This window comes from Mesocricetus auratus, unplaced genomic scaffold (assembly GCF_017639785.1).
Source record: "Mesocricetus auratus isolate SY011 unplaced genomic scaffold, BCM_Maur_2.0 Super-Scaffold_100011, whole genome shotgun sequence".
NCBI classification, from domain to species: domain Eukaryota; kingdom Metazoa; phylum Chordata; class Mammalia; order Rodentia; family Cricetidae; genus Mesocricetus; species Mesocricetus auratus.
This window is the reverse complement of record NW_024429195.1, coordinates 36,327,830-37,481,262: the sequence shown is the minus strand read 5'-3', so window position 1 is coordinate 37,481,262 and position 1,153,433 is coordinate 36,327,830. Positions and strand designations below refer to the sequence as shown.

Here is a 1,153,433-nt window from a genome sequence, read left to right as displayed (position 1 = left end):
CAAATCACTGTTCATTTACAGGTTTGGCCTTCTATTCATGTTACAATTTACATTTTTATACATATAATACACAAAATACAAACAATAGTTGAAGAAGGAAAATTATAAGAGTCTCACTTTATAGTTCATATAACAGAGAACTAATTATGCCACCCATGCAGGCCTCAAATTTGAGGTAGTCTTCTTGCCTCAGCCTATCACGTGATGGGATTACAGACATGATCCATCATACCTAGGGCAAAGTGCTTCCAAAACTGAATGATTTCCCACTACAGCTCCAGATGTCCACTATTACAAATCTTGGTTTAGTAATTAACAGAGTCTATCAATGTTTCTTCTTACTATAAAAATGTATAATATTGGAAACTATCAGACCAGGAGTGGTGGCACACACCTCTAATCTCATCACTCACGAGGCAAAGGCAGGCAGATCTCTGTGAGTTCAAGGCCAGCCTGGTCTACAAAGAGAGTTCCAGGACAGCCAGGGCTGTTAAACAGAGAAACCCTGTCCTGAAAATAAACAAAAAATTAGTAGATATAATTTTCATTTCCCTTCAGACATTTTAACCTTTAAAAAATAGGGAAATGAATGTACAGATATTGTGTGATCGATTTTTCCTGGGGAGAAGCAATATGCACATGCCTACTCATCCCAGAAAGAGAACCCACAACAGATCAAAGTAATGACTGCAGCAAAATCAAGTTTGGTGAACCGATGAGTACTTTTATTGGGATTGCTGTCATAATTATAGTTGAGGGGAAGACTCAAACAGCTACATCATTACAAAGCCCATGCAATATGCATGACAGTTCCCAAAAACCTCCAACCCAGAAAGCACTAAGCATCCTGCTCACAGGTCTGTGGTCCAAACGTATCTTTTGCTTTATGTGCTTTGGGCAGGGTCTCCACCCCAGAAACTACGGATTTCCTTTTATATTGCTGGATAGAGGCTATCAAGACTGCCAAGTCATGTAACCTTGTGCTAGCTTCCTGTTTACCACCTGAAGCTGCAGAAGCTCCTTATTCCCTCACTGGGGCAAATTTTTCCATTTGCTTTGAATGTTGCAATTCAAAGGAAATTGTGATATGACAACATATTGCAGTGCATATTATGATAATACAGTGTCTAGGAATTCTGAAATCTGCACTTTTCATGAAAACATTGTACAGCAGTTTGTAATTTAATTCCATAATACCTAAGAGAAAATAATTTCCATATTCAATTAGCTTTCAATTACAGTCTGTACTTGGTAGCTGTAAGAAATTCTTATAATTTCCATTGATTTGTAGGAAAGGACCATGTTTAGTGTGTGGATCCAATGGAAAGAATAAATGAATAGATTAGAATCCCAGTACTTGCAAAGAATTTTGGGCTTTTGCAAAAATTTCTATCACCATGAACATAACTTAAGTTCAAATCCATCAAAGACCTCAACATAAACCCAGCCATACTGAAACACTTAGAAGAGAAAGTGGTACCCTTGACCTAATTGGTACAGGAGACCACTTCCTGAATATAACACCAGTACCACAGACAGTGAGGTCAACAGAAACTGAGAAGCTTCTTTAAGGCAAAGGACACAGTCAACAAGACAAAAAGGCAGCCCACAGAATGGGAAAAGATATTCACTAACCCCACATCTGACAGAGGGCTGATCTCCAAAATCTACAAAGAACTCAAGAAGCAATTCTCCAAAATACAAAAGGATCCAATTAAAAAGTGGGCTACAGAACTATGCAGAGAATTCTCAATAGAGGAATCTAAAATGGCTGAGAGGCACTTGAGAAAGTGCTCAACATCCCTAGTTATCCAGGAAATACAAATCAAAACAACTCTGAGATACCATATTACTCCTGTCAGAATGGCTAAAATCAAAAACACCAATGACAGTTTATGCTGGAGAGGTTGTGGAGAAAGGGGAACACTCCTCCACTGCTGGTGAGAGTGCCAACTCGTATAGCCACTTTGGAAATCAGTATGGAGATTCCTCAGAAAAATGGGAATAAACCTACCACAAGATCCAGCAATTCCACTCTTAGGCATATATCCAAAAGATGACCATTCATACAACAAGGACATCTGTTCTACTATGTTCACAGCAGCATTATTTGTAATAGCCAGAACTTGGAAGCAACCTAGATGTCCCTCAACTGAAGAGTGGATAAAGAAAATGTGGTATATTTACACAATGGAGTACTATTAAACAGAAAAAAAAACAATGGAATCCAGAAATTTGCAGGCAAATGGATGGCACTAGAAGAAACCATACTGAGTGAGGTAACCCAGTCACAAAAAGACAAACATGGTATGTACTCTCTCATGTATGTATGGCTTTTAGACATAGATCTGGGGAGTGCCAGTCTACAATCCCATGGCCAGAGAGTATGGGAAACAGAACTTTCATCCAATGGCTGATGAAAGCAGAGGCAGACTCCCACGGCTAAGCACTGAGCTGAACTCAAGAAATCCAGTGCAAGAGAGGGAGGACTGATGAGCAAAAGGCTAAGACTGGGCTGGTTTTGTAAGCGTTTCGGGATGGGTCGGGATAGGATGGAACAGGAGTGAGTCAGGTATTCTGGCACTCGGGAGTCACAGAATACTGAGTGTTACACAGATCATGTGGAAAGGTATCCTGGAGCTTGGGAGCCAAGGATACTGAGTGTTACACAGCTCAGGTGGAAAGGTATCCTGGAGCTCGGGAGCCAAGGCCCACCACAGGTTGCAGTAAGCTTAGCAGCTTACAGCCTTGCCTCAGAGAAATGCTTCCCCAGTGTATTGGCTCTGCTTCAGCACAGGGCCTTCCAGCTGGGGATGTTCACCTAGTGTAGCAGTTTTGCTAGGCAGGAGGTTTCTCGGGGGAAGTTGCTACAGTTCAGCTCTGCTCCTGGAGAGCTGGAGCAGGGAGCAGAGTGTAACAACTCCGCTCTGCCGAAGGTTTCCCGGGCAAGTGTTACAGCCCTGCTAGCTCCGCTCTGCTCTGCCCAGGGTGGCCTCTGCTCCGTCGCTGCAGCAAAAGAAGATCTTCACCCAAAGCTCATCCAAAGGGGTTTATTGGAAGGCAGTTGGACCAGCCAAGCTGAACATACACAGGGTTTATATAGGGATTCTTGGGGATGGGGAAATTTTTCCAGAGTAGGGATTGGTCCAATTTCAGTGCTGAGCTCAGATTGGCTGTAGCTCTGCTCCGGGATTGGTTACCTTTTTACACAGGATTAGGGTCAGATTTGGCTCTGGTTTCGGGGCCAAAGTGTGTTTCTTTCTCTGGTCCTTTTTAGCCTTTTGGCTCCAATTTTAGGGCCAGGGTACATTTCTTTCACTGACTCTGATTCCAGGGACAAAGTGTATTCCTTTGGCACTGGTTTTAGGGTCAGGGTACATTTCTTTGGTTCTGGTTGCAGGGCCAAAGTGTGTTTCTTTGGCTCTGCTCAGGGTGTGTTTCTTTGACTGGTCCCTTTTCCCTACAGGTTTAACTCCCAGAAACAGCTGACCTGGCAAGGGTTCGCTCTTGAATCCCAGACTGACGGCTGGGAATCCAGCATGGGACTAATCAAGACCTCCTGAATGTGGGTGTCCGTGAGGAGGCCTAGGTAATCTATTGGGCCTTGGATAGTAGATCAGTATTTATCCCGGGTATACAAATGGACTTTCGACTCCCATCCCAAAATGAGAGATGCACTCTCACCCCGAACTCTTGGGGGGGGTCTAGGCCCTGCCCTGGATGAAATGACAGACTATGGACATCCTCATGGAGGGCCTCACCCTCCCTGGGGAAAGGAGGGAATATTGGGGGGGTTGGTGGCTGGGCATGGGAGGAGGGGAGGGAAAAGGAGAGGGACCCGGGATTGACATGTGAAGCAACCTCGTTTCTAATTTAAATTTAAAAATAAATTTTTTAAAAAAGAAGTAACTTAGCAAACATAGTTGTATCTAAGGGATGCTGACAACATGTTTATGGCTTTCTGAAAATTAAACCACATTGTTAAAGTTGTTATTCTTGCTAATACATGGGTATTTTTACATATTTCTCCATCTCCTTTCTAGTTACCTCAGTCCAATAACTAGCTTCTGACTGAGAACTTGGGGACAAATATTTGTAGTCATAGTTATAGCTGAATGTCTGGGAAAATTCCCAAAGTAGAATTTAGGTACCATCTTCATCTGTCTGTGATGATCAAATCAGGAAAAATAAATTTTGATTATTTACAGGAAAGTATTTGAATATCATGTTGCTGAATATACAGATGTTTAGTTTGTAAAGCTGAAAATGACTTTAATAACTTGAAGAAAGTTTCAGGAAATTGCTACTATCCCTATTGATGGTTATATAGAAAGCTTATTAGCTGCCCCCATGGCCCCTTACTTCCTGATAGTCACATTCTATGTAGTACTGTCCTGTGGAGTACTGGCTGAACTTAATGACACTTCTAATGAATGAAACCAATATGACTTAATGAGATGTCAGTTTCAATAGCAGCAAAAGATAATGGCATCTGTCTCGCAGGGTCCTTTCATTCTCTTTTGGCTTAAGCACTCCAGGAAAGACCAGTTAATGTGTCATAAAGCAATGTGATGGAAGGAACATTCCTGTAACTAGGAATTAAAGTCTACAAACAACCGCTTCAAAGAGCTTGTAAGCTAACTTTTCCCTTCAAGCCTTCAGATGAGACCATAACTCCTGCCAACAGTATCAATGCAGCCTTATAGTAAACCTTGAGTGAAAAGCTCCCAGTTAATGGTGACCATGTTTCTGAATAAAATAATCAATATTATCTTTAAAATGTTCTGAGTTTTCGGTAATAGCAAATGCACTAGGAAACCTGAAGGGAAGAACTGGCATACTCACAACTAGGAAGCTTGAGAATAGCCTCCCCCATGTGATTTGATTAATCAGCTCTGTGAGAAAGGGCTTTATGTTATGGCTGGCCATTCAAAACAGTGGGGATGATCTTCTTCCAAATTATAGGCAGGATGAAGAGACTTATAATACCCCACATACAAGAGGAATTTAACTTGAATACACATTCTAATCACACAGGGACTTCCAGAAAGAACAGACATAACAAGTTCATCTGCATTTAGGACCTTGATAGGGAGTAAAAAGACAGATTGGACTGTGCTCACAACCCCTCTCTCTCTCCTACAATAATTTCCCCCTTCTTTCGAATAGCTCCCTGATTTCCACTTAATGTTTGAATGTTTGGGTGTGGGTCTATGCATCTTCACCCATCAGCTGCTGGAGGAAGCCTCTCTGATGACAATTGGGCTAGGCACCAATCTACAAGTATAGCAGAATATCATTAGGAATCATTTCATTGTTTTTGGTTTTGATTGTTTTTGTCAGTAATATTTAGTTTTACTCCTACATCTCTGGACTATCCAGCCTCTAGTTCATGACCATGCAGGTAGTGTCAGGCATGGGTTCCCTCTCATGGGTATCAAGTTAGACCAGTCACTGGTTGACCACGCCCACAGGCTCAGAGCCACCATTGCCCCAGCACCTCTTCCACGCAGGACAGGCATGAATCCTACTTTTTGTGGCTGGGTTGGTGTCTCAGTCCCACCATTGGAAGCCTTGCCTGATTAAAGAAGATGGCTGGTTCAGGCTCCATATCCCCACTTATTAGCAGTCCTCACTTGGGTCATCATTGCAGATTCTAGGGAGTTTCCACTGTACCTGGCTTCCACCTCATCTCCCAAATGCCCCTAATTCCTGTCTTTCCCCATACTATCTTCTTCCACCCCATCCCACTCCTTGCCTGATCCTTCCCATTTTCATTCCCAATACACCCCAAGTCCACATGCAAAATCAATTCTATTTGCCCTTTCCATGGAGACTTATGTGTCCCAACCAGAGCCCTCCTTGTTACTTAGCTTTCCTGGTGCTGTGGATTTGTAGCCTGCTTATCCTTTGGTTTGCAGCTAATATCCACTTATAAGTGAGCCATACCATGTTTGTCTTTCTGGGTCTGGGTTACCTCACTCAGAATGTTTTTTTTCTAGTTTTATGAAGATCCAAAGCAGTAGGAGTTATGATACTAAAACACCAGAAATCAAACATCAAGAAATGTAGTCAAACTGTCCATCATAGAGTGTCTGTAACTCAGGAGCTATAAGGAAAGAATAGGGATCTGACATCCTGCTGGGATGCACAGTTGGCTGCAGCTGGTACCAAATCAGAGAGCAAACAAAACTAGTTCTAAGAGCAAGGAAATGAAAACTAGTCAATATCTTATCATTGCTACTTAAGTCCTGCTGAGAAATCGCAGGAGTTCTCACTCAGTTATGCCTTCTAAAGTGATACTTTCCACAAATATTGGAAGGTATCTCAGAAACACACACCTATACTGTAGCTGTATGTCCAACTTGGGGTGTCTTACATAAACAAAAATTATTTTGGAAGATTGGATTCAAATCATTGCTAATGGTCAAATGGCACACTCCTTCCTTGCCTTTGTGATTACAGGATCACGAAGGTTCCTCTTTGTGGTTAGGAAGCGTAGCAAAAAATCTTGCACTTCAACATTATCGCAAATAGAAATAGCTTCGCACAGTCCTCACATAGGGAAAGTAAACATAAGAATGTCAATATAACTTTTGTAATCTTCTGGTCAGGTTAGGTTCCTATTTGGTCAGCTTTAGCTGAACTTATCTATAACTGAATAATGTTGTGAAAACCCTAGCTACCGCCACCAATCCTTGTTTAAAGTATAGAGAAATAATGTTGCAATGAATGTGTGCAAGGTTTTCTAGATTCATTTTTTCTGAAGGCACTCAAAAAAACTATTTACAACTTGTCTCATTATTCATTGATTTTTCTTTGACCTCAGCCAGTGTCACACTTATCAACCTTGTAGAAACTCTCAAACATTTACTCTGGAAAATCAATGATTCATTCATTCTGTTGGTATTGGACTTTCATAGCATGTACATGCTAAAGGGTAATTCATAGACTCCACTGAACTCTAAATACGATCCTCTCTGTGCTTACTATGCAGCAGCTAACTGGTTTCTCCATGATGATAAAACTAGTCTCTAACCAAAACATTATTTTCTGGTAGTGCCCTAACCCTAACCCTAATCCTAACCCCACCAGAGATTCTGGGAAACAGAGAGGACCCTAAGAGAGATATGCATGGTACCTCAGAGAAGGGGATGGGACAGGATATCCTGAGTAGATTGGGAGCATGGGGAGAAGGGGAGAAGTTGCTGGGAGAAAGAAAGGGTGAGAAGAGGAGGGGAGAGGAGGATATGAGGAAGCAGGAAGTTTGAGGCAGGGTAAGAATAGAGGAGAGCAGGATGAGAGATACCATAATAGAGGGAGCCATTATAGGTTTGAGGAGAGATCTGGCACTAGTGAGATTTCCAGAGATCTACAAGGATGACACCAACTGGCAAACTAAGCAATAGTGGAGATGCTACCTTTAATGCCCTCCCTGATAATGAGATTGATGACTACCTTATCTGCCATCCTAGAGTCTTCATCCAGTGGCTGATGGAAGCAGAGGCAAACACCCACAGCTGAACTGAACTCCTGGAACCCAGTTGCAGAGAGGGAGGAGTGATGAGCAAAGGAGAAAAGACTCAGCTGGTGAAACCCACAGAGGCAGCTGAGCTGAACAAGGGGGAGCTCATGGACCCCAGATTGGGGACTGATAGGCCAGCATTGGACTGACCCAGACCCCCTGAACATGGGTGTCAGTAAGGAGGCCTAAGCAATTTTGGGGGCCTCGGATAGTAGAACAGTATTTATCCCTGGCATACAAATGGACTTTAGGAGGCCATTCCATATGGAAGGATGGTCTCTCAGCTTGGACACACAGGGGAGGGCCTAAGCCCTTCCCTGGATGATAGGACAGACTTTGAAGATCCCCCATGGAGAGCCTCACCCTCCCTAGAAAGCTAAGGAGGATGGACTAGGGGGTTGGTGGGGATAAAGCATGAGAGGAGGAAGAGGGAACTGGGATTTACATGTAAAACAAGCTTGTTTCCAATTTAAATAAACTATAAAAAAGAACAGAAGACTCAATAGCCTCAAAAAAAAACCAAAACCAAAAACCAAAATAAAAAACACATTATTTTCTGTAATCATTATGTCACGAAAAAATGAAAAGCTTACACTGACCACAAGCCTGTTTCATTTGAGGTTCAAAAGTTTTGGCCCTAGTGGGCATACTTCTTTTAGTTTTTTTGGAAATGAGGTAACAAAATAAAGTCAAACCTTTCAACCATGGGAAGAAAGGGCTTTAAATGGAAAGGAAATGTGGTAGTAAGAGGAGCCACATTATACATCTGCCTCTCATTTCTCTGAACCATGAATTCTGGCTCTGAAAGTTACAGCATTTTAAGTGTAAACATTTATCAATGATAGAATACCACAGTCAAAGACAGCTGGAAAGATGAGTAAATACCCTTTTCTCACAACATTTTATGATAAACCAATGTTGAGTAGGACTTCAAGTGAAGAAGCCTGGAGCTCTGTAAAACAATGAGAGCTGAGCTGAGCAAAGCACCATGAGCAAATCTCTCTCTAGAATAAACATTCATTCCTGAGGACAAGCCTCAGTTTCTTGGGTTGAAGAATGGGATAAAGTGTCCTCAGGTTTCTCTGTGAGAAGATGAATGAGAGCCACAGAATGTAGAACGTCTGCTTTGGCATTCTTGAGAGTGAAACAAATGCTGATTGCATCAAACCATTGGAATTTTGGGTTTGTGTAGAACTATTTTAAGTAGGAAATTTTGTTCATCATTAAATTAAAGAACTGCAATGGCTTGTGAAGTATTAGACTTAAAATTTTCTATTATAGGGCTTGAATCCTGGCTCTATTAGCCTGGCGTGTACAATGCCCTAGGTTATGACCTTAGCACCAAATAAACCAGGTGTAGCTGTATATATGTGTTATTCCAACACTGTAGGATCAGAAACTAAGGTCATCTTTGGCTACTTAGAAATTTCAAATCCAGCCTGGGCTACATGAGATCCTGTTCAGGGGGAAAAGTTGCATTATAAAAATTGTTACTATTCAACATATAATATTAACAAACACATATAAGTTAGGCCCTTTGACTTTTCTGTCTGTACCGAGATGACTTTCCATATCTAAAGTAAAAAAGACAACTTTCAAATTTTTATTGGTAGTACCAATGACTTTTTTTAAAACTTCAAATGTCACAGGTAAGCTTTTGAAGTTAAAGAATTACACAAGAATAACAAACTTAAATTACTCAAAATATTAAAATTAAGTATCTTTTGCCTTCATTTTTCTCTCCTGTAATATACAGTACATCATCTTTTTTTCTAAATGGTTTACTTACTAACCGGATGAATGTATGATTTCCAATATCCTTTTTCATGTCAATATCACAAAGATTTTAGAATATGATAGCTTTCTGAAGACACACATTTCACAAAAATTACTCATTCAAGGCTAGATATAAGGTAGAAAGGAGACTGTTTTTCTTTACCTGTCTTGTCATTATATCAAATGGCTCAGGGAAAAGAGTATTAAATGTTACGTGTAGTCCAAGCTTTATTTCTTGGATAGATGGCTTAGTATGAATGTCCATGGGGGCTTTTCATGATAACATTTGTTTCTAACAGCTACAGCTATTTTGCCATAGCAAAGCATTTCAAAATATGATTTAGAAGCTCATTTGACACAGAAAGAAAATGATTGAGTAGTGATTAAGACGACTGATGGAACATAGCAATGGTTTTAATGATTGTACGATGAAGATAAAGTAACTCATGTTAATTATTAGGTGATTTTCTTCCAACTTTCTTCATGCAGCAAATGTGTCTGAGGATTCTTCTATCTGTTAAGTGAAAAATTGCATTTTGTTATACAGCTTTCTTCTCCATGCCTATATTCTACCATGGATATCTTCTGCATTTGTTTTTCCCTGCTATATACATCCTCTCTTTCAGGAAAACGGTTTCCCCAACCCAATATTAATCTTATACACTATCTATAAAAAGGCACCACTCAAACACAATTCTTAGAGGAGAGGGAGCTGCAATTCCTTGTAAAGCAATACAAGCCATAGGCTAAACACTGATGAAAGCCAGGTTCCTCAATTCCTCTAGAGACTGTGGAGGAAAGTGGAGAACAGGGCAGGCTGCTCTAATGACTGTTGTACCCTCACCTCTTAACTCACCTGTTCTAACAGTCATGCTACTTAGATATACAGTATACATTCTAAAATGATTTCAGCTAAATTAGGTCTTGAAAAGATTGACATACTAACATTTTGTTTCTTATAGCATTCAAGTTATATTTGAATGTAAAAAATGTAATATGGGAAACACAAAATAGAGCAACTAAAAAAAATTGAACAATAGCACAATATTTTCTTTATTTGTTCCTTTCAAAAAAAAAAGGTCATGTGTAGTTGGAGATGGCCTCAAACTCACTATGTATTTGAGGTTAGCTTTGAAGTCTTGGTCTTCCAGCCTTCAATTCCAAGTACTTTGATTATACATGTGTCAATGCTCTACGGTGACGACAATTTTCATGAATCCCAGGAAAGGGAAGAACAGTTCATTCTTAGGTGTTAGGAACAAATGTTATGAGTGTTCACTGCTATCATTGTTGCATTGTTTCTGGGTCCTTGAATCATACAGATCTCTAGTGTATGATCCCATAGTCACATTCTTCATTCTAGTTCTCCTCCTTTGTCCCACACTATGATCCGCTATAGATACGGCATCCCCAGGCCACTTGTCCCAAGCCCTGTCTTATGCTGACCATGTTTTAATTTGCTCTCATAAGTCAGACAAGGGATCTGGGTAGGCTTTGACTTGGGACAACTAGTCTTTTGTTAGGGAGAAGATTCTCCAAGGACATCATAATGGATGCTCATCTCTCATAACAGCTATTTTTCATATTTCCTCGAAGCCAATTTCATAGATTTCCTGAAAACAATCCTAGATTCTGTAGGAGAGGGAGGCTCTACTATAGCTATACCTTTTAAATTTATTTTCTATATATATCTCTTTTGTGTGTATGATTGTTTTGCCCATATGCATATATATGCACCTTGAGCATGTCCAATTCCCAAGAAGAGGGTGTCAGATATCCTAGAACTGGAGTTATAGATGGTTGTTAGTGACCATGTATGTCCTGGGAATCAAACCTCAGTCTTTTGCAAGAGCAACAAATGCTCCTAATAATTGAAATATTTATATAGCCCCTTACTTATACTCTTGAAGGCTCTTCCTTTTCATACCCTTATGCACTAGGCTTTGAGAATTTCACCAGAAATAGTGTTCTCATGCTTGATTTGACTACAAAGCTCAGTGGGAAACTTTGTGGTAGCTTGTGCAGTGTTCCAGGTTCAATAACCAATAACAAGTGTGTGTGTGTGCGTGTGTGTGTGTGTGTCTGTGTTTGTGTCTGTGTGGGTGTGTATGTGTGTGTGTTACTGGTAATCAGTCCTAGCTAGATGTTTATAAGGTGTAGGATATTAGTTAAAGATGTGTTACATTTGTTTATGCTGTAAAACATGTGTTTAATGATGAAAAGATGTGTTGCATTCTTTTATGTTGCATTTGTTTAACACTGTGAAGCTTTGATTCTTTGCCTGTCAAAAACACCTGATTGGTCTAATAAAGAACTAAATGGCCAATAGCAGGGCAAGAGAAAGGATGGGCAGGACTTGCTGGTAGAGAGAATAAATAGGAGGAGAAATTTGTAAAAAAAAAAAAGACGAAGGAGTGAGAATAGAAGGGACCAGCCATCCAGCGACACATCCTAGAGTCTTCATCTAGTAGCTGATGGAATCAGAAGCAGACACCCACAGCTAAATACTGACATGAATTCTAGAATCCACTTGCAGAGAGGAATGAGTGATGAGCAAAGGGGTCAAGACCAGGCTGGAGAAACCCACAGAAATCACTGACCTGAACATAGGGGATATCATGGACCCCTGCTTGATATTTGAGAGACCAGAACAGGAATGACCCAGACCCCCTGATTGTGGGTGTCAGTTAGGAGGCCTGGGGAATCTATGGGGCCTCTGGCAGTGGATCAGTGTTTATCCCTAGTATATGAATGGATCTCGGGAGTCCATTAAACATAGAGGGATACTCTCTCAGCCTAGACACCCAGTAGAGGGTCTAGGCCCTGCTCCAAATGATATGACAGATTTTGAAGATCCCTTATGGAAGGTCTCACCCTCCCTGGGGAGCAGAAAGGAGATGGGATAGGGAGTGGGTGAGTTGAAGAAGAGGAGGGGAGGGAGAGGGAACTGGTACTGACATGTAAAACAAGGTTGTTTCTAGTTTACATTTTAAAAAAGGGGGAAAAAGAAATAGAGAAAAGTAAAAGCACAGAGGCAAAAGATAAATGGGATAATTTAAGAAAAATGCATGGTCCCCCAAAGAAGGGGAAGGGCACAAGAACCCCTGAGCAAATTGGGAGCAGGGGGGAGAGAAGAGAGAAATGAAAAAGGGAGAGAAGAAAAGGGGGAGGGAGGACAGGAGAACTGAGACAGGGGAGGATTACAGGAGGGCAAGAAAGAAGATGTCTTGATAAAGGGAGGCAATATAGGTTTTGAGAGAGGTCTGGCACGGAAGAAATGGTAGGGGATCCACAGGGATAATCCCAACTAAGAATCTAGGTAGCAGTCGTGAGGCTACCCTCCCCCTATGAGATGGATGACTGCTTTGGTTACCATTCCTAGAGCCTTGACTCAGTAGCTGATCAAAGCAGAGACAGGCACCCACAGCTGAACACTGAGCCATTCACCCAGAATCCAGTTGTGGAGAGGGAGGAGAGATGAGTAAATGAACCAAGACAGTGCTGGAGATACCCTCAGAAACAGAAGACCTGACCTATTGAGAACACCCAGACCCTACTCATAAATTGGGGGAACAAGCACTGGACAGAACCAGGCCCTCTGAATGTGGATGCCAGTTAGGTGGCCAAGGCAGTCTATGGAATCTCTAACAGTGGAGCCAATGTTTATTCCTAGGTCACAAATGGACTTTGGGAGCCCATTCCCTGTGGAGGGATACTATTATAGCCTAGATACAGAAATGAGGGCCTGGGCCTGCCCCCAGATGATGTGATAGGCTTTAATGATCCCCCCTGGAGAGTCTCACTGTCCCTGGGGAGTGGGTTGGGGGTGTGTTGGGGAGTCAGTGGGAAGCATGGGAGGATGGGAGAGCAAGGGAATGGTGGATGATATGTCTCTAAAATAAAAAAGAAAAGTTGACTAGAAACAAGCCAAGCAAGGTTTTTAAGAAAAAAAGCTTGTGTATATTTATTTGGAAGCTGGGTGGCAGGCCCTCAAAAGGGCTAACGGGCCAAAACAGAAAAAAAAACAGTAAGCTTTTGGGCTTGCAAAGAACTGAAAATGAGAGTTCATACAGATTCACAAAAGTAGGAAGATAAATTTATTTGAAGTAAAGCATAACACAGATTAGAAGAGAATATACCATCACAATTGTTAAAACTGACATTGGGCTATCTAGCAGGGTTTTTTTCTTTTGGGCCACCAACCAGCTCACCAGTTGTGACAAGGAGACTTATTCTTAGTTATGAATGCTTATTCTTATTTCTTGGTAGAATTTTTTTCTTTAACTTAAATTAGCCTGTTTCTCTTCATCTATGTTTTACCTGGGGCTCTATACCTTTCTTTCTATACATTCTACTATGTGTCTGTTGGCTGGCAGCTGCCTGGTTCTCTCTGGTTCTTCCTTCTCTCCTGAGCCTAGACTTCTGCTATTTATTCTGTTAGCCTGCCAGACCTGCCTATCCCTCTCTCTGCCAAGCTTTAGGATGTCTCTTTTGTTAGACCAGTCAGGTGCCTTAGGCAGGCAAGATGAAACTTCAACACATCTTTTCATAATTAAGCAAATGCAGCATAAACAAATGTAACACATCTTTACATAGTTAAATATTCCATAGAAGGAAAACATGGGTGAATCTTTAAAGGCCTTAGTTAAATACTGAGGCCTTTTTAAATGGAGTTATAATTTTGGAGGGACTGTTGACTAAAAGGAATAGTACAGATATAGGAATAGTATAGTGCAGTTCTTTATTTTAAGTGATGTTTTAGGTCATATTCACTTTTACAGTGAATGTTCCATCCTATAGTACACACATTCCCCTACCCCGTATTCTGACTTATTGGGATATATTTGGATGCAAACTATCTAAGTTTTGTGGTCCTTAGAAAAGCAGAGACTTACTTCGTTGTTTAGATAGGAGTATACATTTAACCTAAGGGTCCAGGTTGCTTGCTGTATTGTGTGGAGAAGTGCATACATGACATGCATATTATGTGCAGATAAATGACGTAGGGTAGCAAGTACATAGGAGTAAGGTGTGTATAGCAGACCCTGAGTGGAGTTCCCCTCTATTACACTACTTCTTGTTCTTAGATACTTCAAATATGTATTGCTCCCAGCTATGGACTCCATTTCCCTGATCTGTCTTTGTAGATGTATCTCATGCTGTAATGACAGGGTGATGGTTTGCCCAAAATATTTATCCAGATTTTTCATGCTTCTAAACTCAGGACACTTTTAACTTGAGAGAGCTGTTTCTTATTCTTGAAAAAAATCTGTAACTGCAATATCTGATTCCAAAACTCTGAGAATGTAGCTCAGTGGTACAATGCTGTGTAACACACTCAGCACCACAGATAATATAATTAGAAATGTTACTAAATTTTATTTAAGGCATTCAGAAAATACAGGAGCAAAAAGACAACTAAAAACTAAAGGGCAACGATACTTTCAGAATATAGGTAATGTTGGGGGTGTGGGTAGGAAAAGAGACACAGCTCTATTCTATAGTCCATGACAGTTTATGCAGTCTTCTCAAAATTTTAAGGACCTTGACTTTGATGTTACAATGATTTGAGGGTGGTATAGTACAAACCAGAGTTGAGGTTCTAGTTAAATACACTTTTAATCTGGATTTTTTAGTATGAAGATTAAGAAAAGGAGGAACACACTCTGAAAGTAGGACATATCCCATAGCATAGGTATGGACTTCTCTGAGAGAGATTGCCACAGCATTGCCTCTATAATTGTCACATATTTATGGGTTTCAGGCAAAGTGCAGCTAAGGATGTAATGAGATCCCAGAGTTGTGCCTAAGTGTCATGTGACAGGATTACAGTTGATGAGGTCATAGTCTTGATAATAGGGATGCTGGAAGTTGCCATATCGTTGCTGTAAACTGTCTGGGGAAAGGAAGGCCCACCCAAGGGCATATATGTTTAGGAATTAGTTTGGTCACTGCGACTTTAACAAAACATGACTATAGACGAAAGGAGCATTATCTCTGTGTTGGCAATAAAAGTTGTTAATGTGCTTCCATCAGTCACTGGATGAAGGCTCCAGGATGGTTATAGGCATCAAGTTCATTATCAGGAATGGGCATTCAAGGTAGTCTCTCCACTTTTGCTTAGCTTGTCAGTTGGTGTCATCCCTTTAGATCACTAGAGGTCACACTGGTGCCTGATCTGTCTTCTAACCTATGATTCCCTCTTCCTCCTATTCTACCCCCCCACTCAACCTTCCTATTCCCCCATGACACCCACAGTTAAACACTGAACTGAACCCAAGGAACCCAGTGACAGAGAGAGAGGAGCAATGAGCAAACTGGCAAAGAATAGGCTGGCAAAACCAGCAGAAACAGCTTATCCGAACAGGGGAGAGTTCTTGGACCCCAGACTGACAGCTGGGAAGCCAGCATGGGACTGATCTACACCCCCGAATGTGAGAGTCAGTGAGGAGGCCTGGGCAATCTATGGGGCCCTGAGCAGTGGATCAGTGTTTATCCCTGGAATACAAACAGACATCGTGTGTCCATAACCCAAAGAGGTATGCTCTCTCAGCCTGGACTCTTAGGGGAGTGCCTGGACCCTACCCCTGAGTGAAATGACAGACTCTAGATATCCCCTATGTGGAAGGAATTGGCTATAGGTTGGGAGGCTGGGGGGGATGGTGGGGGTAGTAGGAGGTGGGGAGGGAGAGGGAACTGGGATTGACATGTAAAACAAGCTATTTAAAATTAAAATAATAAAAAAGAAAAAAAAGTTGTTAATGTGCTAGGATTCTTAATTCTCAGAAATTTCAACCAGACTCTGGGATGCGGGATGTCTTCTGTTTCTTTCCATGTCCCTTAATTTTCTCTTCCTGTCCTGCCTGAAGTTTAATCATACATAACACCTGTCTTACCTTACAGATTTTCCCATATCTCGCCAACAGACATTCCTCACAACTTCCTTTTTCTTTTTATAAATGATCCTCTAAGTCCTGTTACTGCTTTCCCTATGTGTTGGTGTAGGGTTATCAGCAGGAAAACTGCGATCATATCAGTGGCCACATCCTCAGAGAATGGTGATTACCTCTTCCTCCAAACTATTAACTGCCAATAGCTCCTCAGTAATAGATGGAGCCTAGAGATAATGGCAGTCTTTCTCCATCTACTTTTCCAACAGTATAGTAAGATACTATTCAAGATTTCTGGGAATGAAATGTAATAAATGTTCTTACCCAGTCCTGAACCTACTCCACTGCCATCCTGACCTACTCCACTGGTACAATAGTGACAAGACAGTTATGGAGTATCTAGGCTTGTTTCACAGGATGACTGTGTTCCATACCTGTACCATAATCCTCGTCAAATTCCCCTAGCTGTGGAAGTAATAGGCCCTATGTTAAAACTTGCTATTATTATTTTGCTTCATGTTCATTCTGTGAAAGTGACTTATACATGTTTGTGTTTGTATCCACAAACCTAGGCTGTTCTCAGCCTTGCTCAGAGAAGCTTCTTTTTGATGTGGACAATACTCAATAGTGAGATACAGAACTGGTCAAAAATCTTTAGAGTAAGAGACTGAGTTTTCAGCCATCAAAGGGACAACTATACCAGCCTCTAACCATGACCACCAAGGCCCAGTGAACAGACACATTTTGACTTGTGAGGCATCATGAAATCCTCCTATTTTCCACTGAATTCATAAATTACAAAGTAATGTATTTGGATCAGTTATCGGTGCTTCTGGAAATCTTTCAGCATGACCAGATTCATTTGATTGTATGTACCGATGTAGATGGCTGAGTCTAGGAATATTCCCCTAGGAGCTTGGAACTGATGACCCCCAGAAGCCCATTCATGAAAACTAGTCATCAAGAGAAACAGAGACCAGTGGTGGGAGATGCCCTTCTGTATGGTGTGAATATATGTTTCTTTTATTGGTTGGTGAGTACATGCTGATTGTCCAGTAGCCATGCAGGAAGTATATGCAGAGCTACAAGACTGACTAGGAATGCTGGGAACAAGACACACACAAACATAGAGAGAGAGAGAGAGAGAGAGAGTCACAAGAGAGACGCCATGTAGCCACCATGGAGTAACATGTTGGAGCATTACACGTAAGCCTCCATCTCCTGACAATACATAATTTAATAGAAATGGATTCATAATTAAGAGATAGCTAGCTAACAAGAAGCCTGAGCCATCAGTCAAAGAGTTTAAAATTACTATAAGCCTCTTGTAATGTGGAATCCTCCCACCAGCCTCCTGGGTCTCGTTGTTGCCCCTTTAACCCACAAATAACACACAAGACACTGCCTTAATTATGAAGCCGTTGGCCGTTTGCTATGGCTTCTGATCAGCTAGCTCTGACTTAATTACTAATTACTAATATATATTTTTATAAGGACTTATCTTTCCAAGGACACAGCCTCATGAATCCTCTCCCCATGATCACATGGTGAGGACCCTCCTCACTCCTTTTTCCAGAATCCTCCTAGACTCCTGGTCCCAACTGTCTTGCTTCTCTATTGGCTAACAGTGCTTTATTTACATATACACAGAAGGACTTCCCCCATCAGCCTCTGTGTGTTTATTTGGGACTAAAAGGCTGTGGGAACAGGTGGGACAGAAACTCTGTCATCACACAAGGGCATGTCAGTCTGCAGAGGTCAAAGTTTATAGACACAGTTTAAGTGCAGCTCTGAGAACTGTGGGAAATATTGCATCATCACTCTCCATGTGCTTTTTCAACTGTTTCTCTTGCATAGTGAGCAATGGGAAGCTTTAAAAAAGATCTTGAATCTCTGATAGCATGAGAATCACAATCCATCTTCGGCATGAAGTGAAAGGGAAAGCTTTGCTGGCCATTGTCCTAAAAATAAATGAGTTACATTTATAGGTACTTTTCTGAGTTTCCTTTTCCATATTTTCAAAGACTTCTGAAGATTAAAACCATTTTCTGATTAATGGAGGACTTTTTATATATTATTGCAAAATGTTTAAAATTATGGATTGTAGCAAAACTTTGAGGGCTGGAGTCCGAATTTTGTCTCTACCAGTAAGACAATAGGGAGGCGAGAAAGGAAATGGGAAAATACATACACCGTTACATTAGGAGGTTTACCCAATGGTGTAAGGGAGTGACTATGAGATCAGGTAGATTGAACATACCATTTACCAAAGGGTATTAGAAAGCTGTAGTACTTACCACCTCTAAGTACTCCCAATTTGTTGAAGACTGTTCAGAACTGTTACTCCCTATATGTAAGTTAAATATAATTTTTCTTGACTGTAGAAAGTTCAGTATGGCAGGATCTTGCAAACAGAAGAGAAATTTGAGTTTCTGCAGAAGGAATGTAGGTTGGGCCTCAACAGCATCTGTTCCACCTGGAATAGGGTTTTGCAGTCCAAATTCCACTGGATGATTTCCTTTGTTCATTGCTGCCCTGATAGGAATGACTGAGTGGTACTCTGTGCCTGGGTTAGAATGGATCAGAGGTGTGATTCTCTTTAAGTGTGTGGGCATATAGTGGGAATTCCATAAGACAATTGCATCAATAAGGAGAATTTACTCTGATAACAGAAGTCTTACCTTCAGTTGTTACTGGGCAACAGTATCTTCCTTCTCTCTTCAATCTGAACACTTTTGTTTTTGTATTTTACTGGTCTGGTTTTATACACAGCAACATTATGCTTCTCTGTATCAGCTTGATATTTCTGTAATAAAACACCATGAAAAAAACTAATTTAGGAAGAAAAGAGCTTTTTTCAGTTTATAGTCATCATGAAGTGAAGTTGGGACAGGAAGTCAAGGCAGAACCATGAAGGCAGGGACAGAAGCAGGGGTCATGAAGGAGCACTGCTAGCAGGATTTGAAGTTTGCTTCCTTTTGCAACCCAAGACCAGCTGCCAATAAGTGGCAATGCCCACAATGGACTGGATCTATCCACACTAGTTATGATTCAAGAAAACGTCCCACAGACTTCCCTACAGGACTACTCTTATGAAGGCATTTTTTTCTCAATTGAGGTTCCCTCTTCCTAGATTACTCTATATTACATCAAACTGACAAAAGAGAAAAAAAAACAGTACAGCATCTTTCTTACGATTCTACATTGTCAGTGGGTACATATATTTCAACAGAGCACTTTCACAGTGTAGGATTTGGTTTGTCTCTTAAGCTAAAGTTACTTTGCTTAATAATTTAGCATATCAGATAAGACTAGTTATGTGAAGAAAAACAAACAAGATTAGGGAGCAGGAGTCTTTTTAGAGACCGCTTTACAGACTACCAATGAACATGTGAGTATCAGTATTTCCCCCATGTGTCTACTTATTTTTGAACAACAGTCTCACCAGGAGCTAGAGATTTGGAGTCCTCATCTCTCAGGCTCTTTTCCAGGAATGTCTGACATCAAGCTGAGAGTAGATGAGGGAAGGGAGGAAATCCATTGTATACTTGTGTACTCCACTGGAAACATACCCTTTGCAAGCTAGACTACTGTAAGTAAAGAACTAAGAAGCCCAACTAGACAGGAGTTTAGTCCTTGCTCATGTAACTTTCTAGAACAAGCAGGCTTAGACTTGAGATTGCAGTAATCTTCTTATGATCGACTCATGCTTAGATGCCCACATGCAGCTCAAGAAGGTCTTCAATATTTGCCTTCTACAACCCAAGGAAAAAAGAACTTATGCCCATGTATTCTTAGTTTGAGGCTCAGAGTATGGTACTTTTATGTGTTTTATTTTTTGGATCAAAACTTTGAGATGGGAACCAAACTGAATAGCAATATATATGGAGAACATAGTGTTTATTTTTCTCTCTCATGTGTATGTGTTTGCCAGTGTTCATGCATTTACATGTGGAACCCTGAAATGAGTTTTGGAAGGCTTTTTGAATCACACTCCATCTTATTCATTGAAGCAGGGTACTTCAGTTGAATTCACAGCTTCTTTTTTTTAAACATGGTTTATGTGGTTGGGCATCTTGTCCTGGGAATGTCTTGTCTTAGCCTTCCAAGGACTGGAATTACATGTGTGCTACCATGCCCAACCAGGATTTGCTATGTTTTGGGGATCTGAATTCTGGTCCCTATCCTTTCCCACAAAGGACTTTAATGACTGTCTTAGCTGTGGTCACCATTGCTATGATGCAACACCATGATAAGAGTAACTTGGGGAACAAAGGGTTTATTTGGCTGACGCTTCCACATCATTGTTCATCTTCAAAAGAAGTCAGAAAAGGTATTCAAACAGGGAAGAACCTGGAGGCAGGAGCTGATGCAGAGTCTATGGAGGATGCTGGTTACTGACTTGTTCATCACTATTTGCTCAACCTGCTTTCCTACAGAATTTCAGACTGAGCCAGCCCAAGATTGGCACCACCCACAATTGGTTGGGCTCTTCTCTATCAATTGATAATTAAGAAAATTTCCCACAGCCAGATTTTATAAAGGCATTTTCCAATAGAACTTCCCCTCTTCAGATAACTCTAGTTTGCTAGCTTGGGTGAAGTTGATATGAAACTCACCAGAGAAATGACCAAGCTCTCTCCCAAATACCATAACTTTTTAATTAGGAAAAATATGTCCTTCCTATGATTCTTTTCATGGGAAAAAGACAAGTAGCTATTAGTTATAGATCTCCATAGAGCTGGAGGCTTCATCAGCAACAGTGATTTATTCATATTAATGACTTCAGACTTGTAGTAGTGATTTATTCATATTAATGACTTCAGACTTGTTGTTTAAGACTTGACTTGAAACCAAATGGCAGTTGAGTCACTGTGCCCCTTCATATCTGTTAGGTGTACTAGATGAAACAATGCACACAAATATCCTAAAGTTTTCAAAAGTGATATCATCTTTATTAGAGCTACTTAAATGTGTTGTCGGTTAGTAACATCACATTGAGAGCCCACAGACACTCACTTCTTCATTTCTGTAGGATAATTAGATATGTCCACATCAGTTTCTAGGGAGTTGTGGTAAAGTCTCCTATGGAAGGAGTGTATCCATCCCATTTGTGTTGTTTGTTCATGTGATGAAGATGTGATATACTACATCCAAGCAGAACTGCATATGGACACTGGAGAAGTAGGCTCAGACCCAAAGCTGAGTCATGACTCTCAGCTTACATAATGTAAGTGACAGATGCACTTTTGTTGTAAGCCACCAGAATAGCAGACTTATCCTATAGCCCACTGAGGTAGACTAATATAGTTATGACTAATTGCCATGAATCCAGAGCTGTAGAATACAGTATGATGGGAATGGTGAAAATTGAAAAGGGAATGAATGCAGAATGAGAAGAGATAAGCACTGTGATTACCAGTATTTTAAGAATGCACACAAGAGATAGATGTTGCAAAAGAGAAGAAGAAAAGTTGACAATGAAAATGTGAAATGTAGAGAAAGGACCAGAGCAAAAACCAGATACTTTTCACAGAATTTGACTACTCAAGCTTACATCAGAAAAACAATAAACAGCTCTAATTACTTCAGTTATGACGAGGGGGTTATTATAATTTATTAGGAATTTGGGAAGCCAGGGCTAGGATCATTGCTGCCTGCCGGTTTGCAGAAGTCTTTCAGAATGTGCTCACTGATTCAGAGAAATTTTAATTGATTTTCCTTCATTTCTGCTTTTCTAACCCTGAGATGGTTCTCCCCATTTAAACACTGGAAAGGGGATTGTGATATATAGTTTCTGCAATGCGCAATACAACAAAGGAAATTTAAGGACAACAAGTGAAAAAACAGTTGGCCAAAAAACAAAGACAATAAAGATATGGTTAGTGCAAAATCCAATAGAGAAATTGCTTATGAAAAAGAAAAGATGTACCAGTGATCCCAACTAATTAAGTAAAATGATATGATACAGGAAGTTACATTAGAAATGTGAGTTAGTGGCTTATTGAAAAGAGTTTCCAAAAGTACTATATTGGTGTTATATTAGATAGCTTATTTTAATGAATTGAAATTCAGGAAACCAGAAAATTCATTTCTGTAAGATGTCTCTCTGTATGCTGTGAAGATGTGCAGCTCTCTTTGGTTGATAAATAAAGCAGCTTTGGCCTATGGCAAGCAGGATAGAGCCAGACAGGAAATCCAAGCAGAGATACAGGAAAAGAAAGGTGGATTCTGAGAGATGCCAGCAGCTGCCCAAGGAGCAATATACCAGAGCTCTACCAGTAAATCACAGGCCACATGGCGATTCACAGACCAATAGAAATGGGTTAATTTAAATGTAAGCACTAGCTAGCAAAAAGCCTGAGTCATCAGCCAAATATTTATAACTAAAGGTAAGTCTCTGAGTGATTATTTAAACATGACTGCAGGGCAGGGAAGGACAGAGAAAGCTTCTGGTTATGAAGCATAGGATACTTTCCCAAACCTCAGTAAAATTTAAATACTCAGTAAATAACTAAATTATATTATTTAGAGAAAAGAAATAGAAAAGTCTGTACATGTTCAATAGAAATATAAGGGGAATTTGTTTTTTAAATATGCTAAATATATGGAAATACTGCTTGCTGACATACAAGGCATTTTTATACTATTGCAGTTCCCATGAGTTTCTCCATGTGATTTATGGTCAGTCATTCAAACAGTCAGAATATGGGGGAAAAAGAATTCCTTTTTGTTCAAAGGACTTTTGCTCAAGCACCTGATGCTGACATACAGGATCCTGAGATTCTTCATAGTTGCTTCTACTAGTGGATCACAATATTTGTTTAAGGAGCATATCATATTGCTTCTGTGAGTGCAAATAGTGATCACTTTTCTCAGTTTCTGGATGAAAAATTAAATGGATATACTATTAGTTCATTAAACTCAAACAAAGAGCTTTGATAATAGAGTTTCTTATTAACACCCATTTAGTATACCAAGCTAACTATGGAGTAATCCTTTACAGTGTGTGAATGTATGTTGCTGTGATTGGCTTAATAAAGAAGCTGACTGGTCAATAGCTAAATAGGATAGCGTTAGGTGGGAGAGCTAAACTGAGAATTCTGGGAGAAAGAAGGATGGAGCTGGAAAGTCACCAGCAAACACAGGGAGAAAAAAATGGGTATTCTCTACTGAGGAAAGGTACAAAGCCATAGGGTAAAGCATTGATAAGAAGTATGGATTAATTTAAATGTAAGAGTTAGCTAGTTATAAGCCCGAGCTATTGTCCAAGAATTTGTATGTAACCTTTGTGTGGTTACTTGGGACTGGAGGCTGGGAAAGAAAAGTCTGGCTATAATTTCCTGAGGCAAAAACTAAGGATTATGATTACTGTCTGTGGACTGATTTAATTTAAGAAAGGAGTAGCAATGATTAAAGAGATGGTTCTATGATATAGAGCTTATTGCATGGGTGTGAGCTCCTGAGTTTAAATTTCCAGAGCCTGCATAAAGTTGGGATGCAATGCAGCACATGCTTCTCCCTCACCACACAACAAATATTTTATAAAGACATGCTTTTAAATTCTGTTCTTTTAAAAAAAGCCAAGACCAATGAGCAGAAGCTTGCTATAGACCCCTCTGGAGTTGGATATCTGCTTATTTATTCTCTTTACAAATTCATACTTTTACCTGTTCTATAGTAACTGACCTGATCCCTTTGAGTGTTTTTCTTTTCAAAGTTAACACTAAAGTGCTGTCAGTTGGGGGCTTTGGTGGAAACTGAAAGGGCTCTGCCCCCCTTCCATGTTCCAAAAATAATTCCATATGCTGTTGCCAAGCAAGTAGCTTTCCCTGTTCTACTATGACCATGTTCGTGCAGCACTTATAATTCCTGAGGGCCTGTCCTCCTCATGGCTCTCTGTATGTCAGTATTCATGGGAAGCAGCTTTTGCCAGGTCCTTTGTTCAGAAAATCCATAGTGAACTGAATCCAGTAAGACACCCTTCTATACTGTGTCTTGAGTAAAAAGATTCCTCTTCGTGACACCAATATCTCATGCCTTCAGAGAGCATCTGCAGTGTTTTTGCAGGCTCATTGGAGAAGAAAATATCAGATCTCTTCCAGTCTTTTTAAAATATTTTTATTTCTTTTGCATTGGTGTTTTGCCTGTCTGTATTTCTGCATCAGAGCCCCTGGAACTGGAGTTACAATCAGGCGTCAGCTGCCACGTGGGTGCTGGCAATTGAACCTGGGTCCTTTGGAAGAGCAGTCAGTGCTCTTAATCAGATGCTATCTCTCAGTGAGGGGTGAGCCCCATTTAGGAGTGTTTTGTCTCTAGAAAGCAGAGCTGTTTCTTGTGTTCGCTGTTTCCACATTATTTAAAATGTTCCCATTCTTTATTGTCTAATTTCCTTTTACTCTAATTCCACATGGTTACTCGTTCTTTATATAAAACTTTTATTTAAATAAAACCTTCTATTGAGGGCTGATGAGATGACTCAAATGTAAGGTACTTGTTAATACCCCTGGACACCTGATTTCAATCCCAAGGACCTATAAAGTAGGAGAGGTCTCTGAACCTTTCCACGTGCCCTATGTCTGGCATAAAGGTTCACAAACACACATGCACCTACTACTGCCACCCACACCACACTACAACTAAACTAAAATTTTAATTAAAAAATTGTGTGTGTCTGTGTGCCAGTGTCTGTGTATGTTTGTGTATGTGACTATGGTATCTCCGATACCAGAGGAAATCAGATCCCCTCAAGCTTGAGGTATAGGCAGTGTGAACCACTCAATATGGGTACCAGGAACAGAACTTCTGGCCTCTGAAAGAATAGCTCTTGTTTTTGAATTATTATGCCACATATCTGGCTTCTTTTATTATTTTCATAGAACTTGCAGTAATATGCAATAGGGAGAAAAGGCTATGCAGTATTCATAAAATAGCTTCTGACACTGCAGAACCTGAGCTTTGATCTTAAATATGAAAAGTTCATGTAATCGAAAGGATCCGTCTTGAGATGATTGAAACACACACCTTAACATCTGGCACATCTATAACATGTTGGTGTAAGTGATATATTTAAGTTTAGGCTCAAGTAGACACACAGAGAAAAAAATACAAGGAAGATGATCCAATATGACCTGTAACTGCTGCCTCATTGGAAGAGTTACTCATTGCTAGATGATGACAGAAGATAGTTTGTTCTTCATGCACGAACATCCTGCCTTCCTCTGTAGATCTAAGTAGATAATGGATGAATGCTTTACATATTCCCTATTCAAGATGCTCCTGACAGAGTGCTATCAGTCATGCTCTTCCAATGAGCACAAGGGGCCTTAGCCAGTCCATCTGGTCATGTGTTTTAGGTAAACATACACATGAGCTTAGGCAGTAATTATGGTTTATCTGTTAGATGACTGGAAGGAAAGTAAATGTATTTACACCTCTGGGGTGTGGATAAATTGTGTAAATATGCTTGTATTATTTGTGAGCACAGTGTACTGTTCACTTTCTTGTATTTACATGCACTGATTATATGCAATGGCATTAAGAGAAATGTACCTCAACACGAGGTACATTTGCAGTAATGGACTGTAGACCCAGACTTCATTAGACTCAATGTTGCCATTTTTGGCAATTCCAAAACAAAGACAGGAGAGAGGTGATGTGATCTAAACTCCCTATTGCATCTCATTGGTAAGAACATGGTGTAATTGTCCTGCGTGTGTTCAGGTGACGACAGTTCAAGCATTGTCATTTACCCATTATTTATCAATATTTCATATAAAATTTTTAGAAGTTGTTATTTCATTGTGTGTTATAAAGCAATGATATTCCGATTTTAATGTTCTCCTGATTTTGAAGACATCATTTCTTTGGAGCATTTTTAAATATAAGAAAGGAAAAAAATAAGTAGTATTTGTTTTTTTTTCTTTTACTGATCTAATAAGTTCTTAATTATGCAGATTTTAAAGTAATAATATCAGTATAGCCCATAATTGTATTATGATACTAACATTACTATACTTCTGGCTTGTCCTTTTTAGAAGAAAATAATTGAGCTAAAATATTAGGTCTTAAAGTAATTTGAAATAATTCTTGTACATGCCGTTATAATAACAGATATCCGTAGGGTAATTTGAAAAGTTTTGACATGATTCATTTTGCCATTCCCTGATTTACTGGTTTAAAAAATGTGTATGACACTGATATGTTTCTTAGTTTAAAACAGCTTCTCCTCCTGGCTATTTCTTCTAGACTTTTCTTTCTATGTATGAAAACTATTCTTCTGTTGCCATGCTTCTGAACTCAGGTGGCATGGTTGTGAGGTCTGTATTAATCAAAATGATGAACTAAAATCATGCATGACAAATAGTCACACCCACTATCCCTAGGGGAGGGGACAATTGAAAATTGCATATTAAAAACAAACAAAAATGAAAATTTCATACATTTATAATGGTTTTGTTTTGTTTCTTTTTTTGAGATAAACTTGGGATATATACCAGAGCTCTCAATAAGTCCTAGCCTTCCTCTAAACCCCTGAAATTCAGAACTCCTAGGCAGTAGCTAAAAGCCTCTTTTAGGGCTTTTTGTGTTCCAAAAGCTTATAGCCTTCACCCTGACACCTACTTTACAGATTCATGGCATGCAAGCTTTGCACATATTCTTTTGAAGTTTGCTTTTATAAGCCTTTGTGTACTAGCCTCCGTAAATTTCCATGTGACCTATCTGAACTTCTTGAAGACAGAGTGTGAACACACATTACAAGCTTTTTGTTAAAGAAAATGTAGGCTCCTTATAAAAGATTTCCTTTAAATCCCATTATGTCATCTTCACCCATTCCTGTTCATTCTCTCCAAGTTTCACTACCTCTGGTTTTATCATATCTCTTCTCTTTTCTCCTTTTTTTTTTTTTTTGTTCCTTACTCCTCCCATGGTCTCTCGCTCTGGGTTTCTCAAAAAGTCCCTTCAGTGTCACATGGCTCACTCAGCATAATTGTAGCCTGGAATAGCTTTGGACATAAAGGCTGCAAGACTGAGACTTCAAGCGTAGTCCCACTCCCATTGTTCTTTGTTAATTGTGGTGGGGAACTCTACCTTTACCCAGATTGTGTCAAATTCTTCAGGACCTTTGACCTAAAAATCTACACTTCTGGGAAGCTAGCCTTACATACTAATTCAAATTGGTGCAATGCTTTAAGTCTTGAACAAATTTACCATTAGCATACATATAGCAATAAATGCTATTATTCAAGCGTCCAACAACGTGGGTGCTTGGCTAAGAGATGGTACACATTCTTTTCTTCTTTCTTTTTTTCTTTTTCCTTTCTTTCTTTTTTCTTTCTTTCTTTCTTTTCGGGGTCTTTTGAGACAGGGTTTCTCTGTATAGCTTTGGAGCCTTTTCTGGAATTCTTTCCATAGACCAGCCTGGCCTCAAACTCACAGTGATTCACCTGCCTCTGAATGTGCCACCACAACCCATCTAATGGTACACATATATATTTATCTATTAGTAATTAGTTATAATGTGCTGTAGTCTGGGTTTCTGTTCCAGCTGTCCCACAGCCACTTTGCCTCAAATTAACACAGAGACTTACACTATTTATAAACTGTTTGGTCAATGTGTTCAGGCTTCTTACTGGCTAGTTCTCTCTTACTTATTATTGCCAAGAATCTGTGGCTTACCTGTCATCCAGCATGCTACTCCTTTGGCAGCTATAGGCCTCTCTCTCTTACCTCTTCCCAGTATTCTCCTTGTCTTGCAACGCCACCTATATTTTCTTCCTGGTTGCTGGTGAATCACTGTTTTATTCATCAACCAATAAGAGAAACACATATACAGAAGAACATCCTCCATCATCTCCTCCTTTCTGTCTAAATAAAAAGGTTTATTTTTAACATAGTAAAATTATATATAACAAAACAGTTACCAAGTAAGAACTACAGTTAACAATATTTAGTCCATTAACGTTTGGCAAAATTTAATGAAAATATCTATTGTCTATCCTGTCTTTGTGAGTCCAAAGTTTTATATGTAACTTATCTTTTAGCTTAACTAAGGAAAACCATACCCATAACTATCTGTCTTCAACTCCACCGAAGGCCTCAGAAGGATAATATAGAAACTCCAGAATTGACAGAGACGTCTTGCTGCCTGAACAGCCACCCACAGTTTCTCTGTGTTTTGTGGCATCCCCCTTCAGCCTTTAGGCTCTGGGGGTCTAGCAGAATTCTCAGCAAAGCAGGAAATTTGAAACTGTCCCACCTGTATTTTCAGTTTGCCACTTATTTTTCTCTGTGTCCTACAGAATGCCTGGCAGACTCTTCCATGAAGCAGGAACCCTGCAACACTGTTCACCTTGTTTTGCAGTTCAGCAGACACTTTCTTGTGGGTCCTTCATGTTCAATTTATACAGAATACAGTCAAACAGTTCAGGCAAGAGCAGTTTCTTGCCCAAATGACTATTTCTGCCTTGTTGAAGGCAACTCCATAGCAAGTTTCATGGATGCCCATCTTCCTCTCTGACATAAAAGTTGTTGCCAGGAGCAGTTGTGTTTAACAGTCTTTAAAAACCCTAATAAACCATTTTAAATCCATTTTCTACAGGTCTTCCAAAGGTTTTTGAAGAATGCCTATCAATTCGAAATATATCTCTATATATCTAGAAAACAATATAACTCTAAGTTTTAACTATTATAGATGACTCTCTATAATCTGTATTTAAATATACATTACATTTTTAAAAGAGCTATATAAACACAATAACTAAAGAAGAGTAAAAATATATCTATAACAAAATTGGCCTTCAATTTGTGTCAATAAACAAAATCTATACCAATGCAAAGTATTCATTTTTATATTATATACCCTTTTATTTCTTTAGAAAGAAATTGACTGTACTGTGATCATTAACAATTTATAAGCAATCCCATTTAAATGAAAACCAATATTTATAAACAATATTTGGGAATTTGGGAGTCGTTCTCTCCAAACTGCTTCCTGCAGTTTAGGGGTGCTGTCAATACCTTGAAGATCCTGAGAAAACCCAGAAATATGTCCAAATCCTGGCTGTAGAAGAAGAGGCTGCATTGTTTCAGTTGTTTTGGATGTTGGGTCACCTGAGTTGCTGCTTTGGGGGAGTGGGTCTTGGTTGAGCAAACCATAGCAATCTGGAAGGCATCCATAGCTTTTCATCTTGTGTGGAAACAAAAGCAGAACTTCTTTTCCAAAGCAATCTGTGCTTAGACTTACATTTTGAAGTCAAGGTATTTTCAAAATATGTGCTCACTCATATATGGATTTTAGACATGGAGCAGGGCATTGCCAACATACAATCCCAATGCCAGAAAATCTAGGGTGCAGGGAGGACCCTAAGAGAGAAATGCATGGTACCCCAGAGAAGGGTTAGGGGATACAATCTCCTAATTGGATTGGGGGGGAACGGTAGGACAGAAGGAGATGGGAGAAAGAGAGGGAGAAAAGAGGAGGGGGAGAGGAGGACATGGGAGAGTAGGAAGGTTGAGCCAGGATAAGAATAGAGAAAAGGATGGGAGATATCATAAAAGATGGAGCCATTGTAAATCAGAGGAGAGATCTGACACTAGGGAGATCTTCACAGATCTAAAGAATGATACCAGCTGGCATTAAGGCTACCTTAAATACCCTCCCATGATAATGAAAATGATGACTACCTTATACACCATCCTAGAACTCTCATCCAGTGACTGATGGAGGCAGAGGCAGACACCCACAGTTGTAAACTGAATTGAATTCCTGGAACCCAGTTGTAAAGAGGAGTGATGAGCAAAGGAATCAAGATCAGGCTGGCGAAACCCACAGAGGCAACTGACCTAAACAAGAGGGAACACATGGACCCCAGACTGATGATAGAAGGGCCAGCATGGGACTGATCCATACTTCCCTCCCACCAAACCTGGGTGACAGAGAGGAGGCCTTGGCAATCTGTGGGACCTTAGAGAGTAGAGCAGTATTTATTCCTGGCATACAGAGGGACTCTGGGAACCCATACCACTTGGAGGGATGCTCTCTCAGCCTGGACACATGGGGAAGAACCTAGACCCTTCCTGTGATGATGTGACAGACTCTGAAAATCCCTCATGAAAGCCCTTGCCCTCCCTGGGGAGTGGAGGGGGGATGGAGTGGGGGTGAGGGGTTGGGATGATTGGGGGGTGGGGGAGGAGGGGAGGAGAGGGAACTGAAAGTGACATGCGTAAAAAGTTAAATACAAAATATGGAAAAATATATAGGTTGGATTAATCCAACAGCATTTATAATTAAATGCCTTTTAGCAGCTATTGCTCTTTTCTCAGTAATCAAACAATTTAAAGACAGCACTCTGTATATTTTCCAACTTTATGTGACTTTTGATCTTTTTCATTTACCTTTATATTTTGGTTTTTAAAGACAGTAACTTTGGCTGTCTTGGAATTCATGCTGTAAACCAGGCTGGCCTTGAAATAACAGAGATTGTTTGCCTCTGCCTCTGGAGTGTTGGGATTAAAGGTGTGTGCCACCACACCCAGCTACTCTATTTCTTTTGTAGGACTTTCTATATTCTTTCTCTTCTTTCTCCCAAGGCTAAACATATTTTTAAACGGACTGTAAACCATTTAGAGGTTTTCCTTTTCCCTCTGAATCTGTCTTTACTGTGTATCTCTATCTTTTTCTGGTCACAAGTCTTATCTGCTAAACAGCATGGTTAAGATTAAAGCAGCAGCTGGTCCTGCCCTATTCCTTGGTTTTCTTAGAGTAGCTTCATGGAAGAATTTTTGGTGGGACTGTGCTTACTGCCACAACTCTGTGAAATTTCTAGGTCCATGCCACCACCACAAACCATGCCCCACCACGAACCATGCCCCCAGCTGCTTGTAAACACTATTTCATTGCCTGGTAACAGGGCCAACAGTTTTCCAGAAATACAAGGAAACAGGTGTAGAAATCCACAACTAACCAATGGGCCAAGCTCCTGGAATACAATCGAAGTGAGAGAGGAGCAAAAATATGAACAAAGGAGCCAAGGTCATGGTGGAGAAACCCACAGAATCAGCTGACCCAAGCTAGTGAGAGATCACTGACTCATGTCTGACAAATGGGGAACTACCAGCATAAGACCAAACTAGACTCCCTTAATATAGGTGACAATAGTGTGATTGGGACAATATATGAGGCCATTAGCAGTGGTCCAAGATCTAACACTAACGAATAAACTGAATAGGAGAGCTCATTCTATATGGAGAGATACCTTGCCTGACCTAGACACAGGGGTGTGGAGGGTAGAAAGTTTCCTTAGTCCTGTCTCAATAAGATTATGGAACAGACTTAGTAGACTCCATAGGGGAGGCCTTACCCTCTCTTTGGAGCAGATGGGAGGTAAGTGGGGGAGGGAGGTCATGAGAGGAGAGGAGGAACTGGGATTGGAATGCAATAAACAAGCAAATAATCAATCAAACAAACAAATAAATAAACGAGCCTTATGTGGGTTTTCGCCCCTAAGGCTAAGTCAGGAAGCTTCTCTTAAAGGAGCCCTGAGCCTCTGCTTGCCTCTAGCAAATAGAGCCCAGCTTCCAAAAGCAACAGCTCAGAGGAAACAACAGCTAAAGACAAGAGTTTCCTGGAGCAATCCTCTCATGTCCTGCACTCCCAATGTTTGCTTGGTATGGAACATGGAGATAGATATCTCTTCTTGCCAGATGCGGAAGGTTGGCTATGAGAGGACCCAGACTTGCCCTGACTGGGAATCCAGGGTGCCAACACTCGTGCCCAGCCCCTGTTGCTGTCTCCACCCACCCACCCTGGACTCACCTTCCCAGACAGACTTCACTCAAAGTACTTTAGCGTCTTTACATGCACAGCTTTGCATGCATAGATTTTTACTGCTGTTTCTTTTTTTTGTTACTTTTTTTAATAACTAGAATCCTGTTTAGAACATACTTCTCTCAAGCAGCAACTGTTCACCAGAAAACGGGTGCTTTTGTCATCTTATCCAAAGCTACAGTAAAAGCCCATTACCAGTGGGTTAATGGTATTAAAGCATCACTAGTGACATTCAGAGTGGGAGAGACACAGGCCTCAGCTCTGGTACTCCCTTCATCCTGTTACCCATCTTTGGCTCTGGGGCCCCCATCTTGCCCTTAGGTGCTGCAGAAGAGGCGCAGGCCTATGTCAGAAGGTAAACTTGAAAAGCAGAGCCTCCTGTATTTCATAAGTCCTCTTTCTAAACAACCTCACACGTGCTGGGTGGAATCTTCCTACCCTGGACACTGTTCCCTGCCAATACTTGCCCACAAGAAAAATGGAACTCCTTTGATGAGACTGAATTTACAGGGAAAATGTTGACAGTCAATCACTACTGTAAAGATCCAAGAAAGGAAGGTTGAGTCCACAACAGGATGTGAGAGATTGAGATACTAGGAAAGGTTGGGGGGGGGGTAGTGCAAAACACGTATGGGAAAGAGATTGAGATACAAAGAAAGATTGGGGGATAGTCCACACCAGGATTGGGAAGAGCCTGAGATACAAAGAAAGGCTAGGGGAACAGGCCACAACAGGATAGGGGAAAGCTTCAGATGCACAGGGGAGATGCTAGAATTTGAGAGGCAAGTGGAGGGACAGAGGTCAGCATCACAAGCTCACAAGTAGAATAATGAAATGATATGATGACTAAAATGGAACTCTTGCTAATATGTGATGGTCTATGCTGGGTCAAGAAGAGGTAGCAATATCCTAAGGCACTATGTTCATTCCCAGCAGGGTGGAAAACACTTCCATGGTCCAACTATACATCTTTTCCATGCAAGTATAGCTCCAAACTAGACATTAGTATCAATTCATTAATGGAAATTCATCTTGGTTTTAGACAATGGAGACCACTTTAAATATTTCCCCAAGGTATTAATGGAATTTATTTTAATACACAGCATAACTTAGGTCAATATTTCAGAGGTTAATTTTCAAAGAAAGAAGAATCTATGTATCTTCCTGAATTAAAAAAACATTTCTACCAAATATACTTAAAGTTAAAGGTTCTTTATATGTATAGAGAAGCTAATGGAGGGAGAAGGGAAAAAATAAATGAAGTTCCCAGTATTAAGTACAAGTTGTCTTTAAACTATTACGAATATTTGGACACATTAGCTAGATCCTCTCTCATCAGATAGCAGTTTAATAAGTACATTCCCATGGTACGGTGCCTTAGCCCAAGGTACTAAAAAGAAAAAAAAAACAGAACAAAGCAAATACTGACTTACAGTGCATCAAAAGAGAAAAGCAGCAGGAATGCACTATATTTTCTGGCAAAAGTCCTCCATAAATAATTGCAGGAATCCAAGCCACTTCCATTCCAGACAGGTGTCTGATGTTATCAATGCATGTTGAGATAAGCCCTTGAACTCTTCTCCCTGAAAACAGTAATTTCCCTCCACTGCTGGTAAGCCAGTCCAAGTCACCATACAATGACTGGGCATGTGGAAATTTTCTTCAAGGTTATAAACCAGTTATTATCCATAAGTGTTTTAGTGTTGTGGCAAGAGTGAGTCTGTTTCTCCCCCCTTTATAGGCACATAGCTACTAGTGTCTCACTATCAACATCTTACCCTTTAACTCTTCTGTTACAAGGCTCAGGGCAAATTCCAATAAAACTTGTTCTCATCCACTCCATCATTCAGGAACTATCTAACATATATTTACTAATAAAGTCTCTGATCAGGGTCAATTTCTTGTTTAAATACTGAACAGAAAAAAGTCAACAAGAAGATGAATTCCTTGCAGTAATGGCATATAAGTAAGCAAAACTGTATTCAGTGATTCAAGTGAAAACAGTCTCAGGAATGGTAATGAAGCCACTATCATAATTATCTCCATTCATGGTGTCTATTTAATGCTCACAGGAAGTCAACATCCATTTTAAGGCATTGAGTGGAGTCAAGCATCTGGGCTAGATATATTCTGTTCTTTGCTCATGATTGATACCAGACTTGCCTGCCTACTTCTCCTGCAGCTGAAGAGCAATGCATCTCTTAGTAACTATTGATCTGCTCCCCAAGAGTAGGAGCCACGCCTTATTAGCACTTCTTGTGGTGAGAGACAATCTGTTCTGGTAGTATCTCTGCTGACCAACAGTAATTACCTATAAATGTATTTACACTACTCTATCACCACTCTCTGGACCCAGTTCAAGGAACCCAGGTTCTCTCCTTCCTTTAACCTTTCCTGCTTCTGGTTTAAGATGTTCTCTTCTAAGTGCGACTGTGTGGGGACCCCAACATGCCAGAACCTTCTGAAGATATGTTCTCAGGTCAGAAAAGAAGTATTGAGGTAGAATCATATAACAACAATTTTATGGTGCACTGAAGCAATTCCGTTTTCATTTCTCCAATGAAGAACAGTTAGGTTATTTGAATTAAAGAACATGATTGTGTTAAAGAATATACCTAACTTCACATTGTACTTCCATTGCTTACTAAGTCAGTAAATTTGTAAAGAAACAGTGAGTTAACCTTCTTACCTTACTTTCTCCATTTATGAAACAGGGTGTGTGTGTGTGTGTGTGTGTGTGTGTGTGTGTGTGTGGTGAGAGAGAGAGAGAGAGAGAGAGAGAGAGAGAGAGAGAGATGTATGTGTGTGAGTGAGAGTGTGTGTATGGTGTGTGAGTGAGTGTGTGTGAGTGTGGGTGAGGGTGTATCATGTGTGAGTGTGTGTGTATGTGTGATGTGTGTGTGTGTGTGTGTGTGTGTGTAAACCTTAGGAATTGTAAGAAAAGTATGGAACCCTCTTTTTTCCAACCAATTTCTGTTGCTACTCTTTCCTCTCTTTCCCTGGGTGGGAGGGAGGAGATGATGAGGTAGAGGGTTCACATGTACTGCTTCCTGAACAATATCTACCACACATTATCTGCTTTGGGTTTCTGGGCACTTGTGACCTTAGAAATAATGGAAAACCAATTTAATCCCATAGTGGTAGAAAAAAAGCACCCCTTCCCAGACTTTAGTGAGGCAGAGCAGAGAAGAGAATGATTTAACCTGAGGACAGGACTGAGGCAGGGTGAGGACACCTGGAGGAAGACTGGCACGGATGCTGCATTCAGGAGAGCTTGGCCCTCGGCCCACCCATCTGCGCTTCCACCTGGCATGTCCGTGTCCATCCTGCACAGATAAGCTGTCTCGTTTGGGTTCATGCTTTGTCATTTATTGGCTTCATGACTTTGGACAAATGCTGCATAGTCTCCACATCTTGGTTTGCTCGTTTAAAAATGGAACTGTAACTAATTGTGAATTTATAAAGGAGTCATACTCCAGCAAGCCTACCCTAAACTTAAAATGTGTTTGATCAGCCCTTGAGCAATACAGTTAAAGTTTCTGACCTTGATTATGCTCATAGGGCTTATCACTGGGCTATATAGGAAATCATTTAACCAAAGTGCAACATGGGGTTGGAAATCACATATAATTTACCAGGTATAATACATGGTATGAGTTTGTTTATCACTGCAGCTGACTAGTTAGGATCTGTGATTGCTATTGTTCCCAGCATCTCAAGAACAATATCACTAACCTGGGAGACACTCAAAATTCAAAATTGAATTTTGCATAGCATGTTTGTACTATTGTAAAAACAAAACAAAACAACAACAAACAACAGCCACATCCTGATACCTTGGTGCCTATAATCTTTTTCTCTCCTCCGACAAAGAGTGTTTCTGTGGATTAATTGAATTAATATATCAATTATACACAAAAATATGCCTGAAATATTTAGTACTGTGCTGAGGAATCCTAAGACTATTCCCAGGACTTGGAAAGCTTCTTTACCTATTAACAATTGCAATTTAAGTAAAGGAAGCATTATAACCATAAAAAAGCTGGCTGGAGGTGTATCTCAGTTGACAGACTGCTTGTCTAGTATAAAAACAACTCAACATAAACTTTATGTGGTGGTGCACACATGTAGTTATGACATAGTAGGAGGACAAGAAGTTCAAAGTTTAATACCTGTTGAATTTGGGGCTAGAGTTGGCTACAGGAGACCCTGTCTCAAAAATAAACAGACAAAACAATGAAGCAGAAAAAAATACATGACTAGGAAAAAGCCAGTACATCCTTTCGTAGGTCCTGCTTCAGGAGCACTGTGGACTTCATTCTCTCAGGAATGGTAGGCTAACACATGTCAAGGATGATTGACTATGAAAACTCACTGGACCAGAGTGTCCAAGGTTCCCATGGGGGGATGATTCATATAGGTATGGAGTGCCTGGGAGACACAGGTCACACATAAAGCTGGCTATATCCCAAAACAAATGGAGGCTTTCCCCAAAAAACACATTTTTAACAGAGCTTATCTGTGTAAAGTGGTGCTGTTTGGCTCAATTTTTCAAATATAAAAAAGTTCTTGTAATAAGAAAATATCCTAATGAGTCAGAACTGTTACCCAGGAACCTGTTAAAGGACAAACCTCAGAACATTTCCAGGTAAAAGCAGTGTGGGGATGCAGGCTACAATTTTGCACTGGGTGTTCTGTGTCAACTGTGCCATACTGCCCCAGTGACGTCTAGAGTTAAACTTGTGTCTCAAGGAAAACAGAAGTCCCAAATTAATTGTTATAGAAGCTCTGACTACAAATTAGCTAAAGTTTCTAATACCCAACTAGATCAGTTATGGTAAAAGATAAAAGTTTTGAGGTAATTATTAATAGATTTGGAGATTGAGCTTTGTTGTGTAGCCCAGGCTGGCCTCTAATTTGTGAATTTCCTATCTCAGCATTCCTACCATGCTGGGATGACAGGCATGTGCCACCATGTCTTCCTGGGTCAGCTTTTAGAATTAACTTCTATCTAAAATATTATTTTGAGCTTTCGAGTTAAGAATCATCTCATGAAGTATTATTTTTTGGTATCCAGCATATAGCTATCCTCAGTGTTGACCATGATATAGAATTTCTAGGAAGGTCTCCAGTTACAGGCACATGAGCTAAAATATCTCCATCTCACTCATGAGATATGAGGGGTAGGAGGAAAGTCAGTCCTGTGGATGTGACCCATGATTTCTTGCTGGAGGATTTGGATACACTAGTCCATTTCTGCTAAGTCACCCCCTCTCTCATTCTGTATGAACAGTGGGACATCTCTTGACACTGGTGTTGTAGCTTTAGACAAACTTCACGGTGTCTTCATCATCCCCCATGTCTGCCACAGTGCACTCAGGACCATTTGTAGTTGCATACTCATGTGTTCAGTGAATGATCATGAGCTGTCCCAAGAAGTTTGGTGTTCACAGGATCAAATAACCCACTCTTTCTCTCCCTCACAGGGCTTTGACTTTGCATGGTGCCTTGTACAGATGCTCAAAAACTGTTCAAATTATTCCTAAGCCATACTATTCATATGGATTCATGTTGTATTTGTTTAGTTTTTCTATGACCAGGGCAGAAAACACCTGTTTGTAAATTAACCTACACATTTCCACTATTTTCAAAACACTACTATCTCATTACATTTTCTTTTTTGATTTTTCTTTGTTTGTTTGTCTTTGGCTTTCAAGACAGGGTTTCTCTGTGTAGCTTTGGAGGTTGTCCTGGAACTAGCTCTGTAGACCAGGCTGGTCTGGAACTCAGAGAGATCTCCCTGACTCTGCCTTCCAAGTGCTGGGATTAAAGGCTTGCGCCACCACTGCCTGGCCTTTTTGATTTTTTAATGATTTTCTTTTTCCTTGAAATTATAAGTACATTATCTCCCCTTTACCTTACTTTCCTCCAAACTTCCCATATATTCTTCCTTTATCTCTTTCAAATTATTGGTCTCCTTTTTTCATTAATTATTGATAATTATACAGCCATTCAGTACCTTTGGTATGATGAATACTTTGACAAAAGCAGCTTAAGAGGGAAAAATTTTAATGTGAATCAGTTCAAGATTACACTCTCACAAGTCAGGGGGACCATCTACAGGGTCTTCAGACAGCTGGTTGGTCACATCATATCTACATCCAGGAAGCAGAGGATGAATGTCTCTGCTCAGCTCCCACTCTCCTTTTTGTGTAGAATCATTTTATATATAACCCCTTTTTATAGAGCTCTTCCCACCTCAGATAACTGATCAAAATTTTCTCTTATAGTATTCCAGGAGCTTGCATCCTAAGTGATCTTAGATCCTATCAAGTTTATATAGTATTACTCAACAAAACTAGACAACATACACAATTATCATGTGATTTTTGGATGTTTGATGAATTCTTTTTAAACTGTAGCTGAACAGATGTAAAATGCAGAGTTTTTCAACATGGACTATATTAATTTAGATTCTAATAATACAGGAACAATAAATTTAAAGAAAAATAAGATACAATAGTGTGTTGATATTTGGATGTAGTTATATAAGGAAGAACATTTTGTCCACCTTATTTTACTTTCTACAAATAGAGATATATGTCCAACAATACTTTCCTAAATTGATTATGCTTTGATGCGTGTGTATACATACATACATACATACACACACACACAAACACACACATATATATATATATATATGTTGATGTAATATTTCTTCATTTCCCTCTGATAATTTTTATTACAAAATAGAATTGGGGCATGGTAAGTAAACAGGGATGGAAGAGAGTAGCATTGGACAATAGGTGGGATATTTGTTAAGCTTTTGCTCTTTCATTCTCTGTATCTCTTAAAATATGTGTTTATTTTATTAGTTAATACAGAAAAGAATTATTAAAGGTGATCTTAATGTTAGATTATATTTCTTAATTTATTATTCTCTTAAATAACTGGATGTAATGCAATTATCATAGAAGATTCAAGAGGCTTCAAGTGTTCCTTACTCTGATTTTTAGATAACAAGAGAGAAAATTTTCAATCTGAATGTCATATTTACTGTGAACTTCTTTTCACTTTGTGTTTGCTTCATGGGAACAAAAGACTGAATTGCAATTGCTCTTCTAGGTCACTCAGAAGCAGTCCCAAGATTTCTATTGTCACCTGGGAGGATTGAGAATAAGCCATGTGAGCTTGTGTTTAGAAGTCAAGGATAAATACATCTATCTTTTACATAATAACTTTTGATTTTTCTTGAAAACTGGAATAAGAAATCTTTTACATGGTTTTCTACTAGTTTAAAAGAAACAAAAGAGTTGTGAAGTGTTTCTTCTAATCCTTAGTAACCACAGGATGCTTGTGTATGAGAAAAAGCATGTTAACTACACAATGAAAACAAGTTCATATAGATAGACCAAAAGATTATAGTGTGTACAAAGTTTCTTCCTATATATAACACTCTAAGGCTTATTAAACCTGCAGAGGAAGGACAGATGCTGGAAGCAGTATCATTTCTTGCCAGGTCCATTCTTTGGTTTGTGCTATGAATATTTATTTCCATGCTATGTCTGTTTATATTTTTTCTAAAAATTTCCATTTTAGATATTTTTAAAAAATTCCTCTTAGATGCAAAGTTATGTTTCTTAAATAACTGTAGGACCATGATGTTTAAGTCAACACAGAACCAAGATCTAAATGTCACAAAATGTTTTAGGCTTGGTCAAAATGCTGAATATGGAAAAAACTAAAAGCACCACCTTGTTTCCATTTTTAAAATTGACTTGTTTTACTTGTGTATATATGTGTTTGAATGTATGTATGTATGTATGTATGTATGTATGTATGTATGTATGTATGTGCACAAAGAGTGAACGGCACCCAAACAGGCCATAAGAGTGTATCAGAACCCCGTGGAAATAGAGTTACAAGTGATTGTGAGCCACCATGTCGGTTCTGGGAATTGAACCTTAGTCCTCTGCAAGAGCAGTTAAGTATTTGTCACTCTCAAGGTCTCCAAAGATGTATCAAAATATAACGCATGCTTCCAGTATTCTCAGGTAATGTTTGTTTACCAAAATCCTATGAAAAACCTAGTGTGTCTTTGTTTGAGATAATTAAGGTATCACCTTGTGTTAGAATTTACTTAATGTTAATGTGCTTATATTTTACAACTGAGAAAAGAGAATCACCAGAAATCTTGTATAAATTTATAAATACCTTCATGCTGAAGTAGTAGAGCAATAATAACTGTACTTGGTTAAGGCTGTGATTTTTCTAATTGCCTCCTTTTTGCATTTTCATGTGGAGACAGAAGAGGACTCCATTTATTTATTTATTTTTGTGAGTCAGGTATGAAATCCAAATCCTCACTTACTTTAGGATGCAGCTGATTTCTGAAGCTATTTCTAGAGTTGTAGATGCAGTTTTGTTCAAATTCATTGCTTTTGGGGATTTAAAGACATAATATATGATACATACTAATTCTATCTTTTGACTATAAAAATACTGCAGAAAAAACAAATCAATAGAAAAAAGAGGCCAACTTTAACAGTACCAGCTATATCTAATTGTTTCAATAAGACGACAAAAATATGTTTAGTTAACACATCCTACACTAACCTGTTTGCATTAGATTTCTATAGATATTGACCAAAGTAGAAAAATGTACAGAAAGGGCAACTTGTATCACAATAATATTTGAAATATTAATGTTGAAAATGTAAATTAGTGCACCTATTATAGTAAAACGTATGGAGTTCTTTCAAAATTTTAGTTTGGTATAAATCCAAAGGAAGTGAAATTTATCTCTTGAAGAGATGTTTTGCCACCATGTTCATTACAGTAATACAATAGCCAAGAAATAGAAACAGCTAAAGTATCCATCAGACTGTGATTGGATAAAGAAAAGATGATACATATAGATAATAGAGTGCTACACAGTCATTAAAAATGATCAAATGTCACAGAGATTGCTTTGACAGAATTAAGCTAGACACTATCTCATGAAAATTGAAAGTGGGATGACAGTTATCAGAGAGAGATTGGAAAGAGTTAGGAGGAAGGGATGGATAGGAAAACATTTATAAGTAAATAATTAGATATGGTTAGACAGAGTAAGACATCATTGTATGTAGTACTTATTTAATGAAGTGACTGTAAGTAAGAAATCCCAAAAATTATAAGAAAGGATTTTGGAAGCTTTAAAGATAAATGATGGCTAATTGGGGAGATACTTAACCTAATTGGAATATTTAACAATGTGTACATGTATCAAATGTATCATATGGTACCCCATAAATATGATTATTTTTAGATCAATTAAAATGAGCATATGTATATATGTATGCATGCATGTAACAGGGCAAAGGTTTCTCTCTTTTATCTAGCTGAAGCCATCTTTGGATTCTGTCCCCAGCCCTGAGAAGTCCTGTGGGAAGGCACCCAATCCTGTTCTATAAAGTCCAGGTCTAAATGCCCCCACGTAACCGCATGTTGTTGGTTCTTGTTGAACTGCTTACTTGCTTCCTTCTTCAACTGCTGACCATGAAGGAATTTTTCTATGTTCTTTGTCTTTAAAATAAAACCCCCATGTAATATGCGTTCAGGGCTGCTCTGTGTAAGAACTGCTTCTTTCAAGGCACGAAGAGAGAGGAAGGTGCCAACACGTCACAATTATGTTGCCGTGCCTGAATCTCTGATCACCATCTCTCCTTGCTGCTAAGAAGAACTAATACATAACTCATATTTTCTACTTAGACATCATTGCAGAGAAATGTAGAGACATGGCAGGTATTGTACTATCTGAGAAGCTGCATATTTTAAACTGAAGATTAGTAATACCATATCCCACATGACATGGTCATGGAAACCTGACTGGGGTTGACAAGAGAGAGAAGAAAGGACAGATACATAGACAGGTGTACAAGGAGTGGGGGTCATGTTCTTTCTCATGGAGCATCACCAACTACACAGATCCTAGAACCTTGGACATTTAATATGTACACCCCAGATCTTGTAGTTAGCTAATCTACATAGGAGGTCTCTGTAGGGTATCAGACTTCAGTTGGGAATATTGAGAAAGAGGAAGCTGCAGTTGCTAGTATTTGCACAGACTGGTTAGCTGTGCATAAGCACTTGAACTTGCAAACATACTCCACACTTGGAATTGTACTAGAAGACAGTTTTTCCAGTTCAGAGCCTGATACATACTGAGAAAACTTGGCCTATTTTCCATAGCTCCAGGTCCTTGACATGGCTATGTCCATGTCAAAAATGCACATTCTTCAATGCTTTATTCACGCATTACACACTTACTCAAGGCTTTCTCAGTTCCCATACAGGAAGCTTCACAGTATTGTTAAAACTATTACATAGAGATGAAACTACCATTTGGCACTAATGTCCTCCATAAACTTACTTCTTAGGTAAGAATTTAGGAGATTTTACATATATTTTCTGTTTCTGAGAAATGGCCAGTAATGCTTTAAAATGTCTTAGGGAAGAACACAAAAATAGTAACAACATGGAAGTTTTGGACTTTAGGGAGAAATATTTTTGGCATCTGTGTTGCTGTAGAACTAGGCCTTAGGGGAAGATAACATGGAGATATGGAACTGAACGCAGAAAAGAATAATAAAAATGGATTAAACTAGCTAATGGGTGCTAAGAATCACAGGACATTTTATTTTTAAAAATAGGACAAATTTAAACATATTTTATATGCTAGGAGGAAAGCACAGATAGCATGGGAATGTCTGATTTAAGGGAGTTTGGGCAAATAAGAAACTGTAACCTTATCTTGTAGTGGCATAGCACACTATGCCAAAGGAATTTCCCTTAAGAAACAAGCCCTCATATCATCCTGGATGGCATATAAGGTACTCATCAATCTCATTATTAGGGAAGGGCATTTAAGAAGGCCAGTTTGTGTCATTCTTGTAGCTCTCTGAAAACCTCACTAGTACTAGATATCTTATTCAACCTATAAGGGCTCCCTCTATTTGGTATCTCTCATCGTTCTCTCCTCTATTCTTACCCTGACTCAACCTAGCAGAGGGGGGATGGAGTGGAGTGTGGGGCTTAGGGGGCTGGAGGGCTAGAGGAAGAGGGGAGGGAGAGAGGACTAGGAGTAACGTGTAAAAAGTTAAATAAAAAATTATTAATAAAAAAAGAAACAAGCCCTCAATATAAACCTCAGAGTCTGTGATACTGGTGTTATATTTAGGAAGTAGTATCCTGTGTTGATGCATTCAAGACTATTTACTCCTTTCTCTTCTATCAAGGTTCAGCGTATGAATTTATGTTGAGGTCTTTGATTCACTTGAACTTACATTTTGTGCATGGGCATAGATATATATCTATTTGTATTATTCTACATGTTGACATCTAATTATACCAGCTCCATTTATTAAAGATCCTTTTTCCCATTGTACAATTTTGGCTTATTTGTCAAAAATCTTGTGCTTATAGGTGTATGGATTAATGTCAGGGTCTTTGATTTGATTTCATTGGTCCACCTGTCTGATTTTATACCAATACCAAGCTGTTTATATTACTACAGCTCTACAGTAGAGCTTGAAGGCAGGGGAGGTGATACTCTGGAAGTTCCTTTATGGGATTTTTTTAAGCTATTCTGGGTTTTTTGATTTTCCCTATGAAGTTGAGTATTGTTCCTTCCAGGTCTATGAAGAATTGTGATGGGATTTTGATGGGGATTGCATTGAATATGTGAACTGCTTTTGGTAAGATTGCCATTTTTACTATATTGATCCTACCTATCCAAGAACATGGGAGATCTTTCCATTTTCTGATATTTTCTTCAATTTCTTTCTTCAAAGACTTAAACTTCTTGTCATGCATGTATTTCACTTGCTTGGTTAGAGTTGCCCCAAAATATGTTATGGCTATTGTAAAGGGTGATGTTTCTCTCATTTCTTTCTCAGCCCACTTATCATTTGAATACACTGAGAGCAACAATCAATAAAAGGGACTTATTGAAACTGAGAAGTTTCTGTAAGGCAAAGGACAAGGTCAATATGCCAAATGGCACCCTACAGAATGGGAAAAGACCTTCGCCAAGCCTATATCTGACAGAGGGCAGATCTCCAAAATATATAAAGAACTCAAGAAACTAGATATCAAAATACAAAATAATCAAATTATAAATGGAGCACGGGGGGGGAGAGGGAAGGGAGAGGGAGCTGGGACTGACATGTGAAGCAAGTTCATTTCTAATTTAAACAAAAATTGTGAGGGAAACATGGGGTACAGATCTGAACAGAGAATTCTCAAAAGAAGAAACTAAAATGGGTGAAAGACATTTAAGGAATTGTTCAATATCCTTAGCATTCTGAGAAATGCAACAGTTAGAGAAATGCAAATCAAAATGATTCTGAGATACCACCTTACACATATCAGAATGGCTAAGACCAAAAACACTCATGACAGTTTATGCAGGAGAGGATGTAGAATAAAGGAAACAGTTCTTCATAGCTGATATGAGTACAAACTTATACAGTCACTTTGGAAATCAAGACCCAGCAATACCACTATGGGCATACAATTCAGTAGATGCACAAGCATACCACAGGGACATCTGTTCAACTATGTTCATAGCAGCATTGTTAGTGATAGCCAGAACCTGGAATCAAACCAGATGCCCATTAATTGAAGAATGGATAACGAAAATGTAGTACATATACACAATGGAGTATTATTCAGTGGTGAAAAACAATTACTTCTTGAAATTTGCAGGCAAATAGATGGAACAAGAAAAAAACATACCAAGTGAGGTGATCCACATCCCCAAATGACAAACATGGTATGCACTGACTCATAAGTGGATATTAGACATAAATGAAAGGATAACCCGCAACAACCTACAACCCTACAACCCTAGAGAAGTTAGATAAAAAGTAGGACCTAAGATGGACACACATGGAGGGCCCCAGAGAGTGGAAGTATTTAAGATCTCCTGGGTAAATTGGGAGGGGGTTAGAGGAAAGGGGTGGGGGACAGTAACATGAGTAATCAAGAAGGTCCAGTTGTGGGAGGTATGGAGGAAGAGAGCAATGAAAGAGATAACTTGAGGTAATAGTTGTAGGGTTAGAGAGAAACCTGGTTCTAGGGGAAACTCCCAGGAATCCCCTACAAGGATGATGCCACCTAAGACTCCAAGCTGTAGTGGAGAGGATGCCTGACAGGGCCTTTAACTATACTCAGATTAGTGACTTTCCTAATTGTTATCATAGAATCTACATGCAGTAGATGGAAGCAGATGCAGTGACCCACAGACAAACACTGGACTGAGCTCCTGGAGTTCATTTGAAGGGGGGGGGGGGGGAGGAATCATATGCGCCAGGAGGAACTCATGGACTGACAGCTTGGGAACCTGCATGGGACTGAGCTAGGCCCTCTGAATGGAACTGTTATGCAGCTTTATCTGTTCGTAGGAGCTGGCAGTGGGACCATGAACTTATCCTGGGTGCATGAACTCATTTTTGGAGCTCATTCCCTATGTTCAGCTTTGACAGAGGGAGAAGGGATTTGGTCCTGCCTCAACTTGGTATGCCAGACTTCCTTGATTCCTCAAGGGAGGCCTTACTCTCTCTGAGGAGTAGACTGGGTGGTGGGAAGGGGAGGAGTGGGAGGGGGAAAATGAAGACAGGGGGAACTGGGATAGGTATATAAAATAAAAAGTAATTAATTAAAAAGAAAGAAAGAAACAAAAGCTAACAGGTAGTGAGAATCAAACCTAAATACTGAAGGTCTGAAATCCAAATGAAAAGCTTTGGATTTTCTACCTTTTGCAAACATACCTACCTGTGAAATTGAATTATAATTTGAGTAGATCTCAAGGGATTAGTTATTTGAGGGGTGTGAGATTTGAACTAATTCTCATGCTGGCATATTTATAATTTATAATTATAGTTTATAATTTAATATTTATAAAATATTTAAAGCCTAACATTTATAAATAAAATTGAATAAATGAAAAGGTACTGCTCAATGCATTTTCATATTGAGCAAATCCCAGAAGTTCCTTCTTTTTTTGTCCTACATACAGTCACTCCAATGCATGATCATTCATCTATCCCATGCATGGAAGTTTCCATGTTGGGAATTTTGTAAAACGTAGTTCCCATAGAACAATCCTTTCAATGTGACTCTAATATACACAATTTTTCAGGTTTGTTGTATGGTGTGTGTGTGTGTGTGTGTGTGTGTGTGTGTGTGTGTGTTGGAGGGGCAGCGTAAATTGTAGTCATTCTCATTGCTTCATAGTAATCCACTGTAGGTAAACACTCACAAAATTTGTACTTACTGTGTTCTACATTAGCATGTTCAAAGAATTGCAAATTACTGGGAACATTATCAGTCTTGCTTTTAGTTTTCCAATATACTATATTTCTTTTTTGTGTACACTTGAGAACAGAAAACTTTTTTAACTGCCAAAAATTGTTGCTACATTTTACTAGCATGGAGAAATACTGACATCTGGTGTATGAAACATGAATTTCATCATATCTTTATCTGAAAAATTTAAAGGAGTCTACTCTTAAAGGTAGTCTATAATCTTACAAGAATTTATATGTAGAGTACTTATAATTCATGTTTCAATTATTAAAATAAAATTCTCTTCACCATGCAGAGTTAAACAGTAATAAATTCCTAAACTTTTTTTGAAATAATGGATGCAACTGAGTAATTAAATATTAATACATTACAGAAAATGCTATTTTAATATGCACTAATAGCACTATTTAAATTCAAATTAATACCTTTACAAGTGCTACATGGTGGGAGGCCTTTATGATTTGTAAACTTCAGCGTTTTCTTTCTAAAATAAACTGATAAAACTTGAAGGAAAGGAAAATTCATGTACACAATCTGCACACCCTATACACCAACAGGTCAAGAAAAATTTTTAAAAAACTATAAATCAATGAATTTCTTTAGAATTCAGTGAAGGGAATTCTCTGTCCTTTGTAATTTTTCTGTGTACAGTGACAACTAAACGTACTTTTAATTGTATTTTCCTATTAATAGCACATACTCATGTGCAAATTACTTTATTATTTCTGTGTGAGACCCTTGTTACTAAAAACAGGCAGATGGCTCTGTTAGAATTCATGCTTGGAATTATAGAAGAAGAACTCTGCTTTCTTCTTTGACAACACACAGTTCATGAATTAACACACATATTTGATCTGTTTTCAACATTTCTTCAAAATATTAATTATAGAATTTTATCTGCTCTAAGTATGAGAACTACTTGAATCCCTCTAGGAAGTTCCTCTTCCTTCTTTTCTCCCTTCCTCCTACCCTCCCTCCGTCCCTTCTGTCTTTCCTTCATGCTTCCCTCTAGCATAAAAGAACCATGAAGACATGACAATGTGATTGTTAGAGAGGCAGAAATTAAGAATGGGTGTTCTTCTAAGCATCCATTTCTAAAAGTATCAAGGAAGAAGAAAGAAAGACTGGGAATAAAGACCTAGCAGTGTGCCAGGCCACACTGTGTTCCAAGAACCGTGCAGAATAGGTTTGCTAGCACTGTGCAAAAGGTTTCTGGATTTATCAGGACAATTAGAGTGAGAAAAGATAAAATATAAAGGCCAAGTTGAGGCAAAAGACACTGATTTTTCTTTTCTTTTTGCTGTTGTCATTTGGAAAGTGTTTTAGTCTATAACTCAGGCTTGCCTAGAACTCCCTGTGTAGCCCAGTCTAGATCTGAACTCATGGTCAATTTTATAATTAACAAAACAAATTGAAAACTAGAAAACTACTTTTTGTTTATAAAATGAATGAGATTAAAATTATTATGGTGTGTATGTGTCAGTTGGCACTGGGCTCTACAACGGTTTTGATCTGTTGTGACTTTTGTAACGGTCACCATATGTTTTACAAAGAAGCATTTTAGAAATGTCAGTGAAGCTACACCTTCCTTCACAAAAGACATTAGGACATAGATGTGAAGAACGCTCCGTATAGGTACTTGCTTGGTTTCTCCACTTTCAATGAGTTGTGTGGGTGTGATCTTCAGTGATGAGTCATTGCTGTCAGATTGTGGAGAGTAACATATATATAGTCTTGGCAACAGTCTGTGTTGATCAGGATTTCCGTGGGATCACTTTGTCCACCAACTCAATTGGATGTAATCCAGTCACAGTAATGGAAGTCCCAATGCTTGTCATTTGGTGATAAGAGATGACCAGTTGGGACTCTGTCTCTCTTATTATTTGGAGACTTCATTAGGATCATGTTCATATATTTTAGGATGTTTCCTATACACTAGGTTTCCATACCATTCCTCAATTCTAGCTGTTTCTCTCTGCATTCCCTTCCTAAATCTCATTTCTCCTCCCTTTCTGCACCTGATCCTCTTCTTGTTTCAGTCCTGTCCCCACTCCAATTATATCCATAAAATCTATTGTATTTCCCCCTTCTAGGGAGAGCCATGTTCCCCTACTACCAGTCCAGGTCTTTTCCACTATACTTAACTTCTCCGTGCTATGAATTATAGGTTAGTTATAATTTATTCAATGACTATTATAAGCAAATATATGCCATATTGTGTTTTTCTTGTCTCATTCATGGTGGTAGTTTTTCAAGTCCCATCCATTTCCCTCCAAATTTTATGATGTCATATTTTTTTAAACAGCTAAGTAATAGTCTGCTCTGTAAATATACCTCATTTTTTCTATTCATTCTTTTATTGAGGGGTATCAACGTGGTTTCCAATTTATGGTATTAGGAATAAAGCCACAATGGTCATAATTGAGAAGGTGTTCTTGTGGTCTGATGAAGTATTCTTTGGGTATATGTCTAACAGTCAAGTAGAGGTATCTGGAGGTAGACTGAGCTCCATGTTTCTGAGGAATCCCTGTACTGATTTCTATTTTGGGTGTACAAGTTTTATAGCATATTCTATATTTATCACAAAAAATTACATATAAAATGTAGCTGAACAAAATATATAGTTTGATTCTGTATATATTAAATAATGTTAATTCAAGGTCAAGTAGTCCAGTAGCTGTGGAACCCCCCACCCCCATTCTTTCTGCCTCCTTGAGTAGACACCCCCTGCCTAACTATAGGCCATATTTACCAGAAGACCAGGTAAGCCAAAAGCCTGAAGACCTTTTCCATTCTCTCAGGTCTTTCAGGAAGGCACATATTGCTCAACTACAGGTGATACCTGCCAAAAGACTGAGTATGGTCCTCACCCAAAGCCAGAATCCCCCTCCCTCCTCATTGCCATATCCCAGACTCCAACTGAGGTGAACACTCCCTACTTGACAAGAGGCTATGAAGGACAATAGAACTCCAGGTAGACTACCCACCCCCATACCTCTACACTCTTTGTGGTCCCCTACACTATTCCCAGTCCCCCTGCCCTCATTGTCATCATGTACCAGCCTTCAATTCACATGGAGACACCATGCCAGATCAGATGCCATACAGGCTACCAGAAATTCAGCCACTAACTCGGGTACAAACCCTCAGCTCAGTAATAAGCTACACATGCCAGGAGACCAGAGAGGAAATAGAAACCAAGAAGCAAAACACCCATCCAACAAAAACAAAGACAGAAATCAATACTTCTAATCACCACAAACCCATATGCCTAGATGACATGTTGAGAAAATGATCAAAAACAGCAGAGGTCAGCACAAGAATTGAGCTATCCTACTACAGCAAGTCCCAAATATTCCAACACAGTTAAATCACAAGAAAAAAAAAACCTTAAAACCAACTTTATGAAGGTGATAGAGTCCCTTAAGGAAGTGAGTAAAACTCCTAAAGAAACAGAGAAAAGGTAAACAAAAAATTGAAGGAAATGTTAAAAAGAAAAGAAAACAGTTGACAGAAATGAATAAAATTGTTCAAAACATAGAAATACAAGCAATAAAGAAAGTACAAACTGAGGGAATACTGGAAATGGAAAATTTAGGTAAGAAAACAGAAACTACATATGCAAGCATCACTAGCAGAAAACTACATATGCAAGCAACACTAGCATAATACAAAAGATGGAAAAGAAAAATCTCAGTCATTGGAAATACAATGAGACAAATAGACACACCAGTCAAAGTAAATGTTTAGTCTAAAAAACTCCTTACACAAAGAATCCAGAAAATCTGGGACATTATGAACATACTAAACCCAAGAATAATATTAGTAGAGGAAGGAGAAGAATCTCACTTCAAATGTCCAGAAAATATTTTTCAACAAAATCATACAGGAAATTTTGCTAAAGAAAGAGATTCCTGTAAAGACACATGAAACACATAGAACATCAAAACACTAAACACACAGAACAAGGAAAACTGTTTGAAAAGTTGCAGGGGAAAAAGACCCAGTTAAGGTAGACCTCTTAGAATTGCACCTGACTTTTCAATTGAGACTTTAAAAGTAAGAAGGGCCTGGATGGATGTTCTGCAAACTCTAAGAGATCACAGATGTCACTACAGGAAGCTATACCTAGCAAAGCATTCTATCATCATGGATTGATAAAACAAGATATCCCACGATTAAGTGAAATATAAACAATATGTATCAACAAATCTGATATTACAGCAGATACAAGAACAAAAACTCTAACCCATGGAAATTAACTATACCTATGAAACTCACAGGAAATAAATAATCTCACAACAGCAAAACCAAAAGACATAAATACACACATGCGGGCACACACATACACACACACACACACACACACACACACACAGACACACACACACCACTACAACCACTACCGACATCACTACCATGACCACCACCACTACCACCATCAACAAAATAACAAGAATTAACAATTATTGGTCATTAACAACTTTCAATCTCAATGAACTTGATTCCCTAATAAAATCACACAGAGTAATAGAATGGATATGAAAGTATGAGCAATCCTTCTCTTATACCCAAGAAATATACCTCAGCATCAAAGATAGATATTACCTTAGTGAAGGCTTGGAAAAATATTTTCCAAGTAAATGGGCCTAACAAGCAAGATGGTGTAGTGCCATTCTAATAGTTGGCAAAATAGGCTTCTGATACTGCAATGATAAACGGCACACTTACTGGAAGTAAAAGTAAGTATTTATTGTAGAAATTACCCACAAGAGACAAATAAGTAACCCAGATGAGCTGAGTGTGTTTTCCACTGCTGAACTGGAAGCCGGAATGCTGGAAAAGAGAATGAGACTTCTGCTGTTCAGTCTTTTATACCTTCCTCCGTAACGCCCCTAGCCATGCACAAAAGTGGGCCTGGCTAGTGACGTAGTTCACTGCATATGCCTGTAAACGTCTTTAGTTATGCCTAAAGTGGGTGTGGTTAGCAGTGTGGTAAACTGTCCTTTTATTACCTCATTTTACGCGCTCTAATAAGTCACATGGTTATTGGCGGAGCACTGTTTCCTCCTCCAATTCCCCTTTTAGTCTAAAAAGGCTATTTAAACTTAAAACAACTAACTTGTGTCAATGAACAAAATGTATCAAACATCTATCCCATGTAAACCTAAACTTATCTGAAAGAAACACCCAAGTCTGAACAAATCTTTCCAATCCCAACTCTCAAATAATTGAAAACTAACACAAACAGGTGTAAACTATCCTATAATATCAATAGTAGGGAGAGAGGGTGTGGAATTCTCAAAACTACTTCCTGCAAAGATGGGACGATGACAATCTCAAGGGGACCTGTGAGAAGAAAAATATTAGTGTAACAAAATCTTCAGTAGATCAGACAGTCTATGTTTGGCAGGAGATGCTTGATTGAAGTTCCTGACTGAAGTTCTAGTGTTGATTGAAGCTCTCGTCTGAAGCTCTGGCTAGATTGTAGAAGGTGTGCTGTCTCAGTACCTTGGTCTAGAGTTGTGTCGAGTGATATAGTTCCAAGCCAGTTTCAGGATGGTGCTTGTCAGGTGGAGTTGATGATGTGGGGCAGTTCAGATGTATTGAGTCGAATCAGATGGAGTCAAAGAAGTAGATCCTCATTCTCTTTCTGAAGCAGTTGAAGATTGCTGTCAGGAAATCCCTTATTCTCTGGAAAACTCAAACACTAATGTTAACAAAGAAATATTTTAACTTTTATATGTATGCATACTGGAAGAGGTGACAATAGGGAAGATGTTAAACATGAAGGAAATTAGAATTTTCAGAAAAAGAAATCCACAGATAACAGTCCCTAATTTTATTTTCTTCTGTCTTATATCAATGGCTCTTTGAAATAATACAGAAATTCTGAATTTTATTTAAATAATATGCTTCAATTTAGAGTAGGAGAGCCAATCCAACTCCAAAGCCAGCTTCAGTTAAATGAATGGGGACTAAAGTATACGAAAAAACAAAGATAAAAGGGTATTATAAAAAGTAATATGGAGAGTTAGACTTTGATACCATACAGTGAGTTACTGTTTGTTAGATGATCCTGAGGGTAGCTACTCATTCTTCAGGAATCCATATGTCCAGTATTCTTTGCTGAGATTACCTGTGAAGGCAAAATCAAAACATTTCTCTTTCCTTTTATGATGTCACTTTACCCATGGTAGAATATGATTTTGTAGATGAGTTGTTATCTTTCCTCCCCCTGAGATGTCTTCTGTTCTGATAGAATCTTAATTAATTTTGATGGAACCTGAAGTTTTTCTTCTCCTGTGGAAACAAAAGCAAAACCCCTTCCCCAATGTAACACATATACTGGTTTCCAGACTGAGGTCATAACATCCTTAAAATACACTGGTTGGTTCAGTTCAGGAATCTTCTCTGTAGTCCAGTGTCTTTTTGCTGCAGTTTGTCCTTTTTCATCAGCATTAAGAAAATTCAATGTTAGTAAAGCATTATGTAACTTGTGTTTGGGGGTCTTTGTTCCCCCTGGCTGTTTATGAAGCATCTCTTTTAAGGTTTGGTTAGATCTTTCAACCACTGCTTGTCCTGTGTGATTGTAAGGTATACAAGTTACATGTTTTATATTATAATATTTGAAAAATTGTTCCAATTTACTGGAGACATATGCTGGAGCATTGTCAGTTTTTATTGTTTTAGGTATACTCATAACAGCCATCACCTCTAAGAAGTGTGTAATAACAGAATCAGCTTTTTCAGAGCTGAGGGCAATAGCCCATTGGAAGCCTGAGAACGTGTCTATGGTATGGTGTACATATTTCAAACTGCCAAATTCTGGGAAGTGAAATACATCCATTTGCAAAACTTCATTTCTGTGAATACCTTTAGGATTACAACCTGCTGGTAACAGAGTTTGATTGTAGAATGAACAAGTGGGGCAATTTCTTACTATTTCTTTTGCTTGTTGCCAGGAGATAGAAAAATCCTTCTTTAAACCTTTGCTGTTAACATGGTGTTTCTTATGAAATTCTGAAGCTTCCAACACATTACCTATTAATAAACGATCAATTTCATCATTGCCTTGTGCCAGAGGTTCTGGCAGATCTGTATGAAATCTGATGTGTGTTATATAAATAGGATGAGTCCTGTTTCTGATGGTTTCCTGTAATTGTAAAAAAAATAATAACCAGAATACTGTCCAGTTGTGGATAAACACGATCCACATGTGCTTCTAATATTCTCTTTTCTACCCATTCTAATTCTTTTTCAGCCTCAGCTGATAGTACTCGTGGGCTATTTAGGTCTTTATCTCCTTTTAATGCCATTTTCATGTGTTTTAAATCATGCACTTCTATACCAATAATTGTCTGTAATTGAGAGATTTCTCCTAATAGTTTTTGAAGATCATTAAGAGTCCGGTAACGGTCTCTCCTGATGTGTACTTTCTGTGGTCTAATTTTCTGAGAGTCTATTTTATAACCTAAATAGTTAATAGAATCTCATCTTTTATTTTTCCTGGAGCAATTTGTAATCCTCAGTGAGGCAGTTTCATTTACTGCTTCAAACATCTTTTCCAAAGTATCCTTATTTGAATCAGACAGTAATATGTCATCCATATAATGATATATTAATGAATGTGGAAATTTTTTATGAATTATTTCTAGAGGTTTATGCACAAAATATTGACACAAGTTTGGGCTATTTAACATACCTTGAGGGAGCACTTTCCATTGGAATCTTTGTACCGGTCAGGAATTATTATAGGTAGGTACTGTGAAGGCGAAATTTTCTCTGTAGTTTTCTTGTAATGGTATGGAGAAGAAGCAAACATTAAAGTCTATAACTATAATTGGCCAATCCTTAGGTATTAGAGAAGGTAGTGGCATCCCAGGTTGTAAAGACCCCATAGGCTGGATTACCTTGTTGATGGCTCTAAGATCAGTAACCATTCTCCTCTTACCAGACTTCTTCTTGACAACAAAAACAGGTGAATTCCATGCACTAGTTGATTCCTCAATATGTGCAGCATCTAGCTGTTCCTGAACTAGCTTCTCCAAAGCCTCTAACTTCTCAGATGTCATAGGCCATTGACCCACCCAGACAGGTTCATCTGTTAGCCATTTTATGGGTAGAGGTTTTGGTTGCTCTGTAGGTTTGGCAATAGCATCCTGTTTCTGTACAGCCTGTAAGTTTGGCATCTGTTTTCTGACGTGCCTTACTATATTCTTTCTACCACCAAGAGCTTGTCTATAATTCCTAGCTGATACAGGAGGAATATTAATCTGCATATTCCATTGCTGTAATAGATCAGGACCCCAGAGGTTTATAGCAATATCTGCAACATATGGCTTTAACCATCCTCTCTGTCCTTCTGGCCCAATAAAGTCAATCCATCTAACACTCTGTTTAACTTGAGATAGGGTTCCAATCCCTGAGAATTGAATGTTAACCTCTTTTAAAGGCCAAATTGGGGGCCAAGACTTCTGATTTATGATGGGGACGTCATTTTCAGTATCTAAAATGCCATTAATCACACCGCATTATTTACTTTAACTGGTAACTTGGGTCTATGATATTGTATAGAAGCTTGCCAAAATATATGTTTTGTATTTCCTCCTGATATAATTGCTTCATCCTCTGGAGCTAATGTATTATCCAGTGTCATATTATTTACAATAGGCAATGCATCTTCTAATTGTTCTGGGAGAGGCTGTCCTACACTGTCATTGGGAATGAGTGGATAATATGGGTTTTCAGGGCCTTCCTGACCTCCCTGGTTAAGTTTCCCGGCTGTAAATGTCTACCTTGTCTATCTGCTGTCGACCAACATTCCTTGGTCCAATATCTGTCCTTTCCACACCTCCTGCAGAGACCAGGAGGCTGAGGCCTTCTGTTTGATGCATTCCTGGTAAAAGCATTATTTCTAGGAATGCATTGTCTACAGTTCCTAATCAGATGTCCTATTTTTTACCACAGTTAAAGCATGTGGCATCTTTATGTCTGTTAAAATTTTTGGTCTCTGTATCATCACGGGTAGGGTATTTGTCATCCTGGTGCCTCCTCAAGCCTGTAGAAATTGCTTCACCTACCCATGCTCCTATATCCTGACTCTTACATTCAAGGTTAGCTGTATATAGGACCCATTCCTCCAGTGGTGCTGATCTTATTTTTAATGGCCAAAGTACCTGCTTGCATTGTGGATTTGCGTTCTCATATGCCAAAGATTCTATAAGGACTCGCCTAGATTCTAGATTTACTTGTACTTATATTGCTCTAGACAATCTCTCTAAAAATTCAGTGAACCTTTCCCTTGGACCATGTACTACCTTGTATAGGGTTGCATTATCACTCCTGCTTCACAAACCTTATCCAAAGCATTTATGCAGTTAGTTGTATGGCATAAAGGCAATATGTGCTCATCATATGCAGACTGAACCTGAGGGTCAGCATAAGTACCCTCTCCAAGAATCTTGTGTTGGGGCACTTCATGACCATTCTTTAATTCCTGAATCTCTAGGGCTTTCACCTCTTTTCTCCATAAAGCTCTCCATTGAATCTGACATGAATTTTTGAGCACTGCAGAGGCTAATTCGGCCCAGTCTCTTGAAGATACTCTAATTGCAGTGGCCCAGGAGGTTAGGAGCTCTCTGACATAGCGAGAAAGAAGGCCATACGAAACAATGGCCTCCTTGATTACCTTTAGTTCCTTCATCTGTATAGGTTCCCATTGATAAGCAATGGGACCATTTGGGTGCTTTTTTGTTGCTAGTTTTTCAATTACAGATACTGGGAAAACCATAGGTGAAGGCATAGCAACCTTATGGAGATCTTTCCGGCATTTGAGAGGTGTGGGGAAACCCCTGTCCTGATCTGTTGCCTCTATGTCTGATTCTGAAGTATCAGATTGGGCTTCTTCTAAGACCTGCAATCTATTCATCATTGTTTCTCTGAGCTCTTGAAGTTCTTGGGTCAAATAATTTTCTAAGGACGTCATGGAATCATTCATTTCTTTGCATTCATCATTTACATGTGATTCCAAATGTTTAATATTCTCATCCTTAGAAAGTATCTCAATGGCATGTAATTTGCCTTCCAGAAATAACATTCTATCAGCTAGTTTGTCATTGCTCTCAGACATGGAACAAATCTTTTCTGTTAGCTTTTCAATCTTAAGTTCCAGTCTTTGTAGTTTGCTAATAAAATCATCAAACATGGAACAGTTTTCTTGGTTAAACATTTCAACATTATGTTCCACTTTTTCTATTCTGTCTGTTGAATCGATAGATATGGAACACATTTTTCCTGAAAGTAATTCAATTTTATGTTCTGTCTCTTTGAACCTGTTTGTCAGACCTACATTATCATTTTTAATATCCTGAATATTTTCTACCAAATCTTCCTTACTATCCTGCAAGGAATTTTCCATTTCCTGAATTCTTTGTACTAGGATTTCATAACCATCCTGTGATGACCGTATGACCTCTATAAGTTTGTCAAATTTTGCCCTATTTTTGAACCATTTCTTTAGCAAAATTATATGTGTTATGAAACTAATAATCACCATCGTGGGTAGGAAGTACCTTCCAGGTAGATCCTCAACACTTTCTAAAATCCCATCCATAAAAAAAACAGAAAAACTTAACATCCTGCATCATAATGTTAGTTGTCATTGTATAAAGCAGTTAAGTTTGTTACCAGTGGAAATTTATTCAGGCCGAAGTCAGCAGGCCGCCACTGAAAGAGCACGTGGCCGCGAGAGAAATCTCAGAATACCACTTAACCTTACCGGCAGGTAGAAGGTGCTGGTTCCCAGTGACTGGAATCGTGCCTTGCGGAGCAAAGTAGTGGGGAACTTAGTGAAAGGAGAGTCCAAGTGTGCCTGATGCCGGCGGTGGTCTGGCTGAGGAGCAACCACTTTCTGGGTGCCTGGATCTGGGTTCCGGAATTTCTGACACCAAAATGATGTTGCAACAATGAACAGCACACTTACTGAAAGTAAAAGTAAGTATTTATTATAGAATTTACCCACAAGAGACAAACAAGTAACACAGATGAGCCGAGTAGTTTTCTACCACCGAACTGGAAGCCAGAATGCTGGAAAAGAGAATGAGACTTCCACTGTTCAGTCTTTTAAACCTTCCTCCATAATGCCCCTAGTCATGCCCAAAAGTGGGCATGGCTAGTGACATAGTTCACCGCCTATGTCCGTATATGTCTTTAGTCATGCTTAAAGTGGGAGTGGTATAGCGGTGCCATAAAATGCCCTCTAATTACCTCATTTGTATGTGCCTCTAATAAGTCACATGGCTATTGGCGGAGCACTGTTTCCTCCTACAGGCTTCAAATCAAATAAAAAAAATGGGGAAGGACACTTTATACTCGTCAAAGAAATTCTACCAAGATGACATGTCAATTCTTAACATCTATGCCCTGAATCAAAGGGCACCCATATAAAATCTTTATTAATATAAGCATTCCTAATGCTTAAATTACATAGTGACCCTCACACATTTGTAATGGGAGACTTCAATACTCCACTTTCTCCAAATGACAGGTCATCTAGACACAAACTAAACAGAGAAACAATAGAGAAAACAATATAAACTAAATGGATCTAACATATACACAGAAATTTTCACTTGAATACAAAAGAATATACCTTTTCCTCAGCATCTCAGGCAACTTGCTTCAAAACTGATGACATATGTAGTCATAACCAAGGAACAACAGACATAAGAAATCTGAAATAACCCCCATATCCTATCAGACCACTATGTATTAACAGTGGATTTCAACAACAGAAAGCATACAAAACAATAGAACCTCAGTAACTTTCCATTGAATGATTACTGGGTGAAGACAGAAATAAAGAAAGAAATTAAAGATTTTCTAGAATTCAACGAAAATGATTACATAGGATATTCAAGGTTAGGGGACACAATGATACTGTTGCTTAGAGGAAAGTTTATATCACCAAGTGCCTATGTAAAAAAAAAAGGACAGATCTCATACTAGCAGCTTAATTGCACACCTAAAAACTGTAGAATGAACCAAGCACACCTAAGAGGAGTAAATCAAGGGAATAATCAAACTGAGCAATGGATGAAACCAATAAAATAGAAACAAGGTTATATAAAGAATCAAAAAAGCAGAGAGTTGACTCTTTGAGAAAATAAACAAGAAAGAGAAACCCTTATCCAAACTACCTAAAATAGATAAAATATACCAATTAACAGAGTCAGAAACAAAAGGGGAACATAACAACATACACTGAGGAAATCCAAAGAATCATTAGGTTGTACTTTAAAAACTTGTACTCTACAAAATTAGAAAATCTAAAAGTAATGGACAATTATTGATAGAAATCTCTTACAAAAATTAAATCAAGATCAGATAAACAACATAAATAAATGTTGAACATCTAAGGAAATAGAAAGTCATTAAAGTCCCCCCAAAGTCCAGGGCCAGATGGTTTTAGAACAGACTTGTATCACATGTTAAAAGAAGAGTTCACTCTAATACTTTTAAATTATTCCATAAAACAAATATATAAGGAACATTGTCAAATTAATTTTATGAGGCCATAGTCACCATCATACATGAACACAGAAAAATTCAACAGAAAATGGAATTACAGAACAATTTCTCTTATGAACGTAGGTTCAAAAACACCCAACAAAATACTTACAAATTGAATCAAAGATCCCATTATAAATGATCATCAACCAAGACCAAGCAGGCTTCATACCAGGGATGATTCAATATACAAAAATCAGTCCATATAATTCACCATTTAAACAAAATGAAAGAAAAAATTCACATCATCATCTCATTTAATGCTGAAAAAACCTCTGACAAAATCCAACACACCTTCATGGAAAAATTCCGAGGGTGATTAGGGATAAAAAGGACATGTCTAAACATAAGAAAGGCAGTTTGTACCAAGCCTAGATCCAACATCAAATTAAAAGAAGAGAAACTCAAAGCACTTTAGCTAAAATAAGGAACAAGACAAGGCTTTCCACTCTCTCCATAGCTATTCAATATCATACTTGAAGTTCTAGCTAGAGAAACAAATCAACCAAAGAGATTGAGGGGATGTTAATTGGAAAGGAAGAAGAAAAAATATCATTTTTTACAGATGATATGATAGATACATAAGCAACCCCGACAATTCTAGTAGGAAACTTCTACAGTTGATCGGTAACCTTTGGCCATGTGTCTGGATACAAGACTGACTAAAATAAATCCGTAGAATTCCTATACATAAATGGCAGACTGAGAAAGAAATTGGAAAACCATACCCTTCAGAGTAGCCATAAACTCAACATAAAATATCTTGGGGTAATCCTAACCAGGCAAATGAAATACTTGTATGACAAGAACTTCAAGTATTGAAAAAGAAATTGAAGACAATGTCAGATGGAAACAATCCTATGGTTATGGAATGGTAGAATTAACATAGTAAAAATGGCCATTCTACTAAAAGCAGTCTGCAGATTCAGATTCAGTGTGATTCCCATCAAAATTCAGACACAATTTGCCAGTGGCCATGTCAGAGAAGCATTCGATATCAGTTAACTTTAGGGTGTCAGCCCACCACAAGGAAAATCGCAGATGGATCAGTCTCAGATAAGAAAGGTCCACAGTCCATGTTTCTTCTATGACTTCCCATGTTTGCTACTGCCATCTTTCTCTAGTATTGTGTGAATGGGTGTGGGAAGATCCTCACTGCCTGTAATGTAGTGTGTTGATCTCATGGAAACATCCCATTCTATTGAACACTTTTACCTATGTATTATTATGAAGTATTGTTTAATTGATAATGATAACATTAGTTTAAATAGATTTTCTGTTGTGTTATTTTTCGTTTGTTTTGTTATTGCCTTTATTGTAAAGAGAAGCTTTTTCTTTGAGAGAAGCCTTCCCACTAGCTGGTTCTAGAGCCGCATCAGTCCCAAATAAACACACAGGAGGCTATATTAGTTATGAAGCTGTTGGCCTTGCTTGCTTCTTACTGGCTAGCTCTGACTTAAGTAATTACCCCATAATTGCTAATCTAAGTATGTTTCTTACCAGAGAATAGTTCTGGGCTACCTACCCCATGGCGTTACATGTTGACTCTCTTGTGTTTCTCCTTCCCAGAGTCCTCCTGGACTTCTAGTCCCTCCTATCTAGATTCCCTATTGGCCAGACAGTGCTTTATTGGCAAATGCACAGGACTTCCCCAACATCTCCTCTTTTCTGTTTAAACAAAAAGAAAGGTCTTAACTTTAGCATAGTCAAATTATATATAACAGAACAGTTACCAAGTAAGAACACAGTTACAACATTTTGTATATTAACATTTAGCAAGATTTAAAGAAAATATTATCTATCCCATCCTTGTGAGTCCAAAGTTCTATATGTAGCTTATCTTTTACCATAACTAAGGAAAACTATAATTATAACTATCTGTCTTCAACTCCATCAAAGACCAAAGAAGGATAATATATAAACACTAGGATTGATAGAGACATCTTACTGCCTGGACAGTCATTCGAAGTTCCACTGTAACCCACTGTAACGTTGGGGCATCCATCTTCAGCCCATAGGCCACAATGTATCCAGAAGATTTCTCAGCCAAGCAGGAAATTTCAAAACTGTCCAACTGCATCAGCAGTCTGTCAGTCATTTTTCTGTGTCCTGCAGAAAGTCCCTTAGACTCTTCCATGAAGCAGGAACCCTGTAAGACTGAGTTCAGCAGTCACTTTCCTATGGGTCCTGCATGCCCAGATTATACAACAACAGTCAAACAGTCTAGGCAAGAGCAGTTTCTTGCCCAAATGGCTAATCTTGCCATGTTGAAAGCAAACTCCATAACGAGTTTCTTCGATGCTCATCTCAGACGTAATTGGTGCTGCCAGGAGCAGACATTTCTCATTGTCAAGAAAAACCCTAAACCATTTTAAATGCCATTTTCTGAAGGTCTTTGAAAGGTTTGAAGACTATCTATCTCAAATATATTTCTGTATATCTAGAAAACCTAACTTACCTAACTATAAATTCTATTATAAGTAACTATCTATAGTCTGTATTCAATTATGCATTACATTTTAAAAGATCAGTATAAGCACAATACTTAATCAAGAGGAGAAATATACACATCACAAAATTGACCTTGAATTTGTATCAATAAATGAAAAACAATACCCATACCATAACTCCCCTTTTTACCATTAAAACGAGATTGGCTGTGATCATTAATCAATTATAAACAACCCATTTAAATGAAAACAAAGATTTATAAACAAGATGGGAATTAGGACATTGCTCATTCCAAACTGCTTCATGCTGGAAGGGGGCGCTGTTTATACCATGGGGATCATGACAAAACTCGGAAACCTGTATAAGTCCTTATTTTCAGGGTCTGTAAAGCTGCATCGTCTTAGCTGTTTCAGTTGTTGGAACACCTGGTCCACTGCTTCCGGGGGACTTGGTTCGTCAAACCACAGAAACCTGGAAGGAATCCTCAGCTTTTCATTTTCTGTGTTGACATAAACAAAATCTCCTTTCCTGAGTAACATATCCTTATACTTAAACTTTGAAGTCAAGGCATTTTCAAAAGATATAAGTTGAATTAATTCAGCAGCATTTATAATCAAGTGTACTTTAGCATTTGTTCCTTCCTTAGCAATGAAAAAACTGAAAAACACAATAGCGTACAGTACCCAGACTCTCTGTGTATTTTTCATCTATACGTGGCTTATTTATTTATCTATTATTACTGTATTTCTTTTACTTTTATTTATTTTTCTCTGAGACAGGGTTTCTCTTTGGAAATCTGCCTGCTTCTGCCTTTGCAGCAAATCTTACTCGGCCTCCGAGTGCTGGGATTAAAGGAGTGTGCCACCAATGCCCGGCTTTTCTATTTATTTACCACTATGTCCGATTCTTTTTCTCTCTCAATCCTATATTTTTAAACACACTGTAAACCTTTAGAGGTTTTGTTCATCCAAGTCTGACTTTACTGTAAATCTTTATGTTTTTCTGGCCACGTGTCTTATCTGTTAAAACCGAGGCAGTTTAAACTGCCTTTTTTTCAAGATGGCGGGCATAAGGGTGATTTCAACTTACAGCCTCAGTCCATGCTGACATCCAGCAAAAGCTGCCACTTCCAGCTGTACGTACACACCTTTCAATCGTTAGCAGAGTCTCTTAGAACAACCTTGTTGGTTTTTTTATTTTTATTTTTATTTTTATGTCGAGTCAGGAAAACTCCTGTAAGCAAGCCACGTGAATCTCGGCTTGTTGCTAGCAGAACAGAGCCCACCTGAGAAAATGCTGCTACGAAAAATCTGTGCTTCTCTCCGTTCTTCTGTTTCTAAAATTCCTTTAAAGCTTTTGTCATTCTACGTGGAAATTCAATCCCGCTCTGACACCATTCTGTAAAGAGAAGCTTTTTCTTTGAGAGAAGCCTTCCCGCCAGCCTGGTTCTAGAGCCGCATCAGTCCCAAATAAACACACAGGAGGCTATATTAGTTATGAAGCTGTTGGCCTTGCTTGCTTCTTACTGGCTATCTCTGACTTAAGTAATTACCCCATAATTGCTAATCTAAGTATGTTTCTTACCAGAGAATAGTTCTGGGCTACCTACCCCATGGCGTTACATGTTTACTCTCTTGTGTTTCTCCTTCCCAGAGTCCTCCTGGACTTCTAGTCCCTCCTATCTAGATTCCCTATTGGCCAGACAGTGCTTTATTGACAAGTGCACAGGACTTCCTCAACACTTTATTTTTCAAGATAGTGTTTCTTTATGTAGCCCTGGCTGTCCTGAAACTCACAGAGATTTGTTTGCCTCTGTCTTCCAACTACTGGGATTAAAGGCATGCACCACTACTGCGTTTTGATGATTAAAAATAAACAAGGAAGTGTCATACAGTTAGAACACATGAGTTTTTGTTGAGGAGTCACATAAACTGTGCTTTTGGTTAATGATTAAGGAAAACAATTGAGTCCCAGTAACCCATATACCTTAATTATTTTAACCTTAATCTTGGGAGATGTGTTCACAGGTTTCAGAGTACATCATAACTTAAACAAAGCTTTGAAAATAATTTAAATGTTTTTGTCAAATACCTTTGAGGTAAAAACCCAAGAAGGCACATAGATGAATGAGGAATGAATGAAGAAGTCTGTAAGGTTAGGGAACAAGAACTAAACAGTCCAATTATCATTAGCTGACTAGTTTTTCTTGCTACGATTGGTTGATGACCAAAGGTGATGATTAATTCCTTGTACCCATTTTTGCCTTCAATATCCTGCTATAAAATACTTTAAAAGTATTTTAATTTATTTTTATTTCATGTATATTGATGTTTCACGTACATATAAGTCTGTGTGAGGGTACCAAATCTCCCAGAACTGGAGTTATAGACAGTTATGAGCTGCCATGTAGGTACTGGGAATTGAATCCTAACCTCTTAGCTATCTATCTCTCCATAAAAAAATTTTTTTTGTCTTTTCCTCCATTTCTTGCATTTTTTGGTTTGTTTTTTCTTCCATTTCTTTTTTTAATCATTTTTTATTTTAATTTTAAATAGCTTGTTTTACATGTCAATCCCAGTTCCCTCTCCCTCCCCTCCTCCCGCACTCCCCTTCCCCCCCACCCTCCCACCCTATTGCCAAATCCTTCCACATAGGGGATATCTAGAGTTTGTCATTTTACTCTGGGTAGGGTCCAGGCACTCCCCTAAGAGTCCAGGCTGAGAGAGCATCCCTCTTTGTGCTATAGGCACACGAAGACTGTTTGTATACCAGGAATAGAAACTGATGAGATTTAAAGTAGAGCTGATTATTTTCCATATTTAAAAGTTTAGATTTATGATTTAAGATTCCTTATAAGTTTCCCTTTCAAAATAAGTAATAAAGTGCTTTCCCTCTTACTGCAAAACAGAGCCTACCAGTAAAAGAATATGTTGCTTGCTTATACACTGTTAATATATAATGAGTTGCTTAGGTATGAATGTATGTATGTTCTTGCGATAATTTGTGTTTCAGCTGTAATACATAAAATGTTTAATCACATAAGGGATATGGAAAACATACTGTTTTTTTCACTTGCATTCATTAATTAAAAAACAGAATGTAACCACATTGTAATTTTTATACTGCCTGAAAGATTTTTTCTGGGGTATTTTCCCACTGATAAAAACAAAGCAAAACAAAACACCCCACTGATTGGGTTATTTTTAACCATGATATTTTGACTACAGTACATGTACTGAACATACTTAAAAACATCCTTCCCAAATAAATTTAACCGGTTTAGAGAAGTATTATTATTATTGTTATGATTGAGATTAAAGTGAGGTTAGGGGAAATTAAATAATTGTAAAAGTTTATAATTTAACTAGTAAGAAAGCTGAATATGCCTAGCTGTCATTTAAGTCCTAATTGCTGCTTCTATATGACACAGAAAACAGAATTTGTGATCACAAATATTTTCAGGTGAGCCAAGTACCTGAGGAAATTATAGCCAGGAGACTCTATTCTAGAAATATTACATGCTAGGACCATCTTCTGGCAGGAAGGGCATTAGTGGAGGAAGAAAGTTGAAGGCTTAAGTAGAATGAGAGAAACTGAAGGAGGCTGTGATGGTTTTGACATTGTTCTCTTTATCTTTATACCACAGGGAAGTGATACCATTGCATTCTTACTGAGGTTTGAATACAGTAGGCAGAAATCCCTCTGTAACATACAAGAGACCCACAATATCATTCATCCAATGCAGATTATCATAAGAATGTGCAACTTGAGAGCCTTTTATTTAGAAAAGACCAATTCTTATCCATTCCCCAAGTCCCATTAATTTCTGTGTTCTATTAGAAAGAATGTGTCATTGAAATTATTATTCTGTATTCCTAAGGGCAGGATAGAAACTCTGAAATATAAAAAAAGAATTGTAATTTATAGATGATTGTCATTGTAATCTCCAATGTATTGATAACCTTGATTTCTCAAAAATACTTTAGATCCTCAAAGACTAACCTACTGGGTTGGTGATATGGCTCAATTGCCCCCTGAGGCCTTGGGTTCAGTCTGTAGCTCTGAACAGAGTTAAGCAGTACATGCCAGGGATCAGGAATTCAAGGTGACACTTGACTGCATAGTGAGTTTGAATCTAACTGGTACGGCAGGAGATTTCTGTCTCAAATTAAATGAATGAATGAATAAGTAAATAAATGAATGAAGGCAGGAATTTACTTATCCTTCTTGCTATCTCACACACCTTGGATGCTTTTTTCATATTTTCTTTTTTAAATTAATTTTTATTTAAATTAAAAACAATCTTACTTTACATACCAATCCCAGTTCCCTTTTGCTAATTCCTCTGATACCCCCCACCAACTCCACTATTCCACCCCCATCCACTACAGAGGGAGGGTGAGCCCTCCTATGGGGGATCATCAAAGCCTGTCACATCATTTGGGGCAGGACCTAGGGCCTCCCCCATGTATCTAGGCTGAGAGAGCATCCCTCCAGATTCAGCAGGTCTGGTTCGGTATCATGGTGGATCCCCAGCTGTCAGACTGGAGTCTGTGAACTCCCACTTGCTCAGGTCAGTTGTTTTTGTGGGTTTCCCAAGCATGGCCTTGAACCCTTTACTCATTACTCCTCCCTCTCTACAACTGGATTCCAGGAGTTTGACTCAGTGCTTAGCTGTGAATCTCTGCTTTTGCTTCTATCAGCTACTGGATGGAGGCTCTATGAGAAGGGGCGAGGGAGGAGAACATGAAGGATCAGGAAGGTCGAGTTGGGAGAAGAACAGAGAAGGAGAGGAAGGAAAGAGATACTTTAATAGAGGGAGCTATTATGGGCTCAATGAGAAATCTGTCACTAGAGAAATCTCCAGGAATCCACAAGGATTATCCCTACTAAGAATCTAAGCAATAGTGGAGAGGCTACCTTAAATGCCCTTCTCCAATGCCATCATAGTATCTTGGATGCTTTTGAGGTTGCTTTCCATGCTCCTTTATTATATTCCTTTATTATACTATGCCCATAACATGGTGCAATGATAAATATATAAAAAGTAAAGGTAGTGTGTATGTGAAAACTGAAACATGAAGATGGTTTAGAATGTTGATATACCTGTTGCATTTTCAACTTGAGTTAGCATATCTATTGGAAAATGGAAGTTAGTAATAAGAAGTCTGTCTTTATTTTATGTAGTCTCTTTAACTGCTCCTTCCTCTTTTTGTGTCTCTAGCTTCACTACAAAATAAAAATCCTATAGTCTTGAAGTAATATTATTAACATGAAAAAGATTTCTAATAGATAGCTGTAAGCCCAATGTATAGGTTGTACAAAAGTATTTGAAATCAAAGAAACTTGGTTATGAAGAAAGCAAACAGCCTCAACATTACCTAATGGAACACACATGCAAAGCAAGAGTCCCTAGAGGTTTTTGTTTGTTTGCTTTTGTTGTTTTGGAGATCTATGGTACTGTGTCCCTAACACAGAAGGAGAAGCACATCTTCCTATGTACTCACATGTTTGTCTTCTATAGGTCAGTGACCCTGACCACACTGAATACCAGCACTTCGACTGTGCACCTTGGAATCCCAAAGGAGGTGCCTGGTCTGTATATGAGTGATATTTGAACTTTTATAAGGAAATGATAAATGTCACTGATGGAGTTTTAAAAACTCAGGGATTATTGTATTTGGTAGCAAGATCCTAAGATCACATTCAAAAGTTTCCAAGCAGAGGCAATGGATAAAACAAACAAACAGACAATAGCAGCAACAACAACCAAACAACCAGAGCACATTAGAGGTAATGAGCTTCTCCTGTATTCAGGCATTGTAACAACAACTCCAAGGCTCCTCTTGGGTCTCTCTGGGAGTTTTCCTCATCAGGGCACTCACATAGAAATTAAAGCTTTCAGCTTTTTGAAGGCTACATCTTTGTGACTAGAGTTCATGCATCCAACCTCACCATGGAAAGGCACAGCTCTCTTCTTAGGGAGACACATCTTGCTTCATCTCAGCCTGCAACTGCATTGTTCCCCTAAACTCCATGTCAAACAGCTTTATAAAAAATTGGTGAGAATTTTCTCAGTTGAAAGTGAACTACTCTCACCTTAAGTGGTATAAAACTATGGTTCTCATTTGCTTGGAAAAAGTAGACTAAGTCTTACTGCTGTATCTGGAAATTTCTAAGAATAGACAAATATAAAAACTACTAACAGAATTTGCACAGCATATTTGACTGCCTTTTTATTGTGCCATTTATTTCCTGGAAAGGTACAGATGTGACCTTACATCCCCTGAAGACTGTATAGAGAAGATCTATCATACCTACCTTCATTATCATTTATTGGTATACCAATGAATATCAAGATTCTCCATAGCTGAACAATGTAACAATTTTGTAACTCATTTTTTTCACTTTTGAAACATCCTTACCTCCTTTCTTATGCAGTTGTTCAGGATTATAAGGTTAAAGTATCATCTTGACTCTCTTCAGTGAAATGTCAGAGGGAGTTTTCCATGGTGCAGTGCTCTTATAGGTCTTTTTCCTTACAGCGAAATGCACACTTGCATCTGAATGTTCCCTTTCTTTGTTCTGTTTAGAAATCTTGGATATTTGTAGAATCCTAAATAAGCATCATAGATATTAAAAATGTATACCCTAATATGCTTTCTTGTGAAAAACAAATACTAGTGGCTTTTGTGAACAGTGAAGACAGCATGAACATATTCCTCAAATTCAGTGGACAATGAACTAGCTTTGCTGAATCAGCAGTTGTTAAGTGACCTCACAGGGACCTGGAGAATATAAGACATGTCTTGGTTCTTTGATGACAGAGGAAAACAAATGGAACCATCTCCCCAGTCTCTTAAGAGACTGGCTGTGAGCTGCTTGATTAAAATTCTGTAAATCTTTGAGACGGTGTGCCCACTGGTGGTTCACAAATCTCCAGGACAGAAGGTGAGTATGTCTGGAAAAAATTCATTGATTTGCTTTTCCTGGGCAACTGGACATGCAATCTTTTCTACTTCTCTAAAAAAAACCCCAGGTAATTATCACCTTCATACAAACAGAAACTATAAGCAGACAGAAGGTTTTAGGATGCTTCCAATTGGAAAGGACAACCTGAAAGATGACATGAGCTAATCCAGTGCTTTGCAAAATGGAAAATTTGACACGAGGCAATGATCCACTAAGGAGCTCCAGAAGAACCCACTTTTTCTCAGATATATTGAATCTGAATAGGTGAGACAAGCATGCAAGCATTTATGAGACTTGTCAATATAGAGAGCAGCATCTCACTTCAAAAGTAGTGTTCTTACTACTAACAGATTAACTGAATCCAAACCATGATAAAGTTAAAATATTATTCATAGAAACTGAGGAGATGGCTCAGGGTGTAAGAGTACCTACAATGCAAATATACAGACCTGAACTCAACTTCCCAGCACCTATATAAAGAGCCCAACATGAGATATGGCCATTCATGTCTGTCACTTGAGCACTATTGGACATACATGTCTATAACTTGAACACTATTGACCATTAATATCTGTAACTTGAGCTCAATGGGATTACTGGGGATAGGTTGCTGCTAGACTAACTCCAGATTCAATGAGAAACCTTTTCTCAAGGCAAGAACATAGAAAATGACAGAGTAGGATACCTGACATCCTCCATTGCTCTTTGAGTGGATGCATGGCATGTGTGTGATGTCAGATAATGCTGTTGTTCACCATAAAGTTTTGTCACTCATATTGGCTTAATAAAAAGCTGACTAGCCAGTAGCTGGGCAGGAATTATAGGTGGGGCAACCAGAATAGAAGCATTCTGGAAAGAGGAAGGTGTAGAGGCACAGCCAACAGTCAGACAAAGAGAAAGCAAGATGAGTCTATCCCACTGAGAAAAGGTACCAAGCCACATGGATAAGCATAGATAAGTTCTAAAAGTTAGTAATAAGACTAAGCAATAGGCCAAACTGTTTATAATTAATATAAGCCTCTGTGTCTTTACTCGGGACTGAAAGCATGCAGGATCAGGCAGGACAGAAACATCCATCTACATGTGTACCTGCATAACACACACACACACACACACACACACACACACACACACATTTTAGAAAGCATCACTAAGGGATGCAGAGATGATATAATGATTAAAAATGAGAACTATTTGACACCTGGAGAAGAGGAAAGGGACAAGATCTCCTGGGAGCACCGAGGGATGAGGGGGAGGTAGGAGGAAGGGGGAAGGAGGAGGAGAATATGAGGGATCAGGAAGATGGAGCCAAGAGAAGAATAGAGAGAGCAAGAAAAGAGATGCCATAATAATTTTAAAGAGAAATCTGGCACTAGGGAAATGTCCAGGGATCCACAAGGAGGACCCATATTAAGAATTTAAGCAATAGTGGAGAGGATACCTTAAATGCCCTTCCTGTATAATGATATTGATGACTACCTTAAATGCCATCCTAGAGTATTCTCCCAGTAGCTGATGGAGGCAGAAGCAGATATCTACAGCATTTGAATTTCCAAAGCCCACTACCAGCAACATACTTTCTCCAACAATGGCACATCTCCTAATTCCTATCAAGTAGTACCAGCGCCTAATGACCAACCCTTCAAACATATGGGTTTATGGCGACCATTACTATTTAAACCTACACAGAATGGAAAGAGTTTTGTAAGCAATAATATTAAATCCCATACTTTATATATAAACTGAAATTTAGAGTTGGGAAAGACTGAGTAAATGCATGAATGAGGAGCAAAGAGAGAAGAAATATCATGATAGTAATCCTGGAATTATAGATGGAAAGAAACAAAAGTTTATCAGGTCCTGTCAATGAGATTACATCTCTAGAAGAGATCTGATGTAGCGACAGATATAGACACTGGAAAGTGCAGAATTGCAAATCTAACTACATTTCATCTGACAGCAACACTTTCCCCAGAGGTGCAACATTGAGGGAATGCATCTCCACTTACCAGAGTGAAGAAAATATACAATTCAGGCAAGAGTAAGTGGTAAGATGAACAGCATGAGGATATAGATGAATGGATATATAAAATTTTTTCTAGACATAAATTATATTGTAAACAGACTTTCTTTTCCACTACCAGCCACAAATATTGACACACAAATTTCTTATTAACTATGAAACTTGGCCTTTAGCTTAGGTTTTTCTCAATGAGCTCTTATAATATAAACTAACCCATTTATACTACTCTATGTTCTGTCACATGACGTTATATCTCCTTCAACTGGCTCCTCCTGTTTCCTCTGCCCTTCTTCTTTCCCAAATCCTCTCAGCCTCCAAAGTCTGTTTTAACCTCTTTATAGCTATTGGACATTGACCTTTAATTGCATCAATCACAGCAATGTATATTTACAAAATGTACAAATATCCTTCAACAAATTATATTACTTTGGAAAACTTTGTGACAGAAAAAAACACACAAAATTCAGGAAAATCTTGAGCCTGTTTGATGAGGGATATTTGGAAAGCAAAAGAGTTCAAAGCTCTTAGTTTATAAAGATGGGAAAAGGAGTTGAGGAATGTGATATCATTTCTGAGGGAATAATAGCCTCTGGTTTTCCCATTTGGAAAACATATAAATGCAATAATTCATATTTCTAAAATATGATGATAGTTTACCAACAAAAACAAACAACTGAAATAAAACACTAAACTAGCAGGGAAAACTGGAGGGATGTTGAGTTACTATCTTTCAGAAAACCTGTTGTTTTCCCAGCAACTATGTTAGACATCTCACTAGTGCTTGTAACTGTCTCCCAGGGGATATTATGTGCCTTTCCTGACTCCTTGCATACCTGCACAGACACATGCACAAACCCACAAGACACAGATACATACTTACTTTGAAGCACAAAAATATATCTTTAAAACTTAACAAGGACAAATTACAATGTAAAACCTAGAAAATAGACAACAATAAACCAGAACAAGTAACAACAACAACAGCAATAAAATTAGGCAGAAAATAAAATAAAATTGAAAGGAATAAACTGTTCTTATCACTCCTTATCTAAATACTAATATGCTGTTTCTAACTTTATATTTTTAAAGGTTTCCCCTAAATTTTTGCCATAATATTTACTTGAGAAATTTAGCTATTAATTTTTTTATATTCTAGACTTAGGTGATTATATCCTTGACCTTTTTTTCTTTTTTCCTTTTTTTTTGTAGCTTTAGTTCTAAGGGATAAGGTGCCTCCTGTGGCCTCTGACAGTACTGCATGCATGTACATACCGCACACCCACACAGACATACACATATGATTAAGAACAAACACTTTCGATCTCCCTTTCTCTTTCAAGAACATAGTACCTTGTAAAAGCATGAAAAAAAGCATGGAGGATGTTTTTGAATTTCCATAATCCCCAAATCTATGTTTCCAATCTAATGTGGATAAGACTTTTTTCTTTGTCATTTTGTCACAAAGAAAAATCCAGAAGGGACCTAGCTGAGACCCATGGATGCGGCTAAAATTCTGTTCAATGAGTGAATTTGATTACTCAATATTTTACAGCTTTTGTTTTTATGATGTCTCATTTTGCAAACCTCGACCAAGCAATAACAATGAATCTCCATAGACTTCTTGTAACTGAATCTTTTTATTTGTTTTAAAATTTCTTTTTGGTTGCTTCTTACACTTAATTCAATATATCTTTAATTTAGTAGCTATAATGTTTATTAAGAACAAGGATGAAGTCACTAATAGTACAATACCCCCTCATGACTTGTTCATGCCACCTGCTGGTAAACCTTTCAAGGCAAATGTGAAGAAATAATTTCACAATTTTCTTTTACTTTTGTTTGGGAATGGAAACCAACATTGAAACCCTCAGTTATTTGAAGAACATTTAGTTTCTCAGGCAGATGTGTTTCTTCCTGGCTTTTGAATAAATGATCTTAGGGTTTTTTTTTATAATGAACTGACAGTGTTAAGCTAGACTTCTCTTTAAAATCAAGTTATCCATCTTTTCTTTTTGTCCTGAGCACAATTAAATTCCTTCTTTTGGGACAGAGTCTTACTCTGTAGCTTAGACTACCCTTGAACTCCTGTATTAGACTCCCGCATGCTGGGATTGGACAGGTGAACTACTATGCCTGGCTCAGAATTAGCTTCTAATAGTGATTTGTTTTTACTCCCTCTCCAGGGAATGATCAACTTGGCTCTGGAGTGCATAGACCGCCTACACGTCTACAGCAGTGCAGCTCACTTTACAGATGTTGCTGGGAGAGAAGCAGGGGAGTCTTGGAAATCAATTCTGAATTTTCTATATGAGTTCCTGGGTAAGGATCATGGCTGAGTTTCTATGGGAAACAAGATCTCAGTAGTTTTTTTATCATTTTTTATTTTAATTTTAAATAGCTTGTTTTACATGTCAATCCCAGTTCCCTCTCCCTCCCCTCTTCCCGCACTCCCCTTCCCCCCCTCCCTCCCACCCTATTGCCAAATCCTTCCACATAGGGGATATCTAGAGTCTGTCATTTTACTCTTGGTAGGGTCAAGGCACTCCCCTAAGAGTCCAGGCTGAGAGAGCATCTCTCTTTGTGCTATAGGCACATGAAGACAGTTTGTATACCAGGGATAGACACTGATCCACAGCTCAGGGCCCCATAGGTTGCCCAGGCCTTCTCGCTGACACTCACATTTTGGGGGTCCAGATCAGTCCCATGCTGGCCTCCCCACTGTCAGTCTGGGGTCCAAGAGCTCTCCCCTGTTCAGATCAGCTGTCTCTGCTGGTTTTGCCAGCCCATTCTTTGCCAATTTGCTCATCACTCCTCTCTGTCACTGGGTTCCTTGGGTTCAGTTCAGTGATTAGTTGTGTGTTTGCCTCTGCTTCCATCAGTCACAGGATGAAGGCTCCCGGATGGTTATAGACATCAAGTTCATTATCAGGAATGGGCATTCGAGGTGGTCCCTCCACTATTGCTTAGCTTGCCAATTGATGTTATACCTTTAGATCACTCGAGGTCACTCTGGTGCCTGATCTGTCTTCGATCCTAAGATTCCCTCTTCCCCCTATTCTACCCCCACCCCCTCAACTAGTTTTACAGCATGCTTCCTAGTCAGGACTTTGAATTTTTAGTGGTGTTGACCTAAAGTCAAGGATGCTTTGTGGCTAAACCCTTCGCTGAGTGAGGAAGGCCACCATAGCTGTGCCTTGGTTAGGGTAGGTGGATTTTTCAGGGCTCTAATAATACCCAGTATTACTTATTTCCTTCTTGGTTCTTGTTAGTGTTACAAAGTCCCTTTCCTGTCAGCTTTGGTTTGTCAGGGGTTGTTCTAGTGTCCTCCTATTGTATTCCCAGGATCTATATCCTTGATTTTTTAACATACAGATTTAGTCAACATTTTTTCTTACACACAGAGAAGGTATTAGACAGGGTTCCTGTAGGTTCCAGTAAAAATATTTTATAGAGGAGTTGGCAAGAATTTTTAGTGGATAGACATTTGTTACCATGTAATATGAAAAATAAAAGGACATAGAGATTAAAAGTGTGGTTTTAACTACAAGCTATCAGAAGAGCAAAGCAGCTGACCACTAGCTTCTTACCTCTACCTCAGGTTGAATGGGCTGATCCTGTCTCCATGAGCTCTCAATAACTTGAGACTGTAACCTCTCCTCAGCATGGCTGGAGAATAAATGCCTCATACTGAATCATGTTACTGATTTATATACCTCTCATGTGTCCTGGTATTAAAGGTGTGTGCCTGCCTGCTATAGCTTGTGGCTGAATTTGCTTTCTGGCTCCTCAGTTAAGCTTTAATAAATCATAAATAATATATCAGTACATAGCCAAGCTCATGAGTTAATCCCTAGGTCCCACATGATAAGAAGGAGTTCTCTGATTTCTGCCTGCACACAATGGTATGTACGCCCACATATATGGGCACATATCCATTCACAAACTATAAAAACACAAAATAAAATGTTCCAACTTTTGCACGGCTTGGGGACTGCTACAATCACACACAAATAGATAGAAAATATGGGATCAGGTATCTGGGCACTCAGATGGTAACAAGACACAGCATATCAGAATAAATGTGCTTAGTATATATGCCTGAACAAGAATGTGGGATAATACATACAGATAAATGAGAAGGCAGGATTATTATGGACAGATGGACAAGTAGACAAGTTTAGCTAATCTCAGTAGAATAGTCTCTGGAAGGGTGACAATGTTTAGTCTATCAACATCCAGGAAGAGAAAAATACTCTTGACATTTTCTGCACACTCTTCAAAATCTACACTTGGCTGGTGAAACCCACAGAAACAACTGACCTGAACAAGGGCGAGCTCTTGGATCCCAGAATGATGGCTGAGAGGCCAGCATGGGACTGATCCAGACCCCCTGTATGCGTGTGTTAGTGAGGAGGCCGAGGCAATCTATGGGGCTTGGGTAGTAGACCAGTATTTATCCCTGGCATACAAATGGACTTTGGGTGCCCATCCAAAAATGAGCGATGCTCTCTCAGCCTGGACTCTTGGGGGAAGGCCTAGGTCCTGCCCTGGATGATATGACAGACTCTGGAGATACCCCATGGAGGGCCTCACGCTCCCTGGGCTACAGAGTGTGGAGTGGGTGGGGGTTTGGGGGGACTGGTGGATGGGCAGGGGAGGGAGAGGGAGCTGGGATTGACATGTGAAACAGGCTTGTTTCTAATTTAAATAAACAAATTTAAAATAATCTATACTTGAACAATAAAATGGCTTTTCCATGCCTTTGAGTCTCACCCATGGAAGGCTTTGATACCTCAATGAGTATGAGGCACTGGGATCACCTCACTTGCTTCCTACAAAATATAATAAAAAACACAGAGATACATTCAAAAGCTTCCTAGAACATTACATCTCTGTGTACATGATTGTGGTTATCTCACTTTGCAATTTTATCATTGAAAAGTGGTTTTAGGTGTTGTTTGATTAAACGCATACAATTGATTCAAATGATTGAAAATTGAGTGTCCATTGACAATCATAGCCCCTATTGCTTCATTATGGTTCTCCTATTTGAATATATAAAGGGAATGTGTATTATTGCTATTATTTTATAGATATTTAATAAAACAGATGAATTTTCTATTGATATTATTGAATAAAATGTTATTCTGAGTGCTCTCTCTACATTAATATATTTTGCTAAATTGCATCCCAAGCATAATTTTTTCAGTTTTAGATATGGAAACTCAAGAACAAAGTGATTAGCCCAAAGTCAAACAATGATTTTCGCAAGTTCCTTTCCAGGTCTTAAGTAATGAGATGGGATTGAAAAGAATAATGAGTTCAAATGACAAATTGTGAACACAGACAAATAGTTGTAAGCAAAATGATTAATAATGTTAATTTTATATGGAAACACAAATGACTCAGGATATTTGAAATACTCCTAGCAGCAAAAAACAAAACAACACCCATTCTTGATGAAAGTGTTAGCATCCTAGATTTGAAATATCAGACTTGGTAGTTCCTGTTTCTGGAATCAGTGTGTTTTTCTGGAGAAATGTGGTTTGTCCTGGTGCGACAAAAAGACTTTGACTCGGGTTGCATGTTCGGCTGATACTGCTGACATTAAATCGACAGACTACATCACCACAGGAACAAATTGGTACTCTGTAAATAGTGCAACAAGCCTCTTGTTCATATTTTTTATAATGCTACATGTGTAACATCAATGATTGTACCTAATGTATCTGTGCAAGTGCACTCTCTAATGCTTTCCTAAGTAGATCTTAAAATGATTGTAAACTTTATCACTGTTTTGACCGTCAAATTGTAACTATAAATCACCCTTGTAGCAAAGAAAGGCTGGTGGTAAAATGCTAAGGCCCAGATCGGGGGATGGGCAGGTGACAGAGAGGCGCTATGTCAGTGGGGGTCCTAGGAATGGTAACAGTGGCAATAGGCATTCTGGCTTCATGCTGAGTTCAAAGTGCCTTAGCCCATGGCAATCCTGATAGCCATAAAGCCTTATTACAAATGATTTTAAGGGTGGGGCTACTTCAAAGACGGGCAACCTGTGGGGAAGACCCACTCCCACCTAACAGGGGTTCAAGGTCCCCCAAAGACGGGCCAGGGAGGGTGACCCTACTTGACCTAAGACAGGAGTGCCTCATTTAAAAATAAAAAGGGGTGAATTGTGGGGACACCAGACCTTGAGCAGAAACCCACTTCCCCTTCGGCCTGGGAGCAGGCATCTATGTAATGTTTACTGAAAACAATTCAGTGCTTTAGGGCTCAGATAGGGCTTGCTCACTGAAATACCATGCCTTTCACACCCCCTACGGCTAGATGCCTCTTCCTGTTTCCCTGTGGTGTCTCCCCGATTCTGGGGCCGGAGATTAGACCACCAGCCAGGAGGAAAGAATGGTATGTAGATGAATGGCAGAAGTCCTTAAAAAGGGAAGCTCCTTTTTCTTAGAGAGACTTCTCCTGAGACTTCTCCTGAGAGCTCTCCTAAGCGGACTGGGGTCTCCTCCTAAGCTGACTTGGGAAGCATAAAGTTTTCTTAAAGCAACCGACCGGTCTCTGTGTCATCTATCCCGACCACCTCACTACATTCTCGGATGCAGGCCGCACAGCAGGTGCGACAGTATAATAACACATTCAACAACAGAGAGATTAATGTGGCACTACCAGAGTCCAGGGATTCTGCACAAGCAAGACACAAACATCCCAAATCACATGAAGCAGAAGATAATGACCTTAAAAACAATTTTATGAAGATGATAGAGATCTTCAAAGAGGAAATGAGAAAACCACTTAAAGAAATGGAAGAAACAAACAAAAATGCAAGAAATAAAGGAAAAGACATACCAAAAAATGCAAAAAATCAACAAATCTCTTAAAGAAAGCAAGAAAATCCAAGAAAAACATTCAGCTGAAGGAAACAATTCAAACAGTTCAAGACTTGAAAACTGAAACAGAGACAATTAAGAAAACACAGACTGAAGGAATGCTGGAAATAGAAAATATGGGTAAATGACCAGGAACCATAGATGTAAGCATAATCAGCAGAATACAAGAAATGGAAGAGAGAACCCCAGGTGTTGAAGATACACTAGAGAAAACAGATTCATCAGCATAAGAAAGTCTTAAGTCCAGCAAACCCTTAACCAAAATATCCAGGAAATGTGGGATACTGTGAAAAGACCAAACTTAAGTAGGTATAGAATCTGGTGAGTAAACCAAGCTCAAAGGTGTAGAAAACATATTCAACAAAATAATAGGAGAAAACTTTCACAACCCAAAGACAAGCCTATGAAAGTACATAGACTGGACCACAAAATACAGTCCCCTTGCCAAATAATAATAATCAAAACAACAAACATACAGAATAAAGAAAGAATATTAAGAGCAGAAAAGAATGGCCAACTCTGAAATCCAGAAAGTCCTGGATAGATGTTCTTCAAATACTACGAGATCATGGATGACAGCCTCGAATACTATATCCAGCAAAGCTCTCAATCACTATAGATAGAGATAAACAAGATATTCCATGACAAAACAGATTTAAACAATACATATTCACAAATACAGCCCTACGAAAAATACTGGAAGGAAAACTCCAACCCAAGGAAGTTAACTACACTCACAAAAATTTAGGCAATAGATAATCCCACTTTACCAAAAGGAAAAAAGCGGGGGTGGGGGATCCACACACAATACCACCACTAAATCCAGAATTAGCAAGAATCAACAGTAAAGGATCAACAATATCCCTCAATATCAATGGTCATAACTCACCTATAAAAAGACACAGGCTAACAGAATGCATAAAATGACAGAATCCATTCTGCTGCTGCATACACGAAACACACCACAACTTCAAAGATAGACATTACCTCAGAGTATATGGTTGGGAAAAGAATTTCCAATCAAATGGACTTAAGAAACAAGCTGATGCAGGTATCCCAATATCTAACAAATTAGACTTCAAACTACAAACAATCAAAAGAGATAAATAAGGGCATTTCAAACTTGTTTCCAGAAAAACCCATCAAGATGAAGTCTCAATTCTGAACAGCTATGACCCAAATACAAAGGCACCCATTTGTAAAAGAAGCATTATTAAAACTCAAATCACACACAAAACCCTACACACTTATAGTGGGAGTCTTCAACACCCCACTCTCACCACTGGACAGGATTACCAGACAGAAAATTTACAAAGAAATAAAGGAACTAATTGAGGTGATGACCCAATTGGGTTTAACAGACATCTATAGAACATTCCAACGAAACAAAAAAGAATATGCCTTCTCAGCCCCACATGGAATCTCCTCTAAAGTTTGCCACATACAAGACAAAAAGAAAACCCACTGAATGGAGAAAGATATTCCCCAACCACACATCTGACAGACGGCTGATTTTCAAAATATACAAAGAACTCAAGAAGCTAGTTAACCAAAACACCAAATAAAAAGAAAGTGGCATACAAAACTAAACAGAGAATTTTCAATAGCGGAATCTAAAATGACTGAAAGACACAGAATTGCTGAACATCCTTAGCCATCGGGGAGTGCAAATCAAAACATCACTGCCAGAATGGCTAAAATAAAAAACACCAATGACAGTTTGTGCTGGAGAGGATGTGAAGAAAGGAAAACACTCCTCCATTGCTGGTGGGAGTACAAACTTATACTGTCACTTTGGAAATCAGTATGTCAGTTCCTTAGGAAAATGGCAATCAGTCTATCTCAAGATCCAGCAATTCCACAAAGGATACACATTCATCCCCCAAGGACATCTGTTCAGTCATGTTCATAGCAACATTATCTGTAATAGCCAGAACCTGGAGGCAACCTAGATGCCCCTCCACTGAAGAATGGATAATGAAAATATGGTACATTTACACAATGGTGTACTACTCAGTCAAAAATAAAACAATGAAAATTTGAAATTCATAGGTAAATGGATGGAACTAGAAGAAACCATGCTGAGTGAGGTAACCCAGACCCAGAAAGAAAAACATAGAGCAAAGGATAACTAGTCTACATTCCACAACCCCAGACACATTAGGAAGCATGAGAACCCTAAGAGAGACATATATGAAAACCTGGAGAAGGTGAAAGGGACAAGATATCCAGGTCACATTGGGAACATGGAGGCAGGGGGAGGGAGGAAGGAAGAAGGGGAGGGGAAAGGAGAACATGAGGGAACAGAAAGATGGAGCTGAGGAAAGAATAGAGAAGGAAAACTTGAAAAGAGATACCTTAACAGAGAGAGCCATTGTAAGTTTAAAAAAAAATCTGTCACAAGGGAAATGTCCAGGGATCCACAAGGATGACCCCAACTAAGAATCTAAGCAATAGTGGATAGGCTATATTAAATGCACTTCCTCTATACTGAGATTGATGATTACCTTAAATCCATCCTATAGCCTTCACCAAGTAGCTAATGGAAGCAGAAGCATGGATCCAAAGCTAAACACTGAACAGAACTCCTGGAATCCACTCGTAGAGAGGGAGGAGTGAAGAGCAAAGGGGTCAAGACCATGCTGGGAAAACCCAAAGAAATAGGTGACCTGAGCAAGTGGGAGCATATGGACCCAAGTCTGACAACTGGGGAACCAGCATAGGACCAAACCAGACCCCCTGAATGTGGGTGTCATTTGGGAGGCCTGTAGAGTCTATGGGCCCTCTGGCAGTGGAACCAGTATTTAACCACTCTTATCCAGTTGCAAGTACTGGAAGCTATATTATTGAATGACCTGGCAAGGCATTGACAGTTGCATAATAGTGGCATGCACATCATGACAGTAAACAACCATTTTATGATTTAAATCTCATTCACAAATGAAACTACTCCCTGGAATAATTGTTAAGACAAAGACATATGGCTAGCTAGGTCATAGGCAAAAGGAAAGAACCCATTGCTCTTGTTCTACCAAATTGACATAGTATTAAATTAAATGATAGTGATTTATCCTATAGCAATAGATTCATCTCCCAACTACCATTTGAGAAATTCCTATCTTCAGAAGATGCTAATTGCTATGACTGATTTTTGTCAACTTTTTAATTATATTTTTGTTATTTAAAGCAATTTTAAAATTTAAATACATTTTTATCATATTTTCTTCTCATCCAAGTCCTTCCAGATTTTTAACCTCCTCTTGTCCTCCCAGTGTTAAGTTCTTTCTCAAGAAGCAAACAAAATCCCAAAATAACAATCAACCCCCAAAACAAATAAAGCAGAATAAAAAAACATCCCAAAAGAAAAAACCCTGTAAACTTTAACCATGTGAACACACACACACACACACACACACACACACACACACACACACACACACACACACAAAACCCAAAAAACCAAAAACCAAACAGCAACAACAACAACAAAACAGAAAACAAAACCCCTGGAGTCCATGATATGTTTGTCATTTACTCTGGAACAGGAGACCTTCTCTGACACCAAACATGTTTCCTGGAAGAGCAGCTGGTGTTCTTAACCACTGAGCAATCTCTAAAGGCCTATATAGAATGTATTTCATCATCCCTTCTTTAGAAGAGATTAAGCTTATTTCTAAAACTTTATTCTAATTCATTAAGAGTGTGATATTCATGAGTGAAAACACTTCCATGCTGCAGTTATAGGTTAAGATGACACTTGAAATGTGGTACGCTAAAAAGAAAACTCTGTTGCAGTTTCTGAATTAAAAAATAATATCATATTCCATATTTTAATATAAAATTCTATCACATTTCTGGTATTTTTTCTAAAGTTTGAACATCATAGACCAAAGAGTTATAACTCTGCATCCATTCCCCCACTATATGCATTTTCCACGTTATTTAATTCACTTACATTTTTAACTTTGACAAGAGAAAAGTCTTCTTGCCCGTGAGAATAACTCCCAGCATAGGACATTGCTACATATCCAGTATAGCTTTTTGTTCAGTTCCTTATTTATTCATAATACCTCAGAAAGCTACATTTATTATTTAGATGTATCTTAAGAATGTTTTAAAGAAAAATATCATTTTTTAAATGAGATAGGAGAAACATATAAAACACAAGCTACTTAAAGAATCCAAGTATCCGTTTCAGAAGACCAAGGTCCAACTAACAAAATGTGTGAGGATGAAAAGGTGGAACAAATGCAGGAGATAAATCATGCTAAGTCCCTAATATGCAGACACTGAGGATCCCCCTGACTTTACAACACTTCTGATCTTCACTCAACATCTTTCCTTTCACATTTATGTTGTAGTTAGTTAATCTCCATATTAGGTCACAGTGGTATAGTTTAGTCTCTGCTTTGTAATATTCATGAATTCAATCCTATTCACACTTTTTAATCCCATTTCCACTCTCCTCTGTGTCTTTCCTCTCATGCTTCCAGCGATTCTGGTCTTCAGCCAGCCATCAAAAAGCATATTTAACTAGAGAATGTTGGTGTCTAGAACTTTCTCATGGGTGGCTCCATTCTGTCCTGAATTTTACCTACAGGAAAATGCTTTAAAATTTAGTTTGTGTCTTTCATTCATTCCAAGAATATTTGCTCAAATCTTACCCATATTCTCCTCCTTTTTCTCTCTTGGTTTTGCCATATTAGCACAGTCTCACTATGAGGCCAGGCTGTCCTCATACTTGTGATGCTTCTACTTCCAGCTCTTGAGAGATGGGACTATAGGCTGCTGCTGTCAACCCAGGTTCTTTGTCTTTACCTTTCAATTGCCTTAGTTGTTTTCTATGGCACTATGAAGAAGCTAGGGAGAAACCCCACAGCAGGCAAAATGGCTGAAGGTCCTCAAGTAGGTGCTTGCAGTTGTAACCTCTTCAGTCACAAGCTAAGATACGTAACAGCACACTAAACATCTCCCAGGTTCAGACATTAAAGACCAAGTTCATATAACATTGAAGCCTCTTTTTGTTCTTTCCTGTTCTCAATTAAATGTACTTCAGGCCCTCTTTCTTTTACTAGGAAACACCAACTCATCTTTTTTTTTTTTAGTCACAGTACCTTTGCATTAACGTCCTGTGATCCCTGAATGTGGTTGTGACTTGCACATCATTCAGATTCTGACTTCAATGCTCCAATGTCAGGCCCACAGCCATGCCAATTCTTTGTGTTCTATGCTTCACTGTTTTGATTTGACTAATTGGTTGCTCTTTATTGCTTATTTATTTATCAGAAAATAGAGATGCAATCTGTTTTTATCACCATGCATCTACCGCAAAAGACAGTGCCCTGGGACATACAGTAGTACCTCAGCACATGACTACATGCTTAAGTAAGTTCAATACATTGTTTTCCCACTTTAAAAGTCATCACTGTTTCTTGTGTTTCACATAAAAAAGGACTGGCTGGGGTTTATAGACCATGATGTGGGCACAAGTTGTATTCTTTATACTTAGACTCATATTTGGGCGATGGAAGGTGGCACTGGGAATTCATGGAATAAGCAGATTTTCTATTTCATATTTTCCATTTCACTTGAGAGAGATAGAAAAAATTGATAGGTTTTTAAAATATATTCTCTGGAGCATGAATGAGAATGTCTTCTATTTACATATGGATTGGCTCAACTCCAGATCTTCTCAAAATTGTCCCTAAGTTAATATCCCATATATACAGCAGAGACATGTATCAGGACTGACATGATGTTGTGCTATTGTGTTTTAGAGGTTCAGATTTATGCTTTCAAGGAAGAATCTGAATTTTTTTTTTCAATTTTGGAAGGAGAGAACTTTAATTCTGTTGACTCCACAAGTTTCTTCTGACACAAATGGGGCAGGGTCACAATTTTAAAAATCACTACACATGGCTTGAGGCCTGATAGTGACCTGTTTGAGTCACCATATATATGACCAATTTTCATTTACTTAATTTTTAGAGATATCCGGTTTTGAAGTTTTGCTGATTTCTACCATCTTCAGATTTCTAATCAAAGACAGAATTTTTTTAAATTTCTTTTCAATTATCCCATTGAAGCATCGCCACTGGAAAGTATTCATATTTCTTCCTAGATTACTGTATACAGAGTCATATGCTGGCATTAACTCTTCTGATGACCATGAACATAAGCATATGTGCAAATAATACTCAGAACTGAAAATACAATGAATGTGTAAGCAGTACTTAAATTCTAATGAAAGAAGTGACTTTTGCTAGCAATACCTCATATTGACTCTAATTAGTCCAGCAATCTTAGCTGTTGCTGCTCTAGTTGGCAATATGAACCTGGAAGAGCCTGGGCCTCCAAGTGAGGTGGATATCTAATGTGATAGTCAACCTTATTCAGAACATTAAACAACTTATACTCTACCAGTTAAGAGGAATCACATACGTAAGGTGTTTAATCACAAGGAAAAACCACCCATGGCAAAACATGGTTTTCTATAGAGGCATATAAGCAAATAATAGCCAGTTGTAATGAATAATCTGAAGTAATCTTACTTCTATCCACTACACTTGAGAGAGCCATGAACTCACATTTCAAAAACAGTTCCAGTTTTTTTTGAAGAAACCGAGGTCAAAAGACTCCTGTCTTGTGTTCTTGGAGTTTTCTCACTGGTGCTCAGTAATCTCCTTCCATAACTCCAGTCTTGGAACATGTTCGGACATCTCCCCCATTTTAATTATTTAATACTTGGATATTCAGAGTGGTTTTGATTTGAGATGTCTTAGATAAATCTAATTATCATCGATGCATGAGTACCCTTTAAGCAAGCAAACTAAAATATTAGAATAAAGAAAGTATTTTGTGCCGTACTCTGCAACCAAGGAGAGAGACCTAAAATATGTTTGGTACTATTGTTACATTATTATATTGATCAGAAAAATCTAGAGGATAGCTTGAAAAGGGACCTATATAATTGTTTAGTAGTTCTGGTCTCTTGTAGCATGTAAGCCCATATTTGACTTTAATGGAAATACAAATACAAATAGGAATTGATTTACATTCCAAGGAAAAATAAAACACAGTTTCTGCTCTAGATAAATGAATGAGTCTATTATGGTCCCAAGGTCCAGTCATAAACACAAAGTTCTTAGTAAAGAAACTTCTTCCTTAGTGCACAAGGCCTGAGCTTGTTCCCAGGTGGACAGACTTAACTGATGATATGGTCCCTTTATCCTTTTGTCCTTTAGCTGGAGGTTTGCTATCTTTCTAGTGACTTCCAATGGTTTCTCACACTCCCTGTTGTCCTTGATTGCCCGGTGTTGGGGGAGTGCAAGAGGAACTCACAATGTTTCAGTGGACCCATCTGAATGATAGGTGCATACCCCAGTACCATCTTCTACATCATGAAGTGTAAACCATGAATACTTCAGGTTCTTTAAGCCATGCCAAAAGTGTTCCAAGTGGTGCAGATTAAAGGTGGAAGTCTCTTGTTCATCACATCTTGGAATTGTTCTTTAGTAATTACCAGCTTGACTCTTTCAATCCATTCTTCTACATCTGGTACAGCTGCAGAGTCCTGATTGCTCCTCCCACTGCAGGAAACAATGCCTTTCTTCACATATCTGAGCTGATTTTCGAGGCATGGAAGAGTCTTTCACTTGATGTTCTTCAGAACCACAATTAAAACAGCAAGGTTCTGACCTTTTGCCTTTACTTCTATTTCTAGCACTTTTAGGAAAGCAATGGACTAAAGCCTTGAAGACGCTTGGTTCACTTGTTTTTTTTTTTTTTTAGTAAACAGAAGCTTTCTTTCCTTACCACTGGTTGCCATACTTTACCGTGGTAAAATGGATAAAACACAGAGTGCTTCTTATCACTCTAAAATCCCCTGTTTTGTTCTAAGTGGCACAGAATTTGTCTCCTTAAAGGTGGTCATTTGACATTGTTCTGAAGGACCGAGACAAAAGATTAAAGGAAACCTGCCCATTTCATTTCCCTGTCCTTCCTCAATTCTTTTCTCTGCTTGATATAAATTCCTAAATTTCTTCAATGTGATTTCATTGAAATACTATTATTCACAAATGAAAATGCTAACAAAGGTCCATTTCAAAGTTTTGTTCATCAGTATTCTGATATGTTGTGTCAGAATACCTAATTTTCTTTTAAGCTGCAGATTCTTGGTGCCCGCCTGTTTTCTGGACTAGTTACACTATGGACTTGTACCTTTAGCTCTGTTGTCAGATCCGTTTTCCTTTTCTTATTGCCTTGGAAAGGGGGTGAGTTGGCTTTAGAATCTCTGTTCTGTTAATTTGCTTGTCTTATCCTCAGTATCACATCCAGTTGGCACTTTTATTTATGGGTGAATTTGGAAGTTTATGATCCAGTGTGGTAAAACACTCTCTACTTCAGGAGCTAAATCTCCCTGCTTTCTTGGTTACTTTGTCCACTTGTTCTGTATTAAACACAATGAATTATTGAAAATAACTATTTCTTTTTCATTATTATACTTCTCCACCAAAATTAACATGCTTCTTAAGAAAACTGTGTCTGGATCCTGTGCTTTTTAATTTATTTATTTTTTTTATTTTTCTTGAACAGGAGTAGCTTTGTAAAACATCGATTCTGAGAACTATAGCCTTGGATACATAAAGCATGAAAAATTTCAAGACAAAACCCAAAAGAACTAAAGCAAAACAAAATAATCTCACTAAAATATCTCACATTTTTAGAAAATTTGAGTGATAACTCCCCCTCTTTGTTGTGTGTGTGTGTGTGTGTGTGCGCGCATGTGTGTGTGCTCGTGTGTATTGTGTTTGTGCTTCCCAATGAGAGAATCTTCTCTCTTTTTAAGCCTATGAATAGTAACACATAAGGTACCCAGTTCTAGTTAGCCTTTCCCTTTTAAAAATCTGTCAAGCATGACTCCCACCAGGGCAGTAGATAAGCTAGCAACAGATCTTCACCTATCCTTCTGTTCCTCCAGGTCCAATCCCCGTCTCACCTCTGACTCTGTAGCACAGCATCTTCTGTAGTCTCCATTTCCTCTCAGACACTGTCCTCAATGGAACACAAAGATCTTTTCTTCCAACTTTCCTTCCCCCCAAGTTATTTCAAGTATCCAAGCCTCTAACTCCAGCAGGCATTTTCTGGATAAACACCAGCTCAGTAGGCCAGAGAAACAAGGAAGCTCACTGAAAACTTTCACTACTCCCTCCTCTCCTTCAAACCCAATCCCCCAGTCTCATCATATCCTTCCAACAGAAGACCAGCTACAGCCATCCTTCCCCTCTGCCCACATCTTCTGGGGATCCTTCAGACCTTCCCATTCTAGCCTTCCTCTTCCATTATCCCAGCCCCCAAATCCATTAGACATCCTCCCACTAACCTGTAGATACCACTCATGCAGGGAGACAGGTAGTCTGTACTTAGATCTTCCCCTTTCCTCCTGTTCCTCCACATCCAACCCCTCAAGTTCCATGCTCAATGCTGTAGCAGGCTTTACTGGGTGACCTGTCTTCACCATCTCCCCCAATTACAAGAAACCCCAAATGGCCACCAACTATCAGGTCCAAATAAAAATTACTACCATCACACTGTATGGAAACCTAGAGAAGAAATAGAAACCAAGGAACAAAACATACACATAATAAAGACAAATCCACAAGTCAGTACCTAGTCTATAATCATTCAATCCCAGATGCCTAGACACTAGATACCAGTACAAAAACGCAATCAACAGCAGTCAGGATAATATGAATTCAATGGACCCCAGCTAACCTACAGCATAGATGAAGCACTAGGAAAATACCTTAAAATGCCTATATGAAGACAATACAGATACATAAAGTGGGAATTAATAAATTCCTTAAAGAAATCCAGGAAAACACAAAGCATGGAAGAAATGAATAAAACCATTCAAGTCTTAAAAAATGGAAATAGAATACAAAATAAAACCTAAACTTAGGGAATTCTAGAAATGAAAAATTCAGGAATTAGAACAAGAACTATAGAGGAAAGCTTCACCAATAGAATACAAGAGATGGGAGACACTGGACACCAGGTCTGGGACACTAGGAAAAGATTAAACATAAGAATAATAGGAGTAGAGGAAAGAGAAAAATTGCAGTTCAAAGGTACACAAAATATTTTCAACAAAATTATAGAAGAAAATTTTCCTAACCTAAAGAAGGAGATACCTGTTACGAGAAGCTTTTTCCTTGAGAGGGAGCCGTCCTGCCAGCCTGGTTCCAGAGTCGCTTCAGTCCCAAATAAACACACAGGAGGCTATATTCATTATGAAGCTGTTGGCCTTGCTTGTCTCTTACTGGCTAGCTCTGCTTTAAGTAATTACCCCATAATTGTTAATCTAAGTATGTCTCTTACCGGAGAGGTTTCCGGGCGTCCTACCCCAATGGCGTTACATCTTGACTCTCTTGTGTTTCTCCTTCCCAGAATCCTCCTGGACTCCTAGCCCCACCTATCTAGATTCCTATTGGACAGCAGTAATTTATTAACATATACACAGGACTTCCCCAACATCTCCTCTTTTCTGTTTAAACAAAAAGAAAGGTCTTAACTTTAACATAGTCAAATCGTATATGACAGAACAGTTATCAAGTAAGAACACAGTTACAACATTTTGTCTATTAACATTTAGCAAGATCTAAAGAAAATATCATCCATCCCATCCTTGTGAGTCCAAAGTCCTATATGTAGCTTATCTTTTATCATCACTAAGGAAAACTATAATTATAACTATCTGTCTTCAACTCCATCAAAGACCACAGAAGGATAATATATAAACACTAGGATTGACAGAGGTATCTCACTGCCTGGACAGTCACCCGAAGTTCCTCTGTAACATTGGGGCATCCATCTTCAGCCCATAGGCCACAATGTGTCTGGAACACTTCTCAGCAAAGCAGGAAATTTCAAACTGTCCATCTGCATTGACAGTCTATCATTCATTTTTCTTTGTCCTGCAGAAAGTCTCGCGGACTCTTCCATGAAGCAGGAACCCTGTAAGACTGAGTTCAGCATTCACTTTCCTGTGGGTCCTGCATGTCCAGTTTATACAGCAACAATCAGTCTAGGCAAGAGCAGTTTCTTGCCCAAATGGCTAATCTTGCCATGTTGAAAGCAAACTCCATAACGAGTTTCTTCGATGCCCATTTTCCTCTCATAATTGGTGCTGTCAGGAGCAGACATTTCTCATTGTCAAGAAAAACCCTAAACCATTTTAAATGCCATTTTCTGAAGGTCTTTGAAAGGTTTGAAGACTATTTATCTGTCTCAAATACATCTCTATATATCTAGAAAACCTAACTTACCTAACTATAAATTCTGTTATAAGTAACTATCTATAGTCTGTATTCAATTATGCATTACATTTTAAAAGATCAGTATAAGCACAATACTTAATCAAGAGGAGAAATATACATATCACAAAATTGACCTTGAATTTGTGCCTGTAACCCCTAGTGAAATACAAGCTGTCATTAAAAGCCCCACCACTCAAAAAAAAGCCCAGGGCCAAATTATTTTAGTATAGAATTGTACCAGATTTTCAAAGAAGATTTAATGCTAATACTTCTCAATTATTCCACAAAATAGAAACAGAAGGGACACTGCCCGATACTTTCTATGAGGCCAAATTACTCCAATATCCAAATCACATAAAGGCCCAACAATGAAAGACCAGCTTCCCTCATGAATATGGATAAAAATTTTTCAATAAAATACTTGCAAACTGAATTGAAGATCACATCAAACGGCTCACTCACCATAATTAATCAGGCTTCATCAGGCATGCAGGGATAGTTCAACACAAGTAAATTAATGAATGTAATCCACCATATAAACAAACTATTAGATGTGGAAAGGTTTTTGGCAAAATCCAACACCCCTTCATGGTAAAAGCCCAGAAGAGATTTGGGATTCAAGGGACATCCCTAAACATAATAAAGGCAGTTTACAGCAAACCCATAGCCAACATCAACTTAAATGGAAAATTGATCAAAGCAGTTTCACTAAAATGAAGAACAAGACAAGTCTGTCCACTCTCTCAATATCTACTCATTATAGTACTTGAACCATTTTCATTGATCCTCTATTCATAATAGTTAGAGATCAGAAACACCCAGATGTCACCAGGATGAATAAAATATGGTATGTTTACACAATTAAGTTATTACTCAGGTGTTAAAAATTATTGTCATCATGAAATTTTCAGGTTAATGGATGGGACTATTTACTTAAAATCATCCTGCATGAGATACTGCATATCCAAAAAGATAAATATGCTATGTATTTGATTATATGTGTATATTAGCCATTAAATTATAACCAAGATATAATCTATAGACCAAAAGAGTTTAGGTGTAGAGGATGAGACTGGGTGGGGGGTTAAATTGATCTCTCTGGTAGGGGAAAATAGAATAGATTTTATGGGTGGATGGATATAGGGAGGAAGGGACATGGACTGGAATGGGAGGTTCAGAAGGAGGCAGGAGAGGAGAAGTTGTTGAGGGAGTGAGTGTTGGGGGAAGACAGCTGGAATTGAGGGGCAGTTGAAGGATGCTTTTGAAATCTTGTGCAGTAGAAATTTCTTAAAATATGTGAAGCCAATCCTAGTGATGTCTTCTAATAATAAAGGAGACAGAGTCTAGACTGGCCATCTCCTGTCATCAAATAAGGCTTCCAATACTGGAAATTGGTTGAACTCAATTGAGTTGTTAGGCAAGAAGGTTCCATGGAAATCTGCAAACAACCCATGCTGTTGCCTAGGCAATGGGTTGCTTCCTATGAACTGGCAGATGGGTACTCATTGATGAGGAAAACAACCATATAATTCATTGACGATGGAAAATTACAGCTAATACCTACAATGAGGCCTCACCCCCCATGTTCCAGTATCTAGTATAGGAAGGTACTCTGCAGGTTATCAAAAGAGACATGTAAACACCAACCCAGCTACAAAACCTTTGATTACAATCTGTCCTGACTTCAGGATATTCTAGGGCAATGGTGACACAGAGTTTGTGGGAGTAACCAACTAAAGTCCAATTTGATATAAGACTGAAGCCAGAACACTGTTTGGGTCACCAACAACAAGAAACTAGATAGTCCAGAGACCTTGTGTAGAACTAAACACCAATGGTCCAAAGAAGAAGTATCAATGAAATGACTCCTAATGATATTCGGCTATACTCAGCCATCATCAGTGAGGCTTCCTCCTACAGCAGATGGGAACAGATGCAGAGATCCACAGGCAGATATAACACACAAAGATAGTCTTTGGAACACGTAGGTCTAAATGAGACATCTTCATCAAATCTCTCTCCATAGGGCTCAAGAAACTCTGTGGAAGAGGAAACAGAAAGTGTGTAAGAGCTAGAGGGTATGGAGGACATCAGGAAAACAAGACCCCCTGTATCAACTGTGCAAAGCTTGTATGAATTCACAGAGACTGAAGCAAAAAGCATGTGGCCTGTTTAGGTCTGTACCAGGTCCTTTGTATATACACTATATTATGTTTAGTATTTTATGGGTCCTCTGGATGTGTCAAGGTTTGGGACTTTGATTCTTTGGCATGCTCTTGGGGATACTTTCTTTCTGTTTGTTTACCTGGTCCAGACTCAGTGTGATAGTTTTTGTTTTATATTGTATGTTATTTTTTCATGTTTGGTTGTTATCTCTTAGAAGCCTGTTCTTAGAGAGAGAGAGAGAGACAGAGACAGAGACAGAGACAGAGACACAGAGAAGAGACAGAGAGAGATCTGGAGAGCAGGGCTATGGGGGGGACTGGAGGAGTAGAGTAAAGGCAAACTGTAATCAAGATATATTGAGAAAAAAGCCCATTTTCAATTAAAAAAACCCTGTCAATCACAGACAAAACACTTTAATAGGCCTTCCCTGACACCACCATACCAAGATATCCAAGAATCACTATGCTGATGCTGTGTGAAAAATTATCCTCCCATTTTGACTAAGGATTCTGGTAGTCTTTAGCTGGAGGGCATTGGCAGGTCATTAAACAAGAGTGTAAATTATAAAATAACATCCATGTCCAGATACCACTGTATGACTGAACTCCTCTTGGGGTTATTTGATTCAACATGCAGTCAAGCACCCGGTGTTACTGGCTAGGTTCTACTGGAGAAAATACTTCTTCCTGCTCATCCCAAAGGTCACTTGTAATCTGTATGTGTCAAGACACTGAATTTCATGTTTAAAAACCAAGCTTTTATTGAGATGCTGAAGGAGGTCAGAAACTCTGCTCTCTAGCGAAGGGATATTGAAACCAAATATATATAATTTGAGGACATGGAAATAGGGACTCAGCAGCTTAGTAAGCTCAGACTGCTATAACAAAACACAGTACAGTACAGTAGGTATTTATAAGTAACATAAATATTTACAGTTTTGATGAATAAATTCAAGATCAAAACCTCAGCATATTAGGATCTCAAGGAAGGTTCCTTTTCTTGGATGAATATTTACAACTTCTCACTTTCTTACAAGATGTAATACAGAGTGAAGCAAATTCTAGACTTTGTATAAGTATCCTTAACTCATCTCAGCTCTATCCCAAAGAGAGTAGTACCATATAGCATCCAATTAGTGCATAGGATTTCAACATATAAACACTGTGGAAGACAAAAACACAGTTCATAACTAGTTGTGGTACAGAAAGAGCAAGGAAGCCAGTGTTGGGTAAATTATAAGCAAATTATGGCTGTGGGAAAATTAAACTTAACACCACAGGCTGACTTTGGGGGTTTCTATAAACAGTACCTGAGAATTTTCTCAAGAGAGTGTGAGTGTTCATTATTTGAGATCAGTTTCTTATGTCCCAATCCTAATTGGATCTCACCACTAATTCCTATCAACATTTTATTTTATTTTTTGCTTAAAGTCAAGGATTATTGCTCATATTTTACAGAAGCTGGAAATTTACCTTCAAAGTATTGAAAGTCCTTTTCCCCCTGAGTTGGCTTACAGATGACTTTTTCTATGGCTTTGTGCAGCCTTTTGTCTTCATAGGGCATCACCGATGTATATCTTTATTAAGACACAAATCCTACCTGAGTGTCCTACCCCATGGTATTACTTAAGCTCAGTTATCCTTCATAGGTCCTGCTCCCCTGTGCAGTCATATGGATGACTTAGGTGTTCCATATTCAGTCCTCTGATGACTTCTGCCTTGCCTCTATGTAGCACAATCTAGCTTGCTACAAAGTTAGGAAATAAAAATAAAATAAAAACCTCCACTAGATATTTGCATATTTCATAGTCAGCAACTTTCAGCTTGGAAATAGCACTGAGGAGACATGTAATATAGACATTTTCAGTGAAGGGACTATCAGTTCTGTGTCTAGCTTCTGCCTGACATCACACTGTCTGTTTAAGCCCAACAGGAGGACTTGTGGGGGATCAATTCATCATCCTGTTGGAACAGAGTTTGTTTTCACAGAAAATTTCTTGTCTCAATCAACACCAGCTTTAACTGCTGAAAACCATTCTATAAATCCCATAAGGTGAAATCTAGATTCTCTTTATGAAAAGTCCATCTTTAGCAATTAACAGTATTATAATCCACATTCTCATCTTTTTCCAGACCTTTTTTGCACTACCTCAATTGGAGGAGCATATGGGATTTGATTTAATTATGATCCCATTAACTAACAGTTCTTCAAAATGACCCCTTGTCATTAATCTCCCACAAAGCAATCCTCCTACATTGCTCTACAAATATCCTTGAACCATTTAACATAATGATGTGTTGTTCTGCTAAGATAGTTCCCACAGACCAGACCCATGGGAATTATTTCATTTCTTACCTGAACCTCTCCTACTCACCCTAAAACTGCTATAAAGTAAAAGAGGGTGTAAGTTAGTAGACCTGGGTATCCTTTAAAAGATTGCAGACATTGATGAACTATCCCTGCATGTCTGTGATGACTTGACCATGATGAATGACCTTTTTGATGCGATCTTGGATTCAGTTTGCAAGTATTTTATTGAGAAATTTTGTATCTATACTCATGAAGGAAATCGGTCCATAATTCTCTTTCTTTGTTGGATCCTTATGTAGTTTGAGTATCAGGACAACTGTGATCTCATAGGATTAATTGGGTGATGTCCGTTCTGTTTCTATTATGCTGCATAATTGAAGAGTATTGACATTAACTCCTCTTTCAAAATCTAATGGAATTCTGGGATAAAACAATATTTGTATCAGTTATTTGGGAATTTCACACAATGCACCCTTATAACACTCACTTGTCAGTCTTCCTATGTCTGTATTTCCACACTTCTGACCAATTTATGTTGTCCACAGTCGTGTGCTTTATCAGTCAATGATGCATGGGCAGGTAAGTGAGTACTCTTTGCTGACTGTTACAGGAGAGTGCAGTTTAATCAGAGAAGTAACAAGTACCTTGAAAAGCCAATTGTTTGCACTGTGTTCCCTAAACATAGCTGGTTAATTTAAAAGCTCACAATAGGAGGCAAACTAATGCTCTGCCTTCATGTCTACAAGAGGTGGATCACTAACTGGGCTGCTCACTCTTCACGCTGTGGCTGTAGCATCCTGTAGATAAAAAGTCATGGCGTTGTATCTTTTTCTCTGATAAAGCAGTTTTTATCCAGTCTTGACTAAGGAAATGAAAATCCCTGAGGTCTTCACCTCTCCATCTGCAAAGCTATATTGCCAAGTTGTACTGCCTCACAGGGAAACTATCACACCAGCATTTTTGTGAAGGATGATTTTATGAAGAGATAAAAAAATGTCAAGTGACCTACATCTTATCTCCTCTAAATTAAGGCTTGGGAAGTGAATGACTTTGTATTAGTCCATTAAACCTTTTGTTTGACTTATAATGGAGTGTAGGGTGTAGAACTTCTCACATGATTCTTATTTCCACTTCCTTTATTGTTATGATTCACAAAGATGCACTTGATATCCTAAGCTACTTGGCAACTGTTGGTTCCATGGTTTAGAATGGGGGGGATGAGAGAGAGACAGAGACAGAGAGCACACTCAGACACAGACACAGAAAAAGGTTTTTTACTTTTCAAAAATGAAGCTTTCAGTTATTTTAAACATAAAGTATCTATTCTTTGAGAAGTTCATACTAACTACCCAACTCCTCCCACCTCACCCCATGTCCTGCCAATAATTTATCTTGGAGAAAACAAGTAAAAATAGGAAAAAAGTAGTTTGTCTGACAAATGAGGAAAACAAAGACAGGAAGAATTTAGGTGACTTACATAAACCTAAAATCTGTTATTATGAATTTATCAAAACAAAAGTTCCAGGATTACCTCTATCTGATGGAATATTGGTCAGTCACACTTAATCCACATGACTTATACTGAGACTGTCCCCAAAGTCTTTCTTGGTCAGGACCTCCTCAGGCACCTTGAACAGACTAATACTTACCATGGCTGTAGGCAGCAGCATGAATGGCACATGAACCAAATCATCTTCTTCTTGTTTTCATAAACATATTAGACCGCAGAGGGATTCATTTCTGCACTTATTATTTCTGGTTTTGTACTGCCATGGCAGAGCAGTTTCTGCAGATATCCATCCTATGCTCTACCAAACTGAAAATACAAACTCTCTTTTCTTTGTGGGAAAAGAGGTTAGCTAGTCTCTGGGTTACACAACACAATAAAAATGTGGCGTATTGGTATTCATGGCCTTTCATATACATAGAAATTCACATTAAATGATCAAGGAAGGTAAAAGCTAAATGAGATTTTCTACTGGAAACCGATCATACTTTCTTATTCCCTTTTGGTTCATTTGAAGTGGTTTCAATGCCAATTTGCCATAGATCAGAATCACCTACATACATAGGGGGCACACCTGAAGTCTCTCCTGATTGCCTTGGTTGACATGAGAGGACCCACACTGATTGCAGCAGCTGTTGGCAGTCCAGATGAAAGGCAGAGGAAGATTCCTCTTGCCACCAAGATAATTTTCCCACTTGCTGCTGCTGCTGATTCTTTCCCTAAGGTCAGACGCAGCATCTCCAAGCTTTCATCATGGATTAGGGACCAGCAGCTCTGAGAAACCTCTAGGGCTTCCATCAGCAGATAAGCATTGCTGGGACCTAGCACTGTGAACTGAGTTACTTCTTGCCATTTCCCTTCCCCAGTCAGAGACAATCAACCACTGAGGAACAACACAGGCTGCTGTCACACCCAGACTGAAGCACCAAATAATTACTGGCCTCAGCTTTCAGGCTTTATTCTGCTGTTGTTAGCTCATTCAATAAGTTCTTTCATATGTTAATCCTATGGGCTCTATTCCCTTAGAGAACCTGACTAACAGAATCCCTATTACACTGTGGTATCCCTCATAGTCTGTCCTGTTGACATGCCAGTGAAGCCAAGAGTACACACATCGCCTTTGCATTCTGTTATGCCCATGTCCATGTCCATGTCCAAGCTTTTTGTCTTTTGAAACAGGTGAATTATTTCATCAGTGCTTGAGAGGAAAACCATAAGGTAGGCAAGCTATAAATCATGGCACCTTGTTAGAAGAAGAAGGATGTGATGAAGCAGGGAAGTTCAGCAGTAGAGATCTGCAACCAGCTGCCAGGGGACCAACAGCCTCAGGGTAGAAGAAAAGGGGCACTTTACAGAAGAGTAAGGGAGCCTGGGACTTCAGGAAAAGCTTGCCTGGCTGTTGTCAGTGTCACTAAGAAAAGGTGAATAAAAAAGTGAAAAAGGAAAGTTATTTATTGTTTTCTGAGTAGCTCAACCAGGCCACATGGCTGGTGCTCCATTGGTGGTTTTCAAGTTAAAGTCACGTGCTTCCATTCATTATTATATATATTTCTTTACTTGTAATAACTTTTTAATTTTTGAAACTGTACTATAACTAGATCTTTACTCTCCTTCTATCTTCTCCCACTGAATCCTTCCCTGCACCATCATTTGCTGTCTCTTTCTCTAGTTCTGGCCATTTTCCAGCAAATGGCATAGCTCTTCTTTTTGTGTGCATGTATACCAAATTTTAAAAGTCCACCTTTTTGTTTATTTATGGACAGTTGGTCTGATTCCTGAAGTCAGCTATCATGAGTGATACTGCCATAACATTGATGTGGGTGTAAGTTTGAGGGCATTGATCCCGAGTTCTCCAAGCACACACCCACAAATTGCACAGATCTATATGGAAATACTCTTTTCCAATTCCTGCTGAGCCTGTATGGATTTCCATAAAGACTTACTTTCATTCTTACTAGCAGTGGGTAAGTATCCCTTCTCCTTATATGTAGTGTGTTTGTTACTTGTCTTGATTGCCATAGTGATGGGGTTGAATTGCAATTCCAGTGTAGCTTGATTTTGCATTTCTCTACTAATTTATGATGCTGAACAACTTCTCAAGTGTTTATTGACAATTTATGCCTCATATTTTGAGAGCTGGCTGCTCATTTCATTAGTCTACTAAATTATTAAATTGTCTAAATTTTTGGTGTTAATATTCTGAGTTCTTTATATATTATAGATATTGTTCCACTTTCATAGTTATATAGCTGGTGAAGATTTTCTCTTTTTCTAAAGGCTGTCTCAGAATTCAATCAATTGTTTTATTTTCTGGGCAGAGGAATTGACATGCAAATCCAGCAGCTTTTATATATACCAATAACCAACCTACTGAAAATGAAACCAGAAAAACATGCTCACTCATGACAGTTTTTTAAAAATTGAGGAATAAACAATTCTGGAATGGAAAGAACTCTATATTGAAAACTTTAAGTCACTGAAGAAGGATGCACAGGAGGATAGTAGAAGATGGCCATAGCCTTGAAATAAATAGATCAGCAGAAATTAGCACAGCCACAGTGATTGCATTACCAAGAATGACATTGCAAGTCTGTGCCATTCCTAGGAATATTCTAATGACATTCTGGGTAGGAAAGGGGGAAAAGATTCAAAGGGTTACAGAGACTCAGAGCAATCCTGAGTAAAAGACAAGTGTTCATCTCAGGGAAAAACTAATTCTCTTTCTCTGACCAGTTGTTACTTGCTTGTAGTTCTTCATCTGGACTGGGCACCCTTGGGATTTTCCTTACTTGCACTGCAGTGTGAACTGTTGGGTCTTTAAGGTTCTGTGTAGGTAGATGTATTGAGGAGATTTCATGGGTGTAGCTTCTCTGCTATAGTTAGAAGGCACAGTCTCTCAACAGGTGCCCTGCTCCCTCTTCCAAGATGTTCCCCGAAGCTGAGGTGCAGGAAGTCTGTTGTTGAAGTCTCCGTTTAGACTAGGCACATGACAGTCATTTATTCTCTGCATTTTAACAAGGTACGGATTCATGTGATGGCTTCTTGCTGCTGTAAAATGAAACTTCAGAGGTGTGAGGTGAAATCTACGCTTACCTGTGGGTATAAGGATAAGTGTTCAGAAGACAATGAGGAATTATCCTGGTTTATGGAAATGGCAGTGGTTGGGTCTCCTTCAAACTTCAAGAACTTATTAGCCATGGGTAGGCTTACTGAAGTAGGAACGATTCACTTCCTGCAATGTTGGCCTTGAGTCCAGTTAGACATATGTTGGTTACTGACAAAATGTAATTCCTACCACTGCACCTTTAGATCCATCTTGTCATGCTTGTGGTCCTTGTGGTTCATAGCATCACTTTTGGGTAGACCTCCTTGTAACTTTTCTATCTTACCTCCCAGTACTCTGAAAGCTAGTTGTCAGGAAGGAGGCTCTCTGGTCTGTTCCAGCTCAAACCCTATATCCCAAATACATGGTGTTTTCAGAAATAGAGATTCACCTTCAGATTCATGAGGGCAGCCAATAACAAGGACAATAGACTTTATTATTTTAGCAGTCCTTTGGACTCCTCTCTCCAACAACTTAAAAAGAAGTTTCTCGTGATTGGTATTGGTATGGTCTTGGGGGAAGTGTTATCACCCCAAGTCATGGATATTCATTCAAACTACATGTCTATAATATTGTTGATATGAATGTGTGTGGATGTGACACATAAACTTTTATGCCTTATATGAAATTTTAGGTAAATATAAAATAATGATTCCCTATGTCTTCCTCAAGCATATCCTTCTGTAATGAACTCCCTAACCCAGCTCCAACTAAAGACACCTTCCACTCTCCCATTTCACTCTTCTTATCACTTCTTTGTTTCTTCTTTTCAGAGTTCCCCACATACAGCCCATTCTTACTGTCCTTGCTTCTGCAGTTACTATAGGTTATGTACTCACATCCAAATACCTGGAGCTAGGAAATGCATAGGAGAGAGAATCTGGGCATTTGTCTTTCTGGGTCTGAGTTACCTCACTTAATATACTATTTTCTAGTTCCACCCATATACCTGCAAATTTCAGTTTTTTCTTCATAGCTTAAAAGCATTCCTTTGTGTATATTTACCACATTTTATTATCCACTCATCAATTGAAGGATATTCAGTTTGTTTCCATTTCTCTGTTATTGTGCATATACTAGCAATGAATATTGTTGAGTAAGTATCTATGGAGTTGGATGTTGGATTCATATGCTGGCAAATGGTATAGCTGGGTTATGTGGTTGCCTTTTTTTTTTGTAGCTCTTTGAGAAGTCTCCATACTAATGCCCAGAATGGCTGTACCAGTTTGCAGTCCCGTCTACAGTGAATGAAGGTTTTGTTTACTCACATCCTCCTCAGCATTTTCTATCAATTGTTTTGTTGATCTTTACCATTGTGACTGTGGTGACAAGAAATTTCAGATTTTTTGTTTGTTTTTCTTTTCTCCAACTCAAAATATCCATTTTAAAAATTGATAATGGGTTTTTCATAAACAACAATAGCAACAAAATCCCCTTAAAATTAGCATTAACTTTGTATCTAGTATAGATTCTATAACATATGGCTGAATTTCTTTGATTAGCATTCCAATAATTTTTTGAAACACTCTTATTTACATATGCATCCCCCCATTCCCTTGCCCTTTCATCCTCCCATGCTTCCCACTGATCCCTCCAACCCACCCCCACCCATTCCCCAGGCATAGTGAGGCCCACCACAGGGGATCATCAAAGTCCATCACATCATTTGGGCCAGGCCCTCCTTTCTGTATCTGGGCTAAAAGTGTATCCGTCCTTAGGGAATGGGCTCCCAAAGTCCATTTGTGACCTAGGAATAAACACTGGCTCCACTGTTAGAGGTTCCATGGTCTGCCTTGGTCTCCTAGCTGGTATACCCACTCACAGGGGTTGGTTTGGTTCAATGCTGGTTTCCCCTCTTTATGACTAGGGTCTGCATGCTCTCATTAGGTCAGGTCAGCTGTTCCTGTGGGTATCTCCAGCACTGTCTTGGTTCATTTGCTCATCTCTCCTCCCTCTCCACAACTGGATTCTGGGAGTATGGCTCAGTGTTTAGCTGTGGGTACCTGTTTCTGCTTCAATCAGCTACTGGGTCAAGGTTCTAGGACCCAACCTTCCTGCTCCCCCATGTCCTCCCCTCCCCTCCTCTTTTCCCCCTCTCTTTTTTCCAGGCTCCTTCTCCCTTCCCCCAATGCTCCCAATCTGCTCAGGAGATCTTGCCTCATTCCCTTCTCTGGAGTACCATGCATATCTCTCTGGTTGAACTTTTGAATTTTTGAGATCTCTCTGGCTCTCATTCTCTCTCTCTTTTTTTGTTTTTCAAGACATGGTTTCTCTGTGCCTGTGGAACTAGCTCTTTTAGACCAGGCTGGCCTCAAACTCACACAGATCCATCTGCCTCTGCCTCCCGAGTGCTGGGATTAAAGGCATGCACCACCAACGCCTGGCTGAGATCTCTTATGTATAATTTATCATCTACAGATAGGGATAATTTTACTTTTTCTTGGACAATTTGTATTCCTTTATTTTCTGCTCTTATTATTCTGGCTATTGTTTTATGTACTGTATTAAGAAGGAGTAAGGATAGTCTTATTCCTGATGAGTGCAATTGCCTCAAATTTTTCACCCGTTAGGATGAAATTTAGTCCTCATTTGTCATGTGCAACACTTATTGTGTTGAAGATTATTCCCTCTAGTCTCCTTATCTCCAGAACTTTTTTCTTGGGGGCACATTGGATTGTGCTGAAGACTTTTCTGCATCCATTTAAGTGATGATGTGATTTTATTTCTTTATGCCAATTTATATGATTTAGTGCCTTTATTGACTTAGGAATGGTGAATCATCACTCTATGTCTAGGATAAAGGCAATTTTATCTAGTTATATGATCTTTTAGTTATGTGTCTTTACTGAGTCTTGCAATTATTTTATTAGAAAATTTGCATTTATTTTTAAAGGATCTTAGCCTATACTCTTTGTTTGTTTTTGTTTTTGTCTGTGTGTGTGTTTAACCCCTTTTGGTATTAGAATGTTATTTGCTTTATAAAAGGAGTTTTAATAGAACTTCTGTTTTTATAATTTTTATATTAAGAAGTATTGGTTTTAGGTCTTTGAAAGTTTGATAGAATTATGCTATGAATCCATTTGGTCTCAGTTCTTTTTAGTTGGAAAGCTTTTTATTACTGTTTACTATTGGCCTATTTAGGCTGTTGGCTTTTTCTTGGTTTAATGTTTGTAGTTTGGATGACTATAGAAATTAATCTATTTCTTTTAGATTTTCCATTCTAATGAAGTACAGGTTTTCAAAGTATTCCCTTATAGTAATGAGAATTTTTTTGATGTATGTAGCAAGGTTTCTTTGTTGATTTCTGATTCTATTCATTTTAGCCATCTTTCTTTTGGTATGCTTGGCCAAGGGTCTGTCAATTATGTTTGTTAACTCAAAAAACAAGTTCTTAGAATTTTTGATTCTTTGTATTGTTGTCTTTGTTTCTACTTCATAAGTTTTGATTTGACATTATTGTTCTCCTTTTATTTTTTTTTGAATATAGGGTGATAGAGTTAAAATTTCTCCCCACAAGACTGTTTTTAATATGTACCTGAGGTATGACTGTGCTGTTTTTTTTAAAATTAGTTTCATGAACTTTTGAATCTACTGATTTATTCTTTGACTCATTCATCATTTAGTATTGAGTTGCTTAATCTCTGTATGTTTGTTTACTTACTATAGATTTATTTGCCATTAAGCAAAATACATGGAGCTAATTAATTTTTGTACAAATTGTTAAGATTTGTTTTGTGTCCCATGATATATTCTATTTTAGGTAAGCTTCCATGCACTGCTAAGTAGAATATAAATTCTTTTATGTTTGGGTAGGTTATTCTATAAATATAGCTTAAGGCAATAGGATGGATGATGACATTTAATTTTGATGTAATTCTTCTTATATATTCATCTATGTTAGTAGGTCTATTGGAGAACATGGGGTATCAATGTCACTTGGGCTGATATTGATCTATCAACAGTGATACAATGATATAGGCAGTGACGTGGGATTTTCTCCCTTCACTTGTCCTCCTATCTGCTCCATGCACCTCTCTGTCCTCCTCTCTCATCAAACAGAATTCTCTCACTTTTATCACAGCTCATTTTGACCTGCTGAAATTGCTGTGGGCTAAGTCTCAAACACATGTAACTATGTTCAACCACAATGGTGGAGTCTCTTCCATGACAGACATAATGAAATAGAGAAAGGGAGTAATGTCCTCCCTCTTATACAGCAAAAACTAAGATTAAAATTCAGAAACATTGAAAATCCATAATTTTTCTGGCATTGGAAATGGAGGCTACTGAGCAAATTGCCAGAAATGTGTAGAGAAATAATCTTATAAAGTCATGGACGAAGTTTGCTTACCTGGAGAATAATTGAGTATATCTGTGAACTGGTAGGGACCTTGTTCAGTAACAATTTAAACAAATTAATAAAGGCAAGCTTCACATTCAAGCATTAATAGTAGTGTTATTAGAAGTCACACTAAACTGGATAAAACAACCAAAATACCTGTCCAGTTAGTGAGTGGATATGCAAATTGTTGCATAGTTTCTATAAGGGAATATTATTAACTAATAAAACACAGTTTTATCAAGACATAAAAGATGAATCTTAATTGTGTATTGTTAGGGTAGAAGAAACGTGTGTGTAAAAGCTGCACAGGGGTACAATTGTGTGGGGTTCTTTAATCTTTTTATTGAAAAGGCTAAGCTAGGTCAAGGGTAAAATACAAGTCCATAATGAAATGATTTTTTAAAAAGAGAAATGGATAATAGCTGAAAATATGAATAAGATGAAATCCTTGATAAGGAGAATCCAAAAATTACAATATTCACTAATTTTTTAGATGAACTGAATATATTTTTAGTTTCTTAATAGGTTGAACAGGAAATTAAACAATATAAAATTTGCCATACATGTATAAGCCATATGTGTATGTATTTATTGTATATCATTTAGGAAATGTAGTCAACTCTCCACTCAACATTGACTTTATTATAAATACAGCGTTTTGATAACATCATTGAAAATATATGAATTAACAAGAAATATATTTCACTAATTATTTATGGGAGCAGTACGAGATAGTAATTGCAGGTAGATCCTAGATAGTATGTGTTGCCCTGTAGAGGCTGCAATCTTGAATCCTGTACTGCCTTGTTACACATAGTTTTTAGATTACAGGTGTAGCCCCATAGAGGCTACATGAGAGGGAACAGTGAGAAAAGAGGCTTGTGAGTTTTGAATACAGGAGAAGGCATGTGTCAGTGGAAATAAGCCACAGTGGTCATGATGTTGGGGGCCAGATGCTATTTAGTCTAAGACTTATCCCAGCTCTCTAGTCCACCTCCATGCTTGAGCATATCATTGTCTTCCCTAATAAATGGTTTCCATTTCTGTCAGTATCTACACATTCTTGGTACAATTCTTTGTTCTGTGATACAAAAAACCCTATAAATCTCAGTGTGTGCCTTTTGAACTCTGATCTACACTGGTAGCATTTAATCTAATTTATCCCAACTAAGAATAAAAATGGGGAGGACTCATTTATTCCAAATAGGGAAGAAACATCACAGACCCTCACTCTTCCAAGTTGTGTGAGTCCACATCAATTAGCTCATCATAGGATCATCCCTATAACCTGACACAAAGCTGATCTGGGGTGGGATTACAAATAGAGATGCGTGTGATGGTGTCCTGACCCATGTCCATCACTTGTCATGTTTTAGTAGTCAATGATTATTGTTTGGGTAAACAGAGATACAATTTACTCTATGGCTCTTTCATGACATTGGGACATCTAAGGAGGTGATTGGCAAGTTGACTGGGTCTCCTGCTCCTTGTGTTAAAAGACCAGGACCCATAAGCTCTTCACTATATAATTTAGTAGTGTGTGATTTAAATCACTGTGTTGGATCTAATCATCTTGTCAGGTTACAAATACAGTCTGGTAAAACTAAACATTACCCTCTTGGTGTTTGTTGGAGAGTATTACTTAATTTAAGCAGCAAATTCCTTCCCCAAGCTCCAGCAGTTAATTGAACTGGAAGATGGTTTTTCTGAAACGATGCTCTTCCTTCCATCAGCTTCTGTTAGTGTGCAATGCACTTGCATGGGAATAGATTTTTTTCTAACATCATTATTCCTTTAAAAGCACATCATGATTTAGGAATTTCTTTCCTCAGTTTTATCACTTAAGTATATTAGCAGAACAAGGTAACAACACTAGTTTAATCCATAGAGCACAATGTATATACATTTTATATACTCCATTTACATTTTTACTAGTGAGTGATAAAAAGCATTATATGTGGGTATGACAGAGGGGACTTGAGGTAGTTTAGTGATGTCACACAGGTGCACATTAGGCAAAATGAAACTTCGTCTATAGAATATGTACCTAAGGAGCAGGACAAAATCTCTGCAGTGCAATTTTCATTGCAAAATAAGTGTTGAAAGGACTCAATTTTGAAAAATACATTAATCTTTTTGTGTGTTTTTGTGAGTTTTGTATGTGGGCATTTACCTTATTGTGTGAGTGTAGGCATGTAGTAGTATGTGGAGGTCAGAGGAAAATTTTTGGGAGTTGGATCATGCCTTCTACCTTGTTTCTGAGGCAGGATCTCTTTGTGTTTCTGATATTCTATGTATACCATACTAGCTGGTCCATGGGCTTCTAGATGATTCTTCTTTCCTTGTCAGCCACTTCACTATAGGAGTGCTGGGACAACACACACATACACTCACACATGCATGCGTGTGTGTGTGTGTGTGTGTGTGTGTGTGTGTGTGTGTATGTGTGTGTGTGTCTTCTGCTGTTTTCTTCCACAAACATTCTTAAATCATTTTGGCTCATCAGACAATTTGCTTTCAATGTTTTTCTCTCTTTTTAGTGCCTTATAGATTTCCATGCATGTATTTACCTTATAATACTTACTTACCTTACTTACCATTTAAGTCTCATCCTCTCCCTACCTGTCCTTTGTAACTATTTCTGAGCCATTGTTTAGTATTTTCACACTGTTGGATACTACTTCTCACATAAATCTCTCTCTCTCTCTCTCTCTCTCTCTCTCTCTCTCTCTCTCTCTCTCTCTCTCTCTCTCGTCTCTTTCTCCTGGATGACATTTTTTATTTCTACTAAGCTTTTTTCCCCCAGAAAATGCTTCTTATATATTTCTTTGATCTTTGATGTCTTTTGGTTGCTTGACCTGAGAACACAGAGTTTGCTGTCTTTTGCCTTTTCAAGAAGTGTCTATGCTGAGTGAACTCATCCGTTACCAGGATTGCAGCTCCCACTAATGTGCTCATGAGCCTGGTATCTGAATGGATCAGACAAAAGAAAGTTGGAATGCTTTAAGAAGAAAAAAAATGGGCACTTTGGGTAATTAATGTGGAAAGATAACTTCAGGTAGATTATGAAAGAACATTCAGTATATTTTATTACAAAGTTGATTTATAGGCTCTACCTAGTAAAGAAGAAAATTAAGCTAAGTCAGTAAATTTACAGTATGAAGAAGATAATGGAATTACTGAAATTAAGATGAAAGAGTGAATGTACCAGAGCTCAGTGATGGTCCCTTTCCCAAAGAAGGAGCTGAGTTCAATTCCACTACAGCATCTAGGAAGCCCATACTAAAGGCATGCCAGAGAGTGCTGAACTGAACAGAGTACCAAACTTTCCAGTACAGGGAAGAATGAAAAACAATAAACATCAAGAATTCTGCATCACTTATAAGTTGAGAGGTAGGTAGACAAGAAATCAAGTATGATGTTTTAACATGTTCTTGTAGACTTAGTGGGATGTTTGAACTGAGATGTTGAAAGCAAACACGGAACACATTGAGCAGTCTGTGGATTGTACCTGTGGCTGCATCATGTGGCAAAGTGTAGTTCAACTATGAGAGGTTAGCATGACTGCAGGAGGGGTTTCATATACAGTACTGGATTAGTTTTCACACTGCAAACATAAAAGGAAAAAGAGAGCCTCTTTGATAAAACAAATTGCCAGAAGTCAACACAAGGGTTTACTTACAGACCCGGTATTAGAATTTAGATTACTGTTTTGTGGGCCATCATAGCCTCTAACAATGTGAAGGGATTAGAGCAATTTAAGAAAGTTTTTGTGTTTGAAAATTACTTTAATAAGTTTGTCTTAACTAAGTAAACATCATTTATTAAAACAAAATACCATAATTCCCAGGCAATGCTGTAAGTTTTCAATAGTGGCTGACAAATTTTTCAATTCCCCTTTACTGTTTTACTCTCTTGAGCCTGTTCAGTGTTGCTGGCTGCAGGGATAATTAACTCTTATTAAATTCTCTGAATTTAGAGTTGAGCTGCACAGAAAATCATTTACCACACATAAATAAACAGCCTGATTATTGTTCTGGAAACACTGAAAGTCTTGGAAAAGAGCTGGAAGGCATTCTGTCTTTAAAGACTACCCTGTCTTTGCAGTGTAGAACCCAACACCTGGGAATGCTCCTTCACCCCTGCTCTAGGTAACACTTAGCTTGTTCCTGTCTTTGAAACTAAATAATCTTTGGGGGGGGTTATTCTTCCTAAACTTTCTTTCTCATTTAATTTTCTTATTAACTTAGAAATATTTAAAAATATAAGCAAATTGAATAAGATTTCATTACAGACACAAGGTTTATTTTCAGTGAGATTTTGTGATGAAGTCAATCTATGGGTTCCAAAGGCTCCATCAGAAAATGTCCATGTATATGGTGCAGACAGAACTTTGGTTGTTGTTTTCATGTTTCATTTTATTATGCTACCTGAAATTTTATGCTTAGAATATTTGATTCCCCAAAGAATACCCAATGAATACAAACACACATGGGAATTTTAAATCAGGTTATCTTCTATATTTGGTAGGCCACTGAAATAAGAATGTGTCTGGAGAAACAAAATCAAAGAACTTAGCAACATGTGAGATTTGCAGTGTTGAGGACAGGATCTAAGTGTATCACCCAGCAGGACTGTAGGAACACAAAGGAGATTGACTAAAGTTTGAAAAAACATATTTATATTTTTTTTGTTTGATAGTGTGGCGGGTAGTTGTATGTGAAGCAAGTCAATCTCATCTGAGAAGAGGGGCACTCAATTGAAAAGATGCCTCCCATAAAAGTGGGCATTAGGTAAGCCTGGAGAGCATTTTCTTAATTGGTGATTGATTTGTGAGGGCCTATGCCATTGTGGGCAGTGCCACCCTGAGCTGCTGGTACTAGGGCCTACAGGAAAGTAAGCTAGGTGATCCAGGAGGAACATGCCAGCAAGCAGGAATCATCCATGACTTCTCTATCATCTCATGCTTCCAGATTCCTCCCCTGATGAAGCAGTGATGTAAAGTGTAAGAAAACAATCCTCTCTTAATCAAATTGCTTTTGCTCATAGTGTTTCATCATATAGAGGGTATTTCTAACTCAGACAAGGTTAGTCACAGTCACAATCCTGCTTCTTAGCGTCAAGTCCTTGGTTGACTATTTTATTGCTGTTGCCAAAAAAAAAAAAGCTCACAGAAATAACTTTGGATAAGAAAGAACTCTTCTGTGGTAAAGTATCTACCAAGTGGTGTCATAATGGGGGAAAGGTGTGTACAGTTGGAGCTGAGGAAGCTGGGCACACTGTATCAGCAGAAAGGAAGCAGAGGAAGGAGGCTTGAGTTCAACAAGCTTTTCCCCATCTGTTCAGGACACAACACAGTTTAGGCAGCTGAAAGAGAAGAAACTCATCAGAAGAACAGTCTGCAGTTCAGGCATCATCCATCCATGGTCAGCTTTTCAGAGATGCAGCTGCCTCTAACCCAAGTAAGTAAATTCAATCCTCTCATTGGCTAGACTTGGGTGGAAGTGTCTTTGTTCTGTCGTTGGCACCCTCTGTGGGTCAGTAGTCATTTTAATGTCTTCCAGAAAATGTCATACTATGCATGGCAAACCCTGAGCATAAAAAGGAAACAGTTTTTATGAGTGATAGATACATAATATCTGTGAATCTTTGCCATAACTTTTATGATATAAATCTTACCCCATTGTTGTCCAAAGTGCACCTGAGCTCTCACCTTCCTAAAGGAACTGTGTTTTTGTTTTTGTTTTAAATATAATTGACTGCTAAAGAACAATATTTTGACTGATTACTGTAATACAGATACAACTCTGTTTTTCTTTAACATTTGTATTAAACACTACTCCCTGGAGTCTTCTTAGAGTTTTAGGAAATTGGAAGCTTCTGTGTTACATTTAACTTAGGGACACTTTGCATTTTCTTCGCTTTTATTTTTTTAAATTTCATTTTACATTACAACCACTACTTGTCCTGCCTCCGCTTGCTAATCCCCCAGCCTACCCCTCATCTACTCATTAGGAGTCAATGAAGTCTAGCACATTAAATTGGGGCAGGACCAAGCCCCTCTCCCATGCATTCAGGCTGAGCCTGGCATCCCATCATAGGGAATCGGCTCCAGCAAGTTAGCTCATGTACCAGGTTTGTATCATGGACTAATGCCAGGTGCCCCTCTGATAGTCCAAGCGTCACAACTATCTCCTACATACTGAGGGCCTAGCTCACTCCCATGGAGTCTCCAGAGCTGATCTAGAGCTCAGAGTTTCCAGGAGCTTGGTTCAACTGCCTTTGTAGATTTCTCCATCATGATCTTGACCTCTGTTGCTCTTATGTTCTCTCCTTGGCCTGGTGCTTCTTTGTGATCTTTGTGTCTGGTTCCATCAATTACTAGATGAAGGCTTTGATGCTAGTTGGGTTACTCACCAATCTGATTACAGGGGAAGCCAGTTCAGGCATCCTCTCCACTATTGCTAAGAGTCATAGATAGCTAGGGTAAAACCAACATAAAATGGCAGCCAACAGAATGGCAAAATATCTTCCTCAATCCCACATCTGACAGAGATGTGATCTCCAAAGTACATAATGAACATATGAAACTAGACAACAATATACCAAATAATCTCATTAAAAATCTTATATAGATTTAAACAGAGAATTCTCAGCAGAAGAAACTCAAATGGATAAAAAACATTTAAGAAATTGTTTAACATTTAGCCATCAGGGAAATGCAAATCAAAATGACTCTGAGATACCTACCATCTTACACCTATCAGAATGGTTAATATCAAAAACATCGATGATAGCTTATTTGAAAGAGGATGTAGAATCAGGGAAACACTACTCCACTGCTGGGGGAAGAGCAAACTTACACTAAGGGAATCCGTATGGCAGTTTCTCAGAAAATTGTAAATCAATCTACCTCACGACCCAGCAATACTACTCTGGGCATATACTCAAAGGATGCAAGAAAATACCACAAGGACATTTGCTCAGATATGCTCATAGCAGCATTATTTGTAACATCCAAGGTAACTTTTTGAATAACCTTGGTTTGTTTTTTTATAGTCTGTTTTGATGAAATTTTTTGTTCTCCTACTCTATTTATTAGTCAGTTTTTCCAGAAGCAAAGGATGCTTGGATGGGGTCAGTGTAAGAGGAAAAAGGTGATAACTTTCTTGAAGTGAGCATTAATGGCAAGCTTCCAAATTCTCACTGATAAGTTAGCACCACTTTCTGCTCAACTTCTTAAAATTTCACCTCTTCTATTATGAGGCACATTTCCCGAATCTTATTACAGGGTTGTCTTTTCGGCTGAGGTCCCTAACTTCTCAGCAGTCCATTTGGCATGAAGAAGTTCAGGGATCTCTTCTTTGTCAAACAAGAATACATTTAATGTAAGTCTCAGACATAGGGTATCCTGCCTTCTTACTTTGTTAGTCAGTTTAAACATGCACCCATCCTTGGCATTTTCTAGATGAGAAAAAGAATCACTCCCCAGATTTGTATTTTTCCTGGGAACACATGTCTGTTTCTACCAAGTAACTAACTGTATAGGGGAACACTAGGATCCCTTTACTGACATTGCAGTATTTATGTCAATACTTGGTAATCGTATCCTAAAGTAGAGCAACATGCCTCAACAAGGCTGATGACTTTATCTTAATAAACTTTCTTATTAAGTTTTCTTTTATGTGCTTAAGCTTTGGGGTCAGTTATTAGATTATTTTTTTGCCTTAGGTAGTCCCAAAGTAGTTACCTAATGACTTTATTTCAAATATAGGAAACATTTATCATCTTTTCAGTGTGTGAGCAACTGCAAGTCTGTGTGTATGTACAGACAAGTAAATACTAGAGAACTATTTCAGTTACACCCTTCAGATATCATCAGCTATAGTTTTTGACATAGGGTCTTTAATTCCCCTGGATGTCATCAGGTAATCTAGGCTGGCTGGCCTGTGAACCCCAGGAATTCTCTGGTTTCCATTACCCAGAACTGAGATTATGTAGGTGGATTACCACATCTAGCACTACTAAGTGGGGATTTCGAAGAATCAAACTCAGGTCTTGATGCTGCAACCATAAACGGCACACTTACTGAAAGTAAAAATAAGTATTTATTGTAGAAATTACTCACAAGAGACAAACAAGTAACCCAGATGAGCCAAGTAGTTTTCCGCCGCCGAACTGGAAGCCAGAAAGCTGTAAAAAGAGACCAAGACTTCCGTTGTTCAGTCTTTTATATCTTCCTCCGTAATGCCCCTAGCCATGCCCAAAAGTGGGTCCTGGCTAGTGACGTAGTTCACCACCTACGTCTGTATATGTCTTTAGTCATGTCTAAAGTGGGTGTGTTTAGTGGTGTGGTAAACTGCCCTTTTATTACCTCATCTGTATGCGCCTCTAATAAGTCACATGGCTAATGGTGGAGTTCTGTTTTCCTCCTACAAGGTCTTCATTTTTGCAAGGCAAACACTTTACCAAATATCTATCACCCCAGTCTGTATATTAGCCAGTGTTCTCTTGAGTAACAGACCTTATAAAATGAGATAGAGGGAGAGAGATGTGTGTGTGTGTGTGTGTGTGTGTGTGTGTGTGTGTGTGTATGTGTTATTAGAATGACTCCCAGGCTGTGGCTCAGCTATTCCAAAAATGGCTAGCTATGAATGGAAAGTTCAAGAATCAAGAAATGGTTAAGATCAAAAACACTGGTGATCAGTTCATGAGGCTAGTTTTCTTACCTGGTCTTTTGTAGATGCTAGAATCACAAAGAAGTAGCTCTAAGGCTTGTAAAGTACAGATGTGATAGCAAATTGAGAGCAAGCAGGAAAGAGCAAAAGCTTCCTTTTTCCATATACTTATGTAGGCTTCTAGCAGAGGGCATCCAGATTTCATCTGGATTAAACACTGGGATTAAAGGTGTGTCTTCAAACCTCAAAGACTAGGATTAGTAGACTTTCCTACTTCAAGTAAAGTTCACCATTTTAAGGTGTTAATTAATTCTAGATGTAGTCAAGTTCACAACCCAGAATACGCATCACAGAGCTGCTGGTCAGTGAGGATCTGTGGAACACAAACATCAGAAACTTTTGTCAACGTTCTTGGGTTACCTCTAGAACTCGATGGTAGGACATTTGCTGAAGAAAGCAAACACTTGAGTCATAGAACAGGGAGTTCATGAGATTTTCACTAAAATGTTGCTTTCCAGAATTAATCTCACAAAATCTGGCCTAACTGATATTCTTCTTATAACCTGGATTAGGTTTAGTATGGATGTAAGAGTATATAAATATCAAAACTGGGTGCATCTTGTATGTTATACCTGTTTCTGCCTCTGTTGTCCTTTACAAATGTGAGATAGGGTTTTTGCAGCAAATGTTATATACAAACAACCAGAATACCAATATTTCAAGACCAAATATTAACTTAAGGTACCATTGCAAGCAAGTATTAATCACCTTATTCCGGTTTCTTTTCTACATGTCTACTAGTTGCCCAACTGGAAGCATTATTTGAAGAACTGTGAATTGAGAAATTGTCTGGGTTTTATTACTATTGTTAGTACTACATGGCTGTCTGAACTTGGTAAATAGCTAACTTCCTTTCAGCTCAGGCTTCCTAGTATTAAAGGCCCTTAGTAAGTAATCTTTTTAGCAACCAAAGGTTAACCATGCAAAGAGTGCTTAGATGAACAATTTCAATGATACACCTAAATCCTTGTAAATAGCCATTCAAGCAGCCCACCAGAAAATAACTCCTGATGAATAATTTGTCTGGATAGGCATTGTCCAAAATGGGTTGCTTTCATTTTGGTAAAGAGAAGTGCTCTTCTAAACAGCTGGTTCCTTGAGTTTTCAGAGAACAAAAAGTGTACATACAAAAATACAAACCAAGAAACAAAAATAACCTCACACTAAACAAATGTTTACTGAGTATTTTATTTGTTAAACTGATAGCATCAGATGAATTCATGTGTGTGTTTACAAATTAATGACCTCAAATTACTCTGAGAATGTGTTCACAAGTAATGAATAAATCCTCAAAAAATCACTTCTCAAAGCACAGATATATATATATATATATATATATATCCATGTGTTTGAGAATAAACCTCTTTGTGGCATGCAGTGGACCTTCTGTGATATAACCTCTGAGTAGCTTCTCAGATTACTCTCTTGCCCTTCCCTTACTCACAGTCTATCCTTTAGTTCTTGCACAGAAACAGGAGAATGTTTTTAAGGCTCCATTTCTTCTCATCATTCTCCCCTGTCTTGTTTTAGTCATCACCTGTGGAGTAACTGAGTTGTGCCAGAATGAGTACTGGTCATAGGAGTAGATGGAGCTTAGCCAGGAGGTCATGTATGGATGGGGCCAGGGTAAGTTATATAGATTATCCACTAGCTGAAACTTAACAACACATATATTTGGTGACTGAACTTGAAAGACAAAGGACTCTGATCTGTAACACCTGGACATCTTATCTGTGAGGTCTTTTCACCCATTCTCTCCAACAAGGTGACTCAGCTTTTTTATTCCATGCTCCAAGGAGTCCAAGGCACATGTACCAACAAAACACAGAACCATCTTTTACAGTTAGCTTTATGGGGTACTCAGTGTTGCTTCTGATGCTCTGTGTTTGTTAGAAGCAAGTCACTATAGAGAAGCTGCATTAAAAAGAAGATGATGGTGTAAATGTATGTGGGTATAATTCCCATCCCCTATGTGTGTATAGTAAGCACCTATTATCCCTTGAAATGTACCCTAATAGTCTTCTGCACTGTGAGGTTGTTGCATCATGATTTTGTTTATCTGTTACCCACTGTTGATTTTTAACTGTTTGCTCCTTTGTACCTCTGCTGATAATGCACCTTATGATATTTTTACAGGTTATAATTTGTACTTATTTAAGTTTGTGTGACCTATGTGAATGCAAATTTCACAAGGGAAGGGATGATTAGCATATCTTATTCTTATGCTCTAGGAAAATATATATTAAATTGGATAATTAATGGACTGAATACAATGTTTCACACTAAACATAATATAATAGTATAGAGGGACCTTTGCATAGAACAGAAAATTTATCCATTAGAAATACACTCTTGGCAATCATGCATAATAAAGACATTTCTGGAGATATAATAATCACTGACCTCAAGTTCTATGATAAAGTTATAGTATAAAAACAGCTTGGTATTGGCATAAAATTAAACAGGTGGATCAATGGAATCAAATCAAAGTCTCTGACATTAATCCACATACCTATTAACACCTGATTTTTGACAAGGAAGCCAAAATTGTACAATGGATAAAAGAAAGCATCTTCAAAATTGTGCTGGCATAACTTGATGTTGACATATAGAATAATGCAAATAGATTCATATCTCTCCCCTTGAAAAAAACTGAAGTTCAAGTATATCAAAGATCTTAGCATAAATCCAGTTATACCAAACTTGATAGAAGAGAAAGTGGTAAGTAGCCTTGGACACATGGGCACAGGGGACCACTTCCTAAATGTGACACCAGTAGTATAGACATTGAGAGCAACAATGAAAAACTGGGACCTCCTGAAACCGAGAAGCTTCTGTAAGGCAAAAAACAGGGTCAATAAGATACAACAGCAGTCTACAGAATGGGAAATGATTTCCCCAACCCCACATCTGACAGAGGGTTGATCTCTAAAAACATATAAAGAATTCGAGGAACTGGACACTAAAATATAAAATAATCCAATTTTAAAAATGGGATATAGAGCCGGGCGTTGGTGGTGCATGCCTTTAATCCCAGAACTCGGGAGGCAGAGGCAGCCTGGTCTACAGAGTGAGTTCCAGGACAGCCTCCAAAACAATACAGAGAAACCCTGCCTTGAAATACCAAAAAAAAAAATGGGATACAGATCTAAACGGAATTCTCAACAGCAGAAACTCAAATGGCTGAAAGACATTTAAAGAATTACTCAACATCCTTAACCATCAGGAAAAGGCAAATCAAAATGACTCTAAAATAACATCTTATGCCTATCAGAATGGCTAAGAAAAAAAAACACTTAGGATAACTTCTGCCAGAGAGATTGTGGGGTAAGGGGAATACTCTCCTACTGCTTCAGGAGTGCAAATTTTCACAGCCACTTCTAAAGTCAGTACGGTGGTTTCTCAGAAAATTGTGAATCAGTCTACCTGAAGATCCAGCACTAAAACTCTTGGGCATCTACACAAAGGATACATAATCATGCAATAAGGGCATTTGCTTATAAACTATGTTCATAGTAGCATTATTTGTAATAGCCAGAACCTGGAAGTAACCTAGATGCCCTCAATCACAGAATGAATATAGCAAATGTGGTACATTTACACAATGGAGTATTTCTTAGTGGTAAAAAACCAATGACATCTTTAAATTTGCAGAAAATGGATGGAATCAGAACAGCATCCTGAATGAGCTACCACAGATCCAGAAAGACAAACACAGTATGTACTCACGCATAAGTGGGTTTTAGATGTAAAACAAAGGATAACCAGACTACAATCAATAACCCTGGAGAAGCTAGATAAGAGGGACACACATGGAGGGCCCCAGGAAGAAAAAATAGTTACGATCTCCAGGGATGACTGACTGGGAGGAGGGCAGGAGGGTAGTGGTAGGGCATGGGAACATGAGGGGATCAAGAAAACTGAGATTGGGAAGGGACAGAGGAGGAGAGAGCAATGAGGTTCTTTTCTTTTTCTTTCTTTTTTTTCAAGACAGAGTTTCTCTGTAGCTGTGAAACATGTCCTGAAGCTTGCTCTGTAGACCAGGATGGCCTTAAACTCACGGAGGTCTGCCTGCCTGTGCCTACTGAGTGTTGTATTAAAGGTGTGTGACACCACTGCCTGGCTAAGAGATATCTTGATAGAGGGAGCCTTAATAGAAGGAGCCATGGGGTTAGGGAAAAGCCTGATGGTAGAGAAATTCTCAGGAATCCATAATGATGAACCTAGATAAGACTCCTAAAAACAGTGAAGTGGGTGTCTGAACAGGCCTTCACCTTTAATTAGATTAGTGACTACCCTAATTGTCATTATAGAACCTACATCTACTGCATGACAGAAGCAGGTGCAGTGACCCACAGTCAAGACCTGGGCTGAGCTCCTGGAGTTCAGTTGAAGAGAGAAAATTCACTTTTGAAAGTGATGCTGTGTTATTTTTTCTACCATTTACAACATTTGTCTTATGGTTTTGTAAAAATGACAATTTGCTTCCTATTGAGTAAAAAGTGATGGAAATCCTAAATTTAATTTTTCTTGTTAGAATCATTTGAAAAGAAAGTATTATTTTCTACTATGGAATCTAAACCTTTTGACATTGAGACACACTGCTCTTTACAAAGTTAACATTTCACAACTGCACAATCTACTCATAAAAATAAAATATTTTAAAGTTTTATATAAGTATGCTTTTAATTGGACTACACTTGTAGCTGTGTGTGCTACAGGCTGCAGATTAGAGTTTCCTTGTGTATAAAGTGTTCAAGGCAGTGGTAGAAATTTATACCACATTCCCCTTTCTCTCAGAAATCTAGTCCACTTTAATCAACATAGCTTCTCCAGATCTAATGATGTATTATTATTCCATAAAAGCTTTGTACAGTAATGGAAGAAGGAACTTTTCCAAGAAAAATTTAAGAAGTAATGGATTTGCAAGATAGAACAGTTAACTTCCTGGCAATTGTGTAATGAATGATAAGCAAAATTAAGTAATGCCCTTCTGTTTGCTTGAGATTTATATGTTTGTCTTTTGGGACTTACTGGCCACTGAAGTGGACAACGTTAATCTTTGGCATCTTCATTTTATCTGCAATACAGAAGCTACTTTCTAAAGGTGCTATAACTCTCAGCCAAGCTATTAGTGGAAAGGTTATTTATATTTAATTTTTCCAAGTGCCAGGTCTCAGATGCTATGTATTTGTGTATCAATATTAGCACTTTAGATGTTGAGAAACTTCCAAAGCTGTAGAGTTTACTGGCATATTTTTGGAATTCAAAATCTGTCATCCAGAATTAGTAGGGTTCACATTTGTCTGTGAGCCATGAGTATCTTTTTTATTATATCATGCTGCAGTCATTATTTCTTGCCCATGTTAGGAAGACAGAGGATGAAGGCACAGGGGACATTTCCTTCAACAAGCAGAGCAGTCACTTTTGAGTATGACTTAGTTCTGTAAATACTTGGAGATATTTGGTGTCATAGTATACCACCCTACAACCAAACAGAGTTTAGGAGAAAAGAAAAACTATTGTTTAGGGAAACTGTTTGATTATCTACTGGTACATAATTGAAGCTTTGTTGATATAAAAGCTAACACACCTGAGGTATTACATGTTTGCAGTATGTCTTGGTAGTTGAAATTCTGTGCATCACAATTGCCCAGTATTTTATTAAGAATTCCATGTGACAAGGGTTATGAGGAAAGTCTAATGACAGGAAACTATTCCATCATTGCACTGGTGTCTCTTTTTACCATGTGTTTTATTCCTTTAAATGTTTTATGAAGAAATTTTGTGTACTTATCTTCTACCATTTCTGTTTCTATTTTTGTATTTAAGAATGAGCTATAATTTAAATATGTCTGCTTATGAAACCTGAATCCACCAAAAGGTGGATTCCAAATGCTTTTTGAAAATATTTTAAAGATTTAAATTTAACACATTCATGTGTGTGAGTGCCAGTGTACTTCAGCACATACAAATTCAGACAATCTATTCTTTTCTTATTTTATTGTTTTGAAATTTTTATATTTATGAATCATTTCACCAAAATATCATAAATCAGGTTGCTGTGATTTGTGTATCACACACATTGAATGCTAATGACAAAAGTTTTGTCTTTTTCCAAGTGTGTAACAGTCATGCCTTCTTCCTTAGTCTTTCCCAACACAAAACTATACCTCATTGTGATAAGGGGTACACACAACAAACAGAGAGAGGCTGCTTCTGAGTCATGATTCCTCCAAAGAGCTGGATTTCTTAGGATATAACTAATAAATTAACATATCCATGTGTGTGAGTGCACATATGTGTGTATGTGTATGAGAGACAGACAGAGAGACAGAGAGAGAGAGAGAGAACCAGTGTACTTAATTTTTGTGCACATATAAGGCCAGAAGTATGGCATGAGACCCCATGGAGCAGAAAGTCACAGATGTCTGTAGGGCACCAGGTTTGTTACATGCCTCTGGGGATCCAAGCACTCCTGTTCCTCATGATTATGCAACCAGATCTCAGCACTAGCTCTTGACTGTTGAGTATTCTGTCCAATCCCTCACTCAAACTTTGATTTTTAATGTAGAAAAATTTCAGATGCCAGTGTTTGGGTTCTTTTCTTTTCTTAAATTTATTTAAATTAGAAGCAAGTCTGCTTTACATGTCAATCCCAGCTCCCTCCCTTCTTCCCCTGCTCCCACTAGTGTCCCAAATCCCCACTCCATCCCCCCTCTGCTTCCCACGGAGGGTGAGGCCCTCCATGGGGGATCCCCAAAGTCTGTTTTATCATCCAGGTTTGGGCCTAGGCCCTCCCCATGTGTCCAGGCTGAGAGAGCATCCCTTCATGTAGAATTGGCTCCTAAAGTCCATTCATATGCCAGGGATAAATACTGGTTTATTCCCTGAGGCCCCATAGTTTGTGGAGGCCTTCTCACTGACACCCACATTCAGGGGGTCTGGGTAAGTTCCATGCTGGCCTCTCAGTAATCGGTCTGGGGTTCATGAGCCCCCCGTTGTTCGGGTTAGCTATTTCTGTGGCTTTCCCCCAGCCTGGTCTTGACTCCTTTGCTCATCATTTCTCCCTCTCTGCAACTGGGTTCTAGGAGTTCAGTTCAGTGTTTAGCTGTGGGTGTTAGGATAGAGATACCATAAGAGAGTGAGCCATTATAGGTTTGAGGAGAGATCTGGCATTAGGGAGATTTCCAGAGATCTTCAATGATGACACAAACTGGTAATCTAAGCAATAGTAGAGAAGCTATTTTAAATGCTCTTCCCCAATAATGAGACTGATGCCTACTTTATATGCCCTCCTAGAGCCTTCATCCAGTGGCTGATGGAAGCAGAGGCAGACACCCACAGCTAAACACTGGGTTGTTTTCTTTGGAGTTCCTGATTCTGTAAAGTTCTGTCCAGAGGTGGCTGAGTGAAGGAGTGTTTGCCTAGGGTACTTAGGGATCTGGCAGTTTGCTTATGGTATTCAAGGCTCTGAGTGTTAAGACCCTGGGAAAAAAGTAGGGGAATATTATTCATATGTAATAACAATATTCATTTAAGTAATTTCAGATAAATCTACAAACATTTTTTGAGGAAGAAGTGTTATCCTTTACTTGCTTTTATTTTCTGCATGTGTGTTGAGAGTGATACATAGTGATGCTATTCTAGCTGTTTCCTTTATTGAAGGAAAAATAAAGCTTGGTGATGGCCACAGTGACTTATCAAGCTTGCTGCCAAGCCTGAAACCCTGAGTTCAAGGCCTGGACCCCACATTGTGGAAGGAGAGAAATACTTCTAGCTCAATGTCTTCTGCCTCCTTGGGCATGCTTGAGATGCACATGTGCACAGCCCTTCACAAACACATAATAATAAGTACACATTTTGTCAACATAAAGAAGGGGAAATGACTACAAAATCAAGGAAAAGAAATGGACATTATAAGTAAGATTATTTTCCACTGCCACCCAGGGACCACCAGAGCCACACACTCCACGTGTACCCAGAGGAAGAGACCCCAACTACACATAGAGGAAGGGTGACCATAAGAGGTACAGGCCCCTCCTGTACTGATTGTAGAAAGAGATGGGTAGACAGCAATCTAAGAATATAAGACAACACAAAGACCAATATGGCACCACCAGAAACCAGTGGTTCTGCATCAGCAAGACCCGAGCAGTCCAACACAGATGAAGAAGCAGAAGAGAACAACCTTAAAAGTAACTTTTGTGAATATGATAGAGGTCCTTAAAGAAGACTTGAAAGATTTCCTTAAAGAAATGGAGGGAATGACAGAAGATTGGAAGAAATCAGTAAACCACTTTAAAAAGCCAAGAAAAACAAGAAAAAAATCAAACAAGTCCAAGAATTGAAAAACCGAAGTAGAGACAATGACGAAAACATTAACAGAAGGAATTCTGGAAGTGGAAAAGGTGAGCAAATAAACAGGAACTACAGATGAAAGCATAGTCAACAATTACAAGAGATGGAAGAGAGAATCTCATCCTTTGAAGATGCAATAGAGGAAATAGATTCATCAAACAAAATGTTAAGTTCAACAAATTCTTAACCCAAATCAAGACATGGAGACTCATTATTAATTATGAATGCTTGACCTTTTCTTATGCTTGTCCCACTAGCTCTTTTAACTTATTTTAACCTATTTCTCTTCATTTTTGCTTCAGGGCTTTTTACCTTTCTCTTTCTTTCTTTCTTTCCTTCTTTCTTCCTTCCTTTCTTTCTTTCTTTCCTTCTTTCTTTCTTTCCTTCCTTCTTTCTTTCTTTCCTTCCTTCCCTCCTTCCTCCCTCCCTCCTTCCTTCCTTCCTTCCTTCCTTTCTTCCTTCCTTTCTTTCTTTCTTTCTTTCTTTCTTTCTTTCTTTCTTTCTTTCTTTCTTTCTTTCCTACTTCAGGTGTGGTGTCTGCCCCCTGGCTGACTGACCCCATGCATCTCCTCCTCTCCCTCATTCTCTCTCCTCAATCTCCAGAGCCTAAATTCCTTCTCCTACTTATTTTCCCTACCTGCCAGTCTTGCATATTACTCTATTGCCTAGTTGCTTACCATTCAGCTTCTTTTTAGACCAAGCAGGTGACTTAGGCAGGCAAAACAACACATATTTGTATTGTTAAGCAAATACAGCATAAACAAATATAACACAACTTTACACAGATAAAGGAATATTCTGTAACATAAACAACATAACATACTTTTGCATAGCTAAACAAGTATTCCACAACACACACATGTCCTTATAAGAAGTTAGTGAGTTGTCCAGGCTTGCAAAATGAGCATGCCTGGCATAGGCCTCTGGTAGATATGCTTGCAGCAAGAAGCTGCACAGTCTTGGCAAATTTTGAATTTATAAATGATATTATGTAATGTGGGGAAGAGAGAAGGTCTCAGCACTTTAACCTTTGTCTGTGATTCTTGTCCTGTATTCTGAGAGGGACAAGCCTGGAGCTGGAGTGACCTGATGGGGTCTAAGTAAGTAAATAATCCAAAAAGAGAATATTAAAAACTATATTATTATTTTAATTTTAAGTAGCTTGTTTCATATGTCAATCCCAGTTCCCCCTCCCTTCCCTGCTCCCGCACCCCTCCACCATCCCCTCCAGCCTCCCACCCTATCCCCACTTCCTTCCACATAGGGGATATCTAGAGTCTGCCATTTCACTCAGGGCAGGGTCCAGGCACTCCTCTAAGAGTCCAGGCTGAGAGAGCATACCTCTTTGTGTTATGGACACATGATGTCTGTTTGTATGCCAGGGATAAACATTGATCCACTGCCCAGGGCCCCATAAGTTGCCCAGGCCTCCTCACTGACTCTCACATTCAGGGGGTCTGGATCAGTCCCATGCTGGCCTCCCAGCTGTTGTTCTGGGGTCCAAGAGCTCTCCTCTGTTCGGATCAGCTGTCTCTGCTGGTTTTGTCAGCTCATTCTTGGCCAATTTGCTTATCGCTCCTCTTTCTCTGTCATTGGGTTCCTTGGGTTCAGTTCAGTGTTTAACTGTGAGTGTTTGCCTCTGTTTCCATCAGTCATCAAGTATTAAAAACTATATTAATAAAAATGGAAACTATACAAATTCGAGGAATCATAAAAGATAATAATTTTCAAGATCCGATGATTAATTGGATGTGTAGGGGTATTGGATATAGAGTCAAATGAGATTTAGTGTAAGTGATTATGTTGATAATGATTTGTAAGAAAAAATTCAGTATGATTTTCCCATGCATGAAATTGGATATATTTGGAGTTTTGACTGGTTTTAATACTTCGCTTGCCGCAGGTGTAAGCCAGAAAAATATTTTGGAAAGGGCAGATAATACCGTATGGAAGAATATGAAGCAGAGAACAACTGTGATTTGAGACATTTGTAATCACTCAAGATTGTCCCAGTAAGAGTACTGCAAGCTTGTACACATTCTTTACTTTTCTATCTATTACAAATTTGCAAAATTCAAAATTAACTTCACATTGACATGGCCTTGATTTTTTTCTGATAATGTTTGGACCTCATATATTATAATTGTTCGTGGGACTTTTGGTATAGCTACTTAGCTTAAAGGCATGCAAGTGTGTAGATTATGATAATGGGTGGTAAAAAGTCCAGGGTTTGGGAGAGAAAGGGCTCCTATGGAGCAAACCTCCAGGAAGCTGATGAGAGTTACATAAGCAACCTCAGTGGTACACTTCCCTGTGTAGAGGGGAAGACCCTCCTTCTCTTAGGGTAACCAATGATTCACAAGGATGGAGCATACCTAAATGTGTAGGTAGGGAATCAGGAGTGATGGTGATCTTGGCTTGTTGCTTATATTCTCAAACAGTAGGAAGGAATGCAGATTTTCAGACACAACCGTGCAACAAAAAGTCAAGGCTTATTGGTTTCTGTTAATTAGAAAACCACTGACATGGGTCAACTGCTTCACATTCTCTTAAACACTATGATAAAAACAAACAAACAAACTTGGTTGTGTTGGTTACTATAGAAGTAACAAGACAAGCCTTGTACAGGAAAAAAATGGAGCACTAAGCAAAGAGTCAGGTGAGCTGATGTCTGTATACAGTTGTAACATATGACTAGCAAACGTGCTCAGCAAGCCATTTTTAACAGGTTTTACATCACAGAAATGGAGGATTGAATTAAATGACTTTCCCAAATCCCTTCCTATTTAAATATACTTTAGTTAGCTTCAATTTGTTTAAGATATGATACCAGGCTGGGCTTGATCTTGCTATGTAGCTGATGATGATTTTCTAATTCCATGTCTAGATCCTGTTTCAATTTGATAACAGCAAATAAAAGTATAATCTTCAGAACACGTATGATGTCTGCACACTAGTGCCCTGATTTGGTCAACTGGGAGTAAGAGATTTAAAGCAAAACTTCAAATTTGGGATAAAATTTTTATTTATTTAGAAAGTATTTGTGCATTCCTATTTGGATCAAACAAGATGCTAGGTGTTGTGTGTGTAGAAAGATGCGCTCAATGGGTTTGGATACTTGAGGAATGCACAAGCGACTGAAAGTGGAATATCCATCTTTCAAATGTTGAAACTATAAAGCAAAAGGCACAAAAAGACAATAAACATTCTGGGATGGAGCAGAGCAGCATAGATAATCTTTGTTCTCTGGTTGTTTGTTAATTGCCTAAGACATTTGCTGTTAATTGGCCAGGACATTTTCCAATTCAGTTCATATGATATGCCGATAGTTCCCTCTTGTCTACTAAATTATTGCCACTGTATCCTAGAGAGATCCCAAAAGTAGTCTAGAAGACTGCAGAAATGTTACCTCCCTGCAGAGGAAATTGGTCTGGGTGTGAACCCATGGGCAGTTTGATGCCATTTAGCTTTTGTTGCATGCGATCCTTGAGCTAACTAAACTCTTGCCATCAGAGCTGGGAATTCTCAGTATGGGAACTTGGGAGTCACAGAAGAGTATTCTATTAGAATAGACACTAGCTCATTCTCAGCATCTCTTAAATCAAATGAACTTCAAATACTTCTCACCTTCTTCCTTCCATCTCTTCTCCTCTTTTCTTTCCTGTGTGTCTGCCTTTATTCCCCCATTTGTTCATCTAGTCTATAAATGCATGTACAACTTTAGTGGGCTGTGTGATGTATGATAATGATGCAAAGATAAAAGTATGAATTCTTTTCTCACAGAAATTGTAATCATGGAAAGAATATTTAAATATTGAGAAATCATAGGTCTTAGTAACTAGTTTTTGTACAGCGAGAAGGCAGAGAATTAACTGGTCCATATTGAAGGTATGAATTGTATAACAGGCTCTTGAAACATAGCTTATTAGTTCATATTCTCTCTCTTCCTCTTCATGTTCATATATTTAATTCACAGGAAAGAAGTTTCTGCAATAAAGGGCTACACATGGGGAAAGTTAGAATAAGGTCTGAACATATCATCTGTGCTCTACACAGTAGGAGGTATTCAACCTTTGACCTACTACTTCTGATATTTACCTGTTGCACTTCAATTATGCTTCACACACAGGCTGTCCAATATCTCTTCTTCAAATAACACTTTTTCAAGGGGACAATCTCTCCATTAACACAGTAACAGTCCCAAGGTTTTGTCTCAATCTGACTTACAAGTAGTAAGAAACAAAATAATGGAAACTATCTTTTGGAGATAGTTTGGATATCTTTGGAGAAAGGTGAGGCTGTGACACCTTTCACTTCACTAGTCAGACTGCTGCTTGTGGTAGGAAGGTGTCATTAGGAGAAGTGACAGTGATTTTATAGTACTATAAAATACAAAGTGATGGCTATGATCTTGGCGGTGCAGACAGGGAAAGTCTTGAGGTGCTTAATATGCTGTTCTAAAAAGAATGAGAGCCACTAACAGCGTGTAAGGAAGAGGGGCCACATTGAGATCTCTATGTTTTGATAGGCATGATTTATCATATTTCATAGTATTCAATTAGGAATTTGGTTTTGTGCAAAACAGATGCTATTCTTGACCAGGGTGATAACCTATGTTAAATTTGATAGTTATGTTTTTGTTGTTGTTTCTTTGATGTGTCTGTGTGTGTGTGTAGGTTGTTTCACCATGGTGGATAGGTTCAGAGTGTTGGATTAGCTTTCTCAGAATATACACCCCCCTTTTAGGGTAAGGTCTTTGATTCCTGTGGTATCATTGAACCTGCAGTTTTAGATCAATCAAATTGAAATAATGTATTAGAAACACCGGTTCCATGGAACCAAAGTTTTAAAAAACTTGGATGCTGAGGCCTACATGAGTTCCTGTTGTGAGGGAGAGTCCATCACCCACTGATGCCAGCAAAGTCATGCACCTTGATCGTGGGAAGAGACCATGAGAATTCATGTTTAAAACTCTCCTAAAGCTTTGCCCTATGCTTGTCTCTCTGGCTGCTTTTAATTTGTATTCTTTTCTTTCCTAACCATGAGTAAAAGAGATTTTAAAGAACTTTATATAGCCTATGTTTTGTGTGTGAGTCACTGAATCTGAGTGAATTTTGGGATTGCCTCTTCCCGATTTATACCTTATGTCAAAACTGAATGCAATTTGGAGACCTATGTCTTCTAACTTTGTAGTTGGCAGGAAATTACTGTGTCTGTTTGAAAGCTAGCCTTTAGAACTAGGCAGACATGAGTACAAGTCTTGGTGTGGTTCCTCTGCAGTCTGTGTTACCTTATAAATCTGTACTCTTTATTAATAGTAAATGCTTCTGATGATTTATCACATCTCTTTTCGCTTATTGTGAGTTGAGCTGCAGAATGGTACATGGGAACTCAGACTCACCTTGACCTGGCAGCTCTCCAATTCAAGCTTCAGATGTGAGTCTTTTCTCCTTATGCCTGGGCTGTGCAAGAGGCTCTTAGCAAATGCAGGAATGACCCAGGGCATGTTCTTTAATGAGAACAGCTTTCTCATGTTTACCATTACTATTTCTTAGAGACAGTGTTGATTTTTTTAGATGTTCTGACCCCTGTTGCCTTTGGCAGAAACCAGGAAGTGGGTGTTCACTTTCCTGTACACTTGAGAGCTTTCACATTCTCTATTTTAGAACATTAACTAAGGCACTATCACTAGCCAACTGGGAGGATTAAGTGAGATAATGTATTGGTTTACTCATTAGTAAACAAGGTTGATACTAGCAAAAAACAAGAAAGAAGGCAGCATCTACAAATGCTAAGAAAATATTTCTTGTTAGATATTTAGGGTTTTCATTGTAGAGTTTTGAAAAAACTTATTATAAATACAATTTTAAATGTATATATATATGTATGCTTATGTGGCAATGTGATAGTGCTGTGTATGTGTCTAGTTCAAAGCATTCCACTGTCTGTTTATAACTGATTTTGTTTACTTTTTAATCACTTCTGAGAAAAAATATATAAACATTGGCAGTTACCTTATGTTGAAATAAGATCTTAGGTTAAAATAAGATTGTCTAGGATTGGGGGTTGAGCTCAGTGGAGACCACTTCCCTAGCAAGAGCCAGGCTCTAGGTTTGCTCCACAAGGAGACATGTGAACAATATCAGGTGATTCGACAACATGGGATTATGAGGTGAGATACAGAAGGTGACAACATTTGAACAATACAAGCCTTTCTATCTACAAGGAACTATAATACCACCAAACATCCTTGTCACCTGGAACTGTCATCTTGTCATCCAGGAACTCATGAGCTGTTACTTTTCCTTGTAACAGTTTGTATGTTTTTGTTATATGTTTAGCTGCTTGTAGATGTTTGTGATTGAAATCTATGTAAAGTGAGAGGTGAATCAAACTTTGGTCACCCATTTTATTTTGAGGAGTGAATTTTGAAAGAGGTAGTTGGTCACTGCCTGTGCTCAGCTTGCTTTTTCAGTTTTGTTTACTCCAGAGTCCTCCCTCTACACCTTCACAGTTCCCTCCCCAATTCATGGAAGTATACTTCCTCCATTTAGTGTGGGTCTTCTAACCTAATTAACCTATTCTAGATATTCCCCCAAACATGCTCAGAGGTTTATTTGTTTCAGAGTGATTGAAGATGAGCCAATGCCCCTTTCCAACTCTTGTTTACTTGGTACCTGTGAATGTGACCTCATTTGAAAATACAACCTTTGTAGATATGATCAAGAAGAGGTCATGTTAGATTTCTAGATTCTATCTTACTATTTTTTTGTTACTGATGCAATAAAACTTACTGGCAAATGCTGATTGAGAGAGTAATAGTTTCTTTTGGCTCACATTTTCAGACTATAGTCCATCATGACTGGTAGCCTGAAGTGGCCGGTCACAGTTGTCCACAATCAGGAAGCATAGAATGATGAATGCTTGTGATCAGCTCACTTTCTCTTTTATCTAGTTCTTGGATCACAGCCTGGAATGTTCACTCTTAATGAACATACTTTCTCACCTGAGTTATCATCAAGAAAAGCTCCCCTCCGGAGTTTCCATGAGATTCTACATCTTATCAAATAAATCATATAGATTAAACATCACAGACCTCAAATATATCATTACTGAGATCTGTGCAGGAAAAGGGTAATGTGAACACACACACATACGCACACACACACACACACACACACACACACACACACACACACACACACACATACACACCTCTGCCTAGATAGAGAACTGAGGAATTCTGACTGAGGAAAGGAATACTCTTTACCTTGAGTTTTCATGGACACTATGTCCCTGTGTTTGCTGTAAGCTGCCTTCTTAGTGTTGTTTTGTTACTGTAGATCCAAGAAACTAATAAGGATACACTCAGAAAGGAAAAATAGAGGGAATAATCAAGGAACCTTATTGCTGGTGAAAAAAGGAAGAGTGTATCAAGGAAAAGAGGCCTATAATAAGATATTGAAAGGTGGTCAATAAAATAAGGATGGATACTTCTGTAAGGGACACGACCAATTTCAGGGATGACCCTAGAAACAGGCACTATTAGGTAGGCAGCTTTATTTATGTGTGTTATAGCTGTGACAAAATCAGCTTAAGGAAGGAAACCTTAATTTGGCTTAGAGTTCAAGGAAAAACTCAATCATGGTGGTAAGCCCCTGTAGACAGGAGCTTCAGGCAGCTCCTTAGATATCACCCATATTCAGAAACAGAGTAATGGATGCTGACACACAGCTTGCTGTCTCAATTTCATCCAGTCCTGGATTCCTGCTCTACCTTCCAAACACCTCTGCCTCTGCTCATAGAGCAGCACTATCCACAACTAGGATAGACCACCCCACGTTAATTCACGGAGGCTAGAGGCTAGATACTCCCTCACAGACAGGCCCAGAGATTTGTTTCCATGGTGATTCTCAGTCCCATCAAGTTGACAATACAGATTAACTATCACAATGGCAAATGTCACTTTCTAGGAATTGGTGAGAATGGAAACAAAGAAAAAAGAATGTGAAATGTAGAAGTAGTAACAGTGAATAATTCATGAATCTTCTCTAAGAAGTTTGAGCATTTCATAGGACTAATTACCATAATATTTTAAAAGGGGGAATATTTATGCATATTTAAATTAATTGTTGAGTGGATTTACTAATTCACTTGGGCTTCTCCAGCTATTCTGTCAAGTGGGTAATATATATGAGCTTTATTGATGGATTTCCTTTGTTCCTGATGCCTGGTTAGATTTGATCAATGGCAGTGACCAGAAGATTAAGTACCATTGACAACTTAGGTACAGTAGTTACATGCATGCTTTACTCTTGTATAGTGAACTGTCTGGGGTTGTATTTTAGCATTGGCTAAGTTCTCCATAAGTTTGCCTGATACACTCTCTCAAAACAATGGCTATTATTCTGTGTTCTTATATTTATCTTACATTGTTTCCCTTTGAAGCTTAAGGGTAGATAACAGAGATCACTATTTACCTTTGTTGGCTACTCTCTGGTTTGGTTATATATTTATATGTATTTTTTTCATTAATTCTCTGGAGTGATTCAATTTAAATGTGTCATGAATTATAAAGACATCAATGAAAGAGATAACTTCTGTAGTCATGACAGAATAATTGATATAGGTAGATAGTCCATGAGTTGTTGATAGAACATTATTTCAAATAATTTGCTACTCACAGGTGGGCCTTCACAAAATTACCACAGTAATTTGTAACATGAATAATAAAAACCAAGCAGCTGAAGATCAGAAAAGCAAAACAGCCAGCCAATAGCTCTTAATTCTACAAAGGCTGAAATGGAGATCCTGTCTTCCCTGTGACTAGAAACAGAATCTCATATGAGACCCTTTGCTTCCTCCTTATATACTCTCTAGTTCTGGGATTAAAGGCATGAGCTCTGTTATTCTTTTAGACTGATTTATTCTCATGTAGCCCTGGGTGGCCTTGAACTCACTGAGATTCATTTGCCTCTGTCTTCTGAGTTCTGAGATTAAAGGTATGTGCTACCACTACCAGTTTCTATGGTTAGCTTTGCATTCGGATATTCTGTGGCTTTATTAGATCATAAACATAGTATAGCCATAGTAATTGCTTTAATAACATGCATCAACATCCTGTTTTTCTTCCTCAAGTTCTCCCTGAACTTCCTATATTATAGAAATTAGTCCAGCTTCTCTCATAACATCCCTGGCTTTTGTAGTCTTGAGCTCTATCCTTGATATCTTGTATTTTCATCTCTTATTGTTAAGACAAGTGATACTCCATTTTACTTTAAAATGACAATTTTGGAACATATACACCAAGGTCTCCATAAAAATGCCTCCCTCAGCAGTTCAGCTTGACTCACATATGGCTTCAGCTCTTCACTCATCGTGAGGCTCTCAGTGCTTTCATCAGCTGATAACAGGGAATAGCAGAAATATGATGGCAACACCATTTCTGAGAAACGCAAACCATGCCTGATTGGAAACTTACAGAGTACAGCATAGTCTGTGGCTTTCTGGTCTGTCTTTATTTGTATCCTGTCTCTTCCATGACTCAAGTTTGCCTTGACGTTCCTTGGCTTTTTCAGCATCCCTGAGGTATCCTACCCACAAGGAACCAAAACATGTGGTATCTTCATCTAGTCTTATGCTTCCTCAGGAAGACTGTTCATCAGAAATTACACCATATTCAAAAATTCAGTTTCTAAATCAGATTACAGAAAATAATATTGTCTTCAATTTTCCATTCAACGTGTACTCTATTTTTTGATTGTTCATGCTGTTCATGATTCTTCTGTCTTCCAATTTAGTTATTTCTGTTACCAGAGAAAGCAGAGTCATATGACATAGTTTGAAGACAGGAAATTTTGCCCAATCATCTTTTCATCAAACACCCAACAAGCCATAGTAAAGTATACATGTAAGATCCCATCCAAACTTATCATTCATTATGTGTATGTATGTGTGTATGTGTGTATGTGTATGTGCATGCATGTATGTGCCAGAAGTAGAGAGTGCAGAGATTTGCTGATATTCTAGATATGGTACCAATGCACAGGTTTTTGGTGTCAAAGTTTTTGGTTCTAGTCTTTAATCTGCTAATGAACAGCATACTATAGTTGATCATTTCCAGTTTTGAATGGCTTAGTTTTCCTTCTCCCACACATTGAGTTGCTTTCTCTCATATTTCTCAGAGGTCTCACTTATTTTTTTTCCATTTTTTTAAAATTTATTTTTCAGTTTAAATTTAGATACGAAACAAGGTTGCTTCACAAGTCAGTTCCAGGTCCCTCTCCCTTTCCCTCCCCTCCTCCCGTGCCCTCCCCACAACCCCCCATTATCCCCTCATTTCCCCAGGGAGGGTGAGGCCCTCCATGGGGGTGTCCATAGTCTGTCATTTCATATAGGGCAGGGCCTAGACCCTCCCCCAAGAGTTCAGGGTGAGAGTGCACCTCACATTGTTGGAAGGGAGTCCAAAGTCTGTGTGTATACTCGGGATGAGTACTGATCTGCTGCCCAAGGCTCAATAGACTAGCCTCTCTGTTTCATAAACTGCATTGGTTTCCTTTCTTACATGTTTGATAATGAATCTTAATTTCTGATCAACTGTATTCTATGTCAATAAGCAACCAAACAGAGTTAAAATGAACCTACATCTCTATGTGCAGAAATTAAATAAGCATGAAGCTGGGCTGATAGTAAATTCTACACATTTGGGAACTTTGACTGTCTGATTTAAAATGTATGATATCCTCAAGCCTTACTTTAGTACTGAGTTGTGAAAGGAAATAAATAATAAAGAGTGAGTAAATTAGTTGATTATTAGGTGAATAAAATGAGGCACTTAATGCTTTTGAAATATAGTATATGTCTCAAAATAATATACAGTAAAGGCATATGTCATAATTAACAATATCTTTTGAACATTGTTTTATTTTTAATATTTTAATATATTGATATCATTCCTTCTTTCTTTCTCCCTCCAAGTCCTCCATAGGGGTGTCCATGCTCTCTTTCAAATTAATGGCCTCTTTTTCATTTATTGTTGTTATATGCATATATACATCATAACTATAAATTCAGCTTATAATATTTAAATATGCAAATATGTAAATACATATAACAATATACTCATAAATTTTTAAATACAACCCTTTCAGTATGTATAATGTTACTTGTATGTATGTTTTAAGACCTGATTGTATGGCACTGATAAACCAGTTGGTATGTCCTTCCCTTAGGAAGGCCACCTCTCCTATTCTCAGCTTTCCTTGGTTGCCTATATTTCATTCTTCAGGGTTGAGCCTCATAGATACTTCCCTGCACTTGACATATCTCTTAGTGTCATCTTTGTTCATATCATGATTGGACAGGCATATCAGTAACATTTTGTGTGTATGGCTTCTGACATTATTAGGAGACACAGTCTTACAGCAAATTCATGATCCTGGCTCTTACAATCTTTTTGGCCCTCTTCCTTAGAGTTCCCCAAGTCTAAGGTTCAAGGGTGCTTTGTATATGTACCATTATTACTGTGCTCTACAATTCTGCAGTTTTTACTTGTAGTGGTCACTATCTGTTGCAAAGGAACATTTTTTTCCTGATGAGATGAGAACACTACACTTGCTTGTGGGTATAAGAACAAATGTTTAGAATGTATTTAGGGATTCTGCTTGTTTAGTAAAGAGGCAGTTGTAGGTTCTCCTCCAAGATTCATAATTCAGTAGACCTGGGTAGTTGGCTAGGTTTCCAATACTAGGCATCATTTCCATCTTGTTGAGAGTATTGGAAGTCAAATCAGAGAACTGTCAGCTACCAACAAGGTATGTGTGGCGTTAATTCATTTAAAGTTACTAGTAATGATACATGAACCATGAGTCAACAGTCCCACATGGAGTTTATTGGTAGAGAGGAAAAGAAGGGTGGATGAGAAGAGACCAACCCTGGGCAGAGCAGAGAGGTAGAGGGGGAGAGGGCAGTGGAGCTTAAAAAGGGAGACCTGCAATTGCACACTGAGTCTTGTAACAAGTGATGTAGTGATGATATAGCCCAGTCACTGTGCATGTCCCACCCATCGTCTGGCATTCTCGGAAATATAAGTATATATATATATATATATATATATATATGTGTGTGTGTGTGTGTGTGTGTGTGTGTGTGTGTGTGTGTGTGTGTATGTGTGTGTGTGTGATTATGGGTCAATTATTAAGTCAGATCTAGCCGATTAGAACCATAGCAAATGACCAACAGCTTTATAGTTAATGTAGTTTCCTATGTGTTCAGTTGGGTTGGTGCAGCTCTGGGACCTAGGCAGGATCCTGCAACAACATATCTTGACTAACTGTTAGATCTACTCTTGGTAGACATTGATATTAGATTTATTTTTGTTGCTACTTTGACTGATGCTATCTTTAAGTATTTTTGACATGGTTAATAGTAGAAACATGAACACACAGAGTGATGGATAATATTGATTGTCAACTTGATAGGATCTATAATCACCTTGGAGACCAATCTCTGGGAAAGTCTCTGAGGGGATTTCTAGATCAGGTCAATGGAAATGGTTAGAACCACCCTAAGTGTGTGCAGCATCATCCCATGGGTTCAAGGCTCTGTAAAAAGAGCACAGCAAATTACCATTATCATTTAACTCTCTGTTTCCAGACTTTGGGAACTTGACCAGTTGTCTCACACTACTGCCACCACAACTATGGTAGAATTTATACTCTCAAACTCTAATTGGAAACCAATCCTTCTTCAAGTTCTTTCTGTCAGGTATTTTGAAAAAATAATAAAATAAGTAGGTGATTTTAATACACCGACATATGTATACACATACACACATGCACACATACACACACTCACACACACATGCACACAGACACACATGCACATATACACACAAGTATACACACACACACATTTCCCTTTAGAGCGATATTGCAGATTCATATAGTTATTTTAAGACTATGTATTAACATATAACTTATAAACAGTTCCCAAATAGGGGGAAAAGAATAGGAATGCAAACTCATTTGAACCAATGGGACATTATTTAAAGATACACAAAATCTAAAGAATTCCAAAAGTTAGGAAAATATCAAAAGCAATCATAAAGATTCAGAAAGTACCTTATGAGAGACTTATGGAACTCTGTCTTCATCAGGAGAACCACAAGCAATTTTAATTTTATATCTCAGAATAGTGCTTCTAAGAGGAGCCACCAAATCATCAGAAGGAAGCTGAATTGGCAAAATGTGTAAAGTGGGTAAATTAGATTAAAATATTAAAATTGAATCTTAATGAGGAAAATATTGGCTACTTATCTACCTTATCTGCTTTACTAGGGAACATAAATAAAATAATATAATTGGGAAATGTTTTTACATAATGAAAAAATATTATACTTGAATTTTATTGGCATATTTTAATTTTTATATAATTTAAACTACAGGGTTTAAAATTAGAAATCATTTAAAACATATTTAGGAATTGTATTGTTAAACTGTACATACTACACATATCTCAAGGCACAGATATAACTTCCATTAAAATATGTCAGTCATGGGCTAAAGTGATAGCTTGGTAATTAAAAACACTGACTTCCTAAGGACTCAGGTTTGACTCCCAGCACCGACAAGGTTACTCACCATCATCTATAACTCTAATTTCAAGTATCCAATATCCTCCTTTGGCCATATTGGGCACTGCATACACATTGGTATAGACATATATCCAGGCCAAAGACATAAAATAAAATAGAATAAAAATAATTAAAATGTGTTGGTTAGGTATCTTTTTATTGCATATCAGAAAGTGTGTATACTTAGTGCATATCAGATACTACATTTTGTGTTCCTAAACCTACATCATTACAGATTTTTTTTGAGATTGTAATTTGATAATATTTCTTTCTTCTGTTTACTCCTGGCAAGCCATACCATATACCCCTTCCCACTCTTCTTCAAACTCAATTACTCTGTTTTAAACTAATTTTTATTGCACACATATAGGTATATACCCATAAATTTCTATTTATACTTGTTCAGTCCATACAGTGCTACCTGTTTGTTTTTTCAGGCTGATTGTTTCATACTGTAAGACTAATTGGTATGTTCTTCTTTGGGGATTTCCTCAGTTGCCTGTGCTTTGTCACCACAGGTTTTTATTGCACTTATTTCTACGGTGAAAACTGATGAATTATCCTATGATCTTTAGTCAGATGTTGGTAGTGCTATCCTACCTACACAGTTAGCTAAGTAATTGCTTCTTTGGATAGGTACTTACACAGGTGACCCTGGTGCTTTGTTATTCAACCTGTACTGAAATGTGTCATGAAGTGCAAGATAGAGCAGTATTGTAATGTTATTAGATAAGCACACCTGTCTCCTGGGTAGTTCACAAGGACATTGTAATTGTTAATGAGACTATATCACTGAAATACGTTTAAAAACTTTAAAAAATCAAACTATGTCAATGATTATAACATTAAAATGACCATCAAAGGTATACTTTGGGAATTTGATTGTATCCCACTAAAAATTATTAAGTCAGTAAATTAGCTTTATAATGTCATTTTTACTCAATTCAAAAAGTAGAGTCTCTACTTAAATTAACTTTGGCAAAGGAGCCCCTTTGTAAAAGGCAGAATTCTCTCAGTTCCAAGTTTGAAAAGCTAGCCCAAAGGAGCTGTTCTATAAAAGGGTATTTCTTAAGTAAAGGAATTGACAAGGTCCAAGGGGTGTACCTTAGGTGTTCTTATCCTGTTTGGGCCTTATCAATGGTCCCGTTCCTCTCCCTACCCTACTTATTGCAATTATCATGTAAGCTTTTCTATGTAAGAGCAAATTTAATAATATCACTTTCACAAATAGTTCAGTCCATGGTGAAGACTAGAAGCAAGGCATTACTTTTTCTAATAATGGAAGTCCTAAGCTACAGTCTCCCTCCCAATTGCAGCACACGCTACTGTGAAAAACCATATTAGGTCTCTGCTAGCTGGGAGTGGTATACTGAAAAAAGGTTTTTTTCCCTGCAATGTGGAAGAGAAGGGCTTCCCAAGGTAAAATCAAGTAACCAAATCTAGCAGCAAAGTTAGTCAGGGGCATAGTGTGTCTAATTTTGACTGTTGAGTTTGTTGGATTACTAATCCCCAAGGGATTAAAGTATACTTCTGACTATATTCTTGATTAAAACCTGATGTCTCTGATCGATCAAGTAATTGATTAATATCTCAATGGATTAATAATATAGTGGTATTATTGCCCATTGATAAAACTTAGGAGGTGTGGCTTTGTTGGAGGAAATAGGTGATTGGTTACACATACATGGTGCTACATTTTTCCTTGCCCTTTTCCTCACATACCCCTGTTTCTCTCTGCTTCCTACTTGGCAAGAAAGAAGTAACAGCCTCAGCCACATTCTTGAACTACCATGATGTTGTGCCCAAATGTTTGGAGCCAAGCATCCAAGTACTGAACACTCTGAAACAGTAAGACAAAAACATCCTTTATTCATTAAGTTGTTTCTACAAGGGATTTAGTTCACAGCAAAAAGGAGTAACAATACAGAGTTTTCTCTCTCCTGTTCCTCTCCACTTTCCAGCTTGTGATGCACAAGTCACAGAGTAAAAGAGTAAAATGTGTACCCAAACCCAATTTTGTTTTTAATCTTTGTGAAACTGCTCAATAGATCAGGTGTTTTACACTATAAATTCCTTTCCAGGATTAGCAAAACTACCTGTCATCATTCTGCTGCCTACTTACTTAGGTTTACTGCAACACTTTTTCTCAGTGAGAGCATTACTGTACCTTTATTCATCATAATATTTAGGCCCAATAAGAGCACTTAATGAATAGGCAAGAAGGCAACATGACCCTATCATGTGTAAGCACATTAATTAGGAAGGTGTGAGATTCCAGAGTGGCACATGAGAGTTCCAATAGCAACAACTAGACAACCAATCAACCTGATTTTGTCTGTAGAAGAGACATCCCACAAATAAGTAATTACGAAGGTATATAGAGATTTTAGGGGAAAAATGAAGATCATATTGGATGGTCAGGAAAAGTAGCAAGAGCAAGGAAAGTCAAATTACCACAGATGTGGTTTTTAGTGGGTCATTTGGATTCTGCTGGAGAATTAACCCCAGTAGGAGGGGTATTTTCACATCATTTAGCAGAGGCAACTGAAGGGATGAGGACTTCTAATCACTTTATTATACTTCTGAAGTTATTAGGGGAGGCAGGGGCATGTGGAACTATTAATAGAAATATCCAAATGCTTATGTGGCCACAAGGAATAATGAAAAGTAGATGTTACTTATGAACACAGTAAAATAAAAAAAATCTTGTTGAATAAATGGAATTGTGACATTCTATCTTGTAAGAAAGGCAATTATCCTGAGAATGAGTTCTGTTTTATTTTTTTATTTAAATTAAAAACAATCTTAATTTACATACCAATCCCAGTTCCCTCTCCCTCCCATCTTCTCCCTCTGCCCACCATCTCTACTTCCCACCCCTCATCCATTCTTCTAGGTCCCAGTTGCCCTTGGCATATCCCATGCCCCATCCCACCCACCGAAGTCCCAGAGACCTGGGAGCAGCCTCCCCACAAACCTCACCATCCAATACCACTTCTGTCACTACTCGAGCCTTGGCCTCTCCTCCACTGGGAGAGGAAGAGTGACCACCTAAGCCACAGGCCCTGGCTGCATCATTAGGAGGAAATGAGACCTCCTTAAATCACAGGCCCCACCTGCACCCACTGGAGGAAGAGATGGGTAGAGGAAAGTATAAGAACACAGCCTATCGTAGAACCTTCATCCAGTAGCTGATGGAAGCAGAAGCAGACACTCACACCTAAACACTGGGCTGAACTCCTGGAATCCAGTTGCAGAGAGGGAGGAGAGATGAGCAAAACGGTGAAGACCAGGCTGGAAAAACCCACAGAAACAGCTGACATGAACAAGGGGGAGATCATGGACAGCAGACTGATATCTGATCCCTTGAATATGGATGTCAGTTTAGAGATTTGATTAATCTATGGGGCCTCTAGTAGTGGATCAGTATTTATCCCTAGTACACAAATGAACTTTGGGAGCCCACTCCACATAGAGAGCTACTCTCTCAGCCTAGACACACAGGGGAGGGTCTAAGCTTGGCTTCAAATGATATATATTACAGACATTGAAGATCCCCTATGGAATGTCTCACCATCTCTGGGAAGCAGAAAGGGGATGGGATAGGATGTCCCTAGGGGGCAGGGGAGGAAGGGAGGGAAAGAGAGTTGGGATTGACATGTAAAATAAGCTTCTTTCTAATTTAAATTTAAAAAGAAGGAAAAAATAAAAAAGAGCACCATCAACAACATAAAGAGTAATACGTCACCATCAGAGACTAGGAGTGCTACACCAGCAAGATCTGAAAATCCCAAAGCAGACGAAGCAGAAGAAAACGACTTTTAATAATGACTTTCTGAGGCCCTTAAAGAGGAGATGAGAAATTCCCTTAAAGAAATGGAGGAGAATATGTTCTTATGCTGTCAGATTTAAGTACTGACTCCAGTTATATGTTTATGCTCTTGGTGATGGGGATCAAGACATTAATCTACTTTATTCACGTAGTTTCTGACATTACTTGGAAACAGAATGTTGCAGCAAATTCCTCTATCTTCTGACTCTTAAATTTTTTTCTGCCTCTTCTTCCACAATGTTCTCTGAGTCTTAGGCTCAGAAGAGTTTTGTAGATGTAGCTACTGAGACTGGGACCCACAACCCTGCATTGTGATTGGTTGTGGTTTTCTGTATTTGTCTCCCTAGGTTGCAAATAAAAACTTCCTCAATGATGGGTAAAAACTACACAAAACATAATTGCATCATATTTTGTCCTCCCTTATTTCTTCCACCCCTACCTATCATTCCCCACCACATGCCACTTGTTCCCTTAGACACACACACACACACACACACACACACACATTTATGTGTGTATATATCAGATAGATATATGTATATGTTTTATATATATGCACATATATATAATCAACTGAGTTTATTTAGGGTTGCATTTTTAGTATGTAGTAATTTATAGGACTGACCACTTACTGTTATGTTAGATAAATCTTTAGAATTTTCATCTCCAGAAAATGCTAATTCTTTCTCTCTCAATAGTTTTTAAAGGTCTGTCTGTAATTCTTCATGCAGGGATGGGGGCCCCATACACGTTCGACATTCACATTGTCATATCAGATAATATTATAATTGCCCAGGTATGGTATAAGCATTCATATTGGAGATTTGAATATGCAGTACCTTCCCTGTCATATGTAGATGTTAGTCATTCAGAAAACTTACCAACCCTCTTGTTATTACAATATTTCTGCTCATTCTTCCAAACCTCTCCCTGAGCCTTAGGGGTAAAGGTTATTCTGTAGACATATCTGTTGCTGGATATCAATAAACCAAAATCCATATCAATGTAAAGTACTCATTTCTATATCACATATCAGTTGGAGTCATTTTATTCTGTGCAGTTTGACTAGTTTGGGCTTTCTGTAATGTTCCCCAGTCTGTTGTATAAAGAAGTTTCTTTGATGAGGGACTGAGAACTGTATACATGGGTTTGAGTACTTTCACAAAAGTAGAAGGAGTAGTTTTCTGTTGAGTCCTATGACTACATTAGCCACTGGTGGTTGGCTAGGTTTATAGTACTAGGAATGATCTTCTACCTGTTAACCACATCTTGAGTAAAATTTATACTGATCTTGCCTACAGTGAAGACTAGTGTCACTGTTGCACCTTTAAGAATATCTTGCCATGCTGAGCATTGTGATTCACAGGGAACACAGCTATGTTGTGATATTGAATACTTTCCTCCCTTGGCTGCTATTATGAAAGCCAATCCTCACAGCAGCTTTTGGGGCAGGTCCAACTCCATTCCTTCCCATCCATGAGCATGGACGGTCTTTTGGGCTTTCAGTGTTCCTTTCTACAGGTATACAAACTTTCTGGTAGGGAGATGCTTTACCTTTTTTGGTTAGGTTTATTCCTAGATATCTTATTTTCCTGTTGTAAATGAGATTCTGCCAGTGATCTCTTTCTCAGTATCCCCACTCCCAAGCATGCGATTAACAAACTATAGCTGAAGAAACACTGTTGCTTCAGAATCTAAGGACTCAAGTAACCTTATGTGGTGACAGAAGTTTCCTACCTTTGTGATCATAGTGTAAATTATTCAAATAAAAAAGGTAATTCCGAAAATATTTAAGAACTAAATATAAGATCTGTTTTATCTCATCTGTGAAAGTGGCAAATTGTTTTAAAGTAAAGTGACTTAGGATATGAAACATAAGCCAGCAAAATAAAAGAGACAAACATTGCTGTGGAATTACTATTCTCAAAGAATCTCAATGAGTCCCTTTGAGTGCGATCATTAAAAATGACATCTTTTTCCATCTGTGCTGTATTTTGTTAGAATTACATTTGGCATTCTTCGCTGAGAGATATGTTATGAATATTTACTACATTTTGCTTTTATCCATACACAATGATGATCGTGGAACAAAACAAAAAGATTGCTTCAGACCTGGAACTCATGCCGAAATGCATGCTGTGACCTGCTATGTCATGTAGTCTACATGGATATGAAGGCTTATAAAGAGAATTGAAAGAACTGAAAAACACTGCTATCAAAGAGTAAGCACTCAGAAGAATGCCTTTTATTCAAATGAAAAATGAGTGAGAATCTTGACTATAAAAAAAAGAGAGTTTTGGGAAGATATTTAAATATATCTTATGGCATTAAACCAGTTTTACTAAAATTAATAGTATATATAACAAGCTATTTAAAATTAAAATAAAAAATGATAAAAAAGAAACAAAAAAGTAGTATATATAATAATCCCTAAAAAAAGCCCTTCTAGACCATTCTCTGGCAGCTGTGATTGACTATTTATCATTAGCCATGTGTGTGTAGCCAGCTTTGATGCACCAGACTCACAAACTTATTATTAATTAAGAAAGATTGGCTTTAGATTAGGCGTTTCCCCAACTTGCTCTTACAAGTTAACTAACCATTTTTTGTTATGTCTATGTTCTGCCATGTAACTTGGTTGCCTCTTCTTAGTAAGGCACATCTGACTTGCTCAAAGCCTGCTTGCAAAACTGAGTGCCTATACTCCTCCTCCCTGTTTCTTTCTGTCTCTGCCCTGAAGTTTCAGCTATTCTCTCCTACCTTGCTGTTAGACATTCAGCTTCTTATTAAGCCAATCAGATGGTACTTTAGGCAGAGACATATCTTTAAAATGTAAACAAATATTTTGCAACATTTATGTTTATATTTTTACATGTGTTTATGTTCAACATATCCTCTTTTTCTTTTATTTTTGAGTCAAGATCTCAATGACTTGTCCAGGTTGGCTTCTAAACCTTGATTCTCCTGCCTTAGGCCGTGAGTGATGAAAAACAGTTGCATATCACAGTGCCTAGCTATATTGAGACCTTAAGTAAACTTTATCCTTGTATTCAAGTACCAAAAGTGTTCTTGATGGGTAAAGAATAAAAGAACAAAAAAGGCAGTTGGGAAGTAGATGGTAGGGGTTTGTGGATCTTTGAAAAGTTGGTCATGGGAGGATGACTATGACATAAAATATCTTACATGAAATTCTCAAAGAACTAGTAAAATATTTAAGAACATGTGTTCTCCAAGATAAGTAGAGAGACTTGATCCTCTTTACATCTATTGCATATATTTCTAGAATGCCATCTTTTAATCTCAGATTTCTCCTTTTCATGTTATACTTCTGTAAGCTCTTATATTTTTGAGTTTGGGATATTATTGTGGAACCTGAAGTTTTCTTTGCTCTTCCTTTTTTAAAATTTAAGTTAGAAACAAGTTTGTTTTACATGTCAATCTCATCTCCATCTCCCTCTCCTCCACTCCATCCCTCCCCACAAAGCCTCCCAGTCCCCCATACAATCTCCATTTCGATCCCCAGGGAGGATGAGGCATTCCATGGTGGATCTCCAGTGTCTGTCATGTCATCCAGGGTAGGGTCTAGGCCCTCCCCCAAGAGTCCTGGCTGAGGGAGCCTCCCATATTGTGGCATGGGCACTCAAAGTCTATTTGTACACCAGGGATAAGTACTACCCATGGCCCAATAGATTACCTAGGTCTCCTCACTGACACCCACATTCAGGGGGTCTATGTCAGTCCCATGCTTTCCACACAGCCATTAATCTGGAGTTCAAGAGCTCCCCCTTGTTCAGGTCAACTGTTTCTATGGGTTAAACCAGCCCAGTCTTAACTTGTTTGCATGTCAGTTCTCCCTTTCTGACACTGGATTCCAGGAGCTCAGTTCAGTGTTTATCTGTGGGTATCTGTCTCTGCTTTCATCAGTCATTGGATGAAGGTTTTGTTTCCCAGACTCTCTGTCAATGGGATTGTACACTGGCACTCCCCTGATTCATGTCTGAACTCTACAAATGAGTGAGTACATACCATGTTTCTCTTTTTGTGACTGGGTTACCTCCTCACTCAGTATGGTCTCTTATAGTGCCATTAAATTGCCTACAAATTTCAGGATTCCATTTTTTTCTGCTGAATAGTACTCCATTGTGTAAATGTGCCACATTTTCTCTATCAACTCTTCAGTTGAGAGGTATCTAGGTTGCTTCCAGGTTCTGGCTATTACAAATAATGTTGCTATGAACATAGTGGAACAGACATCCTTGTTGTATAAATATGCATTTTTGGGTATATGCCTAAGAGTGGAATTGCTGAGTCTTGTGGTAGACTGAGTCCCATTTTCCTGAGGAATCTCCATACTGATTTCCAAAGTGGCTGTACAAGTTGGCACTCCCACCAGCAGCGAAGGAATGTTCACCTTTCTCCACATCCTCTCTAGCATAAACTGTCACTGGAGGTTTTTATTTTAGCCATTCTGACTGGAGAAAGATGTTATCTCAGAGTTGCTTTGATTTACATTTCTTAATGGCTAGGGATTTTGAGAACTTTCTTAAGTGCCTTTCGGCAATTTTAGACTCCTCTACTGAGAATTCTCTATTTGATCAGCCACAGGTTGTCCCTGGTAGAGTTTTTTGGATCACTTCTGTAAATTATCATATCATCTACAAATAGTGAAAGTTTGACCTCTTCCTTTCCAATTTGTATCCCCTTAATCTTTTTTTGTTGTTATATTGCTCTAGCTAGAACTTCAAGTACAATATTGAAGAGGTACAGAAAGAGGGGACAGCCTTGTCTTGTTCCTGATGTTAGAGGAATTGTGTTGAGTTTCTGTCCATTTAGTTTGATGTTGCCTGTTGGTTTGCTGCATATGGCTTTTATTATGTTAAGGAAAATTCCTGTTATCCCAGATCTCTCCAAGACCTGTATTATAAAGGAGTGTTGGATTTTGTCAAAGGCTTTTTCAGCATCTAGTGAGATATCATGTGAATTTTGTTTCTCAGCTTCTTTATATGATGGATTACATTCATGGATTTTTGTATGTTGAACCATCCCTGCATCCCTGGGATGAAGTCTAGTTGGTTATGGTGGATGAGCTTTCTGATGTGTTCTTGGATCTGATTTACCAGTATTATATTGAATATTTTTGCATCATTGTTCACCAGGGATATTGGTTTCAAGTTCTCTTTCTTAATTGTGTCCCTGTGTGGCTTGGTTATCGAGGTTATTGCAGCCTCATAGAAAGAGTTTGGCAAAGACCTTTCTGCTTCTATTGCATGGAATACTTTGAAAAGAATTGGTATAAGCTGTCATTTGAATTTCTGGTAGATTTCTTCTCTGAGGTCATCTGGCCTGGGCTTTTTTTGGTTGGGAAGTGTTTGATAACTGCTTCTATTTCCTTACGTGTTATAGGTCTATGTAAATTGTTTATCTGTTCTTAAAACTGAAGTTTTAAATAACATTTGCTTTGTTTAAATGCCCCTCATGATATGTGCGTTCCAGCAATCTCCATCATGATTCTGATGAGAAAGGGTCTTCCTTGAAGTGCCCAGTATAGAGGGCCCATGCTCAGGCACACACTAGGATCTTGCAAAAGAGCTGTGGAGAATTACTTTAAACACTTTTGTTCTTCTGTGACAATTCCAACAGTGTGAGAACACAGTGTTTATCCTGTCCTTTTGTCCCCTTTGCCATATGAGGACATCCAGATGGCACCATCTGTGAGGATCAGGCCTTCTCTAAATCTTCCATTGTCCTGATTTTGGATATCCCAACTTGCAAATTTATAAGAAGTTGAATTTCAATTCTTTGAAATCTATCAAGGGAATACTGTTTAATTTAGGCTGTTCGGACAGATGAAGGACATCGTTGTCACCCTTTTCATCAACTAAAACTTGGCTTTGTGCTTCCTCCCATTTTGATGAGGAAAATCTTAACACTCTTTTACAAACCCACTCTGTTATCAACTCTGAGGCTCAAAGTGTATTTGTGTAACTGTCATGGTTTGAATGTCAAATGTCTCCTTCAGGCTAATGCTTGGCATGTTTTAGTACTGTGGTACTATTTTGAAGGCTATGGGGATTTCAGTAACTAAAGTCTAACCAAAGTATGCCAGTAGAACTAAGTCTTTTTTAAAAATCATTTTTTAATTTTAAAAATAATCTTTCCATTTTATATGCCAATTCCAGTTCCCACTCACTCCCCACCTCCTGCTACCCATTCCTTCTCCCCACCCCACTCCCATTCACTCATCAAAGAGGATAAGGCTTTCCATGGGAGCCAAGGAACTCTGGCACCTTGATTTGAGGCAGGACCAAAGCCTTCCCCCTATATCTAAGCTGAACAAGATATCCCTCCAAAGAGAATGAGCTCCAAAAAGCCAGTTCAAGCAGTAGAAGTAAACCCTGGTCCCACTGCCAGTGGTACCAGAAACTGCCCAAGCCACACTATGTCACCATATTCAGAGAGCCTGGTGTGGTTCTTTGCAGTTTCCCTCACTGTCAGTCCAGTGTCAGTGAGCTCCCACTGGCTCAGGATTGCTATTTCTGTGGGTATCTCTAAACTGGTTTTGATACCGTTGTCAAGGGGGGAGAGCACAAGAGAACTAAGCCTATTAAGGTTCTACCAACACCTAGATTCAACTGCATTGTCTGCTTCCTTATTAGGCATAGTGTGAACACCTAGTGCCTTGCAGGCCCACTTCCACAGATTAAGCTGCTGTCACTGCCATGTCTTGACATGCCACGAGAAACTGATGTTGCTATGAGACCACGAGTTGAAACAAATTTTTGTCTCATGCATCCTTCCTGTTGCTCAGACCAACACTAAAGTAACAATTGCAACAACACATCTTGCTAGATCAAAGCAAGAATACTGATTACTATTAGTATATTAACCATATTAACTAATTATATTGATACTGGTCAGGTCACCATCCCAGATTACCATGATTCTTTTGCAAACTTTTGTATTTAAGCATCCTATGAATGCTTTGGAGAAATATGATTTCTCCAAAATTAATTATATTAAGACACAAAGCAAGTCTCAACAAATATAAGGAAATTGAAATCATATTTTTATTCTATCTGAAATGGAATAAATTCCATTTATTCACAATGGAATAAAGTTGAATATCAAGCAATAGAAACTATAAAATATAAACCTCATAATACTAAGTGATAGTTAAGTCATGAATAAATCAAGAAAGAAATTTTAAAATTACTAGAATTGAATAAAGATAAAAATACAACATATAAAAATCTATAGGACAAAGAGACGGTAGTCCAACGAAGAAAGTTTATAGCAGTGTATATTCCCATCAGAAAGTTTGAGTGACCTCAACTTAATGATGTATTTAAAAACACTGGAGAAACAAGAACAAAATCACCAAAAAAGTAGACAGAATCAGACAATCAAAATCAGGACAAAGTTAACAAAATTGAAATAAAATACATCAATCAAATAAGCAAACAAACAGAATCAATAATAAATTGAGCAAATCCCTAAAGTGAAAATAAAATGCCAGATCCAAATGGATTCAATGCAAAATTCTTTAAGACTTTAAAGATTAAATAACAACGATGCTCCCATTATTATGTAAAATAGAAAACAAGCGAACATTCCCAAAGTTTTTTTACATAACCAGTATCACCCTTGAAGGAAAACCAGACTAGGTAATCTATGGGGATCACACTGACTTGATGAGTAATTGTTGGTAGTTTTGAAAAGATATACAGTGCTCACATGGCATTGTTTTACAAACCATATCAATTGATAAAGCTGAGTACCTCAACTCTTCACATAATGCTGTTACTTAATCTTAGCAAAGCAAAAAGAAAATTTAAGTTCATATCATTTAAGAATAAATGGATACATCATAAATAAATGTTATAATTCCCATTAAACTCCACATCAAGACCAAGTAGATATACAGGAAACTATAACTGACTTCAGAATATGACACCTACTAATACAATTCTGTTCTTGAAATTCTATAAGAAGAAAATCATATAATCAATCCCTTATAAAGTCTAAAATATGTGTAATATGTAATGTCCCAAGATTACTTCAAAGAGAACTTAAAAATATGCTAACTTAAAATTATATTTAATATCTACTTTGAACAATGTTTATATCAGACTGGATAGTGAAATATTTAGGTAATTGCTTTTAAAATCATGAGGAAAATAGCATTGGTTACTGGTTTTCAGTTCTATAGACGTGTAGCTGGAGTCTGTTTTTCTTTCATCTTTTCCAGGGATCACTTGCTGATATAATTGCTTATGCCTACCCTTGAATTGAGTGACTCTACTGTCCATTTCTATGATTTATTCTATATTTGGATCTAATGTAGTAAAAATATTAACTCTGGAATCCTAATGTGATGAAAGTTTATTTCTTTTTTATATCATTTTTTATTTTAATTTTAAATAGCTTGTTTTACATGTCAATCCCAGTTCCCTCTCCCTCCCCTCCTCCCGCACTCCCCTTCCCCCCACCCTCCCATCCTAATGCCAAATCCTTCCACATAGGGGATATCTAGAGTCTGTCATTTTACTCTGGGTAGGGTCCAGGCACTCCCCTAAGAGTCCAGGCTGAGAGAGCATCCCTCTTTGTGCTATAGGCACAGGAAGACTGTTTGTATACCAGGGATAGACAGTGATCCACAGCACAGGGCCCCATAGGTTGCCCAGGCCTTCTCGCTGACACTCACATTTGGGGGGTCCAGATCAGTCCCATGCTGGCCTCCCCACTGTCAGTCTGGGGTCCAAGAGCTCTCCCCTGTTCAGATCAGCTGTCTCTGCTGGTTTTGCCAGCCCATTCATTGCCAATTTGCTCATCACTCCTCTCTCTCTGTCACTGGGTTCCTTGGGTTCAGTTCAGTGATTAATTGTGTGTTTGCCTCTTCGTCCATCAGTCACAGGATGAAGGCTCCCGGATGGTTATAGACATCAAGTTCATTATCAGGAATGGGCATTCGAGGTGGTCTCTCCACTATTGCTTAGCTTGCCAATTGGTGTCATCCCTTTAGATCACTAAAGGTCACACTGGTGCCTGATATGTCTTCTAACCTATGATTCCCTCTACCCCTATTCTATCCCCACCCTCTCAACTTCCTGTTCCCCCATGACCAACTCTCTTCCTCTTCACCCCCTCTCTTCTTCCCAGGTCCCACTCCCCCCACACCTCGCCATGTTCCCCATCCATTCAGGGTATCCTGTCTCCATCCTCTTTTCCCAGACTTTCTATCAGTGGAAGTGCAGACTGGCACTATCCTGATTCATGTCTAAAATCCATATATGAGTGAGTACATACCATGTTTGTCTTTTTGCGACTGGGTTACCTCACTCAGGATGGTTTCTTCCAGTGCTATCCATTTCCCTGCGAATTTCAAGATTCCATTGTTTTTTTTTCTGCTGAGTAATACTCCATTGTGTAAATGTACCACATTTTCTCTATCCACTCTTCAGTTGAGGGGCATCTAGGTTGTTTCCAGGTTCTGGCTATTACAAATAATGCTGCTATGAACATAGTGGAGCAGATGCCCTTGTTGTATGAACTTGCCTCATTTGGATATATGCCTAAGAGTGGAATTGCTGGGTCTAGTGGTAGATTAATTCCCATTTTCCTGAGGATTCTCCATACTGATTTCCAAAGAGGCTGTATGAGTCGGCACTCCCACCAGCAGTGGAGGAGTGTTCCTCTCTCTCCACATCCTCTCCAGCATAAATTGTCTTTGGTGTTTTTGATTTTAGCCATTCTGACAGGAGTAAGATGGTATCTCAGAGTTGTTTTGATTTGCATTTCCCGGATGGCTAAGGATGTTGAGTACTTTCTTAAGTGTCTCTTGGCCATTTTAGCCTCCTCTACTGAGAATTCTCTATTTAGCTCTGTACCCCACCTTTTAATTGGATCCTTTGGTGTTTTGGAGACTTGTTTCTTGAGTTCTTTTTAAATTTTGGAGATTAGCCCTTTGTCAGATGTAGGGTTAGTGAATATCTATTCCCATTCTGTGGCCTGCCTTTTTGTCTTTTTGACTGCGTCCTTTGCCTTACAGAAGCTTTTTAGTTTCAGAAGGTCCCATTTGTTAATTGTCGATCTCAGTGCCTGTGCCACTGGTGTTATGTTTAGGAAGTGGTCTCCTGTACCAACTCGTTGCAGAGTATCTCCCACTTTCTCTTCTAAAAGTTTCAGTGTAGCTGGATTTATGTTGAGATCTTTGATCCATTTGGACTTAAGTTTTGTACAAGGCGATAAACATGGATCTATCTGCACTCTTCTGCATACCAGTACCCAGTTATGCCAGCACCATTTGTTGAAGATGCTTTCTTTTTTCCATTGTACAGTTTTAGCTTCTTTGTCAAAAATCAAGTGTTCATAGGTGTGTGGGTTAAAATTAGAGCTTTCGATTCGGTTCCATTGGTCTACCTGCCTATTTTTGTGCCAATACCAAGCTGTTTTCAGGACTATAGCTCTATAATAGAGCTTGAAGTCAGGTATGGTGATGCCTCCTGAAGTTCCTTTATTGTATAGGGATGTTTTAGCTATCCTCGGCCTTTTGTTTTTCCATATAAAGTTGATTAATGTTCTTTCCAGGTCCTTGAAGAATTGTGATGGAATTTTGATAGGGATGAAAGTTTATTTCTTATTCATTACTCACATTCAGTGAGATCTGAATAGAGGTTACTGCTCTACCCCAATAGTGTCATTAACATCTTGTACGTACATCAACTGGCTCATATTATTTCTTTTCTGATAACTTGCCTGCAGAAGAGAATGGAGAACCATGTATATAGTTTTTTATTGCTACAATCTGAAATAATCAAAGTGAATTCAATTATGTGTTATTGAGTAGAAACTGTAGAAACTACACAAGATATTTCAAAACTGTGATGAAATATTTGTATAGGACTATATTTGTGTATTCATAGATATATGGGTGTATATATGCAATGACACATATATGGAAGCCTGAAGACAACTTAGGGGTGTCAGTTCTTTCCTTCAACCAAGTGGGTCATCCTGGAGATAATTTCTCACTGTTGACCTAAAAATTGAATTAGTTATGGTGATAAAATTCAGAAACAGCATATGAATGTTAGCTCAGTAATTCTTGATTCCAGAGTCTGTGCCATCTCAAGTATTACAATGACTCAATTTTCAGTGCAATACCAAAGAAAGTCAATAATTATGTTGGGTTGAACAGTGCTCTTTGCTTTAGGAAAATATATGTGGAATGTTAACTTAATCTGAAACAGTCCTAGACTAAACAGGAGAAATAAAGTGACATGATTTTAATTGTAGAAATAGCAACACAGTCACAATTATAATAGATATTTATATCTTCTTCATAGTTATACCTATCACAAAAATAGGTCTGAAAACACTAATTTTTTATTGATGGTTTCAACATATTGGACATCCAAGTTTGGCTTGCTGTAGTACTCTGTTCAGGGCCTTACCATTATTGTTTCATTATCAGGAAAGTGTTTCAACTCTGGTATGAGGGTCCTTGGCTAAAGGACTGATTCTTGAAGAAATAATTTGCATACATCTGAGGTCCTTGTTGTCTTTCTGGGCCTCATCTGGTGATGTCTTTCCACAAGTTAAAGTCACCCTCAGGTCCTTGTCCATAACCCTTCTCACACTCATGAAATGGCAATTCACTTAGTGTTTGAAGCCAGCAAATACTCATTTAATTTTGAAGAACCCACTTGATTTTTCCAGGCCTACTGAGGAAGATATCACTGTTGATTCTTTAGAAAAATTGGAAATCTGAAACATAGGAGTGTTGTCTCATATTTAATGGTGTCTGTATAAGAGTGTACATGAATAGTGATAAGGTTTGTGACTATTTGTCATGTGTCTACTTTTATATTAATCATTGTGAACAGTATTTTACACAATGTTGTTTCATTTAGTAAAACTTTAGTAAATACTGAAAGTCTGTGGGGAGGTGTGTGTGTGTGTGTGTGTGTGTGTGTGTGTGTGTGTGTCTGTCTGTCTGTAGGCCAGACATGGATATTGGATCATTTTTTTCATCTCTCTTTACTGTAGTTTCTAATAAAGGCTTCTAACTCACTCTGGAGCTTCTCATCTGGTCAATGAGCATGAGGATTTCACTAGTCTAAATATATCAGCACCATAATCTTAGATAGAATCTACTGAACTTGATTGATTTCACATGGATACTGGGGATAGATTCAGGTCTTCTCTCTATACAATGATCACTTTACCTACTGAGCCATGTCTCCAGTCACTATAAATTTAGTGTTATTAATAAACAAAATTGAATTTTTTTCAGTGACTAACTTAGTATGTCATGCATCATATTTGCTAAGCTGAGTTTTAAGTTTAAGCTTGAAAGACTAAGGATCATGGGTTTGACCTATATAGCACATACTTTCTTTTTACTCTTCTTTGCTTAATGAAGTAACTGTTACCTGGGCTCATTAATATTGTCTTGGTGTTTCTGACTTTGATGCTTTTTATTCTTTCTATGTATTAGTTATGTCCACAAAACTCTTTTCATAACACATTGCTTAACTTTTAATATTACCATCATTTACTTCCAGTCTGAAAGAAAATTTGTTTTCTTAAGAGATATTTTGATATTATTGATTTGGTCTCTTGATTTTAATGACAAAATGTAATTAAATATTTAATAATAACTAATTATCTCATATATGTATGCTATAGAATGGAATAAAAAATTGAGATATAGAAATAAAATAATTGACTTTAAAATTTTCTCAATTTCTTTTTAGATGAGAGAGTTAATGTAGATATTATTATTTTAGGGAAAAGATTATTTTCATAGAGAGCTATTTGTTATCTCAACCCATACGTAGGAAACATGAGTTCCTCAATTTTATCTACTTCATACATATGTTTTGTGAATATTTTAAAAATTATTTGTAGCAACTTCTCAAAAACTGACATGAAATGTTTGAAAGTTTGTAAAAGTTTGGCCTTTAAAGCTTTCCAATCTCTTGCTGGTTTATCTGATTATTACTCTTTCCAACTGATCTTTAATTCTCTAATATAGTGTTATGAATGACATTTTCACTGACACAGATAAAGATGGATTTCAACAATGACAAAAACAATAGAAAGACTACAAACTCATAGAAACAGAACAATTCTCTACTGACAAACTACTAGGTCAATGTAGAAACAAATAAGGAAATTAAAGACTTCATATAATTCAATGAAAATGAATGCACAACATACTCAAACTTATGGGACACTATGAAATCTGTGCTAAGAGGAAAGTTCATAGGACCAAGTAACTTCATAAAGATTTAGAGATATCCCATACTAGCAACTTAGCAGCACACTTAGAATCTCTAGAACAAAAGAGAAGCAAATGCACCCAAGAGGAACAGATGGCAGAAAATAAACCAAGGGCTGAAATTAATAAAATAAAAATAAACAGAATACAAAGAATCAGTGAAACAAAGGGCTGATTCTTTGAGAAAATCAACAAGATAGACAAGTTCTTATCCAAACTAAAGGGCAGAGAAAGAATATTCAAATTAGTGAAGTCAGAAACAGAAAGGGTAACATAGAAACAGACAGTAAGGAAATCTAAAGAATCATTAGGTCATACTTTAAAAACCTGAACTCAACAGAATAGGAAAATCTAAAAGAAATGTAAAAATTTCTTGAAAGACACTACTTACCAAACTGAAATCAAGACCAGATAAACAATTAAAATTGTTCTATAACTCCTAAGGAAATAGAAGTAGTCAGTAAAAGTCCCAGCTCCAAAAAAAAAAAAAGCCCATTACCATATGGTTTTAACACAGAATTCTACCACACTTTCAAAGAAGTGCTAATACCAATAGACCTCAAACTATTTCACAAAATAGAAATAGAAGGAACACTGCCAAATTCATTTTTATGAGTTCACTTTCACCCAGATACCTAAGTGATATAAAGACTCAAAAAAGAAAAATAATTACAGACTAATATCCCTTATGAACACTGATGAAATAAAATAGTCACATAATGAATCTAAGAACACATTAAAAAGACCATCAACCATGTTCAAGTAGGTTTCATTCATGAGATGAAGAGATGGTTCGACATTGAAAAAATCTGTCAATGTAATCCACCATATAAACAAACTAAAAAAAACATGATCCCATTAGATGCTTACAAGGCCATTGACAAAATCCAACACCCCTTCATGACAAAAGTCTCAGAAAGATCAGGGATACAAGTGACATACCTAAGCATAATAAAAGCAATATACAGCAAGCTAATAGCCAACATCAAATTAAATGGAAAGAAACTTAGAGTGATTCCAATAAAATTTGGAAAACAACAAGGCTGTCCATTTTCTCCATATCTATAAAATACTATACTTGAAACTGTAGCTAGAGCAATAAGACAACTAGCAGAGGTCAAGGGTATATAGATTGGAAAGGAAGAATGCAAAGCATAGTTATTTGTAGATGATATGATAGTATACATAAGTAACCCCCAAAATTTTGTCAGGGATCTTATACAGCTGATAAACAACTTCAGTGAATTTTCTGGATGCAAGAATAACTAAAAAAATCAATAGCACTTCTATGTACAAACTATGAATGAGCTGAGAAAGAAATAAGGGAAACATCATCATTCACAATAGCCACAAATAATATAAAACATCTTTGTGTAACTCTAACCAAGTAAGTGAAAGACATGTAAGACAAAAACTTCAAATCTTTGAAGAAAGGAATTTAAGGGGATATTAGAAGATGGGAAAACCTCCCATGCACATGCATCAGTTGGACTAACACAGTAAAAATGACCATCTTACAAAAGCACTCTATAGATTAAAAGAAATCACCATCAAAATCACAACACAATTATTTATTTACAGACTTTGAAAGAACAATATTCAACTTAATATGGAAAAACAAACAAACAAACCAACAAAAAATAGGATAGCTAAAAAAATCTTGTACAATAAAAGAACTTTGGTAGCTATCAACATTCCTAATTTCAAGCTCCATTATAGAGCCATAGTAATAAAAACTACTTTGTAGTAGCATAAAACCAACAAGTGGGTTAATAGTATTGAATCAAAGATCCAGATGTAAATCCAAAAATTCAAACTGATTTTTGACAAAGAAATCAAAATTATACAATGGATAAAAGAGAGTATCTTCAACAAGTGGTGCTGGAATAACTGCATGTCACCATGTAGAAGAATGCAAATATATACATATCTATCTCCTTGCAAAAAACTCGAGTCCATGTGCATCAAAACCTCAACATTAACCAAATACACTAAACCTGATAGAGCAGAAAGTTGTAAATTAACTTGAATGCATTGGCACAGGAGACAACTTCCTGAACAGAATGACAGTAGTACAGGTAGTAAGATTTACTATTAATAAATGGAGCATCATGAAATTGAAAAGTCTTCTGTAAAGTACACTACCAAAAGGATAAAATGAAGACTATAGAATTGTAAAAGATCTTTACCAATCCCATATATAACAGGAGTTGATATACAAAATATATAAAGAACTCAATAAATTAGACATCAGAAACAAATCTAATTTTAAACATGGGTTGTAGATCTAAAAATAGAACTCAACAGAGCAATCCCCAATGGCCTAGAAACACAACTACATGTCCAACACCATTAACCTCAGGGAAATGCAAGTCACAATGACTCTGAGATTCCATCATATACCTGTCAAGATGATGAATGACTAATATCCTAAATACAAATGACAGCTGATGCTAGAGAGGATATGGAGCAAGGGAAGTATGCTTCCAGTGCTGGTGGATAGGAAAGTTTGTGCAGCCACTTTGGAAATCAATATGGTGAGTTCTCAGAAAATTAAAAACCAATTTACCTCAAGACCCAGAAATATACCAAAACTTGCTCAATATACCACAATGACACTTGCTCAACTATGCAAAGCAGCTTTATTCATAATACCCAGAAACTGTAGACAACTTAAATGTCTTCTTACCTGAAAATGGATAAAGATATGTGGGATATTTGCACAATGTAGTGTTACTCTGCTATTTAATACCATTGTATCTTAAAATTTGCAGGTAAATGAACACAAGTATAAAACATCATCCTGAATGAGGTAACCCAGACCCAGAAGACAAACATTGTATGTACTCACTCATAAGTGGATGATTGATGTACTTTCAGACTCAGAGAAGCTATGTAACAAGGAGGACTCAACGGGGGACATATGGATTTTCCTGGGAAGGGAAAACAGATTTTGTTTTTGTTTTGATGGGAATAGGAGGGATCAGGTTGGTGGTGGGTGCAGGCATAGAGTACTGGAAGAGACAACTGGAAAAAGTTGGCATTTGGGGTGAGGTAGAAATGTAGTGTAATAAAAGCCCAGGAATCTACAAAGATGACCCTAGCTAAGACTCCTAGCAATAGGGGACACATAGCCTGAATTGGCCATTTCCTATAACCAGGCCAGACTTCCAATGTAGGAATTGAGATACCAACTCAGCCACATAACCTTCAACCTACAATTTATCCTGGCTATAAGATGTTCTGAGATAAAGGTGAAACAGAAATCAAGGGAGTGGCCAACCAATGAATGGTCCAGTGTAAAACCCATGACATGAAAAGGAGCTCATTCCTGACACATCCTGTGGAGCCAGAATCCATAGGATGGATATCCCAGAGACTTAAAACATGACTGGACAAAATAAAGAAACAAAATTCAACAAAATGATATCTAATGATGTTTTGCTATACTCATAGATTGGTTCCTAGGTCAACTGTCATCAGAGAGGCTTCACAAGAAACTGATGGGGTCAAATGTAGACCCACAGCCAAGAATTAGGCTGATCTTAGGGAAGCCTGCCAAAGAGAAGGAAGAATTGTAGGCACCAGAGGGGTCAATGACATCACAAGAAAACCCACAGACTCAACTAACCTAGGCTCATAGGAGTTCAGAGAGACTGAAGCAAAGACCAGGGAACCTCCATGATTCTGACCTAAGCTCTATGTATTTATGTTACAGTTGTGTAGTATCATCTTCTTGTGTGACCCCTAACAGAGGGAGCAGAGGTTGTCTCTGAATCTTTTGCTGGTTTTTTGACCAAAGTTCTCATGCGGGATCACTTAGCCAAACCTTAATAAAAGGCGAGGTACTTATTTTTACTGCAACTTGATATGCCATGTTTGATTGATATCCATAGAAGGTCCACACTTTTCTTAATATAAATAGAGAAGGAATGGATGGGATGGGGCAGAGAGGAAGAAGGGAGGTACTGGGAGGAGTGGAGGGAGTGGAAACATTTTTCAGGATATAAAAGGAGTAATAATATTATTAAAAACATCAACAACAAAAAGTCAAAAGAATGGACATTCCCCTCACCTTCTTTGGAGTTTCCTGATTCAGGGTATGACAGCAGAGTAGACCCTCCCTGGTGAAACCATCCAGAGTCTAAGTCCTGCCTACACCAATCAGGAGAGGTGTGTGTGGGCCCTTCACTGGTCCACCATTCCCTCACACTCTTTAGAGTTTCCCGACCCAAATACTTTGCACAGAGTAGACCCAACTTGTTAGGTTAAACCATCCAGAGTCTGCCAACATCACAGACTTAGTCCCACCTAAACCCACCAGGAGAGGGAGAGTATTAGGCCTGCCTGCACCCACCAGGAGAGCCTTTGAAGCCTTGGACCTGCCTTTACCCACTGGAAGGAAACTTTGAACCTGTACCTAGTAGGAGAGGGAGAGACACCACCTGCACTCACTGGAAGAAGGGATGGGAAGATGACATTGTAAGAACATATTCAGCAACAGAAAGATCAATATGATCCCACCAAAGTCTAGGGACTCTACATGAGCAAGACCTGAATATCCCAACATAGATGAAGCAGAAGAGAATGACCTTAAAAACAACTTTAAGAGGATGATAGAGACTCTCAATGAGGAAATGAGAAAATCCCTTAAGGAAATGAAAGAAAAACAAACAAAACAAATGCAAGGAATGGAGGAAAAGACAACCCAAAAAATGTAAGAAATAAACAAATCACTTAAAGAAAGCAAGGAAAGCCAAGAAATAAAAAAGTGAAGGAAATAATCCAAACAGTTCAAGGCTTGAAAGTTAAATCGAGAAAATAAAGAAAACACAGAATGAGGAAATCCTGGAAATAGAAAAGCTGGGTAAACAATCAGGAACTACACATATAAGCATAACCAACTGAATATGAGACAAGATACACTAGGAGAAATAGATTCATCCACCAAAGAAAATCTTAAATCCAACAAATCACTAACAAATTAATTCCAGGAAATATGGGACTCCAGGAAAAGACCAAACATAGGAATAATAGGTATAGAAGAAGGCAAAGAAATCAAGCTTCATAGTACAGAAAACATATTCAACAAAATCATAGAAGAAAACTTTCCCAACCTAAAGAAAGACATGCCCATGAAAGTGCTAGATGCTTAAAGAACACTATAGAGGGAGAAAACAAGATATTCCATGTAACAAACAGATTTAAAAAATACATATCCACAAATCCAGCCCTACAGAAACTACTGGAAGGAGAATTCCAACCCAAGGAATTTAACTACACCAACAAAAACATAGGCAATACATACTCACACTTTACCAAGAGCCAAAAGAAAAAAGTAGTGGGGTATCCACAAAAAATAACACAATCACCACCAACAAATTCAAAACAAACAAGAATTAGCAACCAATGCTCATTAATACCCCTTAATATCAATGCTCTTAACTCACCTATAAAAAGACATAGGTTAACAGAATGGATATGAAGACAGAATCCACCCTTCTGCTGCGTACAAGAAACACATTTCAACTTCAAAGGCAGACATTGGCTCAGAGTAAAGAGTTGGGAAAAGATTTTCTAATCAAATGAAGTTAAGAAACAAGCTGGTGTAGCTATCCTAATACCTAACATATTAGACTTCAAACTAAAATTAATCAAAAGAGATAATGAAGGGCATTTTATATTCATCAAAGGAAAAATACATCATGTTGAAGTATTCATTCTGAACATCTATGCCCAAAAGACAAAAGTACCCACATTTGTAAAAGAAACACACTAAAACAAAATCCATATATTAAACCCCACACATTTATAATGGCAGACTTCAACATACTACTCTCACCACTAGATGGACTACCAGACAGAAACTTTACAAATAAACAAGGAAAATAACAGAAGTTATGACACAATTGGATTTAACAAACATCTATAGAACATTCCATCTAAACACAAAAGAATATACTTTCTTCTCAGTGCCACATAGAGTCTTCTTTAAAATTAAATACATACTCGGCAACAAAGCAAACTTCAACAGATAAAAACCCTGTATCTTATCATATCACCTTGGTTTAAAGTTAGAATTCAAAGACAACACAAATTGCAGAAATCCTACAAAGTCATGGAAATTGAACAATGCTCAGTTGCATAACTCCTGGGTCAAGGAAGAAAAAAGAAAGATATTAAAGACTTCCTAGAATTCAATAAGTATGAAGACAAGACACCCAAATTTTGGGACACTTTGAAAGCAGTGGTAAGAGGAAAATTCACAGCACCAAGTGCCCACATCCGGAAACTGGAGAATAGTCACACTAGAAAGTTAATAGCACACCTGAAAGCTCTAAAACAAATGAAGCAAACTTACTCAGGAGGAGTAGATAACAAGAAATAATCAAAGTGAGGACTGAAACCAATAAATTAGAAACAAAGAAAGAAATAAAAAGAATCAATGAAACTAAGAGTTGGTTCTTCAAGAAAATCAACAAGATAGAGAAACCTTTATCCAAACTAACAAAAAGAGACCATGAAAATTAATAAAATCAGAAATGAAAAGGGGGACATAATAACAGACAGTGAGGAAATTCAAAGAATCATCAGGTCAAACTTAGAAAACGTGTTCTCCACAAAATTGGAAATTTAAAGGAAAAGGACAATTTTTGGATAGATATCACTTAAATAAAATTAAATCAAGAATGGATAAGCAACTTAAACCAATCTAAAACCCCTAATGAAATAGATGTAGTCCTGAAAAGTCTCCCACCCACCCTCTCAAAAAAAGTTCAGGGTCAGATGTTTTCAGTTGCAGAATTCTACCAGAAATTCAAAGAGCAGCTAACACCAATACTCCTCAAAGTGTTCCACACAATAGAAGCAGAAGGGCAATTACAAAACTCATTTTAAGATGCTAAAATTACCTTGGTACTCAAACCACACAAAGACACAACCAAGAAAGAGAACTACAGGCCAATCTCTCTCATGAACAGTGATGCAACAATACTCAATAGAGTACTGACAAATTGAATGCAAGAACACATTAGAAAAAACTATTCACCATGATCAAGAAGGCTTCATTCCAGGGATGGAGGTATGGATCAACATATGAAAATCCATCAATATAATCTGCCATATAAAGGCACTTAAAAAGAAAAAAAAACATGATCTTCTCACTAGATGTTGAAAAGGCCTTTGACAAAATCTAAAACCCCTTCTGATAAAGGTCTTGGAGAGATCAGGAATAACAGGAACCCACCCAAACATAATAAAGGCAATATACAGCAAGGCAACAACCAACATTAAGCTAAATAGAGAGAAACTCAAGGCAATTCTTCCAAAATCAGGAAAAAGACAAAGATGTCTACTCTCACCACATATCTTCAATATTGTACTTGGGCTTCTAGCTAGAGCAATAAGACAAGAAAAAAGAGACCAAGGGGATACAAATTGGAAAGGAAGATGTCAGACTTTCACTATTTGCTGATGATATGATAGTTTACATAAGTGACCTGAAAAACCTTACCAGGGAACTTTTACAGCTGATAAACACCTTCAACAAATTGGCTGATACAAGATTAACTAAAAATATCAGTCGTACTGCTATATATAGATGATAAATGTGCTGAGAAAAGAATCAGAGGAACATCACATTTCACAATAGCCACAAACTGAAGGCAAGGATGTAGTTATATCACTGGACCCAAGATAAATGACAAATGGGTGTTTATTGGGGACAATTACACAGAGAAATGAAAAAAAACGCTTGAGTGTTTCTCTGTTCTTCCTGTAAGATCAGCTAACCCATCAGAAAGAGTGCACAAAGGAAAGCCATGCCTCAAGTTCCTCCTTTTTGCTTTCATCCATCTGAAGCCACATACAAAGGGGTGTAGCTGCCATTTCAGTTCCTTAGACTAGATGCTTATAATCTCCTTTTAGTCTAAAGAAAGTTTTAAGCCTGATGGCCAAACTATATACTGTGATAACAAATGCCAAGTATACTCCATGAAAGGAAAGGTAAACATACACAAATTAAAACCTACTATCACTAAGAGCAACATTAAGGGATATATATACATGTCCACTATATGTGTCCAGTATTAGTACTCTGATAGCAGTCCTAAACTGGAAAGTCTAAATCTTGTCTATCTAAGATAAGAGAAGATATGGCTATGACTGTCTAGTCTTCAATCACATCAAAGATCTGAGAAGGAAAATAACAATATCAGGGTAGGCTGGAAGCACAAGCATACGACTTCCAAAGGTGGAAGAACAGACATAAACAGGCTACCTGGGCAGTCACCCAAGGTCTCACAGCAATCTTGGGGCAACCAACTTTGTCTAAGTCCTAAAGTATCAGATGGCCTATCTCAGAAGCAATGAAATTGAAAAACTTTCTTACGCTGACTTTCCAGGGATCAGCAGACTTCTTTGTCTCCTGCAAGTTCAGTTAGGGCAGCATGTCCATGGTCAGCAGTTGAGGAGGGGGACAGTTCTTTGCCCAAGAAGACAGGAGCTGAGGATAGAACAAACTCCATATCGAGTGTCATCAGTGCCCAACATACTCTAGGGAATAGCTCAGTACTGTCAGAAGAAATTGTGTCTCCTGTGGATCAAGTACTAATATTAAAACATTTAAATGCCATATTCTACAGGCCTTTGAAGTTTTTAAGATCAAATATCCAAGTCTAACTAACCTCATAAGTATAAGAAGCATGGGTTACTATAATCTGTAATTCTCAGAAACATAGTTGCTCAATGCCTGGATCTTTCCAAAATAATTTAGTGACGATAATATATATGAGATAGAACTGAAATACCTTGACTAGAGGTGGAACTGCAAAGTGCAATATGATAAAATATCCTAAGTTGTATCAATATGCAAAATATATACATAAAGATAATTCTATATTTATGTGCAAAACATTATAAACAGAAAGTAGGCCCTATTGAGTCAGCATACACGAATATAGCAATTTAAGTTACCTATGGCTAATAGTTACTAAAATTAGTTTACAAGAAGATATGTTAAACTACCTATATCCCATCCTAAACATACTCTTCCCATCCAAACTCCTAAACTTCTATAAGAGATTCCTGAGTCTAGCCATCACCTTCCACACCCAATCCTACAACTTAAAACCAACCCTAAGCAGGTGACAATTATCCCTCTTTCAGCAACTAGAGAAAAAAATACCCTATAGGGAAAGGGGGCATTGTTTTTCTTAGAGTTACTTCCTGCTGAAATGGTGTGATGGTGACCCTATAGGATCCTGTAGAAAAAAAATAAGGCAATTGAAAATCTCAAGAGGACTAGCCATAACATTTGTAGCTAGTCTCTGAGTGGCAGGAGATGCTTGACTAAAGTTCTTATCTGAAACTCTGGTCAGAGTGTTACAGAACGTGTGCCATTTCTGCTAGCTGGCCTTGAACTGTTTATAGCAGTATTAGGAGTGGTGATTACTGATTCAGAGACAACAAGTTGAATTAAATTGTATCAATGAAGTAGAGCCCCATCTTCTTTCTGGAGACTTTAATGATTGTTGTTAGGAAATGATCGTGTTCATTGTGAAAGTCTTAAACATTAATATCAACACAAAAAGTTCAACTTTATAGGTATGCATATTGGGAAAGGGAAAAATAAGGATGAGAATAAGTATGTAGGAAATTAGGATTTTGAAATATAACAGAGTTTAGAAAAATGATAGTCCCTAGATTTTTTTCTGTTTTATAACAAATGGCTTCTTGTATAAGACAGAAACTCTGAATTTTACTTTAACAACATGCTTGAATATCAGAGAAGAAAATTCAAGTCCAACACCAAAGCCAGCATTGATTTTACATGAATTGAAAATCCTGATATTGATCCACACACCTACAAACACCTGATTTTTGATAAAGAAGTTAAGATTATACAATGGAAAAAATAAAGTATTATCAAAAAATGGTGACATCATGACTGGATGCTGACATGTAGAAGATTGCTGATAGATCCATATCTATTGCCGTGCAAACAACTTAGGTCCAAATGTACCAAAGAACTCAACATAATCTGTCAGGCTGAACCTCTTAGAAGACTAAGTGGGAAGTACCCTTGAATGAATTGGTACAGGAGACAGATTTCTGAACATAACACCAGCAGCAGACACTAAGATTGACAATTAATAAATGGGACCTCCTGAAACTGAGAAACTGCTGTAAGGCAAATGACACAGTCAACAAGACAAAATGGGAAAACATCTTCACCAACTTCATATCTGACAGAGGGCTGATTTCCAAAATATACAAAGAACTCAAGAAGCTAGTCACCAAAACACCAAATAATCCAATTAAAAATTGGGGTACAGAAGTAAATAGAGGAATATATAATGGCTAAAAGACACATAAGGGGCTAGAATATGGGGAAGAGGGAGTCATAAGTTAGAAGACAGATCTGGCACCAGTGAGACCTCTAGTGATCTAAAGGGATAACACCAACTGGCAATCTAAGTAATAGTGGAGAGACCACCTTGAATGCCCATTCCTGATAATGAACTGATGTCTATAACCATCCGGGAGCCTTCATCCAGTGACTGATGGAAGCAAAGGCAAACACCCACAGTTAGACACTGAACTGAACCCATGGAATCTAGTGACAGAGAGAGAGCAGTGATGAGCAAATTGGCAAAGAATGGGCTGGCAAAACCAGCAGAGACAGCTGATCTGAACAGGGGAGAGCTCTTGGACCCCAGACCGACAGCTGGGAGGCCAGCATGGGACTGATCCAGACCCCCTGAGTGTGAGAGTCATTGAGGAGGCCTGGACAACCTATGGGGCCCTGAGCAGTGGATCAGTGTTTATCCCTGGCATACAAATGGACTTCATGTGTCCATAACACAAAGAGGTATGCTCTTTCAACCTGGACTCTTAGGAGAGTGCCTGGACCCAGCCTTGAGTGAACTGACAGACTCTAGATATCCCCTATGTGGAAGGAAGTGGCAACAGGGTGGGAGGCTGGGGGGATGGTGGGGGGATGTGAGAGGAGGGGAGGGAGAGGGAACTGGGATTGACATGTGAAGCAAGCTATTTAAAATTAAAATAATAAAAAACAAACAAAAAAGACACGTAAGAAATTGAAGAAACAAAGCACAAAATCCAAGAAATGGAACATAAAGCAAACCAAAAAATGCAAGAAATGGAAGAAAGAACAAACCAAAAAGTTCATAAAAGGCAACAAACGGACGAACAGATAAACAGAAAATTGCATGAAGCAATGAAAACGCTGCAAGGGTTGAAAACTGAAATAGAGACATTAAAAAAAAACACAATCTGAAGAAAGGCAGAAAATAGAAAAGCTGGACAAACAGTCAGGCACTACCAATACAAGCATTACCAACAGAATAGAAGAGATGGAAGAGAGAATCTCAAGTGTTGAAGATACACTAGGAGAAATGGATTTATCAACCAAAGAAAACCTTAAATCCAACAAATCCTTAACACCAAACATCCAGGAATTATGGGACACCATGAAAAGACCAAACCTAAGAATAATAGGTATAGAAGAAGGAGAAGAAATCCACCTCAAAGGGGCAGAAGTCTTATTCAACAAAATCATAGAAGAAAACTTTCCCAACCTTAAGAAAGACATGCCAATGAAGGTACAAGAAGCCTACAGAACACCAAATAGAGTGGACCACAAAAATAATCCCCTCGCCACATAATAATCAAGACCCCAAACATACAGAATAAAGAAAGAATATTAAGAGCAGCTAAGGAAAAAGGTCAAGTAACATATAAAGGCAGACCTATCAGAATTACACCTGATTTCTCCATGGAAACTCTGAAAGCCAGAAGGTCCTGGATAGATATCCTACCTACACTAACAGACCATGGGTGCCAGCCCAGACTACTATACCCGGCAAAGCTCTCAATCACTATAGATGGAGAAAACAAGATATTCCATGACAAAACTAGATTCAAGCAATATGTGTCCACTAACCCAGCCCTACCGAAAATTTTGGAAGGAAAACTCCAACCCAAGGAAGCTAACTACAACCAGAAAAACATAAGCATTAGAGAATCCCTCTCTACCAACAGCCAAAAGAACAAAGGGGTGAAATTCCACCCATAATTCCACCAACAACAACCATCGCAAATTGAAGAAGGATGAGCAATCAATGGTCATTAATATCCCTCAATATTAATGGCTTTAACTCACCCATAAAAAGACACAGACTAGCAGAATGGATTCGAAGACAGAACCCTTCCTTCTGCTGCATACAAGAAACACACCTCACCCTCAAAGACAGACATTACCTGAGAGTTAAAGGTTGGGAAAAATTTTTTCAATCAAATGGACCCAAGAAACAAGCTGGGGTAGCAATCCTAATATCTAACAAACTAGACTTTAAAATAAAATCAATCAAAAGAGATAAAGGAGGTCATTACATACTCATCACAGGTGAAACCCACCAAGATGAAGTGTCTATCCTGAACATCTATGCCCCCAATACAAAGGCATCCACATTCGTTAAAGAAACATTATTAGAACTTAAATCTCATCTAAAGCCCCACACAGTTATAGTGGGAGATTTCAACACACCACTCTCACCACTAGACAAGAATACCAGACAGAAACTCAACAAAGAAGCAAAGGGTCTAATAGAAGTAATGGCCCAACTGGGATTAACAGATATCTATAGAACATTTCATCCACATAAAAAAGAATATACCTTCTTCTCACCACCACATGGAACCTTCTCAAAAATCGACCACATACTTGGCAACATATCAAACCTCAGCAGCTACAAAAAAATGGAATAACTCCATGCATCTTATCAGACCACCATGCCTTAAAATTAGAATTCAACAACAACACAAATTGCAGAAAACCTACAAACTCATGGAAATTGAATAAGGCTCAACTGCACCATCCCTGGGTCAAAGAGGAAATAAAAAAGAAATTAAAGACTTCCTCGAATTCAATGAGAATGAAGACACAACACCCCCAAACCTATGGGACACCTTGAAAGCAGTGCTACGGGGGAAGTTCATAGCACTAAGTGCTCACATGAAGAAACAGGAAAACAGTTATACCAGAGAATTAACATCACAGCTAAAAGCTCTAGAACACAAAGAAGCAAACTCCACCAGGAGGACTAGACTCCAGGAAATAATCTAATTGAGGGCTGAAATCAACAAAGTAGAAACCAGGAAAACAATACAAAGAATCAATGCAACGAAGAGTTGGTTCTTTGAGAAAATCAACAAGATAGACAAACCTTTGTCCAAACTTACCAAACAGCAGAGAGTGAACACACAAATTAACAAAATCAGAAATGAAAAGGGGGACATAACAACAGACTCTGAGGAAATCCAGAGAATCATTAGGTCATACTTTGAAAACCTGTACTCCACAAAATTCGAAAATTTAAAGGAAATGGATGACTTCCTGGACAGCTATCATTTGCCAAAACTAAATCAAGAACAGATAAGCAATTTAAATAGACCTATAACCCCTATGGAAATAGAAGCTGTCATCAAAAGTCTCCCAACCAAAAAAAGTCCAGGTCCAGATGGCCTTAGTGCAGAATTCTACCACAAATTCAAAGAACAGCTTATACCAATTCTTCTCAAAGTGTTCCACACAATAGAAGCAGGAGGGTCTTTGCCAAACTCTTTCTATGAGGATTCAATAACCTTGATCCCCAAGCCACACAAAGATACAACCAAGAAAGAGAACTTCAGACCAATATCCCTCATGAACATTGATGCAAAAATACTCAATAAAATACTGGCAAATCGGATCCAAGAACACATCAAAACAATCATTCACCACGATCAAGTAGGTTTCATCCCAGGGATGCAGGGATGGTTCAACATACGAAAATCCATCAACGTAATCCACCATATAAACAAGCTGAAAAACAAAAATCACATGATCATCTCACTAGATGCTGAAAAAGCCTTTGACAAAATCCAACACCCCTTCATGATAAAGGTCTTGGAGAGATCTGGGATAACAGGGACATACTTAAACATAATAAAAGCCATATACAGTAAACCAACAGCCAACATCAAACTAAATGGACAGAAACTCAACGCAATTCCTCTAAAATCAGGAACAAAACAAGGCTGTCCACTCTCTCCATACCTTTTCAACATGGTACTTGAAGTTCTAGCTATTGCCATACGACAACAAAGGGGGATCAAGGGGATACAAATTGGGAAGGAAGAGGTCAAACTTTCACTGTTTGCAGACGATATGATAGTTTACATCAATGACCCAAAGAACTCTACCAGGGAACTCTTACAGCTGATTAACACCTTCAGCAAAGTGGCAGGCTACGAGATCAACTCAAGAAAGTCAGTAGCCCTATTATATACAGATGATAAAAGGGCTGAAAGAGAAATCAGAGAAACATCACCCTTTACAATTGCCACAAACAACATAAAATACCTTGGGGTAACGCTAACCAAACAAGTGAAAGACCTGTATCGTAAGAACTTTGAATCTTTAAAGAAAGAAATTAAAGAAGCCCTCAGAAAATGGAAAGATCTCCCATGCTCTTGGATAGGTAGGATCAATGTAGTAAAAATGGCAATCCTGCCAAAAGCAATCTACAGATTCAATGCTATCCCCATTAAAATCCCAGCACAATTCTTCACAGACCTTGAAAGAACAATAATCAATTTTGTATCGAAAAACAAAAGACCCAGGATAGCCAAAACAACCCTGTTCAACAAGGCAACGTCCAGAGGCATCACCATCCCTGACCTCAAGCTCTATTATAGAGCTATTGTCCTGAAAACAGCTTGGTATTGGCACAAAAATAGACAGGTAGACCAATGGAATCGAATTGAAAATCCGGGTATTAACCCACACACGTACAAACATCTGATCTTTGACAAAGAAGCTAAAAATATACAATGGAATAAAGAAAGCATCTTCAACAAATGGTGCTGGCATAATTGGAGACTCGCATGTAGAAGAATGCGGATCAATCCATGTTTATCGCCATGCACAAAACTTAAGTCCAAATGGATCAAAGACCTCAACATAAATCCAGCCACACTGAACCTCATAGAAGAGAAAGTGGGTGGTACCCTTGAACGAATTGGTACAGGAGACAGCTTCCTGAACATAACACCAGTAGCACAGACAGTGAGATCAACAATTAATAAATGGGACCTACTGAAACTGAGAAGCTTCTGTAAGGCAAAGGACACAGTCAGCAAGACAAAAAGGCAGCCCACAGAATGGGAAAAAATATTCACTAATCCCACATCTGACAGAGGGTTGATCTCCAAAATTTACAAAGAACTCAAGAAGCAAGTCTCCAAAACAGCAAAGGACCCAATTAAAAAGTGGGCTGCAGAACTAAATAGAGAGTTTTCAATAGAGGAGTCTAAAATGGCTGAGAGGCACTTGAGAAAGTGCTCAACATCCTTAGCCATCCGGGAAATGCAAATCAAAACAACTCTGAGATACCATCTCACTCCTGTCAAAATGGCTAAAATCAAAAACACCAATGACAATTTATGCTGGAGAGGATGTGGTGAAAGGGGGACACTCCTCCATTGCTGGTGGGAGTGCCAACTGGTTCAGCCACTTTGGAAAGCAGTATGGAGATTCCTCAGAAAAATGGGAATAAACCTACCACAAGACCCAGCAACTCCACTCTTAGGCATATATACAAAAGATGCCCATTCATACAACAAAGATGTCTGGTAGCAGCTTTATTTGTAATAGCCAGAACTTGGAAGCAACCTAGATGTTCCTCACCTGAAGAGTGGATAGAGAAAATGTGGTACATCTACACAATGGAGTACTATTCAGCAGAAAAAAATAATGGAATCATGAGATTCGCAGGCAAATGGATGACACTAGAAGAAACCATCCTGAGTGAGGTAACCCAGTCACAAAAAGAGAAACATGGCATGTACTCTCTCATATATGGATTTTAGACATAGATCTGGGGAGTGCCAGCCTACAATCCTATGGCCAGAGAGTCTGGGAAACAGAAACTACATTTAGTGGCTGGTTAAGTACTGAGCTGAACTCAAGAAAGCCAGTATCAGAGAGGGAGGACTGATGATCAAAGGGATTAAGACTGGGCTGGTTTAACCCCCCAGAAACAGCTGACCAGACAAAGGTTAACTCTTGAATCCCAGGCATCAGCCTGGGAATCCAGCATGGGACTGATCAAGACCCCCTGAATCTGGGTGTCAGTGAGGAGGCCTAGGTAATCTATTGAGCCTTGGGCAGCAGATCAGTACCCATACCAAGTATACACATGGACTTTGGACTCCCATAGAACAATGTGAGGCATACTCTCACCCTGAACTCTTGGGGAAGGGTCTAGGCCCTGCCCTATATGAAATGACAGACTATGGACACCCCCATGGAGGGCCTCACCCTCCCTGGGGGAATGAGGGGATAACGGGGAGGGCACGGGAGGAGGGGAGGGAAAAGGAGAGGGACCTGGAACTGACTTGTGAAGCAACCTTGTTTCTTATCTAAATTTTAAAAAAAAGAATAAAAAAAATCATAAAAAAAAGAAATTGTTCAACATCCTTAGCCATCAGGGAAATTCAAGTCAAAACAACTCCTAGATACTATGTTATACCTATCAGAATCTCTGTAATAAGAAACAGCAATAACAGTTTATGCTGGAAAGAATGTGGAGAAATGGAAGCCCTCCTTCATTGCTGGTAGGAATGCGAACTTGTACATACACTTTGGAAATCAGTTTGGTAGCTTCTCAGAAAAATGGGAATCAGTCTACCTCAAGATCTGTCAATTCCAATCTTAGGCATATATCCAAAGGATGGCATTTATACCACAAGGACATCAGTTCAACTATGTACATGTAATAGCCAGAACACGGAAATGACCTAGATGTTCCTCAACTGAAGACTGGATAAAGAAAATGTGGTACAGTTACACAATGGAGTACTAATCAGTGGAAAAAAAACAATGATATCTTGAAATTTGCAGGCAATGGATGGAACTAGAAGACACCGTCCTGAATCCAGAAACAGAAAGACAAACATGGTATGTGCTCACTCATATATGAATATTAGACTTAGGGCAAAGGACTACCAGCCTACAATGCATACCTCCTGAGAAGCTAGGAACAAGTAGGACTCTTAAAAGAGATATACATGGTTTGTCAGAGAAGAGGAAAATGACAAGAACTCCTGAACAAATTGGGAGCATGGGTGGTGGGGAGACGGATGTAGGAGAAAGAGAAGGGGGGAAAACAGGGGGGAGGAAAACATGAAGAATAGAGGAGAGCAAGAAAATAGATACCATAATAGAGGGAGCCATTATAGGTTTAAAGAGAAGTCTGGCACTAGGGAAATATTCAGAGCTATACAAGGATGACTCCCAACTAAAAATCTAAGCAATAATGCAATAATGAAGAGGCTACCTTAAATGCCCTTCCCCTAAAATGTACTTGATAACTACCTTAAATGTCATCCAAGAACCTTCAGGCAAATAGCTGATGGAAGCAGAAGCAGACATCCACAGTCAAGCACTGAGGCGAACTCCTAGAATCCACTTGTAGAGAGGGAGAAGGTGTCAGGGGTCTCCAGCCATCAGCCAGCTAGACTGCATTACATACTCATAGAGAAGACATGCCACTAAAGACCACCCTGCTACCTCTCCTAACATAAAGCAAATTCCAAGAAACAGACCTACGATTTATCTCTCAGTTAAAGATTAGCTTAATTGGAAAAACTACAAAGTCCTCAGGATATAGGACTGAGCAATAGTAAATTGTAATAGATAGGATTGGACCCTGCTGTCAGGTTACCAAACAACATAGGAGGTCTTAACCATGACCTCTTGCCCTGTAGATTAGGTTACTAGGCAATGAAGCAGACCAACTCTCCCACTGACTTCTTGCCCTGCCAGCATCCTTGCAGCTGCAAGTACACTCTCATCCCTTCCCCTCCTTACTTCTACTATATAAATCACTATGTGATGAATAAAGAAGTTACCTTGATCAGAATCCTATCTTGGTGTCCATTCTCCTATCCCTCGGTCCTCCTTCTAGGTGTCCACCAGACCCACATTGAATGTCCTGTGAATCTGGGCAAGAAGGGATGAGCAAAAGGGTCAAGACCAACAATACAGAGAAACCCAGTCTCGAAAAACCAAAAAAAAAAAAAAAAGGGTCAAGACCATGCTGGGGAAAACCAGAGAAACAGCTGGCCTGACCAAGTAGGAGCTCAAGGATACCATTCATAAAACTGGGGAACTAGCATTTTTTTACAAGCACTCTTTCCAGCCAGCCTGTCCCCACAACCACAACAGCACCAAATAAACACAGGGAGGCTATATTAATTATGAAACTGTTGGCCCATTACTAGGCTTCCTGTGTCTTAATTATTAACCCATTTATATTAATCTAAGTATTTCCATGTGGTCTTAACTTACCAGAGAAGGGTCCTAATCTCTTAGCTCCTTTGTGTTCTCACATGGTTTCTGACTCTGACTACATTTCTCAAAATTCTCATCTACTAGACCCACCTATCATGTTGTCCTACTGACAAACAGTGTTTTATTCATCAACCAATAAGAGAAACATATGTACAGAAGACATCCCCACCAAACATTGAACAGAAACAAGCCTCCTGAATGTGGGAGTCAGTTAGGAACCCTGGGCAGTCTATGGAACCTCTTGTAGTGGAACCAGTAGAGTGCACAAGTGGATTTTGGGACACCATTCCTCAAGGAGGGCTGTTCTCTCAGCCTAGACACATGGTGGAGGGCCTAGGCCCTTCCCCAAAAGATGTGACAAACATTGATGATACCTCATGGAGGGCCTCACAGTCCCTGGGGGAGTGTATGCGAATAGAATGGATGACTAGTCAGGGGCATGGGAGGATGGAAGGGAGAGGAACTGGGATTGATATGTGAAATAAGATGGTTTCTATATTAAATAAAAATATAAAAAATGATATTTTCAGAGACATTTTAAATATTGTCAATTATATATTAAAGTATAATTTCCTTTAATAATTATGCATTCTTTCTTTTTTATGTATGTTTTTATTTAAATTAGAAGCATGCCTGCTTCACATGTCAATCCCAGCTCACTCTCCTACCCCTCCTCCCTTATCCCTCCACCAGCCCCTCAGCCCCCTACCCAATCCCCACAACATTCCCCAGGGATGGTGAGGCCCTCTATGGGGGGGATCTCCAGAGTCTGTCATTTCGTCCAGGGCAGAAAATAGGCCCTTCCCCATGTGTCCAGGCTGAGAGAGCATCCCTCCATATGGAATGGGCTCCCAAAATTCATTCATACACCATGGTAAACACTGATCTACTACCCAAGGCCCCAGATATTGCTGAGACCTCCTCACTGAAACTACATTCAGGGAGTCTGGATCAGTCCCCTGCTGGCCTCTCAGCTATCAGTCTGGGGTCCAATAACTCCCCCTTGTCTGGTCAGCTGTCTTTATGGGTTTCACCATCATGGTCTTGACCCCTTTGCTCATCACTCCTCCATCTCTGTCACTGGTTTCCAGGAGTTCAGTTCAGTGTTTAGCTGTGGGTATCTGCCTCTTCTTCCATCAGTCACTAGACGAATGTTCTAGGATGCCATATAAGGTAGTTATCAATCTTATCATCATTAGGGAGGGGCTATTAAGGTAGTGTCTTTGCTATTGCTTAGTTTGCCAGTTGGTGTTACCCTTGTAGATCTCTGGAAATCTCACTACTGTCAGCTCTCTCCCCAAACCTATAATGATTCCATCTTGCTTTACTCTATTCTTTGCCAGACTCAACCTTCCTGCACCCCATGTCTTCTTCTGCCCTCATCATCTCCCCCTCTCTTTTTCCCAGTTCCCTATTCCCTGAGCCTTGTGCCCAATCTGCTCAGGAGATGTCTCATTCCATTTCTCTGGGTTATCACGTATATCTCTCTTGGGAACCTCTCTGTTTCCCAGACTCACTGGCACTAGGATTGTAGGCTGACACTCCCCTGATCCATGTAAAATCCATGTTGGTCATTTTATGACTGGATTACCTCATTCAGGATGGTTTCTTCTAGTGCCATCCATTTGCCTGCAAATTTTAAGATCCCATTGTTTTTTCCACTGAGTAGTACTCCATTGTGTAAATGTCCCACATTTTCTCTATCCACTCTTCAGTTGTGGGGCATATAGGTTACTTCCATGATCTGGCTGTTAAAAATAATGCTGCTATGAACATAGTGGAACAGATATCCTTATTGTATGAATGGGCATATTTTCGATATATGCCTAAGAATGGAATTGCTGGTTCTTGTGGTAGACTAAGTCCCATTTCCCTGAGGAATATCCATACTGATTTCCAAAGTGGCTGTACAAGTTTGCACTTCCACCAGCAATGGATGAGTGTTCAACTTTCTCCACATCCTCTCCAGCATAAGCTGTCATTGGTGTTTTTGATTTTAGCCATTCTGACAGGAGTAAGATGGTATCTCAGAGTTGTTTTGAATTGCATTTTCCTAATGGCTAGGGATGTTGAGCACTTTCTTAAGTGTCTCTCAGCCATTTTAGATTTGGCTATAGAGAATTCTCTATTTAGTTCAGTCCTCCAGTTTTTAATTGGATCCTTTGGTGTTTTAGAGACTTGCTTCTTGAGGTCGTTGGGAATTTTGGAGATCAGTCCTCTGTCAGAAGTGGGGTTAGTCAATATCTTGGCCCACTCTGTGGGCTTCCTTTTTGTCTTGTTGACTGTGTCCTTTGCCTTACAGAAGCTTCTCAGTTTCAGGAGGTCCCATTTATTAATTGCAGGTCTCAGTGTTTGTGCTACTGGTGTTATTTTGAGGAAGCAGTCTCCTGTACCAATTCATTCAAGGGTGCCTCCCACTTTCTCTTCTAAGAGGTTTAGTGTGGCTGGATTTGTGTTGAGGTCTTTGATCCATTTGGACTTCATGGCAATAGACATGAATCTATCTGCAGTCTTCTACATGCCAATATCCAGTTATGCCAACACCATTTGTTGAAGATGGTATCATTTATCCATTGTATAATTTTAGCCTCTTTGTCGAAAGTCAGGTGTTCGTAGGTTTGTCGGGTTAATTTCAGGATGTTCAATTCAATTCCATTAATCTAACTGTCTATTTTTGTGCCAATACCAAGCGGTTTTCAGAACTATAGCTCTATAATAGAGCTTGAAGTTGGAGATGGTGATGGCACCAGATGTTGCATTATTGAGGAGGATTTTTATGGCTATCCTGGGTATTTTGTTTTTCCATATAAAGTTGAGAATTGTTCTCTCAAGTTCTGTGAAGAATTGTGCTGGGATTTTGATGGGGATTGCATTAAGTCGGTAGATTGCTTTTGGCAGGATTGCCATTTTTAGTATATTGAACCTACCTATCCAAGAGCATGGGAGATCTTTCCATTTTCTGGTGTCTTCTTTAATTACTTTCTTTAAAGACTCAAGTTCTTGTGATTCAGGTCTTTCACTTGTTTGGTTAGCATTACCCCAAGGTATTTTATGTTGTTTGTGGCAATTGTAAAGGGTGATGTTTCTCTGATTTCTTTCTTGGCCCTTTTATCTTCTGTATATAGTAGAACTACTGAATTTCTTGAGTTGATCTTGTATCCTGCCACTTTTATGAAGCTGTTTATCAGCTGTAAGGGTTCCCTGGTAGAGTTTTTTTGGGTCACTTGTATAAACTATCACATCATCTGCAAATAGTGAAAGTTTGACATCTTCCTCTGCAATTTATATCCCCTTGATCTCCTTTTGTTGTGTTATTTCTCTAGCTAGAACTTCGAGTACAATATTGAAGAGGTGTGGGGAGAGGGGACAGTCTTGTCTTGCTCCTGATTTTGGAGGAATTTCCTTGAGTTTCTCTCCATTCATTTTGAATTTTGCTGTTGGTTTGCTCTACATAGCTTTTGTTAAGATTAGGTATGTTCAAGTTATCCCAGATCTCTCCAAGATATTTATCGTGAATAGGTGTTAGATTCTGTCAAATGGTTTTTCAGCATCTAGTGAGATATCATGTGATTTTTGTTTCTCAGCTTGTTCATATGATGGATTACATTGATGGATTTTTGTGTGTTGAACCATCCCTGAATCACTGGGATGAAACCTACTTGATCATGGTGGATGGTTGTTTTGATGTGTTCTTGGATTTGATTTGCCAGTAATTTATTGAATATTTTTGCATCAATGTCCATGAGGCATATTGGTCTGAAGTTCTTTTTCTTTTTTATGTCTTTGTGTGGCTTGGGTATCAGTATTATTGAAGCTTTGTAAAAAGAGGTTGGCAAAAACCCTTCTGCTTCTATTGCAGGGTATATTTTGAAGAAAATTGGTATATGCTGTTCTTTGAATTTCTGGTAAAATTCTGCACTGAGGCCATCTAGCCCTGGGCTTTTTTTGGTTGGGAAACATTTGATAACTTCTTCTGTTTCCTTAGGTATTATATGCCTATTTACATTGCCTATCTGTTCTTGATTTAATTTTGGTAAGTGATATCTATCCAGAAAATTGTTCATTTCCTTTAAAGTTTCAAATTTTGTGGAGTATAGTTTTTCAACTTCTTCTGTTTCCTTAGGTATTATATGCCTATTTACATTGCCTATCTGTTCTTGATTTAATTTTGGTAAGTGATATCTATCCAGAAAATTGTTCATTTCCTTTAAAGTTTCAAATTTTGTGGAGTATAGTTTTTCAAAATATGACCTGATGATTCTCTGGATTTCCTAGCTGTCTGTGGTTATGTCTCCCATTTCATTTCTGAAAACATTAATTTGCATGTTCATACTCTGTTGTTTGGTAAGTTTGGATAAACATTGATTTTTCTCATTGAACCAATTCGTTGTTACATTGATTCTTTGCATTGTTTTCCTAGTTTCTAATTTATTGATTTCAGTCCTCAATTTAGTTATTTCCTGGCATCTGCTCTTCTGGGGTGAGTTTGGTTCCTTATGTTCTAGAGCTTTCCATTGTGCTGTTAGTTCTCTAGCGTGACTATTCTCCAGTTTCTTCATGTGGGCACTTAGTGCTATGAACTTTCATCTTAGCACTGCTTTCAAAGTGTCCTATAAGTTTGGGTATGTTGGGTCTTCATTTTCACTAATTCTAGGAAGACTTTAACTTTTTTATTTCTTCTTTGATCCAGGAATGGTACAATTACACATTATTCGATTTTCGTGAGTTTTCAGGGTTTCTGCAATTTGTGTTGTTGTTGAATTCTAACTGTAAAGCATGGTGGTCTGATAAGATACATGGAGTTATTCCAACTTTTTGTACTTGTTGAGGTTTGATATGTTGCCAAGTATGTGGTCGGATGTGTGAGAAGAAGGTATATTCTTTTGTGTTTGGATGGAATCTTCTATAGATGTCTGTTAAACCCAATTGGGTCATAACTTCTATTAGTTCCTTTGTTTCCCTGTTAAGTTTCTGTCTGGTAGTCCTGTTTAGTGGTGAGAGTGGGGTGCTGAAGTCTCCCACTATATGTATGTGAGGTTTTATATTGACTTGAGTTTTAGTAATGTTTCTTTTATGGACATGGATGCCTTTGTATTTGTGGCATAGATGTTCAGAATTGAGGCTTCGTGTTGGTGGATTTCTCCTGTGATGAGTATGAAATGACCTTCTTTATCTCTTTTAATTAATTTTAGTTTAAGTCTAATTTGAAAGATATTAAGATTGCTACCTCCACTTGTTTTTTGGGTTTATTTGATAGGAAAATCTTTTCCCAACCCTTAACTCTGAAGTAATGTTTGTCTTTGAAATTGAGGTATGCTTCTTGTATGCAGCAGAAGGATGGATTCTGTCCTTGAATCCATTCTGTTAGCTTGTGTCTTTTTATGGGTGAGTTAAGACCATTAATATTGAGAGATATTAATGCCCATTGATAGATCATTCTTGTTTGTTTTGGACTGGTTGTTGTTGGTGTTAATGTATGTGAATTCCCATCACTTTATCTTTTGTCTGTAGGTAAAGTGGGATTATCTTTTGCCAATATTTTTCTGGTTGTAATTAACTTACTTGTGTTGAAGTTTTCCTTTGAGAATTTTCTGTATGGCTGGGTTGGTGGATATGTATTGTTTAAATCCGGTTTTGTCATGAAATATCTTATTTTCTCAATCTATAGTGATTGAAAGCTTTTCTGGGTACAGTAGTCTGGTATCTTAATGTTGGTAGAATATCTATTCATGACCACTGGCTTTCAGAGTTTCTATGGAGAAGTCAGGTGTAATTCTGTTAGGTCTGCTTTTATAGTTACTTGGTCTTTTTCCCTAACTGCTCTTAATATTCTTTCTTTATTCTGTATGTTTGGGGTCTTGACTATTATGTGTTGAGGGGATTTTTTTGGTCCACTCTATTTGGTGTTCTGTAAGCTTCTGCACTTTTATTGGCATGTCTTTCTTTAGGTTGGGAAAGTTTTCTTCTATGATTTTCTTGAATTGCTTTCTGCCCCTTTGAGGTAGGTTTCTTCACCTTCCTCTGTATCTATTATTCTTAAGTTTGGTCTTTTCATGGTGTCCTGTATTTCCTGGATATTTTGTGTTAGGGATCTTTTTGCACTTAAAATTTTCTTTGTTCAATTAATCTAGTTCTCCTAGTGTATCTTCAACACCTGAGATTCTCTCTTACATCTCTTGTATTCTGTTGGTTATTCTTGCACCTGTAGTACCTGACCATTTACCCAACTTTTCTATTTCCAGCATTCCTTCAGACTGTGGGTTTTTTATTGTTTCTATTTCAGGTTTCAGTCTTGCACTCTTTGAATTGTTTCTTGCAGTTTTTGCTTTGTCTTTTCTTCAATTTCTTGCATTTTTTGGGTTGTTTTTTTTCCATCTCTTTGAGGGATTTTCTCATATCCTCTTTTAGGGCCTCTATAATTTTCATGAAGTTGTTTTTATTGTCATTCTCTTCTGCTTCATTTGTGTTAGGATGTTCTGGTCTTGCTGGTTTAGGGTCTCTGGATTCTAGCGGTGTCATATTGGTTTTTTTGTTTTTGTTGTTGTTGCTCAGTGTACTTTCATATTGTCTACATATCTGTTCTTCCAGTGGGTCCCAGATGGTGCCTCTTCCTCTCCTGGTGGATGTGGGACCAGGGTTCCCTTCTAGTGGGTGTAGGCAAGTCCAGTATTCTGGTAGCTCTCCACTTCCTTGTCTCATGGGTGGATAAATGGACTAGAATACTAGTCCTGTGGGTGGAGCAGGAGACTAGTATGAAGAGGTAAGTTGGTTTTTTCCAGCAGGATGGAAGCCACAGTGGTAGACCCCAAACACAGGCAGGTGGTCCAGAAATGGGCCCTCGTTTACCTAGTCCCATGGGTGGAGCAGGAGACTAATATGATGGGGTTCATTGGCTCCCGCCACTACTGCCGAGATTGAAGCCACAATGGTAGACCCATAACTATGTATTTTTATAAGTTTCTTTATACCTCTGTTCATCACTTCTGCTTCATGTATATTCAAACCATACTTAAAGTGAACCATTTTTCTCTTGGATTAAGAATTTTCATATCGGTATGTTTTTGAGTGTTACTTAATTACAATTGACTTACAAATTATGATACACTGAAGTTTATGATAATTTTTTAACAGAAAGTCATGTACCTTCCAATAGGTAGCTCATCAAAATGTTTCAGTGAATACTGAGCAATTATTAAGCCAAACCAAATGGATGGCTATTAAGTTGTTCCTTTGACTTGGAATGTGATGTTCTGGGAATTTATAATGGTGCTGCTAGGGATTCTTAGGACCTTTTACTTTGGAAAGTTAAGGGTTAATAAGAAAGTCTTGGAAGGGAAGTAAGTACCATTTGAGAAATGTGTAGGGACATGTGAGCTACAGACACTGAGGGAGAAAGACAGACTCCAACCTGTTCCTCTCTTAGTATGACTGAACAGAAAATGAGAAAATGGGATAGTGTGTTGCTTATGGATGTTATCCATTTAAATACATGCATTAAGCCATGTAAGTGACATGAATATTCCATTGAGTTTTAAGGCTTCCATTTATTATTCTTATGGAAGAAGTTGAAAAATTTCTTGTTACAGTATTTAGATTGAAGGGAAACTGAAATGAAACTAGGAATGGGGAGACAACACTTTATTTTAGGGAGCCAGACTCATGGGTTCCTGTCCCAACACTCACTAGATAATTAAACTCAAGCAAGCAATTTAACCTTTGTGTTTTCTAATCTATAAAATGAGAAAAACAACATCTACTTAATAGGGTTATGTAGGGATCAAATAGATTAATGTCTGTCAAAGTGCTCAATATTGTGCCTAGCATGTAGTAATTAATCAATGTTAGCCAATAAGACAGAGCCATTTGGATTAGAAGAAATATAGAGTCAGTCAAATTTTGTAAACAAGCAACAGTCTGGGGGGTGTTACTTGCTATATAAGCTTGGGTAAAGTCAATTGAAACATTTCAATGAGATGTTGAACATTACCAAACATCATTTTCAAGTGGTATTGAAAACAGAAGGAAATAATGTTGGAAATGTATAAATTTTAAGGCTGATGAGAGGAGTGGGGGAGAGTAGTACAGGAGAGAATAGAATAGAGAGACACAAAATATAACGGATACCCATTTACATATTCAGTTGTCTGAAGGAAGCAAGCCTGACTGGACCTTATTGGGAGAGGAAGGGTTTCTGCTTATTAGATGGCTTCATTCGTAAGGCAGAGAAACTTATTTAAGGGTAACATTTAAAAGGGAGTTCTTGAAGACCTATGGGACACTTTGAAAGTAGTGCTACGGGGAAGTTCATAGCACTAAGTGCCCACATGAAGAAACTGGAGAATAGTTATACTAGAGAATTAACATCACAGTTGAAAGCTCTAGAACACAAAGAATCAAACTCCCCCAGGAGGAGTAGACTCCAGGAAATAATCTAATTGAGGGCTGAAATCAACAAAGTAGAAACTAGGCAAACAATACAAAGAATCAATGCAAGAAGAGTTGGTTCTTTGAGAAAATCAACAAGATAGACAAACCTTTGTCCAAACTTACCAAACAGCAGAGAGTGAGCATGCAAATTAACAAAATCAGAAATAAAAAGGGGGACATAACAACGGACTGTGAGGAAATTCAGAGAATCATCAGGTCATACTTTGAAAACCTGTACTCCACAAAATTAGAAAATTTAAAGGAAATGGATGACTTCCTAGAAAGCTATCACTTGCCAAAATTAAATCAAGAACAGATAAGCAATTTAAATAGACCTATAACCCCTATGAAAATAGAAGCAGTCATCAAAAGTCTCCCAACCAAAAAAAAGTCCAGGTCCAGATGGCCTCAGTGCAGAATTCTACCAGAAATTCAAAGAACAGCTTATACCAATTCTTTTCAAAGTATTCCACTCAATAGAAGCAGGAGGGTCTTTGCCAAACTCTTTCTACAAGGCTTCAATAACCTTGATCCCCAAGCCATACAAAGACACAACTATGAAAGAGAACTTCAGACCAATATCCCTCATGAACATTGATGCAAAAATACTCAATAAAATACTGGCAAATCGGATCCAAGAACACATCAAAACAATCATTCACCACGATCAAGTAGGTTTCATCCCAGGGATACAGGGATGGCTCAACATACAAAAATCCAGCAATGTAATCCACCATATAAACAAGCTGAAAAACAAAAATCACATGATCATCTCACTAGTTGCTGAAAAAGCCTTTGACAAAATCCAACACCCCTTCATGATAAAGGTCTTGGAGAGATCTCAGATAACAGGAACATACTTAAACATAATAGAAGCCATATACAGTAAACTAACAGCCAACATCAATGCAATTCCTCTAAAATCACGAAAAAAGACAAGGCTGTCCACGCTCTCCATACCTTTTCAACATTGTACTTGAAGTTCTAGCCAGAGCCATATGAAAACAAAAGGGGACCAAGGTGATACAAATTGGGAAGGAAGAGGTCAAACTTTCACTATTTGCAGATGATATGATAGTTTACATCAATGACCCAAAGAACTCTACCAGGGAACTCTTACAGCTGATTAACACCTTCTGCAAAGTGGCAGGCTACAAGATCAACTCAAGAAAATCAGTAGCCCTACTATATACAGATGATAAGAGGGCTGAGAAAGAAATAAGAGAAACATCACCCTTTACAGTTGCCACAAACAACATAACATACCTTGGGGTAACGCTAACCAAACAAGTGAAAGACCTGTATCGTAAGAACTTTGAATCTTTAAAGAAAGAAATTAAAGAAGCCCTCAGAAAATGGAAAGATCTCCCATGCTCTTGGATAGATAGGATCAATGTAGTAAAAATGGCAATCCTGCCAAAAGCAATCTACAGATTCAATGCAATCCCCATTAAAATCCCAGCACAATTCTTCACAGACCTTGAAAGAACAATAATCAATTTTGTATCGAAAAACAAAAGACCCAGGATAGCCAAAACAACACTGTTCAACAAGGCAACATCTGGAATCATCACCATCCCTGACTTCAAGCTCTATTATAGAGCTATTGTCCTGAAAACAGCTTGGTATTGGCACAAAAATAGAAAAGTAGACCAATGGAATCATACTGAAAACCCTGATATTAACCCACACATGTATGAACAAAGAAGCTAAAAATATACAATGGAATAAAGAAAACATCTTCAATAAATGCAGGCTGGCATGTAGAAGAATGCGGTTCAATCCATGTTTATCGCCATGCACAAAACTTAAGTCCAAATGGATCAAAGACCTCAAAATAAATCCAGCCACACTGAACCTCTTAGAAGAGAAAGTGGGTGGTACCCTTGAACCAATTGGTACAGGAGACAGCTTCCTGAACATAACACCAGTAGCACAGACAGTGAGATCAACAATTAATAAATGGGACCTACTGAAACTGAGAAGCTTCTGTAAGGCAAAGGACACAGTCAGCAAGACAAAAAGGCAGCCCACAGAATGGGAAAAAATATTCACTAATCCCACATCTGACAGAGGGTTGATCTCCAAAATTTACAAAGAACTCAAGAAGCAAGTCTCCAAAACAGCAAAGGACCCAATTAAAAAGTGGGCTGCAGAACTAAATAGAGAGTTTTCAATAGAGGAGTCTAAAATGGCTGAGAGGCACTTGATAAAGTGCTCAACATCTTTAGCCATCCGGGAAATGCAAATCAAAACAACTCTGAGATACTACCTGACTCCTGTCAGAATGGCTAAAACCAAAAACACCAATGACAATTTATGCTGGAGAGGATGTGGTAAAACGGGAACACTCCTCCATTGATGGTGGGAGTGCCAACTTGTTCAGCCACTTTGTAAATCAGTATGGAGTTTCCTCAGATAAATGGGAATAAGCCTACCACAAGACCCAGCAATTCCACTCTTAGGCATACATCCAAAAGATGCCCATTCTTACAACAAGGTTGTCTGTTCCCCTATGTTCATAGCAGCACTATTTGTAATAGCCAGAACTTGGAAGCAACCTAGATGCCCCTCAACCGAAGAGTGGATAGAGAAAATGTGGTACATTTATACAATGGAGTACTATTTAGCAGAAAAAAACAATGGAATCCTGAAATTTGCAGGCAAATGGATGACACTAGAAGAAACCATCCTGAGTGAGGTAACACAGTCACAAAAAGAGAAACATGGTATGTACTCTCTCATATATGGAATTTAGACATAGATCTGGGGAGTGCCAGCCTGCAATCCCATGGCCAGAGAGTCTGGGAAACAGAACCTTCATTCAATGGCTGATGGAAGCAGAGGCACACTCCCATGGCTATGCACTGAGCTGAACTCAAGAAAGCCAGTAACTGAGAGGGAGGACTGATGACCAAAGGGATTAAGACTGGGCTGGTTTATCCCCCAGAATCAGCTGACCTGACAAGGGTTAACTCTTGAATCTTAGGCTGATGCCTGGGAATCCATCATGGGACTGATCAATGCCCCCTAAATGGGGGTGTCAGTGAGGTGGCCTAGGTAATCTATTGAGTCTTGGGCAGTAGATCAGTATTTATCCCAAGTATACAAATGGACTTTGGACTCCCATCCAACAATGTGAGATGCACTCTCACCCTGAACTCTTGGGGGAGGGTCTAGGCCCTGCCCTGGATGAAATGACAGACTATGGACACTCCCACGGAGGGCCTCACCCTCCCTGGGGAAATGAGAGTATATTGGGGGGGGCAGTTGGTGGAGGTCCCCGGAGGAGGGGAGGGAACCTGGGAGGGACCTGGTACTGACTTGTGAAGAAACCTTTTTTCTAATCTAAATTTAAAGTAAAAAAAAAAAAAAAAACAAAACTTCAAAAAATACCAATAAAGCCAACTAAAATGTAAAAAAAAAAAGGTAGTTCTTAGTTATATCACTTAAACATCTGGCTGAGATCTCAAGTGACTATGAGAAAGGTAAACATAGTATTAGGAAAAGTTAATCCATATTGAAGGTTGAAACTTGAAACATTGAAGAAGAAATAAACTGAATAATGTATAAATTCAGGAACAAATTACATTTGCTCATTTTATTTTTTTCATAGAACCCAGATCTGCTTTTGATAGGTTTTGGGACCCTGCCCTTAATACTGGATGACCTTGCCCAGACTTAATACAAGAGGTGGTGCACTGCACTAATTTCTTTCACTACTGCTTGTGGAATGTGGTAGGCTAGACCTGGGTAGCTAAGATGTGGTGCAAGACACTAGTTACTCAGAGAAACAGTATTGATGATCACATCTGATGAATGAGTTTCTCCAAGTTTTGCATAGGAGATATAGACATTCATGACTAGTAAAGTACTTCTCAGCCGGGCGGTGGTGGCGCACGCCTTTAATCCCAGCACTCAGGAGGCAGAGGCAGGCGGATCTCTGTGAGTTCGAGGCTGGGCTGGACCGACAACCTCCAAAACAATACAGAGAAACCCTGTCTCGTAAAAAACAAAAAAAAGTGCTTCTCATTTGAAGGGACTTGGTTGAGGAAGAAAACCTAATCAGAAGCTTGAAACCAAGGGTCTGTGTGCACATAACAAATACATCACAAAGGTGAGGCTTGTTCATAATTCTTGGGTTTAATTCTTTGAGAATTTCATAAAATCTTCTTTGATTATATTAACACTCCCAACTGTCCTAGATGTACCCCTGTTTCCCTACTAACTCAACTTTGTTTTTTGTTGTTATTGTAGTTTGTTTTGTTGTTATTTCTGCATCTGTCTTATTTAGGGTTTTCATTGGTATGAAGAGACACCATGACCATGACCACGACAACTCTTATAAAGGAAACATTTAACTGAGGAGACTTGCTTACAGTTTCAGATGTTAAGTCAATTATCATCATGGCAGGGTACATGAAATTATGCAAACAGACATAGGCTGGAGCTCACAGTCCCTACGTTTTGACTCAGAGCTATAGGAAGTCAGCGACTATCACACTGAGTGAAGCTTGAGAAAAGAGATCTCAAAAACCACCCCCAAAAGTGACATACTCCCTCCAAACAGTGACCACCTCCTAACAGTGCCACTCCCTTTGGGGGTCCTTTTCTTTCAAACAACCACATCATCCTTCAAGTTCAATTTGTGCTATTCAAGTATTCTTAGATGAGTGGCCTTCTACTAGACCATGCTCAACTTAACATGGCCTAGATTCTTAGAGAAAACTCTTTCCCTTTTGCAATAGCTAACCACTGTTCTGTGGCTAGGGTTGGTATGCCATAGCTGATTCCCTTCTTCATGCTGGAATTTAGTGTGGTTTTATTAGTATCAGATTTTTTGGTTAGGCTGTCTCAATGACTATGACTTCATACATTCAAATGTTCAGATGGATAAGACAATAATGTTTTTCCTTTTTCCTCCACCCCTTCCAAACCTTAATGCATTCTCCCTTCTTCCTCAGTGGTCCTTGATCCTCAGAAGGAAGGGTGCAGAAATATGTTTCTTTTAGGCCCTAGTAATCTGTAATCTTCTATTTTCCTCATCCTGTCCAGATGTGGGTTAATGTGTTAATCACAATTTATTACAAACAGAATCTCCTCCGATGAGGGTTGAGAAATACATTCATCTATAGGTTTACTGATAGTCATTAGAAATCCATTGAAAACTATATTAACAGCAGAGTATTGGTAATGTCTCTCCTATGACTTATGATCTGTCTTTCCACAAGTTTTTGTCTTAATAGTGGTCTTAGGTATAACTTTCAACTTGTGGAGTGGGACAGGACTCAAATCTGAAGGGAGCAGGCAAAACCACCTTGTCCCTGAGCACTGCCATTTTGACTTGATACTCCATTTTACCAGTAGGGAGATATAGAGTCCAGGTTCCCAAGCTCTAGAGGAACTGAGAACTTTTCAGTGGCTGACCAGTCTCCTCCCTGAACCATAGAAAAAGCCATTGTGTATCATTTCTTTAGAAATATTATGACTGTTTCTAACAACAAAAGGAACAAGTGGAACTGACTGATTGGACTGAAAGGATATCATTGCATGTCAGTTGTCAATGATGGGACACTAAAGGCAAGTCCCCAATATTTGACTTATGACTGGTGAAAATTGTAACTGCAACTTGGCAACAAATGCTTGTGAATTTTGTGCTTATAAATCCTGCTTTTGCCCCTGCTCAGGGCTTTCAGGAGAAACAAGTTTCCCAAGTCCTTGCCCTGTGTCCCTGGTTGGCCAGTGACCCACTTATGTAGTGGTTTAATAAAAATCTTTGGAACTCATAAATGTTGTCTCTCTTCTTCCTTGTGGTGCATAACAGGCTAGGTGTAACAAATCCAATCAGAAAGTAGTTGATTACTTCCCGTATATTTTTGCCACCATTGTATCATTGGACTTGTCTTGACAGGCTAGTCATTACAGTAGCTCACGGAATTAATAGCTGGATACTACTGATGATTAATTTTCTTTTCCAGTAACTTTCATAGAACCTTCCAACACCACAAAATTGCCTGGATGCATCCAGGTTAATACTAACTTGATATCACTATGTTGTATGACCCAAGTTTGTGAAGTCTTGGGAAATAGAATCTTACCATCAAGTTCTGGAGTGTAGCCAAGAGTGATGACAGTTGCCTACAATATCTGGTGGGAGGAGCCTATGGGACCTTTCTAGCTAACACTCCAGAAGGAAAAAACCCTCCTTTCTGGCAACAAGGTTTTTATTTGTACGTGTGACATCTAGGAAGAACACTGTTGGGTTTTAAGTCTTCTAGGTCTTGATATCTTCCTATTACATTGTTAATCCTATCACTGCAATTATAACTGCTGCAAATTTTTCTCCAATGTACATGTGTACAGAATATAACTTTTTCCCTCAAACCCCATCCTCAACTTCTTTCCTGCAGTCAAAGATCCTGAAAACTCTTTGTAATGAAGAATGCTAGTTTCTTGGAGAAATCTCTTGAGTAGTTCTTCTCCTTAGCATGGCTAGAACATTAACGCTTGCTCTGAGACCCTAATCTTGCCTTAAATACCTCTCATGATTCCTGGATTTAAAGGTATGTTATCTAAGTGATGGGATCATCTTTGTGTGAGCTGTTTCTCTTCAGGACCAGATGAATTTCTTGTAGCTTAGTGTGGCTTGAACTAACAGAGGTCTGTCTACCTCTTAATCACAAAACCTGGGATTAAAGGTGTATGTCTGACTTTTATGGCTTGTGGTTGGTTGACTTTGCTTTCTGAATCATCAGGCAAGCTTTAATAAATCATAAATAGTATGCCACCATGGATTGTGCTATGATATGAGCACCACATTCTCCTATCTAGAGGGAAGAGTGATAAACAAAGGGGTCAAGATCTTTTTGGGGAAACCCATAGAAACAGCTCATCTGATCAAGTGGGAGCTCAAGGACCCCAGACTAACAGCTGTGGAACCACCATAGGACTGAACCAGGCCCTCTGAATGTAGGTGTCAGCTGGCAGCACTGGCAGTCTTTGGGGCCTCTGGCAGTGGAACCAGTATTTACTCCTAGTGTATAAATGAACTTTGGGAGCTCATTCCCTATGGATACTCTCTCAGACTAGATATGTCGGGGACAGCCTAGGCCCTGCCTCAGATAATGTGATAGACTTTGATGATCCCCCATGAAAGTACTCACTCTCCCTGGGGAGTAAATGGGGAGGGTAGGATGGGGGTTGGTAGGAAGCATGGGAGGATGGGAGGGAGAGGGTACTGGGATTGGTAGGTAAAATAAGTTTGTTTCTAATTTATATAAACATTAAAAAAACACAACAGAAGCAAGACAAAACAAAGTTGTTCTACTTTTGTAGACATATATGTGTCTCTTATGTTAATCTGGTTTTCTGTCACAGTTAACATTAGTCTAGCTAGGAGATGGCAGAGAAAACTTCTAAACGTTATATTTCTTTATACTGGATATGAAAGCATCATATGTCTTTAGCAACTAGGTTGGGGCTAGAGGAGATAACTATAAAACATTAAGGCAAAGTAGGAGAGAATAAAACAGAAAAAAATTAAAACATTATTGCTCTCAATGGCCAAACTCATTCCAAGATTTTAACTGGATTTGGTTTCTTACCTTATTTAGATGTTGGAAATTTGGGCTAAAGTATGCCATATTTGTTGGAGAAATGACATGTGTATAAAAATTTGTGTATGGCTTTTATATGGATCTAGCAATGTTTTCAGCAGTTGACAGGCACATGTTGGAAATCTCAGTTACCTCTCGTCGTAGGATATTCTTAGACTCCGTTTGTGAATCAGATGTAATTACAGTCTCTTCCATACTTGTTCTATTTAAATACAGAATAACCATATAGAATAAAAGCTATTTAAAATGCTTTTAAAATAATTTTAGGTTTATTAAAATTTGAAAGGATTATGGAAAGATTAAACATTTTGAACAATTGAAAACTATACTTCCATAAAAGTATCGAACATAAATATGCATTTACTTTTCCATTTAACAAAGAGTGCTTTCAGAATCCTCTCCCGCTTATAGCTCTGTCTCCACCTAAGAAAATGATGCCAGCCCAACTTTTAGGCCTTTGTTTTGTTTCACGAATTTATTTATACTTTCATTGTGTTTTCCTCAAAGATCTTACCATGTCCCTACCCACTCAACTTCTCTCTCTCTCTCTCTCTCTCTCTCTCTCTCTCTCTCTCTCTCTCTCTCTCTCATACACACACACACACACACATACAGAGAGAGAGAGAGAGAGAGAGAGAGAGAGAGAGAGAGAAACGAACTAAGAAACAAAAGGCAATAAGACAAAAAAATAAAAAAACTACCCCAAAAACTCAAACAATAAAACAAACCTACCAAACCAAAACACAGGTCAATTTTATGTTAGTAAACTGGGCATAGGATCTGCCCTATAGTGTGGTTAATACACCCAGTGACACTCCATTACAAAGAAAACTGATATTCCCTTTCTCAGAAGGTATCAATAAATAGATTTTTCATTAGGAGTGAGACTTTGTGACCATCCATGACCCCTATTTCAGTGCCAGAACTTTTGTCTGTTTTGAAGCTGTACAGTACTTATGAATGAGGTCAGTCTCTGTGAGTTCTTATGTGTATCAGTTTTGTTGTATATGAGAGGTACTGTTTCCTTGGTTTGATCCACTACCACAGCCTCTCAAAATCTTTCAAACTTCTTTATAGCATAAATCCCTTTAATGTAGCTCACTCTCTGTACATTGTTCAAATGTGGGTCTCTGGGTTAATTACCATCTACTGCAAAAGGAAGTCTCTCGGACAAGGGTTGACTAATTCTCTGATCTATGACCATAGTGATGAGTCACTGGGAGTCATTTTATTGCTATGTCCCTTTAGGAGAATAAAAGTAGGTTTTTCCCGCTGGCTCGTGACAAATCTATATTTATGTTCTCAGCTACTTCATCAGTATCAGATATGGGTAGCATATTATCAAGTGGGCTTTGAATCTATTTGTTTCTTCTGAGAATTTTGTTTAGAATCAACTTATTTTACATATAAATCCCAGTTCCCTCTTCTTCCCATCCTCCCATGCCCTCTACCAACCCCCCAATCCCAATCCCATCCAGTCCCCAGGGAGGGTGAGACCTTCCATGAGGGATTGTCTAATTTTTAAAGTAATTGGTTATTTCCATAACATTTGTGCCACTAATACACCAATATATCATATATCTTGCAGATATGTTACTGTTATATGTCACAGAGTTTGTAGCTGAATTATATTAATGATAGCTTTTCTCATCCTATAACATACAGAGTACCTTCTAATGCCGTGAAGCATCAAACAGCACATTCCCCAAACGATAGGGTTCAGTTTTCCCTACTTGTGAAATAACCTATATTTATCAAGGAATGATGTGATACTTATAGAAAACCAGATCATTACCACTCAGTATGACTAGTCACAGTCAATATGAACCTGTGAAAACATATGGGAGAACATGTGTTTCCCTAAACAGCCTGGAAATGTCCTTCTTAACAGGAAGTTAATCAGTTTAAAAATAATAGATTCTTTTATTTTAAAGTTAACTACTTCTTGATTCCTGATTGTGTTTTCTTAGCCCTTTAAGAAGTAATCAACTGAAATAATCATGCTGTAATAACAATTATTTTCAAAAATTTTGTTGTTTTTTGAGACAAGGTTTCTCTGTAGCTTTGGCGGCTGTCCTGGAACTCATGCTGTAGACCAGGCTGGTCTCAAACTCACAGAGATCTGCCTGCCTCTGCCTCCTGAGTGCTGGGACTTAAGGCACACACCACCATTGCTTGGACTGTTTTCATTCTACAAAGCTTAAAGTCTGTTGTATTATCATGGCTATGTAATGTTTAAGCTATAACTTTGGTTAAACTAATTGCTCTCTTTTTTTCTGCTCAGCAGTGTGATTGGCAGAAGCTGGGTATTGACTAATTTGGGAAGGCTGCTGTGTATATGGGCTGTTGAGCTGTTTGGAAGAAAAGTTGTGGCTTGTGCTCATTTAGAAACTTTCTGCCATCTCCTGTGTAGACCAGTCTATTGATCTTATAAACCTTATAGATGTACTTCAAATTGTTTTACTTGTACAAACCAATCTAAGAGGAACTTAGCCCTTTAAAAAGCAGCTGCCAGGCATAGAAAGGCTAGGAGTTCAATGCCTAAGAGTATTTGGGATAGGAAAAAAATGAAGTTATTTTTCTTCAGATCAAAAAAGACTAAAGGGACAAAGAATCCAACACATTAATAAATGAGACATGACCCTTTCCACTGATCCCAGATATTAAAGTTGCTTTTCTAAAGTAAGATCTTTATTTTCCAAGAGAGACAGGGTCATGTGAGAAAGAAAACGATCAAAAACTGGAAGGTACTGTCATGTCACAATAGTTATAATTAATATGTGCTGTTGGGAATTCTATGAGAAATGTCAAGAAGATAAAAATCTTTAAGTGAGGATTGATTTTGTAGCTATTTTCTATTGTACGGTATTTTCAAAAGAAGAAACATTTTCAAATAAATATGTGTTTGTGTTTGTCCTATAATTTCCAGTTCAGTCAAATTTAAGTTAACCTTAGGTGAAAAGTGAGGGAATTCAGAACATAGTAGATGAATATATTCTGGTATAATTCATATGAAAAAATTAACCTTCTTATACCCAATATATTGGGAATGTTTTGTAATAACATGTTAAAATATTTTTTTGATTATTAGAAATTAAAATATGTACAAAAATGCAATAACTATTCAATGTTTCTATCTACTAATTTTTCTTATTTGCAATAGTGTACACTAGTTATTATTTATTATTCTTATTATTCTGTGTGTGTGAGACCTCTTTTAAAATTACTATTATTTTATATATTCTAACATATAAACATATAATATTTATACACACATACACACAAAACTACTGAGTCCACTTATTTTGCTTATATGTGTCTGTGCTTATGCTCAATCATGTGGAACTGGACAGCTTTTTAGGAAGTTTGTCCTTGAAGATAACCGATTCTTCCTCTCTCAATAGCTCTTTCTTGCCTATACTTCTTCTGTGGCTAGGCCTTGTGAAATGAGTCCCATTAGTGTTGGCATGTCAACTAGTGTCATCATTATGCAGTTCTTCCTTAAGCAATCATATTGTTGAGATTTAATGTGCATAACTTCCCTGTCATGTGTGTCTCCAAGAAATTGTCTAGCGTCAGTCAGCATGGTTCTCTGGCTATTGCAATCTTGGTGTTTCCTCTTATGCTCTTATGTGACATTTCCTGAGCCTTAGGTATAGGGGTTACATTGCACAAGTATCAGCTAAGCCTCAGGTTACTTTTGCTCTGCATTTTGACATGTTATGGATGTCTAAAAACACTTTCCATCTGTTGACAAAAGAAGTTTCTTTGATGATTTGATGAGGAGTAAGAGTGATACTTCTTTGAAGTATTTACAAACAACAAGAATTTATGCTGGTTTGGGAAAACAATAGTAATATATTCTCTTTTAGGGTCTATTACTTCCACACCTACCGAGAGCTGGCTTGTTTTATCTTATCAGTCATGAATTCCCTCCTGTTGAACAGATCTTAAATCCAATTAGACATCTATTTGTTATCATCAAGATAAAAATGCTCCCAAACACTATTGGTGCTATCTGGCCAATATAGGCACTGCTGTGATTCACAGGCCTTACAGCTTAATAGGACTATTGATTGCTTTTCTCACTTGGCAGTTTTCATAATACCTTTGGATGCTGTGAGACCTAGTCCTCAGGGAGTAGATTTCTAGGCCAGTTCCAGCTTGATTTCACTAACTCCTGTGCCAAAGTCTGTGTTGTCTTCAGCAATAGGGACTTACCTTTAAGTTATGGGAGACAAAGAAGGGCAATAAAAATACCCTGTATTATTTTGGGAGTTACATTGATTGCACGGCCCTGGGAATTTTGTTAGTCTATGGCTCTTAGGAGGAAAGTATTCTCACCCCATGTAATATAATTTCACGAAAGCACACACACACACACACACACACACACACACACACACACACGCACACACACCTGTTGAAAATACAATAAATCTTTGATATCTGTTTTAAAGGAGATGCTTTGGATATTTCTGCATTTACTATAACACCTGCTTCACAGAATCACTTTGGTGGTGGTCTTACCCTTTTTATTTCTGTTTTATGAAAGAGTTTGAGTGTTGGAACACAATCCAAGAATGCAGTCCTGCAAGGGGAATTCTGAGCACTTGTAAGAACACTCCAAGAAAAATGACAAAGGTCTTGTGACCTACGTTTGTTCAAAAACATGGAATTGCTCTTGGATTATTGTTTTCTGTCCTCCCAGATGGAATGGGTAGGAGTGACTTTGCTTCACATTATTCATTACAACTGGATATTGTTATTTGTTTATTTGTCTTTATGGGCAAACCATGTGCTTCATGCCCTTGTGATTGCATACTTTACTTACGTGATTCCTCTTAACTCTTAGAGTATGAATTGTCTGATGTTCTACATAAAGTTGGTTATTGCATGAGGAAAAAATACTGATTCTAGACCCAGAGCTGACAGATCAACAACATCACAAACTAAGAGGCCACCAGGAGCAGTGATCTACCTTCAGCCTGTGCTTGTAAAACTGAAGGGTCTCAATGCTCTGTTATTCACATTTTTATTTAACCATTGTAAAAATGTTAGGCACTTTGAAAGTATATCCTCTGGCAATATTCAGGGTCCTATTGTTTGTTTTATTGTTTGTTTTGTTTTTGGTTTTTAATTGATTTATTCATTTTAGAAATAATCTTATTTTACATATCAATCCCAGTCCTGTCTCCCTCCCATTCTCCCATGTCCCCCCTGACCCCCATCCCTTCCCCATCCACTCCTCAGGGAGGGTGAAGCCTCCCATGGGGGATCATCAAAGTTGTCAGATCATTTGGGAGATGGCCTAGGCAGTATCCCTTCTTGGGGAATGGGCTCTCAAAGTCAATTTTTGCAGTAGGGACAAATACTGGTTCAACTGTCAGAGGCTCCATAGACTGCCCAGGCTTCCAAACTGGCACCCACATTCAGAGGGCTTGGTTCTGTTCAATGCTGGCTCCGCAGCTTTAGCCACTGGAGTACAGGTCCTCTCATTTGGTCATGTCAGCTCTTTTTTGAGCCTCTCCAGCACATCTTCATCCCTTTGCTCATCCCTCCACCCTCTCTAAAACTGGATTCCAAGAATAGAACTCAGTCACTATTGTTTGTTTTTAGAGGCACTGCAGTTTAGTGTTGAGCCAAGAGAACTTGTGATCCAATATCTAACACGAATAATAAAAAATCAGGAGCAGATATTGGAATTAAAGCTGAAGATCAGAGAAACAAAGCATCCAAGTCACTAACTCTTACCTTTACCTCAGGCCAAAATATGTGATCCTGTCTCCATGAATTCTCAGAATGCAGTGCTCTTCATGAATCCTCAGAGGTAAATGCTTTCCTTGTCTGAAAATTAAAGTTTTCATGACATCCTTTGTCTCTTCCTTTTATACCTCCCTAGTGATGGCCTTAAAGACATGAGCTCTGTTATTCTTTTTGGATGATTCATTCTCCTGCAGCCCATGGTGGTCTTGGACTCACAGAGACCCATCTACCCCTGTCTCCTGAGGCCTTGGATTAAAGATGTGTGGCACCATTGCCTGGCCTCTATGGCTAGCTAGTATGACTGCTCATATTAAAGGTGTGTATTACCACTGCCTTGCTCTATGGGTGTAGATAGGTTTACATTTTGATCTCTAGTGGGTTTATTAAAGCATAAACAATATATCACCACACCAATAAGCTTTGCTCTTAGACTAAGGAGAGATTGTAACTCACACCAGGATTCATTTAGTTGGGAGACAAAAGTTGGACTATGTTGGACCATTGAACACTTGCTGAATTTTATGATGCTATCCACAGATGACCATCTAAGCTACATGTAATTTGATGGAATTGAAAGGTGTTTGGATACACAGTGAATTAATACAACACATCAAAGTCTTTGAGGACATTAGTAGAATAAGGGATCTGAATTCTAAATTAGGAACATAGACTATTGTAGTAGGAATTTTTTGTAAGACTTTCTTTGGACTGCCAGTACACAAATAATGACATGGAGACTTCTTATTAATTGTGAAAGCTTGTCTTTTAGCTTAGGCTTGTTCTAACGAGCTCATATAACTTAAATTAACCTGTTTCTCTTAATCTACATTCTTCTACATCCATTTTTCATGTCAAACTCCCACTGTGTCTTGCTCTACTGTACCTAGATTCACCCCCCACCACCCAGGGTTCCTTTCTATGTCTGGAAGTCCCACCTAACCTCTCCTGCCTAGTTATTGGCCATTCAGCTTTTTATTAAACCAATAAGGTGCTTTAGGCAGGCAAAGTAAAACAGTGACACATTTTCACACAGTGTGATCAAATATGCCGAAACAGACTAAAGATTAAATTAGAATGATTTGGCTCACTGAGGAATTGACAGGAATAAGGCAGCTAGAGAAGTGAGGAGATCACGATTCCATTCCAACTTTTATTCCCAAATGTGGGCGACATGGTAATGGCTTTGACTCATTTTGCAACATCAGATAATATTCTTTTTTCCCACTGTTGTCCTTATTTATTATTCAAATTTGAACACTTCCATTGTTCTGTAACTCTCAATATTTTTTGAACCTTTAGTTATAGGAGTAGCAGTTACTTTCTGATGTGGATGGCCTAGTAGCATGCTCATGACACATTTCAACATTTTTTTTATATATCAAGACTTTTCTTATTAGTATCATATATTTGAGTTTACTTTTGAACTGTCTTAAGGAAGCTCTATTTTCATAAATGGACCTGACCTATGGATTATCTTCCTTATTAAGGATCTGTGATCCAGAGTTGGATGGGTGATACATAGACATTGACTTCTAGATGTAGGTGAAATGATGAGAGATTGTACCATTTGAATGATGGAGGTGTCTGGAGAAGTGTCTTGATAGAATGGAGTTCTGTGGGAGGGAGTCATCTTTTGAAGAGTTCTGACATTTGAGCTATCAGGTGAGGAATTCCCACATTCCCCAGCTCATGAACCATGCCTTTGTTCTTAATTTTGAATAGGCATTCTCAAGAGACCCCTAAAAGATATAATTCCATCTGATCCTGACTGGATCACTGGCAGGATGTGTAGCTAGGTTGTTCTTATGAAGGAATCTATTAATCTCCCCTTCAAAATATAGCTTGAGAATCCAAACTCAACAGCACACAAAGTTTATAAGTTGTCAGAATTAGAAGAAAAAGCTGCTTTTCTATGTTCAGCCTTGTTTTTCCATCTGAACAGTTTGCCTTCTACAGAAGGTGAGCCCATTTGCAGACTCTGACCCACTTGATATTCAAGGGACTGGGCTGTGCCAAGAAATGGGATAACTCAGATTCAGATTTACAGACACAATTATTAACTTGACACAGAGATTTCAGTGGAAGTAAGGGAAACATGACTTAAAGGTAAATGCAATTTGAATTTTCTATTAATGAATAGCAGTTTATTTACCAGCCACATGTATTCCTTTTATAATTTCTGCTTGATGATTTGGTCCATATTTTTAAAGCTCAAGGATTAGAGCATTATGGGCATCTGTCAGCATTGAGAACTTGAGTTTTATGTTGATATGTCCAGTCAGGTTGCACAGGCTGGTCTGGAATTCACGATCTTCATAACTCATCCTCATGAGCAGCTGTGAATAAAGCCAGTGCCACCAGGTGTTGGGGAAGTCCTGCATTTGTCAATAAAGCACTGTCTGGCCAATAGGGAATCTAGATAGGAGGGACTAGGAGTCCATAAGGACTCTGGGTAGGAGAAACACAAGGAGAGTCGACATGTAACACCATGGGGTAGGAAGCCCGGAAACTTCTCCGGTAAGAGACATACTTAGATTAACAATTATGGGGTAACTACTTAAGTCAGAGCTAGCCAGTAAGAAATAAGTAAGGCCAACAACTTCATAATTAATATAGCCTCCTGTGTGTTTATTTGGGACTGATGCGGCACTAGAACCAGGCTGGCGGGAAGGCATTCTCTCAAAGGAAAAAGCTTCTCTTTACAACCAGGCCTGGTGATGAGCTTACGCATCAACAGTACTTACATAGACTTGATTTGTGTTCATTCATATTTTGGATTTCCTAGCCAGTGTTGTCACATGATTGCTAAGCAGCAGCTACTTAACTAGCTTCATTATGTTTCTCCTTAGTCCTTCAGTATGATTTAATATTATTTTGTCATGGATAAAGTACATGCATGTGTTATAATGAACCAACGGTGCTACAGTAATATCCTCTAAACAGTTGAATGGTGTAAGGACCTGGACTTTCTACTCAGGAAGACTTCACTGAGCACACTGAAATGTGAAAGGAAAAGCCAAATACTAAAAACATAGGTAAAGTTAAATGGCCTGAACTTTAATTTATTTGAAGCTTCAGGAGAGAAGATATAAATTGTCAAGGAGGAACTTTAAAGACCAGACTGAAAAGCCCTCCATTTCTTTACAGCAGGCTTCATTTCATGCATTTTTAGATTTAACCACAGTGTGTGTATTGGAGTGGCATCGTTGTTCCAGAGCTGTTTGTGCAATTCCACTCAGGCAAACTGGGTCAGGCAAGAAGACATGATTGAAATCACAAGTCTCTCTAGTCCTCTTTCAATTCTCACTCCACTCTATATCCTTGTCTCTACCCTATCATTTAAGGCAAAGACAGATCCCACATTTTCGTTGTTCACATTTTTGTGCTTGGAAGCTATCTGCCTTTTGTAACCTCTGGTTTTACTCCTGGAAGCCGCAGTGAACAAACAATAGTGGATATTTATTCAGACTTCTGCCCCTTTGCACAATCTAACATGTTTTTTCCTTCTCCTATAACTTCCTCTATGTTGACAAAAATCAACAGAGTAAAATATGCAAGTTGTAGGAAAAGTTCCTCAATATGAAATACATATAGTTTATATGTATATATATGTGTGTGTGTGTGTGTGTGTGTGTGTGTGTGTGTGTGTGTAGTTTTTCATAAGCTATTTTATAAGTTTCGCACAGTCAGACTGCTAATTTCAGTATCCTTGCAGGAGAGGTAGAGGAGCATTTATTTTTGAAGCTCATTAAAAATATTTGTTAAAATAACAAAATAACACAGGCACTTGTGGTAGATTGATTCCCATTTTCCTGAGGGATCTCCATACTGATTTCCAAAGTGGCTGTACAAGCTGGCACTCGCACCAGCAGTGGAGGAGTGTTCCCTCTCTCCACATCCTCTCCAGCATAAATTGACTTCGGTGTTTTTGATTTTAGCCATTCTTACAGGAATAAGACGGTATCTCAATTGGCAAAGTTGTTTTGATTTGCATTTCCCTGATGGCTAAGGATGCTGAGCACTTTCTTAAGTGTCTCTTGGCCCTTTTAGCCTCCTCTATTGAGAATTCTCTATTTAGTTCTGTACCCCATCTTTTCATTGGATCCTTTGGTGTTTTGGATACTTGCTTCTTGAGTTCTTTCTAAATTTTTTAGATTTAGAAAGATCCATCAGATGTGGGGTTAGTGAATATCTTTTCCCATTGTGTGGACTGCCTTTTTGTCTTGTTGAATGTATCCTTTGCCTTACTGAAGCTTTTTAGTTTCAGGAGGTCCCATTTGTTAATTGTCGATCTCAGTGTCTGTGCCACTGGTGTTATGTTCAGGAAGTAGTCTCCTGTACCAACTCGTTGAAGACTATCTCCCACGTTCTCTTCTAAGAGTTTCAGTGTGGATGGATTTATGTTGAGATCTTTGATCCATTTGGACTATATCCAAAAGAGGCAAATTCATACAACAAGGGCATTTGTTCCACTATGTTCATAGCAGCATTATTTGTAATAGCCAGAACCTGAGAGCAACCTAGATGCCCCTCAACTGAAGAGTGGATAGAGAAAATGTGGTACATTTATACAATTGAGTATTATTCAGCAGAAAACAACAATGGAATCTTGAAATTCGCAGGTAAATGGATGGCACTGGAAGAAACCATCCTGAGTGAGGTAAACCAGTCACAAAAAGACAAACATGGTATGTATTCACTCATATATGGATTTTAGACATGGATCAGGACAGTGCCAGTCTGCACTTCCACTGACAGAGTGTCTGGGAAACAGGAAAGAACCTAAGAGATATGTATGGTACCCCAGAAAAGAGGAATGAGGCAAGATCCTCTGAACAGATGGGGAGCACGGTGAAGGGTGGGGGGAAGTGGGAGCTGGGAAGAAGAGAGGGGGAGAAGAGAAAGAGAGAGTAGGTCATGGGGGAACAGGAAGGTTGAGTGGGGGGTAGAATAGGGGGAAGAGGGAATCATAGGTTAGAAGACATATCAGGCACCAGTGTGACCTCTAGTGATCTAAAGGGATGACACCAATTGGCAAGCTAAGCAATAGTGGAGAGACCACCTCGAATGCCCATTCCTGATAATGAACTTGATGTCTATAACCATCCCGGAGCCTTCATCCAGTGACTGATGGAAGCAGAGGCAAACACCCACAGTTAAACACTGAACTGAACCCAAGGAACCCAGTCACAGAGAGAGAGGAGCGGTGAACAAATTAGCAAAGAATGGGCTGGCAAAACCAGCAGAGACAGGTGATCTGAACAAGGGAGAGCTCTTGGACCCCAGACCAACAGCTGGTAGGCCAGCATGGCACTGATCCAGACCCCCTAAGTGTGAGAGTCAATGAGGAGGCCTGGGCAACCTATGGGGCCCTGATCAGTGGATCAGTGTTTATCCCTGGAATACAAACAGACATCTCTCAGCCTGGACTCTTAGGGGAGTGCCTGGACCCTGCCCTGAGTGAAATGACAAACTCTAGATATCCCCTATTTGGAAGGAAATGGCAATAGGATGGGAGGCTGGGGGGTGGGGGGTTGCAGGAGGAGGGGAGGGAATGGGAACTGGGATTAACATGTAAAACAAGCTATTTGAAATTAAAATAAAAAATGAAAAAAAAATAACACAGGCACATGTTTCTGGAGAACTGAGATGGTCAAATAATACTTAAATATTCATATCACAGTTGATTACCCTTATGATGATATTAGGAAGTGATCTGGTCACAGGTACTCTGCCTTTATAGATAGGTGTGTTGCTTAATGAAGATCTTGATAATTTCCTTCTCTTGCAACTGGTGTTCACAGCATTTGAATTCTTTAACTTTTTCAACCTTGTCTCCTTTATTTGTGTCAGGGACTCAGTCTCATTTATTGCAAACTGCCCTTGGCTTGCTTGTACTGGAGGATAACCTTGAATCCCTGATCATCCTGCCTCCAAAGTGCTGGGATCACAGGAGTTTACCATCACTCCTGGTTCATACAGTGTCAGGAACTGAACCCAAGGTTTTGTGCATGCTAGCTGAACACAATACCAACTGAGATATAACACCAGCTTGTATCCTTTCCCTTTTCCATTTGAGCACACCTAAATGGCACGATTTATGAGATGCATTTTTCCTCAGGCACTGGGTTTAGTCATAGCTTTGTCTGGATTTCCAGTCTTCAGAGCTTTAAACAAAGATATTTCTACTGTTTGTAAATCACCCAGTTCAAGATATCATACTCTAGCAGCACTAAATAGGCTATGACAAGTATTTGTTTTATTTAAGATTTATTGTATAAGAAGCCATTCCTATGAACTTGATATCACCTAATATCAGGATGCTGCATTGGTTATCTGTGGGCTTGGAAGTACATGGTTCTATCTGATTTTTTTCTCAACTATCTGCAGGATTGCAAGATCTTATTAAAGTTTAACTTTAAGAATCTTTTTACACTGGGTAACTGTGATACATGCCTTTAATTGCAACACTTGGGAGGCTGAGGTATGTGGATCTGTGTGAATTTCTGGTCATCTTCTAAGACAGTCATGACTACATAGAGAAACCCTGTCTCAAAATCAAAACAAAGCAAAAACAAAACAAAAAAAAAAACAGAAAAAAAGAGACTCCCCCCATCCAATTTTAAAAGGAGCTGTCTGGCAATAGATATTCCAGTCCTCTGGCTTTTACAATATTTCTTCCCCCTTTACCATGTGTTGATGTTCTCTGAGCCTTAAATGTAGGGACTGAGTTGTAAATTCATTAGCTGGGAGTAGGGTAGGCCCAGCATGGGTCAGTTGATCTCTGCATTTTGGCCACATGTGACTTTCTGTAATGAACGTGTTTTCTACAAAAAGAATCTTATTTGATAAGGGATGAGAGGTATTCTTATCCGTGGACATAAGGATAAACATTTAGAATGTAGTTAGAAATTACACAGGGGTAGGAACGTGGCAGTACCAAATTTTCCTGTAGGTTCCATGGCTTTAATAACCTCAGGTAGTTGGCTAAACTTACAGTTCTGCATGTGAATATAATTAATTAATAAGAAATATAAAAGAAAAGAAAATCATTCTGGCAAAATTAGTGACAACTTATGTGACATTTGTTCTGTTTTCAATGAATAAATGCCCAGCGGCAACTTCCATTTATCGGAAATTGGTTGGCATGAATACATTCTGCAGTTAAAATGGTTTCCCAGGGACTGGCACCAAAGAAAAGTAGAGACTAAGCTGTGAAATACTGCACTTTTTTCAACTCATCTTTCTTCGTTTTAACTTTGTTATCACTTTTTCTCAGTAGGATTTGGCATATTTAAACACAGTGAAACAAAGTCTGAAGGAAGGCAATGAGGTATATAATCAAGCAAGAAACCCTCATCACCATTTCACTCTGATCCAGTGTAAGGGGCCAGAGAACCATTAAGTTTGGCCATTTATGATCCTGAGAGCTATACAGAAGTGAGGGAAAATTAGAAAACTTGCAGGAAGATGGAACTTTGGCGATATTAAAGAACATTTGTTGAGAAGTTTTAGAAGAGGTACAATGGAAAAAAATTAAGGTTACATCAAAGTCTTCTACATTGCAGCATAAGAACGAATCACCTGGCCCACCAAAACACTGAGCATCCCCAAATAAAGGTAGTATTTTTAGTTAAAAAAAACACATTGCCAACTGTAAAAACATCCAACATCATTGTATTCTTAATTGGAAAGATGAGGGTGGAGTGCCAATAAGAAGGCAAAAGTGAGGGCCGTGGGGACCTCCATTTATCCAAAAATCATTGAAACCTATATTAATCCACATGGAGACAAATCCTACACTCTTCCACATGCTGTGGGGAAGGCAGGGGGCCTGGTGGAGGGAGAAGCGGGAGCTGGGATTGACATTTGAATCATGCATGTTTCTGACATTTGAATCATGCATGCTTCTGACATTTGAATCATGCATGTTTCTAATTTATATAAAAAACATACTTAAAAAATTGAATGAGTCCTGTGACTAATTCAGCGTAACCTCAAAACAAATGGGAGAATCATCTGTAGAATAGTAATTGCAAGAACCTGTGCTCCCAGCTTGGGCATTCTTAGGTGCTTCTTTTACTCCAAAGAAGTCATTCCTAGTGATCTTAAAGCATTTAAGTACCAAGATGATTATCATTGTGGATACCTTTTAAACTTCGATTTGTCTATCAGTGAAATGTTATCTGAATTTTTAATACTAAGCATATCCTATATAAAATCTGCAAAATAATCAAAATAAGATAAAAATGCTGAGTTTTATGTGTGAGATAACCTTTTTGTACACTGTGAAGATGTGTCTCAGCAAAGACACCTTCTGATTAGTTTAATAAAGAGTTGAATGGCCAATAGTTACGCTGGAGAGGATAGCTGGGACTCCTGGGAAATTCTGGAAAGAAGAGAGACTGAATTTCTCAAGGAGACATGGGGGAAATCAGATGTATAATTTGGAGGAGAGGTTAATGTGGGATGCTTTTCTATACACCGTGAATAGGTGTTGCTTTATTGATTGAAGAATAAAGCTGCTTCTGCCGATGGCAGCGAAGAATATATCCAGGTGGGGAATCCAAGCAGAGAAACAGAGAGAAAGGATACCACGTCCAGAAAAGATGCCAACCCCTGAGGAAGCAAGACATGTAGAAAATGAGGTAAAGCCGCAGTCACATGATAATACATAGATCAATAGAAATGGGTGAATTTCAATGTAAAAGCCAGCAAGTAACAAGCCTCGGGCCTCAGCCAAACAATTATAATTAAAGTAAGCCTCTGAATGATTATTTATAAGCAGTTGTGGGACTGGTGAGCAGGACAGAAAAGTTGTGGCTACAAGAGGTAACAAGCCACATGGCAGAATATAGATTAATATAAATGGATTAATTTAAATTATAAGAGCTAATTGAGAACAAGGCTAAACTAAGGTCAAGTTTTCATACTTAATAAGAAATTTCTGTGACATTATCTAGGAGCTGTTGGATCAAAGAAAGTCTGACTATAGTTTTAATATAAAATATTTGCTGAGGAGTAATTAGAAAAAAATAATGGGAAAAGACCATTCTCCTTAGCCATGTGATTATGTTAGTTTATACATGGAAAGGTAATATTTGCAATAAATAAATTTTCAATATATAGATGGATATAGTTATATGCACACAGTTCCTTGAAGGTTTCAAATCAAAATTTTTATTAATTAATTTTCCATGCATTGTATTCTGATCATATTCTTTCCCACCCCTAACTCCTCTCAGGTCTCCTTTACCTCCCTACCCACTGACAAAATACAACAAAAAACCCAAAACCAATGTTTAAAGGTATCAACACTTTATACAAAAGAAAAACACAAGACAACAAACTGTGTGAACCTTCTTTAGAAGACCTCTCACAATGCTTTGCCAAATGCCTTGCAGCTGCATCACAAAAGTTATGTCTGACTAAACACAATGTACATGGCTGCTAAGTTCTCCTATGTAACAACAGTAATAATGTATATTCTCTCCCCATATCTAAAGTCATTTGGTGTATAAAAGGACTGAACTACTTTGAACAGAACAATTCCAATCATTCCTTTTTGTTTCCTTTTGATTTTGCTCTGACAAATGACCCCTGGGTACTAAAGGTCAGGAATTTGACTAAGCACCTTGTATGCTTATTATTCAAAGGTCAATATCATTATATATGATATATAAAGCTTTAACAGTAAATTGAAATAATCACCCATATGTCATAAACTGTTTTATGATTTAAAAATTAGTCTCCCATTATCATTTGACTTATCTGCTTCACAAGATCTCTATAAGAAGGTTGGGAAGATGGTTTGGCAGTTAAGAGGCCTTGTCCTTCCACAGGACCCATTTTCTGGATTTCACAGGCACCCATACATGTGGAACACACTCACCCACCACACCCCACACCAATACACACACATAAGTAAAAATAAATATTAGAAAATATTTCTATTAGAAGCAAAAGACATGGTAGCTCTAAAAGAGATCTGTGATGTCCAGAGGAATTTTTGATGTCTTGTGTTTTTTCTACTAAAATACTGTATAAGAAGGCACCAGGTTAACTTTAACAAATCACTGTGATGACTATCTTCCAGTTCTCAGTGCATCTTCAGTGCCCAATAGAACCTTCTTCAGATGAAAAAGTTTAGCTTCCCTTGACATTTAGGATGAATCATGTTGCTTTACTAGTTTTGTTTATGGGCATGCTTTAGTCACTTATGTGTTATCCTACAGCAGTCCTAGATTCTTGGTACAAGTTTTCTGTTGATTCCTGTACATGTTTCCCTGGCTGTTCCACACAGACTCCAACATCAAACATGCCCCAACTTGGGGACATAAACTTTGTTTACATAATTTTCATTGTCTAACTTAGTTTTACTGCCCACAATAAAATATGGGAGATTTGTATGGTATTTGTTTCTTGTTCATACTCCTGCATTCAACTACTGCATGAGTTTTCCTTTCTCTGTGTTTCTTCCTTAGATACATTCTCAGTTGTAGCCTATATTCATTTATTCTGTCAAATATTTCACGTGCCTCATATCTGGTACTTCTTATATTTGGGAGTACATACTACTATATGAGTTTAATATTGCTGTTATATAAAATATTACCATGATCTTAGGGCGGTTTAAAACATCATATTTCCTTCTTTACATTTCTGGATGTCTGAAGTGCAAAATGAATTTGAATAGGTCTACTTGAAATTATTGGCAGAAAAGTGTTGGTTCTGAAATCCACATAAGAATATATTTACTTGCCTTTTCTATTGCTCAGAGGAATAAAAATCACCCCAGTTGAATCATATAGTTTAATGCTTAGGGGATGGCACTATTTGAAGAGATTAGGAGGTGTGGCCTTATTAGAGTAGGTATGGTCTTATTGGAGTTAGTGTTATTGGGGGTGGGCTTTGGGGTTTTAAAAACTCAAACCAGATTTAATGTCTATCTCTCCCTGCTACCTGAAGATCTTTCTCCTTGACCACGACTGCCTGCATGTTGCCATTCTTCCTGCCATGCAGACAAATGTACTAAGCCTTTGAAACTGTAAACAATCTCCAAATGAATTCTTTTCTTTATAAGAGTTGTCTTGGTCATGGTGTCTCTTCACAGCAACAAAACACTAAGTCAGAAGTTGGTACCAACGAGCAGATATTGCTGTGATAGGCCTGTCCATGCCACATGTTGGCAGAATGTGAACGTTGGGATTTTGACTGAGAAACAGTGAACTGACTAGTAGGCTCATGGAGAATGGTGGCGCTGAGGTCAATGTACATTATAGATTATGACGGCCTGGATCAAGAGATTTCAGAGTAGATGTTAGCACGTGGCCTAGTGTCCATTCTTAGGATATTTTGGTGACAGATAAGACTGTTTTCCAACCTTGTCCAAAAATATTATTCTTGAGGCTAAATTGAAGAGTTTTGGATTAAAGTGTTGTCAGAGGAGAGTTCAAGACAGCCCAGTACTGATTGTGTCATTGTGTTGTAGGGTTATTAGTGGTCACTCTTATGGTACTCTATAATGATAAGGAATGAGATGAGCAGGTGAAATAAAGAATGTACAGCTTGGGGAGAACAGGAGCACCAAGAAGTGCAATAGAGCTAAGTCTAGTGCTCACAGAGCTAGAAAATGTTTAAATACAAGCCTGATGCTAGGAATAAACAGAGTGGTGACATTTCTTTGTATATTAGGATACAGAAAAATGTCACCTAGATGAACTGGAATGTTTGCACACTCTAACAGCATAGATAAATCTGATTGCTTTCTATTACGTTGGGCAGACTTGTTTAGTATAGTTATTTTTTTTACTCAAATGATGATATGATACTATATGCATCATATTCACACAAATACTCTTTATGTATATATTAGAATACCATTCAGCAGGTATGTAGTAAGGAAACAACACATATATGTGTAGCAATAACATCTTTCCATGGGCAGAAGAAACAGCATTTAGGTACACATTTATTTTTTCTCGCATGTGGTGTAGGAGATTCGTCTTCATGAGTGGACAAAAGTCAGTTTGCCAAGCAAAGACAAGAGAGGGGAGTCTGTGTGAGGATCCATATCACAGAAGCCAAGGGTATAATTCATCTGAAGAACTTCAGAAATGTTACACTATAGTGGAAAATCGGGTTTGGAATTTTCTTTTTTGTTGTTGTTGTGTCTCTTGGTTAGGGTATTTGTGTAATCTGACTTCATTGGAGCACTGTGGAAATGTTCCTTCTGTTTCTATATCCTTGGATAATTTAAAGTGTATTAATCATAGATCTCTGTAAATTTTGTAGAATACTACTGTCAATCCATCTGGACCTGTTTATTTGTTTAGAAAGCTGATTATTACTGTTTCAATCCCTTCCCTCATGAGTCTGTTTAGGTGCCTGGTCTCTTCTGGTTTAATTTTTGTGATTTGACTGAAACTAGGATTTCTTTCATGTTGTTTAGGTTTGATAACCTAATGAAATACAGGTTTTCAAATAAGCCTTTATAATGTTTTAAATTTCTTTGGTGTTTTCTGTAATGTTTCCTGTTTATTTCTGATTCTGTTGATTTGGGCCCACTGTCTTTCGTTTGCTTATTTGGACCAAGAGCCTGTTAATTTTGTTCTTTGAGAAATCAAACAACCAGGTCTTAGATTTGTTAATTTTTGTATGTTTGCTTGTTTCTGTTGATTTTTGTCTCTGAATTTTATTATTTCTTGCTTACAACTGGGTATTTCATTCCTTTTTCTTTCTTTTTTGTTTTGCTTTGTTTTTCAAGAGAAGTTTTCTCTGTGTAGTCTGGGCTGTCCTGGAACTCACTTTGTATACTAGGTTGGCCTCAAACTCATATAGATTCAGTGGATTTTTTCTCCTGAGTACTGGGATTAAGACAATATGTTACCATCACCCAACCTATTTTTCTTATTTTTATGCACATTCATAAGTTTAATAATTATATACCTCATATAGGACACATGGACTTTTTTGTTAATTTTGTGTCTGTCATGGACAGAGCATGTTGAGGCTGAATACAGAATGTTCAGGCAAGTTGGGACTAAAAGTCAACTTTGGCTTAGGTGTATATGGGCAGAAGGTTGGGCTGGTATGCATGATGTATGTCCTCCTGGCCTAGGACTGGTATTTAGGTGTTGGTGATGATTGGAAAGGGTGTGTAGGGGAGAGGAACAGGCAGACTCACCTTGCTACACCCACAAGAAGGATGTTTAGGATCTGTCTGGGTAGAGAAGTTTGATTGGCCTGGGAATTCTTTTGATCCATTAATTTTCTTGTGATTACAGGACTCTGCAAACTTGTGATCCAAATAAAGAATATTAGTATTGAATGACACCTAATATACTCATGGAAGTAGAGGGACGAACTGTGGTTCCAGAACCAGGGAGAGATATAAATAGGTTGGTTAGCAGAGGCAGTGAGTGACTGACAAGCTGGAAAGAAATATACTATTCTGTGGCACAGTATCATCACTGTGGTAGACAGCAATTTAATCATATATTTCAAAATGGTTGATAGAGTACTTTCAATATTCTTAACATACAGGAATGATAAAGAATTGGATGTTTTAATTATCCTTACAATTAAATATTTTATGCATGTATTTATAAGTCACATGATATATAACTGGTATATGTAATCTAAAAATAGAAACAAAGTTTTTAAAAGATGAATAAATTTTATGATCCAAAGCTCCTTTACTGATTAATACTGTCAACTGGCAGGTCCTACAATTATCTGGGACACAACCACAAAAGTACACCTTCATGGGATGAATTTGATGAGGTTAGCCTCTGTGAGGTATTATTTCATTTAGCTTAACTGAGATATGAAGGACCACCATAAAAGAGGGAGGCACCATTTCCTAAATATAAAGCAGAAAATGAGCTGAGCTCATCTATTGCTCTCTTCCTCCTTATTCAGATATTTTGATACAGCTGTGTCTAGTTTCTGCTGCCTCCATTCCTGAACATGTATAGATGGATTATAATTTTAACTCTATATGAAATAATCTTGGATTGGAAACTTCTTTGAAAGCAAGGAACAAAACACAGAAGAAATACTAATACATTTAAATCATAAACTGTGAGAATTTCTGTCTATCATAAAAGCCCAGAGGTAAAAATAAAGAAAATCATGCAATAGAAATATTTAGAACAGACGTGACAAAAAGCACAGACTTAATTTATTGACAGAATGCCTCTAATTCCTATGAAGAGAGTTAGTTATAAACCATAGAAAATATATACAAAGTAAAGGAGTACATTAAATATAAAACAGAATTTCAATGGCTTTTAATCACAAGAAAAGATGCATTACTTCAATTTAAAAATGCAAATTAATACAATAACTAAATTCCATTTTTATTATAATGGAAAAGATAAAATTGATTAACACTTTATTGGCTAGAGAAAAGAGAAACAAGTTGTCTAGTATGCTCTTAGTTGCATACTTAGAATGGCAATTGGAAGATCATTCTTGAAAGCCAACCAGAAAACAGTGTAATAATGAAAGCATCCAGATTTCAGGCATTGATGAAAATTGTCCTGTAATTGTACTGTCTGCCCTTTATGTGCACAAGCTTGAGATTGCATTCCACTGTTTTTCTTCTTGATTAATAATTACCATTTGGTGATAGTTTTATAAATCCTTAAAGAAAAAACTTACAAATACGATATTTGAAACCACACACACTTCAAAATATCAGATAGTCTATCAGCTTTAATTTTGTTTTCTTGGCTTACCATCTCCACATCTGAGCTCTCTCAAAACACTTGAACCATGGTCTCAAGTTTTCTTTTAATCTTTCCCCTGCACCTGTCTTTGTGAGCTAAAATCTACAATCATAATTTTTTAGATATGAAATTCTGAGTTGATCATAGATTTTTCTCAGAACCATGATTGTGACTATGCAGTGTGTTTTAAGTGCCACAGGTGACAGAGGGGCTTGATCTTGTTCTGACCTGGGGACCCTAGGAAATTTTCTTCTGTTTTGTTGTTCAGACATCCAAGGCCATGTTCCTCATTGAATATTTCTCCCATTGTTTATACTGTGAGTGGGTGGGCCCTTTCTGTTCATAAACCTTGCTTTCAGTTGAAATATTTTCATATTCTTTTATTATAATCCTAAGAGTTTATTGCAAAATATAACACAAGTATAGGACAATTCTATGAAATCAGTATTTGGTGTAATATAGCATTATGATCGGGGGAATAATCAAGTGGAGAGAGAGTGTCCAAATTAACATATCCGTTTTCAAGACATCCCTGAAGTCGACTTCCTGACTTATTTCAGCCATAATTCCTTTCCTTTCCTATACATAATCATTTCTGTGGAGCTGACTAAACACCTTGTTTTGTTTTTATAGATTTGTCATTAAAAGGTGATTTCTGCAAAGCTCAAATCTTCAGTTAATGCTGAGGGATTTTTTGTAAATAAATTGTAAGGAAATTATAGCAAGGCATTTTTAGATTAAAAGATGCAAGAGTTATCAATGAAAATATAATTATTGAAAGTAATTTAACTGTTTTCCTATGACTTCCCTATTGTTTTCATGTATCTAATAGTTAGGCTATGTCTAAATTTTCATCATCTATAGTCACATACCTTGTACCCTTGGCATTATAATTCTCATTTGGTCTTTGCTCTCTCATGATCATTACTGTCTCTGGAAATGCCCATGGGAATAACATTCCTAAACTCTTGATTATTGATAGGAGTCTCTTGAACATTGTCATACTTGTGAAGTGAGCTTATGACTAGATCAAAAAACCACTGGCTTACATTCATATTTTCTATCATCAGTTGATATTTCAATATCTCCTGGCTTAAAGCATTACTTTTGAAGTCCAATGCTTCAGTATACAGTACTCTTAATGCAAGTGGTGTTTTATTAATTCAGCTTTCTTCTCTCACTTGAGATTTCCTTTGAGGATTTCACCCACACAGGTTTATTCTTATTTCTAATTTCCTGGGACATGTTTGATTTCTATTTACTCCTCTTCTCTTTTCTCATTCCTCCCCCTCTTCTTTCTTCCCTCCATCATGTCCTCCTTTTCTCCCTCTTCTTCCTCCCTTTCTACTTCTTTTCCTTCCTTTCAATTCAATCTTTATTATCATTATTTCCTTTAAATTGCATTGAATTACCAGTAATTTAACTGTATGAAATTTCTAGCCTCCATATGCTTCTAGAAGCTCTCAGCCATTAGTATTCTATTCTTAAATATTTGTATATTTGTTTTCTCTTTTTTGTGAGGATTAGGCAGAGAGAAGCAATACTTAATCAGTTTATTTTCTTACAGATGTGTCTTTTACTTGATGATTTAAAGACATTCCTACTTAACACATTTAGATGCCTTTTGTTTCTTGTATGTGATGCAAACACTGACTTTAACTATGTGCTAGTTGTCATTTTTTAACACACTGCTACATGATATATAGAGATTTTAATTTTGCCTTATTACTTCCCCTTTATTGGTTTGAATCTGCTTTAATAACAGGATATTTTTATATGTATTCTAAAGTCTTTGAAGTTACCTTTTAAAATTGGTGTTTTCAATAATCTAGGATTAAAACTTTTGGTATCCAGTATGGCAGTAGTATTTCTCTCCATTTGAATAAATCCTATTTGAAGTGTTTCTTGACTGGCAGAGCATTGAGGATACATACAAATTCTGCACTCTTCCAGTGCTGGCTTGTGAGTTCATTGCTAACATCTGTTTGTCATTCTCTGGTTGGCGCTATAATGTTATATCACAAATGTCTTTTGAGGATTTCCTTAAATGTATGTGTGGGTGGGGGGAAGGTAAAGTCCTGATTATTGTTTCAATTCTGAGGGTCTTGGTTGTTCTTGACTTGTAACAATTTCATGACTGTAAACAAGCAACCATTGTCCTTCTCATTAGAACGTCATTAATTAAAGAGTATTTATTTTTCTCTTTTAGAGACAGGGTGTTACTAAAAAACACAACTTTCATCTTCAACTGGAATTACAGATATGTGCTGCTATAATATTGGTTAACGATAAATTGGAGGCTTGTTTTGATTACTTCTTTCTTCCTTATAAACTTGTCACAAGTTACCCTCTCAGAGAGGTATTGATCTATTGATCTCTCTCTCTCTCTCTCTCTCTCTCTCTCTCTCTCTCTCTCTCTCTCTCTCTCTCTCTCTCTCTCTCTCCTTGGTTTAGGTTTGATCTCAAGGCTAGATTTCTGACAAAGTGCTCATGCTGTACCACTGACCTATATTCGCAGCCCCTTCATTTTCTATTAAGCCAACCAAGTACAAGAATATGTTGAACTGGTCATGGTAGCTTAGACCTTTAATCACAACTTTAAGGAGGCAGGGGCAGGGACAAGGGCAGGGGCAGTGGAATGGCCAGTTATCTGTGGGTTACTGATCAACCTGAGCAACATATTGAGTTGCTGTCTCAAAAACAAGTACACACCAAACAAGTCTACATCAATATTTTAATTTTTACTGATGATTTGTGTGAGAATTCTTTCTATATAATCACCCATAATTTAATGTAAAGTGACAGTTACATAGAAATACCAAAGTAGAAATCCAGAGCAAGCATCCCAAGTGTCTTATAATGGACAGCTTTGACATACAATAAGTAGTTTAAATGCTAGTAAATAGATCATGAGATGTATCTGATAATCTCTCTCGGGCTATGTATGGAGGCAGAAAGACAATTAATAAGATGTCTGTTAGTCAAATGAGAAAAGGGCTTATGCTTTGGTTACTCTTCCATCAGTGAATAGTGGTTTGCCACGTAGAGTGGTACCTCATAGTTAATGGTGAATATGTGAGTAAATTAAACACAACACTAAAAGTGAAAAATCCAATGTGAAGATTCAGAGCTTCACTTTTGAGGTCAATTCAAATTGGATATGAGTTCATTAAGCTGTATAGACTTTGGGTCTGATTATTTTAGTATGCAAATTTTTATTGTTATTATAATGAAAATAAAAATGCAAGGAATGAAAGAATAAGCACATTGTCAGGTATTAATATATATATTGAGGGAGGTGAGCCCTGATTTGTTGTGAGTGTGACACAGACCTGGAAGCCAGTATGTAAACAATGACAGCTCTTGATTTTTTCAGTATCATATATACTGCAGCTCTTCTCCAGGTCTTTGTTTTCAGTGGGATTATGTACAGTAGTTGTTTGGTTTCTCCTTGTGTAGACAGAAGAAAAGTAACATTTCTCACACCAATGGATTGCATTATTCTGAGATCTAAGGGGTAAGTATCCTGAAAGCCTCAAATGATACGGTATGTTGATTTGACTACCAAGATATGGCAGAACTTGATTAGTAGTACACATGTGGAAATTTGGAGGGGCATTAGTAGAAAGTGTCCATCTGAATTACAGATGTGTGTACCTACTGAGACATACACATTATCAGAAATTACCAAACAAGCAGAGAGAGAGGTGAGAGTGGAGACACTGGACAGGGAACAACTACCCTGAAGTGTTGGTGTGTGCAATCCTACACTTCATACTGCCTAACATACTTACAGAGGATCAATTGGAAGAACAGTGACTGAAATAGTAAAGGATTTAGGTATTTTTTGTGGGGAGATGAGGATTTTTTTTCTGAAGAGAGAACAATTCATGGAAGATATGACATTCATCTTCAAGTCTTCACAAACAAGTTGGGTCATGGAGCTTTATAACTATCAAAAAGAAAAAAAGTCTATATAAATACAAGGACAAAATTCCAAAAATGTAGTCACTAGGTTAAAATTAAAGACCATGGTTGATGTCTAATGACAAAGGTTCACAGCTACAACCTAGGACTAAGGCAGAGAATAAAGGGTTTGTCAGTAGGTGAAGGGGAGATTACTCTTAAACCGGAAATGCCATATTCCATAGTGAATCTTGTAGCAGATTATGGGCACAAATATGCCCAAGAAAATAATCTGAGAAAGATCACCATGATCTAGTTTGACAGACTAGTTCAGTGAAATATAATTGGTGGTGTACTGAAATAATGAAGTGATTTCCTACTATCTTGAAACACACAAAATGGAGAAAATGGGCAATACTTTGCTATCCTGGATAGCACCGAAAATAATCTCAATCAATCAGCTCACATTTCTGAATTTATTCCAAGCTTGATAATCACTATTGAGTATGTCTCAGAAATGAATCTAGAATATAGCACTTCCCAAGCTGCTTAATAAATAGTGGGTATCAATTGCTGAACAAATGAATAATGGTGGGCATCATTTGCTGAAGAAGTGAATGACTAATATCTTTCCTTATTGGGTGATGCTCACTGGCTTCTAACTGGCCTGAGAACAGAGGGAACCTGATTCCACTAAATGTAATTTTAAGACAACTTCCCCTAAATTCAATAACACTGAAGAAGCAGGGCATAAATAGTGAATTGTAAAGTCATGGAAGCAGTAGGGCTAACATCAGTGAAGCAGCCTGTTATCACATAGAGGAAGGCTGCTCTCAGATTACATGCAGCATTTTCAGGAGAGATAGAAATGTTTTAGCTCCATGATCTTTAGGGCAATGCTGCAGAACTTGGGTGGGAGGAAGTACTTAAAATAACAGCATTTCACTGGAAAAATGCTGCTTCTACATGAAAATTTATGGGATATATTTAGGACATTGAGTGCCTCCTTTCTCTTTGAATCTTTAGTCTTAATCTCATGAGACTTATGATTCAAATGCTCTCCTTTTCACAAACCACAATTCATTGATTAAAAGATTATTTGGAGAAAAATAACTTATTTAAAATTTAAAGACTTTCCCCTTTTTTCTTACTTCCTGGTCTTTCCATGAACATTTTGTATTTGCCCATCTGTTTTCCTAACAGGCCATTTCCAAGTTATCAAACTCTACTTTTCAATTTGTTTCTCTGAAATAACCAAATATTAAACAGACCATAAATGTCATTATTTCCAAAAAGTTAGAATGGTCTTTGCATCTGTGTCTAATTCAATCATATTGCAAAGGCACATTCATCTTAGTGTTTGCCCAAAGGAATAAAATTTCTTGATGCTTAAAACATTAAATACAACTAGGAAACCATTGTGGTATTTATTCTTGATAACAAATGCATTTCTAGTGAGAACTATAACTGTTCTAACACAAATGGAGTGGTAACAACTTGATAGCTGATGCATTTCCATTGATTAGCTGATCAATACAACTTCATAAGGAATGTATAGAAAACACTAAATTCCCTTTAATTAGGCCACGTAACAACTGTCAGTTCTGGAAATGCTATTTAGAGACAGTCTCTTTGTTTGAACTTCAGCTGCTGAGTTTTTGTTATTGGACATTTACAATTTTCTTTAAATCACCAATTGTTTTAATTTAGAGTGTAGGATCATTGGCTTGCTGTTTTGCAGAGGACTAATTATTGCCTCAGTTGTACATAAAGTGTTCCTTGTTACGACAAGCATCTGAAAGGGTCGTCCTATAAATAAAACAGCATATATTGTATATAGAGCATATATACCATACAGGATCTAATAAATGACTAGAAAAGTTAGATATGACTCAGACTTCTGTTCATTCATAATAATTACTTCCTTGTAAAATAATTTTACCCAGTTGAAATATATTTTCTATTTTTTTGTTTTTGGAAATAAGGTCACACTGTGTAGCACTGGTTGACCTAAAGGTGGCCATGTAAATCAGTTGTCCTCTAACTAACAGAGATCTACCTGCCTCTGCTTCTCAAGTACTCGGAACAAAAGTGCACACCATCACTTCTGGCTCTGGAAGAATTTTAAAGTCTATTAGAATTGTAAGTTTTCATTCTTAAGCACCATTGAAATCAGATGCCTAAAAAAATTACCATGCATTCCAAAAATTTACCTCAGTCTTTCCAAAGGAATATTTGAACCTCTTTGATATAATACAAAAATAAAATTTAGGACTTCCGAACAAATTTTCCTCATTAGCAATTGATACCATCGTCATTCTATTTTATCTTTTAAATGACATTACCAGGGAGTACATATTTAAAAACAAAATGATGTATTCTAAATAAACTACCGGAAAGAGAAGGCACCTAAGCACTGTATAAGGTTTTTCCAATCTGTGTTTTCTGTAATGCTAAATAAATTGAATTTATTTCTGTCCTAAATAAAACTTCAGCTATGTGATAGATTAAAACCAAATCATAATTTATAGGAAAGCATTAAATTAGCCCATTGTTTTATAGCAGTAGGAAGCTTAGCGTTTTGAGGAAAATCTGCAGTTTTTGTTGTTACTATGTCCAGCACATGAGGTGGAAAGGATATGTCCCCTTACTATAGTGACTGAAAATGAAGTCAACTGTTCTAGCAGTAAAGCTTGGCAAGATAATTAAATGAATGATAACAAAATCTCAGCAGGGAAGTACTCATTAATTAAATTTATTTGGGAGCAAGTATAACCAAATTATCAAATTTCACTCACATTAAAAAGTGATAGTCTATAACAACTAATTACTGAAAATAAAAGGCCAGTAGTTTGAACCACTCACACAGACATAAACAAAATTACAAGCATCAAAGGACCGTCATGGCTATTGACAGCTTCCGAGGAACTCCATTCATCATCCGGTCTTGTGAAAATACTTCAGTGAGACATTCCAAAGATAAGACACCAGTGATTCTGAGACTATGCTGCCTCTAACACTGGGACCAGTTACCTCTGTCTCCTTTCTGGATGTTCATATGCATATCACTATGACTATGCCAATAGTTGTAATCACTGCTGCTGTAAGTACAGGTATAAGAATTGAGCATTGGCACTCCACTTCTGCAACAGAATCACACTGTGCACTTTGACTCCTTAGTATTGCATATGGTTGCAAATTCTTTTAAAATTTGCACAGTTGTTTTCCTTTCCTATGTGTCGAAAGCTCTGCAGTAAAGTATGTCTGGATCAACTTTTTTATTTTAAATGAGAAGAATAATTTCTGCTTTGAGCTGAAAATGTCTCTAAATTGGATATTTGTAATGATTCAGAAAGTTATATTCCAAATTACATGAAAGGTAGTGATCAAATTTCTTAAATATCTATACAAACTAGATTTTATTCACATTCAACACATTCCATAACATTAAGTCTGGGATTCAAGTTTTCTAAGGTCACACTGCAAACAGCATATATTTTTTGATGAATGTTGACAAAATTATATTAAAAAACTTGTTATGGCTTGATGTCTGTATGAATTCTAATAATCTCATCCTTGTTTTGTTGCTATTTAATTACAATAAAGAAAATCTGAAATAATAAATAATGCTAAAATATTTGTTTAATGTTAGTATTTACTTTTCCCTCCAAAGAAAATTGTCTTCTAGATAAACACAATCCAAACACATTAGATAAAACTTAATAAAAATGTCAATGTTTTGCTTTCATTTAAAAATCATATTTCAGCATTGTAGACAGCTAATGAGAGACATCATTTCATGTTCTGGAAACCAACGCTGGTAATACTAAACTAGCTACTCGCACAGCTTCACAATCCCTTTGCCCTAAAGGCTGACTGCTTTGTCTTCCTTCCGTTTCAGGAAAAAATCAAGTCATGCTCTCTTTTCTAAAATATTTCACCAAATTAATATGAAGAAAGAACTGTGTGTTAGAGAAATGTAGTATGTTTTCATAGTAAGAGCAACCACTAAAACATAGTAGGAAGAATTTTCCAAGTGAAGTTATTAATGGGTATGATTATAGTCATTCACAACTTATTTTGCTGTCACTTCTATTTCCGATCTTATTGTTTGCTTAACATAATAAAGAATGGTTTGACAATTAAACAGTGGTTCAGAGGCTCCTCAGATCTTTTAACTCATTTTCAGTGGCAGCTCACAGTCTAAAGCCTGATCAGGTCAGTCAACAAAGGCAAGTAGACAATTCTGGATTTTGAAGACTTTGTTTATGATGAAGAATTGTGTTTTAAGTAGACAATTCAAACATTTTAGTACTTAGGGATAGAAGCTATAATCATGTAAGTTTCTTGAAGTAGATTTTTACCTTTTAGTGTTCACTCAATATATTTCTCAGCACTTTCAAATTCTCTTGAAGGAGAACACTTTTTAAAATGTATGATAATCTAACCACTCTTGTATCATGAGTAGAGATACCTTACTTCATGACATATTGTACCTTTTTCTCTTTTCCAATAGATTTTTCCCCTGGTGAGCAAATCAGAACTTGTCTTTTTTTAAATGAAAATAATGGATGCCATGTTTGAATGACACCTTGGGCAAGGGGTATTTAAAATTGTAAAAGAAATATTTTTCATGAGTTCTTTGAAAATCTAAGCTAGTAGCAGTGAAATTTCAAGAGTGTCACTTGAAATGAGACCTGCCTTTCAATAAACAGCTGTGTTTTCTATTGTTGCCTGTGTTTCTTCAAAAACCCAGCTATTCTAGAAAAATGACTCTGAGACAGTCTTGTTTCTTTTGTTTTTGATTTCTTTTTTGGAAAAACAAAATAAAAGACAAAACAGCAATAAACATTTTAGCTCTTTAATGAGCAAAGACCATGTCTCTTACCATTTGACTAATTGTCATTATTCAGATTATCTTTATTTCACCCAAGGACCACTGATGTGGTCGAGATAGATACACAAAGTCCTTCCCATCAAGTAGTATACAAGTGTTTTCTTTTGTATAATAAGCTTTCAATTCTTGAAAAAGGGTAGCTGGAAAGAAAGGTTTCTGTTACTTCAGTTAGTCAGAGAAAGTCCTTTGCGTTATCTTACAAACTATCAAAATTGCTAGTCATCTGAAAAAAGGTAAAAAAAAATCACATAACTTTAGTCTAATAGAAATATAGTACAGATAAGAGAGAGATCATTTATCAGGATGTGCTCTTAAGTCCATCTCATTTTAATATAAATGTACATCTGATTACATATACAAACATTTGGAAAGGTCTGTGGTATACTGATATTACTGGTAAACAACAGGGGTTTCAGAGTTTCCTGTGGTCTTAGATAATTCATTTGAAATTGCACATGTGTGAAAGACAAACCCTCTAGCTGTTGACTCTCCTAGGTTCTGCACCTATGTGGGCCTCTACTGAGATCTCATGAGTAAATTCAAGTTAACCTCAGAGAGAAAGAGAAGCAATGTGAAGAGGGACTGAACTTTATATTGAATTATTAGTAGTAAGCATTTTTGTCATGCAACATGAGTAACTCAATTAACTGAGAACTGTAATCAGAGTGGTACTATTGGGGCATCCTTACACCCTGAAAATCTGTGGCACTTTACCTTACCAAAAGGGACAAATTTCAGAGTAACAACCTGCAGCAAACTAGAGATCTGCAGCTCACATGTGTCCAATTAGTGTGTATCTATAAATTGCTTATATGGGAATGAAAAGAACATAAAACATAGGAAATTTTCTGGGACTCATATCAGCAAGTATTCATCACTGTACCTATAGTTTCTCCATTTTCTTTAATAACTATTCCCTCTATTATCGAAACTACTGCAAATTATTTTATTGTAATTACTTTTGCCCCTTATAAAATCTTCTTTAGGTTCTACCAATTGATGGAGGAAGCTCCTATTAAAAACTCCAATGGGATGAGAAGAATTTTAATTACGACTTAATCAGCAGCACAGCCACCAAGCATATAAATTATCATGCACATCGTGCTAAAAAGATCCAGTCTCCTTGATCCCCAAGCCTTAGTACTGACAGCACTTATGTGATAATGTTGTACCCTGCCAGTCTTTAAACTTCTTTTTTTTTACTGGCAATTTCAGCGTGAGCCTTTGCTATGTCACTAACAGCATCGGTGCTCTGTGTACTTATGCAAATATGGTCTACACAATAAAAGGGCTCCAAATGAAAACTGACGAAAATTATCTGACATTCCATTGGTGTGTCCCTTGTGCATATTCATAGTTGATTTTATTTTTGCTTTTCTTTTTTGTTTTTTTAAAGTATTTCATACACAGTACTTTCCTGTTTGATGTTCCACATGCCTAACTTCAGTATGTAACTTAATCTTCAACAAATTAATTCTTGAATGTGAATGAAAAGGTATCATTCAGAACAATTGCTTCAAGCAATTGAAATTTGTTTTGTTAAAGTTGATTTGTGTTTATATCTATATACAATTCATTTTTCAAAACCCCCAAAGTTCTTGATATGTATATTCACATCATATTCCTCCTTAGTTAAATAGTGAGAGTCTTCCAAGTTGAAAGCCAAGGAATCTTCAACAATCTTTTACTGCACTCCATCAGAAAAAAAATCAGTTTGTCTCTCTCATCTGGCTATACCCTGGTTGTTGAATGTGAATGGGGGTGGGGGTGGGGATGGGGCAGTGTATTGTTCTGTCCTCCAGTAAATGTGTTGAATGTGTGCAAGGGCTGAATCCCTGGTATAGTGTTGGGAATCATTGTGATGGTGTTAGGTGTCATTAAGGGAACATCATCAGGTGACCTCCTCATAGCTAGGGTATAATCTGGGGGGCAGGCGGTCCTGAGAACCACCTCGTGTGGATGGATGGACTCACACTCATGCTCCAAGTCAGTGTGCTTCATTTGGAGGGACATGATCTCTTCTTCTGGAGCGTGAGTCAAGTCGTTGGTGGCTGTGCGCTGAGGGCTGCACCTACGGTGCACGTCATGTCTCCTCTTATCCTTCTTGTAGTACAGTGCTGCGAAGGCCAAGATGTTCAGAAACAGGAGAGATGCTCCCACAGCAATGGTGACACTCAGCTCTGTGGAGTAGTCCCTCTGGTCCACCGAGAAGGGACTGGGTTGTTGTTTGGGATCATCCTGTTTGGCAGTGGGAAAGGCTGATGTGACAGGTTGTGAATTCTTCCTTGTAGGTCTGAGAGTGATGTCCGTTGATGGCACTTTAGTTGTTGTCGAGGTATACTGAGAAATGTCATTCAGATTATGTAGATGAGGTACCAGCTCCAACCAGAGATTAACCTTATTGGCTCTGTAATGCTCTTTGACTCTTGGTTTTAATCCAATATGGAGATAAAGTTGGTCTTTCTGGGAATATCTGGTCCATGCTACTTCTTCAAATCGGTTGGGTTTGGTATGAATGAATTTTGTGTCTTGAGGAACTGGTTGATTTGGGTCACTAGGAAAAATTGTGGAAAGACAAGAAAGAATCTATGAGGACAATACATTTTACCCTTTTCCTTAGTCAAATCACTATTTTTAATGTCTAATTAAAGAGTTGATTTAGCAAAACATTAGATAATGTTTTAACATTAACTTGACTCATTTAGAAATTTTAGTTAAAAATGATATGGATGATAATATAAAGCTACCAAGTTTCACATTCTTGTTTCATGATCATTTAGAGATGAACTACCATCTATGCAATGTGCTTTTAATTATTGTAGGTCCAGAGCAAAAGCTTGCCAATATGAATCTGATCCCTGGAATCAATGCAAAGTTGGGAGGAAAGAGCAAGCTCCACAAAAATTGTCTTCTAACATCTACAAGTACACCACAGCATTTCTTCCCATGAACATACAACATGTGTGTACATGCACACATTAATTACAGTAAACAAAAGTCTAAAGTATTTAATATTCACACAATAGGTTTAACTTTTCTTAAGGCAGTGCAACAGAAATCGCATTGCATTGAAAAGTGAATTCAGGATTTGTGACTGGCATATGAAGGGATGTATGTCACTACGGTGCTTACGTACCCTACACAGGAGTATCTGTCTGAACTGTCAAAATCTCAGGTTCCTTTCTGTGTTTACTGAGATCTATAGAATCCAAGATAAATGACTAAAATGCATACAATATTATGAACTGGTAAGTACTAGGACACAATGTTTGTCACTAATGAAAAAAATCAGTGATGCTATGGCCTATGCCAGTGAAAAGCCAAAGTAATATTGTCCTGGAGTAATAAAATAAAGATACAATAAAGTTCAAAGGTGCAGAAGTTGTAAGATAATAACTATTGAAAACTCTATAATATAAAAGTAATTTTTATTATGAGGCTAATACACTGCTGGTGTTGAAATATTACGTTGGACTAGGAATGTAGCATAGTGATGAATTGTGTGCTTTGACATGTGAAAAGTCCTGGTTTCAATCTCTTGCATCATATAACAAAGAAACAACATACACAAAGAACTATATTAGAAAATTTAAACAATATGTACTTTGTTCAAGAATACTTAAAATGGTATTTCTTATTAAAATTATAGCAAAGTTTATTTCTCAGATACATACCCCGTTTTAGCAAAATTTGTCCAATATGTCATTACTACTGCACTCAACATCACATCATTCTTGGAGAAATTGCAAGGAAACAACTCTGTAGGGCCAATCATGGGGATTCCCAACACATAGGGAACCTCATCTCCGTGAGCTGCATCAGCCCAAGCTGGAACTTGATCTGTTTGGCAATGATGATAAAAGGCATAGAAATATGTGGGTGAACCAAAGTTTGAGTGAAGGTCTGCCGTAGCTACAGCAGGTGCTACCCACTGATGGTCCGTAAACAAAGCCAACAATGTCTTCCTTCTGGTTTCAGGGTTATGGCGATCAGCCCAGTCAGTATACATGAATTTAATGGTTTCTCTCAAAACATCTTTGCCTTCAGGATATCCATATAAATTATCAACAAAATTAGAAACAGCAAAGTCAAAATCGCTGGCTGATATACCATCATCACTATCAACTATATTTTCAACGAACTTCAACCCTTCTCCTTGGTTAACTCCTAACATTATATCATAGTTGAGGAATTCTCCTTGTTCCATCAGTATCTGAGGATCATCTGGGATTACATCACCGTCAATCACAGGTCCAAAGGCTATGTGGTATCTGGCTGGTTGAATATCTTGATCAACAAGCTCTTTGTAAGGCTTCTTCTGCAGGCATTCCACTAACTCTACTGTATCGGACACATTGCAGCCAACCTTTGTGGCCAGCATTCTAGCATATTTTGCAGGCTGGAAACTAACAGCCCAGCTTGAAAGGGCTGTTCCACTCTGAGCTATTGCTCGTTGAAAAAGTCCTATGGGGAAATCAACGGAGAGCTTCAGGTGATGTTTGAAGAATGTTACAGACCCCAAATAACAAACATTTTAGACATGTATATAATATCCCAAGTACAAGTAAAAAAATAACAGTTACTTCATGTCTAAGAGAAGGTACATAATGTTATCCCCAGGGTATAAAACATCAGTGAAATTTGTCCTTGTCTTATAATTCCAGCAGACTTTGCTTTGGGTTTTGAAATTTTGCAGTCGCAAAGACACAGTGAAGAAAAGAGGTGAAGTTGGAAAGCATGGGTATTTAAAGGACTCGGATATTTTACTTCATGATTCCTAGACACTATCATTAACAGCGACAGAACCAACTGACTCCTCTGCCTCATCACTGGCCTATATTTTCCATTTGGAATATCACCAGCCTGTATTGTCTATTTAGAGTATTTCTTTCTACTTGACAGCATATCTATCTTCACTCAAAGTGATTATGTAATGTTTGTTTTAAGTAGATTTTGCTTAAAAAGTATTGTTTGGGCCTCACACAGATATTAGGATTAGGGACTAGTCAATACCCTGGGGATATCCCTGATATCACACAAAACAGAATATAACTTATGACATACTATTACTAGATCTCTCTAGCAGATATCGTACAATGAATATCTATCTGAAGAAGAAAACCTAAGAAGTGCTTCACTAAGTTAGACAAAAACATAGGCAAGAACAGCGTGAAAGTTTAATTAAATTTTTTCTACTAGTAAATTTGTGCTGCTGTATTTTATCATAAAACATGAAACACACATGGGGCAGTTTTTTTTACTTGATTCATTTAATGGCTATAAATTATGACTCTGCATGCAGTTTGGTAACATATATATTCTATTAAAATTTACAAATACACTTGATTCACTGAAGTATTTGCAAATAGCATTCTTTTAAAATACATAGGTTATCTATCTTTATTTTAAAAATCATGCTGATCATCCACTTCCAGATTTGGGTAAGTTTTTATTCATTTAAAAAACATGCTCAGTCATTTATATATATTAAAAAGAATGTAGACCTTTACACAAAATGTGGAAGTCAGGTCTGAATTGGTTCCACCATTTCTCAGTAAATGCATATGTATTTACATATGTCATTTATGTGATTTAAGACAATTTTAAAAACACTCAAAGTGTCAAACAATGCTGAATTAGTTTTTTGTTATTTTTGGTTTCTTGAATTCATTTTGCTTGACAGGATAAAGTTCACCAGAGCAAATGGTAAACATTTTGGCAATGTAGCAAATGTAGGAGCTGTTGATATTTGAGCAGACCAATGATTTACTAATTAAATATTAATGGCTAAAATAAAACAGGTCAATAAAATAGTATTCTTTCTTATCTCAGGCACTCAGTGACATTAAATATACAAACAGTTATTTATGATATTATGTTAATTATCATTTGAAATATGGTGACCAGAAGATCCCAAGAAAGCCATTTATTTTCTCTTTTGTGAGATGGTTTTGATAAGTACATGTGAGATGAGGGGGACTTCTGGAAGCTCCAGACCTGAGAAGGATAGAATCCATCATTGGATTTATAGCTTTAAAAATACAGGTCTTCCTTGCAGAGACTATTTGACAATTTCAGGAATTGTCTATGCCCTTCCTGGTAGGGTCAGGAAGCTCTTGAGAGAGTCTTTAAACTAGATCAAAATCAAGTTTAAAACTCTAGTCAGACACAGATATATTTCCTTAAGGAATGTGGTGGAAGGTGACACTCAGTTGTTTACTGAACCATTTGTCACTGCCTACTGTTCTACCAAGTGATGAGCACCTGGTGAATTGATTTGTCTGCTTATTCAGTGCTCTTGTGATACTGGGACCATATTTGATCAACTCAAGAGTTCTTTGTAGGTTGCCCAATACTAACTTAGCCAATATTGGCACTTATTTCCTACTAAGAGTGGAAGAATCTAATCTTCTTAATTATAAAAACTCTAAATTTATCACTTCAAAACAAGCAGATTTATTATAGAGCAGCACACCTATTCAATTAAAACTTATATCTTTAAAGTAATGTTACTTCAAATCTGAATCCTACTGTTGTTAAGTGAGATGCCATGTAATCAGTGATGCCAAGTTAAGGGTATATAATATGTGACATACTTATTAATGACTATCTGTTCTCTTAGAATTCCAAATCTATCTTTGATAACTAAAATGTGCTATGAGAATATACTGCCTGTAATTGAGGCTGGAGAGATGGTTCTGTGTTAGAGTGTAATACTGGAGACTCTTGCTGAGGCCAGATATTAGTTCCCAGCACCCTTGTCCAGTGACATTCAACCACCTGTAACTCTTATTTCCAGAGAGTCTATGGGCAGTGGCATTTGCATACATATGCTGCCCCTTCACATATGTATACATAATTACAAATTACAAAAGTAAGTATTTTATTTTTGAAACTGATATTCTCTATAAATTTTACTTGACAATGAATAACCTGCTCTCCTCATACATACAATAACAACTTGGAAACAGAAAATCAAAGATGGTTTTTGTTGATGAATATTCTGTTTTCTTCTTTGTTACATATAAATAATAAATAGAAAGCATTTGCTTTGTGAGTTTCCTCAAATAGCTTTTCCGTTCTTATATTTAATAATGGAATTGTAATCCAGTCAAAATGGAATTTCTAATGAACTAATGAATGCCTGGTAAGATGGCATGCCCTTTAGAGAAAGTACTAAAAGCCAGAAAATTGAAATAAAAATATTTTATGAACTAAAGAAGACTAGTGTTCCATGCCACTTTGCTAAATTTTAGGAGGAAAAAAATAAATTTAAGTTGAAAATAGAAAAACCACAAAACCAAATGTGTTTTTCTTTGTAATCAAAGGCTCTGCTAGTGACCTCAATGCTTTGACAATTTTGGATCACGCATGCAAACTAATCAAATATCCATTCTTTCCTTAGGCATCAAGAAGAATCACATTTCCACACAAGCCAGTTTTTGACTGCCTCATTAGTTCCATACTAATAAAGACCTTCAAGTATCAATGACTGTATGTTTAAAATCCTTGATTGTGATTACTGCTAAATGGAGAGGACAGGGTTGAGAGTTTCTCTGACTATCCCTCAAATCACCCTTTGACAAAAAAGAAAATGACTGCAATGCTAGGTATTATGAAGTTGACTTAGAAGAGTATCTTACCCAGCTCCACAAAAGACAAAGAGAAGATTCTGACAGAAATGTAAACATGCACAGAAAAGCTAAAGAGACAGCTTTAAACAGTTACTAAGCCCAACCCAACACTCAGTTGGAACAAAGAAATATCTACAGAGCATCACGTAGTACTGATGGTGGTGGCATGCAGACACCAAAATTGTCAAAATTTGCAACCTGCTTAATACCTTTGGTTGAATTGCTCCAACGGTTACCTTCAGAATAATGGGATAAAGTCAGCAGGTTGACACATGAACCCCCAGCGCCTGATCCAAACACAGTGATTCGCAAGGGGTCCCCACCAAAGAACCCAATGTTCTCGCTAGTCCATCTTAGGGCCTGGATGAGGTCAAGGAGCCCGTAGTTTCCTTTGGCAGCCTGATCCCCTGTGCTCAAGAAGCCTGGAAAACACAAGAAAAAAGAAACCTTAGGATGATTGTTGCAGTTAATATGATTTAAACGTACATAACATCAAGTTTAAGTTACGAGGCTTGTTCTGATCACCGTAAAAGCCAAGTACTTTGGTGAAAGGTGTTTCCATTCAGATAAAATCAGTGATCTTAGGAAGAATGGTAATGACTGAAGCATGCAAAGTGATGTTTGCCTCCCCTAAGTGCTTCCCAATTTATACAAAGAGAAGGCCCAAAGATGAACAAAGGCAATAGAAAAGTCTGACAGACACAAAGACACCCTTTGTCAGAGGGGAGGCCAAATTCTTGATGATAGGAAAGCATGTAATAAAACCTATAAGACTGTCTATTTTGTATAAAATGTGAAGTTACTCCCCAAGTTGCTTGTGCTTGAACCTGGTGACAACACCCATGTGGAATGGTATGTACAATGCATGTAGATAAGAGGTACTTGTCTAAGCTTTGCATGAAACGAAGTCTAGGGGTTTCCTGAAATTCTAAAGCAATTCTTTGCATGTGTGTGTATCTACACATGTTTAGCACAATGGGCCACAGGTAATGAGTGACTGTGACAGATAGACTGTGTGAACACAGACTTTGGCCAGTATAGAAAAGAAAAGGCTTTAGAAGTGTTCAGACCTTGATCATCTCTAGAATGCTCAAGACTGCAGAGCTTATATGTACAGCAATCTGTGCATTTGGAGAATAGGTACAATCAAAGTAGAGAAAAGACAGGAATGACCTTAACTAACAGGGTGCCATAGGTAACTAGAAAGAGATATGTTTGAACTAAATGTTGTGGGCATAGATGTAATCCCAACACTCACAGGTTCAAAGACAGCACATTCTACATAAGAAGTTCCAGGCCAAGCAGTAAACATGTAAAAATACCACAGCAATAAGAGCTAAGTGATTTTCTTATAACTGGAAAGTATAAATGGAACTATTTTAAAACTATGTCAGCATATTCCCTTGTTGCTAACATGGTGGATGTTATAATGTGTTTATTGCACACTATAAAACAGAAAATGAAAAATACTACCTAGAATATTGTATGCTATGAGCTATGCATATCTATGAAAAGATGTCCCTGAACCTGGACACTATGGAGCACAGTTATAGTCTTGTTATATATAAACTGATGAGTAATACTCAGAGATTCACGGCAAGTTTATGGAAATGAATTTTATGCCTCTCAATTAATGCAGACATTGCTGAGTCAGATGAGTCAATATGCTGATTAAAACACTTGACTTGATTTGAAATATACATTTGTCTTAGAAAAGTGGCTAGGAAGTCATTTTTAGTTTTGGGAAAAAACTATGAGAACAATACAAAGGAGTCAATAAACTTATCATCAAAATTAAAATATGGACACAGAATACCTGCAGAATTTAGTCAACTTTGGAAGTTGGTTCCTCTTGCCTCCTGCTTTATTGACATAGGATGTCCTGTGTGTCTGGTGCCAGCTCTGGATTCCCCCAAGCTTGGCCCATGAGTTTGAGGCAGATTCTCCCATCTCTGCCATTCAGGCCTCTATTTTGAAACTGTAGGCATGCTGGGGTTACAGATACACACCACTGTATTTGGCTTTCTTTATGAATCCAGGGAATCAAACTTGTGCTTCCTGGGTTGCTCACTTTGCCCACTGATCTATCCTCAGGCCCAACCAGAAATTCTTACCACTCATTGTAGGGAGAAATAGATGAAGTTAACCCTCTTCCCCAAATGCCTTTGAAATGAAAATTGGTATAACCTTCTTTTCCTACAAGCTAAATACATTTTCAGATATAAATGGGTAATCACTAGCTGGGTGTTATTTAAATATGTATGAGCCTTGTGCTGATCATCCTGCACTCAGGAGAACAAGTAGGAAGATCACCTGTTTGAAGCCAGGAGAGACTATACAATAAAACACTGTAAAAACATGCAGCCTCTAGTAGTGTACGTGTGTGTGTGTATGTGTGTGTGTGTGGTTTTGCACATATTAACACCAAAAAGTTATATGTGAGTTTGTGATAATGTTTTAACAAATATATTTTGAAAAAATATCTCTCTGGTCAAGCCTATTAGTTTTTTTTTAATTCACAGAATAACTGGAGGGAATTTTCTACAAGTCATCTTGCCTAGACAGTTTTGAATTCTCAATTAGAGAATACTATATAAAACAAAAACTTGCTGAGAACTCTTTAAACTTTATTTGTTTTATCTGAGCCATAGATTTGCATTTGTGAAAAATTCTGTTAACCTGTGAGATCAGACTGCTGTGACATCATGAAATTCGAAAACAACATTGTGGAAAGATTTCCACCACTTAGCTAGAAAGCTCTGGAATGATGCACAATTCTTTTTTTTTTTTTTGATTTTTCAAGACAAGGTTTCTTTATTTATTTATTTTTTACTTATTTAGGTTAGAAACAATCTTGTTTCACATGTCAATCCCAGCTCCCTCTCCCTCCTCTCCTCCCCTGCCTTCCCCACCAGGTTCCCCCACTCCCCCACTCAATCTCCACTCTGATCACAGACAAGGTTTCTCTGTGGCTTTGGAGGCTGTCCTGGAACTAGCTCTTGTAGACAAGGCTCGTCGTGAACTCACAGAGATCTATCTGCCTCTGCCTCCCGAGTGCTAGGATTAAAGGCATGTACCACCAATGCCTGGCTGATAAAGAATTCCTATGTGTATGACTATGTGTATGAACATTAGTGAATCATTGTATTAGAGTGAATAAGTAATAAAACTGTGACAATCTAGGTAGTTGCACATGAGTGAATCATTGTATTAGAATGAATAAAGTAACACAACTTTGACAGTCTAGGTAGTTTATTACCTATAATTTCATATAAAAATTGTACTCAGGCAGAGAAATGAATTTTAAGTGTAGTTTAAGCCACTCAATACAAAATAAGAATTTATATTTATTCTCTTATGAAATAACACTGAAAAGCTTCAGTTACATTAAAATGACTTTCAATGTCCATACAGAATTGATTTAATAAAAACATCATCATTTAGTATATATCATGCAGTGAACTGCTGTAATGAGACAAATGACTTCACAATAACTAAATATTGTCCCATCTAGAATTCCATTTTAGTGTGTCATATTTACAACATTGGTTGATGGGTCAATTTGTTTTTTCATGGAACAATACTGAAAAATATACCATATCTCTGAAGAGTAGTTCTCTTTTTACACATAGTTAAATTGTTTAGTATTGAAGAAAATAAAGCAGGTGTGAAATATTATTATTGAACCATAATGATGATAATGGAGCCAAGTATATTGTAGAAGTCAAAGTCCTTGTTGCAGAATGTCCAAGATCACTCTGTCAGCCTTCATTGTTACTCAGTTCTACTTCATGTATATTTGGGGACATCTCTATACCTATCATCTATTGTTAAACTATCTGTACTATCTGTATTATCTACTTAGTACATCTCTCTATTAACTAATTTATATGCTTATAATCTTTCCATGTATGCTTTTAACTAAAACTTATCAATCTGTCATTCACCTATCTACTATCTATCTAATTCCTATCAAGTACTTTCCTATCTACTGTTTGCTATTTGTCTATATCTATTGATCTATTGATTGATGTATTTATCTATCATCTATACATTTTCTTTACTATCTTCATCATTATCTGTCTATATATATTGATCTACTTATTTATCCATCATTCTATATATCTAATCTTTTTGAAGTCAAATAGTTGTAATATATAACTGACAGTATCACCTCAAGTTTTATATTAGGGAAAATGATGCCGCTTGCCATTCCTAACTGCAACTAGAGAGTCAATTGCATCTCCACAGACTCAGTAGAATGACACATTTGTATGAATTATTTGATTCCTGATGCAATCATCAAGCACTATTCTAGGATTCATTCAGGGCTTCAAAATAAGGAAAGTTTAACAAATTGATGCCTTGAAAAAGACATGGTTGACTAATTACCAAAAGATAAGTTTTGGTGGAAATTTTTTCTCTCCTGTTATTCAATGGCATAGTTCTATTTTTAATTGAGTGTGGTACTACATCCTTAATAGCAGAATAACTTCAGACAACTCTAGCTAGAACTTCAATTTGAATCACCTGACTATGGTCTATCTTCAGGGGATTCAATTATGCAGCACTGTGAACGCACTACTTACCTTCTTGCATAGATTTCCCCTCGGTGTCATTTAAGTCACTCTTAATAAATCATCCCACACCTCACCTGCCCTTCCCAAGCATTCATTGTCAAGTCCTAAAATATGTGAATAATGTATGTCCTCACACGATGACACATTATTGTTTTGTAAGATAGAACCGCAAGGACTACAAAACAATCTATTTTCAATCTGTTTTCCATTTTCAAGGAGATAACCCCTTCCCTATTCAAATATCCAATTCATTTGACTTATAAAAATATAGTCTTCAAAAAGATATTTACCATTTGTTTTTAACACTTGCAATTTTAAGGCTGTCAAAGTTCATAATGGCAATTATGTTCACAATTATTTTGCTGTCTACTGTAATCTACAAAATATTTTATCACATTGAATACACTTAGTATCATTCCCACACAAAAACTCCTTTTATCAAAAGAACATAATTCTAATTGTTGTTCTGATATTGGAAGACTGGTTCAAATGATCTGATGAGATCTACAAAAGAGATCTAGCTTAGAATTTGCCATTCATGAGATCCAAAATGACAACTATGACTATTATCAGGTGTCAAAGACAAGTAAGGCAACTGAATATGGACACATATACACTAAAATAATAAAATCAGGTACAGGTTAATATTAATTATGCAAGGGAAAATAAGCAAAAGGTGATAATTGTTGCATTAGAGATAGTGGCAAAGGCTCCTGCTATTGAGAGCTCTCTGAAACAAGGTGAACATGATGACAAAGAGATTATTAGTGACACCATGTGTAATCAGGCTTTTACTACAAGAAAAAGTAGGGAATGCCTTTAAAATGTGTCAAGTGTTTCAATAAAAATACAAAGCAAACAAAACAGCAGCAAAAAGTCTTCAAGAAAGAACTTGGGAGTCAGAAGAACATGGACTGTTTGTTAAGATGCCATCTAGAAAGAGAAAGGTGGAAGGTACCAGTGTCTTTTTTTCTTTCAAACATGACACCCGTATTTGAATGTCTATGTTACAGTTTTCTAGAAATGTTAAATTTGATGTAATCATTTGTTGAGATGATATTATGTTCAGGGTATAAATTTGAAGGAAGGAATTCACAGTATTTATTATTTCTATTGTCTATATACAAATACCAAACTGTCTTCTTTTTCTTTAGGAAGACTTCAGAATGGAGATAATGCTGAGAATTAACTAAGTAGCCTTGTATGCAGCAGATGTCTCAAGATAGTGAGACATTCTTGTAGGGACATAGAAGTATGGACCATACTCATGGAATGCAGTTGTAGATAGGGAGGAGGGATGAGCAAAGGAGTCAAGACAGGGCTAGAGAAACCCACAGAAACAGATGACATGACCTAGTGAGAGCCCAAGCACTGGACCAAACCAGTCCATCTGAATATGGGTGCTAGTTGGGAGGCCTGGGCAGTCTATGGGACCTCTAACAGTGGGACCAGTATTTTTCCCTAATGCCCAAATGGACTTTTAGAGCCCATTCCCTATGGAGGGATACTATTTCAGCACAGAAACACAGAGGAGGGCCTAGGCCTTCCCCAAATGATGTGACAGCCTTGGATGATCATCCATGGAAGTCCTCACTATCCTTGGGGAGTGGATTGGGGGGGACAGTGGGGGACATAGGAGGATGGAAGGGAGAGGGAAAGGGGGAATTGATATGTAAAATTAGATTGTTTCTAAATAAAAAAGAAAAATGGACCAGAAAATAACTTGCTGAGGATTTTCTCTTAAACATATGAAAATTCTAGCATTGGATTAAAAACCCCAGGTCCTTCTAGAAATTTGAGCACCCATCTCATCAGCTGTCAGACCCAGTAGATTATTCCTCTACACTGTCTATGGATTCTACATCAGTCCCCACATGACTGACCTGGGACCTTGTTTATGAGATACTGTTTTCTTGAAATCTTTCTACATTTATTAAAAGTTCCAATAAAATGCCTGTGTTCCTTTTGGTCAACAGAATTACCTTTGGAAAGATTCCATATTTGGGCACATGCATACATGAATAAGTATACACACACAGCTCTAAACAAAGAAAATATATTAAGACATGGTTAGATAATGTGCCTCTGCTTTGCTTCATATGCTTCTCAAATTTTCAGTTTTGTTGGAAATACACTGCTTTAAATTTTGCCAAGTTGGACACTGGGGTGGTTTAAATCAGCCATATTATTCAGAGGTTCTTGTGTTTAAATATTTGGTTTCCTGATTGTGGTATTACTTCGAAATTTGTGGAACATTTAGAAAGTAAAAGCTTGCAGGAGAAAATTAAATCAGTGGAAGCAGGTCTTGAGGTTTGATAGCCATGGCCTATTTATTGTCCACCCTCTTCTTCTATGCTACTGATTTATGGGACCTGCCATCTTATTTTCTTGTTATTGTTTTTTCTATATCATGATGAACTATATACTCAAAACTTGACTAAAACTAAACCTCTACTCTTTCCAATTCCTGCCTTTTACAAAAAGTGGTGTGGGCATATAGGAACAGATGCTAAAAAACAAAGTAGGGTCCAGAGTCCACAATAGGAGGCGGGCAGTCTTTAACATAAGATGTTTCAATAACTGGGTATACACAGAAAATAACACCGGGCCCTTATCTTGTAGCATATACACCATTAGATTTTACTAAAAAATAAAAACTTAAGATTGTTGAACTCTTAGAATAAGCTATGGGCCTACAGGAAGTGGCACAATTAGGAGATATACCCTTGTTGGCGTAGGTTTGGTTTGGTCTGAGGAGGTATATTACTAGGGGGTGGCCATTGAGGTCTCAGAAGCCCAACCCTGGCAAGTGTCACTTCCACTTCTGCTGTCTGTGGATCAAAATCTAGAGCTCTCAGCAACCTCCCCAGCACCATGTCTGACTGCATGCTGCCATGCTTCCCATCATGATGAGAATGCACTAAATTTCTGAAATGGTAAGACAGTTACAATTAAATGTTCAAAAGATTTGCCACCATCATGGTGTCTCTTCACAGCAACAAAAACCCCAAGACATGTGGTCTTTGTAGTTATAGGCATACATGGAGTTCATGTACACATGTGCAGGCAAAACACTTGCATACAAAATATAATGAGTATTTAGATCTGAAATTCATAACTTTTTCATTATTTTTTGGTTACACCAAACCACAAGCAACAAAATAGAAACAGATTCACAAGTAGATCTAAAACAGACTTAAAATTCTGCTCATCAAAAGAAAAACTGAAAGAAATAATTCCAGGTTGAGAAAACTAACCATTCTACATGAACCCAAAGAAGATACAGACATTGCAAATAAGCATGCAACATGTTACCAGCATTCACCATTAAAGAAGATGGTGAGATGCCATCTCTCACAGGCTAGCTATAACAAAAATAACAGAAAATATGTCTTTTGGCCAAGATGACAATAATTTGAACGTATTGTATTGGTGAGAATGAAAATTAGTTGGTCTATTGTGGAAGTGAGTATAGATATGATATGTCTCAAAACTCAAAAACAAATAGAATACTACTGATTTAACAATGTCTCTTTTGGTTATATATTACAGAATAGGATCCCAAAGACATGGAAATCTATGACTGTCACAGAATTGTTCTCAATAATTGAGAGTTAAAATATTATGCATGAATGCAGAATTGCTAATAGATATGGAAAATAATAAACACACATTATGCAGCCTTACAAAGAGATATCTTTCCTACAACATTGAAGAGCCTCAAAAACAATAGAAAGTAGGAAAATATTCACGAATGTCTAAGTGAAGAGAGGGGAACGAATTTAGTGTCTAATACTAATAGGTACAGAATTTCATTGTTACAAGGAAAAAACTATGGAAAATTTGTTAATACTAATACACTTAATACTAAGTGAAAAAAATAAACTTTGAAGTGGCTATGGTGATGGAGTTTGATGCCTTTTAAACTATAATAACTATGTACTATTTTTGTAAAGAAGTAGATACACAGAACATCGTCTAGCCACCCACCTGTATATCTAGCATCCTTGCTATTGTGTTGTCCTAGAAATGACTTAAATTCTTCTAAGAATAAAATAAATGACAAAGTTACACTAATGTGTTTTCTGAATATTCGTTCCAAGAAAATACCTTATACGGAAATAGGGCTTGAAGTCTTGATATCAAATAATTTGGTGATATTTCCAATATTTATTAGTTGGCGAGTTTATTTGCTACAATTTCAGAAGGATTTCAGATGATTATTCTTTGGGAAGAATACCCTGAGGTACTGGCCAAAGTTCCTGTTGTTGACATCAGAGTATGTATGTTCAGAGTTTGGGGAATAAATAAAATAGCTTGATATTCCCTTAAAGAAAGCTCCTATAGGCTATTTTCTTATTTTATTTGATTTTTAGTTTGAAAAAATTTAAAACTTCATTGTCTCCAATTTAAATGAACCAAATTACTCCTACATCACACTTATTTTAATACTTGAGCTTCCATTCTTCTGTAAGATTATTAATTCTGACCAATTTATTCTGAATATATATATGATGATGATGAAGGGGGAGGAAGAAGGAGTGAGGGATAGACAAGAGAGATGGAGAGTGAGAGACAGAAAGACACAGAGGAAGAAGAGGAGGAAGATGATAAAGAAGATGAGGAAGAGGCACTTAGGTCTCACTCATAACAACCATTTTCTTTCAAGAATGGCGAGAATGGCGCTAAAATTCAGAAATGATTGTGCAGTGGATACAGAAAACTCTAGCATTAGGGGATAGGGAGTACAAGATCCAGGAATTCCTGAACTACACAACCTGTTTTTGTCTGGCATATTCAAAGTACTTAGAGGAATGACTCTAAACCCCAGCTTTTGTCAGCATTCCCACTATTCAGGACTCCAGTCTAAAGCTTGTTGGTTTCATTTTGGGTTTGCTTTTTAGCAATGGGAAAAGGATCTCATTCAGTCAGGCTTTTCTTGCATCTGTGGTTGTTGTCTTCTAAACCATACATTGCAATTAAGGGGAGTTTTGTTCCCACACCCAGTTTAAATGGTTCATTGAATAGTTGGAATGCTATTTATACAGACTTCTCTCCTTCCCACTTTGCCCTTCCCCAATTCTAGTTCTTTCCCATCCAATGTGAAATTCCATCTTTCAATTATTAAACTTGAACAGTTTGTTAGTCTGCCTCTGCTTTATTAAATTGTCATTTCTGAGAAAGACAGGATAGCTATTATATAGGATGTTCTATAATTTAGACTTTATCTGAAATTCCTTCACAATTATGTTCAGGTTAGGGTTTTTGTCAAAAGATCCCAGATATAATATTGCATCGTATCAACAATTCCATGATGTATCCATTGACTAATTGGTTATTCTGGTAAATTTCCATGATCCTCTACTTCACCACTGTAATTTTTCCCTATGTGGAAAACGTATGAAATATGAGTTTGTAAGGTTCCTATTTTTCATCATTTGCACACATTCACATTTAGAGCAGTAGATGGTTCTTATCCGGAATGAATACAAACTTTATTTTTGATCTTGTTGTTAGATAGAATTGGCTACATAGAAGCTTCTTGTTTTTTCTGTATGCATTTACTCAGAAGTCTATTCATTCATATCTCTCTGGATTCATGGACTCTTCTTTCATTTGTGTTTATTAGATCTTATGCTTAAATTGACCCAAATTTGGGCAGTGAGAGTCCTCTAGCCTCGGCAATGGGAACTTTGGGTTAATCCTTTGCTTTAGCATAGCATTCATGAATTGTCTGCAGACTACTTGGTATGTTTGACTGGATCACATGGCTAAATCATATTAAAGCATGTTTATATGCTATTTTCAGTAGGACTTCAATCATTGCATCTGCTCAACACTTGACTTAAGAGTGAGTTTTAGTTATATTTTATCTTACCAACAAAGTATGTGACTATTTTCAAGAACATTTAATGTTGGAAATATTTAATAATATAAATTACATAACAGAATTAGCCATACATGTCTTTTTATGCCTGGTTTAACTATACACGTAACTGGACTGTCCTGTATTTATAGTTACAAGGCAATCAGCCACCATCCCTGACATTACTCAGACACAATCATTAACGATATCACTAAGCACCCAGAAGATAAACTGACTGAAGACTATATGTTTATTTTCACCTAATGCAGGTATGATATAATTATGAAAATATCGTTATTGGCTCATTTGTCATTACTTTCTGCTTTAGTGTTGTGCTAGGTCTCCAGATGTTGGCTCTACTTTGGAAGGTTATGTAACCTTTAGGAGATGGAGCAACACTGAAGGAAGTTGTTCATTAGAACATGCTTTGATGTTACAGGCTGACTATACATATTGTCAGCTATCTAATACTTGACTGCAGATGCAATATTACTAGCTGACTCAAAATCCTGTTGTCATGACTTTTCTGCCTTGTAACCTCACAAACTGTGATCCAAGTAAACTCTTCCTCTCTCCAGTTGCTTCAAATTTCTCATTTCCTGAATTTTTATTTATAAAAATATTTTGAAAATCATACAATACCCAATTCCAGCTAGTATTTCCTAAAGATGAGCACATGAGTTCTGTATCAGGGTCACCAGGTGTGCATTTCAGTGTAGCTGCCTGGTGGAAACATGAAGGCACCAGAGCAGGAAACTAAGTCATCCTGAGCAAACCAATAATCTTATACCTAATGTCAACAGCATCAGAAGTAAGCTTTTGGAAGCCTATATTACCAATGTCAAAACACATACATGATAGCTCTAAATTAATTACTAGTAATTAGCCAAACTAATTATTATTAAAAGCTGGTATAATATTCTGCTTTTGGACTGTATATAAGCTTAAGTAGCATGATGATATTGGCCCATGTGATGTGTTAACAGTATTTCCCAAATCCCATTATCCCTTTCTGCACTCAGCAGGATCTCCTGAAAGAAAGACATTCATGTGTTTTTCTACTCTATTGGGAAGAATTTTCAAAAGTACTAGTTGCCCTATAATACTGATGGTAGCTAATGTGGAACCTCAGCTCAAAAGTCATAAAATGCTATACAGTGACAAAGGAAATATTGAAACAAGTAGAAGATCAACTTAAAACATCTGGGTGTCCCCCATAATACCTCACATTAAGCTCAGATTTGTAATTGAAAATAAATCTTTCAAGCCTGGGTGACAAATCTGAGATTCTATACTGGGTTCAGTTTTCACTAAGAATTATATTTTCCAGTTTGAAGTCACTGTCTTTTTCAGCAGATTTGACCTGCATGCCATCATTGGATGCTGATTGGCAGTGAATAACTATTCAAGAAAGACTAATCTCTCTATTAATATACATGAGGTGAAATGAGGAGGAATCTGAGTCTCAGAGGCACAGAGACTGATGTTTCAAGTCAAGCAGCAAGGAATACTCCCCCAGATCCATTCAAGCCCTAGAGAGGAAGCATGGCATTTGGCAGAGGTGGTACAAGAGACATCTGCTGTGGGCAGAAATGACAGTGTATCCCAGCATTTCAATCTAAAGAGTTTATCTTTTCTTCAAAATCAAAGGGACATTCTGTTAATACACCATTTAACAGAGTGCCTACAAGGACACATTTTATGTTTAATTTTTCTGTTTACTCTGAGGGTGGAAGATGGGTGATGCTGAAGAGAAGGTATAGTTTTTTGTTTGTCAGTATAACAACTTCTTAGTCACTTTATACCCCTAAGAAACCTAGTCTGCTAACCTTCTTTGGTATTAATAGAGAACTGTGTAACAATTGAAAGTCAATTAATATATAATGAGTTTGACAGAATCTCTTCCACCTCATTGTGTGTGTGTGTATGTGTGTGTGTATGTGTGTGTGTATGTGTGTGATATGTGTGTATGTATGCTTCTGTGTTTGTGTATGTTGCATGTGCATGAGTATGAAGGTTCTCATACCTATGTAATTACAAATGGAGGCCAGAGTAGAATGCTTAATGTCTTTCTCTGTGACTTGTGGCCTCATTGCCTTGAGACAGGGGCTTTCAGTGGGCTGGAGTTCATATTTTTCATATAGCATAGCTAGACAAGAGAGCTATTGGGATCCTTCCATTGCTGGTCAATAAAAAGTTCATGTCATGTATACAAAACTGTCCTGGCATTTTACATGGGGACGTGGAATTTGAATTCAGGTCTTACCTAATGAGATGTTCCCAAGTTCCTTGATGTCTAATAGACATAATCAATTAAATCAACAATTGCTACCATCTTCTTTTATTCTAGGGAGTCTGGTACTGAGGCAAGACACAAAATCTAAATGTGAGACATCCCCTATGCTCTGTAAAATTATGTTTCCTTAGAGCTTCTCTTGACTGTATTTATGAGTCTTCCTCAAGTCTCACCATGTATACATTTTTTTAATAAAGATCCTTCTGCTCTGCCAATCCAAAAATGGCCTTCATGCTCAAAGTTCCCCTGCCAGTATTTCTTATACATCTCCTATTCTTTTCCAGATGACCTCTAATTCCCTATGTCTATTTTCTGTCAACAAGTTTCTGGCTCCACCTCCCAACCTAAGTTTGACTTTATTTCATTAAAAAAAACACAAACTTGGGGTTCACAGTGTGATCAGATATCCTGCAACATATCTTTAAAAGAAAAAAATCAATACATTGCATATGCATAATCTCTCCTTTTTTCTTTCTAGAGGAGCTATTTCTATATTTGCCATTCTGTGTAGCAGTGCCAGGATGCTACACTCTCCCCTTCAGCCCGTCTTTCAATCACCATTAACTTTTCTAGAAAAGCAGAAGACACTTTCCCATGCAAAAGTGTCTACTAGAAAGAAACATGAATAGCCAATTCTATATGCCTTTATTGACTTGAGGTGAAATATGCTGATTTTTTCTACAAATTACTCTTCTAGTTCTCAAGAAAGACAAAAAATAAATTTGAAAATGTAGATCAATAAAATCCTTTATCTTACCTTTAAGGTTCTCTCTGCCTTGAAAAAAATTCCTCTATAAATGAACTTTATTATTCTTACTGCTAGATTCTTTCCAGAACTGAATTTTCCCGTTTTCACTGTGCTCAGTGAAGATAGAAAACATCTGGCAGGCTCCCCTGGCAGGATACTTAAGGCGGAATCTTTCTAACTCTGCAGGCAAAATAATTTCATTCTTTTTTGTCTACACTGCATGGAACTCTTTGAAAACCTTATATAAATGTACGAATAAGTAATGGTGGTAGATATTTGTTGATAAGAGCCAAGTTACAGTAGTTTAATTTGCAATTTATTTGAATGAAGTTAATTATAACAATGGGAAGAGTACCAATTCTATACAAAATGGTGTGCGCAATGGGAAGAGTACCAATTCTATACAAAATGGTGTGCGTAAGGGTTTTCCATGCCAAAAGAAATGTCATGTAGCCTTATAAAAAGTCCTTCCATGAAAAACAAACAAACAAATAAAACACAATAGACCTAGCTGAAGAAATATTGGCAAGTGATGACTTCTGGGCTATGGTGATTGATAAGCTTAAAACAGTTGCTGTACAGAAAACTGTGCTGGACATTGTGGAGGAAAAGTATGCCTATTAGAGCTGCATTTAAAACTTGCTACACAGGTACATGATGAATTAAGGACATTTACCCAAAAGGTCTAGAACATGCTTTGGCCAAGGACTCAGGATAAGGTTTGTGTATGAACAGATTTACTTATGCGTGTTGGTACTGGAATAATTCCATCTACCTTTGCTTACAAAGCAACGATGTATCAATGGTGTATTGGAAAATCCATATCCATCTACCGTTTCAATAAGTGTTGTGTGAAGGGTTTTCACCTATTAGGAACTTTTTGTGAATAGTAGATATAAATTCTTATGGAATAGTAATTCAAGATGTGTTACATTTGTCTATTCTGTGGAACATTTGCTTAATGATGCAAAGATGTGTTGCATTATTTTATGTTGCATTAGTCTAACTCTGTAAAGCTCTGCTACTTTGCCTCACTATCCTATGTTTTAATTCCTGCAGATCTTAGGATATCTTGTTCTTTTTTTCCCAGAATTCAGGGTCTGTTTCTAGGTGTTTTATTATGACAGATTCCATCACCTTTCTTTCTTTTATAATCATAATTCCTTTCCCAGAAAAAAGAAATCTTTTAAATTTGACAAGTAGGATTAAGGAAACAAATTTTAAACATGCCATCAGAGGGAATTTTCACTCAATGCCCAGCTTCATATCAGATTAGGTTGCCTAGTAGACACTTAAAGGTCTCAGTACACAGGCGAATATGCTATGTTGTTCACATGAGGGCAGAATCACCAATGATGTTTTACTCAGAAAACTTCTTCAATGTAAGCAGCCTATATCTTACTGATGATTCCTGAATAAAGCCTGCTTGACCAACTTTAGAGATACTAATCTAGTGTTCAGTAATTGAAAACTAGGTGGGCTAGGGAGATGGTTCAGTGGGTAAAGCACTTGCCATGCAACCATGAAGACCACAATTCAGATTTCCAGAACCCATGTTATGCTGGTTCTGTAATGCTTGTAAGCCATATAAAGCACAGAACTATGATCCTGTGGGGGCAGAGACAAGAGGATCCCTGTTAGTGTGTGGGTTGGACAGCTAGTTTACGCAGTGTTGAACAAGAGTCATTGCTTCACACCAGGTGAAAGTTAGTAAACACAAACTTCTCATATACATCATACACTACACACATACAGACATCACATACCATGCACAATACTACACACATATACAGTATACATACAACACACATACACACACATGCATACACACACATGAATAAATAAATGAAATGAATGGTGAGTACTTTAAGGACACTTAAACTGGAACTCACTGAGAAACACCCTCTATGCTGGGCATGAGGCTAAGAATTTTGTGCATTGGAGACCAGGAAACCAGAAGAGCCAGGGAGACCAGGGGAGCAGCTGTTCCAGCAGGATCAGGTACAACAGGATCCACCAAAGGGTCCAGGGGACCAGGTGGGAGGCTAAGCACCCCAGATTCCTGTTCTTCATCTCCACCCATGGGACCAGAATGAGGACAAAGAATATAAGAACTACCAGATTATTGGACTTGCTAGCACCCACCAAAAGGGAACTCTGGTCCCCTAACCACCAGACCAGTAAGGGGCTCTTTCTGCACCCACTAGAAAAAGAGATGGGAAAGAGACAATACAAAAACACACTCAGCAACAGAAAAACAAATATGACACCACCAGATTCTAGAGAATCCACACCAGCAAGACTCCGACATTCCAATGCAAACGAAGCAGAAGAGAATGACCTTAAAAGCACTTTCATGAAAATGATAGAGGCCCTAAAAGAGGATATTGGAAAATCCCTCAAAAAAATGGAAGAAAAAAACAAACCAAAAAATGCAAGAAATGGAAGAAAAAACAAACCAAAAATAATGCAAGAAATGGAAGAAAAAACAAAACAAAAAATGCAAGAAATGGAAGAAAAGACAAAGCAAAAAATGAAAGAAATGGAAGAAGAAATGAAGCAAAAAATGAAAGAAATGGAAGAAGAAACATACCAAAAAAGGCAGGAAATGGAAGAAGAAACAAAGCAAAAAATGCAAGCAATGGAAGAAAAAACAAAGCAAAAAAATGAAAGAAATGGAAGAAAAAACAAACCAAAAAAGACAGGAAATGGAAGAAGAAACAAAGCAAAAAATACAAGCAATGGAAGAAAAAACAAAGCAAAAAATGCAAGAAATGGAAGAAAGAATAAACCAAAAAATTCATAAAAGGCAACAAATGGATGAAAAGATAAACCGAAAATTGCAAGAAACAATGCAAACACTGCAAGAGTTGAAAACTGAAATACAGACAATAAAAAACACACAATCTGAAGAAAGGCAAGAAATAGAACAGCTGGGCAAACGATCAGGTACTACTGATACAAACATTACCAACAGAAAAGAAGAGATGGAAGAGAGAATCTCAGGTGTTGAATATACATTAGGAGAAATGGATTCATCAACCAAAGAAAACCTTAAGTCCAACCAATCCTTAACACAAAATATCCAGGAAATATGGACACCATGAAAAGACCAACCTAAGAATAATAGGTATAGAAGAAGGAGAAGAAAACCACCTAAAAGGGGCAGAAAACATATTCAACAAATCATAGAAGAAAACTTTCCCAACCTTAAGAAAGACATGCCAATGAAGGCACAAGAAGCTTACAGAACACCAAATAGAGTGGACCACAAAAAAGTCCCCTCGCCACATAATAATCAAGACCCCAAATATACAGAATAAAGAAAGAATATTAAGAGCAGCTAAGGAAAAAGGCCAAGTAACATATAAAGGCAGACTTATCAGAATTATACATGACTTCTCCATGGAAGCTCTGAAAGCCAGAAGGTCCTGTATAGATAGTCTACCAACACTAAGAGACCATGGATGCCAGTCCAGACTACTATACCTTGAAAAGCTCTCAATCAATATAGATGGAGAAAACAAGATATTCCATGACAAAACTAGATTCAAGCAATATGTATCCACTAACCCAGCCCTACAGAAAGTTTTGGAAGGAAAACTCCAACCCAAGGAAGTTAACTAAAACCAGAAAAACATAGGCATTAGAGAATCCCTCTCTACCAACAGCCAAAAGAATAAAGGGGTGAAATTCCACACATAATTCCACCACCAACAACCATTGCAAATCGAAGAAGAATGAGGAATCAATGGTCATTAATATCCTCAACATTAATGGCCTTAACTCACCCATAAAAAGACACAGGATAGCAGAATGAATTCGAAGACAGAACCCTTCCTTCTGCTGCATAAAAGAAACACACCTCACCCTCAAAGACAGACATTACCTGATAGTTAAAGGTTGGGAAATTTTTTTCCAATCAAATGTACCCAAGAAACAAGCAGGGGTAGCAATCCTAATATCTAACAAACTAGACTTTAAAATAAAATCAATCAAAAGGGATGAAGGAGGTCATTACATACTCATCACAGGCAACACCAAGATGAAGTGTTTATCCTGAACATCTATGCCCCAAATACAAAGGCATCCTACATTTGTAAAAGAAACATTACTAAAACTTAAATCACATATAAAGCCCCACACAGTTAAAATGGGAGATTTCAACACACCACTCTCACCACTAGACAGGAATAGCAGACAGAAACACAACAAAGAAGCAAAGGGTCTAATAGAAGTAATAACCCAACTGGGATTAACAGACATCTATAGAACATTTCATCCACATAAAAAACAATATACCTTCTTCTCACCACCACAAGGAACGTTCTCAAAAATTGACCACATGCTTGGCAATATATCAAACCTCAGCAGCTACAAAAAAATGGAATAACTCCATGCATCTTATCAGACCACCATGCTTTAAATTTAGAATTCAACAACAACACAAATTGCAGAAAGCCTACAAACTCATGGAAATTGAATAATGCTCAACTGCACCATTCCTGGGTCAAAGAGGAAAAAAAAGAAATTAAAGACTTCCTCGAATTCAATGAGAATGAAGACACAACATACCCAAATCTATGGAACACTTTGAAAGCAGTGCTACGGGGGAAGTTCATAGCACTAATTGCCCACATGAAGAAACTGGAGAATAGTTCTACTAGAGAATTAACAGCACAGGTGAAAGCTCTAGAACACAAAGAAGCAAACTCCCCCAGGAGGAGTAGACACCAGGAAATAATCAAATTGAGGGCTGAAATCAATAAAGTAGAAACTAGGAAAACATTACAAACAATCAATGCAACGAAGAGTTGGTTTATGAGAAAATCAACAAGACAGACAAACCTTTGTCTGAACTTACCAAACAGCAGAGAGTGAACACGCAAATTAACAAAATCAGAAATGAAAAGGGGGACATAACAATGGACTGAGGAAATGCAGAGAATCATACTTTGAAAACCTGTACTCCACAAAATTCGAAAATTTAAAGGAAATGGATGGCTTCCTGGATAGCTATCACTTGCCAAATGTAAAATAAGAACAGATATGCAACATAAATAGACCTATATCCCCTATAGAAATAGAAGCAGTCATCAAAAGTCTCCCAATCAAAAAAAGTCCAGTTCCAGATGGCCTCAGTGCAGAATTCTACCAGAAATTCAAAGAACAGCTTATACCCATTCTTCTCAAAGTATTCCACACAATAGAAGCAGAAGGGTCTTTGCCAAACTCTTTCTACGAGGCTTCAATAACCTTGATCACCAAGCCACACAAAGACACAACTAAGAAAGAGAACTTCAGACCAATATCCCTCATGAATATTGAAGCAAAAATACTCAATAAATTACTAGCAAATAGGATCCAAGAACACATCAAAACAGTCATTCAACATGATCAAGTAGGTTTCATCCCAGAGATGCAGGGATGGTTCAACATACAAAAATCCATCAACGTAATCCACCATATAAACAAGCTGAAAAACAAAAATCATATGATCATCTCACTAGATGCTGAAAAAGCCTTTGACAAAATCCAACACCACTTCATGATAAAGCTCTTGGAGAGATCTGGGATAACAGGGACATACTTAAACATAATAAAAGCTATATACAGTAAACCAACAGCCAACATCAAATTAAATGGACAGAAACTCAATGCAATTCCTCTAAAATAAGGAACAAAACAAGGCTGTCCACTCTCTCCATACCTTTTCAACATGATACTTGAAGTTCTAGCCATTGCCATACAAAAACAAAGGGGGATCAAAGGGATACAAATTGGGAAGGAAGAGGTCAAACTTTCACTGTTTGCAGATGATATGAAAGTTTACATCAATGACCCAAGGAACTCTATCAGGGTACTCTTACAGCTGATTAACACCTTCAGTAAAGTGGCAGGCTACAAGATCAACTCAAGAAAATCAGTAGCCCTACTATATACAGATGATAAAAGGGCTGAGATAGGTATCAGAGAAACATCACCCTTTACAATTGCCACAAACAACATAAAATACCTTGGGATAACACTAACCAAACAAGTGAAAGACCTGTATCGCAAGAACTTTGAATCTTTCAAGAAAGAAATTAAAGAAGCCCTCAGAAAATGGAAAGATCTCCCATGCTTTTGTATAGGTAGGATCAATGTAGTAAAAATGGCAATCCTGCAAAAAGCAATCTACATATTCAATGCAAGCCCCATTAAAATCCCAGCACAATCCTTCACAGACCTTGAAAGAACAATAATCAATTTTGTATGGAAAAACAAAAGACCCAGGATAGCCAAAACAACCCTGTTCAGCAAGGCAACATCTGCAGGCATCACAATCCCTGACCTTAAGCTCTATTATAGAGCTATAGTCCTGAAAACAGCTTGGTATTGGCACAAAAATAGACAGTTAGACCAATGGAATCGAATTGAAAACCCTGATATTAACCCAAACACGTATGAACATCTGATGTTTGACAAAGAAGCTAAAAATATACAATGGAATAAAGAAGGCGTCTTCAACAAATGGTGCTGGCATAATTGGAGAGTGGCATGTAGAAGAATGCAGATCGATCCATGTTTATCGCTATGCACAAAACTTAAGTCCAAATGGATCAAAGACCTAAACATAAATCCAGCCACACTGAACCTCTTAGAAGAGAAAGTGGGTGATACCCTTGAACGAATTGGTCCAGGAGTTAGCTTCCTGAACCTAACACCACTAGCATAGACAGTGAGATCAACAATTAATAAATGGGACCTCCTGTAACTGAGAAGCTTCTGTAAGGCAAAGGGCACAGCCAGCAAGACAAAAAGGCAGCCTACAGAATGGGAAAAAATATTCACTAATCCCACATCTGACCGAGGGTTGATCTCCAAAATTTACAAAGAACTCAAGAATGAAGTCTCCAAAACACCAACGAACCCAATTAAAAAGTGGGCTGCAGAACTAAATAGAGCATTTTTAATAGAGGAGTCTAAAATGGCTGAGAGGCACTTGAGAAAGTGCTCAACATCCTTAGCTATCTGGGAAATGCAAATCAAAGGAACTCTGAGATACCATCTCACTCCTGTCAGAATGGCTAAAATCAAAACCACCAACAACAATTTATGCTGGAGAGGATGTGGTGAAAGGGGAACACTACTCCATTGCTGCTGGGAGTGCCAACTGGTTCAGCCACTTTGGAAATCAGTATGGAGATTCCTCAGAAAAATGGGAATAAACCTACCACAAGACCCAGCAACTCCACTCTTAGGCATATATCCAGAAGATGACCATTCATAAAACAAAGATGTCTGTTCCACTATGTTCATAGCAGCATTATCTGTAATAGCCAGAACTTGGAAGCAACCTAGATGCCCCTCAACTGAAGAGTGGATAGAGAAAATGGGGTACATTTACACAATGGAATAATATTTAGCAGAAAAAAAAAACAATGGAATCCTGAGATTTGCAGGCAAATGGATGACACTAGAAGAAACCATACTGAGTGAAATAATACAGTCACAAAAATAGAAACATGGCATACACTCTCTCATATATGGATTTTAGACATAGATCTGTGGAGTGCCAGCCTACAATCCCATAGCCAGAGAGTTTGGGAAACAGAAAATTCATTCAGTGGTTGATGGAAGAAAAGGCACACTCCCATGGCTAAGCACTGAACTGAACTCAAGAAAGCCAGTAACAGAGAGGGAGGACTGATGACCAAACGGATTAAGACTGAGCTGGTTTCACCCCCGAAACAGCTGACCTGACAAGGGTTAACTCTTGAATCCCAGGCATTAGCCTGGGAATCCAGCATGGGACTGATCAAGACCCCCTGAATGAGGATGTCAGTGAGGAGGTCTAGTTAATCTATTGAGCCTTGGGCAGTAGATCAGTACTCAGAGTATGCACACGGACTTTGGACTCCCATCCAACAATGTGAGATGCACTCTCATCCTGAACTCTCAGTGGAGGGTCTAGGCCCTGCCCTGCATGAAATGACAGACTATGGACACCCCATGGAGGGCCTCACCCTCCCTGGGGAAATGAGGGGATAATGGGGATGTTGGAGGTAGGGCCAGGAGGAGGGGAGGGAAAGGGAGAGTGACCTGGAACTGACTTGTGAAGCAACCTTGCTTCTAATCTAAATTTAAACTTAAAATACATAATAAAAAAAGAATTTTGTGCATCATGTTTAATTTGGTCTAAATAACAGTCCTGATGAATGGATAAGCATCTAAAACCATCTGATATATTTTTAAACAAGATACTATTTAACTGTCACAACCTAAAAAACAAATGATTTTTCCTATGCTTCTAAGCATCTCTCTTTTGAGAAAAGAGAAACTTAAAGTTTTTCCCTCTTAACAAATAACCCAGCTTCTATTCCTGGATAATACAATCTTCTCTTTTCTAGAGGTCACACACTGGATCAAATGTATGACCCATCTGTGACAATGAAACACAGCAGCCTCCTTCTTACCACACAAAGGAACAATCAGAGAAGAGAAAAATAACTAAGCAGAAAAAAGAATGTAAGAGAAAAATCCCCTGGTTTTTAATGTCATTCCACAGAAAAGTCGTCTTTCATCAAAAGCATTTCTACGCTAATGACCTGTGGTTTCTTCAGCCTTCATTTAGGTAGAATAGTTCACACAATTCATAAAGTAGTTAAGTGGTTAAACTACTCATTCAATTTGCCATTTACTTTAAAGAACTATGATGTAGCTTCAAATGGATTCTTCTGTCATAGAAGCCACTTGTCAGTTAGAGTTCCTAGGGTCAGAACTGTCTAGTCTCATTTCAAGAAGGGGCTATTTTACCTGGCCATGCAACCTACAAAGACTAACACTGGAACTTTGCCCTGAGTGTCCCGTCCTTCAATGCCTATGCCTACTCTTCTATAGTTCTTGAGATAGTGTCTGTGTGCAAGTGAAGGGGTTCTATTAATTACATTCAGAATACATCTATTCTACTGTTCACTTCAAAGGAAATTGTATTGGCAACAAGAGTCAAGTGCCATCCAAGACCTTATGTTTAGAAAGGCACAGGAGATAAGCAACAGGGACATTAGAGAAATTAAAATGCAATTCTGTTTATGGTTGACCAGAGTTGAAGTGCTGAAGGGATATAAAATAAGGGCAAGGGCATAAAAACTTTAACGGTTGTTTTTAATAGCATAAAACAGGCAGAGCCTGCAGATCGCCTGGGAACTGCACAGAGCTCCCAGTCCCGGCGGGAGCCAAGCACCCCAGACTCCAGATCTTCTCTCCCACCAAAGAGACCAGGAAACTACAGGAGCCAGGGAGACCAGGGGAGTAGCTGTTCCGGATCAGGTACAACAGGACCCAGCATAGGGTCCAGGGGACCAGGTAGGAGGCTAATCGCCCCAGATTCCTGTTCTTCTTCTCTACCCACGGACCAGCATTTGGACAAGGTATAGAAGAACCACCAGATTACTGGACTTACTAGCACACACCAAAAGGGAACTCTGGTCCCCAGACCAGGAAGGGGCTCTTTCTGCACCCACTAGAAGAAGAGATGGGAAAGAGACAATACAAAAACACAGTCAGCAACATAAAAACAAATATGACAACGCCAGATTCTAGAGACTCCACACCAGCAAGACCCCAATATTCCAACGCGAAGGAAGCAGAAGAGAACAACCTTAAAAGCACTTTCATGAAAACGATAGAGGCCCTAAAAGAGGATATTGGAAAATCCCTCAAAGAAATGGAAGAAAAAACAAACCAAAAAATGCAAGAAATGGAAGAAAAAAGAAACCAAAAAATGCAAGAATTGGAAGAAAAAACAAACCAAAAAAGGCAAGAAATGGAAGAAGAAATGAAGCAAAAAATGCAAGAAATGGAAGAAAAAGCAAAGCAAAAAATGCAAGAATTAGAAGAAGAAACATACCAAAAAAGGCAGGAAATGGAAGAAGAAACAAAGCAAAAAATGCAAGAAATGGTAGAAAAAACAAAGCAAAAAATGAAAAAAATGGAGGAAGAAACAAACCAAAAAAGGCAGGAAATGGAAGAAGAAACAAAGCACAAAATCCAAGAAATGGAACAAAAAGCAAACCAAAAAATGCAAGAAATGGAAGAAAGAACAAACCAAAAAATTCATAAAAGGCAACAAACGGACAAACAGATAAACAGAAAATTGCAAGAAGCAATGCAAACGCTGCAAGGGTTGAAAACTGAAATAGAGACACTAAAAAAACACAATCTGAAGAAAGGCAGAAAATAGAAAAGCTGGACAAACAGTCAGGCACTACCAATACAAGCATTACCAACAGAATAGAAGAGATGGAAGAGAGAATCTCAAGTGTTGAAGATATATTAGGAGAAATGGATTTATCAACCAAAGAAAACCTTAAATCCAACAAATCCTTAACACAAAACATCCAGGAATTATGGGACACCATGAAAAGACCAAACCAAAGAATAATAGGTATAGAAGAAGGAGAAGAAATACACCTCAAAGGGGCAGAAGGCATATTCAACAAAATCATAGAAGAAAACTTCCCCAACCTTAAGAAAGACATGCCAATGAAGGTACAAGAAGCCTACAGAACACCAAATAGAGTGGACCACAAAAAAATCCCCTTGCCACATAATAATCAAGACCCCAAACATACAGAATAAAGAAAGAATATTAAGAGCAGCTAAGGAAAAAGGTCAAGTAACATATAAAGGCAGACCTATCAGAATTACACCTGATTTCTCCATGGAAACTCTGAAAGCCAGAAGGTCCTGGATAGATATTCTACCTACACTAAGAGACCATGGATGCCATCCCAGACTACTATACCCGGCAAAGCTCTCAATCACTATAGACAAAGAAAACAAGATATTCCATGACAAAACTAGATTCAACCAATATGTGTCCACTAACCCAGCCCTACAGAAAATTTTGGAAGGAAAACTCCAACCCAAGGAAGCTAACTACAACCAGAAAAACATAAGCATTAGAGAATCCCTCTCTACCAACAGCCAAAAGAACAAAGGGGTGAAATTCCACCCATAATTCCACCAACAACAACCATCGCAAATCGAAGAAGGATGAGCAATCAATGGTCATTAATATCCCTCAATATTAACGGCCTTAACTCACCCATAAAAAGACACAGACTAGCAGAATGGATTCGAAGACAGAACCCTTCCTTCTGCTGCATACAAGAAACACACCTCACCCTCAAAGACAGACATTACTTGAGAGTTAAAGGTTGGGAAATTTTTTTTCAATCAAATGGACCCAAGAAACAAGCAGGGGTAGCAATCCTAATATCTAACAAACTAGACTTTAAAATAAAATCAATCAAAAGAGATGAAGGAGGTCATTACATACTCATCACAGGTGAAACCCACCAAGATGAAGTGTCTATCCTGAACATCTATGCCCCCAATACAAAGGCATCCACATTCGTTAAAGAAACATTATTAGAACTTAAATCTCATCTAAAGCCCCACACAGTTATAGTGGGAGATTTCAACACACCACTCTCACCACTAGACAAGAATACCAGACAGAAACTCAACAAAGAAGCAAAGGGTCTAATAGAAGTAATGGCCCAACTGGGATTAACAGATATCTATAGAACATTTCATCCACATAAAAAAGAATATACCTTCTTCTCACCACCACATGGAACCTTCTCAAAAATCGACCACATACTTGGCAACATATCAAACCTCAGCAGCTACAAAAAATTGGAATAACTCCATGCATCTTATCAGACCACCATGCCTTAAAATTAGAATTCAACAACAACACAAATTGCAGAAAGCCTACAAACTCATGGAAATTGAATAAGGCTCAAATGCACCATCCCTGGGTCAAAGAGGAAATAAAAAAAGAAATTAAAGACTTCCTCGAATTCAATGAGAATGAAGACACAACATACCCAAACCTATGGGACACTTTGAAAGCAGTGCTACGGGGAAGTTCATAGCACTAAGTGCTCACATGAAGAAACAGGAAAACAGTTATACCAGAGAATTAACATCACAGCTAAAAGCTCTAGAACACAAAGAAGCAAACTTCCCCAGGAGGAGTAGATGCCAGGAAATAATCAAATTGAGGGCTGAAATCAACAAAGTAGAAACCAGGAAAACAATACAAAGAATCAATGCAACGAAGAGTTGGTTCTTTGAGAAAATCAACAAGATAGACAAACCTTTGTCCAAACTTACCAAACAGCAGAGAGTGAACACGCAAATTAACAAAATCAGAAATGAAAAGGGGGACATAACAACAGACTCTGAGGAAATCCAGAGAATCATTAGGTCATACTTTGAAAACCTGTACTCCACAAAATTCAAAAATTTAAAGGAAATGGATGACTTCCTGGACAGCTATCATTTGCCAAAACTAAATCAAGAACAGATAAGCAATTTAAATAGACCTATAACCCCTATGGAAATAGAAGCTGTCATCAAAAGTCTCCCAACCAAAAAAAGTCCAGGTCCAGATGGCCTCAGTGCAGAATTCTACCACAAATTCAAAGAACAGCTTATACCAATTCTTCTCAAAGTGTTCCACACAATAGAAGCAGAAGGGTCTTTGCCAAACTCTTTCTATGAGGCTTCAATAACCTTGATCCCCAAGCCACACAAAGATACAACCAAGAAAGAGAACTTCAGACCAATATCCCTCATGAACATTGATGCAAAAATACTCAATAAAATACTGGCAAATCGGATCCAAGAACACATCAATACAATCATTCACCACGATCAAGTAGGTTTCATCCCAGGGGTGCAGGGATGTTTCAACATACGAAAATCCATCAATGTAATCCACCATATAAACAAGCTGAAAAACAAAAATCACATGATCATCTCACTAGATGCTGAAAAAGCCTTTGACAAAATCCAACACCCCTTCATGATAAAGGTCTTGGAGAGATCTGGGATAACAGGGACATACGTAAACATAATAAAAGCCATATACAGTAAACCAACAGCCAACATCAAACTAAATGGACAGAAACTCAACGCAATTCCTCTAAAATCAGGAACAAAACAAGGCTGTCCACTCTCTCCATACCTTTTCAACATGGTACTTGAAGTTCTAGCTATTGCCATACGACAACAAAGGGGGATCAAGGGGATACAAATTGGGAAGGAAGAGGTCAAACTTTCACTGTTTGCAGACGATATGATAGTTTACATCAATGACCCAAAGAACTCTACCAGGGAACTCTTACAGCTGATTAACACCTTCAGCAAAGTGGCAGGTTACAAGATCAACTCAAGAAAGTCAGTAGCCCTACTATATACAGATGATAAAAGGGCTGAAAGAGAAATCAGAGAAACATCACCCTTTACAATTGCCACAAACAACATAAAATACCTTGGGGTAACGCTAACCAAACAAGTGAAAGACCTGTATCGTAAGAACTTTGAATCTTTAAAGAAAGAAATTAAAGAAGCCCTCAGAAAATGGAAAGATCTCCCATGCTCTTGGATAGGTAGGATCAATGTAGTAAAAATGGCAATCCTGCCAAAAGCAATCTACAGATTCAATGCTATCCCCATTAAAATCCCAGCACAATTCTTCACAGACCTTGAAAGAACAATAATCAATTTTGTATGGAAAAACAAAAGACCCAGGATAGCCAAAACAACCCTGTTCAACAAGGCAACGTCCGGAGGCATCACCATCCCTGACCTCAAGCTCTATTATAGAGCTATAGTCCTGAAAACAGCTTGGTATTGGCACAAAAATAGACAGGTAGACCAATGGAATCGAATTGAAAATTCGGGTATTAACCCACACACGTACGAACATCTGGTCTTTGACAAAGAAGCTAAAAATATACAATGGAATAAAGAAAGCATCTTCAACAAATGGTGCTGGCATAATTGGAGACTGGCATGTAGAAAAATGCGGATTGATCCATGTTTATCGCCATGCACAAAACTTAAGTCCAAATGGATCAAAGACCTCAACATAAATCCAGCCACACTGAACCTCTTAGAAGAGAAAGTGGGTGGTACCCTTGAACGAACTGGTACAGGAGACAGCTTCCTGAACATAACACCAGTAGCACAGACAGTGAGATCAACAATTAATAAATGGGACCTACTGAAACTGAGAAGCTTCTGTAAGGCAAATGACACAGTCAGCAAGACAAAAAGGCAGCCCACAGAATGGGAAAAAATATTCACTAATCCCACATCTGACAGAGGGTTGATCTCCAAAATTTACAAAGAACTCAAGAAGCAAGTCTCCAAAACAGCAAAGGACCCAATTAAGAAGTGGGCTGCAGAACTATATAGAGAGTTTTCAATAGAGGAGTCTAAAATGGCTGAGAGGCACTTGAGAAAGTGCTCAACATCCTTAGCCATCCGGGAAATGCAAATCAAAGCAACTCTGAGATACCATCTCACTCCTGTCAGAATGGCTAAAATCAAAAACACCAATGGCAATTTATGCTGGAGAGGATGCGGTGAAAAGGGAACACTACTCCATTGCTGCTGGGAGTGCCAACTGGTTCAGCCACTTTGGAAAGCAGTATGGAGATTCCTCAGAAAAATGGGAATAAACCTACCACAAGACCCAGCAACTGCACTCTTAGGCATATATCCAAAAGATGCCCATTCATATAACAAAGATGTCTGTTCCACTATGTTCATAGCAGCTTTATTTGTAATAGCCAGAACTTGGAAGCAACCTAGATGTCCCTCACCCGAAGAGTGGATAGAGAAAATGTGGTACATCTACACAGTGGAGTACTATTCAGCAGAAAAAAATAATGGAATCATGAGATTCGCAGGCAAATGGATGACACTAGAAGAAACCATACTAAGTGAGGTAACCCAGTCACAAAAAGAGAAACATGGCATGTACTCTCTCATATATGGATTTTAGTCATAGATCTGGGGAGTGCCAGCCTACAATCCTATGCCCAGAGAGTCTGGGAAACAGTAACTTCATTTACTGGCTGGTTAAGTACTGAGCTGAACTCAAGAAAGCCAGTATCAGAGAGGGAGGACTGATGATCAAAGGGATTAAGACTGGGCTGGTTGAACCCCCAGAAACAGCTGACCAGACAAAGGTTAACTCTTGAATCCCAGGCATCAGCCTGGGAATCCAGCATGGGACTGATCAAGACCCCCCGAATCTGGGTGTCAGTGAGGAGGCCTAGGTAATCTATTGAGCCTTGGACAGCAGATCAGTACCCATCCCAAGTATACACACGGTCTCTGGACTCCCATAGAACAATGTGAGGTGCACTCTCACCCTGAACACTTGGGGAAGGGTCTAGGCCCTGCCCTATATGAAATGACAGACTAGGGACACCCCCATGGAGGGCCTCACCCTCCCTGGGGGAATGAGGGGATAACGGGGGGGGGATGGGGGGAGGGCACGGGAGGAGGGGAGGGAAAGGGAGAGGGACCTCGTACTGACTTGTGAAGCAACCTTGTTTCTTATCTAAATTTAAAATGGAAAAAAATATTAATAAAAAGAAAAAGAAAAGAAAAAAAAAGAAGTTTGAAGGATATAGTTATAAAATATGATTTAACAGAAAGAAAAAAATAGCATAAAACAGAACTAGAAGTGTACTCCATTTTATTCAGAATCTAAGATTTTACCACTAAGACCTATATACATGGTTGCAAACATAATTCTTTTTTTTGACATTGCAGTGGTTTTCTTTTTTTATCATTTAAATTAGAAACAATCTGACTTTCATATCAATTCCAGTTCCCTCTCCCTCCTATCCTCCAATGCCACCCATCAACCCCTCCCCTGTTCCATCCCCTACCCACTCCCCAGAGAGATTGAGCCCTTCCATGAGGGAATCATGAAAGTCTGTAACATCATTTGGGGCAGGTCCTAGGCCCTCTTCCACGGACAGATACTCTCTCAGCCTAGATATGTAGGTGAACATAATTCTTAAAGTCCTCTTAGAATTTCTTTTAATTCTAATATAAACTTTCCCAACACATGTAGCACTATCACATGTCTGCATATAGAAAAGCCACAAAATAGAGACCAGAGAGGCAGAAATTGACAGGATAACTCATACAGGGTTTTTGTTTTGTTTTGTTTTTGTTTTTGTTTCTCGAGACAGGGTTTCTCTGCATTGTTTTTGGAGGCTGTCCTGGAACTCACTCTGTAAAACAGGCTAGCCTGGAACTCACAGAGATCCACCTGCCTCTGCCTCCCAAGTGCTGGGATTAAAGGCATGCACCACCAACGCCCGGCTTCATACAGAATTATTGTAACACAACATTGTATTCTATATTATAATGTACATTTTTGGTCCTGGCAGCCCACAATATAATCTGAGAAATAGGTTTTCAGATTTCCTTGTCCCAGAGTATATTCTTAGTATGCTTTCTAACAATAATGAGTGCTTGAAAAGTGTTTGCTGAATTGGCAACAATGCATGATTTTAGAATTTCTATAAACAGTTGTCAATTTACATGACTCTATTTGTTATGAACATTTGTGGTGGTTGGTTGAGAGAGAAATAAATATATTTATATTGCCTAGCCTCTCACACTGCACATATATATATGTATATACATATACATATATATATATTCATGGAATGTGAAAACACATGAATGAATCTGGGTTCATTTCTCACTAGTCAAAGTAGAAGTTTGTCATTTTTGTTCAGTTCCCCCAACACACACATACACACAAGAGTGCTCCTGTACAAGTCCCTGTTTGGCAGATGATCTATCAGATATTTTTCTTTTTTGGATTTCATATGGGATGATTTTTTTAATTGTAGAAACAATCTTATTTTACATATCAATCCCTCCATTCCCTTGCCCTCCCATCCTCCCATGCCCTCCACCTACACCTTAATGTACCCCCCATCCACTTCCCATGAATAGTGAGGCCTACCACAGGAGATAATCAAAGACTGTCATATCATTTGTGGAAGGGCCTAGGCCCTCTTCTGTGTATCTGGGCTGCAGTAGTATCCCTCCATAGGAAATGGGCTCTTAAAATCCATTTGTGTACTAGGAATAAACACTGGCTCCCCTGTTAGAGGTCTCATAGACTTCCCAGACCTCCTAGCTGGCACCCACATTCAGAAGGCTTGGTTTGGTCCAATGCTGGTTCCCCAGCTTTACGACTAGGATCTCTGAGCTTTCACTAGGTCAGGTCCACTGTTTCTGTGGGTTTCTCCAGCACAATCCCTTTGCTCATCCCTCATACCTCTCTACAAATGGATTCCAGCAGGATTATGGCTCAGTGCTTAGCTGTGGGTGCCTGCTTCTGCGTCAATAAGCTACTGGATGAAGCCTCTAGGGTGGCAATTATGGTAGTCATCCATCTTATTATAGGGGAAGGGCATCAAAGGCAGCTTCTCCAAAGATATCCCATGCACTTTCAGATCTTAAAGTAGATCCTAAGTCTAGCATCCACTCAGTTGCTTTTATAGGCAAAAGTATTGCCTTAGTAATTCCAGTTCCTGATTTCTTAAGATCATGCACATTAAAAATGTGTACTGTTGAATTTTTTTCAAGAACATGTGTCTACCACACTTCACACATGTACAAAATTTCAAGCCAAATTATGGATATGCTTAGTCCCTGTTCAGATGATGTTAGACACTTGGGTGAAGTGGAACATTAAGTTTCAGAGATGAACCTGAGGATACCTGCTCTTTCAGTCAGGGTAGTTTTCTGCTGAGAGACTGTGTTATTTCTGGAGATAGAAGTGTTGAGATTTTGGCTTTGTCTGTCTATCTCATCTGTGATCCCAGTCTACTATCTTAGTGAATGATGACTGCAGGGTGGCCTAGCTGACAGCTGTCAAAGCTCTAAGGGGATAGAGCTAACTTTGAGTCAATTGAAAAAGAGGGTAGAATTCTGAGCAGTATTGTTAAGAGAAGAAGTCAGAGGAAGCAGAAAAGCAGGGAAGGAGAGAATAAACAATAAAGGCCTATGGTCCTTGAGAGACTGAGTCTCAACTGAACAACAAAGAAGGTGCATTCTTCTCTCAGATAATCAGATAGGCCTCCTGCTAGATGGGAAGAGAAAATAATACTCAAAGGAAACAAGCTCCCTTGCCGACTCTGCTGATATTTGGACCTTTTTAAGTTTCCTGATGATATACATCACCAGACATAACATATACAATTATTTATTAAATAAGTGATGTAATGTTAACCAAAAATGGACACTATGTACTTGGTCAGACAATAATCTTTGATGCTGGTCTCCAAATAAATCATAAAGCCATTAGAAATATTATATATTTCTTTAATGTTGTACTTGTTAGATTAATGAAACAACAAAAGGATATCAAGGGGATACAAATTGGAAAGGAAGAAGTAAATCTTTAACTATTTACAGCTTAACATGATGATATGATAGTCTACATAAGTGACCTGAAGAATTCTACCAGGAAACTCCTAAATCTGATAAACACTTCATCAAACTGGCAGGATACAAGATTAACACACACACACACACACACACACACACACACACACACACACACTATATATATATATATATATATATATATATATATATTAGACAATAAAGGGCCTGAGAAAGAAATAAGAGAAAAAATAGCCACAAACAGCATAAAATATCTTGGGGTAACTCTAACCAAACAGGTGAAAGACATGTATGACAAGAACTTTGAGTCACTAAAAAAAATTAAAGAAGATTCCAGAAAATTGAAAAATGGAAAGATCTCCCATGCTCTTGGATAGGTAGGATGAACATAGTAAAAATGGCAATCTTACCAAAAGCAATCCACAGATTCAAATCAACCCCCATCAACATACAAGGCACAATTCTTCACAGACCTTGAGAGGAAAATTCTCAAATTTATGTGGAAAAACAAAAGACCCAGGATTGCCAAAACAACCCTGTAAAATAAAGAAATTTCAGCAGGTATCACCATTCCTGACTTCAATCTCTGCTATAGAACTATAGTAATGAAAACAGGTTGGTATTGGCACAAAATAGGTAGACTAATGGAATTGAATTGAAGACCTTGATATTAACCCACACAGCTATGAACACCTGATCTTTGACAAAGAAGCTAAAACTATACAATGGAAAAAAGAAAGCATCTTCAATAAATGGTGCTAACATAATTGGATGCTGGCATATAGAAAACTGCAGACAGATCCATACCTGTCATCACACACAAAACTTAAGTCCAAATGGATCAAAGACCTCAAAATAAATTCAGCCACATGGAACCTCTTAGAAGAGAAAGAGGACAGTAGCCTTGAATGAATTTGTACAGGAGACACAGAAACTGAGATCGAAAATTAATAAATGGGACCTCCTGAAACTGAGAAGTTTCTGTAAGTCAAAGGACACAGTCAACAAGACAAAAAGGCAGTCCACAGAATGGAAAACGATCTTTACCAACTCCACATCCAACAGAGGGCTGATCTCCAAAACCTATAAAGATATCAAGAAGTTAGTCTACAAAACACCAAAAGATCCCATTAAAAAGTGGGTACAGAACTAAATAGAAAATTCTCAATAGAGGATTCTAAAATAGCTGATAGACACTTAAGAAAGTTCTCAGCATCCCTAGCCATCAGAGAAATGCAAATCAAACAACTTTCAGATACCAATTACTCCTGTCAGAACGGCCAACATCAAAAACACCAATGACAGTTTATGCTGGAGAGGATGTGGAGAGAGAACACTCCTCCACTGCTGGTGGGAGTGCCAACTTGTACAGCCACTTTGGAAATCAGTATGGAGATTCCTCAGAAAAATGTGAATCAGTGTACCACAAGACCGAACAATTCCACTCTTAGGTATATATCCAAAAGATGCACATTAATACAATAAGGACATCTGTTCAATTATGTTCATCATAGCAGCATTATTTGTAATAGCCAGAATCTGAACTGAAGAATGGATAGAAAAAAATGTAGTACATTTGCAAAATAAAGTACTACTCAGCAAAAACAAACAAAAACAATGAAATCTTGAAATTCGCAGGCAGATGGATGGCACTAGAAGAAACCATCCTGAGTGAGGTAACCCAGTCACAAAAAGACAAGCATGATATGTACTCCTTCATATATGGATTTTCGACATGGAACAGGGGATTACCAGCCTACAATCCCACTGGTGGATAGTCTGGGAACCAGGGAGGTCCCTAAGAGAGATATGCATTGTTCCATGGAGAAGAGGAATAGGACAGAATCTCCTGAGCAGATTGGGAGCATGTGCGGAGAGAAAAGGAACTGGGAAAGAGGAGGGGAGAGGAGAAAATTGGTGAGTAGGAAGGTTGAGTCAGGGGAAGAATAGTGGAGAGTAGGATGAGAGATACCATAATAGAGGGAGCCATTATAGGTTTGAGGAAAGAGCTTACACTAGTGAGACTTCCAGAGATCTACAAAGATGACACCAACTAACAATCTAAGCAGTAGTGGAAAGGCTCCCTTAAGTGCCCTTCCCCGATAATGAGATTGATTATATGCTGTCCTAGAGCCCTCATCCAGTGGCTGACAGAAGCAGAGGCAGACACCCACAGCTAAAAACTGAACTGAACTCCTGGAACCCAGCTGCAGAGAGAGGAGTGATTGATGCGCAAAGGGATCAAAACTGGCCTGGTGAAACCCACAGAGACAGGTGACCTGAACAAGAGGAAACTCATGGAACCCAGACTGATGTTTGAGAGGCTAACATGAGTCTGATCCAGATCCCCTGAATGTAGTGTCAATGAGAAAGCCTCTGCAATCTATGGGGACTCAGTAGATCAGTATTTATCCCTGGTATATGAATGGACTTGGGGAGCCTATTCCACATGGAGAGATGCTGTCTCATCGTTGACACTTGGGGGAGGGCCTGCCCTGGATGATATGACAGACTTTGGGGGGATAGGGTGGGGACTGGGGAAGTTGGTGGGGGACGGGGGAAGAGGGAAGGTAGAGGGAAATGGGATTGACATGTGAAGCAAGGTTGTTTCAAATTTAAATGAAAAAGAAATATTATTTCATTTTCTCCAACATTGGGATTGATTCACAGTGATTCCAAGAATGCTACAGATGTATTTGCCTTTATATATGCAAATGTTTCAATTATGTACTTTCCTATGTTATTGATTCTTAGGAATTATTCTCTTTCATCTCTTTATGTGTCCCTAAAAATAGTGAGGTGAAGGACATGTGCTTGCTAGTCACTTTCTTCCAGTAGCCTAGATATGGTCCCTGGTTCTTGCTGGACCCATCATTGTGGCTATCTCTTCATTCTTTGTAGCTTCTTATGGTTGATCTCTCACACCACACAATAATCCAATTTACACTCTTTAGAGTTCTTTATTATACAATATGTCCTGATTACACCTTCTGAAAATAGTAGTGACTAATAAATGAGTTATGTTTTTTTTGGCTTAGTGACTAATCATATCCTTTTCATGCCTTTTAAATACAGAAAACATTAACAAGAACAGGATATCTTAGATCAGTGACCTATTAATATGCAGGAGCTGAGAGCAGTATGTTCTTCCAACGATTTTTAGAACTAATTACATGGTCTGCATACTATTGAGTTCACTCATGTGTTCCTCTAGCCTGGGTAGGAAATCCAGGTTGTATGTAGCATGTGAAAAGTAACAGTTCTGCGGAGCAATTCCTTTAAGAAATTGCAGGGGTGGTTGCTTTTTGAATTAAAAATCACAGAGCCTCTAAATGGCACTTTGGAAAAAAAATGAATGTCATTAATCTCTACTTCCCAAATGGAATCCAGGGAGATTAAACCACTGCTGGCTACACATCTGTTACACAAAACAGCTGCATAAAGTGGGTATAGATTAACATGGAAATAGATTTTGTAGCTCTTTCAGCTCCAGAACATCCTTATAAAACACCTAGTCACACAGAGCCTCTCTAATTTTCTAGCAACAATTTAAATAAATACAAGATGTCAGACAATAGTCCCAGTTCTGGGAGAAAAGGGCTTCAATTTTACTCAAGTTAATTGAGGCTAGAATCATTCCTGCGACATCTATGGCAATTTCACATTGGTGCACTTCAATTAAGGAATAATAAGAGTGCAAAGTAATTTATACTCATAGATTAGATGTCGTCTGTGAAAAATTACTGATTAACTCAAAGGCTGCCTCTGGAGTGCTCACCAAGCATTTTAATAGGGGAATCCCTCTGTCACCTTTCATCCTAATATCTGGTCAGAAACTAGCAACATTCTACATTACCTTTTTAAAAAATTCAATACGCATATTTTATAATCCATTGCTTTCCTACTTCAAAATTTCCCAATCATAATAAATTTCAAAAATCTTTCATTTTTAGTAATATATTTATTAGTGTGTGTGTCTATATGTGTGTAACTATTTATGTGTCAGGGTATGTGTGTACACATGTGTTGAGGCCACGGTAGATATTAAGTGCTTTTGTCACCTGCTCTCCACAATTTTTTGAGACAGGGTCTCTCCTGAAACATGTAACTCAATAATTTGGCTACATTACTTAGCCAGTTCTGGCTACAGATTGGTTCCACATTTCCCAGGGTACTTCTGTACCTGAACATGGATTACAGGCCTCTCCCATAATATCTTCCTATTAGCTTGTCTCTGTGAATCCTAATCAAATCCACATGCTTGAAAACTAAACACTTTACGGACAAAACTACCTCCCCTATTTCTAGCTTTAAAAAATTAACTAAAAATACTTTTTCATTTTAATTTTTATTCTCATGCTTTGATAAAACAATAAAAAAGTTATTTTGGAGAATATTGCTATCCAAACATTTAGTATTTTGTTCAAACATGGGTTGACATATAACTTTTAACTATGATAACACATAATATACAGAGACAAGAGGTGCACTGAATTTTTTGTCTAAATTCAAATGTAATTATTGTTAAGTGATAAACATCATGTGTGAAAACAAAATGCGGGTATCCTTCCTAACTTCACAAATGAGGCAGGAGCATCAGCACTTCACTATGTCTTCTCAAGTCATTAATGTTTTAAAGTATCTAAAAATGGCTAGCAAATGCTAAGTTAAGAAAAGAAAGCAACTGAAATAACTTCATTGAAGCTATTAGTCTATGTCTCTTCATTAGTTATTAGCTTGAGGAAAGTAAACTAGAGCATAAAGAATCCCATATTCTTTTATTGGAAAATGTGAACTATTTCCAGTGATTTTTCCCTTTAAAGATGAAAGAAAAATGAAATAAGTGAACTAGCTCCTGCCTTTAACCTTTGTCTCTGCTGTAGTGTCAGAGAGCTGAACCTAAAGGTGTAGGATTTAAGTTAAACTGGGGGGGGTGTTGCTTCTTAGAAATGCTGTGAATTTTGGGAAAACTGTGACTTCTGTGGAACTGCAATCTATAATAACATGGTACTAGCAGATAAGTGTTGACTGTGTGTCCAAAGTAGTTTCCATGTTTGTGGAATACTATAAACATATAGGATACCCCAGAACATCTAAATATATTCTTTCTCCTTTACTAATACATTTTATTCTTAATGTATAATGCAAACAGCCATCTACCATATCATTACTCCTGAGAAGGGCACTATGAGGCATTTTATATTGGTAACATCATAAAAGCTCACTTACACAAACCAAGAGGGTCACTATGATGCGATGATACATTAAATAATCTTAGTGGTGACCTTGTTCATCTTAAACATGACCGACCTTCTTGGGTTTGGCTCTCAAGGAATGTATTAGGAAAGTGTACACAGAAGTTGAGATAGAAAAATAATCATAAAGGAAGACTTTAAAAATTATTGAAGAGTTCAGTTCAGTGTTTAGCTGTGGGTGTCTGCTCTGCTTCCAATAGCCACTGGAAGAATCCTCAGGGAGGCATATAAGGTAGTCATCAATCTCATTATCAGGGGAGGGCATTTAAGGTAGCCTCTCCACTATTGGTTAGTTTGCCAGTTGATGTCATCCTTGTAGATCTCTGAAAATCTCCCTAGTTCCAGACAACCTTCCTGTTCCCCCATATCCTCCTCTCCTCTCCTCTTCTCCCCCTCTCTTTCTCCAAGATTCCTCTCCCCTCCTCTCACCCCATGCTCCCAATCCACTAAGAAGATCCCATCCCATTCCCCTTCTCCAGGGTACCATTCATATCTCTCTTTTGGTCCTCCCTGTTCCCCAGACTCTCTGGCAGTGGGTTGTAGGCAGGCAATCCCCTGATCCATGTCTAAAATCCATATATGAGTGAGTACACACTATGTTTGTCTTCTTGTGACAGAGTTACCTCACTCAGGATGGTTTCTTCTAGTGCCATTCATTTGCCTCCTTGAAAGGAGAAGCCCTTAGATCCCAGACTTGTGACTGAGAGGCTAGCATGAGACTGATTCAGACCCCATGAACGTGGGTGTCAGTGAGGAGGCCTTGGCAATCTATGAGGTCTTGGATAGTAGACCAATATTTAGCCCTGGTGTACAAATGGACTTTGGGAGCCCATTCCACATGGAGGGATGCTGTCTCAGCCGGGACACATGGGGAAGGGTCTAGGCCATACCCAGGATAATACAACAGATTTTGAAGATTCCCCATGGAGGGCCTCACCCTCTCTAGGGAGTGGAGGGGGAATGGGGTGGGATGTTGGGGGACTTGGGGTATTTGGGGAGGAGCGGAGATTGGGAGACCTGGGATTGACATGTCAAGCAAACATTTTTCCAATTTTAAAAAAAGTAAAAAAAATGGCAAAAATGTAAGAAATAAGGTAGTGTATTATTAAGTTTAATGACAGGTAAAAATCTCTAAGCTTACAGATATCACAATGTGACCCTGGGCCAGTGAAGCAGGCACTGTGGCACCTAGCTTGTATGTACTGCTGAAACTTTGTTTCAACCTGTCTTTGCCTTAGGGACAAAGTCTCTGGATTTCTCAATCACAAGCCTGAAAACCTGTATTAAATCATTGCATGAACCACATTATCTTTGAAGAAATACATGTGCAGAGAAGAGTTTCACATGATCTGCTTCCCCTGAAGGGAAATATTGTCAAAACCAATGGAAATAGTGTCATTAGGAATATCTGGAAATGAATGCATGTAAAGGTACCAGTGGCTCAGATCTGCTTTTATTCTCTAGTCATATTTGTACATCTTGGGGTTAAAAACTGTATCAATTTAAATAACTCCAACTTGTACCTGCTTTCAGTATTCTCTGAGATGATCCAAAGAACATAGAAGAAGAAAACAAATATTGGCTTAATGCTGCAATGAAAATCAAAGTTTAAGTGATAACAGCAATCATGAAGCACTTGGATGGCCTCATACAGTTTATCACAGAGAATCTATTTGATGACCCCAACAAGAGGCTTACAAATGTCTCTTATTTATATACTGACTCTATGAGATCATTATTTTACTTTATATTTGAAAATCATACACTCTAAGTTTGAACATGGGAGCTCTAACATTGATGCCCATGCTTAAATTACTGTTCTCTGCTTGTATGAGAAATGAGATTAGAGAATAGTTCACAAAATGAAATGAGTATTACCTACTGACACTTCCACACAGACAAGAATGGACATATGGATTGAATTACTCTGAGTATCTTTGAAAGATGGAGCATCAAACAGGCCCAGACTGTGCAGACTCTGTTCTTTACTGTATACAAAGTACCAAGAGAAAGGAATTCAATAAATAAATAGGACTCAATGGGAAATGAAGATTGGATTGAAAAGTCCAGTAACTCAACTAGAAAATTCAAAAGAGAGCATTGCAAGTAGAATGAATCAAGCAGGTAAAGAAAATCAGGACTCAAGGATAAAGAAGATCTGGACCAAATAATCAAGGAATGTGATGAATGTGCAAAAGCACAGGAAAGGAAAATACAAGAAATGTGTGATAGCATGAAAATACCACACTTTTTTAGCTTCTTTGTCAAAGATCAGATGTTCATACGTGGAATAAAGAAAGCATCTTCAACAAATGGTGCTGGCATAACTGGAGGCTGGCATGTAGAAGAATGCGGATCGATCCATGTTTATCGCCATGCACAAAACTTAAGTCCAAATGGATCAAAGGCCTCAACATAAACCCAGCCACACAGAACCTCTTAGAAGAGAAAGTGGGTGGTACCCTTGAACGAATTGGTACAGGAGACAGCTTCCTGAACATAACACCACTAGCACAGACAGTGAGATCAACAATTAATAAATGGGACCTCCTGAAACTGAGAAGCTTCTGTAAGGCAAATGACACAGTCAGCAAGACAAAAAGGCAGCCCACACTATGGGAAAAAATATTCACTAATCCCACATCTGACAGAGGGTTGATCTTCAAAATTTATGAAGAACTCAAGAAGCAAGTCTCTAAAACATCAAAGGACCCAATTAAAAAGTGGGCTGCAGAACTAAATAGAGAATTTTCAATAGAGGAGTCTAAAATGGCTGAGAGGTACTTGAGAAAGTGCTCAACATCCTTAGCCATCCAGGAAATGCAAATCAAAGGAACTCTGAGATACCATCTCACTCCTATCAAAATAGCTAAAATCAAAAACACCAAAGACTATTTTTGCTGGAGAGGATGTGGTGAAAGGGGGAAACTCCTCCATTGCTGGTGGGAGTGCTGGTGGGGTTCAGCCACTTTGGAAATCAGTATGGAGATTCCTCAGAAAAATGGGAATAAACCTACCACAAGACCCAGCAACTCCACTCTTAGGCATATATCCAGAAGATGCCCATTCATACAACAAAGATGTCTGTTCCACTATGTTCATAGCATCATTATTTGTAATAGCCAGATCTTGGAAGCAACCTAGATGTCCCTCAACTGAAGAGTGGATAGAGAAAATGGGGTACATTTACACAATGGAGTACTATTCAGCAGAAAAAAACAATGGGATCCTGAGATTCGCAGGAAAATGGATGACACTAGAAGAAACCATCCTGAGTGAGGTAACCCAGTCACAAAAAGAGAAACATGGCATGTACTCTCTCATATATGGATTTTAGACATAGATCTGGGGAGTGCCAGCCTACAATCCTATGGCCAGAGAGTCTGGGAAACAGAAACTTCATTCAGTGGCTGATGGAAGAACAGGCAGACTCCCTCGGTTAAGTACTGAGCTGAACTCAAGAAAGCCAGTAACAGAGAGAGAGGACTGATGACCAAAGGGATTAAGACTGAGCTGGTTTAACCCCCAGAAACAGCTTACCTGACAAAGGTTAACTCTTGAATCCCAGGCATCAGCCTGGGAATTCAGCATGGGACTGATCAAGACCCCCTGAATGTGAGTGTCAGTGAGGAGCTCTAGGTAATCAATTGAGCCTTGGGCAGCAGATCAGTACCCATCCTGAGTATACACATGGACTTTGGACTCCCATCCAACAATGTGAGGTGCACTCTCACTCTGAACTCTTGGGGACGGGTCTAGGCCCTGCCCTATATGAAATGACAGACTGTAGACACCCCCATGGAAGGTCTCACCCTCCCTGGGGAAATGAGGGGATAATGGGGGGGCTGGGGGGAGGGCACGGGAGGAGGGGAGGAAAAGGGAGAGCGACCTGGAACTGACTGTGAAGCAACCTTGTTTGTCATCTAAATTTAAACTGAAAAGTAAATAAAAAAAGAAAATACCACACTTTCTAATTATAGACATAGATAATAGAAAAGACCAATTCTGTCATTTCATAATGAGGGGATAAGGGGGGGGAGGGCACGGGAGGAGGGGAGGGAATGGGAGAGGGACCTGGAACTGACTTGTGAAGCAACCTCGTTTCTTATCTAAATTTAAACTGGAAAATAAAATATAAAAAAGACCAATTCTTCTAATTATAGACATGCATGATAGAAAAGAATCCTAATTCAATGGCATAAGCAGAACTTCAACATGATCACTGAATAAAATTCCACAGACTAATGAAAGATACACTCAAACAAATACAAAAAGCACACAGAACATTAAATAGACAAGTGAAAAAAAGAAAATTCCCATGGCATATTATAGTTAAAACATTAAGTATACACAAGAAAAACTTACTAAAAACTTCAAGAGAAAAAAGGCAAGTCACATATAAAGGATACTCTATCAGAATAACAACTGATTCCCCAATAAAAAGAAAATCCTGGAACAATGTGTTCCAAATTATAAAAGATTAATGTGGCCAGTCTAGGATAGCATATCCAACAAAACTATCAGTCATAATTGGAGGACAAAAAATACTTTCCCTGGTATAAATGGCCTAAAAATTGTATTCAACAAACAAAAGCTTTAAAAAAATCATAAAACAGAATTTCTTGTTGCAGATAGGAATGAATATAGCAGAAACACTGTGAAAAGAAATATGACACCATAGCTATTAGAGTACAAGGTGCCACTGAAAACATGAGCAATAAAAAATAAGAAACAAAGTACCACAATTAACACACACATTTCAATAATAACTACAATAAAAAGATACAGGCTGACTGAATGGATCAGAAAACAAAATCCATCTGTGTCTACTAGAAACATTTTATCTTTAAACATACACACCGCCTTCAAGTAAATGCAACCAGGAAACAAGCAGGCATCATTATCTTAAAATCTGCTAAATGTACATGAATGTAAAACTAGTTACAAGATATAAAGTGGGATGCTTTATCCCAATCAAGGGAACATTGACGAAGAAGACATAACTGTCCAAAACATTGATTAACCAAACTCTAGATAGCCAACTTCATAAAAGAAGAAAAATTCACTACTGGATTTAAAGGTACAGATTGACATCAACATACTAATAGGTAAATCCAATACTCTACTTTATTCAATAGATGAGCCACCCTAGGCAAACATAAACAAAAAACACCAGAATTAATTGATACCACACATCAAATGGACCTAAAGACTTGTGAAAACAAGTCAACTTTGAAAGGAATTTTTGGTAGATAACTTCAGACTTCAGAAAATGCCCAGTCTACACTTTGCATCCATGTCTATGAAAAAGTTGAGAAATTCAGGACACATGTTCTACATATCAGTTTAGGGTTGTATATAAACTATGTAATTTCAGTATTATATTGATACTTGAATCAACCACCTTGGTGTATTAAGAGCCAAGATTTCCTTATTTTAAAAAGTGTAGAAGGTTGAGATACAAAAAAAGTCTACAAAACAGAAGAAACATAAAATGAACTTACTAAAAATTTCAATACAGATGGCAGAAAAAGGTATTCTCTTATATTGCATGTTTTTACTGTAATATTTAAGTTGATATTACAAACTGTAAAATTTAGTTCTACATTAATTTGAAGCTAAATGATTTAGAATAGGGTAGATGAATTACATAATGCTTTATTCATACAGAACTGAAACTATGTTACTGAAAAGAACTATAGATATTTAAAGTCTAAAAGTCTGCATAAAGTCTAATTTAAATTAAGAAAAAGAAAAAAGTCTATATAAAGAAAAAGCTATAAATTCATGAGTTCTAGCTATAAGAAGAAATGAGTTAGATATAAGCATATAGAAAATTCCAAATTTGCATTATTATTAGATATTTAAATGGTTAGTATGGCAGTACTTGATGCTATTCATCAGAGATATCAGAGATGTAATTTCTACTGAGTAAATCAGATGCCATACTCACTAAACTATACCTACTGCCATTTCCATGTTTGCAAACCTTTCCTTTCTCTTAAAAATGTTAATTTCAATGCTCAAGTGGGCCTCTTCCATGAGATTAAGAGAAGGCTACTTCAATATTATATTATGTAGACTTACAATAGCAAAGCAATTCCTCTGAATCAATTCCCAAAGAAGGAATACTCAGGGTGGAGCCACTATTGAAAAAGGGACAACTGTGAATGCATACCAGCATTGGCTAGACTTAGTAATAGTGTCTGGGGTTAGGGTCTCCAATGACAGTAAGGCACAGGACCATGAAGTTCTGGGAACATGAACCTGGAGCTATCTGGGTTTAGAAGACAACTGCTATGTAGCAAGATGGAAGGTCTCTCTGTGTGACATGCAAGGATTTGTGAGAGGAAAAGGGAAGGGAGAAGCCACATAATTACATTTTAATTTAAAAACTGCTACTTCCTCACTTTTACCACACAAATGTCCCAAGCCATGTCATACTTACTTCACTCCTTGTCACATTCATGGCCTTTTTTTAAATTATTAAATATAAATACATATGTTCATAAATATATAAATAAAACCTGGGTCTGTTCAGGGTTGCTTGTTTTTATGATTTTTCATCTGTCCACTTGTTACTGGATAACCAATTAAAGGACTCTTAGCTGTGGAAGTCTAACATCCGCTTTCACAGCAATCCTCACTTTCCAATAATTCTTAATCATGAATGTTTCAGATTCCTGATCCCATCATTACCTTCCATTCTCCCTTGAAATCTATGTTCATTAAGAAGACAAACTTGAAAAATGATAAAACATCCCAATATTCAATTAAATTTATTTCAAGTAAAATTTTCAGTACTTACTGATAGTCTTGTGCAGAGCTCTACATTCTATCCTGTCAGTAGAGAAGCACTAATATGAATTAGGATCATGCATGCTACATGAAACTATTATCTTCTCTATTTATACGATGAAAGTTTCAAGCTGGGGTTTAATGTAGAGAAGACAAGTGGTGATGTAGACCTGTATCAACCTAACAGTAAAATCAGAAGTAGAGTGGAGACATGTAGGAGAACAGTCAGGGTTTTCACTTACGCAGACCTCTAACTGCATAGCATTGTATAGAAACAAAAAAAAAAAAAAACCTCAGTTGAAGGATGTTTTCCTGCCAAAATGTCAATGAAAACTGTACAAAAGTGGATTGTGACTGAGATGGCAGAGCATCAAGGGGGCTCTCCTGAGTTTTTGGACAGCAGCAAAGTCAAATTATTCTGAGTTTTGCTTTTGAACGGTAAGTATACACTCAAGTGAAAAGAAGATACTGTACAGCCTGCGAGATATATGCTCTCCTTTGAATCTCTATTGCCAGCCATATAAATCTGTGATGAGATTAATGCTCATAATCCAATCACATGGCAAAAATTTAGAACAATCCACTGTTCATAATGATTTATATACTTATAGTTACATAGTTTTAAAAGGCATTTGTATGATTATAATAATGCATGCTGTTGTTGATTATAATAAAATGTAACCATAACAGTTAAAATAATCACCACTCATAGTGTGTACACTTGATTCCCCAATGTTAAGTAGTAAGTAATTTACTTACATTGTGTTCACATGATACAGAACTATCATTTGGGTTATGTATTTCAAATTTCCTTATTAACAGTTTCCAATATTATTGAAATCACTTTATAAAACAGTATGGAATAGTGGGTTTATATGTTGTCTCATAAAAGTCCTGTAATTTGCTGATTATTTTTCTAATTTGAACATATTACTGATAATATTTCAATTCTATCTAATAGTTTTTAGATTTTTAGTAGTGAAACACTGAAGGAACATCTATGTGAATTTAAGGTAGATAGCATTACAAAATATTATTCATAGTTTATATTATACACCAAGGAAAGCAAATGTAGACTCCATTTCATTGTGTCTATCTTAGCATTGTGCATTAGACACGTAAAGCTTAAGAGCATTCATTCTTCTCAGAAATAAGAGGATAGAATCTATGTTGGTCAATAAAAAATAACAAAATATTTATAGAAAACAGGGCTATGAAATGACAATCCCCTCCAACCAAAAGAAATCTTTTCAAAAGAGCATTACTAGGCATTTCTGTTTACTGCAAATCTCCTTAACGTAATTAAAAATAATTTCCCTATGCTTTAAAATCATTAAATTATTATTTGTCTATCAGATGTTAATATTTTCTTTTATTTCTGTTTAGGATTCATTACAAGAGACTTTTTCCTAAACCATGTACATGTAGAGTGTTTAAGGCTTCCAATTAAACCATGTTTAACCTCTCAAATCTAAAACAACCATATTCCTAACAACTTTATTGATTTTAGAATTATACAAGCTGATACTGATACTAATGTTATTGTTAATGTTAGAAACTAGATTCCACAGAAAGCTGATAAATACCATTTCATTATCATTAGAGTCATATGAGGATGCTCTGAATATTAAGAACACATTTCATGTGGTTTGAATTGAAAATATTTTTCATCTGATACAGGCAAAGGGCAAATGAAATTTTATTTTCAGGAGAACTTTAAAAAGAAATCAAAATAGAAAGTATATTGTCACCCAGTGATGAACAGTGTGTATAACATTTTCAAAAAACTATATTATGTTGTCTTCTCATTTCACAGTGCAGAAATAACACAAACGTCTTTAGTTTTGTGTGCTCAGAGCCTAACATTTCATAGCTATCTTGAAAATCATGTGCCTTGTGGGATGTTGTATTGTATAGCTTGAACTAAGTTATAGTAACAAAATAATGATTCAACTCAAAATTGTGTTCTTTGGTTCACAAAGCTGTTTCTTGTGAAGATTCAGGAAGACAAGCTGATGTTCTATGCCAATGATCTCTTTTAGGAACACTCACTGGTAACAAGCATTCTATGACAAAATCGTTTATTTTTCACAGTAGTGCTTCTCCAAAATCAATTATCTTAATAAATATCTATTTAATTAACTGAAGAATTTTTCTTGGAGGAATCAATTAAGGAGCAATTCAATAGTATTCTTCAGAATATAACAATTTTTCATCCTTAATTATATAGGATTCCCTAAATATGTGTACAAACATATTTAGAATAGCAAATATTTAGAAAGTGGTGTGTGTGTATGTGTGTGTTTGTGTGTGTGTGTAAACAAATCTTCAGATGTGAGTATGTACCTGAAGCAATGCAGAAAACATAAAGGTAAAATTGTGATATGGTACAGGGAGCACTAGAGAAGAGAATAGCATGATACAAAAGATATTATAGATATTAAGGTGGTAGTAGTACAAAACTGGAAAGAGGATTTTATATGGCAGGGTGAGATCAACATAGGAGAGGGAAGTATAAAACTAACGATATTTTTAAATATATTAAGTAATCATATTGGTTTTTGATTGCCTAAAAACACTTAGGATACATATAAGTGTGTATGTATACATATCCATATACAGTCTGGACTAAGTTATCCAGCTTGGGCTGAAAATGGTTCCCCCAAAAAACCATAGACCAGTGGTTCTCAACCTTCAATACAGTTCCTCTTGTTGTGGTGACCAACCACAAAACTACTTTTTTTTTTTTTTTTGGTTTTTTGAGACAGGGTTTCTCTGTATTGTTTTGGAGGCTGTCCTAGAACTCGCTCTGTAGACCAGGCTGGCCTCGAACTCACAGAGATCCACCTGCCTCTGCCTCCTGAGTGCTGGGATTAAAGGCGTGTACCACCAACGCCCGGCCAAAACTACTTTCATCGCAACCTCATAACTATAATTTTGCTACTGTTATGAATCATAATATAAATATCTAATATATATTATATCTGATATATGACCCCTGTGAGAAGGGTTACAACCCACAGTTTGCCATAGACTATCTAACAACAACTACACTGTCGGACATGGGAAACACCTGCTCTAGTTGTTGTCAGGGTAGTCCAACAGGGTCCCACAAAAATATAATCTATTGCCATTGCTTCTGATTCCTGACCAGAGCTTGAAATTAAGTCTTTATTGGTAAAGACACTATGCACTTTGGAAACAGGAGTTGGCATATTTTAGTAATCTCTTCCCTGATGAATAACTTCCATATATTTGAAAGTGCTAAGCAAGCTACCACTGGGGTAGGGCGCAACCAACAGTCTTATCCAGCTACAACAGCTATGAATCACAAAGATAACTAGCTTGACAAGTTAACCTGAATGGTGCAATGGTGGCATTCATATCTTGGTAGTAACCAACTCCTTTCTAACTGACAGAAGGCTTGCTCAGCAGGAGAGAAAGTATGAGTACTACTGGAAACCAACTCAGTTCGCAAAGCCAGTGCTTGCATGATTCCTAAAGGAGACCCGATTTACATCCATACAATGGCCAAATTATAGGTAATTCACCAAATTCTTATTTTAAATCACTTATTATACTCTTTTTTCCCCTTTGTTCTTGGTCTTTTTTATTCATTTAATCTAGAAACAATCTTATTTTACATATCAATCCTGGTTCCCTGTCCCTCCCATCCTCCCAAGGTCCCCACTGACCTCCCACCCCCCATCCACTCACCAGCAAGAGTGAGAACTTTCATGGGGGATCATCAAAGTCTGTCACAACATTTAGGGGAGGGCCTTGACCCTCTTCCGTGTATCTGAGTTGAGAGAGTATCCTTCCATGGAGGATGGGCTCCCAAAGTCCATTTGTGTATTAGGGATAAATACTGGTTCCACTCTCAGAGGTCCCATAGACTGCCCAGGCCTCCTAACTGGCACCCACATTCAGAGGGCTTGGTTCTGTCCAATGCTGGTTCTCCAGCTTTATGAATGGGGTCCATGTGCTCTCAGTTGGTCAGATCAGCTGTTTCTGTGGGTTTAATAAATGGGGCATCCTGAAACTGAGAAGCTTATGTAAGGCAAAGGACATAGTCAACAAAACTCTTTAAGAATTCACTTTTGGTACTCTTTGTTTACTATTTTCTTATCTGATTTACAAGAGATGAATTAAATGAATTTAGAGGTTAATGAATTCAGACTAAATGAATTCAGTCTCTCTTATAAAAACTATATTCTCCTGTAATTACAGCTGTCATGATAAAATTTGAAATAAGAATGAAAACAACACCATTTTATCAAGAAGTGTAAACAACATGTAGTATAGAAAGCCATCAAAAATAAATTTAAGGATTGGGGTGAAGTGTGCTTGAGTCTCTGCTGTGAGTCTATTGACCTGTCCAACCTACCGACCTTCCTTCATCCTTCCATGCCTCAGATAGTTCTTCTTCTTCTTCTTCTTCTTCTTCTTCTTCTTCTTCTTCTTCTTCTTCTTCTTCTTCTTCTTCTTCTTCTTCTTCTTCTCCTCCTCCTCCTCCTCCTCCTCCTCCTCCTCCTCCTCCTCCTCCTCCTCCTCCTCCTCCTCCTCCTCCTCCTCCTCCTTCTCCTTCTCCTTCTCCTTCTCCTTCTCCTTCTCCTTCTCCTTCTCCTTCTCCTTCTCCTTCTTCTTCTTCTTCTTCTTCTTCTTCTTCTTCTTCTTCTTCTTCTTCTTCTTCTTCTTCTTCTTCTTCGTTTTTCGAGACAGGGTTTATCTATATTGCTTTGGAGGTTGGCCTGGAACTCTCTCTGTAGACTAGGCTAGCCTTGAACTCACAGAGAGCCTCCTTCCTCTGCTTCCCTAGTGTTGGGATGAAAGATGTGTGCCACCAATGCCCGGCTGATACTACTTAGCCCTGGTTGTCCCTGGACCTACTCTGTAGACCAAGTTGGCCTCAAAGTCACATAGACCTGCTTCATACCTCAGATTCTTTATCTGTAAAATGGAGTTTGACAGAAGCTTCACTTACACCCCTCACTAGGTAACATCTGTGACAATTTCACATGAATTGGGAATATGCAATAAATTAATTTTATTTAAAACCACCTTAAGTGTGCTATTAACTAACTGTCTTATGTTCAAAACAAAGCGAAGGCAGCAGACAGGACATTTAATTTACTCACATAAGTATTTGGAAAACTGAGGAATATTAAATGCTATTCCTTCCCATTTGTAAATGAGCAAAGTCTACACAATAATCATGGTAAAATTTATCCATTATAAACCTCAACAAACTAGACTTAGAATTATTTTTAATATAAGCACAAAATATGAGAATATTTACTTGCTTTTATTTCTTGTATACTGCCCATAAATAATCAGGTACTAAATACATCTGAAATCACACACAGACTACTTTGTAGCTCAAGCAAATGCCTTGATATTACCTCCAGAACTGAGTAATTTCCTGAACTGCCAATTTTCATAGAATTGCCAAAATAAGACAGAACAAAAATTTAGGGTGACATCGAAAAAGGCGCATTCTGCCAAGTTATTTTTCCTTTTAGTACTGTCTTAAATTTTAATGGTTGGTTTATGGCCTTTTTCAAATAAGTAACAGGAACATAGCACCTGGGTCTTACAAGATGCGTACAAAACAGAGGTAACAATAAAATTCATTGCAACAAAAAGTGGCCTAGAAGCACCTTAACTATTGTTTTTAATAACATCCCAGTGTTGGAGCAACATGGAAATTCAGACATAAACCACTATATAAAGTTATCCCCTTTGTATTATGTTAATTAAAGCAGGAAAACTCCTACCAAAAATCCAAAAGCAGCTCCGGAAAAGATGCCCCTTAAATTTTAACAAGCTGTTTAGCTTTTCATACCAAACTAAATGAAACACCTACATGTTTTGAGGAATAGAGTGTCATGGGGATACTTAGACAAGGTGGAGTTGCTCATGATGTATTTCTTTGTCTTGTGATTCAGGGTACTCTTTAAATCATAAGCCATGTACTTCACTGGAAACAATAACTGCTTTCTAGCTTCAATGCCTTCTTCACAAGTGAGTGGTTCCCAGCCACCTGTCTACTCAGTCATTTACATGAGAAGATTTTGGTAATCCATAGCATCTTAGTGTCCATTAGTGCCTGTAGACTTTAAGTCATGCAAAATGTTGCATTCAGTACTAAAGAGAAGACCATGGGATTATGTCATCCAAACAATTGCCAAAAAAGAAAGAAAGAAAAGAAAAAGAAAAAAAGCAATGTTCTTCTACTATTTCTGCTATTTTACTTGGTATCATTTTGGTATTTCTGATCTTCCAATCTTCATCTGGAGTTGCCAATTTTACTGTTGTAACTCAGCTTTCAACATGAAAACGAGATCTTTCTGGCTTCCTCCACACCAATAACAAGGATGGAAAGATCACGTTTTTAATTGTAATCCGTGAGTTCCCTAAATTTACGGTGGACAGAAAAAATTATGCTAGTATGGGTATAAGCAGTAGGAGGTGTGCTATATATCTCTGGGTATACAGCTTTGATATTGGCTAGTCTGAAGCCTGGCTGCTGATTTTTCTCTTCTCTTTATTTACCCTTAAATCAAATGCTTTTAGGGCTTTTAGGTCTTACATAAGACCCCTAAATATGGTTTTCAGGGTCTGAAACCCTTAAAGAATTCAGGGATTTTTTTCTCTGCAGAAAGTGAATATTTTTCATTAAAATTTCAAACAAGATACAAATTGCCATTTATAAGTTTTCTAGAATATTACACTGAAATTGGCCTATTAGACTTCAGAATACAGCTCTTGCCAACAAAAACGTATACTTACTGAGATAGTTATGATAGCTGTCTCTTTTCTCTTCTAGAGAGGGCCAAAAAGTAGAAGGAAAAAGGGAAAAGTCTGCATCAAACTCCAGACAAAAGAGTGAGTGATTATCTAGAAGGTTTGAAATTTCTGTGTGACATCATTATTGACAAACTTCTCAATGTGGGTCCATAAATTGTTCTACCTCCCACCAGCCCAGATTCTTATTTTGTAACGAAATGTGTTTGATTATGTAACCGTTAACATTGCTTTATTGAACTACTTGAGTGTCCACAAATTACTTTGTTGATACTGTCAAGATGAAAGAAATGCATTTCCTTGCAAGTAGATGTAGTAACTGGCAGGGAAGCAAAGATTAACTTTTCCAAGTAGATTGTATGTTATATTAGAGTGGTGTTTTGGGTTCAGGTGCAATTCATTTTCAAGGTTTCAAAACTACTATAGTCTCCATGTCCTATATTCATTGTCTGGCCATGTTTATTTAAAATGCCAATTCTTCTAAGTGATTGTAGTTAACAGATAAGAAGCCTTATTTCTCAGCCATTTCTAGAATGGTTTAAAATGTTGTATTCCATTTATTTATTTGTGTGTGTCATGGCAAGTACATGCTATGATGTACATATGGATCAGTTTTCTCCTTCTGCCATTCAGATCCCTTCGAATATATTCAGATCTCTCAGGCTTGGCAGTAGATGCTGTTATCTGCTGTTTCTTCACCCAACCCCAGTGCCAGCTCCATAATTTATAAAGTAACTCCTGCACATAACAAGAAAAATAGAGAAAATAAAAATGTACATAACATTGTTAGTTGAGGTCAACCTTGTAGCTCTCTGGACATTTCCCTAGTGACAGATTTCTCTTTAAACCTATAATGATTCCCTCTATTATGGTATGTTTTTCTTGCTTTCTCATGTCCTACCCTACCCTCCTCTTCTCCCCTTCTCTTTCTCCTAAATCCATCCCCCTACCCCCATACTCTCAGTCGAGAGGCTACCTTAAATTCCCTTCTCTGATAATGAGTTTGATGACTGCCTTATATGCCATCCTAGAGCCTTCATCCAGTAACTGATAGAAGCAGAATCAGACACCCACAACTAAACACTGAGCTGAACTCTGGAATCCAGTTGCAGAGAGGGAGGAGTGATGAGCAAAGGGTCAAGACCAGGCCAGAGAAACACACAGAAACAGCTGAAATGAACAAGTGGGAGCTCATGGAACCCACACTGATATGTGGGAAACCAGCATAGAACTGTTCCAGACCCCCTGAATGTGGATGTCAGTTTGGAGTTCTGGTTAATCTGTGGGGCCTCTAGTGGATCAGTATTTATCCCTAGTACACTCCACATTGAATGATACTCTCCCAGGCTAGACACACGTGGGAGGATCTAGGCCCTACTCCAAATGATATGAAAGGCCTCACCCTCCCTGGGGAGCAGAAAGGTGATGGTATAGGGTGTTGGTGGGGAGCAGGGGATGAGGAGAGGGAGGGGGAACTGGGATTGACATGTGAAACAAGCTAATTTAAATAAAACAATAAAAATAAAAGTGTACATGAGACATTATTGGAGATTGAGACTTCTTGAGACAAATAATTGACAAGGAGAAGAATCTAGATTACTAGGCAATCATAAATTTTACTTATGCAGTGGATGGACAGTTGGGGTTAAAGTAAGTATCAGGAAATAGAATACTTAAAACTTGGTGGATATTCTGGTAGCAATATGGGAGATTCTTGCCCAAATTAACTTTCAAATTTCTGAACTGGACTCTCATTAACACGTGAAAATATACAGAGGGAGAAAGTTGGGAGTAGTGGTTGTTTGTTAAAGCTTGGTGCAGATGCTGGGGATACCAGGTCATGTGTTCTTTGGTATTTCTAGCAAGACATGGCATTTGAGATGCAAGAGTGCTTTTCACTCTGCAGCAGCAGCCAAAAATGTTCAAGCATATTTGTTTCTTAAAGATGTTTATAGAACACACATACACATAACTAACATCATACAGACTAAACAGGTTGTGTTTAACAAATATACACGTAAGTACATACATGCACTAAATAAGAGCAGGGAAGGCTACAAGACAGGGTTTTGAGGAGAGAAAGGGAAGAGAGAAGTGTTATAATTATAATCTCAAAAATTTTTAAAAAGCTGTCTATATAAGATATTCAAATTCGGTTGCCAGCTGGGTATGTTTCTGGGTCCAAGGAGCACATTTAGAAAGTCAGAAAAGGAAGCTGAGGTGGCGCAAAAGCTGACTTGAGTGCCCGGGTGTCTGCTGTTAGCTGAGGCAGGTGAGTAAATTCAGGTAAGAGAACGTGAGGAAGAAAGTAACTCTAGAGAATACAAACCGAGGTACAGGAGACAACTGATGAGCCTCCACAGAGTACAAGCTCAGAAGAACAAAACAATGAAGAAAATGTATTTCCAAATACATACTTCCATGTCTGCCAACTCAACTCCATACTTGTGAATACACATAAAAGCAACCAGGTGGTGTGACCATCACACCTGAGAAGAAACAGGCCACAGACACAGCTTTCTGACATGCAGAAGAGGTGACATTCATGATTTTCATGGACTAGTGAATAGTGTTACAGATGAAGAGAAAGACAGTGCTGTGACAGTTCTGCTGGCCTGATGATGCCCCTTGCTTCTCTGTACCTCTGGGCTGAATGTCATCAGTGTGAGATGGCCTCTATCCTAGCCTAAGACACTTTCATAGCAAAACTTAATTAACTAAAGAGCAAATATTGATAGTCATATGAAATTTTTGCTATGTTTTCAAGTTATGTCATTTGCAATCAACATTTAAAAATGATTATTGTAAGCAGAGTGGTGGTGGCACACACCTTTAGTTCCAGCACTCAGGAGTCATAGGCACATGGATCTCTGTGAGTTCAAGGCCATTTTCATCTACAGAGCTAGTTCCAGGACAGTCAGGACTACACAAAGAAACCCCATCTTGATAAACCAAAAGAAAAGAAAAATGAAAATGTTTATTGTGGAAGTCATATACCACAGATAGGACCAATTTTAGTTTCCTTAAATTTTAATTATTTTTCGACTTTATTTTAGTTTATGTTCGTTGGTACACATGTGTAGTGCATGTATGTCTGGTATATATCCCTGGAACTGAAGGATGGTTATGGGCCACCATGTGGGTACTGGGAACTGATTCCTCAACAATAGCTGTCAACATTCTTAACTGCTGAGACATCTCTCCAGTCTCTAGTCCTTAAGACTTTGAATTGAGTTTTGTTTGCAAGTCTCTGTCCACAGTAACAGGATGGATTTTACTCTTAAACTCTTTGGTTAGATTACATATTTTATAAAACAAATCATAAAGCCTGCTTCTGATTCAATTATGAAAGTGTTTGAATTAAAAGAAGCATTTCTACATAAGTTAGCATGCTAAGAAATCAATAACACAATGTCTGTATAGTGTGGAAAAGTATAGAAGGAAAAACTCAATTTTTTATTGATTTAACATGAAATTTGACTTATTTCAAAATATTCAGTTAGGACATATAACCTAATTGAGTTTTCTCATTGAGTCATTTGACTATTACTTCCCCATTAATGTTTACAGAGGAACTCACAGTTACAGGCTATCTGGAAATATGATCTTCCTGAAAATAGTTAATATAGAAGAAAATTGGACTTGATTAGAGTTGGCTCTGTGTGCTGTTACAAGTTATTAAAATGAGCAAACTTCAGATTCAGAGGGAAGGAATTCATGCTTAGTGAGACAAAATGGAAGTATGGTATGTGTAAGCTGAAAAACACCAAGGGATACCACCAGAAGCCATGGAAACCCAAAAGGAACCAAGAAGTGCATCCCCTAGAAGAACCTTGTGAAGGTGTGTGGCTCAGCCAATTCCTGGCAAACAAAACAAGCCCACCATTTTCAGATAGGAAAATGTTTGAATTTAGTTTGTTATGTGGTTTAAGGCTTGCCTATCATCTCAGGAAGCTGGATGTCCTGAAGTCACTTAGCAAGTCTGTTGTGTGAACACAAGATAAACATCTATTTGTACTCTTGGCTCTAGATATTGTATCCCATTGTCACCTGACTTCTCGAGAACAGTTCTATGGAGAAAATGACCCAAGAAACTTTGGCTGTCAGTCAGAGGGAGCAGACAGTGTGAGTGATCAACTTCCTTGATTGAATGGTAGGGTAAACAATGCTTCACCCTGGCTTTCAAAATAAGCCCAAGTACTACTTGGTGACTCTCGTTGTTCTAAAATGCTGCTTTTCTTTCAAGCCACAAAAACTGCAAAAATCAAAAATATTATACAACCCTTCTCACCATCTTTTCAAGGTGCGCTGACAAAGAATAGGACTACAAACAGAAAAATAATGGAGTAATAAAGTTTAAATAGTAGGTAATAATACTAATCTGCTGTGCTGAGATACTGATTAAGAGATTGAACAACTGCCTGCAGTTCTAATTGGATTTTCCCGTGCTTTCTACAAACCTTGGCGGCCCAGTCCTGATAAATCCTGGGCTCGCTTGCCATTTATTCTCTATGAATGACTCTCTGTAATGGACTTAGCTATAGAAACACACAAAAGCCTTGTGTTGCACAGAAGTGCTTCCGTGGTTCTCTTTTTAGACTGCTGCTCTGTAGCTTTTGAAAGCATGAGTAATTAATACAGTGAATCACTGGACTAATTGCTGTCCACATATTTCATAAGCACAATAATATACAAGAGCTCAGACACATGGAGAGTACAGCCACATGTAAAGTGGTGCACTGGCAAACCTCATCATATTTAAACTGGGAAGAGGGAGCCATACATCACTATGATATTATCTGAGGTAGTCACATGTAAAATGAAAAGAAATTCTGCTTCATAGAAGCATGCAATTTATGTGCATCCCAAACAAGTGAAGTTGCACAGTCAGTTCACATATTTTCAAAGAATACCCATGTGCTCTCTCTTTGTCTTCAAGAATGCTTTTGTCAGTATGCTGTGCAAAGGAGGATGTACTCACTGGTTATGTTTCCAATTACACACAGTTATAAAACATGAAATCTGGTCTTGTAGGTATGCAAAGAAGTGAGTGAAATTGGGTTTCATAGGTATAACTCCAATCGCACACATCAGGATGTTCACAACTTCCATTAACCTCAGCTCATTGGGATCCAGCTTGTTCTTAAGCACCTACACTCACATGCAGATATGTGCAAACAGATATATATTATCAGAAGCAAAATAAATCTGAAAATGTGGAATAAAAATAAAATTACACTTTTCTGGTTTCCAAAAAATTGATTTATGTACAAGGGAAAGCACTATTCACTTAACTCTCACAGAAGTGGTTTTCCATGCTTGGTAGCCTTCACAATCATGTGAGATTTCAGCTGAGAAGTCGGGGCTCTGCACCGATGTCATATTTGTTGAACTTCTACTTCAAGGTTAAGATATACAAATTTGTCTCTGCAAGCAACTCCTGTAATTGTGTGGTAGGTGTTCATATAACACTATCTTGAGGACAGCATCCTATGAGAACACTCGGTGGAGTAGGGATGGTGATGATTTGGAATATATGAAACTTTCTGAGCTATAGAATAGAGCAGAAAGACCCAAATACATTCGACATGTTCTGTTTTTCGTGGTCAAAGACCCTAATAACCTAACCTTGTGAAGTTTCTGTGAATCTCGAGACTGGACCACAAAAATAGTCCCCTTGCTACGTAATAATCAAGACCCCAAATATACAGAATAAAGAATGAATATTAAGAGCAGCAAAGGAAAAGGGTCAAGTAACATATAAAGGCAAACCTATCAGACTTACTCTGAAAGCCAGAAGGTCCTGGATAGATATTCTACCAACACTAAAAGACCATGGATGCCTGCCCAGACTAATATACCCAGCAAAGATTTCAATCATTATAGATGGAAAAAACACGATATTTCATGACAAAACTAGATTCAAGCAATACATATCCACTAACCCAGCCCTACAGAAAGTTCTGGAAGGAGAACCCCAACCCAAGGAAGTTAACTACAACCAGAAAAACATAGGCATTAGATACTCCAACTTTACCAACAGCCAAAAGAAAAAAGGGGCGAAATTCCACACATAATTCCAACAACAAAAACCATTCCAAATCAAAAAAGAATGAGCAATCAATGGTCATTAATATCCCTCAATATTAATGGTGTTAACTCACCCATAAAGAGACACAGGCTAACAGACTGGATTTGAAGACAGAACCCATACTTCTGCTGCATGCAAGAAACACACCTCAGCATCAAAGACAGACATTACCTCAGAGTTAATGATTGGGGAAAATTTTTCCAATCAAATGGACCCAAAAAAAAAGCAGAGGTAGCAATCCTAATACCTAACAAATTAGACTTCAAACTAAAATCAATCAAAAGAGATGAAGGAAGGCACTTCATACTCATCACAGGAAAAACACACCAAGATGAAGTCTCAATTTTGAATATCTATTCCCCAAATACAAAGGCACCCACATTCATGAGAGAAACATTACTAAAACTCAAATCACATAAAAAGCCCCACACTCTGATAGTGGGAGACTTCAAAACCCCACTCTCACCTCTAGACAGGACTAACAGACAGAAACTTAAAAATGAAGCAAAGGAACTAATAGAAGTTATGACTCAATCCTATAGAACATTCTACCCAAATAAAAAAGAATAAACCTTCTTCTCAGCACCACATGGAATCGTCTCAAAAATCAACCACATACTTGGCAACCTATCAAACCTCAAGAGGTACAAAACAATGGAATAACTCCATGCATCTTATCATACCACCATGCATTAAAATTAGAATTCAATAACAACACAAATTGCAGAAACCCTACAAACTCATAGAAATTGAATAAAGCACAATTGCACCATTCCTGGGTCAAAGAAGAAACTCACCCAGGAGGAGTAGACGCCAGGAAATAATCAAATTGAGGGCTGAAATCAATAAGGTAGAAACTAGGAAAACAATGCAAAGAATCAATGTAACAAAGAGTTGGTTCATTGAGAAAATCAACAAGAGGACAAAACTTGTCTAAACTTACCAAATGGCAGAGTATGAATATGCAAATTAATAAAATCAGAAATGAAAAGGTGGACATAACAATAGACTCTAGGAAATTCAGAGAATCATCAGGTCATACTTTGAACCTTTACTCCACAAAATTTGAAAATTTAAAGGAAATGGACGCCTTCCTGGATAGCTATCACTCGCAAAATTAAATTAAGAACAGATAAGAAATTTAAATAGACCTATAACTCCTACAGAAATAGAAGCATGCATCAAAAGTCTTCCAACCAAAAAAAAAAGCCCAGAAATTCAAAGAACAGCTTATACCAATTGTTCGCAAAGTATTCCATGCAATAGAAGCAGAAGGGTCTTTGCCAAACTCTTTCTACGAGGCTTCAATAACCTTGATCCCCAAGCCACACAAAGACACAACTAAGAAAGACAACTTCAGACCAATATCCCTCATGAACATTGATGCAAAAATACTCAATAAAATACTGGCAAATAGGATCCAAGAATACATCAAAACAATCATTCACCACGATCAAGTAGGTTTCATCCCAGGGATGCAGGGATGGTTCAACATATGAAAATCCATCAAGGTAATCCACCATATAAACAAGCTGAAAAACAAAAACCACATGATCATCTCACTAGATACAAAAAAAGCCTTTGACAAAATCCTACACCCCTTCATGACAAAGGTCTTGGGGAGATCTTTGATAACGGGAATATACCTAAATATAATAAAAGCTATATACAGCAAACTAACACCCTACCTCAAACCAAATGGACAGAAACTCCATGCAATTTTGCTAAAATCAGGAACAGGACAAGGCTATCCCTGCTCTCCATACATTTTCTGATGGGGGAAGTCCTGTACATTTGTTAATAAAGCACTGTTGGCCAACAGGAATCTAGATAGGTGGGACTAGGAGTCCAGGAGGATTCTGGGAAGGAGAAACACAAGAGAGTCAAGATGTAATGCCATGGGAGTAGGAAGCCCGGAACTATTCTCTGGTAAGAGAAATACTTAACAATTATGGGGTAATTACTTAAGTCAGAGGTAGCCAGTAAGAAACAAACAAGGCCAACAGCTTCATAATTAATATAGCCTCCTGTGTGTTTATTTGGGAACTACAATGCAGCAGAGCCCAGACGGCTGGTGGGGGATAAACCAAAGCGGCCTCACAAAGAAAAAGCTTCTCTTAACAATTTTCAATATTATACTTGAAGTTCTAGCTAGAGCAACACGACAGCAAAAGGAGATCAAGGGGATACAAATTGGGAAGGAAGAGGTCAAAAAACTTTCACTATTTGCAGATGATATGATAGTTTACATAAGTGATCCAAAAAATTGTACCAGAGAACTCCTACAGCTAATAAATACATTTAGCCATGTGGCAGGATACAAGATCAACTCAAGAAAATCAGTAGCCTTACTATATACACACGATAAAATGGCTGAGAAAGAAATCAGAGAAACATCACCCGTGCCAATTGCCACAAACAACATAAAATACCTTGGGATAACGCTAACTAAATAAGTGAAAGACCTGTATAGCAAGAACTTTGAGTCTTTAAAGAAAGAAATTAAAGAAAACATCAGAAAATGGAAAGATCTCCTATGCTCTTGGAGAGGTAGGATCAATGTAGTAAAAATGGCAATCCTGGGAAAAGTAATCTACAGATTCAAAGCAATCCCCATTAAAATACAAGCACAATTATTCACAGACCTTGAAAGAACAATAATCAATTTTTATAGAAAAATGAAAGACTCAGAATAGCCAAAACAACCTTATTCAACAAAGCAACATCTGGAGGCATCACCATCCCTGACTTCAAGCTCTATTATAGAACTGTAGTTCTGAAAACAGCTTGGTTTTGGCATAAAAAAGATAGGTAGATCAATGGAATCAAATTGAACACGTTAACATTAACTCATACATGTCTGAATATCTGATCCTCGACAAAGAAGCTAAAAACATACAATGGAAAAAAGAAAGTATCTTCAACAAATTGTGCTGGCATAAGTGCATGCTGGAAGTAGAAGAATGCGCATAGATCCATGTCTATCGCCATGCACAAAAATTAAGTCCAAATGGATCAAAGACCTCAACATAAATCCAGTCACACTGAACCTCTTAGAAGAGAAAGTGGGTGGTACCCTTAAACCAATTGGTATAGGAGACTGCTTCCTGAACACAACACCAGTAGCACAGACAGTGAGGTCAAGAATTAATACATGGGACCTCCTGAAACTGAAAAGCTTCGGTAAGGCAAAGGACACAGTCAGCAAGACAAAAAGGCAGCTCACAGAATGGGAAAAGATATTCACTAACCCCACATCTGACAGAGGGATGATCCCCGAAATTTACAAAGAACTCAAGAATCAAAGTCTCCAAAACACCAATGGACCCAATCAAAAAGTGGACTACAGAACTATATAGAGAATTCTCAATAGAGGAGTCTAAAATGAGTGAGAGACATTTGAGAAATTGCTCAACATCCCTAGCCATTAGAGAAATGCAAATCAAAACAACTCTGAGATACTGTCTCACTCCTGTCAGAATGGCTAAAATCAAACACACCAAGGACAATTTATGCTGGAGAGGTTATGGTGAAAGAGGAACACTCCTCCACTGCTGGTGGGAGTGCCAACTCATACAGCTACTTTGGAAATCAGTATGGAGATTCCTCAGAAAAATGGGAATAAGCCTACGACATGACCCAGCAACTCCACTCTTAGGCATATATCCAAAAGATGCTCATTCCTACTAGGACATCAGTTCCACTATGTTCATAACAGCATTATTTGTAATAGTCAGAACTTGGAAGCAACTTAGATGCCCCTCAACTGAAGAGTGTATATAGAAAATGTGGTACATTTACACAATGGATTACTATTCAGCAGAAAAAAAAACAATGGAATCGTGAAATTTGCAGGCAAATGGATGGCACTAGAAGAAACCATCCTGAGTGAGGTAACCCAGTCACAAAAAAACAAACATTGAATGTACTCTCTCATATACAGATTTTAGACATAGATCTGGGGAGTGAAAGCCTACCATCCCATGGCCAAAGAGTCTGGGGAACAGAACCTTCATCCAATGGCTGTTAGAAGCAGAGGCAGACTCACACAGCTAAACACTGAGCTGAACTCAAGGAACCCAGTGACAGAGAAGGAGGACTGAAGAGCAAAGGGCTTAAGTCTGGGCTGGCTTAACCCCCAGTAACAGCTGACCTGAGAAGGGTTAGCCCGTGAATCCCAGATTGATGGCTGGGAATCCAACATGGGACTGATCAAGACCCCTTGAATGTGGGTGTCAGTGAGGAGGCCTAGGTAATCTATTGGGCCTTGGGTAGTAGATCAGTATTTATTCCTGGCATACAAATGGACTTTGGGTACCCATCCAATAATGAGAGATATACTGTCAGCCTGGACTCTTGGGGGAGGATCTAGGCCCTGCCCTGGATGAAATGACAGACTATGGACACCCCCATGGAGGGCCTCACCCTCCCTGAGGAAACAAGGGGATATTGGAGGTGTTTGTAGGAGTTTGTGGAAGGAGGAGAGGGAAAGGGAGAGGGACCTAGGATTGACATGTGAAGCAACCTTGTTTCTAATTTAAATTTAAAATAAAAATAAAAAATGAAATATTTGGTAATTTTGAAAATTTTTGCTAGCATATTGGAAAACCAAGAATTATCTGGGTCAGAGTGAATCAGCGGCTCTTCATAAACCAGGATTGTCCTGTGAAAGTAAAAGCAATATTCCTTTCTCAATAACACCCCAGAGGCAATCCTCCCACACTTATGAGAACTCATAGAATATGGCCAGACAGTAGGAAAGAAAACACTGTCTGCTGCAAAACAAAGCAGAGTAGGAAATGTGGAGAATGTTGGGAATGAAGAAAATGAAAGTACATCACAGCTGAAAAGGATGAAGCTTAAGAAACATTGGATGACTGGTGTGAGGATTTCAAGGCAATGCCTTGGTCACGCTGTTATGATTGCCCCTTTGCAGGTCTTACTTTGCCCTCATTCAACATTTTCCCAAAGGTGATTATGTCACATAGTAAAGGATATTCCTAGAATGGACCTCACCTAGACTACCATGCTGAATTGTGGTTCTAGAGAACACGAGGCATGTATTCAAAAATTATCGTTTTTATTATTAGGGAGGAAAACAAAGACACAGAAAAAAGATAGAGAAGGATAGCAAAAAGAAGGAAGGGAAGGAGGGAAGGAGGCAGGGAGGCAGGGAGGGAGGGAGGGATGGGAAGAAAAGATGAGAATGCACCAAAGGAGTACTCATGATAAAACAATTTTGGTTTCAGTAAGAATAGCTGACTAAAAATCAGCATTGAACTCAATCCATTTCTGGTAATTCTTTCCTGGTCCTTGACCTTCCCTAAGGAATGATGACCTAGGAATTGCAACACCACCTTAAGCCAACCAACCAACCAAAGAACTCTACTTTTCCATTTTTACTGTTTTCCTTACGTCTTCCTGTTACAGTTTTCCTTATTCCTCTTGAGAAGGTAAAGATGAGTAAAGAATGATATTTGCCAGAGATTTCTCAGTAAGCCGTAATCCACTGGTGGCAGAGTCTATTATCTATAGACTCTCATTTTAACATTGCTTGGTTATTTAAAGAGATCTCTAGTAATACAGACTCAACTTATCCAAAACATCAATTTTTTTTACCCATGAAGAAGATAGTGTGAGACACAGAAGAGCTGTGAGAGGGTCAAGGACAATTTTCTGAGAAAGTTTCTCATTCACTTAATTTACTTTAATTATAAAACTCTGCTTCTAAATTTCATTTATTTTTGTTCCAGGAAACCTCATGAAGCAGGTTTTTCTCCCCAGTTCCATTGCAATTGCTTGTGCCACAGTCTGATATTGTGTTCTCCATCCAATATTGATATGTTCATGGGTTCTTCTGGTTAGAATTTCCTTCCACCCCTGTTGACACTGCTACCCTGACTCCATTTCATGCCCCTTCATGTTTCTTCCCTATTCCTCCACATTGTTTCTTATCTTCATGAAATTCTAGCTTCTTTGTTTATTTTTTCTCATAGTATTTTCTTTCTGCTAGGTGAATTTGGCTAATCTTTAAAAAATCCTTCAAGAATCACTGGAAAGTATTATGGATTGAATTATGTCTGCTTAAAATTTATCTTTAAAAAGTTCAAAATTCCCAACCTATGTTCATATATTGAAACCCTACACCCTATTACAAGGGAAAGTTTTGGGAAGAAAATTCTATATGGAAAGATAAACCCTCCTTGGGAAATGGACCTTGTGTGTGATAGCCTATACCGCTTTATCCTTCTTGTTTCTGCTATGAGATGGTGTAATGGGAATTCAGCAATGCAAAGTGTAGCAGACTGCCCACAATAGGGCAAGTCTTTTGGCTCCTTGACATGTGAACAGAGATTTGTTTTGTTTTGTTTTGTTTCTCGAGACAGGGTTTCTCTGTAGCTTTGGAGGTTGTCCGGGAACTAACTCTTGTAGACCAGGCTGGTCTCAAACTCACAGAGATCTGCCTGTCTCTGCCTCCCAAGTGCTGGGATTAAAGGCATGTACCACTATTGCCCTCTGTGAACAGAAATTTATGTTGTCTAAGAGCAACTCAATCAAAGGACTTGTCCTCAGGCAGAGTGGTGTGAGAAGGACAGCTCCCTATCTTGAGGTATTACTGTACTTGGAAATCAGGCCACTGCTAATGGTATTTTTGATCATAAGTTGAGACTGTATTAGGCAGGACAGTCAAATCAACTCAACACTAATCCTAGCACTGGGAAGGAAGAAACAAGCAAATGGCCAACAGTGCTGGTTGTCAAGTGTGGGATTAAATTTCCATGTAGAATAAGAAAAGCTTAAAAGGGATTTTAGAAACAAAAGAACAAAGAGAAGCAAGGCTTTTGGTAGCAGCATTTTTCTCAGGTGGGCTCTGTTTTGCTAGAGACAAGCAGAGACTCACGTGGCTCACTTAAGGGAGTCTTCCTGACTCAGCATAAGCAAAAAACAAAAAAAACAAAAAACACCAAGGTTCTTTTAATAGGCTCTGCTAACAATTGAATGGTATGCATGAGCATCTGGCAGTGGCAATGACCACATCTCCAAGCAAGCACCATGCTGCTGGATGTCAGCATAGACTGAGGCAGTAAACTGGAGTCAAACTTATGCCTGCCATGTTGGAAAGCCAGTGGCTGTTTCTGCTTTAATTTTTAGCAATGTTCTTTAGCCTATATAAGACACATGGCCAGAAAAACATAAAGTTTTACAGTAAAGTCAGATTCAGATGTAGAAAAATATAATTAGACTTGGGAGAGTAAAAGAAACAATATATTGGAAAAAATAAAAATAAAGTAGCTGGGTGTGGTGGCACATGCCTTTAATCCCAGCTCTGAGGAGGAAAATATAAACAAAGAGTAGCTGGGTATAGTGGCACACGCCTTTAATCCCAGCAATCCAGCGGCAGAGGCAGGTAGATTTTCAGAGAAACCCTCTCTCAGAGAAATAACTAAATAAATAAAAGTAAAAGAAATAGAGTAATAATAATAGATAAATACATAAACCACGTAAAGATGGAAAATACACAGAGAATCTGGATACTGTATGCTATTGTGTTTTTTAGTTTTTTGATTGCTAAAGAAGGGAATAGTGCTGAAGTATACTTGATTATAAATGTTGCTGAGTTACTTCAACTTATATATTTCAAAAATGTTTTGACCTCTAGCTTTAAATATAAGGACCAGTTACTTGGGAAAAGAGTTTTTATTTATGTTATCAAAGGAAATGGAAAGCTGTGGATTCCTTCCAGGCTTCTGTGGTTTGATGAACCAAGAAACCCGGAAGCAGTGGGCCAGGTGTTTCAACAATTAAGACAGCTAAGATGATGCAGCCTTACAGACCACAAAAATAAGGACTTATACAGGTTTCTGTGTTTTGTCATGGTTCACATGGTATGAACAGTGCCACCATCCAGCATGAAGCAGATTGGAATAAGCTATATCCAAATTCCTGTATAGTTTATAAATATTTGTTTTCAATTGAATGGGGTTGCTTATAATTGGCTAACGATCACAAATAATCTCTTTTCAATGGTGAAAGGGAAATATGGTATGGAAATGAATACTTTGTATTGGTATGGGTATAGTTTTTCATTTATTGATACAAATTCAAGGTCAATTTTGTTATATGTATATTTCTGCTCTTGTTTAAGTATTTTGTTTATACTGATCTTTTAAAATATAATGCATAATTAAATAGAGATTATAGATAGTTACTTATAATAGTCAGACCTTATAGTTAGGTAAGTTAGGTTTTCTAGATATACAGAGATATATTTGAGATAAATAGTCTGCAAATCTTTCAAATACCTTCAGAATACGTAATTTAAAATTGTTTAGGGTTTTTATTGACAATGAGAAACGTCTGCTCCTGGCAGCATCAATTACATCTGAGAGGAAGATGGGCATTGGAGAAATTCATTATGGAGTTTGCTTTCAACATGGCAAGATTAGCTATTTGGGCAAGAAACTGCTCTTGCCTAGACTGTTTGACTGTTGCTGTATAAACTGAATATACAGGACCCACAGGAAAGTCACTGCTGAACTCAAACAGTCCTTCAGGGTTCCTGATTCATGGAAGACTCTATGAGACTTTCTGCAGGACACAGAAAAATGAATCACAGACTGCCAATGCAGATGGACAGTTTGAAGTTTCCTGCTTTGCTGAGAAGTCTTCTGGACACATTGTGGCCTTATGGGCTGAAGATGGATGCCTCAACATTACAGAGGAACTTTGGGTGAGTGTCTAGGTAGCGAGATGTCTTTGTCTGTCAATTCTAGAATTTATATATTATCCTTCTGTGGTCTTTGATGGAGTTGAGGGCAGATAGTTATCATCATAGTTTTCCTTAGTTGTGATAAAAGATTAGCTCCATATAAAACTTGAGACTCATAAAGATAGGGTAGATGATAAAATAATTTCTTTAATTCTTACTAAATGTTAATGGACAAAATATTGTAACTATGTTCTTACTTGATAACTGTTCTATTATTTATAATATGACTATTTTAAAGTTAAAACCTTTCTTTTGATTTAGACAGAAAAGAGGAGGTGATGGGGAAGTCCTGTGTATATGTCAATAAAGCACTGTTGGCCAACAGGGAAACAAGATAGGTGGGACTAGGAGTTGAGGAGGATTCTGGGAAAGAGAGACATAGGCAGTCATGAGGTAGCCACCATAAGAATAAGTGGTCTGGATCCCTTTCTCCAGTAAGAGAAAATAGTTAGATTAACAATTATGGCGTAAATACTTAAGTCAGAGATAGCCAGTAAGAAACCAAGCAAACAGCCAATAGCTTCATATTTAATATACCTCCTGTGTGTTTATTTGGGACTGGTGTGGCTCTGGAACCAGGCTGGTGGGAAAGCTGCACTCTACACAACACAGCTACAGTGCTTATGAGAACACAAGAAGAGACACAAAGCTACAAGTGGTGCAACAGCTATAACAGAAGCAAAGGGCAGATCTTCATTGTCACAGGCTGAGGAGCACTTGAGTTTGCCAGGAGCTGGATATCAAAAGACATGGTCACTTTCTAGATGCTTCAACTGGCTATCCAGTTTCACCTCTATCCTCCAGAACTAAGAAAGAAAATAACTTGTAGTTTGAAGCAACCAAAGTTAAAGCACTTTGTTCCCATAACCCAGGAACACATACAAAGATAAGCTTGTTCAAATCTTATTTCTTAGACACTTGCATATGTCCATTACAATATAGTTTTCATTAGACAATGATATAAAAGAATCAGTGCCACTCATCTTGATGAATCATGTGAGTTGGGCACATGCCATGTTAACGAGAAAGATAGCAAGATGGCAAGGGTGTATGGCATTCACCCATGACATACAACAGATCTTGATTTCAGAGTTCTTTGTGTTGACCTAGAACTACAACCTGATGTCCACACTGCCCTTACATAAACTTCAACATATAAAGAATGCCCAATAGAACAGAACAGGGTTAAATATGAGCTTCTTGGAAGAAAGAGCACAGCTTTCGTTACTGTGGCTGATACTTGTTCTCTTATCTACAGTTTCCACTCCCAAACATTCTTCTCTATTCCAGGAAGAGACACACCTTTGTCTACCCATACGATAAACATTAATGAAAGATAGAAAATTTAAAATCCACACTTGCAAAACCTTTTAGTTCTCAACACTTTGACAGAGAGATGGCTCATTTGGTAAAGGCACTTGCTGCAAAGCCTGATGGCCTAAATTTGATCCCCAGTATACACATGAAAAAAGGAAAAAAGTAACTGACACAAGTTATTCTCTGACCTAAACAACACACACACACACACACACACACATACACACACACACAATAAAGCAATAAATAAATGTAATAATAAATGTAAAATAAAAGGATGAATGATATGATGAATGTATGTGGCCTGTCCTGATAGAAAGGACTTATGATTTGTGACTTCATGGGTCATCTGCTAGGGACTCCCTATGGCTCCCATATATTGATCATTTTACTGGCACTGTGAAAACTTCTTTTATTTCAGTTTAAAATCTGTTTGCTGGTGACATGATGTGTAGAAGGATGTTTTTGGGACTCAACATAAGGAATCTAGATTCTGGCCTCAGCTCCATAAAATATCTGAACACCAAACCAGGAAAGAGCACACTTTAACAATTATTAGCAACCACAGTACTGACATGGAAAGCAAATGGGAAACAAAGTAAAATTGGATTTCTACTCATTGTACTTCCAAAACATTCCCTGCTGGAGTTTCCAAGAATTTCCTCTGGGCTACATTTCCCTCTTCAAAATATTATGGAGATTTGACTGTTTAAGGAGTACGCATAAAGGCATTTGTCTCTGTGAGGTGAGTAGGTTTAAATAGGTGAAAGAAATGAAAAGGGGTATATGCTGGCAGGTTGCAGGAACAAAAGACAAAGCTTTCTTTCCGGTGGATCAAGCACTGAGTGCATCAACAGTTGCCTCCACTGTCCTCAAGTACACTGATTGGAACCATGCACATCCTCTTGGATTTGCATGGCTTTCTGTGATCTTCTAATGAGTTCATGTTAGTGGCTTTTTAAGTGTGTTACTGAAGCTACAACCATCTACCACAGTTACAAGGCATATTGAAGAGGCATAGGATCACTCAAAAATTTTCTGTCTGCTTCAAAATAATTTCTTATGGCAGAATACTTTCTATTCAGGTATATTACCAAAAATTGTCCCAAAAGTTTCAAATAAAGAGAACAATGCAAACTTTTAGGTCAGTAATAGGCAGAACCTACGACTTTATATAGGTGTTTCTGCCTCAGGGTGTATCCACAACTTTTTGGAAGTGTCATATTTTTGTCAAAGAACGAGTATGGAAATTTTCTCTGCTCAAATGTTTTATCAAAAGGTTTTCAATTACTGTTCATCCCACACTGGATGCTCACATAAAAAAATAGTTAAACTTAACATAGATTAAGAAGCAATGTTTCAAAATCACCTGAATATAAATCAAAATACAAGATTTTTGACTTTATAAACTGGAAGTCAAGATATATTTATTTTGAAAATATACAATATTATGTGAGATTCAATATTCAGGTAATTCAACCAGGGAAGGTGACCTAATCAATAACACAGGTACCAGAATTCAGAGGTCATCACTTGAGTTCAAATTCTCTGTCAATTAATTCCATGTCAGTTCATAATTAATTTGAGTATCTAACCTTTCTGTTATTTTCTAGATTTTTATTCTGAGTAGCAATAATGCATTAAACCCACAATACTGTATTTATCAAGTAAATTTTCATGATTTTGGACTCTAATTTTGTACATTTGGACATCTTGAATCTCTCAAACCTCATCAAAGAAAGCCCTTGTGCAGCAAGCAGACTATTATAGAAATCCACAACTAGTTGAAATACCAAGAACAACTGACTGCAGGGTATACAGCTCCAATTGAAACATTTACAAAACTGTGCCCAACACCCAAGAATCAGGGAAACCATGGAAGAAAGACACTGAAAGATTAAAAGAGCCAGAGAACTAGGATGCTTGCTGCTAGGTAGTATCTTCTAGACAGCACAGGGAAGTTACACACATGTAATCTCAACAATCAAATGACATAGCTGACATGCCAATGTGGTTGAGAGAAATCCTACATAGCCTCATCCTTACATGATGGCTACTGATAATGGGAGAACCAGTGTTTTTTCTAGAAATGAGGTCCTTGGTGGGTTATATAATTCTAAGTGCTCAGCTCTAACCAAATGTTCATATGAGCAACATTACATGTACTCAGTAATTTATGTGTATGTGTGTATACATATGTGTAACAATGATGTTAAAGAAGATGCCATTAATCTGAGAAGGAGTAGGGACCATGACAGGAGCTGGAGAGAGAAGGAAATGATGGAATTGATATAGGGTACTCATGTATGAAATTCTTTAAAAATAAAAAAAAGTTACAAAAAATCCTCCAAATGGATGTCAGGTAATTTCTATATTATCCTAGATTACCTGTAGAAGGGTCCAGTGTATTCATGATAGTCCTGACATCTTAAGGGATGTGGTGGAAAAGGTGCTGTGATGTGAGTAGGCTCTGAGCACTGTTGCTGACTTTGAAATGGAAGAAGGGATATATGTAAAGGATCATTGCTGTTCCTAGAGATAGAGAACCCAGGCCCAGGAATTCTGTTCTAATGTCTACAGCAAGGACCACAGCTCTGCTGACTTCTTAGCCCACTGTGACTTGAAATAGTCACTGACATACACAGTTATGAGAAAATGGTCTTGTATTGGTTTAATATACAATATTTGCTGTAATCAATCGAAGTTAACAAACATTCCTACAAGTTAAAAATCCTACTTATTTCAAAAGTAACAGGAGGGCACATATAGAGTCTTGGATACTGAAATTGCGGGTGAGCAGTAGGTACAACAACAGCAGGATTTGTCTGAATTCTGCTAGCTAACAAAGATATTGCATGTTTCATTTTCTCTGGGCCTAAGCTCTGTGCAGCTGCTAAATCCTGTGACCTTTCAAGATCTTAGAAATTTTAATTGTGAAAAATATGCTGAGATTCTCTCTTTCTCTTCTCCTGAACTGCTGGTAACATCAGTTGCATATATTTCTCTGATCTACAACATATTGAAGGACACTCGGATTGCCTCACCAATACTTACTGTGTACCTCCTACATGCAAACTTACTTTCCCTGTTGGCAATGATACAAAGGAGCAGTGTAAACAAGGGTTTTGACCTCACACATCTTCCTTACAGTGAGGAAGGAAAAAACACAGAGAATATGTAAAACAAATAAATATGATGAATTCAAAGGATGATAAATAATATAATTTTCAAGCAAGGAGACGTGCCAGGAATTTATGGCAAAATAAGGGGGTGAGTTCAAGGACACAAATGAAGGAGTGTTGTTTGAACTCAGAAGTAAATGTGTTTGTGTGAATATAACATGAAATGGTCTGTGTGTAGAACAATCCAAAAATAGAAAGTAGAAAGATTGGAAGAGAGGTCTGTTCTTGATGTATCTAGAAAGAGAATGGCAGGATAGCCAAGTCATGATGAGCTTAATGAGATAAATAAATACATGGAGGAAGGAAAGGAAGAAAGGACAGGATACAGACACCATAGTCGCCACTGGATATTTACCAGTGTGGTAAGTATCACTCTTTCTCTAGAGATAACAATATATCTTGTTTTAGTTAATTTCTCACTACTATTATATAATAACCTGACAAAAACAACTTAGTGGAGAAAGGCTTTGTTCTGCCTTACAGTTCCATGGAGAATACAGCTATTGTGACAGGAAATGCATGGTAGAAGGTTAGAATAGCACGGCAACAGGAGCAGGAAGCTGCCTGTTCACACTGTAGCCACACTCAGAAAACAGAGTGAACAGGAAGAGGGCTTAGGCTATAAAGTCCCAAGGCCCTTGCCCAATGACTCATTTTCCTCAGCAAGAATCCTCATCCCAAAAGCTCTATGATCTCCTCAAATAGCACCAACAACGGAAGGAGGATGTTTCACATCAAAATCACAATTGAACTTTAAACTGATGCACTTCTTACCTGGCTCCACCACTTTAAGGAGAATTATCTATCTGTGTGGATTTTCTTGCTCATGCGTGGTAGAGTAATTTGCTAGAACTCAAGATGAACAGTTTTTTAGGCTAAAAATTATTTGGAAACAAGTTTTATGATGCTTTTCCATTTAGCACATTACTGAACATTTCAATAATGTAAAACATTATGAGGCAGTGAAAGGGAAGGGTAGGGAACTAAAACAGTCATCAGAAAAAATATAGCAGATCCTAAATCATTCTTGCTTATTTTGATAGGCTATGTTGCACACAATATTCTTACTGTAGGAACTAGCACACACACATACATGCATACACATACACGCATGCACAGCCACACACAAACAAACACACATCCAGCAAGAGTGCTTGGGTTTGAGTCTGCTGGTGATTTCCTTTAGTGCTTGTCTGATTAAATCGAAGTTCTCTGTATTGTGCCTACTTTCTGAGATCTCAAGGCTGATAAATTATCTTTTTCTATTTTCCCTGCAATTCCCTGACATTATCTTGCAAGAATGGTTCACTTTTGAGGGCAACATATGGATAGACTGCCAGATTTATAAATGAAAGCTACTTAAGGACAGCTATGTGACAGTGATATGAGCAAGGGTTAAGGGACTTACACTGAAAGCCTCCACATATCTGATATCAGACCTAGCTCTCTAAAACAAGCCTGATCAGATTTAATTTGAGTGTTTGAAATGGAGGTCGTGTCAGCTACTGCTGCATGGTGAATCATTTACCCACACCCACCTTTTGGATATTAACTCTTGTACTCTTCTTTTCTAAATAGGCCCACAATTTAGGTGTGATAGCAAGTCAGATCACCTTCCACCTCTGCTTTTAGCTGTACTGATTTGCTGCACAACCTTGCTGAAAGAAATGCTGCTCGCCCTGATCTAATTCAACCACATCGCTCCTCCTTTCACAGACTATGTTCTGCTGGGAATGAGACTGCAAATTCACACTGCCCTTTTCCTTTGGGTACAGAAAGCATAGAATTGAAATGAATAAAGCTTTCATGAACTGCATAGTGGGAGAGAAAAAGATGCCCTGTGTATATCATTCATTCATGTCACCAAAAGGTATTCTTAAGAAGCCTCTCTTAAGAAAAATTGATTTGCCATTTGCTAAAGCTTTGTATTATAAAGTGTCAAGGGATTTGAAAAATATAGGCAGTGTTCAAAGAAAGCAAAGCAAATATAGGTAGTGTTTATATTATTTACCAGTGTAAATTTGGCAAGCAGCTCTAGTTTGCATATACTGAGTTAAGAAAAATTCATTTGTACATGTCTAATAAGAATATTAATTCATTTTTTGCTGAAGGCAAGGAATGTGAAATTTTCTGTATATGGTGCCAGGAGGGATTCAAGAGGAAAGGGAGTTTTACCAAGCTTTACAATATACATAGAAATAAGAATGAAGAGCTATTAAACATTACAAGCAAGCATCTTTGGAGACAATCATCTCTGGCTATTTTACTTGCAGAGTAAGATACGAAAACATCTTTGAATAGCAAACTACCATTGCAGCAGAAGCCCATTTGTCAGTTTCAATATGGAGAGCCATATGTATTTGGCTTACCACATGTCTTCTTGCCTTATACCTGCGCACGTTAAGATAATAAAGCTTTGGAATGGTTAATAATCATTGCATAACCATGAGCATGCCTGCAGAGTAAGTGAGGAGGGAATTCCTGTGCGGAGTGTGGGTGGCACCATCCCCCATTCTGAGGAACCAGACTGAATGAAAGGAAAGAGAAGCATGTGGACCATGCACGGTCATCGGTCATCTCTGCTTCTGACTGTGTTTCCAACATGACTGTGTCACATCATGCTCCTGTCACCACAAGTAGCCTTCTCTTGCTGTTACACCTTCCCTGTCATGTTAAACCATATGTCCAAACTGAACCAAAATAAAGCCCTTCATTCCTAAAGTTACTGGTGGAGTCATTGTGCTGAAGCAATGGGTAAGGAATACACATTGTAACATTTAAAAGAAACCCCCACTTGTTTTACTTTTTAGTATTACAGCTATATGTGTTCTATACAGGTCCTGACACAAGTGCACTCATTTGACAGATGTGCCATAGGTATGATAGAAAGAATACCTACTATGCATCAGGCCCTGTTCCTTGTTTCAAGTATCTATTATGGTTTTTCCTCAATGTAGAATCTAGAAAATTCAACTGGACTTTGAAATAAACTGTCCACATATTTTTATAATAAATAATAGGCAATTTTCTCCAGAAACATTTCTTATCTTCACAGATAAGCAAACAAAAGTGTAGTATCCTCATTTATTTCCTTATATCCCTCTATTTGTAAAGTCTACACACTGGTACACCAAACTTAGGTAGCCAGATATTTATCTACTGTTCTCACTACTCTTTGAATCCAATTAGATTTTTCAGAGATATTCAATGTGAAACATAAGTACATTGGTTTTCAAAGTCCCAGTACTGTGAAAAAAGAAAAAATGACAAAAGGAAAAGGACTTTATAATATTTTCAAATCTTTCCCCCAAAACAGCCATCTATCTGGCTGGATGAGGTTGTTTTACCCATCATGGAAGTGTGATATATTTAGTCATTTGATTGGATGCATAACAATTTTTTGAGAAAGGAATAGAACATTGATGAAAAACATTGAATTTCAAACTGGAATAAGCAATAGTTTACATGATCTAGGAGACTCAGGTTGATTGAGAAACCACTCTGTGACATCCCTTGTCATGGGTGTTGTTGCTCTAACCAAAGCTAAGCACCTGCCTCCCAGAGCAGCTCAGCTTCATAGGGCCAGGAAGTTATGACATGGCATGGATTCTCTATTCCACATATCTTCAGTGTATTCTAAAGAGCTTGTGATGCATTGTTTTCCCAAGAGTTGACAGGAAAGACTGCATAGGTCCTCAGAGTTCTCATGTGTAGAACACTGACTGGTCTCAGAGGATTAAAGATCAATGTGGAGGCAGGATGCTCAGGCACTCACTCTTCCTTGTCTTGGGGCACGGTGCTTAGTGGATCACAATTTGGGGAATGCAAATGTTTTTAGAAGAAAGCTTCCATCCAAGGGACATGTTGTGATATGAAAGGGGCTCTTTCAGCTAATGTGGAGAGTGCTGTACAGGAAAAGTTTTTGTAAGCTGGCCCAATGTTCTTTCCTTGAACTCACTGGCTGGAAGCCAAAACACCTTACTCCAGTATCTCTCAATCCAGTATCTCAATTCATTCTTTCTCTTGAAAATCCAAATATAACTTAACCATGAAAAAAATGTGCCATCTCTACAGGACCCTCAATACTCCTGTTTAAGAAGCTTAACCTCCTTTTTTTTTCTAGTTGAAATCAAATCATAAATAAGCAATATTTATTTCAAAGGAATGCCATTGTCATATCAGGAGGACTTAACCAAACTTACCTAATTACCTCTTTAGATGAATCTACATTGAATGAACATTTAATAAAATCATCAAAGGCCATTGCCATTAGTTACCACTGCCAAGCACTGAGTAGAGGAGGATTTTACATGCAGGTATTTCAACAGCCCTCACAAGAGTTCTATTATTATTAAGTTTTCAGATGGTTGCTTGTATTCTAATGAGAGAGAGAGAGAGAGAAAATCAGGTGTGAGTAGGGAACTGGGGAGGAGCTGGGTAAGGGGAAACCATATTCAAAATATATTGTGTGAAAACATCTATTTTCAATTTTGAAAAGCCTCTACTAATGTCTCATCAAATGTGTATTATATGACAACAAGAAATTAGAAAAATGAAAATTCATTTTTAAAGAGCAAAACAGAAAAAGAGATTGAACCCGGACTTTCTGGTATATATGCGCTCACATGCTGCGTGCGTGCGTAGGTGTGTGTGTGTGTGTGTGTGTGTGTGTGTGTGTGTGTGTGTGTCCATGTACATGTGTCTGTCTGTGTGCATGTGATATATGCACATGTGTTTGTGAAGTGCACATATCAGTGGACCCCAGAGAAAGATTATGTCTTCTGCTGTATTCTGTTGCTACAGAGTCTTCCCCTGAAACTCGAGTGAGGCTGTCTGCCAGCAATCCTGAGCCATCATCCTCTGAAGGGTTGGGGTACCTGGTTCATGTGGCTTTTTATGTGGATAGATATACTCTCAGGTCTTCAGGCTTTGAGGAAAACACTCTTCCCCACTGAATCATCACCACAGCACGTGGGGCACACTCTAGAGGGGTGTAGAACATGTTGGAAAGGCATACTTAAATAGGAATTTATGTGTTCATATCTTCAGATAGCAACTTAAGTGGCACTGCATCTCCTATATAATAGTACAAAGATTCAGCCATCTAATTCAGTATTTTCTTTACAAAGACAAAATAGTCATAGAAACTAGGAAGAGGGCCTTATCAACAGTGACTTATTTCATTGTTTTGCTATTGGAAAGATTCATTGTGCATGTTCATGAAGTAACATAATATAAAAATAAATACAAACGAACCACAGATGCATAGTAGAAAATGTTGGAAACAGCCACCATATTAAACATGAGATATTCAATTCAATAATAAAATCACAGGTACTTGGGTTTTTAAATATTAATGAAATGTAAACTTTCATTTTGTATTAAGTTTACAAGATGTATATACTTATGAAAAATGCACTGAGGTGGTATTAAGTAATGGAATTCTAAACATCTCCATTTTCTTTTAAAGATTACAGTGTTTTAATATTTAGCTTTAACCCTAGGCTAATTGTATTCTGAGAAGGAAATACTACAGAATCAATGCTAAATCTTCAAGGACTTTGTTTTGAATATTTTAGTTTTCTGAAGAAGGAAATTCAGTGAGTTCCAAAGGGTAGAATTACAACAATTATGTTTTACATCATTTCAGTTATTTATTGAGCATATAAATTTTTGTATTTTGAATCATATCAACATTAATTTTAAAATTTATCACAATAGTTTGCTAACTGCTTTGTCTTAAGTACAATCCTGTAATTTCTGGATCTAGAGGCTTCACAATTCCACGGTCACATGACTACTTCCCAGTTCCATTTCTGCCAACTCACTGCTGCTATCGTACTAAATCCCCTTTAATAAACCCCTGCAGACTGGGATAGGATATCTGAAAATGAGTAATCCTAAAGGATTTGCAGGTGGCATCTAATAAAAAAACCTGTTTGAAGTTTAGTTGCTGTGCATTTTAATGTTTTACCTGCCTAGAAACTCTAAAATTGGAAAGTTGTGGCAAGGGATGCATTAATCTCTCTAAGAGATGAAAGACACACCATGAGAAAAGACACAGTTTTCATCCCCGAGGCTCTTCTAGGGTGTTAGTTATGGAAACACCCCAATCTTCTGTAATTTACCATGCATAACTACAAATCCTGTTAATCAGATTATGTTTATGATTCTTCATGAGCTTATGCTGCTGTCTCAGTACTTTTACCAAAAACTGTATTATAAAAAAAGTACCTCTATGATTAGTGAAGCAAACACCAGTAGAATCGGACACACTCTACTGAGAACACACAGGACTCAGCAACCATCCATGGAGTAGTTTATCTTTTGCACTAATCCAGAGACTGATCAGCTAGTATGCTCTGTAAACATTTTACATCATTGGAAGCCCAATTAATCTATGCTCTTGCTTAATTAAAATTTTAGTCATTTTTAAATATGCAAAATCCTCTGGAAACAAATCTAGAGTTATGTAGCATATTAAAATATATTCCGATTCATTGTCCATAAAGTTTAACAAAATTACTGTGCTTCAGAAATTATCAAATAAAGACTTGGGGAAATGTGAAGCTAATTTTATTTAAAGAAAATTCTTCACAACAGCAAAGTCTAATGTTCTAAAGGATAACAGACATCTGGAGTAATACCCTATATTTCAGTAATGATCATCCTCTAGCTTGATTTTATTTGCTATAGATAGTTGTCTGCTCCTCACATATTTAATACAAAATAAGGACATTATGCTTGAGACATTAATTCCTTTGTAAATATGTTCATATTAATACTTTGAGAAAAATGTCTCCAATAATTTTAAAGTAAATACCCCAATTGAAGTTCTATACTATCTAAATCAAATTATAATATGTACTCCAGATATCTGTTTTGTGTGTCTGTGTTGCTATGGAAATCTTTTTCTCCCATAAAAAAGACTAGGTGAAAACTCTAATAACAAAATTGCTATAGCTATATCATTAAAATCTAGAAACTCAGTAGAAAATATCCTATGAAATATCCTTTCTTTCAAAGAGCTCTTGCTTCAAGATGAACAGCTCTTCTGTTCCTAGTCAATTTCCACTTGTAACAGTGTCCTAGCAGGTAATGAAGTGCAGGGATAGAAGAGTGTTCATTGGTCATTCTTCCATCTCCCCACACATTTGTGTCTTCTTGTGTGTACTGGAGCTATCTTTCTACAATTGTAAAAGCAGAGTGGCCAAAGATACAGCAACAGTGCTTGGTGCAGGAGAAGACAGTTCTGAGACAGAATACCTTAGAATGGCCTGGCTTCAAATTTTCCCTTTCTCCTAGTAAAATGCTACTGCCTATAGATAGGAACAAATGTACAAGCTACTAATCTGGGGTGGTGAATGCCTGTGCTACAAAGAAGTAATTAATATACTTCTCCATTCTCTGTCACATCAAAGTAAGCTCTCAAAAACATTCATCATCTTGTGGTTAGGTAATTTCTTAATAACAATCAGAATAGTTTTTTATTAATTTGCCAATAAAATATCTCTTCATGTCTAGGTTATTAAAGTGTGGGGATTTTTGTTATAGTGCTTGGGATCTAAGATGCCAGGGACACATAACCCCAAACTGTTATTATCATGGAAGAGATCAAAATAGGATGATGAGTAAACAAGAATGTGACATGATATATCTGTTCTGGTTGGACATCTCTGGGTGATATGGGTGATATGCTAACTTTTCTTTCATTCTTTCTCTCTTTCTCTGTCTCTCTCTGTGTTTCTCTGTCTCTGTCTCTATCTTTGTCTCTGTCAAAGCAAGTGATTCTCTGCTATAGAAAAAAGTACAGACATCTAATAGAAGAATAAAAGCAATTTGCTCAACAATTTTTTAACTCACTAAGGGCTGGTAACTTGCCCTCCAGTGCTGGTGTTCAACTTTGTTGTCTTCTATTAGCAGAAGATTGCTCCCCATCAGTCCTACTGCAGATGTTTATTCTAGAATAACATATTTTTCTATGATTCACACATGGTTTTCTCTTCTCCCTCACAGTGACACCAGAATCCTATACTTGCCTCTCTGTTGCCATGGAAAAGTGAACGTTTATAAAATGCAGGCAGGATTATGTGTTGAAGACAAAAATGTAACAGTAGGAGACAGAGAAAACCCAGGTTGCTAACATACACACACACCATACCTACCATTATAGAAAAACGGCAATTTAAAATGAAGGGAAAAAAAAGAGGATTTTCACTAAGTCTCTGACCTTCCAGGTAAAATACTCTGATCTTCAAAACTGTTTTTCTTTTCTTTTTTCTTAAAGTAGAAATACACCCTCATGCTTAAGGGATAAAGTAGACAGGCTATTGTTACCACCTAGTGTAGGGCTGGCCGACACAAAGGCCATTGTGAACGAAACAGCAAATAATTGGATCCCTAATACCCTGGGAACTTGCTAGGTCATTAGCAGACTTTTCATTTAGAAACAGACATGGCTTTTAAAAAGGAACAGGGGCAAGAGTAGAATACCAACCTTTCTGCACTGAACTTGGTCAAAATGGTTTGCATTTGAATGCTAAGCATTTTACCCCGAGTCCCCCAAGCTCCACAAGCACCACAAATAGAAAGTGTATGTTAAAGGACGGAAAAAGAGGCAGTGGAGCAATGTATAGATATTCATGTCAAAATAGCAAGTTGAGCAGAAAAGTTGGATAATAGAGTAGAGAAGAAAAGAAGAAAGAGGTAGGAAGACATGGGCATATAGCAGTAGAGTCTCTGTTAGATAGAGAGTAAGATGGTCTATATAGTGCTTTCCAGGAAAGACAGGGCTACACAGACAAACCTTGTCTCAAAAAATGAAACAAACAAAAAAAGAGAGAGAATGATCAAGAATGTGAGCACCTCACTCTTTAGCTTGGACCACACTTGCCTGTGTGTGTGTGTGTGTGTGTGTGTGTGTGTGAGAGAGAGAGACAGAGAGAGAGAGAGAGACAGAGAGAGAGAGACAGAGAGAGAGAGACACAGAGAGAGACACAGAGAGAGAGAGAGAGAGAGAGAGAGAGAGAGAGAGAGAGAGAGAGAGAGAGAGAGAGAGAGAGAGAGCGCATCTCACTCCTTACCCTGGACCACACGTGCCTGTGTGTTTGTTTCACAGCTGAGTAAACAAATTATCACTTTACCTAAAGTGAAATTATGAGAAAAGCATAATCATGGGGTTCAAGCTCAAACTTGTACATCAAAAGCAAGCCTGTAGCTCTTTTGCTGTTCATGCCAAGATCCACAAAATGAAATTACATGTTAAATTAGGAGTGAATTTTTGACAAACAAATGTCCAGAAAATATCACTATCAAGGAAAATGATAGACTGTGATCTATGAGAAAATACTTTCCCTCATATGGAGTTAATTTCCCACTTGAAAATGCTACTATGAAATAATAATACTGTTCATATTCATATATATGCATATGTAATTATGTATAGACATACATTCCATATATGGTATACAAACAATATATATATACATACATAATATATATATTTGAAATGGGGTGCTTGAGAAACTTCATAAATGAAGCTTGCATGTCAACAGTGCTTACTAAATTCCATTTAAACAAGAATTTATATATAAATAAATTGCTACAAATCAGAAATTTTGGAGAACATGAGGGATCAGGAAGACTGAGTCAGGAGAAGAATAGAGAAGAGCAAGAAAAGAGATACTTTAATAGAGGGAGTCATTATAGATTTAAAGAGAAATCTGGCACTAAGGAAATGCCCAGAGATCCACAAGGATGACCCCAACTAAGAATATAAGCAATCTTAGAAGGCTACCTTAAATGTCCTTCCCTATAATGTGATTGATGACTTCCTTAAATGTCAATCTAGAACCTTCATCCAGTAGCTAATGTAAGCAGAAGCAGACATCCACATATAAGCACTGATTTGAACTCCTGGAATCCAGTTGTAGAGATAAAGGAGGGATGATCAAAGGGGTCAAGACCATGGTTGCAAAACTCATAGAACCTGCTGACCTGACCTAGTGGGAGCACATGGACACTAGTCCTATTACTGGGGAACCAGCATTGGACCAAACCAAGTCTTCTTAATGTGGGTATCAGTTAGGTTGTCTGGGCAGTCTATGGGACCTCTGACAGTAGAATCTGTATTAATCCTTAGAGCAAAAAATAGACTTAGGGAGCCCATTCCCCATACCCTCTCAGCCTAGATACACAGGGCTTCCCCTGTCTATCTAGACCCTCCCCAAAATGATAAGACAGACTTTGATAATCCCCCATTGAAGTCCTCACCCTCCCTGGGGAGTGGCTAGAAAGTGGGATGAGGAGGTTGGTGGGGGCCATGGGAGGATGGGAGGGAGAGGGAACTGGGATTGATATGTAAAATAAGATTGTTTCTAAAAAAAATCACAAAGAAAATAAGGAGAAATTTTATGTGAAAGCATGTGTTTGAACATTCTCCATTTCCTCACCTACCTTCAAGACACATGTTATCTAACTGATGTATTCCCTTAATGATAAAGAAATATGCTCAGGGAAATTGTCATCTTGACAATGATGTTTAAAACTTTTTATGTCTAAGACAACTATTACACCATTTCCAGGCTTTCTTCTTTAAGTAGTCCATTTAGCCCACGATTATAAAAGTACTGTTTTGTTCCAGTATTTGTATTAGGGATAGATTTTTATCAAGCTCTATGAATCAAATGTTGTCCTGAGTCCTTTATCCTTTCTTGGTTATAATCCTCAAAGTAAACCCACAAAGCACACACCATTGACGTCATTAGGGCATTACAAACAAGGAAAGCAAGTCTTATGTCCTTTGTATTCTCTCAGTGTACCAAGATTAAATTGACTCCTACAAAATTGCTACTTGAAATGAGTATGAGAAAATGCAGTCCAGAACTGGGACAAATAGATTTGACATGCATTACTTCTGCTATTAGCTGAGTCTCCTGAGAGCATAACTGTGGGCACATGAGTAAACGGAATTTGGTGAATGACAATTATTGGGAAGATAAAGTGGTTAATGATACTACAGGGGTCTTATTATCAACTGAAACAGAAAAATAAAAATTGGCTCCAATTTTAAAAAAATTCTCAAACCTGAAGATTTAAATAATAATATTCGATATGCAGAACAGTTATTGAATGAGTTTCCAATATTCTGCTAGGAGTGTAAAACTCAGATGTTTATAAAGATAAAATGCATCAAGGGCTTTGCAAATTTTTACATACCTTGCTTCAGCGATCCCCTACAGAGTTACTTATCTCAAGGAAATTAGCTGTGGAAAATATTTGAGTGTAACAATGCTGTTCTCGTGTTCAGTGAGGGACTGAGCTAAACATTCATCTCAACAGAGTTGTTGGGCTCTTATCCAATACTTGATCAGCAATTCTTTGGCCTTGAGAAAGTCCATCAAATTGAACTTTGGTTTTCACCTGTCCAGAATGGGGCTTCAGGTCCAACATTCCACCAGGTATCTGATTCACAGTGTGTGTTCAATGATTAGTAGCTATTTTGTTTTATTCCCCAACTGCAGTTATTCATAACTGACCTAAATGTACAGCAGTGTGAATGGTCACATTATACATTACCATCACTTTCATAACCCAAAGGCTGAGAACTAATTGTGTATATAAATTGTAATCAACTAAAAACAAAGGATTATCTCAAGTGTTATAGCTGAGTGAGTGGTCACGTGACTGTGAGTACAACTGTTTATATGATTAAAAATATAAGAATCTAAAACTAGGTATTGGAGAAGAATTATTAATTTTTTTGTTTTTTCAAAATTCCTACCATTAAAATGTACACAATTTCATAAATTAGAATATTAGTTTAAATCAGCTTTTGTAGTTGCTGATTCCATGTGAATGTTCCTGACTTTACAATAATGGGAGTTTATCTCCTATAGGTACTTTTGTAGTTGCTGTTTTCATGTGAATGCAGAAATCTTTCTAATAATTGGAGCTTATCCCTATGGATACTTTGGGGATTTTAACCCTGCATTTATTTCTATCTCTTAGTAGCAATCTCAGTTTCATTTATAAGGAGTTTATTGTCCTCACTAAACACAAGGTGATGGTTTTAGATTTTAGAATCCTCCTCTTTTATCCAAAGATATCATTAATACTAGCATAAACAAATATCCTTATCTTTTATCCAAAGAAGGGTTCATTCTCAATAGATTCACCTTTTTATTTAATAATTCAAATGTCTGCTTATTTGTTTGTTTGTTTTGAGGAAGGGTTTCATTGTATAGCTTCTTGGCTGTCCTGGAACTTGCTAGGTTAGATTAAGATGGCCTCAAATCAACATAGATCTGCCTGTCTCTGCCTCCCAAATTCGAGTCTTAAACATAGATGCAAACAAGCTTTGCTAGGTGACCTTTCTGTCCTGTCCTACGTCAGTACATCACTTTGCTTCTGCTAGCTTTCAAACTTGGTTTCCTGTGAGTTTGCATGATATTTCAATGTATTTCCTTGTGTTTAATGGAATCAACCTTCTGATAAAATACATAGTTACTCAACATGTATTACTCATTAGGCGACAAACACACAGAATGCTGATATTTCTCCTTGCATTTTTCAACCATATGCTCTATTAGTATAAAATGGTATAATACATAACTGACAAAGGTAATGACCAGAGAGGGATATTTGTGATGTTTAGCTTTCACTGTCATTTCAACTTGATTACATTTAGAATCTCCTAAGTAGAATCTCCTAAGGTATTAGTGAGAAACACCTCTTTGTGTGTCTTTGAGGGAATTTCAGGCCCTCTCTAATGACATCATTGTACAGGCTGGGGTTCCAGTGAGCATAAAAGAAAAACAAATGAATTTGCCTTTCTGCCATGATGTAAAGAAATGTCCTCTGCCACACACTGACACTAACTACCTTCTCCCTCTCTCTTCTCATATCCATGGAACCAAGAAATCATGGTCTGAACCCTCTGAAACCATAGTCCCAAATGTTTCTTTCTTCTCTTGAGTTTGTTTGTGTCTAGAATTTTGATTATAGAAAGATAAAAGCAAATTATCCTGATAATTCATTCTTGCTTCCTATGCATCTCCAGTAACAGGAAAATGATCAACCATGTTGCAAAACAACAGAAGGAAATCTTCATTAAAAGAACAGGTTTAAGTCCAGCTTCTATCAGTGAAGTGGTAGATAGTCTTGGTAAGTTAGTAGAAAATGAATGTGGCCACAGTTTCCCTTCATGATCAATGTGAAAGTCAATAATGTCAACACATGTGGAGCCACATGACATATCCCATAAAGATAATGTTCTCATCTGCTGCCATACAGCATTTGTTATCAGTAGGTATTTGAAATTTTTACTAATATACTTTTCATAGAGTCAAGTGCCCGCATGACATTATAGAAAATCTGAAAATATTTTGGACTGATTTTGTATTCCACAATCACTGACAATGTTATATTACGAGGCTTGTCCTAAAAGAGAAATCCAAAATCCTAAAAGAGAATATTTTTCTACATGAAAATTGAGATCATTAGTGACAGTAGAAAGTTGAAATATTTTAAGAGCATATTTTTATTGTAATTGATTGTATTCCAAGCACGGTGTATACAAAATGAATAAAGCTAAAATTGTGTATTTTAGAAAGTGTATCTCATGTTTAATTTACAGAAAATTGAAATGGAATTCCAAATGATTATAATTTTACATAAATGTTGGTAGTACCTAGACACTTTGCCTAGAACTTGAGAACTTTATGAAGATGATTATATACACAATGGGGGAAAATAAGGGAAATTTGATTCAATAATATTTATTAATTTATCAACTTCTATAAAGTTAGGTTCTGTGAGTAAAATACGACAAAGTTCTATAGTACAGAAATTTAAACACTATTTCCAGATACATAAGAGTTTTTATTGAACTAAACAATTTTCCTTAACTGAATATATCAGATTAAAAGAAATATTTTTAAAATTCAATGTTTTAAGTTTAGAATAGTCATTCTTTGCATTATGTATATTACAGTCTGTCTATGGGGTATGAACATTCCCTCTATTGAGTTAGTTCTGAGTCATCCTTGCCCTATCCTGGAATAGAGGAGGCAAGTTAGCTCTCCACTGTCAGAGACATGGTGAGCTTGGAATGAAGCCACTGAAGTAGTATACTTCCATGTCATGTCAGTGTGCAGTCAGCCCATGTCAGAAATGTTCTATCCTGCCTTCTGATTAATCTTTATCTGGCCCAAAGAAGGCAACTTTTTCTAAATTCCATCATGTTTCCTTGATGCTTTCCAAAATTGAACCTTTTTTCCCATGCAATTTATTGTTAGATTTTACTTCATCTTTTTCATAGGATTTCATATACCCCATACTAGTCTCAATGTTGAAAAGACTGACCTTGAATTCCTTACCCTTGTATCTACCTTCCACTTGATTGAATTACAGGAATGCAGAATGCATACCATGCTTTGCTTCTTCCAAAGTGTTCATTGGAGATTATTTCTGAAATTTAGAATCTTTTGATCCTTTTGAAAAGTTAGACACCATAAGCTTTGCTAAAGACTGGAACACATGGTGATTTAGATGTTAACACAGTTACAGTGAAGAAGCCCTGGAAGCCAGGAAACAACACCACACTTACCAATGGCATAATATGGAGTGTTATTGCTTTATATATATTAATGAAAACAAAAAAGAAAAATGAGATTTATTCTAAATTCCACAATGACTATTGATTTAAACTACTTTTAAAAATAAATTAATAATCCAGGCAGTGGTGGCACAAGCCTTTAATCCCAGCACTTGGGAGGCAGAGAAAGGCAGATCTCTCTGAGATAAGGCCAGCTTGGTGCACAGATCAAGTGCCAGGAGAAGCTCCAATGCTACACAGAGAAATCCTGCAGCTAGAAAAACAAAGATCAAAACCAAAAAAATAAGTGAATTAATAAAACAAGAAAGGTATGTTATGAGACAATAGTAGATAATTCAAATTTTATGAACGAATATTTCGAAACATTAGTCTTATACAGGAATGCACAATGGTGTTGTTTTTAGGAATGAGAGATGGATATTATTTTAGTTTTCTCTTTATACAAATATATTCCTATTTAGGCTCTTATAGTGCTTTTGCATAGTAGAAAGAAACAGTACTAGTCACAACCTACTTCCTAGTGAAGGACAATTTCTCAGTCTGCCATAAAGATGTCAGTTATTACAAGAGATTGAAAGTGGTGGCAAGATGTTTTTGAGTTGTGGTATTATCCACTTGGAAATCTTTGTTTTGGTTACCTTCTTATATACAACCTCACAGTTCAAACTGTGGGAGTTTGTTGTTATTGTTTTTGAGCTTAAATCAATAATCTCTTGTTTAGCTGCAAACATTCCTCAAGGTAGTAACTCTGTGTGTGGTTTTTGAGTGGAAAGATGCCTCAATAGAAATGACTCACGATGGGTATTCAGGAAAATGTTAGCAAGAGGCAGGTCCTTTAAAAACAGAGAATCAGAAGCTACCACAGCCACAAATATCCTTTTAATTGTATCTACAAATATCTCCAATACTTTTATGTGGTAACATATTGCTATGATCTAATGAAGCCACTGTAGATAAAATATAAAGCTGGCCACAACCATAGAAGCTGGGCAGTGTTGGTATACCTTTAATCCCAGGACTCAGGAGACAGAGGCAAATGGATCTCTGTGAATCCAAGACAACCCTGGACTACACAAGAGTGAATCAGTTTTAAAAATGTAACAGAGGTCACACTTTTAATCCCTGCACTAGAGTGTTATATAAGATAGGAGCAATTAGTCTCCAGCTACATTGTGGACAGGATCCCCCTTCCAGCCTTGGTAGAGGTAAGAGCTTTCTAGTGGCTTGGCTGCTTAGTTTCTTGGGTCTTCAATTTGAACCCCAATACCTGTCTCTGGGTTTTTATTATTCATGTTACACTTTTAACTATAAATAATCATGTTATTTGTTTCCTTGTAATAAGTGTTGTAAATCATATGAATGTTTATTTTTGGAAGAATTTGACGTGGTAATTTGGATAAAGCTGTGTCAAAATATAGAATCATCAGTGGTCAACAGAGGCTTCTTTTGCTATTTCATTAACCATTTTGCTATCCTTTCTATAACCTCAATTCTGTTATCAGCACTGAATTTGGAATACATTGGTGGCATGGAAATCATGATCATATATGTACACCTATTTGTAAAGAACTTGTAATTTGGGCAGTTTTGAGAAATATATATGCAATCCTGGTACTTTGGAGTGTGGGGCAGAGGGATTGGTAAATTCAGTCTGAGCTGGGACTACACTGTGAGACTCTGTCTCACATCAGACAAAGAAACACATCCAAGAATTCATAATGGTAACAAAAATAAAAAACTTATATATGTATTATTTTGATCTAGATTGATTTTAAAATGTAGATGGCAATATGATTTCTCAGTATCCTTTTCTGGTCACCTTTATTATACTTCCTTTATAATTATGGTCTTTCCCACTGAAGGCTTAAGACAAAATAAATTCTTTCTTTCTGATCTTAGTTTTTCAGCACAGCAACAAAAAAGTAACTTACATGGAATGTGGTTCTAGACTAAGGTTGTTGGGAAGCACTTTCGTTTTATGGAGAAATACGTAAAATCAAAAGTTCAGACTAGAAAGGGCATTGAGTGCTATAGGCAGGGCTCAACACTGTTCTAGTAGGAAATAGAAAGACAGTAGTATCAAGAGTAGTGCAAACTTTGCAAGATTCAAAGGGATGCAATGGGGTGGGTAATCATTTGGGTGCTATTGTAGCAGTGACTGGCAATTGTCTACCAAAGTTCTAATGATCTACCTGAGACAAATATAAAAGTCATGCACTAATGTCTTTTGTGGAGGAAATTTTAAAGTAGTAGAAAATTGTGTCTGTGGTATTGTTATTCTTTATGACTCTTATACAGATCTACAAAAGAAAAATGGGAGCAAATAGGGAATCAACATGTACAGTTTGGAGGGAGAAGCATTAGGACTTCACTCTTATAGACAACTTACGAGCTGAAGGACAGGTTGTAATTGTTAAGATTAGCTTGTTTTGCATTGTAAAGATAAGAAGGGATAGCAAATTGCTTCTTTGTTGCTGTAATAAAATACTGACTAAAGGAAACTTCAGGGAAAAAATTATTTATTTCATCTTGCCGGTTGTCTTTCATCATTAAGGGAAGTCAAGGTAGAAATTCAAAGCAATAGACTGAAATAGAAACCATGGGGGGAAGGCTGCTTATTGGTTTGTTCTCCTCAATAACGGATTATAACATGAGTGATGAAGAAACCCTTTCTTCATCAACCCACAACCCACAAGTTGTCTTTAGCGTTCTATCTCAGCAACACAGTAGTAAAGAAAAATACCATGACTTCTAAACATCAACTGTAACAGTTGATGCCATACAGATATTCAATAAATGTTTTCTTCAAATGTAAGAACAAATGGCTATACATGTATATTACATGTATCTCACCAACAAGGCTCAGTATCCCTCAGGAATTGTGAATTTCATTTTAAAGCATACTGTTGCCTCATCAGCGTAGTGAAGAGAGTCGGCAATTAAATTAGTGTAATAAGAGTCCAAAATTTAAAGTGCCACTAATTTACTTAGCCTTGATGTGTGAGTTAAGAGTTATGGATAAAAGTACATAAGATGCTGCTGTAACTAGGAGTTTTGTATTAACAAAGTCTCAGGATGGGTCAGGGATTTAAAACATTGTGAAGAACAATTGGGAGAGAATGGAATGTTAATTGTGACAAAAATGGCCACAAATAACTGAAATAAGAGGATCATAACACATGTTTCCATTTGGAAAAAAAATCAAAGTTTATGGATCAGCCTGTCAAGGGCAATATGTGATTGCATGACTATACCTCATATCTGTGGCTGCTTAGAGAAGACAAGACAAGGCCCACACAAGATAGGTGACAGTAAATCCTGGTATAAATTAAATTAACTATATTATTCATGTTTCTCTGGAAGCCTTGTTTAATCATAAGACCTGACCAGACACTGAATAAATGGATATTGAATACATACATAAGTAAGTGTATTTGCTCTTTTAACTATTTTGGAGTAAAATACACAAATTATAGTATCTGCACATAATCAATTATTTCTACAAGTTTTTCTTCTCTGAAATTTTATCATAGACAAGACACTGAAACAATTAGTTAACAGATAACTTTTGTTAAAACAAATTATTAGTCAAAACAAATGATAACAATTATGGTAACTGGATGAACTAAGTCACTTCTCAAACAGTTCCCAGTCAGTTTAATGCTTAAGCATTTTTTAGGTTTTTAATTATGTTTATGTTTTAAATATGTGTATGTGTGAGTGTCTATGTGTATGTGTGTGTGAGTACCCATGGAAGACAAAGAGAATCTTAGATGCCCTTGAGCTGGAGTAAGGGGCACTATTGTTACCTGACCAGTGTGGGTACTAGGACATGAACACCTTTCTTCAGCAAGGGAAGTAAATGCTCTTGATTAGTAACCCATTTGTAGAGCCCCCTAAGGTATTTTTTCTTTGTTTTTCAAGATTCCTTATCACTATTTTTCAAAGATTCTATTATGAATGAACTCATACGAGCTTTTCACAAGTAATCAGTACTTCTTACCCTTTCAATGCTACCAAAATAAAATATATATGCTTTGCACATTCTGCAATTTACTGTGAATTCAGGAATTTAGACCTATTATTATTAGTTTTGAATAAGTCATAGTATTCTGGCCAGATTTTTATCAGGTTTATATAAGCTAAAGTCATATGAGAAGAGGGGACCTCGATTAAGAAGATGCCTCCCTCTGGGTGCACATCTGTGACTGGGGCAGCAGAGATGACTGTTACTCCTGAAGCATGGCTGTGATTGAAGATGAGGAAGCTGTTGGCACCTACTTCTTAACTGTGGAGAATCTCTGAGTAGGCTAAGAGGTCCATGGAGGTGCTGAGGGGAGATGTGATGCTGGCAGAGGAGTCTGTAGAGCCTGCACTCACCCCAGAGCAGCTAACAAACGGCAGGCCTTGTGGGAAGATGTTTTTCTAAAGTGGCCTCATGAAATTGGAAGGAAAGAAAGCAGAGCTGCTTGAGCAAAATTATAGACTCCATGGCGAAGGGTGTGGAAGGTACAAGCAAGCATGGCTACAGCTGCCAAAGAACAAGGCATTAAGGAATAGGGTCAGTACTCAGTCTGTAGGCCTGCCTTTAGCTTGAAAATGTAGGAGACACAATTGCTGCTCATCCTGCTGGAAGAAGGGGAGTGAGGAGTTGCAGAGCTGTGAGGAGAATGCAAGCACAAATGTCTGGTGAGCCACAGGGCAGGCTTCACAGACATGAATCCTGCCCCTTATGGCAGGCCTGGCCAGGAAATTACCCTGACTGGCTCTGAGAAACAGCAGGATATAGGAGAGGAGTCTCAGTGGTAGCCCAGTATTTATGGTGCTCCAGAAACCTTAAGCCAAACCAATAATTCTTTGAAACATGTATATACATACATACATATAATCACTGCAGTTTTCCATGCCACTAGGACTAATGAATTTGGATGGAGGGGTGGGAAAGACAGAGAAAGTGGGTGGAGAGACTTTGGTGGACAGAGGCAGAACTAGAGATTCAGGGACAGTGACAGGTGTGGGAGAAGGCTCTGGAGTCTGGGGGACATGTCAATGTTGGTGTAGGTCAGAAAGGGAGGTATGCACCTGCAGTTTTCACAGACTCAGGCCCCAAACTCTGTACCCAGTCCCACAGTCCCCCTGGCTCTGAGCAATAACAGGATGTCTGAGATAAATAATGGTTCATTTTCTGAATTAGACCTCCTTGAAGACATCCATGGTCCATGCTGCCAACGAGGACCTTGATCAGACTTCTGCCAACAGTATAGCTGGAATTTCAAAAGAATGCATTTTCAGGATTACAGAGGAATTTTCTAGGAAAAAGTCTCATAGAGTTGCAAGCACTTAGAATATCTCATGTGGGAATGGTACTCAGGCCCTAAAGTCTAAAATAATTTTGAGTATTTTTAATGATCCCACCTCTTTTTGGAGCAATTGTAATTTTTCAGAGCAGACAACACCTGTCAGAACTTTCTTCATAGCTTGAACAACTTGGCCTGTTCAAACAAGTATATGAACACGATCAAACAAAGTGTGATTTGTAGTTTCATTTTAGCAAGACACATTCTTTTCACAGAATGACAGGTCATAGATTTGCAAGCCAGCCTAGCTCTTTGATCTCTGTCAAGTGCAAAAGTGGGGAGCAAAAATAGCTTTGCTCATTTGTCATTTGCTTATTAGTTGTATAATGTGACTAACAGCTTAATGGAAAACAGTTACACTACTGAACTGTATTCAAATGAACGACTACCTCTGTGCATTAATTACTTTTGGCATGCACAGGAGAACAGTGGGAACAGGGGAGATTGGTTTAGTCAGTAAAATGCTTTCAGGCAGGTATGAAGACCTGAGTTCAAGTTTTATGTGTAAAAGCAAGTAGTGCTATAGGTATCACTTGTAATCCCAGTTCTGGAAAATGAAAAACAGAGTCAGTGTGCTGAGTCTATTGGGTAGCTTCTAGGCTGGTGAAAAACATTGTCTAAAGAGATCATGGTAGATAGCACCTAAGAAGGTTATTGTTCAGTGATCTCCATAGACATAGGCACACATATGCACCTGTACACACGAGTGTACACACACACATACCGAAACACACACATGCACACACAAAAATACACACACATACTCATACTCAGAAAGGATAACAATGGTATAATATTGACTCCTACTTCCTAATAGCAAACCAACTTGGACAGCATTAAAACAAGTCTACTATGGTTACCACAGTAGAGGTCTACTCATTTATATCAGAAAATCTCTTTGAAATAGACTTGTGGAGATCAGAAAGTAGATTTCTAGGGAAGTCTTGATTCATAAATAGGTCAAATAAACATGGGAACCTTGTCTTCCTTTCATAATGCAGGCCATTCAAGCTGTGTGTGAAGGCTTATGGTAACCAAAACAAATATAGCATATTCAGAGTGCAGAAAATAAGTTACTCACACATTTACATACATATTACTATCAACTGAAAGTGGAGAAAAGAGAATAATAAGCCAGATATTAGAGATCACTAAAGACAATCAAACTAATGTTAGCCCTTTGTAGGATAAATGTTCTGTAAGTCACCTGGCATTTTGTTTATATGAAATATCCAATATGGTATTTTCTATACTATGCGTAGAAAATTGGTTGAAAAAAAGGAAGTAGAGAAAACACAGTAGAAACAAAAGAAGTGTAAAGAACCTACTATGTGAATTTATATAGACTATATATCTATGTATTATATATGTAATATATATATATAAGTCAAATGTTTAGACATATGGTAAACAGCAATTATAGTTAAGCACAAAGTAATATCTTCTTAAATTTATACATATATAAAATATATATATATATATTATTTGCCAAAACTGATTTCTTTAATTTTGTATTGCCTTATTCTGTTTAATTTTAGGTAGAGTCATGTTAAATTTTCAGGCTATCCTTAAACCTTCCAGTATCCTAAAATGCTGAGAGCATAGAAGTATCAAGTAAATAAACTATTTTGATAAACATATTCTCTATCTTAAGAATCTGATACACATATTATTAAAAAGCTTTCAGAGATGGGGTGTAGATCAATGTAAGATCACTTGTCTAGCATGTGGGAGGCCCAGACTCAACACCAAGTATCACAAAAAAAGGAATGCAATGGATAAATCTTGAAAAGCCACCTTCATGATTATGGTAGCTCATCTGTCATATAAGTATAAACACTTGTAAGTAACCCCAATAAAGCTCATTGATTCACCAAGTTGGAAAAACAATGGAAAACAAACAAATGTCAAAATAAAACCATAATCCAACTTTTAATAATAGGTATGAGAATAAATTCTCAACATGTCTAAGTATCATGGAAGGTAAACCAAGTCCATAAGTGAAATTATCACCCCACTTCAATGAGAACCTCTATGATCCAAAAGAAGAAAAATTATAAATTCTAGTGAAGGTGTGGAGAAAAAGGAACCCTACACTCTATTGTTGGGATTTTACACTATCATAGCCAACATAGAAGACAGTGAGTAGAAGTAGAAACCAAACATGTAAACACAATCTACATTTGACATATGATCCAGCAGTTCTGCTTTTAGATGTATAACCAGGGGAAATGAAATTAGTATATTGAAGTGACATCTGCACACCCATGTTTATTGCAGCATTATTCATAATAGCTGAAAATGGAAATAGCCATTTTTCCATCAATTGATTAATACATAAATAAAAATGTGATGTGTGTATATACCACTCATGTAATACCATTCATGCATTTAAAAGGATAAAAGCCGTTGTTTCTGTAGAGTGAGGTCATTGTGTTAAAATGGCATACAAAACTTTTGTAGGATCTCTGTTGTATGAGTAATCTGAAGATTTGATCTCAGAGAAACTAAGGGAGTTGTGGTAGTAAGCAAGACAGGGGAGTGAGGAGAAGGGACAGGTGGGGACTGTCACATGATGCTTATATGTAGTTAGATAGGAGTAAGAGGCCCTTGATCATTACACATTGGGGTAGATTAAAATTAAAGATGAAAATATTTTGAACGTTTTTGCCATGAAGAAATTAAAAATGCTTACGGACATAAATATTATGTTTTACCCTTATTTGAATCTTGAACAATGTATATGTGTATCAGAAAATAATTTGATATTTCTAAAATACATGTAATTCTCAAGTGCCAGATAAAATATTTTTAAATGTAGTTTCTTTATTCTCATTTTAATATAATTCTATAGATGTACTACAAAAGACAAACTTACCTTTGTAAATAGCTGAAAATCTACTTGTTTTATTTACTTGTCATAAATTAAAAATGAATCATTGCTCACTATTTTTAATACTGAAAATTTCACAATGAGATACTTGTTAGCTGATTGGAAAATTTATGTTCTTTGCTCTATAAATTATATGAGACACAAGTGGTTAATATTTCTGAATTAAATATATACCTTCCTCTGAAAACCATTTTAACCCACTGAGTGTCTACAGGTCTTATTCACCATGTTGCTGAAATACAACTCAATTAATTCAGAGTGAGAAGGGTGCTTTCTAGGTCACTCCATAACTCATGTTAAAGAAAGAGTTGGAGCTGGGCATTGGTGGACCATGCCTGTAATCCCAACACTCGGGAGGCAGAGGCAGGTGGATCTCTGTGAGTTTGAGGCCAGGCTGTCTACAGAGCAAGTGCCAGGATAGGCTCCAAAGCTGCACAGAAAAACCCTGTCTCAAAAAACAAACAAAAAAAAGGAAGGAAGGAAGGAAGGGAGGGAGGAAGGAAGGAAGGAATGAAGGAAGGAAGAAAGGAAGAAAAGAGTTGTAGTATAGTGCTCAAATCCTGTACGTTTCCCATCCTCTTGTCCCAGGAACCATCGTGCTCTCATCTATTGAATGTCCCTGATATTCCGGTCACCACACTGTAAATTGGCTTCTTTCCCAGCCGAATAACTTGGAGACCTTTTGTAAAACAATTGTAATATTAAAATTCAGACAAGTGACCCAAAAATGGCCCTAGAGGGCAGACCTGCAATTTCCCGATTCACACATTCCTTAGTCCCTCATTTGTTAAGTTTCGCGACATCAATTTTTATACTGTTGCTGTTTTATCCTGGCCAAATGGTTGTTGAATTTTAATGAACTGTCTCCCTTTGACAAATGAGTTATTGTTTGATATATTACATTAGGGACATGGAAAATAAACTACTTATGGATACTAGATATTTGGATAAAATGCATTTACATAATACTAGGCTATTAGTGTAATGAGATTTATTAGTTATAAAATATAATGCACAGCAGATTTTGAAACATGCTGAAGAATGATGGAAATATACATAATTTAAATCCTGTTATCTCAGATGAAATGGTAATTTCACATTAGATAACCTAACTCTTTCACCTTGTTAGAGTGCCAGAGAAATTTTCATTTTTATGAAATGGGGGAACTTTCTTTTACTACAAATGATAATTCAAATAAGGTAATGCTAAAATGCAACAGGTGTCCATTAGTGTTTGAAGATGTTGGAGACACTGAAATCCTGTCTTCCTTCTGTTTTCTCCCATCCCACTGGAGGATTGTGGTATTCCTCTCTTGCATGTAAGGGCTGGGTAAAGAATCTTTTTTGTTCTGTGCCTCCCATTCAGAGTGGATATCAAAATAATTTACCTGGGCAGTGTTACAGTAAAGGAAAACATTTAAAACTAACTCACACATACTCAGAAGATGAGTGGATCAAATGTTCAAATGCCCACACTGTTAGAAGATTAACATGCTAATTGCATGCATAGCATTGAGGCACTCCACAATCCTCAAGGACATTTGTAATCATCATGGAAAGAGGACACTATATTTGCTCCGACTTCAGTGTTAAGTACAAGTATATTGTTTTATTCTAATTACAGTTAAAACTTACATACTAAAAATGCAATATTTTTTCCTACCAGAACATTTAATTATTGTAATGTAATTGTTTAAAACCACACAGATTCTTTCATGTATTTTTGAGCCCATTCCCTATCACATCATCTAGTAGTTTTGCATGTATTGGAAAGAATAAAAAAATGTTTAAGGCACAGTGTTCTTGTTGGAGAATAGGAAGCAGACTTGCATTTTCCTCCTGTTGTTCTGAGAATAAATGTTGGTCTCCAGATCTCACCTCCCGATCACAGAAAGACTTCTAAATATTTTGAGTTGTTATTTTAGAGTGTGGAGCTAGGCTTGGAAGTGAACTAAAATAGATTCGGGGGGTCGGCAAGATTTGACTTCCAGTTATGGCTTTACCATTTTCCTGAATTATGGTTGATGCCATTCTGTGTATCCCACATAGCTTGGAATGGACAGTCATTACTGAAAATAAGATGGCTCTGAAGATTCAATGAGTTCCCATATATACAGTAGTCATTGTCATTGCTGGAACACAGCAACCAACCAATAAATGCTATCTTAGGTTTCCAACGTTATCTTAATATTTTACTGTTATTGGCTATTGCTTCATATCTTCCTTTTCAAACAAACAGTTATTTCACACAAATTCATACATGCCATATTTCCTAAATACAAATATAGAAAAGTAGAAGATTGAAGAAATATCTAAACTGCTAAAGGAAAGTACAAAGACCAGTGCAAATATGTATAACTGGAATTATGAATATTATTGTTATTATGAAACCCATTCATCATATTTTAGTTTTACTTCTAAAGCTTTATTCTCTGATTAATATTATTATTTAATATTTTAGCATAAAATTCTTACCATATAAAGTTATTATATAAGCATTATTTAATATGCTGATCACTTTTTCTCTGTCAATAAATATATAATTAGTGGTGTTCATTATTATAGACACTCCACATTCATCAGCCTCCGTTACCATGATCTGAAAATATAAAATGAAAAGAGTACAAAAAAAAGAAAAAAACAACTCATATACATTTCAAATTGTATTAGCCTAAGGAAATTTTATATCAACCTATTCCATTCTATGAAAATCTACAATCATCCTTCCCTCCGATACCCTCATCATTGTGCCAGTCACTTGTGGTCCTCTCTCCGTTACCACATATTTTTTTTTTTGGTTTTTCGAGACAGGATTTCTCTGTAGCTTTGGAGGCTGTCCTGGAACTCACTTTGTAGACCAGGCTGGCCTCGAACTCACAGAGATCCGCCTGTCTCTGCCTCCCGAATGCTGGGATTAAAGGCGTGCGCCACCAACGCCCGGCTTGTTACCACATATTTTTATTCACATTGTGTTCATCATACTTGAAGCTAAGCACAAGACTAGTGAGGCTGGCATTTGGCTACACCAAAGAAAGATCAAGTGTTTCCTTTATGTGAAAAAACAACTGTGAATTAATAAGAAAAGCACAAGCCAATCATGTTGATGTTTCTGAGTTCTCCGTGAAGTACAAGCCTTCTGGGAAATTAAAAAGAGAAAAGCTAGCATTGTTGCTGCCCCTCACACTGCAAAGCTGAAGCTGTTATTTATGTTAACTGATGATTAGTTAATATGTAACAGACAGTGAGTTTGTGTGTGGCCATTAGTGATGGAGGGATTCTTACTGTCAGTAGGCCTGTCTCTTCATGAGAAATCACTGAGATTACTACCATTCTGTAAATAAGGGATACATGCATTCAACAGTACACATGCAAGCAGACTGTACAGTCCAAAATCTGGGCCTTTAAGCCTAGGATCCAGCTCATTCATCTTGAACTCTGTTAAATATTTTGTTTTGTACCAGGCAGTGACTAAGTGTGCCATGGATACATCCATGTTAAAGAAAGTGAAACATAGTTCAGGTAAATATCATCTAGTCCCAGTTTCTAACATGCTTTTGTAACTTTCTGGTTTTAATGACCAAATGTTTAAACAGTGTCAATTTTGGCTTAGCTGGCCTCTTCCTTTGCAGGCAGTCCTGCACTCCTCTACAGGGTATGGTGCTACACAGTACTAAGATACATCAAGATACATCAAGATGGTCCCTCTAGTCACGCACCGAGGCTTAGTTAATTGAATTTGTTCCTTGCTTGTGTGAATGGAGACTTATTTAAAGAGTTCAGCATCTTGTCAATTGATAGTTGAAACTAATTGCCACCACACACAGAAGGCAAGATATAAATTGAGGTTTGCTTTAAACCACTGTTTTCTATGCAGCAATTGGTGATTGTCTGAAAGTGTTGTTTTGCTTACGTTGACATATATGTATCTTCAAGAACACACAGTCAGAGTACTTTGAATAAGGTCTTGTATGGCAAATGTTCAGTAACTAAGTTTGTGTTGACTACGTATAATTTAAACCTCTACAGTCATATAAACTTGTTTTCTTATTAATTCTGAAATTACCTGGGGTAAGGAGAGAAAGATAAACATGGTCTCCAGATGAGGCATTCCTAGAGGAAAGTAAAAACTAGACTGGGAAGTAGCAGGGGCTAGCAAATAGAACTCATATTTTACAACCTATCATAGGTGATTAATTGGATATGCTAGTCACAATGGGATGTCTGAACAGGGGTATCATGCAAAATTCATGTAATTTGTTCTGATTAGTCTCTTGTGACATTTTCATGCTTGCCTACTGTTAACCACCCACCACAAAGAAGGAAAGGAAACTCCATCGTACACCTTTAAGAAAATAAAATAGAAAATAAAGGAATAAAGATTCCTGAGGCTTAAATGTTTACAAGCAAAAGCACTATAACATTACAGAATGTAGGGGGAGAATGGGGATGGAGACAATGAGGCCATTATCTTGTCTAAGGAAGAGTTATTTGAACTAAAAATTTCTCATGCACAAAGACTAAGTGCACACATAGAGTAGATGCTGCTGAATGCGTCGTTGTTTATAGGCACCGGGACCTTTGCAAAAGCTGCCGTTCCTTTGTGGTTGTCATTTGTCCAAGGCTCACTGGAATACATTTTTGTGATTTATTAATTTCATTTATCTGATAGGCATTATTGAGTGCTTTCCCATGTCCTGAATCAGAGAAACTGGCGAAGAAGCAGAAGTAACAGTCCTCATTCTTTGGGAGGGCATGACCCACCCTGTGAAGACAACATAACTAAGATGCTGCAAAGTACGGGGAGAGATGCAGGATGAATATAGAACAGTGGCATTTGGAGCGATGTTGATGTTTTAGGTAGTTTCAGTCTAAGCACCCACTGGTGACATGCTTTTAAAATGACATATGTTATTCCATACAATTTCCCCTTCGTTTTTTCAGTACTCATCTTTTTGCTTTAAATTTAACCAAATTTTATTTATGTTTCAGAATTTCAAAGATATGTACAATGTGTTTTGATCATATCTATTCCCCTGACTCTTTTGCCCTGCCTCCCAACATTTTCCTTTCCCGACTTCATGTATCTGTTTTAAAAGTGAATTAATTTTTAAAACCCATTGAATCTGCTTATCGATGCCATGTATTTGTGTGCCTCTCAATTCTCATAAGAGAAGCTTCTTCTTGCAAAATACAGAGATCAACTGCTCATTGTGATTAAATAAGAAACTATGGAGTACTCAGCCCTAAATGGAATATCTGTAATGCAGCCTCTCTCCCAATGCTAGAGTCTCACTACAGAAGATAACACAGAGAGACATGAAGTCACAGGGGCTAGACCTCTATGCACAAGATCTAGTCAGACAAGTTCCCAGCATGGATGGAGACAGGGTCATGAAGTCCTGTGTCTAGTTCAGGAGATATTGAGATTGATAATAGACAGTGGGAGGGATAATGTATTCTCATTAGTGAAGGGGCACCTCTGTGGGTGGCTACCTGTTCTCCAGCAGATGGCTCTATACATTAGTTATTAAGTGTTATTTGGCTATTTTATTTTCAGCTGTTTAATGCCTTATCAAATACTCAATGTCATCCACTCAGTTTTTTAAGCACTCATTCCTGAATGGTCTACCTCCATCAAACCTTTCCCTCGGGACTCATGTACCTATGGAGAAAAAGGAGGCAGAAAGATATTAAGAGCTAGAGGTTATGGGTTATTCTAGGGAATCAGTGTGTCGCACCTGCTGTGCAGCCTGCATCCGAGAATGTAGCGAGGTAGTCAGGATAGATGACACAGAGACCATTCAGTTGCTTTAAGAAAACTTTATGCTTCCCAAGTCAGCTCAGGAGGAGACCCCAAGTCTGCTTAGGAGAGAGAAGCCTCTCCAAGAAAAAAACACTTCCCTTTTTAAGGACTTCTGCCATCCATCTACATACAATTCTTTCCAACAACTCTCCCAGACTTCTCACCCTCCTGGCTGATGGTTTAATCTCCGTCCCCAGAATCGGGGAGACACCGCAGGGGGGACAGGAAGAAGCATCTAGCCTTAGTGGGTGTCAAAGTCATGGTGTTTCAGTGAGCAAGCCCTTATCTGAGCCCTATCAAGAGCTTTATAGCACTGAATTGTTTTCAGTAAACATTATCTCACAGCTGCCTGCTCCCAGGCTGAAGGGGAAAAGGGGAAGTGGGTTTCTGCTCAAGGTCTGGTGTCCCCACATCAGTGCTCTCCAAACACAAAGGGACTGATGTATATATTAAGTTGATCAGACTGTGGTAGTGTGCACAGTACCCACACAGGTTCAAGCCAGATGGGGTCCCAGAGATTGGAGAGGTAGTAAAAACAAGGCTTGGTTTGGTCCAATGCTGACTCCCTAGCTTTACAATTAGGGTCTCAGGGCTCTCGCTAGGTCAAGTCAACTGTTTCTGTGGGTTACTCCAGCATGGTCTTGGCTCCTTTGCTCATCCCTCCTCCCTACAACTGTATTCCAGGAGTATGGTTCAGTGTTTAGCTGTGGGTGCCTGCTGATGCCTCGATCAGCTACTGGATGAAGACTCTAGGATGTCAATCAAGGTAGTCATCAATCTCATTATAGGGGAAGGGCATCAAAGGCAGCCTCTCCACTACTGCCTAGATTCTTAGTTGGGGTTATCCCTGTGAATCTCTGAACATTTCCCTAGTGCCAGACCTCTCTATAAACCTATACTGGCTCACTCTATCCAGGTACCTCCTTTTCTGCTCTCCTTTATTCCTCCCCTGTCTCAGTCTTCCTGATACTTATACATCTCTGAAAAGAGTTTTCAACACATAGGCAAGGCTTAATCATCTCTTTTCAGTATTACCCATCATTTCATATACAGTCTTGCAATTCCTCTGAAGTAGTTGAGACAAATGATGAATCCAAAGAGGAACATAAAATGTACTATAATTTTGCAAGACTTTAAAATTCTATATATTTCAATGTTATAGATGAATGACTACAAGTAATCTTAGAGTTAATCCTATTTGCTTTGAATTTCACGTCCAGGTGGGCCAATCGGAGGAAGAGATACTTGTTTCTAGTGAATGGTGACTATGTGTGGCTTACCAAAAAATGTGAATGAGGCTTCCCAGACAAATACCATAGCTTGTGAAAAGCAGGGGTCAGCATGAGCATGGTAAAGTCAGGCACAGGCAGGTATGATGTGCTGAAGGACACAGAAATGGAAGTTAGAGCTCCAGGAAGGCATGTTCAAGAGGTATATCATGTCTAGAATGGAAAGAGAAGATGACAGGAAGAACTAAATGTCCTTTAAGTCAAAGGTATGCCAGGCATGGTGGTCTATGCTGGCAAAGTATTGCATCAGAGATGGAAACTAGTGGATAAGTTCAAGGTCAGTCTCACCTTCATAGTTGAGTTCAAGGTCACTCTGTACTACATGACATCCTGTGTCAAATTTCTGACTACACCTTTAAACCCACAGAAAACAATGGCAAAGATTTATATGTTGGCAAGATTTTTCTGAGCACACTTTCCAGGATCAATGTAACCATTGTGGGAGCAAGAAACAGCCTGAAAATGAACCAGCGACATCCAGAAAGGCATTAGAGAGAAAGTGAGAGGTGAGGCAAGCCTTAACAGCAACCTAGTATTAGACACAGACAAGCCAGTGAGCTCATATTCCTCTCCCAACCTGGCTGTGTTTCTAGCCTTCCCCATGCTAATTCTATGAAACCTGCCTGTCTTTGAATCTTCATTGTGAGACACACGCTAAAGCATGTTGTGTAATTTAATCTTTCTTCTCAGTTGGTATGGCACAAACTAGTACTGTCTACATCATCTGAGATTATAGGAAATGAAGAATTTTAGGTCTCACTCCCAACTGCTGACTCTGTTTATATAATGTCCCCACATGATTCATATGCACCATGAACTTAAGAAACATGGAGTGGCTAAACTTTATTCCCAGTACTGGGAGGCAAAGGTAGGTGATCTCTGTGAATTCAAGGCCAGCCTGGTCAATATAGCAAGTTCCCCAGATAGCCAGAACAACAAAATGAGACTCTGTCCCAAAATTAATTAATTAGCTAATTAATTAGAAAGGAAGAAAAAAGAGAGACTTTCATTTTTCTCCCTTGTCACTTTATCATATTTGATGGGTACAGTCAGAGTCCAGTTCCCCTGACTCTCCTGTAACACATAATAAAGTTGAGAGCATGTAACCAGGCAGCAGGTACTTGGTAGTTGATTTATTTTCAAAATAAAGAGCGTTACTTTAAGCAATTCAACCATTTCAATTTAATAGACATTTATTGCCACTGGAGACCAGTTAAGAGGTTATTGCAATATTGTCCAGGTGAAAAATGAAGTCCTGCATTAAGGCAATGACAGTGCAGATTAAAAAGAAAAAGAAATGCAATGGAAAAGATTAGAAGACAGGATTCATACCCTTGAGTGAAGGGTGTGAAAAATGAAAGTTAGAGATCAGTTAGGATATGTAAGACACATACAATCCCCCCAGCAAATGCATGGCAAGTAAAAGACTGGCTAAAATTCCAACTGTATCCAGAGACATTCCTCATAATGTGTCTATCCTTTCTTTTCCCAGCTAATAACTATCAAGTCTGAGCCTTCTGTCCACAATGCAAACTCTCTGATAGGGGTTTTGCTATTACTTCATTTGTCCTTTGAGGATTATACCCCACAGGATGATACAGAAAATAAACTAAACTGAAATAATATCATAGTCTGCAATAAAGAGAGCATAGATATTATGGCTCTGAGGAAGATGCTGTGATCTGTATTGGAAATGGATGACATAGGCAGGGCTTCTTAGAAGCAGGTTTGAGACTTATGCCAGGAGTGCATCAGTGTAGGTAATTTTGTGAACACAAGGGCAGTGTAGAAGTTGACCTCAGCCGCATTAGTGAGAAGGCACATGTGATGATTAGAATCTCCAACTTGACAGGGCTTAGGGACACCTAGGAGACAAGGGTCTGGGTATGCTTGCATATATGGAATTATCTACATTAAATAATGAAGGTGGGAAAACCCACCCTGAATGTGACTTGCCTGGGGTCCTGGAATGCAAACAAAGGCAAAGGCTAACAAAGCACCAACATTCATCTTTTTCTGCTTTCCAAATTTGGGCACAAAGTGACCAACTGCTTCATGTGTCTACTGTCATGACTTCCCACCATGATGAACTATGAGCCCAAATAAAGCTGCCTTTCCTTACGGTAGAAACTAGACACATAACTGATGCAGCCCAGGAGTGTGAATGCATGTGATTCATCTGAGAAATTTTCCATTGTTCCACATGAAGCAATGTGCAGATTATGGGGAACTTGATACTGGAAAAGTTAGGAATATAATGTCAACCACATTTAGATTGCTTGGTAATGTACCAAAGATGTCTTAGAATTCATGTCTTTCATATGAGAAACAAAACTAGTTAGCTACATAGAGAACATGCCAACTAAGTGTGTCTCCAGAAACTTCCTGGATTCTTAAAAGTCAAATGAGATCAGTAATGGATAGGTGCAAGACTTCTTATATTATTTTTATCACATTTATTAATTTATTTATTGTGGATGGTGTGAGGAGCAAGCATGCCACAGTACACACTTGGAGGTAAGTTGACAACTTGTAGGAGTTGTGTTTCTCCTTCTACCATGTGGGTTCTGGAGATCAGATGCAGGTCATCAATTTGGGCACAGATGTCTTTATATTGTGAGCCATCTTGCCAAACCTGAGAGTTCTTATTTTAACAGAATTGACTGAAAAAATAAGTTATTATCTGGATTTGCTCAATATGAATGAACCAGTGACAACTGGGAATGTACATTAGGGAGAAAAGGACACTCATTAAAGCCATCTGTACCCTGTAAAATACTTTTCGACTCCACATCACCTTTTGATTTCATTTTAAGACATTCCTCTGTGAACAACTCAGAAAAAAATGTACTTGTCTATGTTCTCTTTGTTAGTCAAATCACTCTGTGAGATACTTCTCATAGTAAATTGTGCAACATACTATATAGAATAGAGAAAGAAATCACTGTAAACAGACCTTGTCTAAGTCATCCATTAGCACAGCTTCCTTTTGCAAGGGAAGGGACCACTGCCTGTGATGTCAGTGGTTTTGATGTTTTTTTCCCTCACCTCCCTAACAAGCTAACAGGCACTTCCTTTTTCATTGTGTTTCATTTTTTTGTCCTTTGTAGTGCTTCAGACACCTCTGCCTCCACACTAAACTAAAAGAACAGATGGTGTTCCCTTCATATAGAAGTGGCAGCAGTAAACATAAACAAACTTGACATTTCTTTTATTTTATTAAAGAAAAATAAATCATCTCAATGCATCAATTTGGGATTATACCTCTTTCATTCTGTCACTGCTTTGGAAAGACTGTTCATCATAATCCACAGCACTTCTAAGCAGAGATCAATTACTACTGGATCTGGTTCTATAGGAAGAGGTCATAGGTTAAACGAATTCATCAGAGGATAGCCTTGTGGGCACTGTTTCTTGAAGATACAGAACAAAGAAACCATTCATTATCAAATTACTAAAAACCTTATGCAAAACATGAGGTCCTTTCTCAAGCAATAACTTGGAAGGAGTCTCTATAATTACCCATTCACTTTAAGAGTTAAAAACACTTGTTTATGGGCTAGGGGTATGGCTTAGCTGGTAGTAGTTGCTGAACATGCATGAGGATCTGAGTTTCATACCAGAATCCACATAAAAATTCATAGGTGATGTTGCAAAACTCTAAGTCCAGAACCAAGGAGATCAAAAGATCCTTGCAAATTGTTGTTCACCTATCCTGGCTGCAACGGTGAATTCAAGGTTCAGTGAGAGACCATGTCTTAAGGTAGAGAGCAGTTGAGGATGTTCCTGAAAATTGACCCCTGGGTTCCAAATGCATGTACATGCTCCTTCTCCCTCCACACCCCTGCTCTCTCTCACACACACACCCACACAAATATGCAAACATAGGGAAATATCTACACTCCTACATACAAATATTCTTCTCTCTCACATAGGGCATTTTATGATGTTTTGCCACAGATTTTCGGGTTTTCAGGGTTAATACAGTAATTGTTGAAAATCTATAAAACAAACAAAGTTAGATATATTAATAATATCCTAAAATTTATTTTGCTAATAGCTCATAAACAATATTAACATGGTAGCAATTACAGTCCGAGAAAGTAAAGCAATTTGCCTGTGTTTGATCTCAGTCACATCTACATGTGCCTGTTAACAGATGTCTTTCATTATTCCGCTGCAATGTTACACTATAATTTTTTTCTCCATTGTACCCACCACTTTCTCAAACATATATTGGATTACAACTATCTACTCATTTTGGGCCAATTCTTTTGTTGATAAGTATTCTCAGAAGTACACATGGACCTTGGAATTTCATTGTTTCCTACATAATCAAGACATCAGGTACCTTGTAATGTAGCCAAAACTCAATTTAATTTATGCAGGATTTAACTTGCTACTTCAAAATAACAAATAATTCATTTTAATGTGAAGATGACATTTCTTATGGAATAATCTTCCTGAAGTGCTGGATATTTAAGGAATCAAATGACAATATTTGGTTTATAACTATTATTATCATGATCCGTATGGCAATAACAACCTTCTGCCTTAAAAATTTATCTGAGAAATGAGGACATACTAGTTACAGTGAGTTAAACTCCATATTCTTGCCACTCTTCCCAAATCTACCACAGAATGCAGGCATGACCTTGGAAAAGCCACTGAAGAATGTTTTCTCTCTCATCTCTTTAAAGATAACAACTTCTCCTTATTGTCTCCTCCAGTGATAAGTGTAGAAACCAATAACCATAAAGAACTCATTGTGTTTCCAGGAAGCCAGACTGAGTCTGAATGTAGAGTATTTATGAAATAAAACATGCTTTAAACTTGTACAAAAACAAAGTCTTCATAAAGTGTTTTTTATAAAGAAAATACAAAAGCCCATAAATCATATTTCAATACTCATTTATCTAAGGTACTCCAGTGTCCTCCAGATCCCTATGTTATTAGTTTGATTGAAAGACCTGAAGGAAATTTTATGTTCTTGAACTTAGCATTCATCTGTGGCTTCACATGAAATACTTATCTTCTACTTTAAGCACTGGATTTACTGCTCCTAATGGGGGATTTGCATTTGTTCTAAGATTACAAATAACAATTATGCCAAAGCAATTACTCTTAACCTCAATTTGTAGCTCTCACTTGCAGCAGGACACTTTCATCTGGTCCATTTATTTTCATTCTCATTTTGGCCTGGAGTTATTCTAAATAAATCAATCACAGTAGATTTTGGAACAGGTCTATTGAATAACACCTAGGCTGACTAAACAGGCTGTGTGGAGAATAGAGAAAATTATAGCTGTAATACAAGTGAAAAAATATATATTACTATAGTCAGATATCTTAGTAAATCAAGAGAAAAAGTGTTTGCCCTAAAGTACCTAGGGAGGCCTCTATCCTTCCATTTATAGTTACAAGAACAGAGACAGCATTTTATTTAGAAAAGATAAAATAATGCACTGTTTGTTCTATAAAGAACATGTGCTGCCCTTGCAAAGAAGCTAAGTTAAGTTCCTGGTATCCAGGCCAAGTAGTTGTAAGCTTTTATGCATTCTATCCAGTCCCCCTGTGCCAATTTCTTTCTGCCCACAGAGACTCTGCAGTCACTTATAGGAGAACCACTTGGACACTTAGTATATATTTATAATTATTTTTGCCAATGGCTTATGCTTATTACTGGCTAGGTCTCTCTTTTATTAATCAACCCATTTTATATTAATATGTGTCATTTTATACTAATGTGTGTATCACCATGTGACTGAGGCTTAGAGAGAGAGAGAGAGACAGAGAGACAGAGAGACAGAGAGAGAATAAATAAGAGGGAAAGTCCCTCATTGGTTAGGAGTGCTTGCTTACATACTCTTACATAAAACAGTAGTTACATTCATCATGCCTGCATGGATGTTCACAACTGCTGTAACATGAGTTTGAGAAGATCCAATGCTGCATTTTGGCTTCCACTATCACCAGAAATACATACAGCTCACATATGCTCTTTTGGCCCAGCATGGTGACCCATACCTTTAGTTCCAGCATTTGGGAGGCAGAGGCAGGCATATCTTGGTGAGTTCTAAGCCAGCTTAGTCTATAAAGAGAGTTCCAGGCCAGCTAGAATGATAGAGTGAAGACTCATTTCCTCTACAAACAATAATAAAGAAACAGAACAGCTCTCCAAAAACTCCCATCTTGCCTGAATTCATCAAACAAGTGAAAAACATAACTGCTAGCTTACCTCTGGAACTTATGATGAAATATCACATCATGATCTGGTAACATCCTTTTATGGGATTATAATCAGGGCTGCCCTCACATCCTGACTAAAAACCAACTCCTCCTTCAAGAACAAATCAAATGGTTATTATTATTATTATTATTATTATTATTATTGTTGTGTTCATGGTTCTGCTTACTGCCACTGTCAAGACAACTCACATTTTTAAAGTAAACTAACATAAAGGCTATGAGGAAATGGGAATATTTTGACCAAATGCAAGCTTCACTGAATATAAAAGTCTCACAATTTTCTGTGTACTGAGGCATACTAACCAAGAAACAGCTCTTTAGTTTGCTTCAAATTACTATTTCACTCAAATCTAAAATTAAAAAACTATTGCATATAATTTCTCATTATTGAAGATTATTATTCTTTCTTGCAGAAGATATAGACTTATAATTATCTATTCACATCTATGACATGATATGTATGTTATGTAAGCACAGTGATGAAGCTTATCCACAATTCATCACCACTCAATACAATTACCACTCTGGTAAGAATAGTAAAGTTTTTAAATAAATATTACAATTATGTGTTCTACTTGGTTACTTTCTAAAGTTGGTTTTCTAATTTGGTATTATGTGCAATGTGCATTATATGAAAATCTTGGAAAATAAATACACATGGGGAAAGTATTGCCTTAATTAGGAAAAAAGAGTTGACAAATTTCCTTCCAAACTATTCCCTGCATTATTTTATGATTGACTTGTAATGCATTGTGCATGCCTGTGTGTCTGTAAGTGTGCATATGTTTGTGCCCATGACCCTGTGTGCATGCGTTCAGGTCAGTTTGACTGTGGGTATTTTCTTCTGTTCTCCATTTTGTTTTTTGACAGTCTTTTCTTGAAGGTGGATATCATGAATAGCTAGACTAGTTGACCAGGAAACTCTAAGCATCCTCCTGTCTGTGTCTCTCATAGGTGTGTGTGTCCTCATCTGTTTTGTTTATTTGATATTGGTGCTAGAATTCTGAACTCAAATGTCTCCTGTTTTCATAGCAAGCACATTCCCAAATGAACTATCTTCTTCCTCCCTAAAGCCAATAATTATTTTAATTAGACAATTATCTGTTTATTCTGATAGACTCAGATTAATGCCTTGCCTTTTCATCAGAGAAGCTTCATCCAACTACTAGTGGAAACAGATACAGAGAATCATGCTAATCATTAGATGGAGATCCAGAAATACTATGGAAGAATGGGATGAAGGATATTAGGACCCAGTGGTGTCAAGGACACCACAGGATAGCCCACAGAACTACCTAAACTAGGTTCGCAGGGGCTCACAGAGACTAAACCAAAAACCAGCAAGCCTCCATGGGACTGACCTAGGCCCTCTGTATATATGTTATGGTTGTATAGCTTGTTTGACTCCTAGCAGTGAGAGCAGGGCTGTCTCTGACTGTGTTTCCTGCTTTTGGGACCCATTCCCATTCCTTCTACCAGATGGCCCCATCCATCCTATTAATAGAAGAGGAGGTACCTAGTGTCTCTGCAACTTGTTACGCCATGTTTCCCTGATATCCATGGGAAGTTCACTTGTATGCTAAGAGAAACAGAGGAGGAGGAATGGATGGGGCCAGGAGATGGTAAAGAGAGATGAGGAGGAGCTGGAAATATGAGAGGGAGGGAAACATTGACTGGTATGTAAAACAATAAATAAATGATAACAAAAAAGAAATTATCTGTTGACCTTCAGGCCTGTACATCTAAAAGCTCTGACACACATTCTAAGTTTTGATTACAGAACACAGGCAAAAAAAGACCTTACATTTATCACTATTTATCCCTCTTATGATTGATTAACCACATTTTACAGTAGATTAATGTAACATAAATGCTTAACTTAACACAGCTAGAGTCTCCTGCTTTGAGTATGAATAGATCGCACATTGCTGTGTTCCATAAAAGTTAGTTTCATGCACATAGAAGCCCAGGAAGTCCTGTCCTCCTTCTTTCCATTAGGGAAAAGAATTCACATTCCTAAGAACTATGTTTTCTGTTCACAAGTGATGTATATTAACTACAGCTAAAAAGTGTGAACAGTGACTATACAGATGCATGTGCACACTTGAAAATGTGTGGTTTCTGTTTTCAGGTCCAAGGTGAATGACATTCGGGGACTGTTCTTTGGACAATAGTGTTTATCCAACAGTTACTGTTCTTTCAATGTCCTTCACTGGAACAGACAGAGTATTTGCACCCATTCTAAAAGAAGATAGAGTGAGGAGCCTCTATCTTCCCTGAAGTAAACCAGTGCAGTAGAGAAGGTACATCACATCTGCAGGGAAGGAAACCAATATAATAGAGAAGGAATATCACATCTGCAGGCAGCTGCTTTCTACAAATGCAAATGCTATTGTTCTTAGTCTTCCTAGAGTTGTTGTTTTAATATCACTAGTAATTTATTTTATTATACATATGTAAAAATAAAGTGAATCATAGTAGCAATAACTAGTAGTCATTAATAACAGTAAAGATTTAAACACTGAAGATATTTATTTTAAAAGTCCAGAAAGTTGTTACAAGCCACAGGATTAAGAAGACTTTTATATGAACATTTCCTTCTATAATTTGTATAAATAAACTTAATAAATCCGCATCCATATGGGAATTTGTGCTAAAGATAGTATCATTATAGAGTCTAATATCCCAACATGCCATGTAAATAATGTAGAAAATCACCATATTCAATACATTTGACTTTATTAAACTTGGTTAGGAAAATAATTCTATAAGAACATTGAGTGTAAAATCCCTCTTCCCAAAGTGTCATGACCCTGTATGTCCAGGAACTGACCACTCTTATGTGGGCCCTTCTAAAGACATCTCAAAGCTTTTGCCATAACCCTGTCATGGTCTCTGCAAACATAATCTCCATTCGTTCCACTTATAATGTCCTCTTGGTATTTCCTTCCTATGTGTGGGGCAAAAAGCAGATAAGTCCTGTGCACCCCACTTTTCACTAAGCATAACATTTTCAAATTAACTCCCTATACACACATGGTGAACTCAAAACAGTAGTGTTTTCTCATATATGCCTCTTATCTTGCTCTGAATCTGATTTTCTTTAATTCTGGAAAAATCTTATCTATGATGATTGAAAAGCTCTGTAAATACCCAAATTCTCTACCATGTGTCAGTTCTAAGGGTTAGTAGATACCACAAGATTCTAGAAGTAGAATTTTACTGATAATTTTCAATGGTATATCCATGCAACTAATTAGGCACTGGATATTTTAAAAGTCAGCAAAGAATTCGATGAAAGATATTTGGTCCAATGGAGAAAACCCTTGTTATTCAAAGTTTCAGAGTTATGAATGTAACTTTCCTTTTAAGGATTACATTGGAGCCTGTAACTTAGAAAGTAAATAAAGATTATTATATTAAGAAAAATGAGTGTTTTAAATATAATAAACTTATTTCATGGCTTGGTCTGGTGATCTTGACATGTGCAACAAAGGGTATTCTTGAGCTCCCAACACTTGGGTTGAGGTCATAGACTGGGATGAGGAGAGGTACTAGGATATTGGAGAGCGGGCACTTAAGGAAACTGAACCTGTCCAGTTTGGGTGTGATGGAATATTTCAGCTTTAGCTCCCCAAATGTAGTATGATTTGTAGTGATAGCATAAAGAGAGTTTGAAAAAATGATTGTGAACTTATTTTACCCAATTTCATTAGCAGTCTCAGAAAGGACTTAAATATTCTAATATTTAAATTTTCAACCCAAGGACCTTTTAAAGCACACAATTAGTTATTTGATAATGTAAGAAACAAGTTTATAAACTCTCATTCTAGACAGTCTTTTTCTTTGCAAAACACTGCAAAGTATGCCAGCGTTTATGTTAACAAGCAGAGCCTGTCATGGAAAATGGATACGAAAGATGCAAACTTGGGACAAAAGAATTAACAGGTTTCCTCCTAAAAATTACTTCATTATGATACCATTTAACTTGAGGATAAAGAATAGGGAATTTGGCAAATTAAAATATATATTTAAACCTGCTCAAGCACATGTTTTTCACAAAACTCAAATTATTAACTTTAGTGATATGGACAAATAATATTTCTAAACTAATTTGCAAAAATATCTAATGCATTAATTACACCCAGAAACATGATAATGGCTATAAATTTCAAATGTGTTTTAAAGAAAGGAATGATTGAATTCATAGGTTCATCCATGTAAGCATACTTTTATTACATGCATTAGAATCCTTCTGTCCATCAAATATAAGTGTGTAAGAGAGGAAACGATTAATTTTCCTTGACAAATTTCAAAGTTTCATTTTATAGTTTGCTTAGACAAATGGGCAAATGTAGATATTTTAGTTCAGTGATGCTGCTGCTATGCAACCAGGATATACACTGCAGTATATGTTGGCTAGGGAAGCAATTGTGCATACTATGGGGAAAAGAAAGCACACCACACAATATGAGAATTTTCCTTCATTTACATTGCGCTGAGTATATAGCGCTTGGAGTCTGCATGATACACATGAGTGAGGATGATTCTTTTATAAAAAGGAAAAAAAGAATAAACTCTATAAACAAGAATATTTTGTGCATAATTCAAGAAAGAGCTAAAAGTATATGTAGTTTTCCTACTTATCCATATCTTTTTATATCACTTTTTCCCTTCATTGAGACTTAAAACAAATTTATGAACAATGCCTGTTAGATCTCAGCAATGAATTATCCATGCATTTCTTGGCACATAAGGCACCATCCCCAAGACATAAAACAAACCATTGTATAAGAACCAACCAACTTACTCCTTCCTGTCAGAATGGCTAAAACAGAAAACTCCAATGATAATTTATGTTGGAGAGGATGTGGAGAAAGGGGAACACTCCTCTATTACTTACGGAAGTGCCGACTCGTACATCTACTTTGGAATTCAGTATGGAGATTCCTCAGGAAAATGGGAATCCGTCTACCACAAGATCCAGAAATTTCACTCAGGCATATACACAAAAGATGCACATTCATACAGCAAGGACGTCTGTTCCACTATGTTCATAGCAGCATACTTTGTTAAAGTCAGAACCTGGAAACAACCTAGATGCCCCTCAACTAGAGTGGATAGAGAAAATGTGATACATTTATTCAATGGAATACTGTTCCATGGGAAAAAATATAATGGAATCTTGAAATTTGTAGGCAAATGGATGGCACTAGAAGAAACCATCCTGAGTGAGGTCACAAAAAGAGAAACATGGTATGTACTAACTCATATATGGATTTTAGACATACATCAGTGCAGTGCCAGCATACAATCCCACTATCAGAGAGTCTGGGAAACAGAATCTTCATCCAGTGACTGATGGAAGCAGAGGCAGACACCTATAGCTAAACCCTGAACTGAACTCCTGGGAATCCAGTGACAGAATGGGAGAACTGATGAGCAAAGGAGTTAAGACTTTGCTGGTTTAACCCACAGAAACAGTTGACCTGAAAAAGGGGTGCTCTTGGACCCGAGACTGATGAATGTGGAAAGCATAGGACTGACCCAGATCCCCTGAATGTGGGTGTCAGTGAGGAGGCCTAGGTAATCTGTGGGGCCATGGGTAGTATTTATCCCTGGGGTACAAATAGACTTTGAGTGCCCATCCCACAATGAGGGGTGTTCTCTTGTGGACTCTTGTGGGAGGGCCTAGCCCCTGCCCTGGATGAAATGACAGACTCTAGAGATCCACCATGGATGGCCTCACCCTTCCTGGGGACCAGAGTGGAGATTGGTTGGGGGACTGGGGGGCCTGGTGAGGAAGGCTGGGGAGGAGGTGAGGGAGAGGGGACTGGGATTGACATGTGAAATAAGCTTATTTCTAATTTAAATAAAAAGGAAGAGAAAAAAAAAGAACCAAACATTCCAGGAATAAGTCTGTTTGATTATCTTCTAAAGATGTGATCAAAGAATGTAGAGGGTTAAAATGGTAAACTCGTTAAACAAAACTTTAAGATGCCAGAGAAGGGGAGACAAGTATTCTGCATTCTGATTCACCTGCAAATACATTTTGTCTTAGAGATGTAATCTGAAAGACTGTGTTAAGAAACATCCATTGATGGACAATGCCATTTTTAATTATTTAGTTGTAACCAGGAGTCAAGCTAGCCAAGTACTAATCGTGGACCACACAGACTACTGAATAAAGTGCAGAACTTCCTAACCTGCACCAGGTTGATCCTCCCAGATCTTTCTGATAAGTGTTCCAACTGAGAATACAGCATTGCCTGTTGGTGGGTAATAAGCTTAACATAGATGTGATGTGTGACTGGGGACTTTATCAGTATTTTATTGTCATCAGATCTCCACTGTAAGGTGAGTATTCATGAAACCTATGAATGTGTTGCTAACAAATGTTCAACAAAGGGTGAGACTATGGCCGACACCTTAAATCCAGCATGAGAGACAACAGATTTGTATTTATCTTTATCTCAAGGTTGAGCATCAAAGAAATATGATAATACATACACCCCACCCTGAGTCTGACTTAAAATCAATGGAAATGGCAATCAGCTGAATTAAATGTAGTATTTTCATTTCCTTCATCCTAGCCCTATTTAGTCAGATGACTCTCTACTGAATCAATAGATATGATAGCTTCACCAGAGGTTAATTCATGAACAGTTAACATGCTATTCAAAGGCAGATCTTCCATGAAAATATTTTAGAACTGTCTGATTGTCCAGTGTACACTTATATACAGAATCCACAGATACTCTATTTGACAGCGATCCTGTAACCTCTCAGAAAAAAAGTGGCAAAGATGAACTTAAAAAGACTAAAAATCTTGATTAAATTTAATAGTGCAATAGAGAATCGGGCATGATTTAGTATATAGCAGCTGATATAAGAAAGCAGAACAAATGGTAATGGTTTTATTGACTATTTTTTAACGAATGAAAAAGTATGAAACAACTATTGTTTGAGTGAGGCCAATTGTAATAGTGCCTGACTGGTGAGAATTTATACCACCCAACTCTGTCTATACCTAGAATACTAGATTTACATTTGGCTGTGACACTATGGCAGATGAAAGAATGGTACTACAGTGTGGTAAAAATATCAGATTAATAAGATGTCAGAGATTGATTATACCACAGAGAAGGAGGGAAAATCCTGATAGGAACTTGAGCATTTGTGCTTGAAGAGTGGCTATGTTTCTTTGTAAACTACTCAATAACTTGAGGCTGTGGCATAAGGGTACATGGTTATGTGGGGTCAAGCCATTGCATGATATAGAAACTAAATTATCTAAAACTACACTTAGTTTTACTTACATATGGGTATCAAAGGGTCAACTGTTACTATTTGCTAACTAAATGGGGATGATTACTACTTCAAGAGATTTGGAGGAGCCACTGAAGCTAGTTCAACTCTAGAGTTCCTGTTTTTATACAAGCAGGCAGAAATGATGAGGGTTATAAAGATGAAAAGCCTCATTCACAGTGAATCAACCCATTGTTCTAGCATGTATGAAGCCACACATTCACTAATCAGATAGTAGGTACTCCATGAGTAGCTTGCACCCTTGGTTCTCTGCAAAAATTACTTAGTTATACAGTAAGTCCAAACAAAATATTCTACCTTTGGGAAATGCTATGATGTGGGTGGGAATCTCTCATGGTGAATTTGGCTTTCCTGAGAATTTTTTTTCTTTTCTTCCTTCCTTCCTTCCTTTCTTCCTTCCTTCCTTCCTTCCTTCCTTCCTTCCTTCCTTCCTTCCTTTCTTTCTTTCTTTCTTTCTTTTTTCCTGTCTCAGAACTTGCTCTGTAGACCAAGCTGGCCTTGAACTCACAGAGATCTGGCTGCCTCTGCCTCCTGAGTGCTGGGATTAAAGGTGTGTGCCACCACTACCCAGTCTGTGAATTGTTTTCATTGTTGATGTATTTTTAAACTCATTAACCTAGATCTTAGCACATAGTTAACTGTCACAGATTTGGATCTGGTACAATAGTGCTTTATTTAATTGAGTAGAAAAGAGAAAATAAACAATGGCTACTGGAGAGGTATGTGTGAGTTTTCTCTAGTGGTGTAGCCACTGGTAAATTGCTCCTGCTCAAGAATATAATTGCTTTTTCATGCTCATGAAAACAACCCTAATTAAACTCACTGGTGTACTTGCATGTACACACAAGCACACACACACACACACACACACACTCACACAGAAGAAGGGTTTCACTAGGAGAGAACAGATGGTTAGGAAAGATAACTTGGAGAAGAGTGAAAATGATCAAAATTCGTTATGTGAGTATATAAAAAGTCCAAAAGCAAAACAAAAATGTTAAATGTAAAGCTGTTTAAGATTTGCTAATATTTTTCCAAAAAAAGTTGTGTTTGGAGGAGTTAAATGTTACAAAAACTGGTATTGCCTTAAGCTATGCTCTGAAGGAGCCATCAATTTCAAACCTTGTCGTGCTGATTTGATGAGAACACTATAGAGGACACTATTGAAAATTTCTCCTAACTACTGACTCAAATAAGATAAATTCTGCCTAAAACGCACCCCACACAACACCTTATATATTGCAAAATATTTGTGTAAATATTCTCATCTGATGGACAGGTTCAATAAAAGAGAGGGAATGTATGTGCATATGGAGGACTATTTGATGTGAAGATGCTCAGGTAGGTAGGATATTCTATGTCAATCAGGATCAGGAGAAAGGGATCTCCAGTCTGTCTGCTCAGGAAAATTAAACAACAGAAAAAAGCATGCCAGCTGGCTGAGGTGAAATAAAGAAATGGTTTGATGTAATTTGATCTTTGGGTGGTGACAACCCCATGAACAAGCACAACTGAAAAGCAATCAGAGTGCAGAGAGATGAAGTTTTAAAACTGTCTGCTGCAGAAGCATGGGGACCCAAATTTGAGGCTCAGAATCAATCTAAAAAAAATCCTATCGCAGTGCAACATCCCTGTAATCTCAGCACTTGAGAAGCTATATTGGGGTTTGTTGGACAGTTAGTACAGCCTAATTCATGAGCGTGGAGATCGGCAAGAGACTTTGTCTCATGAAGTGACACAGAAAGCTAGTGAGGAAGACATTCAACCTCAACCTCCAGACATCACATGCATTAGCCCATGCGTATGGTCAATGCACATACATGTGCACTTGTACATGTACACAAATATAAATAAATAAATAAAGCAAGCAGGATGTGTCTACCTATAAATGAAGTGTTAGGAACAAGTAAAGATGAAGTTCACTTGTAAGATGATGACATTACTATTGGGGAATGGTGTGAAAACAGGAAGGAAGGATGATCTCAAAGAAAGGCTTTGTATGAACTAATAGCATCATTCACCAGCTGCCGTGCTCCCTTGCTAAAGATGCTGCGTATTTGTTAGCACACTTAACCCTCACAAAGCCCTTTTGTATCACATGTCCAAATCAGAATGATTGGATCAAGTATGAAATCGGTTGTTGTGGAATTTGGCAGTTAAGGAACCAAATTAGTCAAAATGGAGTTCTCCGTGATGCTCCTCTTTATCCCTCTTGTAAGGAGGAGATGGGAGTAAACATTTACTAAACAAGATAGCTACTCCTCGCAGAGTGTTGGGCTTTGCAGTTATCTCCAGAATATGTCTCTGTGGAATAAAGATGAGTGTGAAGAATGAGACAGCAGCAACCAGGAGGCTCTGGAACAGGGAAATTTACCAAATTAGAAAGGTGTCCTTTAGGCGCTAGTTTAATGCAAATTAGAATTTGTAGCTAAGGACTACTGTGGTTTTAACAAAAGAAGCGATGTCTAAACATCAGAGCAGTCACTTGTGTGAAATAAACATTCTTTTTATTGTTACTGCTATTTGCTATCTTGCTGGGTTTGGTTTTTAAGGGAGAAGAATACTGATGTACTTCAGAGACTGGGAGCCTCTAGACTGACAGGTGGACAAGTTCTTCACAAACTGCTGAGGGGGAACAAAGGCAGAATGCTTATGTTGCAAAACACTAACATTAGAAAAATCTCAAAGTTCTCTGCATAATTTGTAAATGCCTGTGTGAGTGTGAAAGTGTCTGAAACTACTTGCTACAAGAGAAAACTAAAGTCTTTTGGAAGAGCAAGGGAGAATGTGAATTTCAGGGTTTGGCAAGTTAAAAAGAAAATTATCCATGTTAAAACTCAACAAGCAGGCTGAATGTAGATTCTTGGGGAAATAGAAAAATCTCACAAGAAATTGATTTCATGTTGCTAACTGCAAGAATTCATGGAGTAGTGCCCTGTAGCTGTGATCTAAGAGAGTGAAACCAATTTCCCTGGGGGCTGTCAAGGTGCCTGTTAAATACCACCAAAGGTTAGGCATCATAGAACTCGTTAGCAGCAGTTATTGGATCATAGCTGGAAAGCTCATTGGAATTTCAAAGCATGGGGGTTGGAGAGGTGATGACTCACTTTGATGATTCCAGTGCTAATAAGCTGAGGAGTCAGAGTAACTGCCTAACTGGAGGTGCCCGAGGCTCCTCTCTTTCTGCCCCTCTGCATTATTTTTTCTTCTGTGTAGGCTTCTCTTCACAGATCTTTCTTTTCTTTCTCACCTACTCAAAAGCAAACAAAAAATTCTATTTTTTCTATCTCCCACACCTGAACTCTTTGCATAACTATTTATCTACTAGTACATAAACATATATATATATATTTAATTTAAAAACAATCTTATTTTACATGTTAATTCTAGTTCCCTCTCCCTCCCTTCCTCCAATGCCCCCCAGTAAACCCCACATCCCACTCTCCATCTACTCCCTAGGGAGGGTGAGGCCTTCCATGTGGGATCATCAAAGCCTGTCATATCATATGGGGCAGGACCTAGACCCTCCTCTTCCCCATGTGTTTAGGCTGAAAGAGTAGCCCTCCATGTGGAGTGGACTCCCAAAGTCCATTTGTGCACTAGGTATAAATACTGGTTCCACTGCCAAATGTCCCATAGACTGCCATCATTCAGGAGGCTTGGACAGCTGGGAACCAGCATTGGACCGAACCAAGTCTCCTGCTAGTTAATTTTTATTAATCAGAAATGGAGGTGTTACATTCAGAGACTACAGAGGTATATTTAGAACCGATGTATTTACGTGTGTGTGTGTGTGTGTGTCCAACTGAATATATATGCAAGTCAAAGAACAATTTTCAGGGAATTCTCTCTTTCTACCTCATATAGGCAGGGTTTCTGTCATTATTTCTGCTGCTGGTCTTGAACTTCCCAATGTGGGGGAGGAATGCTGGAACCACAGATGCATGCTAAGGTATCTGCCTTTTTTATGTATTCTCTGGGTCATCAGGCTTATACTGTTAGTGCTGTGATTCACTGACCCATATCACAATCCCTAGGCCCGACAGCCTAAAATGATTCCTGATATTAAAACCTGACTTCAAATTTCAGTTTTCTGGAGGTTGGCCACTTAATTGAACTGTTTGCAGTTGAGTGACACACAGCACATTAAAACGGATCAAAAAAATTAACACCAGTCACCTAGGTAAATAGATGATAGCAAAGTGGAGTTTTTTATGAATATCTTATCTCCTACTTGGTTTTTACAGTACCTAGAACTCAGACAACTATGGATAAAGAAAAAGTCATACCATTTATATTCTCTTGGGAGCAAGTGAGGAGATTTTACAGTTGGAACTATGCTGTCCAGGGCACAAAGATAAACAGCAGAGTGGCTGACTCTTAGTTATCCAGTTATTATTCAGGGAAAATCTCCTCTGCATTTTGTAGAGAGGAAATTTTATATAACTTCACATGATCTCTGAAGACTTCAGACATATATTTTTAGGAAAAGATCTAAAAATAATGAGATTCCCTCCAATAGATATGAGGAGGTTTTGATCACAGGGTGCACTAATATAGAAAGTCCATGGAAAGTGCTGAACCTTGAGGTAGTGTGGTTTTGTGAGGTGATCATGTCATAAAGGGTACCAGGATGTAGTAAGTCAATGTCTACTAAGCCATGTACACACACACACTGATACACATGTGTTCATATACTTACCAAGCATGCATACACATAAACATGACACAAATACACACCTACAAATGTGTTCTCACATCTGCTAACTATGCATACACATAAGCATAACACAGACACCACGCAAATACACACAAAGAGACAGAGAGATCAAGAGAGAAACAGACACAGAGAACAGAAATGCAGAGAGAAACAAACAAATGTAACACAAATGTTTAGAAACCAAATTCTACTTTAAACTGTATTATTTATATAATATTTGAACATTTAAAAAGGCACTTTCTTAACACAGGAGCCACTCATTTGAGAATTTTTTTGGTTAACACCTCAAAATAAAAAGAAAAGAAAGCAAACCCAAGATGGTAGGTTGATCCTCTGTTCATCTTGATGTCTCTTGTACATTGCACTTCATCTGTACAGATCTCCTTCCCCAACTAGAGTCCTCCAGAAGCTATACCAGGAATGGCACTATTGGGCTGGACAACTTACTTTCTACTTAAAAGTATTACAGCAAAATCAATGAGGAATGGTGAAACCGGAGTGAAATTCTCTCAGAGGGGGAATCCAAGAAATCGTCTTACAGGTCTTGATGCTTCTCCTAATTCTTCATGTTAGGCTTCTATCGCTGTGATAAGGCACCATGACATAAGCCATTTGGGAGGAAAGGATTTATTTCAGGCTACACTTTCAGGCAACAGCTCATCATGAAAGAAAATAACAACAGGAACTCAAAGCAGGGAATATTGGTGACCTGAAAGGAAACTGAGGCTTAGAGAAGTACTGCTTACTGGTTTTCTTCACCTAACTTTTTAGGCCTACATTCTTTCACCATCCAGGACCACCTGCCCAAGGGTGGCCCCAGCAATAGTGGACTGAGCCCCACCATATCAACTTATTAGCTAAGAAAATGCTCCACAGGCTTTTTCACAAGTCAGCAGACTTTCCCACAAGTCAGTATAGAGCAGGCATTTTCCCAGTTGATGTTTCCTCTTCTTAAATGACTCCAGAGTGTGTCAAGTTATTAAAGGCTAACCAGGACACCTGATAAGTCTGCATGACTCCCATTCTTGCTTCCTTCCTATGCTTGGGCAAGCATTAACTGGAAGTTATGGCCAGAACAGATATTCACAGGTAGTGAAAGTGTTCAGGATGCAAGCACAAGTTTCTAGAATTATTCGGAGGCAAAAGAGACATCACAGCTATTCTGTCAAAATTTCTCCAGCACAAATACTCAAACATCTCCTAAGCATGGCAGAGGTATTAGGTATTTGATCTCACTTTAGCTTTATGGGGGGGGTGGGAAACAGGTTACATCAGCAATTGTGTATGAGAAAGTTCAACCAACCGTATTTTAAAATTTTGAAGTATTTATATTTATAATATGGAAGATAGTATTGAAACCTATTTTACAATTTCTATTGTATTAATATGAATTGAAATCTTTATTAAACTGAAGTATAAGATATATTATTTGTCCTCCTTTTCCTTGATACATTTATCATATAGTGCTGTGAAAAAGAAAATGCTTTAAAGGTTTTAAATATACTGACATTTATACCTATTTTCTTGACTGGATAAACATGTTGTTAGGAAACATCTGTAAGTATAAATGCTCTAAATGCTTTGTTCACAGCACTTTGGTCAAATTGGCTTCTCCGTAAAACACCCATGTTCTCTGCAAAACATCATATATTCTCAGGTCAACCGCTTCCCAAGAACATTTAAAATTCTTTTGTTGATTTAATATGAAATAAATATTCAGGATATTAGCTTGGCATGGTAGCATATGCTACCCATCCCAGAACTTCATGTATGGGAACAGAATAATCAGGTGTTCAAGGACAATCTTAGCTATCTAGCTAGTTTTATTCCAGCCAGGACTACATGGAACCTTGTCAAAAGAAACTACATAGATAGATAGATAGATAGATAGATAGATAGATAGATAGATACATAGATACATAGATAGATACATAGAGAGATAGATACATAGATAGGTACACAGAATGAGAATGTAGTACTTTTTATTTTATCAGAAATATGTATTTCTTAAATAAAGTCAATTTAAATTATATATGAAACTATGTAGGCTCTTTCAATAAAATCATCTGTATAATTAATTAACTTAGGGGCTGGAAAGATGTTTTGGTAGTATAGAACACTTGCTGCTCTTTCAGGGAACCTGAGTTCAAATCTCAGCATCCATGTCAGGTACCTCCAACCAGGTTTTGCCACTGTTTTCATGGCTAGGCAATTAAAGCCACAATTTTTCTTTACACACTTTTAACTGCACTATTAAAAATCTTACAAGTATGCCTCATGTCTGGTGGCCTCCCAGTTCATGTTATCAGGGAAATGTTTTTAAAGTACTGTAACTAAGTTACAGAGAGGGAGACACTTGTGGGCAAAGAGAAGCAGAGCTCTCTCAATTCTGTGTATCCTATAGAGGGAATGCTCTAAGGTCTTCTTTGGTGTTTGATAACACTACAGACTTTTTTTTTACTTAAAACAGTGAGCACAGACTTTAGTTTCCTTATTTCTTTATTCATTTCAACACTATTTTATTCACTTTGCAAACTCCTTATTTCCATGGCAATTTATGCTGCATAGGACTTACATAATATAAAGCAACTCTAGCTAGGAAGACAATTCTTTTGTATGAAAATGAGAATTAAATGGAAAAAAATCCATTCCCTCTTAGTAGCTGTGTTATTTGACATGTCATTGAAACCCCAAAAAACACACGAGCATGATTTCCCGTATCGTCTAATGAAGAGATCGCAAGTATATTTTCACTACGTATTGTTCACTAATGCTTCATTGTCCCCTGACAAATGGTCTGGAGAAAATCTCGAAATCTTCTCTTGCAGTAGTACGGCTTAAAAGATTCATGCCATCAAATTCTGCACCTCAAAGGCTAATGTCTGCTCTCCAAATTTCAAATACTGTAGCCTAATAAAAATTTAAAGCATAAGAGCTCCTCCCCAGAGAACAGCTGTCAAGATATTCTTAAAAGAAAGAAACATAAACAGCCTCAACCTGGAGTAGTGATGTCTTTTCTTAAAGAAAAGACATAGTGAGGGCAAGTTTTTTAACACAGAAAAAATACTCAAGTTGTGTTAGTTGATGTTAAAATGAGAGGCTTTTAATCTTATAACTGTGTATTTAAAATATCCCCAAAAACTTAGGTACATTTTTGAAGGGAAAATTAAAACCTTTTTGTATATGTATATACATATATATGTCCCTGTAAGCATACACAGACAAGAGACTTTTACACAAGGCATACAGCAGTCTCTGTAACTGCTTCTCTGTCAGGGTCCCATGAGGAGTCTGATTTATCCTGTTCATAGCTGTACTATATTAAGTCATGACTGCCCTGGAGACAAAACAGTTCTTTTTAGCTCCATGGCATCACACACTCTCCTCCCCACACATCTCATCAATGATATTTCATTTGCATTTTCTCGTTCAGCAAAACTCCTTGAAGTAACATCCCTTCACAAAGCCTTGACCTAGGGAATTTCCAGTAGAAAAGACTTAGCCACTTACTTCTTGTTCCCTGTGGACAGAGACTACGATGCAGCTGCCAAGGTCACCATTTTATCCCAGAAAAATGCAATCTCATTTCTGTCCATTGTGGCCTTTAAAGTGTAATTATACTATCACTTCATAATATAATTTATTTAAAATCAATTCAGTATTGATATTTTGTTTTACAAACAAAGCATCATCGCTCTTGCTTTGGGATCTGCCTTCTGTTCAAGAAAACTTCTGCTGCCATCTGCTTAGAGAAGAGAAACGTGGCTGCATTCAAGAATGATTGTTCTACTCCCCTCCTGGTCTTCTAGTAGTATAGCTCCATGAAGACATTTTAATCTCAAATTTTCGTTTTGTGATTTCACTGATCATGTGTGAAATGAAACACAGGTGGCCATTCCATTGTGGTTAATTCTGGTGCACATCCAAACCATAGAAATGAGAAAGGCACAGTTGTGATTGAGGATAAAGTGTTCAACTGAGATGAATGAATAAACTAACATTAATGAATTCAGTCATTGTGTTCTTTTCCAAATTATTTTTGATAAATTGACTGTATTCAAATAAATAAGCTGTTAATATTGTGAATATTTAAAAAAACTTCAAAGTTAACATTTCAAAACTCAAATGCAATATTAAACAATTTAATAGTTTCAAGGTCCTAGGGATCAAATTGCAACTTACTTTTTGAAAACATCATGCTACAGGCCTGGTAAGGTTCTATTGCTGCAACCTGACACAAGCAGAATGTATGAGGACTTTCAATCTCCAGAAGCCACATAACTGCCAGGCAAGCAAGGAAGCTACCTATGAATCCAGTATTTGGGAAACACATACAAAGAATGACTGGAGCACAGTCTCTTGAGTCACAATAGTCATATTGGTAACTTTGATTCTAATTAACTGACTGCCTTGCTTTGTTTCTATATTACTACAATAAAGCAATTTAAGGGAAATTAAATTAGTTGCCTCATAATTTTAGGTCTCACTATAGAAACCCTGTCTTGTGGCAGGGACTCAAAGCAACTAAAGAGAAAGCTGAGGGCAGAAGGAGAAGCTTTGCTATCTAGGTCTCAGTTTGCTCTCTCCTTGTTCTTCTGGAAATGGATGGTGCTGCCCAGATTCCAGGTGTGCCTTCCCACATCAGTTAATTCCAGAAGAAAATCCTCACATGCATGCTAACCTATTTCACACAATTCTCCATTGAAACTACCTCTCTGAAGAGTAGATGCGGAGTAGGAGTGGGGGAGAGGGGACTGCAGAAGGGAAAGGAAGGGGGAACTGAAGTTAGCATGTAAAATGAAAAAAATAGATTAAAAATGTAAAGTACCTCTTATGTAATTCAACATTGTGTCATCCATAATCAAAACCAACAACCTCAGGCATGTTGCCTGAAAGAATGATGTAGAAAATGATCAGGAGGGTGACCAGCTTCAGCTCCATACCTCCACATATGGTCACACATATACATGGACACTATAAACACATACACATGAGAAAACATAAAAACCATGTAACATGATTTAGTCTATGGTAGCAGGACAGTTTTAAACTCAGTTTAAACATAGTGCAAATTCTATGCATGTTCCCTATTAAAACATGCATGTTGTCATTAGAGTTAATATGGAAGACAGATTTTTTTTCATGAGATCTCAAGAAAGAATCTATGCTCTTCCCAGCATGATTTGCCCTCTATGCCAAGTCCTACATGGATCTGTTCCTACAAATAATTCAATTGTGTGTGATAAAGGGAATCACACTGTGTTTACCTTCATGTGTTTTCAAGACTAAAGAAAATAAAGGTGATGTTGCCTCTGAATGCTACCGTTAGATATTATACTGCAGTTTACATACTATACTATTGTAGTATAACAATCCTACAACACACAACTGGCACAATTTGTCAAGACTATATGTTTTAATCATTCTTTACAGTGCTGAGGAATAAACAATGCAAGTGTGACAAGGATACTATTTAAACTAGTATTTAGGACCAAAGTGTCATCTTCTAAAGAGCTTGGCCGATGGTAGAGGGGACTTGAAGTTGGAGCACAGTGACAAGAGTGGTAAGATGTAAAGTTAAAGATTAAACTACATAGGAATAAAAGAAACTATCAAGGGAAATGTATGTTCAGCTTTTGAGTGGATAAACTAAATGATTTTATAAAATTTAAAAAAGTTGGCTTAGACACAGATAATTCCATTCTGAAGTGGATGATTTAGTCTTATCTTTTCAAAGGGTTTGTGTTCTTAGTTGGAGATGAAATAAGAGCTTCCTATAAAGTATTAACACTCCCTTGTTGCTTGATGCTATATGTGGATATAAATAATAAGTCTTTTTAAAAACTAATATGCTCTGGGCTTGGGAGATGGCTCAGAGGGCCAAATACTTGCTCTGCCAGCTTGAAAACCTAGATTAGAATCCTCAACATTAACATTAAGAGCTGAATATGATCACATGTGCCTATATGCCTAGTGCAGAAATGTGGGTACAGTCACACCCTTGTTTGGAGTTGGCCAACTAGACAGTCTAGGCAATCAGTGAAACACCTTGTCTCAACAAAGAACTTGAAGAATGATTGGGGAAGATATCCAGCATCAACCTCTCCCCCACACCTCTCTCTTTCTCTCTTATACACACACACACACACACCATATAAACTAAGGTATTGATAGGCAAACCAACATTAATCTTTAAATATATGATGGTTTGTTGAACACAACTACATTATGCTTCTCAAGAAGAGTCCTAAATTCATTAAATATTGCTCAGACTAAAGTTACACATGTTAATGAATGCATAGATGCAAGTACACTCATATTATATACTCATCAAGGGGGTGTGAAAATATTGTTGTGCACAAAACAATTTTAGATGAAAAATTATCTCCAAGTATTCTAAAGTTGTACTTCTTATCATTGTATTAATCAATTCAGAAGAGTGAAAAAATAATTCCTTTTAGTTGACTACTTTTGCAATTTGTGAGAAAAGTGTTTAGACAATGTTCTTGTGCTAGATACACAGAGGGGTTTCCAGTCTTTCTCCAGAATTCATTTTGTTATCTATTGATCATAAGACACTAAAAATTGTGGCTAGTGCACATATGAACTCACAGAGACTGTGGCAGCATGCACAGGGCCTGCATAGTTTCAAACCAGAGGTGACACCGTTCAGAGTGAAGGAAGTGGACATGAGCTCCCATTCCACACCGAGAAGCTATGCCTAATGTATACATGCTTACAAGGAAAAAATGGTTTTCTCCAATAGAGTAAAAAATATCAAGAAAATGCTTGTAAGTAATTTTTTTTTCTGAAGTAGGGTTAGAGTAGTGTGTCAAAAGTCACCCCATGGGAAATAAGAGCATCTCGGGAATATTTACTGTAAGAGATGAGTTAACAACTCATTACTAGAAATATGCCATTCCTGAGTAGTTCAAGGTTTCATCTTCCTGTCTGTACATATCAAAAAGGATTTCAAGTAAATTTAACATTCTAATTTAATAACCAACTTCAGTGGTGTTCTTATTTGTATTTCCTATGTCACCCAATTTCTTTCTTTCTTTATAATTAATTATTTGTATGTTGTTCTAATTTTTACTTCTAAGTCACTTCAAATATTCTAAGAGATATTTGAGTTATATTATTTAAATTTTTTTTTAGTTTGTTAAGATTTGTTTAGTGAAGCCGGGCGGTGGTGGTACACGCCTTTAATTCCAGCACTCGGGAGGCAGAGGCAGGCAGATCTCTGTGAGTTCGAGGCCAGGCTGGACCGACAGCCTTCAAAACAATACAGAGAAACCCTGTCTCGTAAAACCAATAAAAAAAAATGATTTGTTCAGTGAGTAAGTTTAAAGGCCATAAAAATATAAAGTTAACTGTCTTTACATGTGAAGATGCAATTTGATATGAAAATTGACAGAAGCACACTAAAACAATGTTAAACAAAGCAGAACAGTTACACAGACAGGCACAGGTGCACAAAAATGATCAAAGTACACATGGCTTCTCTGTGTGCTACTGGATTCTTGCTAACTAGGCAAGTTAGAAGACAAAGATAATCCAAAGGAGCAATGTGGAGGAAAAATAGAACTAACCAACGTTAGCCAAATTCATATTACAGTGTTTGAGGTCAGGCCCTACGGGCACTCTACTTCTTAGGCTATCAGAATTCAATTCTGTGTGCCTGTAAGATTCAGTTCTGATTAAGTAAACCCAACCCCGAAAGATTTGTTTTAGTATTAAATGTAAAAATTATGAGCACCAGAGGAATGCACATCTGCTTATTGAAGCTACGGTACTTTAGTGCTAAGAATTTACTTCCCCTTGGTATTCTTAAATAAACAACAAAAACAAAAGCATTTTACTGGCAGCATAGTCAGATCTATGTGGAGTATCAGGACACACATACCTATGGAATCATGTTTTAAGTAGCTAATGTTCTCTCCTAATATTCATCGCACATTATGAAAAGTGGATTTAAAGGAAGCTAGGCAAGGGAGTTCGAAGGAGAGAAAGCTATTAAGTACTGCTGTAGGATCATGTTGATTGGTCATATATTACCAAATGAGCAGGTTAGATGACATTGCAATCTTACATTTATTCATGTATTGTAGTAATAGAGAAGGATCTACTATTTGGATAAGAACCCCACCACATCCACATTTAATCTAAGGCTTCTGTCAGATTTCCCAGGGCATATTGTGCCTGCTCCTGAATGTAATCTAACTTTCTAACACTGAACAAAAACTAACACATCCAAAAGAGACACATTTTTCTAAGACTTTTCTCTATAAAACAGTGCAATTTTTACAATTTGAAAAACATCTGTATTGCCAATCAAATGAAAGGAAAGCTAATGTTTATCACTAACAGAATTTAAAATACATTGTTCAATTTAGTGACTAGAAACCGTGACATGTCACATTCTTCATTGAATGACACACATTCTTTTGTCAAAGCATGTTTTTGCTAAATGCACACCAGAATGTTGGTAATTGGGGCATGTAAATTTGTTCTGCAGTGAAAAACAAGAGGAGGATTTAGAAGCTATTTTAGTGCAGTAGTACATTTATCTTTAAAGTACGATAATATACATGTCATTATCATGTATTATTCATATGCAATGTTTGAAGTGGAGTTCCTTCCTAGTATATTAAGAAACTCTAATTCACACTAATCTTATTAATTCCCACAGCTTCCCTTTCTTGCTTTCAGCAACTGTGAATCTTCGGGGTAGATAATATCTCAGGTTCTCAAAAAGCACCTCATGGACCAGATCCAGGTAGTGATACATTTTGCTTGGCTCACACAATGTTAAATTAAAAAAAATATTTTCCAGAATCTAAAATATATATTTAGTCCTAAAAACAACCAAGGTTTTCGGTCAGTTTTAGTGTGGGTAAGGCATTTTTTTAAAATTTCTTTCCCAGAAAAGCTGGAAACCATGAGATTCCAGTGTAAGGTAGCTATAACCAGCTCTAGCCAGACTGACCTGCTGTGGGCACAGACGATACCTGATTTCACCCAGTTTCCATCACAACAACTTTGGTTCCATTTGCCTAAAGAGGATTTCTAAGGATACCCAGGAACATACACTGGTGCTATCCATGACATTCTGATACAAATCCCAGTTCAACTTGATAAAATTGGATTTAGCTGTAGTTAGCATGACTATAAAGTCCTGGATGGACCAGGACTACTATTTTCTAAAGATGAATGGGAGGGTAATCTGAGTTACAGGTGGTTTCACTAGGCATCTCAACAAGCCATCTGGAAGCTAAACATTTCAATTCTGTTTTAACATCACTGCCCTTGGTTAAAGCAGAGCTTTCACAAACTGGAATGGACTGAGAATTGCTTCTCTCATAGTTAGGCTTTGCAAAAACATTCCAAAGGGAAAAAATAGTACATTAGAGATTAGTTATAGTTGTTGTAATTTGGGTTGAAATTAGCTATTTTGTTTTTAAACAAATGAATGAGTTTTACATATTAAGTGTAATTGCTTATAATTAAAACTACTGTTTGTTTTTTTCATTACAGGTGTTGTGAAATATATACATATATATGCACACACATATATATGCATATGCACACACATATACATACATGACAAGAAGCAATATGGTAATCAGCAGTTTTATGCACTTACTACTGATTTTAAAATTATACTGACTGGCTTATACAGTAGTTCCTGCTGATATGATGGATCAACTCCCAGTAAGGATACATTATGTTTTGTTGTCCTCCACACGCACATGATAGAGGTTTCTCTTTGGTCGGTGTGTTCTAATCTGCCAGGACTAGTGTGATTTCAGATCATTATAAAATAAGTTTATTTGATTATAAGCAATATAGACAATTGAGCTAAAAATCCTAACAGCTACTGTTATGGCTTGTATAATAATTAATTTTCTTCTTGCTGTAACAAAATGCCTAGCAAAAACAACTTAAGGAAGGAAAGGTGTCTTTTGGGTCATAGTCTGAAGGTGTAGTTTGTCATGGTGGAATCTGAGTGCCAGCAGAAGTGAGTCTGACTGGGTCCACAGTCAGGGAGCAGAGAAAGATGTTTCTCATTTTCATTTATTCCATACTGTCAGCCTATGAAACAGTGCTGCTCATGGCTAAAAGTGAGCTGTTCCAGCTTCATTAATTGATTCTGGATAACCACTCACACACATGTGCAAAGGTTTGTTTCATATATGATTCTAGGTCCTGCTCAGGTGGTAGTTAATATTAATTTCTGTCTAAAGGTCATATATTGAAGGCTTGGTTTCCCCTGTTGTACATTTCATGAGTAGTATCCTTTGGGAGATGCCTGGATTGTAAGAATCTGGATAAACCAACTCATTCACACATTTGTATTGTAACTGGGAAGTGGTGGAACCTTCTGGAGGGGCGGGGTCTAGCTAGAGAAAGTAGTTGATGGTGTTCATCTCTATCTTTCCCATTGCCCACTGGCTACCATGATATTTGCAGTTTTTACTTGCCATATGCCATACAACATGGATTCTACTTTACCACCAGTCTAAGACCCATGAGACCAGCCAATGACAGACTGAAACCTCTGGTCCATGAACCAAAGTAAATCTTTCTCAACATTAAATCACTCATAGTCAGGTTCAACAAAACAGACATAATAGACAAGGTGGTGAACCATGTCTCATGTAAGAGACAGAAGAAATAGAATCAAAATAGCCTATACTTGAAACCATGTATGTTTTCTGGAATTTTTCTATAGTAGACTGTTAGAAAACTAGCCAGTGTAAGGGAGCATCATGGATATTCTCAGATCAAATCAGAAACCATGTGAATTCTGTACTATTGCTTTTCCAAGTATATTTATAAAGATGAAGTACCATGATCAAGGAAGGTTGTTTTTGAAATATTTTAAAAGTTTACTTAATGATAATTGCATATTTTTAGCTATATAATGCGGCTTATACTGATAAAGTATGTGTGAGTCATGTTCCTTACCATTTCAGTCCTGGGGAAAAAATGTGTGGGAGGGTAGAAGGTCAAAGGGTAACAGAACAGAACCTGATAACAGTAGATTATGTACAGTTGCATTCATGTGGTAATGGAAAATTTAGATTATTTGCCACTTAAAACTCTCACTTAAGTTTTAGTCATGTGTATATGTGTTGGTTAGTTTTTAGGTTTTGTCAACTTGATACACAATGAAGTCTCAATTGAGGAATCACCTCTATCAAAGAGCTTGTCTGGATTGCAAATCCATATATGAGTTGGGCTCAGTTTATGGGCTTGGGCTGTTTAAGGAAGGTATACAGTAGGCAGTTAGTAAGTGAAAGGTATACAGCCAGCAGTCTGTAAGAAAGTACACAACTTCCCTTCCTGGTCTCTACTTCAGTTTCTGTTTCAAGCTCCTGCCTGGAGTTCCTGCTCTGGTTTCCCTTGATGAGTGACTATAATAGTAAGTTGAAAAATATGCTATCCTCACCAGGTTGCTTTTGATTAAAGTAGTTTATCATAGCAATAGAGACCAAACTAACATGGTACAGGTATGCCTATGTGGCATGTGCGTGCACCAGCCCAGGCAACTATGGATAACAGAAGAGGAAATTGGATTCCCTGGGGCAGCAGTTATAGGAGGCTATGATCCACCCAGACATGGTTGCTGCAGACTGAACTAGGAACCTCTGGAAGAGCAGTTTACACTGTGGTCATAAGTACTGGGCCTTCTCTCCAGTTCTGACTCTGCAAATGTGATGCAGTTACAAGGCATTTGCATGTGGAGGCACATACATGTCTGAGTGTGTGTATGTGTTTTCGTATTAGTTTAAACAGGTATTCGCAAATAGAGATATGAATCGTTTTTTATTATTTTCAAAACAGGATTTTTCCTGTCCTGAAAGTTTCTCTATAGACCAGACTGGCCTCTAATTCAGAGACCTGCCTACCTCTGCCTCCTGAGTTCTGGGATTAAAAGTGTGCATTACCATGTCTGATTTAATATTTTTCTTATGAAATTTGGTTAAAGTTTACGACAGTTGTATTTTATATATGTTATTTCTTTTTGTTAAAGTTTATAACATTTAATAAATTCTGTGAATATTTTAAGATGAAATGAAGTTCAGATTTAACCAATCTGTGAAATCCATCATTTTTGTGAGCATTACAATGCAAAGACACTTACTAAAATTTATTACAACTTTGCAAATCAGGACCCATGCCTCAGCTTAGATATTTAGGGCACTGTGGAGTCCTCACGGAAAGATCCTTTTATTGGAATATTGTCAAATGCACTGGAAAGTGGAGAAGCCATGTCAGGGCCAAGACTGATGACTTACAAAATCAACATGCGGTGCTGGTTTCTCTAATGAGCTTTTGTGAAATTATTGTCTGTATTTTATCTTGAGCATTTTCTTTCTTTCAATGGATACAAAGTAGCCACTCTAATGAATCAGTTTGCTTTACTTTATTGGGTTTTGTAAATAGTGTTTAGTCAGTAGTTAATTTCAGCCAGAAAGAATTTCTTAGTAATTTCTAAACTTATGTTTGATTTAGAGGAAATAATGACATTCGCGGCTGGAATAACTGGCTGTAGTTTCATACTGAGATTGTATTTCTGCAGTTGTGACAAGTGTGCTATTCTGAAGAGCTTCATGCCTATCAAATCCCAAGGGCATCTCAGAAAGCCAGGCCTGAGCAGATAAAGAGGTTGTGTTTTAGTGTAAACACACATTCAGCTGGTGGAGACTTAACTTCTTGACATCCAAATTCAATTTCATACAGAAATGTTATCCAAAGTACTAAAAGAAAATGAGTATTCATGAGCACAGATAAATGTCAGAAACAAAGGTAAACAAGTAGATCCAATAAAACCAGATATGAGTAGGTATAATTAGCTCATGCAAAATATGAAACACATAAAACTAAACTATATTTTCTCAATATATGTATTTGTTTAAATTAGAAATATGCATGCTTCACATGACAATCCCAGAATTATTTTTAGAAACTCATGCATGTTGTAAGGTCATTAGGAAACCTAAGCATATGATGAACACATAATTAAAAATTATGACAATGTTTGAAAGGGGATGAGATCAGAAGGGCCGATGTTACTCCATACATTTTTGTTTCTTAAGCCAGATTTATAGAATCCGTGCATTTCACTTGTGTATATTTTGTATACACATGCTACAAACAAGATAAATGATAGGATTAAGCCATGTTTTCGCCAGCTTCATGTTTAATTTATAAAACTTCAGCAGAAATGCAGTCCTCATGTTTTGGTCGTTGGTTTATTTTGTAGAGCTTAAGAACTGAAGTCGTATTACTCATCTCTAGTTGTCCATTTACTGTGCATCTCCTCTGCTTTCCAAGATTTGGAGAGCTAGAGGCTAATCCTCTTCTGAGGACAGGCTTGTGGCTACCTGTCAATATATCCTACTGGGTATATTTGCTAGCTGGCTTAATAAATCATATAATAATATATTAAGAGAGTAGTATGTGGGGCCATAAGTTATATGCATATTTCCATTAAAGGCCATAGATGTAGGATATTGTTGCTCATTGTGATGTCTTCAGAGAATTAATCAACGTTCTTATCAGTATTTGCATGGGAACACACTGTTTCTCCTCATATGCCTAACCACTGACTTCATGCTTTCATTTCTTCACAGGAGGCATTGTGAGTTTGGGTAGTTAATGAGTCTTCATGTGACAGGATAAAAGATTAGGAAACACTTGAGTTAGTTCTCTCATCTTCTCTGTCACTGGATAGGAAAATTACTCAGGTTTCCTGAAGTATATAATCTTATCTTGTTAACTGCCTGAAAAACAATTTGCTTGTATTAAAAGAATCTCTCTACCTTGTTAATTTCTTAATGAAAAACAGTGTAAAAACTATTACTTAAATGGCAGGAAAAGGCTGAGGGTACTTAATCTAAAGGAGGGCTAGAAAAATGAAGTGAACTGTAACAACAATTATAAAATGAGCTAATATCCTATTAAAAGACATTTAATGTCCGTATTTTAAAATTCTGTTTTTATTCAAGTTTATCTCATTTTAATTACTTTAAAAATAACAAATGATGATGCTTGAGTGTAGATATCAAGATAAATTCTTAATGGTATTCCCAAGAATTTCAGTGTGTGTGTGTGTGTGTGTGTGTGTGTGTGTGTGTGTGTGTGTGTAGGAAATCACAAAGCTTTTAAAATGACATAATTTTAAATGAACAACTAGGGAAAATAAGTTAATGTGAAGGTTATTTCTTTCTTTCTTCAACTCATTTCTCAAATTTATTCTTAAAAGCCTGTAAAATAAAAAAAATGAAGGATAGACTGTCAACCAAGAATAATTCAAGAACATTGATATTCCACAAAAGAAGAGCATGGCATTCAGTAATTTGCTGTCACATCCAGCACAGGGGGTCACACTATTAGTGATGATCACCCACTAATAGTGTAAAATTCAAAAACTTTTTTTCTCTTTGTCTCATTTTTTCATTCATAAAATGGGTATAATAATTGTATTTATAACCTGATATGGTTTTCAAAGCAACAAAGGTAGTATTATAAAATGCTTAGACATGTACCTAACTAGTATCTCCTAATAAGATTTGCTTTCGTGTGTGTAGCATATGAGGTTTTCTATAGTATTTATATAACTGTAGCTGTGAAAAGTGATGACTGAGGCAGGAAAGAATAGAAGATATTGTAGAGCACTCATACCGGACTGGGGAATATCCATGGGCTTACCTTGTTACAATTCACTTAACACCTCAGTTTCTTCACTTGCACATACTGTGCACTGTGCACACATGCATACATCTTTCCACACATCCTAGAAAACTCAGAAGGCTCTGGAACCCAACATGTATCAGGCTACATATTCTCATGTATGACAACACGAATTTGTCCTTTCCCCAGCAAATTAAAATTTAAATAGTTTCTAATCAAGTCTATTTTCAGTATATCGAAGCATCAATAAGAGAAAGGCAGATCTGGCCTGAACTGCTAATGAGTACATGTGCATTAAGATACAATTGTATTCTCCTGTAATCATTTAGGAGGCACCTACTATTTACCACCTTATGCCTATGCATAATTGGATGTGAATATGTTTACAATTAGTTGCTTTGTCAGATGGGATATATGAAGTAGGAAAAATGACAGCAACCTAATCTATCAATCAAACTAGAGAGCTAAACTTTTTTCTTTACAGTCGCCAAAATTTCTTTCTGTTTGATTGTTTTTATTAAAACGTTCCCATATATTTTAAGTACCAACCACAGTTTCCCCTCCTTCATCTCTTTCTAATCCCTCTCCCCCCACCCCCACCCCTGCCTTCTTACCCTCCCCCCCAACTCTTCCTCCATCTCCATTCAGAAAGAGGCAGGCCTTCCTTAAACTTGCATATGAATGCATGTGTCAAAAAATGATGAGTTGATTAAGTAGATCAATTAGGGTACAATAAATTTCCACTTGTCAAAATCATGTATATCTTTAAAGGTGCTCAAAGTAAATATGAAATGTATGCATGGTATTTTTTGTCTGTCTCTAACTCTAAAGAAGAGTATGTTTATGAGAAGGAAAAACGACTGAAGACAAAGAGAAAGCAGCAATGAATGTCTTATCTGAATGAGGACTGTTGTCTGTAATGTAAGAAGAACTCACAAATTTCATCAGTAAAACAAATGGTTTATTAGTGGGAGAAAGAGCTCACCTGTAGAGTGCTAGTGTGCATGTAAAAAATTAGGAAAATAATATTGGACATTATTAGGATGTTTAATGCTCAGGATATGAAAAATGTTCCATTGCTGGTGAGAATGTCAGATAACTCAGCTGCTTTACTGGACATTTTAGTGGTTTCTTAACAAACCAAAGGTACTTTTGCAACGTGAACTGGTTATCACATCCTTGGTACATACTTGAGAAGATGGAATCATAGATTGGGTCATTGCAAAAATTCTGCACACACTTATTCACTTCACCTTAATCATAATTGTCAAAACTTGGAAGCAATCAAGATGTCCTTCAGCAGTAGAAAGGATACACTGGTACCTTCAGACAAAGCAGCATTAGTTCGTTCTCAATAAAAATGAACTATCAAAACATGAAAAGCCACAGAGGAAGGTTAAGTGCTTTCTACTGAGTAAAAGAATCTGCCCTAAAAATTCGGAACATTGTAGTCCTGAAAAGTCAGACTAAAGAGAAAGCCAAGCAGGTAGTGGGAGTCAGAGCTAAGCAGGAGAAGAGGTGAATAGGCAAATTCAAGGGATTGTGAGAGCAGTGAAACTATCCTAGGTTGCATCACCTAATATTTCAATGATTATACATTTGTCAAAGCTCAGGAATTGTGCACCAAGAATAAACCCTATAGTAAACTACAGACTTTTAATGATAATGGCATGCCAATGGTGATTCATTATGAAATGTGATCCAATATGTCAGGATGTAGGTTGAAGGCTTTGTGAAACTTGTTTACTTTGTGTTACTTTATTATGAACAAAACTTCTGTAAAAATTGCTTATTTTCTTGAAACAGAACTCACTGTGTAGATCTTGTCAGCCTTTAAACTCACACAGATCTGTCTGTTCCTTCTTGCCAGTGCTGGAACTAAAGGCATGAGTCACCATGCCTGACTTGTTACTGTTTAAATGGTATTTGGTATAAAGAGTTACTGCTGAGAGTAAGAGACTGTTTTCTCCTGGATCAAGTTCCCAGGTAAATCATCCAATCCCAACAAATGTGCCCTAAAACAGGCATATATAAGAAATATTAATAGACTTACTAGGAGAAGGGTGTATAATTTAAATTAATGATGAATAATTACTAAAGAAGGACTCAAGAATTTGAGAAGTATTAAGAGTTTAGGGGTCACTGAAGCAGTTGCAAAGTGGAGAGGGATGATTGAACATGATATAAATACAGTACTAGTATGCAATTCTCAATTTTAAATTAGAATATTGTTTTAGAAATGCTTCTGTTATTTCAAGATTATTATTTTAAATATAAATAATGCTTTTGTGCATTCCTCAGTATGTGTGTGCATGTGAGTGCTGCTACTCACTGAAGTCACAGGATAGCATCACATCTCCTGAACCTGGAGTTACAGTGCACCACTTGATATGGTACTAGGAAGTGAACTTAATCACAGGCAATAGCAGTGACTTCTCTTAAACTCTAAGATATCTATCTAGTAACCTAATCTGCTGTTTCATTATCAATCTGTGACAAGCATAGTTTTAGGATATAACCCAACTTTTCTATAAAATATTTTCCTACTAAGTACTTAAAGCGTATTGGCTCAAACCCTCTTTGGGTATGATTATAAAACTAGAAAATTAAGTGCCAGTAATTTTTTCACATTAATGTACTGAAGTGAATTGTTAAAGTTGGTAATTCAGCTTTTTTTCTGCAGATTTGAGCAGAGATATCTGTATTAATTACTTTTCTTGTTGCAGTGACAAAATGCCCAACTAAAGTAGCTTACAGTTTGAGGTCCAGTTCATCACTGATGGGAAGACAAGATAAGGGAAGTTGAGTTAGATGGTCACACTGTATCCATGTCAGGAACCAGATGAATGCCGGTATGGCTCTTGCTTGTTTTTGTTCAGTTCAATAATCACAGCCAAGGAGATGATGCAGGTCTACATCCAGAGTGGATCTTCCCTCCTCAGTTAAATCTGTCTGGAAACACCCTTATCTATATAGCTATAGCTGTGTTTCCGTGGAGATCTTAAATCCAGTTGAGAAACTAGATGGATATCACAGCAGATAAGTTCTAGCCATGTAATCCTTAGGACCTAGATCCTATGCACACATATAAAACAAAATAAAAAAGACAGTACTTTTGCATGTGTCTGCAATCCCAGTGCAGGCAGAAACAGAGGAATACTGAGGGTGGTTAAGCAGTCCAGCTAAATTAGCAAGATCCTGCTTCCATGGAAAAAAATCTAGTCCAGTGGGTAGAGTAGGAGACTCGGGTGCATTGGGTCCCACTGCTGCTGTGGTGGAAGCCTCAGTGGCACACCCAGGCACAGGCAGGTAGCCCGGAAATGAACACTGGTTTGCCTAGTCCCGTGGGTGGAGCAAGAGACTCAGGTGCATTGGCTAACACCCGGAGTGTGTAATTCAGCTTTTCTTCTTTCTTTTCTTCTCTTTTTTTTTTTGAGACAGGGTTTCTCTGTGGCTTTGCAGGCTGTCCTGGAAATAGCTCTTGTAGACCAGGCTGGTCTCGAACTCACAGAGATCCACCTGCCTCTGCCTCCCAAGTGCTGGGATTACAGGCGTGTGCCCCCCCCCACCCGGCTGTGATTCAGCTTTTAAAGATGTATTTATTATTACTTTATGTGAATGTGTTGTTTGCCTGCATTTATCTATGTATATTACATGCCAGTGGTTTCTTCAATGCCTAGAAAGAGCACGCCACATCCTTTGAAAATGGAGTTACAGATGACTTCCAGCTACCCTGGGTTCTGGAAACACAACTCTGGTCCTCTGCAAAAGCCAGAAGTGCTCTTATCCATGCAGACATTTCTCCAGTTCCCTATTATTTCCCAATGTTTAGAATCTTTCCCTTATGTTTCACTATTTTTTGAAACAGAAATAAATGAGAAAAATCTCATGCAAATATCTAGAATGCTCCTGCTACATAGTCTTTAACTAAGAATATTAGGAGCTAGAAAAAAATAAATGTAGATACATGATAAAAAATTTCAAACAATCCAAATCCCTTAAGAGGATACAATCTTGCTTTCTTATGACAGGTTGCACAAATTTGGAAACAATCTTATCTGGAATTGAAATGCAAAGAGATTCTGTATACATACATATATGTATATTTTTATAGTATATAGGAAAGTTTCACAGATACTAAAACTGCGATGTTAAACTTATTTACACTGAAGCCTAATCAAATCATCTAATACTTTTGTGAAGCATTATATCAAGTCTTATTCGTTAACAAATAGCACTACTGGGACATAGTACACATGGTGAGTTTGAGTCAAATGTATCATCAGTGCATCCAGCATGATGCATCTCAGCAATTTTGAAAACTGTACCTAAGGCCCGATTCATGCCCGGCAAGCACTCATGAGATACAGACATACTGCCTCAGCTTTTTTTTATATGATCATACTATGTATTCCTTGGTGGCTAGATTGGGATTCACTATGTAGACATTTCTGGCTTGGACATGCTGCCTTCAACTCACAGAGATCTGCCAGCCTCTGCCTTCTAGGTGCTGGAGTTAAAGGTACCTTATAAGTGATTCATTTGTTCTGTGCTAGTGATGGAGATGGTAGAGTGGGTGTGATCAAGAGTTAGTAAGTGAGTAGACTCCACAGTGGTGCAGGAATACCACATTTTCAGATAATCTGCTTTGCTTCTTTGTCAATGTTAGGAACTTGACTAGACTCTTCTTCTGCCCTAAAACCAGTAGCAGTAGGTTCACTCCTCAGTCATGTTTCCCTTCATGGAAGAAGCAGATGAAATAACATAGATCCATGAGCATATTTCCAAACAATTGCAGAAACTAACATATGTACATTGATTTATTGTACATATTTATAGTCTTTTGTCATTCTTGGATACTAAATAACACATAGATCTTCCAGTAAGACATGAAAATCCCTTAAATCAAGACTTTGAAAAGTTAATCCGTATCTACTTTATATGACTTTTCTACCAATTCATTAAATTTGTCAAAATGGAGTTTAGTTTTTCCCCAGAAGAGATGGAAAACCTGGGAGCATGGGTTTGGGTAGGTGGTTCGTGACTTAAGGGCACTTCTGCTCCTCCAGAGATCCAACTTTGATTCTCAGCACCCATGTCTGGTAGCTCAGTCACCTGCAACTCCATCTCCAGAGTTCTTATTCTCCCTTCTGCTCTCTTTAGGTATGTGCACTCACATATATATGCTTACACAGACACAGATATATATGCATGCACATACATTACAACAGTTTCTGAAGGTAACTGAAAATCTTGAGAGCTTAAATTGCTTCTTAAAAGTTGTGTGTAATGTTTGGTAAAACCTAGACTATACTTAAATAATATACCTCTGAGGCAAAACATGATACAGATAGTAGAAATTTATAGTTTACATTTTATCAGTCTCATAAAATTGTGAGGGTAGGGAAAATTATTCATGAACTTTTATTTGATGATATATTTTACTTTCTATTAGACACACGTAACATAATCCATGAACTGCTATTGAAGGAAGTAAAAGTTAAGGCAGTCCTTTCCCAATTGTATCCAATGTAAACATAATTTGTGAAACATTATTAATAAGTAATCAAGAACAAAAGAGGATCCCATGTTTGAATTCATTTGGAAAAATTGACCATGTTTGTCTGTTTGCTATTAGTATGAACAAGTATTTGTAAAAATCAATTAAATGATAAAAGGTGGTTTTATCTCACAATTTCAGAGGTTTCTTCCAGTTCATGATCTGTTTGATTCATAGTTTTGGAGACAATAGTAGGATAGAACACTGTGGTAGGAAGGGTACATTAGAAAAAAAAATGCTACTTGGTTTACCCCATATCGTAAATAGTTAATGATCAAGGGACCAAGTACAAAACATAGTCTTAGCCGGGCAGTGGTGGCACACGCCTTTAATCCCAGCGCTCAGGAGGCAGAGGCAGGCGGATCGCTGTGAGTTCGAGGCCAGGCTGGACCGACAGCCTCCAAAACAATAGAGAGAAACCCTGTCTCGTAAAAACCAAAAAAAACAAAAAAAAAAAAAAAAAAAAACATAGTCTTCCAAGACATGACCCCACTGTTCTAATTCTTCCAACTAGAATTCACTTTGTAATCGCCCATTTTGAATTTGTCAATGGTTTTATTCTTCCAAGAGTTTACCCTCTTGTGATGCGATCACTTCTCCGTAGTGTTGCTTACTATGGACCAAACAAACCTTCAGTATATGAGAATTTGAAAACACTTCCTATGCCCACCACAGTATCACTATTTTATACCTTGAGAATGGCTAATATATGGGTTAGTCTGCAGTAAAGCTCCTTGTTGACTGTACCACATGGCCTTTCGTTTATCTGCTCTGTATCATGCAATGAATTAATATATAATTAACCTTGGAACAGTATGAGTTACTTTGAAGAAAATGTAATAAAATGCAAATTGCTACAGTTTAAATGATGTTTTTTTTCATAAAAACTTTGACTTTTCTAATTTTAATAGCTACATTATCATTTTAAGCACATGGAGGGCAGGGACCATATTTTATACATCCTATTATCTCTTGCTAACTAATAATTGCTGGACACTCAGAAGCCAGTTTTGGATGCTCACAACTATATTTAATTGCCATGAGGGAAATGCTAATTTGGTTGAAGATAAAAATAATGCATAACCAGTTTAAGAAAATTCTTGTAAACTGGGGAAGCCAGGAGATTCGAGCTCATACTGTGAGGCCACTCTTTCAGAAAGAATGCAAACGCTTCCTGCTGTGTGACAGAATAAGAGATGGGGCCAACAAGTACCAGCTCCTTTCCTTATCAACTCCCTTCTCAAACATAGAGAAACATTCCTTCCATTAAGAAGATAAACTCCCATGTCCAGTTGGATACACACACACACACACACACACACACACACACACACACACACACACACACACACACACACACAAACAAAAACAAAACAAAACCAACCAACCAAACAAACAAAAAAACACCTTAACAAAGACCAAAGCAAAGGATGAGATAGAACAGAGAACAATGCAAGAATGAGGAATGCTGCTGTGATAGAATAGGCACAGTCTTCAAGCACTGAGAATAGTGGTCTAAGATCTTTAGCAGGATATAGGACTCAACTAGAATGTCCATAAGACAGAGACTAAAATTCCTATGCTACACAGTGCCTGAAACTTGGCTGACAGCTGAATCATGGGATATTTTTAGGGAAAGATGATGAGTGAGTGTACAGTGTACCCTTCCCCTTTTGGGTGTGGCACTGAAGCCTCACATTCCATCCACTGATGTTAGTTTGAAAACTTTGAGATACATGAGTTTAGTGATCAGTGTTTATGAAGAAGAGCTGGAGGATGTAGTTGGAATTGATGCATCCCTACATTTTCTGGATTAGATATAACAAAACTCATAAATACGATGTATATGTGTCTTACTTCTCCACTCTGTGTAGCAATGTGAAACCCCATAATGTCTCAGTGACATATATTTTTGGTGCATACAGACATCTGCTGTGTCCCCGGTTACAGACTGTTCCATTACTAAGGACTCTTCCAATCTTGCAGTTTCAAAATAATTTCCAGATGAAGCACAGATCAAAGACTTCCACATGTGCGCACATCTTTAGATATACCAGAATAGAAAGAAAGCCAGGTTTCAGAAAGAAATAGAAGGGGTAGAGTTTGAAAATGTAAAATTGGTTCTTTGCACACAGCAGATGCTTTCTATGTTACTGAGTTGTGACTTCTGATGATACACTAATAATTTCCATTTCTGCGTCTTATCGGATCTAATTCTGAATCATAGGAATGGCTTTCCTAGGACCTGTTCCTCTAAAATAATTAAGAATTACTCAGTCAAGACAGTTCTTAATTTCTAAAGCTGCTGTGTCATGGTTTGCATATATGATATCCTGAATTGAAGGCAAGATTCCCCAGCTAAGGTGCTATTTTGTGCTGCAGGAAACCTTCTGATGGAGGAAGCAGTTGGCTAGGAACATTCCTTTGGAGGGTGTCAGAGCACTGACCATTCCTGTCTCTCAGCTCCTCCACAAACATGAGGTGAGTGCTTGGTTCTTCCATTCTCTCACCTCCACAGCATTCAGCGTCACCTCACAACCCCAACATTCAGCATCATCTGGCTTCCTCAGGGTCCAGCCTCACCTCCCCTCTATACAATCCTACATAATCCAGCCTCACCTCAACTTCACAGCATTCAACTTCACCTCCATTGTGTTCTACCTCACCTCACCTCCACCGCATTCAGCCTCACCTCACCTCCACAGGGTCCAGCCTCGCTGTACCTTCATATCCCTCAGCTTTACAACCACAGCATTCAGTCTCACCTCCACCTAAAGAGATGGAATCAGGTGACCTCAGAGAACATGCGCTTAAGGAAATCTTTACTCCTTGAAGCTCTTGCCCTAACTTACTGACCTAGCTATGCAAAGTTTTCTTCATGTGCTTTATTGTTTTAAGTAGATCTAAATATTATATAAGTACAGTGACTGTCACAGCATGTTAGGTCTGGACATCACACAGAACATATTTAAACCTGAGTGTGTTCAGGCTCTAGTTTCAGATGCTCTCTGCAACCCAAGAGAGAGTGCACCCGCAAATCCTCTGCGTTAAAGGGATCATGTCCACATCTGAAAGCAAACCCAAAAGGGAGTGGCCACTAATACAAGTTCACTGGCAAGGCAAGATGCCACTACAATTCTCCTTTTAATATAAACAATAAGGGTTTAAGCCTGATGCAAAAACTATATACAATGTTAACAAATGTCAAGTATATTCCAGGTAAAGGAAAGGTAAAAACATACACAAATTAAGACCTACAACCAGCAAGAGCAACACTGAGTAATAGACACATACTACACAGAATTATTAGTCTATTTATCTAGAAAAAGAGTGAATGTGAAGTCTGCCATCTAAAATGTGTAGCTGAATTATTAGCAGAAATCAGTAAAATCTTCTGGCTGAGGACACAATTCAGTAGGAAAGTATTTGCCTAGCATTCACCAGGCCCCTATTTTCAGTACCTAGTACACCCACACACCCACACCCACCCACACACACACACACACAGACACACAAACACACCTCATTAAAACCTTCTGACAGTTTGAGAAATATTTGTTTGAACCTACATCTTTTCTGTTAACTGTTGTCCCTCCAAGCATATGTTGGATTCCTCACCTAGAGACAACCCTGTGTCCTCTGCCTGCCAATAGGACCTTTTAAGCCAAATTCTACCATAGATTCTAATTCATAATTGTATTAAAAATATAAACAGTTATGCTTTATGCCCTTTTCCAGTATTTCAGGCATTTACTTAGTAAATCATTTAAAAATAAACATTCTGAGAAATATCGGTGAAATTGCCTCAGTAGCAGTTAGCTTAGGAAACCAAATGTCTGATTAAGATGCATTAGAAATCTTAAGAAACAATATTGTTATGTGTGGGATGATCAAAATGATAGCTATTATAATAAAGACATTAGGGAAATGGTTTAATAATCTCAGAACTTTGGGAGAACATTAAATTGTCTTTTTCTATATCAGAAGTAGCTACAATGGTTTCTGCAAAGAAAGCTGAACTATTAGGAAGTGTGTCTCTCCCAATGGGACATATCATTGTGGCACGGCTCTGGGTCTCTCTTGCACACTGTTTTACAAGTTGCTTTGCAGGTGTGAAGAATAGGATGCCACATTAGCCTTTGATATGACTGAGGATACTGTCCCACTGGAGCTACCCTGGTTATTATGTAGTTCACACTTTCTGCAAGCTTCAGCATCCTCATCCTTTGGTGGCATGTTTTCTGAGAACTGCCATAATCCACACCATCCAGCTTCATGCCATCTCTTTGGAAGCTGCAGGACTCTTTTGCAGCTATGTGGGAACATTAGGGTGAGTCAAACATCTTTTACTATATTACATCCCTCCTTCTCTGTATCTGCCATCACACTGGATGTCCATTAGAGGGTTGGTTTCTTAGTCTTGATATCAAAAGAGGTCAGAAAGTGATTAATATTTATCTATCAGGTTCATAAAGGAATACAGGTGTCTTCTCCTTCAAGCCTTCAATTCCTTCTAAATTATAAAGCTTTCCAGAATAAGTTTTATTTTTTAACTAAATTACTTTATACATAAAAATAATGAACTGATAACATGGATAAGGCCATGCTGCTTTTCCCTTCCCCGCCACATTTCACCTCAAGATTTCATTAAATACAGCTGGATTCTGTACCACTAAATACTGATGACCTGTTCATTCACTGTTTTCCAAAATGACTTTTCACTCTTTCCTGAAATGATCCTTTCAATGCCCCCTTTGCTTTGGTTACTCATCAAGGACCCTGCTTCTCACAGTGTGTTGTCACTATATTTTGCCTTGTGGCTACAATAATGCAAAACTCATTCTTCTCCATCATCATGAAGATCAAAACTTGGAGAAGGAAGCCCTTGCCTAAGAACCTAACAACATATGATCTTATTAGCCAGGGCTCCAAAGCTTTGTCATATACTATAATTAATAAGAGAGCAATTCTTCCTTATTAGAGAAGCTCCCCCAGAAATGTTTCTGAGATTTCTAGTAGGAAAAGGGGTATCATTTATTTGTATAACCAGGGAAAATAATGATATCCCTCAGTATTTGTTGAGAGTTTGGTACTGGAACCCTATGGACATCAATGCCTGCCAATAGCCAAGCCATTACGTGAAGTACCATAATGCTTGCATATTATTGAGGGAGATATACTTTTGTATACTTTTAAGCATATGTACACTACTTACAACACTATACAAATGTTACATAAATCATTGCTGAAGTTAAGATTAAATGGTTGAAATGCCTAGATTTCTAAAGGCATTTTTCCAAGACAGGAGTAGATAACAATAAGAAAGCTTAGTAGATCTTTCAAACCCTGAGATGAATTTAAAAACCTGTGCAGATTTTAACTACGCTGTTGCTTCTTTCCTTCATTAGTACTACTGGCCATGAGGTTCCTTAGCAAACAATGAATACAAAGGGTCCTGTGTTTTTATGTAAATATCAATGGGGAAGGCAAAGCTAACTCAAAAAACTCAAGAACTAATGTCACATTGGAGATGCACACCAATGTCATTAATATATGGTGGCAGCACCTCAAGAGTGTGAGATAGCCATGAGAATCTATGATACCCAGAAATTGCGTTAAACATGAGGATAGTATTGGCATCCCCCCACAGCATGGGTGACAGGAGGTGAGTCTGGTTAACCATGGCTAAAGAATAGAGTGACACATAGGTCCTTGAGTGACATATTTAGCAAACATGTCCTATGCACCCCCTACCTAGCTTCCTGACTGCCATTCACCCCAACTCTTGGCAGAGAAGCCTTGTACCTGGGATGTATTCAATCACTCCTTGAATTGAATTTCCTTGTTGAGATCACATAAAATAATCTCATTACTGGATAAAGAGCAGAATCACTTTGCTGACACCCCAGGCAGTAGCCAAGTCTCCCATGAACACTGTTAAGCCCACTGTGACTGGTAGAGCACCTTGAACTCTGGTAAGTGCTTAGTAAATGTTTATTGATGATTAATCCAAAAGGTTCCTGAAGCTTTACAGGAGGTTATAAACAGACTAAAAAAATCCATAAATCCCTCAAGACAGGACCAGACTTATAAGAGTAGTGAAACTGTTTTGTCTGAAGGAGTTTTAAAAGAAAAGAGTCATGAAGAGGAAAGTCTGAATGCTGTGTCTTTATGACAAGAGTTGACCGATGCAATCAGAATACTGAGTAGCCATATAAAGAGCCTGTATGCTTTAGATTTACTGTCTCATTGCTCTCATTTTGTTTGAAACAGTTTCAAATAAGGAAAACGTTTGAAAATAGTAAAATCAGAGGACAGAGTCATTCCCACTAAAGTCAAGAGTAATTCATGATTCTTTGTCTTAGTTCTGATGACTTGCTAGAATAATAATGAATATTATTATTCATGCTAGATTAAGCATGAATAAAGCATATTGGTGATGAAAGGGTTTATTTCACTTACATTTCCTTATTGCTGTTGATCACCAAAGAAAGTCAGGAGAGAAACCCCAAAAGAAGCTGATGCAGAGGTCATGGAGGGGTGGTGCTTACTGGCTTGCTTCCCATGGCTTGCTCAGACTGATTTCTTATAGAACACAGGACTACCAGCCCAGGGATGGCACCACCACAATAGGCTGGGGCCTTCTGCATCAATCACAAATTAAGAAAATGACTTATATGCATGCATAGATCCCAATCTTATAGAGGCATTTTCTCAGTCGAGGTTCCCTTCTCTCAGAAGACTTTTGCTTATGTCTCCCGGTTTAGATGTCTTAAATTTTTGTGATGAATAAGTAACCTGTACAGAAATGCCATGAAAATTTGCAGTTTCCAGGATAGAGGAAATCATATGTGTTTGTAGAAACAGTGACTGATCAATGGTACAATCCTCCCCCTAACTGTCACATTATGGGTTTAGTATCCATTGCTGATCAAATACTTCATTGGTGGTTACTCGGAGCTTCTCCTTGCAATGTGAACACAGTTAAGTGATAGACAAAGGAATGCAAAAAGGAAACGAAGTCAAAATAGTAACGCCTATGATTTGAACTTCTTTTGAAGCTTTCTGATGAATATTAAAAAGCAGACAACAATATTGGCCATTGTAGAATAACTATGGGACAAATACACAAATATATTGTAAGGACTTTTTCTGTTGTTACTAGTAGTACAAAGAATATGGCATAATGATTACCACAATTTGTAATATATCTAATATATAATCAACATATTTGATTCTGTAGAGAGCCTTACAATGTGACCTTGCCCCTGCAGTCGGTTTTTGTCATTGGGCAGCTCTCTTACAAAGGCCCAGACTCTTTCTCCTCCATTTCCAAATGGGATAATTCCCCCAAAACCCAAGAGAAGAAAGGCTGTAGACAGTACCTCTCAAAACATACTAACTAGGCCCATTATTCATGCAGGCTCCTTTATCCAGGAATGTCCTTGGTACCCTTTGAACATATGTATCAGCCAGACATTCAAGAAACCTCATCTCCAAGTCAATTTGGTGAGGTCAGCTAACCTTGGATCCTATTCTGTGTGCTCAAGCATGCCTCCTTTCCTTTAGCCCACTGCTCTTTCAGAATTCCTAATAACCACATTGCCTGAAGATCCACCCATTTTTAATTCGTTCTGACCTTTTCTCTCAAACCTAGGCCATCCTAGCAACATTGAAAGGATAAACGCATCAAAAGATATGGGATTAACATGATCAGTCAACTGTTAACTCCAGTGAATTTAGGTAACAATACTCTAGACGTGTCCATTGAACATCATGTCAATTTGAGAAACTATAAGTTTTCTCTAAAAATGGAAAAAATGACTTCATTTCTCTCATATTAGCCATTTCCATACCTTTTCCAACAGGGAAGATTTGGAAGCCAAAAAGCAAAATAAAAAGATGAATTCCTTAGTCATTAATACACACCTCATGTGAAAATATGAATATGTGAGTTGATCTCTCAATGTTTTTCTCAGTTTCAGCAACTAAAAACTTACTTTCCAATTATATGATGTGAAATAGAAAGACACACTAAGAAAGAGAATTTCATACCAATATCCCTCAGGAACATTGACGCAAAAATACTCAATTAAATCCTGGCAAATCGGATCCAAGAACACATCAGAAAACTCATCTACCATGATCAAGTAGACTTCACGTCAGGGACACAAGGATGGTTCAACATACGAAAATCCATGAATGTAATTCGCCATATAAACAAGCTGAGAAACAAAAATCACATGATCATCTCAATAGATGTTGAAAAAAACCTTTGATACAATCCAACACCCTTTCATGATAAAGGTCTTGGAGACTGTCAAAAGATATTCACTAACCCCACATCTGACAGAGGGAAGATCTCCAAAATTTATAAAGAACTCAAGAAGCAAGTCTCCCAAACACCAAAGGATCCACTTAAAAAGTGGGGTACAGACTAAATAGAGAATTCTCAGTAGAGGGTTCTAAAATAGCTGAGAGACACTTAAGAAAGTGCTCAACATCCCTAGTCATCTGGGAACTACAAACCAAAACAACTCTGAGATACCATCCTACTCCTGTCAGAATGACCAAAATCAAAAACACTAATAACAGTTTATACTGGAGAGGATGTAGAGAAAGGGAAACACTCCTGCACTGCTGGTGGGAGTGCCAACACGTACAGCCACTTTGGAAATCAGCAGGAATACATAGGAAAATGTGAATCAGTCTACCACAGGACCTAGCAATTACATACTTAGGCATATACCCAAAAGATGCACATCCATACAACAAAGTCATTTGTTCCACTATGTTCATAGCAGCATTATTTGTAATAACCTAAATCTGGAAGCACCCTAGATGCCCATCAACTTAAGAGTGGATAGAGAAAATGTGGTACATTTACATATTCGAGTACTATTCAGTAGAAAAAAGCAATGGAATCTTGAAAATTGCAGGTAAATGGATGGCACTAGAAAAACCATCCTGAGTGAGGTAACCCAGTCAGAAAAAGAGAAAACATGGTACGTACTCACTCATATATGGATTTTAGACATAGATCTGGGGAATGCCAGCCTGCAATCCCATGGCCAGAGTGTCTGGAAACAGAACCTTTATTCAGCGACTGATGGAAGCAAAGGCAAATACCCACAGCTAAACCCTGAACTGAACTCCTGGAATCCAGTGACAGAAAGGGAGAACTGATGACCAAAGGGGTTAAGACTGGGCTGGTTTAACCCACAGAAACAGTTGACCTGAATAATGGGTAGCTCTTGGACCCCAGACTAATAGCTGGATGGACAATATGGGACTAATCCAGATCCCCTGAATGTGGGTGTCAGTAAGGAAGCCTAGGTAATCTATGGGGTCATGGGTAGTATTTATCCCTGGCATACAAATGGACTTTGGCTGCTCATCCCACAATGAGGGATACTCTCTCAGCTTGGACTATTGGGGGAGGACTAGGCCCTGCCCTGGATGAAATCATAGACTCTGGAGATCCTCCATGGAGGGCCTCACCCTCCCTGGGGATCACAGTGGAGAATGGGTGGGGTAAGGGGGCCTGGTGGGGAGGGCGTGGAAGTAGGGGAGGGACAGGGAACTGGGATTGACATGCAAAACAAGCTTGTTTCTAACTTAAAAAAGGAAGAAAGAAAACAAAAACAAAAACCAACAAAAGAAATCGTAGAAATAGCTTATTTTTCTGAGACTTAAAGTTATATATGCCATTAGTTAAGCCAAGTAAACTCACATAGAAAAATACTGATCATCTCTAATTACATCTTCCAGAGACTCTTCTAATACTTTAGTGTATATTGTTGAAGGCAATTTCCTGTGTCTATATAGTGTAACCAAATCATGACCATGTACAGCACTGTTACCTAATATTTTTTCATGTTAGTAAATTGCTAACCTTTTTCTATGTGAGAAATGCAGTTCTGCAATATGATTGGGATGGTAGGAAGAGATTGCTACCGTGTGCCTGAGTCTGCCTCATTTAATTTTGCAACATTTAGATTTTAGAATATTTTCTTATTTAATAATATTGGCTTTGCTTCTAGCAAATTACCAGAAAGATGGCTACACACTCACATAGTTGTTTCCTAGGTATTTGTATGCTTGATAACCAGAAACATGTGAGTTCTATGAACTTTATTCTCCCACAAAGAGAACTCAGCAAACAGACACAATACAGTTAAAATCCTGTTCCTATAAACCCAAGGGACGTCATCCTTCCTGTTCTTAGGAACACTGAACTAAAGTATGAATGGAAATTGCTTTTTGCTTACAGTCCAAGAATATACAAGATGGCTGTCTGGTGTGTGATCAGAAGCCAAGAAGTCTGGGAACCAAGGTTAAGAACCAAAGGCAGAGAAAACCAGACCATGAGCTCTGTTCTGAGAGTGTCTGTCCTACTGAGATTTGTTTTTCAATTTCACAATGAGTTTCTTAGGAAAAGACAAAAGTATCAACTTTCTTAGTTAATGACATACTCATTTGTCGTCTACTTCTTAGGCTTGGCAAACTCTAGTATCATTTCACTAATAATATCTGAATAATAATAAAAATTGTGCATAGATATCAAGTGAAAATCCTTCAGTTCCTTCAAATTTGAAAGAAAATATTGTATTTATCCAGACACACACACACACACGCACACACAAAACTACAGGTTATATTGGAGTCTTTAAAAAGTAAATTATATTCATTTAAAATGTCAGTTTCTCATTACTGCTACTAATATTAAAATTATTTCCATTTTCCAGATAAGTCGCTGAGCCTCAGAGCTCTTACATCCCTTGTTCCAAACCATTTTACCAATGTGAAAACCTCCACAGTTGGAACTCAAGTCTGGCTTTTCATAATTCATTTTTAATAAAAGTTATGTAACTTTCCCAGCACTAATTGGGGAACTTACAGAACAAAGAGGAATATGTGAGAAATTATAAATAAATTAGTTTGGATAATGAAATATTTGATACGTTTGTTACAATCAGTTTGAGCAATGCAGAAAGATTCTCAAGTGTGATCTTTCTTGACATTAGCTTTGGAGAAAGACAAATGTATCATGTTATCTTCATATGGACTAAACACTTCAAATATGATTTGAAAAACGTTACTGGAGAGTGAACCAGTTTGCACAAAAGGAGACATAGGAGAGATATTGTTGAAGTACTTCCCAGTGGTCTGGCTTAATATATACTGACAATTAACAAACAATATATCCATATATTTTCTTTTTCTTAGTAGAAGTGTGTGTGTGTGTGTGTGTGTGTGTGTTTGAGTGTGTGTGTGTGTGTGAGACAGTGTATGTGTGTGCGTATCTCACATGTATATATTGGTTACATAAGGATTCATCATCAAAATGATGTGTCCCTATGATGATTGTTTTAAAAAGCTTGTTGCCTGAGTATTAAGCAGGTACAGAATGCACACATCATAAATATACATCCCTATCAGTGAGTTACATAATGCATAGATTTGTTTGCAGGCAATAGTTTGATCTACATGTTTCTAAATTTCAGCATTAAAATCAACTTTCAAAGCTTTCCTATGTCCTGTTTTTTGATTCATCCTCTACCCCTTCTGTCTTCTGCTGACACACATAGCTGCACCTCTCTAATGAGACTTGTATTCCTCTTTCTTCATTCTTTACTGGCCCACTTGTCCCAAACTCCACAAGCATTCTCCAATCTGCCACCCTCCAAAGCATTCTATTTCCTTTGTGTTGCCTGTACACTTTACACTGATGTTTTAGACTTCAGAGAATACATAAGTACATTCAAATTTACTTGGTTCATTTAGGTTTCCCAGAGTTCAGGGCTTGTAGGCAATCAGGAAATGTTTTGGAAACTAGAAAACCCTTAGAATTATATAAGTAAGTATGAAGGCAGTGATGATGTTTAAAAATGGCATTAGTTGTTTTCTGCTGTAGTATTACATCCCTTCTCCAGTATGAATGGCACCAACACTCTAGAGATTAAAAAATGGACTGACTTCTGGGAAGACTAATGGTCATAAGATAGGTATGAATACAGGAACCAACACTGTCCTAACAGTAGCTTTTACGAAAACATGTTTTGAAACTTATGATTACTAATGATTTCAACAGACCGTAAAACAAAATGTGTTTTGTACACAATCACTTTGCTTACAGTCAGTATCTCACATTATAATGCACACTAACTATTTCATCTTTGCGTGCCTTTAGAAAGCTATTATTGTATACAATGGCATGGAATTAATTCTAAGTACTGATTTTAAAATAAATCTATGTAATTTCCTTAGCTAGAGGATCCTACTCAGCAACATAGTTAAAGTTAGGTCAATGAAATTTTGAATCAGTCTTCAATCTGTCTCACAAGATTGACTCAAGTGACTCTGCACCCAGATTTGCCTTTAGTGACTAGGGGGAAATTGTCATATTTTCCTAAAAATTAAATACAGGTTATGGGCATGGTTACATTCATGCCATTTAACACTATTTTCAGTGGAATAAGTGAGTAAATAATAATGAATGTAACTAACAAATAATAAATGGAAAAAAGAATGAATGTGTGTTGTAGTGTCTGTGTAGCTGTATTTGTTATATATTTGGTGAGGAGTGAAAGGACGTATTATTATGAAGCACACTTGTATCTCAATTCTTAGTCATGTACTAAGCAGTGCAATATTTGAAATTCTGAAGCAAATGGTAGCCTGGATCACAGCACTTCCAAATCCTCACAATAGAGGATAGTAAAATCCCTCTTGAAGTCAGAGACTCACAAAGTAAATGAAGATCAGTCAAGATAGGCAAGACAGCAGTGTTTGTATGACCCTTACCTGCTGGCTTAGGTCACTTATCTTAAGACTTAACAATAGTCTGAGTATACATATTCACACATGTTCTTATAAAAGCCACAATGTCTAGGTGATGACCTAAAGCAAAGACACACAGTGACCTAGAATTTCTCTCCTGTAGCACCCATCTGATTTCTTTCCTGCTTTTGTTTTGATTTCCCAGAGCGATTGTATTTGGCAGGCAGACACCCCTTTCTAGTTGAGGTGGAGGAAAGGAGACGCTCAGTATATACTTTATGCTGTCTCTTCAGGATGCCTCATACAGAACTGTATCTAAAGAGCCATGTTTTCAGAATGTCCAGGCAGGTGTTCCTTTTATAAAGTCCACTGAAATCACTTGTCCCAAAATTGACAAGTTACAAGCTACCAGCAGAGCAGGCAAAACACTGCACTGTGGTATCTCTAAGGTCAGTTGGCTTGACTGAATGCACAAAGAAGAGAACCACATGGTCTTGGGGCTGTTTTTTAAGCAGGTCAATAACTAATAGCAACTCAATCAGTACTGTAGGGGAGGCTGGAATTGCCCAGAGGCAGTGAGATGGGGAGAGAGTAGCCTCCTGAAAAATCAAATGTTTAATGTAATTCCTTACATATACTACAGAAGATTGTTTGTTATCATTTTACTACTTTTTCATCACTATAGGCAGAGAATATCTGAAAATAAAATGTAATAACTTAAAAATTATTAGAAATATATCACCTATTGGAAAAAATTAGTAGAAAGCAGCTGGTACACAGGCCAGGCTTGATCTGTAGATCTATTTGTCAAAACAGATTTCTTGTTGAACTGAATGAAAAATTAATAGTATTTTAAACTAAGCTTATATTTCAATTCCTTGATTTTCTTTCATCAAGCATTAATGCATTAATTAATTCATTCATTCAACAAAGACAATGGTAGGAAATTTCCTAAGCACTGAGAAGTTGAGAGAACAAAATGTACAAGGTGCTGTTTAACACTAGCTTATCAGAGTTCCCACTACTTTATATCACATTCTGACAACACAGTCCGTCCTTTTCTCTTTAATTTCTCATTTGTGTTTTTGACAAGGTCTTACTATGATCCCTAGTCTTTTGTCCCAGTATCCCAGTTGATAGAATTGCAAGCTTTTGTCACCATGCCCAGCCCTTACTCATTTGGTTTAACTGACACATTATTATAAACAATTGTTTGAAAGGCCTGGAATATATTTTATCAGCTTCTAGATAGAGAATTCAAATACAGTCAACTCATCACATCCAATATAGTACATAAAAGATTAAGTGTGAGCATGCAAATGATGTCTGTTATAGTCCAATTCTCTGAGCACTGGCACTGTGCACTTTCTCTGGTGCGGTATGACTGACGTGAGGTTTGAAGAGTTGGATTTCCAGAGTCATATATAGAGTACCAGTGATGACAGAGAGGGAATAAAATTGGCATGTTTGAGAATATGACAGTATTCATTTATCAGGAACACAGGCAAAGGGGCAGATGTCCTCATTTTTGATCCCTGCCCTTGACACAAAGGGAGAGGTATCCATGCTACCCTGTCCAAAGAACCAGTTCTGTGGTAAAGAAGTTCTCTAGAGCAGAGCAATAGAGTTAAGTGGGTTTTAATTACTATGATTTTATAATGTATAAGTAAAACTTCCACACTTATACTGTGCTTTGTCAATCTTTGAAAATGGCAAAATGGGCAATTTCAAAGTTTTTAAATGTCTGCATTATTTGAGATCACTGTTTTCATATATTGAACTACTTATATAATGTATTTCAGACAGAACTTTGTGATATTAAATTCGATGATTCATGGTGGTAAAAGCATTTATTAAGATTTGGATTATATATAGGAAGCATTTTGTTTTTTGTGTCAAACATATAATTTCTAATGTCATCTTTTCCCAATAACATTTTTGGAAAGGGCACTGAGGAATACCTGTTGAGCATGCCTACAAACTTACTATAATTAAATGTGGTACACATACAATTTAGAGTAGTAGTTGAGAAGCTAGAATTCAGTGCTGATGCTCATGGCATTTTGTAAGTTCATAGAAAACTTTTAAAGTCTTTGGAGACCCCCTCATCAACATCAACTTTATTTGTTTTGTTTTCATAAGCACTGTGTAAATACCATGGCTGGTGCTAGATTAGGAACAATGCGAAGGCAGCTTAGAGAAATCACATCACTGTCCTCAGGAGCTAACAGTTGTCAGGGTCTAGCTTTTCACTGTGGCATTTGCACAGGTTTGGATCCTCTGATCTTCTCTTCACAGTCCCAAGGCAAAACAATACTTTATTATGCAGTGTAGTCTTCTCCCAAACCATGCTCATAATTATGACAAGAACAGCTAGTTGATGAAGAACATATTATCACTTATAGCACATGAGGAATTAAGTACAATAATAGTTATTTACTATTATACTCAGTATTGTGCTGGGATGGAAGGAATGTACCAAAAAAATACAATCCACAACCACTATGCACTTAGTGCATACATACCTGCCATTTGCTCAACACAGAGGGACCTTATGATTTTTATGTTAGCTTGGATCATCTTTTTTCTTTCTCCATACTCTGATACATACTCTTACTACACTCACAAATCCAACAGAGTGATAGGCAACTAAACATAGAACAATATGAAAATAAACAAAATCTTGTTTTCTGGACTTGATTTTTTAAAGACAGGGTCTCTCTGTATTGCTTTGGAGCCTGTCCTAGAACTCATTCTGTAGACTGGGCTGGCCTCAAACTCACAGAGATCTGCCTGCCTCTGCCTCCCAAGCTCTGGGATTAAAGGTGTGTGCCACCACCACAGGATGGCCTTGATCTTTTTAACATGCAAACAAACAAAGGATATAAACAGAAGAATCTACAAGATATTTTTAAAGTGGCACGTGAGCTTCCAGGATTTCCTCTATGACTATCTCCTGTCTTTCTCCAAGAAAACTGGGATTACAGATACATTCTTCTGTGTCCAGATTTATATGGGCCTGGGAGGTCAAAATGCAGGTTGTCAGACTCTCATGGCAAGTCCCTTATCCAGTAAGCCACCTCCACATAACCCTTTTTACATTATAAGCTAAGTATATATCTCACTAGCTTCCTCTCAGGAATGGTTGGCCCCATTTAGTGATTCCCATATAACAGCCTTTGTGTATTCCAGAAATTTCCTGAACTCCTTCCTGATTAGGCCCTTCTACTTCTATGTGGTCAGATCGGTTGATTTTAAATTTTCTCCAATAACTTAGGTTTCTGCAACTTAGCTGTTAGCATAATCATAATTACTACAACACACATACACACACTCATGCTAGAGAGAGTCTTGATGCATTTATTTCATTTCTATGATGTGTTTCATCACATCATACACAGGATTGATCCATAGAGCAAGAAGAGACTCTGGTGGCTTTATTGACAAATGCCAATGTATTCCTGTTGGCAAATAACAGGCCTTGTTGAAGGTGTGTTTTCAAGAAGAAGATTTTTATTTTAATTTTTTCTTTCTTTAATATGTTTTGAACTTAAATATAACTGCAACATTTACTCTACTTCCTTTCTTTTTACACCTCAGAGCTACCTTCTCTTGAATCCCTCCAATGACACTCTGCCACTCTCAAGTTGATAGCCTCTTGTTCTTTATTATTGCTATAAACGCACATGCATACACATATGCACAAATATAAATAAGTACATCCTGCTGAGTCTGTTTTTATTGTATGTATGTGTGTTGCTTAAGAGCCTACAACTATGTAATATTTATGAATGAAAATATTTATTTTTATTTATCTCTGTGTGAGTATGTGTACATGTGTGCACACATATTTGCACACTTATGTGGTATCCCAGGAGCTAGAGTTATAGGCAGTTGTGAATCACCCAGTATAAGTGTAAAAATCCAAACACACATCCTCTGGAAGAGCAACAAGTGTTCTTAAACACTGAGCATGTCTTCAGACACTCGAGAAGTATTTTTAAATGAATTAATATCACTTGGTCTTTCTTCATCCAATAATATCTATGACTAGAGCATCAGTGATGATACTAGTTACAATAGATGGCAGTGGATTCAAATCATATGGGATCAGCATAGGGTCTTTGTAATAGACATAGTTTTGAAGCTAAAAATCCTACGACGAAGTGCGCAGCATTTTTCATCTTTTTAGAGTCTGTCTCTCTAGCTTGCCAATGGCTTCATTATCACACACACACACACACACACACAGAGAGAGAGAGAGAGAGAGAGAGAGAGAGAGAGAGAGAGAGAGAGAGGTAGTTCATTTTTCCTATATTCTCTAAAGTGTCTTTGTGTTGGAACCTGGACCCTCCTGTGACCTCATTTAACTTCATTTACTTACTAAAGACCCCACCTCAGGGACAGTGTCTTCGAGTTTTACTGATTTAAAGAGACACCATGACCATTGCAACACTTAGAAAGCAAAACATTTCATTCGACCTAGCTTACAGTTTACAAGCTTAATCCATTATTACCATGTCAAGAAACATGGTAGCATGAAGGCAGACATGCTGCTGGGAAGGCAGCTGAACTTTCTACAAGTTGATTCACAGGCAACAGGAAATGTAATGGCTTGAGTTTCTTAGACTTGGAAGGTCACGCCCACAGCTTCACACCTCCTCCAGCAAGTCTATATCTACTACATCAAGGCCATATCCCTATTAGTGCCACTCCCTGTGGGCCAAACTTTCCAATCTCTGAGTTTGTGGGTGCCATTCCTATTCAGACCTAAGGTTTCAAATCAAACACTGTTTTGTGTTTTGTTTTGTTTTGTTTTCAAGTACACATGTTTTGAAAAGGAGAGATGATAGGAAATAAGCACATAGAGAGGTGTGAGAGTCCCAGAAGGGCACAGTGGTTAACAATAGAAGGTTCGAACTGGTGACAAGAGTCATGGATTGTTGCACATAGTTATAAGAAGTCAGATCCCCAGCATGATCTCGACCCTTTTGCTCATCACTCCTCCCTCTCTATAACTGGATTCCAGGAGTTTAGCTTAGTGCTTAGCTGTGAATATCTGCTTCTGCTTCTATCAGCTACTAGATGAAGGCTCTAGGATGGCATTTAAGGTAGTCATCAGTCTCATTATAGGAGAAGGACATTTAAAGTAGCCTTTCCACTATTGCTTACATTCTTAGTTGGGGTTATCCTTGTCCGGTTTCTCCGGCACTAGGAAATGAATAGTAATGACAGCTGGGGAACCTGCATTAGACCTAACCAGGCCCCCCAAGAGTGGGTGTCAGTTGGGAGGCTTGGGCAGTCTATGGAACCTCTGGCAGTGGAACCAGTATTTATCCCTAGTGCACGAATGGACTTTGGGAGCCCATTCTCTATAAAGGAATAGATACAGGGGAAGAGCCTAGATACAGGGGAAGAGCCTAGGTATTGCCCTAAATGATGTGACAGACATTGATGATTTCCCTATGGGAGATCTCACCATCCCTGAGGAGCAGATGGGGTGTAGGAAAGGGAGATGGTGGGGGAAATGGGAGGATGGGAGGGATATGACAGGGTGGGATTGCTAAGTAAAATAAAATTGTTTTTAACTTAAATAAAAAATTAATTTAAAAAGAAGTCAGATTCTTGGAATCTGAACCAGCACTTCTCATAGGACAGTTGATGAAGCATCTGTAGATAGATTGTATCAGATAGGTAGGTCTTGATCATGATATTTGTCTACTCATGAGGCACAGAAGCAAGAGCTTCAGTACAGCAGTGGAGTGCACAGTCAGAGATAAATCTAAGCAATGCATCCTTAAAAACATCTGAATGCAGAAAAAGAGTAATTATTCTATGAAGTAAGATGATAAAAACAAGGTAGGAATGCAGAAGTCATGAAAGTAGCTGTTTTTTTAAACCAATAGAGAATTTCCATGACAAGGAAATAGAAATATAAAACAAAATGAAAACCATACATTTGACAAAATTCTTACCTTTAATCAACTCTCAGGCAGAAATCTTTGACTCCTCCAAAGGGCCTTAACTATGTGTCCATGAAAAAAACTTCACTAATAGATCTCAATTCTTTCTGCTCAGGTGAACATTTGCTTTCCTGTCTTTAAATCCTGCTTATTATCTCATGACTGGCTAGACCTAGGTCTCTCTTGGCTTTTTAGTTCACATCATAAAACCTTCTGAGTGGCAGCATATGCCAGGGAGCCTCCTGTTAGGCAAATTCACGTTAAGTTAAGCAATGAACATTTGATTTGCCTTTTACCTAAAAGCACAGCTGGTGGCATTTGGTATTGCTATTCTGGATATGTCCAAGTCACACCCAAATATCAGTACATAGTTCATATATGATCACCATCTGTGAGAGCTTTCTTGGGTAGGAAGTATTGTGTAGGTCACTGACAAAGTTTTCTCCCTGAAACATATTGGGACCCTGGATTTGAAGGCACATACTCTTAAAAAAAAACCCACACTCTTATCTCATTTAAGCAAGGATAATATGCACAAACACATTCACACATATTAGCATACTATGGAAACAGTATTTGAACACTCACTCAGAACATACCAAGCTACATAGACAAGAAATTAAGCAAGTCTCTCTATTCTCTCTGTTATTTAAAAGCTACAAAAGTGATTGATCATAAAACTTTTCAATACTTGGGAACCCAGTGAAAATATTATTTGCTTTTAGAGGTTCACCCCAGGTCTATAGCTTTGACTTAAAGCACAATGTCATTGGCAAATCTGAAGGGCAGATTTGCTACATGATGATCATGGGGATGGCATAAATTGCATCTTTCCCTCTCTCTGAAGAGGTTATTATGGAACGAGAATTATTTTGAAAATGTCATCAAGGATGTGAAAAAAAGATGTTCAGCCTCTGGAAAGTAGATAATAAAGGACTAACAGATTATGGTGGGTTTTCAGCTCGCTGAGGGTAAAACCTGACTCAGTCTAAGCAAGAAAAGACACAGGAAGAGCATGTGTCTGCACGGCTCTATTATTATTAATTTTTTTGTGGTTAGGAAGCTTCTTGGGGAATGTCCAGTCTTTAAAGTGGGTTAAAAATTTAAGCACAAATATACTTTTCCCTCAGGAATAAATAGTTTTTTCCTACAAGGAAAAAGTTAGATGCTGATAGCATTAAGTAATTTGCAGTATTTTTACAGACTTTGGGAATCTTCTTTACATTTTTGTGCTTTTGCATACTTCCATTATTCTTCCATACATCTCAAGACACACACAGGCAGTCCAAATGTTTCAAATGAGTGGTGGAGAAGTCTTTCTCTTAAAAGATGGGATTTCTTTTTCATACATATGAAGTAGAGTAAAAGAATAGATATAGGGAAGTGTGGGTGAAAATTAGAGGCAGAGATGTCTACTAGATATAAGGCAGGAAACAGTGCTGGAATAGTGATCTGGGATTCTAATTTTTATATGTTCATGTAGGCTCAACCTTACAAAGTTAGAAAAATTGGCAACATATGTTCTGCTATATTTTAGTGTGTGAATTTTGTCCCTGTAAAATACTTATAGTTAACTTTAAATGATGGACGCTTGAATAGATGAAAAGATACTTCTCACTGTGAAACTCTGCATGGCATAAGGATGTGAAGGTGAAAACACTTGTTCATAGTTGTTGAAGAAATCAATGTTTAAGAACTGAATGTTTTCATATCTCGAGGGAATGTTTTTATAACTACACTTTATTATTATGAAGTAATATTTCCTTTTCTTTTCTGAGCTGGCAGTCTACCTTAGAACTATTTTCTGTGGCCATTTGAAGCTCACATCCCAAGTCAGTGTGACTGCATTAGCTAATTTCATACGCTTGCCAACTTGTCTGGAATACAAATGTGGAGCGATGTAGCAGGGCTGCCCTGTACTCTGCACACAGCCCTTGCACACAAAGCGCAGGTCACTCCATTGGTTGGCGGTGTGTCTTGTCAGTGATCTCAAAATAAAATGGTGCTGCCAACAATGGCACTCTCAAGCAAATTCATTTCACTTAGGACCTGCGGACAGAGTGGAGGTCAAGTAGAGTTGAAAAGGTCAAGTGGCTCTCATACAGAACTCAGTGCTTTTGTTCTTTCCAATGCTGTCACTAGTCACAGTGCCAAAACAGCAGAAATAATGAGCATGTGGGTTTGGCCTGAACTCTTGATGTTTTACCAAATGTAGGGCACATGCAAGGCTACTCGGTTGACTCTAGAGGTATCATTCAAGTTGAACTTGAAGTTCTCTGGCTCCAAGGTAATTCTCACTGCATAAATTGAAGTGAATTGAAAGCTACAGACTAAACTGTTCATTTGCTGAAATTGGTAAAACAACAGGGCTTGTAGGTATGTGGATTCTGATATATTGGGAGTCATGTGGATTTTTTTAACTTACATTGCTAAATTCAGGAACAGACTTAGGTGTCAGGGTCAAGGTCAAACAGCTCTTAATGTGAATCTTGGATCTACTGTTTAACATAATATTTGGAGCCCAAAGGTTATCTATTCCAAACAAAAAACTCCACCTTTTGAGGGTTTACATTTTCTTGTGTAATCCAATCTCCACACTTTTGAAAGAGAATACTTTTTTCTATAAAAGAAAGCACTACTATGCTACATCTTGCTTTAAATAATGTGTTTCCTAGTGCTATAAGATAAAGTGCAGACTCTGTAGAAAGGTGATTAAATCACAGAAAATAGTTTTTAAACAGTAAAATTCAAATGTATCATAGAGATAACCAAGAGTGTGGAAACAATTAAATAACCATGTTTGCTGATTACTTGCTGTATGCTGTGTCTATCATTATATGAGAGTCTCATGCTTAATCACATTGCTTAAGTTCCTTCATGATAGTTGGGTTTAGTGGTCAGTGTTATTTTAATGGACAGTTTATGAAGTAAACACTTCAATTAGTGTTTTTCAACTTATAACTAGTTATATTTACATTGCATGGTGGTTTTCCAACTATAGGGAGAGTGACTTTTCAGGCATAAAAGCTAATAGTTTTACAATTAAGATGTTTCATCTTAATTACCAACTTGGTAAGATTTGGAGTTACCATGGAAACAAATCTCTGCATATAGCTATGAACAATTATCTAGATTAAGTTAATTGTGGTAGGAGGACAAACCTAAGCACCACCTGACAGCCTGGAATTCCAAAGAGAAAGAAAAATGGAAAGCAAGCTGAACACTGTCATTCACCATTCTCTGCTCCTGACTGAGGTTAAACTGGGACTAGCTGCTTCACAGTCCTGTGACCATATTTTCCTGCCATGCAGGACTGCACCCTCCAATTGTTCACCAGAAAAAAATGACTCCTCCCTGAAACTACTCTTATCACAATAGAGCACTAACTAAAACACATACAAAGGAGTTTAAGACTGTAGAAGAAAATGCTAGGGAAGCTGAAATAAATATGATTTTTTTTTTACTACAGAAACCCACCATTCAGTCAGTGAACCACAATTAGCCAAAGTAAAAATACATTAGACATACATTATTTGAAGAAGGAATTGTGTTGAGTCAAATACTTCCTGGTGTTTACCAGCACTTCATAGAGTGCAGACTAGGATTTCTGATCTAGAAAAATCTGAAGTGAGTCCCTGTCAAATATTCTCAGAGAACTCTCTGGAAAGGATATCTCAATACTGTTACCCAGAGTTCAGTTTCTAAGTAAACTATACAAATTATTCCAGCCACCATGAGAACAGATTCAGGATCGGAAGCTGTTTTAGCATTCCTAGCAGTAACAAGGAGGAGAGAACACAGAACCCTCACAGGAGTCCTCTGAATAATTGCATTACAGAGATTTAAAAGATTTATATGAACTAGGAATAGTAAGGCTGTTTTAATGCATTTGCCCATTTTTTACATGAGTCGGATCTGAATAAAAACCACAGAAAATCTAACACACCAGCATACTCTGAAGTGGTTAAAACATGAGGCAATTGTATGTGTGCAGCAAGGAAAAGTGCCCATGGCTTGCTACTAAGAAGAAGGAAAGAAAACCTGGTTTCAGTAATGCAGACAATACATTATATTCACATTTATTTATTATGAAACATTTACCTTTAGTTCATAGAAATGCATACAGAAAACTACAACAGACCAAGGTGAAGTGAATAACAGACTGTAGAATGCTTAGCACTAAACTGGACATAAACTGGACACCAACATAAAACCCTCCCCCCCCCAAAGCTCAGGTGTGATTGTGGAAGAGGGGACAGAAAGATAGACACACTCAAAAAAAACCAGCCCAAACATGAGGTGTAAGAGACAGAATTGCAGGTTATTATACAAAAATAGTTTTTCAAAAACAGCAGAGCAGTTACACACACATACCAATTTAAAGGAGTTGAGATAGCATGCATAAGAATTATGCAAATTTAAGCCCAACAAAATGCTAGCATGGAGAGTGGAGGTGGGCTGAAAATTAGTAGCTACTCAGAAGAAGAGTCAGGTTTTCTTAAGAGTGCAATCCCTCCAGGGACCGATCCAGACCCCCTGAATGTGAGAGTCAGGGAGGAGGCCTGGGCAACCTATGGGGCCCTGAGCAGTGGATCAGTATTTATCCCTGGAATACAAACAGTCATCGTGTGCCCACAACACAAAGAGGGATGCTGTCTCAGCCTGGACTCTTAGGGTAGTGCCTGGACCCTACCCTGAGTGAAATGACAGACTCTAGATATCCCCATGTGGAAGGAATTGGCAATAGGGTGGGAGGATGGGGGGGATGGTGAGGGAATGAGGGAGGAGAGGAGGGAGAGGGAACTGGGATTGACATGTAAAACAAGCTATTTAAAATTAAAATTTAAAAAAAAAAAGAGTGCAAACCCTGGAAGATTGGCCAATCTCCAGGGGATGGCCATGCATCAAAGAGTACATGGATAGCACGAACTATACTTAAGGAGTTAACAATGTACTATGTAAAGTTGGGTGGGAAGGAAAGAGTGTTAAGCTTGAAAATAGTAAGGAGAAGGATAAATTTGATCAAAATATTTTGCACAAAAAATTCTCAAAGCATTAATTAAAAAGACAGAAACCTCTTAATGGCATATTACTTCAGAATATATAAACTGGATATTTTATATGTAGGTGGGGAAAACATTTGTTGTTTTGTCTACTACACTAAATTTCCTAAGTTTTCAGCAATGGCACCCATGATTTTTGTAATGCAATCTGGCTTAATGACTGCAGTAGAATATAAGAACTGCAGTGTTGTGACATCATCTTTGTGTGAGCATCAGAACCTCACCACATCTCACCCCTCACTTAGTTTGTTCTTGGATGGGATCAAAAGGCACAGCAAACACAAAATTTGAATGGCTGCTTCCATCATAACAAACCCTATTGTTTTACAATAAACTTTTATAAGGAGGAGTACACTCTAAAATAATGGTAAGAGCATGTTAAAATAAACACGCGCACCAATAAAATAGTTGTTTGCTATTATAAAGTGTTATGCATTTTGCTTAATGATGCATGCTACATCTTTATATAATTTGTACAGCAGAAAATTGGTTCACAGCAGCAACACCAAAACATGCAATTAAAGTATGTGATGTGATGGCTACAGAGTCAGTAGGCACTAAGAATTTCTCACCATCACAAACATCTTAGGAGTCATTGTTGACTAAAATATTATTGTGTGCCATGGATATTATAGTGTATGGAAATCCTATCCTAATGAGTTTTCCCCTCTATGTCCTCTGGCCAGGCACTACAGAGAAAGCATAGGAGCATTTGACAAATCATCATAGGATTGGTATGGTGTGTGATGTCCTTCTGTATATATGCTTCTCTTACTCATTGATGAATAAAACACTGATTAGCCAGGCAGGAAGTAACAGGTACAGACCTTTCTCCGGTACGGTGAGACCATGTGGAAATATTTAGATTAGTAGTTATGGGTTAACAATTAAGACATACTTAGTCAATAAGAAGTCCTAGTCATCATCAAACAGTTTTATAATTAATATAGCATTCTTGTGTGTATTTGTGGCTGAAGGAGGGACAGAAACCTCAATCTTCAATGGCAGGTAGTGCTTATATAGGAATTTGTGTCTTTACAAGTCAGGGCTGCATAGAGAAAATCCATATCATTGCCTTTAGTGAGCAAAATAAACCTAGTAACCCTCTACTTTGTATCCTACTTGCAAGTAACACCTGTGTTCCAGGTCTACAACAAACACCAGGCTTTTTTTTTAGGCTTTTTGGATATCCAGGCAAGCAACAATAGAAGCCTCCTTCTAGTTCCTCAACTCAGCCCATATGAATATGCTGAAAAGTTAAGAAATCTTCAAAATTACCATGAGTTTCCTTTATAAAATATTCTTTTCTATATTAGCGAATGAATAATGATTAAAAAATTAGACTTTAGTGTAATTGGAATGAATATTACATAATTGCATTATATATATGAATGGTCAAAGAATGAATTAAAAATTTTTTTTAGATTTATTTTATTATTTTAATTTTAAATAGCTTGTTTTACATGTCAATCCCAGTTCCCTTTACCTCCCCTCCTCCTGCACCCCACCCACCACCTCCCCAGCCTCCCACCCTATTGCCAATTCCTTCCACATAGGGGATATCTAGAGTCTGTCATTTCACTCAGGATAGGGTCCAGGCACTCCCCTAAGAGTCCAGTGAGGAAGCCTGGGCAACCTATGGGGCCCTGAGCAGTGGATCAGTGTTTATCCCTGGAATACAAACAGACATCATGTGTCCATAATAACACAAAGAGGGATGCTCTCTCAGCCTAAATTAAAATATTTAAAAAATTAAAACAGCACTTAATTATTAAAATAATGAAACCATACTATAATATTATATCCTATTGGAAAGTTATATATATTCAAAAATATCTACTTTATGGTTAAAGAGATATCTCAATAAATTATGTGTAACTATTTTACTTCCAAAGGATTCAAGTTAAAGTAGGATGCCTTGCTAGGACTTGACAAAGTGGGGAGGGGGTTGGTGTTGCCTCGACTTAACATTCCAGGCTTTGTTGTCTTGCTATAGAAGGCTTTATCCTTTCAGAGAAGTGCATGGGGGGGTCTCTGGGGAAAGGGTGGGAGGATGAGGGGTGCATGTGGTGGAACTCTGGTTGGTATGTAAGATAAGAAAATACATAAAGTTTTAAAAAAGCTTGAAAAATAAATTAATTTTCTTTATGGTATTTAACACCAGTTCTAACAATTCATATATTTTAAATCTGAAACTACAAAATGTAAATACTTATGACATGACCTTAACAGAGAAAAAAAAATTCCTTACAAAGTCAATTTACTACCACCATTTATGGTTTCTTTATTCTCTTTGGAGACAGATTACTTCACATCCTGAAGTACAGTATTAGAGTTGACTGTCTATTCAAATTTTATGTTAAATAGAAGATAACAGTACCAAGCAATATAAAAATAAAATGAAAGCCACACAACTCTAATGTAATCTTGGCTTCAATCAACCAAATCTTTTCTTAAGTTTCACAGCTTCCCGTATGGTGAACCAAATCAGGATGCAATGTGGTTGAAGTTACAGATGTTTGTGGTGCTGGCCACTTGAAACCCACCATGTCCCTCTTCAGCAGCCCTAAGCAGCTGGCTCCCTTGTCCTACTGAGACTGTGTGTGCAATGGTATACAGGACTTACCCTAGTGAGGTTCTGTGTGCATTGATATACTGGAATCACTTGTCCTACTGAGTCTGTATGTGCAATGATACACATGACTTACCCTAGTGAGGCTGTGTGCAATGGTATTAATGACTTAAGAAAAAGTTATCTATTGTGGTTTGAAATTTTCACTCTTTCCTGTGAATCAACTTTTAAATGTGCATTTATGCTTTGTTTGTGTGTTTATATGTATGTGCACGTTGCCATGATTGTGCATGTAGAGAACATAGGTCAGCACTGAGTGTCTTTCTCTTGTACTCCCCACCTCTGTTTTAAATAAAGAGTCTCTCATTGAATCAGGAACTCACAAAGTCGCTACACAGGCTTACCAGTGAGTCTGAGATTTTCATCTCCTCTTCTCAAGTTCTGGCACTACAAGTGTGGACTGCTACATTCAGAATTTTTTACAGAGGTGTCAGGTTACAAACTCACATCCTTATGCTTGTGCAATAAGCAATCTACCCTGTTCTAGCCACTAAGCCTATTTTTGATTGAAGTCTAGTACAGGTACAAGAACAATGGAAAGGAATAGTGAAAACACAATATTGTACAAATTTATAAATTACTATTAAAGATCAAAAGAGCCCATGTCCTTGAAAAATGATTTAATTTTGCTTATTCCTATTTTACTAATCCACAAGATGATGATGAAAGGAGTGTCTGGTAAGCCTACTTTCATGATGGTTATAAGATAAAATAATATATGTGAACAGGCATTGAACTTTATGCTATTATATTATAAGATGTCAATACCAGTGTATACTTCTCCCCACCAGAACAGAAATAATTTTACGTACTTTATCAATTAATTCTTCTAAAAGGTGAAATGGTAGGACAAATTGAAGTCATTTAGAGCTAAAATAAATTTTAACTGAAATATTCAATTCCCAGTATCTAGAATATTTGAATTTTACATTTGCACTGTGTTAGTATTAAAGTCCAAAATCATTGCAGGGAATATAGTTCAGTGGTAGAATATTTATCCATCATGTACAAGGCTTTTGGTTTGAACTACAGCAAGGAAATTCCACAGCCCAAACTCATCCATTAGAAATAAGAACAACAAAAAGTTCCCCATTGAGTAAGAATTCATGCAATGCAGCTACTGTATCCACAGGGAGAGCCTATATATTCCTCTCCTTGCAGGATTCCAATCCCAACTTCATAGGATATATGTAGAGTACCTTGTTTATGTCACAGGCAAGTATCACAATTCCCTTGTTCTCTGGTACCCTTTTCTAACCATACCTGAATCAGTGTAAAACACCTGCTCATCCCCAGGTGGTCATTTCTGGAACAAGTTCTTGCCACAAGCATATTGACTACAGTGTGGCTCTCCAGAACACATGCAAATGCTGGGTAGATATGGTGTCCTACCAGTCCAATACTTGAAAATAAGAGAGAGCATTGAGAGCAAGCCAGGTAGCTGGAATAAACATGCATGTAAGCTCTAGCTTCAACTTAGAAATTGAACCTCAATGAATCAGGTAGAAACTGAGCAAGCAAGGAAGACTCCCACTTTACCCCTCTACTTTCACGCATATACCAAAGAGACATGGAAAAACCAAAGGAAAACAATCACTATAACACCAGCAAAATGATCAAAGTGACAGGAATTACTGCACACCTTTCAACAACTTTGAATATTAATGGTTTCATTTCTCTAATAATTAAAATGAACACCTCAGGTTAGTGCACATTGAATTTGAAAACAGGATCCAGATCTCCATGGTTACATTGTCAATCAAAAAATTAAATAAATAAATTTAAAAAGCTTCCAGTTAAAAGAAGAAAGAAGAAACTTCAAGTGAATTGAACCAGGAAACAACAAATATCACTGTTATAATATCACAAAATAAACTTTAAACTGACCAGAAGAGATCCATGCTGATCAAGACCATATCTACTTTCATGACAGAAATCTTCTAGTTCCTGGAACAATCTCTTCTTTTGGATAATATATAAGATGAATATTCCTAAGCTTCCTTTCTCTTTACTCAGTGATCCTTACCACACTTTCTCTTGTCATGTATCTCAGGATAAAGAATTTTCTATGCTATCTCGATGTGAATTTTGAGGCAATTTCCAGAGGCAAAAATTTAAGGTTCCTGCTCCTGTGGTTCACATAAAGTGCCTAGTCACATAGTGCTTCAAAAACAACCCTATATTCCTACTTCATTTTCAACAATAATGACAATTAAAGTTCATTCACTGAATTTGTGCAGTTATCTCATGTATTTCTCTCACTGGCAAGCTCCAAAAGACTGAATCATCTTCCAAGGTCAAAAATTATCAAGGAACCACACAGAATTTGACTAAAACTTACTTCAAAATAGTAGTATGGTCACATTACTCTGCTGACTTTCAATTGTAATTTTCAAGAGTACCAATCAAAATTGAATTCATTCTAGCAAACAGAGTTGGCAATAAGAGGCCCATTATAGGTGCCATATAGTCAATACTCCTTTGTTAGCCACCATGTATACAAATTCCTACTCAGATTAGAGCTCTAGGTTGTAGTACAACTAATACTCCTCATTGGATGTGCAGCCTTAAGCAAATCACTCTGGGATTCAGCTTTTGATAGAGAAGATATGATGTGTACTTTTCTGTGGGTCAATTGTGAGATAGAGGAGCTTGAAAAGTCAGAGATCCTTGAGTCTTGGAAAATTATATATTTTTTAGAAGATACCTTGCTAGGAATGATTAAGTTAAGGTAAGAATACACAATAAGAAGAAAGATGTGTTTTCTGATGGACATCTAATAGATAGATAATATTAAAAGCATCTTGTAATAATCAAGTGCAGGCAAATGGTATAACCTTAATGGGGCATGGCAGACTGTGGAAGTTTGAATGAAAATGGTGCCCATGGGCTCATAGATTCAAATGCTTGGTCCCCAGGGAAAGGTACTATATGGAAGATTAGGGAATGTGTCCTTGTTAGAGGGAGTGTGTTATTGGGGGTGGCTTTGAGGTTTCAAAAGGCCATACCAAGCCAAGAGTCTCATTCTTCCTACTGCCTGTGGATTTGTATGTAGAAAGTATAAGCAAGCCCCAATTAAATGTTTTCCTTTATAAGAGTTGTTGTTGTATGGAATCTCTTCAAAGCAATAGAAATATGCCTAAGACATAGACATAACTAGAATCTCTTGATAAAATACTGGCCCCCTAAACTTGTGACATAAGAGCAAAGGTATTTGAGAGGAAAGGAGACATTTTGTAGTTGATTTTGACAGATTCATTTTTTTTTAATTTGGTTTAGTTGAAACTTGAAGTTTCAATGAGTAACAGACATCAGATAAACTGATAAAACATACACTTTAAAATATTTATAACATCACTACAGAGAGTTCTGAAATTGTTTACATGCCATTTAAAACTTAGAATTATTCACGATGATAGAGGAGATCATTTCAATCTACTTCCCGGGATCTTTAAGTTGATAGTCATAGATCAATATTTTAATAAATTTCATAAACTATTCCCCTTAATTTTAAAACACATTTGTTCCTGCAAGCTGTGTACTCCCTGGTTATATCAAAGACTCTAAACACCACCTGGATAAAGATAGCTGGGAAATCAAGCAGGTTGGAAAATACGGCATTGAAGAGTGTATATACAATACAAGCCTGAAAACAAAATCAGGACGTAAAGCTAAAGAAATAGAATATAGAAATGTATATTACATAAGAGATTTATTCAACATGTGTGGTCATTTCTAGATAACCTTATTGCAATTAACAAAGAAACATTAATTTTTTTAAAAAAATTTAATTACAGAAACCCCTACTATCAGTGTGTTATAGTAAGTTCTGTTTGTGTTAATGTCAAAAAATTCTGGTTTGTAGAGATTTTCTAGTTTGTCTACACAGATGACCGACACCTTCAAATACTCATTTTGTTTAGGGTGAACTGACCATATCAGAAAAGACATTTTGAGATATTGTATTCTAAATAGTGGGTACTGTCCTAAAACTTTTTTTTATTTTAATTTTAAATAGCTTGTTTTACATGTCAATCCCAGTTCCCTCTCCCTCCCCTCCTCCCGCACTCCCCTACCCCCTCCCTCCCACCCTATTGCCAAATCCTTCCACATAGGGGATATCTAGAGTCTGTCATTTTACTCTTGGTAGGGTCAAGGCACTCCCCTAAGAGTCCAGGCTGAGAGAGCATCTCTCTTTGTGCTATAGGCACATGAAGACAGTTTGTATACCAGGGATAGACACTGATCCACAGCTCAGGGCCCCATAGGTTGCCCAGGCCTTCTCACTGACACTCACATTTGGGGGGTCCAGATCAGTCCCATGCTGGCCTCCCCACTGTCGGTCTGGGGTTCAAGAGCACTCCCCTGTTCAGATCAGCTGTCTCTGCTGGTTTTGCCAGCCCATTCTTTGCCAATTTGCTCATCACTCCTCTCTCTGTCACTGGGTTCCTTGGGTTCAGTTCAGTGATTAGTTGTGTGTTTGCCTCTGCTTCCATCAGTCACAGGATGAAGGCTCCCGGATGGTTATAGACATCAAGTTCATTATCAGGAATGGGCATTCGAGGTGTCCTAAAACTTATACATGAATAAATTTTAGTCACTAGAGGATATCTGTGATGGAAGTGCTATTTTCAGACCCATTTTAATGATTACATAGAGTCGGAGAACTTGTCTGATGACTGAACTTTTTATATAACTAATAAATAGTCAAGCCAAGATAATAATGCCAGGAGACTGGGTGTTCACTATCACTGAAACTTTGTCGCAGTGAAGAAATCAAGCTGATTAGTTCTCACTTCCAGATTGGAGGATGCAGCACACACCACAGCCACAACTGCTGCACTAAGAATTGTTTCAAAGTTTTTAGGATTTAGAGTGGTAGGATGGTAAGTTGACTTTGGCTAAAGGATTGGAAGAATGGGTACAAAATAATAGTTCTACAAAGACTTAAATCATTTTTTATCATCAAATCCCTCTAACACAAGAATAGAATATTTTAGAATTGAATAGTGAAGAATATATCTCATAAGACTTTGCCTCGATTTGGAAGTAAGACTCACCTTTTTTGGAACTGCTTTCATTTTATCACTTTCCCCCAGGAATATTTAGAGCTCAAAACCACCCCAGGCTGTGGTTTGGTTTTCTGAAGGTCACCTTTAAAAATGCATTAAATTAGTTTCTAAATGCACTAGTGTAGGAGGAAGCCTGTATGCCGCCATTAACCATGTGACTTACTAGAGGCGCATACAGATGAGGTAATAAAAGAGCGGCTTACCACACTGCTAACCACACCCATTTTAGGCATGACTAAATACGTATATACGGATGGACATAAAGACGTATACGTACATAGGCGGTGAACTATGTCACTAGCTAGGCCCACTTTTGGGCATGGCTGGGGGCGTTATGGGGGAAGAGTCTTTTTGGAGAGGTAAACACTCTTAAGGAGTATGCCTTCAGGTCTAGAAAAATGTTAAATTCTCACTCAAGACAGAGAGAATGAGAAACAAACATTAAAATCTAACAAGCATAAATTTGGAGTGTTTTATTCATTCTTTCATCACTAACCCCTTTTTATGATAATATTTTTGAAAATGAGATCATGGAAATTTTACAGGGTATTTTGGTCATGTTAGTATAGGTGTTTATATACAAATTTCTTTAACATTTTTCACATGTATAACTGTGCCTGAATACCATAAAATGTTGTGGTTTGAATCAACTTAAAAAGATCAATTAGAGGCCAAATCCAAATGCATAAATTTGTACACTGACTTCTGCACACTAAATGCCTACTATGCACTGAGCACTTGATTAATTAATCCAAGGTTAATGGATAACAGCCATATCAGAAAATAAATTATATTCACATTGTATTCTAACATATCTTTTTTGAAGGTGATGGTATTGGCTCATAAATCAGGATTTCTAAATCAATTAATCTGTTCTACTGTTCAAATCCATTATTTTAACGGAGAAGTGAAAGTAATGAGTGACATTTTAAAACGACTTTTCAATACAACTGAAGATATATAGTACATTCTGTGTCCAACCTGAGCAGTTAATCTGTGTCATGGATCTATTGAATGCTGAGGAGAATAGAGTGGTATTCACAAATATCACTGAAATGGCACTGACTCAAAAATGGAGAAGCAAAAATTGAGTGATCATCTCAGGGTAATAACATTAATAATAATGAAACTTCTTATAATTGTTTTAATGTTTATATTCACAAGTCTCTAATGCTACCTTGTGGAATGGGTCTTACATTCACAACACATTGAAACAGAATAAGGTTTTATTTTTAATTTATAGATATGGTGATAAAGAAAAGAACTATATTTACTTCCTTCTACCAGTGAATTTTTAACAATAAAAGAGCAATCAGGTCCTCTGCATGGAGGCAAAAACTTATTCATAGCCTGTATTTGACAGCTTGTTCCTTCCCACAACCCATATAATTACTATTCTGTATCTTTTGTGTTTGCTGTTCCTTTGAATTTTTTTTGCAACATACAAATTTATTAAAAATAAATTTTGTAACTTCAGCTTAACAAAAATAATACACTAATACGCTTGTTTATTTACCAAATATTTTTTGTTATTCAGCTGAGATTAACACACTTTTGTACCCATTTGTTTAATTCACCATATACTTGAAAGCCTGTGAAATAATCATTAATATGTAAGAACAGAGAGAGGGAAGTACATACATACCCATTACTCTAGTTTATCTGCAATAACAGTAAGGTATGGAGAGATAGGTCCCATAGGCAACATGGCTGAAGTGGAAGGGCCCTATGTTTGCCCTGGAGACTGTATCACAGAGCTTCCTATCTTCCACTTAGAGACAAGACACCACTTATCACTGCACAGACTAGAAACTGAAGCTTCTCTCTTGAACTGCATGGTGAGGTAGCAAATTGTGAAGTCTAGTAGTCAAACAAATTGCAGAATCTCAACTCTTGAAAATACATTTTTAAAAAATTAAGTGTTGCGGGGGAGGCCTAGGCCCTGCTTCAAATGATATGACAGACTTTGAAAATCCCCCATGGAAGGCCTCACCCTCCCTGGGGAGCAGAAAGGGGATAGGACAGGGGGCTGGTGGGAGTGTGGATGAGGGGAGGGAAAAGGATGTGGGATTGACATGGAAAACAACTTGTTTCTAATTTAAAGCAAAAAGGGTTAATTTAAAGGCACTAATCTAGATAATTTAGGCATTATGTTAGGAAAACAATCCCTTGGACAGAATCACACATGGGGTCTACATCAAATATAGTCCTAACTCTCATTTTTATTTATTGCTCAGGTTCTGGACTGTTTTCTGAGTAGTTATCAGAGCTGGTCATCAGCTACTTAAGTTCCCTGCTTGTAGAACCACCAACAATGAAAAAATATACATATTTTGTCTTAATGGGTTTGTTGTTGATGATGTGCTTCTTGATTTTCACTTTGCTTTTGTTTGGGAAGAATGTGGATAGAAAGGGGAAAAACATCAATCAAGTTGGGTGGGGAGGATCTGGGAGAAGTTGAGGGAGAGAAAATAATATGATCAAATATTTTATAATATGTATTATAATTTTAGATAAAAGGTTGTGTACTGAACATCAATAGATAATTTTGGTTTGTTTCTGAAACAGTACAGTACACTGATTATTTCCATTGTGCTTACAATATATTAACTTCTTGTTAAATCTAAAGATAACCTACAGTTATATATATGTTTTAGGGAACTTTATATGAGGTCTAAGGCAGCTGAGGATTAGGTAGCCATGAGGCTCCTGTAAACAATCTTTACGAATGATAAAGGATGCCTACATATTCTGGAATTGTCTTTATGGTTACTGTCAGAATGGCTAACTTTTGGTAATAAGCATTAATTATTTACCATATATTAAATTTCTCTAAAATGTTACACAGTTAACTAATAAAGAATACAGCTATTTATTTTTAATAGCTTCAGGGTTTCTGGGTACTAAATTCTAGCAACCAAAGTAATAATACCTAATCTTAGCTGAAAAAAATACAAAGAGAAGTAAGTGATTATCCACTGATATAGCTAGATAAAAGTAATTCCACATATAGCAATGATGCAAGCAAGCACAGAGAACACTCTGATTAGCTCATTTGGAAAGTAGAGAAGTGGAAAGGCAAGCTGAAATCTACAAGGAAATGTAGTACAGAACCCTGTGGAATCAGGAATTAAATAACTACAAATCAGGGAAATGTTCACCAAGGAGAAGTCACACAAGTGAACATCTGTAGTTTGAAGCCTTAACAAGTCAGAGGTGGTATATGGTGAAAGAATGTTCACTTCTTAATATGACAGATAAATCATGCCACGCTAAAGACAAAAAAGAGGAAGAGGAAGCAGAAAGAAAAGAGAAGAAAATGTAGGGCTTCCAACAGAATTCAATGACAACAGCAGGTAGATTTGTGCACTTGTTTTTAATGTCTTTCCTTCTCACAAGGGCCTTTTTAAGGGACCAAGTCAGACTGAGCTTAAGAATTTGTAGATATGGTATGTCTGACTTGGCTTTGGATATGGATTCCCCAACATCAACACAATGACTCCAAATTTAAATTCCAATGTATTTCTTTTGGGTGAGGAACCCTAAAGCTGGGTAGGATCCTCAAATATGTAAAATATCCTCACTTCTATGCTCACCATAAAATATTTCAGGAAGTTGTAGTTTGTCACAGTCAATGCTTTTCCTTTCTGGGATAGAAATTCAATTGAGCTAACATATGATAAACTGAAAACAGATTTTTAATATTCAGATTCCTTATGGAGTCATAAGGTCAGATAGGAAGAAAACATGACATTAAGGGAAAAGAGAGAATCTGTAAATGAAATGTAATGTTTATAATTTCACATGGATAAATGAAACAGAACACACATTAACAAATGGTGCTCATCAATCAGACTTAAAAGAGGAAAGGCTACTCCCCCAAATTATAATTGTCACTTGTTGGCACGCAATAGTGACTTTTAAAGGTTTTTCAGTCCCAACCTGAAAGTAGAGTACAAAATGTAATGTCCAGTCAGCAGGAAGCTATTAGCTCAGGAAAAACATTCGTTTGGAAACTATAGATGAGGGACCATAATATTTTTTAAAAATTCCCTTAGAGGAAAATGTCATCACAAAATATAGTGATGTCATTTTAAAATTATTACATATATTACATAATTAGCTTATTTTATTTCTTACTTTCTAAATATACCAGATAAGTTTACAGGTTAAACAAAAGAAAAAGAAAAGCTAATGGAAACAATTCAACACATTTATTTGAAACATTCAGGATGCAACACTACAGGATTTTTTTCCTTGAATTTATAGGACACTTTGCCATAAATACTTCTAGTAGAGTGTGTTTGCAAAAGTCAAAACCTTTACTCAATTTTAGAGATGCTGCTCACATCATAACACATGGAAAATATCAGCTGTGGGAAATGGAAAGAACATCATCAACCCAGGTAAGACTTCCTGATAATTGCCATTGTGGAGGATATGCCTTCCCCAGGCAATTGTGGGCTCCTCTGGATCCCAGTCCTATCATTGTCTGCCATTACCTATCCATATTACCTCCGGTGCTTCCCCTTGCTCATTAGCAGGAGACACAATCTCACGGCGCATTCCCTGTTCTACTGGCTTTTGAAAATCATTGCAACAGAAGTTCTCAACCTGTCAGTTGCAACCCCTTTAGGGTTGAACGACCCTTATACAGGGGTTTCAAATCAGATATCCTGCATATCAGATATTTACATTATGATTCACAACTGTTAAGTTTCAAACTCAGAACAAGCAGCTGAGATGCCTGTCCAACATATCAAAGTGGAGCTGTTCAGCAGGTTCTCATTGTTTCTGTGCCTAGAAATAAGTATAGCAACATGTCTTAGTTAAGGTTTTATTGCTATGATGAGACACCTTGACTATGGCAACTCTTATGAAGGATAAAATTTAATCAGGGCCGGCTGGTTTTAGTTCAGAGGTTTCACAGCAATAAGCATAGTGGCATAAACAGACATGTTACTGGAAAGGTAGCTGACAGTTTTGCATCTGGATCTGTAGGTATTAGGAAGAGACAATGAGTCACTAGACTGACTTGAGCTTCTGAAACCTCAAAGCCCAACCCCCAGTGACACACTTCCTCCAATGAAGCCATACCTACTCCAACAAAGCCTCCTCTCCCAATAGGGCCACTCCTTATGGACCCACTGGGCCAAAAGTTTTTCAAATCACTACACAACATATTCTAGTTTTTTGCGCTCATGCTTCAACAGCAAGTAGTCATTCTGTCTTAGTGACTTTGTGATTGCTTTATTCCATTTTATGTAAAGAAATTAAAAGTAATAAATTTCTACATGTCAAATTTTAATGAAACACTGTGGAGTAATTATAGATACATGTACAGATGCAATATATGACACAGGAGGATGATGCAGTCATTGAGCTTTTGTGAGGAAAGAGTCAATATGGTGGATGAATAGATAGAGAGGGTAGATAGATACAGAAAGATAGGTAGATAAATGACAGACAGACAGATACGATGAAAGGATGTTATGAAAATTAGTGATTTTGGAGGCCTGCACTTCGTACAAAATGATGTCTGGAATCTAGAGGGCCCTCAGAGCCATGGTGTGATTGCTTCATTTCTGAATTGAAATGTGGCAGGTCAGGAGAAGACATGTTCTTGCTAAAAGCAGAATTTTTACCCTCTATTCAGTTTTCCCTGAGTCTTAGGTACAGGTTTGCACTGAAGATGTATGCCATGAGCTAGGTTCTACAACTCTGCATTTTGATTTGTTGTATTTTCTGTAGTCAGTGATTCTCAATTTTCCTAATGTTGTGATCATTTAATACAGTTCCTCATGTTGTGGTGAACCCCAACCATAAACTTATTTTCATTTTTACATCATAACTATAATTTTGCTACTGTTATTGAATGGAAATAGAAATAAAAGGAGAGGAAAGGACATGACTGTGCCTAGCTATGGTGGAGGAGAAAGACATGTGGGAGAGCATATGTCAGAGCCACGGACATTTGGGAGTGTCCAGAGTGGACATGACAGGACTGAGCTGGTTCTCCAAGTTGTTTTTTGTCATGGTGTTTAATCACATTCATAGTAACCTAAGACACAGCTACAAACATATTGTGTCAGGGGTCCTTAAGCATTTTATCAGTAAGTTGTAGTAGTGGTAGTAGTGATACATTAGATAAAACTTTAAAGTGTTGAACCAATAAAGAATTAGAGAGAGTTCTATATACCCAATGAATGAGTGATCCCTCAATATAGTGATGATACTAGTGTAGCTGAAAATGATGAAGCTAAGATAACTAGAAAACCTTTGATCCAGCTTACAATGCTACTAGGAAATTGCCCAATTCCTCCACTTCTTACACACTGCACAGACAGTAAGATCTTTCTTCCTATTATCTTTCTAACCTGCCTCTGGCTCCCTTTTACCTTGGCTCTCCCCTGTTAACAGAAACACAAGTATTTTCACCTATTTTTGTACAATAGCCTTTGTATTAACCTTAACAATGACTAGTACTTTTTCACTTTGCTTCTGCATGAGAACACAGTTGATGGTGCTTATTCTGTTTTGTTCCTAAGAATTCCAAAAATAATTACCTGATCAGAAGAAATCTGCATTGGCTTCTCACGATTGCCGAATAATATCCTTACACATCAGCATAACATATTGCTCCCTATGGTCCTGCCAAAAGAGACTGGCCCATCTCTGATGACTCACACACCTCCATGATCATGAGCATCTATCTATTTCTTTTTCCCTTAACTGTGACTCAACTCATCTGCAAGGCTGCTTTCAGGCACTGACTCTTTTTGAAAACCTCTTTTTGTACCAGACTTAAAGAAAAGTAACCCTCAGCTTCTGTACCAATAAGTCATCAAACAAATGTTTATTATAATTCTTACTGTTTCAATGACAGCTAAATTCCACTTGCATCAAATGTGTACTACATACTATTTTTTTCTTTTTGGTTTTTCAAGACAGGGTTTCTATGTCTAATAGTTCTGACTGTCCTGGAACTCACTTTGTAGACCAGGCTGGCCTTCAACTCACTGAGATCTGCCTGCCTCTGCCTCCCAAGTGCTGGGATTAAAAGCATGAGCCACCACACCCAGAAACCCATTAATTTTTATATAAACATAATAAACTTATAGGCTAAATATGTTCCAATGTGGTATAGACCACAAGGAATAGAACACAGAAGTATCAACAACTCAAAGATAATTTTTCAGTAAACAAATGGAAGAATTCACTCATCTGTATAATGGTGTAAATATATCCTACAGCAATGTATTAAATAAATGTTTGGTAAAGGCAATTTGAGCAAGATAAATTTGGGGAAAATAGCACAATAACATTATTGAAGCTTTACAATATTGCCATAATACTCCTTAAACAAAAAAACCCAATCTATCCAATTCAAACAGAAGAGCAAATAACAAAACAACTGCAGAAGACGCTAGAAAATAGCAAGGGCACACAGGATATTGCTTCAATCTGAAAGAGGAAATTAGTAACTACTAAGAAAATTTTAACAAATGGGAAAGTATATTAACTATATAAGTATAAACATAAACAAGATATCTTTACTCAAACAAAAAACTAGTAAATATTACCAGTTATTAAAGAAAAACACTTTGAATTTGTTGTATAAAGTATACAGTGCTATCTATCAGTGGCAAACAAATACAGTGTTTTTGTTTTTGTTTTTTGGTTTTACGAGACAGGGTTTCTCTGTGTTGTTTTGGAGGCTGTCGGTCCAGCCTGGCCTCGAACTCACAGAGATCCGCCTACCTCTGCCTCCAATGTGCTGGGATTAAAGGCGTGCGCCACCAAGGCCCGGCACAAATACAGGGTTTATGCTCTATAAATGTAACAGAATTGATGGGGAATGTTCTTATGTGTATATGTTTCTCTTTTTGTTTAATGAGTAAAACACTGATTGGTTGCTTGGCCAGACAGAAAGTGACATAGCCGTGCAGAATCAGGATATAAACAGGGACAAACAGGAAATTGCTCTCTTCTCCACCAAGAGGCTGAGCAGTCAGGAGTTGCAGGTCCAGCATTCCCTTGTAAGCCAAGACCACGACGTGGAAATACATGGATTAGTGCTTATGGATTAATAATTAAGACAGAGCTAGCCAAAAAACACAAAAAAGAAGTTCAAACCATCAGCCAACAGTTTCATAATTAATATAGAATCTGTGTGTTCATTTGAAGCTGACACAGCAGTGGGTCCAGGCTGCCAGGAAGAAGGCCCACAAAAGAGAATCATACAGTGCAAACTCCATTCAAGAATTAATATCAAGGTCCTAGAGAGATGACTCGGTGGTTTAGAATGCTTGTTGTTCAAATATTAAGCCAGAGTTTGGATCTCAACAACTATGCAACAAGCCAGGCATCTAGTTCATGCATGTAATCCAGTTCTAATGAAGGATAAAGACATTAAGATCCCTGGGGCCTGCTGGCTTCCAACCTGGATGGAACTATGTAAGCCCTACATTCAGGGAATGATTCAACTTAAAGGAAAAGGCAGAGTAGAGTTGAGGAGAGATGATACTCCCTGCATCTACATACAGGCACCTGCACCTTCACACATCTGTGTATACACACATAAATAAATCCTTAATAAAAAAGGATTTTGTAAGAGAGGTATATGGTGCGGATCTCCCAGGTATGCACTATCATGCTCTGTACAGCTACCTAAGCCAGTATGACAATGCTTCATGACCAAAGGACTCAAAGATGTAATTCATTATAAAATATCATTACATTGCTTCACTATGCTATGATTGTGTGTTTAACACATTTAATAACTTCCCACTCACCAGAGAGTCCACTGCCAGTAAAGTCCTATCCTCTCATTGGTATGTTTAAAATAAATCCTATCCCAGCTGGGAAAAATTCAGATGGGAGACACAGACTCAATCTTTCATACTAGAGAAAAAGTTGACATTTGAAAAAGCAAGAATGAGTCTGTATAAAATTAACGACCTTGAAGAAATTAAAGACATTTTTTGAAATTCAAACAGCAATTATTACTCATTTGAATGTCCCCCTTTACCAGTCCAAATTTTTTAGGAGGAAATTGCTTTTTATCTCTAATCAGTTTTATGTTTAATCAAAAGCTTTCTTGAAACATTTCAATGAACATGACACACCAGAATCTTCTCTGTGGAAAAATGAAACTGAAACGAGCCTTGGGATGACTAACTTCTGATGCAAATAAACCCAAATGTCAAAACAATGCAGAAGTTATAAGCCCAACTGTGAGCTGAGGAAGCGATTTACAGTACTTCCTAGGTTTGCATTTACTTTATAGCTGCCATATGAGATTTTATTTCTGGATGAAAGCTGCATTGATAAAGAGGTTTAATTGTCTGTCAGTATGCCTTATGGTGAAGTTGCTTCACTTACTCCATGTTTGAATCTCATTACCAGTTCAATCCATTGGAAGGCGGTGCTTAATTAGTGAAGGCCTAGTGATGAAGGCACACCAGGCATGCTTTCTGTTCCCCCACTCTCCTGGTGGATCTAATAGACTATTGATTTTCCATCCTCAAACAGATCAGACATGGCTCAATCTTGATATTAGTTGTCCATGAACTTCAATTCCCCACTTTCATGAGCTGTCAGCTCAATCAAGGCCATTCAGTCAACCAATCAACAGCCAGGTAGCGTCCGCAGTTGGAAATGTCTTTGAAGATTATGCTAAAATCGAATTCTTTGTTACTTCTTCCTCCAAAAGAGATTCTATTCCTATCATCATTTTTTTCTTATTTAGCATATGAATAAAGCTTTCATTTCCTAACAACTACACTTGGAAAGAGGTGCTTACGTTTGAAAGGTTGATTGTGTTATCTGCAGACAAGCCATAATTTTACTCAAAACTAATTCTACCCCTTTTCCATGTCTGTAATATTTTGAAAATAATCAGACACTATAAACAGTTAGAACTTGTCAAAGCAAATAGATCCTTCTAATTTTAGCCAAAAGATCTTTATTAATTTCAACGGCAGGCTCAAGAGATGATTATTATATTAAAAGGTAAAGAGGAAAATGAACATCTTACATCCTTCAGTTTTACACACACACACACACACACACACACACTCTCTCTCTTATACTAAGAGAGCGCAGGTAAATCTTAGCTGTTATTTCTTTTAATTGTGATTCAGCTTGTGAGGCTGCACCTCAGTAATGCTTTAATCTTCAAGAAAAGTGGAAAACATGTGGGCTTCTTCTCTTGAGAGGGTGAAAACATTGAACTTTTACATATAATTTTAGAAAATAAATATTCACCATGCAGAAAAAACACATTATATATGCTTTCTGGCTGGAGTGTTTTCCCTTACCACAGGATTCTTCTGGCTGAAGCCCTCTCCAGACACATTCACTGTATTGAGAGTTCCTAGTCTTCCCCTAAGAAACAAGGGCAATTTCTCCATGCTCCTCTTTTCCTTTATCAGTTAGGACATTAAAATGCATAGAATGGCTATGTATAATATTATCCTTCATTGAAGACAACTGACACATTTTCCTTAATTCTCTCAGTCAGTCATTCTAGTCATGCATGTGTTTATTGATTATGTCTTGTTATTAATTAATTAGGTCTACAGTGTGAAAAATACCATGCCAGAGATCAAGAAAAAAAAGAAAGACAAACACAAATCCTTGCATTTAAGAAGTAAACAGACCAAGAGAGTAACATATAGTTACAACACAGGACCATTGTTTAGATAAAGAAAAAGCAGTGAGTGACTGAGGGATGATAGACTAACTAGCTGGATGGCCATCAGTCTGAGAAGATTTTAGCACTATACGTTTTGATATAAGTAAAACAAAATCTAGCTAGGTGAACAGGTAAAATACAGTTTAATGAGTCAGAAACAACTTAAAGAAGGGACTTTATGACTCTATATTAACCAATTAAATATTTTGTCTTATTATCTGGAATGTCTTATCAGACATTTTTTTCTGGTATACCTTAATTGGAACCCCAAATGCTATGGCTCTTCACTATCCAACTCATGTGTCACTGCCTGCTAAAACACTTTGAAATTTGACACTCTAAGACTATTAACTGAATCTATGATATAATGCTTTGCATGAACAATTGGATTAGAATACAAACTAACTTAAATTAGAAATCATCTCCTCAGTTCTATACATGAGTAAATTGTAACCTACAAAATTTAGTAACACAGCAGGTTAGCCAGTTGTCAATCCTGACAACCCAAGTTCACTACCTAGGACCTGTGAGGTGAAAGAAAAGAACCAACTCAAAAATGTTATCCTCCAAGCTCTACTGACATGCATATAAAGGGTTCTCCCCAAATGACTTAATTAACTAAAATGTAAGAGAAATTTATTCAAATTAAGATTTACTGGTATCTATGTTTATAACACATAGTTGTTTGAAAGTAGAAAAAAGTTTCTAACAAGATTGTTCCATTGCAAAACAGACACACTCCAGCCTTCTTGCTTGCTACCTGGAGGGATGTTGCACAGAGCGCAGAGAAAGAGGCAAGCTATGTAATGTGTTAGTCAAACTCTCTGAGTTTTAGTCACTCTAAATGATGGAACTATCATCCTCACTTGAAACTTCAGAACTCCCAAGAGAACTAATAGTAATCCACATTTAAATAGAATCAATACGAAGTTTAATCATAGTTTAAACGTGCAATGCCAACTAAGAGAGACCCTCCTCCATTCGTGTATGTTAAAGCTAAAAAGATTAAACAGGGAATCAGCATGCATGTGAGCATCCCTGTTCCAGTTTGCTCTTTGTTGCTCTGATCAAATACTGACACAATTAAGCTTGGAGAGAAACAGTCTGCTTCGGGTTCCAGGCTAGCTATAGCTGATTTCTTGGCAATGTTGGAACTTACTCCTCCACAACTCCTCCTTGTACCCATCATACAGTCACTTTTTGATTAATACATTTAGTTTTAAAATCTGTTTTGGGGTCTAATAGAAATGTCCAGTTTTAATAAAGTCATTTATCTTTGAAATGATTCATATCATAATTTCACAGCAGGGGAACCAACTCAGTTGATATCTTCATTTAGGAGCATATTTTTTTTTCTTTCAATTAATGAGATTGTACTTAGCAAAGCTAACTTTCCTCAAAAACGCATAACACATTTCCCAAAAAAATGCATTTTTCTAATATAATATGTATTTCTAAGATTTTACCTCCTCTTTGGCCTTCAGATAAGCCACTATTTAAAATGGAAATAGCTCTATTAATTCGAAGATTCCTGTGCAGTCTTATTAGTGCGTTATTCAATGGGCCAGGAGTTATTGTGAGAAATGTTTGAAACTTAGAAAAAACTTCTTGTTGATTTATTCAAGAGAGTTGGAATTAAGACTTTCAGGTGACTGGAATACATGGGGTAGTCTGAGAAGCAGAGCTAACCTTCAGCAACTCCAAGGTTAGGAATATGGAACCCTAGCTGAAAAATACATGAATAAGTTCAATTCCTCAAAATCTAGTTATTAACACTGCTGAGATTCTTATTCACACAAACAACAAAATATTATGTACTTTGCATATTCTTGATGTTAAATGAAACAGGAGATGCCTGAAAACCATTGGAAAATCACAATCGTTGCCCCTATACACCACTTACTGAAAGAACCAGGAGGTCTAGCAGAGGTGGAACTTTACACTTCCATCTCCACAGATAACTGAAACAGTTGAATTCAAGAGCTTCAGCCTATAAATCACTGCTGTGGACCTTTATTTCCAGACTTAGTTTATGTCATTTGACTTAATGTCATAGCCTTTTGTGTCCTTACCTTTTCTCAACATACTCAGTATTTGTTCTGATAAAATTGTATCTTCAATATATTTGAATTTATTTTTGAGGTTATAATATGATTACAATGTTCTTTCCTTCCTTTTGTTCCCTCAAACCCTACCATATACATCTCCCTACTCTCTTTCAAACTCATGGCCTCCTTTTTCATTAATTGTTATTGCAGGCATGTGTATGAATATACATTTATATTCCCAAATATGATGTTACTTCTATATATGATTTTATGGGTGATCATCTGGCATTGGACAACAAATTGGTGTGAACTTTCCTAGGTTAGACCCACCTCTCACAATCCCAGCTTTCCTCATTTGCCTACAGTTCTTTGGGTAGGGTTGAGGCCTCGAAGGCTTTTCCTGTCCAATTTGGCATATTCACTGGTGTCACCCTCTTTAAGCTCACATTTCTGAAGTCATGTTCATGAGAATTTATGGGTTTAGCTTCTGACACTAGCAGGAGACAAATCTCCTAACAATCCCCCTGATCCTCTGGATCTTAGAACCTGCCTGTCCCCTCTCCTGTAATGTTCCCTGGGCCTTTTATGGGAGCAAATGGTAAATTGTGAATAGCATTGAAAACATAACTTTGTTTTGATATGTCTGTGCTACAAAGTCTTTCTTAAAGTATTTCTTTTTCAAATAATTTCAAATTTCAAGAGAAATAAAATTAAATAACTTCATTTACATGAACCTTTGCAAGACAAAGCTGTGTCATTCAAGGTCTGTCTGTTGCTTCACATCCTGGTTAGCAGGTCCTTCCTGAAGAAGACTACAGATTATATTACTCTCAGATATATGTGTTTTATATAGTTTCCCACTATCTCATGTACTCTCTACACATTTAGGCACCAGGTTTCCAGATACTGTAAGAAAATTTCTCTAATAACACTCTTGATTTTTACTAACGAATGTGCTAGAGCACACACACACACACACACACACACACACATGCTATATGATATGATACACACACATCAGTCAAACTTTTGATTGTGTACATAATAACTTTGATTGTCTTTTGTATTTTGGGCACTAAACCCATAAAACTGCCAAAACTATGAATTGCGAGATGTGAAATACAAATGATTGAGTCTAATAAGTAAGTACACAGGCACAAATGAAGGAAAAATATTTGGGAAGGCAAATCAAACTCTCAATGGAAACAGGCCTGATCTTGGCTAATCTTATTAAGAGCTTTACTGCAAGTCACAGCAAATTAGCAACATTATGAAGGAGATTTGTATGCAAATTTCCCTTTTACTTTCTCTGGGAATATGTTTGCCTTGGTCCAGCACTTATGAGGGGAGACTTTGTTTTTATCAGATGAATGTTAATGCTGGATCAGTGATAGAAGCAGAAATGATATCCTGGGGGAGTTGATGTAGGACTGCTTGAGGTAATAGCAAATCCAGATTTAATGCTTAGAGCTTGGCAGTACACACTGTAGGCAGTTACACTTGTAACTTCATAGGACTAACCCCTCCCTACTGCCCCAAATCCCCACCTAGTAGAAGAACTTAGCCTGTGGTGATGAGTGTGTGTCCTCATCTCTAATAAGTGTCTATGCCACACATTTTGATTCAGGGTAGACAAACGGGAAATTAAAGGGTGGGGATGGAAAAGCAATCTTCCTCCTCCCTTAGTCCGGTTGACTGTTTTTGTATGCTGGTAATCAAAATTCCAACATTTGCTTAAGTCCTTTTCTCTTACCCAGATGCACATCTGCAATTCAATGTGAGTCTAACCAGAAACCCACTTTACATAAAATGAGGTGGCCCAGCTTTTTTTGTGCAACCATAGCAGCTTTGGCTTCAGGACATTCTTGATGAGACTAATGTACTATTATTCAAGGCAACCCCGAAGTGGTACTTTAACCCCATGAATTGAAAAGAAGAAAGAGGAAAGTGCTAGTCACCCTTTGATATGCAACTCTAACCTACCCAAATGGTTCCTGTTAAGACACTTAGGTGTTAGTCCCTCTTCTATGAAGCACCTGCCTAAGTTCTCCAGCATAACCTTCTTTTTGCTTTAGCACATATACCACAACTCTGCTTTATCCTGGCTCAGCCTGAAATTTGTTTCTGAACAGAATTTTAGTTAAATTGACATTTCTGGAGGATTACAGGAACTCGAGGGGCTTCTGGAGGGCCCAGAGTGCAACTGTGCTTCTCTTCCTGCCTCTGCGACCCTTTGTTCACTCCTAGCTGAACTCTTCTTCCTATGGATTCCTAGGGGCTGTGTCAGTAGCTCTTCATAACTACTTTCATTACAAACCAAAGAGAAATTGTGCATATTGTGTTTTCATTTATGGCTGGATACACTGACTCCAAACACTACATAATTTCACTCAATATACATATCAATTGAAATTATTTTGAATTAAATTATTGTCTTCTTAGAAAGTTAGAGTAACTAGTAGAATTATGTTTTTAACACAAACTTAATGGAAATGAATTGCATATGCTAAACTAACATATAAAAAAATTACTTCTTTTGTAGACCTAAATCCAAGTAACTTGAAAATTTCCTTTTTAGGGAACATGAATATTCCAGCTGACAATCAGTACTGATCAGATACATTGAACAACTGCCAAATTTTCAATTTGTTATCTGATGTGTAGGTTGTTCAATGTTTTTCATATCTATTCACTAATTTCTATCTGAGAGGATAAATATGAATGATATCTAAAGATGATTTGAGTTATAAGCTGAGCTATACTTAAAATTTTGAATAATGACAGTAATGAAGTGATTAAGTATTTGAAATCCATTGACATGAATGGAAAATTTTCACTGTATATTAAGAAAACATTCATAATATTAGATAATTATTGTCATTTATATGTAGCTAACATCTTTCTACAGTGACATTTATAATCATTGTCTCACTAAGCTCAAAGTATTCTAAGTGGGAATAATTAGAAGCCCTTCAGCTATTCTGTAGTGGCAAAAGACATAAGTCATTAGTTTAATATACATACCCACACACATGCACACACACACACACACACACACACACACACAAAATCTGTCTTCACAACACACTTTGTTTACTTAATGGAACTCCACCTTTCAGTGCATTCAAGAAGAATATTGATCTGTTCTCTTGCCTCCGAGGCCAATTATCAAAATCAGGAGTTTTTAAACCTATTGCATTAATTTCAGCCCATTCAATAACATTTAAAAATAAATTCTTGTAGGTAGTATTAATTAATTAAGAAAATAAAATGAGAATATCCACTGGGAGTATCTATTTTAATTGAACCTCTTAAAAAGATTGCATCTAGTAAAAATGTAAAGAATATAAAATGAACAGATGCTTTACAATAATTACATTATCATTAGTTATTCTATTTTAAGTCACAGAAGATTACTAAAATATTTCAAATAAAAAATATCATTTGCCATCTAGACATTTTGGGGGGGCATTGTTGTATTTAAAACATAATCAGTTTCAAGGTGACCTTCCAGCAACTTTTAAATATATTGGTATTATGGTGTCGCTGAGGTAGGATTACTACTGATCAAGTCGCTTCTTGGATAATAAAGTTCATTTAAAATGTACATAGTAACTGCAAGAATGAAGGAGACCTAGACATAAATGACTGAAAAAAATCAAAGCCTAATTATTGATGATTGGGTTATAAGCTTATCAAATGATCTGTAACTTGGTATATAGTTTGCAAAAGAAAACAGAATGAGGTAAATGAAGGTGATGGTAGTAATTTTCACGAACTAACTTCTTCTCTCCCTCTGTGCCTTCATTCGTTTCTCCTCTCCCCCTGCCCCATCCTCCTGTTCTCACTGTCTCCTCCCTCCCTTCCTCCCTCCCTCCCTCCCTGCCTCCCTCCTTCTCTCCCTCCCTCCTTCTGAGAAGAAGAGAGTAAGCAATGAGACACAGAGTGACCCTTTTGAATGGGGAACCATGATAACAAGGAAAATGGACTTTGCTCTTGAGTTTAGAGTGTGTGGACAGTTTCACAACTGAGAATATTTAATTTAATGTTAATACAAGTTAATTTAGGAAAATTTTCTAAAGAACAGCACACTTTCATATGTAGGGATTACTTAAATTTAAATAAATATATCTAGCAGATTGAGTTAATTGAGTGCTCTGGTTTAGCTCTGTTTGTCCATTTTATTTTAGATTACTTTATCAAACTTTGTCTAAACCTGGGATTCTTGTGAGAATTCACACCACCTAGATGAATAGCTAGTCCTGAAAATGGAATGCAGTCATATATAGAGAAGGTACTTCTTCTCCACTGCCTGTGCCATCCTAGGAAAACTATACTAATAGTAAGTCACTGTGACATATAAGCTTGATCTATCTTAATAAGTCATCCCATACCTTATGTATATATGTACATACACATATGTGTGCATTATACTGGTATATGTACATTACCCTTATTAATTTAATAATTAGTTTCACTTTACTCATTTTATTTATTGTGTTAATTTAAATATTATGTGAAAGTTATTCAACATTTTAGAAAGTATATTAAATCATTGTATCTTCCTGAAGAGTGCTATATTTTAAAATGCATATATAAATACAATCATATAGATACAGATATGCACAGGTTCCTCTACAAGAATACAGAAAAGTGACTCCGTTGCCATCTGTGTGAAATCTGATTTAGCATTCTTCATTCCAATTGTTAGTGACTTTCTGGAAAAGTAATCTATAAGATGTGTGAGGAGTGCCCTTAATTTGATTTTTATTGGCTACCTATCTGTGACTAAAATTAGATTGTTTATTCTTCTTGAACTAAATCCAACTCCAGACCAATGTAATTTATTCTCACAAAGAACCTTTATAACTCTTATTTTTGAAACTTCAACATATTCCAAATCTGTTTGTTTGTTGACTTATTCATTTCAACTTTTAAAACAATCTTTAAAGTGATTTTATGTTGGCTTTGATGACTGTGAAGAAATATCATAGAAATGTAGGAAATGACTCATCTAACCCTAAATATCTTATTTTTCATTTACAAAGCATCCCAAATGAGGTGCCTAGGACATTCAATATTGTGTATGCATGGTTTTGGAGTGCTCTTGGGCTCTTCTGAAGGCAGTGCAGGAAGACTAGGTGTTGTGCGGTCTCTGAGCAGAGAAAACCTTGACCCACTTTTAACTCTTCCAGTGAAAACATTGATGAAATGATAAAATCATGTGAATGGCTTACCATGGTTGCTTATTCTCCTGCTGAAAATGCATGTTTAAAAATTATTAATGCTGATCATGAAAATAATTTACTTTTCCTAGGAAAAGAGAAAAAAATATTTACTAACAGTTAGCATAATATAACACAGCAGTCCTGAAGAATACATACTGATACTAGTGTATATACTCTCAGAGAAGACTGTTTATAAAAGAGGGAAGACATAGGCTAGTGATGCTATAAAGATAACAATGAATGGCTTCCAAATTAGAGTTAAGATATTGGGTGAAGGGGTGGAATATTAATTTTAAATGCAACATCATAATTTTGACATCATTTTTCCCTATTATACTTGGCTCTCAAAGTACTGACAGCAACTACCAAATCATGTGATAAACTAATAAGCACCAAATATCAGCTGAAACCATTTCATTACAGTAGTAACCAACATCATTAAATGGATCTCTACACATAAAAGTTTCATGATTTATTAGAAAACATAAACATACAGATAAAAACATGAAGATAAGCAATTGATATGTGGGGACCATTAAAGAGTTAGTATAGATTTTTCATGTAAAATATACATACATGTAAGGAAAGAACCAGTAAGATGATTTTGCAGGGGGAATTTAATTGTGTATTTACATGAAGAAGCTAATGAAGAATCTACATGTGAGAGTCTTTAGAAACGATGGATAATGCAGAATAAGAAGCAGACTTGTGAAGAGAACAAAGATGAATATCAAAGTGTTAGCTAAAGGATGTTTTGAACTTCAAATACTCTAGTAAATCAGTGAGGAATTAAAATCACACAGTGCAGTTCTCTGAAATTGCTTGTCTTTGTTTTGCTTTAAGAGGAACCAAGGAACACAAAACAGGAGAAACTTTGTTTTTCATAAAATATATTTTAATGAATGTACCTGTATATCCCACATGTTGCTTCATCTATTTATCCAGGTTTCATTGATTACTTTCTGTGGTAGTTTGATTGAAATTGCCTCCTGGGCTGTGACATTATTGGGAGAGATGACTTTGCTGCAGTATTTGTGGCATAGTTGGAGGGAGTGTCACTGGGGAATGGGCTTTGAGGTCTCAGAAGCTCAAGCCAGTTCTGTTGTTGTTTATTGTCTTTTCCTGCACCCTGTAGAATTCTCAGAAGTCTCTCCAGTACCATGTCTGACTGCATGTCTCCATACTTCCTGACAAGATGATAAGGGACTAAAAATATGAAACTGCAATCCAGTCCCAATCAAATGGTTTCCTTTGTAAGACTTGCCATGATCATAGAATCTCTTCACAGCAATAGAAATCCTAAGACACCATCTCTGTATTAGGTACTCTTGAAGGAGATTAAAAAGGCAGACATGGCAAACCAAGGTCTCAAAGAGTTCAGGGTATTGCAAGATGAAAGCAACTAATAACTAGAGAAGCAAACATGAGATTACAATGTTAGAAAATGGAAAGAAAAGATAGGGTTGAATTGGTGAGAAATTTTTTACTTGGTAGAGATGTACTCCTTGCTTCATGAAGTGACAGTTACCTGAGTCTCAAAAAATGAAATGGGTTATACACACAAAGTTTACTTTAGAAAAAAGGAGAAGCATATAGGAATATGGTAGAACCAATTAAAAACTTGTCTACTTTAAAAATACAACAAGAAGAAATTTATAATACATCTTATGATGTGGCATGCTGGAGTGAACTGAAGCAAATAAAATCTTTGTAATAGTAAATCTTAACTAAATTTACTTACTTGACTGAAAAGAATCTCTGAATATAAGGTGCATATCAACTACCAGAAATAAATATATTAGGAACATGAACGATTTAATTGGAATGCCAGATTAGGGGAAAAGAAAATCGTGCCATCAAGTTCACTCCTTAAAGAACTGCTTGCCATACTTTCCCTCATACATGCTAATATGTACCATTAACCCACAGCCAGCCATTAGCTTTGTTGATGAGACAGAGTGAGTATTAATCAGTTTACTTCATTGAAATAAGTATTTTTGTGTACAATGAGATCTCTGTTTCTTTGGTTCTTCATAGATCACATGCCAAATTTTATGTGTAGCACGGCTTTTTAGCTTGGGGCTGTGTTCTTTCTGAAGTGCTGTGTCTTTTAATAGGCTGTTTTGGATCTTATTTTTAAAAACTTACTTCTGAAAACACATATCATTATTGCTTATACTGATTTAACAATAACTAGATTCTTGCATTTGGATAAATTTACTTCAGATATGTATGTATCTCAACCCTTCCTTTCCCCTCTTGCCTACAAAACCCTGTTTATCTGAAAATGAGGCACTATGCTGGCACATTCCTTTCTACCTAATGCAAATAAATGGGAGGTTGTATTTCTTCGTATCTCTGATGTGCCAGGCAAGGTTAAAGTTCCATTCTTAGAAGAAACCTGAGCTCTTTCATGAGCTTCCCGAGTGTGATTAATTCTTTGCATTCACTGGTGTTAGGTATGGCCCCTGGGAGTGTCTAGTTCTAGAGAATAGGAATGAGCTCTCAGGCTGTTCTTCTCCAAGACCCCAGTGTGGGTTCAGTTCATCTTGATAATGTCTTAGAAAATTTGAAGACTTGATGGAACAAAGAAAGAGAAGATAGAAGACACAATTGAAGTTAGATTCCATAGTCTGAATTAGAATTGGCAATTGTCCATAACTTCTGGGTGCCAATTAAGCTGAACATTCATGTTTTCTTTAAAGACACTAGAAATGAACTAACTGCATATCTTCAGAAGGTCACCAAAGGCACCTTGCATGGAAATGTTATAGTGGCAATAGAAGAGGATTTCTGAGATCTTCCTTCCCCTTTGAAGTGAACAAAAATAAAGGAAATACTATGAATAGTGCCACTCTCTGTTTTGTCTTTAAAATGTGTTTTTATGGGTATCACTTCTGTATTTTCCTTCTAAATTAGAGATGGTAGTAAAAAGTGAACCAGTTTTGAATTTGAAGTAAGTCTTAGAGCACACAGAAGAAGCACATAGGGAGAATAAACCTCACTAATAAGCTCATGGCTGTCTACAGCTTCCTACACATTTTCATACGTTTTATAGCTTGTATGATAGAAATTTCCCCTGTTCTGTCCTCCCTCTGATGGGGGGTATCCTTCTGTACATATGTTTCCCTTATTTGTTGATGAATAAAACACTGTCTGGCCATTGAGGCAAAAAGATAGGAGGGAATAGGATGAGTAGAATTCTGGAAATTATATGCAGAAAGAGCCTGCCAAAACAGTTGCCATGTAGAATTCCAAATGAGTAACAGGTTCTGGCATTCTCAGGTAAGCAAAGACCATGTAATTAAGACAGAGTTAGCCCATAAGAAGCCCTAGCCACTGGTCATCAGTTTTATAATTAATATAAGTCTTTGAGTGTTAATTTGGGGATGAGAAGGGCAATGGGACCTGGTGAGACAAGAAACCTCCAGCAACATGCCTGTTTTTCTTTTTACTTTGTTGCTTGTCATTTCATATTATGAGAGAAAAGCTGAGGGACTTTCAGAGCTTTATTTCTATTAACCATGCTCCAGAAGTGTCTGAGTAGAACACTCTTTTGAGTACAGTCAATGCCTCTGTTTCCTCTTCATCTGGGGGATTGCCTCTCCTGGAGATACTTAATCCAGAGTAATATGATCTACATCTACTTTGCAGAAAGAGGCAAGAAACCAAGAGTTAGTAATGACTGAGATGCAGAAATCTGTATCTAGTTTGGTTTTGATGTAACACTTACAAACAATATTTTAATTGAAAAAATAAACAAAATGTTTATTTACTTTGATTAAAATCAAAGTCAGTGGCAGATAAATACACATTTCATTCCCATGAGGAAAAAAGTAAGAGGCTCAACAGGCAATGTTAAAGATTTATTTTCCATATCAAATTCTGTAGTCCTGCAGTAGGAGCATCTCCACTGAGCAAGAACAAGGCTATGCTCTAGTCTGCATGATTTCTCTGGCTGTCAACAATACACCACATTTTTTCTATTTAAAAATTAATTTATTCAATATTTTATATTTTCCAACATAATATTTTATTGACTATTTGGAAATTTTGCATCATGCTCCCTGCTAACACACTCATTTCTCAGTGCTTCCAGGTCTACTCCATATCCTTATGACCTCTCCCCCCTTAAAAAAAGAAAATAAAAATAACCCTACAAGTCCAAATTGTGTTGTTTGTATACTCATTGGTACATGGTAAATCTCCCAGTGGCAAGCCCTTAAAGATCACTGGATACTTCCCTGCCTGGACACCCAGCAGAAACCCTCATTGTGGAGATTATACTTTGTAACATGGGTCTTACTGCCTGCCCCCTGTGTCCTGTTGCCACTTTCAGCCCCCAAATAATACACGGGACACCGTATTAATTATGTTTTCCATTTTCATGGTTTCCTATCAGCTAGCTCTGACTTGATTATTAACCCATAATTACTACTATATATTTTATAAGGACTTATCTTTTTGAAGACACAGTCCTGAGCTCCCGTTGCTCCCAGGAGATCACATGGCAACAATTCTCTTCACTACATTTCCCAGAATTCTCGTAGAACACTTCAACATGCTTGTCATAATTTTTACGAGTTCTCTCCATTGGTTTTCTGTCTAAGCTGTTACTTTTGTGGGTTGGGGTAGAAAGTAGAGGTATGGGCTGTCACGGAAGCCTTCTATGTTCTTTCTCAACTGTGAATCTGCAGTTATAAATGCCACTGCAAATATAACCTCTTTGCCCTTTAGAGTCAGCAAGAGCACTGATCATGAACTTATACATGGTTACTGGTGACAGTGCAGACCATGGACATTCACTTGATCTCTAGCTCAGCATGTGCTATGGATCTCAGCATGCTCTCCAGTTACAGACCACTGACATCAACATGGGCCTGTGCTGTAGCATGGGTCATGGACACCATTATAGCCCTCAGGAACATCACAGGCCAAAGCCTCTAGGACAGTATCTGCCAAAGGCACCAGTGTGGTCCCTGACAGCAACATAGCCCATAGACATCAACATGGAAACACCCCTAGGTGGCAGCATAGGCCATCCACATCAACATGTTCTCCAGTGGCAATCTAGACCACCAACATCCACATGGGTTCAGGTGGCAGCACAGACACAGACATCCATATGACTCTCAGTGGTAATATAAGTTGATGGCATCAACATGGTCCCTGGAGGTAGCAGAACCTCAACACGTCAATACAGGCCACTCACATCAGCATAACCTCCAGAGACAAGATGGACCACTGACATTAATATGACCATCTTGACTCTGAGAGTAGCAAGGGACATGGACATTGATGTGTCCTCTGGTGGTCAAACAGACCAGACTCTCTGGAACAGTGTACCAGAAACAAGGATACTAACATGGCTTCCATAAGCAACATGGACTATAGAGGTCTTTCAAGATTGCCTAGTCCAGAAAATGAACTGCTCATCTCCAACATTCTGTCTTGCTCAGAGCCAGGATGACCATCAAGGTGGTTAGTGTATTCTGGGGTCTGAGGCTGCACAAGTTCCAGGCTACTGCACAGCACCCTATTGACCCTATTCAGGAGTATCATGTTCCCTGTCCATCAGAGCCTTTCTCACACCTATCACTTTAGTTTCATCTCTCTCCACCTACACCGCTCCATTCTTCCACCTTTCCCATCTCTACATCGCATATTAGCTCATCATAGCTAGTCGGACTAGGATGCTATTCATCAATGAACCGTTTGCAACCGAGCTTCAGTCTGCTGCACACCAACCTGTCCTCTGTGCCCAGGGCACAGGCGCTGAGTTTGTAGGCTGCAGGTAGTGCTGCTGCCCAGAGCTTTTCATCTTCCAGCATGGCAAGCAACCACAACAGTCCATGATGTGAGGCAGCCTATGTGCCTAGGGACCTCCCAAATCAGCATTGACCTGTTTCTATAGGAACTCTAGGTTGCAACATTATCTCTGTCCTGGGTGAAGCAAGCTTCAAGGTTTATCAGAAATGATTTTTGTGCTTGAAACATGAAGGCCGAAATATGGGTGGGGAAAGGTATTGACATCATCATTCTCCACTGTGGTTGGCTCTGTACTGCCATGTTTCCAATTTTATAAGTCCACTTTTTAAAAGCTTTTTCCCCATACATTTGATTGTTTTTGTTTTTCTTCTTTTTCTCATTGAAGAGTTACTTCAGGCTCTGCAGACTCCTTTTTCTGTTATGTCACCTGTCAGAGTTTCTGTGTGTCTTTTGGGTTCCATAGAGCACCATGGCAGGCTGGTGTCTGCTCCAACATTTTTTTCTTAATACACTGCATTTTCATTGTTTGTTTTCTTTTTTAATTGTCATTCTTGGCTTGTTTTGTTTTGTTTTAAGGAGCAGTAATGAGAATTGCATCTATGATCATTGCATTCATTCTAAGTAAGTCTCCATCACTGAGCTAGAGCCGTGGCCCTTAATTGTGTATTCTTAAAACATTTTTAATTCATTATTTATAAACATCTGCTGTGTATTTTGCATTTATGATCATTATGACTAAGAACAAACATAAAAAGTGAATCAGACGCATTGAGGAAATGTAGAACAATGGTTCAGATTGTTGATTTTAACAAAATCTTTCTGTCTTCCTTTGATTCTGTTCACTACTCAAATGACCTGTAACAAGTTATGTAATTCATCATAACTCATGACCGACTTTTAAAATGGAGGTAATAGTACCAACTTCATACTGTTGTGAGAATTAAGAGACAAAACACGTCATTTCAGCACATAAAAAGTGGCTGTTATTTATTTATATATCACCTTAGAAGGTGTTCTACAAATATTTGACCATGGTGTTCTAATAGTGATATTAAATGTAATCTTAAATAAGAAATACAAAACTCACTGAACTAGAAATCTAAAGTTATAGAAACAAAAATACAAGATGGTATGGGGAGAGATAAGTAATACCTGGTTAGCATTTACATAGAGCTAGCCAATAAAGAACCTAAATCTGTCCTCTCTAATGAGACAGTGAGAATTTATGACCCAGGATTTTCAACTGTTATTTTTTCTAATGCAATATTCATCAGTTACTACATCAAAATTAACTCATACTTAATTGATCACTTAGAAAGATCCCACAATTGGTGAACTTTCTATTCATTGAAAAGATGTCACCCATGTGAATAACAGGCCAGTCTTCAGATACATGCATTTACCTATGGGTCACCTGAGAGTAGGATCCACCTAAATAGAATCCCAGAAACTGGCTCTCACAAGACTATGGACTATCCTCCATGGGATCTCCAAAATTCTGAAACATGTAGGCTGTACTTCAACTGAGGTTCCGTGTACAGTTGGTTACTGTTCCACCAAAAGCAATAAAAAACTGAATGCACACAATAAAAGTAAAGAAAACGTGAGAAATATCTAACAATGACTGCTCCTTCTACTTTGGACCAAGAATGGTATATACTTGATGCCTTCTAAAGCTAAAGATAGTAGTACAGTAAGCAAAGTTTGGAGACAAGTTACCTAATTTGTTTGGTGTGTTCCCTTTTACATAATAGAAAGGTTTGTCTAAGAATCAGGGGGAAACATAAACCACTTAAAGTATCTTAAAAACAACCCTCAGAGGAGATTGTAATTTATGACAGTTGAGTACATAAAGAAACCATATGGTTTTAAAACCACGTGAAGCTAAAATTATACAATGGAAAAAAGAAAGTATCTTCAAAAAATGGTGCTGGTATAACTGGAGGCTGACATGTAGAAGACTACAGATAGATCCATGTCTATCATCATGCACAAAACTTAAGTCTAAATGGCTCAAAGACCTCAACATAAATCCAGCCACACTGAACCTCTTAGAAGAGAAAGTGGAAGGTACCCTTGAAAGAACTGGTACAGAAGACAGCTTCCTGAACATAATTCCAGTAGCATAGACACTGAGATTAACAATTGACAATTGGGGCCTCCTGAAACTGAGAAGCTAATGTAAGGTAAAGGACACAGTCAACAAGACAAAAAGGCAACCCACAGAATGGGAAGAGATATTCACTAACCCCACATCTGACAGAGGGCAATCTCCAAAATTTACAAAGAATTCAACAAGCAAGTCTCCAAAACACCAAAGGATCCAATCAAAATGTGAGGTACAGAACTAAATAGAGAAATCTCAATAGAGTAGTCTAACATGGGTGAGAGACACTTAAGAAAGTGCTCAACATCCCTAGCCATCAAGGATATGCAAATCAAAACAAATCTGAGATGCTTACTCCTGTAAGAATGGCTAAAATCAAAAACACCAATGACAGTTCACGCTGGAAAGGATGTGGAGAAAGGAGAACATTTCTCCATTGCTGGTGGGAGTGCCAACATCTACAGCCACATTGGAAATCAGTATGGAGATTCCTCAGGAAATTGGGAATCAGTCTACCACAAAATCTAGCAATTTCACTCTTAAGCATATATACAAAAGATGTACATTCATACAACATGGATGCCTGTTCCACTATATTTATAGCAGCATTGTTTGTAATAGTCAGAACCTGGAAAGAACCTAGATGCCCCTTAACTGAAGAGTGGATAGAGAAAATGTAGTACATTTATACAAATGGAGTACTATTCAGTGAAAAAAAACAGTGGAATCTTGAAATTTGCAGGCAAATGGACAGCACTAGAAGAAACCATCCTGAGTGAGGTAACCCAGTCACAAAAAGACAAACTTGGTATGTACTCACTCATATATGGATTTTAGACATGGATCAAGGGAGGGCCAGCCTAGAATGCCACTGACAGAGATTCTGGGAAACAGAACCTTCATCCAGTGACTGATGGAAGAAGAGGCAGACACCCACAGCTAAAAACTGAACTGAACTCATGGAATCCAGTGACAGAAAAGGAGGACTGATGAACAAAAGGGTCAAGACTGGGCTGGTTTAACCCACAGAAAAGTTGACTGAACAAGGGGAAGCTCTTGGACCCCAGACTGAAAGCTGGGAGGCCAGCATGAGACTTACCCAGACCCGGTGAATGTGGGTGTCAGTGAGCAGGCTTAGGCAATCTATGGGGCCTTGAGTAGTAGATCAATATTTATCCCTGGCATACAAATGGAATTTGGTGTCCACCCCACAGTGAGGGATGCTCTTTCAGTCTGTATTCTTGGGGGAGGACCTAAACCTTGCCCTGAATGAAATGACAGACTCTGGAAGTCCTCTATGGAGGGCCTCACCCTCCCTGGGGATCGGAGTGGGTATTGGGTGGGGGCCTGCGCGGGCCTGGTGAAGGGGGCAGGGGAGAAGGGGATGAATAGGGAGTTGGGATTGACATATGAACAAGCTTGTTTCTAATTTAAAATACAAATAAATAGAAAAGGAACATACGCTGATCAAAATGGAAAGCCATACACACAAATGGCTACTTTCAAAGGTTATTGAAAGATGCTCAACATTCAAGCCTGACAACCATGAATTCTCCAGAATGACTGGCAATCACTTATAATTTCCCCTCATGACTCTAATTCCATATTCATTGCCTTCAAGCACCAGGTCATTGGAGTTCATTCACTGGCCCATCAGGGCAGCAGGGAAGACAGGTAAACAGAAAAGCTACCTCATAACTTCACCTCAGTGCTTCTGCAGGTTACAACAGAGCTGTGTGTTAATGTCTCAATGTTATTTAACAGCTGTGGAAAGCCAGCAGGTATATAGCAGATACTGATGAAGTCTAAACATTATTTGTCTAACAAGATTACATAAGAATATCCTGAATGTTTTAGGATGAGGACTGTCTAACCCTTCGTTGATGCTTAGAATGATGGTCCAAGGACCAGAATTTGAGTAGCAAATAGAAATCTATATCCTGGAAGAATTGTTATAACATCCTAGAAAACTGAAAAAAAACACAATAAAATATTTGTCTTTTCAAATTTCACTGAGTTCCTATATAAATATTGCCATGTTTTTTGAATTTTTATCTTTCATACTTATTTTAAGTTTTGCTTATACTACCCTCCATCTCTATTAACAACTCTTTCTTTTAAAAAATAATTTTAATCAATTTATTTTTTGACATTTTCATAATATTCACAATACTTTCAAGTAACACTCATTCCTTCACCTTCTCTTACGTTACTCCCAAGACCTATTTTTCTCCCTCCTGACACAAAGTTCCCATTCTATTTTCATGTCTTTTTGTTCTGTTTTTGTTTTGTGACCCACTAGATTCAATCAGTGAGACTCTCTTGTAAATGGATCTGAAGCTATCTGCTAGAGCATGAGCATCTTCCTAATGGTTACAACACTGATGATAAGGACTTCCTCTCCTCTCATTAGCTCCCATGAGTAGGGTCCCATGGATGAGAAAGAGGAGGACAATGAGGGCTGACTATTAAAAGATGTATTAAGGGCATTGCATAGTCATGGAACACATGGGCAATGATAGCTGCAACTTCCTGAATAGCATCTAAACACTGAGTTAATTAATTCTTTGTCTTGTTATGAGCTGGTACCCTTTTCCCTAAGGTACCATGCAGGTTTTCTAGTTAAAGAAACAAAATGGGTAATCCCTTCTTAATCTCTCTCTCTAGCTCTCTCTCTCTCTCTCTCTCTCTCTCTCTCTCTCTCTCTCTCTCTCTCTCTCTCTCTCTCTGCCTCCCTCCCTTGCTCACCCCTTTCTCCTTTCCTCCCTTGCTCCCTCCCTTCCATTATTTTCTTCCATTTAAAATTTGAACACAGGGTGACTTGATTTATAGAAATAAAATGTTTTCTGGTTTACCCACATGCAAGAGAATGCCTATATTGTCATGTGCTTATTTTATTTATTTATGTATTTGTTTATTTATTTTCATAGTAGTTGCTCTCTAGTTTTGAAGTACTGTCTGGTATGTGAGAAAACAATTCTCTCTCCATTCCTTGCCTCAGAAATTTGATGTTTTAAATAGACACCTAGTGAACAAAAAATATCATGCTATTAATAAAATACTCATCTTTTCATTTGAGTTGACCTTTGAATGGTAAATACACGATGCATTAAAGAAAACTGGTCAGCATGTGTATAGTGAATGTATCAACATAAACCTGGCGCTACCACCTATGATTTTGAAGAGTCAGTATTTACAGTATCCAAGGCAAATATTCCAGAGCTCTGAATGTATTTCTGGATTTGCTGTATATATTCTGAATGTTTATCAATGAATTTCTATTTGAATTTATTTGGAATAAATTGATCTCATCTGACTCCATGTGACTATTGCATCCTCTTGAAGTAATTATTGATGATGATACCTTTCACAGTGAGAAAGGGCTACTAACATAACTTTGTTTTCAAATGTGTCAGTTATTTTATGATTTATTTTGCTTTTATAAAACCGAGGTCCATTTTACTAGAAAGGTTTGGAAATAAATAATAAAATATTTGGGAATGTCTGTGTACCCATAGAATTTTGTGTTATTTAAAGCTTACAAACTTCAGAATGTAAATTCATTTCTTCTAAATTTCTAAATTTCTTCTAAATGTTCTTCTAAAAGCAATGCAATTTTCTGAACTCTAAGCTACATGTTCTGAAACTAAAGACAGAGATGTGAGTTTCCTGATGTTTGGCTCAGGTTCTAGCTGTGAAAAGTAAAATAGTGATGCAGAGTAGACTCCAGCAGGAGCTACAGTCTAAGAGCAACTGAAGAAGTTTCCAGGGGAAATAGTTTAAGCAAATGACACCCAGGAAATATTGTATTTTTTACAGGGAAAACTTCTGCATCTTCTGTTATGCTCTGAAACAAGTGAACACTGATTATGTTCCCATCCCTGGAACTACATGCATTTAAATTAAAAATATAGAAAGTACAGTGTACACTGAGGTAAGATCTATTGGTTGTGTCAGTTATAGCAGCATTTTCATTTTTCCTTTGTAATAGAAGTCACTGTATGTTCTCAGGATGAATTCTTGCTCTTTATTAATCTCAGCAGTGAGAGCATTTGAGATTTTAAAGGCTATTGATTTTTGACAAGATACCATAGTCTTTTTCTATAATATCCTTAGCTTCTATTTAAAGTTGTCACAAAACCAAGACTTTCTGCAAATAACACTTGCATTTGAGGCATAGTCTTTAATATTTTGAAATATATGAACACATGTTGTAATAATTAAATATATTGTGATTAATGATTTTGATGCTTTCCTGTCCCCTTTCTTTTGAAAATTCAATAAATGATGTCCACTCTTGTGGTAAGAAACTTTACATGATGGGATCTTGCCTTAAGAAAACAAGGGCATAGCTAGCCTTCTCAGGACAATAAAAGTTACATATGAACTGGTAACTTTATAATTTTATGGTTAACTACCCGAGAAAATTTTATCAACTTCTTTATAAGGCTAAATGTAAAGAAAACAACTACATAGAAATAGTACTTCAGGAAGACACTCCTTATTTGTTTGGGAAAAATAAATATACTAAAAATTATGTACACAAAAATAAAAATATCTGACAGGAAAGATGTTATACTCCATCTCCAGTTTAGTTGTGTTTTCTATACTAAAATGAATTCTGGATTTTATCTTTGGAAATAAAACAAAGAAGATGAAATAACACTGTAACCCTGAGTTGATTTTATAGACTCTGTTCTAATCTCATGATCTATTAGGAGGAAAATGGATTCTTACAAATCATTTAATATTGGTCTATTCAACTTTCTACTTTAAATAGTAACCCTTTTAGCATTTTGAGAAGTTTTAGATTCCCAGAGGTGATACAGGGAGAAAGTATTCCATATGCACAGTTGCTAATGTGCAGATGCTATTGAAAATCTCTCAGTCTCTTTCCTAGTTGCTTTCGAAAAGTTACTTATGTTAATTCTGAAGTATTTTTCCATGCTTTATCATTATTATAATTCACCTTAGTATGTTTCTACCAAGATTTAATCATATTATTTCAATGTTCCCAATGATTATTTTTACATATGTGATTTTTCCTGAGGGCTAACTATTCGTGTTATAAATAACTGAGTTAAAATATTAAAAATTCTTTAGTGATAACCAGATGATACAACCCAGGGTTGTTCATACACACAAATATGTATGTGCACATATGTACGCTTCATTATATATCTTTTAAAAAATAAACAATTGCTGTAGCATAAAATTGGTGAGGATTTTGGTAACTTTGGTCATAAAATAATGCATGTACACACACACAGACACACACGCACTTGAATTAAAAGCAGTTCTTGGGTGAGTATTATGTATTTTATCACAAGCATTCCATTTTACTATAAACCAATTAAGAAACAACCCTCTCCCATTCTACAGCAATCTGTCATTTGGACAAAATGTATAGGATCTTCACCCAGTGTACTTTAAGAGTCAGAGCAGCACAGGGTTGAACGTGGAAAGGAACTCCCAGGCAAGACTTTCACAGAGCAAAATTGTAGGAATGAGGACAGAGTAATAAGGTAGAAGATAGTCTGAACAATGCTAGTAGGTAAGAGTGAAACTACTGTGAGAGCGTGTGCTGGCTGAGAAATGACTTCAATTCACTCTCATTTCTCCAGGCTCAATTTAAAGTAAATGTATTTATAAAGAAGTGATGATAGTTGCTAATTCATAGAAAGGAGTGGAATGTTTCATAAATGTAATTTTTCTTAATTTAAATAGCTCTGTCATGAGAAACATACTTGTCAAGAAATTCTGCAGTTCCACAGCAGAGTCGAGAGTAGGCGTGTTTAAAATGCACCTGCTCTTCACACTGCCACGCTCTCTGTTCCAATCATATAGCTATGTTCAGGAGCAAAACTTGATAAATGGGTTTCACATTTGTGATACTGCACTACTTTTGAAATTGAAGCCCATTTCAACCAAAATGTGTTTAATATGATGTTTGTTTTTTTTCACAGAATGTTTGGAGTCTTTGTGACTGAAGAAATCATCTCCATTTGGATAGGAAAATGAATCAAGTTTCAGACTTATGGCTAAATTTCCATTTCTAGTTTTCTAACAAGACATTTCACATTGTTTAAATATTTGTAATTAACTACATCGAGTTATTAAGGTTAAGTTCATCATTACAATGGAAAACTTGAATCATGATTAAACTACAGGAAAGTTAACTTACAGCTTATAAAGACTGTAGCAAAGAGAGCAGGGAGAACTTGCAACATTATTGTTAGCACAGCATATTCTCAAGAAGTTTTGAGCTAATCGTTATCACTGTATCTTCAGGCCAGAATAATTTCCTTTTCAATAACTTTGTGAATACTGAAAACTTATGAAAATAACTATATCATCCTTAATTTTCATTTTCTGAATTCATTTGCATTTTTTAGTTTTAGAAGTCAAAGGATATAAGAACACAATATACATGTTCAAGATGTGTTGATTTTCTGTATTTGGAACATGTCATTATCTTCTCTAAGAGTAGAAAGGTATATATAACAAAAAATTATATGTGAAAAATGTCAATTTAATTTTCTTCTACCCACTAAGAAGTTTGTCTTGCTTCTCAAAAACTATTGCTAAATTGACCATAGTTGTATCTTAAGTGTCTGTACAATAACATAAAAATGTGTCAGGAATTCCAAAGAGGAGTTTGAGGAGAAAATCTAATGTGGGATTTTTTTGTATTGGCACTCAATTATCTAAGGTTGTTAAAGAAATCATGTATTTCATGCAATTATATCTTCCCACCATCATCCCACGCAAAAGAACTAAATTAAAAAAACATCAAAAATGTGTGAAAAATGTTCCTACTCTCTGAAATAGTGAGTTCTAATTATAACAGTGTTAATAATTCCACAGAGGCATCACCTTTTGTAACTACTGTGATGAGAAAAAGCACAAGGATACTTCACTTTCAGAGCTACTTGTCTCTTTGCAAAATGAAGGGTCCTTGGGTCTGTTTTGCTCTTCCATGATATACAGTTGCTCTGCTTCCTCACAGCTTAAACACCAGCTCTCTGTCCTTACTCTAGACTGTTTCTAGTAGATACCATCTTTTCAACTGATCCTCGTTGTTGTTGTTAATGTGGTAAAAGTCTGGTTAACAGGAGTTAGCTTTGGGGATATGAACAGGCTATTTTATTGAGAACCTGAGAATATTTTAAAATGAATTAATCATCAAACCATGAACTCTCTGAGATCTCCTTATATAAATATCCAAGATTAAAGTCTGCATTCGTGACTGTGTACTAAATAGTTGAGTGTAATGCTACTTCATATCACAAATTAAATAATAGATTTTAGTTTTTATAATTCTGAATTTCTTTTCCCTTTCTCCTCCTTCCCTCCCTCCCCCTCCCTCCCTCCCTCCCTCCCTCTCTCTCCCTCTCCCTCTTTCTCTCTCTCTCTCTCTCTCTCTCTCTCTCTCTCTCTCTCTCTCTCTCTCTCTCTCTCTGCACACATGAGATTCCCTGCACAAAACCTTTAAAATATGCTCATGAGGAACAGTTCCTTTCATGATTCAACCACCCTGGCATGTCGAGAGGTACCCTCTGCTGCACGTTTCCCATCTTCTGACTCACGTTTTTCGACACCCTCTTCTATGATGTTCCTTGAATCTTGAAGGGGGTAACATAGATAGAAATGTCATTTCCATAGTGGCATAGCCATTGATTAGCTGCATGAGCTTCAGCAAATATCACCCCACATACGTTAGTTTCAATAAAGCTAATGAAACTTATTGGATCACACACTATAAGGCATGAAAGTATAGTTGTCTTTGAAGGGTAAAATGAGAGTAGGATGGAGAGCATAAGAGAAGAGAATGGGAGAAAAAATGATTCAAATTCATTATACACATGTGTAAAATTGTCAAAAACTAAAAGAAGCAATAAATAGCCTGTTACTTCCAGATACTTAAACAAATTAGCAATTAGTAATATTTGCACGAAATATTGTATGTGAATTGTTTGTTAACTTGAATTATTGTAGAATGTGGTAGAATACCCTTTGACCTTCTGGAGTTTGATCTTATTGTAAGAAACTATAAATACAGGAGTAAGGTAAACATGATGTTTAGAAATGGAACCTGACAAGTGACAGGATAGGAAAATGTATTCTAGGATTCATGATGAAGAGTCCATGATCACATGGACCTTACATGAAGACAAATTAAGAACACACACACACACACACACACACACACACACACACACACACACACACACACACATACAATTTCTTAGTTTGCTGTATTCTATGGATACCAGGTCTATTATTCTAGAACATAGATTTCTTAATCTTGGATCGAAGTTATAAGGACAAATAAATTTCTGATTATTCAGTCTGTGGCACTGCATTATAAGAAATATAAAATGGAATTACAGGAACAAAATAATTTTGAATTATATAAGAAGCACTGTCAGGATTTTCTAAGGGCCCCAAACAGTCTCAACCATGTGAAGTCATTCTGAAAAGTACAGAGATCAGATAATATATATTATCTTTTACTTATATTCCAAATGGACTGCCACCTAAGAGGTTTAAAAACTGTGCATTAGAGCAAAAAAAAGAGAAATAAACAACGAAAACGAGGGAAAGAGGCATCAGGAATTCAGATAACACTTATGGGTATTTGTAAAGCCTGGGAGTCAAGGGGATGCTGGGACATTAGAAGTCTTACTGGTTCAGCAGAATACTTAGGCCAGCAGTTTTCTTAAAAGATCTGCATGGACTTTGTAAGAGGGTTTTGCAGCTGAATGATTGAAGGAGGCTGACTTGGTGTCCCCTTGTTTTTTTTCCCCCCTCTGTTATTATGGTTGGGGTTTTTCTCTAACATTTTAAAAAAGAAAGAGGATTTTTGAGGATAAACTCTTAACAAAGTCTTCTGTGAGTAATAAGGCTGAGTTTTGGGGGAAAGATGGTGGTTTGGTTTGATGAAAATGATGTTTGCAAGGCTACTGAGGTATCCATATTCTGCATTAGTGATTTCTTATGCTGATCCCATGTTGAAGTGGTATTTTGGACATATTAAATTAAAAGATATAAATTACAGTTGCTTTTTTTGTAAGTTTTCCTAGAATGGCTATCAAAGTTTTAGTTAGTACCAGGTGTGGTGGCACATGCAAAATGTAGGAGGCAGAGGCAGGTGGAACTTTATGAGTCTGAGACCAGCTTGGTCTACATGGCAAGTTCCAGGCCAGCCAAGGCTATATAGTGAGACTGTATCTCAATTAACAAACAAACAAATAAATAAGAAAGAAAGAAATTCAAACTTAAAAATGCGCATATTTTGTGTTTGTGTCAGTGCATGTAATTGCAGGTGCCCACACAGACCAGAAGAGGGCATCAGATGCCCTGAGGTGGGAGTTCCATGCAGTTATGAGACACCCAATATGGATGCTGGGACTCAAACCCAGGTCCTTTGCAAGAATACAGCATGTTCTTAACTCCTGGGCCATTTTCCAATCCCCACATTTTCTTGATTATTTTGCTTTCTCTTTCTCCTTATTTTTGTTCCTTTATCCCTTTACCTTTTTGTGTTCATTCTTACTCAATTTCAAAATACTAAGCATTTTATCATATTTCTTCCTGATATTTGACAGAGAGTAATACAGTACCCTGATCTAGGAAAGTCTATGACTCTCTTATCAAAAATGGAACTCAGTGTTCTTTAATATCAAACACAAGAGGTTCTTAATCCTAAGGAAATCTGTTACAAGTATAGTAACACAAATTAAGAATCATGAAGAGAGCTATATAGGATTACCTATAACCATGGTAATTTGATATACAAAAGAAAAATTTCAAACATGCCACGCTCTGATAGGTAGATATATTTATTTGAATTTAACATATATGGATGTCATTCTTTTGGATGAAAAGTATTTAATGAATTAGGTGTGATTATATAGGTTAAGAATCCAACTCTGGGAAACAGAACCTTCATTCAATGGCTGATGGAAGCAGAGGCAGACTCCCACAGCTAAGCACTGAGCTGGACTCAAGAAATCCAGTGACAGGGAGGGAGGACTGATGACCAAAGGGATAAAGACTGGGCTGGTTTAACCCCCAGAAAGAGCTGACCTGACAAGGGTTAGCCCTTGAATACCAGACTGATGCCTGAGAATCCAGCATGGGACTGATCAAGACCCCCTGAAGACAGGTGTCAGTGAGGAGGCCTAGGTAATCTATTGAGACTTGGGTAGTAGATCAGTATTTATCCAGGGTATATAAATGGACTTCTGACTCCCATCTAACAATGAGAGATGCACTCTCACATTGAACTCTTGGGGGGAGTGTCAAAGCCCTGCTCTGGATGAAATGACAGGCTATGGACACCCCCATGGAAGGCCTCAACCTCCCTGGAGAAATGAGGGGATATTGTGGGATATTTTGGGGTTGGTGGGATGGCACGGAAGGAGGGGAGGGAAACTGAGAGTGACCTGGAATTGACATGTGAAGCAACCTTGTTTCTAATTTAAATTTAAATTTAAAAGTAATATATATATATATATATATTATGAATCCAACTCTGGAATTCTCCCCAATTGATAAGCAAAGGGGTCAAGACTGGGCTGGTTTAACCCACAGATACAGCTGACCTGACCAAGTGGGAGCTCTTGGACCCCAGACTGATGGCTGGGAAGCCAGCATGGGACTGATATAACCCTCCTGAATGTGGGTGTCAGTGAGGAGGTCTAGGCAATCTATGGGGCCTTGTGTAGTATTTATCCCTGGAGTACAAATGGACTTTGGGTGCCCATCCCACAATCAGGGATACTCTGTTAACCTGGACTCTTGTAGGAGGGCCTAGGCCCTGCCCTGAATGAAATGTAAGACTCTGGAGTTCCTCCATGGATCAGAGTGGGGATTGGGTGGGGGGCTGTGGGCCTGGTGGTGGGGACAGGGGATGAGTGGAGGGAGAGGGAACTGGGATTGACATGTGAAGCAAGCTTGTTTCTAATTTAATTTTTAATAATGAAAGAAAATAAAGAGTCTAACTCAGGACTTGAATCTTGAATTTTGATTTCCACTTTAATGATTGTTCTTTTCTATCCCATTGCTTTTTCTTCTAGATTTTTTTGTATTTAAATTAGAAACAATCTTATTTTACATATATAACCCAATTCACTCTCTCTTCCATCCTCCCATGTCTCCACAAACCCCCATCCCCTCCTACTTCTACTTCTCACAGAGAATGAGGCCTTCCATTGGGGATCATCAAAGTCTGTCACATCATTTGGGACAGGGCCTAGACCCTCCCTCATGTTTCTAGACTGAAAGTGTCCCTCTCTCATTTCATTTATTTATTTATTTTTTATGAGACAGGGTTTCTCTGTATTGTTTTGGAGGCTATCGGTCTAACCCAGCCTCCAACAACAGAGATCTGCCCGCCTCTGCCTCCCGAGTGCTGGGATTAAAGGCGTGTGCCACCACTGCCAGGCTCCTTTATTTTTAATCTTTACAACTAACTTTATCTTATAAAAATCATACATGAATAGTGCACAGCAACAGCAAAAGACAGAGAATTGTATATTTCTAATATGTAACCTCAGCAAGACCCACAGAGACACTAGTGAACTTCATAAGGATGACAAAGTTGACACCACACAGTCAGCATCTCACTGCTTTGCTCTGTCCTTCTACTTTATATTCTCAGAAGAAAGTTCACATTTTTATTCCTGAAATTTATATACATCTGTCTGTCATCTTCATTAAAATAAAGACAAGATTAGTACAAAATATTTGTTTAGAATGACAACATAAAGTATGATGCATATTAAAGTATCAGAGATTTAATGACCTGTCTTCTGAGATCTTTTTAACCATGTTACCACAGATATTTAAAAGCCAATGAATGACTCTTAGCTTTCACAATCCTAGACCACTAGCTTTCTTCCAGTAATCCAGTAACTAGGGGAAAAAAGATCAGGCATATTTTATTTCATGGATCATGTACATTGCTTTTGAGTTTTGATGACTCACATATACTTCATTCATAAAACAAATTTTTCCTGGTAATGAATTGTAGGGCTATCAATACCAAAGCTACAACTACAGAGAGCTTTAGCAACATGTATGTGAAACTGAGAATACACACACCAATTTTTATCAGCCCAAAACAGGGAAAACTATTACTTCTGGAAAATTCAGGAAATGTTTCATACATGATATAAAATGTAATTGGGTGATGAAAGACATTAGTTTGCTAAGAAAAGGAATTTTTAAAAAGAATTTCAATTTGTGATAAAGCTTGAGAGCTTTAGCTGTGCATAAAGGATCAGTGTCTTGGTTCTGTCAGAACATGACACTGTAGAGTCAGGTGCTCCTGGGGATGCCTAGAAGCTGCACGCACTGAAGCCTAGACAGACAACAAGCAGAAGGCAGCAACCAGCGTGACATTTTCTCCATATGTCCACACACTAGCTGAGGCAAGGATGGAGACTGGGTCTGACACTCAGATGTCAGATGATGAATTTGTCTTTTAAGTCTAGAATCATGGCTTCCTATATTACTTCTATATATTCATTTAGGAATAAATAACTTGAAATGATAAAATATCTTATTTTATAATTGTTACAGTGATGTTAGAGATTATATAAGACAAAACCTTGAAATATTATTTATGAATTAGCAATATCAAACTATCTGAATGATGACACATGGAGAGACTCTTGTAAGTAAAGTACTTGTCCTTAATTTCATTGAAGGTTCAAATTACACACACAATGACCCTGCAAGCAACAAAGAAAGAATATACCTTTGCATTAAATTAGCTTGTTCTATGCATGAATTGATACAGCACAATTTTATCATGACAATAATAGATTGTTTTCAGTTGTAAAGAAATTTATGTCTAGATACTATTATCCACAAGTACCACTCTTTGTATTAGTGGTTAAGGTAAAAATGTTAAAGTGAGTCTGTTGTCACTCATTGAAAACTGAAGAACAATCATAATAATATATAGAAGTACCTGCCCTGTGTGGCTCCATCAGGCCCCAGTTCATGTGTACAGTCAAGGAAAGTCACCTGTAAGCTTTAGTATTAAAAGTAAAATTTGATAATATTTTAAATCTTGTCTGGAATTTAGTTTAAACTCCATTTATGCAAAATTATTTCAGACACATGGCTGGGATTACCACTAAATTTATTTACTATCCACTGATTCAGGTTCACAGTCAAATGAGACTATAAGGTATAGAGTTGTCTTTAGTAGCTAGAGAGATGGCTCAGTGGTTAAGAGTACTGTGTGCCATTTTAGTCTCCTCTATTGAGAATTCTCTATTTAGTTCTGTAACCCACTTTTTAATTGGAACCTTTGGTGTTTTGGAGACTAGCTTCCTGAGTTCTTTGTAAATTTTGGAGATCAGCCCTCTGTCAGATGTGGGGTTAGTGAATATCTCTTTCCATTCTGTGGGCTGCCTTTTTGTTTTGTTGAACAGAAGCTTCTCAGTTTCAGGAGGTACCATTTGTTAATTGTCGATATCAATGTCTGTGCTACTGATGTTATGTTCAGGAAGCAGACCCCTTTAACAATTTGTTCACAGGTACCTCCCACTTTCTCTTCTAAGAGGTTCATTGTGGCTGGATTTATGTTGAGGTCTTTGATCCATTTGGACTTAACTTTTGTACAAGGATATAGACATGGATCTATCTGCAGTCTTCTGCATGCTAATATCCAGTTATGCCAGCACCATTTGTTGAATATGCTGTCTTTTTTTCCAATGTATAATTTTAGCTTCTTTGTGAAAAATCAAGTGTTCATAGATCTGGGGGTTAGTATCAGGGTTTAAAATGGTTGAGAGACACTTGAGAAAGTACACAACATCCTTAGCCATCAAGAAAATGCAAATCAAAACAACTCTGAGATACCACCTCACTCCTATCAGAATGGCTTAAATCAAAAACACCAATGACAATTTACGCTGTAGAGGCTGTGGTGGAGAGAGAGGAACACTCATCTACTGCTGGTGGGAATGCCAACTCACACAGCCACTTTGGAAATCAGTATGGAGATTCCTCAGAAAAATGAGAATCAATCTACCACAAGACCCAGCAATTCCCCTCTTAGGCATTTACCCAGAGGATGCACATTTGTACAACAAGGACATCTATTCCACTATGTTTATAGCAACATTATTTTTAATAGCCAGAACCTGGAAGCAGCCTACATGTCCATCAACTGAAGAGTAGATAGAGAAAATGTGGTACATTTACACAATGGAGTACTACTCAGAGGATTAAAAAATGGAATCTTGAAATTTGCTAGCAAATGGAGGGCACTAGAAGAAATCATCCTGAGTGAGGTAACCCAATCACAAAAAGGCAAGCACAGTATATATTCACTCATATGTGGATTTTAGGCATGAAACAGGTGAGTGCCAGCCTACAATTCCATAGCCAGAGGATTTGGGAAACTAGGAGAACTCTAAGAGAGATATGAGTGGTATTCCAGAGAAGAGGAACAGGACAGAATTGTCTGAGGGGACTGAGAGCAAAGAGGGAAGAGTGAGGAACTTGAGAGAAAGAGAGGGGGTGAAGAGGCTGGGAGAAGAGGATATGGGGGAGCAGGTTAAGTTGAGTTGGGGGAAGAATGGAAGAGAGCGGGATGAGAGATACCATAATAGAAGGAGCCATTATAGGTTTCAAGAGAGATCTGACACTAGGGAGATGTCCAGAAGCATCCAAGGATGACACCAACTGGCAATCTAACCAATAATGGAGAGGCTACCTTAAATGCCAGTCCCTGATAACATGATTGACAACTTCCTTGTGTGCCATCCTAGAGCCTTCATCCAGTTGCTGAAGGAAGCAGAGGCAGAAACCCACAGCTAAACCCTGAACTGAACTCCTGGAACCCATTTGCAGAGAGGGAAGAGTGATGAGCAAAGGGTATAAGATTTGGCGGGTGAAACCCAAAGAAACAGGTGACCTGAACAAGGGGGACACCCAGACTGATAACAGAGGCCAGCATGGGACTAATCCAGAACCTCTGAATGAATGTGGGTGTCAGTGAGGGGGCCTCAGCATTCTTTGATGCCTCGGGCAATAGATCAGCATTTAGCCCTGTCTTCCAGATAGACTTTGGGAGCCCATTCCATGTGGAGGGATGCTGTCTCCATCTGGACACATAGGGGAGGGCCTAGGCCCTGCCCGCGATCATATGCCAGACTTTCGAGATCCCCCATGAAGGGCCTAGCTTACTTGGAGAGTGGAGTGGGATTTGGGGGAGGTTTGAAGAGGAGAGGGAGCTGGGATTGACATGTGAAGCAAACTTGTTTCTAACTTAAATTAAATTAAAAAAAGAGGAAAAAAAGAGTATTGTGTGCTTTTACAGACGAGTTGCATTTGGTACCCAGCATCCATCCCACTGGGAGGCTCAAGCTTACCCGTAACTCGATTTCCAAGGATTCAGCACTATCTTCTACCCCTCAAAGGTACCTGAACACATGTTTTAGAGGTGGCATACAAATTACCCCCAAGCACACATGTACAAATGAAAAACAATTTAAATCTTCAAAAGCAATTATTATCTGCATAACCATGACTGGAGTAACTGCCCTTTAGATGCACTAGAAAAGTTGTATAATTTATCACACTATTACCCATTCCTCATCCTAATGTGCTATGACATGTTATCTTTGACATTTTCAACAAACAAGTGAAAGTTGGAAGTACTAACCATCATCTACTTATTGTTATAACTGTGAAGATATAGTTATTTAATTTAATGTTTATACTTATACTTATTATCACCTCAACTACTGGGAAGTATATTCACAAATAATACTTCTTAAGTCATAGAAATTACTCTATAATATTAATGCACCATCACATTTGCCAATAGAAATGGATAGCAGTTGTGACTTACATGATCTGTTGTAGTAATCTAATGAGCCATTTCACACAGAAGCATGCGATAGTTGCCATTGGCAATTTCAAGATTTCCTTTAGAATGCCTTTCTAGAACTGTTTTTCACAAATCCACCTGTTCCATTAGCTGGCACTTACAGTGTACTCATTGTCTCTTTCCAAACACTAGGTATATGGAAGTGAAAATGTATTCTTTATTTAAGAAATACTATTTTTAATAAAAAGGGTCACATTTTTTATCTTATCGATTTCATGTCTTGAACCATTTTTGACAATTACTATGTATTTTTGTGGAATTAAATAGGCACTATGGTGACCAGACAAGCAATACTGTTAAGTATACCTGATACACCAGCCTCTTCTCAGGAAACAGAGTGTTATCAAAACAATTTATCTGAATTCATAGTTAGCTGGAAATAAGGACCTTGCTACTTTAAATCAAATGGGAAGAAGTAAATTAAGGTGTTCACTAGAATTTCCAAAATAATCTGTCAGGCTTCAGTGCTATGCACAACTTCTAGGAGAAAAAAATGGAGCAGAGAATGTGTACTTTAATACAAAGTGGCTAACATTTAGAACATTTCTAGCACTGCAGGAAATAATTTTCAATTAATCACATCACCTCTATATCCATTGATAGTCTTTTAAGTTTTCCAATTGAAATTGCTCAGATTTGAAAGATCTCTTAGTCTAGGAATTCTGAAGTTCTACTTTTAAATATATAATATATAAATATATAAAATATAGCATATATAAAATCATAAAGAGATTAATATTTAATACAATACTAAAATATCTAACATTCATTAATATACCTGAAAGTAGAATAAGATTCTGTGCAATACTGAAGGAATACTTCTACACCCATAATATAAAATGATTCTGTTTTCCATTTCTAGTCTCTTACCAAAGAAAGGTTGAATTACAATATTGCTCTGGCAATCTATAGGATTATTGGGGCTATGAATCTAAAAATAGTTTAGTGATTTGCTATGCTCTTATAAATGCAATGATACAGTTAACTTATATTTTTATGTCATTGAATAAAATCTGAGAAACCACTCATACAATGAAATCAGTTGCTACTGACAAGAAATTCCATTTAGGACAGTTCTGCAGAAGGGTGATCCACTATTATGGTGTCTGTAGTGTGGCAGTGCACACTAAGGCCAGTAATCAATCCAGACACTTCAGGTAAAGTCATTCCCACTACAAAATCCCCTCACAGGAATGAGCATCTTAACTCTGTGATGGCTCATCCCAGCATTCCCTAGTCATTCACATTCCCCACATTCTCCTGGTTGCTCTTCCATGAGCTCCATGGTCTTCTTCTTCTTCAGGGAGCTACACATCCAACACTTAATCTTTATTTTATTAAATAAACATCTCTGTTATCTTGTCACCCACAGTGTGTGCTTGGTCTGTTCCTACCCTGAACTTTAAAGCTGTAAATTGGTGTGGTTTTTTTTTGGTGTGTGTGTTTGTGTGTGTGTGTGTGTGTGTGTGTGTGTGATAGATAGATAGATACAGAGAGAGAGAGAGAGAGAGAGAGAGAGAGAGAGAGAGAGAGACAGAGAGACAGAGAGACAGAGAGACAGAGAGAGAGAGCAGAGAGAGAGAGAGCTGGGGTGGGTGGTGTTTGGGATGAAACTCAGGGTCACGCATATGCCAGGCAATCTTTGCACAATAGAGCTATGTTGCACCTTCTTTTCCTCTTCAGCTTATTCTGGTCTACTATATCTAAATGCTATGCAATCTCTAATTTCCAATGCTGTCTCCTTCAGAAAGTTTTCCTGATCTTTTAGTTAGACATAGTTCTTGTGTAAACTATATGGGACAAAACCCAACCTGTGTATCCTTGGCAATGTTTTCCTGCTTCATAAATAACTGACTGCAATGAGAATAGTTGTGCTCAAATTTACACTTTAAAATGTTTATTTGACGTCATCTTGTAGGGAGAGCTTCATCCTGTCACAGGACATAACACAATTTATCTCTTTTGCCTATGACCTTTAATATTCAGGGTGCATTACTGTCTTCTGTAAAATTCTCAGTCACCATTTTTAAAATTCTGAAAAATGATGAAATAACAAAAACGCAAAAGCTGTCCAGTTCCCTCTTTTCACCCCATGTGGCTACCAAAGAGTTTTGATGTTTTATTTTATATTTTGATTGTTTTACAACCTCTATAGTTAATTACTTTCATTTCCAGTAATTTGTCAGTATGTATCCTCAGCCCCCTTGCAGTTTACTAGATATCTAATCTTAATATGTGGATTTCTACAGTGAAATGTCAGGAAATATAAAGCACATATTGCATATTATCTGCAAAGTATTAACCAACTAAAATACACAGTAATGGGTGTTTGTCCTTAAAGGAAGAGAAAAACTTCTGACAATAATCTTTGATCCAGGTTCACTCCAGATTAACCTTTTATTTCCCTAACATTCTTTTTGAGAAAAATGATAACAATAAAGATAGGGTTAATAATATTACTCCAGTATGTCTTATGATTCATCACTCCATGCTCATTTTGTGCATTTTATGATATAACATCATGCTAAGTGCAATGATTGTTAACTTACTAGTCACCTCACCCTATGCCTGCTTTAGGTATTTATATGAGCAGAGCCATGGCTTATCACCTCTTTACAGGATAAGTTCTGTCATTTCCACCTGACACATAAGGGTGTTGAGATACAGGGATTGCTAAATCCTTCACCATGTGCTACATAATTAGCATGTTTCAGAGGTGGAAATCAAACACCAGTGCATCCAACCCCATTCCACAGCCTTTCCAGAATGACGACCAAAACCAGACATCCATTATTTTTACTGCATGAGTCTCATATAAGGACATGGTTTTTGGATCTTATTTGACTTCTAGCCTAGAAGCTTCCCAGACAGCTAAATGATCAATGACATCTGCCTACTGCCTCTGGATGTTCTAACTTCTCAATTTCAAGTCCAACTATCCAAAGATCACTCTGTTCTATTTCTTTTCCTTCAACTGCATAGCATCCACTACAAAATAAGGCTTCCTTTTCTCCATAAAAAGAAGATAACACACACACACACACACACACACACACACACACACACACACACCAGAGTCCCTCATTTTCATGTGCTATATTTACAGAAACTTGAAGGCTCATCAATCAAACTACTTTCCCCAGAGCCCTTTTATTTTCCTTCTCCCTAAGGTCATCTGATTGTCAGAGAAGACCATTCTCACTAGTGTTCCTAATCCAGTGTGTTCTCTGACAGTGTGCTCTCATAGTGCATGGCTTTGATTCAGATAGCAGATTTAAATTTCCAAAGGCCACACTGATTAAGTCATACTCAAACTTTTGAATTTTGAATTCTTCCCATACATTTAGTTTTCTCTCCATCATATATGGTTTAGGCTCAGTTTTTGTTTAATTTGTTTTTGAGGGGATAGAATACATATTTGTATGGCTACATATGACATATGTACCTGAATATGTGCATATATACACATGTGTGTGCATTCATGCTATGAAACAATCTATATATAATGGAAATATGTATTTCTCTCATTGTTTAATAAAGAGATGACTTTCCAATCGTGGGACAGACAGAGATTGGGTGGAATATCCAGACTAAGATGACACTGGGAAGAAGGGCAGAGTTTGAGGAGTCAACAGGAGATACCATGAGACACAAAGCAAAAAGGATGGGAAGTACATACATGAGGTAAATGATTAATACATAGATTAATAGAAATATGTTAATGTATGTTAGAAGAGCAAGCTGAAAACAAGTCTAAGCTATCAGCTGAGAATTTGTAATTAATATTAAGTCTCTGTATAGTTGTTTGAGGAGTAGCTGGCAGGACAGAAAAATGTGCCTACACATGCATGTAGGAAAAAGTCTAATAGTAAACATCTTTCTCTGTTTCTTTCTACATATTTTAAAAAATGTTTTGAGCCAGGGCCTTTCCCTCTACTTGGAGCTCATCTATCTGCTAGGCTGCATGTGGAATGATTTCTGGGAATCTTCTTGTCTCTGCCCTCCATGGCATTCTTACAATGCTGCGGTTATAGACACATGACCTCGATGCTGGGGATAAAACTCAGGACCTCTCCTCACACTTTGCAGCAAGCACTACACCAAATGAACGATCTCTCTAGCCCCAATCCTTGAGATTCCATTGTAGAAAATATATCTTCTAGTGTCAGGTTTACCACACTTACTCTTCACTTTGTACAGTCATACTACACCACAGAGCTCCTAGGTCTCCAGGGGATACTAAGCCCTAATGTCCCTCTTGGGTGAGCATTCTGTCTTCCAAAATTACTTAGTTCTATTTAATCCTGAAGCCCTCCTTGATTTCACCTGACTTTTTCGCATAGAGTAAACCTGCTGTGTGTTCCACTTTGCCCTCACTATTTATTTATCTCCAGCAAATCATTAAATGATTGCTTAGGATCACCCCCACCTCACCCCACACATGTTAATATGGAACACATTTGCTATTACAATTTTCACTTTGAATTTTTTATTAAAAATTAAAAAATCTACTATACTGCAGCTTTTTATTTTAGGTAAATATCATGGTAAAGGTGTTAAAATGAAGCAGAATGTGATAAAGATTGATTGCAGTAAAATTATAGCTCAGATCATTTCTATATCAAATTTAATTTTTCATGTAGATGTTTTCTAAATCCGTAATATTTAAACACAAACTCTCAAACCCTGTATATAAAATCAACTTGAGGCAAATATGAAAACTTTCCACTAGATGAGTATAAGTTGCATACAATGTCTGTATTTATATACTACCCTGATTTTGTTAACTAATTCATCTTGAAGCTAGCAGGGTCCTAATGTGAGCAGACAGATCTTGTAGCTGTTCAAACACTTTACCTCTTATTAATCTTTTCTTGTTGTTTGAAATGCCCATATCAGGAGCTAATGCACAATGGCCCAACTAAAATGAAAATGAGAATTCATTGTTAGAAGAAATGACACAAAGGGGAACAAAAACAAGAAAGAAAAAAACCACTAAAACCTTACCCACATCTGTCTGCCTCAGGCTAGAGTACCAAGGGGAAATCCCTTGCTTTAAAGTCAGGAACTCTGGTATATTCCTGTCAGAGCAAACACTGGAACACTTCTGTGCCCTATTCTCCTGACAACCCTCTGCTTAAGCTTCCGCTCTTATTTTTACGTTTATATCCTTTTGAAGTACCCAAAACTATTTTCTTTAAACAAAGACACTTGATGGTCTCATTTTAAAAGGGATGTCTAAGTTTGGTGATCTGGAAGTCCAGGTACTACATAAAACAAATATTTCAGCTAGGAAATGGAGCTGATCTGCAGACTCCCACCAATTCTACTAAATGAAATTTCCTCTAGTAAAAAGACTGTGTGCCTGTCTAAGTAGAACAGACCTGGGAACAATTATTTCCACCAAGTCTGTTCAGGACTGCCTACCTTAGCAGCAATTAAAGCCTCATCTAACGCTGTCCAGCCAATTGGGAAGAATGATACAGACTTCCTGTGTGGACTTGTCAGCCACATTTTCTAAAGAAATGATGTCATAAATTTCTTCTTTAATTTAAAACACAAGAAAATCAATTCTAGATATTGAATTTGCGATTATTAATCTACTGCTTCTAAATACAAGGAATACAAATGTTATCACAACTCACAATGCTTGTACAATCAGTTTCAGACACTAATGAATATTCTGGTTTTAAATTCTCATCTCATTGTTTTGTTTAAGGGAGGTTGAAGTAAGGAGGCAGGCATGTCATCAAGTTGATTTCAGTCTTGCAACAAAATAAAAACAAAGGATGTGTCATTTGTGACAATTTAAAACACATTGTTTTCCTTCGTGAGTTTTCTTAAACCAAGGAGTTATTTTATTTAAGGCAGCTTCTCAGTGGAGTAGTTGCAACGCATAGTAAGCAAGGAACTCAGAAAACCAAGAAAGTTGAATTGAAGACAAGGCAAATCAAATAAGTTTCCTGTAACTTCTGTTTCATCAGTAATAACCAGGAGAGGCATTTATCAGATCATTGGTTCTGATAGCCTGTCAATACGTTATGATTTCCAACCAGATACAGTCATTTATTTGAAGTCTTGTGGAAACCTTGCTTGCAGCAAACTCAATTACAATGTAGAGATGAGACCTATCATAGAGATACGGCATCAACTCCAGCCCATGTAAGGACAATAAGGCAGCATTCCATTTCACTTAGTGCAATTCATTCTCAAAGTTAGACATACACACATATACACTACCACCAATTAAACTAAAATCTACCCCCAAATTGCCTTCAGATGGAATGAGTATATGAACCATAAATGAAAGGTAAAGAAAAATTAAAGCAAAACAAAAACAGCCATCATTGGAGTAGATTGACCGACTATTTATTACATTTTAATTTACCTGAGCAAATGTCAGATTCTTATGATGTAACTTGAATTTTTTGCTTTGATCAATCTCTTCAATATTGTACTTGAAGTTCTAGCTACAGCAATAAGACAACAAAAGGAGATAAAGGGGATACAAATAGGAAAAGAAGAAGTCAAGCTTTCATTATTTGCAGATGATATGATAGTTTACATATGTGACCCAAAAAACTCCGCAAGGTTACTCCTAGAGCTGATAAACAGCTTCAGCAAAGTGGCAGGATACAAGGTAAACTCAAAAAATCAGTGGCCCTATTATATACAGATGATGAAGTGACTGAGAAAGAAATCAGAGAAACATCACCTTTTACAATAGCCAAAAACAGCATCAAATATCTGGGGATAATGTTAACCAAGGAAGTGAAAGACCTGTATATCAAAAACTTTGTGTCTTTGAAGAAAGAAATCAAAGAAGATACCAGAAAATGGAAAGATCTCCCATGCTCTTGGATTGGTAGGATCAACATAATAAAAATGGCAATCTTGCCAAAAGCAGTCTATAGATTCAATGCAATCCCTATCAAAATTCCATCACAATTCTTCAAGGACCTGGAAAGATCATTAATCAACTTTATATGGAAAAACAAAAGGCCCAGGATAGCCAAAACATCCCTATACAATAAAGGAACTTCAGGAGGCATCACCATACCTGATTTCAAGCTCTATTATAGAGCTATAGTCCTGAAAACAGCTTGGTATTGGCACAAAAATAGGCAGGTAGACCAATGGAACCGAATCGAAAGCCCTAATTTTAACCCACACACCTATGAACACCTGATTTTTGACAAAGAAGCTAAAACTGTACAGTGGAAAAAAGAAAGCATCTTCAACAAATGGTGCTGGCATAACTGGGTAATGGTATGCAGAAGACTGCAGATAGATCCATGTTTATCGCCTTGTACAAAACTTAAGTCCAAATGGATCAAAGATCTCAACATACATCCAGCCACACTGAAACTTTTAGAAGAGAAAGTGGGAGATACTCTTCAACGAGTTGGTACAGGAGACCACTTCCTAAACATAACACCAGTGGCACAGGCACTGAGATCAACAATTAACAAATGGGACCTTCTGAAACTAAAAAGCTTTTGTAAGGCAAAGGACACAATCAAAAAGACAAAAAGGCAGGCCACAGAATGGGAAAAGATATTCACTAACCCTACATCTGACAGAGGGCTAATCTCCAAAATTTACAAAGAACTCAAGAAACAAGTCTCCAAAACACCAAAGGATCCACTTGAAAGGTGGGGTACAGAGCTAAATAGAGAATTCTCAGTAGAGGAGGCTAAAATGGCCAAGAGACACTTAAGAAAGTGCTCAACATCCTTAGCCATCAGGGAAATGCAAATCAAAACAACTCTGAGATACCATCTTACTCCTGTCAGAATGGCTAGAATCAAAAACACCGAAGACAATTTATGCTGGAGAGGATGTGGAGAGAGAGGATCACTCCTCCATTGCTGGTGGGAATGCCGACTCATACAGCCTCTTTGGAAATCAGTATGGAGATTCCTCAGGAAAATGGGAATTAATCTACCACTAGACCCAGCAATTCCACTCTTAGGCATTTATCCAAATGAGGCAGGTTCATACAACAAGGGCATCTGCTCCACTATGTTCATAGCAGCATTGTTTGTAATAGCCAGAACCTGGAAGCAACCTAGATGCCCCTCAACTGAAGAGTGGATAGAGAAAATGTGGTACATTTACACAATGGAGTATTACTCAGCAGAAAAAAACAATGGAATCTTGAAATTCGCAGGGAAATGGATAGCACTGGAAGAAACCATCCTGAGTGAGGTAACCCAGTCGCAAAAAGACAAACATGGTATGTACTCACTCATATATGGATTTTAAATATGGATCAGGATAGTGCCAGTCTGCACTTCCACAGATAGAGAGTCTGGGAAACAGGAAAGAACCTAAAAGATATGCATATATGCATAGTACCCAAGAGAAGAGGATGGAGACAAGATCCTCTGAATGGATGGGGAACAGGGCGAGGGGGGTAGTGGGACCTGGGAAGAGTAGAGGGGGTAAAGAGGAAGGGAGTTGGTCATGGGGGAACAGGAAGTTGAGGGGGTGGGGGTAAAATAGGGGGAAGAGGGAATCATAGGATCGAAGACAGATCAGGCACCAGAGTGACCTCGAGTGATCTAAAGGTATAACATCAATTGGCAAGCTAAGCAATAGTGGAAGGACCACCTCGAATGCCCATTCCTGATAATGAACTTGATGTCTATAACTATCCGGGAGCCTTCATCCTGGGACTGATGGAAGCAGAGGCAAACACACAACTAAGCACTGAACTGAACCCAAGGAACCCAGTGACAGAGAGAGAGGAGTGATGAGCAAATTGGCAAGGAATGGGCTGGCAAAACCAGCAGAGACGGCTGATCTGAACAGGGGAGTGCTCTTGGACCCCAGACCGACAGTGGGGAGGCCAGAATGGGACTGATCTGGACCCCCCAAATGTGAGTGTCAGTGAGAAGGCCTGGGCAACCTATGGGGCTCTGAGCTGTGGATCAGTGTCTATCCCTGGTATACAATCTGTCTTCATGTGCCTATGGCACAAAGAGAGATGCTCTCTCAGCCTGGACTCTTAGGGGAGTGCCTTGACCCTACCAAGAGTGAAATGATAGACTCTAGACATCCCCTATGTGGAGGGATTTGGCAATAGGGTGGGAGGGAGGGTGGAAGGGGAGTGCGGGAGGAGGGGAGGGAGAGGGAACTGGGATTGACATGTGAAACAAGCTATTTAAAATTAAAATAAAAAATGATTAAAAAAAAAAAAGAAAATTATTCTTTTTAAAACTCACAAATTTTATACTACATAAGTTGCCTTAGTGAACTGATCATTTGGTTTCTGATAAACAAAAAGAGATATTCAATTGCATCTGAAAATTTGCACTAGTGAGAATGCAAATATTTAGTGTGCCAATCATTTGTCCAGTGATGTGGTTGGCATTCAGTTTATTAAATCTGTTGTTGTGACCCTTCAATATCTCTAAAATGACACTGAAAGTATAGCCCAGTGGCAAAACACTTTTACAGAATGGAAGAGGTCCTGGGTTCTGTTCCTAACATCAGAATAAGAAAATCTCAAAAAGATCATTAATGTCTCTAGGTGTCATTTGTTTTGGTTAAAAGATCATGTGTATAAAAACAACAGCATTAGAAATGCATCTGCCCAACCTTTCTTTTCTCGTTGTTTTCTAGTGTCATGAGAATTTATTATTTTGAACATATTGACCCCCCATTCTACCAGTTTTCCTCTCCAAGTTGCCTACCCACGCAACTCTATCTTTTTTCTTTCTTCATAATTAAGTCCAATTTTTGTTATCCATATGATCTTGGGTACACAGCCATCCAGTGGAATGTGGTCTATTGACTAAGGGCTTTCTCTCCCATTCTTAGCAATTGTCAATGACTCCTCAGCCAGAGATAGGAGTTCTGACCACTTCCCATTCCATGCTGGAGTTTTATCTCTAAGTCTGACATTTCGGGCTTTGAACAGGACTTATTCTTATGGGGTTGTTGAAAAAGAAAATTTTAGTTCACTTTATAAACTTTAATCCTTTATTATAGTTTTACTTTCCTGTGTTGAGATTCATTAACTGTAACACAGAAGCAATTGTTAATTCCTTGAGTATATTTATAACAGTGTCATAATGTTTTTACATTCTTAAGTAAGAATAGGAAAATAATAGACTATCAGGAAAATATAATTTATTTTACTACAGTGGAAATGCTTGACATCTTAAAAGCATCAAAAATGTTACACACACACACACACACACTCACACACACATACCCTCACACAAACACACACACACAGAAGTGTTTCTATTCACTGACATTTTGTTGTATACAGGCAATGTTTCATGTTTCTGCACAGGCATGACATATTTTCTTCGGTTAAATGTAGGAGATACTATGTTATTTGGAATCCAAATTATTTTGACAATTTAATATTCAAATAAATACTGATAGTGATTTCACATTTTATATTATCATCCATTTTCATGGTTGAATAGTACTTCATTTTGTGAATGTATTACCAGGTATACATTGTTTCCATGTACACTATTCATGGTCTCAAACCCATGATATCATCTCTAGCTTCTGTTCACAGTTCGAGAAAGAAGGATTATGACCTATAATAGTGTCTATAACAGTAGATAAATTATATTATTTCACTTTGACTTTATTCTCATCTCATCAATTTTTATTGTTCTTCATGATGGATAGAGGTCTAATTTTTTAATGTTTCTGTCAATACTTTGATTTTTAGAATTATACTCACTCCCTTTCCAGGCACAGTGGCACATTTCTATAGTTCCAGGTACTTGGGAGGCTGAAACAGGAAGATGGCTTGAGTCCAGGAGTTCTGAGCTGTAGTGTACTATGCCAATTAGGTGTCCTCAATAAGTTCGGCATCAATATAGTGAACTTCCCAGGAGCAGAGGACCAACAGATTGCCTAAGGAGGGGTGAACCGGCCTAGGTCGGAAACAGAGCTGGTCAAAAACTCCTGTGCTGATCCGTTTTACTTAATTAATATTGTACACTTATTACTTTTCTGGTTTTTATAGTTCAATTTATTTATGTGTCTACCTTTAGGTGATAAATTTCTTTCTAGTCCTTTTCCTTTATTTGTATATTAATTTAGGAGAATTTCTCTGATTAGTACTTTATTTCTGTCATGTAAGTTTGAATGTAGTGTTGATCATTTCATCATTGGAAATTACGAATGCAGGATTTGTATTTTCTTTTTTCTCAACACCCATTCTAGTGTGGTATTACATAGTATAATGACTATGTACAATGATAACATGGTAGTTATTTCTAAAGCTTTGGAATATATTGTTCACCACAAAGAAGTGCTGAAGAGAAATATTCTGTCTCTGCTTTAAACCCTGTACAATAGGCTGAGTGAATACAGAGTACTACTATTTTTAGTAAAATTTATTTTTCTTGTGTCTATGTGTGTATGCGTGTGTGTGTGTGTTTGTGTGTGTGTACACATGTTTGTACATGTGAATGTGGTCCTTGCAGAGGCTAGAAGAGAATGATAGATGCCCTGGAGCTAGAGCTACAAGTGTTTGTGAGCTACCTGATGTGGGTGTTGATAACAAAGCTTGAATCCTCTAGGAGAGACTGCTTAACTGCTGAGCTATCTCTCCAGCTTCCAGAGATGTAATTCTCAACAGAGTGGAGTCCTTGCCTCAATACATGGGGCCTCTAGCTAAATTCCTAGGATAGATTAGAAAGAAAACAAAAATACTAGAAAGGGGAAAGCCATATATATGTCATAGGGTACTTCATAGACATGTTTAAAATTTATGTTCTATAATGTGAATTTCAATATATATTTGCAATATACTTCATTTTCTATTGTATTGTTTGCCTCTTCTCTATATAATTAGCTTTGAGTGAGGTTGATGCCTTACAGTAATTTTTCTCTTTTACTTGCCCTGTGTCTTAGTCACTGTTCTATTGCTTTACAGAGGTACTATGGCCAAGGCAACCATAAAAAAGAAACATTTATTTGTGGGCTTCCTTAGAGTCTCAGAAGGTTCATTCATTAACAGCATATGTGCCTTTGTATTGCCACACAATAGCAAATAAGGCTCTGGAGAATTAGCTGAGAACTTTACATCCTGATCCATACTCAGCAGGCAGAAAGGCAAAAAAGGAAAAAAAAAGAAAAAGAAAAAAGCACGATACTTGGCCTGGGCTTAGGAGTCGCATTTTTATATTACTTTCAAACACCTAACTGTAGGCTTTAAACATTTTTTAGGTTTATTTACATGTATGTATGCTTATTTAATTATTTTATATGTATTGAATACATATATTTTCCCTATATGCATAGAAGAACCTACAGAAGTCAGAAGAGAATGCCAAGTCCCTGGAACTATAGTTCCCGACTGCCATGGGCTGGAATGTGGCTGCTTGTGACACAACCCAGGTCCTCTCTGAGAGCAGTAAGTGTCCTGAACATGAGGCATCACAGCATCTCTAAACTGGTGTTTTTAATACCCACATTCAGTCTGTCTGTTCTTGCCTTGTGACTTCATTTCATTTATTGAATGAAGTCTCTTCATTCCTCTGTTTCCTAATGCTGTGAGACCCCATCCTCGACTACTTATAGAGACAGTTTCTCCATCCCAGTTTTCCAAAAATATCACTGAAAATTCATGGAGTTCTTTGTTTCATTTGTTATTTGTGTGTTTGTGCCTGTAATCTGTAAACGTGTGTGTGTATGTGTGTGTGTCTGTGAGTGTGTGTGTCTGTGTTTGTGTGCTTGTGGTATAAGTATAGGTTCACTTGTAAGTGTACATGGTTGAGTATGTCTACATATGGAGACCAGAGGTCAGTATCAGGCATCCTTCTCTCCTGCTCTCCTTATCTAATTTTAGAGACAGAGTCTCTCAGTGAATTAGGGACTCATATTTGTACATATGATTCTGATAGCTTATTCATGTTTTAGAATACTGTCTACAGGTTGAGCAATCCTTATCCAAACACTCTAAAAACAGATATTTTGAGCACTGATACAATGCCACATGTATTCATTGCAAATAAACTTTGATATATACACAAACTACTAAAATAATGCAGAAAATTACATTCTAGTTATATGAGCTAGGCACAAAAATTTGAATTTTGTGTGAAAACTGTAGTCCATTCTTATGATATCTTATTAGACAAATGTACCCAAAATACTAATTTAATGTTTCACATCTTAATGATAGTTTATTCTTCTTTAGGACTAAGTTGCTTCCTTTCTTACTTCCAATGAAAAGCCTATGTGTTTGTCCAGGGAATATGATAGCTAGCCTAATGGAATAACTATGATTCCTAGTTACTCTTAGGCAAATTTCAGAGAGTTGACCTATGTCAACAGATAGTTTTGGGCTTGTTTATGGAAGAAACTATCTCATTCTGTTTGCAACATGTGACTGTTCTGGTGTCTGGTGCTTTACCCAGCAATATTCAATAGCTATCCATCCATTTATGAGACGTTTTTCCTCTTATAGAGTAACAATGACAGTTTTCCCTTACCTTAATGATTCTCTTTAAATGAACTAGTTTGAAGATGATACTGTTTTGATGTTTTTATCTCAAGTCCTTTCAGTTAATTTTGGTGGTAGCTATTTCAAGCATTTTAATTATTTAGACTTGCACCTATTGACCATTGATGCTAATACCAGCCTTATATATCCCGTATAGAATTAAAGAAATTACTTATACAAAGCTTTTCTGAGGAAATAATTTCATGTTGCATGACAATACCGACCACATTCTTACCCTGGCACCTGGGAAAGCAGACATGCTTTATCCCTCTAGCTCTGTTCTCTTTTGGCTAGCCCATCCGCAGTGCATTTACCAATCCACTGGCTTTTCTCTGAGTGTAATGACTTTCCTTGTACTCTGTTAAAAATATATCCCCACAAATCAAGGAGGAGCAGATTCCAACTAAGTGGCTGAGAAGATTTACATTCTATTGCTAACCCAGTTATTACTCTGCTGAAAACCCCATAGCATCAATATAATGAATCCCTCAACTTCCGCAGCAAGAACAATTTTTCTTCCCAACCTCATTGGCTCCCAGCTTTATGCTTGACCTTTTACAATCTGCGTGCAGCAGAACTTCATTACAACCTTTTAATGATGCACAAATGGCATACCACACCAAGGTCACAGAAGACCCTGAGTGAAAGCTTTTCAAACACTACCAGAATAGATGAGAACACATTTCCCAGCTTGAACAACCTGATGGAGGAATCAGACCTTAGGATTCCATATGTCTCCCAAGGGCTGCTAACACAAAATATTGACAATGTGGTAAGTTGAATAACTACTTTCAGTGAGCCTTTTCTTATAGGAAAGAGCCTGATTTCCCAAGCTATACATGGCTAACAGATTCTAAATGGATCTTTCCGTGTTCTATCTCAGTGCTAGAAGGATAATAGCTTTTGAGTTCAACCCAGACAGGTTTCATTATGTAACTCACGGCTCTGATGAAACTCAAGAAGTCAACACTCATATATTTTTCTTTATCAGCCTGAGCCAGCAAAAGGTACCTCAGAGTCATTGTTACCCAAGTTAAGAATGTGAAAAGCAGCAAATTACAGCATGGCTGTCTATATGATTGACTGACTGGAAGTTGAAGAATCTGAAGGCATAGGAATTATTTGTTGAATGGTAGGGCAGAGTTGGAAGGGAGAGAGAATGAAGAAAGTAAGATTTGATTCTGATCAGCAATCTCCTTGAAGAAAATGAGTATTAGCTGGGGAAAGGAGAGAAGAAGATAAATGTTAGTTACTTTTACTCCAAATTCTATTCAAGGAGAAAAAGAGAAGTGCAGAAGTCCTTTTTTGCCGTATTAAATCCTGAGATGTTTACTATTTTCTCTTTTCCTATATCTTTTCTTCACTTTAACTTGGAAAGATGAAGTCACATAGCTTGGCCTATCGAATGCATTGGCTATGAGACAGAGTTCCATGAGTAGTAGCACATAATTTGGTAAAGAGTAACCATTCCATTTCACTCATCTCCCCACTGTCTCTAATTTATCAGTTTTTAAAATTTACAATCACAGCTGGGCGGTGGTGGCGCACGCCTTTAATCCCAGCACTCGGGAGGCAGAGGCAGGCGGATCTCTGTGAGTTCGAGGCCGGGCTGGACTGATAGCCTCTGAAACAATACAGAGAAACCCTGTCTCGTAAAAACCAAAAAAAATAAAATAAATAAAATAAAATTTACAATCACTACACAACTGCATAAACACGAATGGAACAAAGATGGCAACTTAGCTATATTAAGGGGCATAAAGGAACACTCATGAGGCTTCAACATTATACAAATAACTATAGCTCACTAAGAAATGCTGAAAGTTGGAGAAATAGTCTTCCGCAGGGAAGAGCACACCAATTAGTTAGCTAGTACACAATGGTTACCTCTGAAAACATACATGCAAGTAATAAACAGACTGTGCATGTTGAAATTTATATATTTGGGAATATATATGTATAAACATACACATACATGAATGAAATGACAATTAATGAAAAAGAGGCCATGATATGAAAGAGTGCAAAGAAGTATATGGGAGAATTTAGAGGGAGGAAACTATGTCATTATATTATATTCTCAAAAAATAAAATGTAATATTTATTTTTACTTCATAATTTATTGTTATGGTAATATGTAGAGATACAGTGTCATATTAAAGCACAATATTTTGAAAATTTATTGTATTTAACTTTGTGTGTGTTTGTATTATTGTGTATGTGGTTGCACATACATGTCGTGCATAAATGCCTGGAGGTCAGAGGTTAATCAGTAGATGTTATGCCTCAGGAGACATCTGTCTTGATTTTTGTTTTGTTTTCAAGATAGGGTCTGTCTCTGATATGTATTGCTCTTAGGTGTGCCTAGTTAGTTGGTCATCGAGTCCAAGGAATTCTTCTGTCTCTCCCTTTATAGTGTTAGACCAAAGACTTACACTTAGCTCTTTATTTCCTTAATGGAGACCAAACTCAAGTCGCTTTACTTGTATGGGAAGCACTGTATTGACTGAGTCATCTCTCTGGTTTGTAGTTTTGTTTGTTGGTTGGTTTTGAACCTTCTGAATTGAAGACCTCTGCAGAACATCACTATTGTTGTCATCAGTGAAATATTTCCTGTGACTTCACTTCCTTCTTCCAACTCACCTGTACTTCTGAAGGGCAAATATAGGAAACAGGAAGCATCAGAAATTGGTTCCACATTTAGCAGACCCTTCCCTCCTAAGCATGTGCAACAGAGTAAGGGTGTTGGCAATGTTATCACATGTCAATTATATCTTAGGAACTGCCAGAAATTGCAGTTCAGCACAATTCCTTTTCTCCCATGGATTTTCAGTTCCTATCTGTTGGCAATAGCTCTTAATGTGTGATATACTTAGAAAAATTAGATAGCATAGTCTCTTGCTCAAAACTAACCACTCAAATGTGCTCATCAAAAAGCCCCTGACTTGGTTTTGACATTTAAGGAGAACTAGAGATGCCAATTTGACTAAGAAAATTCAAACTAACAGTGAGAAATGTCTATTAACTTAAAGAGTATATGGGTTTTCCCAAAGGTTTGGCAGAGAAGGCCATTTGGATGAGCTTACAATATGTGACAGGTTATAAAACTGAGACAGGAGATGGATGCATTTAATATCCTAGTCACAAATTTGATCAGTTAAGACCTTTCCCTCTACAAGCCTTTCATTTATGGTATTTTTATTCTTAATCTGTTCCATCCTATTGGCATTAAGCATTGTTAACTGGAGTTCTGATGACTATCTTTCCTGTGAAAAGTTGCCTTTAAAGCTGTGGCAACCACAGCTTTATTTCACGGTCTGTGCCAATGCCAGAAATGAAGTGATCTGTTTACTAGATTAACTAGCTGGGCTAGCTCAGGAAGAAATGCTAGATTGTACCATTTACTGTGTCGGGCTCTCTGCCATCAGCCCCAGGGCCCTAGCAGTGGGATGGCTGGCAGCTTTTGGAGAGAGCACAGATGGAGAATGATTGAGGTACCCAGTTAGTACCAGGCACACTGTGGAAGCTCAACACAGTATTAAACACTGATGGAATCAGTTTCCTTTCTGCCCCCATACAGCTGTTCTGCTCCCTTATGAATGTACTGGTCTGATCGATTACTGTCACTCCATCCTGAAGCCTGCAGGGTTGAATTCAAAAGAACTAGCATTTATCGTAGGAGTTCTCAGTAGTTGTCCAAGGAGATACTGAATTTAGACTATACAAATTAATTATAGTCAGGGAATACTGACAACTTTAGTGCTTTAGATATTTTTGCCATAGAAATGTCTCTAAAGCCATGTAAACATTACTGGATAGAATATTCTAAAGTGTATTTTGTGCAATTACATGAAGAATGAGCTGGAATAAAGCTGTCCTTGCATATTAAGAAAAGAAGGCCACATAAAATTAATAATTATATTATCATTATTTATTTTAGCATATAATTAAAATTTATGATGACAATACCTAACCCTAAGTGGTTTTTCATAGCACTGAGACACAGCAAGAAGGGAAAGAGATGAAAGGCAAGATTCTCTATTTGTGTCACAATGTAGCACTCCCAGTGTTCTTTTCCAAGCTCTCTGAAAGCAACATTCTTCTGTGACAGAATGGAAAGTGTGTCCAATTCATGCAGTTCCATCTAATTCAACTGAAGCAGGTACTCTCCGGGGTAAATGCTTTACTTCACCATAAAATTTCATTACACAATGTGTCACAACAATGGGAAAGCAAATGGAGTTAAGAAATTAAGTTTTCATAATTCTAAAAAGTCAGCTGTGAAAATAAAAACTAGCTCTCCAGCTAATTCTGCATGCACAGACTGCGTCTACATGAATAATGCTATGAACGGCTCCAGACTCATTCACTTGACAAAGGAAGCATAGAAAATACTGGTAAATACATTCTTACCTGTCTCGTAACCACTTGCCATCTGTATTGTGACTGCATAGCCAGTCACTTCACTGCATAGGCAAAGAAATCATCTTAGCTACAACTGTCTTTTCATGGGACAGCCCAGGAAATGTCCTGGAAAATGCCAAGTCTACATCATATGCACTTCCTTCACTTTGTGACTCAAAGATGACTTCTCAGCCTCCAAAACTATTTTCCTTTCACTGTAAAAAGAAGTGCAGGATTCAAGAAATTAAACCACGCCTGCTTCAAGAGGAGCTAGCTTTTAAAAGTTATTCTCATGAAACTCACTCATTTATTTCCCTGGACTACATGGGTATTCTTTTCTGAAGGAAAGGTCAGCTCTTTTCATTGAGTTTTGGGAGAGGCTGGAGGGCTGATGGATAAAGGAACATTGGTGAGGGAGTCTTCGGATTCTCCGGAAATCAACCGGAGAATCAATAGCTGAAGAAATGTGACCATCAATGCCCACACCTTGCCTGTCCAGACTCATTCACTTTCTGGGCGTGTGCTAGAAGAGAATACACATGAAAGATTAGGAGGCTTCACTGGACTATAATGTTTCAATAATAATATAACATTTTCACTTCGATATTTTGTGCTTGAAGCCCTTGGAAGACATATGGAATCCTAATGTCTGAGTCCTCCATCAGGTTATTCTTGCTGATAAACTTCCCCAAAGGTTCTGTGCATATGTGATAACTCAGCCTTAGCTTTCTGCCTAGCTCCCGGAGACTTAGGGCTGTACAGGTCATGTGGTGGTTCCCTGATGCTACATTCAGACTCACAAACATCCCTCAGGTGTGGTTCTCCTTCTCGACTAAGTATTTCAAGAGTGTTCACACACGTCTAATTACCAAGAAGTTTCTCCTCCACTAACAAAAACAGTATTCTGATGGATCTGCAACTCTCCATTTGTTGTGTTAAAAATTTTCACATTATGACTTACTTCTTTTCTCCTCTAATTACAGTTTAAGACCAATTTAAAACCAATTAAGTTCTTGAGATTTCCCTCCCCCAGTCTGTCATTAATAGGTCATAAATTACAAGACTATCAGAAGCCTGAGAACATTCATTTACAGTCACAATACTTTCAGTAGGAGTTGTCATAAAATTACAGAAGGCTAAAGGAATGATTGGATGTGATTAGGTGGGAGGAAAATAAGACCCAACTCAAAATGTCAACCACCAAGTCATTAATCATAATGTAGAAAATGAAAATATAGATATATGTTACTTAAATTTAGATTATGAAATTATAAAATAGTGTCCCTAAGGGAATTGAACAGAAAAGATGAGTTATCGCCCCTTTAGTAATCTGACTGAGTTCTGTTTACCATAATAAATGAGAAGGCTTTACAATTTATTAAAATTGCCTGAAAGGAGACTGGTTTTCTTAAGCTTGAAATAGAGTGCTTGAACTTATTTTCAAATAGCATACAGAAATGTAATGTTTTTAAAATAATTCATTGCGGAGAAAATATGAGAAGTAGTCATTTATCTTTGAGGAACACTGTGAAACTCCTATTATGTGTGTTGGAAGGAGATACAACTCTAAAAGGGAACTCTGAATTCTCCATCCTGAAAATACCTGCTCCCAGTAAGAGAGTCAAAGATACACCATTATCTAAGGGCATTATAAGTTTAAGCTAATGCAAACTAAAAGATGGACATGTTTGCAAGGATGACATGAGAACATTATAATAGTGTACTATATAATTCTAGAAAGGGAAACATCATATTTAGATTTTCCTTGAGCAGAGACAACTGGTTGCAATCTACTTATACATCTAGCAAAGAAGAAAAATTCAGTGTTCATCTTCAGGGATAAGATGCTGACTCAGTGGCTAAGATTTCTTGCTGTGCAAGCATGAGTACTGAGTTCCAATCCTCAGCACCCATGTAGCAAGCTGGTATGATCACATTTTCCTAAAACCTTGTTGTTATGTAAAGACAGAGAGATCTCTGGAGGGCACTGGTCTACCAGCCTAGCAGAAATTGTGAATTTCGAGTTCACTAAATCTATATATTAAGGAACAAGGTGGTAAGCAATAGAGGAGGACGTAACTGAGGTCTTGTTCTGCCGACCTCTGTCCTCCTAATATAGTGTTATGTACGTAGACATTCAGATAGAAGCATACACACACACACACACACAGAGTGAGAGAGAGAGAGAGAGAGAGAGAGAGAGAGAGAGAGAAATATTATGAAAGAATAAAGTGTTTATATAACATTAAGGAAGAAGTTTAGTGTGGCATGGTTATTGACATGTATTGAATGTGTCAGATATCATTGGGTGTGTCTTAACTGTTTAGTTATTCAATTCTTACTCCAGGCCCTCAGACAATTTCTATTTGTTTCTTGGTCCTAGTCGCCCTTTGAAGAGAGGATGGTTTCATGAGCAGGTTTGAACCCATTGCTCTGTACACAGTTATTGTTAGGGCCTGTAGACATAACCCAGCAAGCCATCTTCCCACAATGTCCCAAATCTCTAAGGATTCCACACATTCTACAAATGTGCTCCCATATTTCTCTCAAGGTTTATCTGCCACAGGCTTTACATGACATGCAAAGCAAGCCACAGTTCCTTTGATAGAACTGTAATTTCATTCTTTGCTGCAGTGTAAAGTTGCTACGTCTTCTTTATCCCCCCAAGACTAGTGAAAATAGTACTTTCAGTAATGCCTTGACCACTTCTCCTAACCAGAAAAATACCCTTCTGTTCTGTGGAGCCTATACTTACAAGTCCCTTGCTTCATTGGATGGCTTACCTATTCACTATGTAGATGTTTAGTATCATCAATGACCACCAGGCAGTGGAAAAAAAGACATGCTTTGCTTTTAATACGACCCTTTCAAAAAGGTAAACACACATGCTTAGGTGAAGGGAATGGGTTTTGAAATATATCTTATATGTTTCCAGGTAATAACAAACTCTGAATTGTGGTATTTGAGGGCTTTCTGCAGCAAGTGACACTAGAGTTTAAGTTTCAGCATATGCGACAGAACCCAGGAGGAGAAGAAGCCAGGCTCATTCTAAGAAGAGAAACCACAGATGGAATGATAGAGACTCTGACTGGTTGGAAATTCTAAGCATTTGAAGGAAACCTTGTTTGGAAGTATGATCCTCCATCATAATAGCCAAATTAACTTTAAGAGTAAACTCAGATATAGCAAGCAGGCTTAGGACCTTCCTGATAATGTCACATGGATGCATCAGTGATACACAATATCTCTGAATATGCTCTACACCAGTTCTTATACTGTCAGGATTCAAGAGCAGCAGCAGTACTGGGCATAAGCACAGAGTTGGATACGTGTATTAAGTGGATTGCCAATGAAAAAAGAGAACAAAAGCAGCTGATCCTTGAACAGCAGTTTAGATCATCTGAGCTTTATGATGAGGGGCAGTAGACACTTAGGTAGAGAAGAAATGGAGGGGCACCATGTGAATTCAACACTGTGCTGGCTGAATTTTCATAGACCCCCATCCAAATTCTTTCCCTAGGACTGCAAACTCTTGGTCAGTAACTGGTTTTATGTTATATACCATTGTGCTCTCCACAATTGCCCAAGACTTCTCTACAAGAGAATTTGGAGCTGAACTGTGGTCTGTGTATTTTCTGTGTGTATATGGTGTGTGTGTGTGTGTGTGTGTGTATTACTCCAAAACAAGATTCTAGCTAGATTCATATAACAGCTGAGATACTCTTGATGTATCAAAGCAAATTTGCTGTTTTGAAAAACTGACAGGGTTACCATATAAGCTAATTAGCTATAATTTGAACAATTTCAAGATTTTACAAACTCTGGCAACTTATTTAGTTGTAAAAGTTCTAGTCATGATTCTAAGACACTTTTAATTTTACAGCATTTTTAAGATTCTTAGTAGATGTAGGAAAAACAAAAATTAAGAAAGTTATCATGGGCAGGGCGGTGGTGGTGCACTCTTTTAATCCTAGCACTCAGGAGGCAGAGGCAGGTGGATCGCTGTGAGTTTGAGGCCAGCCTGGTCTACAGAGTGAGTTCCAGGACAGACTCCAAAGCAATACAGAGAAACCCTGCCCTGAAAAATCAAAAAAAGAAAGAGAGAAAGAAAAAAGGAAGGAAGGAAAAAAGGAAGGAAGGAAGAAAGGAAAAAAGAAAGATAACATGGTAAGGGAGAGTTGCTATTCCCAAACTGATCTCCCCTCTACTTGCCCATCAATACCTAAGACAGGTGTGATAGCTGTCCCTGAGGCCATATGAGAAAGAGAGTTGCTTCTGACACCCACCAGCTGCAACAGTTTGTGGAGCAGGACCTGCACCTCATCTGGGGAGCCCATCTAGTCAACTCCATTGGCAGAGATGTTGATGAGCCAGCACCAAAATTCTGATCATAGAAGAGCTGAAACCATTACTTATCCATCATGTGGCAACATGGGCTGGGGGATAGATGACGGTCCTTTCCCAGTTATGCCTGAGGCAGATAGGAGAGCTGGCTCTGAGGTCCTAAGAGCAGGAGAGCTTTCACTGCCCCTCATCAACTGCAGCACTCAAGAAAGTGGCCATGTCTGGGCAACACAGTAGACCTGGCCCTGAAGGGAGAGGATGGGAGAACCTATCCTGGGGATGTTAAAGAGGAGAACCTGACCACACACCTTGCTGGTCAATGCAAGGGGTGGACTAGCCAGGGAAATTCCAGAGAACCTACCCTTACCCTATGGTGAGGAAAAGAGAGAGCAAGAGATGGCAGGCTGACCAGACTTGCAACAGCCCAGGCCCAGAACCAGGGTTTAGAGTTGGCCACCCCAACATCCACCCCATCTGAGATCTGCTGGAGCATGTGAAGGAACTGGTCCTGTAGGCCCAAAAATGCAGGATCACTACTATACAGGGCAACAGCAGGATATCCAAGAGGAGTCTCTATGAGGGTCCAGCATGGATAGTGTAGCAGGAACCAGAGGCTATGAACCAGACCAATGACTCTTTGCAATTAACGTTTGCAAGTAAAGATATATGGCTAAAAGTGTTTACTGGGTGACTCACTGTATCACACTACAGCATCTATGATTAGATTGATTTTTAATTTTTCTTTCTTTTCTACTTTTGTTTCTTCTTTTTTTCTCTCCGATTTATTTTATTTTGGGAGTGGAGGTTTTAAGGGTAGAAGTTGGCTATGAAGTGTCAGGGAAATGAAAGGGATTGAGATGCATGATGGGGAAGACACAAAGAATGAATAAAAAAGAAAGTTAATGAAAAAAGAAAGGGAATTTACCTGAATTAGGCTTTAGCAATTGCAAAAGAAGCCATATTTCTAAATGAACCAATAGTTGCAAACCAGTGACTTTTCTTCTCTAATAGCTAGAATTCCATTAATGAGCTGGAAAACTAAATAAAGGAAGGATTAAAGATGAACATGAGGATGAAACAGAAATAGATTAGATAATAGTAATAAATATGTAGAGGGACTTCTTAGGGAGAAAGGAGTAAACAATTGTTACATTTGTCACCAAGGTTAGTGGTTCATGGAGTTCGACTATCTTAATTCACAATGCTTCAAACTAACAGAAACAAATTGAAGAAAATGTGAATTTGATGTCTACATTACATTAATGTGGTAATTACTGATGATGCATTCATAATCAGGAAAATAATATTCTCACAACAACCATCCACAGAGACTAAAAGATATAGAGGTAACAAGCTGTCTTGATTCACAATTTTAGTATATGTTTGTCATTTTCAATCCATTTCATTATCATGAAAGTCTCTATAGGTGCATATAATGTCAGTTTACTTCCATTTTACAGAAGAACAATTCAGGAGAATTGTGGGACTGACCTCAAGTCTCAATAAATTAATGAGTCTTAAAGATGGCAGATTCACAAAAAAGAAAGATTTTTTTCTTTAATTTTCCTTAAACTTCTGGAGTTGCATCTTCCAGGCAGAAGTATCATCCTAGAATGTCAACATTATTTTGACAAAAGGTTACTGCCTGGAAAATAAACCAACAAAAACTGCACAAGTGCTGTACAGAGAAGTAAGGTGACAAATAATCCCATGTGTGCTGACCCTCACAGGATATGATAGTGATTAGGTGACTGTCAAACGTACACTGCCATTCCTCCTTCGTTGGAAACATTTTTGGTAGAAGTAACATTGCTGTTACTTGCAAGAAACAGTTTGCACTACTGATTAAGCCATATTGAGTATCCTTTTGCAAGACTATTGCCTGTAAATTTTGCTGTCAAATTTTAAGTACTGAAAATTCACACAGATCCCAGACATGGCTGCCACTGACCAACAGGCTGATGATGCTGAAATTTCCGAGAGAAGTTCCATGTGCCTCACCTTGTCCTATTAATGATGAATGAAATGAGAAGGTAAATAAATGCTATAATAATATATTGGCCACAAGACTCCTATCAAATAAATGTATCTGATGATTCCATTTGATTTTATTGCCATACTTGAATACACATGTATATCACCCCCTTTAGTGCATTGACATACACCCTACACTGAGAAATGACTATTGACTACAACACGCTCAAGTGAGAAAATGAGAAGGTTGCAGTCAACTGACTCATGTAAATTTTTAAATTGGTCGTGTTGATTAACCTAAATTTTGTGTTCCCACTATATTCCTTGCTTAATCAGCACAATTTCATCAATTTCTTAGGAGCTCTTCAAAGAAGTCTCCAGGCAAAATATTTAACATTTTTGTTTTGCTTTGTTTTTAGAAAAAAAGTCAAATACTATTTTTTGAAAAAATGAGTATTTCCCAGAATCATGTGAACATATTCAACATCAACATTTCAGTGTGACACTCAGGCAATTGCCTTGACTCAGCTACTGCCCTGTGTCTTCTTCAAAGCAAGGGGACAATACCATTTTCTGTTTCCCACATGGCTCACTAAGTGAACTGGTTCTCCAAAGATGAAAGCCCAGAGATAGAGACCTTCAAGTGAAGCAAGAAATCAACATTTGGCTGAAGAACTGCTTTGGAATTTGTAAGCCAGATTGAAGTTGAAACTGACTATGCTAGCAGAATAACTAAGTCCTCTCTGAAGTTTTCTCGATACTGAAAAGGCAGAGAACCAGTCGTATGCAGCTATCACTGCCACACATACAGACCCACTTCTCATTTATCTCTCTCATTGAATCTGCATTCAGACAATGGAGCAAAAGCACAGAAGTCCTTCTGCCTGCCAGTTATAGACTTTTCATTTCTGGGTGGGTCAAGCACAGAACTAATTCCACTATCCTTTTGAAGTTTGCCCACAAGTTAACATTTCCTGCTGCCAGGAAACATTATCCTTCAATTATTTGATCCCATTCATTTCCTCCACAGCCCTGAGTATCATAATTACCCATTTGTTGATTTTTTTGCTACTGTATGGGTTTTATAGTTCCATTCATGTCCCAGGAGCATCCTTCCCACCCTTGCACGGCAGACCACCATATAAGTAAGACCAACAAAGTTTGAGATGCCCTCAGAGACTTAACTGGGAATCAACCCATACTACACCAAAGACATAAAGCAAAGGGTTGATCCTCAGCTGACCAGCACACAAAGCTAAGAAAGGAAGCGTATCATCAGTGAGTTCAAGGGCTTGGCAAGTCTCCGTTAAAATTCAATTCTTCATGTAATACCTGTCTCTGCCTAAGAAGATGGACGAGGGTTTGTTTGTTTGATGGTCTGTTTTTCATGTATCAGACTTATTTCGTGGCACATATTTTATAGTCCTCCCTGGAATAGGAAGGACCAAGTGGACCTTCAGAGTCCATGTTTCTTCCTGTGTTCAATGGCTTTATGCAAGAAGATTCTTTATACTTGTTGAATGGGGATGTCTAATGAATAACATCTGGGGCCACACTATATCACACAAAGAGAATTGCACCTGATAAGTGGTACATATCTGTAATTCCAGCATTCAGGAAGTTGAGACAGGGAGATCATGAGATTGAATGGAGATAAGCATGGGTTACATAGTAAGATCAAGTTTCAGTAAACAAAGAACAAATAAAAATGAAGTTAAACAAACAGAGAAGGTTTGGTAAATGACATCAGGGATATGTCAGCCCTCCTGCTTGCTCTCAAGGAAGCATGATGAAAGGCTTCCTTTGTAATGCTTTGCTGATGGTAGGATTCCAAAGGTAGCTGATAATTATTTCAATATCTTGCCTTTTAGTCTCACTCTCTCTTCTTTCTGTGTCTGGATTTATCCCACTTATGTGACAGAGAAGACACTGTATGCCTTCACAAACAGCTCCTAAACCATCTTTTACCACTAAATGTCCTTCCTGTGATTATAAGATATCCTCAGTTTTCTTTAGCTTTAAATACATGGGTTTTTGATAAGAAAAAATCATTAAAGACTTTCTAAGGAGGAAAGAGATCACATGACTGGTTGGCCCTGCTGTGACATAAGGAGTGGGTAGTCCTACAAGACCAATCTAACTTCTAACATGAACAAAGTCAGCCATCCTAGCTAGGTGTTGTCCTCTATGCTGTAGTCCCAGAACTATGGAGACTGGGGCATAAAGACTGTAAATTTGAGTTCAGGTTAGGTTACATTGTGAATTTGGAGCTACAGAGTAAAACTGTCTCAAAAAAATTATAATGAAAAAAGAAAGCCAACCCTTCTTCTGCAGACCCTGTGTCACATTACCTGTTGTCAAAGGTGGCAAAGTCTATTTCATTCACAGCGATTTTCCTAGCAGCTTACCATACACTTCGTGTATGATAAATACCACGGTAATCCAACCCTCAATTCTGGAATTGAAGAAGCAAAAGTTGTTTTCTGAAGATCAAGTTTTACTGCTTGGTCTCTGAGTATGTCAATGTCAGTCACACCACACTCAATAACTGGGCCCAATATTCCAAGAGAGGATAGGAAAAGCCTAATAGATCAATCTAATAAAATTCTAATCCTGCTCAAAAGTCAATTAAACTTTAGTGATTTTTAACACTGGAACTATAGGGGTTGTGTGGCATAAACTTATCAAATATTTTATTTCAATGTAAAGTATTATGTAATGCTTAGATCTAGTTTTACATGTATTACTCAAACTATTATTCTTTCTGTATGGAAAAATACACAGTATCCTTTGATCTAACATGTGAAGTACATAAGCCATTATCACTACTTACAGCCATCATGCTGTGAGTTGTACCCCAGTTCTATTCCTATCTAAGTAAAACTTGATTTGCTTCCTTCAACCTTTGTGCATCACACCATTCCCGCATTCTCCAGCCTTTGGACTTGCCTTCTAAAATGATATGTTATTCTATAAAGCTGTATACGTGTTGATTACTTATGCTTTAAAATTCAGAATGTACACCTACATAATTAGCTGTTTTCATATATCTTTTCAAAAATCTAACAAATGACTTTAAATTTTAATTTAAGGCATTTTCTTATTACTTCTCGATAATGAATGGTGAAGCTAAAGTACATTTTCTCTTAAAAAACTACATACATAAACCACATAACCTTTAATCCTCAGTCTTTACTTCCAAATTAATTTGTTCTTCTCTTTCATCTATTACTCTTTTGTTCTTCATTTTTCTGTCTCTGTCGTTAGTGGTCCACATTGAACACCATATTGATTGCCTGGATTATTTCTGTCTAAATGTCCTTTGTTTCCTTTGTTGGCTTGGCACATTCATCTTTCTGTATGCCTCATTTATACATAATGAATAATTTTATTTTCATGGTATCCCTCCAAAGAATTAAAGCACTTTAGATTACTTCAGGGAAATATGTATAATCGATTCTGACAGCATCTCTCTCTGAGACAGGTAGAAGGAAAATAACGTAAACAATTTTACTAAGCATGAAAGATGGTACCAGAATGAGGAGCTAGCATGAGGGCCCTCTGCCATTTCCTGGGAGGGATAAAAACATCTACTGGCTGGTCAGGTTTGTTGGCCCTCCTTTTTCCCCTTCCACAGTGACTTCCCCAGTCTTGACGTGAGGAGACATTCTACAAAGACTCTCACCTTGGTCTCTTTTTGCTGCAACTGTGCTGTTCCTTGTCCTCTGTTACCAATCAGCGCATGGTGTATGAAGAAACCTCCACCAGATTCCTGACATTAGACACACTAAATGAATCCTTTCTCTGTATAGAACACTTAAACAGTATGAACATCCACTGCCTTACCTATAGCACATGCTGAAGAATAATCTTTTTGTACACTGTGAAGACGTGTCTTGGCCAAGGCACCTTGTGACTGGTTTAATAAAGATCTGAATGGCCAATAAACAGTCAGAAGAGGATATGTGGGATTTATTGGCAGAGAGAGAAACTTGGGGGAATAAATGTAGCAGGAGGGATTCATCAGAAAGATGAGGAGGGAGTTGTAAGTTAAAAAAGGAGGAGAGTTTTGGAACCACGTGGCATAACATGGATTAATATAACTGACTTAAATTATAAGAGCTAGTTGGGAACAAATATAAGTTCAAGATTTCATAATTAATAAAAAGTCTTCAAGAAAGATCTGACTACAGTCACATAGTTCTTAGCTGTTTCTGAATATACAGGATCAAAACATTCTCATTTGATTCCCATTCACTTGTTTCACGATCCCTGGCTTCATTGTGATTCATTCTTGGGGAATAATTTTCAATGTTTTTTGTTTCATCTAACTACATCCTGGATCTTCAAGCCAAATGAAATCTCTCATTTTCAAATATGCTAAATCTTTATCTTTTAATGTTTATGATTCACTTGTTCTCTGGCATTAGTTATGTATTGAATTTCACAAACCATAAAGTGTTTTGAGTATCATAACTATAAATAAATCAATTAACATTTTAATAAATCTTCTAGAGTGTATAGGTATATAATTTCATTAAAAATCACACTGTTTTAATTACACATAAAGACATAGTTGCCATGCATTTCTCAGTATCTTTTATCATTTTTGACTCCCATGTTACATTTTGATCTTCAATTTTAGCATCGTTAAGAGTAGATACTTAGCCGGGCATTGGTGGCGTACGCCTTTAATCCCAGCACTCGGGAGGCAGAGGCAGGTGGATCTCTGTGAGTTCGAAGCCAGCCTGGTCTACAGAGTGAGTTCCAGGACAGCCTCCAAAGCCACAGAGAAACCCTGTCTCGAAAAACCAAAAAAAAAAAAAAAAAGAGTAGATACTTTTTGTTTGTCCATATATTCTTCCCTGGAAGTTTTCCTTTTTTGCCCTATATTTAGATTTTTGATATATGATATTGCCTTGCAGGAGTTTTCAGTTTCCATTACAACCTGTTTCCATTTTCTTTTGTCTCCATGAAATTCTTCTTCCACAGCTTCTAAGAGACAGTCAATCTTATTTCTCCATTGTTAAAATGATGGAATTAAGTGTAAGTTACAGGTACTCTGGACTCCAGATCAGATTCATGGTATACCTGCAATCCATTTGAACAAGTCCAATGACAACAATCCTCAGGGAGCCATTGTTTAGGACAATGATATACAGATATTGGCTCATTTACATAGATATTGTTGAGAATAGAAAACCTTCTTCATCTTGTGAAAACTTGTGAACACATGGCCTTTGCGGGGATATTGCTTTCTGTACACATGATAAAATCTTTTTCTTTACATAGACTCTATCAATTATTTTTGTCTAAAAATTTCATGGATTTCGTTTTCGATATTTTGATGGGTAATTAATTGGACAACTAAAATGGTAATAGAAATGAAATAGCAGTAGAAATATGTCTAGACAGATGGCTTTCAACAACACAACATGTCTATTTTCTATTATATGTACACCCTTGTGTTCACAGGTACTACACATGGCTCTGTACACCTGATATATACTATTGTATATGTGTATATACTTATGAGATACACATTACTTTATACAACTGTGTGTATCCCTGTATGATTTGCACACCTATATGAGTGTAAATTTATCCAATATAAATACCTGTGTTTATCTATCTGATATGCATTGCTGTGTAACTCTGTGTGCATACACATATCTGGCACACATTGTTATCTACACCAGTGTTTGTGCTTCATATCCGCCAGCTATCTCTCACACCAGATTGTTTTCAAGTGTCTTTATAACTTTGTCAAATATGGCACTTTCTGTTGGGGGGAAGTCCTGTGCATTTGTCAATAAAGCACTGCTGGCCTATAGGGAATCAAGATAGGTGGGACTAGGTGTCCAGGAGGACTCTGGGAAGGGGAAACATACAGGAGATTCAAGATGTAAACGCCATGGGGTAGGAGCCCTGAACTATTCTCCGGTAAGAGACATACTTAGATTAACAATTATAGGGTACTTACTTAAGTCAGAGCTAGCCAGTAAGAAACAAGCAAGGCCAACAGCTTCATAATTAATATAGCCTCCTGTGTGTTTATTTGGGACTGATGTGGCTCTAGAACCAGGCTGGTGGGAAGGCCTCCTCTCAAAGAAAAAAGCTTCTCATTACAGAACTTACTAAGTAGATTTCAGTGATTCTGAGTCTCTATGTAAGCTGTAACTTAAATCCGAATTTTCTCTCACAATCACACTTAATATCAGAGAAGTTAGAATATTAAGTAATCTCAAGATTTACTCTAAAATTAATTTTCTGTTAATGGAATCTTGCCTTATTACTAATTTGGGGAATAAAAAGAAAATGCTCATTCCACAAAAGTACAATATAATTGGTATTTAAAATTATTAGAACATGCCACTATCTAAATAATGTTACTATTTAAAATCTGATAATTCCTTTTGTGCTTAAATTTGCTAAGTATATGAAACAGAACCTAAGTCTGGCATGAAGGCACTCACCTTAATCACTCCCATCACTGAGGGGCAAAGGTAGACAGATTTTGGAAGGTAAATGATCATCTGGGCTATCTAGGCAGTTCCAGGCAAACTTTATCATTCTATTCTCTTAAACACGAGGGATAAAAATTCTAAAAATCATAATTGTACTTACTCATCTTTGATAAGCCAACTTTTCAATTTCAATATGTATTTCATGTGGCTTTACATTTACTATCTCAAAATGTAAAAACTCTCTCCAATGTATTATAAAAATTTTCCATTCTCTTCACTTTTGGTCTTTGTAAAATTTCTTGAATGAATGAAACAATTCTTTATGCAATTAATAATGGTCAGTGGAAGAAACTATCCACTAATAGGTAAGAAATGTGCATCCCTTTTGATAATCGCCTGAATTTTTGACACTTTTAGTGAAGGACAGAATTCATAAGGTAAAATCTTTAGGAAATGACTGTAAGTTGCCCTAAAATTTTCACTTATGTTTATTAGTTCTTTGTAGGTGTATAACATTCACTGTACTTTGATTGTATTCACACCACTCTTCAACCCCACCCACCCCAGATCCAACTACTTGCCTACTCAACCAACTTCATAATTTCCCTATGTCTACTTTTTAAAACCATCAGTTTGTGCTGCCTACAGATGGGCTTGAGGTATCATTATAAGCTAAGGAAATACTGGCAATTAGCTGCTGGGATGCGAGAGCCAGTTTCCTTAAAAGGCTCAACCCAGTGAGTGTAAGGTAGTCTCCAGTGAAGGCCACACATCCAAAATATATTCACTCAAGATCCTTGTCTTTATACTATGGAGTCACAGAGGTGTATGCCTGTGCCATCATTCTTGAATGAATGATACAATAGCAACCTGAACTCATGGACAGGAGGTACCTAGAGCCCTGCACATAGCACATTGAGGGAACTATGCACAGAAAACCAAGAATAGTTCCCAGAATTCAGCACAGTTCTCTCTCTTATGTACCAATGTATAGCTGTGGAGAGCAAAACAGAGGAAAGAAGTTTAAAAAACAATGTCTATTTCTCTATATTAAAGCGAGCAGTGCTTGCTTTTAATAAGATGGGAAATAAGTTGTCATGCTAATGCTCGGTTTTCCATTATTTTATGAAGAACAGAATCCTTGTATACAAGACCATTTGAGGAAACATTATTGTCCCCCTTTTTGTATATGAAAGCAATTTTGTGTTGCTGCTAAATCACAATAAAGAAAATATAGTATGAAGCCTAAATTATTCACATGCTTTTGTAAAAGGATCAGGTGCAGTTCCCCTTACTAATATGCCTGCAATATATCTCAAACACATTGAGATAGCATTCCTTTCTTTTGGGTCATTGCTTTAATGCTAAGAGTATAATGACCAAATATTTCCAAGCAGTCATGCAGTTTTCACCATAGCATAACTCTGACACATAAAGCCTTTTTCTCAGGCATCTTTAAACTAAGTTAATCTGACTTAAAATCGGAACTTTCACTGAAATGTTTCAGCAGTCTGAATGCCTGCTTTGTTTCCACTAAGAAGGAATGGGAACTCTTGAAAGCTCAGATTTCTATATTTATTCTTAGTCACATTTGCAAGCAGATATTCAAACATTGTCAGTCGATTGCAAAGGATAAAAACATAAGTCATTAAAGACAATAAGTTACCACTAGCAAAAGAGTAGCTTGAAATTCCGATGCTTTCAAGGTTGTTTGTAGGTCCCAGTATTCCCATTTCTTACACAGTAAAAGCAATTTTAACTAAAACCTTTCAACACATTGATTTTCATTGTCAAGCAATAAAGTGCACTGGTTGAGAGAGAGCAATTTCCAGATTCAGACAGACCTAGGGTCAAGTTTTGTTTTAGTCACTCATGAGCTGAATAACCTTCACACACTCCCCCTACACCCTTCCTCATCCCCCTGTCAGCTTCAGAAAACTGTTTACGTAGAGAATAGTTTGGAAAATGATTGAAATAACCTCTTCTTTGGAATTTAGCACAGTAGCTTGTATTGTTTTAGGACCCTATACAAAATTATTTTACAACAGCAATAAATTGCAAATTAATACAAAATGGACATTTTGGTCAACTGTGAATTTGGAGTTATGTGCCTTTAGATACAATGAAGTCTTTAACAAATTTTAAACTATATTTATTTCTTTACTTTTATTTATGGGGATATTGTATCACTGTATACCAGAGACTGGCCTTGAATTCTTATCCCCCTACCTCAGCGTTGATATGTGATGCTCTCATCTGTCTGTCTATCTGTCTATCTATCTATCCATCTATCTATAATCTACTTATTTACTTGTCACCTGACTTTTTTACTTTAGGGATTATAATATAATAAATTATTTCTCTTTTCCCTTCTTTGCATCCTAATCATCCCATGTACCCCTGACTACTGCTTTCTTTCAGATTCATGACTTTCTTTTCATACTTCTCTCTCTCTCTCTCTCTCTCTCTCTCTCTCTCTCTCTCTCTCTCTGTATGTGTGTGTGTGTGTGTGTGTGTGTGTGTGTGCATTTCTGTCTCTCTCAACTTTTCAGGCATGACTGTTTTGTGCTGGACAACTGATTGGTTGGTGTGCTCTTTCCTAGGTAAGACAACTTCTCCCAATTCTGTTTTTCTTTAGGTGCTCATAAAATTTTTCTGTATGAAGTATTGAGGTCCCATGGATCCATGGATTTTTTCCTTTCCATTCTGTCTTGTCCATTGATCTCATCTTTGTTGAATTCCTGTTTGGGCAGCACTGGTATAAGAACATGCCACCATACCATACATCGGTGTTAGGGATTAAACTCAGATTTCTGTGCTTAGAGAGCAAACATTTTACTGAGTGAGCTACTGTCCCCACACCACATTTGTTTGTTTGTTTTTTAATTTTTGTTTATTTTTTATTTTAATGCACTCAAACCAGGGGTTCTGGACCTTCCTAATGCTGTGACTCTTTAAGACAGTTCCTCATGTCATGGTGATTTGTAACTTGTGGGGAGCCGCCCCTACATTCTCCATTACAAGATGGCGCCGACATCCGACCGTTATGCCCTGCGAACAAGTAGAGTGCGCATGTGCCTGGTACTTTTCCATCCCTTACTCTCTGCCTCTCCCGTGGCATCATATGGGTGAAGAGCAGGAGACAGTCAGGAGATGACAAGTCCAAGGCAGGGACTGCTTGGCTATATAAGGGTTGGGTTTTTCGCTCCCTGGGGTCTCCGCTCTATAAGCTTATGCTCTCCCTCTCAAGACGCATTAAAGCTGTTCTGAAGAAGGATCCTAAGTGTGCTGCGTCATTCTTGCTGGCGAGACGGTAGCGCGGGACATCTGGTGCCGAAACCCAGGAACTACTTCAACATCATCAGCACTGCCGGAGACCCCTTGGAATCAAGGAGAATTCAGAACTGCAGGTAACTACACTCGGAGAGGTATGTCATTCTGGGACTTTGGATTAGAACTTTCGCCACCCTGGGAAGGTCGTGTTGAGGCCTTGGTACTTGTTTTGGGAGCGCTTCTGATTTTTCTTTTGGGGAGCCTGTGTTTTCATTGTTACAATTGTTAGGCGTGTTAAGTCCGACATAAATAAGCGGCAGTGCCTGACTGTGTGCTTTAGTCTCTTGTAGATAAAAGAGCTGCGCAAGGTCGTTACTTTCGTTTCATTCGCACCCATAAGTCGGACGTAGTTAAGCCGCAGGTGTTTATTTTTATCATGGGCTCCTCTCAATCTGTCATTACTGCTCTGGAGTCGGTACTTAAACAAACAGACATAAAGATTGGTCACCGGACATTAAAGAATTTTGTTAAAGTGGTAGACCGGGTAGCTCCTTGGTTTGCCTGCTCAGGGTCCTTGACTATTGCTTCATGGAATAAATTAGGCAAAGATCTGGATAGGAAATTAATCGAAGGGGACCTGAGACAAGGGACCAGGGCAATCTGGAAGCTTGTTAAGAATTGTCTAGAGGATGAAAACTGTCAAGGGGCTGTAGTGGAGGGAAGAGATGTCCTTGAAGAAGTTCAGGATAGCATGTCAGAAACCGAGCGTAGTGAGAGGTTAGGTGCACATAAAAAGAAACCGGTTGTATCTAAGAAAGATAACCCCCTCCCCGATAAATCTAAGGATAAGAGGGAGCCCTTACAGTCCCAAAGAGGGACATTAGAAGATAAACAAAAAAGGGGAGAAGGCTTATACCCTTTTCAGGAACTGGAAGCTTTAAATCTTAGTAGTTCCAATGCGTCAGATAATGGAGAGAACACAGAAGGAGACGGTCTAGATCCAGAGGAGGAATATGATTTGGAAGAAGAAGCGGCCAGGTATGAGGAAGAGAGATAGCATCCTGATGATTACCTACCACAAAATAATAAAAGGCAAACAAAGAAACGTGGTATGTCCTCCTCACAGGCGGTACCTTCGGCACCTCCACCTTATGAGATGCGCCCGAAGGCTTTCTCTTTTCTTCCAGAGAAGGTAAAGAGGAAATTGTGAAATGGCAGAATCAGTTAGAAAATATGGGGTTACAGCTAATTTCACTCTGGCCCAATTGGATAGGTTGGCCATGACGGCCATGACCCCGGCTGACTGGCAAACAGTCACTAAGGCATCACTTGTTAGCATGGGTCAATACATGGAGTGGAAAGCCCTATGGTATGAGGCTGCCCAGGAGCAGGCCAGGGCTGATGCTATAGCATTAACTCCAGAACAACAACAATGGACATTTGATTTACTTACAGGCCAGGGGCGCTTTGCCGCCAATCAGACAGATTATCACTGGGGTGCCTATCGGCAAATCGCTGATACAGCCATCAGAGCATGGAAGGCTCTTTCAAAAAAGGGGGAATTAAATAATCAGCTCACAAAAATTATTCAAGGGACACAGGAACCTTTTTCAGACTTTGTGGCCCGTATGATGGAGGTGGCAGGACGAATTTTTGGTGATCCTGAACAGGTCGCCCCTCTTATTGAGCAATTAATTTTTGAACAAGCCACTCAGGAATGCCGCACAGCCATCGCTCCCAGAAAGAATAAAGGACTTCAAGATTGGCTCAGGGTTTGCAGAGAGCTTGGGGGCCCTCTTACTAATGCAGGATTAGCTGCCGCCATTTTACAATCTCAGAGACGTCCCTTTAAGGGACCCAACAAGAAGGTATGCTTTAACTGTGGAAAGCCAGGCCATCTTAAAGAGGATTGCAGGGCATCAGAAAAGGAGAGGGCTCCCCCTACCCTTTGCTCCCGCTGCAGCAAGGGCCATCACAGAGCTGAGGCATGCCGATCGGTGAGGGACATAAAGGGCAGAGTTCTCCCTCTGCTAGAAGCTCCTGACAGCCAAAATTCAAAAAACGGGACAGTGGGCCCCTGTCCCAGGGCCCACAAAAATATGGGAACCGGTTCGTCAAAGCGACCTACGAGACTTCTCCGGAGACGGAGCAAGAATGGACTTGCACGCCTCCTCCGACTTCATACTAATACCCCGGATGGGCATACAGCCCATTCCTGTTCAAATACCCACTCCTTTACCTCAAGGAAGCATAGGCCTTCTCCTAGGACGAGGATCCCTGACATTACAGGGTCTTATTGTCCACCCTGATATCATTGATGGTCAACATACTTCTGAGATACAAGCCTTATGCTCCTGTCCAAACGTGGTTTTTTCCATTAGCAAAGGAGATAGAATAGCTCAGCTATTACTCCTTCCGGGCAAGACTCATCAGAAGCCAGGAGATAAACAGATGGGATCCTCAGGTCAGGATTCGGCCTATTTGATTGTTAGTCTTCAAGACCAACCAAAACTTTCCCTTTGGGTAAATGACAAACACTTTGAAGGGATTTTGGACACAGGAGTGGAAAAAAGTATAATTTCCTCCAATTGGTGGCCAAAAACTTGGCCGATTACTGAGGCATCACATTCACTGCAAGGGTTGGGTTATAATGCCCATCCGACCATTAGCTCCTCGATCCTCCATTGGAAAACTTCAGAGGGGCAAGAGGGACAATTTATTCCTTATGTCCTCCCACTACCAGTCAACCTATGGAGAAGGGACGTTTTGCAAGCCATGGGATTAACCCTAACTAATGAATATTCATCACAAGCGGCCAATATGGATGGAGAGAATGGGATATAAAGCTGGAAAGGGACTGGGCCGTTTAGAGCAGGGATGGGTAGAACCAATTGCTCCTACTCCTAATCAAGGAAGAAGGGGCTTGGGTTTTTCCTAGGCGCCACTGGGGCAGCACGGCCTATACCATGGAGGACAGAGACTCCAATATGGGTTCCCCAGTGGCCGCTAACCTCTGAAAAATTGGAAGCTGTGACCAAACTTGTTAAAGAACAGTTAGCTTTAGGACATATAGAGCCATCTACCTCCCCTTGGAATACCCCCATTTTTGTCATTAAGAAAAAAATAGGAAAATGGCGCTTGTTACATGATTTAAGAGCTATCAATGAACAAATGTATCCTCTTGGGGCGGTACAACAGGGGCTTCCCGTACTCTCTGCCCTACCCAAAAATTGGAGTTTAGTGATTATAGATATTAAGGATTGCTTTTTTTCCATTCCACTTTATCCTGCTGATAGACCCCGTTTTGCATTTACTGTTCCTTCTATTAATCATATGGAACCCGATAAACGCTTTCAATGGAAGGTTTTGCCTCAGGGTATGGCCAACAGCCCTATTATGTGCCAACTATATGTACAGGAGGCCCTTAGACCATTAAGAGAGCGCTTTCCACAGTTACTCATGATTCATTATATGGATGATGTTCTTATGTGTCACGAGGATGTAAGGGTCCTCGAACAAGCCTACCCGCTGTTACTTAAGAATCTACAATTTTGGGGCCTTCAAATAGCAGCTGAAAAGGTTCAATTCGCTGATACTGGCCAATTTTTAGGCTCCATTGTTCTTCCAGATAAGATTTTACCCCCAAAATTAAAAATTTATAAAGATGATTTATATACATTAAATTATCTTCAAAGATTATTGCGACACATTAATTGGCTGCGACCATTTTTGAAGATCTCCCCTGCTGATTTAAAACCTCTGTTCGATATCTTGGATGGGGATCCTCATATTACTTCCCCCCGAGTATTGACACCGGCTGCCGAGGCAGCTTTAGCATTAGTGGAAAAATCCATTGAAGGGGCACAATTATGTCGCATCGATGTGACCCAACCTTTTTCTCTTTGTGTGTTCAAAACACGAAAGTTGCCTACTATGGTGTTATGGCAGAATGGACCGCTATTGTGGATTCATCCATATGCTTCTCCTCAAAAGGTTATTGATTGTTACCCAGATGCTATAGCCCAACTTGCCCTTAAAGGATTAAAAACATCTGTTAATCATTTTGGTGTAAATCCAGAGTTTTTGCTTGTTCCCTATACTTCCCTACAGATACAAACCTTGGCCGCCACTTCCAATAATTGGGCCATCCTGGTCACCACCTTTCCGGGAAAAATTGATAACCATTATCCAAAACATCCTTTGTTACAATTTGCCGCGTGTCAACCCGTCGTATTTCCTCGAGTGACATCCTCCGTCCCACTAAAAGAGGGGGTGGATGTATACACTGATGGCTCCAAAAATGGAGTAGGAGCTTATGTTGTGGGTTCTAAGATTTTTTTCAAAAAAATTCTCCGCCACCTCACCCCAAGTGGTGGAATGTATGGTGGTATTGGAGGTTTTTCAAAAATTTCATTGTCCTCTTAATATTATTTCTGATTCTGCCTATGTGGTTAATACTGTTAATCTGCTTGAAACTGCTGGGATTATAAAACCTACCAGCACAGTGGCATTTCTCTTCCATAAAATACAGGAATATTTTATTGAGCAGAAGCACTCCATTTTTTATTACGCATATTAGAGCACATTCTGGACTTCCAGGCCCTATGAGTTTGGGCAACGATTTGGCTGATCGTGCTACACGCCTGGCTGTGGTGGCCCTTGCCCCTCAACTGGAAGCCTCAATATCCTTCCATAATAATTTTCATGTTACGGCTGAGACCCTGCGTAAACGCTTTTCACTTACCAGAAAAGAGGCCCGCGACATTGTGACTCAATGTCACAATTGCTGCCAGTTTCTCCCTGTCAGACATACAGAAGTAAATCCCAGAGGAATTTTGCCTTTGCAGATATGGCAGATGGATATTACTCACATCTCTGTTTTTGGAAAACTTCAATATGTGCATGTGTCCATTGACACATGCTCCCGCATTCTTCATGCCACACCTCTTACGGGAGAAAAGGCTTCTCATGTTATTCAGCATTGCCTTGAGGCATGGAATGCTTGGGGCAAGCCAACATTTTTGAAAACTTATAATGGGCCTGCCTATACTTCCCAAAAGTTTAAGCAGTTCTGTGCACAAATGCAAGTCACACATACTACAGGCCTGCCCTACAATCCTCAGGGACAAGGCAATGTGGAGCGAGCACATTGCACACTTAAATCTTACCTAATAAAACAAAAAGGGGGAATTATGAAGGAGTTGCCCCCAACACCAAGAGTGGCTATTGCCATGGCATTATTTACTATGAATTTTTTAAATCTGGATGATAAGGGTCAAAATGCAGCAACAAGGCATTGCTTGGATCCGCAAAGACCCAAAGAATTTGTAAAATGGAAAGATGTGCTAACTAATGAATGGAAAGGCCCAGATCCTATTCTAATAAGATCCAGGGGAGCTGTTTGTGTTTTTCCACAGAATGAAGAAAATCCCTTTTGGGTCCCAGAACGACTCACCAAAACCGTTGTGGAACGAAAGGGTGATGAGACATATTCCCGTGACAAAGAGGAACAACTTGACATTGATGGCACTAATTGCAATGAATTGGACCTATGAATTTGAGCAGACGCTTCACAAATTGAGGGTCGCCATTGTTCAGATTAATTCTACCCGCCTTGACCTGTCCTTCATGGAGGGATTGTCTTCGTGGATTTCTTCAGCTGTTTCATATTTCAAAGAATGGGTGGGGGTGGGATTGTTTGGAGCAGTCCTATGCTGCGGAATAGTGTTTATTCTCTGGCTGGTCTGCAAGCTCAGAACCCAAAACAAAAGAGATAAGGTGGTCATAGCACAAGCACTGGCTACGCTCGAGCAAGGGGCGTCAACCGATATCTGGTTGACTATGCTTAAGCAATAGGCTGCCGATAGAACAGCTCCTACACACCCGGAACTTAGGTTCATTGCACAGGGTAGAGTGTTTAGTCTGGCCTCCCAAGAGGGGTGTTGAGCAAAGGCATTGCACAGAGAGTCATTTTCCTCTGAGAGACATGTTGTCCTGCATAAGGGTTACCTGCTGTATTTTTCCCTTTTCCCAGAAAAAGGCAGAGGACAGGTCGGAAGCGTCCCGGATTTTGATGAATCTAGGGATAGGTTTCATACATGTCTCACTAATTTTGTTCTTTGGGAAGTTCAACCACTGTCTCTACCCTCCAATGTCCTGGGAGAGCCTTTTGCTATTAAAACAAAAAGGGGGAGATGTGGGGAGCCGCCCCTACATTCTCCATTACAAGATGGTGCCGACATCTGACCGTTATGCCCTGCGAACAAGTAGAGTGCGCATGTGCCTGGTACTTTTCCATCCCTAACTCTCTGCCTCTCCTGTGGCATCATATGGGCTGAAGAGCAGGAGACAGTCAGGAGATGACACGTCTGAGGCGGGGACTGCTTGGCTATATAAGGGTTGGGTTTTTCGCTCCCCAGGGTCTCCGCTCTGTAAGCTTATGCTCTCCTTCTCAAGACGCATTAAAGCTGTTCTGCAGAAGGATCCTAAGTGTGCTGCGTCATTCTTGCTGGCGAGACAGTAGCGCGGGACAGTGACTGTAATTCCGTTACTGTTATGAATCATAATGTAAATATCATATATGTGATCCCCAAAGGGAACATGACCCACAGATTGAGAACTGCTGACTTAAACTCCTATTTCTCCAGTTGTTAAGAGAACTGGTAGCTCTTTCCGAGAATCTGGGTTTTAATCTCAGTGCCCATTTGTCAGTTCACTACCACCAGTAACTCCAGTCCCAGAGGATACACCACCCGCTTCTGTTCTACATGGGTTCTGAATGTGCATGTTTCACAGAAGCACTTAAAAGCAGAACACCATATACATAAAATAAAAGCAAATGTTAAAATTGTTGCTAAAGATTAAACTATAATTCTCTTTCCTTTAGCAATGAATGAAATGAAGTGTCAAAGAAAACATTTTGTAAAGTCTCAACTGCTTTGTTCTTTACTTGAACAAGGGAATGTCTGTCAGAATATTCTAGAATCACCCAGGTTTCTTATCTTTGAAACCTTACTCCTCCTTGTACACAGTCATAGTTACTTCAAAATAGAACTGTCTCCTTTCCTCAGCTCACACACAAAAGAACAAATCAGAAGTAGATTCTCGGTAAATGTTTAGCTTTCCTTAACCACTAGACCCTTTTCTGAGATGAAATATAAAACATATAAGATGAGAGATGAAAATATCATGCCAGATAAAATTTGAGGCATTCTTAGTGGTAGTAGCTATTGTCAAGCATTACAACTAGTCATAGATTAATTGAACAAAGAAGAATGCCTTTGGAGGGTGAAAACTTTCAATTGTTGATTTCAGAAAGAAACTTTATGGGAAGTAGTCAGGACATCAGAGTACCAGCCTCATTTCTATTCTGGACTTATCAGTAGCTCAACTCCAACAACATTTTCAGCTCCTGCTGTTGAAACTTGAAGGACCGCTGTATTCTACTTCAATTTTCTCACATTCATAGGCAGAAAATTCTTACCTCTCCACATGCAGTATCTCCCAATACACATGCTGTCTTGGGCCTACAAAGGCACTGGACACAGATGGCTGCAGGATGGAGGCCACCCCACCCTTGTTGCAGGATCCTGCTGATGCTGCACTCAGTAATGACTCAACAAACTCAATCACTGCTCTCATTTTTCAGGTATAGATATTTCCATCTGTGAGGTATGAGATCCATTGCTTTACAAACTCCCCACGCCTTAGCTTTCTTATCTAATGTCTTTAATTGTCTCATCCTCACAGTGGAGGGGGAACCACCAACAACGAGACAAAAGCATTGAAGGCACAAAACTCCACCAAGAAATCATAGACAGCACGTCCCACTGACCACTTTTATTTAATGTAAGGAATTGTATATTATGGACCTGAAAATAAAATGTGTCATGCAATTGGTCCTAGGACAAGGAGAGATGCTTCCACAAACAACTTCTAAGGAAATCTCTTGTATTCTAATGCCTGAAAAGTCTCACGATATGGGTATTTTACTCATTATGTATGTGTGTCCATATGTGTGTTCATGTATGTTAGCATGCACATACAGGTATATAGATGGGTATGTGGAGTTAGAGAAACATCAAGTTTCTTCTCTATTGCTTTTAGCATAATTCTTTGAAACAGGGTGTCTGACAGAACCTAGAGCTCATTGATTAGCTACATTGTTTAGCAAGCTATTTCCAATGATCATCCTGTCTCCACTTCTGTAGCACACGGGTCACACATACAGTCGGTAGCATTTGGTGTTCATGTGGGTGCTGCAAATCCAAAGTCACTTCCTTCTACTAGCACAATAAACATTTTACTAGCTTATCTGTCTCCCCAGGACCCTAAGAAAACTCAGGTAAATTCAGAGATAGCTATAACTTTTATATTTAATACATTTTTGAAGTTCAAGTACGTAGTGGATATTCAAGGTCTCCTCAAAGGGAAATACTACAAGACCTTTTTCCTCAAGAATTATGCAATGACATAATTAAGGAGCAATCCAAGAAACAAAATAGATAAGAATTACTGGTAACTTTTACAATGGAAGCATAAGACTAGAGCACATCCAATTCCTCAGGTAGTTAAACTTCTTATGATGGAGAATAGAGACTGTTTTCCACAATGGATGAGGTTTATGAAAGACCTCTCAGACATCCTGTGAGTAAAACATTTAGAAATGTGATAGGTCTATAATATTTTGCCCAAAGATTTAACTCTCTATAGCTACTCCTCAGTGTATTTGGGAAGAAGAGCTTTCTTTGGTTAACCAGAAGCTAATTTAAGTTGTACTCAAAGAACAAAAGCTACATATAACTAAGATATGCAGAGGCCTTCAGGATTGGAGGCTTTCTTTCAAATGTAAAATATCTGGACGTTTGTCACTATACACCTCCTTCCTTAGGATAAACTGCATGTAGGGATTACTCCTGAGAATCTTTGTTTTGACTTTTAAATACTCATATTTATAGTGGGTATTGTTCTACTTGCTGGTATGACAATGAATGCATGTTCATAGGTGTATGGGCATATGTATGGAAGCAAGAAATTCATACCAAGTTTTTAAACTTTTTACCACTTGATCTCTTGCATGAACCCAGAGCTGACGAATATAGCTATTCTATAGTCTTGCAAGCCAGATTGCTCTAGGAGTCCTGTCTTTGCCTTCTGAACATACTGCGATTACATTTGAGCTTCTACACCCATGGGTTTGCAGAACTCAAACTCCAGACTTGAGTCTTGCAGTATAAGCAGCACACCCTAAATACTTCTGGGCACATCTATGTCTTAATCACACAAACAGCCAATGTTAATGAGATTCTTTGTTTATAAAGTGACTTATAAACAAGGGATAGATGACATGGTTGGAAATCCCAAATAATCTGATGGCATACTGAGTTAAAAGCCACTTGTCCATCGGCTGCAGAGAAAAGAAAACTGATGTGAATACATTGTAGTTGTGACCCGACAGTGAAATTTCAAGGCTTGATCACAGAAACTAACTGAGGTTTACAGAACTCAAAACAAAACTTGATCTGGATTGCTCAGATTCACAATGGTGCCACACTGTTGCTCTTTATTACATTATTTCATTTACCATCTTTAGGCAGCTTCATGCCTCATAAAATCTTTTGAATAAAACATGAAAGTTTTCCATATTTGCAAATGTATTTTGTCATAAAATTCTCTCAATGTATGTTTCTTGTCACTGGAGTCATGAGCACCACACAACAACCTTACCACCCAACTGCAATACTCAGAACAATTTTCCTGGTCTTCATTCAAGACCATTTCTGCTTCTATGTTTACTGCATAGAAAGCAAAAAGAATCAAGTCATGCTCACCCTCCATTAATTCAAGTATTACACAATCAAGCGTGTGCTTAGCCAGGAGCTTTTGCTAAGATCAAAGTAGTTTTTTGTTTTCCTCAATGTAATTGTCAATGATAGATTAGATGTTGGTCCTTTCCTAATATTCTTGATCTGTGAAGGATACGATGTTATCAGGGCTTACATTGGGCTTGAGAAATGGTTTAACAGATAGTGAGATTTTTCTTGCTAATCTCACAGAAAACTGGAGTTTTGTCCCAGAACCCACACAAGGAAGTTCAAACATTTCTCTAAACTTTAGTCGCAAGATGTCTCATGCCTTCTTTTTATCCCTGAGTTCCCTACAAGCACATGTGAATTTGTATAAACACACACACACACACACACATACACACGCACACGCACACACACGCAAAAATAAATAAAATAATCTAAAAATTAAAGACTCATTCTGCTACATCACTAAATTATCCCCTAATGACTTTGTTGTTATGGATGTAGATTAGACCATCCTTCAGCTCAGTTGGCAGCTAACACAGAAAGCCCCAACCAGTCAAGATTCAGAGAACTGGAATGTACTCTAAGAAATCAGACATTCACATCTCACCACAAGGCTCAAGGCTCCTTTAAAGAGAGGCAGAAAGATTGCAAGAGCCAGAGAAGATAGATAACTTGAAGGAAACAGCAGTTTCAAGACACAACAGGAAAGTGCACATATGAACTCACATGAATTCACATGAGTGCGACAGCATGCACAAGGCTTCTGAAAACTATAGCTAGACAAAAACCTTAGCATGCATCGGGGAAGGTAAATTCTTAATCCTGCCACTGGCTGAGGAGATACAAGCATTTAATTGCATCCAGGAGAAACAGAGGCAGTTTTGTTTAATTATGTGATTCTTGGTATAAAGATCACATACCAGAAGAGGACCAAATCCCAAAGTTAGTGCTGGGAACCAAACTAGCTCTCCACAAGAGCATCAAGCACTGCATTTCTACTTCCTACTAAATAATATATTCCCCACTTTTTGAATGGATTATATACAAGGTCCATGGTTCAGAGGTTCATCTAACAGTGAATGAAGTCAGTAGTCTTAAATGCTCATGTAAGTAGCAGGGATAATGCATGTGGTCTCACCAGCATGTGGCATCTTTAGGCTATTTCATCAGTAGTATCATCAGCTCTTTTATTGTTAAATGGGATTACAGATCATTTGCAATATGACCCTGGAGTGTAGCCAGCCCAGCAACATAGAAGCCATGCTCCAGTCTGCAGAATGTGATATTTGTGATTGATAAATGATAACAGGACACCAAGACAGGAGATACTGTAAGTAGAACAAATCTAAGTTTAGCCTATTAGAGATCAAATATGCTAAACACATGAGAAACCATGTATCAGTTCATGTAGCTAGGCTGTGAAACACTGGCAAACATTAGAAATTATCAAATGCCTTGAGTGATGGACCACATGGCATCATTGTCTCTTTGAAGAACATACATCACAAGCCACACATGACAAAAGCCTGGTGTGTGTGGATCTGAGAATTTTCCAGGACCTCTTGCCTACCTAGACACAATCACAGTGCCAGCTGCTCAGATATATCCCAATGACAACAACCAAAACAGTAAAACATTAACCAACATAACAGGGTATTGAGCAAGTTAATGTTTAAAGTTGTCAAATATTGATGTGTCTTTTTTCTAGTTTTAGTTTCATTTATATAACAGTGGCCAATGAACAATGCCATTTTCACATACAATAACTACCTTATATTCAAATGTAGACTAAATGCCATTCAGCAGTTGGAGCATCATAGGAAATGAATAAGATAAGCAAATGAAAGTCTCTAAGTTTTAGACAGATAGCAGGTACATAATATAAATTATCCATTTCAGTTCTTGATAATTTTCTACTCAAGCTGGGTTCCTCTGAAATTTTAAGAGAGTACTCTATTTTGTTGCTGTTGTTATGGGTAACACAGCAGATCTTTCTCTATCACGTTATTTATAACCCAAATTTTTATATTTAATTTGAATTTCATGGATACACTTTTAATCCTTTTATCCTCTTAAATCATATATCTTTAGATTTATATGTTTAGGTCATTCACAAAGTGATTTATTATATAATTAAACCAATAGCCACATACTTTATAGCTCTTATATAATTGTTGAGTGTCTACTTTTCCCTATACCTAATACATTTTTCTACTGTTTTTAAATTAGCATATATGTGATTCTATTTTACGTGATCATAATTTATCAGTTTTATATTCTCAAATAAATGTGTGGGTCACACTACAATATATTTCATGCTTGTTTATTTAATATTTTTGAGAATTCCATACATTCATACTAAATTTGCATTAATCTCATCCCAAGACACTCACAGACTTTCTTCTGTTACTCTTCTTCTTTGTCCTCTGTTCATTCTGTGGAATCCATTTAGCGTTACTCACCTGTGTGTATGTATGTATATATATATATATATATATACATATATATATATGTTAAGAGATTACCACCTGGGACTGCATAACTTATCAAGGCAACATATGTTTTAAATTTGTTTAATTCTATCCTCATGTGAGTTATCTTTTCCTATACAGATAGCAGAATAATTTCAACATGTAAAGCACTCCTTAACATACTTTAAGTTATTTCTGTCAATCATATAATTTGTTCATATGTTGTACACCAAGTCGTAATTGCCATTAGTGTTTAAAGAGTATCCTTTCAGAGAATTAGAACTAGGAAGCACAGTGATTTATATTTTATTACCCCCACTTTGGCTTTTACTATTTATGAATTCATTCATCTATGTATTTATTGATTTATTGCTTTGGTGAAATTTCTTTTTGTCTTCTTTAAATTATTTTTTAATAGAAGGTTTCTCTGTGTAGCTTTTGGTTGTCATGGAACTCACTATGTAGACCAGGCTGGTTTGAAGTCACAGAGATCAGCCTGTCTCTACCTCCCAAGTGCTGGAATTAAAGAAATGATCCACCACCATATAGCACTTTGTTAAATGCCTATCAGCTTCTCAGTGCCCAAAGAAGTTATTTTAATGTTCTTTAAAGAATAGATTTGCTCAATATGAACTCTGTCAGATTAATCTTTCTGAGAATGTCCCTAAGGCTCTTACACCCTTCACTAATCATTTATTTTGTTGACACAAAAGTCTTGATTAATGGTGGGATTTTCCCTGCCCCTTTCCTACAATCTCTTCTACTCATTGTCCTTTTTGTTTGCATGATTAGAAGACTCATGAAGTTCTTAACCTTGTTCCTCTCTTGGCCAAACATTTTTCTTGGATTGCTTCAAAGTCTTCTCTTTGTGTTGATTTTCTACAGACTGAATATGACATACCTGAAAGTTTATTATTTTTATGCTTACCTTGCTTGAGGTTTCCTGAATTTCCTGGTGTTCATACTTTGCTGTCTATTTCTTATATTAATCATATTACAAGGCTTATTATTTTTAAAGTTTCAGAAAGTATATTATATTTAGTATCATAATAATTATTTATTTATTCCAGTGTACACTGTAGTGTTTATATACATGCATGTATTGTAGAATGTTGGAAACCAGGTCACTCAACATTTTTACTTTCTTTGCAGTGAGACTGTTTCAAATCCTTTTTATCTATTGGGAAATACAAAACACATTATTAAGTTTATTCACTTAATAATACAATATTCACTTAATAATAGAACAAAAATGTTTTTTGCTGTATGACTGAAACTTGATATCAATTGATCAACATCTCCTACTTTCACGTTATTCCTATTTCAGCCTTCAAGAGGCACAATCCCCTACTTCCTCACTCTATGAGTATAATAAAATTTAGATCCACATGTAAAACTATTAAGAACTGCAAATCATACACTGGGTAAAACCTTAGGATACTGAGGTAGTTCATATTGTCATAAATGAAGGGATTTTCTGGTGTTTGTAAAGTCACAATGGCATCTCATTCTGTAATGACACAATGATTGTATCTAACTTGTTTTTATTATTTACAAGTTGTATATGGGTATAAGAGAACTCGCTGTGACACACTGATTTCAATTCTTGGGTTATGTACCCAAAGGGAGATTTCTGGATTATTTAGAAATAATACTTCAGATTTTTAAGAGTCCTTATGTTACTCTTATTTATAAAACCATCCCAATACAAAAATCTTCCCTTCGTTTCATATCTTCACCCCTTCATACTTTTGATAATAGCCAATCCAAAATAAGTGAAATATTGTTTGACTGCAAATATAATCTGCATTTTCCTTGCCTTCCTAGGACAAAACGCAGTGCCTCTGCCCTATACCTTGTATCTCCTTGGGAATGAGAGAGGCATTGAGCATTTCCAGATATCTGTTATGTGTTTATATGTGTTCTTTGAGAAAGACATTTTAAGTCATTTTCTCATAAAAGGTTTACTATTTATTTTTATATTTTTAATGAATAGTTTGAGTGTATTATATATTTTTGTTTTCAGCCTATTAGTCAACAATTTGCAAATATTTTCTCCCAGTCTGTGTTTCTACTTATTTGATTGTTTCTTTGTAATAGCTTGATTCAATTTTGTCTATTCTTGTTTTTCTTGCTTATCCTTTTAAAATAGCATTTAAAGCACTTCTCTGACAAATGATATGGATCTGTCTCCCTATGTTCCACCCCTGCCTGAATCATTTAATTGTCTACTAACTTTACACCCTTCTTCTGCTCCTCCAGTGCCAAACCTAGTCTCACCAACAGCTTTGGCTGCCCCTCCTGTCATACCCTATTTCAAAGGGATCACAGAGATCTTCCCCTCCAAATTTTCCAGTCTTCCTTCCCACCACTTATCACTTTATCCCAGATACTAGCTTCAGCAGATTTCTCTGGAATCCTCAGGTCACTCTTGCAAGGGAAGCAGGTAGGCTGACTGCAGATCTTTACCTTTTTGTGCTCTCTACAATATCCAACAAATATCAGCCAACTCTGAGGGGGGAATGCTTTCTGTGGCTTCTCCTCTTCCCCTGCCCCATATCCATTTGATCAGATAACCCTCTGGCATCCTACCTGATCACCACAGATTAAACCTGGACATCATCAACAACAGAAATAGCAGAAAACATATAAACTCATGGAAACTGAACAACTTAATTCTGAATGAAAGACAAGTCAAGAAAGAAATCAAGAAAGAAATTACAGACTTTCCAGAATTGAATGAAAATTAAAACACAACATACTCAAACTTAAGGAACAAAACGAAGACAGTTTGTAAGAGGTAAGTCATAAAGCTAAGTGCATATATTAAAAATAAAGAATAGAGAGATTTTGTACTAGTATCTTAACTGTGTAACTGAAATCTCTGGAATGAAAGAAAGAAAAATCACATCCAAAAAGAGTAGACAGAAAGAGTCAGAGTAGAAATCAATCGTAAGGAAACATGCACAACAACTAAAATACAGGGAATCAATGAACGAAATATTTCTTTGAGAAAATCAATAAAATTGACAAACCTGAACCTAATTAACACATAGAAGTGAAGATCAAAATTAATAAAATTAGAACTGAAAAGGGAGGCATAATAATAGACACTGAGGAACATAAGGACATATTTTAAAAACCTGTACTACACCAAATTGGAAAACCCAAAAGAAATATATAATTTTCTTCATAACTACCACTTACCAATATAAATCCAAGATCAGATAAGCAATTCAAATAGGTTCATAACCCCTTGTCAAACAGAATCATTCATTAAAATCTCCATTCCAAAACAACAACAACAACAACTACAAAAATCCCAGGGCCAGATGATTGCAGTGTAGAATTTCATTAGACTTTCAAAGAAAAGTTAACACCAATACATGTCAAATTATTACACAAAATAGAAATAAAAAACATTGCCAAATTTATTTTATGAGGCCACATTTACCCTGAAACCCAAACCACATAAAGCCCAAACAAGGAAAAACTACATACCAGTATCTCTTATGAATATCTACAGTGCAATCCCCATCAAAGTTACAACACAATTCTTCACATACCTTGAAAGGACAATTTTCAGCATCATATGGACACACAAAAAACATATTGATAGCTGAAACAATCCTGAATGATATACAGACTGTTAGTGGTTCCACAGTCCCCAGCCACAAATTGTATTATGTCACAATAGTACTAAAACCAGAATGTCATTGGCATAAGACAGACATGTTGATCAATGTAATCACATTGAAGAACCTAATATCAATCCATACACCATAGCCTCCGAATTCTTAATAAGGAAGCCATAGATACACACAAGTAAAAAGCATCTTCAGCAAATGTTGGCATTCAAAATGGACAACTGTATACAGAATAATTCAAGTGGATCCAAATTTATACTCTGCCCAAAACTCAACCCCAAATGGATTAAAGACCTCAAAATAAAGCATGAATTGAACCTGATAGAAGAGAAATAGAGGAATAGCCTTAAACTCATTGGCACAAGAAGAGACATTCTGAACAGTACGTGGTTAGCACAGGTTGTAAAAACAATAAATTAGTGGGACCTAGTGGAAAATAAAACTTTCTGAATGGCAAAATACACTATCACTCAAACAAAGTGACAGTCTCTAGAATCGGAAAACAATTTGCTAACTATATATTCAGTAGAGGGACAGTATCCAAATATATTAAGAACTCAAGAAACTGGATATCAAAAACAGAAAACAAACATATAAAAAACAACTACAAAATGGACTATAGATTTACAGAGAGAACTCTCAAAAGGTGAAACTCAAATGGCTGAGGAGCGCTTGAAAGAAATGTTCCATATCTTAGTCATGAGGGAACTGCAAATCCTAACTACTTTGAGATTTTATCTTACACATGTTACACACATAGAGTGTCTATGAAACAAATGGCAGCTCATGTTGGTGACAGTGTGGAATAAGGGGGGCATTCATGTATTGTTAGTAAAAGTACAAACTCATACAACCCTATGGAGGTACTGCATACTTCTTTTTAAACTGAATACTTGCATTCTAAAATCAGCCTACCACTTCAGTTGTTTTTATTTTCTTGCAAATTTATAGTTCTGTGATTTTGATGATTATTCTACTTCCTCTGAGATCTCTTCAGCTATATATGTGAAGTATACTAAAATTTTCATCTGTTGCTCTTTTAGCTTGTTTCCAGAGGTTGCATTTCTTCAATAATTCTCATAATTTTGGTTTTGTTTTGGAAGCTTCATGTTTTCTTATAAATCTGAATATATCATCAATAGATATTTGGGATTTTAATTTTTAATTTTTTCTACTGAAAATTTGATTTCAGTTTCCACTTCCTTTTTTGTTAAATTTTTACCTAAAACACTCACCTTAGGATATCTGTGGGACTTGAGTTTTACAACAGTAACAGAGGTTAAAAGTTGATGGTTAGCTCCAGGAATTTTTTTCAAATTATGGGATTCTATTTAGGATAAACCATATATGTGATGAAGGCCCCTTTTAGTATTACTGTGCCTCTTGTTCTAAAATTGCTTAGGTTCCTCCAAAGATGGATATCCTAACTTTCTTTCTAGGGGTGCAAAACCTTGGCTGACAGTATTGGGTACTCTAAGCAAGAGCAGTGTCCTGGGTCTACATGAGAACCTTTTTTTAATCTGGGTCTTCGACCAATTTCCTTCTATCTTTCGAAAGAGGAATGTTTGAGGAATTGAAATGTGTAACACAGACAGAAGCTTCTAAGATGATTATAATGGTTTGCCATTGCTCTTTTTAACCAAATTCCCCTTATATGATCCTAAATTTCCCCTCACTTCTCAATAATTGAAAGTTGGTAACCTTTTAATCAATTGGGGGATTCTGCAATGCATCTTGAATTACTTCCTGTATTGTGATTCAGAATCCTTAGTTCTGTATTTTTTACCAGAGGTTAATTTCTTGGGGTTTCAAAAGCCCTCAACATTCCCAGTTTTGTTTTCCATCTGCCTCCTACTTGCAGTTAAGGATAGAAACTCTCAGCTACTGCCCTAGCGCCAGCCTGTCTGCCTGCTGCCCTGCTCCCTGCCATGGTGGTCAGGGACTCTAATGGAAACATGATCTTTAAATTACATGTTTTATTTTGTGTTTTGTCACAGCAATTCAAGTCACTCATTCCCAACTGAAAAGCTGTTTGCAACTGATATGTGCTTTGAAAGGGAATACCAGTTTCCTGCAATGAATGGCACTGGGTATAAAAACCAAACTGCAGGGCAAGCTTCCTGCCAAGAAGAAGTTGCCCAACAGAAAATGGATTCCATTTTGTTTGCTGTCTGCTTTTATTTAGGTTTTTTGTTAATGGAGTTTTGTTTGTTTTGACTCATATTTTGTGTTCTTGTTCTTTATGGAGAGAGGAAAAACTGGACTGTGGATAGTTAGAGAGGTGAGTAGACTCTGGGAGTACTTGGGAAAGCGGGAAGAATATGACTAAAACATATTGAACGAAATAAAGAAATTAGAAAAACATTTTAAAGCCATATATACCTTACAGAAAACTTCAACCTGAGCATTGTGGCTAAAGTCTTTAGGATGGTGTGCTATCTATCTCATCTTAATAGGATATCATGAGTCATATAAAGATACTGAGTAAAGGAGATGACAGTCTGTTACTGAAAAGGACTGTCTCCATGCATTATTTCTATAGAGAATATTCAGTGATATATGATTGGGATGCAAATGAATGCATGCATGAATATGATTCCTAAGTTCTAATGTGCATAACAACATTGCCTCATCTTTATTTCCAGTATCCAAAGATCTAGGAAAATTTCAAAGGTCTAGTTTGATAGGAAGACTTAATTCAGTGTGAAAACTTAACATAAAATGATGATGTTGCATGTTCTGTGTAGAAATAAAGGTCTACTTTTTCTGCATTTTTTTGCTGCCAAGTTCCTTTAGATATATTTATTAACTAACATTTTTTCCCTAAAACTTGAAAGTTTGGAATTTTGAAATTAACTTGATCCCAAAGGAACTGTAGCCTTGTATATGTATTAATAACCTCTCTGCTAATGGTTTCTACTTGCCATTTTCCCCCTGGAGATAAAATTACAGGAAAGAGTTGCAGAGCTCAAGAGGAGAAATAGAGTTAGTCATATTACTTTGCATGTAACCTGCATATATTACATGCATAATAGTTTGCATAAGAGTAAAAGGAAAAGGATGTGGTTCTAGATAAAGAGGACACCCTGAGAGTCCAAGGGAAGGTATGAGAGGCAACAGAGGAAGGAGAAATTTAAACAGAGAATGACCAATCAAGGAAATCTAAATCAAGAACACATTTTAGAATTATTTTGTGGGCTCTATTGTGTGAAAAGTAAATATAGACCTATTGCTTTAAAATGTTAAAATCATTATATATTCTAATGTTTATTTTTTTTAAAAAATAAACTTTAAGCTGAAAACAGACAAAGCTTAGTTAATCTCTATTTGACTTATAGCAATGATCTTACAGAGCATCTAGGACAATTAGTCACTATCACTTCTACTTAGTAAATATTTTTCAAATGAATCATAATAATACCGTATATGTGTTCTGTAAATACTTACTATGGAAAACTAAGTATACAAAACAAAACAAAAGATAAGGAAGAGGAAATCAATGCAGTCCTTCAACCTCTGTCTTTCTGTTAATCAGCTGTGTAATGTCTCTACTTGCTTGCTTCTGTGAGGTCAAGCATAAAGATCTAAGCTAAACATCACTAACAGCTCATGTCACCTGATCATGATAAATATTCACATATTCACAGGCTCCAAGAACACTAACATGGTTCCTCCTTTATTCTTCCAACTTTTTAACATTTTTTTACATTTTCAGTGTGTGTGTGGGGGGCTTGCTGTGTGATCCAGGATAGCATGCTGTTCATTTTTGCCACTCATCACTCTAATAGGTGATTATAGATTATAGATGTGTGTCACTCATCTCATCCACTCCTGTCTTTCCCACAGGCACTGTAGATTGAACTTGGATGTTCAAACTAGCTAGTTATGTAATTTTATCCACTGTGCCTCCTCAGTTCTCCCCTTATTCCTCCTCATCACCACTTTCATCAACCCCCACTGTATGTCCTGAGTTATACTTATAAAACAAGGAGCAGTATTGCATATTTATCACTTTGTTTATGTGTATGCTTGTCATATTCTTCATTCTGTCTGGAGAATCACCATATTTAAGATTATTTATATGGTTTTTAATACACACACACATACGGACATACATATGTATTCACACATACATAAATCTATGTATTTCTATATTTGCATACACACATCAGTTTGGATACAAGATTCCTAGTAACATTCTCATTATTCTTTCATTAATTTATCCATCCAAAGCTACTTATTAGTATCAAAGACACTCGCTGGACAATAATGAACATAGTTTTTGCTTTCTGAGATCAAAACCCTGAGAAATGTAGTGTGTTTGGAAAAATGCTACAAATTTCAACTTCTATGAAAGGTTCTGAATGACCTCATTATGCAGATTTGTTTTACTTCTAAGTTATCAAAAACATGTTATCTTTTGTGTTTGTTTGTTGTTGCTAATGGGACTATCATTTGTTGGTTTGCTTTTGTTTTTTGAGATAGGATCTCACTGCATGGCCCTGGCTAACCTGGAATTTTCTATGTAGACCATGTTGCCTTTGAACTTACAGATAGATCTCCCTGCTTCTGTCTCCCATTGTACTAGGATGAAAAGTGTGCACCACGACATTCAACCTGGATTTTTATTTTTCATTGTAAGAATTCACAAAGTTGAGTTCTGCCATGTAGTCAACTTAATGAGGCTGTCATTATAAATGCCTTGGTAAGCTGGATGTTGTGGCTCAGAACTGTAATCACTACACTAAGAAGGTGAGACAGGAGGATTGTTCCAAGTGTGAAATCTAGGACATTCCGCAATACTGGGAAAGAGTAAGATCTTGTCTACAAAACAATAATCATCTCTTCATTTACAGCATATTCTCCCTAGTAGCTGACCCACGTACATCCTTAAGAATGGCACACACTACTCAATTTTCCTGTGCTGACAATTCTTTCTAGTTTTTCAGATGTGGTGGATATGCAATTCAACAGCCCTGTGGTCACATTTATTGTTCCTAATAACTGCTCTAAATACCATTTACATTTGTGCACTTGGCTTTTCATTTCCATGCTTTTAATTTCATAGTTTATTTTTCCTTGGTGTTCACAATATGACTCTTAGTGATTTTAAATTCTTACCAACTAACATGTGCTAATTCCAAATGATAAGATTCATCTTCAGTTGAGCTTCCATCTTCCTATTATTTTTGTTGAGAATTTTTCAGCTTGGTTTGTGACTGTTGTTTCATGTTCATGTCACTATTTTTGTAATCCTCTTTCACAAAGATTGTATGATAATTATTTCTTCTTTCTCAATCTTAGCATCTTATTTTGATAAATTAAGATTTGTTTTTATGGTGGCTGTTGATCACACTATTAAAGTTGCATTTCTAACAAAGAGGGATAAGTGGAAGGGTTTTGACAACAGTAAAGGAAGGAAGAAATTATGTAATTACTTTATAATCTCAAACATAGAAGAAAAATAAAGAAGAAAATGTCATGAATTTGAGAGAGAATAGAGGGAAAAGAAATGGGTTGGAGGAGGAGTGGAGTAGGGTGGAAATGACATAAATACACTACTCATGCATGAAATTCACAAAAATACTTACAATTTTTAGTTTCATTTCTAGATAATTCAGCATAATTTTGCATTTAATTAGAATGAAAATTGCATTTGCATAGAATTATATGCGAAAAGCATTTCTAATTCCTGGCCCAGAATTGCTACATATTAAATAATGGATATTATTATTACCCTCCTGCTTAATTAGTAAAAGAGCTAAAGAAAGAACAGTGTGGGCCAGTTAAAAATGATAGCTATGATTTAGAATTCAACACTGAGGTTTTTTTTTGTTTGTCTGTTGTTTAGCAACAATTAAACAACAATTAAATGTTGATTAAACTGAATGTTTTTGCTTTTTCTTTTAAATATTTTGAAGTAAAAGATGTCACAGAAAACAAATATTATCAATCAGAAGCAACTATTTAATGGTAGATTATTGACAGTTCACTGATGATTTGCTGTGATCAATAAGTAGGTAGAAAGCTTAAGAGTCATTGGTGTATATGAAAAACAGATTCTAACCCCTCTGTTTTGCAGTCACCTTTTCCTCAGCCTACTCAATGCTTTGAATATAATAGTTCACATTCTCCAGTGCACTGAATGATGGCATGTTGATAATATGCTCTTGGGATGCTTGGGAAGATCAAGCACAATGATTGTGCTGTGAACGGGATAACAGTTTCCAGTGGGATAAGTACACTGTAGTCTGAGAGGTTATGGACAGACAGGAAGCCTAGAAAGTCCCAATTAATTCTGGTTACTTTTTCATCTCCTGCAATAGGAGTCACTCTACTCATCAGAGGACCTATTCTTCTACAGTCGGTGTAAACTATGCCATTTCTTTAGCATGTTAAAATTTACTGAGTCCAATTCTTTATTATCCTTTCTTGATAAACAGTATCTTCCAAACTAATTGACACATTCTTTATTGGCAGGAACCATAAAATCCTTATTGCTTTCTCTTCCACCCCTAAACCCGAAAATCTAAAAAAATATTTACTGAGTTATGAATGAAGAGTGAGTGTCATAGGTCATGGTGGTTTGCTGACAGTCTTCCCATGCTCAGTTCGTAGGGGCATTTATAACTTCTGGAAGTCATGAGATAACTGTTCTGGACAAGTCTCTGTCATTTGCTTGGATTCCTACCATGCATTCCCCCCTGCTCTCCTCCAAATTAGCATTTACATGTTCTGTCTTATATCCTGTGATTTTGCAAGTGTGCTTCATTTCCTTCGCTTCTGTCTACGATTGGGGATGTAACAGAAGTGGAGAGGCTGCTGAACAATATCCCCCTGAGGTGTTGCTGGCAGCCAGTTCTTCCCATTTTCCAGATCAGCCTGCCCTTCCCCTAAAGCCCACAGCTGCAGACTGCAGGGCCTGTCACTGCTACCAGTTTTGCCCCTTCATCACAAAGTCAGCATGGCTTTTTTGCTCAATCAAACTTATCCCAACTCATATTGTTCTATTGGAGTGGTCTAGCTGCTGCTGCTGTGATTTCCCAGCTATTAACACAGACATTACAGCACTCTAACCACTCAAAGGCTGCAGCAACACAGTCATCCTGGATGGCAGCCACTTCAGGGAGATCTCAGACAGATGGCTGTTTGCAGAGGGCAGAGAAATTAGCAGCAGTGCCTCTCCACACAGTGATGATGGATTTCCATCTCAAAGGAAGGGATGGGCATTAATCCCTTTGAGATTTCCTGAGGTCCATTCTATGCCATGCTACCATGCTACATACATCTCATAGTTCATCTTTGAAAACAGCCTCTTTTGGAGGTCTGAGAAGAAGAAATCCCTGTAATTATGAAAACATATCATGTATACTGTGTAAGGAGAAACCTGTTTCCGCACAGAAACTAGATTTGTGAAAAAGTATCCTAAACCTTGTTGAACTCTTGGATGTTTTTTAATAAGCAAAAAGTAAAAGATATTCTCTATTTAGTAAGTTCATGGGAGAAGTAAGGAGTGCTAGGTACATAGACCCTGCACATACCTGGTGAGGGCTATGACTTAATGAGTTGATGGTTTGATCCTACAATGGCATCATTGGGAAATATTTAAAGATAGGAAATAGGCTTACTTGAAGGAACTATGTCACTGGAGCATGTTCACAGGACTATACCTTGCTCACAACTGACCTATATCCCTCTCTCCTTGCTTCTTCACTCCATGATGTGAGCTACTATGGTCTGCCATGTCCTCCTGACCACAAATGACTGGTAACTCTGAATCTATGAGTCAAAATAAGTGTTTACTCCTTTGTGTTGCCAGAATGACCAGAATCCCCTTTTCAGGTTTTTCAAGATTTGGAAGAACAATGGTAAATGTGTGAATCCAAATGATGACATGAAACTTTGTACTACAGATTAAAGAAATATTTTACGTCAAAAGAATTTTTTCCAGAAGAAAAGGTCTGGAACCATGATTCCCATCGTTGGTGGCTCACTCTCCTTTGGTTTATGAACAGTAATGGTTTGATTACTGACCCCAGGAAGCACCTTCAGTGACTTCCTTACTGATTTCACAAGTCAGTATTCCTACCATCAGGCTAGACCATTAACATGTAAATTGAACCACCATTGGCTAAGAAATCAACCTCATAGTATTCAATAGACATTAATTCTGATATGGGCATACTATATAGTTCAAAAAACACTCTTCCCTGAACATTATAATTTATTTGTAATGTTCTATAATGTCTATAGTGCTTATCATTAAATGAATTAGCACAAACCTCTCTGTTAGTTACAATTTGAGATATAATCAGTGACAGTAATTGAAAACTAAATTTTAATGAGTACTTCAAGACATACAGGACTACCAATTTATTGTCAAGTCAAGGTAGTTTAGAGAATGCTTTAATGCTCTAAAACTAATATACCATGTTTGCATGTATATGCAGAAAATTTTGTATTACCTTAATAATTATGATTACTATTTTTTTCTTTTCAGTATGATTCCCTCTTTACTAAATAAAGATATATTAACTTGTAGTTAATTTTTTTGCATAACTTACCACCAATTGTATATTTCTTGAATCTGAACTAAGAAGGGATATGCTTTATTGATCTTAAAATGGTAAGTATATGAGTGGTTACATTGTTGGAAGAAAATAAAAGGGAACATGGGAAACAATAATGAATATTAGGTTCATTTTATTAAAGGAATTCCCAGAATAGTATTTTATTCTATCCATTACATGAAAATGTGGTAAAACTGTACAGTACTCCAATCTTATTTCTCTAACATTTTTGTGCTGGGAGGTATTCATATACTTTTTGCCTTGCAATGTGGGTATTCTGAAGAATGTTTAGGTTATTGTAACAAAGATATGCTGAATTTCAACTCAGTTGCAGAGCAAACCACATCACATACACTAAATAAGGAAAAGGAGCTTCTTGCTTCCTGCTGAGAGATACCCAGGGGCTATCCACCCGCTGGCAGGGAGTGTTGAACATTAAAAAGAGATTTATTATAAGTGGAAATTGTCTACGCATACTTGAAGAAGCATAGAGAAATAATGGAGCATCAGAAGGTTGCACAGAAATTCTCAATTATGGGCCATCTGTATAACTTCAGGCAACAGAGTTTGAGAGGAGCACAACAGTCACAATCTAGCTTTCCCTTCTGCCATGAACTACCCTCAACAAGGTGCTGATTCCACAAACCCAATATGGTCTTGCAATTTGAGTGGAAATACTCAAGGGTCATTCAGGGAGCTGGACAGTGTCCTTTCCAGAAACTTCTGCACTGAAATCGGGAAATGAAATAACTGAAATAGAAGTGTGAAGAAATTAGGAGAGATACTCTCATCTTTGTTTTCTCTTTAATGTTTTCCCTCCTATTGAAATCAATCTCTCCATACCTCTCCCTCTCTCCCTTACTCCCATCCCTATTTCCATCACCATCCCTACCCCTTTCTGCATCCCCATCCATCTCCATCTTCATCCCATCTTCATTGTCTCCATCCCCATTGCCTGATTCTAGGATATGCTCTATCAGTCACAGCATGCCTCAGGACTGCATGCCCATCTGAATGTAGGGAGGAAATGCCTTTCTTTTCTTAATTTCTATTTACTTTCCCCAGGATTATTTTTAATAGTAAATGAAACACAAACATATGTGAGATTCCCAAAGCAAATACCTTTATATGTTTCTATGTTCCCAAAAGTTATATTTCAAACAAAAACAAAAACGCTTGTCTTCTATCAAAACCATGATTTCATTACCAAAAAGTTTTAAACTGTAAAACGTGAAAATTTCATTAATACAAGAATAAAATTAATTTCTTTAAATTTAAATCAGATCTATTTCTGAAAATTTGATTCTTCTTGCCTTTTAGATTTTGTTTTACAGTTCACACAGAACAATATAGCCCTTTCTCCTAACATCCAGCTCCCTCTGATGGTGGGTATTAAATGTCAACTTGAAGGAACCGGAATTCAGTCCTATCAGTGAAGCAATTTCTGAATTAGATTAATTGAGTTTGAAAGACACATCTTAACTGCAGGCAGTACCCTTCTATTAACTGAGGGCCTGGGTAAATAAATAAGAGAATGAGAACTGAGTATCACCATTCATCACTCTCTGCTTCCTGCCTCCTCATGCTCTTATCCTATGACTCCACACCATGATGAGACTTCACCATCAAGTTGTGAGGCAAAGTAAACAATCCTTCCTCTCTTCCTTAAGTTGATTTTATCACATATTTTGTTGGAAGATGCATAATTCATATTGTATCTTTTTGGTATACTAGTGTACAAGACACCAAGGCCAAGATAGGTTTATCAAAGAGCTAGAGCCAACAGCCAGATCAAGAGAGGAGTCTAAATATTGTAAAGAAATGTGTTTAATACCAAACATACCCGCAGTAAAGGCACGAAACAACCCATCTATTCTTTGGATTATGAAAATTTAAATTCTCTCCTTCACTTGAATGTGCTCTACAATATAAAACAGAGACCACACACATAAAATCTTTGCTGTAGCTGAACTAGAGAACACAAAATTACTTTTAGATTCTAAATGTTCATATAAAAATGTACATATTAAATTGTGGGTATTGTTTTCTAATTGCATTTTCCCTATCCTTCTTATGTATTAAAAAATACAAAGAGCTCATTAAATTGAAAGCTTTCCTCAATTGAAGGACATAATACAAACTGCTACATTGAAATATATTCAGTCACTCAACAGCAAGCCAAGCTTTCAAATTAGCATTTGCATTAGTGAATGACTCAGATATAATATACAATTAATCTATTACAAATTTATACTGGCTCTCTCAAAATGTTAGTCACAAATTTTTCTTTTGAAAACACACTTAATTACATAATTCAAGAAAAGTGGTACATGAAGACCTAGATATCAGCCCTTTAAAAACTTAAAAACGAAGTAAAGATTAAATTTCTAATCAGAAAAAAAGTTAATTAACATGAAAATCATGTATATAATTTTTAATTTTCAAAGAGCTGACACAAATTTTCATCAATCACATGGTAACAGTTTGGCAGTAAAAACATCTGTCTTACCAAGGCAATGCACTTTTTGCTCAATCAGTGCAGAATATCAAATTTTCCTTTTTGACCAAAAAAGAGAAAAATCCTATTCATTTCACTTCCTCAAGTACCTATTAAACACAGAATCATTTAATAGTGAAGGTAATTGCAAACTCTAAAAATTGCTATTTGGAAAAAATTACTCATTATGACATTGTAATTAGAGTGAATGATAAGTTCAGATAGATGTGTGACCTATAAACATGTTTTTCGAGATATTTTTGTTGAGGAACACATCAAAATACAAGAACAGAATCAAATAAAATACAATACGTCATAGTACAAAAATGGAACAAATGAAAGCCCTGTGTCTACAGCTACTATCACTGCAAATTGTCAAAGTAGGTCATGTAGCACTGCTAACCTTGACATTCCTATCTTGAGTTACAGGGAGTCACAAGGTATATAAACTGGCCAGTGGTTTCTGGGATGTTTGCCTTTCAAGGACCATTATTCTAGCTATAATAGTTTGATCTAGTACATATCTATACCAACAATTTAAATCAAATCCTGAGAAACAAATATTTGTGTGGTATTTTGCCAATATAAAAGAAATCTCTCACATTATCATTATACAATAACTGGTGATATGTAATCATGTAGAAAACCAAATGATCAAGAATAAAAGCAAAATCATAGATAATTGTGTCATCTATTGATACTAAGTGCTGTGAATTTTGGAGTTACCAGAACATTTCATATATTTATATAATAAGTTTTAGTCATTTTTACCTCTAATCCCCTCCTTCATTGTCTTCTATACTCCACTAGAACATTCTCAACAGCACACCCCACCCTCTGCCCCAACACTTTCATATCTTCTTATGGACTGCCACTCACTGAGTGTTAATAAGACTTAGTTGCTTGAGCATGGATGGGAAATTATTTATTGTGGCAAGAACAGCATATTTATGACTACATTATTATTAAAATCATACCACCTTCCACTATACCCTACCTCAAGCTATATTTCAATATGAGAAAGTGTTTTAACTTGCCATAAAACACTACATACATAATTTTTAATTTACTAATATTGCATACATTGTAAACATATTTCCATACCTGAACTCAGTAATATGTACTTTATTATAATAATCAGTGGCATTCAAGAAAACACTGATGAATTCTACTTTTTTAGATGTTTAGAAGTTGTCATTTTTAATATAAAAATATTGTGATTATCCTATGAGCACATTCTTGTTTATAGTAGAGGCCATTTCTGAATATTTTCATTTATATTACAAGAAGAAAATGAAAACTAAGATAACAACTGAATAAAATACTGGCAAATTGAATCCAAGAACATATCAGAAAAATCATCCACCATGATCAAATAGGCTTCATCACAGAGATGCAGGGATGGTTCAACATACAAAAATCTATCAATGTAATCTACCATATAAACAAACTGCAAAAGAAAAACCACATGATCATCTCACAGGATGTTGAAAAGTCTTTGAAAAATTCAACACCCCTTCATGATAAAGATCCTGGAAAGATCAGGGATAGCAGGGACATACCTGAACATAATAAAAGCAATATACAGTAAACAAACAGCCAACATCAGAGTAAATGGAGAAAAACTCAACACAAGTTCTCTAAAATCAGTAAAAGACAAGACTGTCCACTCTCTCCATATCTCTTCAATATTTTACTTCAGATTCTAGCTAGAGCAATTAGACAACAAAAGGAGATCAAGGGGATACAAGTTGGAAAGGAAGAAGTTAAACTTTCACTACCTGTAGATGATATGATAGTTAACGTAAGAGACCCAAAAAACTCTATCAGGGAACACCTACAGCTGATAAACACCTCCAGCAAAGTAGCAGGATACAAGATTAACTCAAAAAAATAGTAGTCCTACTATATACTAATGATAAATGGGCTGAGAAAGAAATCAGAGAAACGTCACTCTTTACAATAGCCACAAAAAACATAAAATATCTTGGAGTGACACTAACCAAAATATGTAAAAGCCCTGTATAGCAAGAATTTTGAATCTTTAAAGAAAGAAATTAAAGAAGATACCAGAAAAATGGAAAGATCTCCCATGCTCTTGGATAGGTAGAATCAAAATAGGAAAAATGGCAATCTTGCCAAAGCAATCTACAGATTCAATGCAATCTCTATCAAAATACAGGCACAATTCTTCACAGACCTTGAAAGAACTATACTCAACTTTATATGGAAAAACAATAAATCCATTATAGCCATAACAATTCTCTACAATAAAGGAACTTCCAGAGACTTCACTATCCCTGACTTCAAGCACTATTTTAAAGCTATCGTCCTGAAAACAGCTTGGTATTGGCACAAAAATAGACGGGGAGACCAATGGAATCAATAGAAAATCCTGATATTAACCGACACACCTATGAAAATCTGATTTTTGACAAAGGAGCTAAAACTATACAATGGAAAAAAGAAATATCTTCAACAAATGGTGCTGGCATAACTGGATATTGGCATGTAGAAGACTGCAGATAGATCCTTGTCTATCACCATGCACAAAACTTACATCTAAATGGATCAAATACCTCAACATAAATGCAGCCACCGTGAACTTCTTAGAGGAGAAAATGGGAAGTACCCTCGAAGGAACTGGTCCAGGAGACTGCTTGTTGAACATAACACCAGCAGCACAGACAATGAGGTTGACCATTAATAAATGGAACCTTCTGAAACTTGGAAGCTGCTGTAAGGCAAAGGACACAGTGAGCAAAACAAAATGGCAGCCCACAGAATAGAAATGATATTCACCAACCCCACATCTGACAGAGGGCTGAATTCAAAAATGTACATAGAACTCAAGAACCCAGTCTCCAAAACACCAAATAATCCAATTAAAATTTGGCATACAGAACTAAATAGAGAATTCTCAATAGAGGAATCTAAAAATGATTGATAAACACTTAAGAAAGTTCTCAACAACCTTAGAGATCAGGAAAATGCAAATCAAACTAACTCTGAGATACTGTCTCACTCCTGTTAGAATGGCTAAAATCAAAAACACTAATGGCAGTTTATGCTAGAGAGGATGTGGAGAAAGGGGAACACTTGTCCACTGCTGGTGGGAGTGCCAACATGCACAGCCACTTTGGAAGTCAGTATGGAGACTCCTTAGGAAAATGGAAATCAGGCTACCACAAGATCCAGCAATTCTGTTTTTATGCATATGTTAGGAGTGATCATTGTATTTAGAATATATTGTAAATATTGTCAGTCTTTTTAAAGAATAGTTCACCCCCTCCCCAGCTTCTTAATAAGTAGACCTTGGGCTCACAGGCTCACAGGAAATAGCTGACAGCAAGAAGGTAACATTCCAAAGTTAGATCACTTAACCCCCTCCCTCTACGACCCTTTAACCTTGCCATCACCTGTTACCTGCTTACCTTCAGTGTCCTGGTTACTAGGCAACGACTCCTCCCTCACTGTCCTTCATTCTTGTGCCCATCCACCTACCTCATTTCTCTTATTTAAGCCTGTACAGAACTCTCATTAAAATGTAGCTTCATTGGAAGGTCTGTCTTACTGTCCAGCTCTCTCGTGTTTCTTGTCTCATTCATTCCAGGTTCCTGTGGGCTCAAACCCCATTGTGTCCTGCTGGTCCAGGCAGGCTTATACCCAAAAGATGTACATTCATACAATAAGGCCATCTGTTCAACTATGTTCTTTTTTTTTATTTTATTTTATTTTTAATTTTCCAGTTTAAATTTAGATAAGAAACGAGGTTGCTTCACAAGTCAGTTCCAGGTCCCTCTCCCATTCCCTCCCCTCCTCCTGTGCCCTCCCCCAAACCCCCCCCTGTTATCCCCTCATTCCCCCAGGGAGGGTGAGGCCCTCCATGGGGGTGTCCATAGTCTGTCATTTCATATAGGGCAGGGCCTAGACCCTTCCCCAAGAGTTCAGGGTGAGAGTGCACCTCACATTGTTCTATGGGAGTCCAAAGTCCGTGTGTATACTTGGGATGGGTACTGATCTGCTGCCCAAGGCTCAATAGATTCCCTAGGCCTCCTCACTGACACCCAGATTCAGGGGTCTTGATCAGTCCCATGCTGGATTCCCAGGCTGATGCCTGGGATTCAAAGAGTTAACCTTTGTCTGGTCAGCTGTTTCTGGGGGTTAAACCAGCCCAGTCTTAATCCCTTTGATCACCAGTCAACTATGTTCTTAACAACATTATTTGTAATAGCAAGAACCTGGAAGCAACCTAGATGCCCCTCAACTGAAGAGCAGATAAAGATAATTTACACAAGGGAGTACTATTCTGTGGTAAAAAAACACAATGGAATCTTGAAATTTTCAAGCAAATGGATGATACTAGAGGAAGACATTCTGAATGAGGTAACCCAGTCACATAAAGACAGACATATACGGGGGAAGTCTTTCTGTGTGTATGTTTGTCTTATTGGTTGATAAATAAAGCATTACTGACCAATAGGGAGAAACATAGGTGGGATTAGGAGTCAAGGAGAAGTCTGGGAAATGTAGGCAATAGTGTGGAGTCACCATGTGATCCCAGGAAGTGAAGAAGCATGAGGCTGATGTCCTCGGTAAGATAAAACCTCATAAAAATACATATATTAGGCCCTCTGCCTTGTCCACTGCTGCCACCTCCTTTGGTCACACCTGGTGCTGCCTGTGTGCTCCTTCAGTGTGAACTCAGTGCTTCTTTTGTGAAGCAGCATCTAAGGAGACTTAACAGCTCACCATGGCTGACAAGAAACCAAAGGAAGGAGTAAATGTTGAGAACAGCAATCTTATTAATTTGAAGGTGACAGGGCAGGATGGTTCTGTGGTGCAGTTTAAGATTAAGAGGCATACACCTCTTAGTAAACTAATGAAAGTCTATTGTGAACGACAGGGATTGTTGATGAGGCAGATCAGATTCCGGTTTGATGCACAACCAATCTATGAGACAGACACACCTGTACCGTTGGAAATGGAGGATGAAGATACAATTGATATGTTCCAGCAGCAGATGGGAGGTGTCTACTGAAAAGAGAACCTGCTACTTTACTCCAGAATTTTATTATAGACCAATAATACATTCACAATAAGAAAACCTCAATTTGGTTCCACCACATCCTGACTACTACAGTATAGTTTTCTCTATTCTTTCATTTTCTGTCCCCATTTCTTTATTGTACATAAAGTAACTGGTATATGTGCACAAGTATATTGTGCTTTTTTTCTCTTTTAAAGGAAATGGCCAATAATCTTTTTTGATTGATGTCTGATGGCGATGGTCTGGGGGGAAGTACTGGTTCCATAAAATATGCCCTTTTCTCCATTAGTGGCATGCTAATTCAGCTTTTATCTTTATATTCCAGTAAGCTATTTTGCTCACAGTGTTTTAACAAAAGAGCCCAACAACAAAATCCTTGCATACCTTATTTGACTGGAAAATTTTTAAGTTTTTCTTTTATCATTGTAAAACCAAGGACAATTTTATAACTTTTTGTACATAGCTGTTACATGTAGGGCAATCTGTCTTTAAGTAGGGGTAAAGTACTCTTGAACAAAATGATCCTAGATAGTTTTCCCTTCAAGTCAAGTACCCTGCTGTTTAAATAAGCTTCTTGTTTAAAAAAAAGACACATACACACACACACACACACACACACACATACACACACACACACATACACACACACACATATATATAATGGGTTAATACTTAAGTCAGAACTAGCCAATGAGAAGCCATGGAAATTGGCCAAAAGCATTGTAACTATTAGAGTCTCTGTGTGGGTTGATGCAGCTCTGGAACCAGGCTGGCAGGAAGAATGTTGGTTACAAAACATGGTATGATAATCACTCATATTATAGACATGGAGCTGGGAATTGCCAGCCTACAGTCCACACTGCCAGAGAGTCTGGGAAACACTGAGGACCATAAGAGAGGCATGCATGGCTACCTAGAGAAGGGAAAGAGGGCAGGATATCCTGAGCAGATTGATAGCATGGGGGGGGGAGGGAGCTGGGAGAAAGTGAGGGGGATGAAATTGAGGAGCAGGAAGGTTGAGTGGGGCGGGGTGGGGGAGCAGAATAGAGGAGAGCAGAATGGGAGATACCACAATGGAGGGAGCCATAATAATTTTGAGGTGATATCTGGTACTAGTGAAATTTCCAGAGATCTACAAGGATGACACCAACTGGCAAACTAAGCAATAGTTTTGAGGCTACCTTAAATCCTTAAATTCCCTTCCCCAATAATGTGATTAATGATTACTTTACATGCCATCCTAAAGCCTTCATCCAGTGGCTGATAGAGCAGAAGCAGAGACCCACAGCTAAACACTGAACTAAACTCCTTGAACCTAGTTGCAGAGAGGGAGGAGTGATAAGCAAAGGGGTCAAGACTGGGCTGGTGAATCCCACAGAAACAGCTGACCTGAACAAGAGGGAGCTCATGGACCCCAGACTGATGGCTGGGAAGTCAGCATGGGACTCATTCAGACCCCCTGAACGTGCATGTTAGTAAGGAGGCCTCAGCAATCTATGAGGCCTTTTAAAGTAGATCAGGATTTATCCCTAGAATATGAATGTACTTTGCAAGCCCATTCCACATGGAGGGATGCACTCTCAGCCTGAACACATGGGGATGGCCTAGGCTCTGTCCTGAATGATGAGACAGACTTTTGGGGATCACCCATGGAGAGCCTCCCTGGGGATTAGAGGGGGGATGGGGTGGGATGTTGGTGGAGGTAGGGAAAGGGAGCTGGGATTGACATGTGAAGCAGGCTTGTTTCTAATTTCAATTTAAAAAAATAAAGACGCTGGTCTGTTTTACTGACTTTCAAATGGAACAACTGATGTAATGACATCCAGAGGCAATTTTCATTTTGCTTGAAAATGTTTTTTTCTTTGTGCTGATGGAATGCCACTCCTCAGAATCCAGATTTGTATTGTGTAAATACTCAAGCACTGGCAAACCATGTCATTCTATTAAAACACAAATCAGATGGGTGCCTCCAAACTCACTATAGAAAATAGGCAGACTGTTGGAGAAATAATTTACCATACTGACCTCGACAACTAAGAAATATAGGCTCACATACTCCTGATTTTCAATAAAATACTCAAAAGTAAATACAATTTTTGTTAAAATCCTCAAAAACAGTGAAGAATAAGTAGTTATATGTCCGTCTAAAGCAATTTACTAGCATAACAAACCCATGATATTAGTCCTAGTGTTCTCCAGCACAGAGGATGTTGGAGACATCACTCATTATTTGTTTTATAAGTGGCTGGAAGAAAGGAGTTCGAAAGCTCACAATGAGAAGAAATAATAAATGCTTAAGGACATGGAAATGTTAATTATCTCACTTTGATCATTGCCCATTGTATACAGGTTTCTGATTATTATGCATACCCATAAACACAATTCTATGCTAATTATAAAGAAAAATAACAGAAGAAAAATGATCTCATCTTTTCATCTGCTCAGCAACATCATCCTGGAAAATATGAACAACCATGTTTGCAAAACCATTTAACAATGAGCTTTGTAGAAGTTAATTGCCTATTGATTAGATTTTGTCTAATGTTTATAGAGTTTCCCTAGTGTTAACACAGGATTATATATTTTTGTCAAGAGCTAAATCTTTTCTATTAGCATTTTCCCCTCTTCTTCACATGGAAACCTGTTTTGTCTTTCCACTCTTATTTGTCTGTCTTTCTTTCAGCTAGGGTCTCATGTAGCACAGATCTAGCTATGTAACGGAAGATAACCTCCAGTTCCATAGACCTTTTCTTGCTGGTAATACCCACTACTCCTGGTTTGTGCAGTGCTGAGAATTGAACCCCAAAACCTGTACATGCTAGGTAAGCACTCTACCCACAGAGAAACTCCATTTGCTTTTGCTCTTTTCTGCATTCCTCCTTTCCAATCCAATCGAACATGGAAAAAGAACTCCGGTGCAAAGTGGACACTTCTACTTCCTTGTGTGAGGAGTTCATTTAGCCTGCTAGCTATATGGCTTCATCTATTTCCCCCCTTTTTGCCAAGGATCTCAGTGAGATATTCTTTGTAATTTTGGATACCAGAATTGTGAGCTCAATTCCAAGTCCTCAAGGAGTGCTTCTATTTCTTCTGGAAAGCCCCGTATTTGCAAGGCCTGATTCAGAATATTCCCATATAAGCAAGCAATCTAGCTGCAGTCGCAGATGCTGACCACAGTACGGCTGATGTCCTGCGCACTCAGTGTCTCCTGGTCACTTGAATGGGACAACTCTTTGGGGATTTAATTACTTTTCCTGCAGTGAGACTCCATCGGGAACTGTTTGTAAGACAGTCTGAGTAATGGTTGCTGTGTTGTCATTGGCATTTTACCCACATTACCTAATGTGTGTTCATTCAGTTTCCTCTACTTCGTCAAGAGTTACACTCTGAAAGCATTTTAACCACTACTCTGACTTTGTCCTCTATTAAATCAAAACCTCCAGGCTTCATATTATTCTGAATTATCTTAGGGAGGTATGTTAAGCTCAAATTAGATACTAATGGCCTTCTAGTATACCTATTCTAATTCCTATGGTATTCAGGATGCTAGTGCTTTAAACAGAGTTCCATGCCATCTCCTTTTCTTCTCAGACTGCTTTTGTCTTACAGACAAGATTCTGTTTTCAATATGCCACTAACAGACTCATTTTCAGTCATCTTTTCTCCCTCTCCCAAGTTCGTTGCATGTCTCTATTTATGACTTCTCAGTGACTTGTGAAGAAGTGTTACCCTGTCTGATATTTTTTATATGGGGAGAAGACTAAAGAAACTTATCAGAGAATTTTAGGACTTTACCATATTAGGAAAGCCATCAAACCCCTTGTGTACTCAATTTTCTCACTGATAAAGCAGTGATGAAAACTAAGTTCTCTTAAAATTGACAGTTACATTGCATCTGTGATTGATGAACTACACTGCTAATACATTTCCCCATATTGTAATCTATCCCACTATGAATATATCTGAAGATGGGGATGTTAGAAAATAATCTTAATTGTTTTCCTATCTCTCAGAAACTATACTAACTAAAGTAACATTAATATGGAAAGGTTTCTTTTGGCTTACAGTTATGTGATGCAGTCTATCATGACAGACACATCATGGCACCTTAAATGCAAGGCAGCTCATCACTTTATAGCCACAGTCAGGAAGTAGTAAGATACTTGCTACTGTTCATCTTCATTTCTCCTTTTATTCAGTCTAAAACTGAAAACCTTGGAATGGGTCTATGGAAAATTAATATTGGCCATCCCACCTTAACCCGAATCTAAACAATCTACCACAGGTGTTTCTACCTCAGACTATTGTTCCTAAGTGATTCTAGAACCTTTCAGTTTAGGAGTTGATATTAGCCACCACAGATGAGGTCCTGAGGCCAGGGTTATCATGGTAGGATTGGTGTCTTTCTAACAAGAGATCTAGGAGGCTCTTCTCTATTTGCATAAATACACTCTGAATTACCCTCATGTATGCCTACAATAGACCCTCACAAAAAGCAACTATGCTGCTCACTGATCTCAAGAATTGTAAGAAACACAATTCTACTATCCATACCATCTCAGCAGTGGCAATCTACTATGAAAGCCAAAGCTAAAAGATGCATTATTTACCTTACCGGCACACTATGTAAAATATGATGAGAGACTTCTAAACTAATAATCACAAAACTAAAAGTATGACATAGGTACGTCATTATAAATACTGCAAATATTTCAAAATATAATTTGTAAAGGCTAACCACATCTTGCAGGCAAGAATTGGCATGAGCACAAGAATATGCTGATGACCAAATTCATGGCTTTCTGTGTTGGGGGAGTTTCTGCAGGGGAATACCTTCTTTTCAGCCCTTAACTTATTTTCTGTGTTGTCTTCAACTACCACCCCTATGAACTAGAAATTTTTCTCTCCTTCCCTACTTCTTCCTCCAGAGTACTGACATTGCTTTAAGTTTACACTTAGAAGAAGAATTGGGGCTAATGTTAAGTGTTTAATGTGGCTTCTTTCTGAATTCACATTACAAGAATGAAAGATATGCTATCACCTTCCTTTTACAGGGAAGGTAAGGGAGATTAAGGAGATTCAATGGTTTGCTGTGGGATGCAGTGTTTCTGAGCTAAGATTTAAATCCTGCTTTACTTGACTATAAATCCTGTAGTAACTTGAATAAAATTGGCCCAGATAATCTCATAGGGAGCGGCACTATCAGGAGGTATGGCTTTGTTGGTATTATTTGGTGTTATTGAGTAGCATCTTTAGAAAACACCATAGGTTTGTAGATTTCTCATGCCCATTTTGATGGCCCAATATTCATGCTCATATGTAAAAAATTAATTGGAATTTAGTAAAAGGAAGATTAGAAGAAGAACGAAGAAGGAAAGGAGAAGTGGAAGAAGGAGAAGAGGAAGAAGAAGGAGGAGGAGAGAAAGAAGAAGGAGGAGGAGGAGGGGGAGGAGGAGGAAGAAGAAAGGAAGGAAGGAAAGAAGAAAGAAAGAGAGAGAAAGAAAGAAGAAAGAGAGAGAGAGAAAGAAAGAGAGAGTGAGAGAGAGAGAGAGGAGGTAAAGTTCAGAGATAGATATGTTAGGGGTAAATGCAAAGTGAGAGAGAATGATGAAGGATAAATCTATTTCATAATGAACATGTATCAGATTCATAAAAAATATTTTGAAAATAAGAAAGAACCAGATTCAAGATACCAGTAGAGGGGCTGGAACTATGACTCAGCAGTTAAGACCACTGATTGCTCTTCCAGAGGACTCAGATTCAATTACCTGCATTGACAAGGCACCTAACAACTGTCTTTAATTCTAAGATAGGACATGCTCACAAAGACATCAAACATGCAAAACAGAAATTCACATAAAATTAAAATAATAATTAATTTTTATAATAAAACATATCAGGGGCTTGAAGGATAGATGGCTCATGGTTCTCTAAGACAACTGGCAGTTCTTCCAGCGGTTCTGAGTTCAATAGCACCCCCATGGTGCCACACAACCATACATAATAGATCTAATGCCCTCTTCTGGCATGCAGGTATACATGCAGAAGGATCTCTCATACCTAAGAAAAGTGCATAAGTGAAAAGATTTGCCTGATATTTTCTCTAGTATAAAATGTTTGTCAGATGCTATATATGGTTGGATTCTATTCATCGGGTTCTAATTTTAAGCTCTATTCAATTACATGTAATTTTTAAAAACTGTTATGTAACCTAACATATAATTTGTAATAGACATCATTGTACCAATTTTGATATTTCTGAAGGTAAATTCTCACTCACTAACATAATGACCTCTAAGTAATGAGAATACACTTCATCAGAAAATGTTATTTTATGCTTTATTTTGTTTGTATTTTAAAACTTCACCCAATTACTTCAATCTCAGACTTAATACTACTCTGTTTTTGTTTTGAGGGTATGAACATTTGTTTGTAAAGCACACAGTCATAGAATTATCCTAGTATTTTACAATGAAGCTTTAGTAATGAAAGTATTAATGGGATAAGGTGTATTCAAGAACATATAACATTCTAAGTAGGTATTGTCTCCCAGTGCAAAGAGTCAAGAATTGGATTCTCCCAAGAGGGAAGGCATTGTGTAATACCTGAAGTAGTTATTTGAAAGAATTAAGGTGTCATAGGCATCACAGTATAAAGTTATTCTTATTTGTGAATTTCTTATACACTTAGAATTTGGAGAAACCTGTTCTGCATATTTGGCATAACAATTTAGATTCTGGTTTTGCTCATGTATCTGTATCTGTGAATACTTTAGAAGCATTTTCTCCCACTCTAGTTTAACCACTTTAGCTACTCTAAGCTTTTTTCTCTTCTAGGTAACCTAGCATCAATTCAAAAGTGCTCATTGGAATGAAGAGCTTCTGGCTGACTCATATCCAAATCTCATATCTCTAGTATATCTCTTTGAAAAGATATAACTATGTATATAACTACAAAGAAAACTGTCTAGCATGGCAAGAGGGTGGGGGGTATTATTGGTTTCATCAGATCCAGGATTGTCCAACCTTTTGACACTGGAACCTATCTTGTTCTTTACAAATTTGTTGAGCCACATTTACAATATTCTGGGAGGCATGCAGTATGCTGGCCACAAAATAGACATGCCTGGTACAGAAAATCTATCACTTCCAATTCAATTCTACGATTCCTGGTAGTGTGTCAGCATTGCATATGTACCTGTAGAGTATTTCTTCCCTGGTAGTATGTGAGCATTGCATTCCTTTTTCTTTTTCTTTTTTTTTTTCAGTTGCGGTGTTTTATTACAAGAATAGAAACCCTAACTGAGGCACATATTTTTTCTTTCTCTTTTTTTCTTTAACTTCCTACACATCACTCCCAGTTCCCTCTTCCTCCCCTCCTTCCCTAGCCCTCTAATCCTCCCAACCTCCCACCTCACTCCATCCCCCCCTACAGGTACATAAGCAATGCTGACACTATAGCAGGAAAGAAATACTCTACAGGTACATTTGCTTTTGTCCTTTTTGCTATCGGCCAATTGCTCTCTTTACATTTTCAAAATGAATGTGTTTGACAGGAATGCAGAGATTTGGAGCTTGAAGCTTCCACCAAAAGAAAAGATAAACAAAATTTGTACCCTTTACTCATAAAAGAATAAACTTACATTTCCCCTTCCCCAGAAGGGAAAGACTGCAAATAGTTTCTTTGTTAAGGATGAGATACTACATACATTTTCTCTTCTCTGTGTTGGAGTTTTGTCTGGTTGGCATCTGAAAAGATTGTGTGCATGCTGCCACAGTCTATGAGTTCATGTGTATGTAAGTCCGTTTGTGTTGAAAAGATGCTACTCCCTTGGAGCTCATCCACCAACTCTGGTCCTAACAATCTTTTACCCTTCTTTCATAAATTTCTCTGATCCTTAAGGTGAGGGCTTGATAAAGAAACTCACTTAGAGATATAAAGTCTCTTACTCTCTGCAGATTATCCACTTGTGGGACTCTCTTAAATACCATCCACTGGAAGAAAAGCTTCTCTAGTGAATACTGAGAGATGTACTGATCTATGGGCAAACAAATATATCATTATAAGATATTTTATTGCTATAGTCTTCTAGGTGAATAATAGCAGCATGTTTTCCCATATGGCCATGACCTATCTACGATAGAGTGTCAGTGAGTATATCACACACACTCCAGGTCAGGCTCTATGTTTAGTAGTAATTGAACAACACAAAATGAGCTCCATATTTTTTGTCCATTTTTATTGTTTCTTTTATAGTTTTGTCAAATTGATTTTTGTGTTTTGGAATCTTGAAGATCTGGGAAGAAGTATATATACACACATACATGAATATAAATACACACACATATATACATATATATATATATATATATACATTTAAGTTAATTAAAATTTTAAATGAATGGCCTTATAAGCAAGAGAACTCCCAGGCCAGAAGTGATTAGAGATACTTCACAGAAACTGGACTCTTCTCTCTTGGAAAACAAAAATGTGAGTGGGGGAATCTTTTTTTTTTCGAGACAGGGTTTCTCTGTATTGTTTTGGAGTCTGTCCTGGAACTTGCTCCGTAGACCAGGCTAATCTTGAACTCACAGAAATCCGCCTGTCTCTGCCTCCTGAATGCTGGGATTAAAGGCATGTGCCACCAATGCTTGGCTGAGTTGGGGAATCTTTACAGCTCCATTTTCTTCTTCTTGGACTCAAAGAAAAAAATGTATTTGAAATTACCTAGTATCAGGTTGACTGTCCTCATGAAAATGCCACTTGCCTATCTTTTATTTAAATGTACATATACTCTACCTTTGATTCTAGGCTTTCTGTTAATCATAATTCGGACTAAAGTTCTGGGAGGAAATGAGAACCACCCAACATACCCTAATTTGGTCAATGTATGAGTAAATCTATTTTCTTTTTTACTAAATTCTGAGTCCTAGTTTCATAGAATGCAAGAAACAGAGGTGATTTATATTAATATAAGCCCTTAGTTACACAGTACCAAGAGATTGCAGAAGAATCTTATTGGTGTATTGCCTCAGGATCCCAAATGCCCCATTGTGAGATTCATCTTGCTGTATCACAATCAAGGTGCCATGGATTGTTCCAAGCTGACAAACAGTTACACTAACAAAAGGTCTGCATCCTCAAAATGCCCTGGCTTTCATTAACATTTAAAAAAAGTTATCTAAAAGCTCTTGTAGGTTTTTCAAGATGATCTTGGGAAGGTGGCCATGATTTTGGAGGGAAAAAATGGTCATTTCATCCCATAGACACACCTCAGAAATATCCCTCATGAATATTCATAAGCAAATTTTGTAAAAAAGTAAACCAAGTATTTCCTGTAACAAGCCCAATCCAGTCTTTCTAGAGTGTACCATGGTGAAGTCATTATTCAGAAATTAGCAGGAAAAAAGGTTATGAATGAACTTCTTCCTCATGAACACTGTCAGGCCCACCTCCTATCAACCTAACAAACAATACTTTTACATTCGCAAAAGTGGGTGAAAGACAATAGAAGTATGACAGATACCCCTTTTAGGGTTGGAAATACCATGTAAATGAGGAAGAATGCGGCCTGATTCTCTCTCCTTACACTTTCAAATACCAGTGAAATGTTCAATGGAATAGATAGCAGCAGTGCTTAGGCTTTGGGTCCATCAAGACAAGGCTATTTCTTCCTGATGAAAATGGATATTTGTTTTTTTCTTTATTTTTATGTATTCTATTAATAATGCAAATTGTCACATTTGTGCCCCTGGGTAGAGATGGGATTTGGTAAGCAGCTGTGAAAATGGTAAGATTAGGAGGAGGAAAATTTCTGATAAAGTTCTTTCCACTGTCCCTCAGTTAAAGGGTCAGGTCAAAGGGCCTTGTCTATCAGCAGGCCCAAGACAAGAATATGCTCCTTGCAAAAGCTGTGTCTTACAGGGACTTCAGGAAATCGTTAAAGCCTATATAAGCACACAGAGAGCTCAGTTTGTCCATTGTCCACCCCCATACCATGAGAGTACTGTCCTTCACAATGGTCTCTCTGTCTATTGCTCACTCTTACCCTGTAACAGGGCCTTGAATTGTCACAGTGGTCTCTCTTACTGTCAATGACCATGCTTTGAGAATGCGGTTATATTTCTCAACAATATCTTTGATCCTCCCAATTCTCACTCCATAGGAGGGTTTTCCAATGCAATGATATCCACGGTTCTTTTTCACCTCATCCTCAATGGGTATCTATTTCACTCCACGATAAACACCACCTTCCACGCCACATATGTGTGTCTTATGTAAATTTATTATTGGAAATCACATGGGATAGGCAGTTGAGAGGAAATCAAGATTCCTGTTACTTTGTTTCAATTTTTTTCAAATTAATGTTTGTTTCAACTGCATACTGTAGTCTAATACTTTCCTTCAAAAAAATAAGAACTGAAAATTTCAGCACCATTTAAAAGAACCACACTAATTTATTGAAACAGACAGATAAACATAGACAGAGAATGAATCAATCTGAGACAGAGAAAATAAGAACTGGAGAAATGGACCTCATTCAGTTGGATAGAAATTCCATCTCTACTGATGTTTGAGCATTTGGATGGCCCTTTGCATGTGATGGGTCTAAGCACAGTGGGAGAGTAGTATATGTCCTTTGTGTGTCAGTGCAGAGCTGTTTAAGTACAGGTTCAAGAGTGAGGAGTCATTGTCATGTGGCCTATAGAAGAGAAGAGGAGAAAGAACTTCTATGAGCTCTCTGGGCTTACATGGACTGCCTTTAGTCACTGCAAGTACTGAAGGAGCTTTAAAGAAAGGATTTCACTACACATCAAATAAAATTTGGGATTTAAAAAAATCCAGGAGTGGGGAGGGTGCTCACTGTGAAATGCTTGCCATGCAAGCATGAAAACCTGACTTAAGACTCTCAGAAATGGCGTAGAAAGCCCACTGCAGTAGGATAGACCTGTAATCCCAGGCTTCCGTGGTGATAAATGGAAGATAAAAACATCTGTTAGGCTTGCTCTCCAGACTGGTTTAGCTATATTGGTAAGCTCAAGGTTCAGAGAGAGATGTCATCTTAGTAGGGAAAAAAGGTAGAGGAAATAGATGAAGACAAGAAGCTTGCGGCTCTATGTTTTTGTGTACTCCCCCATGTTTACATGAGCTTCTAAACATACCATCTGCTGATAAACACACAAAAAGATATCACTTACATTCATAGTCAGGTTGAATATGTTGAGAATGGTGAGCTCCTACTCCATACAAGAGACTTACATTTTTTATTTTAGTGTCTTTTATAAAATATTAAGTCTTAGAAGGGAGTCTTGCATAATTTACCTCCCATACCACCACACACAGAGATCTTTGTTTGCTGATACTATATATGGATAAACCAATGTCTGGTGCCATGTGAGACTTAGTAAAGATTATTGACAGTACAGTAATCCTGAGAGGAGCTAGGTGTCAGTATCCACTCTACAGAAAAAGAGGGGAGACTTGTAGAAGGAAAATGTCTACCCAGGCACCACAGTGTCAGACAAAAAATGAGGAGATTGTCTGAACACGGGTATCTTTATTCCAGTTGTGTACACTGAACTATCAGATCAGTATACAATCCAAATCAGACAAACAAAAATGTATTACCCCAAACTGAACCTTAACCATAAATTGAAGTTTGTTTGATTTTTTTCCACCAAAGCTAGTTTCAATTTTGTATTTATAACTACTGATCTGAATGGAAACCCTGACTATAAGCCGGGCAGTGGTTGTTGGGGAAGTCCTGTGTATATGTCAATAAATTACTGCTGGCCAATAGGAATCTAGATAGGTGGGGCTAGGAGTCCAGGAGGATGCTGGGAAGGAGAAACACAGGGAGAGTCAACATGTAACGCCATAGGGTCAGAAGCCCGGAACTATTCTCCGGTAAGAGACATACTTAGATTAACAATTATGGGGTAATTACTTAAGTCAGAGCTAGCCAGTAAGAAACAAGCAAGGCCAACAGCTTCATAATTAATATAGCCTCCTGTGTGTTTATTTGGGGACTACAATGTGGCAGAGCCCAGGCGGCTGGCAGGAGATAAACCTAAGCAGTTAGCAAGGAAACATGGGATAAACCTAAGCAGTTAGCAAGGAAAAAGCACGCCTTTAATCCCAGCACTCGGGAGGCAGAGGCAGGCAGATCTCTGTGAGTTCGAGGCCGGACTGGACCGATAGCCTCCGAAACAATACAGAGAAACCCTGTCTCGTAAAAACCAAAAAAAAAAAAAGAAAAAAAAAAAGAAAACCCTGACTATAATCTTATTTTTGGCTTTCTTTTATTCATGTAATATTGGAACTGCTTTCCCTCCAGGGAGGTGCATTGAACAACACTGCAAAGCAGGATGACCAAAAGGAGGGAAAAGCATACAAACACTAAAGATAATTCATTATTCAAGTGGGTGTCAAGGCAAGAATTCTGAATGTGGCTGATTAACACTGAAAAGAACAGATTTGTGTCATTCTTAAAATATGAATATGAATGCTTTTGACCATAGAGTTAATAGAACTATGTTGTCATAGTGACTGGTAATTGATGGAAGTAGGCACCTGTGCTTTGTCCTGCCAAGGCTAAACACAGCATCGGAGCAGGCCTGTTCACACATAAATTGTGTTTAATGGTTTCCTGTTAGTGTGTTCTATTTCTATAGTGAGGGTCCAGCCAAATTGTTGGAGAAAAACTCTTAAGTCTTACACCGCTATAAAATCAAGCTCTAATTGAATCAGTCAAGAACTCCTTTTCTGACCTTGTAGGCTGAAACTTAGATTTCAGCCTTCCTTCCCATCATGAGACAGAAACAGTATTAATATTTTAGCCTTTTTTATTTTATACAGCAACCTAAAATAGCACAAAATAGATTACTTCCCAATGGAAAATAAAAATGAACCCTCAATGCATGCAACAACTTTCCTTTCAACAAAAGAGATTTTGATGAACTACAAGCTGAATTAAAAAATTCAAGCTTTTCACTTGCTATAAAACACTTAGAAAATGGCAAACCATTTGTATGTCTAGTCTGTCATAAGAACAATGGTAAGTATATATTAGGCAAGTATGTGTACATGTGTGCATGTGTGTATGTGTGCATGTCTGTGTGCATTCCAATCAGAGAAGATGCAGAGTATAGAAAGAGGAGAATTATGCATTGATGCCAAGACAGAATTATTCCACACATTTCAATAAGTGCTAATTCAGGTGAAAGGAGTTTTACATTTACATGTTATTATGTAGTAAACTCTAGAAGTCAGGTCACAGTTTTTATCTAAATGGTGTTAATAATTGTGATCAACATGTTGGAGGGGCTACATATTTATGCAACTGAAATGATCTTCAGGTGAATATGATTTGTATGTATTTGAAAATTACAAGGAACATTAGAAATATCTGCCTCATTTCAAGGTAGCAAATGACTAATTGTGTTTATGTTCATTTGAGCTTCAGAGTCAATCAGCCCAGAGCAAAATCAAATTTGCTGTCAGAGGATTATGCTTTGATAAAAATATTATTTTTGAAGTACTGTTTCTAAGCCATCCTTAGTATTGTCATTCAACATTTCCTAGAATGCCCATAGAATCTTATCTGAATCAGAGGGGTAGTAAGCCCCTCGTGATGCCAAATGTGTCCAATTCTCTACCTAAGATATTTACAATCCCATCTTTCCTTTTTGCACAGCCTTGCTGTCTCCCCTATGCAGGGCTGCATCAACCTAACTTTGGGCAACTGTGAAAGCTTTCTGGTTACTCACACTCATCCTTTGTGTACACCAAGCTCTGTTCTTCTGAGTGAAAGCACACCAAGGACAATTTCTATCCCCACTGGAAGTCATAAGTCAATATTTCTCATTTCTATCACAGAACTCAGATTATGAGTATAGTGTTTAATATTTTACTTTTATTTAGCCTCAACATAAAGTTCTTGGGAAGTTATAAGATTATGTACATAGCAATACAGAGTTATACCCAGAATTCCAAAATTCCAGACTGATATACCTACACCAACGATTTCTGTCTAAGTAATTTCACAATTATGTGGTTTCTCCAAGTCACAGTTTTACTACTATAGAAGTAAAACCTCTCACGGGCTTTAAAAGATGAAATAAAGCACAGAAACATTCATTATTGTTAGTTATCTTCATTAGTACAAATTACATGGATGCTTGAATTCCATACTTAACTCCCTTATACACAGAAATCCAGTGTCCTAATGTAATAGTAGTAGGAAGGGAGATTTTTGTAATGTGACTAGAACAGTCCATGAATAGGATTCTTATACACTTGGGAATCTAGGGCAGGGCTTGCTTTCTCTATTAGCCAAGTGATTATATAAAGGTTAGACTGCTGTCTATGATCCAGGAATCAGTCCTCAACAGACTCTCAGTCACCAGAAAAAGATATATTGGTCTTTGACTTTTATATTGTAGAACTATGGGAAATAAAATTTTATCCTTGAAGTTATCCAGTATAGTCTACCTTGATACAGCAACATGAGCTGAGTAAGACAACAGATTCTTAGTGTCATTCATGACCAAACATAGGGGAGATGTTCAACCTTGTAAACTGACTGACTGGATAAATTAATTAAATGAAACCAATACAAGAAACAACACTCTAATCTGAGAAGAATTTTCATTTCTAAAAGCCAGGAGAAAATGTTTCAGTAGGTAATGTGCTTGCTGTACAAACATGAGGACCTGAGTTAAGTCCCTATCATCCACATAAATGGCTGTGGTAAATAGTAACCACAGCGCTGAGGAGGTGGAGATAGCAGTCTTCAGGCAGCAATGGCCAGCAGGTCTGGGTAAACCAGCAAAATTTAGGTTCAGTGAGAGACCTTATCTAAAAAAAAAAAAAGAGTCTGATTGAAAAGGATACCCAATATTGACCTCTCATTTCTGCATGCCTGTGGACACACACACACACACACACACACACACACACACACTTACATACACACACATACACTCACTTACATACACACCATAAACAGACAAAAGTCAATACATATCATTAAATTGTTATTAGATTGAAGATTGACATGATCTTTAGTATTATGAATACATCTGTTTGCTCTTTGTATAGGAGACAGTATGGAAAGGTTTTTCTCGGTCTTTGTTCCTCCTATGTTATAATAGCATGTGTTTCTTCATAAGAACACAGAGCAAGATCTATTGCAGAGAGAAGAGCGGTATTTGAACATATGCAGGTCATGTTTTGCTCTGCAAGTGAGCTTCCTTGTAAAGGTGAGCAGAAACATGTGTGAAGAGTTCCACATGTAGTACACTGGAGCAGTGTGAGGGCAAGCAGGTGAGAGTCCACTGGAGGAGGGTGAGGGCAACCTGGTGACAAGCAAGCAGGGAGAGTATGTGCAGAGAAATCCTAGAGTGAGAAGAAATAGAAAGTGAGGAACCATCTCTATTTGCCTTCATGGTTACCCATTTGCTTCTGAATATTTATGGATGGTAAGCCTTATATGTGGCAAGAACACCATTCTAATCCCTCTGACGTCAGACTTTGAATTGTGGTGATCTCTGGCTACCAGGACTGTAGAAATAGTCAAATATATGTCCACTGGAGAAGAGTAATGTTTTGTTGTTTCTTTCTTTTTCTTTCTTTCTTTCTTTCTTTCTTTCTTTCTTTCTTCCTTCCTTCCTTCTTTTCTTTCTTTCTTCCTATCTTTCTTTCTTTCTCTCGTCTTCCCTTTCTAATTTTTGAATCAGGGCCTCACATTGTAGCCAAAGTTAACCTGAAATTCACTATGTAGCTGAAATTGACCTCCAGCTCATTTGATCCTGGAGTCCCACGTCCTAGCTAGGATTGCAGCTAGAAGCCACTAAACCTATTTCTGGAGAGATAGCTACTGTAAGTACCCATGATTGACTCTGTCCCTCTTCCTGGCATTTGGCTGGTAGAGATGAAAGAGACACAGCTAAACTCTAGCCATTGTAATTAAGGAATGGAAAGCTCTGCAGGTTATTGCTACAGAGCCTTTATCCAAAGTTCTGTAGCAGATTTCTGAGCTTCCATTCACCACAAATAACATGAACACAATGCAGTACAAAACACACATACCATATACCACAGATACACACGACACATAAAACCCACACATACAACACACTAACATATTGCCCACACACACACAAACACACACACACGCACACACACACACACACACACACACACACACACACCACATAGGCATACACACATACAAAGACTGTTCTGAGATAGATGATGAGTGAAATATGTCAATAACTATCAAACTTTTCACATCAAAATGGTTCAACTTTGTTTCTGAGTATACACAAGTTGTAAGTGCATAAGTAAATATGTGTTTTATATACATGTGACTACATTTAAAAGTAACTATAAATATAACACATTTAAAGTTTAATACATATACATTTGTATACATATACAATTGTAACGTTGTGTCTAGGTAAACACTATGAGATGCCATAGTTACTAATCTCTAGAGTTTACAATACTGATGAAAGTACACACAGGACTAAATAAAAGGTGAAGAAAAGTGCCTTGTTGATGGAAGATTCAGGCAGTGTCCGTGAAATGTTTTCACTTTAATTAAGGGAAAAGAAGCACAGAATTTAAGATAAGAAAATACCAGAATCTTGAGTGCAAAGTGGTAGACTGGCATCCTAGGACTTGGTACTTGAATGGCAGAAGCAGGTGGATTATCACAAGTTCAGGAACAGCTTGGTCTGCAGAACAAGTTTCATGCTATCCAGGGCTATATAATGGGACCCTAATTCAAAATTCAAAACCACAAAAATAAAACGTGAAGGATATTAACTAATATTCATTAATTTATTTAAAGCAAGGGGTTGGAAGGGACAAAGGGTACAAAAGCAGCATAAAACAGACGGGATGGCTTAAATAGACATTAAATTTCTAACAGCTCTGGAGGCTGCTCTTCTAAGACCAAGCTCCCAGCAGGTTTGTTTTCCTGAGGAGTCTTGTTTAGGATTAAAATGGACACCTATCTCAAAAAAGGTATACCTGCATCATACACACACAGGGCTATGTCTAGTGGCCTGACATCTTTTTCTCAAAGTACATACTCAGAATGAGCCAAGACCCACTATAGCAGCCCTATTGTATCTTAATTATCCTTTGAAAGGCCCTTGTGGTTTGTAGTGACATTCTAATGTGCTGAATGTTAGACCTACTTGTTCAATACATAATGAGGCAAATAGATAGAATAAGACAGTAACTTTCCAGTAGTCATGAAAGACCAAAAATCTGTGATGTATTTATGTGAGTATAGGATTAAAGATGTGAACCAACTGGTCTTGTAATAGTATCAGAGTGATGGAAAGTTGGGATAGAGGCAGGAGACAGCATGCTCTATATGGAAGGACTTTTAGTGGTTAAAGCACTAAGAAGAAAGTTATTCAACATTATTTAATATCATATGACCATCTTAGAATGACCACAAAACAAAAACATGATCCTTTTGAGATAAGCAGAAATCCAGAAAATAGAAATGGAATCTTTTCCACGGTGAAAAATGAGGTCTTTGTAACTCTTGATGGAACTGCATCGATGAATGTAGAAAGAGATCATTGGACCCAGCAGACAAAGCAGTATGGTTAAGTTTACTAAATAGTCAAAGGGAAGACATGGGGAAGGTTTGAAGTGGCAGACGCAAAAGACAGCAAAGCCACTTGTTGGCATAGCAAAGAGGTATATTGAAATGAGGTCTTAAGCATATAAGAATACAGAAAAATGAATTTAATGATGATGGTTAATTTTGGTAGCTATTTTGGTCACTTAAGTTTAATGTTAATGTGTGGGATTGATTTTAACATAATTTTCAAGTTTCAAGCATATCAAAGGTATATGATGCACTAGTTTTGAGACAAGGTATCAAACAGCCTGGGGGGTGGCCTCAAACTTGTTATGTACTGAGGATGCCTGAAATCCTGATTTCCGTTTTTCTACTTTCTACCTTGGAACCTCTGGGATTGCAGATATGTGTCAGGTATTTGTGCATGCTGGGAAATTATTCAACCACAAACTGGTACACTTTTCCTATGGTGTTATTTTTATATACTGCTTTGTAATTAGTTAATACAAGAGTTAAGGAATCAGCATGTTTAATTGCTATTCTTTTTGAATCTCTATAAAATTTTAGTTTTGAAATAAAAGAATTCACTTAGAGTGGAACAAGAATCCTGAAAAAATGTATAAATGAGGAAAATGTGTTTTGATATGTGAGAAATTAGGGACTATGTAGCCACAGAGAAACATAATTTCAAATAGAGGATCCATCACACTAGGGTTTATGTATTTACTCTTAGCAATCAGAAGTATCTCCTAAACAAAAGGGGGAGGCATTATACTTTCATTGTACATTCAATCAACTAAAATTTTCATCATTTATTAAATGCTGGAAATCATGAGAATTAAGAGCAACAACACAGATGCTGTCCTAGAACTTACAGATTTTCTATGTACTAATAATTAAAAGGATCATAAGCAATTAGAGGAATAATGGAAATAGCCATTTTTCTACCAAGGCTTATATGTTGTGATAAATTATATCTGTACCACAGGCATACATATTCCTGACATACCAATTCTTCCATCAAAGAAATAGAGATCAAACTGTATCAGGTTATGATATCTCTGCATAGAAAGTACATTGTAGAGACAGCACTGCAATAGCAAGTGAAAGTGAACATGTAATTTTTAGTTGGAGACTTGTTTTCATTTCACTAGGGAAAATTAATTGAATTTGACACAGGAGGACCTGTTATTTTAAACATATTGAATAATCTGCAGGAATGTCTATTGCTTTTTACAAAAGCAATGATGGTATAATTTGTAAAATCAGAAGCTAATTAAGTAACGTGAAAAAGAAATGTTAGGATTGATATTTAACCTGAGTATACTTTACAATATTATTAAGTCTCCTACAGTAACTGTACCTGTATGGACTTCATCTCCTCTCACCAGATAACAGTTTACTCTGATTAAACAAGTAAGGTATTGACTGAGTTGTTTTCAGATTGAACATAGTGGTGTAATTCTGTATGTTTTAAGATATGGTAATTTGCATTCTAAAGGTTAAGTAGTATTACTGTTTTCCTATTGCTTACTGTATTACCATCTTTGCATTCAGAAAACAGCAAGCCAAGTAGCAGATATACTGGAGTAAATTGAAATACAATGTTTCCAGCCACATTTCTACATTAATCTGAGCAAGGATATGTTGAATTTTACCAAAAAATCTCCCTTGGTTTGAAGATCTGGTCAAAAATTTATTACGTAGAGACAACTTGAACTGAATGTGAAAATGACCCGTTGCAAGGGAGACAAACTAATGAAAGAACTGAGAAGAGCAAGACTTGAACTTGTTTTTACAGATGCTACCAGACTGGTCTCAAAGAGCAAACAAACACATAAACCTCAGCAAGTACTCATACGGAAGTACTCGGACAATTTAACTAAATTTATAAAATGTCTAAATAATCTTTGTAGTGACACAGTAATACCCATGTTTAATGATGGATGTCCTTATGTATATACGTTCCTCTTATTGGTTGATGAGTGTTCAGTAGCCAGGCAAGAAGTATAGGCATGGGTACCAGACTAGGAATGCTGGGAAGAGGCATGCAGAGAGGAACCACCAGAGAGATGCCAAGTAGCCACCGAAGGAATAACATGTCTTAGCATTCTCCAGTAAGCCAAGACCATGTGGAAATACTTAGATTAATTTAAAAAATGGGATGATAATTAAGAGAGAGCTGGCCAACAAGAGGTTTGAGCCATCAGCCAAACAGTTTCTAATTAATGTAAGCCTCAGTGTCTTTATTGGGACTAAACGGCTATGGGACCTGGAGGAACAATAATATCTGTCTACACAGTGACAAAGTAAATCCACACAAAGTTAAAGTAATTATAAAATTTATGTGAATTATTCTAGCTTGCTGAGAAAGTGTACTCCAGCATGAAAATTCTGTAACTTAATGCAAACTGAGTGTCAGTTTAGTATGCTTATAGTAGACAAATCCCATTAAAGACAATGATGAGTCTCTGACCTCATGCACCGAGTCCTACTAAAATCTGTGTTTGTATTGAAATTATTTTCATCTTGATCACTTACATTGAAAGAAAGTATCATTTCTGAGCATATTAACTTAGGAGAAGGATCTAATCATTCTCATTACAGACAAAATAGAAAAAGAGCCTAATTCAAGAGTCTGTTTGTCCATCCATTTTTGAATAAAGAATATACTCTTACATAAGTAGGTTATAATTTAAAACCAATTTTACTTTTTAGAAGAAAACATTCCTACAGAAAAAAAATTTTCCCATTTTAAGCAGAATTTAAAATATATAATACAGTTGCAGAGAGGAAGGAGAGATGAGCAAATGAACCAAGATGATGCTGGAGATAACCACAGAAACAGTTGACCTGACCTAATGCGAGTACGCAGACCCTAGTCGTAAAGCAGGGGAAGCAAGCATTGGACCAAACCAAATCCTCTGAATGTGGGTGCTAGCTAGGAGGCCAAGGTCTATGGGACCTCTAACAGTGTAGCCAGTGTTTATTCCTAGATCACAAATAGATTTTGGGAGCCGATTCCCTATGGAGAGGTACTATTGCAGTCCAGACATGGAAAGAAAGGATTGGGTCCTCCCCCAAAAGATATGATGGACTTTGATGGTCCCCTGTGGAGGGCCTCACTATCTCTGGGGAGTGGGTGGTGGATTGGCGGGAAGCATGGGAGGATAGGAGTGCGAGAGAAAGGGGATATGAATATGTAGATAAGAGTGTTTCTAAAATAAAAAATATTAATTTGTAAAAAAATAAAATATATAATAAAGGGTTTCACAAAACATCTGTCCCCCCAAAAAAACTGAACCCAACAATTCAGAAAGGTAACTGTCAAAATTTAACATGTTCATAAAACACATGCAGATCTAAAGTGGGCCTAAAATAATTCATTTCTGCAAAATTCTGGGGTGAAAATCATGCTATTTGGGCATGGATCACTCATTGACTAGCAAAGATCTGATTTTCACTAAAAATTCACTGCAGGCTTTAACAATTTGTTGCTTCCAGAGAATGAAATTGCAAAGTGAAATTTTACATGCTGTCTCATGTATCAGTTGTTTCATCTATGCCAGGAGCTCTAAATTTGTGGTAAAATTAGAATCACATAGGAAATGTTGAAAATTCAGTAACTAATGATCATTTATCGTAAGTAAAAGTGACTCACTTATTATTAAACAATATTGAATCTGAGACCTCCACCCCCAGATTCTTATTGTTAGATGTTGGTTAAATGTTGGCATAAAGAAAAACTGTTTAGTATAATTTCTTTACTATATTCTATTTTGATTTAAGATCACACCACTTTCACTTTTATAGTATTTGTGTAATTATCAAAGCATTTCTTTCACATAAATATTTCTCCTGCAGTCCCAAAGCAGTTCAATGAGTAAATTACTTGTTGTACAAGTCTAGTGACTTGAGTTCGGATGCCCAGAACACATGCAAAGCCAGAACGTATAGTACAGGGATCTGTAATCCCAGTGTCCTTAGACTAGAGATGGAAAATGGAAATACAAATTGTCAGATGTTTGGGGTCCAGACAGTATGGCACAAACAGGGGTGGTCAGGAGCAAGTGACCCTGCCTCTAATAGCGTAAAAGGTAAAAACCAACACCCAAGGCCATCCTCTGACCTTTGCAAACATGCAAAAGCTGTGGCATGGGTGATCCTACAACGTATATACATGAACACACAGCACAATTAAGCACACCAAACAACACCACTGCAGCTCTGTGGACAATAGCATGGATAATCATTTCCTATTGAGGAATATTTACATTGCAAGACACATAGCAACATCATTGATCTTGATACCAACAGTATGGCATGTAAATGAGCTGCTTGTGGCTAATCGATAAGTTGGGGTACAACACCTGGAGAGTCTTTGCTGGGCTCCTAGCATATCCTGGGTTCCAAAGGGAATAAGAGAATACCCATGAACATTCACTGCCATCCTCAGCATGTTGCTGTCATCTTGCTTGCCCACTACTGAGCATACCTGGCATTCCTCTTCATAGACCACTACTGCCATATCAAGGGTTCTCATGGCAAGGTTATAACTTCCTCTCTTCATTACATATACTTCTTAAATCACTGAGATCACGGCTCCATGGCTCCTTTTCTGCACATGTTCTCACAACCCTCATTTCCCTCTACATTTTATGTTTTGTGCAAAGCATATACACTGAGTAATTAACATATTTTGTTGATTAAATTTGGATTAATTTCTTAAATGAAATAGTGAGAGTTTTATTTCTTTGTGTGTGTGTGTGTGTGTGTGTGTGTGTGTGATGTGCTTGCATATCCTCAGGTGCGTGAACACACACACACACACACACACACACACATTCATGCATGTGTCTGCATGTCTCTTGATCAAACACAACTGCAAATATAGATACTCTCCCTTGTCAGCTTGCTCTGGAGTTCCCGTGACTCACTCTCCCAGTCTTAGGAAGCTTCAATTATAGGCAAGCCACGTCCACCTGGAACTGTGTAAGTTCTGAGAATGTGAACTCCTGTCCGCTGTTTGTTCAGCCAGTGATTTAACGTCTGACTCCTTTCCTCAGTCCAGGGTTTCGTAATTAACCTTGATTGAATAACCACTGTAGACTAATTGAGGCTCTGTTGTTTTTGACTGCTTTCCAACATTTAAAGTTTTGGGGAGCAGTAAAATTCATTTTTTGATTCACTATACTCATGTTTGTTTCAACAAGTGGGGATAACTGCTTCCTGTATTGTTTGTGACACTGCCAATTTGACGATGTATATCTGTAAATTATTATCCCATATGAAAATAAAAATCACTGAATAGAAGTTCTGCTCTGGAAACCAAGTTGAGTGTGGGAAATACACACTGCTATGAACTAGATTTTATTGTACAACAATTAAGTAGCAAAGATTGATCAGTGAACAATTTTCTTTAAGATTATATTCTACCTTAAAGAAATGAGAGTGTGGAACAATGAGATTAAAGCATTATAGATAAGAGAAAATGCATGGAGTGTGCTATAAAAAGCCAAGTAATGGTATGGTCAATGGCTCTCTTCCAAATTTTGTACAATAAGGGAACAACACATGTGGAAAGAACACATACAGCTCTATTCAGATTTTTCACCCTAATGGGCTTCACAAAGACCTAATCACAGCCAAATAGAAATGTCATCCCTTCAAATTAACAACTTGAGAAGTTGAGTTTAAAATTCACTTCTCTTTTGGAAAAGTTTCAGTAGTTTGAAATGCTTATTAGCAAAGTGTTTTCATTCTCCAAGGGTGGATTCCCTTCTTTGGAGTCAGTTAAATGTCAATTGAAGCTACTTCTCTGAATAGAATAGTGATCATGCTGGGTAATCAGCTTTGGGCAAAAATAAGGTGTAACTAGAAAGAAAATTGATCTCTTTGTCTTTTAAATTGGCTCTGAAGTCACTTTTCACAGTATTATAAGGACTTAAGAAGTGGTAGAAGAATAAAGATAGCCTTCAGCTGTAACTCATGCAAAGGTTATATTAATTTTCTTAATCACTTTTATTTGTATTTTTATGTATGTCCTATGACAGTTCTATTCTGTCCCCTCTTTCTCTGTGCATTTTTCCACAGTTACAAGATGGGTAATTGGAATTATATTTCTAGCTTTCTAAAAAAAATACTTACTCAGAAATGTCAAAGGTAAAACCATTTTGAATTCCTCTAATGTTGTCTATGACCAAGTAATTCAGATGAAATTTGACAAAAATGACATTTTCATAGGTTTGTGGGTCTAAATTAGGGTTTTCAATTGGATTGCATTGGTCTACCTGTCTATTTTTGTGCCAATTCCAAGCTGTTTTCAAGACTATTGCTCTATAATAGTGTTTGAAGTCATGGATGGTGATGCTTTCAGAAGTTCCTTTATTGTACAGGGTTGTTTTGGCTACCCTAGGTATTCTGTTTTTCCATATAAAATTGAGTATTGTTCTTTCAAGGTCTGTGAAGAATTGTGTTGGGATTTTGATGAAAATTGAATTGGATCTGTAGATTGCTTTTGGCAAGATTGCCATTTTTACTATGTTTATCCTACCTATCCAAAAGCATGGGGGATCTTTCCATTTTCTGGTATCATCTTTAATATCTTTCTTTAAAGAATCAAAGTTCTTGTTATACAGGTTTTTCACTTGTTTGGTTAGAGTTACATCAAGATATTTTATTTTTTTGTCACAATTATAAAAACTGATGTTTCTTTGATTTCTTTCTCAGCCCATTTATCCTCTGTATATAGTAGGGCTATGGATTTTTTACATTAATCTTGTATCCTGTCAGTTTGCTAAAGGTGTCTATCAGCTGTATGAGTTCCCTGGTTGTTGAGTGAAGCCTTTTCCTTGCCAGCTGGTTTGGTTTTTCCCCACCAGTCACCTGGGCTCTGCCACGTTGTATTCCCCAAATAGCACACAAGATGCTGTATTAATTATGAAGCTGTTGGCCTTGCTTGTTTCTTACTGTCTATCTCTGACTTAAGTATTTACCCCATAACTGCCAATCTAAGAATATCTCTTACTGGAGAAATGGTCCAGACTTCTTACCCCTATAGCAGCTACATCGTGACTCCCTGTATTTCTCCTTCCCAGAATACTCCTCGACTCCTAGTCCCACCTATCTTACTTCCCTATTGGCCAACAGTGCTTTGTTGACATATGCATACGACTTCCCCATCACCTGGTAGAGTTTTTCTGGTCACTTATGTAAACTATCACATCATTTGCAAATAGTGAAAGTTTGATTTCTTCTTTTCCAATTTGTATTCCCCTGATCTCCCTTTGTTGTCTAATTGCTCTAGTTAGAACTTCAAATACAATATTGAAGAGATATGGAGAGAGTAGACAGCCTTGTCTTGTTCCTTATTTTAGAGGGATAGCATTGAGTTTCTCTCCATTTAGTTTGATGTTAGCTGTTGGTTTACTGTATATTACTTTTATTATGTTCAGGTATGTTCCTGTTATCCCTGATCTCTCTAGGAACTTTATCATGAAGGGATGTTGGATTTTGTCAAAGGATATTTCAGCATCTAGTGAGATGATCACGTGGATTTTTTTGTAATTCGTTAATATGGTGAATTACAATGATAGATTTTTGTATGTTGAACTATCCCTGCATCCCTGGGATGAAACTTACTTGATCATGTTGCATGACCTTTTTGATGTGTTCTTGGATTTGATTTGCCAGTAATTTATTGAGTATTTTTGCATCAATGTTCATGAGGGATATTGGTCTGTAGTTTTCTTAGTTGTGTCTTTGTGTGGCTTGGAAGGAGAGCAAGAAAAGAGATACCATAATAAAGGTAGCTATTATAGGTTTAAAGAGAAATCTGGTACTAGGGAAATGTCCAGGGGTATACAAGGACAACCCCAGCTAACAATATAACCAATGGTGGATAGTCTTAAATGCCCTTCTCTGATAATAAGATTTATGACTGCCTTATATGCCATCCTAGAGCCTTCATCCAGTAGTTAATGTAAGGAGAAGCAGAAACCCACAGCTAAACACTGACCTGAACTCCTAAAATCCAGCTGCAGAGAGGGTGGATTGGTGAGCAAAGGGGTCAAGACCAGGCTGCAGAAACTCACAGAACAGCTGACCTGAACAAGGGGGAGCTCATGGACCCCAGACTGATAGCTGGGAGACTAGCATAGAACTGTTCCAGACTCCCTTAAAGTGGATGTCAGTTTGGAGCTTTGGACAATCTCTGGGGCCTCTGGTAGTGGATCAGTATTTATCCGTAGTACATGAGTGGATTCTGGGAGCCTACTCCACATCAAGGGATACTCCCTCAGCCTAGAAACAAGGTGGACGGTCTAGGCCCTGCTCCAAATGATATGACAGACCTTGAAGATCCCACATGGAAGGCCTCACGCTCACTGGGGAGCATAAAGGGAATGAGATAGGGAGTTGGTGGGGCCTGGAGAAGAGGGGAGGGAGAGATAACTGGGATTGACATGTAAAACAAGCTTGTTTCTAATTTAAATTTTAAAAATAAGTAAAAAATTTTCATGGATGGATGTTATGAAAACATTCACCTTAGAGCTCCTTAAATTCTTTTGAAACCCCTTTTGAAGAAGATTGTATTTGTGTTCCGGGATATCCACCAGTGAGTCCTTCTATTATGAAAAGTCACCTCCTCCAAGAGGAACATGACAAGTCAGTTGTAATCACAAGGAGCTCAACTGCTCTGTGGTATCAAGGAGAGGCTACTTCATGGGAGGCATTTAGAATGGCAAGGCTTTTCTGGAGATACTTCTTCCTATAGAGAATGTTGATAAGAATGTCTGCTTGGGTCATGGAGACCCCGGTTGACACTTAGAGAAGCAAGGGTACTTTCTTGTGACATGGACTACCAAGACTCTGGGTTCTAAGATCAGCAGCTGAAGGAACTGTTTGCACAGGGCATTCCCAAGATTGGGTAATCGTTACTAATAAATGACAGCTCTCAGCACAGACATGGGGAGTGTGTGGAAGTAAGTTACATTCCTTCTATCTTCATTCGGAGTCCAGGGGCATGCCAGCATCTCAGAGGCTGACTAGTTTGAGAGAATTGGGATCAATCAGTATGATCACTGATTCTAAAAGGAACCAGAACAGAGCAGACAGGCATCAACTCATTGCTAAAAACAATTAAACAAAGACATTTCAACTTCAGACATGCCGATATTTCTATAGAGTAACCAAGTGTCTAATTAATTCAAAATATCCTTGTCCTATCTGTCTGCCTCTCTTCTGATTTGAACATCACCAAAATTAGTCAAAGGAGATTACCATATTGGGAACTTGCAACCACATCTCTTAACTACAGTTTCTATAGCAATCTTAACATTTCTTCTAACCATGAGTGCTCTAAAAATTTCATGTTCTGACCACCTGTGTTGCCTCTGGAAATGGTAGAAAAATTATACATCTAACCTCACCTGGATATTCTATAAAAGTACAGCTAGCACAAGACAGTGTAGTGTGTGCATGTTACATCCTTTATATACCATAAGTAACTAATGAGTTGCCTTGGTCACAACTAAGTAAATATATGAAGAATTAATCCTTATGGTTATTTACATGCTCCTGTGACACATTTAAGATATTTCTACAAAAATATTATACCCATTGAATATGGAGTTACAATTTTTTATAGGTTGGTCATTATAAGAGCATTAAACTCTCTCAGTGACATAAAAAATAATGGAAATGCCTGTAAGATGTTCCTCTTCTATTTATTTTCATATTTTAATAAGAAACATGAGAATAATAAATGATAATGGAGAACTGTTTATGCCTTGGAGACTGAATAGCCTGTTGTCCTGTTGTGGCACAATATCATTAATTTTAATTGCCTTTATTTTAAACTACATGGATAAAATTAAGGTCTATTCAATAAGAGGGTAAGTAAGCCATAAGATTTCAATAAACAGAAATCTCTCTCAGGCTATTTTTAACATATAAGCACAGATATTACTATATTACTTGGCATAAATGTCTACATTAATTATTTAGGTTCCTACAATGAAAATAACTATAGACAATCTGTATACTTTAAATACTGTATCATTTGGGGGCATAAAAGTGAAATATGATCAAAACGGCACACCATACCATGAACGTGTGTTTAGACCAATTCATTTACTGCTCAGCATAAAAAGTCACTCTGCTATGTATTTTGGGAAAAATTCAACATTGTGCTTAGAAGAGATAAGCCTATTTCACTGATAAAAATAATTCTTTCATGGGACATTTATGTTTGATTTTATGGCAGTTAGAACATAAACATGCAGTTTATTCTTGAGTCACAAAAAAGGAAAGAAATCCAATGCATTTGTTAAACTGGAAATTTCCAAGGTAGAGTCCACAAGGTTTTGCCACACATTCTTCCTACTACTTCTCCAAGAGGCAATGAGAAGTTGCAAGGACTGAATCAACACGACACAGCATTTGTCCATTTAAGTCTTACTTTTTATTCATTCCTGGGTCAATTTTGCAGATCACAACCAGACTTTAAAAAAATTAGATCAAAAGGTGATTTGTAAGATCAGTGTTTATATAAAATATGGCTATATACTTTATGAGAATTTTACATGTGAATATTTGTATGTGTATAAGCATTGATATTCACAATAAATTTCTGTTTACTATGAGGTATGTGTAAATATGCCAAAAATATATTTGCTTGTCACTTTACTGGTGAAAATCTGCTATTAAGGACAGGAAATTAGAATGTGGTAGAAGAAAGATGTTTCTCAAAGCATTGCTTTCACACCACCTCTGACACAGTCCACTGACTCTGGGATTTACACAAAACAACTCATTGGGCATATCTGTTGTCTAAGATGATCATGTAAAGTTGGCTCCCTGGGTAAGTTTTCTGTGAACTAAAGTTAAGGGCTAATGAACTTGGATGTCCTCCACTCTGGTTGGGAATTCCAGGGTTCTCACTAAGTTAATGAAAGAAGAAATATTCTTTTTACTTTCCACTAGAATTTTATTCATGTTGTGTGCATGCACCTACATGTTCATGTGTGGGGTTATGCATATAGCATTGCATGAAATTGAAAGTCAGAGGGTGACTTGTACAAATCAATGCTCTCCTACCACCATGTGGGTTCCAGGGATTGAACTAAGGTTCTTAGGCATGGCAGCATGTGCCTCTACCTGCTGAGCATTCTCTGTGGGGCCACCTCCTATTTTGAACACTTTCTGGAACTATGATTTCCCACATGGTTGCTTTTGCCAGACGTGGCTATTTAAATTTAAATTAAGTAGTTTAATTAAAGAATTCCCCATTTAAAATAATCACATATCAAGTGTTGAAGAGACACATGTGCCAAGTAACATTGTATTCAAGAGGAAAATGTAGAATGTTTCTATCATCACAGGAAGTCTGATTAGAAAACTCTACTCTGGAGGCTTTCAATGACTGCAAAGACAACCAAACTAAATACAGGGCATTGAAACACATGCAGTACATGCAAGTAATATATACAATATGGAATTTATATTAAACTATATCAGCTTTAAAAGTTTTATCATTTAGAAAAGATCAACACACAGAGAGCAAGGAAGATGGCTCTAATAATAATGTACTTGCTTGCAAAGCAAGGAATGTCACTGTCAGCCTAAGGACATCTGCCACAAAAGCCAGGCAAGATGAAACACAACTGAATTCATAGTCCTAGTGCTCAGTAAGTGGAGAAAGAGAAATCACCAGAGCTTTCTGGTCAGTCAGCCTTGCTTATTTGACAAGCTTTCAGCCAGTAAGAGGCCATGTCTCAAAAACTAAGGTGGAGGTGTGTACATATGCTATATTAGGCAGGACCACTTGTTGGACAAGATTAAGTACCTGAGTGCAAAACCTCAGAATTCACATAAAAAAACCGAGCCAAGGATTTCATACTAATTTATGGGTATAAACAAGAGATTACACAAGACAATTTAACAACCCACATAGCAGAACTTTATACCCATAAATTAGTGTGAAACCCAAACATGAATACTGAATTTCTGAACTTTGGCTTTTGGCAGAAATAGAAACTCATTTCATTTGACCCTATAACCAAAGACTATGACCATAGGAAGGGAGTTTGTTAATATCCAGTGAGGGAGATGGGAAGATGAAGTGGAGAAATTGGGCATGAAACCAACTAAAATTCATTGTATAGATATATGAAAGTGACAATAAATTAATTTTAAAAGCCTATGCAAATGAATATATCCTTAAAATACAAATTGATAAGAGGTCAAACTTTTGCTCTTTGTAGATGATATGATAGTTCACATAAGTGACCCAAAAAACTCTACCAGGGAAATACTACAGCTGATAAATACATTCAACAAAGTGGCGGGATAAAAGCTCAACTCAAGAAAATCAGTAGCCCTACTATATACAGACTATAAAAGGGCTGAGAAAGAAATCAGAGAAACATTGCCCATTACAATAGCCACAAACAACATAATATACATTGGGCTAATGCTAACCAAACAAGTGAAAGACCTGTATCACAAGAACTTTGAGCCTTTAAAGAAAGAAAATAAGAAGATACCAGAAAATGGAAAGATCTCCCATGCTTTTGGATAGATAGGATCAACATAGCAAAAATGGCAATCTTACTGAAAGCAATACAGAGATTTAACATAATCCCCATTAAAATCCCAGCACAATTCTTCACTGACCTTGAAAGAACAATTCTCAACTTTATATGGAAAAACAAAAGACCCAGGATAGCAAAAACAACCCTGTTCAACAAGGCAACATCCAGAGGCATCACCATCCCAGACTTCAAGCTGTATTACAGAGCTATAGTCCTGAAAACAGCTTGGTATTGGCACAAAAATGGACAGATAGAACAACGGAACACCCTGATATTAACCCATACACATATGAACACCTGATCTTTGACAAAGAAGCTAAAATTATATGATGGAATAAAGCAAGCATCTTCAACAAATGGTGCTGGCATAACTGGAGGCTGACATGCAGAAGACTGCAGATGGATTTATATCTATCACCATGCACAAAACTGAAGTGCAAATGGATCAAAAACCTCAGCATAAATCCAACCACACTGAACCTGTTAGAAGAGAAAGTGGGAGGTACCTTTGGATGAATTGTTACAGGAGACTGCTTCCTGAACGTAACTCCAGTAGCACAGACGCTAAGATCGATAATTAATAAGTGGGACCTCTCGAAACTGAGAAGCTTCGGTAAGGCAAACAGCACAATCAGCAAGACAAAAAGGCAACCCACAATTTGAGAAAAGATATTCACTAATACCACATCTGACAGAGGGCTTATCTGCAAAATTTACAAAGAACTCAAGAAGCATGTCTCTAAAACACCAAAGGATCCAATCAAAAAGTGGGGTACAGAACTAAATAGAGAGTCTAAAATGACTGATACACACTTAAGAAAGTGCTCAACATCCCTAGCCATCTGGGAAATGCAAATCAAAACAACTCTGAGATACCATCTTACTCCTGTCAGAATGGCTAAATGCAAAAACTCCAGTGACAGTTTATGCTAGACAGGATGTGCAGAAAGGGGAATACTCCTCCACTGCTCGTGGGTGTTTTGACTCCTATAGCCACTTTGGAAATCAGTATGGAGATTCCTCAGGAAAATGGGAATCAGTCTACCACAAGACACAGCAATTCTACTCTTAGGCATATATGCAAAATATGCACTTTCTGTTCCACTGTACTCAAAGGAGCATTATTTGTAATAGTCAGAACCTGGAAGAAGCCTAGATGCCCCTTAACTAAAAAGTGAATAGAGAAAATGTGGTACATTTACAAAATGGAGTACTATTTCAGCGGGAAAAATAAGGGAATCTTGAAATTTGCAGGCATATGGACAGAACTAGAAGAAACATGGTATGTACACACTAATATGTAGATTTTAGACATGAATCAGGGTAGTGCCAGCATATAATCTCACTGCCAGAGAATCTGGGAAACAGACCTTTCATCCAGCAACTAATGGAAGCAGATGCAGATACCCACAGCTAATCACTGAACTGAACTGGAATCCAGTGACAGAAAGTGAAATCTGATGAGCAAAGGGGTTAAGATGGGGATGGTTTAACCCACAGAAACAGTTGACCTGAACAAGGGGGAGCTCTTGGACCCCAGATTGATGGCTGTGTGGAAAGCATGGGACTTATCCAGCTCCCTGAATGTGGGTGACAGCGAGGAGGCCTAGGTAACCTATGGGGACTTGGGCAGTGTTTATCTCTGGCATACAAATGGACTCTGACTGCCCATCCCACAATGAGGGATGCTCTCTCAACATGGACTCTTGGGGGAAGGACTTGGTCCTGCCCTGGATGAAAAGACAGACTCTGGAGATACTCCATGGAGGGCCTCACCCTCCCTGGGGATCAGAGTGGAGATTGGGGAGCCTGGTGGGGGGCGGGGAGGAGGAGAGGATGAGAGATCTTGGATTGACATGTGAAGCAAGTTTGTTTCTTGCTTAAATAAAAAAGGAAGAAAAATAAGATGAAAATACAGACTCAAAAGAAAAATGTTTTTTCTAATAAGATTAACATTTTAAAGTAAAGTTAATATACTTTATGAGGATAAAGTATATATCATTAATAACAATTACCAATGTACATTTCATTAAAAAAACATTTGAGTGGTTTATACTAATTTTCCCTATAAGTTATGACAGTATTTCAAAAAGGTGCACATTATTTGAACTTCTATTTCAAAGGCATTAACAAACTGTCAGTAGAGTAACTACATTTTAGGATACTATTGCCACCACACAATAGTTAAACAAGATTATGACCTCATGAGCATGAAATATTAATGAGATAAAACAGTCATTAAAATTGAGTAAGTCATAAAAATGTACCTACTTATTTCTAAAAAATTAGTATCAGATACAGTCTGAGTATGTTTGTATTCAATAAAATGTATTCTTTTTGTAATAATACTATTGACTTAATCTGATTATAATTGACTTTACCCCAATTATATAGAATAATAAAATAGTCAACAAAGATTTAGAAAGGTAAGCACATGAGAAGGTGTGCAGTGGCCTGGTAGTTTTAGCAATTAGATATAAATTTCTGCTTTCCTAGAAGTATATCTGCAGAGCCATCACAAGTGTGTGCAATTATTGTACTATACATTATCTGTTGAAAGGCTACTGTACTCCTTGTTTGCTAACAGGTACTTATCCTCCATATTTACTCAGGGTAAGCACTGTGAAAGCTTTTACCTAGTTATGTTAGTCCTGGTCTCTTATACCTCTAATTTCTCCACAGGCAAAACTACGATCCAAGTCTAGTCATAGGTAAAGTGGGTTGAAAGTTTTAGCCAATAAGTGGTATGGGATTGGGTCTTACCAAATTTCATTTCAAATCTCAACTTCCTTCTTTACATTCCCATCCAATGAATAGACTATGACATAAAAAATAAAGCCAAAGCATTGAGATGAAAGGAAGGGAAGGAAGGACAAAATACTCAGATGAATAGATAGATAGATAGATAGATAGATAGATAGATAGATAGATAGATAGATAGCAACTCATGTTTTAATTGAGTTTTCGGTACTGGACCTAAGGTTCGTGAGTTTCTTATCAAATTTCCACATAATTTAAGCCACTCTAAATGAAATTTTCTGTTCAGTTTGTCCAAACACATTATGCCACTAAAGCACATGAAATCGGAGCTATGTAAAATCATTTAAATGTTGAAGAAACATAGGTAAGACTGGATCTAGACTCAATCTATCACTATAATTAATACATGGCAGTTAGGAGATAGAACTGTACACAAAAGAAAAACAAATCATAGGAAACTAAAACCAGCCCTGAACTACAGAATTAAGTTCCAGAATAGCCAGGGCTGCACAGAGAAAGCCTATTTTGGAAAACCAAAAGAGAAAATTAAAGTCTGACTTTTCCATTCAAGGGTTGCCCACAGGATAGTATTGGGGCAATCAATTTGAGGCAATTAAAGTCACCTTCCCAGAGGACAAGAGCTTTTCCTTTGCTGGAGATTATTTTTAGGTGGGAATAGACTCAGGTTGTCACGAATGTCAGGTGATGGCTACAGGGAGAAGAGTCAGTTTTACTCAGAAGATGGCTGTCCATACTCCAAGGGATGGCCTTCTATCCATGGGCTCAATGAATTATGCAGTATAAAAAATAAAGATAAAAGAAAGAAGATGGTACAAAGTAAGGAGGTGTGGTTGTAGGATTCAATTGAAGTTGGAGAGGGTTACGAGCCTGCATATGACCCAGCTATATTAAATACATGTACTAAATTGTTAAAGACTAGATTTTTAAATGTAGAAGTATTGATAAAAAGAATTTAGGAATGTAATCATAATAAATGCATGGAAAAGAAGGTTAGCTTTCTTATAGGCAGTCACTTTCCAATTCAAGTTTTTGATAATTCTTGGGATAATTTTTAAAATCTTTATCTTACATGCCGACCACATTATTCTCTCCCTCATCTGCTGCCAGGCCCTTCCCTCTAACTCTTCTGCACCCTTCCGTCTACTTCTTCTCCATTTCTATTCAAAAAAAGGCAGGCCTCCAATGGATAGCAACAAAAAATAGTGTAACAAGTTGCAGCAAGACTATGCACACACACCTTCTTGTATTAAGGCTGGGCAAGGTGACCCAGGAGGTGGAATAGGGTCCCAAAAGAATGCAAAGAAGTCAGAGACACCCAGTGCTCTTAACATTTGAGATAAATATTTTTATTCACAAGTCAACATAGTTAGACTGTATGAAGTAGATTAGGCCCTATAGCTCCAAGTAATACGCTGTGTTTCTTCGTTCACCCAGTATTTTGACAGAGCCAGAGGCTGCTAGAAGCCCTAAATAAGCAGCACGGATTATCATAGAGATCTGGTGGAGACATGGACATGGAAAGAAGGAGGAGTATAGATTTTTTTCACCTTCATTTGATCCCTAACTCAAACAGAACCTGCATCCACATGGAGAAAGAGCATTAAACCTAAGGCCTGCCAATTGTTCACCTATCACCCCACAGGGTGACGCCAAATATGCGACTTTAGGTCACAGCTAGCTAAGAAGACAGACATTACACATTATATCCATTTTTAGTCTGTTTTTATTGTTTAAAATAATTTTATACATAACTATATTTGATCATATTTCTTAACCTCTCTCTCATTACTCCTCCTCAACTATCTACACACCCAATTTCTTATTCTTTTGCTCTCAAAAAAGAAACCCCACAAAACTGAAATAAAAACAAATCAAGAAAAATACCCACAATAAGACAGTAAGTACCAAAACAAGGCAAAGCAAAAAGCATCGAAAGAAGCATGGAGTTTGTTGTCTGGTGGCTAATTACTTTTGACCATGGGTCTGACCCATGCTGTGCTTGAAACCCAGTGACACTCTGTTGGAAAATGTTGCTTTTCCATTTCGAATAAGGTATTAATTGCACAATATCGAGGGAAATTTGTGGCCATGTCTTCTTTTCTGTTGCATCATATTCCATGTCATCCAGTCTGTTACATATTTAGGAATAATTTATGAAATGTACTCTGGTAACTACAGCTACATGTGGGTCCATGATTGTTATCTTTATTTTGCCGCATAAACAAATGAGTTTTCCACTATGTCTTTTAGTATTGTTCAAGCCACGTGACCAGAGTGGAAAGTAAGATACTTTTTTAAGATATAAGGAATGATCAGGGAAAGTCTTAATTGTATTTGAGTGTAAAGGCATAATCATACTTGAGCACTTTATTAGTTAAAAATGCAAGTGTGGGGCTGGAGAGACGGCTCAGCTGTTAAAGGCTAGGCTCACAACCAAAAATATAAAAATGAAAATGAGAAGTAGGAAGTAATAACTTCCTTTTAGAAAAGCAAAGATAAACAATGAGAATTAAGTCATTTCTTAAGTTAACCCGAATCACAGCATTGCCCGTTGTCAATGTTCTAATAAATAGTTACTAGGCAGAGCTAGATCTACACATTGCCTTTTGCACAGCTTCCAGAATGCAAGACACTGATGGTTGCCGGACTGTGAAAATGAAGGATGAGCTGATGGTGCGATGCAGAGGACAATATTCTACTACAGCAAGCTGAGTTAACAGATACAGACAGTAACTTTAAACTGAGGCAGCAAAAATAAAACAAGAAAAAAACCTCAATGGCGTTCATTTTCACAGTTTTGGTTCAAGCTCTCGAACTGAGCATGACATGCCTAGCCCATGAATTTGAGCTGGGCTTCACACTTAGCAGAAACTGAACGTGGACACTAAGCTCCTTTTTCGTGGCACTATATAAATGGTAATCTAGTCTTGTCAATTGGGAGCATTCACACAGTTGATTCCCTCAGCTTTGGATTTCCTGATTCAGTAACAGAACCAAAATCGATTTAAAGTAATATCTGACCTAATTATTGACAAGAACAGTTTTACTCTTCTTCCTGTCATGAGGGCCATTTTAAATCTCTGACCTCCACATGAGGTGGAAAGAGTAGAAAGTGCATTAAGCCTATCCTCAAAGAACAGACATAATGTAAGGTATAATTTTAGGAAGATTCATTTCAATCTTCTATATTATCTGTTTTGAACATCCACTTTAAAAATCTAGGCAGTTTTGCCCAAAATGTTGTTTGGTCAACCTTACAGGATCTTATAAAGTGTGGTTCAAAGTAATTTCCTTGCCTTTTATCTTTCCAAATATTTGTAATTTCTTCCAATCTTTGCTTATTATGTTTTAAGTAAAATATATTAGAACAGTAAAAGAACAGTCAGCAAGATGCTATTAAAGGTTCTGCTGTAAGATTTGAACAAAATCAGCTACTCCAGGTCACAAGAACTACAGGAGGCCACCCAAGGGAGACTGCTGGTTGTGTCCAATGATGACTTGGATATTTCCACATCCGAATGAAAATTTTGCCTGGCAAACAGATAGTGTCTATACAGCATCTAAAGATTTAACTTTCACATTTAGAGCCTACATAAATTCACTGGAGCTGTTTAAACAAGGTCCACAGACTGAGAGGTCAAAAGAACATATGTTTATTGTTTTGAATTTGTGAGTATGAGCACCATAACATAGTAAGTATGCCTGTAGGATTGCCCTTTGAGGAAGGCAGTAATCCCTGGCTTCTTATCAGCCACATTCATCACGTATATCTTCATGTCTTCTTACACATTCATGTTTGATTTGACATCTAAAATTTGTCCTTTGTATGAGTACAATAATATTGAATTGGGGATTCTCTAGTCTCTTATAATACCTCATGCCAGCTCAATTAGTTACCTCTAATGTGGTCTTATTTCCAGAAACAGATTTTGAGATAATGGATAGTAAGAGTTTTTCCCAGGTAAATCTCAGAGAATAAAGAACTACTTGTCTTATACCATCACGGTTTCCTTTCTAAAATCATAGTTTCATCCCACACCTGATTTATGCGCTGCATAAATATTTTGAGCATAATCATTTAAATACTTTGTTATGTACTTATATGAATGGCACTAAAGATGAAAGTGTTTTAAACTTCACTTTTTCTACTGTATCTTATTTATAGTAAAAAAAATAGTTCTTTGTTAAACTTCTAACTGCTATAAAGTATAGGTCCCTGGTACTAGGACAAGCCTTCTCTAAACCCCCACATCACATCACAGTTTTTAAGTACAATGAATTGATTTTTCAAGATAACGCTGTGAGGTAGTGAGTATTTGCTTTAACATCAGGGACTCTGATCTTAGCCAGGAGAGTCCAAAGATTTGCTGATGCTGTAATATCAGTAAAGAAAACAGTAAAGATTAAACAACCACAATCTGTTTTTGTTAAAGAATCCACTGGGGAACTGAAATTTCTAGAATGGATGGTGTAAGCAGAAGATATAATTAGGTTCATCTGAAACGGTGTTTCTCATGCTGAATTTTGTCTTTATATTTCTGTTCAATTTGTGTTCATATAGTGGTTTGAAAGAGAAATGGCCTGCAGAGGTCTGCCTATGGTGGCACACCTGGAAGAGCTTTGAAATCTTTTTTTTTAAATTTAAATAGCTTGCTTCACATGTCAATCCCAGTTCCCTCTCCCTCCTCTCCTCCCTCACTCCCCTACCATCCCCCCCAGCCTCCCACGCTATCTCCACTTCCTTCTATATAGGGGATATCTAGAGTCTGTCATTTCACTCAGGGCAGGGTACAAGCATTCCCCTAAGAGTCCAGGCTGAGAGAGCATCCCTTTTTGTAATCTTTAGGAGGTGGAGGACTGTTCAAGGAATCGTGTCTCTGGGGACAGGGTGTAAGAGAGTACAGCCTGGGTCATTTTCCTGCTTGCCCACTCTTCCTCCCATTTATGATTGAAGATGTGCCTCCCTCATCTTCTTGCTCTAGTAGCCTGCCACTATACCTGGTACCGTCAACTACAAGGAAACAAAATAAAGAAAAGTTCACAAGATTTGTGGGGGATATTCTAAAGAACTTATCCAGAATAATAAAGAATAGAAGTTGGCAATTTATTTTTCTAAATTTAGTAATTATTTTTTCTAGATAAAAGTGATTACATTAAACATGTTTTAGGAGAAAAATATTGAGCTTCATCCTGAGTTGCCAATAGATTAAACTGAAATAAATAAAATTATATATATATATAAATATATTTGGACTATATGATATTATATTAAAATCAGTTCTTTCATAAAGACTCAATTTGATTCTTGAGTTTGTATACCAAAAATATGCCTCTCTATTCACTATTATTTCTAGATTAGTATATAATAGCCAGGTATGTTATGAAAGTGCGTATTAGCATATGACAGAATATAAATATTTGTTTCCATTAAATATTCAATTTTGAGTAAAGAAAAATAAACATTTTATGCTATTAAATTCAATGTAAAAAAGAAAATGTACTTCAGTAGCCTACTTATCCTTATTTCAGCCATTATCTACAGATGACTATCAACTCTTCTTTCATTTGTTTTGCTGATCAATCCTTTTGTGAGGTGGATGCCTCAGTATGGGACTGCATCCTGTTGCCAAGCAACAAAGGAAAAATGTGTTCAGCAAGAAGGAATATGAAATCTGACTCTACTTTGCATCCTGTTGGTTATAAAGTAAGCCATAAAAAATTTAACTTCAAGAAGAGACTCTGATTATTGAGAAGATACTTAAATGCTCCCATGCTTGTCCACAATTCTCACTGAAACATCAGCAATAGAAATGCAAAGCAGATCTCTGTCAACAGAACAACACACAGCAGCCTGGCTCAGAAATTGATTCAAGGTAGGTCTGACTATGAACGTCAATCAATTCCTACATTTTCTTATTGTTTAGAATGATTGATATTTCTTCACTTTGTAGAGTGAACTGCCCTACTTCTGAGTTTGCTGTGCCTATGACATCCTGTCACTCTTCATCTGCATGCTGTTTATTTCTATGGCTGAGCTAGACTAGCTTGAATTACTAGAACTCAAAAATTGGTTTCCTGTTAAGAATAAAGTTTCTGTTACATTATTTATTTCTTTATTGTGAGTATACCACAACACAATGTTGAAGTCAGAGCATAACTTTCAGGAGTCATGGGGGCAATGCGTATACATCAGTGAGTGTGTTCCAAGAGGCCAGAAACATCTGATTCCCTGAAGCTGGAGTTGTAGGCAGTTGCGACCTGCCTGATAGGGATACTAGGAACCAAACTTGGGTGCTATTACAAGAGCAGTAAGTGATCTTAACCACAGAGCCCCTTTTCTAGCCCTAGTTTTAATTATTTCATAAAAGAATCGTCTTGGCATATTTCTCAACAGAATTATCTGTTTTCTTTCATTTTTAACAGCCAGATATCACCTCTGTCTTTGCATATGTACAAAACCAAAGTCCAATAAGCTTCAGTGCTAAGACCAAAACTGATAGCTAGTCAAAAAGGTTCTACACTTATTTTACCTTACATTCAGGTAACCATATGGAATGACATGTAATACCTTAGGATCTCACTTTTATAATTTGTAAGTTAACAACATTCACGTGTTTCCTCATAGGTTTGAATTGAATATAAAAAGAATTACTTTTTCAAAATGTGAGAGTGAAGGCACTTAAAAAAGCATAAATATAGTAAAAAGTGGTAGCTATTAAAATAATTTTTATGCTCAGTATAAAGAAAGCAGCATGACAGTTGATCACTGTTGTGACACTCATACATGTATATGCAACATTTATTAGCCAAAGAGAAAATGAAAGCCTGTTAAACTGCTTTTCAGAACTGCGGAAAGTTGCATGAATGGATGATAGCATTAGAATATAATTACATGAAAGAAAATATGACTGGTACTAACATGAATACAAAAAGTGGATTTTCCTACATAGACAGATGCTTTTGTGTACACACATGCATACATATTTAAGAGACAACTCCAACATTATTAAAACAGCAGCATATCACAACATGACCATACAGATCCAGACTGGAAGCAGATGCCATATTCACTAAGTTCCAGTATAAACCAGCTGAAATCCACTGAATCAAGTGAGATTTTTGTATCCAAATAGCATAGAGGTAGTTGGAATTAAGTGCTGTGAGTGACACTTGTGAAAAACAGCCTTGATCTCCACCATTTTGAACTGAAGCAAATTAATGTATATTTGATTAGCATTCTTATTGAAGATTTTATTATATAATAATGTATTCCTTTAGTGAAAATACCTTTCTTAAGGTTTTTATTGCTGTGAAGAGATACCTGGACTGTGGCAACTCTTATAAAGGAAAACATTTAATTGAGGTGGCAGCTAACAGTTCAGAAGTTTAGTCCATTGCCATCATGGTGTAGAGCAAGGCAGCATGCAGGCAGACATGGTGCTGGCTACACCTTGATAAGAAGGTACCAGGAAGTGAACTGAGGATCACAGTGAGCAAAGCCTAAGCAAAGGAGTTCTCAAAGCTAGACCTTACAAAGACATACTTCCTCCAGCAAGGCCACACAGCCTAATGGTGCCACTCCCTGTGAGATTATGGGTCCAATTATATTAAAACTACCACAGTACCTAAAAGCTAACAACTTGAAAATTCCATGAGCCTCTAAGAGGATAATATAAGCAAAATAGGTTATTTATTATTTTATTTCTCATATAACTTATAAGGTAGTTTACCCAGACTTTGTTAATTAGGTAAATTAGTAGATAACTGAATTGTGTTAATCTCAGAACTAATTTACTTTATAGCTAATGCTCACAAATTGTCCCACAATTGTTCTTTTCCTCAGATAATAAAACTGAGAAGTTCAGGTTATCAACCAAACAAGTAGAGAGCAACATTAGCTTTTACAAGTGTTCTGTAACTGCAGTGTCCAAACTTGTGGCCACAAATATATTCCAAAATAGGACAGGAAGTAGACCTTTACTTTAAATTTTACACAATAAAATATTTTCTGTAGAACTTTGTACAGTAAAATCCAAACTTCTTATATGAACTAAAAAATATAGCAACTATCTACAGAGAACAATACACAGATTAAATGATACTATGTTGATTTTCCTACTTAAAGATAAAGTGGTAACATATAACTGGCATTTTTGAAAATATAAATAGTCTAATTCAAGTATTCTAATTTTGGAAGATTGTTGTTATTAATTGGAAATTACTCTATCCAAGAAAAAATTTAAACAATTGCAAACTATATATTTCTACATATTCTATACATGGAAAAACTATACCCCGTGATGAAAAGATAAAATGATTCTAAAAAGACATTATGATAATACACAACCATTTTTGAAACAATATGAAGATTATTATAAATGTAGCTTTTGATCTAGGAGTGACAACTACAGGTATATATCTTAAGGGAAAAAATCCTACATAGATAACTGTATTCCCAAAGATGTTCATTAATTATTAAAATGAGAAAAAGTGTTGAAAGAAACTAAATGTCAAAAAAAAGGGAAATGGTTGAGAAAGTTATCATGTATCAATTTAGTGACACTTTGTGAGAACAAAGAAAACTGATAGTGACTGTATTGTAATGGGATCATTTTATGATATAATACAAGTAAATAAGGAATATTTTAATATAAATTACAAATGAATACTTAATATGAAAAACAACAATGCATATTATGGAAACATTAGTTTTGTTCAATATATTTCTATTTCTTTTCATATAATAGATGTTATTTTAAATGAAAACCTTATAGGTTAAATTATATAGACTAATATTCCCAATCTATTCATCCATGATTTAAATGTGTTCAAGATGTATAACTAGTTGGAACTAACAGTTTGTCTGGATAAGAGGCAACATTCTATGAATTTTATATCCTTTAGATCCCATGCCACAACCCAGAATATAGAATCACAGCAAATTTATGTTATTGGTGTCTCCAGAAACTCAAGAACATTAGCATTGGTTATTAGATATCAAATGGAAAATTTCAACCCACTCCATTAAAGATAGGGAGTTCTATAGTTAAGATACTTTAGTGGCCTAGGAGATACTAGAAAGGGGTGTTCCAAGGGCTCATAAACCTAGACAGACTCAGAAGTGGGGGCACGATGTCAGGTAATAGAAGAGATACGCCTGAGCAAAGCAAAGCAGCAGCAGCAGCAACAAACAACAGAGTAGTGGGTGCATCCCTTTAGTAACTGAGGGTGATACATTCTGTAGTGAGCTTGGAAAATTCGGCCTGTGTGAATCAAATGTAGCCTGTCTATGCTGATTCAACAGTGTTTAAAACTCAGAACTCAGTTCCAGGACAACATGTTGCTATTCTCACTGGGATTCTTACATTGCACCCTGTTCGTATCCATGAAGCTGATCTTATTTTTACATCATTTATTTACCTTTAATTCTACAAGTCATTATTTTTAAAATTCTTATATCTAGTAACTCTGATACTATACCATGTACCTGCCTCGGGTGCTCTTAATTTCATTTTTTTATCTTTATTTTGCTTTATGTATCTTTAATTTTTTCCTTCTTGAATTATTCATATTTTATTAAAAGTTCCCACATGACTAATAGTTCCCTGTTTCTCAACTTATCTTCCAACTGTGTTTTTTCTTTTTGAAAATGTTCAATACTTTTCAAAGAGTTATTGATTATCTAACATTCTCAGTTTCTCTTTTCCCCACTCATTCTTTGACTTACTGCAATCTGGCTTAGTCTTTGCCCTCTGCCTCCCCTTGATTCTAGTAAGCCAGTGAAAAATGCCCTCTTAAGTTTGCAGACTTTCAGTTCCCTAATGGCTTTACTTGCTAACTAACATGGACATTATATTATTTTACTCATGCTCATTTGATTAACTTCCACTGACTACCTGACAATCTTGACCACATCCTCTTTCTCATTTTATCTCCAAAGATCATCACATTTAGAGGAATTTTCATTGTTATTAATTCCTTTTTTCTTTTTCTTTTTATCTTTTAGAACAAAATTATTCATATTTACTACCCCCAAAATGTTTTCATCTAATCATTGCAAAATGATAGTGTATCTCACTTAGTCAATATTAAGGGATTTTATTTACTTTTTGCAGGTATAAATATCAAATGGACATGTGTATATATACTTCTTACTATCGTGGGAGCTTCCAGATCAGGTGTTAAGTTTGAGAGATGCTATAAGATAGCAAAATAAATCTTCAAAATAACACAGCTCATATTAAAGAAAGCAATAATAAACAGTTAAAACAAAGATATTACTGATTCATATAGTTTATCAAGCATAGCATAGATTAGAAACACAATTATTTTAATTGTGTGCTTCTTTGTTGATTTTTTAAAAATGAAGGACTACTTGAAATTTAATATGTTATTGGTAGAGACACTATTTATTATGTAATACTGACTTTGAGGTTTCCATATGACTTTTTTAAAGGATTTTAGTGTTAGTTAACCCTGTTCATACTCCTTCCTCTACCTTACCCTCTAATCCTATCCCCCATTTAGCCTTTCCTAGTCCCATAGTCCCCCTTTTCACTTCATGCCACTAGTGTTTTATTCTCCATCCATTGAAATATCCCATGCCCCCATTATAGTTTCTTCTGTGGGTATTTCAACTTAAATACACACATCCAAGTATTCAGAGCCAGCATCCACAAATGGAAGAGATAGGTGTTTGTTTTCAGGGTCTAGGTCACCTTACTGAGGATGCTTTTTTTAACCTCCATTGTTGAGGTGAAGCCTTCCCGCCAGCCTGGTTCCAGAGCCGCATCAGTCCCAAATGAACACACAAGAGGCTATATTAATTATGAAGCTGTTGGCTGTTTGCTTGTTTCTTACTGGCTAGCTCTGACTTAAGTATTTAATTCATAATTGCTAATCAACCCTTTCTCGTATGGCAGCTACATGATGACTCAATATGTTTCTCCTTCCCAGAGTTTTCCTCGACTCCTAGTCCCACCTATCTTGCTTCCTTATTGGCCAACAGTGCTTTATTGACATATACACAGGACTTCCCCATTACTTTATCCATTTATCTGTGAATTTCCTAGCTTTGGTTTTCTTTACATTTGAATTCCGTTGTGTATATGTACTGTATTTTAGGTTATTGATTCTGTACCAATTCTTAAATATTAATCTTTCAGTGCTAATGCTAGTTCATATTCACTTTATTTATTTTCACAGGCAATTCCAGGATTGCTGGCACAAGAGTTTTGTCTCATAGCTTTATTTGCCACCTTCTTCAACATCTGTGCTTGGGTGTACTGCACATCTCACTAGTGATACATTTCTATAGTTTAACCAAAAATTACTCTTCAAAACTATTCTTTACTAAAATTATTTTCCTTAATGCATAAATCCAATATGTAATCAGTTGTACACATCATAACCTAAAATCTAGATTCTGTTACTACCAATTTACGTATCTAGTAAATCCCAGATGGAGACAGGACCAATATAAAGGCTTGTCTTTGTTTACAATGTAAATTTGACCTTGAATAATACAAATGCTGCTATTGTTAGGTGCTCCAGTTTCCAGAACCAACAAATACTATGAATAGATTTTGTAGAACACTAGTCATGACATGCTATGCTTCACTTTGTCATAAAACTTGTCACTGCTAATATTTTTTTCCATTGGCTTCATGATAATTTCCTCCTGGTTTTCCTTTTCTGTCTTTGCCTTGCCTTGTAACTTACTTGCTTTCTCATTTCCTATCACACTAAACTATGAAAACTTAAACATATTTTTTTAATAATCAGAACAACAGGAATCTCAACTCTAAACCAATTTGTTCAGTATTGGATGTGATTTTTTATGCAGAATAATAAGGAAAGGAATAAAAATCAAAACTAAGAAGGAAGACATCAACTGATTCATGTTTCAGATTCTTTAATCCTCTGTGGAGAAGACAGTGAGACTCTACCAAAAAAAATTACCTTTAAGAAGGTAAGTTATTAATGTTAATGAAGATACAACATCAACACAAAAATCAGTTAAAATTAATAACAAACCTGCATAGAAGGAAATAATAAAAACAATTCAATTTGTATTAGCCTCAAAAAGAATGGAGATACTGATGAGCAAATCTTACAAAGAGCCGTTTGACCTTTAATTTATCAAAGAAATTGAAGCCAGTACTTGAATACATAAGGACTCCCTATACATGGAACATCATGATCAATACAGTTTAAATGGCCATACTGCCAAAAATGATCTGTAGAGTCAATTCTACATAAAATTTCAATGATGGTTTTCACTGAATTGTAAAATATAAACCCAGAATTCATATGGAAGCAAAATGGTTCAGGGAAAAACCATCATTTCTGGAAGCACCAAAATTAACATCATGCGGTTAAAGTTATCTGATTCTTCACTACCATGTCTAAACACACATTGGATACATGAGAGTGTCTTTAAGAAATGGTGCTGGGTAAACATGATAGCCATGTGTAGAAGAGTGGAATTAGGTCCCTATGTCTCACCCTACACACACACACACACACACACACACAAAACTCAAAATGAATCAATGTAAAAAGATCTTAAAATATAAGTTCTAGAGGAAAATACATGAAAACACTTCAAAATATGGATATACGCAAGGATTTTCTGCAAAGACTTCAAATAGCTTATGAAATATCAGCCAGAAGTGAGAACTGACAACACATAAAATTTTTTAAAAAGCTATTGCACAGCAAACAAAACTACCATCGGAGTGAAGCTATAGTCAAAATAATAAAAGAAAAGTTTTGCTGGCTATTCATCTTGGAGATGTCAACAATAAATAACTCTAACATTTAAATACTAGAAGAGTAAGTAGTCCATAAATATGTGAGCAAATCAACTAAATACTTCAAGAGAAGAAACACAGATGTCTAACAAATACATACAAATTGCCTAAATATCTTTAGGCATTAGAGACAAATGAAGCAAAAGTACATTGAAGTAGGATACAAGATTATCCATTCATTGTCAAATATTTGCAGATCAATTTGTTTTTAATAATAATCAGTAATAATAATAGTAACTAATAATAAAGGGGTTGGGAAGATCAACTATTTTTGTATGATAGTTAAATAAGGAAAGAAAACCCATTATTTTAAGTATTATAATTTACATTATCTCCATACTCTCTACTGCATTCAATGCATGTCAGCAAGTTAGAATTATTTTGATTTGTTACAATTAAACACACGTATAGATCAGTGCCTCATTCAGCCATCATCAGAGAAACTTACTTCTGCAGCATATGGGAAAAATAGAGACCCACAGTTAGACATTTTGCAGAGAGAGAGAGAGACCTAGGAACACATAGCACAAAACGATGTGTCTCTATCAAATCACTTCCTTTATAACTCATTGAAACCCCCTGAAGAAGAGGAGGAAAGTGTGTAAGAGCCAGGAGGTTTGTAAGATACCAGGAGAACAAGGCCCTTTAAATCAACTGAACAAAGCCCATATGAACTCAAAGAGGATACAAAAGGCCTACAGGAGACTGCACCAGGTGCTCTGTGAATATATATATAATTCCAGAGTGTGTTAACAAGAGGATCTCTGATTTTTGTGTATTTTCTTAGTCCCTTTTCCTTCTGTTCTTTAGACTTTTCCATCTTCAGTTTGATGGATTGGTGTTTATGATAGTAATATTCTATTTTGTTTATTTCATTGTCTTTAGAAGCTTGTTCCTTTCTTATATGTTTGTTGTGAGCCTAGCCTTTAATGGCTGAGCTACCTCACCAGCCTTGCCTATTATTTTCTAATGAGAGAGACAGAAAGGGAATGGATCCGGATGGGAGGGTTTTCAAGGAAGAAGTGGGAGGGGTAGAGTGATGGGAAACAGTAATCAGGATATATTTGCATGAGAAAAGAATCTATTTTCAATAAAAGGGGGAACACTTCAAATAGTAAATAAATAGTCTGTTAGTACATGTCCATTATAGATCTTCCAATACTCTGTAAGATACTGGGCTATAAAATAGTAAACAAATGAGAAAGAACAAGGAAAAACAAAAAAAATGTCCATGCCCTCCAATAGACAAAACCTCCAACTTGAGAAAATCACTAGTTTAATTATCAGAACCAGAAATTACTACAAAGATGACTTTTTAAAAATGAGTGGAGAAGGTGCCAAGAATTTGAGGAGGTATTAGAGTGGATAGAGAAGGCTGATCATGGGTTTCAGGAATAGTCTGGGGCTATTTCAAAATACAAGAGCTCAATTTATCCGGGCAGTCTTGGGGAAAACCATTTTCTGTGTCTGAATCACCCATTGTTCATTTGTTGAATGAGCCATCAGCCACTCTTCATACTTCAGAGACTGTTTTAGCATCAAGTTCTTTACTTTCCTTGAAAACCTCCTTGGTGTTCTGTAATCATTATTATCCCTTGGTGTACATGCCAAGTCACTACTTGTCACCTACTTCTATGTTCATTCCTGCCTGCTCAATCTCTTTCTCACATTGTTCCCTTCCCCAGCATCTCCTCTTCAGTGACTGAATGGCAATAGAGGTGGCAGAAAGCTGTAACAGCAAATAAGGAAGAGGAGTGGAACAGATGCCTACTGATAAGCTTCTTAGACCAAATGTCCATGTGCATGTAACTCCAGAAAGGTGAAACAAACAAAACCTAGAATTTACTAGACCAATGCATTAGGGAACCAGGAATACCTCTAAAATGGTTGAGAGAACAGCACACTCACTTCTAGGATGTGGTATTACCCATTCTGTGATGCTGAATGTCCCTGAAATTCCAGTTCTGTAAACAGAGAACCATTAGCCAAGTTGTTTTGTCTTCTAAAGACATGTATTTTTCCTTCATTTGTTTGGTTGTTTTTTTCTTGGTACTCTTCTCACCACCACATGGAACCTTCTCTAAAATCGACCACATAATAGGAAACATAGCAAAACTCCACAGATACAAAAATTTGGAATAACCCCCTGCATCTTATCAGACCACCATACATTAAAATTAGAATTCAACAGTAACACAAGTCACAGAAACCCTACAAACTCATGGAAATTGAACAAGTCACAATTGCACCATCCCTGGGTAAAGGAAGAAATAAAAAAAGAAATTAAAGACTTCCTGTTACTCAATGAGAATGAAGACACAACATACCAAAACTTATGGCACACTCTGAAATCAATGCTAAGAGGAAAGTTCATAGTACTAAGTGCCCACATGAAGAAACTGGAGAACAGTCACATTAGAGAATTAATAGCACAACTGAATTCTCTAGTAAAAACAGAAGCAAACTCACCCAGGAGGAGTAGACGCCAGGAAATAATCAAATTGAGGGCTGAAATCAATCAAGTAAAAACCAGGAAAACATTGCAAAGAATCAATGAAACAAAGAGTTGGTTCTTTGAGAAAATCAACAAGATAGACAAACCTTTGTCCAAACTAACCAAACTAACCAAAAGACAGACAGAGAGCATGCTAATTAAACAGAAATGAAAAGGGGGATATAACAACGGACACTGAGAATCCAGAGAATCATCAGGGCATACTTTGAAAACCTTTTCTCTACAAAATTCGAAAATTTAAAGGAAATGAAATTTTTTCTGGATAGATATCACCTGCCAAAACTAAATCAAGAACAGATAAACCATCTAAACAGACCTAAAACCCTTAATGAAATAGAAGCAGTCATGAAAAGTCTCCCAATCAAAAAAAGCCCAGGCCCAGGTGACTTCACTGCAGAATTTTACCAGAAATTCAAGGAAGAGCTAATTCCAATGCTCCTCAAAGTGTTCCACACAATAGAACAGGAGGCTCACTGCCAAACTCTTTTATGAGGCCACAATTACCTTGGTACTCAAGCTACACAAAGACACAACTAAGAAAGAGAACTATAGATCAATTTCCCTCATGAACATTGATGCAAAAATACTCAATAAAATACTAGCAAATCAGATTCAAGATCACATCAGAAAAATCATCCACCATGATCAAATAGGCTTCATCCCAGGAATGCAGGGATGGTTCAACATTAGAAAATCTATCAATGTAATCCACCATAAAAACAAACTGCAAAAGAAAAATAACATGATCATCTCACTAGATGCTGAAAAAGCCTTTGACAAAATACAGCACCCCTTCATGATCAAGGTCCTAGAGAGATCAGGGATAACAGGAACATACCTGAACATAATAAAAACAATATAGAGTAAACCAACAGCTAATATCAAAATAAATGGAGAGAAACTCAACGCAATTCCTCTAAAACCAGGAACAAGACAAGGCTGTCCACTCTCTCCATATCTCTTCAGTATTATACTTGAAGTTCTAGCTAGAGCAATAAGACAACAAAAGGAGATCAAGGGAATACAAATAGGAAAAGTAGAAGTCAAGTTTTCACTATTTGCAGATGATATCATAATTTACATAAGTGACCCAAAAAACTCTGCAAGGGAACTCCTAGAGCTGATAAACACCTTCAGTAAAGTGGCAGGATACAAGGTTAACTCAAATAAATCAGTAGCCCTAATATATACAGATGATAAAGCGGCTAAGAAAGAAAGCAGAGAAACATTACCATTTACAATAGCCATAAGCAGTATCAAATATCTGGGAATAACGTTAACCAAAGAAGTGAAAGACCTATATAGCAAGAACTTTGAGTCTCTAAAGAAAGAAACAAAAGAGGATACCAGGAAATGGAAAGATCTCCCATGCTCTTGGATTGGTAAGATCAACATTATAAAAATGGCAATCTTGCCAAAAGCAATCTACAGATTCAATGCAATTCCTTTCCAAATTCTGGCACAATTATTCATAGACCTTGAAAGAGCAATAATCAACTTTATATGGAAAAAACAAAAGACCCAGGATAGCCAAAACAACCCTATACAAAAAAGGAACTTCGGGAGGCATCACCATATCTGACTTCAAGCGCTATTATAGAGCTATAGTTGTGAAAACTGCTTGGTATTGGCACAAAAATAGACAGGTAGACCAATTTAACTCACACACCAATGAACACTTGATTTTTGACAAAGAAGCTAAAATTATACAATGGAAAAAAGAAAGCATCTTCAACAAATGGTACTGGCATAACTGGATATTGGCATGCAGAAGACTGCCAATGGATCCATGTCTATCGCCTTGCACAAAACTTAAGTCTAAATGGATCAAAGAATTCAACATAAATCCATCTGCACTAAAACTTTTAGAAGAGAAAATGGGAGATACTCTTCAACGAATTGGTACAAGAGACTGCTTCCTGAACATGACACCAGTAGCACAGACACTGAGATCGACAATTAACAAATGGTATCTCCTGAAACTAAGAAGCTTCTGTAAGACAAAGGACACAGTAAACAAGACAAAAAAGGCAGTCCACAGAATGGAAAAAGATATTCACTAACCCCCCACCTGACAGAGGGCTAATCTCCAAAATTTACAAAGAACTCAAGAAGCAAGTCTCCAAAACACCAAAGGATCCAATTAAAAGGTGGGGTACAGAACTAACTAAAAATTCTCAATAAAGGACGCTAAAATGGCCAAGAGACACTTAAGAAAGTATACAACCTCCTTAGCCATCAGGGAAATGCAAATCAAAACAACTTTGAGATACCATTTTACTCCTGTCAGAATGGCTAAAATCAAAAACACCGAAGACAATTTATTCTGGAGAGGATGTGGAGAGAGGAGAACACTCCTCCACTGCTGGTGGGAGTGCCAACTCATAAATCCACTTTGGATATCAGTATGGAGTTTCCTCAGGAAAACGGGAATCAGTCTACCACAAGACCCATTCCACTCTTAGGCATATATCCAAAAGATGCTAATTCATATATCAAGGACATCTGCTACGGTATGTTCATAGCAGCATTATTTGTAATAGCCAGAACCAGGAAGCAACCTAGATTCCCCTCAACTGAAGAGTGGATAGAGAAAATGTGGTACATTTACACAATGGAGTATTACTCAGCAGAAAAAAAACAATGGAATCCTGAAGTTTGCCAGCAAATGGATGACACTAGAAGAAACCATCCTGAGTGAGGTAAACCAGTCACAAAAAGACAAACATGTTATGTACTCAGTCATATATGGATTTTAGACATGTATCAGGAGAGTGCCAGTCTACACTTCCACTGACAGAGAGTCTGGGAACCAGGAAAGAACCTAAGAGAGATGTATGCATGGCACCCCAGAGAAGAGGAATGAGGCGAGATCTTCTGAACAGATTGGGAGCATGGCAAGTGGTAGAGGGGAATGGGAGCTGAGAAGAAGAGAAGGGGAGAAGAGGAAGAGAGAGTAGGTCATGGGGAACAGGAAGGTTGAGTGGGGGGTAAATTAGGGGGAAGAGGGAATAATAGGTTAGAAGACTGATCTGGCACTAGTGAGATCTCTAGTGATCTAAAGGGATGACACCAACTGGCAAGCTAAGCAATAGTGGAGAGACCATTCCTGAATGCCCATTCCTGATAATGAACTTGATGTCTATAAGCATCCTGGAGCCTTCATCCAGTGACTGATGGAAGCAGAGGCAAACACCCACAGTAAAACACTACACTGAACCCATGGAACCCAGTGACATAGAGAGGAACCATGAGCAAATTGGCAAAGAATGGGCTTGCAAAACCAGCAGAGACAGCTGATCTGAACAAGGGGGAGCTCTTGGACCTCAGACCGATAGCTGGGAGGCCAGCATGGGACTGATCCAGACCCCCTGAGTGTGAGAATCAATGAGGATGCCTGGACAACCTATGGGGCCCTGGGTAGTAGATCAGTGTTTATCCCTGGCATACAAACACACGTCTTGTGTCCATAACACAAAAAGGGATGATCTCTCAGCCTGGACTCTTAGGGGAGTGCCTGGACCCTGCCCTGAGCGAAATGACAGACTCTGGATATCCCCTATGTGGAAGGAAGTGGGGATAGGGTGGGAGGCGGGGGTAGGGGGTGGGGGGAATGGTGGGGGCGGGAGGAGGGGAGGGAGAGGGAACTGGTATTGACATGTGAAGCAAGCTATTTAAAATTAAACTAAAGAAAAATCAAACCATTAAAAAAAAGACTTGTATGGATACATTAAACTTAATGTTTTGACATTTTGAGTGTAGACTATTACCTCCTGAATCAAAGTAGGAGTTGAAAGGCCAGTGTTTCTAGTTTATAACTTGTGGCTTTACTTGTAGTTTAATTCATCTAGCATCGAAGAAATGAGATTAAAAACCTAAATACACAATTTTATTTATGAAGACAGAATTATAGGGCTAAGTACAGGAAAAATAACAAAGCAAAACACTTCCAGATTTAAACACATTCAATAAAGGTTTCAAATTTATAAAGCTTTGGAACTAGTTAACAATAAATATCTCTGAATACTCAAAAAGTAACCACTTCTTTTAAATTGTTTGAATCTACTCTTAAATTATTTCTTTTATTTTTCATATTATAATTACATAATTTGTACTTCCCCTTTCTCAATGCATAACCTTGCAGAAAAACATTTGTACCCAAGTTATATAATTTAATTTTTCACCAGAAAACCATCTCAAAGGCCAAAGTTCACGATTCGTTCTCCACAGTATTTTGTCAGTTAAATTGAGTATGTTGTTAAAAAAATTCCATAACCCATGGAGATCCCTAAAATAAACATTTCTTAAGCAATGTCGTAAAAAGACTTGAAATCATCGTCTTTCAAAAACACAATTACTCCATAATGCTAAAATGGAGTTTTTATTGAATGCACTAAGTATTTCACCAGATGTCTTTAAAAACTTTACAGTCTTATCTTTCAGCCTCTCTTAATCCTAATCGCACAATAAGACTTTTATTAAGTCTAATTGCTCTTTGATCAGACTTTTGATTATTTACCCCGAAGCTACATTGTAGATTTCAAGTTGTTCTGCACAGCTGTAATTACCATATGTTTTCATTAATCTAATTCTTTTAGCTGGCAGTTTACTGAGTAGTCTTAGTGTCAATCAATTATCCTGCTAGCCCATGCATCAGAGCAATTAGAATAGGGTTTAGCTCTCAAGGTGCAGTCATTAGGGTATTTTATTACACATTTACAGACTATTAGAGAGAGCAGCCAGAAAAAGACAAATAGATGGTTTTAAATTTTGATTGTTTCAATAACACTAAGCAGTGAACTGCTGGGAAATAATCTATATGGTTAATATCACTATCAAAGTTCCTGTGCCATAGAAAATATTGTTAACGTACTTGAAAATGAAGCTGTGCATTGTTATGTAAATTCAACAGGAGTCAGTGGAAATTGAGTTTTTTTTCTGATGCACAGGAAAATAGATTTTTAAAGGTAGTTTACCTGACAATTAGGATTAATTGGATTTTGTAGTTGTTTCAATTATTTTTGCAATAAAAAGAATAAAATATTATTCCTCAAAATTTAATTGGCATATATTATTCAAAATTTACATAGACTGAGTCCAGTTCTTTTGGCATTGTTTTTCACAAGTTGTTCTTTTTCTTCATCTGTTTCTCTTTTTTATTTCTTTTACCAGATTTGAGCTTGTAACTCATGCTGCCGAAAATTGTAAAAAAAAAAAAAGGGGGGGTGGTGTACAGGACTAGTGGGTAGACAGTCTCTGCTAAGCACCTAAAACAAAGGATCCTTCCCATTAAGTTTAATTATGATAGTGTCACAAGGCAGCACATATAATAGAACTACTGTCTACTCCTTCTTACCACAATAATAATAATAATAATAACAATAATAACAACAATAATGATAACAATAATGAACAGCCTGAGAGCAAGAGATGCCTTTAATCATACAGACATTATTGTGGAGATTTCACAGCCTCTGCAACATTGACATCTCATGGCAACCATAGTTACAAACGACTCTCATTCTGGAAAATATTTCTTGACTTAAAACATTACTATGATATATGTATAGATGATGAAAGGAGTCCATGTTCTGACACATGTGCATATGCAGTGTGTGTGTGGCAGGGATCAGAAGACAACCTTGTGTAATCCCTTCATTACTTCTTCCTTTGCCTGTGCTCAGGAATTTAAGTCACACTTACACTGCCACGTGTCAAATGCCGTCACCAGCTCAGCCAGCCCCCTAGCCTTATGCTTTTTAACTTCATGACCACACTTTCTCATCATTTGTTATGGTTCCCCTTCTAGGCTCAGTGACTTTATATGCTTTTTTTTTACTAGCCACTTCCTCAAATATTAGAGTGTGTACTAATTTTGCTACCTTTGACTTTATGTTGTGTATATCATTTTGCAAGGTAGTCATTAATATATATACTTGACTACTCAAGAAAACAAGTTGGGTTACTCACAAACTGATGTGGATATTTTTTATCTCTACTTGTCATGCAAAACACATCATGTCTGAAATTCAGAATCCCCCACCCACCCCTTGTACATCCTTTATCCTCTACCCCAGTCAATTTTTCATACATAGTTCACCCTGCCATTTACTAAGATATCTAGTCTTCAATTATATTACTTAAGAAGTGAAGTAGAAGCCAGAAGTAGCAGCGAAAACTTCCATTTATTGCACAATAACAATGTACCAGGCAGAGATTTTGTTCATAAAGACACTTAAGCTTAGAGGTTAAATAACTCACCCAACTCATAAGTCTTAGTTGGCAAGCCTAAGATTTAAACCCAGTCTAGGCAGTTCTTCCTAGGCACTGTGCTGTACTGTGTACTCCTAATAGCTCTGGGGTTACCCTTACTACATAAATCCTACAGTGTTAGTTCATGCCTTATCACTTTGGATGGGATCCAACTCCCTTTCTACTGGAATCAAAGTCCTTCATTATCTGGCTCCCGAATCCCTTCCTACTTAATCCCCCCCTCATAAACCATCTGGACATTCAGCACAGTGAATTTCTTGCCTTTGCTTCCACTATCCTTAAGGTTCACTCCTTATAGCCAGCCCACCCTTTTCCAGGCTAAGAACTAAATGTCCTTCAAGACTCAGGTAGAAAGGTGGCCATCCTCTGCTGTCACAAATACCACCGAGATTTTCTCTCATATCACTCACTGTGAAATCATCCTGCCATAAAACAAAATTTCCTCTAACCTGTGAGTCCTTGCCCAAGTATGAATAGTTCCTGAAATGCTGGAGGCTATTGTTTATGGAAGGTAACAAGCCACATGTTTTGCTCCCCTAAACGAGGCTGTTTGACCCAACTGCACCGATGTGGTTGATCACATATAAGTGGGAGGTAAGTAGGAAGAAATACATCAGGATGTAAGCATGACTCTGATTGGATGTTGGCAGGATACACATAGGCAAGAAGTATGTGAGGATGTGTGTTTGCTCCTAATTGATCCTGATGGGAAATACAGAAGAAGCCTTATAGGTTTGTCTTTATAAGCCTTTAACAAAATGAATCTCCATCACTGTTTTCTGGGAGTTCATGAATGGACCTAGCCAGACTCCATCATCTAGTCCTATATTTAATTAAAGTTTGGTTCAAAAAATGTGGTAGTGGTCTTATTCTTGACTGGTGGCTTAAAAATCTTCCACAAAATTTAGTACTTTATAGTTCTTTATCAGAAATTAGACTGTGCATATTACATCACAGATGTTCAGTTAGCTACAATGCACTTACAGTTGTATATATCTGAACAATATCAATCTTAATTGCTCTGACTGTTTCTAAGTATTAAAATGCAGAAGTTAAAAACAGAATATACTTATATATGTGTGTTAAATATGTTAATGTAAAAGCATACATTTAACTTGCAATATTACAGTGATATATAAGAACCACATGAGACCAAGTCAGTTAAAATTTCAGCATTGATAGAAGAAGGGTCCCTAAGACCCCACTCCTGTCAGAGAGGCTATTGGCAGTTGATGGCTGCAGACGGAAAGTCATTTTCCTTTGAGATTGTGGTCATTAGTAGGTTGCCTATGCACCAATGAATGGTCCAAAATAGATATGACCAACACTAAAAATACAGGTTGCAAACCCTGAGGGAGATACAGTAAGAGTCACTGACTGGAGTTGGAGGTACTAGCAGATGGATATGATCAATATACATTGACTAAATGCATGGGACTTTCAAGGAGTAAAATACATTATTAAAAATACAGTGACGTAAAACTATACTTTTACATCATGAAAAGACGTGGGTGTTTTGTTGTTGTTGTTGTTAGATTTAAGTCAAAATCATGTTTTCCTTGTTCATGCAAAACAATTTCAAAAAATAAGTGCACAATTTACTTGGAATGATCCAAAATTCTTTATTATTTGAAGTGGGGTGTAGCACTTGTGATACTATGCATAGACATTTCCCATTTTGAATCTGCATTCTGAGAAGCAGCAGTTCAGACTCACTCATCACAGAATGCAGCCCTCAACCATCTAAAGACTAGTGCTAAAGCAAACTCCCAAAGCCACAGAGACTTGAGAGAAGCATTAAAAAAACAGGGATCTGTCCAAGCTGTGGTTTTCCACACATTGGTAGCTTGTCCCCAACACATAAATTATCAAGGCTTTAACAAGTGCAGGCTTTATTTATTAGGGATTAATTCTTAATGTTTAGAAAGAATTTTAATTTCCCAGTGATCCTCTAAAGTATTTTTCACATTCTCTTGGCAAAATAAGTCTCAAGTATATCACTTGATTTTCCATGTACAATTTGTGTGATAAATTTCATCCAGAACTAATAGGAAGGGAATGGCTTATTTCTCCAGATGAACTGAAATGCTCACCTAAATTACTAACTCAAACAGCATGAAATTCCAGAGAATACCACCTTGGGGTACGTTAAAATGCACTGGTTTATGTTTTGCTTTTTTGATCACATTCATCTTGAACTCTTACTCAAACAGTCCTTTTGGTAAAATCAGGAATTAAAATACATATCAACACTTAAAGTTAAAAATAATGAGAAAATTTTCTTTTAAAAATTTTCTTATACATTTTGACTTAATCTAACTAATATTTGTTAATGTTTGAGATTATTTTAACTAATTCTGTGGTATTTCAAAAAACAAACAAAAGTCAAAATATATTCTGTAATGGGTTTCCAAGTCATGGGATTAGTAAAATATTCATTATACATTTTCAGCTTAAAAGTGCATTTTTCATTTATAGTGCCTCTTTTTTGTTAATCCCAGGAATAGGATTGTTTTAACTACTTTTTATAATTTTGAAATTAAGTCTATAGGAGCAAAATTGTTTTAAAGCTAGATATAGAAATAAATATATTTCTTAATTGTCAAAAGAAACGTAAGTTTAAATGTTTCTAATTGCCTGATTGCTAATAATCATATAGATTCTATGAAAACTAAAATGGAAATTTAAAACTGGTTCACTATTTAAAATATTTCATTCTAGATAAAACAAAAAGTATCCCAGATTATAACTTATACTACATATTATGGATTTGAAATCTGAAAACACAGGTTATATAATCTCATTTAAAATCAAAACTGAAAAATGTTGAGATGTTTTCAAGAACTGTAGAACTCTCAAATTTTAAATATATACTTTAAATATGTTAAAGAAAACTAAGCATACAATTTTTAAGGAGCAAAGTTAGATTTAAACCCCCCTTCAAGTAACAGTGTGACAATTTAGATGTTTATTCCTTGAGAGAGTTGTTATTCATCATCAAAACTTATAAGGTCCTGGGGTCACTTGTTTAGTGAGAGAAACAGGAACCTGAATATACTCTCATCAACTAAGCTGGACCAGGAGGCCATCGTGCTGAGGAGAAACTTGATATCAATTTTGTGAGAAAAAAAAGGTGAGCTTTTATGAAGCAGCAATGGCAAGAACTGGAACTAAGATTTGGTAGACCTTGGCTTCATTTCCTACTCCCATGAGAAGTGCTCATAGTGCTGACAAGTTCACAGATAAAAGAAGGCAGAGTTAACAGGAGAAAATGCACTTCAGAACAATGGAGAAAAAAGGTAGACCTTGAAAGCAAGAAGTGCAGGTTTTAAATAACATGATGAAGGACACCGAAACTATTTACAATTTTCTGAGAAGCTGAATTATGCAGCAATGCAAACTCTTAAAAGGAGGCTTGAACTACAGGGCAGCTAGGGAACCATGGGCGTGAACAAAACACCATAGAAGAATGCCACAGAAGTTCTAACAAGAAGTATTTTAGTGAAAACACTATTTATGTTCAAATTAGTGCAATAAAGACCTTTGTGTGTGTGTTTCATAAAGAATATTTTGTTATGTGTCTTTGAGACACCTCACCATGCCTCAGGCAAGGATTCCACAGTGTGCAGTGCACAGTCATGGGAAAGAAGCCCACAAATTCTGATTGCCATCAGCAGCGGGGTCTGCTCACTGCTATTAAGGTCCAGTAGGCAGAAGTTATGCCACATTGCTTAAAGGCCTTAGAGTACTTCTTTTGCCTACTGTGCTTACAATCACTCCATTTCAGCTGTCTGTCAGCTGCTTCACCACCCTGCTGTTATCTATCTTCCACACTGGTCCAGCCCAGTAACTTTGAATTTCAGGAAACTTGACTCCCATGCTGATGTCCTGGGATCCTGCTGTTGTTGACCTTGTCCTGCTTTGAGCTGGCAAATAGGACTTGTGGTTAAAGCTGATGAAACTGGTCTAGACACTACAAAGGTGCTTCTTCTTCTTCTTTTTTTTTTGGTTGTTTTGTTTTCTGTTTGTTTTTATTTTTATCTCCCAGTTGACTGACTAAAGAAATTTGTGTACTGCAATCATTTTGTTCTAGACTCTCACTTAATGAACTTAAAAGCTGGGCTCACCTCTCGTTGGCTCATCAATTACCATAAAACTAGAAGGAAAAAAGCAACCAACAAGCAAAACATTAATACCCTTTACAATATTTTCCTTGGTACCATTGTTAATGGTGGCAAAATATGTCCAATGGTGCAACAGTAGTATGAATTCTGATTTGATTTAAGTCCTGCTCCATAAAATGAAACTTATTATAGCACTATTATCTATTTAAGAACACTTGACTATGAAGGTCATGGGCCTTATGAGAGAAGTTACTACTAGCATATTGCTAAAAGGGCATAGCACTGGATCACAATGATTTTTTATGCAAAGATTAAGGCCTTTCAGCATTCATCAGAAAATATCATTTTGCATTAAATTGTGATTAACACAGAGACCCACAACTGGTCAACGTATGCAAAATAAGAGTCTGCACAATGGAAAATAAATATCACAGTCCCTATCCCTGGATCTGAAGGATAACAGATTCAGAAAAACAGTCACTCCTAGTAAGTATAACTCACATAATATGGAATTGGTCATTTTATTTTTCTCCTGTGTTTTCATGTATCTTTTCATATTTTCTAAGGCACAATTATTCCTTACATATTGTTTTAAGGTCTCTGAGCTCCTGTTTTCTAATTTCCTGTTTCCTCCAATAGTTCAGCACCCTGGTTGCCAGACTTTCCTTGGTTATGTTCCTTTACCACTTCAGCTGCTTCAATTGTAGAATTGAAATGATAACTCTCTCACATAGTAGTGGCATGAGTGAGATTAAAGTGAGACCTAGAACACAGCTGGAGTGTAATAAATGGTAGAATATTATTATTGTTGGAATTATTATTTTTATTACTGCTAAGATATGAGGAACTATAAATTGTAATTGAACTATAACCATCACTAACTTTCTATGCTATAATAATAAAGACTGAATATTGAACTTTATCTGATTTGCTAAATTAGCATTTTTGAACTGCCACAAAGCTATGAAAGGAAGTTTGCAGATTAATTCAACATAAATGAACTAAGCTTAGCTTAGAATTGCACACAGATATGGTGTACTGAACATCAATTTTCAAATGTTTAAATAGAATATGCCCTGAGGCTATTTGGTATCTCAAGGATGTCTTTGTACTCACTGGTTAAATCCAGGAATATAATCCTATATTTTAACAGGGAATTTCCTATATTAACACACAATACATTCACTATCATTTCAAATCTTTAATCTTCGGCATTAACTTCCATGTAAAATAAAAATGACTATTTAGGAAATAATGTGACACTGTACCTTTGTTTTAAAATTCATAACCAGATTCAAATAATAAAACTTCTACATTGAAAGCTTGAACTAAAATGTCAGCCCTTCGTAGTCATTTCTCCTAGTACATATTCCGGGTGGCTAAGCCCAGCTTGAAAAGGATGTTTGACATAAGACATGGCATTATAAAAGAGAGGGTAAAGTTCTGTCTTCATGCGGTTCCAAATTTAAGATGGGGCAGAGCTACGAAGCATCTTGCCTGACCTCTTCACAATGACTTCTGAAATGTGTTTGAAGACAGAAAATAATAAAACTCACCAATACCCAGAAGAAGGCTAATACACAAATTGCTTGACTATGGGAGGGAATTCTGCCAACTTTTGATGGAAGCAGATCAGAAAAAAAAATATGCTCTGAACTTCACCTTGTTGTAAACCCTCTGCCTTGTGTTTGATTTTCAAAGTCCAAATCCATTTTTAAGGCTTTCTTCTGAGTAAAACCCGTTCACGAAGTGAGAAGAAAGAATCAAGCTTCTAAAAACAGCCCTTAGTGATTTTCTGTCTCCCTTTTACTTTGTACTCAGAGACCAGCAGAAAGTTAAGGATCAGGAGGCAGAAACTAAAGTGTGAGGAAGATGGTATGTCTAGCATGTGGCACTCAAGGTAACCGAGCAGTCAGTAGGTTCCCTCAGTGCAAGGCACAAATGGTTTATGAAATATTTCTGACTGAAAGTAGCTTGTGGTTGGCTTTACAGGAGTATAAGAACCATTAGAGTCTTGAGTTATCTATTCAGCTATCCAACTAGGGATTAGTTTTCTCCATCCTCTAGAAAGTACCATGACCGTTTTCTGATATGTTTTACATCTTCTACCTTGATATTTCTGCAGCTATAATATATATATATAGCATATAATATACATGCACACATATATGTTATATACTCGCTGTGAATATTTGCTTATTAGCCATCACCTTCAGTACTTTACAAAAGCAAACTTCAAGATTTTATATGAATATATTCCAATACAAGATTTTAAACAACACTTTCAAAATACTTATGTATCAGCCCTGGAATGGAAGATGAATTCATATTGTGGCTAGTAAACCTTGAAAACTTTGGAAATCCAACTGTGCACAAGTGCTCAGTGAGATCTCTAAATAGTCATTATTTCCAGTATCTTTTTCAATTGTTTCTGCCATCTCATCTTTTGCATTCCAATCAATAGGGGTAAAGGGAAAAATGCACCAAGTGAGTCAGGAGATAGAGGTTCTGTAACACAGACTTGTGATATAGCTATCTACATGTATATATACTTTACATTCAAATATTTATCTGACAAGAGAATAAAATATGTAAGAAATGTATGTACTTCAGTGGTAGACCATTTGATTAACAGATGTGGGACTCTGAATACAATGCTTAGCAATACATGAGAAAAATTACAATCAAAAATTAAAATTGAACTTATATTTGGAAATTTTTCTGTGCTTAAGCAAGAAAAGCAGAAATCAACAATATAATCAATCAATTTAAGGAAAGAAACAACAAAATAAATAAAGCAGAAGAACCATGTACGTTGTCAATCAGTTAATCAATCAACCATAAAGCAGAAGAGTCATTGAAGGTTATTTGACAAGACAACCAAACAACTTCTGACTTTTGTAACACTGAGAGAAGAAAGAAGACAAGCACAAAAGAGCGATCTTCTGTATTGAGAGTGATAAAATCAAACTGCTAAGAAAATGTTTTAGAATGTGATGTATAAATCTGTGTAATAAAACACAATCTTTTGCTGAAATTATGTAGTTGACAAAATTTGATAGTAAAAGAATTAGGAAGGCTTCAAATATCAGCAACTACAGACAAAAATAGAAACATAGGCAAAATATTAAAACCAAAGTGGTTTTAAGGCAATTTCTTTTAAACTACCAGTAATCAGTATTTCCTTGTCTTACAAATTGTGTAGGGATATGAGCACATTTTATTAAAATAAGACTTTTCTGTATTTGCATAAGCTATCTAAACAAAATAGTAACATTGAGCTCAATTTAAATTTGACCAAATAAAGATTAGTCTAAAAATTCAAGGTGTTTATTCATTGGAAAGCAATATTAGTATGCATGTATTTTTTCTTATTATGAGATAAAGAAAAATTACTGTATAATAATACACAAATGTCCACAGTGAGGAAATAAAAATCTTAACATCTATTTCTTATTTCTGTTCCAGTGTAAGAGTAGGGTTTATGTGTTGAAATCATGAGGATCCCAGAGCCTCTGTTTTGGTTCTGATATCCCCAGAAATGTATGTTTTTGATTGGACAGGGATAATGTAATTCAACAACACTGTTCAGGCCCACAAAAGGAAGGCAGAAATGGCACCGTGAGGTAATCCCCTCATTAAAGAATCTAGTTGGTTAAGAGGAAAGCAATGTGTTCCAACAAAATAAAGAGCTGTGTGCATAATCCATTTAAAAGATTGCTTGGCTATCCATAGACAATGATCTAACTCTAAACAAAATGATTTTTATTCGAAGATAAATAGCCCAGGCGCTCAAATTAACAAACAAGAAGTAACAAGTAAATATAAACAAGAAGGGAAAATATATATATTGGGAAACCAAAGCAGTTTTACAAAAAACTGTATTTAATTTTCATGTTAGTATTCAACACTATCAAACAAGAGAAACAGAACACAAAACAGCATCTCAGGAAGATTCGCTAGAGCAGTGCTTTCTAAAATTAAGTAGTCCTCATATTTGTGTTGGTGTGAAGACCTGCTGAATTGAAACATCTGTTTGGAAAATAGACATTGATAACCTTGTCCACTTTGCATTAATGCAGACAATGATAAATTAGTGTCTATTGGTCTAATCCACTCACCCAAACAAATAAATGCAACATTTACTTTTCTCAGAATTAAGTGTACTTTTAAGCTAAGAAATGTTTGCCATGAATAGTACTTGGTTGTCATTAAATCATGTCATCTTCTCACAATTGTCTTTAATTTTCCAGCATGAATCATGATCCTGTAGCTACACCACTAATATATTTTGTCTTCGATAGCTTCTTACTACAATGCTTGTAGCCACCATTTTATAATGCTCACCATATTATTAACTCATTCCGTGGGAAGCAGGGTGTTCTTTCAAGCAAGGAAAGGCTGCCATATGCTCCCATCAGTGTGAAAAACATATTTTCCTGTCCCTATGGAAATCTGTGTAGTGCTGACTATGTGCAATTTATTAATTGTATTTAGATTCATGGGCAGGACGATTCATTTAGGGTTATTTGCCAATAAATTCTGCCCATGAATAACACAATATTTTATTCTATTCAGAAGCTTTAAAATGAGAACTCCTTAAATAGAATTTACATCTCCAGCAATAAAAGCCACAGTTGTGAGTTTCTAATGTCAGAAATATTCCAATATAACATCACAACTACCATGTGGGAGGGAGTAAATATTCATAAAATACAATTTAATTGTGGATACATAATGAATATTATAGGATAGCAGTAACTACAAAAAAACTCAAAGTTTTCTTTAAGTAGCATATTGAGGAAGAAACAGATGTGGGAGGGGACATGCTGTAGATGAAAAGAAAGAGGAGAAAAATTACAGGAACTCAAGACATTGTGGCCAATGTGGAACATTAGGATTGGTTTCTTCAATAGTTCTGGAAGTCAAACCCACTCCTAAATGCTACGTATCTACTCCAAAGTGCTATTATATGCCATCAATAATTCAAAAATGTGTTGTTTCATTTGGTTGTATAGTATTACAGTTTTGAAAAGTAGAATGTTATCTTAATTTTCTAAATTTACCATGAGAGTTTTAATAATTATGTATATTATATTTCACCTCTTGTTAAACGAAGGGCTTAGGCAGACTATGGATTTCAATAAAACATTTCAACTCTGTTTCATCAAATTTGGACTTTTTTCAATCTTAATATTATTCAATATCTATATAATCACTTTAAAAACTTATTTAATTATACTTTTATTTAAACATTGATTTATGGCCGGGCAGTGGTGGCGTAAGACTTTAATCCCAGCACTCGCTCGGCAGAGGCAGGTGGATCTCTGTGTGTTCGAGACAAAGCCTGGTCTGCCGAGCGAGTTCCAGAACTGGCTTCAAAACAATATAGAGAAACCCTGTCTCAAAAAAACAAAAACAAAAAAACATTGATTTATGAAAGCCAGAGACCCTGAGTGGGGACCACATATGGCTACAGTTAAGATGCACACATGCTAGAGGGGTTCCAAAATACACATGGTTTCAGTTAGAAGTCTGCAACCCAGTGTGGGAACTGACTCTGCTCCCAGCCTTTGTCAGAGAAGCTTCTTTTGCAGTCGAAAACAGTCAAGACAGAGACACATAAGTGGACTAGAAACTGTGAAATGATGGCATGACTACCTACCTTCAAAGGGAACATCTTCACAAAACCATAAAGGATCTGTCAAACCTTGAGGAACAGCATAGGGAAGAAATGGAAAGAATGAGAGAGCTGGAAGATGGAAAATGTAGTCAAATGTCTTCTGGTCATGACATCTATGCTGTTCTTGTGAACTCACACTGGCAGTGGCTAGCTGCACAAGTCCAGCATAAGGTCAATGCTGCCAAAACTCTATCATAGGCAGTGAAGATAATTTCTAGTCCCACCTGTAACTAAGCATCTATTGGCAATTGACAGCTGCTGGGTGAAGGAGAAACATTCTTTAAGGTATGCCCACTGGTAGATTCCCTGTACTTCACTAGATGGACCATAGTGGACTTTCAAATAAAAAGAAATAATAAAACGAGGAATATGAAGACATGAAGTTGGGAAAAGAGGTATTAAATGGATAGAGACAGTGTATGGGGAGGCAAATGTGTGTAGATGGGCATGAACATGTTTTATTATATATATATATGAATTTCTCAATGAATTTTCAAAAGGTCAAGTAGTAACTTGTTTATTAAATGTTTGGTTAACTAAAAAATAAAACAAAAATTAAAATTAATTCATTTTACTAGAAAAGTAACATAAATTATTTTTTGCTAATAAATAGAATTAATTTATGATTTACATTTTCATATGATAGGACATATTTGTTATTCAGTGATCTGTAGAGTATCTAATTATGTATATGAATGATATTTTCAGAATGAACTATTCAGAAAAACAATAAATTGGTATTAGACAAAGTTTTTTGTTTTAGAGCATCTATTGAAGGGATAATTTTAGAACAATCCTAAGATAATTCCTAATGCATCTATATCTTAGTTTGTATTATTCTTTATCATCTACTTCTATGTAAAATTTAAATTAGGCAATTATTCTCCATTTTCTCTGTATGATCCATATCCAAACCCATCTGTCAAGATTGTGACTACAGTATAATTTGATTGGCAAGGAACCTGTTGGTTACACATGACAAGTCATTTATCATGGATTCTGTGTGTAACACCAATTTGAAATCAATGGAATTTATACCTTGCCATATTAATTTGCATTATCTAAGAGAAAGAACACATTGCCTTTCCCAAGACACACTTTGCTGCATGCTTGGAGAAGTTCCCTGAATAGCACCCATATTCCCGTTATTTTTTTCTTCCTGATTAGGCATGATATACTTTATGACAGAGGTCAATCAACAAGTGCCTGCAGGGCAACTTAACGTCACTGTTCGTATTTTTATAGTTTCCAAGCTATGGATGGATTTTATGTATTAAGTGGTTAAAATGGATCAAAGGGAAAATTTCATTTCATGATATGATAATTAAATAAAAAATGAAGTTTGATGATGACAATTAAGCTTCCTTGGAACACAGACACATTGGCTGATGAACTTTAACTCAAGGCTGCTTCAGACATTTACTGTTTCTGGACAATCTTGCTGGATTTTTCTCTATGATCCATAGATAAAAAGGAGATTTCACTGATCTTATATGTGCTACAACAAAGTTTACATCATCAATGAAAATTATCATTTGTAGGTGAGCTTGCTATTGTTATATTCTTGCATATATACTTGACATATAGGTAATATAAGCAAAGTGATGGAATTATACAAAGGAGCCTGAACTTAGTTTTGCCTTTTCCTTTGTGTCTGAATCCTACCCCAGGGACCATGTGAATAATATCACATATTAAATTATCAAATGTCTTTTCTCCTAATGCTTCAAGAGTAGATTGTTTATACTGAAAGAATGTGGAAGGCAAGAGAATATACATGTCTAGAAGTGACATTTGCAATGGCTGGTGATCTAGAAAAATGTTCATTCCTTATACCGGGCAGACAATTTAAGAAGTGAGAAATTAAATGTAACTTTGCAGACCAAATTTCTCATAAAATTTAAGTATTACTTGCTAGGAGCAATGGTTAAGCTTCTATGAATTCAAAAATAATGACAGCAATAACATTTTACCTTTCTCTTAAGACTCAGTGTAAAGTAGTCTTAGTGTTGAGTGTTGATGTATATGATTAGTAAACAATGTTTCAGTTAATATGTTCTCTTTAGGATGCATTGAGAAACATGAACCACAGTGTTCCCAGAACAAACTTGGTGAATGGAGTAAATGTGTATCTCATCAATGCACATATGCATTTCTTTCATCATTTTTTATCAATAACTTGTAGAATTTGCTAGAACCCATAAAGAAGGATCCATTTAATCTTGCCTCGAGATCAGAGAGTTCAAAATTACCCTTATACCTATAAGTCTATACCTTGGTTGCTACAAGACATTTCAACCTTGGTAGTGGATGTCTTTATCTAAATAACAACAGACTTGGGCTCCAGTGTGTTTACTCTTGATCCTGAAGGCTGGATGGCAGGTGTGGCTACCAAATACATGGAGGATTAAGATAAGGAAGTCTATTTGCTCCTTATACATGATAATAGAAGTCTTCTGCCATTGTCCCCACTTTTGGTCAGGTACTTAAGAATGTTAAAGAATAATCTAAAGTTGCATCCAATATGGACTGGATTTTAACCTTCCTGATTTTATTCAGTGTCTCCTTCTCTTAACCTTTAGCTAGCCTTTCTCAATCCACACTCCCCCCTCTCAGGTATGAACCATAGACTAGTTGATTGCCTCCAACTGAAGCCCAGCAAACACAGCTTCCCATAAGAATTGTACAATGTTAGTATTTCATGGTAAATTTTACAAATCATTTTCATTCATATTATTTGTGATTATATTATTTTCCTCAAGCACCTATTATTAGAAAGGGTTTAGGTGGTAACCATTAAGTCCCATTCCTTTATAACTTGGCTTTAGACATCTTGGATAGCCATTGCTGAGTGAACCTATATCTTTCTCCAAATCTAGATGCTTCTGGTATCAAAATAGGACATTGCTAATAACAACAGGAAAATTCACGTAAATGAAAATGATAGTAGAAAATTCAGGACTATCTTACTATGCTCACTTCAGTTTAGTGTTCACTATATAACAAATAACTCTAAAATCTTAGTCCTATTTTGCTTGAGAAAATATTTATTTACGTATTCATTTATTTTTGAGACAGAGTTTTGGTGTGTATGTTGAGCTGGCCTGTATTTCATGGTGTAGACCATGGTGGCCTTGAATTTGTGTTGATCTTACTGCTTCCTAAATGCTGGGATTATAGGAGTATACCACAGCACCCATCTGCATTTTCTTCTTTTAAATTAGTGACTTTGAAATTTCAAAGGAAAAGTAGAAAATAAAACTATGCATCATTTTTTTAGATTTTTTTTATTTTGGCAAAACATCTTAGTAATGACAAGATTTGCTTGATATTTAGGTAAGACAGTCTAGTTTAATAACTTGATTTATAAACACCAATTATTCCTTGATTGCTGCTTATATGTTTCAATATAATTATCTTTTGTTAGCAATGTGAATTACTACTTGTAAGCTATTTTGAATTTCAATGTCTATTATATAATCCATTCTTTTATTTAAGTTGTATGTATTTATTTTATATATATGGAGTCCCATCTGCTTGTATTCCTGCCGTCCCGAAAGGGCACCAGGTCTCACTACAAACAGCTGTGAGATATCATGTGGCTGCTAATAATTGAACTCAGGACCTGTAGAAGATCAACTAGTGTTCTTAACCACTTAGCCACCTCTCCAGCCCCATATAATTCAATCTTAAATACTGACATTAAAACATTTTAAAGTAGTTTAAATTAAAAGAATAAAATAAAAATGGCTAACATGGCAGGCATTCGGCTAACATGTCACAGGATTTGATTCTCAGTAATGAAAATAAAGAAAAGTAAAAACCACGAAAATAGTGGATACCAACACCTTGTTGTGAGGTAGGAAAAATATGGACTCTTTGAAATGAACACCAATGTGATTATACATATCAGCTGTTTCTTGAAGAAAACACCATAGAACATCTGTTAACTCTAATCTTTTGCTTTATGGATAAAATGACCACAATGTAGATTATTGCCTTAATGGGGTTTCTTTGCCTTTAAGCTGTGTAAATTCAATTCATTTCATCATCTGTAGATAAAAGACAACTTCATAAATGGGTAAAGGAGAAAACATAGAGTAGGATTAAATAAAAACAAAATTTCTCAGATTTTGAGAGATGTCACAAACACACTCCCTTGTTCTACATCTAACAATATTCTAAGACAGAATGTCTCTCTCCTCTTGGGGCCATCCAGTTGCCAGTACCTGTGGGCTTACATTTCCCATCTTTTACACTCAGCTGAAAGCACATATCTGCATCTGGAACATGAAGCTACTCAGCCCTGATTCCAGAATATGTTCATGTTTATGACTCTTGTCTTATGGGATGAAGCTAATGACAGATGGCTACTTGATGACTTGTGAAACAGTCAGGAAAGAAATCTGCCACATCTGGAACATGCAAACTGCAAGAGTGTAAAAAGACCCTGTTTTCTACACCTACCCTCCACAGTAAATATCATATTATAACAACCATATATAATATCAGCTCAAGGTTAAATGCCTAATATATCCTTAAGTGCTCTCCACTTTGATCTCTCACAGCTACTTGTAGTTCCCTCATTCTGCTAGGGTGTCTAGTTAGCAAGCCTCAGAGATTCACCTGTGTTAGCTCTCAAGAACCGGGATTGTAAGTGCTTGCTTCTATTCTTGGCTTTTCATATGAGTTCTGGGCATCAAATTCAGTGTGGCACACACTTTATAGACCAAGCCACCTCCCCTAACAATAACTATATTTTCATGTAGCAAACATAATTTTTGTAAGGGAGACAAGAGTTTGTTGAACAGTTCCACTTGTTCAGTTGTACTTAGAAGTTTCTTAGGCACAGTTCTGCTGACTATTAATTGAAGCATTTATAGTTGATAAAGAGAAATAAGTATGAAATTGACTTGTTTTCCTGAGACACAAAATGATGACATCTCTGTCTACAATGACGTGTCTCCAACATAGGTTTAAGGTGTGAAGTTCTACAGTTTTCCTAATTTTCAAATGCTAAAAGTGAATGAACACCTCTAAAAGCACTTTCATCACATGTAAAAAGAACCTTTTCCAGAAGCACATGAAACCTACCCATCAAATCTAAAGAAAAAAAATAATCATAAACTACATAAGTAATTGATGAACCCATGCATGCAAAATGGTTTCTGTCTCTGATATTCAAAATCTGCCAACACTGCTAAACTCACCATAACAGATACTTTCACAAGTTCAACTTTTACTTCCTTTTCATTTTGGAATTATTGAACCATCTTGATTCATTTTCTGGTATAATGTTATGCAGATAATTTGGGTATTTTCGGGCTGAATGCCTATAGATGCCTTCATAGTTAAGGGTTATGTGTACTAACTGAATATTATTTAAAATTCCATCAAACTCAAATGAATAAGGTCTCACAAGTACAATCCCAATTCCTCCTTTACCTCTGGGTCTGCAAATTGACATTCATATCATTGGTTATACGGGAAATATTTCTGAAAATATAAATAGGCAGAGGCAGATGACTTGCAAATGCCTCAAGCGACATAGAAAGATTAATCTTTTCAATTACATTTATCTACTATTTCTCCCTTTTCTGTCTTACAAAATAAAAAAGTTTGTACTTCTTAAATGCATTATTTCTGCACAGACAGAAAAAAATGCTAATGGCTATATCATACATAATGGTACTTTTCTAGTAATCAATTAATGATACAATTAAAAATGTTTTTGGAGAAATATTTATATTTGTTTTTATTTAAAATAAGAGGCATCTGACCTGTTATCCTTTCATAAAGGTTTGTGTGTCTGCTGAGAGATGACCAGGTGATAATTCTCCAAACAGTATTTTAAATTATTATTTGATTTCTTTTTTAGAAATAACTACCTTTTACACAGATAAAATATTGTTAAAAATGGAGTGAATAAATCTACCTATGTTATGAAGGTAACCTTCTCAGGATTTACACACAAATTCAAAAGGATTAGCAAGCTGTACCTTCCATAAATGTTTCTAAAAAACATTTGAATATATTATTTTAGGAATCTCCATGGGAACCCCTCAGCCAACAGCTCAACCAAACATAAACCAATCCCACCACTGGAAGCCTTGCCTGGCTACAAAAGATAGCCAGATCAGATTTTATGACTTCTATTACTAGGAGTCTTCATTAGGGTCACCTTGACAGATTCCAGGAACACTCCACCGCCAATACCAGCTGTCTCTCCTTGTACCCCCCGATTCCCAATCTGATCCCTCCTGCTCCTGTCCCCATCCTAACCAGTCTACTTTCAAAACTCTTCTATTTCCCCATCCCAGGAAGAAATGCGAGCCCCCCCTAGTGCCCTCCTAGTCTCCTTACCTCACTGGATCTGTGGGTTGTAGCTTGATTATCATTTAGGCTTCTTTCAGCATCAGATGAGAGTGAGTGCAGAGAACCACAGTCAGACAAATATTCTAATTGGAGGTCTTCAGTTGGTCCCCCACGGAAGAAGAGGGTGAAGATTGTAGGAGTCAGAGGGGATGGAGAGTACTAGGAGAACTTGAACCACCTTAGTAAGCAGGGCTGGTTCACAGAGACTAAAGTGGAAAGCACGGGGCCTGCAAGGGCCTGCAAGGGTCTGCACCTGGCCCTTTGCATGCATGCTATAGCTGTTAGCTTAGTGCTTTTTGTACGACTCCCGGCAGTGGAGAACAGACATGTCTCTGACTCTTTTGCCTTCTCTTAGAACTCTTCTCCTCCTGTTTCAGTGGTCCTCAACCTTCCTAATGCTGTCACCCTTTAGTATCGTTCCTCTTGTTGTAGTGATCCCCAACCGTAAGTTTTTTTTTTTTTTGCTTCATGCTTTAATTTTGCTACTGTTATGAATCACAATGTAAATATCTGACATGTGACCCAAAGGGGCTGCAACCCACAGGGTGAGAACCTGTCCTCCTGTTGAATTGCCTTATGCACCCTCAATATGAGTGAGGGCTTTAATGTCCTATCTAATTGCATCTTGTCCTACTTGAATGCTGTCTCTTTTCTGAAGACAAGCACAGGCAGAATGGATCTGTGGGAGAGGAGAGGTGGGAAGAGCTTGGAGGAATGGAGATAGGGGCAACTGTGGTCAGGATGTATTTTATGAGAGTAGAATTTATTTTCAATAACAAAAATATTTTGTTTCAAATATTCCCTAAATCCCTTCACCTCAGTTCAAGCTTCCCCGAAGGCCACTAAATTAGAGTTTATTGTTATTAACAAAAATTTCTAGTCATAGGCCCATTTGGAAATAGAGTTTTAGAAATAATGAGCATCCATGATAAACGTTCATAAGCACAGGTAAATGCTAAGTTTGCAGAACAGCAGACAACTGTTGTGTAAATATCCGTGCTTCTCTCTGAAACCATATGTTTAATACTTTCATGTTAATATTACATTGGTTCCCTCTTTTATCTAAAGCTATTTTGTCCATAATATTAGTCTACATGCTCTTTTAATAACATATAAATGGGGTGGTATATTATTTATGATTTATTAAAGCTTGACAGAGGATACAGAAAGCGATGCCAGTCACAAGTCAGAGAAGTCAGGCACACAACTTTAATCCCAGCAGCCAGAAGCTAGGAGGTGATAGTATGAACATTTTATCCTAAAACTCAGGATAAAGAGGTAGATGGATCTCTGTGAGTTTAAGGCCACCCAGGGATACACAAGAGTGAATCAGTCTAAAAGAGAATATAGCTCAAACCTTTCATTCTATCACTAGAGGGATATAAAAGAAAGGAGCAAGAATTCAGTAGAAGGCATTCATTCTTCAGCCATGCTTAGGAGATGTTATAGTCTAAGGCTTGGTGAGAGCTTGTGGAAAGAGGACCAACCCATTCAGCTGAGGTAGTGGGAAGTACTAATGGCCTGTTAGTTTGCTTTTCTGATATTCAACTTGAACTTTGAACCCCAATATCAGTCTCTGGGTCTTCTATTTATCATGTAACACATAATACTTAATATATAATAACTACAGATATTATATATACCAAGTTTGTTGAAACTTGATTACCTACCAAACACTATGCTAAGAACTTTTATGTGCATCTGCAAATTTTTATAAAGCATAAAATACTAAAATAATTTCCTGGCCCGATTTAAGTATCATTGATATGCTTACACTACTGTTATCACTACAATTGTATTTTCTTTAGAAAATTCTACGTCCATATATCATGGGCTATTGTGTTGCATGTATACATGTTGCATATGTATGTGGGTAGACATACCCATGAATAAGTGCAAAAGCTATTAGGAGGACTTGAGTGTTCTGCTCTATCAACATTTCCTGCATTAGTTTGGCACAGGATATTTCACTGAATCTGGACATAGGCTAGTTGCCAATGAGCTCCAGCAAGCCTGTTTGCTGCACTCATTCTTCACACTATGGTTCATGCAGCCACACTCAGTCTTTTACATGGGTTCTGAAGATCTGAACATATATCTTTATGCTGGCTCACCAAGTATACTTTCTATCTGAATCAGATATGCAGCCTTCTTACCAATATTTTTTGTAGGGATATATGAATTCTAACAATTAGTAGCTGTAGTGAATACAACAACTTTCCAACCAAGGGCAAAGTTTATACTACTGACCATATCCTGTGGATAAGAAGATTCGTAGCCCATGTAACATGGTTGGGGGACCAGGTCATCTGTCTCTGGATAGCCCCTCATAAACATGCCTTGAAGATACTAAGTAACTTAAAATTTTCATTTTATGTGAAATGACAACTTATTATAGTATAAGACTTTTCCTCCACGGTAAGAATGTTAGAGGCATGTACACACAATCTATGTATGTGTGTTTGTGTGTGTGTGTGTGTAATTTCTGTAATGAAAATAATAAATAATTACACTTAGACATGCACAGCCTTATACAAATGGTGTAGAAAACCCAATGGAATAAAATAATAAATTTATTTACTTAGGATGCACATTAATAGATGATTTTGGATCACTGGGTAATTTATTAATCACTTGTGTGAGTTGAAGTTTATGACATAAATTATTAAGACAAAAAGCAAACGTGTCCTTTAAACATTAGAATTTAATAAAAAAATATTGTGTAGGGTTTTTCCTGTTGTATCAAGGTGATTCAGTGTATAAATGTTCAAGAGTACAAATGTACAATCGACCAACAGCATTCCTAATGAAAAGGGCAGAATTATACAGACACAGAAATATGTGCTCAGCATTAGTGTGTGGCACTAGACAGAAACCATATTGTGGTATTACTAAGGGTTCACCCTGACAGCCGGAGAGGCCTCTGAGAGAAGTCCAGGCTGCTTTTTCAGGGTGACTGCAATCATCCTATCCCCTTCTTCACAAATATAACATATAAAATAGAAGATTGACAGCTTGTTAAAAGCTAATTAGGAACAATAGGACAGAAGCAAGTCTTGTGCAGCCAAGTAGGCACATTTTTGTCCTCAATTATGCTGAAGACTAAACTGCTCCCAAATGCAAGTGGGAAAAGAGTGTATTTTATATACTGAACATCTCATGTTAATATTTGTTAAGAGTAGAAAATTTGCATTCAGAAAAAATAATGTATGTATAAAATAAACAATGTTGCATTCGAATTGAAAATATGTGCATATTTTTACAGGGGAAAATGACATTGCAGCTCATTAAATTATGTCAAGAATCATAGCTGAAACTCAACACAGACTGTCACCAAGCATCACACAAATAATACGGCATGGGTTGGCAGCTGAATACTACAGACTGTGCAAATAATGACACGAAAAGCCTTTATTCCTGAACCACTTAGTGCAGATTCCAGGCAGCTCTGCACACTCTGGAGGCAAGAGCATTATGCACAGGGAAATTAGGTTTACACCCACATCAAAAAATGCATTTGTTAGTAGAAGGTGTGGGAGGAAATGCCAGTTGCTGTACAGATGCAACCAAGGACACAAGGGAGCACAGTTCCTGTTTCCCACCTGCCTGCCAAAGGGAGCCCCAGACATGATGGAAAATACCCATATTTTTCAGCAGTTCCAAAGATTTGTGAAATCAAGCAGAAGAGGCACAGATTAGAGCCTTCTATCAGACTGTGTTATTGACTTTCAAATCAGGTCAAATGAAGCCCAGATTGGATGAAAGCAATCCAATCAAATTTCCATTTAAGACCAGGTAAAGGGGGCTTAAGGACCTAAATTATTCAGAAAGTGGCCTCCATCTCATTTTGCTGTACATCATCAAAGTTCATGAAATATGAAGTTAACCATAGTACTCCAGTCAGACAGAGCAAATAAAAATCTTTGATTAGAAAAAAAATCTTTGGTTAAAGTTCGTATGAATTGGTAAAAACACCAATTCTTCAGGAAGCTAATGGTTGAGCAAGGGCAAAAATATACAACATAAATGGTTCAAATAAGGATTGGAAATGACAAGACCAGACATGCATGAATGGAGAAGATCTGTAGTCCAATGTTAAGCAATTGACTAATAGGGAGGAGCTTTTCAGAGACCCTCACCTTTTTTCAGCAGAATCTAAAGGGATAGTGAAAAGGACTCTGAGAGTTCCCCCTTCCCTCTTAGCCTGCCAAACAGCCTTTACCCTTGATCAAAAACACAGGTCACATCAGAATATAGGGCCTATAGAGCTTCCCTCTCATTCTCCCCCAGCATTGCCAACATAGAGAACAAGTTTATGTAGCAATCAAGTTTGCTAATGACGTCATGACAACTGTGTACAGACAGCTTTGGCCAGAAGATAAATAGCTATTCTCTTTTCACATTGTGTTTTCCTCCATATTTCCTTCATATTCATTTGAAACTGAATCAATTTGAGAATATAATAAACCGTGAAAACATAAATCTGCACATATCTAAGAAGGTGGTACAATGTTTGCTTCCTGGATTTGTTTTAACCTTACTCATATGGGAATCAAATTTCACTGAAAATGTAAATGAGGTCTCTAGAATAGCAAATAATAAAATAGTATTTTTTCTTGCTTTCTCTAATGGTATCTGGCACATGTGTATATGTCTCTCACATATTCACTCATTATCCGTAACGCTGTTACCTCACTTGGAAAACATAAGGAAACATATTTATTAGTAATGATGTTAGGAAGGGACCAGTTTTCCTCTGTTTTACCACATAGTGAATAATTCTTTAGCAGCTGCAAAACATTAAATGCTAAGTAGAAATACAGTGCTACTTTCTGAAGTGGTTCTGGAATAACAAAATGTCACAGCTTCACACTTCGGAATCTTTGTTGGGCTTCCTAAATGCTGCTCTCGTGGCTGTAAGCAAGAATACCAGGAGCTGTGCAAACTGGCAGAGAAAGAGATCTATCTATAATGCACAGTGGTATCTCTCTCTAACCTAAGCAACTGAATTCTCCAATGGTTTCAATCACAGGTTCATAGTCAAGCCTCCAGGATCCTGACATTGTGAAAGGTGTAATATTGTTCCCTAAGTAGAGAAGAACAGGCACAACTTGAAGATGTAGGTCACAATCATGTGTAATTTATTATGGATACAAATTTTCACCAAAGAGAAACTGAAGTTGAAACTCTCAGTCCCTAGTAAACAGACTTGCATGCATGTGACCATGTCTAAGGCTGCACTGAAGCCTGAATGCACCACTTCATCCTGAAAACCAAATGAGCCCTTGTCACTGCAAGTATGAAGACTCTGATAAGGAGGGATACCAATAAGGGAAAAGGCAAGAGGATTTACTTGTCTTTCTTCTAGGACTCCTATCAGGTTACATTGCCATTTCACAAACACAGTATAGAAGAATAAACTGCACTGTGACGGAATTAGTATATGAAAATTTAGTTTGCTGTAAATTAAATCTAACTGCAAGATCATATCTGAAATATTAGATGAAAATAAGTTCAAGTTTCTTTTTAAATGGGCACAATTAAACTTGTGACCTGAAATTCTTCTCAAGGAATATAATCCAAATCCAAACATCAACTAAGCTGTAGTGTTCATGGCATCCTTCTGGTAAGTTTTGGTTCCATGCTAAGATCAGAAGGTCATAGATCAAGACAGATATGACTCATGCCACATTGATTTGAACCAACCAATAGCACTGAATTCCATAGTGTAACAGCTAAATGGCTAGGCTAAAGTTTTGATCCTACCTCAACCCACTAGAGTGAGCCTCTGTTTCTGAAGTTATTTTATGAGTTAAACAGATGGGCACTAAGATACAGTGACCATATTGTTATCTATGAAACTGAAGTCCAACCACCATAAACTCTTAAGAGTATAGGCAACTCTTCACTAATACCGTGTGTGTGTGTGTGTGTGTGTGTATGTGTGTGTGTGTGTGTGTATGAAAAACCATGATGTTTTTCCATTAAAATACTGTAAACTTAATAATACAGTACTCAATTGATGGACGAGAAGAATCCATATCCTATGACCAAGGAAAAGTGGATCTCCCTTTTCATTGTTGATTATTAGTCATCTAACTGGAAATAGCCAGCACCCCATGGCATCTGTGTCATTTACTCATAAAAAGATTCTTTAGTGATAGACTATTAACAGCCCAAATGGGAGAGTCAAAAGTCTAAGTAATTCATTAGATACAGATGATTGCATATCCATTCCAATATCAATCAGCTTTATTCTGAAAGAAAAAAGGAAAGCTATGAACGGCATATGTGAGAATAAAAGTTTATTATGTATCACCTAACTATGTATCTATCATTTATTTATCCATTCACACATTTGTCTGCAACTACTTATCTGAACAAATCCTTAAAAGCTTTTGGGCTCCTGTTTATTTGAATGCCCAGAATAATGATATGTTTTGATATGCTTAATGTAGTTTTTTGGAAGTGAAGCCATATGCAGTCAAACTCTTAAGCCAATTGCTCTCTTTAGACTTCAATCCATTGGGGGGGTCCAACAGGATGATCAGAGCTGTCAGTCAAAAAGCATTTAGAGATGCCTAGTTCTAATTAAGCATATCAACTCTGATGGCTGACTTCAATGAGACAAAGGGTGCCATCAATTTGAGAAGACTCTGCTAAGCAGGGTTTAAAATTAATTCATAATTTCTTTTATGTTTGTCATGTGTTGTGAAAATGAACTGCCATTCAATTTTTCATAAGCCATGCACAGGCAGAAGATTTAATTTCAGACAGTGTTCTGGAAGGCCTGAGTAGTTTAGGAAGCGCATTATGATTCCATACTATGATCTTTGGATAATTGGAGCAGCCAGCACTCTGTCTGGCATACAGACACTGACATCCACTGCCAGTCAGCTACACACTTAGAAATTAGATAACTTCCACCTGTTTCTCTCTTATATTTAACTTCTGAGAGCTGCCTCAATGCTTATTTATTTCATTCAAAATGATAAAAAAATTTCTAATTACAAAAATGTTTAAAAGTCACAAAGTTTTGAATTACTGAGAATAAATTTTGACTACTAAGCAGGTCATAGCACCCATACAATAAAATTTGAATTGGTATTTACCATTGTCTATGGGAAGAAACAGATGTCTGGCCTTGGGCCACCATCTTAATCTACTCATGAGATTCATGTCACCACCAAATGTCTCCTGGAGAGACATTATAGGGTAACATCACGAAATAAAAAAAAATGGGATCTAGTTATGAATGGGTGTCACAGGTTTTTTGGAGAGCTATTCTCCCTCCCTGTTTAGTGTTCTCCAATTGATAAGTCTCCTTGTAAAGTCCTAAGCTAAATATCATCCTCATATTTTATCTATCTATCTATCATCTATGTATCATGACAGAAATGGAATCTTGGCTGAATGCTTTAGGCATCAGAAATACAAACAAAAATAACAATATTCTGAATGCGACAAAAAGATACTTTTCTGACTATTTGGGAAAAATTAATTTTTCATTAAAAGGAAATTTCAATTGATTTTCATTTTAAATATCATTGTAGCAATACAAGAAAGAGGAATATAAAAATCAAATGTTGAAAACATTTTCCTACCAGCTGGAAACCCTTATGTCTCTTTGGACAGCCGCAGCACACATATACAGACTGTCACAAAGGGAAAATCTTTGGGTTTCCTCTCAGCTTTCTCATTGATTGCTTCCTGTGGCATATATAATCCCCCACCCATTTCTCTCCTAACCAGGGAACTTGTTGTGTGTAAATAACCACAGGTGACTAGCGATCAATGGATGATTTTAACCCAAGAGAGATAAATGCAACAAGATAGAGACCTTCAAAGAGTGACTGTTTGGCTTTCATTCCCTACAGGTTTAAATGGACTCCTCCTTCCAGTAGAAGGGAGAGCAACATGGAAAATCAATGTAGCTATGTGAGTTCAACAAATCTAAACTGCACTGATTTGCTTGGCAAGCATTTCCTTTTGAAATTTCAGTCTACATTGCAGTCATGATTTTCTGTTAAGCATGTGTTGCATTTTGAGATATGCTAATAATTCATTCGACAAGTTCATTTTGTAGACATATATTATGCCACCTGAGTTTAAGGAAAGAGAAGAGATACAAAGAAGCTCTGTAGCCAAAGTTACTTAATTATCAAGATAACATATATGGTTATCTTATAGAGAAATGTCAGTGTCACTGTTTTTTTTTCTTAGAATCACAGCCTGATAGACTATAAGTAACTTGCTACAGGAGTTTTCAATAGGATGATCATCACAATTATCTGAACAACTTAGATACAAACATTTCAGAGTTTCTTCCATTTTTACTTAGACTTATAAAAGATATATAATCTAGATTTTAAAAGATTGCAATATATTAAGAAAAAAGTTATTACATATGTAACAATATCACAAATAGATCCATTTTTACAAAAGGATACACTATATACACTGTAAGTATAAGTGATGGGTAGATAGATAGATAGATGATTAATATATACATGATAGATACATTAGGGCATAATAGTTAGCTAGACATGTAGTAGATTCACACGATACTTATCATTTGCGTATCCACAACCATGTATAACCCTAAAATATCAATTTGCATTACTCTTACTTTGCAGACAGGCTTACAGTCTATCAAAGAAAGGTATGTTGCTCTTTATTTCACATTCAGGTGAGACTTGCACTTCTGTTATCTGTTTAATAAACTATTACAGTTTTATAGTACTGGAAACAAGTATGATGGCCATCAAAGACTGAGAACTACTAACTGAGCAGCAGAAAATAGCTGTGTTTCAGTTAGGAGAGAGAACGTTGCCTTGGGTGTAGAATACCAATTCTGTACACTAAGATTCTACTCTCAGAAACATCTGCCAAACATCCCCAATGCTGGGAGCCACAGTTGATTCTTCTTAGCATTTCTTCATGAAGGAGCTGCTCAGTGAGATGCGGACTTGGAGAGGGAGCCAAAGAAGTAACTTACTCTCTAATGGAGAAGATACTAATGTCTGTCAAGCAGTGTGTCAGAGAAACTAATAGTAAATAGTAACTAAAATTTGTAGTAAAGTTATCATCTGATCATCTGCTCCAAGACGGCACCATAAGCCCCAAATATTGTCCTTTGAACCTCCTTGGCGTTGCTTATAATAGCAGTATTAGATAGTATAGGCTAGTTCTACTACATTATTTTAAAACTTTAAAGATATGCTAAATTTGCATAATATTACTATAACTGTGTAAAGGTTTGTTACCTTCGTTTACACTGCATTTGTTTAATTATGTAAAGACATTTTGCATTAGTTTCACCTTCTCTGTCAAATGCACCTGACTGGTCTAATAAGAGCTGGATGGCCAATTGATAGACAGAGAAAGGATAGGTGGGGATGGCAGAGAGCTAATACATAGCAAGAGAAATATAGGCTAGGGAAGAAGAATGAGAGAAAGAAGAACAAGAGAAGGAGGAAAGAATGAGGGACACACCCTGGGCAAGAAGCCAGGCAGACATTAGACAGACAGACATACAGAACCAGTAAAAGTAAGCTATACAGAAGAAAAGTAATAAGCTCTAAGGCAAAAGGTAGATAAAAAGAATCAGTATAACTTAAGTTAAAAGAGCTTGTCAGAATTATATCTAGGCTAGGCCAAGCATTGATAACCAATAAGTCTCTGTGTCATGATGTGGGAGCTGATTGGTGGCCATAAATAAAAAGCCTGGTATGTTTGACTAACAACATGATGCCCTAATTTCTACATAGGGTCTGAGAAAGTGGGGGGGGGGGAATATATGGCTTCTTTAAAAGGCTTTGCAGTACAGTTAATACTGAAGCCAGAACCTAAGTAGAAGCAGCAATCTAAGTAAAACGCCTCCTGAAGCATGGGCACTGGCATCCAAGAAGTGGAGGGGTTGAATGCACTTCCAGTTCAGAACCCCCAATATGGAATCTCAAAAGTGTAGGCTTGGCTCTGATAGACCTGAGAAGGGGACAGAGCAAGCCACCAAAGCCGTGACAGGATCCAGTGGTAGGATAGCAACTTAAGATTTTCTTCATGCATACAATAAAGGAAAGAGATATGCAATAAAGCAGGTTCAGATGGAAAAATAAAAACCTTCTAAACTGGTTACAGTGTGTTTAAACATGTGCATAGGCTGAGAGAGAAAAGACAAAGGATGTACACAGTCATACAAAGTAGTTTAAAAAATACAATAAAGTCTTCAAAGAGAGATAAAGTAATATAAAAAGAATAAGCCACATAACTATTAATAAGTACACAAGGATTCTGGATCCTGCATGGCGTTGTACTGACTTTGAATTTTTTTATTTTACTTTCCAGTTTAAATTTAGATAAGAAACAAGGTTGCTTCACAAGTCAGTTCCAGGTCCCTCTCCCTTTCCCTCCCCTCCTCCCGTGCCCTCCCCCAACCCCCCCCGTTATCCCTTCATTCCCCCAGGGAGGGTGAGGCCCTCCATGGGGGTGTCCATAGTCTGTCATTTCATATAGGGCAGGGCCTAGACCCTTCCCCAAGAGTTCAGGGTGAGAGTGCACCTCACATTGTTCTATGGGAGTCCAAAGTCCGTGTGTATACTTGGGATGGGTACTGATCTGCTGCCCAAGGCTCAATAGATTACCTAGGCCTCCTCACTGACACCCAGATTCAGGGGGTCTTGATCAGTCCCATGCTGGATTCCCAGGCTGATGCCTGGGATTCAAGAGTTAACCTTTGTCTGGTCAGCTGTTTCTGGGGGTTAAACCAGCCCAGTCTTAATCCCATTGATCATCAGTCCTCCCTCTCTGTTACTGGCTTTCTTGAGTTCAGCTCAGTACTTAACCGAGAGAGTCTGCCTCTTCTTCCATCAGCCACTAAATGAAGTTTCTGTTTCCCAGACCCTCTGGCCATAGGATTGTAGGCTGGCACTCCCCAGATCTATGTCTAAAATCCATATATGAGAGAGTACATGCCATGTTTCTCTTTTTGTGACTGGGTTACCTCACTCAGGATGGTTTCTTCTAGTGTCATCCATTTGCCTGTGAATCTCATGATTCCATTGTTTTTTTCTGCTGAATAGTACTCCATTGTGTAAATGTATCACATTTTCTCTATCCACTCTTCGGTTGAGGGACATCTAGGTTGCTTCCAAGTTCTGGCTATTACAAATAAAGCTGCTATGAACATAGTGGAACAGACATCTTTGTTGTATGAATGAGCATCTTTTGGATATATGCCTAAGAGTGGAGTTGCTGGGTCTTGTGGTAGGTTTATTCCCATTTTTCTGAGGAATCTCCATACTGATTTCCAAAGTGGCTGAACCTGTTGGCACTCCCACCAGCAATGGAGGGGTGTCCCCCTTTCACCACATCCTCTCCAGCATAAATTATCATTGGTGTTTTTGATTTTAGCCATTCTGATAGGAGTGAGATGGTATCTCAGAGTTGTTTTGATTTGCATTTTTCCGGATGGCTAAGGATGTTGAGCACTTTCTCAAGTGCCTCTCAGCCATTTTAGACTCCTCTATTGAAAACTCTCTATTTAGTTCTGCAGCTCACTTTTTAATTGGGTCCTTTGATGTTTTGGAGACTTGCTTCTTGAGTTCTTTGTAAATTTTGGAGATCAACCCTCTATCAGATGTGGGATTAGTGAATATTTTTTCCCATTCTGTGGGCTGCCTTTTTGTCTTGCTGACTGTGTCCTTTGCCTTACAGAAGCTTCTCAGTTTCAGTAGGTCCCATTTATTAATTGTTGATCTCACTGTCTGTGCTACTGGTGTTATGTTCAGGAAGCTGTCTCCTGTACCAATTCGTTCAAGGGTAACACCCACTTTCTCTTCTAAGAGGTTCTGTGTGGCTGGATTTATGTTGAGGTCTTTGATCCATTTGAACTTAAGTTTTGTGCATTGCTTGGAAGAGAGAATCTCAAGTGTTGAAGATACACTAGGAGAAATGGATTTATCAACCTAAGAAAACCTTAAATCCAACAAATCCTTAACACAAAACATCCAGGAAATATGGGACACCATGAAAAGACCAAACCTAAGAATAATAGGTATAGAAGAAGGAGAAGAAATCCACCTCAAAGGGGCAGAAGGCATATTCAACAAAATCATAGAAGAAAACTTTCCCAACCTTAAGAAAGACATGCCAATGAAGGTACAAGAAGCCTACAGAACACCAAATAGAGTGGACCACAAAAAAAATTCCCTCGCCACATAATAATCAAGACCCCAAACATACAGAATAAAGAAAGAATATTAAGAGCAGCTAAGGAAAAAGGTCAAGTAACATATAAAGGCAGACCTATCAGAATTACACCTGATTTCTCCATGGAAACTCTGAAAGACTTTGAATTTTTGAATGCTATGGAACAAAGGACATCAGCTGGTAGACATCAGATTATTAAAGGCATTGTTGTAGTAAACAAGCCTATATATTTTAGGAATGCCATAAATTTAAAATGGAAGTAAAAAATATATTGATTTGAGAATAGGCTATGCTTTTGTTTCCACAGGAAATGAGAGGCTGTGGATTCATGTAAGGTTAATAAACACTGGTTTGATCACAGAATTCTTCCTGAAAATCATGGCTACCGATATACACTAATAAACTAAGAAAAACTAAAATACAGGTGACATATATTATCTTGCACAAGCATAAACAATACTTTTAGCTGGCTTGTGTGTAACACAGAATCCTATGTTGTGTTAATATAGATATTAGTTGTGTGTTTTCAGAACAAGAGGATCATACACCAATGATGGCAGGTGATCCAGTCTCTCATGAATGAAATTTGGATGCACAAAGATAGGACAAATTATGGAGTATTTTCTATGAATTTTCCAAAAACAGATGGGATGGACATTGTGAATGTAATCATTACTTGATAATTGTTCTTGTTGTATATACTTTACTAAGTTAAACTTAAACCATTTGTTTTTGCTTCATTTGTTTAATGATGCAAGAATGTAGGTTTAATTATATGGAGATGTGTTGCATTTGTTGAACCTTGCCTGCCTAAGGCATCTGATTGACATAATAAAGATCTCAATGGCCAGTGATCAAGCAGAGAAAGGATAGACAGCAGACAGAGAGTGAGACTAAATATGAAGAAAAAAATCTAAGATAGGAAGAATGATAGCAAGAAGAACAAGTGGAGAAGGAGGAGAGAATGAGGGACATGCCCAGATCAAGAAGCCTGGCAGACACCAGAGAGATAGGCATTGAGGATTAGTGAAAGTAAGATATAAAGAAGTATGAAAGGTAATAATCCCCCAAACAAAGAAAGACAAAGAGAAACACATATTTAAAAGAGCTAGCCAGAATTGAGCCTAGGCTAGGCCTAGCATTAATAACTAATAAAAAATCTCTGTGTCATGATTTGGCAGTTGGTTGGCAGCCCTAAAATAAAAAATCTGATACATTACACTAGAAAGAAATCCCCAAATCTCAGGCTTAGAAGGACAAGTGAGCATTTCTTGGTCATTATATTTGCACACGACATTCCATCAAAACCTTCTGTCATTGTATTCTTTAAACCACTGCGACTGCCACTCATAGATCCATACACTTCCAGACTCAGCCTTGCAACTTTGAAAATAACAGGGCTTATGTTGACCCTTTCATGCGATGTTAGATGCTTTTCTGCCCTAGGGTGACATATTTGCTCACCTAGAATCATCTAAAACAAGTGAAATGGCCACATATAACTTCAAGAGCCTGGGGAATGATTCCTCGGGGACATGGAAAGCACAGAACTGAACTTCTTATGACTAGCACTGATGACTACCCAATTTCATGCAAGAGAAGAGAAGATACATCCATGGGTCTTGTTTTTTGAATAGAATGTTAAGAGACAATCATCTTTGAAACATCTTTGTTTCCGATGTTTGACAACTACAACTTAATAACCTCACAGTAATTGTTAAGGTTATAAAATTGTTATTAGTGTATGTATGTATGTATGTATGTGCTTGTGCATACACTTATGCAACAGCATGTGTGTTGGGCCATAGGACCGCTGTCATGTGTCAGCCATGTGTAAAGATAGAGCTTAACTCACCAAGCTTATGTGGCAAGTGTTTTTGCTTGCAGTGGTAGTTTAAATGTAAACGGCCCCTATAAGTTCATAGAGAGTAGTATTATTAGGATATGTGACTTTATTGGAGTATTTATGGTCTTGTTGGAGGAAGTGTCTCTGTGGAGGCAGTCTTAAAGGTCTCATATACATTCACGTTATGAACAATGTCACAGACTACTTCCTGTTGCCTGTTGGTCAAGATGTAAGAGCTCTCAGTACCTTCTACAGCATTCTTTTCTGCCTGCATGCCTCCATGCTTCCAGCTATGATAATAATGGACTATGCCTATGAACTGTAAGATAGCCCCAATTAAAAGATTTCTTTCATAAGAGTTGCTGTGGTCATTGTGTATCTTCACAGCACTAGAAACTCTAAGAAGCCATATTGGTAGCCCAATTATCAGGTATTTTACTCATTTTCTATTAACCTAAGAAGAATTATTTGGAACACCATCACAGCTATATTATTGGAACACATCAGTAAATATTACAATTTAATATTTTATGTAAAACGGATTTTTCACAAGCAGTGTTTTCTGTTTTTAGTTTTCCTACCCCAAATAAAACCTTTTAAGTGTTGACAGGATGTCTAATATCAACTTTCTAAAATATAATCACAGGCATATATTGTCTTGTATAACCAGTAACAACAACTATATTTTCCATTTTATATCTTGAAAAATATTTACTTATATGCTTACTTTTTGTATGTTATGTATTATGTCTATGCAGGAGCACACAGAGGTCAGAAAAAGTAGTGACAGGTGGTTTTAAGGCATCTGATGTAGATGCTGAGAAGCAAATTTGGGCCCTTTCCAAAACCTCTGTTATTAACCATGAACCCATATCTGAAGCCTCTTTGCCTGTCTGTCTTTCCTTTCTTCAATTTTTCTTTCTTTCCTTTTTTTAATGTAGGATATTTGCCACACTACCCAGCCTTAGACTAAAATATTTCAGAGACCCAAACATAGTAAGAATAGGTAATGTAATATCATTTTTCTGATTATTCGTGGCTACTAATGATTCATGTCTAATAACATGTTTGTAAGGACACAGGGCAGATAAAATATATCACATTTTATTTACTTTCTCCTGCTTGCTATCCTTGTATCTTTCTTTCCATTTTAATTATATTTTAAACATTAATAATGTAGGTATTTGTCTTACTAGTAATGAATTGCTAGTAATATAAATATTTGATCAAATCACACCTGATATCTGCAGTATCATTATTTTCTGGATACAAAGGCAAATCAAGTCTTCTAAATTTAACCACGATTGAAGTTAATAAAATGTATTGATTTTATTCCCCTAGCCATAGTTTTTGTTTCACTTTAATACCTCCAGAGCTCTCATTGATGTCTGAGGTATTCTAAAGATTCTGTAATCAGAGGGCCAGTTTATAATCAAGAGGCAAACAAAACACATATCTAAGAAACTGGTACACCATCTGATTCCAATAAAGAAATGCACACAGAGACAATGGAAAAAGCATTCCCCAAGTTGATCACACCTCTAACAATCAGTTTTGCCTTGTTCCTTACCAAATGGTCTGAGAGTTGTGGGATGTAATCATAGAAAGCAAAAGGAAACTAAGGGAAATTATTGCCTCTAGTATTTGAAAATCTACATTACACATTATTTCATAATATATTCCTTGTGTTTTGTGTAATAGCATTCTCATGAGTTTTCTTTTATGTGATTTTTTTTACAAGATTTCCCCCTCTATTTGGATGAAAATACAATTTAATCTTATGTTACAGTTTGTAAACAATAGAAATAAAGCATTAATCTAAGATCCAAGAAAATCAGAATCATGTAAAACTCCTATAGTCTGTTAATGTACTCACTGTCTAACATGTTGACAAACAAGACCACCAATTTTAAGACGAAAAAGTATGGTAAGGCAGTCCACCTGTGCAGGCTATAGTGTTATAACAATGTGGTTTAACAAAATAAGGCACATCTTTTCAAGAGCAAAAAATAGTAGAATCAATACAGTAATTGATGAATGCCTACACTGTTATTTCATTTGTAAAGGTCTTCCCTTCAATCTTCCTTAGCCTTTCAGCCTAGAATTTCAATTTAGGAACTTGTGAAAATGTTGCAGTGAACTGCCAGAGTCATATCTGTGGGCTTCCATCTGCCCGTGTAACCCTGTCCAGGCAGATTCACCATGGTGTCACTCTGCTCAGACATAATTACCCTTCTAATCCTGGGATGCAGCAGGGAATATATATTGCATTTAGTAACCTGAAATTTCTAAACTTATGGCATAACAAACAAAATCATGCAAATCAGAAAGTAAATTGAATTGCATGTTGCTTAGTAGGAAGTAGAGTATGCAGGCACCTACATGGCTATACTTATAATAAACATGTGCCCTTAAGGATACGACAGATGTAAAAAAATCTTTTAAACTCTGCATGCCCCTCTTCCATATTGCTTCCTAAGCATTTAGATTAGAGTTAGAATTTTTAAATTTCTCAAAGCCATTTGCTGTAGGTTATATATTGCTCAAAGGAATTGTTACCCTTAGATTCTCCAAATCTGTACTAGCAATTAAGTTTCTCAGGGCATGATTCAAATTTTTCTGTTAGCTTACAGTTCTAATCAGTGCTGTGCCTTACACACTTAAAACATTGTTTATTTCACTTTGATTAAATAAACTTAGTGATACATACAATCAAAATGAGACATTTAGACAAAGCAGTTAATTTTTGCTAAATGTAATTCTGATTTTACTACATTATTTTCATAAATAAAACATACCTGTCTTAGTTATGTTTCTATTGTTTTAATATTGTACTCTGGCAAAAACAATTTACAAGAGAAAGGTTTCTTTTGAACTCATAGTGCATCATGCCAGGCAACTTAAAGCAGTTGAGCTTGAAGAAACTGGCCACATTAGACCCATTGTCAAGAAACAGAGACTGATAAATGCATGATGGTACCTCTCAACTACATACAGTCTAGGCTTCTTTGGCAGGCATGGCTCAACAAAAGTTTAAGAGTCTTCCTATATAAATTAATGCATTCAAGATAAGTCTCACATACATTCCCTGAAGGTAATAATTAGCTAGAAAATTCACTACAGGTGTATCCCAAGAACTGTTTCCAAGATGATTCTAGATTCTTTTAACTTAATAGTTAACACTACCCATCACAAGTTGTATGAATGTGGGCATACAAGTATCCAGATACTATGGGCGTTTCCTATTCTCATAACACATGGAATTAGCACCACTAAGAATGTCTAGGCACTGAAATTGGCTCACTTTGTGTATAAGCAGTATTAGTGAATTTTATCTTTCTATTGGGTACAAGAAAACCAGCATCTACTGATCTTTAAAAAAACTGTGTTTTTATGCTGGACTATATAAAAGAAAATTTGTAGATAAAGCTTCAGCTATTGATTCTTGTTTTAATATTTTACCTAAAAATAACAACTTTAATTTCCCAAGTTAGAGTTAAATCCTGTTTGGATTTTGGGCTGCCCAATCTTTGACAAGTTTTTAAAATTCTCTGATCTTCATGAGGTTTAACTATACACTGGTTCAAACAGGAAGATCATGACAGGCTTTGCTCACTGGAGAAGTCATGCGGATTTGATAGGAGGGGATGGATGTCTGAGTTAAGGCAGTATTGATAAAAAGAAAGATTGAAGGAATCTCAGGAGAAGAGAAATAACCACAAAAATTCATACTTGTGACTGGTCTGGAGTTGTAAATTGTAGATGGTGATTAGAAAAGATGTAGCTTTCTGAGTGACAGAAGTAATAGTACTTCTCTCACAGAGTCCTTAGGGGCATTCAGTGTAATGCTATAATATAATCTCTAGGAAGATGACATATGCCTTGGTAAATCCATACAAATATGTATAACCTCTCTTATCTTTATGGAGACATTAGAATATTTTCAAAATCAACATTATCAGACAAGTAATTCCTGGAGCCCACTGATCATCCAAGGTAGATAAAATGATGGCTTACAAGGTTAAGAGAAGCCATGTTTCAAAGTATAAGGTAGAGAGTGAGCAAGGAAGACACTCAGTGTTAACTTTTGGCCTACACATGCACACACACACACATGCACTTAAATACACATGTGCACAGCACCCACATGAATATGTACATACACACACACACACACACACACACACACATGCATGCATCACAAAATCAAAGAGGAAAATCTTTTTACAAGAAATAGGTAATTGTACATGACCTTGATGTCAAGAAAAAAATAAAGGTATTGAGCCCAGCAAAGGTAATTTGCTAAAAGCAGCCCTTATTGTCATTAAAAATTATCTCCATTTGAGTTTTCTCATAATATTAATACTTGTGATTGTTATGCAACCAAAGATTATATTTGCTTATATCTGAAACAAAAACAAATCAATTCATCATTTCATTGTCTCTTCATAAAACATCAAAGTAGAAAGAGCAATTTAGGTGTCAGGGTGTTTTGTTTGTTTGTTTTTATCTGTGTGACACACAGTCTAACTCTTTTTAAATTGTCTCAGAAAATGCATTAATGCTTTATCTTTGTTATGAAAAAATACTAGAAAGGGAACAATTTAAGGGATTGGAAAGATGTGCTTGGGCTCATTTCAATAGCACAAGCCATCATAGTGGGAGGGTATGACAATGGGAGTGTAAGGTTACTGGTCTCATCACATCTGCAGTCCAGGAGAGAACGATGAATGCTGATGCTCTGCTTGCTTTCTACGCTTTATTCAGTCTGGGACCTCAGCCAATGGCATCAGGCTGCCTATATTCAAGGTATGCCTGGACTCTCAGACAGTAAATCTTGTAATACCCTCAGTGACACACCTTCTACTGTATCTCAGTGGTGATTCCAAATGCAGTGTAGCTGACTAGAAAGGTGAGTATCTTAGTTACTCTTCCTGTTGCGGAGACAAAATATACTGAAAATGGTCATAAGTGAAAAGGATTCCCTTTTGCTCATAGTCATCCTTCCATATCAGCATAGTGGAAAAGTCAAGGTAACTTGTTTCATTACATCTGCAAGCAGCAAGAAGAGAACAATGAACACTTGAAAGTACTCAGCTGGCATTTTCCCTTTTTTATAGTCCACAATCCTTGCCCATAGTTAAAATGAGTCATCCCATATCAATTAGCCTTATTAAGACTGCCTCTTGGAGTCATGCCTGGAGGCTAAGTAATCCTCCCCAAGGATGCCTGAAGGTCCATTTCCCAGTGTTTCAGGATCTTATCACCACATTGATAATTGCAATTAACTGTCATAATTATTATCACAGTTTTTAAAATTGCTCACTGTCACTTTGCTTATCTACAGGTTATCACCATCTTTTTACACCTGTCTCACTACAGGGAAGAATGGGATACAATATTCAGGTGTTTAGCTTTCCTATTTCAATAAGTGGGATATATTATACTATGCTTTAAATACCCAAGAAAAATATTACAGTAGGAATCTGTCAAACCCAAGGTGAACCCCTGAGACTGAGAGGCATGTGAGATTAAAAGTCAAGGAGTGTGCTGACAGTTTGGGTGGTGTTACTCAGAATTCAGGAGGATGAGTCACCACTCAGAGGACTCATCTCTACATTAGTGGAAAGTAAGTAACCACCATGAGCAGGCACCACTGATTTATCTGATAGTTGCTATCATCTGCTCAAGTATTTCTGAAAGAGAAAGCATAACAATCCAGAGAGAATGGTAACTGTTTACAATTTGATTCCTCTTGGTGCTTGTTGTCCTCTTGATCACTAATGCTTGCAGTCACTTGTGGTTCCGTGACAAGCTAAACAAATTGTCAGGTACCCGTTCATCCAAGACAAGACACTGCAGCTTTGGTTTTGATCTTCCCCTTCAATATTCTCATAGTCTCCATCTGTGATCAACAGACTTCTTTAGTCCACTGGTTTCTAGCTCACTGATGGTTTGGGGACACTTGCCAATGAAATGACAGTGGTTGCTGATCCTTTCTAATACACATGTAGTTTATCCAGATGGTTCCCATTGTGTGTTCATCTCTGTCATCACACAAACACCTTTCCCATTCTGTCCTGTGCTGCTGCTCAGGGATCACGTTTCTATTTCTCTAGATCATCCCTTACATATTTCTGTTTTCCTCCCAAGCTTCTCTCCTGCTTGTTTATCTTGTTTGTCTTATAGGGCTTCCCATGGCTTAGGGAGAATCTTTTCAAAATCCCCACTGCCACCAACCTTCTCTACTAGGTTTCCTTTATTTTATTTTTCCTTAAGTTGGTATGAATTCAGGTGGGCTCCACCTTCTTAACTTACAGATTATAAACATCTTCACATTAGGTGGATATGCCAAAAGAAATTTAGCAGATATGCCTACGTGAGCAAGATGGGATGCAGCAGTTCTTTGAGGTGAACAGAGTCTATGGTGAGTCACAGAGACCTGAGTACTCATGCACATGCCAAGCCTTGCCTGGCCCCACGCAAGATACACAGTCAGATAGTCTTCAAAATAGTCTGTTCTGTAGCCTCTAAGAACTTCAATGAAACGTCTCTACAGTCAAAATAACAAAAGCAGACCATATTAATAGGAACTTCAGCACAAAGTCTCATCTAAACCCTGAAACACAGTTGACTAGAGAATGGTCACATAACCCTGATCATCAGCCAGAGAGAGTTATCCAATCTTAATAGCTCCATTGAACAGCAGCTTGCCCTTCATTTCTTCTTCTCCAATATCTAATTTGTAGACAGATCTTACAGCATGTGTGTCCATCTTGTGTGTATGTCTGTCCTATTCATCTATGTGAGTGTGGATGCATGTGGACAACCTTACCTCCTACTTTGTTTGATACAATGTCCTGCTTCACTGTTGCATGTACCAGACTAGCTGGCCTTCAAGTATCAGAATGGTCTCCTGCCTCTTCTTTCCATTGGTCAAAGGTATGATGCAATTATGATGTGTCCAAGTGTTTGAACTAGGTTCTCAGTTTTCAAACTCAGTCTTAGACAGTGTTTATGCCTGAACTATCTTACCAGCCTGTATCATTATCATGGAACAGAAATATTTCCTGATCACAGAGGTTCATTGCCCTATAGCATTCTCAGATGATTTCTGAATAGTGGAAATATTTCAGTACACATGTGCAGTTTAGTTTAGGGGTGAGCCCACAATACTGTCCACACCCCAAAAGGGGCATGGACAGGAGTACTTGGAACAGGAGAGATATATATAAGGAAAGGAAAAGTAAAAGCAGTGTCTGTTGGAAGCTAGCTATGTTCCCAGTGCTCCTATTCTTCTGTTTATCTTGTAAGTATATTTAATAAACATATTAGACCTCCTTTTCAGATAGCATTGTCTCCATCTTCAGCTGGTGTTAGGAGTTTTTACCTAGCCCCCAAGATAACACCCTTTTGGGGCGTGGACAGTATTGTGGGCTCCCTCCTACAGTTTAGTCATAATTAAATTACAAAAGATAATATTTTGTTTCTGATGAATACATATTAAAACAAAATGAAGGTGGAAGAGGCAGTTGTTGGGTTGCTAAGGGAATAGCAAGAAATGGATATGATTATAATCAAGACATATATATATATATGTATATATATGAAATTGTCAAGAAATTAAATAAAAGTATTTTAAAATACCTTAAATGCTAAGCTATTCTCAAATTTATATAAATCAACTTGCAATATTATCACACTCATATTACTCAAACTAGAAATAATAAAAGACCTTAGAAACAACTAGATAAAAATATCCAAAAATTAACAATTAATGCTGATCATGTGTCCATATTTATGTTTTGATCTGCTCATGTGTCCACAGATACACTCTGATCTGATCATGTGCCACCATGTACACCCTTATCTAATCATGTGTCCACAGATACACTCTGATCTGACTGTGTTTCCACAGGAGCATCATAATCTGATCATGTGACATAGGCACACCTTGATCTTCTGATGTCTCATAGGTGTGCTCTAGATTTGGGTATATGTGCTCATAGGCATGCCCTAGATTTGGCTAACTCTGCCCATAGGTACACCCTGACAGAACCAATAAAAGCCATAAAAATCAGTCAAAACCCAAGGAGTAGAATCGAGGCTTCCATGTGGCCTATGTAAAATATCAAAGGTCATCTTACTCTGATGTTTGTTGCCACCCTGTCCCTGCTTCCATTCTGAAGATGAGAAGATGACTTTGATTCCATCCACTCCCCAAGAAAACTTCAAAACTCAGCACTCAGATGATTTGGGCTCCCCCTGCCTTACAGCATAGATGCTCGGTATTTCTTTTCACTGTAATCACCAAGACTGCTTCCAAACTCTTCCTCACTTGGCTCGTCACAATTATCTGATTAGGAGTCACATAATTCTTTCACATAAAAACCAAACATGATATTGCTAAAACACGTCAAATATTGTCATATTTAATATCCATATTACATAGAGGTTCCCTTGCTTCTATTCATACATGAGAAATCATAAAATTATTCCATAATTTAAGTTCAGAAGGATGGTTATGTGGCCTCCTCTTCTCTAAATCTATTTATAGAAACTTTTTATTCTTTTTCCTTTATGTGAGTCTTACTCATAGTCTGTGAATATCCAAGAAACACTACTGCCATAGGACTTTTACAAGTGCTATTCCTCCACCTGCATAGAAACTTCTAGATATCCACAGGATTTGTTTCTCCACTGATTTTTACATCCATCTTCAAATGCTGTTTACTTATTAGATTTCCTAGAGCATTCCATCTCAAAAATAAACTCATGCCCACAAGCCCATCCTGTGCCCTTGACATCTTTCTTTCTTGCTTCATACTCATATTTTTCCCTACATGTATTATCTGTTTATTCTTATAATCTACTATCACTTCAATTTCCATGTAATTTATGTTAGCTATTTGTTGAGTTCTCTTTATTGGAACATGGACTCCGTGGAGGAAAAATATTTTGTTCTGTTTACCAACTTATCCTCAGGGTCTGTAACCAAGACTGGAAAGTCATAGGTTCTCACTGAATATTTATTGACTGAAAGGTGATACATGTAAAAATGCCAGAGGAAGCAAGCAATTATAGGAAAATTAGGCCCCCTAAATATGTTGAAATTAATACTAGGAAATTGTAACAATGGATAGTTTTGTGACCTTTGTGATGGTTAATCTCAACTCTAAACTTGAGAAGATAAGAAACAATTATCTGTACATGCCTGTGTGAATTGTATTAATTAGATTGACTGAGCAGGTGGACCTACCTTCTATGGGTGGCACTATTTCATGTGATGAGATCCAAGACTGTCTAACTTGGAGAAATGGAGCCTAGCACTATCCCCCACCACTCTTCGTTTTGGCTGCGAATATGGTGTGACTATTTGCCTCAAGTTTCCACTCTTGTGACTTAATTTTCCATGATGGGCTCTATCCTCAAACTGCACAGAAAAAAAAAAACCTTACCTCCCCCATTAGGATATTTTCTTTCAGCACCAAAGAAAAAAACTGCCCTGGTAATTACAGTTCTGAAACTATTTCTACACTCAGATATGTGTCCCTTAACATGCTCAAGGTAGGAAACAGCATCGCAGATTTTAATGATTTCCAATAGACTATGCAAAGTTAGAAGAGCAGGTCCCCTTGATTTCTCCAAAGGTCAACTTCAGGAAGTGATATTCCTTTACATTTTCCGTGGGAATTTTTTTGGACAGTCATCTCTTTATAAACACTGTCTGTCTCTTAACATGTGAAAATTGGACTTCAGAAACACCAGGGTAAAATGCCAGTTGAATTAACACTCTACTTGACTAATTCCTATTTGGGATATGAAAAGGCATTCTCTGCTCTACTTCTTTTTCTTAGATGACCTCATTCTCTCCTGCTTCCATAGGGATCATGAAATAGCTTCTCTCCTCCTGTACTACATTACCTTAAATACTTAAATTTCATTTTCAATGAAACCCTGCTTAATGAATATTTATGAGCATGTCCCTGCAGTGTTCATTCAATGTGTAGACTTTCCTTCACAGCAGGCTGCATTGTTACATTTTGCTGTTTATTGCTAAAATGTTAGCCATACAAATCGATGTCACTTAGGAAATAAAAAAATAACAGTCCCTCCTAGAACCTAGAGATTTTCACCAGAGTTACCAGCACTAATAGTGCTAGAAAAATAATAAATAATAATAATAATTAGAATAATGGTCTCTACTTGGAGTAATTTGCCCTTTTTGATAGATGACATTAAAGCATAACTCTCAGTGGGGAAAGGGCTTCTGAACTAAAATATTCATCATTCTTAGAGCATCAAGTCCAGATGCTTTGAGACATGGTACTCTCCACCAAAGGTTCTACCTGCCAATTCTTCAGGCACCATCTGAAGCAGCTCTATGGAGAAATACAAACGAGAGAGCTTATTGAGTAGGCATCACTCCACTGCAGAGATCTGTTTTTTGTCAAATACCTGAGAAATTTGGAGTCTTCTCAGTCTCTCTCTCTCTCTCTCTCTCTCTCTCTCTCTCTCTCTCTCTCTCTCTCTCTCTCTCTCTCTCTTATAAATGACAGTGATCATCTGTAAAATGTTTCATTCTAACTATGGAATCAAAAATCCAGATGCCATCCATCCACTCAAAAAAAAGTAACTCCAATTAAATCCCTCTGTGGGTGGCCTGATTTATGATATTGTGTTGGCAAAGCTGACAACCTGCCTTACTCTTTGAATTCCTTTAAGGTGACTATACAACTTAGCTTGTAATTTGCAGGAAAGAAAGAATACGCAAGAATGCGAAATAAATGACATCAGCCATATGGTGCTGACTGTAAAGCTCTGATGACAAGAAGTTGTTCATCTTGCAATTGCTCTTCTTTCTTCCTCCCTCTGACACTCTCATAAGCCACCGAACTGTGCAAGTCATACTTTGCTGCTTTCCAAACAGAGAGAAGAAGTTGATGGAGCTTTTGCCCAGAAAACATTTATTAAATGAGATATTTCTAACTTACCAGCTTGTTATAAAAATCTGGATTCAATTTATAAACCCACTTTCCCAGAAAGCGTAGCAGCTTTTAAGAACAGAATTGTATAAAAATAAAATTGTTAAGAATTAATCATTTTCTTTTAAGCATTCATTTTCCCAAAAGCTAATTATGTACCATCTATTTTATGGGCACTTCTCATCAGTGACTGTAAGGAGAGGAAAAACTAATCAAAAATAAAGTTAATAAATGAGGGAAATTCATCTTATTGAAATATGTGAGATTTAATTCAATTTAAACAGGTGGGCCCAAAACTCACTATGTAAAATAGGCTGACTATACATCAGTCCTCTTACCTCTATCTGCCATATGCTAGGATTGTAGGTGACAGCTACCATTTGTAACTTATCATCCACTATTAAGTGATTTTTATATGTCACACACAATGTGACAGTCCTTGTTCTCGGGTATTATTCATATTAATTATATCACAAGAAAACCACGAAGTTCATATTATTAAGACTATTTTGTTTTAACAGATAAATTAATTGAGATTCCAACAGGCTAAATGACTTATTACAATAACTAAACCTACATTTCTATTTAGGCAATATTCATACCACATTTACAATGCAAAATGGAAAGCTGCCCAACCTCACTTAGTTTAACAATGGGGCCCTGGGGAGATCACAAAGAAGAGAAGACAAAAACATTCCATCACATCATCCAATCATGACAAATAAGTTTACTAGTTTTGTTTTGACTTCTGTTAGTTAGAGACAGTCAACGCTAACTAAAGCATAATATTAACAATCAGCAACTCACAATTCAGAATGCCAAGTCAGAAGTCTCCTATTAATTGTGTTTATAATCATAAAATGACTTCATTAATCATGGGAATAAATGCAAGTAACAAAAATATTTACATATTTATTGGTGAATTTCCAGGGTGTTGGCATTTCAGCTCTGTATAAGTGGTGTTAGCAGTTCCTGAAAGCTGTGTTGAATATAGTGAAGTCTTCACATAGTGGAAGACATTACTGTCGCTCATGTTTATCCAGCATTTGCTCCCCAATAAAAGAATGTATAAAGCAAGTCATCACACTTTCTCCATTATGCTAAAATAAGGCAACTGTTTTTTTATGTGATTTTATTTTACTGGTGTGGGTGTTGAATCCAGGACTTTGGATAAGCTAGTCAAGTACTCTACTACCAAACTATACTCCTAGCTCTAAAATTAAGCAGTCCTTGAATGACGTACATGTGATGACCATACCAGGGCTGCTCTCTTATTTTCCTGTCCCTTCTATACTTGCTCTACTTGGAAAACTGCAGAAGAAGTGGATAAAGAGAGTTGGCCGTTTGTAGGGAAGTCTAGGAGAGACACAAGAACTCCATCCCAGGTTTCTGCATCTAGGCCTAGACTGAGTTAGGAGACCGGGAAATTAGTCTAAATGAGAACTATCAACTGTAATATTAAACTACAGTAGATTTTTAAATGAGATTTATTTATTTAATTTTATGTGTATATGTGTAACATGTGTACCCATGGTCCCAGAGGCCAGAAGGGGGCACCAGATCCTCTTAATCTAGATTCTCAAGCATTGTGAGCTACAATGTGGGTTCTAGAAACCCAGTCTGTGCAGCAGCAGCAAGTGCGGGTAAATACTGAGGTGCCTCTCCAGCTTATCCTTTTAAAATTTAAAAAAAGAGATGATTTATTAATTCAAGAATGATTAGGCAGACTTTGAGGAGTTTTTAAATCATGTAGAGGAAAAATTAAAGATGCCTGCTAAAGCTGCTTTAAAGAAAAGCTTTAAGTAGAATGCTACTGGTTTCTGTTCACACCCTATCACCATCATCCTGGAGGTGGCTGTGTGCTATCTCAGGCTTTGTCAGAAGTGGATGAATGTTGAGACACATGTAAATATGGATCACGTTTCTTGCACTTCTCCTACCAATCTCCAAGCACAGAATCCTTTGGAAACTTAGGGATTCTAACATGGAAATATTCCTCACCTTCCAGAAGCATATAGAAAAAGGCAATATTTAAAATGGATGTATATATTTATGTATTGAAATATATATGTATGTATATATATGGGAATAATATTAAAAGATGCATAAATGGTAGTTATGTGTAGTAAAAACCTCTTGTGGTTAAGAAAATGAGAGGAGACCCATCATGTTTCAGACATTGAGCTGTCATAAAGCTGATGGAATGTAGAACAGCATGGAGAAGGATAGATGTGAACACAACTAATAAGGCTGGTTTGTATCAAACAGATTCCTTTCAGGGGCAAGGGAACTATGAGTGGCTCAGAGTATCCAAATTCCAGGAACCTAGATTCATGTGAGTTCAGAATTGATTCAGAGTATCAAGAGGCCGTTGTTCCTTTATCCAACAACAGTTTCCAATTTAGAATGGGGATGTAAGTAATAAATTATACTTTTAGTTTTCTGCTTAAAAAGAGCAAATGAGTAAACAAAACACTGAGATCTAGGGAGACTAGAGTTGGAGACAAATGGTAATTGGGTCAGGGAAGTGGCTTAACTTCACAATATTCTGAGGTTACAATTAATGCTGTTAAATTATGTGTCCCAGAAAGCAAAAAGTGCACTGTCATGAGTCACAGGGGTAACAGTTTCTGTGACACGGGTGTTTTTGCTCATAAATTATAAAAAATACAGATAAAAAACCTGTTTAATTAATATAATGTTACTATATTATGTATTTTTAAATAGCTGGAATTACCTAGAAAGTTTTAGAATTAAACTAGATTATATAAGAGATTGGGGTTATTATCATACTAAGTCTAATGAAAATGACAGCAGTAAGATTGAGTGTATGACAGTTAAGGACATATTAAATAACATAATTAAAAAACTTGCCTTCTAATTGAGACGAGAGAAATCAGAGCAAAGAAATGTGCATTATTTTAAAAAGAAGCAAACTTTTAAAAGTAGAATGATGTGTGTTGTAATCTATAAATTTATAATTCGAGCTGTACACATATAAACATGATCCATTTTGTCAAGCAAAAGATAGCATTTTTCTCTCCTATCTCACTGAAATGTGCCCCCCCTGCACTCTAGGAGCAGATTCTCCCTTCCTGTGTTTGGTTCTCCAACCTAACTCTCAGAAATGGCACCGTCCATGAACTGTCCAAGTTGTGCAGGTGGCAGCAGATACCGAAGGGTCCTGTGGCACGCACTGGCAGGCAGACAGGACACCTGGGCAGCAGCACATGTTAATGTTCCATGTTGACTCTATCTGGTTGTCTTTACAGTTACTCTAAATTAGTGTACTAAAAAGCACTCTAGCCTGCAGAGAATGCTCAGTGGGGAGAGGCATGGAAGAATGAGGACCTGATATTGGATCCCCAGTATCCTTGCATGAAATCAAGAAGTCAAACCCTGGCGGGTGAAACCGTAGTTCCCTGGGTCTTGCTGGACAGCCAGTCTAAAGTTGGCTCCAGCCCAAAAAGGGGCTATCTCGAAAATAACACTAGGTGGAAAGAAACTGAGAAAAACCTTACAGAGACTGCTGGCACCCACCCCAAGCAGACAAACAAATAAGCAAAATAAAACATAACAGCTACTGCCTCCAAAACCACAGAAATCTCTACCGGTACTTTTGTTTGTTTGTTTGTTTGTTTTGTTTTGTTTTTGAGACAGGGTTTTTCTGTATTGTTTTGGAGCCTGGCATGGCCTGGAACTTGCTCTTGTAGAGCTGGCTGGACTCGAACTCACAGAGATCCTCCGGCCTCTGCCTCCACAAAGAGGGATGCTCTCTCAGCCTGGACTCTTAGGGAAGTGCCTGGACCCTGCCCTGAGTGAAATGACAGACTCTAGATATCCCCTATGTGGAAGGAAATGGTGATAGGGTGGTAGGCTGGGGGGGATGGGAGGGTGCGGAAGGAGGGGAGGGAGAGGGAACTGGGATTGATATGTGAAACAAGCTTTTTAAAATTAAAATAATAAAAAGAAGAAGAAGAAAAAAATAACAGCTTCTGCCATGAATTTGCTCCATCTCCATTTTGTGGTGCTGGTGTGTCAGGTATGAAATTCCTACTCTCTGAAAATATTAATGAATTGTTTTATATCAAAATATTTTAATGCAAAATTTGCATCAAAATACCAACTTCCTCAAAAAACATCAAAGGCTTATGTTCATTATCTATGTACAACTTCCTAAAATGTCACATTTTAATTAAGTACTTAAAATGGATTACATTATTAACATCTACAAAATGGAATTTTCTAATGTAGTAAACAGTGTCTTAAGTGATATCCTTGTGTTTTCCTTTCCACTTCCCACAGTAACCAAGAACCAAAATTTCATTCCATCCCAGATATCTGTGAATTTGTGCTCTAATTTATTTTTAAAGAAAAATGTTAAGTGACTAAAGAGAAAATAATTCAAAGTCAAAATTCAAAGGTCATGTACTGAATGTTTTAAAATCAACTCTGCATAATATGCAATAAAATGGCATGAGTGTGAACATGTAATGCTCAATTTCAGCATAGTTACTGATCCCAGAACAAAAAAATTCCTTGGAGGCTTTCAGAGGTCACTGGCTTTTAGACCCTTTACTAGTGTGCATTCTGCAAGAGTATTTTTTAAAGTATGGAGTTCTCTAGTTGCACTATTTTATTTATTTTTTTAAGTTGAAAAATAACTTTTATTTAATTTTTTTAAATGCTTCATTTAATATTTGAAAAATATTATAATTACCAAAATACTGCAAACACAGGCATGACAAAGCAATTTTTAAAATAATTTTGTTATTTGAATGAATTGATTCTAAATATTTACATTAAATTAATACCCAAGAGCCTATAATGCAACAAAAAATGTATCAATAGGCTTGTGCCACTAAAATATTTATACATTGAGATTATCATTTTTACTTCTTTCATTTCAATAAAATAAATATTTAAATATTTTTATGTTTAAAATATATCTACCCATTATCTCTCTAAAATTTTCCCAAATATATACATATGGTCATATATATGTAAATATATGCATACCAACACATACATATATATGAGTTTAACAGAGTCCTAAGATTATGAGATTGTAAATGTTACTGTTCATACTCTGTATTAAGGTTTTAGTCTAATTACTACAGAAAAATTCTTCAAAATTCTTCATCAAAAGTTTGGCACATTTAATAATTCTTAAACAGAAAAGTAAAATTGGAAATAATGTATTGATGAAATGGATATTTTACTTGGTTTTAGTTCTTAAATTAATGATTGATTTTTTAAAAATTCTTATAAAATATTATTAAATATAAACTATATAGATAGTCTTAATTTTCAAAGGCATTAGTTTCAGAAGAGAGTCAGAGGAAGGCAGATCTCTATGAGTTCGAGGCCAGCCTGGAGCCACAGAGAAACCCTGCATCAAAAAATCAAATCAAAATAAATAGATAGATAGATGGATAGATTGATAGATAGATAGATAGATAAATGAGGAAAAGCACTGCTACACGGTTACCATTTGATTTTTTTTTGGACTGCTTTCTTATGTACCTGAGTCACCAGAGAGACCTATTATAAATGAGCAGTAATTGACTCTCATCTCATACTTCAAATACTTCAATTCACACTGCCTTCAATTTGATGGAAAGAAGGAACTAGAAGTTAACAGACTTGCAATAGGCTCATTTTTGTCTCAGCTATCCTCTTTTAAACACAACTACCAATGTTTTAAACTGGCTATTTATTTAGTTTACTGAGGATTGTTTGTTTCAATTTATCTGTTAGAACTATTTCGAAGATTTCATGAGAACTGACAGGTAGAGTACCCAACTGCCTTGAAAATGATGGGTAGTCCTTGTTCCCACTGAGTGGCTAGGCTGTTCTGCAGTAAAGCGTGGCTTCACAGAGAACAGGAGGCATCCAGCCAAAGGAAAGTAGTGAAATTGGATGCATAGCCCAGTGCAGAGTCTACAGGAGCTGGACTGATGCTTCCTATAGTAGAACCTTAGCCCAGAAGCTAGGGCTACAAACTGAACCCTGTCACCATTAAAACCAGAAGAACCACAAGGACTCATCTGTATTTTAAGCATCTGTTTTTTTGGAGTTGGTTTGTCAGGCAGCAACCCATTAGCAGTTCGAGTAATGTGCTCTTTGTTAAAATTAGGTCTCTGCCTCTATTTTTTGTGACTTCTAGATCACCAGTGTCTGGTGTAAATTAATAAGTCAGATGAGCTATAAGATTTATCTATTATCTAGAAGCATGCAACAAAATACAAAATTATGCATGCAGAATCATGAAATTTTGAAAGTCTTGATGAAGACCAATTAGGGAATAAAGTGAGCATATAGTGTGAGGAGGATGGGTGAGATAGGATGGTGGGGAGTAATAGTTAGAGAAGAGAGTGAGTTAGGAATATGACAAAAGCTTGTTGTGTACAAGTGTAAAACTCTCATTATAAGCCCATTACACTGAAAAATTAATATATGCTAGTAAAAGTTTCATAAAACCCCATAATGTTGCTTGCGTATTTTAAACTGTTTTGTTATAATGATGGCATTATCTGAAATAAGATCTCAAGCAACAGAAATTTTTCCAGTTAAGCTTTCATTAAGAGGCTAGAACATGTAAATGCATTAATACTTTTAAAGTTGTTCAAATCTGTTGACCTTTTCACAGCAAATTGTTTTGCATATTGACAATCTAGAGTCATTGTTTCTTTTTTCTATTTCCTTATGTTTGTGATATAAAAATTGCATTGAAACAGTTGCCTCATTCGTGAGCCATTTTTCACAACTTTCACATACTGGTCACACAAATCATCAATGCTGCCCTGAATTTCCAATTCCTAAAAGCAGTTTCCAAGATTATTACATTCTTCTGTGATGTGGTCTCTCTAAAGCTTTATGTGTTTGCCTTAGACTATTCAAACCATTAATATGTAATTCACTTTAGTTATTTTTGGAATGCACATCTAGAAGTTTGTTTGTATATTTATTTATTCATTTATTTATTTTGGTGTTTTGGAGGGTTTCCATGTGTAGTCCTGTCTATCTTTGAATTATATCTGTAGACCAGGCTGGCCTTTAACCCAAAGATCTGCTGCCTGTACCTCCCAAGTGAAAGAATTAAAGGCATGTTCCACAACCATCCTTCAAGACGTTTATTGTTTCTGTATTATAGTCACAATGATTTTTCTCTATTATCATTGAATTATCATATTACAATCTTCCCTGCTATTTGAACTGTAAGTTCATCGATGAAAATGGAGCAAAAATGTATCCATGCCTGGCCTGGTTGTAGATTGGAGCAGTCACTCATACCTACCGTCCCAGACTCAGAAGGCAGAGGCAGGTAGAATAGGAGAAGCTACTGTGGGCTAACACAGTGAGATATCTTCTCAAAGAAGCAAGTAATAATGATGATGATATATTTCTAAGTGCACTAGCCCTGATCAATGTTTCTGGTTCTTAAATTTGTGAGTAACAAAGTCAGTACTTAGTTAAGGAAAGTATCGAGACACATTTAAAAATACTACCCAATGATTAGTCCTAAAAAATATATATATACAAGTAGTATTAGACAGCACAGGATATACTTATGTATTTAAGAACATATATGTGTGTATATACATATACATGTTCACATAAAGGACAGTAATGAGGATAACTGGGAGGTTGGAAGTAAGGTATAGTGATGGGGGAAGTCCTGCGTATATGTCAATAAAGCACTGTTGGCCAATAAGGAAGCAAGATAGGTGGGACTAGGAGTCCAGGAGGACTCTGGGTAGGAGACACACAGTAAGTCAAGATGTAACCGCCATGGGGTAGGAAGCCCGGAAATTTCTCCGGTAAGAGAAATACTTAGATTAACAATTATGGGATAAATACTTAAGTCAGAGTTAGCCAGTAAGAAACAAGCAAGGCAAACAGCTTCATAATTAATATAGCCTCCTGTGTGTTTATTTGGGACTGATGCAGCTCTGGAACCAGGCTGGCGGGAAGGCTTCTCTTTACAGGATAGGATGTGGGAGATGGTGTAATTAAATTATAATCATGAAAAATAAAAGAAGTAAACGTAGATAAAATTTCAAAGCAAGTGGTAAGGCTTAGGGCATGTATTGCAATACTAGGTTAACTAAGGCGCTGAGTCTGACCCTACTATAGCCAGTAGGATGTTAAAAATGATACAGAAAAGAGGTAAACAAAAATCAGTTCTGCTTAGAATATGAATGGCAGGTAATACAAACCTGTAGGTTTCTTTCAATTAATCAGGTGAGTGATTCAAACATCCCACCCATTACAGATAGCAGAGATCTGCAGCACTGAGTCTTCATGGAGTCTTTTGCTAACAGCTTCATCACCATTGTCTTATGCAAACAGCAGAACATATGGGAAAACACCTATCAGTTGCAAGGATTTCTTTATATTACTTTTGTATTTTGACACTTGTTTATTTTATGATTGGGGCCAGGTCATGGAGTTCAGACTTTAGTTATTTCCTTCAGAGAGGATAATGCAGTACCATTGGGAAAGTGTCTTGATCATCCCTGAAGTAAAGTGAAAATTAATTCTTTTAAGTTCAATTAAACTTGAGTTGAGAAATTATTATTTCCCTAGAGTACATTCAAAACAAATGAAATGAAACCTTCAGTAGAGGAAGAAAAGCTGAATGCCTCTAAATGCATTCCTTTTACCACGTGAACCTGAACACTGAGAGAGGTCACTCCACACCAAATAGCAGGTTGCACAATCAACTAAATGCATTATCTTCTCTTGTATATATGTTAAGGCCAAATTGAAATCCAGTCTATTGCTATGAATATCATGTGAATTCCAAACTGCTTTGGAGGACTTTTAGATGTATTTCCTTTAAATTCTTGAAAGTTAAAATATTTTAAAACGTAAGTTGAAAAAGGAAGTTATTGTAAGTCAACAAAAGTTTGAAACTCAAAATCTTCTGATGCATTCTAATTCACTTTTAAATTGTGGCTTCTTAGGTTAAATTCAATAGTCCTAGCTAGAAGCTTCTGTTTCTTTAACCATGTTCAGATAGTTGTTAAAAAACTGTGAGAAAGTAGAGCAAAGAACATGAAGCAGTTCACATCGTCTGTCAGTTTGTCTGTCTGTCTGTCAGTCATCTATGGATCATCTCTCCCCCTCCCCCACTCTCTCCTCTTCACTCACTCTACCACTTGCCCCTCTCCTTCCTTTTTTGTCTTTTTTCTCTTAAACAAACAATAACTGAAATTGGGATCTGGATGGAACATAAATGTTACTTGTTAGCAATCTTTTCGATTTCAAAGTTGGCACCAAAGTCAAGTTTTGAAACAAAATTTGAGACTGTAACATTGAAACAGGGGTTGAAACCCATAGGAGTATGTCTCATGAATATTTTCTTCTCTGAGCTTCATAAGGAGTTACAGTGTGTAAAATGTCCAATATACACCCTAACATGCGAAGGTGAGAACAGGCAAGTCAATGGATTGTTTCTCATTTTGGCAGCATCTGCTCTCCAACCTGTGGCATTGGCAGAACCTCTGTGCTATTCTGTAACTTCTGTTTCTCTTGCTATCACGAGGTATAAAACATAGCCCAAATATGAAGGTAGCAAAAGCTTTGTATTCATCTCTAATTTGGATCAGTTATGGTTTTTCATTATCAAGTGAGTGCTCTCAATGTAAGTTAGCCTTATATTTCCCCTCAATTTCTGACACACTACCTTAGGAATTAATGACTAACTCAAACTGAGGGTTTATTTGTTTATTCTCAAATATTCTGGAGATAATCACAAAGTCAGTTGTTGCACAGATTAGATAGAACTCTTGCTATAATCATGGAAGAAAATCTAGTCATCATCTGTTTACAATTTCCTCTATTATATAATATATGATATCACATATATTATACTAAATGTCCTATATTGACTCAAGAACTGATGTGAGATTTGTATGTGTGTGTTTAGTGACTTGTGGGTGCTGAGGTAGGTGTTGGTACACAGGCCAGAGAACAACTTGCAGGAATTTTGTTCTCTTCTTTGATCATGTGTGTTCTGGGAGGCAAACTCAGGTGACAACAAGCAGCTTTACCCACTGAGACACCTACGCACCTACTCACTTCTTTTAAAGTGTAGATTATCATATTCTTTTAGTCATCAATTCAGCCCTCTTGCTAGAATTCGTTTTTAAACTATGTTTATAACCTCCCTCGCTAAGCCTTTCTCTCTGCATTAACTACTGTGCTAGAAATTAATTTAATTCCACAAGTGTACATTAAATAAAAAAAGCCCCCAAATACTCATACTGACACAAATCAAGTTTATTGTTTGGCTCTCTATCTTTGAAAATTTGGTACAATATTAGAAAACCTGTCCTTTCCTCTGATGTTCAAACATTTGTGCTGCTCAGGGCACTCCCATTGTTTTGTCACTCGTGGGCAGTGTTTCCTCCAACTCATGGATGATGGCAAGCACTCGTCTAAGTTCTAGCCTAGTCAAATTCAAATGCTGTAATGAACACAGAGCCTTTTCTCCTCATTCCACACATTTGTGGTGGGATCTTCACTATCATGTGGTCTCTTTTACACGCATGGTAAATAAAAGGAACACTGAAAATATATTCCATTGACACTACTACCTTGACAGACAGTAAGGGTTATCTGTTCACCAAACTGAATGTTTTCACATTCCTTCTGTAATCATGACAGTATCTCCAAGAAGTTTTAGATGCATTCAATTATTTTACGATAAATATTAATGTAAGGATCTATTGCAATTGTATGGTCCTGAATATGTATCTCCTGAAGTATGACTTTTTCTTGTTCTGTAATGCCAGAATTCAGGAGCTAGGGATAGGAAGATCAGAAGTTCAACATCATCTTTTGCTATGTAACATGTAACAGGCAGCCTTGGGTACATATGACTCTGACTCAAAGACAACAACACAAGAATATAATAACCTGTAATTTAATCTCTACACGACATTGTAGAGAACTCTTTAACCACAGCAATAGTAGGTAGCTAAAGGGAAGCACATACAAACTTCTCAGATCCTTATGACAGTAGTGAGAGCCGGTAGCTGATGTTCACTGTGTGCTACACACTAACACTGCAGCGTTTATGTGATGCACTTCTCAGATATTACTCCCACAAGAAACGTAAATGACAATGTAGGTCATTACATAAGTTTAAAGATAGAAATGCTGAGACCCAGAACAGTGAGGCACACTCATCATCGCTTCTTGATAAGAAGCAAGATCTGTGTGGAGTCGAGTTTCCTGCTAATCACCACAATCCACATCCACCTGAATGCTCTCACTTCGACTTAATATAAAGACAAATTAAATCTACAAGAAAAAAAATCTGAGAAAAATAAGAAAGTCTGGTGCATGCTTCAAAAGTGAACATTAACCTAACAGTAGAATTTCATGGCCTTGCAAGCTATAGAGCCCAAATAGTGGTGGAACATAAGACCTGTGGTCTTAGTAGAAAGAAAAAGCCTGATAAATTTTGAATAGAAGGGCAGCAGATGATTAGAAAGGCCATACAACTTGAGCCTTTAAACTTGGAAGGTCATTCTGTTACTCTCGGCACAATTAGCTCACAACAGTTATCCAAGTGGTGAAATTAAGAAATCAGCCTTCGTCCCTTGATTACATTTAATGGTTAACATCATCAGCCATGAAAATGACTCCAGAGCTCCCTGGTTAGTTAGAAGGAGGATACAATCTTCCTTCTTCTTTGAACGCTTTTAAAAAATGTTGAAAATTACAATTAGATGATATTCAAGAGTAATAAATTTGTTGCCTGCTGATATAGATCTCATTCCACAGATATGGCAAGTGTAAACAATGTTTCTATTGTAGATTTGTTTTATCCGACATTCCTGTAGACAGTTAATTTGGAAAATGAATGAATTGACTGTGTCTTCCATATGCAAAAATGATGTTAGTTTCTTATGAAATGTAAGCCATGAAATTTGAGGGATTTTTTTCAACAGAAAATCTATTTTCACTGATTTATTCACAGGCTCTTACAAAACACATCTTGAGATCAAAATACAGTAAAAATATAGCAGCTTGGGGTTATAAATGCAATCTGCAAAATCTGTAAATGTGCATTGGTGTTGGGTTAGTGGTGCCTATAAAATTTACATGAGTGATCCTGACCTTGCTAATATGGTACCCAAACCAGTTAATTTAGTGGATGAGGGTCAAACTGAATGCTGTGGTGTGTGTGTGTGTGTGTGTGTGTGTGAGAGAGAGAGAGAGAGAGAGAGAGAGAGAGAGAGAGAGAGAGAGAGAGAGAGAGAGAGAGAGAGAGAGAGAGAACTAAAGCTATTATGAATTGCAATGGTAATTAGAGGTTACACAAAGACTGGAGAGAGGGCTCTGAACTTTTCCAAAGGCAAAGGAATCACTAGACTGCTAAGAACCATCTTTAACTCTACTTTCAGGGGATCTTTCCTTTGTGGGCACAACATACATGTGATGCAGGCTTACATGCAGGCAAACACATAAAATGCAATAAACCTCAAGAAATTGAGAAGCCACAATGATTTCATGTCATTCATACTATGTTCTAAAGCTGGCCAATCATATGATCAATATCATCACAAAGCGTGACTCTCTTAGCTTCAAGACAAAACAAATACAATGGTAGCATTTATTGACATAGGAAACAGCAATCCCTACAACCAACCTAGCATTAGTAAGTGGAACTGATATGAGAGCACTCAAGTTATTACAGTCACATGATGGTTTAGTAGGTATTGACTCAAGTTGCTACACTCTCTCTCTACTTTTAATCTGTGTACCTCTGTCATCTCAGAGTTCCAGAGCACAACAGCCATTTCCTTACATAAACACTCAGGCAAGCTTCCTACACATTTCCTGTTTTGTACCTTGTATAATACAATGGTATTTGTGGAATATGAAGTCTATTTCAGCATAACCTAAATTCTTTCAAGAAGAGGCAAAGGGAAACCAGAGGTTGTAGAGGAATGGAGGATTCTATAGAATTCAGAAATTATTCCTCCAAGCATTTGTTTTCAGATCAATGAGACCTCAAAAAGAATTGTCTCTTGAGTTGCCTAGAGAGATAGAACAAAAACTGAAAACACATAAGGCAGAACAAAAATTCCATGACACCATTGTTAGTGAGTGCCTAACTAACAGCCTTATTGTAGACTAGATAGCATCCCTTTGTTGTAGTATTACATGCAAGTCCTGACCTGCTCTGTGATTCAGGCTTAAGGTTGGGACAGTCACAATGAATCAAACAGAACTTCCACTATGCTAAATAAGGTGCAACTTCAGTATTTATTTTCAACCATTATAAATGTATATCTTTCTGCTTTGAAGCAATGACAAAAAATTAAGTCTCTCTAAGTAAACTGAATATTGTATCATGTCAGAAGCAGAAAGATAGAAGTGTAGACTATTAAAGAATCAAACATTGTTCTTTAGCTGTTCTTGAGATCACACGTGTGATATTCTTTGAACACGAGGTGGAATGTGGCTAGCCCTTGCCAAAGAAGACAATCACACCTAGACTCTTACCCACCTGACTGGGATTTTGTATATCAGCCATCACTAGAGACAAACTCAGCTGCTTTCATATATGCATCTTTCATTCCTTTCAGGAGTTCAGCACTGAATTGGGTACTCAGTGACCTTCCACTTTAAGGAACTCAGGAGGCAAATCACATGTTTTAGTTCCTGTGGTCATTAGTGCCCTCTTACAATGAGTTTTTGCCACACTGAAAATGTTACACTACAAATGTAACTACTCTCTGAGTATGTCATGGCATAAAACTCAGAAAGCCGAAATTCAAATAAAATGAATTCACAGTGCTAGCCACTTTCACTTTCATACTATTTTTCCTACTTACTTACTTTGGTGTATAAACTTCTATACATAGGCCACTTTATGTAGATTCCTTCTTATTATGTACAACACTGCACACAGGACATAAAAAGAATGCACAAAATTAAGCTACACTCCAGATTAACTTTATCTCTGCTACCAACCACTTTTGATAAATAGGTATTGTTTCATTTCTTACTCTCCTTTTCTGTCTCCCTCTTTCTTTCTTTTTTTAAAGTAATATCTCCTAGGCTGGTCCTTTAAATGTGATTTTCAACTTTATATCCTCTTACCTGTACTTCCCACACATTGGGAATTATAAGCATGACCTACTAAACTTGGTTTATGTGGTACTGGGAAACGAACCCATGGAAGTTCAGGCACTTTACCAACTGAGCTATATCTCCAGACCCAGAATTAGTATACTTGAGAAGGAAAACAACAAGCTTTTAAAGGGTTTACTAATAATTCTAGTAGCTGTTGTTGGTGACAGCCATCTAAGATGAAGTTCTTCCCAGTTAACTACCATGATCTTTTCATTAATCATTTTTGAAATTTAAAACAATCTTTTCTCATTTTTCATACCAATCCCAGTTCCCACTCCCTCCCCTCCTGCTAGACTCCCCACCCTCCACCCCAACTCCCATCCACTCTTCAGAGAGGATAAGGCTTCCCATGGGAAATCAAGTAGGTCTAGCACAATTTTTTGAAGCATGACCAATACCCTCCCCCTTATATCTAGGTTGACCAAGTTTTCCACCCAAATAGAATGGGCTCCAAAAAGCCCGTTCAAGCACTAAGGATAAATCCTGGTCCTGAGGCCAGTGATCTCACAGACTGCCAAAGCCACACAACTGTCACCCACATTCAGAGGGTGTAATTTGGTTCTATGCAGGTGACCCTGCTGTCAGTCTTCATTACATTTCTTAGTTGAAAATCCCATAAAACTTATTAAAGAGATAATTTGATTTTAGCATAACACTATGGAATTATGTCATTTATTTCCTTTTGTCATATTATACCTTCTTAATATATGAATATTTTATATAGTGATTGTTTCGAAGTATATAACTCTACCACTGTTTGTAAGAAACTTTAGTTTTTATGTTGTAGAATTATATATATATATATGTGCATATATATATGATCCTATTCTGAGTCAGAATTTTAAATGGTTACATAATAGTGAATTCTAAAAGCATGTTTCATTTTCAAATATTGTTTACTAGCTCTTATTCCTAGTTTTAGTGTGCACATGAATTTTAAGACATTCAGTTATAAATGAGGCTGTTCCAAGAAGCACGACTCAGTGACATGATGAGAGCTTTGCTGGATAGGGGGACTTGTGTGCCAGCACACAGTACACAGGGTTTTTAGGGGTCCAATTAAAACACAAGACAGATTTTCTAAGGCCTTTCATTTTACAAATGTGGAAACTAGAAGTTCATAGATGTATAAATACCTCCCTAAGGGCACTCTGCTATCCAAGTGGCAGAGGTGGGATGTGAAATTCTTACATTTGACTCCATAACTTACTCTTTCCTATGTTACAGAACCATTTCTTTAGTGAAAACTCTCCAAGATAAAAAACCTCCAGTGTGTAATTGTTGATCTAAGTGTGAGACTATCTCTAGGGCCCTTCTTACTTACCCATCAATGAAAACAACAGTGAAAAGTGACAACAAGAAAAAGTATGGGTAAACTATTATCTAACTTCCCTAAAGATATCTTCATGTTTATGATCAGAGCAAGTGCTGTCAGGCTCCATCTGTTATGTTTGCAAAAAAGTACAGGCAAGAAAATTTAGCTACAGGCTCAAGTTGCATACAACTAGATCTCTTGTGCTCTTAGGGAAACTATCAGGGAAAAAAAGCTGTACAAAAAGAAAGGAAAAGAAACATAGCACCTTGTAAACAGAATATTATGATGATGATGACAAAAGACTTAAATATTTGTTCACTATTCAATCAGCAAAGATGGAATCTTTAATAAACAGAGAAGCACATATTTAATCTGTGAATAAATAAGGGGACTTTATGTAGCAGAAAAATGGAGGGATCTCTTTAGCCAGAATAAAAATAAACATCAAGGAGACAAAGGGCTGCTTTCATGGCTTGAGATACACTATTATTATTATGTCTTTTCAAGAAGTATCAATGCTCCTTCATCCTCTTCACAGGAAACACTGCAACCTTTGCTAAACTGACAGTCAGTGAGAGCCAGTCAACAGAAACTGCCTTGGATCACGTGGTACTCAGAGCCCCTGTTGCCATCGCAACTGCACTGTGATAAATTAGCCTGTCTTCACTAAGTACTTGGTTTGCCTACAAGCCCTAGAAGGTGCCGTTTTGATATTCTCCTTGACAGTTTTGAGCTAATCTCTCACTCAGCCTTTCAGTGGACTTGCTAATATTTACATATGTTGAAGGAGAGAAAGAGGAAATTAATATTTTGATATCTTAGATGTCTTTGCCAGTCTTTCTGGATGATTATTTAAGAGCATTCTTACATTCTGACGAAGTCTGATCATTGTTTAGAGTTCATTCCATGTAAGATTAATACTGAGTCATTTCTCATCTTGGCTACTTACATATTATTATCACTTAACATTGAGACAAACTACTAGGTTTTACAAAATTGGAAGAAACAATGTTAACTATAAAAGCACTAGAATTTGTAATAGCTTAAATGGTTACTTTTTTTAAAATGTCAATTTTATTTTTTGAGGGTTTCTTTTTAAATAAGATTATATGTGAAGATTGTAAAAACAGTTTTTCCTTTTAGAGATACAGTGAATTTAAAAGCACTTTTTTCTAATTTGTCCCATATACATTTACATTAATGAGACACAGATATTGATACATGAATATAGTAAACACTGTGATTTTATGTAATGTCTATAGATTGTTAATGAATAACTAATACAACACAATTTATAATGTACTGTCAGATTATAAAGATGCCTTACAATTTTTTCTTTGAATTATAGATGTTCCTTACTTGTTATCATACCCATTTTATAAATGAAGAAGGTCATTTGGGATAAATAAGAAAGTTGTCAAGTTGAAAAAAACGGCCTAAGTTAAAAACTCTCACTCTTCTAGGTAATTTCTTTGTGGTGCATTATTGCCAAAATTATTTCTTCCTCCACAAGTCAAGAACATAAGTATTCACATGATCCATATGTTTGTAAGAGTATTATATTATTCATCAAAATTGAGCAATTCAGGAATTCAGAAGAATATAGATGCTTAAACTGTAGGTGACTGCAAATAACATACAGACTCTTAAAGAGGGATGTTCCTCAATGTCAGAGGCAGGTAGGAAAGATGGTCCTTTGGTCATAAGAGTGGGAGAGCCATCCTTGAACCCCGTCAGCAGCAACACTCAGGAGAGCAGGCCCAGCACCCCACCAGGTTAGCGCAAATATAGGTGAGCCACCCAAAAAGCTGTGACCATGGAAGATCTGTCTCCATTTCCCATCTTGTGGATCAACCATACAGTGGACCAGGCCCAGTCCCAGGGTTATAACTTGACCTGCCCCAACATCCACTCCATCTATGATCTGCTAGAGCATAGGAATGGACCTGACCTGCATACCCAAAGCTGCACGATCTCCATAACACAGGGCAAAAATACTATATCCAAGAAGAGTCCTAGTGAGGGCCCAGCATCAATTGTGTAGTAGAAATAGACCAACGACTATTTGCAATGAACACTTACAAGTAGAGATGTATGAATAGAGTGGGATATGGTGTGACTTCTTGGATCTCAGTGAAGCTTCCACGATGAAATTTTTAATTCCTTCCCCTTTGTAATTCATCTCAATTTATTTTATTCATTTTTTCTCTCAAATTTTGTATTATTGGGGGAGGGTACAGGGGCAGAGGGAAGATAAGAAAGAAAAAGGAATGAATGTGATAAAGATACATGATGTGAAAAACAAATGCAATAAATAAATTTCAGTTTTTAAAAAAGTGATGCTCCTGTGGTTTGGGTCCTAACTGCATTCCATGAAGATCGTGTGAGCAGGCTTGATCACTATTGGGAGGGAAAGACAGAAAGTGTAGGATTTGGAACCTGGTGGAAGGAAAAATGTTGTTGATGACACCCCTCAAAATTTGTGCTAGGGCTCGAATTCCTTTTCTTCTCTTACAATTTTACCATGTTCTCATTTGCCACATGCTTTCATAATAACATACAATAACATACTACATAGAAGCAGAACAAAAGTGGCAGAGCCAATGAATTGTGAACTAAAATCTCTGCGGTCATGAGTAAACAAACAAACAAAAAATCTTTTCCACAATATAAGTTGATTTTCTCAAGTATTTTGTCAGAGTAAAGGAAAATGACTACTGAGACTTCTGCAAATAACCAAATTACAAGATATTATAATGAACTATATACTTTACAGCAGGAATAATGTGGCAGAAACATTAAAATTCAATTGCAGACCTGGAAGAATTTGGATATGATAATGGCATGAAGATTATCAACTAGCTTATTCCTAGGCCAGAGTGTCTTTTCCATCCTATCCATAAGGGTTGGTCTGTTTTGAAGTCCTGTACTACTTAAGGCATAGTTCCCCACTATGCAACAAAACCAACATCACAAGGGTCATAATGAATTCCTGTCCTTCTGCAATGAAGCAGAAACATTATTTCATCAAGATCCCAACCCACATCACTAATGGCTGAGATCTCTGATTCTGGAGCTTCTGCCAACTGCTTCAGAAGTAGAAACAGAACAGTGAAACAATGGATACTCCAGTTCCTGAAGTAAAGCACACTATGTCTTCAGTGTTCCATATGGGAGGTCCAGCTCCAAGAACATCTTCCATAAACTGACTATGACACTTGTACAGTGAGGGAATCTCTGCCTTGAGAATTCCATCTTTAAATGTCAATGTGGAATACCATAGAATGAAACAAGTAATTTAACAGAAAATATTAGAATTCTTGAGTAATCTGATTGATTAATTTTAAAGACTGCACAAGAGCAGGGTAGATGGGAAGCAAGTGGGGAGAATGGGAGGAGAGGAGGAAGCACGAACTCTGGTCTGTATGTAAAATAAAAAGTGTTAATTAAATAAAAATCATTGGAAAAAAAGACTATTTGAGGTAGTAATTTCTAGTAGATCGAGGTCCTTACTTGGCACAGTATACACACACATACACTCACACACACTTTGAGTTTGTTCAGGAAAATGTCCTTGGCATGAGATACTTCAGCTTGAGACAGTCCTATGATTCTGGGCAAAGCACATAAGTCCACAGGTGCAACTTATTACTAAGACAGCATAGATCCGCAACTCTTGCTTTACTGCTCAAGTGCAGGGTTAAATTGAAGTTTTCTCATCTGTTCCTTTCCAGATACGAAATAAATGTATCTTGTACATTTCTCTCTGTCTTGACTACACCATCCCTCTTACCCAATCTGAAACCACATATCTTGACTCATTTGCTGAGGACTACCTGACCTTGTGACTAGATGATCTAACAAAATAAAAAGGCTAGTCATTTCACAAAGATGAGTAATATTGATTTTGGGGGATGAGGATGGAAAGCATATCTTCTTAGTCTACTGTAGAAGGAAGCACTTTGTGACAATGAAGACAAATAGTGACTCTGAAGACCCTGAGTTTAGGCTTCTTGGGGCTGGCCAGTCTGTTCTATTACATTGGTTCCTTAGATGAATTAATAAAATCAGAAGCAACCCTTCAGTTTGCTAGTAGTTCTCACTAAAATTTCTGTAGAGACATTAAAATTATGTTAGCAGATTCAAAATGAAACTAAGATAATTATTGCACAATCATCTCATGTCAACAAACCAAATTATTTTCATTTCTCTCTGTTCCCTTCTGGTTATTTACAAGCAAAGCCTTTTAAAATATAATTTCAATGATGACATCAGTCCAATGACCCTTGACTTTGGCAAGCCCACGATGAGTCAAAGGCATCTTTAGTAATCTGCTTCTGTCTGGCTTAAGGGCCAACACTGTGTAGATAGCCTTTAAACCAGCATAAGCAGGTGCTGTTATATTAGTGGCTGTGAAATGATTGGCAGAAATAACCAGCTTTCATTTCAAATATTCAGGCTGTTTAAAATATAAAGTGTAATAAATTACCAAGAACTCTTCTTATATGGTTTTTCCTATTGTTAATTTCTTCTTTAATAGGATTTCCTAAAAGTGAATTTATTAGGCTTACAGAGACAAGAATTTCAGTGTTGTTCTTAAAATCTATTATAGAAATTATTTTCAAAGCACTATTTTTTACTCTAATACCAAGGTTTTGATGGGTGGGAAGGTAAGTTTCAAATATACTCTGATACTCTAATATACATTTCTAAAACAGAATGAGTAAATGAGCTTAATATTCCCATTGCAATTAAACTAGCTTCAACATTAATGTTCATTTACACAGATTACTGTATATACATAATCCCTTTTCTTACACTTATCTATATAATTTTGTCTAAAGTACATCTGTCAATATTTTCTATAGAAGTCCTGCATTGTCTTAGATCACTAGTAGGCTGACAGGTCAAAGACCATAGAGAAAATTAGCATGATGTTGACTTACACATTCTCTAGGATACTATTAAGTTTCATTGTCAGTCTGATGTCTCCAGATAGACGACAGAGAACACAGGTCAACTTGAAGATCAAAAGACAGAGGAATGGGAAAGAATGTGTGTGTCCTTGATTATAAAGAAATTCTCTGTAAACTTCTGGACTATAGAGATATCATGAATAAACTTAGAGAAGCTGCAGGATTTTAAGAGATGCCTCAGAGTAAGAATGGAACAACCTCAACAACATTTTACTCTCATAATGAGGCATTGTTTACCAGTGACTCTTACACAAATAAATACTCTCACAGAGGAATGTACAGAGTGCTCTTGGTGGTATTTCTTTCTAATGAAACAGAACTTTGGGTTTCTTGAGTTTTGCATCATTCCTGACTGCCAAGCTTGGCCAGAGGCAATGACATGTAAGAATTTCATGCACCAATTCCACTTCTTCAGGTTTTAATGATGTCTATGCTCAGAAGATAGGTGAGACCTTCAACTCTTCCTAGGGGAGAAATGCCAGAAGCTGTAGGAAAAGACGGTTTACAATTTTCTCAGTATTTGAATCTTTCAAAGACCTTTTCAAGCAGCGTTTAATTATCAAAGGCAGCCTTAGTAGAGTGGACATTCTTAATATTTAATAAAGAAGATCAGGAATGAAATACTATGTTATCAAGAGGGGAAATTTGAAATGGCCTTTAAAACCATTTACTGTTTGTCCTGTAATAGAAATAATGAAAAGAAGTATGTTAGTTAGATGCATAGCAGCTATAAGATGATCTGAATTTTAAGGATAGATAGGTGACATCTTACTTTTATCTCTACAAACAATTATAAATTTGGTACACATAAGATATTGAAGCTTATCAACTACTAATATATTATAATGCACATTACCAGATCCTTAATGAATCTAAAGTAGCAAAAACGTGTTTAAAGTTTATTGTTAAAGGTTATAGCACCTACTAACTTTCTCTAGATTAGTGACACTTAAAATGCTCTGTCTATTTTTACTATTATTTAAACTATTTGTAGTGATAGCTTCATCCTGATTGAAATGTAAGGCAGAAAGATGGTTCAGTAAGCAAAATTACTTGCCAACAAATCTGAAGGCTAGAGATCTTATCAGAGGACAAGAGCACCCACCCGCACCCCATCACTGAAACACACAGTGAAGAAATTTAAAATTATTTTAAAAATCTGGGAGTGGAGCACTAAAGGTTTCATATTAGCATTCTACCAGGGATCAAACTTTAGTAGAACATGAAGCTCATAAGTGAACTGGGTAGAGAAAAGAATAACCCAAATGTTAGTTAAAAAGAACAATATATTCTAACACAAAGAGCACACAAATTTTGGAGCTAGGCAGAGATAGATTCAAGTGCATGATCAAGACATTAAACACATTACTTAAACTCTCCTTTTCAATGTCTTAGTTTGTTAAAATGATTTATACTAAGGTATGAATTACTAACCCTTTTTGCATTGGGAATATAGAGACTTGACTACTTAAGATGCCTCTCCTTCCTTTGCTAGAAACCAACAGTATTAGAATTGATGGCCATTGTTCCTGCTCTCGCACTATGAAAATTTAATTCTATACTCTATTTACAGAGAAAATCTTAATTTACTGAGTAGACTTCAGGGAAACAATCCCCATGTTTAAATTTTAAGGACAACCCATCAGCTAATAAAGAAGATTTTTACGTCTTTGGGGATAAAAGTTACCAAAATCCTGCACTCTGTAACAGCGTCCCTATGGCATTGGCATCAGCTTTTCTCCAAGGAAAGGTTATGTCTGAGACTTTATTTGGGTTTCATGTTCCAATGTAGGAAAACTTGATGAAATGCGATTGTCTTCACATCTGTCATTATTGTTAACAAACTGTTTTATGCTTGCTTGAAATAATCCTATTGAAATATTTCTTATCAAATCCATCAACATTGCCACAGTTGGTAATGCAACTCAGTGCTAGAGGGCAAGTGGCCAAAGTAAGCCCAGGATTGGGTCACATGAGAATTTTGTTATCTTCTCTTTTACAAATTTAGGATAATTCCAGGACAGGAATGAGCAACATCAGGCCAAAATATCATTATGGTATCATGTCTGCAAATATTTCCCTCAGGGCAGAGTCAAATCTCACTGCATAAAAAAACAGTTTGAGTCTTCACAGTGTCTCAAAACTACATGAAACTCCAAAGTCATAAGTGGGTCTTCCCCTCAGAAAGACAGCTGGACAAGCAGTATCAGGGTCACTGTGGAACCGAGAAAGCAAAAGCAGCATGGTCCTGTCCCTCTGAGGATGAGCACAGCACCTCCAGATCCACACTCAATCCACAGTGAGAGCCACAGTGTGCAGGTCACCAAACTACCTCATGTGATGTTGTGTTGGCAGATGTCTTCTGTCAAATTTCATCATTGTGTTGGCAGGCTCTCAAGTAGAGTCATTATGCACACATATCTCCTTATCATCAGAGAAGATCAAGAAGTGGAGTACCTCACAAGAAGAAAGAGAGTGGATGTAGAGCTCACATTCTTTAGCAGTCATGTCAAAGAAGAAAACATTCAATGATAGTAGATGTCATTTATTTGTACCTGTGTGCATGAAACTAAATGGGAACAGATCTATTTGTTCAAAAAGCCACAATAAGAATTTAGAGAAGAGGAAGTTAGTGTTATAATGAGAAAGAGGAGGGCAAAAGAATCTAACCATTGGCAGCAGAGGCAGTCACATCTTCGTTTTCTAGGGTTGAAATGGTCTCTCCAATCACTGTTAGTGGAACAGAACCCCGTGAGAAGAAAAGAGAAACATTAAAGGATGTTAGAAAACTGAGGGATAATTTCACTTTTCTCTTTTATTTTTAAAAGATCATATAATTGTGAAAACTATATGTGATGTCTGAAGATATTCCTAGGCAAACTGAAAGCCTTAGATTTTTTGAAAACTAAAATTGACAGCCTGAAGTCACATAAGTTGAATATATTACAAAGTTCTTAAAAGTTTAAATTGCACTGTTAGAATAAGTCTTCCAAAATTTCTCAAAAAAGTAAATCTCTACTTCTATACTTCAAAAATAATCTTTGTACCTGCTTAGAAATTTTTTAAAAAGTTCTTAGTGTTCTGAGTTTGTGCTGTGGGAAAAAAGGCTACAAGCAGTTTAAAGCCCACTTCTAGAGAGCATGTAGGATCTGAAAGGATGTAATAAAAGATCGCCTCACAGCTCCCTGAAATATTTGACAGTATTTCAAGGAATTCGGATGAGACTGACACAGAGTCTCATTTGAGACTTTAAAATAGAAGACAAACTGTCCCAGCTTTCAGCAGCCACTTCATTGTTTTAAGAGGCCCTCTGTCACTCCTGGCCTGCAGGCATGCCTCCCTAACTCCCTTCTATATTCTGTCTCCAGACAACAGTACTGCCAAGACACCCACAGCTCCAGTAAACAAGCAGAAAACTATAAGCAGTAAGATTAACTGGGTTAAAAACGCAAGAAACCTCTTCCTTTTGAATATTATGGATATATATGGCTTACCAGATAATATATAATATCAAAGAAAAATGACCGAATATTACAGTGCTTATATTCCTTCCCATGAACACACTCAGTCAGAGGCTGACTATCTAGCTGTCTTTGTCACTATAAAATTAACTACCCTGTGACCATCACCATTTTCAGACAGTACCAAAGAGGAGTGTGTTCACTGTCCAGACCCTCTGCTCCATCTCATTCTACCTTCTCTTTTTGAGATCCTATTAAAATGATTCAGAATAACTACAGATCACCACCAGCACCCAGCACTCCTTAAAACCCAGTGGTAGTTTCTCTGACCCTAGTATAAATTACTAGTAGAATACACATTTATCTGACCTGTTCACTTTTGGTCTCACAATTTATTTCTTCTCACAAAACTTGTAGAGATCTTTGCATGTACTATGTACATGAAACCTAATCTCTTGAACACCAAGGACTTAGTGGGCGTGTTAAGCCCAAAGTTCCCTTTGGCGCAACCATAGTACTGATCATTCAATCCTGTTAATGCTACCTCGCAATATTTCTAAACTATTGTGTCTTACTCAGTCTCTGTGCTGAACCTTTCAATAGTGTCTAGCTCAAGTAAGAAAATCTGTCTTTGCTACTCTGATATCATCACTTGTCTAATGCTGTAGATTTACAATATAGTTTAGTTGTGTAGAATTGCAATCATGTTCTCTTTTGGCCCAGACACAAGCCAAAATGCACTATCCCTGACCTGTTGTAAGGTTCTGATAAAGTAATTTAAAAGAATAAGATTAATAATCTGCTGAGGGGTCATAAGGATCTAATATTAAAATACAATTGACAGGGGCCTGCCACCTTTAAAACTGGGTTAAGTTGTTCAAAATTCATCTGTAATAACAAATATAATCTGAAGCTATTTGATCCTATAGAGAAAATGTATACTGCAGAAAAAGTGACATTATGAGATGTCACTATCAAATTAGGTTGACCTAAAACTTTGACTTACCACATTTTTGTTTAGCTTCAAACACATTTTTTCAACTAAAATATTTACAGTACCCAAGGCAGCTGTTCTCACTTCAACAGAATAGCTGAGGTGAGAAAACATTGACTGCATATGCATAGATTTCTTCTTATGAGGAGAGATCAAGATATCACCTGCAAAAGCAATTACCTGTGTGGACTTAGTAATCCTTAAATCTTATTCAAAAAGATCAGAGTAACCCAAAGATTTACAAAGGTGAGAAACTATCCAAGCTGAAAGAACTTAAGAAAAGGGAATTAAGAGAAAGCAGGGTAGACCAGAGGTTTTCTTGAAGTAGTGTAGACTTTAGTATCAATGAATCACAGTCTCCCAAAGACTTTATGTGTTAGGCTGAGCATATGTATATAAAATATCTGGATACCTGATCATTAGGTTTCATATCAGCTTTTCATTAAAAGTGCTTAAGTATGAAAGTTGAATTGTAGACAAGCAAGTTGTATCTGAAATACCAATACAAACTGTGTAATGTTCTGAAACAAATGACTTCTATTCTGACAAAAGCAACTCTAGTGTGTCTTTCAATTCAGATTTCTTGAAGGGCAGTGCAGCGATTCTCTGAGAAAAATCAATGGAATTCCACAACACCAATTATTCTCTCCCTCTTTCCCTTCCTCCATTCTTCTCTCCCTCCCTTCCTCTCCCTGTGTCTGTTTCTCTCCCCCCTCTCTCTTTCTTTCTCTCTCTCTCTCTCTCTCTCTCTCTCTCTCTCTCTCTCTCTCTCTCTCTCTCTCTCTCTCTCTCTCTCACACACACACACACACACACACACACCAACGACTAAGTCCTCTGTGTAAGTTTAGTTCATTTCCCAGTAAACGCTCCAAAATGAAATAATCAAATCAGAACATGTAGAAAACTGAGGAAATGGGACATGAACATTTCATAGTACACACAGCAGAATGTTTTGTTACTTATGGGGAATCTGGAGATGAGGATAATACACATGTAAGTATTGCATTGAGAATAGAAATCCTGAACAACCAAAATAAGAAATATTTTGTAAGACACAGTGAACACAGATTTAGCATATTTTCCCATTATTCAAATATAGTTCAAAATAGACACATATCCCAAGTCATTGATAGAAAATATACCTAAAAACTTAACAATGTGTTTATCTATATTTCTATGCATTTTAATTATGAATTTAAAAACAACTGAATGTGTTGTTTCTTTTCTATGATAGGCTATACAGAATACATGTTTATACTAGCAAGAATACAGGAATGAGCAATGCTAATGCATTTTTTATCCTGTTTCTCATTTAATACAAGAAAGGAATTCCCAAAAATAAACCTAAATCTTAATTTTGATAAGTCAAATTCATTAAATGAACATTCTTTAAACTGAAGTTTAATTCTCCTAATACCTACAAATGATAGGTAATTTTCCTTAAGATTGGTGCTGTTGCCTTCAAGATTTGTCCCTGGTGGTCTAAGTTCAGAGCTGTGATATGTCTCTAAAATAGATTGTATTCGCCATTTGTTTTGTCCTTGAAAAGGTTATTTAATATTCACTAAGTTTTCTATGCTGCTACATGTGGGAAATGCCACCGACTTCCTACTTGAGCTCCATTATAGGTTAAAGCTGTTTATTCATGCTGTAAGATTATTTTACTGTTGAAAGTGGACGCTGCTCATCTGACCATTGTCCATAGTGCCCCTCCTAAGTTTTTCTTTCTTGGAACCTCTTCCCCCAGAAGATTTGGAGTTTGTACTAATTATACCAATTAAATCTTGTCTTTTAGAACTGGGAAGTTAGATCTTTCCCTTTCTCTGTGAGTCTTCATGGTAAAAAAAAAATACGTAAGATAGAAGTAAAAGTATATAACACAAAATCAAATTTAGTTATTCAATGAACTAGAAAGCACTCATGGAAAATTCATGAATTCTCACATTCACGTTCACCTAATCTTGGGATAATTATTTCCCCTTCTTGTCACTCATGTGAATCTCTGTATATGTGCGATTTTGGACATGAGGGCATCTTCAAACCTGCATGGTAAGATACATCCACAACTTTGGATAGTGCCTCGAAAGGTTCTGATAACTCTTGTCATCTGAGATACTTCATATTGCAGAATGATAGAAGCTGGGTCTATTTAAAAAGTATGAATTAGACAAATTACATTTTTAGGACTCAAAGTAGTATATATAATATAATGATGTGGTCTCATTTTTATTTAGCATGTATTGAATATTATTCTCCAAACTCTTTTTAGTAGTTCCAAATACTTTCCCTTTTGTCCTTTGTGTGCTGGTGAAGATAAGGCATGGAGAGCAGAAGGTCCACCAGCTGCTTTCAAGTCTTCCTGGAGATGACGCAGAGAGTGATAATTGGAACAGGCAATCTCTTAGGAACTTCCTTAAGTGCAACTGTATTGTTTATTTTCTTTCCTTATGTGTTTCATAATTAACCCATGAAGACATTTGCTATCTTTAAATATAAGTATTTAAAGATATCTTGAATTTGATATCAAAGGCATGGAATTAAACTGTGAAATACACAAGAAATGTGATGTTTCCAATTAGTAAGTAAATGCTTAAGGAAACAACAAGGAATACTTCAGGGATTGCAGACATTATTATCCCCATGGCAACTGTTCAGGTCTTCCCAGGGTCAGGAAGCTGCCAAGAACGACCTGTGGAATAGTAGGACAGGCTGGGTTGCCCATCAGGCTTACTCAGGAAAATCTGCATTCCTCATAATTCTCATACATCCCCAAAATATTCCTCTTCTGGGTTTACCCAACCACTTAAAATATAAAAAGCATTTTATCTGGGGACATATAAATCAAATGTTAGATAGATTTAATCTGTGAGAAATAATTTGTCTATCCTGGTTTGGCCAAGATAATCCAGTTTAAGTAGAATTTTCAAAAAAAAATACTTAAAATTCAAAATTCAATTGTTTCCAAACAAATAAATTAATAAAAAAAGAATGTTCCAAGATTTATTTTGTTTCTTAGTAACTTTCATTTAGTCTGCTTTTGTGAGTCATGTTGTCATTTATTTAAGAGGATAGTTATTTGAAATTAGTTAATGTGTATATTTTACTTGTTAAAATGATCAATACATCACGTTGAAGCATATCCAAGCTCCTTCCCATTCAATCAAGGCCGAACAAGTTATCCCACCATAGGAAATGGGCTCCAGAAAACCAGCTCATGCATCAGGGATCCTGATCCCACTGCCAGGGGCCCCAGAAACAGACCAAGCTACAAAAATGTCACACACATGCAGAGGGCCTAGTTCTGTCCCATACAGGCTTTCTTGTTGTAGATCTAGAGTCTAGGAGCTTCCATGAACTTGGGCCAGCTGTGTCTGTAGGTTTTCTTGCAGTTGCTATGTTAAATGAATAAATATTTTTAAATTAAAAAATGATCAATAGAGATACTGTTCCTGTCTACATTAAATTTGTCAAGATTTCTATTGTCTGATAATTTGATGATATTATTTAAAAGTATGTACTCCCAAACTGTTAAAGATGTCTGTTCCCTGGTAAACAAATAGAATTCTAGCTTGATATAGGTAGACCCAGAACACCAGAAGCAAATGTAGAGGACCAAGATTGTCATTAAAATTGTTATTTCAATACAAAAATTCTCAGAGGAGCACACATGAATTATTGTCTTTTTAAATTGAACTACGCTTAATTATAATAATTAAATCTTGGAAACACCTGTCTATACTCCTTTGATTAAACCTAATTCTATTAATTACTGCTATTACTTTCAATGCTCTATTTCACTTGTATCATACTGGTACATAAGGCAATTCCATTTTTCAGGTAATCTTTATCTGTTTAAAGCCATTGGGAGAAGTTTGGTTTTTCTCTTTGAGGGTGTTGATTCTGTGTTGTATCGTCCATTTATAATGAATATCTGTGGCTAGTGCTTTGTCAAAGCATTACTCAACCCTGCTAATAAAAAAGATCACAGTTCACAGTGGCGAGTTTGTTGCACAATTTTGTTAGACATTAATTAGCTGTAAAGCTTACACAAGTATCCAATAGGAACAGCAAAAAAACATGGCGCCTATTAGATTCACTAAAGCTAGAACCAACTAGACTCTTCTGGAAGGAGTATGTTTAGAATCCAACGTGGTTCTTCAAGGAAGAATAAATTCAGTAATTACAGGAATAATGGCACATCATTAAAGCAGAATGCAGGCAAAAAGCTCTGCTGTGGCATTTGCTGGTTGCAGTGGTGTAAGTTATCTCACCAGGATTCTTTGCAGGTGAAAGTGTGATGCTTCTAATGTAGAAGAGAAAAGGAGGAGGTACATGTTTTTAATTCTTTTAAAATGTATGAGTTGGTTCAGAATCTCTCTGCCTCATACTAGGTTGAGGAACTGTTGTGACGTTCCTGTTGTTATCTCAAAGACAGGCTGGCAAACAAAAGGAAAAACATTGCAAAACACTGAAGTTAAATCCATATTTAAGAAAAAAAAATATATATAAGTGTGTGTGTGTGTGTGTGTACATTGTGCAATCAGCAAAATGTAGAATTGTTTTATGCAAGAAAGGTGAAATCTAGAAAAGAAATAATCCTATCTAAGGGTCTGTGAAAACTGATTTTTACATAAATTTTACTAGTTATTTTCCTACTCAATCATAGAAATTTAAATAGCATCCTGAAATTCATCTCTTTTATGTGCGACATTTGTATTCTTTCCAGTGTTAACTTTTGCAGTACACCATGGTCTTTATGAATGCAAATCCAATTGATTTCAATGATTCGTGTACCCCAAAGGGGGTAAGAACCCCATGCTATTCTATTAGCATTGATTTGTTTGAAGAGTTTTGTATGTTCATGGCCAGGAACAAGAAAATCCATGTGCTCACTTGCAGAAATATGTCCTAAAACTCATTTACTTCAGTGAATAGTCTTTGATAGTTATGTTTATTTTTCCTTCACTACTTAGAGAAAACACTTCATTTTGCATTCACAATTCTATTTCATAGGATCTTACCTAACCTGGCACACTGAAACCAGCATGTAGGTCTCCAGTGGACTGGACTGTGAACTGGTAAAATAAAATTATTAGTATGAAGTCTGCCTGAATGAGTTCATGTCTAGAAGCTTAATAACTTACCCCACCTCCAGTAATCTTATCGCTGAACTCTAGAAAGGTCTAGTGTCTCTTGAGCATATGCATCTGCAGGGGTGCAGCCAAATTTCAGGAAGTGCAAAGGGCAGCAGCAATATGGAAATATATATTATGAGGGAAGTAACCAAATTTCACTACCTCAAGAATTAGGTTGTTATTTAGGAATGCAGTAGGTGTTCATGATTTTCTTGCAAATGCATCAATTTAGGTGAAGATGACATTCAGAATTTGACAGGAAGAAAAAAACTGGGACTTTATTGTGAAAAATCATGCTGCAAAACAAATATTAATAGAAAGGAAGGAAGGAAAGAAGGAAGGGAAGAAAGACAAGACAAGACAAAACCAACCCCCCCCAAAAAACAAAGCAAAACCATGTAGAAACCAAATAAGTCAAAATTCATGAAGTTCTAGAGGAGAAGTCACCAATGTGAAAGGGAATTAAGATATTCCTGGATAAAAGAGAATCACATTTGACAGAAAAGGTCTTTGGGGACCTTAATTGTAGGTTGGGTAGGAAGTAAGAGTAGTTTATGATAAGGGGGTTGATGGGATGTACTTAGTCATATACTTGAAAACTGAGTCATTTTGCGATTACTAAATGACAGACAAGTCCAATGAGAGGAAGCCGGAAATTTGGCAAAGAAGGGAGCTTATGATTGAATGAAATAAGGGTTGACAACAATGGCCTCTAGTTGAGTGTGAAATTGGTGGGGTAAGAAAAAGGAATGAGAAAGTTGCTGCGAAGATCAGATGGTAAGAACTGGGGATTTCAGGGTGGATGGTGTCTCATGCTGAAGCACATCAAAGTCCATAGGACAGGCATGAGGGCAGGAGTGGATGAACTGGGAGAGTAAATGAAAAGACTGAAGTCATATCAAGGAGTATAAGCAAAAAGGGTATATTCCATATTGACCCTAGATGTTTATTTTCATGATAGAGCGTGTTTCCGTTTCTGATCAAGACCCCCTGAATTTGGGTGTCAGTGAGGAGGCCTAGGGAATCTATTGAGCCTTGGGCAGCAGATCAGTACCCATCCCAAGTATACACACGGATTTTGGACTCCCATAGAACAATGTGAGGTGCACTCTCACCCTGAACTCTTGGGGAAGGGTCTAGGCCCTGCCCTATATGAAATGACAGACTATGGACACCCCCATGGAGGGCCTCACCCTCCCTGGGGGAATGAGGGGATAACGGGGGGGGGTTGGGGGAAGGGCACGGGAGGAGGGGAGGGAAAGGGAGAGGGCCCTGGAACTGACTTGTGAAGCAACCTTGTTTCTTATCTAAATTTAAACTGGAAAATAAAATAAAATAAATAAAAAATAAAATAACAAATAACAAAAATCACCTTAAAAACAACAAGGGTTAAAGTGTCATCTCACAGAAGGACACTCACAGTATAAACAAACAAACTTTAATAATATTTTATACTAGGTGCTAGTTTATTTTTGCTCCTGTGGGCTATCTCCCAGAAGATACTCTGATGACTTGATGAAACAAAAGATGCCTATCTTTCAGGGTCAGCAGAATTTCGTCTGGTATCAGGAACCTTCCTGTTGTAGTCAGTCAGTAACAATTTGCTTTTCATGTAGTCGGGAAAACTCTTCCTTTAAATGTGTGACATTATCCTGTGCATCTGTGAGTACATTACCTCATTTGGAAAGAGACACTTTGCAAATGTGGTATCTGAATGCAGCCTGTGTACCCATTCGAGTCCTTAAAGGACTGTGGTCAGAGACATACATGAGAAAGGGGCAGACAGAATACATTCACAGGAAGTGATCAATGAGCTGGGATGAGCACTTTTGTTCAATACTGAGGAAACACTAAATTTGAACAATACTTCCCCAAAATGGTAAAATAGACACATCAAAGCCCATCACAATGATTTTTCAATGATAGCCTAGTAAGACTAGGTCAATTCATGACAACAATAGACAACTCATTCATTGAAATACCTCAGCATCTAAGACTGCATATATAACAAATATCAAGGAGAGATATGCCAGGTTCCAGTGTGTCTGCCTCTTACACAGTTGCGTGTCTGAAGATAAAATATGATTGGTGGTTACTTAATACATCTCCCTTTAATTTTTGCTGATTGTCTCTCCTGAGGCTGCAAAGTTTAGTCATCCAGTAGGACTACGGTAGCTATTTAATATTAATAAATAAGATGGTGCTAACAATAGTAACAGCAATATTCTGCACTAACAGCTTTGTGAAGTCTTGACCAAGTCTAACAAGGTTTGAAAGAGAAAGCAACCTGGTCATCCCAAGTTATGCAAGGACAGAGCTGGGAGAGATGGTTTCTGAGATGCAAAATGGTAAAAAATAAATTTAAAATTTGAATGACTGGAGGAAAATGTCAGACAGATGCGACAACAAAAAGGCATGAAGATGTAAAGAGACTAGAATTTCCTCACAACCTGAAATAAGTGAATTAGCATGGGGTCAATAATACTGCTTGATGGTATATCAGGAAAGAATGTCTGTGACATTAAAAGGGGCACTGCATCTGTAAATAATCAACATGCTGCTGGAGAATTTTAAGCAGAGAAAAATAAAACTGCATTTCCTTCTCTTGAAAGACATGACAGACAAATGGAGGAAGGCTGATCAGTGGTGAAGAAGCAGGCTTCAAGCCCACATAGTAATAATTATGCAAGAATTAATTAAGGCCTCAGGCAGCATGTTAGACATGAGGTGAAGATCCAAAGCACTTAGAAAGAATGTGTTGGTGGGTGAACTTTTAGATGAATGTTAGTTGAGAAAAAGGCCAACGGTCATCATTAACCATTATGATCATCTCCACCATTAGCTAAGTCTTAACAGCTGCTTTGGTAAACACTGTCCCTGGTTGCATCAGGCTCTGTTACCTATACCACAAAACTATGAAGGAAACAGAGCTGTTGTATCTATGACATTGGTGAATATGCTCAGCTGAAACTTCAAAAATCAAAGAAGCCTGTGTGTTCATTGAGCTGAACTCACACTGCAGTTGTTCACTGAAACCACTTATGTCTAATGATATGCTCTTAGGCCTGTCCATTGTTGCTCTCCAAGCTTAAACTAAGGCTTCTGTGTTGGTTGCTTGAGTAAGTGAGGAAACTCTAATTAGAAAATTCTAAAAAGAGATATGAATAGTCCGACAGTCAAAATATCTTCAAAGGGGGAACTCAGGCTCTTGGAATTCTGGGCACTACTGGAGCTTTCTTGTTCCTCCAGGTCCCTCTGATGATTCAGCCCTAAATAAATATGCAGAGTCTTCTATTAATTTATAAACTGTTCTCCAATGACTAAGGCTTGTTATTGGCTAGTTTTGTCTTAATTTTAACACATAACTACTAATCTATGAGTTTTTACATGGCCTTGTATTATCAGATAATGTCTGGTGCATCCTATCCTCCCGGTCTCTACATGGCATCTCCTTGTAGTGCCTCTCTGCCTACCTTTCCCAGAATTCGCCTCGTCTCCTAGCCCCACCTATCTTCCTGCCTCTATTGATCAAACAGTGTTTTATTCATCAACCAGTAAGAGAACCATATATACAGAAGGACATCCCCCATCAGGATATCATTTTGAATGGTATGAGATATTGTCTCTTGTCTATTTCTCATGTTGAGCCAAATGTTTCTGTAACTAGAAAGTACACTAGAGACAAGGCAGCCAGGTGGTGGTGATGCATGCCTTTAATTCCAACACTCAGGAGGCAGAGGCACATGGATCTCTATGAGTTCAAAATAGCCTGGTCTGCAAGAGCTAGTTCCTGGACAGCCTCCTTGAAAAACCAGAAAGAAAGAAAGAAAGAAAGAAAGAAAGAAAGAGAGAGAGAGAGAGAGAGAGAGAGAGAGAGAGAGAGAGAGAGAGAGAGAGAGAGAGAAAGAGAGAGAGAGGAGACAGAGACAGAGACAGAGACAGAGACAGAGAGACAGAAACTGTAATTGTTGCCAAGGAAAATATGTCTTCCAAGACAATTTGTAACCTAACTGTGTGTCTTTGAAATATGGGGGTGTACCTGCCTTAGCCTTTCCCACTGCCTACTGTAGAATGGTTCCTCCATTTTCTCCTGCTTTTCGTTCTGATCAAAAGTTAGGATTCACAGCTGGCTAGGAATGCTGCCACTGTCTATAAACTGGAAATCAGATCTCTTAGTGTTTGTTTCTTACCTGCCTTGACATCACTTGGTTTTGTTTTCTCTGGCTGGCACTTACTGAACTGTGGGAAGTAACATGCTCTGAGAGTCAGTTGCTCATGTGTAAATTAGAATGCTGATCTTACACTGTTATTCTGCCTGTCAAAAGAAGATGCAGATATGAAACTTATATAAGGGAATCTTTAAAATTTTCTCTTTATCTCAGCTAGCATTTAGAAAGTGTATAAATCATCTGAATAAGAAAAGACTAAGAAAATAAATAGATGAAGCTTAAGATGTTTGGTTAGTAGTCTGGAGTGGCATGCATGAAGGGCTGGATTCATTTTCAAAAACCTTTTAAATTAGATGTGTTGCCTATGATTCCAGCATTTAAGTAGTGGAGGCATGAAGACTAGATATTGAAGGTAATCATCAGCTGTTTGCTGTGTCTGAGGCCAGCCTAGGCTACATGGGAAGTGACCGAAAATGGAAACAGCCGAGAATAGAAATAGCAGGATGCTGCAGGGAATGCCAGAGAGTTATCTAGGAAAGAATTTAGAGAGCAACCCTCTGGCATCATTCTGGGTTGTGTAGCAATCTCCATGGAACATTTTCCATAAATAACTCAAAAAACACTGGAAGCTTTGCCTGGCTACAAAACATGGCCAGTTCATACTCAGTAATCTCCGTTATTAGGTGTCCAAACTAAGGTCACCGTTATAGAGTCCAGGAACTTTCCCCTGCACTAGGTTTCCACATCACTCCCTCTATATTCCCCAATTCCAGTTATCTCTATATGCCCTATCTCCCTCCCCCAGCACCCCGACTCCTGTTCTCATCCTTACCCACTCAGGAGATCTATGCTTCTCTGCCTGAAAGATAGTTGGGCAATAGTGGTACAAAACATGTAGGAGTGGCCACCAAGGTTTTGTTTAATTTAAGGCCCATGCCAGGAGAGGGAGCCCATGCCCTGCACTGTCTATATGACTAGGAACTAGAGATTAGATCACCCAGAAATCTAGGGTAGAACCAAATATAACTGGCAAAACATAACAAAATTCAATGAAATGATTCCTAATGATATTCCTGATGGTATTTTGTTATACTCATAGATCAATGCCTGGTCAATTCGTTATCAGAGAGGCTTTCTGGGGCAGCAGATGGGAGCAGCTGAGTCATTTGGACATAATTCAGACGGACAGACTTCTAGTCTTCATCAGGTCCCTCACCTCGGAGATCAGGGAAGAAGAGGAAGAAAGACTATAGGAATTGGTGGTGATGGAGGACACCAGGAGAACTTGACCCAGTGAATCAACTAAGTAGGGTTCACATGGGCTCACAGAGACTGAAGCAGCAACCACAAACCATGGGCCCCAAATGGGCCTGCACCAGGCCCTCTGTGTATACGTTAGAGCTGATAGCTTGATGTTTCTGTGGGACCCTGACAGTGGTGTGTTTCTGACTCTTTTGACTGCTCTTGAGACTGTTTTCTTCTATTGCATTGCTTCGTCCAGCCTCCATATGAAAACTTCTGCCTTGTCATATTGTGTCTTGTTTTTATCCTGTTTGACTCTCTCTTGGAGGAGGGCTCTTTTCTGAAAAGGAAACAAAGGGGTAAGTGGGATCTGAGAGAGAGGGGAGTTGGGTGGAGTTGGGGAGAGTGGAGGGAGGGGAAACTGTGAGGGGAATTATTGTATGGGAGAAGAGTCTATTTTCAATAAAAGTAAAAGAAAGTGAAGTAGAAATACCAAATGTAAAACAATAAAATATACTTAAATACACATGACAAACTCTCAAAGTTTTGACATTAAACATACTTTAGAGAAGTAAATGCTAGGAAGATAGGTGATTTCTCATCATTATAAAGTTTCCCTTATAAATACCAATGAGGTAGCCAAGAGTAAAAATAACTTAGAAACCTGGACCTCCACTTGTCTGTTCAAATATCTTTCCTTTGAGCATAGGGAGAAAAATGTTGGGAACCTGGGACATGCCCCCTACACATTCAGCTGCACACAGTGTTGACTCTGAACAATGGGGAAAGTATAAGTAACAGAGTAGAAAGAGAAACCCTGCCAAGACTAGATATAGAAGCATGCCCAATGAGTAAGCCAAAATGATGCTGCCAAAGGAACTTTAAGAGAGAATCCCTGATTTACTACTGGATAAATGATCAAAATCAGATGCATTATGGGAAGTGACATTCAAAGAAAAAAATAAGGTTTATTTATAATTTGATCTGCCAGTCAAGATACAGAATCACCTAAACCATGCCCATGAGCCAATAAACCCCTCTCTCTCTGGAACTCCATGAGAGGATGCGGGAAAAGCAGCTGTTCTTTGAGTCCCATCACTCAGTGACTGTGGTCAATCGTGACAGTGCATTTCTGATGTGTGATTTGGTTTCGTTTTGAATGAAGACACATCTTACATTTGTAAATCTGTGCAAGCTCTTGTATTTCAACCCTCTTGGTAAATGTGCAAGAACCAAGGAAACCAACCCCAGTCCACTAGAAATGCAACCATCAAATTCATCTATGCACTTAGAATGGTGAATCAGGCAATGGCCTCCTCTTCTAGAAGCACGGTTACTCTGACCTTGTCTACAGATGAGCTTTCTGCCATTTAGGACACTTTCTGGGATACTCATTCATCAAGTATTTATTACTCACAGAAAGGTGTGAGGGATGGTGCTAGAAGAAACTTTGTCTCTTCTGAAAGATGGGCATTATTGTGACTGGATGAGGACAGAGCTGCTGGCTGTATTTTGGAGTGGTATAATTAGATTTCTTTTAACCACATGGTGAGCAAGACTCAGCCTTTCTAAATCTGAATAAACTCTGAGAAGAGGATCAAGGAAGTTCCCACACAGCGACTCTCCTGGTTATTGTAAGATTAGAGTTGACAAAATGGCTGTGGACACCACAGCAATATTATTCTTATGGTTCAGGGTTTGCGGGCATCTATGGCAAAGAGATGGATTTAAGAATTCTAGAGAAAAAGATACAGGTCAAAATCAGCATATGGGGCGAGTAGTGTCCTGGAAACATTCGCAACATTAGAGAAAAGCAGAACTATTTTAGGATTATAATTTGATTAAATTAAATTCTCTAAAGAGACTTGAAAACACTTAGCTTTATAAATATCAAAACAGTATTCTGTCTATTAAGATAACTTTAAAATTAACCCAAATACCACAACAAATTAAGGAGTCTCTGAGAATACACTGTTAACAAAGCCACAATGCTTCCAATTGGGAATATAAAGTGACTTTTGATTATTAGGGCAACTTCACACAAAAGATAATTCAAATAATGATCAAGGCACAATTCTACCATGTGTAAGGTTACAATTGTTTTTGCAGTTTTTATTCATTTGCTTGTATTGCCTGCCAACCTCAGGATATCTCTGTATAGTGTAGATTTTATATCCTTGTATCTTTCTATTTCATCACAGAATTTATTCAGAACAGGGAACTGCCTTGAGTGGAAGATGGTTGCATTTCTGTAAAGGCAAGATCGTGTCTCCTTGATCTCCACTACCCTCTCCTCCAATTTATACATTATTCCCTTGAAGACAAACACTAAATAAGGAAGGATTCACTATTTAATTTCCTTATAGCTTTCCCCAAAGATCATGTCATTGAACTAATTACAGGTGCAACCATCTTTTCCTCAATTTAGAGTTGAAACTTGCCCCAGCACACAGATTGTAACCATATTTTAATAAAGTGTTTTATAAGAGCAGTGGCTTCTATTTCCACATGTGAGCAAGTGCTCAGGTTTTCCATTAGAAGCCAGAGTTCAGATGGGTTTATAACTTGGAAGTAAACCTTTCGTCAGGTTAAAGTAGGGCAAAAAAGGTTTTAGCTTTAAGAGTACTTTGTTATTTCATAATAATAAATCAATTTTCCCTCAAGATCAAAGTGCAATAACAATTTTCTTCCAATGCTATCTCGTTGTATTTCTCCAAGTTTATATAAATGACCACCTTTCACACATTTATATCTAGAAAAATCACTTGCTTGGGGTCAGGGGAAAAGGTTCAAGAAAAAGGTAGTTGAACATTTGTGCACAATACTAATGCAATATCCATGAAGGCCAGTTAGGCTCTGCATGGAGAAAACTGAGGCCAAAGAATAATCTTCTCACATGGAGAAGCAGCCTTCTCACACACAGAATCCATTGACCACAGGTGAACTGGACAGGTGTGAGGGTGATTCCTGCCAGTCATCTCACTAGAAAATAAAAAGCAATGGCGGGCAAAGTAGGGGAATGAGCATCAAACTGAAGGCCTGAACTGAGGAGAGATGATTTCCTGAGAAATGGAAAACTGGCTATTTTAGAAAGGAAATCTCCCTAATGCTAGCACATTGAGAAACTTGGGTGCCTTTTGATTTCAGATTCTCACTATACATCTCTAACACTCATGTGTGGTAACAAAAACTATAACCAGGCCTTCAGAAAATTCTACAAGGCCTAAATGGACTCAAGTGACTTTGTATAATTACACGCGTGCATGCACACACACACACACACACACGCACACACACTTACCACATTGAATTCGATGATATATATTTAATAGGGCGACTCTGAATTGAACAGCTTCTCACCTAGTGCAACTAGTTCTTACTGCTGCTATTAACAGCCACACAGCCCTCTGTGACAAGACCTTAGGTTCTTTGTGTTCTCTTGTTTCCTTTCATGTATCATGGACTGTCAGGCTCCACCAACCTAGGTGCCTTCGTTAACATAAATTTAATCCGATTTTTAAAATATCAATAACAGAAACCAAAACACTTTTACTTCTTGACAACCCAGAGAAATGGATTCTTTTTCAATCAAACAGATTGCTTTAAAAACAGCTTAAATATATTAAATAGTTAGATTGCAGAGCTACATAATGAAAGGTATTAACCCCTTGGGATGCCTCCCCTGACCTACCTTTTTGCTCTCTTTGTCAAAGTCCCCAGTGTAGAAGTGGCAAGAAACTAACTTAGTGGTCACTGTCTAGCAGGGCAGGTCAAAAAGGCCAGGTGGCTGCCTAGAGCAGATAATTGTATCTGTACTCCCCAAACTCAGCAACGTTCTTGTCAGACTGCTGATAAGCAAGGCTCTGCTTGCTAATATGAAGCTTTTGAAATTATGCTTATTATTGCCATGATCTCAAAAAGGAAAATTATTATTATTATTCCTTCCCATGGCCTACTTTCACACTGAACAATTATGACTTCAGATGAGAAATAACAGTTTCATGTCAAAATGCTCATACATTTATGGAAATACATAGCCATCATTCAGCACAAAATTAGAAGCCTTCAATTTTCATTTCAAAATCATTCTGCATGCAAATACTGAATACAAACACCAAAATTGTGTAGCTGGTTTGAAATGCAGCCTTCTATCCTGATAACAGAAAGTTGCCAGGCAGAGCAGTTAATTAACAGTTTGCACATCTCTTGAAAACTATGAACTGCCAATAGTACGTATTCAAATGACAAAGAAGTTAACCCCTGAGCCTTGATTTTAATTGCAAAAACTGCATCCCTGAAATACTCTAAAAACACTTAATAATTCATTCAGGAGGTAAAACAAATACGTATGGACATATAATTCAAGGGTGAATATTTTCCCTAATCTATGTTTCAATAACAATTATTCAGGCAAAGTTGTTTAGTGTAGCCAAGCCTAACAACCTGAACTTTATCCTTTGAACACATATGGTAGAAGGAAAGAGTTGACACAAGCAGGTTATCTTCAGAACTACACACGTGTACCATGTAGCATATGATTTTCCCTCCCCCTTACCCACATGCAGGCACACAAAATAATTATATGAAAACATGTAGTTTTGAAAAACTTATATTATTCAGTTATCCATATTAATTATATAATTAAAATTATTTGGAATAACATATCTATTTTGATTAAATTCTATAAGTCACCATCCAATCAAAGATTAGTATATATTAAATGAGCACAATGTAAAAACCTATTCACCATTTTTAGCTTATGATGCTTTTGCAGCTCATTGACATTTTATTGTGCTTTATGTTATTTATTATTCAATCAATTGTCATTTAACTAGGGAATTTGCTCTGCCTGTAATTGAGAGTACTGGGAACAGACTCAAAAAGAGTGCTTCAATTCACAAAGAATTTGCTATCTATCTGCCGCATGAGTGGAAATCAACACATCATGTCCTTCTGGCACATGCAAAAGCCTTTCTTTATGCACTTGTATTATTTAAAGATTAGATATAATTTAAAATAAGCTAAAATGGTTTAGAAAACTTCAACCAGTATAATCATGTTCATTACTAGAAAATTATTTCTGTTTGAATTGAGCCAGTAGTGGTCAAAGTGATTTTCTTTAATGCTGTGTCTTTGATTAAATCTTCTGACTAAAAACATCCAAACAGAATTTGGTTGTTTTTTTTAAACATTAAAATTATCAGAAATCCATAAGAGCTAGTCATATTTGGAAAACAAAAGGCTTAACTAGAAGCTATAAAACATATTTTAAAACTAACTACAGAAAGTTAGTGTGAAGAATACTGTAAAAAAGCACTACACTGATTAGACATAGTAAATGACCCTAGGTATTGACGCTTTCTTGTAAAACTAAGCCTGTAAGTAAAGGAGGCCTCCTGTATATCAGTTTAAAAAACATTTTAAATTGTAACTGATACACAGAGTAAAAATTAGCGTTTTTATCCGGTTCCAATTGTAAAGTTTGAAATAATTATTTGACATTTAGATGTCAAAGGTACAATCTCTACTTTTAAATAGCATCTGTAGGATTCTCAAAAGAAATAGGACTTAAGGATAACAGAGGTCAAGCAAGACACCTACTTTATCTCAAAATGAAAATGCTATAAAGCAAATTAATTTATTAATGACTATAAAATACTAAATATTGAATTTTCCTGCATACCACAAAATAAACATCTCATGTTATGGCAATGAAATATAGACATGTTCTGTTTTTGATGCCCTGTGAAATCCAGCCAATGAGAGTCATTTTTTCAAAATCCATTTTTCATCTAACTCTGTATGTAGTCTCATACAGTACAAGACAAATCATTATGTAGAATGATTGTGGAGGCATGTGGTGAGCTATGTTTATTGCCTTTGGTAGTCTCTTGTCATGCATACCTTATACCCCTACTGCGTCAGGAGGCAACTGTTTTTAAACAAAGAATTGCCTGACCAAGAAAAAAAGATTGTATTCATAAAAGTAAATATTTGTCAATTATAATGATGGTTTCCACTTAATTGTAGTATAAATTTATTACCAAAATACAGTGTTGGAATTATTATGTCTTAAATATTTCAATATGTATATACTGCATAGATCACATTTATAACTTAACAGCTACAGAAACTCAGAAGCAGACCACCCCTCATCCTCGTTGCTTGCTGAAGGGCCTGACATTATTAGAAAAAAGTTATGAAACAAACTGAAAGGAATATTGACTAATATTCCTGAATGAAGAGTATTTTATATTTTTAGAAACTTCACTTTTTTGTGATACTTCAACTTCTGAGAGATTTAAAAGTATTATCCAATAATAGTAAATTAGACAAAAATAAAAATAAGAAAATTGTTGATCAACTTCCATAATGCAACTCATCTTAAGTTTTGAAATATCCTCCACTTTTATTTTAACTTTTCACATCCTCATAAACAGCAATACGCATTTTTTCTCACATATTAAGTAGGGATTTTCCACTTATCGGCATATAACTAATGACTTCCTATGGGTATTTGTGTATAATGTCATTATATATGCATAAAATTCTGCACATTATCATCTAAGTGTTGTGTATCAAGGCAGCATGGAATATGCCTGTGTTTAAAAGTACTGATGCAAATAACCTATTATATATTTTCTTCAGGTTTCATCTCTTTTATTAAAATGTCAAGAAAATATGTATGGCCTAATTTTATCAAGAACATGTTTTCTAATACACATTTATAATTAATTTCAATTTTTAACCAATCAAAAGGCATTTAGTAATGTAAAATTATTATTTTTAAACAGGCTATATTTCAGGATTAAAAATATTCAGTATTACTTTAATTTACATTTTGTAATTTAAGAGAATTTAAATATTTTATACATTTATTTATAAATAATGTTTTCTCATTAACAACAATTTATGTTATATCTGATTATGTTTTGTTTTTACAACCAATATTCAGTATTTAAGAATGTTTTAGGTGACCAGGTGGTGGTGGCGCATGCCTTTAATCCCAGCACTCGGAAGGCAGATCTCTGTGGGTTCAAGGCCGGGCTGGACCGACAGCCTCCAAAGCAATACAGAGAAACTCTGTCTGGTAAAACAAACAAAAAAAATGCTTTAGGCAATAAAATGTCTTATCTTCCACTGCCTAATGCAATGACAAGCTCAAATTTATTTCTGTTAATTTGTTTCTTCCATATATTTTCCTTATTTCTATTATGTTTTGATATTTACTACTCTAAAAATGTTCTAACTGAAAGCACAGGTTGACATCATCAATTGTGTTTACTTTGCATATTCATTAGCTACCTACTGAATAAAATTCTGTTTGTGTATGATTAAAATTTACTTTACCTTGTATTTTATGTATTACTATATCAATTTATGTGTAGCGATATTCATTTCTAGACTATCTAGCTCACACTTTCAATTTTGAGAGTTTTAGCTTTATAGCATCTTAACATATTTTTCTTGCCTTTATATGGTAATACCAGTAAGTGATTCAAAAAAAGTATTTCTACCTTTCAATCATCAATTCCATCAAGTACATGCATTTTAAGTTCAAATTAAATGGACTGCTTTGAATGAACCAGACAGACACAATGTGCTAAATGGCTACAGGACACAGCACCCGGTTTGTCTTCTAAATTGTGAATATCTCATTATAAAAACATACAAGGTGACAAATTCAGAGATGGGGTTGCAGCACACACTATACTTTACAGTTGGGTGTTAATATTTGATTGATTCCCCAGGAAATAACACATAGATCTGTAGAAATAGTGACACTTAACTGGATCTTCCAACACTGTTGTGGCTTGAATGTATCCTCCAGTATCAACATGTTGGCTGAGTGTATCAATGTGATGAAATTAGTAGGGGGATGCCTTAGGCATGATGCAGTTACAGTTTAATATAAATTTCTGAGAAAAACACTTTAGTTCCTCTTTCTTCCCTCCATTGAGGTCACAACTGTGTTCCAGCCAGCAGATGGCAGCCATCTTGAATGTCATCTTGTAAATAGAAACTAGTCTTCATCAGATTCTGAATGTGTGATCTTTGAATTCTCAGTTTTCAAACATGGAATAAATAAGTTTCTATTGCTCATCACTCATCTAGTTTGTACTACATTCTGGAGTTTATATGAACTATGTTAATGGTGGGTTATATTTATTCACCTGAATTCAACTCACTTAGATAAAAATCAGTATAGACAGACTTTGAGGACCTGCTATATGGACATAAAAAGAACTTCCTCCTTGCACTGTGGGTTAATGTCTATGCAAAAGTTTCGCCTGATCTCTAACTCTGTAAGTTATTACCAGGATCTAGAGTCAGTTCTTACCATCACTCAACAGTGTGTTAGCAGACTACAGAAGGAATTATATTTATTCTTTTTTTGATGAGTATTTTGAACAGATGTAGGGCACCTCATGAATCTGAAACTACCTAAATTTTTACTGTGCCTCATTAGAAGTATCATCAGTGAATATTACTTTAGCACCAGGACAAGATGTCAATTTAAACAGGTTCTGAAATGGAAATGAGATGCCAAAAATATAGGTATGAATGGCCATTGATACCTTCCATCTGATATTTCTGTCTTACTGTAAAAATTTTAAACATCTATTTATAGTTTCAATTCCCTGAGAAAATTTCTGTCAATTATGAGCACAGAACTTCTTCCAAAAGCAAGAAGGAGTTAGTGAGGCATCACAAGGAGTCTGGGGTTAGGATTCTGAAGGGCAAACAGCACTGAGATGATTGAGTGGCTAATGATTCCACTGATTAAGAGAAAGTGTTAATAAGAAATGTTAAGTTTTCTCCACCCTAAGTGCAAAGGGGAAATGGCTTATTTTATTGGATGTACATGCAATTAAAAAATAAGACATTCTTTGAAATATGAAGGAAAAAATCTACCTTCATTATAGAATACACCTAAAGAATAATAAGATTAAACAAAAAGAGAAGAGTTTATTTCATAATAAAGCTTTAGCTGTACATTAATTTTCAGAGAATTGTCTTCAACAGTAGTCTTATATAAAGGTAAGTTTTTATCATGAAGTTTCTAATAGTCAACTGTCTATGAGATGACAGGTACAGATATTACAAAATGCACAGACCATGTGAAGACATTAGATAAAAACTCCAAATAGGTTGAATCCAGAGTAGAAATGTGCTACTCTCATTTATGAAAGAATCTTTGGTTTCTCAAAACATCATTGTGATGGCCAGGATATAGCTCAAACTCCACCTTAACATTAATAAAACAAGATTGATAGTCACATAGTAGAAATTGATTCCAAAATGAGCCAGAAGTTCAAATTAGTAGAGCAAGTGTTTAAACATTCATGATAGGCCTATGAAAGGATGTAAGGGAACTACAATAAGCGTTGCTCCAATAGTGTATGTAAGATGAGAAATATATTGAAACCTTCTCAACAAAGAACACTTTAGATAGAGGATCATAATATAATATCTAAAATAAAGATTCACGGCATAAGATGGTCATAGACTAGAGATGCTCAGTAGTTGATGAACTTAGAGATAGCACACTTGTAATTATTTAGTTGGAGGAAAATAAGACAAATGTTAAAGAAAAATTGTCTAGGTAGTGTAAATCATTTCTGATACTCCATCAGTTGCCATCAATTTACATGAAAATGTTGTAAGTAAGATATATAAAAATCCACTTAAATAATGACTTGGCAATCCTTTTCTAGGAATGCAACCTTAGAAATAAAGCAGTTGAATAAAAGTGATAATATTTTATTCTCTGCTGTAATCATTGCATATAAAACAATGTATGACACTTTGTTAATGTGAATATGTATGTATATAACATATATGCATGTAAAAAAGTTACAAATAGTAGGCTGTATATTTGTAAATGGGAATTGACATGAGAATGTATGTACAAAGATCTTAGAACAATATTATTTCCAAAAAAATTAAGCCAAATGTACACTTCCAGGAGATATAATAGAACGGACTGTTTATAACAAAAGTGATGGAAATGAGTTTTTATGCGCAAAGAAAGACAGTCATCATGACATGCTAAAAGCCAAACCTCTTATAAAAAATTGAACTTGTCATGCATTTTTAGAGAATGCTACGGGTAAAATGTTTCCTTGGAGACTCAGAACTCCATCCATGGTGGTGTATGCTTATAATCACAGGACTGAGATGTGGAGACAGGAACAAAGGAAGTCAGGGACAGCTTTAGCTACAAAGGGAGTTTGAGGAAAGTCTGGGATCTTAAAACAAACACACTTGCCAACATATATTAACTGTGAATTGATGAATCAATTTTAAAACTGTAGATAAAACTAAACAAACATTTCTCTAACTACTGGCTGGTTGTAAGGGCACTTCAGTAAGTTCTCAATAAAGTCAGAGTAGCCCAGGTGAAATTCTCAAACCAAACAACTGAATTCCTTTTAACAGTAGGGTTCTCTCTGAAGAGGAAAACTTAAATAAGTGGAGTAAAATTTAATAATATAACAAACACAAAATTAACATAATGTTGGTAGGGTAAAGTGATAGGGAGAAATGTCAGGAATTGGTGAGAAGTGACTAAGTTGTGTATTTATCATAACATATTATTTGCATGAATAAAATTTCTAAGCATTACTGTTTTAGAGTCAATAATCTTTCTGGAGATGTTTAAGTATTGGGTAAGAGCATATATTCTGCATGTATGCAGAGAGTGAGAGACCTTAGGACACTTAGCCCTAAATGGTATGTCTATCAGATTCTACCCCTTTACTGAAGAGGAGGTGGAAAGAGCCAAAGGATTTGGAGGGTGTAGGAAGAGGTCTACACCTTAGTGCTGACCACACCCTGTGGGTGTGTTCATAGGTACATTAGAATGTGTGGGGGGATATAAAGAGGTAGGGAGAGGAGACTCTTTCTCTTTGCGTTCCTGTTTTCATCCTGGAGAGCAGTGATCAGACCCTTAGTTCTCGGTTTTCTTGGTTTCCCATGTAAGTGATTACTTCCTCAATCATAGGACATCCCTATTTTGTGTAGCTTAATATTTCGACATTATCTGGTGTCAGAAGGAGGGCACCAAGGAAACAAAGCCCTGTAATTCAATATGCTTAAAGCTCATGTGAACTCACAGAGAAAGAGGCAGTGTCACAGTGTCAGCACCCTGGTCCTCTCTGTTCATATTACTTCTTCCAGTTTAGTGTTCTTATAGGATTCCTCAGTACATGAACAAGTTGATCTCTGATTCTTGTGCCTTCTCTTCGGATATTTTCCTTCTGTTGGTTTGTCTTGTGCAATCAAATGTGATAGTTTCTGTTTTATCTTATTGTAATTTATTTTGTTATAGTTTATTTTTATCTCTTACAAGACTGTTTTCTAATGAGAGACAGATGGGAAGGGAAGTGGGGAGGAACTGGGAGGGGTAGATTAATGGGAAACTGACTGTAATCAGGATATATTATGAGAGAAAAATATCTGCTTTCAATAAAAGGAAGAAAAGAACGTACATTATAGTTTTAACATCATATAGCAAAATCCCAGCACCACATCTAACTGTGCCCTCAGGGGAAACTCACCCATTCTTCTCCTCAGTTTTTTAATCCACAAAATAGTGACACTATTAGGAACTACAAGAAAAACTTTTAAGTGTTAATTTGTAAAAATGGCACATTTAAGTAAATATGAAAACATAAAAAAACAAATCAAATAAACAAAAAATATCTGACACACATTGCTGCTTAATGTCTTGCAGATATGCTTATTTTATTATGAGAACTATTATTTTTAACACTTTGTATTAATTTTCGATTTTGTAGATGAGATCTAAACTTACAAAGTTCCCAAATGCCCTTCATCCAGGTTTCCGTTTTGTGATCCATTTCTAGAACCACTTATCAAAACCTAGAAGTTACTCAGTGCAGCACTGTGACCTACCGTGCATTACTATGACTACAGTGGGGTGCTGTGACTACAGCGTGGTTCTGTAATCTACAATGCAGTTCTATAATCTACAATGCAGCACTGTGACCTGCAGTAAGGTGCTGTTAGCTGTAGTGGGGCAGGGCGCCATGAGCTGCAGGACTGTGCTCTAAGCAAGCTTCAGTACAGAAGTACTCTGATTCTAGAAGCTTCTGGTTCGGGATTTTGTCACAGTTCATATGTTGTCTTTAATTTCTTTTTCCTTAACTCTCCTTCAATTTATTATACTTTTTCCATTTACTTTGCCCATTATGTCCTCAGCCTTTTGGAAAAATGATTGTCAGGTTTTCATAAACTGCCCTTTGCTTCAAGTCTGTTCTTCTGTTAAAATGTGAATAATTTGAGGTATTAATGAGAAGGAAACCTGAGGAGTGATATTTCCTATTATATCAAAGAAGCTGTCAGGTCAATACACACTACTGCCACATTAAATCATATCATTTGGTCAAGGCAGTGATGACAGGATTGGACACCCTGAGATGATTTGCTTGTGTGCAAATATGCATTTAGAGACACAAAACTGAGATTATTCAAACTTTCTATTTCTCCGTACACTTTTATTCATCAGCTTCAGTATTCTTTCACTGGTTAGAGCTATGTGTTCACTTTGTTTTTCAGTGGGAGCATCTATGTTGCTAGTTCTCATGTCTATTCATTGGAATCAGTTCTAAAAACATTGTCACTTTAGGCCCAAGTAAATATTTTTCACTATGTATTTGCATCAGTATGTATTATAAACATTTATTTAGTCATAATTAAAAGTAGTTTATGCTTATTTTTATATTTTTGACTTTTACATTATACAGTTATTAAAAATGTAGCCATTGAGAACTCTTAAGCCTTTTTGGTATGCCCCATTTTTTCAAACATGTTTTCATTTACTAACAAAACAGGAAGTTCCAGGCTCATTTTCCATTTTCTTGCCCCAGCTCTGAAATAATAAAACCAGCTTCCAAAATCATACTGTTTTAAAAGTGTCCTATATTTCTCTCATAGCAACATAAACTAACAACACCCTTTCGAAAATATCTCATCACTGTAGAACTTGTCTCTCACTAATTATTTTGAATTGCAAAGGGTTGATTTAATTTAATGATGGCAAGCAAACAAATCCCTGAACGTTATTTTAATTAATTGGAATGAATTAATCCCTGCTAAATTTTAAAGATAAAATGAAGCATAACCAAAATTTGAAACTATGATTATATAAATATTCAATGGTTAAATTTATTCAGAGGTGAAAATAATTTGTTAAAGCTAATTGACCTGTTTGGACTTCAAGGTACTGAAAAATCACTGTCAAAATTTCCACTTCCACAGCAGTCCCAAGAACTATTCAAATATTACACATATTTCCCTAGGAACCCCCACCAACAGGATATTTGTTAGTATGTGCCTACCTTCTAGAGGGAATCAATTTAATATATTTTTGATTCTTCATCAACATTGCTGTATTTAGAATCTTATCATCTTCATCCATCGCTATCTTCAGTTTTAAATTTTCTCAAGGATTTTTCTTGAGAAGCTTTTAACGTATGTGTTAAGTTTTTAAAACTCTTATCTACCTTAGCTAGACCTGCAGGGACCTCTTTGTAGGTATTTCTCAAGTCCTTACTGGGTAGTTGGATTCCATTTGTTGAGGCTTTGCTTCCTAATCACATAAAGACAGAAATATGTCATTATATTAGATAAAATATTCAATTGAAGTACCAGACTATTAGAACTAACATGAAGACGCTTCCCAGGGTCTTTATCCTATGAATATGATTTTTTAAAAATTGAAAATACAACTCTACATAAAGGCATGACATTATTAAGAATGCTTTACGGAAGATTTAAAATTAGAATACTTTCTCATTCCAAAAATTAGGCTTGGCTCATGTTTGAAATGTTTTGAATAAATAGAATGACTTAGGAACATTAATTTCCAGTGACTGGTAGAAGGTCAAGTGTTTATTTTTACTATTACACACACTGACTGCATTGTCTTTCAGTGCTTGTATTTAATGGCTTTTATACATTTGAGGATTAAAAATGCTTTTTAGTACTAAAACAGAGCTGGGAAGATCCCTCGGTAAGGGTTTAAACATGAGGATTTGAGTTTGGAGTCTATGTAAAGCCATGTGCAATAGCCTGCTCTGTAATCCCAATGTGTATAAGGCATTGCGGGAGCAGAGAATCCTTGCAAGCTGGAGGCCAGCACACAGGATACAGAGAGATCCTGAGTTGGAACCCAGCACACAGGGTGCAGAGGAATCCTGAGATGGAGTCCAGCACACAGGATACAGAGGTCTTCAATAAGGGACCCTGTCTGAAACAAGGTGGAAACAACTGAGATCTGAACTTGTCCTCTGGCCTCTGCATTTGCATGCAACATAGAAGCATGAATGCAAACCCCACACTTGAACACACACAAATACACAATTTTTAAAAAAGCAAAGAGGTTATTTCCATTATGTTTATTTTATAAATGATTAGAGTTAAGACTGAAAGAAGTTCACTGGGAAGCTGCAGAGTCTGAACTCAAATACAAATCTTAGGAATTACTGGTCCCTGACACCAGTCTTGCCTGAGCACTGGGATTGGGAGTGCAGGAAGAGGAAGCTGGAAAGCAATGCCATGTGTAAACCTGACAAATTCCATGGCTCCATCAGTTACTTCAGGGACCTAGCAAAACGCATACGGTGGCAGCAGAGTTTGGCAAACTTTTATGCTGTTCTTTGCAGTGGCCATGCACTGGATGGCAAAATCTGTCAGACAGTTAGCAGCTAGTGTGGGAGTGAGAGGCAAGGGAACAACAATGGAAAACAAACCAACAAAGCAATACAACAACAGAAACTGCCTCTACCGCGGGAGTACCAAAACATGTACTTTACAGTCCTGATTGCTACCCTGTTTTTAAAAGTAACAGACATTTCTAAAGTCACTAATTAGTAGCTGTGTGCCTACAGCACACATCCTTCCAGAATACTTAGAAAAGCAAATTTGTTCTAGTGAGCATTAGGGGCTGAAGGTAGCTTCCTGTCATTGACCACTAGTTACTCATGCCTATGACCACTCTGCAAAAAGTATTTAGTAAAGGGACTGTTTAAGAAATGAGTAAGTCTGTTGCCCCAAGGCCACAACCAGTTTGGTGGTCTAAAATCTTAGTCTTGTGCCTTAAAAAAACATGCAGTATTATCATTACTTCTTTGAGACTGAGATTACGAATTTCTGTCCTTAAACTTGGATGAGTAAACCTTGTAAGTTCACTGTCTCGGCCAGTTTTACGTCAACTTAACACAAGCTGGAGTCATAGGAAAGAGGAAACTTCGGTTGAGAGAATGTCGCCATAAGGTACAGCTGTAAGGCATTTTCTTAGTGATCATGGGTGAGGGACCAGCCTATTGTGAGTGGCACCATCTCTGGATTGGGGGTTCCAGGTTCTATAAGAAAGCAGGGTGAGGAAGCCTGTAAGCAGCACCCCTCCATTATCCCTGTATCAAAGCATGCCTCCAGGTTTCATCCCTGCTGGAGGTCTGGTCCTCACTTCTCTGGTGAAAGACTACAGTGTCAAAGTGTAAGTCAAATAAACCCTTTCACCCCCAAGTCGGATTTTTTTGTCACGTTGTTTAATCACAGCAACAGTAACTCTAACTGAAATATTCACCAACCCTAACCCTTAAGCTGAATTTTGTATTTTCCTCTATTTTAAGTATATGTTGTCAAACCAGATAAGTGCTATCAACTGACTGTCAAATTTTCCTATCCTGCTTAACTCAGACACAGGCCAGCGAAGACCAAAGAGCAGTGCACAACTTTGGCCACCCTATTTACTTTTATGGCAACTTCGTATCATTTTACCCACCTATCTGGACAATAGCTAGGACAATGGGGCCTCCAATCATCATTTATTTGAGTTATAAATCAAAGGTGTCCTTCAATAATCCAGTTCTCATGAATTCTATTTGAATGATGAGTTTACTTGAAATGAAGGATCTATGAATAATAAATATTTCATATTGTGTTTGAATGTCAACCAAGTCTTCATATGCTAAACAATATCCTTTGTGATCCTGGAAGTATGAGGGCAATGGTCACACAATCTCAATATTACTTAAAGCAACAAGGCAGCCACTGTGGCCTTGGTCTCTGTGGTCCTATCGCATGAATTAACAATGCTGACTACAGAACCACACTCTCCAATAGGTAGGAGCTTATTACTATTGTTCCAGGTGCCCTTCTATTTGGTATTTGTTGTTTGTTTGTTTCATATTCCACTTCTGGTTTGGGGGATTATATTTGTTTTCAGTCACAATCCTATCTTTAGGAGGATTGAAAATAGTGACCTGTCTGCCACTCATTTTTTAATTCAGACATTTTAGTTGCATTTCAATGGAAAAAAACCCTTGCTGAACTCCTCTCGTGTGATAGGTACTTTGTTGCATCCAGAGAGAGGAAAGGTCAAGAGAATTTTTTTGCTTCTGGTGGATTCTTAATGAAAAATTTTCACTGGATGAATATTTATTTTCACACATTCTCTTACTAAGGGCTAACACTAGACAAATGGAGATTATTTATTGGGCTTTTAGGAACTCTTTGTTTTCAGCTCTATTTCTGTTTTGTAGGTTCTTGAATTCAGGTCACATTGATCTCTCATCCCAAGTTCCATTTTTTTGAAAGGTAATTTAAAGAAGCCAACATTTTCTTTCTTATTGAAATGCCAGTAAACTCTAAGTTAAATTCACTGATGATGATTTTTTTTAGCTGACTCCAGATTGTAATCCCTCTACATTTTTCTACATTTTTTTCTTTTCTAAGATACTTCAATCTGAGCAAATACATTGTAAGATCAAGCTAAGGAGGTCCACTTCATCCAGTCATTTCTTCATTTTAAATGATGTATTCATTGTTGTGTCCTTGTGAAAATGTGATCTTCCATTCATGGATTGTATAGTTTTAAAATGTTAAAGTGGGAGCAAATACACACAGTGAATTAAATTAAAATCCAAAACTTAAAATAACATAAAATTCTGGCAAAATATAAATATTCAATGTAATAAATGTCTTTAGAGAAAAACTGAAATTTGCCTATTAGTTACTAAGTTACTGTTCACCTGAATCAGAATCTGTGTTGAAACCAAGGACATATATCCTGACTATTCTCTTTGATAACCTATCCCTCCCCACATACTGGGCTGCATTTATTCAGGTTGTTTTTTCTTCTCCTCTAGCTTCTTCATTAACTTTGGAACATTACAGCTATCAAGAAAATCAGTCATGTCAAAAAAAAAGACTTTCTTTCAAAACTGTGCACAATTTATTCAAATTTGATGTTTCTGGTGGCTGGAATTGTTGACAAAGTCTGAAATTGTAATATGTCTTCTGTTAAGTATCTCATGCAAACGTAACAGAATGATCAGCCAAGGAGACAATGAGTCAGAAGCCTTGTTTGCATACTCATTTGTGATGTACATGTATATATATATATATAATGTATTTAATTGTAACAATATATAATATATACATGTATCTCTATTCCAATACAAATCAATAAGTACTGAAACATTCTTGTGTTCTTGTTCATATTCTGAGTCTCCTATCACCATTTACATGCCCATATCCAAGGTCCATTGTTTCCACAATGTTGCTTTAATCAACAACAACACATATAGCTTTTTATAAATAGATATTTTCTTCTATTTCATATTTTAAAAAATAGATAGGCTATCCTCTTATATGTTAATTCTTCTAGGATTCCCATTTTAAAAAAACATCATTGTTTATTCCAATGAAAAATAATGTTCCTGGAATTTGTGACAAAAGGTAACCTTCCCACAGGCCTTTTTTCAATCACATGCATAACTGCATGCATTATAATTAGACTAGGCTAAAGATAAACTTGTTCAGTGTATTTACAGATTTTATTAATATTTTATGTGTAGAGCTTATCATAGAGGCATTTTTGGTTTCTACATTGAATGTAAACTTAAAATTCCTTTAATATAAGCAAGTACTAATTGAAAGAAATTACTTTTATTCTCCCTAAATCTGATAGCAATCTCCATAGCAGAGAATGATTCTGCCATTTAAGCTGTAAAGTTCAGATTTAACACCATTCACCATTTATCCACACTTTCAAACAATAATGGCATAACTGAATGTGACCCTCTGCTGTCGGAATTAACTTTCAGCAATCTATTGCTATGTTCCTCAAAGGTCTGAAACATCACTTAGTAAAAATATGCCCAGAATATGAAAAGTGACATTTAAGTAGAGAAGCGCCACTGCTTTGTGCTCTTTTTGGATCTTTTGTCAGCTCTTGCCTTTGGGTATAGGGAGGCTTCAAGTCTCTGTTTTTCCTGCTGTTTCTGCCTCTTTTCTCTTTCCTGTTCCTGTCTCCTTTGTCTGACCTCTCCTTCCCACCCATTCCCTTCCTCTTCCCCTGCCTCCTTTCTGCATTTAACTCCACTGCCCAAGGGCATCATGTGAATATTTTGTGTTTGAGCTCATTTAGAGACCAGGAATTCCACCAAATTTCAAATGTATGTCCTGTCAAACCTACTGAATCAGATTACTAGTGGCAGGACTCTGGTTTAGACAGAAGTTTGACATCAGAAGTGAAACACAAGTTGGGAATCCTACAGACAGGGTAGGCCCCTGTTTGTGCAGTGTGCTAAACTGTTGTAAAGTTGTGGCCCTAAACTTCAAAATGTCCAAACCAGAGACAGCCATGTGATCGATAATTCAGAAAGTAGTTAGATATGAGGTAGGCCAGAAAACAATAACTGTATCTTGGTAACTGTGCCTGCTGATATTCAAAAGCCCCTTACTATTTTAACTGCTGTGGAGTTACACATAAGTTGTTCCTGGTCAATGGAAAATTAAGACCAGGGCATTCTCCTATACATGTGCACCAGTGAAAGACCACAGCTGAATTGTCCTAGCATTGACATTACATTTTGACACCCCAGCATTGCCTTTGGCATAGAATCATGAGAAAAAACACCCTAAAAAGGAAACTAAGTTCATCGTGAATTGGGAGAAAAAGGGGTCACTAAATCACAATACGTATGCCACATCTCACAATTATCCATCAGGGAAAATAATATAAAATACACAGGGAAGTAGTATTGTCTTCTGACCACCCAGACCAAAGCCTGTAAGTTATTCTTAATAAATTATATGTTTAATATATAATTAATAAATAATACAAATACATATTTATTAATTATTAATAATACATATATGCACACTCTTTAGTTTACTCGTTAGAGACAGAGGCTGTGGTTGGTACAAATAAAACCAATTTTCAGCCTAAGCAAAGGAATTAGAAGTCTGGTGTGTGTGTGTGTGTGTGTGTGTGTGTGTGTGTGTGTATTATTCTTACTAAACAAACCTGAACTTCTTCAACCTTTCATATGTCTCCATTACTTTATATATTTAAGCATTTTTTCCTAAAAATTAAATGTCTCCACCTTACCATGCCTGAGCAAAATAGAAGTATTCATCATACCATCACATAATAATAGGCATCTTTGTTTAATATGCATTACTAATCATAAGTTGCCTGACAGTTAACATTTTAATTTACTAAAATTCTGAAAATTAAAACATAGTCTGTGTATTTCTTTAAGTACTTACACGTTTATTTAGCATATGAAAATATATCTTTATTCCCAGCACAAAGGAGGCAGAGTTAGGTGGATCTCTGTGTGTTTGAGGCCAGCCTGGTCTACAGAGCGAGTTCCAGGACAACCTCCAAAACAATACAGAGTAACTCTGTCTCTAAAAACAAAAAATAATAACATAAAATAAAAACATTTTGATAAAATGAGTTACCATGCAACTCAAATTATCTATTGAAGATAGAAAAAACACAAAGTCATCTGGTATGTATCACAGAGTGAATGTACAAGCAACTTGGTAAATTAACCTGTGCAAAGAATTCTAACTTACAAAATAGAAAAAAACATGCACCTGTCATCACAGCCAATTTACTGGACAGATGAAACTAAGCCTTATACTAAGATTGCTCTGTTTCAGTGTAGGAAAACCATTTGCTATTGAATGAAAATAAATATAAGAGACGGCATTGATTACCATGATTGGACCTGATATCAACTCTGCTAACTGTAGTGAGGATTAGCCTACATTTAAATTTTAAATCAAAATGACTATAGAAATTAGTTTTTGCATTGCAGGAAAGTGAGGTATTCTCTATAGTGGTGCAAATAAACAGGCTTGGTCACCACAGGTAAGGAGAAAGAGGAAGAGGTATAAAGTATCATTCATAATAACATTAATAACAATACCAATAGTGAAAACGGGAATAGCAAAGGAGCTTTAAGAATTCTTAATTAGGTCTGGCAAGAGGTCTCAGTTGTTAATGGCAGTTGTCACCAAGCCTGAAGTCTTTAGCTTGAGCTCTGGGACCCACATGGTAGGAGACAAACTCCCACAAATTACCCTCTGACTTCCATATGCATGGTATAACACATATACACAGCCAGTTACACACAAATGCACACAATAAATAAATGTGATAAAAATTATAGATAAAATAAACAGGAAGTTTACTTGGCTAGAGAAATGATTCTTGATGTACGGTTGATAACTTACCAGCAGTGGAAGCAGGATTTGTTGTGTCATTTACAACATAAACATACAAGAACTATAAATTGAAAATTCCAGTTTTCAGGTCAAGATTTAAGATGGTGGCTTCCAGTACTCCTCGGGCTGTAGGATGCTCCATGGACCCTGAAAGTCCCATGGAGGTTTCTCAAAGAGATGCAGCATCAGAGGATGAATCTGCAGAGTGCATAGTAACTCTGGAACAACGTTAAAATTGCAGGTCTTATGGGAAGGTGTTTTTAAAAGTAGATTCATACAGGTGAGGGAGAAAATATGGTGGAATGGAGCGGTTCACACCATGGCTGCCCATGAGCTACAAGCACAATGGTTATGCCTTTTTACCAGTAGAAGAGCCATCATCACCGAGGTCAGGGTGGTATACAGGCCCCAGACACGCTGCCCAACTACATGATCACTCTGACTCTGAGCAAAGACAACATATCTGAGACGAAGTGGTTCCTTTTCTATGTTAAGTCTCCTGGAAAGACTTCCAAGGTCCATGCTGCCTCTGGAGGTCATGCTGATGTCCATTTTCCATGCTGTTGTCTCAGGCTTTGTTGATATCTGAGGTCTGTGTTACCACTGGGGGCCATGTGGATGTACTTGGTGCTGCCAGAAGCCATATTGATGTCAATGATCAGAGCTGTGGGTGGAAACTATATCAGTGTCCATGATCTGTGCTTCTGTAGGTAACCATGTAGAAGTCTATGATCTATGCTACTGCCTGCTGATATGGGCAAGGAAGCTTCTTTTGCAGTAGTACTAATGTCTATGGATTCATAACTGAGAATTAGAAACATTGATGACTTCTGAGAACTTCCCCTTAAAGAAGCAGTCTAGACAGGAACCTATTGAAGAATGTCCTTAAAAATTGTTGTTCTTTATAATTAATGGCTTCTTGTAGGAGGGTAGGGAAGGACAAATGTTTGTTAAAGGGGCTGACCACCAGAAGTATGACCATGTATATGAGCAACACAACTTAGACTTGGTGGGTTTTGGGGGGTAGGTGTGGGAGGGTGAACTTGGGAGGAATGAGAAGCAAATGTGATCGGGTGCATTGTACAAAATTCTCAAATAATTAATAGTAATATTATGTATGGAATAAAGATAAAATTCCAGTTATCTAAAGTACTGAATAGTCTTCTAGTTATCAATTATTACCCCCATTTTATACTACTCTTTGTACAAATCCATCAGAATTTCACACATATTTATGAACTAATTTAAACAGAGTACTAGGAGACCAACAAGCCGCAAAATTTGGGGATGAAATTACCACCACTGTATAATTCCTTACTGACAAGAAAATTTACATGTCCTTCAATCAGAAAACACAAGTTTATTGTGAAGTAGCCTAACCCCAGTAATCCAGTAATTGTGTGTGTGTGTGTGTGTGTGTGTGTGTAGGTGTATGTGTGTGTGCATGTGTGTGTGTCTGTGTGTGTATGTAATATTTACTGTGAGATCCCTTCATGTCTAAAACCAACTATTGACAGTCAAATTTGGTATTGACTTAAACTTCTTAAACTTAGCTGAAAATATGAAATCAACTGTACATGAGTCAATTGTCAAAAATTCAATTTCTGAAGTAGTTTACTCATAATAGATTACAGTAAGACATATGGATAATTATTCATAAAAATGCTATTATTTTTTGTGCCATTCATCCATCCACACAGTCACAGAGAATGATAGCAGAAATAGGCCTCTGCTCTTTTAAGTACTTTCATTATTGTTTTCAAATACTTTCTCCCACAATCAGGAATTTTCAAGGTAATAGCTGCCTTTGTTACTTTTTGTATAGTATTCTGCTGAGATATTCTCAGAACTAGATATTCTCAAACTACAAAAGCTATGATGAATAGGTTTCAGACCCAAGGCAAAGAAGCTGATATGGGCATACATGTTTACTTTGAGAGGACTTTCAACGGTGCAAGAATGTTGTTATTAAGTAAGATGCTATTAGAGTAGGAGCATGTTATCCCCTAAGTTTCAGATCCAGGGCCACATGGTTAACAGATGACACCTCTTACAGATTTTTCAAATGAAAATTATGAAGTAAAAATCTTCTGCCTCTACATTTTTGTTTGTTTATTTGTTGCCTAAGTTCACTCAATAGAGCCATTTATCTTTTTGGCAGGCTTAATATTCTTCAAATATTTTTAAATGCCACTTATTGTGAAGTATAAATAATATATCATAGTCACATTCAAGGGAATGTCTGGAAACTTAAATATAGGCACACTATGCCACATGGATTGAAACCCTACTATCTCTTCTTTTAGTATAGCTGCTTTGATCAAGCGTCTTGTGTGTGTATGTGTGTGTGTGAAAGCATCTGAGTGATCATCCAGTATCAAGAAATAAACCACAAATCTGATACAGGGAAAGTGTTCTTGATGTATACTCATGCCCCAGATGCTTTGGCTCTTACCACTTATGTATAAGACCTAAGCAAATCAAAAAGGATATTGGAAATGAGGAAATATTTCCTAAAGGAACTACATGATTACATAGTGCATATTGGTTTTAAGATAGATGAAGATAAAAAATACAGGTGGGCTCAAAATTAAGCTTTTTAAACAAATAAGCTTGAGAACAAAAACACAAAAAAATTTGAAGAAACAATCCAACTAGCGTTAGTGACTCCAATCTAAATCTTCACAGCCATGCTGAACTGTCATGCAATATGAGATGACATTCACTATTGATGAGCATTTTACTAAATTCTTCATCTGATGCTAAAATCACCATCTCCCACTTTCTGCTTCAGTTGAGTAAATTCAGTAATGATTCTCACAACTTTGTCTGTTAGGCAGTGAGATGCTCGTCGACCTCTCCTCTGTTTGCTGTTGCCATATCAGAATTCTCAGAGTGTCTTCTACAAATACTTCCTTTTATCAGAACCATTTGCTTAAAACTGTGTGAAGAGAGCTACATGTGACTATAGGTAGGAGTAAGAGAATGATTTTTGTATCCAGAGAAATAAAATAAATCTATCCCAACTTTAGATGGTGGGGCTTGCAAATCCTATGTCCAAATAATCTGCTAGTTAAGATAAATGAAAATGTAAGGGTATTCGGGAAGTTAAATGTGAAAATATCAGCCACTTAAAGCTATTTTTGTTAATTTCTTTCAGCATGTCGAGTACTCTAAGAGTACAAAATTAAATGTGTACAATATGGTCTCCTCCTCCTTTGGACAACTGTCTTGATAAAAATTACCTTATTATAAATAAAGATTCTTATAAGGGTAAGAAATTTGTCATCCATGTTATAAATAGATTGAAAAATACATCTGATTCTAATTAAAATAATGACAGTAAATGATAATCTACTAAGCAAAGTACCAATATCTACCATCTATTAACTGTCATATCCATGAGCTAGGATAATTCCAAGCTGTTACTTACATTTCATTTCTAAAAAAGAGATGGGGCTATTTTTCCTGTCGTATTATACCTGTGAAACTAAGGAATATGTTGTCATAAATCTATAATTTTGCAATTTATTTTTGCATTTAAAAGAGCCACTCAACAATCAATTATTGAGTCAAAAATTTTATTTATAAAAAGGTAAAACATTAGTTTTTCATTTGATCATAAATATTCCATTAGAGTCTGGTTTATCCTTTCAATTTTCCTCTCACCAGCATTATGTGATATTGGCCATTGCTATATCAGGACACACTGTGGATTCCTCTCTTCTATCTTTCCTTTTTTATTGGGTATGTGTGCATGATCTGTGAGGCAACATGCACCTACATGACACTGCATGGATGACACTTAGGAGGAAAGCACTAAAGAGTTGGTTCTCTCCATCCTTCTTCTTCTGGGTTCTGGGGATCACACTCAACTCACTAGGCCCTTGAAGAGTGTGCTTGCACCTGCAAGCTGTCAGGCCAGCCCCACGGAATGGGTTCTACAGGCAAGTTGGCTATGATCATAGAAAGAAACTGTTCCTTTCCTTTGGTGGAACTGAAGATAAAGGACTACTGACTGTGAACCAAGCTCTCTCCTTATTCAACTGTCTGGACCCCACTTCACAGGTTCTGGATTCCAGATATAATCATGTTTAGAAACCTTGTACTACTGGTAGCATAACTGATCTGCATAGCCTGTTGCAAAGGGAAGGTACACAAATATTGTTAATTTTCTTTTGGCTTTAGTTTATTAAAAAACCTGAGGGGAAATGAAAACTCACCAGGTTTGCATATCAAAGTAGCCATGAGCTTTTCCTCTTTATTCCTCTTTTATGCCTCAAGAGGACTGTTCATTAATAACAGTCAGGATTAGTTCATTGGCAAGTTGGGTTGAAACAAGGAAGTAAATGCCAGTATACACATGTCCATGCTCAAGAATCTTGTTGTAGACAGATCTATAGAAATCATTGCCTTTGCTTATTAAAATTCTTGATTTTTCTTCTTTGTTTTATCTAAGTTAGAAACAAGCTTGCTTCACATGTCAATCCCAGCTGCCTTTCCCTCCCCTCCTCCCTGAATTCTTAACCCTAAAAGTAAGCACAGATTTCTTTGTTTGCTTTCCTGATGTGAGCAATGATAATGGGGAAAACTCAGGAATTTGATTTTCTTTTTTTTAATAGAAATCTAGTGTAATTATAAATCACAAAGAAAGGCAGATACATGCTCTAAAAAACATAAAATGTTCATGTAAGAATGTTATGCTTCTAATCTTGAGCCAAAACAGCATCTGGAGTCACTTTTTTATAGCCATTTACTTTTAAAAATGGAATATTTAAACAACTCAAGAACTAAGGAATGGTGAGAGTAGATGAAATAAAGTTCCCCAGAGAAGAGCAAACCAACTGCTGTCCAGTACCAAATAGTGAGCCCTGAAAACACACATTGAAGTGACATTATACAGACTGAGCAGGGTGTATTTATTAATATGTATGTATACCTAAAGAAAAATAAATCATGAATTTAAATGAAAGCAAGGCAGGTTATATGGGACTGTTTGAAGGGAGAAAGCGGAAGGAGGAAATAATGCAATTACAGTATAATCACAAAAAATAAAGCAAATAAATTATGAATTTTATAAGTATAGAAAAAAATAACCAAGTTTTAGAAATTTCTCACACTCAAGTCTTTGAATGATCTTAATTCAATATAGAAAGTATGAATTCTAACAAGTTTAATAAAACTATAGCTTCAACTCACAATATATGCACTATCTGTCATGCATCTCATTAAGCAGTTTGTTTATATCTGCTAATTAATTCCAGAAATCCTTATAGAGTTTCTGAGTGGGATTAGCATTGGACTGTCTGCATAAGAAATGGGGTCCTCCATGAGTGTCCCTCTTAGGATTTGAGAAAATTTGAATTAGATCATTGGCATAGGTTCCTCTGGCATTCCTAAATCCTTACCTCTCAAGGATATTTCTAAATGCTACTTTTTGACAGAGGCATGCTAACAACAAGACATGTCTACAGGCAGCCTCCATTTCAATTTGCTAATACAAAAGGAAAAGGGGCAGTAAGGATACATAACTAGCAAGTTTGTAGTGAATTCAAATTATTGCATTTTACTCTTGAGAGAGTAATCATTTATGTAGGATAGAAGCTGAGCCCCGAATGCCCTATCTTCTCAATCTTTCATGAAACAAAGGGGACTCTGTTCACTAGAGCAACATCTTTGCTCTTTTAAATATATTTTCCTGATCTTACCATTCTTCATGATTTTTTTTGTAATGGTTACATTGAAATCTTGATTTATTAATTTTAGAAATCATTTTTGAGGCCCCAGGGTGAAATAAGTAATCTTTTACTCTATGAAAGAAATGTTAATGAATATATTGGTAGTCTGTAGACTATAAATTTTGTAAAATAACACAATTAGGTTTTTTTTTGGTTTTTTAAGATAGGATATCCCTTGAAACCATGGCTATTCTGGAACATGCTCTGTAGACCAGGCTAGCCTGGAACTCAGATAACTACATGTCTCTGCCTCCTGAGAGCTAGGATTAAAGGTGTGTGCCACCACTGTCCACCTTATAATTGGAAATTTTTAAATAGTCAAAAATCTCAGAAATTAAAAAAATACCAATAAACACCAAAACACACTTTAAAACGATGAGGTAATAGATGCATCTACACACAGAGACTTAAACAACAAATAAATATTGACTATAAAATATGTGCCCTATATGTAAACAATACTTTGAGAAGATATATGTTGCCAAATGCTTGGTTAAAAAACAAACAGGATGGCAGGATTGTTCAGTAAGTAAAGGAGTTTGTCACCAGGCTACACAACCTGAGCTTGATGACTAGGATCCCCATGGTGAATGGAAAAACGTGACTTTCCTGAGGTATCCCTTGTCCTCCATATTGGGGCAATAGGGTAAGTGTACATTTTTACTAATGAATACGCTCAAGTATGTGTGTGTGTTCACAGGCACTCCTGCATGCACACACACACCGAATGAATACAAATCTTTAAATAGATAATTAAAACTAATAACTTAAAATTTCTAACACAAAGTGTAAAATACAAAAAAAGAAAACCCAACACACTAGCAAAACGTCAAATAATAAAGAGAAGAATAAATAAGATTAAACATATCAATGAACATTAATGAAAGCAAAGGAATATGGGACAATAGTGAAGATTTGATAATATGAGTAACTGAACAAATTTTGTGACCAAATTTAAAATTAGTGGCATCATGACATGTATTATGACATGTCTGGTTTTATACTGTGTACACATCAAAGAAGACTTTTAACCTGTAGATCACAACAGTGCATTCCAACAGCATAGGTTACATCTCATTGCAGATATGAAAACAGAGGAATGGAATGAAGAAAATTGCTTATATTTAATTAATTTTATTTATAATATCAGAAAGTTTAAAAATTGCTGTCAAAAATCCCTTTAGTGAAAGAAGATTCCCAGGGGTATCTACAGACAGTAAAGAATGCTCTGAGGACCCTGAGTGCTACCTGACAAGGGAAACTTCAGGAGGTAAAATGTACCACACATGTTGGTAGGTCACAGTGTGTCTTTCCATCAGAGTCGTTATTTACAATGGAAGACAATGAACATTTTTACAAGCATAACTGGATGATAAGGTTTGAAGTATTTTTTAGATTGCTAGTCATTATGTCAATATTAGTTATTAGTTCTCTAACTCACTGATAGGCTGCACACAAATTGCTAAAGCCCTTGATCATGAAAGTATCCATTGTTTTCTTTCCTTTGATTTTACTTTTCAAAAAGTGTTTCAGTCTTTGTTGCCATAAAAAATGATGATAAGGAGAGACATTCATTCACCCTGCAGAAGTATTCCACATACAATTTTAGTGAGGAGAGGCATAGCATTAATTTATGTAATGACCTCTACGGATCTAAAGCTGAACAAAGTTGGATTTTAGACAAAAGCAGTACAGACGTTTCCAAACTAAGACATGATCCATGATTTCAATTAAGCACTGACATTACTAGTGAGGTTTCCATGGTGGAGAAGACAAGAATAAATGATTTGGAGAATATTTTCTGAACAAAGGAAAGTATTTTTGCAGGGAAGTGGGAGTAATGATAAATTGCAGTTACCTGTATGAACTACCCATGCAATTTAGTCCTAATAATGAATAAGGAGTCTCATATAATATTTTCATTGGCACACAGTACTTAAAGGTTTAAGACTGACATTCCAAATGAAATGAAGGCAAACAATATGTGAGTTATGAATTGTCAGGAGGACGATCTGCACAGACTCCTTCTGATATTGAAGTTGTATGTTTACACTGGGATAACCAATGAAGGAATCCTTACCCATTTTAATCAAGGGCTGTGATGAGTAAGAGAATTCAGAAATAGAGAACTTACCTAAAATGCAGTGCTCTGAGAATAACTGAAACCCCAGCATTTCACCCAGACTTCACATCATCTTGATTACTAGATTATAATTTTAAAACAGAAGGTAACTCTGTTTTAGACCTTGAGAATTGTTCTGAAATTAGGTGTCTAAGCACAGGAAGTGACAGATGATCCTGCCCTTCTCTTTTGTCTGATATGTAGATGGAGAGAAATATATGACTCAGTCAAAGGCAGAAGAGGCTAAGGGAGCTCATTTTTCTTCACTCGTGCATCTTTTACAACCTTGCAAAATATTGTACACTGAGAACTCAAAATGGAAAAGGATAGACAGGACAGCTGTCTCAACACTCACTATATATGTGAGGGTGACAACAAAAAGGGAAGGCAAGAATAGGTTCATCTAAATGGCAGGTGAAAGACAGCTTTGAAAAGGAAATATTCTAATAATGGCGTATCTTACATACAAACAAAACTTAGTCATATCTTAGTTATTATCTCTTGGTCATGGCTGATGAGTATGTTCCTTTTAAAGAAGTGTGTGCTTAAGTCAAAGAGTAAAGTCCTTCTACATTTCTTAGAAAATCAAGTAATGTAATACTGGCCTCATAAGGATCTTCCTTGCAGTCTAAAAGGTGGGCTCTTTCAGCAATCATCATTTTTTAAATTTTTAGTTTTTATTTTTAGTGCATGGGTCTTTTATCTACACATATGTTTGTGCATCCAGTGTTTTTAGTGCCCAAGGAGGCCAGAAAAGGTCATTAAATCTCTTAGGAGTGGACTTACAGATGATTGTGAATTATCAAGTATGTGCTGGTAACTGAACTTAGGTCCCTTGGAAGAGCAGTCTGTGCTCTTAACCTTGGAGCAATCTCTCTAGTTTCAACAGCCAACATTTTAAAGCAATATTCTGCACTGTTTTCTTTTCACAAGGTAGCATCATGTGCATGTATGCATACACACTCACAAATCAATTTGCAGTGCTTCCTTTAACTGTTGTCATTTCAAAAGTGTTTAGTCTACATCCGCTGCACAGAATGGAAAGGTGGTAGAAATAATGATGTATCCCACTGCACAGCACGGGAAGGTGCCAGAAATAATGGCATGCCCACTACACCGGATAGAAAGGTGATAGAAATAACATCAGTCAGGCTAGTTGAGGTGACTGAAAATTAATTTAGATTTTGAAAGATGAAAAACAAAAACAATGAAATCTCAAAGATTTTCTATGAGTGGGGTTTAGGTTTAAAAGATTACGCTAAACACCAAGGTCAGAAAATAGCAAACAATCTAGACTTTAGGATTTAGACACTGAGTGCAAGAGGGTCAACAAGTCAGACATAAGCAATCAGTGGGTGGAAATCAGATGGCAAGGTCCTGGAGCAATGACTCAGAGGTGGGGAGCATCAGCTGCTTCTCTGGCACACCGGTTCAGTCTTCAGCACTCGCATTTCAGTTCCAGGTTCAGGAGATTGGTGCTCTTTTCTGATTTCCATAGACACCAGGGACACAGGTGGTGAATAGGAAAAACACTCATACACATTAATTTTGTTTTAAATAAAGAAATCATGTAAACAGTAAGTTTGGGTCCAAATGGCATACTCTCTGCTTCTCTCAGCTGGATTTACAGACAAATTCCAGACTCCTCTTCAAGAACTTTGTAATAATTTAATCATAGTTTTAAAGGAAAGACAAGGCTTAAGGAGGAATTCAAGAGCAGAGACGTCATTTCCTCTGTAAAGACAATCTTTATTATTTCCTTTGTGGACAAAGCTTTGCCCACAGCAAATACAGCTACTGTTGCTTTTGCTTGTCCATTCCTCCTGGTTAGGTAGGAAGTTTTGATGTGCCTTTGTGATTCTATCTACCTCAGACCAACATAGTTATTAACTTTGAAGTCTGTCATATCTAGTCATATTCCCCTGAGATGCCTATATTTCCTTCCTTATTCAGCTATGTGTTTTAAACTTGAAATTTATAGATTCTTTAAACTTCTTTAAAGGTCCACTGTGCTGAGCTGAAAAAAGAAAAAAAAAATAGTACCACTCAAACCACGGGATGTGTAAAGGATTAAATGAGATAACTCCAGCAAAATGCACAACGAATGAATTAACATGTAGTAAAAAGAGCTGGGTTATTTTTCTAGCAATACTGTGGCTAAGACTGGAATGACCTCAATGATTTACAACACTGGTCCTTAGAAAAGAAGTCTCTGTAGCACTCAGAGAGTGGCTTTGGTGGCTTCTATTCACAGGACAAAAAGGTACAGTGTAGTTGATAAAGTACCCCAGGAGGGATGCTGAAGCCACTCAGAATGCTGTTCTACTGTCAGAGGGTTCAGAAATAGTTTCTTTGCTTCTCGCTCTTAGGCCAAAAATAAGATTTGGTGCAGAAGAAGCAGCAGAGGGAAGGTTCTGAGAAGCAAACTTGTTTGATCACATTCAATCAGAGCAGGAAACCTGAAATGATGAGTATGAACTGCAGTCTGCAACTCAGGAAGGAGACAGTTTTAAATTACAAAAGGCTTGGCATGTCACTAATAGAGCTAAAGTTCCTTTGCTGTTTTCCCTCAACCAGGACAAAGGGTTCTATGTGCATACCTTAAAATCTCCTGGGGAACATCAGTTAACGAGGGCTTGATATTCAAATCATGCATATTGAGTAACAGAAAGTGTGAAAGGCAGCTAATATCAATGTCTTAGAACAGCCCTAGTCAACTCCTATTTTTTTATGATGGATTCCAAAAATGTGGCTCTTCCTGGAAGGCTAGGAGAATATTATGTTTCCATAGAAGCATCTAATAGTAACGTTTTGTATTTGTGGGACTCAACGCAATGAAACATTTCTACCATGTACATCTTCTCAAAGAAATTAAAATTAAAGGGTAGCATCTAGTCAATTTACCAGATTACCAAAAGTATCACAAATATTAAATATTTGTATGAATAATTTTAACTACAACTGTACTTTAGGACTATGCATTTTTGATAGTATGCAGACATGTAGAGGAAACAGTATAAGTGCAGGATATACACAGACATTTCTTTTAATGTAGAAATCCTTTAAAAGACTTAATTTGAGTCAATAATTTATAAAAGAAATAAGTAAGTCTAAAATATAAGGTGTAATATCACTATGTTTATCAACATAAAAATTAATTCTTAATGATCTTAAAAGACTTCACCTATCTCCTAGCAAGCATTTGATATTCATTCCTTCTAATAGTGAAATACTGAGGCAGATGTTAACAGAAGACCAATGAGAGACTGTGTTTCCTCAAGATAACAGGACTGTAACACTTGTAATCACAATACCAGCCCAGTTACCTGCCAAGATTTGCAGTACAGCAAGTCAGTCAACACTTCAGCATGGAGAGAGGAGTGGGTGCTCACATGCACACACAGCTGGATAATTGCTAACAAATGATGGCTGCTGGGAAAAGTGAGTGGCCACTTGGTGGAGTTAACTACACTTCAGTCGATGCACTTACACCCATGATTATACGGACAGCACAGATTAGACCTGATAAGGTACTTTAAAAATGTGGTGTGTGTGTCTGTGTGTGTGTGTGTGTGTGTGTGTGTGTTTGAAGTTGGAAGGGGATTGAAGGGCAGATATGGAACTAATTAGAGGGAACTATGGAAAAATGAATAATATCAAAATGTACTGTATGTATGGATGAGATTTTCAAAGATTAATAAAATATATTTAAGTGATACTTAAATGAGTTATACATTATCTTTTAGATAAGGAGTTAGATATCTCTTTTGGTTTTACTGAAAAAGGTTTACATACCACAATCACAGAAATCTAAGAACATATTCATATAAAATTTACCCTTCTTTCTTTATCATTTTCATAGTTATCTAAAAGGAAATAGCTTTCCCAGTAAAAGCCTAAAAGAATTAAAGATTATAGTTTTATTCTGGCAGTTTGTTTTTTATATACTCAAACAGAAGAGTGGCTATAAGGAATTTAATTTAGGTTGCAAATAAATGATTATTTTAATTAAAATGAATCCTAAGTAGCTATCATTTTATGAAGTTTTATTGAAGTACTTTGCAAGGAAAATAGGTATTTGAGTTATAGACAAGAATTTTTCCACCAATGAACATTATTTTTAAAAATGAACATAAAGTTCTATAGTAAAATTTTACAAAATAACCAAACTTCCTCTTCATGCCTATACATTTTGTTGATTTTTTTATGTTTCTTAAAAGACTCATTGTTTTATTGTTAGCTTTCCCAGATGCATTAAAGATACAATGATAGTATAACAAGTGGGACTCTATTACTTTCATATAAGAAAGATAATGAGTTTCCCATCACTCCTAAGGGCAGACAGAGCCTCAACCTTCTAGTCTCTGCTCTGCACTCTCAGCTGATCTGTATGTCATTTCCTGTTTTTGCTTCATAAAGGCCTATCCAGATCAACATCTCTTAAAAAACAGGCCTAAACTAAAATGTTCCCTTCCTAATAAGTAGCCTCCTGGAGGCTGTTAAAAAAGAATGAAAGAAAGAAACAAAGAAACAAAGAATGAAAGACTAAAATAACAGAAGGAAGGGAGGAGGGAGGGAAGGAGGGAGGGAGGGAGGGAGGGAGGGAAGGATAGGAGAGAGAGGGGGAAAGGAAATGAAAGAAAAGAAAAGGAAAAGAGAGAGCTATAAAAACACATATATTATCTAAGTGTGGTGTCACAGTCTTGAAATCCCAGGCCACAAGGGATGGAAACAGGAGGAATAGGAGTCAGTTATCAGTGGGTACACAGTGAGTTTGAGGTCAACTTGGGTTACACAAAACTCTGTGTCAACAAAACACACATATATATATACACACAGAGATGGAGAGAGAGAGAGAGACAGAGAGAAAGAGAGACGGAGAGAGAGAGAGAAAGAGAGACAGACAGAGAGAGAGAGAGAGAGAGAGAGAGAGAGAGAGAGAGAGAGAGAGAGAGAGAGAGAGAGAGAGAGAGACCCTTGCTTTGTAAAATATTAGCTTGATAATTTTAATTAAAACTCAAAGAATGCTGGGCAAAGTGGTGCAAACCTATCCTTCCCACTGTCACATACCTGATGTGGGAGGATGCTGAGGCCATTGTCAGCCTGAGCAATGACAGGAGACCACGATACAAATTAACCAAGCAACAACCTCATTGAAAATATACTTCTCATAATGATGACAATGACTTCCTGTCTCTATTAAGTATTACTTTGTTTGGAATTTTGACACTCTGAAGAGAACCAGGAAAACCTTAAGGAAACATGATCATGAATGATGCCTCCACAAAGAAAGGCAAATGCATACAGTGGTACTAGCTTGCTAAAAGATAAATGTTTAGATCAAATGCCAAAAATTCTGTACTTGTTTAGTTTGAAACATGTGTGAAGTTTACCATTATACCACAATACAGATATGCTGTTTTCACATTTTTGGTGACATTTTGGATACTCGATTAGCTATATTTATTTTTATATTGTGCCTAATGTTTGACACTGGAAAGTACCTTATAGCAGCAGAAGACTGGAGCTGGAAGGGTAAAAAAAAAAAAAAACAAACCAAAATGCACTATTCCACACAGTAACCAATACTGTGTGAATGTGGGTTAACCTTCAATACCTGATTTTCACATGTACTGGAGATTCTATAAAATGTCAAACAAAGGCTGGGACAGAGCTGCATCTTCCCAGAAAATGTGAGGCATGAGCCTTATTCACAAGAATACAAAATGAACTAATAATTTAATGAACACAACTTTAAAACTTAAAATCTTCATACACACTACTACTTGCTTCTGACGAGGGGTGAATACTACACTTATCTGTGGGTATAAGATAAAATACTTATATATTGATGTAGGAATTATGCTGTTCTAGTAACTTAGTGGTTGTGATTGTATCTCCTACTAACATCAAAACCTATACCCTTGGAGTCTCATGAACAATGCCTGCCGAAATGTGAGGTGTTATAAAAAGACACCAGCAAAAAAGCCAAACTGGATGAGGGAAAGCCTGTGAGGTCTCATCTTTACACAAAGAACCACAGGCAATTGCAGAAAGCTGAGAGCAGGAGAGGTGGTCCTCCCCAGGGAAGAACACACCAACTGCTTTGTCTCTACCAAACAGTAAGCCCTGAAAACATATGTTATTGCATGCATTGTTAGTGCATGCACTAACAATGAAAAAGCAAGACATGAATTTGATGGAGAGCATGGGAAGATATGGGGAGATGAAATGGAAGGGAGAAATATTGAAATCAAATTACAATCTAAATAAAACATGATTTGTCTCTGTAAGCATTCAGAAGTAGGGATAATAGAAACATTACCAGTAAACAAAAGAGATTTCGCTGTTTATCTTACACAGAATACTATCTGTCCTCTTACAGAAGTATCAGCTGTCTGTCTGACACCATCAGGCTGTACCCTTTCACCCAGAATTGAGCAGTGTGGATTATCTAATGGGAAGGTATGAAAGCAATGGTTATGTGGTGTCTATGTATCAGATAAGAATATCAATGTGCATCCATTTAGTGTACTTCTAAATCAGTGACCAGTGCCACCTGAAAGAAGCAAATAGTAAGGGATGATTTCAAGACCACAAATAAAGCCACCAGAAAACACATTTATGTCCCATCAGCACCATGAGGAAAAAGCAAAGTTGACTTCAAAGCAAGCTGATATTATTGCTATTTAAATTAAGAACATTCTTCAATCTATCTTATGAAGTTATTGTTGATACCTTACAAAATATAAAAACTTTTATTTATTTTAAAACAGTCTTTTCTCATTTTACATATCCATCCCAGTTCCCATTACCTTCACTCTTCTTGCTCTCCCCACCTTCTCCCTACGCCCATCCACACGTCAGAGAGGATAAAGCTTCCTTCCCATGGGGAGTCACCAAGGTCTGGAACATCACTTTGAACAAGTTTTATACATGTAATTAGGTCAATTCAGCACTATTGGAATACAGAAAAATTAGGAAAGCAAAGGAAATGGTTTCTTTTAAAAGGTTTTATAAATGAAGTTGGGACACAGGTTAGCTGCACAAAAAAAGTAAGTTAATATTAGCATGTGAATTATGTAAGGAAGTTGATGACTAGTACACCAGGACAAATAGAATGCAGGATGAGTTAGGTCATTGAATAATTTTATAATTGACCGCAAAGTGTGCCATTATTCAGAAGCTGATGGTGCTGTGAAGTTTGTCTATTTCCACTCTGCTATGCCCTTCATTGACAGCTCACGGGTCCCATTCTAAATATAACCACCTTTAATCAAGATTGATTTTCATAAGTATTTTTTTTATCAAAGACAGCATTTTTTGAAATTGTATCAGTTCAGGTCCCTGGAAACTGTCTTATCCGGTATGATAACATGTGAAAAGAAACAAATGACATCCAAATTGCATGTCATGAAATGGGAAATTGCTTTAGTAAAATCTGAGAATGTAAGAAATAGAACAGTTCTTTAACATTTCACTGTGTGATGTCTATGTTGTACCAAACACTGATGTTTGTTTAACAATGAGACTCTTTGGGAATTTTGTGAGCTGGTTGAACAAAGACTGCTCCTCCTCATCCAATCCCTAAGCGACCCATCACTGTACAGGGCCTGATTTCTTGTCTTTCAAGTTCTCCTGATATGATCAGTTGAAGTGGACAATATTGAGGACCATGCCTTACTCTCTTCTCTGCATGTTAACACTTGAGAGAAAATGGTAATATTTATAATACATTTAAACATCTTAGTTGTATCCTAAGTTGCTTTTTGAGGTACCCATACAGCCCAGGTTAGCCTACATATATACAATGAAACATATATGAGAGTTGAAAATTCAGGAGGCATCATTCTTCAAGATGATAAGTTAATGCTGTAAAAAATTACCATTATTAATGTGTATGTCTACTATACAAGTAGATAATACTATCATGACTTGTAGGAAGATGAATTTGATTGATGGTTTTAAAATTTAGCCCAAGAATAAACTGTGAAAATAGCTAAGAAAAACATCATAACTACATGGAAAGTATTATTGAGCCACTAGATAGCAAACTGTATTATAAAACTGAATTAAAATATCCTAGTATGAGCAACATTGAAAGAAACAGACTAGAAAAGAGAATCAAGGAGTAGACACAAGTAAATGTAAAACGTTACCTCACAGGAACATTTAAATTTAGTAAGGAAAATTTGGAGGTAATTTTTGTTTCAACAGATGACAAGACGATTTACCATTCATTTGGAGTGGGTGTCTCTGATTGTCTTCTCTTTCTCAATCCAAGACAGAGAAGGCATCACTGATCTTGTTCAGGATTGCTCTGGCTCTCTGGAATCCTTTATACCTTAACATTAATTTTCTATTTCCATGAAAAGTGTCATGTGTCACATTTAATTTTTGCTTGCTTTGGGTGGGATGGCAATTTTCATGATTATTCCACCACTCCATTAGTGTTGGAGGTCTTTTAGTGTCTTTCTCAATCACCGTTTTCAGAGATTTACATTCTCATTATATAGGTCCTTCCTTTGATATGTTTATTCCTGGATATTTTATTAATTTCTAAAAGCTATTATGAATGAGAGAATTTCTAGGATTCTTCTTCAGTATGCTTGTGATTGGTATATAGAAAGGTTACTAATTTTTGTCCATGGATTTTCTACCATGCTAGTGTGTTGAAAATGGTGATCATTTGTAGAATTACCTGGTGAATTTTTGTTATCTCTTATTATAATATATTATCTGCAAAGAGATTTTTGTTTGCTTTTCTTATTTGTGTGCCTCTAATTCCCTTCTCTAGTCTTACTGCTATAACCAGGGCTTCAGTTACTATATTTAAAAATAGTGTGGGGGTGGGGTAGGAAGCAGTCCTGTGCCATTTCTGTTTTTAATTTTATTGGTTCACATTTTTCCTTTTAGGATAATGCTGTGAATTTGTCATATATAACATTAACCATGTTGCAGTTTATTCTCTCCTAGTTCTATACTCTCTAGGGCAATTATGTGAATGCATGATAATCTTTGTCAAATGCTTTTTCTGCCTTTATTGTGTTGCAGATGTGAATTTTTTATTTAAGTCCACTTATATGATTTTCTATGTTTATTTCCTTATTTTTTAATTTATTTTATATAACATGTATGGATGTTTTGCCTCAATGTAGGTCTGTTGATCTGGTGCTTGTGGAGGCCAGAAGAGGGATTTGACTTCCATAAAATGGAGTTACATATAGTTGTGAGCCACCTTGTGGGTGATGGAAATCAAACCAAGGCTTACTGGAAGAGCAGCCAGTACTCTTAACCACTAGGCTATCTCTCCAGTTCCACAACTATTGACTTACTTATGTTGAATCATACATGTATCTCTGGGATAAAGTCAGTTTGAATACAGTGAATGATAACTTCAATACAAGCATATATTTGACTTTCAAGTATTGTATTCCATCTATGTTCATTCAGGATATTGACCTACAATTAATTATAATTAAACACTGTCTTGTAATACACCTATAAAGACAAAGTCTACAGGGGAATACCTAGAAGCTTGGTATAAGCATATTTCTAATTACATTGTGAAGAAGATCTAATTATAACCCAGAAGGCACATTACAAATATTCTCACAAATGGATAGAACTCTTCATCAGAGTTCTGCCATAGTAAGTTTGCTTCATGACATAAGAAACAAATTATTACCAGAGAGAGATGCTTTAATTCTCAATAAATGTGTACTCATACATTTGTAGAATACAGTTTCATAAAAATTATACTTTAGTGTGCATTCTTGGAAATATTGTGTCATGGAAGAATACCCATGAAATTATGTATAGAGAATCCTCTGGACTTCTGAACCTTTTGAAACTTCATTTTTCTTTTTCTATTAGTTATTATTTATTTATGTATCATAGTTTTATAAAAACATGTATATGTGTACACAATTAAAAATTAGATCAGGAGAAAACATTTTCTAAGAATAGTATATATTTTAGTTCCTATCACTAGTACATTTGCACTCAAACACACTTGTTGACAAATAATGAATTATACCTCCAACAGAACCTATTGTTTGTTATTTTTATAGATTCAATATTGAAGAATAACATCATAGTAGAGGAACATGAGTTAATGGGTGTATTTATTAAGAGTGAGTCACAGTCAGTTTAAATGACTTGCCAAGGTTCTCAGCTAAGACTGATGTAAGAAAGAGAGCATCCAAACTGTCCTTTCACTGAATTACAATTTCCTTCCAAAGTTCCCACCACTATCTCCTTGTCTTTGGAAAGGGAAAGTAATTACCATTGGTTCAGGCAGTGATTACAATTGGTTTAAACAGTATTTTAAGACAATACAGGACTCATACCTAAATGACAGAATTATTAATGCTGACAATAACATTTTTCAAACAAAAATTCTATAGAATAAGATAGAACAACTCTGGGAATTGAGATAGGGAGTCATGGGCACAGAACTTTAATAGACTGCACAGGTCTCTGGGGGACAACTATAGCCCCACAAAAAAACAGAAAGAATAAATTCAGTTTGAAAACATGTATCAAGCAAGGGACTCTTGTGTTTACCAGGTTCACAAGCATATTCAGAGACTGTGTTCTATTGCTTTGCTTGATTTGTTTGTGATATTTAGACTGATTGCAACTTGCAGAATTTTGGTTTTTCACTGGGTCCTCTCAGAATTGATTTCATTAAATCTTGTGTTCATTAATGTTTTAATATTTAGTAGAGTCATAGAAGTGCCTAAAGAATATGAGGCAAAGCTGAGTGAAACCCTACCTGGTATCACACAGTGTAGAAGAGTAACTCAGATAAAATGTCCACCAACCTGAAGCAAAAATTACACTTTCTCGTGTATAATATCTTTCCTTGTTTTACTGTAATTATCTCACAGATTATACAAGAGGAGTCAAGGGTCATTTATTGGAAATACATTAGATGTTTTACATCCTGGAGCATCAGCAAATGGAAATTAAAGCTGCTTTCTATCTCATCCTAGTGATAATGGATACCACCAAGAAAATTAAGAACATTGCACACAGGTGGTGTGGGAAAGAAAACCCTTCTCCCTGCTGATGTCCCCGTGGATGAGTGAGTTAACCACAGCAATCAGAATGAAGGATCATCAAATAACTAAAGCAGAATCACCTTATATCTCTTATGAGCCACCAGGTTTATGCTTAGCAGTATCTACACCAGCATCTCACAGAGATCCTTACTCATCCATGTTTATGACAACCGTATTCGAAATAGCCAGTAAAAGAAACCAAGATTCTGTCATAAAGGGATGAATAAATGTAATTTGGCATACACACACAGTGAGGTTTTTAATTCAGCTATAAACAATAAAATTATGTCACAGTAGAAGAATGGATGGAAATAAAACATCATCCTGAAAATAAAAATAAGAAAGATTCACATAGTTTTCCCCATGAAGATAGATATATAGACAGACAGACAGATAGACAGACAGACAGACAGACAGACAGACAGATAAAAATACAGGCATTACAGAGACTACATGAAAGTAGAGGATCAATAAGGGTCTAATGGAAAGGGCAAGAGGACCAAGAGAGGGTAACAGGTGAAAAGGAAAATATCTCCCACTTTCTCTCTACCATGAAAACTAGATATAACTCTTATCTCTGTCTGTCTGCCTGTCTGTATGTCTATCACTTACCTAATATCTGTCTCCTTATCACTTGACATGTAAGCAGATAGGAGACTATTTGGGAAAAAGCAGAGACCAGTGCTCTAGGTAATGGCAGATAGTAAGATTGGAGGCAAATGTGAAAAAAGATACCATGATGTATATATACAAAAATGTCATGATTCATGTAAATAAAAATTAATAATAAATGTAAAGCAATATGTTTATAAAATACATGCTTGTGACAAGAAGCATTTCAAAGTCTATTGTTTGGGGCTACTTTAGAGTATATGTATCTGCATAACTGAACACCTTTTGCCAAGATCAGTTTCATATATTCCTACACACACAGCCTAAAGGTTGCTTTATGCAATATTTCTGATATATCAGATTTTAATTACAGCAATCTCATTAAGTCAGGTATATAATTTTTAGCTGTAGCCTCATGTTGGTATATTTTCTTTTAGTTTTTTGAGACAGGGTTTCTCTGTATTGTTTTGGAGGCTGTCCTGGAACTCACTCTGTAGACCAGGTTGGCCTCGAACTCACAGAGATCTGGCTGCCACTGCCTCCCGAGTGCTAGGATTAAAGGCATGCACCACCACCGCCCAGCTTCATGTTGGTATTTTAAAAGCTTTGAATTCAGGAGACTGGAGATCTTTGTTCGGTTCCTAGCACTGACACTGGTAATTCACAGCCAATCTCTGTCTGGTTCCAGGGAATGTGTCACCTTCCTCTGAGCTAAGCAGGCAATTGCTGGGATGTAGTGCACATACAAGCAGGCAGGCATGCAATCTTAAACAAATAAAATTTTAAAAAGTTTTGGACTCAAGCTGATAATGGGCATGTGTATTTTAAAAGGTAGTATATGTATATAAAGAAAAACTGATCATAAATTGTATATAATATCATTAATACATTCTCCAACTTTAATGCACTTCAGAAAGGCTATGAAGCTTGAAGTAATTCCTCATTGCATATGTGGCAGTTTGTTGTTATGGAACATGTCTTATACCCAGAAAATTGTTTTGCAATTCTTTCTTTTTTTTAAATGGAATATGTTACAGTAATTAAAGTTAATTATTAATGTTGATAGATGCTATTTAATTTTATTACAGCAAGAAAACAAAATAGCTCACATCTCATTAAAATCCAATAGAAGGTAAATCAGTTCACATAAAGATGAAATAAAAAATTCTTTGAAAAAAATCAACAAAGCTTTCAAATTAGAAAATGGCTGTTCCTATTTCAGTAGCACAGATCAACACCAAAAATGGCCAGAAACTAAAAAGGACCAATACATATTTCAAAAACTCCATTTTGTTCTTTTCTTATAAGGTTACAAGCAAGGACATTAAGTTTAAGTTTTCCAAAATGCTTGAAAACAATAGGGTTTTGACATTCATAACAAAATATTGATGTTAGGAAAAGTAAGAAAGTCTCCATTTTTACAACTTTATAAGATAAATGGCATGAAGCTCTCTGACTTGAAGTCCTGTGGCAAGAGGTTAGAGCAGAGGTGTTGATTTGAATAGGAACAAATCCTGCCCTTGTCTTCTATACAGAAACATCACTTGGCTTTCGCTAAGGTCCATTGTCTGCAAGAGATTTCAAAGCCTCCCTCGTGAATTCAGGACAGGCATTGAGTTATTAATAGCTTATATCGATTTCATGCTTAGTGTGTGCCAAGCACTCTTTTAGGATCTTTACCCTTGTCAGCTAATTAAATTATCATACTATATTAGCTAATGTAATTAAAACAATTTAACAGAAAAAGAAATAGAGGTTAAGTAACATTCACAGTTAGTAATTGGGGAATCTGTAACTTGAACTCTGGTCATACAACTCTGGAAATCATTCATGGTCATTACCGAAAAATGTCAGAGAGGAAATGCCTAGCAGAAGAACAACTAACATCACAACAAACTTTCTTAGCTCCTTTCCAGAGGGTGGAGGACTTTTAAAAGCCATATTTATTTATATATTTTGTGATGTTTTGCCTGCATGTGTGTTTAGGACAACATATGTGCACAGTGGCTACAAGGACCAAAGATAGAGTTGTGAGCTGCTCATGAGGGTGCTGGCAACTCAATCTGGATCGTAAGGGAGAGCATCTAAGAATTAACATCACTGAACCATTCATTAATTCGGTGTTTTATTCACCTAATTTCCTTCACATTATAAATGAATTTTATTCAATTAAAATAATTAGTATAGATCATAAGATTTCCTGCTATCTTCTCATTAGTGGAATGAAAGAAAACTGGAATTACTCTTAAGCGCAATGATTTGCCAAAGTTTAAATTTACAATTATCTGTTTATAATAGGCTCACAAAGCCAACTGTATAATTTAAAGAGTTATGGATATGTTGGAGAACATTGGAAGCAGCTGAATTCCATCACTTAATAAATTTCATAGTATATATTTTTCTCTATGAATGAGGGCAGAAACTTTAGAAATACTTAAGAGAGTAGGGTCATGAAACTTTCGAAAAGTTTCCCTTCAAAGCCAAAAGTTGCAATGTAGCAGTCATTGTCAGAAACATTCATTTGGAGAATTTAGAACTTAATCAAAATGCTGATTTTTCGCCGGACGGTGGTGGTGCACGTCTTTAACCCCAGCACTCAGGAGGCAGAGGCAGGCGGATCTCTGTGAGTTCGAGGCCGGGCTGGACCGGTAGCCTCCGAAACAATACAGAGAAAGCCTGTCTTATAAAAAAAAGTAAAAAAGAAATGCTGATTTTTCTCTCTTTGTTTAATTCGTATTTGGGAAGCAATATGTTTTAAAACAATGTTAGCATCTTTAAGTTTAGAAAAAAAGAGCTGAACACAAAACAAAGCTGTACATCAGTTGTTATCTTGCATATAATCTGAACATCTTTTAAAAACACACTTCACTGTACTATTTTTAAAGATCAGAACATATGAACTCACTGGCTATTTTATTATATCAGTCACTGGCTCCTTAAAAATTTGAGCAGATAAAAGAATACATGCAAATGATGCAACTTTAATTAAACTTTTATTGCAAAGCATCATGGGCAATTTAATATTAGTGCATTTATAAAACAGTGAGAAACAGAGCCAGCATTGGCTAGGAAGACTTTAAAATTCAATTACTTACATTTCAAATAAATAAATATTTATTACAGAGACTTCTGGGTTAACATAGAACTAAGGACAATATTATCCCCTGTTTACTTGGCTCTTATAGATGTGCACAAAGAAGGCAAAGCAATTCATTGGTGTGGGTTCTGTGAGACACACAGAAGACAGAGCTACACACTGGGAGGAAAAACTGCAGTCACAATTCATCTTCCCAAGGAAATGATTTAGTCTGGGCAGCAGCACAGAGAGACAAGAAACTTAAGCAGCCCCATGCCTTTCTGAGAGACACTGGGCATGGACAACCTCTGGGGGAGGCAGCAACAGTTTTCTTCAGTGGATCATGACAGGATATTGATGCTCTTATGGAGGGTGCCTAACACCCATGCACATAGAGGCAGTACTGATTGAACTTGATGCATTATAAAAAGGACAAAAAGAATATCTGACATTGGGAATGATGTGGGGTGTGGTCCAGGAGTAGCTGGATGAGGAGAGTTCACATGGCTATGATCTAAATACATTGCATCCATCCATATAGAGTATTACCAAACAATAAATAAATATTATAAATGTATAAAACAGGTCAACCTTATGAACATTCCACAAATACACACAAAGAAGCCACCTCTCTCACCCATTAATAAAAAAACAGAACTAGTGAATTTTTCTCAATTTCTGTTTTTCCCCCAAAACATTCATACTCTTCCACCAACAAACTTCATAGAAAAAACAAGCTACAAGATTATGAAACACTTTAACCTGTGTTTGACTTCTCAATCCCGACAGAGAAAGATAGATGCAGATTTGACCTGGAATCACAGTGTAGAAAAGTGGAGATGGGCAATCCCTGCAAGTGGTCCTGCTGAACTAGGGAACTAACTTCTCATAGAGAAACCTACCTCTAAAGTAAACAAACAAATAAGTAACCTAACAAATACATGTAGGAAATTATTGAGGAATATAACTGATATGAACCTCTGGCCTCCAGGTACCCATGCACATATCTATGCAAACACTGAAACACACACACACACACACACAGGGAAGAGTAGGTTTTTTTTCCTTACATTTATTTTTTCAATGTTGCGGATGGAATCCAGGGCTATATGCACTCTTTGCAAGTACCTTACCACTGAGCCATAACCTCACTCCATAAAATGTGGTTCCTGATAATATAGAACTGAGACAAGAAAACCTCTTCCTGAATGAACTCAAGGATGTAATTATTTCACTAGTCCCAAGATAAGTGATAAACTGGGGAAGAATTACACAGAAAAACACAAAGACCCCTGTTTTTCCTATTAGATCAGCTGTCCCACCAGAAATACCAAGGCAAGGAAACTGATGCCTCAAGGTTCCCTCCTTCCACTTCATCTGAAGCCACATCCAAAGGGGTGTGGCCACCATTACAGGTTAACAGACCAGAAGCCTACACCTGAAAGAAGTTCTTCAATTAGAAAGCCTTTCATAGTTGAAACTAAACTCAGTAAATGAAAGTCATTTTATGTAAAGTGTCACTCAAATCTGCACATTCTTTTATTCCCAATTTCTAAGATTCCAAACACAGAGAGCATTTCAGTCTGTGAGAATAGAACATGTTGCCTTAGCATTGTGAGTGCCAACTTATTTGTTCCCTCTTTTTCTTTCTCTTTCTTTCTTTCTCTCTCTCACTCCTCTCTGTCTCTCTCTTAAATCAGTACAGCTTGTAGAAATATTCTGAAACTGTACCAAAAATTATTGTCCTTTATATTTAAATATTAAATTCTGTAGGAAGAAAAAACAGCAATAATCCATTCATTCCCTCCAAGGTATTTATAAAAAGGGTCTCATACAGCATGGAGGGAACAAAAAAAAAACGTTTGCAGAACCTGAGATAGTAAGAATTATCTTTATTTATGTCTATCATACTTAGTTCAATAAGCAGTATTTTTGCATTAAAACATAGCTCCCATCTTCCTATAAATTACTATTGCTTAATAAATAGGATAACCTAAGTTAGCCAATAAACATTGAATTTTTGGTGTATTACACTTCAGTAATACTGCAGATTGTTGAAATAAAAGCAATATAATATGTAAATATAAATTACCTCAGTTTTGGGGAACAGTATTCTACAAGGTTCAGATAAATCAAGTGTTAAAATAGATAAAGATGAAATTTTGCTCTTAAACAGTAATTGCCAAATTATTGCTTTCAATTTACCTGGTCAAAAAAGCAGGCAGACCAGGTTGAATGAAGTTTAGGTTTGCAAGAAGGCAAATCAAGCAGTCATATAAAGGAAACAGCCCTGATGCGGATATTCAAGAAGATTTTTCTTGACTCAATTCTGAAGGAAAGTACTTGTGCCAACCTATGAAATTGTTTACTATGTCACAAAGTTAAAATTAAGCTAACTGAAATATTTTTTCATCTGTAAAATTTCCAATTGTCCACTTTCAAAAACGCATGCCGATTTAATGGATCTTTGAAACTGAGTACACACTTCAGATCAGGAGCATACGCTGGCTAGTACTCCTTCTTTTGTCGTGAACTAGTCTCTCTGTCTTAGCAATTACATCACCCTGCAGAGATGGTTGTCACAGTCCATTGAACACACATGCTTCCTTGTATGTATTTCCTATAGTTTTAGTAATTCATAGCACTCAAAACAATTTATGCTGAAAAGTGTAGAAAATGTAGTATAAAGTACTAACCAGTAACTCAATATACGGACACCAATGAGGAAAATGGGATATAGGAGAATCTGAATTTGCATGTTCTGTTATAACTCATAGCCAGAAAGTCTATACATATCCTGTTTTCTTTTCTATCAAATACTGTATATAAGTGAGTATCATTATGGAACAAAAGACTTTTCACAGTCATTCAACACTCTTATTATAGATGTTATTTTAATATTCAAAACAAAGACTTGTTTATGGTTACTGTCCTAAAAAGATTTTTTCTTTTCTATAATTACAATAGTTGTTGCACTTAAATATGGATAAACAATATTATAAATTAATGGTGATGCTACTCTGAAAGATGTGCATGATTTTACTCTTTTATATATATGAAAAAATTTAGAAAAATCTTTTTGCCTTAAAAATAAAGTGACTATACAGTGAGCCAATGAGATGATGAATTAAGAATGAAAACATTATATTCTTAATTTCCTTTCCCTCATCATTTTTATGTTTAGCTTGGGAGAAAAGAAGAAAATTGTCTCTTCAACACACAATTTAAAAATTATTCAGTCCATTGTGTAAATACATAAAAGGGATTCAGAAGTTCCTAAACACATATCAACATCTATTTTGTAAATATATTTTAGATGATTTTCATAACACATTTTATATTGTTTTTTAGAAATGAATATCATGGTACCCAGTAGATCAATATGGAGATTTTATATCAAGTTAGCAAGTAATTATATATTCAAGTTCCATATTCCCATGTGTGCACTATCATTTCTTGATGGCCTTAGAAAAATAAAAACCAGAATTGTTCATCTGAACTTGAAGTTGTATGAAATAAGATGGCTCTAACTTTTGATTCCACCAATGGGATTCAGTTTCATTGCTTGACTGTGGGGAATTTATGGCACATGGATACTGGAGATTCTAAATTTTTTCCTTTCTCAGCAACAGAAAAGATGGAGGTTGATTTCAAAAGCCAAAGAAGCTTTGAAGTATATCATAATGCCACTTTAAAGTGTGAAACAAACAGCCATGCATGTTTACACTACCTAGAATGAATTGTTACATAACATTTTAAAGTTAAATTTAAAGAAGCTATAATTTACTTTATCTAAATTAATATTTTATACTGTATAAATACATTACTAGCATTTTATGTACTTTGTTCTTTAAGAAGAAAGTTTAGATGCTCCCTGGTGGTCAAAGGATTAGAATTCAGCACCTACTTGATCCAGGTTTGAGTGCTGGTTACAGAAGCCTCTCTTTTTAGGGCTTAGTGATTAAAGATAAATGTTACCATCTATAATAAATTAAATTTGATACCCAACTCCCACAAATTGTCCTCCGATTTCAACATATGTGTCATGGGAAAAATGCATTTACACAGAAACACACAAATAGACAAATGTGAAATATCATTTCATAAAAGTAAAATTAAGCACTGATTTGATAGTTTGTAAACTGATGTTAACAACTGCATCAGTTGTGCCTTCTTGTGAGGAGCACTGTGAAAACCGGTGATGTCACAGGACTCTTAGATCATTACAGATGTCATCACAGGTGAGACTTAGTCTCTGAAACATGAGAGAGTCGTGTCTACTCCAAAACATTCAAGGGCCTGTGGCAGTGAGGATGAACACAGATGTTACAGATTCATTTTTAGTTAAACTCACATTCATTTTTCCTAGATGTTATTCATGCATGCAAGGTCTGGCCCTGGCCTGCAGCTGGGCCGCCAACTTTGCAGACACCACTGGGTTTCTGAGATTCTGTACATAAAATGTGATTATTTATACTAACAGTATATTTGATGGTCAGATGAAACAAGAACAGAAAAAAGAGTTTAGAAGAATCAATGTGATATGTAGCAGCTTTCTAATCCCTACCCCTTCCATCTTTTCTTTCCCCCCTCTTCCTTCATCACTGATCATCTTATCTTACTATAGCACTCCAATTGTTTCAGTCTTCCAAGTACAAAAATTCTCTCTCTCCCCACTCCTCTGTCTCTGTCTCCCTTCCTCCCTCCCCCCCTCAACAGTTCATAACATGAAGCATCACTCCGGGGGAGAAATACAGCATTTCTATTGATTAATAATTTTAATTCAGTAATTATATTAGTTTTGTGTATTTATTGTATACACAGAATATTTATACAAATGGCATTTTATGTCTCTTAGGGGAAAGGTGCTTTGCATTCTTTGTGTATGTATGTGTGTGTGTGTGTGTGTGTGGGAGAGAGAGACAGACAGACAGACACACAGACAGACACACAGACACACAGAAACAGAGACACAGACCGCAACAGAGACAGAGAAAGAGAAAGAGAGGAAGGAGTGAGTACCAGAAACAAAAAGACAACTAATATGATAGTTATGAATATACTGTTTCTATGCACAATACTGCTTCTCAAATTGTTGAACATCTCCTTAAGTGTCTCTCAGCTGTTAGAGATTGAAAATTCTGTGTTTAGAACTGTAACTCGTTTTTAATTGGATTGCTTGGTTTATTTATGTCTAGTTTCTTGAGTTCTTTATATATTTTTGGTATTAGCCCTCTATCAGATGTGGAGTTGGTTAATATAATTTTTCTCATTCTGTAATCTGCTATTTTGGTCTATTGATGGTGTCATTTGTGTTACAAAAGCTTTTCAGCTCCATGAATTCCTATGTATTAATTGTTGATCTTAGTGCCTATCAGTGGTCTGTTCACAAAGTTGTATCCTTTGCCAATATTATTCAGGCTATTCCCCACATTGTCTCCATCATATCCGGTGTGTCTGGGTTTCTGTTTAGGTCTCTGATCCACTAGGACTTGCATACTGTGCAGTGCAATATTTATGGCTCTATTTATATTCGTCTACATACAGACATCCAGTTAAACCAACACTATTTTTTGAAGAATATTTCTTTTCTATTGTGTATTTCTGGCTGCTTTATAAAGTATCAGGTGTCCATAGGTGTATGCATTACATATGGGTCTTCAATTCTGTCCATTGTTCAATATTTCTGTTTTGATGCCATTACCATGTGGTTTTATTACTATAGCTCCTATAGAAAATCTTGACATTGGAGATAGAAGTAACTATTGAAATTCTTTTATTGTATAGGTTTGCTTTTACTATTCAGAGTTTTTTGTCTTTCTATATAAAGATAAGTATTGTTCTTTCAAGGTCTGCAAAGAATTGTGTTGGGGTTTTACTGAGGATTGTTTGAATCTGTGTATTGTTTTTGGCAGGATGGACAGTTTTACTGTTTTCATCCCACTGATCCACGAGCATGGGAGATCTTTCTGTCTTCTGATATCTTCTCCAATTGCTTTCTTCAAATCCTTGAAGTTTTTGTCATACAAGTTTTTCACTTGATTTGTTAGAAGTTACCCAAGATACTTTATATTATTTGTGGCTATTTGAGGGTTTTTTCCCCTGATTTCTTTCTCAGTCATTTGTTATTTGTATATAGGAGGGTGACTGATTTTTTTTTACATCTTGTATTCAGCTACCACACCATTTGTCAGCCTTATGAGTCCCCTGATGGAATTTTTGAGGTCACACACACACACACACACACACACACACACACACACACACCATACCATCTGTAAATAATAATATTTTGAACTCTTCCATTTAATGTATTGCATTGATTTCCTTCAATTGTCTTATTGTGATATCTGGAACTTCAATACTGTATTGAATAGATACAGGAAAGTGGATAGCCTTCTGTTGGTCCTGATTTTAGTGGAATTATTTGGGTTTCTCTCCATTTAATTTGATGTTGGCAATATGTTGCTGTAATTGTCTTTATTATGTTTCAGTATGTTCCTAGTATCCATAGTCTCTTCAAGGCTTATATCATGAAGCGGTATTGGATTTTGTCACAGGCTTTTTTTGGTATTAAAAGAAATAATCATGTGGGAATTGTCTTTCAATTTGTTTATATGTTGGGTTACATTTCTTGATTTTTATATATTGAACCATCCCAGCATCTATGGAAGGAAGCCTACTTGGTCATGATGCATATTTTTATGTGTTTTTGAATGCAGTTTGAGAGTATTATATTAAGTAGTTTTTCATGTATGTTCATGAGGGAAATTGTTCTATAAATCTATTTTTTTTGTTGATCTTTGTGTCGTTTGGGTATTAGGCTGACTGTAGCATCATCAAATGAATTTTTCAGCATACTTCCTGTTTCTATTTGTGATTAATTTGAGCAGTATTGATGTTAGTTATTCCTTGAAAGTTTATACCAGGAAAATTTTTAAAAAGAAAATTTTATCTACTATACTAAATAATCCTTGTATGTGAGCCTCACCTCTCCTTTTCTTGGTCTTGTCTACACAATATCAAGGTTTAACATTTCTTATAAAACACAAAACTTAAACAATAACCACATGAGAAGGTGTAACAGATATCATAAAATAATATCTTAAACCATAAATTTTTAAGGTTTTTCATTTTTAGCAAAATATTTGTACTGCCCATTGTCAGTCGCAAAAATCATGGTGGCCAACTTCAAAACAAATTGTGATTATACAAAAGATAAGCATGATGGGTAATAGTCAAGGCTGTTGTGAAAGTGTTCCTGTTGTGATATATTAGGGAAATTATTAGTTTTAGAAATTTAGATATCTGATGTTAAGTATCTTATGTAAGTTCGTAGTTCACAGCACAAAGGCCTTTCTTCAGGCTTATATCTCCCAGATGAAGTGTAGAGTTATGCTTTTTATTGAGACACTAAATGAAGCATCTGCTGTATTGCCTGCTTGGTTTCATAAATACTGCCCCTACCTTATCACAAAGAAAGTTATTAAATGGAAATAACTCAGTTTTAGGTTGTCTAATATTCCATCATTAACAATGTTTCTTTTGCAAGTTCTCTAATTTTTCTGACAGGGTTTTTCCTTTTACCTACGTGTGGTATCAGAATAAAATTCAGTAGCATGGGAGAAGCTGGTAGCATGGTGAGTGAAAATGACATTGCTCTCTTGTCATTGAAATCATCATCACAAAGGACATAGAATCATTCCTTGGAATTTGTAAGATTGAAAATTCACTATATAGTCTTTCTGAAATAAGGTGGAAACATGCCTGCTTTTCTACATTATAAAATTATGAAAGTCATTTCTTTCCCAAGTAAATGCTTATGAAATCCCAATAAAATGTGTTAACAGCTTATAACTAGTGAATTGATTTTTGAAAGGTCAGAGAGTTCTGAAAAATAAAGAGAATAAGGCACAGAGGCATAAATACTCTACATCAAGTGACTGTGTCATAAAACTTAATTAAATAATTTCCAGTAGGTGTGTGACCCCCAATGAACCCCAAAAGCAGAGAACCCTGTCCAGAACACAGTGCATATGAGCAGATTATGTATTTAAAATTGCAGTATTTCTGCTGTAGGGAATAAGAAAATGGCAACCACCTCTCGTTGGAGGAGAACTTGGCATTGAGATGAAACTTGATCCTGATTTCCTGTGTGCAACACTCTCTTTTATTCCTAGTAACAAGTAACTATCAGAACACTTATGCTAAGTTGCAAAAATGAAAAGGCTAAAATTGAGAAAAAATACAAAGTGATTTGAGATACCATAATAATCTTGACTTCAGATTTTAAGTAAAAATTTTATTTTCTCTAATCAAACATATAATGAAAATTAAGAGACAAATCACAAATGTTCATAGCATGTATTAATGAGACTAATAGCTATTGAATATAATGTACTTTTATGTTTTAAATAATAATAGGAATCTCAAAAGCAGAACAAAGTTACAAATAAGTATGCCATACAAGAAAAGTCATATTAAATTCTATATAGGCCTGTATTTTCATCATTAAAAACAGAAATCAAACAGAAATGTTAGGCAAAGTGTTGTTGTATATCCCAGCTAGAAGCATGTATAATGTGATTTCATCTTCTCTGAAACATGAGTTCTTCTTTGCTAGTGTCTGACATCACATAATTTCACTTCTACATGGTAGTATGCACAAGTGGTTGCTAAGTGACAATTGAGAATCACTGTATATCATCTTCTCTTACTGCTGTGGGACTGACATGGGTCTAAACATACTGGCCAAAGAAGGAATAACATTATTATGCTTCATACAAGAAAAACTTCACAGGGGTTATTAGTGTAACAAATTTCTGGAAAGAAAGAAACAAGCAAAGGAACACAAATTTTTCCTGGGAAGCCTTGGGAACCTGAAGGGAAGGAGGAACTCATCTTCCGTTAGAGCGCTTTTCTAGTTCTCATTTCTTCTTGTTTAGTTTTTACCAGGATTGCATTACTTTTCATATTTGAATCAAATTGAATATATCTCAATATAATTTTGTGCTTTATTATAAATTAATTTAGTAACTAAGAAAATAGCTGGATGGCTAGTGACAGACTCTTATATCTTGAAGAAACAAAGCCTTTGAAGAGAGTACTTAATACATAATAATTTGATTTCGATGTTTTTCTAGACTCTGGCAATTGTTAACCTTCAATCCAGACACTAACTCTTTTTTAATTTATTTAAATTAGAAACAAGTTTGTGAAGCTGGGGAACCAGCATTAGACCAAATCAAGCCCTCTGAATGTGGGTGCTAGTTGGGAGGCCTGGGCAGTCTATGGGTCCTCTAACAGAGGAGCCAATGTTTATCCTTAGTGTACAAATGAACTTTGAGAGCCCATTCCCTATAAAGGGATACTACTGCAGCCCAGATACAGGAAAGATGCCTAGGCCCTCTCCCAAATGATGTGAAGGAATCCCCCCGGCCGGGGAGGGCCTCACTATCCTTGGGGAGTGAGTGGGTCATTGGTTGGGGGTTTAAGTGGAAAGCATGGGAGGATGGGAGGCAAGGGAAGGGGAGGATTGATACGTAAATAAGATTGTCTCTAAAATAAAAATATTATTAAAAAATTAGAAACAAACTTGTTTCATATCTCAATTCCAGTTCTCTCTCCCTCCCCTCCTCCTCTGCTTCCCATTGACACCCTATCCCATCCCCTTTCTGCTCCCCAGAGAGCATGAGGTCTTCCATGGGGGATTTCAAAGGCTGTCTTTTCATTTGGAGCAGGGCCTAGGCCCTCCCCCATGAAGACAGGAAATTTGGAGGATTAAAATGCAAGAAAAAGATGCAAAACCAGGGCTAAAGAAAGCCCCAGTCTGTTTAAAGAATAATGGCATTATCAAAGGTTCAAAATCGTGAGAATATTTTAATTGCTATAAAATTGCTAAAGAAACAGAATACACAAAACTGTCAGAAAAATCAAACGAAGTCAATGTTCCAAGAAATAACATTTGCTTTTTTAGTGGTACAAGTATTCGATGCTGTATATGAGTTAAAATTTTTACCTTGTATTATTTTAAATTGTATCCAATGGCAATGCCAGTGTCAAATCTGAACTTGCAGCCCATCACCACATTGTCTGCCTGCCCATCTCTGCAGCAGCTGTGGTCATGTGACCCTTGAAGAAGGGGTGCTAGTAAGAATTTCATAACACATAGTCCTAACACAAAGATGGCACTTTCAACCTGTATTTCTTATGCTATTTTCTTCATTGCTTTTAACTTTAAAATAGGAAACCAGCTTGAGATTTTTTAATCAACATTAGGCAGTGCAATATAAAATGGCACATTCCTAGGACAGGTTTGGTAATCAAAAGATGTTTCTTTGAAAGACAACATGCTGCTGCATTAACTTGGAAGCAGTCATTCTTGCTAGAGAAGGTTATAGCACACATTTATTATGCATTGATAGCAACTTATGTTAGCCTCTGAAAATTCTGAATTAATCCTCAGGTGGAATTCTGAGTCAATAAAGTCTCTGGTTGGAAATATAATGTAAACATGCAGAAGTGGGTTATATGGACCAATATTTACATGAAGTCATTCAATTTGTAATTAGCACTATTTTGCATACACAGTTATAATATTTAAATACTAGCAGAATGTTTTCATACCTATAATATTTTTATAAAATTAAAAATCCCTACTGAATCAATTATATTTTAAAATAGTTGCTTTGCATTTGTTATATAGATTGAATTTTGACAATATTTCCTACTTACACAGTGTCATCATATTTCAAAAATAATAAAGCAACTATGTGTTTTAAGTAAATGCATGCTGGCAATTCATTTTTTGAATAGGGCATAGAAATGGGAGTCATATTTCCAAAAGCCCATTTCATAAATAATTTGCCTGCTGTGTGCTGCATTGGATGCGGTAGGCTTATCAAGTCACTAAGCTATTGTTTATTATAGATCCATTTAGTCATTTTGATGGAGCAGATTCAAGAGCAGCAATCTTCCTTCCTTTCTCTGCTTCACTGACTACATGACCTCCCTTGGCTGAGACTATAACCAAATGTGAATGTCATTATCTTAGGACACTTCAGAAGCTGGATGGGAATCCTATTAACTGATCTGTGGAATTAGAGAATTATAAATATCCATGAATACAGCTTGAACTCTGTGAATAGAGTACACTGTAAGTATTTCTTTAATACATAGAAGTAAGCCTGATAAACACAATTTAAATACATGGAAAAATATTGGTTAACTGATTGAACTTAAAGCCAAGTTTTAATCACATTTCAAAAATTCCCATAATTGTATTAACACATAGACAGTGCATTAATAATAGTCACTCAGGAAAGATTGTGGGATCAAATAATTATTTACTGTGAGAAAAAAGAAAACATCACAGGTAAATTTTAAAACGTTTATGCATCGCTATACATCCAAGGTAAAAACTAGATGGTGTGGATGAACATCAAGAAAGCTCTCTGAAACCTCCTAGGCATTGTATTCACTATCTGCATTCCTATCAGCATTCTGGCCTACCCAAACTTCTGTCTGTCAAACTCTGCTCAAGGCATACTAGAGCACTTTTAGTACCCAGCTCTAGACTCATCAACACTCCTTCCACAAATCAATTCATACAGTTCATACCTGGGGAATTGAACCACAGCAACAGACCCATTGTCAGTATCAATTTGTTGTACTAATTAATACTAATTAATCTCTGAACAAATACCTAAGAAGAAGCAACTTAATGGCTTGTGGAAGGAGTGACAGTCCATCATGGTGGGGTAGTTATGGGGGTAGGTAGCTCCAACCAATTATGATGAAGTAGTTATGGAAGCAGGTAGCTCCGTGTGACAGGACAGTGAGTCAGCTTCCTGAAATCTCATCAGATAAGGAGACAGAAGCTTTTGACAAAAGTAGGGTCATGGTATAATCTTCATTCCCACAATCAGAAGATCCACAGTCCCGTTATCTCCAGCTATCCTCCACTTCCCAGTGTTCCACAATCTCCCAAACAGTGCTGACAGCAGGAAGCCACACATTCAAACTCATGAGACTGTGGGTAACATCCCATTGAAGCTACAGAAGGCTTCAATTATTGGAAACTTATTATAGAAACTTATATAGATACATAAAGGAAGATGTGTTTGGGTCATCTTCTGGTTTGGGACATTCAATGCATCAAAAGTCTTCACTGCTCACTGCTATTATGGTCAGCTTGATATAGGAGAAGATCATCATGGTAGAAAATATGGCAAAACAGAACAGTTCAACTCACAGTGGTCAAGATGTTGCAAGATGAAGAAACAGAAAGCAGGCCCCAAGTATTCTACCCTTTCCCATCAGTCTCAACTATCTAATAACCTACTTAATTATGAGTGAACCCACTGAAAAAGTCATTGCCATCATATTCCAGGCCCCTTTTCAGCACACTACTTTTTGAACCATGATTTTTAACATGTAAGACATTTGGATAAAGACCACACAAAATAGGTAGGGGTACTCTAGTAAGATATTCCTTTATTTTATTTTATTATTTTGGATAACTACTAAGGGGAAATAAATAACTTAGACAGCTCTCAACATTGTTCATTCATCACTTAGAGAGCAATCCCCAAATCTGGAATACACTTTAATTCTAGTGTTTTAAAAATCTTATATGTTTTTAAAGTACCCGTAAGTTTATTTATACCAAGAGATGGATTACAGGACTGACAAAATAAAAAGAAGCATGCAAAATTAATGTGTAAATAAATAAATATCAACATTCTGTGAATTTCATAATGTGCCTGATTCCTATTCTTTACAATTATTAATATATGCATAAAATATGTAAAATATAGGAATCAAGCCTGTCATGTTTGAAAACTCAAGATTAAATGCATCCAATAATTTTCTTTTCTTTAAGAAAATGAAATATTAATTTGTCTTAGTGTACTTCACCTGCTAGTGTAACTGGGTTAATTGATACCCAGATTGGTGATAAAATATTTCTGAGTGTTTCTGTGACCTTGTACACAGAGAACATTTGTATTTGATCAATGCACCAAGGAAAATAATAACTACCCTCTGAGTCCTGGCCAGCATCTTCCAGTATCTTTTCAGATACATAAATATATTTATTTTTTTAAATTCTAATATAATTACATAATTCCATTTCTTCCCTTTCTCCCTCCCAATACCAATTCATTGCTTTTTTTTCTCATTATTTGCTACTATTACATAATTATACAAACACATGATGTATAAATACAACCTGATGAATCGGTTTAGTGTCCCTTTTAATTATATGATTTCAGAGGTGAGTATTTGATATCAGATAATTAAAAGACTTGCATAGAATAAATAGGCAAAACCAGCTGCTCCAGCTAGGTGGTCCCTCCTTTGGATCCTGGACATCACCATTCTTGAATCTTAGTCTTGAGATTCAGACTGAGTTATACTGTCAGCATTCCTGGCCTTCTAGCTCAAACATGGTAGAAAGCAGACTTCTCAGCTTCATTAAAGAATCTTGGTCAATTATTATAGCAGCTCTCTCTCTCTTTTTCTCCCTCCCTCCCTCCCTCCCTCCTTCCCTGTCTCACTCCTGTCTCTCTGTCTCTCTGTCTCTCTCTTACACACACACACACACACACACACACACTCACTCACTCACAAACTCAAGAGAGAAATTCAGTAGGAAGAGAGAGACAAACAGGGAGACAGATAAACACACCATACACATACTAACAAATGAATTTACAAAGTCAGTAAGTTTTATGCTGCAAAAATGTACTATACACCTATTAGTCTCTTTTCTATAACAACCTACCTGAGGTCATCTAGCTTTACAAAAGGGGGGTGGGGCTTCCTTAACTCATAGCTCTGAAGACTAAAATCCATGACACTAACTCTGTTGTAATGGAAACCAGGCCTGAGGAAGTGACCACCAGTTATACAGGAACCCAGAGGGCAACTCACTGTTCAGGCTATGGGTCTTGCCACATTCTCTAGAGAACTAATTAAGGATACAATAAGAACTAAAGTAAGGTACCATTCCCAACAGGCCCTGAGGATACCCCAACTCTGAAAGATAATACTACTTGTCAGCATCCACTTGGACTGTTTATAACTCCAATTTGACTCTCCAATGGACTCTGCCAGCACCTGGCATGCACATGATGCACAGAATTACATGCAGACAAAATGCTCCTACACGCAAAATGAAAAGTTTTAAGTACTCAAGAGTAATAAAAGAAGAATATTTTCCAATTGAAAAAAAAAACACGACGGGCTTGTGGCGCACGACTTTAATCCCAGCACTCGAGAGGCAGAGGCAGGCAGATCTCTGTGAGTTTGAGACCAGCCTGGTCTACAGAGGGGGTTCCAGGACAGCCTCTAAAACAATACAGTGAAACCCTGTCTCGAACCACCCCCCCAAAAAGAAAAAAAAACATAGGACTACTTTTTCCAGCACTACATTTGACACCACATTCCCAGCATATGAAGGCATAGTGGGAATAGGGATATCATCTAAACATTAGCAGAATTTTTATTCAGCCTTAAATCACATTCATTTGTCAGGTTTTAAATTAAGATAGTTCACTATCACTGCATTAAGAAAGCTACAACTTTTCATAACCTTTACAATTGATCCTGTCTACTCCACCTGCAATGTGACTCTAGACAAGCTCTGTTCAGCTCTACTGTAAGGCATGTTTAAATCCCAGAAAGCACAGCTCATGACTCCTTATTGTTCTACAAAAACATGTTCTGTACTAAAAGATGAGTAAGCATTCACTTGGGAAACCTAAACATCCTAGAGAAAGATAAGAAAGATAAAAATGCAGAGTGCAGTAATTTTAATTTTCCAATTCTTAGACCTAATCTTCCAAGATTCATTTCTTTTTAGTTCAAAGAAGCATACAGAACACCACATAAATAAAAGACAGGTTAGACAAGGACCAGCATCCAGCTAATGGGGCAAGGAAATTCTTGAACTTTTGGGAACAGGGTGTAAACATCAATTGTTTTTCAATAATGAAAGATCTTGTTGTTAGTGACATAGGGTGAAACGGAACCTCCAAAAAGACAGTTGACATATGTTACTCACTCAAAATATCACAAATATGACCAATGAACCTAACTATCACCTTCTATCTTGGGATAGAAGAAAATTGCTATGTTTCAAGTTTTTCTCCAGCATGAAATATGTTTTCACTTGCACCCCATTTTCATACAAAAACGAAGTGGCAGGGCAAGGGAAGGTATAGGGGAGAGTGTCTCTCTGATTTTGTGTGTTCAAGGCCTTGGGTTCAATCCTAATGATGAAAAAGTAAAGGAGGGCGCTGGCATAATGGCTGCCAGGGTAAAGGTAAAAGGTACAAAGGCTGACACTTGAGTTTGACCTCTGGAGACCATGCTTAAGAACCAACTCCAGCAAGTTTTCCTGTGACCCACACGTACACACACACACACACACACACACACACACACACACACACAATAACATATGCATAAATAAAATGTGGTAAAAGGAAAGACAGACATAATTTTCTTTTTATTTTTAAAAATAAAATTCTGCCCTGATACCAACATTTAAAACACCCTTTAAGATGTTTAAATTTTGCATTTTGCTTGACAGATTTTTCAGTACTTTCCCATAGTCTCCTAGTTGAAAACATATGTGAAACCACAGCTTTAATGTTTTTTGAAGTTTATGAAAACTGAAGGACATCTTTTAAACTGGGGTCTTAATGTCTGCACCATTTTATTTGCTGTCTGGATGACACAGTTTCTGTGCTCTCCTCTTGTGCACACTTCCAAGCTTTCAAAGGAGCCATTTGGGCCACTCGATGCCTGTCATATGGTCACATTGTTTTTATAGTCTCAGAATTGAAAGAGGTCAGGTAAATCCAAGCCGATGGGTGGAAAAATGAAATACACAGACTGCAATCGCTACCTGTAGTTATAGAGAGTGACTTCTTCATGCCATGGCATTGGAATTTATCAGTACACTAGGTAGCTCAATTAATTGAAGTTCACCTGATGAGGATAACCTATCTTATATCAGTAATACCTATGAAGCAGTGCCAAGTGTGGAAAGAAATAACAATATCTGTAATCACATCTTATTTAAAAATAAATTATCATATATATGATATGTATATATATTTGAAGGCTTGTCTGTATATGCAAATTAAGAACATCATGTGCCCATTTCTCCTTGCCAAAACACACACACCTGATTCTCAGTGGAGGAGGTCTCTGAGTGCAGAGAAGACTTTACCCATTCAAGTCTGGCCCACATTCTTTTTGGCAAGGAGTATTACAGAGCATGTAAACCTAGTTAAGTGGATTTACTGTCTATGTTGCCTAATTTATTAAAAGTAGCACTCACAAGGGACAGGCAGCTTCAAAGGATTCTTGCAAATAAACCACAGAATGAAGATTTTATGACGACCAGAGTCACATAAAAATGGCAAAGCTGACAAGATTTTTCCCTCTTTGCTCTCGAGAATAAGCTTTCTAGCCAAGTATGTTAGAAAGTAGAAACCATGACAATTTAATCCTGCTTGACAAGCATTCAGCCCTCAGAATTATCAAGACTATTATGTAGATTTAAATATCCAGTGATTAACAATGTGCTGCTACTTAAATGTGTTATTGCACCTTTATGTTTTGTGAATCATCTTTGAGCTGCAACAGACATTAGGACCAGTCATTAAATCTGACCCCAAGTCCTCCAAATCCCTGGATGGAAAAATGGAATACGAATGTGTAAGAAACAGCAAGGGTTCATTAACCCATCTATTTTAAGAGATTTTTCTTTTTTGTTGTTTTCTTTAAAAATTAGTTTTAAAATAACAAATGTTAATATGCCTTTAAATTTCTACATTCTTTTTTATGGACTAGGCTTGTTTGTGTAAAATGAGGTCTCCCTGAAGTACTTGTGTTCCTTCTGCCCCTTCTTACCAAGCCTTGAATATACAAGAGTGCCAAGCTTATAACTTCTATGCATTTAATTATATATGATATTATAGTACAATAAGTACACAGATGAATAAAATTAATAGATCTTTGAATTGTGAGTTCTTGCTTTGACTATTTTTCAAAGCAATTATTTAATCATATGCTTCATTGTAGTTGTACAAAGACATACTGTCCATGTTGGTAGTCCCTGGTTTCAGTCGACTATTAGGCACTTAGCATTTGGTTCACATTAATGATGTTCTTAATTTTAATCCACTTATTTCTTAGTCAACCACCAAAAACTAATGTTTTCTGTTGAATAAATCTTTGTTGTTTCATAGAATTATAATTAATGTGAATTATTTTATCTATTATAAAACTGGCAACTGAATTAACACAATCTGTTATAATAAAATTAAAAATATTAACAATTTGACATTGATGCAATTTAGAAATATTTATACAAAATGGGATAAATGAAATAAATTGTAGTTGCTTCTCTTTATGTATTTTCAGTGTGGCTACTGGGCAGTTTAAGATTGCATGTGGGGATTGTGGTTGATGATGGCCACAACATTTACAACAGGAGAATTACAGAACTTATCGAAGACTGAAGACTAGAATATCTGTTTGTGAACTACAAATGTGCACATATATGAAGTTTAAAACAAAACATGAGACATTCATTATTGAAATACGTTCATCTTAAGGCAATTAAGAATTTCCACTAGTGTCTAATGTGTATCAACTGAGCTAAAAGAAAATAACTAACATGGGCTTTAAATAGCATTATCAAATTGTAATTGTATTTTTAGTGCTTTAAACTAGAACAAAAATGCTAGAAAACAAGATCAAAAGTGTAATAAAGCAAGCAGACCTTTGTAGAAGAATAAAGAGGAGAAAAAATTAGATGTCTTGCTCATATGATGCTATATTTCCAAAGCTAAGTAAACCGTTTTTGCTATGGATGAACTGGGCAAACCAAGAGAGCCCACCATGTCCTGTACAATCCTGTCTGTCCACATTAGTGGGTCAGCAAAGTGATAGTCAGTCTTCATCTCTGACAAAACAATAACTACTGAGAACATTTACTTCTTTAAAGCACACAGGAAAACCATCCCAATCTAAGGACACTTTTTCAAGTATTTCTTTTATTTTTTTCATACTAAAATATAGTGATTCCCTTCAATTCCTCCCTGCAGTCCTCTCTGTATAATGTGTGTATATTTTTATAGCACATCATTTAATATTAGTTAGCTAAATTTGTTAACATCCCTTCTTGGAATTCTGAACCATCCCACTCTTGGACAACCCCATGTGGAGGCAGCCTATGGGGTTAGGTGGTGGCAGGAAAGCATCACTAGTTTGATGGCCATCGCTCAGAGCTCATGGGAAAATGGACCCTGGGAAGCTAAGTACAGGTTTGAACTTTTTCTATTTCAAAGCCCTCAAAGCATGACAAAGCGTTTGCACAGCCCAACTCAATTTTCATAATTGTTCCCAAACACTGAGGACTACAATAGAAATTCTTTGGAAACGGTATTTAGAATGTATGTGATTTCTCTAATGACTGGAAGGGGACTCGCTGGGTAAAGTCACTTGCTGATTAAACCAAAGGACCTGCGTCCGGTGCCTGGGACCAGGGTGTGGAAGGAAAGGAACAACTCCTGTAAGTTGTTCCCCCACTGCTGCATGTCGTGCTTGCACACACACAGACACACACACATTAGTAAGTAAATGTATACAAGCTAAGTAAAGAATCAATTACTGTTTGAATTTAAGCTGAAATTCATCAACCTTGGAAATGGTTTCAGAAATTTGGATTTCAACGCCTTCTTTTCTCTTGCCATTCATTACTCACAACTGGCCAGTCTTCCATTGAATAGACTCACACAAAATTGAAATGGATCGTGATATGAATGAAGGACTCATTTAATAAGTTAATTCCCTAAATAGAAGCATGAATTAGTTAAAGAGCAATGTTCCTGAGGGAACAAGTGGATTTTGTCTAATTCAATGCAGTTTGGTATAAAATCCCAGTCTGTGACGCTTCTAAATATCTTCACTCTGAAAATACACACATTCTGATCTGTGCACCACCAAATGTTTTAGTCAGCACCACAGGGAATTTCAAAACAACAACAAAACCAAATATCCATGGTGAAAAGCACATTCCTTGTAACTAGGAGATAAGATGGTACCATATTTTGTGGTGGAAACTCTCTAATTAAATATTTTATACTAAAAAAGAATTCATCATTCTTCAAGTTTATTTTCATATAAAGTCAAAAAAATCTAAAGAATTGTAGCATAGTGTAACATAAAATCACTACATCTCTTTGTCTGTCAGAAATAATTGCTGCTAATTATGATGTTACCATAAAAAATCAATTTTAATAGCTTATGTCTATTAGTATATGTTGAATATTCACCAAGAAAAATGAATTTTCTATACAAGATGCCATTTTCTCAAGATCAAACACAGTGATCCAAAAGCTATGACATAAAAATTAATATCTCCTGGACATGTTTCAACTCAGGGCATTCCTCTGTGCTATAAAAATGTAGAAATCACTTCAGATACATTGTTTCATCTGTGCTTCATTAGTTTTCTTAGAGTAAATTTAAGGTCCTCATGACACTAACTGGTCCTAGGGATGTGTGGGTATGAGGGCATTCAGGAGACATTTATCTGGGTACTCTCTAGCCACACATGCTCACAGAAAAGTTCAAAATTGCTCACCCTACAGCTTATTGTATATGTAAATGCATGAGTTATTTTTCTGTGATATTGTACCAATCTGACTTCAGAAACCAATATTTGCCACCATTTTCAGTTTCCCTAATATCAATGTTTTCCATCACCTCAAACACAGCATGTATCTGAAGAACACATACGCTAAGTTCATGGGGATGCAGAAATCACTCATGAGTTTTAATCAGTTATATCTTCCATGCATGGTAGTTCTAAGATAGGAAACAATTGGACCTAGATATCCAGGGAGCTTTCTTGCATCTGCTAATGGAGCACACTGTGGTTATCTTTAAAAAGCTCCATCTCATTTACGAGGAATATAAAATGTGCCATTTACATGTGGTTGCTGCTCTTTCCTGCCAACATTTTCAGTACAAGTCCCTGTTATTTATTCCCTATGCACCTACCCTAGGAAAAGCACAGTGAATTCAATTACAGTGTTACTGAAGACATTTTGTTATGCATGTAGAACACTCTTCCAGGCCTTGAGAGTTTAGAAAACCTGGTAAGATGTGGGAATTATATTTTAATTTTGGTTCTAGGACTTCTGCTCCCAGGAACTGTTAATGCACACAACAATGCCAGCATGAAGAACAGACTGCCTGGGCTGTGGGAGCAGAGGGATGACAAGAGCCAACTTGATCTGAAAGATCTAAGGCAGTATGATAACTTGGCCCTGATGACTGAGAAGTTGTGAGCATGTAATAAGTAAAAGATGCACTGACAGACAGCAGGATGCATGTCCTGTCTTGAGTGGGGGACACTTCTTAAAAATCCAACAGGAATGGTGATGGCTTGACAGTTTGGATCTTAAATGTCCATATGCTAAAACGCTTGTCACCTGCTTGTGGTATCACTAGGAAATAGTGCTATCTTAAGGAGATAGGGCTTAGCATAAGGGAGTTAGTACACATCTAAAGACCCACATGGTAGAAGGAGAGATTGATTCAGTTTCACGTCTTGTCTTCTATCATGACCAGACACATGTCGCATGAACAGGAAGAATCACTCACATCCCCTCTGTTCACATGTACAATACAACACTAAAATTAATAATTTGTAAATAATTTGTAAACATGAACTAACATAACTAATTGCAATAAAACTGTGTATTTTTCTGTCATAACTCATTGCTTCTGATTATGGTAATGGTCACTGAAGAGAATATTAGTATTTTGTCCCATCCTTCTCTCTTTGATACATAGTTTCTATGAAGTTAGCTTCTTTGTTAGTCTGTTCTCTCATCAGTGATATTAGATCACCGTAGGTGGACCAAAGTAACAGCACCAAGAAAGCAAGAACTGAAAATTCCAAGATGATGTGTGATAGAATTGCAATGAGTTTGGAACTGGATGATCTGGGCTCATCTGGAAAATGCAAGATGAAGAAACAATTGTGGTAGTGGGACTCAAAGAAAGACACTAGCACAATTCTGTCTTTTTAAAAAATGGACCATCCCTGGGGAAATGAGTGGGGATTGAGGGTGGGGCGATGGGAGGGTTGGTGGGAGGATGTGGGAGGAAGAGAGGGAGAGGGAGCTGGGATTGATAAGTGAAGCAACCTTGTTTCTAATTTAAAATTAAAAGAAAAAATATTGCAAAAAATAAATGAAGAAAAAAATGGACGGGAACAATTCAGAATAAAAAGACAATGACGGGGGGGGGTTATGCCCAAATGTTTAAAGAGTAGATTGTACAAGGGAAGACTTAAGGAAAGGAGGGAAAAAAGGACTGAAAGTGCCTGCAAATGAGATGCAGTCTATCTCTAATGCAAGCTGATGAAAGGGAGAGAAGGGTGCTGGGCCCTTAGGCTGGAGGAGGCATGGACTACAGAGGGAAGAAAACACAATTTAAAAGGCCAAGGAAACTTCAATCCTCAGGATCCTTGCAAATCCTTCTGTGTTTGGAATGCAGAAAGAGCTGTCTTAGATGAAAACTAATCTCTTCACTTTTAAAGGCAGCAGTAGCATAGTTTCTTAGACTGAATTGCTTTTCTGAGATGTATAGTACAGGTAAGAAAGGGAACTGGCCATTGTCTTTACAAAGTCTGAAGTTTGCTGTCCTGTGCTGAGAATCAACATCCAGCTCATGGTCCAGCCTTTCACTGGAACTCCTTCCTTTGCATTTCATACTTCTGAAACTGATGCTACCCCATCAGTCACAGCTCCATCCTGCTGCTGCTTGTGGGGAGTCTATTGGCTTGTTCTGCATTTCTTCTCCCTGCCTCTTTTAAATAATCATTTTGGTTCCAATGTATTTAAAACTATTTTGGAACATTTTTCCCTGACTATATATCTTTACCTTTTTAAAGATGTAAGAAAACCCAACCTTTATAAAGGTGTAAAAAAGAAATCAACTAAATTTTACCTTGATCAGCAAAATGATGTTTTCATGAATCTTTTTCTCTATCTTTCACCTCCACAAGCAGTATCAGTGGTGAACTCTTTTCATAGCACTCCAATGCTTTTTCAGAAATACACCTATCAAAATGTGTGTTCATATCAACATTGAATGTCACTCTTCCTTCCTCACCATGAACCAGAATGATGACAGATTGAGTCTGATTTTTCCACTTTTGTGACAAGGTGGTGCTTTATAGATATGTGTGGAGTTCATGAGTGAACAAATGAATTGATTAGTTAAGATAGTGACTTCTGCCCTGCAATCGAGGCTAATATCGTGCTGTATAGATCACTGACTGTGGAAATGGTGACTAACTTAAAATATTCAGGCCTCAGAATATTCTTGCCTTGGAGTGAGGGAATCTACTTTCTATGTTATTATTTTCAAAATGGTTGATCTTAATAAATAAGAAAGTTATAAGCCATATGCTTCACTTAGTGTCAGTATTTAAACATTTTTTCAAATCAATAAAACATAATGCATTCTTTTAAAATAGGTCATAACCTAAATGTGGACATATTGGTGAATAAAATTAACAAACACATAGTTTAATGCACAAAGTTTAGTTATCTAGGTTTTTTAAAAATTTCCCAAATAAACAATTTCTCTCCTCTAGGATGCTCATCTTAGAGCTCAATCAAAATTGATTTCCATCTACCCTTTATTAAAGCCTAGTTGAAACATTTGGTATGTTGCAAAAGAAATCTATGGACTATCATAAATCTCATTTTTCTGAATTGCTTTTTAGGTTTCTGCTTTAATAAGGAAGATCACTGGATTTTCTCTGTACTTTGCTGAATGACAACTATAAAATCTGAGCATTTGTTGCTTTTTTAAAACCATTGAAAATTGTCAAAAAAAACTACGTATGGACTATAGCTTTACATTTCTGATAACATGGTTTCACTCACTTCTAGTATTACTCCATGTTGCAAATAAAAAATGCAGCTAATATGATAAATTTCTCTCTAGCATAAAATGAGAAGAATTGCTAGTGTATAATTTTCTTTAATATTCATCTTAGCTTTGTATAACAGTGGTGATTAAGACATGAAATGTCTTACCCTTTAAAAGGTTTTTGAATAATATGGCATACAATTCTTTTTAAGTATGTAATTTCCCAAATATAAATTACAATCTATTACTTCTGTCTTGTTTGTCACAAATTACTTCAGTTTTTTGAGGTAAGAGCAAATTGGACAAATAAAAAGCAAAGAAGATGATATTTTGTTTTTTTCTATAAAACTCAGGGACTTGTCCAAAGATTAGGAGTCAATGAGCTTAAGAGCAGAGTAGCTTCCTTTTGGTCACCCAAGAACACATATGGACACTTAATAGGAAATTATCAACATATGAAATTTGCAATATGATAATATATCATTCTTTGTTTTTTTGGTTTTTATGAGACAGGGTTTCTCTGTATTGTTTTCGAGGCTGTTGGTCCAGCCCAGCCTCGAACTCAGGGAGATCCGCCTGCCTCTGCCTCCCGAGTGCTGGGATTAAAGGCGTGAGCCACCACTGCCCGGCAATATATCATTCTTACACATACAGATGTTTTCATTATTTTGGCTTTAGAGATCTGTTTTGAACTGAGGCATTTAGGAGTTAAAAAAAGTAAAAGTCAAGCATTTCCCACACTTAAAACTAAAGTACAAGAATCAAAGTGTAGTGATAGAAAATGGTTTATTGCTCTTTCTTCCTTTTATTTTTGAGACTACAGCAATATTACAATATCTCTTCTTTCCTTTCTTTCTCCAATCCCTCCCATATGTCATTCTTGCCCTTGTTAAATTCATGACTGCTTTTCATTAATTATTGTTCCATTCAAATATGTGAATGTATTTTCCAAGTATAACACATATTTAGTGAGTTACTGGAGCTGAATCTCCTAGAATTCAAAGACAGATCCTATTTGGCATGCCCGTATCAGCCCATCAGACATACTTTGTTTCTATTTTATTAATATTCAGGTGTGTGTGTGTGTGTGTGTGTGTGTGTGTGTGTATCATGCTTCTGAAGTAGAAATTTAAACATTATAACAATAAAGTATATAAATTACTATTTTCAACCTATTATTTTACCTTTCCATTAATCAAACTCTTTTTAAAATGACAAGAAAATTCTGCCAACAAAATGGCGTCATCAATGTGGGTTGAAAAGGATTTCTTCAAAAACTTAATAAGGGATTCTAAAAACAAAAGAACAAAGTCAAGCTGGGTGGTAGTAGCACACATCTTTAATCCCAGCACTCAGGAGGCAGAGGCAGGCAGATCACTGTGAGTTTGAGACCATCGTGGTCTATAGGAGCTAGTCCCAGGACAGCCTTCATAGACACAGAGAAACAGTGTCTGGAAAACCAAACCACACCAAAACAAAACAAAAAACAAACAAACAACAACAACAAAAGTCAAGCATGGCTTTCTGGTAGCAGCATTTTTCTCACAAGGGATCTGTTTGCTATAGACAAGCAGAGGCTCCTTTAAGGGAGGCTTCCTGACTCAGCATAATGCCAAAAACTGCAAGGCTCTTTGCTGTTTAGCAGATAAAAAAAACTTGTGGCCAGAAAAAGATAGATATATACAGTAAAGACAGATTCGGGTGAAGAAAACCTTCTAAAAGGTTTACAGTGTGTTTAAATTATACATAGACTTGAGAGAGAAAAGATAAAGGATAAAGTGGTTAAAAAAGAAATAGAGTAGCTAGGTATGGTGGCACTCACCTTTAATCCCAGCACCCGGGATGCAAAGGCAAGCAGATTTCTGTGACTTCAAGGGCAGCCTGATCTACAGAGTAAATTCCATGACAGGCAAAAATACACACAGATCCCCTGTCTCAAAAAATGAAAGTAAAAGAAATAGAGAAATGAAATAAAGCTACATAAAAATTGAAAGTACAAGGAAAGTCTGGATACTGTATGTTATTTTGTTGTCTTTAAATCTTTGTTTGGAGGAAAGAGAAACACCTGCTCATAGACATTTGATTATAAATGCTGCTGGATCAATCCAACCTATATATTTTGAAAATGCCTTGACTTCAAAATTGAAGTCTGAGGAGAGGTTACTTTGGTTAAAAAAGTTCTGATTTTGTTTCCACAGAAAATGCAAAGCTGTGGATTCCTAACTGACTAATATGGTTTGATCAAGAAAACCACCCTAAAGCAGTGGCCCAGGAGATCCCACATCCAAACAGCTGAGATGATGAAGCCTCACAAACCACTACAGCCATGATGTGGCCACTTTTCTGGATTTTCTTAGAAACATTTATAAACAATATTTGGGAATTTGGGTATCATTCAATCCAAACTTCTTCCTATTGTTTGGGGGCACGGTCAATACCAAGGGGATCCTAAGAAAACCCAGTTTGTTCTAATTTAAATGGTGTTGGTTATAAATGGGTAGTGTTCACAGTCAATATCTCTTTAAAGGAAAAAAGGGGCATACACTATAGAAATGAATACTTTGCATTGGTATAGATTTTGGTTTATTGGTACCAATTTAAGGTCAATTTTGTTAGAGGTATATTTCTCTTATTTAGGTATTACATGTAAACCGCTCATTTAAAATGTATTGTATAATTAATTATAGATTATAGTCACCATAATAGTAAAAACTTACAGTTATGTTAGTTAGGTTTTCTAGATACACAAAGATATATTTGAGATGAATAAATAGTCTTCAACCCCTTCAAAGACCAACAGATTATGGCATTTAACATGGTTTAGGGTTTTCCCTGACAGTTAAACACAATTGCTCCTGGCAACACCAATTACTTCAGAAAGGAAGATGGGCATTGAAGAAACTCACTGTGGAGTAGCTATTTGGGCAAGAAACTGCTCTTACCAGGACTATTTGACTGTGTGTTGTACAAATTGGGCATGCAGAGCCCACAGGAAAGTGACAGCTGAACTTTAAAAACAAAATGGGACAGTCCTACAGAGTTCCTGCTTCAAGGAAGACAATACCGATATTCTGCAGGACACAAAGAAAATTGACTGACAAACTGCCAATACAGGAGTACAGTTTAAAATTTCCTGCTGTGATAAGAAATCTACCAAAAACACTATAGTCTATGGGATGGATATGGATGCCTCAATGCTGTAGAGGTACTTTGGATGACTTTCCAGGCAGCAAGATGTTTCTCTCAACTCTAGAGTTTCTATAATATCCTTATGAGTTGTTTGATGGAACTGAAGACAGATAGTTATGGTTATAGTTTTCCTTAGTTATGATAAAAGATAAGTTACATATAAGACTTTAGACTCACAAAGATAGGATAAGTGATAAGATATTTTCTATAAATTTTGCCAAATGTTAATGCAATAAATATTGTTAACTTTACTTCTTACTTGATTACTGCTTTGTTAAGTATAATTTTACTATGTTAAAGTTAAAACCTTTTTTTATTTAGACAAAACAGAGGATATAATGGGGATGTCCTTCTGTATATATGTTTCTCTTATTGGTTGATGAATAAAACACTGTTCAGCCAATAGAGGCAGGAAGATAGGTGGGGCTAGGAGATGAGGAGAATTCTGGGAAAGGTAGGCAGTGAGATGCTGTGAAGAGTCACCATGTAGACCATAAAGGAGTAAGAAGTCAGCACCATTCTCTGGTAAGATAAGACCACTTGCAAATACATAGATTAATGGAAATGGACTAATAATTAAGACAGAGATAGCCAGTAAGACACCCCAGTTATTGACCAATAGTTTAGTAATTAATATAGCATCTGTGTACTTATTTTTTGCTAAGAATCAGTGACAGGACCTGCTGGGACAAGAAAATTCCACAACACTTGTGGTACTTTTTATTCCTCACAAAAATGCCTCTTGCAAAACTGAGTGCCATTCACGACCTTTGATCACACTAAAACAATTGAAATATACGTGGTTTCTCTTGTATTTTAAGCCTTATTATAGCATCAACAACCTAGTTATAAGAATCATCAAATCTAATTAACAAAGATGAGCAGAATAAAAATATAGCTTATTAAAATTTGTTTACAATAAGTTAAGAGATAATGTTTTAAACTATTTAGCCCTTGTAGCATTATAATTGTACTTCTGTAATACAAGTAGGTATAATTTACTTCATTATTTTTCAAAATGTTGGATTATGTAAAATTTATATTACAAAGTAATATATTTAATCATATATTTTCCCCAGATTTGTTGATTTTCAGACAAACTTGGGACTATTGAATTCTCGAGACTTCATCCCTACTGGCTAGCTTTCATAATACTAGCAGCTCTGTGTAAGCTAATGGAGAAAAATAATAATGATCACTCCATCATACCTATCTACCAGTTTTGCAAAAAATAGGAATGATTGGCCTGGGAAGATGTGCTCACCAGTGTAATAGTGGCGTGAATATCATGAAAGTAACAACTACTTTGTTACTGAATTTAAGATTTTCTATACAAGACAAAATCCATACCTTGCAGCATTTTTTCTAGAACCTATGGCTAGACTGTTCATAAACCATAGTAGAGAAAGTACTAATATTATGATGTTAAACAGACATAGTAAATAACTCCTAATAACTTATCATTAAACCCATAGACCTGAATCACATCTTTCAAAATTAATCTGAAATGTCCCCTATTATAGTTGATGGTGACTCACAATTGGCCAAGATTCAGTGGATAAGACTGCACAATACTCAGATCTAAAAGGAATAGATGTATAATTAGGTATATAGATATAGATATATCTCATAACTTCTCACATGTCTCAGTGATCATTACAGAAGGGAGGGGGACATAAAAATGTAAGATCTGGGTTGGTAAATGTCTCCAAGGGAACCAAGGGAAGATTATCTTATGAACCCAGAAGGGAAGCTACACAAATAAGCTCACAGTGGTCATGAGAACATAAATCCTTTACAGTTCCTAACCATACCAAATTCTAGCATGAAGAGGGGAGTTGAGCACACTACCCAACCACAAGATACAGAGCTATTGGCAATGGTTATCTGTTACAAGAGGGAAAGACAGCTTTCCAGAAGAGTGTATCAACTTTTTAGGCAACACAGAGTGGAAGACAACACATCCATGAACACTTAGTCAACGTAAATTGATCTTGAGGCATTAAAAAAAGAAAAGACAGAAATAATAAATAAAGAGACACACAGGTTATATGCGTATAGAAGGGGGATGAGTTGAAAAAGTGTTAGAGACTGAATATGATCAAAAGCACTTTTTGTGGAAGTCTCAAATAAATAATAAAAATAAATCAAAACCATCATTAACTACAATAAAGAATTGCACAGTTTCTTCTAACAGGTCTTTACAAGGCAAAGGTAACTCATTAAAGTTCCATCAGATAACAAATTTTGTATATTCCTAAGTTAAGCATGGTGACATTGAATTTTTCTTTTTACATTAAAAGAAACAAATTTATTCTAAATTTAGAATAGTTGAAACTTGTTATATGAAATTTATCATTGTATATTTTCATTTTATGAGAATTAAGAGATTTAAAGGTACATTACTATTTGAGTGGTACATATTTTCAAAAATATTTGAATATGCTACATCTTACAGATTTAACAATTTATTTCATTACAATTTTCAATTTTTGGCAGTAAAAATACACATTTACCCAGGGTACAATCAAAATATTCACATATTTTCATTTCTCCTTAACAACCAAAACATCTCTCAAGTAACCAAGTTAATAAAATTTAGTATCCATAAGGTAAAAGACTAAAATGTAACCAAGTAATAATTACTATATACTCAATTCCAAGATCAATGGTATAGTGACTTAAACAGCCGGTGCTGAGTGAGGCCAAAACAGAGCAGGCTTGCATCACAACTAGATGAATACAACACTGTAAGCAGGGTCAAGTTCAAGCCTGAACATGTAGAGTCTGATACAAAGTTACCAGGAACTGTTGCCTCTGAGACAGAGAATGGAGAACCAGAGTCCTGCCTCTTCCCTCTTGTCCGTTTTGTCAATCTTACTGGAAGTTGTTAGTCTCTGCACACAACTGTTTACCTCAGAGGGCAAGGTTATGTGCAGTGCTAAGTGACAATATGTGCCACTCTTCCAAAGGGTACCACAGGAGGCTCTTTGTTCAGGAAGCTTTGTCAACCATCAAATTCCTGAATTTAGTTTTTCCTCCATGCTACTCCTAATTTGTATTCAACAAAATATTTTTTTCATGCAAAATGCTTTGAATATAGAACCTTAGTCACTAGACAGTTACAGATTAACAAGAATTTTATAACTGAAACATTTATACTTGACTACTCATCACTAAAAATCAAGAGCAAATCAAGTACGGAAAATTCAAAGTTACAATAATTTCACCTGTTCCAAACGCTAGCTTGCCTGCTGGCCGCTACTGATCAACAGAACTATCATTAGCCAGTTACCATTGGCTTCCCAAATTCACCTTCACAACAAAACACCAGAATCAAAAGACAGAGCAGGACTTGCTTTGATATGAGATCAAATCTTATGTTATACCCAATTTTCAGCATTTACCTTATAGTAAACTTGACCACCATTCTTTAGGAACCCACAACTAAGAATCCTCCATTTACTTTATTGCTAGATAAATATTCACAACGAACACCACAAATATCTACAGCCCTCTTTGTCATAGTTCAGCAAGATGGCTGTTGATCTGGCTTAGTGTGACACTTGTGTGAGGATGTTGTAAAAACTGTTCCAGCAAATCCTTTTTCTTGGGTTATCTCATTTGAATACATTTGCATAAGTTTTATTTTGAAAAACACTGGCCAAAATCCAACTAGACTAGAATTAAGACTTTAAAATATGTGTTGGAGCAGTGGTTTTCTCACTTCCTAATGCTGCAACATTTTAATACAGCTCCTCATGTTGGGGTACCCCAAACATAAAATTACTTTAGTTGCCACTTCATAATTGCAATTTTGCTACTGTGTTGAACCATAATGTATGCCTTAGGCATACAGTATGTCTTAGACAATCAATAATAAAGGTTTGTGCAAAGGGGCTGTGCCCCATGGATTAAGAACCACTGCTTCATACTATTTAAATAACACATTTTGGTTATTTTTCATGTTAACAGTTTAATAAAAAGCAGCCTCAGACTGAAGATGATTTTTGTTTAAGGCATAAATGAGCCAACTAAGGGTTGATCCTCAGGATTCAAACAGAGCAGACTGAACCAGGAAAATATCATCCTCCATGCCAGTGTGGCAGGCACTTAGGCAGACCATGCAATGAGTGAGTTCTTCCCTTTTTTACTGGCTTAATATTTTGTGCTGTAACTCCACAATATTGTGGTTTTTAAAGATGAGATGTAAGCTTGCATACAGAATTTTGAAATCAGATCAAGGTGAAGTCCTTACTAAAGACACCATAACAGAGGAAAATACCATTTTAAAAAGGAATCAAGGAGTGGGTAATGTTTCCATTAAAGCAACCCCAAAGCTCATCATAGAAAATTGTACTATGAGGCAACTAACTGTTAGAGAGACACTATAAGGTGGAGCTACAAGCACTACTTTTGGCATTTCTTTTAGATCTTTTCAGTCTACAAACACGTCACTGCACAGGATTTTCAACTGGAGAAATTTGGAAAAAAATATGAGAATGAGAACTATTAAAATGGCTTATAGTAAGACATACTATGAATTGTAGTATAAAATATAAATACTATAAAATAAGGATATTAAAGCATTAAAAACCTTTATATAAAATGTTTTGTAAGAATAAAATAAGAAGATTAAGATTAAGATTACAAACATTTCTTTCTTTTTCTTCTAATAAGATTTTTCAGTGGTGAGAAGCATGTCTGAAGACAACAAATGATGCTGGATAGTTCATGACGATACACTCTGATCAACAAAACATACCTGAGCTGTGGGCTGTCAAGATATGTTCTACCTACTGATAAAGCATGCCCATCATATCATCACCACCATGGCAAAAATATATGTATGATATTAAAAATGGTATGAAATAGTGTGCAATTTTCCACATTTCCTCTAAATTTGGAAGACAAAAACCATGAGGAGACTATCCCAGAATATCCCTTTATCTAAACATAATGGTTTTGAGTCTTGAAATTTTGATACAGTATTTTAGAACAACTAAGATGAAAAATAAAATCTTTCATGGAAACATTGTATTTTTCATCAAGTTACATTAAAATACCATCGAAAATTTTGATTAAATACATTTTTTTTCAACATTGCTAGTACTGTGACCTACTTACATTGGTGGAACAGCAAGTCATTATTAAAACCTGACTGTTAAATAAAAAGAATAGTTTACTATGAGTAAAACTTCTCTATACTTTTATTCAAAGCTAAGGATCTCAGCTTTGAATCCATCTTCCATCTGGAAACAGTGTAGGACTGAATTGACCAGTCAACATAAGAAATTAATTTATGCTTTTCCAAATTAAGTCATTCAATAAAAATATACTGAGAGAAAACATTCTTAATTATTATGGAACGACAAAAAAGGAAAGAAATAACTACAAGGCAACAGTAAACAGTAACTTCCCCACCTTGGTCCATTTAGAATTCTAGAATGGAATGTAAACCTGTGTCTAAGAGCACAGACATGGGTTTACAATTTTTAACAGTGTGCAGAAGAAAAACAGGAGAAGTAAATTTTTGTTCAAGGACTTGTTTTTAAAGTCTTTGCAATTGTTAGCTTTTATGCTTCTGTATAGTCAAACCACAAAGTACATCTCAGTAATCAATGCCTCCATTACTTTTCAGTTGCAAATTTAAAAAATTCCCAAGTTGCCTTTACTTAATGTGTGAACATTTAATAAACTCAAAGAATCTTTCAAAAATTTAGGTCCAAAAAACTATATCATGAAGCACGGAAGCAAAACAAAACTATGACAACTTTATGATGAATGGCAAAAGAATTAAAAAATACCTTACCAAGTACCCCAAGCCGATAGTTGACTGTGATGACGATCACATTGCCATAGCTTGCCAAGACACTCCCGTCATATAGATTTCCAGTGCCTTCCATATAAGAGCCACCATGGATGTACACCATCACTGGCTTGGGACCCCCACTGTCCCGAATATCTGCAAAACAAATGATTGGTAATTATTCTTATCCCCAACAACACGCATAAGGAAACACAGTACATTTGCATGTTAAGGACAGGGGTGTGTGATTTTAATGTCTTTAAATTGCTGTTTTTCTTAAAGTGTTTCTTAAGCAATTCCTATTAAGAGCTATTGTAGAAAAAAAGCAACAGGGACCCATTATTTTCTGTTTAAAACTTTGTTGTCAGGAGATGGACATTGTATTCAGGAATCATAAAGGACAATGGTTCGTCTCTACTGAGAGTCAAGGAATCTGCCCCTCCACCTATTTACTCTGGAGCTTTGTAGCAAATACAACATGATTGCATTAACTCATTTGTGAATATAATTATACCATTGTATTATTGATTTCAGAGTTTAATTTTACTGCTTAAGTACTGCCAAATGATTGTTTAGACAGTAAAATTCTGTGCATCTGAGCACCTGTTGTTGATACATCTATGGGAATGCCATTTAAATGATGTTTTTAGAAAAGCCATGGAGTTCGCTCATCCAAACCAAACAGTCTTTGGGAGGAATAAAAAGAAACCTGACAAAATTATATTTGCACTACTTCTAATTCCCACTTTGATGCCATATTTTTAATCATGTAGATGTGAGATGAACACCTAGTGAAGAATGACAAAATGTAGAGGGACATTATGGTGATCTTTCTTCCATTCTCAATTTAAGTCATTTTATTTTGCTAAGATACACAGAGGACAGCTTTGAGATTTCAACAAGAATGTGGAGACACTGTATGAAAAGTGACTTTATCACTATTAAAAATGTAATCATTTTGGCTGAAAAGGCTAACCTGTGTATTGATTCAGTTACAAACATTAAATTATCAAAATATGGCTATAGATAAAAATATTACTGTTTCATAGCAAGTTGTAGACCTTTTTGGTCACATGAAACATTGTATAGAGTATATTATATTTAACACTGGTTTGAAAGGATGATGCAAATATATACTTTAATTTCTGTACTTTACACATTTGACTCAGACTAAATTCCCTTAGAAACATACAGTCATGATAGCAGTGTTCAGTGGAGGCACACAATAAAATTCACAGGGAGAACTGACGATGATTAGGGACTATTTTGCCTTCCTTTTAAATAAATGACAGATTTAAATGCCTCATACATCAATCTTTTTACTACTGTGATAGAGCAATTTCTTTGAATGGAAAATAATTTTCAGATAAAAAATTGTAGCTTCTCTTGTTCAGACTTTCATGTTGAGGAAATGGCTCAAGACATGTCTTGGTGCCTTTCATGTTTGTTTGTTTGTTTTTTATTGATTGTTTCTGTTTTAAATAATCACTGTTTTCTTCATTTTTATAATTGATTTTATTTTAGCATAAAATTTACGGGTTTCATTATGATATTTTCATCATTAGTTCTCAGTTGTGCCTTTAAAAAAGATCAGTTAAAATGACCCACTGCCTGTACACATGCATGCACCTTTGCCTCCTTCCCCACTGGAAGAATATCCTGGTTTTGAGCAAGGACAACAGTTTTACACTGTAATAAGCTGTTAGGCACAGTCACCACATTTTTTCCTGAAATTCTTTGACAGGCAAAAGGTATTCTCTCTCTCTTATTTTTTTATTTTATATGTATGGGTGTTTTGCCTGTGTACTACATTTTGCCTAGTGCCAAAGGTGATAGAGAGTTGATCCTCTGGAACTGGAGGACAGCTGTGAGTTGCCATGTGAGTGCTGTGAGCTAAACCCAGTACTCAGCACAGAGCCAACTTTCCTGCCCCTGTAATTCCCTCTTAGATCAAGATTCAGGAGATTGTGGAGCTGTAAGTTTGAAACAGGGACAGAAATCCCTTTGCAGATTGTTAAACTACACACCTAAAATGCCTGTGTGCTACATACAGTTTTAGGTTCTTATTTTTCTTGTATGGTTGGCATTGAAGAAGCAATAATAAATTATTAAGCTGAAATCATTAGCCGAGCTGTTCGCAGCAGACACTGTACTCTGCTAATTGTATGCTTAGAGGTAGCACAGAGGGAGGCTGTTTCAGAATTCTCCTTTAATTAAAATTACATAGAATTACAAAGCACCCACTGTGAACAGTAATGAAGTCTTGGTAAGCCGTTCTGTTCACCTGGAAGACAATACCAGCACACATTGGGAACACTAGCCCTACACCTTGCAACAGACCCACAAGGACAGTGTCACACAGTGCAATCATGTCAGAAGAATTGGGTCTGTGCCCAGGGCAGTTTCCTTTTTGTTGTTTGTTTGTATTCCCTTGAAATTAAACTTAAAGGATTCACAGATACTTAAGTAAACTCAGATTTCTAATTTAGTTTTTCAAACTTATCAAATATTTTGGTCTTGCTTAAGAAGTTTGAATATTGAGCTCTTCTTTGCCTAGAAATTCAATTAAATTGTAATGCTATGCACTAATTTTTTTCTTTTGCAGTGACTCTGAACTTAAATACTGTATGTGTTCATACCTAAAATAAACTAAAATTACTGAACCTAAATTAATTTACTATTTGGGAACTTTTAGATCATACTGGAATCATCTAACATAAAATAACTGAAATTCCTTATTAGTGGCCAAATTTTTTGCCTGACTGTCACATTTTCTTTGTTTGCTCAATCCCTAAGTCTTGATGTTGTTAATTTAAAAAAGTTTAAATCATACCTATTTACTTTATTTTTTAAAACAGAACAAGTATTGATAAATGAAACTGATGTAATATTGAATAATACTGTTCATGATCTTTAATAATCACATTTTGACAGTGTCTCTTCTTTTTAGTTCTTGTGCTAAATGTACTCCAGTGGTTAGTATTGAATATTTTAGAGCCACAGAGCCTTTTAAAGCTTCTCTATTATTTCATTCCCTACATAAAAGATGAAGTAGATGAGCTTTATGCTTTATCTACAATTTTATACTTTTAATAAATAGCTACTTCAGACTTTACTAAAACCTGCACTTCATGGGCTCTTAAAACACTAGCTTAGTTCTAGTAAAAGTGTACATTTTCGGAAGCATGTTCATAGTTATTGCTTGTTTTAAACCTTGTTAAACACATGGAGTTTAAGAGGAGGGCAATGACAGAAGAAATCCTACAATGGTGATTATTTTCTCCTAAAGTATTAAGAGAGACCATAAGTCTTTAAGGTTAATGAAATAATAGAATTGGATTATTCATCTTTAGCCTTAGTAATCATGGCATCCTAATTAAAAATACTTTAGGCCAAAGTAGAAAATGTCAATGAACTAGACCAGTTCATAGGAAAGTCTTGGTGCTTGATAGCTATGACTCACCATCACAGTTCTTCCCACTGGAACCAATGAATAATTGGTAGACAAATTCTATAAATACGTGTATTGTTTCTTTTTAAGGACCCATGGACTGATTAATTGTCCGTATTTTAGAGGTTTGGGAGATTTAATAGCTTTTAACTTGTGAAGCATTGCCTTAATTAAATTTTTGTCTGATACATATAAAGAGACACTTGAAGATATGTCCATGCATTTCACTCATGTTTATGGGTGCTAGTTATCTTTCCAAACTACTAATGTAAAATAGAAAGCATCATTTCATTTGTTCTTGTTAACCAAGACACAAAAAAAACATGGTTGGTTAAAAAATAAATGAGAATCTACAGATAAATATTTAGGGAACTTAAATTTCTATGAAGATAATGAAATTTTGTCTAAATATTAAAATGCCTGTATTGAGATATTCTGGGCACAATTAAATGTATCTCTGCAATATTCTAAGTTCCTAAACTAAATTGAGAGAAACCTTGGATACTGTTTTGAAAAAATTTTATGACTTCAGATTAGACTGTTAAGACTCATAGTCTTTTTGATTATTATAAATAATGAATCAAGGATGATGTGATTATTTTGGCCTAGAGTTGTTGCAGCTCGGAAATTAGAAGTAACAGTCTATGTATAACTTTGTAATGCAGCTCAGTAAATAAAGGACAAAGATGTTGAATGTCAAAGTGGAGTTCAGAATACAGCTGCTGAGACCAGGCTAAAGAAGCAGGGTGAATTTGAAAGCATATGAAAACTATGGGGAATTGTAGAACCTGGTTTCCAGTGAAGGAAAGGAACCCTGGTCCAGTGATTTAGACTGTTTGCTCTGTGTCCAGTGAAACCAATTTAACAGTCGCCACAAATCCAAACTTCTTATTAGATTATTTTGATTTGCAATGCATCTACAGAATAATTGTAAGTGCACTGAAGAGGAGATAATCAGAATTTACTAAATGTTTTCTTCATGGGATATTTGAATTTATCTTTCTTGCTTTGAAGTAATTATCTAATGCAACACAGAGGAATGGACTGCATTGGAACTGGATGCTGTGGAAGCACACAGCTTTCAACATTTAAAAGCATTCCTAGACTTGGAAGCTCTGGGCAAAGTGGCTTCCCATGTCTTGAATGAGACCTGATATTTTAACACTGTCTAGAGTATTTATAATAATGAACTAAAAATGATAATGTGATTCAAAAGTGACCTGTAAGATAAATGCAGCTACAGCTACTTCAGGGCTTAACTTACTATCAATACTCAGAGGCAACCACTCTAAGCATGTAGATACATATGGGAGCTATCTTACATAATGGGAAAATAATCTGATTGAATAAAGACCTGAAAAAAATTAAACTAGAGTGATGATTTATTCTAGATATGGACTATTTTACTAAATTTTGGGCTTTACAAATGCAGCTCTCTATGCTAGCAATATATAGGACACTGGATTTTCAAGGAATTTTATATATTTTACATTTCCTTAAAGCACAAACTTAGAATCTCACTCATGACCTACAATTACCTAGACACATTCTGAATCTTAGACTATATCAGACTTAATATAAGTTTATCATCTAACTATTTAGCACTGGAAATTATGTGTTGGGCAGTGACATTTATTATTTAAAAATAATAGTAGGGACAATCTTGTGGTTAATGTCTACTTCTTCTTTGGGATCAGTGGTAAATGAATATATAATCAAATAATAGAAACTACACTGTAGTCATAATTCATTTTAAATGATTTAGTGTGTGTGTGTGTGTGTGTGTGTGTGTGTGTGTGTGTACAAAAACAGGAAATTCGAGGGAGTGAGGAATCAGACCTCTTGGAGCTGGAATTACAGGTGTTTGTGGACTGTATGGGTGAGTTCTGGGTTCTGAGCTCTGGACCTCTAATAAAGCAAGATTTGGGTTTGAATGGGATTGGCTCCCATAGGCTTATATAGTTTCGTGCTTCCTTCCCTGTTATTGAGCTATCCAGGAAGGATTAGGAGGTGCAAGTCCTGTTGTTGGAGGTGTGTCACTGGGGGTTGTCTATGAGGATTCAAAATCTCAGGTCAATCTCAGTGTCTCTCTCTGTCTTCTGCCTGTTGATTCAGATATAGAACACTCATCTACTTCTCTCGCACCTTGGCTGCTTCCCACCATGACTATAAAAGACTAAGCCCTTGAAACTGTAAGCAAGCTATCAAATAAATCCTTTTTTAAAGTTGCCTTGGTTATAGTGTCTCATAATAGATATAGAACACTAAGGTAATCAGTATGCGGTATGTACTCTTAATTGCTGAGACATCTTTGAAGCCCATTAATAATTCTTCAATGTTATAAAATACAATTTGAAGATGTAACCATTAAGCTTCGACATTTTATATATAACATTCAGGTTTCTACTACAGAAAAGTTTGTTGAATATGTAGCAACAAAAATGAAAAATAAATGACTGCAACTTGTTTGTGAAGGTCATTTAGTCACAGATGCCTTAAGCTTAATGAGGGAGTAGTTCTGCTGACCTGGGTATAGATGATTTTATTTTGGAGTACACTTTTTGAGATGTAAAGGTTTGTAGGAAAACATAAAATCATATACTGTATTAATCACCTTTCTACAAATTATAATTAGGGTAACATACAAATCAAAAACAAAGAGAATGCACATTAAAAATAAAACCCTGAATAGACAGAAGATGGGCTGAATAACTCAGTAGTCTCTAGAAATCTAGTTAAACATCAGGTGAGAAGACAGATGTCAAGAGAACTAGTGGGTACATAGATTCACAAATTAATCAGAACTGCATTCTGTAAGAATATAGGAAAGAGAAAATAATTCCCATATTAATGAAGTAGAAAATATCTCATTACATAAGGATATAATATTTTGAAAATTTTATTTCATATAATTTGATTATATAAAAGTTACACATCTTTTGAATTGACATTGTAACCTTGTTTTTTAAATGAAATGATATACCTGTAATCTTGTTTTTGAAATACCTATTAAATTTATCAAAATACTTTTAAAGATTTATTTTCATTTCTTGTTAATAATGTCTGCACATCTGTGTTTGGATGTGAATGTGGGTCATCTCAGGTACCCACGGTGGCCAGAACAGAGCACAGTATATTGAGTTACACCTGAAATGGTGCAGGGAACTGAGCTAGGGTCCTGTAAGAGGACAGATCATTCTCTTAACCTCAGAACACATGTCCTGCATCTCGAACCAACATATTGTTAGAGGACCAGAGTACATATGTGTTTACACTTAATTTATTACTCACCCTAAGAGTTGTGGTGCCTTTAATATCTATGTAATATCGTGTTAGTGATGTGATGCTTAAGCATATCAACACAAAATATGATTTTTAAAAACCTAAATCACATTGCTCAAGAAACACTTTGTATCAGCTTATCTCTCTTTTAATAGAGCGGGAAGTACTTTTGAAAAGGGAAGTAAAATGTAAAAATGACATACAGTCAAATTGGCTGAAATATTTACACAGAGCAGAGCACATGCAATGGGTACAAGTGGGGAATTGTTAGTTCATAGAATATGGACGGGTTCATCAAAACATGAGATGAAACATATTAAAAGTCAGTTCAAGAAAACCAAGAAAGAAAAAAATGCCCCTCGTTTTAAAACATCTTAATGGTTGGCATCAAAATGCAAAATGTAACACTCACTTTAAAAAAATCCTAAATGCATATTCATATGTAACAACAAGCAAGAAGACAAAACACATCAAAAACAGGAATAAAAAAAGAACTTTTCAAAAAAAGACAAGAAGTAAAAAAATAGAAAAGAGTGGAAAAAGTGATTGAAGTCCTGGTCATGCAAATAGATTTGGTGGGGGAAAAATACCTTCATCTTCAGCACCGTCATTATCACCTAAATCATCTGTCTGTTTCTTTGTAAGGGGACCTAGGATTGAGAATGGAGAAATGGAGGGAAAAAAAGACAATTCAAGAATAAACAAGACTGAGGGGGAAAAATAAATGTAAATACTAAAATTCGCAAAGATATTTCAAAAAAGTGTGGGGAAGTGGCTATATCACAGCTGATTATTTTTTTAAGAAAAAAAATCCCCTTCCCCAAAATATTTCATGGATTTGGTTATTGAACATCTTCAGCATTAAAAATACACAATGGCTTAGTATTTCAGTCATAGGCCAAAGAGTAATATTTGTAAAAATACCCACTGAATATAAAAGTAAACAACCTAATTCGCTGAATGTATGCAATTTATTCAACATCCTTTCTCATTAAAATCTATGACAGTCATAAAGATATAGCAGGTCAAATTATCCTTTAACTTGGGACCAGAGAATAACACTAGAAAAAAAAAGGTAGAAATGTTTCGTAAGTTGTTCTTTTTTCTGCTTTTTAAAAAATTCTGCCTTTGTATGATCATTATCACTTGTATTTTACACATTTTTAATTTATACAGCTTTAAAATACTGTGACTTTTTAAAATTACTTGTCATGACACAAGTACTCCCCCATGTGTTTTAATTTAAATGTTACTTGTGGGTTTAGGGTAATTGCCACATGCAGGAATGTATCAACAGATAATTTTGTTACTTGGCAGAGAAAAGGTACTATCAATAGAAGTCATGTTTAGCTACTGAAGTAGTGAAACAGTCATGGTTAATATTTCAAAATCTACTTCATGAAACAGTGGAATCATTCCATTGTATAATTTCATGCCAATAAACTTATTTATAATAGAATCATGTTTTAGAAGAATGACTGTATTAAAACTCTGTGAATCTTTAATGCATATTTTATTATCCCTAACAGTGCTAATTTGCTAGCAGAAAAGAACACACTAAAGGGGAAGTAAAAGGCCATATGAAAGTAATTTTAAGTGTCACACAATTGACATACTCAGCACACAAAAAGCAAGTCAAGCCCCAGATTGCCTTTCTAGTTCCACAAATATTTCATTTGTATGACATTTCATAACCCTCATGCAAAAAGCAATCACTTCAAACACAGGACACTCTATTTAAAAGGACAGCCAATCACATAGCAATAAGCAAAAGAATTTCATCATGCATAATATAAGAGTCTTGGAAAATGGGTGAAGGAATGGACAGTCATGGCTTGATTCCAGCCATTCGACTAGTAACAGAACAAGCAATAACTATAAGCACACAGCACAGGGAAGGATTGGAAAACATTTGAGAGAGATTTGTCCACCTTTGCAGAAAGGACTTTTCATTACATTTCAATTTAAAACAAAATCTATTATAATGGCCCTTCAAGAACAGAAAACACCATACTAAAAACAAAAAGGAAGAATAAGATGTAACAGGATTATGATTTTTCAGGTCAGAGAAATACTACTGCAAATATCAGTAACTGGTAAATATCAAAACACTGAAAAACCAAAAAATAGTGATAGAAAAAATGGTGATAGAATGCTCAAATACAAGGTCATGGATTCAAGATCATGAAATATAAACACTAGAAACTGTCCAAAACAACTCAGTTATATGCTTTAATAAACACATCTGTAAATATCATTCTATTGAAAAAACCTAGATGAGAAGCACAATTTATGCTAAGTGTTTCTCAGTTGCAAGCTCACAACTATCCCTGCATAATAAGATATCATTCAAAGGAAAAAGCACAAAGATCTAACTAATGCTTATTAACTGTGTTTATTAACTTAATAACAATTCCTTGAAATATAAATATCTTTAAACTCCATTTTTTCTATTCTTTTATATCTATTTTTTATATTATTTTCTAGTTTAAATTTAGATAAGAAACAAGGTTGCTTCACAAGTCAGTTCCAGGTCCCTCTCCCTTTCCCTCCCCTCCTCCCGTGCCCTTCCCCCAACCCCCCCCCCCCCGTTATCCCCTCATTCCCCCAGGGAGGGTGAGGCCCTCCATGGGGGTGTCCATAGTCTGTCATTTCATATAGGGCAGGGCCTAGACCCTTCCCCAAGAGTTCAGGGTGAGAGTTTAAAATAGGAAATTGGAATATTTAAAAGACTATTGATTTCAAATATCCTTAAAATGCTAAAATAATATTTATTACCTAAAGTTTTCAATATTTGTCACATTTCTGTTTCCCAAGATTACACACACACACACACACACACACACACACACACACACACACACATATATGTCTTATTACTGGTTAGCAAGCAAAGCAAACTGAGAATGATGATTCTTACTACTTGTAAATCTCTATCTACTAAATTACTTAATTTTCTTAGTTTTGAGTTTTGTAAAATCAGCTCCTTTTTTGCTGACTCATTAGTTTGATAATATTTGAAGATATGTAAATCCCATGACATTGAGATTACTCTTCATATTTTTCTCAGGCTCTATGCTGCATCTTTCCGTTATACAATTTGAATGGAAGCATATTGGAGTATCTAATGCAATTTCCACATTCTGCATTTGAAAGTCATTTAGGTTCTACAGCTACTAAGCTGACAATTTCATATGCTTCACATGCCTACAGGCTTCCTCTTTAACCTGTGTCAGATGCAACAGTCAGAGAGCATTGTTAAACAGTATCTTCCACTGCCTTGAATATGGAATATAGTTTGTCATTGCAAATAGCTAAGAAGAAAGAGAGAGAGAGAGAGAGAGAGAGAGAGAGAGAGAGAGAGAGAGAGAGAGAGAGAGAGAGAGAGAAGAGGCATGGAACTTATTCTAGGTGGAGAAGGGAAACGATCCAAGGTTAGAATGCTTGACTGAATTTTTATTGTAAGTTGCTGCGCTATCCCTTTCTTCCTCAGAAAACTGTGTTCCTGTTAACAGAGGACACTCTGTACTTACTTACATACTGTAGTCAACCTGAAGTATGGTAAGCAGTCATAGATACTCAGTATCATAAATAAATGAAGACATCATCAGAGGAAGACAAAGGTGAATGATCTCAGCTAAAGAGTCATTTTAGATATATTAAATAATACCATTTTATTATGGTATTACATTATTACAAGTGAAAGCTGTGTTTTAGTGGTCTGAACATACTGGTGCTTTCTCATCCTCAAGATTTTGTATCTAATGGTTTTCTAAAGTTTGATGAGGGTAGCAATTAATGGCAAAATGATGATGATAAAGAAAATAGATTTCCTTCAGATCTCTGCCTAAAGATACTGAGAACAAGCTAAGATGATCCAGAGTTGCCAATAGACAACTCCACATTGGTTTCTTTGAGGAGGCATCAATGGAGTAAACCCAGCCTGGGTTTCACAGCAGATATCCACGTGAATTGAAGGGTCCCTATACCAGTTCTTCATTCACTGCCCATTAGCAACTCTGGCCCTTTTTTCCTTATTCTAAAGTGTTATATCTGATATCTCACTGTTTTTTTTAAGTTTTTAACATAAAGATAATATTGTAAATACACACGTAGTATTAGTATCCTTATGGACAGGTGGGTTTTTACCCATCAGAGACCAGGCATTCCTAAAAGTCAAGCATCCTGATTTCCCCAAGAGTAAATGTCTACCATTTCAACAGGAATCAGAGTCACTAACAATATTCTCACCACAGCTTATGCTTCCTTTAAACAGAAAGTTATGGCAACCTCAGCATGAGCAATTTTAAATAGGTATCTCAAAGCATCAACTATAAAGCAAATGAGACCACCCCACCCTGTGTGTAGAAGTGATTTATTTTAACTTGAAATCCACTGGGTCTATACTCCCGGAGGAATGTACACATAACTCTCATTAGAGTTAATAGGAAAGTAGACCTCATGTCATTTTGAAGGGGAGTAAGAGTAATTACTATATTTTATATCTCCTATAGGCAATAAATAGATTCAGTGGGAAAGCAACAGCACTTAAGATAGCTACAGTGAACACCCAACCATGAACTCCAAACTCATTTAATTTCAAGAGTTCTTTTGTGATTTCCATAAATGTAACTAAATTCTTGGCCCTTACAAACTACGTGTGATGCATTCTTATATTTTGGAATCAGACAATGGATTCCTTTTATTTTTTAAAGAGAAATAAAACCATTAGCATTTCTATGTAGTTAACTAAAGAATAATTATGAGCTCCAAAATAGTTACTATCCACCCATATTAATGCTAGGTTTTTTATGATTCTCTTTGATGAAGGGCTAATACACTTTATTTCTCAAATACATTAGAACTGATTAGAAATCCATTCGTTTGAGTTTCAATTCAGCAGAAATTAGAAAGACTGTGGCAAAAAGATTGACAAAGGCAAGTAGTCTGAGAGTGTTATTAGCTCCTGACTTAGAAGGTTGACCCTGAGAAATGCCCCCAGCGAGGGAGGGGTCTCTGAAGTTCTGAGGATTATTTACAGTCACAAGCCCCAGCAGGTCACATGATGACAAACAGAAGGCAAAGGACCTTGCTGTCTTGCCTCACCCTCTTGACTCTGGAGCCTTTGACTATGAAGAATTTTCAGGCCATGTGCACACAATAAAAGCATTTAAGGGCATAGCTAGTGTTCTTTAACTATGAGACAAAAGCTAGTAAGAAAACTTGGAACGAGTTTGTGAAAAATTTGTGTGTGTTCCATAAGAACAGCAATGCCAGAATGTAAGTAACAGTGGAGTATATTATTCAACTTTTTCTCACTTATCAAACTGATAGACACTCAAACATGTTTAAATAATTATCATCAACTAGTTACCACTGCAAGACCTACTAATATCTCTACATTTATTGAACAAAAGTTACTGCATGTCTTCATTAGTCATTATTTATGGCCAGACATAAAGAAATTAAAGTTGAAGAGTAATTTTCCTCTACAAAAAATTTAAAGTCAGTCAAGAAATTTGAACAGTTTCTTAAATATGCATTATATTAAAACAAAAATGCATTATAAATCAGTATAATGTGCTACTAGTAGCAAATTTTGAAATGGTTTACAATTTCAGAAGAGTGCAAATATGTGCAGTTTTGGAGGTGGATTTCTTGGTGAGTTGCCTGCTTGGGTTACTAACTCATATATGCATATTTAGAAAGGACCATATTCCACCTCCTGAAGGCAGCAGGCATGCTCTATGTTTATCTTTGTGTTGGAAGAAAACACCTACAAACACATAGAATATATTCCTCTTAGTAGTTCTTTGGCGTTACAGAACAGCTTACAATGTAGATTTTGGGAAAAGGGAATCTATTGTCCAAAATGAGGAAAGGAAAAAAATTTCTGGCCATAGAATAATCTGTGCTTACGAGAAAACCACCAGACTTTTGTAAAAGTACCTTATTACAATACTTTGAAGTTAAAAAAGCAAGTCTTATTTGTACTTAACAGAATCTATAAGAAAAAAAGTATACAAAGCAAGCAAGCTAACAAAGTGAGCTAACCCTTACATTGAGTATCACCAAGTTTGCAGAGAACTTTTTCTTTAATATTGTATTTGTTTAAAATGAAGATGCACAGTTTATTATTGCACAAAATAATATTCCATTCTCCTCTAGTCTGCTTCTCTGTCCTATATAAAATTCTAGCATTTATAAAGGCCTCTTACCATCTCCCCAAATTTATGCACACCATCCAGAGATTTACCTGCAGCAGGCATGTGCTAAGAACATAGGTGACACCATAAGATTCAAATGTCTTGAGATATCTCATTAGTGATGCGTTTATAATGGTAGTAGTCCTATGACCTCTATGGCAAGGCTCCAGCATTCACTCAGCCATCCATTCAACAAATACTTTCTCTGTTATGTGCTCAGAAATTGTGGTGAACAAAGGAGGCTACACAGCTTCTCTAGAGAAAATATACTCTTGAAGGAAAAACATTAAAGCAGTCATCACATACATGTAAGCTTACAAATCAGAACACATGCTAACAAGAATATCTTAAGGTTCTTAAAGTGATATCTTCAGGGTGACCTGAAAAACCTGGAAGGTCATTGTTGACTAAATCTAAGAAGAAGAAGACATCAAGAGGGAGAAAACTTTAGCACTAGGCAGGCAAGGGTTGAGAAGACAATTTACCTAGGGAAATTAGCATGCAGAGAGGCCCTATACTTTGTCAGTATCTTCTGGAAAAATAAAAGTGTGGGGAGATGGGCAAGGAAAGCTACATGAAAATCCACAAAGCAGACTTAAGTTGGGCCTTTGTCTGAATCCTAAAAGCAATGGGAGGACATTCTCAGGCTTAAAACACATCCTGATAAATTCAGACCTACTGCAGTCTTATGCAGAAACATCAGGAAAAAATGAAATTATTTCAGGAAATGCAGCTCACTTCAGAGAGATGGTAGCTGTCAGTGTAAATGGACACAGGGAACCTCCTACAGAAAAATGTATGACTTGTTTTTACTATGAGGGGGAAAAAGGAAAGAGAGAGTATTGCATTTTTGCCCCTAATTGCTGTCATGGAGATAAAAATGAGAGAGGCTGTTCTGTACTGCCCAGCAAGACCTAATTGAGAAAACATCTCTATAACATTACTGAATTCCATCTGTATTAACAAGGTGAAGAGAATAAATCAGTAACCAAAAAGATCCTGTTTTCTGGATGCTTTTTTACTGTCTTAGTAGACACAAGGAATAAGGTCAGGTTCTCTCATGGTCAAGTTCTCAGTAGAGTGGGCTACAGCAGGAGTGCCCTGGGTGATGACCACCTGAGCCTCGGGTCTCACATGTGCCCAGCCTGTTCTCAGTTTTTTACCTAAATATGGTGGCTTCTCTGTTTCATTCTGTGTCTGTTCTATACAGGTTGATCCACTATTCAAACAGACTGGAACCAGTTGGGGACACAATTCTGTATGTCCCCACTTCTCATCTGATTCAGACTAATTATTCTGGAAACCGTTGTGAATCCAGAGTTCAATGTCCTGATCCACAGGATGGTATGGCTAAAAGCAACCCTATGGAGAAACTACTAAATGTTCTTCCACTCATAGTTAGGAAGGCATGTAAAGCATTTTGCTGATTTTAACTCTGTGCCACTCATTCCACCATAACCACACTCATTCTAAAAAGTCCTTAAAATCTTCAATACAACATTTGATTCAGATGAGATTAATGTTGAAATTTAAAGTAAAAGAAAAACATATAAAGGTAACTTTCAAAAGAATGAAAATAAGACAATAAATTTGGCAAGAATATGATTCAAGAATTCAAAGCAAGTGAGTAGTATCAATTAAAAGAGATAATTTCTCAGTAATGTATTTATTTAATGATATTAAAGTTTAGAAAACTCAACACTTCCCTAAGGATGGTAAACAATGCTAATATACAGCTGAAAGAGGCAATTAAATAGTGACATATTCTGGTAGGGCAGTACATAAATACTAGCCAGAATCATCCTTTTCAGCATTCAGAATATCTGGGCTCAGCCCGTTTCTTAGGATGCACTACTGTAACATAATTAAGGATTAAAGAGTGAACATTTCATGTGGTAGGGTTTAAAAGTCACCAGTGTTCTTATTTGCCCTCCAGAACTGATAGTAAAACCCTGTTGCTGAAGTACTGTACATTTTGTGACAGGACACAAAGAAATCAAGACAAAACTGAGGTGGAAGCTATTTTCCCGCTATCTATGGTTCACAGTACCTGAAGATGCTAAAAATAACCACATGAGGGTTGTTTGGTTGTTTGTGTCTTTTCTTTCAGCTGTGGACTCTGTGTGCTATAATACTTTCAGACTGGTAGGCAAGATATTCCTTCCAGAGCAGTGGCTCTCAATCACTTCCTAATTCTTCAATCCTTTAATGAAGTTACACAAGTTTTGGTGACCCCCAACCACAAACTTATTTTCATTGTTACTTCAGAACTGTTATTTTGCTACTGTTATGAATCACAACATAAGTATTTTTGGAGACTGAAGTATGCCAAAGGGATCACAACCCATTGGTGATGGAGTGCCAATTTGGGGAATAACTAACTGTTTTTAATGGATTTTGAGACCTGCTCCAGGAGAAATGATATTTTCCTAGTGCTATAAAGCAGTAGAAACCCCATGTCTTTGGATGTCACAGATCCTAGGATGGAACCTACTACTGTTGTTCTGTTTAATGGGCATGCTAAACTGCGTTCTAAATATTTGTTCAACTCATAGACGAGAGTTGCTTTGTTTGGACAGAGATGCTCTTTTTTGCAGCAGGTGAAGGTTAATGGAGATGCACATCTTGTCTATGTGCTAAGAACAAGTGATGTGGCGTGCTTAGTTGCTTATAGGGGATCTCTCTCAAAGGCACAGCCATCAGTGAAGTATTGCAGAAAAAATGGCAGGGAAAATGTAAGATCTGGAGGATGGAGTAGAGTGCTGTGAAAGAATCTGATACAGCACCTGGTAGCAATCATGAACAAAAAACAGTTATGCACACCTAAAAAAGCCTTGCATGAGATTTGGACCCTTAACATTCCATCATAGTTAAGGGAGGTACCTACGAGACCTCTATCCTTTCTGAGGAACTACTGGGAACTAATGACTGCAGCAGAAATCAGGAGAGAGCGCATCTTTATAAACACTGGAGCCACCTGTAAGGTGCCCAACCTCCAACATGTAGCCCCACCCCCTCCCCGTACTTCTGTAAGCAATCCTCAAAAACTCAGTGGCTCATAAAATCCTGAAAGTAGCATGGGGAAATACTTATAAAAATGGATCAAAGTGAAGAAGGGGGATAAGAAAGAGTGTCAGGGGTGTTATATGTGAAATTAAATGGTTATTTAAAAAACTAAAATAAATTAGATAACATTAAAACAGAAAAATAGAAAAACTATAGTGTGTTTATGAACAGAAAGACTTATATTTTACTGGAGCTTTTGTTGGTTGTTTTATAATTTAAAATATTGTCATTATGAATTTAAAAATTGATCACTTCAAGTGAGGATTAAAAATAAATAGGATTGCTTTTGTTTTTGTTTTTGGACCAAGTGAAAGACCTGAGTTTTTCACATTAAAGAAAATTTGTAAGCAAATGTCATAGGGTATCGCATTCCCATTATGATAGTACATATTAGAGTGAGAGAGAGAGGGGGTCTGTGTTTGGTGTAAGGTGGCAGTTCTAATGGTTTAAAAAGTAAAATGTAAAAGTAAAATTGCAGAAAAGGACTCATATTTCCAATAGAATCACAGGCATATAGTTTTGCTTTTCTCTCTGCGTTATGTTTGACAGACAATATTTCAAGCCATTTTTGCCTCACAGCTCTGCAGAAGCAACCATGTGAAGTGGGTTCTACTCACAGAACACTTTTGGCATGCTTAGTTTACAAACATTTTCTGAAGCAAAGATGGTCACTGAAAGCTAACCTTCCAGCTTCTGTTTTGGAAACCCATGAGCAAAATTAAGGTATTTGATCTTCAAAACATAAACACGCCAACTTAAAAGAGGCTTATCTCTCAAGTATTTAATGGCTGGTGGATTAGGAGAATCAATATAGGATAAGAGGCCCATGCTTTATTGATTTCTTCTTCTTCACACTTTTATTCTTCCCTAGAAGCTACTAAAGTACCCCCAATCAAACAGCTTTTGTAAGACAGTTCAGAATAATATTTATCAAAGATAACATATTTAATGCTAATATTTGGCCACTGGCAGCCAAGATACTCTTTGAGGAAAAACATCTTTACCAATTGAGTGTTTTCTTCTATTCATTTGTCTGTATTTCTATAAAAAGGAATTTTTTATATATAAAAATGTCTTTGAGTTTTTTAACTACTTCTCCTTTATACAAACATACATGTATTTTTTTTATCTTATGTGGCAAGCTAGAAACAACTAAATTAAGATTTAAAGCATTAAATATTCAATACAATGTAGCCAAGAAACGTTTTGAACATTTACACATGAATCAATGTTTGGTATCAATGAATCAATGATGAGCATTCTCTGGTGAATTATTTGGATCAGCAGATCTCTCAGAATAGAACAATCATGGAGTCTTCCAAATACTGGCTCCCCCAATTTTCACTTCACAGGTAATTAAAGATATACACTTAGTAGGAAAAAAACTCATTTTCTAACATATGTTACAATGCTTTCTGTAATTATGGTTGCATCTAAGTAGGTTAGAATGTGTTCATAGTATTTTACACATGAGACTTGGGATTGCTTTATAAAAATGAAGGCAATATCCATCTATGTTTGAATATACATGTTTACTCAAGTATGATATGTAGGTTCACTTCTCCTTTGTGACCCACATAAAGATTAGTTTACATAGAAAACAAATGAATCACTAGTTATTTAGGTGAAATTTGTTTCTGAAGACAGATGAGCTATCAAGATACTCTTTTATAAGCTAAAGGTCAGTGAGAAACAAGAGCAACAAGACAGCCTTTAACAATGGGAAGAAAACCGATGAAGAATATTCAGGGAAATTTCAAAGTACAAAAATCAGAGCTGGTGCATTTTCTGTAATCACCCATCCTTTGCATTTGAATGTATCCTGTACAAAATAAATAGTAATCAATTGAATTTTCTTATCTAGACAGTGGTTCACTAGTATGAAGGAGACAGAAAAACCTAGGGACCTTATTAAAATGACTATTTTTAACCCTCTTTTCCCCAGAGATCAGCAGTACACAGCCTATAATTCAACAACACTATGACAAATGAGTCAAACAAACCACAATTTGTGATAAAGTCAGGATCCAGATTCTTCTATTTATGCATCTTGGCCTATTTCTACTTAAACTGTCACTGCCGACTGAGATGAAAAGTTGTCTGTGGATATGTGAAACCGATCACATTGCACACTGCCTCAGCTGCAACATGCCCCATCAGAAATGTTCCTGGAATCACCCTTTGAGTCAATATCACCTTCTCCTTAAGAGGAAGTCCCTAAGAGAAAGTGTGTTCTTTTTTAGAAGTTGCTTATTACAACAACTTAAATGAATTATAGCTAGATACACATACATGTATACATAAAGGTAGACACACCGTGATACACAGTCTTACAGATGTACAAATGTATATGCCATTAAAACTGAATGGATCTTTAAACCTATAATGGCTCCCTCTGAAAAGTATCTCTTTTTTTGCTCTCCTGTATTCCTACCCCGACTCAATCTTAGAAATCTGGCACTAGGGAAATTTCCAGAGATCCACAAGGATGACACCAACTAAGAATCCAAGAAGCTACCATAAATGCCCTTCCCCTATAATGAGACTGATGACTACCTTAAATGCCATCCTAGAGCCTTCATCCAGTAGCTTATGGAAGCAGAAGCAGACACCTTTAGCTAAGCACTCAGTCAAATTCCTTGAATACAGTTGCAGAGAGGGATGAGCAAAGGAGTCAAGACCAGGCTAGGGAAAGCCACAGAAACAGCTAACCTGAACAAGGGGGGGCTCATGGACCCCAGACTGACAGCTGGGGAACCAGCAGATGATTGACCCAGGCCCGCTGAATGTGGGTGTTATTTAGGTGGCCTGTAAAGTTATGTGGCCTCTGGTAGTAGGTCAGTATTTATCCCTAGTGTTCAAATGGAACTTGGGAGCCCACTCTCCATAGAGAGATACTCTCTCAGCCTAGACACATGGGGGAGGGCCTAGGTCCTGCTACAATTGATGCTATAGACTTTGATGATCCCCAATGGAATGCCTCACCCTCCCTCAGGAGCAGAAAGGGGATGGGATGGGAGTAATGGGATGATGGGAGGGAGAGGGAACTGAGATTGATATGTAAAATAAGATTGTTTCTAATTTAAATAAAAAATAAAAAATGAATGGCTCTATTATTGTGTTTTCATATTTCAAAATCTAGCCAAGTGCTGGAGAGATGCTTAACAACACTTGCTGCTCTTGAGGAGGACCAAAGTTTGATTTCCAGCACTCACATAATGGCTCATGTTCATCTATAATTCTAGTTCTTAGGAACCCAGTGCCCTCTTCTGACCTTGTTGGGCACCACGCATGAATGTGATCTACTTACAGGAAAAACATTCACACACATAAAATAAATCTTTAAAAACATATAACCAAGAAATAACTTCTTACCTCTAATATTTTTTCTCTAGTTAATTTAAAAATATTTAATGCTGAAAATATTCTAAAATCTCTGAGGTCCACAAATAGGCAAGAATATTCACCTTAGGTACAGACTTTGCTAAATGACAGGTTGGAATACGAACCATAATATTTATACAAATCAGTGAACCCAACCCAATGCAATTTTTAACTTTCTAGAAAAATTAATACAAATTAAAATGTGAAAAGTATTAATAAATATCCAAAAAGAACAAGAGAGATAGAGAGATTTTATTCCATAAATATTGAAAAATAAACAAAAGCCAAAACACAAGAATAGTCACCTTGATTCAAGGTACAAGACCCTTGTGTGATCTCATGCAAGAGCCGGGAAACATGACCACTTCTAAACTGTCATTATGGTATGAATAAAGATCTTTACTCTGTCTGTTTTCATGTTGTTCTCACCTACAGCTCTCTCCTCATTTGCATATGCTTGTTGCACACATGTGTGCTTGGTGTGTGTGTGAGTGTGTGTGCTTGTGCGTGGTGGTGTATGTGTGTGTGTTTATTTCATTTCCATAAGACCCACAGCATGAATGTCACAGTGTACCCGTTTTGATGTTTCCTCTAAACAAGCCTGTGGAGGTGTAGGGGGAAGGCCAGCAGGAAAATCTCCCATGAACTAACATTTTCAGTCTGTAAGGACAAACATTAATGGAAATGACCCTGTCCTTTGGTGAGTTAAGGCAGAGATACAATGGCAACATCCATGGAGACACATTCATATTCTTCTTATATATTTGATTGAGATTCAGTTTTATACTTAGAAAACCTACTCTAAATTTTAAAAGTCTCTAAACCTTATTTCATAAAGTAAATTTGATCATATTGTAATGTCAGAGTAAAAATTACAAATATCAAGTTCTTAGCACATTATAATATGTAGTCAGTGGACACACTGTGTACATTCTGTGGTCAGTACTATGGACATACTGTGTACATGTTATGGCCAGTACTATGGACACACTCAGTACATGTTGCGATCAGTACAGTGGACACACTCTGTACATTCTGTGGTCAATACTGTGGACACACTGTGTACATGCTGTGGTCAGTACTCTGGACACATTCTACTTGCTATCGTCAGTACTGTGGACACTGTGTATATATTATGGTCTGTATTTTGGAAATGAAATCTGATCAGAGCACACACATTTGCTAAAATTTTGCTCAAGTTCAATTCCACTGAGAAGACATCATACATATGCAAGTATTTAAAATTTTTTATTTACTTATTTTTATATGTATATATGTATTTCTGAATGATTTTATGAGTACCATATGAATACAGGAGCCTGCAGAGTTGAGAAGAGGGTTTCTTGTCTCCTGGGATAGGAATTTCAGGTAGCTGTGAGTTACCATGTGGGTGCTGAGTTCTGAACAGAGCTCTTAGTAAGATCAGTATGCACTCTTAATCTCTGAGCTATCTCTATATCCCCCAACTATTTTTAAAAGAGTATTTCCCAGACTCTCTATCAATGGAAGTGCAGACTGGCACTATCCTGAGAGAGTCTGGGAAACAGGAAAGAACCTAAAAGATATGCATATATGCATAGTACCCAAGAGAAGAGGATGGAGACAAGATCCCCTGAATGGATGGGGAACACGGCGAGGGGTGGGGGGGGAGTGGGACCTGGGAAGAAGAGAGGGGCTGAAGAGGAAGAGAGTTGGTCATGGGGGAACAGGAAGTTGAGGGAGTGGGGGTAGAATAGGGGGAAGAGGGAATCATAGGATCGAATACAGATCAGGCACCAGAGAGACCTCAAGTGATCTAAAGGGATAACACCAATTGGCAAGCTAAGCAATAGTGGAGAGACCACCTCGAATGCCCATTCCTGATAACGAACTTGATGCCTATAACCATCCGGGAGCCTTCATCCTGTGACTGATGGAAGCAGAGGCAAACACACAATTAATCACTGAACTGAACCCAAGGAACCCAGTGACAGAGAAAGAGGAGTGATGAGCAAATTGGCAAAGAATGGGCTGGCAAAACCAGCAGAGACAGCTGATCTGAACAGGGGAGAGCTCTTGGACCCCAGACCGACAGTGGGGAGGCCAGCATGGGACTGATCTGGACCCCCCAAATGTGAGTGTCAGCGAGAAGGCCTGGGCAACCTATGGGGCTCTGAGCTGTGAATCAGTGTCTATCCCTGGTATACAAACAGTCTTCGTGTGCCTATAGCACAAAGAGGGATGCTCTCTCAGCCTGGACTCTTAGGGGAGTGCCTGGACCCTACCCAGAGTAAAATGCCAGACTCTAGATATCCCCTATGTGGAAGGATTTGGCAATAGGGTGGGAGGGTGGGGGGGAAGGGGAATGCGGGAGGAGGGGAGGGAGAGGGAACTGGGATTGACATGTAAAACAAGCTATTTAAAATTAAAATAAAAAATGATAAAAAAAGAAAAAAAAGAGTATTTCATGTAACGCCTGTACCTTTTTTTAAAACAAATGGGAGAATATTATAGAATGGACTTCTTTAAGGAAATATTACAGCAACACTTAGGATGGAAATACATTATTAGATATGTTTTTAAGATACTCATGAACAATGTTATTAATCCAGTTTATTAACAATCTTAGATTAATTAAAAATGGCACACAATCCAGCTCTGTAGGAAGTGTCAGAGGATCAGATGAACATGTAAGCTTGAGATGGGTATCTCAAAGGATATCAGGAATTATCTGTAGAGCATAGTATACCTCACTACCAACTTCACAACTGGAACACATTAAGGACACGTGATGGCTTGCTAAGAATGTCCAAGTTACAGACAATAGCAGCAATCTATAGAAATCCTCCTTGTTCCACTTAGAACAGAGCTATTTCTAAGGAATGTGTTGCCCCCTAATAAAAAACTTAAAACTACAAACAATAAAATTCACTCCATATTTAAAAATATACTCTTATCTCATTCATCCCAAGCTACCCTGCTCCAAGTTGTCTGTACAAAATGTAGGAAATTATTACATGATATAAAAACTTACATGTTATGTTAATTTCATTCTTTTTCCATTTTATACAAAAGACATTTTTTACAAGAGATATATTTTTCATTCATTCTTTGGGAAAACTTTGGTTTTTTGATTCAGTAACATATCTGAGATATCATTATCATTATAGAAATAGCCATCCTTTGGGGAGTGAAATGGGGAGAATCAGGCAGTAGTAAGAGGAGAGGGAGTGGGAACTGGGATTGGTATGTAAAATGAGAAAAGATTGCTGTTAAAATTTAAAAAATTGAAAAAGAAGGAAGGCCTTAAAACAAAGAAATAGCCATCATAAATTCATAGTTGCATAATGATCCCAGAGTATTTTTTAATTAATGTTTTGTAACATTTAGTCCAAAATTGGAGAAATGAAGCCTGGTCAAGGTATCAGAGTGCCCTGCTTGAGACTTGACTGTGAGTTTGACAGAAACAAGACTGTCTTGGAGACAACCCTCTGCGTTTGTGTCTGAGGAGCATCTAGTTCAAGTTTCTTTGGGTGAGAAAACTCACCTAAACATGGCCAATGCATTTCCATGAGCTGGGTCCCAAGGGAGTACCAAGGAGAAAGGAAGCCTAGCACCAGCATGCATCCTTCTGCTTCGTGCCTTCAGAAGCAACACTGCAGCTGCCTCAAGTTCCTGCTTTGAAAACTCGCTGGTCATCATTTTGGACTATACTTCGGAAAGCTGAGCCAACGCCAACACTTCTTGTCTTAAGTTGCTTCCCTCTGGAGTTTTGTTACAGCGGTGAAAAGGTAACACAGGGCCCAGTTTGAAATTTTCTATACCAGTTTTAAACCGTGGAGGCAACAAAACCAGAAAGAGAACTCCTGGAGCTTCTGAAGGCAGAATGAAAAGCTGCCTGTCTACCTGGGCCATCTTGGTGCTCTCCCGGGGCTGCCCGAGGCATGCAGTGAGCAGATAAAATACCAGTAGTTATTATTCACTCCGAGGAACAAAACTGCATAAAACACAAATCATATGTATAGATAGGAGCTGTTGTTGAGAAATTTAACTTTTTGAAAGTTAGTTGTTGACAGAGTATAAACATGTGCTCACACACACATACACAAGCACACAGGTGTTCATTTTCTCTGGTAAAAACATGTTATTGCTTTACAGAAAAACAAAATATATATCTGAAAGTCTTATACTTTTGCTACAATTCTATTACCAACAGCTGTTACTACCTTGCAGTTAATTTGCCCATCAAGCTCCTACCAGGAATTAATGCTTTCACACCAGGGGTTTGTCAAATTGGTCCCACTTGAGGTGGATACATTTTTTCCCTTTTCTGCTGTTTCAGCTGTGTTTCTTCCCCAAATTTCCCAAAGCAGCAAAATTAGATTTCCTGTCTGATTTGCCTGATTCCTCTGCAGCTACAATACACATTAGATAGAGATAAATGAAAATATGGGAATCATTCCTGACAGTAAGATTGGTTTGGAGGGACCCACAAGACCATTTGTATTGAAAATAACTAGAGAAGTAAAGACAGATAAATTCATCTACCACACTTTGCCTGTTGCCCCATGAGATTTCAACCTCTCTTAAATTTCAGATCAAGTGAGACTTAATGGAATAAAATTACCTTAAGTTCCTTTCCCATGATTGAGTCATTGAACACTGCTTGGGTTTGAGCTCACCGTTTATGATCCTACCAAAAGTAAGGGTGTGAAAAGTAGTTGAATGCTATTTCATAGTTTTTAACACACTTGAACACTGATTGCTTCCCTGGGTGATGAGATACCTTGTACATCAGTGCTCAAGTGCTCCTTCATGAACATGCCTTACCCCAAACAGAATCACTCACACATTTAGACTTCTCCTGACATCTTGTGCCACTACTAGTGGTAGTTTTTGTTTCTTTCCTGATCCATTATTCTCCAGAGAGCTCAAGTTAGTTTAGCCTGAGATACAAAGTTCAACAACTGCCTTTGATAACCAAGTAAGGAATGAGTGTGGTAAGGAAAATATCCATCAAGATGAACTTACAACATTGTCCAGTAGCTAAAATAAATTAAGAGATGTGTTTGCATTCTAATGCTATGTCTAACAGCTAAATACAATAACGCCTGTTAGAGAACAGTATGGAAAGTGCCATTCATTCTATTTGTGTAGAGAGTAACCAAACACTGTATTAAGTACATGTAGGCTTTTCATGGAAGAATGTCTCATTCATCATTTCCTGTAAGAATTGAGTACTAAATGTGATATGAAGAACTAGGATGAATTTTACTGTATGTTATTTTAAAAGAATATTTGTGTGTGTGTTGTTTTGTACTTGTGTGTGTATGTGTGCATGCGTGCATGTGTGTTTGTGGGCATGTGCATGCACTCGCTTGTGTGTGTGTGTGTGTGTGTGTGTGTGTGTGTGTACACCAGGTTAGAGGACAACCTTGGGCATCATTCTTTTCTGCTCATGGTCTTTCATCAGCACTAGTTAGACTACATTGGCTGGCAGTAAGCCCAGGAATCCTCCTGGCTCTGCCCGTGCAATACCTGGATTACAAGTGTACACCATCACTTCTATCAATTTATTTGAGTTCTGGGAATCAAGCACAGTGCTTTCTAATTTAGAAGCAAGTACCTTACTCCAAACTATATAGAGAAACCCTGTCTTGGAAAACTATCACTACCTGGCTCTATCGATGTTTATAGCAAATATTTAACTTCCCCAATTAAGTAAAGTCCGTTACTGAAACAAATGTATTATAGTTTTCCTTCATTAGAAAAAGAACCCTCAGCTGGGCGTTGGTGGTGCATGCCTTTAATCCCAGCACTTGGGAGGCAGAGGCAGGAGGATCTCTGTGAGTTGGAGGCCAGCCTGGGCTACAGAGAGAGTGCCAGGATAGGCTCCAAAGCTACACAGAGAAACCCTGTCTTGAAAAAACAAAAAATTTTGGAATAATATTTGGGAAAGAGTCAATGAAGCAAGTTCTTTAGAAGCCCTCATTTCAGTCTTTAGTGGTAGAGTGTACCACTTCTTCATACTGATGGGGTAACAGATTCATTGTGTCCCTTGGGTATTTATTATACTAAACAATGTTTATAGTTAAGAGATTGGTTAATGGGTAAAGCACTTGACATGCAGACACACATGGGTTCAAATCCCCAGAACACATGACAGGCTCAGCACAGCAGCACGCATCTGTAATCCCTTCGCTGTTATGGTTAGATGGAAGATTAAGGCAGGAGACTCTCCAGACTCACAAAGGAGATAACTTGATATATACAGTGATAAACAAAGCTAGACCCTATCTCAAACAAGGAAGACATTTGGAACCAACCCTAAAGGTTGTACTTTGACATCTACAGTGCACTATACAAGAATGCATCTTTACTCACATACATGAATACATACATACATGTTAATTTCTGACTACTCTCCAGTTAACCAGCAGGAGAAAAACATCACATAAATGATGCAACAGATACTATCTTCACATAATAAATGAGGAAGAGAGAATAGAAAGATGAAACAGTTGGCCAAAAACAATGAGTGAAGCATCTGGATGTAAAGTAATTATTCTTTGAAAGACTGACTTTTATTTATGTATATGTGTGTGGAGGGTTGTGTATATGATCAGAAGAAAGCATCTGATACCCTAGAGCTTGAGGTATAGGCAATTTGGACACACTAAATCTGGGTGCTTGGAACTAGGCTCAAGTTCTCTGCTAGAAGGAAATGCACTCTCAACATCCCTCCAAGTGTAATTATTAGATATCTTGAGCTTTTAATCACTATTTCAGCTTTACTGGTTATACAGTTCCTAATTTTGGAGTTCTTAGATTGAATTACTCAACATCCACCAGTGTACTCTATTTTGAATGCTTATGTCTTGTGAAGTAAGAGAATTACATTAATGAAGTCAAGGATACAGGTGTGATTCATGTTTAGTTTAATAGACAATGAACTATGAAGGACTATTCAATACCTACCCGAATCCATCTACCCAATCTTTTTATAATAGCTTCTTTTAATCAGTTATATGGGAAAATGAGAGCTCTCTCCATTGATTTCAGTAAAATCTGTCACACTGATAGAGAATTACTGTAATTCATGCACTCTATTTTTATACATAAAATATATTATCTGAGCCACTCATATTGCTTTCTTGGGACTCTAATTTACATAAGAGGGCAGTAAGGTATGAGAAGATTCCTTTATTCACTTCAGTGGTTTCTTCTGCTTTGTGAAAGGCACTGAATGTGTTGCTGGGTGCTGTTTCTGTGGCTGATCTTAGAGTCATTGTCCTCAACCTTTCTAGTGCTTCAACCATTTAATACAACTCCTCATGTTGTGGTGACCCCTGACACCCATAAAATTATTTATGCTAGTACGTCATGACTATAATTTTGTTATTATTATGAGTCATAATGTAAATATCTACTATGCAGGACATCTGATGTACGATCCCCAAAGTGGCCATGACCACTTTGAGAAATACTATCTTAGAGCTTCTGAAGCTCTGAAAGTAAGCAGAATTGTTTGGTAAGGGGTCCACAGAGCTGCCGATGGAAGCATCAATACAAATTGGTTAGGGACTGATGCATATACAACAAATTGATCATGTCTGTTAACATAAAGGTAACAAAGCCCCCACAAATAACTAAGAGCATCAAATATTTAAAATGATACACCTATGATTTTATAATCATAATTTCAAAAAGCTGTGATTTTTAACATATTGCATATAATCCATATTGTTTAAAAACTATTTTATTATTGTCTTTGATGTTAGGACTGCTGAAAAATGACTGATAGAGACTACAAATAAGCAGAGAGAGGAAAACATGAAAGTTTCTAGATAAATAAGAAGTTGAACTTATTTTAAAAGGCATCCAGTGAAAACTGAAACCAAAGGAAGACTTGTAGTGAAGAAAATTTCACAGGGAGGCTCAGAACAAGGAGAGGAAGAGAATTTACAGAAATAATATAGGGTGAGTGAAGATGGAAGTAAAGGCAAAAGAGTGACTCAGAGTTAAGCACCATAACAAGAAACCTGAAATGAATCTATAAGAGTTGATGTTTGTATATGTGCGAGTTAAATATTTGGAATGAGTTGTTCCCCTCTAACTTTACTGTAGGGTAGTCCTATCACAAGATGGGCATATTAGAGGAGAGTATCTGTAAATATGCTATTAATTTTATGAGAATAAAGGTTAAATAAACTAAATTTCTAATAAAGCAGACATAATGCTAAGTGATTGATGTAATGTTTAGTAAGAAACATTACCTTTCAGTGATTCATGTCAATTTTAGAATCATGCTAATTTCTTTTAAAAACATTTTTTATTACTTTAATTTTAAATAGCTTGCTTCACATGTCAATCCCAGTTTCCTCTCCCTCCCCTCCTCCCGCACTCCCCCACCATCCCTGCAAGCAAGCCTCCTACCCTATCCCCACTTCCTTCCACATAGGGAATATCCAGAGTCTGTCATTTTGCTCAAGGCAAGGTCCAGGCACTCCCCTAAGAGTCCAGGCTGAGAGAGCATCCCTCTTTGTGTTATGGACACACGATGTCTGTTTGTATTCGAGGGATAAACACTGATCAGGGTCCCATAGGTTGCCCAGGCCTCCTCACTGACTCTCACATTCAGCGGGTCTGGATCAGTCCCATGCTGGCCTCCTAGCTGTTGGCCTGTGGTCCAAGAGCTCCCCCTTGTTCAGATCAGCTGTCTCTGCTGGTTTCGCCAGCCCATTCTTTATCAATTTGCTCATTGCTCCTCTCTCTCTGTCACTGGGTTCCATGGGTTCAGTTCAGTGTTTAACTGTGGGTGTTTGCCTCTGCTTCCACCAGTAACTGGATGAAGGTTCTACGATGGCATATAGGGTAGACGTCAAGATCATTATCAGGAATGGGCATTTAAGGTGGTCTCTCCACTATTGCTTAACTTGCCAGTTGGTGTCATCCCTTTAGATCACTAGAAGTCTGACTGGTGTCAGATCTCTCTTCTAACCAATGACTCCCTCTATTATGGTATTTCTCATCCTGTTCTCCCCCCTAATTTTTAGAGAATCACAAAGACTAAGGTCTCAAGTTTCCACAGCTGATGAAGGGCAATCCCAATGGAAAGCAAAAGGAGGTAGCTCAGGAAGAACAACTCTTTCACTCAAAAAAAGCTGATCAGCCTATGTGTCAGGTACAGTTTGTAGATTCTGATGGGGGGAAAGGCATCTGAGAAGATTTACACAAGCCCAAGAGCCAGAGTTCAAACCCCAGTCCATGGGATCCCAAGAGCAAAGCCACACAGCAGTACAGCAGGGCACTGAGAAGTCTGGCAGTTCAGAGGAGAACCAAACATTTTCCAACTCATATGTTGAAGAAAAGTGTTCATGTCATGAGGGGAGTCCAATTGCATAACACAAGAATATAATAATAAATTATATTTGAAAGAATTAGGTTTTTGCAATTTTGTGTTTTATCACAATGTAATTCAGAGTTAGTAAGACTCAAATTTCTCACAAATCCTAAGAAAATGCAGGCATGTCTGAGGGCACAAATTTAAGATTTTTTAAAAAAGGAAGGAATTTTTTAATGTTTTTATTTAAATTAGAAACATGAATGCTTCACATGTCAATCCCAGCACCCTCTCCCACCCCTCCTCCCTTGTCCCTCAACTAGCCCCCCACATCATTCCCCAGGGATGGTGAGGCCCTCCTTGGGGGGATCTCTAATGTCTGTCATTTCATCCAGGGCAGGACCTAGGCCCTTCCCCATGTGTCCAGGCTGAGAGAGCATCCCTCTATTTGGAATGGGCTCCAAAGATCATTCATAAACCATGGTAAACAATGATCTACTACCCAATGCCCCAGTGATTTCTGTGACCTCCTCACTGAGACTACATTCATGGAGTTTGGATCAGAACTAAACTCCTGGATCCTAGTGACAGATATGGAGGAGTGATGAGAAAAGGGGTCAAGACCATGATGGTACAACCCACAAAGACAGCTGACCAGATAAGGTGGAGCTCTTGAATCCCAGACTTTTGCCTGAGCGGCCAACAGGGGACTGAAAAGGAAGGAAATTTTAATAATGAGAAACTATCTGGTTTATAGGTGGTTTCTCTCAGTTTTCAGATATTTAGAAAAGTTATGAAGACAATAAAAGGAATTTACAAATCTGACTCAGAAACTTCAAAGAGCAGAGAACACAGACAGGAAACGAATTGGACTGAATTGAACAAAGAGAGTATTAACAAAAATACTCAGAAAAACAAAACAAAAAATGTAAAGAAAAACCTAAAACCTGAACATGAAAGGAAAAGAGAAGTAGACAGGAAAAAACCCATCCTAGAAATTCAACTAAGTGCAGAACCCACAACAAGAGGATGTTTAAGGTATGACTATAGAAGTAGTTATGGAGTTGTCTACGTGAACTCATGTCCTCTTCTATGTCTGAAGAGAAATCGACTAAGTCACTATCAGGCCAAAGAAGAATTTGTATTAAAAACAACAGCAAAAAATATTAGGAGGTAAGATTAGTGAGTGTCCATAGTCAGAAGAAGAGTTAGCCTTTATTTCTCTCACTTGAACTTAATGTACACTCTGTCTTTACTATGAGTAGGCTTTGTCCAAGTCATGAATAGTCCTAGTTTATATTTCTCAATGATTTTATTGGGAGAGAGGCTGAGTATCAAGGTTTTCCTGTGATAACTTCCATTTACAACTATCAAGCCATCATCTAATTAAATCACTATATTATCTTCCAGTATGTGGGCTTACCATCTTTTGATGCAAATCCATTTTAGACTTAAGATTTGACTAGAGTGTTCTCTTGCCTTTCCTCAAATAACTAGCTTCATGTACTCATGTACTCATGCAGACTTGATGAAACCACTCTAATTTCGGCTCCAGTCCTTGACCAATCTTTGGTTTATTTCACATGGCATTTATCAGCTTGTAAATTCATTTTCCATAGTTTTATATGCAATTATCATTTTATTTATAAATATATATTTTTACTTTTTTTCATTACAGTGTGAGAACAGAGAGTTTTTGTTTTTATTATTCTATTTCCAGCCTTGGGAAGAATGCCTGTTTCTTAATTTATTTGTTAATTCTGCAATTCTTTATGAGTTAAGTGATGAGATAAATTGAAATTTCACGTGCATTATAATCAGTGATGACTAATTGCAAACATACAGGTGAAAATTCAGGACAAAGTAACAATTTGTTTTAATTCTTCTCCCATGCATTACATCCTGACTGCAGTTTCCCTTCTCTTTTCTCCTCCAAGTCTACCCCAATCCCTATCCTCTTCAAAATGGAGTAGGGGTCAGGGTAAAGAGGTGATGGGGATGTCTTTCTGTATGGTGTGAATATATGTTTCTCTTATTGGTTGACGAATAAAGCTGTTTTGGTCAATGGACAGGTAGGATTTAGCCAGGTGAGAAATCCAAATAGGTATACAGAAAGGTAGTAGACAGAGTCAAGGAGACACCATGTAGAGCCAAGGAAGCAAGGGACCCAGTAAGCTAAACTCCATGTGGAGATACATTGATTAATAGAAATTGGTTAATAATTAAGAGAGAGCTAGCCAGTAAGAAGCCTGAGGCATTGGCCCAGCAGTTTATAATTAATATAAGCCACTGTGTGTTTATTTGAGACTGAACGGCTGCAGGCCTGGACAGGGTAGAAACTTCTATCTACAAAGAGGACAGGAGATAACCCACTGTGAGAGATCACCATCACTTAATTTATTCAAAATGAAGGAATTTTATCACACACAAACACACACACACACACACACACCATAAAAGATAAAGGAAAAAACCTACATGGACATATTTTTAAAAAGAAGAGACAATATTTTAAAATATGTATAATGAAAAATTGCACGGTGTAGTCAATAGAAAGAGAAGCAAACTGTAAGAACAACCTCAACACTTTTGGTTCATAAAGAGCAGAAAGGTTCACATTTAAGAAGGAGGAAGGCTGCAAATTTGTGAGGAAAAAATGGCATGCAAAAAAAAAAAGACACCAAACAAGAGAGATAACTCTGTCTACTAAGAACTGCAAATGTATTGGAATACAAATATTAATTTTCTAAATAAGACAAACAAATAGTATGAATGGAAGGTGATAAATGTAAAATATATTTTATAGTGTGTGCAAATGGTATTGTGATTGCTTAATGAGGCATTCAGATGTGTAGGAAATAGTGGCAGAAACAATGTTGTTTCTGGGAACTCAATGAAATTAAGTGGGAATCAGTGTTTTTAATCTTAAGTGTTGTTTGCTGGCATGTATAATAACATTTTCTTAATATTTAAAACTTTCAACACTAGTAAAAATTGCCTATCTTCAAATATATTAAATTGTTGGATGATGAAATAATTTAAATATTTAAAATATTTGATGTAGTATCAATTTTAAGAGAACAGTGATTAACTTTTCCTAACTAATTTTTCATATTTCATTTTAAATCTGAACACTTACTAAAAAAATCTCACTATGATGTACAAAACAAATCTGGACACATTTGACTGTTTTGCATCATTATAATAAAAAAGCGCCTTTCAAATAAAAATGATTTTATTTCCATTTTACAGTATTTAAGGCAAAAATAGAGTCAGAAATTTGATTAACAACCACATTAAGGGAAATGGAAATGAGTCAATAACCTTTTAAATCTTCCACTTTCTATTTAAATAATTAAAAAGCACATTTATGTAACTAATAAAAGTGTGTCATGGATTTTGTTCCATTTATGATCAATAGTAGTGATCAGTATGTCTATTACAGGGGATTTTGACATTTTTTCATTGAATTCTATTTAATAAGAGTGCAAGTTAATTACATCACAGAAATCTAAAACAATTGAATTCTCTAAGGATGTAAGAGTGTATATACAATTTTCTACAACAAAATTAGTTTGTAATGTGTTTCTCTACATATCACAGGAATATTTCATAAGTCAATTCAGCAAACCAACATTTCATATAATGAAAAATAAATTAAATTAGAAAGTATAAATATGTCAGTTAAGAAGTATAATAATACTGTTAATTATAAGATTAAAAATTAATTATTTAAGTGAATGCATACGTAACTGTGTATATAATGCATACATGAGTCTGGAAGGTTCCTGGATCTCCTCAAACTGCAGGGACTTAATAGGTAGTTTAAACTACCTGATATAGGTAATGTAAATTGACCTTCGGTCTTCTGCAGGAGCACCCAGTGCTCTTAACTACTGAGCTATCTCTCTATCCCTAATGCCATGTTTTAATGGGACTGAGTTCTTGAGGGGGGAATTAATATTCCCTCAAATTCAAGAATCCTAATGCAGGCCTACTAAGTATGTAAGTACAGAAACCAGAAACTTAAAAAAAAAAAACCACTTCCATCTCAGTGTTTACTAGCTCATTTAAAGAATCTAATATCAAATGAAACCTAGTGCAATTCCTAGCATTCATTATTCTCTTGATGACATACTCATTCAAGGAGTATTCATTTAGCCCTACCAATTAAAAATGAATTTATCACTGCTCTTTAGTCTAGAAAATTGCTTCCTCTACATTTTTCTCAAATTATGCTATCGTTCAATGTGCTCAAATACCCTAATCATCACATCTGCATCCCAGTTTTCTAGATTTGACTTCAAATGATAGCATACAATTGCAAAATTAGGATGAGTCACAAAAATCATGGCATTCCTCGTTTTCTTTTCATTTGGTTTGCTTCCATAGACTTTGGGAGGAGGACCTACTATGTATGAGAACTTTGTTCACGTGCTCACAGATTTCATTACATTGTGAGCAGAAATACATGGAATGTGTTAGAATTAGGGTGGGTGGAAACCACAATTTGAAAGCAGAAAGTCATGGGCTGGCACAGAAAGGCAGGTTTCATTGTAAGTTTGTATTAAAGGTTTCTTTGTAGAAATGAATTTGAGTTGAACCTTGAAGCAGCACAAGGATTTGCTGTGGAAAACAGGTGAAAGAGCAGAACAGGCTAAGGAGCCTGCAGGAAGGATTGCTACTTTGTAACAGAATGAACTCCGCGTTTAGCTGTGAAAAGGATTACCTTTTCACAGACAGTGTGGTTTGGACTCACAAACTATACAAAACGTTCAAGTAGTCCTCACAGCATAATGACAAACTGACAGGTTGTTCATTTTGTCTTTCTTGACTGTTTATTATACATTAATTGAATTGCATGCATCATCCTAATTCAATCACTAAAAAGGCTTTTAAAGGAAAAGACTTGCCTTTCCTACTTATCAGAGAAGAAACTGACTTAAAAAGTTTAACTTGTTGGTGTTTGTTCTATGTTTAATGATTTACACTGTGTGCCTGCTTCTGTGTGTTTGTTTGCTTTGCTTTGCTTTGGGCATTAGTAGGATTAGAACTAGGCCCAGATGCCGGCTATCATTCTACCTCCAAACCCGATGCTTAACACTGTGGATTCCTCGTGAAAGTAGAGGACTAGTGTATGAAATATGTCTACCAATCCCATCCCCCATGCCCTTACACAACCCTGATTTTGAAAAGAAGCAAGATCCATGAGGAACAGCCCAGAGCTAGACATTTAAATCTATTCTTTGAATTACTGATGTATTCCTCTACCAAGAGAAAAAATAAACATCAAATGGGAGAAATATACAACCCTGTACTTTACAAAATTTTAATCATATTAATTAAAAGAAGCAAAGGCTAGAAGTTGTAGCAGGCCATCTATGCGCTGCTCTTTACCACAACTTAATTTAATTGAGCAGACAATGGGAAATCATCTCGTCTGAATAAAGTATTTTTATGTACAAATATCATGTTATCTAGCATTATTTCTATCTAAACTGTGAAGATCCCGAGCGGCAGTATGCCAACTTAACTGTTATGACAGCACTAGGCATTTTCCTTGTACAATCACCAGTGGAACCGAACACAAGGTGTGCCTTTGTCTAAAGTTGTTCTAGATATCTTAGCTTCTGTAACAATTAGCTTTAATTGTCGACATGAGACAGTAGAGAATCAGGCAAGGGAGTCTCAGTGAGAGACTGTCTAGAGCAGGTTGTTCTGTGGGTGTATCTGTGAGGAGATTGTCTTGATTCTGTAAAATGACTTGAAAAAACCCACCCACTATGGGGGACACCATTATTTAGACACAGGCTCCTGAACGGTGTAAGTGTATGAAAGGGGACCTGAGCATCAGTATACTGAATTCATTTCTCTGCTCTTGACTGTGGATGCCAAGTAAATATGTGATTCAAGTTCATGCTGACTTCCCCACAAAGACGGATGGCTACCTAGAAGTATGAGCCAAACTGTTTCTCCCCTAAGGAGGTTTCTCATAGCAACAGGAAATGAAATTGAAACCCTTCTCTCCAAACTCAAGAAACTTCTGTATTAAAATGTATCATTTTCCCACTCCTCTAAGAGAATGATCTTACCTCAAAATTTGCTGCCTATTAGGGAAACTGAGGCTCTGTCATTATTCACCATGAGCTTTGAATTATAGATTCCATGTGCATAAAACATAGAAAAGATGCAGGATAGCTGTCATCTTATGGAGGGAAATGCTCATTTTTGAGATATTTCCAACAGTGTAAGTTTAGGGAAGAGAAAAAAAGAAACTACCAGACTCTTACCTCTTACTATAGGAAACTCAAGTAAATCACAACGGCAAGGCTCTCCCTTTTCATTTATTCATTGACTTCTGAGTGAAGAAATTGGTTATGCTGATTAATTTAAAGCCTATCTTCTTTTTTCCAATCAGCATTATGGGAGGGGGGCAGTTGCATGCCTGTGTGGGCCATGGTATTTAACTTGGTCTTTTCCAGAGAAGACACTGTAACTCTAGGAAGAATTCCTGACATTTGCACTTCATGGTAAGTACAAAAGTCTTATGGTTTGTGAAAAGATAGGTCCTAAGGGAATAAATGCTCACTATTAATGATCTTCACACCGTATCTCAAAAACAGATTTTATGGGTCTTGAAAATTTCCAAGATAATGGAACCCCAACAAGATCTTTGAAAAGGACAGTTATAGTTTAGGATATGTCTTTATTTTGATAATAATTTAGTACTCACACCCCACATATCACACTTATTCCTAATTATTGATTCTATTTTAAGTGAAAGGATAAAAAGGAAATAAAACAAATCCAATGTCATACAAAGACTATTGATTAAATTTTCATACACAGTTTTTGTATCAATTAATGGACATTCTTGAGAAAACAATTGTTGTATGCTATATGTGAAATGATGAAATGTGGGTTACTCCATGAACATGATATTTTTGAAAGGATTCTTCATGAGATGTACATCTCATGATGAATGGCAAATTTACAGAGTGCTTTGTTGTAATATTGATATATTAGTGATTTCCTTGCTCATGAATTGCTTCAGCAGTTTTTGTCTCATCTCAGGCGACTAATGAGTGAATCCCTTCTTGCATAGATGAGAGCTTCATACAGACTGTCTCTTTGCTTACATAGCAGGTATTAGATGCTGTGTTTTCTAAATTTTAATTTATTACTTTTATAGAGTTGTTAATTTATATCCCATTTGTGTTATTTCTTTAATCTAAGCCCAATATTAAAAAATCTAATTCTATATTATATGTCACAATAAGTAAAATATGTAAATATATGATTATATAATGTCAACTGTAAGGCTGGAGATATGGCCCAACCCTTAAGGGTTAGGCTCACAAATAAGAATACATAATATTAACTGTTACACTGTGATAAATTATCTCAGCATGTATGATCATATCTAAGATAAACTGAAAGTTTCAGGTATAAAAACTTATGATGCAGTATTTGGACATTGTTCCTAATTGATAGCTAGGTAATCTTGAAATAAACAGAAAGGTTAAAAATTATCCTTGTATATATAAAGGAAAATGCCAAGAATTATAATTTAAAGTACAACAAATGAATATCCTGTGATACAAAGCAGCATGAACACAAGTATATTAAATTATAAAATTGTTTCAAGACTGAGCTTTGAAAATGAACTTTATAGACTATTGCCCAAACTTTAAAGCTATCACTTACTATCTTTAATTATGAAATTAAAATACTATATACTTAAAAATAAATACTGTATGCTTTGCTAAGATTTCTCCAAATTCAATTAGTATTATTTGTTTATTACTGATCTATTTTTCTGTTTTCTTCTTTTATTTTTCTCTTTTGCTTTTTTGAGAAACAATTTCTCTGTAGCTTTGTAACCTGTCCAGGAACTCACTCTGTAGACCTGCCTGACCTCAAACTCAAAGAGATCTTCCTGCCTCTGCCTCCAGAGTTCTGGGATTAAAAGCATGTACCACCACTGCCTGGCTTACTTTGATTTTTCAAAGAATAGGCTTTTCATGGGGAGCCCCAGCCCAATGGATACATTTACAACACCGCTCTTGCATCTATGGGTCAGGAAACATAATCACAGTATCTGGGAAAGAGAGTAAGAGTCAGAATAGCAGGGACTCTACTATGAAACAGTCTCCCCTAAAATGGCTGTATGAACAAGGAAAGAACATTGGCAAGAATGAGCATATTAACTTGGAAGGGGGAAAATTCTCATAGGTTCCCACAACTAAATAAAGAGCTATAGGCAACTAATGTCTGCTGGGAGTAAAAGAATTAACCTCCCCTCAGAATTATTGGCGTTCAGTGCAGAGAGGCCATCCCTGAATACACAGCAACAAAATGAGCTTAGTGGGTCATATCTGTGCACTTGTACATACACACACAAACACATATACAATTAGAAGGTTGTGTTTATATTTGTAAAAGAACACAATCAATCAATCAATCAAAGAAAAAGATGCTGTCAGTTTGAGGGTTGGAGGAGATATCAGAAGGCTTGGAGAGATGTAGTTAGGAGTTGCTAAAGAGGGGGAAAATAATGTAATTTTGTTTCAATTGAAACATATTTGACCAATTTGTGTTAAATGTTTTAACTGAACAGAAAAATGATAAATAATCTAAATTTACATAGAAGATATATCTAATAGAATGTAAGAACAATTAATGAAAAAAGAGTTCATGAAATTGAAAGAGAACAAGCAAGGGTATAAGGGAGTGATATAAAATATAAACACATTATAATTTCAAAAATAAGAGAAATAATCAAAATCCTATTTTAAATAAATAAGTTGTACACTGTAATGGATAAATTAAACCAATAATAGATTTCTGATAGTGGAATCTGGAAATAGCAATGTGCTCAGTTGAGTAATTCTCTGTCATTACGATTTATCTCTGTCTGTTGACAGCCTTGTAAATTCCATGATTCTATTCAAAATTTCCACATGTAACAAATAAAATCAAGCCAATATCCATTTGTGGTATCCATCATTTACATATTTACCACAAAAGCTCAAGTACAAACTGTGTGTAAGCTGCATGTCACATCTTTCTTACTAAAGATCATCAGCCAAAAATTTCCTTCAGTGTATGAAATCCCTCTAGACAAAAACATCTCTTTAAGTACACATGCAACATTTCTACTGCAGTGTTTATTACAAGACAAATGTTCATTATTGAAGGAAAATATGCCACGTCCTTCTTTTGTTTTTCTAGGTTTTAATTTATTCCCACATTGTAATTGCATATTAAACATTTACCACTACTTAGAGTTGATGTTTTAAAACACCCACTTAAGACAAACTATAATTACTATTTATTTTATTGTTACTAATCTAAAAACTGGCATATAAATGAAAAAGAAATTTTAATGGATGCAGCAGAAAATTTTCAACCAAAATATCCAAATACATTATCTAGACACAAATATTATAAAAATAACTTTTCATATTAGTTCCTGAATTAATAAATTATATTATCAATTAAGATAATAGCTACAAAGCATCTTTTAATAAAAAACTATCCTTATTTTATAACCTTATTACCGCATTACAATACAGAAGTCATTTAGACTTATGTACATATGCAAAACAAGCTATTCTTTGAAATCAGGTGTTTACTGAAACCTGTTCTCTCAACCTTACGAGTCTTGATTATTTAACTTGTAATGGTAAGGATTCTGTGAATTGTTCAGTCTGCACGGTCAGCTCTTCCAGCTACATGACATCCTTGTTTGTTTGCACTCATATAAAATGTGCAAAGAATAATTTTGTAGAGCTACTGTTGAGCGTTCTATGTAATGTAATGAGTGTAGATAAAAAGTCCATCCCTGACACATGGTGAACAATGGGCTGAAGATAGAGGGTTACCACTACAACTAGGACAGCCAGCAACACTGCTATTTTACTACCGACAGGAAGTAGAAAAGGACACAGAGAAAGCACAAGAAAAAGATGAAATTTAATAGAAAGCTAGTAAGTTCCTTAATGTCTTATCAGTATAGTAAACACATCACTATTTAGAAACTGAAGTGTGTAGTGATATATTGGCTGCCTGCTTTGGTTTTGTGATATTCAGCTTGAAGTTTGAACCCCAATATCAGTCTTTGTGTCCTTTCTTATTTTGTGTTACCGAAGTATCTTCCTTGTCCAATTTCATCATAACTATGCCTTCAAAGAACCTGAGAGGAATTGGAGAAGGTGACAAACAAGGGGAGGGAGTAACAAGTAGCAGAACAATAAAAGAGGCTATTGAACCAAGTGAGCATGCATCAGAATAAAGTGATTGGGAAGTGGGTGTCAATCACCATCACTCTTCTTCCACACTGAAACAAATCATAAAAGACAACTTCCTTTGGTCTGCTTCAGCATAGCATAAGCTTACACCTTCCTATACTGTATTGTTACTAGCAGCTGATCCAATGTCACAGGTGTTGAAGGGACCTATCAATACTTAAAGACATAGATAGGACCATGGCATGTGTGACATGAAGAACTGTAAAGTTGTTTAAGGGGATGTCAGTTTTTCTACAGTACTAACTAAAATTGTTAGTGGTTAAACAAGAGTTATAATAGGGAAGTGTCTTAGTTTCCTTTCAGTTGTTATGATAAATCACCTGCCTGGGGTAACTCGAAGGAGACTGGGCATATTTAGAGTTATAGTTCCAGAGGGTATACACTCTCTCATGATGGAGAAGGCATGGCAGAAAGATCAATAGGCTAACCCTAACATCAAAGAGAGAAAACAGAGGAATGGGGCCACACAATAAAAATCACAAAATCCAAAACTTATGTTTCTTTCTGCTGGTGTCTTAGTTAGGGTTTCTGTCGCTGTGAAGAGACATCAAAACCTTTGCAACTTTCATAAAAGAAAATATTTAATAGGGTGACTTACAGTTCATAAGTTCAGTCCATTATCATCATGCTGGAGCATGGTGGTATGCAGTCAGACATGGTGCTGTACCAGAGACTCTGAAATTTTGATCAGCAGGCAACAGGAAGTGAACTGTCTCATTAGCTGTAGTTAGAGCAAATATAAGGCCACAAAGTCCACTCCACAGTGACAAACTTCCTCCAGCAAAGCCACACCATCTCCTACAGGGTCATGGTACCACTAACTTTGGGAGCTGTTTTATTTCAAACAACCATATTTCACTCCCTGTCCCCCAAAGGCTTGCAGTCATATCATAATACAAAAGTGCATTCAGTCACAACTGCAGAAGTCCCCACTGTTTAACAGTCTCAAACTTATTTAACAGTCTAAAGTTCAAAGTCTCTTCTGAGATTCATGCACTCTCTTAAGTGTAATACTCTGCACAATCAAGATAAAAAAGCAGATCACATATTTCCAAAATAATGGCACAGGATATAAAATACCATTCCAAAACAGAGGGAAGGGAGCATGGCAAGGATATATTGGACCCAAGCAAGACTGAATACAGGCTGGGCACACTCTAAACTCTGCATCTCCATGTCTGATGTCACATGCTCTTCAGAGCTCCAACTCCTTTCAGCTTTGTTGACTGCAACACACTTCTTTCTCTGGGGCTGGTATCAGGACCTGTTAGCAACGTTCCTCAGCACGCATCCCACAACTCTGGCATCTCTACCATCCTGGGTTCTCCAAGGCAATCAAGGCTTTTCCTTCACAGCTTCACACAATGGCTTCTCTAGGCCTCCATTCAGGCACATCCCTGACACATACCTGGACTCAACAGCTTTCCTTAGTAGTGCAGAGAGATTCCATAATGTCTTTCTTCTATCCTTGACTCTAAAGTCAGAACCATGTGGCCGAAGCTGCCAAATTCTTCTGCTTGATAGGACACAGTCCTGTTGTTCAATTATATCCTCATCAGCTTTCTGTTTCCCATGGTTTCCTTGATTGCCTTAACTTCACTGCTCTGGAATTTACTCTATAGACCAGGCTAGCCTAAAACTCAGAGATTCAACAGCCTCTACCTTCCCAGTGTTGGGATTAGAGGCATGCAGCACTACATTTAATCTAAGCTTTTGTTTCATTCCTTTCACAAATTGGAAGTTTAGCTGGGTATGATCTTGTTTTGAGGTCACCACTCCCTTTACTCCATTTCCTAATCTGTTTATCTCCTGAAACACAGGACTTAATCCCATTCCACTTCTTGGTGCTCCATGTCTCCTCAAATTGTTCTATGTCTTGTTTTGGTTTTTGTTTTTGTTTTTGTTCGGCCAGCTCCTTTTCATTATAAATCTTCATTAGAGCTAACACTAATAACCATACAACTGAGTCTATACTAGGCTTTTTGGGGATTTCTGCTGCCAACGGAATTAAGCCAAAGCTCTTCACCTTAGCTTCAGGCCATCTCTTCTAACAGGTTAAAGGGAGCTACTTAATTCACCAAAACCTTACAAGAAAAATCTCTAGGCAACATACTAAAATTTTTCTCTTCTGAAACATCTTGATCCAGGCACCCATAATTCAAATCATACTCAGCTCCAATGTCCTCTATGTTCTTTTTAGGACAGCCCATGAAGCAGCACTTCACATGCTTTTCTTATCCACAGTCTCAAGATCCATATTCCCTCAAACAAAAGCATGGTCAGACCTAACACAAAATTACCCTGGTTCCTAGTACCACCTTCAGTCTTAGAGTTTCTATTGCCATGACCAAAGCAATTCTTATAAAGGAAAGCATCAATTGTGGTGGCTTATATTTTCAAAATTTCAGTCCATTATCACCACGGTGGGATATGGCAGTGTGCAAGGCAGACATGGTGCTGAACCTGAATGTCGAACATATTGATTGGCAGGCAACAGGAAATATACTGTCTCTGTGGGTGTGGCTTGCACATACATGAGACCTCAGTTTCCACAATAATACCCTTTTCCAACAAGGCCACCTTACTCCAACAAGGTCACAACTCCTAATAGTGCTACTCCCTTTGGGAACCATTTTCTTTCAAACCACCTCCAAAAGGATCCACCTCATTAAGGTTCCATATGCTTCCCAGCTGGTTTAAACATATGGGTATATGAAAAGACACATGACATTCAAACTACAGCAGAACTAATCCTTCTTCAAAAAATGAAATTTTGATCTTCCCATGACTATTGTAATTTTTCTTAATTCATTTGCATATGATTTAACTATCTCTCCCTAAGTATATCATTGGTTTGTCCTGGCTGTTAAATAGACAACCCTAGTCTATTTAATTATTTGTTAGTATCAGGTCAATGGAGTGCTCCTTTTACATTTTTTCCAATCACAACAATGCAATGTTCTATCTTCAAGTTCAATTGTTTTAATGACTTTTCTTTCTTTCTACCTTCCTTCCACACTTCCCTTTCTTGACTCTCTTATCTCCTCTCCCAATCTCCCTCTTCGTGAATCAAAAGATATGTCATGACTTCAAGTTCTAACTCTGGATATACAAATTTTTACACTGAAATATATCCATACAGTCAACTCAACTATGAAATTTCTGGTATATTCATTTCCCATGATAAAGTTCTAATTATTGACATAAAAATATTTTATTTTGAGTATGGCATCTTAATTACTCATGATGATATAAAAGTTGATATGAACTTTACGTGAAAACAACACAGATCTCTTAAGGGTTTAATAACATGGAATAACAAATATTATTAACTTAACAATATTGTGCTCTTTTTTGAATACAAATATTCATTTTATAACTAAAATCAGAGATATTGTCTTGCAGTAGGAGATGATGAATTCTCTTTCTTAACTCTCTACCTTATGAAATAATCTTTTCAATAACAATGATACCAAGTCATTATCAAAGTTTACCAATTGTGACTGATGGTAATGTATTTAAAATGTTTTAAGCACCCTAATGTATAGTAGGTGCTTGTACTTGTGAGAACACAGTCTTCGTAGGGAACTGTTATGTTCTCAGTCTTTTCGTTAGACTCCTGAGGATCACAGGATAAACTCTGTGTTTTCTACAGACAAACAGTAGCTCAGTGAAGATTGGACATTCTGATCTATATAGTTCTAATGCCATAAATGGTCAAACTAACTTAGATTGTTAACTTCTCTAATAGAATGATTTTCTGTGTGCATAAGACGTGAGGAAGATCTATTCAGTTAGACTATGATCACCATTTTTGTCTCTGCAGACAATTGTACAGTAGAAAAGACCAACTACAGTTTCCCAGTAGCCTCACCAAAATTTTGAAACATTTTAAATACTCCTGTCAACTTATGTTTAATGAGCTATGACTAAATGCATCTCTGTCATGGGCTGTAAGAGATCCTGGTAATTTTTTCTTTAATTCATATGTAAAAATATAGAAATTCCACCAATAAAAATTTTAATAGCAATGTGAGAATACCATTATGTAATTTCTCAAAAGGCATGTTTTATGTGTCTGCTTTAATAGATATATTGACAATTTTCAGAGTAAATGACTATTAATGAATGTGTAAATTAATGAATGAGAGTTTGAGATTGCCTGTTTAATGTTATGATATATTATCTCCTTTAGAATTTTTATTACTTTTGATCCTTTTTCCTAATTTGATAGTTCTTCCTTCCTTGCTTGTCTTCCTTGAGGCTTTTTTTCTTCGTCAAATCTCTTCTTATCTCTCATGTAATGAAGCACTAAGACAAAAATCTCTAATTGCATTAATTATACTGTATATGCAAGTTAAATGAGTCAAGGTTGAAAAAACCATTTTAGGTATCTAGAAATAGTTCACAACAGTAAATAGAATCATAAATCCCTCAACAAATTGTTTCCAAAACAAATATTGAAAGTCATGGGTTTTGATTGTGTTATCTAATTTTTCTAACAAGCCTCACTTTCTTTTGAATATATTTTATAATTATGTTGCATTTTACATCAATAAAATATATCTCATGATGAAAGAGATTCCATAAGGTGAATATTTATAAAGTCTCCTACAGACAGGGATGAAGAAGAGATGGATCTTCCTTTCAATCCTGTGTTGGAATGACAGTAGACTTAGTTAGGTGTCCATTGCTGTGATATAATAACATGATCATAGAGCAACTTGGTGAGGAAAGGGTCTCTTTCTGCTTACAACTCTCAGATCACACTCCATCACTGAGGGGCTCAGGTCAGGAACCTGGAGGCAGGACCTGAATCAGAGGGAATGCTCTTTATTGCCTTTCTCCTTATGTCAGGCTTAGCCTGCTCTCTTACATACCTCAGGACCACATGCACAGAGGTGGCACACACACAGTGAGCTGTTCCCTCCAACATCAAGAATTAACAAAGAAAATGCTCAGCAGATTTGCCTATAGCCCAGTAGGAGGCATGGTCTCAAGTGATATTCATTCCTCCCAAATAACTCAGCCTTGTGCCAGTTCAACAAAACACTAGCCAAGACAACAGCAATGAAACAGTCAACTGTTACTCACCTCTCTCCTTCATAGTCTATAAGAAATGGCCACATATTCTGCCTTAGTAAGTGTTGTAGGTAGAATGTGAAATATTTCTTTAGGTTATCACATTTGAACAGTGGCCTTTAGCTGGGGGCACTTTTCAGGAATATTGTGAAATTTTAGGAGATGGAACTTTCTTGGCAGAAATGGGTCACTGAGGGAGTAGGTCTTGAAGGTTGACTGCTTATCATCACTTTCAGTTTACTCTCTGCCTTGTGACTGCTATCTCATGCTTCTGTCACCATGCCTCTCTCAATGACAGTTGTTTCTCCTTCAACTGTAAGACAAATTAAATCCTTTCTTCCTCATGGTGTTTTTGTCAGATTCTTTGGTCAAAAGCAGTAAGAAAAATAACAAATAAGCAGATTTAACAGATGGGGGAAAAATAGAAGGAAATAAGCTCACCAAGCCTTGTTCAGAATTTATAAGCATTTAATTATTAGGAAGTAAAGCATGGAAGTGGCTTCTGTCTAGACAAACAAAAAATCATATTCCCTGTGCTTCCTAAAAGCATATGTGAAAATTAGGGAACAATGATGAAGACAGAGATGATACACAAGGACAGGTGACTGACCTGAGAGATGATATGTAGATGATGAGTAGATTGATGATAGATAGATGACACATAAGATGAACATAAGTAACACATGCACATATGTAGGAGAGAGAGAGAGAGAGAGAGAGAGAGAGAGAGAGAGAGAGAGAGAGAGAGACCTGAGGACAAAGGGACAAAGGCACACAGAGGCAGATAAAGTAACTTAAAGGTATTAGAGATACTGTTGTTTAGAAAATTATTCAATAATTATTATAATGAATACTCTATACTCTCATAAAATTAATGTTCAGAATTACTGTTTTAATAAATGTACTCTTCACCCTGTTCTTCCGTGTGTTTCCTGACCAGCTTCAAGCCCATCACATACTTTATCTTAATCTAGGCAGAATCAGCATTAATGAATAAGCAGTCACTTTCTGTGTCTAAGTTATTTTCTTGGAGTGAGCTAAGCACTTAAAGAGATGCATTAACTTCCAGGCCACTTGGGTACTATTCAGAGTAATGGTTTATAACAGTTAATAATGTATAACATAACTAGGGAATGCCTTAGGCAGGCTCATTGTGTAGTAAACATAATAAAACAGTTTCTTTTTAGTATCAATCGGAGGTCCATTATTTCCTCCACCATTAAGACACTTTAAATGAAGAAAAAACCCACATCACTCCCATATTTTACATAGCTATTGCATATTCCATCTCATTGAGATTTTGAGTACTGAAACAGTCCTCTGTGCATTTCTTTTTTCTTTATTGTTATTTTAAGAGAAATAATATGGAATTTCTCTGTAGCTTTAAAGAGGGGTCACAGATTTGTACAAGATGCCATTTGGTTTACTTAAAAGCAAAGTATTGTGATGTTATCAGAAAAGGCAAGATGACCTCAGGAAGTTCAATAGAAATCAGGAGTCCCAGGAGCCTGCCACCAACACTGACTTTTTGTCATTTTTCTCCTTCTTGTCTAACAGTCATCTCTCTGCCTTTCTTCTCTGCCTTCCTTCAAAATAGTCTAAGACAATTTTTCTTTATCCTCAAATGAATGAAACAATCAGATTGACTCTGAATAAGACATAACATTGTTGAATAGTATCAAATCCACTAGCAAGTTATGACTGTCACTCCTGATGCCTCTTCTGCCTGTTCATTTGTTTTCCCTGCCATGAACTCAGAATTAGATGTCTCTGCCCTGGTTAGACCATAACTGCAGACTATGACTTTCCGTGATCATCCTTGACTCATTGTTTTTATTAGGTTAGACCTCCATTTGTTTCTGGTTAGAAAATTCTGCATTATCTATCCGTATTGAAAAACTGAATCAGAGAAGAAAACTCTAAGAGTATAAACCACAGATAATGCATACATACAGCAATGGTCAAGGAATGTCTGTCTCATTTCAGAAACTCTGGAGTCACCCAGCTAGAACTACTTTTGTAGGAAACTAGGACCAATGTTTGTTAAAATATTAGTATTATTCCCATTAATTCAAAGTACTATGATCCAATTAGTAAAATGCTTTAGATTGAGATGCCCCGAATGGACAAATGAATTACAAATTGTGGCTGCATTCCGTGGATCATGCCAATCTATCCGCCTCATCCTAATCTCTCTGTTCTCTTTCCTATAACACTTTTCAGTATCACTTCACTGTTGACACCGCTCCATGTCGCAGACACATCAAAAGGAACAAGGAATTATAGAATTCTAGTAAATTACCTTTTCTTTGCAAGGCAAACAAAAATATGCTGTGTCTTGACCATAATCAGCATCACTTCAGGTTTCTAAAATTGTCTAAAACTGATAAAGTCTTCACAATTGGGGTTCCAATGCAAGTGTACTCATGTAAAGATTCCTCAGTATATACGTTCATTGAGTAACTTTGTAAATTTCCAAATTAGTTAAGGAACTGTGGAGATTACAAAGTTATATTTGATGTGATATTTTTCCTCCTTCAAGAATTTAACACAGAAAGAGAGAAACTATGGACACATATATGTGAAACCACAATTCAAGAAAGGAGAGCATTATTTTAAGAAGAGAAAAAAGCAAAATGTTAGAACACTAACGCACAAGGGGATTGAGCTTCCAACCAGCGAGAGGTTTTCACAAGAATGAAAATTTTAGAGCCACAGGCAGAGAAGTACACATGGCTCCATAATGGATGATAATATATTTTGGAATGTGATGGATCACTGAGGAGGTATTTTAATTCATTTGTGAATGATGGTCTAATTTAGTAAATGGATGTTACAACTGACTATGCATTCAAAGAAAATACATTGCATTCCTGTCTCACCCAATTCCAATTGATTAAAGATGTAATTATAAAACAATAAAAACCTTAAAAGGCAATTTAGAGATTATATATATGACATAGACGATGAGAATGTGACATGAAAAAATTTAGAAGCTATGAAGAAATTTACTATGTGAACATCTAAAATATGTATATAGAAAGAGCATCTTAAACAGTCAAAAATAAATAATAGCTTAGGCAGCCAATGCTCATACAAGATAGAAGATGTGATAATGTAATATACTAAAGAAGTCTGATTCCAAAATTTGTTAGGGGGGAGAGCAATGGGTAAAAAATGGACAGTTATTAGTTTATGTCAAACAGCAAAAGGAGGGAGGAAAGTAACTGTGAAAATTATACGAGGTAAAACTGGCATACCCCCAAGACACGCGATACCCACCACTGATCTGCATACAAGGATGATCATGAAAAAAGACATACTTGTGCAAACGTATAAAGAAAAGCATATGTATCTTAATAAGGATTTGTTTGGTAGCCTATACGTTGTTTAAACCAGAAAACATCAATTTATTTTAAAATGAGTTATATCTCTATCAGCAGATGTGAAGGTATTTAGAAGGTTTGTTGCACAGATGTGTAGTTGAGACATTTGTTTGTGTGTCTGTGGTATTGAGGATAGAAGCTCATCTTCGGGTGTGTTCAGCCAAACATGTACCATTGGTTTGTATAGTATCTTAGCTTTGAAAAATGTTTCAAACTTATGCGAGTGTGTAAGATTAATGAACTTGAACAGGGAGAGAAAATGTGTGTTAGTAAAAATTACAATCCTGGATGTATATGCAACCAAATATTATAATAGATATAAAAACATTCAAAAAGTTAAATAAATATGGGTGTCAAATATTAGGTAAAGACCTGAATGCAAAACTAAGAATTCTACCATAAATGCAGTGAAGCAAAGAGGCATCCCAACACTACCAGGGTTCCCGGAATGAGATCAACAGAGTAGATCTCTAACTCCATCAGAAGTAACTCACTCCTTCCCCACAAACACTCAATGTTGCTTCTAGTTCAGTAGCAAGGAAACAAAAGGGCTAGTGTTAGGGCCTTTCATTAATTTAGTTGCAAGCAATTACTTATAGCAACTTTTACTCTTCTGTTCTTCATACAAATTAGGAATGCTATTAAAGAATCATTGCAAATGTAAACTGAGTGGTTACTTTTGGAATATACCGTGTTGACTAAATATAGGATATATTAATGAGGAGAGAGTGGGAGTGATAGCTCACATTTATCTCCCTTAGACTAAAAGGACTGTGGGTGATAGAAACAAGAAAGATACAAGAAAGAGTGAACTGGGTCTGAGGTGCTAAAAGTAGTACATTTTCTAACTAAAATAACATTTTATTATTGATGTAAAAGCTTTCAGCATAATGATATTAAATTTACAAATACATGTGATAAGAGATCCTAAAACGATAAATTATTGTGAATGCACTGTGTTAGTCTTCTAGGAAAGTCATAGCTAAATGCAGACTTTGTGGCTTAAAAATTATATATCTATGTTTCAGAGTTTTGAAAGACAGAAAACGTGTGTCAGGATGCAGGCTGATTGTGGCTGCTAGTGATAGACTCACATCCTTACTTGCCAACACCTGCAGTCTCAATGGGTCCCGTTGCATGAATGTAGAAAAAGAAAGGAAAACTCTTTCTCCTAATTTTCCTACCATTTTATAAAGTGACCAATAGAAGCAAACAAGAATTGCATGCTATACTTTCATAATGTCTAAAAGCACCTTATCTCAAAATAGTCACCTTGGCAATTTGAACTGCCACAAAGTATCTGAACTACAGGAACAGATCCACCCTTGGTGTCATCTTTAAAGTTTGACAAATGTAAATATTTGGTTCCTTTTACAAAGTGCATTCTAATTCTTTGTTGTAAAATACTATCAAAGCAAGTAACAAAATATATTGCATTATAAGTACAGGCAACTTACAGTATACAATCTTGAAATGCATATTGGTTACACATATAAAAAGTTTGGCATTTTCACAGTTAATGAGAATATAGTTTGTTATCACTAGTGATCAACTTTGATTTTTTCCCTCTTTCTAAAATCTTTTTTTAACTTGTTTCACACATTACATATAATATGTTATTTTTTGTTATTTAATTTTTGAGCAAAGAGACAATAGTTACATCCTGTCATTTATGATTGTTTTAAGTTTTTGTTTGATATATTTTCCCATCCTCCTTTCTCTGATCTTAATTAAGCTCAATTATGCAATTGAACCAATTTTTTGGAAAAACATTCTATAAATAAAATGTTTTTTTGTTTGTTACAGTGGACTTGTATGCTTCAAAGTTTTCTGTTTTCTTTTTGTCTTTTTTATTTTTAATTTAAATTGGAAACAAGGTTGCTTCACATGTCAATCCCAGCTCCTTCTCCCTCCCCTCCTCCCAAGCCCTCCTACCAACTTCCCCACTCCCCACTCCCCCTCCCCCAATCTCCACTCCTTTCCCCAAAGAGGGTGAGGCTCTCCATGGGGGGTATCCATAGTCTATCATTTTATCCAGGGAAGGGCCTAGGCCCACCCCAAAGAGTTCAGGCTGAGAGAGCATCTCTCATTGTGGGATGGGCATCCAAATTCCATTTGTATATCCAGGATAAATACTGATCTATTACCCAAGGCCCCATAGATTTCCTAGACCTCCTCACTGATATCCACATTCAGGGGGTCTGGATCAGTCCCATGCTGTATTCCCAGCCATCAGTCAGGGGTTCAAGAGTTCCCCCTTGTTCAGGTTAGCTGTTTCTATGTGTTAAATAAGCCTAGTCTTGACCCCTATGCTCATTAGTCCTCCCTCTCTGTCATTGGGTTCTTTGAGTTCAACTCATTGTTTAGCTTTGGGTGTCTGCCTCTGCTTCCATCAGTCGTTGGTTGAAGGTTCTGTTTCCCAGACTGTCTGGCAGTGGAAATGTAGGATGGTACTCCCCTGATCCATGTCTAAAATCCATATATGAGTGAGTACATACCATGTTTCTCTTTTTGTGATTGGGTTACCTCACTCAGGATGGTTTCGTCTAGCATCGTCCATTTTGTTACAAATTTCAAGATTCCATTGGTGTTTTCTGGTGAATAGTACTCCATTGCATAAATGTACCACATTTTCTCTATCCACTCTTCAGTTGAGGGGCATCTAGGTTGCTTCCAGGTTCTGGCTATTACAAATAATGCTGCTATGAATATAGTGGAACAGACGTCCTTATATGAATATGCATCTTTTGGGTATATGCCTAAGAGTGGAATTGCTGGGTCTTGTGTTAGGCTGATTCCCATTTTCCTGAAGAATCTCGATACTGATTTCCAAAGTGGTTGTACGAGGTGGCACTCCCACCAGCAGTGGAAGAGTGTTCCCCATTCTCTACATCCCCTCCAGCATAAACTGTCATTTGTGTTTTCGATTTTAGCCATTCTGACAGGAGTAAGATGATATCTCAGAATTGTTTTGATTTGCATTTCCCTGATGAATAGGGATATTAAGCAGTTTCTTCAGTGCCTCTCAGGCATTTTAGACTCCTCTATTGAGAATTCTCTATTTAGTTCTGTAGACCACTTTTTAATTGGATCCTTTGATGTTTTGGAAACTTGCTTCTTGAGTACTTTGTAAATTTTGGTGATCATGCTTTGGTTAGATATGGGGTTAGTGAATATCTTTTCCCATTCTGTGGGCTGCCTTTTTGTCTTGTTTACTGTGTCCTTTGCCTTACAGAAGCTTCTCAGTTTCAGGAGGTCCCATGTATTAATTGTTGAACTCAGTGTCTATGCTACTGGTGTTATGTTCAGGAATTAGTCTCCAATACCAATTAGTTAAAGGGTACCTCCCACTTTCTCTTCTAAGAGGTTCAGTGTGTATTTATGTTGAGGTCTTTGATCCATTTTTGAACTTAAGTTTTGTGCATGGTGATAGGCATGGATCTATCTTCATTCTATATTCCAGCATCCAGTTATGCCAGCACCATTTGTTGGAGATGTTTTCTTTTTTCCATTGTATATTTTCAGCTTCTTTGTCGAAGATCAGATGTTCATACATGTATGGATTAATATCGGGGTGTTCAATTCAATTCCATTGGTATACCTGTCTATTTTTGTGCCAATACCAAGCAGTTTTCAGGACTATAGCCCTATAAAAGAGCTTAAAATCAGGGATGGTTATGCCTCCAGGCATTGCTTTGTTGAATAGTGTTGTTTTGGCTATACTGGGTCATTTGTTTTTCCATATAAAGTTTTAGTCATTAATGATATATGCTTTAACAAACATTGAGAAAATATTTTTCTTTATCACATCACTTTACATGACTTAAGCACGGAACCCATTGTGAAGACATTTCTTCTCAGAAAGTTTACATCTCTTATTCTCTTCGTCTCCTCCACAGGAATTGAATAAAGGGCACAGTATCCTCCTTATTACCAGCTGAGTTTTGTGTTTTGTTATTTTACTTTCATTCTTATCCTCCTTTGTCAGGACCAATATCAAATCCTTTGATTGTTTTTTTAACACATTTGAAATGTTTGTATTAAGTACAGTCAATTTTCTTTTTGAGAAACAAAATCATTGACCAGTTGAATTCCTTTCATATACATTTTGGCTTTTTATTACAACGGATTTTTGTACTTTTATTGGTTGTTAATTTTTATCTATTTATTCTTAACACTTTACTTGATGACACAGTAAATATCCTTGAATTATTTTATGTATTTCTTTATTCTTTTTAATAAAATATTCCAATTCAACATGATAATGAGTATCATCATGAAATCTTTTTAGATGTATGCATGTAGTTTGGTCACATAACATTTTTCTACACTCTTAACTCATATTAGAAATGAGCCACTCCCTGAGGAAATACTGTTGTCTATTAATAAGAAAGTTTTTTAAGAGCACATTTTTTATGTTTGTGGTTCATACTGCTCCCTTATTTTAAGCTTTCTTGACACACACAACCTTGAATATGTATAATCAACAATCTATACTCTGGATATGGAAGATTTAAAGTTGCGTATTTTTCCTCCTACAATGACTGTTTCATATCTGCGTTAGTTAATAAACTAATGATAGTCACTTAGAGGAAGTCAATATTTATATTAATATTGTATGACAATACTCAACTCCTCCAATTCATTTCACTAAACTTATACATGAATTTCAATATCATGTGTAGTGGAAAAGAAAGAGTGGGGAAAAAGGAAAACATCAGGGAAGTACATGGAGTTTTAAGACAGTTCAGTGTAACCTTCCTTTAATCATGAAAAATATCCTTCATGCTTGTTTCCTCGCATTTATTAAATTTGTGACATAATTATCATTAATTTTCTACAAATCTACTCATTGATTTATGTAATATTTACTGAATGCTTGTTGTGTGTTTAATACTTTTTGAAACACAAAACAAAGGTTTATATGAATAATCCCTAAAAACAAAAATAACAAAACGTTCTTTGAGGAAGAATGAATACATGAGTCTGGTTGGGTCTTCATGGGAGAACACAGAGAAAGGTGACGTAGGAGTCATAGGGACTAAATAAGTCTTAAAGGGTATGTTAATAAGAGCTTTGATTTCAGATACACCACCTTGAAAATCTTATTTATTTATTTTTATTTTATGTATATCTTTGAGTTCATGCATGTCCATATGTTTACAGAGTGCATGGACGTAACCTCAGAGGCAACTGAACTTTATAGTCATGTGGCTGCAGGAACAGAAACCAGTCTTCTGTAAGAACAGGGAAACTCTTAATTGCTGAGACATCTCTCCAGCCCTGAGCTTCTACATAAAAAAAAAACCTTAAATTATTTTTGTGTGCATGGTTACATTGCCTGGACATATGACAGTGTACTACATAAACCTGGTACCCATGGAGACTAGGAATGAGTATCCAATTGCCTGGAACTGGAGTTACAGACTGCTAAGATCCATCGGGTGGGTTGTGGGAATCAAGGCCAGGTCCTCTGGAAGAGAACAGCAGTGCTCTTAACAGCTGAGTTATCTTTCTAGTTCTCAAAAAATTTTTAATTAATTAAATGTAACAATGTATAAAATATTTCAGTGGGTAACTACAAATTTTGCAATGTGTATATTAATATTTTAATGAACTTAAATGGGTCTTTATCTTCTAATGTTATATCTTTATTGTAAGGCTTCACAAAATTCTTTATTTTGAGGCCAGCATTTGCATAATTTCCAGATGGGGAGTTTGGGATAACTTTTAACAAAGGAATGGAAAACCAAGAGGAAGAAACAGTGGTAACATATTAACTTTAAGGTGAACCTGCAAATTAAGTGGAAATGAAGAACACGTGGTGAAATATATAATTCTGAAGAGAGGCAAGACATTTAAATTTATTACTTATAAGGACAAGGTTCATACTCAAGCCTAGGAGTCTATGTAAATCAATGAAGAAATAAACAACACTTTCAATAAGAAATTTAAAACTTGAGATTTGTAATGTGCATGTAAACTGTTTTGGTTACCTTTCTCATTGTGGTAACCAAAACACTGACAAGGAACCATTTAAGGAAAGTGGACTCTAGCTTACAGTTCATGGTAGGAAATAATGTAGCATGTGGGAGACAATCCAATATTCTTCTCTGGTCTCTCTCTCCACACAGGTACTTATACCTGTACAAACATGTATTCATATACTCTCACAAGTGCACATACACACACACACACACAATTTAAATTAATGAATAACACATAACAACAACAAAAAACAGGGGCTGTGGGTGTAGCTCGATAGAATGCTTACCTACTATGCATGAGTCCCTGGATGAATGCAGGGTTTAAATAAGCTCTCCAGATTTCTATTTAAACCTATTCTGGCTCCCTCTATTAAGGTATCTCTTTTCTTGCTTTCCTATATTCCTTCCCTGTCCCAGTCTTCCTGATCCCTCTTATTCTCCACTCCCCCTTTCTTCTCCCCTTTCTTTTTCCTACCTCTCTCCCCTTTCCCCCATGCTCCCAATTTGCTTAGGAGTTCTTGTCCCTTTTGCTTTTTTCTCTTAGGGTCCTCCTTGTTTCCTAGTTCCTCTGGTGGTGTGGATTGTATGCTGGTAGCCCTATGTTCTTTGTCTAATATCCATATATGAGTGATTACATACCATGCTTGTCTTAATGTGACTGAGTTACCTCACTCAGGATAGTTTCTTCCAGTTCCATCCATTTTCACCCAAATTTCAAGATTTCATTTTTTCCCATTGTGTAAATGTACAATATTTTCTCCATCCATTCTTCAGTTGAGGGACCTGTAGGTTGCTTTCAGGTTCTGGCTACTACAGACCCCAACTAAGAATCTGGGCAGTAGTAGAGAGGCTGTTTTTGATGCCTTTCACCTATAATGAAATTAATGACTACCTTAATTGCCATCCTAGAACCTTCATTTAGTAGCTGATAGAAGCAGAAACAGGCTCCCACAGCTAAGCACTGAGACATATTCCTGGAATCCAGTTATAGCTAGGGAGAAGGGATGAGCAAAGGAGCTAAGACCATGCTGGAGAAACCTACAGAACCAGCTGACCTGACCTATTGAGAGCACACAGATCCCAGTCAGAAAGTTGGGGTACCATTATTGGACTGAACCAAACCCTATTAATTTTAGTGCCAGTTAAGAGGCCTGGGCAATCTACGGGACCTCTGACAGTGGAACCAGCATTTATCCCTAATGTACAACTGGAATTTGGAAGCCCATTCCCTATGGAGGGATCCTATTCCAGCCCAGACACATGGAGGAGGGCCTAGGCCTTCCCGCAAATGATGTGACAGAACTTGATGATCCCCTTTGGAAGGCCTCACCATCCTTTGGGAGAAGGATGGAGGTGGGTTAGGGGATTGGTAGGGAGCATGGAAGAATGGGAGGGATAGTGAATGGGGGGATTGATATGTAAAATAATTGTTTCTAAGTAAATAAAAAAAACAGTGAAAAAATGAGTTCGCCAGACCTAAGATAAATGATAAAATAGGTGTTTATTAGGGAAGGACTTACAGAGATAATGCTAAATAACCACCCAGGTCTTCCTTCTCCAGAAGTAACAGTCTAGGCTCCTCCAATGCTCTCTGTAATGCAACAGAGCACATGCCAGCTCATCTTCTATTTTATGGGTTACATCTGCACCTGATGCCATGCCCAAAGGATATGGCCTCTACTACAAGTTCACTTGCAAGGCAAAGTGCCACCACACCTAGGTTCATAAATATCAGGTGGTAGCACACCCTATTAATTTCAGAACAGTAGATAGAGACAGTTGAACAAAGAGTCCAATGTCATTATCGAATACATGGAAACTTTGAGACCAGGCTGGTTTACATGAAACTACATATATAATCCATAAAGCCATTATTATACTGAGATCACAATCCTGTGTTTCCCCACTGTGTAGTATCACTCATTGTTTGATAGTGTTTTAATAAAGATGTGCCTTCCATTCCTAGTGATGTTCAAGGAAGAGGCCCATTAGTGAATGGCTGTGTAAGCTATTTCTGTACTCAAGAGAGACTTTATAACATGAGCAAAATTCTCAGCACATTATCCATTACTGTACATGGGTATGTGGATGCAGCAAACACACTTTCAGGGAAATATGATATATAATACTGTTATGTTAAGGTTCAAAAATAATTTGTGTTTGTTGGTTTAGGTCAGCAACTTGAAATTCTCATCATTTTATGTAAATTAGAAAATCAATAAGCATATCAATTGTCTATATCACCCTTTGTATAAATAACAGTTGCAAATAAACAGGTCACTTGAAAGTGAGTCATGAAATTGTACTGCCAAATTTTCAGAAGGCAAACTGCCCTTACACAATCTTTATTGTAACTAGTTTTGTGACTCCTCATATTCAACAAATCTCAGTGTCATGACTTTAGACTTGAAGCCGTATTTCAGTGTGTCAAGAAATATCCTGATATTAGCCTGAACAACTAGGTTCCAATTGTCTCTGTAGTGAGCTCTGGATCAATTAGGCTTAATGATATTTTTGTCACAACTACCATAGTTAGCTTGGCTAAAGCATTTCACTTTCCATAGACATATGATGTCTGGTGAAACATCCCAGTGACCCCAAGGTTAAGATCATTACAAAGGATTCTGTGGCTTTGAATTTTCCTTCATATACCATAACTCCATTGGAGGTTAAGCTTCAATGTTAACTACTGGAAGATAGACATTTGCATAAAAGGATTTTGCACTAACCAAAAGACTAAATACAAGAAGTTGATTTATCTGCCTTCCTATAGAAATAAATCTCTGCTAACTATTATTTTTGCAATGTATAATAATAATTAGTGTTTGTAATGACTCACTTAAAATACAAAGTGCAATACAAATTCTTAACAGATTACAAAAAATTTTAGCATGTGTTGACTATTTGTACTATACTGTGTGGCACTTCTTAGAAAATGGGTAAAGTCCATTAGTCTTTAAATTAACTATTAAGCTTTATTAAGTACAAAACTTAATATACAAACTATGCCACAGAAATAGGCCTTCTGTCTTTTTTTTTTTTTTTTTGGTTTTTATGAGACAAGGTTTCTCTGTATTGTTTCGGAGGCTATCGGTCCCTCCTGGCCTCGAACGCACAGATCCGCCTGCCTCTGCCTCCCGAGTGCTGGGATTAAAGGCATGCTCCACCACCGCCCGGCGGGGCTTCTATCTTAGTTTAGTAATATTCAGTATGTAGAAGTAATGTAAGCTGGTAACAAACTCTTACCACATACTTCAACAAAAGGAAAAGGCAATAGAGTGGGTCCTTGGGGATAGGAAAATGGTATCTTTCCTAATAAAATATAATTATACATGAAGTGAAATAAATCCACATTGCCTTAAAAGTATGAAATAAACTTCAAAAAATGTCCAAAGCAAAGGAGTCTAGGGGATATCAAAAGGAAGGCCAAGTGTAAAGAATGACTCTGTTGGCATAAAGAAAATTAGGTCAGGGCAAGTTACACATTCTTGAAGATTTCTATAATGAAATGGAGAAACAATTCAATTTTGATCATTACATTATATTTTCAGCTGGACACTCACTAGAGGTAAGCTATGCCACAGTTGGATTTAGATTGGGGACTGCTTCTCATACTCCCAAAAAGAATAACTGAAGATGGATAAAAATTTCCAGCAATACAACCACCAACTTACGACTACCCCAGGTTCCTCAGACAGCTCAATTCTGGTTTGAAGGTTTTGTTGAAATCTAACCACCCTGTTCCAAAAGGGAACTTAGTAATGGGGAACGCATTCTATGTTTGATTAATAGTACACAACAACCATCATTCAAGAGCAGCCATAATGATTAGGAATAATGAGGTTTAGAAATAAGACATCCTTAACATACATGTAAATATTTAATTTGGGGGATGATAGAAAGTAATCATAGTTAAGGGAATTATCTCTTACATCGAAGATCAACTGAAATTGAAAAGCTAGAATCTGTTTGGAAGTTTTTACTAATTGATTAATACGCTAGTTTTATTTTGATTGACAATCAAATTTGTTATCTGTAGTGCTTAACTTCATATCAAGTGGATAATGTTCCAAATAGAAAACAAACAAACACTTCATTTAAAACAATATAAATTTACCTATAATTGTACCTATGGCCCAATAAGAGAGACTGACCCACCCAGCATCAACTACACCTGTTCAATTGTCCATCGCTGGAAGTATTTGGTCATAAAGACATGTAATTTTATAACTCTAGCAGACTGTACATCATTATGCCATTTTATACTGAGACTTATGTCAGGTTTCCAAATTGTAGCAAAAATGGTACTTAGTTTGAAAAAAATAGGCAGTGAAAGAAACCTTTTTCCAAGGTAGGTTATATTTATATCCAATTATAGGATTCTGTACCTTATACTTTCACCTCCACTTTTTAGTCTTGGAATAACTGAAGCAAATTAGATATAAAATAAAATAAAGTCCAGTTAAAGAGATTTACTTTCTTTTCTACAGTAGTTTTGGTTTACAAGAGAAAGAAATTCAACAGAGGAAACCAGATGAAGAAAGACAGGAGAATGAAGTGAATAAAGAGACCAATACATGCCCGGTGAGGTATCAGAACAGACATTCTACACAGAAGAACTGGATTCATAAACCAGAACTATTGAATATGCCAATAATGCATAGATACTTGCCTATATGTGCTAGCATCAATCATACAGAAGATTCCCATATATACAAAGAGGCAAAAACATACACCATTTGAACATATTTCCTTTTTATTATAATATGTTCTCACTATAAGAATTTCATGAATTCTTGGGTTCTGCAGTCATGAGTCCCATAGCAACCCCTGAGTTCTATAATTTGGATTAGAATGTAGCACTCTTATTAGCCTAATAAGTCTTTCTTTACTGCAAGCAATATTCTCAAAGTAAAAAAAAATACTTCAACCATAGCTTGATATCCAGATAGTTTCAGTTAAGATACTTGGACACATAGATTCTATATTTGCAGAGAAGTAAATATCGACACAGTGAATATTCCAGCTGGAAAGAAAACACAAAGCCCAGGACACTTCTATTATTGTATCAGGATATTATATTGATATGTACAGGCAGGAAAGCAAATTATTACATTAATCATTTCCCATTCCCCATATTTATCTATGAAAAAGGCAAACAACTGTGGTCCAATTTTGATAGAAAAGCCACATGCAGTAGACAATTCTAGCACAGATCCCTATCCTTCTTTTGGCACCTTCTTCCTGTAAGCTGCTATTAGGACTCATACCTTGCTCTGTAATTCTTTGAATGCATTTCCTCTTTGTAACTTTATCTGCCTTGTGCAACCAAGTAGAATAATGTTCATCAGGAGAAATCAGATGTAAGTCACTAGCGTATATCCAAAGGTTAAACCTTGTTCTCTTCTTCTGACCTTGAAATTTTCTATTGAGTTTACTCTTCCAGGTGGAGTTTTTCTTGTAGCGAAAGTGAAACAAAGCAGTTTTAGTCACATCTTAACTGTATCACAAGGTAATATGCATTTATGCTCTTAAATGTATCATTTCAAGAGAAAGATAATTTTGCTTTATAGACCTCAAATATCCCTGATGTTTTCACCTATCCCAAGAATAGTCACAAAATGAAGGAGAGTTAGGATTGCTTTGGAACAAAGAGTATGTTATTTAGTTTTGGATACTCGGTCTTAGTCAGCAGGTAACATAGAAATGTATGTCATTGAGTGAATGAATATATAGAAAAGATGCCTTCTAAAGACTTGAGATTTTGAGAGAAAGAAAGAAAGAAAAGAAGGAAGGAAGGAAGAAAGAAAGAAAATGTGTCCTTGGGTTTGGAACCGAACAGCTTGCCAATATGCACTGCAAGGATAAGCTATTCTCACAGAGAGTCATTCATTTCTCTGGACATAATAATTGCCATGCTCACCAGGCTTAAATATGCACCAGGCTCAGTTTTCAGGAAAATCTATTGAATACCAGCAACAATATAAAACATGGTTTGCATTTCATTGTGGTTATATATTTCCTTTTGTTAATCAAGTGGGAAACTAAGTAAATAATCTCAGAAGTAAGTACACAGATGTACTATAACAACTAAGCCTAGACATATGAAGGGAGAATAGGACAAATTAGATACTTGAGAAAAGATAGTCATGAAGACAGTATTGCAGAAGTATAAGATTCAGACCTGAAGAATGAGTGAGAATTAGCTAGAATGAGGATCCAGCATACAAAAGTCCTGGATATAAGATAGGACTGAGACAGTGGCAAGGATTTCAAACCCAGAACACAGTAAATGGTGGAAAGCATATTAGGAGTTGAGTTACAGCTTCTAAGGAAAAAGGCCAACACTATATGGCCGTGCAAATACTATTTATAGATTTAAACTTATCTGAAGACCAGAGTGGAAGGAAGAAGTTTTGGTGTGGGTTTCCATATCCCAAGTACAAATTTTAATGGACAAATATAAATCTCATCTTGGCTAAAAATTAAAACTCAAGATATCAGTCTTCAGAGAGAAAGTTAGTAATTATCTTCATAATCAGCTCTCTCATACATAGTCAATCTCACCAAGAGCATTCAATGAATACCTAGTTACTTTCGAGTAAACCTAGTGCCCTGAGTGCAAATTACAAATGGACTCCTGGATAAGTGACATTTTAAATCATGTTTATTTTACCCATCTGTCTAGTAAACATATCTAGTTTGTAGATGCTTTGAAGTCTATCTGAAGTTATAGTCCAATATTCTAATCAGTCTTTGTCAAAGATAAATAAATAAGAAAACAGGTCTCCTTTTGTCTGAAATAGCTGTTGTCTGCAACAAGTCAACTGAACCATAGCATCATGTCACATTGAATTGAAATATCTAGCCTAAGAATTCCCCTAGATTATGGCAAGACAGATCATCTTAGCCAGAAGTGTGCACTTGATGGTCCCAGATTTTCCCTTCTGTCTTCAAATAAAAGCACAGGAAATATCATTTATACTGAAGCTCAGACACAATTGTTTGTCTGAACTCATGTTTGTCTAAAATAAGAAACACATATATAAAGAGCCACCAACTCCATGATAAAATAAACCCATTTATGCTTATGAGGAAAATGAGCTAATCAAAGAATTTATCAAATTACAACATAATAGACTATAAATATCACTAATACAATTAAGCATAAATTATAAAATATCTCCCTTTAAAATTTGATACTTGTAGACTATTGGAATGAGTGCCAGGATATAGGAAAATGGGCAAGAATGTTCTTTCAGTGAAGAAGGCAATCTGCTCATCATTTCCTTTTTTTCCCTTTTTTGCTTTATTCAAGCTATAAGAAGACACCTGTCCAAAAAACTAAATAAATAAATAAAAGGTAACCTGAATATAGACAGCCAGTCTGGCAAAAGGTACCTTGTTATGCCAGAGCTCTTCAGATATTGCACAGTAGATGACGATAACAGTCATGACACTTGGATGCTTGTTTGTAACACTCTGCTCATATGTATGGGCCATATGCCCTAGTTAGGAACAGGCCATTAAGAAAATGTGTTAGTGATTCAACTGTAAATCCCAGCTTTAATTTAGCACAAGGAAAGACAGGTGGCCTGGTCCCAATGCGAAGAACATCTGCATCTGGTGACATGGACAAAGAGTGATTGATGTGAATTTGCTGAAGGATAGAGAGATTTTTAATTGGTACATTAGTAGTGGACAGAGATAGATCAGGCCAATCCCAACAGAGCCATGAAGAAGGCATGAGATGAATCATGGCCTCTTCAGTACACTTCCAATCCAATCCCTCTACAATAAATAAAAATTTATAGAGAAAAATATAGAGAAGAGTTGAGGATATAATTAATGTAGGGAAAAATTCACTGATTTCAGATTTGCTGTTGCTTTGTTCTTTGAACTTCTCTTGCTTATAAACTTCATGATTCATTCAGTCTTGCTCTCCATTAATAATAATAGTAGAATAATAATGCTTATTGCCCATCGATTTTGATTAGTTATTTCCTATTTATCTCTCAGAATACAGCTCAGTCCTTACCATTTCAGGGAAGTTTTTTCAAACTTTCTGACAGTGCTAGGCTTCCAATATATGCTTTCACCAACATTTTTCTCCTTCTTGGTGCACATGTCCCAGGGAGGGCATGCCTCTATTTGCGTGATTATTTTTCTTTTGTCTCACCTTTCCAAGTAAGATGCTCCTCGTGTGCAGGTGTATCATGTGCTTTTGCTTGTTTCTGTCTGAATAAACCTGAACATATTGCCCTGGGGTAGGACATTGTCTGTTTAAAAGGAAGAAAGAAGTGGATATGGGAATGAGTAAAGAGAGGAGCAGTTTACAATGAGACGAAAACCTTGCATCTTAGAGGGAAGCTTCTTAAAACAGGAAGTTGAAACAACAGGGCGTTCTAAGAGAAAGTGAAATATTACAGGGAAACTCCTTAAGGCAAAGAGAAAAAAAAACCCTCAAAATAACTTCAGGATGCATCTGAAACTGACAAGATTCACTAGTCTTCCCACTCCCCAAAGTATATAAATAATAAACATGGCTGACAATGGTACTCAGACCAACCATACTGCTTGGTCAAAGCACAGATAAGATATATAGTCAAGAAAAAGACAAAGCAGAGACGGTTCAAACTGGTTTGATGAAACAAATACAAGTTCAGCGGCTGGGATGAGGCTCACATACACTGAGCTATCTCAAAAGGGCCCCCTGTGGCTAGCTGAGCTGCTTCTGACTGTGCACTGTTTTCTGGTTTTTCCAATTCTGTAAGTTGTCACTTGTGTTGGGGTGGTATTTGGTGATGCAACTGTATTTGAGTCATTCTTGTCTCTGTAAGTAACCTCTCACCCATATTCTGGAAAGCCACCCCAATAAAACTGTTGATTCCCTAATTTGGACCTGGAGGTATCTATACTTCACTCTGCCTTTGATTCCTTATCTGGAGAGAGTTAACATTTATTCACACTTCCCCAGGAAAATTATGTCACACAACAGGGAGGGAGGTAAGAAGTGAGAGTCTGGGAGAAAAAAATAAAGGAAGAAACAAAAGCAAAGATAAATAGGGATAATAGGTTAGAAAGACAACAGTTGGAAAGGAAAGAGGGGAGCAATAGAGAAAAGAGTGGGGAGAGGGAGGAAGTAAGAGCAGGGAGAGAGAGGTAGAAAAAAATTTACACTTTTTCACACACTTCTCTAGATAGGCCATGGAGAGCACTGTTAACTCCATTCTGTGGAGTCCAGTGAACAGAGCTAATAGTCAGGTTCCATAACTGCCATGGGTGAATACAGATTTAAACAGTGATCAGTTTGGCCCCAAATAATACATATTCTATACCCCTTTCTACTGTAAAGTGACACCTGGTAATTGACAATCCCCTCACTGACACGTTTTACTATATGATGTGAGAAGTCTTTGATAAATTAAATCTAAGTTTATGTTTTGGAACATTAAATTCTGTAGCCAGGAGAACGAGCTGTTTATCCTGGAATTCACCATGAAGGAGTAAATACCCAGGGAGCAGGGCATCCCACAACAGCCCACCTTTCTTACCAAGCTGTGTAAGAGAAGATTTGATATATTTGACAGTACAAATTGTTTCAACAGATGAATATGAATACTAAGCAGCAGAGGCTAAAAGAAGGAAATATAATATGGTAGAATAAATGGTGTTTCTGTAGCTGAGCTGGTGGACTTCCAGCCACATGACACTGTCCTTGCAGAGAACATAATTTAAATGACGGTTTAGAACAAGATTCTCAGAATTCTAAATATGACATGACAGGTTAGGATTTTTAAATATTAATGGCAATATAAAATATTAATAATAAAAATGAATTAGATAGAAACAATACAGTTTAACTCTTTCCATAAAAAATTGATCTCAGCTTCTTGTTAGTCTTGAAATGTCAGCAGCACCGAGTGCAGATACACAGAAATTTCCCAGTCATTATTCTATGCACAGTGCAGTTGTCAGAGCATGTGAAAGACCCAATTACTTATCTTCACTGGTGTGGTGTAGTCATAGCAGTTACTGGTAAAATAAAGGTCTATCCAGACAATCAAAGATAGGGCATAAATGCATTTGAATAGAATATATAAGAATAATTAAGTTAATTCTGTTAATAAACACAACTTCATCAAATATACTGGTGCATTTATTTGAATCTAAATGAATTTATTTCATGGTGTTTTTACTTGCTCATATCTTTTTAAATCTATTTATGCTTATAAATTATATTTTACATTCCAACCACAGTTCTCCCTCCCACCTCTCCTCCTCACCCCTATCACCTCCTCCTCAAGCCATCCCTAGTCCACTTCTCCTCATGGGTAAGGACTTACATGAGGAGTCAACATAGTCTCGCACAATAGGTTGGGGCTCAGTATTAAGGCTGAGCATAGCATCCCACCATAGGGAATGGGCTCCAACAAGCTAGTTCCTGTACCAGGTTTATATCATGGTCCTACTTGGCAGTGCCCCTCAGGTAGTCCAACTTTCACAGCTGTCTCACACATATAGAGGGTGTAGTTCAGTCCCCTGGAGTCTCCAGAGCTGTTGTTATAGAGTTCATGAGTTTCTGTGAGTTTGGCTCAGCTGTCTCTGTAGATTCTCCATCATGATCTTGACTTCCCTTGCTCATATATTCCCTCCTCCCTCTCTTTGACAGACTCCCAGAACTTGGCCTGATGCTTGGTTGTGAATCTCTGTGTCTGGTTCCTTTATTTAGTGGATAAATGCTCTATGATGATAGTTGGAACATTCATCAATCTGATTACAGATGTATGCCAGTTGGGGCATCCACTCAGCTATTGCTAGGAGTCTTAGCTGTGGTCACCCTTGCGGATTCTTGGGAATTACCCTAGCACCAGGTTTCTCCCTAACCTTGTAGTAGTAATAGTCCATTGTATAAATGTACCACATTTTCTTTGGTTAAGAGGCATTTAGGTTGTTCCCAGCTTCTGGTTATTATGAATAATGCTGCTATGAACATAATTGAGTAAATGAAATTGTGGTGTGAATATGTATCCTTTGGGTGTATGCCCAAGAGTGGTATCGTTGGGTCTTGAAGTAGAATGCTTCTCAATTTTCTTAGAAACTACCATGGTGATTTCCAAAGTGTCTGTACAAGCATGTGCTCCTACCAGCAGAGAAGTGTTCCCTGACTCCACATCCTCTCCATCATAAGCTGTCCACAGTATTTTTGATCTTAGCCATTCTGGCAGATGTGAGATGGAACCTCAGAGTCATTTCAATTTGCATTTCTCTGATGAGTAAGGATGTTGAGTACTTCCTTAAATGTCTTTTTGGCATTTGAGAGTCTTCTGGTAAGAACTCTTTGTTTAGCTCTTTACCCCATTTTTTTAAATGGCTTGTTTTGTATTTTAATGTCTATTTCTTGAGATCTATTTATATATATATATATTAAAATGAGGAAGCCAAGAATTACTTTCATCATTACACAATCATAACTTCTGATGCCTTACAAAACAGTCTATCACAAATCAAAATGGTATAGAAATATATTCAAGGATTCCCAGGGAATTTTTTTCATATTAATGTTATATATAAAAACGAATCCTTAGTTCTTAATTTTCACAGGCAGTCAACAATGTGTTATGTGGAAAATGCTTGGTTAGGTGCTTATGGTTTGAACACTCACCATATGTAGTTAAACAGACATCACCTTCCTGTTTCTTCACTTGTGAAATTAGGTATACAATTTCTCCTTAAGACAACCAACTCAGAGTTTTAAAAAGACGTGCATATAGAATATATAATACAGAAGAAACACTTGAAAAATATTTCCCTTTTTTATTTTCAATAAGAAGAAAAGCACTTCAAAAGTGCTTGTTACATTTAATCAATTGGGATAAATAGATAAATCACATACTGATAATTGAATATAGTGACATTAGCCTGATGGCTGACTGAGAACCTGACTTCTTCTAGTCATATCTGCTCTTCCTTCCCAGTGTCCTTGATGGTTGGATGAGTCTTTAGTTTCAAAATAAAACTGCCAGCAGAGGCTCATAAAAAGAAGATAGATATGCTGCACATTCCTAAGATTTAATATAGCTATCCTTGAAGAAAAGGAATTAGAAAGGCTATGGGAAATGGAGAGGGATGGATGAAACAAATCATATCCTGGAAAGGATGGAGAGCACTGCAAGATGAATTGCCATTTCCTAGAGTTAGCTGATCAAAGGCTGAACTGAGTCTGGTCCTTCTGGATCACCAGTGAACCCAGAAGGAGTGGGAATGGCAAGTACTGGGTACATCACACAGATAAATGCATTGCTTCCATCAAGGGAACATGCACCTGGCTTGGTACACTGATTAATACACAGCTCCTAAATGAGGGTAGACACTGTGTACAGTATAACTCCTATCAAGGGGGGAGACACTAGGTATCGTACACTGTTAAAAGCACAGATTCCCTGGAAAATGGCGTATTGTCTAGTATTCATAAGTGTTATGATTGGATGGTCTCAAAAAGCCCACCAAGATTAAATGACCCAAAACGCTGTGTTAAAGCTTAGTCTACAGCACAGCAATGCTCTAGGTAAGGTAAGTCATCAGGTCATAAAGGCTCTGATCTCATCAATAATTTAAACCATTGATGGATTCAAAACTGAATGAGCTGTGAGAAAGTGATAGAAATACACCGATGGGGAAACATAAGTGTAAGAAGAGCCAGTTGGTCTGTTGGGTGCTTATAAGTGCCATGCCTTGGCAGTTGTCTTGTTTTTCAGCCTACACTTGCTCTCTGCTTTCTGCACATCTTGAGGTGAACAGATGACCTCCACCAAGCATCTCTACCATGAGGCTTTTCCCGTAATAGAGTCTCAAAAGCAACAGAGTTAGATAAGTGACACAGGCCAGAAATCTCTGTAGTCAGGGTTCAAAAGAAATGCATGATCCATTAAGCTGATGACCTCATATGTTTCTCTGCCCCCACAGGGGCAGCAGAAAGCTAAGATAGCTATATCATGAGTGTCTCCATAAGTTGTAAAGCTGGTATTAAAGACTATAGTGTGAAAAGTGATCAAGGAAGAATCCCAGTTTCATCCTTGGGTTTTCACTCACCCATGTGCACACATGCATACATATACTTCCACACTATTTAACCACATGTATGAACACAAGATACATACATACACACAAGGGAAATGCAAATAGATAAGAGATGATGGTAAGTGGCTATGTGATAACGCCCCTTGTACCATTTCAAAGACTTCCAAACCTTGGATCATGAGAATACATCTTTTGATTAATACACAAAATGTAAATATGAAATATTTATTTATCCAGACCAATGCTATGGGGTAGAACTTATTAATATATTGACTCAAGAAAGAGCTACTGATAATTTGCCATGTGTCAGTCATTGTCCAGACTCCAGGACACAGTTGATGGTACCTAAAGTAAGTCAAGTACCAAATTAATTTCTTTTCACTGTATGGATTCTGAAGGTGTTTAAGATGTTATAATAGGTACTGTCACTTGCTTTAATTAGAATCTGTTAGTTTATAAACTGTTTACACAAGTTTACTGCTTTGTATTTAGCCATATTTGTAGATTAACGGAGTTATCTTTGCTGAGTTTCTGTAAATATGGCAAGATATTTTCTGCATGCTAATGAGTTCTGAAAATTCAAATGAGAGGTTTATTATATAGGTATTGAAATTTTCACAGAATATAGTTGGGTTCATTCCTGATTTCTCCCTCCACTTATTATTATTTGGCTCTTCCTCATCTATGATAGGAATTAATCCTTAAGTTCTTCACCAAGAAGAATTTTAGGTCTTCTTTTTTTCCTTTTGAATTCTAAAGATGCAGTCATCTTCACTTTATGTGTTAGGCTTGTCACCAGTCTATGTCCAGTTCCAAGTATCACTAGGTTTTGCTCATTTGTCTTTATCCTTGGAAATTTTTCATCTATGTCTACAATTAATTTTCTTTAGGTATAAATGCTTAGTATTTGGGAATGGTGATAGAAGATAAATGGAGGTACCTTTGGGCAGATATGAGGTTTATGTTACCACATCCTGTCTTAGCAACACAGATTTTCTGTGTACCCCAGTACCTCCAATGTTTCATTCTGACAACACAGTTCCTATTTAACAGATAAAGTCAGAATTCAGTTAAAAAAGTCATTCATTTGAGACTACGGTGCTAACAAAAGTAAAGTTTTAATTCCTCAGTTCACCCTAAATTAATATTAAATCTAATACTCTATAAACTTAAAAAGCCCAGATGCTGAGTTCCGTGTATGTCCAGCATCTTCAGATGCTTGACTTCTATCACAGTCTCCAGAAGCAAGTCCTGCAGATTAATTTACCTGATTTCATGTTGTATGAGTTTATCACAATTGATTGGACCTATCTTTTGTCATAAATTGCTCTTGAATATTAAAAGTCTTTCTCAGACTAGCAGTCATATTTGTTCTCATTCATATTCTTTTTCTCTCTATCTCTGTTTTGAACTCTCACTCTCTTGCACTCACTCTCTTTCTCTCTCTCTCTCTGTCTCTGTCTCTGTCTCTGTCTCTGTCTCTGTCTCTCTCTCTCTCTCAACATAACCAGAGAATATAATTACTTCATGCCTCAACTTATTTTAAGTTCTCTGTTAGGAAACACTGAATATGTTCATCAATTTGTTAAGTTAGTGCCCTTCCATCAAGACAGAATGAAAGAACTCTACCCAGAGTTCAAGAATTTCCAGATGTTTTCTAGTTGAAGTATATCAAGTGTTTTTTTTTCTTTGTCCATGCAGAATTTTCTTACTGAGGTTAGCTGATTGCACATGCAAGCTACTAGGAAGGCAGTCCATTTTTTCATAAAGCATAAAAATATTTTCACCAAACCTTCGTATATTGTCATTTTCCAAGTGGAATCATTTTCCACTGCTGCCCTGGCCATGGTGTGACATTTAATTATATTTCCCCCAGAAACCTTTCCCTGGGGTTTTTTACATCACAAGTATCTTTTCCAAGAGAACTCCAGTGTTGTTTTTCTTCACTGTGGTAGCTCCCTATGGTTTAGCTTGCCATTAAATCCTGGCTTAATATAAGCAAACCTCTTCAGCTGACAAGAAAAACAGTGTTTCATTTTGTTTTGTTGGAAAGGATCTATAAGTTCAGGTGTCACAACCCAGACTTTTATCAGGGGAGCTAAAATCTTTTCTCATAGAAGTATCCTCCATCCAATTGATCTTGAAGCTAATAGTAGCGCATCTTCATCACAACAGAGCAGAGCATCTGCAGGACCTGCTGAGGTCAGGCTGAATCTTGTACACTGGTCTTCTTTGTCCCTTACAAATCTTTGCAGTGGAATAGTTGAGATTTTCTTTCATATTCTTTCCAGTCAACCTGACTACCATGTATTTCAGAAACAGGACCCATGCTGTTCCAATCCTGTCTCTTTTATCACTTATTATAAAGTTTTCCTTTTCTTGACTTTTCATCAATAGTCTTCTTTTATAACATAGTCTGATAAGATCTGGTTCAACTGCAGGGTCTACAGATACTTCTTGGACAGCCCCATTTACATGTGTATCCGTATTTTCTTTATCTACAAATAAGTTTCTTTCCTTTGTTACAGCAAGGGATTCTATTAACTGCATTTATACCAGATATGTCAAGTTACTCTGTATTATAGCTTTTAGTCTTTTAATACTGAATTTTTGTTTCTTCTGGTATGAAAATACAATGATCTCAAAACTGAAGTTTGTTTTGATCATTCCTTATTTTCAGGCAAGACCTAGAACATGATATGCCTTAAGAGTTGCATTGTAATTATGTTGATAAAGAGAAATCTATTTTATTTCTGTTTCTACAAATTTATGTTTTCTAGCTTTCATTGGAATTATACATGTCCTTCTGGACTATGGAGATACAGATTAAAATCATTTTATTCAGTCTTAAACTAAGTGCATAGACAATACCAAAACAGTTCACATTTTTGTCTTTTCCTTCTTGTGATTAATACTAAATACATTGAATGAAAGTAAAACAAAATAGATGAGTAGTTTGTTTTTCATGATCTGTGTTTCAGCATAGCAAGTCAATTCTACTTTGAGATTTCATCTTATACTTTCCAGAATGGCTACAATCAACAAAACAAGTGAGACAGATAATGCTGGTGAGGATGTGTAGTATGAGGAACATTAATCTTTTGCTGGTGGAAGGGCAAACTCATATAGCCCCTATGGAAGTCAGTGTAGAGGTTCCTCAGGAAGATAGGAATCAGTTTATCTCAATATACAGTTATATTGCTCTTGGGCACATACTGAAAGGATGGTTCATTCTACTACAGACACCACTGTTTGGCCATGTTCATTGTTTCTCTATTCATAATTGAAAAAATTTGGAAACAACCTAGATGTCCTTAAATAACAGAGTGGATACAGAAAACATTGTCCATTTATACAGTGGTATATTACTCAGCTGTTTAAAATATTAAGTAATGAAATTCACAGACATATCCACAATACTAGGGAAAAATCATCATGAGAGAAGCACCCCAGATTCAGAAAGACTAATACAGTATGTATTCATTCATATGTAAATATTAGCTATTAAGTCAATGATAAATAAGCTACAATCCACAGAACCAAAGAGAAGAGGTATAGAATAAGGTCCTGACAGATAGGTTTCCCTAGGAAAAGAAAATATAATAAATAGTTACAGATGGATGAGGGTCTGGAACAGGAGGACCAAGTAGGGAAGATGAAGGACAGGGGATGTGAGGGAGAGAATATTGGAGACACAGATAAAATTAAGGGGCATTTGAGAGATAGTATGGAAACCTAACACAGTAGAAGCCTTCTTTGTGAACTGGTTGATAAATAGTCCCAAGATTAAAGAGTAAAAATTATAGCCAAAATGATGCTGGAAATGAACAGGCCGAAATATAGATTATTGTAACACAAACAAAATGCCAGAAGCAAATCTATACGCATATATGAAAAAAACTGATACAGGTTTTAAGAACATGCAGTGGGGCAATCTACTCTTCAATAATTGATGCTGGATCAAGTATATAACTACATATAGGAGAATTAAGGTAAATGATTCCTACACATAAACATACAATTACCTAATAGATTTAAAAGACAGATTACTAGAAGGTAAAAGTACTCGTGATTTCATTTACATGTAATGTCCTGATCCTCTGTTATCTAGTAGACACACAAATTTGACTAGTGGTTTCCTAGAGTCTACACAGTCTGGGGTATTCTGAAGAAATGCATGGTGACTATCAGGTGTCATGGTGTCTTTGGGAGTGATGAATGTGTTAAAATATTACAAATTAATAACCAATGAGACAGGTGAGTAGGTAAAAGTGAGTGACACAAACTTGATTGACATGGTGATTTGAACCTGCACAAACCCTGTGCATACCACACCATCACACACACACACACACACACACACACACACACACACACACACATACACACACACACAAGAAAAATTAAGCATTTTGTTCTAATACAGCCATATACTTTAAACATTTTAAACAGACACATTGCATGCTAAGAAGCTTTTATCTCGCCGGGCTTTGGTGGCACACACCTTTAATCGCAGCACTGGGGAGGCAGAGGCAGGCGAATCTCTGTGAGTTCAAGGCCAGCATGGTCTACAGAGCGAGTTCCAGGACAACCTCCAAAACAATACAGAGAAACCCTGTATCGAAAAGCCAAAAAAAAAAAGAGAAGCTTTTATCTCAATAAAATTGTGTTTTTAAATGCAAGATTCATACTATAGTGCATCAAAATTTTCTTGTCTGATATAAAACTCATCTGACACAAACAGACTCACAGAAATTTCTCTCTCTGTAAAGGAAAATTTGCAGCCAGCTATGAATAGATTCATGAATTTTTTTCACTTTTTCATAAGTCTAATAATTCAAATCCATTCTGTTTAGTAACCTCATATAACTTAAGAATTCTCTGTAATAATTAGAAGCTATTCTACAGTAAATATGACAACATAATAAATAGGCTACCTGATTTATTGCCAGACTTCAACATTTCTGGTAATTTTTAAAAAATTAACTACCTACATTATTACTTTTAATTGATAAATAGGTGTTTTGTATTTATATTTACAGATTTATAAATAAAAATCTTAACCAATACTAGGTATTCATTCATGAGACATAAGATATGCTTTTATTTTGTGGCATATACTCTAAATGAATTGCATTAAGGTTTTAAATATTTTATATATTATAATATCTTTTATGATATCTTTACATACTGTGCACATCCTTGAATCCCCAAGTAAATGTCTATTTCTGTAACTGTAAATATTTATTTATATAACTCTCTCTTTCCTCATGCTTTCCCCTAAGCCTCCTTCCTAAAAATAGAACTTTGTGAAAAGTGATGAAGGAAATACTTTTATTCAAAAACAAAATAAAAAGTTAATATGCATAGTCACATCTTATAAGCTATGTCTACAACCCTTTCTTTGTTTTCTTTTCCTCTCCATTACTTTGGCAGTGAATCAGCATACCTGTTTCTAAATCATGCCCCCTTGACTGTGTTATTCCTGGAACACACACATGCACATGCACACATACACATGCATACACACACACATATACATACATACATACATACATACATATATATATATACATACATACACACACACACACACACACACACACAGGGAGAGAGAGAGCACGCTCACTAAAAACATTCGATGCAGCTCCAGGTTCAGTGATAATTTGTGCGGATGATAGATTGAAAGAAGAAGACAGGAAAACAATTCTCCTGCAAGCACAGAAATCAATGAGAAATTTCAGCAGCGTAGGAGACGTGGTTAGACAAAAAGAGGGCACAAAGAATTGAGGGTAGGTAGAAAACATTCTCACTTTCATATATTGCATTAAGTAGCTCATAGAAAGCCTAAAAGGTATCAAGGTAAAATCATTTTTACTCTTTCTACACAATTCTGTTTTATTATGTCTAACCTATGGTATCGATTCCCCTTCATTCTCTGCCTGTCTCCTAAGCATAAAGTCTTCCAAACAATGTTTCCGTGCTTCTATCTGCTTCATGTCTGCCTCAGAAAGAGGCAGTCTAAAAACCAAACTCACAACTTACCCTAAAGCAGAGTGTGTGGATACAAAGATTGTATATATAATGATAGAATGACTCACAGCACACAGCACTGTTAAGCATTTCAAAATGTCACCTGTAATTGGAAAAATAATATTTATATAAAAGAAGGTATTTTTAAAAGTCATGTGGATGTCACCATTCCCCTGAGCTAGATGAGTCAACTTTGGCCCTGACAGTAGCAAACCTAACTGGATAGTCAATCTTTAATGTTATTTTAAGACCCTGAAGAAGAAAATTATTATGCATTGTCCTGTGAAAAATGAATAACAAAAATAGCAAAAGCAACTTTTACCCACAAAGGGGCTCCTTTCCTCTTAGAAGACAGTCTGATGTTCAAGGGACTGCCACCTGAAAAGAAGCCTTCATTATAACACACTAAGAAAAAGCTTAATTAATATCATGAGTTTTAGGAATTTTAAATTTAATCTTTCTTCCAAACTAGCAAAAAATGGATCTTTTCCATGTTATTTTGATGTTGGGGGAGCCATGTCATTAGTACTTAATATCACGCTGCTAGTTTTGCACTGAACTCAACTGGCCAAAATTATGCTTGGAATTGACAATCTCTATCACTATTTCTGATGTGCATGACCCTTTGGAATATTAGATATGAAAATAAATCCCCATGTATCACAGATGAACCTCTGTGCTGCAGTGGGAGATTATCATGATGGCATTCTCTGAGGTGAGAAGACCCACCAATCACATGGAACTAAACCCTATCTGTGATCCTTTACTGAGTGAGTGGAGAAAAGTTGATCGGAAGTGAAAATTCGTCACGTTGCTTCCTGGTTGTAGAAGTGATATGACCAGTTCCTTCAAATTTGGACTCTTTGGTGCTTCTGCCATGGTGGACTCTACTCTTGTATAAGCACTTTATCCTTTAAATTGTCTGAGTATTATATGAGGACAACAGGAAAAGAAACTAAGAGAGTCAAGTTGTTAGGGCATGGATTGTGGTTAATTATTTTGCTGGCGTTATTTGCAATAGCATTCAGAGTCTGAAAGTACTACCACCTCTTTGTATATTCAGACAACCACAACAACCTGGACAACAAAATACCATTTTGGCCTACTAGTCATGATAGCACTATTGTACAGACAGACCGGTTCTCTTTGTCAGAGTCCAGAGCTCTAGCAGACCCTTAAGTGCAGACATTTATTTGTAGTTGAAGAATGGTGCATGGTGCATTAAGCTGCATTAGTATAAGAAAAAGGAAATTTTCCACAGACAATGCTATGATGTCATGCTATTCATGCAAGTGATGAGTGGTACCAAATCCTAGAGAAATGTAAAACCATTGTTTCATTACTTCAGTGCTGAGACCAGTTGGACTGATCAGTATGAATGAGTTCTACAGGAAACCACTTCAGTAACTGGTTGAAAATATTCACTCTGGCAGAGACATTCACACAGAGGAAATCAGAAGAGAAGGGGTTTTTCTTGGGTGGGAAATATTATTTTCTCTGATTGCTTATTAAAGTTAATTAATCATCCACCTAACTTGATAATCTGATATAATTTAAAAATGGATTTAAAACAGTACACCTGTTACTTTAGGAATATAAAGTAGTTATCACCCTAAGTAAAGTCATAAATAAAGCTGTTCAAATAAATTATAGTTTAGGACTTTTACAGTATTATAATTCTAGAGCTATCAATATTGTAAAGCCAAATGTTATTTAATTAAATAACCAATCAAGAAATTCTCCAAAGTGAAGAAATATAATTATAAGCTTCTTTCTGTTATTTCTGTCAGAATGGGAACCATACATAGTATTTTTAGTTTTAAATAATTGAAGCATAAAACAAAGTGTATTTGATACATTCATAGAAAGAAATGACATTTTGAGGCCTAGGAAATATATCATTGTCTGCTGCTGGTGGTGTTTTGATGCTCATTCACTGGAGTTTTTTCATCTAAACACCAAATGCATAATCTTTTAAAATGCATTTATTTTCCTCTTGAATTTGGCCAAATGGGCATCACTTTTGATGGAATTCAATGCAGAAATGTCACCCCAGCTACAGAATAACTGTATTTTGCAGACATAAAAATATCAAGTACCTGTTAAGAGATCTATATTCTAAGGAGCACAGGCAGGCAAGATGCAGGCACAGAGAGCAGGTAGGGCCATGAGGATTCAGGATGAAGTTAAGAATCTCTTTGAATCCTGCCCAGGTGAATACATGTTTCCTACAACTCTTACTGGTAAACTGAATATAGAAATAGCCTGTTCCCACTCCTACCATGCAGGTGCTCATCTTGAAAAAAAGAAGCAGAAAAAACATCAGCCTTCTGCCAATCTTTACAACCCACAAAAATAGTAATGCAAAGCAGCAAGTGATGAAGGCAAGGAGTAAAGCATGCAGAAAGAAGTTGAGCTGTCTAAGCTCAGTGATAATCCCAAAGCCCTTAATAATATTTTCCATTCCAAAACATAATCATCTCTACAGAAAAAAGTAAAGGAACATCAGTTCTGAAGTGTTTAAAATTAAAAAAACAAAAACAAAAACAAAAACCCTCCATTCTAAGTGCACTTAAAACTCAAGCACCACCTGCTGGCTCAAACTGGAGTGTCCCTCTGACTACACAATTCCAATTTTATTTGCATTCAAATTAGCAAAGAAGACTATTTATCCCCCACCAATGCCTTTTTAGGAGTAAGGCAAAAGTGCAACCGAATTTTAAAAGCAGATAATTTAGTTTTGCTAAAATATATAGCTAGTTTTGTATTTCCAGTACCATAATTAAACATCCACCCTGGTAAATCTGAACAATATACTATTAATGGAAAATAACTTGTTAATGTGAGAAATACAATAACCCAGACACAAACCATCCAAATGTGTGTTTCTCTGGCAGTACCAATGCTCTCATTAATTACAATTGCGAACATTTTTGCACATTTTATTATGCTTCTATGATAATATTTGAGACTTGCAATGTCTTAATAAAAATACGCTGTGAAATGCTCTTACCACAGACTAAACAAACATCTATCAGCAAGAGACACTATTAGATGATGTTTGTGAGAATGACTCACTGAGATTTAGCTAGTTAGCTTTCCCAGTACAGCAACAACCAATATTACATTCTTTGAGAATGTGTCTTAGAATTAGGTCACTGAATCAATTTTGCATTTGTTTTAAAAAACAGGCACTTCTGCCCGTGTCACGGAAAACTAATGTAAAAATATAAACAGCTATTCAAATATACAGCCAATTATTTCATTAATCAACATGCGTACCCCACTATGGGCCTGTGTTAAATTTCTGCAATTTATTAAAGGCAGCTGTGTACAGCACTTACAGACATGGCCTCAAAGCTTAACTGGTACCAGCATCTTAGGGCTACATTAACTGTGTATCCTAGGCAACCAAGTCATGGCTAAAGCAGCACAGTGTTTGTTTAAAACGTGATGTGGAAAGCAATCAGAAGAGCTTCAATTCCAGAGAAATTCTTTTTCAATGTAAGCCTGAAATTAGAGTGCTGCTATTCGTACCATTATAATTAAGAATGCGTCACCATGTTCATTATTTTCAAGGGTTTGTTACCGAGCTGTAAAAAATTAGTCACAGTAATTAAAAGATAGAAAACATCTAGTTATGCTAAGATGCACTACTGGGGCATTTAAAATCCTAGAAAGGGGACTTAAACAAGCTAAATGATACAATATTTCATATTAACTAGATTAAAACAATATCATAATGTTATATTGATAAATTGAAAGTATAAATGAGAAACTATATTTTTATTCTTTTTTCAAAACTATAGCATCATATAATATTAAATTATTATTAAACTTTGATGAATTTATTTTGTCAATACTTCTGTGACTTTAATATCTTGATTAATCTGTTATCAGCGTGTTAATTTGAGAATTATGTACTGGTGCTATTTCAGACAGTCTGTAATGATTTAAGAATGGGAACCTGTGCTGTTTGTAAAACTCTTCTATATTTAAATAACAAGGTAAACTCAAAAAAATCAGTGGCCCTATTATATACAGATGATGAAGTGACTGAGAAAGAAATCAGAGAAACATCACCTTTTACAATAGCCAAAAACAGCATCAAATATCTGGGGATAATGTTAACCAAGGAAGTGAAAGACCTGTATATCAAGAACTTTGTGTCTTTGAAGAAAGAAATCAAAGAAGATACCAGAAAATGGAAAGATCTCCCATGCTCTTGGATTGGTAGGATCAACATAATAAAAATGGCAATCTTGCCAAAAGCAGTCTATAGATTCAATGCAATCCCTATCAAAATTCCATCACAATTCTTCAAGGACCTGGAAAGAACATTAATCAACTTTATATGGAAAAACAAAAGGCCCAGGATAGCCAAAACATCCCTATACAATAAAGGAACTTCAGGAGGCATCACCATACCTGACTTCAAGCTCTATTATAGAGCTATAGTCCTGAAAACAGCTTGGTATTGGCACAAAAATAGGCAGGTAGACCAATGGAACCGAATCGAAAGCCCTAATTTTAACCCACACACCTATGAACACCTGATTTTTGACAAAGAAGCTAAAACTGTACAGTGGAAAAAGAAAGCATCTTCAACAAATGGTGCTGGCATAACTGGGTAGTGGTATGCAGAAGACTGCAGATAGATCCATGTTGATCGCCTTGTACAAAACTTAAGTCCAAATGGATCAAAGATCTCAACATACATCCAGCCACATTGAAACTTTTAGAAGAGAAAGTGGGAGATACTCTTCAACGAGTTGGTACAGGAGACCATTTCCTAAACATAACACCAGTGGCACAGGCACTGAGATCAACAATTAACAAATGGGACCTTCTGAAACTAAAAAGCTTCTGTAAGGCAAAGGACACAATCAAAAAGACAAAAAGGCAGGCCACAGAATGGGAAAAGATATTCACTAACCCTACATCTGACAGAGGGCTAATCTCCAAAATTTACAAAGAACTCAAGAAACAAGTCTCCAAAACACCAAAGGATCCACTTGAAAGGTGGGGTACAGAGCTAAATAGAGAATTCTCAGTAGAGGAGGCTAAAATGGCCAAGAGACACTTAAGAAAGTGCTCAACATCCTTAGCCATCAGGGAAATGCAAATCAAAACAACTCTGAGATACCATCTTACTCCTGTCAGAATGGCTAGAATCAAAAACACCGAAGACAATTTATGCTGGAGGGGATGTGGAGAGAGAGGAACACTCCTCCACTGCTGGTGGGAATGCCAACTCATACAGCCTCTTTGGAAATCAGTATGGAGATTCCTCAGGAAAATGGGAATTAATCTACCACTAGACCCAGCAATTCCACTCTTAGGCATTTATCCAAATGAGGCAGGTTCATACAACAAGGGCATCTGCTCCACTATGTTCATAGCAGCATTGTTTGTAATAGCCAGAACCTGGAAGCAACCTAGATGCCCCTCAACTGAAGAGTGGATAGAGAAAATGTGGTACATTTACACAATGGAGTATTACTCAGCAGAAAAAAACAATGGAATCTTGAAATTCGCAGGGAAATGGATAGCACTGGAAGAAACCATCATGAGTGAGGTAACCCAGTCGCAAAAAGACAAACATGGTATGTACTCACTCATATATGGATTTTAGATATGGATCAGGATAGTGCCAGTCTGCACTTCCACAGATAGAGAGTCTGGGAAACAGGAAAGAACCTAAAAGATATGCATATATGCATAGTACCCAAGAGAAGAGGATGGAGACAAGATCCTCTGAATGGATGGGGAACAGGGCGAGGGGGGGTAGTGGGACCTGGGAAGAATAGAGGGGGTAAAGAGGAAGGGAGTTGGTCATGGGGGAACAGGAAGTTGAGGGGGTGGGGGTAGAATAGGGGGAAGAGGGAATCATAGGATCGAAGACAGATCAGGCACCAGAGTGACCTCGAGTGATCTAAAGGTATAACATCAATTGGCAAGCTAAGCAATAGTGGAAGGACCACCTCGAATGCCCATTCCTGATAATGAACTTGATGTCTATAACTATCCGGGAGCCTTCATCCTGGGACTGATGGAAGCAGAGGCAAACACACAACTAAGCACTGAACTGAACCCAAGGAACCCAGTGACAGAGAGAGAGGAATGATGAGCAAATTGGCAAAGAATGGGCTGGCAAAACCAGCAGAGACAGCTGATCTGAACAGGGGAGTGCTCTTGAACCCCAGACCGACAGGGGGGAGGCCAGAATGGGACTGATCTGGACCCCCCAAATGTGAGTGTCAGTGAGAAGGCCTGGACAACCTATGGGGCTCTGAGCTGTGGATCAGTGTCTATCCCTGGTATGCAATCTGTCTTCATGTGCCTATAGCACAAAGAGAGATGCTCTCTCAGCCTGGACTCTTAGGGAGTGCCTTGACCCTACCAAGAGTAAAATGATAGACTCTAGACATCCCCTATGTGGAAGGATTTGGCAATAGGGTGGGAGGGAGGGTGGAAGGGGAGTGCGGGAGGAGGGGAGGGAGAGGGAACTGGGATTGACATGTAAAACAAGCTATTTAAAATTAAAAAAAAAGAAAAAAAGAAAACAAAAAAAAATAAAAAAAGAAAAAACAAAATAAATAAATAAATAAATAAATAAAAAAGACATATGTAGTTATACCTACATAAATTATAGCTACAGAACATTGTTTTGATACATTATTTATTTTTATCTATTATTATTCCTTCAGTAAGAAGAAAATTAAGTTTTTCTACTGTTTTCTTGATTGAAAAAATGAAAGCTTGATTATTGACCAGAAAAATAAACACTATTTGGGGCAAGACAGAAAGTCTGATTAATGTTTCCTAGAGCCTGCTGGCATTGGCACACAGAGTGACACATAACACTTTCCTCATTCTGTCTTCTCAACAGCTCTTCAGGGGCCCATGCTTCCCATTTCACAATGACAAATGTCGATGCTTGTATTTCCAGTAGGAACTGGTATACAAAAGCACATACATTTCTATACTATTTGTGCACATACCTACAAAGAAAACATGCAAACTGAACATGGTTTTGACATATTAACAGCAAAGTATAAAGCCATTCATCTCTGTTTATACTGTGTCACTGTAATGTTTACCAAATATACAAAGTCATTGGAAATGAAAACTAATGGGAAATTTGAATAAATTAATTTCCTTTAAAGTCTAATAACAATCTAAATTATGTATAAAGCAATGCCTATATCTTTCATTGAAAAGGAGAAATTTGTCATTTGATCTCCCAAATTCCTGAATATAAAATGAAAATAGTCACCGGCTTTATGGTGACATTACCTTATAGACTGGCTCTAAGAGAAATACTAGCCCAAAGGTAGCTGGATGTCAGAAAGTATTATTTGTGACTTGTTTCAAATGGAGTACAAAATAGCAATATTTTGTTTTCTACATTATTCAAAACGAAGCTGAGTTCACATTATTCTTTTTATCACTTTTCCCCATTTTTACAATTTTGAAGGATTAGATGAACACTAAAACACATTGTCCAACATAGACATTACTAGACACTTGTGGTCACTGAACTGTAATTAATTCTAAATGAGCACACAATTCCAATACTTGTGAAAAATATATAGACAGAACTATTAACTTTATATTAATTGCTTGTTAATGCATCAGTCTTTTAGAAACATTGAATTAAACTACAGTTGTTGTAGTTGTGTATTTCATAGGCCTCTTTTGACCATTTTTTCTGGGATTTTCTAAAATTTACAGTTAATATTCTCTCTTATTTTTTCTTCAAAATTTGTTTTATTTTTAATTAGTGTGTGTGTGTGTATGCATGCAAATTAAGGCCCATGGAGACCAGAGAAATAGGATCCTCCTAGAATTGGAGTTACAGGCAGTTGTGAGGGGTGGTAAACTCAGGTCCTCTCTAAGAGCAGCATGTGCTCTTGACCACTGAGCCTTTTCACTTGGCACTTTCTCTCTCCTAAATTCATTGTGCTAAACATTCAAACTATACGGCAAAATAGTTTAGACCAGGAATCATTGATGCTATCTGCTAGAAGAATTAGCCTATAAACATTTTGACTCATTCACTGTTTCTCTTTCATCCCAGAATTTTTCACATGATAAAATTATCTTGCGATTTTGATAAATACTCTTAAGAATCCACTGTTTTAATTCTTGTTCAGTGCTGTGCGGTTTTTCTTTTGCATTTACAGCTCTGTCTTATCAAGCACTATCCATCCATCCATCTCTCTCTCTCTCTCTCTACATATATATATATATATACATATATATGTATGTGTGTATGTAGATATCCGAATACATAGATAGATTTTTTAACTTCATTTAGTGCTAAAACATTTTTCTCATAATTCAGGAGGACTGCAGGAGGCAATTCTACTTTGATGTTCCTTATAAGGTCCTAAATCCTATCAATGAAATATGTAAAACAGATGCAGAAGTGCAAGCTGGCACTTTTAAAGCATTTAAATATGGAATATTGATAAGAAGTAAACATGTTCTTATTATGGGCCATCTATGCATGTATCCAATTGCTTAGACCTTTATACAATGAATAATGTATAAACGGAATTGCATTCAAATTTAGTGTACACAATAATGCCTAACAAAGGTATTTGTTAGCTGCTCCTTATTGTTGGCAAGTTTCCCCATTAAGAACAATTGATATGAATATATATATATATGTATATATATATATATGAATGTAACAATGATTAGTGGAAAAAGAAAAAATATTTTTAAAAGAGCAAGGAAGGGTACATGGGAAGGTTTGGAGAGAGGAAAGGGGAGAAGATAATAATGTAATTATATTATAATCTAAAAATAAAATAAATATATTTTAAAATATCCATTCCTTTTCAGAACTTATCCTTCATAAACAGTAGCAACTGCAAGGTATGCCTCAGAGCTATATTGTCAGTAAAGGATATGCTTCAAAATATTTTGCTTGTGTTTTCACTAAAACTTGAAATGCATGAAATTGTATATATTATGTCCATAAGTAAAATAATTTTGAAAGTTATCAAAGTTTCAAGATAGCAAGCCCAAGAGAATTGGGGAAGGCAAATGCCAAATGAGGCTTTTGTATTCACCTAAGGTTTATGGATATATGTTTCACAGGTTAGGGGCCTCTAATCTCTTACTGTTTCTTAAAGAACTTCTAAAATTTAAAAATTGTTTCCTGGAGTTCCTTTCCAGTCTAAGGAGTGACAGCCCAACTCAGAAGACATATATAATATGACCCTATTCATGCACCCAATGAAACTTCCCTCTCCAACTCATTTGGAAACTTTATCTTTTGCAAATCTGAGAACATTATAGGCTCTGCTATCATCATCCCCTTCACTACTTTTCCAAGAACAAAACATGACAAAAATTCTTTCTTCACAGCATCAGAAAATGAAGAAATCAATTCAGCTTCTCCTTGGAAAAATACTTCCAGACAGGGTTCAGAGAAATAAAAGTGTGCATGGACTAGAATAACCCCATTGACTGGATGATGGAGAGGTAGATACAATGTGTGGGCTGGGGGGTCTATGCAAGGTACTGATACTCTCACTGAGACATGAAGGGAAAATGGACCAGACCATAGATCACAGAAAACGCTAGAAATTAACCTTTGCCAAAATGAATTTCTTTTCAAAGAAAAATATTCATTTTCAACTGCCTGGTGTGTGGCAAAAGGTAATCTAGGCTCTGTCAATATTAATTTTAAGAGATCAATTGGAGTGCTAGCAGGGCAGGAATCTCCAATGCTAGTTAGACCAGTGACAGGCAAAACTGAATACACAGGCACCACAATGACTTCTACTAGATGTCTGTGATAAATGTTTTTCTACTTTTTAATAACTGCAAACTACATATTGGTCTTCAAAGAAAAATAAGTTTCTCCCTAGGGAAGTCAGCATCATATATAACAGGGATGATTTCTAGGGATGGTCAATTAAAGCTGCACTTGCCAATTGCCTGGTCCCATGAAAGGCGTGAGGCAATCTTCTCTGTGTGGCTAACTCTGCCATGCTCCTCCGGTGGCTTGGTACTCTTCTCTGCTCAAAGCATGGCTATGGGGCTTGTAGTAGCAGAGGAGCCATCCAAGTAAGATGAATACACAGTTCTGTTATCAGGTAATAGATGCTGCCTTACACTGAAAGGATTGTTTTGTTTCTTTCTGTCTGCCCTTTTGAAACCTCCCTTTGAAAAATACTGTTGGTAAGCATATACCGTTTTAAGTAAGGAAATGGAATGTGAGTTCCTTCTAAAGCAAGGAACGTAAACCTGACTATCTCCATCCCATCTTCCTGGCTGTCATTAATTTTAACTTTTGTTTCATTTTCAGGTAATAACAAAGTCCTTTAGTACACACTATGATATACTGATTACTTCTAAAACACCAGACATGGTTTACAAGGAAGGTAAAGCGCTACGGTTCAGAAGATGTACAAAGCAGATGTATAAACACTTGCATTATTTGTCTACTAAGTGCCTGAGGATTCAAGGTACAGTAGGACACTTATGGTCACAAAGCTACTCACTCACTTTGGGTCATTTCAGACATCCAGTGAAGACTTAGAGAACCAGGGTGTCTTCAATGCAGAGGGATGAGAGGGAGGTGACACATTACTGTTTTGTGCCACTTAATAGCTCAAATTCAATCTCTACATTTTTTTATCAAGAACTAGATGAAAACATACTGCTGACATGAATTAAAATGGGGTCTATGACCAACAGATTACTTGTCACAGTCACATGACAATAATGCCTTCTTGACTTCTCACTCTTAACCTATGCTTTTGTTTTTCACAATAATAATGAAGAGCAAAATTTTCACCCATTCCTGTCAATATTAAGCTATACCTGAAGGAAAATACCCAAATAAGAAGTTATTAATTTCAGAGAAGGGTAAATAGAAGGAGTTGTGCATGGACTAGAAATGATGCAAGTACAGTATTCATGTGTAAAAGTAAAAAGAAAATGTAAATAAAATGCATGATATGTAATTTCCAAGAATAAAATATTTTTTTTACAAAAAGGAGAAATGTAGGTAGACATATCCTAATGTTAACACTGAGAATGTAGACTTTTGTGTTATACAATGACCTTTTTTTGAATATGGAAATGATTTACTTTTGATAAGTACATGGCAAAAATGATAAAAAACAGTTGATACAGTTACATCACATGACCTGACTCAACTTCATTTTCTTAGATTTTGTATACTTATTGTATTCTTCAATTTGTTGCTTCTTTCACTGAATTAAATTATAGTATCTGACTCATGGTAGGTACCCTGATATAATGAATGAATGAATAAGTGAGTGAAAGATTGAAATTCTACAACTATTTATAATAATCAATGTTATCATTAATAATGATATTATCATCCCCATTAAACTTATTAAAAATGAATTACAGAAATTTCAAATAATTTGTGGCTACAGTGCCTAAACGATGACCATTTCCTTGTTATTGTCTCTCAAATAAGAGTGCAGACCCCAGGTCACTGGCAAGGTAAAGAAAGAGAAGCTATACAGATTAATGTCACATGCACAAGCTATTACAGTCTAGTGACAGAGACAGCCATCTAATGCACAGACGCTGATCTAATGCGCAGACACTAACTTGGGCCTTTGTTACAATGAGCACTGTTAACTGGGAGTCTTAGAGGTGTTTTCACCCTGAGCACTGTTGATTTGATAGCAGGGTTCTAAGACAGACAGAGACTCTCAAACTGTAGTTTCTAAATATCTAACTCAGATCCTTTTGTATCCACCATGATTTCCTGAAGTCTAACACATCATAACAGTTTTGAATCCCTGACAAAGTGTGCTTGGTATTTTTTTGACCAACCAAGACCCACTTCCAATATATTGACATGCTTGAATGGACCAGCAAGGTAGGAGATACCCACACTTTACTACTTGTACTAGGATGAAAAGAGAATTTAAAATGATTTTATTATTTTCTTGACAGAACTAGGCATAATTTTTCACATCTAAAAGTCTACGCTACCTTCCAGGCTTCTATAATTATCTCTATATACAATTACCTAAAATATAGATGGCACTTTGGCTTCTCTTTATAAAACCCACTGGGTTGCTGTAAAATGAAGTAAGATGCCTCTTGGGTATACAAAGAGCAGCTTCTGACACAGAATGAGAGCACTGTATAGATTATTAGTGCTCAGTTTGTTATAAATTATTACATTTACTTCTGATTGTATAAATAGTTGGCCCACATAAATTTGAAAGCAGGACACAAATTGTGGTTTGGAGTTATAATTGTATTATTTACTTTGAAAGAAAGATTTCATGTGTCTCCTTCAAGGTAACAGAAAAACTTTCAGGTTGACCATGCTGTCCTTTAGTGTTTCAGACACTAAATACTTCCAGGCCTGCAGACAGGATTCATTACACAAAATTTTCAAGGGATTCCCCCCCCCAAATGTAGCTTGTTCTATATTAACGGTCTCTGTGATGGTAATCATGACAACTGGACAAAGCCTAGATACACCTGGGAAGACAATCTCAATAAGGAATATTACATATATTGTTGCCCTGTGGTATAATCATGGAGTATTGTCTTAATTAACTGTGGACAGCATCATTCTATAGGAAAGAGGTACTGAAGGGTGCAGGAGTGGAGAATGCAAGCAGAGCTCAAATAATATTCGTTACTCTCTGCTCTTGACTGTGGATATGATGTGACTAGTTGTTTAAAGTTCCTACCTTGGCGGTCTTACAGTAATGCATTATACCTGGAATTGCAAGTTGAAATATCTACTTTGCTTTTTTTCAGTGTGCATTACCTTAACAACAAAGTGAAACCAGAACAGTCTGGTCTGGGAGTATGTATATTTTTTTCAATGGTAAATGAAAGCCAGATCTGCACACACAAAAGCAGTCTTACAAGAATGAAGGAATATCATCTATCTCTTCCTTGAGACACTCCTATATGCCTGGCCTGGTCAATTAACTCTCATTGCAGATGCCAGATAAATATGTCCTTTCTTGGCACCTTCCATGGCCACCAAGTTAGGTTGGAAGACCTCTTCTTCTCTCACATACTTTTGAATTTTGCTTATCACAAATCCAATTAAATAAATTTCACAAATAATTACCCCCTTAGAACTGTCAAAAACTAGATAAGCAAAAATGACAAGTATGTTTTCTTTCAATATCTATGGATGCCAACACTGTATTCGCAAGATACAGTCAATGATTTTGATGGAAATATTTACATTAAATTCTAAATATTCTTACTGCTGCTGACACTCAAATGGCAAGATGAAAGGTCTGTGGCATCCGATATCCAAATACATTCATATGGAAATACAAATAAAATATTTAGTTTGGATTCATTTCCCCTGACCAGGATTATCTATAATGCATTGGTGATTTATTGAAAATGAACCAAAATCTATTTGTCTTTACTTCATGTATTTGTCTTCCCTGTGATACACTGGAGGCTCCGCCTGTCACATACACAGATTTTTGATTGGCTTTGACAAGCAATATTGAATTCTTTGGAAGTTTCTATTAATTAAACTTTGTTTCTATGTCACATGGTATCAAAATGCATTTGAAATAGACAGAAAACTAAGTGACGTGTGTCACCTTGTTCAGAAGCAAACATTTCATACATACTGTCTTGTGTATTTGTTTCATGAGGAAAATGTTTTGCATTGAAGACAAAATTTTCGTCTTAAACCTCAGAAGAAATTACTATGGTGGCATTTAAAGTAAAGTTTCTTCACAAACTGATGTTACAAGCTTTTAGAGCTTTTACTCTCAGCTACTTAGGAGGCTGAAGCAGGAAAATTGCAAATTCAAGGCCAGGGTGGGTTACCAAGTGAGATCCTGTTTGGAAGATGAAGGTAGAAAGAACTCTGTGACATAAATCAGTGACTTCATCTGCCTGTTTGAGACACTGGCAGTTCAATCCCTGATACTCTCATCCTCTCTAAAGTTTTCTAGAGAAATCAGGAAAGGTGATTAAGCTGATCAAAAGGACAGAATATGCAGTTTCCTCCAGATCTATTAGCCAACTCAGTCTTGTCATCCATCCTTTCACATGGAATCAGAAAAAATACATAATAAGCACAAAGGACCTGCTCTTGAATTCTGCCAGGCTTTCAAGGAGGGCAGTGGTCAACAGATCTGAAAGATATCAGTGGTGCCTATCCCCAAGACGTCTACGTGTCAACCTCCTTCACCTTGGGAGTAAGAAAAATTACATTATAAAAAGTGTAGCGTATGCACTGCATAAGGCCCATTCAGCTGGGGTACAGTAATGTGTGGTGTCTTATTTAATGATTTAATGATTTGAGTTTCCTTTTTTTTCACTTTCTGTGACACAAATCATCCTACCTATATATCAATATCCCATAACCTCAAATTATAGTTGCTTTTGTAAATATTATTGACATTTTAAAATGATTCTTTTAAATTTCAACCTGATACTATTTATTTAATAACATTTTGAATCAGAGCAAGCCACTCATACAGGCAAGTGATGTACATATTGGCCTAATCAAAATATTTGTTGACTTAATACAGCAGTTTATAACAGTTGAGGAACACAACATGTCCTTATATTTATTCTTAAATAATATTTTTTATAATTTTGAAAAAGAATATTTAGTAATTCATTCTATGTTCACCTTCTTTCTAAGCTGTATATACAACTTGAGATCATTGTCTTATAAACTGACATCCATATGAATTAAGAAACAACTTGATGATCTCCTATGGAAGGCCTCACCCTCCCTGGGATGTGAATGGGGGATGGGATGGAGGGTAAGTTGGGGTCATGGGAGGATGGGAGGGAGAGGGAACGAGGATTGATAAGTAAAATAAAATTAAAATATAAAAGAAACAGCTTGTTGGTTTGTGAGCATATTTTTAATGAAATAGTAAAGGAATATAGAGTCAATTACTTGTGCTGGGGGCATTATTTGTAAATATTTAGTTCACATTTTCAGGAACATATATACATAAAATATGCTACTTTTCCTGGGTCACAGACTAAGCAACTTGAAAGGCATTTATCAAAAGCTGTTCAAAGTAAGGTAGAACCAGGTCCTTTCATTCCATATCTCTCTTGAAGTCTCAGCATTAAGTGGATTGACACTCCTATTTTTAAATGAACAGTTATCAAGTCTCCACATCCCATAAAGGATTTAAGAAACTTGAGTTTTAAAAACATTAAGTTCATCCTTTTTATATACCTTTTCAATTATATTAAAGTCTGGCAGAAGACAAACACAGTCATTTAGAACAGATTAGATCAAATTCTATTAACACCTGAGTTTGCTCTCAGAATCCACCTACTCTAAGGATTGCTAACCATCATACCCCAGTGCCTAGCTTAAGCTTCTTTTATTAGATGCTTCTTTAATCATCCCTTCAGTTCAAGCCTAGGCTTCAGAGTAACTAAAAGCCATCTGCTAAAACTAGAGTTGTTTTTTTTTTAATAATAAGTGGCAATGGTTGCTAGAGGGAAAATAAACACTGGAAATGTCCAGGTGTTGAGATCAACACTGAAGATCCACCAGTTAATATGTCAGGACAAACGGTCTGATGCAGACAAACCCCCACTTTCATGCATTCAATGAATTTCAGTTGTTATGACATCTTCATAGAGATGCATAACAATTATTCACCTTGGAATAGTAAACGGTAAATGAGTACAGGAAAAGGGGAAACATCTTAATTAAAAGGCCAATTTATCAAAAGATAATCTAATCTGTATTATACTTCACCCTGATTGCAGAATTCTTTCTGAGACTTAAGGATACATTTGGCTCCCAGAAACATTGAAGCTCATTATAATCATCATTAATAATATACTTTTCTCAAGTCAGCAGGAGCTGGGTGTCTTGCCCAAGCTGTGCATTCAGCCTCTGGGAAAAAAAGTATGAGGCCATCCATCAACTTACCCCTTGGGATAAACCTGAATGGGCACTGATGAGCTTCAAAAGGGAACAATCCAAAGGTCTTCCTGACCAAGGACCCTGCTGTCTCTTGCTTCTGTATTAAAGTAACACTTAAGCTTCTCTAAAGGCAGACTGGTGTTTTTAGGAGTCACAGTCTTTCAGAGGATACACATATGGGAAATGTATAAAATAGATACACTCCAGGTAGAACATGTAGTATATATAAAATATAAATGTGTATCATACATAAACACTCATATTGAAGTGAAATTGCTTAATTCATAAAATACAGTGTTCATTATGATTAATTATTTTACACTCCTTTCTGAAAGGGAAAATGCACTATCTCTACTAGCTCTGATACACATTTGTGACAGAAACAAAACTATGGTAAACTTGCTCAATTTTGGTTTGAGGAAACTCCTCAATTACTGTATTTTATTGTTTTATAGTATTTTGGATATTTACACGTTTTATACCTTGGCCATGTTTACAATATTTCAAAGGAATCTTTATATAGCCTATTATTTTGAGTAGACACTTTCCAATCACCACGAGTTGAAATGTGTTAATAAAAAGCTTATTAAATAAACATACTGTTAAAGTTTAAACCCTTTTCTTTGCATCTCAACATAAAAGCAAAATAAGCAGAGCAAAGATTTGATTTTTCTTTTTCACTTGACTCTATATGCTACTCTTATTCACTGAGGAAGCATAATAAGAACTTGTACACACTGTTAAATACAGAGAAAATAATGGGAAACCATAGTCAAGTTTGCTTGTAGTAAAAGGATTACAAAGCCTTTCTTGTGATATGCAAAATTAGCTTATGGGTTCCCTCTCTGTAACCTTTCTTTCAGTAATCATGGGCACCAAACACTCCCAAGCTCTTTAGTAAGTGAGATAACTCACAAATAGAATTGTTCCTAGCCTGTGGAACAGGTAAATAGAAGAATCATACTTATTTTGCTTATTTTTCTCTTGGTAGCTGTGTGAGACTTCATAATAAATTTGAAGAGGAAGTATTACACATAACAAATATGTACCTGGCATAAAGTCATGCTTATACATGGGCCATCCAATGTGAATGTTTCAATTCTTTTCAGACTAAACCAAATCATCATTTCCTGATTTGTAAACAACACATGGAAATTTATTGTCAAAAAAATCTGAGAAAACTATGCATTGCAGTATTAAAAAGGAAGGAAATTCTAAGTACTGTGGATTCCACCATCCCCTCCTCTGAGGCCCTCACTCTCTTCTGAAGAGCTACAGCCACCACTTTCCTGAATTTCAGGGCGCTCCACAACGTGTTCACCAACAAATAATCTTTTTTTTTTTTTTTTGGTTTTACGAGACAGGGTTTCTCTGTTTTGGAGGCTGTCGGTCCAGCCTGGCCTCGAACTCACACAGATCCACCTGCCTCTGCCTCCTGAGTGCTGGGATTAAAGGCATGCGCCACCAACGCCCTAGGTATTCCTTTTTTTTTTTTTTTTTTTTTTGGTTTTATGAGACAGGGTTTCTCTGTTTGGGAGGCTGTCGGTCCAGCCTGGCCTCGAACTCACAGAGATCCGCCTGCCTCTGCCTCCCGAGTGCTGGGATTAAAGGCGTGCGCCACCAACGCCCGGCACCAACAAATAATCTTGTCTCCTTCACCAACTCACCAAATAGGAAAGAGAGCTCAAACTTGGCTCCAGACATGTTGCCATTCTGGAACTCAATGTTGTTCAGAACAAACAAATAAAAAACAAAAACACTTGATCTAAGCTGCTATACTGTTATCCCTTGGCCTGGGAGCATTTCTAAGCCCATAGAGCTAACAATATAAATTAAATTTGGAGAACACAGTTATCTGATTCTACAGACCACTTGTCTTCACACCTCTTCTTTATGAAGTACTCAATGAAGATCTTATCAATGGGAAATGGAAAGTTTGTATACTTATTGGTTATAAGCTTGCACTTGTCACTTCCAAGGCATTGTTAGTTGAGTCAACATTAAAACACAGAAAATGCAAGTGTTCTTAATAGACACTGCTATAACCAATCATTATCAATTTAATGTTGCAATTTGAAACTAAGGAAGGTTCTCATAAGTCATGACTTTTCAATATCATAGACTCAAAGTTCAAATCTATTTGTATTGATTAATTCAAAATTCATTCTCTCCTTTCCACAGTTCAGTGTTGCCTTTATTTTTCTCCTTTATGAACGTGTTAAGCCACCTCTTGCTTTTTAAGAAGAAATAAAGCATTAATCTAGAAGAATAGGTCATAAATGGAATCAAGTATCCCTTAAGTATTTTATAATATCAATATGTGCATATATAACATACTTCATTAAAATGAACTAAATAATGTAATTATGCACATAATAGCTATAAAGTTGTATTCCAAACACTTTGCAACTGTTAGCCTATTTAATTTCCACAGGATGTTGTCATTAACCACAACTTAAAAATGAAGGATTCCTAAAAGTCCAGTGATTTTTTTCAAGTCAAACATATAGTAACCTAGTAATCCCTGTCTTCATAGCTCAGGAATATTGGTCTGTAAAAGTGGAAAATTTTCTATAGTTATTTTAAAATGGCTCTTAATAGCTGTCTAATCACAAGATATGATAACATCAAGCTAGCATTGCATGTCTACAAAGATGTGTCAGTTAGTAAGAATATCAATTACAGAAAACATTGTCCCATAGCTGGAATCCATGGAATCTGGGTAAAACTCTGATGGTATTATGCATACGTGGAATCCCAGAGCTGTGGATGTGGAGACAGGTTATTCCCTGGATTTCACAGGACAGTCTTTATAGTCTAACCAATAAGCTCCAGGTTCAGTGAGACTTGGCTCACAAAGAAGGCTGAGATTCATAGAGGAATACTCACAGACACACACACACATGTGGGCATGCACACACTGTAGTAAAAGGATAACATTTGGTTCCATCCTTCTCCCTCACTGAGGTCCTGTGACTAACATTTTACTTCCCAAATATAAAAAGGAAAAAATAAAACTTCCATTCTTCTTTTTAACTTCTTGGTGACATTGTCCCCAAAATATGAAAATAAGGCATATTTTTTCTACATATACATGTAATTATGAAAATAAATATAGAAGTAGCAAGCTACAGCATTAACAATTTGCATTTTCTTAAAGCCTTTATTTCTTTGCACACATTTCTACTTGGGAGACAACCTGAAAAATAAGTAGTATAGTAATTTTTTTCTCCCAATACACCCTCTTCTTTGTACTTACCCATAAAGTATCTAAATCTAGTATCTACAAAACTTCCTGAGTCATTTAACAGTGGATGCAATGGTACCAGCAAATCCACACACCAATCTAAAAATCAGTAATGTCACTCTGAAAATGTTGTTTCTTGCTTTCCTTTTTGTATTGCAAAATTTATAATATAAATTTTATGTATTTATCTTTGTATACAAAATAATCTAATAATAATTAGTAATAAACAAGTTATATTATAACCTTGTGAGTTCTTAAGTCTGACACTCATAGCCATATTCTCACCTCTTATCTTTGAGGATATTTAGTCTGGCTATACTACATGCATTAAAAACAGTTTTAACTAAAATGCCTTTAAGAAAAATATTTGAGCCAGGCTGTGGTTTTGCAAGCCTTTAATCCCAGCACTTGGGAGGCAGAGATAGGTGGATCTTTGTGAGTTCAGGCCATCCTGGACTATAAAGTGAGTTTTAGGACGACCTCCAAATATACAAAGAAAGCCTGTCTTGAAAAAAAACAAATAAAAGAAAAAATAAATAACAACCATATCTTCAAGACTCACCCAGAAGAGTAAAACTATCCAATTTACACTCTCATATAATTAACACTTTGTAATTATGTTCTGAGTTCATATAGTAGATACTAGGTCCAAAATGAATCAGGTAAAAAGTGATTCTATTTTTAACATATCTTCAGCTAATAAAGACATTTACAGCTTCAAATTTCCAAACTCACCCTGCCATTGCAATGTCCCTGAGTTCTGTGTAACCCCCATAGGCATTGTAGGACAAGATTCAGTAGGTAGAAATTAATAACAGTTTTAACACTTCACATTGAAAACTTAATGATGAAATATATGTAAGTATTGAAAACACAGACTGTGCTACACAGTTAGTAACTGCATGAGACACGTGGTGATTTTCTTATTGAATGTGAGTTGGAATACTGCCAGTGGGATAGTATTAAGTGAAGTGCTAAACACAGGGAAACATGGAAGACCAAGGTGTGTGAGTGCAAAATGAGTAACCGGAAGACTGATACAAAAGTTAGTAATGCCCAACCAGTCATAACTATGTAAAATTATGCTTTCTGAATTACTGGATTTGTCCTAGTACCTCCTAAACAAAATGCTGGACAGTACACTCGTGATGCTCAAGGTTGTGGTTATGTGTACATATAAATTATTGGTTATATGTATATCTAAATTATTTGGCATGCTTTGTGACTATGATGCACAGAACCTAGTGTTTTCAGTAACTAAAAATCCAACAGTCTGCTAAACAACAACCAAAAAGAATACAGCACAACAGAAACAATGCTATTGGGGGGGAGTCACTAAGCCTGAAGACATAAGCCGGATTCCTCAGAGTGAAAGGAGAAAACTAACTCTGGTAATTTGTCCACCACATGAACATCATAGTGTGTGTGACACACGCACACACACACACACACACACACACACACAGTAAATAGTCAAATAAAAATGTATATGCTATAGAGAGCGCTATTTTTCCCTCGCAACACAGACAACAAAACTGCAAAGATATTAGCTAAAAAGTAAGCCCCGACTCTACAATATGCCTTAAGTTATTGGCAGGGGTGCATGACTTCCGCAGGTATTGCAGTGCCAGGCTGATTGGTAAAACAGACAGAGCAAGCTCCTATAAGCCCTTTACTATATTGTCCTTGGAAAAGGATATTAAACTGCTAAGAAGAGACATGGCAATTGATCCTAGGTGAGTGGCCAAGAATCCATACCATTTTCAAATGAAAATAATGAAGTAAGTACATCTTCTCTAATAAAGCATTGATGTCTCTGAAACATATTTATGTACTTCCTGTAAGAACTCTGTGGTCACCTAAGCAGTGTTGGCCACTGGGCTCTATACCATAGAGGACCATAGGCATCTATCCTTCTGCTCTTTATTAGGGGATCGAGTTTCTAGGACTGAGAAGGTGTGTCTACCTACAGCTTACAATGCCTTCTTTGGCTGTTATCCCGGAATCCATGTATATTATATTCACGGAGGAACTTTGTAACACAACTGAAACTTGCTCTGTAGACTAGGCTGGCCTCATACTCATAGGCATCGTCCTGCCTCTGCCTCTGGAGTGCTGGGATTAAAGACATGTGCCACTACTGCCTGGCTATTATTATTATTATTATTATCATCATCATTACTATTAGTATTACTATAATTATTATTTTAGATACCTGTTTTCTAATGAGAGAGAAGGAAAAGGCATGGTGCTGGGTGGGAAGGAGGGGAGGAGGATATCTTACAGGAGTTGGGGGAAGGGAAACGACTATAATTAGAATATATTGTATGGAAATCTCTTTTAAGTAAAACAAAAATTTTATATATATGCATATATATGAGGTGTGTGGGGGGTTGTATTTAAGTACATGCATTGAGGTCATAAAGAAAAACCTTGCAAGAGTCAGTTTTCTCCTTTTAATATGTGGGTCCCAGTAATCATGCTCATGTTATCAGACTTGGTAGCAAATACTATAACCAGATGATTTATCTTTCTGTTCCACCGGTCTTTAATCTGCTGATGGTCTGATCTCAATCTAGAAGCCTCACTCTTGCTCTATCTTCAAGCAAGCAGAATGTACCCCTATCATGACCATTCTCCAAACAGAAATCTCTCCAGTATTCAGCTTTGTAGAAGTTGAAGTAGATGTTGACAACAGTGGGATTTGCTGGAGTGAGAACACTGCCTCTTTCTCACCATTGCTCTGAGATGAGGCAATATGGAAAAATCAGTCAAGCAACAAGATCCTAAGTGAGATACCACAGACCCGACTTTGTAAATGCAAGTCAGGCTTTAAGATTGGGTATTTATCAAGGCAGTAGGCCATGACATACTTAACAGTTGGTTGACATATTGCATGAGTTTTAAATATCTTCCAGTGCCTCACAAGGTGTTAGAACCAGACTACATATGATTAGTACTCTTGGCCTCAATGCGAAACTATAATGATCAAAATATAATTCCTTATATAATTGCTATTATAAATCCACTCTGACTCTAAGGGGCTTTACCTGTCACTGTTAATTAAAGCTGTGCTTTGTCACCTGTGATGATCCATTGACTGTAGCAAAAGTCGTTAATTTTTGAACCAATAACAAATTACAAAATGTAATTTCAAGGGCTGTTTTATTTCCAAGGCTAGGTGGTGAAATCGCCTTAATATTCAACAAAGGTGAGGTAACTTTTGATTGTTACCATATTCCTGTCTCACAGCCCATTGGGTTTAGTATTGGCAGCAAGCACTCTATAATTTTTCAGATTCTTAATTAGATTTAGCCGTTAATTTAACTATTCTATCATACAGGAACAATGAGCACAACCTTATTTGTTAGTTAATTTTTCTTTCTGCTTCTACTAAACAGTTTCTGGTGGCCACATATGGCCACATATTCGCTTCTGGAGTCTTGTTATTCATCCAGTTGCCTATGATGCGTATTATTGTGTACACATTGCTTTCCTTTCTACAGGCATAAAAACTTAGAAATTTTAGCTGTAATCATAATTTATATTTGTACAAAATTTAGAAAGTAATTAAGACATATCTGTTTTACTATTTTTGGTGTATTTATTTTATTATATACTTATTTTATTATCTACTTATGTGCATGTGTATAATGTATGTACAGGTGCTCACAGCGTACAGAAGGGGGCATCAGATTCTTTGGGGCTGAAGATACACATATTTGTTTACCAGCAATGTGTGTGATTAAACTGAACTTCAGGCAGCTGATTGAGCAACAAGCATTCTTAACCACTGAGCCATCTCTCCAGATCCCATCTAACTTATACTTTCTTGTCACTCTGTGAAATATGCTCTTGCTTTCCTTGTATGGATAAACTAAGCTGAAGTCAAGAGATGATGAGTTTTTTCAGTCACATGATTATTTTGTGGCAAAGTCTTTTACTCTAATTTTCAAAAACACTGTGTATCTCAAATCAATTGTTTGATGAAGGATAGCAATGGAAATTTGCAAACATACAGAACAGATTTAGTGTCTTCTCCAAATCAACAAATGGCATCATATCAGAAGGCATCTCTGGATAATACATGAGTTGACAGAGTCACTGTAATTAAAGAGATTCCCTTTGAATACTTAAGCTAAGACAAGCTCAAAGAAAGTCAATGGGTATGCCATGAGGAGTGTGCACTACACAAGTGCTAAAATAGGAGATAAGAGTCCTTATGTGAAGTTGCAAGCAGTGAGACTTCAGTAGGTTGAACTCTTTGGTTGGTGAAACCAAAGGCTAACTGATGGGGCCAGTGAAATGGCTTGGCTCCAAGCCAGAGACATGAACCCACTGAGACCCGCATGATAGAAATATAGAACCAACACCTTCAAGTTGTCTTCTCATCTCCATATGCATGCTCTGGCATATGCATACTGCACACAAAAGCAAATAAGCAATTATAAGTGTCTGTCCCTGTCTGCCTTAAAGTGGTTATTATGATTATGAAAATAATTACAAATATAAACATGTATCTAGATAAACCTCTACCTGTCTGACCTCTATTAACAGACTAGCATCCCTAGGTTGATGGCCACGGTTATCTGTTTGATGATGACTAATGAAGACTATGGCACCAAGTCAAGACTTCCACCCCCCCAAGAGGTATCAGAATCCAGCAGATATGACAACCAGGCAGGAAAATCAGAGTAAGAAAAGCAACTAAAACATAGATAGAACAACAGGAAATGCTGAGTATAGAAGACTTTTTTATACTTGTAGGAGACAAAATAAGAAAGAATTTTCTTACCAGTCACCTGGGAGCTTGGAGATGTATCTGAAAGAATCTACACTAGCAAGGGAATTAGCAATAATATAAAGACATGTGGAAAGAAACATGTGTTATCACTGTACATATAATGGGGGTAATTTGAAAGGAGTTCAAATATTAACTATATGAATTGTTTAAATCACAGTACATATATATTTCACTATCATAATCTCACACCTATTAACAGATCCTCCTTATTGTATTAGGTAAACAGAGAAATGACCAAATAATAAATGCAGTATTTCTGTGTTTAAAAGGCTAAATACTTGCTTATAAAGTATGCAAGGAATTTGCAAATTATAAACTTTCTTTAGTGTTTTCAGACAGTGTCTTTCCGTGTAGTCCAGACTCACCTTGAATTTAAATCTTCCTGTCTCATCTTGCCAAGTGCTGACACCACAGCCATGAGTACCCACACCTTGATACCATAGTCAATTCAACAACAGCATTGACTGACAGCAAGGACTATGGTAATCACTTTGTTGGCATATTTTGAGTTTCATGGTTTGAAGGTTGATTATAAGTTGTCATATAATCACAACATTCTTGCTTAAGTCCTACAAATTTTAGGATGTAATTCTCTCAAATAATTGCAAATGCCTTTAAATTTTTTCTTGGTAACATTTGATCTTCTGAAGACCACCGAGGTGACATTGATACATCAGATTCTATGAAGTTCATAGAATCACGTACACCTTGAATACAAAAAGAAATGCTTCTTTTGTGGTTTCCTAGTGTCTCCGACAGCATGAAGGTATTTGCAGGAACATTACAAAAATGAAAAAAAAAACTCAGTTCAAAAATTAGGACCAAGAGTTGAGGCCTTATTTCTTCAAATATGTATTTAATTTTTATGTGTATGAATACTTTGTCTGCATGTATGCATATGGTCCACTTATAAGAACAACTTAACTGCCAAGACACCTCTCTAGCCTTAAGTGAGGCTTTCTCAGTGAATATAAATATTTCTTCCATTTTCATGACAAAAATTCAATTATTTATCATGAAATTTCCTATCTGTTCTCTTTTTCCTATTTTTCATCTCTTTTCATAAAACTAGTTTCCTCAATCAAACTTCCAGTCATGTTTTGATTATGTTACTCCTTACAGAACTATAAGCCTATCACAGAATTTCTGAGTAGCAGCCAGCTTTTTGCTTATCTAGAAAGTATTGACCCCAATGGGCTCTGACCACTAAAACGTGGTTATTTTCAAATTCTCCTCTTATCTGAAGAATGTATTTGAGAGGAAGTACTGAGAAGGAAAGGGAGATCTAGAAAATAAATGTCTTAGCAGGCTACACGCTTTGAAAACACTTCAAAAAGCTCAATGTCTTCACCTCAGAAGTGATGCATTCTCCTGCAATGCATTTCACTACAGATCTTGCAACCTCATGACATATTTTTCAAACTTAACTTCAAGCTTGCCTCTAGATGTCGGTCACATGTTCATACAGCTCCTATTATTTCATCTTAAAGAAGGTTCCAAAAGATTCTTTATTTTATATTTTTATTTTTTTGGTTTTACGAGACAGGATTTCTCTGTATTGTTTTGGAGGCTGTCGGTCCAGCCTGGCCTCGAACTCACAGAGATCCGCCTGCCTCTGCCTCCTGAGTGCTGGGATTAAAGGCATGCACCACCACCGCCTGGCTGAAGGTTCCAAAAGATTCTTAACTGAAAACATTACCATTTTTGCATGCATATGTCTTAGGTGGTCAGTGCTTTTGAGATGGCCAGTGCCTGATAGCATAAAATTGAGGAAAAATGCATGAGAACTTGAGTGATAAAAATCTCATGGTAGGGCTGGGAGGATAGCTTCATGCTTAAAGTACATGCTACTTAAGCATAAAGACTAGAACTTGAATTCTCAGCACCAACAAAAAGATTGGAAGAGCAGGCACGTGCCTGTAGACACAGGGTTCCTATGGCAAGATGGTAGGAGGGGACAGACAGAAGAATCCCCACAATCTCATAGGCTAGCTAGCCTGGCTGATACAAAAGTGTATGTAGCCACGAACAGTAAAAGAGGACCAACACTTGAGGTTATTTTCTGACCTCCGCATGGGTGCTATGTATGGCATATAAGCAACCTTAGTCATATATGACTACACAGGAGATGGAGGAAGATGAAGAGGAGGAGAAAAGAAGAGAGAGATAATGCAAAGTATTTTCTCCACCAAAGAAATTTGTGTCAGCTGAAAATACCCTTAGTGCTAGTGATTCTATGGTAGTAGAAGCAGAAGTAGAGTTGCCTCAACTTTGGCCTAGACGCACAGTGACTAGATAACATGAGAAGTGAGACAGAGAAAACATCACATTCAAGGCAAATGGCTCAATATGAGTGCCCTCAACTTGAAGAGACAATGCCACATCATTGACTGCCATACCCATCAGCAGTGTTAGCAAAAGGGACTTCCAAGTTGTCCAACTACTCTAATATCAAAATGACATGGTTTTTACCATCACTGAACAACAAGCATTAATATTATTAAATAATCCTGTGTCATGGCAGAGGAAAGTAAACAACAGCAATTAGTCACCAGCCAGTGCTACATATGAGACTTTTTTCAAAATATTACCAACATCTTCAATGTTTCAGGCAGCACCTCTGTCAGATCTCCCCAGTCAAGTCTATGACTCATCATATAAACTATCTCTTTCAGAAATGAAATGTTGATTTTTTTCTGTTGTTATGAGAATATCTGAAAATTGTTCTCATTTACTTCAGTGAGCAACAAATAGTTTCCAGCTGACAATGCAATGCAAACATCATCCCTTTTGAACAAATCCATACAAGACTATGGCTAGCTTCCAAATCTGACTTTTCTGATTTTTGTGGTGTTTGGGAACAAACCTGGGGTAAAACACTACCACTGACCTGCTTCATTAGCTCCAGACCATGTTTTAAACAAGACATTATTATGCCACTTTATATTTGGGGACAATGTCAGATGTCAGAATATTGTCATGTGCCAGACTTATATAACATGCTCATTCCCCATAACTAGTGCTTATGCTTCTCAAAGCACAGCCTAGTAATTACTCTGTATTTGCAAATAAGTGAAGCTCCCATCTGCCACCATGTGTAAAAATTAAAGGAGGCGATAGCACAATATGTGTGTGATTTAAGGGACAGTTCAGCCCCAGTCTCTAATTGCTCTCAGGATCTGAATTGGCAAAACCATAAGACATTCAAGAAAAGACTCCATGCAGGTAGGCCTATAAAAGCTAATTATTTCTCACAAAGCAGACCATTCCATTTAAAATAAAAGAAAGCCATGAGCAATAAAGACTATGCCTTTAACAATTAGTTTTCAGCACACATGATTAGACTTGGAGAGATAAAACAGCCTCTAAATTTAATGATGAATCCTGTATTTCTGGCAGGGTTCAATATTCTGTACTAATTATGTGAAAAGACCTTGCGCTACTTAAAGGTACTTACACTGCAAAGTATGACACTATCTCCATGGATTCATGGGTAACACTTAGCATTGAACTCTGAAATCAAAGTACACTTGACTGTGTGAATACAGGAAGAATCTGCAGTGTTTTTCAGTTCTTAAGTCTGTTTTTAGGAGAAATTTGAAGCCCTTGCAAATCATAAAATGTATTTACACACCCATAATTCAGAAATAACAATATTTTAAAAATATGTAGTCACTCATGTATGGATATTAGACACAGAAAAAAAGACTGCCAGCCTACAATCCATACCACCAGAGAAACTAGGAAACAAGGAAGACCCTAAGAGAGGAATACATGGTCCCATGGAGAAGGGGAAAGGGACAAGAACTCCTGAGCAAATTGGGAGCACAGGAGGGGGGTAGAGGAGAGGGGAGAAGAACATGATGTCAGGAAGACTGAGTTGGGGGAGGAATAGAAGAGAGCAAGATAAAACAGATATTAATAGAGGGAGCTAATATAGGTTAAAGAGAAATTTGGCACTAGGGAAATGTTCAGAGATCCACAAAAATGACCCCAACTAAGAATATAGGCAGTAGAGGAGAGGCTGCCTTAGATGCCCTTCCCCTATAATGAGATTGATGACTACCTTAATTGCCATCGTAGAGCCTTCATCCAGTAGCTAATGGAAACAGAAGCAGGTACCCAAAACTAAGCAATGAGCCACACTCCTGGAATCCAGTTATAGATATGAAGAAGGGATGACCAATGGGGTCAAGACTTTGTTGGAAAAACCCACAGAAACAGCTGACCTGACCGAGTTATTGCACACAGACCCCAGTAATAGAGCTGGGGAACCAGCATTGAACCAAACCAAGCCCTCTGAATGGGGGTGCCAGTTAGGAGGCCTGGGCAGGCTATCAGAAATTTGACAGTGGAACCAATATTTATCCCTAGTGCACAAATGGACCTTGGGAGCTCATTCCCTATGGAAGGATACTCTTTCAACACAGATACACAGAGGAGGGCCTAGCCCCTCCTCCAAATGGTGCAAAAGACTTTGAAGGTTCTGCATGGAAGGTCTTACCTTCCCTAGGGAGCAGAAAGGGGATCGGATAGGGAGTCAATGAGGAGCAGGGAAGGAGGGGAGGGATAGGGAACCAGAATGATATGTAAAATAAGATTGTTTCTAAATAAAATTAAAAATTTTTTAGAAAGTGAAAACCACCTTACTAAGGCAGATATTCTTTTTTTTTTTTTTTTTTTTTTTGGTTTTTCCAGACAGGGTTTCTCCGTGTTGTTTTGGAGGCTGTCCTGGAATTCGCTCACTCTGCAGACCAGGTTGAACTTGAACTCACAGAGATCCACCTACCTCTGCCTACAGAGTGCTGGGATTAAAGGCATGTGCCAGCAAAGGCCGGCCAAGTCAGATATTCTTAAATTTAAGAAGGAATTAAAATGAATCCAGAGGCCCAAGCAAGAAAGAAAGCTGATATATATATATATATATATATATATATATATATATATATATATGAGGAGTGAAATTGGTCTGTTGATTTGTCCAAAATTTTTGGAAAGACTTTTTAAAATAAAAATACAATAGAGGGCAGAATGAGCCTATTAGGATTCAAGAAAGCAACACTAGTTTAGATTTTCTGAAACTGAGTCATTATATCACTAAATAGAACATAATTCCTTTTTCTCCCAGATCTTTATAAAAATGTGACTCTACCCAGGGTGTAGCTATGACTTCAGGGAATGCTAATAGGTGATATCTATAGATGCCACAACTATGCAAAGGAACAAAACTGGGTCACTGGTAGTGCTTTACGTTCAAGGGATTTTTGTTTTTGTTTTTGTTAATCTCAAGTAACAGTGACTTTTTTTTTTGCATTAGCAGTCCCACAGAGGACTACTATCTTTGATTTTAGAAAAGGATGGCCTGGGGAGCTATTTAATTCATAAATATCCATAGTCTTTGTGAAAGGAAACAGCATCCTACCAGCACCCAAATGATGATGCTTCAAAAGAAAACCATTTTAATTTTATTTCTGATGTGCAGAATGGAAAGACAAGTAAACACAGTCTCAAAACCACAGGGAAGCTGAGGAATCTTTTTTTGCTCTTAACTGCACAATAGTTAGTGTCTCCATAGAAACTGATGGCATTGGGTGAAGTGTTATCAACAAACCAGGGGTTCTAAAATATACAGAAATGCTCCCAAAGGCAGGAACAGTCACACACATCCTCCTTAAAATGGAAAGGCGATGACAGAGCCTTTGCAAGGTAAGAACTGCAGCTCAAACTCATATACTCTTCCAATGAAAATAAGTCACATTTAATCATTATTTTCGTCAAAGGTTGTATAGAAAATGATTAATTCCTGGCATCTAGCAATAGATAACTTTGAATTATGCCATTTTGAAAGTTATAAGCATGCTTATCTGTGTTTGTCTTTCCAACAGGTTACCAGAGGTAGGACCTTCCTAATTGGTTCCCTACTATTGGTCTGTCATTGTAATTAGGAGGTCACACATACTCTTGACCATAAGTGGTCCTGCCCCAGAGACCTGTGTCCCTGCTCTCTGACTTGCTTCTGCGGTAGTCAGCCATCACATTACTGTAAAGTCTTTCTTCAGCTTTGACTTTTGTACATGATTATTTATTACCCAAATTCAGAGGTGGAATATTGGCAGTCATGAATGATCTAAGAGCCTTGCATAGCTCCTAACTTGGGCCTAATTTTATCGATAACTATCTGTAACCTCCTTCTTCTCATTATTCAATATGAATATAGAACTTTGTCACTAAAATACTCTCCAGCTCTGTTAGAAGAAATTCAAAAGTGGCTCAAGGCAGTTTCTAATCTAATCTACAATATTACCAATGAGAAAATTTGCTTTAACAATTGTCTATTTCTTTCCAAATAACAAAATTTAGTGGATTAGAAAAGCAATGATGTATTACAATGTGTTTTTGAAAGTCTGAAACTTAAACTTCATCTTATGGGAGTAAATGGAAAGGTCAAGCTTGCATTCTTTCAGAAATCATCAGAACTATCAAGTTATTGAAGTAAATAGCTTCTAATGGCTGCATATTCTTGTTTTGAACAGTTACTCATATTCCTAAGCTGTTGGTCCCACTTCTCTAACTTTTATATCTATGAACACATAACCTTCCCTGATTTTGACCCTCTTGACCTACGTTTATCAGGATCCTTGTGATTAAAATGAGATCATACAGTTAAATTTCTCCATTACGGCACATAACCAAATCTGCAGTGCTGCTTTAACTATATAGTATTAGGGTCCAGACATCTTTGGTAAGATAATTATCATGTACACATACTTCAAAAAGCTTTGAATGGATTTCCATAGAATTTCTCTTACACTGTTGTGAACTTTGAATTTGTCTAGGATGATATACAACCACCCTAAGCTACAGCCCTAGACTTCCGCATACCTAGCAGAAAATGTCCATGATAAACACAACAGGATACACAATGAATATATACTAGTAAAGGATCTCTATCCACTCCCAAATACAATATCAGCATCTAGCATTCTTCCACGTGTCAGTTTCATCTTTTATGTGAATTTCTTTCATATGCAAGGAAAGAATATGACAGAAATTAGACTGTAAGACATAATAAATGCAAATAGAAGGCCTGGGCAACCTATGGGGCCCTGAGCGGTGGATCAGTGTCTATCCCTGGTATACAAACTGTCTTCATGTGCCTATAGCACAAAGAGAGATGCTCTCTCAGCCTGGACTCTTAGGGGAGTGCCTTGACCTTACCAAGAGTAAAATGACAGACTCTAGATATCCCCTATGTGGAAGGATTTGGCAATAGGGTGGGAGGGAGGGGAGGAAGGGGAGTGCGGGAAGAGGGGAGGGAGAGGGAACTGGGATTGACATGTAAAACAAGCTATTTAAAATTAAAATAAAAAATGATAAAAAATAAATAAATGCAGATATAGGTTTATTCCTAAAGAGGATTCATCTAAAAATGTTCTTAATTATGAATAGACATTATGCAAAGTCTGAAAATGACAGAATTTCTGCATACAAGAAACACATAAAGAACCAAGGCTCTAATCCTTCATGGCATCTCAATGATGGTGAGTATTTTCATTTCTTCATGGAGACTATAGAGTACATTATTGTAACAGGAGGGTTCTGTAAGCATCTTTTCTCAACTTGCGAAATTTGGTGTCTCAAGTTCAAATAAATAACAAGGTGGTTTTCTATAAGAAGTAGATGTAATGAAAACTCACTGATCTGGCTTTTTTGATTGCTTTCAAACTTACATTTTCCAAGAAATTGGATGTTATGAAAAGTAAGAAATGATATCAGTCCTATAGTTATAATTAACATGCGAGCAGTTATAAGAATTTCAGAAGATATACAATTAGCATTAATATGCTAGCATATCAACCAGGAGTATGTATGTTGTGTACTTGCGGAATCTGATTCATTTTCCTGATTTAACCAATTGCCTATATAATTGTCTATATGTACTCAGTTATTTCCAAAAAGATGAGTAACTAACTGCATGTGTCCTGTCTTTGTGCTGGCAAGAGTGTGACTCTGCTCTACTCAGGAGATGATTATCTCTGCTGCTTCACAAATTCCCCTTTGACAAATCATCATCTATGGCACTATGCACAATCAAGTCCTGTCACTTGAAAAATTATCTTTTGTGTTTCTTTTCCCATCTTCTTCCAATTTCATAATAGTGGACACTTCTCCCCTATGTCCACACCACATCACTTTTAGAGAGGAACTCATTACTCAAGAGGCAGTTCAAAGTACTTTCATTAGTCAGTCATCAAAAAAGTATCAGTAGTTATTCTAATGCTTTTATGCTCACTTTTGTTCCCAAACTGAAGAACATAAAGTATTCTGTCATGTTAATTGAACATTTTCCACAATGGACACCCAGAAGTTAATGCCACAGAAACTGCACAGGATATACAGTACAATAGGAGGTATAAGGAAGGGAAGTTCAAGAAGGAGAAGTTTCAGTGCACAGAGAAGAGACTTACCACTTAGGAGTTTGGCTTCTCGATACTCTGTATAAATGCCAGGTATGTGTAGCGTCTAACCTATAACACTAACACCCACTTGGCTAGTCAGAGGAACCCAAAAGTTGCCTGAGTGCATATACTCATCAAAGCAGTGATCTTTTCATTCAGGTGAGAGAGACCTTCATCAATATATTTTTTTTTGGTTTTATGAGACAGGGTTTCTCTGTATTGTTTTGGAGGCTGTCGGTCCAGCCTGGCCTCGAACTCACAGAGATCCGCCTGCCTCTGCCTCCGGAGTGCTGGGATTAAAGGCGTGCGCCACCACCGCCCAGCCGTCCTTCATCAATATATAAGTGAAGATAAATCCAGGAAGACATCTAGTGTCAAATACACACACACACACACACACACACACACACACACACACACACACACACACACAGGGTGGGGAGATTTGATTAAGACACTCCATAAACTTACATTCTGCAGCTGAGTTCAATGATAGAGGAAACTTATCATGATGACTCTCAATTTGACAAAATTTAGAATCACCATCAAAACAAACCTCTGGAATGATCTGAGAAAGATTTATATTAGGCTATTTGAAGTAGAGATACTTATATTAAATAGGGCAACACCGTCCCATGGTCTGTATTCCCAGAACAAATACAGTGAAATAAGCTAACCGAGAACCAGTGTTAATTGTTGTCTGCTTCCTTACTGGATGCAGTATGACCAGCAGCCTCAAGTTCCGGTCATCATGACTTCCCCACATGATGGAATGCACTGTGAACCCAGATAAATCTTAGATTGCTTAAGTGTCTTTCATCAGTCATTTGCCATAGCAACAAGAAGGGCAACACACACATTGGTGTTTATATCCACTACAAGAGCAGCATGTTCATATAATCCCTGAAAACACAGCAGAGCTTTTCAATGCTGCCTTGAAAAGAAATCAGACCATCTGGCTGCCCTCATGACACATTTGGATAAGAATATCAGGGTGGAAATTAAGGTCAGAACAAACCAAGAGAGAAGATTTGACAAGAGTAGGCTAACATATTTAATGTCAAACAGATTTTAGATTTGGCCTAAAATTTATAGATGTCCTCTTTATACTATGTCAGTGACATTTAGCTTAGATTCCTTTATCCTATGTTCATGCTTTGTAAATGATCATGAAATTTGGGCTTGGAAATGAAAAACCCATAAGAAAGATGGGATACAGAACAAAGCTAAAATTGCAACATCCTCTCTTAAAATTCTTTCATATTAGTAAATTACTAGAAATGTGGTTCATATTTAGAAAATCAAATTCATTTTTAGATGGCAATATATAATAGTTGTGTTATTGAAAATATAATATATGAAGTTATATAACAATGCATATAATCAATTTTAAAAATACATTACACATTTATTCATTTGAGAAAATTGTGTATGTTTAGGTTAATTATTTTATGTGTTTGCCCATGAGTGTGCATGCATGTGTGTGTGTAAAAACATGGGTGCAGTTACCCTCAGAAGCCAGGAAGAGGGTACAGGGTCCTCCAGAGCTGGAATTATAGGCAGTTATGAGAAGTTGGATGTGGATGCTGGAAACAGAACTCCCATCCTTTGAACAACCTCTAAAGCCTCGTATGATTTTTTTAAGTGACTTATAATATTTTCAATGATCCATGTTTTATTTTGAAACACATTTTTGATACACAGACTATTATCATTTGTATTAAAATTATAAGTAATTATTTGTGTATATAAGATGGAATACTATTTGCTCTAAAGAAAATAAATGTTATAAAGTGCAAGCTTTCTGTGATTACTCCCTGTTATATACTCAAAATTGCAGAGCTTGAGCTAGAACCTGCAGATGTTGAGGGTATGTGACTATTGCTGAATACACCCCATGTGTAGGACGCCGATTAGAATGATTTAAGCTAAATCTAACCTTAAAACCTCCTTCCTATTGTCTAGCTTTTACAAGCCCATGGTGCTATGCACGCTGCCAAAGAGTAGAAGCAGTCAAACATGTACAGCACTGATGCCTATGAACCACTGCACTGATGAGCGTGGCAATGGAATCCTAAAACTGCAATAGTGGTATGCACATGTTGGCCATAACCAACAGCTGTCTTGTAGGACCTAAGGCACACTTAATAGGAAAGAAATAAATACTTGATACAAGAAACTTGGTCAAATTTCCATAGCTAGTGAGGCCATTGATCTTAGGAAAGAACCTCCATAAGTATCATACTTCATCAAATGGAAAACACCAACTTAACATAATGCAGAGATCGATGAATCATGAGCAGCTCTCCTCTAATAGGTGCATCTTCAGCACAACTCTTGCTAAAACTCAAAGAACATCATGGCAGAGGGATCAGTAAGACTGTCATAAGTGCCATAGGGCCAGGACTTCTTCTGTGAGACCATGTCTCCTGTAAATGGCTGCCTAAACAAGATCTGAACAATGACAATATAAATAGACATGCTAATGCAAAAGGGTGCCTCACACCTAGACAAAGAACTGTAAGCAGTCAATTACTACAGAACAAGGAAAGTTAGTTATTCCCAGGGTAGAGTTATCTAATTTATTGTTAATACAAAGTGGTCAGCCCTGAAATCATATACAAACAGAAAATGGAATCAACAAGTTATACATATATTTGTATATATACACTCATGCATATAAAATTTATTTATGTGTACATATATATATAATCAAAGTAAAAGAAACTATCAATCTGATATGGGATTGAAAAGAGGACACAGGAGGGGAAATTATTATGTAATTATATTTTAATTAAAAATATACTAAATATGTGGGGCTGGAGCACAGACTCACAGACAAAATACCTATACATACAAAATGAAAACAAATCTTCTAAAAATTGCATGGACTTAGAATATATAATATTAACCAAGACCACACAATATATGAACGAAGAAAGATATGTTTTCTCGTGTGTAGAATATGGCAAATAATTTGTGCATATATGTAAATAAGTGTACATGTAGGTAATATCTAACATGAAGAGAAGAGAAAAAGAAAGACTGAATATAAGGGGATGAGGAAAGACTGAATCTGGATAATGGACATGAGCTATGAAAGAGAATATGAATATAATTGGTTTTATATTTCTAGTTCTCTTATGGATATTTGTTGTTTGTTTCAATGGTAGACAACTACATAAAATATAGTTGACACTGAAGGTGTAAAATTTAATGTGAAATTCTGCATCTTTCTTCCAAAATACTCATTCTAACTACAGAAATTCACTTAGTAGTACAGACTTTAGGTCTGGTTAATTGGGGTATTGATATTTTATTTACTTGGAAGGTCTCAATAATGAAGTTTATTTTTAGAATGTTTGTAAATAAAAGACAAAATAAAATTATAAACACTAATGCTGCTTACAAGTGTGAGGTCATCTATGAGATTTACAAATTATGTAGTGTTGTTAAGCTAAATTAGAGGATTTTAGATTAAGTTTAAATAAATTTTCAATTAATTAGTAAGAAAATATCAAATACTGTATTAAGCTTCATGCAACATTGGGTAGAAGAGGTAAAGGTGCACTACCATAGAGCATGTTCAGCATTGTCACATGATAAATCTATCAGAAAGTATTACTCGGGGCTGGATCAGGTAGATTTTGCTTTGAGTTTCTCAGTCATCCACAGCAGAACAATAAAGATATTTCCCTGCGATTTCTTTGGAAAGGTTTAGAAGTGCTGTTTCATAGACTTGTGACATGAGAACTGAATTTTCATTATGGAAAGGAAGCACAGAGTCCTCATCTTTTAGTTTTTATGAATTTAAAGCAAATCTAGCATACAAACATAAGCCCTTGATCCCAGCACTCAGGAGGCAAAGGCAGATGGATCTTTCTGTGTTCAAGCCAACAAGGTCTACACAGTGAACTCCAAGCCATGGAAGACTAAACTTAAATTAAAACAAGAATTATCAATGACAAAATAATAATTTGTCCCAAATTTTGTTTTCTGTTTGAATAATGGACAATATTTCTCTAAATATCAACATTAATTTCCTCTCCATGTATGAGACAAAGAACATTAAGACAGACAATACCAAAATATTCTATAAATTCCCTCATTTCAGAAAGCATAATTTTCAATCATGCAACTATGGACAACATAACCAGAATTTCAATTTTTCCATAATGGAAGCAACATGTTGTGGAATATTATTTTAACTGTATGTACAAAGAGATATTACATTTTTGATGCTGCATGCATTAATTATGTAAAGTTGTGATACATTTGTTTCACCTTGCCTGTCTAAGGTACCTAGTTGGTCCAATAAAGAGTTGAATGACCAATAGCTAGACAGAGAAATGATAATCAGGGATGGAGGTAGAGAGAATAAATTGGAGGCTCAGGAAGAATGACAAAAGAATAAGGAGAAGAACATGAGGGAGAAAGACAGGGACATGCCTGGGGCAATAAGTCAGGCAGCCACCAGCCAGGCAGACATGAGAAGCAGTGAAAGTAAGAAAGTAAGATATACAGAAGGAAAGAAAAGTAAAAAGCACTGAGGCAAAAACTAAATACAGAGAAACAGTTTAATATAATTTAAAATAGCTAGCCAGAAATGAGCCTAAGCTAGGCCAAGAATTCACAACTAATAAGAAGTCTCCATGTCATGATTTTGGGGTTGGATGGGGGCTCAAACAAAAAGCCTGGTACAAAACAACAAAAATGTAGCAACATGTTGCAGTTTGCTGTCTTATGTCTTTCATAGTATTGGAAAAGGTAGAGTCTATTGTTTCGAAGCATTCTTATATTAATGAGTGAGTCTTTATGCATCAAAAAGGAATGTCTGCTATCCCTGTCTGCTGTGGCAGAAATATGTTCGATGGCCAGAGTTATTGAATGCAGTATTTTAAAGATCTCTTAATTCACATCAGCAAAGGAGCAGGAATTTGAAAGAACATCTGCACCAGCACTGGTCATGTTCTTACTTACAAACCAAATCTTGCATCTGACAATGTAGTACTAAAATGCAATGCCTCTCTTTCTTGCATTTCCATTTCTTGGAGAAAATACTAGCACTGTAATCCACACCTGACATTTACTGAATGACTAACAGTTTCATAATAACCTACAGAGTTCCACAAATCAGCCTTTTTGTGCAACCAAGCAGTGACTTCATAAGGATATGTGGCCCTGGTAAGCTAAATCATGGAAAACTGGTTTTAAATGAACATAAAAGGAATCACACAGAAAAACCCTTTTCTCAACTTTTAAGCCTTGTTTTGATTATTTTGAACCACTGGCTGCAATTCAGTTCACAGGGGCAAACACTAACATGACAGCAATAATTAGAAAATTAAAATTTTCTTTAAAGATAACTAGTTTAACTGGCAATTGTATAAAAGTGTCTTATCTAATTAGAAAATAGGCATGAAAATATCACTACATTTAAGCATGTCTTCCTCTCATGATGCTGCTTTCTGTCTCAGAACAATAGGCACTTTTAAGTTTCCCTCTTATTCTTATAACACTTTACAAAAGCAAGCAAACAAACAAAAATCCCAAGTAGTTCTTCATTTATATCATTTCCATCATCATCATGAAAGTCTGTTCATGATGCTAATTTCTAATTTATGTTCCAGACTAAATCCCTGTGAAGGAAGCATTGTATTTTTTCCATTCCCATTTAATGGACATAGATACTGATCCTTGGAAAGGACAAATTCTTGCATACTTTAAGAACAAATAACCAGGAAATAAACAACATTTTAAAAGACCTTACTAAAACTTTCCCTGAGCCCTATGCTTTTATGACAATGTTATGTTAATTGTGTTAACTGTTAACATGTGACTTTGAAGAAATTAAAATATGAATGCAAATGTTGGTGAATATAATGTATCATGAATGTGGGGAGTATTTAAGATCTAGAACAAGTGAATGAATGTGGCTTTGTTCCATTCAGAGTTTTAAATGTCTGTGGGAATGAGAAGGGCAATAATGGCTGTGGCTCTGAAACTGAGCAGACTTATAGGAAAGTCAGCTTCCCTCTCACTAAAGTTCTGACCAGGTAATGAATGTGCATGAAGCATAGTACTCAGGTCAGATGTTTTCTGTGTACTTGTCTACAGAATAACTTACAAGTAAATATGTGAGTCTATAATGTAACCATGCAGGTATGCATAGCTTACAAAAATTCCCATTTTCCATTATATATGAGACAACATTTTCTATTTAAAAATGATTTATCACTTCTTTGAGAATTGTCTGTTTTGTTCATGCTTACCACCTTCCCGTAACTATTCCCCAATCTATTCTCCCTTTCTTATCCACCTAGCTTTTTGTTTCTTTCATTTTGTATATCAAGACCAATTTGTGCTGCCTAAATATGTTTTTAATTGATGGCCTTCCACCCAAGCCTTGTCAACTTATCATGGGCTACACTCTTAGAGAAAACTTTCTTCACCACTCTCAGTAGCTAACAAAATCTAATTGTTCTTCAGTTAATGGTAAGACTTCCTGCCCAATCCCCTTTGCTATTCTGGGATTTTGTCTGTCTTGGAGTTGCACAAGTCTTGTCTGTGCTCTCGTATCTCAGTGAATTCATATGTGCACCTTCCCTCTGCCCAGAAAAAGCTGTTTCCTGTAGCTATCCACCACACCTGGGTCTTACCTGCATTTTGCCCTCTTCTGTACCCTGATCCTTGGGAGGATGGGTGCTGTCTGTATGTCCCCTTTAAGGCTAATCATTCTGTAGTCTCTTATTCTCTGAAGTTTAGCCAACTGTGTGTCTCTGAGTGAATTACTGTCTACTAAAAATTGATTAGATAAGAGTTGATAAGAGTTGTGAGGTGCATTGATTTATAGATAGAATGGCACATCACTAGGAGTCAGTTGAATGCTATACATTTAGCAGAAAATTTACAATTGGTTCTTCACTACGATCTTTGGTCTGTCTAGCTATATATAAGTCCTTGGTCTAATAACTGTTGTCAGGTATGGGTTTCATATTATAGAGCAGTGCTTAAATCCAATCAGAAAGTAGTTGACCACTCACTCCTGTTGTATATGCCATTGTTGCACCAGTAGGTATGTCTAACTCAGGGCAGCCATTATTGTAGCCTGCAAGGTTCATAGTAGGGTATGACTGATGATTCCTTCTCTCCTCTGGTAGTGTGTATAGCGCCTTCTAGCACTATGAAGGTGAACAATAGAGATGAAGCTTCCAGGTTAGTGCCAGTGTGATTTTTCCATGCTCTATGACTCAAGGATATCATGTCTTTAGCAATAACGTCTTCATGTCAAGTTCAGGAGGATAGCCAAGATCACTAGCAATAGCTTGTAATATTTTGAAGTCTACGGGCCCTCACTGGGCAATAACACATCTATGCATTAACCTTATAAGAAACAAGTCAAATGGATGTTCTTTTTATTGTGGATTTGCTAGATTTTTCAAAGGTGGAAAGAAAGAGACACTACATGCAGAAAGAAAAGAAACGAGTAATAATGACCAATACTAAACATGGATTCTTACCTAGTACTCATTTCTGGGTTTTGTTTGTTTGCTTTTGTTCTATTTTTAACACATGGCTAGTCCTCTTCATGGACCATGAGTACATTTAATTTAGGATGACTCAATTCTTGGGTCACAGGTTATTGATTCAGATGTGGATTGATCACATAAAAGGCTCTTCCCAGTGGTAAAGGACAGCTTAGAAGGAGATGGAAGAACAAATTCAGGAACAATTTAATGAAATGAAAATTTGAAAGCTTACCATTGACTATGTAATGCCTTAGGAATAAGTTAGACTGTTGAAGTAAGGAAGTCAAGATGCTATACAAGCAGCAATGAGGGATTATGAAGAATGATTATTTTGGGGTACCAGTTGTCTCTGTCTCAATGACACTAGTTATGCTGTTCAATTTTTGTTCTTAAATTTTGTTATCTAATTGATTCAAAGGTTTTTATCAATGTAGTTGGAACTTAGCTTATTCTGAAACATCATGGTGAACCACAAATGAGTTACTAATACATGTTGAGCACGTGCTGACAAATCATCTTCATAAAGGACCTCTTAGAGATGGCCAAAGGAATGAGTATGTCCTCTGTACTTCAGCAGTGGAAAAAAGGGTTAGAAAAGTTGAAACTACCCAAACTTCCAATACAAGAGGTGGTGACGACAAGGGTGAGTTCTGTTTTCAGATGGAATTCTTATTTAAAAAATATGGAAAATGTGATAGACTACTGAAAGACAGAAGATCGAATGAAAAAAATAAAATAAAGAACATACACAAAACTTTTATACTTGTTATGACGATATAAAAAAAACATTGGAAAGGTATAAGTTCCAATGCTCAGAATGTCAAAATGTGAGGCACAATTCTGTAAGTCAAACTTCATTAGTAATCCACAATAATCAACAGAAGGTTTAAAAGTGTGGAAATAAAAGACCCCAGTAGGTATACGGTTCTTGAAGAGGATGTTTGCATGTTAACTGGGAAACTAAACATCATTTCCTGCAAGAGCGTGTGTTTTTCTATTTACAAGATCCTGATTAATAATTCCTTTGAAATTTGGATACGGTTGTATTGATATTACTCAGTTTTTAGAATTATTTAAATTATAAAATGACATCTTCAAAGTATTTCTGGGTCCAACAGTAGGTAATCTACTACTTTCTATGATAAGGAAATTTTTCTTGCAGTAATATCTGTTGGGATCTTCTTTATTTGGGCTATAAAACATCTCATTTTAAAAATTGACAAATTGAAATTTTAACATGACTATAAGGTTTAACATGTGTCACTAAAAAGTTCCTGAGGATACAAGAAAATAAATGTAGGATTTGTAAGCAGAATTTGGTCTGTCTGAAGTTTGTAAATTTGGCTCCACTCTGCAGGGGAGAATGACTGGTGGGGCATAGTTATGTTCTCCCCATTTGGAATTCATTTATGTTCATAATAACTTCAGGAGCTGGCTTTGTGCACAATGTATATATGTATAATGTCAAAATCACTGAGAGGACGCAGGGGGTGGCACTGCTATGCTTTGAGCTCCAGCATTGTTGTCTTACCTTTAAATTCATAATGGTGGAATCTATCAGGCAAGCTATATTCTCAATGGCATCTAATTTAAATATTCTGTGTTTTCACTCTGACTATGAGAAGTTATGTGCTAAAGCCTGTCTTCTGTACTCAACTGTATACTGTGACAGACAGCCATAACATTGTCCAGCATTATTTCTTCGCCACTTGACAATATTATAATCAAATGTATCCTATTGCATCAACCAAGTATTGATTGTTGTCGATCCTTAGTGCTGCCCACATTATTATGTCGCCATGGCATGGGAAACACCTTTTAAACCATATCATCCATAAGGTTTCAGCAACCATCTACTCCTATGACTCTATAACAGTTTTCAATGTTGACTTGCCACAAACTAGAGGCGCTTAAGAGAGGTCTGTTGAGGGTTTGTATAGTTGAGGTTGGCTTGTGGGGAACTTTAGAGGGGAATTGTCCTAATTTTAAATTGATATAGGATAATGAAAGAATCCACTGTCACAATGTCCTGCTGCTGTGACTATCCTACAACAACTGTCTGTAGCCTGGAGTGATTAGCCACATAAACCCCTTCTTCTCAGTAGCTACTGGTCAGGATGTTTTCATCAAAACACAAAAAAAGTTAAAATGTGCTCAAACATATTCAGACAGTTCGATACCCTGTATTAGGTGTTTCATTCAGATTTCCTCTTTTTTGTATTCTGTCTTTAGCTGCCCACAATAGATTGTGCATTCAAACGCAAATAAGAAGCATAATTGTCAGCTCTTCTCTTCAAATTCAGAGAACAGAGAAAAGTTCTCTTGTTTCAGTGGAAGCCCAAAATACCTGAGCCTCCAGGGACACAAGCTGCTCAGTGAAAAGACATGGTTCACATTTCTGGAATTCAATCATTCTTTCTGCATTCCAAGCATCATGTTCTGCCTCTCACTTCATTGGGCTTTGATTACCAGCTATCTTAGCCCTAACAATCTTCTTTGGATATTGCCTATAGAGTTCATCTCTAAACTTGAATTAAAATAAGACCATTGTGTTAATAGCTTTTAAATCACTTTTATTTTATTTTATAACTCACTACACCTCCAACATTCTCCTAAAATATATCTTCTGTAGAGTGAGATGTGTTGGCACACACCTTTAATCCTAGTACTGAAGGCAGAAACAGGTGGGACCTCTTGGAGTTTTAGTCCAGCCAGGACTAGACATGAGATCCAGTCTTAACAATCCAAGCCCAAACAAACAAATAAATCTTTAGCATATCAAAGTTAACTGAATCAAGGAAAAAAAATCAAGAGCAAACACAAAGTTACATCTTTGATTAATTTAGTAAAATCATACATCTTCATTTTTCCCAACACATTTCTGCTTTCCTTTCATTATTTTCTAAATCTTTGATGCCAAATATTATTTGTGTTTTTCTGTATAGAATATTTGAGGAGAGTATCTGTAAATACGCTATTAATTTTATTAGAATAAAGGTTAATAAAGTAAATTTCCAATAAAGCAGATATAATGCTAGGCGATTGATGTAATGTTTAGTAAGAAACATTCCCTTTCAGTGAATCATGTCAATTTTTGGATCATGCTAATTTCTAACTAACATTATATACAATTTGTAAAATTGGTAAATGAGCTTGCTCTCACACTATGCATTGTTGTTGATTATTCAAGCTACATGCTTATGCTAACTACCAATTGATGAAGCAATTTAAATGGGTCCATTTAATTTCCTGGATTGGTAGGTAAAATTAACTTCGTTTCTTTCTTGAATTTTATGTTTAAAATATTATCACATTCCAAAAGTATATTAAAGACTGACTTCACAGATGGTGTATCAGTCATCTGAAATACTACCTCCAATATCAAGGGCTCCAGTAATTCATCTCAGTCTGCTCTGAGATGTCAAAATCATTTATTCTGTCATTTTTCCACAAAATTACCATATAAGATTCCTTAGTCAGTTTTGTATAATTAATTCTTATTCTCATCTTCAGTGTACACTTGAAGAAATAATGTATCAAATCTCTCTAGGATACTAATTTGAACCATGGAAAAAGGCAAGGAGATTTAATTTGAATGGTTTCAGCACTAGAGAGGATACTAGTGTTAGGTACTTGCTTTTGACTCAACGCAGTACCTCCTCGTTTCTATCAGGTTCTCTGAAGCATTTAACCTTGTGCGTAGAAACCATTTGCAGAGAAGCATTCTAAAGATTAGTGCTAATACAGCTAAAGTCTTCTAAGTATTCTGCAAAAAAGTTAGCTTTTAAGTATAAGGTATTATCACTTTAGTTCATATTAAATTCAAGAAGCTCATCTTTGCCTTCGGGGCTCTGTAGTTTCCTGTGCACTTCTAAATCTAAGCTATCAAACACGTTTCTAAAATGCTCAATATAAATGCTAAAGTAGTAGGTTACCAGGGATATTCAACACCCACTGCAGATACCTGATAAATCCAATCATTCCTCTGAGTTGCAGAAAAAATGTAGTTGAAAAGACACATTTTTGCATTTATATAGAATTTCTTATTTTCAAAGACATAATTGATCACTTTATTTCACAGCAATCATGTGGCATTTGGGGGCCATGGAGATAATTATCAGTTAATTTTCATGCTGCAGATAGAGATCATTGATTTTTTAATTGCATAAAAATGGACTTTACAATAAACAGAGGCATGGTAACTGCCACATAAATGTTTGTAGCTTATTCCTTTGCTAGGCAGAAAGAGTGAGTGCACCAGTAAATAAAAGAACCATTTTCTTCTTTAGATCCTAATGAACTTAACAAAACATTATTTTAAGTGGGAATATTCTATCTGTAATCACTATAAGATAAATCATAATAACGCCATATTTTGATATGAGTAGAAGCACTCTCAATTACATAAAAATATAATATGTCCACAATATACAATATGTTATATGTAGCTAACTGTAATTATTTTTAATTCCATTCAAAAAGTTTTGTTGCACTCGACAAGTTTGGCTTTCACATAATGAATTTCTGTCTATAAATTAGGGTTTAAATTATATTTTAAGTTACCAGCCATAAATCAGTACCTCTCTCAGTCCAATTATAATGGCTAAGCATCAAGAGCACAAGGGACACAAATGCTGATAAGGATGTAGATAGAGAGGATCCACGTTTTACTGCTCGTTATACTGTAAAATTGTACAATATGTAAGTCAGTATGGAAGCATCTCACAAAATACTAGAAAATAAAGTTATCACATAATGGGCCTTCACACTATGTGTCACATACTGTGTAGTATCTACTACTACACAGATACTTGCTCATCTATGTTTATTGCCATTATATTTATAAGAGTAATAAAATGGGATTTGTCTAGATGTACAAGAGTAAGTTAATAAATAATGAAAACATGGCACACATACTCAATGGACTTTATTGTCAAAAAGAAAAATAAAACCATTGACTTTTCAGGGAAACAGGTAAAAAAATTAAACTGAAGTGGAAACTCTCAAAAATCTTTACTAGCAAACATTTTTGTTACAGGAAGCATTCCTGTTTGTTTCATATTGCTCATTTTGTAGACTAATTTCACTCAGAACAAGTGTGTGAACATAGCACAGGAATCAGCTAGACAACACCATGGAGGGTGTTGTGATGAAAGCCAGGAGTGTTGATTTCATAGCTGATTTCAACATGAGCCAGAAGGAATACACAAAAACAAAACACACAAACTGGTTGCAAAGACTGCTTTTCACATGATACCAACAAAAGGCTCTAGTCGACTGAAAAAAAACAGCATTTTAAGAACACCTCTAAGTAGTTGGCTAGGAATTAACAGAGATGTCACGGAGGTACTAATTTTGCTATGAAATCAATAAAAACAGAGTGTATAGAAGAGACAGTGAGAGACAACACAAGCATTGATTAGATTTATCAGAAAAGCTTCAGAAATGGGGAGACGTGAATTAAGACTTCAAGAAATGGGCTAAAGAGATTTTGGGAGGAAAGGCAAAGAAGCCTCCAGATGGGTGAACAGCATGAGCAGAAGATGAGAGTAGGAGTCTATTCCCCAAATGTTACTTCAAGTTCCCCTTCTTAGAAGCTGACAATGGCTCCCAATTATCCCTGAATATAATTAAAATTCCTAATCACAGGTTTCAAAACTTCCACTCCCCCATTCCTAGACTGCCAGCTAACACTTGAGTCAGACATTTCAGCCTGAAACACTCCACACAGAACTTTTGATCACCATTTCATGCTAGTGCAGTTTAACAGCTTCTTCTAAGGTATGTCCCTTAAGGCACCACACCTTATTCAGACTGTACTTTTAGAAATGGTTCAAAGTGGATGCTTCCTTCCTTTGGCTCCCTTCACTAATTCCTCTTGACTCTGATCCCTACATACAAATTACAGTTATTCACATCTTTGTTTCTTGTGCTCTTAATTCTCTTCTTAAGATCTATGCCTGATGGTGCTCCATGCTGCTGTCAACAAAGGCAGAACCAATGCCCTTCATTAGCTAGATAATAAAAGGATGGTCATGAAACATCAGTGCAATCCAGCATTCTCAGCTCTCCTTATACACTTCATTCATGCATCAAAGTCTATTCTTTCCAGGCCACAAGAATTTCCACTTTGAAGAAAAACAAACAGTGATTGAGATAGTATGAAAATTCAATGTAACATTATTTTACATGCTGAGACCTTTTTATAACTAAGAATACAATCATGCAAAATTTATGAATATGTATGTATGGGAACATTTGACAATAACTAGTGTTGAGCCAAGATGCCATTGCAGAAGAACAAGGGATAGAGTACAATTTGTGAAGGTGGTCTAGAGCAGCCCAGTTGTGTTTCAGTGGAGACCTAATGAGTATGATATAGCATATTACATGAACTAAACTTGTAGCTCGGTTGAAGGTTATTTGTTGAGCTCACACAAGTTTCTGGATTTGATTCTTAGCACTACACTAAGATAAAACTAAAATGCTGCTGCATATTCTTGAACATAAGTCACTCTGACCTGGTTGCATGATAGAACCACTATTTCACTCATTTTCTGGTGCCGTCTGTAACACTCGTAAGAGTTCTGGAGTCATGCCTCTATTTCTGAATACTAGTGACTGAAAGATTAATCATTCTAAGAATTTGCTTCTCCAGATACATACTAGAGATCACGGCCATGCAACGTCTTCCAATCTCTCAATATTTTCAACTTTTCCATTTATTCTAGTTTTTCATAACACTCCCTCCCTTCATTTAATTTTATTTGCATTCACAGATGCCCATCCTCCGCAAGTAGTATATAGGCTCCGTGGAATAAGTAATCCCATCAACCTTCTATACTATGGTTTATCCAATGTCTAATTTACAGAGGAAATTATGAAAGTACATCTCACAACATCTATTTTACAATTCTACTGAAGCTGCTTGACTTAATGGAGTCAGAATGAAAAACTGAGGGTAACTTTTTCCTTTTATATAGAAAACTCCAACAAGAGTTCTGTGGTAAGATTCAACATTTGATATAAAAAACACATTTTTGTAGCATATGTGAGCATTGCAAGCCAAGTCATAATCTTAAGAAATACTATGATAAGCCCCTTCGTTTATTGTGGTAATGATGGTCATACATGACAGTGTGAGGAGGAGAGTAAGTGAAGTGAAATTCTATGCATCGCTTTCTGGTCTCAGGGACTACTGGGGTATGGGGAGGTTGAAAAGCCATCAGTAAGTATTGGTCCTGATGCTTTCCAAGATGTTTTCCAAGAGATTAAAAAAAACAGGCAGGATGTTGGGACTGAGACTGCCTTTCCTGAGACTACTTACCATATAAACCACATTCCCCTAAACACAGCTCAATATTATTCCTGTTGCAGCAGAAACAATGAGAGGCAGACTACTGGATTTAGTTTCCCAGTGTCAGAAATGGATCTGGCACAGTCAGTGTGTTGAATTGAGAACATGCACACCAGCTTGACTGTACTCCACAGGGTGGCAGAGAAGTTTGCACAGAAAGGATTGTCTCAGTTCTGGTTTCTGTTGCTGTGAAACTCTTATAAAGGAAAGCATTTAATTGAGGCTAGCATACAGTTTCAGAAGTTTAGTTCATTTTCATCATGGTAGAAAGCATGGCAGTGTACAGGCAGACATGGTGTTGAAGAAGGAGCTGAAAGTTTTACAACTTGATCCACAGGCAGTAGAAGGAAACTGCATATCACACTAGGCATAGCTTGAGCATATAAAACCATCACAGTCGGCCTCTACAATGAAACACTTCCTCCAACAAGGCCACACCCATTCCAACCATCCCTCCTAACAGTGCCACTCCCTGTGGCCAAGCATTCAAATACACAAGCCTATGGGGGTCATAACTATTCAAACCACCAGAGGGTTGAAAGTAACTGAGACAGAAAGTAGGGTCTTACTTTCATGAAACATAAGTAGGCCAAGGAAGCCAGCCAGAGAAGACCACCTTCCATCAGAATTATAGAAATCACCCACAAACAGATCTTATTCTTAAGTAATTTGCATATCAGGTTGGAAAGTTGAGCTATCCAAATACTAGGATGATGATAAAACAGAAAAAGTCATTTTCACTGCAATGTAATGAACAATCCTCATCTCAAATATTTTGTGTCATCCCTTCAAGGGAGCTGGGACATATGAAAAAGCTACACATGAGATGTTCAGGTGTATTCTTGAATGGTGACAAAAACCGCTGCATATTTTTATCAATTTCACTAAATTTGGATTCTTATGTTTCCTACAAAGCCAGTTACAGTTTGACTATTTGGTTATCTTTAATAACATAATGTATGCATATATTTAGTGTTCAGTAAACTTATTTTAATTCAATGATGAAAATAATTAAGGGCTCTTTAAAATTATGTCTCTTTAATAGCAATTTAGTACTTTAATTAAAAAGGAAGACATGAATGATCTTTTAGTCTCCACTGCCCAACCACCCAGAAGACAGAAGAAAATAAAATTTTAAGAAAGCAGCATAGTTCTCTGAGTCCACCACTAATACTGAATTTATACTTTGTTCAAGTTTACTTTAATTAAAACCTCTGGAAAGAAAATAATACAAAAGTATATTAATCCTTCTTGGGAGCAATTATCACAATCCTGTGTCATTATTTAAAGATACACCATGGATGGCTGTCATAATTAGCAGTTTACAAAACAATGTTCACCTATAACTGCTTTTTTGTTTTATTCAGTGATGAAAACACTCAGCTATATCATCTTAGGCTAGAAAAGGCTTATTTCATCTTACAATTCCAGGTCACATCCATCATTGAGGGAAGTTTGAGTAGGGATGTGAGGTAGGAACAGGAAGGGAGGGGGTTTGCTTATTACATACAACCTTAGCCCTCATGAGGAGACAAACCTATGTCAGGGACTACAGCAGGAACCTGAAGGAACATCTTTGTCTGCTCCTCACTGACTCACTCACAGGCTCACAATTAGGTTAGCCTTCTGGTAGAAACCAGGAAAACCTGACTGGACAAAATACCACCCACAATAGACAGGGATCAGCAATCTTGATTAATATCAACTAATAATCCAGAAAATTCCCCCCAAGACCCATCCACCGAAATCCTGTTAAGAACCTGGGGCTCCACTAGTAGATTACTGTGCCAAGTTGACAATTTAAGCTAACCAGGAAAACCACCACTGTCATGGTAATTACAAGCATGAAGAATGTGTAACAGCATTTAATATTTCAAGGGATGGTCTTTGAAAACACAAGGGATGTAGCCAGAAGTATTGTGATGGTTCATTTTATTACCAAATTGCCAAAATCACACTTGAGAGTCTCAGTGAGGGGTTGTGTAGATCATCTTGGCCTGTGGGCACATCTGTGGAGAATTTTCTTAACTGTTATGTTATTTGATATATGAAGACCTAGACCACTTTGGGCATCACAATTCCTTGGGTTTGGATAGTGGACAGTCTATGAGTGGAGGAAATAATGTTAGTATGTATTCAGTTATTCTTATTTGTTCTTGATTGCCTATGTGACAGTTCCCTCAAGCTCCTGTCATTGTGACTCCTCTGATGTGATAAAGTAAAATCAGGAACTGTGAGCTAAAATAAACTTCTTCTTACCTAAATTGTTCTTGTCAGAGTGTTTTATCAAAGCAACAGAAATAAAACTAGGACAGTCAACTTATTCAGATTTAGTATAGTCTAGTCTACAGTTTAATCAAATATACATTTTATATGAAATACAGAGTGCTTTGTATCCAATGTTTGATATTAGAATATATTAGTACTTTCTCTACCTTTTAATATGAGTTTATAATTTTAGAGAATTAGTATTTACTAAAATTAATAATAATTTAAGAATCTAGTACACTAGAACATTGACAATAATTAAGTCCTTTCTCCTTCTTTCTCTGTGTCTTTTTCTTTTTTTATTTCTCTTTCCTATTTTTTTAAAATTATAATTTTGAAAGCATAGCTTTCTGACAATTAAGCAATTAAGGGAATATCTTGTTATGAAGAATTATCTCATGCAGTTGAGGAAACTGCCCTATGTGTATGAGTGTTTCCTCTGCAATTAGAATCCTGTCCACAATAAAAGTTAGACATAGCCACAATACCCAGTTATAACCCCTGCCTTCACAGACAGAGATAAGAAGATTTCAAGAACTCTGGCCAACCAGCCTAGCCAACAACAACAACAACAACAACAACAACAACAACAACAACAACAATGAGTTTCCAGTTAAATGAAAGTACTTATCTCAAATCATTAGGTAAATAGTGATAAAGGATATACCCCTGCTTTGGTATCTACATGTATATATATATGAGTGGGTACACCCACAGAGTTGTACAGGTATCACATTAACACACATAAACACACATGGTAAGGTAAGGTAAGGTATTTTTCATTGTTTCCAAGCCAATATATGGTGTGTGTGTGTGTGTGTGTGTGTGTGTGTGTGTGTGTGTGTGCGCGCGCGATGTGGGGAACTATATAAATTATTTGAGGTAATGGTCTCATATTTTTTCATTGTTTTAATATAAACATGAATTATTGTTCCAATACAATCTCATAACTTTATTCAATCAGTCAAATGACTGACAACAGACCTTCTCCTAATCTTTGAGTACTTAGCACCATTTACATTTCAAGTATTCTGTCTCAGTAATTCTCTGAGAAAGCATGAGCAAAGGCTGGGGTGCTTCATCATCTACTAGGGAAGTCAAAGAAATGCATTTATAGCAAAGCATATCACTTTTAAATTGCTCTTCAAAATACCATGTGTGCCGCCCAAGGAACTTCTCGAACCTCATTTTTGTCAGAAGTGCAGCACAAAGAGTTTTAGGAAACAGATGTTGGGTCTGTTACACTGAGGACTGGGGACATGTTCTGGAGAAACCATCATGGTTCTGTGAATAATGGTTGGGTGAAAACTCTGAGGCCAACATGGTGATTTGGGGTTTGTCTGGAGAACCCAGCATAGACACTTCCCATCCTACTGTCACTCCTCCCTGGCCAATCATCCATACAACACACATAATTCAAATTTCATATCAGGGTTTCCAGTGCCAACTTACAAAGTACAGGGGAGGAGTTATTGATTCCCTCTATATGACCAGTGGAAGCTGGGGGAAGTAAAACCATTCCTATAATTACAATTTGGAACAATTTAGATCATAGTAAAAGAAAAGAAGACCCACGCTAAGAAAGCCCCCTAGAAAGCATTGCTAGTGAAAATCAGAAAGAAATTACAATGTCCTTCATTTGTATCCATCAGTTCTCTATCCAGGAATTCACAATTTTGATATGCTAATTCTGATTACAGAGGAGTATAATAGAGTGAAGTTAGAACTCCATTTTGAGGAGAAATGGAACCCAGGACCAAGCAAGAGCAGAGTATGCTTTAAATTGCTGAGTCATGGCTCCACCCCTCTCCCTATTTTTATGAGACAGAGTCCCTCGCTGTACCAGATGCAACTAGGCTGTCTTGTCAGAAAGTCCCAATGACTCTTCCTCTAGTTCTAGGTTGTGTAAGGATTTGTAAGTGTGTCACACTGGTAAGCTATTTTGTACCCAATTCCTTAGGCTTGCAAGGCAAGCTATCACTGAGGGAACCAACTCTCCAGCACTGTTAATTCCATTTTAATCATGTGGGCACTGGAGGGGCTGGAGCAGTAAGTGATCTGTATGCTTGTATTAACCCTTTCATCTGGCTTACTTTTATTATACACTACATCCAGAAAGCCTTTGTTCCTACACCCTAGACACTCAAGATATTCAATATGAATTCTTTTCGGGCAAATTAACCACATTTCCTGTATTGAGGCATTGACTGGCATGGCTATATTCTAAGACAATCAACTTATAACTACTCACACCTTTGAATCATTTTTCCGCCCACTTAGGGTCATTGAACCACAAACTTTACTTTTCCTCAGGCTGCAAGACTCCATGGGCAAGCATAGCTTGCTATGTGCTATAGTTGAGGCAATAGTGGTAACTGTTAAAGTCTCAGAAACTACCTGACAATATTGTTTGTGTGAGAATCTTGGGAGCATTTTGGTAATAATGATCTGGATACTTAAAGTTATTGATGCTGTTATAACATGTTTAACATTTAATTTTCATAAGATATTAGTAATCTCAACCCACACTGCTCATAAAATATGACAGTATGCCTTAGCCATACATTAATAATTATTCCTGTCTGTATTTCTCATGTCCTTCGGGTTTTAAATTATTTTTGTCTCATAATTGGCCGTTACCAATACACTTCCTTTTGTATCCATTGTTATACAGGGAGCAACTTATTGAAATTTATTTTCAACTGAAGGCACCACTTGGTTTCTTGTGACTCTCGAGAATGTCATACAGGCCATACATTATTCAATCAGTTTCCATTATTAAAGAGGAAGGTAGGTGGGGGGGTTGATAATGAGGGCTAACATCAGGGTAACTGTCATCTGGAAGAATACTAGGAATAGAGCATTAAAATGGTTTCATTAATTAAATTACATCAGCATGGAATGATCCATTACTTAAAACACATAAGAACTGTATTAAAAGCAATAACTTCCAAACTATCCTGTGTAGGTCAAGGTTTATTTACATCTGAAAACTTCTGGAATTGTATTCCTTTATTTACTTTATAAATGTAAAAGGTACTTATGTTTGTAACTTCTGTGGCCAAGAAAATACTAAACTGAGATATGTGTCCAGTTAAGATGATGTCAACTTTTGAACATATTAAATATAATATATTTCATGCAATTTCTCAAGATACCATTTTAAAAGAAGTCTGAAAAGCAGACAGTCAATCATATTAGTGACTGATACTTATACTATGGTCTTACTTGGACAACCCTGAACTCAAGAAGTAGTTAACCCACTCCAGAACATTTACAAACTGAGTTCTTTGGCCATCCATAAAGATGTCTTTCTTTTCTCATGGAGATGTAGATAGATAGTAGTCTGTAAGTAAAGTGCAACAGTAAACATCTTTTCATCTATTACCCATATATACTTCAGATTTACACTGTTATGGAGACAAGAAAAGCACCCTATTTAATTTTTAACCTTAACTTTCATATTCATCTTTGTCAGATGTTCTCTGCTTATTTCCTTAGTTCAAAGTGAAAAGGCACTGCAGGGATACACCTGTCTTCCCCAAAACTCAGTTCCAGGGACAGTTGTCTGGAAACAAAGCATTAAAAATAATATTGAATCTTGGTTGAACTAGAAAATAAAATACGGTACTTAAGATAATATTACTACATTTGGCAAAGCACATACTTCTTTTAAAGGGTAACCAATTGGTTCAAATTGTTTTCCATTTTAGCAAGCTTGAATTTCAATACCCTGACAGAGTAAGGTGTACTTGCTACAAATATAATTAAGTGATAATATCTTGTATTTGCACACTGTTATAAATATAAGACATTTTCTTGGATCTTTATTTAACCCCTTACTACCATGTACCTGAAACCTTAGCTTCTTTACTCTAGAATGGTGGTCCTGAGTTGAAATATGAGGTGCATTTGAAAACGCATGCAAAGCGCAGAGTACAACTGTGATACCACACCCCGATTAACAGCTTATCTTATGCTTTTACATTCATACTTCTATCTCGTTTGTATTAGCCAGGTAAGGTGAATTACTTGTGTGATAACGTGGTGGGGGTTATGTCCTAAGATTATTTTAATGGCAAATGATTGGCCTGCTATAAGTGGTTAACTTGAAATTTTAAAATTTTTGATTACCATGAAGATAAAGGATAAAAAAGATAGGTCAATCATATATTGAGTTGCTGCCTCATTGATATTAACTCTGGCTTTTTCCTTAATTTCCACATCTCAGAACAGTTATTCTTCTATCACACAGACATCCCTCAATTTGGAATCATGCCCACACTATCAGTAGTAGGAAGCTATAGAGGGCTTAGTGGGATAGAGGGAAAAGGAGACTCTAGTTCTCAGAAAGATAACAGCAGCACTCAGGGAACCTGAGATTTTCAATACACGGCAGAGAAAGCAGCATCCAAATCATAAGGGAAGGGAAAAACAGAAAAAAAGACTTCAAGAGTGTAGGAATGCAGTTCCTTCTCTTGAGTTCACAGGGGATAAAAACTGATAGCAAAGCAAAACAAATCAAACCTCTGTGTTTTAAAGGGAGCAAAACATAGCTACTTATACATCATTTATAAATATATGCCACCTGCATATTAATACTATATGGGAGAATGCAACATTTATATCTGTCTCTGAAAAAAGTAGGCATAAAATTCGTTCTAAGGACAGAAAGTCCTAAAATGAAAAATGCAGCTTTAATATGTGTCAGCATTTGCAAGAGAAGTAAAATATCTAAGATGGCAATTTAATAAAATGTCTATGCATTCTCTCATGCTGGCACCCACTCCTTAGTTTGCTTTCATCAACTAGAGCATTGTTGAAAGTCCATATGAACCTGGGGCTCTACCTCTTTGTCTTTCTAGTATACACCCTATTATACTCTAGAAGCAAATCAAAGGGTGAAGTTCATAGAGACAGAAAATCCCACCTAATAGATACACAGCTATTGCTACTACAGTTGGGCAAAGAGACAACTCTATTGGGAATTATTTTAATAAGAAATTTCAACAGGTTATAGGGGATCACATCTTTAATTTTAGCCACTTGAGAGGCTGAGGAAATAGGATTGCCATGAAATTGGGGCCAGCCTGGGATACCTTGTGAGACACAGGAGCAAGGAAAATGTTATTTTTGAAGAATATTCATAATAAAAATAGTGATCATATCTTATCATCATCATGTTAGTCACTGAGTGAAATAGTGTGTTTATACTTTCAAGACTCCATTAGGTTGGTACAGTAATATTTTATTTATTTTGAAAAAAACAAAATAAAGCAAACGAACAAAACAAAGCAAACAACAAAACAGACCAATAGGAGTTTTAATAAATTGCTACCAATGAATACCAGTAAATAATATACTCCAGTACAAACAGGATGAAACCGATGTCGAGCCCACCTTTGTACTCAGTTTGAACCATTGACTTTTTGGTAATTTACAATTCTGTGATTTTTTTCAAATCTGGAGCCTCTTTACAATATAATATTCAAGTGTTTTACAAATAAGGAAGCTGGCTGGGATAGTTAAATTAATTTCCAAAACACTGCACTGAGAACAATAACCAATACTGGGCATTTATTAGCACCATGCTCCACACTTCACATGCCTGCACCTTCAATTTGAGTGTGTCCCTGTGAGTTCAGGCACTCTCTGTGAAAATCCCCGCAAACCCTTGCTGGAGGAACACAATGCAACAAGACTCATGACTTGCCTAGTCACATACCCAGCTATTATCTACTGGAAGTCAGAGTCTAAACCCCAAGCACTAACAGGCTCCCTTCTTAGAAAGTTCTCCAGAAAAAGAAGACAAGAAAAAAACAAAGGTTTATCCCTGAGAGGTAGAGGAGACACGGGTGCAAACCTTGATCACACCAGCCAGGGAGGGTTCCAGAAGCCAAGAACATATTTATCATTTGAGGCTCCTGAGTCCCAGCTGTCACAAACATACCTTTGTACAAGTGCTGATAACAGCTTGAGTCACAGAAATATATTATTTAGAGTGACAGTCAGGAAGCAGTACAAATTTATCCTTTCCTTTAAAGAAGTGAGAGCTGCTAAGAGTCAATTATCCATCAAGTCATCAATCTTCTTGTGTTTCCCTTTCATATCTACATACTGACCATAAGGTACCTTAAACTCTGGTTTCTCTTTTCTTATTAAAAATCGTGTTCAAAACACAGAACAATGTCTTGTAGTTCATCTCACAGAGAAGCAGAAAGTGTGTTCATATGAGGAAAGACAACAAATACACAAATTAACAAGAAATCTTGTATGTACACATTGGTAGCCTTTTAAAAATAAATTTGAATATAAAAATTCCTACTCATAAAAATTATATCCTTGAAAAGGAAAAATATTAACATAAAGCAATGAATAGATACCTTTAACATTGTTCTTTAACATAACAGAAGCAGAAGTAAACCCAACCCTGATTCAGTTTATCACGTCATAAAATGTAATTCCAAGTGACCACATTGTTCAAGTTAGAAATTGTGTGTTTGCTCCCATTCTTTGTAGACTAAAGATTAAGAACCACCATTCCCTGAGAGTATTTTACAAATGAAAACTATAACACACACACACACACACACACACACACACACACACACACACACACCACGCAAACACACACAATGTTGAAAGTATACAACTATCAATAAAATGCCTGGTCAGCATAGAAATAATGATTCTACTACATTAGTTTATATATTTAAAGGAAAACAAAATTTTCTTAGCCTAAATAAACTGACTTTAGGAAACATTAGAATTCTGTACCATTTAGGTTGTTTCCAGGTTCTGGCTATTACAAATAATGCTGCTATGAACATAGTGGAACAGGAGTCCTTGTTGTATGAATGTACATCTTTTGAATATATGCCTAAGAGTAGAATTGCTGGGTCTTGTGGTAGGCTGATCCCGATTTTCCTGAGGAATCTCCACACTGATTTCCAAAGTTGGTGTATGAGTTGGCACTCACATCAGCAGTGGAGGAGTGTTTCCCTCTCTCTACATCCTCTCCAGCATAAATTGTCCTTGTTTTTTTTTAATTTTAGCCATTATGACTGGAGTGAGATAGTATCTCAGAGTTGTTTTGATTTGTATTTCCCTGATGGCTAAGGATGTTGAGCACTTTCTTAAATGTCTCTCAGCCATCTTAGACCCCTACACTGAGAATTCTCTATTTAATTCTGTACCCCACTTTTTAATTGGATCCTTTGGTGTTTTGGAGACTTGCTTCTTGAGTTCTTTGTAAATTTTGGAGATCAGCCCTCTGTCAGATATGGGGTTAGTGAATAGCTTTTCCCATTCTGTGGGCTGCCTTTTTGTCTTGTTGACTGTGTCCTTTGCCTTACAGAAGTATCTTAGTTTGAGGAGGTCCCATTTGTTAATGGTAGATTTCAGAGTCCATGCTACTGGTTTTATGTTCAGGAAATGGTCTCCTGCACCAATTCATTCAAGAGTACCTCCCACCCCTCAACTGAAGAGAGGATAGAGAAAATGTGGTACATATACACAATGGAGTGCTATTCAGTGGGAAACAAAACAATGGAATCTTGACATTTTCAGGCAAATAGACAGCACTAGAAGAAACCATCCTGAGTGAGGCAACAGAGTCACAGAAAGACAATCAAGGTATGCACTCACTCATATATGGATTTCAGACATGGATCAGGGGAGGGCCAGCCTATAATTCCACTGCCAGAGAGTCTGGGAAACAGCAACGAACATAAGAGAGATATGCATGGTAACTCAGAGATGGGGAATGAGGCAAGATCTCATGAGCAGATTTGGAGTGGAAGGAGGGAGGGTGGGAGCTGGGAAAACAGAGGGGAAGAGGAGAACAGAAGAGGTCATGGAGAAGAAGAAGGTTAAGTTGGGGGAAGAATAGGGGAGAACAGGATGAAAAGTACCATAATAGAAGGAGTCATTATAGGTTTGAGAGATCTAGCATCAGTGATATCTCTAGCAATCTACAAGGATGACGCCAACTGGCAAACTAAGCAATAGTGGAGAGACTATCTTAAATGCCCATCCCTGATAATGAGTTTGAAGACTACCTTATATTCCATCCTAGAACCTTCATCCAGTGACTGATGGAAGCAGAGGCAAACATCCACAACTAAACACTGAACTGAACCACTGGAACCCAGTAATAGAGAGGGAGGAATGGATGAGTAAAGGGGTAAAAAATGGGCTGGTGAAACCAAGAGAAACATCTGACCTGAACGAGGGGGAGCTCTTGGACCCCAAAACAACAGGTGGGAGGCCAGCATAGGACTGATCCAGACCCCCTGAATGTGGGTGGATATCAGTGAAGAGGCCTGGGAAATCTATGGGGCCCTGGGCAGTAGATCAGTAGTTATCCCTAGCATACAATGGACCTCGTGTGTCCATAGTACTAAGAGGGATGCCCTCTCAGCCTGGACTCTTGGGGCTGGGTCTAGGCCCTGCCCTGAATGAAATGACAGACTCTGGATATCCCCTATGGGGAAGGGGGTAGGGATAGGATAGGAGGTTCAGTATGCTGGTGTCGGGTTGTGGTAAGAGGGGAGGGAGAGGCAGTTGGTATTGACATTCAAGCAAGTTTTTTTCTAAAAAAAATTAATAAAAAAGTCAATAAAATTATAAAAAATGAATACTGTACCAACAAAGGTAGATCTGATGTAGCTGGTACTAAAACTATGGATTGCTGGAGGAGAAAGTCTAGCTTAGACTATATCATTTCTTCCAATTAAAGAACCTAAATTTTCTTATGTCACTTAGAAAATTAGCTTCAGGGAAGGCCTTCCCACCAGAAACATTAGACATGATTATGATCGTTAAGCTTCAATTCTTAATATACTCTTATCCTAATGAACTCTTCTCTGATGACTTTCTATACAGACAGAAAGAGCAATGTGTTCATTCTTGAAAAGATATTCCTGATTTCTTTAACAAAATTTTCCTATAGTTTTGAATAAGAAGCTCAGAATTGAACATAAAGTGTTTACCCAGAAGTTTCCAAATACATACATACATTAGTGATTAAGGACATGCACCATGCACTACTACGAGTGCTGTCTCAAGTACTGACTTCTTTTACTTTTCCCCTGGAGAAGTGAGTTAAACTTAAAAACCTCAGACACCTCATCTACACAGCTGAGATAATATCCAGAATGCATGGTGAAAAGAATTAAACCAGGACTTGATCATTTTTGTCACACCACAGTTAAATAATAGGAATGTCCCTTTGCTTTTGATGCTTTTAGTGTTTGTTTCACCTCTCACAGAGATCTATCAAAATAAGTGGATACTTTTGCTGAATTTCCAGTGAATTTCAAGCACTAATGATGATTAGTGACTTCCCATAACTAAAACAAAAGAAGGAAACAATTGAAAAACAAGTGCTTTTGCAAAGTACTTAATTGGAGTATTCATCTGAATGCTTACATACTGATATGACGCTATCAAGAAATTAAGCCTCTTCCATGTTCCAGTTTCTTAGTGTATAAAAGATGCTATTACCACTGGGCTCATCAGTTATTTTAATGTTTAAGTGTAATAATGTAAGTAAGATACTTGGCATCAGGTTTGATACTTTCATTCATCTCTTCAAGTTGTGCATCTTATTATGACTAGAAAACTCCTTGTCAGCAAAAGAGATTTTTTTTTAACAGACCGGACTTGACTTTCAAAGAGTAAAGCAGGATATGTCTTAATGCCTCATTTCTTGTGGAAACCTGATGCTCTGACACTACTTTCTATTACAATGAATAGGAAGACATTGTGTCTTTGAGTGATAAAATGGCCATCACTATTGATGAGGAATGTCAGCTGGGATCAACTAGTACTAGTACCTATTATTGGTACAGTGATGACAAATGAATAGTTTTCAAAGTATGTTTGTATTTTACTGTTTTCCCAAAAACAAATTTCACATTATCAAGAAAATAACAGTCTGATCATATATAGACATGTGTAAGTATCACAGGCTATCCATTATAGAAGAAGAGTTGATAGCAATAAAAGTAAGCTCTCAGTATAACCATGTAGTTCACTGAAGCTCTCCATTTAACATTTAAAAGCACATAACCTGTGTCATGAACTAGCTATCTTATCTTTAATATTCTTCAAAATACACATCAGTCATCTGTACCTAGCCCCTTTATTCTTAGAAAATGGAGTGGAGACCAATAGAGGAGGACATGTAAAATTGACCTCTAGTCTCCACATACACTTTCACACAGGTGTACATGCACACACAAACACACAGTACACATTTAACTACAAAGCTATGCAGTGAAGCAATAGTATCTAGAAGACTCAGTTCAAGTTCCACATCTGTTGAGTGTAAGGGTGTGCTCACCCTTGCATCACACACTGGAGAGAACAGCCTCAGTTTCTTCAAATATCTTCTCTGTTTCCTCATCACCAACACAGGTTGAAGAAAAAGATTATATAAGGAAGCATTGGAAACTTTAACAAATAAGAAAATGTAAGGAGTTAAGACAAGTTTGCTTCTAGTACAGATAGAAAGAGACATAGGATTGTTTTAACATCTGTCTCCATTCCGGTGTAGTTTCCAAAGTTAAGGCAAAATAACCCAAGGAGTTCCTTGCTGCTTCCTCCAGTAGCAAACAATTAATTACAGATCTATTAATGGCCATGTGTGTATCAAGGAGTGAAGAAGAGATGCTTTCAGTGTGTGTGCTGATCTTTACCCTATGGTCAGTAAAAACCACAAATCTCATCATGAGCAAAGAGGGAACCACGGGAAGCTGTGCAGCTGTCAGAAGCCTATTCCATTCTTATGTATCATTTGAAAACAATGTAAGTGCTTTCATATCACTGAGCTTTCTTTTTGTGCATTTGGATTTACAATACAAGAGTTACTGAAACTTTAGACTTCAATTTATGCTTACAATTTCTGACATTTTAAATATCAAAAGTAGTAGATAACCTCTTTGTTTCATTCCAAAAGCTAAAACCTGATAGGCTCCTTCCTATAGTGATACATCTTCCAGAAGTTATTAATTTTCTAATCCAATACTTGAAGATGTTATTTTGATAAATTTGCAAAAGGACTTCTGGACTATTTGTTAGTTTAACATATGAAAAAATATACCTTAAGGAATGAAATATTGTTCCAAAAATATCCTCATAAATTTTATCTGCTTTCAGAAAAGAGGTACTTACAGATATGTTGTAAAATCACCAATAATTCATAACTAGAAAATGGCTCAACTCTATTTCTAATTCCACCACAATTAAAAGCATTCCGTTTTTATTCTGAGTTCTAAATTGCTTTTCCAGCAATGCATAAGCTTCAATGAATTTGGATATGTATTACCTGATACTTTACAACCATTCTGTAAATGAATGAGACACATGCATCACACTTTCAACTTTACTCAGAATTTGAACATGACTAAAGAAGATTAAGGTCCATTCCAAGCAACAGGACACAGACCAATGACTGGAGTAAAAAGTGAAATTAATGTAGCAACATTCATGTTGATCTGAGGTCTGATATGAACAAATAAGTCAAGACAGCAAGCTCTTGTTCTGCTACTTCTATGTGTTCAGAGTTATGATAAAAGTTTTCAAAAATGCATAGAAACCCAGATTTAAGACTCCAATTCTCCAGTTTTAATCAATCCAGTGACCTTTTGCATATATCTTTCTTTTGTTATAGAAAAATCAACTAAAGGCAGTTTTGAAAAAGACTCATAACTGTACCACCATAATAAAACTGATATTTCATTTGGTACCTTAAATTTTTATCCTAGACCTACAGTTGTGCTATTAATGTTGTTTAATCATGCCATACACAAGAATTTGTATTTTGCTCTTAAACATTGTTTCACTTGATAGCATTAAGTTGGATTTCCCAAAAGTGCATATCGCAGGGAATATACATTGTACAAAGCACCTCATACTTGTTCAATATTTGCATGGGGGACTATCTGATTTATTGTCAGCAAATAACACAGGCAACTAGCTCTAATACAAAATTTATATTGTGCTAGGGTGTACCTACAGAAGACCAACACACACTGGAGTCTAAAAGAACAGTGGAATGGGTTGAGTTGTGTCACTTAAATCCATATGGCCAAGTCCAAGCATCTGTGAAGATGAATTTATTGGGACACAGGGTTGTTGGAAATGTGATTGGTTAAAGTAGGGTTTATTGGAGTAGGGTATGTCCCTAACTAAATAGAATATGAATCCTTATCAGAAGCAAGCACTCTCTGTCTCTGTACCCATCTCTTTCCCTACTTCCCTCCCTTCCTCCCTCTCTCCCTCTCTCTCCCTCCCTCCCTCCCTCACTCCTTCCTTCCCTCCCTCCCTCCCTCTCTCTCTCTCTCTCTCCATCCCCTTCCATCTCCTTTATACTCATGTAGTGAGACAGTCATGCACGCACACACACACACACACACACACACACACACAGAGAGAGAGAGTGACAGAGAGACAGAGTGACAGAGAGACAGAGAGACAGAGAGACAGAGAGACAGAGAGAGAGAGAGATGGTGCTACATAAAGTTTAAAGTTATGTTGCTCAAAGCCAAAATCTATCAGAGGTTGGAAGAAAACTGAACTGAGGCTTTCCTAGAGTTGTCAGAGAGAGAGAGATCAGCAACACCTGATATCAATTTTCTAGACCCCAGGATTACAAACAATGTATTAGCATTGTTTTTGAAAATGTCGGGTTTTTTTGTTTTTTTTTGTTTTGTTTTTTTTTAGTATTTTATTATCACCTGCCTCCAAATCAAGTACAAACAGTAGATAAGAAGATGGTGCCACTTTGTCCACTACATCTCCAACAAGTTGAAATCCTTCCTGGAATCATCACTATCCTTGTATTATCTTTTACGGATGCAGTTGCCATCACATTGTTATTTCTTAAACTAAGAATGTACCTTATGGTTCTCTTGCTAAAAACTCCTCAGTGCTATTCCAGTACCTATGAGAAATGAAATAGCCTTGTAACAGCAAAATTTCCAGCTCTTTAAATGTTTCCACCCCTCTTCCGCTATGTAGTCTCAACAACAGGGCTTTCAGAACAAGAACATTAACAGTAGATATGATAACATAGAATGGGAGGAATTTCATTGGGTTTCAAATAATAAATGAAAGGATTAGTCTTATATGTGAACATAACAATGCCTCTTTGAAGTTTATTGTCACCTGCTGTGGGCTATGTACAGCACAACCCCATCTATTACATCCTTGTGAAGTCCCCATGAAGTACTTAATACAATAAATATTCTCTCTTCAAGATCAAATGAAAAGGAAATGAAGTTGTAAGAAATTGGTGAGAGCAGCCCTGAAGGGTAGCAGAGCCTGGACTTCACCCACGGCTCTTTTAGCTGGGGACACACCTAACTGTCAGGGTAAAAAAGATCTAACTCCAAGTGCTTCGTGCAAGTGCTTCCAGGCACGGATTATTCTTCCATGTCACATCTTCACTTGAAGAAAACCTCTGCTCTGTGCTCAGCTCTGCTCCTTTCGGCTCGGCTCGGCTCGCTTTGGCTCGGTTTAGACTGGCCTCTGCCCGAGTCGGCCAAATACATCCATTTTGAATTAGGAGCGCTTATTTTTGCTGCGTTTTCCCTGCTCAGTAGTTCTGTTAACATATTTTCCATTTTAAAGTTTAAACTAGAACCTTCATTTGAGATTTGACAACTATCTTTAGTCCTGAGAAGTGCAGTTACGTTGACCCTATGGAAAATTGGATCACAGACTTCCTTCTGAGTTCATGACAAATGGCAGCATTTAGACAAGCATTATTCACAAGTATCTCTGCCTCAAGACCATATACCTGTGAAGCTTACACTGAATCGTTAATTTCTACAATGGATTGGAAACATGCTAGTTTGAATGAATGAATAAATAATATATATCCCATTACTGAGATAACAAGACTTCTATCACTCCAGGAGTTCTAAACCATATTGTAATTAAGATGTAACTAATTAAGGAATAAATCTTTATTTTTTTCTAGTAGGGAATCTATAAAGTCAAAGAATGGGGAATTCATTTGCTGTATAATAGCTAATCAGTAAATGTGTTGGATAAAGTCTAAAAATATCAGCATATTTCATTGACTCAGGGAAATATTATTTGGCAGTTAAAAATGAATTAAATTTAACATAGATAAATAAGAAATACAACAATAAACTTAGATTAAAAGTATGTAGAAAAGTATATATGCAGTATAACATGGTTTATATTGAAAATAATGCATATTTTTAAACATTTGCAAATGTATTCCCATATATGATACGATTAAACATTCATGAGTTGAAAAACACAAATTTTCCAGGTAGAAAATCAATATGGACAGGGGAAATTTAAATCTATTCTTCTCTTTTTTCTGATATTTCTTTTAAGAGAAAGTAAAATATCAAGTGAAAAACAAAAGACTGAAAGTTAATATGCAAGAGGTTGCCTATTGTACTAACATGGGAAATGCATAAGAGGATATTTTCTTGTTTGTTCTCTAAACATCTCCCCCATTAGAGCATGGAAATTATAGAACTATATTCTAGGATTAAAGTATAGCCAAATAGGTTCACAAAGGTGGAGTGAGCATCAAGGCGAAGGAGGAAATGGAGAAATGACCATCGGATTTAGGGCAGTGACTATTTCAGTAATGATCTGTGGGAGCATAAGGAAGGAGTGGACAGAGGGAGAAAGCAGATCACTGTAGAGTGTCAAGTTCCTTACTACACAACGAAAGACAGGAACTTCATGGATACCACCTTCATAATAACAGGGAAACACGGAGATGTCTCCAACTCTCAACAATATGAGTGTGAAGTAGTGGCATGATTTTCTCTTTTCTAAACAAAAATGAATTATTTTTTTAAGTCAGAGGAATCTATCAAGCAAACTTGAAGTATAAGAATATGAAAGAAATAACTGGTATGCTTCCAAAATGCCAATTTTTTTTAATGAAAAAGAAAGAATTGTCAGCTTGGAGGAGGCTTAGAGAAATAACTACTGAATAAAAAACATGGCTGGCTACCTAGTATGTAGGATCCTAGTACAGGGTGAAAACATGTAATAAAATGGTAAAATTTGATTAGATTTTTCAGTATTAACTTATCATAGCAAGTTTCTGTTGCTTTAACTAGAGTTGTGCTAACTGCTACCATCAAGGGAAATGTGATGGAGGTTGCTGTGAGAATCTCCATTACTTGTGTCATGTATCCACAAACACAAATGTACTTTTAAAATACAAGAGCTCATACTTATTAGTCCCAGTAAATTCTGGGTAGAAATATACCCTAGGAGAAGAAGAAAGTCCCCAAATCTAAAATTGCTATGAAAAGGTCTTGAAAATTAATTGTAAATAAACAAAATGTCCAACAAATAAACCATAGTGCTTTTTCATAAAACTGCATCCACTTCTGAATATCATGCTCACAATTTTAATTTACTGAGGTTTTGAATATCTGCAGTCTTCATTCATGTGAGAAAGGAAAAATAAAATGTATTCTAATTATTATTGTACATGCAAGCCCTTTGATACCTTGCAAATTTTAAATTACAAGTGCCCCAGTTTCTGAATATGTTCAAATGAATTGAACTATATAGAAAAATGGTTTTCAGACAGGTCAGTGTGTAAGTATTCTGCTTGTTGGTCAATATTTTCAGTAGTTCTGGTAATGTAGCTGAAATGATAGTCTTTTATGGAATAAACTAAGTTTTGGTATTGGGTACTGTAAATGACAAATTGTTAAGAATCAAGCTTCTACTCTATATTGTTACCTTAGTGGGTAATCACTGGAGCAGTGTTCACCCTGAGGACAGCAATGAATGTATGACACATGCAAAAGACACTGGGGTCACATTCTGACAATGATAAAATCATCGAGAGCCTCTGCTAGGATTGATCCATCTGTTAATCACAGATCTCATAACTATTGCACCTCCTGATTAGAACACAAGTGCAGTAATGTGATTGGTCCTGAAAAGCAATCCATTATCTTTGCATTCATTTTATCTGGCACAAGATCCCAACTCATTGCTAAGTTAGCTTTTTCTCTCCCAGCAAACCAAATGCATATTGTGATATAAACTTGGGACCAAAAGTGTCAGAGATTAAATTTTGGTTTCAAAAATACATTAATTTGCAAGTTTCAATAGAAAAGAATCTTTTAAAATGGGATCCTTAGGCATCTATTTTATTGCCAGAGATGGAAGCAGGACACAGTGTGTAACACATATTAGTTTGCGTGTGCGGGTATGCACATACACATAAACACACATACACAACACATACTTGACAACTTTGAGATATCACTCATTGAGGCCTCATTTACGTGAGTTGTATGTAAATGGATGTGTATCCTGCATGTATGTATGTAAGCATATAAAATCTACTACATGTAGGACTTCTCAGAATTTCTGGTGTATGAAGATGTAGGAATGCTCTTCATGTGTACAGGGAAGTGGTCAGTGTATAACAATGTGCTCTGGGCTGGATTTCATTTTAATAGAAGTTAAGACTAGAAACTGATACCATAGCTCCAAAAGCCTGATTAATTATAACAATTATCATATTAAGTGAGCAAGCTGTCAAATGCATTTGCTTCCTGCTGTTTTCAGTCTTTCTCTGAGTTTCTTTTTTCTCTCTTCAAATTAAAAAAATTCACAACCCCACATGGGCAAGATAGAATGTTGCCATTGAAAGATATACATTCTTAATTTCTGAGGTTGCCATAGATAGATAACTCTTCCTAAGCATTCAGCCAAAGGTTATTTTTGGTACTGCCATTCAAGTAGATGGAAGTTAGAAACTGTTTACGCATAGTGCTATCTTTGGTGTCATTATTGAAAACCTTGTCACTTCTTCATCTGTATAAGTATGCATGTATGTAATTTCAATCTTCAGAAGATCTAAATGGTGTGGCAGGTATACTATCTCATCACCGCTGTTTGACAAACAGGTAGATACATTCCTGGTATGGTTTTAGTATTGGCATCATTTTAAACAAATATTTATAATCAGCATCAATCATATGCCAGTCGATCTAAACAGAGAAACAAGCAACTTGTCACCCCTGATACTGAAGAGCACATCTAGCATTGGAGATTTAAAATGCTCTGTGAAGTATTTAAAGAGAAACTTACAGAACTAGAGAGATGGCTCAGTGGATTAAAGGCACTTGGCGTCAACCATGAGCTCAACCCCTGCATCTTCATGGAAGAAGGAAAGAAATAACTTTCTCCCAAACTTTCATTGGTCCTCCATATGTGCCCATGTGTGCACCTGCACACACACACACACACACACACACACACACACACACACAATGAATGAATGAAAGAATGAATGAACACGATTTTTAAAATATTAATGAAGAAAAATAAAATAACCGAGTAATTCTTGCTGTGTGATAAAAGGGGAAGATCATTTACATCACAGCCTTCACAAGTGGATTTGAAGTCAAATTCTTAGCCACTAGAGGAATGGCCCAGTTTTCTTAACCACAACACACACATCACTGAGTTCCACACACCTGTTAGGTGCACTGTAGATTTCTTCTGAACACATGTATATCACAAGAAATGTTTACATATGCTTCATTCATACATGGAAGATCTTTCCTTAGGACAAATCTTTTCTGAGAAACTGATATAGCCTGGATTCTCCTCAACCTCAATATATAATCAAGGATGGCCTTGAATTCTTTATCCTTCCACGATAAAAGCCTGAGTACTGGTATTACAGGTGTGTACCACTACTCTTAACTTCATGCTCATTTGTTTTTTACACTTTCAATTTTTCCCTCGCCTAACTTGTACAATTCTTGACTCTAAAGAGTCATATGGCTGCAGGTATTCCTGAAGAATTTTCATTTACAAGGTGTTTTTATATTCCCAAAACTAAGACCTTTGTTCCATTTAGTTGTTCATTTCCAGAAGCCCCATCTCAATAGACTAAAAATTGACTGAATGCAGTCTGTTTTGCATGAATGTGGGCTTTCAGAGAACCACGGATGTTTTTCAAAAGTTTATTTTAGATGTAACTGGAAGAATGGTCCTTAAAATGTACTGATAAGGATTTTAAAGTAGTATTTTGCTCTTGAAAAAGGGTGTGAGTTTTTCATTATTCAGAAAATACCATTCTTTTAGCTAAGATATATGCATAATTCAATGGGGATTCAGTCCAATTGTTTCATCTTGTGGAGAAGTACATTTTTTAACAATTCATATTGTTTTGGCACAGAGATAAATTACAGTGCTGAAAGGCCCAGAATAAATATAATGACAGCATGTCTCATGTTCAACACTCCTCCATCTTTCCAATAGTTTGCTGAAGGGGAAAAACACCCAAGAAATACTTCTTCAGCTCCTTCAAACAATGCACTACTGATCATCAGACATGATTCCTTTGTCTGATGATCAGTACCCGTGATGGAAAAAAATAATGCATTGATGATTGTAAACTAAAAATTTATATGGAGTTTGGTTTGCATGGCTCCATAAATTCCCCCTCCCTATGGGTGGTCATGCTCCCTAGTCATCAACACTTATGGTGCATGTGAGTGGAGGAAAGATGGGTGTCTTTGCAGCAAAGCATGTCAGAAACTGTTTCCAGTTCAGCTATCAATATAGTTCTCTTCTTCTTTCAAAACAGTGGAATCCACACATTTTTGTAGCTCCTTTCTGATTCATTTGTGGGTGGTTTTAATATCTTCAGGAGCCTCTCATGTTCAGCACAGTTCTTTACACGCCCTTCCCAATGCTATTTATTATTTTGGCATCAAGTTCATTATATGCAAGTACTTTCTTTTTTATAGCATGTGAAATTGGTTTTTTTCCATACATTTTTAAATATAAAAAGTTCTTTAGAAGTTGTTTGCCCTATTTTCTCATTTCAAGAGAACTACATCTCAATATTTTTTCTGTTGCAAAAATATTAAAAAGTTGAACAACTTTGGATAAGGAAAATTTTGATTTGTATATTTTTTGTAAATTAACTAACAAACTCATACTTTCATCAAAATTATCTTTAGCTATAATCATGAGACAGTTTTAAACAGATTATAGGTATAAGTTCTTAATATTCTATTTCAAGTCTTATAACAATAAAAGATATCATTAGAGATATCTTAGTGAGAAAATGGAGCAGTAAATAAGAGAAATACATTATCAAAGCCTGGTGACTATCAAATTATGAAATGAAAACATGAACTCATTAAAATGTAATACAGAACACATTCCCTTAATATTTAGTCACTTGGACTCTTGAAACTATTCCATAGAAGTTGCAAGTAACTATTTGCAAATATTACTTGATGCTTAAAACACTCAATGTGATGATGTAGTTCACATATTCTCTAGCTTAAATCATTTCATCCATCAAGTTAACACAGTCTAGAGCCATCTAAGGGATTCTCAATTGGATAATTTACCAGATCAGATGCTCTGTGGTCATATCTGTTAGGAATAATCTTTATTATTGAATGATGTGAGAGAGACCTGCCCATGCCCATTACTCACTATGGGCATGCCTTCCATGGGCATGTGGTCCTGGGTGACATAAGAAAGTTAATTGAACTTGAGTCAAAAAAGTTAGCCAGTACTTTTCAGTGTTTTGTGCCTCAAGATCCTACCGTATGATCATGTCCTGACATACCTCAATAATAGATGACCTAGAAGTAGAAGGTGAAATAACCCTTTTTTTCCTATTTGATTTGGTCATGGTGTTTATCACATCAACCAAAAACAAACTAGGATATGTCTATGTCCCATGTTTGTAACAAAATAAGTAACCTAGTTCTCTTTTTCTCTCTTTCTCTCTCTCTGTCTCTCTCTCACTCTCTCTCTCTCTCCTCTCTCCTTCCCTCCTTCCCTCCCTCCCTTCTTTCTCCCTCATCCCTCTCTCTTCCTTCCTCCTTCTTTCCCTCTCTTGTTGTCATGACATATGAAGCGAGGTAACTCAATGTTGAGAGTATAAAGCTGTAATGCTTTCCATTGCAGGATGTAAGTTTTATCATTTTTCCTCCACCCAGCAGATAACCAACAGTGTTCCTCAGTTTTGATAGTCAACTGCATGTCTGCATATTTGCAAATAGTTGAGACTGAGTTTAAGGATGTTAGTGAAATCACAGTGTAATATCTAAGAGAATTTCAACTTACCATGGAAAATAAAATATGTTTATATCACAAAATAAACCCAGATTGAACAGAACACAGAGAAATTATACTTCAAAACAGCGGAGTCTGAATCAGCCCAGAGCTGCACAAGTTATCCCAGGACGTTAAGGTATTTCACACAATTAAGCAAAGGTTATGCCTGGATATTAATGCATTTTACACAATTAAGCACAGTTAGATGAAAAGATTTTTAGGATTTCATGGCTGAAGGATTACTTAAGTTATTCTCCTCTTTTTATGTCAGGAGACTAAGGTTGAATTTTTCTAATCATAAAAATAAAAGAACTATGCCTACAGGCAAACTTCCAGTCTCAGTCCATTCTGGTTTATGCATTAAGTTTAGAATTTTACAACAAGCCCTTCAAGGGCCCACTTAAGAATGAAATGGACAGTTAATATTTCTCTTCCTCAGATTCCATAATGTTCTTTGTCCTGAGTGTGTGTGAGCTGCAAGGTCTTAGGCACCATGATAAGTGGGGATAAGAGCTTGTTGATAGCTTTGAGAGGGAGAGTGACAAAATTATAAGTCTTGCAACAAAAGTAAAACAATTAAGGAATTCACTATTCAAAAACACTCTTTGGAACCTGGCCACATACTTCTGACAGGCCAGTAATAAACCCAATACATCTTAATTAATAAAAGTTGCCTGGCATATGATTGGACAGAATCCCCAGTGTGACTGCTAGTAACGTTTCCTGTTTTGATCTATTCCATTACCACATGCTTGACATAAACAGAGAGCTGTTTATGTTAAGTGTATTGGTAAACATCTTTTTTAATCAATGAAATGGCATTCTAATGACTTCCACTAAGTAGCCAAAAATGTTCGATGATGCTATTTACTTAATGACTTTAGATAATTTATAATCATCAATTGCCATTGTATTTAGAGATGCTTTAGACAAAGAATAGTAACCATTTTCTAAACACACATTGGAAAATACTGAGAATTAAGGAAATGTAGCTTTAACAACGCCAATACCTAGAGTTTTATAAAAGAAACTCATTTCTTCTCATGGTGGAAGCTAACTCTCTATCCTCCTGTCACACACCCTCACTAAGCATTCTGCCATTTCAAAAGAATACACATACTTTTCATTTCAAAGGCAAATGATGTCAAATTGGAATTTGAAGTAAAATAGTCTGCTGGTTACCTTGGTTGTCAACTTCATTAGCTCCTGGATCAGATTAAAGGTACTTATCTGAGCAGTTGTATACAGTTATTTTTGGGAATATTAGAAATGGAAAAGACCCTATCCCAAAGTGAGCAAAACATTATGGTTTCAGTCCAGATGTTAAGAAGTCTGAGGAGAAAAAAGTGGCCACATGCTACTTGCCTTCTTGCCTTTGTCCCCTGCTGGTGTGTGCATTCACTCAGATACTGTACCTCTCGCCATTCTTTTGATAATGGAACTCAACCTTTTTATCAAGGATGGAAGTCCAGTGGTTTTCAAGGAATCCTCCAGGCTGTAGGCACCAGACTGACACAGCAGAGGCATATAAACTAGTAGACTGAGCAGCTACCAGGTTCTAAGCCTCTCTAGCAGGCTAACAGCCATTGTTTTACTACCCAGCCTAATCCTGTATGCCAACAGTTCTCAACAGGCAAATGGTGACCCCGTTGGCAAACCTCTGTCTCTAAAAATATTTAGAAAACGACTCATAATAATAGCAAAATTACAGTTACGAATGAACTGTAGCAATGAAAACAATTTTATGGTTGGGGGTCACCACAACATGAAGAACTGTATTAAAGGGACACAGAATTAGGAAGTTGAGAAGCACAGATAAGTCAACCAAATAAATATCCTGTGTTAACTTATATTCATTCCATTAGTTCGTTTCTCTGCAAAATTCTAGAAATAGATTAAACTCAAATCCATGTAACCTATGTAATAATAAGTAAAGTCCTGGGTTTTTCTGATCTCAGTCTCTCCATCTATTCTTAATGCCTCTTAGGTTTTAGGTAAGGCAGATCGTGGTAAGTCAGCCTTTAGACAACTTAAAAAGTATAACTCAAAAGAATCCTCAACTACATTTCTTCTCTATGAATGCCAGACCAATGACTGTTCGTTCTTTTCAATTTGTTCACTAAATTGAGCTTTCATGATTATATTTGTCTAAGTATCCATTTAATAAGCTCACACCTGGGTCCCATGTCCACTGCTACTCCTGTGTGAAGAGCTTGAGCACTGTCAAGTACACTGTGATGAGACACTTAACTGAACACCCATCATTCATACTTTTCCATGTGATGTTTTCATGGTTCATAAACTCTTCCTTTACAGGTGAGGAAACAGGGGCAGTTCATCATCTTACAGGTATTCAGGGGTTAAGTGACTGATTTTGAAATCAAAGTTTCTTTCCAACATATCGGGGTATCTCCAAGTAATGTGATAAAACTAAGTTGGGGACACTAAGAGGAAATGTGAAACAGCATTCTGTCATGAGAGTCTCACTTCGAGATCCAATAGTTTTTGCTTCATGTTCCTCATTTTACACTAGCTAAAAGAGTTGAGCATGGATGTTGGGTGTCTTATAAATGAACTAACAAGTCAAGGCAGACTTTGCCCTGTGTAATTTATTTTTACCTTTAGGTTGTGAAGCTGCATCAGTATATAAAATATGTTCCAAGAGCACTCAAATGCCAATCTCACATTAATAGACTGTCATTTTTTGATCTTCAATCATCCAGGAAACTTAACAGTTTTATAATATTTTAGAGGTTATAATGATGCAAATATGAAACTTATAAAATTGCATTGGAAAGTTGTGGCTTATGGATTTCAACATATCTATCTTGAAGATGGACTTACTGAGCTCCTGAGTATATTTGTTGTGGGGAGTCAAGTCTCAGAAAGTAAATAAAGAATATATAGGTCTGGTGTGGTATTCTGTTGTTCTTTGATAACCAGCTTTCCCCTCCCAATATTGATGATAATTAAAACAAATGTTCCATGATGTCAGATGATGTTAATGAGTCATTGCATCATGGAAACTCACCACATCTCCTCTAGGTGCTTCTCCATATATGAAAGTGATGCTCTGTGTAGCTGGGGACCGATAATGAAATATAGTTCACCTGCCTCCTGTGTATGTCATGGAGTGTCTGCAGACCTGTGAGAAGAACCACTCAGTCTGCTAGGATTGTAGTGCGAGTTTTCTGTTCTTAGGAGAGAAGAGCTGTGCAACCCGAAGGAACAAAGTGTGGAGAGACACCTCTTCATCTACCAAGCAAGGACATCACTTGGGTAAATTCAGCACATAACATGTGTCAGTTTCAGGCATCAATCTTATTTGGCAAGAGGGATGTTGGTGTGGAGGATGATAGGGAAAAGATTCTGACAAAATATATAACAACAACTGCAACTCAAAACAAACAAAAGAATACAAATACACAAAGCTTTCAACAGCACACAAAGAAACCCTACAATCACAAGCTCCTAAAAGGCACACAATATCTGAAACTAGTAATTCTCTAACATTTGAGAATAAAGGTTCAAAGCATCACAATGTTGCTTTCCTGTAATAAACCTGATGTGTTATCTGGCAAAGGAGACCCGGTGGCCCAAGGCTATTTTTTAAACTGCTGCCTTGGAACTTTCTAAGTGCTAAATGACTCTGGACATACTTACTTGCTTTTTAAATGGTTCCCACGTGGTTAATATTTCTGACATAGCCTATATACACTACCAGGTAGACAGTTAGGTCATGCAGTGATTGTTAAGTTCCTGGGTACATATCTCCACTGGAGAATGTGAATGACAATAACTGCCTGCTTGTTTTCACAGAAGCATCAAATAAATCAATGTACCAGATTCTTCTCTTTGATAGCCTTCATGTGTTATGGGATATTTTTACCAATTTTGTGAGGCTGCATTTTTGTCATATATATTTATAAAACTCATATTGACACAGAAGTAACAGAAGTGTATGTATAGATTGTAATTTGCAACAGCAAGTATAAAAACCAAATGTTTGGCACAGTGGATCATTTAGGGATTCTACTAGAGACCACTGTTTGTAATTATGGAAAAACCAAGATGTCTATGTGCCCTGAAGAGGTTATTAAAGACAAGCAGAATTAAGGCAGAAGAATGCCTTTGCTTTTTTGTCTTGAAGTCTAAACAAAGAGGGTTTTGATATCAGATGTACTATAATTAGCATGCCACCTCTGCAAGAGCATGTACAGATAGGACTCACACAATCATTAGTAAAAACAGCGAATTCATTCCTATCTCCAGTTCAAAGTCAGAGTAGACAGAAGGCAATGTGATTAGAAATAAATTTCCCCTAGTATGTAATAAATTCCAATTGCAGTTCTTAGATGTCATTGTCCTGAATTCCACCTTAAATAAATATGGCTGCTCTGATTCTCACAGAAACTATCTGCATTTTAAATGTTTTTCTTGCCTATAAAACAATTAATTGCATTATAGTCAATAGTCTATAAAAGAGCAATTTTGGTTCCTACAGCTTCTTAATCATGTGCTTGTTAGTAACAGACACACAGAAAATGAGATTCATTTATGGCCTGTGCCTACAAAGGCTCAAGACAGTCCTTATTCTAATGGCTATATTATAAGGCATGTTGGACTATGGTTTGCAGGTGAATGGCCACAGCATTTACTGATAATATATACGGTGACAATGTTCATGCAGCAGTCCTATCTTTAATGAACAAGGCAGGACATTTCCTTTCTTTTGGCATATGTTTTGTTGTCAGGAATGTTGAATTCTAATTCCATTTCAAGCTACTTTATTTAAAGATTTTGAGGAGTCTCATATACTTAAAAACATGCTTTTATTATCTTCTTGATATGGTCAGACACATATCTAGTGTCGCATTAACCAACTTTGTGTGCGTAAACAGTGAAGTCATAAGAAATCACTGGACAGATCGTTTCCATAAATGATCTCCCTCACACAAGACTCTCACTCCCAGGAGCTTTTATTGTTTGTTTTGTGTTTTTGAGTATGAACAAAAAATTTTATAACAATGCTTTGGGAATGTTTGGATGGTTTTATTTTCTGTAAGCTGAAGTCGAAATGCAAGCATCAAATTATAAAACAGCCTACAACATGAATGTGAATAGAATTTTCAGTGACTTGTTTTGAAAAATAAGCATTTATGTTCAGAATAATAACTTAAAAGCATAAACATTGGATTAACAGAACCTCATACTTTCTGCCCAGCATCCTTAAAGTGACATTAAAAATATTTTAAATGAGACAAAATGCTTAGAATAAAAAAATGAAGGTAAGCAAGCCATGGCACTGTCTAGTAGAGAGCAGAAAGGCAAGAACAAGTTACTCCACTAAGAAAGTCGCTTCCTCAGTTGTGAGTAGAAACTGCCAGAACCAATTAATTTTCTACTATGAAACTCCATATTTCCCAGGAATGGGCATCACAGGTGGATGGAAGATAATTGGTAGAGATCTGAAGAAAGTCCATTGCTTGAAGGTCTAGTTATGCAAAGTGATCCCCAGCTTCTATTAGCTCCCGAATGTAAAATACTCAAATTAGGCATCCTAGAAATCAGAATTCAGGAGTCAACTGACATGAAGGCCCGTGACACCTGTGCTGGATAGTTTTTTATTAGAGCTAGACTATGGACACATATGTTTTAATAATTATAAATTTCCTATTCTGTATTTTTTCAAAGCATGTTTAGTTATTTTGCAGAACATAATCTCAAGTCTCTCTCTGATGGATAAAACATTTGTAAGGAAGGAAGACTTTGAAGATATAATGTATGTATCATATTTAAAACATGGGCTTTATTTTAACAAAGAAACACATTTTACAATATTCACTTCACTGAAGTTACTGATTTATAATTGTGAAGATTTAAATGATTGTATCTAAAGTCTGAACTTCAAGAATTTCAAATTCCTAGCAGTATTGACAGTCCTTTGTTCCTTACACTTAGCTCAACTTTGCGGCAATCTGTAACATTCCTGACTCTCTCAGGGGCCTCACTTAAAGCAACCATATTCCAAAGATGGTGATGAAATACTTAAATATGCATTGTACATTCAGGTGAATCTCAGGCATGTGGAAGGAAAATGTTATGAAAACATACCTCATTAGAAAGCAGTTTGATCACATTTCTAGTCATGAAAATGCCAGATTATTTTTCCCTACTAGGACCAATGACTTCCTTGGCTCTCAACCCAGTTTACAGTTCCAAGAATGAGCTACCTGACTTTTACCTACCTTTACTCAGAAAGTGATTGGTTGTCCTTATAATCTTTCTGCCGGTATTGTACTGTCTGGCCTGTATATCTACCTGCTTGGTCACTATTGTGTGTTATAATGGTCAGAGCTCCTCTCAGACTTGATCAGAGAAGCTTCTTACTACAGTGGGTAGTGGTTAACACAGATTCAGAACTGGACAAGGTACACAGAAGAAGAGACAGTGGAGTCCTCAGCCCTAAAAAAGATATCTACATATCATTCCAGGGCTCAGGGAACATCACAGATATCTTCTGGACTTGACACAGCCGCTGCACTAATGAACTCACTGAAGCTGTGACCATTTGCTCAAGACCCACACAAGACTGGGTCTCTCAACATTCCGTCAAGAAAGGAGAAGTGGATCTTGAGTCCCCAGTCTGAACTGAGGGCCAGTTGACAGTGGACTTCTGGAAGGGAGCATTGCTTTCTTCAGTAGTGTAGTTACTGACGTGTTGCCCATCATCTTCCAGGAAACAACCTCCTTTCCATGCTCCTGTAAACACCCTGGTTAAATTCAAAGGACAACATACACAGACAGACAGTAAAGCAGGAGGGGCCTCCGTAGAAGTAGAAGGGTTCAGTGACAGGAAAATGGAATGAGAGTGAGTTGCTGGTTGTGTATAAAACACAGAAATTCGTTATACATGTATATGAGGGAGAGGCAGGGGTGTACTAGGAAGACATCACTCAGTATTCTAGTTGTCTAATCTGTCTAGGGCAGAGGGTGAGCTAGCTGGACCACATTAGCTGACACCAGCAGCAGAGAGACCAAGCAGCCTCAGACCACAGACTAAGACACATTCTTCCTGAGGTATCTTAGCAAGGCCCCTTTTTCTTCTTCAAGTATAAGATGGGAGATGAAGAACATCCTTGCATCTTTGACACAAGCTCCATAAGAGGACATTGCTCCTGAGTAGGTAAGAAAGCACCAACTAAATATTTTCAGGACTCAGGACAACAAAAAGGAAAAGTCATCAATGCCAATCACTTTTGACTAGTGTCTTTAATCTGCACTCACATTTACTTTGGTCACTAGAAATTGAAAACCTATACTTCTTATTGGCAAGTCTTAGACAAATATGTTTCACTGACTATACATTCATATAAATGCAGGTTTGAGTTATTTTTATATTAATTGTCCTATGCATGAATATTAGGAAGCTATCTTAATGTCATTTGTGAAACAGTCAGGGTATAAGTTATAAATGAATATCCCCCTGAGAAATTGGAAGCAAACAAATTGATTTAAGAAAAGAAATTCAGCATGAGGAAGAATTGGGAGCCAAAGGTTTGTAGTGTTAGATTTTTTTCCAAAACATAATTCTTTTAGGCCCAGTTGGTAAGTACACCTGTCATACATGCTTCCAAAAATGTAGCTCAGAATGATAACATACTGAGAGAAAAACAAATCTCAGGAATATGAAATTCATTTGTTATAACCAGTTTTGCTTACACTTTCTCAAAATAGCCATCTGTGCTCAAGTGTGTACATAACAGAACTGCTTGCTGTAGCACAGGGAGGTTGAGATATTTATAGGCTTTAGAACATTCTACAAACTCAAACCCTCTCCAGAAGCACCTTCCACACTTGCCATGGAAATGCCATGGGCAGGGGCCAGGAGCTGGTCTGAAAACATGGTGCTTTTGTTAATGAGTCCTGCCACAGTAATATAGGTTATATACTGGAACTACTTAAGCAATAATATGCCCCCTTCCAATTTCATTTGATGAATTTTATACACTAATTCTGCATTCTATGGCTTTTCTGGTGCTTGGAGAATATTAGAACATTTACTATTCTCAGCAACCTTCAATATAAATAATTTCCAACCCATGGAAGACCCAGGATTTGTAGCCATAAATTATGACCTTAGTATTTGTGATCAGTGTGACTCGGTAGACTACATGGTTCAAATATGGAAAGGCTGGAGCTGGGGAGATGTCTCTGTCAATAAAGAGCCTAGAGCACAAGCATCAAGACCTGAGTTTGGATCCCTAGAATCCACATGAGAAATCTAAACACAACCACACATTTCCAACTTCAGGGCACAGGCAAACACTTGAAGATCCTGTAGTTTGTCATCCATTTAAGTCTTGTCATGTAGTAAGTGTCAGGTTCAGTGAGAGATCCTATCCCAAAAGATTAAGGTAGGAAACTATTCAAGGTGACACCAACATGAATTCCTGTCCTCGACATGTATAGAGTATATGCTGTACTACACACACACACACACACACACACACACACACACATACACACACTAAAAAATAGGAAAAAGTCAACACTTACACAGATAAAAATGAACAATTCTATCCATTCATTCCCTATATTCTATGCAAATTCAACTCTTTATGTCTATGTTAAGACATTAAAATGCCCAAAGAATCTTCCAGCACCAATTGGATATCCTTTTCTCTCATATAGAAAAGTAAAATGCTTTAAGGTATACACAGCTTCTCTCTGTTGAGACAGCTCATTGATTTGATAATAGCTTTGAGAGGAGAAATGCAATTGAGATACTAAATGTTAAGAGGATAAAACTTACCTAAGAAAATATTGTAATAATTAGCCTTTCATATTTGAAGCCTTCTTATTCTCTTGTGTGACAATAAGGGCCTGGTACATAAGTAGATTTTTATTTGATGTAAATAGAATAAAAATAATAAATTTTCTTAAGACATGCCTAATGCAGTGGTGATCAGGACACTGCCGGTAAACTTAGTATATTTACTATAAGTTGTTTATTTAAATATATAATACTAAAATCCTCATTCTGTTGAAATGGAAAAGGGCAGGAAGATAAAAGTATAAAGAGTTCACAATGGCATCTTAATGCACTGAAAGAAATTTAATTAGCTATCTGTTTGAATTCTTCCTAAAGTGAGTTATTATAACCCAAGGCAGCCATGATATTTAATATTGCATACCTTTTCATAAACCTACAACTGAATTAGGGCTTCACAGGGATGATTCAGCAGTTTACCTCATCACAATCCTGGGTACCACACTTGGGCCTGAGGGAGCCACTTCTAAGAATACAAGGTCGTGTATCTGACTAGCAGTAATGGCTGATAACTCAGCCAGGGCCCCTGAAGAGAAGTCTTGGTTATTATGTATGTGCTCCCTGCAGAGCTGTTGCATTTCTTTGTAGAGATTGTCTGAATCTAAGTAGGTTTCAAAAGTTCTGGAACATGTCCATGAGGTTTGAGGCAAAGGAGGAATTTTCATTCTTCTGAGATTAGTAGCATCATTGATTAAGGAGGCTATCTTTTCTTCAAAATATTTTTTGAGAACTTTGTAAAAGAACAGGTGTCTGTAGCCTGTCCTTGCTTCTTTATCACAAAATGCCACCACTCCTACATACCAATAGACATACAAGTCACCAGGTTCAATATAGATTCAAAGGTTCAAAGAAGGGGTAATAAATAATTTGCAACTACCACTTTCCAACTATGACAATATGTAAACTGGCATGATGTTTATAAAAACTATATATGGAAAGAAAAATGATCACTAGAAAATTATAACAATGGAGATACCTGCCGTGCCAGATAAAAAGGATTCTAGGCAAATAAATCCATGATGCTGTCCCCCAGAACAGGATTAAAGTTCAGAAACAAGCCTTATTTGCCTGGCAAATGTGCTGTCATGGGAAAGAACATACTGGCTAGTCCATAATTCCATAAATAGCATCCCTTACCACAACAAATGCCAAAAATATGAGCTTAAAAGAAAAATAGTAAGCCATGTAGACAATAGAAGGACTTCTTTGTAAACTGTATGTTGAGAAAGTTTTCTAAATTCTAACTAAATATCTAAAAGAAATAAAATGTTAATAAGTTCAACTGCAAAATTGTCTCATGTTCTAAAATAAACCGCAGGCAAAGACAGAATGCAAACGAAGAGCTCTGAAACAACACTTGCAATCTATGTCACAGAATATCAGCCTCTCTGACACAGAAATAGATTTCTTAAAAAAAATCAACACAGACAGAGATGAGCCATCAAATGGAGTAACGGTATCAATCGTTTTAAACATATCAAAGGGTACTTGACCTCAATAAAACAGTGATACACAATGTACGCCTTTAATCCCAGCACTCAGGAGGCAGAGGCAGGCGGATCTCTGTGAGTTCGAGACCAGCCTGGACTACCAAGCGAGTTCCAGGACAGCCTCCAAAGCCACAGAGAAACCCTGTCTCGAAGAAACCAAAAAAAAAAACCCAAAAAAACAAAAAAACAGTGATACACATTTATCCTTAACAAATGCCAAATCTCTGAAAAGTTACCAAATTGTATTCTTTCTGACATTATTTTCAAATGCAAAAGTATGTCATTCATGGAAAACTGAGGTAAAATAATATTTAAAAGACATATTCAGGAGCTGAGGAGATGGCTCACAGTGACTAATGACCCTGCTATATAAGGATAAAGACCCAAGATTGAGTTCTCAGCACCTACACAAAAAGCCAGCCTGGTGAGGCAGCCCTCCTGTAAAACTCCTACTCAGGAGATAGAGATACGGGATGCATAGGGTAATGTGGCCAGCTGAATCAGCAAGAGCTAGGTTAAACAAAGGACTCTGCTCCAGTAATTACACAAGAAAGTGATCCATGAAGCAACCTGATAGTAAACTTAGACCTTCACATGCATGGGTATACATATGCTTGCACATCGTGCAAGTAGACATGCATACACACATGTGCACACACAAAAATGTAGGCAGTTCCCTTATTGTTCAGAATGCAACAACTACCAACCTGAGAGCCCTTAGATTACAGCTTAGTCTTTGTTCCCTATTTTTGGTCTAGAAATTCTCCCAGGGTAATAAAGGAGGAGGCATGGGCCCACTTGCTTACTTTCTATTTCTCAGACAGGGTTATCTCTCACCTTAACATCATGACATTTATTGCCTTCAAACCCATTTCTTCACAAACAGTGAGAAATAGTTTAATTTTTTTCTTTGTGTTTTTCAGGCTGTTTATTCTCTGTTACTCTATTTGGTCAGAAGAAAAATAAATTTTGAATTAAAAAATGAATCAACAAAAGTCTACTAGAAGATCTAACTACAAAATTAACAATATAGCCAAAAGAATTTTTTGAAGGGTTATGGCATATATGTTTGGCCCTGTGGACCATATGGTCTCTTCTGCAACAACTAACCACCAACATGGTGTCTGGGAGACAGGACCAGATACCCAGAAAGAACTGAGCATAGCTGGTAAATGACACATGATACACTGAAGCACATTAGGCATGGCCTATAATGCCTTTTACCCCCTGATTCTGATGGAGGCCATGGCTAGAAAAGACCAAATTCAACACTGATATCTTGCATTAAAAATCTCACATCTCATCCCTAGCTTAAGTTTGAGAAAGGAAAATACAAAATGAGCTTGAAAGCTGAGTGAAGAAGCTTTGGCTGGCCAATTTAAGAAACTCTAGCTCAAAAATAGAGTAGTAGTATTAATTTACCAAAAAAAGGTTGAATGAGTTAAAAAGGAAACTCAAGACAATAATAATGCATTTACTATGAAATTATTTATTCTATCCAGAATTGCTAAGGATGTTGAAAAGAAGTTTTGAACCATCCTAAAATATTCCTCTCCCAAACATTTCACTCCCCAGTTTTATTAGCATTGAGAAACAGAAAATCACTGCAGTTCTGGTTATGAGATGTGATGGGCATTGCTCTAAGCAATTGTTCAGCTACAGAATAGCATGGAAGCACTAGCTATGTCACCTCCTACTAAACATAAGCCATTCATCATGGCAATGCTTTCAATGATTTTGGCTTAATCAAGCGGTGAGAAAACATTATAATGCACAATTTGGGTATTTTTGCACTACACTGGGAGTGGACCATTAGATATCTACGGCCATGGAAAACAAAAACAAATAAAAATAAGACATTATAACAAGGATCAATTAAGTTAAGCCATATTAAATACATAATCCATTGACTGTGACTAGCTCCTGGAAAACATTTTGAAACACTAAATTTAAAAAGAAATCATTATTAATGCCAAGCAAACTAACTTATATAGAGTATATTAGATGTTTTATTATTGAATTCATACATTTTTCTTAAATATAATAATATATTTGTGGTATAAGTAATTATTCTTAACAGAAGTGAATTGGAATATGTTGATTTTAAATGTCATAGTTTCTGCAATGTAATTTAAAAATTACTCAAAAGTAAAACCATGTAAATACTTATAAATAATGAAATTCCTACCAAAATTGAAATGTCATTCTTCATAGAAATAGTGAACATATGCCAGACAGTGGTGGAACATGCCTTTAATCCCAGAATTTAGGAGGCAAAGGCAGGTGGCTCTCTGTGAGTTCAAGACCATCTTGACTTAAAGAGCGATTAACAGGACAGGTTCCAAAGATACACAGAGGAAGCCTGTCTTGAAAAGCCAAGAAAGAAAGGAAGGAAGGAAGCAAGGAAGGAAGGAAGGAAGGAAGGAAGGAAGAGAAAGACAGGGAGGATAAAAGAAAGGATGAAAGAAACAAAGGAAGGAAGAAATGAAGGATGAAAGAAAGAATGAAGAAAGAAGTAGAGAGAAAGAGAGAGAGAGAGAGACAGAGACAGAGAGAGAGAGAGAGTAAAGACAATCTTAATGATTATCCAGAATCATAAAAACTGTGTATGGTAACCAATTGATTTAGGCAAAAGAGCAATGCGAGAACTATCACATCTGACTTCAAGATACAAAACAGAGCCATAGTAATAAAAACAGCATGGCACCAGCACAGAATAGACACGGTGATCAATGAAACATAAAGGAGAATTAAGTTATAAAGTCACACAGCAATAACCACCTCATTTTAACAAAGATGCCAAAATTATACACTGAAGAAAAAAACAGCCTCTTCAAAAATGGTGCTCAGAAACTGCATATCCACATATAGAAAAATGAAGCTAGATCATGACCTTTCATACATTCCATAAAACTGCAAAAATCAAAGACATTTAATGTAGACTTAAAGATTTAAAAATGTTTAAGGGAAATACCTCAAGGTACAGGTATAGGCAAAAACTTTCTGAATAGGACTCCAGTTGAGCACGAAATAATGATAACAATTCATAACTGTAGTTTATGAAATTAAAAGGGCTCTGTTCAGCACAGGAATCAGTTAATCCAATGAAAATCAACTCATGTCCCTAAAATATGGCATAAAACATTTGCAAGTTTGTTGGGGAAGTCCTGTGTATATGTTAATAAATTACTGCTGGCCAATAGGAATCCAGATAGGTGGGGCTAGGAGTCCAGGAGGATTCTGGGAAGGAGAAACACAAGAGAGTTCGAGATGTAACGCCATTGGGGTAGGAAGCCCGGAAACCTCTCCAGTAAGAGACATACTTAGATTAACAATTATGGGGTAATTACTTAAGTCAGAGCTAGCCAGTAAGAAATAAGCAAGGCCAACAGCTTCATAATTAATATAGCCTCCTGTGTGTTTATTTGGGACTGATGCCGCTCTGGAACTAGGCGGGCGGGAAGGCTCCTCTCAAGGAAAGCTTCTCTTAACACAAGTTACCATATGACAGAGAAGTATTATGTATAATATACAAAAATCTCAGAAACTAAACAAGAAAAGACATAATCAATAAATGGACTAATGAAATGAAATGACAGGATTCAAAGTGAAATAAATACAACCGACCAATGAAGATACAAACAAATTAAAGTTCACTAGACATCAGAGCAATCCAAACTCAAATTACATTGATAATCTTTGTAACTCCCAGTCAGAATGGCAGTCATTAAGAAAACAAATAATATCTACTCTCAGCATTCTTTAGTTGCCTGAAGCTCTTTGTCCAGAGTTTGTGCTCCAAAAAATTCCCCCATTCTCATTAGCATGTCTACTGGTATCATCTTCATCCAATACCAAGTGGTCAACACTGAAACCATAAGCATAGCTATATACGGACTGAGTAGATCATGTTTATATATATATATTTATTTTAAGGGCCCTGCCCACATCCCATCTCTCTCTCTCTCTCTCTCTCTCTCTCTCTCTCTCTCTCTCTCTCTCTCTCTCTCTCTCTCTCCTTTTTCTCATTGTCTCTCTACTTTTCTGCCTGTCTCTTTATCATTCCCACCTCTGTCTCTCTTTTCTCTTCTGCTGCTCCTGTCCCCAGAGGCTGGTTTCCCCCTCCCCTCCATCCTTTTCCCATTCACTGTCCCTTAAAAATACAAACCTCCATGTGAGCTCTGTCACATGGTGTCTTTCTCTCTTGAAGCACTTTTTAAATTAAAACATCAGCCCTATAAGTCTTGTAACTTTCTGAGTCTTGTAGATTTCTCAAACTCTGAGTTTTATGAACTTCCTTCTTCTCTCCAAAAGGAAATGTTTTAATTCTGAGGTAGAAGATATACAATAACCTATGTTATAATTAAATTATCACGGTGCTGGAGAAATATCTTAATGGTTAAGAATACTTGTTCTTCAGAGGACCCAAGTTCAGATCCCAGCCCCTCCTGTCACTCTTCAACCTTCCCCACTCCACTCTCCAAGGAGGATGATGCCCTTCACAGAGGATCTCTAAAGTCTGTCATATGATCTGGGGCAGGGCCTAGGCCCTCCCCCATGTGTCCAGGTAGAGATAGCATCCCTCCACATGGAATGGGCTCCCACAGGGCTAAATGCTGATATATTGCCTGAGGCCCCAAAGGATGCTGAGGCCTCCTCACTGACACCCATGTTCAGGGGATCTAGATCAGTCCCATGCTGGCCTCTCAGCTATCAGTGTGGGGTATATGAGCTCCCCATTGTTGAGGTTAGGTGTTTCTGTAGGCTTCACCCTCTAAGTCATAACCCCTTAGCTCATCACTCATCCCTCTCTGCAACTTGTTTCCAGAAGTTCAGTTAGTGTTTAGCTGTGGGAGTCTGCCTCTCCTTCCTTCAGCCACTGGATGAAGGCTCTAGGATGGCATACAAGCAAGTCATCAATCACATTATCAGGGAAGGGCATTTAAGGTAGCCTCTCCAGTATTGTTTAGGTTTCCAGCTGGTGTCATCCTTATAGGTCTCTGAACATGTCTCTAGTGCCAGATCTCTCTTCAAACCTATAATGGCTCCTTCCATTATGGTGTCTCTCATCCGTCTCTCCTCTATTCTTGCCCCTACTCAAGAATCCTACTCCCCCATGTCCTCCTCTCCCCTCCTCTTCACCCCCTCTCTTTCTCCCAGCTTCCTCCCACCTCCCTCAAGCTCCCATCCTCTCAAAAGACTCTGTCCGAGTCCCCTTCTCTGGGTATCCATGAATATCTCTCTCGTGTGTGTGTGTGTGTGTGTGTGTAAAACAATTAAAAATAAAATGAGAATTGGAGAGGGAGTAATGCAAAAGGTTGAAGAGTGCAAAGGGAAGGAAAAATTACACAATTTTAATTTCAAAAGATATTAATATAAAAGAAAACAATAACAAATGATGGCAAGGATAAAGACCAAATGAATCCCTTGTTTACTACTGTTGAGAGTGCAAATTGACAAAGCCACTATACAACTTAAAATGGAGGTTTGAGATAGGAATAGAATCAACATCCAAGCAAGTGGAATACTCCTGAGAGTTCACCCGAAGGCCTCCATGGCAACACATGACAGACAACATTAATATCTGTAGTGCTATTTCCAATGGCTACATTACAGGAACAAAGTAGGAGTACAGCATCAGATGAATAGATATGGAAAAGGGAGTTTGTATATAAAATATAATTTTCTGCCGTACAGAAAAATGAAGCCATGTAACCTGCAGGAAATGTGTTAGACTGGAGTCAAAAAATGTATGAAGCCAGTCTCAACAAGATCAATACAATAGTTTCCTTCTTATTTGTGTCTTAGATTTTATTCATAGAGAGAAAATTCCATGTGTGTATACTTGGTATGAAGTGAAACTTCTATGAACAAGGATTAAATTGTGTGAAGAAAGAATGGAGGCAGTTATGTTCAATAAGCAATAAGTATGATCTGAAAATAGTATTATATGGATACCATTAAATATAACATTTTGAATTAAAAATAAAACAAGAAATATTGACAAACTGAAATTTTACTTCAAGAATATAAAGCACTGACTTAGAGTGGTGGTGCATGTCTTTATTCTTAGCAGTAGTGATACATATACACAGACAGACACACACACATACACAAACATATAATGCTTGAAATGTTGAAAGCTGAATTTATAGAGGAATGTAAATACTTCATATAAAATACAAAATATCTTCCTAAATATATAGTTGGAAAGAGGCTCACATCAATGAACTGTAAGCTCTTATCTGATCATAGGTTGTTCCACTAAATAAATTGACTGAAATCAATTTGGAGAGTAATTTCTAAATCATCCTTTATATGTATAATATTTGGTGCACAGAACACAATTTTGGTGTTCTTTAGAGTCAAGTGAAAGGGCATGAACTTATAGATGATTATAGAATCTGTTGTGTGTTTGCAAGGATGAATGAGGACATTAGAGTTTAGCTCACAACTAAAGACCAAAAATAAGAGGAATAATGGAAAACAGAGAGAGAGAGAGAGACAGAGAGAGAGAGAGAGAGAGAGAGAGAGAGAGAGAGAGAGGGAGAGAAGAGAAGAGAATAGGAGAGAGAAAAAACTTAAAAATGGGAAACAGAACCTTCATTCAGTGGCTGATGGAAGCAGAGGCAGACTCCCATGGCTAAGCACTGAGCTGAACTCAAGAAATCCAGTGACAGAGAGGGAGGACTGATGACCAAAGGGGTTAAGACTGGGCTGGTTTAACCCCCAGAAACAGCTGACCTGACAAGGGTTAGCTCTTGAATCCCAGACTGATGGCTGGGAATCCAGCATGGGACTGATCAAGACCCCCTGAATGTGGGTGTCAGTGAGGAGGCCTAGGTAATCTATTGAGCCTTGGGTAGTCAGTATTTATCCCGGGTATACAAATGGACTTTGGGCTCCCATCCAACAGTGAGAGATGCACTCTCACCGTGGACTCTTGGGGAAGGGTCTAGGCCCTGCCCTGGATGAAATGACAGAATATGGACACCCCCATGGAGGGCCTCACCCTCCTTGGGGAAATGAGGGGGATATTGGAGGGGTTGTTGGGAGGACGCCTGAGGAAGGGAAGGAAAGGGAGAGGGACCTAAAATTGACATGTGAAGCAACTTAGTTTCTAATTTAAATTTAAAAATAATAAAAAATATATAAAAATTGAGCAAGGGAAAGGAAGAAACGAAACTCAAGGACAAGTTGTTGGTTGACACTGCATGCTGTGTACAGCTCCAGCGGGCAAGCTCTCCCCACAATCTCTCTACTCAGAGCTTGGCTTCTCGGTTGTGTACTCATTTGGCTTCTCTTCTGGCATCAGCCCAAACTTTCTCTAATATACTTCTAAATTACCTAGTGGCTCAAGAGGCCCACAAAGTGAGGGAAAGACTGTCCAAAGCATAGTGAGACAAAAAGTCTGCGAAAATAGGATTGAATTAATTGTATGTTGGCCATTCACTGCTGCATTAATATTCTTAGTACCCGATGTAGTAACTGGTTTTCCAAAGCTAGATCCAGTTTTCACTCACTGAATCCCATTATAGACCTATGTATCTAGCTGTGTATAGAGGGCCCACATAGTCATTCTACATGGCCAAAGGACAGTCTTCCCTCACCTTTGCCTGATGTCTGCTTGCAAAACCAAAGTCTGTTCCTTTGACCCCACTTTAATCTAAAGCAGTTCCTTGCCTCCTTGAAGTTCCAGACTTAGACACCTTTTCTGACTACCTCATTTTTGCTTGTCTTAATTCTAAGCAGTGTGGTATTTTTTCTCTAGGGTACATCCACAGGTACTCTACAAAAAATATTTCCACTAGGAAAATGGATTGATAACAAGCTATTTCATTTGAATAAATGTTTTGTCAATTTTTGAAAATTTCAGATACTATATTTTAATCATATTTTTTCAAATCCCTCCCACATCCATTCCCAATAACTCACTCCAAACCCAAAACCAATTAAATAGGTTTTTTTCTATTTAATAACCTGTAAACTCTGATTTGTGCTGTCTGTGCTCTTCTGGTTGAAAGAACCATCCAATTGTGAGTGGTCAGTCTACCAGGAGACACATTCTGAAAGATAACTGAGTCTCCCTCCTGTTCATAGATACTGAGTTAGGGGTAGAGGATATGAAGGCCTTCCCACTCCATATTCAAGTGTTAACTATATGGTAATTTGTTCCATTCATATTTAGAGTGGAAACTCAAACATGGTAAGATACATTTCTAATAAAGGAATCATTTCATATCAAAGAGAGAAGGCCAGCAATATTCTCCTCATCCCTTCACTCATCTTTCTATATTTTCAATTGGCACCACGCCAAACTTGTCCAAATGAGTCAACATTTTTTTAATTTTCTATTATTATTTTATATTTTCATGGAGATCTTACCTTTATTTGTTCAATAAAATTTAATCCTGTAATTAGTATTTAACATGACTAGTACATCTCTGGCAACAGTAAATGTATATATGCTAGAATGTAAGTGTTTGGTTGCATCAAACCTGGAGCAACCAAACTTAGACTATGCCCCTTGGTTTTCACTTGCTGAGTATCTAATACTATCATTATGCTTTTAGAATGTATGCAACATCACCAGCAGCGGGGCAACAATTCCACATGCTACAAGGGTTAGGTTTAGGTTTAGGGTTAGCATTACATCTTGTCTTTGGATCTATTAACACAATGAACACATGACAATTATCATGAAAAGTTTCCTCCTTCAAAGTTAATCTGGATATTCCTCACAAGAATCCTATAGAAGGAAAATATTGTATATCTGTGAAATACTAAATTTGTATTTTCAATAAAGTATATTTACCTTTGGGGGACTAAATCTCTGATAAAAGCAAGATAATCCATTATATGAAAAAATCTTAAAGTTAATTATTTACATTTCTTATCAAATTATTCATAAATTCTTTTGTGTTTTCTTCAATTATTATCTCCATTTCACAAAAGATAAGTGTAAATCTCAGAGCAATTAAGGGGCCAAATGTACTGCGTGGGTGATAGCAAGAACCTGTTGAAATATGAAAAAAATATTTAAAGGCCTATTATCTTCACTTCTATTTTAAAATCTACTGTATAATCTTCTTTTAAATGATTCTAACATGCTTGAAACTTGGTTTTTGATTGTGCAATGTGTTTTTTGTAATAACCTTTCCCATTAAAGGATAAAAACCAACATCTGTTGACTGAAGTTGAGTGAACCATCAACTCATTTTACACCCACTTCATTTCACAGCTACTGTTACATTTTCTCAGCCTAGAACATCAAAACACAGCTACAGGCAAGCTTTGTCACCTTTCTGACTATAAAAGTAATAATTTAGCAAAAACAGTCCCTTATCTATTCATTGGTTAAAATAAAAGAACTGTATTTGTCAAAGAGAAGTGGCAGAAGGCCAGAGTTTTATCCGGGGTGGAAAAAACATTGTGTCACAAGTTTTCAATCCCAAGGGATATATAGAAGGTAGCTATGTTTGTTGCCATCTAACACCCCCTCAGTCACAAATACCTGCGCTTTCAGTGAGTGACAGACTACGTGGCCTCACAACTTTCTTCTTCCAAATGTTGGAGGGTAAAGAATGAAATATCACTGGAAATTTTTATCTAGGTCAAAAAGTCCAAATACAGAACAAATACATGGAGAAACACTTATGTTTATTTCATAGTGATTTCTGTTGTCCTTTGTTGAACCAAGACAGAAGAATCATCATCATAGTTTTGCATAGTGTTACAGGATGACCCAAGTAATTTCTTCTTTGTGTTTAAAGACAAGAGACAAGTTTTCATATTCTGGAGAACAACTAAGTATACATTAATCAAATCTTGTTGATTTTGGTGTCCTTAAACAAAAGTTTCCTTATCTGATGACTTCCTGATTCCCTTTGCCATCCTATAGTAACTTAAGAGAAATTTAAAAGCATGTCCATGAGGGAATGGTAGTAAAAATAATCTCAACATAGAACATGCTAGGTATGAGCCATTTAATTTCAACACTATTTATATGAAGTCACAGAGCTTTTGGCTTACTGTTTTCTTTAAGTATTTCTATAGCAAGACAGGTGAAAAAGATGATGCTAAGGCTATTCTCAGTATTTTATATTGTATGGTCACCCAAAGACATTTTTATGAAAAATCCAACAACCTATGTAAAGTTGCCTGATTACTCTAAAAGTAAGAATTCTCAAAGCAGTCTTAATTCATTCTTTGAACTTCAGTTTTAAAATCTAAAGTGTCTGTATATAATCAGGGTTGTTTTTAAGGGGAATAAAGAACATCAAGATGACCCGTAGCCTACTCTTTACCTAAGGCAACACTTTCCTAATAATTTTCTTACATGCCTGTTATCTAATGCAAAGAGAAAACCCTTCCCTAATGTATTTCTGTTTGCACATTAAACATTCAAGTCAACAAAGAAGACTGTATCAGGGACACTAGTTTGACAGCTCTTAGAAAATAAACTGTTGCTGTCTTTTCGCCCAATTTCCTCCTAATTCTTCACAATATATTCTAAGATTTAGTTTTATATTATCTATTACCTTTTATTCCCAATGGCCCCAATTATATATGACTCCTAGAGAAATTTGTAAGTCACTCTATTATTGATTAGGCAATTCTACTTTCCATACTTAAAAGTAAATCAAGTGGTATTAAACCAGTAAATTTAAGAATCAAATCATTTTCCAGATAATCTTCGGAGTGTGCAACATGCTGAAGTTCTAGTCTATGAATTTGATTTTCTTAATAGTGGTAATTTTTGGTTATAGTATAACACACAAATGTTTTCCAATCTAAAGGACAAAAGCAAGAATACAGTAAGAGAGTACGTGGTGTGCTCTAGATAATAGAACAAGGCAGAAGTAAAAAAATAAAAAAAGGACGGGGTAGAAGAAATGTCTCAACACACCCTTGAAACTTTCCTTCCTTTAGCATCTCTGTTCCTAAACTTGTGCTATTCTCACAGCTTACTTGAATGAACAGAACAATTTACCAATTTGTTGTGCGCGCAGTTGAAAATTAGTTCACAAGAGTACACAATTCCCCTGTTCAATTCCTCTCTCTTTCTTACTAGTAGAATTAGCCACAAGAAATTAGCAAGGGCAGACGAGTTGTAGGCCATAATGCAGAACAAGAATAACAGGTATAATTGGCAACATTAAGGCATTTTCCTCCTGGTACCCACAAGTTTCATTCTAGTAAACAACAAATCGCTGTGTTGGTATTTTGTTTGTTTGTTTGTTTTCTTTCATTTTTAGTAGGAAAACAGAAGTCAGTGTAAATAGTTGAAAAATCATTTTTAAACAGAAACAAAGTCCCTCTACCCTTGTATGCATGACCAATCCACGCAAGTGTGCATGACCAATCCACGCAATATTGTTTTGTGCTGTAGGACTGAAAACTGAGAGCCTGCCCAGCTTTAAGGACCACAGTTTGCCTCCATTTCTGTTTTTTTTTTAACTACCTCAGTTTTGAAAAGAATCAATAGAAATGTGTATTTCGTTTACTGGACATGAACTTTATCCTTTCAAAAACATTTTTGAATTAGGTATTCATGGACAAATTCTCTAATCAGTGTGAAGGAGGAAGGATTTTCATTGGTGTACATGCTTCCACTTAATAAACAGTAATGATAAGAAAAGTAATGTAACAGAGGTAAATTCATTCTAAGCATCAAAGGAAAACAATTAAAATTTTAGTTCCTTGATTGACTTGGTGAGCGTTTATTTTCACAGAGTGTCTTTGTGAAACAGCCTTCTTAAAAACTATAGCATGTACTCCCATTATAAATACAGTTAATAGGTAATAGTCTTCTTTTTGGATAAAGAGAAAAGATGCATTTTTATTCAAAACACAATAAAAGAATAATAGTTGTTTAAGAGCACAAGGCCAAGTCTGCTTCTTCAGCCATTATAGTTTATTTAATATTTATTTGAGCGCCAATAGGGGTCAAACAGCAAATGAGACTCCCTTGTCTTTATCTGCATGAACAGTTTAATTCCAGAAATAGCTCCATAGAATGGATTCCTTAATAACTCTGAGTCACATGAGTAAAATGAGGCAGAGATGTTAACAACTGCCTCACACAGCAATGTGGGCATGAATGGAATTTGGTAAGAAGTTGTGAAAATAGTTCCATGCTAAAACCTGTACACATTTTTGTTAGTGCTCATGCATGGCTTTAGGCAAAATAAGTGTTCCCAGGCCTAGAAAAATAAGATATAATTCATTAACAATTTTGTTTGTAAGGGTGTTAAATCTTAGAAAAGATCCAAAATTAACTTTTCACATGACAAACAAAAAGTTTCTACACTGTGTAGCACAATGCTCTCTTGTCTTCTACAACTCTGCCTGGAGGTGTTAGTTACCCTTAAGACTATTCTGCTGTGTATCCCTACTTCTCAGCCCTCTCCTCCTCTCTCCCTTACCCACATTTGTCCATCTTAGATCAAGATCCCCACAGGAATAAAATATCTGACTGCTGTTCCCAAATACAATTTTCACATATGCCACTGAAAAAGCTGTACTGAAGCCTACTTCTCATAGCCTCTCATAGTATTGATACAATTACAAGTATTGTAAAAAAGAAATGATAAATATGTGTTTTAAAATTAATTTCCAAGATGAGAATGGTCAATTGAATGATAGCCCTTTCTTCTTAATACATATGTATAAAAGGTCAGCGAGTTATATGTGAGAGACTTTCTACTCACTGTTAACTGAAAGAAAACAAAATTTCAGACTATGTTTTTATGTGACTTCATTTATAAAATAGTAACATATATAATTATGTATATGTGCTTGGAATGTGTGGGAGGTATATATAAATTATTGATGCCATCATAATGCTTGGATTATAGGGATAAATATGTATATGTATATATCTAATAGTTATGAATTTATTTATAGTAATTATGATATGTGACGGCTCTTATAAAACATGAGGAAAGGTTTTAATTTATTTATCTCTTTTATGGTGATACATTGGGCCTTTTTGAATTTTTTCTTGGATTTTAACTATATTTTTCATGCATACTCAAAATAAATCAACATAAACTTTTCAGTTTTTAATCTTATTAAAAACTATGAACATGCATTTTCTTAGTATTTTGAGCATTTTAATAGCCCATGTTTTCAATTAAAACTTGGATTTAGGAAAGGTTACCTTTATTGCCTTGAGTGGATTGTTTTTATTTTAGTAGGAAATACTTATGAAAGTTGTCAATTATCACACCATCTCAGAATTCTATTAAAATGGATAACAGAACAATGGCTGTGGTGTTGTGAATATAAGCTTATGTAAGTGGATTATCTATAAGAGGTTTAACAAGCCATGGGGATCAGAAGAGAAAATTCAGTCCAGTACATCCTCTTCTGCTATAAATTCTGTGCTGCTAAGTGAGATTTAGATGTTAAGAAGAAACAGGAGGTTTGGGAGCTTTCTGGTGCTACAAGTTCAATCTTCCTCTGATTGGATTCTCTGGAAATTCTTTTCTCACAGACACTGGTTTTCCAACTAGATCACACTTTATACAGTGGCAAGCATCCTGTTTGACCTGGGAGGCATCCACATGGCTGCTTTTAACACTGTGGTAAAATGTCTGCAGTAAATATCTATAAGAGTCTCTCTACACTGAGCTCAGCTACCAACTTCCTCTTTTTAAGAAGTTTCCCTTTTCCTATCACTTAGCTTGGTAGTGAATGGCACTGGAAGGACATCTAAATCTGGCCAAGAGCATGCAATGGCATATACTACCTAAGTTTGGGTCCAATTCTAAAATAGAGTTGAAGAGACTTAAGCAGATGGCAAGAGGGACAGTGGAATCAAATAAAATCAAAGAGGCTGCCACAGTAGGATGCTTAACTGACAAAAATGCAAGGTGGCAAAATAACCAGAATCAGGACATCAATACTGGCTACAGTGTCAGAAACAGACAAGGAGGGCCCACCAAATGTCAATTCAAGCAACTTTGCCTTCTAACCACTCACAGACCAACTATCTCAATTAGAGAGAGAGCTAAAAATACATGTTTTATCGTTCCATCGCCTGATCTTTCATGAAGTACCAGAGTTCAGGCAGCCCCAACTCCAGTGTTTCTTCTAAACAGTCAAGTCCTAATAGTTTCAGAACTCAAAACTCTTTTGGTAGCAAATTACAAATATTTGAACACTGAAATGGATTTCTTGATGAGATTGTACTGCTGTCAGAAAGCTCTGATGGGATTTATCTGCCTCCTCTTTAGAAGACATTTACAAAGAGTGTACCGAAAGTGGACTTCCCTGAAATCTTGTCTGTGTTTCTCATGAGTCCATAATGGTAGAGAACTATAAATGTTTAGATATTTTTTTAGCTATCCCTCTTATGAAGGAAACAGTATGCATTCTAGTCTGTTATAAGAATTCATGCCTTTTAAAGTCTGAGCACCACACTGGTAAATCAACTATCTCATGATTCATTGATTGATTGATATTCTGATTGATTGATTGATTGATTGATTGACTGACTGATTGAATCCTCTGGGTTTTAATTAACATAAAGCCAAGAACTGCAGAACTAACAGCAAACCAAATTCATTCTACTCTGTTGGAATTAGCTCACACTGTCCTTTGAGCACACACATATTTGACCAGAAACACTGGAATTTATTCCTGCAGATAAAATAACTTTGCAGTTATTTCAGGAATCTTTCAAATGAAATTTGATGCACTGTTTGTTTTGTTTTGTTTTTAAGAAGAAACTCTTTATATTTTTCCTGAAATTTTCATAACTATTTTCCCCTGTTTCAGGGGAAGTAACACTATTTGCACAGTCACCAGTTGGGTTGTAACACAAATCTCTTAACAACAAACAGGAAGACAGTGTATCACACAGTGTCCTTCATTCCATCTCTATGGATGCTGCCTGTGCCAACAGGAATAAATATGATCTCTTCCTCTACAGTAGGAAAACACTTCATTACTTACAATCTGGAACTCTCAAGACAGAGATTGCAGATGTATCTGAAAACAGACTTACATGCTGTCAGCAAATCACAAGGATTGAAGGCTGCCCTCCAGTACTGCTAGAGTTAGTGTTATAGCAGCACTTCTATTATAAACATTGTTTTCCAAGAGTTTATTACCCAGCTGTAAAAAGTCTAATTCAGGATCAAATTTTGGAAGTATGAGGAAGAAGAAAAATACAAAACTTCTTTATGAATGAAATAAAGTACACTTGAAAGTACAAACTATAAGAAATAATTTTTGTACATTTTATGCCACAATTTTAGTTTTTATAAATAATACAAGAAAAATTATGACCAGAAATTCATGGGATTGAAATTCATTTCCACCTAGGATAAATCTATTTTGGAAAATAACATCAAGGCAACAACCACATGATTTCAGAATATATTATATAGCATGCAAATAAATTTTGCTCTTATAATTATGATTACTAGATTATCATGACTATCTAAACTGACTGAGTTGTCCAAGAATGTTATACTTCAAAAATAACTCTGGGGGAAAAATTCTATATTTATAAAGTACCAAGATAGAGTACAAATGGTGATATGAAAAGCCTTCCTTCCTTCACTCTTCCCTCCCTCCCTCTCTCCCTTCCTTCCTTCCTTCTTTCCTTCCTGCCTTCCTTTCTCACATGTGTATACAAATTCACCCACATGCTTGCCTTCCTTCCTACTTCAATAGTATACATTCATATACTAATACACACTGATGAATGCACAACAGGTAAAATACATTTTTTTGCTGTTAAGAAATGAAGGGAAAGTTAATACTCAGAAAAATGATGAGGTAAAGAAATGTTGAGTCCTAAAGTGTAAAATCAACTCTACATTTAGAAACCAATGGTACACAGAAGTGTAAACAATGTCCCCCAAGACAAGAACTGCAAACAGTGTCTCCAAAGCAAGAATTAAACAGTATCCCCCCAAGACAAGCACTGTAAACAGTGTCCCCCAAAATGAAGTATCTATATGCCACACATTGTGAGAAAGTCCCCTTTGCTTGCCTAGCAAAACTTTCCAATATTGAGGAACAATAGCAGGTCACTGATAATGGAAGTGATTTAAACGAGAAAGTTTAAAATAAACAACTTCTGAATGTACTCATCTCTTCAACATTTGAATCTACAACTAACTATACACAACTCACAATAATACTAACAATGAAATCACTGAGGAGGCTGGAGATATGGCTCGTAGCATTTGCTGCTCTTCTAATGGAGCCAAATGTGGCTCCTAGGGCCCATACCTAGTGGTTCACAACCACCTTTAACTGGAACTTCAGGGATCTGATACCCTCTTCTAGCCTTTTGAAGTACACACACACACACACACACACACACTTAAAAAGCGTCATTTCAGTCTTCACTCCTACGAAGACAACATACTTGGAGTTCCCATTTAGGGCTCTCTGAATGTCCCATCTGCTCAGGCTTCCTAAATGTATTGCTTCTTAGAACTCCAGTTATCTTAAGACCATAGTTCTCAAGTCTCAGCTCTCCTAGAGAACCATGCAGTCCCACTAACTATCTAATATTTTTGCTCAATGCTAATTAGGCTAGAAAAATGAAGATTTTTGTGACACTGAAGTGAAAATTTCAGTAAAGTAAATAAAGCCAATAGAATTCCACATTAAATAAACTTGTTAAGGAGGTAAGTGTTAGAAAATGCTAGTACCTAGAAAGAAATACCCTAGTGGAGATAATGTATCAGATTACCAAGGATTTGCATTTCTGAGGACATTGAAGGATGGTATCCTTAAATAAGAGTGGTGTTATAAATGAGTTTTGGGGGAGGGGTTCTAATTTTAAAAGGCCAGTTAAGATTTGCCTGGAAGAACAGTATTGGGCCCTGTGATTTCCAAGGATCCACAAAGGACTACCATGCTCTCATATTAAAACAAAACTTTTAGATTCCTTTCCTATTTGTCACTCCTAGGTTATGTTTATACTGTTTTGAAATGTCCATTGGTTTCTGTATCCATCAGGCTCCTACAGTAGACTTACTGAAAATGTAGAGAAAGTCAGATAAGAATGTTACTGTTCTACTCAGGCAGTGTAAGAATTGGCATTCACTATTTTATCAGATGATACCCAAGACTTGGAGAGAGAGAGATGACTCATCCTATGAAGTTTTTGCCTTCCAAGCCTGAGGGATTAACTTCCCTAGGCCACACATTATAATACAGGCATAGTGGCATGAATTTGTCAGTCCATTGCAGGGTATGCTGAAGCTGAGACAGGAGAATCTATAGGGCTCACCTATGGATAGCAAAACCAATTTAACCTACTTCATGAGTTCAAGGCCAGTGAAAGATTCAAGACTGTCTCAGAAATAGACAGACAGATATATATATATATATATATATATATATATATATATGAGAGAGAGAGAGAGAGAGAGAGAGAGAGAGAGAGAGAGAGAGAGAGAGAGAGAAAAGGTAGATGCCATCTGAAGGACAATGGTCCTCTGGCCTTCATGTACAAACATACGCACAGTCATAAACACCTGTACATGTGTATATGAATAGTTAACTATGAATTCCCTATTTATGATGTATTGGGATCTTTTTCTTTGTTGTAGGACAGACAATGTTAGATTCCAAAGTAGCTCCTCTTCACAATTAGACTGCTCTCCTCAATTCAGTCTCCCCAGCATGTCATGGAAGCAACCAGGAAATATTTTTTTATTCTAGAGATAAGCATTTGCCCTCTTTTCCTTTGACTGTAAAATAGAAAGTGGGTTTGCAACTCCTGACTGCTGTTTTCTCCAGCATATTTCAAGTGTCTTGAATTTTGTCATGCAAATTTTAAAAAACATTCTGAGAACATTCAAAATTTATTCATTGCATTTTGAAGGGTTTTTGATCCCCACTACGTCCCATACTGCTTGGAATGAACAATGATATCTTCAGTGTGTCAGAACTTAAAGCATTCTCTAATGGAAAGCTGATATGACTTGCTAAAAGGCCCTTGTCTACAGGCTTTCAAATATCATTGGATTTTCAATAAAATTTTATTAAAGGTGTGTTCTTAAAAACTAAACAATTATTTTATTTTAGCAATAACTAATATCTCCAAATAAGTATGAAAACATGAGTAATGCACAAGGAAATGAGCCCTTCTGTCTAGAGGCTTTATCAATAAAGAAATAAGCAGTATCTTCTAGAATTGTAGGTGTCCTTTAATCATTGTGGTAAAACTCAGGTGTACTGTTTCCTTATTTTAAGTAAACCAAAAAGTAAAACAATTAATTAAAGGTATCTTGAAATTATGTACACATTAATTAGGTATTTGTATAACATAAAATTCTTTCTCCTCATTGAAATAAGCAATTAAAATATTGCATTCGGGTTCTTACCATAAAGTTTCAAAGTTATAGGAGACCAAAATTAATTTCCTATATAAGAAGTTAAAGATACAACTTGAAGCATCTCCAATTTCTTCCCAGCTTTTTTGTATCATAACTAGCAGCTTTGCATCACACACACACACACACACACACACACACACACAACACACACACAAACACACACACACTCATACACACAGAGACACACACCTTACTAATTTGTAGCACCCTCCAACTCACATTAAAATGAAAATTTACATGAAAATCTTCATATTTAGCTAATAACAAGGTCAGTACATTGCTCTGAAGATTCAGATATTTAATGGTCATGGTTAGAAGGAAAAAGTTGAAGCGTTTTTACATGCCTTATAAGCACAAAACTGCCAGTAACATAGACTAAGACAAAGTACTTGTAGCCATTCTTCATCTCCCAGCTAAGTGATCTCACCCTGAGGTTAATGTCAAATGACATTTTCATGCTTCTAAACAAGAACAGAAGACAACTTCTACCCAGAAGAGCATGTTAGAGAACAAGGTCATCCTGGAAATGAGGGATCTGAACCCTTTCCTATGACCTCAGAAACCCCCAAAGCTTGCTCATCAGGCCATGCCAGGCCCAACTTAGTACAGACCATTTTCTTTCTGGAGTTTAATTGTTGTCTATGAAGTTGAGGGGTGGGGGTAGAATAGGGGGAAGAGGGAATCACAGGATCGAATACAGATCAGGCATCAGAGCAACCTCGAGTGATCTAAAGGGATAACACCAATTGGTAAGATAAGCAATAGTGGAGAGACCACCTCGAATGCCCATTCCTGATAATGAACTTGATGTCTATAACTATCCGGGAGCCTTCATCCTGTGACTGATGGAAGCAGAGGCAAACACACAATTAATCACTGAACTGAACCCAAGGAACCCAGTGACAGAGAGAGAGGAGTGATGAGCAAATTGGCAAAGAATGGGCTGGCAAAACCAGCAGAGACAGCTGATCTGAACAGGGGAGAGCTCTTGGACCCCAGACTGACAGTGGGGAGGCCAGCATGGGACTGATCTGGACCCCCCAAATGTGAGTGTCAGCGAGAAGGCCTGGGCAACCTATGGGGCCCTGAGCTGTGGATCAGTGTCTATCCCTGGTATACAAACAGTCTTCGTGTGCCTATAGCACAAAGAGGGATGCTCTCTCAGCCTGGACTCTTAGGGGAGTGCCTGGACCCTACCCAGAGTAAAATGACAGACTCTAGATATCCCCTATGTGGAAGGATTTGGCAATAGGGTGGGAGGGTGGGGGGGAAGGGGAGTGCGGGAGGAGGGGAGGGAGAGGGAACTGGGATTGACATGTAAAACAAGCTATTTAAAATTAAAATAAAAAATGATAAAAAAAGAACAGCAGGAGCAAAACAGTCCTTCCAGGAAGAGAAGCAAGCCACCACAGAAGGGACAAATCCAATGGAAGCAGATTTGGATCAGATAAAATGTCCACTGGGGGACATCATGGAAGAGGGCAAATGAGTTCAAACTATGCTTGTGGGTTTAAGGAATGATTTCCTTTTCTGAAAAGTAATAAATGAAAAGTACAATTTTCATCTGCATGAAGTGTACAGTCAGCTGCTTGAATACCATAAAGCTTGAATGCTAGGGTGTAGTACACAAAATAAATCACAAGTATCCTAAAGATTAGAAAAAGCTAAAAATGCATGGTCTCAAAGGTAATTTCTGCTAAAAACATGTAAAACAACAACAAAAAGCAAAGCAAAATAAAACAAACCATAGCACTTGGATGACAATAAAAGTAATTGTGCTTTAAGAATAATATGATAGAAAATTGCAAATATCAAATGTTGCCATACAATACGTTGAACTCAAAAAGCATGGCAGGTTCTTCAAAAAATGAAACTAAAAATAGACAAACCATATGATCCAGCAACTCCATATGTATACATACATACACTGAGTAAACAAAACCACTCCAGCACAGAGATGGCCATGCCAGCCTTTTCATATGGATGGGTATCCACAACCAAGGCCCGTATCAGCCATACTGTCCATTAATGGGTGACTAGATAAAGAAAAGACAGAGAAAGAGAAAGAGAGAGAGAGGAAGGGAGGGTGAAAGGGAGGGAGGGGAGAGAGGGGGAAGAGAGAGGGGGAGGAAGGGAGGGAGGAAGAGAGAGAGATTATGAATCATTAAAATGTAGGAGTCACTGTCAACTACAGCTACTTGGATGAATACAGACAATGTTTGATTTTTGAAAAAAGCCAAGCCCAGAAAGACAAATGCTGTATGACTTCACTTATATGTGAGTGTTTTAGAAGTCAGTCTCCAAGAATCAGTAAGTGGCATGTGGTTGTCAGTAACTGGAAGCTGAGGAAAACTGATCTACACTGGTCAAGTCTTATATATTCTCAGTGATGCCAGATGAATAAATTCTCAAATACTGATTACTAACAGGATGTGTACTTGAGATTTTGTGAGACAATGGCACTGCCATGATTTTTCTCTTCCCCATGTTTATGTAAAGATAAGTAAATGAGGTGATGGATATTAATCTGTTTATTGTGGTAGTCACTCACCAATGCATATAGATATCAGAACATCACACCAAAGACAGGTGGGGTAGCTCATAACTCTAATCTCAGAATTCAAGGGGCTGGAAAAGGAGAACTGCTATGACTTGCAGTCCAGCCAAAGATACATAGTGGTACATGAGCAATAGAGTGAGACCACACTAACATATTTCTTTAAAAACCATGGTACATATTTTAAACATAGTGAAAGTTTGTCAATCATATATCAGTGAAGATCAAAGGCAAATTAAATGATGAGCAAATAGTTCACAGCAGAGCAGAATAAAGCAAAAACTGGCAAGAACATATGTTTTCCCATGAGCAGCCTTATGGAGATATGTTTCTCGGTCAGTGACTTTGGAGGGATCCCAAGAGAAACCAACGTTTCTCTCTGTGTGGCGTGTGTTGACAACAGTTCATAGAATAAAGATTGGGGTATTATTCATGGGCACAGTCCCAGGAAATTACTTGAAATGTCATCAGTTAATATGATCAAATTAAAATCTCGCCACAGAAAACCTGTGACAAGTCTGTAGCTGTGATACCCAGAACGCACATAAAACCAGACATTGCCACATCTACGACCCCAAAGCTGAAGACTGATGGGAGGCCAGACAGGAACATGCCAGGAAGTTTGAGCACTGGAAGTCTACTTTAACAAGAGAGACTGCATCAGAGGAAGTGGGAGGTGTAAGCCAACACCTGGGCTTGCCCTCCTATCCCCATATGCATGCCATGGTGCTTAATACCACCCCTCCCACACACTCATATAGGTATTTTAAAGTGGTGAAACTATTTTCTAGGATGACTCTAGCTGCCAGGGGACATGAGACATACAGCAGATAATAACTAGTTTTCAACAGGCCAATCTACCAGATGAGTGATGCTCTAATAGGTATCCCCACCTAGAAAGGCCATGGAATTCTGACTGTAGAAACCAGTTGCTCCTGTCTCTAAATTCTCTCATTAGAGAAATTATTTCTTCCCTAAGAACTTCCTTTCTTCCCTACAGTAGCATTGGGTGTCTTCCCAATGCTTGTGTCTTTATCTCATGAAAATATCCCATCTACTGGGCACATACATACATGGATAGTCAGGAAGATGACTTTCCAGTAATTTTTTATCATTTTTTATTTTAATTTTAAATAGCTTGTTTTACATGTCAATCCCAGTTCCCTCTCCCTCCCCTCCTCCTCACTCCCCTTCCCCCCACCCTCCCATCCTATTGCCAAATTCTTCCACATAGGGGATATCTAGAGTCTGTCATTTTACTCTGGGTAGGGTCCAGGCACTCCCCTAAGAGTCCAGGCTGAGAGAGCATCCCTCTTTGTGCTATAGGCACACGAAGACTGTTTGTATACCAGGGATAGACACTGATCCACAGCTCAGGGCCCCATAGGTTGCCCAGGCCTTCTCGCTGACACTCACATTTGGGGGGTCCAGATCAGTCCCATGCTGGCCTCCCCACTGTCAGTCTGGGGTCCAAGAGCTCTCTCCTGTTGGAGAGAAACTCAAAGCAATTCCTCTAAAATCAGGAACAAGACAAGGCTGTCCACTCTCTCCATATCTCTTCAATATTGTACTTGAAGTTCTAGCTACAGCAATAAGACAACAAAAGGAGATAAAGGGGATACAAATAGGAAAAGAAGAAGTCAAACTTTCACTATTTGCAGATGATATGATAGTTTACATAAGTGACCCAAAAAACTCCACAAGGTTACTCCAGTAATTTTGATACATAGAAAATATACTGAATAGCTTCATAACTATATCTATTTGTCCCACAAGGACTGTGGACTCTTAACAGCCTTCCTTGTTCCTTGCTCAGACTAACTGCACACAACTAGCTCACTTTCACCACAGAGAAAGTTCAAACTAAACTAAAGGCTTTTTTGTAAATAGATCATAAGTTTGAAACCTTACAGCTATATACAAGTGCAGAGTCACAGATGTCCATCTAAGATTACTAAGACAATCAAGGCAATTCTTTGCTTACCAATCTATTAACAATGGCTCTGTGTCTCAAAATTGTCACTGGGCATCGTGACAGCACCACCCTCCCAGGTCTGGTTACACTTTTGCTCCTATGGCCTTGGGACCTTATGTTGCCATAGCAATGTCTCTGCCCTTATCCCTTAGACTAGGAATTTGCTTCTGACCAATGAGAGCTATTTTGGTAACCCTTCTTTTGCTTCAAGCCTCTGGGGGAAGGGAGATTTTTAGAGAATAGACTAAAGAAGAAGCTAGGAAGAATTAAAAGTAAGATGAGATTTTTAGAGTAGAAACTGAACAGTAAAGAGACATGAGGAGAAAATGTGTAGGAGCTGACTCATTTCTGTTACCCTCAGGTCTTTTAGTTAGTTTTCTCGCCAGCCATAGCATCTTGACTGGACCCTGAAGAGGTCTAAGGAGTTGGTTCCTGAAAGACACTGATAACTAGCAGTGAAATAGATCATTTATGTGGCCCACTCTAGAGTACCCATCTGGAAGAAATAAATCTCATATTGGTCTATTCTACAAATGACTAAAAATAGAATAAACCATGCTTGACATGGTCTGTCTGTACAAAAACTTATATGTATTATACTATAAATTAAATATAAATTTGTATTCACATTTTAAAATCCTTAATTTTTTTCTTTTGTCTGGTACCTGGCTGTATTTTCCTAATTATGGTAGCAATTCATTTTAGGTAAGAATTTTGATTTTCATCCTAGCTCATATTAATAAAAATTAGTTTATAGTTACTTTGCCAGAAAAAGTCAATTTGGTTATAGGTTACTGTATTTGTCATACCTGACATGGAACATTTCTAGGACTACAAAAATGTTATTCAATAGCAGTGTTTTGCAAGTTATAAACAGACATGGTGGTGCATAGTTGAATTCATTATGAATTTGTAATAGAAATTGAGTTACCAAAGCCATTTCTCTAGTGAGAAGAAAAATCAATCATGCTGAATTTCAAAGATATTTCTATCTATCATATTCATATTATTATAAAGTGAAAGATTTTATGGTAAGTTTATTTAAATTTTGTCCTGGACTCTGCAAACCAGAAAAAGAAAGGTTTTTTAAAAGGCAATTGATTTATACTGATAGTCTGCTTGAAATTGATTTGATTACATTAAACATTTTAAATTTTCTAGGCAGATTCTAGTAAGTAAGTCCAAACTTAATGACTAGTCTTTAGTGATTTCCCTGTTTTAGTTCTTACTTCCTCTTGTTTCTCAGTAACTAACGTACAAATGAGCTAATCCGTAAGCAGTTCATAGCACATGTTTTCAAGCAGTTAAAATGATTTGAAACTTAAAACAAGAGTGCTTTCCTGTTTTCTCAAAACCAGAAAGGCAAGATGCAGTAATTCTTCGTTATGCATATAACTGAATTAGACTGGACTGATTTACAGTTTTCTCTCACATTGCAGTTGTTCAAGGTAGATTTTCTTACTAATGGGAGTCAATGTGGGTAGACAGAGGAACTCAAACCATATATAACATATATATAAGAAATCATGGCACATCTGCTGGACCTTAAAAGGCCTGTGTGGAGAATGTCCTTATGTCAAAGCAAATCATTCCAGTCCTGTGAATCTCTATTCTAGCTCACAGTTCCCTTTACCTGAAAAACGCAAGTATAACACATGCAATGGATACAGGGTGCCTTGCTCCCTTGATGCTCCTGAGAACTTCTGCTTAAGCTTGGTAGAGCACTCCTAGAAACAGTGGATTCCCCCCACAGAACTAGGGAAAGGGAAAGGGGGTTGAGTCAAGAATGTGAGGCAGGTCATTTATGTCTCTCTGACCTAGCTGGGAGTGCAGAATGTCTGGAAACTGCGTGATAATCAAGCTGATTAACCCTCCTCACAAACCATTTTTAGACTATCTCGGAGCCCTCAAAACCAATACAGATATAAAGAGAATTAATAAAATATAAAAGCGGGTTATAGCCCACACCATCCTCCTATTTAAAGAGAAGAAATAAGGAGTGAGAAGGATGACTATGAGGTATAGCCTAGTATAGGAAATACTAATATTCATTCCTAATGCACTTTGCATTTTATTAGAATAAAGTTCATTAATTACAAGAGCTCTTCCATCCTTATGATATGCTGTAGTTGTCTTGTATTTATGTTTTTAAAATCCTTCACAGTAAAACTAACTAGTTTAATTTTTATCTTATAGATCAGATAAAGAAATCCCAACATTATGCCATGTCTAATTTATTTATATGGGGTTTTCAAGTCTTGCTTCTATAAATTAGAAAATGCCTTCTTAGTTTATCATAGGGTACAGAAGCAGGCATCTGCAAGAGTTTTACTGTTTTGAAAAATATAAAACAGCACAGAAGCATGACAAGAAAGCATTGAAGATGGTAGTTAAACTGTGGAAAGCAACGAAACAAACTCATGCTACATTAAACCTATGCATGTACTGTAGGCTTTAAACTCATCCTCTTTAGTATTCTTGACAGTTCAGCGAACCAGACAGAAGTGAATGGAGACAGTCACTAAACTCACTACAGTTTCTATATTTCTCTGAGAACAGGAAAAAAAAATGAGACCTGGAAAGAACCCTAGAATTCATATGGCTTGAGCTATCCTCTGACACAAATGATAATCAAAGTCTTCAGCAGTAAAGTGACTTGATCAAAGTCACTCAGCAGCATCCAACAGAATCAGATTAGTAAGTCTGAGATTGAAAGATCTTCCTGTATCTTGTTGCCAGTAGACAAAGGACTCGTCCCTTCAAAGGGACAATCTCTGTATTATGCTTTGGCTCTCCAAGTGTACCAACCATTTTTGTTACAGAAAATTAAAAGTTAATAATGGTCTAATTGTTAGTCCCTTTGTGCCTTTTAGACAAACTATGGAACTACATGAAAATTTAATATATATATATATATATACATATGGCTTTTAAAACAAGCTATCAACTTTTTTCAGATGACAATTGCAGAAGCCTCATCTTTTAGCCCATCTAATCCAGTACATTACAATGCCAATCTAACTCAGTATGACTGCTGGATTATTCTTGCTAAAAACCGTACCACACTCTTATTCACAAATATTTGGCAGTCCTCCTTTGCCTACTACTTAAAGTCTATAAGCTTATACAAGCATTCGAAGTACACACAAGACATTGTTCCTTCCTGATACTCCTTGTGTGTTCTGAGACTGGCATGAAACACAGACAGTCATACACCTTGCTCTTTCCCACTCACCCACTTCCAAATGCTGTCCCATCTTTCTCACTTGTAGGTGCACATATCGCTCTTTGCAGACTATCTGTTAAGTTTGTCTTTATCATTGGGAAGGTTGACCTGAAGTGGAAAGATGTAATTCATTCCATAATCTGTCCTCACACCCATGAGCATCACACACACACACACACACACACACACACACACACACACACTAATAAATAAAATATCCGTTACTTCTGTTTTATTCAGGATCATGTGAAGTTCTATCATTTCTTCACATCCTTCTAACCTCATTCAAAGCTGAATTCATAACTAGGTGTCACTTCTCCCTGTTATGAACTCACTAAGTATCTCTTTTTAATATTTATACTTTCATGAAAATAACACACAAGCTTACCGGTATATGATGAGTACAATTCCAGCTTACTTTCCTACTAGGCTCAGCATTTGAGAACACAGTCAGTGGGCCCCACTGTTCTTAGAATCCTTCATATATTAAACTGCATATGAGAGTATTTAGGACAGACAAACAAGAATGGTTTCCTTAACCTTTACTAAGGTTGACTGTCACAGTGAAGTTCCTTGTACAGACAAGTCATCACACAATATACGATAGAACATAGATGGAGAGGAATAAACAACACGTCATTTTCTGCAGTGGTGACATGGACAAACAGAAAGATGCTGTGTGGGCCTTTCCAGGACAATCAGAGCCTCCTTTTTCATTTAGCTGAGGTTCTCTGGGACTCAAACTCCCTGGGGTAGGAAATGCATTTAGAAGCTCTATTAACTCTTTCAGTATAATTAGTGCACTGAAGAAGTCAATTGTTCAACGATCTGGAAGGCAATGTGCAGCTTCCCTAAGGCCTGCATCTGTTATAGGGCAGGAAATATGGTAACTTGTCATGTTTACTAATTGGGTCAGTTAGTAACTTTGGTCTCTTTTATTTTTTTTCAGAAATGAAGCAATAGATAATTATTCTGATTGAATCATATTATCAAAATTGATGACATCCTTTCACCATTGAAGCTTCAAGAATAATTCTCAACAATTCTACATTCCAAGGATATAACTACCCTGTAAGACTACACTGTGCTAAATCAACCAAATAAGTTAACAGTCCAGTGGCTTCAACATGGTCACCTAACACATGTAAACTTCAATTTTCCTACAACCTTGGAGTGATTTCAAGTTTTCACTCTCCCTACTACTCTTACATCATTTCTTCCCCCTCTTCCTAAAAGCCAGGGTTGAATTTCCCAGATTCTCCCTCCAGTGCTTTTGACAATGTTCTATTCCATGCATCACATTTTCTACGTATTATGTTTCTTCCACAAATATGTGGACTTTATGATCTCTATCTAAAGAAGTCTTCCAAGTCCCACTTGTGCTTTTCCAGCAAAACTCACGTTGTGATTTCTTTCAAGTTCTTGGGGTCCCTTCTACTTCTACATAAACAAACAGCACTGGTGATAAAAGTTAAGTAACTGGAAAAACAGGCTGAGTTGGGCCACTAGCTTAGCACTCATTTCTTAGTCTTGGTCTGCCACTGAGATTCATGCTCATGCTCACTGAACTTGAGACAGAGGGCGGCCTTTGTAGAAAATAACTATTATGTAGCTATTCCTTTGTCCTTAGGAAACCTAGCAATGCACAGCTCTGCTCCTCAATGACATGCAAAGAGAACCGTTGTGCAGAAGCTGCATCATCTATTTATCACCGTCTTTGGTAAAAATAAACACGGGATTTCTCACAGCAACTTTTGCATTGAGGAGATTAATATTTTATTCAAATACACAATAAAAGAATAAGTACCTTTCCTTATACTATCACATTAGGCTGGAAAATTCATTTGCATAATCAATTTTGCTAAAGAATTTATACATTCATGAGCCCCTGGCATAGACTGGGTAAGTCAACGAACTCGATTCATGCATTTTCCCCCAGCCATTCTGATTCCAACTTGGTATCAATGCTGCCAGTGCTCCTTGCTCCCATCCTCCCACTATCCAGCCACTCCACTCTCCAGATCTTGTGGTTTCTGTAAAATACCTCTCATACCTCATATTTTCACTTCCACCTTTGGTAATTTTATGTGGACCACGTGACCAACTATTCCTGCCCACTCTCCTTTTCTGCAATCCAGATTCAACTCATCTAATTTCTTGCCATCTTCTGAACTATATTTCTCTCATATTGTCTTTCACAAACCCATCAGTTCATAATAAAATGTCCTGAAACCCTCTTTTTGAAATTCTACACCATTTGGCATTTGAGTACAACCTCTTTTTTTCACAATTCCATGTTGCCCATTATCTAAGCAGTTTAATGCACTGACTCCGGGATTTTTAACTTCAGAGCAGTGTTTGATGGACTGAAGGTCTCCATCGTTGCTTCCTGTAAACCTTCCTTTAAAGTTGACCCCAATATTTTCCTCCAGGAAAATACCATGATTTACGTCTAATCTAACCTTATAAGTTATGGAATTGTTCTGAAGATATGTAATGCTTATTTCTTATCAATTACCCTCCAAAGTCTCTCTCTTGTTCTCTTTATATATATATATATACATATATATATATGTGTGTGTGTGTGTATTTGTAATATATCTTTAATTATTTTTATATTGACTTTATATTGGACTATAAAGGACTGAGTGCAGTCCCTGTATGTGATTGGATGTTACACTACACTTCAGTACAAACTGGATTTGTGGCTTTGCACCCAACAAGAACCCCACCAACACAATGTTTCCAGAAGATGCATGTCAAATTCACTCAATGTATTTTTTATGAATTGCTCATGTTCTGAAAAATAATTTTCCTTTGTTTATTCACTTACATTTCACTATTTGATCCCAGTTTGTTTCAATTTGACCATAGGTAGTTTGCTGACTATGTATACATTTCTCCTTTTCAAAATCCTCCAAGTGAGGGTAGGTTATATTGATGGCTCCTTTCTGTCTTCGTGGCAACCTTCTCTGACATGTTTTTGCTTCATTCAACACACTTTATGTCTATCCCAAGATCTACCTCCAAAGATGAAGTGAGCATACACACACACACACACACACACACACACACACACACACACACCATTTATTTTCTGAATTTTGCATTATTACCCAATATAGAAAAATGACATTTGATTTTTATTCAATTTTGCATTCCATTTTGTCTTCTGAAGTCTTTTCCCTGCTCAACCTTTGAACAATAGTTTTTGTGGAAGTGATGCTACCAGAACCCCCCCCAGCTCCTGGATATCAATCCCACATGCCTTTACTCCCTCTTCTCTTCTCTTCTCTTCTCTTTCTCTTTCTCATCTCCTCTTCCTCCACCCCCCACACTTGCTCTCTGTGCTGGATGTTAAATTCAAGTGTCTTTTCCAACTTCTTTTCTTATTCTAATAAAGCACTGGTATATCATAGGATAGGAACTCCTTAGGGATAGCAACATAACTCAGGAAGGATGGCCATTCAGCAGCACAGGCAGCAGAACATCCTGGAATCTTTCTAGGTTACATAACCCCTCATCTGTCTCCAGCATCATTCATTTCCTGAACTCTTTCAAGCAGCCAATATACAGCTCATTTTTTCATGCTTTCCCATCTCTCCTGGAGCTACTGCCTTGTATGCGACTTAAACCTCACATCTCTCCTTAGCTTTCTGCTGAAACTAGTGTGTATCTGAAGTAACACCCTTCCCAAGAATAACTTTAACTAACCTACTTTCTTAGTAAATTCTAATGAGTTTCTTTATTGGTTATAACATTGGACTGCATCATTTATACTGCTGCTAGAGTGGATATTCTAAGGTACACATTTAGTCCTGCAAAGCTTTGACTGAAATCCTTCAATGACTTTATATCTAATGCAGTACTCCATGTATGGATGAGAGGAAAGTCCAGATGCTGATTAGACATGCAAGACCCGATCTCATCCCCTCTCTGACCACTTACTCTTCTCAAACCAGCAGTGCACTCCCGTTTGTCCCATGCTAAGGTCTCTTAGTGGATGGACCTCTTCCTCTGTCTTCATAGCCCATTTCTAGCATGCTAACTGTGGCAATGACTTTCCTCATCAGCTCCTATCCCAGGCACAGCTGGCACTCCATCCCTAGGGCAGCATCCTATCACATATAAACTTTACTTACTTTCCCTCTCAGCACTGCTAACATTTGTTACACTTAGTGGCTAAGGGCATTCAATGAAGCTAGACTGTCTGGCTTGAAGCCCTGGCCATTTAGTTTTCCAGCTGTTGAGTTGTCTGTGCTTTGCATCCCTCCACAGTGAGGAGCAGGTACTAATCATAACTCTCACAGATTCCTTGTGAGAATGAAGTAATCTCATATACAGCCTGTTAAACAATGCCTGGCATGTGACCAGTGCTTTGTAAGCAGTAGCTGTGGTCATTATTTTATAAAATCTTGATTAATTCTCCCATATGGTTAGATGCCTCCTCTTGCTGATGTGTATCCTGTCTTTAGGAACAGACAATGACGGCTTAAAAATGAATAGGTACATTAAAATAAGAACAGTATGAGATCAAACTTTTGCCTTCCCCAAGTTGTAGCAGCATTTTCCTCAGCCGCATACCTGAGGATGCTGGTATGCTCCTTAGAGACAGCCGAACAGTCTGTGCCTGTAAGATGATTATATTAGAACTTTCAACTACAACAAGATAATCACCTGTATTTCTATTCCTATAATTCCCTTATCATCTAAAGGGAACAATGAAAGAAATGCCAGCATTCAAAACAGGAAAAGGAAAGCATTTCATAATTGGTAGGCACCAGCGCAAAAATAAAAACAAAGCATCCCTTGCTCAATCTATTGTGGATTTCAAGATGATGACTGTGGACTGTTTAGGTGGCTAACTATTCCACAGTTAGGAACAACATTGATTGTACAGATACCTGGCCCATGAAAGCAGCCCTACAAGGAATGTAACAACTTTTTCTCCAACTGCTCTGCAAAGTGCTTCCAGACAAACCTCTAGTCCCTACATGGTGAAGTCTGCTTTGACTCCATATTGAGAGCTCTGAGGTCAACAATGTCCTTATCATGCCCCTCCAATCACGGCATCTTTTTTACAAATTAAAAACAAAACCCACTGGCATCTCCATGTTTCTCAGGAATTTAAGCTGATCACTGTTTGCTACAAGCTGCAAGGTCACACAGTAATTATACAGCCTTTGCATCATGAATAACTTAGAAGAATTAAGGATTCTTTTGAAGGATGAAAACAGTACAAAAGCTGTACCTGGTGTTATAAGATTTTGAATGAATTGGCTGTGTCTTGATTTCTTTCTGCAACAAACTTGGGATTTCCTTCCCACAGTTCATCACCATCTGATCATTTACTGGGAGCAAATTTCTCCCATGCAATTGGAGTTTTACCTATTATACTACCTAACCATGTGTATATTCCTGTTATTTATTAGCAGGTCCTGGTTTACTGATTATATTCCTCAGCTACGGGTGAGAGCTGTTCCCCACTATCAGGTCATTGTTCCCCTCTCTATTGTAATTGCAGAGAACTGACTTTATGCAATTACCTTAATTGATGGGCATTTGGTCAGTGTTTAGGACCCTGGCAAAAGCATATTAAGACATTCCCAAATATCCAAGGATGGAGAGTTACTACACATCCAAAGTAGTTGATTCATAGCTGCCTAGATGGATAGAGGATATAAGCATGCCCTTGGCTTTGCCTCACTGGCAGATAGAGAAAGCGATAACCTAAAGTAACCGTGCACTAAAAGATTCTCAAGCTTCTTGTAATAACTCAAGATTTTAGCTCAGAGATTTACTGCTCCCTCTTGTTTCCCCCGAGAAGATAAAGGCAAACACAGGCAGCCCGTTTCCTCATCCTCAGGGAAAAGTAAACTTTCCTAAAGGCCTGTGCTGCCACTGAGTCCAGAGCACTGGAAGGTGCCAGTTTCTGTTTCATGTGCAAATCAAACTTAGATCCTCTTTCTGACCTACAGCCCTAAGTAAATGATGCTACAAGTTTCTTGTAGCCATTTTAATTTATTGCTCAGTGTGTAAATCTTATCTGCCTTGCTGACCCTGAGAAACCCAAAACTCATATTGTACTGTAAAATGAATTACTGTTGCGAACCTGTATATATACCTGTACCCCCCAAGAACAGGGAGGAGATGAGATATGGAGAAACAGAGGAGAAAGTTAGAGAGAAAGAGACAAGAATTCTAGAGACAATGAAGACATAGAAGAAAAAATAGACAGAAACAGACCAGCATGAGAGAAAGAAGAGAAGAAAAAAGAGCATCAGAAGAGCGATTATGTGTGAGTCAATTCTTTTCCCCTCAGATGTTAGTTCCCTCGCTTATTTGTAGTTACTCTTTCTGAACCCTGAACTAAAAATTTAAAAGCAGGACTTTTAAAGTTTTCAATAACTGCTTAGTAGGTCGTGAGCCACCTGTGGTCTCTGCTCCCTGCCTAGAGTACCCTACCTACAATAAAATCTTGTTTTCTTTGTGATTCCATTTATTGAGTGAAATCTGGCTTTTCTGGGAATACTCATTAGTAATCATATAAGAATAAGACAAATAGCATATACTGGTGGCATCTGCAAGTTACGAATTACTGAACCAATTGAAGAATGAGTGTGAAAGAATGAGATCCATCACAGCTCAGCACATGAGCTATATCATGCTGTACCAAATGTCCCTCTTGAGAAACAAAGATGGTTTGGCAGATTAAGGTACTTGACACCAAGCCCAAGACAAACATCTGATCCTAGTGACACTAATGATGGATGGGCTGAAACAATTCTCTTCCATGGTCCTCTGGCATCTATAAGCTGGCCACAGAAGGTATAAATTCATACACACACACACACACACACACATATGTGCACACACAGTTACACATTCTTCTACATACACATATACACACACTCCTGGACAGGGACATAGACTCACATACATACAGTCATGCACATACATGCATACACATTCACAAACTTGCACATATTCACACATACATGCACACACACATGTACACACACTCATGTACATGTACACACACTTATGCATGTATGCACATGTCAAAATTCAATATATTTTATATAAGGAAAGTCCCTTTGATACATTGAGCTTAACTGTTCTTGGACCATCTAGAATAGCACTCAGCCCCTGCCTGTGTTGCACCCTAAGGTAAAATGGCTTGGCTTGTGACAGCAAGTCCTGTCACAGAATTAGATGGCAGAAAGAAATAAAGGAATGGACAAAGGTATATTATTTTCAGGAGACAAACATTTGGATTAGGTAAGAAGAAAGAAAATTAAAATACTGTGTCAGAAGGAAAAATGAAGCATCTAGCCAAGTACAGGAATATGAGTATGGTTGCACCTACTAAACAAATGTATTTTTGGCATCCTGTATTAAAATATAAACTCAGAGTAGTGGCAATAGGCTGGCTCTCACATACACAGGCAGAGAGCCAAGAGCCTCTACTGTTGGCAGTCACTAGGCCCCAAGGGCCCCCACAATGGAGACCAGGTTCTATTTGTCAGACAATGAGCCATTCAGCCCTGTTACTTCTTACTTAAGGACCCTGGTGTTGGCTTTGAAATCTTCGTTTGGGAAGCATTGTACCATAAACAATCAGTGATTGCAAAGTAGAAAGCACCAAGCTTCACTGCATCTAGTGAGGAATGATAGGGGCACAGTACTGCTCAAATAACCGCAGATGCCAGAAACTTAAGGTCCTTTCCAGTAAAGTACATTGTTGTTTTCAATAAACACTTGCTGGATCCCTTCTTAATGCTTGGTATATAGCAATTAACAGAAGAAAAGTTTTGAGGTAAATAGAATAAATATGTACACACATCAGTAAACAAAGCGTATATAGAAAATAAAATGTAACAAAGTTGATATCCAAGGAGATATAAAAGAAATATTGGACCAAGAGAGCAGGGTTAATTCATGTACTTATTAGTACAAGTTGCTTTGACAAGGCAGAAAGGCTTGACTAGACTTAGGAAGAGATGAAAAGAGGTTAAAAAAAGTGTGCACTTAGTAATAAGGATACACAAAGGCCTGAGGTAGAAGGAAATTTGATTATTCCAGTAATCAGAAGATAAGCCAGGTAAAACTGTAGATAGAAGCTACAAAAGAGTCACCCTTCCAGGTCTCGGAGACCAGGCAAGCAGTGTTATCAGTTATTCTAAGATCAGCATGGAATCTCAAAAGAATTCAAGCAAGAGAATTATGATTGATTTTATTGTTTTAAATAAAGCTCATGCTGGATTCCCTATGGAACAGGGGTTACAGGAGTCTACATGTATTGCTGTTGTGTTGAAAGTACCAAAGAAATACAATGTGTATGTGTCTACTAACAGTTGAATTGGTAAGAAAAATCCAGTGCATGTACACAATGGGAATTTATTCGGCCATAGCAAATGAAATTTGCAGGAAATGGATGGAACTAGAAAACATCACATTAAATGAGGTCAATGAGGATCAGAAAGACAAAACTTCCCAATCTTTTTTTATGTGGAGATCTTGAATTCTAAATTTTAGGTATTTGCATTTAGGTGGGAGTGAATGATCATCGAGACAGAGAAACTAGTAAAGAGCCCATGAGCAGGGAAATATAAAGAGGCTTACTTGGACACGAGTGGGAGAGTAATTGAAGACATGTGTTAGAAAAGTAGAAGGGAAACACTGAACATGGAAGTATGTGTGGAGATACAGGACAGAAATAGGGAGAAAGTCAACCACACCAGGAGTTTAAAAAATGCTTTAGGGAAACCTGCTAATTAAATTTTTAATTTTAAAAGATTTATTCAAATTTAGAGAAAGACAAATAATTTAAAAACTAGATAAAGGCATAGTTGTGAGCTTATGGTGGTGTTTACAGGAAGAGATGATAGGCAATAGTTAAAGGTGAAGTTATAGAGAAAGAAGGAAAGACAATAGGATGAGCGACAATCAGCAGGTGTGTATATCCTGTATCCACACCTCTCAGAGGCCCTTCATGAAGTGAAGTTCAGCCACTGTAGCTTCAAAGTGTATAAGCAACTCTTATTTTTAGACCTGTTTTCCTAGCACTCTCAAACAGTGCAAACACGGGCAGTGGGTAACAATACCTGCAAGCAAAGTATATTGAGTTGCCTTTCCATCAGCTGTTGTGTAGTGGGCTATCTCATTCCCAGATATTGTAAAGTTATTGTTTCACGTGAAGATCAGATCTGCTCTTTAGAAAATGCAGATAGTCCTGTTAGAGTCTGATGAAGAGAGATCACTAAAAGGAAGAAAGGTATATACAATGGAGGGACGGGAGCTAGATTACATGTGTCCCTATATGCATACATAATGGAGAGATGGGAGCTTGATTACATGTGCTCCTATATATATATATATATATATATATATATATATATATATATAATGAGATAAACAGATGTATCTAGTGAATGCTCAAAATAGTTTAATATGATATTACTCAGTAAAGTGGTCCATCATAACCTGCTAGCCTTTTCAGACTAGGTAGTCCATCCTGCAGCATTATTGTCCTGAGTGATTTATTGTTGAGATACCTTTGGGTTGTAAGAAAGCTCATTGGTAAAGTGGTTGTCTTATAAATGTGAGAGTCTGAGTTGGCATCCACAGAACCAATGCTGAAAAAAACTGTGTGGTGGCGTACACTTGCAATCCCAGTGCTGCCGCTAGGGGGCAGAGACAGATGGGTCATTGGAGCTAGGAGGGGGTGGGTGGAGGTGCAGAGATAGATGGATCACTGAAATTCACTGGCCAAGCAGGCTAGCCTACTAGGCAAGTTCTAAGCCAATAAGAGACATTCAAAAAATAATTGGAGAGTGTCTAAGGTTTATCTCTGACCTTGTCACACATAGTGCACACACATATGTGACCATGAATATAGACAGACAGACACATACACACACACACACACACACACACACACACACACAATCAGGACTACTTTCTTCATGAGCCTGTGATAGCCCCTTGCTTACCACACCAGTCATCTTATCTCTTGAGTAGTATAGCTCTCTGTGCTCTACCCTGCCCCCTTGGATCGAGAAAGCTCTTGGGAGGGAGCTGTTGAAAGCTCTTTTATCTCAGTGTCTTTGAGGTCTAGCCCAGGCATCCACACAGGTGAAAGGGAACAGGAGAGCAACAGCTCTTAATTTGCCTCTGGAAGCCAGAGCTTACAATCAGTAAAGTGGCAGCTGTGCCTTCAGTAGTCAAAGGGCCCCTGAGCTTTATAGGGATAGCTGCAGGCATGGAAGAGGCTGTTCCAAATCAGATGGAAGTTGTAAACCTCTGCCTCTTGGCAGAGGAACTAAGGTGGGCTCAGGCAACAGGGTTGATATAATTACAGTTTTGTTTCTGCCTGATGTGTTTTATTCTGATGTGCATATTTTGTGGTCCATACACATTTAAAGATTTAATTAAATGTTTTATTATAGGGAACACGGTGCCAAATATCAGCACCATTACTTTTTATTTTTTCCTACTTCAGAAGGCTGTTCTTCCCTCATTTGGTTTTAATATTTTAATACACACCAAGATAACTTTTCTTGGAAATACTGACATGGAAATCAACACATTTGCTAAAGTACTTGCAAGGCATGCTACAAAGGGACAAAAATATGTCCTGTCCAGCAGCAAATGAACATTCACTGATGACTTTTAAAATCTCCAAAAAAACCGGTAACCATGTTTTGGGCAGTGGGGCACCTTGACCACAAGGGGATCTGACTAGGAGAGTAAGGGGAAAGAATAAAGGTAGGGAACCCAGGCCTTGACCCAAAGCTGAAGGGAATACATATAAGCTCTCTGGTGACTGTCAAAAAACTTGAGTACATCTAACTTCAGAGATACTTGGACCCACATGTCCACCATTGCTTTATTCACAGTAGCCAAAAATTGAAAACAGTCCAGATGTCCACTAACTGATGGATGGTTAAAGAAAATGTTCATGCATTTACACAATAGAATATTATTCAGCAGCTAAGTAAAGTGAAATTATGAAATTTGCTGGTAAATGAATGGAACGAGAAGCAGTCATCCTCAGTGAGGCAAGCAGACTCCTAAAGACAAACAGGGCCTGTTTTCTTTTGCATGTGTGCGTGCTAATTTTCAACTTCAGGTATGTGTCTCAATCTAAATAACTGCAGAGATTTGGTCGTTAGTAAGGGACTAGTGATAGGATATGTCCTTCTGTATATAAACTGATTGGCCAGGCAGGAAGTATAGGCAGGGATAGGACATGAAGAGAATTCTGGGAAACACAGCCAGAGAGGACCTGCTTGGCATTTTTCAGGAAGCCAAGACCAGGTGGAAATACAAAGATTAGTAGAAATGGGTTAATAATTAAGACAAAGCTAATCAATAAGAAGCTCAAGACACCGGCCAACAGTTTTATAATTAATACAGCACACGTGTGCTTTATTTGGGACCAGGCTGGCAGGAAAAAACCTCCTTAAAAAATAAAATAAAATAAAAAAGCGGCCTGACAGCATAGAAACAGATTTTAGAAAGAAAAGAACAAAATCAAGCATGGTTTCTTAGTAGCAGCATTTTTTCTGGTGGTCTCTGTTTGTTAGAGACAAGCAGAATCTTTCCTGGTTCCTTTAAGGAAGTCTTCCTGACTCAGCATAAGTGGCAAAAACTGCATGACTCTTTTAAGAGGCCCTGCAAACAATTGAATGGTATGTACAAGCAGCTGGTAGTGGAAGTGACCACATCTCCAAGCATGCTGCTTGATGTCAGCACAGACCAAGGCAATGAGCAGAGCTCCCAGTGCTGGAGGTAAACCAACCCATGTTGGAAAGTCAGTAGCTAGAACGTCCACTTTAATCCTAGCAACGCTGTTTAGCAGATAAGGGATTCATAGCCAGAAAAAGATATAGTAAAGATAGGGTTTACAATGTGTTAAAAAATATATGTAGCCTGGGGAGAGAAAAGAAAAAATGATAAAGTGGTTAAAAAGGAAATAGAGTAGCTGGGTGTGGTGACACACACCTTTAATCCCAGCACTCAGGAGGGAAAGGCAAGCAGTTATCTATGATTTTAAGGCCAGCCTGGTCTACAGAGTAAATTCCAGGACAAGCCAAAATACACAGAGAAAGCCTATCTCAAAAAAAAAAAGAAAGAAAAAATAAATAGAGTACTAAAAAATAAATAAATAAACTTTAAAAAGACAGGTAAAGATAGAAAGTACACAAAGAGTCTGGATAGGGTATGTTACCATGACCTTGAATAGTTTTATTGCTGAGAAAGGAGCTATAGCTGCTAAAATACATTTGATTAAAAATGATGCTGGATTAACCCAATTTATATATTTTGAAAATGCCTTGACTTCTAAATTTAAGTCTAATGACATGTTACTTTAGAAAAGAGATTTTTTTGTTTCCACAAAAGAGGAAAGTGGTGGGTTCCTTTCAGACTAATATGGTTTGATGAAGCAGGACCCCCTGAAGCAGTGACCCTGATAATCCAACATCCAAGACACCTGAAATGATGCAGCCTTGCAGAATACTGCAGCCAGGATTTAGCCAGGTTTCTGTGTTTACTCCTGATCCCCATCGTTTTACCAGTGCCCTTGAACAGCAGGAAGCAGTTTGGAGAGAATGATGCACAAACTCACAAATATTGTTTATAAATGTTTGTTTTCATTAAATGGGGTAATCATTAATGATTACAACCAATCACTTTATAAAGGAAAAAATGGAAGATGATATAGAAATGAATAGTTTATGTCAGTATGGATTTTCATTTATTTATCTAAATTTAAGGTCAAATTTGTATCAGGGATGTAAGCAGAAGAGGGCCTTGAAAATATAAGAGCCAGAAGTGATAGATGACTCCAAGAAAATAGCAACATTTAGACATAACAGCTCACAGAGACAGTGACAGGATGAACAAGACCTGTGCAAGTTCCAACCAGACAATATACCTGCACTAAGAAGGGGAAATCAACACAAATTCTCATCCCTTATCAAGAAGCTACTTACAATATACTTTAGAGGAAAGAAAAATAATATTTCTCTAATAGAGAAAGACTGGGCAGAGTTGGGGGTTTGGAATAGAATATGATCAAAATATATTGAAAAATTAAATTATAAAGTAAATTTACAAATAATCTCCAGTGAATGACAACCTGAGACCCCATTAAATTTCCTACAAGGTCTTGTGATTTTATCTTTTCCTCTTAGAATGCTCTTTGCTAAACTACAGAAATGCTAGAAATATCCATAAAATAAAGTATGATAAAAATGTCATCCCTGTATTTCCAGGTCCAGTTAGCAAACAGTATTATATTTAAAAATTTGGAATCCAAATTTATAGAAATTTTAGCTTTCATTGAGTTAAGTCAATTTCCTAAATAAACAACTTGCAAACTTTTTAAGTCACATAATCTATTTTAGTATCCTCTGAAAACAGAAGAAAGAAAAAACAGCTTGTCATTGTAGAAAAACAACTGTGCATGTGAAGGGAGGCTTGCTGATGTCCTGACATTTTCCAAGTATGACTGAATGTGGATGCCTTTGATGATGTGGACTTGGGGAATATCCAGAAAGAAACAGACTGGCACATGGCTGCCCCAGGTATAACAGTTCAGAAGCTGCAGGTTCTGTGAAGTTTGGAAATTAAGGAGTCACCCAATCCATGAATTCTCCTCAAGGAAGGCTTAGCTCTACACCAGAGGTCTGCAGACTTGACCTTCACCTTGCCAGGAAAGACAGTCATGGAAGGAGTGCAAGGAGCCCAGCTGCTCTGGACAATGCACAGATGCTCTGGACAAGCCCTGTACAAGTACCCTGATGACTTGAGAAGGTAGGAGATACTTCCTTTTAGGGGTGTCAGTTGGAAGAGCTCTGTCTAGAGGAAATAACAAGAAGACTGGGGCTCCTCTTTCATGCCTGAATTGGGGTACAGACAATTACAGTCACTTTTGATTAATCAGAATTCTGCTTCCAAAAATTGCAATGATTGTTGCTTCCAAAAATTGCAATGATTGTTGCAGTGACCCCAGATCTTTCTGTTGGTATTTCTTTTTATTATTGTTTCAATCTGATTTTTGTAACATTCTGCATGCTTTAATGAAAATTACTGCATATAATTAGATTTCTCCAACACTATCATTACTCACAAGCTACATGAGTAAGATTAGAGTAAACAAAGAAATAGTTCTTAAATTAAAAATTACTTTCAAAGAGCTTTTTTAATTGTTCCATTGTGATGAATGGAGCAGAATTCAAAGTTAATACCACTACACTTTTACATTTATAGGATTTTAATTTTTATTAAAAGTATGTTTGCATATAAGTAACTCTTTGAGTAAAATATTTACAATTCAAGAAATAAAACTAAAACAAGAATCATACTGACACACAAAGTCAAGTACTTGATTATTTACAAAAAGCATATGCAGTACTACACAATACTCAATCCTGATAAAATATAGCTTAAAAATTAAAGAAAATTTAAATTTTTATTTCTGTAGGAGCCTTCCTTCCTATGCCCATAGTCATGTGATTTTACCAAGTCATTTAATACTGGCCATATTTTTCATTACCTACATAATAGTCATAGTGATGGTAAGATTTTAAATTATTGCAGGGCAACAGCTTATAAAAGACAGAGCATCCTGGATGTTTCCCAAGAATGCAAACCGTCCAGATGCAGCAACTAAGAAGGTGTAACAATATGACCTCCTAAGCAAGACATGCATAATGATCAGACCAGTTGAGATGCCAACATGTACAAGGGAAATTTCACAACTTTACCCCTAGATAAGAGCTTTAGGAAATTAATTGCTTTATACTAAGGGGAGAGGATTAGTTTTCTACAGAGATGACTTCCTTTACAGGTTATCTATCCTAAGTAGTGAAACCTAAACATATGGACATATATATGTTATTAACACTAAATGAACACAATAGGTTATATGTAAATACTACATACATATACATTTGTATGCACATATATAATAATCATAAAAGAGGTCATGATTTCGAAGGGGAGTCTTGGAGGCAAAAGAGGAGTTGCAGGGAAGAAGGACTGAATATGATGTAAATGCATTTCTTATATATGAAATAATCTAAAATATTAAATAATAATATTTAATCCATCTGGGACCACTGATCACAATTTCAGAAGTACCTAACTTAGGTACTTCCAAATTAATCTTTCTGAAAACAGTGTAGTAACAGAGTTAAATAATCAAAATGAGGTCATATGCTTAAGTTTCAGTTGAGTGGACCCAATGTTCTTATTAAGAAGGAGCATTCTGAGCATAAGAGATGGTTCAACAGTTAAGAGCAGAACATATACAAAAGCTCCCAGTCATCTACAGTTTCAATTATAGGGGATTTTTATGCCCTCTTCTTGCCTACATAGACACCAGGAAAAAAATAATGGTATGGACATCAACATGAAAGCAAATATTCATGCACATATAGCAAAAACAAATCATTAAAAAATTAAATACATGCCTTGTTACAGAGGGAATACTATGTAAGGAGACATGGGGAAATGGTCATCCACATTGAAAGAGAGGTTCCTAGATTTCAGAAGACACTACAAATTTTGCTGACATTAATGATCTCAGACTTGTAACTTCCAAAACTATGAGACGAAAAGAAAATCTGTTCTTTAACCCATGCAGGTTATATTACCCAATTATGTCAACCAGCTAAAGCAATTCAGGATGGGTTATACAAATATAAATGAGATGCAACCACCTTAGATTAGTGTTAACCCAAAATCTAATGCTTATAAGGCTTATATTAAGATCATATGAGCAGGGCAGTGGTGGTGCATGTCTTTAATCCCGGAATTCAGCAGGCAGACCTCTGTGAGTTCCAGGTTAGCCTGGTCTACAGAGATAGTACCAGGCCAGCTAGGGCCGTTACACAAAGAAATCCTGTCTAAAAAAATACTGGAAAAAATCATATGTAAAGCGATGATATGACAGACATAGAGTTTGGACCGATGTCTCTGCACCTGAAGGGATTCTGAAAAGCACCATTGGCCACAAGAATTGGAAAGAAGCAGGGGTTTGGTTCTACAACCTCTACATAAAGAATTATGTCCACTTTTGTCTACTAGTCAAAGAACAAATTAGAGTAGTAAAATAAAACACGAACAAAGAAAGGAATAAGGAAAAGAAAAACATGTATTTGTTTTGTTTTGGGTTTTTAAAAATCATCTTGACTTTTTGATTATTTAGATTTTCATATTTTTTTTACTTTTTGTTTTGAGAGATAAATAATGTGAATTTGGATGTGTAGGAAGGAAGTATGATCTGGGAGACATTGGTGAGACAGAGTAAAATATGACCAAAATATGTTATATGAGAAACTTAAATAAAAAAGAAAGAAACAAAATGAAGAAATCTTGCTTCTATTTTAGTTCAGAGCTTACATTCTTGGAGCCTAGAATAGGTGTGTGTGGTGCTGATCATCAATGCTTTAGAAATTAGTCTTGTCCTCTGTTTGTTCAGCAGTTACCATTCCAGGAAGGAAGAAAGTGAACAATAATCATAAGAGAAAGACTAAAGGTTAAGTGTCAGCCAGGCAGTGATGGCACATGCCATTAATCCCAGCACTCAGTAGGCAGAAGCTGGTGGATCTCTGTGAGTTCAAGACCAGCCTGGTCTACAAGAGCTAGTTCCAGGACAGCATTCAAAGCCACAGAGAAACCCTATCTTGAAAAACCAAAAATAAAATAATGTAACATAAGAGACTAAGTGCCAATCAGATCTACAGTGGTGGATTCTAGATGTAAATTAAAGCAAATGCATTCATATGTTCATAGTGATGAGGCTCACGGAACTGTCTGTGAGAACAGAGAGGGGTGGTGAGCAGTATCTACAAAGGATTTATTTTAGAGCATACATTGTTTTGCTGGTGATACACATCTCAAATATTTTCAATTTCAAGCCCAGATTATATAAAAATAAAAAGCATTTCTTCTCCATAAAAAGTGAAGTAGACACCAATGATGGCTTTTTAGTCATCTGTTTTAGGAAACCTCGCACGCATGTCAGTAAGTTGCAAGACAATTGTTGTTGCCTGGAGATCTCACCTCAGAGTTCCATCGGAGCATTCCAGCTTTAGAAAGCTTATCTGCATCTGTCCATAGCTAGTGGAGGCAAATCTGTGGCTCACTGTGGTTTTCTATTAAACTTCAAAGAGTGAATGAATCAGATGTTTTAATGCTTTGACATGGAGTAGTTTGATACTAACAAACTGGCCACCGATTTCATTTTCTATTTGATCTAGAGTCTCCAAAGCAAAAGATGGTTACTGTTGTCATAGGCTTGTTTCTGTTGCTTTGAGTCCCTTCATTCTGAAGAAATCACCTCAAAGGAAACATGGGTAGCTGACTGTGAAAACATTATGAGTCTCTGGGAAAACATTATGAGTACTTGGTCTGTTTTGTTCATCACTGGGACATCTTTAATATGAAGATTAAACTATGCCACATGATAGTGGAGTTATTAAATATATGAATAAGGCCAAATACCTAGAATAAGGGCAGAGCATGCCAATGTTATTCTGCCTGCATTTCCCTTGCCACACACCTCAATTACAACAGAAAATATCTGAAGAGAATCAATCCTACCCCCACTGTTATCCATGCACTCTGTTCATGTGCTTGTCCATTCACTGTGTTGATTTAAGTCCCATGTGTACACTCTTTGTAATGCAATCCTTCCAAGCAAAGTACTAAACCGCCTTTTCCCCACCTATTCAATAATATTATTTAAGAAATTCTAAGATCTCTCCTCCATTCTTATTCTTTTCTTTACTATATCCAAGTATTCCTTTATTCACCAATTTGAATCTAGACTTACAAACCTCTGTTTTTGTAGCTCCTTAAGACAACCATTTTTGCTCAAGCACTCACATCTTCCTCCCACTCTGTTATTCAGGTACTCGGTGTAAGATACTATCACTCCACCGACACTCACTTGTGGAGCTGATGGCTGTGTCCATGTTCATACTTTTCTTAGCTTGCAGGCCAGCAACAACAACACAATTGTGATCCACCTCTTCTTATTGTCTGTGTATTAAATGTTTATTCATTAACCTGCAGTACTATTATTGGGTACAAAATAGAGAATGGAACCTAGTAGGAAGGGGCATACTCATGAAGGAAATATTGCCATTGTATCCTAACCACCATGAGGTGTGCAGGTTTCCTCTATCAAACATCTCTATAATGTTCTAACTCAACACATCCCAAAAGCAGTGGAGCCAAGCATCCATGGATCTAAAACCTCTAAGACCATGAGACAAAATAAGAATTCCCCCTTAAAATTTAATATGTGATCATTTGTTACAGCAATAGAAAGTTGACTAAAACATGTCCCATCCAACGTGCATTTTTGTTTCAGCCTTTTAGTGTTGGAATTTTCCTATAAACTAGAACTCAAAAGTTTTTGTTTCTCTGTTTTCATTGACTTCCTTTACCATCTCTGATATGGTAATATCAAAGGATTTCAGCATAGAACTCACTTCTGAACATGATTCATACTGTTGGGTCAGAACACTGGTTCCTTGATGTCTGCACTTGGATGATCATACTTATTGATCAGTTGCTTATAGGTTGTGACCAAATCCTGATATGAAATCAAGCATAATGTATTTGGCATCAATTAGGATGCAAAATGAAGAATATAGAATGGTTTGGGGTGTAGCATAGTAGAAAGATGTTGTTCAGTTTTGGCCATGATAAATTAGAAGCGTCCATTACTCATCCATTGTTATTTTCCTATTCTGAGCCTAGATAATACTCAGGTCTTGGTGGACTATAGCAGTTTGCTCTCTCTATGTCTCTATCCTTTCTTACCACACTTATGACAACTATCTGCCTTTTAAAAAGTAATTCTAAACTTTCTGAATCTCAATGCTTTTCTCTATTACCCATTCCCTCAAGTGTGCCCTCCTAACTCTTCAATAAATACACAAATAGATCCTGAGCTGTAGGTCAAATGATGACAATAAAGCATCCTTGTAAAGGTAACTTCATCATGCCTATTCACAGACCTTTTCCTTATTACTCTGTTTATTAGTTTTTCCCCTTAACTCCTTTTAAGTTAAATTAGAAATTTTCATTAGCTGCTTGCAATAGTCTCAGAAGCAGAAAATGCTTTTCTGTCTACTAATGATTTCATGGAACTTGGGACAATAATTCCTACACAGCCAGCAATCAATACATGTTTGTTAAATGAATGAAGGATTCAGAAACATGGAGGCAAAAGGAATATGATTCTGGAATATAATCCCTTATTAAAATGCTGAAGGTGCCAATGATGACAGTATTCAATTTAATCCCTATGCTAAACAACCAACCAAATAAATTCTAAAACTGATGCTGGAATTGTTCCTGAATGAATGGTAGATGACCTTAAGTCAACACTACTAAGTACAGCAAGTCAAATACTTTTGAAAATCAGAAACATGCTTAAGTAGTAAGGAATTACAAGAGTCTTCTGCAAAGTTGTCTATGTAATAAAAAGGATGAGAAATGAAGAAGTGGGTTGACAAAATCTCACAACTAGAAAAGCGAAAATTCTTTATTCATCTCCAAAGAGCTACACAAAAGCAGTTAATCTCCTGGAAGAATGCAAAGCTGTGTAACTAACCACAGAATCTGAAGCTAATCAAATTTGTTTGTGGGTTTGTCTGCTGCCTTGATTATCCTTCTTGTGTTAATGCCTGACCACCTTAATGTTTGTTAGCAAGTCTCTGTTAGCAGAAACAGAGAAACAGAGGGAAAGTGAAGTGTGATAAAACCACTCCTTGTTTCATGTACCAATGATATGAGGGTTTGTACCTAGTCTTATTGTAACTTGTTATGCCATGTTTGAATGATGTCCCTGGGAGTGCTACCATTGGAGGGGGTGAAAGAGTGTATCTGGGGGAGAGAGGAGGGAGGAGATGTACTAGGAGTGGAGGAAGGGCAAACTGCTGTTGGGATGTAATGTATGAAAGAAGAATTTTAAAAAAACTACTCCTTGGTAGCTTTCTAGGAGAAGATACTGGGAACTTAGTATGGGCAGTAAGAAACCTGTACTTTGCTAAAAAATATGAAACTCTGTGGGACAGCAACCAAAACTCAAACCAGTAAATAGAATATGAATATTATAGGATGGATGAGATATTGATACGGGAAGGAGATAAAAGAATAGGAAATAGGAGTGGTTCATGTAGTGGTTTACACAGTGAATATGTAGTGGCTCATGTACAAAAGTGTGAAATAACAAAATTTAGTGATTAAAAAATCTCTAGAAAGCAACAGCAACAACAAAAACATGTTATTAATGTGGACTGTGCACATACTTTGAAAGTAAGTTGTGTATACTGGCTTGATTAAATTCAATCGAGATAAGATCTGAATTTGTTAAACATGTTGTGAGTCTATAGAATTTAAAAATTTGGGAATATGTTTGAATATGCAACAAAGAAAAACAGAAAAGAAAGAGGTGAATGAGAAGGAAGAAATTCAAAAGCAGAAAGTTGGCTCTGTGACTGATGTAGTATCATCTGGAGGAGGCAGCTTATTTAGTGTGTGTGTGTGTGTGTGTGTATTTCTGCATGTTTTTGTGTGTGCTTGTACTTTGTATCTGTACATGTGCCTTTTTGTGCATGTTTGGGTGTAAGCTTGCATGCATGTGTACATGTGAATGTATGTATGTACATGTTGTATATTTGTGCATGTGTATAGTGGCCAGAGGTCAACAGCAAGTATGTTCCTCAACAGTCTCTCATTATGTTTGTGTTGCTGTTGTGTTGTGCAGTTTAGCTTTGAAGCAGGGTCTCCCACAGAACCTGGAGTTCAAAGACAGGCTGGACTCATTGGTCAATGAGTTCAACAGGTTTCCCTTTATCTGTCTTTCTGGTAATGTATTATAGACATGTGTCATCACACCTGATTAAGTTCCTTGTGCTTACATTACTTTACTGTCTGAGTCATCTGTCCTGCATAGAGTAATTTCATGCATTAGAACTCTAAGTAATAATCTCTATGGGCAAGAACTTTGGCCATATCTGCTTCTACTTTTTACTAGCAACAAAAATTGGGTGAAAATAACAAGTTTTGAAAGCTTTTCTAGATTTTTGTAGTGTAATTTTCTCATAAATTTGCTGGAATTATGAAATGGATAAACAATGAAAGGTGCCCAATAGTGGCCACATGCAAAACTCAAACTTCCATGTTACTTATCTGTCCAACTGTTCGGCAGCAAGAGCTTATATTAATCTTTCACTTTTCTTTTCAAATTTTAAAAGGACAGAACACTGAGGAATATCTAGAAGGCAATTAACATATAGCTAAAACTATCATGGGAACTATAAAAAGATAGATTAAAATGTGCAACTGGGATCTATTTTAAAACAAAAGTTAGTCATTTGGTGTTATTTTTAAGTTTTTTCTAACATCAAATGCAAAGGAAAGTATTACAAAAGGAATTTTTAATATATAGCATGGTATCTACTAGAGGGAGAAATTTTTCTTCCTTTTGTACAGATCAAAGAACAGAAAATGTGTTGTTCTTTGCAAAGTCATTTGAATGTAAGCTCTCTGAGAAGAGAATCCCTTGTCTGCCTCATTTATTACTAACTCACTTGATTACTACATGTTTATAATTGGCAATTAAGAAATAGTTCTGGGTGAATACAGTATGCCCAGACTATAGAAGGCTTGGCACAGGAACCAAGGCCATCTGCTTCTGCAAGTGATTGTATACATTATAAAGAAAAGAGGTAAATAATTACAAGCCAAAAATTAGCATCTGGACCAAGCACAATGCTACTATTATCTTGGTTTCTGAACCACTGTTTAAGAGCCTCTAGAACAAAGATGCTTAAGAACCCAGAGTCCATTGTAGTATAAACTTAAATTTGTATAAATGGCTATGAAATTAATAGTAATTTCTTGAAAAAGGATAACAGAATAATTCTCTTTCTCTAACTTTCATTGTTTCTTCTTTTCTTAATTTTGTAGCTTCTTGAAGCAGGGAACATATAAAGCAGGCTAGCCTCCGACTCACTGCATAGCCACAGATGACTTTGAAATCTATATCCTCCTGCCTTTATCTTCCAACAGTTGTCTGGAATGATAGGTGCTTATCACTATGTGTAGCTTAATGATTTTTTGAATTAACTGAAATAAACGTTTTATGGTAGAGAATAAACATAAAATTAAAGCTTTAGGAACATTTTCTTCTACATCATTCAATAGCCAAATGTAAATGTTAGATTTTATTTTTAGAAAACACCAGTTGAATGGAATATAACGCTGAAATTATTAGTTATTCAAATTTAAGGTAACACATAACCAATTAAAGGGAATCAGGCCTTCTCTAATTATAATAAGATATGCTAAGTCCTCAAAAATAGGATTTTTAAATAGCGCTTAATTAGCACTGCATAAAAGCACAATAGTTGACTGCACCACACAATCAGTGGGCATCTGTAGACATTGTCCTATTCTAATTATAAATTAGCTCAAAGGTTGCCAAAGTAAACAGCCTAGCCTACACAAGACTTTGCCAATTCTCATAGAATCAACAAGCCAAGTTATAAAAATAAAAATAATAAGTTCTATTGGGCCTTTTTTCTCTTGATGAAGTTCTATGAGAAGAAAGGTCATTTTCTTGCTTACTATCTTACCTTTTGGTGCCCTTATCTCTTTTTGTAATCACGCTTTTCTCATGCATTATGCTCTGTTTATGCATTCTTGAACAGCATCTTTATTTATGACTTTGTGAATCAACAGCTTTGTGATAGGAGGCGAAAGTCACTTAGCTAATTACACATGCTTGATAAGAAGCATAATAATAAACACTGCAGCATTATACATTAGTTAACGGCATGTAAATCACTGCTGTTATTCTCTTTTGAAAAAAAAAAGGAATTGACTTTAGTTGTTTGGAAGCACTCTGTTTCTGCCATATATTTTCTTAAGCATTCTATACATTTGGCTCAAACCATGGCCTTAAATTTCTAAAAGTAAAGTTCGAACTCTATTTTGTCCAACAGATAAGAGAAACAATAATAGCCAACTTAAAGCAAATACTTCTGATGGACGGTTCATAATTCTGTTACTCTTAAGTGTCTTCCATATAATCCAACCTCATAAAACAGCGTTTAGACACTCCCTTCCCCACAAAGATGCTATAATGAAGTCTGACCTGTTCCAGCCAGATTAGAAGTGCAAAGAGAGATGGAATGTACAGCCCTGGAATATTAATATGACTTTTGTAGGAGGACTGAAAATTCTACTAAGTTATGAATAAGGTCAAAATAACACTTAGATTTACTGCTGTAGAAAATCATCCACTCCTGTGAGTGATTTACTGAATGTTATGTAAAAATGGAATGTGGCCATACTGCATTCAGATGTGAGCTTGCAGCTGTCAGTGTCTACATTTCCTCAATCTGGCTAGAGGATGATTTGAAGGTTGATTTAATTGGAGCTTCTGAATCACGTTCTTCCCATGTTTTAAATTGTTTAACATAAATATATAAAAGTTAAAGACATTTTAAGACTGTAAATATTTCACATAGAGAATAAAAATATCTCATTTTCTTCTAGAAGAGTAACTGAAAAAAAAAACAACTCTTGGGAAAAATGTCACTTTTACCATATAATAGTAACTGCCCCATAGCTGTAGCCAATTAACCCTTATGATCAGAAAGTCCGCAAGTTGTTCAGAAGGATCAAAGACTACACCGCCATAAAATAAAGGCTTATGAACTAATTGTTTTGAAGAGGGACACATCTGTTCATGTTCAAGAAGAGTTCAAAGACTAAAACTGACCAGTTGTTAAGGTAGCACCATTTGAATTCTTTAGGCAGCATAAGAGTGAGGTTTCTTTTTCTTTATAAGCAAAGCATAGGGAGAAAATACATTTGTAAGGGTACTTACATAGGAGTAAGTAAGTAAGGGTACTGCCCATAGGAGAACACTGGAGTCACCAATGAATTTTCCCAGTGTTGTCTGCTCAGCTTACATTCTCCTGACCCATCACCTAACACTTACTCCCCAGCCTCAGCAAGCCAGCCTTTGGGAGAGTATCTGGTTCTTCCTCTGTAAACTTTTACATTGTTTTCATTTTCACTTTTATACATACCTCCTTTTCTACATATTTTCTTGCCGGGTTTTCTGGCACATTCCTTGGATATTCTTTTTACTGAAAAATGAATAGAAGACTAGAAAATAACATGGCGCTCCATCACAGACCGCCGGAACATGCAACACCACTATCTAACTTAGTACACTCCTGTTTTTACTGAGTGCGATAGAGCCCCAATTTGTTGAGCCTGCACATGCAATGAGGAAACGCTGATGCATCTTCTCAGAAGTCATTTGGTAGGAAATGGAAATTAGGAGCCCATTTCTACCTAAATATACGTGCTGTGGAGGAAAGAAAATGAGTAGGCACAGTGAAAAAATAAGAACAGATACACTGACACACAAAAACAAAAGGAGCAGCATGCAAGCATGTAAAATATGTCTACATGCCAACAGGAAAAGCCATGCATACTACCAGTACACATGAATTAATAGTATTCAAACTTAGAATAGAAAATAAATATATCTCCCTGTGTTCCTGCAATGAACTCACCATCTTCAGTTGGGACATAGATGTTTAAGTATAGGCAGTCTTCACTCTGGTCTTGAACATATGATGAAACCACATCCAAGTTATTAGTGAACCACACAGGAAGCATAACTTCAGGCAATCTGCCATCAATGATATTCTGGGGACATACAGGAGCAAACTGTGTGGCATTCCGGATATCAGACCAAGGAGATGGTGGCTCTGGAGGCTGAAAACGATGGCCACCTGTTGGTGGAGCAGCATATGGAACCCCAAGAAACTGAATGACAGGCCCCAAAATTTCATTATTTAGTTCTTTCTTAATCCCTCTTATCTTTCCAAAGTTAGTAGTCACCAATGGATCTACATCATCCAGTTTTTGGGAGAGCACGTGGACAGTCTGTAGAAAACATCCCAAAAAACAGAGAGCCAATGGGGCACCCAATCCCCTGTGTACCACACATGCCATCATGGCTCTCCAAACATAATTTGGCCACATGCATCTGGGAAGTGCCATGGTCCCACATCAGTTGTCTATTTGTCTGGTGCAATGAGGCAAATATATTTGTATCCACTTGAGAAAGATGGAATGATGGCAGAATGCACCTCCGGCTTCTCAAATGTTAGCTTGTCAAGGAAAGCTCAGAGTACTCTTCATGCAGCAAGCAGCTCCCATTGATTTCACATGGACTGAAGCAGCATCTTCAATCATCACTATTCATCAGACCATCTCCTATTGACCATTCTGTTTTCCATAGTAGCAATGTGGCAAGAGTAGCCATTGACTGTATTTTCCCTCATATAAATCAAATCCAGTTAACTGTGGGTCTATATCCTAGAGGAAAAAAATGAAAATAAATCATTAATAAGAACACATTTACAGACAAGGTGATAACTAGATGTTTTTTAAGGTATAGAAATACATTAAGAGTGACTAGAGTTGGTTAAATTGAACACTACAGAAAGAAACTAATGGCTTGATGCAAGACTAAAGGTGAAGTGATTTTTGGATTTTTGAGCATCTTGTCTGCTGATTTTGCATGTACTGACGTAGAAACAGGCTTTGTCAAACACACAGTTTGGAGAGCACTATATGTTACAGTGCTGTTTTTTCTTTTGCACTGCAGGTTAGTTATACATGAAAATTTCCTCTTTATGTATACTTTAATAATTTCAAATACCTAGAAAAACCTGCTCAGAATTAGAACCCAAAAAGTAGATGATTTTTAAAGTGTTAGTGTTTAGTGGAGGATCAACCAGTAGGAATGATTGTATGTATTTAAAAATAAATAAAAGGAAGTACCCAAACCCATATTTATAATGAACACAACAGAAATGTATTTAAATCCTGCTTCCTCATGAGGCCAGGTTCCTTGTCATTTCTCAAAAGTTTCCAGGATATATCATTTACAGAATTTTAATTTAAACTTAAGGTCAAAATTTTAGCATGGAAAAATGCTATGAACAATACATACAAAGGAGAAAGAAATTGGCATCTTTATTGCAGACCCAAGATATTTTTTCATCCAGCTATATGTTTCAGCCCACAATGGATTTGCAATGTGTAAATGAATTTCTGAGTCAAAGTCAATATGTTTTAAATTACAAATTTTGTTCTCACTGTCTGTGAGAGATCAAAAGAAGAATACAAAAAAAGAGTGCAGTAATTTAAAAGAACAATCATACCTAATTGTGGCATCTTGCATATTAACACTCATCAAACATCTCATGCTGTTTATTCAGTGAGATTGAAAACGCATCTGAACAAGCTGTAATGCTCAGTGCAATGCAATCCTCAGGCTCATCTCACACCAACTGTGAAAGAGCATGCAGCCCAGGAAACGTGTTGTTTTGTGTTTAAACCACTCTTTAAAGTGCTTACTTTGTAAATACTAGTGTGGATTTTTATGAGAGATGGTTCTGTCCTGGCACATTGTGGGATGGTTCTTGAAGAAGGGCTGGTCTGGCAGTGACACTGCCCTAACTTTGTAGAGCTTTAAAGGAAATTGTAAAAATCCTATAGGCCCATAGATTTAGTTCTGGGGAGCATCTTGGGCTCTGAACAATTAATCCATCCCTGGAGGAAGTAAGAAGAAAATTTCTTTCTTCAAGAGAATTCCAGTCCGTGCTAATTGTCCTGTTAGCAGAGACCCTTCTTACTCAAGTCCCATTTTCCTGCATTGACAGAAGATGTAGCTACACAAACTCATGTATGCCATGAATCATCGTGGGCCACAGTGGGGCTGAGCCCTGTTTGCCCATAGGAGAACTCTAGCTGGTAAAAGACATCATTTTAACACCTAAGGTAGAGATCCTGTGGGGATCCTGGAAAGGCTTAGTCAACCTTTTCACTCAGCAAGGATTTCCAGACATTCTCCTTCACACGATAGGCATCTCATTAATATTCTAAGATTCTTGTTTGGCTATTAAAAAATAGCACTCCTTTTTGCACTTACAGGTCTTTAACTTTCATAATTGTGTTAAGATAAACTCCTGGTCCCCCTTGATATACTGTTTTAATGGAATGTTGCATCAGAATTCTGCATGGCATAGTGAATTTTCTAATTTTCCTGAGTTTTGTTCTGGTGTTTACCATAATATTCCATGTTGTCAGTGGGTAATTACAGAGAACTATAATAGTGACCCAAAATTATTTTCTAGACATCACTATTATAATAACAACCTTTTAGGTCAGGTATTCAAAATAAAAAAGCTTGTTTACATTAGTGAAAGCTTTCAAAGTAATATGCCTTTAAAATATATTTTTGACTGTTTTCCATTTATTAATGTTTCTAGATTAGACATCAAACTCTTAGGTTTCATGCATTTACACCTTATTCAGTACAATCCTATGAAAATGGGCTCAATTCGCAGGGAATAGAGGTCCCAAAGATTAAACATGTTGGCCAAGATCTCTGATTATCAATTGCAGAACCACAGCCCATGGCCATTTGATCTGAAGGTCGTCCTTCTGACCATTTCTATTGTACTCTCTTCAATTTATAATTGTTTACAAAAATTCACTGTGGTGCTCTAAGACAGCAAGTTTGTAAAGTGCATACTGTGTAAACATTAGAACCTACATTTGGAGATCCAGCACTCTCCCCACTTGCCTAGTCGAACACACTGTAATTGCAAGGACAGAAAAACAGAGACAAAGGAGTCCATAGAGCTCACTGGCCAGCTAGACTAGCTGCCTTGATCTCTGGGTTTAGTGCGGATTCTGTCTCAAAAAGTAAGGTGGAGAGAAACTGAGGAAGACACCTGACACCAACTTCCAGCCTTCATATGCAGGTGTAGACACCCTCACTAAAAAGTGCACACACATTAAGTGTGTACATATGCATGTACACAGACTCTCCCTTGCTCTCTCTCTCTCTCTCTCTCTCTCTCTCTCTCTCTCTCTCTCTCTCTCTCTCTCTCTCTCTCTCTCTCTCTCTGTTCCAGTAAGAATGCTAAGACTTTTTAAACTGTTGCTAGAGAATTGTTAGAGAATTGACGAGACTCTATATTTCAAAAGAAAATACAATACAAGAGCACTTTTATAATTCATGTACAAATACTATGGAATCATGAAGAGTTTTATTTCTCTCTCTCTGTGTGTGTGTGTGTGTGTGTATGAGAGAGAGAGATGTCATATGAATGTATAGTTATAGTCTTGAACTCTCGAAGTGTCTCATTCTAGTTGATTCTATCTGCAGAAGAGAAAAAACAAGGTTCATGAGTGTTGCATGAGTAAGGCTAGTTCAACAGGTGTCAGAGTAGTGATCTAAACCCCTTCCAGCTGGTTTCATAAGAGAGTTCCTTCCTCTGCACAAGATGGTCACTTCCTCCTATGCATCAGCTGGATAAAGAATGCAAAGATGAGCTTTCTGGTGCATGTGAGTTTTGATTTTAGTTGTTCTGAAAATAAATCTTATTGAAAAGCAAATATGCAACTATAGATACCAGAAACAATAAGGGTCAATTGTATTAACCAAATATGAATATTGATTTTATCCATGAGTAGGGATAGAACAATCTGTCAAGCATACTCTTAGTAATAGTAAATAATGGAAATAAATGATTAAGTTAAATTTAATTAGTTTAATAATAAATGTTTCATTCAATGATCAAATTTGGATGCATGGCAGGAAGGTGCCTGTGTGACCACCTACTTCACTGAAAGTGAACACCAACACCAGCAGACTTTGGCATTATGTGTTCCAATGGTGGTGGCCAAGACAGAGAGATAACAAAAATGAGCCTACAGTTGGAGAAAATACACTGAGAATAGCTATCTGCATAATGCATATCTTTTTCTTATTTTGTGTACTATGTTCTTTGCCTGTAATAAAGGTATTCAGTGATCACAGCTGAATGTTTTTATTAATGAAATACTTAAAGTAACTAGTAGGTAAGCAATTCCCACAGCAAATACTTAAGAACAGGTCTGAAAGTTGTTTGGCATGAAAAGAAAAGTTAGTGGATTATGAGAGCTTATGATTCCAGGGGAATGAGAAGGAGCCTTCAAGAATGAATAGGAAAGGATCCAAGATAGAGAACATACTCCAGTGATATTAATAATACGTTTTCATAGATTCTGTGGGGCTCATGATCCTTGGGAACAGCCCAGATTCTCAGAAAGATCAGCCTGCAATTCTGAGGGATTATTATCATCCCTGATCTCCACATAGGAGTTGATAGAAGGGAGAGCACACTGGAATTTCCTTACTTCCTTTTGTGACTGTTTTCATGGGATGTCCCAATGAACTTCATACTAATAATCTTGTCTCCCAAAATCTTGATCCCTCACCCACGCATGTGCATACAGAGAAAATCTGACGTAGGGCAGAAGGTGGAAAATATTCTTCCTGTTAGGAAGCAACACTCAGTTTGGCCAGAACTCAGAGAATGAATGCTGGAGCTAAATCACACAAGCCCTTCATTAAGGAGCTAAACTATTCAGATTTATTTAGATTTCATCAACAAAGGATGAAAAGCCATTATAATCCCTATCAAGGGAGGAATATTATCAACTCTACTCACAGAAAATTAAACTGGCAGGCAGGGATGGTTGAAGCAAGGTATCCACATCGCACCTCAGGGCAATTATACATGAAAAGGAAAATGAATGCTTTTGAAATAGAAAACTAGAAGAAAATGAAAGTAAGCTTTATTAATACATATATTTAATTTAAACCCAGCACCTCCATAATGTTGGTGCAACATGAAGCACAGAGTTTTCCTTTGGAAGGTAAAAGTGTTAGTATTATTTGCTAGGAGCGTTATTTTGTACGTACAGTTGATTGTCAGTATGAGCTACCATGTTAGAACTTGTGGAATTAGATAAATAAAGTTATTAGTCATTTATTGAGTTACATTTAAAGCAGCCTTTGCCAAATGGATTATTTAGTAAGTCCATCAACAAGAGAAATATAGATTTAAGAAAATAATAATAATAATCACATCATGAGTAAAGAGCAAGGTTATTAAATAATGCTTTTCCTTTTACTGCAAGATCTTTTCCAGCTACACAACAGGATTAAAAGCAGTAAATAACTAGTCAGATATAATAACAAATAAGAAAATAATGAAAACAGCAGATATATAACTTTGTAAGAGATTTATATCTATTCCATTAGCTTTGCACTGTGACCTAAGAACCTGTGTGCCTTAAAATATTGATGAGTGGTGACATAATATATTTCTAAGCCTTTAAAAATACTGGCTTTGAACAGGGAAATGCAAATCAAAACAACTCTCAGATACCATCTCACTCCTGTCAGAATGGCTAAAATCAAAAACACCAATGACAATTTATGCTGGAGAGGATGTGGTGAAAGGGGGACACTCCTCCATTGCTGGTGGGAGTGCCAACTGGTTCAGCCACTTTGGAAATCAGTATGGAGATTCCTCAGAAAAATGGGAATAAACCTACCACAAGACCCAGCAACTCCACTCTTAGGCATATATCCAAAAGATGCCCATTCATACAACAAAGATGTCTGTTCCACTATGTTCATAGCAGCTTTATTTGTAATTGCCAGAACTTGGAAGCAACCTAGATGTCCCTCACCCGAAGAGTGGATAGAGAAAATGTGGTACATCTACACAATGGAATACTATTCAGCAGAAAAAAATAATGGAATCATGAGATTCGCAGGCAAATGGATGACACTAGAAGAAACCATCCTGAGTGAGGTAACCCAGTCACAAAAAGAGAAACATGGCATGTACTCTCTCATATATGGATTTTAGACATAGATCTGGGGAGTGCCAGCCTTCAATCCTATGGCCAGAGAGTCTGGGAAACAGAAACTTTATTTAGTGGCTGATCGAAGAAGAGGCAGACTCCCTTGGTTAAGTACTGAGCTGAACTCAAGAAAGCCAGTAACAGAGAGGGAGGACTGATGATCAAAGGGATTAAGACTGGGCTGGTTTAACCCCCAGAAACAGCTGACCAGACAAAGGTTAACTCTTGAATCCCAGGCATCAGCCTGGGAAGCCAGCATGGGACTGATCAAGACCCCCTGAATGTGGGTGTCAGTGAGGAGGCCTAGGGAATCTATTGAGCCTTGGGCAGCAGATCAGTACCCATCCCAAGTATACTCACGGACTTTGGACTCCCATAGAACAATGTGAGTTTGAGGTGCACTCTCACCCGAACTCTTGGGGAAGGGTCTAGGCCCTGCCCTATATGAAATGACAGACTATGCACACCCCCATGGAGGGCCTCACCCTCCCTGGGGAAATGAGGGGATAACCGGGGGGGGGAGGGCTCAGGAGGAAGGGAGGGAATGGGAGAGGGACCTGGAACTGACTTGTGAAGCAACCTTGATTCTTATCTAAATTTAAACTGGAAAATAAAATTAAAAAAAATACTGGCTTTGTCTTTCTTATCTTGTTAATTCCAGTTGTTGGTTCAGTCCACTGATATACACACTTATGGGGAAGCTACTGAATATATTTTATGCATTTGAGGGGTTTGCCTCTCAGAAATATAGATTAACCATCACAATGTGTGAGAACCACCACCTTAAATGGATTGGTTGCAGGAAAAGAGAAACAAGTATTATTTTATATTAATTTGAACTATCAGCTGAGTTCATCCATAATTCTATAAAACTGAAACAGACCATGAATACGGAAGACAACAAAGCAACCTTCTGAACTCTGCTCAAAACAAATTTGTCCACACCACTTACCTCACAACAAACTTATAAACTATGTATCCTTATTTGAGATGAGTAAAAATGAGGTTTTAATTGGCTATATACAATGTGCAAGGCCACAAATGCAAGACAAGGCAGATTGAAGAAACAAGTGACTGCCCAAACTCCAAACATATGTCTGCATGCGTTTGATACAGAGCGCTCAGCTGTGCACCCTAGTGAGACCAATTCGGTGCAGCCATATGCTCACTGAGGTTGAATATTTGAGGAGTGTGGAGCACATGAGACACCAACAGGAGGGAAATACAAAAAGCTGGGGACTGGCCTGCTGGGGCTAATGAATAGGCATAATCTTGAGCAACTACAAACAGTGTGGTACTGAAACCTTATCCAGAAGCAACTTATAGCTGCTAGCAGAAGGCGGTGATGAAGTGGGGGCTGGGGCTGATAAAATGGAGAATGCCAGAATTATGAGGAGCAAGGATAACAAGAATGGCAATTCAGATATGAGACTACCTGCATCAGAATATGGAAAGAGATGGTACCAGAAAGGGTTAAAGAGGAACATTAAGAGTGCATAAGAACCACAGTTTAAAGAAGGCATATTTTGAGATATGAATATCCAACTCTCACTCATTACATACAAATGCAAGGTATGTGGGTATTAAACAGACATGGGATGGAGGGTGCACTCTTAGAATCCCTGCTTTTGGAGAAGAAAGTAAGAGCTTCAAGAGTTCAAAATCACTCTTGTACATAGTGAGTCCTGGGACATTTTGTTCTACTTGAGATCTTGAGTATTAGGGTCGGGGAGTCATTGATACAGGGACAAGTACCTTCTACCATGAAGCATACACTCAATCTGCTATATTACCATGAAGTAGAGATCTTCACCATTCCTTCCTAAGAGACTGCTAAATATACACCAGAAACACAAAGCCACTGAAACATTCTTCCATTAGACAAGAGCATAGTGAGCTGGAGCCCCAGAAAGACACAGTTGGAAAGGTTAATAGCGTGATAGCACACCTCTCCTCTCTGTTTCACTTGAAGCTTCCTTCCAGGAGGAGGAGGAGGGCTCTGGCAGGCCCCATTAATTTTGTACGGCTAAAGTCCCTCTCCTTTTCTCTGCAGAACTGGCTCTATTTCTTCCCTTGCTTCTGGGGCTACGTCCTCTCTTAGTGTTACTCTCCACTGATAAGAAAACAATGGATAAAATTAGATGTTGAAAGGCAAACATTCACAGAAATAAGCAACAGGGTATCATAAAGACTGAGAACAAATTCCACTTAGTACACAGCAGAGAATACACTAGGTAGCAAACCTTGTCTGAGTACATGGTATGAAGGAAACACATCACAGTGGGGTGAATGCCCAAGGGCTTGGGTTCAGCTAGTCCACTAAGAGCTTCAATGTTCACCTGGAGGAGCCTGGGCTAGCAGCCCTGAAGGCCTGGACAACAGGTCATTTCTCTCTTCCTTCATCTCTCCAGTCACAAAAGAATTCTTTCTCCTCAACTGTCAAAGTATTTATCATCTTCCTGGAACTAATCCTATTGTACATTTTATCACAGGAATCAGTCTTCTCAGTCTGTCTTCAATTATACATTTAGTGAACACTGTTAGGATTCTGGAGAAGTCCCACAAAAGACCACCATTCATGTATGTAATCAGCAAGAATGTCCATTATTCCAGCATGCTGGAACCATCCATCCCATACAAAGACAAAATGGCAAAGACCAGAGATGAGCTTGTAAGCTACTTAAAGCGCAGCCAAGGGGAGTTTCTAGGGCAGTTAGGTCACTTAGATATCGTTGGCTTAACAATTGGCAATCATATTATTTTATTCTAATTGACCATGACTAGTCAAGGGCTGCTCAGGGCTACAGTTTTTCATTTTGGGGCAAGCCTGGACAAGTCTGAAGCCCTGTCCTTGAGCTGCTGTGGAGGCTGGCTGGTCTAGAATGGACTGAAGGTCAGTGCTTGCTCAATGGCCCAGGCTTGGTGTGTCCTATCTCCCTTATCTCTGTGGTAAGGGGCAGCAGAGATTAATTCCCCTTTATTTGTGACTCCTTCAGAAACTGCTTGTGTTAGAAAATGGAAATTGAGGCCTGATCTCTGAGAGAAGACCAAGCCAAGCAGCCTGTTATGGCATCTGCTTCATTTTCTCAAACATCAGGTGCAGAGCAAAGGAACTCAGTAATGCTGTGTTTCTCAAGGAGGCAGGAGTGTAATTGGGAGGGCAAAGCATTGTGTACACCTGTTACTCAGACTACTATGTAGTCATCAATGATCGGGAGATAGTTGAGGGTCTGGAGCTGCAAGAAGGACCTGAAGGGTGACTTGGAAGTGGAAGGTTAAGGTCAACGGTTAGAATGTTTCAAGAGAAGCACCTGAACCTGCAAATGCCGTGGAGACTGAGGCTTCCCAACAGGAGAGGAGGCAAGGTAAAAGGATGCACTTCAGGCTACAACAGAGGAAGAAGCTGACAAGGTAAGAATGTGTAGGCAGTCTTAGTGATAAAGTATTATCTCAATACATATATATGTGCATATAAATGTATGTATGTTTCAACAAGTTAGATAGAGACCTTGAATTTGAAAGAGTAAGGAGGGCTATATGGGAGGGTTTTCAGGGAGGAAAGGGAAGGGGTGAAGAAATAATTTAAAAAATCTTATGTTGAATAAAATAAGAATAATTACAATCACAAGAACAGCATGATGGTAATACTAGCCTTACTCTTTAAGAATGGAGGCTGTGCTTTCACTTTTCTTGTTTTTGATAACCAGATATGGTCTTGGCAGACTTCAGAAAATATTTCTTAAATGAAGTACATTTGACTCATCCTACTGTTTTCCATTATTTAAGGCCATCCTCCTTTTGGTTGTGGGTTGGGACACCTGATCTCTCTAGAGGCTTTAGCTTATAGATATTCATGTAATACAGGATGAAACAGACTAGACAGAACTATGTCAAAGATCAATGAAAAGGCCTTCTTATTCAGTAGAACAGCAAATAGACTGCTATGAGGATGATAAATTACTTTTCAGCAAGATGGGGATTTGAAGAGCTATGGCAGGTTTTCTGACAATATGAAGGGCAGGAAATGGAAGCAATATCATTCTACTTTTTTCTGTATTGTTCAGCTAGACACTTCTAGTACATGTTTGTACTTTGCCTGATTCTGTAGAGCATCGTTCCCCTCTGTTCATTTTTTTCTGGTGGAAATGGAGAAAGGTACTTACCATTAACTGTGTAAAATAAGTTTTACTTTCTATTTCTTTTGAACATACTATGAGGTTGCATCTCAGATATTCTTTTTACATCTAGTATCTATTTAGGGATCCTGACTTCAAAATGAACAGGAAGGTGAATGGGGTGAAGGAGCAAGCCTAGATGAGACAGAGCTTCTTAAAAAGTCAGGGGCAACAGATTGGATGCATATGTAAAGCACTGCATGACATGCTTTTCAAACCAATGGGTGACCCTGTGATCTCCCAGAAGAAAATGAATAACCACTCAGGAGCTCAGAGGAGACAGCCAGGTGCTTCCCATGATATTAAATTGATGCTTTTGTCTGAACAGACCACCCATAGGTCACAAGTCATTGCTGTAGAAGCAACTTAATTATGCTTGCCAGTACCTTATAGAGAAGCTAGCACAGCTAAGGCAGCATGGCATTTCCCATTCTCTATTTAAGCTTATTTTTGTTTCTAGTGAGCGGCCAGTATCTGAGAAGAATGAAAAAGAAAATCACCCTTCCTGGTGCCCCGTTTAATTAACATTCCTTTTTTTTAAAAAATCCCTTGTTGACAGAGAATGGCCACCACTTTGGCAGAGGAGATCTGATTGGAAGTTTCTGGTGTGGCTCTGTGCTGGTCGTGTCAGTCTTGACCCCAAAGAGGATGATTCGCACAGGGAGTGGAGTTTACTTCTGTGCCCATTCAGTCCCTGTCTTCTGCGAGAGCTGGCAAACACTATAGTGACTATTGTGTAAGGAGCAACTGTCTCTACAATTGGAATGAGACCACAAACTTCTTTTACACAAGACACCAAACACCAACAATGGTTTCCTGCAGCCCCAGACCTTACACAGAGCTCAAATGGTGGCTCAAATGACAAAAATATTATACCAACAATCTTTTTCTTTTACAGATATGTTTTCTTTCATATTACAATACTATTTGAATTCTTCATAATCACATGATTCAAACCAGCATTCTGTTTATGGCCCATTTGTGTAGCACATTAATAAATCAAATATAAATAAATAACAATTTAATATGTTCATAGGCATAAGATTCCTTTCAAAAGTTGTAAGAAATGAGATGATTCTATTGCATTAACAATTCTTCTTAGTATTTAAAACAACCTAGATTATCATTAAAACTATTTATTTGTCATTTAATTTTTATTAAGATTTAGGATTTTGGGGGAATATAGAACATTACTTTAAATTTTATGTAACTTCAAGTAACAACTGATTTTTTTTATCTTCCTGTACAACAGAATTTTCATTGATTTCTTTTTTTATATCATTTTTTATTTTAATTTTAAATAGCTTGTTTTACATGTCAATCCCAGTTCCCTCTCCCTCCCTTCCTCCCGCACTCCCCTTCCCCCCCAGCCTCCCACCCTATTGCCAATTCCTTCCACATAGGGGATATCTAGAGTCTGTCATTTCACTGGGGGTAGGGTCTAGGCATTCCCCTAAGAGTCCAGGCTGCTGATTTTATGCTTTAAAAAAAATCAATAGTGAAAAGGCTAAATATCAGTTAAGCAGAGGCAAATCCCTCACTACTGAGGTATAGGCTATATTGATCAGTTCATGGGGAGGGAAATAATTGTCTCCAATGGTATACCCACCAATGAACCCAGCATGCTCCAAAAGATACTTCTAATCCAATGGTCAAACAGATGACCCTGTTTAAACTAAATGGGTCATACAAAACAAAACCAAGAGTCAGAAACCTAAGATAGTGACTGGTAGGAATGAGCCTATCGATAGAGATGAGAGGGAGATGTGGGAAGGGAGAGATTATCAGAATATATTTTGTTCAGGTACGAAACTGTCAAAGCAGCAGAATTAACATATTTTTTAAAACTACCTCCTAGTTACTCCTAGTTAGAAATAAATTATCACTGAAAATATTAACTAAACCAATGGCATTAAAGAACTCCCTGGCCCACTCTAAAAATGAAACTTAAAATAATATCTTTATAAACTATGAATATAATAACTAACAAAAAACAAAACAGGACAAGCTAGTCTGTGAAATGGCTTACCCATGGAAATCTATGAATAAATAATACTAATTTTACATTGGGTTAAATCCAATGCTCTTAGTAGTCCCTTCAGGGTGGTCTTCTAGGCCTCTGATAAGGAAAGGGATGGCAAAACCTTACAAAATGTGCTAGTAAATGAAATAACAACATGTCATATATGTGAGTAAAATTATTTTAAAAGCTACATTTAAATTTAAAAAATAATTTGTAGTTAGTGTACAACTCTACATGCTGGGGAGAAGCCCAGAACCTTACCATCTTTAAGGACACTGATACTACCGGGTTGATTGGATATGTAAAAGAGTTTCAACCCAGATGTTACTGTTAAAGAGTACAGCTCTAAATCGTAGAGAACTTTGGCATCCTCAAAACCTGTGTATTAATACAGTTGGCACAATTGAAGGAGTCTTAAAACTGGTGATGTTTTTACCCATAAGAAAAGGATAGATAACATTGTCACTTGTGTGTAAAGTTTTGGACAGCTACATAATACAGATTTAAATCAAAAATGACAGATGCACTGACTTGAAACAGAATGGCTGCTGAAGTGAACCTGTATGCCTTTTAGGTTAACTATTGAGTGGATTAAGTATTTCTTCCAGGTACAGAGAGCGTGTCAAGCTGTTGGTCATTGTCATAAGCAGGAAATAGTGTTTATTGCTCAGTACTCTCTGGGGATGGTTCGTTTTCCTATGGGGAAACCTCAGACTACTGATGATCACAACTTGACTATTATTAGTTGATATTCCCTGATTCCAGACATGACCTTGTTGAATATGCAAGCATAGTGAATGTTCTATAGGCCAATATGATATAACTAACCATGATTTTGTAAAAGAAAATGTAATTTACCTTTAAGCTGTACATTTAATACTTTTCCTGAAAATGTAAAAATGCATTATGAGAAGAAAAAAAACCAAAATGGGATTGCTAGTGTTAGATATAATAAGTGGTGGAAATCTGTAAGTAAAAGAAATCATTGTACTAGATGAATAAAAAACAAACAAATAGTGGGTCTATTTGTTTTCTAAACAACACAAAATTAAATGGGTTATAGAAACAGATAAACTCAGACTTACAGTTTGTTGTATCACCTAGAGCACCCCCAAAAGGAAAGCACAAATAAGAATCTAGTTGTTGGCATTTGCATGATTAGAGAAGTGTAGTCTAGAAAACGTCATTGTGTGGCCTTTCAGAAAGTAATTAGTAGCAAATTGAAACAATGCAAACAAAAGAAGCATAAGGTAAAGGCAGAGTCCAGAGTCTGTTTAGGTAGGCCAACTCCTCCTCAGCATGGGGCGGGTCTGGGGGTGCTAGATTTGGGAGGAGCTTGAGAAGGGGAACAAACATATACAAATATATGGTCAATGCATATAAAAATGAATGAGCACTAGTGTTTTGTACAAAAAGTTTGGCTGATCGATAGCTGAAATACTAATGATGCCATACAAACCAAGGAAAAGTAAAAACATTTTCTTAACAGTATATATTTCACAAGTTCCATAAAAACTTCAGGGCTCCAGCTAAGTCCTACCATGCAAACTTCATTTGAGTGGTCTAGTCTCAGCCAGAAACTTAATTTACTGTGATGTATCACTGTGGTTTTTATAGTTTACATCACTAGCACTAACTTAACTTGCTTTTGTTCCAAAATGAATTTCATGCTTAACTTGCTTTTCTTAATTAAACTTCCTTTAGCAGTTCCTAATATGTGTATTATTAAAACTCATTAGACCCATTCACACTTGCCTGTCATATTTGGATACATATTCATATATTGAAGTGCTTCATATATAGGAAGAAGATTAAATAATAAATACAGAGACTTGAACGTTTCATGAGTGTCAGGATGAAAGAGTGCCTGCAAGGCCCATAAGTTTTCACACAAAAGAGGCATTACTGCTGAATTCCACATGCTGACACATCCCTGATCTATAAACCCTGCAATAATGGCATCAGTAAAGTGCCCATTCATTGAGTAGAATTTCTCTCTTACATGCAATGGAAATAGGTACAGAAGAGATTATATTGACTGCTATAAAAAGAATTCATATTAAAGCCCCCAAAGTTTAATATCTAATAATATCAAATGCCTGGAGTGATTTACTGGTTTTCTCTGACTTAAGTTAAGCTTTAACTTGGCAGTCTTTTTTGTTTTTCCTCAACAGATATGTAACCAAAATGGAACATGGGTTTTTCTCTACCTTTCTTTTTCTTCTTTCTTTCTTTCTTTCTTTCTTTCTTTCTTTCTTTCTTTCTTTCTTTCTTTCTTTCTTTCTTTCTTTCTTCCTTCCTTCCTTTTGTAAAAGATAGCATAGATATCCCACATTCTTTTATAGCAATATAGAAATAACTGATATTAGTCAATATGGTTTTGTCCCCATCAGATAAAGAACACCTAAAACAATGTGTTGCTATTAAAGAACACTTCTTAGACAGAGCTAGGAATGTTGTTATTTCAGGACCATTAAGTACTGGCTAAGCCAAGATGCTCCAAATTACTTTTAAAGAAGTAATGAAAAGTATACAAGTATAATCTAGGTTGGTTGAGGTGTTCATTAATTCTATCTTTATTTTCCTGTGCTTTGCAATTGTTAAGAATTAAAAACTGAAATTTCAAGTTCATGTAAAGGTAGACTTTTCATTGCAGGTCCCAATAAATCAAACAAGATAGAAGTTTGTATTCTTTCATTCTCCTCTTTCATTTCACCTCCACTGAAGATCTGGTAGACTTTCATTTAAGAAGAGGATGGTAATGACAATGAATATGGTTAATCATCTCAAAATCATGGAAGCTGCAGCGAATACATCATAATCCCTGGATTTTAGGCCAGTTAGACAACATGGAAGAAGATACCAACTCCCTCGGAACACAATATCTGTACCCACACCAGTAGCTTTGGGAAATCTAATGCTATGTCTTGCCATTACTTTAAGAACCATGTTTGCAATTTTTAGCACTAATTGTGAACTTCTAACCTTTCAGTCCAAATTACAAAACCTGTGTCTTTCTGATATAAAGCAAAAGGAACCAGCCAAGGACACAGCACAAGTGTGCTGGAGAAGACAGAGCAATGTGCAGTTAATTGACAGACTGAGGCCAGCAATAACTCACCAACTCTGTACATGGTCTATTCTACTTGTCAAACTATATTGAGCTTGTGTTCATTCACTTGTTGTAGCTGTGAATTCAGAAGTGTGGTATGTGGTTCTCTGTAGGCTATTTCCTTTGCTATTGGTTGTCCAACAGGCATGTACTACCTACAAGGTTTAAAAGGATTTTGTGTAGGAACTTACTGTGGAAACACTACCAACTCTCCAAGCAGCTGATACAAAGAGAATATCAAAGTTGCTGCCTTTTCCACCACCCCAAAGAGAGCATAATGAAAGCTTAGAGACTATCAGCTACTCTTGACAGGAAAATACTTCCTAGCTACTGTAGAGCTGTGTTAGCTCGCTCATCCTCATCGGCAGTCTGAGACATTCAATCACCACTAGTTCACTGGTTTCAAACATGCAAATTAATCTTTTGAAGGATCCCCATTTTAAGTTGGAAATTTTTTATCCCTTTTATGTCAATATGTCTCTCAGACTAAAGAGAGAAGTATTAACTAATCCATCACTCAATGAGCTTCATTTGTATTATCAGTTACTATTAATTTCATTGACTTAATCAGACGTTAAATATTCCTGGACTGTGTGGCTAGGGGCAGCGGCTAGAATGTACCAACACACAGAACATCCATTCTTCTCCCTCCAAGGCACACAAACCATGTGACAGAGAAGCAAGAAAAAGAAGCAGAGCCAGCTTCTGAGATATCTACAGAAAACGAATGTGCTTGGAAAAACTCTTCCTTGTGAATCTATTATTGTAGAAAGATTTAATCAATGCCCACAGAAGCAAGAAACAGTCAAGTTTCCACCTTAAAATTCCTGGGACATGAAAGTTTTCACTTGGCAATTGCATCTTAAATACAAATTCCAAATGCTGGCTTCAGAATTCAGTTTAAAAGCACAGAAAAAAAATCCAGGAAGGAAGTTGGTAAGACTCCTCTTTTCATAGACAGAATGCATGAAGTGCTTGGAGTTTGTCAAATAAGTACTGGAGGAGATGAGCTCAGATGATACTGAACCATGGTCACTGCTAAGCCCAGGCTTAAAGGAGAGACTTACACATTAAAACTGTAAGAGTATCTACACACCTTTCACAATCCATCACCCAAATGCTGAGGAAATGATGCTTTCTTTGGGATACTTACACACACCAGATGCATTATTTTATGTCATGACAATTACCTATCTTCATTTTATTTCAGTACATTTGAGTGCTTCATAGTTTAAAAGCAAATGCATTGGCCTTAAATAGAAAAAGGCCAACTGAAAGACACTAAAGTGTGAAGGGATGTAAGGGGGTTTCATCTATCTAAGCCACCTATAGACACTTGTATACATTCATAAATACTTACATATTATGCATTATTATGTAAATAATTGTGCTGGAGCTACGTGGGCATCAAACTTCGGTGAGAATAGTGCCCTTTTCCTTATTCCAAAGTAACTTTTACTTTCCTAAGTCAATTAATAGTCACACATTTGAAAGATTAATTTAAATTACCTCTGGCAAAATCGATTTCCTTCTGAGAACACAGTAGAACATTTCTTTTTCTAGAGAGCTACAAAATTTCTTTAACTGAAGAAAAATGTTTAAACCTAAATTCAGCTGCAAGAAAATCTCTAGAAACACAAGCGCTCAGAGCTCACTGGAAAAGAAAAGCCAGGAGTCCAGGAGCAGGGCAAGGCAGGTTGGGATCACAAATGCAGCTGGCTGCCTGGTGCACTCGCCAGCCTGGGCCCTGGGCTAAAACGCTGCAAAGAGGCACATCTAACTCAAGAAAGTTAAGTCTCACTGTATTATGCAAAGTCCTACAAGGAAGTCACGAGATAACCTGTGTGGCAGAATCCCACTTCCTTCTTCTGGATCAGATGCAGTGACTGTAACCCTTTAGTGTCTGAGAGAAGGGGGAGATGGGGAAGGGCAGGAAGAAACAGAAGAAGGGAGCTTATGAATAAGAGCACTCTCCCTTGCCTACTGCATCCCCATCGAAATTCCCCAGAAAGCTTAGCCAGCCAGGGAAACTGGGCCGAGGCAGCACTACGTGGACCTGAGCTCTCCCCACCCCTGAGCAGGATTTTCTAAGCACTGGCTGCCTCTTTTCCGTAAAGTGTCCCTAGGAGAAAAATCACCAGTCCAAGAGGGGATGTCACAGCTCAGAGATTCTCTCCCCACCTCCAGGGCAAAGTTGGGGGGCAGGAGGCTGCTTGGCTTCCCTACTGAGGCCACAAAACCCAGGTTTTGAAGCTTGGTGCTGGCAGAGCGGTTGCTCGAGATGCCTGGGAGGTGCGCGGGGTGGGCTGCCAGCCTGCTAGCCCCATTTCTCCGGCGGCCCCGAGTCCGCAACCGCTTTCGCACAGTGGTACCCAGACCCGCAGCCCTCTCCCGAGGAAAGAGCCACAAACTTACCCACAGCAAGACACGTCCGCGGAGGGAGCCCCCTCATCTTCCCCCAGTCCTTTCAATTATTCAAGGAGACAGTTTTAACAAACACTTCGCCTTCAAATTCAAGCCGAAATGGCCAAAGTATTTACCAGTTTGTAGATGCTTTCTTTTCAACCTCAGGAACTGGGTAATTCTTGTTTCAGAATTCAAGACGCTTCCCTTATTTATTTATTTATTTTTCTTTAAGCAGCCGCAACCCTGGTTCCACCTCCCCCTCCCTCTTTATTCACCCACGGACACTTCCTAAACGTGTGGATTGATGCTTTTTTTCTCTCCAGACGCTGCACGATCTAGAATCCTGGAGAACCAACCCCGCATCCGTGTAATTCCGACCATCAGGCAAGAAAATACAAACGATCAAACAACGTTACTTCTTTGAGCTGCGATCAGATAATCCTACTAATCCAATAGATTTATCTCGATTGGAAATTGACCTCAAAAAATGAATTCCCAATGCTGGTGTCCAGTAGAACGATTCCGTGTTCTTATCCGGGTTACCAGGAGCTGTGGCTTCTTTCTTTCATTTTCTTTCTTTCTTTTTTTTTATAAAAATCTTTTTGGATTCCGGGTGCACTGCTCACAAAAAAATGCCGAGGACCCTGGTTTTCCCCTAATACAGGTTTCTACTCCAAATCAATGCAGAATGAAAAATGATACAAAGGTACCCCTAGTGGCTCGAGGCGATATTGCAAGGATTTCACTTTTTTTTCCTTCATCCCCTCTTCACCTTTTCCACCCCGCCCCCCAGCTTCCCTTGCTCCTCTGGCTTCTGGGGATAACTTGTTGTTATAGCAGCTGGAAAACTGAACCCCGATTAACACTGGTAGAATAAAGCTACCTGAACACACGAGTGGCATTTGCCTTACACTGGAAGACTGAAGATCTGTGTTTCTGCATCCTCAGTATTTGCATTCCTCCCTGATGCCTTTAGTAGCTAAAAAGCGAATTTGGGGAATCAATATTCAACAAAATGTATGTGCTTCCTAAATAGCGGTAATTAGTAATGTACACACACACACACACACACACACACACACACAGATCCTAGCCTTCCTGAAATGCATTGTTTTCAGAAAACTGTTTAACATTTTGTTTCCTTTGAATACATATGACAAAGGATATGAATTATTTAGGTATTATTTTGCTATTTTCGATTTTTTAGAAATTCAATTACACGTATTTATTTGTTTATTTACACTATGCATGTATGTGCAGCAAACCTGCCCATGCAAGCACACATGTCTGAGCATGTGCATGGAAATCAGAGTACAATTTTAAGGAGTGAGTTCTCTCTGCCTTGTGGACCCTAGGGATCAAAATCAGGTCTTCAGGTTTGGTGTCAATCACCTTTGTCCACAAGCTCCCGTTTTTAAATATTTTAGACGTGTTTTTATTACTTTAGCTATATATGCATATGTGTGCATTTGCTTATATGTATGTCACATGTGTTTGCAAGTGCCCACAGAGGGAGCAGTCATTGGATCCTAGAGTGAACTATTTGTGAGCCACACAGCATGGACGCTGAAACGCGAACTTGGGTTCTTTGGAAAAGCAGTAAGCACTCTCAGTTATGGAATCATCTCTCCAGTCCCTCATATTGGGTTTTTGATGTCTGTTCAGAGAAGCAGGCTCTTTCTCCTGAGTCTGCAGAAAAAGGGAAAGGTCTCCATGTTGCTTCCTTGAATCCTTTGAGTTCAGTTGCCTGAGCATCAGCACTGGGAGCTCTGGCAGGTTTCAAAGCACAGGACCAATGCAGAAAATTCTGGCCCCTTTTGCTAAGAAGCTTTCCACACAGTCTCACAAACAGTATCTGCCAATAAGCCAGCAATCTTCCAAATGAAGACGGTAGGTTTTTAGGGCTGAGACTCTCCAATCTTAACAAGCCCTCTGAGAACACTTTGATTATCAAGGGCCTGGGAAAATACAGAAGTTGGATTCTCTTTCATGCTGATGGTTCTGTAGCTGCAGAAACTGGAAAATGTTTCTTAACTGACTAAATAATTAAGCCTTTAAGTGTATGAACTGCTAAAGAGTCAGGAGACATTCCTTCTACCACTGGCTTTGCTGTTAATTGGCTATATAACTTTGAGCAGTAGCTTTTTGCCTATGGGTAATTTATCTATTAAAATTCAAAACAAATCAAGAAACACACATGCTCCTAAATGGAAGATTCAATATTGCATATTAATCTGTAATACAAATATGATCATTATTACAATATAACTACAATTTTTCATGGACCCCCAAAAAGTTAATTCTGAAATATATATGCAAAACTAAATGATAAAGAACTGTCAAAATATAAGTAGAAATAAAAACACCAGGAACAATGTTCATGGAGTTTCAATGGGAACTATTACTTCTTAATCCAGAATGACTATGGTTATGATTCAATCCCAGAATCTAGTTCAGAGGAATAGGGGGAAAATCCCAGAAATTTTTGCATACATTTATGGGAACTAGATAAATCCCAGATGACATATGAACTATTCAGACACTGCCTCATGCACACGTAAAAAAATAGATTTTTAAGTTCTCATCATACTTGAGTTTGTATTTGAGGTAGGATAAAGGGCAAAAAAAATAAAACAGAAATTACTTTTATATTTCTCATAAATGTATTTTAAACAATATGAGATGTCAAAATAGAGCATGAAAATGAAGAGTCACTTGACTGAAGAGAAGTCTCACCATCCGATAAGCGCCTGCAAAGGGCACTCAAGGATTCTTGGTCATTAGAGAAATTCACAGCAAGATGATAGGATGACACTTCACAGCTGAGGTATCAGCTAGAGTCACAAACCCGGAGCCTGGCATAATGATGAAGAGGTGAAGAAGCCTTAGAGAACAGAGCAGTGAAAGTGCAGAGGGTCTAGAAAGCAGCTAAGAAATTGTTAAATATTCTCACAACCTACAAATTCATCTTTTCGTTCTGAGAAATAGTTGCTACAGAATTGCTGAAAAGGGCTAAAAAATATAAAGTCAAATTATCCAGGGCAACAGAGTGCTGTAATTGTAGAAGCACCCCAGAGAAAAGTGGAAGTCCTTTAGATAGTTGAGTTACCATGGAAAATCTCAAAAAATATCACATAGACAAAATATTGGCTACTGCCTAAGATGTCTGATGGACATTTAATCACAAGTATATATAAAATTGTATACGTAATGGTACTGGAGAGCTGACTCATTGTTTAGCTCTATTTGCTGTAACTGGAGAGAAACTGGATTCAAATCTCAAAACTCACATGGCAGCTCACAACCATCTGTAACTCCAGTTTCAGGGGATTTGATGCCTTCTTCTGGCCCCCATGGGCACCAGTCACACATGTAGTGCACATACATGTAAACATATACATGAGCAGACAAACAATTATACACATAAGAAATAAAAATAAGTGAGTCTTGAAAGCATGTAAAAATGGGATCTGTTAATTTGGGGAACACACATATGTAACCATAGTTTACTATCTGAAAAAGATAATAAGCAAAATTTAAGGCCAAGATCACCCCTGGGAAGGAATGGGTTAACAAATTTGGCACCAGCATCTCTAGTACCTTCACCTGATTCCATGATGCTTTATTTCCCATGCTGTATCTGGAACTATGTTCTTATAAATTAATTCTATACCTGAAATATTTCATTAATATAAAATCCTTAGACTAGATAGATTCTATGAACCCTTACAGCATTATGAAAAAAATTAATTATAAGTTAAAACTTTCAAAGGAAAATAGCTTGATGATTTTGAGCACAAGGTAAGAAAATTACTTAGTGAAAAAAACATAAAATCTAAGTAAATGGAGATATAAAAAATAATGTAAGAACTCAGAATCATTTTGAAAATAGATTCTTCTCTCATAAGATACATTCCAACCACAGTTCCCTTCCCCCCAAATCCTCCTAACTCCCCACTACCTACCCTTTCCCCCAAATCCACTCCTCCCATCCCTAGGTGTTTTCTCTTTAAAAAAGAGCAAGTGATCCAAGAGATGACAGCCAAACAGCACAACACAAGATATAATACGACAAGGTGAAACCCTCATATGGAGGTCAGACAAGGCAACCCAGTAGGACGTAAAAGAGCTTGCAAAGAAGTCCGAGGTACACCTGGTCCCACAAGAGTCCCCAAATAATACCAAGCTAATGGCCATAATATTTGATGCAGACCCATGCTTGAGTTTCTGTGAGTCTGTGTGTGCCCTGTTTAGTTGCTTTTGTAGGCCATGTTCTCCTGATATCCTCCATCCCCTCTGACTCCTACAGTATTTCCTCCCCCCGCTTCCTTGGGGTTCCCAAGCTCCAGTGGAGGGGGTCCTGATGGAGATCTCCAATTTAAACTCTTCCAAATAATGTCTGGCTGTGGGTCTCACCAAGTTCCCTCCCATGTGTGCTGGAGGAAGCCTAGCTAAAGATGAACAGTCAAGGCACCAATCTGTGAGTATAGCAGAACACCATTAGGAATCATTTCATTATTAATTAATTTGTTTGATTATTTTTGTAAGTCATGTTTGGCTAGACATGGGCTTGCTCTAGTGGTGTGGGCCACAAGTTAACCAAAGTTTGCTTATCCATTTCCACAAGTTCAGAGCCACCACTGTCCATTATATCTTGCAGATAGGACAGATTGTAGGGTAAGGGCTTTGTGGCTGAGGCAGTGCCTAGGATTCTCTTTCCATAGCTTATTGTATACCTTCTTGTGTAAAAGAGACTAGAGTGTAGAGATGAACACTCCGTGCAGGTACTTGCTCTACCTCTCCAAGTTCAATGGCCTGTGATGGTGTTGCTCTTGGCAATGGGTCCCAATTGGCAGTTTTCAGTATCCTAGCATTAACCTGGGTTGTTTAGGAATCTCCACAGGACCTCCTCAGCCAATAACTCAACTGAATGTCACCTAGGTCCATGGATGGAAACCTTTCCTGACTACAAAAGATGATCAATTCAGACTCCCTATCCTCCATTACTAGGAGTCCTCACTAGAGTCAACCTCATAGATTCTAGGAGATTTCCACTTCACTAGGTTTCCACTCCATCCCCCAAATGCCCTGCCAATTCCAGCTGTCTCTTTCCACACTCTCTCCCTTGATCTCACCCACCTCCATCCGATCTCACCCACTCCTGTCTCCACCTAGCCCCAGTCCACCTGTAAAACCTATTGTATTCCCCTTCACAGGGAGAATCTTTCATCCCCACTTGAGACCTCCTTTTAACCTAACCTCTCTGAGTCCGTGGGTTACAGCTTGACTATTATTTTCACTATCGCTAATATCCATTTATAAGGGAATTCATATCACATTTCTCTTTCTGGGTCTTGTTTACCTCATTTGGATGATTTTTTTTCAATTTGCATACATTTGTCTGCAAATTTCATAATACCAGTTTTAAAAAGCAGTTGAGTAATGTTTCATTGTGTAAATGTACCCCATTTTCTTTATCAACTCTTCAGCTGAGAGTCATCTAGACTGTTTTTAGTTTCTGGCTATTATGAATAAAGCCACAGTGAACATTGTTGGGCAAGTGTTCTAGTGTTAGGATGGAGCACACTTTAGGTATGTTCCCAAGAGTGGGATACATGGGTTTAGAGATAGATCAATCCCAATTTCCTGAGGAACCACCCACCATCCTCATTCCCATAGTGCTCCCAACTGCAATCAAAGGAGTGTTCCCCATGTTCCATATCCGTGTCATTATGAGTTGTCATTTGTGTCATTGATCTTAGCAATTCTGACAGGTGTACAATGGAATCTCAGAGTCATTTAGATTTGCATTTCCATGGTGGATAAGAGTGTTGAATGTGTTTTTACATGTTTCTCAGGCATTTGAGATTCCTCTATTGAAGCATCTCTGCCCCATTTTTACATTTAATTATTTGTTTTTTATAAACCTAGTTCCTTGAGTTCTTTATATATTTTGGATATTAGACTTCTTTCAAGTGTGAAGTTGGCAAAAAATCTTTTTTTCATTCCGTGTGGCTGCATCTTTGTCCTATTAATGGTGTCCTTTGCCTTACAGAAGCTTTTTAAATTTCATGACGTCCCATTTATTAATTGTTGATATTAATGCCTGTGCTATCAGTGTTCTATTTAAAAAGTTGTCTCCTGTGGCAATGTATTCAAGGCTGTTCCCCACTTTCTCTTCTGCCAGGTTCACTGTGTCTGGTTTTATGTGGAGGTGATTGATCCACTTGGGTTTGAATTTTGTTCAGGGTGGTAAATATGGACCTCTTTGCATTCATCTCCATGCAATCATCCAGTGCATGCAGTGATCTGATGCATCATATGTTGAAGATGCTTAATTTTTTCCAGTGTGTATTTCTGTCTTTTTAATTAAAAATCGGGTCTACATAAGTGTGGGAAATTTTATCTGGGTTTTCAAGTAAGTCCCATTGAATACGATGCCTGTTTTAATGCAATACCATGAAATTTTTATTACTATACCCCTCTGGTACAACTTGAAATTAGGGATGGTGATACAGTCATCAGAAAACTCAGAATTTTAAAAGTGCTCTTTATAGCAAAATTTAAAAATCACATTATTTTATATTTCTGGGAAGTAGAATTGGATTTAGAGTTGTTTGTTTCTATAACGAGTAATAGAATTTCCAGATAGCAACCAAAATTCACTACCTAAATAAGGAGGAAATGCAACTAAAATTGGGAGGCAAAGGAATGTAACATTTAACTAGCCTTTTTTTTCATTTTCCTTTATTTCATAAATAGTAACAGAACCTCTGAACCAGTGTGATGGGCGATCAATTGATCTGTTGTATTTCACAAGTTAATGAGAAACTACCAAAGATAGAGAAGCCCTAAGCAAAATTATAGTACAGAATTTTCTATCAGAACATTTCAAATATGTATGTGAATTCAAATGGAAGATTTGTTCATATGAAGAATAGGAAATGAAATTCTCTTTCAAAATCACCTGGCATTTTATTTATTAGGCAGCAATCTTTAAAAGCTAGTTTTGTAGGTATGATGCACAGTGTGAGATTCATGCCATCATCTCAGGCTGGAATTGAGAAAGATACTAAATTTAATTGTGAAGCAATCAACTTCCACCACTCAGCTTTCTTGGAAATAGCTAAAGCATTTTGTGATGATGAAACAGTGAGGTGACAATTTAATATCAACAGAACAGGCAGGGAGGAGGATACACAATGCTTAGAAAATCTGAAAAGGCTGACACATCTTTGAGCAACATCTTGTCAAACCATCTTGCAGGCTGGGAGTAACCCTTATAACATCCCAAGTGCAGTCACTTTGTAGAGGCTGACACTACAGATCCTAAGCAGGCCTTGACCATTGAATTCTTGGTTGTAAATAGCTAGTAAATAATTTTAGCAATACTATGGCATCCACGCCAAACAAGTATTAGATGCTGGTACTGAACTAAAGGTTTATTTTCAGTGCTTGAGTTCAAACTGGGCTAGCAACTTAAACTATTCAGTGACAGAAAATATGGGAAATAAGTGGGAGGATGCTGCAGAATGCAAGAAAGAAGGCCAATGAAGGAATATGCACCAAACTCCTACAAAGAAGACAGAAACACACTGAGTTTAGTGTCCCTATGAAACAAATGATAAGTAAAAGAATGAGTTCACAGATCAAACAAAGATGCCAACTGGTATATGAACAGAGTATTATCCTTATAGGGTATATTTGCTAATCTCTTCAGAAAGTGAAAGTATTACCACAGGAAAGCACAGAATTTTGAAGACTCCCAGTGGGGAATGGTAGGCTGAAATGAGCAAACCTGAGAGCTGTGGCAACTCCTTCTTGATGGTAGCAGTAAAATGTCAGCCGCGGGAAAATTGTGGTAAGATGACACAGCCAAACTTCATTTCTGTACCGAATAAAAAGTCACGGTTGAGTAGTTAATGCCAAATGGGTCATGTGAAGAAATAAATAGCAAGATATTGCTAAAAAAGAGACAACAAGGGTTTGCTGTTGTTTTTAATATTAAGTAGTGATGAAAAGAATCACAGTGAATATTTTTGTAAATAAATGAAAATGACATGTATTTTTGAAAATTTTCATACAAAGTATTTTGATCTGTTTTTCCCCTCTCCCCAATTCCAGGGAGATCCTCAATCTTTTATGATCAAATCAGAGGGCTTAAGTTCTAACTACTACCGAACATTTTAGGATAGTGTGATTGTTGCATAAAAAAGGTAAATAACATTTACATGGAAAAACAGGTTTCTCAAGTAGTCTAGAGGAAAAACATCCCACAGCCTTTCTTCAAAATTTCCCTGTTGTATGCTCCTAACAAGTGTTCAAGACTTGAATCTAAATGAATGGCATTCGGGAATTCTAAAACATACAAAACTAAAAGGCAGCATAACATTACAACTGTAGCAGAGGTGACTGCTTACAAGAAGTCTCCTTCCACTGGTGAGGAGCTGTGCACAGCACATAATCCTGCTTAATTAGAAAAGACTACTTAAACCATTTGACTGATGCAGAATATTTCAGGTATGTATTGAAAGAGCACACCTGCTTGGGTGCTAAATATACCAAATGTATCTTTACGTTCTACCATTGAAGACTGCTAATGATGAAGCCTAGATATTTTAAGATGAGAATGCCACATTGAGAAATGGAACCTCATTAAGATTGTTTAAGATAGCAAAGGGTGTGTGTACGTGTACGTGTGTGTGTGTGTGTGTGTGTGTGTGTGTGTGTGTGTGTGTGTGCTTGGTGGTGATGTTATCTAAGTCAGGCCTATATCCTGTAGCCCAGGGGCTTAGCTCAAATGTACAGGCATACTCCTAGGTAAACTTTCATTTCCTGGATGAAACATAATTTTAAAGGACTTTGAAGCTGTAAAAAGCTGGAAATCTATCTGTATCTTTCTAAACAACTTTAATAATATTATTCACAAAGTTTAAAATGTTACAAATATTGGTGCCACTGTATTACTAATTAGGAATCTATTTTGTTGCTCTTTGAAAGATTTCTTTTTAAAATATTTATAATTAGTACTATATTTAACTGAAGAAAACATTGCTTTTAAATATATACACATTCATCCTTAAATATTTTAGCTGACAATAACTAATTTAACATGATACTTTGGTGAGACACTCCGTCGTCTTCAATGTTGGCTTTTATATACTATTTGTGAAGTAGAAAACTATTACACTGAATCTCAGATCATGAGTTATAATTGTGTGTGTGTACAAGTTTGTGTTTGTCCGCATGTGGGAGAGCATCCAAGAGGATGTCAGAGAGCAATTCTAGGAGTCAGTCTTTAGGAATGTCATCTACCTTATTTTGAGACAGGGTCTCAGTTCTCCAGGTAGAGTAGGCTAGACAGTGAGACACAGATAACAAGCATGGCCACCATGCTCGGCCCTGTTTTTTTGTTTGTTTGTTTTATGTGTGTTCTGAATAATATAAACACCTTACCAACGATCCATCTCTTCAGCCCAATCCTGATATTTTAACTCTGCCACACCATGATAAACCTAATCATTGTTTCAGCCCAGAATAAGTTAAATCATAGAAAACCATCACAAGCATTTCTTTAGAAAATCATCTTATTAAACATCACTGATTACGGTGTTCACAAAATATGAACATATTTATGTTTCAAATATTAGCAAAACTTCCTGTGAATTTTGACTATAAACAAGGCTCCTGAGAATTAATTTCTGTATTAAGTTGGAAATAAACTTCAAGGTACATTTCAGGAACAATGCAGTCTCACAGACAAAGAATAGGTAGACTTCCTCAGGGTAGGATTTTATGTTAATTAAAAGTAAATACTACCCAAGGTCCTCATACTTATTCAATACATGAGTTAATAACCATCATCTATCTGTCTTGAAATATTTCATTCCATGATTTCCTAAAATTAACAGAAGGCGTTAAAGGGTAGTTAAGGAATATATCTGCACTTCTCTATTCTGTTATCTTTGTACGTGAAACTGTTTAGTTAGATTATTTTTAATTATTTACAACAAATTGCAGAACATCAGCAATGTCTAAAAGAGATACATTTTCTTAAAGCGGTTTCAATTTGAGTTTAATGTTAGCCTTTTGCCTACACATAATAAAATTTTATCTAATAATTTGGAAACAAGCAATAAGATCACACAGTTGAATTTTAGAACATCATGACAGTTCATAGAGACAAAACTCATTCTTCAAATTGTCCACCCTAAATTCCATGCTCTATAGACTAAATAGACTGAGTGTTGGTGTTTTATTTTTGTTGTTGTTACTGTTTGGTTTAGCTTTTGTTTTGTTTCGGTTTTCCTTCCACATAATTTCCCAAGCCTCCTGTAGAGATCCACAAGCTAAGAAACTGTATTTTTATATTTCAGTTGTCATCTTAGCTACTTATTTCTGCATTTTGCTTAGAGGAATAGAGCAAAGAGGGAAACAGTACATTTTTATAGTATTTACTTATGTGTATTATGCAAAAATAGCCATATCAACAGAGTTCAAGATTCATTATAAATTAGCAATGTTGACAGAATACTAAATTAGGCAATTACATGTTGCTAAAAGTCTTTTTGCTATATGACAGTGTGAAAGACCACTCCTGGTTTATTTTACTTCACTATCCACATCCTTATCACTCCTAAGTCTAGAGAGACCAACTCATCTCTCCAAAGCTCACACAAGTCATTAAACACTCACAGTATGTTTCAATGGCAGCTCAATGAGGAAGAACTCTTGGGTGCTTTTATGCACTCCACAGATTTCCATTTACCACATAGGGAAAGCCCAAGAACACAAATGACTTAACTAAGGTCAGCATGATGTGGGTTGCATTGATGAATGAGAAGTTGGGTCACGCTACTTCTGACCTCTTACTTTGTCTCTTGCTATTAAAGTAATATTGTTACTAATGGATTTGATGAAAACTAAACATTAAATCCTAAGCCACAAACAAAAGTAAAATCAAAATGTTAAATATAAGTAATACAATCTTGTAACCGTCAATGCACCACAGGCAATGTCTGCATCAGAACCTCTTGGTGAACGGTATTTGCACAGCAGAGAACTTTGTGGACATGATTTTATGAGTGGTCTGAATTATCTGGATGAGTCCAGTATAATCATAAAGATTTGCACTAAAGGGACACTGAAATACCAGAGTTAGAATGTGATAACAGAATCAACAGGAACAAGAGCAAGAAATTTCCAGTTGTCCCTGGTTGCTTGAGCTGAAACAGAAAGGGGACACAGCCAATGCAAGTAATTACCTTCTGAAGAGATTCTAAAAGGAACATGCCATGACCAGCCATTTCAGACTTCTGATTTCTTATGTAGTAAGAGAATAAATCTGCCTTAAGTAACTAAATTTGTGACCGTTTGATTCACCAGGAAGAGGAAACTAAAGTATTTCAATAAAATATTTAAATTGTTGTGGGAATACAGGGCTAGAGAAATGGCTTGGTGCTTGAAATCACTGACTGCTCTTCCACAGGACCTGAGTTCCATTCTCAGAATCTACATGGATACACACAACCATTTGTAAGTCCAGTTTCAAAGGATCTGGTACCCTCTTCAGACCTCCACAGGCACCAGGCACACTAGTAATATGGAGACACACACTCAGGCAAAATATCCATAAACAAACCTATCCCATTGTGAGTATAATCAGTGCTTCCCATAGAAACACCATGTGAGTCACAGGTTCAACTGTAATTTTTCCAGAACAATAGCTTTTTATGTGATGGGAAAACAAAACCAGAGTCAATTAAAACAAAATGTAATGATATAGTTAATTTACCCCAATGTATCAACCTTTTTTCCAGCTAGGAGGCCTGGGCAGTCTATAGGACCTCTAACAGTAGAGCCAGTGTTTATCCCTAGAGCAAATAGACTTTGGGAGCCCATTCCCTATGGAGGAATGCTATTGCAGCCCAGATACAAGAAAGAGGGACTCCCACAAATGAAGTGATGGACTTTGATGATTCCCCTGTGGAGGGCCTCACTATCTCTGTCTGGGGAATGGGTAGGGGTGGATTGGGGGGTCAGTGGGAAGCATGGGAGGTTGGGAGGGTGAGGGGAAGGGGGAATTGATATGTAAAGTAAGAGTGCTTCTAAAATAAAAAAATTAAAATTAAAAAATGTATCAATTTTTAACAGGCTGTCAGAATAAAATATCATTAATATTTTGAAATATTTATATCTAGTATCTTCAAAATCTATTACATATAATTCTCTTCTATCTTAATTTGGATGAATTCCATTTTAAGAACCCAGTAGTCACATGGATATAGTAACAACTGTATTAGACAATGCAGTTTGAATGATAAGAAAGAAGCTAAAAGATTAAATATATTATTGCATAGGTGATTCTAATTTATTGGATTGTAGATTTAAAATGATAAAAGGCATCTACAGAAATCAGAATAACTGTATAGACAATCCTGTGATAATTTAGTCTTTGAAACTCTATTCTTAAATAAATAACCAGAAAACTAAAATATAAAATAAATAAGAGAATCATTACTTAGAGGCACTGAGTTGGCTGACATTTGTGAAAGATGCTGATGAAAATAGAAAGAAATTGTCTGGTATTTTCTGAACAAAAAAGATACCCAAGTAGCCAAGGACAGAATAAGAATAACATTGCCTGGGGTCAACTGCATAATATGAACAAATGACCAGGAGAAAAGAAAAACTATTAAACCCTAGCTTGCAATTTCTCTATAGAGAAGAGTGATGTTCAAACCAGGAAGGCACAAAGTGGTGAGAAAATGATGATAAAGCCGGAAGGAGATTTAAATTAGTTTTAAGATTCCAGGTCCAAGTCTCTTAACCTAATTTAGTACACTAAAAACACTTGGAGATGGGTTCTGGGAACTGATATCAATTATCCATACGGTACTGTGGGAAAAGGCCATGGAGTTATTACTGGTTCTGGCTTTCATACAGGATTCTAGAGTCTGAAGTTTACTAATCTTGACATTCACTGAGACTCTGGAACTGGCTCTCACAGGTATTCACAGTAAATAGCAAGTCAGGAAAATGTGAGAATTCTGAGAGCGGGAGATGAAACATTTCATTCGCATTCTCTCCCCCACTGGATCCAACACTCTGCAAAGGCCACTCACTTACACTTTTCCTGTCCACAAAACTGATCCAGGGTGGATGTCATGCTTAAGCTGATCCTGCTAGCTGTGAACACCAACTTAACTGATACATCTGGTACATTGGCCAATGCTTTTTAACACTCTCTCCTATGTCTCTTTTTTGAAGGACTAAAGTTTCTGAAGGAATTTGGTTTAAGAATGAGTATTTCAATTAATACAATAACCTAATAACATAAATTAGAAACCCTGAAAAGACCCCATTTCACATATAGCATCTGTTTTAGGAAATGTTACTTTCAATGACACTTCTCAATCTGCTTATAAGGAAGGCTTTTCTCATATTCTGTAAACAGCTAGGTTAACCCTTTTCTAAACTACAGTAGAAAAATTGAGGTCTCCTTACACTTAGTTTAATCTGCTATACAAATTAATGTAATTAAGCAACCACATTTTATTATAAAATATTTCTTATGATAATTTTAATCAAATTACAAAAATCTTGCATTACAGAGTACATTTAATAAAAGCTTCAAATTAACTAAATTTAAAATAATTAAACCTTGATCATAATTTCAGCTCATACATATCAAATGAGTTGTTATGTTATGTTTGTGAGATGTTTTTGTCTTTTTTGATTCTTAATACTGGAACATTAGAATATGTCTATCCTCTTTTTCCAAATGTATTAAGAGATAAATCAGGAATCAAATGCAATGAACATGAGTTATACTAACAACAACATAAAAATGATGAGTTTCCAGGATAATCTCTGCCTTGCTTTTGTTCTTAATCCTTGTCCTTCTGTCTTTCTTTGCTTTACTGTTTCAATACATATAAGATATGGTTATACTATAAGTTGTTAAATACTAAGTAGGTAAAATTAAATGATCTGAGTCTACATTATCTACTTTGGAACCTAAAATTGTTACATACACATTTGCTGTATATCAGTTGACCTGAAAATATGCAAACAATGATGAAACAAAAGTAATGTCAAATTTGTTTATTTAATGCATCCTCTCTGCTAACACTGTAATATATACTTAATTTATTTGTGTTAATATTTATATAAAAATCTTTCAACCATGAAATATATATATATATATATTTCCAATTATGTAAGTCAGGAAACTGAACTTGACTAGTAACATTAGTAGATTTGATACCACTAAATGCAGATCAAACTTCGCATTCATCATGAAAGATACAGAACTCATAGTTAAAGATAATCCATACTGGAAGAATGACTAAATGTTCAGGAGTGAATACATATGAAATGGACACTATGAAAACAAGATAACCCCTGTTGGTGGGGAGGGCAATGTCTTTTTGGTAAGCACAAAGAGCACCAGGATGTGGGTTAGCAGTAGTCAATCTACATCTCATAGGACCTCTGTTGCTTTTTCTGCAAACAACAGAAGGTGAGACATAGAGCAATTCTATCTACCGGTGTATCTGGGCTATATACTGAGACAAAGAACTATCAGAAGACAGAAAACAGTGAGCATGTGCCATGAAAATGATTAAACTCCCTTGAGATAAATAGCCTATAAGCAAATCCACACAGACTGCACCAGAGGAAGACTCACTTCCCAGTAGGCGGCACTACCTGGGAATGAGACATGAAGTCATACATACGACCCATATAGAGAGGTGCAGGTTGTTGATCATGATTTGTGATCAGCAGAAAAGCACAACAAATATTTCTAACAGGTTAGAGAAGCAATCACAAAAGATTGGATGAAATCATACTGTATAAAGCAATGCTAATCACTAGGAATTGTGAATGAAGACTTGTGTTCAAGTCTGTGTAGAGTTCCAGCCTGCTTGCTAGCCTCTCTGCTTCTCACATATGACTGTACTCCAATCCATTTCTGTCGCGGATAGCAAAACAACTTTTAATAATAAAAATATGGTTAAATCTTTTTGTTTGTTTATTCCAGGAAGTGGTGGTCCTCAGCACAGATTCACATTGAACTCTCTTAAAAGTGTGAAATAAAAGTATTGCCTCAACTTTTCCTACATGAACAACTAAAACCAGAATTTTTGGAGTTGGGACCAGGTCACCAATATGCTCCAAAGGTGTCCCAATAATTCCTGTCTGCATCTGAGTAAAGAGCTCAGTCCTAGAAGGTGGAATTCAGTCTCTGTAAGATGGTAAAGTGCTAGCACCATTTGTTGAAGATGCTTTCTTTTTCCATTGTATAACTTTAGCTTCTTTGTCAAAAATTAGATGTTCGTAGGTGTGTGGGTTAATATCAGGGTTTTCAATTCAATTCCATTGGTCTACCTATCTGTCTTTCTGCCAATGCTGTTTTCAGGACTATGGCTCTGTAATAGAACTTGAAGTCAGGGATGGTGATGCCTGCAGAAGTTTCTTTATTGTACAGGGTTGTTTTGGCTATCCTGAGGTTTTGCTGTTCCATATAAAGTTGAGTATTATTCCTCCAAGGTCTGTGAAGTATTGTGCTGGTATTTTAAGGACGATTGCATTGAATATGTAGATTGCTTTTGGCAAGACTGCTATTTTTACTATGTTAATCCTGCCTATCCAAGAGCATGGGAGTTCTTTCCATTTTCTGGTATCTTCTTTAATTTCTTTCTTTAACTACTCAAAGTTCTTACTGTACAGGTCTTTCACCTGCTTGATTAGTATTACCCCCAAAATATTTTATGTTGTTTGTGGCTATTGTAAAGGGTGATGTTTCTCTGATTTCTTTCTCAGTGCATTTATCATCTATATATAGTAGGGTTAGTGATTGTTTTGAGTTAATTTTGTAACCTGCCATTTGCTAAAGGTGTTTTTCAGCTGTAGTAGTTCCCTGGGAGAGTTTTTCTGGTTACCTATGTAAACTATCATATCATCTGCAAATAGTGAAAGTTTGACTTCTTCCTTTCCAATTTGTATCCCTTGATCTCCTTTTGTTGTCTTATTGCTCTAGCTAGAACTTCAAGTATAATATTGAAGAGATATGGGGAGAGTGGACAGCCTTGTCTTGTTCCTGATTGTAGAGGAATCGAGTTCAGTTTCTCTCCCTTTAGTTTGATGTTGCCTGTTGGGTTGCTGTATATTGCTTTTATCATGTTTCAGTATGTTCCTGTTACTTCTGATCTCTCCAAGACCTTTATCATGAAGGGGTGTTGGATTTTGTCAAAGGCTTTTTCAGCATCTACTGAGATTATCATGTAGTTTTTCTTTTTCAGTTTGTTTATGTGGTGGATTACATTGATGGATATCCACATGTTGAACTCTCCCTGCATCTCTGGGATGAAGCCTACTTGATCAAGGTGGATGATTTTTCTGATGTGTTCTTGGATTTGATTTGCCAATATTTATTGCGTATTTTTGCATCAATGTTCATGAGGGATATTGGTCTGTAGTTCTCTTTCTTAGTTGTGTCTTTGTGGAGCTTGGATAACAAGGTAATTGTAGTCTCCTAAAAAGATATTGGCAATGTCCCTAGATAGATCCATATCAATGCCAAGCACAAAAATTAAATCCACATGGATCAAAGACCTCAACATAAATTCAGCCACACTGAACTTCTTAGAAGAGAAAGTGGGAGGTACCCTTGAATGAATTGGTACAGGAGACTGCTTCCTGAACATAACACCAGTAGCACAAACATTAAGAACTTAATTAATTAATAAATGGGACCTCCTGAAACTGAGAAGCTTCTGTAAGGCAAAGGACACAGTCAGCAAGACAAAACGGCAGCCCTTGGAATGGTAAAAGATCTTCCTTCACCAACCCCTCATCTGATGGAGGGCTGATTTCCAAAATATTTAATGAACTCAATAAGTCAGCCACCAAAACACCAAACAATCCAATTAAAAACATGGGGTGCAGAGCTAAATAGAGAGTTCTCTATAAGGGAATCTAAAATAGATGAAAGACATTTAAGAAAGTACTCAACATCCTTATCTATCAGGGAAATGCAACTCAAAAAAACCCTGAGACATTATCTTATATCAGTCAGAATGGCTAAAATGAAAAACACCAATGACAGTCTATGTTGGAGAGGAAGTGGAGAAAGTGGGAGTTGCTGGTGGGAGTGCAAACTTGTATGACCATTTTGGAAATTAGTATGGTGACTTCTCAAGAAAATGAGAATCAGTTTACTTCAGTGTCATAATTCAGCCATAGCATCATCACATCCTCATAGAGAAGACCTGACTCCAGGTTACATTGCAGAAATACCTCCTATTAAAATAGGATGCAAGTTCTGAGAAAACAGACTTGCTGCTTATCTGCCTAGTGTAAATTACCAAGTAACTAAGGAGTAGGCTTGAACAATAGAAGAGAGATTGTGAAAGAGAAAATTAGAATCTGCAGTTAGGTTATCAGAGGACACAGGATGATCTACCTATTCCACTGACCTTTGCCCCGCCAGGCTCATTGCAGTCACAATTAACACCCCCATTTTTCCCCTCCTCATTTCCCATATATATTCATCCCAAAGGGATGATTAAAGACTGTTGATTTGATCAGAATTCTGTCTTGTCATCCTTCCTTGTATCTCCTAGGTGTCCCCCAGTCCCCATGTTGAATGTCCCGTGGGTCGGGGCATTTTGGCATGCAACATTTGTGGTCTGAAGTAGGACAACCAGGAGGAAGACACCGCTCAAGGAGAGAAAGGCCCTTCCAGAGTGTCCCCCAGGGGACAGCATGGTCTTCATTTCAGTGACCCACTGAAAAGGGAAAGACGACGATGTGGTAAGCAACAGTAGAGATCTTACAGCAAAGTGAGTGATGGGACAGGAAAATTCTGGGCAAAGTCTCTTTATTTCTGGGCTCAAGGAAGCCCTCAAGATATGAGGAACTAGGATGAAATAGAAGGACCTTGTACAATTCATTAATTTTGTGACTACTGTTTGTCCTTGGTTCCCTGAGGAGGGAACTATTGATGAAAAGACCTGGCACAGGGTGGGTGATTGCTTCCAAGATTATTTTAGGGTGTTCGGTCCCGAAAACATCCCTGTCAGTGCTTTTAATTATTTGGAACCTAATTCAGAGTATCCTCAAAAAGACCTCACAATGGCCAGACCATCAAAAATTAGTGTCAGAGGGAGAACGCTCTCTTAAAAATACTTCATCCCGACTCCCGTCTGTGACCAAAACCTCTTCCCTCTAGGAAGGACCTTTACACGCTAATAGCAAGCCTCCCCCGCTCCCTCAGTCATAATTAATAAGGGGAGCGAAGCCCCAGAGGAGAATCCTCCTTGTCTCGATTATGTCCCACCTCACAAGATTTACCCATCCCTTTCCTCATTAACAAAGGGAGCCCCTGGGAGGGAGTCAGATAATCTTTCATTTGGAGAGGAGGCAGCCAGGTACAAGTCAGACCACACCTTGAGCCTCTGCCCCAGATAACCACTAACTCATTCGCCTTCATTCCTCAACCTCCCTCTCCCACGGCAGCCTCCTTTCTCTCCGATTTCCCACCTTTTCTGCTCCTTCTCCTTATACTGCCCTTGATGAGATTTTTGGATCCCCTGGTGTATCTGCAGCACAGAGAAAAGTTACCTCAGAGCTAGTTTCCCTTAAGAAACTTCTGGAGAACCAACAGGAACAGCTTAATCTGTTAAGAGCCTTACAGGCGCTCGAAACAGAATTAAACAAGCTTTCTCTTGCCCGCCCCTCAAAAATAAAACCCAAATCAAAACAGCCAATTTTAGCGTTTCCTCTTTCCATTCGCAGTGGCACTAATTTGCCCCCATTCCCGCCATGGAATCCGCGGATTCTATCCATCCAGAGCCGGTGGACAATGTGGCTGACTCTGGGGAGGAGCCTGTCCTGAACAGCGGGGAGGAGCCTGTCCTGGATGGCAGGGAGGCACAGGCAGCACCACCAGAGAGGGAGGTCTGGTAAGAATCAGCTTCACACTACATTTAACAACCCCTTGACATTAAAATATTGGAAAAATTAAAGTCTGCAGTGTCCTATTACGGGCCCATGGCTCAGTTTACTCTGGCTCTCCTAGAGTCCTTCACAGAAGGGTAGCTAACCCCTAAGGAATTCACCCAATTAGCTCCTGCCTCTTTCTGGGGCAGGGGGCAGGGGCGATTTTGTTATCTGGAAGTCGGAAATGGCTAAGATTACAAACGAGATAGAAGCCAAAAATCACACTCATGGTGATGCTCACTCTTGGGATGCTACCAAACTCCTGGGGAAATGCTCCTTACAATACCACTGAAGGCCAGATGCAGTTTTCACCTGCATTGCTTGCACAAGTTCATCTAAAAAGCCTCCAGATTATCCCCACCCCGTTGCTCCTGACCACACAGGAGAGATTTTTGTTTCAACTAGAGAACAAGTCCTTATGCATGCCTCTCCCTCTCAACCTATTGCACAGCTCTTTTTCCCACCTGCTGTTCCCCATACCAATCCCTCCCTTAAGAATCACAGAGAGCCAGGCGAACTAAGGATTGCTAACGTGTCTTGGGCACACTCTGAGGGCAATTCAGGCATGGCTACACCGTTCGTGTTCCCCAGCCTTCCTGCAAACCTCTGGGGGAAGAGATATCCATGCCCAGATGAATGTTTTTATGTGCAGCCTGAGTGAGGCTGTTACCAAACACATACTCTCAAAGGGATTCCTCCTGGGGCAGGGCCTTGGAAAGCATAATCAAGGCATTAAAAAACCCATCCAGGTCTCCCTCCGTGGTGCCAGACAAGGCCTTGGGTTTCATGACCCGCTTTTTCCTAGTGGCCACTTGCTCACCTACTCCCCAGAATTATGCAACTATGCTGAGGGACAGATATATTTCTCCTATCAGAATAGATAAAATAAAAAACACCAATGACAGTTTATGCTGGAGAGGATGTAGAGAGAGGGGAACACTCTTCCACTGCTGGTGGGAGTACAAACTCATTCAGCCACTTTGGAAATCAGGAAAATGGGAATCAATCTACCACAAGACCCAGCAATTCCACTCTTAGGCATATATCCAAAAGAGACAAATTCATACAACAAGGGAATCTGCTCCACTATGTTCATAGCAGCATTATTTGTAATAGCCAGAACCTGGAAGCAACCTAGATGCCCCTCAACTGAAGAGTGGATAGAAAAAATGTGGTACATTTACACAATGGTGTATTATTCAGCAGAAAAATACAATGGAATCTTGAAATTTGCAGGTAAATGGATAGCACTGGAAGAAACCATCCTGAGTGAGGTAACCCAGTCACAAAAAGACAAACATGGTATGTACTCACTCGTGTATGGATTTTAGACATGGATCAGGATAGTGCCAGTCTGCACTTCCACTGACAGAGAGTCTGGGAAACAGGAAAGAAACTAAAAGATATGCATGTTACCCATGAGAAGAGGAATGAGGCAAGATCCTCTGAACAGATGGGGAACATGGTGGGGGTGCGGGGGAGTGGGAGCTGGGTAGAAGACAGGGGAAGAAGACGAAGAGAGAGTAGGTCATAGGGGAACAGGAAGGTTGAGTGGGGGGGTAGAATAGGGGTAAGAGGGAATCATAGGTTAGACGACAGATCAGGCACCAGTGTGACCTCTAGTGATCTAAAGGGATGACACCAATTGGCAAGCTAAGCAATAGTGGAGAGACCACCTCGAATGCCCATTCCTGACAATGAACTTGATGTCTATAACCATCCTGGAGCCTTTATCCAGTGACTGATGTAAGCAGAGGCAAACACCCACAGTTAAACACTGAACTGAACCCAAGGAACCCAGTGACAGAGAGAGGACAGATGAGCAAATTGGCAAAGAATGGGCTGTCAAAACCAGCAGAGACAGCTGATGTGAACAAGGGGGAGCTCTTGGACCCCAGACCGACAGCTGGGAGGCCAGCATGCAGGGATCCAGACTCCCCCGAGGAGGCCTGGGCAACCTATGGGGCCCTGAGCAGTGGATCAGTGTTTATTCCTGGAATACAAACAGACATCGTGTGTCCATAACATAAAGAGGGATGCTCTCTCAGCCTGGACTCTTAGGGGAGTGCCTGGACCCTACCCTGAGTAAAATGACAGACTCTAGATATCCCCTATGTGGAAGGAATTGGCAATAGGGTGGAAGGCTGCGGGGGGGGGGGAGGATAGTGGGAGGGTGCGAGAGGAGGGGAGGGAGAGGGAACTGGGATTGACATGTAAAACAAGCTATTTAAAATTAAAATAATAAAAAAATTTAAAAATTGTCATAGATTTAAAAGATTGTTTTTTTCTCCATTCCCCTCCACCCTGAGGATTGTTATCATATTGCCTTCAGCCTCCCTCAAATAAATTTCCAGGGACCTATGGAAGGCTTCTAATAGCGAGTTCTGCCCCAAGGAATAGCCAACAGTCCCACCCTAGCTCAAAAATTTGTGGCTCAAGTTATAGCCCCTACCCACCAAGCCTGGTCTCAGGCTTATATACTCCATTTCATAGATGATATTTTACTGACTGCCTCTATGGAAGCAGAGGCTCTTGATTGTTTTTCCCATCTCCAACAAACCTTAACTCAGATGGGATTCAAGATCGTCCCTGAAAAAGTGCAGACTTACCTGCCCTACTCATATCTCAGTTTTGAACTCCAAGGCAGGCAGGTTTATATACCAAAAATCGAGTTTCACCTTTCTTCCCTTAGGACTCTTCATGATTTTCAACTGCTCCTAGGCAATTTGCAATTTTTCAGCCCTATCTTGCCATTTCCCACAATGTTTTAGGGCCCCTACATGACCTGTTAAATGGTGGCTCACAGCCCTTTTCACCCCGCATTCTAACAGGACCTGCCAAGCAGGCCCTGGCTACAATCCAGCAGGCTATTTCTTCTCAGACTTCATTTGAACATGACCCTAGGCTTCCTCTCCAGTTCACTGTTTGCAAAACCACTCCCACCCCACTTAGCAGTCTTCTGGAAGAAGTAGCAGAGAGAGTGGTCTCATACTGGCCCACTTCTTTGGGTCCTCTTTGCCTCCAAGCTCTCCAAAGTTCTTGCTACCTACTATTCCCTAACAGCAAGCTTGGTTATAAAGGGCCGAAGGATAGCCCAGCAGTTTTTTAGTAAAGCCCCCAACACACTCATTGTCCCCTATACTGCTGATCACTTGGCTGTTCCAAACAGATGATGATTGGTCTATTGCATAAACCGCCTTCTCAGGAGAAATTGATAATCACTATCCAGATGACCCCCTCATCTAATCTGCCCAGCTACACACTTTTACCTTCCCCAGGGTAACAGTCACCAGACCACTTGAAGAAGGACTCACTGTCTTTACTGATGGCTCTTCCAATGGTACCGCTACATATGTTGTTGATGACAAGGTTACCTCACTAGCCACCTCATACACCTCCACTTAATTGGTGTAGTCCTTCAAGTGTTTAATCTTTTACTATCCACCCCATTCAGCTTATATAAAGATAGTGCATAAGTGGCTCATTCATTCCATTCCCCTTCTCGAAATAGTTCCCTATATTATACCTAGCTCTATAGCCTTTTAGCTATTTTCCCAGATAGAGATTCTCATTAGACAGGGGAGCTCCCCATTCTATGTTGGACACCTAAGAGCCCACAGAGGACTTCCTGGGCCACTCATGGAAGGCAATGCTGCCAGTAAGCTCACCACACCCATCCTCCTTCCCTCCCAGCTGGCACAAGCCTGGCAGGCTCATGTGCTCCATCATTTGCATGCTTCCACCCTGCATCAGATGTTTATGATAACCAGGGACCAAGCTAGAGAGACAGTTAAAGCATGTGGTGCTATGCCACCTCGGTACCAGTCGCACACCTGGGGGTCAATCCCCGAGGACCTGTCCCCAATGGCCGATGGCAGATGGACATCACCCATTTCCCCACTTTTGGTAAGATTAAGTACATGCATGTCACGGTGGATACCTTTAGTGGATTCCTTTTTGCCATACCCCTTATGGGAGAGGCTTCTCAGAATGTGATTACTCACATCCAGCATTGCATCTCTGTCATGAGCATCCCCAAGACTATAAAGACAGATAATGGGACAGGATATACAGGAGTTAAATTTCAAAAGTTTTGCAGCCTTTTTCAAATAAAACATATTACTGGTATTCCTTACAACCCTCAAGGGCAAGGAATTATGGAACGGGCTCATCAAACCCTCAAGTCCCTACTACAAAAGTTCCAGACATCCACGGAGGCCCACATGGCCCCAACAGGCCCAACAGGATTAATCATGCCCGTTTGTGCTCAATTTCCTTACCCTCGATCAAGAGGGAAGGAAAGCGGCAGATCACCATTGACACCCCTGCTCACAGGACTTTTATGCTCAAGTCTCTTGGAGAGACATCTTAACAAATAATTGGAAGGGGCCAGACGCCATTCTCATTTGGGACAGAAGCTCAGCCTGCATCTATGAATCAGAAAACTCTGAACCCAGACGGTTTCCAGAGCAGCTTGTAAAAATTGTTAACCCACCCTTGTCCAGAGCGGGGGAACCAGTCTCCCGCTGAGACATCACCCCTCCCCTCTTGTCTTACAGATGCTGCTAAAAATTCCATTAACCCTGCTGTTTCTGACACTGGTCACCAGCAGTATGGGTCCTCATCCTAACAACCCGCACCAACCCTCTAATCAGACCTGGATGGTCCTCAATACGTGGGGATGTTGTCTAGAACCTGTCCCAGACCTCCTTCAGCAAAGGCAACTAACTCCTGGTGGTCCGATCTGTATCCGGACCTCTGCAAGCTTGCCCTGGGTAGATTGGATATTGAGGCTTGGGCAAATCTTACAGCCTGGAAAAAAGATCTTAAACTGGGTGGTCGGATTCACTTGGTGTCTCAAGCTGTACAAAGGCGGGTATGACCCAGGTGTCCTTTTCACCATCAAGCTTATCAGGAGCCAGTTAATTACCAGCAATCTCAAACCGGTGGACCTAACCCCTTACTTGTTCCTCTGGCCCTGCCACCACCTCAACTACCTACCCAACTCCCTCCTGCCTCGACGCTACTCCCTCCGGATCACCCTGCCTACCTCCCCTCTCTTTTCACTGCTCTACCCGCAGACTCAAAACATTGTGCTTAATCTCATAGATTTAATCTTCCTTACACTTAATAAACCTTCCCTGAGCTTGTAAAGGATTGCTGGCTATGCTATCACTCCCAGGCCCCCTTCTACATGGGAATAGCAATTTTGGAGGCTGCCGCTTACTCTAATGTCTCACGGCATTGCAGATGGCATACACACATTACTCATGGAGTCTCTGTCACCCATGTATCTGGTCTTGGGATATCCATCTCTACCTCTGTACCCCCTCTTCAATATAGACATCTTTGCAATATGACTATTAAGCCTAACCCAATTCATGCCTATATTATTCCCTCTAATGACTCTTGGTGGGCATGTACCCATGGTCTCACCCCCTGCCTGGCTATGGCTGCATTTGCAAGTAATAATAATGAGTTTTGCATTCTGATTACGCTTTTACCCTACTTGCTCTATTAACCTCCCAATGAATTCCTTCCTTTATGAGAAGAGAAAGACAGCTCCTCATTTTTGTTTTTTTTGTTTTGTTTTGTTTTGTTTTTTCGAGACAGGGTTTCTCTGTATTGTTTTGGAGCCTGTCCTGGAACTCATTCTGTAGACCACGCTGGCCTCGAACTCACAGAGATCCACCTGCCTCTGCCTCCAGAGTGCTAGGATTAAAGGCAGGTGCCACCAACGCCTGGCTGAGACAGCTCCTCATTTCACTTATGCCATAGGGAACCAATTGCTGCCCTCACCCTCTCTATGCTTCTCTGCCTCGGTGCTGCTGCTGCCGGAGCCAGGACATGCATTATCTCCCTTGTCCTTTCAAACAATAGGTACTCTGAAATGTGCTCAAACATCAATGCAGGCATCCTGCAGCTCCAAAAAGGAATTGACGACCTTGCGGATTCCATTGACTCTTTGGCTGAGGTCATCCTATAAAACCAAAGAGGGTTACACCTCCTGTTCCTACAACAAGGAGGCCTCTGTGGTGCCCTTAGGGAAGAGTGTTGCTTCTATGTCAGCAAGACAGGAAGAGTTTAAGACAGTATGAAAAAAGTCAGAGAGGATTTAGAAAAAAGATAAAGAGAAAGGGAGCAACAGGGGAGTTGGTCTAATAATTGGTTTTCTACTTCTCCCTGGCTGTCCTTATTGCCTAACATTTTGGGCCCCCTTTTAGGCTTTATATTGCCTATTTCTTGGACCCTGGGCCCTTAGGCATCTGACAGACTTTATTAAACAGCAAATAGGTAATCTTGCTGCAAGACCTCTTCAGGTCCATTATCAGAGGCTGGCCATGAAGGAAAGTGGTCCTTATCAGAAGGCTGATGATAGTGATGGTGAGGAGGAAGGTAAACTTTGCCTAATGTTCCCAGTCTCCACACAGCAAAAAGGAGACAAACTTCTCTGGGGCACATAATTTGCTGATGGACCCAGCAGCCCTAGTCAGTGACCTTGACAGGCCCCTTTACCCACAAAAATAAATAACTACCCCTATTGATGGTTTGCCGATGACAGAATACTTTCTGATGCTTTCACCACCCCCAAGACAGGAGCTTTCATGCCTGGCCAAGTAATCCAATGACAGGTAAGGGTGGAAGCCTCTCAGATAGTTTCCTAAGACAGGCTCCATCATCCTTGTGGTTTTTTCGGGTAACTTACTCTCCGACTGCATCCATTTTTTGTTTAACCAGAAAGGGCGAGATTTCAGGGGCCTCCGCCATAATTCAGCCATAGCACCATCACGTCCTCGTAGAGAAGATTTGACTCAGGCTACATTGAAGAAATACCTCCTCCTAAGATACAACACACGTTCTGAGAAAACAGACTTGCAGCTTATCCACCTAGTGTAAATTACCAAGTAACCAGGGAGTAGGCTTGAACAATAGAAGATAGATTGTGAAAGAGAAAGTTAGAATCTGCAGTTAGGTTACCAGAGGTCACAGGATGGCCTATCCATCTGACTGACATTTGCTCTGCTAGCCTCATTGCAGCTGTAGTTAACACCCCCATTCCTTCCCCTCCTCACTTCTCCTATATAAATCCCTTTGGGATAAATAAAGGTTGTCGATTTGATCAAAATCCTGTCTTGTCATCTTTCCTCTTATCTCCTGTCCCTCATGTTTCTCCTAGGTGTCCCCCAGTCCTCACATTGTATGTCCTGTGGGTCAGGGTACCTCAAGATCCAGAAACTTCTCTCCTGGGCGTATACCCAAAGAATGCACATTCATACAACAAGGATATATATTCAACTATGTTCATAGCAGCATTGTTTGTGAGAGCCAGAACCTGTAAGCAACCTAGATGCCCCTCAACTGAAGAATGGATAGAGAAAACATGGTATATTTACACAATGGAGTAATACTCAGTGGGAAAAAAACAATGGAATCTTGAAATTCGCAGGCACATGAATGGAACTAGAAGAAACCATGTTGAGTATGGTAACCCAGTACAAAAAAGGCAAACATGGTATGTACTCACTCATATATGGACTTTAGACATAGAGCAAAGGACTGCCAGTCTGCAATCCACAGCGCCAGAAGAGATAGGAAACTAGGAGGACCCCAAGAGAATAACACATTTTACCCCGAAGAAGGGGAGTGGGACAAGTACCTGTAAGCAAATTGGGAGCTGGAGGGGTGGAGAGAAGAGAAAGGAGCGAGGTGGGAAGGGGAGAGGGGGAGAAAGGGAGGGGAGGGGAGAACAGGAGGACTGAGACAAAGGTGGAATAGACTAGGGCAAGAAAGGAGATGCCTTGATAGAGAAGGCCAGTACAGGTTTTGAGAAATGTCTGGCACAAGGGAAATGTTAGGGGATCCACAGGAATGACCCCAACTGAGAATCTATGCAGTGGTGGAGAGGCTGCCTTTGATGCCCTTCCCCTATGACTACCTTGGTTTCCATTCCTAGAGCCTCACCCAGTAGCTGATCAAAACAGAAATAGGCACCCACAGCTAAACACTGAGCCATACTCCCAGAATCCAGTTGTGGAGACGCAGGAGAGATGAGCAAAGGAGCCAAGATGGTGATAAGTAAAATCACAGAAACAGTTGACCTGACTTAATGAAAACATGGAGACCCTAGTCATAAAGCCTGGGGAGCCAGCATTGAAGTGAAGCAAGCCCTCTGAATATGGGTACCAGCTAAAAGGCCAGGGCAGTAAATGGAACCTCTGACAGTGGAACCAGTGTTTATACCTAGAGCACAAATGGACTTTGGGAACCCATTCCCTGTGGAGGGATACTACTGCAGCCAAGATACAGGAAGGAGTGACTGGGCCCTTCTTCAAATGATAAGATGGACTTTGGTGATCCTCCATGGAGGGCCTCACTATACCTAGGGGGTGAGTGAGAGGTGGGTTGGGGTTTGGTTGAATGCATGGGAGGATAGGATGGTGAGGGAATGGAGAGATGGATATGTAAATGAGAGTGCTTCTAAAATAAATAAACAGATAGATAGATAAGTTGGTAAAGTGATTCTTGAACATGGTCATGCTACCATAGAGAAAAACCAACAGCTTGGGTGACAATTAGCTAGACCCTTCCTTCTGAGTGTTCATATCCCAGAGGAAGAAACTATTCCTTGTCTCAGTATGGAAATGTTTATGATACCTGTAAAATGACCCTATTCCCCTCATCCTCCTCACCTTAACTTAAGAAATATCTCTTAATCCAGTACATGTTTATGTTTTGTCATTGGGAATGATCGGTATTAGCAAGATAAAGAGAATTTTCATAAATCTTTTATTAATATAGCACCATAGCCCAGCCCAGTGCTGCAGACCTGTAATCCCAGCCATCAAAGAAGCTGAGGCAGGAGGATCACATTTTGAAGATAAGACTGGCCATCTTAGTAAGACCATGTCTCAAAATAAAAAATAAAAAGTGGACTAGGAATGTATCTCAGTAGTAGAACATACATTTTGCATGCGCAAGGCCCTGGGTTCAACCCATGTATTAAAAAATAAAAAGAATGAAATAGCCATACCAGCCATGAAGCCAGCCTCCTAAGACAATTCTCTGCTGTTTTGTTGGGAACATACTATGAGCAGAGGCAGCTTCTATCATAATTAACATCTGTACACAGAACAATGAAAACTACAGGGAACTTCCTGTGTTCAGTTGCCATTCTGCCTCAATAAAACAGGAGATGATCAAAATGTTAAATCTTAAAATTCCAGATCCATTTTAACAAACCTAGAGAAAAGTGTTGATTATAGAGATATTTGTCTTATTTTAAAATGGGGAATATGAGTCAAGAAATATTTAAGATAAGGTATATGAAATCTCCTCCACTAAACAAGTAGTTCCTTCATTAAAATGGCGTTTTTCATTGCATAAATTCTTCGTGTACAGGTCTGTGTTTCAGAACATCTACAATGCATTCCTTAGAAACAATTAGCTTGCAACATTTTTTATTAAGGTCACCAAGTACTTCATCACATTTAATTTTATTTGACTGCTTTTTTTTTGGTTAACGTTTAATTTTTTACATTGATTAATTTTTGTTTAGGAAAAAACAAACTTTTTGAGGCAAGAAGGACAAACCCCATTTGTTTCCTTCACATAACTGTAAAACTGACTAAGTGGGAACTCTGACTTCTTGTGGTAACACGATGGTCTTCAAGCTATAGAAATCAGAGCTCAGATGTCATGGCCACTCTTTGTTAGAGTAATTCATTTTCCTTAAATTGGTATGGGATACAAAGAAGCCCAAGTTTAAAAATACATCTTATGGAGGTAAGTCCTTTTAACAACCATATGAAATTATAACATATTTTTGGATAATATAAGAGCTAATTTATGAATAAGAAGAAATCCTGCCCACATAGCTTCTGTGTCCCCAGCAACGGTGTGTCCCCACCAAGGCTGGACTGCCGTTTAAGAACCACTATTTGTACAAAGGAGTAAAATCAATGGTTTGATCCTCTTAATCAGTAGGAGTTCTCAGATTTCTCCATTCCTAATCGAATTTTTCTGCTACCTTATTATGATGACTCCTAGATCATGTGGTTGTCATAATCTCAGGCCCTGTGCTCTCAACAGTCACCTGATTTCCTTTCTAACTCTCTTTCCTGCATCCTGAGCTTCCCTAAGCACAGGTATCCATGTGTAACTCTGGAACTGTACCATGACCTTAGTTAATTATTTGCCCTTTGCACAGCTGCCAATCAGTCTAGAAAGCCTCCTAATGAATATTTTCCATCCCACCTACACAGTTTCCTATCTTCCTATCTCCTGCAGCTTTAGCAAATCTTACCTTACAACACAAAGACTGCCCCTTGTTAGAGCTCCCACTCAGGTTAAGCTAATCAACATTTATGCCTATATTTTCTCACATGCAGGTACTAAGAGTAGCCTGTTGAAGGGAAACATCTCACCTGTACTTTCTACTTTTGTGAACCTGCTTAGTTGGCTCGGTAAAAACTGAGACAAAAGGCAAGAATGACTGAATAAATGCTACATAAACACAATTTTTAATTGTGTGAATGCAGGGCAATATAGTGCACCTCCGTGAAAATGGGCCTCAGTTTGACCTTCTGGATCCAATACATTATGTTCCTAAAAAGGGGGGGTGGGTGGGTGTCACACACACAGAAATTCTTGATTCTTGATGCTGAAGACTTCTGTTGCCAAAAGGAAAACAACATCCAAGGTAACAACATTAAGATGCCATATATTAAACAATTTATTTTCATAAGTTTGAACAGAAGTCAAGAATCAGCAAACATTTGAAAAAAACAATAACATCAAAAAGTCAGATAAATAGAGAGAAACAATGACTACTCAGGGAAGACAAAAAGTAAAGAAAATTATAAACATTTAATTTATTACCATTAAGATGACTGAGAAGCCATTATTTCAAAAAGTAAAGTGGTTTTCTTAGCACAATGAGAATGGAGTTCATTATGGAATTTGAATATTGAAACAAAAGCAATTAATAGAAAACTTGAGAAACCTACTTGACCCATAGCTACCAATCAGTCCATAAAATGAAGAACTACCAAATAATAAAGGAAAAAGGCATTTATGAGAGGGGAAAGTCCTAGGCTTTTTCTTGGCTTCTTTACTTCTGCTGATTTCTAAGGAAAACAATGTAATACTTTTAAATATATTCAATAAACATTTAAGAGTATAATAGACTCATTGATAGGTTATCAAATCCCAAGTGGTCTGCCCTAAACACATGTGCATATGAGCAACTAAGTACATAAGGTTACAAGATACTAATGAAATTTGAGTTTTCTATTCAACAACATATATTTATTTCAACATTCCCTATAAACATATAATCTTGTGAAGTAAAAATAAAAACTAAGACACAAGAGTTTTGATCATCCATGAATTATCTCAAGTCATCATTCACTGTGAGTTTAATTCAGCTGCAAAGATTTAGGTCTCCACAGCAGACCCCTTTCTGAAAGTATTAGTTTCTTTCTTTACTAGGCAGTAACTGTGCTAAGCCCAGCTCAGCAACTTAGCATTTTTCTGCAAATTTGATCCAAGGGAATTTTAAAGAAAGCAATGTACACATGATATATACTCTATTCAATAAGCTACAACAGTAAAAATGGGAATAATTGAAACATTCAGGAAAAGTGGGATATCAAAGTAAAATGTAGTAACTAACAAACAGAATATAACATGAAAATTGTGCTATGAGAAGACCATATACAAATAAGAATTTGAATGTAAGCAAATATGAAGGGTACAAACAAATTTAAATATTTGAGTTTTGTTTTATTCTTATTTTATTCTTATCTCGTCTAAGACTATTTCAATGAAATTAGTACAAGCTTAAGAAATAAAAATAAGAGAATTTTCAATTTTCTCCATCCACATCTCAATTTTATCCAATGTAGGTACTATTTTCCATTTCTGATTGGTAACAAAATACATACATGCCTCTGAAATCAAATAAAGGTCTTTGAACTCTTGAATTTGCTTTCTACAGAAAATGACCATCTTCAAAATTTTCATGGGCACACTGCACCATTTTCAGAGTTTGTTTATATAACATTTCTATTTTTTGCATTGCTTGTTTTAATTAAATTATTTTACAGCTCTTTCTCAGTTTTCCCTTCCTTCTCTATCCACAGCCCACCCCCCTCCAAGCCAGTCTTCTTCTGTTTCTGTTCAGAAAGAGACAGGCCTTCTATGGGTACCAAGAAAGCATGGCCTATCAAGTTGCAGTTGGTGTGAGCTTCTCTCTGATACTAAGGCTTGGCAAGACAAGTTAGTATGAGGACTAGATCCCGAAAAGTCAACCAAAGCATTAGGGACAGACCCTATTTCCATGGCTATGAGTTCCACAAGTAGGCCAAGCTATACAACTCTCCCATATATGGAGAGGGCCTGGGTCAGTCCCATGCAGGAACTATTCAGTTTTTAACTACCGAAGATTAAAGCAAAGAGGATAAATAATAAACAAAGTTAACAAAATGAGTGAGACTCCACAGGGAAATGAAATTGGATTCATTTTGAACCCAGTGTTAGTGTCATTACAGGACCCCATGTCATAGGAGACTCATCAACTACACATCAAACTAATGAAGGAGAAATCTATTTTGTATGTGTCCAGGTACAAGAAAAATTTAATTTTTTTGCATTTAGTTTGTTCTTACTAATTCCTCAATAAATATTTGAAAGCTCTTTATCTATAGGTCAGTCTATTCTGTTCTAGAAGTAAAGAGACACATTGCATAAATTATAGACCATGTAAGGATTTGCAAGCTGGAATTGTAGTACCCAAAGAAGTAATCAGGTCAAGTTGATATGATAACTTCGGAGAATGACATGTTGATGGGGTACAGACAGGTATGCATGACTAACTCAGATAACTAAGTAATCTCGAATGCTGTTGAAGCTGAGGTTCATGAAATTGAAGAATAATGGTTATAATTAAAGTACAAAGGATAAGCTGGAATCATCAACTTGGTCTACATCCCAAAGCCTTTCTCCATCAACACAAAGATGCATGAAATCTATGGATCAGTTAGCCCATTTACTCAATTTGGGGTTGATGGATACTTTCAAACTTTTTTCAGACTCAGTTGAAATAAATAAAGTAATTGTATGGAGTAATTTCTGATATCAGACTGCATTAATAACAGACTTCCATCTTTCCATTAATATTTACCCATTATATGACCTTTTAAAAAAACATAATCCCTCTACTTTCATTACATATTTCTAATTTCTGTTTTCTTTGAGTTTGAAAAGCAGGAGGATACCGAGGGATTAAATCTCTATCCACAACTAATGGGGAAATTGGTTTAATTCACTGAATTCTAATATGCTTAAAACAGCTTTAATTAGTATTATTTTCTTTCATTCAAAGGGAATGCTTCTCAATACCTACATCTATGGTCTTAGCAGAATCCTTATTGTAACATCTGCTTCGTCTCCATTCCAATTAATTCTGCTCAATTTGAAACTGTCAGGACTGTCAGAACATGTCAAGTGCCTTGGTGGTAGTATAAATCAGTTCATCTTTCAGTGGGAATGACTACCAGTAGTTTGAAGACCAAAGTCTGAACTGGAGATATCTCTAAGCACTTATTTTTTTTTCTGAGCAAAATAATAAACTTGATTCTTTTTGTAAACTACATATTAATTTAGTCTTTAATCTCTACCTTAAACACATTATAATTATGCAAAGGAAGCATCTAGCATTCACGTTTTTGAAGTGCTATTGCTAAGAATGGATCTCTGGTCCTTGGACATGTGAAGTAAGTACCACTGAGCTCACTAACTCTTTGAAAGTACTGTAGGTTTTTCTTGCCTTTCACGAAGCAGAACAAGTGAGAATTAAGCAAACTGTATCCTTTAGCTGGACTATGTCATTGCCATTTTCCATTGCCCTAGTATTTCTTTTCCATGTATAACCTCCTTTCTCTGGTCCCCAAGTTTATTTTTGCCCCAAAATAATGTATTCCCCACAGACTTCTAATCCATGTTTGTTCTACTCCATGGATCTGGGACTGAACAGGGATGAATCTCAAAAGGTCATGCTGTGTTGGTTCCCCAACTCCACAGAATATCTTAAACCAGCCTGGTGTCTTCTCTGGCTTTGTTCTGTTTCCTGTGTCTCTTATTCTGTTTTTTTATTTTTCTTCTTTATTTAAATAGGAAAAATCTTATTTTATATATCAATCCCAGTTCTCTTTCCTTCCCATTCTCCTATGCCCCCCACTAACCTCCAGTGTCTTCTTATCATCAGATTCTCCTGGGTCAGAATGCTAACTTCTAACCCAAATTCTTAACATAACTTCTAGACTGTGTAGAGGGGAACTTTTGCTTTTTAGTATTTCTCAGTGTCTAATAAATATAAATAGTTAAGTTTATTTATGTAGCTTATATCTCCTTAAACTTGCTATGGAGAAATATTTAGCCTAGGACTCATGGTGATCCTTCTGCATCTACCTGCATAATGTTGGAATTAAAAGTATATTGTGATGTCTACCTCGGGTAGTGAGAGGACAGTCTGATTAAAAGTATATTTTTCCTTGTGAGTGTAAGTTTCTTGATCACCTCATAGATAACTTCACACAGCTGAGAAAGAACAAAAATAACAGATTGTTCAATACATCTTAAATTTCTGTAAGCTATAATAACACCGTTTATTCTATAACACTTATAACAATAAAGAGTTCTCATCCATACCTATACCTAAAAGATGTCTAATATCAAAGGTAAATTCTGGACCTGATTGTCCACCAAGGTCTCAAAGGGATGGAGGTTGAATAATTTGGGAAAAAGCAGTCACCTCCTTGTGAGTTCAGAAGTCCTGAAAGGAAAAGCCTCATGACACAGAGTATCTATTAATCATTTCCTTTTTTGATGATGTTCAGACTTCAAGATGGATGTAATAGTGTATCCTTAACCAACTATAGATGTATAAAAGAACTAGAAATATGGATAAGAATGGATCAAGCTTTTTACAATTAGTGACAGAGCCTGATATATTTAGTCATTTCCTAGATAGATATGACTGATTATAGTAGACATCATCCCACCTTAATTATGCAACTGATTGGAGAACATGGTTCTCTGTCATTGGCCCTGTGTCTACATGTTTCCCTCCAGTTATGTTTGAAGCAGAAGACAGAGACAGAGATAGACAGAAATCTTTGGTTCATAAGAGTTCAAATATTTAGAAAGAGAATTGATTTTGAAGAGTAGCATCTAAATAAGTGCCACAGTGAGTACAACAGCCCTGTCACAGGCCCTTCTTGGGATGGTACAATAAAGACATTCACAGATCTAGAGAAGAGACTGAGAGTGGGATGATTTCAGGAATGAAGAATGACTTTGTTTGCCATTGTAGGGACCTCACCATGGGGAATTCTTTGCAGGATTTTCAGCAGATAGAGTAACAGAAGAATAAATTTTATTTTGTTAAAACATTACCGTGAGGACCAATATCCAACATATATAAAGAACTAAAAACCTAGATATTACAAAAACAAGTAACTCAATTTTAAAACTCAGTACATATTCACACAGAGAATTCTACAAATGGGAAATTTGGATGGCACAGAAATACTATTTTTTTAAGATTTATTTATTATGTATACAGCATTCAGCCTTGGATGCCAGGAGAGGGCACCAGATCTCATTACAGATGGTTGTGAGCCACCATGTGGTTGCTAGGAATTGAACTCAGGACCTCTAGAAGAGCAGTCAGTGCTCTTAACCTCTGAGCCATCTCTCCAGCCCTGGCACAGAAATACTTAAAGAAGTGTTCAACAGCCTTAGTCATCAGGGAAATAAAAACTGCTTTCAGGTTTCACTTTCTCCCTGTCAAAATGGCTAAGATCAATAAAAATAAATGTCAGCTCATGCAGATGAGGATGTGGAATAAGGGGAACACTCATCCACTGCTAGTGGGTGTGCAGTTTATAGAAACACTATGGCATTTAATGTACATGTTTCTTAGGAAGATGGGAGCCAACATACCTCAAGATCCAGCTATATAACTCAAATGAGGCTCCATTTGGATGGGGTCTTAGAACTGCAGTAAGTTGACACATGTCTGATCCCTAACCCAGAAGCTATTTTCAGTTTATAACCACTAGAAAATGAAAATTTAGTTTTATCCAAGGGAGAAACAAACTACTGAAAAAAAAACAATTGGAGAAACAAACTATACTTACAGGTAGACTGCAAGTCCAGCACTGGATGACCAACAGAAAATAAACTCAATAGGATCTTTGGAGGTTGCCCATCTTATAATGCTGTGTCAGAGATTTTTCTTTTTAAATTATTTTATTATTTCTTAATATATACATATATATAATGTTTCCCTCTCTCTTTTTTACCACCAAATTCTTCACATATTTACTATGGCTTTTTTGAGGAGATTCATGAGTGTATAAATAAATGGGTATCTACATCTATATCTGTTTAATTTGCCTTTTCTTGGGTCCTTTTCCTTCTCTTTGTTTGTCTTGTCTTATTCTGATACACTAGTTGTTTTATCTTACTATATTATATTTCATTATTATCCTCTAAAAAGCTTGTTTGTTTTCTAATGAGAGACAAAAGGGGTGTTAATTATTTGGAAAGGAAGATAGGAAGGAGCTTGGAGGAGCAGAGGGAGGACAAATCATTATCAGGATGTGAGAAACAAAGCTCTTTCAGTTAAAGGAAAATTAAAAACATGCATATGGGCAATAGTAAAATAGAAACAAGAAAAATCAAAAGTCATGCACACAAAGATGACTCCAGCTGAGACTCCTAGAAATAGTAGAGAGGATGCCTGAACTGATGTTCACTTGTAATAAGATTGGTGACTACCCTAATTCACCCAGTAACTGATGGAAGTAGATGCAGAAATGCACATCCAAGCTCTGGAAGTTCAGTGGAAGAGAGGGAAATGATTACATGCATGAACAGGGGTGTCAAAATCATGCTGGGGAAACCCGCAGAGACAGCTGACCTTAGCTGGTAAGAGTGCAAGAACTTTAGACTGACAGCTAGGGAGCCTGCATGGGACCAAGCTAGGCCTGTTGTATGTGTGTGACAGTTGTATACCTTGGCCTGTTTGTGGGGTCTTTAGCAGTGTGATCTGTACCTGTTGCATGAACTAGAATCTATTTTGTATGTTGGGATGCCTTGCCCAGCCTTGATGCAGTGGGGTACTGCTCAACTTGATATGCTAGACTTTGTTGACTCCCCAAGGGAGACTTTACCCTTCCTGAGAAATGGATTGGGGGGGTTAAAAAGAGGTGAGGGGAGGAAACAAGAGGAGAGCAGGGGATGAAACTGGTATGTAAAATAAGTTTAATAAGTTTTAAAACTTCAGTTAAAAAACAAAGTACCCAAGGCTGACTCTAAATTCTGTAATTTTGTAGCAGAACATTGTCACATATTTAAGACATTGATAAAATGTGAAGAGATATCAGATAAAAGCAGATTGATTGAATCAGGAGGCCCCAGAAATGCTGGACTTGTCCAATGAGATAAAGTTTTTGATTTCTTATCTTTTCATCAACAAATCTAGCTTGGCTATTTCTCTTTGTACTAGATAAACTAAAATTTTTCTTTGGGTTTTAGTATATTTGCTTATATTTAATTTCCCTTAGCTTTTCTAGCAGATATAGGTGTCTATTCCAAGTTTCTCATAGAGTGCTTTGTCAGGGGAATAAGAGACCTCTAAAATGTAGCATTGATGTTTATCAAGCTCATTCACATAACAAAACCAATAAATGAGACATTCACATAGCAAATTGAAGATCAATAACTAAACAGGGATTCTTCTGACAGATTAAGCAATACCTTGTATGGCACTGGGCTCTTAGAACTGCAAGGTACTATGTAGAGCAAGTTATTTTTGCCTTTATTAGTTTAATTAAGCCCACTTCCAGCTTTCTACATGGCGAAGACATACATACACAATCTTTGACATCTTTCTTGTAGAGAGTTTTTTCTTTTTTAAAAAATTATTCTTCTCCAATGTGTTACATCTGACAATTTCCCCTCCATCCCATTCCCCACTCTACCCCCGACATCTCCCCTCTCTCCCAGATCCACACCTCCTCCATTTTCTTTCAGAAAAGAGGGGCAGTCCCTCAACTGAACAATGTATAAAGAAAATGTTTTACATTTACACAACAGAACATTACTCAGCTTTTAAAACCAATGGCATCATGAAATTTTTAGCCAAATGGATGGGTTTAGAAAAAAATATCCTGTGTGAGGTAACCCAGGCCCAGAAAGACAAACAAAATATGCTATGGAATAATCTTTTTGTACATGTGAAGATGTGTCTTTGCCAAAGCATCTTCAGATGGATTTCATAAAGATCTCAATGTCCAATTGCTGCCAGCCCAAAGAAAAGTCTATTGACACATGGTGTACAATGTGGGAGATGAAATATCCAAAAATACGGTCTGAGAAAGCTAATACATTTTCTAGACAAAGAGCCTGATATGGCTGTATAGTCCTGCAGTCTCTCAGGTGGACAGGTGCTCTGTGTACAGAGGTGTGGCTATATGAGGGCTGGAGTCAGCCATCAGCAATATCCACCAGCACTGTGTGCTATGTTGAGTCATGTGGTGACTGCCATGGCAGCTTAAGATTTGTGTCACATGATCAGAGAACACTGCAGTTGCACAGTAAAGATAGATCCAGTTGGAAAAAAACTCTCAACAGGTTACAGTGTGTTTAAAAATGTGCATAGGCTTAAAAAAGAAAAAATGGGTATAGCCAGTCATAGAAAAATAGTTTATAAATAATAAAATAAACTCTTTAAAGAGGTAATAAATATAAAAAGATAAGCCACATAAAGAGGCAAAATACTCAGAGAGTCTGGATACTGTATGGTGCCTTGTTGAGTTTGATTTTTGATTGCTGATGAGTTAATGACAGCTGCTGAGAGACATGAGATTGTATGAGGGACTGTTGAATTAAACCAGCCATGATACTTTAGGAATGCCTTAACTTTAAACTACAAGTCAGAAAATGTATTGCTTTGGGGAAGAGGCTTTGCTTTTGTTTCCACAGAAAATGAAAGGCTATGAACTCATTCAAGGTAGACAGAAATCAGGTGTGATCTCCCTGAAAATTGTGGCTGCAGAGATGAAGAAATAAACACAGAAAACTACAATACCGATGACATTTATTTTAACTGATCAAACAAAAATAAATAAATAAAAATATTTGGCAGGCTTGTATATGATGAAAATTCCATACTTGTGTTAATGCAGATATGTATGTTGCCTTTGAAAGTCTGTATGTTTTTGGAGCAAGGAGACAAGACCCCAATGAAAATGGGTGGCCCAGGTGACCCAACCTCTCAGAGTGCCTCTTCTGCAGTTTCCTCCGAGTTCTACATACGGAACAGCTTCAAGAGTGCTGCCTAAGATAATCCATGCTCACAGACTGTTCTATCAAGGAGTACACATATTCCTTGTATTTTCTCATTTCTTAGAGACTGGACAACAAATGGTATGACTACTTTTCCCATTATCTCAATTTTTTACATTCCCTAAATATACCATCACCCACAGACAGCAGGAAACAGTCTAGAGAGCATAATGCCTAGATTCTCAAGAAGTGGCAGGTGGTTTTTGGTCTTCCAATGAGTTGTAGAGGTGTGTCCCCATTTAGGGGGTTTGATTACAAATAGTTACTGATAATAGTCAGGGAGAAAGCTAATAAAAGGAGATTAGATGCCCTTTCTGAAGGGAAAAGGGGGGTACAGCATAGAAATTATGGGATAAATGGTGGATTGGGTTTACTTTTAAGCAATAACTAGTTTCAAATATTTTACATTGGTATGGGTGTTTGTACATTGATATAAATTTGAGGTTATTTTGTTATCATATATATATATATATGAATGTATATGTGTGTGTGTCTACTATTGCTTAAGATTGTATCTATGCAGACCATTTAAAAATGTAATGTGAAGTTTTGGTCTTTGAAAGTTATTTAGAATAATAAAGAAAGGTTAGTAGTTGGTCATCTATAGCAATCAAACTTATAAACATGTTAAATGTGTTTTCAATGTCAAATGGAGATATATTTTAAATAGTTAGATGGTCCTCAAACACATCAAAGACCTACATGATATGGCATTTAAAGTGTTTTAATAACATAAGGCTTTTCATGACAGTGAGACAATTTTGCTCTTGGCAGCATTAATTTACTTCAAAAGAGAATGACAAGCATCAAAGAGACTCCACATGGAGTTTGCTTTCATTTGTGGCAAGAATAGCCATTGATCAAAAAAACTGCCTTTGCCTTAATGGCTGATGAATGCTATTCAAATCGGATAAGAAGGACATAAAAGAAGATAACTGTCAAACTTTGCTAAGACAATGTAGGACAGTTTGTCAGATATTCTAGACCTGTAGGCTGAAAATGGATACTGCCATATTACAGAGGAAACATGGGTGATTATCCAGGCAGTCAGCAGTTTCTGTCATTTTTGCATAGTTTTGGAAATTGCTTACTTTGCACTTCCTGATTACTCAGGTAATATTATATACTTCTAAGGTCTCTGATGGAGTTGAACACCCCATACAGTTTTCCTTAGTTGTGATAGAAAATGAATGAAGTATAAAATTTTGAACTCATCAAGATAGGATAGATAATGGAGTATTTTTCTATGACTTTGCCAAATGCTAATGAACTTGCTGTTAAATGTAATACTACCTGAGAATTGTTCATACTGTATATAGTTTTACTGTGTTAGAGTTAATACTTTTCTTTTATTATGCAGACAAAATGGGAGGGAAATGATGTGACATAATCTTTTTTCCACTGTGAGGATGTGTCTTTGTAAAGGTGTCATCTGATTGGTTTAATAAAGAGCTGAACAACCAATAGCTAGGCAGAAAGAAGTGAGGTAGGACTTTCAGGCAGAGAGAGAAGAGGAATTGAGTCTAGGTGAAAGAGAGACACCAGAGGATATGGAAAGGATGTGTACTCCCTGTACAAGAGAGAAGAGAGGTAACAAGCTATGAGGCAAAATTTAGATTAATATAAATTGGTTAAAGTAACTTATAAGAGCTAATGGATCAAGTCTCAGCTTTAGGTCAAACTTTCATAATTTATATTAAGTCTCCATGTCATTTTTTTGTGAACTGGCAGTCCAAAGAAAAATCTGTCTGCAATGGTATATACTCACTTATAAGTGGATATTAGCTGTAAAGTAAAAGAAAATCATGCTGGGATCCATAAACCCAGAAAGGCTAAGTAACAAAGAGGGCTTAAGGTGGGAAACAAGTATTTGCCTGGGAATGGGAGATAGAATTGTGAGGCATTTAAGGGATAAATAAAGAAGAAGTCTAGTTCGATGGAAACTCCATGGAAGTTACCAGTGACCCTAACAAAGACTTCTAGCAACAGGGGATAGAAAACCTGGCTAGCCATCTTCTGTAACCAGGCAAGGCCTCAAATGGAGAGATTAGAATAACAACCTAATTACAAAACCTTCAATGTAAACTCTGCCTACAAAGTGTATTGAACCAGGGCCTAGCAGAATCCTGATCAGAGAAACTTCATTCAGCATCTAATGCCCATAGATGCAGATTCCCATGGCCAATCATGCAGCAGAGAGCCCAGCAGAGGAAGGGGAGAAAGGATAGGAGGAACCAGAGCATTCAATAACACCATGAGAACACAGAATCAATTGACCAGGACTCACGGGGAGCCTGTATGTGTCTGACCTAGGTTCACTACATATTAAGTTACAGCTAGATAGTTTGTTGGGGCCTAGACCCCACAGGATCTCTGAGTTGTTTGTCCGCTGATAGCCACTGGTACATCCTGTTTTCTAGTCCTGGCTTAAAGCCCCTGAATTACCCCACTGACATCAATATCTAGCACAAGGAAAACACGTTCTCTTCCACCTGGGGTTTTCCTACTGTGTTGTAAGACTACATATAAGACTGCTCCCTCCTACAAGGAGGGAAAGATCTCTTAGCACTTGCAAAATAAAGACACTTCTTAGTACAAACAGCTGGACATCTGGTCTTTTTTTTCCTGATACCCTGGACATGCTTGTGGAGCCAGTGCCACAATAGTTTAGTGTTCTTGTGGGATTTTTAACATTGGAAGCATAGCAGTTGCCCTTTTACCTATTTATAGGCCCTTTTCCTCCCACTGGGTTGCCTCATCCAGCCTTGATGTGATGGTATGTGCCTGGTCTTTTCTAGTATATTATGCTATGTGGGTTGATGCCCCTGGGAGTCCTGATTTTCTAGACATAAACTCCTACAACCATGTATTCCCAGTGACTGAGTCAAGCTGTAATTCCATTTCCCTGCTTGGGCATCCCTACTAATCTCTCTCCTTTATTTTCAATTTGCTTTCTTCTCACTGCGAACAATATTATCACAGGTCCTCATTCTCTAACGAAATCCACTTGGATAAGAGGCGACATGTTTTTCAGTATTTTAGCCATTGATGAGTTGACAATGTTCTAGCAAAAAGTTGCTATCCAGGATTATGAAAGCAACTCTAAATAAGGTCAGTGGGTCAAAAGGGAGAAAAACATTAAAAGGAAGGAAGGAAGGAAGACACCTATCCTGTTTCTTCATGGTCCAATTTCTTCAACCTTTTGACATTTAATTAAAAGCAAATAAAGAAACACACTTTGGCCTTGAAACCAGAGCAAAATCTGACCCAAATCCTGTGTAAAAAAGTAACCAATCCCAGAGCAGAGCTCTAGCCAATCTGAGCTCAGCACTGAAATCGGACCAATCCCTACTCTGGAAAAACTTCCCCACCCCCAAGAATCCTTATATAAACCCTGTGTATGTTCAGCTTGGCTGGTCCAGCTGCCTTACAATAAACCCCTTTGGATGAGCTTTGGGTGAAGATCTTCTTTTGCGGCGGCGACAGAGCAGAGGCCACCCTGGGCAGAGCAGAGCAGAGCAAACAGGGCTGCAGCACTTGCCCGGGAAACCTTCTTTGGCAGAGCAGAGTTGTTACATTCTGCTCTGCACTCCCTGCTCTCTGCTCTCTAGGACCAGAGCTGAACTGTAGCAATTTTGTGGGAGAAACCTCCTGCCACGCAAAATTGCTACACTAGGTGAACATCCCGAGCTGGAAGACCCTGTCCTGCCTGAGCAGAGCTGATACACGGGAGAAGCCTTTCTCTGAGGCAAGGCTGTAAGCTGCTAAGCTTACTGCAACCTGTGGTGATCCTTGGATCCCGAGCTCCAAGATACCTTTCCACCTAAGCTGTGTAACACTCAGTATTCTGTGCCAGAATACCTGACCCACTCCTGTTCCATCCTGTCCCAACCCATCCTGAAATGCTTACAGTATTTATATTATTATACAGTTTTTGGTACCTGATCTAGATGTGACATATTAGTTAATTTTATAGTGGCTCAAATCTATGCTCATAGGAAACAATTGTCTTGTAGTTCTTGAGTATTATAACCTAGATTTAGAATAATCTATATTTCTTTTTTGATGTGAGACTAAGAAAGAAATAAAAAATAAAACTAAATTTTACTCATATATGACATTTGGCACATTGTAAGTACTTTAAACATCAGTACAACTAAATACTCATTCCCAATCAGTAAACCAACATGTGTCCTTCAATCAATTTCAATCATACCCAATGTATATGATGAAAACATAAGCAATGTTGTATTTGTGAAGAAAGAATAACAGTCTTAAAGAAGGATTAAGATTCTATAAGTACAATATAGTTATTCATGAGGCATTTCTCCAGTTGTAGATTTTGCCCATTTTATTCACTAAATACATTCAAATCACTAAACTTTCTACAAATTTTACTAGTCTTTGAAATTTTAATTTAATTGACAATGTAAATGCCTACAGAAAATCTACCACTGACCTAAATTTAGTGAGCATTTAAGCTAGAACAATTAAAAAATGGATCCAAAATTTTGCAAATTTTTTGAATCTCCATGAGAAAGTACCAATTAAACCTCCATTGTTTTATTTGTGTTCTTCTGCAAATTATCGCTGGTTCCCTTTCCTTCCTTCTTGTGTTTCTTTGCTCTCCTCATTTCAACTATTCCTTCCCCAACACTTTTAACCTTATTACTGAATTTTAGTAGTGTGAATCTTTATTTTTCTGCCTAGAAATATAATAATCTCACATTTACTTGAATGGCACCAAAGAAAAAACATCTTCTATACACAGCAGTGCTGACAAGCTCACAGAGACTGGCAACTTGTAAAAGATATGCACAGAACAGACAGGATTCCTGCACTGAGAAGGGGGAAAGTAGACAAAATTCCCATCCATACATAAAAAGCTACTTTCAATTTATACCCCTGGGAGAGAGAAACTCAGTGGCCTGTGACACTGGGTATACCATCCACACTCTACAGCAGAGTTTATGCTTGGAATAATTGGAAAACACGAAACAGACTCCATGACTTTGTTTGTTTGTTTGTTTTGTTTTGATTCACTTTGGTTTGATTGAGAGAGAAAAAGAACATGAAGTTGGATGGATAAGGAGAGGGAGAGTAAAAGGAATTGGGGGATGGAAAAGAATATGATCAAAATCTATCGTATTTTTAAAAAATTTAAAATAAAAAACCCTATGAAAAGTGACATCATCACTGAATTCAAATAGAAATCTATGCCATTTTCATTAATAATCATGTGGATTCTCTTCATGAAAGCATATAAAATTTCATGATATCCAGTGCAGTTAATGAAGCGTGGTAGACTATAGACAGTCTCGATGAGCCAAATTCTAGAAAAAATGCCATTAATTAACTGTGTATCCATGAGTCCAGCATTTGTGTAGTCTGTGTTCAGTGTTTAATCTGGGTTGGGCACAGAAGACTGGATTTACTACAGACCTAGGGAACAAGGAAAAATAACCAAAAAACATTGGAGGCCAGGTAGTTTTTATTATACTAACATATATTAACAAGAAAGATGTTGTCAACACTTCCTGGTCCCTTTTGCAGAAAGCAACAGGGAAAAGAGTCTAGAAATTAAGGAAAATAACACAGTACAGCATATAGTAAAATTGTTTAAATATATCTAGATGCAAGAAAATATAACCATATGTAAAGGAAATTCAGACAGTTGAACAGATCCACAAGTGATCCAGGTCGTCCTCATCAAGAACAGCTGTTGCAACCCTTTAAAATGTCAGGATAAATGGGAAAAATGATGTAGAGATGAAGTGTGTTAAAGGAGAAATAGAAACAACAGAAAAAGAAAGACATCTTAAATTTAGTTCAACAGTTTCACTTTAAGGAATAACTCCCAAAGGAGAATCAGTAAATTCAGAGAGAATAATAGATATTATATGAACAGAAGAAAGACAGATGATTCTGATAGATAGATGGATAGATAGATAGATAGATAGATGATAGGCATAAAGATAGTTGGTAAGTCGTATATTCCTAGGTGTATGCATAGATAACAGAGATTCGCATAGATATATTTATGTTAGATGATAGATATGTGATTGATACATATATAGATGAATAAATACATAATAGATGGATGACTGATAGTTAAATTGTAGGTAGATGATAACTACACAGATAGATGATAGATATAGATTGATAGACAAATATTAGGTTTTAAAACAACAAAAATGACTACACAGAGAGATAGATAGAACAAGGATGGAGTTTTTATCAAATGATAAAGTAATTGCATAGATATATAGATGATATAGATAGTTATTATATAGATAGATGATAAATAGATGATATTTAGATGATTTATTGATAGAGATAGATAGATAGATAGATAGATAGATAGATAGATAGATAAAAGAGGCACAGTTTCTGTCCTGTGAGATGATAGCATGAAATCACATGGAAGGCAAGAGGAAAAGCTACACAAGGGGAGATGTGGAAATAAGTGAAGAAATGAGCAAATGGAATACATTCATTTACAGAAGGCCAATATCTAACCAACATTACGCTTAAGCACATAATAGTTGAAGTGGTGAAAACCAATGATAAGTGAAGGAAAGTGGCAGTTCAGTTTGGAAAATGACTAAGACATTATAGACAACACTCTAACAGGAGTAGTGTAATCCAGGTGACAGAGTATAATTCTCAATATTAGCAGGAGAAACTGAAATACCCATTAGCCCCCAAATTCTATGTTCTGGGCAAACAATGCTATTTTCTAAAATAAATTCATGGTCATATAAATAAATGCTATAAGGAATCTGTTGCTAGCAAACCCAGACTGCTTAGTGCCAAAAACGTTGAGGAAGATGTGATGACAGAATTGAAAGCTACAGTAGTTGATACCAAACCCTATGCACATAGAGAAGTATGCCTGAAAAGTTAATTGAAGATATAAAGTAGAAGAATAAGATATATAAAACTACTTTGTTAGCTGCAGAAAAATATGAGCAGAATAAAGAAATTTACATTGGAAAAAGACCAAACATATACAACATAATCTTATAAATATTCATGTTAAATGCAACAACTAAATAATTCAAAAACCAGATTACAAAATGATATGAAAGGTGAGATGAATTATGTGATGTATGCAACAAATGCCTTAAATAGAAATAAATATATATAATTTAAAAATCAATAAGTAGAAGTACATGAAAAAATTGAATGGTGATTGAAGGGGGTTGATAAAGGTCTGACAATACCTGAAGGATAGAATTCAAACCAAAAGTTTTAGCAGACTTATGAGTAACAGTTCTTAAAAATAGAAATATCTACTCATGAATAAGGTACAAGAGAAAATGGATCACCTAATAAAATGAGCATCAGGACTTGCATTCAGTCATGGCTGAAGAATTTATATCACTCAATAATTTATAGAATAAGTAGAAAAAAACAAATACAAGGTCTATAAAAAATAAAACAAACCTATTAAATTTATGAATATTTATAAAGATCCTAGTAGAAACTACAGGTACAAGAAGTTATTGCCATTTTCCTAAACCAGAATAATTTCTGACTGTATTCTAAGTACTGATTGGTTCATACACCCATAAGGAAGTGTAATTCAACCCTCATCAAAGACGTTTACTACACATGGAGGCTACTACAGAGAGACAGAACTGGTCAAAATGCAGAGAGTAAGTGTCTGTGGCATTCCAAGCCCCAATTAGCACACCTACAACACAACCCTTACAGTTAAGGCTCAGGGAGCATCATGGAAGGAGCTGGGTGGGAGGATGGGGAATGCAAGAACTAGGGTACCAGGATGCCCACTGCTGTGAGATGGAGTCCTTTAAAAACATCTCCGGGACGACGCATCTGGGAAATCTTGAAAATGTGGTGAACAAAGTCTGCACTTTGACCACGGCAGTTGGCATATCTCCATGGAGGCGAAGTTTTACCAGGTTCCAACCTAGATAAAGAATCATGGACAGTCAGTGGTTGCCAAGAGAGAGTGAATCAGTTTCTCCAAGAATGAGTTCCTTCATAGGTTATCCAGTCCCAGGTGGTCAGCCCTAAACATGTACATAAGAGCAGCACTAAATATGCTAAGGAGGGGATGGAAATAATATAAATATAGTACTTAACTATGAAATTCAAGGCAGACTCTATGCTAGGACACAAAACAAGTTTCAATATTACATGATAGAGACATGAAGATTTTAATTAACTAGAATTAACTTAGAAGTCAAGATCAAAAGTAGTATTTAAATTCTGTATCTTGGAAATTACAATACTTCCCAAAAAGTTTGCTCTTCAGATAAGAAATGAAGTAATACAGAAACTAGTTTAATAAAAGTATACAATATGAAAATGTATTAGATTCTTTTAAAGCTGAGCTTCAAGAGAAACTCAAATACAGTGATCAATAACTTAGCAAAAGAAGAGTAAATCAAGTGAAATGCATCACTTTTAACAAAGAAAACAAAAGTAAATGAAGCATAGAAAAGTGATACTGGAAAACACACCGGAAGAGTAGCCAAGAAAAAAAAAGGCAATAGTAAGTTAGTAATACTATGAATAAAATAGAAAAGAACAATAAACTACTAGATAGCAGAAAGAAATACATGATCATTATGAATAAATGTGACAGCTATTTGAACAGAGATACAAAAATCTGTTGGCAAAATATGTAAACTAATAATTTCTCAGATAGAAATAGCACAGCTCTTTACAATATTGCCCAATGCATCCAGCTATTCATGGTGAATATCTAATTGATAAGGATTATCAGACTTAAAAATAATCTGCTTAATTTGCAAAAATAATTCCATATAAGCATTTGAATAATTATATCATATTGGCAGCTCAATTGATTTAGACCAATAATTTCACAGTCATATTAATTTTGGTGACCTATTTTACTTTCTTTTATTTATTCTATGTGTCTTTCACATCATGTATCTTGATCCCATTCTTTTCCCTGTCCCTTTGCACCCATCTTCAATGCCTACACACCTCAAAATAAAACTAAATTTTTTTTTGGTTTTACGAGACAGGGTTTCTCTGTATTGTTTTGGAGGCTGTCGGTCCAGCCTGTCCTCGAACTCACAGAGATCTGCCTGCCTCTGCCTCCCGAGTGCTGGGATTAAAGGCATGCGCTGCCCACTACTCATTAGCCCTGGCTAATTCACCTGTTGTAGCAATGAGCCAGGAGACAGGAGAGCTCTCCTGCATCTATGACCCTACGGTCAGCTCTCCCACACCTACACCATTAGGACCAGTTCTATTGTGCTGCAGCTGGTGAGGGGTAGGGACAGACCTCCTGTTTTATGATCACATGACCAGCTTCTCCACCTGTCTCAGGCATTGATGGGAGGGAGCTAATGGGGAGGACATCTCTCCCCTGCCCAAGCTACCACAGGTCTAATGAATGGTGAAAGATCTCCTTAGCTCATGACATCCAGTTTGGGTCACCCTCACATCTGACCACCTGGCAGCTCTGCTGTGCTGCCTAGACAAGGGGCAGGGCCCATTTCCTGAGTGCTGCGACTGGTAAGGAGGAGGGTCAGCTCTCTAGTCTGCCTCACCTACACCTTCAACAACAGGGTGGGCTCCTTGTATGGCCCAGGCCAGGTGCAAGGCCTGCTCTCCCAAGTATTGCAGCTGGTGGGGGTCAGGGACAGCTCTTTCACTCTTATGAGCACTGAGACAGCTCCTCCCCCACCTGTCCCAGGCATTGATGGAGTGTCTTTCTCAGTTCATTCTGCCACAACACAGATGGGTAATGGTGACAGGCTCACCCACACCTGTGCCAGCAGGGTAATTTTGGTGACTTTTAAAATATATCTAGGCAAAGAAATTATAGCCAGTGATTCCATTAATAGTTTACACTCATGATATATTTAAATACATATATATGTTTATATGCACACATGTACAAACAGGCGTACATAAACAGGGTCAACTATTTGAAATGGTAACTCACTGAAGAACAATTAGTTAACAAAATATATGTTCAGTGTCTCAATTTACTAATTAAAAATTACAGTGACACCCACTTCTTACCCTCTATGGAAGCTAAAATCAAAAGAACTAAATATTGACAAGAATATAGAGACACTGCAACTCTCATGTTCTGCTTGAGGATATATTGACATGTTCAATTATTTAAAAACAAAACAGTTAAAATTCTTATAATACTACAGATACTCAATGAAGCGAAGGATTCCACTCCTTGAAACTTACAAAAGATGAATTAAATTTTCATTGAAGCTTTATTCCTAGAAATCAAAAAAGCTAAAATGCTAATTATCTATCATCAAGGAAGGTGATAAATTGATAGACACTGTCTCTCACTGGGAAGGAGTGACCTAATTGTAAACACACCCAGATAAGTCTTCCAGACACAATGAACCCAGATGCAGTTTACTAGCATTGATGTTCAAGAACAGGCAAGACGGACTCAAATGGAACTTGAGTCAGAATGGATTCCTGAATTGCACAGGTGACAGAGATCCATTGATTTGGGAAAGCTCGCATGCACACACACACACACACCATATAAAAACACCACAAGAAACTCGTCACAGGGATGCATATAATTCCTTGAATTGCCCTTCATTTTCAGCTTAGGAAGCTAATAATAGTGCGTTATACTGCTGACAACCATTATCAGAGTCTGACTTCAGCATAGTTATTGATAACAAGTTGATTTTTTAAATTTAAATATAAATTTATATATCATTCTCATAGGACAGCAATTAAATCAATCACTGTTAAAAAGATAATACAAAATGGATTTATAAACTCCTAACAAATGGTAGCTCTGGGGTCACCTCAATCCACTCACCCTGAACTTTCTATCTTATGCATGCAGGAACATCATTCCCGGGGGCAATATAGTCTTTTTGTAACTTCAAGGGGAAAAAAATCAGTGCCTGCTGGATTATCAGCCAGCAGAGGGCTCAATGAATGGGTTTCTGAATACTAAGGAAATAACTCAGAAAACCTCCCTGAGCTGGTCTGGTTAAACATGTAATTTGCTTCTTAAATCCACACAAGCTATGGAGCTGATTATTCTTATTAGTGGTTAAATGTAAGCACTGCTTATGCTCATTCAACAGTTCTGCTTTAGTTCGTCACTCAGACCCAACTGCTAGCTGGCATTTGTTAATCAGAGTGGACAGATTGCAAGGTCCTTTCTCTAAGGTCTATCAATTCAAACCTCTTCCTTTTGAAAAGCCTTCAAAATGGCCCTGAGAGATAAGTGGATAGCCTTGCTTGTAGAAGAGAGAGAACTGGGTAACGTTCACAAGGAAATGTTTCACCTTTATATACGGCCCAGCCATCTGCTATCAGATGATTTTTTTCTTGTAAATCCAGTTCATGTGTCCCAATGACTCTAGCCCTACATGAAGTCAACTTATTATTTCTTCTTTGGGTTGACAACCCTTCATCTATTAAAATTTATTTATTTATTTATTTTTACGAGACAGGGTTTCTCTGTATTGTTTTGGAGGCTGTCGGTCCAGCCCAGCCTCGAACTCACAGCGATCCGCCTGTCTCTGCCTCCCGAGTGCTGGGATTAAAGGCGTGCGCCACCACCGCCCGGCTAAAATTTATTTTTGCCATTGCTTAGAATACATAAATTTCTTTTCATGGGTGTCCTCACTTGATTAGCTTTCTTCTTGTCTAGGTTTAACTCTTAAAGGACTAGCTAAACGTGGTCCTGTTCTTTGAAACTTTGATGTGAAAAAAGAATCACAAAGCACTTACAAACTTAGAGGCCTAAGAACTCTCACAATCAGAAAAAAAATCTATGGTCTAAACTAATGCCTCCTAAATGTAATGTGCTGAATTACCTTGGGTGTATTTAAAAGCAGTCCCTGACTGTGATCTTTAACAGGAACTGAGAGTCTACATTTCACAACTGTCCTTGGGACTTAGACCTGGAAAACACTCCCAGTGGAATTGCTAAGAGAAATTAAGTTCCAAAGATAGTAATATTTCTAGACACCATTGTTTTATACAAACATATAAATAGGTAATACATTAACATGTGGATATAAACAAATGATGTCATTAATGTCCTTTGCAGGAAATCCTAGAGGTGTTTACAGAAGCTCTTCATTACTAACAGTATTATCAGATCCACAGGAGCTTACACTAGAAAAATTAATCTCTTCAGTTAATTTGATTTATTTAGAAACTAATAATTTCTCAAAACCTCTGCTGTAATTAAAGCTATCGTAACTTATTCTGACCTCATACCTATTAATTAGAAATTTGATTTCCACAAGCTGACTTTTTCTTCTCCCGGGGGCAAGCTTTCCCTATCTGCATCAGAAAGACCTTCACATATTTCTATGAGGGTGAAAATGAATCCATTCTCAGGGGACTGGACACACATATTGAAGACAGGTTCTTCTGGTCACAGTTTTCGATTTCTACAGTGAGTTCTTTTAACACGGGAGAAGTAATTTTCTCTTCACTGAAGAAAGGGCTACCATTTTTTAACAGTTGTCATCTCGTGCCTGGTTTCCAGAGAGAGTATTCTCCATCACTGTTGGCATATACTAAGCCTTCGATTTAATCCTTTATTATTTGCCAAGAGATTCCTATGAAGTGTTGTAGAGGAACTGTAAGGCAGTGGGAATAAACACTGTTGTTTGTAAATTCTGGTTTTATTTAAAATGAATTTTAAAAAACAAATGAAGTATAACTGCCATGATATTTGGTGTTAAAATGGATATTCATAGATGCTTCTGTAGTTACAGGACTATGTGTACAGCCAGGTCAAGGCCTGCAGCCCCATGGCTCAGATGCCAAAATCACAGTGCCAACTTGCCTGTCTTTCAGAATAGTTTTACATATGAGGGAGTGCATACCATGCTTGTATTTCTGGGTCTGGGTTACCTCACTCAGAAGCTTTTTTTTTCTAGTCCATCCATTTCCCTGCAAATTTCAAGATTCCATTGTTTTTTGTTTCTGAGTAATATTCCATTGTGTATTTGTACTACATTTTCCTTATCCATTATTTGGTTGAGGGGCATCTAGGTTGTTTCCAGGTTCTGGGCTATTACAAATAATGCTGCTATGAACACAGTTGAGCAAATATCTTTGTGGTATGATGTGCACCCTTTGGGTATATGATGAAGACTGTTGTTGCTAGGTCCTGATGTAGATTGATTCCCAATTTTCTAAAAACAAAAGCCACCATACTTATTTCCAAAGTGGCTGTACAAATTTACACTCCCATCAAAAATGGAGGTGTATTCCCCTTACTTCACACCCTCTCCAACATAAGCTGTCATCAGTGATTTTGATGTTATCCATTCTGATGAGAGTAAGCTGGCATTTCAGAGTCATTCTATTTGCATTTCCCTGATTACTAAGGATGCTGAGCAATTCCTTAAATTTCTTTTTATCATTTCAGTTTCTTCCTTTGAGAATTTTCAATTCACAAGCCCAGAGAAGCTTAGGTAAAAAGAGGACCCTAAGACAAACACACATAGAGGGCTCCAGGAAGGGAAAATAGTCATATCTCCAGGGGAAACTGGGAGGAGGAGTAGAAGGAAGGGGATACGGGATGTGAACATGAGGGATCAAGAAGACAGAGTTGGGGAGGGACTGAGGAGACAATCAATAAAAGAGATGTCTTGATAGAGAGAGCCAATATGGGGTTAGGGAGAAACCTGTTGCTAGAGAAATTTTCAGGAATCTACAGGATGACCCCAGTTAAGACCCATAGAAATAATGGAGAGGTTGTCTGAACAAGCCTTCCCCTTTAATTATATTGGTGACTAACTTAATTCTTATTATAGAATCTACATCCAGTAACTGATGGAAGCAGATGCAGTAACCCACAGCCAAGCACTGGGCTGAGCTCCTGGAGTTCAGATGAAGAGAGGGAAAAGGGATCAAATGAACAATGGGTATCAAGATCACTATGGGGAAAACCACAAAGACAGCTGACCTGAACTAGTGGCAGCTCATGGACTTACAGCTCATGGGCTTACAGCTAGGGAACCTGTATGGGACAGAACTAGGCCATCTGAATGTGGGTAACAGTTATATGGCTTGATCTGTTGGCGGCACCCCTAGCAGTGGCACCAGGATCTATCCCAGGTGCATTTACTGATTTTTTGGAGCCCATTACATGTGGAGGAATGCCTTGTTCAGCCATGATGCAAGGGGGAAGAGCTTGGTTTTGTCTCAACGTGGTATACCAGACTTTGTTGACTCCCCAAGGAAGGTCCTAACCCCACTGAGGAATGAATGTGGGTGGGAAGAACAAAGATATGGAATGTCTCTAGAATTCCAATATAAAATATATCAACTACAGTAAATAATTTATATTTGATAAGAATATTATATTTTGCTAGGCATTGGTGGCACATGCTTTTAATCCCAGCACTCAGGAGGCAGATCTCTAAGTTTGAGGCCAGCTGGTCTACAGAGCAAGTTCCAGGACAGGCTCCAAGACAATACTGAGAAACCCTGTCTTGAAAAACCATAAAAAAAGAATATTGAATTTTACACTGGATATACATTAGGAAAATTTTAGGTGCTTTTATTGAAAAATGTTTAAAAAATAAAGTTAACTACAGAAAGAAGGGTTCATATTAAAATATAAAGGTTCTTCCTTTTGTAAAAATTTGTAATAATATTTAAAAAATAAGTTTTCCGTCACTCTAAATCCAGAACACATGTAAAAGACAAAATGGATCATTTTCAATGTGATCTATAGGTGGTCTTCTTCATATCAAACATCATTCAAATTTTTGTCAAATGTAAAATTTTTTAGAAACACAACACAATTTGTGCAGCTCTAAAGCTACTTAAACTTTGAATATTGACCAGATGGCAAAGAGCTTACAAGGAATCCACAGCCTAGACAGTAGCAGCATGGAAAGCCCCTGAATTCAATGTAAGTTAGTGGTGGCTTGGCACAGCTTGATGGTTCATTTTTCAGAGCACAATGGTCCTAGTTGTTAGTTTCTTCCGGTTTTGTGATTTTTTTTAGAAAAACTTTTACTTAAACTCTGAAAATTACATAATTAATCAATGTCAGTCCTCTGATTTCAGTAGAAATATTCTCCCGCCATTTCTACAGTCTTATTCCTACACCATCTATGACTGGAGAGCTAAGAACTTTTAAGTGAGGGTCAGATAATAGGAGTGGGAGTTTTGAGGAGAGGAAGTAGACCTTTGCAGACAAGGTAGTAATTCAGGACAGGTATAAATCTGATTAGAGTTATAAAATATCTAAGCTGAGAAACACAAGATGCCTTACACAGGAAGAAAATTTGGAATGATAATTTAGATAGAAATGATTCCTTCTGTGACATAAACAGAGGTGACTAAATAATGAGTCAGAAGCTGTCAGTGTCTGAGATGTTTCAGGGTAATATTCAAACTCATTTCACCCTAAAAGTCACTGCTCTGTCTCTAATTTCTGCATTAGTAAAGCTGACATCACTAAGTAGTTGTATAATAGTTCTAAGAGACTTCAAATTTCACAGCACTCCTTCCCACCTTCAAGATCTTAGGTTCCTCATAACCTCTATTTCTGGGTGTTCCTGAGCCTTGGGGAGGGTGATATGCTGTTCCTCTTAGGGCCGAGTCCTCAGTCACTTATTATAGGCACTTTGATCACATGGATGTCTGAATGTAAAATAAAGAAAATAAGAAAAAGAGGAGGAGGAGGATAAGAAGAGGAAGAAGAAGAAGGAGGAGGAGGAGGAGGAGTAGAAGAAGAAGAAGAAGAAGAAGAAGAAGAAGAAGAAGAAGAAGAAGAAGAAGAGGAGGAGGAGGAGGAGGAGGAGGAGGAGGAGGAGGAGGAGGAGGAAGAGGAAGAGGAAGAGTTAGAGGAAGAGGAAGAGTTAGAGGAAGAAGAACAAGAACAAGAACAAGAACAAGAACAAGGAGAAGAAGACCAAATCTGAGAATTGAAGGGAGAGAAATACAGGAAATATGGGGTAGATACTATTATAATACATTTTTACATATCTGAAATTATCTAAGAATAAATAAAAGTAGTTTAAATGACATGGCAGGTTACAGATGTGGTTCAGGAGCCATGATAGTTTTAGGTCTTTAATGAGTGATATGTTTTCAGTAGTTTTAGGTCACATGCTAAAGCAGCAAGACTTATGATACCTTTAGTGACACAGGAAAGTTCTGTGGTATCTGTGTTCATTACAATATAAGTCTTAAGGATTAAATCTTTCTTTAGTTTCTCTCTGAAAATGAATGAAAAAAATGTAATGATATTGGAGGGTTCTTTCTTAATGGTATGCATGCTTGCTAAACATACTAAAACTCAACTTCTATGCATTGCATCTCATTCCTAACTAAGGAAAAAAAGGTTCTACATGTGATTTTTATTCCTAGTCTTTCCATTTGTTTAAAACAACTTTCCAATCTTAGCTTTCAAAACACAATTTTCTTTCACAATTCATGAGGAAGAGTTTTACAAGATTATTAAAGAAACATTAAAGCAAACCTTAATCCTGAAAGCTCAGAGTTCAATGGAGACACTAAACGTCATATTTTGCCTGAATGAACCATGGAATTCATGACACCTCTCTGTCTCTCGCAGTCTAACTCAATTGAGGCAGACCTTCATGATCTCCCCATCCCTTTCTGTATTTTGAAAACTACCATCTACCAGTGAACTTTGGAATTCAACTTTGAAGTGGAAGATAAGGTTATGTCACCAGTAATGTCTCACTGGGAAAGGCTAGCTTTTAGGAGGGGGTCAGTTACTTACTTCTGTAAAAGCCTGAGTACGGTTGATGACTTGCAGACAGGAGAAATCAACAATAGTTTACACAAGACTAGATTTCCCTCCAAGTCTAAGCATTTGTGTCGCCAGCTAAGCAAAGCTGGTTCAGAAACACACATGATTTTCTTCCACTAGCAATTTATGCATGTAAAGAATTGGTTAAACCTGCTGTACCACAGACTTTAAATTATTTAATATCCTTTCCATAAGTGAGTTAGTCTAATAAAAAAGAGGAAGTATTATATTCACTGAAGGAAGAGATGAATTTCAGTGTAAATAGAGAGGTTACTCACTTTTGTTGGCACAGCAGTATTGGCCAATAAACAGAAAATAAAATCTGTGTGCCAGCACTGGATGTACTTTAAGATGATCTACAAGGTGAAATATGTATGCAGTCATCTAGATAATCAATGTTTGAAATGTTTCCTCCTGATTTTTTTCCTGAAAAATATTTGTAAGTATTAAGAGTGTTGTGGTAATGCCCCAATAAATAGTCTTTCATTCATTTGGACATTAGATATGTATGAGTGAAGGGGATTTTCAATACTAATTTTTAAAACATAGTTTATCTGGATTTGTCCTCTGGTTCTACAAAACAGGAACATTTACTGATGATTTCAATCCATAATGAGAGTAAATGTATTTGAAGCCTTCATTCTTAGAATGTGCTGCTTTTTATGTCAAAGACAGTCAGTGTCCGTGTTTTAAAATGTCCCATGTGCAAAAGCATGCCTTATAATAAAATCTCTGTAAGAACAAAACTGTAATGGAAAAGACATTTATAGGAATGCATGCTAAAACTTGTGCATGAGTCACAGAGATCAATGCATTTCACATTACAGTGTGTGTCCAGTTCATTGTATGTGACGCAAATGGGGTGTGAGCAGTATTGTTTTTAGTAACATAATGTAGAAAGGAGAATTGAATATACTAGAGAGTACTCCCCATGGTTAAAATAAGTCTTGTATAACAAGATCTCTTTTTCACATAATAAAAAGTACACATGTAGACACCCGTATACATATATACACATGTAAACCTGTGTATCCAAGACCCTAATATAAAATTGATACTTTTCTTTCTCTGAGCCTTGATGAACGAATAGTAAACTTGTTTCACTAGTATCACTAACATAGCCTACAAGATATGCTGGGACAAAGGTGGTGCAGAAATTATGGGAGAGGATAACCAATGATCTGTCAGGCTTGATACCCACACTATGAAAAGAAAACCACCCCTGACAATGCCTGGAGGCCCTAGACCCAGAGACCGGATGGCCCAAAGACCTAAGATAGAACCAAACACAACCGGCAAAAAGAAAATAAAACTAAATGAAATGATTCCTAATGTTATTCTGCTATATTCATAGATTCATATCTTCTAATTGCCATTAGAGAGGCTTCACCCATATCTCATGGGAGAACATGCAGGGACCCACAGCCAAACATTAGGCAGACTTTGGGAAATCCTGTGGAAGAGAGGTAGGAAAGATTATGGGACTCAAAGGGGCCAAGGACACTCGGGGAAACCACGGATAATGATTGGATCTGGGCTCATGGAAGCTCACAGAGACTGAAGCACCAACCAGGGAATTTGAATGGGATTGACCTGGGCCATCTGTACATTTGTTGCAATTGTGTGGCTGACCATCTTGTGGAACTCCTGGCAGAGGGTTTCAGGAGTGTTTCTGACTCTGTTGCCTGCTCTTAGGACTAGTTCCTCCTGCTGTGTTGCTCTGTTCCAGTTTTAATAGGAGAGGAGGTACCTAGTCTGACAGCAAATTGCTATACTGCATCTGACTAATACACATAGGAGGCCTGCAGTTTTCTGAAGGGAAGGGATAAGGAGTGGATGGGGGAGGGCTGGGGAGAAAGAATGGGAGCAGGAGAGGGAGGGGAAGCTGTAATTGGTTTGAGAAAATAGTTAATTGATTAATTTTTAAAACGGAAAAAATAAATTAAAAAGAAAATTCTCCTAAAATTCAGGAACTCACATTCATCTTACTGTTGGATCTCATTGCTCCTACAAACATTAGAGAAATGTCACACTGAACATCTATGCCTAGGGAAAAAAGGTTTAGGAGCTGTGTAGGAAGAGATCTTATGTACCCATAATACTGACCACATCCATTTGGGTGTGGTCACAGTGTGTAGATTGTAGCGTGGGTAAAAGAGCAGGAAGGAAGGAGACACTCACTCTTTGGGTTCCAGTTGTCTCCCAGAGAGCAGCGTGTGGACCTTTGGTTCTCGACTTTCTTGGTTTCTCACGTAAGTGATTTCTCCCTCAATAAAATACCATAGGACATCCCTGTCTTGTGTAGCTCAATATTTCTACATTAGAGCTGGCTTTACATAGCAGGTCTGCAGTTTCCTCTAGTTTTCTCACAATTTCTCTTTTGCCTTTTGCTGCTTTTGTTGTTGTTGTTGTTGTTGGTGTGTGTGTGTGTGTGTTTGTACAAAATGTGGGCACATACGTATGGATAAACAGTGTAAGTACATGTATTCCGGTACATAATGCTTATGTACCAGGGGGCTAGTGTTTGGCATCCAGTCTCCCATAACTCTTGAACATAGCCTTTGAGACAGGAACTCCTCATGAACCTGGCCTCTCTGATAAGTTCCAAGGCTCATACACTCCTTTTCCTTCTTCCAGTATAAAGTTATAGATGTTTGTGGCTGTCTACATGGGTTCTGGGAATCCAACTTCGGGTATTCATGCTTGTAAAGCATGCTCTTTAATAAGAGACATCTCTTCTGCCCTTACTTTTTATTGCATTAAGCCATGCACACCTTGAAAGTTTAGCTAATAAGTAAAAAGTATTGCAGAATTTTCTTTCATATATTTCATCCTAGTTTATATACTCAGCTGTTCTCAAAGGGACAGTTTTGCAAAGGCATGAGAGAATTACAGCATCCATTTAAAAGACAGTAAATTAAGTCTGGAGATGTGACTCAGCATTTCAAAGTGAATATTGCAGAGAACCTTAGTCTAATCCCAGGTCTGCAGTGATCGGCTCACAGGTGCCAGTAACTTTGGTTAGAGAGGTACCTGAGGACTGTGGCCTTCACAGGCCCCTTCACTCACTCGTACAAACATACACACATGCATATAATTTTACAAAATAATAATAAATTCATTTTAAGAGCAGTAAGCTAAGAGGTCCAGGCTGCATGTCAAGTGAAAAAACAAAGGGAGCTTGATTTTGATGCATTTAGATTTTAGAAAAGAGCATAGGATCGCAGTGAGTTTTACAAGTTCTTTAATGTTGGAAAAAGTGGCAAATGAATAAATAAACTGTAAAACATACTGTGGAAGAAAATGATTGGAAAGAAGGAATGGACAGCTAAGCATTCCTTGGTGATAACCCCTTGAGAAAAATGCTCAGGGTTGGTTCAAAGAAGTCAGAGCATAGCAAGACTTTCAATCTGGCTTGGGCAATATTCATAATCCTTCCTGTTGGACTACGGCTGTATTCAGACCACCCTCAATTTACAGAGTACTAACAACTTGTGATTGCTTATCACTGGGAAAGTGTCAAACAGGAATCCATTGCCTGTAAGTACTTTATCTTAATGCCAATGTCACAAAAAATAGAATTCTCTAAAAGTTGACACACATTGCCTGCCACAAAGGGGACTTAACTTTCTTCAGTAGCAACCTGAGGAAAAAGAAATGCCCCCCAAAAAACCAACAAGGAAGCATCAGCGAGCTTCATTACAGATTGTCTAAGATGGAGTTAACTGGTAATATTAGAACAATCATGGATCAAAGGTTGTAACAGTATTTTGTCACATCACAAAGAACTGTGGGAAACCCTGACTCAGAAATGAGTTCATCTATCAAAGGAGTAATGACCCACTAACATTCTTCAGGAGACAGCCTAGAAGCTATTTCCATTTTAGAAGAATGGCACGTCTGCAACTAATTAGGGTAAACTACCCTTTTCAACATGTGGGCTACAATGCTTTTGAGTGAATAACCATGTACAAAACTGTAGGTCAATGGGAGAAGAAACTCAAATGGCATCTACAAAAACATGGTATCTATAGAGATTCAGGCTGATTCATCAGGGTGATTTTAAGCAAATATAGGAATTATACACAAGAAAATTTTAAATAATCTCACTTGTCCCATTTATACATTTTAGTTTGATACTGTTTACTCTCTTTGCAGGCATTAACTTATAGCTCATTAATTACAGATATAACACACTTCGTTATTTTATTCCTCATTCACTATAGAACATTTGTAGACACTGATCAACTTTAACTTCATAAGTAAAAGATTGTGCAAAGAAATGAAATTGGCCATTTTCATATAATTACATTATCAGTTAATTGGAATTAGTGGCACAGTTCATCTGCTAATCCTTATCACACTTTCAACATAGAGGACAGATATAGTGGATCCTAGAGCTATCCCATGAAGGAATCGTGAATCCTAAAGATTTTTTGGAACACTGCTTATGTGACTTTTGTTTTATTATTATTCATGCCATGAAAATCCCAACTTTTGTTCAAAATTAATCTTTTAATCACTCTGTCTTGATTGATAGTCTCTGAAAAGGCTGCAGATAAATGCAGTGCTTCTTTCAAAAGAACCATCTGCTTCTATCTGGTTCTGACCATGAGGCTTCTGTTCATGATTGACAGTCCATACCTTGTGGAGTCCTCAGTGATCCTCTTATGAGCAAATCTCATAAGCATAAGCCCTAACCACATGCTGGCCCACCATATCCTTTACATTCCTGATTCTAGCCAGCCTTCCTCTCAGTGCTTCCTTACAGCCTTCCAGGATCACTTCTGCTCTGTTCTTTCTCCACCTCCAATGACTCCAACAACCTCTTCTCAGGTTTGAGTGGCCTCCCTCTCTTCCTCATCTTCTTTTTTGTTCTTGACATTTTCCCTTTTATCCTACAGTTTCTTACTGAATAGTACCATAACCTTTGTGGCTTCTTTTTCTACTTATATGCAGAAAAATTTAAAATCTATATATCTAGGATAAATATTTTAAATGCATTTTTCTTACTGTCTACCTAATATTTCAATTTGAATGATCGTTGGTCACTTCAGACTCAGTATATCTTAAATATGTTTAGGAATATTTTTTCAAATAGAACCTTTTTATCTTGCATCCAGTGAGACAGACACATAATGGCTCCATTTAGAATTACATTTCTTAAATAACTTTCTCTACTCATTATGTCCAGTCAATTACTAAATTGCATCACCCTTCCTCTGTCTTCATCAGCAATTTCTAATAATTTCCAGAGTTCATTCCACTTTATATCCCTGTCTCAGTAGAGTCTCTACAAACTACAGTGCAAGCAGCAGATAGCTATTCCCCCACACCTCTGACACATACACACGCACCTATATCACACAACTATAGCTCACGCATGCCTCTATATAACACACACCTATATCACATATATACACACCTATATTATACACATGCACCTCTTTATCTATAACATACATGCACACCTATTTCACACATGCAAACACATCACACACATAATACACATACACCTACATCACTTACATATCAATATCACATACACACACACCCACATCACATACACACACCTATATCACATGCACACACCTATATCACATATAATACAAACCCATATCATGCATACACACACCTATATCTCACTCACCTGTATACCACATACATACCTATATCACACATACACACACCCATATCACACATACCTATATAACTATATCACACATAGACATAAACCTATATCACACACCCATATCACACATACCTTTATAGTTATGTCACACATAGACACACACCTATATCACACATACATATCTATATCACATATATTCACACACTTATATCACACATACATCTCTATATCACATAGACACCTATATATCATCTATAGATACACGTCTATATCACACACACACACACAAATATAATCATGATATTGTCCCACCTGCATGAGGATTCCTATTACTCAGTCTTGAGGAAATCAGTTTATTAAGAGTTGGTATATTATTATTTCTTACTAACCTAATCATCTCAAATTCTAAATATTACCATTCATTCAGACTGTACTCTTACTCAATCATACCATGCTCCCATACCCAGAGTTAAGAATGTTCCATAAGTTTTCTAGAGAACACATATTTTGGTCAATTAAATGCCTAGATAATTATATAATAGCCTCACCTCCTCTCCTCTCCCTCATTCTTCCCTTCCCTTCCCCCTCCTGTTCTTCCTCTTCTTCCTTTTTGTTCCTTTCTCTCTAACTCTGCCTTTTCCAGGTGTGTCCTCTATCATGGAGTAAAATGCAGGGCCCCTACATAGTCTTTGTCTCATTCATATTTCAGTTAAGACATTATATTCTGGCATTCACCCATCAATCGTGTGTTGGTGTACTGCCACTCATCTGTGCTGGCATAGAAACAACATTAATTCTGCTTGCCTCATCTTTTAGTTATACTTTTACTTGTCTCTAAGCCTCCTAAGGACTATGGTTCTATCTAGTTTTTCATGAATTTTTTTATATTATCTACTGTGGCTATCACAACTTTATTTTAAATCAGTATTTGAAATTCCATATATAAATGAGAGATGAATCCTCAAGTTTTACTCTCAGAAATTGTTGGCCATTTTATGAAAACTGAACATACAGCACCTGGCTGTATTCAACATCTTCTAGTCATAACTGAGAATATAGAGGAGTGTTAGCCAACTCACTGTCTTCTGACAAGCCTTTCCACACAGGAAGCACAGCACAGTCATCACAGATCTTCAGGACACTTACTCAAAGTTTGATTCATCCCAAAAGACATGCTCATCATACACACCAGGGCTTTGCACACTGCTTTGAAAAAGGCAGAACAGTGTTGGAATGAGTCATTATCTTGAAAACGCTCAAAGACCTTAGTAGGTTGTGCCAGGAAAGCCCTGCTTCCAAATGACAGATTTCATTAGCAGCACATCCGTTTTGCTATCTTTGTAGAACATTGTTGATTGCTATGCTATTAGACAAAAGTAGAAAATCAGAACATATGTCATAAAATTAACTGAGTGCTATGATAGCAAGTTATTTTTTGGAAGAGGATTTGGGGTTCAAAGACATAATTTTTTGACATTTTAATATGCAAGAAGAACATTCTAGCACATGATCCTGAAATGGAGCAGATTCAGATACATCAGGCACTCATCTAGGCAGAAAAGAAGCAAAGGAGTGAGATAAAACCTGGCCAAGCACCATGAGCTCTGTTCAGTGCAGCTTGCTATGCCACCCTGTGGGAACTGAGAGGGGAAGTTATGTCACATTATCTGGGTAGGACTGGTGGAACCACGAGGGGAAATATTCAGAATATATAAGTTGAATAAAAACATACATTTTGTAGTCACTAAAAATGGAAGATTTACTGAACATGTGGCCAGATGTGAATGGAGTAACAATTAACACATAAAGAAACACTATCTTTAAAAATAATAGATAATTGTTTATGAATGGTATCAGTTAGGAAATGGGTACAAAGGAGGAGATTTAATGCAAGTCTCTAAACAAAAAACTTTATGCAGCAACACAACTGACAATACCACACTCAAACCATGTAAAATCAGCAAAACAAAATGGTTCTCTTCCCAAATATAAAAGGACAACTCACCCTGTGAAATTTACAGTCCTTTAATAAGAGGCTTCTTGTCATAATGAAACAATGACTGGTTGGTTATTCTATCTACATATACAGAGCTTTTAGAGAATTCTTGCCATTTCCTCGTGTGAAGTCTTTTGTCATCGTTGATGTTTTGTTTTTGATTATATATATATTCATATGTATATTTATTTAATTTATTCTAATTAACACAGAGCAAAATATCACACAGGTAATTTGTGAAAGCCATTCAAATATTTCTGTGTGTGTGTGTGTGTGTGTGTGTGTGTGTGTGTGTGTGTTGGGTAAGATAGTGAAAATTTAAAACCAAAGTAAAGTTATATTGTTTCAGAATGGCCATGCTGGTTCTATGGGTGCTCACTAGGAAGTGCAGATTTTGGGAATGGGATTTCTCTTATTTCTAATTATAAAAGTAACCAATGATTAATTAAAATTATAGGAGAATTGTGTATGGAAGACATAGAAAAATATAAGCAAGTGGAAAAAATAAAAATTAAGTCCAGTAGACATTAGAAAAAATTAAAATTATCAAGACATTAAAATATTTATTAGTATTTTTGAGGTCAATGATGAGTATGTCTACAAAAGACAAGAGTTTCCAATGTTAAGGAGTAATAAATGTTCATCAACATGAAAATCACATTTAAGAAAATTTCACTAGCCAGACGGTGGTGGTGCACGCCTTTAATTCCAGCACTCGGGAGGCAGAGGCAGGTAGATCTCTGTGAGTTCGAGACCAAGCCTGGTCTACCAAGCGAGTTCCAGGACAGGCTCCAAAACAATACAGAGAAACCCTGTCTCGAAACACAAACACACAAAAAGAAAATGTCACTAAAAGACCACAAATATACTAAAAAGCTAAATTAAAAAGTAGAAAATATTTAATACAGTGATTCTACTTGGAGATCTAACAAACAATTAACTGCAGTCCAAGAATGAGAGAAAAGTGGGGAAAATACAGTGGAATTAGTGGCATGGTATTGAAAGCATTAATGGGTGCTGGGGAGATAGATGGGCTCAGTGGGAGAATGGCTGTGTGCCTCTTTAGGTTTGTCTCCCCACTAGCCACTACTCAACTAGCATTCTCAGGCCCTCAGTGGGCACATCAACCGTTTCAAACATTGTAGGCTAACTCTTCCCTTCAAATGTCACTGAGCCTGCAAATGTCAAGAGCAGCTGAATGTAATTCCCAGCACACATATGATAGTTCACAACCTTCTGTATCTCCAGTTCCAGTAGAATGGAAGTCTTTTGATCTTCATGGGTACAAACACAGTATACATACAGAAAAGCAAGCACATGCACACATACAAATAACTAAATTAATTAACACAATATATAAATGTAAAGTTATAAAGCCAGTAAAGATGAACATTTACCTGGGTGAGAATATTGGTTTTTGTTTGTTTATTTGCATGTTTCTTGTTCTGAAAGAACAGATCAAATATTCAACAAAAATAATGGAAAAACAATATATCATACTTAGGTATATCCTCATGAAAGTTAACAACATCAGATCCAAGGATGATATCACAAACTCTTAAGGGAAAATAAACAGGTAAGCAATGAAACAACTGTAATAACACCTACTTCCAGGACATTGCACATATGAAAACAAATGGGGCAGTACCCTTCCCAGTAACTGAATATATTGCAGAAAACTTTTCTAAAGAAAATGAAACTGCCAGTAGAATGTGGTGGCAGAATGAAGATTAGTTTAGAAGGCAAAGCTTTAGAAAACAAACATATCTGCATGACTCCTCAAGTTGTCGCCCCACTTACTTATAACTCAAATACCATTTTCAGCCCTCAGGAGGCACATGAACCCTTTCAAACAATTTTGGCTAAATCTTCTCTTCAAACATTATAAAGCACAGGCCATGTGGCTTAACTATTATTCTATCAAAATATAAAGCATATCAATAATCCCAGATCTCCTTTTGTTCACTTTTTCTATATTAAAGCTCATATACATTTGCATTTATATTTATGTAGGATGCTTCTGAAATTTTGAAAATAAGAACAGTGATTATTACAATGATGATGAAAATAGAGTTTGTTATAACCTTCAATAAAACATAAGGATAATATTTCATCCCCTTATAAATCTAACATCCCCTGTGCTTCTATAAGGGGAAGCACTTCAATGTCAATTTAGAAAGAACAGTATGTTTTATCCCTCCACCAAATACCTTTCCCACAGATCCAATTTTGTTTGCATCCTAAGGCAGTCTTTGTATATTATGTCGCTTGTAGTCTTCCTTCTGAAGACCCTGTTCTTCTCCTCACCATAGTGCAAAGGTTTCTCACTATGCTCGTATGTTTGTCATTCTCAGAATAAACCCCTTTAGAAAAACATGAACTCATCTTCAATGAGTTTCTTATAACAATAAGACAGTGGGGAAAAGATCTAGTGCATGAAAAAAGAAAACAGTTGATGGTAGGAATCCACTGAATCTTCTAATTTCACACCAGAGAGTCGATGTGTAATTTAAAACAACTGACTTATCAACATATTTTAAAATATACACCCAAAGAGCTAAATCAAGAAAAATTATCCTCGGGAGAGTCTAGATCCTGGTAATTTTCAGTATAAATCTCAACCCTCAGTGTTGCTCATCAGATATCCCCAGTTCTCTGATTTTGGCATAGAAGCAGGGTTGTCCTTCCCAGCCCCATTTGAAATGGCCTCCATCTGTGGTACTAGTCACTGCCAAGAACATAACATGGAAAGTGGCCTGTGTTACATCTATGTGAGACTTTTAAAAATTGTCCTTTCTCCTTTTACAACCACACATGACACACAGTATCTCATAGAACAATTTACATTTTAGAGACAAAATATTCCTCATTTTTGCTCCAGGTTACTTCCCATGAGTCCACAAAAGATGCCAGCTTTGAGAAGGTACAGAACAGGAAGATAACTGCCAGTCCAGGCAGCTGAACAAGCTTCTTTGCCAATTAAGCCATGCGATCTGGTAGATCCAGTGGTATTTGAGATGGCAGTGTAGAAAAGCATCCTATTTGGAGCTGTCTGTTAACAATGTGGAATATTACAGCAACAGTGTCTTGGAATTTGGGGGCAAAGCCCAATACCATTTGTAGAAAACTGCTATCCTTTTGAAAAATGAGTCTTAACATTTTACTGAGCCTTAGCAAGATAAAGCCTAAGCAAGAACTTCCAAAATATGATGTAATGCAAGGTACCTATTGGTTTTGATTTTTGAAGAACAAATCCAGAAATTCAGCTAGTCATTCTTCAACATTATTACTCCAGAGCAAGGCATCTGATGGATTCAAAAACAATTTCTCATTTGCTTTGCTAGCTTATACGTGGTACTTATTCTCAACTCAGCAACAGGGGCCATACAATTTATTTTAGTTTTTATTTGCATTATTGATTGTATGTTGTAGGCATGCCATGTCACACATGTAGAGATCATACTTTCACCATGTGGTTTTAAGTGATCAAACAAAGGCATTGAGTTTTGTCAGAAAGTCTCTTTATCCACTCAACCCTCTCAGTAGTCCAAATTTCTATTTTAAAAGCAAATATACTCTGATGTGGGTAATTCTGAGATATATGCAATGCTGCTGTATGTTTATTATCCATACATTAAGGTTCAAGAGATTATTGTTAACTCACATCCTCAAATATTTGCAAGCGTTAGTACTTAAAGAATAAAGGCAATTAACAGTGAAGATAGGTTGAAATCAAAGAAAATCTGAAATCACAATTAAAATATAATGATGATGATGCTGATGATAAACCAACCATTCAGGTACTCACCTTGACTATAAATGTCTCCTCTCAGAAAACAGCAGATAGATGAACAGTGCTACACTAAAATTCTGGGACCAGGACTGATCTTTCAATTGGCCATATACCTCCACAAACCCATCAGTCATTCTAAGACCAAATAAGATTATCTGATAACAGTATATGCATTCTCAATTCTTTCAAAACATTATCATGATTGTTTAAATTATATGTCTATTCAGAAGTATGGCACTCCATAACCACTGCACCATTTATTTTCCTATTTATTTTGACAACAGAAAACCAAAGGTTTACCAGTTACTGTATAACAGTCTTGAAATGTAAGCATGAATCAAAAACATATTAAAAAACATTGAGAACAATTTTCAACCATTCTCACCAAAAGTAAATGAGTCAATCTGTGGTTATTATCACAGTTTTGACCATCTTATCCAAGTTTGAGTGTCTGTTGTGATAGAAAACTAGCAAGAGTCTGCTTAGTTGGATTTTAGCTCTTCTTTATCTCAGATTTACTGACACTCAAAAGAGGTTTGACCAGCCAGTTGAAGATTGATGTCCAAAAGTACTGGGGAACAAGATGGATGTTCAACTGAGATACACACTGGTTAATGAGTGAGTTCTGTTTTACAAACAGAAAACTTACTTAGTACCCTTCCGGACATAAGGAATTTATGCAGAATGCTTCTCACAACTCTCAGAAGTTCCAATGTTTGTTAACAAATTTTCCTTGTTCAGGTAGTCTTTTAGAGGAATACTAGATTCCAGAACAGATTGTATTTCTGCTGTATACTATTATAAAGATTGCCATCAAATTTGAAGTCTTTTCCTATCCACTGCCAAGAGATGTTTGAACCATGTACTTGTAAGTAATCATGTACTTGTGCTATCTGTCTGTTTTTTTGTTTGTGAGACTGTTTTGACTACTATTTTCCCTTAATGGAATTTTGTGAATTTTATGCAGCCATGTAAAAACCTAGTTTAAAATAAAAGCATAATTATAAATAAAACAGGAAAATAGTATAGATAAGTCAGGCCTTGCAAAGAAGCTCAATGTTGTTGCATAATGTGTTAGAGGTGATTTCAAAAGTCCATGGTAGTCTGTCCCATAACTAAGGAGAGACAGGACACTCTGTAATTTTGTTCTTTAGTGAATAACATGAGTTGGTCATGAATAAAAGCATGTTGCTCAATATCATTTGAACTCTTTCACAAATTAATGAAATTTTTTACTCTAGACACTGTGAAAAGTGCCCCAAATACAGAGTTGCACAAGTTATTAACAGGGTGTGGGCAGTACAAATAGACAATGGTTAAGAACACAACGGTCAGACAGGGGCCAACTAATACTTTGAGTCCTGGGTCTGCAGCTTAATTTTGGTATGGTCATGGATACTTGAAGTCTTAACTTCACGTCTTCATCCACTAACAAGAACACAGCGGACCTCCATTTCGCATCTTTAAGAAATTTTCATTTATAAAAATATACTAGCAAATTTAGTATGGATCACTTCTATCTATTTTATTTGATTCTTAGAATGATTATGGTTATGTTGTCCTAAAAGGCCCAAGATTTTGATATTCATAGTCATGTACATATGGCCATAATTCAAGGGCATATATAGCAAATATCCCAATGAAAGTGTTATTGACAAAATGTTAGGAGAAGGGGAAACAGAAAGAGAAATGAGAAATTCTGATGTTATGCATTGGAAGAACCAATTCCAACCATTTAATGTGAAGCCCGAGAAATCACATTAATGGTATGTGGAGATTTAGTGAAGGGGCCCATTGGATCAGGGTGTACAGGCTAAATCCTGAGTGAAAAGATAAAAAGAAATAACTAATAACAAAAGTGCTTTCACAAACTAAAAGGTAATGTTAGCAGGACAGGAAACTCCACGATAGCTTTCATAATAGTCAGCTTTGATGTTCATGCAATATGTGTAAGATGTCAGTATAGCACATGGCTAGTCTACTTGCTGAGGATTAACCCATTTCTCAGAGCAGAAAATAAGACTTTGTAACTGTGAATGCTTTCATTAAGTCACTTAAGAAGCAGCACCATGGAGATGCTTCTTGCCTGTCTAAACCCACTCTGTAAAACGTGCATTACCTTACTAAGATTTTTACCATCACCTCTGATTTAGTAATTACACCTTAAGAAACCTTTCGTGACACCAGGGTCACAGTGAATTGGTCCCTTATTTCTGATTCCACAACGATCAAACACAATCATAGGTGAATTTGAGCAAATATAATAACAGGCTTCACTTTGTAGAAGCATGTGACCTTAACATCAGTGGTGTCTCAGCAAAAGGGTAGCTGCCACCACACTCATGAGCACTGTGTTTTTCTGGTGATTACAGCCCCTAACAGTGTTGATTGCTATGAAGTCTCTGCTAAATTGGAAGCTCATCTCTGTAATCAACAGAAAAAACAAAGTACAAAAAAAGAGTGAGAAAATAAATGATCTGTAGAGGGAGAATATAAATGATCTGTATGTAGGGAGGTTGACTAGCAACTTTTCAATGTTTGATCACTTAGGTTTTAGAATACACATTAAACTGAACTCTTACAGTCATGTGTGACTTGCTCAATCATAACTAACATTCAATCCAAAATGGAAAAATAATCCAAAGTATTATATAGATCAAATTATGTTATAAAGTACTGTTGTATTATATTATAAAATTATTTTATTGTGAAAATACCATAAACGTAGAATTCCTAAAGAGTGAACTATGGGTAAACAGACAATAGAGGCAATTTGTGTTAAATAGACTATAATCGGTGGCAAGAACAATCAGAACAAAATATTTAGAATATCCTCTAAGAGTCACTTGGTGACATTTGCAATAGCCATATGCTTTCATGTGTTCCTCTCTTCTGTTTCTCAATGGTGCTCCTTAATATTGTTGTTGCTGTATTGACCATGTGGTCAATTCTGGCCAATAAGCCAGGAATGGAAATCTGAAATGAGTTACCTCCATATTTAAGCATCTCATAATTAGTGCAAAATTATCTGAGATCCTGCTGCCTATTAGATCTAAGATGGTGTTTGCTTCATCAATTGAAATCCCAGAGTAAAGGGATAAGAGGCAAAATGTTCAGGCAATTGTCAATAAATATGAAAAACAAGGGAAACACAATTTTCTGTGGCTATCAATCAATCCCAGTAATTGCAGTTGTGGTCAGACTATATCTTATACCATCATGGTCCATTTAAAACAAAGGGGAGGGTAGAAGAAGATGGGGGAAAGAGAGAGAGAAAGAGGAGGTGAGAGGAGGACATGGAAGAGCAGGAAGGTTGAGCCAGGGTAAGAATAGAGGAGAAAAGGATGGGAGATACCAGAAAAGAGGGAGCCAGTATAAGTCAGAGGAGAGATCTGGCACTAGTGAGATCTTCACAGATCTACAAGAATGACACCAACTAGGATTAAGGCTACCTTAAATGCCCTCCCATGATAATGAGAATGATGACTACCTTTTATGCCATCCTAGAACTCTCATCCAATGGCTGATGGAGGCAGAAACAGACACCCACAGCTGGGAACCAACTCCTGGAACCCAGTTGCAAAGAAGAGTGATAACCAAAGGAATCAAGATCAGGCTGGAAAACCCACAGAGGCAGCTGACCTAAACAAGGGGGAACACATGGACCCCAGACTGATGACTGAGGGGACAGCATGGGACTAATCCAGACACCCTCCCACCGAAACTGGGTGACAGAGAGAAGGCCTTGGTAATCTGCCTGGGATAGTGGAGCAGTATTTATTCCTGGAATACATAAGGACTCTGGGAACCCATGCCACGTGGAGGGATGCTCTCTCAGCCTTGACACATGAGAAAGCTGGGCCCTTCCCGAGATGATGTGACAGACCCTGAAAATCCCTCATGGAGGTCTCTGCACTCCCTGGGGAGCAGAGAGGGGGTGGAGTGGGGGTGATGGGTTGGGAGGACTGGGGGATGGGGGAGGAGGGGAGAGAAAGGGAACTGAGAGTGACATGTGTAAAAAGTTAAATAAAAAATATATGGAGAAAAAAGAAAAAGAAAAAAGGGGTGAACTACATTTATGGCCTTAAAATGTCTAACAACCAAATTTGAAAACATAAAAGAAAGAGTTGTGGAGATAGCTCAGTCAATAAAGGGCTTGTCAAGCAAGAATGAAGAATAGAGGTAAGATTCCCCAGAACCCACTTAAAGGCTGGACAAGTATATTAGTTGCCTGTAATCCCTAATACCTGAACTCTGAAGGCAGGAAAAGATGGTTCTTTAGAGTAGGCAATTGGGTAAGATCTAGGTTCACTGAGAGTGAGGCACCTGCTTCAATTAGTAAATAAAGTCATCAAAGAAGACATAGAAAGTCAACTTGAGACCTCCAAATTCAGGCTCACACATTGTGCATATGAAATTCCACATGCTTCTATAACCATACATGTGCAATCAATCATACACACATTTATTGCTCCACAAGAACAAGAAGAAGCACACAGGAAAAAAATGTTTCAAGTTCTCAAAAGTCATAAGAGCCAAGTAGTTACTATGTCAGAATGTGTGTGTGTCTGTGTGTGTGTGTGTGTGTGTATTATGGTGAATGGGTAATTCTTAATATCCATTCAATCACATTTCTTAGAAAACAAATTAATATTCAATAAAAAGTGGCTGAGATTGAAGAAAAGGTAGGTAAGTCCTGGCTCACTTTCACATGGCAGTGGTTTAAGAAAGCTGTTGTATCTCCTAGCCACTGAGAAAACAGCATGGAGCATTGTGCATGTAAATTTAGTTAAACTTACCTCTCAATTTCTCAGTCTCTAAAGACAGGAATGCATAGAACTGAACTATACCTTCAAATATCCAAAGCTGGAGTTCAAGAAACCTAATTACACAAGTTATTATTTTATTTTCTAATTAAAAGCATATATCTCCAATAGCTAATAACACATGCCTGGTTTTCTATGCAAGGGTCTACAGGCTGGAGAAAAAGTAGAAGAAATGAAGACATGGTTTTAAAGATTTCTAACCTCATCCAGAGTGAGAAAGAGACAAGATCAGAATAAAGAGCTTTGGGATTTAGTAAGAATGCTTATTAATGACATTTGAAAATGCAGCTTTGGTTAAGGGACCAAATTAAGGGAAATTCAAAGGAAATCTGGTAAAGAGAAAGTTGAAGCAATGAAATGAGTGCAATGGAATTATAAAAGGAAAGAAGAAAGCATTACTGTAAACCAGAACCACCTTTCAGTGGAGGGGCTGGGAAAGACAACAGAGGAAACATCCATTTGTGGTTCTGTGAAAAACCAACCAGGAAATGAAACGCTCAAGAGTGGTGTGAGGGTAGAAGTAGATGAAGACTTAGATGGGGATAAAATGTCCCGTCTGGAGGCTTAAAGTAATACATTTTAAGAGACAGCAGTGAACGGGCTCCCAATCACAGGTAAAGTCTTCATCAGCTGGGAATTAAATGTTTAAATAATTGGTAACTTTGTCCTCACTGAATGAAGGCATGGGGTTTATAGGTAGCTGGAGTTTAGATGAAATAAAGAAAATGAGAATTGGCTTATTATTAGAATATTTACATAGAAATTGATAATAAATAATTCTTTTAGAAAAACAAACAAAAATGCATCAAAATCAAATCCAGAGGGTTAAGTCGAAATGGTCTTTAAAAGAAAGAGAAAATCTTAATAGTGTCAATTAAAAGCACAGAACTTTGAAAATAATTATAATCTAAGTAGCTGATGAAGAAAGAGTGAAATAAATATCAAAGTCATTTCAGATGTAATTTCTGACTTGAACAAAAAAGCATTGGTTTAATGTCAAAATAGATTATTTGAAGTGCAAGATGAGGGATTGAACCAGTTGACTAAAATACTGAGTAGTGTGTCTTCTGATGACAGAAGGATTGTGCCAGTGGCTTTGAATAGGAAACATTAAGAAATACAATGGAAATTATAATTCATTTGGTTGGTTAAGTAGCTAAATGAATAAACTTAACTTGCCTCAGGAAATTACCTTCACAAATAATTTCTGTTTGAGAGATCAATACCAATTTCTAAGTATTTCTGCCTTATATGTCTAGCTTCTTTCACACCCATTATCTGACTAACTTGCCCTAGGTTCAGTGAGAGTGAGACACCTGCTTCAATTAGTAAATAAAATCATCAAAGAAGACACAGAAAGTCAACTTGAGACCTCCAAATTCAGGCTCACACATTGTGCATATGCAATTGCAGTGTGTTCAAGTCCTTCCTTTCTCTGGAGACATAATACACAGCTGGGACTGCTGATGCAAACTTGCAATTCCACCTACTCAAAGCTGGAGGCAGGTGTGGCATAAGTTCAAGGCCAGCCTCAATAAGTTAGTGTGACCATTTGCCAAAACAAAAACTAAAAAGTGAGGTGGGGAAATAGTTGAGTAGCAGAGTGATGGCCTATCACCCAGAAGTTCCCACATTTGATCTCAGGGATTCAAAATAAATGAATAAACAAATAAGACCCAATGTGACCAGGTTGGTGGTTCATAATAAACCGACAGGGGCAGGAACAGGGCAGGGGCAGGCAAAGCTAAACGGGTTGGAAAAGGAGACTCAGAACTTGGATCTGAAAAGTGAGTGAAAAAGGAACAAACTAGTGTTAACTAGAGGCAGGAACACTCTGATCTGAGATCTGCCTCCTTTGCATTTGCAGTATTTGAGACTGCATGTTGGCCTTCAGAACTAGTATCTTATGGATGCAACTCACCAGCATGAGAATTGAGCTCCCAAGGCATGTCTCTACATTGCATGGCCTTTATGAAGTCCCATGCTAGCATATAGAAACACTGATTTAGACATCTGACTCCTGAAACCCTCATGATCTATGGATAAATTCACCACAGTGTGAATTAGTCTGTTGTGTGTGACTTTGTTGTGAGTTACATAAGATAGTAATAAGGTTTTTTCTGTGTTCTCAGTCCATCAGTTGTCAGTATCTGTGGTTGCGTTCTAAACAGTTTAAGTAAATAAATCATCACTCACTTTTCTGAAGTGCCATGACCAAGGTTAATGATAATAAATGCCCATATTTACTTATTCTCATACCAATATGTTTGCATTTATTTCTATCATATTAACGAATCTAATTCAGCAGCCTATTAAAATGCCAAGTATGATTTTACTTCATTCATAAGCACAAGAAAAGCAACACATTATGAAAACTATTGACACAATTTACCAAAGATAATGTAGCTAAAGTGAAAAAAATCTATTAATATTTTTAAATTCCTAAAATATAAATATCGTACACCATATAAATCCATTCTAACTAGTCAGTATTCTTAACATAAGGGAGAACACCTTAGTTAACACAATCAAATGCATTTACCAGAAACATTCCAAATTCTGCAGAAACAAGAGAGAAATTCTGCCATTTTGACATAGAGATATAATAGTCACATATTACAAAAGATAGGACAATTGAGAAAAGAGGTAAACTGCTTACTTGGGATTAACATAACTATATTATCCAGCAACCCCAAATCATCTGTGACTAAACACAGTGTGAAATGGTAAGACTCAATGGTTCTCATATGGGCGCAACAGTCAGTTACAGTGTATAACAACACACCATAAATCAGAAGTCACATACTACATATATGAGGATATATTGATAAGATCCATGTCTGTTCTATATTAGAAGAAAAAATTTGAAAGTTCAAAAATGATGGAAAACTAAACCAAATAGAAGCCATATTCCTAGCTGGAAAACTACAAAATTGTAGTCAGTGTTCTCATTAGTAATCTATCCAATTAGTGTAACTTAAGAACACTATCCAAGCCGGGCGTTGGTGGCACACGCCTTTAATCCCAGCACTCGGGAGGCAGAGGCAGGCGGATCTCTGTGAGTTCGAGGCCAGGCTGGACCGACAGCCTCCAAAACAGAGAAACCCTGTCTCGTAAAACAAAACAAAACAAAAAGAACACTATCCAAATGAGTATTTTAAAACTACACAGGTTCTCTTAAGAACATACAAAATAAAATAATAAGAATAGATAATATAAAAAGGCATAGTGAGGAAGGACTATTCCTATTTGATTTAGATATATATATATATATATATATATATATATATATATATTTTTTTTGAGACAGGGTTTCTATGTGTAGCTTTGGAGCTTATACTGGCACTTACTTTCTAGACCAGGCTGACCTCAAACTCACAGAGATCCTCCTACCTATGCCTCCTGAGTGCTGGGATTAAATGTATGCTTCACCAACGCTCTACCATATATATTTTTAATATAATTTTATTTATTCTTTGTGAGTTTTACATCATGCATCCTAATCAAATCCATCTCACCATCCCTTAATATCTTCCCCCCACCTTGCAACCTTCCCCTTGTAAATAAAACAAAATTCAAAGGAAAAACAACAAAACCCAAGACCAACCAAACTAAAACACACACACACACACACACATACACACACACACACACACACACACACACAGACTCACACATACGTGTCTCATGGAAGCTTTAGTATGACAAAATGGATCACACAGTAGACCCTTCAGTACATATGCCTTTACTTATAAGTGTTCATTGCAAATAGTCATTGGTCTGGTTTGAGGCTTCTGGCTTCTGCTACACTATAGATAACGGGCCCTTACTGGCACTCCTCTTGAATTTCCTGTTGTTGTCCTGTGTTATAGGGATCCTGAGGCTTTTTATCTGCAGGTCCATCCTCTTTACATGCTCCACCAGTTCACTGATGAGGAAGTTGTTGGGGTGAGCCAACTCATAGCCTTGATTCTGGGTCTGGGTTGGTCAGCCTTCCAGCTTTCCCCATGAACTGCAAAAGTGGGAGCTCTCCAGAATTACCCTAGCCAAATCACAGAATGGAGCAGGCAATAGGGAGTGGGTCCAGCTCTGCCCTCATATGCTCAGGGCTAGCTCACCTGCACCCACACCACCATTTCTTTTTAATTGTAAGATCTGGGGAAATGGATCAATAGTTAAGTACTGTACAAGTATGAACACCTGAGCTTAATAATCCTAGTGAAAGACCAGGAATCCAAGTGAAAATTCAGGTTTGTGGCACTAAGAAGGGAAAGACAGGCAGATTACTGCGGCTGTTTACACATCTTGTCTTGCCAAGTCAGTGAAGAGCAGTTTCAGTGAAAGACCTCAACTTAAAGAATAAGGTGGGCAGCAATAGAATATAGTACCTATCAACTTCTGACCTCCACATGCAGATACATACAAAAGGCACACACAAATTGTCCTAGTTATGTATTACACAGTAGAATACTAGATTAAACTACCTGTAAATAAATCACAATGTGGAAACCTAACACACAGGCAGCAGCATCATAATAAGGAAATATATATCAACAGTGGATGACATTGGATTATCTGGAAATATTGAAAAGTAAAAGTTGAATATGTCCTCACATCTTATAACAAAATAAAGTTTCCTTAAACCATTGATTTAAATGTAACATAAGCAAAATAAAATTGTTCAGAAAGTAGAGATATGTAAATTTGAGTGAAAACAAATATAAGCATTCTTCAGTAGGAGTGTTACATTCTTCAGGAGGATAAGGAAAGACTGTAAGAGCCAGAGGATCAGGGGGAAACCCACAGAATCAGCTGAACTAAGCTAGTGAGAGATCAGTGACTCAGGTCTGACAAATGGGGAACCTGCATACGACTGAACTAGACTCCTTTAATGTAGGTGATAATGGTACAACTGGGACAATATATGAGGCCACTGGCAGTGGGCTCAATATCTAACATTAATGCACGAACTGACTTAATGGAGCCCACACTATATGCAGAGATATCTTTCTCAGACTAGACAAAGGGGCGTGGGGAGTGAAAAGGTGCCTTGGTTCTGCCTCAAAGAGATGATGGGACAGACTTAGTAGACTTCCTAGGGGAGGTCTTATCCTCTCTGTGAAGTACATGGGACGTGGGGGCCAAATGTGGGGAGCAAGAGGAGAAGAAGGAAGGGGCACTGGGATTAGAATGTAAAAATAAATTAATAAATAAATTTAAAAAAACTATGTCTCCTCATAACTTCAGAATATGCACCCATAAAATCTCATCAACATTTTAAAAAATGATGGAAATCTCCCAAATGTGAACTAAGCAAACATGACATCGATGAACATGCCAACCTGCATAGGCAAAAGTCAATGAAGTCTAAACCTTAACCAAAGAACCACAGGCAAATGAGTAAAGCTGGGAGTGGGAGAGGTGGTTCTCTCCAGAAAGAACATGCCGAAAGGTCAGCCCTGAAAACATATATACAAGTTACATTATATGAACTCAATCAGTTATATTTGCGAATATATATGGACTTAGAAATACATATATGTGTGCAGTAACAACTGATGGAAAAAGGGCCCTGGATGTGAAGGAGAACTGGGAGCACTCTATTGGAAGGTTTTGAATGGAGGAAAGGGGATGGAGAAGTGTTATAATTAGAGTACAATCTCAAAAATGAACAAACAAATAAAAAGCAAAATTTTAGTGACATTGAAGTAGCAATTGAAAATTAAGATTTTAATGACCTAAAACAAGCTTAAAATGGAAAACTCCATGAGCAATTTCAGAAAAGAAGAGATAAATGAGAGTACTTATAGTACTCCTAGCATTACACACACAAACTCACATACACTCTCATACATAAACCTCTACAGTCTATGAATACATATGTATATAAATACAGATTTGTATGCACAAATCTACAAGCCATTACAGTTAAGATGCTTTGAGATAACATTTACTAAGTCTCACAACCCCCAATACTAATCATGTAAACTGGTTTATTAGAAGAAATAAACATCCACAACACATGGCTCTTGAAGCAAGAAAAAAATTTATTTCAGCCATGAGTTATACACCATCCTGAGCGAGGTAACCGAGTCACAAAAAGAGAAACATGGCATGTACTCTCTCATATATGGATTTTAGACATATACCTGGGGAGTGCCAGCCTACAATCCCGTGGCCAGAGAGTCTGGGAAACAGAACCTTCATTCAGTGGCTGATGGAAGAATAGTCAGACATCCACAGGTAAGCACTGACCTGAACTCAAGAAATCCAGTGACAGAGAGGGAGGACTGATGACCAAAGGGATTAAGACTGGGCTGGTTTAACCCCCAGAAACAGCTGACCTGACAAGGGTTAGCTCTTGAATCCCAGACTGATAGCTGAGAGGCCAGAATGGGACTGATCCAGACCCCCTGAATGTGGGTGTCAGTGAGAAGGCCTAAGCAATCTATGGGGCCTTGGGTAATAGATCAATATGTATCCCTGGAATACAAATGGACTTTGGGTGCCCATCCCACAACGAGGGATGCTCTCTCAGCCAGGGCTCTTGGGGGAGGGCCTAGGCCCTGCCCTGGATGAAATGACAGACTATGGACACCCCCATGGAGGGCCTCACCCTCTCTGGGGAAATGAGGGGGTATTGGGGGCATTGGTGGGAGGGCACAGGAGGAGGGGAGGGAAACAGAGAGGGACCTGGAATTGACATGTGAAGCAACCTTGTTTCTAATTTAAATTTAAATTTAAAAATAAAAAATATGTAAAAAAGACAAACTTGGATTTTTAATTATCAATTTGTTGCAGCATGCCTTTGTTGATTGCCTAGTATTGATGCCATTGCCCAGAAAGACAAATGAAGAATTCTCTGGCATGACCTGACAAAACTCAGTCTCAGATCAGGTCATCTCAAGAGAGCTTTTAAGATGAAACATTTCTTTTTTTCCCACCTGACACATAATTTTACATGTTTGTTTTTCCATGGTGCAAAATGATGTTTATTTAAGGGTATACACTGTAGTGGTCTCTCATTGTGGAGAATTATGTACAGTATAATTGTTCATCATGGTAGAGCAGGTTAAATAAGATATGGTACAGTTGTGGAGCTATACAAAGTAATAAAAACTCAAGCAGCAAATAAATGTGCTGAGTACTAATATGATAGATATATAGACTATAGACGTGTTAATTATTGATAGATGACAGAACTACATATGATAGATAAGAAAATATATAGATTATTGATATATGATATAGAAATGATACATCTGTAGATGACAGACAGACAAACAGACAGACAATAAATGGCAAATGGATACATATGATTCTGAATTGATAAGAAAGAGATGATAAACAGTTGATTTAAAAATCAAAGTAAACATAGGTGTGCACTAATTTGCTAACTGTAAGATACTTTAAACAACCATATACAAATAAATATTAGTATTAGAAATTCATGTGTGTGTATGGGAAGATAAAAACAAAGTGATTAATTATGGTTGTGCCTCAGATGGCGACCAAAGTACAGATAGAAGAGAAGACAAGGAGATTCAATTTACATTGTCTTCAGTGGTACATTTTACAATTTTGTAGCATGTATATGTGAATATATTGGCAAAAATAAACTAAAACATTTAAATATTAGAGCTGTCCTCTTCTCTCTAGTCTTGCTACACGGTTGCCTCCACTATTTCACTTTATTCTCTTCCTCCCCAACATCTTCTTCAATACATTCTTCTCTTTCTCCTGAAATATCCAAAATCTTACAGGGGTGAAATGAAGACAAGATAATATATCTTTCCCAGTTACCCTGTTTTCATTCTACTTAGTTATTGGTCTCTAGCTAAGGACAGGACTTAGCTATCTACTTCATGGGATTCCTTGCATGGGACAACAGATCAGAAACGATGTCCCAGAGAGGCAGGACCAAGGACTATTCTCTCATGGAGCACAGAATTTAATGAAGAAGTCAAATAGCCAAGCTAATGGAACAGTCTGGAAGTCTCATAACACAACGTGCCACAGAATGGGGGACCCTGTAAAGAGGAACCTTATCCAAAGTTTGTGCTTATGAAACAAAATGCAAATGGGTTAGAATGAGTCATGAGAATGTGTTCCAGTTAAAGAAAATAATATAATCATACATTTAAATAAGGAGAAGCCTTTGTCCTTTTCTTAAATAAATGTGAAGTCTACTGCCTTCCAACCTTTACCTCAGCCAATCACATCTGAAGTTCAAGGTCATCAAAATATCAACATGGGCTTCTAAGAAGTTTCTAACAGATGGACATTTGAAAACAGACTAGAATGAGAAAAACAATTAGGAAGTAATGGCAATAATTCTATACTAAAATGACAATAATAGAGCTTTCAAAGATAAAAAGTCAAAACATTCAAAGACCAAAGAATTTTTCCCAAGGACTTTAAAACAACTTAAGTAAATGATATTTGGTTACTGATTGGATTTTCGATATGGAGAAGGTGAAAGTTCAGCATTATTTCCTAGTGTTTCTGTTAGAACAGCATGACATGGCAATGTCTCTGTTTGACCAACATGATATAAGAAGGTCTTGATAGATCAGTATGGCATGGCAGTGGTATGGTAATAATGACTGTTGGAGCAGTATGATATGGCAAGGTCCTATTACAGCAGCTGTGGTATGGAAATTTCTCTGTTGGGGCAGTGTAGTATGGTAAGGTCTTGTAACAACAGTGGCATGGTTGTTTCATGCACTGAAACAGAAGCACATGAGTCTTTGGTTTTGGCCTACTATGCGTTGAGTCCAGGGTGTCTGAAAGCTACTCCCTGCAAAATTGTCCAATAAACAATCAGATTGACTTGTCTGTACTTCATAAAAGTATATCTATGCAGAAGGTGTAGACTTGGGAGTCATAATAATAAAAGTTAAAATTCAAACCATGAAGATGGTGTGACTGCTCCAGGAAGTTACACAGAGGAAAAAAAAGAGGTTTAATGAAATGTCATAAAAGCACCTGTGATTTATGAAGTAAGAGAGGAGAAGATGTCAGAGACAAAAATAATACAGAAAGAAAAATTACAGGGTAAGGAGGGTCATAGAACACTGAGGAGTTTATGTATTTCAAGTGTATTTGAAGAATACATAAAATAAACACTGCAAATTAATTCACTTTATTAGCTTCAAGCAACTTCATCAAACTGCGGTGTGAGCAGAATTGAAACATATTGTTAGGAAGTAAGTGAGAATAACAGCAACAGGAGAATGGGGAATGAGAGAAATTTTATAATCTTTAGTGAATAGGGACAAAGATAGACATCAATAGTCGCAAATTAACTTCGACAAAATGAGTGGTCTGTATTTGTGTTCTTTCCTCCAAATAAAAAAAACTATAATTCTTTTTAACAATTACATTTTCTTCTCACTGCATTACATAAGACTCAGAATAATCTCAAAGTGGATGAGTTAAGTTACTCAAATAGTCAAGAAACAAGTACACATAGACTCCACTTATATTAGCACATTACCTGCTGTAAATTAGTAAATGGAAATAACTAGAGCATATTATTAGTGCATAAAAACGTCCCTGCTAGGGATAATTACATCAATAAATTTACTTGTTGCCAAGTGGCAGAATCACTACTGAAAGTTATCTGAATGAAGTGAAAACAAACTAAGTAGAAAGATACTATGTGTATCTATAGAATGAGCATGTTAAATATTTGACAAAAATCCTATGAAGTTAATGAATTTTTATACACATCATGGCAAAAATTTTACAACTAGGTTTTAAAATCAGTTCTTTGTGAATTTAAAAATATTGATTTTATGCCAGTAATCTGCTTTCTAAAGGTTACAGTGTCATGGCAGTGAACAGTGTCATATATTATGAAAACCATCATCGAATCACTGTATAAATGTATGGACAGTTGGACAGGTATGCAGATGGGGGGGTTTGTGAAACTGTATTATAGGAAGGAGGGAGTCAACTAAAGATTTAATAGGAGAGATAGAAAATGGAGTGTACATTATTTAAAGATAATTCTTGATTTCTGTGTCTAAGATGAGTCTGAGACTTCACTGCACAATTGGAAGGCATTTCTCAGTGTCAGTGAGAGATTTAGGAGGGAAGTATATTATTCCGTTTCTGGCACTGATTATATTATACCAAAGACTGGATAGGTTTTACAGAAAAGCTTTGACTCATGCTTTGGGTAAATTTATAGGGGCTATTTTTGGTGATGGGCTTTTTGTGGTAGTTTGAGAACACAGAACATATGACAATAAACAAGATATGTATGTATGTATCTTCGAATCTTCCTACCTTCTATTCCACCTCAAGCAATATCACAGAGCCATAGTAATAAAAACAATATAAAACTGACACAAAAATAAGCATGTAGATCAATGGTATAAAATTGAAGAGCCAAATGTGAGTATGCATATCTACAGTCATCTGATATTCAACAACAAAATAAAAATACATATTGGAAAAAAATCTTCAACAAATGGTTCAATAAAAATTGTATGTTCATATGTAGAAGAATGAAATTAGACCTGCATCTTTCACCTTGAGAAAAATAATAACTCCAAATGGATCAAAGATCTAAACGTGAAAGCTGAAACTTCTGGAGGAAAATATAGACAATACCCTGAAGGATTTAGGTGTAGGAATTGACTTTCTGATTAGGAACCCAATTGCCCAGGAATTCAGGGCAACAATTGACATGTGGAACTTCATAAAACAAACAAAAAAGCCACACAGTTAAAGAAGCAATAAGCTCATTAGAGGAACACCAAAGAATGGGGAAGAATCCTTCCCAGATACACACATGACAGAGAATAAATATCAGGATTATATAAGGAACTAAAAAGATAGAGTTAAAAATACAAACCATCCATTTAGGAAATTGTTTAGGATCAGAACAGAGAAAAGAGGATAAAAAAAACAAGTAGAACAAGACCATGGGGTGGGGAACAAAGAAGAAGGTAATGGCAGAGTACAAGTTATTTGAAGACGGAAATGGGAGAATGCAGAGGCTTTAGTTAGAAAGGGAGAGAGATAAATCCAGGAAATGGAGGAATGAAATTAAAATAACAGTAAGGATGTCTAAAAATGTCAAAAGAAAAAATATTTTCTACGTATCTAATGGAGAATTTACTAAGCCTGCATAATCCATAACTCCATGATAAATATATATCCTTATATACACAGCTAACTGCAGTTCTTACTTTTATCAAAGAAACGTTTCTTTGCAACAGAGACCTCTGCAGAAAAACTCCAGTTGGTGAAAATGCATAAAAGAAGAGATTAGGTGATTGCCAGTCAACTGATATATCTACACCACAATTTCTGCACATAAACACCATGTATCATTGCTGAATAGGGAGTTGAGAGATATGTAAAAGCCGGAGAAATAGGAAGTTTTCTGTAGGATTGTATCTTCTATAAATATTAGAGAACCTATACCCCACTAACTTCAAGAATGCAGCTGCCTAAACAAGGCCCAAACAAAGACGACACCAATAAACATGATAACATGGAAGGAGAAAGTCTCTTGGGGCCTAAACCCTATATAAAAGATTATAGACAACTAAGGAACACCAAAAACTGAAGAAAAAATTCTTCCCTGGGAAAGAGCCCTCAAAATGGCTACACCAATTTGTCACTATACAGATTGAGCAGGTTACAGTTAGATATTTTGGTGAGTGTGTGTGTGTGTGTGTGTGTTTGTGTGTGTAAGTGGAATATTTATATATATATGTGTGTGTGTGTGTAAAGAAAGTGAGACCATTAATTTGAAAGAGAACATGAGAATTACACAGGAGAGATTGTAAGGCAGAAAGTAAAGGAAGAAATGATTCAGTTATAATTTCAACAACTAAAAGTATATTGTAAGAAAGAAAACAAAACAGCAAATTCATAACACAAGTGAACTTGTTCTATTTGTTTGGCAAAGGCATATGTGTGAAAGCTTCAACCAACACTCTAGCTCATGATAAGAAATTTGATGTTTTCTGCTAATATCAGGACAAAGTTAAGGGGATTACTTTCACATCTTTAGGGTATTGTGCTGTACATCTTCACTGATATATAAATGGAAGAAAAACTCCACAAGTGTGCAAGGAAGATATATCTCATTGTTTATAGATTATTTTCTTAATGTAGATAATCTGAATGAAGCAACAACACTCACAAAAGCCCTGTATGCTATAACTAATACTGTCTGTTTACAAGACATAAATTTTTTATTAAAGAATCAATCTTCTTCTCATTTGATTTTTTATTTTCTTTCAATTTATTACATAATTAATTTTGTTGTCAATCCCATACATGCTTATAGTATGTTTAGATTAGCCTCTCCTTCAACCCTGTCTTATTCCCCTCCCATCTCTATCAAATCCCTCCTTCCTACCAGTTCCTTTCCAAGATCCATACCTTTTGATATATTTAATTTATCCAGGGTTATCAGAGTGACCAATAGATTGGGAATACCCATTGGAATTTCAATGGAGAAATAAAACAAAATAATACACACCCAATATTAAAGAGAATAACAAATGTTGAATATTGGTATTTACTTTGTAGTTACAGAGGAGAAATGAGTGGTATAATATAGACGATTGTAGATCAATATGACAAAGCAGACAGTCTAGTAAAAGGTCCACATAGATATGCTTCATTGATCCTGAACTAAATAATAAAGGTGCGGACATTACTTGCAAGCAGTGGTTCTGGAAACATTGTACATCTGCACTCAAAACACACACAAAATGAATCTTCACAAAGAATATAAATTGTTCACAAAAATTTGCACATGATGGACGAACATAGACTTAAGTGTAAAATGAAAAACAATGAAACAGATAAAAGATAACACAGGGGAAAGGGAAGCCATTCCTGGTATGAAATGTATCACCAAAGATCTGATCCATGAAGGTAATGGTTGATAATATTGTCCTCATTAAGGTTAACCTATGGAGAAAGCCACTATCAAGAGTAAAGAATGCAAGGCACAGCATGAAAGATGCCATCTGAAAAAGGCTGTTTGTAAAGTGCTGTAATAAAATCTAGATATGGCTCTTCAGATTTAGTAAGTATAAAAGGGTCAAGTCAATTAAAAATTAGACTGATAACTATAGAAAACTTTAGTGGGAGAAACTGTCTTCCTCAGGGAAGAACACACCAATTCGTTATCAAACACTAAATGATCAGTAATGAAAACATATATTCAGGTAACATTATACCAACTGGCCATTGTATTTAGGAATACTTTTGTTACTAATACTCATGTAACAATAGCCAATGACAAGAGAAGACATGATTTTGAAATAGAGAAAGAACAGTTATATGGGAAGGTTTGAAGGAAAGAAAGGGAAGGATAAATGTGATAATTATATTCTCATCTCAGAAATGAAAAATATTGAACCAAATATACTAAGATACTTGATCCCAAAAGGTATGCAGGTAGATGATGCACACAAGGAAAAGTATCTAGCAGTAACAGCATATGTCATTTAGAAAAGTTGCTACTGTACATCTATGAGAAGAGCCTAGACACAAAACCACTAATATAAAATGATGAAGAAAATGTGGAACAATAGAAATTATATTAATTACTGATAGAATCGCAAAAGGTATTCCTGGGATTGTGGTTTTGCATTTTGTCATAAAACAATGCCTATTCTTACTATATTGTCAACCAAAGGAACAAATGTTTACATTTGCATAAAAATATTTATTGAGCACTAGGAAGAAAGGAAATTTAAACACATATTTCTAAGTGAAAGATGCCAATAATGAAAAGGTTCCTCAAGGTTCCATTACAAAGGCAAAACTATGGGAACAGCATATAGATCAGTCGTTGCTGACTCCAGTAGGTTGAGGCACTAAAGATGTCTGGGATGCTGAGGCTATTATGTCAGATGCTGTAAGGATAGCGATGCCCCATTACATAGTTCAGGTCCATACAGTGCCAACTACGATAAGAATACTAATGGATTTTCATGGTGTTGATGTGCTACTGCAGGTTCGTCAGTTGGCAAAAATGCGTTGCTCTAATTCAGGATACCTATCGAGAAGTAGGAAGATTGTGGCAATAGAAATACAGAGAAAAAAGTCTCCTTTCTCCTCTATTTGACTCTGAAACTAGAACTTTTTTATAAGATTTATAAAATTAATAATAAAATCAAAGCAATTGTTGAACATTTTTCTTTGTCTTGTATTTAGTGTATGGGTGTGTGTGTACATGTGTGTGTACATGTGTGTGTACTTGTGTGAACTTGCTTGTCACAGCAAGTGTGGAGGTCACAGGACAACTTCAGATATCAGGCCTTCCCTCGGCCCTGAGATCCAGGGATTGAATTTAAGCTGTGGGGTTTCTTTAGTAAATGCCATTAGTCGTCTCATTGGACCAACATTTCTTTTGCTTTATTATATTTCATTTTTAAGGTTTGTTTCCAGTGCTGCAGCTGTTTCTCAGGGTGTTGTACATGCTAGGTAAATATAGTACTCCTGTGCCACACCCCTAACCCTTTAGCGCATTCATTATTAGAATCAGTGGTTTTAGGGGATAACCCAAGGCTCTTCTCTTCAATGCATAATGATACACCTACAAGGCAAATATTTCCATGAATCTCTTATAAACTAACACAATATTCGTGAAAATGCTAACATAGTCTTAGTGGCATTAGAATGTTAAGTTTCCCTGAAAGGATGTAAAAGAGTACCAGAGTATATTTTTCCTTGCTGAGATTAGCTTCTGGATTGAAAATAATTTACTTCAGGAAAAAGCAAAGTTCAATGCTGCAAATGTGTGGCAATCCATCATATACCAGGAGGTAACAAGGAAAATATTATGCCCAATCCTGGGTTCTTTCCACATTAATTTCCAGACAGGACCCACAGCACACATCCTACACATGATTTGTTAAAGGAAATCTCTATGTGCTCTCTCTAGGGCCTTCTCATCTTCTGCCAACCCAGGGAACAAGATGAGTTTCCTTTTATAACGACAGGGCATGGAGATAATTTATCAACTGGAGAGCACAAACAATCCTTTATTCAGCGGAATGACAAAAGGTTATTTAGCTTCTGGCATCTGCTATCACTCTTGTAAGATCCAGGCCCAAGAACCAATATTATAATTAAGAAATTTCTAACATCTGGGCAATAAAACAAATTTTTATGAATGTTAAACAATGCCAGTGGCAAATGAAAACCACCCCTTCTCATATTTATCTATCCGAACCCTTCATTGCATAGACAAATTCCAGCATGTTCTGGCTATAAAAATGGGGATAGCGATGACATACCAGGAAGATATCACAGAGTTGGGGAAATCCATATTGCTAAGTGTAATTTAATCATACGGACAGTGATGACATTACCTGCTGAAGCTAATGGAGACTAACCATTGCCAAGAATAGAATATTAAGCTAAATGACAGGTGTGTGGCATTAATCACCCAACTAAATAAGGAAGGCAAATCTAAACTAAAGATTGGGAGTCTCAGTTTCTCCCATTGTCTACCAAAAGCTATTTTTTATATTTTCATGAGAAAATGAAATGGTGATTGTGTAAACGGATTTGGTTTGAAGACTGACAGAGTTGATAATATATATTATATGTGTGTGTCCCAAATACGTATGTCCCAAATTTATATGTATATATTTTTAACTCATGGGCTCCTGACCTAAACACATATCTCAGAAACCATCTTGAGTTTGATACTGTTTGAGAGCTATGCATCTTTTCATGGTGATTGAGTGGTAAGGCATGAGTCCTCATGAATGGGATGATGCCCTTGTAAAAGTACGCCTAGAGAAAGTATTTACTCCTAACCTTGTATGAAGCTATCAATATTGAAGCAGGATCTAGAAGCAACAGAAAGTTGGCCCTCATTAAACACCAAACATCTACTGTCAACTTAAACCCCAGAGTCTACTCTGAGAAACTTCTCTTTATTGGAATCTTCTGTTGTTTGTACAACAGAGGTCACAGTAGATTTTAGTAGCAGCATGAAGTAAGATGGAGACATGAAAAACCTTAAAGTATCAAATATTAGAATCAAACTTGAGGCTTAAGTTATAGTTCCTAACACAAAAGAGTATTTGAAAATGCCTCTGGTTATGTGAGTTACACAATACATGGTCCTGGACTTGTTAAGGAGAAATAAATGTAGCCCATGGTATTAAGAATATTTTATGAGACAGTATAACCAGCACACATCATAAATCTTGCTTAGCATACACTGCAATTTATGAAAGAATCAATAGATGCAAATTGAAAACAACATATCTTGAAATAAAAGTGGTTGTATTTAATTGAATTAAAATAGATTAGCAAGAGAAAATGTGCTCACATGCATGACGTCGCCCTTTGCTGTTTAATTAACGTGTCTGGTTGTAAGCAATGGCTCTCTACCCATTTTTATTGGTATCCAACATCAAATATGTACACAGAAATTATATTTTTGTATTAAATCTTTCAGAAATTATTAGTATTAAAGACCAGTTATAATAAAGTTGTAGTTTTTTGTGGGGGGCATCAGAAAATTCAATGGTATTTTTCACCATGATGCATGATTCACAAACACCCTGACAGATAAAATAAGTTCATCAGAGGGTAATTAGAGAAATTTTTGTTTCCTTGCTGATATCCTTTAATTGATTAAGCTTTGTTTACACATTGTAAATTTTTTAGTAATATATATACAGTCACAATTTATAACAAAATGTGTATTTATCTATAAGCCCTTGGACATATTTTATTGGCAGGATTATATAATCAATGGAACTTGGAGTTACATGACCTATGAACTGTATAGTATGCTATGAATTTGTGGGTTATGAGACAGCAATCCATAGACTACAGGTGAGAATTGTCATTTATTCATTTGTTTTTCATTCAACACATTCACATAAGATAAACTCTAGCTAGTAGTATTCAGTCCTCCCTGATCCTACATGAATATCAGTCTCCAATTTCATGTGACTGAAGTTTACTAAATACAGTCTACAACCAATGACCATTCTCATTGCTACTAAAGATGGAAATGTGAAGGCCCTGCCCTAAGGAGAACACAAGTTCCTAATATTTGTGCTCCAGCAAGGGCTTAACCTTCCCTAGTATTGAAGAGGACAAAGAATGCTGAATGATACCTGGATTCATATACTGCTCTGTTGCTTTCTTTATTGGCTTGAGCCACAGGTGTAAGCATAGTGTACATAGATTTATAGTACCAAAATACTTGTAGTTTTCTCAGATCATCAATCTGATGTCTAAAACAGGAAAACTTAGTAGGTTCTGTACTAACAAAATGGCACCAGCCTTGGTAGCCAAGTTAATGGACAAGTAAGTGCTATAGACAAACAGTGTGAGAAGTGCCTAATTCCAGAACTTTTCTCTGTATATTTTCTAAACTTTTTCTTGATCACTTCTATATATAGAACATTCACTAATAGTATTCTCTATAAACAATTAATCATTACATCACTCAATGTCTACTGTACTTTCTCTCCAAATGAACAAAAAATTTCAGGTTCAGTTAATCAGTCTTATTCAAAATGGCAGATACCTGCAGGTAAGTCCTAAGAAAACAATGACAATTAAGTAAAAAATCTATTCTTGAAACATCTAAAATCCTGAGAGTTTTGGCACTATTGTTAACTAGCTGTGATTTTTTACTTAAATATCTTGATGTTTTGTTAGTGAAAAATATGAAAATCTGTAACTATATAAATACCATTGATAAGTTAGATACAAAATTATACTGAAGAAGTAAAGTACCAGCAATACAAACTGTGTGAAATAGCATCAAATAGAATCAAAATGGATCTTAAAATTTCTCTTCAAAGTGCCTAAATATTAAAAATGCTATAATGCTTTATTCAAATGCATATTTGTTTATATAATTTTGATTTATTTTCAACAACATTGGTTTATCAGTCAGAGGTGAATAGGTTATGCTAGATATCTGCATAGTAGCTTGTTTAGTAATAGGGAAGTAAATTTTATGAGAAAATTGTAATTAATTCTCTGTCAATATTCTTTATTATTAAAATTATAAAGGAAAATAAGTGAACATATTCTAGAAGTGTCATCTTTTTCTGGTTGACTTGTGATGAGTCAGAAAGCTTGAAGATTATTAACTTTCAAAGAGCAGTTTTGTGTTTGTTAACAGTCATAGAAGATGCTGTATGGGAGTGGGCTGTATGAACAGTAGCAATAGTCAGAGTGGCAGAATGAGTATCCAGCTCTCAGACAGAGCTATAGATTAGCTTTGCTTCATTGAATACTGTCTTGACTCTCTTAAACCTGTCCCATCACCATCAGTCTCCAGAGAAGAGTTTCAAGTTACTGGAAAACCTTATGCCTACAGAAACAAAAGGAATCATTGTGGGAATCTCCCTTAATGAAGATGGTAAGAAACCCACAGAAACAGCTGACCTGAACAAGGGGGAGCTCTTGAACCCCAGACTGATGGCTGGGAATCCAGCAGGGGACTGATCCAGACCCCCTGAATGTGGGTGTCAGTGAGGAGGCCTAGGCAATCTATGGGGCCCTGGGCAGTAGATCAATATTTATCCCTGTCATACAAATGAAATTGGGGTGCCCAACCCGCAATGAGCGATGCTCTCTCAGCCTGGACTCTTGGGGAAGGACCTCACCCTCCCTGGGGAAAGGAGTAGGGATTGGGGGAGAGGAGTGGAGGGTTGGTGGGAGAACATGGTAGGAGGGAAGGGGGAGGGAGAGGGACCTGGGATTGACATGTAAAGCAAACTTGTTTCTAATTTAAATTTAAAAATTAAAAAAGACAAAAAAAGATTGTAAGATATGGAACTCAAATGAGACAAATGTTTTTAGTTATCAGTCTGCAAAGAAGCAGAGGCAAACCTGGAGCAGAGAGCTCAAAAGAGAAAATAGAGTTACAGACAGTTCCACAAAGAAATTATCACATGTCTCCACTCAAAGCCACTGTATATTGTTTTTCAAGTTACACAGTTGGATTTTCTTTGATATATAGTCTGGAGAACTTAGATGAGATTGAAAAATTACACAGAAAAGTACTCTTTGATAACTTTACCATCTTGTGGTAGCTTCTGACATCAGAAATATTTCCAAAAACAAAATAGAAAGTAAAGTCACTAAATCTTATAAAAACACCAGACACAGTAGAATCTGTAATAAACATAATATGCACCATTCATGTTATGACATAATTATGATATAAAGATGATTCATTGATTGTACAAGAGAGACATGTATACATAGAACAAAAGAAGTGCTGACCATAAAACTAAGTACTGTGACCCAAAAGTACAAAAAGGGAGAAAAAGGCCAAGGTAAAATAGAACTATGGTTACAAATATTCTTTCAGCAGTGATGTGTGAGCCAATAAAAACAAACAAAAGAGCACTAAAGCAGTTCTTTAGTATTGGAAAAAACACTGGCCTCCCAGTTGTCCTGGAGACAAAGTTTTACAACACACTAATTCTATCACTACCGTTTATTAGTTACCTGATATGTACCTCACAATGTATATCTACTATTTCATTTAATCAATGGGACACCATGAAGTAGCACTGATGCCCTCTTTTACAGCTGAGTAAACTGAACTGTGGCTGAATAAATTGCCCATAGTTACACAATGCTGTACTGAACAAAAGAGCCAGAAATCAAATCTGAATATGCTGCTACAATGTCACTTGCTTTCCTTTATGTAATTTAGCACGTAACAGGAAAAGTGAGCCATAATTAAGAGAATGCAATTCTTAGGATCAAGATAACTTCACTGTAAAATATAGAAAGGAATACATAAGCAATATTCTTAGAAGAGCATAAAAACCTACACTACATTTAGAAATAATTCCAATATGATAAACTAAAGTGTATGACAAATAATCAACATGAGTTGCTACCAGAGACAGATCCATTGTTACCATAATGAGACACCTGATGTTACACCTGTCAGACAGTTACTATTTGAAAATTCCTAAAATAAAAAAATCCTAGCAAGGATACAGAATTGGGAATTATTGAACAACGTTAGTGAAAATGTAAACAATTAAGTCATTAAAAAGAACAAAATGAAGAGTCTTCAAAGTCAGTAGGTATTCGAAATGGATTGTTATATTCTTGTGTAAAGGATTAATAGTCTGATACAGAAAGAATGGTTTTATAAAGATGAGCTGACTTTTACTAGAATAAGGTAAATACAGGAAGAAAATCTTGTGCTCTGTCTGATATGTGGAAATGGGGAATATGGTCTCAAATCAGAGAAGCTCAAAACACTAACACTAATCAGCAAAGAGAGGTGGTGGGAAGTGAGGAGAAGTTTGTAAACAAAGGCATGAGGAATAAGTTTTAAACTTAGATTTACAGCACAATGCTGAAATTTTAGCTGATAATAGCCTATTGCATATTTTGTAAAGAACTAATTGATTTAAATTCTCCAAACTTAAAAATTAGAAGAGCATAGAAACTATGAAATGGAAAGCTAATTACTTCAATTCAATATGTACATATAGTATACATGTATTGAAGCATCATATTGTTCTCAATAATCATGAAAAACATCATATGTTAACTGAAAAAAATTAAAAATATTATTATATTTTGGAATGCATATATGTTACAGAGTGTTCTTTCACAGCCCCAAATAAACATGCAGACCCTATATTAATTATTAAACTGTTGACTGATGGCTAGGACTTCTTATTGGCTAGCTCTGTCTTAGTTATTAACCCAGATTACTAATCTATGTTTTTCTACATGGCCTTGGTTTACCAGAAAATGTTCAGACCTGTAATCCTTTGGCTGCCTACATAGCTTACATTTCATGGTCTTCCTCTACCTACTTTTCCCAGAATTCTCTTTGTCTCCATGTCCTGCCTATCTTCCTGACTCATTGGCCAAACAGTATTTCATTCATCAACCAATAAAATATATATATATATATATATATATATATATAGAAGGATATTCCCCATCATTCCCTCCCTTCTGTCTAAATATAAAGAAAGGTTTTAATTTTAGCATAGTAAAATTGTATATAACAAAACAGCTATCAAGAACTATAGTTAACAATATTTAGTTCAATAACATTTAACAAAATTTATAGAAAATATCCTATCATCTATCCTATCTTTGCAAGTCTAAAGTTTTATAAGTAACTTATCTTTTATCATAACTAAGGAAAACCATAACCAGAACTATCTGTCTTCAACTCCATCAATGACCAAAGAAGCATAATATATAAACTCTAGAATTGACAGAGACATCTCTCTGCCTGGAAAGCCACCCAAAGGTCCTGTGTAATGTTGGAGCATCCATATTGAGCCTATAGGCCTTGTGTGTCTGACAGACTTCTCAGCAAAGCAGGAAATTTTAAACTGTCCACCTGTATTGGAAGTTTGTCAGTCACTTTTCTCCGTGTCCTGCAGAATGTCTGGCAAAATCTTTCATGAAGCAAGAAGCCTGCATAATGGTCCCATCTTGTTCTTATAGACACTTTACTGTGGATCCTGCATGTCCAATTCATATAGCATACAGTCAAACAGTCCAGGCAAGTGCAGTTTCTTACCCAAATGGCCAGTTCATGTCAAAGGCAAACTCCATAACCAGCTTCTTTGTTGCCCATCTTCCTCTCTGAAGAAACTGGTGTTATCAGGAGCAGTTGTGTCTCTCTGTCATGAAAAACCCTAATAAACCATTTTAAATGCCACAGTCTATATGTCTTTGAAAGGTATGAAGAATATATATGCACTTGAAATATATCTCTACATATCTAGAAAACCTAACTAACACGATTATAAGATAGGGGACTATCTATAATCTGTATTTAATTATACATTATATTTTTAAAAGAGCTGTCGTATAAGCACAATACCTAAACAAGAGGAGAAATATACATATAAGAAAGTCAGCCTTACATTGTACCAATAAACCAAAATCCATACCAATGCAAAGTATTCATTTCTGTATCATTTTCCCTTGTTTCTAAAGGAAGAGATTGGCAGTGATTATTAAGCAACCCCATTTAAATGAAAACAAACATTTATAAACAATATTTGGGAATTTGGGTGTAGTTCTCTCCAAACTTCTTTCTGCTATTGTGGAGGGGGATGTCAATACCATGGGGATCCCTAGAAAACACAAAAACCTGGCCAAATCCTGGCTGTAATAGTCTAAGGCTACATCATCTCAGCTGTTTTGGATGTTGGGTCAGCTTGGCCACTGCTTCAGGGGGTGTTGCTTGATCAAACCATATTTGTCTGGAAGGAATCCACAGCTTTTCATTTTCTGTGGAAACAAAAATAAAGCCTCTTTTCCAAAGTAACCTGTCCTTAGACTTAAACTTTGAAATCAAAGCATTGTCAATCTATATAGGTTGTATTAATCCAGCACCATTTATAATCAAATGTCTGCTAGCAGCTGTTATTCTTTCCTCAGCGATCAAAGACTTCAGAAACACAATAACATATATTATTCATACTCTCTGAGTATTTCCCATATTTACATGCCTTTTTATTACTCTATTTCTTTTGCTTTCATTTATTTATTTATTTTTGGTTTTTGAAACAGGGTTTCTCTGTGTTACTTTTGCCTGTCCTGGAATTCACTCTGTACTCCAGGCAGGCCTTGAAATTACAGAGATCTGCTTGCTTCTGCCTCCTGAGTGCTAGGATTAAAGGTGAGCGCCACCACATTTAGCTATTCTATTTCTTTTTAAACCATTTTATACTTTTACTTTTCTCTCCCAAACCTATGTATATTTTAGACGCATTGTAAATTTAAATATTGTTTATTACTGGGTATTATTACTGACCATAAGAAGTGAAAATTTCTGCATAGAAAACAACCAAAGTCTGTTGGGAAAGCCAAATGGGTCCTTTTGTTTTTATTTCATGTGGGTGAATTAAATTGTCCCTTGCCAACCATGCAATGGTGCTCATACAACTCCTCTACTCTCTGCATGACAAAATGGTAATGATGCCTCCTGGGAACGTCTTTTATTCAGAAACATAGGTTCGTGTGGCCCAGAACTGAGTGAGCCTTAATCATTTTTCTCCTCATTAGAATATCTATTCTGTTTAGTCTTTAGAATAGAAGAAAAAACTTAATCTAAGAGAATTAGTTATCTTATGAAGTTGTACATGTGGCAGGGTCCAGTGTACCTCAAACATCTCAGTTTCAGCTATAGGCGAAAAAGGTTTGACAGAAGGAAGCAAAACATGAAAAGGAATGCTGTATTGGGAGCAAAAGGATATTTGTAAAACCAAAGTTTTGAGTTTGGTTGGAGGCTCTTTTTTCATTACAACCCTTATTTCAGAAACTAATTTCTTCCTTTCTTAGCTATGGTTTTCACTGCTGTGGTGAAACACCATAACCAACAGCAACTTGGGGAGGAAGGGGTTTATTTGACTTAAATTTCTACCTCTTAGTCCATAATTGAAAAGAGTCAGGACAGGAACTCAAACAGGGCAGGAACCTGGAAGCAGGACATGAGGCAGAGGCCATGGAGGGGAGCTGCTTACTGGCATGCCTTTCATTGCTTGCACAGTAGAACCCAGAACCGCCAACCCAGGGATAGCACTACCCACATTGGAATCAGCCCTCACTCATAAATCACTAAATAATAAAATTCCATAAAAGTTGCCAACATCCTGATATAATAGAAGTATTTTCTTAATTGAGAATCCCTCCTCTCATATGACTTTACCTTGTTTCCTTTTATTGTCGTAAGTCTATATAGCACATTTACTTAAAGAATGTTTCTAAACACTAAATATATACAATGACTTAGTATAAAAAAACAGGAAATTTCAGGATTCTTTATGATTTTGTTATGTTTTCATCTCTAACCTGGAAAAAGGAAACCATTTTCCTAACACAAAGTTTTAATTCATCTAAAACTGATATCATGCAATATCGACACTGTAATTTGATGTGTGATCCTCATGATTTGTACAAGTGAAGGCACACCCAGAGTAAAGACAGTATGGCATGTTGCTGGAATCCATATTACAGAGAAATGCTATATTTAAGTGAAAACTAAAAAATATTTACATGAAATCTTTGAAGTTAACAAAACTGAACAATATAATGACAAAAAATCAAATAAAGGTAAAAGTTTAAAGATTTACTCAACTTTCTTGTGTTAAAATATTAAATATGCTGTTTTCTAGACCTAAAATGGCAACCATTGGCTTAATAAGCCCAACTATGAGCACTCTCATCTATAGTAAATACATTTTCAAAAAGATAGGAATATCTGTTTGTTGGGTCTGGAGATAGATGGTTCAGCAGTGTAGAGATATGCTCATTTTGCAGGGAGGGGCACATAACTGCCTATAGCTAAGACTCAAGGAGATCTAACTAATCCAACTGATCTTCAAATCTCCAGGGGCACATGTGCAAATATGCAGGCATGCGCGCGCGCACACACACACACACACACACGCATACCACACACAAATTAAAATAAATCTTCAATACAAGAAAAATCTGTTTTCCAAAACCAAATATAACAAACATCATTTGATAATAAAGGTATCTTTAATAATTTCATCAGGATTCAGAACTTAATTGAAACATTATTTAAACATAGAAATTATCTTTAGTTTTAGTTTATTAACTGGTTTATTTTAAATGCATACTATATATCCTGCTTTGCTCCCCCTTCTCCCAGTGCTCCCAATTGACTCAGGAGATCTCATTCTTTTCCTTTCTTCCGGTGTCCATGTATATTTCTCTTAGGGCCCTTCTTCTTTCTGAGCTTCTCTGGTTTTGTGGATTGAAGACTGGTTATCTTCTGTGTCTAATATCCACTAATGAGTGAGTACATATGATGTTTGTATTTTTGTGACTGTGTTACCTAACTCAGGATGGTTTCTTCTAGTGCCCTCCACTTGCCTGGGTATTTCAAGATTTCATTGTTTATTTTTCTGCTGAGTTGTATTCCATTGTGAAAATGTACCACATTATCTTTATCCATTCTTCATTTGAGGGGCATCTAGGTTGTTTCCAGGTTCTGGCTATTATAAATAATGCTGCTATGAACATAGATGAATAGATGTCCTTGTTGTATGAATGGGTATTTGCCTAAGAGTGGAATTGCTGAATCTTGATGTAGACTGATTCCCATTTTCCTGAGAAATCACCATACTGATACTCAACATGATTGTACATGTGTGCACTCCCACCAGCAATGGAGGAGTGTTCCCCTTTCTTCACATCCTCTCAGCATAATCTGTCCTTGGTGTTTTTGATATTAGCCATTCTGATATGTATAAGATGCTATCTCAGAGTTGTTTTGATTTGCAATTCCCTGATGGCCAAGGATATTGAACAATTTCTTAAGTGCCTTTCAACCATTTAAGATTCCTCTATTGGGAATTTCCTATTTAGTTCTGTACCCCACGTTTTAAATTTGGTTATTTAATGTCTTGTTGACTAGCTTCTTGACTTCTTTGTGTAAATCAAGGGAACTTACATGGTCACTGTAGTTTTGTTCTTGCAAGATCATATTTTTAAATTATTGGTTGATGAAACAGTAACTAATATAAAGTTGATACGAGATAAATAAAGACATTAATGATTTCTAGGGAGGCTCAAGCTCACAGATGTGCTATTGGCTTAAAGACCTTATTTATTTCTTCATGGATCAAACAAATGCTTCATACAAACAACTTGCAAGTGTATGCATCACACCCAATAACTAGAAACATCATTCCTCACCATCTACAGGATGAAGAGAAAGATGTGCTCAACTCTACCAGGGAACTCTTACAGCTGATTAACACCTTCAGCAAAGTGGCAGGCTACAAGATCAACTCAAGAAAATCAGTAGCCCTACTTTATACAGATGATAAAAGGGCTGAAAAAGAAATCAGAGAAACATCACCCTTTACAATTGCCACAAACAACATAAAAGACCTTGGGGTAATGCTAACCAAACAAGTGAAAGACCTGTATCATAAGAACTTTGAATCTTTAAAAAAAGAAATTAAAGAAGTCCTCAGAAAATGGAAAGATCTCCCATGCTCTTGGATAGGTAGGATCAATGTAGTAAAAATGGCAATCCTGTCAAAAGCAATCTACAGATTCAGTGCGATCCCTATTAAAATCCCAGCAGAATTCTTCACAGACCTTGAAAGAACAATAATCAATTTTGTATGGAAAAACAAAAGACCCAGGATAGCCAAAACAACCCTGTTCAACAAGGCAACGTCCGAAGGCATCACCTTCCCTGACTTCAAGCTCTATTATAGAGCTATAGTCCTGAAAACAGCTTGGCATTGGCACAAAAATAGACAGATAGACCAATGGAATCGAATTGAAAACCCAGGTATTAACCCACACACGTACGAACATCTGATCTTTGACAAAGAAGCTAAAAATATACAATGGAATAAAGAAAGCATCTTCAACAAATGGTGCTGGCATAACTGGAGACTGACATGTAGAAGAATGCAGATCGATCCATGTTTATCGCCATGCACAAAACTTAAGTCCAAATGGATCAAAGACCTCAACATAAATCCAGCCACACTGAACCTCTTAGAAGAGAAAGTGGGTGGTACCCTTGAACGAATTGGTACAGGAGACAGCTTCCTGAACATAACACCAGTAGCACAGACAGTGAAATCAACAATTAATAAATGGGACCTACTGAAACTGAGAAGCTTCTGTAAGGCAAAGGACACAGCAAGACAAAAAGGCAGCCCACAGAATGGAAAAAATATTCACTAATCCCACATCTGACAGAGGGTTGATCTCCAAAATTTACAAAGAACTCAAGAAGCAAGACTCCAAAACATCAAAGGACCCAATTAAAAAGTGGGCTGCAGAACTAAATAGAGAGTTTTCAGTAGAGGAGTCTGAAATGGCTGAGAGGCACTTGAGAAAGTGCTCAACATCCTTAGCCATCCGGGAAATGCAAATCAAAACAACTCTGAGATACCATCTCACTCCTGTCAGAATGGCTAAAATCAAAAACACCAATGATAATTTATGCTGGAGAGGATGTGGTGAAAGGGGAACACTCCTCCATTGCTGGTGGGAGTGCCAAATGGTTCAGCCACTTTGGAAATCAGTATGGAGATTCCTCAGAAAAATGGGAATAAACCTACCACAAGACCCAGCAACTCCACTCTTAGGCATATATCCAAAAGATGCCCATTCATACAACAAAGATGTCTGTTCCACTATGTTCATAGCAGCTTTATTTGTAATAGCCAGAACTTGGAAGCAACCTAGATGTCCCTCACCCGAAGAGTGGATAGAGAAAATGTGATACATTTACACAATGGAGTACTATTCAGCAGAAAAAAACAATGGAATCTTGAGATTCGCAGGCAAATGGACGACACTAGAAGAAACCATCCTGAGTGAGGTAACCCAGTCACAAAAAGAGAAACATGGCATGTACTCTCTCATATATGGATTTTAGACATAGATCTGGGGAGTGCCAGCCTACAATCCTATGGCCAGAGAGTCTGGGAAACAGAAACTTCATTTAGTGGCTGATCGAAGAAGAGGCAGACTCCCTTGGTTAAGTACTGAGCTGAACTCAAGAAAGCCAGTAACAGAGAGGGAGGACTGATGATCAAAGAGATTAAGACTGGGCTGGTTTAACCCCCAGAAACAGCTGACCAGACAAAGGTTAACTCTTGAATCCCAGGCATCAGCCTGGGAATCCAGCACGGGACTGATCAAGACCCCCTGAATCTGGGTGTCAGTGAGGAGGCCTAGGTAATCTATTGAGCCTTGGGCAACAGATCAGTACCCATCCCAAGTATACACACGGATTTTGGACTCCCATAGAACAATGTGAGGGGCACTCTCACCCTGAACTCTTGGGGAAGGGTCTAGGCCCTGCCCTATATGAAATGACAGACTATGGACACCCCCATGGAGGGCCTCACCCTCCCTGGGGGAATGAGGGGATAACGGGGGGGGTTGGGGGAGGGCACGGGAGGAAGGGAGGGAAAGGGAGAGGGATCTGGAACTGACTTGTGAAGCAACCTTGTTTCTTATCTAAATTTAAACTGGAAAATAAAAAAAACTAAAAAAAAACATGCAAAGTGAAGGGACCATTGATGTTTGCCTGGATCTACTGAAAATAGGAAGTAGTGGTAACTGAATTGATTGTTTCTCATCATTAAGATTAATTGGCAGCTTGTGACACATATGTAACATTATAGACCTTCTAATTACCACATCTTTGATGTTGCTATTGTTACATTTTGCAGCTAATAATTCATGTATGTTATTTCTTCTCTTCCAAACACAATGGAAAAGAAGTGCTGTGAATGGAGGATAATGACAAAAAGTGAAAAGAATCTCAGTTGGGGTTCCCATCTAGACACTCTCCCAGAGTTTCTCATAAAAGATGAGAATTGCCAGCAAGTATCAGATTTATATTGCTACATCCATAGCACCTTGGAAACAGCATTAAGTCATTCATGATAATTAGAATCTGGTAAACTAACAAATTAATAAGTGATCCCCAGGTGGCCTCAAAAAGATAATGCTGTTCCTGCAAAGTGACAAGAGCTCCTGGGGAAAACTGCAGGCACTAGGAATGTCAGGTACCATGATGTTTTAGTGGTCCAAATTCATCAACACTCTTAAAATACAGGAAAACAAATAGTTTAATTCCCTAAGAAAATGTTTTACAAAAAACATATTTACAGAAATAATTCTCATGGACAACTTCATTTTTATAAATTATCAGATGTCAAGAAGAAGCCTCTGTGCATTATCTCATGCTGTTCAGTGTTTGGCTGGAAGCCCAGAAGAGGGTCATGCCTTTATAATGATGAAAATGTGACTGTAAAACATCCAAGGCTTTAGAAAGTGCTGCTAAGCACCAAGAAAATGAGGTTCCCACACTGTGCTGAACACAGTAGGCATTCAGCAAACATTTACTAATGAATTTATTTGTAGTTGTGTTGCTTAATTCTTATGCATTTACTCTATAGACTTTAGTATCCAAGTCACTGGGCATGAGGTTCAGTACATGTATGACACCTCCAATTAGTCCTCTGATGTCTTGCAAGTTTCTTATTTGTAACATGAGATATGTATATATATAGTCACACATATATTAGTACACATACACTTCAAGTTAAAGTTGAGGAACCAATGCAATAATATGTATGCCTCCATAAATTGATTTATTTGTATTTTATAGATAATCATAATTGTATTATAATTCATATGTAATTTAATTCATTTCACAATGATCAACAATTCAAACATAATTAGGTACCAAGATTTGGAAGTGTATTATAGCTTCTGTGACAATGCTAACCATACATCTTCTAAATATTTGAGCATGGAAGCCACCCTCACATTACGAAGGTGTTGAGAACAGAAGGACATAAGAGCCAGATTATATATAGCCAATGTATACTGATACAGACATCCAGTATGAGTCAGCTAAAACATAGCTGACACCAGACATGGGGGTGTATGAGTCAGCACAATATAGCTAATACCAGATGTCCAGGGAACCCCAATGTAAATACTGATGTAATCTGTTACATAATTGTTTTTGGCAGAGTATCACTTTTATGTGATCTCCATGTTTATGCCCTTGAGGTCAGGGGCTTTAGCCTGATCCTGACCTGGAGGCTTTTGCAGCCTGCCTATATATGCTTGTAAGTCTGTTTGCCAGCTTGTGCCTGGGTGCCTGCTTATAACTGCCTGCCTAGACCTGTGCGTTAGTGACTAACTTTTTCATGTTTGCTGGAGGCTTCACACAGTTTCCAAGATCCAACCTTCTGTCACCCTCCTCCTTTGAGGGAATAGGGACATGGCTCTCTCAGAAGGCCAGATGGGAAGTAAGTATTGATAGAGCATAAGGTGTCAATTCTAATCAGACAATGCCATTTGATATTTCCTTTTCTTGGTTTTCCATATGAAGTATCTACAGGTTAGAACAAACTTGTTATTTGGTGACAAAAGAAAGAAACAGATTACATAAAGAGTAGCCCCATTTAATTGGCAAACTTGAACACTACATACAATCACACACACACACACACACACACACACACACACACACGGAAAGCTGAAGCATTGTCTCTGCACAAAGTAACATTAGCTAACCCTGTATAAACTACTTGTTACAAAAATAATTATGACAATCCAGAGGAGTAATCCACATTCCCAGAGGACATGGTTGGTGTTACTGTCTGTGAGCTCTTGAGGGCTTTGCTCAGTTGATTCAAAGGGTCTTGTTCTCCTGGTGTTCTCTATCGAACTCTTACAATTTTTCTGCTTTCTGTTTTGTGGAGTTCCCTGCTCTTTAAAAGAGGGATTGATGAAGACATCCCATTTAGAAACAAGAAATACCTGGTCGTCCCATTTCTTCAGGACATGCCAGGGAGGCAGGAGCAGAGGCAGCTGGCCTATTGATACCATTTCATAAGCAGGGCTGTATGAAGGGGAAATATGAATGTAGGACAGGATAGTGATTGGTAACAAGTCAACAGACTGACAGATGGGTAAAGGGGAATTAGGGTTTTATCTCTGAAATTAAAGTCATTCAAGCAATTAAACCTATTTAATGTGACACAGGGTTTAGGGAAACTGGCATCCATAGCCCAGTAAGTAGTTATGAACATGAACATGAACATGAGAGGAAACAAGTTGTTGATCTCCTAATAAACAGTGTGCCTATCATATAAACATCAAAAATTTTTGTATTACATATTCAAATACATTCAGATTATTCACTGAATATGTAATGTTTTTCTAGATACCATAAGATAAAGATATATAGGTGTGGATCACTTGAAATAAACTCAAACACTAAAAATAATGTTTATTAGTAGAGCTACACTGTTAATATGTTTTTCTAATGTAAATGCTTGCGTTTTATGAATGAAATATAGGGAACTGTTCACTTTTTTTTGTTTCTTGAGACAGGGTTTCTCTGTGGCTTTGGAGGCTCTCCTGGAACTAGCTTTTGTAGACCAGACTGGTCTCTAACTCACAGAGGTCCACCTGCCTCTGCCTCCCGAATGCTGAGATTAAAGGAGTGTGCCACCACTGCCTGGCAAATTAGTCACTTTTAAATTGACAGATGTTTTCACTAGTTATCCACCAAGAATTTTTTTTACTTATCATTTTTATTTTAATTTTAAATAGCTTGTTTTACATGTCAATCCCAGTTCCCTCTCCCTCCCCTCCTCCTGCACTCACCTTCCCCCCCCCACCCTATTGCCAAATCCTTCCACATAGGGATATCTAAAGTCTGTCACTTCACTCTGGGTAGGGTCCAGGCACTCCCCTAAGAGTCCAGGCTGAGAGAGCATCCCTCTTTGTGCTATAGGCACACGATGACTGTTTGTATTCCAGGGATAGACACTGATGCACAACTCAGGGCCCCATAGGTTGCCCAGGCCTTCTCGCTGACACTCACATTTGTGGGGTCCAGATCAGTCCCATGCTGGCCTCCCTACTGTCGGTCTGGGGTCCAAGAGCTCTCCCCTGTTCAGATCAGCTGTCTCTGCTGGTTTTGCCAGCCCAATCTTTGCCAATTTGCTCATCACTCCTCTCTCTCTGTCACTGGGTTCCTTGGGTTCAGTTCAGTGATTAATTGTGTGTTTGCCTCTGCTTCCATCAGTCACAGGATGAAGGCTCCCGGATGGTTATAGACATCAAGTTCATTATCAGGAATGGGCATTCGTGGTGGTCTCTCCACTATTGCTTAGCTTGCCAATTGGTGTTATACCTTTAGATCACTCGAGGTCACTCTGGTGCCTGATCTGTCTTCTATCCTATGATTCCCTCTTCCCCCTATTCTACCCCCACCCACTCAACTTCCTGATCCCCCATGACCACCTCTCTTCCTCTTCTCCCCTCTCTTCTTCCCAGCTCCCACTCCCCCCCACCCCTTGCCGTGATGAGACGTATTTAGAGATAGTTTTCTTGACTTACAAATCAGTCTGTGCCTGTTTGATAATGTAAATATATGCTACTTGGTTTGTCTGTGAATACATGCTATGAAATACATATGTATGTATAACTTTAGCCCTGAGATGAACACAGAGGAAGAATATATGACAGCTTGAGAGATGATCTGTATGTATTTACCTATGAGTAGAAGACTTCAAAAAGACTTTCTGCAGAAACAGTAATGATGACTTGGTACTAGCATAAAATCACAGGTGTTTCAAATGGGGAAATGGTTATTGAAGAATATTCTAGAAGTTTGCAACTTAAACTGTGCGTGCTGACAGAGCAGAACTAGCACCATGTTGAAGTTGACCTGGGTACAGAAGCCTGATCCAACCCACATTGTCAGCTTTGTTTTTGATGGAAATTCCATGTACCCACAGGAAAGTTTTCAAAAATCCTTGAACATTACTATAGACCAGAGGATCCCAACCTGTAGGTCTCAACCCCCTTGGGGGTCAAATGTTAGATACCCTGCATATCAGATATTCTCTATATAAGGTATTTACATTACAATTCATAACAGTAGCAAATTTATAACTATTAAGTAGAAATGAAAATAATTTTATAGTTGGGGTCACCACAACATGAGAAATTGTATTAAAGGGTCATAGCATTAGGAAGGTTGAGAACCACTGTTATAGGTGAACAATGGCAAAGTGTTTATAATCATTTCTCTTACCAGATCAAGAAAACTATTGGGAAAATGCATTAAACAAAAGCAAAAATTATAAGTTGTTAACACAACCCAAAGGTGAATTCAAAACTGTTTTAGGAGCACAGGAATTTATATTTTAATTTAATTTATATATTAATTAAATTTAGATTTTAAAAGCTAGGGAGTAAAAGGAATTAATTAAAATCAGTAATATAAATTAGGAAATGTTAAAATGGTTATGCCTCAATAGAATAACCAATGATATAGAACTAATAAATTAAGCAAATCACTACAAATTAGCTATATTTAGTAATTATAAAAATTTTAAAAGCAAAAATGAAAGCAGAATATTTCAAAAATACCTGGTAATGCAAATTATCACTTTACAGCCTAAGTTACAAGAAACTTGAGTAAGTAAAATAAAGCAATGTACCATGTCAGAAAATCTTGAATTTTAAGATGTTGCCAATAGAAAAAAAGACTTCAGTTTGAATCTAGCAAAATTAAAATTAACTGTCTGTTGGAAAGGAAAACAACGAAAATACTCTACAAGATGCTAATAAATCTCAAAGATTTAACAAGACATTTATAACAACCACAGTAAAAATTCAACATATTCAATACATGGGAATCTATGCACGTGACAGAGCAACAGCAACAGCTCCCAGGGCTTCCATATATCTTGCTCAGGCAAGACTCAGCCAAGTGCCACTGGATACCAATGGAGCTATACAATCAGACACCACTATAATGAGTGAGTACAGTGTGGCGAGTTGGAAAAGAGAGAGAGAGAGGTGGAGTGGTTCATGGCCTCAGGAGAAACAGGCTAATGTGAGTAGCCTTCTTGTCACCTTAGTCCAAGGTGATGTCTGGGCCTGGGTTATTGCCAAGGACCAATCTTGGTTTGAGACACTGAAGCAGCTGAGGTAGCATGAGTTGATGTCTGTGGCTCCTGTAATGACTGAGGGCCTTGCAGAGACATGTGGACTGGACTGCCACTTGGGGCAAGGTAGGTGTCTGACAGACACTCCATGTAAGAGCCATGAAACTTGATTGGCTTGCACTGACACCTGGGGACATGATGACATCTGGGACAGGGTTGTGACTGAGGATCATGTCTGGGTCCATAGCCCTAACACAGCCAGGGTCTGTGTTGCTATCTGGTGGTACATGGTGCCACTACAGGTCACATGTATGCCCAGGGTCTAGATCAAAACCTGTAACATACCGGTGTCCAAGTGCCATACTGAGTTGAGTGGCCAACACGGTCATCTGGGCCCAGGGTGTCATCTGGGCCCGGGCTGCTGCTGAGCTTCATATCTGGGTTCATGACCCTACAAGAGCCAGGGTCTGAGTTGATGTCCATTGCTCCTGAGACCCTTGAAGTCTATGCTGATTCCAGGGGTCCAGACTGCCACCTGGGGCCATGTTGGTGTCCTAGGGTCACACTAATGCAGGGGCCATTCTGAACCAGGTGGCCTGCACTGCCACTTGGGAGCATGTTAACATCTGCACCCTGGATATGGCCTAGGATCATGTCTAAGTCTGTAGTACTACCAAAGTGAAAGTCTGTATTGATGTTTGTGGCCCGTGTTACCACCAAAGGCCACACTCCTCAGTTGTGCACCTGGGCAGCACACTAGAGCTGGGCCAGGTATCTAGGACACAGGTGAGCTTGCCCTGAGGACATGATAACAGCAGAGCTAACCCCATCCCCTTTTTGACTCTCCTGTGGTGAAACCAGTGAGAGAAAGACATCCTCCCCCACCCTACCCCTTGCTACTTTCCAACCACAGGGCTGGCCCAGATCAAGAGAGTGGGAGAACTAGACTTGCCCCTCACCAGCTGCAGCACACAGGAGAGCAGACCTTCACCCTGTCTGGGCAGCACACTAGAGCTAACCCTGCTGTTGGGGAGGCAGGTGAGCTAGCCCTGAGGGTATGAGAGCAGGAGAGCTGAGCCCCCACCCCCGTGGACCTATACCTCCTAAAGTAATCAAGAGAGAAGACCCTACACCTTGCCTGGGCAAGACAGTGGAGCTGGTCCGGGTGGTGTGAGTGTGGTTGAGTCAGACCTGAGAGCAAGAGAACAGGTCCCAGTCATTGCTGTGGGCTGACTGGGAGACTGACTGAGACAATGCTGAGAGCTCACCCTGCTGATGAGAACTTTGAAAGCTGGAAGGCGGAGCAGCCCAGCTATCACTCAGGCCCGGAAGCTGTCCTATGAGTTAGCTCATCCCAACACCCACCTCATCTATGAACTGTTGGAGCATGTGAAGGGGATGAACCTACAGATCAAAAACTACAGGATCCCTACAATACAGGACAACTAAAGGATATCCGAGAAGAGCCCCAGTGAGAGCTCATAATCTAAACTGTAACAGAAGCCAGAGGCCTTGAGCCACTCATGGCAATGAACACTTAGAAGTAAAGATGAAAGGACTGAAGGCTTAATGGTATAACTCAATGTGCCAGACTACAGCTTCCACAAGGAAATCTCTCTCTCTCTCTCTCTCTCTCTCTCTCTCTCTCTCTCTCTCTCTCTCTCTCTCTCTCTCTCTCTCTCTCTCTCACACACACACACACACACACACACACACACACTCTCACTCTCTCTCTCTGTCTCTCTCTCTCTGTCATTGTATCTATGTGGCATTGGGATGCAATCTACAAAGGATTAATAACATTGGAAAAACAAAAGAAAGGAAAATGTAAACAAAAATCAACCAAAACTGCGGAGCTATACAGATACCTATATGGAAACTCACAGCTCCATGTGACTATCATTCATACGTACCACAGGGCATTAGGGAATACACAGATTATACACACAAAGAATTCAGAAGTAATCTTTTGGTAGCTAGAACAAAATATGGAACTTAGAAAGTTGGGAAATGGGAAGTGCATAGTGGAAGGGTGTAGATGGAAAAGAGCAACAGGGGATTTGCACATGGACTGCTGGAGTAGGAAGCTAGGTTTGGAACATGCAGTGTAGTTTAGCAGAAAAGTAGTACAACAGGTGTGTGCATGGTTCCAGTTTAATCTCCAGTATAAACACTGTTTTAACTACTACATTAATAACAACAATAATAAAGTTTTATACTCTGAAGACAGCATCCAAATTGTTTTATTACATTTATTTGTTGTGATGGCCATGCACATGTAATGGTACAGTTGTGGAGGTCAGAGGGTGGAAGGCAAGTGTGGGAGTTAGTTATTTCCTTCTGCCATGTGGGTGTTTGAGAGATATAAACCAACAAGTACCTCTACATGCTGGCATATCTCAACAAATCAGAAAAAAATTTTATTGTTATTATGTAGAGTGTTCTGCTTGCATGTATGCTTGCACACAAGAAGAGGGTGCCAGATGTCATTATAGATTATTTTGAGCCACCATGTGGTTGCTGGGAATTAAACACAAAATCTCTGGAAGAGCAGCCAGCGCTCTTAACTTCTGGACAATCTCTCCAACCCAAGAACTGTTTTTTGTTTTTCTTTTAAAAAACAGACTCTGAAAAGGCCTTAAGAACAGTGTCAAATGTTTACTTTTCAAGGGCAGCAGGAAGACAGAAAGGGGGATAGTAGAGGTGAAACACTTCCCAGTGTCATGAAACACAGAGATATGGGTATTCAAAACACCTGAAAAATTGCAAACAGAGTGTGAACAAATAAAACCATAGCTAGGCATGTACAAAAATAAAGTCTTAAATGCAAATAGAGACAAATAATGTACTAATTGATGAATTAAGCAATTCAAATAACTAGTGGGTATTAGAAAGTGTAAATCAGAATCTGATAAGTATAGTCTTCACTATGCAACAGATGGAGAACTTTACCTGAAACCACAATCAAAACAAAGAATCACTGAACCCAGCTCCAACAGATACAGCTACGGGAAAAAAAGCTGTACCTCTTATACATGTCCTCAAGGAACACTGCAAAAGAGGAAAGATTGTGAGAGATAGAGGACCATGGAGTTTGCTATGAGATTGTCTCCTAGTAATGTTAGAAGCTATATCCATGAAGCCTCATCAACGTGGCTTCCTAAACATGAGGTAAATACAGACAATAATAATAGAAACACCAAAGTAGACAGGATAAATCCCACAAGGTCACAACACTACATAAAGAATTACAGACAACTAAGGAATGTTGAGAGTAGGAGAAGTAGACTTCCCCAGGAAAGAATACACCAATGGCAATCCAATACCACATGGTCTGCTCTGAAAACCTGGGGGGTTGAAAGGAAGAGGAAAGTGATCTAATTACATTATAATCTCAAAAAGAAAGAAAGAAATGTTAAAAATTGGATGCCATAAAACAATGGAAAAACTAAAGTTCTGAAAAAGAGAGACACTGTAATCCTAGAATTGCACATAAAGTGATATGATCTTTTATGACACATGATAAATTGATAAAACTTTATTGTTGGTTAAGCCACATATTTAAAACTAAAGATTTTTAAAGTGATTTTTACCAAATAAAAGCATGACAAATTACAGATAGGAACTACAAATACTACATGACTTGTGAAAAAGATGCTTTTTTTCCTTTGTGACTTGCCTAAAATGCAAATGATTATTCAAAATACACCATCACATTGTGAGGTTTGTAACCTATGGAGATGCATATATCATGGTTGTATTAAGTGATGGTAAAAATAGAAATGGGCTAAAGGGACTCAATATATCTGTCACATTTTATACTGACACATAAGATAGAATGTATCACTATTTCTCTATGTCTGAGAGAAGGACTCATGAGTGATTCTGAGATGTTAGTCATTGTGGAAGAAAAAGCATCATTCTCGTTATTGTTGTAGCCACTTACTAGTTTTCCTTATTCCAAAAAAATTACCCCCACTTATACAAGCAATCATAATTATGCTCAAATAGGTCTGTATCACACACAAAAGATGTAGAAGTGGGTTGAGATTATTTAGCAAGAAGGGTTGCAGTAGGAGAGAGGAACAAATGAGAGGGGATGATGGGGATGAAATGACCAAATTCATTATATACACTTATGAAATTATTGAAAAACAAAAATTAATAAAATCAAAACCCAAGAATCTAAGTGTCCACCTTAAGAAACAGGAGTAGAGTTAGCTGAATTTCAAGTAAGAAAAAAATAAAAAATCGCAAATGTAAAAGCAAAAATCAGTGACACAAACAACAACGCGTTAGAGAAATTGGCACCCTGAGAGGGATATGCCTTTGCAAACATCAATAAGGTCCATGACCATGCAGTAATTAGGAGTGTCAACTGAATTCACAAATTAGGAGTATTAGGGTGGCAAAATAGAGGATCACTATAGGTTCTAGCTACATAGAGGGGGAATAAGAGAATAATTTCCTTTATGATAGTACATGTGACAACTTAGATAAGGAAATTTCTTTCAAAGACATATTCTAGGAGAGTGCCCTTTAAAATCAGTGCTTTCAAAAACAGAATTAATGGGAATACTCTAAACATAAAACTTTAAAGCTCGACATTTTTATTCATGAATTCTGCCAAACAATTACGGAGAATAAGAAAGAAGTCATTCCAACAAAAAATTTTCTGATAATATAAAAGTAAGAAAAACTTTACCATTTGTGGGATGAAATTTACTCTACGACACCAAAAAAAAACCAGAATAAGACCTTGCAATAGTCAAAATCTCAGATAAATAACCTTCATTAATACTGGTACATAATCCTTAGAAAAGATTATCTAATTGAAATCAGCAACATCCAAAGCAAGCAAGGTTCATACAAGGAATGCAAGGTTGTCTTAATAGTTAAAATTAATCAGTGTGAAATTCATCATATTAACAATGATGACTGGAAAGGAAAGCCATTATTCAATATATTATATTCAAAAATATGAAATTATAGAAAAGAAAGTCTATGACTTAAAATAGTAGAAAAAAGTAATTTATACAGCTATACTTTTACTACATCTTTTAGGTTTCCAAGATATTATGTGTGGAAACCAGTGAGTATTGAATATAACTTTGTAAAGTTAACCAACTAAACAAGTGCTCGTCAGTGTCTTGCTATGTAAAAAGATTATAAACCCATATGTTAACATGTCTGTTAAGATGAAACAAATGATTGAAGTGTGATGGTTACACACTTGTCATTCTAACTACTTGGGAGACTAATAGCCAGCTTGATACTATCCAGGGAATATAATAGAACCTTGTCGCATAAACCAACAAAGGAATCTGTAGTTTACAATCAACTTAACTTTACAAAAAAAGTATCATAAATATCTGCTCCTAATGCTGTAAATAAACAACAATATCTGCTTTCAGCATATTTTATTTTATGACAGAAGTCCTAGTTCATTTAATAACATAAGAAAACTAATATAACCACATGGAAATAAAGGGAAGACATAAGATTGTGTTCTTTATGGTCAACCCAATCATTTGAATAAAGAACCAGAAAAGGAATGTATGTAAACAACAGTCTCAATATGTTTAGAGTTAAAATACAGGTATATAGTTAGTATGAAATACAAATTATATCTACACAAATGTGTGAAAAACAGCAATAAAATAAATAAAATTGGTAATGACAGCTTCATTGTGTGAAGTATTAAGAGGTAAACTTGGACCAGGGGACCAGCGGGTCCATATAAACCAGGCCCTGCATCGGGGCCTGCGTTCCAGTGCCTGAGAATTGCCTGGGGACTACCACAAAGATTTCCATTCCTGCGGGAGCCACGCACCCCAGATCCCAGGTCTTCTCTTCCACCAAGGAGACCAGGGCACCAGTGGGTCCAGGTAAATAAGGCCCTCTCATCCGGGCCTGCCTTCCAGTGCCTGGGAACTACCACAGAGCCTCCCATCCTGGCAGGAGCCAAGCACCCCAGATCCCAGGTCTTCTCTTCCATCAATAGGATCAGGGGTCAAGCAGGTTCAGGGGACCAGTGGGACCAGCTGGACCAGTGGCTGGGGACTGCCACAAGCCTCCAATCCAAGCAGGAGCTACGCACCCCAGATCCCAGGTCTTCGCTTCCACCAAAGGGACCAGGGGATGAGGTGGGAGACTATGCAACCCAGATTCCTGGGCTTCTTCTCTACCACGGGACCAGAACTAAGATCAGAAAGAGAAGAACTACCAGAGTAATGGACTTGCTTGCACCCACTGAAAGGGAATTCTGGTCCCCTAACCACCAGACCAGTAAGTGGCTCTTTCTGCACCCACTAGAAGAAGAGATGGGAAAGAGACAATACAAAACCACACTCAGCAACAGAAAAACAAATATGACACCTCCAGATTCTAGAGACTCCACACCAGCAAGACTCGAACATTCCAATGCAAATTAAGCAGAAGAGAATGACCTTAAAAACAACTTCATGAAAATGATAGAGGCCCTAAAAGAGGATATAGGAAAATCCCTTAAAGAAATGGAAGAAAAAACAAAGCAAATAATGCAAGAAATGGAAGAAAAAGCAAACCAAAAACTGCAAGAAATGGAAAAACAAACCAAAAAATGCAAGAAATAGAAGAAAAAACAAACCAAAAAATTCATAAAATGCAACAAATGGACGAAAAGATAAACCAAAAATTGCAAGAAACAATTCAAACAGTGCAAGAATTGAAAACTGAAATAGAGACAATAGAAAAAACACAATCTGAAGGAAGGCTGTAAATAGAAAAGCTGGGCAAATGGTCAGATACTACAGATTCAAGCATTACCAACAGAATACAAGAGATGGAAGAGAGGATCTCATGTGTTGAAGATACACTAGGAGAAATTGATTCATCAACCAAAGAAAATCTTAAGTCCAACAAATCCTTAACACAAAACATCTAGGAAATATGGGACACCATGAAAAGGCCAAACCTAAGAATAATAAGTATAGGAAAGGTGAAGAAAAACACCTCAAAGGGGCAGGAAACATATTCAGCAAAATCATAGTAGAAAACTTTCCCAACCTAAAGAAAGACATGCCAATGAAGGTACAAGAAGCTTACAGAACACCAAATAGAGTGGAACACAAAAAGTCCCCTCGCCACATAATATTCAAGACCCCAAATATACAGGATAAACAATATTAAGAGCAGCTAAGGAAAAAGGCCAAGTAACATATAAAGGCAAACCTAACAGAATTAAGCCTGACTTCTCCATGGAAAATCTGAAAGCCAGAAGGTCCTGGATAGATATTCTACCAACACTAAGAAACCATGGATGCCAGCCCAGACTACTATACCCGACAAAGCTCTCAGTCACTATAGATGGAGAAAAAAAGATATTCCATGAAAAAGCAAGATAAAAGCAATACATATCCACTAACCCATCCCTACAGAAAGTTCTGGAACCAAAACTCCAACCCAAGGAAGGTAACTACAACCAGAAAAACATAGGCATTAGATAATCCCACTTTACCAACAGCTGAAAGAAAAAAGGGGTGGATTTCCACCAACAACAACCATTCCAAATCAAAGAAGAATGAGCAATCAGTGGTCATTAACATCCCTCAATATTAATGGCCTTAACTCACCCATAAAAAGACACAGAATGGATTCAAAGACATAACACATCCTTCTGCTGCATACAAGAAACACACCTCACTCTCAAAAGCAGACATTACCTCAGAGTTAAAGGTTGGGAAAAGGTTTTCCAATCAAATGGACCCAAGAAACAAGCAGAGGTAGCAATCCTAATATCTGACAAATTAGACTTTAAAATAAAATCAATCAAAAGAGATGAAGGAGGCCATGACATATTCATCACAGGAGAAATCCACCAATACGAAGTTTCAATTCTGAACATATATGCCCCAAATACAAAGGCATCCTCGTTCGTAAAAGAAACATTACTAAAACTCAAATCACATATACAGCCCCATACACTTACAGTGGGAGACTTCAACACCCCACTCTCACCACTAGACAGGAATACCAGACAGAAACTTAACAAAGAAGCAAAGGGTATAATAGAAGTTATGACCCAATTGGGATTAACAGACATCTATAGAACATTCCATCCACATGAAAGAGAATAAACTTTCTTCTCAACACCAAATGGAACCTTCTCAAAAATGGACCACATACTTGGCAACATGTCAAACCTCAGCAGATACAAAAAAATTGGAATAATTCCATGCATCTTATCAGACCACTATGCATTAAAATTAGAATTCAAAAACAACACAAATTACAGAAACCCTACAAACTCATAGAAATTGAATAATGCACAACTGAACCATTCCTGGGTCAAAGAAGAAATAAAAAACAAAATTAAAGACTTCCTAGAATTCAAGGAGAATGAAGAGACAACATACCCAAGCCTAAGGGACACTTTGAAAGCAGTGCTACGAAGGAATTTCATAGCAATAGTGCCCACATGAAGAAACTGGAGAATAGTTATACTTGAGAATTAACTGCACAGCTGAAAGCTCTAGAACACAAAGAAGCAAACTCCCCCAAGAGGAGTAGATGCCAGGAAATAATCGAACTGAGGCCTGAAATCAATAAAGTAGAAACTAGAAAAACAATACAAAGAATCAATGCAACAAAAAGTTGGGTCTTTGAAAAATCAACGAGATAGACAAACCTTTGTCCTAACGTACCAAACAGCAGAGTGTAAATACGCAAATTAACAAAATCAGAAATGAAAAGGGGGACATAACAATGGACTCTGAGGAAATTCAGAGAATCATCAGGTCATAATTTGAAAACCTGTGCTCCACACAATTTGAAAATCTAAAGGAAATGGACATTTTTCTGGATAGCTATCACTTACCAAAATTAAATCAAGAACAGATAAGCAATTTAAATATACCTATAACCCCTATGGAAATAGAAGCAGTCATCAAAAGTCTCCCAACCAAAAAAAGCCCAGGTCCAGATGGTCTCAGTGCAGAATTCTACCAGAAATTCAAAGAACAGCTTATACCAATTCTTCTCAAAGTATTCCATGCAATAGAATCAGAAAGGTCTTTGCCAAACTCTTTCTACGAGGCTTCAATAACCTTAATACCCAAGCCACACAAAGTCACAACTAAGAAAGAGAACTTCAGACCAATATCTCTCATGAGTATTGATGCAAAAATACTCAATAAAATACTGGCAAATCGGATCCAAGAACACATCAAAACAATCATTCACCACGATCAAGTAGGTTTCATCCCAGTGATGCAGGGATGGTTCAACATACCAAAATCCATCAATGTAATCCACCATATAAACAAGCTGAAAAACAAAAATCATATGATCATCTCACTAGATGGAGAAAAAGCCTTTGACAAATCCAACACCCCTTCATGATAAAGGTCTTGGAGAGATCTGGAAAAACAGGAACATACCTAAACATAATAAAAGCTACATATAGCAAACCAACAGCCAACATCAAACTAAATGAACAAAAACTCAACGCAATTCTGCTAAAATCAGGAATAAAACGAGGCTGTCCACTTTCTCCATACCTTTTCAATATTGTACTTGAAGTTCTAGTTAGAGCCATACAACAACAAAAGGAGATCAAGGGGAAACAAATTGGAAAGGAAGAGGCCAAACTTTCACTATTTATAGATGATATGATAGTTTACTTAAATGACCCAAAGAACTCTACCAGGTAACTCTTACAGCTGATTAACACCTTCAGCAAAGTGGTAGGCCACAAGATCATCTCAAGTAAATCAGTAGCCCTACTATATGCAGATGATAGAATAGCTGAGAAAGAAATCAGAGAAACATCACCCTTTACAATTGCCACAAACAACATCAAATACCTTGGGGTAACGCTAACCAAACAAGTGAAAGACCTGTATCACAAGAACTTTGAGTCTTTAAAGAAAGAAATTAAAGAAGCCCTTAGAAAATGGAAAGATCTCCCATGCTCTTGGATAGGTAAGATCAATGTAGTAAAAATGGCAATCCTGCCAAAAGCAATCTACAGATTCAATGCAATACACATTAAAATACCAGCACAATTCTTCACAGACCTTGAAAGAACAATAATCAATTTTGTGTGGAAAAACAAAAGACTCAAGATATGCACAACAACCTTACTCAACAAAGCAACATGTGGAGGCATCACCATCCTTGACCTCAAGCTCTATTATAGAGCTATATTCCTGAAAACAGTTTGATATTGGCAGAAAAATAGACAGGTAGACCAAGGGAATCAAATTGAGCAACCTGATATTAACCCATACATGTATGGACATCTGATCTTCGACATAGAAGCTTAAAATATACTATGTAAAAAAGAAAGCATCTTTAACAAATGGTTCTGACATAACTGGATGCTGGCATGTAGAAGAATGCGGATAGATCCATGTCTGTCGCCATGCACAAAACCTAAGTCCAAATGGATCAAAGACCTCAACATAAATCCACCCACACTGAACCTCTTAGAAGAGAAAGTGGGTGGTACCTTTGAATGAATTGGTACAGGAGACAGCTTCCTGAACATAACACCAGTAGCACAGACAGTGAGATCAACAATTAATAAATGGGATCTCCTGAAACTGAGAAGCTTCTGTAAAGCAAAGGACACAATCAGCAAGAAAAATAGGCAGCCCACAGAATGGGTAAACATGTTCACTAACCTCACATCTGACAGAGGGCTAATCTCCATAATTTACAAAGAACTCAATAAGCAAGTCTCCAAAACACCAAAGTATCCAACTAAAAAGTGGGGTACAGAACTAAATAGAGAATTCTCATTAGAGGAGTCTAAAATGGCTGAGAGTAACTTGAGAAAGTGCTCAACATCCTTAGCCATCGGGAAATGCAATTCAAACAACTCTGAGATACCATCTTACTTCTGTCAGAAAGGCTAAAATCCAAAACACCAATGACAATTTATGCTGAAGAGGTTGTGGTGAAAGGGGAACACTCCTCCATTGCTGGTGGGAGTACCAACTTGTACAGTGACTTTGGAAATCAGTATGGAGTTTCTTCAGAAAAATGGGAATAAACCTACCACAAGACCCAGCAAGTCCTCTCTCAAGCATATATCCAAAATATGCCCATTCATACAACAAGGATGGCTGTTCCACTATGTTCATAGCAGCGCTATTTGTAATAGACAGAACTTGGAAGTGACCTAGGTGCCCCTGAACTGAAGAGCAGACAGAGAAAATGTGGTACATTTACACAATGGAGTACTATTCAGGAGAAAAAAACAATGGAATCTTGAAATTTGAAGGCAAATGGATGGCACTAGAAGAAATCATCCTGACTGATGTACCCGGTCACAAAAAGAGAAACATGGCATGTACTCTCTCATATATGAATTTTAGACATAGATCTTGTGAGTGCCAGCCTACAATCCCATGGCCAGAGAGTCTGGGAAACAGAACCTTCATTCAGTGGCTGATGGAAGCAGAGGCAGACTCCCTTGGTTAAGTACTGAGCTGAACTCAAGAAAGCCAGTAACAGAGAGGGAGGACTGATGATCAAAGGGATTAAGACTGGGCTGGTTTAACCCCCAGAAACAGCTGACCTGACAAGGGTTAGCTCTTGAATCTCAGACTGATGGCTGGGAATCCAGTATGGGACTGATCAAGACCCACTGAATGTGGGTGTCAATGAGGAGGCCTAGGTAATCTATTGAGCCTTGGTAGTAGATCAGTATTTATCCCGGGTATACAAATGGACTTGGGGCACCCATGCAACAATGAGAGTTGCATTATCATCCTGGACTCTCGCGGGAGGGTCTAGGCCTTGCCATGGATGAAATGACAGACTATGGACACCCCCATGGAGGGCCTCACTCTTCCTGAAGAAATGATGGGATATTAGAGGGGCTGGTGAGAGGGCATGGGAGGAGGGGAGGGAAAGGGAGAGGGACCTGGAATTGACATGTGAAGCATCCTTGTTTCTAATTTAAAATAAATTTTAAAATAAAAATAAAAAAGAGGTTAAACTTAATGGAAGATTTGAAAAATCCTTAAAAGACATTGAAATTTCCACACAAACGTCAGGAATAGATGCATAAGATCAAATTTAACAAGGCAATTCACCATGCCGACAAGCTGGAAGACAGATGCTCCCTCAAATCAATCCATAGGTTAGGTACAACCCCAATGAAATCCCTGCATCTTTTACTACAGAAATTCACAGAGATATGAAATCTGTTATCTATATACAAAGGACTTTGATCAGATTAAACAGTTTTGAGAAACCATCAAATGACTTATAGTGGCTGATTTTATGACATGGTATACAGACAATAATCAAAAGGTTCTCCAATCATTCCAAAGTAAGACATACAGATAAATGTAATGCAAAAGTGTGACAGACACCTTTTCAGGTAATTGATTTTTCAGAAAAGTGACAAGATAATTTGAATTAGAAACAGATAGGCCTTTCCAAGAAATGATACTGGACTAATTGCATGGTTAAGGAGAAAAAGGTTGTCTATGAACTGTACCTCACAAAAAGCATGAGAAAACTTATTATAAGTAATGCTAAGATTTAAATGCATAAAATCAAAACTAAATCCTACAAAATAAAGTATAATAAGTCCTTTTGACTTTGAACAAATAAATCTTTCTAATTTTGATCATCAAAAGAAAAAACTACAAAAGAAAATTTGACAAATTTTATGTACTGAAAAGCAAAACCTACCTATCATGCACCAATGAGCAAAGGAACCTTTAGACTAATTCTCCAGAACAAAGAATAAGTAAGTAAAAAGTAACAACTTTGGGCTTCAACATCTGTTCTCTGAAATATACTTTTGGGATGACAAGGCTGCTCAGATTAAAGTGCTTCCCTTGAAGGCTTAAAGACCTGAATTCTATTTCTAGAATCGAGTTTGGTTTTCATAAACTCTAGCTGTACGGTTACACATATAATCCAGGAGCCTGGGTACCACAGACAGGCAGTTTCCTAGGACCCACTTGGTAAGTCCCAGTCCCTTAAGAGACTGTCTCAAAGATAAGGAAAAATCACTCAAACAATGAATTCTACCTTAGCCTCCTTAGGCTATAGATGGAAGGACAGACCACTATGAGAAAGCTGAGAGTGTGAGTAAAAATATCTCCAGGGAAGACCAAACCAACATTTTACACAGTATCAAGTGGCCATAAAATTATTCAGACTGAGCAGATTGTATTTGTGTACTCACATTTATGTGTGTGTATGTTTGTGTGTGTGTATATGTTTGTGTGTGTATAACATAACATGTATCTCTCTCTCTCTCATACACACACACCCCACCACCACCACCACCACCACTACCACCACCACCAATCCCAACAGTAACAACAATTATAAAAGAGAGATCATGAAGTTGAAAGAGAGCAAGGATGGAGCGGTATGCTGGAGGGTTTGTTGGGAAGAAGTTGAAGGAAGAATGATGTAATTATTTTTCTTATAACCTCCAAACTTTTTTAAATTTAAAAGAAATGTAATAATGAAAGATGATACTCACAAAAGAGAACAAACTCCATGGTTTCAATGCCTTGAAAGTTCATAATTCTAGGAAATGAATCCAGGAAGTGTAGCAGAAGACCTCGTCAATGGGTGATTTGCTGTATGGATCACAAAGGAAATTAGGAGATTAATTTGATATTCAGATGCTCTTGGATGTTTATAATACCCTGCTTTGTTGCTTGTGACATATGAATTAATAAAGTTAAATTTTCCCAACATACTCGGAAAAGAATACTTCCCTGATGTGTGTGTGTGAACTAAGTCCTACCATTAATATAAAACAATGTTAAATGATGAACAATTCCTCCTTACAACTAAAGAAAACTATTGTCGCATATTTATTCCATGTTTTACTAGAGGCCTGTGGATGGCAGTAAGGTGACACAAAATATGAATATGTAGAGAAATAGATAAATGAAAGGTGACTGATAGAGTTAGGGATATAAAAGATACATAATGTCATACATATAAAACAAATAATAATAATAGCTAAATCTATGCAATAGATGGAAAATTGATAGATTATATATAGACAGATGAGGAGAGGTAGTTGATAGATGGATGACAGATAATTATAGACATACAGATAATAGTAAAGGAAGAACATTGAATACATATATAATTTAAGAATCATCAAAAAGTTTCTTGGACAGAACTTAAAAAGCAATTCAAAGGAAAAAATGATATTTCATACCTCATTAAATAAAATTCCTACTTACTAAAATGTACCATGAAGAAAATGAATAGGAAAGCAGCAAACTGAGAAACTTTCAGTGAGGTAGAACACTGTAATTGTAGAAGCTGGTAACTGAGATACAGGAACTTATTATTGCCTTCTTCCAGCATTCATAAACATTTAGAAATTATCAAGAAAAGATTAAAAGTACAAAATTAATCACCAAAGAAATAATCTGCATTTTTTCAAATAAATCACAGGTACTACATGTGCTTAAATGTCCTATTACAACTTTCTAGCTGGTTACTGCCAGCATTCTTCCAAACCACTGATATAGTTTTGGTCAGAGTTCTCAACTGAATGATCACGGGATGTTGTATAATATATTTAGCTTCTTTGTGCCTCAATTTCATCTTTGTAATCTATGAGTAGTGGGGTAGTAGTTCCATGTGTTATTGTTAGCATAAAATGAACTTACACATTTTAAGTGCTTGGAATTTTGTCTAGCACATGGTAAACATTAAGAAAATCCTTAGCTATTATACTATTATTGCAAATGTTATACATACTAACTTGTGTATAACAGTCACTCTAAATATATTTTCATAAGGCAAGCATGAGTAACAGTTTGGGGAAAACTAATCCTCAATTTTATTAGCAGTTGACATTGATGAACACAACGTGCAGTTTTTCATGCAGCTTTTGTCTATTAGACATTAAAATGAAACTGTTTTATATTCCTTGTATCAGGGAGCATGTGCAAATGAATCTCATCATTACTTTGGCCAAATAAGGAACACTTGCAGAAGTCTCAGACAAGTGACAGCAGCTGTGTGACCTGGGGCTTGGTTTTGAACATTGCTGAGCTTCAGTTTCTTCATTTGGAAAATGAGACTGATAACCCACCATAGGCCTGTATTTAGGAACAAAAGAAATTTACTATGTAAAACTTCAATACAAAGTACAGCATGTCATAAAAACTCAATAACTGAAGTCCCAATATTATACATCTCAAGAAATATTTACTATTGTATGCTTCAAGATTCATTGAAAATCACCCATAACTGCAGGGTAAGTTTTAGAAAATGCTTTGTTCTAGGAGGATATCTAGGGATATAATTATGCTTGTCATGTCAAACTATTGATATATATTTCAAACAGATTTTTTAAGTTGGGACAGGACTTTATGAATGTTAGGCTAGACTTGATCTCATTATATGTTTGAAGACAAACTTGAATTTCTGACATTCCTGCCTTCTTCTCTAGAGGGCTAGGATTACAAGTGCATGCTGCCACACCTGGTTTCATATTCTAAGTTTTAAGCCTAAATCTGGTTAGTATAATTTATATGTGCCATCACATCTTTAATAATCCAATACATACTATTTAATCATGGGCTATACATTTTTCTTTTGATAGTCTTCCAATCCAATCTACATTTCTATTGCCCTCCCAATTCAGTATACTTGCATGATGCAAAGTATCTTGATTTAGTGTTTTATTCAAAATCTTCTACCAATTACATTTCTTTTTTAAATTATGATTTATTATAATCTAACCTCTTTCTAATTTATTTAAATTTAATACAAACATAAACAATACATAAGCATGCTTATTTAAACTTGCCATAGAATATCCAAATACATACAGGAAATTCTAAGATAGCTAATGCTTTCATTTATGACTTTCATCTTTCTGCTTTTCAGTTTTGCTTGATTGACTGCTAAGAAGTACATATCTATCCACAATGCTGTGCATGTAACAATTACCATGCCTAGCACTCTAATCATAAGTGAATTATTTGCCATATCTAAGCAGGTTAACATTAAATGCTTAGGCTCATTAAATGATTATGTGTGGCAGCTCTACCTTACGCAGAGGTGCTGCAGCAGATGCAGAAAGACCCATCCCGAACAGTCAAAGAAGCTAACATTTCTTGACACCTATCATATGACAGGCAGGGCAGTGAACACTTCTCATGCATTTTCCTCCTTAAATACTTCTATCAGGTTCATGATATGAATATTATTATCTCTGCCACTTTATGTAATTTGGAAAAATTGCATTAAGATCACACAGTAAAGTCAGATATATGTACAAAGCCCATCAGCCTTGCCTCTACTCTCATCCTTGCTCTACTTCCCCATGAGGAGGAACTTCATAGACAAACTCATGATTGATAAGGACTAAGGCAACAGGTGATTAAAGAACAGTTACCCTTTGGTAGTATAATAAACAGGGTCTGGTCACTAGTGCTACATACAGCAATTACTGATATATTTATTACGACTTTATACCTGGATTCAAAAGGTTTTTCTCCAGAGAGCTTGAGAGGGGATTTGGGAAATTAGATGAGAGTCTTTGAAACACACGACCTATCAGAGCACTTGACTATGGAATGCTCTAAAAATACAGATGTGAAAATCCAGATTCAAGGGTGAAGGGAATGAAGCTGAGTAAAACTACAGTGCATACAGAGAGTATGAGCAAAAAGGAAAGCCAGAAGAAGAAAAAAGACTTAAGATGCAGGCAGAAAAGGAACACGGAGAAAGGATTTAAAAGGATACAAAGTTAGCCAGACACTTAAAATTAAAGTAGAGTGTGGGGTGGGGTTAGTGAAATGAAAGTCAGTGTCCAAAGATTTAACAAGAATATGAAAGTATCCATAAACCTTTACAATCTTTTGAGGGCCAGAGGAGGAGCTCCAAAGAAAAGTGAAGAAATTATGAGGGGTACAGTCTTTAAAAACAATGATCAGGCCAGGCGGTGGTGGTGCACACCTTAATGCCAGCACTCCGGAGGCTTAAGCAGGTGGATCTCCTTAAGTTTGAGGCCAGCCTGGTTTACATGGCAAGTGCCAGGATAGGCTCAAAAGCTACAAAGAGAAACTCTGTCTTGAAAAAATAAACAAAACAACAACAACAACAAAAAATCAGGACAAAAGAAAAACCAGAAAAAGATGACTTTTGCATAACATTTAGATGATACCTCATTCATCACTAACAAGACACACCACAAGACAATGAAAATATATTGAATTGCTCTGAGAGACATGGTGGTTATCCTAAAAAGCCACACTCAATTCATCAGAATGTAAAACAGAAATATTTTCAGATAGATACAAGAAAAAGTGCAGCACACACTCACAGAAAGAAAAGAATTAAAGAACTGCACTTCTGGAAGAGAAAATTTAATTTAGGAAGAATCTCCAAAGAATAAATAATGAATACAAAAGAAATGTAAAATATATTGTGCACAGCTAAAAACTCTTTGGTGGTTAACACACACACATGCACACACGTTAGGAATTCACGATTCACTAAGGTGTAGTTAGAAATGAGTTGAGACAAAAATCCTAAAAAATTGAACCAAGTGTGCACAAAATACTAAAATGCATAGAATTTAAAGAAAAATCATAATCACTGACTTACGCTGCCATAACAGATGTTACTATTGTTTAATGTTGTTATTGTTTCAACAAGAATGAAAAATTTGAAAGGACTTTAATACTAAAAATAGAAATAGAATCTATAATGAGCAAAGCAAAACAAAGAAAATGTCATTGGTGAAATGGAGGCTGGAAAAAATGAACACTGAAAAAAATAAATAAAAAAGCTAGAGCTATTTTGCACATTTGAAATTTACAGGAAGAGGTAAAATATCAGGAACCTGAGAAATACATATTAAAATCACAAGTCCAAAACCAGAAAACCTTAAAATGTATTTTAAATAGATGCATGATGTTTAAGACAGAACTAAAGTATTTAATAACAAATCTTTAGCAATAAAATAAAAAAATGCAATCAGAAGTGAGTCTGTAGTTTTTCAGGTTTCAGAAGAAGTATTTTATGGCAAAAAGAAATACTAGAAGAGTTGAGGGAGAAACACAGGTGAGGAATGTTTGTGTAGCATCAGTAACACAAAGAGTTTTAATCCCAGCACCAAACTAAAAATAAATACAGAAAAATTGTTATGAAATTGGGAAATTTTATGATAATGAAAACAATACTACACTAAGTAGATTTTATAATTTATTTGTGTGCTCCTTAAAATATTGGTACAAGAAAAGTCAGTAGAGGCATAAAGGAAATCCACAAAAAGAAAAATTGATTTTGAAAAAAATTAACCCAGGAATCTCGACATTTGAGGCATAAAAATAATAGCTAATTGATATATACAAAACTCCATGCACTGTAATTAGTGGATTATTAGAATGTAAAATACACATGGAAAGTCTATGAGCGGACAACAGAGGAAGCCTTGGAAAATATTAAAGATTAGTATTATATAGAACCCACCTCTCAACAGCAGTAAATCAAAACAACAAAATAGTAATTCACAAATTCTCATTTAATAGTTTGAAAAGTTGTATCTTCTTGAATTATTCATAATTTAAATAAACTAATAGAATTTAATAAAATTATGAATGATCATTAGAAAATTATATGACTTATGAGATACTTCTACAACTGTACTTAGAAGAATGTTGGTGAATTTAAATGTATTTATCAAAAAATAATACATGTTACAGTATGGATGTTCCTTTAAATAAAACCTGAAAATATATCTAGCATATGACTCCATTTAATCACTCCTGGGCTCCAAAGGATTTCAACTAAGCATACCAAGATACTTGTCAATTAGGTTATATCTAATAGTTAAAATATAGAACCAACCCAGGTATTCAGCAACCTACAAATAAATGACGAAAATGTGGTACATATGCATGATGGGATTGTATTTTAGCCACAAAGAAACATGAAGTTATGCCTTTGCAGGAAAATAGAAGCAATTAGAGATGATGCTATCAAGTCTCAGAAAGGCAGATACCCTATGTCTTCTTATTTGTGGTTCCTAGATCTTGTATAAATATGTACACAGGACATGAAAGTCTTTAGGGGAATAAAAGGTGCTGATAGAAGCAGAGCAGAATGAGGAAACAGAGGGTAGAAAGATATGGGAAGACGTGCCCAACATGAAATAAATATATCTTTGTATAAATATTTTACGTTGAAAAGAAAATAAAACAGGCTAAATTAGTGATTCAAATTCCTACATAGAGTGTTAGAATTTTTACAAAGGAATACTAATTTAAAATCATTCATAGAAAGGAAGGCTTATTTACATATAAATTTAATACATGTTAGTTTCAATATACAGAATAAACCAGGCAGTAGTTGACTATTGGATTAAAAAACTGAGAAAAACAAAACTCAACAACTGAAAAGAACTGCTGTGTTCAGGAATAGGGGGCTGGCAGCCAGGGGGTGGAAGAGAAAATAATAAAGAACAATTAGAAATATGCTCTTGCCTCCCTCCCTCCCATCATTTCCCTGAACTGAGCAGTGCCTGCTCTGGGGCTGAAGAAACTCAGAGCTCTGCTTCAGCTATCTACAAAAACAAATCAATGTGGGACAGACTCCTGCACATATAGAAACACAAGAGGACAGAAAGGAAAACAAGCTTTAGAAATTCTTCTCCAGATTTTCTTCCTTCCAAATGTTTAGTCTAATAATTAATGACCTGAGTTTCTGTGTGCTGTAAATTCTATTATTGTCTAAGTTTAATCATTTAGGAGTACAATTCTGAACAAAATTCTAATGTTTTAATGCACTGAGTAGCTTTATTTCTTATTGAAACTACATTTCTTTTTAAATTATCTTTTATTTTTAGATAATAAAAGTTGCACCATTTCCTCCTTCCTTTCCCTCCCTTTATATCTTCTTACATCTCCTTGCCCTTTCAAATTCACAGGTCATTTTTTCATTAGTTGTGGTTAAATTTGTATGTGTAGATATATAATGTTTCATGAAAATGTTCTCCTGGAATTAAAATGCAAGCAAAATTTTAAAAAGTATATGCAAAAATCTAAAAGAGCAAGAAGTAAAAAATACAGCAACCTAGATGTCCCTCAACCGAAGAGTGGATAGAGAAAATGTGGTACATCTACACAATGGAGTACTATTCAGCAGAAAAAAAATAATGGAATCATGAGATTCTCAGGCAAATGGATGACACTAGAAGAAACCATCCTGAGTGAGGTAACCCAGTCACAAAAAGAGAAACATGGCATATACTCTCTCATATATGGATTTTAGACATAGATCGGGGGAGTGCCAGCCTACAATCCTATGGCCAGAGAGTCTGGGGAACAGAAACTTCATTTAGTGGCTGATCGAAGAAGAGGCAGACTCCCTTGGTTAAGTACTGAGCTGAACTCAAGAAAGCCAGTAACAGAGAGGGAGGACTGATGATCAAAGAGATTAAGACTGGGCTGGTTTAACCCCCAGTAACAGCTGACCCGACAAAGGTTAACTCTTGAATCCCAGGCATCAGCCTGGGAATCCAGCATGGGACTGATCAAGACCCCATGAATCTGGGTGTCAGTGAGGAGGCCTAGGTAATCTATTGAGCCTTGGGCAGCAGATCAGTACCCATCCCAAGTATACACACGGATTTTGGACTCCCATAGAACAATGTGAGGGGCACTCTCACCCTGAACTCTTGGGGAAGGGTCTAGGCCCTGCCCTATATGAAATGACAGACTATGGACACCCCCATGGAGGGCCTCACCCTCCCTGGGGGAATGAGGGGATAACGGGGGGGGGGGGTTGGGGGAGAGCATGGGAAGAGGGGAGGGAAAGGTAGAGGGACCTGGAACTGACTTGTGAAGCAACCTTGTTTCTTATTTATATTTAAACTGGAAAAGAAAAAAAAAAGAAACTGGAAAAAAGAAAAAAATACATACAACAGGTAACATATTATTAACATCTAAGAGAAATCAGTAGCTTCACAAAAATAGCAGACAATGCGCAAATAACAATTCATCTGTGGGTTTGGGAAATGTGAGAAGCAGTGGACAGGGAGCTGCCAGTGAAGACAGTGCTACAGCATTCGCATACTCGCATCACAAAAAAGCCAAGTGTTGCCATGGGATCCCTTTACACTCTGTGAAGGAGTGTCACTGCGCTTGGTTTAATAAAGAGCTAAATGGCCAGTAGCTAGGCAGGATTTGGGAAGCAAAGAGAACGCTGGGAAAATGATGGGAGAAGCCAGACACACCTGAGTCAGACACATAAAACAGTTCAGAGGTAACATCCTCATGGTAGAACACACGTTAAAAAAAGTTCTAAGAACTAGTTAGGAACAAGCCTAACCTTTCATAATTAGAAAAAAGTCTCTATGTCATTATTTGGAAGCTGGCTGGTGGGACAGAGAAAGACTGGATACAAAGGTATCTTTGATTTCCAATGGACAATCAAACCACATCCACTGAATTGAAAAGTTATATGTAAAATTCAAACCCTAAAACTTTTTACCAACGATACTTGTTTGACCATGGGGAAAGATTCAGACAGGTTTTGAATTTTCACTTTTTTTATATACTTGTTACACAAAACAAGAAAGCCAATCCATAAAGACAACAGTGAAAATGAAGAATCTTAAAATGCTAAAAACAAATTGCATGTGTTTTAGTACATTAACTATAAATGTGAACAAGGGCCACTTCCTTACACAACATGTTATGCATAAATCATCTCCAATTACCTGCCTTCATTCTCACATCTCCCCTACCAGCAGCATCCTTCCCAGTGCCAGGAACCTTCTGCTCTTCTCATTTTTGTTTGAGGTTACACATATTAGAGAGAATGTGCAAGGCTTCAGTTCCAGCCATCTTTCAGAAAATGGTAGAACTCCCTTATTTTTGGCTTAATTGTGCCACTTGTTATTTATCCCCTCAGACCCATGCCACCAAGTTGAGTCTACAACATGGCCATTGTGACTAGTGTCCCGGTAAAGAAACACAGATTCTGAATGCTGCAACTACTCTCTGTTGAGACACATTCCAGAATGAGAAAATAAATAGTTAAGAGGGTCATAGAATAAATAGTTAAATGTTCAGTTTTTTGAAAAAAATGTTACCCATTTCCATAGTGTCTAGACTCACGGGCATTATCTCTGAACTGTATCAGAACTGGCTTTTCTTCATATGCTTACCAGCATGTGTCACTTTCTGGTTTAGCACTCTAACTGGGGTTAGAGGGAATGTCACTGCAGGTTTAATTCCTAATTCCATTTAGCTAATGACATTGAGTACTTTCACATACTCATGGGCTGTTTTTCTATTCATATCTATTCAGATCATTTGACTATTTATATTGGAGCAAATGGTTTTGTTGTTGTTTCTTTTTTGCTAAGATTTTTGGTACTTTACATAGTTCTGATATTAACCCTTTATCAGATAAGTAGCTAGCACACTTCTCCCAGTGATGCCGGATAGCCCTCAGTTCTGTTTCATTTGTGGTGCTTTTTAGTTTGGTATGGTGTCTTAGCAAATTTTTGCTATAGATTTAAACAAAATTTTTATATAACACACAAGCAAAATTACAAAACCCTCCACAGAATGAACGAACATATGTTCAGGGTATGCTACACTCAAAAGTTAACCAAAATATTTATAGATGGGTCCTCCAACAAATCAATAAGAACATACTAAATAGAGAGTGGAAAGAAAACAAAAAACAATTAAATTGAGATGCTCAATGCCAGTGTTGTCACAAAAGGTAAAAATAGGGCTGCAGAGATGCCTGCTGCCATGCCAAGCAGTCTGAGTTCAATTCCTGAGACCCACAATGGAAAGAACCAGCTCTTGCAAGCTGTCTCTTGACCTCCACACGTGTGTTATGGCATGCACAGATAGCTTACCCACCAACACATTAAAATTTAAAATGTTCTTTAAAAAATTTCAGTGCTAAAAATTGAAAGTTGGGGTAGATGAAGAGAAATGGTCATGAATTATTCATTCTAGTATTAAGTAGTCCACAGTGGACACTATCGAGGGAAACTGAAAACAGGCATACCTGTCCATCTATACAGCTTAAATGGAGTTAATGGGCCACAAAAGGTTTCAGAAACAAACACGGAGGTCTCAGGTTGTACCTGAGTTGGCAGAGTGCTTGCTTAGCAGGCACTGAGCATTCTAGTTCTATCATCCATGCTGTATAAGCCTAGCACAGTGCTGTATAGCTGCAAACATAGGACTTAGGAGGTGGAGGCAGGGGGATAGGAAGTCCAATGTTTTTCTCAGCTATAGAGCAAGTACAAAGCTAGGCTGGTCTTCAGCAGGTCTTGTCTCAAAAGACTAAAAAATGTTAACTACAACTCTCATTTGAAAATTTTTAGTTATTACTTTTGTCTGTATATTTTATACTTTCTCACTTAAAAACAATAATTTCCCATTCACAAGTTGGGTTAAAGAGAGATGGGTAAATGCTTTAAGCTTTTAAAAATTAACTGTAGTTATTAAATGTATTTTGTTTTAATGGTAAGTGATCATCTTATTTGAAATTATGACTGTTAATATTACCTATAATTTTGTGTTAATCATAATATTCTATGCAGTTTGTGATAACAGTGTTGCACTGCTTTGGCTTTCATGAAAGTTCTTTTGGGTCCCAAAGGCTGGAAAGGTAATTTTCCTTATCTGGTGGAAAATATGACATTGCCGTTATGCACTGACATAGAAACTATAATCTCTTTAGATATATTTTATTAATTCTTTGATAATTTCATACATGCCTGCAATGTACTTTAATTATTCATCCTCACTGTATTTTACAATTTCTCAAAATTACATTTTGGAAGTGCAAAACAGAACTTTCAGAGACCATCATCAGGAAAGTGACATCAGAATGATGTAAACTCATTACCACTTTTATTTTCACCAGTGACCATGTCAAAGTGCAAGCTCCCTAAACCATGATCATCACACAAATACTGTAAGGTAGGAATTTCAAAGATACACAAACTAAAACAATAGCAACGATCTGCTTCTTCACTAAATTCTGCTACTCAAACTTACTATACAGTTGTAAATTCTGAGGCTTAATCCTATATGCGTAATAAGATACCAAATCAAATTTCCAAAATGTTTCCTCACCTTCTAATTCCTAATGGTCTAAGATTATGTTGACACAATAGTTTCTAAAAATAATTAAAGACATTGCTTCCCGTGTTCTTATAATATCATCAAATTAATGATTTCATTGGACTTCTTTTTCTCCCTAACTCTGGAATTCAGACTCTCTTCCACACTTACTTACCCAGCTGCAATCATATTTCTCCTCTACTGTACCTAAAATAACCTACAAGAGACATACTCAAGGACCAATACATCACATTAAAAATATCAAAACAAAGATTCAACCAAGTTTAATGGAAATCGCTGTGTGATATTTTGAGATATTTAATTCACTATAATTCACTCCAATTAGAAAATTTTGTTAGTGTGTTGAGGGCATGGCAATGGGGGTGGGTTGACGGCAATTTGAGAATGTTCAATTTAGAAGACATAGAAGAATGTGGAAATAGTCAATATGTTTATTTCTCAATGCCCTGTATTTCCAAACATATTTTAGAAAGAGTTTTCCTCATGTCTGATATAAAGAGAAATTCAGAAGTGTTGAGATTAATAGATAATTCATGAACGCACTAGAATATATACAGTCAGCTCTTACTGAATAGTGAGGAAGATGTTTCCATACATATAATCAAAATTTCAAAAATAGTACACAAAGTATCATTTAATCAGATTATATCACTGAAATATAATCAAATATTCTTAACTGGGAGATCAATGACAATTTAGAGGAAAGTGGAGAGGAATTTGAGGAGTAAATTATTTATGAGTAAATTAATAAAAAATATAAATAATAAAAACTCCAGCAATAAATAAAAGAAACAAAATCTACCAAGATATTGTTTCTTCTTGTTAATATCAAATAATTGAAACTGTGCACCTATTAAATGCAATTTTTCACATATCAAAGTGCCAAGACTGCTTAAATTAAAATATTCATGCTAATTAGTGTTTGATAAGATGAGTATTTTCACACTCTGTTGCTGAGAATATAAACTGGCACCATCATATTCCTGGAAAGCAATTTGGAAGTGTCCTTCAGAGAGTCTTAAAAACTCTTCACATGTTTTAAGTGAACAATTCAGCATTTAAGTGTGAGAATAATTTTTTCCAAGATTTATATCTTGACAATGATCATCACATTATGATTCACAATAAAAATGACTGGGAGACACACAATGCCAGAAACAGGAGACACTTACTCTATTAAGATAAATCTATTTGAAAATGTTGTATCTAAAATATTATTTGCAGAATATTTAGAATAATGCAGTCTTCATTTAATGTTATCTGAGAGAAGTATAAAAATTTATTAAAAATGTAATTCAAATTTTATATAATAAAATTTAACACAGCATCCTAATTGGAAAAGACGGAAGGAGATGGAGCAAAAAATAATCATTTTTTCAGTTCCACAGTGTATTTTATGTCCAATATTTAGTATCTTTTCCATTTTCTCTAAGATGTAAATCATCAGAAAAGTAGTGAATACTATAGTAAACCTTTCTTAGTTACAACATGCCATTACTAAATTTTGCCAACTCTACCAGCTGTGGAATTCTGAAGTCCTGTGTGAATAGCCACCCTAAATCAGCACATGTTTGTAGAGTAGTTAATCACTGATTTATAACAACATTGGCACATAAATTCTGGAATAATAACAAGTTTGTTTAAACTACAGCTTTCTGTGTCATGTGTGTGTGTGTATGTGTGTGCGTGTATGTGTGTGTGTAGATGTATACAGGTGTAATGTATGAAAATGTGCATGTAAGCACATACTTGGAAACTTGCAAAGGCCAGAGACCATCAGATGTCCTACTATATCACTGTCTGCCCAATTCTCCTCTGAGTTCCTAGGTCTAGGATAGTGGCCAGCAAACCTCAGCAATTGTTCCACTGTGATAGACACTTGAGAATGTTTGGCTTTTCACATGGGTATTGGGAATTTGAAAATTATTCAACACACTTGTTCAGCAAACTTTCTCATTTGCTAAGACAACTCCCTAGCCCCTCTCTTGATTCCACCATCTGAAATAGCAGAATACTACAAGCTAAATAATAATAGTATCCATCCATTTGTGTAAGCATTTAGTGAATTAATACACATTAATTATCCACAGGAAAGCCTGACATAAAAAATTTGTTATATTTTAAGAACTTTCACACACACACACACACACACAAGTGTATGTATTGTAATCATCAAACACTATTACATAATGGTCAGATGATCTTACTTTATTCTTTTAGGATAAACAAATCAACTGAATAGTCTACAGTTTGGCTGCAGTCTGGGTAATGTAAAGCAACTCTGGAGCTACTAAAAACAGGCAACGTTTGTCGCAGGAATGTAGATACAAAGGTAACTGATTAACTAATTGCGAAGAATAATTAAAAAGCAAGAACTGTCACCTAGCCTAATTATCTAGCAATTCCCCATTGATAAATTACAATTTTACTATTTTTACTACTAATTAAATCAGACAAAATCCTGTTGATATTCTTGAGTGTGGATAATGATATAATGAGATACAAAATGTAGCTGCTGCTGTAAATATATAAAGTATCTATCCAGACCCATAAGTGATATCTTAGCACCGTTCTTCTTTTTACACTTGTTATTGTTTTAATCTAAATTGGTAAGTGTATCAAGTAACACTAACATGACAAATTCATTGCTAATGTATTTGATTCTAGGGGAGGAAATCTGGTTTATTCGCATTCTTTATTCTCTATAAAAAGGCCTCAATTTAAACTGGAAAAATATTCTTCATCTTTTCTGCAGAGCATATCATGCATTTATCTCCTATGTCATTTTGGTGCTATTCTTTTGATTTTGAGTCTAAAATTAAGACCGTGCAATCATACTCAGGTGTGCAACATGTAGCAGTCTACAGGCATACCCCAGTACTTCTAAACCAATTCTGCTGTCATTCAACTATAATGAATGTTCTACAAATTACTGTCTCTTTGTGTCACTGGATTTGCTTCTTATTCAGTCCTCTTTGGTGACAGTCAAGAATCACCAGTCTGCATCAATCCTTCTCACTTCAACTATTTAGCTTTCTAACTCATCCACACACAACAACATTTTTTTTCAAAAAAAGATAAATAACAAGATACCAATGCTTTCATCCCTTCAAACTTGGGTCTTCTCTCAGATTATACCAAGAATCCTTCTTTGGTTATCCCAGATGCCTCCTTGTGCACGGTGTCTCTATGGTCCTAACTGGACTGTCAATATGACTTTCCATCATCATCTTGCCTGTGATGCTGACATGGACACGTGACTAGAGAAGGCAATGCAGGGATATTCTTTAGACTGATACTGGAAGAAGAATCTCTTCTCTTAGACAAAAATGAGAGAAGAGTGGAATCTGGTCCCCTTCAGTAATTCCATCTCACATCACAATGTCTTTCATTTTGGGGATCTAGTTCTAAGGATCTCAGATCTAGACTTGAGTCATTCAACTACCACAGTTTAAAGGGAGATTAAAAAAACAACTCTTTTTTTTCCTTCTGAGTAGTACTTCATTGTGCAAATGTACTACATTTTCTCCATCCATTCTTCAGTTGAGGGTCATCCAAGTTGCTTCCAGGTTTTGACTATTACATATAATCTTGCTATGAACATAGTGGAACAGATGTCCTTGTTGTATGAATGTGCATGTTTTGGGTATATGTCTAAGAATGGGATTGTTGGATATTGAGGTAGACTGATTCCCACTTTCCTGAGGAACTGCCACACTGAGGTCCAAAGCGGCTATATGAGTTTTAACTTCTACCAGCAGTGGAGGAGTGTTCCCCTCTCTCCACATACTCTCCAGCAAAAAATTGTCATTGGTATTTTTTATTTTAAGACATTCAGACAGGTGTGAGATGGTAACTCAGAGTTGTTTTGGTTTGCATTTCCCTAATGATCACTTTCTTATGTGTCTTTCAGCCATTTTAGATTCCTTTATTGAGAATTCTCTATTTAGTTCTGTACCCCACTTTTTAATTGGATTATTTGGTATTTGGGAGACTAGGTTCTTGAATTCTTTTTAAATTTTGGAGATCAGTCGTCTGTTAGATGTGGAGTTGGTGAATATATTTCCCAATCCATGGGCTGCCATTTTGTCTTGTTGACTGTGTCCTTTACCTTAAAAAGCTTCTCAGTTCAGGTGGTCGCATTTATTAATTGTCAATTTCAGTGTCTGTGCTACTGGAATTATGTTCAGGAAGCAGTCTCCTGTACCAATTCTTTCAAGGGTACCATCTACCATCTCTTCTAAGAGTTTCAGTGTGGCTGGATTTATGTTGAGGCCTTTGATCCATTTGGACTTAAGGTTTTGTGCATGGCAATAGATATGGATCTATCTGCAATCCTCTACATGACCTCATCCTGTTATACCAGCATCCTTCCTTGAAGATGCTTCCTTTTTTACATTGTATAATTTTAGCTTCTTTGTCAAAAATCAGGTGTTCATAGGTGTGTGGGCTTTCAACTGGATTCCAAAGTTCTACCTGTATATTTTTGTTTAAATACTAACCTGTCTTTTGGACTGTAGCTCTACAATAGAGTTTGAGGTCATAAATGATGATGCCTTCCTTGATTGTACACGGTTGTTTTGGCTATCCTGGGTCTTTTGATTTCCATATAAAGTTGAGAATTTTTCTTGCAAGGTCTGTGAAGAATTGTGCTGGGATTTTGATGGGGATTGCATTGAATCTGTTGATTCCTTTTGGTAAGATTGCCATTTTTTGCTATGTTGATCCTACCTATGTAAGAGCATGAGATATCCTTTCATTTTCTGGTATCTTCTTTCTTTCTTTAAAGATTCAAAGTTCTTGTGATACAGGCCTTTCAGTTGTTTGGTTAATGTTATCCCAAGGTATTTTATGTTGTTTGTGGCAATTATAAAGGGTGATGCTTCTCTGATTTCTTTCGCAGCCCATCTTTCCTCAGTAGGGCTACTGATTTTTTTTTTGGTTTTTACGAGACAGGGTTTCTCTGTATTGTTTTGGAGGCTGTCGGTCCAGCCTGGCCTCGAACTCACAGAGATCTGCCTGCCTCTGCCTCCCGAGTGCTGGGATTAAAGGCGTGTGCCACCACTGCCTGGCGGGCTACTGATATTTTAAGTTAATTTTGTATCCTGCCACTTTGGAAGAACAGGTAGTATTCTTAATCACTGAGCCATCTCTCCAGCCCTGTTCTTTGAATTTCTATTAGAATTCTGCACTGAAGCCATCTGGCCCTGGCCGTTTTACTTGTTAGGGAGACTTTTGATGACTGTTTCTATTTCATTAGAGGTTATAGGTGTATTTAAACAGCTTGTATGTTCTTTATTTAATTTTGTTAAGTGATATCTATCCAGCATATTATCAGGCAAATGGATGGAACTAAAAGAAACCATCCTGAGTGAGGTAACCCAGTAACAACATGACAAACATGGTATGTATTCACTCATATATGGATGTTAGACATAGAGCAAAAGGTTACCAGCCTACAATTCACATTGCCAAAGAAGCTAAGAAACAAGGAGGATCCTAAGGGAGACATACATGGTCTCCCAGAGAAGGGAAAAGTGACAAGAATTCCTGAGCTAAGTGGGAGCATGTGGGAAGGGGAGAGGGAATTAGGAAAAAGAGAAGGGAGAAGAGGAGGACATGAGAGGGTAGGAAGATCAAATCAGGGTATGAATATAGGAGAGCAAGAAAAGAGATACCATAATAGAGGGAGACATTATAGATTTAAAGAGAAATCTGGAACTAGGGAAATGACCAGAGATCTACAAGGATGACTCCAACTCACAATCTAAGCAATAGTCGAGAAGATACCTTGAATGACCTGCTCCGATAAGGAGATTGATGACTACCTTATATGCCATCCTAGAGCCTTCATCCCAGTAGTTGATGGAAGCAGTAGACACCCACAGCAAAACACTGAGCTAATCTGGAATCAAGTTGCAGAGAGGGAGGACTGATGAGCAAAGGGGTCATGACCAGGCTGGAGAGACCCACAGAAACAACTGACCTGAATAAGGGGCAGCTTATGGACCCCAGACTGATAGCTGGGACACCAGCATAGAACTGTTCCAGACCCCCTAAATATGAATGTCAGTTTGAAGGTCTGGGCAATTTATGGGGCCTCTGGTAGTGGGTCAGTATTTATCCCTAGTACACGAATGGACTTTGGGACCCCATCCACATAGAGGGATAGTCTCTCAGTCTTGACACCCGGGGGAGGGTATAGGCCTGTTCCAAATGATGTGACAGACTTTGAAGACCCACCATGGAAGACCTCACCCTCCCTGGGGAGCAGAAGGGGTATGGAATAGTGGGTAGATGGGGGGCAGGCAAGGAAGGAGGGAGAGGGAACTAGGATTGAGATATAAAACAAGCTAGATTGTGATTTAAATTTTAAAAAGGGAAAAAACTAATTAATAAAAAGAAACCTCCATTTTTGCTTCTGGGATTTGGGTTTTAGAGTGTTCATTGTACATGAAGTTCATTATCCTTCAAGAATGTAACTCAGTGAGGGAGAGGGGAAAAGATAATGAGGTTCATGCTGTATTATATTCTTGCTTTCTTCTTTATTTTTGCTTAAGGCTGGACAGATGACCTCCTGAATTCTGGATCTTACTCATTCCACTTTCACAGTAGCCAAATCATCCTATTCATCGAAACTTCTTATCTGTTTGTGAAGCAGGTGACCAATGCCTGAAAACACAGACATTTTTATTTGCATGAAACAAAAAATCTTGCCAGCCCATCCTGTTCTATTTATCTCTTCCTCTGTGTGTTCCTTTTACAAGAGTGTAAAAAGAAGAGTTTGAACTCATTTCCTCCAGTTCCTCAGCTGGTTTCAGTTATAATTACTCTACTGAAATGCCTCATGCAGTCAAGCAGATAATGCTGTCTTTTCAAATGCGACATCTGCTTTCCATCTTTGCTTTACTTGCCCTATTTCTACCATGTGACACTGAGAATTAGGAGGTCCTCAAAACCTACTCGTCCACTGGCTTCATCTCTTTTATTCACTTTGGGATTTACTCTTGCACTATTCACTTTAAAACCTAACAGAAGCTTGTGAATATGCCTGTGTCTTAAATTCTATCAATACTTGTGGCTTCATTAATAACGTATATCATTTTCTGTGTCTTTAACTACCACCTAGAAGAAAATATAACATACTTATGTTACATTGTTGTGTTGACATTAATCACACCAACTTTTCCGTCTTTTGAAACTGGTCTTCTCTGTGTAGCTTAGTACACTAGGCTGACCTCAAACTCACATAGATCTGCCTGCCTCTGCTTCCTGAGTGCTGGGATTAAAGGAATGCACCACCAGTGCCTGGCTACACCAACTACTATTTATACATTGTTTGTAGAGATGATACCCACAACAGTAATCTAGCTTTCTTCCCTGAAATATATGTACTACCAACTTGTTGATGAATCTCACACCACTAACATTGTAGATTACTCAATGTGAATAAATAAATTCACAAGTCAGTCATTCTCTCCCACAACTTTCTTCCTCTTTCCTTACCTTAGACAAGATCACCACTATACTTTCAAATGTTTCCACAACTTGTTGATTCAACTAACACTGTAAATTCCTGTCTTTCTCCAACTCCTAGTCATGATTAGAGATCTATCCATTTGAGTTTTTCTGACATATCCAATACTTCTTCTCAATATTTGATAAAACACATTCACCCTCCATGGAGATGGCAGAATGAGGCTTCAGAATGGAACACCCATTGGCTTGGCACCCAGAGATTTTTCTCTTTTTAATCATGTGATCTCCCTTGTGTTATCCAGAAAACCACTCATTATACAGTTATCAAACTTCTCCAGATTATCTTATGTGCCCATGCTTCTACCCATCCTGCTTTTTCTTTCTAGAAAAAAAGACCCCTAATGTTAAGCAGGCTCACATACCATAAACTGAATTTTCAAGTACTATTTCAAATGAATACTGCATAGGCTTTAAGTATGCACATAGTTATATTTCCTAATTGTTCATTTTCTAATAGCTGTAACATGGAACCTACTCAAATATGTCTTCCAGGCAAATGTTAATAGCAAGAAAATAATTTTTATGTTCTTTGTTACAATTTTCTTGACTTTTTGATAATACCTCCCCAGAAGGCTATACTATTTCTAGACATAGACCCATCTCCAGAAGACAGAATTCCTGATCAGTCTGTGCTTTTCCCATCACATGTAAGTGACAGCTTGCTTCAGGGTTGAATTATGTCTTCTGGCCACAAGGGTTTTAGTTGTCTTCTTGGCATTCTCCTTAGGTAACTCTCTAGCTTAGCTCACTCTACTCTCAAGTAATCAATATTTATAAGACACTGGAGGCAGAGAACTGCAGTCATAAAATATCATAATATCATGTCAGTGGTACACATTTCTTAGCAAAGAAAATGGCTCCCATCCTTCCTTTTTACACCATTAGCAGGACTGAACACATCCCTCAAAGTCTAACTCTTGTCTCGCTAACAACTAGACCCAATTAACTGAGTTTCAGAAGCATGTAGCACTTGTCTTCTACAAACTGTCTCAGATGCAAGCATTAAAGTATTTATATCAATTGCCAAATATTCCATAATTATTATTAAAAATACATTGCTCAGTAAAAATAATAAATCACATGGCTGAGGGCTGATAACAGTAATTGCTAAGTGCTACAAAAATCTGTCATTCAATAACTAATGTCATAAGTAATTATTGAGCTTCTATCACGTATCAATTATCATTAAGATCTGGGGACTCATAAAGGACAAGATGAAGTATTTGCTCTCATGAAGGTTTGTTATAATAAGTAGTCAGATTTGTTAGCAAAAATTAGCACATAATACATGATGTTTTTACTTTTTCAAACTGACTTTAACTCCTACAGTTAGTTGCTTCTTTAGAAATGAAAATAATAATGAGTTTACACTACACATATTCTTGAAATGTAAGTGGGCTAATTAGTTAGAGGCTAAATAGTTCTATGTATGAACTGCCACAGTGTATATATGTTGATCCTAACGTATACCAGAGTAATCTCACATCAAGGAAGTCATTCCCAGTTCTTTTTCTCTTTTCATAAATAATTCTGAACACTTCTTTCAAATGCTACCTATTTCAGTGTGATCAATACTTACAAATGATAGTATATACGCATATATACAGGTATAACATTTTAAGAATGTGAACTAGAGAGTTGTTATTTTGGTCTGTTGCCAAACTGCAAGGAATAAGTGGCAATTTTCCAACGTGCAAAGTACAGTGTCATTTGTGGATTCAATTTTATTGTTTTCAAATATATGAAATCCAATTTTAATATTTTTTATTTTTTATGATCTTACCTCAAGGCTAGTTAAGACTGCCAAATAAAAATATGCCCAGATTTGGAGGATGGATTTGGAAATAATAAATACAGGAAAGAGGATAAGAAAAATTACACATAATACTATAAATTTCACCTAAGACCTGGACTGGGCCATCCATGTACTTTATGTTCAGTTGGCCCCAGGTCTGAGGAGAACTCTTTCTATTGGTACTAGAAGACACTTCATAAGAGAAAGACAGTCCTGTGCCAAATTACTGCAAAGAACAACATTCTTAATTTTCTGAGGTAGGAAATCTGCTGCCTCATTAAAGGGAACACTGTGTTATTAGCCCTCTGGCAACCCAGCATCTGGAGCACACACAGCAGGCTGGTCCTCCTGACCAGCAAAAAGATGAGGAGAAGCTGATTTTAGGTTCTTTCAAGAACATATTCTTGGGAAATGAAACTCGAGGGATAGAATGGGATGGATCCAGATGGAAAGGGAGGTGGGAAGAATTGGAGGAGAGGGAGGGGAAACTGTAATCAAGATATATTATATGAGAAAAATCTATTTTTAATAAAAGGAAAAATAAAGAGAACAGACTAGAAATTATTTCCTAATGCCCCCCAAAATCTTTTTTGTTATTCAGTATTTCTATCCATAAACTGACAGTAGGAGTTGGGGAAAACTGGAAGAAAAACTTTCTGGAAGCGAGCCTGATCTAGACTCTGGAAATCCTAGCATTCAAGGCTCACATTTCTCACACAGCAAAGACTTTACTAAAAGGCAATGTTCATAGGTTTTTCTCAGCTATTTAAAGTTCTTACCTAAAGAACTCTTGCTTTCAACCCAGACATTTCTTTGCAAGTTGTTACCTTCAGGGTTCACATGACACTATGGGATCTCCATCTTCATGTTTAACCAGGGAACCAAGAATTCAGCAGAAGAGGGAACACTGGTAGTGGATAGTAGCAACAGGGAACTCTGGGAAGTGTTGCATCATTGTTTTAGAAGAGACCAGTGGCAGTTCAGGTATACAACTCACAATAGGTATCAAGATGTTGTTACTCACTATAACACTAAGGACATGATTATGCATTTTCTATGACATCTTAACATGAAGGTTTTTAAAAGACAAACAACCTTTCCAGCAGTCCCAGTGTTAGCTTCATAACACTTTCCTACCAAGAATTCTGTTGTCATTTTGCCTTTTGGGTATTTATATTATAGATGTGGACTACTCTTAATGTTTATCAAAAAAGTTTGTTTTATAGTGGTAAACACCCTATTGGATAAATTTATAATTAGTTAATGTGCTGAGAACAAGATACTGGAGGCTTAATCCTAAGTAGGCACATCTATATCAATCCCACCATCTCCAAGGTTCAAGGAATATCTTGGAAGAGGAGATAGAAAGAATATATGAGCCAGAGGATGGGGAGGAATGGTATGAAACATTGCCTTCTGAACATGACATGATTATCACCATTATGAACTCACACCACATATGGTTACCTACACAAAACCTACATAAAACCTAGCGAGCAGAATCCTAGCACAGATATAGAGAAGATTATTTCAAAACCTCATCCCTTACTAAGGAATTACGGGCAGTGGATAGTAGCAAACACTAAAAGAACCATTCATTTTAAAATATCATAGAAATGGATAGGTTTTCTGTGATCTAGCGGATGGCTCCAAAGCTATACACATAAAACACATTGAGATGGAAGGGGGACATGTTGAAGGGAAATGGTGGGAGTTAAGGGGAAGAGATGGCAAATATGATCATGTTTCATTGTATATAAACATGAAAACTTCAAGAGTCAGGAAAAAGTTCTAAAGAATTTTGATTTCTTATTACATAAAAACTCCTTATACTTAAAAATAGGTTTTATATATGATAGACAGATTCAATCTGTCTGTTGAGAATTAGGTGTTACTCTCTTAGATACCGTATTTTTTGTGAAATTTAGAAGCTAACACTGTTTAATTATTCATGATGTGCAATCCATCAAACAAGAGATTCCTAAAACTGCAAATGAAAACACACTGTTATCTCACTTGCATCAAGCACTGATAATTAGAAAAAAAATGACTTACACAGTAGAAGTAGAAATGCTTTCAATGTTATGACTAAAAGAAGATGGAGGTGATACGAGAAAAGATACTATGCCGACAGTAATTAAAATTTTACAAGAGCTCCCAAACTAAGGCATCTTATGTGTCACCAGCTCCAGGATGAGAATATTCTGTTATTAGCGAAACTAAAAGAGCAAAGTATAATTTCATTCAAAAATATTAAATAAGGTATAAGCTTAATAAACCCAAGGAGGATTGTGTTATTAATTAATTTCTTCTACCCTTCCCACAATGCTGGATACTCACAGAGTTTCTAAAAATTACCTAATTTGAGCTTCTTAATTGATTCCTAACTGTTCATTTTGCTGTTGAAATATTGGAATGAAGGAACATGAGGGTTCACATGAGTTTATATAGGGGAAGATGTAAGGCAATAAAACAAATAATTCAAGGTCTTATTAACAAGAGGAGTTAGAAAAGACAGGAAACTTTCTAAGAGAGGCAAACATTAAGGCAGAAGATTAAAAGGAGAAGGTAAAGGGCATTCATGGGCACAGTAAGAAGCTGAGTAAGCATTTTCAAACTTTTGTTAAACTTCTTTTACTTTAGTGTAACCAGTGTTCTATAACTGTGCTTGAAAAATGGAGATGGCTTTGTACTTCACATTGAGTATAACTACTTTCTCTTTAAAAAGGACAGCATATACCCTAAACCTTTTGAATCTACAGTGTCTCTACACTCCTCTAAGTGCTTTATTCCAAAGAGTTCTATATTAACCCAACATTTCCACTTAATAATCTCATTTGAATTTTTGGAATTTGTTCTTCTTTCTTGGAATGTCAATACTGTCAAAATTTGCAAACCTGATTACTTCAGCAAAGTTCAGGTTCCTGATTAGTAAATGGTCAAAAGCAGGTCTCCAGCATACATGTGTACACTAGGAAGATTACCTAATACCACATGTGTACACCAGAAGAGCTACCTAATACCATGTGTGTACATCAGGAGCAATACATGTGTTTCTTCTTGGTTCCAAAAGGAAGGTTCACAAAACCTTTCATGGGCTAGGGAGATGGCTCAATGGTTAAATGCACTGGCTGTTCTTCCAGAGGTACTGAGTTCAATTCCTAACAACCACATGGTGGCTCATAATCATTTGTAATGGGGTCTGATGCTCTCTTCTGGTATAAAGTCATACATACGTGTGTGTGTATGTGTGTGTGTGTGTGTGTGTGTAAAATAAATAAATAGTAAAAAACATACCTGTATTCTCATTAAAAAACAAAACATTTTTAAAAAACCAAAACATTTCACTGGATACTGAAGGTATGGGACAGACACAAAAGTGAGACTCAAGCATTATGCCTCTTTTAATTTTGTTTTGCTTTTGAGACTGACTTTTACCCTGTAGCCCAGACTAGGCTGGGCTCACATGTTCAAAAGCTGGATCAAACTTCAAAGAAACCCACTGCCAGAGCCACTAAAGTGCTGGAAATATTGATGTGAATCACTGTTTCTCACCACTACTCTGCTGCAGATAAACAGAAAACAGTTAAAAGACTACGATGACTCCTTATATGTTGAAATTGTCCAATGAATAGCCCAGGATGTAGCTCTATTTGGACATAAGCTAATTAGAAGTATAATTATCGTGAAGATACGGTAGAGTGGGATGGGCAATCCAAGTTCTCCTTATAATCAGGGATGAGAGGCTACAGGTATACGAAGATAGCACACTGCTGACCATGAAGGCAAAAGTCAAACACATCTAAGGGCAAAGAATTATAGCTGCCAGGATCTGGAGAAGCAAGGAGCAGGTTCCAACCCATGGTTCTCCAAAGAAGCCACCAATGTGGCATTGTGGTCTCAGACTTCCAGATTCATCATCAATATCCCTGGTTTAATAATGTTCCTGGCTTAAACTTCCCATTTTGGGGAATCTTATAACAGCTCCATGAAACTCATGGAGTTTGAGCGATTACTGGCATAAGTCTGAGTGTTTAAACTAATTAGTGCTTCTGTCTCTTTAAATGTCTGCCAGCTTCTAAATATTACAGACAATTCCTAGAAATTTCCCATGTTTAAGGCTGATCTAAGCCAATAGTGATGTTTCAAAGTGTTAATGTCTTCCTTCAATAAATTTTTGAAGAAACACAGCCTTATATTATTTGCATTGTGTGTTTTGAGAGGTCAACTCATTCCTTCAATTCATGTTTCTACTGGAAAGTAATAGTTTTATTTGCTTGTTACAGAATGTATGAGCAATTGTGAGCTAAGAACTTCTCAGGGACAATTTCAACTTCACTTTTTTGTCTTTTTTTATTTTTAAATTTAAATTAGAAACAAGGTTGCTTCATATGTCAATTCCAGCTCCCTCTCCCTCCTCTCTTCCCATACCCTCCCACCAACTCCTCATCCCTCTTCCCCCAATTCTCACTCCTTGTCACAGGGAGGGTGAGGCCCTTCATGAGGGTTGTCCATTTGTATGTCAGGGATAAATACTGATCTACTTCCTAATGTCCCATAGATTGCATAGGCCTCCTCACTGACACCCACATTCAGGAGGTCTAGATCAGTCCCATGCTGGATTCCCAGCCATCAGTCTGGGGTTCAAGAGCTCCCCCTTGTTCACATTAGCTGTTTCTGTGGCTTAAACAAGACCGGTCTTGACCCCTATGCTCATCAGTCCTCCCTCTCTGTCACTGGGTTCCTTGATTTCTGTTCATTGTTTAGCTGTGGGTATCTGTGTCTGTTTCCATCAGTCATTGGTTGAAGGTTTTGTTTCCCAGTCAACTTCACTTTTATTGGTTCAAGATGTGTGAACCACTCTGTAGAACAAAGTGTGTTTCTTAGGCAATTAGTAGCATCTTTTCTGAATGTTAACTAAAGAGGTTAAGATTAATGAGCAAGGGTATCATTTTTAAAGATGTATAACTAAGGCTGGAGAGATGGTTCAGTTGGTAAAAAGTGTGTACTTCTTAGTCATGAGGACCTAAGTTTAGATCCAGGCACTCATATAAAATCTCAGGTAATTTCATGTAGCTCTATCACCTTAGCATTGTGAGGCAGAGGTAGGATGATTTCTGGGGCTTGCCTGCCACCACCCTAGCCCTGCCCTAGGTTCACTGAGAGACCCTGTCTCAAGGGAGCAAGTTGGAAAGTGATCCTCCTCTGGCCACCATGATCATGCATGTGCACTAGACCGCACACACACACACACACACACACACACACACATACACACACACATACACACACACCTATAATCTGTCATGAAAGTCATATATGTGTACAATTAACCCAAATATACTGAAAATAGTGGTTAGGATGAAACTCGTCTGGAGAACATGTGATGAGCATATTCAAGGATTGAATTTTATCTCTGCACTTCCAAATAAATGCAGCAATAGCAACAATAAATTGACAGTTAATGTGTACACATTCAATGTGTGTTGCAGAAATTCTTGTCTCACCAAGTCCTGCAGCTTCAGCACCAAATGAACACAGAAATGCTATATTAATTATTGAAACTAATGGCTGATATCTAGGGTTTCTTATTGACTAGCTCTGTCTTGATTATTAACCTATAACTACTCATCTATATATTTCTACATGCCTTTATATTACCAGAGAACTCCTGCCACATCCTGTCTTCCCAGTCTCTGCATCGAGTATCTCTGGCATGCTCTCTCTGCCTACCTTTCCCAGAGTTCTCCTCATCTCTTAGTCCTGCCTATATTCCTGTCTCTATTGGTTATTGGCCAAACAGTGTTTTATTCATTAACCAATAAGAGAAATAAATATACAGAAGGACATCCCCCATCAAATGTATTTGTGAAATCTACGTATACATTCAATATATAATTATAGTTAACATTTTAATCTTGTGCTTTCTACTTCCCATAGATCTTAAGCACTTAGAAGTACTTGCACACTTAATTCTATGGCAGTGTTAAGAGGCATTGGTTACTAATATATTTTTATTTTTCAATTGAGAAAATACAACAGAAGAATACTGCTCAAAATTACCTGACTGACTAGTGACAGGTTCAGATTTAGACTAAAGCCGTGTTCTTACATGGCTGCCATGTGTGAAAAGGAGCCATGTGTGAAAAGAACAGGAAATGAGAATAAATAATGTACATTTAAAGGCCAGCAAGATGGATCAAGCAGTAAAGATATTTGCTGCTATTCTTGCTGAGGTAAATCACTAGGATCCCATATGACCAAAGAGGAAAACCAACTTCTATAAGTTCTTCTTTGACCTCTTCTCATACTTTAAGATGCATGCATGCTTAATTAATTAATTAATTAATTAGACACTATTAAAATTTTCACATATGCATTTATGTTAGGCCATGGACAGATTTAAAAAGGAAAGAAAAAGAAAGAGAAGCATAGAGAGGAAGAAGTACCCTGAAACATGGTGGGAAGCACAGGGAATCCATTCAGCATCAATGGAGTTGATAACAGATCAACTAGGAAACCAGAGAGGCACAGTGGGAGACTGAAACAGTGTGGAGCACACTGAGTGCCCTGCAAAGGAGTATGTGTGTCATGCAGCATGGGATCATGAAATCAACAGGCAGCTCTCAAAAAGGGACACAAATGACCAATAATTATTTTTTAAAATGTTCAACAGTTTTAGCCAACAAGTAAATGAGAGGTAGCATCACTTTGAGATTCTATTTCACCCCTGTGAGAATGACTAAGGTGAAGAAATAAAATGACAATAAATGTTGGCAAGGATGTGGAGAAAGAAGACCTCTTATTATTTGTCGATAAGAGTGTAAATTAGTAGAGCCATCATGAAAATCAGAATTGGGGGTTCTACAAGTAAAGAACTACCATGTGAAGCAAGTGCATCATGACTGGGAATATACCAGAAGCACTCTGCTGCAACACACACTTGCACATCCATGCCTTGGAACTGCAGTAGTCAAATAGCCTGGTCATGAGATGTCCATCAACAGATGTTGTAATACATGAGACCTTGTATCAAAATTAATAATAATAATAATTAATAATAATAAATTGTCAGTAACCGTGTACATAAAGTCTCATCAACATGAATTTCTAAACACGAAATGAAGAACTATCATGAGGCCTCAGCCCTACACAAAGATCTGAAGACATGTGGGAATGCTGAGGTTGGGATAAATATTCTTCCCCAGGGAAAACCACATCAATTGGTTATCAATACCAAAAGATCAGCCCTAAACCATGTACATACAAATAACAATTTGTGGAAAAAGAGACCATGAATTTGAAAGACAAGAAAGGAAGAGTATATAGGAGGGTATGGTTGAAAACAAAGAAAGGGAGTAACAATGTAACGAGAGTCTCAGAAAATAAAAAATAATGTAAAATATTGTTTATGATTTATTGTTTATGATTTACCAGCTATGACAGAGATTGTGGTGTCTACTAAGCAGAAGTGAACTCTGAATGAAGAATTAATAGGTAGTGATAGTATAGGCAAGAGGAAGAAAGATGGAATGGCTGTTGCTGAGGAGAGGACTTGGTGGATAAGGGAGTTGTCAGTCAAGCATGAGGACTACTGTTTAGATACTCAGTATCCTTCTAGAACTTCAGGCCTGTGGAATGGCCGCCTGTAATCCAAGATTTTAAGAGACAGGGTTATGGGATTCCTTGGACATGATGTCTAGTGAAGACAGCCCCAATCTGTGGGATCTGTGCTCGACAAAGCACCCTGTCTCAATAAGGAAAGCAGATAGCGGTGGTAGAAGAAAGCCAACATCAACTGCAGGGCTTCATGAATAAGAACACACACACACACACACAGATACACACATGCATGTACACACATACACATGCACACACATATATAGATGCACATACATCAACAGACACAGACAAGCACACATACAGACCCACATACACAGGTGTACATATATAAACACATACATACAGAGAAAAACAAAAAACACACATATAAACACATGCACATACATAAACAGACACAGACAAAAGCACAAACATATGCATGCATACACACATAAACACATACACACAGAGACACATATAAACACAAACACAATGAAATACATATAAACATACACATACAAATACACAAGCGTACATAAACAGATACAGACAAAAGCACACACACCTAAACACATATAAAAACACACACTGAGATACACATAAACACACCATAAATACGCACACATTCATAAACAGACACACACACACACCTCACAACAGGAGGAAAAGCAATATTAGGGGCAGGCTGGGTATCTTAAATTGTATTAAGCAGAATCCTCATTGCCTACATTGAAATGGATAAGAAGTAAATATTAATATATCATGTCAGGATTGTGACATGTGTAGTTATTTGTATGTCTCAGAGTATCCCCTATGGTCTGGCTCAGTTTCTCCTTTACCCCACTTAGATGCATGATAATTGCTGAATAATTCTGACATGCAGTGAACTATCTAAAAACAGTGAGAAAGGCAGTAGTGTTGGCCACAACAGGATGGAAACACACTAACTTGCTGTTGGGCACATGCACTCCCATAACTTTCTGAAAGTCAGGTAGGAACAACGAGTCAAACTTTTGTCAGTGGTGTGAAAGGTTTACAGAGTTCCCCTTATATTCATGCCAATTCTAGGAATTCTTAAGGAGAACTGCTATGAAGTAAAATGGAAAAATTCTTGTAAATTCTTCTTTACAGCATTCTACACTTAAAAAACGAAAATCGAACCTAATTCATTAATTATGAGTATGTATTTTCAGGGATTTTATTATATACATTTTGTGAAATACTAAGCATCCATTAAAATTGTGCATTCAAATGATATTTAGGGTTGTGGGAAATGCTGAGTAAAATTATGTTATATAAAATACGTAAAAATATTCCAAGATTTGAAAATATACAGACAGAAAAAGGACAGAAGAAACAGTACAGGGGTCTTGAAAGGGGTAAAAATAGAAAAGAAGAAAAGAGAGAGAAGAAGGTAAGAAAGGAAGAAGAGAAGGATGAATGGAAGGATAAAAAGAAAAAGAAGTCAGTGTGTTACCGATAGATGACTGATGTTAGAAATAAATGTTTTGATTGTGGTTATTGTGAAGGATGATGTTTCTCTGATTTCTTTCTTTGCCCATTTATAATCTATATATAGGAGGACTATTGATTTTTTTAGTTAATCTTGTATCCTGCCAAATTGCTGAAGGTGTTTTTCAGTTATAGAAGTTCCCTGGTAGAGCTTTTCGGGTCACTTCATTAAACTATCATATCATCTGCAAATAGTGAAAGTTTGACTTCTTCCTTTCCAATTTGTGTTGCCTTGACCTCCTTTCATTGTCTTGGTGTTCCAGCTAGAACTTCAAGCACCATATTGAAGAGATATGGAGAAAGGGGACGAACTTGTCTTGTTCCTGATTTTAGAGGAATCACATTTAGTTTCTCTCCATTTAGTTTGATGTTGGCTGTTGGTTTGTTGTATATTGCTTTTTATTATGTTTAGGTATGTTCCTGTTACCCCTGATTCCTCCAAGACCTTTATCATGAAAGGGTGTTGATTTTGTTAAGTGCTTTTTCAAGATGATTTTTCTGATGTATTCTTGGATTCAATTTGCCAGTATTTTATTGAGTATTTTCACCTCTATGTTCATGAGGGAGATTGGTCTGTATTCTCTTTTTTAGCTCTGTTTTTGTATGGTATGTGTACCAAGATAATTGTAGCTTCAATAAAAATTTTGGCAAAGACCCTTCTGCTTCTATGTGTGAACAATTTGAAGAGTATTGGTATTATCTCATCTTGAGTTTATTGTAAAATTGTGCACTGAAACCATCTATCTAACCCTGGGACTTTTTTGGTGGAGAGACTTTTGATCTATTAAAATTGCTTATCTGTTCTTGATTTATTTTGGCAAGTGATATCTATCCAGAACATTGTCCATAATATCTTAGGGTAACTTTAACCAAACAAGTGAAAGAATTGTATGACAAGAACTTTGAGTCATTAAAATAGGATTTCGAAGAAGATATCAGAAAATGGAAAGATTTCCCATACTCTTGGATAAGTAGGATCAACATAGTAAAAATCTTACCAAAAGCCAATTACAGATTCAATGCAATCCCTGTCAAAATCCCATAACAATTCTTTACAGACCTTGGAAAACAATAATCAACTTCATATGGAAAATAAAAAACCCAGGATAGCCAAAACAACCCTGTACAATAAAGGAACTTATGGAGGGATTACCATCCCTGACTTCAATGTCTACTATAGAGCTATAGTAATGAAAACAGCTTGGTATTGGCACAAAAACAGACAGGTAGACCAATGGAATCCAACTGAAGACTCTGTTATTAATTCACACACCTATGTTCACCTGATCTTTGACAAAGAAGCTAAACTTGTACAATGGAAAAAAGAAAGCATCCTCAACAAATGGTGCTGACATGACTGGATACTGACATACAGAATTCTGCAGATCGATCCATATGTATCCTCATGTACAAAACTTAAGTCCAAATGGATCAAAGACCTCAACATAAATCCAGCCACAATGAACCTCTTAGAAGAGAAAGTGGGAATTACCCTAGAATGAATTGGCACCAGAGATCACTTCCTGAACATACCACCAGTAGTACAGAGACTGAGATCAACAATTAATAAATGGATCATCCTGAAACTGAGTAGATTCTGTAACTCAAAGGACAGAGTCAACAAGACAAAACAGCAGCCCACAGAATGGTAAAAGATCTTCAGCAATCCCACATCTGACAAAGGGCTGATTTCCAAAATATACAAAGAAATCAAGAAGCTAGTCACACACACCAAACAACTCAATTAGAACGTTGGGTTCAGAACTAAATAGAAAATTTTCAATGGAGGAATCTAAAACGGCTGAAAGACATTAAGAAAGTGCTCAACACCCTTAGCCATCAGGGAAATGAAAATCAAAACAACTCTGAGATACCATCTTACACCAGCCAGAATGGCTAAAACCAAAAACACAAGTGACAGTCTGTGCTGAAGAGAATGTAGAAAAAGGGGAACACTCCTCCATTGCTGGTGGAAGTTCAAGCTTTTGTAACCACTTTAGAAATCAGTATGGTTGTTTTTCAGGAAAATGAGAATCAATCTATGACAAGATCCAGCAATTTTACTCTTGGACATATACCAAAGGATGCATATTCATACAACAAGGACCTGAGTTCTACTATGTTCATAGCAGCATTGTTTGTCATAGCCAGAACATGGAAGCAACCTAAATGCCCCTTAACTAAACAGTGGTTGGAGAAAATGTGGTACATTTACACAATGGATTATTACTCAGCAGAGAAAAACAATGAAATCTTGAAATTCGTAGACAAATGAATGGAACTAAGGGAAACCATCCTGAGTGTGGTAACCAGACACAGAAAGACAAACATGGTATGTACTCACTCATAAATGGATATTAGATGTAGAGTAAAGATTACCAGCCTACAATTCACAACCTCAGAGAAGCAAGGAAACAAAGAGGACACTAAGGGAGACATAAATGCTCTCCAGGAGAAAGGGAAAGGGACAAGATATCCTGAGAAAATTGGGAGCATGGGGGAAGGGGGAAAGAAGGAGGAAAAAGAGGAGGGGAGAAAACGAGAGGGAAGGAGAATATGAGGGATCAGGTAGGTCGAGTTGGGGGAAGAATAAAGGAGAGCATGAAAAGAATTACCTTAATAGAGGGAGTCATTATAGGTTTAAAGAGAAATTTGGCACTAGGGAAATGAGCCTTCACCCAATATCTGATGGAAGCAGAAGCAGATATCCACAACTAAGCACTGAGCAGAACTATTGGAATTCAGCTGTAGAGAGCGAGGAGTAATGAGCAAAGGGGTCAAGACCAGGATAGGGAAACTCTGACCTGAGCAAGTGGGAGCTCACAGAACCTGTCTGACATCTGGGGAAGCAGCAAAGGACTGAACCAGGCCCCAAGAATGTGGGTGGCTTTAGGGAGGCCTGGACAGTCTGTGGAACCTCTGGCAGTGGAACCAATGTTTATCCCTAGTGCATGAATGGGCTTTGGGAGCCCATTCCTTATGGCGGGATACTTTCCCAGTCTAGATACACAGGGAATGGGCTATATCCTTCCCCAAATGATGTGACAGACTTTGATGATCTTCCATGGGAGGCCTCACCCTCCCTAAGGAGTGGATGGGGATGGGGTGAGGGGTTGTTGGGGGAAATGGAAAGATGCCAAGGGAGAGGGAACTGGAATTGGTATGCAAAATCAGATTTTTTTTAGTTTAAATAAACATTTATTTAAAAAAGAAGTAAATGTTTTAATTTTTTCTGTATGTGTCTATTTCCAAATGTTAACACATTAATTTTAAAGAAGTCAAGGAATATTCTAATTCATTTTTTGTTAGTTATCCATATAAACTTGTTAAATTTTTTAAATATCAGTGCTTAAATCTGTAAGTTTTATTTATTAGAAAAACAGTTACAGGAAACAGCTAATCCTGTGGTGATAGATATTTACAGTGGTGTGTTGCAGTATTTCCAAAAGTTGTCTACCATCTGTGAGTTTATTTTTTATTTTCTATGGCTTCTCAAATCTAAATTTGATATTAATTTTCACATTCAAAAATCGAAGTATTACTCAGATTGATTAATTCAAGAAATTATATTTCTAGTTGTGTTCAATAAAAACTATTAGAACAATAAATACTTCCATCATAAAAACTGAAAAATTATTCTCCCATTTTCCAGATTAAGCAAATAAGGGACAAAGATATGTGAGTGCACTACAAATATGAAGAGAGAAGTGCCTATTTCTAGGCTTCCTCTGACCGACAGATGTTGCTTCTGTGCCTCGTTCCCAGCTTGGCATCAGAACTTAGCTATGGTACAGACATTTCAAAAGAAAATCTCAAACAGGAGTTCACTCCTTTCCTGTTTGATTCTATCCAGTGTATTCATTATTTTTCTTGTGTGGTGGCAAAACTCCTGACAAGGACACCTGAGGACAGAAGGGAGTGTTTATTGTGGCTCACAGTCGGAAAGCAGCCCATCACCTTCCGGGTGGTAGAGTGCACTGTGGAGAATGAGGGCATTGTATAGCATTGCTCCTCGACAAATTTTGAGCACGCATTTTACTAGATAGCCTGGAGACAAAACGTTGCTCTCAGGCATCCCAGGCACTGTCACAACTTCACTTTTCAGCCTTCTCTGGAAGGTATATCGTTTTCTAGTTTTCTACATCAAAACATCCATACCCTCACTGCATGCTCTATCACACCTTGCCTTCTCAAGACATTCTTGTTTTCACCTCTCATTCTAACGATAGGATTCACACAAAGTTTAGCAGTCACGTCTTGGAGCGTATTCCTCTGTGGTTGTCTTTTGAAAATGTATAGCTTCAGATCTCACGTCTAATCTAAGATATGCATTTCTATTAATTCAGTTGTGTTCTGTCCCTATGCTCAGCCGGAGATTTCCAACTGCTGGCTTGACATTTTCGTTTTTTTTTAAAGAAAGGGTAGTCTTTAGAGACAATTTAGCAAAAAACATATCTGCGATTTACTTTTTCGAGATTCCCTGGTCCATGAGCTCCTGTGCTTGTGTGTCATGGTGGGAGGGTCTCCACTCTGATTTACACAGTGCTAGAGGATGAGTCAGTTGTCCTGCAAAGCTCCTTGTTCTGTGTTCTAAGGAGGAAGTGAAATGAATTATTCATTTGTTGTGTATTTTTTCTTTTCCCCTCAGCTCTTGTCTTCAGCACTGGCTCAGTCTACAAAAAACAGCAGCCTCTGGAGCGCCTCATGGGCCTTCTCAGTTACAAAACCAGCACCCTAGGAGCATGGACGCAGGCTGGTCAATTGAACGAAGCTTAATTATGCACTGATAACTATGAAAATCCCCACTGCCTGTTAAGAATGACTAAGCACATTATCAGGAAATGGAATGATGAAATGTTTCCACATCACGATAAGCATCTACAGGTGGATTAGCAAGGAATTAGGTTTAGAAAGCTTACTTTAAGTGAAGTTGAATTAATTATGTTTATTCTTTGAAATCTATTGATTTTTTCAAACCAATATTATTCTGCTGTCCACAGTAGGCAATCCAGAAAGGAAAATGATTGTGAGAAAAAAATGAAATATAAACAAAGATGTTCTAAAAAATCAACTTAAAGCTAACCATTACCTTTAAAGGTGTCTATAGTTAGAGCTCACCATATCTATTCAATAATCATTTTATTAATTATCTCTTTGTTTAGAGTATTGTAACAAATATCATGAGAGATGGTTTGAATTTACAAAACATGGTTGTGCATATTAGGAAACACTGGGGATTTGATATTTAGTGTGTGACTCCATCAGTCAGCTTCTGAGAAAACTTAAGAGATTCCTATATTTCTTTATAAATTTCAGATCCCTTGTTTGTTTACCAAACATAATAAAGATAATATACATACCATGCTTATCTACAGTATATTGTTATTAAACAGAATGTACAGTAATTATTTATAAAATTGAACAATGAGCAGAGAGATAGAAACAATGTGTCATTATTTAATTTTTTCTCTCAAATTTTTTGTTTTGTCCACTTAGTTAGGTTTCAAAAATATGGCGGACTCTAGATTCTTCCTATATTTGAATATAGTTAGGTGTACTTATGAATAATAAATATTAACTTTTAAAATATTACTATTTTATATTAATTCATCTTTATATCATAATGAAAAGTTTGGACATAATAATATAAATGATGCTTATGTAAAATTATTACATTTTCAAGAACAAAATACTTCCTCAAAAGACATGTGTTATTTTATGCTTCTACAAGTGTTCTTAATGCTAAAATCAATATAAGGCAGTTCTATACTCATATCTGCTTCTGCTTTCAATCCATTTCTATATATTCTTTTGCTCGAGGTATTTGAAGAAAATCTATCCACGCAGAGACACACTGCTGAAGGGACATTATCAAGGGCTCCACATAATCTTCAAACCATACTTTGAAACCTCTGGCATTATGCTAGCAAAGAAACCTTCTTGGAATAAGTAAGGGGAGATTTAATAAAGATGATTATGACATAAAGAATATTGCTTATCAGATAATCTTCAACCATATCTTTACAGTATTAGTAACTTAACCTGTGATCAAGGTTAGAATGTGGAACTTAATATACCAAATGCAAAATATAAGAAAGTGACAAAATAATATATTTCTCTGTACAAAGAAAAATTTAATCAAAGCAAACTACAGACTTTAAGGGTAGGACTGACCTGGTTTCTGAAATATTCTGAAAAATTATAAATAAGTATTTTGATTCATATTTTGTATTAATCTTCAACTTGTTTAGAGTAAATGATGGTTTTGAAAGCTATTTCTTTTAGTGAACATTGAGGTTTAATTATTGCATATAGTTAGAGCTACTGATGCCTGAGTGTGTCAAAAAGGCAGGTTGTGGAAAGAGGATCAAAATTAACATATGAAAAACACCCAGTTGACAGAGAAACACTGGAAATCTTTCCCACCTGGGCTACATGTAACAATCAGAAGATAAGCAAGAAAAGCCTAGTGCTTTCAGGTAGGGGTGGGAGTGAGATGGTAGTGGGTGGTCATAGATACTACACAAATGACCTATAAAGAGTGATAACTCCCAAAGCAGATGGCAGTTGAACCTTGGAGCTGCCCTAAATTTTGGGATCATTTCCATTTTGGGAAATGTCACACCTTTCTTCTTTTAGGTCTAGATATTAGACAGATTTTCACATATGAGTACTGTATTTACATCAACTCCACCTATATTCCACTCTGTCAACTTCATGACCTTATCTTCTATAAGTAATTTTTACAAATATGTGTGTATGGTCTCATGACCATGTATAGTATATGCATTGCATTTTTCTCTTTACCTGAGCAGATATCCATTGTGCATGTATACCACACTTTCACTATCCATTTGTCATTTGAAGGACATCTGGGTTGCTTCCATTCCCTGCTATTGTGAGGAGAGTAGCAATGACCATGACTGAGCAAGTGTCTCTGTAGGAGGATATCAAGTACTTTGGCATATGCCAAGAAGTGGCCTAGCTAAAAGCTTCTGTATAACAAAGGAAGCAATAAGTCCAATAAAAAGAAGCCCAAAGAGGAAGAGAGAATCTTTGCAAGAAATATATTTGATAGAGAATTAATATCCAGAATACACAGTGTCTGGTACCAATTACTTGTTCCATGACATAAAATCCTGGAAATTGCAGTGGTGCCTTTTATGTCTTCTAGTGTCTTTAACATGGGGACACAAGTCACTTACAAACATCCTAGTACTCTTTTTTTTTTTTTTTTTGGTTTTACGAGACAGGGTTTCTCTGTTTTGGAGGCTGTCCGTCCAGCCTGGCCTCGAACTCACAGAGATCCGCCTGCCTCTGCCTCCCAAGTGCTGGGATTAAAGGCGTGCGCCACCAACGCCCGGCACATCCTAGTACTCTTAACATCAACCTTTAGCACACAATTTGGTAACAACCCATTCCTCAATAAAAAAAAATGAAGAAAAGATACACAGACTGCCTGTCATACACAACACAGTTCAACATGACTAGACTAAAAAGAATCTTACTGAAATTACTAAAAACAGATGGCTGGATGAGGTAAGAATGGAAAGACATTGAATCCTTAGCAAATAGCTTGGAAAAATATGTCTTAGTAGAAATCTTAAAAGAAAACAAGTATGGTTCCTTGAATTTTGTTGGCAATTTTACAAATTTCAAGTATAATAAAATCTAAGAAATACAAATTGGTAGCAATAATTTGAACCAATAAGAGTTATTTATAAGAGAGTGAGTTCACAATGTTCAAAGTCAATCTCATGTTGATGGCAAATTATGTGAATCCAAGACTAGCTTTGGTAAGAACTACAGTCATGGAAAAAGATGACAGAGGCAGGAAGAGGATATCTTTGATGAAATGAAGAACTAAAGAAAATGAAAAGCAAGAAACTTCAAGGATAAAATTTCAATTTTAATGAGCATTCAAAATAAGTTGCAAAAATAATGAAGACACCAGAGAAGAGTGGAAATAGTCAAAGCCAATCATAAAATTTTTGGGAAGAGTGGTTTGGAGGGTGAAGACAATTTAAACAATGATATATGTAAAAATTAAAAGTATTATTGGTACCTCACTAGTTTTTAATGGAAATGCAAATATTTATTGGACATCTAATATGCTCAGGACCTTCTTTTAAAGACTTTAAATCAATCAAACTGGAAATAATGGACTACTGTCATTGAGTCAACTATTTGCTAACAGTTGGGAATGAGATAGGAAAAGAAATGAAAGAGAGTTCTTAACTACTTTACACAGTAAAACTATTGGATCAAATTATAAAAATATTTGGATGTTCTGTTTAATTTCTCTTATAATTCACTTTCTTTTAATCTACCAAAATATTGGGTATGATTTTGTAATCCAATTAAAAATATATTTTTTAAAAAAGATAGAAAACAGCCCTGATTTATTGACAATATAGGAGGCATAACTCCATCACTTTTATGTGATTTATTTCTCAAAGAAATATCATGAAATATATTCTGTGCTTGTGCCCCCTTTTTACAGGCAAAGAATTGAGTGGGCAGTATACCATTGCATATACAGAAACAGACCAGTTAAAGTTACATGATGGTTCCTGTTGACTCTGAGTTATTATTTTTAGTCCTCTTATGTATATTGAAGGCACACCACATGTATTAACAAAAAGAGAGTGCTGCATAAATTGGATAAAATTTAAAAAGTTGATAACCCAAGGCACTGCAATCTCCAAATCTTCTGTATCCCATACAAAATCCATTGTGATGACTGACTAACAGAAACACTCAAAAACGGAGAAGACAAAGAAAGAGGAGTTGAGAGAACTCTTACTTTTGTTGTCCCTTGTCTGCAACATCAGGTAACCAAGATTAGCTATGGTGGAAACTCCCTACTAGTGCTCTCCAAAAGCACTCACTCTATTTGATACTACACCACCACACCATTTTAATTCAGTGCTGGATTGTTTTCTGTGTCAACTTGACACAAACTATAGTCATCAGAGAGGAAAAAGCCTCAGCTTAGGAAATGCCTACATGACATCCAACTCTAAGGAAGTTTTTCAATTGATGATCAACGAGGGAGGGGTAAAGATGGAGGACAGAGAGACAGAAAGCAAAACATATACTCAATTCTATAAGCCTTGGGTAGTATTTATATCAGAAAGTTAAACTTTCAATAGTTCCTTCATAACAGGTTGAATTATAATGGAAAATGGGGCCGCTGATGTTTAAAAAGAAAAAAAACTTTTTAATATTCCAGAATTTCTTTTAAAGTTTTTATCACAATTTTTTAATTTATTTATTCATTTATTGAGAAAAAGAGTGCATGTGTCATATGAAAATCAGAGAACAACTTGATGGAATCAGTTGTCTCCTTCCACCACATTGGCTTCTGGGGCTCCAACTCAGGTTATCAGGTTTGGTAGCAAGCACTTTTAACTATTGAGCTACATCACCCATCCATTTATTCCACAGCTTTTTAATAATTCATTTTATGTCTGCATTTTTTGAAAAAAATGTGAGCTGTCTTAAGACCTATGACTTTCTGGATTCTATACTGGCTGTACTAGTCATAAATGATTAACAATTTTTATTTCTTTAATATAATTTCTTTCTTTTTCTTGGTCTAACTTCATCTATTTGAGAAGTATTTTACCAACAGCCAGTGGAATCCACAATACACTGTTAAGGTCCCAACATGTAATTAAATCTCATGGAAATTTCTGAGTGATGTATAAAAATACATATTACAGTTATAATTAACTTATTGCCACAGTGCTTAGCTTGGATTACTAGGGCTCTAAATATATGGTAAATAAAAAGCATTCATTTTTTAAAAAATATTGTTTACGATACGTATTGAAGAATCCTAATACCAAAAAAAAATCTACATTGACAACTACATTTGCATAAGATGTAAAACTTTTAAATAAAAACCGAAAAGATTCAAATAACGCTGGAAAACTCTACAAATCAGTCTCTGATACTAATTTATCTTTAAATAAAAATATATATCTGCAATAGTGGAGAGACTACACTAATTTCCCCTCCTTGATGGTAAGGTTGATGACTACCTTATATGCCATCCTAGAACCTTCATCCAGTGACTGTTGGAAGCAGAGACAGATACCCACGGCTAAACACTGAACTGAACTCCTGGAACCCAGTGACAGAGATGGAGGACTGATGAACAAAGGGGTCAAAACCATGATAGTGAAACCCACAAAGACAGCTGACCAGATAAGGGGGAGCTCCTGAATCCCAGACTGATGCCTGAGAGGACAAGCGGGGACTGATCCAGACTCCATGAATGTAGTCTCAGTGAGGAGGCCACAGAAATCACTGGGGCCTTGGGTAGTAGATCAGTGTTTATCATGGTTTATGAATGATCTTTGGGAGACTATTCCAAAAAATGGGAGGCTCTCTCAGCCTGGACACATGGGGAAGGACCTAGGTCCTTCCCTGGATGAAATGACAGACTTTGGAGATTCCCCCCCAAGGAGGGCCTCACCCTACCTGGGGAATTATATGAGGATTGGGTGGGGGGGTTGGGAGAGCTGCTGGAGGAACTAAGGAGGAGGGGGTGGGAGAGGGGGCTGGGATTGACATGTGAAGCATTCATGTTTCTAATTTAAATAAAAAAAATTTAAAAATATGTATCTGACACATTAAAAAGTATTATTGGTGTTGAATAGTTTAGGATTAGTCTCTCACCAAGTCTATTAAAATTACACTCCTGAAATGATTCTTGTATCGCCTATCATCAAATCATCACGTCAGAAATTTAATGTTCTATTCATCAATTACACAAATACTTGTATTTTGCTTCTGTAGGTGCACTCAGACATTAATTTCCTGCAGGCTATTTCAGATTTGAGAATATAATGTGAACATTAACATCTTCCTTAATTTCCCACTTCAACAAGAAATTAAAATGTCTCCCTGATCTATAATCCGATTCTCAATCTCTCTTACCAGAACAAAATCAGGAAGTAGAAAGTGATCAAAGAGTAACTAATCAAACAGTTATCCCAGAGTTTATGTATTAGTAAGAGGGAAATCCTCTCAGAGCCTGAAAGGACTTGAAGATTTGTTTAATTCTTAGCTAAGTGGAAACAGAATCAGAATTGTCAATGCAGCTAAGAAAAACAAAACACAAAACACCTTACACTGAAATGCACTCAACTGATATATGTTAACTAGATTGACTGAGCAATGAGCTGAGTAGCAATGGTATAACAGCAAATAAAATATTTAATGATTTGAGAGCATGCACTATAGAGAAGAAGGCTATAAACTATCCTCTACTTTCTTATACTCTAGCTATTGAGTACCAACATTCCTAACTAGCTGATTCAGACCATCTAAACACTTCCTGCATAAAACTTTTATTTGTTTGTTAGTAAATGTGTGTGCATGAGTGCAAATGTCACTGTATATAAAGATTCATATGTGTATATGAATATGTATGTGAAGGCCAGAGGACAATTTACAACATTCATCAAGAACAGTGCACATTATTTTTAATTATTTAATAGTAGTTATTATTGTTGTTTTGTTTTCAGACAGAATCTTCCATTGGCCTGGAATTTCTCAAGTAAACTAACCTGGCTGACCCGTAAGTCATACCGCTCTGCCTGACTCTGCCTATCCAGAACTAGGGTTACCAGCACAGACCAACATGCTTAGCCTTCTATATGGGGGTTCTGGGGGGGGGGAACTCATGGCTTCATGCTGGCAAAGCAAACATGTAACATACTGAGTTATCTCCCCATCCCTGCACAACCCTTGTTTCAACTTACTCTTGGCTGGGCATTGGTAACTTAGTCACAAAAACAAAAAAACATTTCAAAGAAACGAGTTACTAAATACATAGAAGATAAAATGCACAGCACAGCCAAAACCTTCAAAATGGAGTGTTGTGGTTTGAATGAGAAAAGTACTCCATTGTGTAGGGGTTTGAACAATTGGCAGTACATGTTTGGGGAGAAGGTAGTTTTGCTGAAGGAATTATTTCACTGGGGTGTGGGTTTTTTAAAATTCATAACCTCACGTCCCTTCCAGTTTGTTCCATCTGTTCCACCTTTGTGGCTGAAGTTGTGATTACTCAGCTTCCTGCCACCATGCCTGGCTATCACGACCGAGTCATCGCTCAGGAAATGACAATAAGCCACAAAGAAGTCTTCCTTATATAAGCTGGTGTTTTGTCACAGTAGTGGAAGTAACTAACAAGCAGAGGGTAGACATAGTGAGAGTTTAGAAAAGTTGCTAGATTTGGATTTTGGGTAGATACTTCAGATGTTGTTTGATTTATTCTGGATTTTTTAAATGTGTGTGTGTGTGTGTGTGTGTGTGTGTGTGTGCACGAGCACACGTGCAAGTTTTTACATTGCATGCAGAGTCTGAGGTGTCGGGGTCTCCTGGAGGTAGAGTTACAGACAACTGTGAGACACTTGATATCATCTCTGGTAACTGAACTTGGGTCCTCAGTAAGAGCTAACACGGAGAAGCATTTAAATTATACATGGTAGAGGATGACTATACTTAAAAAAGATTGTGTGTCCATCCACACAGAAGTCACATGGATGCCCACACTTTTCCCTTGAAACACTTTTGACTCACGATGAGAAAACTTCTAGTTTCCCTCCTTATGCTTGAGGCACACTGCTTTCTCAACTTTTGCTGCAATCCCCAACTTTTTGGAAGACTGGGCCTGTGGGACAGTGGTAAGAGGAATTCTACAACCTTTCCAAGTTTTCTATAGTATTTAAGCTATTTAGGCTATTTATGTTGACATCCAGATGTTTACTTCAGACTTCAATTCACCCTTGAACTCTGGCTCTCTCCTTAGTACTGGAGTTTAAATTCCTCACAAGCATCTCTGAACTGACTTTTTTCTTCAGCTGGTACCTATTATCCCTTTATTCCACCCACATAGACACACATTTCTTATACTTCCACAATTTCACCTGTGGTAAATGTGAACCTCTTTCACCTAGCTGCTTAAACTCCTAACTCATATACTGGGATTATCCTTGAATGCTCCAACAAGTCCCACTTTTAATTAATAGAACAGCTTCCCTTCTTCTACTTGCAAAGTTGCTCTACTTACTACTCCACAAGTCCACTGGAGCACACCATGAGTTTCTCCTATGAGTACCATGAAAATTCCCTAATGCCTGCTGTTACCTACCTGCAATCCAATTCTAGGTAGTGACGAGAATACGATTTTATAAACTTATACTGGATTAAGTCAATTTCTCATTTATAATCTGCAAGGACATTTCTGGTCCATGTGCACAAAAGGAAAAAAAACTAGCAAGGATCTACATTAGCTGGCTCTGCTTATAGGTTAAGTTGATCCTTCAATTCTCTTATTCATCAAATTCAAACTACATTAAGTTTGTCCATGTTTTGTGACTATATTCTTTAGAAATACTACAGCCTAGTGCAGCAGTTCCCAAGCTGGGTCTTGACCATTTTGGGAGTTAAACCACCCTTTCACAGGAGCAGCATATCAGATATCCTGTATAAATGATATTTACATTATATTTCCTAATATTAGTAATTACAGTTGTGAAGGCAACAAAATAATTTTATGGTTGGTGGTCAGCACAATACGAGGAACTTTATTCAAGGCTTGCAGCGTTAGGAAGTTTAAGAAAAACTACCCTAGAATTATATCTACAAAACTGGCACTATTGTCTGCATCAACTGGGCTTCAGTCATTGATACATGCTGTGCACCCTTGCTAGTTAATGTCTCCAATCTCAGAATACCTTGATCTGTTAGCTCATATGTAAGTTAAGAAAATAGTGATGATGGCCATGAGGGTGACAGCAACTGCCTTCTGCCCTCCCTTGTTCATCTCTACCCTCATTAGCTTGAACTGTGTGCTGGGACAACCCATTCCCTAAGGCTGATTGAACATGACAGCAAGCAATCCTGTGAGATTAAGGAGTAAGAAGAGTACTCAAGAAGTAGCAACCGATCTCTAACCAGCAGCTTCCAGGCAAAATCACTCTTTTGACAATGGCCAAATTTCTTTATAACCATAGAACTTGTGAGTCAATCCACTGGCAAAAAAAAGTGATAAGGAAAATAATAGTCTTCAACATGAAATTCATAAGACTGAAAGAAGGTGGTTTGTTCAACTCCATAGGACACAAGGAAACCCCATTCACAAAAACTCCTCTCCCCAGGTTTGGACAAATTCCATCATCAATTTTTAACCTGTGTGCACACTGGTAAATTATTCAGTCTAGTTACATCTTGGATATTACTTTTAGAATTTGAAGCACAGATAAATAGATAGATAGATAGATAGATAGATAGATAGATAGATAGACAGACAGACAGACAGACCCAAACCTGATCATTAAAATTTAGTAAATAGAAGGAAACCATTGAGATAGTTCAATGGCTGAAGGTACCTGCTTCCAAACCTGAATTTGATTATTAGTTTAAAGCCCCTGCAAATTGTCCTCTGACATTCACACAGAAATAAATGAATACATGGAAACAAATTATGTTATATTAGAAATAGGTTATTCAAGTGCAATTAGAATTAAGGCCCTGATAGCCAGGAAGTATTGTGCTTTTTCACCCAATATGTTAAAAATATTTTCTTGAGTATTGTATTTCTGAAGTAGATGACCAGAGCACCAAAGAAGGTATTTTATACAATAGCAATGAACTGTAAAATATGATCTACAGGAAACATATATAAATTATCAATTATAAAGAAACATAATTTCACAGTGTAAATAAATCAACTATGTAAAGTTATCATGTCAAAATAGGAAGTAGGATCTAGAGTAAGGGCAGAATAAGTGTACACCATACCTGAATGACATTGCCTCTGTAGCTCATTTACCTTAAGTAGAAGTCTTAGTTTTATCCATTTTATGGGTATTGGTGTGGATCCGCATTGATTCTCCCTATGCTGGCTCTTCTACTGTCAGCTGCTAGGTAGCCATGTACCTCTATAAACTGATTTATCAAAGCACATGGAATAATAAAAATTTAGGGTGCATATATACTAACCTTAAAAATAAGACATTGACCTATTTTTTAAAAAGATGTTTAGGAGTGAAATTTATAAATAAAATTCTCAACTTTCTACTATTAGCACTGTATTATAGCAACATGACAAAATGCTTTTTGGAAAGGTTCTTGTACAATGTGTGTGATGCTTTTAAACTATTTGTGGTAGATTTTTCAAATTTAAAAATATATATAGATACCACTAAAATCGAATGAACATTTTAAGGAAATTAAAGCAATAATACAGTCATAGATAGCGTATCATTCACCAAAGTATATCCAGTGGCTGGTTGAATACATCATTTACAGAATTACATGTTATCAATAAATGAATATGAGTAGTCAAATTTTACTTATTTAAAAATTTCATTACCTCAGAGGAATTTGATACCCTGGGGTTTTGCAGCATTACAAAATTCAGAATGAACTGGTTACAAGTCTGCTTTAATAACAGTTGTTTTCTAAGGAATTACAATGAAATTAATTTCCAGAAATTCATTCCAACTTAATAGTAATCTCTATGGCTCTTTAAACATCTATGGTAACAATATTCATAAGTTACCAAGAAACAAATATTGCTAAAGTTGAAGAATTAATCTAAAAATCCAAATATAAAGGTAAATGTGGGACCTCAAAGATGTGGCTCTCCATTGGCAATCTGTAGAGACTTGGGGCCAAATGTGACTAATATTGTAAAAACACATGCTATTTACATCTTTCTGGTTAAAATGTTAAGTAATTTGAAATTGAGGAAAGAAGTTTCAAAATAATTTGAAGGCAATGAAAGCCATGATGACATATTTATATGAAATAATATTGGTAGTACTTTTTAAAAATAAGTCAGGAAGAGTGTCAATTTAAACTTTTATGAAAAACCAAAGAAAAAAATTACAACAGTTTAAATTTTGTATTTCCATTTTAAGGTATTAACCCTAGATAGCAAGATGACTCAGAAAGTAAAGTAAAGGGGTTTGCTGTCAAGCTGGACAATCTAAATTCAATCCCAAGGGACAGACATGATTAAAGGAGAAAATCAATTCCAGCAAATTGTCCTCAGACCATAATATACATGTCATACACACATGGCACCCAAAACAAAAACTTACTACATAAACAAAATTTGATAAAATAAATAATCCAGTGTCAACCCTAAAAAGATTAGTATTGCAAATTTTATTAAAGATCATACCTGTATGTATATATATAGTATGTGGTATAGTATTATATATACATATACATATGAATGCATGCGATAATAAGTAATAATCAGGTCAGGGAAAAAGAAGATATGAATGTGAAGGAGAGGAGAGTGGGAAGGGGAACATGGGAGCATATGAAGAAAGAAAAGTTAAGGGAGAAAAGTTGTAATTATAATATCCAAAATAAAAAGTTTAAAAGGAGCTAGTTGGCCTCAAAATATTTGAGTTTTAATAAATTAGTTCCAATGATGTTAAATTTAATCAGTAGTTAAATTTTCTAACACATACACATTTGCACTCACACGCACATATTATGTAAGCATCTATGTATGCATGTGCATAAGATATATATGTTTCTTTTGACTAAGCCATACAATTATCTATCAAGCAAACATGTAAATTCTCTTCATTGTGCCATCAACTCTGTCAATAATTAATAACTTTAAAATAATGAATAATTTGATGATGCAATCAGCATGAATCATTGTCTGATAAAGCTGAATAATGGCACTGAGTTCAGAAGAGTGTTGGTAATTTTCCCAACCTATAGGGACACTTTCACTTCTCCAAATCTAAAGTAATTGATACTTCCACATATTTTTCCATACCTTGAAGGCAAATGTCTTGTTTTTGACATCAAAGAGACTAATACACTTTTAAACTTTTATAATAAGCTTTTAATTGTGTATTTCAGAATATTATATTTGTATTAATGAAGGAGGGCTCAAGACATTTGTTATAGAGTAGTGGCTTATCAGATATAAGGTATACTTCATATATATTTTTCAGGCAAATGGATAGTGTTTTTGAGATTGCAAAGTAAATCTTGGCTTCTCCGTATATGTAGAACAAGTGTTTACTCTCTGTGGTCACCATCCAGGGACATGTACTTCCCTAATAGTAGGAGAAAGCATTCTCTCCAACTTCAAGTAACTTTTCTGTGCAGTTTCCTATCTACTTCATACCTTCTTCCCATCTATTCCCTTGAATTAAATTTCACAAATTTACATAACCCTTTATTGTTACTTACCTGCCTTCCCAACTGCCCTCCCATTTGAACCCAATAACAAATTTTAATATAACCCCAAAACCCAACAATGAAATTTGACATTTGGCTTTGAGCAAATGCTTCCTAAACAGGAGTCAAGAAAGACCTAAAGAATGTCACATGTCCTGTGGAAGAAAGAATCCTCATTTTGCATATGAACATAGCTGCCTGGCCCTTTAGCACATTTCCACAGACATTTGTTTACAAAATAATTGATTGTTCAATATTCTCATGAAAAATGCTAATATATAATAAAGGAAGTTGATATATGCCATTTGCAATAACTACTGACCAAAGAAACTTTAGAATACTGATTCTCTCTGAAAAATGGTCTTTGATAGTAGAACTTGTAAAGGTGCCAGAAAACTCATACCCTACAGAAGAAAGAACTTTTAAAATGTCCACATAGACACTGATTTTGAGTTGTTGCTTGAGTATTTCACTGTTCCTATCCTTACACTGGAGGGAGAAAGAGAATCCCTTACATTAAATTACCTGTGCCTTCCTAATTCCTCTCTACTGAGTAATGCTAATACTTTCAAAGTTCCTTCAAAAGTCCCACTTTCAAACTTACTAGTCGTTTTAATTCTTTAAATTTTGTCTACAAATCATATGTGACTTCAATAATCCAACTCTAAGTTTAAAAATAAGTACAAATATTCGTGAATACTTTTCAGAATAACTCACAATTATTGAAGGACACTGAGAGCATGTCATTTGTTAAAAACAAGAGCACATTACATGCTCCATAGGAAAGGCTGTATATGATGTCGGTGGTGCAAAGCTTGCAATGTAGCCCCAAATCTAGGAAAGATGTTCAGGTTAAAACCTTTGTTGATTGGTTCAGTCTTTGATTTCTGCATTTTTCCTCCTTATATGTTTTTAGTGGGAAAGACTAAATAGACCCAATTTTTTATCACCTCATTTAAAGACTTAGCTAGGATATTGGCTTTGTTCTATAGCAACATTACTGCACAAAATATTTATGTATTCAGGATATAAGATTTTCTCCATTGTCAAATGAAAAGGGTTTTGATTTGAAAGTAGACTGCAGAGGAAGAAAGGAAGCAACATTAAGGTGAAATTTATTTTAAAATAATCAAATGATCAAAGGCGTATTTTTATTTCCTCAAGAGAAATATACATATATATTCTTACACACCTGCTCTAAACCCAAAGCAAACGAATCCCTTGGGACTCGTTTTCCTTAATATTAAATCTTCACCGTTAAAAACAAAGCCAAAGTACTGAACTTCATAATCACTGGGGACTCAGATATTTGAAGATTCAGTTTAAAGAGTGAAGTAAAGACTAGAACTGACTGTCAAAAGTACACTTGGCAAAAGGCAGCTTTTGTGATAGTGCAATCCTGATGAAAGTTAAAAAGGGCAGAAGGCAGAGAAGGCAATCTCAGGAGACCAAAGGTAACAAGTCACCAGGCAGAAATACAGGACACTTATGTTTTTGGGGATACAGGTAAATAATGTAAAAGTCACAGCAGAGAATAGCAAAGAACATGTGTAGTCGAACATGTATGGAGTCAGCAACAATCATAGTGGCTTCAGGATTCAGGCATATTTGTAGTCTAGAGACAAGATTAAAATAAAATTAGAACTGGGCAGTCAAATGATAAAAAATACATCACTACCTTAAATTAAGACTTAAGTCAGGGTACTGAGAGCAACCCCAAGCATAATGACTAGGAGTAAACCTGGGAGTGTACTCATGTACCAGGAATGAACTGCACAAGAAACAAGGCAGGGAACACAGACGTTCCATGGCCAATGAATCCTTATCTAACCTTCAACTGTCTTCATCTAGCATGCCTGAGAGGCTCTTGCCTTCCTGCGGTCCCCTTGAATTGGCTGCTGGTCACTGCAGGCATGTAAGAAAGTGTTTGTTCTCTCCATTTAGCCACTGTGGAGTTTGCCAGGCAGATGGTGCCAAGTACAGAGTGGCTGGATGTGATGATGAAGAGGGCAGAGACAGAGGTGTACAGGGAACTCACAATGCTGATGCCAGTATAGATGCTTTCCAGGTGGACCTTAGGTTCTATGCTGATGCCAGTATAGATGCTTTCCAGGTGGACCTTAGGTTCTTTGCCTTATTTTAATGAACAAAATGGAATTTGAGCAATCAAATGTGTGCTTCTTACTGTTATTATGTGGCTGTGTCAGTCATTCAGAAATCAGAATCCAATTCAAGAAGGTTTAAGAATGGCTTAGAGTTCTGGGCAGGAAGAGGGAAAATAAAAAAAAAGCATAAAAGGGTGCTATATCAGTTATAAAAGAAGAAATGAAAGAAGCTATTACTGCCCTGAGGACAAGAGCGAAAAGTGCTGGCAGGCTGTAGGAATTGTTGAAGCATGGGCACCAGCAGCCTGTTCAAGACAGTAGTCACAGAAAAGGGAAGTCACTGTTGGAAATCACAGTCCAAACCATGAAAGAGAAACCTCACAAGCCATATCCTGCACTATGTTATTCTGCCATATATTTTAATTTATTAGTCAGCTGTGGAGGGAATCCAGGAAGATGCAGCCAACAGACACACGGGTCTTCCAGGTCACAGAAAAGAACAGAATAGAGAACATGTTCAGGAGATGGAAGACAAAACTCAACTCACATAAGGGACACAGATAAATTGTGCCCAGCAACGTATCTTTCTTACCACACATATAACACTATTCCCATTTAGCTTTCTCATATGATGCAGTCTATAAATTATGAGAGGTAGGCCATAAATGGTGGAAAATGCAGTCATTAAAGTATATATACAACTCACCAGTGCTGTGATTTATTTCCAAAACAAAACATAGCTGGTGCCATTAACCATAGAAAACAGAAAGCACACACTGGCTAGTCACCTTCTGCTTTTCCTAAATACTCTGAAATGTGATGTTGATATGGGAAAGTATATTCTAGACATAGCACCCCCTCACATTCAGAACTCATTCTTGTCTAAAAGAAAGCTTCTTAAACACTAAATATTAGATAAATAGCTGCAAAATAGAATGGCTTTGCAATTAATTTTGGACTATTGCTTTATAGAAAAATCCTTTAGAAGAAAGAGGGAGCAGCAATAGATTTTCTAGAACTAAGCATGTTTCCATGATTTTCATGTTCAAATGGTGGCCATGAAAACACTGTTTCGCTTTTAATCCCAGTCATTTGAAACCAGTCTCTTTACTGTTTATCAGAAGATAACCCATAATCATCTGTCTTTTTTTCTTCAAAAAGTGCTGGTTCGCGTAGGATCGCACGAGCTGAATTTAAAAGGGAGTTTCATACATGCTCTGCTAATGCAGACTGCGTCTTGCTTTGTCACAGCTGAGTCTGTTTGCTCCTGGGTGGATTTGTAAGAAGTGGTGATACAGTTTGGTGTGGGTGGTTCGATCTGACCCAAAAGCCATTATTTCCTCTTGGTAATGGCCCTCTCTCATTAAAAACGATGTTCTCCTTTCTTCTTGATTAACTGCATTGTATAGACTTTTACTACATCTTTCGCTGAAAATGACTTTTCTTTTATTGAGTTGATGATAAAATATCACAAAAAAATGCTTCAGTGAACACAAGAGGTTTTCAGACTTATCTGTACTATTAAGAGAGGATCAAAAAAATTTTTAGGATCAAATTTTATAACATAAAAAACATCATATATTTAAAGTGAAAATTCACAGCCGGGAAGGACGGAGGAATTTTCAGAGGTGAAATCAACATTTCTGTTGCAGGTGATAGCAATGGGAGGAGGAGAAAGGAAAAGACTGAGGAATGCAGGGCAGCATCGTAACTGCAGCTGAAGAATCTTGTCAGTTGGGGAAATCATACCCGATATTCCAGGGAGAAATGAATTAAAATTCTTCAGCAACACAAAATCAGTGGAACAAAAGAGGCAAGTCCTGACTGTGGTGGGCAGTCAGAAAACAGAACTGCTGTTTTCCACACGAGCCTTTGTTGTCACTTCTCTAACACTTCAGCGGTTGAAAGGGAATCACACTGTGAGGACTTACTGCCACTCCAGTGAGCCCTGGGGGACTTGTCACAAATTTGGAACCTGAGTGGCCTCAAGCTTCACAGAGCTGGTCGTCAGAAGTGACAGAAATCAAAGGGACCAACAGGGAATGTAGAACATTAGTTACACAGAACTGAACACCAACAAATTTTCAACTGTGGGGTGAACTTCAAGCCACCTTTTGAGTTTTACATTAGACCAAATGACTAAATAATTTCTTTCAAGCATGTACTATACTTAGGGTTTTTCAGCAACAACCACAAGTACTTCATAGCTATTCACAGACAATTCTGAACTTACTTTTACCCAGAAGAAAAGTTCTTAAACACTGAAAATTGGATAAGTGACTACAAAATAGAGTGACATTGCAAGTCCTTTTAGACAATTTTATGTGGTATCATTTCACTAAAATCCCCTAAAAAGAATACGAACATTCAAGGACTTTTAGCTCCTCGACCCTGAGTGCTGGTGAAAATGACAGCCTATTCTGAAAGTAGATTATATACAGTACAGTTCACTCCAACGTCATAATGTCCCTTATACTCTGAATTCTGGTGGATACTCCCCAAATTTCCGTATACTATGTCTGGACTTGAACATAAGTATAACAGTTGAAACATTTATTTGAATACATACTGTCTCACTGTAAAACAGTGTTTCTTATTTGAGGCCCATGGATTGCAATCACCTGAAGTGTTTGATTAAAAGGCACATTCCTAGCTTATAGACCATGGCAATTCACATGCATATTGCTGTTCTCAAAGCATTGCTGTGAGATGCTTCAGTATTCTTATCTACAAAAATATGACTTCCAGGGTGTTTGATGCTGTTGATATATAGGGAAGACTTTAGAAATGAAATGGAGCTTTGGTGAAAAACTATTTTGAATAATTCGACAAGATCAAAAGTCTGTCTAGTATAAGTCAGCCATAAAAAATAATTTTAACTTAGCTGGGCGGTGGTGGCACATGCCTTTAATACCAGAACTCGGGAATCAGAGGCAGGCAGATCTCTGTGAGACCAGTCTGATCTACAAGAGCTCGTTCCAGCACAGCCTCCAAAGCCATAGAGAAACCCTGCCTTGAAAAACAAAACAAAATAAAAATTATTATTATCTTAATAATTCACTCCCTGTCCAAACCACCCACTTCTCTACTTAAAGATTTTTGATTAAAAATTCAGTTCTAAAAATGTTATCATTGTGCATGCTATCCTTCTACAGGAAAGAAACTTCTAAATACAAAGATCTATCATTTTTTGAAAGATTGTGATCTTTTAAATGATCAGATCTTATTCTATCAAGTTTCATAAGTCATAAATTAGGAGCAAATATTAATATTCAACAATTATCTTTATTAACCCTTATTTAAACAACTCTTTTCCTACAAATTCAAATTATAAAAAATAAGCCGTAGTAAATTTTTATCAACTTAATAGTACTTTTGTCAAGTATCAAATTATACATAAATAGGAAAAAGTTATTTAAATATAGCATTCACTGTATAGATGAGAAAAACTTTCTTTTATATAAATAATGAAGAGAAAACAGAATAAAATGAAATACAACAGCAAAAAATTAAAATAGGTATAAATCTCAAAACTAATATCAAGAAAAGCAATATTTGAATGGAGGACATAAAAGATCAGGAACTCTCCCTGTCCCTATTCTTCATTCTTCCTGAAAGAGGAAGTCGAACACACCAGCAAAGCTGAATTAGGTATCCAATCTCATGGAGAGACTATTACACATGGGACCTCAGCAAGAAGGAACAAGAGCTAGTGAAAAAAAATGTTCTCACAGGAAGGCAACTGTATGAGGAGTCAGGGAATTAAAAGTTAAAGATACCTTCACACAGGGTAAATACAGGCATGTGATAGAAAGTATTCCTACTGGAGGGCAGACCAATGGAGGGAGCCTGGGTTCCTGCGCAGGGTTAGGAGGACTCTATACAAAGCAAGGGAAGTAAAGGCAATGAAGAATAAAGAAAGTGATGTTTTACTTACAAAAGAGAAGATTTTACAATGAAAAGGGAGAAATCAAGAATGAATAGTGTGGTTTTTGGTTTGAATTCAAGGTATTAGAATATGCTTTTGGTTTCAATGGAAAAATATAGAGTACAGGTGTGTTTGAATATACATTCTCCTGATTTCTCCACTAAAATAGCCTAGGAAAATGGATTCACTAATTTTAGCAAAGACCATTGACCCAAAGATCTTTACTGTCCATGTAACTAACAAGTGAAAGTAAAAAGATACTATCAGAAATAGCATGGGGGAAATACAGATAATAACCTTAGCTGTGAATGACTTTTGAAACACAACAGTAAAAGAAAAATCTATGAAAGGCATTGTTGATAAGATGGGCTTCAAAGGTGAACCACATAAGCAGGAAGAAAATAAGAAGACTGACTCTTAGATGAGAAGCTATTGGCAATTGGCAGAGGAGAGCCAATTTTTAAAAGGTACAAGCCCTAATAGATTGAAAAGACTCCTGTAAAAGGACATATACCCAGGAGTACATGGTCAGCACAAATAATATCCCATGGGTTTAAAAAAACTAAGGACACAAAGTTGAAAGGGTAGGGAAAGAATGTGAATGTGGGAAGAGATGGTAAAGGGGTGGTAAATGCAATCATATACACATGAAATTCTCAAAGGATTATTAAATGCATTTTTATTAAAATATATCATGAATAGGAAAAAACTTGCACTAAAAAGGTACTGTCAGAAAATACATAGATTGGGAGAAAATATTTATGACACATATCTGATCAAGGACTGACATGGAAACAACTCTGAGACTGGATGACATGATAAAACTTGTTGCTCACAGAGTCCTCATGACTTACTATTGCATGCCATCCTTTCATAGGGGATGGATAGAGGTTTGGTTATGCAGTCCAAACAAACATACAGAGTTGAGAGATGACTTTTACCTTCTCAAACATAAAACAAAAACACATCTTTGGCTGGCTTGTTTACAGCACTCAGTCCATACTTGTATTAATGCAAATGTGTATGTTACCATTGAAAGTTTGTATATTTTCAGAGCAAGGGAACCAGAAACCAATGAAAATTGGTGGCCTAGGTGATCCAGCCTTTCATAGTTCCTCTGTTGTAGTTTTCTCAGAGTTCTACATACAGAACAGCTTCAAGACTTCTGCCTAGATGATCCAGTCCCACAGACTACTCTCACCAGAACTTTAGATAAGCCATGCACTTTCCCATTAAAAAGAGACTGGGCAACAACAAATATTCTAGCTAGTTTTCTTATAACTTGACCATTATCTCAATTTTCTCAGGGTCTCCTGGGGATGCTGCAGCTCTCAGACAATAGGAAGCCATCTAGAAAATACAACATCCACATTCCCAAGAGGTGGGGTAGGGTGATTTTGGCCATTCAGTGGGTTATGGATACTTTGTCATCATTTAGTGGGGATATACGAACATAGGATGAAAAGGCAACTATTCATCTCAAATATTACATTGGTATGGATTTTTGTATATTGATACAAATTTAAAGACTTTTTTGTTATACCATATATGTTTCTACTCTCATTTAAGGTATTGAAGCAATGCAGCTCATTTAAAAATGCAATGTAAAAAAATGTAGCATAAATTTATAGTCCTTGAAAGCTATTATTACAAACTATTTAGGATAATTAATAATGCAGGTTAGTAGTTAGTCATCTATAACAATCACACTTATACTGAGGTACTTTTTCAAAGATACACAAATATATTTTACTTAGATGATCTTCAAATGCTTCAGAAACCTACAGAATAATCTAATGCTTTTCATGACATTGAGAAATGTCTGCTGCTTGCAGCAATAATCATAAAGGGATATTGGTGTTAAAGGAACCTTCATACAAAGTTTGCCTTCTTTGTGACAAATCTAGCCATTTGGGCAGTAAGATGCCCTTCCTTCAACTGCTGACAATACACTGTATAAACTGAACAAGCAGGGCCCAAAGAAAAAGACTGCTGAACTATGCCTAGACAATATGGGATATTCCTTCAAAATTTCTGCTTCACAGAAAAGTCTGCCAGACATTCTAGGCATGTAGGACAGAGATGGATGCCTCAATACTGCAAAGGAAATTTATGTGACTATCCAGGCAGTCAGCTGCTTCTGTTGTTTATATAGTTTGAGAAGTTGATTGCTTTTCTCTTCCTGTTACCTCAGGTAATATTATTTCCTTTTTTGGTCTCTAATGGAGTTGAAGATGAGATTGTTATAGTTACAGGTTTCCATTGTTATCAAATTCAGAAAAAAACTTTCACAAGAGATGTAAAGTTCATAAGGTTGATGAACACAAAATCTTAAATTGTTTACCTAAAAAATGTTTTGAGATCTAAAAAGATAATTCTGGTTTATTAATACAAGTTAGGGTAAAAAGTAAATTGGGAACACAATTTTGGATTCACCATGATAGGATAGATAATGGAGTATTTTCTCAGAATTTGCCAAATGCAAATGGACTGGATTTGGCAAATTGTAAATATAATTCTGACTTGATACTTTTCTTATTGTATATAGTATGTGAAAGCTAACATCTTTCCTGTTCTACATACTATATTTTCTCTATTATTTTTATTTTTTATAAATTTTATTTAAACTATAAACAATCTTATTTTACATATCAATCCCAGTCTGTTCTCACTCCCATCCTCCCATAGCCCCCATGCCCTCCCCCATCCCATCCACTCCCCAGGGAGGGTGAGGCCTTCCATGAGGGATCATCAAAATTTTTCAAGTCTTTTGGAGCAGGAACTAGGCTGTCCTATGTGTATCTAGGCTAAGAGAGTATCCCTCCATGGGAAATGGGCTTCCAAAGTCTGCTTGTGTACTAGGGATACATTCTGCTTCCACTGCCAGAAGCCACATAGATTGTCCAGTGTTATTAGCTGACACCCAAATTCAGGGAGTCTGGTTTGATCCTAGGTTGGTTCCCCAGTTGTCAGACTGGGGTCCATAAGTTCCCACTTGCTCAGGTCAGCTGTTTCTGTGGGTTTTTCCAGTCTGTTGGACTAAAATCTTTCCTTTTCTTTAGATAAAAATGGGAAAATGTTGGCAAGTATTTGTTTAACTATGCAAAGATGTGTTACACTTGTTTAACTCTATAAAGATGTGTTGCTATTTTACCTTGCCTGTCTAAAGCATCTGGTTGGTCTAATAAAAAGCTGAATGACCAATAGAAAGGGAGAAGGCATAACTGGGACTTCTAGGCAGGATCTGTACATAGGAGGAGAGATTTAGGCTCAGGGGACAAATGAAAATAGAAAAAGCAAGAAGCTAGGGGCCAGCCAGACAATCACAGAGGAATGAGGAAAATAGGTCATCAAGAATGAAAAAGCCCCAAGGTAAAAATGAATAGAAACCAGTTAAATTAATATAAAAAGATAGTGTGACAAGCATAAACTAAGGCCAGCATTCATAATTAATAATAAGTCTCCGTTTCTTTATTTGGGAGCTGGTTGGTGACCCAAAGAAAGTTTAAACTGCAAAGGACTTTCCAAAATATACAAAAATAAAACTCAATAATAAGAAAACTAAAATCGCAGTTTAAAGGGGGCCAAAGGAGTTATGTAGCTGCAAATATACAGGATTTTATATTATAAATTACTTATCACTAAGAAAATGCACTCAAAATTAATAATATGTCTACAAGCCCATTAAAAAGCCAAAATTCAAAATAGTAACAATAGCAAATATTGGTAAAGAACAAGCCGGGCGGTGGTGGCACACGCCTTTAATCCCAGCACTCGGGAGGCAGAGTCAGGCGGATCTCTGTGAGTTCAAGGCCGGGCTGGACCGATAGCCTACAAAACAATACAGAGAAACCCTGTCTCATAAAAAAAAAAACCAAGAGGTAGAACAGAGGAACATTCAACCATTTTTGACAAGTTTACAAACTGAGATAGTCTCCTTGAAAGATGGTTTAGAAGGTAGATTCTCACAAGTGTCATCACGCTCTTACTGCAGGACTGAGCATCACAGTCCTTGTGGCCATTTGAAGGAGATGTATACTCATTTTGGCATAGAAACCTGCACACACGTGTTTACAGCAGCTTCATTCATAACCATTTCAATCTGGAAGCAACTGAGGTCTCTCAATAGGCAAGTGAATAACTATACCATGGTAGATATATAATGGAATATTACCCAATACTAAAAATAAATTAACTATTAAACAATAAAAAGACATCCCCACATATACACAATGAATACTTTCAATGAAAAGTACAACTATATTGCAAGTGAAGAATTCTATTATGAAGCACCTACATTCTGTGTGATACAAATTTATGATAGTTTAGAGTAGGTAAAACTATAGAGATGGCCAGAGATCATGGAGTGGGAGGAATGAAAAAGTGGAGCACAAAGATTCCAAGGTGCCATGACACTATTCTGAATGATGCCATAAGTGTAGATAGATGTCATTTATCCTTGACTGAAATCAGTGACCCAAATGTTAACCCTGGCCTTTGGGTGATAGTGGTGGAACACATTAATCCTTAGTGACTAGAGTATTGCTGTGGTAAAGGATGTTGAGAAAAGTGGAGGCTGTATATGTGGGAGGTCAGGACATATATAAAAATTCTTACCTTCAACACAATCTTGCATTAAGTTCTATTTATATATCAAGACTCTCATATAAAGATAATTACTGAAATAAAAATTACAGTTACTGCTTTAATAAGATTTTTCACTATTCCTTACAATAAAATAGTTGTGTATACACTAAACTTGATCAGAAACTACATAATTGAAAATATAATAATGGATGTTAGTGAACTTAAACATAATAATGTCTTAATGGACTTCATTTTTTACTCTAATTACTCCTTTTTTACTAAGAGATCACAAAATAATATGTTAAAAGTAGGAAAAGCATGGAGCCTTTTGAAGAATTGGCTAGCTCAAGGGCTAGAAAAAGAGAATCACAAGATGAGCCTAGACAATCTTTTGATGCCATAAAGCAAGGGGTGCTCAGGTATGTCACAGGTGTATAAAAAGGCTATATGCTCTGTCCATGTCAACAAAATAAGGTCAAATTGGAGCACAGAAAAGTAAAATGGTAGTGCATAACAAACTTTAATACATCAAATAGAATATAATGAATATATAATGAGAAATAATGGCCAATAAGCTAAACCCTAGGTTCCGTGATCTATGTGTATGTCCTACAAAATAGTGCAACTATTCATTACAAGAGGAAAAGGAGATTTACAGGAGAGAAGCCTGAGGAGTATAATCTTAATCAAGAGCCATGCAACAGAATGTAACAAGATGAGCACAGGGTCCCTTCAGAACAACGCATACAATATAAATGCTCTGCAGAAGAGATCTCAACAAACCGAGCTAACACATACAAAACAATTGTGAAAATCAAAGTGAGGTCGTGACTGAACAACTAATTTAGGCAATGGGAAAGAAAGCCACACATACTGGATTGGCAACTATCGCAGAGTATAAAGTCCAGTACCAAAGAGGACACAGAGCGTTTCTGCCAGGACTGCATAATAATTCACATTCAGGAAAGGACACTGGGGATAGGCTTGCCAATCAGGGTGGCTCACAACTTTAATCTCATCACTCAAAAGGTAGTGGCAAGTGGAGTTCTGTGAGTTCTGGACCAGCTTGGTCTACATGGAATGTTCTAGTGAAACCTTGTCTCAAAACACAAACAAACAAACAAACATATATAGTACATTGTTATTAGAAAAATAAGTCTAAAATATATTTTTAAAATTAAGTAGTAGGGTCTCAAATTACATGAAACAAATAATAGTTATGCTTTCTAATATCTAATATTTGAAACCAATACATAACAGTACACTGAACAGATATTTGTTGTATAATACATACACCATATGAAATGTATACTTTATACACACTCAATATATTTCAGATTCTATAGAGTCAGATATAAAAGAATGTATAGATAAGCAGAGATATTTGGGGATGATAAAAATTATCCTAGAATAATATTTACTCCTAGTTTTTCTAGCTATTGTAACTTTTCCAGAAATTATTAAATGGATACATATTTTATATAATGACAATCAAATAACAAACACTGTAAAAAATTTAAAATGAGAAGAATAAGAAGGAATAAAATGGTCATAACCCTTTAAAACAGTAATAAGACATGCAGAGAACACTTGGCAATGTGTTTTAAAGTGGTGGAATGTTTGTACTAATGTTACACCAATGTTCATTTGTATTTTACGGGGCATATGTGTTATTTTACCCATACCTCATCCCCACCTCAGATTTTCAACCAATCATGATGCCACCAGTTCCAGAAAGACACCCAAGTAAGTAATGAATACATTTGTCTCCCATGTAAATTTTACATGGGTTTTGTAAGCCAAAGCATCAGTATTTAAGCAATAGAAGTCAGCTTTGCACTTAAAGGTAAATCTTTCTGCACTGACTAAAAGAAGAAACTGCTCAAAAAATAAGAATGCAAAAAATGCATGTTAAGAAACAAAATGCAACTAATGAATGACATGAAGAGGCAGCCACTCCTGGCTTCTGTTTTTCCTCCAGCCATCCAATGCTATATCTGGAGTTTGGGTTCTTATTTAAAAGCAATAGAATAAAACTAGCCTAAACAGAGGCTACATATTCTGCATAAGTTGTTTCACTATGTAATCTCATCCTATGAGGGTGCATTTATTTCACAGATAAATAAACAAAGGCAGCAGTGTATAGAAGCTTGCCTAACGTTTGGTAGTTTCTAAATTTGGAAGATGGAATGTATATCTTGAACATTCACCCAGGTTTATACTCCCTCAGAGACTCCAGTCTCATGGCTTCAAAATTACTTTCTGGCACTCTCCCCAGAGCACATATATCAAGCTTTGACTTCTCTAGATTATAAGTTCTTTTGTCCAGCTGCTTAGCAGACATCTCTACCTCCATTACTAAAAGATCCACACAAATCTAGCATGTTCAAAATTGAACTTCTGATAGCCAGTTAAAACCTGCTCCATCCTCAGGCTTCTGCTCAGATTTGATAGAAACTTCCTCCTTTCATTTTCTTAGGCCAAAAGCCTCAGCATCAAATATTTGTTCAGAATCCACATTCAATCCATCAGCAAATCCTACGGGCTCTATTCTCAACACATTTCCAGAATCCATTCACATTTTACCATCTCTGCTGCTTCCCAATAAAAGAGGGATGTTCTTTGCCTATGGTGACTGCCACACAGTCATAACTGCCCTTATCACCCAAAATCTTACTTCCTCAGACTACATCACCAACACAACAATCAGAATTATTCATTCGAAAAGATTTAGGTTCATCTAAGTAGGAATAAAAGAGTGTGCAATACCCTCCTTCGCCTGTTGGTGACTCTGGTGTTCCCAAACACATCAGACACTTGTCCATTGCAGAGATTTAGCCCCAAATGTTCCCTTCACTTGAGGAGCCATTCCCTGACACACATGCAACTTACTCTGTGACATCTTCAAGAGCCTATCTAGTCTCCAATATCTTCCTGGAGTTGCATTAAAATCATCTTCTCCTAAAATTCCCCATCTCTCCTCCTTGCTTTATTGTTTTCTCTCTTGCATTTATAATCTTTGAACAATATTTTTCAATGAAGTTCATTCTTTGACAAGCTTATGCTTGTTTGTATGCATTCTGATCATGCTCTTATCCTTTCACTCCCCTTTGTCCCTCTACTACTTACTCATGATATCCCTCTCTTCATGGATATACGTGTGTGCAAAGCATTATGTGTGGATGTGAACAGGGCATGTGTGGAGGTAGCAGGACAACCTGGAATACCAATCCATGCCTTCCACCTTGTTTGTGATGGGGCTTCATGTCATTTACCTTTGAGTTCACTGATATAGCTACCCTGCAAGATGTCTAGGATTCTCCTGTGTCTGTCTTGTCTCACTGCAGGAACACAGGGATTGCAGATGTGAATTACCAAAATCCACTTTATATCGGTTCTGGGGATCCAAACTCAGGTTGTTATATTTGTACAGCAAATGTGGTTTACATACTGAGCAATCTCCCCTTTCCCCAGCACTCATATTTAAAGATATTATACAAAGCATTTATTTGCTTGTGCACAATTCATCTTTCCTAAAGTAGAGTGCAAATGTCATGAGGCAATGTATTTGCATTCCACTCATCACTGTGACCAAAGTCTAGTTTCAATCTAACAGAATAAGAACTCCTAGTGAAATTAATGAATTAGTCTAACTTCAAAATATATTTAATTTCTCTCAGTCATCCAACCCCCTCTCCAACACCTCTCCTTTCATAATAGAAAACATTCCCCTAGGTTTAAATAGCTCTAAATTGATAGTGACAAATTCTAAAACATCTGGTCTGTTTACCTGTAATGCAGTCTTCATATGAACATCCCAATGACTCAAACAACCTGAGTCATAACAAAAATAAAATACATTAATTCTTCACTGATGTTTAAAGACATATTTTAACTGTATGTCTATAGCGAAGCTGTAAGAATGCACCAGACCCCATGGAAATAGAGTTGAAGACATTGTGATGTCGACACTGGAAATCAAACCTGGATCCTTTAGCAATAGTCTTTTATGTTTATTGTGATAAACATTATGACTTAAAGTGATTTGGGGAAGACAGGGTTTGTTTCAGATCACAGGTTTCTCTTTATCATTGAGGGGAGCCAAGGCAGGAACTGAAGCGGAAGTCATGGACAAACACCACTGGCTTTTTGCTGGCTCATATTCAGCTACCGTTTTTTATATAGCATACGCTTCACTGCCTAGAGAATGGTACCACCTACAGTGAGCTGGACTCTCTTACAAAAATGCTGCTAAGATATGCCCACATAGCAATCTGATGAAGGCAATTCCTCAACTGAGTGTCCTTCTCCCAAGGTGTGTTGTTGACTGCTAAGATTAGCCATCACCAGAAATACACATGCTTAACTGATGATTCATGGCTCCAGATCCCTTTATTAAATCTTGATCGACCATTTTTATTGAGATTCCACTTTGGTGTCCAGATTTTTTCACAATGAAGTAATCTTGGGGATATATGATCAAAGTAGAAAATTAGAAGACCAAAGGATGAGGTGTGAAAGAACTTCTTGGAATTCACAAAAATATATCAACAAAGACATCTACTTACAGCACAGAAATTAAGGTTTGCAGACATAGTGGCAAAAGAGTGAGGCAAAAGAATAAAAGAAAAGCTTCAGCCACTTCAACCGGTCCACATACCAGCGTGCTGATGAGGTGTAACACTGACTTTGTGAGAAAGAAAGTCTGTATCTATCTGGGAAATGTTGAAAGAACAAAAAACAAATTTTTCTTGAGTGCATTCTGTCTCAGCAAATTGAGCATCTACAATTATAAGTTCCAGAAAAAAGAACTGATACCCAAAATTAGATAATTTATCTGAGATGGTGAAATGTCTCAAACTAACTTCATACAAGTCCATTTCTACCTGATATTGAAGTGCTTTCATACAACACTGGAAGCATGCCTTCCCAACTGCTCCAGGCCAATTCAACTGAGTATCTTCTCTGATCAAGAGCAACAAGACTTCCAAGGATGGCCCTACCCTGGGTCTAGTCTGATACTGAAAATACTGGGGTACATGCCACTGGTCTTCTTTCATATGCTTCAGATGGTGCTGGAGATGGATTTCGATATCCTAGAATACTGTTAGAGGGGGAAACCTTGTAGGGCAGGCAGGAAGGGTATTTGGGGCAATAAAGCACCGAGTGTTAAGGCAGATGGGGTGATAGAGATATGAGATGCTTGCAGCATCTCAGAGATGGCTGGTGAGATGGGAACAGGAGAAGAAGAAGCAACAGTACCTCAGTTTCTCAGACATACTGAGAAGGAACATGTATGCCATACCTGGAAAATGCTCATTCACCAAATGGAGGCTATAAAGACATGATCTGAGTTGCAGGCATGATGCAGAAGTCAAATTTGACAAGCTTTAAGAGCTTTGGATATAACTTCAAAGAAGCAAAGTGTGAGCCTGGCTATTGCTATTGCTCCACAGACACTCACAGGAAGTAGTGGCAGAGGCTGGGCTCAGGGAGGCCCATAAGATGGAGGCACTAACTGTTGTTTCCATTATGCTTTGAAGAACTTGTTTGCAAGTCTGACAATATGTGCGAAGGTGTAAGAAAAAATCTGAACAAGTGGTAATAGCTATTAAGTATTCAAAACATAAATAGCATAATAATGTGTCTTGTAAATGAGTATCTGTTAGCTATGGTGAAAAAGACGCAACAAGATAATGTACAATGTATGATGGGAAAAGAAGAATTAACAGCAGGAGAAAAATAAGAAAAGAAAAATAGCACAGAGATGAAAAAGACAAAAAAACAAAAACAAAATCAAAAATTATAAAAAAACTACTGATTCTTCCTTTTTCTTACCATCTGTGAACTGTTGCTTTCCCTAATATTAGTAAACATGGTTGGGGATGTAGAATGGGAAAGAGGTGTGATCAGGAGTCCCTCATTGTATTCCAACAGACCTATAGATAGCCTCCTGGCAACTGTGTGACATAAAAACACATGATTATGAAAGGCACACAAAAACTAAATGGAAGTATGATAGATGATGAGGACAGATAGATTATATATATATATATAGATAGATAGATAGATAGATAGATAGATCATAGATTGATAACAGATGGCAGATGGTAAGTGGTTATAAAACATAACAGAAAAATTTACCAAAAACACATGTTTCTCATTCATTGTCACTGGTAACCTACACAGATTTCAGTTCTTTATAACTTTAAAGACCAATATTAGACAAACTGTCCTTATATGCAGAAACACAGTGTTGGGCTTTGTCATGCCTCTTTGTGAGCTACAAAAGTTATACTTGGTAGTAGTTAGTGTTTATTTTATCTCCACATTCTCATTTTGCATTGGGCTCTGCACCTAGCCCAATAAATGAATTTTACTTCATTGCCTGAAATGCCCAAGATAGAACTCTCCTTATCTCCCTTTACAAATAAAGAAACTGAGGGCTCCAGAGGCAAATTAACTTCATAGCAGAATGGGAATTCACACATGGGCCCCACACACTTTTCTGACTGATGCACAGTGTATTACCTGCTGTTCAGCTACACTCAATAGTGTGCTATTTTCTTAAAAACATGGTAAGGTAAGAGCTAACATGAAACTCGGGTGGGAGAACACTTGCTTAGCATGTATAGTACCTGGTTAAATCCCCGGTACTGCATAAATCAGGCTTGTTGATGAATACCTATAATCCTAGCAATTTTAAGGTGGAAATAGGAGGTCAAAAGCTCAAGGTCATCCTCTGATGCAAGCCAAGCTTAACACTTGCCTGGGCTACATGAGATTATATGAATAATATGATATAATACATATATCCATACATCAAGAAATGAAATAAATATTCAGACTTTGATTGATTTGATCCTTGCAACTACCTTATAAAACTAGAAAAAAATTAGTCTTTCCTATTTTATGGGTAAAAATATTGAGAATCTGGCAGTTTAAGTGGTCTCCAGAAACCACTGGAAAATAGAAAAGATGGAATTTAGCTTTATCAACTCACACCAACATCATCTGCTCCAAGTCCAGATCACTATCCCTTACCTCTTGTCCTTTTCCTTCCTATTTTTCTCAAAAACATCAATACTTGTCTTCATACTACTAAACCACTTGTTGGGGAATTAAAAATTGATGGCAAGAGAAAAACACAATACCTGTCAGTTACCTTATATAATTATTCGCTCTTTCCCCCTGACATCTCATTAGATTTAAATAATTTGAAAAGGGAGGCTTTTCTGAGAGCATTGCTCAAAGGCCCAGAATTAAACCATGTACCACTGGTTACTGTAACTATTTGGAGAAATGTTAAACCAAGCAGTTAAAATCACCATTCTGCCACAACCAGTTTGTGAAACCAATGTAGTTTTCAGTTCTCCGGGTGTTTTTTTAAACGCATGAAACTGAAAGCCAAGATTTCTACTCTCTTCCAGTGTCCTCCTTTGTTCTTACCTGAGTTTTCTCATGAATTCTGGCTTCAATGCGTCAGTGTGGGGTTTCAGGTAGCCTTCTAGGATAGAACTATTCAGATGAGGACACCTCAGAGCCTCTGACTCCTGGTGTGACAGAACATTCATTTACATAATTACAGTAACTCAGTGGCATATGATTTTTCACAAAAAACCTCCTTTGTCAAGGGCAAAATAGAGAAATTTATACTTCCCTGTGATATGGGAGCTGCTATTTGGATCTAATGAGATGGCAGGGGGTAGCCGGTGCCTCTCAAGTCACACATGTATTCTTCCCACCATTTGTCTTTTAGGTGGAATACCCCGTTGAGCCTTCTAACACACTCTCTTCAGTTCTGTAGTACTGTTCCTCCAAATCTGACTTCCAGTTGAGATTTTCTTCCAAATTAAATCAGTGTGCTGTTCCTTTTCTTTTCAAGACATTTAGCGCTAAATAATATGAATGGGAAACACAGAGAAGATGAAACTAACAAGAAGTTACAAAACATTCAGTTGAGTTCTGGTTTTTGTTCTATTTTTCTTTGTATTTTTTTATCTAAGTCATGAAAAGAATAAGCTACCTGATGTCGCCACATAGGCCCCCTCTGCTAAACAAATGTGGATGTGAATCTGGAGAGATTATAAAGAAAGTACCACTGATTCCAGCAGTTCATAGTTATTGGTGCTCCCTGAGGACTGATCCCTGTCTAGTGCCACTCAAATATTGTTTGCTAGTCACTCCTGCACAGGGGCCTGGCTTTACTGTGTCCACTTTCCAGGTTCCAGGATACAAGAAATGCAAACACATTCCTCCTTTTCCCCTAAGTAAGCAAAGCAGCAAAGATGCTGCAGAAAGGGTTGCAAAGTAAGTCGGGGACGGTCAGTGCACGTTTCATTTGTGAGTTTTTCCTTCCCAATTTCTCACTCTGTCCTTGTCTCTTATGTTTCTCAAAAATAAGGGGGGACACCTTATTCAGAATGATTGTTTCTATCTCCTTTCATTTACCTCTGAATTTCACTTTCATTAACAGCTGAATAATAACCCCTTGTGTAAATGTATCACACTTTCATTATTCACTCATTCATTGATGGTCTAGGCTATTTTCATTTACTAGCTATTGTGAGTACAATACCAATGAATGCAGATGAGTATCTCTGTGGTAGGATACAGATCCTTATGGGTATATGCCTCAAAATGAAAGATCTTTTCCTAGCTTTTTGAGGAAACTCCACATTGACGTCCATAGTGGCTACACCAGTTTGTACTCCCATAGCAGTGAGTAAGACTTCCTCTTTCCTCACAGCCACACCAGCATTGGTCATCATTTGCTTAGGGGAATCTTAGCCATCTGGTGAGGGTAGGATGAAATCTCAAAGTAGTTTTAATTTGCATTTCCCTGATTGCTAATGATGTTGAACATTTTAAAAAAATATTTCTCAACCATTTGCATTTCATCTTTTCAGATTTCTGTTTAGTTTCATGCCACATCTTTTAATTGAGTTGCTTTGTTGTTGTTGTTGATGATGATGATGTTTATATTATTATTAGTTCCTTGTATATTCTAGATGTGTAGCTGGTAAATAAATATTTTTGGCTATCCTAAAGTCTATCTAGTCTATCTTTTCACTTAAATTATGGGTTCTTTGCTGTGTGGGCACATCATTGTTTGTGAGGGCTTATTTGTGAATTGTTGGTTTTAATGCCTGTAGTACTAAGGTCCTAATTAAAATATACTTTCCCATGCCTATAAGTTCAAGCATGTTCATTATTTTCTCCTCTGTCAGATTCTAAAACAGGAAACTCACACATAGAAATACAAATGTCATATTTTTTCATATATGCATGTAAACTTTGAATCTTTAGATATGAGCTTTTAATTCATATTCATGAGCAATACCCCCCAGAAACCAAGAAAACAGCAAGGGGGCACAACCTCACTTCTTTCAAGGAAAGAAAGAAAGATGCATCGATATAAAGTGCCACCGCCAGAATCTGGGAAGCAGGGAGGACCCTAAGAGAGATATGCATGGTAACTCAGAGAAGGGTTATGGGAGGAGATCTCCTAATTGGATTGGGAGCAGGGGGCGAGGGAAGAGGGAGATGGGAGGGAAAGGGAGGAGGAGGGGAGAGGAGGACACTGGAAGCAAAAAGGTTGAGCCAGGGTAAGAATAGAGGAGAGAAGCATGAGAGATACCATAATAGAGGGAGCCATTATGAGTTGGAGGAGAGATCTGTTTTCCAGACACAATGAAGGTTCACATATGAACTTACAGCAGTTGTGAAATAATGTGTAATACTTGTGCATGCTCAAGTCAGATTAAAGTTTAGCATAGAACTGGTCATAAAACCCACCCCTAGCTAAAGAGCTATTAGTAGTTGATAGCATCCAGGAGGGAGAGAGATTTCATTGAGAATGTGGTCTCTGGTGAGTGAAACACACTCCAATGGATGGCCACACATTCAAGAGTGTATATCCAGGACTAATTAGACTATATATGTCATTTACTAACTGACGTTGGGTGTGATTGGCAGAAATTGTGAAAGAAGTGATTATCATCAAAATACGCTGTAGGAAATGCTCAAAGAATTTACAAGCATGTATATAAAATGTAGCTTTAATGAATTTACAAAAAAAAGAAGATGAGTATAGAGATACTACCACTTGATGAAATCCTCTTTCTGCAAACTGTCACTTCTACTCCTTCACCACTATTCACTTTCCACTCACCCATTCATTTCCCTGGTTTAACAGGGTTTGGAAATAGTCAGCGTATGAAGTAGGAAGGTTATCTAATGTTACTCAGGCCAGGACTTCCTATGCAATCAACTGCTCACACTCAGAACCTTCCAAAACATCTAGGGTCCAATGTTTCCAGAGGATGTCATAAATGGCCCCTAGGTTCCTACAAGGTAGAAAATTCCTCTGGGTCAATTCCTTGATTACTACCACTTATGCATATTAAGAAATACTATGTTATCAATGAGAATAAAATTGACAATGGATGGAAGGATGGATGAATGTAAGGGTAGAGCTGGAGACAGATGAATGAGTATACAGAGAAGCCAAGACAAAATAAAGTAGAATGAGCTTCCTTATAGATTTAAAATCACAGAGATAGAAAGGCATTAGAGTAGAATTATATTTTATTCTCCTGTTCGTATTCCATTTACTTCCTCAAAAGTAGATTACAGATGAGCAGTTGATGAGAGGTAAGATTGCAGGAAGATAATGACTATTATAAAGGAATGAGGATAAATCCTACCAGAGGTCGAAGAGCAAGTCATATTTGCTCACTTCCTTCTTCCCACAAGCCACAAAGGGTCCCATCCTTGCCTGAAAAGAAAGACCATAGCACATAAAGGGACCTGCAAAAAATTGTCAGTGTTATGTACCTCAGGCCTCACATAAGCAAAATCCACAAGTGCCATGCCAGGGGATAACTGGCATCATGGTCTTTTATAGAGAACTTGCCCCCTGTGGCTGTGTGTTTAGTTGATGTTATCAAAGGTGGGGAACTGAGGAGCATCAGGAGAATGTCTTTGCTCAAAGAAAGGCCACAGCATTTCAGCTTATCTCATGACTTAGTGGCCTGGGTGTGAAAAGGCCAGAAGAATTCACGAGAATGTTGCTTTGAACTGTGAGCATTTGGTTGTTGCTGTGTATTAGGAAGGATTTGTGCCTTCTTTCATTTGCCTGTTTGTTGTTGAGACAGACTGTATGTAGCCCACGTTAACTTTGAACATTCAAACCTCCAGCCAAAGCCCCCCAACTGCTGAAATTACAGGCATTAATCACAATGCCCAGGTGATTTTTCTATTGTTCTCACCCTATCCAGTGGTCTGCTTTTCTCTTCCCTGTTGTAGGTCTTGAAGACAAGCTCATCTGTTGTCTTTACAGCAACCTTGCTTCTTCTAGTTTACAATAAAATCACCATATGTGTGGATGACAAAATATATTGCTGTGTACTTATGCATATATGTGTTTGTAGGGTATTTGAGTACCGATATGCACAGCTAAAGATGTTTGCTCTTCAGATTTATTTTTGGTCCCATCATTTACATTACCAAAAAAAAATAAAAATTGGCATAGATTTCAGAAACACAAAGTTGAGGATAGTATTCTGCACAGGGCAATATGTCTTGCTCCAATATAATCTTACATTTTGAAATATAATTTACCTTCTGGATTACAGCCAGACATTTACCATTCCCAAATATTTCAAGTGGGCAAATCTAAGTCATAGCTATTGGTTCAGAATTTAGAACTACAGAAAATAGGTTTTACATATCTATTTTTCTGCTCTTCTTTTTCAAAAACCACAATCATTTCTGCATTTTAAGCCTTCTTGTCAACTTTGCTAAGGCCTGAGACAAAGATATGGAAGTGGCTCCCTCTGGTGCTGCCTCTATGATTAGTATTTTTATCCAAACCATGAAAGTCAGCTTCTTAGGAAAGAGCCGACTCTTTAGAAGAACACTTCTAGGGGTACATCTCCATGTGGAATAAGATGAGATGGGGGTGACCTCTTGCCATTTTGTTTTTACTAGGAACAGATGACCGCACCCCTGCTCTTTGTTTTGTAGTTCATGTACACCAACTAACTTTTAAGTTTTAAATACAGCCACCTTACTAAACCCTGCCAAGCACCACCTCCTTGTTACAAAAATCACCAAAGCCCTACAGAAGTACTTAAGTTCTTCTAATGGACCTCATCACAGCCATCAGTCACTAGCCCAGTTGACCCATGTACTACATAGCAGCAATTCAGAGCAATGTGGGGCTCATAAAACGTCTGTTCCACAATCAGACAGCTCTGGAGTGGACTCTGTAATGTCCGTAGTAGAAGGTACTGACTGGGTCTCCTCCCACGGCTGAAATACCAGCTGTCTCTCATGACTATACCTTCTAGATAAGCCCTACTACAAGCAGCCAGGATTTGAAACTTAAGAAGCATAAGGGAATTATCAGATGCCTTGGTCAGTTGTCACAGCCTTACGTCACAGTAATTAGACTAAGACAGTCTGTGGGCTCTCAGTGTTGATCTTGTCCCCGTTGCAATCAAGAGACAACACATCTTCCCTCAGACGTCTCTCCAAAGCACAGCACAGCCTCCACCACAGCCAGAATGTTAATGCATTATCACTCTGTACGCTGAGAAAACAAGTGACCATATGTGGCCTATGCCAATGGAGCTGTAACTGTGAAGAACAATGGCTCTGAGTCAACAACAGAATTAAACTGCTCCCTCTTGTGAAGCTCTTCTGAATATTTTAAGTGTTGCCTTGAAAGTGTGGGATTATGTGCAAGCATAAACATTAGCTTTAATGCAATTTTTTGGTACAGAGTATGCCTGTTCACAATCAGAATTGAAATGCAAAAATAAAAAAAAACTTCAGGATAAAATTTTTTCAATGTAGGACTAAACACTATTGAAGACAAATACTTTATAATAAAAGTTGCTTTGTAATTATGAGATTCAGGCATGTATAGAAAATGATGTGGCTTAGTTTAAAGATTTTACAAAGGCGCCTATTAAACACTCACTCCCTAGCAAGTCTATGACTCAAATGTTTTCACAGTCTAACGCTCACCAAGTTCCTGAATTTTTTTAAGCTGCCCATTTCACCATTTCTAAATGCTTCATCTTTCTCTCCATGTGTAAGCAAAATAACAACAATCATATATTCCATGTATTAGGCAGAACCAGGGTAGGGAAAATATTCCCAAGAGCAAAAGGACGACAAAGTATAGGAAGAGCAAAGGTGGAAGAAGGGAAGGAGGAAAGGAGGATGAAGAAGAGAAAGAGAAGAAGGAAGTGTAGGAGGCAGAGGAGGGAGAGGTGGAGAAGCAGGAGCAATTTCAGACAACACTGGACTCATCTCTTATTGTACCTTCTTCTCCACTGAACCTGGTGTCATATCTGACCCAGTACATAGGGAGCATATGAAAGGTGAGGACAAGAGACTGACATGAGCCCGGGAGTTCAAGGTCAGCCTGAGCAACATAGCAAGAACCTACTTGGAAGTGCATAAATAAATGGCTATTAATAAGTGATCAGAAACTGTTTCTGTTGCACATGAGGGGGATAATCACACCAATTGAACATGTGTATAGATTTTACATGCTAGGGAAGGTGCTACAATGCATCATTTCATTTAGTTCCATAACAGTCTATGAAGCCGGCATTAATCGATTCTATTTTACAGATCAAAAATGTAGAGCCAAGTTGAAAACTACATAGATGCCTGCATTTTATTACCCACCTACCAGCAGTGCCGCCTACAGAGGTACACTGAGCAGCTGTGAAAGCTTGTTTCCTCTTAGCCTTGCTCATTTCTTCAGTCTTATTTCTCATGCCCTAATTCCTCAGTCTCCAAACCTCTCCTGAGACTCTGTTTGGACCCTATTTGGTCTGTGAAGCATTCTAGAAACCACAAGGCTTGAACCCAGGCTTGATATCCCTGGAGATGCTGAAACTGACCTTCCTTGCCTTTGCCATCAAACCTCTGTCCAATCTATGCTTCTTAAATTATCTACAACCTGGGAAGAGAAATGTTCATGTGCAAAATTCTTTGTATTGTAGTGTTATTTACTAACACTTGCACTTAAGCTTTCCCAATAGTCAAAGGATACAATGAAGTATTTTGAATTAGGGATCTATATTTAGGTATGCTGTATGTCAGAGGTCTTTATCAACTACAGGGTTTGGAAAGCAAGGGGACAGGATGAAGAAATAACATTCATGATGATATGTGTTAAAGTATAAGCCAAAGACTACATAAGGATTTATTTTCTATGTGACTAGACCATTTTCTAGCATCTTACTCCTTTCTCATCTATAAGAATATGAATAACTTTCCTAAGTAATTGTTGCTTTTTGTCTTATATGAGCATTCACCTGGAACTTTTAATTAAATCAGGTAAATGACTGGATAGATTTATGTTATGCATGTTACTGCTGAGAAGCTCTGGAAAAACAGGAGAAAGAAGAGACTTGTCATTATCTTAGACTGTCTCTCTCCCTCTTTCTCTCCATCTGCCTCCCTCTCCCTTCCCTACATCTTCAGTGGCTGTGCTGCTTACTCTCAGCGTCACCTGCTCACTCTCTTGTCTTTCTCAGGGGTGTGTGGCAGGTAACATGTGCACAAATAACATGGCTCTATGATGCCCCCATGGCTCTTGGGAGGTTTAGAGAATCCTAGACCATGCAACAACATTTAAAAATGAATACTTGGATTATTCCCAGAATACCTCGGACTGGTAGTATCATAATGCACCTGTCCATGACCAGTCATGGTGCTAATTATGGAACTCACAGTCTTTCACCTGATTCTCTTCCAGTTGCCCAGGCACTGGTTATTCTCTCTCTCTACTCCCAGAAGGAGCTGCTGTCTTTACAGAATGGATTCTCATAGAGTCAAGAGGAATGCTCTAATTTCATGTGCAATTTAGTAGAAACAGAAGTATACATCTCACTTAACATTGCACCTCAAAGATCTTAAAAAGGGTTACATTGCTTTAAATAAATGGCAAGTATCATCATTGGGCATTCAAAGGCAGATCTCACCAACCAAAGCCTCTCTTTTTTTAAAAAAATAAATAGAATCTTTTGTCTAAGTATGTCTTGCAATAAGAAGATATGAAAGGATTAGTTGAAGGATGATGGTACTGTAGACGATTATGAAAGAGAAGAGATGTATTTGGAGGCAGGAATTCTCTCATAATTGCCAGGGACAGAGTAAAGGGCAGGAAGCACAAGCAAGACTGTGGTGTAAAGAATTGCCCTGTGTGTTAGTTTGCTTTTCCATTGCTGTGAGAAAAACATTGACATAACTTGCCTGAGGAAGACAGGGTATACTTGCCTTACAGATTGTTGTGCACTATCAAGGGAAGTCAAGGTAGGAACTCAAAGCAGGTTCCTGGAAGCAGGAACTGTAGGAAAGACTGTGGAGGAAGGCTGCTTACTGGTGTGCTTCCCAGTTTCCACTTTGGCTTCCTTTCTTTTTTTTTAATATATATGGACTTATTTATTTTAATTTTTTCTTTTTATTTATTTATTTATTCATTTTTCAGTTTAAATTTAGATAAGAAACAAGGTTGCTTCACAGGTCAGTTCCAGGTCCCTCTCCCTTTCGCTCCCCTCCTCCCGTGCCCTCCCCCCCAACCCCCCCATTATCCCCTCATTTCCCCAGGGAGGGTGAGGCCCTCCATGGGGGTGTCCATAGTCTGTCATTTCATATAGGGCAGGGCCTAGACCCTTCCTCAAGAGTTCAGGGTGAGAGTGCACCTCACATTGTTGGATGGGAGTCCAAAGTCCGTGTGTATACTCGTGATGGGTACTGATCTGCTGCCCAAGGCTCAATAGATTACCTAGGCCTCCTCACTGACACTCACATTCAGGGGGTCTTGGCTACCTTTCTTATGCTGCTCAAATGAATCTGCCTGGGGATGACACCACCTACATTAGTGACCAGTGCAAAGCGCCCACACGGACTAATGGGATGGAGGCGATACCTCAGCTGAGATCACTTCTTTTCAAAGTTCCAAGTAGCCACCTGAAGTCACCTGTGACACCACAGTTGATCACAGTGAAATTAATTCATCTCAATATTTGTTGCTATACAGACAGACATTTCAAAAAGGTATATTGTACACTTTAATAACTTGGTAAGCTTTCAACTGGAAATAAACTTCTGATGAAATATGAACCAGTTTTTCTGAGGACAGTTTACTGAGAATAAACATGTGATGGCTCTTTCTAAGCTACAGAGGTGCCAAACCAAAATACTAAACCTAAAAAGAGATGTCTTATCAATACACAGCTTCTTTTCAGATCTATAACAATGTTTTGCAATGTGCGTGTTTATGTGTTTACCTTTAGAAAAGTACATAATATCCAAATGTATCTGCTATATATTTCAGTCCTGATATTACTGTATACTTTGATAAGAAATGCTTTCTCCCTTGTCACTATTTATGTATACCCCAATCTTCTTTAATTAAGATCTCTGCTAGACCTCCCTAAAAGTATATCTCCTCTTTATTAGTTATGGAAATTTTTGCCTACACAACTAATTGTATGTATTGTAGAAATTAAAATGTAAAATATTTGGTGCTGGTATCAGCCTCTTGCTTCAAAATTAACTGCAAGAAATAATTATACACAGATCAATATCTTTAAGTCCAACTCCATTGTTATGCAAACTAACCAAACGGGATTTTCCCCCGTGGCCCTCAATTTTGCAACATATAAATTATAAAACTTCCTTTTAAAAATGACCCTTTAAGCTGGAAAGACTATTGGAAATTTATTAAAATTTTTAGAAATTAATTATTGGTTGTTACAATCAATGGCTTACAGACTTCCTGCGGCCAAAACTACATATTGTCTACTAGTCATAAAAAGGTGATTTGCAATATGAATATAATCTTGATACCTTATTTAGTGTCTGGGATTATAAACTATTAAATAATAGTATCCATCTTAGTGTCTTCAATGTGGAAAAAATGACCCAAGTATAGGATTCAGACAGTATAATTAATAATTCAATGAAACCTTGTTTTTAGTAATATTATATCTATTCCTTATGCTTCCCAGTGCTTTAATTGTACTACAGGGAGCTTTAGAAATACCTAGTCCAAGTGGAAAAGGAAGAGGAATTGTCTTCATGCTCTTTAAATGAACTCACTTTTTCAGCAAGACAAACGACAGCTCAGTGCTTCCTCTGTTGTGACTGAGGCACACATCTAGAGAGCTTGTTATTCATCAGAAAGCAAGTGTCCAGCTTTTGGGCCACTTAAGAGCAGTGGCAATTTTCAAATACAATACAGAGAAGAAACATGGTTGTCTGCAGGACTTCACAGTAAGAACTGTCAAGATAGATCCACAAATAGGAACATCTGATGGATCTAAGCAAAGACTCCTCTTCCTTTTATTCACTTTTTAAAAAATCATCTCTATGTGGCTGAGTAATGATAAAATTTTAAAAAGGGAAATTTCATTTTTACCTGCCAATTTTCTCTTGCTCTTGCTCTTTTATACTGATTACTCCCTTTTAAAGCAGAACATTTATATATAGTGATAGTTAATTCCTTTGTAACTTTTCTTTGTTCTTGATGGAAAATGCATTTTCTTCTTGCCTCTGCCCACCTTTGCATCCTAGATTTGGCATTGGATTATTCAGTGATCATTCTAACTTAGTATGTCTGAGAAGTCTGTTTAATGCTAACTCTGTCCTGTTGAACCTTTTGCATAGCTTACAGTTGTTTTCAAGAACAGAAACATTCTGGGACTATAGCTCAGTGACAGAGCACTTGCCTAGCAGGCACAAGGACATGGGTTCAGTCCCCACTACTGGTAAAAAGAAGAGAGAGAAAGCAAATAACACGGGTGAGTAAATCTAAAAAGCGTTGCAATGGGCAATAAGCTCTAAAGTTATATAGTACATTATTAATTAAAATAACCACTCTCTACTATAAGATACATGCTGTAAATACATATATACATACATACACATATATATTACACAATCATTATGAATATTCTTTGTCTACTTATCTCACTCCCCCAAAGAAAGAACTTTTAGAGCAAGAAAAAGTATTTACTTTCATTAGTTCCACTATTTATATATTTGTGTAGTTTCAGTATGCTAAGTAGCAGGGTTGCTTGTGGTTGGTATTTTCATACATAGTTGATTTGAGTTAAGCATTCCTCTTCTTTTTCTCTCTACCACCCTGTCCCCATTAGCGCACATACCAGCATTCCCTCTTTTTCCTTTATACCACATGTATCGTATGACCCACCCCACTGCTATTTGTTTTCCCTGCCATGGCTCTGTTCTGGATCCTTTTTATCTACATGCACCCACTCCCACACACATGCACATATGAGCATTTTAAACAATGCTATTAAGGCCCAGGGATATTAAGTGGCAATTGCATGGCAGTTATTTCAGTAAGGATTCACACGTGGCTCTCTTGCTTCTATGACTATTTTCTCATTTATTTTCTTTCTTTTTGTCATGCTGCTAGAAAACTTGCTCTATTTCTGTACCACATAAGGAGGAATGAGTATGATAATAACAGATAGAGTCAGATAGAGTTGCATTCTAATCATACTTCCTTTGAGATCTGTCATAATCTCTCAACAAAATATTTGGAGATTAATAAAATAACTTGTTTAATTATCAGGATTGCATTGCCATGTTTTTAAAATGAAACTATGTGCAGCAGTAAAGTTTCTCTCCTTCATTGGCTGACACACTCCTTTAAACCCTTCAGTGTGTCAGAGGAAACCAGGATGTATCATTTAGTTATTTCTGTCCAGATGCAGAGGAATTCTCATTGCCCTAGATTACATTTATGAAAACTGTGAATATCACTTTACAGAGGACAAGATAGCCACCAACCCCAATATTTTAAATCAGTTCAACCAAAATGTGAGTATTGGTTGCATTCTGAAAATTATCCACGGTCATACTTTAATAAAAGAAACAAATCATCAGCACCAACTCTTTTAGAATGTATCAAGTGACTGGAATAAAATCCTGGGAAAATTAGGAAGCCTTCTTCAGAAATAGTGCATTACCAACATAGACCCTACTGGATGACAAAATGTTGACTCTGAGTCAAAAATTACTTCAAAGAATGAGATTCCAAATAAAATGAAACTTTCTGTATTCATAGTCTAGTAACTTAAAAATCACTATACCTTTTACATGACAAGATTGGTAAACAAGTCTCTGCCTATTGGAGTTTAAATTTCTCTTTAGAGAAATACAACATTAAATTTTTAAGTAGGAAAAATTATAGAATTAGTAAATTGGGTAATTTCTCTTTTCTACAGTATATAGAAAAAAACACATACTATAATCAACTCTTCAGTTTTAGTAAAATTTGGTCTATTAAATAGCATTCAACATGGTATTATCTATGAGAAACTACAGAAGCTTGCAGTATTTTAGGTTCGTGCCCATAACCATGAATATCTTACTGTGAGTTTATTGACATGAATGATACTACACTGGCTGAGATGAGAAAAGGGCAGGTATATGTTTAGAAAACATACCCCAGCCCCCCGACATGCAGTTTATAAGAGTGTCCACTAACATGTGGATTTGTTTAAAACTCTATTTCACAATGCTGCTACTTTCAAACACACTTTCCATTAAAGCAAAGGGGGAAAGCATCTGTTCCCAATCCGAAACACAGATGGAGTGACTAATTATCATCTTACATTTGATTCATAACCAGTTCCCTTGGAGGCAGGGCGGCTCAGTTCATCAGTTCAGAGGTGATGGCTCTGGTGGAAACAGCTCTAGGCATGGAGCCCAGAAATGGAACATTTGCACCAGAATTATGGTATGCTCTGAAAAATATTGTAACATACTGAAGGTAAACTGAGGAGACAGCCAATAACTATAACAAAATCCACTTTGGAACGAAGGGAGATATACAACCCCTAGCCTTCTCTCATTAATGGTTCTCACATTGTGGATTTGGTGAAAATTGCTGGGTAGGAATGGGCTTCTGATGTTCCAAGTCTAGAAGACAAAATGTTAAAAAGGTTTCTCTCTCTCTGTATCTGTCTCTATTTCTGTCTCTGTCTCTGTATGTGTGTGTGTGTGTAGAGAGAGAGAGAGAGAGAGAGAGAGAGAGACAGACAGACAGAGAGATAGAGAGACAGAGAGACAGAGACAGAGAGAGGGAGAGAAAGAGAGAGAGAGAAAGATAGGACAAAGTAATAACTGAGTTTATTTATTTGTCTTCACATATTCCATCTTCCTTTCCCTTCTGTCTACAAACTGTAACATATACTCCTCTTAAAATAACCCAAGCACCGCTGGTATCTCTTTTCTTATCTTACCACTCATATCATAAACTTAGCAGTCATGCATATAACCTCAAATAATTTCCAGACACATATTCATTCAGAGAAAGGCAACTGAGTGAGCTGTGCTAACATTCACCTCTATATACTTACAATTACTATATCCTTTCCCCTTTCTCCAAATAATTGGAAGCAGCTTATAAAAATTTTTCCAAACATTAAAATCTTTAAACTCAGTTAAATGTTAATATTTCATTTTTAATAATAAAGCAAAGTTAAGTTGGATGGTTAAGAACATCTCTTCCAAAAAGGTGCAACACTGTCTATGGGTTTTCTTGAAATCAAGTTAGAAGAAAACTAAAGTTTTCCATGTTTTAAATGGAAAGACAATGTTCATGAGATGCCCATGGACACATGTTCTAAAAGTAGACCTGTACCATTTGATAGTTTCCAGAAGAATGAGAAGCAATTTCTTACAAGGTATAACCCACTGATATACCCACACTCACAAAAGCAGGCCTGATAGAATCCACTTGCTACAAGCATACAAACAAGACATGGAAATAAAAGGACACTTTTTGGAAAGAAATGAGTGTGGGAAAAGGATGTAAGGGTATAATGGAGTGAATGTGATCACATTATATTATGTATCTCCTAAAATTATCAAAATATCATGTACTCTTGGAAAATTATTTCCTAAGTTATCAGAGGTCTATGAAACTGGGGAAGACTGAGTGCCTTTATGAGACTGCAAGGTCCTGCTTTGGGTCAGTTACCAAGTAAGATTGGAATTTTCCTAGTTTAGAATATACCCTGTAACTTTGAAATTATTAAGTCCAAGGATCTTCTACATAAACATCACGAAAGGTAGAATTTTCATTTGGATATAGTCAAAATCAAGTCATTCTTTAAGAGATTTACTGGCCAAAGAATTGGTCATTTCTAAAATGGTTCCAAAAACAAATTGGTAAGAAACACAGATGAGGACATGTGACCCATTGGGCAAGGATGACTTGCTTTGTTTAACAGTCTAATTCAGTCATTCTAGATGGGGAATGTTTCTGATCTATATGTGCAATGTACCTTAATTTAGTGTTAACCATTCTTCCATCCAGAATACATGTATTCATTTTAAAAATTCTCCAGGTTGTATTAATAAAACAAAAATAAATCAGCAACAGTGAAAAACAAACAAAAAATAAAATGAGCAAACAAAAATAAAACCCTCTGCAATATCACAAATATGTGCATTCAACTTCAGAAGCTTGCAGTCTGACATGAATTTAATTATGGCCATGGGTCCAAAAATGATTTGATTACATTTTGTATATTTGATTTTAATATAAGGCATTCTGTTTCATGAAAGATTTGAGGAAATAAGCCTAATGGTTGTGGAAATAGGAGTTGTTTGGCCTTTTTCATGACTATTGCCTTCGTCCTCCCAGCTAGCATTGTTCTGATTTGAGGGTGATTCCGCCACTTCCATAGAAAGAAGTAGACCAGCCTTCCACCCCTAAGTGGGCAGGACTGAGTGTATTCATGAGAATGGAAGATCCTCCTTTAGGTCAGTTACTAACCAAGATTGGAAGGTACTTTAGTGTTTGTGCACTGTGCATGAGGGAACTTAACTGGTAGTACTAAGTAGACTGTTCCTTAATAACATTAGACATTTCCATGCCAGAAAGACTGCTCCCTCCTTTTGATGTGAGACTGTATAAAGATGTTTTTTTGCTTCTGTGATTGCCACTTTAGCCCCAGGATAGGCGATCAATGGATTTATGATGAAGCTGATATCATTACATTTCTGAGTTAGCCAACCCTAGCTCAGCACATCACCAAAATCATTCACGATGCACAACCTTATTTGCAAAGGCCTTCACTGGGCATCACATGTTGTTTTACCCCCCTTGCTTTCTTTAGTGCTGATAGTTGAACTTAGACTCATTCATTCTAGGCACACCAAGCCCACTATCATTGAACTACATCTTTACTTGGATACTGTGGTACTTAAAGCTAAAAGCTGCCTAGAGTCACAATATTTTATAACTCCACATTGAACATAGTGGAACAAAATCTGGCTTCCAATAAACCTATAGACAGTAAAACTTGAAAACATAGAGAAAATATTGGACAAGTTGATTGGCCATCTATAGCAATCCTGACATGTCTTTGAAAAGCAGTGTATCCTCTATTACCATACTGAGGTAAACAGTTAAGAATCACAATTTAAGTTTAGTTTCTGTTCATGCTAACATGTCTATCCAGGAAACTATTATCTTAGCTAGTTCTGCCACCAACATGTGATAACTTTTAAAATGTACGCGATGGAAAGAGATATTTAACTGAAGATCAGCATTTTTAATTTCCTTTTATCTCTTTCATATAATTGACCACTTCCTGAGTTGTAAGCATAAATAGTAGACTTTATTACTTTCCTTGATAGACTAGAAGATGTTGCAATGTCTGAAGTGGAAAGTGTTAAGAAGACAAAGCTGCCTCCATTCTGCCCACTTGCTGTCTAACTATTATCACAGCTAATTCATCAACACTTATCATGTCTGAACGATATGTACTTGTCTTTTTCACCTTTCTGAAATATTTAGTTGAAATATTTTTATTGTAGCAAGCAGTAATAGTTTCAATCTCAAGTCCATTCTCTCCTCAAAGATTCTGAAATTGTTCAGGATATCAAACATACACCAAAATATGTATATAGCAGCATCAGATACATAGGAGTTACCACAGGTCATTGGTCTGAGGTAACAAGAAAATGGAAATTAGCAGATGTGAGTGGTCCCCTCACTCCTCTCGATTCTGCTCTCCATCTTCCATCTTTATTACAGTCTCATCAAGGCCCATTTACTACCCCAGAACAGACACTCACTACCACTGATATGCAAAGTAAAAGAGTGCTGGAAACAGATTCTTCCTTCTCACTATAGAGCAATGCTTCTCATCCACAGTCAATTTTTTCACACATGGATGCTTGCAGTATCAAGGAAAACATCTTTGGTTACAGGACAGGTGAGTAAAGGCCATGAATATTGCTGAACATCATTGGTGTGCAGAACCTTTCCCACAGCAAAGAAAATATTAACCCGTCCCACAAAGCAGCAATGTAAATGTTGGGGAGTTCTGAAACAATGTGTTCTATTATCTTTGTCACCCTCTCCTTTTGGGGGCCTAGAAAGCAAACATGAGTTTGGTGGCTTCTTACCATGAGAGCGAAGTACATAGATAACAGAAACTTAATTCCTTGATCAAATGCTTTACCTATCTTCTGTCTTTGACTTCTGGCAATATGATATTAAATAAACTTACTTCCCTAATCCACTGCTAGGCTATTAATTACTTCATAGTGACATACAGTAGTAAAGAATATGTGATATTCATGTGTGATCTACTTCATGTTCTGAAGGGGATAAGATTTCAAAATGAAGTGATAAATCCGATGTGGTTTCTGATCTGACCTCCAGCAATCCACCATGCAATAAAGACACTGAACATCAAAATGTTTAAAAAAATGGGTGCCTGTCGGATCAATAGCATGTCAGAGGGAGGATAAAGGAAGGAGAAGAGTGAAAACAAAGATAGCCATAGGGAGCTAAACTTCTGGGTGGTGGGTGTGTGCAGAGCTGGATCTATGAAGATGAATTAACATAAGCAAAGCACAAAACCTTAAGGTGTTATGCAGCATTGGGAAAATAACAATATTCATGCTAATAGACCAAAAAATAGATTTGGGGGAAGCACAAGGTGAAGGAAGTTTGCAAGTAAAGTTTGTGAAAAGTCAATTCTCATATGATTATGAACATTGGCAGGTAAGCCACCAGAACCATTGGGCAATATCAAGGTATCTTCAAGACCCGTGTATAGAAAGATTAAGTCTGGTGCTTTGGATATGGGTGACTCTACTTGCAAATAGTTGAAATATAACTAAGAGAACATAATCTAATTTATAAAATGATATTTATGATCATAAATAGGGAGGAAATTATTGTCAGACTTCACATTAATAAGACAAAGCATGACAAACTAAATAAGATTCTACACTGTCAGTCTGTTGACATTTCTGGTGTTACTCTTAATGTCATTTGGTCTTTGCTTACAAAAACTACCTTAGCTGTTTTAGATAATTTGTAAAGTAAGTCTTCAGTGGAGGTAGGGGCCACTAAAGATATCTATGACTAAGCTTTGCTAAAAAAATGTTAAAAACTAGTTCAACCCAGAGAAAGGTATGCCAATTATACCTATATCTATATGGCTATTGTCCTACAATGCCAATGACATCAGCCTTAGATTTTAAAAAATTAGGAACTTAAATTTGTCTCTAGTTCTAGTGACGTTATGATCCTAAGTTTTCATTTTATTTTTCAAAAGCTAAAGGGATAACTTAAGGGAATTTGAAAAAAGAGGCAGGGGTTACTGCTGAATAACAGTATGAAAATGCTAAAAAGTGGAGACTTTAGTCTCTCTCTTAAGTCATCTCACCTTGCACAGACTCAGCTGGACTTCTAGGCAACCCTTCCCCCATCAGAAACAAGCATAGAGACTCTCCATCTACTTCCTGTGGGTAGCCCTCCTCCAACTCCAAACAATCCAAGAATGTTTATAAGGAAATACGTTGTCACTAAATAAAAATGGCAATTTTCACAAAACAAAACCACACACAAAATAGAAATTGACAGACAGCAGTGCTGGGGTGGGGGAGGAGAAAGAGGTCCCCAAAGGGACTCCTGTTACCCCAGGCTCTCTGATGTGGCTTGCTTCTAAAGAGCACTGCCTGTTCTGCTTTTGCTAGGATTGCAAAGACTGACAGTAGAAGAACAGGTTTATAGAAAACAGTTACTTCTTTTAATCACACCGTGTCATCAGAAGGCCCGAGCAATGATTAACTTGCACATTCTCTGTGAATCACTCCAACACTAGGCAGTGTGAGGAGACTTCGATTCATTCTATGCCAAGGACACAGTAAACTTAATGGATTTTGCATTTTGCATTAGATATTCTAAATACACACATGGTCTTGGCTGCTCAACTCATTTTAAAAGAATACCTGGCACTCTATAGGTTGTAATAACTGGTAACACTGAGACAATTTATAGATTTTTATCAAACACATACACCTTCTCTAGATGCCATTCTTTTAAATCTACGATCCTATTAATACTCAACTATAATTAATTTTGAGAAATGTATCAAGACACTGTAATTTCAAATATAGCACGAAACTTCCAGTTAATCAAACAAAATACTCTGCAATAGTTTTAGTAGAAAAAGAGGGAAAATGAAATGTCAATGCTCTATAAAAATACATAGTAAAAAAGAGAATGTTAAGTATCTAAATTCACATATCCCCAACCCTACACGTACCACGATGGTCCTAGAAATGGAAAAAAGAAAGAAAGCAGTGGCACAGGCAAGAGCTCATTATCACATTATCAATCACAAATGATTCAAATATGGGACATATTTCCCTCATTTCTATAACAGACTAACAGCTCCTCTGTAATAAATTATTCCTCATTCAAAAATCTCATCCTAAATAATTTTAAATTAACTGCAGGTGGCTTTTTTATTATTGTTATTTCTACTCACAAGGCATTGTGCTGAGGCTGGCAGGAGTCAGTGGAGCTCCTTTTAAACGTTTGGGTGGACTATCCCTCTCTTCCCAGGAGAGTTTATTGCCCAACAATGCATAATCTATTAGTCGCTCCTCGCGGGGGATCTACAAAGTGACATCTTGACTTGAACCAGCTCGCAGATCTGAAAGCCACTTCGCAGGAAACGTTGCAGAGAAGAAGAGCAACTTTCTAATTCCTGCCAAACTAAGAGGCTGAACCAAGCCCAGAAGTAGCCTCAAGGCCCAGAGAGAGCAGAGCAGAAAGCCGACTCCACACTCCAGCGAAGGTTCAAGAAAGGCTTCGCTTCTGGAGGCGGCATTGTTCCTCCATCTGCTCAGCCTCCGCGTCTCCCTTCGGTGGACTCTCCGAATCCGTGTTTTTTTTCTCGGGTACCTCGCCGCCGACCTCCTGGCTGTGGATGTTCTGGTCCCTGGGCTCAGGCAAGCAGGCTCACTGCAGGGGCTGGGGAGCCTCTCCGAGGACTCGGAGCCACTGTACGCGTCCGCCCTGGCCGGGCAGCGCGCAGCGCACACTCGCTGTCTCGCTCCTCTCCGGCTTCCCTGGCTCCCACGGACTCCGCTGGCCTCTCACCACCCACTCAGGTTCGCCTTTCCTGCCTTGGCTTCCCTCGCCAGCTCCGCACCTCCGCCACAGCAGCGTCCCGGACCCCCGCAGGCCGGGATGAAGGGATACCAGGGTCAGGGATGTGAGGGGAGGCGGGGACGAGCGAGTAGGGCAAGCCGGGGCAGGTGGGGAGTCGCGGGGTGCAGGCGAGGGCGTGCGTGAGCGAGCCCCAGATAAAGATGCATGTGCTCGGCCACCGCGGTGGAGGAAGGACCGAGGGGGCAGGATGCAAAGTGGAGAACGCCCACCGCGAGGGTGCGCAAAACCGGCGATTTGCAAAGTGCCAGGGCCAGACAGGCAGAGGGGGAGGAAGGAGGCTGGCTGAAGACCAGGAACAGAGAGAAGAGCCCACTTCTCCATCAAAAGGTCGGTTCGGTTAACGCGTCCCCAGAGCAGGGAGTTAATCAGGGGCTGGACGTGATGTAAAAGGTGGGTTTTAAGAACTGGCTGCATAGGTCTTCTTATCCTAGACTTAGCTCCCTCTCTCTCAACTCTGGGGATTTGCCCTCCCTGTGACACAACTGTCTTTATGCAGGAGCTGAAGCCCGCTGTCCTCCTTTGCCGCTTATCTGCATTTTGGAGATTCCTTGAAGCCCAGGATTGAAGAAACCACCCAGTTCATTAAAGTTCATTTATTTTTATTTTTATTTTCATCAGAGGGTAGTAGTGAAGAGTTGGCACCAAGATGTGTTTAAAACATTGATCGGCGTGGCATTTTGTTGTTGTTGTTCTTTTTAAAGGGCAAATGCATTTAAGACCGCTAAAAGACCGAGAGGGGATTGGAAAACTCCATGAAGTGGGGGAATAAAAGACACATTTAAACTGTAACCGACAATCACACCTCTAGCACAGTCACCCTACCCGGTGCCCAGCCCTTCTCCTGGGCCCCAGGGAATTGGGAAAAGGAGGAGCGAAGCGGAGAACAGGGACAGGGTAGGGTTGATGGAACGGGTGAGGACGGGGAGAAGCAGGAGCAGGAAGTTACCAGCGGTCCCGGGTACTGAGGTAAATGTCAGGCCTGATGGAAGCAGGAGGCCCCCTTACCTTCTCTCTAAGCCCCGGTTGTACCTGCTTTCCAACCAGAAACACTTCGTGGTGCCTAGCTCGCAGCCTAATGATGGCCGAATGTTAAACAGTTCTTCACTCTCCCTCCCCTTGTTCAAAACCAGGATCAAAAGATTGTGAATAACGTTCTCAGTGTCCATCAGCTCCGGAACATATCGCTGTATCAGGAAGAGATGAAACCAGACTTTGGGGTGCACGTATATGTATTTATAAGCTATCCGATCGGTATATAAACATATATACGTTCTCTGTACGTAAATCCGAAAGAAAAGCACCCCGGAAGCCTCTGGAAGAGGGAGGGGACAGGAGCAGCAAAACTTGGCAGAGCAAATGTATCCAAGGATTTCGAGCCAGGAGGCACCTGCTTCAATATGCAGAATTCCTGAGAAGCTTTGGAGGAAGGAGAAAAAAAAAACAAAAATAAAATTATCCCCAAACACACACTTGAAATTGGAGGCACCTAAAGGAGAGCAGAATGGAGAGGATGCTATCTCCTGGGGACCATGGATCCATCAGCCAAATGAGCAATCGCCTTGGAAAATCCTCGGCGGGGAGGTAGCTGCAGACGGGTCCCCTGCTCGCGTCCCCGCCGCTGCCACTGCTACCTGTAGACACGCACATACACGCACACTCACGCGCGCACACACAGCAGCCTCTGCTGCGCGCTCTCTCTCTCTCCCTCTCTCTCGGCCGCTATGCCGGGTGCAGGAGTCTGAATACAACTAGAGCTACCCTCCTGCGCGGTTCTGCAGACTCCTGGCCACCCAGTCCCCTCCAGCCCACTCCTCTGGCGGATTTATTGCACAACATCGCTTCCCCTGGGTCAGGTCGGAACTGACTCAGTGGCCTCCGAGGTGCTGGTGGCAGTCACCTCCCTTTCCTAAGTTCCGCCCTCTCTGGTCCTTCCGCCAAACCTCCTTGGTCCGCAATGCCCGCATCGCCTGCAGCGCCCACCCGAGGTTGCAGGAAGGGTGAAGGGCCCAGGGCGTCACGTGTGATGTCTTCTAAGCCACTTGGATCTGTGACTGAATGTGCGTTGGCATGGTGGCTGGGGGCCAGAGGCCTCTTGCATGCAGTTTCTTGGTTCTTGGTCTTTTTGTTGTGTTTCCATTCGGCGGGTCCAGGAACACAGATAGAAGATTGGAGCTGGAGGGCACAGCCTTCCACTGTGTCATTCAGGTGTCACTCCAGAAATTGCCCCACCATCGAACCTGCCTCAAATTCCCTTCATCTAGTTACAGACTGTTCCCTGAGTTAGTGGGAACACTAACACTCAGTGTCTCCAGTACTTTTAGTTTCTTCCCTCTGACTGTGCCCACATTCATGGCTACCGGAGAGTCAATGTTTAAAAATTAGTCACAGTAATCATTATTGGCTTTTGTGTCTTGTGAAGGTGACTCACAGTACTGTATGCCTTACACTGACTCGCTGCCTACTAGCTTGTGTGTGTGTGTGTGTGCGTGTGTGTGTGTGTGTTAATGTGAATCGAGGAACTGGGACCTGCCAAGAGACCCACTGAAATAGTTGATTGCCACCTGTAATAACCTTAACTAAAAGATAAAAGTCCAAGAGTCGCTATGAGAAATGAGTGACACACATATGTTTTTTCCTGTCTGGGGGTTCATTTCAAATTTCTTAGTCTCTACAATTTAATGTCTAAAATTCAAAGGAAAATAGTAACACATGAAAGGTAATTGTCCAGGAGGAATCAAGGTAACTGTTGCTACTTGTTAAAAATACTAATAGCTCTGTCAAAGCTGCTCCAGTTTCCAGAAAACCTTCAACCTAACACATCCCCTCTGCTTTGAGGGAACCCAGAGCCACTTTTCAGTTTCACAGTTGAGTTCATCTGTATTGTACTTTGTTTGTCTCTCTTCTCAGGGAAGTAAATGATAGGTATCCATAAGACAATGAAGTTCACCATGCCTTAATCCTAGCACTCAAGAAGCAGGGGCAGGAGGATCTCTCTGAGTTCTAGGCCATCCTGGCCAGGACTATAGAGACCCCATTTTAAAGCAAAGATAACCTAATTCAAGATGTTACCACAACAATTGCAATATAAAATTTAAAATGAAGAAATCAAGATGATTCAATAAAGCAGTCCCTTGAAATTTACATAAAGTTCTACATAACCTGTTGTCTTCGAATCCTCTGGGCATCCTTTGTAACTGCACTGCTGAACCCTGGATGTAGTAATTGAACTCTGTTTACTCCCAATAGTTGATATCAATAGAATGAGACTACTTTTACATCTATCCTGCTGTAGTTTTCCATTGTATGCAATCCTGAAATCTATCCGCTGAACATTATAACCTCGATTTCATGAGGAAATTAAACAAAAGGCTCAAGAAGTTTAACAAAATAGAGTCCCCAGACCAACAGCAATAGTCACTGCTTGTGCGTGCCCAGAGTCTGACAGATACTGATAACTTGACAGGCTCTCCAGTCATCTGACAGATACTGATAACTTGACAGGCTCTCCAGTCATCTGGACTTGCTGGTTGAGGGTTAGTCCTCATTCCCCCTTTAGTCTTGCTGTGACTTTATCTCTCACCCACTTTCTCTCTGTATCTCTCTTTCTCTGTCTCCCAGTCTCTCTCTAATTCTCTCTTTCTCTGTCTCTCTCTCTCTTACTATGGAGAGGGTCTGCCCCCATGTGTGTGGGTGCCTGTGGAGGTCAGAAGAAGGCAGCTGGAGTTACAAGCAGTTCCCAGCCTACTGACATGGATACTGGGAACCAAACTGGGGTCCTCTGGATAACAAGCAAATGTTCTTAACAGTGGAACTATCTTGTCAGCCCTATGGGATTATGTTGGCTGATGTGGGAGGCATCACTTTGGATGGTAGTTGGGGGAGGTTCACTGTTCCCTGGGTGATGATCCTGAAGATCAGCATCCATGTACCTGTCTGCTTCACAGTTGAAGATACACCAGGACTGGTTCTCTCCCCTTGTGACTTCCCACCAGGATAGACTGCAGTGAAAATAACCTCTGGGATTGAAAGTAAAAATAACCTCTTTCCCCTTGTGTTGTTTTTGTGAGGGTATTTTATCACAGCAACAGGAGAGAAACTAAGACCCATTCAAATGAGCCAAACTTCTATTGACAATTTTTCTCCACTCTTCCAACAAAACCTCTCAATGAAATAAGCCCATCTGTATCAGTTGGTGCCAAAAGCCACTAACCTCACATTCTACTTCTGCTAAATGAGCATAGGAGTACCTGTCTGATGGCATTGCTATGTTGTCCATAACAAATTCAGGTAAACGAAGTATACTTTCAGGGTTTCTATTTTAGCATCTTTATGACATATTTTCTCTTCTTATTCAAATACCAATGTATAAAGAGGCATTTAGGTTTTGTATTGAAAACAAATCATAGAGCTTGAATGCATTACTACCTAGTGTACCAATCTGGAAGTAGATCACTAGTGATTTGATCATAATTTCATACCACGCCCATGTCCCCTTCTTTCTTTTGGCTTGTTTGCTTGCTCATTAGACTTAAGTGCCACAACCTGGTTAATAACTCATTATGTACCTCCAGCAGTTAAAGATATGTGCCACCACACCAATTAATATTTTTACTACTTACATTTAGCATAGAGAGACATGCTAGACATGATTATAATCTAGAAATAAAAACTAAAGCCATGTATACCCTTGAAGACATTCACAGAATGTGGGAAACTGTGTTCTAGTCTCATTGTATGTGGTGTGGCCTTCTGAGTTGTGACATTAATCTTCCTCAACCACAAAGCATTTCATGAAATCAAATGTTGCCTGTAACTCTCAGTAAATTAAGAAAACACCCAAATTATCTGTAAAATTTGCACAAACACACCTGCTATCTTGTAGATTTGGAGGGCAGCCTTGATATAAAATAAATAAATAAATGAACAAACAGAAAATGGTATTTTTTAAATCATTGACAAAAAAGATTCTAGATTTGAAAAGTATCTATTTTTGTTCTTGTTGTGAGTGTGGTGGAAAGTCACTAAAGAAGTAGACAAATCATCTTTACAAGTGTATATGTGCTTGTTTGTTCATCTTATCAGATTTCTGTGATAATGACATTTCCCAGAAATGGAAATGTAAAATAGGAAGCAAAGAAAGGCTTGGGTGCATATTTGAGACACCTCTATGAAATAGCACGAAGACTCAGTGTATTTTCAATCCAAAAAGTCATTAAGTGGGAAGATTTCCCTCCCCCAATAATTATATATTCAAAGAAAATTAAATAACATGTTCTCCTAAGATAAAGAAAAAGCAATGAGAATTACTCATTCTTTGGAAAATCCTGAATACTCACAGCAGGAAATTAGTATTTTCTCCATTCCAAAGAGCTTATGAAGAAAGGGTATTAATAAAATATTACCCTGAGATGAAATTTTACTGCAGTGTTCATCATAAATTATATGCATTTTACTTAAAATGGGTTAAATATAAATAATATACTAAGAAAGAGTTTATAGAGGCAGTGACAGCTCATATTTCTACTTGAAAGAAATAAAAGATGGAGGAGAATAATCTGATAAATTGTGGCGTTGCAAAGAGAATTACCTGACCAGCTTCCTGGCAGTGTCTTGCTAGGTGTGCAAAAGGCATAGATATTAGGAATACTAGCAAGATAAAGGGGGATTTCTGGAATCACTCACCCGGGAGTATATAGTATCCATTTGGCCACAATCCAAGTAGTTGGCACTCAAATCCCATTCTTCTGCCCATACAGTCTCTATATACAGCACATCTAAATCCATCCACCCTCTGTCTGGCCCTAACCAAGTCAATCCTCCTCCAACTTACATTTGCTAGGATCCAAAGCACAGTGTGTCCTCAACCAAGCACATCTTTATTTAGCTTTCTTTCCTATATTAGCTATCGAAATCTCTACTTTTTCTAAATTTTCAGTTTCTGAAGTTAATCCTAATGATTTCTTGGATTATCGAAGTTACTTTTCTTACCTACCTATTGTACTTGCAAAAAATTACAACTCAAAAATATACCTCAGACAGAGATGACTTGCATTTTCTCTTGGTGGTACTGATTTGCACATTCTATGATATAATTTCAGTCAATCTTGGGCATTGTTATTAATTCTGTAATTATTTTCTAGTGCTGTTGCTATAAACAGGGTCTCTCGCATACCAAGTGAGCATTCTGCAACTTGGCATGCCTCCAACCCTACTTATGGATTTTCTGTTTCTCTAAATTAATTTTTAATATAGCAAATATTCTCTGACAAAACACTTTATACTTCCCATTCTATCTTAAGCCAAGCCTGTATTCCTTTCATGGTAAATATAGAATACCTTCCCTCACTCCTGAATGTCTCTATTCAGATATCATATTTTAAAGAAACTTTCTTGATTTCACTATCTCAAATGGCCTCTCCCTACTTCCTTTCTGTAACTTCTTGTTTTGACTGAGATATGTTTATCATAACATGATTTTGTTTATTTGCCTCTTTCTGCCATCAGAAGTCAAATGCAGTTAATCAGAGGACTTACTTCAGTCTGTTTTCTTAACATCTAGGTGCTTAAATCTATGCTTTGCCTTGCAGTGGCATTCTGCCAACTCATGAAGAGTGAGTGAGTGAGTGAGTGAGGGAGGGAGGGAGGGAGGAAGTGAGTGGGTGAGTGAGAAAGAGAGTGAGTTAATGAGATGAAATTCAATATTAGGGACACGGTATTGCAGACTGTTTCTAGCAGGTAACAATTGAACATAAAAACATAAGAATTTGTTCAGATATTCTTGAAGTATCATTTCTTAAGTGCATATCTTACTTTAAATGCATTAAAGCTATAATTACAGGACATGTGCCTCACTTTTCTGAGATAATGTTTAGAATGAGCATATATTAGCTCCAAATGTACTTGGAAAAAATGAGACCATATTCTCAAAGATACTTTGCCACTTAAAGAGCCAATGACACTTTATTATACAAGACTTACATTCTACATTTTCCTCCCATTTCCCAGAGTTTTGGTATTTTAAATCATGCACCTAAGTGATGTTCTTTTCGTTCTATTCTAAAATTCTCTTTGTGGTATTTATATAAAATATGAGGCTTATAGAAGCAGTCATCAAACCTAAAATCGTGTTTATAGTGTATTGCCTGTAAAACTCTTAGGTCACCATTGCAGTGTATGACTGTGTGTAGTGGGATTCTGACAGCTTATTTACACCCTATTTGATCATGTCAACCACATCTAAATCCTAGAAGCTTGCATTCATTCTACCATATCAGTCACATCTCAATTCTACATACAGGATTCAGTAGGTTTCTGGGAGAATGCAATTCAGTGAGTTCTTAATCACCAACCTTTGAGTTCCTATGTGGAGATAGTATTGCACATAAAAGAATAAAATTCATACAATACATGTAACCTTCCCATATAAAGGGTAGCAGACTTTGAGGAAAGATCACATCTAGACTACACGATGCACAGTAAAAACATCTTTCCAGAGAAGGACAGTCTAAGTAGCACACACAAAGGCATTGACCTCTTTGTCACATTCATTCTTAATGACAAGTAATTTAGCTGGAACATGAGGAGGTGTGTAGCAAAATGTCAAAGAATAAACTTGTATATATAAAAAGACAGGTAATCAGGAGACTTGCATATCAGAAAATGATTTTGGACCAGATCCTTCAAAAACTTGAGTTGTATGATCACATGTGCATATTTGATTGCAAAAACTTAGAGGAAAAACCAAAGCAAGGAAGATAATTATGAAATTACTTCAATAATAAACAAAATAATTGTGGGAAGGTGTGAACTCTGTAGTGACAATAGCCATAAAAAGAAATTAATACCTTTCTCAAAATATCCAGCAGTTTTATTTCCCTTTCACAATAAAAATTCAGACTGCCTGGATGTCATCCACTGTCTTTGTAATGCAACTGACAGAATCTGGACCTCGAATGCAATGAAGTAAAATAAGCACATCTCCAAAACACAAGTCATCTCCAAAGGCGATTGACCTGAGGGGTTTCAGGTTCATAGAACTCTGGCCATGACTCTACTCAGATGATTAACTGAACTCGTGTTTCTCACTTTGAGCTGTTTACCTTGACTCAGGTGGATTCCCAGAAAAGGCACTTCCGGTGTGGATCAGGACCCCTGGCAGCGACTCCAGACTACCCTTCAGCACATATTGCCAGGGATGATTGCCTCAATCCCTGTAGCAAAAACGTTTTAAGTGCAGTGGCTTGCTTTGCTTACACATTCCTTTCTGCAAATAAGAATGGGGTTAATTCCATTTACCAAGACCAGGACACATAATATCCTTCCAGACCAGGAAGATGGGCCACAAGTTTCTCAAGTAGTGGAGGTCAACATAGGAAATTCTTGTTGTGGTCAGTGAAAATAGGGAGATGAACTGATGTACTAGACTTAATGAGAGTTATGTCGTGGCCACTCCCCACTTTTCTCACAGTATATTTGATTGAGGGAGGATTAAGGGATGCTACAAATCCACAAATTAGGGTATACACCTGTGAGTCTTTGTCCACCTGAGTGGCACTTCTTTTTTAACACTACCTGGTGAAAAGAAATTCCAGAAGTAAATATTTTGCACATATCAGGTACCCAGTGAGTGTTCACTAATGAGAACTTCTAAGTCATCCAGTAGACATCCTGGAGACTCAAGGTTGAGTCATACTGTCCAACAGGATTGAATTGGAAGGTTGAAAAAATACCATAACCCCTTGAAATTCATTGAGTCATACCCCAAACTTGCAGTCATGAAAATGCAAGGAGGATTAATTCAGAAAAGCAAAGAAATCAGTTGAAGTGGAGGGTGAGAAGAGAGTAGAGAGAGTTGAATAAGACCAAATACACTGAACCCAGGCATTAAAATATCACAGTGAAACCCGTTATTATGTAGAATTGATATATACTAATAAAACATATTAAAATAAGAAAATGTCAATACATAAATCCAAAGTACAAAATAAGCAATGCAAAAGACTATAAATATGTCAGGAAAGAGAAATCTTAAGTATTAGCTGAAATTTTGTGCCCATTAGTGTTAAAGGATTCATGGATGAAATAGCAGACACTGAAATTAAAAGCTAAATGGATCTTGCCTGTAAATATAGACCATTCTGTTCTAAAGGAGCAGGCTTGACTTTTTTAAATTTATTTATTTAGGTTAGAAACAATCTTGTTTCACATATCAATCAGCTACCTCTCCCTCCCCCCCTTCCCCTCCATCCACACCAGGTCCCCCAGTCCCCCAGACAATCTCCAGTCTGATCCCCAAGGAGGGTGAGGCACTCCATGGTGGATCTCCAATAACTGTCATTTCATCCATGGCAGGGCCTAGGCTCTCCTCCAAGAGTCCCGGCTGAGAGAGCCTCACATATTGTGGCATGGGCACTCAAAGTCTATTTGTACGCCAGGGATAAATACTACCCAAGGCCCCATTGATTGCCTAGGCCTTCTCACTGACACCCACATTCAGGGAGTCTGAGTCAGTCCCATGCTTTCCACATAGCCATCAATCTGGAGTCCAAGAGCTCCCCCTTGTTCAGGTCCTGTTTCTCTGCGTTAAGCCAGCCCACTCTTAACTCCTTTGCCCTTCAATTCTCTCTTTCTGACACTGGATTCCAGGAGTTCAGTTCAGTGTTTGTCTGCCTATGCTTTCATCAGTCGCTGGATGAAGGTTCTGTTTCCTAGACTCTCTGGCAGTGGGATTGTATAATGGCACTCCCCTGATTTATGTCTAAAATCTATAAAAGAGTGAGTATATACCATGTTTCTCTTTTTGTGACTGGGTTATCTCACTCAGGATGGTTTCTTATAGTGCCTTCTATTTGCCTGCAAATTTCAAGATTCCATTGCTTTTTTCGGCTGAATAGTACTCCATTGTGTAAATGTACCACATTTTCTCTATCCACTCTTCAGTTGTGGGGCATCTAGGTTGCTTCCAGGTTCTGGCTATTACAAATAATGCTGCTATGAATGTAGTGGAACAGATATCCTTGTTGTGCATCTTTTTAACATATGCTTAAGAGTGGAATTGCTGGGTCTTGGAGTAGACTGATTCCCATTTTTCCAAGGAATCTCCATACTGATTTCCAAAACGGCTGTACAAGTCTGTACTCCAGCAGTGTAGGAGTGTTTCCCTTCCTCCACATCCTCTCCAGCATGAACTGTCATTGGAGTTTTTGATTTTAGCCATTCTGACAGGAGTGAGATGGTATCTCAGAGTTGTTCTGATTTGCATTTCCCAGATGGCTAGGAAAGTTGAGCACTGTCTCAAGTGTTTCTCAGCCATTTTAGTCTCATCTATTGAGAATCCTCTATTTAGTTCTGCACCCCATTTTTTAATGGGATCCTTTGGTGTTTTGGAGACTTGCTTCTTGAGTTCTTTGTAATTTTTGGAGATCAGCCCTCTGTCAGATGTGGGGTTAGTGAATATCTTCTCCCAATCTGTGGGTTGCCTTTTTGTCTTGCTGACTGTGTCCTTTGCCTGACAGATGCTTCTCAGTTTCAGAAAGTCCCATTTATTAATTGTTGATCTTAGTGTCTGTGCTACTGGAGTTATGTTCAGGAAGCCATCTCCTGTACCAATTCGTTCAAGGGTGCCTCCCACTTTCTTTTCTAACAGGTTCAGTGTGGCTGGATTTATGTTGAGGTCTTTGATCCATTTGGACTCAAGTTTTGTGCATGGCAATAGACATGGATCTATCGGCATTCTTCTACATGCCAGCCTCCAGTTATGCCAGCACCATTTGTTGAAGATGCTTTCTTTTTTCCATTGTATATTTTTAGCTTCTTTGTCGAAGATCAGATGTTCATACATGTATGGGTTAATATAAGCATCTTCAATTCAATTCCATTGGTCTACCTGTCTATTTCTGTGCCAATACCAAATTGTTTTCAGAACAACAGCTCTATAATAGAGCTTGAGGTCGGGGATGGTGATGCCTCCAGATGTTGCTTTGTTGAGTAAGGTTGTTTTGGCTATCCTGGGTCTTTTGTTTTTTCATATAAAGTTGATTATTGTTCATTCAAGGTCTGTGAAGAATTGTGCTTGGATTTTAATGGAGATTGTGTTAAATCTGTATATTGCTTTCGGTAAGATTGACATTTTTACTATGTTGACCCTACCTATCCAAGAGCATGGGAGATCTTTCCACCTTCTGGTGTCTTCTTTGATTTCTTTCCTTAAGGATTCAAATTTCTTACTATACAGGTCCTTCACTTATTTGGTTAGTGTTATCCCAAGGTATTTTATGTTGTTTGTGGCTGTTATAAAAGGCAATGTTTCTCTGATTTCTCAGCCCTTTTATCATTTGTATATAGTAGGGCTACTGATTTTCTTGAGTTGATCTTGTATCCTGTCACTTTGCTGAAAGTATTTTTCAGCTGCATGAGTTCCCTGGTGGAGTTTTTTGGGTCACTTATGTAAACTATCATATTATCTGCAAATAGTGAAAGTTTGACCTCTTCCTTTCCAGTTTGTATTCACTTGATCTCTTTTTGTTGTCAATTGTTCTAGCTAGAACTTCAAGTACAATATTGATGAGGTATGGAGAGAGTGGACAGCCTTGTCCTGTTCCTTATCTTAGAGGAATTGCATTGATATTCTGTCCATTTAGTTTGATTTTGGGTTGGTTTGCTGTATATAGCTTTTATTATGTTGATGTAAGTTCCTGTTATCCCAGAGCTCTCTAATTCCTTTATCATGAACAGGTGTTGGATTTTGTCAAAGGCTTTTTCAGCATCCAGTGAGATGATCATGTGGTTTTTGTTTCTCAGTTTGTTTATATGGTGGATTACATTGATGGATTTTCCTATGTTGAACCATCCCTGCATGCCTGGGATGAAGCCTACTAGATCATGGTAGATGAGTTTTCTGATGTGTTCTTGGACCCGATTTGTCAGTACTTCATTAAGTGTTTTTGCATTAATATTCATGAGGGATATTGGTCTGAAGTTCTCTTTCTTAGTTGTGTCTTTGTGTGACTTGGATATCAAGGTTATTGAAGCCTCCTAGAAAGAGTTTGGCAAAGCCCCTTCTGCTTCTATTGTGTGTGATACTTTGAGAAGAATTGGTATAAGATGTTCTTTGAATTTCTGATAGAATTCTGCACTGAGGCCATCTGGCCCTGGAATTTTTTTTTATTTGGAAGACTTTTGATGACTCTTTCTATTTCCTTAGAGGTTATAGGTCTATTTAAATTGCTTATCTGTTCGTGATTTAATTTTGGCAAGTGATATCTACCCAGAAAATTGTCCATTTCCTTTAGATTTTCTGGGTTTTAACTGAGACTGCAGCACAGTCAAGATATTGTGATTGTTTGGAATTTAGAAGTGAGTTCAGCATGTTGAAAGAAGTACATAGTGGGAGACATTCAAATCCAAGAAAGTAGTGAGGGGAGCTAAGATGTGGTTCCAGAAAAAGTGAGGACAATGAGACCCATAAAATGAATGGAATTCAAAATCAATCTGTTAAGAAAAAAATTAAAGAGTGTTAGAAACCAAGGGGCAAGGAAGTACTGTAGAAAAATGCTTTCCATTACATGACAGGCTTAAATTTACAAGAGGAAAGGCTTAGTTCAGGGTGGATTTCCCTGTTTTTATTGAGTAACTGTATTTTAAGTATGCTCAATTATAATTTATGGAATACATTAAAGTAACAAACTACTTCCTCATACAATATCAAGTACCTATTCCTTAATAATCTACTTCAGTTGAAAGTATAAAAGTGTTCTTCCAGTCATTTATATATAAATAGAGGTGTTAAGTGTCCCTTACAGTATAAAGAAATCAATATAAATATTTAATGCAAAGGAAACAAGAGATGATTTAAACATCTTAGGATTCAAGTTGGAGATAATTGCTTTCTCTCATTTTTTCTAATTTTCTCTGTTTCAGAGAAATAAGTGTCCTATTTGATAGCTAAAATAATAATTATAGCTGTTAAATGCACAAATGTAGTCACCAGCGAGAAGTAGCATGTCACACTTGCCCTCAGAACTGTCATAATGGAGGACTTCCAGAATAACTTGATATTTGTGATATAATTATGAAAAGGAGTCTTTTAGAATTCACCTCAAACCAAGTTTTCATATAACAAAATCTCCAAGAGCCACTTAGATCATTAGACCACATTAGATCACTGAGATTGTTAGTCACTGTGAGACATTAAATATTTTTTCCTGGGGGCATGGGGCTATCCCCCAAGAGACATGCATGGATTAAAAATATTTACTCTTTGGAGACTGGTACTGACAGTAAAATATGAGACTGATAAGCAATACATCCACATGGGGACTGCTGCATGATTTGGGAGTCACATCTCATTGCCACAGAGGCCTAAGTTCTCTCCTTTTCCTTGCAATTGTGTTAAGAAATTCAAATATGGGTCTGGAGAGAGGGCTTGGCAGATAAGAGCACTGCCTGTTCTTCCAGAGGACCAAAGTTTGATTCCCAGTACCCAAATGGTGGCTGGCAGCTGTCTACAACTCCAGTCCAGGGAATCCGATGTCCAATTCTGGCCTCTGCAGATACCAGGTACAAATGTGACATATATATGTGCAGTAAAAACACCATACACAAAATTAAAATGAAATTCAAATGTGGTCCTTTCCACCTGGATATACTCCTAATCACATGGCACCTACAGGGTGTGTGGATGAGACTAATGAGCCCCAGGGATTGCCTAGTGTTTATTAAAAGAGACATTCATTTCTCCTGAACTTCAAGAGTGACGGTCAGACTGAAACAGCCTTCATCCCACTAACCTTGCATTCCTATCTTAGTTGTGCCACTGTTTTTCTTCTTAGGGTATTCTGTTTCTCAACACATCTTCTATCCTTTTCTCCATGAAACTGCATCCATTTTTTTCTCTCAGATAGGAGCAGTACTCTGTCTTCTGATATTTTCTGGTACTTATCCAATTATCCTGTGGCAAGCATGAGGATTTTTTAGTCACAGTAACTTTATGTGTGCATTTCTCATGTACCGTATTTGATAATTGTTTGTCGCGTTGCTAGCTTACACGGCACATGGGTTATTTTGCATTGGTAAATATGTTCCAGAGTGTGCTTTGAATGAAGGAGGACAAAGTGAATGAAAACTAAATACATCTGAAATGATTGCGTTCCAAAGATGCAAATCATGTACATGTGTGCATACCATAGAGAGCATTGGAGCTATGAAGTGACAGCTGAAACCTGAAAACACCAATTTCATACACATTTCTATCTTTGCCTGTGTACTCATCACTCATTAAAGCTACAACTAAATATACCTTAGTATCCCTGTAACAGTTACTCTTCATTGTCAACCTGATGAGATTTAGAACCACCATGGAAACAAACGTCTTAGAATGTCTGTGAAGGAGTGGCTAGATTGTGTTAGTTGAGGTGGAAAACCGTACCTGAAATGGCACTATTTCATAAGTAGAGTCCTAGCCTGATTAAAAAGAAGGAAGCAAGCCGAGCATCAGAAGAATCTCTCTTCCTGGTTGTGGTGCAATATCACCAGCTCCTCAGGTACCTGCTTCCATGACTTTCTTGCCAAAATGGACTGCATAGGACACAGATGACTGTTCCCAGGGGGCTCCCAGGACCCCCAGATGCAACAGGGTGAGACACCATTGAGATCCTGGTCTGAAGTCACACAGTAATAGCCAGGAAGGGTGGGGGTCAATATGGTGAGCAAACTCAGAGAGGAGAGATGATAGAGAAAGAGAAGCTGAACAGTTTCTGCACTGCAAGCAGAGGCAGACCTGGAGATACGAGGGTGGTAAGGAACGGTCATGAGTGAATAGCCTGCATAAACACCTGAGGCCAGGGAGATGAACCGCCTATGCTGCCACTGAGAGTCATGTCTGGGTCTGTGGCCCTACAACAGCAGAGGTTTGGGTTGATAACAGTGGCCCATGTCACTACCAAAGGCCATGTGACATCCTTGTTCCTGGCTATCACCTGGGCCTTTGTTGATGTCTGAGAGCTGGGCAGAAATGACTCTACCTCTCACTGACTGTGGTACTCGGAACGTTTGGGCCCACCCCCTGTCTGGCACCATGGGACAGTTGGCACCTGGTGGTGTGTAGGCAAACCAGTTCTGAGTGTGTGAAATTGAGAGAGCTGGTCCGTGTCTCATTCAATGGCATGGGCACAAGAGAGAGCCTGCTGCTCCTCCCCACCCCCAAGTCCTGGGCTTTGGCTGCACTGTGGGAGGCCTGACTCCAAGGTATTAAGAGTGGATGAGCTGATCCCATGCCTCACCTGAGCAAAGCCAATGAGCTGGCCTTGGTTGTTCCAGCACAGGAGAACAGGCAGACTAACCTAGGCCCAGCTACAGGGCTTTGAGTTGACCCACCTCAACATCTATCCCATGTATGAATTGCAGGGGCATGTGACAGAAGTAAATCTGTTAGCTCTCCATGAAACAGAGCAACACAGAATATCAAAGAGGAGCCCTGATGAGAATCCAGTATTGATAATGAAGCAAAAGTCAGAGGCCTTGAACCAAACCAACAATACATCTTTGCAATGAATATTTGCAAGTAAAGCTATTGAGTCAAAAGGGAGGATGGGTGTCTCACTATGTCACACTATAGTTTCCATGCTGCATTTTAATTTTTATTATTTGTAGTTTTGTATTTTCTTTTGGGAGGCCATTGCAAGGGGGGAGGGCAGATAAGGAGGATTGGGAACATGAGTAGGCCTGGGTGTATGACATGATTCATGAAGAATCAATTAAAAAGATGTATTTAAAATTTAGAAAGATGCATTTAAAATTCTGTGTGTGTGTGTGTGTGTGTGTGTGTGTATGTGTGTGTGTAGTTGCTCATCAGGTTATGACTTTTGGTGTATGAGACTAGTGATAAAGAGACTGGTATAAAATTATGGTAATCAGGATAGTTGCTGAATACAGGGCAAAATATGTAAAACAGTAGTGACTTCTCAATTTTTGGGCCTAATTATAGCCTTTGCCTCAGAAATAAAAACTAAATGCAAACATAGATATAGATTTAGATATATATTTCATTTACTGTTTGCATTCACATCCAAACACACATAGAAATAACAACAATACCAACATAGATAATATCCATTAAGTGCTTTCAAGCTATCAACACACTATTTATTTTATATCCCGGTTTCAGTTTCTCCTCCCTGCTCTCACCTCAGCTCACCCCTCTAAACCCACTCTGTTCTTGGGCCCAAATCCACTCCCTCTCTATTTCTGTTTAGGCAAGGGTAGGTCTCCCTTGATTATCGACAAAACATGCATACCAAGTTGCAGTACAAATACGCACATCCCATGTATTAGGGCTAGGCAAGAGAAGTAGAGTCCCTAGGTCAGACCCATACAGGCTTCCCAGTTATTGGTTCAGACTCTGTGAACCCCTGTGACCCCAAGTTAGTTGATTCTATGAGCTTTTGTGAGTTTGGTTTTTGTGGGTTTGTTTTTTGATTGTTTGTTTGTTTTTTGTTTTGACAACTGGAGTAGGCACCATTCTGGTCACAGGAGATGGCCATTTTAGGCTAGATATCTGCTGTTCTTCTCCATCCTCCCCCAACCTGATTGCCCATGTTCCTATCCCCACCTGCCCTCAGTCCACTCATGAAATCTCTTCTATTTCCCTTCCAAGGGAGATCCATGTATCCCACCATGAACCTTCCATGTTACCTAGTCTCTCTGGGACTGTGGATTATAGCATAGTTGTCCTTTATTATATAGCTAATATCCACTTAAGAGTGAATACATACCATGCTGATCTTTCTCAGACTAGGTTACCTACCTCACTCAGGATTATTTTTTCTAGTTCCATCGTTTAGCCTCCAATTTCCTGGTGTTTTTTTCCAACAGCTGAGTAATACTCTATTATATAAATGTACCACGTTTTCTTTATTCCATTCCTTTGTTGAGGGACATCTAGGTTGTTTCCAAGTTCTGTCTATTACAAATAAAACTGTTATGAATGTAGTTGAGCAAGTGTGGTTGTGGTATAGTAGAGTATCTTGTGGGTATAAGCCCCAGAGTGGCATAGCTGAATCTTGAGGTAGATTGATTCCCAATTTTCTGAGAAACTGCCACGCTGATTTGCAAAGCACCTGCATAAGTTTGCACTCTCACCAGCAATGCAGGAGTGTTCCCCTAACTCCACATCCTCTCCAGCATAAGCTGTCATCAGAGTTTTCGATCTTGACCCTTCTAACAGGTGTAAGGTGAATCTCTGAGTGATTTTGAGTGATTTTTATTTGCTTTTTCCTGATGATTAATGATGCTGAACATCTTCTTAAGTGTTTTTCAGTCATTTGTTGAGAATTCTGTTTAGATCTGCACACCAGTTTTTAGTTATATTATTTGGTTGTTGATATGTAGTTTCTTGAGTTCTTCATATATATTTTGGAAATCAGCCCTCTGTTGGATGTGAAGATACTCTATTTATTAAGCCTTCAATTACGAAATAGTTGCAGTAGAGAGCTATCATCACGTACAGAGAAGGAAACAAAGTCCTTACAGGTTATAGTAACTGTAAATAACTGGAGAGAAATGTAAGGAACCACAGAGTAACACATGGCCAGTATTCTGAATATATAGGCTATAAATGTACATATAAACTTACATCTACTCATGAATTTTTCAGTAAAATTCTATAAATTATTCACTATTCATTATGAATGGTGATCTATATTGCATTCCTAAATGGAAGTGTGAAAACATAGTTTTTCTGGATCTCAGGCACAGTGGCAACACATTTTCTTCATAGCAGTTATGATCAGTGACAACTCTTTTCATTTTAAGTGAAATGAATCAGCCTAAAGTTTACTGTTAGTTTTGTGTGTCAATTCAGCTAAGTGAGGAAGTATTCAGGTGTTTGGTCAAACATCATGCATGGTTTGTCTGTGAGGGTGTTAAACATGAGGTCAGTATTTGAATCTGTAGACCAAGGCAGATCCTTGATTTCCACAGTTTAAGCAATTGACATCTGGTCCCGTCTTTGGGTGGCCTTAACTTTGCAAACATGTGGAACACCAGAACTCTGTACTTGCAGCCACCCTTGTGCTGGAAACTGGCCTTCTCTTGCTTTTGGATCTAGACTTGAGCTAGCACCCATACCACCATTTCTCTTGCTAGTTGGGCCCCTCACACTTCACTAAAGTTTTAAAATTTAACTCTATTAGGCAGACTAACTGCAAGTCTTGGGAATTCATCCTTCATAATTGTGTCAGCCACAATTTTGGTTTTTCCAGTAACCTTTTGCATATAATATTAAACTATATATATATATATATATGTGTGTGTGTGTGTGTGTGTGTGTATAAACACATGCATATTCTACTGGATTTGCATCTCTGACGGAATATCACCAATGCTTATAGCCAAAAACTTGCTAAGTATTTCCAGTGCCTTGCAATAGAACAGAAACATAATGTGCTAAGAAGAGTTAACTTGAAAGAAAAGGAGACAGAGAAAGGGGTGGGGATTGAGCATAACAGCACCCACACATAGCCAATAACCAGAATGAGTCCCCATTGCAGCATAATAGAGGACATTAAAATGGTGTCTACACAGAGCTTCTATGAGAGAAGTATGATACTGTAAGGGAATCTGAACATGTTCAGATTTTTTACTGTTTCTGTAATGAGAGACTTGTAATATCACTGTTTGTGACAGGGAGATGGTGATGTGAGGTGATAAGAGAAACAGAGTGAGGAAGAGAAGGAGGGGGGAGAAGGAGAGAAAGAAGGAGAGAAGAAGAAAGAAAGAGAGGAGAATATAAACTAACCAGAAATGGCTACAAAGTCACATTCCAAAGCATAAGTGCAAACTATAGTTGAAAAAAATCAATTGACAAATTTAGTTCCTTGAGATGAATTAATTTCTAATGAACTAAAAACAACAGAACAATCCAAAAATCATTGTAATACAAGTATAGTTAATACTGCCAAAGAGATGAAAGAAGAAATGGCCCCATAATATATGAAAAAATTAGGGGGGAATGCAGCCAACTTTAAACCAAAATTAGAAAAAAAAGAAAAGTAAGGAATTCTGGAAGTTATAATTACTAACTAATAACCAAGCATAAAATTCTTCCCCAGACTGGAAGAAATAATGAAGGCTAGTGCCAGAGTTGGGTGCCCCTGCATAAGATGTATAAATATGGGAGAGCACTGCTTCAACCATTAAAAGAAGAAAAAGAAGAGAAATAAACCACTAAATCATGACTTCTCTGGAACATCACAGAGTTAAGTTCAAAGTATAATTGAGTAGTCTGTATGCCAGAAATAGATGTGACTCTCATAGCAACAGCATGTCAGGAGCTATACTTGTGACCAAGCAGGTCCAGGACAGGTGGCAGCTAAGTAAACACAGCAGGTAAAACCTCAGTTAAAATGATAAGAAAAATTCCTGTTGACATAATATAATCTTGGGAAAGAGAATAGAAATTTTCAGAATGGAATATATGAGAAGAATAAACTGATCTTCCCTCCAGTCCTCCAAGGGACATCAGTGACAAAAATGGTCAGCAAGTTTTGAATATGGAGTACCTCTCTCACCACTGATGCAGGCCTGCAAGGATGACAGTCATTCCTCGACAAGAGCAGATCTCTGCATCCATATCTTCAGTCTTATGCAGCAAAAGTCATTATCTACCAGGACACCAAAGTGCACTAACAGCACTAACACAAAAGTCACTGAAGCACAGTTGAAGTTAGGTATTAAATCTGTGGCATGGGCAGAGGACAAAAAGTCTCCTTCCCTATACTGAAGATGGTCCCAGATCTGAGTCTGAAATGACACTCATTTTTATCAGATTATGTGGCCCCTTTTTATTTTATTTTTTTACCTTGCCTATTTTTTCCTTTTTGTATTAATAATTTCTTTCATTTATTTTACATGTTGACCACAGTTTCCCCTTCCTCCTCGCCTCCTATTTCATTCTCCCCCGCCATCCATTCCTCCTCTGTTTCTGTTCAGAAAGGGACAGAACCTCTCTCATGGGTTTCAAAAAAGCATACCAAGTTGAGGTAGGACTAAGCCCGTCTCTTTATATTAAGGCTGGGCAAGGCAACCCAATATGAGGAATTGGTTCCCAACAGCCAGCTCAAGTATTAGAGACAGGTACTGATTCCACTACTAGGAGTTCCAAAAATAGACCAAGCTGCACAACTGTCACACCTATGCAGAAGGCCTAGGTGGGTCCTGTGTACACCCAATAGCTGTCGGTTCAGAGTCTGTGAGCTCCTACCAGCCTAAGTGAGTTGTTTCGGTGGGTTCCCTGAGGTTACACATCCCTGGCTCACACATCCTTCCTTCCTCTCTTTAACAGGCTAGTACTTGATTGTAGATCTCTGCATTTGTTTCCATAAGTTACTTGATGAAGGCTGTCTGATGACAAATAATGTAGTCACCAATCTGATTACAGAAGATACATAGTTCAGGCAGCATCTTCACTATTGCTAGGAGTCTTATCTGGGGCCATCCTGGTGGATTTCTGGGAGTTCCCTGGGAATCAGGTTTCTCCGTAACCCCAAAATGGCCCAGTCAGTCGATACATCTCTTTTATTACTCATCCCCCTCCATCTGACTCTAACATGCCCAACCCAATCTCTCATGTTCCCATGCCCCTCCAAACTCTCCAGTTTACCCAGGAGATATATTGTATTTCCCCTTCCCAGGGAAATCCATTCTTCCCTTTTTGGGCCCTCATTATTACCTAAGTTCTCTGGAGCTGTGAATTATAACCTAGTTTTCCTTTAATTTACAGCTAATATCTACTTATGAGTTTGTACATGCCATGTTTGTCTTTTGGGATTGGAATTACCTCAAGATGATATTTTCTGGTTCCATCCATTTGCCTCCAAATTTCCTGGTGTTTTTTTTAAAGCTGAGTAACACCCCATTATATAATGTACCATATTTTCTTTATTCCATTCTTTGGTTGAGGACATGTACATTGTTTATAAGTTCTGACTATTACAAATAAAACTGCTATGAACAAAGTTGAGCAATGTCCTTGTGGCATAACTGAGCATCTTTTGGATATATGCCCAAGAGTGGTATAGCTGTGTCTTGAAATAGATTGATTCCCAATTTTCTGAGAAACTGCCATATCGATTTCCAAAGTAGCTGTACAAGTTTTCACTCTCACCAGCAGTAGAAGAATGTTTCCCCTTACTTCACATCCTCTACAACATAAGCTGCCATCAGTGTTTTTTATCTTAACCATTCTGACAAGTATAAGAAGGTATCTCAGAGCCATTTTGACTTGCATTTCCCTAATGGCTAAGGATGTTGAAAAAATTTTTAAAGTTTATCTCAGACATTTGAGGTTTCTCTGTTGAGAATTCTCTGTTCAGAACAGTACCACACTTCTAATTCAATTATTTGATATTTTGATGTCCAGCTTTTTGAGATCTTTACACAATTTGGAAATCAGCCTTTGTCAGACATGGGGTTGATGAAGAACTTTTCTAATTCTGTAGGCTGCTGTTTTGTCTTATTGGCAGTGTCCTTTGCCTTACAGAAGCTTTTCAGTTTCATGAGGACCCATTTATTAATTGTGTCTGTGCTTTTCTAATCTCTTCTGTAACGAGATTCTTCCTACCAGGCCCCAGAGCTGCATTAGTCCCAAATGACACACAGAGATTCTATTACTTACAATGCTGTTGGCCAATGTCTAAGGCTTCTCATTGGCTAGTTCTGTCTTAAGTATTAGCCCATGACTAACATATATATATATATATATGTATATATATATATTTCTATAAGGACTTATCTTACTGAGGATGACAACCTCATGCATCCTCTCTTCCTGGGATCACATGGTGACCTTCTACCCTTGGCTACATTTCCCAGAATCCTACTCAACTCCTAGTGCCACCTATCTTGCTCCTCTATTGGTCAACAGTGTTTAATTTGTCAACCAATAAGACAAACATAAACACAGAAGGACTTCCTTATCACTCTTCTAATTTCTAATTCTTCCACTCTCTGCCTATATACTAAACCATTCCTTCCCTCAGGTAAATATGTGTTTATATCATACAACCATCATTATCTATGGCATTGCATTTATACTTCAGAAAATTCTCTTCTTCCCTGTTGCTGTATAATTCATTCAACTTTCATTGTTTAAAAACTTGTATCAGAATGTCTTGAAAAATATGAGTAATTCTGAAGTATTCCAGCCTTGATCATATCCAAAGATGTGACATTCCGTTATTGGTATAGTGGCAGACATACTTTTCTCAAAACACTCCAGATTTCACTCTGGCCAGCCTCTTGAACAATAGCTGTCTCTCACTCATGTTTTACCCTGTGGGAAGTAAGATAAAAACATCTGGGGACCTTCTCTTGCTGAAACTGATACATTGGTGTTATTGCAAAATGGGTTATCATGTGTGAATGGGTAGATTATTTAGAAGCTATATGAAATACAAGGTAATAATTCAATGTTGAGACATACCATAAAAACCTGTAAGTAAAGGATATTTTCCTCAAGTAATTTTAATATCCTCAATAGTTTATCCAGTGTTAAGCAACTGGGATTGCATGTGGGAACTTTAACACTCCAGAGACAAAGTATGCTACTCTGCAGAAACACCCAAATGCAAGCCAATCAATCAACAACATATTTCAAGAATGTGCTGTGTGCGTGCTGACTGATCATCTTCTGTGTCTAAGATAGCACCCTCATAGACCCCCATGAACTGTGCTCCTCACTCTTGACTTGTTAGTCCCCAGATAAGAAAACTAATCTCTCAGTCTTTCTAACCATACACAATACTTTGTTGTCTTCCTTTGGCCAGCTTCTTTCTTTTGGCTGAGATTATCTGTTATCCTATATGCTGTAAAATTATAGTCTTTGGTAATGCTTATCACAAATTATCTAAATATTTGCTGTTCCAGGTCTCCTCCATTTTTAAATCATCCAAAGTAAAGTTAGGACTCAGTTTCCCCTGAAGACCTTCCCATTCTAGTTGTGGGTATTCATTCTTGATCCTCTTTGCTATGCAGCATAGAAGGGGCAAACTGTCTTAGCTCCCCATTGTTGCCTCATTCTCAATCTAAAGCCTGTCTCCCTGAGCATTCTGATCACTTCAGTTTATTGAACATTTTGATAACATGACTCATGGTTTTCCTTTACACTACAGTCCATACCATCATAAGAGAAAAAATCCTCATGTTTTTGTGGCAGTCTATTAAAATTCTTTAACCCAAAGAAACTCGATTGCTTCTTTTTCCCCTAAAACAATGAAATAAACACCTGTAGTCAGTATTGTAAAATGGCTCAACTGCTGGCCTGTGCTTGTACAAACCACAGCTTAATGCAGCAAAAAAGGAGTTGCATAAAGGTAATCATCTCCAGAGAAACATGTGGGCTGCTGAGACAGTGCAGAGACAAAAGGCAGCTGCCACCAAGCCTGACCACCCGAGTTTGAGTCCAGAACCCCGTAGTAGAAAGAGAATGATTGCCTCAAGTTGTCCTCCAACCTCCACAAGTCCTATAGAATAGCAGAATATGTGTGTCAGAATGACATGTTCAGATATTTCAATGTAGGAATATATATGAAAATAAAGAAATAACTTGGGGAGGCAGAATAAATTAGTCTAATGGCACATTTGTATGAAAATGACAAGTTAAAATCATTATTTTGTATCATACTGTAAAAGTCAACAAAAATCTAAACCTGCCTTTTGTGTGTGACTAACACCTGTAATTCCAGTATGCCAGAGGCTAAGGTAGGCAAGTCTCTGTTGGCCTAAGATTTAAGACTAACCTGTGCTTGAAGGTAAATTTTGGGTCAGCCTTGGGTAGTATGAGACCCTGTTTCAAAACAACAACAAAAGCAGAACTAGGGGAGGACATCAGTAGATCGAGTGCTTGCTTACCATGCACAATGTCTTGGGTTGAATCCCCAGGAGGGCATAAAACTCTGTGTGGCAGATGATGCTTCTAATCCCACTACTGGACAGCTACAGTCAAGAGGATCAGATGTTAATGTTCATTCTTGGGTCATAGTGAGCTCTGTCTCAATCAGAGCTACATTATTCTCTGTCTCAAAAAAAAAAGGAAAATAGTAACACCTTTGTCTGTACATTATTCTGCAAAGCCTTTACCAAGAAGCTGAAGGGAACAGTTTCTCAAGTCATTTGTATTCTCTTCCTCATCGTCTAGTGCTGCCATCTGCTGACCCTTCAGCATCCCACACTGCTTGTACCAAAATAGCCCAGACCGGAGATTACCCTTTTATTTGTTTTTGTTTTTGTTTTGTTTTGTTTTGATTTGATTTGATGAATCCCAGCATTATGAGTACACCATGTTTGCATCATGGAAGAGACTTCCAAGAGTCCCTGTATTGAGTTTCCTTATGTTCACATCCCTAGGGGCTCTATCAGAAGTATTCTACCATTCATAGCCAAGCCAGGTCCCTACGCTGAGATTTTTTAGAAAGACCTGTCCCCTCTAAAACATGCCAGGCTCAGTCACTTACTGGCTGGAAGTGATACTTCTGCTCTGCATTTGCTTTACTCGGCAACAGCTGACTCTTTCTATGTCCCAGTAACTATTCTTCACTGGAAGAAGGAAGCTTGTTAAACTTCCTGGCAGTAACAGAACAGTTTGATCCATTTCCAACC

At 37.2% G+C, this 1,153,433-nt stretch overlaps 2 protein-coding genes and 2 long non-coding RNA genes across 15 annotated transcripts; 3 read left to right on the top strand and 1 right to left on the bottom strand.

Moving 5' to 3' along the window:
* Positions 1-204,378: 204,378 nt before the first annotated feature.
* Nlgn1 (neuroligin 1) lies at positions 204,379-1,130,786 on the bottom strand. 11 transcript variants are annotated; one of them, XM_040754618.1, is made up of 9 exons: positions 1,128,094-1,128,669; positions 1,045,287-1,045,386; positions 908,926-909,736; positions 908,431-908,490; positions 705,525-705,677; positions 221,488-221,700; positions 217,319-218,108; positions 215,618-216,198; positions 204,379-208,793 (listed from the first exon to the last, which is right to left on the bottom strand). In XM_040754618.1, exons 3-9 carry the CDS (start codon positions 909,416-909,418, stop codon positions 208,762-208,764), a joined length of 2,322 nt encoding a protein of 773 aa, XP_040610552.1. In that variant the 5' UTR covers positions 909,419-909,736; positions 1,045,287-1,045,386; positions 1,128,094-1,128,669; the 3' UTR covers positions 204,379-208,761. The 11 variants fall into 11 exon arrangements, with proteins under 11 accessions (XP_040610552.1, XP_040610545.1, XP_040610546.1 ...); XM_040754611.1 differs by lacking the exon at positions 204,379-208,793 and adding an exon at positions 934,651-934,740 and having other exon boundaries at positions 213,595-216,198; positions 1,128,094-1,128,667; XM_040754612.1 differs by lacking the exons at positions 204,379-208,793; positions 1,128,094-1,128,669 and adding an exon at positions 1,129,788-1,130,786 and having other exon boundaries at positions 213,595-216,198.
* LOC121143237 (small ubiquitin-related modifier 2-like) lies at positions 498,687-499,089 on the top strand. Its single transcript, XM_040754620.1, has one exon. It carries the CDS (start codon positions 498,802-498,804, stop codon positions 499,087-499,089), a length of 288 nt encoding a protein of 95 aa, XP_040610554.1. The 5' UTR covers positions 498,687-498,801.
* Positions 917,941-920,331, top strand: LOC121143238. Its single transcript, XR_005880428.1, has 2 exons — positions 917,941-918,547; positions 919,871-920,331. It is a non-coding gene; the product is annotated as an uncharacterized LOC121143238 (long non-coding RNA).
* On the top strand, positions 1,128,600-1,129,571 carry LOC110340829. Of its 2 annotated transcripts, none has more exons than XR_005880429.1 (2): positions 1,128,600-1,128,721; positions 1,129,279-1,129,571. It is a non-coding gene; the product is annotated as an uncharacterized LOC110340829 (long non-coding RNA). The 2 variants fall into 2 exon arrangements; XR_002382665.2 differs by lacking the exon at positions 1,128,600-1,128,721 and adding an exon at positions 1,128,928-1,129,172.
* Positions 1,130,787-1,153,433: the final 22,647 nt, after the last annotated feature.

Bases quoted from the DNA above. Each gene is read 5' to 3' on its own strand.
- LOC121143237 (XM_040754620.1), top strand. From the start codon at position 498,802: ATGGCTGACAAGAAACCAAAGGAAGGAGTAAATGTTGAGAACAGCAAT.
- Nlgn1 (XM_040754612.1), bottom strand. From the start codon at position 909,418: ATGGCACTTCCCAGATGCATGTGGCCAAATTATGTTTGGAGAGCCATG. The intron at 908,491-908,925 runs GTGAGTTCATTG...TTCATTTTTCAG, and splicing joins CTATGTCCCAACTGAAGATG to TAAAAAGAATATCCAAGGAA. The intron at 221,701-705,524 runs GTAAGGTATTTT...TGTGTTTTCCAG, and splicing joins CTATCGGCTTGGGGTACTTG to GCTTCTTGAGCACAGGGGAT.